General features: G+C 39.6%; 12 protein-coding genes, 11 long non-coding RNA genes and 4 other non-coding genes across 99 annotated transcripts in view; 12 read left to right on the forward strand and 15 right to left on the reverse strand.

Moving 5' to 3' along the window:
• Positions 1-261: 261 nt before the first annotated feature.
• AP3M1 (adaptor related protein complex 3 subunit mu 1) lies at positions 262-19100 on the reverse strand. 4 transcript variants are annotated; one of them, XM_072823683.1, is made up of 9 exons: positions 18405-19100; positions 11112-11387; positions 10303-10474; positions 7352-7489; positions 6128-6213; positions 4971-5104; positions 3919-4126; positions 2830-2974; positions 262-2360 (listed from the first exon to the last, which is right to left on the reverse strand). In XM_072823683.1, the coding sequence occupies exons 2-9, from the start codon at positions 11382-11384 to the stop codon at positions 2260-2262; spliced, it is 1257 nt and encodes a 418-aa protein (XP_072679784.1). In that variant the 5' UTR covers positions 11385-11387; positions 18405-19100; the 3' UTR covers positions 262-2259. The 4 variants fall into 4 exon arrangements, with proteins under 4 accessions (XP_072679784.1, XP_072679783.1, XP_072679786.1 ...); XM_072823682.1 differs by having other exon boundaries at positions 18798-19099; XM_072823685.1 differs by having other exon boundaries at positions 18521-18772.
• Positions 19101-19243: 143 nt separating this feature from the next.
• On the forward strand, positions 19244-525808 carry ADK (adenosine kinase). 20 transcript variants are annotated; one of them, XM_072823662.1, is made up of 13 exons: positions 19247-19364; positions 47105-47185; positions 58546-58620; positions 82115-82168; positions 90223-90324; positions 186080-186158; positions 264144-264316; positions 267166-267274; positions 364284-364454; positions 428598-428633; positions 438031-438145; positions 488596-488682; positions 524992-525808. In XM_072823662.1, exons 1-13 carry the CDS (start codon positions 19300-19302, stop codon positions 525114-525116), a joined length of 1272 nt encoding a protein of 423 aa, XP_072679763.1. In that variant the 5' UTR covers positions 19247-19299; the 3' UTR covers positions 525117-525808. The 20 variants fall into 20 exon arrangements, with proteins under 20 accessions (XP_072679770.1, XP_072679769.1, XP_072679779.1 ...); XM_072823663.1 differs by lacking the exons at positions 19247-19364; positions 90223-90324 and adding exons at positions 40167-40358; positions 305041-305109 and having other exon boundaries at positions 488569-488682; XM_072823664.1 differs by lacking the exon at positions 90223-90324 and having other exon boundaries at positions 488569-488682.
• On the reverse strand, positions 142772-142878 carry LOC140632840 (U6 spliceosomal RNA). Its single transcript, XR_012030508.1, has one exon. It is a non-coding gene; the product is annotated as a U6 spliceosomal RNA (small nuclear RNA).
• Positions 227788-227854, reverse strand: LOC140632814 (small nucleolar RNA SNORD2). Its single transcript, XR_012030498.1, has one exon. It is a non-coding gene; the product is annotated as a small nucleolar RNA SNORD2 (small nucleolar RNA).
• On the reverse strand, positions 445311-445379 carry LOC140632808 (small nucleolar RNA U2-30). Its single transcript, XR_012030494.1, has one exon. It is a non-coding gene; the product is annotated as a small nucleolar RNA U2-30 (small nucleolar RNA).
• LOC140632770 (U6 spliceosomal RNA) lies at positions 522159-522262 on the reverse strand. Its single transcript, XR_012030462.1, has one exon. It is a non-coding gene; the product is annotated as a U6 spliceosomal RNA (small nuclear RNA).
• A 69677-nt stretch (positions 525809-595485) lies between the features above and the next one.
• KAT6B (lysine acetyltransferase 6B) lies at positions 595486-782236 on the forward strand. Of its 6 annotated transcripts, none has more exons than XM_072823688.1 (18): positions 595486-595799; positions 607253-607322; positions 610416-611293; positions 713927-714035; positions 725742-725857; positions 726099-726180; positions 728627-728759; positions 731535-732466; positions 733489-733610; positions 735167-735282; positions 737349-737490; positions 740879-741040; positions 744387-744480; positions 770035-770266; positions 770586-770745; positions 771348-771704; positions 774014-774305; positions 778054-782236. In XM_072823688.1, the coding sequence occupies exons 3-18, from the start codon at positions 610673-610675 to the stop codon at positions 780612-780614; spliced, it is 6231 nt and encodes a 2076-aa protein (XP_072679789.1). In that variant the 5' UTR covers positions 595486-595799; positions 607253-607322; positions 610416-610672; the 3' UTR covers positions 780615-782236. The 6 variants fall into 6 exon arrangements, with proteins under 6 accessions (XP_072679789.1, XP_072679788.1, XP_072679792.1 ...); XM_072823687.1 differs by lacking the exon at positions 595486-595799 and adding an exon at positions 595943-596113; XM_072823691.1 differs by lacking the exon at positions 595486-595799 and adding an exon at positions 595973-596113 and having other exon boundaries at positions 731535-731590.
• Positions 643679-651119, reverse strand: LOC140632053 (uncharacterized). Its single transcript, XR_012029560.1, has 2 exons — positions 650791-651119; positions 643679-646438 (listed from the first exon to the last, which is right to left on the reverse strand). It is a non-coding gene; the product is annotated as an uncharacterized lncRNA (long non-coding RNA).
• On the reverse strand, positions 733515-737985 carry LOC140632052 (uncharacterized). Its single transcript, XR_012029559.1, has 3 exons — positions 737749-737985; positions 737039-737117; positions 733515-733916 (listed from the first exon to the last, which is right to left on the reverse strand). It is a non-coding gene; the product is annotated as an uncharacterized lncRNA (long non-coding RNA).
• Positions 782237-786543: 4307 nt separating the features above from the next.
• Positions 786544-819136, reverse strand: DUSP29 (dual specificity phosphatase 29). 4 transcript variants are annotated; one of them, XM_072823707.1, is made up of 4 exons: positions 818880-819129; positions 807906-808133; positions 795319-795539; positions 786544-787180 (listed from the first exon to the last, which is right to left on the reverse strand). In XM_072823707.1, the coding sequence occupies exons 1-4, from the start codon at positions 819041-819043 to the stop codon at positions 786939-786941; spliced, it is 855 nt and encodes a 284-aa protein (XP_072679808.1). In that variant the 5' UTR covers positions 819044-819129; the 3' UTR covers positions 786544-786938. The 4 variants fall into 4 exon arrangements, with proteins under 4 accessions (XP_072679808.1, XP_072679811.1, XP_072679810.1 ...); XM_072823710.1 differs by lacking the exon at positions 818880-819129 and adding an exon at positions 815201-815301; XM_072823709.1 differs by lacking the exon at positions 818880-819129 and adding an exon at positions 811541-811718.
• Positions 789400-793217, forward strand: LOC140631658 (uncharacterized). The gene is made up of 3 exons (XM_072822889.1): positions 789400-789561; positions 789593-789988; positions 790637-793217. Exons 1-3 carry the CDS (start codon positions 789400-789402, stop codon positions 790928-790930), a joined length of 852 nt encoding a protein of 283 aa, XP_072678990.1. The 3' UTR covers positions 790931-793217.
• LOC140632051 (uncharacterized) lies at positions 795274-804742 on the forward strand. Of its 2 annotated transcripts, XR_012029557.1 has the most exons (4): positions 795307-795386; positions 801591-801690; positions 803403-803510; positions 804195-804742. It is a non-coding gene; the product is annotated as an uncharacterized lncRNA (long non-coding RNA). The 2 variants fall into 2 exon arrangements; XR_012029558.1 differs by lacking the exon at positions 801591-801690 and having other exon boundaries at positions 795274-795386.
• Positions 810019-839517, forward strand: LOC140632048 (uncharacterized). Its single transcript, XR_012029552.1, has 2 exons — positions 810019-811921; positions 838943-839517. It is a non-coding gene; the product is annotated as an uncharacterized lncRNA (long non-coding RNA).
• Positions 839075-852090, reverse strand: DUSP13A (dual specificity phosphatase 13A). Of its 6 annotated transcripts, none has more exons than XM_072823697.1 (7): positions 851876-852066; positions 849332-849539; positions 846828-847007; positions 845717-845811; positions 842033-842206; positions 840337-840557; positions 839075-839533 (listed from the first exon to the last, which is right to left on the reverse strand). In XM_072823697.1, exons 1-7 carry the CDS (start codon positions 852022-852024, stop codon positions 839331-839333), a joined length of 1230 nt encoding a protein of 409 aa, XP_072679798.1. In that variant the 5' UTR covers positions 852025-852066; the 3' UTR covers positions 839075-839330. The 6 variants fall into 6 exon arrangements, 5 of the variants coding, with proteins under 5 accessions (XP_072679798.1, XP_072679799.1, XP_072679802.1 ...); XM_072823698.1 differs by having other exon boundaries at positions 846927-847007; positions 851876-852065; XM_072823701.1 differs by lacking the exon at positions 851876-852066 and adding an exon at positions 850907-851046.
• A 1870-nt stretch (positions 852091-853960) lies between these two features.
• SAMD8 (sterile alpha motif domain containing 8) lies at positions 853961-903685 on the forward strand. Of its 5 annotated transcripts, XM_072823695.1 has the most exons (7): positions 870917-871006; positions 872508-872560; positions 878122-878714; positions 890869-890964; positions 893175-893292; positions 898624-898774; positions 898941-903685. In XM_072823695.1, exons 3-7 carry the CDS (start codon positions 878137-878139, stop codon positions 899243-899245), a joined length of 1248 nt encoding a protein of 415 aa, XP_072679796.1. In that variant the 5' UTR covers positions 870917-871006; positions 872508-872560; positions 878122-878136; the 3' UTR covers positions 899246-903685. The 5 variants fall into 5 exon arrangements, with proteins under 5 accessions (XP_072679794.1, XP_072679793.1, XP_072679795.1 ...); XM_072823693.1 differs by lacking the exons at positions 870917-871006; positions 872508-872560 and adding an exon at positions 853961-854103; XM_072823692.1 differs by lacking the exons at positions 870917-871006; positions 872508-872560 and adding an exon at positions 853964-854136.
• Positions 903686-907448: 3763 nt separating this feature from the next.
• On the reverse strand, positions 907449-911338 carry LOC140632047 (uncharacterized). Its single transcript, XR_012029551.1, has 3 exons — positions 911155-911338; positions 909754-909816; positions 907449-907693 (listed from the first exon to the last, which is right to left on the reverse strand). It is a non-coding gene; the product is annotated as an uncharacterized lncRNA (long non-coding RNA).
• Positions 910404-927986, forward strand: LOC140632050 (uncharacterized). Of its 2 annotated transcripts, XR_012029555.1 has the most exons (6): positions 910404-912571; positions 913020-913177; positions 913312-913348; positions 916363-916420; positions 916725-923089; positions 924929-927297. It is a non-coding gene; the product is annotated as an uncharacterized lncRNA (long non-coding RNA). The 2 variants fall into 2 exon arrangements; XR_012029556.1 differs by lacking the exons at positions 916363-916420; positions 916725-923089; positions 924929-927297 and adding an exon at positions 927890-927986.
• On the reverse strand, positions 914114-929781 carry LOC140632049 (uncharacterized). Of its 2 annotated transcripts, none has more exons than XR_012029554.1 (5): positions 929432-929781; positions 924831-924968; positions 920779-921001; positions 918569-918795; positions 914114-915271 (listed from the first exon to the last, which is right to left on the reverse strand). It is a non-coding gene; the product is annotated as an uncharacterized lncRNA (long non-coding RNA). The 2 variants fall into 2 exon arrangements; XR_012029553.1 differs by lacking the exon at positions 914114-915271 and adding an exon at positions 917176-917624.
• On the forward strand, positions 928696-940995 carry VDAC2 (voltage dependent anion channel 2). Of its 3 annotated transcripts, XM_072823705.1 has the most exons (10): positions 928696-928926; positions 929124-929178; positions 930343-930411; positions 931851-931900; positions 935294-935446; positions 935535-935587; positions 936171-936398; positions 937242-937392; positions 939123-939180; positions 940599-940995. In XM_072823705.1, the coding sequence occupies exons 2-10, from the start codon at positions 929148-929150 to the stop codon at positions 940688-940690; spliced, it is 885 nt and encodes a 294-aa protein (XP_072679806.1). In that variant the 5' UTR covers positions 928696-928926; positions 929124-929147; the 3' UTR covers positions 940691-940995. The 3 variants fall into 3 exon arrangements, with proteins under 3 accessions (XP_072679806.1, XP_072679805.1, XP_072679807.1); XM_072823704.1 differs by lacking the exons at positions 928696-928926; positions 929124-929178 and adding an exon at positions 929959-930023; XM_072823706.1 differs by lacking the exons at positions 928696-928926; positions 929124-929178; positions 931851-931900 and having other exon boundaries at positions 930349-930411.
• A 2297-nt stretch (positions 940996-943292) lies between these two features.
• Positions 943293-945000, reverse strand: COMTD1 (catechol-O-methyltransferase domain containing 1). 2 transcript variants are annotated; one of them, XM_072823711.1, is made up of 7 exons: positions 944894-945000; positions 944618-944745; positions 944318-944423; positions 944114-944232; positions 943978-944032; positions 943712-943845; positions 943293-943527 (listed from the first exon to the last, which is right to left on the reverse strand). In XM_072823711.1, the coding sequence occupies exons 1-7, from the start codon at positions 944985-944987 to the stop codon at positions 943375-943377; spliced, it is 789 nt and encodes a 262-aa protein (XP_072679812.1). In that variant the 5' UTR covers positions 944988-945000; the 3' UTR covers positions 943293-943374. The 2 variants fall into 2 exon arrangements, with proteins under 2 accessions (XP_072679812.1, XP_072679813.1); XM_072823712.1 differs by lacking the exon at positions 944114-944232.
• Positions 944536-974728, forward strand: LOC140632046 (uncharacterized). Of its 12 annotated transcripts, none has more exons than XR_012029540.1 (8): positions 944536-944668; positions 946777-946857; positions 947805-949018; positions 949707-949840; positions 967315-967410; positions 971111-971223; positions 971829-973181; positions 973912-974728. It is a non-coding gene; the product is annotated as an uncharacterized lncRNA (long non-coding RNA). The 12 variants fall into 12 exon arrangements; XR_012029546.1 differs by having other exon boundaries at positions 973006-973181; XR_012029545.1 differs by having other exon boundaries at positions 973070-973181.
• An 18869-nt stretch (positions 974729-993597) lies between these two features.
• On the forward strand, positions 993598-994215 carry LOC140631522 (uncharacterized). The gene is made up of 2 exons (XR_012029063.1): positions 993598-993650; positions 993789-994215. It is a non-coding gene; the product is annotated as an uncharacterized lncRNA (long non-coding RNA).
• A 64430-nt stretch (positions 994216-1058645) lies between these two features.
• On the reverse strand, positions 1058646-1060850 carry LOC140632056 (uncharacterized). The gene is made up of 2 exons (XR_012029569.1): positions 1060613-1060850; positions 1058646-1059866 (listed from the first exon to the last, which is right to left on the reverse strand). It is a non-coding gene; the product is annotated as an uncharacterized lncRNA (long non-coding RNA).
• On the forward strand, positions 1059925-1074142 carry LOC140632055 (uncharacterized). Of its 9 annotated transcripts, none has more exons than XR_012029566.1 (3): positions 1059925-1060071; positions 1067074-1067236; positions 1072391-1074142. XR_012029566.1 is itself a non-coding variant. In XM_072823714.1 (2 exons), exons 1-2 carry the CDS (start codon positions 1069458-1069460, stop codon positions 1072925-1072927), a joined length of 1224 nt encoding a protein of 407 aa, XP_072679815.1. In that variant the 5' UTR covers positions 1067788-1069457; the 3' UTR covers positions 1072928-1074142. The 9 variants fall into 9 exon arrangements, 1 of the variants encoding a protein (XP_072679815.1); XR_012029563.1 differs by lacking the exon at positions 1059925-1060071 and adding an exon at positions 1071107-1071898 and having other exon boundaries at positions 1066625-1067236; XR_012029562.1 differs by lacking the exon at positions 1059925-1060071 and adding an exon at positions 1071110-1071898 and having other exon boundaries at positions 1066625-1067236.
• ZNF503 (zinc finger protein 503) lies at positions 1062630-1069596 on the reverse strand. Its single transcript, XM_072823713.1, has 3 exons — positions 1069271-1069596; positions 1066071-1069178; positions 1062630-1065250 (listed from the first exon to the last, which is right to left on the reverse strand). Exons 2-3 carry the CDS (start codon positions 1066392-1066394, stop codon positions 1063610-1063612), a joined length of 1965 nt encoding a protein of 654 aa, XP_072679814.1. The 5' UTR covers positions 1066395-1069178; positions 1069271-1069596; the 3' UTR covers positions 1062630-1063609.
• A 9955-nt stretch (positions 1074143-1084097) lies between the features above and the next one.
• LOC140632059 (uncharacterized) lies at positions 1084098-1089026 on the reverse strand. The gene is made up of 3 exons (XR_012029571.1): positions 1088871-1089026; positions 1086789-1086963; positions 1084098-1084622 (listed from the first exon to the last, which is right to left on the reverse strand). It is a non-coding gene; the product is annotated as an uncharacterized lncRNA (long non-coding RNA).
• Positions 1089027-1089127: 101 nt separating this feature from the next.
• LRMDA (leucine rich melanocyte differentiation associated) overlaps positions 1089128-1153433 on the forward strand; it is a 1020248-nt gene continuing 955942 nt past the window's right edge. For 2 of the 9 annotated variants that reach the window (XM_072823716.1, XM_072823723.1), the window contains exons 1-3: positions 1089235-1089268; positions 1089325-1089459; positions 1096145-1096245. In XM_072823716.1, coding sequence (XP_072679817.1) covers positions 1089430-1089459; positions 1096145-1096245 — 131 coding nt within the window. In that variant the 5' untranslated portion in view covers positions 1089235-1089268; positions 1089325-1089429. Of the gene's footprint in view, positions 1089269-1089324; positions 1089460-1096144; positions 1096246-1153433 lie in introns of all 9 variants that reach the window. The other 7 variants (XM_072823717.1, XM_072823724.1, XM_072823715.1 and 4 more) reach the window with 6 other exon arrangements.

The raw sequence follows: 1153433 nt of genomic DNA on the forward strand, positions 1-1153433 counted from the left end.
TAGGTGGTAGTGGTGGTGGTGATAGGGAGAGTACCTTTGATCACTTACTGCTCAGTCTCTGGCGAGACAGTGATGCTCAGAGAAATTATCCATGGCTGTTAACATATTGAGGTTAAGAGAGGAGCACTTCCAAGTGCTTTGCTGCAACCCTTACAGCTTATGTGATGATACAGAACAAAATCTGATCATGTTTAGGCTGCTCTGATGCTGAGGCGTACCCATCTGAGAATGCTCAATCAGCAGTCAAGCTAAAAAATCAACTTGTTGCTTTCATCTTTTTATTGACAGTATAGCCAGATTAGAGAAAGGATTTACTGGATTCAAATGAATAAATACAATAATTTAATTGTAAAAGGAAACAATCTACTTGAAAGTTTTAGCAGAAATTGCTAGAGACAAGGGACTCGGCATATAATCTGCTCACTTATATATAAGAGAAGACAGCACAAAGAAAATTGGACAGTCCAGTTATACATGGTTGAGATTCGGGATTCTGCAGAAAGAAAATGTACTGATTGTTCTTTTGAGATAGGACATTAAAAGACATTAAAAATAAAAGCAACTGGGCTGTGTAACCAACGTTAGGCAAAGACAATAAGTATTTGGCAACATCTTGATTTTAGCTGCCAAGCTAATATTGGTTACCCAAGAAATTTCAAATTTTGCAAAAAGTGCCATTTCCTAGTAGGTGAACGGCAGGCTGGGTACCCTATGGAGGCAGAGGTAAGAACGCTGCTGTCTGCTGGGCTCTCTCTGGTAGCCTCGACCACTAGCCCTTAACAGCAGAGTGGGATGAATTTAAGGGCCGTTCTTATGATATGGGAGGAGTTAGAAGCCGAGAAGAAGGAAAAGAAGGGAGTCACAAGAAAAAAACTAACAGCATAAGTAAGAACCAGTGGGAACCATGACAAACAAGCACTTGTATCTTCCAGCCTTCCTCTCTCCTTCAGGTCTAATGAGGCCAAGTGACTGGACAAGGACTTCAAAGCCAGTGAGGTTGAGTGAAATGATACAACTCTAGACTGACTTCTCAGCCAAGACGATCAATATGGTTTCATCAGTGTCACTGAGGATCTTGTTACTGCCTCAATATCATGTACTGTGTCAGTACAGCAGAGACGCTCAAGTGACAATTATGACAACAGTCTGAGGAAGGAACCTACTGACTACTGTAGCCTTGGGAAGCACACGGTATGAAACAGGAGCTCCCCTTAAAGGCAAGGGATACAGGTAAATTCAAGACCTTAAGAACAACAATAAAAAAGATAAAAGATTAAAAAAAAAGTGACCATAGTGAAGCAGGCACATTTTTTTTTTCTTTTGCTGAACTAGGGCTTGAGGCCTTTAGGCTAAGATGGTTTAAGTGGTGTTGATAAGCTTTCTAAAACATGAAGGTGGCAAAGTTCACTTAAGTTTCTCCTCTACCCTTTAATTTGCTTCAAATCTCAAATGCTTGTGCTTGCAATAACTTCCTAAAAGCAGAAGTAGTGTTCCCTTTTATTGCCTTAATAAAGCATTTGCCCCTTTGATACGATTTTTACTATGCTATCTAACAGCTGAACTAGTGGCACAAAACTGAGATGGGTACTTACTGCAGCAAGGTCCCTGTAAATCAAAATCTGAGCTTTACATAAAAATCTTATTTATAAAAAATACAATACCAAGTACAGTGAGAATGAAGCACGGAGCAGTGGTGCTCCCTGCCAGGGCCATGTGGAAGTGGCTTTTGCTACAGTGCTTGCTTAATGGCACAAGTGAAAAGCTGAATAAGGCAAACACTTGAAGAGGCAGTTTTTTGTAAACTTCTTGGGGTGGGGGGAACTTCCTCTGTGGGGATAGATGCTGATTTGGGATGGCTAAAATTAGGTGTGATGTTTGGCTGCACTTGATACATCACATTACAGATTAAGACTGCTCCTGCTGAGACCAGTTCACTTGTTTTCGGGGAGAGGTTATCACTGTAGCCTTTTGCCTTTATTGTCACTATGTGCAGCCTCCAGCTGATGCCCCCCTATGGAAGCAGTCACCTCCAGAATCTTTCTAACTGAAAAGATATAAAATAAGCTAAGTCATTCAAAGTTTCCTTAGCTGAAAGCTCCTTCAGAACCCTACATTGATTACTAAGCAACTTCATTAGCGGTGTGTAGCATGATAGGAATGCTTTGACTAATATGTATTCCCACCCACTTGGTACCTAACAGTAATAAACTATAATGACACTAGAAAAACAAACGGATCTTGAGGAATTTTGGCCTCTTCTCATGTTCTCACTTGGAACTTTCCAGCTTTCGTGACATATTTGACTCCTTTAAATGGCTTATATTTCTCCCCATACATGTCCAAGCGGTTTACTTTTAAGCCTGTGTCCAAAAAAAAAAAAAAAAAAAAAAAAAAAGGTAAGGAAAGGAACAAATTATTTTCCTGGCCATACCAACCAACAATTATTTGTCTAGCAATGAACACTACTGAGTAAATCTGACATTAACCAAGTGTCCCTTCTACTATTCACAAATTATAGCACTGTGGGGGGATGGTTTTAGTTCAGATTCCCAAGTGGGCAAAGAATGTCTTTTAAGGATAAATCTTTCTGTATGAATGACTCTTCCCTTTGTGCTTGGATGAAGAGGGTGCAGAGGAAGAAAGCTGTGTGAAATAAAGTGCTCTGCAAATCACTGTACCTCGGACTATGGCCCCACAGCACGGTGTGACAGGCAAACTGGAGCTATTGTTCTTTCTAGAGAGGAAATGCTTGTACCCTTCTAAGCTCCAAATAGTTGACCCCAGCAAAACTCAGTTAAACCGCAAACATAAGTCAAAACTTATCCTTACCAGAAATAGCAAGCTGCTGGATCTTGAACTGTATGTTGAGACTTGGATTCTCTTCTGGCTTGGGTGCTCCAGACTGTAAATTTACCAGTCCTTTAAGACTCGGGAGCTTTTGTGGAGTAATTTTTCCCACATCCCATGTTAGTACCTTAAAAAGGCATAAGAAATACAATCTGAACCATTTACTAAAGACAAATGTTCAAAGACACTATAAACTTCTGTACAGAATGACGCACAGTATCTTGGAAACAAGGGACCTGGGATCTTCACAGAGTCTTACCACTAATCAGGTCTGTGACTCTGAATGGTGAGGGCAGAGAACCAACGTTTGTAGAGCATCCACTTTTGGATACAGCACTGTGCTTAGCACTATTCATACATCTCAAAAAGGCCTATGATGTAGGTTTTGTCTTCTTTTTACAAAGAAACTAAGGCTCAGTGGTCAACCTCTGGGGAAGTTCTTCAAATTCTGAGGACTGGTTTTTACTTTAAAAAATGCCTTTTCACTTAGCAGGCAGCTCAATGACTCTGCTGCTGAAAAGAACCACACTTTTTACCCAAGCAGGAATCTGAGAGAAAACCATCTTTTTACAGTTTCTCTGCAAACCCTTTGCTAGAGGCACGTTTACGTATGGTTATGTATGGTGAGGAAGCAGCTATCCTAGCCAGCATTCCCTGTGGAAGAGTATGAATTGCTTGTAAATGAAAAAGAAAGGTCTTAATGATCAATTTCTACAGAAAATCGAACAATTAATAGACTACAATACTAACTTCTTATATCCAGATCATGCTTTTCTCTTTTTAAAAAAGCTTTCTACGTCTTCTTCCTTAGTGAGTATGTCTCTAGATTATCAGTGGATGAGGAAAGGCACACTCTGAAGGAGAACAGAATGAGTCTCACGTTTCTGTTCATCTCCTCAGCAGCAGATGCGGGATTCCCTCCATAGCCAGTGGCCGAGTACAGGTTGTTCTCAGGTTTTGTGAGGAACTTTAGTTTTAACCAAGACATTAACCCTTCCTTCTGCCCTCCCTGCCATCAGAAAATAAAGACTGCAGAAACATTTGCTCACGCTTGATTAGAGCTAGCTGTACCTTGGTAACTGGATCAAATGTATAGCTGCCTTGTGTTGGTGTCAGGTTCATATTCAGCACAACTTTGGGCATATGAACTGTTACTGTGATTCCTTCAATAGTTTTCCCCATATTCTGCTTTGGTCCAATTGTAATATCAAATCTACCGCAAGAACTGTTCTCCTTAAAGCTGATGCTATGTTTCACATACACCGGTATTGCCACTAGACTGAAAAGAAAAAGACAGATACAACCACAAACATAATTAATTGTGTGAGACAGCTCCTGAGGTAGCCTGAGAACCTCAGTCCAGAGTATTCCACTCCTTTGACTCTACCGAGGGCCATATATCCCCAGACCTGGAGGGTCAGCATTCACTAGTACTCACCAGAGAGTCTGAGCACCACCACACTAGGAATTACACAATTTCTGAGCAAGAAGTATCAAATCAAGACAGGATTCAAGATAGGATAAACAAGTGGCACAAATAGCCCTAGTTTGAAGAAATTAATTAAGGTCCCATAGAAAAGAGAATTTAAAATTAAACTAAATGAAATTGTCCCTATGTGGTAAGAGCCAAGAAATAACTCCTCTGCTTTTGAGTATTACTGATGCTACCCAAATGCCTTCTGATATTTTCAAGGGACAAACCATTTACAACCCACAATGCCAATTCATTCATTTAATCTTAGTACCCGAAAGAGTGACCGGAAGTCAGTTAATTGGGCGATTGCCTAGAGAATTAGAGATGTATCTGTCTCCCTCTGTCAGATATGAAGTCTACAGACCACAGTAAAATTATGGCATGGGTTCAAGGTTTTGTGTAGGTTGTGCACAGTCCAAAGTGTTTGTTCTCCGGTATATGTTTTACTAGTACTTTATATTCTCACATTCAAGGAACACTGATTATTTTAGATACATATTTCACCAGTTCTTCCTGAGTTTCCTAATGAGCCATGGCCAAAGAGAGCAGTGATGAATTCAAGTATCCACCTGTCAGAATGAAAAAGGTAAGGGGACTACCCATCACTCTGATACATGATAGCAGATTTCTAGTTGATGCATCAACGTACTTTTGTGAGCTGACACGATACGATATGAGTCGGAAATTTCCATCTGGAGGAATAAATGACAAAACTCTTTCAGATTCCCAGCGCTTGAACCGGATGCAGGGGTGGAAGCTGACATCGTCGAGAAGCCGTGGGTTCTGCCAGGAAAACAAGACGGCAGTATTCACAGAGTGTGCGGAATAGGGCAAGTCTGCTAGGATACTATGAGAAATTAATGTACTCCCTAAGGATAAAAGTTACATTACGAGTTTGTTACTATGACCACAATAACACACAGTTAACAGTTTCACAAGGCTTTGAGATTTCAAATATATTTTGTAAAGCAGGGGAGGGGGCAGAGGGAGAGGGAGAGACAATCTTCAAGCAGATTCTCCACTGAGTGTGGAGCCAGACACAGATCTCGAACCTCACAACCCTGAGCTGAAATCAAGAGCCGGCTACTTAACCATCTGAGCCACCCAGGTGGCCGCAAATATTTCATATGTTATTTTAGTTGAATTTCAATTACTATTAAGTAGAAAATGTGAGCCGTACTATCATTTCCATTTCACAGATGACAAAAATGAAGTTGGAAGAACTCAAGGTCAAAACGAGATAGCAACAGAACTTTGTTCTCTTTTCTTAGTAGTGTATCATGCCAAATCTAAAATGATGCAAAAGATCAATGCCCTTTCTTATCAGTAAAGCAAATAATAATTCAGTGAGACTACAGATTTGCAGAAGCCATCCAGCCATTTAAGCCACTTCTAACATAGCCAGGAGAAGACTTCTCCTCAGCCTTTCCATAAAGGCCATGCTCATTATGTAAGCCACTGTCTTGGGAAGCTGTGCTAAGAATATTTCTGAGATAGGGGTACCTGGGTGGTTTAGTTAAACAGCAGGCTCTTGATTTTGGCTTAAGTCATGATCTCAGGGTTGGGAGAACAAACCCCATGTCAGGCTCCCCGCTCAGCGTGGAGTCTGCTTAAGATTCTCTCTTTCTCTCTCTCTGCCCCTCCCCCTGCTCATGCTCTCTCTAAATAAGTAAATAAATCTTAGAATATTTCTGAGATAATACTTACAATCTAAGATACAAACATCTCTCAGTATTTATCATTTCTTTCAGTACTTCATATATATTAGGCATACAAAGATCTACAGGACAGGAGAACAAAACTTACCATGAAAGAAAGAGAAAGGTCAGGCATTCCAGATAGCTTAATGCAAGCATCAATGACCCCCTGAATTTCTGCAAACACTGTAGATCCTGAAGAAAGGAAGTGATAACATCACTGGAATTGGAGTCTAGTAAAGACTAGAGCGATCACTGTCTCTGAAATAATGGAGACATCACCTCGGTGTCAGACATAATGAAACTTGCACATCTACTAACAAGTTAGTGGGACAGAGGATCCATTGCACCAGTTATGACAGTTTCTTCACTAAACGCCCACACCTAACTGGTAGGACTGGGGTAATTCTACGGAATATCAAACCTGCCTCTGTCTTGACATAGTCAACCTTGTAAGACTGCTGGATATGAAATTAAAATGTTTTTGGGGTGCCTAGGTGGCTCGGTCTGTTAAGCAGCCAGCTCCTAATTTCTGCTCAGGTCATGATCTTAAAGTCCTGAGATGCAGCCCCACCTTGGGCTTCCTGTTGGGCATGGAGCCTGCTTAAGATTCTCTCTCCCCTTCCGCCTCTGTCCCTCCCCATCAACTCTTTCCCTTTTAGAAAAAAAAAGTGTTTGAAGTTAAAATATTTTTAATGGAATTTAAAAATGAGGCAAATTTCTCATTGAAATGGACTAAGCTGTTAACTTTGAATAGGAGCCATTATTCTGTAATAATATAGCTATTATTCTGTATGATAGAATTTTTATAATGAAAAGGGCACTGATTGAAGAAAAAATACTGGCTATAATTCACAATAACTCATTTTCACACAGCAACTAGCTGTGTGACCTTGAGCAGATTACTAAACCCTTTTGAGCCTCAGTTTCCTTATGTATAAAATGTGAAGGTTGGACTAGATGTTTTTAGTAAAATTTATGGTTCTAATAGAGTACAGCTGTTTTGTCTGGGGTCTTCAGAAGTACTGTATGTAAAGTGGTAGCAAAAGTATGGTGCATGGTAGATAATACAATAAATGTTGAATAAATGGCAAGAGGGAGAGGCAGACAGGGTAATAACTGGCTTAAAGTAAGGCAGCATGAGATCTGATTTACAAAGGTTTGGCAGATCTCAGCTAGTGGTTATGAAAATTATATGTAGCCTCTGGGCAAAATAAACAGATTTTAAGCTATCAGGAAGTGAATGCCTTTCTGCTGAAACCATACTACCAAGAGATTTCAATTTTGTCAGCTCAACTGTTTTTCCCAAATAAGATCACATGCACACAATTACCTGATTTATCTATAATTGCATCTATTTCTTCAACGACATCAAAATAGGCTTCATTATTTGTGTACTTTACCCCTGCCCGCCGCCATGGGATGTTGGACAGCTGCCCAGTGGGGAGTGTGTCCCCAACATTACTACTGCCTAGAAACCGGAAAAGGAGAAAGCAAAGGTAATGCATAAAATAGTCATCAGGAAAGCTATTAACAAGGGTGATAGGCTGGCTCAGTTGGTAGAATGTGCGACTCTTGACCTTGGGGTCATGAGTTCAAGCCCCACACTGGTGTATAGTTTATTTTAAAAACAAAAAAAGAAAGAAAAACTATTAACAGGAAAAAAAAAAAGAATGCTTTAGTTGCTTCTTTAATGTTTACGTTTTCTTCATCAAAGTTGTGGATGGTTTCCAGAATTGCTGGAATTGCTATACCGACATGATCAAATTTCTAGGGGACAGAAATAGGCCATGTGGTCCTCTATGTGCCAAACCAGGTTAAATTCATTTACCTATCTTTTGCTTCCTGTGTGTTAACAGTAACCTAACCTAATTCTAGTGGCTCAACAACAGAATCTCGTCCTGCTGCCAGTGATGAAGAAAAGAGGCTAGTTGTTGTAGAACCTTCTGCCGATAAAATGTTTCCACTGAGAATAAGTGATAAGTAGGCCCTTTGGTATTCAGCTTAAATTCTACATGAGATGCTGCCAAGCAGGCCTCAGCAGAGTAACAGGATGAAGAACACACTCTGGCCTTTTCCCATTTTAAGGTCAGCACAACCATATGGCTGTAATATGGCTAAGGTTTAATATAGGGCTAATTTACTGGTAAATTGACATATGTCTGAAAGTAAGTCTGATTGTCCAAAACACACCCTTGAGCTGTGACATATTTAACATTTTGGTTAATTTACATTTCCAATTCAAAAGTAGTATATGCTTAGTAACAACAACACATGGAAAGCTCAGAAAAGTGGCTAAAAAGGATCTATCTTTCTGTTACCAAAATACAACTACCATTAACAGTTTGGTATAATTCTTTAAACATTTCCCTCATAAATAGGCTGCATTTATTTTTTTCTATTTTGGTAAGTTTGTTATTTTTGACTGCACCTTAAAATATAGTTGCAATCATACTGTATATACAATATACTGTATATATATAATTAGATTTTACAGTCTAATTATGATTGGTGTTTGTGTCTCATTACTCAGTAAAAAAACAGCTCTGCTCCTGTTAAATAATTAATATAATTCTAGGTTTTTCATGTTGTGTGTTTTTTTTCTCATATAGTTCCATCTACAGAATGCTCTTATTCCTCCCTCTTTCCCTAAATTCTGCTGATTCTTTAGGGCCCTGCATTGGGGCCAAGCACCACAGTTCAGGAGGGATTATTTCATCTACTGAACCATTCTCTTGAATGCACTGCCTTAATAACCTATGTATTTTCATTCTCTATTTTAGTAACTATAAAATACATGTTTATTTTAGAAATTAGAAAGTATTAAGCAAAAATAAAGATAGTATGTTGTTCCTTAGTTGGAGACGGTCATTGAAAATATTTTAGAACTTTTTTGTCTGTAGGAATGTTTGTGTAATTAACAGAAACTTTTATAGTTTTATGTTGGTATTTTTTCCATTTAGTATTATATCATGTGTACTTTCCAATGTCACTGTATTGTTTATAAAGTATGGAGTTGCCTTTTACAATGTTATATTATTATTTACATACTTTAATTTTTTTCTAATCTCCCATCCAGAGTCTAAGTTTTAGGTGCATACATTCTATCTTATCTTTCCTTGAATTTCTCCTAATGCTCAGCTTTGTACAGAAGATGAATAAAGGCCTCTTATAGGCCTCTCTTGTCCCATTTTTTTAGGTCAGTACACTTAGAGCGGGGTTTACAATGGTAGACAGCAGAGCTGGTGTGTTATGTAACATTTCACAGAAATCTTTCTCTAGAAGACTTCAACACTCTCAAAAAATACTGTCATCTGGATGTACCTAATTTCTAGCTATATTCAAGAAATAAAAATTACAAACTTATAACATGGAGCACCTGGGTGGCTCAGTGGTTGAGCATCTGCCTTTGGTTCAGGTCATGATCCCAGGGTCCTGGGATGGAGCCCTGCATCAGGCTCCCTGCTTCTCCCTCTGCCTCTCTGTGTCATTCATGAGTAAATAAATAAACATCTTTAGAAAAAAAAAGAAGCTTAAAACAAAGTACAAGGTCACAATGCATGAGATCTCACTGACAGACTAATTTCCCATCTTTTTGTTTTAATAAATCTTCTGCATGTATAAAACAAAGACTTGGAGGAAATAATATGTACTCTGTGGTGGAGAGTCTTAAATTTTCTATATCCTAGTAATTTGGGGGTAACGACATAATGCTAGTTTTATAATGCTATTTATAATTTTAATTTTTCTCCCGGTTTTATTGAGATATAATTGACATTTAACATCGTGTTAAGTTTAAGCTATACAACATGATGATTTGATACACTTATATACTACAATTATAACCCACTATATTGTTAGTTAACATCTTCATCACATCATATACAATAATGCTAATTTAAATATTAAAATGCCAGTCTATAAATAGATTAAGTGTTCTAAGTAGCTTCACATATAGGCTTTCCTTTTATAGCCTCACTATATTGGCTTCTCTAGGATTAACTGGGAAAATTTAATCAGTCTTATTATTTAGTGTTAAGTAATAGTAACAATGTTATTGTGGTCTTATAGAAAAGCCTATAATAAAAGAGTAATTATCAAGTTTTCTTTATCATTTAAGACCTAGTCTCCTCATGAAAAGAAATACACATTCATTTCAACAATACTACTAACTTTAACTCTGGCCAAACTGAACTACCTTAATTATTTGCCAGATCAGGCAACAAGGAGTTGTTTATAAAGTGTTAATTGCTTAGTTCCTAAGGCAGCACATTTTCACCTTACCTGTAATAGAGTTGACGACAGAACGTAGAATTGTTGGTGGTTTAATCAGTTCTTTCAAAATATTAGATTCAGTAGCCAGTGGAAATCCATTGTCTAACATTTCTTCCAAGAGCTCATATACAATGACCACATTATCCTTAATTGCAGCTTCCGAACATTCACCAAAGTAGTCCTTAACAAAATGTACATAATATTGTACAATGGAAGGCATGGAGAAAGGCTTGCTAAACATTCTTTGTTTAGAAGGATAAACTTAGAGTAGCATAATTAATTGTTTAAGATGTTGAAATATGTAAATTAGAAAAAAAGCCTCTATAGTTCTATACGCTATTTCTCAATATCTTCAGATTGAATTGAATTTCCATTACATTGAAACATTAAACTAGGATGTGAACTATTAATTTACTCTGATTGGGTACCCCTAAAACATAGGTAAGTTTTCAATTATTTGGTACATTTAGCAAGATAATAAAATGTAAATATTAAGACGATTACATAACCAATAAAAATCTTGGGGCCATTCAGAGAACTGTATGTGGAGGGCATTACTGTTTCCTGATGACACAATTTGTAATACATATAAAAAATATGGCTTCCATGACCATGAGATTACGGTGTTCTACTGAAATAGTGAATGGAACAGCCATGTATACTGCTATACACCCTACAAAGAAAGGGTTTATGAATTTATTCTTAGTTGAAAAGAAGAAACAGGATACATCCAAAGCTGATTACTTAGAGAATATAATCATTTATCTCACCCCCAACTAACTTTAACTTAAATTCAAAAGATTTGATGAGTAACCAACCTGAAAAGTGTCAGCAACTCGATGTAGGAACTCAATTACAAAGAGAGGTGGCACTTCAGTCTGTATGACAGACACAAAGAAGAGCTTATCCCTGTAGATACTGATGAGGTAGTGATGAGGTGTTGAAATGACAGGTGGTACATTTTCAACATCAGCAGCTTTCTCTTGAGCTTCAAAGAAATAATCACAGACAGACTGGCTCACAACGCTCTTCCAGTGCTTCTCTAGAAATATGTCACCGGAACAGTTTATGAGAAATAGACTGTGGATCATTTTCTAGGGGGGGAAAAAGTTTAAATTTAGTGTACATCAAAAAGTATCCTTGTACTATTCTGATACCCAAACCAGACAAAGGCAATACAAGAAACTATAGACCAGCATCATGTAAGAATAGTTATAAAAATCCTTGACAAAATACCAACAAACTAAATCCAGCAACATATACAGATTACACACCTTGACAAATGGGATTTATTCCAAGAATGGAAGACTGGTTCAACATATGAAAATCAATCAACGTAACACACAGTATACATAAAAGACAAAACATATAATCATTTCAAAATGTGTAGGAAAATCATTTGATAAAGTCTAGCACTTGCTTATAATAAAATGACTTAAACTAGAAAAAGAAACACTTTAAAATGGTGGGTTTTATAATATGTGAATTATATTTCACTTACAAAATATTCTTACTATGACACACAAATCTACTTCCAGGTGGATTAAACATAAATGTGTAAAAATGTGCACCAAAAACACACATAAAAATGTAATGTTGTAGTGAAAACCTGGAACAACTCAAATATTTATTAATAGTACTATGGAAAAATAAACTATAGTATATTATTAAAATGAAACATTATATAGCAATGAAAACAAATAACCTATTGTTAAATTAAGCAAATACGGATGAATCTTACAAATACAATATTGAACAAACAAGCCAGATGCAAAAGGATACATAAGTATGATTCTATTTATATGTGGTGCTAGAACAGACAAAATTAATCTATGATTTAAGAAATCAAATGCCATCTTTTATGGAGGAGAGAGGGAGGCAGTGACTAAGAAGGGATGGGGGATATTTCCTAAGGTGCTTATAAAGTTTAATTTCTTGATCTAGATGATAGTTATAAGTTATATTCATTTTGATAATTCATTGGGTTTTATATTGTGACATACAATTTTCTGAGTATAACTTTATGTCAAATAAAAACTTTATTATCCTTGCAAATGGGGGATAGTAGAAAAATATCTAATAACCTTAATGTGTTCATTTCTTTTATGTAGATAACATCACTTATCAGGTGTTTAGTCCCGTGGTCCACTAATTCGAAATTATAGTATTGTATAAGTGTACTCCAACTGTAAAAAATTTAAAACGAATAGTTTCTCTGCATGAAGATAAATTACAAAGAGGAAAGGAAGACTTTCCAGAATGCATTCATTCAATTCCATTGTCACAGAAGACAATGACACCAACCTAATTCTTTTGAGAGCAAGTCATTTATTTTATGAATGCAGCTGACATTTAAGGACTACCTGGTGATTATTTCCCCTTCCCATTTGGCACAGTTTCAGAAATTTTTAAATAAATTACTAATTACTAAGATGTGTTTTAGTAGCTACTGTATTAATAAATATGAACATTAAGAGTTAGGGTTCCTGTCACTAGAAAAAAACAATGTTTCTTTGTTCAAAGCCATCTCTATTTAGTCAAGCAATCAACATGAGCTGGTAGCAATAACTCTGAAGCTTTTTACCTACTAAATTTTTCTAGATTAATACTGAAATCTATTAAATTTTTCTACTTTATCTAGTCGGATACTCTGTTTAATAGGTTTGCTTTGTGTCAGCTTTATAGTTCTATTCAGGTGTTAAATAGTGTCACTGGAATGTAGACTTACTATGTAGAACCTACTGACTTTAGCTATAACCTCCGCTGATACACTTTTTAAAAAAGTGAAACAGGAATATCCAAGGATAAGATTTGCAACTAAATTTGTATTATGATAGCTTTTCTTGGAATAAAATCTTCATCTGAAATACAAAGTATAACTGAAAGAAGGATATTGTAATCCACTCAATGAGATTTAGATTTGAGCACTTTGGGTTAGCCAGTTGTGGAATATGGTACTCTTTGAGAAACTAAATTTTCAGCTCTATTCAAAGTGTTTATTCATTAAGGATAAATAAATATCTAAAATGTCTTCTAGGCCAGGCACTATACTAGGCACTTACTTACCTACATTATCTCATTGAATCTTTACAACTCAATGTTACAGATATTGCACTTATCCCTGTTTTACAGATAAGATGATAAAGGTCTTAGAAATGTTAAATCAGATCATACAATAAGTATCAGAGCTAAGGTTCCAACCCAGGCCTGGATGAATCTTGGGCTCCTGTTCCTACCTGACTCCTGGAGACTAATTATTATGAACACACATAATGCAGAACTGTCCAGTAGGATTTCCTGCAATGATGACTGTCTTATATCCGTGCAGTCCAATATAACATCCACTGTGGCCACTGAACACTTGAAATGTGGCTAATGCAACTGATGTACTGACGTTTTAATGTTAACTAATTTAAATTTATATAACTACATGTAGCTAGTGGTTATCATACTGGACTAAGCAGCAAATGTGCAAGAAGAGCTGAAGGATATGTTTCCTATTTAGTTAAATGCCAAAATGTTTTCTAATGAATTATTTACAGCAGGAATTATATTTAAAACATCTGACATAAGTTATCTTATTAAACCATTTATTCTATAGAAAGTATAGTTCACATGGGTTGGTGGTACTTTGTGCCACAGTACACCCTAAAAGAGTTGTTTGTTCTTGAAGCAAGTGGCTTCATAGTTCCTTTATTTTAGAGGCCAGGTTCCTATTCATCCTGTTACTGGTGAAAAATTCTTTCCAGGGAGTTTGCACTCCTGGGAAGTTGTTTTCATTGGTAACAGTTCTAATCTCAGAAGAATACAGTAAGTTAAACCAGCCATCTGGATTTATTGCTATCCTTAGTACTGGGATGAAAGCATAACACTTATAGCTCTCAACATTGCTTGGCTTTAAAACCCAATTCACCTTTCTATCATAAGAAAAGAGAGCTTAGAGGTGCTTGGGTGTCTCAGTTGGTTAAACGTCTGCCTTCAAAAAACAAACAAACAAAAAAAACGTCTGCCTTCAGCTCAGGTCATGATCCTGGGGTCCTGAGATGGAGACCCATGTCAGGCTCCTTGCTCAGCAGGGAGCCACCTTCTTCCTCCGCCCCTCCTCTTGCTCATGTCTCTTTCTCTCTCTAATAAATAAAATCTTTTAAAAAAGAGAGAGATTATTTATTCTATTCCTTTATGACTAAAGGCTAATGCATATAACAATGAAATAAATGTCACATGTGACAATATAAATTAGCCTGTTTCTTTAGTTACTTATTCTTTTGGTAGCTATAATTACTTCTTTTCATCTTTTTTTTTTTTTTTCAAATTTATTTATTTATGATAGTCAGAGAGAGAGAGAGAGGCAGAGACACAGGCAGAGGGAGAAGCAGGCTCCATGTACCGGGAGCCCGATGTGGGATTCGATCCCAGGTCTCCAGGATCGTACCCTGGGCCAAAGGCAGGCGCCAAACCGCTGCGCCACCCAGGGATCCCCTCTTTTCATCTTTTTAATAAACTTTCTGGGAAAGCTACACACTGCAATCACAACCATTTTTTGGTTCTTAGTGACTTTTGAATCAGAAAACAGAATGCGACCAGCTTATTTTAAAGCCACTTGAGAAAGTTCCATCAGAGCTTTGACTGCAGCTTAAATATTTCATAAATCCTCTTTACCAAATGTTGGACACTCAACCTGATGATTCACAGCCAATGCAATTATAATACAGACGGTCCCTGACTTATGATGGTTTAAGATTTTTCTACTTTAAGTTTGTGCAAAAGTGATACGCATCCATTAGAATCCATAATTCGAATTTTGATCTTATTCCAGGAGAGCAATATAATACTCTCTTGGGATGCTGGGTAGAGGCAGCAGGCTGTAACTCCCAGTCAGCCACTTGATCACCAGGGTAAACGACAAATACACTTACAACCATCCTGTTCTTCACTTCAGTATTCAATAAATTACAAGAGACTCAACACTTACTCCAAAATACACTTGGTGTTAGATAGTTTTACCCAACTGTGGGCTAACAGTAAGTGTTCTGAGCACATTTAAGGCAGGCTAGGCTAAGCTATGATGCTCAGTAGGTTTAGGTATATTAAATGCATCTTTGACTTACAGTATTTTCAGGACATAACCTCATCATAAGTTGAGGAAGATACGTAGTCAAAATATCCTTCAAATAGTGTCTAAAAAAGAAAATGCATTCCTTCTACATATAACAGAATGGAGGCACAGAAGGGCCTATATGCAAGGTAAGAGAATGAGATTAAAGAATCTAGCACCTCTGATTCCCAGGCAATATTTTGACCATTTACTCATTCAACAAGTAGTTCTGAATATGTTTTATATATAGTAAGCAATGGTGATAAAAGAGTGAACAAAGTAAGAGTACCTGAACTGAGAGTGTTTAGAGTTCAGCAACGAAGGCAAACAATACAGTAAGATGCAATTTCTATGACAGGGGAAATACAGTGTCCTTCAGAATTCCACAAATCTTTGAGGTGACAGAACACAAGTAAAGAAATCCAGTACAAATTTAGCAACTTTAGGAGGTGAAGGTAGGTGGCAAGATGAGATTGGGAAGGAGATAAGCAAATACTGGTTCATTTAATTGTCAGACCAGTTTTTTATGGTAGTAAGCAGGGAATTCATGAAATCCAATTGACAGTTAAAAAAAAAATTGTACTGTAGAAATTTAATAGGGCACCAGTTCAGAGATGAATTATGGTGGTGGCCTAGACTACAGTGTTGACAGCAGTGATGAAGTAAAATGAAAAGATAAATATTCAGGCTTAAGCAAAGATTAGGTGGATTTGGACGCTGGAGAGGAGAGGGAAAATGAGACACTTAGCTCTCATCCTGTATATTGACCCAATTCTGGATATATTTGACCCAAATGGATATATTCGAAAAACTATCATAAATGTAGGTCTAGTGCTTCAGAGAGAAGCTGAGTTGGAGACATGCCTGTGAGTACACGTGACTTTTTGTTAATGGGAATTATAGCTACAAGAAGAAAAAAAAAACTATAAAGAGATTATATGTGCATAGTAAGAAGAGAGCCTATGGAAAGAATTCCAACATCTGAGTAGCAAGTGGGACAAGGAAGTGGGCCTAAAAAAAGGCTGAGAAGATGTGGCTAAAGAGCAGTAAAAAAGAGGGGGCTAACAGTTTTTAGTAACTAGAGGTGTTAGTCTTGTTTCCAGAGGAACAGAATACTACACATTTTAAAGGGCACAAAGAGGTCAAGCTATAAGAACTGAACATGTGGTGTTTTTTTTTTTTTTTAATTACCTGCTGAAGGGCTTTTTCAGACTCCCCTTCAATTCTGTAGAATTTTAATATTATATATTTATGTATCTAATATACTGTAAAAATACTATGTTTTATATATGCAATGATTTTTTATTTTTTGCCTCACAAAAAGCAATTTCTGTCCCTATTGAGAATTTATAAATTAACATATAGGGGACATTGGTGATCTTAGTAAAGGTAGTTTAGTGATAGTTCAGTGAAAGGCAGGAACAAGACAGGCTGAAATGGGCTGAGAAATAAATAGCAAGAAGTGGGGAAATCAGAGATAAGGAGAGAAGATGATACATTCAAGAACTCTAGCTGTCAAGAGGCTGAAAAGACATGAAAATAAATGGAAGTATTTCACAGTTAAGAAAGAATATTTCTAATTGCTGAAGGAAAGGTGTGAGTAGAAGGGGAAAGGTGGATGATGTAGGTGGAAAAAACTGAATAAAAGAGGCTCCTGATAGGGTAGGAGAGGATGGTATTGGGTAGATGAAAGGATCTACCTTCCCTCATAAGGGACACTTTTCCTCTTTAAACAAAAGGGAAGAAGTTTTGTACATTTGGTGGTAGGAAGATGATCGCCTCTATTCTCTCTGTGCAATAGGAGAGATCATTTGTAGAGGGAGAATTCCTCTTCTCTATAAAAGCCATCTGCTACTCATGCATTGAGGTATTATTGAGCTACTTAAAAATATCTAGCCTGGGGAACTCTGTGTATAATGGCGAATGTTTAGAAATATTCTAAAAATCCTAAGATTCAGTAAGAAAAAATCAGCCTTCCTGCAAAGAGAGTTTTCCTACCAAAGGTATGTAAATTTCGGGTACTTCCTCATTCATCTCTTTTCCCAGCTTTTCCTATAGTCTCAATTGAGAGTGTCCTCCTTCCTCCAAAACGAATTCTTCCATTTTTAATTTTGACCCCACTCTCTTCTCTCTCTTCTTGGATCTTATCTCCTCTTTCTTGAATCTTTAATCTTACAAACCTTGGTTATTGTTTTCTGCCCCCAAACATAATGTGCGTTGTATTCTTTAAAACAAACTCAGGGGACAGCCCGGGTGGCCCAGCCGCTTAGCCTTCAGCCCCAGGGTGTGATCCTGGAGACCCGGGATCGGGATCAAGTCCCACGTCGGGCTCCCTCATGGAGCCTGCTTCCCTCTCTCTGCCTGTGTCTCTGCGTCTGTGTCTCTCATGAATAAATAAATAAAATCTTAAAAAAAATAAAACAAACTCAGGACTTGACAGCCTCAATAATGACTTGCTTCCTGCTCCAAATGACGGATTAGTTTACACTCGCAGTTAGTATCTCCCACCAGTTACTCACTATGTTAAAGCAGTTCTCTCAAATAGCCTAAGGACTCCCTAATCATCGAATCTAGCTACCTAGCCTCAGACTTCAACTTCCTCCTTTGATCCTTGCAGCATTTCGTGTCATTGATAACTTTCCCCCAAACCCAAATAAATACTTCTTACCTTATTACAGGAAAACTTCACCTGGTTTAATTCTCACCTTGAAAGTTTCTTTTCGGCTTACTTCCCAGCCTTTTTTTTTAATTTCTTTTAATTTTTCTACCGTCCACACCTAAGACACTGTTTCAAACTCGATATATCCCAATCTCCACAAAATTCCTCCTCATGAGGGCTCCTAATTTTAGTGGCTCCACCTCCTTAATCATATAGGCTACATATGCTTCAACTTCGGGCACGATCCAAATCCAACAAATCCTACCAGCCACAGCGCTCATCACTTTAACACCATCAGTTTGGATTCCTGTCACCTCTCCTGAAGCCCTGGGACAACCTCCTCACGGTATTCCCTACCCCGAGCTCATCTGGGCGCCACCCTCTGACTGGACGTCTGTTCAGGTGTGTCAGGAGTTTGTCTTCCAACGCAGAAGCCTGGGGCTGAGGTCCAAGCTGTTGGTACTCCGGCTCACCGTGGATGGCAAGATCTTCTCCCTGAGCCGAAGCACGGCGAGGGACCCCAACGAGTCTGAACCTCTTGGGCCTGGGACCCGAGCAGGCCGGGCTGCAGGTGCACCTCTCCCTTCCGGCCCTGCAGGCGAGCAAGCCCGGAAGGCCGAGAGGAAGGCGCGGTCAGCATCAGAGCCTCTCCCGCAGCCCCGGCTGGAGTCCGGAGCCCCAGCTACTCAGACTGCTCCCCAGTTTTCGAGCTGTTCCCTGTCCGCAGACTCCCCGCCCCCCCACACTCACCCCGACACCTGGGCCAGCCAGTGATTCGGCGCCAGGTCCACTCCGGACCAAGGCTGAGGCAGCTGAAGAGGCCGCGAGGACCCCGAGCTGGGCTGCCCAGTAGATTGCCTGACTGACAGCTTCAAAGTAACCAACTGGGGCTACGGTATCGGAAAGATTACACGAGCAGAAAGACGTTGGATGAGAAGAAAGGTGTCTCCTGAGGTTTAGGATCTAAAATCTTCTCGATCACTCAGAACCCGGAAGAAAGGAGGGTTTCGCACCATGTGGACTCAGGCGCTCGGACGCAGCCTAACTCAGTCTGGGGTCCCCCCGACTAGTCGGGTGGGCGGGGCCAGAAAGAGGCTGGGCCAATGGCTGTGGGAGGGAGAGCCGCGGAGCGGAGCGAGTCGGGAGGGGCGGGGCTCGGAGAGAAGGAGGCGGTGATAAGGAGAGGGGGCGGGGCCAGAGAGCCGAGGGGCGGGGCGCACGCCGGGAGCCCGAGTGGGGTGGGCGCGCGAAGATGGCTGCGGCCGACGAGGAGCCGAAGCCCAAAAAGCTGAAGGTAGAGGCGCGCCGAGCGCTGAGGTGAGCGCTACTCGACGTCGGGTGGAGGGTGACGGCGCCTGCCGCTAACCAGGGCCCACGTGGGGTTGCGCGGCTCCGGCGGCGAATGGCGCTCCGGCTGCCGGCGTGGGGCCAACGCGCAGGACGGGCTGCTCGGCGAGCTGCCCGCGAGGCTGTGACCTTCTCGCCCGGCGCCGGCCCGCTTTGGCCGAGTAGCCGCCTGCTCCGGGAGGGCTTCGGCTGCCCTTGGCCAATCAGAGAGCCGGCCTGTGGGAGCCTCGCCGGCAGTGGGCAGGCTGAGGGCGCCACGTGGGAGCTGGTGCGACCCTGGCGGACCGGACCGGTCCGGAGCCGCGTCCGCCGCGGCCACCTCCTGTTCCCTGGGGGGTTACGACGAGGGGGCCCAGCCACTGCCCTCCCTTGGGCCAAAGACAGAATTCCCGGGGATTTTTCGTAAAGTGTCGCGGAAGGGCGCCTTGACCTTCCTTTTTTTGTACCTGCTCTGAAAGTGGACACCTTTGAAGACCACCTCTGCAGGGACCCAGATACCCCGCCTCCGAGGCTTTGCAGGGGTGGTATTTGGCTGAATACATAGGGAATGTTGACTTTTCTTGTTTTCTTTGCACTTTTTGGCAACAGTGCTGCTGCCCCCAACACCTGCCTCAGTGTGATTGATGTGGCAGTTTATTTGCAAAAGATAGTTTGCTAAAATGTTCCCTCCTAATAAGTACAAAGTGCAACATGCACAATCCTGGATGATTTTGAAATATTTGTTGGAAGGCATTGACTTTTCTATCTAGAAATAGACATAAATTGATTTAAAACTGTTGGGACCTTCCTTGATAGTACAAAATAAGTCTCATTGCCGCCCCCCCCCCCCCAACATCATCCACCTTCACCTCCTGAAATAATGAAGCATTGTGAAAAGAAAAGGTCAGTTAGGGACTTGGTAGTGTTTGCAAGCTATTTTGAATGGATGGTGATCAAATCCCTGGGAGTGCCTTTAATGTATTCCTACTATCCTCAAAGTGTTAGTGTGTGCCTACCTTATGAAAAGAAAATAAACTTGTTTTTCTTCTGACAACTCAGGATGTTATATTTTTAAGCTTTCAAACCATAGAATAAATAAAGCAGAGGCCTTTTGAATCAGACTTACCTGGGTTCAAGGCATGTACTTTCCCTACTTTGCCCATTATTGGGCTATTTCTTTAAAAGGTATGTCCTTCATACAATTTCCTCTACCAAATTGAGAGACAGATGCAACTTTTCCCTACTACGCACTAAACATAGGGCCCTTCGATTTTTCCTTATGCTAATTCATTTTCAGAGCACTTTCCTGTTTCACAGATGAGGAAATTGAGGTACAAATGAAACAGTTAAGGAAGTGAAATATCAACCCAGAGCATCTGGGTGCAAGTCCATTGGTTGAAGGTGGATACTATAATTATCTTCATTTTACCAAGGAGGAAACAGTCATAGAGACATTAAATTGATCAAGGTCACCTATCTAGTAAGTGAAGGGGTTGGGATTTAATCCAGGTAGTCTGATTCCAGGTCTGTGCTCTTAATTATCATGCTATACTTAACTAACCAATTATCCAAAAATCCTTGTGAACTGTTAAGTCAATTTTTGTTTCTCTACTTTTGCTTTTTTTTTTAGTGTACATAACTTTTTCTGTTATTGCAATATATAGGCATATCATACTTCTTAAATATATAGACTCTATTGTATATGTCTTTAGTGTTTATTTAAAACTTGTGAAAGTCCTGGGGTACCTGGCTGGTTCAGTCATTAAAGCATGTGACTTTTGATCTCATGGTCATGAGTTCAAACTCCATGTTGGGCAAGGAATTTACTTAACAAACAAAAACATGTTAAAATCTTTTTTTTTTTTAATTTTTTAAACTTTTTTTTTTTTTAAGATTTTATTTGTTTATTCATAGAAACACACACAGAGAGAGAGGCAGAGACACAGGCAGAGGGAGAAGCGGGCTCCATGCAGGGGCCCCGATGTGGGACTCCATCCTGGGACTCCAGGATCACACCTTGGGCTGCAGGCGGCGCTAAACTGCTGTGCCACCGGGGCTGCCCCAATTTTTTTTTTTTTAAGTCTTTAGGCTAAAACTCATTTTATATAATATCTACTTAGTACCACTTGTAGACATGAAGTTAAAATATTAGACACTTGAGTACTTGAATAAATCTCTTAATTTTGTGTGAAGACCTTTTGGGATTAGCTATTCCTACTTTTATTATATTTGGGTTTAAGGTTGCAGTGTGATAATGTACCAAGTGGTTGGATTGCATGCATTATCTGTGACTGGCTTGACAGTTAAGGGGCTAGCTACCAGTTTTGGTTGACTTTTTTTTTTTTTTTTAAAGATTTTATTTATTCATGAGAGACGCAGAGAGAGAGAGAGAGACAGACAGACAGAGACAGAAGCCATGCAGGGAACCCGACACGGGACTCTATCCCTGATCTCCAGGATCATACCCTAGGCTCGCTAAACTGCTGAGCCACTGGGGCTGCCCGTTTTGGTTGACTTTTAAGGGGAAGGGCTTATAAAGCCTAAGCAAAGTTTAATGTGTAGAATGAATCAGTGGGGAAAAACGTATGAGACATGTTTGTAGATGTCAGAGAAAGGACTTAGGACTTCGAGAATTTCAGTTAGCTCTAGGGTAGTAGTTCTCAACCAGGTGAAAATTTGCCTCCAGGGGACACTTTGCAATGTCTGGAGACATTTTTGGTAGGGGAGCACTACTGGCACCTAGTAAGTAGACTTCAAGGATGCTGCTTAACATCCTACAATGCACACGAAACTCCCTACAACAAAGAATTATCTAGCCAAAATTAACAGTAGTGTTGAGATAGAAAAAAACTGCTCTAAGGGAGAGCATCTGACAAGTCTAGCTTCCCTTTTTCAAATATCCATTATTTTTCTGTTGAATTGCTTTTCAGGTTGTAGCAGTTACTAAAGTTGTGAAGAAATAAGCAGGCTCTAACATATTTTCATGTTGGGTTGGGGAATAGAAGGGGTATTAATTGAATGCCAGACATTATTCTAGGTGCCTTATGTATATTAATCTCATTTAATCTTTCCAGCAACCCCATGAGGTAGATAACAATCCTCATGTTACAGATGAGGTATTGGAGCTGAAAGAAGTTGAGAAGCATTTTCAGGAACTGATCCCTAGATAGATATGTTCCATGATGAATACCTACATTTAGGACCGCTCATTTTCTTTTCTCTCTTGGAAATTTCATACCAGTTCATTTCTTTGGCAGTCTCCTTTAAGAGGATCTTGTTCCTTCGAAAGCTTATTGAACATATGCCAAGTCTGTTTTTTCCAGTCTTTAAATGGCTGCTATTTTAGGTAGGTATAATGCTAAAAATTAAGTGCTAATATGTTGAGAGGTAAGACGTAGGTACCTCCTTCTGGGAAATGAATAAGGTTTGGGAAAATGATACCTGAGCGTTCTAAAGATGACAAGGAGTTAACCAGGTATGAAGTAGGGTGTCTGGCTTTATAGGAAAGCTTGTTTGGAGGTAGATCAGAGAGAGCTGCCTCTGTCGGGGAATTACAGAAGTTTGGTCTGACTGAAGCAGAAAGTAGAGGGCATCCAGGCTTTGTACTGGACATTTATTTACAGGATCACGTGTGTGATTACTATGTCCTTAAGTTCTAAGAACCTCATTTTAACTATCTGCTGAATATCTCCTGAGTGTCTTGCTGATCCTTCAAAGTCATATATATCAAACTAAGTCCATCTGTTGTCCTGAATCTGCACCTTCTTCCATGGCTCCTGCGTCTGTTAATGGCACTACTAACTTCTCTTTCTCCAAAATTTGGAATCTAGGTATTTGCTTCATTTTCCATTCACATATAGTTATCAAAGTTGGTCTTTTCTTCTTCAGAAATGTCTCATAAATGCCTTTCCTTTTCCATTCTGGCAGCCACAATTCAGGCGTAGACTATATCTTGCTTAGGTTTTGTTGGCTTCCTAACTAGTCTCTCCACCTCCAATGTCAAGTTCTTCCTAATCTTCAAGCATAGCTCTACTTGTTCATCATAGCAAATATTTGTAAGCTCTGAAGTTGATGTTAAGAAGGGTTGAATCCTAAGGCCCACATTATAACTCTATATGACATTAGCAATTAAAGATTGTTTCACGTCACGACTTTTAGTAATGTTAAAAAGAAAAGAAACTGCAGTTTCCCAGTCAGCAAATACTAAGCTTTTCTCAAATTATTGCTTCCAAACCATTTCACTTTCCTGGATTCCTTTTCTTTCCCTGTGTCCTCCCTCACTAAGGACTCTATGTTTTAAAATTGTATAGGAAACAGGATAAAAAGTCTGTAAGTATCTGAGGTGACTGAGTAACAGTTTTAGTAACCACTTTTTCTAAAACACATTTTTTTTTTCTTTCAGAAAATTCTCTGGAAGATTATTTTTACAAACTGAGTACACTGTTCCAGGAGTGGTCTGTTGTAAGGATAAAATGAGGAAAATATATGCAGACTGGAAAGGTGCAAAGATGATCATGTGTCCTTAATGTGTTACACAGTGCCTGGTCCTTAGGACCTATTCAGTTAATGCTTGTTGACTGAATTAGTAGCCCAGCATAGAGTGGGAGTGATAACCTTCACTTTTCTAGACCTTTTATGTTTAATAATGCAGCCTAAAATTGAAGTTGGCAGATCTTTTTTGAATGATACCACATGCTGTTCACTTATATTCAGAAATGCAATCTTTTAAGCTTAAGGCTTTGGACTATCAAGGAAAATGGAAAACAAAAGTCTCCTGAGGGGAATTGTAATATCTGCACTATCATGTGTTATCTAAAAGAGCACCAAGCTTGGAGGTCATGTGATCTGGAAGTGGGGTGGCCTATCTCAAACCACCAGAAAAAAGGAAGGGAAAGTTTTGAGCCTGAAAGTAAGCATAACCATCAGGAGATAAATTCACTCAAAATCTAATGGAATTAGTCAGCAATTTAAAAATGACTTTAAGTATTTCAGAGACTCTTAAAAAGGTAAAGTAGTAGCCATTAAAAAACATGTTATGAATAAAAAATTAATAAATATGAAATAAATAGCTAGGTCAAAGAATAAATCGTTATTGAAATTAGGACAAAAAATAGGTTGATAAAACTTTATGCTAAACATATTTGAAGGGAAAATTAGTGAATTGGAAGATAGTACCAAATAATTCATCCAGATGTAGCACAGAGAAATAAATAGGAATTGAGAGATAGGAATATACCTTAACATCTGAGTGTTCCAAAGAGAGGAACTATTGTGAATGGTGGAGAGGATATATTAGAAGAGATGATGGCTGAGAATTTTTCCAGACTTTTAAGTTCACTGTTCTCAGGTTGAAAGGGCATTCCACTTTGAGGGGGGCACTTGATGGGATGAGCACTGGGTGATATCCTATATGTTGGCAAATTGAACTCCAAAAAAATAAATAAATAAATAAATAAATTAAAAAAAAGGGTATTCCAGGTACATAGTAACATAAAAGCAAAAATCCACACTAAAATTATAGAGATTTTGATCCTAATTAATATGTTTAGAAAGAATCTGAAAATTTAGTTACTTCTACATGGAAAGATTGTAGTTATTTTTGTTTTCTTTATTTTTCTTTTTTTGTATTTTCCAGCTTTTCTGCACTGCACATGTATATTAGGACTCTGGATTTTAAGCTGGAGAAACTTGATGTGCACTAATTATGTATCCTGGGCGAGTGCTGAGTGGCTAAATATCACCATTATGGAATGGAACTCTGGGATACTAAGTAGACCTGGAACTTTATAAAATAAGTAGTACTATGATTTTATTATAGGTTGTAATCTTTTCATCTATATTTCTGAAATTCCAAAAGCTCTGAAAACTGGAAGTTTTTTAAAAAGGTTGAGATGAGTTAATTTGACAAAATGTGATATGAGACTCTCTGTAGAGTTTATCTGCCTTACACAAATGTGTATGCTTTGTTGTAGAAATGTTAGTCTGTTTGTTAATGGCATTCTGCATGAAACTCTGGGTGGTTTACCAAACATATAGTACATACAGTGCATTGTCTTCCTGAAAGCTCTAATATTTGGAGTCTCATAAAATTCTGGCCCTAAAAATATATCTTGCCCACGGAAGTCAGCAAAAGGACGGTGGACTTCTATTAAAATTTTTAATTGCTTTTAGAAGTTTTTAGAAACATTCTTATCAGTCAGTTGCTGCATTTTCCCATTCTACACATCTATGATTTTAAATAGATGTTTTTATTTCAAAGATCTCTTTTGTCTAGCCCTACCATAAAACTGGTACTGGATATGTCATCAAGTTATTAGGCTTTTCTTCCTCTCTAATACTGACTGACTAAAGATTTTTCTTCAGCTTCTGGATCTCAAGATTTGAAAGGCTTATTTTACTGAAGTTTAATATACTACTTGGAGAAGATATTTTTGAATATTATTCAAAGGATATTTAAAGTTGTTGCCCTCACTTACATATTTTATTTTTGATGTTTTTGCTTGTACTTGTTTGTACTTGTGGCCTTGTATGATTTGTCTTCATCTAAAAAGCAGTGTAATTAGCTTTCAGCATAAGAACATCTGAACATGTGAGTTTCCATTTGCATTTCGGCTTTCATTGTACGCATGCTGATTTCAATATCTTTTCTCGAATAAGACAGTATGTACAGGAATTTTCCTTTAAGAAATTTTTACCTTCTCAAGTCCCATCAGTTTGGTTACTGTAACAACAGGATCTCACTATTTAGCCACATTTAGTTACTAGTAAATCCTGCAGTTATTTTGCTGTTACCTGTAATTGCAGGATATTTTGCTGTTACCTGTAATTGCAGGATTATAGATAGGAAGGTAACCTATGTGATCATTGATCACTGATCACTCACAAAATCAGGAATGATTAGAAATGATATTGAAGTGATTATTTGGCATTCTAGAGACTGAGGCTGGACTTTAGTGCATCCTTAGTAGAACCATTTCTAAGTCTCTAAGGGACTCAATTTAACTAACATAACTGGTAACCGCAGCCAGATAAGACTCATTCTAGGAGTGCATCCCCTGCCTCCATTGTTCTCGGGTATATTGGATTTATTTCTCATATAGGCCATCTTTTTTTTTTTTTTTTTAAAGACTTTATTTATTTATTCATGAGAGACACAGTGAGAGAGAGAGAGAGGCAGAGACACAGGCAGAGGGAGAAGCAGGCTCCCTGCGGGGAGCCCAATGCGAGACTCTATCCCAAAACCCTCTGGATCACAACCTGAGCCAAAGGCAGACGCTCAACCGCTGAGCCGCCCAGGCGCCCTAGGACATCTTAATATAACAAGAAAGATGGCATTTCTCTGCCCAAAGTCCAAATCTCCTGAGCCCAGTGGAAGAGATTTTCCATGTTCGTGTATCAGTTTTGAAAATACTGCCTGGGTTACATACCCACCATTGAGCCAGTTACTGTATCAGAGGTGGGGATTTTGGGCAGCCTGGGATATATTCTTACTCCTCCTCCTGTGTGTGTTGTGTGTGCCCATGTGGATGTGGGTGTGTGTGTGAGCATGGTGTTTGTATATATGGGGTAGTAGATAGAGTTCAGAGGGACACGCTTAATCAGTAACTCTACTAGGGCCTTGTAGAGTGAGAGAGGTGCTGTCATTCCTTAAGCATGAGAAAAATCCATAGCATAGAAAAATCCATTTCTATAGCATGTGTAGAAAATATCTGTGAAAACAAACAATCACCCTACTGATAATCTCATTCCTCAAGGTCCGGCCAAAAAAATTCTCCTGATCATCCACTTGGGAACACCTCCTCTGGCTGTTTATACTTTGCATTACTGCTTTGTATACTGTGCATGTTTTGCCTCATTTACTGCTGCTTGAAATCAGGAAGCTAGTTGAATAACTCTTAGTGCCTCATAATTAATTACTTCATTGCAGTATAATAGGCTCTAAACTTTTTTTGAATAAATGAATTCTTAAGTAACTCTTTAAAGATGTTTTATGATTATGTTTGTAGTACTCAGTGTTGCAAAATGGGTTCATGTTATTACCTGAGAACACTTCATGGACCTTTCATTTTTTTTGTGTACAAAATAAATCCAATGCCACAGGACAGTAGAGGGAAGAGATGTACTCCTACTTGCATTTCTGTTCTTTCTGGTGACTGTAGTGAATTTTGACTATAATAATTTCTTGCATTTGTCCATGGGGAAAATTCCTTCAGAAGTAAAAAGAATACTTCTACACAAACAGTAACACTTTATTAAGGCCCTAAGGTCACTGTTTTGTTTACTTTCTCTCTCTCTCTCTCTCTCTCTTTTTTTTTTTTTTTAAAGATTTTATTTGTTTATTCATGACAGAGAGAGACAGGGGCAGAGACAAGGGTAGAGGGAGAAGCAGATTCTCCACAAGAAGCCTGATGTGGGACTCCATCCAGGACCCTGAGATCACTCCCTGACCTGAAGGCAGACACTCAACCACTGAGCCATCCAGGCATCCCTTACTTTCTTTTTTAAATATAAAATTACTTATTTGGTGGAGGAATAAATTTTCTGAAAGAATTAACAAAGAAGATCTGAGTCACCTATCAGAATGATTAATGTTTTTCCTTTGGGTTAGCAAGTACCTTAATTAGTGAGACTATTTGCAATGTAATCAGAACTCTAAAAAACATAGAGGGTTAACAATACTATTCTTAGTTTTGTAGCATACTGTGTAAGCGAATGTACTCTGTAACCAATGGATAATACCACAAAATGGTCTTTTAAAGAAATTTGTCTCTGTTGACTCATCCAGGAGGGGTCACTTGAAAACAAAATATAGCAAAAGAATTAAATTCAGATGTCTTAGGTTTTCTCAAATTCCTTTGAGCTTAATAAAGCAAAATGTTTTACTCTGAGTTCTAGAGATGGTCTGAAAAACCATGTAAATTTTTGAGTAAACAAGTTGAAATACAAGAAAATTATTTCCTTTAAAAATAAACAGTTCAAATATGATGTCTTTGAAGTTAACCACATTAGAAATTTGAATGTTTTTTGTTTTATAGGCGTGACTAAGGGAAGTCTTAGATTCCTCCTAAAAATAGAATTTTTCAGAAATTGTTTCTCCTAAACAGACGAGACCTTAGTTATAATTTTTATTTTTTTTATTTTTTTTTTATTTATTTATTTATTTTTTTTGTCTTAGTTATAATTTTTAGTTCTTAGTTTTGTTGAAGATTAAAGCTGTTATGCTGTAGAAGTGATGCAGGCTTCTACCCTCAGTTATGTCTTTGTTCTCACACACTCAAAATTAATGACTATATTGCATTTTAGCATGGGATAGCACGTTGATTCACATGAAAGTATACTGACAAATTTCTACTTTGTCTTGTTAATTTTACTTAGCATTTTCTTACCCAAATGTATGCATCTGGGTAGTGTACATTTAAAATATTAAAACAAAACATAGTTACACTATTTAATTCAGTAAGTAGTACTCAATGTTTAGTATTAAAAATAGTATTTTAGTAAGAAAAAAGGAAAAGATTTGTCTTTCTAGGGTGTGGGTGGGGAATATAGGTTCTTCTCTACATGGTAGGTTTGACTTCATTGGGTCTTCCCTATGTTTGAACATTTAAGGATACTCTGTAGAGAAATATATAAACTTCAAGATTTATACTCACAGATCCTTAGAATTGGGAAAGATACTAAATTTTCGTGGCTCAGCCTACTACATTAAGCAGGAATCCCTTCTTTAGCACTCCTCTTCCCCTTGTTGTGTACCATTCCTCACCTAGATTCAGCACAAATAGGGGAAGAAGAGTACATTTTCCACTAATGGAAACACATACACACCTGACCTTTGACTTATATGAAACTTAAATAGACTATATTCCTGAGAAGACTTGCTAATATCCTGTATGTAGATATCAAGTCCAATTCAGAGCTCTTTAAATGATCTGTTAACCAAGATGTTGGATCTTTACACTCATAAAACAGGTCTGTACTTGTAAGCAGGCGCTTCTAGCTTTTCCCTTTGAGAAGCTATTCCCTTTGAGAAGTGTTTCCAAAGACCTCTGGTGGGAGTGAGGGTAGGAACAGGGGTGGGAGGTGATGACAGTGCAAATTCCTTGGTAGGGTGGGCCTTCCTAAAGCTGAGGTTTCCCGCAAATTATGGAGTTGGGGTGTGAAAAGAACAGGTCTCAGCCAAGATGTGCCACTGAAATACTAATATACAATTTCATGTGATTTTTAGGAACCCCCCTTTTTTTTTTTTTTTTAAAGATTTTATTTATTCATGAGAGACAGAGAGAGAGAGAGAGAGAGAGAGAGAGGCAGAGACACAGGCAGAGGGAGAAGCAGGCTCTATGCAGGGAGCTTGACGTGATACTTGATCTCGGATCTCCAGGATCAGGCTCTGGGCGGAAGGGGGGCTAAACCGCTGAGCCACTCCTGGGCTGCCCTTTAGGAACCCTTTGAACATGTTTTAGAATCTATATTAGTGCCTGATGAAGTATTTAAAATCAGCCTATTATGTTGTGCAGTTGAGAGAATTGAAGCCCAGAGAGGTTAACTGATATCTACTCAGGTAACACAGCTAGTTACTTAAAGCTATGAAGTATTTGAGTTGAGATTTGATCTCAAGTCATAAAACTTCCCATTGAATTTACCTTTTGGAACAAGAAATGAAGTATCTGTTTTCTTTCAAGTTTTTGGATTGTTTTGAGATAAGAATAACATGGTAAAAATTTTATCAGGTGCTTTCCTTAACATTTTCTTACCGATCCTTTAACCTTTAGCTGAGGAAATAGAGGAGACTCTAAGAAATGAGCTCTCAATTCACACTCAGGACCTAGGACTCATATTTCCTGCTGTTCACATTACACTTATAAAGCTGTAAATTGAGCACTTATCAAAGTGAATTCTGTGTGTGCTAGATAAGCACACTTTTTAAATAAATTCTGTGGCACTGTGTTTAGTAACTTTGTTTAGATTTTTGTCTTTCAAGTTCTCTCATTGACACATGTAGCCCTTCCCCCCTCCCCCCACTCCTCAACAATACTGTATTCCATTGTGGGATATACTTAATGGTATGCTTTGCAAATGGATTAACCCCTTGAACTTGAATTTGGGGCAGATTTCTAATTAAAAAACCTTGAGCAAACCAATTTTGCTTATGTTTAAGAGTTAAAATGTTCCAGTTAACAGAACAATTTCTAATATGTTTTAAATTACTTTGGAGATTTTGCACTTTCCTCTGATACTAATAATTTCAATCTTGTCTTTAGCATTATTAATTATAATACTGTGAAATAACTGTTATATTGAAAGTTTAATATGCCCAAGATTACACAGTGAGTGGCAGAGATAGGATTCAAACTTGAATCTTATTAAAGATTTTTCATAATTAGCTATAATATTCAGATATTATATAACCAACAGGAATCAATGGTGATTTGTATGATTAATATTTTTAATCATTAAGCACACCCTTTGCTTCAAAAAGTATTCCTATATTATACATGAAACAAGTACTAGTAATCCTCTAGAAAGCTATTAATGTTTTTAATACTATTAGTAATTTGAAATCCTATGAAAATGTTGTACCAGATCTGAGATGGCGCTGATGAGAAGGTCTCTGGTGTGTACGTGTTTCCATTAGTGGAACTCCTTTTCTTTTTTTTTTTTTTTTGGAACTCCTTTTCAATAAAAATGACCAGTCATGATTAGCCTTGGACCTCATACAAATAATAATAAAGGCTATTATTAAATAGCCTTAAAAAGGCTTTTAAAAGAAGTGAAACATTCAGTTAGTCTACTTTTAAGAATAGGACTACTACATTTCATTAAATTAAAATGTTATTTAAAAACTTCAGTTTCATAATGCTTCATTATCATAGGAAAAAGGAAATAGGGGAAGAGCAAGAGAGATGTGTGAACAGGAAGGGGGAGGTAAAGGGAAGTGATAAAAAAAGAAAAAGTCTCAATTCCATTTAGTTATTTTTGATTTCTGTGTAACCTCCAACCTCAGACACTTCATCTCTTTAGCTTTTCATTCAGTTCTGAGCTGTGAATGAGAATTCAGGAGAAGCTTCTTGTTATGAACTGGGTGCTGTTAAGGTTTTTGTCTAGCTTTGTGTATGCACCTGTGAAGTAATATAAACTGAAATGCTTTTCAAACTAAATCATGACTCAATTTGGTTGTAGCACAACTGGTATTTTATAAAAGGAAAATAGAATAGAAAATATCAGTGCATTGAATATGGTAAGCATTAGTATTGCTTTGTGAAACATTGTTCAATTAGCTGTAAGTATAGCATACTAGGTTGCAATAAAAAAAAAGTATTTTTCACAGCGAGTTTGGTTTTCTATCCCAAAATGTAGTGGCTTAAAATAACCACTGTATTAGAGTTCATTATTTTGTGGGTCAGGAATTCAGACATGGTTTGGCTGGTTGATTCTTCTCTGTGTGGTACTGACTAGGATCACTTGGAGGTATTTAGCTGACAATAGGTCTGGTCTGGAGTGTTCAGATTGCCCTTACTTGCCTGATGTTTTGTTGAGGATGGCTGGAAAGCGGGGCTCAACCCTGCTTCTCTTCCCCTCCATATAGTTTGTGAACCTCTCCATGTAGTTTCTTCAACCTCTTTGTTGGGCTTCTTACCTGGCAGTTCAGGTAACAAGACAGGAACTGGCAGTCCTTTTAAGGCTAGCCTGGAATCTGTTACAGCATCATTTCATGTACTGTACCCTGTTGGGTAAAGGAGTCCTAGGCTAGCCCAAATTCAGGGGGAGGGGACATAGATTCCTGTTTCCAAGAAATTGAGTCCATTTTTAATCTGCTACAGTTATGATAAAATAATTTTGAAGAACATGACTGAATTATATTTCCAAGCTTTTAATTCTGTTATTGCTTCTTAAAAGATGATTACTTTTGATAGTCTCCCCCTCCCCATTGGAAAGTATGTCTGTTTTTGGTTTTAAAGTTCAGAATTTAATGTGTATATTATTTTTCCATGAAATACTGAGTATTTTTGGTTTTTGAAGAAATGATTTAAGGTTCAAAAATATATATGAAGTCTGAAGTTTGCTGTCTCTACCTAAAAAGTCTATTTGACACGCAAAAGGAGCTGCCTTCTTACAATGCATGAAGATTACATTTGGATTTAATAGCTTCCTTCATATACAGGCCGTCTGAGGCTGTTATGTTTGTGTTGAAAACAGAAAGTGACATATCTCCTTCTGTTCCCCACCCCTATCTCACCATCCTTTAGTAAAGAAAACAAAAATGTTGAATAAAAGAAAATGTTAGAAAATCATTCCATTACTGTAAAACAACCAAATAGAAATGATTACTTTTTAGGACATTTTTCAGATAAAATGCATATTCAATTTGAGACCACATTTATTTTTACTCTTATAAAGAAAATGGTAGGGACTGGGAGTTAGAAAAAGGAGATACTTATGGCCTATATAAGTAAATTTGTTTTGGAACCTATTGTGAACATTTGTGATTTCAACTTCTGAGTCTTGAGAGGTCTTGATAAGGAAGGCCTCAGTAAGGCTTAAATTAGATTCACATAGCTGAATGGCTAGGATGGGGAATTTGCTTAGCTTGATAGTAAGCTTAGCCACTTGATACTCATTGTGTACCCCTAAATTCTTGCAGAGTGGTTAAAGAATGATTTTGTTAAAAATCACTCTTGTGATTTTGACAAATGAAATTGTGGTTGAAATTTTGAAAGATAAAAAGAGATCTAAGAAACAATTCATTTTTTTTTTTTTGGAGATTTTATTTTTTTATCCATGAGAAACACAGAGAGAGGCAGAGACATAGGCAGAGGGAGAAGCAGGGTTTCTGCGGGGAGCCCTATGCAGGGCTGGATCATAGGACCCTGGCATCACAACCTGAGCCAAAGGCAGACGCTTAACCACTGAGTCACCTAGGTGCCCTATTTTTCTTATTTTAAAGAGGAGGAATTAGTCCTAGCAATATTCTTCCTTGTAATTAGTTACCACAATATGCCCCCCACTGTTGACTCCAATATGGTTACTCTTTTGGGGTGTTGTTCAATAAAACTGCATATTCAAATCTGAACATTTATTTTTAGTCTACCAATAGGAAATAGTAGGCACCACAGAGTAAGAAAGACTAGAAGGAAAATCTGTTTTAGAAGTTTCTATCTCCAATTCTGACCTCTCCCAAAGCTCCAGTCTTCTGAGCTTCTCTTTTGCCTTCTCCATTTATCTCAGTAAACAGCACCATTTATCCAGTGTAGTCCACATTTACCCAATATATTCCAAAGTCTAGGAGTTCTTGATTCCTTCCTTTTCCTTAGTCTGTCATATTTAGTTCACCAGCAAGTTCTGTTATTCTGTCTCCAAAATGTCCTTCTTCTGTGTCTAGCAGTATTATTTGTCATCTCTATTACTGTAGTACACTTCTAATTTGGTCTTTCTCCTTTCATGCTCCTATAGTCCATTCTTTCCACAATAACCTAAAGTGATCTTTGAAAACAAAATTAGATCATGTTATTTGTCTGTTTAAAATGTTAAAACGGTGTTAAAATTAACAGTGGCTTCTTGTCATGCTTATTATAACAAAATCAAAACTTTGTAGGCTTATAAAAGGGAACATGATCTTCCTCGTTCTCTGACTACAAATATTTCTTCTCTCCCTTGCCTTTTTTTCACACTGGTCTTCTAGATCATTTTAATGCTATCAGTAATGGCTTTCCTCCACCTGGCTTTTCCTTGTCATTCAGTTCTCTCCTGCTGGAAGCTTTCCCTGACTATCTAAAGGAGCCTTTCTCTCCATTGATCTGCTGGTTTTAATTTTCTGCATAGCACATATGATCATTTGATGTTCTTACTGTTGGATTATTCATCCCTATCTCCTCACTAGAATGTAAAGGCATTTCATGTGCCTTTAGTTCAGCTTGATTGTAGCTGAATCTCTAGTGTCTGGAGCAGTTGAATAGCTGTTTAATAAATATTTGTTGAGTTAATGAGTGAATAATTGCTAAAAGCTTGTTTTTAAGTACTGTAGATCAGATCTGTAGTGAAATAAAAATAAGAAAGATCTATTCTGTAGAAACTATGTAAGATTTCAACAAGACTTTGGGAAGAGCTGTTCTTTATTTTGTGATGTCCATATATATATTTAAAGATTTTATTTATTTGAGAGAGAGAGACTGAGAGTGAGTGGGAAGAGGAACAGAGAGAAAGGGACAAACAGACTCCACGCTGTGTGGAGCCCGAATGAAGCTTGATCTCATGACTCTGAGATCATGACCTAAGCCAAAATCAAGAGTCAGACACTTAACTGACTGAGCCACCAGGTGTCCCTCCTTCATATATTTTTATGTTAAAATGCCCTTTCTTTAATGAAATGGTGGTGATACTCAATTGTATAATTTAAAACTGTGTTCTTGGCAGTATAAATAATTGGGTAGCACTGTTATCCAAAGCACTGGGAGTTTTCTTTGAGCTTCAGAGATTTGTAGTTCCCTGGAAATAAAGCAGCACTGTGTAGGTGTTCCTGGGAGGGAGTTTTGCTAAGAATTCTTACTAAATAAAATTCAGTCAATCAAACATTATTATATTCTTCAAATTTTCCTTGGAGGGGATCCCTGGGTGGCACAGCGGTTTGGCGCCTGCCTTTGGCCCAGGGCGCGATCCTGGAGACCTGGGATCGAATCCCACGTCCGGCTCCCAGAGCATGGGGCCTGCTTCTCCCTCTGCCTGTGTCTCTGTCTCTCTCTCTCTCTCTCTCTCTCTCTCTGTGTGACTATCATAAATAAATAAAAATTAAAAAAAAATTTTCCTTGGAAATAAATGATCAGATTCCATTTAAAGATTATATTGCTTGAATATGTAATGTTTAAGTAAAATGTGACACAAGAATCTACAGCTAATAATTAAAAGAAAATAAAAATAGCCGACCTTTTATATATAATGTCTTTGAGGAAAAGAGTTAATACACTTAGCAGTGTTTCTTGGAATAGTCTTGTCTGTAATGAAAGCTAACTAAAATTGCGTTAAAACTGATCAGCTCTTTAAAAAAACAACGCTAGTTGTATTGAGACACAAGTGAGCTTTTTTCTTTCCTTGGCCAATAAAAACGGAAATTTCAGGACTTGAGATGTCACCTATAACAAACTTCTTTGTGTTTCAGGTAAGAAAACTGATGGCCAAAGGTTATAATGTTCTTTATAAGGTCCAAGATTAAATAAAATTCCCATCTCTCTTTTCCTAGGCTTGAACCTTACACTGAGGCACACTACTTATTTTTAGGGAAACAAGTCTGAAGAAATTTTTTTTTTTTTGAAGTAGGATATAGATTGTTTTGGAAGTATTATTTTATTAGCATTTTAATTTATAGGAAACGGGGAGATGTATTTTTAACTAATATGCAGGGAAGGCATTCCACATTCAGTATTGTGACAGCTGCCCTCATAAGGGCTATGCAGAGCTCTAAAAGTGGTATTTATGCTTTTAATTTTTGTCAGTTAAGATTTAAAATTAACCAAGAAAATCATAAAGACATTTTTGTTGTTTCTGTTTAAGCAGTCTTTATACGTGAAAAGATGAGACATGTATAAAAGTAAGCCCAGTTTCTCTAAAAATAAGTATAGCTTTGATGGGTTGTGATTTAAAAAATACAGTTTTAAAAACAGAAGGAATAAGTTTTGTATTTTTAAACTATTTCAGAAAGATAATTAAAATTTAATAATTATGAAAATTTTACATTAATAAAACCACTTATAGTAGAAAGTTTATAAGCTGATGAAAAAAAGTAAAAATTATATACTTCCACTTTTCTGAGAAACCCATAATGCTTTATTGGTATATTTTTTTCCAATCTTTTTTCTTTGCATAATGGTATGAATTTTTTTTAACACGATCAAGATCATACTCTACATTCTTTTGTTTATTTTGTTTCATTTAACATGAGTATTTTCCTACATCCTTAAAAAGTCTATAAAAACATTTTGTAATAGCTCCATAACATTCTTCTGCAATTTATTTAACCATTACCCTATTTTTGGCTATTTAGAATATCAGATATTTTCTATTATTAATGCTAAAATGAATAACTGGGAGTACAAATCCTTGTTCGCATTGTTCTATTTTATTTATGATAGTTGCCTAAAAAAAGGAATTGGTGGCACTTACTGCCAAAAAGTTTTCTAGAAATGTATTAATTTATACTCTGCTAACTATGTATGAAAAAGCTGATTTTATAGCATCCTTTGAAGAGAACTGTGCTATCACTTTGGGCCTTGAAGCATTTGTTGAAAATATGTAGTAGGGTGGGTCTATGTATTTATTTATGCTATCTGGAGGCACTCAGCTGTTTGTGGTTAGTTATCTATTTGCTTTTAAAGTGGCTATTTACACTGTTAAATAAAATAGAATAGTATCTATCCAAGAGCAAGCTATTTGGACCCACTTATCTTGATGCAACTATTTATTTATTGGTGCAACTATTTAAGCTGTACGGAAGTTAATGAAGGATCCAAATTTTAGTTGGCTGATTTTTTTCCCTAAAGTGAAAAGAATACAGTTGAAAAAAGTTACTTGAAAAGTTGATCACAAAAGCTTTTAGGTAAGAGCACCTGGGTAGCTCAGAGGTTGAGAATCTGCCTTGGCTCAGGTCGTGATCCCGGAGTCCTGGGATCAAGTCCCTCATTGGGTTCCCTGGAGGGAGCTGGCTTCTCCCTCTGCCTATGTCTCTGCTTTTCTGTTTCTCTCATGAATAAGTAAATACAATCTTAAAAAAAAAAAAAAAGTAATAGTTACTCGGTAGCTATTTGTGTGTGTATTTGCATGTGTGTGAGAGAGAGAGAGAAAATGAGAGAAAAAGGGAGGGAGGGAGAGATGGGAAAGACTGGGTGGAAGAGAGGATAGGGAATGAGAAGAAAAAGAGTGAAAGGCCTGAGAGAGAAAGAATAAAGAGAATTTCTGTTTTTGCCTGGAAAACCATGTCTTTACTTTTGTCCCTACCTTTTTGACTCTGAAAGAACAATCATACATGAGCCCTGTTTGCTGAAATAACATTTTTATGTCTATACCTGCTGAAATGGGACTGGTACCTAAAATACATTTTAAAAGAATAAACTTTTTGAAAGTTGTGTTGACTGATTATAAGTAAAAAATATTTAACATTTTGATTGTTAGATGAAGAGGATGTGATATAGTTTTATTCTGATTAAAGATTTGAATATTGCAGTCTCTAATCTTTCCTTAATGAATTCAGTGTATTTGTTAAAAATAAAATTTCAAGTCTAGCTGTTTTGGCACCAAAATTAATTTAAAAATTAATTTAAAAAACTTTTATTGTTAAAAATCAAAAGTGGGAATCACTAAGTATTTTAGGCATGAGGAAGAGTGCATTTTATATTTCATAGAGCCAAGTTCATGTTAACTTTCATATCATGTTTCGCAGAGATGGAATTTTTACCAGTGTGATTATAACGAAGTAGTACTCACACCACGTGCCAAGGGCTCCAGTAGACACTTTACTAGAATTAAGTTTTAGTTTTCACAATGCCCTGAAAAGCATGTAATGGGTAAACTGAGGGACAGATAGGTTAAGAACCTGTAATATATAAGCCAAGGTCCTGCAGTTGGTAGGGAGGCAAGAGGGTTTCCAAACATTGTCTTGCTGCCTTTATAGCCTTTCTACTCTCCTTTACAACCTTGACACTTAACATGGTCCGTTGACGAAGCAATTGATGAGGTCTGGGTACATAAAGAACTGGCAAAATCTTGGCCACAGAGACTTAGTGAGTTTAAACCCTTATTTTAACGAGATCCCTCAAATCATATGTATGTATAATAAAGCAGCACCACAATACCTCCTATATTAAAAGTACATTGAGATTTTGAAATCCTTTCTAAGGATTATTCCTGATTTGATTTTAGTTCATGTGGACTACCAAAATTTTCCACAAGAGGAGGAGGGAAACTATTAAATTGTTAGTGTCTCCTCCACTTCAAGTTGGTCCTCTGCTGCTTTGATTCAGATCCTCTAATCCAGAGGAACAGCTGATTTGTTCTGCTTGTGGACATTTAGTCAAAGTCTCACTCAGCCAAGCATAGTTATGTTTTTAACAGTCTTTAGTCATGGACTAAACACACCAGATTTATAGTTCATGGGTTCATTCTAGATAGTCATTTACCGATTTGAAGAGAACAATGCTAAAGAAAAAAGTATTTTTGAATAAAACTGGAAGTCTTTAAATTTTGATGTTTAGATGGTTAGCAAGGAGCCCCAGATCTGTATAAACTGATCTCCCTAATCGCCTTTTGTGAATAGAATTATTCTGTCAGAAGGGCAATGATAGGCAAGAAAAGAAGGAAGTCTAACTTGGACAGTAGAACAGCAGTGTCTAGTAGAAACATAATGCAAGATGCATATGTTTTAAGTTTTCTAGTAGCCACTTTAAAGTAAAAAGAAACAGTTTAAATTTATCTTAATATATTTTATTTAACCCAGTGTAGTAAGATATTGTTACAACATGTAGTCAGTAATACATTTTTTTTGTACTAAGTCTTGAAAAACTTGGCATTTTATATTTAGTGTCTCACTTTGGGTGCTAAATTTTCACATAAATAGTGAGATACAGTCCAATGAAAAAAATTGTGTTTGATGGAAAATATTTTACGTTGTTTTGGTTTTAAAATTTAATTAAAATGAAATAAAATTTAAAAATCAGTTTTTCTGGTCACATTAGGCATATTTCAGTATCATATGCTGGATTATGTTTCTATATATAACTGATTTCAGACCTGTGTAATTGATCACACCACCCCATAGGGTCAGTTAGTGAACATCACTGGAGACTACAGTGTGTTAATATAAATATTACTTTACAGAGAATAAGGAGGGAATAAAGAAAGCTATTTAGGTCCTGAAGCCTACAGTGATTTTGCTCCCTCTGATCTTTACCGCAGTTGAAATTTACCTGTCTCCTTATTGGTTCAGAATCCGTTTCTTAACTCTTTGGACCCACTAAATTGTAAGGTTAGGGCCAGGAGTTAGGGTCCTTTCATTTCCGCCCCCCCCCCCCGCCCCGCCTCTGTGGCATTAGATGCTTGCTTCAGAGCTTTGCATACTTTTCAGAAAAGTGTGGTAATTTGACAATTAAGCGTGGCGAGCAGTATCATTTAAGTGGGCTAATTGGCTCAGAGGCTTTGAAACTTTGTGTACCTGCAGCACCTGGGCCTCACCTTTTCTAGATTCTGAGGCACAAAGCTTACAGTGGGCCCTGGACACTTCCGCGTTAAATAAGCCGTTCTGTTTCTGAAGTCCAAGAACGCTGGGGGACCACCGGACACAGCAACTGATTCTGAGAGGCTGCGAGTTCGAATTCAACACATGCTGCTGTTGCCACGCGTTCGGTTTCCGCCGGGCCGAGGTCCCCCCAGGAGGTGGCCGCTTTTCTTTTGCAGATGGGTTTTCCAGGCTGTTCAGTCCCATCCGCGAGGGCTGCCCGACAGCGTCCGCGCCCCAAGCCCGGTTCAAGCGACCTGAGCGCAGAGGTAGACCGTGGCCATGTGACTGACAAACCGGTTGCCAGTCGGGGCGGCCATTTTTGAGGCGGGCACCCAACCTCATGCCCCACCAGCCGGGGATGGGGGGAACCTTGTTACCAAGACCCAAGATGGCCACCGCGCCCGCTAGCCACCCGGCGAGCCGGCGAGCCAGGGAGCCGACCCGAGACACGCGGGCGGCTCGGCCCGGCGGGCGGCGCCCGGGGCTCCTCTCGGGCCGCCGGCCGTGGGCGGAGCGCCCGCCCCCTCGCGGCGCGGCCAATCAGCGCTTGGGGCCGGCTCGGCGGGGGCCGCGGGCGTGCGGGGTGTGTGAGGACGCGCTCCCGGTCGCCGAGCGCCCGAGCCGAGGAGCAGTTGCCGTGGTACCTGCTGCCGCCGCCGCCCGTGCGGACGCCGAGCCTGAGGCGAGCGCTGGAGCGAGGGGCAGGAAAGTGGAGCCATGACGTCCATCAGGTAACGAGAGGGCGGCAGCCTGCGGTGCTCGCCTGCTGGGCGGTAGCCTCCCGCCTGCTGAGAACTGCCGCCGCCTCCCTGGAGCGGTCTGCAGCCCCCGGTGGACGGGTCCCCTCACCTGGGAGGTTCTCGCTGCACTTTCCATTTGGTCATTTCTGCTCTCAGAAGTTTTTGGGTCTCGGGCACATGGCGGAGCCCTGTTAACTAGCCGCACCGCTGAGGTGACCCCCGCCCGGATTCCAGGATTTGAAGCTTGCTTGCGTGTGTAGTGGATTTCTCATGGGGAAAAAAACGCAGCACCTTTAACCCCTCAGGGGTGACCCAGCGCCTGAGGAAGTGTGACGTGGACCGTGTGTGGCCATGCTTGCATGTCATGCCCTCTGACAACTTCGTTGGTGGCCATGAGCAGACCAGCATATTTGGCCCTTCCCTGAAGCAGATTGATCGTCCCTAAGTTGCGAAATTGTGTGTCCCTCAAAGGTTAGCTTGTGGCTGGAATCCGTACTCTGGTTCCCCAAGGTGCCATCTGTCTACCTACTTTTATCTGAGAGTCACGAGTGGAATGACTTCGGTGAGGCGGTAGGTGTAGACTGAGAGCAGTGAACGGGGAGGAGACTTGCCCCCAGTAGCTCTTCCAAAGTTGTGAAGATTTTTTTTTTTTTTTTTTTTGTTAATGATGGCAGCTTAATGGGTCGCTCCACTTTCTCGGCAGGTAGCTAGACTGAATGTTTATGCTAATGCGACTATTTATAAAAAGAGATAAATTGCTTTATTTACCCAGAGTTCTGAGCCGCCTCTTTTAAAGTAGACCTTGGCATTCATTGTCCCAGAGAGGGGGAGGCTCCAGCACAAACTGTGAAGAGAATAAAATAATTTTTGGTCTGTGAGCTTCCAGCCGTCTTAGCCTTGGTGATTTAACGGTTTCTCATTGGTAATTTTGACTATATAATATTTAAGAGATGACTTGGGAACCTAATCCTCAGGTAAGACAAGATGCGACTGTGCTGATCTCAGATACACTTTCTTTCTTAAATTGTGTAATATCCGGACACAGACAACGAGTACTTACCTCATTATGCCGGAGGAGAAATCCAGGTACTAGAACTCGGAGACCCACCTGGAAAGGTTTCACAGTAAGTTATATTGGGACCTAAGAGTCTAGCTTTTATGCTAACAGTGTTTTAAGACGAATTAACATTATGCTGTCAAACCAAGTAAATCTCCCCTCACCCCACTCCCATTTCCATTCCCATCCTTGCAGCCTGCTGCTAATTAGGAGTGTGAGTCAAATACTTTCTGTGTTCAGAACCCGTTCTTATGTGGACTCATATAAGAACTAATTGACCATTGTCTTCCTGGTTGCTCTTCAGTGGAGAAACACAAATCTAAAGCTTCTACTCCTTGGCATGTGACAACAGGATGGGTGTTTTAATGTTGGGGGTCTAATGGCTGTTGTGTTCAAGACTGAATAAGGTTTCATATCAGCCTTATTTGACTTAATGGAAGGATCATAATTGCTAATAGTTAAATTTTATGGTTTCTTCAGATTTAGTTTGCAATTTACATAGTCTTGAACTATAGTGATGACCCCCACAATTAAAAAAAATTTTTTTTTTAAAGATTTTATTTATTCATGAGAGACACAGAGATAGAGAGGCAGAGACATAGGCAGAGGGAGAAGCAGGCTCCTTGCAGGGAGCCTGATGTGGGACTCCATCCCGGGACTCCAGGATCACACCCTGAGCAGAAGGCGGACACTCAACCGCTGAGCCGCCCAGGCGTCCCAAATATGTTTTTTTTTTTTTTTTTTTAAAGATTTTTTATTTATTCATTTGACAGAGAGGGAGAGTACAAGCAGGGGGAGAGGCAGGGGGAGAGGGAGACTCCCCATTCATCTGGGAGCCCAATTTGGGGCTCTGTCCCAGGACTTGGAGATCATGACCTGAGCCAAAGATATACGCTTAACCATCAGAGCCACACATGTGCCCCTTAAATATGTTATATAAACCAGATACCACATTTACACCTGAGGAAACAGACCAAGAGAAGTTGGGTGCCTGGTTTGAAATCATTTAGTAGCAGTTAGGAATTGAATCCAGACATCCATGATGTAGTACACTGCATGATACTTTTATAGGAACAATATGCTACTTAAATTTCCTGAAAAAGCTGTTTCTATGAACAAAATTTGTCAAGTGTTGTGAGAAACAATTATAGCAACTTTTTTGCTTTACTCTAGTCCTCTAAGGAGCTTGATAACTTAGAACTTAGGTTGATGAGTAGACAGGGAGACTACTGAAGTTGAGGCAGCTCTGCAAGAGTTGGTTGTCCTACAGATACCAGCCATTTTCCACTGAGGACTGCATTCAGTGCAATTGTGTCAACTTTAGTTTTCACCAACATGGTATTGTTAGGCTTGCTTCCATTTTGTGCCTAGTCTAATAGTGGCCCAAAAGATAGGTATTATTGATTGACTTTTTCTGGTGAGGAGAGTGATCAAGATAAAAAATTATCCAAATCTGACTTTATGGCCAATGGTGCTTTTTACACCACTTGAAATATTTGTTCCTGGGCAGCCCGGGTGGCTCAGCGGTTTAGCACCACCTTTAGGTCAGGGCCTGATCCTGGAGACGCGGGATCGAGTCCCACATTGGGCTCACTGCGTGGAGCCTGCTTCTCCCTCTGCCTGTGTCTCTGCCTCTCCCTCTCTGTGTGTGTCTCATAAATAAGACCTTTAAAAAAAACATTCATTCCTAAATATTGTAATATGTAACTCTTTGCAATGACAGAATGTAAGATTGGAAGCCAATGAGGACCATGGTCAGTATACCTGGGTTCTGAGAGTCTTTTTCTTTTTTTTTGAGTTAACCATTTTCCTTTTCTTCTCTGGATATTTGTTTAATGAAATACTCAGTGATGATGATACTAATATGTATCTTACAATGTTGTGAGGTAGGTATGAAAGTGCTTTTAAATTTTAGGGCATTTTATAAGTTTTATAAAAATTCTGTCATTAAAGCAATTTGAATCTCATAGAGAATAGTGTTACCTGAAAAAAATTAAATTTTTTTTATTTTTTAAAGATTTTATTTATTTATTCATAGAGAGAGAGAGAGAGAGGCAGAGACACAGGCAGAGGGAGAAGCAGGCATCATACAGAGAGCCTGACGTGGGACTCGATCCAGGGTCTCCAGGATCACGCGCTGGGCTGCAGGCGGCGCTAAACCCCTGCGCCACTGGGGCTGCCCAAGTTTAAATTTTAAAGTAGGAAGCAAACTCCCTTACGTTTCAAGAAACTGAGGCTAGGAGATACTGTTATTTGTTTAAGCTCAACCAAACAGTTGCAGATCTTGAACTAGAATCCCGATCTCTAGATACCTGGTTCAGTGCCCTTTACAGTGTAGCATTCATCTATTCGAAATTCATAAATAATGATTTAAATCAAAAGTATTTTTTTAAACTTAAGATCTTTGAATGAATTTGGCTGTAGATACTGTCTCTTCAACTTGCTGTTTATATTCTACTCTGCTGCATCATTACTGTTGAAGAGTCTGAATCACAGCCTCTAAAACCAATAATCCTTTTGAAGAATAACTTTTGTCTTTTCTTATATATCAGATTCCAGTTGACCTTAATTTGGGAAATGATAGAACATGTTTGATAAATTGATACTTTTGACATTTTTTAATTGACCAAATAGGAAAGTTGATGCTTGAGTTAAATTCAGGAGACATTGGGAAAATGTGCAGTGTCATGACTAGTTCAATGAGAATCTTAGAGGGCATTTTTCCCTTTTCCTGTCTCTATACTGGACCTTGAGGCTCAAAGTGAAGGGTATGTCCTAGTTAGGCAGTGGTAGAGCTTAAGATAGAACTTAGGTCTTTTGGCTCCTACTTTATGTGCTTTCATTGAGCAACACTGTTTCAAAATACTGCTATGAATATTGCCTTGTTTTCTTAACATCACCGTCTAGTCTGATTTTGAACACTGCTTTAGAGCTTGATTTTGTGCCAGAGAAGACTAGGAAAAAGATAGGGAGACAGGGAGAGTGTTTGCTATAGAGCTAAGGAACCCTATTCTTTAGCCTGCCTAGACAGGTCAGATTTGGTCTATTCTGGGACTTGACATGATTGTACCCTACATGATGATTCTGGAACTACTTTTGTGGGTTAGGCCTACATTGGAAAATTTATGTGGGCTGTGGGTTGGGTCTTAGGGTATTTTTCACCTAATACTCAAGACTTTTGAGATGTATCCAATAAGATCTGCCAAGCCACTCAGATGGCGAACATTCATACGGAGACTAAAATGTGGCTAAGATTGAAACTGCCTTGCTTTGTTGAGTTGGTTTCTTTGGAGCCTTTAAATAGAATTTTCAGACTCCTTGCAGGATCTGTGTCTTTTATAAGAATTGTAAATTTCAGATTACTATGCAAACTTTTTTATGCTATAGGACTTCTTAGGTAGATGAGCTTTTATTTATTTTTTTAAAGATTTTCTTTATTTATTTGAGAGAGAGGGAGACAAAGCCTGCTGTGAGAGAGCTCAAGCAGGGTGGAGGGGCAGAGGGAGAGGGAGAAGCAGGCTCCTCGTTGAGCATGGAGCCCAACGTGGGGCTCAGTCCCTGAGCCTGGCTCAATCCGAGAACCCCAGGATCATGACCTGAGTTGAAGTCAGATGCTTAATGGACCAAGCCACCCAGGCGCCCTGCAAATGAGCTTTTAAAATAAAATGAAATTGTTTCATTTATGAAATATTCTGAAGAACTAAAACAGAAATCTTTCTTTTCCAGAACTGTGCAATGTTGTCAGTTGTTAATGCTCATATTTGTAAATAGGTCATCTTTGTTTGAAAAGGCATACAAGGTTTTCTAACTACAAATCTTTCCAGCCACTGTATTGCTACATTAAGAACTGTTAAAGATAAAAGGGAACCAAAATGATTGCCTAGACTGTTTGAATTTTAACCCTTTCCTCCATCATGTTTCTTTTCTTTTTTTTTTTTTTATGATAGAGAGAGAGAGAGAGGCAGAGACACAGGCAGAGGGAGAAGCAGGCTCCATGCACCGGGAGCCTGACGTGGGATTCGATCCCGGGTCTCCAGGATCGTGCCCTGGGCCAAAGGCAGGCGCTAAACCGCTGCGCCACCCAGGGATCCCCATCATGTTTCTTTATCTCTTCATGCCTACTTGGTTTTATTTTTTTTTTATTTTTTATTTTTTTTTAAATTTTTTTTTAAAAATATTTTTTATTTATTTATGATAGTCACACAGAGAGAGAGAGAGAGAAGCAGAGACATAGGCAGAGGGAGAAGCAGGCTCCATGCACCGGGAGCCCGACGTGGGATTCGATCCCGGGTCTCCAGGATCACGCCCCGGGCCAAAGGCAGGCGCTAAACCGCTGCGCCACCCAGGGATCCCCCTACTTGGTTTTAAATTGTTATTTTAACAATACTACAATAAAACATAAGTATGAGTTTTTATTTTTTTTATTTTTTTTTTTTTTTATTTTTTTTTTAAATTTTTATTTATATATGATAGTCACACACAGAGAGAGAGAGAGAGAGAGAGAGGCAGAGACACAGGCAGAAGGAGAAGCAGGCTCCATGCACCGGGAGCCCGATGTGGGATTTGATCCCGGGTCTCCAGGATCGCGCCCTGGGCCAAAGACAGGCGCTAAACCGCTGCGCCACCCAGGGATCCCAGAGTTTTTATTTTTAAATAGCAAAGCTAGCTTATAAATAGGATGACCATATGTCTCAGTTTGCCCAGGACAGTCCTGCATCATGCTAGTTATCCTGGCAAAATTATTAATAGATCTTCCTTTATTCTCAAAAGTGTCCTGTTTGGGTAATAAATTATCTGGTCACCTACTTACACTCTGTAGTAGTTTTGTTGTAGTAGATTTTGTCATTGAAATGTTCTTTGAAATAGGACCATAAGATAGTGGAATATTAGCTTCTTTTTGGTTAGATATGGGTAGTTTTCATTAGTCAGACATTTTTATTGTACTAAGAGTTCTGGATGTCTAGATGTAGTATATTAAACATGGAAACACATAATTTGAGGTTGGGAATCATTTATTTGGCCTTTTGCAGATTATAAAATCCTTTGAACCTCTTGTTTTTGTTAAACAGAAATAATTGTAATGCCTATCCTATGGGGTTATTGTGAGGATTTAAAGACAATAACATAAAAAAAAAGTAACCTATAAAAATGCTTACGCTACACATTATATGTATTAGTCATGTTACATATGTGTTTCTGAAAATTGAATTTAAAATGAACAAATTTGGGGTGCCTGGCTGGCTCAGTTGGAAGAACATGCAACTCTTGATCTCAGGGTCATGAGTTCAAGCCCCATGTTGGTTATAGGGCTTACTAAAAAAAAATTAAATGAACAATTTTATCTGGTTTAGGGGCACTTACTATTTCACAGAGCATAGCCTTTTAGAAATGTTTTTGCTGTAACAAGCAGCAGGGACTACTACAACTACTATTAGTTGATATATGTGGATTTTTTTGGGGGGGAGGGCTGAAATTTGAACATCTACATTTATGTTGTAGAGAGTCATGTAGGATACTGCTGGACAGAGGGAAGAGATCTCTTTTTTTTCTGTCAAAAAGAGATTACATGTTAGTATCTCAGTAGAAGAGAGTATAAATTTTATTTTTGTTAAAAAAAAGCTATATTAAATGAGTTACTGTATCAGAGATCATTTTCTTTTTTTTTTTTTTTTTTTTTCAGAGATCATTTTCTTGAGCATGCAGGAAGGTATATTCAGAATACAAATGGAAGGATTGGCCTTACAGAACCTAAGGGACCCAGGTATTTCCCTGGTCTGTTCACTTGACTAGTGAAAAAAATGCCCGTGATATAATTTACATACAGTTAAAATCACAGTTCCTAAGTTCACTGAATTTTGAATATCAGTATATATATTTATTTATATAACTACAACTTAGGTCAATATATAAAACCTGTTCATCTACTCTGCTTCTTTTTAGTCAATCCTACTACCTGTCCCATCCAGGCAACATTTTTCTGACTTCTTTCGGTAATACTGGTTTGCTTCTTGTAGAACTTCGTATAAAGTTAATGGACTGAGCCACCCAGGTACCCCACATCCTACAAATTTTGATATGTGTGTTCAGTTCAAATTATTTTCTACTTTTAATTGTGATATCTCAGATCTATCGGTCATTTAGAGGTTAGTTTCATGGCATAGCTTATAGTCTGTTCTGCTGAATGTTTCCTGTGTCTTTACTCTTTAATTTCACTCAGCAATATTTTGAGGTTTTCAGTATAGACGTTGTGCACACCTTTAATTAAATAAATGAATATAGCAGTTACCGGGTGTAGTGTTCTATACCAGATAGGTCAAGTTTAGTAGTTTTGTTCACTTAACTGTTATTAACTGTTATTTAATTGAGATATAATTCACATACCCTAAAATCTACCATTTTAAACTCTATAGCTCAATGGTTTTTACTATATCACAAGGTTGTATAACCATTACCACGAATTCCAGAACATTTTCATCACCCCAAAACTAAACCTTGTATCTGTTACCAGTTAATCTCCAGTTCCTCTGCCCCTTCCCTTGCAAACCAGGGAAACTTTGTGAATTTGCCATATTTTGGACGTTTCATTAAGCAGAATCCTATTTGGCCTTTTGTGTCTGGCTTCTTTCATTGAGTATAATGTTCTCAAAGTTCATTTATGTTGTTGCATGTATCAGCATTTCATTCCTTCTTATGGCTGAATAATCTATAGTATGTATATAACACATTTTATTTTTTAAAATATTTTATTATTTGAGCAGGAAAGAGAGCATGTGTGTGAGCACAAAGTGGAGGAGGGGGAGAGGGAGAAGCAGATTCCCTGCTGAGGGGCTCCATTCTAGGACCCTGGGATCAAGACCTGAGCTGAAGTCAGACACTTAACTGATTGAGCCACCCAGGCGCCCCCATATATATACTACATTTTCTCTATCTCTTGATGGATATTTGTATTTCCACTTGTATATTATGAATAATGCTGCTATAAACATTTGTGTATATTTTGGTGCTGTCACATGTTTTCATTACTAGTACTTAGGAGTGGAGTTGCTGGGTCATATGGTAAATATATGTTTACTTTTTCAAGAAACTGCCCAACTTTTTTTCAAGCTAGCTGCACATTTTCAACAGCAATGCGTGAGGATTCCACTTTCTCCATATTCTTGCCAATACTTGTCTTCCAGTCTTCGCTGAGAGGCTCTGTGTGCTTGTTGAGGCATATGTTTAACACTCAGAGGGACTTAACCATTCTGCCATAACCTTTATTTCCTCCTGCTTGTGCAGAGACTTATGGCTCAGTGATGATTGTTTAGGATCTTTCAGGTCTTTCTTGAGCATGCCACAGCTCTGGGCACATGTACATGGCCTTCTAGATTCTCAGGAATATTCAGAACGTTTCAGAACCCTTTATGGACATCTCATGCCCCCACTTTTCCTTTGAAGTTTTTTGGTTAGCTTCTTGTTTGTGCCAACTGCTTCAGACAGCTAGGATGTTAAACAATTGCAGCTGATTGTTTTTGACAAATTCTCCTGGAGAAAAGGGTGTTAGAGCTGGGCAGGCTGAGTCAGGTCAAATAATGAGAAGCCTCCGGAGTAGGGTTTTTCAGAGAACTGCCTGTAAGCTCAAATAATAGCAGTTCTCTGAAAATAGGGCTTTGAAAGAGCTCCAATCCTGTTCTGACCCCTCCAGTAGCTGCTAGGCTTCCAGTTTTCACTGTGCTTGTGGGCTTTTTCTTTTTAAGGCTACCATGGAGCTAGGAAGAAGGGGATGGGAATAGGGCAAGTTAAAATGGCACAAAGCTTGCTGTTTTTAGTGAGATTTGGCTTTTTTCTTTTCTTTAATGCTTCCTAGATTGTTGTAAGTCTTTGGTTAATATTTAGAGTTCTGAAAAAGTTGATATTGATTTTTTTTTTTTGACAACTTGTTGCTTTAATGGAAGAGATAGTTTTTGGAGGCTCTTATTTCTCATAATGTCACCCTAATTGTGTTTTAAAACATTTTTAATATACTCTTTCTTTTGAAATACTTTAAGACTCACAAGAAGTTACAAAAATAGTACAGAGTTCCTGTGCACTCTTCACTCAACTTCTCCTAATGATACAGGACTATAAAGTTAACTACAAGTGTTATTTGAATGTTACCAGTTTTTGCACAAACAGCTTTTTATTGGTGGGGTGGTGGTGGTATATAATTCTGTGAAATTTTAACATGTCTAGATTAGTGAAACCATTAACACAGTTAGGATCCCAAACTGTTCAGTCACCACAAAGAAACTGCTTTGTGTTATCTATCCCTGTATGTTCACCCCTGCTCCTCAAGTCCTGGCAATTACTGATCTGTTCTTCAACAATATAGTTTTGTCACTTTAAGAGTGTTATATAAACGGAATCATAGAGTATGTAACACATAGTACAGATTATATTTTCACTCATGTATGTCTTTGAGACCTATCCAAGTTGTATTGTAGTTCATTACTTTTTATTATTCAGTGTTTGTCTATTGTATTGGTATACCACAGCTTACCCACTCACTTGTTGAAGGACATTTGATCATTTCCAGTTTTTTTTAACTATTACAGATAAAACTGTTGTGAACATTTGTGTAAAAAGTTTTTATGTGAACTTAAGTTTTCATTTTTATAGGATAAATGTCCAGTAGTGTGATTTCTTCCTTATTTTGTGTTTTACCAATTACTGAAAGAGGGATATTACGACTGTATTTGTCTCATTTGTTTCTCTCAAGTTTTTTCCCCCAAGTATTTTGAAGCCATTTATTTTCTTGATGAAATGACTTATTTATATGAAATCATTTTTATATGGTGCCACTCCATGTTTTGAAGTCTACCTTGTCTGTATAGCATAGGGATTACTGTTAATAGTATTGTAGTAGAATATGATAACAGATGGTAGCAACTCTTGTGGTGAGTATAACATGTATAGAATTGTTGAATCACTATGTTGTACACCTGAAACTAATGTAACATTGCATGTCAGCTATACTTTAATAAAGTCTACCTTGTATGATAATAATATAGCCACTGCAGTTTTCTTATAATTAGTGTTTGGATAGTATACCTTTTTATTCAGTCTTTTATTTTCAAACTTTCTATGCCTTTATATTTAAAGTGTATCTTTAGTAAATGATGTTTAATTTGTTTTTGTTTTGTTTTTTAAAATATTTTGACTATTTATTTGGAGACAGAACAGGCAAGCAGAGGCAGAGAGGGGCAGAGGAAAGAGAGAGAGAGAATCTCAAGCAGATCCTATGCTGAGCATGGAGCTTGACGCAGGGCTCAATCCAACTCTTGGATGCCCAACCAACTGAGTCACCCAGGCACCCCTGTTTAACTTGTTCAATCCATTTACATTTATTTATTTATTTATTTAAAATATTTTGTTTATTTATTCGTGAGAGACACAGAGAGAGAGAGAGGCAGAGACACAGGCAGAGGGAGAAGCAGGCTCCATGCAGGGAGCCTGACGTGGGACTCAATCCCGGGTCTCCAGGATCACACCCTGGGCTGAAGGCGGCACCAAACCGCTAAGCCACCAGGGCTGCCCAATCCATTTACATTTAATATAATTACTAATATGGGTGGGTTTTAGAATATCATCCTTTTGTTTTTCATATGTTCTTTATATTGTTTTGTCTTTCCTTCCTTCTTTTCTAAGTTGAGTATATTGTAGTTTTTCATTTATATTCTCTGTTGGATTTTATTGTATTATTGTATAGTGATTGCTTTAGGGAGCACAGCATTTCTTTTTAACTTATCACAACCTATCTTGAATTAATGTTCTGTCATTTAACCCTTAAAAAAATTTATCAAAGAACTTACAGAACCTGAGGGAATGAATGAATAAAACTTTGGAAGGAAGGGCAGCAATACTTAGAACTCCAGAAGCTATCATCCATACTGTGAACATCACCCTCTGGAGTTGTACAGGGGACAACTTGTGCACCTTTACGTGGGAACCTTTTGGTATGAATTGGGCAGAGAAGATTTTCTAAAAGAGGTGTCATATGTGAAATTTAAAAAAGATCAATGGGGCAGCCTTCCTGGCACAGCGGTTTAGCGCCACCTGCAGCCCGAGGTGTGATCCTGGAGATCCGGGATCGAGTCCCACATCGGGCTCCTTCCATGGAGCCTGCTTCTCCCTCTGCCTGTGTCTCTGCCTGTGTGTCTCTCTCTGTGTGTCTTTCATGAATAAATAAATAAAATCTTAAAAAAAAATTAAAAAGATCAATGGGAATTTGCCAGACAAAAGAATTAAGGGAAGGATTTTACAGTCAGCCTTTTTCAGGGAACAGTGAAATATTATGATTAGCAAATAGACTGTGTATGTATTAGAATGGTGAGAGATAAAGGTAGAGAGGCAATGTATTTCATTGATTTTAATATGCACATTTCTTTCCATTATAATATCTGTGATATTAGCATGAATATTATAACTGTATCTTGCCAATCACCATGAGAAATTGGAACATATATTACAGTTCATGGTATCTTAGGTTTGATGAAATTTGGTAGGTTCCAGCTAGATTCAATATCTTTTATGTTAGTTAGAATTTATGTTGTAGATTTTATCCTACATATAATTGGAAGCTAGGCTAAGAAAAAAAATACAATAGGTTTGTTTAAATAATACAATTCTGGTGATACTGTATAGGATTTATTGTGGCTAAAAAAATTAGTAATATAAGGATTTAGGCAAGATTTGTAGAGGGCCTAGTTAATAGTTAAAAGCAATGCTAGTGGGATGTTGTGGAGGTTCCTAGTTGATAAACTGGTTGAAGAACTGCTTGATAAAAGAGAAAATGCAGTTACTGGTAAGGTAGTACTTGTTAGTGGAGAGAGAATTCACATATAAAGCTTATTAGTATTTATTCTGGTACCATGGTGCAAGTAAACATTTTTGCTAGCTATAGGGCTGATCAACATTAATTTATCAATAGCCTAAACAAATTTATCTTAGGAACTTTTAGTCTGATATCTGTGTTAGTGCATAAAATTTGTTAGCTGTTGAACAAAATAATAATTATAGGACAGGTTTATGTTGGCTGGGAGCCAGAATTATTAGGAATTTAAAAATTACTGACCAAAAAAAGATGTTCAGTGTCTTTCATCTTAGCATCCATTCCTGGAAAAAGACGCTGATAACATTTGAAACCAAATAGTAATCATAGTGTGGGTCAGTCGTAGTTTTTGGCCACAGCAGACACCATCTTGTTTACATCTAGTAGAACAAGATCACAATAAATGATCTTATATAGATTATTTATATAGATTCTTTGTTATTGAAGAAGTGTAATGCGTGTCTTAGTATGTACTGGCCAGGACATTAGTTTGTGTTTGTATTTAAGAAACTGGCCATTTTGAAGAATTAGTGTTTTTTTATTAGAGTTTTGTCATATTAGAATGAAATCCTGTTAATAATATGAAGAGTAAAGTATTTGCTTCTGGAAATAATTGTGTAATTTTTTTTTAAAGTAATCTCTTCCCCCAATATGAGGCTCAAACTCAACAACCCCAAGATCAAGAGTCACATGTTCTACTGTCCGAGCCAGCCAAGTGCCCCAAGAAATAATTGTATAATTTTAGCTTACTGTATGAAGACACTTCTTATGTGCTATTTTACATTTACAGAGGTGTCCCCATCTCTTAGGCTAGCCATTGTTGCTGCAACAGGGTCCGCACAGGCTTTGGACAGTTCTAGCCTAATAGCATTTCTCATCAGGACCCATGCTACATACTTCTTGTAATGAGAGACAATAGTCACTGTATAAATTCTCTCTTTTGTCCTTTAGATAGGGGTCTCTGAATCACAGTTCAAAACTTTTCCAGAAAAGTTTGAGCTGTAGTCACCTGTGGTGATAAGATTGAATGTTATCATCTGTAATTGTGGCCAACTTGGTAACATCTTCATAGGCTTTTGCTTTTTCTTGTTTCACTCCCTCATCTCTCACCTCTGCTTTCTGGAATCACTTTTCAAATAATGGCCTTGTTTATAAGCCTTTGTCTCAGGCTCTGCTTTTGGGAGAACTTAGCCTAAGACACTTTTTTACTTATTTTTTAATGTTTACATATTTGTTATATTTTTAATGTTTACCTGTTTAATGTATACTTGTTTATTGTTACCTGTTTATAATAAAATATATAACCAGATGGAAGAGAAGCATAGGGCAAGTACCAATGTATAGGCTTTTCAACACCACCAAGCAATTAACTCAATTTGACACTATCTACATGGAAATAGTGTTAGATGCCACAAGTTAAGGGCTCAGTCCCACGAAACTGTCCCCTCCCACACTTCACATTCCAATCATAAGTCCAGGTTGTTATATGTACTACTACTTTTTTTTGTTGTTTTTAAAGATATTTTTATTTATGAGAGATACAGAGAGAGGCAGAGACACAGGCGGAGGGAGAAGCAGGCTCCATCCAGAGGGCCCGATGTGGGACTCGATCCCAGGACTCCAGGATCACACCCCGAGCTGAAGGCAGACGCTTAACCGCTGAGCCACCCAGGCGTCCCATACTTCTTTTTTTTTTTTTTTTTTTAAAGATTTATTTGTTTGTTTTAGAGAGTGAGCATGCATGCAAGTGGGTGGGAGAGGAGCAGAGGAAGAGGGAGGGAGAGGGGTCATAAATCTCAAGTAGACTGCAGTGTGCTGAGTGTGGAGCCTGATGCTGAGCTTGATCTCACAACCCTGAAATTATGACCTGAGCTGAAACCAAGAGTTGGGTGTTTAAACCGACTCAGCCATCTATTATCTATACTTCTGACCAACCAGTTATAGATCAGAGAGTCACACCACCCTCTTCTTGGGTTCAATAATTTGCTAGAGTGGCTTGCAGAATTCAGAGAAGCATTTTACTTATTAGATTACTGTTTATTATTGTCAGATGACAAAACTAAAACAGTTTGATGTCCTTTATTCAAGGGAAAACTGCATGGATTCAGGGAGTACAGTGCCTTATATTGCAGTGGAGTACTCCTTCCAAGGGATTTTGGGCAAGAGTATGTTTTATAGAGTGTTAAAAGGAGCAACAATGATGGTGTGATTGGCTAGGGTTGCACATCTGACCTTATTTAGAAAGATTAAGGAAAAAAAGAAATAAGTATAGAGTTGGCTGGTATTAGGAGAGAAGGTGACTGAATATACTACATTTCTGGTCAGTTGGACCATTTACAGAAACACGAAAGCTTAGTTTGCTCCTGAGGCACCCTGGGCAGGAAGGAGATAGCTCCATTTTAGGCCTAGAAATTATTTTAACATTATAAAAGGATATAACTGAGGAACACCCAGAAAGAAGAATTGCATAAGCCAAGCAAGGTATGTGGGAAAGGATGGGAACCTTCATGCTCTGTGGATGAGCCACTTTCCCCAAATCTCCACATATGTTTACAAGCCTGGAAGCTCTCTGAAACTCAAACTTTTGGATTTATATGGAGGCTTCATTACATAGGCCCAGTTGATTATATCTGTGGTGATTGAAGCAAGTCTCCAGCCCCTTTCCCCTCCCTGAAGGTGAGGGTGGGACTGAAAATTCTAATCCTCTAGTCACCTGAGGTTCCCTTTGCAACCAGGCCCCCACTCATCCTTAGGTTACCAAGTTTTCCAAAAGTAACCTCATTAACATAACAAGACACCTTTATCCCAATCCTCAGAAATTCCATTTTTAGGATCTCTTTTCCAGGGACCATGATGAAGGCCAAGTGTGCATTTCTTATTCTAAATCACAGTATCACACAATTTGGGAGTGGGGAAATGGAAGTTCCATGGGCAGTGTGACCTTCCCGATAGTTGTATTCACCAGTCTAGCAGCTTTTACATCATCTTAATTTATTATGTTTTTAAGATTTATGTTAAAATGTTGATTGGCATCTTCTAGTGTATTTATTGAATTACTCTTGGGGAAGTGGTTTAGGTGTACAGTTTAAGAATTAGAAATAATTTTATTAAGTTAAGACACAAAGCCTCTGTGAAATTTAAATAAGATTTATTTAAATATATAAAACTACTATTACCATTTGTTGGAGATATACAGAGAAAATGGTAAATACTCTTTGAACATATTTTTTCAAGTTCACTGTTTCAATAACAGTAAAAGTAAAATCCATATAACCCTTCCCACAGAGGGAAGGAAAAGAAATCCAAGAGATCTAGTATGCCTGGGTGGCTTAGTTGGTTAGGTGTCTGCCTTAGGCACAGGTCATCATCCCAGGATCCTGGGATCAAGCCCCTGCTCAGTGGGGAGCCTGCTTCTCCCACTCCTGATCTCCCTTCTCTTTGCTTGTGCTCTCTACCTCTCTCTGTCAAATAAATAAATAAATCTTAAAAAAACAAAAACAAAAACAAAAAGAAATCCAAGAGATCTAAGTTAAGACTTTATTTTAGCCTCAGAGGAACTTGTGTTCCTCAATGGAACACAGTTTGTAATGCAAATACTAACAATCTTGTGGCTTTATAATAAAAAATGCATTACAAAATAAAGCAGATTCACAAAATGAAATACAACAGTTTATATCTGTTAGTAATAGAAAACGAATCTGAAATTGGAATCAACAAAATAACCTACCTGTAATTGAAAAGTCCAGAGAAAGTATAGATTTCAGGTGAAGCTAAATTGGTCCCATAACTTCATGAATGACCCAGTTTCTTTATGTTTTTCCATTCTGCCCTCTGTAACGTTGGATTTATCCCAAGGCAGCCACCTGGAGACCTTGAGGTACTTAAAGAGGACAATACTGTTTGCATTTATATCTACTAGAAAGGAAGAGATTTTGTATGTGAGCACTCTTAGAAAAAAGTCTTGGGGTCCTTTTTGATTTGCCTGGCTTAGGTTACATGCCTATCTCAGACTGATCAGTAAGAGTAGAGAAATATACTGTGCTGTTTGGCTTAGGCTTTGCTGTGCTTCAAGGTTAAACCTATCACGCTGGTGTGGATCAGTTTCACCCAGATCTCTTGAATGAGGAAATTTGGGGTGAAAGTAGGAGGATGACAAGGAATAGATGACAAGCACACAATTCTAGTTTATTAGGAGAATGGCTTCCAATGACTTTAGGTGAATTGTAATATTTGGCAACAAGGCAAAGCCTGTTGTTTAGTTTATTAACAAATAATAAAAGAATAAATTACCAGTTAAATTTTTTCCCAATCATTACTCTTAATAATATATAAAAAATTACTTTCAGTCTTTTTTTTTTTTTTTAACTTTCAGTCTTAAATTTGAGCAATTCAGTCCCAGCATATTCTTGTGCTTTGTGTAAATATATTCTTGTCCATTTGCATTCAGGAAAAAAAAAAAACTTTTGCTAGACAAACAAGTTTAGGAATACAAGTTTAAACAGGATTCTGAGATTCAGTGTGCTCCTCTTTTCCATGAATTTGTAAATTTCCGTATGCATTCAACTATAGAAACCTTAGACCCACAGAGGGTGCATGGATTTATTAATATTTTACTAAATTTTCAAATGGAGTGCAATGGACTATTTTGGGAATGCAGGAGATATTCAAAGGATTGACTTCTGAAAAAGAAATGTCATTATACTCCTTAAAACCAAGCGAGGACATGTTGGGGTAGAGATTGACATGAGGGTAGCCAGATACTTTGTGATGTTAGAAATGTGCCATATTTTGATTCTGGGGGTGGTTTCATGACTATATACATTGACCCAAACACTAAAAAAGATGGAATAAAAAGAAACAGCCAAACATTCCAGTAACACCTTACACTTCTTTTTTAAAAGCAAGTTCTGGGGAAAAAAAAAAAAAAAACCAAGTTCTGGGAATTTTTTATCGTTCGAATAATAGTACACAAATCAGGCAGAGAAGTTTCTAATGGTCAAGTTTTACTGTATTTTTATATTAAATTTTTATTCTAATTACAAATAGGACTTAAGTCTGAATAGATCAATGTATTTTCTTTTAATTCTCCCCCATTTAGCTTTCTTTAAAAAGAAAAGGACAAATATCACTATTATATATTCAGCCATAGTTGTCTAATCTGTGGTTTTATTTTGTTATTTTTTAAAGTTTTTTAATTTATTTATGCGGGGGGGTGGGGAGCAGGGGGACAGGGAGAAGCAGACTCCCTGCTGAGCAGGGAGCCCAACCCAGGTGCCCAATCTCAGAACTATGGGATGATGACCTGAGCCAAAGGCAGATGCTTAACAGACTGAGCCACCCAGGTGCCTCCAATCTGTGGTTTTAATATGATACTGTAATTCAGTCTTCTAAATTGTTATAGACTGTAATCATAGGTTATATCCCATATTCTTAAACTCTGGGGTACCAGTTTTAACTAATATTACTGATGGTATCCAAATGGTAAGGATGGTAACTGGTTTGGAAGCCACTGGAAGAGCTCTTCAGCAAACTGGAGATCAATGGCAAATTAGAAGCAAATTTCATTGAAAAACCAGGAGAATTCCTTCCATCAAGGCTGACCCAACCATGGCCACCGGTTCATTTCTTGCTATCAGTTGCACTCCTGTTTAAGGCATCACTTGTAGTGGAGTTCTAGCTTTCCCTTGGTTTTGAGCCATACTGTGATCATTGTGGAAACAGACTACTTCAAAGTCTGTTAAATGTAATTACTTCATTTTTGGTACCCATCGTGCAAGTCTCCCCACAGTCATTCCCAGTTTGTCAATAGGGCCTTTGGCTGGACTCCTGTAGGAAATTCTGTAACCTCTCTAATAACTTTTGGTAATTGTATATCTAAAAAACTAAAAAGAGTTAATTATCTGTCATGTTTGTTGAGTACGGAACTTTGTTAATGCTAGACTTAAAAAAAAAGCATTGAAAGCGTTTTAGTCATTAGCTGTTGAATATTATGGAAAAAGATCACTTGATCTGATTTTCTCTTTTATTTCATCCAATTTAAAAGTCATCATTCTTTCTAAATGGCTTGTGCTACCTCTAAAATGTTATCTGAAACATAAAAGGCAAATCAAAGGTTTAAATAAGCTAGTATGTTAGGTTTATTTTTAAAGTAAAGTGAAGATCTTTATTTTTATATTTGTGTGCGTTTTATATATCAACTTATTTTCAGAAATATTTCTAACTTATGCTTACATTTGTGTGTGTGTGTATGTTTTTTTTTTTTTTTTTTTTAGTGAAAATATTCTCTTTGGAATGGGAAATCCTCTTCTTGACATCACTGCTGTAGTGGATAAGGATTTCCTTGATAAGTAAGTATTAAATTCTTCACATATACTGTGTGGAACTTTATCTGTAGGAAAACTGGTGAAAACTTTAGACTCTAGCACCTTCACTTGAAGGAAAACTCAAATTTAAACTCATTAATAAGAAATTTAAACTCCTTAATAGCAAGTTGCACTATCATTATTTGAGTAACTGACCACAGTTTTCTCTGGGAAAAACTTAGGTACATTTGTTCAATCATATTGCTGGTTTCACTTGAAATTTATTTCTTATTCTGTGCAAGGAAAAAGTATATGTGATTTACCTCATGATTTAATTCCCAAATTTTTAAATTACTGTCTATGTATTATGTCTGTCATATACTATAACATAAATGGGAGAAGAAATGGGATTAGAGAAGACAAGAAGAATAAGCAGGACATAATTCAGAGGTCATGAATCTATATTCTTTCTCCTTTAAGAGTAACTTTTGATATTTTTAACTTAGCTAAGAAATCAGTTTGTATTTATTTTTCTGGCTGGCTGACACCATTTGTTACAAGGAAAAAATTAAGTAGTAAAAAAAAGATTAATAATGAGAAAGCAAGTTCTGTACCCACAGGGCAACAATTTTAAAAAATGAGGTAAAGTTCACTTAAGATTTATAATTTCAACAATTTTAAAGTGTATAATTCAGTGACTACCATCACATTTCTGGTGTTGTGTAACCATTGCCTCTGTCTACCTCAAAACAAAATCTGTACAAAATAAGCAGTCATTTCTCTATCGCTGCGTGCCCTTCTCCCATCTCTGTCCTGTACCCTGGTCTTTTGGGAACTACCAATTTACTTTCTGTTTCTATGGATTTGCTTATTCTGGACATTTTACTTTATATAAATAGACACATACAGGATGTAATCTTTTGTATGTCTTAATTTCACTTAGCATGATGTTTCTCAAGGTTTCTCTAAGCTGTAGCATGTTATCAGTACTTTATTCCATTTATGGAGGAATAATATTCCATTGTATGAATATATACACACTCTATCCGTTCATCGATTCATGGACGTTTAGGTTGTTTCCTTTTTTGTCTATTGTAAATTAAGCTTCTATGGACGTTTGTGTTTGAGTTTTTGTGTGGACATATGTTTCATTTCTCTAAGATATATATATTGGAGTGGAATTGCTGAGTGATATGATAATTTTGTGTTTAACTTTTTGGGGAACTACTTTTTTTTTTAAAGCAAAGTTTATTGGGTGATAGTACAAAGCTGCTGAAAAGGGGAACCAAGGAGGTTTCCATTGGAGTTTCCAAGTCTAGGGATTTAAAAAAAATTTTTTTTTAAAGATTTTTATTTATTTATTTATTTATGAGAGACAGAGAGAGAGAGAGAGAGAGAGAGAGAGAGAGAGGGAGAGGCAGAGACATAGGCTGAAGGAGAAGTAGGCTCCCTGCAAGGAGCCTGATGTGGGACTCGATCCCAGATCCCGGGATCACTCCCTGAGCCAAAGGCAGACAGATGCTCAACCACTGAGCCACCCAGGCATCCCTGGGATTTTTTTTTTTTAAGATTTTATTTATTTATTCATGAGAGACACAGAGAGAGAGACAGAGACATGGGCTCCTTGTATGGAAGCCTGCTTCTCTCTCTGCCTGATGTGGGACTCAATCCTGGGACTTCAGGATCATGCCCTGAGCTGAAGGCAGGTGCTCAACCACTGAGCCACCCAGGCATCCCACTACTTAACTTTTCTACACTGATCACACCCTTTTACTTTTCTATCACTATTGTATGAGAATTCTGTTTTCTTGCCAAAACTTGTTCTTTTCTCTTATTTATGTATCCATTATTTTGAAAGATTTTATTTTTGGGGGCCACCCGGCTGCCTTGTTAGTGGAGCCTGCTACTCTTGATCTTAGGGTTGTGGGTTTGAGCCCACATTGGCTATAGAGATTACTTAAAAAATAAAATCTTTTTTGATAGTTTACTTTGATGCACAAGTTTTTAATTTTGATGAAGTTTACTTTTTCTGTTCTGTTCTTTTGTGGTTCTGGTTTTTCTGTCATCTGTGAGAATTCATTCTAAATCCAAGGTCACAAAGACACATGTGTATGTTTTCTTCTAAGAGTTTCATAGCTTTTAGCACTTAAATTTAGATGTTTGATTTGTGTTAATTTTTGTATAAGATGCTTATTACAAATTCAGTTGAGGGATGTCTGGGTGGCTCAGTGGTTGAATGTCTCTTTTGTCTCAGGCCATAATTCCGGGGTCCCGGGATCAAGTCCTGCATCTGGCTCCCTATGGGGAGCTTGCTTCTTCCTCTGCCTATGTCTTTGCCTCTCTCTGTGTCTCTCATGAATAAATAAATAAAATCTTTAAAAACAAACAAAAAAATTCAGTTGATTCTTTTGTATGTGGAAATCTAGTTGTTCCAGCACCCTTTCTTAAAGAGACCATTCTTTTCCCCATTGAATGCTCTTGGTACTCTTGATGAAAATCAATTACCCTAGACTTGTAGATTAAGCCTGGATTCTCAGTTCTATTCCATTGATCTATATGTCTGTCCTTTTGCCAATACTACACTATTTTGATTGTTGTAGCATTGCAGTAAGTTTTGAAGTAGTTAGGTTAGGGAAAAGCCTATTGATAAATAGTGTAACACTTACTGGTGAAAGGCTGAATGATTTTCCCTAAGATTAGAAACAATTTAAAGATGTTGACTCTTACTTCACAATGTATACAGTGGTCCTAAAGATTCTAGTTGGGGCAATCAGAGAAGAAAAAGTAAAAGACATGTAAAATATTTAATAAAATCTACAAAAGAGCTACTACTAGTTCAAGAACTATTATAAAGCTAGTAATATTCAGGAATCAATTTTACAATAAAGTTTTGCAATAAAATTTACAGTAATCAAAATAGTGATATTACCATAAAGATATTATTGGCATAGAATAGAAAATCTGGAAAAAGGTCCACACAAAAATGGACAACTGATTTTTTTACAAAGGTGCAAGGCAGTTTGGTAGAGAAAGGATTATCTCTTGAAGATATCTATCTGGTGCTAGAACAATTGAATATCCACATATAAAAATCCCAACTTGGGAATCCCTGGGTGGCTCAGCGGCTTAATGCCTGCCTTCAGCCCAGGGCGTGATCCTGGAGTCCTGAGATAGAGTCCCACATTGGGCTCCGTGCAGGGAGCCTGCTTCTTCCTCTGCCTGTGTCTCTGCCTCTTTCTCTCTCTCTGTGTCTTTCATGAATAAATTAATAAAATCTTAAAAAAAATAAAAATCCCAACTTGGACCCATGTTTTGCATCATATAATTAACGGATAAAACTAAATGTCAAATCTAAAACTATAAGATTTCTGGATGTTAACGTAGGAGAAAATCTTTCTGACTGTGGTCTAAATCAAGATTTCTTATATATAAAATGAGGAGCATGTTTTATAAAAGAAAAAAAATTGATGATTTGGACTTCATCCAAATGAAAAATTTCTGCTATTGGAAAGGTACTGTAATGGGAATGATAGGACAGACTACAGGCTGGGAGAAAATCTTTGCAAAGCATATGTCTCACAAAGGACCACTGATCAGACTATATGAAGAGCTCTCAAAACTCAATCAGAAAAGAAACAACGCAATTAAAAAATGGGCAAGAGATATAAACATTCACAAGGATATATGGATGGCAAGCACATGAAAAAATGCTCAACCACTTTTGTTATTAGGGAAATGCAAATTAAAGCCATGATGAAATACTACTACACATTTGTTAGAATGGCTAAAATTTTAAAATTGAGCATACTAAATATTGACCAGGTTGTAAAGGAATTGGAACTTTCTGCTCATGGCAAATGTAAAATGCTGCGCTGAGTTTTATAATCTTAATTAAAAAGTTAAACGTACATCAGCTGTTTGATCCAACCATCCCATTCTAAGGTCTTTATCCAACAGAAGTGACAGCAGATGTCCATACAAATACTCACCAATGTTCATGGTAACTTGGTTTTTAATAGCTGAAATCTGGACGTTACCTAAATATCAGCAGGTGAATCATTAAGCTGATTATTCACTCGTATGGTGGAATACTAGTCAGGAATAAAAAAGGGATGCATTGAATGTTGACTGGATGAAACTCCAAATAGTTGTGTTCATTGAAAGGTGCTAGATAAAAGAGAGAACATATTGTATGATTTCATTTATATGAGATTATGGAAAATGCAATTTAATCTGTAGTGGTAGAAAACAATATTTGTTTTATGTGCATGGGGCAAGGTGTGATAGAACATGGGAGGGAGAGATTATAAAGAGACAGGAGGGAGTTTCTAGGGATGTGTTCATTATTTTGATTATGTGATGATTTCATGAGTATAAATATCAAAATTTATCAAAATTTATACTTAAAATATATAGGGTGTAATATGTTAGTTATACCTCAAAGCTTTATAAACAACAACAAAAATCAATTGAACATCAACTCATGAATTTGAAGTTAGAGCTCCTTCATTTGCTTAGTGTGAGAGATTTTGTTCAGGAAATCAATTTATTAGTCCCTATTTAAATAAAATGATATATAAAAGTACAAAGAGAAAGTAAGAAATTTGCAATTTTATGATGTGTATAACCGGTGTTACTATTTTGATAAACATGCCTCCAGATATCTCTTAGGCATATACAACCTATAGGTACATGTTTGTGTTTATGGGATAATACTGTGTATAAGGTAATTTGCTTTTTTCTTACTCTACACTATATTTTGAATATTTGTTTTTATTTTTATTTATTTTAGATTAAATTTTTTTTTAGTAATCTCTACATCCAGTGTGTGGCTCGAACTCACAACCCCAAGATCAAGAATTGCATGCTCTACCAACTGAGCCAGCTAGGAGCCCCTGGATATTTGTTTTTAAAAGTTCATGCAAATGTGAGCAGAATGATTATGATCTGGCAGCTGTGTGCTGATACTACCCATAGCTCAAGTAGCTTCTTTGTTTCATTAGCAGCTGATCCTAAAAGGCCAGCTGAAGCTTAATATTTTTATTTTGGGAGGGTTTTTATTTTTAACCTTGATTTTTAAATTAGTACTTGGAGATAAAAAGCAAGTTTTGGACCCTAATCATAAATGTAAAGACTTTCATATTCTTAACCCTAATAGTTTTTTGTAGAATATACTTTGAAAGTATTGTTTATTATTTTAGTAGACTAGGTTTAGTTTACATTTCAGACTATGTTTAAGTATTTTTTACATTTGGGATGTGTAAAAGTCAGTTTTTCCAGGAATAATTTCTGGGAATAGGTACTAAGTAAATGAAATAAATTTGTATTTATTAGTATCTTACACTATGAAAATGAGTTAACCATCAAAGTTTTTTTGATAAAGTATGTGTTCTGTTTCTGATTTTTAGGAAAACTCTCTGGCTTTTTCAATAAAAAAATTCTTATCAATATACAACTAGTGCTAATTAAAAAATAAACTACTACTGAAGGTTTATAAGGAATAACGTTAGTTTTTTTGCTGTATCTTCTACCTTTCCCCTTGCTTTTATCTTATCCCTCCATAAATGCTATTTTTCCAAAAGCAGCCATTTTTAATTCTGTTAGCTGTTTTTTCCTTTTATCTGGTTGGTTCTAAACAGTACACTAATATTTGCTGTGTACGATTTTGATAAGGATGTTTGATTGGAGAGGTAAAGAATAAATGTTCCTTTAATATAGGGAAAGGTTACAAGATCATGATTTCATTAGGATGGTTTCCAGAACACAGCATTCTGCTAGAGTGGCACCCTTGATCTTCCATTCCCTGTGGGAAGAGATAACCTAATCATGTTCCTGATGACAGTGGAGAGGATTTGCTCTGTCCTTCTGAGAACTTTGCTTTTGCCATTCTTACCAGAATTTTTATAATCTCTTGATGTTTAATTTTTGAAGAGTCTGATTACTTACCTCCTTGCTGACCAGGTTTTAGTAATTACTAACAACTGCTATACATTCCTGAATGTTGACTGTGACACTAAGTGAACTGAAGGTTAATTTCTCGTGCAAACCATCTGTCTAGCAGTCCCAAGCTTAGGGACTGTTTGAGGTCTATCTTATTAGGTATTTCTTGGGTTTGGTGGTTTTTATTTATTTACAAATGTATTTTTAATTTTATTTTTTTAAAAACTCTACCCCCAAGGTGGAGCTCAAGCTCACGACCCCAAGATCAAGAGTAACATCTTCTACTTACCAACTGAGGAGCCAGCTAGAAGCCGCTTGATTGAGTTTGTCAGTTTTAGATATTGTATATTGACTCCTTATTGTGATAGCTTGTGAAAGCTTTAGCTTTCTTTCACCTACCATTTCATCTTCCTCATATTATTAAATTATGTCCAAACAAATCAATAATCATTGTGAACAAAATTGTGGACTGTGATTATGTATAAAACTTTTTGTTTTTCTTCCAGTTACTTAATTTTATCTTGTATTCATTTGCACCATTTTCTGTACAATTACTGAAATTTTCAAACCACTCTAATATTTGTCACATGCCTATTAACCTCTCGCCCTCTGAATCCTCATTCCTCAAAATCAGTAAGTCTCCAACCTCTTTTTCTCTGGTGACCTCCTGTTTAGAATTCTCTATCTTTGTGCTCCAAACTGGACTGGTTGTAGTATTAGACATTTCTTTTCCCCCTTTAAACAGCAGTTTTCCTTGAACTTACCTGTGACTTAACCATTTTGGATCTCTTGTTTCCTACACCTCATATCTTCGTAATTGGTTTTCTGTGTGTGTGTGGGGGTGGGGGGTGGGGGGCATAGCCTCAGTAGCTTCCTAAGAGAAAGAATATGTGTACATTTTTACATATAGTACATTTTTTAAATCCTTGCATATGTGTGATAATCTTTAAAAATTTTTTTCCTTCACATCTTATTGATTGGTTAGATAGAGTTTCCTTTGCGAATTTTGAATCTATGTACCATTGCCAGCACATCAAATGCATCTCCCTCCTTTATAGATCACAGTTTTTTCTCTGTGGAAGCTTTAGTAGTGTTGTTTTGTTTTGTTTTTGCTATTAGTTAAATTATTATTATGTAACATTCTTGTGTTATGGATATAATTTTTTTTCCTGTCCAAGCATATTAGAGATGGTTTTGTTTTTTGAAGGTTCCTCTTCTATTTCCTGCATTATTTCAGTTTTCTATGGATTGGTTCTTTTCTGATTATTTATCATAGTCTTTCTCCTTCACAATGGAGACTTTCCACTAGTATTAGGTGATTTTTGGCTATCAATTCATATTTAAGGATAAGATATTAAACAGTCATTCCATTTATAGGAATAAAAAAATATGAAAGGATATGTTCAAAACAGTAACAGTTGTGGAAGAGTAGATTGGCTAGGTAGATATTTTATTTCAACACTCTGTACAATTTAAAATTTTTATAACATTCTGAATTGTTTTTATAATTTTTTAAAAAAGCATTTGGGATGCCTGGGTGACTCAGTTGGTTGAGCATCTGACTGCAGATCAGGTAATGATCCCAGAGTCCTGGGATCCTGGCTTTCATGGTCAACGGGGAGTCTGCTTGTTCTTCTGCACCTCCCCCTGCTTGTAATCTGTTTCCCTCTCTCTCTCAATTAAATAGTCTTTTTTTAAAAAAATGCTTTAATAAAATTATCTATTGCTGTGTAACATGTTACCCCCAAACTTGACTGCTTAAAGTAACAAACATTTAGTATCTCTCAGATAGTTTCTGAGGATCAGGAATTTGAGAGTGTGGCATAGTTGGGTGGTTCTTCTTTAGGGTCTTCCATCAAGTTGCAGTCAGTCTCTTGGCCAGAGAGGCAGTCATTTCAGGCCTCAGCTGCGGCTGGTGGATTTGCTTCCCAGCTGACTCATTATTGACTGGCCTCCATTTATAAGAGCTTTTGAACTCAGGGACTCAGTTCCTTATCTCATGGACCAACATATGATTTGAGAGAGGAAGAATCATTCTAGATGGAAAACTAGTCTTTTTTTATAACCTAATCTTAGGAGTGACATGATATCACTTTTGCCAAATGTTATTGGTCATACAGACCAAATCTGGTATAATATGTGGGAGGGCACTACACATGAATATGAAAAATAAGAGGCAGAGAGGGGTTAACAGAAGAAATACTGTGATAGCCAGCCTCAAAGATGGCTCCCAGTGATCCCCTCTTGGTATTCCCTTGAGTAGTCTCCTCCCACACTGTGTCAGGGCTGAGCTATGTAAGGAATGACATACGGCAGAGGTGTGATGGTATGCTACTTGACAGATTAGGTTGTCAAAGACTGTGGTTTCCACCTTAGGTGTTCTCTGACTTGTTTGTATGCATACTTTTTCTTTTGGATTACTCAGTCTGGGGGAAGCTAGCTGCCATGTCTTCACATTCAGGCACCCTACCGAGAGACCCAGGTGACTGCAGATAAGGCCTCCCTGCTCTCACAGGGAGTGAGGAACAGAGACCTGCCAGCAACCATGTATGTGAGCTTATAAGTGGATTCTCCATCCTCTGTTGAGCCCTGAGATGACTGCAGCTCTGGCTCACAGCTTGATTGTATCCTCTTGAAAGACCTTGAGCCAGAATCCGTTAACTAAGGCACTCCCGGATTCCTGACCCTGAAAAACTGTGTGGGATGATAAGTATTGTTTTTATCTGCCAAGTTTTTTTTTTTTTTTTAATTTTTATTTATTCATGATAGGCACACAGTGAGAGAGAGAGGCAGAGACACAGGCAGAGGGAGAAGCAGGCTCCATGCACCGGGAGCCTGACGTGGGATTCGATCCCGGATCTCCAGGATCGTGCCCTGGGCCAAAGGCAGGCGCCAAACCGCTGCGCCACCCAGGGATCCCTTTTTTTTTTTTTTTTTTTTAAGCATTTTAAAAAACTTATTTATTTATTTGAGAGAGAGAGCACAAGCTGGGGCAACAGACAAAGGGAGAAACAGACTCCCCCGCTGAGCAGGGGGCCCAGCCCAACTCTGGGTTTGCTCTCAGGACCCCAAGATCATGACCTGAGTGGAAGGCAGATGCTTAACCTACTGAGCTACGCAGAAACCCTCTTTTATTTTTACCTTTTTTTTTTTTTTTAAGATTTTATTTTTCATTTATCAGAGAGAGAGAGAGCGAGCTTGAGTGGGGGGAGGCACCAAGGGAAAGAATCTCAAGCGGACTGCACCGAGCCCAAAATGGGTCTTGATCCCACCACCCTGAGCTCATGACCTGAATCAAAATCAAGAGTTGGATGCTGAACCGACTGAGCCACCCAGGTACCCTTAATCTTCCAGGTTTTGGGTGAATTTGGTACATAGCCAAAGGATACTACTAAATATAACAAAAAAAATGTTTTTTCTTTTTCTTTTTTAAAAAATATTTTATTTATTCATGAGAGATACAGAGAGAAAGAGAGAGGCAGAGACACAGGCAGAGAGAGGAGGAGGCTCCATGCAAGGAGCCTGATGTGGGACTCAGTCTCGGGACTCCAGGATCATGTCCTGAACTGAAGGAAGGCAGGTGCTCAACCACTGAGCCACCCAGGCATCTCCCCCCAATTTTTTTTCAAATACACAGCCCACACCCCACATTCAAAACCTCATTGAAAGGTTGGTATGCATAGGTTGAGTTTGTTGACTAATAGGACTTTATTGTGACTTGATTATACTAAAAGCCTATATTTAAGGGGTGACCCCTAATATTATTAGTATTTGGAAGTCTGTGCTCTGAGTCTCTTCAGTTTCTTTACAGAAAAGTCTTTCAAGCCTCATTACTTTATTCTTTGAGCTGGATAGGGTAAAAGAGCAAAGATAATATAATTAAGTAGGTGGTTTGATCTGACCCTCCTTATCTTTCCTGTTTTGCCTGTTGCCTCTCAGTTAAGAGATGTTTCTGTTTGGTTTCTAATTTATTTTAGGAATTATCAGTTGTTTTGGTGAGATGATAGTCTGTTTCTCTACTTTTAGCTCCATGCCTTACCCAGTTCCTATGAGACTTAGGGCTTCTGCAAGTAGCTAAAGCTTGCCTATCATATATAGCCTCTTTCAGTTGCAATTGAGATTTTAATTTTTTCAGTTAGCTAAATTCCTCATTCGCTTTCATTTTTCTTTTTTTTTTAAAGATTTTATTTTATTTTTTTAAGTAATCTCTATACGCAGTGTAGAGCTCGAACTCACAACCCTGAGATCAAGAGTCTCATGCTCTACTGACTGAGCCAGCCACGTGCTCCTTGCTCTCCTTTTTCTGAAGATTGAGCCTGTAGATTTTTACCTTTCTTTTTGTACCTTTATTATTATTTTAACAGAATCTTGGGAGAAAGAGTAGATAGTCTCTTTGCCATATTTAAGTGAATGTCCAAGGGGTGTATGTGTGTAATATTTCACAGTCATTATATGTGTGCTAGCATATATAACTACGGATTTGTAGAATTTTTGAGATGGATTGGAATCTGGAGATAACTCTTTACCCATTTTATAGCCAAGGAATAGACTCAGAGAAGTTCCATGTTTTGCCCATGATTATAGTTAGCAGTATAAACCTAAGATGGAATCTGTGTCTCTTGACCCTTATTCCTTTCCTGTTCCACCATGCCTTCTAACTACCTTTATTTCTTAACTAGATTATTTAATTATTGATAATTAAAGGATATTGTATGAGTTAATAATAACTACATGCCAGGTTTTGAGGATTTTAAATGAGTAGGCCTGGTTTCTGCTTCATAAATAAACACTGGATAAATAAATGATTATCTTCCTTTAGGTTCAAATCTCTTTGATTGCTGGCTTAATTCTCTAAGTATTTAATAATATGTTAATTTATGTGATCTTGTAATTTCTTCAACAAGTGATGTTTAGTATAAAAGAGGTTTTTTTTTTTTCTTTGTAGTTTCCTTTGACTTTCTTGGCTCTCATTCTTTTCTGCTTCCTAACTAATCTCTTATTGAAAGGGAGCTCAGTGGTTTTTTTGGTACTAGGTTTTTTTTTTTTTTTTTTAATTTATTTTAGAGAGAGAGAGGGAGAGAGTGTCAAGCAGACTGTGCTCTGCATGGAGCCCATCATGGAGCTCCATCTCCGGACCTGGAGATCTCTACCTGAGCTGAAAGAGTTGGCCGTCTAACAAGCTGTGTGGCTGCGGTGCCCTGTACTAGGTTTATGATTAAATATCCATAGTAGAAGCCTTGCATGCAGGGTTTATAAACACTGTTGAGGAGAGACACAATTAAGAAAAGTATCTTAGTAAATCTGTAAGATAAGTCTGTAAACTCTTGTATTTTAGGTACATGATAACATTGTTCTGGGTACATGTTAGGTACTTCGGAAGTAGCATCTCACTGAAAAAAAATTTTTATGAAAAGAGTGGGATTTTAGGGCTACTGGTTGGCTCAGTGGTTGAGCGTTTGCCTTTGGCTTGGGTTGTGGTTCCGGGATTCTGGGATTGAGTCCCATATTGGGCTACCCACAGGGAGCCTGCTTCTCCCTCTGCTTGTGTCTCCGCCTTTTTGTGCTTCTCATGGATAAATAAAATCTTTAAAAAAATAAATAAAGTGGCATTTTAGGGGTGCCTGAGTAGCTCAGTCGGTTAAGTGGCCGACTCTTGATTTCAGCTCAGGTCATGGATCTCAGGGTTATGAGATTGAACCTCCCCTCAGGCTCTGTGTTCAGCAGGGAGTCTGCTTGAGGTTCTCCCTCTCCTTTCTTCTGCCCCCTGACTCATACGTGCTCACCCACTCTCTCTTTCTCTCTCTCAAATAAATCTAAAAAAAATAAATAAAGTGGGATTTTAAGTGTTCAGTATTTAAAATTAATGAGGGAATTAAAACTTTCTTTTTTTGCCTTTAGATATATTTTTCATATAATGTGTTTGTCCAGCTTTCAGAGCAGTGTTTTAAAGAATCAGAACCATCATATGCTAATGATCTTTGCGTATTGGCCTGCGCACTGCAAAGAGCTGAATCTAAAGAATGGCCGATCCATCCAAAAAATATTCAAGAGTATAGAGAAAAATAAGAATATAATGAAATTTTAAGAATTAATTGTCTGACAAAAATAACATTTATTCAGCACGTATTAGGTGTATATGGTATCAGTTTAGTCGTCTTGACAACTTTATGAGGTAGATATCTCATATAAAGAATAATTTGGATTTTTTTTTTTAAAGATTTTATTTATTTATGAGAGAGAGAGAGAGAGAGAGAGGCAGAGACACAGGCAGAGGGAGAAGCAGGCTCCATGCAGGGAGCCTGCCATGAGACTTGATTCTGGGTCTCCAGGATCAGGCCTTGGATTGAAGGCGGCGCTAAATTCCTGAGCCACCCAGGCTGCCCTAATTTGGATCTCAAGAAATTTGTTCGTGTCCCAAAAAAAAACACCTAAGTCATTGTGCGGAGATTTGACATACAGGTTTGTTTTAATTGTAAAATCTCTATTTTTTATCTCTCTTAATTTTCTGCTACCTTACTATGGAAATGTTAATTTGACAGTGAAAAATTCAATTATATGTCCAGGTTTTTTCAGTGTAAGTTATGGTAGATATGTAAAGGTTTATAAACTTAGTGAAATTGTGTTTTCCTTCAGTAGTGTATAGTTGAGAAAAACATGTGTAATTCACTCTAAAAATTATTAATATTTAATTTTAATTAATTCATTAGAGTAGATTAATAAATCCTGAGTGAGACTTTGAAACATTCAACAATTCTCTCCTTGACTAAGATTTCAGAACAATGCACTTCTTGTATGAGTTGGTATGTTGCCTACAATTGACCTGTTTTCAGAATACAATAAGCATTGCCATCATTCTGAAATACCAATTAGATACTTATTTGTATTTAAAAAACTTCTCAAAAATATCCTATTGTTCATTTAAAGATTGTAAAGCCAGTTTTTTTCCCCCGGAATTAAAAAAAAAAGTAAGATCTTTATCTAATTAAAAGAAAAGCAGAATTAAGTTACTCAGTTTTGATGTGTCCAATTTGTCAAAATATTAAGACTGAAAATAAGTAGGAAAACTTAAGGCAGGAAGTAGGCTATTGAAAATAATCTTTTTAGCATACTGAAGAGACACATTGGGTGTAAGGGGAGGGTGAAATATGGTGTATATAAATACTTCCAGATGAGTGTTGACTAGTAATGGAGAGTAAAGGAAGAAGTATATAGATAAAGAAGCAAAGGAATGTATGACAGGTTTGTTTTGATTTTTCCTGACACTGATAAATATCACAGAAATAAGAGTATGAAGAGAATTAATGACAAGTTCATTGGGAAGTAGAAACCATCATTAGAAATGAAAATAGTTTTAAGAAAGGAAGTTAGAATGAGGAAATATATTTTTCCTACCAATCTAAATCTTTAATAATGTAATCTCTTAAACCTTGGGTAAGTCTTAATTAAGCATGAATGAAAGACATTACTTAATATTCATTCCAAAGCTACCCAAGGCAATAATAGTCAGTTGTAAATTTCTGGGCTGATTATTTAATACCAAAGATTACAACTGGATAATTTGTATAAATCAAGATGAATCATTTCTATAAATGAATATATGTTAGGTTTGAAGTAAAACAATATTTGGAGTGTCAAATGATACTCCATATATAAGATTAAAAGCAAGGAGGGGGCAAGATGGTGGAAGAGTAGGGTCCCCAAGTCACCTGTCCCCACCAAATTACCTAGATTAAAAGCTATAATTGTTTTGCTTTAAAACTAATTATGAAATGCTCTGACACTTTTGTAGTTAATTCTTTATAAAGCTATTTTGCATTATTTCTTCTACAAGTTTTAACATTATGATTTGTATATTTAGGTCTTTAATTGACTTGATTTTGTTAATGATGTGAAGTAGGGATCCAGTTACAATTTTTTTTTTCTTGAAGGAAATCAACTGTCATATCACTATATTGTTAATACTCCAGTCTTTACTCAGTGATCTACAGTGCCAATTTTTATTTATATATAGCTTGGTTTCTGGATTCCCAATTCATTTTTTTTCTAGTCTATTTGTTTGTGCTTGAACTAATGCAGCTCTATTTTTATTTTGCTACTGAAGCTTTATAATAAATCTTGATGTCTGATAGGGAAAGTCCCTATACTTTGTTCTTATTCAAGAATGTTTTTAGTTATTCTTGGCTCTTTTGTACATAAATTTTGGAATAAGATGTCAAGTTCTAAAGAAATTATTTTTGGAATTTTGTTTAGGATTGTGTTGCATTTTTAGATTAATTAGGAAAAATGAGATCTTTACTATATATAAGTTTCTATCTATGCAGATATACATCTCAATTTCTTTTAGGTATTCTTTTATATATTTTAATAACTCATAGGCTCTACATACATTAAATACAGGGTTACAAAATGGTTAGGTGGTTTTTTTTTTCAAATTTACACATCTTATGGTACTGATCATTGCTAAATTTGTTAGCTTCAAAAATTATAGGGACACCTGGGTGGCTCAGTGGTTGAGCATGTCCTCCTTTGGCTCCGGGTGTGATCCTGGGGTCCTGCATCTGGTTCCCTGCCTATGTCTCTGCCTCTCTGTGTCTCTCATGAATAAATAAATAAATCTTTAAAAAATTATAAAAATAATTGTGTTTTGGAAAAAATCCAAACCATGTAGAAGTGATTAAATTTAAAACAAAATGTAGTGTAAGTTATTATCTCTACAGCAGATTGGCCACTAGAATTTTCTGTGATGATGGGAATGTTGTGTATCTGTGCTGTCCAATATGATAACAGATAGTCACATTTAGCTTTGAACATTTGAGATATGGTTAGTGCAACTGATGAATTGGATTTTAGAATTTTATTTAATTTTAAATAATTACATTTATTTTTATTTTATTTTAAAAAGTTTATTATTATTATTATTATTTCTTTTTTTTTTTTTTTTTAGTAATCTCTACATCCAACATGGGGCTTGAACCCACAACCCCACAATCAAGTCATACCCTGTTCTGGCTGAGCTAGCCCCTAATTAATTAAATAGTCATATATGATTAGTTGTTACTAATATTAGTGCAGCTTAGGTTTTAGTACAAAATTGTATCATTTTCTTCACAGATACACATTTTTTTTTGTTAGATTTATTCTAGGTATTTTAAAAATAAAGTGCTATTGTGAGTGGAATATTTTTTCAATAACATTTTTTAGATTATTGCTGGTATTTGGAAACGTTACTGAATTTTTAATTTTTAATTTTTTTTTTTTAACTTGGTTACCTTGTTACCTTCATTAAAAGAAAGATGGTCTTTGGGCTATTCTGAATTCTAGGTTCTTAGATTTTGGGATGAACTGGCATTTGATTCTGAAATTTTAGATTATTTCACATACTAAGTGATTAGTCTTGAGTTGCTCTGAAGCTTCTCAAATAAGATCTAAACTATGGAAATTGAATGAACACAGACTCATTTATGAGGCCTTTATTTTGCTCCATAGATCATTAGAGGATACTCCTTGTGGATTCTCTGATGTTCAGACTCGACTTTGGATATTGAGAAAAAGGCATTTCTAAGGCTTACCTAAACACGAATACATTTTTAATAGTTCATTTCAACTAAATACAAATGTTCTGGAGCACGTGCTTTGTGGTTAGCACAGGCCAAGTATTGGGAGTACAGAGTTTCTTGCCTTTAAGCAGCTAGTAAGTCTGAAAAGACAATTGTAGAAAGAAATCACCTCATTAATGTGGCATTATAGGTAGAGATTTAAGAGTGTGCTTTGGAGCTACTTGCAGCTGTGTGACCTTGATTATGTTTCTTAATCTATGGAAGATCGCTTTTCTTGTAAAAAACAAGGAATATTAAAATAGGATGTTATAATGTGAGGATTGAATGAGATAGTTTATGTGTTTCCCAAATACAAGCTAATGTTATTGTTGGCTACTAAGGAGCTTGGAATGTCTCTCTTGTCTTTTTTATGGGCAGTGGAGAGCACTTAAGGAGTTTAAGCAGGGGAATGACTGGTCGGATTTACGTTTAAAATTATATAAAGCATGTGTCTACAGTAGATGGGTGGATTTGAGGAGATAAATTAGAGGAGGCTGTAGTGGTAGAGTTGTTGATGGATGGCAACCTGATCATTGTAGTTAGGAAATTATGGTTTGGAGAAAGTTCAATAATACTTTAGTGTTATAAAGGTAAATTTAAGGATCGATTAATGAAGAGAGCAAAGGAGACGAGGATGACATTCCAACTTTGGTTTTGGTGACTGAATAGATGATGGTATTTGCAATTGAGTTAGGGAGTATGAGAGGAAGACATGTTAGAGTGGAGAGATTGAGTTCAGTTTTGTTCATGCATACGATAAATATGTGATATCCAGGTAGACCCATTTGGGAGATAGTTTGATTTATGTTTCTGGTGGGTAGAGGATTCATGGCTGGGAGTTGTGTAATGAATAAGCATTATATTTAATTTTACTTTGATATGATGCCGTTCAATAAATGTTAGCTGTTATTACTATTACTGTCATTGTCATCATCATATCCTCATTAAAATAGATGGTATTTAGAGCAATCAGTAGGCACACCTGGCTGGCTCAGTCACAAGAGTGTACAGCCCTTAATCTCTTGGGGTTATGAGTTTGAACTCCATGTTGGATGTAACATACATAGATACATACACATACATATATACACACATGGCTCACTGATACACATCCAAAGGGTCTCCTGACTAAGGTTTTACTAGACAGTAGTAAATGGCTCCTCAGGGTCCTAGAAACCTTGCTCCCAAATTCCTTAGAGACTTGCACTATCTGTAACTCTCTCCCAACTTAAAAATATATAGTCAGTCACTCCTCCCAATCCCAGTGCAGCTTTTTCTGTCTACTGGTCCTAGACATCTCAAGAATTCGTTCTTGACTATGTGCTCCTGAGCCCCAACTTTTCACATCATGGCCCAGTAGCCAAGCAGGGACATGTTACAAGCCAAATTTTAAAATTTCCTTTAATGAAAATATGTAGCTAGTCATTTTGAATAATTATCAATGGTTTTTAAAAATAAAAACATAAAAATCTAATGATATAGAGTGTAGTTCTATTTAAGTGTAAATCTACTTTGTCTTTTCTTCAGCCTTCTGTAATTGAGTTATAATCCTTATTTAGTTTACTAATGAGAATTTAAAATATTAGTTTCATAAACCTTGTAACTTTTTGCTATTATTTTCATTTTAACCCTGTGGTTTACTCTTTAATCGGTTTCTTTGTAAGCTTCTTAAATTTCAGCCTTCGTCTGAAACATTGTTGTGGTGATTAGCATTTTTGGCCTCCCTTTTTTTCCTTTCTAATATGTTTTGATGAGTTTATTCTTTAATTGCTAGGGCTAATTTAACATGTTATTTAAAATTTTGCCACACCTACACTGTCTGTGCCAATTCTATAAAACTTTGCATGCTACCATTAGTATTCTTTGGAGCATGTGGTAATATTTATAGATTTCTTGGAATCTTGTTTAATTCTTAGAGGGCAATCTCAGTTGCAAGTATTTATGGAATATTTTATTGTTGTGGTATGTAGCTAGTGTTGTAGCTTGGCGTTAACTATTTGTGTGACACTGGGTTAGCCATTTAATTTATGACTGGACTGTTTTTGGATTTCACAGTATCTTCAAGGACCTTTCTAGGTTTGAAATTTTATGTTATGCTAATCTTCAGGGAAAGCCCATTTGAATAAATACTCTTTGTTTCAGTCTCAAGGCCCAACCTTTATTACTGGTAGTTGCATATTACTGCTATTCTAGCATAGCTTAATAGTTACATATCATGTATCGATACATTTTACTTATGTGTTCTGATATTTAATTATAAACCTAAATAACCATATCATTTTCCATTACCCTTGATGGAAATGCCATTATTGGATTTTATTCTTTTTTTGCTTCAAGTGTGTCTTCCTTTAACAGCTCAGACAGACAGGGATGAAAGAAATTATTCCTCCTTCCCCTCTCTTGCTTCTTCCCCTCGTCCCTTATTTCTCTCCTTTCCCTCTTCTTTTTTTCCTTCTTTCTCTCTTTGTATCCACTTGTCACCTGTTGCTGTCCATATTTATACAATAAAAGTACTTAAATTTATTTAAAAAATTCTCCACAAGAAAAGTTTTTTTTTTTTTTTTTAAAGATTTATTTATTTATTCATGAGAGACACAGACAGAGAGAGAGGCAGAGACACAGGCAGAGGGAGAAGCAGGCTCCTTGCAGGGAGCCCGACGTGAGACTTGAGCCCAGATCCTGGGATTACGATCTGAGCTGAAGGCAGGTGCCCAACCACTGAGCCACCCAGGCATCCCATACACAAGAAAAATTTTGAACTAATCTTTGGAGGCTTAAATGTTCATTGCTTGAAAAATTTAAGTGAAACCTCATCCAGATGAATATTAATGACCACATTCTAAAGTGGTATATATGTATTTGTTTTTAATACATTTTTTCTAATTTCAAAAGTAATTTGCTTATTATTTACATTTTGAAAAAGCATGAAGAAGAGAATAAGAATAATTTGTAATGCTGTATAATATTTTGAAGTTATGTTTCCAATTCTTTGGAGGAGTATATTGCCATTTTTCTTTTTTAAACTTAATCTTGAACCATTTCCCCATTGTGCTGTAATCTACTGATTATAAATGTGCTTTCTGTAGTATTTGCTTACAATTTTACTTTTCCATAAATAATGCTTGTACACAACACTGACATACTTGTACACAACACTGATGTTTTCTTAATGGAAATTTGTAGTTATGCATTTGTTTCACAATGTGAACACTTTAAACTTCCCTCCATATTTGAGCTAATTGAATCAGTCATTTTACGGAGGTGAAAGCATTTCAAGAAAAAGGGGAGAAGTATTTATTATATGTTCACTGCTGACACTTGAACACTTCATGTATTATCTTACTTGATACACATAGCAACCCGGTGACATAGGTAGTTTTATCCTTACAGAAATTAAGTGGCTTGCCTACTTCAAAAAACTAATTTCTAGCAGAATTAGGACAGTAACACAGGTCTCAGAGGTGTTCTGTGGGGGCTAGAGGCAAATAAAGAAGGTGCTTCCCTGTATTCTTTCCAGCTTCCTTATCTTCTGTTGATTGGAATGAGTGCTTGTCTTTATCCTCTGGTAAATTCAGGCAGAAGAAAGGTTGAGAACTGCCACTATACCATTTTGCAATGTCTGGCTTTTTAGAGGCCATGTTTATGTTTGAATTTAAGAAATAATAAAAAAGCAGAACATCTATCTCATGTTTAAGAAACAGAACCCAACTAAAAAATAGACTGTACCAATTTCCTAAAATGCAGTGTGCAAGAGTCAAGGGAGAGATAAGGAAGATAAAATTGATTTAAAAATATTCCCAGCAAAGTTGAAGGAAAGTTAAAGTTACAGAGATGTGATGAAAAGTTAACCTGGTGTGGAGCAGGGGGAAATCAGATGAGAGAAAGAAATGTTATGGGAAGAATGATCGCTTGAAGTTTGAGATTAGAGAACTAATTTGCTTGGAGAATGGTTCAAAGTGGGTCTTGCAAATTTATCCTTGAGGATCTGGAAACGTACTCTGTGAATTAGAAAAGTAAAACTTTCCTTTTAGTGTTTTGATCAAAATCAGGCTATATCCCTTCCTTGCCTGCTTCTTGCCTATGTGGACTCTTTTTTTTCCCTGACTTCCTTCATCATTCCCTTTAAAAGTCTCATCTTGAGACTTTTAGGATGTTTTAGGATATTTTGTTTTGATTTAATGGGAAAGGAACAGAGAAGAGAGGTGAAATGGGGAAGGAAGAGAAAGTTGGGGAACAGATAAAAGCTGTCTCTTTTTTGACTGTCTTAGGAGGTAAAGACATAGATAGGTAGAGGGAGAAGTAGGCTTCTTTCAGGGAGCCTGATATGGGACTCCGTCCCAGGATCCTGGGATCAGGACCTGAGCCAAAGGCAGATGCTCAACCACTGAGCTTCCTAGGTGCCCCTAAACTTCTTAACTTTCATAAAAATGTTTTAATAAACTTCCTCACTCATTAGGTTAATATTTATGATTTTTATTGTAATGTTAAATAAAACTGATAAACATTCTTTTAGTGAACTCTAAATACTATAGGTGTTTGATACCTACCATTGTCCGTTTATTAAAAAAAATTTTTTTTACCATTATCCATTTATAAAAATATACAAGCAGGCTCTTTTCTTAGCTTTTTTTTTTTTTAAGATTTTATTGATTTATTCATGAGAGACACACACACACACGCAGAGGCAGAGACACAGGCAGAGGGAGAAGCAGGCTCCATGCAGGGAGCCCCATGTGGGACTTGATCCCGGGACTCCAGGATCATGCCCTGGGCCGAAGGTGGCGCTAAACTGCAGAGCCACGGGGGCTGCCCAAATTTTTATTTCTATTACACTTTTTGCCGCCAGATTTTATCCTTGTGTAATGTATTTTTGTGCGTGAATTATCTTTTTATGTAATATATTATGCATATATTATGAAGGTAATATATTTTCATATATTAAAGCCTTTCATGCATATTAATCACTCTATCATAGATCTCCACAACAAATTATGCCTGTATATTGAATTAAAAATATCTCCTAGTCATTAAATTATATTTAACATATAGTTAGTAAAACAACATAAATGTAATAAAATTTTGTTAAATATTAAGCAAGGAAACATTTTATTGGAAATGCATCTTTTAATGAGGTGGATGAAACTAATTTATTTCATTTAGTTCAACCTTTCTTGGATAAATAATACTCATTGCTGCAATAAGATAATGTTTAGCATTAATTTTATTTCCCTTTTTTCTTTTAGAGATGTGTAGAGGTTCAGGATAGGCCCCCCTCAGAATGTGACACTTTGGTATGTGGATTATTTTGAGCTGAAGGTGCTTGAGAACCTGTGGGTGCATGAGAAACTGTTGCCCCTCCCTTAAATGGGCAGAAGAATCTAAATTGGGGATCTTTCCCAGAATAAAGATTAACAGAGATAAATTATATCTGAGTGACACATTTATATAATAGGACAAATATCTAATTAGACACATATCTCTCTCTCTTTTAATTGAGAGAAAGAGAGCAAGGAGGGGCAGAGGGAGAAGGAGAGAGAGAATCCTAAGCAGGCTTCATGCTCAGCAAGGAGCCTGACTTGGGCTCTATCTCATGACACTGAGATCTTGACCTGAACCAATCAAGAGTCAGACTCTTAACTGAGCCACCAGGTGCTCCCAAACATCCCTTCTAATTGCCCTGTACATTCCTTTCCTTGAAATCCCAGACCCCTACCCTCTTCTCCTTATTTCAGAATGATAGGTGTACCTCATTTTGTTTGACTGTCTTTGGGATTTCCAAAACTGTGGACTCCCCATACATACACCTATTAAATTTGATTTTCTTCTGTTAATCTGTCAATTTGGTTCTTAGACTAGCTAGAGGGACCTTGAGGGGGATAAGAGGTCTTGCTCCCTAAGAAGGGGATGAGGAATTCTTGCTCCTTATCAGGTGAAAATGCTGAAATATATGTTCACATAATTCATTGGATGGTAAATGAAGCAGAGTGTTGTTTCAGCGGCATCACTCAGTTGTTTGAGCTTCTCTATTATCAAATGATCTATCATCAAAAATTACTTTTATTTGTCTATCAGCTGATTATTTGATTAGGTCCTTCAGTTTTTTTGGAAGCAAAGAATTAGAAACCACCTGACTTTCCAGTCATTAGAGTCGTTAAAGACATGCAATTCTAGGAAATATACCAAAAAAGGCTTTGGTAAGACTTCCTAAATAGCTAGTAATTATATCTTTTAGTGCTTTACCTATTAGCATATGTTTACCTAAACATTTTAGGAGATGTTGGGGAAAGTTAAATATTGTTAATTTCAAAAGGATTTTTTTTTTTGATAAAATATTTTTATTGAATGCCTTAACCATGTTTTAGTCAAAACTATTCATCTAGTTAAAGGCTGTTATTTGCCTTGGAATCATTGGTAAAATTGTTCTTCATTGTCAAATCAGATTTACTTTCATGGTAGAAAAAAGTCTGGCTTCATTTTTCAGTTCAAATAAATGATTTGACTTGTTTTTCTGTAACATCCATGTTCTGATATTTAATCATTAATAGATAAACGGAAGATAAGGAAACTTGTTTTAAATTTGTTGCTTGGAGGAAATAGTTCACACTTTCTTATTTTTTTTAATTGGAAACTCTCTTAGCTTTGCTTCACAGGACTCTTCCTATGAAGAGTCTTCATTGGACTTCATAGGACTCTTCTTGACAAATAATGCATTCTTTGACAATGTACATGGGATGGAAAAGATAAACTTTTTAAAGAAAAGTGTAATCAGCTTGTGCCCCATTCCATGATATATCTGAAAATAGGACATCCTGTGACAGTTCTCCATTTATATATTGTAGCTTCATTCTTTACAGAAATAATGTATAAAACAGTAATCTCTGCAGTCAGTTTATGGTATTTTACTTAAAGAGGCTTTGCAGGCAAAAATATTATGAACTGTTTCTTGTTAAGGACTTCAGAGGTTTTTATACCTCAGCCACTGCAGTATGCTTCTTTTCAGGAGGGGTGAGAGATTTGCCATTCTTTTTATAGAGTAAAGGTACTTGTGAGGGGGAGGCAAGAAAGGGGAATCCACATGACGTTTCTGCTAGGGCCTCTGACCCATTGTCAGGCAGCTTAGTTTTTAGGAAAGGGTTGAATACAAGTGAAAATTGAAAACCTGGGAATTGCCACTCATTGTTTATTTTTGTCTGTGTACTCCTCAGAAAGCTGTTTACCTTTAGCACTACAAATATATGGTAACTTAGAAGATACTTGTTGTATCTAGAGCAATTTCTGTTTTATAGACAGGGAAAGTGAGACTTAAAGAAATGAAATAATGCCAGTGGTTATGAAGCTAATAAGTGGGTAAGTCAAGGAACTACCTTATTTTTCCTCCTATGTCACACCACCTAGGACATAATGTGGTACATAGATTTTTACTATGTATTTAATGAGTGAATAACTGCATATTGTTTTGTTAACACTTAAATACTTACTGTAATATTTTCTTGGAATTTTGAACTTCTGGATGAGTATAACATTACAGATTATTCGCCACAGAAGAATACTGAAGATACCTTGTGTTTTTGAACGTCAGACTGATCCTACTTCAGTTCTTGGGTGGTGTCTCTGATACTGACTAATAGAACAGCAAAGAACTTAGGCATTAGCGTTTAAGCAATTAAGACAGAGACCTGGGGCAGCCCAGGTGGCTCAGCGGTTTAGTGCCGCTTTCAGCCCAGGGCGTGATCCTGGAGACCTGGGATCGAGTCCCATGTTGGGCTCCTTGCATGGAGCCTGCTTCTCTCTCTGCCTGTGTCTTTGCCTCTCTCTCTGTGTCTCTCATGAATAAATAAATAAAATCTTAAAAAAAAAAAAAAAAGACAGAGACCTGTAACAGTGTGGTAGTGCTTGTTTACAGGGGTTAAGTAACTGTATGTTGATAGCCATAGGGAGATGTCCATGAGGCAAATGTACTTGTGTGTTTATATGACCAGTATTTTTTTGTTTCTGTGTTACAGGTATTCTCTTAAACCAAATGACCAAATCTTGGCTGAAGACAAACACAAGGAATTGTAAGTACATTAAACCCTAGGTGGTCTATAGTTCGCTCTTCTATCGAGATGTATAAACAATCTGATTTTTTTAATTATATAAAATAAAAAGATGTAATTAGCGCTATGACCTTACTTGTAGTAAGAGTAGGATAATTTACATTACATAAAGTTAACATGGGAAATAATTCTTCTTGTGTGCACGTTACAACATGTAGTATTGTAGTCCATCATCTAGACTAAGGGCATTTTGGGAAATATGTAATTTCATGATCTTTCCTCAGATAAAATATTAAGTTGTTAATTTTGGCTTTTACCCAATTGACTTCCCCACTCTCATGATTAAGATGGCAAAATATAATTTTATTCCTTTATGAAAAGTTAAGTGCCCAGTACTGATTGACATAAGGCAAAAACACTTTAAATATGAAGTTTGAAATATGAACAAAATTTTGTTCCTTTAAAAAATTTTAATGTTCTTAGGGTTCTTTCAGGTAAAAATAACTTGAACATAAGATTCTGGAATACCTCCATGGCTATTTTTCTACTCTGTTGTTGTATTTAAAAGATTATTATTTCATAGGAACTTTGAGGTTTTTTTAAAAAAATGACCGGTTTGGGGGCAGCCCAGGTGGCTCAGCGGTTTAGTGCCGCCTTCAGCCTAGGGCATGATCCTGGAGACCCAGGATCGAGTCCCACGTCGGGCTCCCTGTATGGAGCCTGCTTCTCCCTCGCCCTCTGTCTCTGCCTCTCTCTCTCTGTCGCTCATGAATAAATAAATAAAATATTTATTAAAAAATGACAGGTTTGGGAATTTTAAAAATTCATCTTAATCTTTTTAGTATCATGACATTGTCCGAAGAGGACAGCTAAAAAAGAATTTATATGCTTCTATTTTCTAGTTAGTCTTTTTTTTTTTTCCCATTTTGGAGTAAGAAAGTTCTGATGACTTTAATTATTATGCAAACACCTGATGTCAAATAATACTGTAGAATTAAGAATTTGAGGAATCTGTGGCTGGTTATACACCTTCAAGTTGGACCACAATACTTGATAATACTTAAGGTTCTGGGGCCTGTGGGTGGCTCAGTGGTTGAGTGTCTGCCTTTGGCTCAGGTGGTGATCCCAGGGTCCTGGGATCGAGTCCCGCATCAGGCACCCTGCCAGGGAGTCTGCTTCTCCCTCTCTCTATGTCTCTGCCTCTCCCTGTGTCTCTCATGAATAAATAAATAAATGAATCTTAAAAAAATTAAAAAAAATACTTGGGATTCTATCCAATTAATAAGTATATTGGTGAATTTTACGTGCTTCCTTGGGAATTTCCCTAATGTTTGACACTCCCTAATGTTTAAAGATATGTTAACTTTGAATACAGGTCCCTTATGGTTTAGTTTAATGCAATCTTTAATTTGTATACATCTATATGGAGAATAACTTTTTTTTGATAGAGTCCCTCAAGCGTATTATTTTTAGGCACAACATAGAGAATAATAGTCAATGATATTGTAATACCATTGTGTGGTGACAGAGTGTACCTACACTTGTGGTGAGCATACAGTAACCTAAAGGTGTTATATCACTATGTAGTATAGCTGAAACTAGTGTAACATTATATGTCAACTCTACTCAAATAAAAAAGTGCACACACAAAATATTTTGTTCTCAGGTTGTATAGTTTTGTTTTTTTTTTAAGATTTAATTTATTTTTTTTTTCATGAGAGACACAGAGAGAGGAAGAGACATAGGCAGAGGGAGAAGCAAGCTCCATGCAGGGCGCCCGATGGGGGACTCAATCCTGGACTCAAGATCACACCCTGAGCCAAAGGCAGATGCTTAACCACTGAGACTCCTAGGCATCCCTGTATAATGATTTTTTAAAGTACTTTTAAAACTGCTTTTAAAAATCTTTTCAGAATTATTTCATCCTTCATATTGAAGACATTGTAATAAGTGTTAATCTTAACATGATAGGACCAATGTGTAGGGAGATGATTTCTTCAAGAGTTCTTTTTTTTTTTAAATTTTTTATTTATTTATGATAGTCACACACAGAGAGAGAGAGAGAGAGAGAGAGAGAGAGAGAGAGAGAGAGGCAGAGACACAGGCAGAGGAAGAAGCAGGCTCCATGCACCGGGAGCCCGACGTGGGATTCGATCCCGGGTCTCCGGGTTCGGGCCCTGGGCCAAAGGCAGGCGCTAAACCGCTGCGCCACCCAGGGATCCCTCTTCAAGAGTTCTTACAGTCAATATATCCCATTATTATGCTAGCTTTTCAATATTTTCATATTTGTTCTATTCTCATTTGACTATAATCTCCCTTGATAGAGGGTTATCAAGTATACTGTCATTAAATTTTATTCAATTTCTTTCTTTACTGCCAAGTATAATCAATGAACGTTGGTGATTGTCACTGTACCATTGGTTGGTTACTTGTTATTTATAGGTCTGATAACAGAGCTCTTTTGGTTTGGGAATTGAGTAGTCAAGCTAGAGACTCCTTTGGCCTTTCTAGACTACGACAAATATTAGAAATTACAGAAAACTGCTTTTAAAGAATATATTCATATTATTTAGTATGTAACTTACATAGTGTGTTAATTCATTTAAAATTTCATTTACCGTCTATGATATAGTTCACCCCTAAGGTAGACTAAGGGTAGACTTTTTTTTTACTTAGATTTTATTATGAAAAAATTCAAATATGCAGTATAAATTCACCCATGTACTCAGCAGCTAGATTTTATCATTATCATCACCTGTCTATCAGTATATATTCACCCATGTACTCAGCAGCTAGATTTTATCATTATTATCACCTGTCTATCCATCTGTTTCTTTATCAGTTTTTCCATGGAACTACAGACATCAGAATGTTATCCTCTGTATATTTTAACATGCATCAACTATAAGTCAATACTTTGTAGAGCTTTTTTCTTTATGTGAAAATTTCATGCCATGAAATGCACACATCTTAAGCATACATTTGTTGAGTTTTGACAAATGCATAAATGTTTGCAACCTGGGACACCTGGCTGGCTGAGTTGGTGGAACATGGGACTCTTGATCTCAGGGTCTGAGTTCAAGCCCTACACTGGGTGTGGAGATTACTTAAAAATAATATCTTAAAAAAAATAAGTGTGTGTAACCCAAACCTCTAGATATAGAACATTATCACCACCCCAGAAGGTTTCTATATGCCTGTTTGTATTTAATCTCTGCTCTTATTCTCCCAGAGGTAAACTGTTATGATTTTTCTAGCACAGATTAAGTTTTCTCTATTCTAGAATTTCTTATAAATGGAATCATATATGTATATGTATATACACCCTGTTTTATATAACTTTTCACTCAGTATTAAATTTTTGACATTCATCCGTATATCAATTAACTTCTTTTCATTGCTTATTAATATAATCCATTTGTTTATCTGTTCTCTTATTGGTACATCTATACTGTTTCTTTTCCAGTTTTTGGCTACTGTGAATAAAGTTGCTTTTGACATTTTTGTTCAAGTTTTTTTGTGAGCATATTTTTATTTCTCCTGGATAATTAGGAGTAGATTTGCTGAGTCAATAGGATAGTAGTTTTTTTGGGGTCTATAAGAAACTACTAGATTTTCTTCCAAAGTATACATGCCATTTTGCATTCTCTTCAAGGTATGTAGTCTTATGGTAGATTAATAGCTCAATTTCTTTTTTCTTTCTTTCTTTCTTTCTTTCTTTCTTTCTTTCTTTCTTTCTTTCTTTTTAATAGCTCAATTTCTTAATCTAATGTGATTGGAAAAGAAATTGTATATAGTGACAAGAAAAATACATTAAAATTTTTTTTTAGAAAAATATGTTATTAATGATAGCAGATATTTAGATTATTAGACCTTTTTTGTTAGGATTCCTTAAAAAGCAATAGAAAATCACATTTTTTAGGTTACTCTTTGCTTTAGTTATTTTATTTCAATTAAAAAGGTGGTAGTGGGGATCCCTGGGTGGCTCAGCGGTTTAGTGCCTGCCTTCGGCCCAGGGCACGATCCTGGAGTCCCAGGATCGAGTCCCACGTCCGGCTCCCGGCATGGAGCCTGCTTCTCCCTCCTCCTGTGTCTCTGCCTCTCTCTCTCTCTCTCTCTCTATGATAAATAAATAAATAAATCTTTAAAAAAAAAGGTGGTAGAAAGGGGTCTAAAATCTTATCAGGGGCCGCATGACTTGTGTCTTAACACTTATATATTACACATTTTATAGAAAACACAAATTTTGTTGGCCATTGTAAAATGATATCTACTGTACAATTGGATTAGTCTTAAATGATGTTATTTTTCCTGGGCAGTTAATTTAACTCTGTGGAATATTACCCAGTTATTAAAATGTTTTTAGGAAAAGATTAATATCATAATGATTTTTTTTTTTTTGTCTCATAATGATTAATTAAATGAAAAATCTTGCTTGTGTATAGCCTAGAATAAAATTACAGAATAGTAGATTTTGAGGTGACTGGATTATGGATGAATTTTATTTTATTCTTTTGTACTTTCATGTGTATTTTGTTTTACTTATTTATTAAAATATTTTTTTTAAGTACGCCCTATGCCCAGTGTGGAGCCCAGTGTGGGGCTTAAACTTATAACACTGAGGTCGAGGTCTAATCTGAGATCAAGAGTCGGTTGCTTAACTGACGGGGCCACTTAGGTGCCCCTATGTGTATTTTAAATCTTATTTAATGGGTTGTGTTATTTATTTCTCTGGCCAGAAAAGAAAAAAAAAAAGAACTTAATGAAAGAGATGAAAATTTCCTAAGTTTACATTGTTAAATTAATATACTTACCTATTACGAGGTGCACTTTTTCAACTTTGTAATTGAACTACGTGAGAAAAGATAGTAAGGGTCTAAAGGGCTGAAAGGGTCTAAATTAAAAAAACAACAACAAATATTTGTATAAATATAACCCGAAGTTTTCCTTCTTCTTTCTTCTGAATAACTAGTGTATATGTAACTAAAGGTCTTATACTTGATAGTATTGTCACTTTATTGTTTTGGCATTAGTTGATCATCTTAATTCTTTGGATGTTGGCTCTCTGATATGTAGGTTTCAACGTATACACTATAGAAAACTCTGAGTTAAGTGTGCCGCTGTTAGAGCATACTGTTAATTTTTAAAAATTCAACACCAAAGCCCTTTATGAAGGCTTCTCTTAAGTAATTTTACTTTTATCTTTACAATTAAAATTAACCAAGATGTCTTTGTCCTCAAGACCAAACTTTTAAAAAATACCATGAAAAATATAGATCTAAAACAATTTAATTGTTCAGTTAATAGTTCCATGGTTTGTTCTTAAAACATTATTATTGCTTCTTAATTTTTCTGTTAAAGACAGTTTTGATTCATCACGATATTATAAAAATGCATTGGTAGCATCACATTAACCAGCTTTTTGAAAATGTACTTTAGTTTTGTGTATACCAATAGGTAAGTACAGTGATTAACACTGTGTTGGTATAAATTTATGTGGTAATATTAATTATATTTTCATTTAAACTATTCTTAGTTCCCCAAACGTGGTGATTCAGATTCTATATAAACTTAGTCACTTATGCTTCACAGTTACACCCTTTATTTTTCTGTCTGGGGAAATTGGACATATAACAAAACAGGGAAGATTGGTCAGCAATGTCTGTGACCCTTGTTTTTTTTTTAAGCAGAATGTTTTTTCTCCAATTCCTGTTTTTAAATGTTCTACATAGTAAAGATTCTGGAGGATGATTTTAAATAGGGAAAGCCAACTAATTTGGGATGTAATTAATCCAAAACTATGGAATTTATACTTTGTTCTATACATGGTCCAATAATGAAATGGTTTCATTAGTCTTCCATAGATTTTTCTTTTTCTTTTTTTTTCTTTCTTTTTTTAAAAAAAGATTTTATTTATTCATGAACGACACAGAGAGAGAGAGAGAGAGAGAGAGAGAGGCAGAGACACAGGCAGAGGGAGAAGCAGGCTCCATGCAGGGAGCCTGACGTGGGACTCGATCCCAGGACTCCAGGATCATGCCCTGGGCCAAGGGCAGGTGCTAAACTGCTGAGCCACCCACGGATACCCTTCCATAGATTTTTCTTAGAGTATTAGTTTTGTAAATGTAGTAATTTAAAATAGAAAATCATCACTATTTCATTTAGTAAATATTTTTTCACCTACTTACCTGTCACTCTGCTAGGTACTATTTACAGTAAAGATACTGACTTCATTTCTAAATGGAGATTTACTCTCCAATTTAATATTACCTTATATTGCAAAAACAGTTTCATAAATTGGAGATTTTGTAATACTGGATTTTCTTACTGCTGGATATACCTGCAGTTACAGAAGATAGGACTGTTTTGTTTCCATGAATATTTGTTCATTTTATGAATATCTAAATTTTATATTACCTTGACTAGAATACGGAGATAAGAACATACAGATTCAGATAAGTTAAAAATTGACTGGAGTTAGGGGCAAATTGTAAAGGCAAATAGACATAAATTCAGAAGTATCCATGCAACTTTAAATACAGACAGAAGTAATTTGATCTGAGGATTTTTTGTCAGTTTGCTGTACTGCATGAGACAGGGGGGAAAACTTCTTTAAAAGAGATTCACTTTATTTACTTGACTTTTCAAGATAGCTGCCAAGATAAAGATGTATCAAGACTCAAGATAATGCCTGTGAATTTTTACAGGCGTTGTATTCTGTTCTAGATGAAGGATATTTTCCCATCTCATAGTGAGTGAATTCTTTTTAATGATTATTTTTAATGTCAGAAATTATTTTGTCTCAATATCTCACTTAATTTTTTAAATTTTGTCCTATATGAATTATATTGTATTTAAGTTTTTCTCAATTCAGATTATGATGAAATGGGAGATAATAAATGAATATGTTCATTAAAATAAATGAATTTATTCACCCTTCAAGGGGTTTGAAGCACAAGTATTGCCAAGAACACTGGGAAACCTTGATCTTTGGTTCAGTGTAAAAATATAACGTCTTAGAGAATAGCTCCCAATTTCTAAATCAGCAGGAGAGATTTGTAAGTATTTAAGTCACATGTTTAAGAACATGTTTAAGGACACCTGGCTGGCTCACTTAGTAGAGGATATGACTCTTGATCTTGAAGTTTTGAGTTTGAACCCTGTGTTGGGTGTAGATTTTGCTTAAAACAAAAAACAATTCATGTTCAGAGCTCTTAGAATCATTAACATCTGATATGCTCTTAAATCCATTATTAATATTCTGACTTAGCAGTTCTTTGAAAACATCAAGATTGTTTTATAAGAATAACATCAGGATTGATGCCTGTAAAGAGGGACAAAACTAGCAGATGGAAGTTGAAATTGAAATAGAGAACATTTAGGGCACCTGGGTGGCTCAGTTGGCTAAGCATCAGTCTGCCTTCGGCTGAGATCATGATCCCAGGGTCCTGGGATGGAGTTCCGGGCTGGGCCCCCTGTTCCTCAGGAGACTGCTTCTCCCTTTGCCACTCTCTGTCACTCATGCTCTCCCTCTCTCTTAAATACATTAATAAGATATTTTAAAAACACAAATAGAGAACATCTAGTGTCAACCATACGTCCATTAAAAATTTTTAAATGTGGAAAAAAGCCACTTAGGAACAACAACAAGGTTAAATGTTTAATATTTTTTCAATATTCATAAAGAAGTTATAACATTTTAAATATCATAGATTTAAGGATTTATTTATTTATTTGAGAGAAAGAGAATGCATATGCAGGCACAGGCTTGCAGTGGGAGGAACAGAGGGAAAGGGAGAAAGACTCTCAAGCAGACTCCACCAGCTGAGCATCGAGCTCACACTGGGCTCAACCCCAGGACCCTGAGATCACCACCCCAGCTGAAACCAAGAGTGGGTAGCCCAACTGACTGCATCACCCTTGTTTCCCTATCATGTATATTTTTATGGCCCCTTTCTCAAGGGCCACTTTCTTTCATGTCTTTTAAATTCCAGAATTTTGAATCTAGAAATAAACCCCAGAACTAATACCCATTTTTTATAATGAGTTGGGTGGGATTTATATGACTTTTGCAGGTTACACTGCTGCTTACTGACTACTGGACCAGAACCCAAGTCTCCTGATTCCTATTTAAGTGCTTCATCTGTCATACCAAGCAGCTCCCTAAGTATACAGTGGTTGGTTTTTGTTTTTGTTTTGTTTTGTTTATGATGAAAAGAGTTGATATCCATTGCAAGACTCAGTAACTGGTTATAAAGGACTCAATAGCTTTATCAAGACTCAATGACTAATTTTATTTTATAGTAATGTGGTTTTAGAAATCAGCTTAGACGAATAGTTACTACTGAGTGAGCAGAAGAAACTCAAATATTTGTAAGCCTGACTTCCAGATGCAAGTCCCTTCTCATTCTTCCAAGGAAGTGGTATGCTACAAAGGTTTTTGGCCAACTTGATTCTAAAAGCTTTGAGAGATATTATGAAATAAGTCAATTTTATAGTTATAATTTAGTTTAACTGTTACACATTTACAACCACCTATAATGTGAAATAATTTTTTTTTCTTTTTTACTTTTCAATTCTTTGAACATTCACAATCTACATGGTATGTGAAATAATTTTAAAGTTATTTCTTTTTTTTTATTCTTACTCCTTTGAACATTCAGAATTTTATCATTGACGTCTTTGTCACCACTAGAACCTTTTTTCTCTAGGACACATTAGTCTTCTTTGATCTCATTTGATTCCATGTATGATACTTTCATTGGATGTTTCATCCTAAGCTGTAAATGCCTCTTACATGAGAAAAGTGTTTTTTTTTTTAAATTCATTTTGATATACAGTCATGATCTTTGTAAGGTAACTGTTTACTATATTGCTTTTTAAATTGATCTTTAAAAGGCTGTAACATTTACCATTTGTGCTTATGAAGCTATGCTTCCAGGAGTACATACTACTAAATGTGTGTTAGATTTTTTGCTCCTTTTTAAAAATAATACTATCAGGTATCTTCTGTGAGAATCCCAAACTCGCATTGATTGAATTTATTTCAGGCAACTATAAATGATTCTCAACTTATCTGTGGCCAGAGTTTATCCTTTCTGGTGAACTTTTGACTGTGCTCTCACTTTAAAATTCTAGGATTTCATAGTTTCTTCTTATCTGTTGTTATACCTGGATTATGAAATTTATGAAAAATTTGCTTATTTTATTGTTTGGAACAAAATTATTAACCCTGTCAGAAAGAAGTCATTACAGGAGGCAATTTTAGGATTTATATTCATGAATGTATGATAGATAAATGAAAAAATATAAGATATTATTGGTGAAATCTTAAAACCTTAATCCTAACTTGCTACCTTCTGCTTTTGAAGAAATGTGTGCTGCTTTGGACTTAGCATTGGAAGAAACTTATGTATGAGTTTTCCCATAGACTACAATCTTGGTGTATCAGTTCCACTATGAGTATTAAGAAATAAGGAATTTATTATAGGAATTAAACCTTATTCAGTTGTGGGGAAAACTAGGGAGGTAAAGGCCCACCAAGAATCAGAGAAAAGTCCAGTCCTGGTGTAGGTTCATGAATCCACCTGTGAGGAGCCTGGTAGGTTAGCTCTTTGCAGTTACCACCTCAGAATTTTCAGTGAAACATCTGGTAATAGGCTTGGGACTATTTAGGAAGGTGAGCTAGAAGTGGAGTGGAGAAAAATAAAAGCAAATTGGAATTCTCTGTCTTTCATACCTGTGATCAATACCTACCTTTAGAATGAAATGGCTGCTGCTTTATTTGTACCCCCCCCAAATTGTACACAGTTTTTTTTGTGTGGTTAATTCCTAATGTGAAACCATATAGGGAAGGAAATTCTAGGAAATACACTTCTGTTTGACACCTTGTAGAACTTGCTACACTTGGATAAATCATTAATTTTCTGAATTTAATGTCTTTATTTGTAAAATAGTAATAATTCCATGTTTGTCATATTAAGTTTAATGAGAGTTAAATGAAATTATATATGTGAAAAAGTTTTGAACTATGAAAAGGTTATATAAAAGTTACTTGTGTGATACAAGTTTTTGTGAGTGTGATGATGTTTATGAAAGCTCTTGAACTGGCTTTTGTTCTTGGAGTAGCTGCCTCTCAAATATCATTGTGGGATTAGATTAGTGCTTTGCCATTTTATTATTATCCATTAAGCAAATGATTTCTTTAATTACCTACTTTTCTTTTACTCTGTTCACTAATCCTATTGTTTAGTTTCTGAGTTTTTAGCCTGAAATTCATTAGGAAAAAATGCCAATGGACTTCTTTGTTGTTTTAAATTTATTATTATTATTATTATTATTATTATTATTATTTTTTCTATCTCTTTGATGTTTTGGGTGGAAGGTTGGGGTGTCTCCTGAAACTTTATCCAGAGCATTTTAGTCCAAGTGTAAGTTCATTGATCCTTTGTTACAAACAATTTACTTGACAGTATTTCAGGGTGTCATATCTATGGGGCGAATATTCATTATGGTCAATCTGGGATAGAGAGAGCAGAAACTGCTGATATGTTGAATTCTTCTTTACCTTGGTCTACACCAAACAGGAATATTTTGAGAATGAAGACAAATTTCTGCCTGAAAAATAATGTAAGGGTTATGTCAACACTATCTGTTTTCTCTTAAGGACTGAGTCAGACTTTTTTAGGAATAATACAGATTTGGAAGTTTTGGGGAACTTTTAGTGTTTACTGGCAGCTGATCTAATCCTTGAAAACATTTTCTTTTTACTAACTGTAAGTATTGATTTGTTTTTGGAAAGTATGAACAATTATATAACACGTATTAAAAAACAAGGAAAAGAGGGGCTTATTTTGGTTACTTTTGTGCTCTAATTTAATCCTCATAGCAGTCCTAGAATGTAACTATTATAATCATTCCCATTTTATGGGAAACGGGCTTGGAACAATTCCATAACTTCTCTTATAGTAGAAAAGGATAGACTGATTTGATTTCAGGTCTATTTTATTGCTTTGTGCTTTGCCCAATTAGGCAAAAATTAGGAGTAAATTAGGAGAAAGAGTATTTTTGACTTTTTTGGGAGGAGTAATAATATTTAAAATGAACACACCTGCCTCACAAAGCATTTGAAGGTACTTGTGATGGATATTACATTTCATAAGTTTTAATATGGTTTAGTAGAAATTTGCCTTAATTTGTAGGTAATACTGTATTTTGGGGGGTCATTAATGTCTAAGGTAAAATCTTAGAAGATAATCTGAGCTCAAGTTGATGAATGGAAATCCAATATTTCTGGGATCCCTGGGTGGCTCAGCGGTTTAGCCCCTGCCTTTGGCCCAGGGTGCAGTCCTTTAGTCCCGGGATCGAGTCCCATGTCGGGTTCCTGGCGTGGAACCTGCTTCTCCCTCCTCCTGTGTCTCTGCCTTTCTCTCTCTCTCTCTGTGTCTATCATAAAATAAATAAATAAATCTTAAAAAAAAAAGGAAATCTGATATTTCTAATAGACTAGGTCATTTCTTGAAGTTCAGTGTATATATAAATTTATTCTTTGTGATGCTAGCTCCCTCTGTGGAACTTCATTATGATTGCAACTTGACTTTTTCGATTATTTAGCAAAATGATTGAAACATTTAGAATAGATTTTAAATTTTTCTTGAAAAATTTTACTTTATATCCTAATAACTCCAAGTGTTTTTCTTGTAAGAATGGTACTTTTATAAAAATATCTCACCTCATACATAATGAATTTTAATAGCACATGCGAAGTGAAACCGCCTTGCTCAAACATTCCTGCAAGTTGTGTGCTTTTTTGTTTGGGAAAGCCAGAAATACTTGCAATTTCTAGGTCTGTAGCTCTGTGTCAGGTTAGACAGAAGGAGATAAAAAATGCCTAATAGGGACGCCTGGGTGGCTCAGTGGTTGAGTCTATCTGCCTTTGGCCCAGGGTGGGATCCTGGGATCCTGGGATCCTGGGATCCGGGATCGAATCCCACATCAGGCTTTTTTGCTTCTCCATTGGGCTGTGTCTCTGCCTCTCTCTCTGTGTCTCTCATGAATAAATAAATGAAATCTTAAAAAAAAAAAAAAAAAGAAAAAAATGCCTAATGGGAGATTTGGAAAAAAATATTTTGGAGTGTGGAGTTTGAATGTATGGGCTTTATTTGTATGTGTGTGGTTTGTTTTGTTTTGTTCTTTGAGTTTTTCAGTGTTGAATTGGGTGAGAAAGTATTCATTAAAGGATTTTTTTTTTTTTTTTTTTTTGTCTTGTTGAAGAGAGACAAAATTTCTGCCTTGTAGAAAGAGCAAAGAGGTATCTTAGCAGGATCCGAAAACTCAACAAAGAAATGTAGGAAATATCTTTCACATATTTCTGTAAATTTATGCTCTTGTAAAGAAAATTCTTGGGCAGCCCCGGTGGCCCGGCGGTTTAGCGCCGCCTGCAGCCCAGGGCATGATCCTGGAGACCCAGGATCGGGTCCCGCATCAGGCTTCCTGCATGGAGCCTGCTTCTTCCTCTACCTGTGTCTCTGCCTCTCTCTCTCTCTCTCTCTCTGCCTCTCATGAATAAATAAATAAGTAATCTTTAAAAAATTTTGTTATTAAATCCTACTACTGATTTCCTTCTGCAAGAGTGTGTATATTTCTTTTACCACCACTTTTTCTCATTTGTTTCCCAAACTATTTTATATTTAAATATTAAATTGTATAATTATTTTTTCAAAGATATTTTCCATTCTAGAATGAGGGCAGAGGGAATATGATTAGCTTCCAAGATGGAATTTAGAATAATGGACAACTGATATCAACCATAAAGCTGGGGACTAAGATGTAATGAAGATAGGAAAGCACTAAAGTGTATGTGCTCTTTGAATTTATAAAAGTTTGACTATACTCTTTTACTTACTAAGTAGGATTGAAGACGTTATTAGGATCATGCATGAATAGGCTTTTAAATAATTTTGTAGGATAATTATCTTTGAACCCTTCATTAGTACTAAACATATTTATTCTGTTAAAGTATAATGTAGTTTATACAAACACAGGCATGCAGCGTGGTGGTACAAAGAAATTCATTTTTATATTTGTTGACCTTAACTGATCTCAGATAATTATTTAAAAGAATAGAACTAGTTTTATTAATACAACAAATCCATCCTTTGTTATCCTTAAAGCATATGTTATGTCCTTGAAATAGTAATAATGTTTTCTTATGTCAGTAAAAACTTTGTATCAATATATATTTTGCTGGGAGTTATTAGATTTTCTTTGCCACCCACCCACCTGCCTGTCCTCCCTCCCTCCCTCCTTCCATCCTCCCCCACCCCCTTCCTTCCTTCCTTCCTTTCTTCCTTCCCTCTTGAGACAGAGCAAGGAGAGAGGAGGAGCATAGGGGAAGGGAATGGGAGGTGGAAAGAATTTCAAGCTGATTCCATACTAAGATTCAGTGCAGAGCCTGGGAGGGGTTCGATGCCACGACCCTGAGATCTTGACCCGAGCCAGAACCAAGAGTTAGATGGTCAACTGACTGAGCCACCCAGGCACCCCTTGTTTTTGTCTTTTAATCATTTACCTTCTCACAATTTTAAGGATAACTAACCCATCTCCCATGAGTCTTTGGAAGAAATATGGAGTGAACTTCTTTTATATTATTATTGGCTATGTAAGTCTGTGTTATTTTGAATTTGGTTTAACTTTATGTGTCACATGTATAGTAGTAGTGCTTTCCAATGTTAGTACTTCTGCATTATTTAAAGTATTCTTAATGTGAACTTTAAAAATTGGGCTCATTTTGTTTAATACTTGTGAAATTATGAGTTTTATACATTTATTTAAATATAGAACTATTAAAAGAAAAAATGTATGTGTGCCACTCAGTATTGTCTCAAGTAGTAGTTCACATGTGCTTCCTGATGTGATACACAGAGGACAGAATATCACATGTATAATGTTCCTACAAAAATGCATGACCTGATTATGAGAGAAACATCAGACAGACCCAAATTCAACAAAACAGCTGGCCTTTATTCTTTAGAAGAGTCACTGTGGTGAAAGATGAAGACTGAGAAACTTCTAGGTTGAGAGATGTCAAAGAAACCTAACTAGTAAATGTAGTACATGGTCCTGGATTGTATCCTGGGAGGAAAGGAAGGATATTATTATAAAGTATGTTGTTGGAACACTTGGCAAAATTGTATATGGACTGTAGATTATAGTATTATAGCAATATTAAATATCCTGAATTAATAAATGTGTTATGGTTATGAAAGACAGTGGTCTTATTTTTAGGAAATAACACACAGATATTTGAGGGTAAAGAGTGTTGGTGTCTGCAGTGTGCTCAGCTGGTTCAGCAATAACTGTGAGTAATAATAAATAGTAATATATATTACTATATATACAGAGAGAGGTAAGTCAAACCATGTTATAATGTTAAGTAAATTGAGGTGAAGAATATACAGGAGTTAGTACAATTTTTGCATTTTTTTGGCAAGTTAGAAATTATTTCAAAATAAATTAAAAAATGATATCTCAGCTATCACCAGGGGTACACATACTATATTCTTGGAATCACTTGGCCAAATGGATTAGTAGTGGCTGTAGTAAGTACATTTTTTTATACAAGTAAAGCATTTTTATTTTTTTTTAAAGTATATTTATTAGAGAGTGAGCATGACTGAGGGTAGGGGCAGAGGGAGAGAGAGAATCCACAAGCAGGACCCTGAGATCATGATTTTGACCAAGACTTGGTTGCTTAACCCAGGCATCCCACCCCTATTCATCTTTTAAGGCTTAACTCAGATATTAATTCTTTTGGTAGCTTTCTCTATTGTATAGTCTGCCTGTACTCTGGGTTAGTTTGGTGCAAACCATCAGATCAGAATTAAAATCCTGGTTTTGATAATTACCAGTTGTGAGACTTTGGGTTAGTTACTTATTTGTTTAAATATTTCTTCATCTAAATTGTGAGAATGATGACAACCTTATAGAATTATTGTGACGATTAAATAATATACACATAGAGAATTCCCTGATGCCTGGTGTGTGAATAACTACTTCTACTTTTATTTTTTGCTTACCTTCCCTGTAGACTCAGTGCTTTGAGCACAAGGTTCCTATTTTATTCATCTTTATATCCTTAGTGCCTGGCATGAAGAAGAAACTTAGTAAATATTTGAATACTTAGACTATTTTAGTCTGCAGAGTATCTGTGATGTTTTCCATTCATATATTTATTCATATTTTACCATTAAGTGGGTTTATTTACAGTAATTTTGGTTGTTCTGAGTTTTACTACAAGGTTGATGATTAATGAAACAATTTTGTTTTCCAAGTTTTGTCTTCATGAATGTAATCAAATTTAACAGCAGGCTCCTTATGAAAATCAGAATCCTGAGTTAAATTAAGTGCTTCTCTCATTATTCCTTAAATATTATCAACCTAAGTTTCGCTAGAGAGCAAACAAATTTTTTTTTTCCTAACATTTGGGTTGACTTTGTATATAAGTGCCTCTAATTCTAGAAGGCAGCTGGTGTTGGTGATTAAATTTGGAACAATTTTGTGACTGCTCCCTTAGGTCTGGATTCAGAGAGAACTTTTTTAATGTCAACTTTATTGTTTTTTTAATTAGATTTTGTTTCCTTTTTTAAAGTATGTACTAGATGAGAGGATAAACTTTTCCAGAACAACTTCTCTCCAAGATTGGGAGATACTTATACTATTTATGCCTTTGGATATGTAAGTAACAGATACCCAAAACAAAATAACTTAATCTGTAAATGGAAAATTTTATTATTTAACACAATAAATCAGAAGTAAATATTGGTTAATTCAGTGCTTAAGGAACATCATCAGGAAGCCTTTCTTTCTGAACATAATTGGACATAATTTTCAGCCTCTTCCTTAATTTCATCCTTAGTAACCCAACAGGACAACTTTAAAAAGAAACAAAAAATTATTTACTGTCTCTAAACCAGGGAAGGCATGTAAAATATACATGCAGAAGAACGGTGTACAGGCATAAAGTGTTGCCTTGGTTCATGCTTTGTATTTGAAAAAATATGCTGCATATTTTTAGGGAATCACAGTGGGGAAGTGATTACATTTCTACTGTTGTTTGAAAACATCATTATGGTATAGATTTTGGGAGTAGGAGTTTATTTATTTTTGGGAGGAGGAGTTTAAAGTCTTAGTACTTTGGGGGATTTTATTCTAGGCTCATTACTCAATAACTTGTTTAGAGTTATTTTACTCAGTCACATAACAAAGGTAGGATTAGATCTTCTCCATAAGAATATTAACACTGATGTAAAAAGGTATGGATTAGCTATTGATGAAAATAAAAAAAAAGCTTTTTTATTAATGTGAGACTTGGAAAATAACCGTAATAATGTTGCAATTCCTTAAAGATTATAGTAGTATCTAATTTTACAATATTCCTGAGACATGGGTAATTTTCAGCCTCTAAGACTTTCATATTATTTTTAATTATTATTATTGGCATGTTTCTTATTTCCCTTGTTGATTCTAATTATGCCCTCAGGAGTTAGCATAGAATGAATTTATTTATTTAATATTTTTTATTTGAGTTGACATACAATTTACATTAGTTTCAGCATAGGTGTACAGCATAGTGATTGAATAACCTATCCAATGTTATGTTTTTCTATACTCATTACAAGTATAGCTATTATCTGTCACCATATTACATTATTATAGTACCGTTGAGTAAATTTCCTGGGCTGTACGTTTTATTCTCATGACTTATTTATTCCATAACTGGAAGCCTGCAAGCATATTTTAAATTTATTATGTTTTCTATAAGACATCTCATCAAATACTTAAAGGTGATTAAACATTTTTTAGGTATTTCATTTGTGTGTCCAGGGCTCAGCAGGCCATTATATTCATGGACTTGATGGAGAACTTAATGTTTATGTATTATATTATATTATATAATATATATTATATATATTTTATGTTTATATGTTATATATATGAATTCCATTCCAATTAAAAATATATATTTCCATGATCATTTTACCTGGACTTGCATAAATCAAGTATTTATTTTAAAACTCTAGTAATTTAACCTTGTAAACCCATTGTTAGTGATTGGAAAAAAATATACTGTATGAGATGAAGTACTTTTTTAATTTAAAATTTTTTTTAAAGATTTTTTTTATTTATTCATGAGAGACAGAGAGAGAGAGAGAGGCAGAGACACAGGCAGAGGGAGAAGCAGACTCCATTCAGGGAGCCCGATGTGGGACTTGATTCCGGGTCTTCGGGATCATACCCCAGGCTGCAGGCGGTGCTAAACCACTGCGCCACCGGGGCTGCACTGAAGCACTTCTTTTTTATTGCTAATTTCGGGTTACACTGGGAAGCCCCTATGTGAAAATATAGGTCTACTAACTGTCTTTTTTGTTCAGTCTGGAATGATTTATTGATATTGTAAAAGAAAGTTTATCAGTAAGACTTAAAATTCTGTTGGATTCTGGGGATCATTTCATTGATTTTGATACCGGTATTGCTGGCAGTATAGTCATTATCTCCTGATGTCCACATCTGTGTAAAGCCATTATACAGTTTAATTTCAAGAATGACTTAGCATACATTTTACTATCAATCTGTAGGAATTTTATTTAGAAAATATTTTTTAAAAACTTATGGTGTTATGGTACTTAGTCCCTACCTTTGCTTATGGCCATTTTATGTATTTGGTAGTAAATTTTTTGGTGTTAAAATTGTGTTTTATCATGAATGATTGATTAAAGTGAGTGATTCTATTTTCCATCTACAAAGTTATTCATAAAGTATTAATGTTTTAGGTTATGCCATTCTTCTCTTACATCAGTAATGAAAATGTCCCTTAGGTTTTTGAATGTTTTCAGCTATACAAAACATTTAGTACCATTCCTTTAATTTTAGTAATGAATAAGCTGAGGCATAAAAATCATAATTGGCAAGGAAAAGACCATTACTGAGTCTTCCCTTTAGTCCATTGTTCTTTGTATTTTACCAAATTGTAGTCATTTTTGCAATATATACATTATAGAGACATTGGATTTTGAATTGATGCCCTTTCAGAAAAGCAGCAGATTTGTCCTTTATTTTCAGACTGGATTTTTAGTTTGAATACAGGTTACCTAGTTATCTAGTTATTAAATATTTTATTTGTTAACTTTCTTGACCTCTTTTGAAGTAATAGCAGTCTTTCCTCCTATGAAGAATAGGGGACTAGAAACTTAACATACTTGTTCAAGATCACAGTGTATGTGTTGAAATGAGAGTACTCAAATCAGCTGTAGCTCTTTCGTTCTTTTATCACCTTTACTTTTGTTAATGTAAGGTAATTCATGTGAATCATTTAACTAGTTCTCATGTATGGGGATAGTCAAATATGCACATTATTTATATTTGGCCTGTTATAATTTTTGTAAGTTGAAAATCTGATCTTTTTCTTTCTGGGATTAAAACCTTTTAATGACTTCGCTTTTCATGAGGAAACCTAAAGAACTTTCTTTGCTTTTTAACCCTTAGTTCTTGCATCTTCTTTGCAGTTCATTGAACATGTCCCTCTTGTCCATGTATTTGCACATACTGCTCCCTCTAAAAACCTCCTTTTTGTAGGTCTCTCTCCACTCCAGATTCTTTTTAAGATTCAGATCTTTATTTGGAAAACTTCGATCTCTGTTAAAAAACAAAATTTGAGTAAATTTAAAGCTCAGATTTGCCTTATTTGGTGATTTATTAATCTGGCACCATCCAATCTGATGAAGACTGACGGGGTCCAAGGACTCAGGGGTGATCCACAGGACCAGCCAAGAGGGTCCTTGGCTTCTATGAAGACATAGAGTGTAGATATTAACAGAGTATCGGAGACTCAGAAAGAAAGAAGAGTGAGTCCTTTACTTTGGATCTGCGGTTTTTGAGGGTGGATAGTCTGGTCCCCTTTGTCTTCTCAGTAATCTAGGAACAAAGAGAAGTATTTAGGTGTCCCCTTTAAGTCCCTTAGACCCTGGAGTCAGGGTCTTTATGAGTCAGTGGTCTTAGAAAGTTCATGATGACCCCACCTAGTCACTCCTTAGATGTTATGTATTGTGTTAGAATACTCCAAAGAAATTAAGTCCCTTACCTCTACAAGGAGGACATACATTTTCTGTTCTACAGGATGTGAGTAAGGCATGGGTGTAGGTTCTAGCAAAAATAGCAGGAAAAGGAGAGGGGGGTGGGAGGAAGCAGTTTTTTATGGGGGTCCCTTTAGTTTCCCTATCTAATATCCAGCAATAGAAAGGAGCCCCATTGAGCTGCAGGAAAGGAAAGGTTTTTATTTTTTTTATTTTTATTTTTTAAAGATTTTACTTATTCATGAGAAACAGTGGCAGAGACAGAGGCAGAGGGAGAAGCAGGCTCCATGCAGGGAGCCCAATATGGGACTCGATCCTGGGACTCTGGGATCATACCCTGAGCCAAAGGCAACCACTGAGCCACCCAGGAGTCCCAAAAGGAAAGGTTTTTAAAGGCAGACAGGGAATGGAAAGAAGGAAATTATTAGCAAAGAATCCTGATAAGCACTATAAGATACTCCATTGATAGACCCCTTTTGTTCCCCCTTAAAAGTGGTTGCTGGATTGTGGAGTGCAACAGCCAAGAAAGAAATCTTGAGTGGTATGGTGCAACTTTAGTAAGGTTTACTTATGTAGCAAAAGGACAGGACCCATGGGCTGCACTTTTGCTGTATAAAGCTGGTGATTATATGTGTAGTGCTCAAGGGGGAGGGGACATACAGAGAGTGTTAGATCATAAACTACTTTTGCAAGATTTCTATGGTGCTTATCATTCAGTTTGATACTAACTATTGATGAAATATACAGGCAGTCCTGAGGCCCTTTAAGAATGTAGCAGCCCTTTAAGAATGAGCGTCTACCTGGCCCAGTTGGTGGAGTGTGGGACCCTTGATCTCTGGGTTATGAGTTTAATCCCCACGTTGGGTTTAGAGATTACTTAAAAATAAAATCTTTTTTTTTTAAATTTTTTTAAATTTTTATTTATTTATGATAGTCACAGAGAGAGAGAGAGAGAGAGGCAGAGACACAGGCAGAGGGAGAAGCAGGCTCCATGCACCGGGAACCTGACGTGGGATTCGATCCCGGGTCTCTGGGATCGCGCCCTGGGCCAAAGGCAGGCGCCAAACCGCTGCGCCACCCAGGGATCCCGGACTTAGTCTTAAAAATAAAATCTTAAAAAAAAATGTAGCAACCAAGACATATTTGATCCTTAATGAAAGTATGCAGGTTTTATAGGTCAGCCTTCTGGCCTAACGGTGAACATTTTCCTGCTTTTGTCCTTCATTTTCCCCCTGACCAATTTTTGGTCCTTTAATCTTTAAGGTCGTGAAGGGCGAAAGAATCCCCTTCTGTAACTTCTTCAAGCTGACAGGGGTCATAGGAATGTTCCCACCTATGGACTGAATGAAATTGGTTACTGTATGTTCCTACAAGTAACCACTATGGAGACCATTGCTGTAGAGTCCAGAGTGGACATTGGGATCCAGAGTTTTGAGTGGTAAGGATCATCAGTTGGCTGAACGAAGGAGTCAGAAAATGCTTGCATGTTTCTCGATTAATAGGAGAGAACAAAGTGAAAGAGACAACATTTTAGGATTAATATAATAAAAGTAAGAAGTGTGCTAAGGGGGATCCCTGGGTGGAGCAGCGGTTTAGCGCCTGCCTTTGGCCCAGGGCATGATCCTGGAGACCCGGGATCGAATCCCACGTCGGGCTTCTGGTGCATGGAGCCTGCTTCTCCCTCTGCCTGTGTCTCTGCCTCCCTCTCTCTCTCTCTCTCTCTCTCTCTATCATAAATAAATTAAAAAAAAATTAAAAAAAAAAAAAAGAAGTGTGCTAAGAAGACTCTTAAAGGTTGACCATAGTCCATGTCCCAGCTAAGAACTAATCACTGAGAGAACTAGGAGTTATACATTGTCTTAATTTGGGTGTGTATTAGCTAAAATTTTGGATACATTAGCAGAGTCATCTGGGATACATATACAACATTTAGTCTCAATGTTGTCACAATAGTTTCCTTTTTGATTTGCAGTCAGGATATCAAGGGCTATTAGGTTTTGGAGTGCCACTTTTCAAATTTGTGAGTGACTTTGTGTTGGGTTTTGTTAAAGGTGGCTGCTGTATGCTTGACTAGTTTTTATGTAATTTTTATGTCAATAGAGTTGGCTCTCAGGACAGTATGGCTAAGGAAAAAAAAAACATTAAGAAGCTTTCTTTCTTCGCCTGATGTCTAATCTTAACACTCTCCTAATTATGAGAAATTGCTGGCAAGCAGAAGATGATTTGTCTTGGGGAGATAAGGGCATCCCCCACATGCATTCTTTAATCTAGTTAAAAGGAAAGTAGGGTACCACTAAACACCTGGGTGTCTTAGTCTGTTAAACATCAGGCTCTTGATTTTGGTTCAGGTCATGATCTCAGGGTCTTGAGATGGAGCTGTGTTGGGCTCTGCTCTCAGCAGGGAAGTCTGCTTGAAGATTCCCCTCCACCCCCTCCTTCTCTCTCCCTCTCTCACTCTGCCCCTCCTCCTGTTCTCACGTTCTCTCTCTTTTTCTCCCTCTCTCAAATAAATGCTTTAAAAAAAAAATAGGAAAGTGGGGGTGTCTGTTATCTGTACAAGTTGATAGCTAACCTCATAGAGTTAGGTATGCTTTGACTTTTAAGGAATTTTGTCATCTTAGCCACATAGAATCTATCAAGGTGATTATTGAGTTATGCAGTTGTTGGGGAGTCCAAGAAACACACAGGTTTCAGCAGTGGCTTGGGAATATTCCTTAAAGTCCCCATCCTGAGGCACACTAACCAGATATTTGGCTCCAATTATCATAGCCATTAACCCAGAAAACGAATGATGGTGAAAACCCTACATACAACAAGAGTCAGACAACATTCATCCAGTTCTCTCAAGATATATTTCAGATTTGACACACAAAAGAAGAAGCAAACAAAGAGGAGACAGATGACTCAGGAAAAACAAAGGGAGGCATGTACAGGATCTTGGCATCAACCTATTTACAAGAGAAACAAAGGGAGGGTGTACAAAGAGAACAGGAGAGAACATAGGTAAGGTTATAGATTAACAGTAGAAGGGTTTGAGACAGCTGAGCTGGTGGTGGGTTGAGGGGTAGAGGGTAAGGAGAGGAGTGTCTTTAGGCTAGAAGACTAAAGGGCAGATTAGCATTTTGGCACAGGGCCATAAAGGCATGACTGTATGAAATTTTGATTCATTTTCCTTGACACTTACAAAAAGTCTAATTGCTAAATAGTATTAAAGTTTAAGGGCCCATTAATGGATCCCCCTCCCCCTTTTTAATCATCCTCCAGAGAATATTGAGGCCAGGCATTATTATAGAAGAAGATGAAGCACTTCTTTAAATCCTGTTGTCCAAATTGACTTCAGTGTGTTATGAGACAGCCCAGAGGGAATCCTTTGAGATTGAGGGAGTTGATCTGGTAGTCAATTCCTACAAAACAAGGAGAGTACATTAACTACCTAAGAGTCCATTTACCAAAATCTCCCTTGACTTTGAATAGTATACTGTCAGGAATATTGCCAAAAGTTCCTGGTGTTCATAGTGGCTTGGGGCATTTCTCTTTCTTGATCACTTTGGCACCTTTGTACTACCTGAGAAGGGATGCTGACCTCCCTTTGCTTCCCCATTATGTTCTAGACTACAGCAGTTGCTGGTGAATGGACTGAATTGCTACAGAGATTGGGACTGCCTCTTTCCATTTTGGGGGAGCGAATATGTTTGGTGACCAGTAATAATACCCTCTGAAAGCCTCTGGATCTAGTATTAATTAATGATGTAGAGGTCTTGGCCTTTGTTAAGAGCAGCAGCTATTTTATTTTAAGCATTGTATAGTACTTTAATTCTGAGAGCAGGACCGAGAATGCCTAACAGCCCATGGATAAGGACAAATGAGATACATGAAAAAAATGAAAGTATGGAACTCCTATCTGATACAGGCAAGTGTCTCATGAGCTCTATCCATGATCCAGTCCCAAGGGAATGGTCCTCCATTGGGTGAGTGCCCCAACTGGTCTCTTTCAGGAAGCACATGGTCAGACATAACTTGGATTTTATGTTTATTGAGGGGTCACACAAGGTTATTTAAGAGGAAACCTTACATGGGAGTCTTGGGAATGGTGGTCATCCTAATGACAAATGTGGCTGTCCTCTGACTGACAAGAATATATGTGTTAAAAGCACAGGAAAAAGTAGGAGAGTCTGATTTCTGAGCCCAAAGCCATTATGGCCAAGGTAATAGTGCTAAGCTGGGTGACAGTATTCTATCTGCCCATAGTGTAGCCACAGGCAGGAGGCTCTCTCCTGAACACTTGGGTGAGATATATTCTAAAGATGTGTTCTGAAGGGTCATACTATTCAGGACACCTCTGAGAAAGGGAAAAGAACAGGTAAGAAACGAAGACTGGGGTAAAGATGACTTACCAAATTGCAATGAGGCTCTTGGATTTACTCTGTAATCCCCATACAGGGCCACCAAAAAATGTGGGATCTTTCAGCACAATAGCCAAGAAGGAATTCTTGAGACATTTTACTGTGCAGCTTAGCAAGTCTATTTAAGTAGCATGGGGCCAAGACCTGTGGGCAGAGAGAGAGGGCTGCACTTTTGCTGTATAAAGCTGGTAGTTATATGCGTAGTGCTCAAGGGGGAGGGGACATGCTCAAGGGGGAGGGGACATGCAAGGAATATTAGATCATAAATATCTTCGAGTTTTTACTTGTAAAACTACTTTTGCAAGGTTTCTATGGTGCTTATCATTCAATTTGATATTAACTATTGGCGAAATTCACAGGCAGTCATGAGACCCCTTAAGAATGTAGCAACCATGGGCAGCCCAGGTGGCTCAGCAGTTTAGCGCCGTCTTTAGCCCAGGGCCTGATCCTGGAGTCCCAGGATCAAGTTCCTTGTCGGGCTCCCTGAATGGAGCCTGCTTCTCCCTCTATGTCTCTGCCTCTCTCTCTCTCTCTCTCTCTCTCTCTCTCTGTCTCTCATGAATAAATAAATAAAATCTGAAAAAAACAAAATGTAGCAACCAGCACTTATTTGATCCTTATTGAAATTATGCAGGCTATAGGTCAGCCTTCTGGGTTAAAGGTGAACATTTTTCTGTTTGTATCTGTCATCAGGAGGACAACTTTGCTTAAAACAATGCAAACTACAGGTTAGCTGGTTAAAGGTTGCATTCTTGGTGGGGTGAATGGGACACAGAGGGGTATTGTTAAAACTTCAGTTAGTTTTGGCAGTAAGTCTTGGTTTGCTGATGTGATGGCTTAACAATAAGTGACTCCATTTTGCTCTTGTGATTTTTAACAATTCATTAATTCAGGAACAAGGCAGCACCCAATCTAGCAAAAAGAAAGGAGATCCAAGGAACTATACAAAATGAAAGACTTCTAGGCAGAAGGGAGTGAGAACAAGAAAATTTTACTAGACAAAAAGCAATTTGTTTTTTTCAGCTACCTTTCTTTAGGAGATGGGGAGGGTCTAATTAGGCAGATTACCTACATAGTACTGATCAGGCCATTCCTGATTGATTAAATATTTCATTTCTGGGAAAGCCGAATCTGTAATTAAATGTTGGTTTGGTGATGTAGGTCTTGGTATAAGTTACTCCAGTTTAGGCTTGTCATCTTTTTAACGCCTCCTAAATCTAGGTTATATGCAGATTTTATGTTAGTTTAATCATTTTGTAATTCCCTGTTTACTTTTCTTTTGTCTCCTCTAGATTATGAGCTACCCAAAAGCGAGAGTACTTTTACTTTCATATCATCAGAACCTGGTACTATAGCAGACATATTCTAGGAACTCAATACATTTTAATGACTATTTATCATAGTTGTATGTCTCCAACTCTGTTCTTTTTTTCATAGTTTTTGCCCTAAATGTTATGATAGTACCTCATATGATAACTTTGCCTCCAACCTCACCCTTTCTCCTGTCCTTATTTTACATTCTTCTTTTAATGTTTATTGTACTTTTGTTTCTGTCCCACTGCTTGTCCAACTTTCTAGGACACTAATTTGTCCCATCACTTGACCATATTATTAAAACACTTGAGTAGTTCTCCCATTGCCTACAGTTTGAATTGTAAGTTGCTAAGCATGATTTTGGAAACAGATTGAATCAGTCTTTTCTCTTTGGCACTATCCCGTGCCAACAGCCTTCTACCTTTAGCCCTAGTAAGAATTAATCACTTGTTATTGTATATGTGCCTTTATCTGTGCTCTTCTCCCCCCGCTGGAATCTTAGTTGCCTGATACTTCAAACCTTAGTTGCTTCTTCCAGAAAGCTCCCTCTTCATCTCTGATAAATTTGCTTCTAGGGGAGTCTGGGTAACTTAGTGGGTTAAGCTTCTGCCTTCAGCTCAGGTCATGATCCTGCGGTCCTGGGATCAAGCCTGACATCCAAGCTCCCTGCTCAGTGGGAAATCTGCTTCTCCATCTGCTCCTCCCTATCCCTTCTGCTCACTCTCTCTCTCAAATAAATAAATAAAATGTTTTTAAAAATTCACTTCTGGGAGCCCTGGGTGGCGCAGCGGTTTAGCGCCTGCCTTTGGCCCAGGGTGCGATCCTGGAGACCCGGGATCAAATCCCACGTCGGGCTTCCGGTGCATGCAGCCTGCTTCTCCCTCTGCCTATGTCTCTGCCTCTCTCTCTCTCTCTCTCTCTCTCTCTTTCTCTGTGACTATCATAAATAAATAAAAAAAATTAAAAAAATCACTTCTGTTGTACTATAATTTGTCTGTGTTATCTTTTCTGTTAGATTGGACTTCTTGAGGCCTATGACTGTTTCATATCCACTTCTGCTTTTTGAATGCTGTTGGAGTGAACTGAATGCCTGTAGTTATGGTATAAGTATTACTTGAAATGGAACTTAAATTTTAAGAAAAATGATGCTTTCAGGAATTTTAGGAAAATGATGTTAGTTTTTAAAATATAATCCAAAATGATGAGATTTTTATTTATAGAAGGACTGTTAGATAATTTAAAATGATTCTGATTTCTTTCTGTTGAATGTTCTGGGAAAATATGAAGAAGATTTTGATCCATAATGTAGTCCTTTTAAAAATAGAGTTAATTATTAGAACATTCTAGAGCATTACTATATTTCCATGTTCATGTCATCCTACCTCTTACTTGTTGTCAAGTAAGGGAGAGAAAGTGGTGAAGTAGGGAGGAGGAGAGGAAGAATTGGGAAAGGGAGAAGGAAGAGGGGTAGGTTGTGTGTATGTGTGTGTGAGTGAGAGAGAGAGAGAGAGGTTTATTCTTTAGTGTGCAGACTTTTAATCTCTCTGCTTTTTAATATGGATGCATAGCCCTTGTCTTCAGAAATTTCTGAATTCTTTGGCAATTCTGCAAATAAACTTATTTGCTTATTTCTTCCTTCTCCTACCTCCTTCTCTGGTGGTCTAGTTCAGCCATCAGTATTTCTGTTACTTTAAGGACTTTAATATATTATGGATATTTTTCACCAAAAATAGGGTTCTTGAGGGGCAGCCTGGGTTGCTTAGCGGTTTAGCGCCGCCTTCAGCCCAAGGCCTGATCCTGGAGACTGGGGATCGAGCCCCACGTCGGGCTCCCTGCATGGAGCCTGCTTCTCCCTCTGTGTCTCTGCCTCTCTCTCTCTCTCTCTCTCTCGGTCTCTCCATGAATAAATAAATAAAATCTTAAAAAAAAAAAAAAGATTCTTGTGAGTGTATTGTCATTTTACTGTAAAGAACAGAGATAAACTTTAAGTCTTTTGTATTGAAGCAGAAGTTAAAATGGTCAACATATTTTTAATGTAAAAGTTGTATAAATTAAGATGTTCAATTTTTTTTACATTAGGAAACAACAGTATAATTAAAATGGGAAAGAATTGGTACATCTGGAAGGTGCTTAGAGAATGAGGGAAAAAAAAGCAGCTACACTGTAAGCGCCAAAAGAGAATGGTTTGTATCTTTTGTATGTTTCTGTTTGCTTTGCATTGTATACACAGTGCCTAGCATAGTATAAGGTAGTGTGTGGTTAACCAGTAGTTACTGGAAAAATATAATAGGTAATTTTTATCATTGGAGATAAAAGTGCATCTAAGAAATATGCTGCCTTTTTGCTTGGCTTCAGTATTTTGATCCTGCTTTCCTTCTCCATTTCACCTTATAAAGCCTGATATGAAAATTACCAAAATAAAAGACAGCCTTCTGATTTTGTCTCCTGTTTGTTTATATTACTTCTGTAGTTGTTACATGTTTATTTGGCTCATTAAAATTGGGAGTTAATTTATGTTTTTGACCATTACCCAATACATTGTTAGTGCATGGAAAGCTTTTATTGTTAATAAACCTTGAGATCAGCCTTATTAATTTCAGCTGATAATTTCGACACGCCTATAAAAAAATTAACTCTAGAATAGTGTAAATAACAGACCATACTATCTTTTGTGAAGGTTATTATGTTCACATCTCATACTTTTCATTGAATAGTATGGATGTATTATATGAAAAATATGAATTGTTTTTGTATTGAATATGAACACTTCTTTTTTAAGCTAAGACTACAAGGTTAAGTTATGAGGAGATTTTATCCTTAATGGTATCACAGAAACATTTAACTTCTTAATAATTAAGAAACAATGCTGCAACCTTGATTCAGTTTTCAAATATATTTGTGGTTGCTAATTAACTTACTTTTCATCATTAATTCATAAGAATACTTAAATATTAAGTAATATTTATTTAATATTTAAGTAATGTCTACGCTCCATTTGGGGCTTGAACTGACATGCTCTATCAACTGAGCTAGCCAGGTGCCCCCAAAATTACTCCTTAGGTAACAAATAATTTAAATATTTAAAGTATTAAAATAATTCCCTATTAGGCAGTTTTTTCAAAGAAGTATTAGTAAGGTAAACGTAGACAATTATTTTAAAACTAAGGTGATACCCACCAGATGGTGCTATTTTGCCGGTTTTGTTTGTGCAATTACAGAGTATGAATGAATACAGAGCTAAAAAGTGTATGGAGGATCTTCTAATATTTTTAAGGCATACTTTGGGGATAGAAGAACTAACATAGTGGAAAGTATTCAAACACAAACTTATATATATGGGGACACCCGGGTGGCTCAGTGGTTGAGTGTCTGCCTTTGGGTCAGGGTATGATCCCGGACTTGCGGGATCAAGTCCCACATCAGGCTCCCTGCATGGAGCCTGCTTCTCCCTCTGCCTGTGTCTCTGCCTCTCTCACTCTGTCTCTCATGAATAAATAAATAAATCTTTAAAAAAAATTTATATTCAGTACCAAATTTTATCTTAAAGGTAAAAACTATTGGCTAGAGTTACATGCCAGAGAAACTTCTATTTAATCTAAAATTAAGTAGATATACTTAAGGTTGATATAATGTAAATCCTATTAACTATCATAATTCCATATGCATAAACATGTATTTCTAAAAGGGATTGTTTATTACCAAAATTTATGTTTTAGTTTTCCTTACATTTTCAAGTAAACAATATTATTATCTGTGTTATTTACAAATTAAGGGATTATATTGATTTTGATCAAAATTATTTTATGTCATCTTGAAATTTTCCAAATTTTCCAAATAAAGGAGAGAAAATTACACTTGAATTCATTATTTTTACAAAAGAAAAGGATGACTCTTCTAAATTAATTTGTATATTAGAAAGAAAATAATATGTTGTACACTGTTCAATTAGATGCTACAATTGAATGACTGTCCATTATAGGCTAGCAAATGAAATACACTTTTCAGTGAAGTACAAATGATTCAGCTAGTATTCCTAGGATTCTAGTCTACTTAATTTTTCTCATCTTATTATCTCTTCTGTTTTTATTTGTATCTGCCCATGAAATTGAAGTATGAAAGTATGTAGGTGCTGTTGTAACAATTTACAAAAGTCATTATTGATCAACAATGATTTTATTGGGGGATCCCTGGGTGGCGCAGCGGTTTGGTGCCTGCCTTTGGCCCAGGGCGCGATCCTGGAGACCCGGGATCGAATCCCACGTCGGGCTCCCGGTGCATGGAGCCTGCTTCTCCCTCTGCCTGTGTCTCTGCCTCTCTCTCTCTCTCTGTATGACTATCATAAATAAATAAAAAAATATATAAAAAATAAAACAACAACAAAAAAAACAAAACAATGATTTTATTGGAATGTGTGAAATTAGAGATTGAAGTTGCTTTTATTTCTTAAATTTGATTTTTTTCTTTGGTGAGATACACGTGTTACTTTGAATTCAGTGAATGAAACATCTCACTAAAGGCTAGTAAATATAGATAGATTTTCTTGTATTCCTAAACTTTGTGAATAGTTTAATCATAATTATGTTATCATCTTCATAATACTCTTAAGATTATGAACCATCATATTGCTTTATCTTATAACATTTGTCTTTTTTTCTTTTAGTTTTGGAATCCTTTAGATCTCACCTGTAAGAGTATAAAGTTCTTCCTGCTTTAGTTTCTCTCATTCCGCTTAGAACAGTGCTTTACATATAGTAGATGATCAGTATATATTTATTACATAAGGAGTAATTTTGGGGGCACCTGGCTGGCTCAGCTCAGTTGGTGGTGGAGCATGTGACTTGATCTTGGGATCATCAGTTCAAGCCCCACATTGGGTCTACGTAGAGATTACTTAAATAAATAAATAGGATAAAAGAGTAGTTTTGTTATGCTAAATATTATTAGAAGTATTATAATACAAAGGAAATCATTTTGATAGCTTTTCCTCTGTAGGAATTTCATAGTAACAAATAGTATTCTATATTCTGTTTTAATCTTCTTTTCTGAGATGGCTTTTTATAGTTAGCTTAAAAAGGGTCATCTCCCTGAAATATCTCAGAGTCATAATAGTGATGCATACTATCAAAGTGAAGTTAGGCGTATTGTCATTTAAAAAAAAATCAATATGGTGTCATGTGGATCTTGAGAATTACAGATGATCTAGTGTGGTACAGAGCTTCTTGGGAGGGTTCATAAGACCTTTTGGGGGTCCATGAAGGCAGAACTATTTTCAAAGTGTCCTTTCATTTGTCCTTTTCATTCTCATTTTCTCATGAATAAAGTTTTTTTCTAGAGGTTACATGATATGTGATATTGATTAAATGGGTAAGCGTAGGAGGGAGAAGCTAGCTGTCTTATATTAAGCCAGACATTAAAGAGATTTCTAGTAATTATAAAACAATGTTACTCTTCTCACTAAATTTTTTTAGTTTGGAAATACTTGTTTTTCATAAAATATTACTTTGTTGACATTTAATGTTTCTATTATTTAAAAAAATAATAAACATTTAAAAATTTTGTTTTAGTTTTAATGTGGTAACCAGGAGTAGGTCTAAAAGCTCTTTGAAGTACTGAATGCTTTTTGTATAGAGAGGTGTGAGATCAAAGCATATGAGAAATTCTCCTAATTCTTTATCTTCATTTCACCAGTGAGGGTATTCTGAGGCTCAGTGGGGTTAGTTTAGTCAAGTATACTCAGTTGTTTTTGGCGTAGCTGATACTTGCATCACTGACTCTTGACTCCTTTGATTTATTTTATTAACTGTTTCACTATTTAGATATTCACCAACCTCATACCAATTCTGATCTCCTTAAATTGTTTTTTAGTTAATATTTTACCTTTATTAAGTACATGAACAAATTGGGAACATTGATATGATTTTTCAGCTACAATAAAATTGTGTCTTTTTTTTTTAAACACATGAAATACCTAGTATAACCTTGCTATAAAGTTTGAACTTTGTAGTAGGAAAAAGGAATTGATACGTGAAATAGTGTAGCCTTAGTGTCAAAAAAATAAAGTTGAGGGCAAAGAGGTAACCTCTCGTATCTTAGAGACTCTTTTACTACCTTCTTTTTTTTTTTTTTTTTTTTCCCCCTTCATCAACAATATAACATTGGTTACAAGCTTCCCTGGACATTTATGGCAGTATACTCAGAGAAGAACAAAGTATCCTATCCTTTAGGTTTCAAAAATCAAGAGGATAATGATTGTATATTGCTCTTTTGTTAGCTGTGTATTATTTCTCATGTTGAAACTCATGATTGAGAGGATGGATTCTAAAACATTCTCTTTTTTTTCATGTTGAAGGAATTTAAAACCATGTCAGGAAGCTGAATTGAAAACCTGGATAGTTTTAACTTGGAAGAAAGTGAACCAGGACATATATGATAATCCTCCTTCTTCATTTGAAGAGCTTTCTTCATGTGGAAATGAGATTAGATCTATTGATTTATTTGTGAGACCTCAAGGATAGAAGAACCAATGAGAGGTGGTATAGACTGAATCATTTTAGCTCAATAAAGGAAAACTTTCTAGTAGTAAAGAAATACAAAAATAGGATAAGCTTGTTTTAGAGGTAATGAATTTCCTTTCTCAGGAGCTGTTTAAAATATGGACCAGGGGCAGTCCTGGTGGTGCAGCGGTTTAGCGCCCCCTGCAGCCCTGGGTTGTGATCCTGGAGACCAGGGATCGAGTCCCACATCAGGCTCCCTGCATGGAGCCTGCTTCTCTCTCTCTCTCTGAATAAATAAATAAATAATCTTTAAAAAAATAAAGTATGGACCAGATGGATTACCTGGTAGAAATTAACTGGGGTGGCACATGAATCAAGGAGACACAATTAATTCGGTTAAATGACTCTTTTTCTTCCTATTTTTATGTGCTTGCCTATAATTTTTGAAAATAACTTTTAATTTTAAGAGTTTTATTAATTTTTGAAATAAGAGTTAATTTTAAAAAGACGGTTTAGTAGATATATTCTACTCTTATATCAATGAGTCAATAAACCTGAAGACTGGGATGCCTGAGTGGCTCAGTGGTTGAATGTCTGTCTGCCTTTGGCTCAACTCATGATCCCAGGGTCCTGGGATCAAGTTCTGTATCAGGCTCCCCACAGGGAGCCTGCTTCTCCCTCTGCCTATGTCTCTGCCTCTCTCTCTGTGTCTCTCATGGATAACTAAGTAAAATCTTTTAAAAAAATTAATCTGAAGACTTTTACAGATCTGTGATTTTACCATGTGCAATTTAATTGATTTTCCTAAGAGTGTGTATGTATTTTATTTGTTCCTTTCGTTGCTGGCCATTTGAGGAAATGATTGATTGGTAGCAAAAATTTGGAAGAGAAAAGGATGATAAGCACCAGAAAGGAAGATAAAAGTCATTTTAGAAAAGATTTTCATTTTTAAGGAACTTTTTATTTTAAGTAGGCTTCACGACTAACATGGGGCTCAAACTCCCAACCCTGAGGTCTAGAGTCACATACTCGGGGTCCTGGAATTGAACCCTGTGGCAGGTTCGAGCTCAGTGGGAAGTCTGCTTGGGATTCTCTCTCTCTCTCTCTCTCTCCAGCCCCCTGTTCGCACTTTCTCTGTCTCTCTCTCAAATAAATCTTTAGAGAAAAAAGAAAAAAAGAAATCATAAGAATGATGTATGTTATAGACTGATAGTAGTTAAAATTTATTGAGTGCTTGCTATGAAGCTTAGCTAACATGCTAAGTATTTTGCATTTATTATCCTATTTAATTCTCATACCAGTGTATGTTAAATATTACTACTCTTTGGATTTTTAGGAGAGAAGGTATCTTGACCAAGATTTTATAATAAATAAGTGGCTGAATGGGTAGTGAAACAAATGTCAGTAATACTTTACAACCTAGGCTTTTAACCACTATGCTATTTGTCTGTCTTGTAGAACATGAGAGCTGAAATGGATCTGAAGACATCTAGCCCTGACCTATAATTAAATATATGTCATAGCTGAAATCTGTAATTTTTGTCACAATTAACTATCCAGTTTAGTTAATAAAAAGCTTACCCAGCACCATTCATTACTGCTGTTGTCCTTGCAGCAGATCTGGTGTGTGTGTGTGTGTGTGTGTGTGTGTGTGTGTGTGTGTGTATGTATGTAGCAGGCTGATCCCTCTACCATGTGAGTTGAGTAATTCCTTATCAGTCTAGTCTAATTATGGTTGTCCTTTTTTTTTTTTTTTTTTTTTTAAGATTTCACTTGTTTATTCATGAGAGAGAGACAGAGAGAGAGAGGCAGAGACATAAGCAGAGGGAGAAGCAGGCTCCATGCAGGGAGCCTGATGCGGGACTTGTTCCCGGGACTCCAGGATCACACTCCAGACTGATGGCGGCGCTAAATCGCTAAGCCACCGGGGCTGCCCTATGGTTGTCCTTTCTTTTTTGTTTAGTTTAGATATAGGCAGATGATTCATATCTGGCCAATGAGACGTGAGGGGAGGTTTAATGAAAAACTGCTGGGAAAGGTTCCACCCACCCCAACCCCCCATTTCTAGATGTTCTCCATCTAAGTGGGTGCTTGGAATTGTGAGAGCTACTTTGTAATCATATGAGGGCTAGTTGAGTATGAAATAAAAACTCTATATAGCAGAGTAAAAAGATGGAGAGAACCTTATCTTTAGTGTTCTTGTTGAGCTAAATTACCCAATCCTAAATCTACCTTGTTTCATGACTAAATCTTATGTGAAATGGGAGGAAATTTTTTAGGCCATTTTGAATTGGATAGATAAAAAATAAGTAAGTAAGTAAATAAATAAATATTTACAACTGAAAAAAACTGGGGTCTAAAGTATTTATCCTTGACCTGAGATATAATAAAAAAGGTATTGTAAGGCTTGCATTACTATTAAGGTGCACTTAAAATGGGAATAGTAGACAGTTTTAGTATCAATGTGCCTAAGTACATTGGGGTATAAGCTAGAAATGATCATGTTCTAGAAAATAGGTATTACATGTTAAAGTAGCAAAGTGTCATTGAGGAAATAAGTTTGATTATTTTGATAATAGCTGAATAGATAAAAGGAATAGGAGACTTTTTCAAATTAGGGTAGGAAATAGATATGGGTTTCATTTGTAGTCCGTTAATAAGTGTCAGGATTCCTCACATAGACCCTTCCAAAGCCCTGAGAGGATTCCAAGCTATGTGTTTACCTAGCTATATTTTTTGAGAGTGAGGTTTGCAAAAGTTAGATATTTTAACCAGTTAATTTTCCCTCTATCATACCGTCATGTTGGGTAGTGTTATAGTGGCCAGAGGCATTTTTGGGATCTGGTTAGGGGGAAGTTTAAAAGGGGATACATTTAAGTGGAATACATGGTTTGCAATTGCTTCTGTGTATTGTTAAGTTCTTACTGTTTCTGGCATAGTAGGACTTGTAGGAATATTTCTTTTTTTAAAAAAAAATTATTTGTGACTAACATGGGTGAGTGAGTCTGCAGGGGCAGGGATAGAAGGAGAATATATTTTTAAAAGAATTAATTAATTAATTAATTAATTATATTGAGTGAGCAGGTGCATGATGAGACGGGGGTAGGGAGTGGTGAACAGAGGGAAAGGGGCAAGCAGACTCCACTGTGTGTAGAGCCCAACTTGTGTCCTGATTCCACAATCCTGAGCTCACCACCTGAACTGAAATCAGTAGTTGGTCACCCAGCCAACTAAGGCACCCAGGTGCTCCGGGAGGGAGACTCTTCATCTGACTCTCAGACTCCATAGTGAGTGTAGAGCCTGATGTAGGGATCATGTGGCCTGAGTTGAAACCAAGACTCAAGTGACTGTACTGCCCAGGTACCCTTCAGGAATATTCTGTGCTGATGGCTTTGCAATATGTAGTTACAAGGCCATGGGTCTTAGACCAATCTAAATATGTTCTTTGGGTCTAGAACCAGAAATATTTAGGCAGAGGATGTGAAACATGGTTTAAATTTATGTGGAGTCAGAAGCTAGTTTGGAAAATTTTTCTAGCTCTTAGAATTCATAAATGAAAGAAAGAATTCCTATATAAAAGAAGCTTTATAGGAGTTTTCATAAATCTGACAGCATTCCTAAGAATGTATATGACTTTATCAGTAATAACTTTTAAAGCTGACAAAAACTTTTCTTAACTATCAATAATAAAAACTGACCAAACACAGTAGCAGAAAGACCAAATTCTTTTTATTTTCTTAATATTATAAAATTTTTATGTGAAAAGGCAATCAAAAGTATGCAGCCAGAAATGTAGGAAAATATGAGCATTATAGAAGTTGGTCAAGCAGTTTGTAAAAAAAAAATGCCAATCTTTTTGGAATTTATGGTGTTTGTGGTATTTGTCAGCTTTTAAAAATTTGTAATTTTTTGAGTTTTATTTTCATATTCTAAATAAGTGCTTACCTCACATCTAATTTTGTATCCTTTTCCTTAAAGAGAGTTCCCCAAGTTGTAAAAGATACTGGTCCACAAAACCTAGATCCATTCCTCAAAGGAAACAAAAGATTTGTTTTCTGTAAGTGTTGAAATAGTTAAGTGACAGGTAAGGGAGTCCCACGTTTTAGTATTGTGATAGAAGAAAAAATTTGAAAAGAACAGAGATTGGGGTGGGGAGAGGATAGAATAGAATGTAGCCATTTGAACATCTACAATGGACTAAAGTGATAATATCTTAATCCCTTAAAATTTTATCAGATTCCTTCTGGTACATGACTGTGGCAGCCTTGATGATATTTTCTTCATTAATGTTCTTCAGAAATTAGAATGGGAGAGATTTGATGAGGGGAAAGAAGGCCTCCACTGTTTGCCAGCTAATGAAGAACAGACTCACTCCCTATTGTATAATAAAGAATTTGGTTTTTGCCCTGGGTTCCTGGTACGAGCAACTAAAACCCTTGGAATTTCCCTAGTGACAGAGTGTCTTTGTTTTGTAGGAGCTACTTGGATAACTGTGCTATCACTGTCATTATGCTAATGAGGTGACTCATGGTGAGCCCTAGGTCACTTGAGGGCAAACTGGTCACCCAGGATGATCAAATCATGTGATTGTTTAGAGGGTTGGGACTTTGAGCCAGCCTAACTTTTGGGAAAGGGGTTTGGAGATTGTGTGGCCAGTGATTGAGTCAGTCATGGGAGTGAAATCCCAATAAAAACTCTGGACATTGAAGCTCAGTGAAACTTCCTTGTTAATGAACAGATTATTTACCAGTAATGTATTGTACTCTGATTCCACAGGTAGAAGGCTTGGAAGCTCTGTGTTTAGGACTTTTCTAGACCTCACCTTATTTGTCTCTTCATGTGGTTGTTCTTGAGTTGTATCATTTACAATAAAACTATAATTGTAAATACAATTGAACCCTGAACAATACAGGGTTTTAGGGATGCCGATTGCCCATACATTTGAAAATCCATATGTAACTTTGTATATGACTTAACTGCTAGTAGCCTACTATTGTCAATTAACACATATTTTGTATGCTATATGTATTATAGACTGTACTTACAATAAAGTAAGCTAGAGCAAAGAAAATGCTATTAAGAAAACTGTAAGGAGGAGAAAATACAGTACTGTTTTGTAAAAAACTCAGGTCTAAGTGTGACCTGCACAGTTCAAACCTTTGTTGTTCGAGGGTCAGCTGTATAGCACTTTTCTCAGTTAATGTGAATCAGTCTAGTAAATTATTGAACCTGTGAAAGGGCAATAGAAACCCCCAAATTTGTAGGCAGTCAGAAGTGGAGGTGGTCTCATGTGAAGGAGTCATGCTGTGAATTGTGTCTATTAACTTGTGCAGTTTGTGCTAACTCTGGGTAATCAGTACCAGAATTGAATTGCAGTATACTAGTTGAGGTTGGGAAGAAATACCTTTGAAAAGACAAATACTAAAATTAATTGCCAATATGCTGAACACAATTTAGGACTTGGTAGTTTGTATTACTAAACAAAATACATATACAAACACGTGAAGATATTCAACTTTATTCATAGGAGGCAGAACATTTTATTTTTTAGGCCTCTAACGTGTTCCAGTGTTTCATTGTCAGAAGATATTAATCTCCTAATTCCCATTGTTGTGTCACTTAGGATTGGATTTGCTTATACCAAAAAGTCCAGAATCAAGCAACAGAAACAAAGTAGAACTTTTTTTCTTTCATGTAATAGAAATCTGGAAGTTGGGAGCTCAGGTTGGTTTAACAGCTTTATAGTCATCAGGAACTGAAGCTCTGTCTCCTATGTGCTGGTTTCCATTTTTAGGGTCACTTTATGGTGACTGTTACTTCAAGACATGTTAGGTCTTATACTAGGTCTTATTTAGTCTATAACAAACAAACCTAGTCCCTGACCTCATGGAGTTTTTAATGTGTGAAGAAGCGTCTTGTAAAACAATGTGTAGTAAGCTTCAAATAGTGGTTTTTCTTGGGGAAGGATAGAGGTGATTTCTGATCAGGATAAATGAGTAGCAATGATGATATATCATCATCATTATATGATATAATCAGAAAACTGTGAATGAATTTTTTTAAAAGATTTTATTTATTTATTCATGAGAGACACACAGAGAGAGACAGAGACACAGGCAGAGGGAGAAGCAGGCTCCCTGCAAGGAGCCTAATATGGGACTCAATCCTGGCACTCCAGGATCACGCCCCAAGCCGAAGGCAGGCGCTCAACCGCTGAGCCGCCCGGGCGTCCCAACTGTGAATGAATTTATTTCAAATTGTTAACCTTAAAAATAAAACTGCCAGTTACTTTACCAGCAAAAATGGGTTTATTTGGGTATAATAGAGAATTGCAATTCAATTCAAGCAAGCTACAGCAAGACCATAGGTGAGTCCAGGGAACAAGGGAGAGTTATGCTCTTTTATAGGAGAAAGAAGGAAGTTGGGAAGATTTTATAACAAAAAATTCAATGGGGGTAAACTGGGAGTTCAAAGTATAGGGCCTTTCATTGGCTGAGTTGTGACAGTCTCTTGTTGACTTGGCTGTTGCCTAGGGAGGAGAAAAACCTTTCTTCAGCTGGATTAGTAAAGTAGTAGCTAAAGTAGTATGAGGGCTCCTGGGTGGCTTAGTCAGTTATATGTCTGTCTTTGGCTCAGGTCTTGATCCCAGAGTCCTGGGATAGAGCCCCGCATCCATCTGGCTCCCTTCTCCCTCTGCTCGTGCTCTCTCCCTCTCACTTTTACTCTCAAATAAATAAATAAAAAAAATCTTAATAAAGTAGTATGGATTCGCAAGGTATATCACTTCCTGTTGGGCTTGCAGTTGACCATGAGAGGTCCCCATCTGTCCTCCTGGCTTCATTTTAGTGAGGTTTCCCTTTATGACTTTTTACAAAATTGGTAGATAATCATATAGTATGCTAAAAGAAATAATAAAAGAATTTATGTAAGATACAGAGCTAGCTTAGGGGACGGAATGATTAATTTCCCATAACATCAGTATTGAAGATAACAAGATAGTCTTATGCATGACTTGAAATCCTCTATCTGGTTTCTTCCCAAACCTTCTTTTTATTCAGGCTTTATTTATTCAAGAGAGACAGAGAGAGAGACAGAGACACAGGCAGAAGGAGAAGCAAGCTCCCTTCAGGGAGCCCTATGTGGGACTGGATCCCAGAACTCCAGGATCACACCCTGAGCCAAAGGTAGATGCTCAACCGCTGAGCCACCCAGGAGTCCCTCTTATTCAGGCTTTAGTTTTCTGGTTAGGCCCAGGTGTTCTTTTTACAGTTTCTTGATTGTGCCCTGCCTTCAATGCTTACTTATTTTCTCATCTGGAAGTTTATGCTCTGGCCGGTATGCTAACTTCGGTTTGCCTTAAACTCAGCATTCCTTAAAAGGTTATTGAGAACCTTTGTGATCCTCCTTTCTCCCATCATGCTAATTAACCTCTCCTGAGCTCCCATGTTAGTATTTTTTGCATTGTATTGAAATTATTTTCAGTTTGCCGTTTCCTCTAAATTCTATATTATTTGAAGATAGAAACTGTGTTTTCTTTCATTGCTACTGAAAATAATAAAACATTTACACACAAAAAATTTTAATGTAGCGTGCTCACCTCCTGCACATGTGTTATGGGATTGTTAATGGCAACCGTCAAGAAAGAATTCTTGAGATATTTTACCTTGTGCAACTTACCGTGCACAAGGCCAGGACCTGTGGGCAGATGGGGCTGTGCTTATGCTGGGTGAAGTTGGTAGTTAAATGATTAGTGTTCAAGGGGGAAGGGATATGCAGAGAGTATTAGATTATAAATATCTTTTGTGAGTTTCTACTTGTAAAACTACTTTTGCAAGATTTCTCTGTTGTTTATCATTCATTAACTATTGGTGAGATATACAGGCAGTTAGGAGACCTTTAAGAATGCAGCAACCAGTACTTTTTGATCCTTATCAAAACTATGCAGGCTATAGGTCAGCCTCCTGAACTAAAAGTGAACATTTTTCTGCTTCTATCATTCATCACATGCTCTCTTGCTCTGTGTGCCTAAATATATAAAAAACTAATTTTTAAATATTTAAAAGTATGATTTTCCTTAAGAAATCTGGACTTTTGGATCACTTTGTTCCACTTAACTATGTTACATAAATTTATAAAATTTATTTTATGTTTTTGAAGATTTTAAAGTAATCTCTACACTCAACGTGGGGCTTGAACTCATGATACTGAGACCAAGACCCACATGCTCCTCTGACTGAGCCACCCAGGTGCCCCTAAAATTTATTTTAAATGCATTTGTACTGAACATGTACATGAAAGTTTTGCTATACATTTGAAAAATACTAATATAACTAATAAAATAAACTTTTAGCAGCTTTTTCTGGAGGCTGTAACTTCAGTAAGCTATTCTATTTCATATTTTTTAGTTATTATCAATTTTTAAAATTATAGAATTCATCCCTTTTGGTTCCATGTTCCTTTCTGGTTCATGTTCCTTTTAAAAGATCAAAATGATTCATAAGTATATAGAAAACAAATATTCCTCACAGTTCCATATTGAGATAACTAATACCAATAATTTGGTGTGTGTTTTTCCAACATTTTCCTTGAAGAGTATTTGATATAAGCAAAAGAATTTGTATCATGTGTGAAGCATACCAATGAAACTAACCCTCGTGAAGCCATCACCCAATTTAAGAAATTTAATGATATTAATAGCTTTGAGACTTCTTGTGTACTCTGCCTAGATCTCGTTCTTCCAAATCTGCCACAGACGTAACCATCCTCCTGAATATAGATTTGGTGTTTTTTTTAAAGTATATTTTCTTTATAGTTTTACCATAAATATGTATTCTCAAACAATGTTTTTCAGTTTAGTTTTTAAACTGTATAAAATTAATATATTTTTGTATATTTCTAGATTTTTCCTTGTTGATAACATATAGCTATAGTTCATTTTTATTGTTGAATACTAATATTCCACTGTATTAGCATACATCATTTTATTTTTCTGTTCATCTTTGGATGGACATTTATGTCATTTCCAGTTTTGTGATTATGAACATTCTTACATGTGCCTCTTATACATATGTAAGAATTTGCTTAAGGTAGTGGTTATCAAAATACTGTCAATTGTAACTTTTTTTTTTCTTTTACTATATGTGCTGCGGAAGCGAGCACTTGTCAATTGGAACTAATAGCAAGAAATATATTTTACATTGACGTACACATACAGACACATACACATACCCTCCTCTGATTGAAACTCACATTTCAGGGAATAGTTCTTTTAATACTAAACATAATAATGAAAATATGAGAAAGTTAATAACAAGTACAGTTTAACAATCTTTAAAATAGCAATACAAACATGAATATTTAGAAATACTTTGTTTTGGAAATATACAATTTTGGAAATTTTTGTGAAGTGTATTCTTGTCTGTTGATAAATTCATTTTAGTTCACTGCATGCACAATAATGCAGTGTGTTTATCTGGTATTCTGTTGAGCCTTTTGCTTTTCTGTGTTTTGCATTAAGTCATTAAATCACATTTGGAATTCTGTATGTACTAGTAGGCTGTTGTCTATGGTAATATATCTTTCTATTTGGCAATAGAGATTTCCTAATCCAGGGACGCCTGGTGGCTCAGTGTTTGAGCATCTGCCTTCAGTTCAGGGCATGATCCTGTGGTCCCAGGATCAAGCCTCGCATTGGGCTCCCTGTGTGGAGCTTGCTTCTCCTTCTGCCTCTGTCTCTGCCTCTCTCTCTCTCTATGTCTTTCATGGATAAATAAACAAAAATCTTAAAAAAGAAAAAAAGAAATTTCCTAATCTAAAGTATTTAGTTCTGTTTGATTGGGCATCAATTCTAATATAATTATTGATTCATGGTCTAAAAATTGGATTTTTAAATCTGAATGTTTTTCTTTAATGTTTCAAGTTTCTCTTTCAGAAATTAATCATGAAATGTTTTACACAGAGAAGTTAGAAGTTACAATATATTTTATTTTTTGCTTAGTTCAAACCTGTCTTTATTAGTAATATTCTCTTCATTAAGCTTGGGAACATACAGTGACTAGAGTTTTTAGTTTTAAGTTTATTTGCTATAACATTAAAGTCTTTTGGTATCCTTGAGTATGTCTGATGTATTAAAATATAACCTTATTACCTATAGTTTCACGTTTATTTCTTTTAGAGCATTAACATAATCACTTAAATATGCTTATTTTGTTCCCCAATTTTTCGACAGTATTTGCCAGTTGAGACTTTTATTCACCTGAATAAAAAACTGTCTTTTTCCTGCATTTCATACCATCTCCTCTGTTTAGCGTTCTTTTTTCTGAACAGCCAATAAATGCACTTCAATATTGTATTATAAGAATGATTAGTTCCAGTCTCTGAGCAAAATACATTAGAAAGTCAGCTATTCAGTGAGTTTCTTTTATTACATTAACAGCTTTTATTACATTATACCCATGAGGTCTGGTGGAATTTCTGTGCTAAAGCTTTATTATATAAAACAATGATCCTAACCAACTGTTTGTTTTAGTAGCCTCTTAATTTTTAAGAATGACTCTACCCTTTTCTAGTCATATTTGCTGTTATATCACTTAAAATTCTTGTAAATTTTTTAGTTGAATTTATATTGCTCAGCAGCATACTTCATAATTTTATAAATATATTTAAGCCAGTTATATGAGAGGTTAAAATTTCTACAATGTAGAAAATCTTATATGAAATAGTCTTCACACATGTATTTGACATAAATTGAAAAAAATCCCTATCAAATTAGGTTCTGAATTTTATATGATGAAAAATGAGAAATAAACATTGTTTCTTGTTATTTCTACAGTAGCACAGATATTATGTAATAGTATATCATCACCAAAAGATAAAGCTTTTAGTTCATCAGATCTTTTATTATTATTTTTTAAAGATTTTATATATTTATTTGACAGAGACTGAGAGAACACAAGCAGGGGGAGAGGTAGAATCAGACTCCCCTACTGAGAGTGTGGTTGATGCTCTATCCCAGGACCCTGGGAACATCCTGCACTGAAGGCAAATGCTTAACCCACTGAGCCACCCGGGTGCCCCAGCTCTTTTATTATTAAAACAAATATGCTCTTAAAAAATACATTCTCTGCACAGTGCTACGTAAAAAAATGTTCAATGGCTGTGTGAGTCACTTTCTTTTGCTATGTGTTAGGCAACTAAATGGTGATGACTAGAATGACTAAGTATTGGACTGATAACTTTGTCATTTTTCTTTCTCTGAAACTTTCAAGAATGTAGAGCATGGGGATCCCTGGGTGGCTCAGCGGTTTAGCACCGGCCTTTGGCCCGGGGCATGATCCTGGAGTCCCGGGATCGAGTCCTGCGTTGGGCTCCTGGCATGGAGCCTGCTTCTCCCTCTGCCTCTGTCGGTCTCTGCCTCTCTCTCTCTCTCTCTCTCTCTCTCTATCATGAATAGATAAATAAATCTTTTTTTTTAAAAAAAAAAGGAAAGCCTTAGAAGCACAATAAAACAAAATTTAAAAAAAAGAATGTAGAGCATGCTGTTTTTCCAAGTGTCTTGTTACTTGTGAAGATTTTAATCTTTCATTTGTAAGGTATTATTACAAGTAATACCTGGTTTATAATTTTTATTTTTTGCGTGTAGCATTTTCAATATTTATCCTTCCCAATCCAGCAACTAAATTTGAACATGCCTTCATAGTTTTTACTTCCTCATTTTTCTTCTTAAAATAAAGCCATCTATTTTAATGTAACAATTTGCTCTTGTTTAATTAAGGTGTTTAATTTTAAAATTGTGAACTTGAAGTATGTTCTTCTATAATATACCTCAAAAAATAGTTTTTTTCTAAAGATTTTATTTATTTGAGACAGAGACAGGATGAGCACAATTAGGGAGGAGGGTTAGAGTGAGAGGGAAAAGCAGACTCCCCACTGAGCAGGAGGCCCAATAACGGGGCTCTATCCAAGGACCCTGAGATCATGATAGCTTAACCAACTGAGCCACCCAGGCGTCCCTCAAAAAAAGATTTTTTTTAAAAAAGATTTTATTTATTTATTCATGAGAGATACACACAGAGACAGAGGCAGAGACACAGGCAGAGGGAGAAGCAGGCTCCGTGCAGGGAACCCGACGTGGGACTCGATCCCGGGTCTCCAGGATCATACTCCCGGCTGAAGGCGGTGCTAAACTGCTGGGCCACCAGGGCTGCCCCCCAAAAAGATTTTTAAGCTAAAGGTAGTTGACACTTTTATGGCCAACGGATAATATTTGTTCCAAAACTTTTGATAACTGCAGTGAATTAGGTTAATATAAATACACTATGCAATATTAGCCCTCCTGTTATGGTGATGGTAAAGTGGACTATGAAAAAATTAGATGAGACATCAGTGAGTGAAATATCAAATCAACCTATTTTGGTCTCATTGATAATAATAACTTCACTGACAGTTAATGCCATCTCTATAAACTCCACAGTTCTTAGCATTCAATAAATCTTAGTTGAATAAATTAAAGGCTAGGGAATGGATGAAGGAAAAATGAACTGAATGTCCTGTAACTTTAAGTTAATTTTATCAGAATTGCCACCAACAAACTGACTCTAGTATTTAGATACTAAAAGGATCTCAAATGAGCAAACTTATTTTTGCAATTATATCTTCATGAACTGACAGGACCCTTATTTGTCAAAACATGTTGCTTCCTTTCAGATCATTCATTTGAGACTGTTGGATGTTAGTTATTTTTCTAGACATTTATGTGTTGATTAGTCAGTATATTCACGTCAGGGGCTAGGGATTCAGAGGTAAATACGACAGTCTGCTTTCGGGGAGTTCATAATCTAGTGTGTAGCCGATGAAGAGTCATAGTGGAGACGTGGAATCACAAGGGAGTACAAACTGGGTGCTGGCATCAGACTCAACTGAACCTTCAGCTGTGGTGACGGGCTTAGGCTTAGTTGGAGAATGAGTAAGATTTCATCAAGTGGAGGTGGCAGAGAAAGACTTCTGACTTGGACAGCATGTAACAAGATGGAGAAGCCTGAGTATATCATATTCGTTAGTTTCTGTCTTTCTGGAGCATTCTGTACGTTGTATTGAGTGTTCTGAGATGACAGAAAAGCAGGCAGGGATCATTTCATGGAGAATGATTAGAGGATTTTAAGCAGGTGGTCTGTTCAAATTTGCAGTTTGAAAGAATGCTTGATAATTACCGTGGTTATACTTTTGTTGGCAGATTTGGCAAGAATAGATTGTTTTGATATGATAGTGAAGTAATGCAAAAAGGAATTTGGAGTGCTATTTGTATTCAGAGTTCTTTATGAACACTAACCTATCTTTGTAACTAATTTAGAGAAGTAGATATCTTTGGGAAATTTTTTCAAGTTTTTGTTTAAATCCCAGTTAACACACAGTGTAGTGTTAGTTTCAGGTATAGAATTTCGTGACCCAGTGCTCATCACAATAGAAATTAAAAAAAAAACAAAAACATGGGGGGGGGGCATCTGGCTGGCTCCATTGGTGGAGCCTTTGACTGTTGATCTTGGGGTTGTAAGTTGGAGTCCCACATTGGGCATCGAGAGTCCTTAAAAATTTAAATCTTTTTTTTTTTTTTTTTTTTTTTTTTAAGATTTAAACCTTTTCAAGGTTTTACTTTCTCAGATAATTGGACTAATGAATTAAGAGCAGAAGTGGAAAAAAAAAAAGTGAAATGTGTTTTTCTGGGTGGGAGCATTTAATGAGCAGTGCAAGACTGTCCAGAGCTCTCTTTCCATCTGCTGTGATGACTGGTGGAATTTTAGATGATGACTGCTCCATCATCTTGGCTACTGAAATAAGAAGACATAGAATAGAACCCTTAGATGGCCCATGGGCAATTGTATGAAAAGACCTTATTGTTTTAAGCCACTAAGATTTTTTACTTGTTACCTGATAAATTATTACCTGAACCTTACCTTACCTGTCTTCATTGATGCAACCTGCATTTTAAAACATTCTTGGGATGCCTGGGTAGCTCAGTGGTTGAGCATCTGCCTTTGGCTCAGGGCGTGATCCGGGAGTACCGGGATCGAGTCCCACATCAAGCTTCCTGCATGGAGACTGCCTCTCCCTCTGCCTGTGTCTCTGCCTCTCTTTGTGTGTCTCTCATGAATAAGTAAATAAAATCTTTAAAAAAACAATAAGTAAAATATTTTTTGCTTAAAAATAAAGTTAGTTTAGATGGAATAAAAGTTATAGAAGTATAAACTTATAGAAAATTTTTTACCTGATTTGATTTAGAGACATTGAAACCACAGTAGTTCATGTATATTGTAATGGAAAAATTTTCATAATATGTGGAGTTTGTGAGGTGAGTTATTGCAACTATCTATAAGAAAGTCATTTTGAAAGAGATCAAAATTACTTATAATTTGTTGATGTAAATACAGCAAGTGTGGTATGAATCCATTATAAAATTGGGTAAAAATTAGACTACTGTAATTGTATAGGTCACTGAATTTAACCTTACATTATATTTTGGCATATTATTTTACAGTGGGTGTTTAATGAAAACCCAAGTGGTTCATTTGTACTTTGATATTCACAGGTTCTAAAATAATCTATGTGTACATATTTGATAAGGAGTGTGGTGATATCACTATTTATTTGAAAATATGAGTTACTAAAGCAATTCAGAATTTATTGGCATCAGTTAATTATTTTGGGTAATCATCATTATCCAATATCATTAGAATAATCATCTATATAACTATAAGTACCTTAATCTTTCTATAAGATTCTCTTTTGGTGTTTTGATTATTATCATATCTAATTATGAATAATGAGTAAAAACCACACTACAAATATACAAACCAATATATGCTTAAGTTTGTTACCATTTGCTGATAGTAAATTAGATTTCCACACTAAATGATCCCTGTTTCTCTAGGCAATAAATTTAAACTATAGAAAAAAATGCAGTGTAACTTGTACTGTAAATAAACTATTAGCAATGAGCATCACAGTGAGAGCTGGTAGTATATGAATTATTCACTGCAAACTTATTATCTCTCTGTCATTAGCATGTAAGATAATGAACCTAATTACCATGGCTTTAAACTCGGGGGAGTTAGCAATTTATGTGTGGAACTTTCTGGGCTGTAGTTACCACCCACAAGGGGACTGATAGAACTGCAGACATTATTTTTGTGTTTTGTGGCTGAAATACTCTTTCTCCTTACTTCTTGTTGGTGAATTAGTTTGTATTTATTTTTAAGGTAAGACTTACGGGTTCTTTCTCTTGCTTGAATACCTTTTAAAGGAGTTAAGAGAAATATTTAAGTGTTTTAGTATGTGTTCTTTTTAGTCTAATTTAGTACTGTAGATAGACAAAAAATTATTGGTATGCTTTCATTTACTCACATAGTAGATTAACATAAATAATGTGATAACTTGAAAAATCTAGGCTAAAAAGGTTAATAATCAATTTTCTTCTGTTAAAGGATTTTGGACTAAAATGATTTACTTTGAAAGTACTTGGTATTAGCATATAGTCCTTTCTAATCTATAATATTGTATCTCTGATCTTAATTTAAGGTTTTGATGAACTTCTTGATTCTATTTTCTTAGAGTGTAAATTATCTGTAATAAGACATCCTAATTAAAGTTGGTAAATCTACAACTGCTTCAATTATACACTAATCAATTATACACTAATTTAATTCTACTTATCTGGGTACAGTGCATCATTAATTGGTTTCAGCCTTAACACAACAGATTTAGAAATGATCAAAATTTGAAGCATTTTATTTAGCTAGGAAACAGTAAAGGATCATAATGTCAAGTAATTCACATATGAACTCTGATAAGCTAAGAAATTAATCTTTTTAAAAATGAGGGTCTACATCTGCCATTTATATTCATTGTTGAGTGCCGTGGGATGAAATGGTGATTATATAATATCTTTAGATATTAATAGTATAGTTTTTATTCTATCTTTTAAATTTTTACCTTTTAAAATTTTTATTTATCTATTTTTAGTTAAAAAAAAAAAGTAGGGGATCCCTGGGTGGATCATCGGTTTGGCGCCTGCCTTTGGCCCAGGGCTCAGTCCTGGAGTCCCGGGATCGAGGCCTGTGTCGGGCTCCCCGCATGGAGCCTGCTTCTGCCCCTATCTCTATCTCTATCTCTATCTCTATCTCTATCTCTATCATGAATAAATAAATAAAATCTAAAAAAAAAAAAGTAGACTCTACACCCAGCACGGAGCCCAACACAGGGCTTGAATTGATCCAGAGAATAAAACCTGAGCTGAGGTCACGCGTCAGACACTTAACTGACTGAGCCTACCGGTTTTGTTTTCTATAGCACAGTTGTATATGTAATATCGTATGGATATATATACCTTCATTGCTTTTCAACTTTTTCCTTGTCATGACGTTCACACAGAATACTTAATAGTAGTTTGTTTTGAACATGTAAACATATGTTCAAGTATTTATTTTTTCAGAATTATAAGAAATAAGATGATTAGGTGTATAATTACCTTGAAAATCTTTAGCAAAGTGGTCTATTGTTAAGGTTTTATTTTTGTTGAGGTGGTGACTTAAGTGTGCCTTAGAATGCTTAGGAATGAGTTATGAACTCCATGTGATAATATTTCTCAAATAACTGCTCATTGAATTGATTCAGATTAAAATTCATTACTCATTCTTTCTCTACCTATATATATTACTAGGAATACTCCTTGGCCTACCCCACTTTCTTCTCAATAAAATAGTATCCTTTAGTGCACTTACCTTTATTTCTTTATAAGAACGTTCTAGGTGGAGTTTTTCTAGGTTGTGATGACTAAATGCATTTCACCCTTTTGAGGAAGTTATTCTTGGTAACAAATTTCAGGGAACACCATGGCCTTTGATTCATGGTATCTCAGGGCCACTTTTTAAAAATTCAAAGGTGATAGATGTGTACATGGTTAGAAATCAAATAGAATAGATGGTCTTATAATGAAAAGCAAGACAAATCCTACTCCATGTTTCCCCTCTGCCATTCCCCTAAAGGGAGCCACTTTTAACTAAGTCTGTTTTGAGTGCTTATTGTGGTTATCTCTACCTATAATAAGATTATATAATACTTCTTGATATATCTGCTTTGCTGTGGTCTTCTATGATTAGATGAATCTTCATCTCATACCATCTCAACCTTTTCTTCACCCTGTTTTGATCGCTTTCAGTTTCTAAACTGTTTATTTTACATCTTCAAATTATGTATTTCATGTTTTATTAACTGTTTCCTGTTTTCTGTCTCAGCTTCTTTTAATTTTAGCGTCATCAAAATTGGTTATACTAGGAACTTGGGGGATCCCTGGGTGGTGCAGCGGTTTGGCGCCTGCCTTTGGCCCAGGGTGCGATCCTGGAGACCCGGGATCGAATCCCACGTTGGCCTCCTGGTGCATGGAGCCTGCTTCTCCCTCTGCCTGTGTCTCTGCCTCTCTCTCTCTCTCTCTCTCTCTCTGTGACTATCATAAATAAAAAAAAAATTTTTTTTAGGAACTTGGTCATGTAGCCCCAAAGGGGCATCAGAATTTTTTAAATTAAAGTAATTGTTACATATGGGTAAAACAGATTGTCCTGCCCTTTTCTTGTTGGTAGTGAGCCCTCTTGCCCCAACAATAGACCCCATCAGCTAAAAACAGAAATAGAAAAGATTGCTTACTTAACTCATGCTCAAACTAAAATCCTTTGTTGGTTTATTTCTTATTGCATTCTTTTTTAGGCATTGATGGTGTTTGCAGTGACTGTAGTATTCCAGTCACCAGACCAGAAAAGCCCTGATAGCAATAGGATGCCTAGAAGACTACACCCTACATGTCCTATTCCCTGCCCCTGGTCATGGGCTGAACACATACCACCACCTCCCCCCATCATGACCTTTGCCTACTCTTTTGCATGTACCCCCTCGGCCTCGCCTCATAAAACTTTAGGTGTCCCTCTTGCCAGTGGAGAGGTCTCATGTTAAGGCTTGAGCCTGCCACTTCTCCTGGCTGCTGGTACCTGAAATAAATTTCTACCATTCTCTTTTCCAAACCCTTGTCTCTTGAGTTACTGACTTTTCTTGAAACAAGTTTATCCTTTGGCAAAAGTGTTGGCAAACCCAGCCAGGAGCTGTGCTTTGGATTTGACCAACCCTTTTAAGATTCCCAGGGATGGAGCAGTTAGCCATGGTGGCACTCTAGTACTAACCCATTCATTTCCTGAGTTAGTGGCTGTGGTAGATCATTCAGTAACACTCTCAGTTCTCTTAGAAACAGCCACTTTTAATATATTAGTTTAGTCCTTCTGATACTACTTCTGTCTAATATCGTTATTCAGCTTTCCTTGATGAGCCAATTTTAGATGTTCTCTGTTTACCTTTTTATGGCAATTTGGGATTCAGATCATATTACATACCTACTCTTGCTAAAGTTTGGGAAGTTATATAATAATTTTGGTTAAACCTATAAACAATCTTATTTATTATAATGACTATGTAGGTACTAAATAACATAAGGCATTATATTGCATTTATTTACTTAAATACATTTTTTTTTTTTTTGTCCTTTCTCCTATCCTGTATTATTTTGCCTTGCTTATTCGTTTGCTTACTTTTCTATGGGCTAAATTGCTAATTTCCCTCTCTGTTTCATCAGCTTTCTCAGGCACTGCTTATTAATTTTTTTGGAGTACTTAAATATAGGCCCCAAAAGCTTAATTAATATTTTTCTTTTGATTTCTTTCCCTCAATCCTCTGTTCTGTCAACTTCTTTCCCTCGATTCTGCTTCAGTCAGTTTTTGTTTTGTTTTTCACTCTCCACAGCTCTCTGATTACACTTTTCTTTTTGCTCTTTTGTTTGAAAAATTACTTTTTGTTTGTTTTTCCTCTTACTAGTTTATTACCTCATTTTGCTAAAGCATATCTTCCAGAGATTGCTTTAGGAAGAAAGAGTGGAAAATAAAACTTTTGAGTACTTGCAAGTGTATAAAATGTCTTTATTCTATCTCACATTAGATTGGTATTTCAACTAGGTATGGAATTGTAGATTGAAAATAATTTGTCCTTAAAAATTTGATGATGCTCCATTAGTAGCCAGTGATGTCCATGAGAAGACTGATGCACTAATTGCTGAGGTTTTATATGTGATTTTTTTTTCTCTTTGGAATTTCTTAGATAGGATTTTCTCTTTCCCTGGGTATTTTAAGAGATCTTTATGTAATATTTCTTAGAATAGCTCTTATTATTATTATTTTTTCACTCTGTTGAGCCTGTGATTGGCCCTTACAATCTGGAAACTTGAGTGTCCTTCCTGCCATTTTTGTTGTACATATTGGATAATTTCTACTTCACCATTTCTCTGTTCTTTTCTCCCTAGAACTGTGAATTCTTTTTATTCACCAGTTCCTACTTAATGAATACTTTGGGTTTTTCTAATTTTTCACTACCAAAGCTACTTAAACTTATAATCTTTTTGCATGGACTTTAAAAAATTGTGCCAGTGTATTTAAGTATTAAGTATATTTATTTACATGTGTTACAATGTAATAGGTGCAAATATGACATTTAATAGTTTTAAAAAGCTTTCTATTCTCTGAATATTGCCGAGATTGAAAGAATTTTTGTCTTACTGACCATTTGTAATATATTTTGCAAAGACTCCTTTTGTATTCATTCTGTAGACAAAGCTGTTTGGTCATTTTCTCCAGCATTCCTACCCTGATATTTGTCTTTCCAATTTTAGCATTCTAATGGGAGAGACATAGCATGAGAGAATCAATTCAAGGGTTAATGGGTCAAGAAAAAGATCTCTTTTCCTTTAGGCTAACAGTGATTGGCCTTAGTCATCTACTCCAAGCCTTTTTCCTGGTTTTGACATTTTTTAGACGGGCTTGTTCCCAGCCATATGGAGCATTGAGAGAAGACCTTGCTATAAGACACGAGATTTTAATCTTAAAATTGGAATTTGGCCTTCATCCTCTTTATCCTCTAAGACATGGAGAGAGTGGGTTCCCTTAAGGCAGAATAAAGAGGAGCTTTGAAGTTCTCCTACCTGAACTTCAAGTTCTGATACAAAGCTTCAAAGTTTAGAATTGCTTTTTCAAGCAAGTTTATTTCCAGTTTTTCATTTTACTTTGTCTTATTATTGGTTTGTTAGACTTCATGAAGTGAAGTTCATGTGGAACACATTAGACACTCATGATAAATGTAAATAGATAGTTTTATTCATTGAGTCTTCATTTACTCATCCATATTATTTTAATCTTTGGGGATATAGTGTGACACTATACTTGCTCTCATGGAACTTACAGTCCCAGGGATTGTTGTAGGAGTCTAATTGATAAAACATGTATTTTGTGCTTCTCAACAGTAGGATTGAATAATTCAAGAAAAATTTTGAATTCAGAGACAGGCTTTCTTTAAATGGAATGCTATGTTTGTTTCTGTTTTCATGAACACATTTATTAGCTTTTGATTTTTAAAACTAGAAGAGAGCAGAATGTTTTGGCAGAAAGACCTAATATGTGATCCTTACGAGTTCTTCAATTGTTGCAAAACATAAACATTCAATAAGGGGTTCAGCAAAGTAGATTAAATGTTATTTAAAACATATGTTTTAGTTGACCTCATGGCTGAATGGCCTGGTTCAGGAATCCATGAATTATCCCAAGGGTAATTCTTATATAGCAAAGTTTTTTGTTTTGTTTTTTGGTCTTTGTTTTTTCATGCTTAAATACTTGATTTCCACAAACACTGCATAGGGGAATTGAATAAGAAGTCAAAAAGTCATAAGAAAAAGAGAAACCTTGCAATTTTACTGCTTTTACGAGGAAGTAGAAAAATTTTTTTTTTTTATTTTATTTATTCATGATAGACACAGAGAGAGAGAGAGGCAGAGACACAGGCAGAGGGAGAAGCAGGCTCCATGCAGGGAGCCCGACGTGGGACTCCATCCCAGTTCTCCAGGATCAGGCCCTGGGCTGAAGGTGGCGCTAAACCACTGAGCCACCGGGCTGCCCAGAAAACATTTTTAATGATAGGCTATGCTTCATCATGAAAATACAGTTGGGTTTTTTTAGACCTTCACAAATTTGACTTCATTGTCTTTAGTAGTGGATGTTAGTAAACTGAATGACAGGGAGAGAAAGAGTAAACTGAATCTCTAAAACTTCAGGTGATTGCGTTGTACAGTTTGGAGCATGGATTTTGTTGTTTTTAGACTTTCCTTGTGACATTTTAAGTACATAGTAAAATTGGACAATACCAATACCCCTGTACCCAATATCTTAACACTGCTATATTTGTTGAGGGTTTGAGTGTGGTGGGGGTGGGGAATAAAACATTACAGTACAGTTGAGGGCCTTCTGTCCACTCTGCAATCCCATTCTCCTCCACATTCCAGAGGTGACTGGTAGTTTTAGCTGTTTTTGGTGTTTTTAACTGTAATACTTTTCTTAGTGCTTAAACTATATGAATACATTCATCAACAATATGAGGGATTGATTTGCAGGTTCTAAAACATTGTGTAAGTGCTTTTTACTGTGTCTATCCTTCACATTGCTTGCTTATTGATTTATTGATTGATTTTTATTTTTTTTAAAGATTTATTTATTTATTTATGATAGAGAGGCAGAGACACAGGAAGAGGGAGAAGCAGGCTGCATGCCAGGAGCCTGACACAGGACTCGATCCCGGGACTCCAGGACCGTGCCCTGGGCCAAACTACTGAGCCACCCAGGGATACCGATTTATTTATTCATTTTTAAAGATTTTATTTATTTATTCATGAGAGACACAGAGAGAGAGAGGCAGAGACACAAGCAGAGGGAGAAGCAGGCTCCATGCAGGGAGCCAGATGTGGGACCGGATTCCGGACTCCAGGATCACGTCCTGAGGCAAAGGCAGAAACTCAACCACTGAGCCACCCAGGCGTCCCTGTGTTGCCTTTTTAATTGCAGTATAATATTCTTGAGATTTATATATGGTAGCATATTTATTTTTAACATAACTATTAACATGACTTCTTTTTTCCCATATAGTACTATATGACAATGCCAATTTATTCTGTTGAAGACTTATAAATGTTTCAGTATTAGGAACACTACTGTAATTAAAATTCTTGTATTTATCTCTATGTGCATATGTGAGTGATTTTCTAGGTTGTATTGTTCAATACAGTAGCCACTAACCAGATGTGGGTTTATAAATTTAAGTTAATTAAAATGTAATACAATTAATTTTGTTCCTTAGTTACACTAGCCATATTTGAAGTGCTCGATGGCCACATGTAACTAATAGCTAATGTATTATATATTACAGATAAAGGACATTTCTCTTACTCCAGAAAGCTCTGTGGGACAGTGCTGCCTTGGATTTATATGGGCCTGTGGCATTGTTGGTCACATACCTCTTACATTTTACTAAATTGCAAAATTGTGCTTGCCAACAGTATCTGAGCATTCACTTTCTCAATTGTCTTGCTAAGAATTAGTATATGTAAAAATTTTACTTTATTTCAGTTTTAGTAGATGTAAAATGTATTTCATTGTGGTTTTAACTTTAATATGCTCAACTCACATTTTAGAAATGTGAGTTGAGCATATCTTCCTGTGTTTATTTGCCTAAAGATTCCTGTTTTGTGATTGCCACTTATTATCTTTGCTAAATCTTTTTTTTCTGTAGGAATATTTTAAAGTTACTATTTGTAGATGTTCTTTATTTTTTATGCATACTAATTCTTTGATATCTGTGTTCTCTGTGTGACTTGTCTTTAATTTTGTGGTGTCTTCTGTTTCATACAAGTTTTACAATTTGATGTAATCAATTTATCAGTCTTTTCTCTTATGCTTTTATGCCTTAAGAAATACCTTCCTATCCCAAGTCAAAGAGTTTCCTATGTGTGCTCTATAGAGTTTGATCTTTTCATCCAATTGAATACAATTTTTGCATAGAGGCAGAGTTTGAGACTGAAGTTCTTTGTGCATGGATAACCAATTATCCTGCCATTTTTTGATCAGTCCACTGTGATTTGTTGAGTTTTCTCTATGTGTGTAAGTTAGTTTCTGGGCTCTAATTCTGTTTCATTGGTCTCTTTATCACTATGCCATTATTTCATTTGAATTTTCTTAAGATAAAAAGAACAGTCATGGCTAGGCCTCTGGCTCCCCCCCCCCCCAAATGATTTAACTGATGATAAGCTGGAGGATTATAATTCATAATTCAAAATATTAGCAAATGATATTAGTACAACTAGCAGATGTGAACAAGAATATTTTTTTCTGTGATGGTAATTGAGGAAAGCTTGGCTTAACTTTGAAAGAATAAAAAAACCGTTACATATTTAATCCAGGGCTTTTTTTTTTTTTTTTTCTGTGTCTAAAGACAGAGGAATCTGTTCCTTTCCCTCAGTACCATCCTTCCCCGCTGCCAATTTACAGCATCCAATATGGACATCCTTGGAGACCATGTCTCCATCTCTCTTGCTGTTCTCTTTTGCCTTTCTCTCTGTCTTTGTTGTTTAGAAGCTGTTCAGTTGGCCCTCAGTTCTTCTTCAGGAGGAATCATTTTGTAAATAGGTATAATCTTGTGTGTTCCTTGAAGGAGATGAGTTCAGGGTGTTCCTATATCGCCTTCTTGGACTAGAACTGGATGATTACTTTTTGAAAAAAAAAAAAAAAAAGTGGTTTGGCCATAGTATGAAATGAAGAATTAAGGAAAAGCAGCATGAGCTTTATGAGTAGCAATTAGGAAAATGAGCTTTAAAGTCACACTGCCTGTCCAGTGATCTGTGAGCCTTGGTATGTGAATGGGATACTCATAGTAGTCACTTTAGAAAGTGCTTATGGAAAAAAAAAAAAGAAAGTGCTTATGATGACTGATGTTAAACACCAGTTACCTGGCAAAGACAACTGGACAGTTGTTGAAAGAGGCATGAGAGGAGAGTTAGGACAATGTATGTACAAGTGAATAAGAAAGAATTGGATTTGGAAAGATTTATCACTAGCAAAAGTGAAACAGTAAGTCTAATAGTGACCAGTACAGGACACTAGGTGGTGCCATTAGCCTAGACTGCTTATTTGATATGTCATGAGGCTGAATAGCCTCAGGGTAGAAAGACTGATAGGCATTCAGAAATTAAGATGTTAGTCTGGAATTGCTGATTTATTAAAGGTGTGAATTATATTATTAAATATATTTTGAAGTAATATAGTAATACAGTTTTTCATATTTTGTCCTTCAGTGATCATTTTGAAAAATTTCCTTTTTTAAAAGTTTGTCTTTCAGATAAACTGTATTTTAAAAGTACACATCAGGGCAGCCCCAGTGGCGCAGCGGTTTGGCACCGCCTGCAGCCTGGGGCCTGATCCTGGAGACCCAGGATTGAGTCCCACATCGGGCTCCCTGCATGGAGCCTGCTTCTCCCTCTGCCTGTGTCTCTGCCTCTCTCTCTGTGTCTCTCATGAATAAATTAATAAAATCTTTAAAAAAAAAAAAAAGAATCAAAGATGTCTTTAGAAACTGCCTGAGAATACTGCAAGGTTCCCATCAGGAATGTTGTACTTAGTGGAGAGACTGCTGAAATAAGACAGGCACTGAACTGACCATCTTTATTTAAAAAAAAAAAAAAAATAGAAGTACACATCAGGGCAGCCCTGATGGTGCAGTGGTTTGGCACCGCCTGCAGCCTGGGGTGTGATCCTGGAGACCTGGGATCGAGTCCCACATCGGGCTCCTTGTGTGGAGCCTGCCTCTCCCTCTGCCTGTGTCTCTGCCTTTCTCTGTGTGTCTATGAATAAATAAATAAAATCTTAAAGAAAAAAAAGTACACATCAATTTGTTTCCAATTTAAAAATAAAGATTATATATAAAAACCTATTTCTCTTTAGAACTCTTTTAAAACAAGATAACTGAAGTTTCCATATTGAAATGATGTGTAGTCAGAAAGAGCTTAGTCTTTTTTTTTTTTTTTTTTAAGATTTTATTTATTTATTCATGAGAGACAGAGAGAGAGGCAGAGACACACAGGCAGAGAGAGAAGCAGGCTCCATGCAGGGAGCCCGATGCGGGATTCAATCCTGGGACTCTAGGATTATGTCCTGGGCCGAAGGCAGGCGGCAAACCGCTGAGCCACCCAGGGATCCCCAGAACTTAGTGTTTTATTAAGCTGCATGCGCTTTATTTCAGGTCTGTGTGCAACTCCATTAAACTTTTTGAAATACTAAAAATAGTTCCTTGATTTCTGTTAATTTTTTTTAGGTTGCAGATTGAGAATAATTAAGTACATCATTTGATTTTTGCAGATGGTTTACACCGTTAAGTTTTTATTGATAGGTACATTGAACAAGTGACAGAAATCCTCCAATTCAGACTGGCTTAAGCAAATGGAAATTTATTGGGTTACATAATTTAAAAGATCGTGGTATGGCCAATTTCAGGTGAAGCTTGATCTAGTGGCTCAAATAATGTTTTTGGACCTTCTTCAACTGTTCCTCTGTTTATCTTGGTATTGGCTCCTTTTCCAAGTAGGCTCTCATCTCCTGGAGGTAGGGTAGCTGCCAGCAGCTATCAGTTTACATCCTTTTCACTTTTTTGCATCTGTTCTAGTGGCTCCAAGAAAAGTTATGGTATTAGATCATATTAGGTCTGTTTAGCTTGGCTTGAGGTACATACCTACTTCTGTAGTTGGAGATAGAATTAGCAATGCTGGAAATATATGGATTAAGCAAGTTGGAGAGAAAAAAATCTCTTAACACAAGAGGAAAAAAAAGAGTGTTGGAGAAATGGTTCCCCAAAAAGCAAATTTGGAGTCTTGTTTTGGGAATAAAGAATAGTTGTGAAATGACAGTCATTTATGTAAGAAAGTTATCTTAAAACTGTTTTCACTTTTTAAATTTCATTCTTTAAAATTTGTCTTTACTTTGGTCCCATTCCTGCTATTTATTAGTTATGTGACTTTTCAGGCTCCATTTCATTATTGGCAAATTGTGGTTATAGTTATTTTGGTGATGAGATAAGATAATGTATCTGAAATACCTTTCCTAGTGCCTGGCATATATTAGATATTATAGAAATGTTAATTTACCTCTGAGTATGACTATAAGCCAGATACTTGGGTTTTATCAACAGTGCTGTTTTATATTTGTCTATAATCTGTCAATATTTCAAATGTAGTAGCTATTATGATAATTTTTAAAAATTACTAATTTATTTTTTTTTAAGATTTATTTATTTACTTATGATATTGAGAGAGAGAGAGGGGGCAGAGACACAGGCAGAGGGAGAAGCAGACTCCATGCCAGGAACCCGACGTAGGACTCCGTCCCGGGACTCCAGGACTGTGCCCTGAGCCAAAGGCAGGCGCTAAACCGCTGAGCCACCCAGGGATCCCCCTTAAAAATTACTAATTTATAGATTACTATTATCACAGCTTAATATGACAGTTGAAAGATACTGTCCTATTCATGCCTTATTTAAATTTTTATACTTGTACTGAACGTGTAGATTTCATTCATACAGTATTTTGTAATTAATCTATTTTGGGAAATATAAATTTCTTTAACGACAGCAATAAATATCGTAAAATTATGATAAATGGTTTTATTGTTTAGACAAATAATATAAACGGCTTCGTGTGTTTGAGGAATAGAAGGAAGTTGGCAGTAAGAGAGAAAGATGAATGATTAAATATTGTTTGAACTTGTTTTTTAATTAAAGTGCTTAATTGCTGTGTATAATATTCAGAAGTGTGATTTTAAATGTAACATTAATTTTTCAATTATCATTTATCTTTATTAGAAAATATTACTTATATTTATCATAATTTTTTTCACCAACTATAAGGCTTTTATAATCCATTTATGTTAACTGGTGTGTACTCTCAAGAATAGAACCCTTATAATGGTTTTTAAACTATTTGAACATTAGATATTTGGTAACCCACATTTCCAATAACTAGCAATATACATGAAACTCTTGATAATGATGGAATAGAACTATTAATTTTCCTTATAAAATAACATAGTGATACATCATTATTTGACTTATTGCATATTTGAATGTGGTTAGCTACAAGTTATGTTACACTGGTATCTTTTATTCATAGTTGACAAATATAAACGTGGAATGTAAAAAAGTTTTTTTTTTTATCAGATTTCATCATATAAAATATTATACACAAAATAAAGCCATATCAGACCAAAGGATGTTGTAAACAGCTGTGGCCCTGTCATTTTATTATTGGTTATTGTGTTTCTTATTCTGTACTATGTTTGCTTGTGTTTTAATTGCAATTTATTTTTAAGAATATTGTATTTGTGTGAAAGCAGTAGGGATACACAGTGCTAATAAGGAGAAGAGGTATCAATCTGATGGTTATTAAAAGTAGAGAATTTTTAAAAAAAATCACAAATGATGAAAAATTGGTTTATGCAACAACAGGAATTATTTTGAAGACAAAGCCAATGTGTAAAGTAGTTGCCATTGCTGCAGAAGTATTGCTTAATGTTATATCTATTGGTATTTACCATATGAGAAATTAAAAAAGGGGCACCTGCCTGGATCTGTTGTAGTGACTCGTGATCTTAGAGTTGCACATTCCAAACCCATGTTGGGTATAGTTACAGAGTTTAGTTTAAAAAAATTATTTTAATTAAAAGTTTTATTTTTTTAATTAAAAGTTTTAATGGAGACATTTGAAAATATTAATACATTTAAAGGTAATTGTCATAAACCCATTATTAACATGAGTAGCATAAGTAAAATAGGTTTGTGAAAAATACCTGTATTTTCCAAAACCAAAAATATTGTAAAAAGACTGGTATTTTTTTACATTTTTCCAAATCTCTTTACTGTTAATGTAATAGAAGGCAGGTGGAGTCTCATCTGCTTCTGCATTCAATCTGTTGCAATATACTGATTGAAATATAGGATGTAGGGCAGCCCTGGTGGCACAGCAGTTTAGTGCCGCCTGCAGCCGGGGGTGTGATCCTGGAGACCCGGGATTGAGTCCTGCGTGGGGCTCCCTGCATGGAGCCTGCTTCTCCCTCTGCCTGTGTCTCTGCCTCTCTCTCTCTCTCTCTGTGTCTCTTTGAATAAATAAATAAAATCTTTGGAAAAAAAATATACGATGTAAATATGCATGTTGAAATATTGATATTGATTAAAATATATGAATGAAATATTACCTCACACAGATACTTAGAGTATAGCAGGTATAGCTAGTAAGAGGACAGTAGAAGTTTGGAGAACAAATTTAATCTCTGAAAACTCGCTTATTAATACTCTAGATATGTTACCTTAAATGTTTTTCAAAACAGAACAAGACAAAAATACACCAGCATCCATTCCATTAGGCACTAGAATGATGTTTTGTTATGTACCCTCTGGAAAACTTCACTGGACAGTTAGTTGTACAAAAATAACATTGAAAAAGGACAGAGTTTTAATCTGTGAATACCCTGTAAGAATTTTAGAGATCCATGTGATTCTTGGATCAGGCTTTGAGAACTGCTGGTCTATGCAATTGAAAGTAATCAGTAACAAATATTGATAGAAATTCTTTTGAATTTACAGCAGAGTCTGAGTATCATTGTGTGTCATGAATTATAATTATAGAGTCTGTTGACTCTATGTTAAAAATTCGAGTGTTTGAGAGTTCTAAAGTCTAAAGCAGCATATAGATGCTGATGATCAAATTTGCCACAGCCAGAGATAGTTCTTTGGGGTTAAGGTCCTTCAAATCCATGTGAGAACCAAGTAAGTGGCAGGGCAGCAATTTTGGATAGCATCACTGCTAAAATTTTCTTATGACACTTGTGCAGAGATCATCAAGAAGAGAGAAATTATCTCTCATAACCAATTTTTAGCCTAATCAAAGCTGTAATATTTTGGAGAAAGAAGCCTGGTAGAATGTGTGTGCCATCAAGTTAGGGGTAGAGGATAACTCTGTAATCTTCTGTCTAACAGAACTATATATAGGGACTGGTTATGTTAGATTAAGGAACTGATGTGACTTAGCCTACTTATAAATAGGGATTCTTTCTATATTTAGAAGTTTTCTTAGTATACCATATATTCACCCTGATATCAAGTTGTGGGCTTTTTGGATACTTCCACATGGACAATTGTTAATGTGAAGCATGGAGACAGTATCTTGTAGTAATTATCATTTCTTATGTTGGAAATTTTAGGTCTAATTCTACTGATCATGTACTTTAGCCATTTACATTTTCCTTTTCTTTTTTTTTTAAAAGATTTTATTTATTCATGAGAGACAACAAAAATATGGAATGCTTCACGAATTTGCATGTCATCCTTGTGCAGGGGCCATGCTTATCTTCTCTGTATCATTCCAGTTTTAGTATATGTGCTGCCAAAGTGAGCAGTAGCCATTTAAATTTTCCTGCTCAGAAACTAAAAGCATTTGTTTTACACCTTAATTCAGGTTTATTTTAAGGCAGTTTTGTTTTAAATATATCATTTGTTTATCTAATAATTGTGGTTATTTGATATGACAAAACCACTTGGTATTGTCATATTTAGCTTCATCTTCTCTTTGTTAAGTCCTGCAAACAAATACTTATTTCTTCTGAGTAGAAACCAACCAACACTGCAAATCCATTGATACTACATTATTTGGAGAGATTTAACATGTAGGGAAAGCTTAATTATTCATACTATACTCATGTTATGATGTGTAAATGATTTGTTTACTGTCTTTAATGTGACTCAGTCAAAATCTGTGTAGGTAATTTGCATAAAGGGGAAGTATTGCTAATATCTTTTGCATTACTGAATGTTACATATAAAATTAATTTTCCTTATAAGGGATGTGATCTATTTTTCATTCTTTATTTCTGTTTCTTCAGTTTCTATGAAAATATAGATTTATCTTTTTTTTTTTTTTTTAAAGATTTTATTTATTTATTCATGATAGACACAGAGAGAGAGAGAGGCAGAGACACAGGCAGAGGGAGAAGCAGGCTCCATGCACTGGGAGCCCGATGTGGGATTCGATCCCGGGTCTCCAGGATCGCGCCCTGGGCCAAAGGCAGGTGCCAAACCGCTGTGCCACCCAGGGATCCCAGATTTATCTTTTTAATATAAGAGGAGTAGAACAAATGATGGGAAACATTACTAATTACTGGCACGATCTGAAAGTGTTTGCTTATCAACTCTACATCTCAAGCATTTTCATAATTCTCTAATAGTAAACAACAATAAATAGATTAGGTAAGAGGAAAGGTGATGATCCTGACATTGAAATTTTGAGTATAACTCTTACCTCTTGGAAGAGTACTCTTATTCATGTTTCAATGACACTGGTCTTTATCTTGTTATTTCAATAGGTACTCATTCCTACCTTGAGACTTTTGCATATATTGTCTATTCTTTTTGGAATGCTTTTCCTTATTGGTTCTTTTGGACTTCTTTTAGTTAGTTCAAATGACACTTCTCATAGAATTTAAATATGAAATGACTTTGTTTTCTTGTTTATTATCCGACTCCTCTAAGTACAATGTAGAAGCTCCTTAATGGCAGGAGCTTTGTCCTATTGACTTCTATATCCAGCTCCTAAGAAGCAGTTGGCACACAGTAGGAACTTAAATGTTATCATATGAAGGAGGATTGTATTTAAATGCAATGTATCATGAAACCATTAAAAATATGCCTTATTTTCTAATTCTGATTATAATTTAAAAGGTAATATTATAAATGCTTAGTTTTATAACCCTCAAATAGTGATATCTTACTACTTATCGTGATGGATGAATTATAATACATTCTGTGTTTAATTCCAGTTTAGTTTGGTGGAAGTTTACTACTTGGTTTGCTGTTAGATCATTTTGGCAGTATTCCTATTTAATTATTTCATTTACAGTCTTAGCAATTGATAAATAAATTGAGGTCCTGTGCTTGGAGTGGGACTTCTACCTACATCCAGATTCAGTATGTCCGTGATTTATAGTAACACCTCTTGTGAGGTCTTTATAGTGCACATACTTGGCTACATATGTTTGGGCTTTTGCCTTAAGAAAGTTCAGTGGTATAATCAGAAGAAGTAGAAAAGAGTAGAAGTAGAAAGTACAAAAGAGGAGAGGATTTTTAGAATGGATAAAACATGTTCCTAAGTAGACATAGAGCATATGGACATAGAGTTGTGCAGCTCAGATCCTCCCTCAAGGAGGAATTGCAGCCTGGCTGTGGGGAGAAAAGAATTCAGAAAGGTTTCATCTGTCAGCTCCTTCATAGTTTGCCTCTCTTGCTGGAAGCCTCCCTTGCCTAAGTAAACCCCAGCCTTCCCAGGGCAGCTCCCATCCTGCAACTGATCAAAATGGAGGTATAAGGTCCCAGCTATTTTGTTCACACCTGAGATAACTAATACATTTCTAGAGATCCCTGCCAGGTTGCCTGAGGTTTTGTGAGGTTTGTACTGTAATCTGACTTCTGTTTTACAGTCCTGCTTCCCCCCCTTCTTTTTATAGGGGCTGATCCCTAATAAACATCTTGCACCCAAAACTACTGCAATGTCTGCTTTTAGAGAATCCAGATTGTAATAGGGAGGTTTTTATAAATCTTTTGTAAAATTTTATACAATTTTTTTCCCTTGTGAATGTGCATTATTCTGAAAAGGTCTGTAGCTTTCACAATAATTCTTAAGGATAGATTGAAAATGACAGGTCTTTCTCACCAAAGACTTAAGAAGGAAAGGCTTTTGATTTTTTTGGATTTAGGGTCAAACATTGTAAACCTTTGCTTTTGGTCAGCATTCAAGCCAAAGCTCTGTTGATATGGGAGCATTCTCCAATGACACAGCAATTAACTTCCTGGCAAAGGCCTCTGGCGCTGGTTATAATATGCTGCTGTGATGACTCTTGGAAGCTTGGAGAAGTGATGGCCTGTATGAAATGAAGTAAAGATGTCAGGGCTGTCTGGCAGATAGTAGAGCAAGGAATCAAAAGGCTCAGAGAAATGAGCATGCTAGAATGGATCTACTGTATTAAGACCAGAAAGACATTTTGTTTGTCAATAATGCAATAATGCAATAAGGAAATGTAGAGTGAAGGGAGCCACCAGCATCATAGAGAGAAGCCTCAAGAGTGGCGGTTTATTTTAGAGGGAAGCTGATAGTGGAAGATGCCTTTAGAAAACTGGAGTCTAATAGCAAAGGGGATGAATGGATCCTGGAGTAGTAAAGGCTAGGGAGCAGCTCTTAACTGTCAAGTGAGGATGATGCAGTAGTTATCTGTTCTTGCTGTACAGATTGCTATGAATTTAGCAGCTTAACAGCAATTATAATCTCAAGAGTTGTGTCAGAAGTTAGTACCATGTGCTTTAACTCTGCTGGTTCTCTGCTTGAGGTTTCATAGGCTGAAATCAAAATGTTGGCAGGATTACATTCCTCTCTGAGGGTTCTAAAGATGAATGCTTCCACACTCATTCAAATTGTTGGCCAAATTCAGTTATTTGGAATTGTAGGACTGAGGCCCCATTTGTTTGCTTGCTTGCAACTCATGGGTCTTTTATCTCTTTAATCTCTGCTGTATCTGTAGTTAACGTGTGTGTTTCTAAATTGATGTTTTACCTTTACTTCCTATTTGATTGATTTTTGTTCTTTCTTTCCTTTACAGTCTTTGAGTTAAATCTGTTGTTCTTCTAAAATCTTAATATGAACACTTAGCTTACACGTTTACAGCTTTAGGTTCTCTTTTCTGAGATTTGCAATGAAAGCTATACATTTTTCTCAAAACACCTGTTTTATATCATCCAGATTTTGCAAGAGTGTTTTATCATTCATTTCTAAGTATTTTAAATTTCTCTTAAGATTTCTTTTTGGCCTGTTGATTATTTGGGAATTGTTTGAAAATTTGAAGTAAGGACTTTTAAAAGGATGTCTTTTTAAAATTGCACATCATTGTAGTTAGAGAACAGGTTCCATGTGATAATCTGCTTTTAAAAATTCTGGAAATTTGTCTTATATCCCATTACATTGATTATTTTTGAAATGTTCTGTGTGTTCTTGATAAGAATAGGCACTCTCTAATTGTTAGATGAGGAATTCCATATATTTAATTAGGTCATTATATATGATCCTCTCATGATCTGGCTTTTTTTTTTTTTAATTTTTATTTATTTATGATAGTCACACACAGAGAGAGAGGCAGAGAGAGAAGCAGGCTCCATGCACTGGGAGCCCGACGTGGGATTCGATCCCGGGTCTCCAGGATTGCGCCCTGGGCCAAAGGCAGGCGCCAAACCGCTGCGCCACCCAGGGATCCCTGATCTGGCTTTTAAATTGTTATTTCTTGCATACAATTTTTGTTTATATCCTTGACTGGTCAATAATAAAAAGATGTGTGTAGAAACCTACTGGGATGCTAGATTTGTCAATTTCTTTTTAAGATTTTTAAATTTTTGCTTAATATATTTGAGACTTTTATTAAGTGCATATACTTTTAGAATTACTATGTCTCCCTAGTATACTGAACTTTTTTAAAAAAATCGTTATGTAATATTCCTTTCTTTTTTTTTTTTAAAGATTTTATTTATTTATTCATGACAGACACAGGGAGAGAGAGAGTGAGAGGCAGAGACACAGGCAGAGAGAGAAGCAGGCTCCATACAGTGAACCCGACATGGCACTTGATCCCAGGTCTCCAGGATCACGCCCTGGGCTCAAGGCGGCGCTAAACCACTGAGCCACCAGGGCTGCCCTATTCCTTTCTATTTTAATTGGTAGTAATTACAGTTCAACTTCTTTCTTTTCTTTAACATTCGACCAGTATGTCCTTTTATCTTCTTTCACTTTAGAACATTAGGTGTCGGGGATCCCTGGGTGGCCCAGTGGTTTAGTGCCTGCCTTCTGCCCAGGGCATGATCCTGGAGTCTCGGGATTGAGTCCCACATCAGGCTCCCTGCATGGAGCCTGCTTCTCCCTCTACCTATGTCTCTGTGCCCACCCCCCATGTCTCTCATGAATAAATAAACAAAATCTTAAAAAAAAAAAAAAAACTTTCTACAAGGTTATAATTTGGATTTTTCTCTGATAATTTTATTTTTGTTATATAATAGAATGTATTATTTATTTAAAGACTTCTTTTTTTTAATTATTTATTTATTTATGATAGTCACAGAGAGAGAGAGAGGCAGAGACACAGGCAGAGGGAGAAGCAGGCTCCATGCACTGGGAGCCCGACGCGGGATTCGATCCCAGGTCTCCAGGATCGCGCCCTGGGCCAAAGGCAGGCGCCAAACCGCTGCGCCACCCAGGGATCCCTATTTAAAGACTTCTGAATTTGGTTTTTACTCTTAATTATTTGATCCATCCTATAGTTTATTTTCATACACAGTATGGGGTATGGATCCTATTTTATTTTATTATAAAGATTTTATTTTTTATTTTTTTATTATTTTTTTTAAAGATTTTATTTATTTATTCATGAGAGAGAGAGAGAGAGAAAGAGAGAGGCAGAGACACAGGGAGAGGGAGAAGCAGGCTCCATGCAAGGAGCCCGATACGGGACTCGATCTGGCGTCTCCAGGATCAGGCCCTGGGCTGAAGGCAGCGCTAAACCACTGAGCCACTGGGGCTGCCCTTAAAGATTTTATTTTTAAGTAATTTCTACATCCAATGTGGGGCTTGAACTTCCACCTAGAGATGAAAAGTTGCATGTTCTACCAACTGAGGCAGCCAGAAGACCCCTGTTTTATTTTTTATAGTAGGTTATTTGGTTGTTCCAGACTGTTTATTGACTACTCCATCTCTTTCTCATTATTTTGAGATACCACTTTAATTATATGTTACTGTCATATCTCAATTTACATGTTTATTATTGCTTGTTTTGGATTTTTTCTCCTGTTCCATGGATATGGCTTATTATTGTGTGACAGTTTAATTATTGAAACATCATGAAAGTTTTGTTTTCAATTGGGCTATTGTCCCGTATTTCATTATTTTTTTTTAGAGCTTCCTAGTTTATTGTTACTTATTTTTCAGCATTTTATCATGTATACCACTCATCCCACAAAAACAAACAAAACCTATTTCTATTCTTCTTGATAGGATTATTATATTAAAATTAGAAATTAAGTGAAAGTAAATTGATGTATTAATACCGAGTCTTCCTAAAGAAGAGCATGATTTGTACTTTTATTACTTCAAATATTCTGTTAATGCCTTCAGGAGTGTTTTAAGTATATTTTCTTATAGGTATTATATATTTTTAAAGTTTTGTGAATCAAGATCTTTTAAAAGTGATTTTGGTTTATATAAATGCAATTTCCTGACTCTATGCATTATTTTTCTTACTCATGTACTTTACCACCTTTTACTGTTTGTAAAATTTCTGTTAAATTTTTCTGAAAAAATTTTAAGCTCTGCAATAATAACAGTTTTAAGTAGTAATAGATTTATTTCCTGATTCTTAATATTTATTCCTCTAGTTTCCTTCATTTTGTTTAATGGCATTGGCTGGTATTCTAGTGTGATGCTAAATGGTAGTGGTGATAATGGAGTTTCTTGTCTTAGTTCTCACTTGGCAAATCAGTAGTAGAATTGTGCCTTTCATAGTACTCCCCTCATCTTCAAAAAGTGTATCTTGTGGGCTCTTTTTAGTGAGTTTCTATCACTGGACTCTCACAGTGTACACTTATGGTTGTCCTATACCATCATTGATTATCCCATCTTTTCCTCATTAATTTGTAATACTTCCTGATATGTCCCAAATATTACTGAAAATAAAGTGCAATTTTCATTTTCCTTGATTTTTCATGATTTTCAGTAGGAAGAAAGTGTCCCATGAACATTAAATGTTCTTGTCAGAAATTTCAAACTGAAAATTGGAAGCATCCTGATTTGAACTACAACTCCTTTTTTTTTTTCCTTTGTGTAGAACTGAAATATTTTGAGTTGCTCAGATTTGAGTGATCTTACTATTATTGCTTAGGGTCTTGGCTATTGTAAAACCAACTTACCTAAAGCAGTTTTTTTTTGGGGGGGGGGTGCTAAGCTATTTTAAGTCTCAGTAGTTAATTTCATTTTTATTTTTTGTCAAAATTGTGTTTGTATTTTCAAGACAATGCTCTATTATTTTCTAGCTTTCAGTGTTGCTGTGGTGAGATCTGATGCCCTTCTGATTCTTTATCCTTTGTTTGAAACATTTGTTTTATTCTACAAAAGCCAAAGCCTTTTAGGCTCTTTGTCCTGATAATGTCTTTGTAGGGGTCTCTTTTCATCCATTTTGCTGGACACATTGGTGATGGATTCTTTTGACATGGATCATGTCCATTAGTTCTGAGAAATTTTCTTGAATCACTTGATTTCTTCCTATTTTCTTCTCTCTCTCACTCTTTGTTTTTTGAACTTCAGTTATTTGGTCATTGGACATCTTGGATTGGTCCTCTAAATTACTTTTCTAATTTTACTTTGGTTTTTGAGAAATACACTGTCATTTTTATTTCAATGGTTTAATAATGTTTTGTTTTGTTGTGCCTTTTAGTAGCATCTGTTCTTGTCTCATCTCATGGATGCAATATTTCTTGTCATTTCTCTGAGGGTATTAGTAATAAGATAAAATTTTTCTCAAGCTTCTTTCCCATTGTATATCTCTCTTTCCTCCATGTTGTCATTTTTAATTTTTGTTTATTTTGGCCTTCATCTTTCACAGTAGAGATTTTAAATATCTGGTGATATTTGTCTCTTTGCTTATTTTTAAGAGTGGCAAATTGAGGGCTGCCCAGGTGGCTCAGCGGTTCAGCGCTGCCTTCAGCCCAGGGTGTGATCCTGGAGCCCCGGGATTGAGTTCCACGTCGGGCTCCCTGCATGGAGCCTGTTTCTCCCTCTGCCTGTCTTTGCCTCTCTCTGTCTCTGTGTCTGTCACGAAAAAATAAATAAGTAAATAATAAAAAAAAAAAAAAGAGAGAGAGAGAAATTGAAAGACAGTAAATGTACTGTGGGTGTGTAGGAGTTGCAAACTCCTGGGCTTGAAATGATCTGACTGGGCTGTTTTGTAGCAGAATTCCATGTTGATACCAGTAGGTGGTTTCTTAAACTAGTTTGGTTATAGAAAGGTTCCTTTCATAACTGCCACTGGAATCAAAAAAGAAAAATATTAGAAGATTCCAAAGATTTGTGTGTCAGCTTTCAGTTTATTCTCATATTTTCAGTATATTTTTTGCCTTCTTTTTATCCTCTCCAGAAAATGGACCTCCAATCTTTTGCCTGGATATGAAAGAGGGTATTTGCTTTGATGTGCTGAGTAGAGAATGGATTCTGGAAGTCTATTTCCATCTTAGAGTGTTATGTCCTGCCTTCACTCCCATTCCCAGAGATTCTTAATGCCAATCAGTGCCTTTTTAGGGGTATGACAGCATAAATTTGATTGCTGCCCAATTTTCTTCTGCCTTTCTCCATTTCTGTTTATCATTCAGCTTTCTTGGGTGTGTTGAGTTAATCATTGTTCTTCACTCTGCTTTACAGTATCCAGATTTTTGTCACCATTGTTTCCATTTTGTCTTTGAGAATAGTTTTAGTGGGGTTCAGGAAGAATCAGAAGTTTGTGTATGTATTTAATATCTTGGTTTTTACTTAAAGTGTGACATATTTTAAATTATTGCTTTTATCTTATTTTGTCTTTCTTAATTTAGATAGAAAATTATTGCATTACATAATAGTTTTCTAGTAAGTTATTCAGTTGATCAAAATTGAAATATTAATGGTTACAAACAGAGTTGGCCACATTGGCATATGTAATATTCATTCAAAACATGTAAAGGAAATAATGACTCTTGTGTATTACTATATGCAATGTATGAAAATGACATTGATTTGATTCTTCATTTTTGATACAGTTAATTTGATACTTTAGCTTTTATCACTTACCATATATACCAATGTGCTTTTTTCTTTTTTCTTTTTAACCAATGTGCTTTAATGGAAGCTGGGTTCTTCTTTACCTTCAGGGGCTGAATTTGAATTAATCTAAACCAATCATGGTAATTTAATTCCCTTTGTTAGTGATTGATTTAGTAAAAAGTGGCCAGCAACACTTTAAGTTTAATGAAAAAGTTTTCCTTACTATTTTTTTTTTTTTGTTCTTAGATACAAAGAAGGGGCAGTCTTTCTTAACTTTGGATATTAGATAAAGTGATACTTGCAACAATTATAGCTAGTTTTGAACCATTAGGGGACAAAGGTCATCACATTAAGGGTGGCACAGGGAAAACATGGATAAAACCTACGCCTCTACTGATGTGTTGTAAATTAATCCCAGAACTATTGTAGCCCTGGATGTTTTGTTATATGCGGTAATAATTCTTCTGATTGTCTTTAAAAAAAAAAAAACAAAACATCAAAGTAAAATGTTACTTGTATCTAGCTAAAAAAATTCCTAACTAAATAAATGTTTTCAAGTTCAAATTACATAAATATTAGCTCAAAACTGCAGTTTTCTGAAAAGTTAGTAATTATTGTTTTTTATTAAAATGAGCCGAATTAGATATTTATATCATGTTCTTTGATTACTGTTGTCTTTGTCCATAACTTTTGTGGATCTGACATCTTAGCTGTTTGGTAAAACTTGTAATTTTAATCTTTTGTTTTGGTATGATTCAGGTTGACCTGACATTTTAATAAGTCTGGCTCTTAGGACTGATTAAAGAAACATCGTATTTGTTAAAATATGTACATTTTCTTCATGAAATTGGTTTTTCTTTTTATCTGTGATGCGTCTTGTCAAAACTTTGAAGCATATGTTTTTGATACTGGCATTACATTTTTTAATTAATATTTTAGATGCAAAAGGTGACAGTTTAAAAGATTGTTTTGTTAGTGGCTTATCCTTAAAAGCAAGTGGCATTTGGTTTTATTTTACAATAGAATTTAATCTTATATGTTTTTTGTTAAAGTAATGTTAACCAAAAAATCTCTTATTGAACTATTTGTGGTGAGCTTTTTAAGGATGTTTAAGATTTCACATGGAGTTTAACTGATCACAGATGAAGTTGTAAATTAATACCTCATGAGTGTATTTGACTTCAGGGCATTGTTTGTGAATCAAAACTGCTTTGTTCCTGTAAACTGTGAAAGAGGTTTAAGCATATGGATTAAAATTGCATGGTGATTCCAATGTACTTATGAAAAGACACTCTAGTTGGATCATTTAAAATGTACTAAAATATTATCAGTGGCTATAAATTGCAATAATTCCCTTAAGCTTTTAAGGATTGCAAGATTTAGTTTTATTCCTTTATTGGATTTAACCACGTTAATAAGAAATTGTTTTGTTGCTTTTAAACTGTACATAGCAATAAGAGTAATCATTGATGTATGATGATAATAAACTAAAGTTTCCCAGATAACATATATTTTTATGTGTTCACGACTATCAAATATATACATGATATTTTTTTCTTGTTTTCACTTAAGTCATTCTCTTAACAGACCCTATAGAGTGACTGATTGTTCATTGATATCTTCTATATGTTTATTAAATAAGTGTTTAGTGTCAAGTCAGATTTTTGTTGTTGTTATTTTTATTTTACAATGTATGAAAGTCACCTCATGTAGAATGTACTCTCTGGCCATGACAAACTGAGGTTTCTATTGACAAAATACCAGAAAAATAGAGAAATCTCGTTCCAGAAGACAGTGGTAAACTAGAGAAAGCAGAAGCAAACTTTAATTAATTTCTTAAGTCAGTGAGACAGGTGCTAGTTAGTGTTAGGTCATGCTTAAAGAAAGGTTTTTGGGAAGCATTTTGAGTGTCATCGTTTTAGACCCCTTCACATTCTTTGAAAACTTTGGTAACTGTTTTCTTCTATCTTCTTAGTTCTCATGTGGATGGTATTTCCAGCACCAGTTATCACACTTCCTTAAATTCCTCTATTATAACTGCCTTTATCTCCATTCCACTTGAGCAACCCACTTTCCACATTCTGAACGTAGTCCATGCCCTGACTGTTTAAAAAAAATTTTTTGTACCAGCTTTCTGTTTAGCTCCTTTGTGTTTTTCCTTTGTATTCTCTTTATTTAGCCTGAATGGCATGGTTGGTTGTTTCAACTACATTTTGTCATTGCCTTCAGTTCTCTCTCCCTTTTGACCTTGCCAGTTTCTAAACGTGGGTCAGTTTAATTGCATACCTTGCTTCTTGTCTTTTTATCACAATTAAGGATTTTTTCAGTCATACTAGACGTTTCAGTCATCTTTGGTTCTTCTCCTTAAACCTTCACAAGCAGATTGTTTGCCAGGTATTATTTATCATCTGAATGTCTCTCAGATCTCACCCTTCTTTGCTACTCATGTTTATTGCTCCTATCATGATCTCTTGCATTGAGTCCTATAGCCCGTTCTCTGGCCGCATTTTTCCAGTGCCTTTCCTATCCCATCAACACATGAGGGATTGGGTTCCCATCCAGCCACCTCTACCCCTTCTTAATTAAGAGAAGCTCCTTTCAATAGTAATTCCCAATTGAGGCACCAAATACTGAGTCTCTGTGTAGTACATATTTAGTTTTGAAAGCACCCTAAATGATTCTCTTCCTTTTTTCTTGAGGTTTTGCAGGACTTCCTCATTTGTACCTTCTCTAGTGCTACAGGAGTCTTTCTTCTGAAACATAGATTTACTCACTTGACAAATGTATAGCAGCTTTTTGCTAAGTACTGGATTAGTTGCTAGAGTAAATGAGATGAATGCTAAGGTGTTTGTCTTTAAGAAAAACATGAATATCAAAGTACATCTGTCGTTTACTAGAACTTCTGTTAAGTGTTAGGCACTTCCTGGATTCATTCTTCTAAAAGTCCTCCAGCGTAGATATTATTAGTCATTGTACAGATGAGTGAACTGTATCACAGAGAATTCTGAGCAATCACACAGCTAGTGATTCTATAAACAAGTGGTAAGTGTTATGATAATTACTTGAAAAGGGACCTCTGAGAGCATAAAGGAGAGATATCTAGTTTAGGATTGGAAGATGAACAATTAAAGTAGGCTTCATTGAGACGATGATGCCTTAAGTGGTGTCTTTAAGACAAGTGTGATGCTAGTTAGAAAAAATGATACACAGAGAAGTGCCTGGGTGGCTCAGTTGGTTCAGTGGCTGACTCTTGATTTTAGCTCAGGTCATGATCTCTGGGTAATGGGATGGAGCCCTGCATCAGGCTCTGAACTCAGTAGGAAGTCTGCTTGAGGATTCTCTCTCTTTCCCCATCTATTCCTCCCCCAACTCATGTGTGCACTCAATCTCTGTCTCTCTCACCCTCTCTCAAATAAATACATAAATAAATAATAAATAAGTACAATTTTAAAAAATGATACACAGGAAAGTAAGTGTGTAGCATGGTTGTACTTATGAACAGTCTCTGCAAAAGATATGCAGAGACACAAGAAAGCATTTTATGGGAACACCTCATAGTGCTTGAGTTGAGGTTCAGCAGAGATAAAGTCATTAAATCAGGTTTATTATATATATAATATATATATAATATATATATATATATAATATATATATATATACACACACACACTAAGTTTAGATTTGTTTTTAGTAGAGTTGACTTTAGGGGAGTTAGTTGATTAAACATTATGAAGAATGGATTAGAGCAAGGCTTTTCTGAAATCATAAAGGCCTATTAGTTTGTTGGAATGGCCTAAAAATAAATAAGGAGATCCTAAAATGTGCCAGTGATATTGAAGGAAGAAAAGGGTGGAACTCGAAGGCTCTTTGGGAGGTGGAATCAACCGACTTAATGGTCTAAAAAAGTGAGTGAGAGGAATAATGACTTTTCAAGTTATACTCAGCCCAGAAGAGTAGTTGTGCCAATCCAAGAGATAGATAGATGTAAATTTATCTTATTTTGAAGTGTGTTTTTTAAACATCTTGGCCAACTTCTAGCTTTGAGACCTTTTCGTTTATCAAGCCTTACCTGAATACCTAACAGGTCAAGTTACATTTTGGGAGGGAGCATAGTGGAAGTACTAGAACTTGCCCATTTAGTAAAATCTCTTGAGTTTAAATACCTTCTGAACCTTCAGTTTTCACATTCTCCAGCACTGAAGATAAACTTTGTCTAGAGGTCATGTAAATCAGTATTGTGGTTTATAAAACAAGTGGCCATAGTAAATAGAAGTAAACTTTAAAAACTTGATTATGGAATTCTTCACCTTAGTCTGTGTTTTGCCTGTTTATTGACTATTAAAATATTTTTGTGAGGTTAAGCTATACTAGAGGTATCTCTTTATATACCTGTGGAGTAGAATCTTGATAACTGTTTAATACAGTAGAAAATGGGAAGTAAATTGGGTAACATTGTCATTTCACCTTCCTTTCTTAATATCCACGGAAGTTATTTTGCCTTAAATTCTGTAAAAGATTATTTATATGAAAAGTTTTCTAAGCCTGTATTGCAACTGAATGGGGGAGGATGGGTACTTTGAAAATTAATGTCAGTAGCTAGGAAATGAAAATATCAGAATGAAAAAGCTCATACTTTGTTGTTGAGTTAAACCATGAAGTTGTGACATAGAGCCTGGATTAAACTTTATTTCAATTCAGCTATCACACACACACAAATACAACAAATGTCTATACTACCTAAACTATACATTCCCTGAAGTCTTTTTCATGGCTTCTTTCATGAACCATGTATGATTTTTGTTATGACACTTTGCTTTACACATAGTAGATATTTGATATATATGTGTTGAATTGAACTGAATAAATATTTTACCTCTCAAAACTGTGTGAAGATGAGACCTCAAACAGATATATCCTTTAAACTGAGATGAAGGTTAAAATTACTTAAAATTTATCATTATTTAAAAATAATATGTTTCTTTCTGATTGGTAAGAATTTGGAAAATATATAAAAATAAAATAAAAAATATAAAGATCAGTAATTCCACTGAGAATAAAATGTAATTGTCATTGTGTATTTCCTTTTAACTAATTTGTTAAAAACAGTACTGTATTTTTTGAAGAAGTGAGTACTTCAGGAAAGTTTGCTATCAGTTTACTTTCTTAAATTGGTGCTTTTCAAAAACTTTGTCTCTGAAGTGATCTCCTGTAATGGATCTGCCTTTTTTTTTCTTTTTTAAGATTTTATTTATTCATGAAAGAGAGAGAGAGAAAGAGGCAGAGACTCAGGCAGTGAGAGAAGCAAGCTCCTTGCAGAAAGCCCAATGTGAGACTTGATCCCGGGGCTCCAGGATCATGCCCTGGGCCGAAGGCAGGTGCTCAACCGCTGAGCCACCCAGGTACCCAATGGATCTGCTTTTGATGATTTTTTAAAAGACCTCCACCCCCTAAAAAAATAGGGAAGACAATTCTCCTTTATTGAAAAAGAAGACAAAATGTATGATGTCATAGTATACCTGAAAATTGATGTATTTCTATAGATACATGGACAATTAGTAGTTTAATCATCCTTAAGATAATATTTCTAAACTCTTTTAGAATTCTTGGCTACATGTGACAAGAAAACTAACTAGCACTAGCCTAGGCTATAAAAGGAATTTAGTAACTCAGATCACTGAAATGCGCACAGAAAAGTACCAGTAAAGTTGGTAACTAAATCTAAGGACTCAAAAGCTGTCAGATTTTTTTTTCTTCAATTTTTCTCTTTGTCTCTGAAAAGTTATCTTTAATTTGTTGAACTACCTTTTCTTTTTTGAAAAATTATTAGTACTGAACTACCTTTGCTTTTTTGAAAAATTATTAGTACTGTTGATTAGTAATTTTGTATGTTTTTACATTTTTATTTATATGCAAGATAAATATCCAACAAAAAGTGGTTTGGTTTAATATTTTTATAAGATTCACAAGGTATTTCTCTATTTTTCCTCAAAAGAGTAATCTCAAATGAAACATCTGTGATAGGATTGTCATTTAATGGCTAAAAAAGCCTTTCAATTTATACTAGGGACCAGTAGATGAATTTTAATATTTGTGACCAGTATTCATATTCTAAGGCTTTATATGCTTTTATGAAAGAGGTATTTTACCTACAGGAGAAAAATTAATTTCATTTTTTTTGTGACTTACAAAATTTCCACCATTTTTGCTCAATGCTTTCTTTTGAAAGAACTATGTATTGATTTAGGCTTTTCTTGTTGATCACCTAATGTGCTAAATGTGTTTTGTTAAGGTGACCCTTTAAGATTGCTCTTATAGACTAAAGAGAGGCACTGCATTTTCTAATGTTGTGGAAGAGGTTATATTTAGCTGTTGGTATTTCAAGTTGGAACACTTCATTCTACTGTGACTTTTGTTAATGAGTCATCTGGAGAAAATGGGCTGCCTCTTGCTTTTAGGAAGAGTCTGTAGCAAATAATAATAATAAGTTAAACACTGTAGGAGATTTTCTGCCAAATAGCAAACTTAAAATGGAAACTGTTTCATAATACGTTTTATTGCCCATATGTAAAATATATGTTAAAGGATGCAAAAGCATTTTGTGATTATTATCTTCAGCTGATAAAAACAAGATAATAATCATGATGTCACATATAACAAAAAGTAACCATTTTCTACCAAAGCATTGTATAGATTGTTACAACTTCTAGGTAGGTGGGAAGCTAGCATAAACTCCATGAAATTCTCTTATATACAGGACATATAGCAGCAGTCAAATCTTTTTTAAAAAATTTAATTTACTTAATGTATTTATTTAAAAATTTTAATTCCAGTATAGTTAACATACGTGCTTTTATTAGTTTCAGGTAACAATTTGGTGGTTCAGCAATTCCATATGTTACTTGGTCCTCATCAGGTTGATACCTGTACTCTTAATCCCCTTCATCTATTTCACTCATCTGTCCACTCATTTGCTATCTGGAAACCATCAATTTGTTCTCTATATTTAAGAGTCTGGTGTTTGGGTTTGTCTCTTTTTTGTTGTTGTTTATTTCTTAAATTCCACATGTAAGTGAAATCACATGGTATTTCTGTGACTTATTTCATTTTGCATTATATCTTCTAGATCCTTCCATGTTGTTGCCAATGTCAAGATTTCTTTCTTTTTGTGGCTAAGTAATACTCCATTATAATATATATATATCATATCTTATCTATCAGTGGACACTTGGGTAACTTCCATAATTTGGCTGTTGTAGATAATGCTGCACAGGGATCCATATATCTTTCCAAATTGGTGTTTTCATATTCTTTGGATAAATGCCCAGTAGTGGAATACTGGATTATATGGTAATTCTGTTTTTAATTTTTTGAGGATCCTAGCAGTGGTCAAATCTTAATGATAATTTTTAGTAACTGAGGAAAGTTTTATGATTATTAAAGTAGTAACTTTTTAAGGTATTTTTATTTTACATTTACTTAGCTTTTTCCCATTTTTAAATTTTGGTAAGATACATATAACATAAAATTTACCTACTTAACCATTTTTAAGTGCAGATTTAGTGGTATTCAGTGTGTTCATACTGTTGTGCAGCCATTACCATCATCCATTTTGTAGTTCTTTCTTTAATAAAGCTGAATGTCTATACCCATTAAACAGTCACTCCTCTTTCCCTCTTTCCTCTAGCTCCGGGCAACTACTATTCTACTTGCTGTTTCTTTAATTCTGACTACTCTAAGTACCTCATATAAATGGAATTATGTAGTATTTGTCTTTTTCTGTGCTTGGCTGATTTTACTTAGCATAATATTCTCTGGGTTCATCTATATTGTAGCCTGTGTCAGCATTCCATTCCTTTTTAAGGCTGAATAATATTGCCTTGTACATATATGCCATATTTTGCTTATCTGTTCATCAATAAACAGACACTTGAGTGGCTTTTTGAATGATGCTGCCTTGAAGATGGATGTACAAATATCTCTTTGAGACCCTGCTTTCAGTTTTTTTGTGTATATACCCAGAAATGAAATTGTTGAATCATATGATAATTCTACTTTTAATTTTTGAGGGAACTGATATACTATTTTTCACATTGGCTATGCCATTTCACATTCCTACCAACTGTGCACAAGGGTTCTAACTTCTTCATATCCTCGCCAACACTATTTGTTTTCCGATTTTTTGATAGTAGGGTTTCTAATGGGTGTGAGGTAGTATCTTGTAATTTCGATTTGCATGTTCCTAATGATTAGTGATGTTGAGGTTTTTTGTTTTGTGCTTATTGGCCATTTGTGTATGTTCTTTGGAGAAATGTTTATTCAAGTCTTTTACCCATTTTGGATCAGGTTGTTTGTTTTGTTGTTGAGTTTTAAGGGTTCCTTCTATATTCTGGATGTTATTTTCTTTTTCAGATATATGACTTATAAATATTTTTTCCCATTCTGTGGGTTGTCTTCTTACTCTGTTTATACTATCTTTGATGCACAAAAGTTTTAAATTTCCTGAAGTCCAATTTGTATATATTTGGTTTTGCTTGTGCTTTTGGTGTCATATCCAAAGAATCATTGCCAATTCCAGTGTCTTAAAGCTTTTCCCTTATGTTTTTTCCTTTTTTTTTTTTTTAAAGATCTTATTTATTTTGAGAGAGATAGACAGTGCAGATGGGAAGGGGCGAAGGGAGAGGGAGAGAGAGAATCACAAGCAGACTCCTCACTGAGTGGAGAGCCTTAAACGGGGTTTAGTCTCAGAACCCTGAGATCATGACCTGAGCCCAAACCAAGAATCAGATGCTTAACTGACTGAGCCAGCCAGGTGCCCCATTTTTTAAAAAGATTTATTTATTTATTTTAGAGAGAGAGATAGAGAGAAGAGCACAAGTGGGAACGGGAGAGGCAGAGAGAATCTAAAGCAGACTCCATGCTAGTAAGCGCAGAACCTGATGCAGGACTTTATCTCAGGAGCCCAAGATCAGAACCTGAGCTGAAACCAATAATTAGTGGCTTAACTGACTCCATCACCCAGGCGCCCTGCCCTATGTTTTTTTCCTAAGAGTTTCATAGTTGTAGCTCTTAAAATTTATACCTTTAGTCTATTTTGGGTTAATTTTTTCTATTTGTTGTTAGGTAAGGGTCCTATCTCATTTTTTGCATGTAAATATCCAGTTTACCCTGCACCATTTGTTGAACAGACTATTGTTTTCCCATTGAATAGTCTTTGCAACCTTGTCAAAAATCATTTAACCATATATGTGAAGGTTTATTCCTGGATTCTCTATACTATTCCATTGGGCTGTATGTCTCTCTTTTTGCCATTACACATTGTTTTGATTATGCTATGGCATAGTCCTTTGTATCCTTAATTTTAACAATTTTGTAGTATTGGAGAACCAGTTGTATTTGAGAGATTGATTGGCTGATTTGTTCTTTCAGCATTTATGTAATGAGTGTGCCTGTATTTGTTATATTCTAAACTCAATAAATTCAAGCTGAACTCCCTACTTTTTCCTCACTCCCTATCCCCAAACCTTTTCCACTTGCAGCCTTGTGTTTCACTTGATGGCAACTTTATCCTGGGTGTTTTGGCTAAAAACCTTAAAGGTAATGTCAATTCTTCTCTTTCTCTTATAGCACATATCCAGCCCTTCACACATTATCCTGGATTACCTTTGAAATATATCCTGAATTTAATCACTCTGTTCCATGCTTTGTGCCACTGTCATCCTTTGCCTGAATTATTACAATGGCCTCTTACCTAGTCTCTCTCCATCCACCCATGCTGCTTTCCTTATATTCTCAGCCCAGCAGGCAGGTTGACTTTTTAAAAACATAAGTCAGATCATGATACTCTGATAAAAATAGGCATAGAAGTGGCAGAGAATGAAATATTATTTGCAGATGAAATTATTGTATTTTTTGAAAAACAAAAAATAGAAAGTGAAAAATAATTAGAATCCAACATTGGCGTGGTGAGTTATTATAGAATCAACATACAAAAATATATTTTAATACTTTTCTAAATACAGAGAGTCACAAATGATAAATTAAGAGCAATATAAAAATATAGTCAGATATCAAGAGACTAGTACAAGTCGGGTTTATTCCAAAATGAAAGGATAGTTCAGAATTAGGGAATCTATTAATATGATTTACCATGTTTCTCCAAATGCTTCTCAGGGGGGTTCTGTTGTTTGCTTAGCAACTCCAGACCAGCTAAACCAATGAACTCTGCTATCTGGTGGCTGAGTCATACTTTCTCTAATGAGGTCTGATCCTTTATAAATTTTTTCTTCCTTGGGTACTCTTTAGTCAGCCCTGGAGTACCAAATGGAGCTTTCTTTTTTTATCATAGTTAATAATTCTTTATGTTAAAATTTCTCTGTTTAACTTATTGTGTGGTTTTAATCTTGCTGGGCCCAGACCAGTGTACCATTTGATTTTTGGAGAAATTTTATATGATTATTTTCATAGATGCTAAAAATGCGTTTGCAAAATTCAACATTCATTCTTCTTTTATTAACTTTTTATGAATTGAAGTATAACACACATAGAAAAGTATACAAATCATAAGTGTACAGCTGAAAGAATTACCTCAAAGTAAACATACTTGTTTAACCACCAACCAGTTCTAGAAATAGAACTTGGCCAGCAGCCCAGAAGCACCCTTGGCCCCCCTTCTTTTTTCCCCAAAGGTATCTACTATCCTGACTTACAACACCAGAGATTAGCTTTGCTGTTTTGAACTTTAAATAAATGGAATCATATAGTGTGTATTTTTTGTCTCTGGCTTCTCTGGCTCATCTCTCTTTATGTGATTTATCCACATCATTGCATGTAGTAGTACTTTTGTTCATTTTCTTTTCTCTATCCAATTCCACTCTACAAATCTGTCTGAATTTAATTTTATATTCTACTGTTGATGTGTATTTGAGTTGTTTCAGGTTTGACTTTTTACAAATAATACTAGTAATGAACCTTCTTGTATGTGTCTTTTTGTGTTCATGTGCACACAATTTCTGTTGGAATTATAGGTAGCAATGGAAATACTGGGTCACTAGGTATGCTTGTCTTAAACTTTACTAGGTACTACCAAAAGATATTTCCAAAGCTTTATATTCCTATCAGCAGGACTGAGGGTTCCAGTTGTTCTGCTGGTATTTTCAGTCTTTAAAATTTTTGTTTTAGCCATATTGGTGAGTGGGTGACTAGTGGTATTTTAATTATACTTCCTTGACCGTGACCTCTAATAAAATTAAGCATATTCTTATTTGTATAGTCACCATTTGGATATACTTTCTTTGTGAATTGCAAGTTTAAGTTTTTTTTTCCAGTTGTCTATCAATAATCTTTGATCAGTTCATAGGAATTCCCTATATATTCAGATTATGACAAAATGCCTTCTCTAACTTGGTTCTTTCACTCTCATCATGTTATCATTTCATGAATAGACGTCTTCATTTTAATGTGAATACTCTTTATGGTGTTCCTGTCCTTTTTTACTCTCTGGACTACCGTGCCTATGTTTTGTGTATTCCTTAAATATTTGGTAGAATTCAATGATAATGCTATCTAAACCTGGAGTTTTCTTTCTTAGGAATATTCCATTTAAAAAACTAAGCACTTTTTAAAACTTTCCAGTTATTCTTGTGTCAGCTTTGGTAAGATTTGTATTTATAAGTATTTGTACATTTTGTCTAAATTTTAAAATGCATTGACATACTCCTGTTCATAATATCTTTCTGTGATCTTTTAGCATTTAAATGGTGAATGGAGAAAAGTACCATTTTACATTTCTACTAATGTTTATTTGTTTCTTCTTTGTAAGGAGGTTCTTATCAATTTTATTAGATTTTTCAAAGAACCGGCTTTGGCATTGTTGTTTCCTTATAGAGCAGGCTTGCTTGTTTTCTGTTTCTACACATTCTGCTTCTTGTTAATTTCTTCTTTCTACAATCTTTGGGTTTATTTTGCAGTTCCTTTTGTTTTTACATTCTTGCAGATGATTGCCCATATTAAAAGTATTTTTTATACATGGCAAAAAAGTGCATAAAGTCAGAAGACATTTTATCAGCTGATAAAAATAATTGTCAAGTACATCAGAGTCCAAGATCTTTATATGTAAAGAACTTCTAGAAATCAATAAGAAAAACAATTACATATTAATGAACAAAGTCTGTGAAGTGATGATGGATAGAAAAGTTAATATTAATGGTATGTAAACATAATGAAAGAATGTTCATCCTTGTTCATAGGAGGATTGAAAATAAACCTCTTATGATAATTCTTATATTGGCAAGGAGTATAGGGAATAGGCAGTTTCATAATGTGGTGGGAGCATAAATTACCACAGCCTTTTTGAAGGAATAGTTTATATTACTTATCAAACTCATAAGTCTTATATGCCCTTTGATCTATAAACTGTATATATGTGTAAGGATGTTTGTTTTTATATTACTAAAGACAAACAAAATTAGACAAAACCTAAATGTTTATTCTACAGATTAAGTTGTAGCTATGCAATGGAAAACTATGAAGCCATTAAAAAGAGGTAGACTCTAGGTGCTGGTTGTATGGAACAAGCTCCAGTAAAGACTGGTTGCTAACATAAAAAATTATCAAGAGGAGTTTGTAGGTAAGTGTTTGTGTTTTGTGTGTACGTAGTGTATTTCTGAAGTGCCTGTATATTTTACAGGTAAATGCTTAGAGTTTATTTTGTTATCTTTATGGAATTGAATTGACTGCATAGTGCCTTGAATGTTGTATAATAAACATTTTGTAAATGTAAAATAGAATTATTTTTTTTATGATTCAGAACCTGTTCACATATTATGTTTGATGATCCTTTTCATTTCCCTTTATGGTAAATAGGTTTAAAACGATCATTTTATTTACCTATTACAGAAGAGTGAACTGAGCCCAAGAGAATACATGACTTCTTTAAAGCAGGGGTTGGCAAACCACAGCCTGTGAGCCAAATCTGCCCCACCACTTGTTTTTATATGGTCTGTAAGCTAAGAATGGTTTTAATATATATATTTTTAAAGATTTGCTTATTTATTTTAGAGAGAGAGAGAGTGCTTTCACACATGAGTTGGGTGAGGGGCAGAGGAAGAGAGAGAGAGAATCCTCAAGCAGACTCCCTGCTGAATGTGGAGCCTCACGTGAGACTTAGTCCCAGGACCTTGAGATCAGCCAACTGAGCCACCCAACTGTGCCCTGTTTTCTTATATTTTTAAATGATTGTAAAAAGAAGAATATTTTATGATGTGAAAGTTATTTGGAATTCAAATTTCACTGTCCATAATTGAAGTTTATTAGAAGATACTCATGTTCATTTATTTATGTATTGTCTATGGCTGCTTTCCCACCACTATGGCAGAGTTGAATAGTTAAAACAAAGATTTGATGTGACATTCTCATTGCTTCACACTGCTACTTGGCATACTACACATTCCAGTGAAACAGTTACAATTCAACAGTGTTTTAAGTGTCACATGTGTTACTGTGCTGTAACACTTTTTTATTTCTAGTGCATACCCATTGTGTCAAAACAAGAAAGGGAAAGACAAAGAGATTTTGAATCTCATGGTTTTTAAGGGGTGGTGGCCTATGGGTTATTTTATTAAATTAGTTGGTAAAACATTGGGCTTATTAAACTCTATTAAAAAACCACAGTATGCGTTGCTATTACCAGGCTAAGTAAGCACTTACAGTATTCCAAACTCACAGGAAAGCAATTTTTACAAAAATTAGAAAATGTAAAGTATAATACCTTATCACAACAGAATTTTTTCACACATATAAACAAAAAAATCAAAATGAGACTACACCCAAAGTAAGGTTTAGGAATGTCTCATTTCTCAGCCAAGAAATGAGAGCCATTTACCAATGGTGACTTATAAACTGTGTTTTATTGTAGTAGAAATATGTTTAGAGAAAATAGATTTAAGACTGTCAGTTTTTTGGTGGCAATAGTTGCTTTAACAATTGAGGGCATTGGTAGCAACATCAGTAGTCAATTAAAGAAGAAGATTATGATTTTGAATGGTTTTCTTTAGCTTTTGGTGAGTCAGTAGGTGTTTACTGACATTGTTCACTAGTTTTTTATTCACAGAGGTGATACTAAGTTTCAAGTGATTTGAGAATTAATTAGCCTCTATGAAAAGTCTCTATCAAACAACTGCAGGGAAGACTGTTTTCAAAGAAGTTAAGAAAATGCGATTTCAGTATAGAGTAAAGTATAATCTATTAAACTGTTCTAGGGGATGATGTGTAAAGATACATGTGGAACAGAAAAAGAGAGTTAATTAGACCCATTTACAAGGTTTATGAAAATGTAAGGCTTTAAAGCCTATGACTATTCATTGTATTATTATAATTACAAAACTGTAGAAAATATTTGGATCTGTCATTTATTATTGAACTATTAATGTAAACCGTGAGCTTCAGGGATGCCTGGGTGGCTCAGTGGTTGAGCATCTGCCTTTGGCTTAGGGCGTGATCCTGGAGTCCCAGGATCGAGTCCCATGTCCGGCTCCCTGCGAGGAGCCTGCTTCTCCCTCTACTTCTCCCTCTGCCTGTGTCTCTGCCTCTCTGTCTCTCTCTGTGTCTCTCATGAATAAATAAATAAAATATTTTAAAAAAATTGTCTTAAACCGTGAGCTTCATTTGACCTATGAAGAGATAGTTCCATAGGTTTTTGTCAGAAATTTGAAATGTTTTACTTACCCTACCATTTGATTGCTGCTGTTATTTTGAGTTCAGAGTCAAGAATCAAAGTTTTCAAGATAAGCCCTGTTAAGTGATTTTGTAGAACATGAAATGGTTTTGAAAATTACCTGTTGTTTCAGTCTTTTATTGTTTCTAAATGATACTGATAGTGTTTCTTAATTGTGAGGTCTATAGCACTTATACATTTGAAACTTACACCATGGTGGTGGTCATTTGACAGCAACTATTGTAGCTTGAATCATGAATAATGTCAAACTACTTTATATTTGTCTCATTTTATCAGAAGTTAAAACAAGAAGTAATATCTCCATTCTCACACTATTTATAGCAGATATATTTTTCAGGCTGAAACAATATTTCCAAGAGTATTTTTCAGATCTTGATGGTCTAAAAGTACAAAGGATGCTTCCTTATTTTAAATCTTCTAACAATGCAGTTGGGGAGCCTCTATCTCATTTTGAGTTGGAAGTGATTAATCTACAAGGTAGTGACATGCTAAAAGGCAAATATCAAGAGATTCCTGTAATAGAATTTTATAAATGCCTTCTATGTGATGAATATACTCAATTAAAATCATATGCTTGTGGATTGATATCAGTATTTGGCAGTATCTATTTGTGTGAAAAGACATTTTCAAAGTTGAAATATGTAAAATCTCGTAATAGATCAATGTTAACAGATGAACATTTGCAGTCATTTTTACTCATAGGGAACAGTAACTTTGAACACCAATTAAAAGAAATGTTATTCTCCCTCAAAGAATTAATTTTTTCTTCCTAGTAGGCCTAAATTACAAAACAGACTAGCAAGCAAAATACAAAACCCTATTCAATTATATTTGAAATTTTATCAGCAAAAATATTTTTGGAAATTTGTTTTCTCCCTTGTTTTCCAACCACCTAAAAGGTATCCTTGAGTTCCCTCTTTACTGACAAAAGCCTAAATTATTTACTAGCTGGCCTTTTATAGAGAATGCTTTCTAACCTCCCCTCCTCTCCAGAAAGAATAACTGTATGTCTAATTAAAAATCAGTTATGCATTGGATTAATTGTCCTTTATTCTCATTTTAGAGTTACTGCATTTAGAAAGTACTAAAAATGTTCGAAAATAGTAAAGTTTATTATCACATAATGTAATTTAAATCTTTGAAATATAGGAAACAGATTTATCTATAAATTATGTATCAGTATATCCTGTAGGGTATACTGTAACACTCTTCTGTAATAGCTAAATAACTTTGAAATTCAGGGCTTTGCCTATTGTATGTTGCTTTTTGCTTTTGCTTTCAAATTGGTTGAGGACAGTTTGTTCAGTTTTTACTTTTGAAATTCAGTATGTACTGAAAAGCATATATTTCACGTTGTATTGAGTCAAGTGTTAGTGGTTGTTTTAAAAATAGTATGAATATGTTTTTCAAATTAATAAGCGTTATTGGTAGTTTTATTGTAAATTCTGTAAAAAAAGATATGAGTTTTTGGGGCGCTTGGCTGGCTCAGTTAGTAGAGCATACTGACTCTTGATTTCGGGGTCATGAGTTCAAGCCCCATGTTGGGCGTAGAGCTTACTTTAAAAAAAATACATGTGAGTTTTAGGATCTCATGTATCGTGCCTTGATATAGTCTATATTGTTTATGTTGGCAAATAGTTTTTTAATGAAACAAACTTTTGCATTAATATTATCTTAATGTAAAAGAAAGCTACCTCTTCAGTTTTTTAAAAATATAAATTACCCCATTTCTTTCTTACAATAGCTGTCTGAGAGTTTATTATTGTCACATAAGAATTTACAGCTGGGGAAACATCTTTTACAAAAGAATATTTGTAATCTGAACCCATCACCCAATACTCTACAATAGCAATTACAAAGGATTATTGACCGTTGCTTTCTGGTTGCTAATAACTTAAAATCATTATATTCTCATGATTTTTTAATAATTAAGCTCTTTTTATTTTATAATTGAGCCCTAGTGTTTATTTTGAAAGTTTCCTTTTATGGAGCATTTTTGTCTCTTGGCACTTTGCTTTCGAATTATAGTTCCTTTTTTCTTTTTTTTTAAAAAGGTCTGTTTATATTCAAAGGGATTAAAAACACACTTCCACTTTTAGAGCAGATTTATCATCTACCCTTCAGGCTGTTCTTTAACAGCCTTAAGAATGAATATCTTAAGATATTCCCCAGATGTTTTAAACTTCAGCAAACTTGTGGTTTTCTTTATTGGAATCTCTGTTTGTAGTATTCAGAAGATGAAAGAAAACATCTCTTTAGTATCTAAACACTTTTCATATTGGTTTTAATATCTTTTGCTGCAAAGGCATGCATAAGATAAAACTTTTATACCGATAATTTTTCAAAATCCTTGTTCTTAAAAAATATCCAAACGAGCATTCCATTAACAGTAACGTAAAAAACAGTATTGTATGGCTCTATGTGCATTTGAATCAACACTGTTACGTGGTTAGTATTGGTTTTGTATGACTTTAACATTCGGTTATGCAATAGATTTTATTTATCATTATTTAAAAAGGTAGAGATTGAGAATATTTTGCATCAGATGTTTTCCAGGATTTGGGGAAGTTTGAATTTAAAATTGTAAAGATGTCATTTAGTTTTTTTAGATGATAGCCAAATTGAACATTTTCTGCAAAATCAGCAAGTTTTCCTTCACAATTAATTGGTAACATTTATTAAATGTTTACTGTGTTCAAGGCACTGATAGTCCTCACAATCGAGTGGTAATGCTTTGGATTAATTGAAAGAGAAGTTTTAAATGGAAGAGTGAAATAGTACACTGCGTGTGCACACACACACTTTTCTCATCTTGATCCTGTTGTAGAAGCAACTTAGAGCACCTTAATCTAATCTCAGTTGTTCAGAAATAATTTGATTTTGTTTTTTCTCTCTAGACGCCATAATGTCTAATTATTAACCTAAAATCTATGCCTTAATAAAGTTTTCATTAATAACAATGTTCTACATTCTTGTCTTTTTAAAAGTTCTTTTGCATTAATTTTTTTAATCTAGTGTCCTGTAGGTAGACAGAGGCAAAATTCAAATCAATGTCAAATTCTTTTTTAAATTATTTAAGAAAAACCTAATTTTGTTAAAATGTGTAGAGATTGGTAGTCTCCAGTTTCTTAAAAATCCAATAGCAGCAACCAGCAGCAAGAAGACTGTCACTTAATCCTTCCATAAGTCTTCTATCCATTCAATTATTTATTTATCAAGTTAAAAATTTTTTTTTATCAAGTTTTTCAGCATGTATGTATCCATTATCTGTTAGGCACTGTACTTAAATATCATAGAATGCAAAAACAGATATGGTCTTTAATACCATGTTTTACAAATGATGAAACCTAATCTCAGGGGGATTTAAGTTACTTGTGCTATGTCAGATAATTGGATGAACATGAAATTAAAGCCAGTTCTGTCTGACACCAGAGCTTTTGCTTTAAACCATTAAGGAATGCTGCCTACCCTAATGACTTGCAATATGAAATCCTACTTTGATCCTATTGATAACAAATTTGCCTTTAATGTCCTTTAGTAAGGAATTTAGCTATGCTAGATATTCCTTCCTTCTAGATATCTCACTCTCTCGAGGCTCTTTTTTTTTTTTTGCGAGGGGGGCAAGGGGTAGGTGGTGTTTCTCTTCCTCTCTGTTGGTCCTTTTCCTTATATATAGTGATATTCCATCCAGTTTCACCCTCTGGGTTCTTCTTATATGTCTGGGCATAGATTTCTGTGAGTTTATACTACTTGGGCCTTCTGAACTTCTTGAGCCTGTAGGAGTGTGTGTCTTTAATCAAAATTACTAAAATTTTTCTGTGGTTTTCTTTATATCTTCTATTTCTTTGTTTCATCTTTTGATTTTTGCAGATGTGTCAAGAGCCCTACGACTCTGGAGTTCTCTTCTTGGCTCCTCTAGCCAGAGAACTGGGGCTTTATTTTCCCAGTTGTGCCACATCCTTCCATGACTGATACCATGTCTGGGGCTAAGTAATAGGAAGATTCAGAGAGAATAGTTTAAATTTAAACTTATTCATGAATTCTTTTTTAAAAAAGTTTTTAATTCCAGTTAGTTAACATACAGTGTTGTATTAGTTTTAGGTGTGCAGTATAGTGATTCACCAATTCCATGATCTGGTGCTCATCAGAGGTACACTCCTTAATCCCTGTCACCTGTTTAGCCCATCCCCCCTTCCCTCTCTTCTCTATAATTAAGAGTCTATTCCTTGATTTGTCTTTCTTTTTTCCCCTTTGCTTATTTGTTTTGTTTCTTAAGTTTCACATATGAGTGAAGGTGTAAGGTATTTGTCTTTCTCTGACTTATTTCACTTAACATATTCTCTAGCTCTGTCCATGTCATTGCAAAGGCAAGATTTCATTCTTTTTCATGACTATTATACATACACACATATTCCACATCTTCTTTATCCATTCATCAGTCTGTGGACACTTAGGCTTCTTTCCATGATTTGGATATTATGGATAATGCTGCTGTAAATATAGAGGTGCATGTATCACTTTGAATTAATGTTTTTGTGTACTTTGGGTAAATATCCAGTAGTGCAATTACTGGTTCATTTTCTAGTTCTATTTTTAACTTTCTTGAGGAGCCTCCATACTGTTTTCCATGGTGCCTGCACCAGTTTGCATTTCCATCAACAGTGCAAGAAGGTTCCTTTTTCTCCACATCCTCGCCAACACCTGTTGTTTCTTGTGTTTTTTATTTTAGCCATTCTGACAAGTGTGAGGTGATAGCTCATTGTAGGTTTGCTTTGCATTTCCTGGCTGGTAAGTGATGATGAGCATATTTTCAGTTGCCTGTTGACCATTTGTATGTCTTCTTTGGAGAAATGTCTCTTCATATCTTGTGCCCATTTTTTAATTGGATTGTAAGCTCTTTATGTATTTTGGATACTAACCCTTTATCGCATATGCCATTTGCAAACATCTCCCATACTGTAGGTTGCCTTTTAGTTTTGTTGGTTATTTCCTTTGCTGTGCAGAAGCTTTTTATTTTGATGAAGTACCAATAGTTTATTTTGCTTTTATTTCCTTTGCCTCAGGAGACATACCTAGAAAGAAGTTGCTACAACCAATGTCAAATAGACTCTGTTCTCTTCTAGGATTTTTATGGTTTCAGGTCTTTAATCCATTTTGAATTTATTTTTATGTTTGGTGTAAGAAAGTGGTCCAGCTTCATTCTTTTGAATATTGCTGTCCAGTTTTCTCAACACCATTCGTTGAAGAGACTGTATTTTTCCCATTGGATATTCTTGCTTCCTTTGTAAAAGATCAATTGACTATATAGTTGTGTGTTCATTTTGTGTTTTCTCTTTTGTTTCATTGATTTGTGTGTCTATTTTTTAAAAGATGTTTATTTATTTATTTATTCATGAGAGGCATAGAGAAAGAGAGGTAGAGACATAGGCAGAGGGAGAAGCAGGCTCCATGCAGGGAGCCTGACTTGGGGCTCGATCCCGGGACTCCAGGATCATGCCCTGAGCTGAAGGCAAGCACTTAACCACTGACCCACCCAGGCATCCTGATGTATGTCTATTTTTGTGCCAATACCATACTATCTTGATGACTACAGCTTTGTAATATAGCTTGATGTCCAGAATTGTTATGCCTCCAGCTTTGCTTTTCTTTTTCAAGATTGCTTGGCTATTCAAGATCTTTTGTGGTTCCATACAAATTTTAGAATTATTTGTTCTAGTTCTGGGAGAAATGCTGTTGGTATTTTGGTAGGTGTTGCATTAAATATTAAACTTATTCAATGAATTATTATTATTATTTTTTATTTATGATAGTCACAGAGAGAGAAGGGGGGGGAGCAGAGACACAGGCAGAGGGAGAAGCAGGCTCCATGCACCGGGAGCCTGACGTGGGATTCATTCCCGGGTCTCCAGGATCGCGCCCTGGGCCAAAGGCAGGCGCCAAACCACTGCGCCACCCAGGGATCCCTCAATGAATTATTAAACTGAAATATCAAGTTAAGTTTTAGATGTGTACTTTGTTTTCTTTATATAATTTTATTTATTTTTTAAAAGATTTATTTATTTATTCATGAGACACAGAGAGAGAGAGATAGAGAAAGAGAGAGAGAGAGGCAGAGACACAGGCAGAGGGAGAAGCAGGCTCCATGCTGAGAGCCCTACATGGGACTGGATCCCGGGTCTCCAGGATCACACCTTCGGGTGAAGGTGGCGCTAAACTGCTGAGCCACCGGGGTTGCCCTTTCTTTATATAATTTTAGTTTTCTGTTGCAATTCTCCATTCTTTTATCTAGTTATGTATTCTTTCCTTGTTTCCTTGAAAATATTAATCATAGTTATTTTGAAGTTCCTTTCTTTATTTCCAGTGTCTATATTATTTCTGAAACTTTTTCTCTGTTTCCTTTTTGTTTGTAGTCAAATTATTTTGCCTCTTTGCATAACCATCAGCTATCTATAATTATTCTAAGAGCTGTAAATCCTTTAAATTGTATGATCTACCAGAGTGTTTATTTACCCTTTTCTCTATGAGTGTGATATGGAGTGATGAGAAGGCTGATTGCCTTAATAAAATCAAGGATTATGCTAGGTCAAAGTTTGATTTTCAGTTTTGGTAGATTCAGTCAATCCTGTTTGCCTCTGTTTCAAGAACTTGACCCTCTTGGACTTTTATTAATTTTTTAATTTATTTTTTAATATTTTTAAATTCATTTATTCATGAGAGAGAGAAGCAGAAACATAGGCAGAGCAAGAAGCAGCCTCCCTATAGAGAGCTGATGTGGAACTTGATTCCAGGATCCCAGGATCACGGCCTGAGCCAAAGGCAGATGCTTAACCACTGGCCATGCAGGTGCCCTCCCCATCCTCCCACCCCCCACCCCTGCTTGGACTTTTAATTGAGGATATTAGGTCTTTGTCTTGTCAGCTCTGAAACATGGCCCCAGAAGTGCTCTTGGAGATTTCCAACTTAATTCTTTATCCTTCAGCCTAATCCACTTGAAAATTCGGCAAATATCTCAAGTGGGAAACTGACCTTTCATTTTAGACCCTCAGTTTCCAATTTATCACTTTAGTACTAATTAAGTGGCTGAAATCCCTATCTTTTTTTTTTTTTTTTACCTCCTTGCCCTCCAGCCCCATCTCAGTGTTCTGTTAAACCCAAGGTCTGAATTTTCAGCTTCTAGATGTAAGCAATATAGATGTGTCCTCTCCCATTCCCCAGGGTAAAAGTATCTGTGTTATCCTTAGATTTTATTCTCCATTCCTCCTAGGGATTTCATTTTTTGCCTCTATGTTTTTGATCTTTCTCTGTTCCTGTCTTTGTTTTTTAAGCCCTGCCAGACTTGGAGAACCTTCTGCTTTTCAGGTGATTTTGGTTAACCTTCTTAGCTTACCATTCAATTTCAGAATTCAGCAAATGTGTTATGGGACAAACCAACTGTGTGTTTGAGGTCCTTGAAATGTCAGATTTTGTCTCTCTAACCCCATGCTATTGACTATAAATTCAGGCAGGTTGGACGGACAATCATCTGCCAGTTCTAGGCTGCCCTCTGAACAGTTCTCACCTCCTTGGAAATGTATTTATTCGATCCTGTTCCCTCTGTAGCTTTCTGATACCTTTAATGATTTAAGATTTATATTTTATAATTTATATGATTTTTCTAGTTGTTGTCAGTAGGAATGCTGGCTGTGACCTGCTATATGCTATTCAGAATCAGAAGTTCCATATGTTATGTTTTGATAAGAGATTTAAGTGTGTGTTTCTGCTGAGTGATATATTTTAAAATTTGATAGAGAAAAATGATTAATTATTGTATGAATACTTTCTCATTGTATCTGTTACACATGTTTCTAGAATTTTTCTATGATCAGAGAAACTAAGGCCCCCTTTTAAACCATGGATTCTGTGATAGAAATAACAGCTGAACCAAACCAATAAAGGAGGGAAAAAATATAATTTGTGTTTTGGAACTGCTTGTGGACATATGGATGGCACTCTAGGTTTACCAGGAAGCTACATGTTTCATTTTGAGAACCGCTGTCCTGCACTATTTCTCTTTTTCTCATATGGCTTTTTCTGGTATGGTTTAAAACTGTCAAGCGGTTTTACTATTTAATGAAAATTGTAAATTGGTTTAGTGAAATTTTGTTGTGTTTTTATAATGAGTAGAAAATGAATATACATATGCATCTGAGTTTAGGAATAATTCATTTTATTGTAATTATCTATACTTAAATACAAAGTGCTTTTCAACAGTATATTTGATTATCTTACATGCAAAAAATCTTCAGTTATAAATGAAAAGAATTAAACCTTTAAACATTTTAGAATGGAATAAATATCTAAGCAACACATGCTTAAAAGTGCATTCTTATCAAAGAAAATAAAATTAGAGGTTGGAGAAATACCTTTAAATTATAATTCATATGAACTAATAGCTTAACCTTAGTTTTGAATGACTGTTACTTTTCCATCTTTTAAAAATATGGTTAAATATAAACACATGTGGGAAATGTTCTTTTGGCTTTTATCAAACTGACATTTAAGCAAATTTTTTTCAACCTTACTAAACATTTGTGGTAAAAGATTTCAAAGCTTTGACTCTTACAATTTGCCTATGGATTTGCCCCCTCCCCTGCATTATTCTATTAACATTTGGTCTTAATAAGTATAATCTGTTTAGAATTACTGATTTTTTTCATTTTATTATTTGTTTAGATGAGAAGTTTGGGAAAGAACTTCATCAAAATCCTACTTGGCAGTTACGAATGCTTTCTTAAGGAAATTAAATTTTTTGAGTTTTTCTATAAAGGTTTTATTTGTCTTATTTTACTTTCTCTGTGAACTATTCAAAATTGTTGATGTTTGTTTCTGTGCTATGATGATGTTAATAAAATGTGAGATCTTTTTTATCTCCTGGTATATGCTGACTTCTTTTTTTCCCCCAAGAGTAGGGGAAAAAGAGGCTTTAGTTACTGTGGAAGTGGGAAGCAGTTACACTAGGTTAGAATTAAAGGTTGTAATGGGTGCTTTTGTGGACATTTTCCTGTTCATAATCTTACCACATCTTTTTTATAAGTTTTTTTCCGTATAAGAATGACGGGTGCTCAGTTATAGGGTCTAGTTGTGTTATCTTTCTCATTTTAAATAGTACTTGCTTTGTATCAGCTAGAAAAAAATTGCCCATTAAAACTTAAAGAGCTATTTCTTTTTAATTTCTCCTCTCCCTTTTTCCTTTGTCATCATTCTCATTTTCTTTAATTTTTCTGGCTTCATAGACTGCATCTTCTGAATGTATCTTGACAATAATTAAGCTACAACAACTTTGAATTAAAAAGAAATTCATTCAGTTTTGTGCCATGAGATGTTTTATTCTAAATATTCTTATTTTTATCATATATGATTGTAATGTTTTCTTAATTATTGGCTGGGGCTCCTAGTCCTTAGTGTGCTGCTTAACAGTTGTGAGAAATCCATCAAATGTCAGTTAAGCTAGGCTTGGAGGGTAATGAATCTGAACTTCCTCATCCTTAACACAAAAGATAACAGGGGCGCCTGGGTGGCTCAGTTGGTTGAGCATCTGACTCTTGGTTTAGGCTCAGTTCATGATCTCAGGGTCTTGGGATCAACCCCTGTGTCAGGCTCTGACCTGAGCTTGGAGTCTACTTCAGATTTTCTCTTCCTCTCTTTTGGCACCTCTTACTCATGCTCATTCTCTCTCTCTTAAATAAATATATAGATCTTTATTTTAAAATAAAGAGAAAAGGAAAAAAACAAGGGATACAAATAGAATCACACATAACCTGCACCTTTAGAATTGCTAGAAGATAGAATATACTAGAAATCAAATTTCATATAAGTAGAGGAAGAAACATCACATTCCGGTAGAGCTCTTCTGTACCTTTGGAGAGCAGGGCGTTGGTGGGCGTGCTTAAAAGCCTGTGAAAAAGAAGAGAAAGATGTGGAGAATGTAGTTCCAAAACAGACACAGTCACTCCTGAAAAAACAATGCCTAGCACAGATTCCAGACAGTCTCTCTTCCTATTGCACCATTCCCAATCTGTTCCAGTTAGTTTTCTCTTTTTTTGCATTGTAAGGGTCTTGTCCCATATAGGACTGAACCATGTGCTGGACGTCAGAGCAAAGGATCTCAGTGTAGAAGAAGGGAGAGATGTGTAAAGGAAAAAGGATAAGGAGAGGGATCCCTGGGTGGCGCAGCGGTTTGGCGCCTGCCTTTGGCCCAGGGCGCGGTCCTGGATATCCGGGATCGAATCCCACGTCAGGCTCCTGGTGCATGGAGCCTGCTTCTCCCTCTGCCTGTGTCTCTGCCTCTCTCTCTCTCTCTCTCTCACTGTGTGCCTATCATAAATAAATAAAAAGTTAAAAAAAAAAAAAAGAAAAAGGATAAGGAGAGAAGACAATAGCTTTGAATTGAGTTGGATTAGAATTGAAGATAGCCATATAAACCCATAAAATTGCTTTCACAGATACAAGCTTCATCTTCTTAGGAAATTTTCACTGAGATGTTATAAATAATAAAAGTTCATTATATACAACCTATTCCAAAACAATTTGTAAAGACTATAGAACAATAGAGAAAAAGAGACAAATGTTCAAAATGTTAAAAAATTGATGAATCTTTATAAAAGGTGTACAGGTGTTCTCTGTGTTATTCTTGTAGTCCTTCCATGGTTTGAAATTATTCCTAAATCAAAAATTTAAAAAGCATGGGCACCTGGGTGGCTCAGCGGTTGAGTGTCTGCCTTTGGCTAAGGTCATGATCCCAGGGTCCTGGGATCAAGTTCCGCATCAGGCTACCTGCAGGGAGCCTGCTTCTCCCTCTGCCTATGTCTCTGCTTCTCTCTCTCTTTGTCTCTCATGAATATATAAAAAAAAATTAAAAAGCAATTTACTAAAACTCTAAATTTGTATCTTAGAAAATTGGGGTGTTTCCATGAATCTTACTTGTCTCATAGTCTTGTTTTGAGTTTCAAGTGTGTTTCATGTGTATCTCTGTATATCTTTTGTAAGTAGGTAGGCAGACAGATATGCACATACATGCAGAGAGTCTTTTGGAATTGCCTTGTTTCTCTAGGGATTATATTCTTTTTTAAAAATTCCCTATAGATATACCATATCCAGAATATCAAATAAATGGAATCATATTATAGATAGCCCTTTTATGTCTGGCTTCTTTCACATAGCATAATACTTTGGAGATTTATTCATGTTCTTGAATGTATTGTTTGCTTTTATTGTTTAACTTTGCATGGATGTACCATAATTTGTTTATCCATTCACTACTAGATGGACATTTAAGTTGTTTCAAGTGTTTGGTGGTTATAAATAAGGCTGTTCCAAACAGTCATGTGGCTGAGTTGGATGGTAAGTGTATGTTTAATTTTCTAAGAAATTGCCAAATTGTTTTCTAAAGAGGCTGTATCATTTTTACTTCTATCAGCAATTTATGATAGTTTCAATTGCTCCACATCCTCATCAGCACTTAGTACTGCCAGTATTTTTTAAGCCATTCTAATAGATATATTTCCCTGTGCTTTTCAGCTGGACTTTCCCTAATGACTGATATTAAAATCTATGCTTACTTGCCATCTGTATCTTTTCTTTGGAAATGTTTCTGTTCATCATCTATTAATCTTTTGCCCAATTTTTACTGGATTTTTTTTCTTTTGAGTTTTGAGAGTTTTCTTTTTATTTTTGGGATAGTATCTCTTTCTCTAAGTTAATATTTCATAGTAAATATTAAAATTCTATATAATAATCATACTTTTGAAATATTAGGTCAATCATATTTAGGTCAGAATTTATGGACAGTAATGGTACCCTTTTTTGCTAGATTCACTATGACCTGTTTAGAATGAATATAGGTTGTCAGACTTGTCAGGAATTAATGTTATGTAACATAAAAAAAAATCATAGCTTGGTAATAAGTCACTGTTTTCAGGAATGTCAGAAAATAAAAAGTTTATACTTCTAAAATTTCCTATTAAATTTCCCACATTTATGTAAGTTTGCCATTTGTCTTGCCAGTTTACTATATTACCGGGTAATTTATTTAGGCTTAAAAAAAGAGGTTATTTGAAAGAAATTTCTTAACCTTTTAAAAACTGAATGAAGGTAAATTTTGAAACTTTCTTTGAATGTTTCAAATTGAACTGGAGTAATTTTATCCTTTGATTACATAAGTAGGGCTTTACTTTTTCATTTAGATTGTGTTTGGATCATAGTCTTTGGAGTCCTGGGATTGTTTTTCTTTGGTATAGTGAATATACATTGTTTCATTATTATCTTCCAACAAAGGTTATCCTCCTTACCCTTCATACCCCTGGTTTTCTTTACTCTTGTGTACTGTGTATTCTTTATTCGTGAATGCTAGATTTTCTAACAGAGTGGGTTTATCACATTATATATATTGTGTTAGACATTGTTTTTGTGCTGTTACTAATCTACCTCTTAAAACTCATTGAAACATCAATTACTGTCTGTTCCTCATTCTGAAGTTGAAACTGTTTGGAAACTTAGCAAACAATCAGTACACTTTAATGACAAGCAGCAAAGTCTAGCTGCTTTCTTTTCAGGATAGCATTAATTAATTCTGTTCCACTAAAATTTTCAGTTACTGACCTTCCCATAACTTATTCTCACATTGCACTTAGTACCATTACTGTTTTTGTAAAGGTGAATCTCTGTATTATACCATCGTGCATTTATTTCTTTTAAAAGTTGTACCTTGATTTTAGTGCTTAAAGGGTCTTTTGGTCTAATGGACAGATTATGTTACTTTGCTTATGTTTAAGTTACTCATTTAGTTGCTGCCCACCTTCCCACAATTGGAAGCTGTGTGCTGCTGCTAGCAGCATGATTATGGTCATCAATATTATTTTCATTTTTACCAGAAGGCAGTGTTATCTTTTAGTAGACTTTAAATTTCCGTATTTGATCATTTCATTTGATACCTTTTCTTGTGTATAGTACCAGGCTGAGGTGATACTGTATCTCAAAAGATTTAATATTAAACCTAGCATCAGACGACTAGTGGTGGGATGCCTGGGTGGCTCAGTGGTTGAGCATCTGCTTTGGCTCAGGGCGTGATCCTGGGGTCCTGGGATCGAGTCCCACATCAGGCTCCCTGCATGAAGCCTGCTTCTCCCTCTGCCTCTGCCTCTGCCTCTGTGTGTGTGTGTGTGTGTGTTTCTCATGAATAAATAAATAAAATCTTAAAAAAAAAAAAAAAGGTGACGAGTAGTGGTTAGTCATAGCTTTGCCTGCCAGATGTTAGTGTTTGAAAGCTTCTCCTCTTCCTTGCATTTTAGTTTTTTCTCAAAGAGCAAAACAGATACATAGATAGCTATCATATATTAATTGTCAGAAATTATCAATTGTTTATAAAGTATTTAATAACGTGATGTGAGAGTGAAAAGCATTGCTTAGAATTTAAATTCTCCTATTCATTATCAGAACAAGTATTAAAACTTCTTTAGGGGTATGTGCGTATTGCTTTTTGCTTTTTTTCCGTAAGGTTAGTTCACAAGAAATTCTGAATTACATTCCAGTGACATTAATTTATATTTAAATTTTTCTTTAATAAAAACACTGTCATTATAAAATGAATATAAGCACATGATTAAATTGTAGGAAATATAAAAAAGGAAAAAGGTTTATATAAAAAATACCATTGGCATGTTAATATATTTTCTTCTGGCCATTCTGTTAATAATTTCTAAAGAAAAATAATGAATGTGTTAAATACATCTCTGTTTTGATCATCTATCATTTTTCTTTTGATTTTTTCGTTCGTTTATAGATATCTGAGCCTTAACCTTTCTTATGAGAATATTAAAATAACATTTCAAAATTGAATTAAATTATTAATACTAAAATATGTAAAATATCTTAAAATATTTTTAAAAATATATAAGTAAATATGACCATTTCTCATATTGCTTAACATCTTTATATTTAAAATTTTTTAGTTGTTCAGTTTTGCTTTTATATATTAAAGTTTTAAATACTTCTATATTCTATATATCAAATTTGTTTTTATTCTTTTTTGTTTCCATTATCTGGAAACTGTTGTCTAGAAGTTTGATAAGTACTGAATCCAGTTTTTCCTCTGGCATTTTATTTAAGTAACATTTCCTCGAAGTTTTTAAACATTATGAAAACTATATATTTTATTAATTTGGGTTTTGCAAATAGACTACTAGTAGGAAATGGATCAGCTACTGTTCTTTCACTGTCAGTTGTTTGACTGACATGTTTGATATGCCCATTCCATTCAAACAAAGAGATTTAACCAAAAGGAGAAAGTAGGAATGAATTGATCAAGTACTAATGTTGCCAGATTTTATTCCCTATAGAAAAAATCACATAATGGAGGGGCACCTGGGTCCCTCAGTTAATTAAGAATCTGACTCTTGGGGGCACCTGGGTGGCTCAGTCATTGGGCATCTTCCTTCTGCTTGGTTGAGGACCCTGTAGTCCCAGGATTGAGTCTTGTGTTGGGCTCCCTGCTCAGTGGGGAGTCTGCTTCTCCCTCTCCCTCTGCACACTTCACCCCAGCTCATGTTCTGTCTTTTAAATCAATTAAAAAAAGAAAAAGAAAAGAATCTGATTCTTGATTTCGGCTCAGATCATGATTTCAGGGTTGAGTTTAAGTCCCCATCAGGCTCTGCATTGGGTGTGAAGCCTTCTTAAGATTCTCTCTCCCTCTCTCTCTCTGCCCCTCTCTTCCTCCTTCTCGTAAAAAAGATATATCACATAATGGAAATATGTTAAAGTTTCTCATAACATGTAAAGCTATTAAATAGTTTTTCATCCCTAAGCAACTTAGGAAGTACTTAATTTTTCACACAGTTGCTTAGATTATTTACTTATCAAATTATACTCCTAGTGTCAAAGCTCACTGGTATTTTAGCCTGAATTTTTGGTTTCATTCATTAAAGATACTCAGACCTTCTTTCCTCAGCATTTTCCATTGGCTACATTGATAGTTTTGACCCAGACAAGGTAGACCATTCACAGTCAAACAAAATTTTGTATCAGCTAGAAAATTGTACAGAGAAAATCAGGATGTAACTTATGTGCCCATTGCCTGCAAGAGATAAACAAAACAAAATAAAACAACAAATTTTGCCTCATTAAAATCATTTCCCTAAATAGAAATGTTTCTTGGTTTGTCAATATGTAGAAATTCCCTTTGCTCAGTACAGTTTTTCTTCTTTCTTGTATTTCCATTCTCAACACCATCCACCTGCTCATCCAAACTGGAAATCTCAGAATTGTCATCTCTCTACCACATCTTCCACTTCCAGCTATTTATCACATGTTATGTCTTCAACCTCAGAATTGCTTCCTCACTTCAATAATTTCTCTCTAGTGCCTTAGCTCAACATCTGATCTTTGGTATGAACTATTTGAAAGGTGGCAATCTGCCTCCTTTTATTCTATATTGTCCTCCAAACAGTGCTGTCATCATTTTTAAAAACAAGTCTGCCTTTTACATTATTAGCAGGTTTTAGTAATTCCTGCCTGCCTACTGAATAATGTCTAAATTTATTAGCCTGGCAGAGAGAGTTACCTTTCTGTTGTCAGTTTTTACTACTTTGATTTTGGCCTATATTTTAGTCTGTGTTTAAATTGTTTCTCCGAATATGTCATGTTTTTGTTTTACCCTCAGTCTTGAATATTTTTTCTTCCTTATCTGTCAAACTCGGTTCAAATGTTAAATTTTCCCTGCCTTTTTCATTCAGGATCACTCACTTCTCTCTAAAAATCTCTATGCTTTTTATTCAGCTTTGTTCTATATGTATTTCTTTTTAGATAATTATGGAAAATTTTATGTTCTTCCATTATAAAATGGAAAAATGGAAAAATTTTATGTTCTTCCATTATAAAATGTAGATTAAAAAATGTGTTTGTTGCAAAGCAGTTTATATGCTTATTGCAAGGTCAAAATAAATGTGTACAAGATCCATAATTGCTCCAAATTTGGAAATAACCACTGTTAACACCTTGGTTGTACTTTTCCAGAACCTTTTTAATATATATATAAACAATATATTAATTAATATTATTAAGTATGTATTAGATAATTAGATAATTGTAATATACACATGTATATTGTAATTTTATTGGATTATATTGTGTGTTTTGGTAACAATTTAAAAAATTTAACTGTTTAGTAGAAATGCATATACACAGTAAAAATAAGGTGAAAAATTAAACACTTCTGAGACTTGTAGCTTTGGGAAATAGACCTACCCTGCCTTTCACCAGTCTTGGTTAGAATTTATTAGGTCAGGGGTGCCGGGTGGCTCAATGGTTGAGCACCTGCCTTTGGCCTTGGGCATGATCCTGGAGTTCCGGGATTGAGTCCTGCATCGGGCTCCCTGCATGGAGCCTGCTTCTTCCTCTGCTGTGTCTCTGCCAAACCTCCCCTGTCTTTCTCTCTCTCTTTCTCTCATGAATAAATAAAATCTTAAAAAAAATTTATTAGGTCACAATTTGGAATAAGACTGCCCACTTACACTATTACTACCCACTATGATCTGTGCATGTTATGGTGGTCCTCAGTTTCTGCACTAAGGCAAGAAAAAGAAAAAGAATTGTCATTGTTCACAAATGATGATTATGTGTGTATGGCAAAACAGGTCAATTATTGGAATTAATTAGAGATGTTAGCAACTTGGGTAGATAAAAATTGTTATATAAAGAATTATATTTCTGGGGCGGCTGTGTGGCACAGTTGGTTAAGCATCCACTCTTGGTTTCGGCTCAGGTCTGATCTCACGGTGGTGAGATTGAGCCCTTTGTTGGGCTCTGTGCTCACTGTGGAGTCGGCTTGGGTTTCTCTGTCCCTCTGCCCCACCACCTTGTGCACATATACTTGCTGGCTCTTTCTCAAATAAATAAATATATAAATCTTAAAGAATTCTATTTCTAAATATCATCAACAAATACAAATTAGGCTTAAACAATATCACAGTTGTACTAAAACGTAGAAAATATGAAATAGTGACTAAGAAAAGATGTGCAAAATTTATGGCAAAAATTGTGAAACTGAGAAATATTAATGAACTAAATAAATATATTGTGATGTACACTATGATCAAGGATTAGATAGTTTACTCTTGGAAAGATTATTGCTTTCTCATATATATGAAAAAAAATTTTTAAGCAATCTTAGTCAAAATTTCTACAAATTGTGTTTGGAAATTGACGTCTTAGTTGTATTGCCTTCTTTATGCTTTTTATATATTTTAATTTTTCTACTGATTGATTTTATGACTTTAAATAATGTACTTAAAATCTCTTTTGAAAAGTTGATTATTAACATTTGAGATACTTATGGATTCTAACTGAAGGCCAGAAAGTTAGTAAACATTTTCTTTCATCTCTCCCTTCTTCCATCTTCAGAATGTCAATGTTATATATAATGGTTTTACATTTTGTAAATGTCATTAAATGTTACATGCTTTATCTCAGCATAGATTCTAAAATTGAAAACCAAACAAAACCTTATTGCCAAATATTTTCTGTATAGTAGCATGATTGGAAGAATTCATAGAATAGAAACTACATTCCTTTATTAAAGTTTTTGCTACTGAAAGGAGAATTTTGCATGTAATAAGATACAACGGGCCCTCTTTAAATTTCTTTTTGGATTCTTTTATTTACTTCCAAAGTCATACACAGTTCTCACCCTTCCTTTCTTCCTTCTTTCCTCCTTCCTTCCCTCCCCTTTTTTTTATTTTTTAACAACCCATGCTATCTTCTTTCTTATGTTTCTTTTTGGTTGTTACAACTCCAGCTTAGTAATTTTTCTCTTATAAATGCTAGGCAAAACAACACCTACATGTGAAGCTTATATTTTCCCATACGAGTTAGTAATCTGAGTGGATATTGAATTCTATTTGGAGAATCTTTTTTTTTCTTCTAGCATAGAATATAATGTTTTTTGTTTTTTTTTTTTAAGTATCCTATATTCTTTAAGAAGTCTCGTGTATTCTGATGCTTACTCTTTTTCAGGTAATCTTTTATTTTTCATTCTAGAAGGTCTTAAAGTTTTCTCTTAATATGGAGAGTTCTGGAATTGAACAAGGTATTGTTCAAGTATAGATCTTAGTCCCCTCCCTAAAAGAATTGCTTCATATTTGGACAAATCTGACAATTATATTTTTTTATCTCTTTTGAAAACTTTTTCTAGTATTTCCTTCTTACTCTTCATTATCTCTAGTCTCCCCCTCATTCTTCTTGAATGGATCTTGGGCCACCTAATCTATTCTCTGTGCCTCTTAATTTTTCTTCCATATTTTTCATCTCATTTCCTACTGATTTTGGGGTATTTTCCTGGGTGTTTTCAGCTTTCTTACCTTCATCTTATTTTTTTATCCATGTCCATTTTTATTGCTCATATCATTGATTCATCTATTGATATTTATAAAAATATTTAAGTTTTGTTTTTCCAAATAAGGTTACATTCACTGATTCTAGGAGGACATATCTTTTTGGGGGTCACGACCTATTTGTAATTCAACCCATTATAAATATGATCCAAAATCTTTGGAAGAATTGGTTTTTGAAAGTGGTGGTACTTCTAACGAACCTTGTATTTGATCACTGTATGTTTACTTTACCCATTTACTCTCCTCCTCTAATCTCTAACATCACTCTTAACTGATATCTAGTTTAGAAAGTAAGTAGAAGAGAACTTCCCTTGAAGTGCTGCAACTAACCACCTCTGCACCTGTGGCTATATACTTTGTCTTCTTTACTGGTATTACATTAGTATTATTAGTGGTATACAAATACTGCTGTCAAAGTTCTGGGAGGTTTGCTAATTATGTTTCTTGGCATCTTAAGAGTTTTATAGATAGAATCACAAGGTGTTTGGAGGTATGGGAGTGGGTATAACTCCATGTTTCCTATCTCTAATGTAACCATATCTGTATTTGTCTTTTTTTTTTTTTTTTTTGAGGTTCTGTGAAATGTTTCATTTTAGTGAAAGGATCTACTTCTACACTTACAGTTTTTAAAGGTTTAAAAATACTTTTCAAGACTCAAACATTCCTTTAATATTATACTCCTATCCCAATCTCTTTCTTTTTTGACTGACCTGTATCACTTGCCGTCTACATCGCATATATTTTGTTATTTAATAATTTGATGTTTTCTCATTTTCTCTATTTTCTCATGTGTATTCGTCCTTTTGTCCCTCCAAGGCTCCTTAGTCCTTTGAAATTAAAATTATATACTTATGCCCCTTGGATTTCTCCCACAGACTCTAACATGCTAGAGACATGATATGAGTATTGACTTGATATCCAGGTTAATAAATGCCATCTATTTTGAGATTTATTCAGTGTCTATAGCCCTTTGGCTGGGTATGTGTATTAGCAGGGGTGTTCATGGATCATCTATGAAAAGCTTCATGTGTAGTGAATGCATGTATTTTCCTGGAGAGAAGTTCTATGGGTTTTATCACATGTCAGAGTAGCAAAGCTTTAAATCACTTCTCTTTATTTTTATTTGGCAGATACAGAAATTATGTCGGCAAGCAGTTTGCCTAGAATTATACAACCCAGTGTAGTTTCCCAGTTTTTTAAACTATAAACTAATTGTCTTTATGATATCTAAAACTTTAAACTTATTAGAATATACACTTTTAAGAGTTCTAGAGATCAGCACTTAAAATGGGAAAATATGCATTGCTTATAATTTATAAATTTTTATTTTTACCTTTTTTAGTTTAATGGTTAATTATGGACAGTTTATATATTTTAAATTTTTATAATTGTACATTTGTGGAAAAAATTTCATAAGTATGGAAATTCAGCAAAGTTGTTTTTCATACATATTTCAATTCATTCAACATAATCATGTAACTCAAAATATTTTACTAATTGCGATTTAATTTACTTCTAATCAGAAAAATTAGATTGTGACAACTGAGAGATGCTAACTTTTTTCTACTGTGATTTCCTTGTAGGTTTGATGAACTTGTAAAAAAATTCAAAGTCGAATATCATGCTGGTGGCTCTACCCAGAATTCAATTAAAGTGGCACAGGTTGGTTAATTATTTTAAAAGTTATAAACAAATGGATTCAAAATGATTCTAGACTATATTTTATTGTTATAGAATGGTTTTTTTGGTTTTGAATAAGATTTTAGCAATCATTGCCCATCTAATTAACAAAATTATTTAAATTGTTCATTTGATTATTGGTGAGCTTGAACATCGTTTAATGTGTTTAATTATCAAATCTATTGTGTTTATTTTATAATTTTTCAGGTGTTAATGACTTATAGGAATTCTTTATATTTTATGGATATTATTCCCTTTATCTGTTGAAAGTATTTCTTATTTGTTTTTTGTACTTTAACTCTGATTAGTTAAATTTTAACTTTAACAAACTTTAACCCAGATTACTGTGCTGGAGTTCTTAGTTTTTATTTTTTTTAATTTTTATTTATTTAAAGGACATTCCTATAACAAGATACCACAGATTTTCTTGTGTCATATGCAGATATATAAGCATATCTTTTCTATACATATATACATACATAAACATGTTTTATGTATGTGTAAATTCATATCTCTGTATATATACCCATATCTTTATTTTCCAGGGGATAATTGGATAAATTTATTTTGATATATATTCTTCAAGTCAACAGCCTAAACTAATCTTGAATGAGACTGTGTACTTTTAATCACAAAGGACGTAAAAAGCTTTATCTACCTACCTCTGGTTCTTACCTCTGCGATTTGAAAACTAGCTCAAAATCCTACTCACTGTAGTTGTAGGTCATCTCTGATGGTCTTAGGTCATTTTGAATTTTCATTGATTAATGTTTTCCTTTTGAAATTTAAGTAATTTTAAAGACTAGACAAGTGGAAAATTGACAAAAGTTGAACAATTTCTGATTTTTTTGAACTAAATCTTTGTTGATTTAGACATACAGTGTAATTATCCCACATACTTTTTTTTTTAAGATTTTATTTATTTAGTTCACGAGAGAGACAGAGATGCAGAGACATAGGCAGAGGGAGATTTAGGCTCCCTGTGGGGAGCTGGAATGCAGGACTTGATTGCAGGATCCCAGCATCACGACCTGAGCCAAAGGCACCCACTCAACCATTGAGCCACCCAGGCACCCTTCCCACATACTTCTAAAGCTCAGATTTCAGCATACTATTAAAATATTTTCAATTGTAAAAATTCATCTCCAAAGTAGTCTGGTCATTTGTGTGGAGTGGCCTGAGGAGAAGGTCTTTGTGTTTGGCAGTTGATTTGTATTGTTTTTGTAAAACCTCTTCCTGCTAGTCCTTTGTGAGCTCAGGTTAACAGAAAGAGGATAATTTATTTTTTTGTCCTTAGGTTATGTATTAATTGCTTGAGCTGCCATAACAAAATACCATAGGCTGTGTGGATTAAACAATAGAAATTTATTTCTCACAGTTTGGAGGCTAGAAGTCCAAGATCAGGGTGCCTGAATCAGGATTGATTTCTGGTAAGGACTTCTTCCTGTCTTAAAGATGGCTACTTTCTCACTTTGTCCTCACATAGCCTTTCTTCTGTGTCCACTCAGAAACAGATCTCTTGTATTTGTTTAACTTCTGGTAAGGACACCACTCCTATTGGATGAGGGCCCCACACCATGGGACCTTATTTAACTTTAATTAAAGGTTCTGTCCAAAAACAGTTACATTGTGGTTTAGAGCTTCAATATATGCATTTTTGGGGAGAGGAGCAGTTCTGTCCCTAACAAATAATTCTTTTAAAGCTGCAATCTATCAAAGCACAACTTTCATAATATTTTATGTGCCCTGTAATAATGTATCCTCGTAATACTTTATTTGTTCCTAGGTTTAAAAAAGGAAATAAGTGGAATTTAAAATTTGAGGCAATTCATCCAATATTTTTATTTTGTTACTAGTGGTAAATCTGAGGTTAAATCCAATCCTGATTGCCAGACTATTCATTTTCTTTTTCACCATATGCAAAGCAATTCACCTGACATATATTGCTATGTATAAAGCTCTGTGCTACATGATAGACACATCAATAAACAAGAAATATTCCTTGTTTACAAAATTTTGGGTTAGATTGGGAAACTTACCATTTCTTTTTTTCTTTAACCACTGTCCTAAATTTTCCTCTTCTGTTCTTCCTCTTTTTCTTTATTACTTATTAAATTCTTACTAAATGTCAGGTAGTGAGATGTTAGTTAGAAGTTATTAACACACTCAGTCCATACTTTTGAAGCTTTCATTATAATGAAAATATATATGGGGACACAGTGGTGATGTGCAGAGAGGGAATGGTAAACTATTAAGTACAATATAATTTTATAGGAAAAATCCTCTCTATCCCTAAAAGACAGATAAACCCATTTACAAGAACCAAAGTAAAAAGACATCGGTACTCACATATGAGATTTTTCCAGTTTCTAGAAACCTAAAGGTAAAACTGTCTTTCCAAGTATACCTCCAGTATAATATTCAGTTGATAGTTGAATCACAACAATTCCCATTTCTCAGTAGGACTTTTATCTCAAGTTCTAGATTTTAGGGAGGTTTTTTTTTTTTTAAGATTTTATTTATGTATTTGATAGAGGGCACAAGTAGGAGGAACGGGAGCAGGAGAAGCAGACTCCCCACTGAGCTGGGAGCCTGATGTAGAACTCAATCCCAGAACCCTGGGACCATGACCTGGGCTGAAGGCAGACCCTTAACTAACAGCCAGCCAGGTGCCCTAGATTTTAGGAAGTTTTAAATTTGAACTAGGAAAACTAAAAGAGATACCCATGGATAGCAGTTTTTCTCTATGTAACTTGAACCCTTCCTCCCCTGGCATGAGATTGACTATTATCAGTCTATTTTGTGAGATTTTTTTCAAATTGTTGGTGGAACATCTCAGAGGCTGCCACAAGGAGGCAAGGGTGATGCTTGATTTGTTCTAGATTTGTTGCTTTAAAAGTAGAGCTGTTCTGCTTTTTATTTTGTACATTAGCTTTAATAAAAGGTTTAATTCTTTTAAAAGTTATACTGCCCACTTGTACCCATCAGGATGGCTACTGTCACATCAACATTTTTTTATGTTTATGTTGGCAAGAATATAGAGAACTTGAAACTCCATATACTGTTGGTGAGCATGTAAAATTATGTATACACTATGGAAATTGTATGCTTCCTCAGAAAAATTACAAGGAGAATTGTCATTTCATCTAACAGTTCCACTTCTGAGTATCCTATGGACTGAATGTTTGTGTCCCCTTCCAAATTTATATGTTGAAGCCCCAACTCCCAGTGTGATGGTGTTTGGAGATGGAGCCTTTGAGAGGTTATTAGGGACTTAAATGAGGACATGAGTTATTTAATCATGAAGAAATAGTTCCTTTATAAGAAGATACACCAGAGAATTTGCACTGCCCCTCCCTTCCACCACCACATGAGTATACAGTGGGATGGTGGCCATCTACATGCCAGGAAGAAAATCATCTCCAGGAACCAAATTGACTACTCCTGGGATTTTGGATTTCCTATCCTCCAAAACTGTGAGAAATAAATTTCTGTTGTTTACACCATCTAGTGTATAGTATTTCATTATGGCAGCCAGAGCAGACTAAGATTATGTACCCAAAAGAATTGAAAGAAAGGTCTTGAAGAGATGGTTGTATGCCTGTATTCATAGCAGCATTATTCACTGTAGCTAAAAGGAAAATATTAAGCTATTAGAAGGAAGGAAATTCTAACACATACTATAACGTGAATGAATCTTGGCATTATGCTTAGTGAAATAATCTAGTCACAAAAGGCTGACTACTGATGATTCTCCTTATATAAGATACCTTGGGTTGTCAGATTCATAGAGATGGAAAGTAGATTGCCAAGGGTGGTGTGTGAAGGAGGGATTATTGCTTAATGGTTATAGAGTTTCAGTTTTACAAGAAGAAAAGCTTCTAGAAATGGATAGTGGTAATGGTTCTTGAACAATGTGAATGCCACTGCACTGTGCACTTAACTGATTAAAGTTTGCATATGTCTATTTTACCTGAATTTAAAAAAAAAAGAAAAAAAATTTTTTTTAATTTTTATTTATTTATGATAGTCACACAGAGAGAGAGAGAGAGAGAGGCAGAGACACAGGCAGAGGGAGAAGCAGGCTCCATGCGCCGGGAGCCCGACGTGGGATTCGATCCTGGGTCTCCAGGATCGTGCCCTGGGCCAAAGGCAGGCGCTAAACTGCTTCGCCACCCAGGGATCCCAAGAAAATTTAAAAATAGATTCTAAGGGGGCCTGGGTGGCTTAGTCGTCTAGTCCTGGGGGGCCTATGGCTCAGGTCATAATCCTGGAGTCCTGGGATTGAGCTCTGCATTGGGCTCCCTGCTTAGCAGGGAGTCTACTTCTCCCTGTTCTCTGCCCCTCACTCTGCTCATGCTCTCTCTCTCTCTCAAATAAATAAATAAGTAAAAATCTTTTTTAAAAGTAGATTCTAGAAATGCTTCTGTAGACAATGATATCTGTGTGATTCAAGTGATAGATTTCATTTGCTTATTCAGCAATCAATGAGGCAACATAACAATTTAAGAGCATGGGCTTAAAAAAAAAAAGAGCATGGGCTTATTCTTGGGACCATGGGAGTACATAAGAATTGAGTTTGAAAAAAAAAAAAAGAACTGAGTTTGAGTTCAAGCATTGTCATTATAATGGCCTTGAAGCCACGAGAATTTATTCAGCTTTTCTGGGTCTTTCATCTGTGGGTTAAAGCTTATCTTGGATGTTGTAAGGATTAATGTGGTAGTATTTATAAAAATTATACTATTTTTTTAAAGGAAAGTTTGGAAACCACTGAAGTTGAAGGCCTTTTGTTTTTGTTTTTTTGCAATTTTTAAATGTTCTTTATCTTAACTTAAATTTACCCAGTTATGAAAAAAAATTTTACCCAGTTATGGATAGGACAACCAGAATTGTGGTTCTCATCTACTTAAAAATAGTAATTTCAGTCTAGCCCTTGACTGAACATCTTGTTTTGCTTTTCATTTCCCCTAATATTTTGAGACTACTTTTCCTTTCCATCTGACTGATGATCCAACTACATAATTGCCAAATTATAATTTATGTCTAGGATAACCACACAGTTTTAAAAAATAGTACATTAGAAGTACTTCCCTTCAGAAGGTCAATTTCTCAGACTTTCCTTGGTAGTCAGTAATAGGAAGAACTGATTCATTTGTACACAAAGCACATATTTAGTGAGCTTCTGCTATGTGCTAGTCATTGTGCCAGGTAGTAGTTGGTAACTTAAGCTCTCTTGTCTAAATTTTAAGAAAACTATGAAAAAATAGTTAGAACTTTAGAGTGAACAATCCCAATATAGTCTTAATTGTATCTAATTTTTTTTTAAAGATTTTATTTGTTTATTCATGAGAGACACACGGGGGCAGGGGAGGGACACAGGCAGAAGGAGAAGCAGGCTCCATGCAGGGAGCCTGATGCGGGACTTGATCCCAGGTCTCCAGGATCAGGCCCTGGGCTGAAGGCAGTGCTAAACCACTAGGACATCGGGGCTGCTCAGTTGTATCTAATTCTGATACAGTTTTGTTCAGTGAGGACATTGAGGTTGAGCTTATAGCTGTCTAAAAAGTCTAGGGAAATACAATAGGAAGGGGTTGAAAGGGATAGCCCACCATGGAAAGTACTGAGTTTTGTTTTGTGTTTAGTGTGTTTGATTGTTTGGTCCAGGGCTTTTCTTATCCATTTGAGTTCTCCTTCACTCCATACAGGTTTGCATTTTTCTATCACTCTATATTATTAAAGAAGCAAGTATTGGACAGCAACTAACAACACAATAGAGCTATACTAACTAAATGTCTGCCAGATGCTATGAACTGGAGATCTGAAATAGGATGAGATCTAGTCTAAGGGATAAAAATTCAATGATCATCTAAGTTTTCATAGACTGCTTAATTCTGCATGATTCTTGATGGTATATACCATGTGAAATATGTATTTTCTGTATCTCTGTGTGTTTTATGTAATATACATTTTGAAAATACTCAGTTTTTCTGTATACACAAGAAAAAACCAGGGGATGAAATTCATAAATAGTAAACTGGTACCATAAAAGATTGAGCCAGAAGTCATCAACATTTTTAAAAGCATAGATAGTAAATAATCCAGGAAATAGGCAAATCTGATGTGCTATATATAAGCAACAAATGAGCTTATAACCTGTAAGACTGCTAAGGATAGACTAAAGAAAAACTGTTGTAACAAATAAGAGTATTACTTATAGAAAGGGATAGAAAAACCATTTCATGATCATATACCAATGGGCTAATACTTGTATCATCCCAAATTGTCCACTCATCAGTGACAGTATGTTCTCATTCTGGCCTCCCACACACTACCCAGGAAAGGCAAATAAAACCTTAACTATTTAGCAGGTCATTTTTCAAGCGTTATCATCTTTGCTCTTGAGTTTCTCTCAGGGAACATATGCAGTGTGTATGTGTGATACTAAGCCCTACTGTCTGTGGCACCCTTGCTTAAACTGTGACCCTCTTAAATATACGTACACCATCATCATCAGGGAAGGATGCTGAGGTGAATGGACAGGTTATTTGAACATTCAGCTGGTGAGGTCCTTAACTTGTTTGCACCCTAATGTGTTACACTGTGATTGTTAGTTTCTCCCACTGCTTCTTGCTGTTTGTTTATTTAAATGGATAAATGTGTACTATCAACATCTTAATTTGGTTGATAGGCCCTTTTTGTTCTCTGCCTTCTGGGATAGCTGGTGTGTTTATGTATTTGGAGACTACTAGTACTTCGAGGTAATTTCCCCACCCAATTGTAGGTTTAAGTGGATTTCTCCTTGTTCCATGGTTTAATAATACCTTACATGGTAGCTATGGAAAAATATGCAGAAATAGTGAAAGAGAGGATTACTTGCAAACATCCTCACTTCTATGAAAGAAGAACTAAAAGTCATACAGAAAGTAAAAGTTAACTTTCTAAAGTTCATTTTGTCAGATCTGACCAACAATCATACTTTGATACATAAAATAATGTGGAAATCGTGTCAACAAGAAAATGTTCCCATTACTTTTGTGATACTTTGATTTGTTAAATTATGTTCTTGAAGATTTTAACGTAACCACAGGCAACATAAAACAATGTTGTTAAGATGTCCATATACAATTCTAGACTTCTCTCATCTGCATGTTTGACAGTGCAAATTTAAATTTTGGAAAATTTTATTCGGTGTAAACTTCTTTTTAATGAAAATTTTAAAATCTTCTCTGAAAAGAATTCTGAACCTCTTATATAGAACACTGCTAAAAGGTGGTATAATTTGCTTACCTGTGAAATTGATGCTTTCATAGTGAGCATTTTGGGACATTCTATTCTCAATATGTACAGATGCATTTAATGTGATTTTTGACCATAAAGGAATAGAAGGAGGTAGCCTCCTTGGACATGTGCCTTAAAAATGGCTATAATTGTTGTTGGACTTAGAAAAGATATCCTGCAATAAAATATTTTTAAAGTGTGAGACAAGAATGTCCTGTCTAACCTAATTTGGCAATACATTTAGGATGAGAATAGAGAAAAAGATTATACTAAAACAAATTTATATGCCATTTCTTCAAAAGTGTTCAGTGGTATTTGAAGAAGCTATAAGGAGACTAGAAAAAATTTACACAACAAACAAATGTCTCATTTTTGTATAATATGATTACTTTGTAACTCAAGGTGGAGGAAAAAAAAATCACCTCACCACAAAAGGGCAGCCAAGTTAAATAAGACCTTCTCTATTTCTTTCTAAAACCGTAACTCATTTGGAATGCAACTTTGACAGCATAAATTGAAATTACTAGTGTCCTTCTGAAATCATGCTCATTTTACACATGGAAAGCATATATAAGTAATCTGTCAATACAAAACATGATTGATAAACAGTTGGAATACTAAAACAAGCATTTAGATTCAAAGGAGATGGATATCTTGTAGCATTTAGATTCAAAGGAGATGGATATCTTGTGCAGTTTGAAACTAATTCTTACGTATCTAAATACCTGTCATTGCTATTAAGTACAGTCCTAAGCATTCTGTGCTCAGATGCTTTTATTGAGAGATATGTAGTTTGGTATCATCACAGGACTGACACCAAGAATTTGGACTTGATACAAGCAGAGTGGTCAAAATGAAATTTAAATTTAACCATATTCAGTTTTACCACACTAAAAAGAAGGCTGTCCTAATGGTTCTACCCAGTTCAGAAAAGTATTTTGGAAAGGAGATACAAAGAGTAAAACTATTCCATTTTCTGGAACAAAAAGAAACATGTTTTTTTCTAAATACTGGTAATATCTGTTTAATCCAACTGTCCTTACTCTTCTTTTTAAAAATTTTATGTTTATATATATTAAGAATATACAATATGGCCTATAAAATTTAAATTCCGACAAAGAGTTAAAAAAAGGTAAAATAAGTTGCTGTATTTATTTTAACAGAAGAAACTAATTAGTATCATATTTTCTTCATGCATATTATTTAATTAGTTCTACTTTTGATTACTAATTAGCACTATTAATTGTTCCTATTGATTTGTTTAAATAGTAGCACTTTTATAACAGAATAATACATACTTTCAAATAGGTATTTTATTGGTTTACTCAGGCCGCCATAACAATACCACAGACTGAGTGATTATCCAAAAGAAATTTATTTTCTCAGAGTTCTGGAACCTAGAAGTCCAAGATCAAGGTGTCAACAGCTTTGATTTCTTCTTTTTAAAGATTTTATTTATTTGAAGAAGAGAGAGAGAGAGAGAACGCATGCTAGTGTGCCCTCCCACATACACACAGGAGCATGGGGAGGGGGAGAGGAGGAGGGAGGGGGAGAGAAAAATCCCAAACAGTCTCCACGCTGAACATGGAGGCCCAGCCCCACGTGCAGGGCCCATCCCACAACCCCAAGATGATGACCTGGGCAGAAACCAGGAGTCCATCACTCAACTGACTGAACCACCCAGCTGTCCCAGTTTTGATTTCTTCTGAATCCTCTCTCCTGTTGCTATCTCTTTGCATAATTATCACTCTGCACACCTCTGGGTCTCTCTATGTGTTTGTGTTTGTGTTTATTTTTATAAGGATAGTGGTCAAATTGGCTTAGGATCCACCATAAGGGCCTCATTTTAATTTACCACTATAAAGGCCCTATCTCTAAATAATGGTAGCATTCTTAAATTCCAATACTTAAGGCTTCAACATATGAATTTGGGTAGGACACAATTCAGAGCATGTCAAGTACTCATTTGTATGTTTTTTTTTATTTTTGGTAGTGTACTATTTTGATTTTCTTATTTACTTTTGTGTATGTATTTTAGTTATTTTCTTAGTAGTTACTTTGGAGATTGCAATTAACATACTAAACTTTTAACAGCCTAGTTTAAATAGTACCAACTTGGTGTCAATGCCATATAAACCTTCCTTTCCTCTGGCTTTCCATACTCCACCTTTATATTGTTATTATCAGTAATTACCTCTTTATATATTGTGTGCCCATTAATTGGATTTATGATTATAGTTTTATTCATTTGCCTTTTAATTCCTACAGGAATAAAAAAGAAGTTGCAAACCAAAAGTGTGGTAATGCTGGCTTTTATATTTATATGTGCAGTTACCTTTGCCAGTGTTCTTTCTTTTTTGTTATGTCTTCAGGTTACCATCTAGTGTCCTTTCATTTCAGTCTCAAGGACTAAAAGATCATTTTTGTAGGACAAGTCTTAGGGGATATCTTAATTTCTCCTTTATTCATAAAGGATAGTTTTGCTGGATATAGAATTGTTGGTTGACATTTCTTTAAGCAATTTTTATATCATCTCACTACTTTCTGGCCCCCATGGTTACTGATGAAAAGTCAGCTTTTAATCTTATTGAAGACCCTTTATTTATGAAAATTCATTTCTCTTTTTCTGGTTTTAAGATTCTTTGTCTTTAATAATTTGGTTGAGGTGTGGTATGAATCTCTTTGATTTTATCTTCCTTGGAGTTCTTTGGGCTTCTCGACATGTAAATTTATGTATTTCATCAAATTTGGAAAGTTTTAGGTCATCTTATTTTCAGGTATTTTTTTCTATGCCTCTCTCTCTTTGGATTTCCATTATACATGTTTGTCTGCTTGATAATTGTTTTTTTGATGTTTCTATTGAATGAGTTTGGAACTGTCTACCAGTTTGTTCCATAATTATTTATTATATCATTATCTATATATTTTGTCTGGTATGTCCATTCTTGAGTTAGCATTCTAAAAGTTTGGTTACTCTACATGAAGGCCAGTGGCCTGTTGTATTTTTATTCCCACACTAGAGCTTTTGATTTTCTTAAACTTGGCCTACTTAACTTACCTATTTTACCTTTTTGCAATCCTTATTTATGCTACTGTTGTGTACTCTCAAACGTTGGATTCTCACAGCAGCTTATGAGATAGACAAGACAGTGTGGTCTCCATTTTAATAGGGAAATATTCTGATTAAATTAGACAAAAATGCCATGATGAGTAAGCAAAGCAGAATTAGATCAGGTGTTTTAACTGAAACTTCTGATTGCTCTCCTTAGTGAGGATTTTTCTCTCTTCCTTAGAAAACTTCAGTTCTGACTTGTGTATATGTTTGAAGTTTTAGTGTTTTCACATACCCTCTCCACTTCTGACAGCTTCAGTTTAGGAAGAATTGGAGGTTGTCAGGGAAAATCAAGTGTCCATCATTTTAAATATAGTTCTGAAGAAACCAACTCTTTCTTTCATGCTTCTTAGGGACATCAGTTTTCCTTGATGTTTAGATACCTTTTTGATCTTTGAACATTTATGCCTTTTTCTGAATTATTGAATTTTTCAGAAGTCTGATGACCATCTACATGTGGTATTCTTATGTTGTTTCAAGTTATATAATTTCACTTGTTTTTATGTTTCCTGCAGATTGATTTACTGATTTTTCTAATGTTCTGTAGTTGTTAAAAGCTTGTCATTGTTTGTTCAGGGCATCTAATCAAATGTATTTGATGTTTTATCCTTTGTTAACTATAAGTAGATCATCATTAGCATTGTTAAACAACAAAACTGAAATTGAGGTCTAATTGACTTTATTAAATGATTTGTGAATCAGGCAGCATCCCATCTCACAAGTAGAAGAAAGCTCTGTTGAGTTGCCAGAAAGGAACAGTTTTTAAAGGCTGAAAGGGAATGGAGAAAAGGAAATTATCAGGAAAGAATGTTGCCCTCCGAATGAAAGGGATCTATCAGTACGTTTCCTAGTGCTCATCAGGAAGTTCCATGTTGATCGGTTAAAAGGTTACATTTTGGGGGGTATTGAAATTGCAGTTAGGTTAGATATAAAGTCTTGGTTTGCTGATGTGGGGCTCTTGACATAAGTGACTTCATTTTGGGCCTGTGCTTTTCTTTTTAGTAGAATAAATTATTACTTCTCCTTGTCATCCCCCAAAATGTTGGGGTTATGTGGATTTTATGACTCTCTATTAAATAATAAAGAATAACCTTTTTCTATTATTTTAGTAACTACCATCTTTGTAAATAAAATATTTTTTCCTGTCATTTAAAGCAGAGATCTTTGAAATAAAGTAATGCTTCTTTCTTTGCTGTACTCTAGATCATTTTATAGAAGCTACTATAAATATATATGTATATATTCCTTACCCCATCTCCATTTGTCTTTAAGTAGTAGAGATGACACTATGCCTCTAATTACAGGTTTTCCTGTAATCATGTATATAAAACCATCAGCAGTGGATCTGAATTTTTTTCTTCAGATAACATTAAACATTTAGCTTGGATTCTTCTTGAATTCTTAGATCCTTAGTCTTTTTTGAAGTCCTAACCTGGTTCTCTGATCATCAGCTTCCTGGTTTTCCAATTTCTCAGGTCTTTCGTAGGTAGATAAGTCTCCATATTTATATTTAGTTACTATTGAAATTTTAACCACATTTTTAATTAAGTTTTGAGAGAACCAAATACCTGTATGTTTATATTTTTATACGAGATTTCACCTGGAGGATAGGGGAAGTGCTTTGTTTTTTTTCTTTGATGCAAACATCATGTAATGAACCAGTTTTCAGAATTGTTTTTTAAAGCTTTCCCAAACTATGTACATTGAGTTCCTAAAAACTTTTTTAAAAAAAGTTTCAAGAATTGTGTTTGAATGAGTAGAAACATGTTGAACCAAAAATTATAAAGCTGGTATTTCAAGAACCATGTAGCATTTCCAATGAGTCATAGTATTTAGAAATTAAAATTGATGAAAATCAAGGGCTTCATATTTGTTTTCTTTTAAAAAAAAGTTAATTTGTGTGGCTTTTCTGTATTAACATATATTTCCAATTATCTCTTTTTTTTGTGACCTATTTTACCTGAAAAAAGAGATTAAAAGGATTTTTATTAGATATACTTCTGGGAATCTGAGAGCAGTCCAGACTGCTTACATTTAAAAAGAAGAAATGATATTGGAGTGATCAAAGAGAATTCTCCATTCTAATGTCTTACACCTGGAACAGTTATAGAAACGTCATTAGCACAACTGTATTTATAAATATCAGAGCAGGATGTAGCAGATGGTGATGCAACACAGAGGCTTGTCAAACCTTATGTCATTAAAAAGGAGGATCTTCTTGGTGCCAATTTTAAGATTAATGAATAATTTTAAGTAAATTTGGGTCTTACAAAATAAAGTTGACTATTTGAAGTGATTTCTTTTTGCAGTTGAAAAAAATTTAAATATGAATCAATACTTCCTTTCTTTGGTAATCTTTTCTCTTTGTTGGATTAGTTTGTGAGAGACTTCAGTAGCTAAAATAAGGTGAAAACAGTGTTTTGTTTTCCTAAGTGATATTTTGATGGATTTATGACATTTTGAAATTTACGTCAGATTTTTAGTTTTTTTTAATTTATTTTTAATTTTAATTATTAATTTTTTATTTATCCAAATCTATTTATTGAGAGTTTCCCACTCATCTCGATTTGGGTACTTTTAGTGTTGCTTCCATCAGAGGAGCATCCTTTTGTAAGCCTTGCTTTTCCTCCTGTAGGCTGATGACAGTGGAATAGCCAACACACAAAACTACCATTTGTGCATGGCTATAGACGGTAGGGATTTTGTATACTTGGGTACTTCATGTCCATGAAGTAGGAGTTGGGGGCTCAATCCACACTTATTCTTGTGCTTCCTCTTCTCCTTTTTCCAGGGAAGGGTGGAGAAGGTCCTTTGTGAAGGGCATGTTCTTGTGGGGAGATCATCACCATAAGAGAGGCTGTCAGGTTTCTTTATGTAAAGCAAAATTCATATATCTTCTTCCTTCTCTTTCTTCCTTACGTCCTCAATCCTTCCCTTTCCTCTTTATTCTTCCTTCTTTTTTTTCCTTTATTTTTTTTGTTCCTTAAACTATTTTATACCTTATATTAAGATTACAACTATAAACCTTATAAATTTCATTCAGTGTGGTGCATTATTCTTTTGTATGACATTAAACTTGGGTACAATTTGAGATTTTGTTTTTCCTGCCTAAGAGGAAAACAAAAAGACTTCTGTAAGAAATAATACAAGTGATAGTTTCTAATTTCATATAAAACTCTTGCCTTGGTTCCATTCCTTTTCATTCAGTTTTGGAATTAGAATTCAGAAACTTTAAATATCTTATGTATAATGTGTGAGCTGAAAAATAAAGCTAGTCCTCTTTGGGAAGAGAAAAGTCTCATTTATTTAGTTGGTTGGACAATGAGGATGGTCTTTGCCAATTAAATTACATAGTTGTACTGTCAAGCCACCCGTTTTTTAAAGAAAAGCTTTTCTAGAGTATTTCTGTGTTCTTTGGTACTTTTGTGTTTTTTTGTTTGTTGTTTTTTAAAGATTTTATTTATTTATTCATAGACACAGAGAGAAAGAGGCAGAGACACAGGCAGAGGGAGAAGCAGGCTCCATGCAGGGAGCCTGATGTGGGACTCGATCCTGGGACCCCAGGATCACACCCCAGGCTGCAGGCGGCGCCAAACCATTGTGCCACCGGGGCTGCCCTTGGTTGTTTTTTTTTTTTTTTTTTTTTTTTTTAATTTTTATTCAGGAGAGAGAGAGGCAGAGGCACAGGCAGAGGCAGAGGCAGAGGGAGAAGCAGGCTCTATGCAGGTGCCCGATGTGGGACTCAATCCCAAACCCTGGGATCAAGCCCTGAGTCAAAGGCAGATGCTCAACCGCTGAGCCACCCAGGCGTCCCTCTTTGGTACTTTTGATGTTGAAATACTTGAGAAAACAAAGTAAAACACCACATAGTCTAAATTTTAGCAAGGCATAGTGATTAGGGGTGTAGAGGATGTGCTGTGGAATTAAGCAAAGCTGGGCAAGCAAAAACTTGAGCAAGTCAGCTAACTTCTTAAGTTTCAGTTTCGTTTTTTGAAAAATAGGGATAATCACAGTGATTTTATAGCCTAATATTTTTAAAAGCATAAAGTCGTAGGATGCCTGGGTGGCTCAGCACTTGAGCGTCTGGCTCAGGGCGTGATCCCAGAGTCCCAGGATCGAGTCCCACATTGGGCTCCCTGCATGTAGCCTACTTTTCTCTCTGCCTGTGTCTCTGCCTCTCTCTTTATGTGTCTCTCATGAATAAATAAATAAAATCTTAAAAAAAAAGAGTAAAGTCATAACTCTTACAGAAAATAGACACATCAACAATTTACTTAGTTCATAATTAGTGAACAGATAAGATATTGCAATTGATTTAAAAGAAAATTTAAAGTTCAGAGACATGTGTGGTTGATGAAATAAATCTAGAAGTATTACAAAACTGACTTTTTGATGGGGTGGCAGGTTTTAATTCTCTTTATAGTGTCAGATTTTATTTACTGATTTATAGATGACAATTATTGCTGTAAGTAAGTATAGACTTATAAAACAGCTTAAAGATGATAAAGGGTATAAATCCCATATAATCAGAAATCTAGAAAGCTGTGCTCTAAAAATAAATGCATAGGATTCTGCAAATATCTACAATCATTTTGTCCATTTAAAAATCTTTCAAAGTTTTTTTCTTTGATGGTACTTAACTCCATGTGGTGTGATGTTAGAATTAGATGATATAAACAACATACCTAGTTTGGTACTTACACATAATGAGAGCTTAATAAATTGTCGCTGTTTGTATGCGATAGACATTCCATTAATTGAATTAAACTTAATTTTCATTCCAGCAATTTGATGAGAATGTATTTAAAGCAATAAAATATAAAATGAAAGGCACCCTACTGAATGGGAAGAATCATTTGCAAATCTGATAAGGGGTTATATGCAGAATACATAAAGAACTCATAAAACTCAATAGTAAAAATAAAAACAAAACAACAAATTTGATTTAAAAATGAGCAGAAGAGAGGGGTGCCTGGGTGACTCATTTTGTTTGTTTAGTGTCCGGCTCTTGATTTTGGCTCAGATCATGATCTTGGAGTTGTAAGATCAAGTCTTGAGTCGGGCTCCATGCTGGGCAGGGAGCCTGCTTGCAAGTCTCTCTGACTCCCTGTACTTCTCTCCCCCCACACCTCAAATTGCTCTGCTCGCTCTCTCTAGAAAAATAAAAATGAGCAGATCACAGGAGAAATTTTTGCAAAGAAGACATAAAAATGGTCAGTAAATATATGAAAAGAGGCTCAACACCACAGATCATCAAGGAAATGCAATCAAAACCACACATCACATGTCACCTCCCACCTCTTGAGTTGCTATTATTAAAAAGACTAGAAATAACAAGGGTTGGCAAGGATGTAGAAAAAAGGGAACTCTTGTGCACTGTTGGTGGGAATGTAAAACAGTGCCACCTCTATGAAAAACAGTATGGAGTTTCTTCAAAAAAACAAAACAAAACAAAAAACTAGAATTACTATATGATCCAGCAATTCCACTTCTGGGTATTTATCCAAAGAAAATGAAAACACCAATTGAAAAAGTTATATATATCCTTCATGTTCATTGCAGCATTATTTATAATAGCCAAGATATGGAAACAACCTAAATGTCCACTGGGGGATGAATGGATAAAAAAGGTGTGATGTATATGCATGTGCACACACATATTGAACAAAATGTTATTCAGCCATAAAACAAATGAAATGTTGCCATTTGTGACAATATGGATGGACCTTGAGGGCATTATGTAAAGTGAAGTAAGTCAGAGAAAGACAAATAGCATATGATCTTGCATGTGGAGTCTAAAACACACACATACACAAAACCAAGCTCATAAATACAGAGAACAGACTATTGGTTGCCATAGACTAGGTTGGGGGAGTGGGTTAAGGGTATCAAAGGTACAAACTTCCAGTTAAAAAAAGTCATGGGGGTATAATGTATAATGTGGTAACTATAGTCAACACTGTATTACATATTTGAAATCACCAAGAGAGTAGACTTTAAAAGTTCTCATCATCAGAAAAAATTTTTGTTAACTATATATTCCATCTAGATGTCAACTAGACTTACTGTGATGATTATTTCCTAGTGTATACACATTTAGAATCACTATGTTGTTCACCTGAAATAATAATGTCATGTCAATTATACTTCAGTAGAAAAGAAATTCTACCTCTTGCAATTTGCAGTTTACATTTAATTAATTAATTAATTAATTAATTTATTTATTTATTTATCTATTTTTAATTTTTATTTATTTATGATAGTCACAGAGAGAGAGAGAGAGAGAGAGGCAGAGAATCAGGCAGAGGGAGAAGCAGGCTCCATGCACCGGGAGCCCGATGTAGGATTTGATCCCGGGTCTCCAGGATCGCGCCCTGGGCCAAAGGCAGGCGCCAAACCGCTGCGCCACCCAGGGATCCCTGCAGTTTACATTTTAAACATAAAGACTCCAAACGGTCACAAAATTAAAAACAAAAGATATTTTTTACACTCTTTTGAATACATGCATTCATAAGATAGTCACCATGCCTAAGAAAATAATGTCCTGACTCATTTTGTTACTTAGAACCCAGTTGACAAATTAGTTGATTTCTGAGGGTTAAACCAAAGATTTGAATTTTACTTACCACATTCTGTGTTACATAAAGCAGAAGTTTAAAAATATTTCTAGGATATACTCATTTAAAGTCATCCTTAAGCCATAGAATTCTATTGATAGTATCCAGGACAAAATATATAGGAAAATAGTGTTTTTCTAATTTAAGTTAAATATTTTAACAAAATTTTCTTGGGATTCCACTGGGGAAGAATTTCTAAGTATATCAAAAAGAAAATCCTTACAGCAGAGTTTTTTTTTTTTTTTAAATAACAGTACTTTATGGTTAGTCTTTTGACTGTAATAGCTTATTGATAAAAATCTTGAATAGTAAATGAACTATGCCTCTGTTAAAATATTTAGAGTTTACCTTAAATCTTAGGAAATTGCTCTTCATTTTTCATAATATTGTCTGGCTATTGAGTAATATCAAATTTTGTAATCTGTAATAATGAATTGTCTAACTCAGGATCTGTGATATTACTTTCTAAATTCCTTTATTTGCCTCATACTCCTTTTTAACTGTGAGAATGTGAGCCAAAATATTGGCATCTTACACACTATCCTATGCATTGCTGTGTAGAGGTAACCAGATACTTAGAACTCCCATCTCTCTTCTTGTCTCTCCTTTTCCCCCTCAGAGGCATTGTTACCTCCCATTCAGAGTCCTGAATGGACTGAAGTTCAGACTTCCATTTTCCAGTTTTACTCCTTTAGAAGTCAAGAATCTCATTCCATCATTGGCATTTTCAAGAGAATATATTCAAATTGATTTTTAAACTTACTTAAATATGTACCTGTTTAACATTTATATTATGAAATATAAAAGGCCTGATCTTCTGTTAATGGAATTTGAAGTAATTGCAAAGGTGTGAAGTAGGCCGAGGTACTTCTTCTCTGGTTTTGAAATTAAACTCTGGATATGTTTGGACCTAAAGACGGATATGTGTGTGTGTATATACAGGACATTGTGAAGTAGAGTGAAGAATTGGTCCAAGGAACCCTATCACTTTCTACTCTTCTTTTTGAATCCCTCCCATGTAAAACATTTACAATTCAGTATATAGTGATACAATCCTTGGCCTCATTTTCATAGATTTTACCTGGTAGTAATTGCTGTTCATTCCATCATGGACTGGAATTTTCTTCTTTCTCAGAAGTCTCTGTGAGAAAATTAGCTATATAGCAGGCTTGAAATAAGGGAAAAGATTGGTTCGTTGGGTAGGTATTATCTGACCACTGAGAAACTCTGTTCTTAATAAATAGAGGTGGGTTGTAGATGGTGTAGATAGTTAAAAAAACTTTGCCATTCAAAAAACAGAACTTTGGGGACGTCTTGGTGGCTCAGCAGTTGAGTGTCTGCTTTTGGCTCATCCCAGGATTGAGTTCCACATCGGGCTCTTTGCGTGGAGCCTGCTTCTCCCTCTGCCTGTGTCTCTGCCTCTCTCTCTCTCTGTCATAAATAAATAAATTATATCTTTAAAATAAAGTAATTATAGTATTTAGAAATGATTTAACAAGATGTAATAGAAAACTGAAAATATTGAGAATTTGGAAATTAAAGATTTGGTAGAATAAACTTAGATTTAGTTTTATAAAAGCAATGTAGTTCATTTCTTTGTGAAGATGAGATACCACTTACACAAATAAGAATTACACTTGTATGTTTTATTAAAAAGATCAGATTACTTTTCATTTACATTAAAAATAGTAATTATTAATATTTATTGGCCACTAGGGTTTTGTGCTTTATGTAATAGTTCGCACCTATTCTGTATTAAAAATCAAAGGAAATGTTCTTAAGGTAGATAACGTAACTAACATAGGAAAATAATATTTGAAATTAGAGTTATTTAAAAGTACTGGGGAACTTAAAAGTAGCATCTCCATGAAGCATTTTATGTAAATGTGTCATGTTGACTTAAATTATGAAAAATTTTAAAACTTTAAATATGTAGAGCACTTCTTTAAATTATTTAATGGGTCATTTTCCGTTCCCAAAACTTACAGATTTAATCCTACCTTGAGGAAAATTTTACTAAACGTGACAGATCATAGTCACTGATAGTGTAGTTAGTGTTGCAGTTTTTTTAAAGCAAGAACTGACCATTCTTAACCATCTCCTTTATGTACCTCAGAGATGAATCTTAATTTTGTAGCCATATTGGCTAAAAGTTATGTACAGAACTTGGGACATGTACAAAGTTTCTAACTTGATAGGGCTTATATTTTTGGAGAGACTATGTGGTAGGTAGGGAAGCAGGTTCTGCTGTTGGGCACCTTTACAGGTAATTAAACCTGGCATCTTAGAAGTTGTGGCAGATTTACACTTTAACGTTACACACCCGCAGATATGTAGGATTCCTTAAATTTTTTAAATTGGTTTTAAATGTTAAACTTATGCTAGAAAATTGAAAAGTAAAGAAAGGAAAAAATGACCAGTAACCTCTTCTTTTGTTTTCTTCCAGTTGTATGTAAGTCAGTGTATGTGTTTATTAATAGTTCTACAATTTTATATTTGTTTGGGGGAGAAAACATTTTGCTTTGTTTTTTGAGGTAAATTTAGTTTGTACATGTAGTTTTACAGAGCCACCAAAACACAGTCTCAGGGAAAATAATGTAAAAATAGTATTCCAACTAAAAGAAAATAGACTAAGAACAATATATTTCTTGACTTACGTGCTTAGTTCTGGGAGACTTATAATTAAAATATATGACAGACTTCTTAACTGTGTGTGATCTTGGGCATTATATAGCCTTCCTATGCTTTACTTTGCTCATTTGTACACTGTAAAATGTACATTATACATTTGGGGATGTGTGAGTAAAGTATAAAATAAAGGAATGAATAGTAGGTAATGTGCTTGCACAAAAAACTTTGTTATGATAGGTGTTATTAGGTTTCAGTGTCAACCACATTATCAAAGATTATGTGACCTAATTCCTCAATATTTTCACAAAATATTTCTATGAAGTAGGTGGTGCACATTGATAAATTGTATGGACAAAGTCAGTTTCGAAAGAGTCCTGTATTCATATTTCAGACACTCCTATTTTTAGTTATATATTTATTAAATTACTGATCTGCCTACTGTAACTTTTAAAAAAAATTTTTTTATTGGAGTTCAATTTGCCAACATTTAGCCCTACTGTAACTTCTTAGAAGCACATATTATGGGTTGAATTTTAGATATCAACATATGTTCATCCTGGATTGAAATGTATGTTACCATTTCATAAAAGTTAAATGTACCAGTCCTCTCCATCATTCTTTTAATTGATGATGAAAGCTTGTCTTTAACAAAATTAAGTGAATCTTTTGCTTCAATTTCATAAAATTATTCTATTTGTATTTTCCAAAATGTGATATATACATTTTGGATATTTAAAAGTATGTTCACAAATTCTTTGACATTCCTTCATTTAGAAGGTAGAACCTAATTTCTCTGCTCTTGATTATGGGCCTGATTTAGTGACTTGCTTCTAAAGAAAAGTGTGGCAATGACGGTGTGCCATTTCTGAGGTTAGATCATGAAACACATTGTTACTTCCACACGATTTTCTTTTGAAATGCCTATCAGGTCAACTACCATGTCATAAGGACATTCAATCAGTGTATGGGAAGTCCCACATAGGGAGGAACTAAAGCTTTCTCACTACCAACCAGCACCAAATGCTAGCCATATGAAAGAGCCAGCCCTAATCAAATCTTCATGATGATTGGAACTCTGGCCAACTTATTCACTACAGCCTAATGAGATATACTCAGCCAGAACTGCTCTGCTAATAAGCTACTTTCAAAATCCTGAGCCATAAAAACTATGTAAGATTATATTTCCACTATGTTTGGCTGCAGCAGATAACTGATGTGTACAAAATCCAAAATTTTAAATGTACAAGGGGGTGTATCCTGAAAAGTAGAGGGATTCCCCCCCCCCTTTTGGCCATATTCGGCTTGCCCAGTTGATTTCATAATATGGAATTCCTATAACAAGTTTTTTATACATGCTTCCAAAAATACTCTGTTCCTTTAAATCTATGTGTATATATCTGTTGATGTGTATTTTCTGCATGTATTATACTATATACATAGTTTTGTATCTTGGGTTTTTTTCTTACCATGTATTGGAAATCATTCCACATCAGCACAAAATAGATCTGGCTAATTCTTTTTAATGGCTGTAATGGACTATTCTATGACAGCATTATCATTTATTCAACCGTCCTCTATGTTTGGACATTTAAGTGGCTTACCAAAGGCATTTCAGAGAGTACCTTAATATATATATCATTTTCCTTTTGTGTAAGTATATCTATATTGTTTATTCTTAGGAATAGAATTGCTGACTCAAAGAGCATAGGTCTAGTACTTTTTTAGAAGTTGCCAGCTTTTTCCATGTTAAAATTTTACCAATTTTTTAAAAAGATTGATTGATTGATTGATTGATTTGAGAGAGTGAGACAGCACAAGTGGGATGAGGGGCAGAAGGAGAGAATCTTCAAGCAGACTTCCTACTGAGCATGGAGTCCCACATGGGACTCAGTCCCAGGATCCTGAGATCATGACCTGAGGTGAAATCAAGAGTCAGATGCTTAATCAACTGAGCCACCCAGGTGCCCTAAACATGTTTGTTTTAATACATCCTTACTAATTCAGAATGTTATTCAGAATATTCTTTATCAATGTGGTATGTGGAAAATATCCCATTGAAGGTTTACATTTTTATGGATGGAGTGAACTACTTTCCAAGAGAAATAAATTGCCAAAATTCGCTCTAAAAAGAGATGAAAAATCTAAATGGAATAATGCCCATACAAGAAATAGAACAGATTATCAAAGAACTTTTTCTCCACAAGAGTAATAGCCCTAGTTGCGTCATTGGGAAAATATACCAAACCTATGTGTGACAGATAAAATTTAAAAATTTTTTAAATAACTTGGGAGCATAGGAGAAAAAAAGTTTTTAGATTTTTTTTAAACTAGTCTCACATTGATTCTATAACCCCACGTGGATAGCAGAAAGAAAAATAAGTGAGCATAAAACTAAGAGGAAAAATATAGATTCTCTTTGTGACTATTACGAAGATCCCCAAATATTTGAAAATAGAAACTAGTACCACATTAGTAATAATGACCAAGTTGGGAAGTAGGGCTAATTCTGGGAATGCAAGGATGGTTCAGTAATACAAAATTTATTATTTTGGTCATATATCAATAAACGAGCAATAGAATCTTTTCTGAAGATTCTAAAGCAGCACCTGTTGATGATGATAGATATGATTCTTTAACATGATAGATTTATCTCTCTCAATTTCAATGCCAGCATCATGTTTTATAGATAAAATGGGGGAAATAGCACTATCTTTAGTGATTCTATAGTGGAAAACCCCAGTAGAATACAATCAAGAGTTAAAAACAGAGAATCAATAAATTAGCTGGATTTAAAATAATTGAGGCACTGAAATTAATAGACTGTATACACAAACTACAAACCTCATTTATAATAGCAAACAAAAGATAAAGTACTTTTGGACAGATTATTATTATCATTATCATTATCATTTCTTTATTTAAGTAATCTCTATACCCATTGTGGGGTTCGAACTCATGACCACTGACTCTGCCAGCCAGGTGCCCCTGGATATTATTATATTTATCCCTGTTTGCCAATCATGTCTCTCTTCCCCAAACATTTATATTTCCTGTTGAAACGTTATTATTCTTGCCTCTTGTTTTATTTCTATTTTCTCTCTGTAATTTTATATCTTTATTGTTTTGAGCTATAAGAATAATTTAATAGCAGGAACATTACAGATTATATATTTCAATGTATACAGAAATAGTATACATTAATATTGTAGCTTAAATCAAAAAGTACAAAATAACTAATTTTTGGCTCTTGGCTAACTTATAGTTTTTAAACAGATGCAGGCCAGTGCCTAAAATTTAAATGTATAAACCATCGTGTGTTTTAAAATTTTTGAATCATGCTTCTGCTTTGCAAACCACTGTTGATTTTTATTTCTCACAAATGTTGTACTCTTAAATTATTGGAGTGATAAGTGATTATACAAGATATTTTACTTAAATTGAAAGCATGGCCAGAATAATTTGATCATGTTTCCCAGAAGAAAAACAAAATAACAATCAATGGCAATTCTATATTAACTTTAGCTTATATGTGTGTTTCTATTTCTTTAACTTCAAATCTTTTGTTGCTGTTAACTGGATCATATATCTTGTGTTTTAGCTTAATAGTAATTTTGCTAATGTAAATATCATTATAATGTGTTTAGTAATGTCATAACTCTATGAAGCTGATGCTCTCTTAAAAATTGTTGATGATAACAATATAAGATGAGGGGTGTATAGTTATGAAAGACCCTAACATGATTGTGTATCTTTTTATTTAAGTACAAAGCATACTCATATTGTTTCTATCACCAGTATTTTTTTTAATGGCATAGCACAAAGAACGGTATTATGGTGGGAGACTATGAAAAGGTAAATTTATGGTTAGCTTCCAGATCTGCTCTAGAGTTTATTACCATCTGGTCTCTTTGGAGACTATTATAATTATTCATGGGAATGTTTTCAACACACAAAAAAAAGCATGATTTGTGTATTGGCAGAAAGTAAAAAATACCAGTGGTTTAAACCATATGTAGTTTTCTTAGAGTTAGGCAGGGGAAATGAACTGAAGAACTAATTGAGAATCATCAGTAGTGATGTGGTTTGTCTCAATTTTGTCAGAATTTATTCATAATGAACAAAATATTGCAAAACACGAAAAACTAATGGTAATATAAATACAATAATAACTCCATTTGTCCTATTATTTTACCTTCGTTTTAATCCATGAAATGTAAGATTGTCTGAGATAAATCTTGGTGTGAATCTCAGAAACAAAATGAGGAAAATACCAAATTTTGAGAGCTTTTAAAAATGAAAACAAAAACATTCATGTTAAAATGATTTTGGAGCTGAGCACTGGAACAATGCCTCTCTGAAAGGTATTTGTTATGAATTTAATGCAAACATTATTTTAAATAATTTTACATGTCTTGGACTAGTGTAAAATTTTTCTGAAGCTTGAGTTGATATATTTTTTTTCTTGAGTTGATTTAATAGTAAAAGCATAAAAACAAATATCTTTTCACTTTTCCATTCTAAAAGTTGGAAAGCGGTCTATAAAAAATGAGATGACAAATCAAAAAATAGAGATCATCTATTTTTATTCAGCTGTTTTAAAACAAAAATGCCTGGTGGGCTGGGAATATACAGGAAATTTAAATTTGTGATTGAGAATAAGAAACGCATTTGTGGTTTAAAAAAGAAATACCAGTATGTCACATTAAAGTTATGATATCCACGGTATTGTGCAGTTAGCAGGAAAATGTATTACATCAGGGGGTATGTTGCACTTTTGAGAGCTAGTGTGGGGCTGCTGAATGAAGAGAATAACTCCATAGAAGGCATGAACATTAATAATCCAGTCAGAGAGGAAGAATTTTGCTGTCTCTCATGTAACATAAAACAGATGTTACATTCTATTAAAAACCTTCTTAACTAAAATGAATGTTTAGATCACTGGTCAATAGGAGAAACATGAACAATGGCAATTTAATGATTTTAAAATTTATTGTTTGTCAGTTAATACTGGTGGTAGGGAGGGTGAGGGGAAGCTTGCCAAATGTTAATATATTTTGGATATCTTAATTTAGAAAGTTGAAAGGCAACAGTAAACTGTATTAGTATTTATGTGGTTTTGCAAGTTTAAACTGTTTCCTTCTCAAGAATTGTAAAAACAAGAGATTTAGAAACACAGTCCAGAGTCAGTAAGTTTGAATAGGTTGTTTAAGTATATCTAAAAGTATAATCAATTAACTGTAAATGAGTATTGCAAACATTAAGTGGTTGGAAATTGAAAGTAGACATACACAAAGGGCTACGTGGGGATGTTAATACAAAGTCCCTAAGTATTCTTCTTTTTTCTTATTCATTCATTCATTCATTCATTCATTTATTCATTTATTCATTCGAGACAGAAAAGCAGAGACATAGGCAGAGGGAGAAGCAGGCTCCATGCAGGAAGCCCGATGTGGGACTTGATCCTGGGACTCCAGGATCAACCTTGGGTGGAAGGCAGACGCTTAACCTCTGAGCCACCCAGGCATCCCCCCTCCCCCTTTGTCTTTTAGATTTACTTTTTTTTTTTCCAGTATTTTTTTGTTTAAAAAAATTAGGTGTAATTTACATACAGTTAAACTGACCTTTTTAATGCACCGTTCCATAACATTATGACACATGCCATGTAACCACTACCAGAAATAAGCTATAGAATAGTTCATCACCGTAGAATTTTCCCGTGCCCCTTTGGAATCACCCCCCCCTCCCCCCACCTCAGCTCTTAGCAATCGCTATTCTGTTTTTGTTGGTAGAGATAGTAGTGCTTCTTGGTTGGTGCGCCAAGAATAAGGCTCTACCTGCTTCTTTTCCTGGGAGATTTCTGAGCATTGTTTATACAGCTGATGGACTTAAGATATGAGGTAACAGACTTCATTACTGTTTGCTGTAAAATTGGTGGATTCCCCAGGCTTGATGTTCCTCACCTGCCCGTGCAAACCCACTGCATATACATAGCCATCTATCTGAACCATATCATCTTCCCCCTGTAGGACATGGTGGAGGGGTAATTGGTGCAGATATGTTTATATTCTTATACTTTACCATGAGTAATAAAGTCTTTTGTGTTTGACTCAGTTGTCTCATGTCTTCTGCCTTCATCTGTGAATTTAGTAACAGACTTTTTTGTTAGCCTTTTTAAAAAGTGTAAAATCAAATCCCATATCATATTTTTCTGTCCCTCTGGTTCTGCCTTTTTCAGTGTTTCATATTGAGGAATCCAGCTCCTGGCTAAAAACTTCTATGTGATTTTTCAGGCCCAATCAGAGGCATTTATAAAGGTTTTATGTACCTGGTTTTAGTGGGAAAGCCTGGTACAAACCCAGTACATTGCAGCTTCTGAAGGCAGTTTCTTTTCTTTTTTTTTTTTTTTTTTTTTTTTTTGAAGGCAGTTTCAGTCAAGGACTCATCCCTCACTGACCAGCTATGTTCTTACCTATATCTGCATTCGTAACCCCTGCATCTTCATTTGAGGACCTCTTTATTTGGGCCTTCCGGAGAGGTCTGCCTCTGTCTGCACCTTCTTACTGGGGAAGTGAGTGAGACTGTAAAGACCCCTTTCTCTGCTGTAACGTAGTACTCGGGATTTTTCCACTGCTAGCCCGATCTTCCCTGGGTCATAAAGCTGCAAGAGCCTTTTATTGGGATCTCCCCACATCTGTGCTGATACACTTGATCCTTGACTAGTGTGCGGGTCCTTGAGGGAAAATGGAAGTGGAGAGCTGGTACTTCCTCTGATTTAGCCTATAATTGTAACATAGTAAAGTGATACATTTTGTCTTGTCTAAATGGACTACTGTAGGATCTGGCAACTTAGCTCTCTCCAACTCATTGGGAGTTCTTGACACAAATGAGTGGAATCATATAGTGTATAGCTTTTGAATCTGGCTTCCTTCACTTGGCATAAGTGCATCTGAGATTCATCCATTTTGTTGTGTATCAGTAGTTTATTTCTTTTACTGCTGACTAGTATTCCATCATATAGATGTGCTGCAGCTTCTATATTCATCCCCAGTAGAGGAATATTTAGAATGTTTTCATTTCGGCCATTTTGAATAAAGCTGCTATAAACATTTGTAAGTTTTTGTGTTTACATTGTGTTGTTTATTTTCATTATTACTGAGTTTTGAGAGTTCTTTATATATTCTGAATCCAAATCTTTCATCAGATAAGTGATTTGCAAATACTTTCTCCCATCTGTTCTTATCTTTTCATTTTCTGAACAGTATCTTTCAATGAGCCAAAGTTCTTACCAATTTATCAGTTTGATTTTTATTGATTATGCTTTTATGTATTATTAAGAACTCTTGGCCTAACTCAGGGTCAGAAGGATTTTCTCTGATATTTTCTAATAAAAGCTTTATTGTTTTAAAACGCTTTTATGTTTACATCTCTGATCCATTTTGAGTTAATTTTTGTGTGTAGAAGATGAGATGTGAATAAGGTTCCTCTTTTTCTCCCACTTTGGCTTATGGATATCTAATTGTTCTAGTCCATACCCTTTCCTGAGTTTTTTAAAAATTGTTTTAATTGCCTTTATGGTTTTCTTGGAAATCAATTATATGGTTGTATTTCTGTACTCTCTATTCTGTTCCATTGATCTGTATGTTTATGCTTTCTCCAATATTATGCTGTACTGATAACTACATCTTCATAGTAACCCTTGATGTGTTTGGGATTTTTTGTTTTTGGTCTCTATAATCATGTTAAAATGAGTCTAAAAGTTGAAATTATTACATTTTACAGGCTGAGAATGTCGTATAGTTACATATAAATTTTCACTGTTGTTGGATTTTGATATAATGTATATGTTAGAAAATGTGTTTTCAGTATGCATAGAAGAAGTGCTATTAAATTAGTTGAAGGGGGGGGCAGCCCCGGTGGCTCAGTGGTTTGGCACTGCCTGCTGCCCAGGGCGTGATCCTGGAGACCCTGGATTGAGTCCCACGTCGGGCTCTCTGCATGGAGCCTGCTTCTCCCTCTGCCTGTGTCTCTGCCTTTCTCTCTCTCTCTGCATCTCTTTGAATAAATAAATAAAATCTTTAAAAAAATAGTTGAAGGGGATTTTGAAATAAGACTAATAAGAAAGAGTAAATAGTAAATGGAAAGCTTATACATCTTATTGTCCCTACCTTTTTGTTTTAAATATTTATTTTTAAAGGAGACTTATTTTGTTCTGGTGACTGGTTTGATTTTTATAGATTTTTTCAGCAATGTAACCTTGGACATAGATTTTAGAACAAATGGTCTATATGATAGATGTAGGTAATGCTGGCAGGGGTGGCATGGAGGTGATTCAGGGAAGACAGTGCAACTAATAAAAAGTAATTAAGCCAGATACCCTGCTAGGTTGTTGTTTTATCCTGTGGGGAAATTTTGAGAAAAATCAGTGTCAAAATTGCTTTCAGAATGAACTGACAGGAAGTGTGAGTGTATTTCCTGTTAATGGTTGTGGAGTGGAACCCAGAGAATTATTCACCTGCCTCGTGCTCAGGTGGGCATAGCAGCTTTCACCAGTTCAGGAGGAAAGATCTTAGGCATAGACAGGCATAGCTGTTCAAAGTAACCTGGAACAAGGGCAAATGGTTAGGTCCAAAGGATATAAGAGGGGCACTGACAGCATTTGATGCATACCCTTATTACTTTTAAGTTCCTTTCCTGGATTATTATAATAAACAACTTTAGTCAAATCATCCCTTTAATGATATTTTCTAGATAAATTAGATTATAGTTTCTATACTTACGCTTGTCTCTACTTTTTATTCATACAGCTTCATTAATTTCTATATATTTATGCCTGTTGTCATACTATTTAATTACCTAGAAGAGCTTCCTAACTGCACATTTAGAGTTGTTATTGTATATTCCCTCTTCAGATCATGTATTTTAAAATGTTAAATGATAAGAGAGTATATAAGATGACAGAAAAACATATAAAATGTTTTCAATATCTTTAGCCATCAGAAAAAGTATGAATTAAAACTACATGTGAAATCCCTGCATATATATTTGAATAACTAAAAATTAAAATTGCTGACAATAACATGTGCTAGTGGGAATGTAAAATGACATAGCCACTCTGGGAAACAGTTTGGCATTTCTTATAAAATTAAACATACATTCCATATGACTCCAAATTCTTGAGTATTTATCATAGAGAAATGAAAACTTATGTTCACACAAAAAACTTGCTACACAAATATTTACAGCAGCTTTATATGTAATTGCTCCAAATTAGAAACAATCCAAATAACCTTCAACAGGTGAATGGATAGATGGACTGATACATCTATAAGATAGAATATGACTCAGCTTTATTTTTATTTTTTTTGAAGATTTTATTTATTTTTTTTTTGAAGATTTTATTTATTTATTTATTCACGAGAGACACAGAGAGAGAGAGGGGGGGGCAGAGACACAAGGCAGAGAGGGAAGTAGGCTCCATGCAGGGAGCCCAACATGGGACTCCATCCCGGGTCTCCAGGATTACACCCTGGGCCGAAGGCAGATGCTAAACCGCTGAGCCACCTGGGCTGCCCTATGACTCAATTTAAAAAGGAAAAAAGTATTCAGACGGACAGCAATATGCATGGATACCAAGGGCATCACACTGAGTTAAAAGAGCCAATCTGAAAAGTTGATGTTCTGTATGATTTCAATAATATAATGTTCTTGAAATTTAAAATATACGTATAGTTTTGGAAGACAGAATAGTGGTTGCTAGAGGCTAGGGATGAAGGGGAAAGGAGAGGATAGATAGTGTGAGTATAAAGTTGTCATACAAGGAGTCTTCTTGGTGGGGATGGAACAGTTCTATATATTGAATGCGGTGGTGGTCTCATAGATCTATATGGCTGATAACATTGCATAGACTATAAATACACTCAAGCAAGAATGTCGATAAAATCTAGTGAAACCGGAATGGATTCAGTAATTTACTATTATACCAATGTCAGGTTCCTGAACTTGAAAATGGACTGTGATCATATAATATGTTATCATTAAAGCAAGCTGAGAGAGGGTAACATGGGAGCCCTCTGTATTATTTTTGCAACTTAACTGTGAATCTAAAATTAGTATGTGGTCATTGCATAAGTCCTCTTTATTCACATACTTTGCATCTTATATCTAAACTAATTCTCTTTCCATGACAGAATAATCCCATGGTGTGCAGTTTTTTTTTATACAAAGCAAAGGCTTAAAAGACTACAGAACTAATTGCATGAAAATAAATGTTGTTAACTATTTTGCGTTGGTCTATTTATTACCTTCTTCACAAAATTCCAGGGATCCAAATGTAAGTAAAAGTTTTATTTTCAAAATGATCTGCTTTATAAACAAAACTAGAGGGCCTTCCTGATTTCTTCAGAATTCTGTGCTATAAATTGAAACTTTTGGTGGTCACCTATCTCATAGACATAAACATAGTATCTTCTCTGTCTGTAAAATTATTTTTCTTCATTTGACCAATTTGTACCCATTTAATGTGTCTCAAGCTTAAACCTTGTGGAGGTCTTACCTTTGATACTCCTCTTCAAATCTATGTTTAGTGCCACTCATATGCTCTTATATCAGGCTGGATTCATTTTACAAATGTACAAAATGACCAAATAATAGGCAAGTTAATCACCCAATTGAAACAGTGGCATTTGGTGTAAAACCTCAGAATACATCCTAAATCTTAAATGTACAAATAAATTATTCAAAACATGAGACCACCCAACCCATTCTAGTGATATTTAACAGAGATATATTTGTAACTGGTAGAAGAAGAATCACTCCCTGGGTACAAGATCAATTGCTGTTCATTTTATTCACCTGAAGATAAATCACTTTCACAGATTTTGCAGACTTCTCTTTTTCCTGAAAAAATGATTTATTAAAGTGGAGGTTTCTTTATTATATCAATGCTGGCTTACTCTCCCCTTTATAATACTTCTATATTGAAGGAAGCCAGAGGCCAATCATAGTCTTGTCTGTTCTGCTCTTTATTTCATTGTTATTTTAAAACCCGTTGATGAATTTTTCTCCATTTTGAAGGCCCATTTTTCTCCTACATATGAGAGAATTTTAAATATTTGAGATGATGTTAATGTATTTTATTACTTTAAATTGTCTTTAGTTTGATTTTTTAAAAAAAACTTACTAATTTATATTCATTTAGCATAATTTTAGGATTCAGCCATATTGACCAGAAAAATAGTATTTTTGGGGTGAGTGGGAGAGAAGGAAAAAGGTGTAAATAACTGGTTAAAAATCTAAGGAAATGTTTTCAGTGTTTCATCATGTATATACATTTGCATTGTTTATATTATTATATGAGAAGAACTCACTTGTTTCCCTATATTCCCACATACTGTTTGACAGTTTGAGTAATGTGACAGTATTCATTTCTGCACCTCGTGACTTTTCATTCTTAAAATATTTTCTAAACCAGATTCCAAAACATATATTCTGATTTCTAGTTTGGAACTCTTAATGTTACTATTCAAAACAGTAAGCAAATGAGGGGGTAGTACTCTTCTGCTTCGAAAAAGTAAATAGAAGTTTGGACTCATTTGGAAAATTTAGGATATGTAGCTTTAATGTATATATATAAAATGTATGTGTGTGTGTGTGTGTGTGTGTGTGTATATATCATCTGGGTATATAGGTTGACAGATTAGGGGATCAGAATAGAGTGAAGAAATAAACCTGAATAGAAATGGAAATTCAGAAGAGTATGTAAAAACTGGCAACCAGTGTAGGAAAACTGAGGAATTGTTATTTCAGGAGAATTACTTTCCACTCACTGTGCTTTCTTACTGTGTTAATAATTTTTATAATGTGCTGTGTATTATCAATTTAAATACATAATTTTGAGAAATTAAAATGGCTGGCATATTTATACAGTAGCAGTTTGTTTGCTCAATATTTAATTATTGCCAGTTTGCAGAATATAATGGTACTGGTAATAGTACAATATATAGAACATTGGACTGTGCCTTTCAAATACTTTTTTTTTTCATAAAGATTTTATTCATTCATTCATGAGAGGCACAGAGAGAGAGGCAGAGACACAGGCAGAGGGAGAAGCAGGCTCCATGCAGGGAGCCCAATGTGGGACTCGATCCTGGGACTCCAGGATCACGCCCTGGGCTGAAGGCAGACGCTCAACCGCTGAGCCACCCAGGGATCCCCTCCTTTCAAATACTTTTAAAGAAAACACAAACTTCTTCCCTAACAAATATTTCTTAGTGATTTTTAATATTAACTCTTGGTCTTTCAGTTAGCCCTGTTTATCACATCCTTTGCATCTTTTATCTAAGCTAATTCAGACATATGCCCTCCTCCTTTATATCAAAAATTTAGAGAGACACAATTTATGCCTGCCCCTATTCATGAATACTTGTCCTCATTTTCTTGTGCTGTATATAAAACCCTGTCAGATCAAACTTTAGTTTCCTCTTGTATTTCCTTCTCCTTGATAGAATACCAAGTATATTCAGTGATGTCCTGGATTTGTTTCTTTCACACTTAAATTAATTTTTACTCTGATTTCACCAAAATTTCATATACTTGCCATAGTCTACATTCAGTGGATTTTTATAATCATTACCCTTGTTTCTTGCTGTTTCTGTTTTTGTTGGTGTTTTCTTTTGCTTTCTGCTTATGGCTTCTTCAAAGTTTTTTATGTTTGGATGTCCTCAATCCAAAATCCACCATGTGTTGGCTCTTATGTAGTTGCTTACATAATACAAATAACTATTCTTGGAGTTTTGTGTATTTATTTGGCTGTCATTGTATTGAAAATTGTTTTGACAATTCATTTATGAACTTTCCTAGTGCAGAAATGTGCATTGCAAGATCAGCATGCCCAGGCTTGTGGTGTTATGGATATATGTGTATTTTCAAACGTTTAAAGATTTTTAAAATGTGTAAAGCATATAGTTAACACAAATGTCACCATTCCTTGGTTCTGTCTATAAACTCTCCTCCCCTAAAGGAAATTAAACTGCTATTTCGGGACACCTAGGTGGCTCAGTGGTTGAGTGTCTGCCTTCAGCTCAGGGCGTGATCCTGGGATCTGGGATCGAGTCCCACATCGGGTTCCTAACAGGAAGCTTGCTTCTCCCTCTGCCCCTCTCTCTCTCTCCCTCTCTCTCTCTTCTCTCATGAATAAATAAATAAAATCTTTAAAAAAAAAGACCCTACTGTTCCAATTAGCAAAAACAGTTTCTAACATAGGTCTTTCATAAAAGTGAAGTGGTATAACACAAACTTTCATGAAGTGAGGAATACTTCTTGCTTCATGCTATTTTGACTTTTGTAAGGTTTCATAGGAACACTCCACCTTCAGATCCTGGGAGAAACTTGTATTTTTTTTCTATCTTTTTACTTTTAATCTATTTGTAACTTTTCATCTAAAGTATGTCTTCTATAGACATACACACATGTCTTCATTTTTAAGATTTATTTATTTATTTGAGAGAGGGAGAGAGTGTGCACACAGCGGGGGTGAGGGGCCGAGAGGGAAAGAGAATCTCAGGCAGACTCCCTGCTAAGCACAGAGCCCGAACAAGGGCCTGCTCCCTCGACTCCAGGACGACCACTCAAGCTGAAACCAAGAGTCAGACACTCAATCATCTGAGTCGCCCAGGCACCCCCGTAAATGTCTTTTAGATATAATTATCATAACTATTGCTATGACACTGTAAAATTTGTCCCTTTATATTACTTACATGAAGTCAGTTTGCTCTTCCATAAAACATCTTCTACTCTGTATATAAAGCACAGCTTGTTTTTTTACTAAGGCCTTTGAGAAAAACATTTGAGTAAGCTTAAGTTTCATTGCATTTGGGATGCTTGGGTGACTCAGTGGTTGAGCGTCTACCTTTGGCTCAGGCGTGACCCCGGTGTCCTGGGATCGAGTCCCACATTGGGCTCCCTGCATGGAGCCTGCTTCTCCCTCTGCCTATCTCTCTGTCTGTGTCTTTCATTAATAAATAAATAAAATCTTTTTTAAAAAATGTTTCATTGCATTTAAAAATTCCCGTTATCTAATATGTCAAAAGTTCATGTTTATTTCCCTTATTTTCATGACATGGGTCATATCATAAGAACAAATAAAAATAGTTATTTGTAGTTTGATGAATACTAGATTTTAATCTTATTATATAGTAGATATATTCTGTAATGGAGATATAAATATTAAATATAACATTTTAGTTAAATTTATGTACCATTAGATTTTTCTCTGAATATTAAATTTTTGTATTGGTAGTTTATTGCCATTTACAATTGTATGCTACTAATGATGTTGGTAAGTGCTTCACAGTTACAATAAAATGTAATTATAAAACATGGGTGGGCATACGATGTCCTTCGACAGATGAATGGATAAAGAAGATGTGGTGTATATACAATAGAATATTACTCAGCCATCAGAAAGGACAAATACCCACCATTTGCTTCGACCTGGATAGAACTGAAGAGTATTATGCTGGGTGAAATAAGTCAGTCGGATGAGGGCAATCATCATATGGTTTCACACATACGTAGAATTTAAGAAATAGTGAAAGATTATAAAGGAAAGGATGGAAACCGAATGGGGAAAATTAGAGAGGAAGACAAACCATGAGAGACTCTTTTAACTCTGGGAAACAAACAAAGGGTTACGGAAGGGGAGATGGGGGTGGGGATTGGGTAACTGGGTGACAAATACTAAGGACACTTGATGGAATAAGCACTGAGTGTTATACTATATGTTGGCAAATTGAATTTAAATTCAAATTTTAAAAATTAAAAATAAAAGGTTCCATTAAACTTTAAAAAAAATATGGGTGGGCATCATCTATAATTGATTAATTAGCTTATAAATAATGCAAACTAATATAAACTTCTGTTGATTTCCAGTTTCTAATCAATCTGACTTGAAGTATTATTTTTATGTATTTTTGCCTTAAAAATATCTTAAATGTGGAAAGAAAACACTAATATTTTATTTTTTTAAAGATTTGCTTATTTATTTATTTATTTATTTATTTATTTATTTATTTATTTATTTATTTATTTATTTATGATAGAGAGAGAGAGAGAGATAGAGATAGAGGCAGAGACACAGGCAGAGGGAGAAGCAGGCTCCATGCAGGGAGCCTGATGCAGGATTCGATCCAGAGACACAGGCAGAGGGAGAAGCAGGCTCCATGAAGGGATCCAGGATTGTGCCCTGGGCCAAAGGCAGGCGCCAAACCACTGAGCCACCCAGGGATCCCCAGAAAACACTAATATTTAAATGCAAAGTTAAAAGTATTCTATAATGTAAAAAAAAAAAAAAAAAGCAATCTTGTTTTTGAAATGTTCAGTTTATTTGATTTTGTGTGTATAAAAGTTCTTTAGGGATTTAAAAATGCTTTTCTAAATTTAAAAAAAGGCATAGAACAGAAATAAAGCTTTAAAAATGCTCTAAATCCTTATGCATTAAAACGTTTTCATTTTTTTTAAAGAAGCATCACTTTAACACTGCGTAAACTATGTATTCAACAAATTGGTATATGGATTATAATACAGGCACCTAAATCTCAGGCTTTACTTAGTCTCTCTACTGATTACTACTGTTGAGTATAAGTTTCATATGAGAATAGGAAAAAGGGAGCTCATCATTCCCCTGAGCATCTGGAATAAGTTCCTGCCAGAGGCAAGATAGTAATTTTTGTCTTTTTGTCCGTATAGCAAACCTAGTATTGGCTGAAATGAATCACATGCAGAAACTCAAATACTCTCACAGAAAGATTCCAGTGTTTGTGTGATTTCTTTTGCTGGAAAAATTGCATGTTTTTGACTCCTACATAATTCCTTTATCAATAGTAAAAATTTCCTCATGACATAGATCCTTCAATCTTTTTTTTTTAAGATTTTATTTATTTATTCATGAGAGACACAGAGAGAGAGGCAGAGACACAGGCAGAGGGAGAAGCAGGCTCCATGAAGGGAGCCCGACGTGGTACTCAATCCTGGGTTTCCAGGATCACGCCCTGGACTGAAGGTGGCGCTAAACCGCTGAGCCATCAGGGTTGCCCCAGATTCTTCAATCTTAACATTTTTGATAATTAACCATTAAGTCCCTGAATATTATATTATTATTATCATTATTATTAAAACACTTATTGTTTTGAATGAATATTAGCTCTGAATACTGGTAACCTAAAAACATGAAGTTTACTTCAACTCTTTTGTGGTTCTTTGGAGGAAGACATCTTTTTGTATAGTCTTAAGAAAATCTTTGCAAATCTCTTGGATGATAGAAGCACTCATAACAAGTGACAGTTACGGTGGGAGCTCACAAGATAGATCTTCTCTGTGCTCTACCATCAAGTAGATAAGTGATCTTGGGGAAGTGCTTCAACTTCTTAATCTATTCACTGATTATTTTAATCTTGATTACTTAGGCTCATTATGGTTCCAAAATTTCATGGCATCTTTCTATTTTTAATTATAGTTTTTAAAATCTAAGTAAAAAACCCATATTGGATTCAAAGGGAAAGTTCTATTAGCACTTAAATTAAATTTGAGTTGTTAGATATCTTACTGCTTCTCACTTTTCACTCACGGCTTCCACTGTGTGTGATTATGATTATTTAAGCCATATGCACTTAATGCATTAAGTCCAAGCAGAGGACTGTGATAAATCAGTAAAACTTCATTCTGAGTATTTATTCATTCTGTGGATTTGGTTGTATTGTGGTCAAATTTTTTCTAATTTTATATGCATATCTTGGGAGTTTGTTATTTGGCCACGCTCACATGGCTTGATACACTGATAAGTAATGCTAAGTGTTCAAGCACAGCTTTCCAGACTAAGTTTATTTCTACAGGTTAAACCACCTAGTTGCTTTTTTATCATTTCACTTTTTAAGATTATTAACAAAGTATGTATAAGTCAGCTTTTTAAAAACCTCTGCCACTTGAAGGATAATAAAATGACCCAAGGAAAGGAAGAAAAACATATTAGATGATATATAAAGTTTATACTTAATCCTATGCAATCAACAGTTAATGATACAATGTTTGTAGGCTAGGCTTACTTTTATTTTATTATAAGCCCTTTTGGTGTAGTGGTGTGGCTAGAAATGTAGAGTGTGGATCCAGATGAGTTGGGGAAAATTTACAGATAGAATTTTCAGAAGCTGAAGAGAAAAGCATATTGTCCTTAGAAGGTTTTAAAAAATTATTCAGATTTTCCATTAAGCTTTTTAGATCTCTCAACCATCTATTTTTTTTTCTATTACAATTTTAGCCCGTTCCTTTTATATTGTCTTCAGTTCAAGTTGGACAGTTGATCCATATTCTTTCTAATTTTCATTATATTTAAAACTGAAGTTTTCTCAATTTTATTTTCTTAAGCAATTATTTGTTAGTGGACATTAGGTACTATTTATAAATTCCCAATTCTTGGTTATAGTGCTACTTATTTATCTTATCATATAACTAAATACATATGTTTGTCAATCCACAGTAAGAAATGCAGTTTACATCACTTCTAAAGATGCCTCTGTTTGTGTGTGTGTGTGTATATATATAACTAAAATTATTCATTAAATAATTTCTACCCTTAGTACCTTGCAGGGCACTTTGGTTTTTTTATTCTGTTAGATATAAAAGTGATGGCTGTGACCCATTATGATTATCATCATCCATTAGTGCATCACAGACTACTACTTGAAAATCACTGAAAGATGTTGATTAGTATAAATGGGGAATCTTCTCCATCTTGCCCACATAGTAGATATATTACTGGGTTATTTTATATAATACTCATTTCATAGGATAGTTTGCATCTTGTTATATAAAGTTTTTTCCATTTTTAAATTTTGTATCAACTGAATCAAGAACTCTAATGTTCAGTACATCTTTAGCAAGCCTATTTCAAGTCTTTCTGTCTCAAGTAATTACTCTATATGTTGGTCACTTCATTGGACACCTTACCTCTAAACCTTAAAATACTTCAGTATAGCTTCATTTCATCTGTTATTACCCCCATTTCAAGATGGAAAACTGAGTGTTGGGAGATAGTTCATGCATTTTTCACGTGCCTGCACAGTATAAGTCTTCTAAGCAAAGGCATTTACATTGCGGGTGTTTTGTATAAGGAGAAATTCCTGGGTAGTGAAACTAGTAATGTGTCCATCCTTGGAGACATCCCAAAATTAAAATTAAAAGACCTCACCTTCCTCTTCCTGTAAGAGAGCTGCCTTTATACTAGAGTAATGCACTATCTTTCTTTTCTGGAGCAGAGCAGAAACCTTTAGAAGATCAGAGTTTCTTAGTTTTAGGATTACTCTCTGTGCTGCTCTCTGCTGCATGTGCCCGTAATATCCAGCCTTCACTGCATTGCCCCATGAGGATTGGAACTCAGGGAAATAGCACTAAGTTATTGCTCTGGCTGCTGTTTTTGCCATGAGCAATAAATTTTCTTTGTCTCTGATCCAGAGGTCTCATGTCCTCATGTCACTCTGTGTGTGTGTGTGTGTGTGTGTGTGTGTGTGTGTGTGTGTGTGTAGAGAAAAAAGGAGAAAAGAGATAGGCAGACACTAATTTGTTAATGTATGTAGGACTATCAAATCCTTGATGGTTTCTGAATTAATACTTGTTTATAGGAAGTGCAGGGCTGTGCTTTTAGTAAATTCAAAACTGCAATTTGGCCTTAAGCCTTACATAGGTGGCTAACAAAACTAGACAATACAGTGCCAATGACTAGGATTTAGCATAAGCAGATAATATAAATATTTTCTGTCACATTTGTGTGTTTATGGTCTATGACTCTGAATATTTTTCTCCCCACCCTTTTATGTTAAACTAAAAAAAGTGGTAGGCTGGGATTGGAGTATCTAGGATGAAATTCTATTTATATGGATAAAATTTTGTAGCCATATGTATATATTTCATAATACATTGAAAAATAAAGTATAATCACCTTTAATAATAAAATAAATTACTTATTAAAAAATCTACTTAATGCACAGAATAAAAATAATTCTAGAATTTTTGAAGTTAACGTATTTCTCAGTAACTAGAATTATAATGTAAACTATAAAACTGGACTTAATTTGCCATTTATTTATAATAGTTTAAAAACGGAATCTATCTCATAATTGTGACAGATGCAAACTTGGAGTATACATCTATATTACCTGTTATGGAATTGACTCATATCCATAAATGCTGATTTCAAATGACAGGGTTTATGTAATACTTTGGGTATTATTAATCCTATGTTTTAAGGCATAACTCATAATGCAAGTTGACCTTATGGAACATTTAAGGGAAATTCCTTCATTTAGCATTATATAGGTTTCTATGTGATATATAGGACACTTGATTTAATATTAACATCTGTGTAGACACAAGCCTATTGTCCACTTCAAATTTTTATATATATAGAATATAAAATAGTTTGCGCAAACGCATATGGATTAGTTTATTAATATAATTTTATATTAAAACCCTTTATACCCACTTAAATGTATATATAATTTGCATTACATGTATTTCATAGTAGGAGATAAGAAATAGACTAAACCTTCCATTCTTGGAGGTAAAAATTCTTTATCCTGTGTTTGGCTACATGAGAAAGATGAAGGTATTTTTGTTTTCCATAAGTTATCAACAAACACTTATTATAGATACATCAGCAGATGCTTACTACATCTCTACAGATCCATTCATAAATATAACCACATTTCCTGAAGTATAGTTAGAACTGTCTGACATGGATAATTATGAGAAAATAATTAGCAACATACATAATTTGTAAATATTAACTAGTTACTTAGGATATTCTGAATCGTAGTTATTCCAAATTGCATATCATGCCAGAAGAAATCAAGATGATAACAGAATAAGCGATGGGTAGAAACTTGCATAAAATCAAATTGTTTGTACAGAGGCAGAATGACCCAGTTTGTTTCCTTTATTCACTTTTCTTATTTTCTTCAGAATTTACTTAAATAATTTATTCCGATCTTCAAATTCCTGCCCAGTCTCCTGTCCCTTTTATCAGAAGACAGTTTCTCAACTTTTCCTACTAAGCAATCATTTTAGCCATTAAGAAGTATTCTCAATGTCTGAACTCTCTGTATTTAAATGTAATAAGTTATTTTTAGTCTTCATGCTAAATATCCAGTACCTTTTGAAATTTTTAATATAGAACATTTCCACTTAGCAATTCTTCATATGATAATATATAATTATAGAAAGTATAATTTCCTTTGTTGATTAACTGTTACTGGTTAATGCTGAAGTAATTGCTGATATTTATTTTCTCTGTTCTCTTTTTTAAAAAAATACCACTTGCTTTCTTGTTAGTACTTTACAAACATTTACCAAGTTAATGTGTAAGTTGTAAAACAGATATAAAATTGTTTTTGGAAAAAAAATTTTAAATGGAAGTGTTTTTGGCAGTAAAACTTTTTCTTTGAGAGTGAAGGGATACTGGATTACAATCAACATTTTTAGATATTTCATATGTAGAGAACCAAATAAAATTATAAAGTTGATATAAATATCAATGTGCTATGCAACTTCACACTTTATATGTTCATGTCCCCAAATTGGAGTGTTTTAAGAAGCATGAAGAGTTCTCCAAATTAGTTTATGTATTGCTTGTCTGGTTATGTTCTGTAGATTTTTTAAAATAGTAATTCTGCAAGAAAGGCAAGGAAAATTTGCTTTGGAAAGAGTGAAAACTGCAAATGCATTTTATGTTCTATGACACTGTATATTGTATCTAGCTGGTAAACTATAATTGTTGTACTACGGATTCAGAAAATATAAGCTGATAGGCATAATGATAGCTATTTTGTAAATATGAATATTTAAGCATTAGTTGAAATCTAAAATAGTTACCAATGGATGTTTTAAAAATTTGCCTATAATCTTTAAAACTGGCATTTTTAAACTGTGGTTCATGAATTATCAGTTGGAATGGAAGTCTGTTTATGGACCTATAGGAGGCCCATAAATCCATTAAAGGTTTACATTTAAACATGTGGGGTTTTTTGGAGAATACTTAACTTTTATCATAGTCTAAAAAACAAAAACAAACAAAAAAAAACAACCAAGACCCACTGATTTAAAATCACCGATGAAGGCCATAGGGGATCCCACTATATATACAGTTGATCCTCATTATTTGTAGATACTATGTTTGCAAGTTTACCTACTCAGTAAAAATTTACTTGCAAATACCAAATCCGTACTCAGGGCACCTTTGCAGTCATTCACAGTTATAAACAGAACAGGAAAAGAAAAAAAAAAAAAGATGATGTGCACATTATCATCTGAAGTAACACTTTACCTTCTTGTTTCATGATACTCATAAACAAGTATCCTTTGCATGGTATATTTAGTGCCATTTTCCCATTTTTGTGCTTTGTGATTTTGTTGTTTAAAAAGGCCATCAAGCATAGTACTAAAACGAAGTCTAGTGTTCCTAGGTGCCAGAAGGCTGTAATGTGCTCTAGAGAAAATTTTGTTAGATGTGCTTTGTTCTGGCATGAGTTATAGTGCTTTTGATTGTGAATTCAGTGTTAACAAATCAAATATTATGATGTGTGTATATATGTATGTATGCTTATATATAGCTATATATACAGCTTTTTATATCTGTATATATAAATAAAATAATGTCTCTCTAAACAAAACACAAAAAACAAAATTATGTAGTGATATTAATTGGTTGAAAAATAATGTAACCAAGGCATTGCAGGAACCTAACCCTGTAGTTCCCATAGGTACAATGTTTCCGTATTCATAAATTAGAGCTAAGGAAGCTAATCTCATTGATCTTTTGAAGTCTTTTTCTCGCCCCCCCCCCCCCAAGTTTCGCCAATCCCACATCAAACCACAATTTCTTGTTCACACCATGTATTCCATTTGGAACATTAATTATGTCTAAATAATTAAGTGTTCAGCAATGAATATTCTCTTCATCAGGTCATTTCTGAAAGATGACTGCTATCATTTCACTTGAAGTGTTTCTTTTTAAACTTAATATTTCATAATGTACTTTTTTATGAACATTTACTGATGTTAGACCAGGCTATGTATGCATCATTCATCTCTTAATATCTTACATCACACGCTTTTAACATAACCATGATAACTGCTGTTGATTTAAGTGGACTTCATGTTTATACTTTGTAGCTCTGCTAGAATTCATTGATCTGCTTCAGATTTCTGCCTGAAATGTTTTTACTGCTCATTATACCATATATTGTAATATAATACCATATATTGCTCTAGGATATTTGTAACCATTTACACTGAGTTTAGTCATTTTATCTGAGGGCTTGCTAATTTGTTAATAGATGAAGAGTTAGAAACATCCTTATCTAACAGTTATGAGCTATATATTTACATACTTGACCATATTCAGTGAATCAAAGTGTATTTTTCATTTTTCAAAACTAAAGGAATTTGAGGCTCCCTCTTTCTGACAAATGGAGTAACAAATAGTAGATTAATTGTCTCACCTGAAATAATAAGACAAGTTCTATGGTCATGTCTATAGATGCAGAAAAAGCATTTCAAAATCTAACGTTGATTCCTTATAAAATCACTTTACAGACTGGGAATATTGGGGAGACCTCAGCCTGGCAGATAGCATTATTAAGAACCAATGGTAACATTGTATTTGTTGCTGAAAGGCTAAATGCTTTCCCACTAAGATTAGGAACAAGACCAGAATGTCTGCTTTCACCACTATTTAACATTGTAGTGGAGGCTCTAGCCAGAGTCCTTAGACAATAAAAAGGAAAACATCTAGATTAGAAAAGCAGAAGTAAATCTGTCATTATTCACCAGTGATATGATCTTCTATGTATATTATCCTATGGAATCTACAAAAAAAAACCTAGAGCTAATAATTGAGTTTCGCACATTAACAGGATTCAAGATCAGTATTTTCAATCGAATGTATTTTTCTTTAGCAATAAAAAATTTGAAATTTAACAAAAAGCAGTGTTTACCATAACATCAATAATATAGGGGACAAATCTGACAAAAATATGAAACTTGTTTACTTAAAACTATAAAACGTCACTGAAGAAAATTAAGTGGACAGATTGCTGAGATAAGTCACCAGTAGTTTGATCCATAAAAGAAAAAAAATTAATTGTATTTTGGGTATATACGTAGGTCAAAACTTACATAATTTTATATCTTAAATTTGTGTAAATAATTTGGCATTATTTAAACCTCTATAAAGCTATTAAAACATATCAACAAACAGAAAAACTAAGGAAATTTGTGACCACGTAACACAAAATGATTTGTCTAAAGTCAACTCAATTTTTAATCACAAGATAACCTCTAAAAATGACAACATCACTGAACAAAAGTTAATGAGTGTGGTATATAGATTGTTAGATGCCAGTTAGCATTATTTCTTTGAAAACCAGATCTAGCTTAAGGATTCATAAGCTTGACCAACTTTTTTACTTGTTAAAATACATTTGCCTACAATGTCTGGAATAGCATTCAAAAATCTGGGCAACATCTTTTGAACCTTTTTTCTACAATTGCTCCAATAGATTATGATTAGAAATGAGTTTCCGTGTTTAGGGTAGAAAATATTTAAGAATTATTTATTATTAAGAATTTTTTATTAATATTTTTAAAGATCATATGGAGTAATGTTAACATATTTTAAAATATTCTTGAAATTTTTATTGTGGAGATATGGTAAACTATTAGTTTCAGGGTAGCTTTTTAGTCATGTTTCCTTTTTAAGTACATTATTGTTTTTTTCAAACAATACATTATAATGAAAAATTCGCAATGAAATGTGTGTAGAAGTTGCAAATTTGGGGTTTGGTAAAAATGTAAAATCAATCACGTTTATATATTAGAAAAATCTTAAACTTTGCTGCCCCACGCATGCCAAAAGATAAAGTCCATTCCCCTCAACTTTCTGAAATGGTTTAGATTTCTAACATATGTAGTTTGAAAAGATATGTATTTGTTTTTACTTATATTCTGGAAAAACTGGGAGGTTTAGCCATAATGCTGACACATCAATGTATGAAAAAATTGATAATCAATGTATGAAAGAGATTGTTTTTTGCAAGAGAGAATTCATACATTAAATTAATTACATTCTTTAATTGTGTACATGTCTTGGCTATCAAGGAATTTCCATTGTGTACCTATTATTTCTTAGAAATGAGTTATGAATTATCCTGTAATTGAAATATTCTATTTTTTGTGGACCTTACAAAATAATAGTTTCTATGAATAATGAACTTTTTTGTGTGTCTCTTAATAACTTGTAATTTTTAATACCAGTTGACTCTTTGGGGGCGAGGTACACATAGTGTTACTGCTGTTAAAAGTGAACTAAATGAAGACTTACAGTTCTTAAAGTAATAGTTGCATGTCTTTTTTACTATATATTTTGTTACTTAGTGCCTGTATGATCATTTTGTTATTGTTATTTAAATCCCAACTCTGTCTAATAAATGGGGCATTTATGATAATCAGTACTTTTTATTTTAATAAAAATTCCATTCATATTTTCACATCAGTTATAGTCTCAGTTATTGTTTCTACTTGCTCTCCTCAGAACAATGACTTTAAATTAAATCTCAGCATGATTTTTACATGTACTTCAGATCCTTCCATGCTGAGTTAGTAGGCATTTATTGAATGCTTAATATTTCTTTATAGCATTGATTTGGAATATGTTTCTTGAATTTTAAAATATTTCGAGTCACTCATCTTACTCTTTGAAAGCATAAAACTTTTATGAGTAACTCATTTACATTACTTCCATTTCAAGTTAATAATACTAGGCGTTATTTGGAAAACTAGGAAAAAATTATTGTGAAATGACAATTCTGCTCCAATATTCTCAGGATAATTTAACATTTCTTCTTTAACACTCTTTTTTTGTATGTGTTATTTATTTGGGTCCAACAGAAGTTGGATAAAATGCCCTTTTTAATAACTTTTATATCTTAATAGTCTAAAGATGTTTAAGTGAATTGAATTGTGGCTTGTATGGGTATCTATTAAGGATTCCCAAATTGGAAGGTAAGGAATAATCTAACAGGTGGTGGCCTGACTTCATTGTTGTAACTTAGTAATCATCCTAATTTCAGAGTTTGTTGAATGTGATTCTTTTTTAGCCCCATGCTCTCATGTCTACATGCTCTACATTATCATCCCTTATGGCTTTGTGTATGAAATATAAAGTTCTAGCATTCTGCCGACTAAAGCTTCTCATTCTTTGTAATCTTTCCCTGACTTTTCTCGTATTATTTCAGTTCTTTGATTATATAGAATTCTCCTACCCCTTGTACCTCTTAAGTTTCAGCGCCTTCTAATCTGCCTTTCTACTGCACTTATTAGATAATGCATCTGGCCTCACTTAAATTTTTCCTCTCAATTTTTGTGTCCTATAATTTCACAATGGCTGTCCACCAATTCTAATTCAGTCTAACTTTCTATCTACCACTTTTTTATACCTTAGGATATTAAGACTATTAGGTGAAAATCATAATAACATTATACAGGTGAGTCCTTTTACAAATTCTTGGTTTTCAGACCCTCACTTTGCTCATCCTAAGTAACATTTTTGAAAATTGTAGATTTTCTCTAGAAATTCTTTTGAAAATTAATGTCTTATATAATTTTAAATAAATACGTTATTATTCATCCACTTGAAGGAGACTCATTTCCAAAATAGGAATGCATTCTAGAAAGTTGAGGAATATAATTGATAGGTGAAAACACTACTGTATGTTCTACTCTGCTTGCAAATAGAAGTGTGGTTCTTTTATTTATGACCTGAAATAAGTAGAACAAATCTTGTCAAATTTTGCATTAAAAACACTGCTTTATAATTAAGATTTTTACAGTGATATACAGGATAAGCACTTCAAAATATAAAAGCAGTTCCATGATTTTGATAATTATCATTGTATAACATGCTAATATTAGGGTAAACTGTATAAAGGGTATGTGGAAATTCTCTTATTATTTCTGCAACTTTTCTCTAAGTATAAATATCACATCACAGTGTAGATATATTAGCATACTGGTTACATAAAATTTATGTATTAAAAACTGATATAAAAACTAAATTTCCGGGGCTAGGAATTTGGGTGGCTAGGTGGTTGAGTGTCTGCCTTTGGCTCAGATCATGATCCTGGGGTCCTGGGATCAAGTCCACATCCTGCAAGGAGCCTGCTTTTCCCTCTGCCTATGTCTCTGCCTCTCTCTGTGTCTCTCATGAATAAATAAATAAAATCTTAAAAAAAAAAAAACCTAAATTTCCTAAAGCATATATGTTTTTTAATTATCCAAAATTAAATTATAAACCTATTCAATGAGTCCATCTATATGCAAGACATTTTCTAGGCATTGTAAAGGAATGACACATGTCTGCATCTACAGTGCTTTCTGTTTCTTACCCAATTGTCATTTTTCTTTGTATTTATTCAAATTTTTATTTCCTGCATTATCTTCCCCTACCCTCACCAAGCAACTTCATATCCTACTCTGTAAATATAATAGAAATCACCAGGTTTCCACTTCATCTTCTCTTCAAATTTGTTTATATAATTTTATCTTTTTAACTCCATTATGACGTCTTTTTCATTCTCTAGAACCTCAAACTGTTATCCTTTTCCCCCTTTCCCTTCTCTATGAGATGTATAGAAAGAGTATTATAAAAAAAATTTTCAAGATTTATTTATTTATTTTAGAAAGGATGGATGAGGCAGAAGGATAGTGAGAGAATCCTAAGAAAACTCCCTGCTTAATAGAGAGCAGACCCTGGGCTCTATCTCGGGACCCTGAGATCATGACCTGAACTGAAATCAAGATTTGAACCCTTAACTGGCTACCCAGGCACCTCTGTACTTTAAATTTAGTACGAGGTTACCACTCATTGTTTATTCAATACCTGCAGTCTAGGATCTCAATTTTACCTCCCTTTGAAACATGGTATTTTTTTTTTTACAAAGGTCACGAAAAATATAGTTGTCAAATCCAATTACTGTTGAAAATCTGGATCGTAATTGACCCACTTGTTTAATTTGTTGATTACTCTCTCAATTTTGAAACTTATTTTTCTTTCTTCCATTATCTTTCAGGAAAAATGATACTCTTTGTTCTTTGCTTATTAACTCCTTGATGTCCTTTCTCTGTACCCTTTACTGACTTAACTTTTTCTGTCAATTTTTATTGTTTCTAATTTCATAAATTATAAAGATATAAAATAGATTAAAAGGCCAAAAAGATTGTAGGTGAAGGAAAATAAAATGAAAACAAGAAAAATATTTGCAAGATGTATCAGAAAAAGAGGTAGTATGTCCCTTATATGAAAACAGATTCTAGGATTCTTTGCATTGGTTAAGAAGAAAAGAAAAACCCAACTGAAAAGTAAATAAAAAATATAATGAGTAATTCAGTTTACCTAAGAAATGAATTGTTTATAAGTAAATGAAAAGCTCCTCACTTTAATTAACAATAAAAAATACAAGTTAAAATAAAAGTTACATTTGTTGTCACATTGTATTAAAAAAACTGATTGGGGGGGAGGAGCAAGATGGCGGAAGAGTAGGGTCTCCAAATCACCTGTCTCCACCAAATTACCTAGAAAACCTTCAAATTATCCTGAAAATCTATCAATTCGGCCTGAGATTTAAAGAGAGACCAGCTGGAATGCTACAGTGAGAAGAGTTCGCGCTTCTATCAAGGTAGGAAGACGGGGAAAAAGAAATAAAGAAACAAAGGCCTCCAAGGGGGAGGGGCCCCGCGAGGAGCCGGGCTGAGGCCGGGGCGAGTGTCCCCAGGACAGGAGAGCCCCGTCCCGGAGAAGCAGGAGCTGCACCGACCTTCCCGGGGGAAAGGGGCTCGCGGGGAGTTGGAGCAGGACCCAGGAGGGCGGGGATGCCCTCGGGCTCCCCGGGACAGTAACAGCAACTGCGCGTCCAGGAGAGTGCGCCGAGCTCCCTAAGGGCTGCAGCGCGCACGGCGGGACCCGGAGCAGCTCCAAGGGGCTCGGGCAGAGGAAGAGGCTCTGTGCGGAGGGGGCTGCGCGGTTCCAGGAGCAGCTCGGAGGGGCTCGGGCGGCTGTTCCGCGGAGGGGGTTGCGCGGCCCGGGAGCGCGAATCCAACGGCGCAGACTCCGGAGCACAGGGCGCCGGGACACAGCCCAGGATCCGGCCTCCCCCCGGGACAGGCAGAGGCCGGGAGGGCCCAGGACAGCAAGGAAGCTCCTGCCCCGAGCTGAGCAGATCAGCGGCCCCGCCCCAGAGCCTCCAGGCCCTGCAGACCGAGTTCCTGCCGGAGCTGAATCCAGGTTTCCAGAGCTGGCCCCGCCACTGGGGCTGTTCCTCCTGTGGCCTCACGGGGTAAACAACCCCCACTGAGCCCTGCACCAGGCAGGGGCACAGCAGCTCCCCCAACTGCTAACACCTGAAAATCAGCACAACAGGCCCCTCCCCCAGAACACCAGCTAGACTGACAGCTTCCAGGAGAAGCCAAGGGACTTAAAGTACACAGAATCAGAAGATACACCCCGTGATTCTTTTTTTTTGTTGTTGTTTTGTTTTGTTTTGTTTTGCTTTTTGATTTGTTTCCTTCCCCCACCCCCTTTTTTTCTCCTTTCTTTTTCTTTCTCTTTTTCTTCTTCTTTTTTTTTTTCGTTTTTTTTTCTTCCCTTTTTTTTCTCTTTCTCTTTTCTTTCCTTCTTTTTCTCCTCTCTTTTTCTCTTTTTCCCAATACAACTTGCTTTTGGCCACTCTGCACTGAGCAAAATGACTAGAAGGAAAACCTCACCTCAAAAGAAAGAATCAGAAACAGTCCTCTCTCCCACAGAGTTACAAAATCTGGATTACAATTCAATGTCAGAAAGCCAATTCAGAAGCACTATTATACAGCTACTGGTGGCTCTAGAAAAAAGTATAAAGGACTCAAGAGACTTCATGACTGCAGAATTTAGAGCTAATCAGGCAGAAATTAAAAATCAATTGAATGAGATGCAATCCAAACTAGAAGTCCTAACGACAAGGGTTAACGAGGTGGAAGAACGAGTGAGTGACATAGAAGACAAGTTGATAGCAAAGAGGGAAACTGAGGAAAAAAGAGACAAACAAAAGACCATGAAGATAGATTAAGGGAAATAAACGACAGCCTGAGAAAGAAAAACCTACGTTTAATTGGGGTTCCCGAGGGCGCCGAAAGGGCCAGAGGGCCAGAATATGTATTTGAACAAATTCTAGCTGAAAACTTTCCTAATCTGGGAAGGGAAACAGGCATTCAGATCGAGGAAATAGATCCCCCCCTAAAATCAATAAAAACCGTTCAACACCTCGACATCTAATAGTGAAGCTTGCAAATTCCAAAGATAAAGAGAAGATCCTTAAAGCAGCAAGAGACAAGAAATCCCTGACTTTTATGGGGAGGAGTATTAGGGTAACAGCAGACCTCTCCACAGAGACCTGGCAGGCCAGAAAGGGCTGGCAGGATATATTCAGGGTCCTAAATGAGAAGAACATGCAACCAAGAATACTTTATCCAGCAAGGCTCTCATTCAAAATGGAAGGAGAGATAAAGAGCTTCCAAGACAGGCAGCAACTAAAAGAATATGTGACCTCCAAACCAGCTCTGCAAGAAATTTTAAGGGGGACTCTTAAAATTCCCCTTTAAGAAGAAGTTCAGTGGAACAGTCCACAAAAACAAGGACTGAATAGATATCATGATGACACTAAACTCATATCTCTCAATAGTAACTCTGAATGTGAACGGGCTTAATGACCCCATCAAAAGGTGCAGGGTTTCAGACTGGATAAAAAAGCAGGACCCATCTATTTGCTGTCTACAAGAGACTCATTTTAGACAGAAGGACACCTACAGCCTGAAAATAAAAGGTTGGAGAACCATTTACCATTCGAATGGTCCTCAAAAGAAAGCAGGGGTAGCCATCCTTATATCAGATAAACTAAAATTTACCCCAAAGACTGTAGTGAGAGATGAAGAGGGACACTATATCATACTTAAAGGATCTATTCAACAAGAGGACTTAACAATCCTCAATATATATGCCCCGAATGTGGGAGCTGCCAAATATATAAATCAATTATTAACCAAAGTGAAGAAATACTTAGATAATAATACACTTATACTTGGTGACTTCAATCTAGCTCTTTCTATACTCGATAGGTCTTCTAAGCACAACATCTCCAAAGAAACGAGAGCTTTAAATGATACACTGGACCAGATGGATTTCACAGATATCTACAGAACTTTACATCCAAACTCAACTGAATACACATTCTTCTCAAGCGCACATGGAACTTTCTCCAGAATAGACCACATATTGGGTCACAAATCGGGTCTGAACCGATACCAAAAGATTGGGATCGTCCCCTGCATATTCTCAGACCATAATGCCTTGAAATTAGAACTAAATCATAACAAGAAGTCTGGAAGGACCTCAAACACGTGGAGGTTAAGGACCATCCTGCTAAAAGATAAAAGGGTCAACCAGGAAATTAAGGAAGAATTAAAAAGATTCATGGAAACTAATGAGAATGAAGATACAACCGTTCAAAATCTTTGGGATGCAGCAAAAGCAGTCCTAAGGGGGAAATACATCGCAATACAAGCATCCATTCAAAAACTGGAAAGAACTCAAATACAAAAGCTAACCTTACACATAAAGGAGCTAGAGAAAAAACAGCAAATAGATCCTACACCCAAGAGAAGAAGGGAGTTATTAAAGATTCGAGCAGAACTCAACGAAATCGAGACCAGAAGAACTGTGGAACAGATCCACAGAACCAGGAGTTGGTTCTTGGAAAGAATTAATAAGATAGATAAACCATTAGCCAGCCTTATTAAAAAGAAGAGAGAGAAGACTCAAATTAATAAAATCATGAAGGGATCCCTGGGTGGCGCAGCGGTTTGGCGCCTGCCTTTGGCCCAGGGCGCGATCCTGGAGACCCGGGATCGAATCCCACATCGGGCTCCCGGTGCATGGAGCCTGCTTCTCCCTCTGCCTGAGTCTCTGCCTCTCTCTCTCTCTCTGTGACTATCATAAATAAATAAAAATTTAAAAAATAAAATAAAATAAAATAAAATAAAATCATGAATGAGAAAGGAGAGATCACTACCAACACCAAGGAAATACAAACGATTTTAAAAACATATTATGAACAGCTATACGCCAATAAATTAGGCAATCTAGAAGAAATGGACGCATTCTTGGAAAGCCACAAACTACCAAAACTGGAACAGGAAGAAATAGAAAACCTGAACAGGCCAATAACCAGGGAGGAAATTGAAGCAGTCATCAAAAACCTCCCAAGACACAAGAGTCCAGGGCCAGATGGCTTCCCAGAGGAATTTTATCAAACGTTTAAAGAAGAAACCATACCTATTCTCCTAAAGCTGTTTGGAAAGATAGAAAGAGATGGAGTACTTCCAAATTCGTTCTATGAGGCCAGCATCACCTTAATTCCAAAACCAGACAAAGACCCCACCAAAAAGGAGAATTACAGACCAATATCCCTGATGAACATGGATGCAAAAATTCTCAACAAGATACTGGCCAATAGGATCCAACAGTACATTAAGAAAATTATTCACCATGACCAAGTAGGATTTATCCCTGGGACACAAGGCTGGTTCAACACCCGTAAAACAATCAATGTGATTGATCATATCAGCAAGAGAAAAACCAAGAACCATATGATCCTCTCATTGGATGCAGAGAAAGCATTTGACAAAATACAGCATCCATTCCTGATCAAAACTCTTCAGAGTGTAGGGATAGAGGGAACATTCCTCGACATCTTAAAAGCCATCTATGAAAAGCCCACAGCAAATATCATTCTCAATGGGGAAGCACTGGGAGCCTTTCCCCTAAGATCAGGAACAAGACAGAATGTCCACTCTCACCACTGCTATTCAACATAGTACTGGAAGTCCTAGCCTCAGCAATCAGACAACAAAAAGACATTAAAGGCATTCAAATTGGCAAAGAAGAAGTCAGACTCTCCCTCTTCGCCGATGACATGATACTCTACATAGAAAACCCAAAAGTCTCCACCCCAAGATTGCTAGAACTCATACAGCAATTCGGTAGCGTGGCAGGATACAAAATCAATGCCCAGAAGTCAGTGGCATTTCTATACACTAACAATGAGACTGAAGAAAGAGAAATTAAGGAGTCAATCCCATTTACAATTGCACCCAAAAGCATAAGATACCTAGGGATAAACCTAACCAAAGATGTAAAGGATCTATACCCTCAAAACTATAGAACACTTCTGAAAGAAATTGAGGAAGACACAAAGAGATGGAAAAATATTCCATGCTCATGGATTGGCAGATTTAATATTGTGAAAATGTCAATGTTACCCAGGGCAATATACACGTTTAATGCAATCCCTATCAAAATACCATGGACTTTCTTCAGAGAGTTAGAACAAATTATTTTAAGATTTGTGTGGAATCAGAAAAGACCCCAAATAGCCAGGGGAATTTTAAAAAAGAAAACCATATCTGGGGGCATCACAATGCCAGATTTCAGGTTGTACTACAAAGCTGTGGTCATCAAGACAGTGTGGTACTGGCACAAAAACAGACACATAGATCAGTGGAACAGAATAGAGAATCCAGAAGTGGACCCTGAACTTTATGGGCAACTAATATTTGATAAAGGAGGAAAGACTATCCATTGGAAGAAAGACAGTCTCTTCAATAAATGGTGCTGGGAAAATTGGACATCCACATGCAGAAGAATGAAACTAGACCACTCTCTTTCACCATACACAAAGATAAACTCAAAATGGATGAAAGATCTAAATGTGAGACAAGATTCCATCAAAATCCTAGAGAAGAACACAGGCAACACCCTTTTTGAACTCGGCCACAGTAACTTCTTGCAAGATACATCCACGAAGGCAAAAGAAACAAAAGCAAAAATGAACTATTGGGACTTCATCAAGATAAGAAGCTTTTGCACAGCAAAGGATACAGTCAACAAAACTCAAAGACAACCTACAGAATGGGAGAAGATATTTGCAAATGACATATCAGATAAAGGGCTAGTTTCCAAGATCTATAAAGAACTTATTAAACTCAACACCAAAGAAACAAACAATCCAATCATGAAATGGGCAAAAGACATGAACAGAAATCTCACAGAGGAAGACATAGACATGGCCAACATGCATATGAGAAAATGCTCTGCATCACTTGCCATCAGGGAAATACAAATCAAAACCACAATGAGATACCACCTCACACCAGTGAGAATGGGGAAAATTAACAAGGCAGGAAACAAATGTTGGAGAGGATGCGGAGAAAAGGGAACCCTCTTACACTGTTGGTGGGAATGTGAACTGGTGCAGCCACTCTGGAAAACTGTGTGGAGGTTCCTCAAACAGTTAAAAATATACCTGCCCTACGACCCAGCAATTGCACTGTTGGGGATTTACCCCAAAGATACAAATGCAATGAAACGCCAGGACACCTGCACCCCGATGTTTATAGCAGCAATGGCCACAATAGCCAAACTGTGGAAGGAGCCTCGGTGTCCAACGAAAGATGAATGGATAAAGAAGATGTGGTTTATGTATACAATGGAATATTACTCAGCTATTAGAAATGACAAATACCCACCATTTGCTTCAACGTGGATGGAACTGGAGGGTATTATGCTGAGTGAAGTAAGTCAGTCGGAGAAGGACAAACATTATATGTTCTCATTCATTTGGGGAATATAAATAGTAGTGAAAGGGAATATAAGGGAAGGGAGAAGAAATGTGTGGGAAATATCAGAAAGGGAGACAGAACGTAAAGACTGCTAACTCTGGGAAACGAACTAGGGGTGGTAGAAGGGGAGGAGGACGGGGGGTGGGAGTGAATGGGTGACGGGCACTGGGGGTTATTCTGTATGTTAGTAAATTGAACACCAATAAAAAATAAATTAAAAAAAAACTGATTAGAATTCAGTGTTAGGAAAGATAGAAAGCAAAGAACTCTTTTATACCCTTCTATACTATTTTGTATGGCTATGAAAACATACCATGATCTCATGGGTGATGGGATGAGCCCCACTTCAAGCTCTGCACTCAGTGGAGAGTCTGCTTGAAGAGTTTCTCTTTACCCTGCTCTCCACTTGTGCACGCCCTTTCTCTTTCTCTAAAATAAATAAATAAATCTTTAAAAAACAAAACAAGATAGTGCAGCTGCTTTGGGATATAGTCTGACAGGTCTTCAAAAGGGTAAAGATACAGTTACTATATGATCCAGCAAATCTGGTATATACCCAAGAGAAATGAAAACATGTATTCATAAAATCTTGTATACTAATGTTCATATGTTTGTCATAATAGCAAAAACATGTAAACAACCCATGCCCATCAACTGATTGAATGGAGAAGTAGATGTAGAGTATCCATCTGATAGAATATTGGCTGTAAAAAGAAATGAAGCACTGATTCATACCCCAATGTGGAAGAACCCTGAAAACATTATGTTAAATGGAAGAAGCTATATACAAAAGCCCATATATTTTATGAATCCATCTTTGAGAAATGTCCTGAATATGCATATTTCTACTGTCAGAAATATATTAGTGGTTGCCCAAGGCTTCTGGGTATGAGGTGTGAGTGTGATGACTGTGTTAAGAGGTTCTTTGGTGGGGGGTTGAAAATATTCTAAAATCAATGTAGTGATGCTTGAACAACTCTGAATATACTAAAAGCCATTGAAGTGTGCACTTAATTTTTTAAAAAGATTTTATTTATTCATGAGAGACACAGAATGAGAGGCAGAGACATAGGCAGAGGGAGAGGCAGGCTCCCCACAGAGAGCCCCAGTGTGGGACTCGATCCCACGACCCCTGCTGAAGGCAGATGCTCAACCACTGAGCCACCCAGGCGTCACTGAATTGTATACTTTAAATATTAATTGTACATGGACTATATCTCAATTAAGCTGTATGTTAAAAAAAATCTTTTGATCTGTTTAACTCTTCCATCCATACATGACTTTTACTGTGATGCATTGGTCATTTGCAGAGTTTTTGTTTATTACGCAGATCTTGCAAATGTTTGTAAAAAGTCTCATTTTTCAATATCACTATGAATTGTAAGAAAATGGTCTTTTATGTATTGAGAATCTCCCTGTGGTGTATACAAGTTTTACACAATTATAATTTTCAGTTTAAAAGCTCAAATTTAAAAAAAAAAATTTTAAAAAAATAAAATAAAATAAAATAAAAGCTCAAATTTTATTATTAGCAGTATTCTTGACAGTTATTTTTTTAAGTGACAGTCTTACTTTTTTTTTCAGTTTCAAGAAAATGTCTGCCAAATACCCAAGTCTGAATAACTATCATTTGTCTGTCAATCAGTTTTTTCAAATAAAAATTTTTTTTTTTTAATAAAAAGAGCAGTTCATATAGAAACTCAACTGCACAAGTGCTTTTTCTCAGGAAACCATTGTTATCTATTCATACACAGAATTAAAAAGATGTATATTTAAGGGTCATTGTTTAATAAAAACCAATGATTTTTGCTACTTCCTTAAAAAATTCTTAAATTTATTTGGTATCTTTTTAATGTGAGCACAGGGTTGTGATAAATCCAGTACAACTTGATTACATTGCCCTTTTTTGTTCTTAGGTAAGAGCAGTCTCATAATGAATTTGCAGTATGAAAGCAAATGTCAACATAGTAAAAATGCAGATAACAAACATCTCAATATTGTGAAAATTAAAAATTAAAAAAGTTGACTTTGTGGATACCCTGACAAGTTCTCAGGGTCTTCCAGCAGTCTTCTGATCTTTTTTCAGTAGCTGATTCTCAGTAATTTTTCTTTAATCCTGACTTCTTTATGGAACTACAAACCTAATTTGCAATAATCCAGTAGGTATCCCTACATTAATATCTTTTTAATTCTATATGTTCAAACTCTATTCACAACTCTCTGGCCTGTTACATTGCACTTGCTCCTTTTGTTCTTATCTTTTCCTGTTAACGACATAACTGTCCATTATTCATCCAATGAGAGACATTATAGTCATACTCAACCTACATTTTCTCACCTCTGACATTTAATCAGTTCCAAATCTTGTCCTTTTTGCCTCTAAAAAATGTTTCTTACATCTGTTTCCTTTCCTGATAATACTTAATATTGAGATCTTTGTTTCTTAATACCGCATGGCTTAGTAATTGGTCTTCCTGTGACCTGCTCTGGTCTCCTCTTGTTTTTGTCAAAAACAGTGAAATGTCTTGGATTTTACCCTACTTGCAAGCTAACAAGTTAGTCTTCCACAGTTTCATACATGTTGACAGAAGACAAGAGCCTACTGTGTCAGAGACAAATGAATTTTTCTCAAGGCACAGCAAGCAGCATGAGTTTCATATTCCCATTGGTTCTGCTTGTCCCCCCAGTGACCGAGGGGGGCAACTTGGAGATTGACCCAGGTGGAAGCTGTTTTCATGGTTTATATCACAATTGAGTAATCTTGAACTTGAGAAACCCTTACCTTTAAAGGTGCTTCTTGGAAATCTGCCCAACCTTTACCCTAAGATAAAGTCACTATCTTTATCTTTTAAGACTGTTCGCTATTTAAAAAATAAAAACTAAACTAAATTTGTTAAGACTTATAGAGACAGGATAGACCCATAGAGAATTTTCTCCCAGCATTTTTTGGTTAGTTTTCTGAACATCGTTGCCAAAATTATCTGCCTAAAATACATTTTTATCATGTAACTCTCATCCCAGCTTGCTTTTCAGTATTATGGATGATTAGTCTATCATAAAATATGCTGATATGGACTCTCTGCCTTAACTAATTCCAAGTAAGTTCTCAACATAGTATCCCTCTGTGTTTTTATACATATTTTTCCCTGTGTGTAATTTACTTTTCTTTTACTTGTTCTCAGCCTGATCAAATCTTCAACCTTCAGCAACCAGCTTGTCATTTTCTCTTTGACATTTTCATTACCCTCAAACTTCTTGGTGCTCTCAGAATATTTGCATGTCCCTCTTATAATGCTCATTGTATTTTAGTAGTTTCCATGCTGTCTCTTCCAGTAGACTGTGAACTCTTTAAGGTCCTATTTGAGCTTGTATTCCCTCATAGAGTACCTTAGATATAATAAGAGCTTAGGGATCCCTGGGTGGCGCAGCAGTTTAGCGCCTGCCTTTGGCCCAGGGCGTGATCCTGGAGACCCGGGATCGAATCCCACGTCAGGCTCCCGGTGCATGGAGCCTGCTTCTCCCTCTGCCTGTGTCTCTGGCTCTCTCTCTCTCTGTCTATCATAAATAAATTAATTAATTAAAAAAAATAAGAGCTTAATAGAAGTTTATTGGATTAACAGGTATATAATTACATGGTGTGTGCCCAGTAACATTTTTATTCTGATGATGTTATAATTGAGCTACTGATAAGATCCTCCTTGAATTCTTTGCATGTAAATCATTTTCCTGAAAGAACTGTATACATTTTAATTGTCAGATGTTACTATGTAATTATCTGATATTACTTTGCAAAAAAATATACATGATTATTTTCCATTGCTGTTTATATTGTTGTAAGAATAGATTCAGACAGGCTAAAGTGTGGGCCCACCAGAGATACAGATATGCCTGGGAAATTGTCCTGTGATTCACCTGGTCACAAATTAACACTCGGTACTATGATCAAGTTATTACCACTTCTTTACACTTGGTAGATTCGCAGGCTCAAAGCTAATGTCTTTTAGATTCAATCAGGAAAGACCAGAATAGCATAAGCACCTCAACAGTATGATGAGAATGGCAAAGGGAGCTTCTTGAAAGACATATGGCATCCTCACTCTGAATAGGAAATAGCATCAACACATCCTTAATACAGATATGAAAGCCAATGAAGATTGTTTCTGTATTTGCAAAGTGCTGTAGTTTTTCTATGTATAGCTCTCTTGATATTTTAAAAGCTTATATTCTCTATCTAAATTAAAGGAGTATGTGTATTATTGCCTATATCTATGGTCATTATTCTCTCAAGCACTGCCATCCTTTTGACAAACTTTCAGATCTTTTTCTTACTGATTTTTGAGAGTGCTTCATACATTAAGGATAATTCTTGTGCACCCTCTACTCTCTGCCACAAACACATACTTTTTCCTGGGTTGGTGATCTTAGGTTTATATCTGGTCACAGCTAACAATATTTTCCTTTACACTATTTGGCATTCATTTAGGAAATATGTCCATGTTTTAAGGTTTTAAAATAAGTTGCTGAATTTTATACATTGCTGGTTTTTTACATTTTTAGTTAAAGGGTGACGGGGAAGAGTTTCCCCCCCCCCCCAAAATGACTTATGTACTTATCCTAACTCAATGTATTGAATAATTTGCTCTTTTACCATCTCTACGAAATGTCATCTTTATCCTTTACTGTACTGCTATTGGTAATTACCACTGGATCTATGTTTGAATTCTGTCTTTTCTCATTGATTTCTTTCTGTGTCAGTACTAAATTGTTTTAATTGTGGTTGTCAAATAATACATTTTAACACCTGGTAGTAAATCCTTCCCTCCAGCCCTCCCCACAGTCGTTTTGTTAAGTAAACTCTATACCCAATGTGGGACTTGAACTCAGAACCCCAAGAACAAGAGTCCACTATCATTACTCACTTTTCAGAATGTACATTCATATTATCCCTTCAGGTGAATTTAAGGATCATACTGAGTTTTCAAACTATCACATGGGAATTTATAGGTTCACTGGAGAGAAAATAACATTTTTATAATAAACTTTTTAGAATAAATGTTTGTCTTCTTTTTTTCCTACATCAAGATTTCATATTAATTTCCCACTTTATATGTGTGTGTGTATTACTTTTTATTCTAGAAAATTTCATTCTTACACAGTAGAATGGTATAGGGGCATCTAGGTGGCTCAGTCTGTTAAGTGTCCGATTCTTGATTTCAGCTCAAGTCATCTTCTCAGGATCCTGAGATTGAGGCCCACATGGGGCTCTGCACTTAGCAGGGAGTCTGCTATAGATTCTCTCTCCCTTTGCCCCACCCCCTAAGTAAATAAATAAATCTTAAAGAAAATAGTAGAATAATGTAATGAACCCCATGAACCCATTATCTAGCTTCAATAAGAATCAACATTTGGCCCAACTATTTTTCTTTTTCTCATATGAGGCAAATCCCAGTTCTCTTGTCATTTTATCTTTAAATCCTCAGATTGCCTTTCCAAGAATGACACTTAAAAAGAAAACCATCCTGGGCAGCCTGGGTGCTCAGTGGTTTAGCACCACCTTCAGCCCAGGGCCTGATCCTGGAGACCTGGGATCAAGTTCCATGTTGGGCTCCCTGCGTGGAGCCTGCTTCTCCCTCTACCTGTGTCTCTGTCTCTCTCTCTCTCTGTGTCTCTCATGAATAAATAAATAAATAAAATCTTTTAAAAAACTGTCCTATTACCTTAAAATATTAATTTCTTAATGCTATTTAATATCCAGTTCTGATTTAGATTTTCATAATTGTTTCAAAAATACACATTTGTGATAGGTTTATTTGAATTAGGACCTAAATAAGAATCAAACATTGCATTTATTCTTTGTATCAGTAATCTTTTATCCCCCCCTTTTAAGGTTTTTTTTTTTTTTAAGAGAAATGGGGTTATTTGTAAAATATCTCACTCTGTATCTCATTAGTTGCTTCATATTTAGTATTTGCTTATAGTTAGAGCTAGATGTTTGTGGGTTGTTGTTTTTTGGTTTTTGTTTTTTTTAAGATTTTGTTTATTCATGAGAGAGAGAAAGGCAGAGACCCAGGCAGAGGAGAAGCAGGCTCCATGCAGGGAGCCCGACGTGGGACTCAATCCCGGGTCTCCCGGATCATGCCCTGGGCTGAAGGCGGCACTAAACCGCTGAGCCACACAGGCTGCCCGAGAATGTTTTTAAATACATTTTTCAGTAACTTAACATCTTACCAAACTCTCTTTACTATTTCTAACAATTTTTTAATGGATCTTCTTCAGGGATCATTATAGAATAATGCTTTGAACTTGGGCTTTCTTTGTAAAATGTTTAGATTCAAGTCCTGGGTTATTTACACTTTCTGTGCCTCAGTTTTTTCATCTGTAAAAGGGAGATTATAAGTGTACTACCTCATATGGTTTATAATGAATTATTTTCCATAATATGCAGAAATTAAGTATGTAAATTTTCCTTTTCTCCTGCAGATTGTGACATTATGCTTTTACCTTTTCAGTGTTTTTAGTGCTTTATTTAATTTTAGGATGTAATTATAGTGGTATAACACTTTAAATAATGGCAGTGGTAACATGCATCTTTCAATAATATTAATAAGTAATTTTGGAGGAAGCATTATTTTATTCTTGTTTTAAAATAAATAATTGATAGCATAAAAATAAATGTTTGATATCTATTGATCTCTCTTTTGCTATCTCTTGATTTCTTATTAAGATAAAACTCATCAAATACTTATTGAGTATCTACTTATTTTGCAAGTGCTGGCATTGGTGAGCAAAACATAAAAATTCTTGCCTTTATGGAGTTCATACTTTAATAGAAACAAGAAATATAATGAATGTAATATATGAGGAAATTAGAAGGTGATAATGAATTGGAATAAAAAGTAGAATGTGGTATTGGGAATGATGGAACAAAAGAAGCGTTTTACAGTATTAAATGGGGTGTGTGGGAACAGTTTCCTTGAAAAGATGAGATTTGAATACAGACTTTCTAGATGAGGGAAGAGCCATCTGGCTAGCTGGGGAAATCCAGTCTGGTAGAGATGTCAGCAGTTGCTAAGGGAGAGCATGTTTGGCATGTTTCAGAATCCTACAAGGAGTTGAGTTTGGTTGGAGCAGAATACGACAAGTGCAGGAGATGAGGTTAAAGAGACAGCAGGGGGTAAAGGAGATTGACTTGATCCTGCAGGGCCTTATAGACTAATGTAAGGATTTTTGCTTCTTAATCAGTGATATGGAGAGCATTATAGGATTTCAGCATGGCATTCACTGACAACATTTTAAAAGGAAAATGTCAAGGATGGAAGCAAGGAGATTAGGAAACCATTACAACAATCCAGGCAACAATAGAGGCTGTCATAGTTCATCGTAACTTAGATGGTTGGTAGCAGTGGAATTAATGAAAAGTGGTTGAAGAAAAAGGGGTTAAAATCTGGAAATAATTTAAGAGTAGAACCAATAAGCTTTATCAAAGGACTGGGTAGGGATGTGAATAATGTCTAATTGATTTACTTCCTCTACTTTTATATACAGTAGCAAAAATGATCCTTATTTAAATTTGATAATTTTGCTTTTTTTGTTAAAGGTCCTTCAGTAACATCCTGTTGTACCCTGAATAAGATTTATTCTCCTTCCCATCACCAACAAGGTGTGCATGATCTGAAACTTGAATATTTTTCCTAATTTATATTAGCTACTCTCCATCCCTCAGAGTTTTAGCCACACTGCTTTTCAGTTGTTTGAATATGCCAATCTCTTTCTTGTCTCAGAAGATTTCCTTATTGATATTCCTTTGGTTATTGTCTATACAAATTCTTATATTTCAGAAAACTGTAGTTTTGCTATTTGTCAGGGATATGGGTCAAAGGAAATCTGAAAAAGTAGCTTCAAAGACATCCTCTACCCCTACCCTGTTTTTCCTTTATCCTAAAGTAAGAAAGGGTAAAAGAAATCTATGGTGTGAGTTCAGGTTTACTACCGTAAGTGTTTAAGAAAGGTCCCTGTTACCATGACAACAAATGCATGAATTTCAAGATGAAAATTTTCAGCATATGGTAGTGATAAAATTGTAGCATTCCTATTCTCTTAGTATAGAATTGCTCTTTGTCAAGTTAAAAAATATACTATGAAAATCCCTATTAAAATTAATTTTAAAATGCTTCTTTATTTTCCAATCATTTATTGTAATTTGAAATTATACCTAAAGAATATACTTTCATAATTCTGTCATGCAGAAAATTAAGCATTTGGTTTGACATTAAAATTCTTTTTCAGTCTATATTAGATCTTTGCTTAAAAATTTTTTTAAAAATCTTTGCTTAAATGGTAAATAAAGTGGTAAACAGTTTAATGTATTGGGAGTTTTTGACAATGGAAAACGACTTGCCACTTTATAGATTCCTTTGCCTTAAATGCTTTCTAACTCCAGTGGAGGAAAGCTGTTAAGCTTTAAGTGCTCTGTCATATTTGCAGGCTTTTATAGTAGAAGAGAACAGCAGTGAGCAATGATGATGGAAAACGATGGCAGGTAGACTTAAAACACCATAAAGCACAGACGATTGTGTGTAATGCCTTGAATTGAATCCTTTTTGAATGAAATGATCAGCCATATGTGCCACCCTTATGGACCCTGTAAGAAGAGGAGAAGAAATGTGCCCTAATGCTAACTGTGCATGAAATTGCAGTGTTAGGAGATATTGACCAGATGTTTCAATCTCAACAAATAGCTTGTTATGTGACTGAGTGAAAATATCTTTGCTGCTTTGATCACATACACCTTGAAGGAAGGGGTAATTTAATAGAGGCTGTCATAGTTCATCATTGTCAATAAACTTTGACTTGACCTTTGCCTTATGTTTTTGATGTTGCTGCTGATAGGTGTTGATGGGCAGATGTTTACTGCCTTGAGGGATTTTGCTTTTTACAACATGTATGTTAGAAATAGTAAAAGAGAAGGATTTTTCTCAATTCTTTTCTTGTTCTTTGGTTGTTAGTTGGCATGTTTCTCTGTGGATTTTGTAAAATTTCTGGGCAAATGCACCTGAGTAACATTCTTACCTCTAAAAACCACTGTGTTTTCTATATAAAGGTTTCTTACCCTCCTTACCTCTTTGTCCCAGTTTTAATTTGCCATGATAAAATTCTATTTAGATTTTTTTCCTTGATGTATATACCATATATTCTTCAGTTCTTTTCATAGCTTGAAGTGATGGGTCTTTCAGAAAATCACTATAACTTTCTAACTTTTACAGTGAAGGACAGTGATAACCAGAGAAATTAAGTACTTCCACAAGGTTACACAGTTATTCTTTTTCAAGCCAGTTAGTTCTGACTGAGGTCTGATGATACCCATTCCATGATTTTCTTCACTTCCCTTTCTTTCCTCATATCCAGAGTAATGACTGAGTATAGCTTCTGAAATTATACAGACTGGTGTTCTGCCACTGACTCACTTTCTCTGGCTTCCTCATTTGTGAATTGGAATAATATTTACCTTGTGCATGGTGGTTAAGATTGAGAGATAACTTAGTAGGTAAAGAACTGGCATAATGGTGGGCATATAGTAGGTACTTACTAATTTAGCTCTTAACTCTTTGTTCTTTCTAATTCACCTTTGGCTAACTATAGTATCTTTTTCGCTAACCTTTAGGTTAATTTTTTTTTGTAAGATTTTATTTATTTATTCATGAAAGAGAGGCAGATACATAGGCAGAGAGAGAAGTAGGCTCTCTTCAGGGAGCCCGATGCAGGACTCGATCGTAGGACCCTGGGATCACACCCTGAGCCAAAGGCACATGCTCAACTGCTGAGCCAGCCAGGCATCCATAATTTGGTTTTAGTGCATTTTTGTTAAGTTTCTCCGGGAAGATGTTTGGAATATATGCCCAAAAATCATATTATTTTAGTAATTAATTTTAAATTATAATAAATATATGGATGAATAAAAATGTCCTTTAAGAAGTTGCTTAGGGGCTCGGGGAGGAAAAAGTATTTTGTAGCCCTCTCAGGGTCCCTAGCTGGGTCTGAAAATTAAATGGATAAAATATACAGACTTATTTAATATAAGTTTCTTGTGACAGAGCCTTCATTAGGATGTGAAGACCGGACGAAACAGTTTCACCCAAGTGTTTTTATGCTAGATCTGATGAATAGTGGGATACTTAGTAGAAATATGATAGGTCAGAGAGTATGAGGCAAGTGTAGTAAAACCGAGGGAAATTTAGCAAGGCCTTTTTGTTAAGATTCTTTTGGTCCCTTTGTCTTCGGAGATGTGGGTGATCTTTTCCTCCAAGTATAGGGAGAACACCTCTCATGTGTTCCAGGGAAGAAGGAGAAGAAGGTCAGAGTGACTGTCCTGCTTCTGCTATTTTCTCAAATTCCTCCAGCCAGTGTGCCATAATTTGGAGTATGTCCTGAACCCCCATCAGTGTATTGCCACATATGTACAACATCATTTCATTGCCAAAGGGGATTTAGTAATTTTGCTTAATATTATGGAAGTGCTGTATTGAATTCTGAAATGTCTGAAGATATTTTCTAAGACTTTTCCTAAAGATCAGATTTTTCCTTAAGAGATCTTCTTCTAACATAAAAGATGTCATTGCATATAAGCAAGAGATTAAAGGAAAATATATGAGATTTTTAAAACCTTGGGAGAATATGGAAATAGAATGTATACTATCATTTGTTAGAAATCTTGTTGCATAAAGGCTTCTGGTGAAAGGCATATTGAATAAAAACCAGAGGCCTTTTATAATACCATATTTAGTCACTGTGTTCTTTTTTGTCATCTGGTTTTAGAGACCTTTGAAAATAAATCTAGGCTACTTATTTTTTTTTAAGATTTTTATTTATTTGAGAGAGAGAAAGCGAGCATGCAAGAGAGAACAGGAGCTGCGGGGAGGGGCAGAAGAAGAGGAAGAGGTAGACTCCCCAGGCAACAGGGAGCCCAATGTGGGGCTCAATCCTAGGACTCCAGGATCATGACCTGAGCCAAAATCAAGAGCTGGTCACTTAACTGACTGTACCACCCAGGTACCCCTTTCCTACTCTTTTTGATGTGACCTTCTCTCTAAGATCCTTAGGATCCTCCTATTCCATCATCTTCCCCAAAACTCCTTAATAGTAATGTACCTTTTTAGGTAATTTTTATATAACCCTAAACTGTAAGCTTAGAAGAAGAGAGGATTATACCTTTTCTGTTCATTCATTCATTTGACAGATACATAGGTATATGGAATATGGAGACACCCTTCTAGATGTAGAAATGTACCCAATAGGTTTCAGAGAAGTCAGGAAAACAAGTGTGTTGAACAGAAAATTATAATTAAGTGGAATTGATATACTTTCCTGTGACAAAATAAAACATGGCATTTAGTCTAGTGTTCAAGAATAACTCACCCAAGAAAGTGAGGCCTATAACCTAAGTCAGAAAGAACAAGAGATAAAATATGAATGGAATATGAATGAATGGAATGATATTGGCACATTGCATTCCAGAGAGTGAATACCATTAGATGAACTTGGAGAGACAGTTGATGGTTCAGTCATAAAATTGTTTATGTTTGAACTCTGTTTAATAGAAATGGGTAACTATTGAAGGACATTTTTGAAAGAAACTCAAAGTATAGTGAATTGGAAGGAAGCAGAGATGAAGGCAGGGAGTTGAATCACTATATATTGTACACCTGAAACTAATATAACACTATTAACTGGAATTACAATAAAAACTTTAAAAAATAATGAATATAAACACAAAAGAACTAAAGGCAGGGAACCTTTTGCAGATTGTCATGTGGTTAGATTGGGGAGAAGAATGGGGCATGATTGCTAATGGACACAGGTTTCTTTTTGGAGAGATGAAATATCTTGGGAGTGAGTTAGTGGTGATGGCTATACAACTCTGAATATATAGGAAACAACTTAATTATACTCTTTAAAGTGGTAACTTTTGTGCTATGTGAATATATTTCAACAAAACACATTTTTAAAGCTTTCACAGTGAGAGAAGATGGTGGCTTGCACTTGGGTGGTAATAATGGAGATAGAAGTAGAAATGTGTAGGGGCAACCTGGGTGGCTCAGTGGTTGAGCCTCTGCCTTTGGCTCAGGTCATAATTCCAAGGTCCTGGGATCGAGTCCCGCATCGGGCTCCCCATAGGGAGCCTCCTTCTCCCTCTGCCTGTGTCTCTTCCCCTCTCTTTGTGTCTCTCATGAATAAATAAATAAAATCTTGAGAAAAAAAAAGTAGGAATGTGTAGATTTAGGGTCATAGGCATTTGGATATTCAGGTCAGTAATCTGAAGGCCCATCTAAATTAAAAATAGAAGTGGGGAGTCTCAGCATATAGATAGAATTTAAAACGTAGGGATAGATTAGATAATATCCAGAAAAAGTATATAGTGTGAAAGGACAGATAATCTTTGGATCCAGACCTGCAGAACCTCAAGGATAGGGAAAAGAAAGGAGGCCTACGAAAGAGAGAGAAATGCTGCTTTATCCATTATTTACTATAATAATGCCCAACACCTGGTATATGATCACAAATATTTATGGAATGAATTGAGTGACATCAGGCTAAAATGTTTTAAATCATATCTCAGTGTCCTGTTACCATCATCATCATCATCAGTACTGTTTAACAGGCACTAGTATAGGCACTTTGCTTACATTATCTTAATTAATAATTTACTGCCATACAACTGGATGAATTTATATTTACCTGAGTCTGAAGTTTATGCTTTTTCTTACTAGGCTGAAGTTTCCTAAAATTTCTTCTGAGAAATAGATGTTAACAGGTATTTAACAAGAAAAATAACTAAAGATTGTTAGGAATAATAGTAGGACTCTCATGAATCAATTTTTATTAATAGGACACCTGTCAACAAGGGAAACCGCAGTTTTGTCGGAAAAGAAATATAACATACTAGTTACTGAGAAAGCATAGTTTCTTTAATAATATTTATGAAAATTTTGTGTTTCACTATGTCACTTTGTAGCATACCAGTCATCTGAGACAATCAGCCCTTTAAGCCATGTGATATATGCTGTTTTCCTAACCAACTACTTCAATTTTGATTTCCTCATAGACCTTTGCATTCTGCTTGTTGTTATTTCCCAGTTGACATTTAATTTCTTTTCATTGTGGTTTACAGTTCTCCTGAAGTTCCTTATTGGGTTTTCTGATCTAAAATTGCTTATCTTTGGTTTATCCTACAACTATTTTAGTATCATTATTTTAGTGTCATTCTTCATTATTCTATTATGAATTAAAGTATATAGCATTATGTTAGAAGTGACTGGCTCTTAAGCATCATTGTCAGTTATATTGTCCTAAAATACTGCATTAGGTGGCAAAGAGGAAATTCATCTGGAAGGTAAAGTTAATATTGATAGAAATCTTCCTTTTTTTTCCCCTTTTTATTAAAAAGATTTATTTATTTAATTCAGAGACAGATAGAAAGCATATGTAAGTTGGGGGGAGGGGGCATAGAGAGGAGGAGAGAAATCTTCAAGCAGACGTTATTGAGTGTGGAACCAGACCCAGGGCTCAATCCTGGACCTTGAGATCGTGACCTGAACCAAAACCAAGAGTCAGATACCACCTGACTGAACCACCCAGGCACCCCATAGAAGTCTTTCTGTATGTTGTTAAAGACTCTTAATATGAAACTTAATATGTCATTTATTAAGCACCTATTTAAATTCAGTTGCAAATTTTCTCCTCCTGCTTCCTTACCTTAATAAGGCATCATCTCTTATCTCATTGCTTTGTTCAAAAATCCTCACATGCACCCTTCTACAAAATGCTGCCTCAGCTTCTTTTTTTAAAGGTTTTATTAATTTTTTAAAAAATAATGGTTCATCATTTCTCCTTTCATTGTTTTTGTTAACACTTTGCTCTTTTATTTTCTAATCTGTGTGCTAAGGCCTCTTGTGTTCTATAACAAACTCACATCGGGTCCACAGGGTATTTTATATTTTCTAGCAAAACAGTGACATCTATCAGAAAGATCATGAACCACTAGCTCCAGATATTTCTGTTTTAACATTAGATTGAGAGCACCTGCGTGGTTCAGTGATTGAGTGTCTGCCTTCGACTCAGGTCATAATCCCAGGGTCCTGAGATCAAGTCCCACATCAAGTTCCTGTGCGGAGCCTGCTTCTCCCCCTGCCTTTGTCTCTACCTTTCTCTGTTTCTCATGAAAAAATAAATAAAATCTTATATATTAAAAAAAAACACATTAAATTGCTACATTCCTTTGGTGGTATCATATACTCTACAAAAATGGGTTTTAGGTGGTAAAAAAGAATCTAAGATTCTTTACTTAAAGATTACTTAAAGTACTGCACAAGAATCAGTGTGAAACAGGAAATGGGGCTGGTGGCACTTGATCTGATACCAAGGTTTGAGAATTTTACAGTGCGTGACATGTGCTAAATTGTTAGGAAATAAATAACTTATTAAGTTGTTTGGAACTAACTACTTAATACATAGAATTTCTTTTGCCTTAGGGACACCATGATAAAATTCCTAAGATAGGAACAGAGGCATGTGCTCTATGCCTCTACTTTCTTTCCAGGTTATAGTCATTTTTTAATATTTTACCCGTTCATCATTGATGAACTGATCATGTCACCTGTCTCTGGAAGACTTTACTGATCCCCTCAGCTGCAACTAATCTCCCTCCTGGGTCTTTTCTGTTGACATTCTGCCCTTATCATTGGTTTTTAAATTGAGCTCAACTAATTCACATATTTATAAAAGGTTACCAATTATGGCCATGGCTTTCTTGATCTCCATTTAAGTGTACTTCTAGCAAAGTGTGAGCCCTTTCATTCTCTGTATAAAAGAGATCCAACTATAATAAGTGTCATTTACTGAACTAAATTGCATGGCTTGTTACTCTAATTCTTGAAACATCCTTCTAAGATCAGAGATTATATTATCCACATTTTATATTTGAAGAAATTGGAGTTAAGCAATGTTGGGTTACTTCACCCTGACATATCTCCCAACCTTTGACTCTTCTAATTCCCTTTCCTTTACTGTTGATTTGTAGAATCAGCTTTTTGATATCTTCAGAAATCCTGTTGAGGTACCAGTTGGGTTGCAACAAATCTATGAATCAGTTTGGGGAGAATTACTATCTTAAGAATATAGAGTTTTCTAATCCATGCATATAACATAGCTTTCCATTTATAATGGTGTTTTTTCCCATTCAGCAAACTTTGTAATGTTTTATGTATAGGTCTTATACACATTTTCTTAAATTTTGTCCCAATATGTTTTGTTTTTTAATGTGATTATAGATGACAATGTTTTCTTGATTTTAATTTTCAACTCTTCCTTCATAGTATGTAGAATTACGTTAGATTTTTGTATATTGATACAGAATCCTGAAGCATTTATGTAGATTCCCTATGATCTCATCTATTCCTTAAATATGCAAAGATTGGAGTTTAGCCAGAGCCTCAGGAGTTTATAACACACTACTCGCTGAAACTTTTTTTCACAATTTCTAGTCTCTTGACTCTCCTTGAACACTTACCTCTGTCTCCTCATTTCACTAGAATGCCTGGCTTTGTTTGGCTTCTTTCTCCTGGCACCACAGTCTGGAAATTGCCTACTGGCAGAGAGCCTACATGATGTAAGAGCCTACCTCGTTTCTTTTCTATCAGAGATCACAGTCCTGCTATACTTGTGGTCCAGTATCTGAAAATTCTGTGCTTGTTTTCTTCTAGTCTTGTTTTCTAGTTACAACATACATGTAATTCTGGACTCTTTTAGGAAAGTTAAAGATAGGTGTTTAAGGATTACTATACATATATTAACAAAGACAAGCTGAGCAATTTGTTTTAGCTAAAATGAGAAACATAATGAGAGGTTATGAGAAGAGTTGAATCTCTTCTGGAGAATCTGAAAATATAGTGATGTGACTGTATTAGGGACACTGTCACTTTCATCTTCTTATCCTCTACTAAACATGCATGAAATACTTATTGACTGGATGTCAGAATGGTAGGAAATTGATTGGTTAGGTATTGGTAATATATTGTGTGAGATAAAGAAGTACTAAAATTTTAATAAAACTCATCAAATTTATTTATAAACTTTTTTAAAAATTATTTTTAATTTATTTTAGCTCTCTCATTATAGCATCTTTAATTACTCAGCTAGGTTATTGAGTGCTTTGAAGCAGTGAACCTGGCTTCTGTTAGTTCTGTGTGTCTACTTTAGCCTAGTAAACTCTCACAGTGGATTGACAAACTTAAATGGAAATCACTGATCAGTAGTAAAGTCCTCATATTTTGTCAGTTTCCCAATACACTAATATCAGAAATAGGATGTTAACCAGTTTCCTGTGATAAAATATTCCATAATAGAATTATTATAAAACCTGCTGAATATTTGTATTGTTTTTCATTTTTTTGTCTTGCAGGTTTTAGTAATATTGATTGGTAATGGAAGTGTTGTAAGTCAGATTTAAGCCTGATAGTGAGTTGGTATCCTCCCTTTTTCATACCATACTTTGAACATGTAAACTTTGATTTAATTAGGCTTAATTACAATATAATGGCTTCTCTTTCACTGAAGTTTCCTATTTTTTGATGGCATATTAAGTTAAATAATCATACTAAAATTTGTTATTGATTTTGTTTTTGTATTTTACCACATAAAACAGACATGGTTGATCATTTGGCATGCTTTCTACATGAATAAAAATATATGTGTTCATTTATCCATTGACAGACACTTAAGTTGCTTCCATATCTTGGCTATTATAAATAATGCTGTTAGGAACATGATGTATATAAAAATATCTTTTTGAATTATTGTTTTTTTGGAGAATAGTCTCAGGATAGAACTGCTGGGTCATAAGTTAGTTCTATTTTTTTTTTTTTTTTTTTTACTTTCCTTTTTTTTTTTTTTTTTAAGTAATCTCTACACCCAACATGGGACTTGAACTCATGACCCCAAGAGGTCAAAATTCGCATGCTCTACCAACTGAGCCAGCTAGGCACCCCCTGTTTTTAATTTTTTGAGGTACTCCAAACTGTTTTCCACAGTAACTGTACCAACTTAATTTCTACCACTAGTGCATAAGAGTTCTCTACATCCATACTATTATTCTATTATTATTATCTCCTGTCTTTTTGATGATGACCTTTTGTTTTGTTTTTGTTTTTTTTTTGTTTTGTTTTTTTAAGGCAGGGGAAGGGAGAGGGAGAGAGAAAATCCTAATCATTTTAGGGCATGGAGCCCAGTGTTGGGCTTGAGATAATGACCTGAGCTGAAATCAAGAGTTGGGTGCTTAACCGAGTCACCCAGGTGCCCCAATAATAACCATTCTAACAGGCATGAGGTGATATCTCAACGTGGTTTTAATTTGCGTGTCTCTAATAATTAGAAGCATTGAGCATCATTTCATATACCTGTTGGCCAGTCATATATTTTCTTGGAAAAATGTCTATTTGGGTGCTTTGCCCATTTTAAATTTGATTATTTGTTTTTCTGCTATTGAGTTTTATGGGTTCTTTATATATTTTGGACATTAATCCTTATCAAATACATGGTTTACAAATATTTTTCCCCATTCCATACGTTGTTTTTTTCTCTTTGTTGATGGTTTCTTTTGCAATGAAGATTTTTAGTTTAATGTAGTCTCATTTGTTTATTTTTGATGTTGCTTGTGCTTTAATTGTGATTTCTGAAAAAACATTTCTAAGACCCATGTCAAGGACGTTTTCTTTCCCTAGGTTTTCTTCAGAGTTTCATGACTACTGGTCATGCATTTAAGTCTTTGATCCGTTTCAAGTTAATTTTTTGAGTCGTGTAAAATAGGGGTCAAATTTCATTCTCTTATGTGTGGACAGCAGATTTTCTCAGTACCATTTATTGAAGAGACTGTCTTTTCTCCCTAGAGTATTCTTTTTTTTTTTTTTTTTTAAGGATTTTATTTATTCATGAGGGACACACACAGAGGCAAAGACATAGGCAGAAGGAGAAGCAGGCTCCCTGTGGGGGAGCCTCATGTGAGACTTGTTCCAGGACTCTGGGATTATGACCTGAGCCAAAGGCCAAATGCTTCCCCAGTGCCCTCTTGACTTCTTTACCAAATATTAGTTGCCCATATATGTTTGGGTTTATTTCTGGGCTCTTGAATCTGTTACATTGATTTGTCCTTTTATGCCAATACCATGCTGTTTTAATTATTATAAACTTATAGCATAGCCTGAAATCAGAAAATATGACATCTCCTGCTCAGACCTTTCTTCTCAGGTTATTTTTGGATATTTGGGGTCTTTTCTTCTTCCATCTAAATTTTAGGATTGTTTATTTATGTAAGAAATAAAAGGCCTTTGGAATCCTAATAGGGATTGCATTGAATCTATAGATGGCTTTTGGCAATATTGACATTTTAACAATATTAATTCTCCCAACCCATGAACATAGGATGCCTTTCCATTTATTTGTGTCTTGTTGATTTCTTCATCAGTATCTTATAGTTTTAAGAGTAGAGATCTTTAACTTCCTTGATTAATTTTATTCCTAAGTATTTTATTGTTTATTTGATACTATTGTAAATGGAATTGATTTTTGAATTCTCTTTCAGAGAATTTGTCTTTAGTGTATAGAAATACCACTGATTTTTATGCTAATTTTGTCTTACAACTTTACTGAATTGATTGATTAGTTCTAGCTTTTTTTTGTTATGATTTTCTGTATATAAAATCACACCATCTGCAAATAGAGATGATTTTAACTTCTTCCCTTCCAATAATGATGCCTTTTCTTTCTCTTGCCTGATTGCTCTAGGTAGGATTTTCAGTACTGTGTTAAATAGTGGTGAGAGTGGGCATTCTTGTCTTGTTCCTGATCGTAGAGAAAAAGCTTTTAACCTTTCAGCATTGAGTATGTTGTTAGCTTTGGCCTTATGATATATGACCTTTATATTGTTGAGATACATATATATTTTTTACTCTCCGTTTGTTAAGTGCTTTTATCATGAACAGATACTGAGTTTTGTCAAATGCTTTTTCTGTGTCTGTTAAGACGGTTCTATGATTTTTTTCTTTCATTCTATCATTTGTATATGTTGGACCATCCTTGTATCCTTAGGATATATCCCACTTGATCATGGTGAGTGATTCTTTCAATGTGGTGCTGAATTCAGTTAGTATTTAGTTGAGAATTTTTCATTTATATTCATCAGGGATATTGTCCTCCAATAGTGTCCTTATTTGGCTTTTGTATCAGCATAATGCTTGCCTTATAAAACAAATTTGGATGTGTTCCCTCCTCTTCTATTTTTTAGGAGAGTTTGAGAGAGGGATTGATGTTAATTCTCATTTAAATCTTTGGCAAAATTCACCATTGAAGTCCTCTGGCCCTAGGCTTTTCTTCATTTAGAGAGTTTTTGTTACTGATTCAATCTTCTTACTAGTAATTGGTTTATTCAGATTTTGTATTTTATCCTTATTCAGTCTTGGTAGAGTGTATGTTTCTAAGAATATTTTCATTCCTTTTAGGTTGTCCAATTGGCTGGCATATAGTTGTTCCTAGTAGCCTCTTGTGATCCTTTTCTATTTCTGTGGTATCAGTTATAATGTGTCCTATTTTGTTTATAATTTTGATGATTTCTGTTCTCTTTTTTTTTCTCCCCTTTTGGTTAGACTAGCTAAGGATTGCAAATTATGCTTATCTTTTCAAAAAATCAGACTTTAGTTTGGTTGTCTTTTTTATTGTTTTCTGTTCTCTATTTCTTTTATATTCTGCTCTAATCTGTATTATTTCTTGCTTCATCTACCTTTGGGCTGTTTGTTCTTCTTTTTCTAGTTTCATAATGCATAATGTTTGATTCTTAATTTAGGATCTTGCTTGTTAATGTAAGCAGTAATTAGTATAAACTTAACCTAAGTTCTGGTATGTTGTTTTTCCATTTTTATTTGTATCAGAAAAACTTTCTTGTTTCTCTTTAATTTCTTCGTTGAGCCATTGGATTTTCAGGAGAGTGCTGGTTAGTTTTCCAAGTATTTGTGAATTTTCCAGATTCCTATTGTTACTGATTTCTGGTTTCATGCCATTGTGGTCAAAAAAGATACTTGGTATGATTTCAGTCTTATTGAACTTGTGAAGACTTCTTTTGTGGTCTAACATATGAACTATTATAGAAAATACTGTATATACACTTGAGAAGATATGTATTCTGCTCTTGAATAGAATGTTCTATATGTATCTTTAGGTATATGTATCTTTAGGTCCATTTGATCTATAGTTTTGTTGAAATACGCTGTTACCTTATTCTCATTCTCCCATTCTCTCATTCTCTAGCTGGATGATTCATTGTTGAGAGTGGGGTATTAAAATTCCTAACTATTATTGTATTGCTTTCATTACTCCTTTTAGCTATGTTTCTTTCTTAAATATTTAGGTGCTCTAGTTTTAGGTGCATAAATATTTATAATTTTTAAAGTTTATAGATAGATTGGCCCCTTTATCATTATGTAATGACTTTCTTTGTCTCTTTGTACTGTTATTAGTCTAAAGCCTATTTTGTCTGATATCAGCATAGCTACTCCTGCTTTGTTTTGGTTACCATTTCTGTGAAATGTCTTTTTCCATCCCTTCACTCCCAGTCTATATATGTCTTTAAGGCTGAAGTGAGTCTTTTATAGGCAATCTTGTTGGATTTTTATTTTGTTTTATTTTTTATTTCAGACATTCTGTGTCTTTGGATTAGAGAATTTAACCTGTTTATGTTTAAAGTACAGTATTACTGCAGCACCTCCCCCCCACTCCCAGTCTGTAGTTTCAGTTACCTATTATAATCTGGGTGCAGATGATCCTTGTCCTGTCATATCATTAGAACATCAGTAGTACTATAATGCTATGTGTCGTAGTGCCTATGTTATTCACCTTACTTAATCTCATCATCTAGGCATTTTATCATCACTTATCATCCCAAGAAGGATGAGTAAAGTGCAATAAGATATTTTGAGAGACCAAAACCATATTCACATAAATATTGTTACAGTATATTGTTACAACTTTTCTATTTTATTATTAGATATTCTTAATATCTTACTGTGCCTAACTTATAAATTAAACTTTATAATGAATATATATATATATATATATATATATAGAAAAATTGTATATGGGGATCAGTACTATCTGCAGTTTTAGGCATCCACTGGGGATCTGAGAACATACCTTCTGCAGATAAGGGAAGGCTACCTTAATAGGTAATGACTTACTGTTGCCATTTTGTTAATTGTTTGATTGTTTTGTAGATGTGTTGTTCCTTATTTCTTATCCTATAGTCTTTGTTCATGTTTTGATGTCCTTCAGTAACAGTATGCTTTGACTTTTTTGTCATGTTATTTTGTGTAATTGCTGCAAGTTTTCACCTTGTGGTTACCATGAGACTTACATAAAGTATGTTAAAATTATAATACCCTATTTTAAGCTGATAACAACTTAACTTGATTAGAATTCCTAACTTTTACACTTTTACTTCTCTTCCCCCTCACACTTTAGGTTATTGCTATTAAAATTTGCATATTTTTATATTGTGTAACTAATTACAGATTATGGTGTTTATGGTTATTTTTACTACTTTTATGTTTTTAAACATAAACTGAAGATCTAAGTGGATTGATTATACATTCATAATTACCATATTACAGAATCAAACTTTGACGGCATATTTATCATTACCAGTTTTATGCTACCTTCTTATATTATTATGATACTAATTAGCATCATGTCTACTCAAAGAATACCATTTAGCATTTCTTATAAGCTAGGTATAGTGATAATGAACTCCCTCTGCTTTTGTTTGTTTGCGAAAGTCTTTATCCCTCCTTCATTTCTGAAGGACAGCTTGCTGGATGTAGAATTCTTGATTAACAGGTGTTTTTTTCTTTTAATAATTAACTTTGAATGTTTCATCTCATTTTCTCTTAGCCTGTAAACTTTCTGTTGAGAAATCCACACATAATCATATGGGAGTTTTCTTGTGTATAGCTTCTCTCTCTCCTTTTCTACTTTTAAAATTCTTTTCTTTGTCTTTAAACTTTGACAATTTAATTATAATGTGCCTTGGTGTAGCCCTGTTCATATTCAACCTGTTTGGATTTTCTTGGGCCTCATAGAACTGGATGTCCATTTCTGTTTCTATGTTCAGGAAGTTTTCTGCCATTATCCTTTAAATATACTTTCTGTCCTTTTTCTTTTCTCCTTCTGGAATTCCTATAATGCACATATTACTTCTTTTCAGTGTATCTCCTAAATTCTGTAAGCTTTCTTTTTTCTTTTTATTTTATAGAGGGAGGGGAAGGGGAAAGGGAGAGAAAGAGAATCTTAAGCAGGCTCCATGCCAAGTACAGAGCCAGACTCAGGGCTTGATCTCACAACCCTAGGATCATGACCTGAGAGACGAAATCAAGAGTTGGACACTTAACTGACTGGGCCACTGACATACCCAGTTCTGTAAGTTTTCTTCACTCTTTTTCATTCTTTTCTTTCTTTTTGCTCTTCTGAGTGAATGATTTCAAATGTTCTACCCACCCATATTTTTTGGGTTTGTTCATTAAATGAGTATATTGAAAAGTAATAGTATATTGAAAGTTACTTGTATATTTTTCTATGGGGTTATGTTAAAATTTTATATTTTCTTTGATTTATTGATTTCTATTGTACTCAACTTTATCATTTTTTCCCAAATAAATTTAAAATTCAAGTTGAATTACACTTCCAAAAATTTATAATTTTAGCATTTCAAAAGGACACTTTATGTATAGTGGCACATTCAGAGGAATTGTTCTTATTTCTATTTCTTTATTCCATTCCCACCCACCCTGATAGAAAACCATTTTTCTTCAATTCATGGTTTATGTTTCTGTTTCTTTTTACAAAATAAGCAAACTTAAAATTAAATATAAATTCTGAAAGAGTATGAGTATGTACTATAAAGATATCTATGATTTTAATTTCCAGTCTCCTAAAACACATACACACATGAAGACACACACTTTTGAACTCTGCTCTTTAAAAAAAAAAAAAAAAAAGAATTTATTTAATCATGCAACACACACAGAGGCAGAGACACACAGGCAGAGGGAGAAGCAGGCTCCTGCTGGGAGCCCGATGCAGGACTCAATCCCAGGACCCTGGGACCACAACCTAAGCCCAAGGCAGATGCTCAACTACTGAGCCACCCAGGTGCCCTGCTCTTTTTTTTTTTTTTTTTTTTTAATCTTCATAAAAGATCCTGGCAATTACTCTATATAAATGGATTACTCTGTATAGTCTGTCTTTGATTGTTTTTTAAGTTGCTGTGTGATGTTCCATTGAGGAGATTAATCAGTTTATTCAACCAGTCTTCTATATATTGGTGTTTAGGTTGTTTCTAACATTTTGGCATTACAAATAATGTCTCAAAGAGTACTTATGCATATGTTGCATCATATTTGTGGACATGTATCTTCAGAACAAATCCCTAGGCAGTTATTGTATATTTATCTTACAGTTTTCTTTGTTATTTTTTTGTCCCTTCATCACTTTAACTCTCAAATATACATGCATTTCTTTTATATTTTAAGTATTTGAGAATGTGGTAAGATTTTTATGTCTTTTGACTTAGTATGTGGGGTGTTTTGCTCATATAGGTTTTAGGAACAAACAAATCGATGGCAGTTTTATTATAGCTAATATAAGTATTACAAATCTTAAGAATTTGAGCTAATTATGAAAAATAATAGTTCATAGTATTTTTAAAATATGCATTTTAAAAGCAATCTACTGTTTATAACAGAGATACTAAAGCTTGAGACTACTGAAAGACTGAGATACTAGAATTAGAATTAACACTACTTTTGAATTTTTAGAACAATTTAGTAGACTTAATCATAGTTTAGCTTAATTTACTTATGAATTACAAGTGTAAAAATAATAGTGACCACCACAGCTAGCATACATTGTTTACTGTGTGCATACTATGCTCAACACTGCATATACATGAATTTAAGTTATTTAGTTTAATTCTCAACAACCTCATAAGGTGTACTTCTATATTTTTCCATATTTAAGTGAGGAAAATGAGGTATAGAAATGTTAAGTGACAGGCTCTTACTCATATAGGTAATAAGTAGCAGAGGCAAGATTTGAACCCAGATGGTCTTTAGTATAGATTCTGGGCTTTTAAATGACAATGCTACTCTACTCATTTTGGGACTCACTATTATTTTTCTGTATCAAGTTAGCATTGACCTAAAGTCTATGTGACTGAATTTTGAATTCTTAACCACTACACCCTATTTCTGTCCCTGAATGTAGTGTAAGATTTTATGTGGTTGTTATATCAAATTTGTTGTCATAAGCATTAGTACAGGATTGGAATTCCATTTGTAACAGTCACAGCATCTAACAAAGCATCCCTTTTATTCCACCATTCTATGTGTACTGTATTTCTGAGCCATTAAAATTATTTATGTTCCTGTTTTTCAGTGGATGATTCAGCAGCCATACAAAGCAGCAACATTTTTTGGATGCATTGGGACAGATACATTTGGAGAGATCTTGAAGAAAAAAGCTGCTGAAGCCCACGTGGATGCTCATTACTATGAGCAAAACGAGCAAACAACGGGAACTTGTGCTGTGTGCATCACTGGTAGCAACAGGTCAGTTTAATTCCAGGGGAAGGTTTTTTACTAACTGGATATTTTCACAGCCGTAGACTCTGAATTCCAATCTGAATTTGGAATTTAGATCTCACGTTTTAAATTGCTTTTAGTGTTTTAATAACTCTTCTTTCTGATTTCATTTTCCTTTAAAAAAAAAAAAAAAACCTTGTACCTGTTTTTGTATTCATGAGGCATGTGAAATGAAAATTTTGAGATTATCTATTCCAGTCTAATTTTTGTAATTAGATCAGAAAAGGAAAATAAGGAAAATGTTTTATTCAGTGTCTTGTGATTTCTTGCTGAAACTGGGATGAAAAGAATGCTCTTTTTACCATATCCTGAGATTGGAATATTCAGATATAAGGACAGATACACACATGTATTTTACAACATATATAAAATACTACGTTCTATTTAGTGTCATATGAATTAGGTCATCTAAAGCATTTCTGACAAATAGTCCTCTCTCCATATCAGACAACCTCAGTTATGGGTAATACACCAGTCAAAAAACAATTCACTACATTTCTATATAATTTTACTTTTTAGAAAATTCTTCTTTATATAAACTTGAAATCTCTGTCTCAGGACTTTCCATATATTAGTTGTATTTATGCCTTTTGCAGCCACATGGAGGTTTTTCTTTAGTATATCCTTGCATTGTTACCACAGTGTTCATCAAACAGCCTTTTTTATCCTTTGCAAGAGAAAAACAAAATAACTTTTCTAGCTATTATATTATTAAAATTGGCAATGATGATCTCTTTCTAAATAGTGATTCACTAGAAATTTCACTTTCCTGATACATAGAAATATTTAGTGTGTCCTCCTCCATTCCTTGCCCTTCTTTCTCTCCTTTCTTATTTGCCTCTTGTCTTCCTTTATTTCCTCCCTACTGTCTCTTCCCCTTATTCCCTTCGTCTTTCTTTGCTCACTCCTTGACCTTTAGTAGATGTATGCTAAGCACCTGACACTCTCCTGGCCAGTAGTCATTAAATAACCAAAATATAGCTTTTTAAAATAATTAGGGTGCCAAAGTCATTTTTAAATCTTTCCTGTGATTTTATTTTTTTGTGTGTATAGGGAACTTTATCATTTAAGGTTTTAATAAATAAAACCACTTATTGTTCAAACATTGAAATATACTTATTTAGACCTTTTCCCTTTTCAGTTTTCCTAAAACCAACTTTAATATGCAGATACACTTTTCTGATTAGTGAGAAATAGGTCAAGTTTTGCCTGTTACCTCTCAGGCTAGTGTAAAATGGCTAAATTGTTTTTGTGTGCTAAATTGCTCTTTTAGAGAGAAGTTATGATGATATTAGGTTTCCCAGATGTCAAAAGCTTAACTAATATACTAATATTATGGTTACGGTGATTAGTAATGTTCAGGTGGTGTTGAAAGTCAAAAACTGGGGGGGAAACTCCCACTATCAAATTCATCATCAATCAAATTATAGAACCTCATAGATACGGATAAATTGTTTTGGATAGGGCTGATAACTCTTACTATTGCTATCCAAAACCTAGGAATCAAAGAATTGGGATAATGCAGTATCTTTTCAATTGAGGTTCTTGCTCTCCAGACTCTGAATCACATTCATTTCGATAGTGAGAATACTTATATGTTGGAGAAACTATCAAAGGATACTTTTATTATCAAAATAGAATTTCATAACTGGTACCAGAAGTGTTTGCCTTTTATTTTCATATATACCCATTTCTATCAAAATTTTGCTAACATCATGATTACTGAAATGCTTTTTATAAATTAGGATTATTATTCTTAACTTTGTAATATGCTAATACTTGCATATAAATATACTGATTCCTATTGTTCTTATTTTTAATAATCTAATGAGCATAAATTGAATTGATATCTTTCAGTAGTCATTTGGCATGTGGTTGAGTAGAAATATGTTTTGGAAGAGTATCAGTTGTTTTTCTTAACAGAGAAACCATATTATAAAAATCTCAAGGGATAAAATGATGTATCTATTTTTGACCATGATTGTTCCCTTTTGATTAGAAAGAATGAAAAAATGGCAAGTTATTTTCTAATTTCTGGATCAAAATGAGAAAGAAAATATTTTTATTAATTTGTACTTAGCATAAATAATTACTTTATTAACTTTAATTTTTGAACAATAACAAAAATTCCAATCTGGCACTTGTAGCAAGATTTTAAATCCAGTATCCTGCTTAGATTTTTCAGCTGCAAAACTGGACCAATATTGGGAGTTTTCAACTATAGAAAACTAATTTTAATGTATTCTAGTCTTTAAAATGTTTTGGTTTGCAAATTAATACCTCATAGTAAATAGGGCCTACATTTCTTAGGTGTGTTTTGTGAAATTAATCCTATACTTAGCTTTTCAAGCATTAGTTTAAATAATCAATGTATATAGTATGTTGATACTTAAAAACTGAAGTGTTCAATTGTATATATGTATGTATATATCTTTTTTGCATAATTTTTTGGCATAGCAACATAATAGTTTAATTTCCCAACTGCATTTTGAACTACTAAAACGTAGAAAATAGATAATCTCATCATTTTAGTACCAAAGGAAACATAAATTCCAGTTTCTCAAAATACCAGATGGTATTTAGAGCAAGGATTGATATCTCTGTTTATCTCAAAGGCAACATAGAAGTCTCAAAAAGTGCTCAAAACAAATTTAATCTTATTTAATTTATTAATATCAGTGTATAGCAGTTTTGAAAAAATAAGAATTAAAATGTAAAACATAATTTGCAAAAAGTATTGCTAATTAATTGTAACAAAGTACATGACAATTTTAGCTACAGTATGAAAGCCTACTTGCTTTTTGTTCTTGTTTTAGGTCACTTGTAGCCAATCTCGCTGCTGCCAATTGTTATAAAAAGGAAAAACATCTTGATATGGATAAAAACTGGACACTGGTAGAAAAAGCAAGAGTTTATTATATAGCAGTAAGTATTTACCTGTTTCATATTTCTGGTACATAATTTATACTGTTAATTATAGTTTGTAATTGGATATACATTTTTAAATAGTTGTCTTTTACTTACCCTGCAAATGATTTACAGCATATGGTAGCTTCTCTATTACAAATACAGAACAGAAACATGATCATTCTATGGTAACATTATTTGTATTACTTAACATTCAAATCTACCTCCTTTTGGATACATTATACATAGATATTTCTTAACTAATTATCAGATTCCATATTAAATCCAAAGATCTTAAGGTCTTTTGAAATAATTCTACAGATTTACATTCTGTATTTTTAGGCTGCTTGTTGTGAATGGTGCATGCATTGTGTGGGAAAATATTAGTAGTATAAATATGCACTGCAAACAATTTGAGCTTATTTGCCTAAAAAATCTTAATTGCTGTTTATTCCATAGTAATTACCATGACACGTTTTAATTTAATATTTCAGAAACATTGATCGTGACAAATCTCTAAAATCTGGGACTAAGGGCAGCATGTAATTTGAATTATTAAATATTCTGACATAAAAATAATTGGTTTAAGAATTCTCTTCTAAAATAAGATGGTACTAAAAATCCCCCTCAATTTATCATCCCATGAATACTTTGTTTTTATTTAATATGAGTTAAATGTGCCTAATCACAAATAAGTAGATACCTATGAAAAATTAAAAATACCTCATATGCATATAATATATGCTTTTGATATAACAGCTGCTGCCATTCACTACCTGAGCTGTGAAACAGCTGCAAAGACGTGTAAAAAATTGATTATCCAGTAGGAGCATGTTTATTGAAAGTATAATTATTTCTTTCAGTCTAATGTTAATGTCTCCTACAGCATGTTTATGTTCACTGCTTTAGGCTTTACAAGGTTGTTATTGATTCTTCTGTATAGAAAATCCTACCCCTTTATAATGTCAAGTAAATACATTGAGGGGATTTTATAGAGGAAAGTCATATTAGCTCTTTAGACAGCATGTGAGAAAACATTTCAGATAATTAAAAAAAAATTCCCTCTTGATTATTTTCTATTTTATTTCTCTAAATGGTCTAATTTTTTTGTTGTTTTCTTGGGAGTGTGTTTTTGTAGTGTGTTTCTTTCGGGGGAATTTCTGTGCTATTTCAAACGATTATACATTTGAAAGTCTGATTTTCATAGAACACATGGTCTAAAATTTGATATTATTTATATTGGCTATGAAGTATGACAATAATTATGGTAGAAAACTATATTTACCAGGCAATTATATTTCTATTTAGATATATGGCAGTTGGACTCCAAATTATGAGTGGAAACACTCAGTTTTAACAGTTATATATATCTACCATTAGCCAAGCCTGGATGAATAGGATGAATAGAATTTTTATAGGAGTATAGACCTATCTTGCAAACAATTTAGAGTTTCAAGAATTATGTACCATAGTGCATCGAGCCAACTTCAGGTAAAGTAGAATTCTTACAATAGTAATAACTACTTATATAAGTCCAGTTTTATATAAAATGTAGTGATTAATTTTGGGTCAAATTAATAAAGGAAATTGAATTATTTTTGAAACTTGTCAAAAAACAGCCAGAAACAAATATCAAAATGGATTCCAGCTGATATCTTTGTTAGTGCTTAGTTTCTATTTCAGCAATTTTATAAAAAGAATGGTGTTTCACATTGCCAAGTAAATAGTTTGTGGAGAGTTTGACTATTAAAATAGTTCATATAGGATACCTTGGATGCGGGATCCCTGGGTGGCTCAGCGGTTTAGCGCCTGCCTTCGGCCCAGGGCGTGATCCTAGAGTCCTGGGATCGAGTCCCACGTCGGGCTCCCTGCATGGAGCCTGCTTCTCCCTCTGCCTGTGTCCCTACCTCTCTCTCTCACTGTGTCTCTCATGAATAAATAAGTAAAATCTTTACAAAAAAATAAAAAAGGATACCTTGGATGCTGTATATTCTATAACTATCTTGCTATTTACTAAGAGCGTAATTCTTATTAAAATCTGTGTACTCTCTTCTGAAGTGTAATGATATTTGTATAAAGATGTTCTGCCATTCTTTTATTATTTCTTAATTTAATTTTTTAATGTTTTAATTTTTTATTTAAATTCTAGTTAGTTTAAAAAATAAATAAATTCTAGTTAGTTAACATACAGTATAATATTAGTTAGTTTCAGGAGCAGGATTTAGTGGTTCATCATTTACGTATAATACCTTTGCAGTTCTTTTAAACCTTTAATTTCCTTTGAGGCCAGAATATCCAGTGTAGCCTTTTCTTTAGTAGATGCTTAAACCACAAGTTTTGATTGAGTAGATATATCTGTACTCATTTCAACAAATTAGTTGGGTTCCTCCATATTGGTTCTATAGAGTCAGCAATCTTCTCACAGTATCATTATAAACTACTGAGGTTTAACAAGTTAAAATTCTAGGAACGCTTTAATTTCAGAATTTCTTGGTCCAAGGAAGCATCTCAGTATATCTATTCAACAAATTTCCATAATTAAGACATCTGTCTGCATTATGTAAACCAGTTTTACATACTCCGCTCTTCTTTCCATGATTTCATAAATTAATAATGGTCATGAGCATTGAGAAAATCCAAAACCTTGATCACTTTCTCTGTCATGTAATTCAGTCAATCTACAATGCAGAGTTCACATCAAAAATTTTGCTGACAGGGGATCCCTTGGTGGCTCAGCAGTTTAGCGCCTGCCTTTGGCCCAGGGCGCAATCCTTGAGAGTCCTGGGATCTAGTCCCACGTCGGGCTCCCGGCATGGAGCCTGCTTCTCCTCTGCCTGTGTCTCTGCCTCTCTCTCTCTCTTTCTATCATGAATAAATAAATAAAATCTTTAAAATAAAAAAAAAAATTTGCTGACAAAAAGCTGAAATGAAATATGGATATATCAACATTTTCTTTTGGTTTATGTAAATATTTACGTCTTCTTTTATCTTCATAGGAGGTGTTCCATTTATAGCATGTAATCTCAGTTTACCCTGTTTAGACCAAATTCCCAAATTCCTTGCTAATATGTGATTAAGAGTTATTGGTTATAGTGATAGCTAATTGCATTTTTGAAAAAATAAATTTCAGGTGTTCTTCATCTTAGCATTAGGATTTAAATATTTGCACTCTATCCTATAACTATAATCCTCACAGTCTTGTTTCTCTATTTAAATGAGTTAAATGCTTCACCACCACCAATTATTTACCCAGTCTTCCCATTCCTTTATTGTTTAACTTTGAATGTCCCTCATTTGGCTGCATTTTGTTCTCACTTTCCCCCCAGAGCTTCTCCATTCTTGAGATCTTACTGACTTCTTGTTGCTTTGTACAAAAACAACTTGTTTGGTGTAGTATTTCGTGAAACAAAGTACTACTATGTAGATAATGCTTCATTTTCCAGCACTTTTTGTGGGACCTGAGCCCAGGTTGATTTTTATTTCTGTTCTTTATTATTTCCTTATTCTGTTTACTTTAGATTTAATTTGCTCTTCTACTCCTCCTCTTCTGTCAACCCACCCCCCATTCTTGCTCTACCTGTTCTTTGTTTCTTAAGGTGGAAGAATAATTCATTGATTTGAGACTTTTCTACTGTAGACATTTAGTGCTATAAATTTCCTGTAAGAACCGGTTTGGCTACATCCCCCAAATTTTAATGTCATGTTTTCATTTTCATTCAGCTTATAAAATTTTCTACTTTCTCTTTTACTTTCTTCTTTGACTCCTGAGTTATTTAGAAACCTGTTGTTTATTTTCTAAATATGGAGATTTCCCAGAGATCTTCCTTTTGCTCCTGTTATGGATTTGTATATTCCTCTTTACAGTTCTATCAGATTTTTCTTCAGTGTGTTTAAACTCTGTTATTAGGTGCCTAAAGGTATAGAATTGATTATCTGACCCACTTGCCATTTTGAAATATTTATTCCTGGTATTGTTCCCATAACTATTTTGTCTGATACTCTCATATTAATAAAGCCAATCCAACTTTTTTTTTACTATTGATATCTTCTCCCACCCTTTTAGTAATCATTTGTGTTTTTATTTACAGTGCATCTCTTGTAGACAACATATTGTTAAGTCTTAATTTTTGTCCAGCCTGACAATGTCTACCTTTTAACTGGAATGTTTTTACCATTACCATTAATGTGATTATTGATATGGTTAGATTTTAGTTCATCATCTTTGTATTTGTTTTCTGTTTGTCCTGTTTGTCCTTCATTCTGTTTTTTCTCCTGCCTTCTTTTAGGTTAATCCAGTACTTCTGTTTCTTTCATTGCCTTAATATCTCTGTTTTTCTTTCTTTTAGTGACTGCATTAGGGTTGAGTATATATATATACCTAGATATATATTCAATAGATATATAGAGAGAGATATATACTCAACCCTATCTCTATCTATCTATCTATTTATCTATCTATCTATCTATCTATAGGGCATATATATATATATATATATATATATATATATATATATATAGTATATGTCTTTAACTCATCACTGCCTTCATTTTTTTTTTTTTGTATTAAGTAAGCTTTCTGTCCAGTGTGGGTCTCGAACTCATAACCCTGAGATCAAGAGATGCATCCTAAAAAAAAAAAAAAAAAAGAGATGCATCCTAAAAAAGAGAGAGAGAGAGAGATGCATCCTCTACCAATGGAGCCTTCACATAATGCTATAAACTTTCACATACAGTAGAAGAACCTTACAATAGCATAATTCAGTTTCACCTCTCCAAGCCTTTATGCTATCATTGTCACATTTTCCTTTTTTTTAATTTTGATTTTTTTAAAATATTTTTTATTTATTCATGAGAGGCACAGAGAGAGAGGCAGAGACATAGGCAGAGGGCAAAGCAGGCTCCCTGAGGGAACTCGATCCCTGAACTTAGGGATCATGCCCTGAGCCAAAAGCAGAGCTTAACCACTGAGCCATCCAGGCACCCCAAATTTTAATTGTTTTTGAACAGCTTTATTAATATATAATTAACATACCATACAACAGACAAATTTTACTTTTACTTGTGTTATAAACACTATAACACATAATTTTTGTTTAAATTGTCAAATATCTTTTAAAGATATTTCAACAATTAAAAAACATATTTACTCATTTAATTACCACTTCCAGTTCTCTTCATTCCTTTGCTTAGAATTAGATTTCCATCTGGTATAATTTTCCTTCTGCCTAACGAACATTTTTAGCATTTCATATATTTGGGTCTGTTGGTGATGAATGCTTTCAGCTTTTGTATGTTTGAAAACATCTTTATTTCACCTTTATTTTTAAAAGAGATTTTTGCCAGTTCTAGGTTGACAGTTTTTTGTCTTTCAGTACTTGAAAAATGTTGCTTTACTGTCTTCTCATTTGAGTTGTTTTTGATGAGAAATCTGACATCCATACCTTTATTCCTTTGCATGTAACAATTCACACACCCCTAACCCTGGCTGCTGTTAAAATTTTTTATTTATTACTGGTTTTGATCAATTTGGTGATATTGTACTGTAGTGTATTCTTTTTCATGTTTCTTATACTTGGGGTTTAACTTCTTACAGCTGTGGATTTATAATTTTTATTATGTTTGGAATCTTTTCAGCCATTATTTTAAATATATTTTCTGCCCAGCTGCCCCCCACCTTTGGGTTTCAAGTTACCCATGAAGTTGTCTCATAGCTCAGTGATACCACCCTTTTCCTTTTTTTGGATTCTTTTTTTTTTTTCCTCTGTGTTTTACTTTGGATAGTTTCTTTTGCTATGCCTGCTAGTTCACTAATATTTTCCCGTATAGTATGAACTATCATTAATCCCATCCAGAGTATTCTTCATCTCATTTGTTATTTTCATATCTATAAGATTGATTTGGGTCTTTTATTTCTTCTTTGTCTCTACTTTGGACACATAAAATACAGTTAAAAGAACTATTTTGATGTCTTTCTCTGTTACTTCTTTACATCTGTGTTGATTCTGGAGTAGTTGTAAGGATTGATTATCCTCCTTATTGAGGATTGTGTTTTCCTTTCTCTTTGTAGGTGCAGTGATCATTAGCTATCATTGATAAATCTTCTTGAGGTTTTTTTCTGGGATGCAGTTATGTTACTTGGAGCAAGCCTGATGCATTTTGATCTTGCTTTTATGACTCATGAGGTGAATCCAGAGTAGAATTCATTTAATGGCAGTCGTTTCTTAATCAGGAACAATTCCCCCCGCTTAGGGACATTTGGCAAAATCTGGAGATATTTATTATAGTGATGAGCGAGTGTTGCTACTAGTAAATATAGGACAGGAATATTGCTAAGTATCCTACAGTGTATGAGACAGCACTCCACAATAAAGGATTATCCAGTTCTAAGTATCAGTAGAGCCAAGGTTAAGAAACTCTGGTCTAAAGCTACATGTTCCCTGCTACTGAGGCAAGACTTTGCTGTGCTCTATGCAATGCCCCGTTATTAATGATATTTCCTGCTCTAGATGGTGGAAACAGGCACTGTTCCCAGAATTGCATATGCTCAGGCACTGTTTCCTCTAATTCTTTTCCCTCTCATTCTTTTGGATGGCTCATTCCTAGGTTCTGATCTGATGAATGTTGGAGAGGAATCTGCAGATTTCCAGTTTTCTCTACTGTCCTAACCTCTGCACTCTAACTTCTCTATTCTTCCCATCATTAGCTCCATCTCCCTAACTCCCTGGGCTCTGCCCTTCCCAGTGCTGGGTCTGGTGCTTTTAGCCTGGGAACTCTCACAAAACAATACTTATCCAGTGTTAGGGCTCACCTAGATGGTTTCCCATCTCTCAGAGATCACTATTTTTCCTCCTTGATGTCCATGGTTTTAAAAACCATTGTTGCATGCATCATGTTTGTGTTTGTTTTTGTTTCATGCTGGAGGATATATATATACACACACACAATCCCTGTTTTTCCACTGTCTTCTGCTTTGCATTGTTTTTAGAAAGGAAGTCATTCCTATTGTTTTTCCATATCTATCCCTATCTATCTAACTGCTTTTAAGATTTTTTGTCATTGGTTTTAAGCAATTTTATTATGATGTTACCTTGGTATTGTTTTCTTTCTATTTCTTGTGAATGTGGTTTATTCAGTTTAGAAATTTTTCTGTAAATATTTTCTCTCTCCAACACTATCTCTTCTTGGAAAGTCCAAGTAATATTAAGCCACTTGAAATGTTCCTTACCTTAGTATACTCTTTTAATTTTTTTCTTTGTCTTCTTCATTTTGTATAATTATCATTACTGTGTCTTAAACTTATAATTTCTGTTACAATGTCTAATCTGCCATGAATCCCATCCAGTGTATATTTTATCTTAGACATGATAATTTTCGTACCTGGATATTTGATTTGGGCCTTGTTCATTCCTGCCATGACTACTTTACATACTCATGTTGCCATCTCTCTCTCTCTCTCTCTCTCTCTCTCTCTTTTAAAGATTTTATTTATTTGACAGCGAGAACACAAGCAGGGGGAGCAGCAGAGAAAGAAGGAGAAGTAGATTTCCCACTAAGCAGGGAGCCTGATACAGGGTTCAATCCCAGGACCCTGCGATCATGACTTGGGCTGAAGGCAGGTGCTTAACCGACTGAGTCACCCAGGCACCCTGCCATCTCTCAGTTTTAACTTAGGTAGTATAGTCATAACAACTGTTTTTAATGTCCTTGTCTACTAATTTTTTTTTTTTCTGCTTCTTACTTTGACATTGGGTTTTTTCGTTATGCCAATATACTGAAGACTCAGTTGGAAACCCCTGCAGATCTCAAGTTCTGATTTCACATCTCTTCCTTTTATCACCTCTGTCCTGTCCCTATCTGGACTAGCATGTGCTGACCTCCGTAGCCTCTCCAAGTGGAGACAAATGACTCTACTTAAAGCTCTCTCCTTCTGAACTACAGGTTAGAAGTTGTCTTTAGGGAGTTTGAGCAATTGTAAGAGTCACCTTATTTCATTCCGTGTTTGATTATTATTCAGTGTCTAAAGATTGTTTCAAATGGGTCCCCCCCCCCAATTTTTATAATTGTTTAAGTTTAAATTGTTTAAGTGTAAATCCATTCCCTGTTACTCTATCTTGATTGGAAACTGAAATCCCCACGTTGATTTTTCTTTTACCTTTCTTAGATGACTCTCTTTTTCTGCAAGATTGCCTTTCTTTCACTTTGAATTTGAATATGTTAATAACATGACCATGATTTATCTCCCTCTCTATTGTTCTATACCAACTTTCATGGAACATTATATTTATTTCAAACTGCAGATTTAGTTCTCAGTTAACCTCTTTAGTTTTTTTCTTTCCCTGTACCCAAATTTTATTTTTCCTTCCTTGAACTATTTGAAAGCTAGATTGACAAAAACTATCACTCATAAATGTGTTACAGGGAATAATCAAGTAACAGCAAAACTTTCAAGTTTTGGTGAGATGAGTTTTACAATTTTTTTTAGGGAGTGGGGAGCAGAGGGAAAGAGAGAGAGTCTGAAGCAGGCTCCATGCCCAGCACAGAGCCCCACATGACCTGAGATCATTACCTGAGCCAGAATCAAGAATTACAGTTAACGACTAAGCTACCCAGACACTCTGAGAAATGAGTTTTAAATTGGTCTTGAGGTTGATTCAACTTCATAAGTTCCCCCAAACTATTATTCTAGATTCTTTAAAATTCTTCCGTTACCATTTTATCAATTAAAAATAATTTTTAAAATTCTCATCTAATAAATATATGGTAGTTTATGTATAATTACTAATGTTAGTAATTTTTTCTAATCTTTTCAGTCAGCCCTTTATAGTGTTTTAGACTACATTGTGAATACAATGAGATTTTACATAGAAATCTATGCATTATTTCTAATAACATTCCAACTTTCAAATACCAGTCAGCTTGCAAGTTTAGGGAGAGTTTTAAACTTCAGAGTTTGGAACACCTGGGTGGCTCAGCGTTGGAGCATCTGCCTTTGGCTAAAGGCTTGGTCCTGGAGTCCCAGGATTGAGTCTCACATCGAGCTTCCTGCATGGAGCCTGCTTCTCCCTCTGCCTATGTCTCCGCCTCTCTCTCTCTCTCTCTGTCTCTCATGAATAAATAAATAAAATCTAAAAGAAAATAAACTTCAGAGATTAACATATTTAAGAAATATGTTTATCAAAAATTTTCAGTACCTTGTGACTTATCTGACATAAATTTAACTAGATGTGTGCCCTTTTTTACTGATTAAAAATTAAGCACTTTAAATGAAAGAATAGAGAATCATAGTTCGTCGATCATTGTCTGAGAATATGGAATTTGTAGTTTGAATTTTCTTTCGGCAATGATGTTTATTTTCTTCTTCCTGTGATTGTTCCAGTCCCATGGCTGATTACAGATCTCCTTTTCCTTCTCTCTATTTATTTTATAACTCTGTCTTGACTACTTAGCTCTTTACAGCCTAGAATCCTACCATTTTGAGGAATATGGTTTTGTGAGAGTAGGGTGTTCAAGAAAGTGCTACTAATGTTTGCCTCTGGAATAAAAGAAGGTATGATTATAAATGAGTGGAAGACACATGTTGGAGAAGTTTACAGCCTTGGAAAAATGGAATAGAGTTCATAGTTTGAAAGAAATAGGAGTATTTGTATATAAAGGACAAGTAATAATCACTATTTGAGTTTTACATCTCTTATTTTGTTTGGCCTCGTTGGGTTTTCTACTAAAATTTTTAATGTTGGGCAGCGCGGGTGGTTCAGCAGTTTAGCGCTGCCTTCAGCCCAGGGCATGATCCTGGAGACCCGGGATCAAGTCCCACGTCGGGCTTCCTGCATGGAGCCTGCTTCTCCCTCTGCCTATATCTCTGCTTCTCTCCTCTCTCTCTCTCTCTCATGAATAAATAAATAAAATCTTAAAAAAAAATTTAATGTTGCCATGAGTAATAATTTATCTTAGCAGAACTGTTGTTTAGACTCAGTTACAGTTAAATATCTTTGTCAGTTATCTGAAAGCAATGACCAACATCCTTAAAATGAGGTATTATTTGATAAATTGTAAGAATTATAGTCTAAGAGATCATATATTTGAAAATTTTCTTTTAGAAATGTTTTCTATGAATGTTTGTTGACAAATTAGAACAAATGTATAATAAAATATGTAATTACTATTTTTTAGGTTTTTCTTATCTTTTGATAATATTTACCAAAAGATGTTTACAAGTAAACCTTTGTTAAGAATTCTAAAATTTATTTTGATTATGCTCAAAATTTAGTATGATATTCCTAGCTCTGTTGTGAAAAGATTTGAAAAAGGTTCTAGGGAAAGTGAGTGGATTTGTCTTATAATGATAACCTAATAGATACTTGAAGTAATATAAAGAGAAATGAAAGATAACTATTACTTTAATATGTATGTTTGAGATTTTTAGTCCCCCCCACAAAATTAAAAAACATCTGGACAGTTGAAGATACAAAAGTTTTACTGACTTGTGGACAGTTACTTAAACTCATTGTCTTAAATATTTAATAGTCCCTGGCAAAAGGCTTTATAATATTATCTTTTGAAGCTGTACTTTTATAATGAATATACTTTGGCAGAGTAAGTAAACTAATGGAATTTAAAAAAAAATAAAGCTGTTTAGTAAATGACAACTGATTTAATGATATCACAATTCTTTATGAAACATTTAGTTAGAATTCAAAACACTTCTTGGAATTTATTAATTAATCTTTATAACATTCTTCTGAGATTATTGCTTAAGGAGATAGGGCTGAACTACCCACTGACTTTTCATTTTTTCTGTGTTCTAAATGTAGTTTTCAACCTTATATATTGGAACTCTCATGATATTAGTCAAATCAGTGATCATCATTTGGATTTGATCTTGTATTTTTTTTTTAAGATTTTATTCATTTATTCATGAGATACACAGAGAGGAGAGAGAGAGAGAGGCAGAGACACAGGCAGAGGGCGAAGCAGACTCCATGCAGGGAGCCTGACGTGGGACGTGGGACTCTATCCCAGGTGTCCAGGAACAGGCCCTGGGCTGAAGGCGGCACTAAACTGCTGAGCCCCCCCAATCTTGTAGTTTTTGCTCAAGTTTTTGACCATCCTATTCTGCACTGCTTCATTAATTTCATTAGGGGTTACTTTGAATTGTTAAGTCTTTATTTGGAAACACCCTTGCAGATGCCCTTAAATAATATAAACTCAAAAAAAGAAAAAAAGAGAGAGAGAGAGAAGAAATATGTAAAGGGTTTCTTTTCCCCCTCTGTTGAGCATTTTGTGTTTCGTATAATTCCTGACACTTGGAATACCCAAATCTTTGTCATACAGTGGTTTAAAACTTTATGTGCCAACTATGTGGTAAAGACATTTTTCTTTGCCTCAGATATAATATAGAGAATACAAGAGAAAGATTGTTAATTATGTTTCTTCTTAAAAATTAGCATTAAAGTTCAATTTTTAACTATAAAGAATTTTCCATGTGTGTATTGATGTTCAGGGAACTGCACAAATGATTAATGTTTTTACTTCTTCCTATAGGGACAGTCTTTGATTCTTGCTAGAAAATTTTTCAAATGAGAGTGTGATTATAGAAATCCTATTTGTATTCATTTTTAATTTCTCTTTCTCTAGATTTGGGGGGCATGTTAAATGCTTATAATATTATCACTTTTTTAGACTAATATTTTGTGATTTTTATAGATTAATATTTTCTCCAAGTAGTGTAATTTACTCCTATATTCCTGTAATTTTTGTTAAGTCTTATTTTGGCAAGTTATCAAATGCAAAACTCTAATAAGGGGAAACAATCTATGGAATATTACAGTAAGATTATTGTTAGATAAATAGAATAATCTTTTCACTCTGTAGAAGTAAGATAGTATTGGTTAAAGAAGTTAAAGATAAAGATCGGACATTTTTGTGTTTTGGACTTGTGGCATTATAATGAGGCCCTGGAATTTTATGTGAGGTTAGAAACCACACTATGTGCTAATTGCCGTAGAATGGCAAGAAAATAAACATGTGTATAGCACTTAGTTGTTAAGACAGTAGGCCCTTATACAGAGCCCCAAATGAATTAACAAACCATCTACTGAAATGTTTCCACTTCCATGTACTTTATTTATATATTTCAGACCAGTCAGCAATTGACTGAGAAGATGAAATGTTTACTAAATCTCTTTAATAAACATGATTAAGAGAGGAAAACTTATAAACATGATGGCAGTATACATTTTTATGTGTTGTCATATCTTTGAAATTTTATGTAAGTTGGACATAAATAGTCTAGTATCTGTATGTATAAGTCTGTTTTTCAACATATTTTTCTCTGCACGTTATAGAGCCTTTATAGCTTATATAACTTAACTCATGTGTTCTGTTGTCTCTATTCTAGATGAATAAAATTGGCTTTAATCTTTTTATAAAAGCTTTACCGAGATATTTATATACTGTAAGTTCACCTGTTTAAAGTGTACAATTCAGTGATTGTTAGAATATATACAGAGTTCTGCAATCATTACCATAATCTAATTTTAGAACATTCACATTACCATAGAAAGAAACTTTGTACCCATTAGCAGTTATTCCCCATGGCCCCTGGATTCAGTCTTATATCTACATCTCTCATAATAATTTCAATGATATTCAGGTATTACGGCTACAGATGATATAATTGTTCTTAAATAAATAATCTATGTCTTTGTTCTCTGACATATGTAATGGAAGTCATAATAAGTCTATTTTGATTTCTTACTGCTATGTATTTCTCTTTTGCAGGCACTGTAAAAAGGGTCTTTCAAGCTTTTGTTATTTATTTGTTCTAGATATAACTGTTTTGGGGTCAGTTCTTTAAAATGTCAATTTTTTTATTTGGATGGATGACATACAGTAGATGAAGTTTTTAAAATATATATATTTGGTAAAGTGGGATGAAAAAATAAAAAGCATTTCCCTTCCAGTACTTAGGAAGGCAAGTTTATATATAAATTCATATTTGCTGTTACCCAATTTGAGACCAATACAGGTTTCTCAGCTGTTAAGTATAGCACATTTGTCTTTAACCTCTTGTATCCATCATGTGTTTTCTCTTTACCCCTTAGAACTAGCTCCTGGAAGCAGGAAGGGACTTCCCCTCTAGACTTCTAGGACATATTAATACTATCTTTTTCTCTGACATTGTCCTGATATTAGCAAATCCTAGATAGTTATAAGATGTTATAAAAGACAGATTGCTGCTTTTCCAAATTGTGTTCCTCTTGTCCTCCATACAGATTTCTGGCGCCAGTTTTTCTAGTCATTTTGATATTCTTTTTTCAAAGTCTTTCTTCATTCTATAAAGAATTTAAGATGATATTATATCATTATAGTATTGTTAAGTTTAAAGGAATGTCAAAAACAATCAAATAGAACATAAAATGTACAATAACCCACCAAAAATTTCCTAGTTCAACTATTGTAGAAAGATACGCATGTAATAAAGTAAAAGAGCATCATCTATTTCATTATTCATTCCTCAAAAATATTTTTACACTTACATAGCTTCTTATAAGGTTAACATTTATTTATTTAATTTGACATCTGTAATAAACTAAATTGAATCTTTAGAATATTATTTTACTTGTGAATATAGCTAGCATTTCTCAGGTAGATTGATATTCTTAGAGTGGTAGTTTTTAATCTTGTCTTAGTTTTGAACCCTCCCAGAAAAATTTATTTACTCATAAATTGTTCATTTAATTTTTGGAAGTTTATAGATTTGAAAAGACTTTTTGCTAATTCTTGGAGACCAGGTCAAGAACCTCTGTCATAGTAAATAGTGAATTAAATTGATACATAGTCTAGTTACAGTTCCATATTAAAAATTGTCTTTTCTGAATTTCCAAAACTTTTCCGATTGTGAATATATATTTACTTTCTTCAATTAAGAATTGATTTTTGTAAAAATATATTAGAGTGGGGAGTCAGATTCAGTAGTGAGATAATGTGGTTTCAGGCCAATGATAAACAGAATTCTGTAACATTCAAATATCTTCATTTGCTTTCTCCTAAGAATATGTGTATATTTCGACTACCTTAATTAACCAACAGCCTTTAAATACTGTTGCTCTTTTATAAATATTCCGTTATGTCTGTCATGGTGGTCGTTGTGATATTTTTAGGTAGACTTGTAGCATTTTCTCTTTCTCAAATGAGCTGAATTGGGACTATACTTTGTGGGAAGTTTTTTATAAAGTATGTAGACATTGCTAAGAATTGGAATGTCCACTGACTTATTAGTTTCACAGATGCTTCCATAATACTTAGTGTACTCTTGGGTATATTAAATTATCATATCCTGACAGGAATCCTGAAACATGCCATTCTTATATAGCCATATTTCTGAGAACTAATGCAGGGTATCAGCGAACCATATCTGACATGCCATGTTAATTTCCATAACTATTATTACTGGAGTTGGTAGTATTTCTAAGGCATAAAAAATCTTAATAAACCTACCAAGTAAAAAGGTAAAATATCTGCCTTATCATTAGGTTTCCAATTATGACTTCCTTCAAGCTCAGTTAACTCATTTCAAAAATAATCAGAAACATCTTTTTTCTGCTGTCATGGATTATAAAATAGTTATTTAAGTATCCAGTATATCAAAACACAATATTTTGATTTATTCTATTTTCATTGTGTCTAGTGTTCATATTGTGAATGAGAACCTCATTCTGCCATCTCATAACATATTTACGTATACATATGATTTCTGCCATAAGTAGAAAAGAAGCAGCTGACAGATACATAGGTTAATTTGCTTTTTAAAATTGCAGCAAGTTGTTCTGTGATTCTTTTGTGTGTTTGGGGCTATTTCGTAGAGAAAGAATTTGTCAAGCAACATTTAAGGAACATTGGCCTTTTGTACCCTTTTCTAAATAAACTTAAACAGAAACCTGTCAACTCAATAATAAAATATTTCTTTGTAAATTCTCACCTGTAAATTATTGATAATGGAAGGAGCACCTTTTTCATCCTCACATCCCCTTCCCCTCTACACAGCTTTTAGATTGTAGATAAACTTCCCAGCTCAGTAATTAACTGAGCTCAGTCATTGCACCCCATATCATGTGATTTTTTTTTTCCAGTGGAATACATTATTAGAGCACTTACCCAGCCAGTCTAGCTGCAGCAGCCCAGGCGGCAACAGCAGTGCCATTTTTCACAAAGAAAATGTTGAACAGGAGCCAAATGTTTGGTGGCAGTCTGTTGCTAGGAAATCAAGGTCCTGAGGCGATTAATGACAAAGCAAGCAATAACAAGAAGGCAGAATTACAGATTTAAAAGAGAAAAAAGTGGTTGGTGTTATAATTACCCAAAGAAATCCGCACTCATTAAATTGGCTGTTTTTATGATTGACTTTAATTGGAGGTTAGCTCAGATATTTAGCTCCTTTCCCACCCCTTTAAACACACACAGGCACATAATCTGTAGAACTGCAGACTTGTTTTTCTAAGCATTGAGAGGAGCTTGCCCTGTAATTTGATCCCCACTGACAGATGCATTTTCTATGCTGCCATTTTGAATTAACCTATTGTAGAACAATTTTCTTCAGCCCTGTTGAATAAAACATCCAGTCTGATTACCTCCGATGGATTTGATAGAGTAAAAGAATGTACTTCTCATTGAAGTAGATTGTTTGCATGGACTCTACTGATTTTGAACTTTGCCAATAAGCACAATCATTTGTAATAAATTTTCAAAGAAATTTGTGGGGAAAGGTAATGAGAGTCACCGTTTCATAGTTTAATGTTTGGGCACCTGCATCAAAACAGTACTAGTCTTACAAGATTGTTATTTTTCCAATAAGATGTTCATAGACATTTAAAAATTTTTTTCTGAATCTCCATTTAGACTGTTGATATTTTTAGGAATAGAATCTTCTATTTATGTGCTCTAAAACGATCATTTCCTCCCCACCAACAGTGTTTTAATTACAGGACTCAATGTGACTCAAAGCACTCAATTATAAAAAAATATTTTATAATTTTTTTAATTATAAAAAATATTTTAATATATAAAATATTTAAAATGATGTTAAGATCTGCTCATTTCAGTCTGTGACGTGTTTAAAAAATAATTTTTTTATTTGAATTTTCTGGGATTTGATAAAGCATATTACCAAAAAAGCATTGATTAGTTTTCCTGTACAATACCAGAGGAAGCATCACAGTTTATTTACCTTTCAGAAGCCTTAAGAATAAAGTTACATGATGCCACTGTGCTCCAGATTTCTAATCAAACCCTGGAACAAAAGAGCCAAGCACATTCTATCTGACAATACACACACTGCTAATCAGATGCCAATGCCAAGCTGTCTGCTTTGTTAAATACTTAGCTTCCTAGAGGCAAGAAGACAGCTGCTATAAGTATGATGAAATTTGGTAGTTCAATCTATTTTTACTACCCTTGGGCTACTAAGATAGTGTTAATTTAGACCACCCCAATTTGTACACTTTAGGGAGTTTTTTAAAGAGTTTGTAATTAAAATGATAAAACATCATTATTACATTGAAGACCTTCTATAAGTTTTACATTTGGCAGTTACCTACTGAGATAACCCCAGCATGTAATTTACAATGATGTAATGGTTGTAATTGCATTTTGGAAAAAAAGAGGAGCTATAAGAGACAAGTGCTTCCTTCAGAAGTGTTTTGATATCTGCTTCGATATCATTTAAGTCTACTTCTATCCCAAAATTGCCTACCTATAATTGACTGTAGCAGCCATAAACATTTAGATATTATACAAATATTTTTAATGTTATCAACACAGATACTACCACCAGGGGGAGAAAGCTAAACTTAAAAGTCTTTAACTGATGTTACTGCCAGCAAGTAGATTGTACTGCTTAGACCGATATAGTTAACCACCTTACCAGATGACACTGCCTTTGGGGACATGATTCTAAAATTGTACATGAAATCTGTACAGACTTTTAACACACTATTTAAGTGTAAGTAAAAAGGAAACTTTCCTACCTCATGTTTTGTTGTGTTTTGTTTTTTGTTTTTTGTTTTTTTATTAGAGTACAAATTAGCAGTCTGAAGATTTTTATTGTTCTTGTATTATCTGTTGTTCTGTTTGAGGAACTATCCTTCTGAAATTGAATCTGTGATACTGGGCAGCTATCCTATAAGATATTTTTTTAGTTTATTGTCATTGCAATATAGTTTTGTTTTAATATCTCTCTAATAAACCATTAACAATTCAATCCTAAACATAATCTGTGAGCAAAGATTGTGGATTCTTCCCTTGGAGAACATTTTATAAATGTAGAAAACAGGTGCTTGGGATGAGAACCCAACTCTAAACCATGAACAATGTCAAGATTAATCTCATAGTCTCACATGTTTTATAGTAATGCCATAAAAGCTAATTAAAGAACATAGGTGACTTTCTCCAGTCTAGAACTTTTAAGTGATAGATTATAAGCTCTCAATGCTAATAACTTTTAAGCTGTGACTCTCCTTACAGTGTTAGGCTTTATTCTGTGAAGAATCATGATATTTACATTTTTAATCATTTTTAATGAGTTTCAGTCATTTCAGATATTAAAATTACAAAAGATGGGTAGGGTAAGGAAAATAGTTGACTACAAAGAGGACACACAGATTAATTTTTAGGGTTATAGAACTATTCTGCATACTACTACTATAGGGTAGATACTTGATACTGTGCATTTTTAAAGTCAGAACTGTACATCAAAGGAGTTAACTGTAATATATGCAAAATTTTTTAAGTGTTGTGAATCCTAGGATGTAGTACAGTCTGTGACAAATGACTCTACCTCTATTACAAATATGTAACATTACCTCACTTGAAGGGGTGGGTGAGAAAAAGGAGCCATCCTAAGTAAGTTTGGAAAATGGTGTCTTGACTGGAAAATGTGAAGCTGAAGACAAAAGAACATTACAGAAGCACTGTATTTTAGTTGGTAAATTTGTTTCTTTCAAGGGCATGGGTTAATAATTCTGAACCTGCTTTGCATATATACTGAGGTTGAACTAGTATCTAAATAAATGATGATGTTGGGATTCACATTTCACACGTGAGAGTGGGAAATTACAGATAAACAAGAGAAGCAAGGGGGAGAGTTGGAGTAAAACCCTGTGTTATTGGATTAGAGTTGGCGATAATCTTACAAATTTATGTTTAGGGCAGCTGTGGTGGCCCAACGGTTTAGCGCCGCCTTCAGCCTCGGGTGTGATCCTGGAGACCTGGGATCGAGTCCCATGTCAGGCTCCCTGAATATTTTTTTTTTTAATTTATTTACGATAGTCACACACACAGAGAGAGAGAGGCAGAGACATAGGCAGAGGGAGAAGCAGGCTCCATGCACCGGGAGCCCAACATGGGATTCGATCCCGGGTCTCCAGGATCGGGCCCTGAGCCAAAGGCAGGCGCTAAACCACTGCGCCATCCAGGGATCCCAGGCTCCCTGAATAGAGCCTGCTTCCCCCTCTGCCTGTGTCTCTGCCTCTCTCTCTCTTTCTCTGTGTCTGTCACAAATAAATAAGTAAAAATCTTTTTTAAAAAATTTATGTTTAGCTTAATGTATATAAATGGATAAATGCAAATATAATTATAGATACATATTTATACATGGATTAGATACAGACATATATTTCCTAGTTTTGTTCACTGAGAAGGCTTAGAAGCAGTTATATGCCAATAGTGACAAACATACCTCACACCTTCATCTGGGTTTGTAAATACCATTCTCCAATAAAAGGATCTAGGGTTCTTTGGAGAAGAGGCTGATTCTAGGGCTAGGACAGGGGAAAATGCAACATGAACACAGAGTGTCTTATATTCTTCCCCCAAACACATAGCCCTAATCTAATCATGAGAAAAACATCAGACAAATCCAAACAGATGGACATTCTACAAAATACCTAAAGAATATTCCTCAAAATTGTCAAGGTCACAAAAACAAGGAAAGACTGAGAACTAGTCACTGACAAGAGGAGGCTAAGGAGACGTGACAGCTAAATACAAAGTGGTTTCTTGGATTGGATCCAGAACAACAACAAAAAAGGGGTATTAGTGTGAAAACTGGTGAAATCTAAATTGAGTCTGGACTTTAGTTAATAGTAATGCAACGAAGTTGTTTTCGTAGTTTTGACAAATGTACAGTGGTAATATGTTAACATAGGGCAAACTGGTATATGGGAACTCTATTTATTATGTTTGGAGTTTTTCTATAAATCTAAAATTTCTTCCAAATAAAACTTTAAAATAAAAAATATGTGTACCTCACCTAACTTAAGAAACAGAACTTTATTAGTACCTTTGAATCTCTATGTGCTCCTCGTGATCCCATGTCTTTTTCCACATCAAAGGTAACCATGGCATCTTGAATTTTGTGGTTATTATTACCATACTTTATAGCTTAACCACATATGTATTCCTGATCATTCTATTATATCTCTTCAGCTCTTGTATAGTTACCATATCTTTATCTTCTTCACTATATTCTTGATACTTTCTCCAGATCTCCTTTATCATGTTTATCTTTGTGGTGGTGTCTAATATTCTGTTTTATCTGTCCACTGAGTTTTAATATACATTTCTTTTTTTTAATTCTCAGTTCTTTCTCTCCTATCTGCTTCTTTCATCATTTTGATAAACTCTTCACTGCTTTCTATATTTATAATAATTTTATTTTTTAAATACATTAAACTTACTATTTTCTATTTTGTGCCTAGCCTAATATTTAAACTTTTGCTGTTCTGATTTTGTTGTCTGTTGTTTTTCTAGCTCGTACTTCAGGCTGCCTCACTTTTTGTATGTGAGCTCATGTTCATTATTTGTGGTACTTTTCAAGGCTGACATGAAGATATGTTTCCAAAAAGGATCTGCATTTGAATCTGCCAAGAGCCTGGGGATACTGTCAACCTGGGAACACACTGAAATAAATTTTAGGCTTGAGTTTTGTAGGCTGCATAGGTATCATGAGTTCCAGATCCATAAACTTTCATGAGGGTGGGCTTCTGCTTAAACTTTCGGGGAAGATATTTTTACTTCTACCCAGCATCAAGTTTGAAACAGGCAAATTACCTTGCTGATTCTTCTGTGGGATAGGTGTAGTTCTAAGTTCTACTAAACATGCAACTTTATATAGAGATCTCCAATTAGACTCCCTGTGTTCAGTATACCTAGGATTTCTCTCCTCGATCTTGGGCTCAGTAGTATGCTGGTAAATATTTTAAAACTGGTTCTCCAAAGGGCAAAAAAAAGTCCTGGTTTGTACTATTTTTGAATTTTACATTATGGTTGATTTCAAGCTACCAATGTGAAGTCACTGAACATGAATTTGGGTAAAGATATGTATAGGTAGTTTTCACAAGCTGGCTCCAGCATACCACTGCCAGCTCTCTGTACATGGCTGTGAAAACTGTGCTCAGTTCATGGGTTTGCCATATCCCCTGAATGAAAGACATCTGAGTGTTTGCTTACCTCCCTGGATTTCCATTTTACTTCATTTTAGTTTTCTAAGTATTCTGTGTCAACCAAGTAATATAATTAAAACAAAAAAGATTCTTACCATTTATTGATGTTTTTAGCAGAGGTCTGTGTTATAGTACTTAAGTCAGCTTTACTGTCAGAAATGAAATTCCTTCCTCTTGTTTGTGAGTGTAATTTATTGTTTTTTAATTGTAAACATACATGATGATTACATTATACTTGAGAAATATTTTTTAAAAAGTATATTAAATTCCCCCACAGTTCCATCATACATGTTTATATTTTGTGCACACTTGTCTTTTTGAGTTTTTATACAATTTGCATTGTACTTTATCTACTATTTCATATGACTTTCATTTCATAATTTTAAAGGATGTTTAAATATGTCGCTAAATATTCCTCCACAATATCCCACACAAATTATACATGAGAATAAAAATAAAGGTCTATACAGATGAGAATTAATTTAATCCAGGAATCCAATCTTTTCATCATATAAAAATAATTTTCTTAGATTATTCATTGCAGCATATTAATGATTGCAAAATACTAGAAACTATATAAATGGCCAACCATAGGAGATTGGTTGAATAAGCCTATGGTACTACATACAATAGTCTAGTATGGCATGATCTCCTGGAAATGTTACATGAAAAGAAAAGCACAAAAGAGCATATATAGTGTTACCTTTTATGTAAGAAAAAGGAAAATTAAAACATGCGTATATGCAGAAAGGATAAAGCAGAAAACAAAATCAGTAACCTCAAGTGGTAGACTAGAAAGTGCAGTGGAAAAGATAATGAGGGGGCATGACACTTCTTGGAGTATTTTTTTGTGTGTGTAATTATGGTAGCACATTAATATCACCTATTCAAAAGGTTGAATAAAAATATTATCAGTAGGGTATGGGACCTAAAACTGTAAGCAGACTTAAACAAATGAACTTAATTGGCAAAAGTGAAATGAATACTATAATCACAGTGAAGATAAGAAAGAAAAGAAGGAAGAAGGGAGGACTAATCCAAGTAATTTATGTGCACAAAGTTGGACTATATAGATCTTCAATTTGGGGCAGAGTAGCAGAGGAAGAAATTATTAGAAAAACAAATACTAAATCCTTTTTAGTAGATTTGTTTAACGGGCAAACTAATTCTAAAACTTTTTTGAGCACAGGAGTAAATGAGTTGATATCCATTAGGGACCTGTGTTCTTACTATGGAAAAAGACATGCAATGTGGAGTGGGAGACCCTGGGGGATGGATTATATTAGAGGTGTCTGTAAAGATATAATGAATTCCTCTTTTGGATAGTTTGTTATGGTATAGAAATGAATCAGATTGTTGTATATTGATATTGTATCCTCCATCTTTATGGATTTTTTTAAGAGTTTTTGGTGGAATCTTTAGAGTTTCTGTATAAAATAATTGTGTTACCTGTAAATAGTAATAGTTTTACCTCTTCCTTTGGATTTGGATGCCTTTATTTCATTTTCTTGCCTAATAGCTCTGGCTAGGATTTTCAAACTATTGAATAAAAGTAGTGAGAGTGGATGTCTTTGTCTTATTTCTGATCCTATTAGAGGAAAAGTTTTCAGCATTTCATCATTGAGTATGATGTTAGCTGTTGACCTGTCATATATGGCCTTTATTATGTAGATATGCATTCCATCTATACCCAGTTTTAGTTTTTATCATAAATGGTGTTGAATAATGTCACATGCTTTTTCTGCTATGAAATGATTGTATGATAGTTTGCCTTCATTTTCCTAATGTGTGTAACGTTTAATGATTGGTAGGTGTTGAACCATATTTCCATCCCCAGAATAAAACCCACTTAATCACCATGGATGATCCTTTCAATGCCATATTGAATTTCATTTGCTAATATTTCACTGAGGATATTTGCATCTATTTTCATCAAGAATATTGGCCTATAATTCTTTTCTTGTGGTGCTGTTGTCTGATTTTGGTGTCAGGGTAATACTGGCCCCATAAAATGAATTTTGAAGTATTTCCTTCCTTTTTTTTTTTTTTTTTTTTTTTTTTTTGAGAAGGACAGGTATTAAATCTTCTTTAAGTGTTTTGTAAAAGTCACCAGTGAAGCCATCTGGCTTTAGACTTTTGTTTGATGGCAGGTTTTAAACTACTGATTCCGTCTCCTTGCTAGTAATGGTCTATTCAGATGTTCCATTTCTTCATGATTTAGTCTTGGAAAATTGAATGTTCCTAAGAATTTATCCATTTTTTTCTAGGTCCAATTTGTTAGCTATACTTGTTCATAGTAGTTTCTTCTAATCCTTTCAATTTCTGTGGTTTCAGTTGTAATCTCTTCTTTACTTTCTCCTTTTATTTATTTGAATTCTCTAGCTCAAGGTTAGTCAATCTTGTTTATCTTTTCAAAGAACTAGCACTTAGTGTCACTGATATTTTCTATTATCTTTTTCATCTGTTTCATTTTTTTTTTAAGTTCTCTTTATGCCTAACATTTGGCTTGAGCTTACAACCAGAAGAGAGTTGCATGCCCCACCAACTGATCCAGCCAGGCACCCTTCTCCTGTTTCATTTATTTTCACTTGGATCTTTGTTATTTCATTTCTTCTATGAACTTCAAGCTAATATTTTTTTCTATTTCAGGTGTAAAGTTAGATTATTTGATATTTTTGTTAATTTGAGAGGTAGGTAATGAACTTCCCTCTAAGAACTGCTTTTCTTTCATCCCACAGATTTTGGAAGCTGTTATTTCCATTTTCATTTCTCTGCAGGTATCTTTGATTTCTCCTTTGATTTCTTTGTTGACCCATTGGTTATTCAGTAGTTTAATCTGCACATACTTGTGACTTTTCTAGTTTTCTTCCTGTAACTGATTTCTAGTCTCACACCATTGTGGTCAGAAAAGAGGCATGACATGATTTCAGTGCTCATAAATTTGTTGAGACTTGTATTGTGACCTAATATATGATCTATACTGAAGAATGTTTTCTATGTGCACTTGAGAACAATTTAGATGAAATGTTCTGTGTATATCTATTATGTCCATCTGGCCTAATGTGTCATTTAAGGTTGATGTTTCTTTATTGCTTTTCTGTCTGAAAGATCTATCCATTGATTGAAGTGAGGTATTAAGGTTCCCCATTATTGTATTGCTGCCAGTTTCTCTCTATAGGTCTATTAATATTTGCTTTTTGTATTCAGGTGCTCTTAGGTTGCATGCATAAATATTTACAAATGCTGCATCCTTTTGTTGGAGTGACCTCTTTATAATCATGTAATGCTATTCTTTGTCTTTTATTATATTCTTTGTTTTAAGACCTATTTTGTTTGATATAAGTATAACTACCCTAGTTGTCTTTTGATTTCCATTAATGTGGAACACCTTTTTCCATCACTTTACTTTCAGTTTATGTATGTCCTTACATCTTAGGTAAGTGTATTATAAGCAGTATATAGCTAGGTCTTTTTCCTTTTTTTTTTTTTTTTTTTTTTTTTAAAGAAGATTTTATTTATTCATGAGAGACACAGAGAGAGGCAGAGACACACTCTGAAAGAAAAGCAGACTCCCTGTAGGGAGCCTGATGCAGGACTAAATCCTGGGTTTCAGGATCAGCCCTGAGCCAAAGGCAGATGCTCAACCACTGAGCCACCCAGGTGCCCCAGGTCCTTTTGTTTTGTTTTGTTTTGTTTTAATTCATTCAGCCCTTGTCTTTTGGTTGGTGAATTTAGTCCATTTATATTTAAAGATATGTTCTTACTGCCATTTTCTTCATTGTTTTCTGGCTGTTTTGTACTTCCTCTGTGTTCCTTTCTTGTGCTGTCTTCCCTTCTGGTGATGACTTTCTTTAGTGTTATGCTTAGATTCCTTTATATTATATTTTATGTATCCACTACAGGTTTTGCTTTGTGGTTACCATGAAGCTGATATATAACAGCCCAGATATATATAGCAGTTTTTAAAAAATGTGATAGCAAGTTAAGTTGAATGCATTCTAAAACTCTATATTTTTATCTGGCCCCCCAAATTTAATGATTCTGATGTCACATTTTACATCTCTTTATTTTGTGTATCTTAACTGATTATTGTAGTTATGGTTATTTTTACTACTTTTGTATTTTAACTATTATAATAGTTTTGTAAATGATTAATCCCCTATCTTACTTACACTTACCAGTTAGATTTCTACTGTTATATGTTTTCTTATTACTAATTAATGCTTTCCATTAAGCTTAAAGAAGTACCTTTAACATTTCTTATAATATCAGTTTAGTGGTAGTGAGCATCTTTAACTTTTGCTTGTTTGGAAAACTCTATCTTACCGTCAATTCTGAACAATAATCTTGCAGAGTAAAGTATTCTAGGTTGGAAGTTTTTCCCCTTCAGTACTATGAATATATTTTGCCACTGCCTCTGGTCTACAAAATTTCTGTTGAAAAATCTGCATAAAGTGTTATGGGGGTTTCATTGTGCATAACAACTTGTTTTTCTCTTGTAGTTTTTAAGATTATCTCTTTAATCTGTAACTTTTGACATTTTAATTATAATGTGTCTTGGTGTGGATCTCTTTGCATTCTTATCTGGACCTCTGTGGGCTTCTAGATCTGGGCATCTGTTTCATGCCCCAGGTTAGGGACATTTTCAGTCATATTTTTTCAATAAGTTTTCTGCCCCTTTTTCTCTCTTCTCCTTTTGGGACCTCTATAATGCAAATGATATTCCACTCAATATTTCCCTTAAGCTAGCCTCACTTTTTAAAAATTCTTTTTTCTTTTTGATACTCTGGGTCAGTTCTACTCTCCTGTCTTCTAAATCTTTGATCTTTTCTTTTGCTTCTTCTAGTTTATTTTTCAGCTCAATTATTATATTCCTCAGCTCTGTGAATTCTGTTTGGTACTTTCTTATACTTTCTGTCTCTATGGAAGTTCTCACTGTGTTCATTTACCCTTTCTCAAGTTCAATGAGCATCTTATGACCATTACTTTGAATTTTTTATTGAATAAATTACTTCTCTCCCTATCATTTTTTTTCCCCTCAGATTTTATCTAGTTCTATTGTATGGAACTTAGTGCTCTCTTTCCTCATTTACATGACTTTCTGTTAGTTTTTATGTGTTAGCTGAAATAGCTACCTCTCCCAGTCTTGAAGGAGTGACTTCCTGTAGGAGATGAAACTTACCTTTGAACCTAGCTTGTGGTTATCTCTCAAACCTTTGTGATTGTGTAAGCAACCTGATTTATTCTTGATAAGTCCCAGTTATTGAGGGTGTGCCAAGATCTGTCAGTGTTCAGAAGAAAGGATCTCAAAACTGTGGCTTTAGATGAGTGTATAAGCTCCTTTTGGAGAGGTACCAACAAGCCAAGGGAGAGTGTGAAGATGGGGACCCCTGACCTATTTTCCCTGAGACTACCACTATAATATCTAGATGTGTGGCAAGCCTGAAGCCTGTTGCTCAGGCTGAAACTCAAGGACAAGTAAATAAGCCTTTTCAGAGAAAGATTGGGAATGTGTTTCAGTCTGTTGTCTGTGTGCCTTGATGTGGTAGCCTGCCAAAAACTCTCTCTGATTATTAAAGTCCCATGGAACTAGAAATGCAGGCCTTTTTGGCCACCAGAGAGTGTTCAGGGAGTGTCCCCTGTGTAGTCTGCTCATGCCTGCTAATCTCAGTGAGGCAGCAGTAAAGTGCAGGGCTAGTGCTTACCTGCTGGCTTTCTCAGTCAAGAGGTATGTGCTGACACTGTCATTGCAGAAGAGAACAAAAATGGCACCTATCAGAGTTCCCATCCTAAAGAGAGTCCCAACAGGCCCCTACCCCTCCAGCAGGCACTCTGAGATTAGCAAATGAATTTCCTTTACATACAGACTGTATTTTTAAACTACTGCTTTGCAGTGGTCATAGGGGCAGGTCAGTTTGCTGAAGAGCCTTTTAAGAAAAATATCTAAGTTCCTTTATTGTCCTTTGAGCTTCCTGGACATGAACCCCAGTAGTTTTCAAAGCCAGATGTTTTGGGGACTCATCTCTCCTCTGCAGGTCAGGCACTGGGGTACCTGCTATGTGGTACAAACCCATCAGTCCTCACAGAAAAATCTGTTTTTCAGATCTTCTTGATCTGAAACCCAGGGATGGGTTTTTGGTGAGACTACATCTCTGCCTCTACTACCTGTCTCAGTGTGTCCCTTTACCATTTGTTGCAAAAAAGTTGTACAGCTAGTTTTCAGGCCTTTTTCAGATGGGATTTTTCTATATGTAGCTCCACATGTATATTCCATATGTAGTTCCATGTGTAGATTCAATGTGTCCATGGGGAAAAAGTGAATTCAGAATTTTCCTATGCCACCATCTTGGTCCACCCTTCTTCCAGCCACTTTTCTAAGAGAATATTTTTGAAACCATTTAGGAAACTGATTTTGTGTTGTGTAATGTCTTATTACGTTGACTATATGCCTCTTATAGTACTAAATTATGTTACCTAAAATCACCTTCAGATTTAACACATGATAGTAGTTTAATATATAGTTATATATATAGCTCATATGCATATTAGTTAATGTATACATACACATGTGGTTTATACATAGTTTTGTTATAATTGCATCTCCCTTTAAATCTCTATGTTCTTTCCATTAATTATGAACTATTTTTATATGCATGCAAAATATGGTTAGAATTATTTGAAAATATCTGCAAATTCTTCAGACAAGTGTCTTTATTACCATAATTCATATCTGTTGTAGAAGTAGAGAAGGAAGAGATTAAAAATACATCTATCAAAAAATATCTATCAGCTCTTTCAGTCACAGTGAGTGTAATATTAATGTATTTTAAAGCAAGAAAATTTTCATGAGAAGGGAGGAAAGAGAACAGAAGGAGGAACTCTTTAGTACAGAGAGAAATGTTTTGTTGTCAACCATAATTAATTTTACAAATAGAAAAAGAAAGCAAGTTTGACTAGTGGTATTCTGAATCTCCAAGTTTGAGATTGAGATTTGAGGGGCAGACTCCTCACTGAGCAGGGAGCCCAACATGGGGCTCGATCCAGGACCCTGTGATCATGACCTGAGCTGAAGGCAGATGCTTAACCAACTGAATCACCCAGGCATCCCAGGTCTTTTTTTCTTTTTTAACTAAATTTTTATTTTGAGATAATTAAAGATTCACATGCAATTGTAACAAATAATACAGAAAAATATCACATAGCCTTTACATAAGTTTTCCCAAGTTAACGTGTATAATATTATATAGTAGAATATTACAGCTATTATATTGACATTGATATAATCCAGAATACCAAACATATCCCTCACAAGGGTCCCTGATTGTCTTAATTCAGGCTACTGTGACAAAATACTGTAAACTGTAACTTAAACCCTATAACTTTGTTTCTCACAGTACTCAAGGTTGGGAATCATGCACTATGTCACCTTTTGATTGGGTTTTTTTTTACTCAGCATAGTCCTGGAGATTCCTCCAGATTGTTCCATATATCAGTGGTCCATTCTTTTTTATTGATAAATAGTATTCCATGGTATGGAAGTGCTACAATTTAAGTATTCCTTCCTTAAAGGACATCTAGGTTGCTTCTTGTTTGTGACTATTACAAATTAGCTACTATAAATATTTGTTTATATTTGTTTTCATATTTCTGATCTTCTAAGCTTCACCCATCACATTCTGCCCATCACTCAATAAATAAAGAATGACTTGCTGGTAAGGTGACATTGAGAAGAGATCTAAAGATCTAAAGTAAGTGAGGGAAAAAAATCATTATTTACAGTATGTTAGTTATTGGGCTTTTATGTGGGTCTATTCTATGGTACCTTTAGTTCCTTTTATTTTAGTTGGCTCCAAAATACTATATCTTTTGAATACATATAGATATTTTGTAATCATTTTATGACTTCTAGAGCTGGTATATATCATCACTAACAACCTTCTAATTTTTTTATTTCTAATTTTTTAGCATGTAAAAAATTTTATTAAGTATGTATCAGTTTTAGAAAAGAGTGTATAGGAGCACATGGGTGACTCAGTGGGTTAAGTATCCAACTCTTGATTTCAACTCCAGTCATAAGCTTGAGCTCTCTTTGGGGTTCGGAGCTCAGCATGGAGTCTGCCTGAGTTTATTTCTCCCTCTGACCCTCACCCTGCTCAAGCTCTCTATAAATCAATCAACCAATCTTTAAAAAAAAAAGAAGAAGAAGAAGAAGAAAAGAGTAAATAAGCCAAGTACTAAATATTTTGGTGCTTGACTACTCTGGGACCTTTTCTGCTTCCTAATTTTCATTTGTACTCTGCATTCCTGAGGTTTCCTTTCATTAACTGTATGGCTTTATTCAACAAGGTGACTCATCAATACCATGTATTTTCTAGTTGGAATTCCTTTGGTTCAATGCAAGCAAACACTGCCCATTAATTAGCAATCCAACATAGAATTATTCTGTTGATGAGAGAATTAGCAAAATGGATCATCCATAAGTGTTTATACTGCAAACAGTGAATCAGAAATGTCATAATCTCATTTCATTAAGAAATTTACATACACATCAGATTTTAGAGTGCTCATTCATGATGAAATTCTACTTCCACACTGTTTGTGTTTGGAAACATTCAATAGCCAGTCTTGAATTTAAAAATTTAATTGAATGCTTAAAGAATTACAAGTGTTCGTTTCCTTAGCTCTAATGCTAACCAGAGTGCTTTTCTAAACTGCTGAGAATGGACTGAAGATTCTGCTGAGGGCTGTAGATACTTATCTGCCTAATTGAGCCATCATTTGTTGACATGAGGAAAACCACGTGACCTGCTTTAATGCATTTCTCAGTAACAGCAGGAGGCAACAATGTAGTTCATCCAAAAGTAAAACCAGCAGCAATATTATTAGACATGTGAAAATAGCATTGGCTATAGATGGTTTTAGTAAAAGAATAGTAATAAAAAAGCATATAATCATATAAACAGTATAGAGTGATTTTTATTCTCAATTATCTTGAATCTAAATGTTTTCATCATTTAAGTTAGTCATTCAATAAATATTTACTGATGTTTATAATTGCTTGGATTGTTAAGGAAATTGTTGGCTTGTCAAACTTAATTCACATAAGTTAATGGTAAAATGTGAAATTAGTGCTATATCATGGAGTGCTAAAGCAATGCAGTATTTTTGAAAGTTTTTGAATAGGTAGAGTAGTAAGATCAAAACTGTGCTGGCTATATTAACCTGACCCAGGTTGAGAGAGATTACTTAGAGGAACGCTAATTAGAAAAGTGTTATGTTAGTGTAGGTCAAGGCAAGAGAGATAAGGACCTTAACTAAGATACCAGTAAGAAAGAAGAGAACTCAAGAGCTTTTGGAAAGGAATGTGTTTGGCAGACTAAAATAAGTTAGAGGTTATGGTCTTGGATGAATTGAGAGAATATGGCTCTATTAATAAATCCAGAGGAAGAAATGACTGTCTAGTAATGAGTTTGTTTTAGGACATATTGAAATAGAAATGCCAAGTTACCCATAGGTTATCTAAAATGTAACTCTGGCTCTTTAGAACTGAGAGCTAAAGGCACAGATTTAGGAGTCTGCTATAATGATGGATTTGATAAAGTTTTTAGAGTATTGAGATTATCAAGAGGAAGAATATAGGAAGAAGACTATCAAAAGCAATACTTTGAAGCATGTTACCTAAAAGGAGAAGAAAAATTAAAACCAACAGAGGAGATAGAGAAGGATGGCTGTGAAAGATAAGAGTTCATCACTGAGTGAACTGAGTAGTAGACCTTGATTATAACATTGGCGACAGTTAAAAAACAAAACAAAACAAAACACTAGACCAAAGTGTGGTCTGGGAAAAATTTGATCCCAGCCTGCAGTGAGTTAAACACGGAAACTGAGAGTACATATTTAGAAACGTTTTAGCAAGTGGACATTGCCCCCAGCATCCAGGTGCATGATCACTGGATTCCTCATTAAACAGGGAATGGACAACTTCAAATGGTGGGAAACCCCTGTAATGAGCTTCTTGTGGTATAATCTGCACATGAGTCATGCACAAAAGTACCATATTATTAGTCCAGGTTTGAATAGCTTAAAATAACCAATTTGTCCTTTACCACAGAGAGTTTGAGGAGGACTACATCAAAGAGATGATGATAGTAGCAAATTACATAAAGTTAATGAGTGCTAGTGAGAGGGAAGTTTCACTTAAAGACATAAGAGATTGGCATTCGTATATTGGCTGAAAAAGATATGATAGAACAGAGGAGTATTATGATACAGTATGGAAAAATGATAACTAATGGATAAAATTAGGTCAAAGGCATATAGATAAAGGCCTTATCCTTTTTTAAAAAAAAGATTTTATTTATTTATTCGTGAGAGACAGAGAAAGAGAGAGGCAGAGGGAGAATCAAGCTCCCCAAGAAGCAGGGAGCCCAGTGTGTGGGACTTGATCTCAGAATCCTGGAATCATGACCTGAGCTAAAGACATCCACTTAGGGCAGCCCGGGTGGCTCAGCCGTTTAGCGCCACCTTCAGTCCAGGGCGTGATCCTGGAGACCTGGGATCAACTCCCACATCAGGCTCCCTGCATGGAGCCTGCTTCTCCCTCTGCCTCTCTCTCTCTCTCTCTCTCTCTGTCTCTGTGAATAAATAAATAAAATATTTTTTTTAAAAAATGAAGACATCCACTTAACAAACTGAGCCACCCAGGCACCCCAAGGCTTTATCCTTGAGAAAATATATGTACACTTATTCAATATTTTATGTGTTCTAGATACTATTTAATTTGATCTCACAGGAATCCAGTGAGTTACATGGAATATTATTGGTATAATTTATCCCACTCTACATGTAAAGAAATTTGAGACAACAAATTTTAAGTGTCTTATCCCTGATCACATGGTGAGAGGATGGAAATATTTTCATGCCTAGTTCTATACTGCATCTACTATGATGTCTGGAAATAAAGACAGGAAAATATTTGAGGAAATAATGACTGAAGACTTCCCAAACTTATTGAAAAACATTAATCTACACATCTCAGAAGCTCAATGAATGCCAAGTAGGATAAGTGCAAAGACACATAATAGTCAAATTTTTGAAAGACAACAGAGGGAATCGTGAAAGCAGCAAGGAAAAAAAGTCATCACATAAAAGGGAACACCAGTAAGATTTTAAGCTGACATCTCATCAGAATCAGTGAAAACTAGAAGGCAGTGAGATCACGTATTTAAAGTGCAGAAAGAAAAAAAAATATTCACAAATAACCTTTTGTCCAGCAGAAAGATCTAAAAAATGAAGGCAAAATACTTTCCCTGATAAGCAAATCAAAGAATTTGTTGCTAGCAGATCTGCCTTATAAGAAATGCTAGTGAGTTTTTCAAGCTAAAAGTGACAACAGACAGTAATTCACATTTATACACAATAAAACAAAGAGTACCAATAAAGGTAATTATGTAAGTAATTATGGAAGACAGCATCATTGCATATTTCTTTTTCTCAACTCATTTAAAAGCAAATGTATGCAAATATATAAATTAAAATATATAAACATTTTATATATACATTTATATGTATTATAAACTATATATTGTATATAAAATTGTATTCTTTATAACTTATCAGAATGTAATATATATAACAATAACAGCACAAAGGAGGTGGGGTCGCAACAAACCTGTATTAAAGTAAGAAAACGACATTAAATGGTGACTAAGTCCACAGGAAGAAATTAAGAGAACCAGAATGATAAATAAAAAAGTCGGTGTAACAAACTCTATAAATACATATTTCCCTCCTTTCTTCTCTACAAGGCATAAAATTTTTTTTTTATTTTTATTTATTTATGATATTCACAGAGAGAGAGAGAGAGAGATAGAGACATAGGCAGAGGGAGAAGCAGGCTCCATGCACCGGGAGCCTGACGTGGGATTCGATCCCGGGTCTCCAGGATCGCGCCCTGGGCCAAAGGCAGGCGCTAAACCGCTGCGCCACCCAGGGATCCCAGGCATAATATTATATAAAATAATATATGATAGCAATTCATGTAGACTTAAATGATGTATGTTGTAATATATAGACTTAATATGTGTAATAATAGCATGAGAGAGGAGGAGATAGTGTTATATAGGAATTGAGTTTCTATATCTTACTGGAATTAAGTTATATAGATCTTAAATAGATTATGATAAGATGTATATTGTAAGCCTTAGGACACCCCGTGAGAAAATAACAAAAAATAAGAATTAAAAATTACTAAAGAACTCATACAAATATGCTCAGCTGATTTTTTGACAAAGATAGAAAACCAATTCAATGTAGGAACAATGTCTTTTCCAAAATGTTGCTTCCAGAATTGAACATCCATAGGCAAAAAAAATGAACCTTGACCCAAACCTCACACAATACAAAATCAAATCAAAATACATTGCAGGCTTAATAAATGTAAAATGAAAACTATAAAACTTGTAGAAAAAGACATGGGAGAAAACCTGGATCTAGAGCTAAGCAAATTTCTATTCTCCGTTGTACTAGGGTTCTAGCCAAAGCAATTAAGCAAGAAAAATATATCTAGATTAGAAAGGAAGAAGTAAAATAGTCTGCTATAAATTGTGTCCCTCCAAAATTCATATGTTGAAATCTAATCCCCATTGTTATAGTATTTGGAGTTAAGGTCTTTGAGAAGTAATTAGGTCTTGAAGGCAGAGCCCACATGACTAGGATTATTGCTCTTATCATATTATTGCTCTACGATTTTGCATACAAACTTATGATTTTGCATACAGAAATAGAAAATGAGACCAGGCGACTTATATCTAAAACCTAACTTTTTAAGACAAGGGAAACAAAAGCAAAAATGAACTATTGGTATTTCATCAAGATAAAAAGCTTTTGCATAGCAAAAGCAACAGTCAGCAAAACTAAAGGGCAACCTGTAGAATGGGAGAGTATTTTTGCAAGTGACATATCAGATAAAGGGCAAGTATCCAAGATCTATAAGGAGCCTATCAAACTCAACCCCCAAAAGCCTAATAATCAGGTCAAGAAATGGGTCGAAGACATGAACAGACATTTCAAAGAAATACCAATGGCCAACAGACCCATGAAAAAATGCTCAACATTACTCAGTATCAGGAAATATAAATCAGAAACTTTAATTTTAATTCCAGTGTAGTTCACATCCGGTGTTATATTACACTAGAGTGATTGAACAATTCTATATATTACTCAGTGCTCATCAAGATAAGCATACTCTTTAAATCCATCACCTATTTTACCCATTCCCTTACCCACTTTCCCTCTGGTTAACATCAGTTTGTTTTCTATAGTTAAGAGTCTGTTTCTTAGTATGCCTCTCTTTTTTTTCCTTTGCTTGTTTTGTTTCTTAAATTCCACATGTGTGTGAAATCATATGGTATTTGTCTTTCTTTGACTGATGTATTTCATTTGGCATTATACTCCATAGATCCATTCGTGTCATTGCAAATGGCAAGATTTTATTATTTTTTATGGCTGAATAACATTCCATTTTATATACATGCCACATTTTTTTATCCATTCATCTAATGATGGACACTTGGACACCTTCCATAATTTAACTATTATAAACAATACTCTAGTAAACACAGGGATGCATGTTTCTCTTTGAATTAGAGTTCTTGTATTTTTGGGAGTAAATAGCCAGTAGTGCAATGATTGGATCATATGGTAGTTCTTTTTTTATTTTTATTTTTTTTAAGATTTCTGAGAGAGAGAGACAAGATAGTGCAAGAGAGCACAAGTGGGGAAGAGAGAGAGAAGCTCAGCAGGGAGCCCAGTGTGGAGCTAAATCCCAGGACACTGGGATCATGATTTGAGCAGGAGGCAGACTCTTAACCAGCTGAGGCAACCAGGTGCCCCTGGTAATTCTAGTTTTAATGTTTTTGAGAAACCTCCATACAGTTTTCCACGGTGGCTCACCAGTTTGCATTCCTACCAACAGTGCAAGATGGTTCCTTTGTCTCCGCATCCTCATTAACACTTGCGTTTCTTGTGGTTTTGATTTTAGCCTTTCTGACAGGTATGAAATGATATCTCATTGTAGCTTTGAGTTGCAGTTCCCTGATGATGAGTGATATTTTTTTTTGTTTTTGTTTTTTGTTTTTTGTTTTTTTTTGATGAGTGATATTGAACGTCTTTTCATGTGTCTGTTGGCCAACTGGATATCTTCTTTAGAAAAATGTTTCTTTATGTCTTCTGCCTATTTTTAAATTGGATTGTTTGGGTCCTTTTGGTGTTGAGTTGTATCAGTTCTTTATATATTTTAGATACTAACCTCTTATCAGATATGTAATTGGCAGTATCTTTTCCCATTTCATAGGTTGCCTTTCAGTTTTGTTGATTGTTTCCTCTGCTGTGCAGAAGGTTATTATTTTGATGTAATAGTAATAGTTTATTTTTGTTTTTGTTTCCCTTGCCTCAGGAGACATAACTAGAAAAATGTTGCTGTGGCCAGTGTCAGAAATTACAACCTGTGCTCTCTTCTGAGATTTTTATGATTTCAGGTCTGACATTTAGGTCTTCATTCCATTTTGAGTTTATTTTTGTGTCTGGTGTAAGAAGTGATCCACTTTCATTCTTCTGCATGTGTCTGTTTGGTTTTCCCAACACCTTTTGTTGAAGAGACTTTCTTTTTCCCATTGGATATTCTTGTTTCCTTTGTCAAAGATTAATTGACAGTGTTATTGTGGGTTTATTTCTGGCTTTTGTATCCTATTCTATTAATCTGTATGTCTGTTTTTGTGCCAGTACCATACTGTTTTGGTCAATACAGCTTTGTAATATAACTTGAAGTTTGGGATTTGATACCTCTAGGTTTATTTTTCTTTTTCATGATTGCTTTGGCTGTTTGGAGTCCTTTGTGGTTCTATACAAATTTTAGAATTGTTTGTTCTAGTTCTGTGAAAAATGCTGTTGGTGTTTTGATAGGGATTACATTAAATCAATAGATTGCCTTCAGTAGTGTAGACATTTTAATAATATTCTTCCAATCCATGAGCATGGAATGTCTTTAATTTCTTTATGTCATTTTCAATTTATTTCATCAGTTTCTGTGGTTTGCAGAGTACAGATCTTTCACCTCTTTGTTTATTTCTAGGTATTTTATTATTTTTGGTACAATTGTAAATGAGGTTGTTTCTTAATTACTCCTGCTGTTTCATTACTAGTGTACAGAAATGCAACAGATTTCTATACATTGATTTTGTATCCTGCAACTTTACTGAATTCATTTATTCCAGTAGTTTTTTGATGGAGTCTTGGGTTTTCTATATATGGTATCATGCCATCTGTAAATAGTCAAAGTTTTACTTTTTCTTTACTAATTTGGATACCTTTTATTTCTTTTTGTTGTCTGATTGCTATGGCTAGGACCTGCAGTACTATGTTGAATAAAATGGTGAGAGTGGACATCATTGTCTTCTTCCTGACATTAGAGGAAAAGCTCTCAGTTTTCATCATTGAGTGTGTTGTTCACTGTGGGTTTTCTGAACCTGCTTTTTGAGGGTTTTTAATCATGTAATATATCAAACGCTTTTTCTTCATCTATTGAAATTATTGATTTCTATCCTTTCTCTTATTGATATGATGTATAATGTTGATTGATTTCCGAATATTTAATTACACTTGCATCCTGGGAATAAATCCCATATGATCATGGCAAATGATTTTTTTTTTAATGTACTTATGGTCTCAGTTTCTTAGTATTATTGAGGACTTGGGCATCTAAGTTCATCAGGGATATCAGGCTGTCATTCTATTTTAGTGCAATCTTTATCTGGAGTCAGGATAATGCTGACCTCATAGAATGAATTTGGAAGTTTTCTTCCTCATCTGTTTTTTGTTTTGTTTTGTTTTGTTTTTTTTTGAATAGTTTGATGCTGATAGATATTAAGTCTCCTCTAAGTGTTTGGTAGCAATCACCCATGAAACCATCTTGTCCTGGACTTTGTTGGGAGTTTTTTGATTACTGATTCAGTTTCATTGCTGGTATGTTCAAATTTGTTCTTTCTTCCTGCTCCAGGTTTGGTAAGTTATATATGTTTCTGAGAATTTATCCAGTTCTCCTAGGTTTTCCAATTTGTTGGCATAAAATTTTTCATAATATCTTCTTGCAATTATTTGTATTTTTCTGGGATGCCTGGGTGGCTCAGTGGTTGAGCGTCTGCCTTCAGCTCAGGGCATGATCCTGGCGTCCTGGGATCAAGTTCCTCATTGGGCTCCCGGCAGGGAATCTGCTTCTCCCTCTGCCTGCGTCTCTGCCTCTCTCTCTGTGTCTCTCATGAATAAATAAAATCTTTTTAAGAAAGTAACAACAATTATTTGTATTTCTCTGATGTTGATTGTTATTTCTCCTCTTTCATTTTTCATTTTGTTTGGGTCTTTTTTGCTTGTCTTTAATGAGTCTGGCTATATAGGTTTATCACTTTTGTTGATCTTTTCAAAGTAGCCAGCTCCTGGCTTCATTGATCTGTTCTGTTGTTTTTTTAGTTTCTATATCATTTATTTCTGCTCTAATCTTATTTCCTTCCTTTGATGGTTTGGGGTTTTGTTTGTTTGTTTGTTTGTTTGTTTTTTTAAGTTGCTTTAGGTGTAAGGTTAGATTGTTTATTTGTGGTTTTTCTTGGTTCTTGAGGTAGGCTTATATTACTATAAACCTACCTCTTAGAATTACTTTTGTTGCGTCTCAAATATTTTGGACTATTGTATTTTCATTTGTTTCCACGTAATTTTTTATTTCCTCTTGGATTTCTTGGTTGACCCATTCATTGTTTAGTATCATATTATTTTGATGTTTGCTCTTGATCAACCATCTGTTGCATGGTATCATTGTAAGGCTCAGGATTATCCTTTTTCAGGAAGTCTCAATCTTTAAAGTATATCTGGAATTTATTTATTCTTCTTTTATCAGTAATTATTACTCTGTTATCAGATATTATTATTTTATTCCTGGCCTACTGCATTAACTAGTCTCCTCAATTTTACTTTCTAACTCTTCTAAGCTATTCTCCACAGAAGAATAGGAGTGATCTTTTAAAAATGCACATTGGCATAAGACACTTTGGTGTTAAAATCCCTTGCATAGCTGCTAGTTGCTCACAGAACAAAGTCTACACTTCATGCAATCATATATAAGACCCTAAATATCTTGTCTTTTTTTTTTTTTTTTGTCTTTTTTCTTATAAGTCATATCATCTTATTCTACTCCTTCCCTCATTGACAGTTCCTTAAACATCAGTATCTTTTCCTTCTCAGGTTCTTCAGTCTTATCACCCAAGTGTTCTAAGGGCTGACTTGTTGAAACCCTTCAGCTTTTTAACTCAGGTATCATCCTCTCAGCAAGACTTTTTCCGGTCAGCTATCTAAAATTGCTTATCCTGCTTTCTATGAACTGTTGCCATTGTTCACTTTCAACCCACCCACTGCCTATCATATAACCATGCTAGTTGCCTTTATTGAGTTATCTCATTTGGCATTATTTTTTATCTAGTCCTTCCTTGAATGCTAGCTAGATGAGAAGGTGTAAAGTAAGTCCTTGCCTGTGTTAATAACCGCATAACCTGTAGCACCAAGTATATAGTGTTCAGTATTTAATATACATTCAGCGTGCATTTGTACATGCTTTTTTTTTTTAAGATTTTATTTATTGAGAGAAAGCATGAGCTGGTAGGGGAGGGGGGTTGGGCAGAGGGAGAGGGAGATGCAGGCTCTCTACTGAGCAGGAAGCCTGATGTGGGGCTCCATCCCAGGACTCTGGGATCATGACCTGAACCAAAGTTCCTTGACTGACTGAGCCACCCATGCTCCACAATGCTGAGCACATTGTAAGTAGCCATTTATCTGTGTGTGTGTGTGTGTGTGTGTGTGTGTGTATAAATACATAGTTGTTGTATTTATGTTTTTCTTTGTTTTCATTGTGTTCCAATTACCTACTTTCTCCCTTCTGTTTTAGATCATATAATTATATTTTTCTTAACTTTCATGTGGGCATATTCAAGTACATACATATAGCCAGTATTATTTTCTCCCTAAGTATATGTCTTCTGTATAAAATTTTCTTCTTCATACCATGATCACTATTTTAAAAACTATTTGATATGTTCCACATAATGCTTCCTTTTTTTTTTTTTTTTTTTTTTAATGTTAGGTTAGACTGCCAATAAATGTTAACTGGATTTGCTACCTTTGGTACATGTTCTGAACCAAAATTTAATTCTAGAGCTTGGGGTCAGCAGTTTTCCAAATGTGTTAAACTATAATCCTTTGTAAAATGTTATATGTAAAATAGTGAGCAATTTTGTATGTGCTAAAAGCTGAGAAAGTTATTACTTCAGCTTTCACCACGATGACTTGAAGAAAGTTTATCAAAAAGGATTATAGAAAGAGCAGATTTATAACAACTGTCTGATATATAACCAGAATCCCCATGTTCAACTAAAACAGACTTGCCCTAGGCTTTCTAGAGCATAATGCCCTTAGCAAGTAGCTTTCAACAGCTTTTTCAGGAAGCAATATTTTCCTTCAGTAAAAGGGTCACTGTACTGTTTTTCTTTTTCCCTCTCCTGTCTTATCTTTTGAATTCAGGAAGTACTTTAAATTTACAGGCAGCTTTGAAGGCATGAAGCAAGTTCAGCCCCAGAAGTATTTCCTGTTATGGCATTAATCTAATTCCATGAAAGTAGAGCTGATTTTTCATCTGTAAAGTAGATAAAGTGCCTAGAGCAGCCGACCATTATTCTGGGTTATCATGATAAAGAGGCTTAGTTTTGACATGAAAGAGTTTATCAGCCTAACCAGTGGAAGATTTCATCCTTTTTGTTGAAAGATATATTAATGGATTATAATCTGTCTTAGCTTCCAAAAGAAAGTTTGCCTTTATATTAAAAGTGTTTACTTAAATCAGTAAATATGGTTTTCATGTTTATAAAGTATATAATATACAATAAATCAAACAAACATACTAAGGGCATCACAAAAATTAAATCTCTAGTGTTAAACCATTTTATGTTCATTTAATGTTCAAATTAATGTCCCAATTTTAAATAATCACATATTTGCTTTACATACCAATATGGCTGAATTTCAGTATATCTAAATGTGTAATTTCTAGGGCACCTGGATAGCTCAGTCAGTTAAGTGTCTGTCTTTGGCTCAGGTCATGATCCCAGAGTCCTGGGATGGAGCCCGGCATTGAGGGACTCTGCCTCTCCCTGTCCATCTGCCTCTCTGTCTCTCAAATAAATAAATAAAATCTTAAAAAAAAAAAAAAAAAAAAAATATGTAATTTCCTATAAGAATATGTGTTTGGTATTAGTGATTCATGTTATTAGGTCATATAATATAGAAATAGCTTTTCATAACATTTCTTTTAATAATTAAATAATTAAAGCTTTTTGGTTGTTTTGTTGACTAACTTAAATACATAATATATGGAAATAATATGTAATTCAAATGGTACAGGTTCATCTCTTGCCCATCTCTCACCTAGTTCCCCACCAACCTAAGATATTTAGATGAATCTTAGTGACTTGTTATAGGTTAAGGAATTCTTTTATTTGGAAATGGATTCCACTTTGGATATATATGCAGTGTTTCTTGAATAATAAGTATTTCAATACATGCTTGTTATATGTCAGTACATTACTTATTTAGTCCCTTCAGTAACTGAGTTAAATTCTGTTTTCCACTTGAAAAAGAAACCAAAGCTCAGAGAGGTTAAATAATTTGGTCAAGATTATCCAATTTATAGGTTGTATATTTGGAACTGAAATTCAAGCCCTCATTATAAGTTCATCAAAGTAAACCAAGATTCCCCAATTTTGCCTCTTATACTTGTGAGGAACAAAAGACCCATTGTTCACTCATTTCACAATAAGAAAATTAAGTTTTATTATTATTTTCTTAAAGATTTTATTTATTCATTCATGAGAATACACAGAGAGAGAGAAAGAGAGAGGCAGAGACACAGGCAGAGGGAGAAGCAGGCTCCATGCAGGGAGCCCGACATGGGACCTGATCCCAGGTCTCCAGGATCATGCCCTGGGCTGTAGGCAGTGCTAAACCGCTGAGCCACCAGGGCTGCCCAAGTTTTATTATATTTTAATGAGGTGGTATTTTTTATTTTGTTTAATATATGCGAACTACTTATCTTGTTCTTAAACCAAAATAAGGACATTACTTTAGGGGTGCCTGGGTGGCTCATTCAGTTAAGTATCTGACTCTTGGTCTCAACTCAGGTCTTCATCTCAGGTCATGAGTTCAAGCCCCACATTGAGCTCTATGCTGGGTGTGGAACCTGCTTTAAAAAAAAAAAAGAGACTGCTTTACTGTAGATATTAATACTTTAAAACTTAGATTATCTAAACGTGAAGAGTCTTGCCTAATCAAAGGCATACTGAGTTCTAAACTTGGGATTAGGAAATTTGGAGTTTTGTAATAGTCTCACTGATTGAGAGCATAATTATTTATGATCATTATTTTTCTTTTTTTTTTTAATTTTTTTAAAATTTTTATTTATTTATGATAGTCACAGAGAGAGAGAGAGGCAGAGACACAGGCAGAGGGAGAAGCAGGCTCCATGCACCGGGAGCCCGACGCGGGACTCAATCCCGGGTCTCCAGGATTGCACCCTGGGCCAAAGGCAGGCGCCAAACCGCTGCGCCACCCAGGGATCCCTGATCATTATTTTTCTAAAGGGTATTGAATGGGGCACCTGGGTGGCTCAGTTGGTTAAGCATCTGCCTTCAGCTTGGTTTGTGATCCTGGGACGAGTCCCATATTGGGCTCCCTGCTCAGCAAGGAGCCTGCTTCTCCTTCTCCTGCACCCCTCCCCAGTTGTGCTCTCTCTCTTTCTTTCTCTCTCTCATTCTGTCAAACAAATGAATGAATGAATGAATGAATGAATGAATGAATGAATAAATAAATAAATAAATAAATAAATAAATAAATAAATAAAATATTTTAAAAATAAATAAATAAAGGGGATTTTGAATACTGCCAGTCCATTCTGTCTTAGGGATTTGTTAAAGTAATGAGATCAGGCATTAAAGGTACCAGTTTAAACATCATCGAGACTGCCTACTCTGTGTATCCTATTAAGTAATGTAGCAGATACAAACATGAAGAAAACATGGGTTCTGTTTTTATTGAACTACCAATTTCTTTTGGAAGGTTAAGATCTATTACAATATAAATTAGAGTTACTCAGTATATGTGAGAGTTTCCTCAGCTAAGTTGTCAAAGCGGACAACTGTAAATTCATAACTTTGTACTAATTCTGTAGCCTTACAAACTCAAGTCCTTAAATCTGCTTTCTGAAATACATACAAAACAGACTTGTCAATAAACACATGAAAAGATGCACATATCTTTAGCCGTCAGAGAAAAGGAAATCAAAACTGGAATGTAATTCAACATCACACTCACAGATGGCTATAAACAAAAGACAGATAATAACAAATGCTGACAAGGATGTAGAGAAAGTAGAACCCTCATGTACTGCTGGTGGGAATATTTGCAGTTCCCCAAAAGGCTGAAAAGAGTTACCACGTGACCCAGCAATTTCACTTTTAGGTGTATACCCAAGAGTAATAAAAGCCTGTATCTATACAAAATGTGTACATGAATGTTCATAACAGCATTATTCATAATATCCAAAAAGTAGAACTGTGATATGATTATTGCATATCTCTCTGAATAGTCTAAAAACCACTGAATTGTGCACTTAAAATTCATGCATTGTGTGATATGTGAATTAGACCTCAATAAAGTTGTTTAAGAAAAAGATGGTGGGCAGCCCCAGTGGCCCAGCGGTTTGGCGCCGCCTTCAGCCTGGGTTGTGATCCTGGAGACCCAGGATCAAGTCCCACATCGGGCTCCCTGCATGGAGCCTGCTTCTCCCTCTGCCTGTGTCTCTCCCTCCCTCTCTCTCTCTCTCTCTCTCTGTGTCTGTCATGAGTAAATAAATAAAATCTTAAAAAAAAAAAGATGGTGCTAGAGAACTTTTAGACTACTTAGACTTTTTGGTATACTAAGAACAAAGCATCCAAGAAATTAATATTTAGAAGTATATTTATTTGTAGTATTACAGGCATAAATTTAGAGAGCGACACCCTGAAGAAATTTATAAGGTAAAAGTATTACTGCTGTTCTGTTATTATTTGTATCAAACATCACTGATATTGTTAATTATTTCACTGAAAGTCCTTATTGGTTAAATATATTACAGTATTTAGAATGAAACTCAAATGTTGGTAATCCAATGAGGAAGAATTGATATCAGAAGTCCATACATCACCTATTTCTTGCCTCTCCATTTCAGGTATATACAACTGACCTACCAATTAACATCATTATCTCTTGGGCACTTCATAGACCATCCAGTGTGAATAAATGAGCAACATGCCCAAAGTTTATTGTAATTTAGTTATTTGAGCTCAAAATTCATTTCCCCACAGAAATTGACCCCATGTACAAATGTGGGTTAATTTCCCACAATTCTCTGTAAACGCTTAACACTTAAATGTAGCTAAATTGAAGCATTAATTAGTTAGGAAGCAGAGGACCTGTAGTGAAAGCAGAGGAAGAGAAGTCTCTTGATGGTAAATCCTGTCTTGAGGTTTTGTACTGTTGATGAGGCATGTTTGTCCGTTTTGTGATGAACACATATTTGGGAGTTAGTAGTAGACTCACTTATCTTCTCTTTAATCATGATCATATAATAGATAGGAACCTTTAAAGAGTAAACATCTTTCAGTTGCTTTCTAGTCTTCCCTGTTAAAAATAAAGAGGTTGTTACTGACCTAAGTAACTAGATGTGGAAAGCAATGAGAGATGTAGTAGCTTCTCCTCTGGCAACATCTACAACTGCAGTATAAACATATAACTTATAATGTGGAATAAAGAAGATTTTGTTTTTTAAAGAACCATGCCTTCTTAATTCAGCCTGAACGAGTTTAGCATCCAGTAATGATTTTAGGAGTGTTGGTCATTAATATCTTGATCCAATATTTTTCATAAAAAAATAACAATTTTTTTTCTCTAATGCTTTATTTGTCTGATTGCTTTATTTCTTGCCAGGAATCACAAAATCCATTTACTGTGACATTATAATAATTTTCACAACAGCTGATTATAGTGCACATACACTCAGAAGCTTAAAGATATAGTTTAGAAAAGAAAAAGACATTGAGAATAAACACTCTGGTAGGATTTATATTTTAGTGTCATAATCGCTAATTTAGAAAAATAAATGTAAATAATGGGTTGTAAATAGGTTGTTTAATATTTTCATAAAGAATTAATTCATTACATACACAATTAGTTTTTATACACTTTCACAGTAGTTTTTTCAAAAAATTTTTTTCTTTCCCTAGTCCAACATGAAATTTACAGATGGTTATACACATCCTCTGCTGAAAGATCTGTTAAAATCCGCTGTCCCTGGCTTGACAGCTCTTGAGTACTTAGTGATTAACATGTTAATAACAAGTGTGAATGTCATTAATGTAAATATAATTTCATTACTAACACCTTATGTTTCTTATTATTTATTCTTTAAATGAAGAATTTTTCTCTTAACTAAGCAATTATTATGTAATTTTTATTTAATAAAGAATAAAGCCCTGATGATCATAATAATAAAACCTATATTTGTTTATAGCTTGCTTTCATATTTGTTCTTTTATATATTTTTCTATTATTACACAATATTTTTTAAGTGCCTTTGAGTGAAAGAAAGTGGTTGTAATGTAAAAGAAGCTTCTTGGAATGTCAGTAATATCACATGTCTTAGTATGTTTACACCTGCTTGAAGGAAAGAGTAAATTATTTCCTGAGAACCCCACAGTTATATAGCTAGTTCCACCTCTGATCTGCTCTGAGGCATTTAACCTCTCTTAACCTTGGTTTCCTTATTTAGAGGAAGTGGCTGTTGAGCCTTACCTAAATCATAAAGTGAGTGCAAGTAATTGTTTACTGAGAATTCTAAGAAAGGGTAATGGAAAATGTCAAGTATAAGTGAAAGAGTTATAACTGCTCTCATCTCTCAAAGGGATTGCAATTCACTCAATGAACTTCTATTATTTTTTAAACGTCTACCTTTTTAAAAAGCTGTTTAAGTATGAATACATAAATGAACATATATAGTATTTTGATATGTTACCTTCATAGTGATTTTGAATCAATCGAAGTATGCAGCTTAAACGTATTTTTTATTACACTTAAATAGTAGGTTAGCCAAAACCCAGTAAGTAATTTGGGAATAGATTCTGCAAGGGGAGAGCTAAAGTGGGTGGTTTAAAAGGCTTTAACTTTTTCTTTTGTGCTGATTTAAAACTGATATTTATCTCCTTATTCTAATTACTTGAACTTTGTTGGGGAGGGGGAGGGAGTGGTCTGCCACTAACTGTATAACCCAGGTGTAATTTACTTATTTTCTCAGAAATCCTTCCAACCTGCCCCCTCCCCTTAATAGGCTGATGTTCATTTTTAATTTCCCAGAGAGAGATATGATATGCAGCTTTTAAAAATCTATTTGCCACTCAAGCTATTTTCAAAGAGAACTTATTAACAGATTGTGAAATACTAAGGCTAGGCTGCATGTGGAAGAATGGTACTAGATGATGGTAGAAAAGTTGAAAAGTCAGAAGGACCATGCTTAGAAGTATAAACTCTATACTGTAAGCAGTTGGGAACCATAAAATCCTTTTAAGAAAGAGTATGATATAAAACTATAATTTAGAAGAATAGTCATGAGAGGATGGATAATATACATTTGCATTTAGCCCTTTATGCTAGTAGTTTCCAGGTGCATAAAGTGAATGAAATAAGAAAAACAACAATCTTCAAATAGTCTTCAGTTTCTTGTTACTTTTGGAGCTTTGAAATATGCTGAGACAATTGTAAATTTATTTCATCAACTATATTTGCTAGTCTAGTTTATGTATTATGAAGATTTTAAGCAAACTTCTACATTGATTTTGTAAGTATATGTGATTAGTCTTAAAGCAACCCATGTTCCTCACTTAGTTTATCTATCTATCTATCTATCTATCTATCTATCTATCTATCTATCTATGAGGGTCTCATTGAAGGGAGAAGGAAACCATCTCAAGCAGAGTCCCTGCTGAGCCCAGAGCAGTTGCAGGGCTCGATCCCATGACCCTGAGATCACAACCTGAACTGAAATCAAGTCAGTCGCTTAGCCTACAGAGCCACCCAGGTGCCCCCTCAGTCACTGATTTTTATTAAGGAAGCTTTGGGTTTAGGTTTTTATTTTTGTAATGCTTTACTGAAAGCATTTCAAATCTTCTACCTTTCCAGCAATAATTTCTTTTTTTTTTATTTAAATTCAATTTGCCTACAGTACTAATTTCTGTCAAACATATTTTATTATGTTCACACTGATTGTTAAATTAGCAGCTATAATATTTGTTGTATTTACTTAAATATCCCTCCATTCTCCTATTCCCCCAGAAGAATGTAAATTGGCTATGGACTATTCCAAGGTCACTGAATTGAGATGATTCCTAAGTTTTGATTAATATCCTACTACTCTGTTAATTTCCCACCTTAGCTCCCTCATCTGTTAAATGGAGGTTATGACGGTACTTACCACAAAAGGCTCTAAAAAATCCAGAGGTGCCTGGGTGGCTTAGTCGATTGAGTATCTGACTTGGTTTCAGCTTAGGCCATGATCTAAAGTCATGAGATCAAGCTTCTTATGGGACTCTGCACTCAGCAGGGAGTCAGCTTGAGATTCTTCCTCTGCCCCTCCAAAAGTCATTTAAAAATACATTTAAATACTTAATAAAATGGTCTAACATTATAAGTCATTATAAGTGCTCAAGGAATGATTCATTATATTGTTAGGGAACCATTACTTTCTAAGAATCTATGATGCAGATGAAAAATTAGAGCTTTAAAAATAGGCTTCAAATGCTGATTCTGCTACCTATTAGCTGTGTGACCTTGGACAACTCCAAGCCTCAGCTTTTCCATCTGGAAATGGGAATAATAATGTTTACTTTATTTAATTATGAGGATTAAATGAGACACACACACGCGTGCGCGCACACACACACACACACACAGTTTCTGGCATATGATAAATATTCCTTTTATGTCCACTCCTCCTCCCTATGGACTTGCTTGACCTCTTGTCTTGCCCCAGGAACTTCCTACATAAAACCATGTCCTCTTTCATTGTGATATCAGTACAAAGATCTTTTTGGAAATCACCAGCAGGCTCTTAACTCCATAGGTAGAAGCCAAAATGATCTTATATAGGTAGAATCTATTCTCTCAGGGAAACTTGGACTATGATTTTAAGGCCTTCCAGCTGATTCAGTCTGCCTTTCCAGATTATCAAGGATACTCCTTTACTAGATGTCAACTGATTAGGGCTTTTTAACTACATTTGAAAAATACCTTCAGAGTAACACCTAAATTAGTATTTGATTGAATAACTGGAGTTTGTAGCCTAGCCAAGTTGTTACATCAAAAACATCACAGAGGATAAATTTCTGTGAAAGAAATAGCAGGGCCAGTGTATTTGGTCTTTGTTTTTATGTATTATGCATGTTGCAACATGTTGGGGTTTATTTAACTCTTAATTTTTTAAGAATCCATTATATACCTAGTATTTTGCTAAGATTTTAAAAGGAAACAGGGTATCTTAAGTTTTTTTTCCAAATCTTAAATCTTAGTTCATTCAAACACTGCCTTAAATCATTTTAAGGATTGATAGAAGAGGTAAAACTTGAATGCTAAATATTGTTGCATTGACAGAAAAGGATGATCTGTTCCAGTGTGTGATTAAGCATAGATTGAGGCAGGAACATGTTTGGTGACTAAAAGGATAAAGAGATAATAATATCAAGAATATACTAGGCTGTGAGCTTTCTAAAAGCTAGTATTGTATGTTATTTATCCTTGTATCACCCTGACCTGACACAATACCTAGAGAAAAAAAAAAAGGTGTTCAAAGATTGTTATTTAAGTGGATTAAATAATGAATGAAAGGATAACTTCAAACCTGTCTGTGTTAATAGTGTGATTCATCTCTATGCATTCAGTGGTGATTGTACTTGGAATCAAAGCACCATTTTTAACTTAGTTAAAAATCCATACAGTCCAGGGGTAACTGGGTGGCTCAGTGGTTGAACATCTGCCTTTGGCTCAGGTCATGATCCCAGGGTCCTGGGATTGAGTCCCACATCAGGCTCCCTCCCCGCAGGGAGCCTGCTTCTCCCTCTGTATGACTCTGCCTCTCTCTGTGTGTCTCTCATGAATAAATAGATATAATCTTAAAAAAAAAAAAAAAAAAGAACCCTCTTAGTCCAACACCTAAATTAGAGAAAGCCATTTTCTAACACATCTCACAAGAATTGGAACCTTCTGAGGGCAAGAATTATTATGCAATTTTGGATTTTTTCTTAGTGCTTTATTGCTTTGCATTTTAAAGATATTTAATAAATATTCTTTGTTGAGTTCACTGAAAATGGGATACAGAAGAAATCCAAACTAGTTTTACAATACATCTCCTTTGAGACTAAAAAAAAACAAAAATATTTTAAATATATTATGTAATTGATCAGTAAGCTGATTTTTTTCAGTGTTCTTTTCTGTATTTAAAGTTTATGTTCACTTATTTTGTCTTAAAGCATAAAATTTCTCTGGTTTGGTAACTTTCAGTGAATAAGACATCTTTATAGCTTTTCTGTGGAACAAGGCAAAGCGATTGGATATAAAGGAAAGCTGCTATAGTTTTATCCTACTGAGTACAAATATTTGTTTGGGGATTAAAGGTTTATGAGATAAATGGTTTAAAGATTAATTAACTGTGCTATCTTTTTTACCTTCCTATCTCATTTGTAGGTCAGTGGTCTGTTAATACACAGAAATTGCTTTATTTCCCACTGTGTTTCTACTTCCAACTATGTATTAGAAAAATGTCAAAGGAACAACTGGACATCCTTTCTCTTTTTTTTGCTTTAAAATCTGTAAGAATTATGGCTCTACTGCTTTTTTTTTCTTTCATAGTTAATTTTTTTTTCCTGGGATTTTATGTAAAAGATAAAATAATAGTTCTACTTATTTTATGATTTTTTTTTCAATCGATCCTAATTTTATAATTCCAACCAATAAGATGCAGACATTTCCTTGTAGGAAATGGGAGGGAGCAAAGGATATCTTACTCTGATGGCTTATTAGTGATTTTATTACTAGAAAGATAAACACTGCTTTATTGTTTATTTTTGCCAGTAAAGTTATCTACAAACTAGGTAGCAAAATGCAGAGCAGTGTATTTACTTTTTCACCTTTTCCCAAAGAGATGATAGAGTTGGGGAGTACTGGTAGCTTTTATCATATGATTATAGATATGGTGAAAAATGCTAATGATGAAAGATGAGTATACCCATTTCTTGAAATGTGATGAAAAATTTAGAAATGAAACCTATTTTTCTGAGATGACATCTAGATTAGCAGTTCATTTTCATTACATATCCTGATCCACTTTTTCCAGTATTTCAGAATAAAAGATGGAAGTAGAAGGGCTAATATATAGCAAAGCTACTAGAGTGACTATTTGAGTATTTTATTCCATCTGTGAAAGCTTCACTGGCATGAAGAATTTGGCACAAATGGACATAATTCATGGGCTTTTATAAAGAAGTAAATGACAGAACAAAACTATCCTAAAATGAAAGAATAAAGTGCTAGGAAGTGTGAAAGGGAGAAAAAGAATACACAATTCTTTGAAAAAATATTCACATAACTCTTAATATAAAATAATAACTATATTAATACTTTTTATAGTAATACTTTTTAAGAATTTATTTATTCATGAGAGGCATGGAGAGAGAGAGAGAGAGAGGCAGAGACACAGGTAGAGGGAGAAGCAGGCTCCATGCAGGGAGCCAGATGTGGGACTTGATCCCGGAATTCTGGGATCACACCCTGAGCCAAAGTCAGACGCTCAACCCCTGAGCCACCCAGGCTTCCCTGATTGTATCAATACTTATTTATTTTTTCCTGTATCTTGGGAAAAGAAGCATGAAAGAACTTAATCAGAACCAGTATATTGATTAAATATTTCAGTTGCCTGTTTGCTTACTCATGATGGGCCAGCTATAATTAATTGTCAATAGTGTAGACATAATGTGTTACAGAAAAATTAAGTTACATATAGTCATGCATGATTAAAAGAACAGTATACCTTATTTTGAACAAATTGTATTTTAGTGACTTTGCAACTAAGAAAATAGACTTGGTTGACAAGAAAATATGAAAGACATTTTAGATGAATGAATTTTAAATTTTCAGATTCACCTATAATTTTATCTGTATTTGGATTATATGTCATTAGCTAGAATGTGGAAATAGGCATTCATTCTATTTATTGACTTCTCCTGAAGTACTGAATTTATGGTTTAAAAAAAAAAAAAAGCTTTGTGGTACTGCCTTCTTTAGAACTGTTAATGATTTGCTGTTACAGAATTTTTAAAATTAGTCTCTAATTGATCACACATGAAAGTGGTAGGAAGAAATAAGGTTAGATTTTAAGTTTTCTGTTTATTTTAACATTATATTATCCATGAATTTATAAATAGATACAGAAACACAATCCTTTTGAGATATATCAGGAAATTTACAAATGAGAGCTTCATATTACTTCAGAACAGTAATAAGACTTTTATTCTGTCTTGTATTTTTGAGAACAGTCTTTCATGGTAAGTTGATTCTGGTTGAACATTTTCATCCTAGTTTATGTCGTAACCACAAATTTTTTTTTAAAGATTTTATTTATTTTTAGGGAGAGAGATAGCACGAGTGAGCTTGAGCCAGGGGAGGGGCAGAGGGAGAGGGAGAGACAGTCTGAAACAACTCCATGCTTAAAGCAGAGCCCAGTAGGGGGCTTGATCTCATGACTCTGAAATCATGAGCCAAAATCAAAAGTCAGTTTGAGCCACCCAGGCATCTCTCCACTAATTTTTAATATAGATATTTTATTTTGACTGCCTTATGCACTTAGCAGTTATAATTAGAATAGCTCTTAAATAAAAAAATTCATTTGGAACAAGTAATAGACAAATTTCTGTTTCTCTTTTTGCCATAGACTATTAAGAATTTTTCCCATTTTTTTTTAGGTTATGATAATCACTGAAGTTTTCAACAATGATAGTGGTAATATCCCCATAGAAAAAGAAATGCCTAGGTTTTACTATAATGAAATTAGAAAAACTTATGTAAGCGTCATACTTTATAGATGTTTATACACAGATATTTAATCAGATGTAATTCTAAATTCTTTATTTTGCAGTTATTTAACTTTATACTTATTTGACAAACTATGGTTTAACATATGGGCAAGAGAGTAGTCGTCTTATGAGTAGTCTTATGGTAATAGAGATAAAATTCAAGCAAAACTTATATATCTTCCTGAAAATCATACAAATTAGATGATTTCTTAAAGGGTCAAGAAGTTATTAAATTTTAAAAGTATGAACAGCTGGTACCATGCAGATGTTTATTTTATTTATTTTATTTTATTTATTTTATTTTATTTATTTTATTTTATTTTATTTTATTTTATTTTATTTTATTTTATTTTTTATTTTTTTAAAGAAAAGTCCAACCAGTGAACAGCTAATTTGTTCAACATTTAGGATGCAGTTCTTAGGACTAAGAACATTCATCCCATCTCCTTGACTATGGCTCTAATTACCTCAGCTTGGACTGATCAATATTTGATCTTTTTCCCACCGTGCAAACATGTTACTCTGACTGTCTCTTTCTCTTCCTTTTGGATAATTTGCAGCCATGTGAGAATGGTTTGTTTTGTTTGTTCTCTCTGGCTAGAGGCCAGGGGTCTCTTATTAGTATAATGCAGTTCATTGATGTGAATTTGTTGATCTCCTGGGTAGTTTTTCACAAATTTAAGGCAATTAAAAGCTTTTATATGGCATTTCACTTGAAGTTATTAGTGGTCTTTCAGTGATTTTGCTTTTAAAAATTACTTCATCATTTTATGATTATTTCCTTTTCTTCTCATTTCTCTCCTCTCCCAACCTATAAAATTCTAGAAAAAAAGGATTGAAACAACCATTTCATTGATTGATTTCATGAAAAGTAGCAAATCATAAACTTGTAATTTAATAACTTAATAATATTTTAATTAACACAATTTTTAAAGGACTAATGAAATTTTTGGCTTTGTTTATAAGACCTGTTTTAAACTTATGGATATTCATGATAGAAGCCATAATGAAATTGGAAAACAATGACAAGAATTGAATCTAAAAATTATTTAGTAATTGCCAAAAAAACTTTAAAAGTGTACATATATATATATAACTTTATATATATAATTTTATATATATATAATTTTTCTTTTAGCGAGGCAAAACACTTTGTAAATTGGAGTTTTATTAATGCTTAAAATTTTCTCATAAGTAGCAGATACCTATATGTTTGGTTTCTTAACTTTTGCAGTGAATGAACCTTTCTTTAGCACATCAGAAGTAAGTAAAAGTGTTAAATGAAGACCACCAAAGTCTTTTGGACTGTTATAGCTTTGATAAAAGATAAAAATTGTTTGGCTTACTTAATACATACTGGAAATCATTGGTGCCATTTCTTTATTCTTTCCTCATTTAAAAGAATTGTTTATTAGAATTGTTTTCCTGTTGTTTGCTAATGGTATAGTTTCATTTACAGTACTTGATTCAATTTGTTTCATTAGTGTACTTGATTATTTTGGAGAAACCATCAGTAGAGTACATTTGAGGTAAGGATTTAAAGTTACTGCAATGAAAAAAAAACTTAAAAAAATAAAGTTACTGCAGTGAGTGTATGAAATGTAAATAATTTATAGAAATATTCTTGATATTTTATATTTTTTCCTTTAAAATATGTGTAAACCATTTGCTTCGACGTGGATGGAACTGGAGGGTATTATGCTGAGTGAAATAAGTCAATCGGAGAAGGACAAACATTATATGGTCTCATTCATTTGGGGAATATAAAAAATAGTGAAAGGAAATAAAGGGGAAAGGAGAAAAAATGAGTGGGAAATATCAGAAAGGGAGACAGAACATGAGAGACTCCTAACTCTGGGAAATGAACTAGGGGTGGTAGAAAGGGAGGTTGCCAGGGGGTGGGGGTGACTGGGTGACGGGCACTGAGGGAGGCACTTGATGGGATGAGCACTGGGTGTTATTCTATATGTTGGCAAATTGAACACCAATAAAAAATAATTTTATAAAAAATTTAAAAATATGTGTAAAAATAATGAATATTTATGAGGAACTTAACTTTCTGCTGTTTTAAGATAAGAATATTGTATTGGTTAAGAGAGGATACCTTGGAGTTAAACTATTAGGACTTAGAATCAAATTTTAGTATTTACTAGTTGTGTGATTGGGAAGTTAACTTTGAATGTCACTTTTTTCATCTGCAGTAACGGGACGATGATAATACCTACTTCATAATGATAAAATGAGGAAACATGTTTAAGTTTTCAGAACAGTGCCTAGCCCACAAGAATGTTCATCAGCTATTTGTTATGAAGGTATTTTGTTATTTGCCAGACTCAATGTTAAGTTTTATATATTACATATTTATTCCAAAGTTAAGTCAAAGGAATTCCAGCGAGAGAAATTGGATCCCAATGAAAAGACAATCTATATATAAGAGAAATAACATTTGACTCGTGCTTACTTGGTATAATAAAGACAGTTATTTATAGCTCTCTGGAACAGAACTATGTATAAAGCAACCTCACAGTTCAGAAAAGGTGGTTAACGTTCGCATTTATGGTTGAGTTATACTGAGTAAATAGCATCAGCCTATTCCTTGGCTGTTCAGGAACATCTTAGCTAAAGTTTTCATTTATATAAAAAGAAAAGTGATTTGTTAATTCAAGTGATACAATAAGTGACTGTCACTTGTGTAACTTAGGAAATGTTTAACTTTCTTTTTGAAAATTCTGCTTCACCTGAATTACATGAATATTTCTGAGATGATTTTTTTTTTATTGTCGTACATTGCAATGACCTGGCTTTGTTGCACACAAAACTATTCTCTGCCTCTTCCTCTAAGTAAATCTTTAAGGGAGAATTTAATTATCTTTTTGACTACAAAATGGCCTTCCTTTGTCTGATTTTTGCCCTGCCTATCTTGCCTGTCTTCATGCAGTGTTCTCCTAGCTACAGCCACTCTGGACTTCTAGATTTCATTCTTCTTTGCTAGAACAACTCTCATATTCCCACCTTCCGTTACCTAATTAACTCTACAGTTCCATCAGATTTTGTCTCAGTCATCACTCCCTGATGGTGTCACTTCCATTTAATACACTCTCTCTCCTAAATCCATTCGGCATTCACAGATTCAACAGCAAATACTAAGTGAGTCCATACTCTATGCAGGATACCAGCTATACTGCAGAAATAAAAATCTTTGCTTCATTCCAGAGAAGCAAAGGAAAGGAGTAGGGTATAACAATTATGTAGTATATATTCAGGTGGTGGTAAGTACTTTATGGCATTCCAGTGGCAGTAAGTACTTTATAGAAGAATAACCAAGAAAATCAGGTAGAACTTAACTGTCAGGGAACAGGAGTAGTCTCTTCTAAACACTGTTCTGGGAAGATCCCTTTAAATTCTAACAAAGACAGAAATTGGGGACAAGTCATGTATATATCTGAAATACCAGTGTTCAAGACAGATGGAATAGAGAGTAAAGAATGCTTGATATTCTAGAGAACCAAGAACCATTTGTGAACAGAAAGAATATTTGTGGCCCTAAAAACACTGGTTAGCACATAACGTGATCAGTAAATTTTTATTGAATTACAGACTGATGCTTGAAATATTGACCCAGATCATTGTGTTATTCTCTTGGCAAAACAAGCAAACTGTTTATTTATTAGCTGTTTTCTTAATTGACCTAAGTCCTTGCCTTTCAAACTGGCTTGAGAAATATCATGGGGATGCCACATCTTCTTGAATGTAAAATTGGGAGTAATTTTTTTTAATTTTGCATGAAAACATTTTAATGTAGTATTTCCGTGATTTTTTTAAATGGATGATTAAGAAATGCTCACTTCAGATTTATTCCTCAGATCTCTCATGTTCCCACCCACATCCTGTTTGAAGTTACTGCTCTTTTCTATCATTCAGCTGTGGATACTTTGAGACCTATTCCAAAGAAAAGTTGTGTATTCTCATTTGTTTGGCTTTGGGGAAAAAAAATTTTTTAAGATTTTATTTATATATTTATGAGAGACACAGAGAGAGAGGCAGAGTCACAGGCAGAGGTAGAAGCAGGCTCCATGCAAGGAGCCCGATGTGGGCTCAGGATCATGACCTGAGCCGAAAGCAGGTGCTAAACCACTGAGCCACCCAGGCTGCCCTCGCTTTGAAAATCTTATTATTGCTCCATACTTCTAGTAAGGTGATGCAGATGCAATTTGGTATAGACATTCTACATCTTACACCTGTACTACAAGCTCCCATTTGTCTCAGTCCCCAAAATAAACAATAATAAATAATCTTTCTTTGTCATACTGCTTTTGGAATTACTCATGGACCTGAACTTTAGGACCAGACCACAGACCATCTAGTTTTTTTCCGTAATCATAGAGTTCTTTTGATTAGTTATGTTTAATATGGGAAAAAATATGAATCCTTAGGGCACCTGGGTGGCTCAGTGGTTAAGCATCAGCCTTTGGCTTAGGGCATGATCCTCAGGTCACGGGATCGAGTCCCACATCAGGTTCCCCACAGGGAGCCTGCTTCTCCTGCTGCCTATGTCTCTGCCTCTCTCTCAGTGTGTCTCTCATGAATAAATAAAATCTTAAAAAATAAAAAAAAATGAAATACTTAAACAAATCTTGATTAAAATATTTTTTCTTTAAATATGCACACGTATACTCTACCTTAACATATGGTGAAAAGTAATTTTTTCCCAAATTATATTTCATAAGAAAAGAGTTTCATTTCCAAAATAGCTGGCAAATGTAAGGATAGGCAAAAATTTCTTTACAGATTTCTTTTTTGTGGGACAAAACCCTTTTTTCATAAAATATCTTTTTACATCTCAGAGGACACTAGAGTTTAGCAAAACATAGTTTGGAAAATACTCATACAAAAAGTCAGCTTTCTGTATTCAGGAGTCATACATTTTCACTGCTAAAATAAGGCAGTTATTTTTTCCCCTCCTTGCTTAATTGCCATGCCAACCTTTATTGGTTCTTTCTTGTCTCCCAATGATTTAAAAAGAAAAAAATATCTAAATATGTTCCTACCCACACCTCCACCCCCATGAGCACTTCTTGCTTTTAGCGTCCTTCTAAGAGTATTTCTCCCCGTAATTACACTTTAAGAAATACAAGACAGTCTGTTTTGTTTTCAAATTTCAAATTAGTAAGAGATTTGGGTTTGGGAGCTTGTTTCTCTCTATGGCTACCTAACTGTTCCTTTACCCCAAGGGGAAAATACTGTGAAAGAACACCTGCTATTGAGCACTCTTTGAACATTATTCTCTCAGGCTTACCCCAGATAAAGTAGTTTTTGATGGAAAAACAAAAAAGTCCTTGTGATACCTCTGTATACCAAAAGGTCCTTTTGACATAAGCTGTGTGATACTAACACACACACACACACACACACACACACACACACTTGCTTGCGAAGTCATTTTGGTTGCTGGGGGTAGTAGTAGGGAGGGTGGAGGTTATTTCATTTGTTGTGTTTGTGCTTCTGCTGCTTTGCAGTTGTGAAATTTCAGACATTAATATATCCAATTTGTGGGTTGTATTTTTATTTATTTCACATGTATATTATTGTTGCTAAAAAAAGATGTTAAAAAGATTGTAGTTTTTTCAGATGCTCATTAATTCCATTTGATTTTTTTATAATACAAGTAATGGAGAGATTCCCATTCAAAGATGCTGAGTTTTTCCTAAAATTTCAGTTAGGATTTTATATTCAATGTAACTTTTTCCATCTCACTCAGAGTGCCAGATTATCCTGTTTGTCTTATCCCTACTATGTACAATTTACAAACTCTGCTGCAAACAGTGTAGGATAAGCACAGTTGTCCCTAAAAAAGATGATATCTGCACGATTTTTGTGTGTTTATGCCTTTTGCTCTGTGAGGTTACTCCTTCAGGGTGACATGATGTGCTGTGTATATTCTAATGAAGTGTTCCTTTTATTCCATTAATTACAAACAGCTTAAGAAAATATTTAAAGTAAAACTATAATTATTTGTCCTGGTAGTCTCCATTTTACTGAGAATGCCTTTGTCAGAAATTATGTCATCACAATGGACTGTTAGCCAGGAAGTTCTGTCTAGCAGATGAATGAATTAGGAGTACTCAGTTTCTAATAAAAGACACTATTGTAATATTGAAATACTGCTGATGAGGCTTGCCAGTTTTCTGTCTTTAAATTTACAGAACATCTTCTGTGATTAAACTGAGGAATACTTAGAGTAAGTCCTTGGAGTAAACCAACTATAAACTTGAGAAGCCAGAAATAGAAAATGATATTTCCTTTTAACAATGTCGTTTAAGTTCCCAACTTTTCTTGGTTCAGCTGCCAGACACTTGTTCCTTTGTCTCAAAAACTGTTAGCAAAAAACAGTAAATATACTTCTTCCTTTACTCGGCTAACATCTGATTTTATCTGTACATTGGTTACATTTTAAAACTTTTCTCACCATCCTAGTCTGAAGGGCTTATGTAACCCTCCGTTATGATTGTCAAGACAAAGACTTTAATTATATATGTTGGAAAAGAGTAAAGTCTTGGCAATTCTATTTGCACTTCATTTAATTGTTTCCTTCCAGTTTAAAATGTGGAATATTTTAGGTATATCACTGACCCTTCTGGATCTCAGTGCTATGTTTTTTGCGAATTACCCCTACAGTGGTAGAAAGTCTTATAAACATGTATTCTTTTTATGCCTGACATACAACTCTACTAATAGTAGGTGTTCAATATAATGAATGATGATTTGGAACACATACATTTTCAAAGCAAATATAACTCTCCTGCTGTTTCATCAGCTTTCTTAGCTAGATTTAACAGTTCCTAGACTTTGTGACTTTTTACAATTAATGGTAAATTCAATATGCATTATCTGTAGTAACCACAGAAAAATGTTTCAAAAATATTGCTCCCCAAGACTTAGCTTCCTTACCAGTAATAAAATATCTTATCTGTACTAGAGTTTTATTGTACAGTAATTACAGCATTTTCATATGCTGTATCATAGCCTGTTAACTAAAAATAAATGGGTACTTAAAATGGAAAATGAAATTATCCTGTTGCTTGAAATATCTTAACTCAGGTTTTATTGCAGGTTGCATATGGTATCTGTTAGAACTTTGAACCTATCTTGGTTGTTGAATTATTATGTGGATTAACTGTTGCATTTGAAAGTTCTTGACTTTAAAAGCATGTCTGTTTTAAATCTTATACAAATGTCTTACAGGTTTTAAAAACAGTCTAATCTCTTTGTTGTGTCTTTTTTGTTTATTTGTTGTGTTTTTATACTAGAACTCCAAGTGCTAAGCCCCAGCCAATTTGCATTCAACATTGCTTTGGATAGTTTTATGTTATCATTAATATATTTTTAAAATCATTGAACTATATTATAGGGAACATGAAAATGTTTTTAACCATTGGGAAATATAAGAAGTCATGCAACATATTAAGACACTCATTTATCATGGTACTCCCACAAAAATACGTTTTTTTAAGAGTATGTTTGAAGAGCTTTTCTAAAATTCTGATCAACCTGTAGAGGGAAAAACGTATAGGAAGCAAAGTTTTCAAAAATATAGAGACCACATTTTCTCCTAAAACCAACTATTGAAGTTTTGGAAAATAATTCAATAACTAATATATATTTTGTATCTAATGTCAAAAATCCACATAATTTTTATGTTTTTGCCCTCAGGTAGAGTCTTAGTTTAGTCATACCTGAGCCATCCACTTCAAAATGAAGAACAAAGTAGTTCATTGCCATTCACAAATTTAGTTTTCATAGCTTGACTTGCATTTGCCATGATCTTAGGTAATGAATGAATCAAGTTAATGTTTTAGCATCCATTGTGACATATTTTTTTGTTCTCTACAGCATATCAAATAACAGTTGCCCTTCTGAAATGATAAGAACTTGGATTCTTTCTGAATATTTACATTTAAATAAGAAGAACAAGCCTTTGTGGGAATAAAAAACTGATTAGCTTTAGGTTTAGATATAGGCAAGAAGGAAAGATGACTCTCACATAGGATAAAAACAGAAGTTTAAATTAGCATATCCATAATTTATGGATATAGGGATTTGTGGTATTTCTCAAAGCTGTCTTCTCAAATTCCAAGATGGTGATGACTCAGATATTATCAATAAACATGGGGGGAGAAAACCTAGACAACTAAACTATAAAGTTCTTGAGAAATTTCTACCTAATGTGATTATTTTATCTTTGTACATTTTTTAAGCAGAGAACCTCCATATACTCTTTAGCCAGATACCAATCTTTTGTGCATTATCAGTTGAATCTCTATACTTTTCCTTATTCCCATGGTTATTAGGCTAAAAGCAAATATTTTTGTGTAGCTCATGGCATGCATGTAAGGTTTATTCTGTTTCCCTCTGTTTAGTCATGGCCTTCCTTTTCACATCCTTCTAAATCACCTTAATCTTTAAGGAATTAGGCAAACTATAAATAAAATACTAATAAAATTCAAGGAAATGATCCTAGCTTATTATTTGAGAACATATAGATCCTAAATGTGTTATAAGAGAAAAATCAAGCAAAACCTCCTAAAGTGACGTTTACTAAATTAGAAAGGATTACTCCTTTTATGATTAATCTGAATTGGTGTTTTCTTTGGACATCCAAAGATTCATGTACACATGTGTTACTTGTATGCTTCGAAAATTATACACATGAAGCATTTGTGCTAATGAGTAATGACTACCAAGAAAAACTTCAGGAATATGACACTCAACTTTTTCTGTATGCTTTGTGTTCTGATTTCTGGAAATTTTCATCTTTGTGAAAACAAGGTCAGACTGTGCTCTTTCTGTCAATTGAAATAAGAATTTATAAATTCATGGAATGATACTGTTTTAGAGTTTTACTGTATATTTGTTTCCATCATACCTTGAAAGAATATTTCATGAACTTCTAATCATTTTTATTCAAGAGGTAATAGAAGCAGAAGTTAAAAGATAACTTATCTTTAGAAATATGCTCTTTAGGGGCACCTGGGTGGCTCAGTTCAGTAAGTGTCTGACTCTTGGTTTCAGCTCAGGTCATGATCTTGGGGTCATGAGATCTATTCGTTGTATCAGGCATAACGCCTGTTTAGGATTCTCTCTCTACCTCTCCCTTCCCTCTGCCCCTTCTCCCACATGCACACTTGTGCTCTCAAATAAATAAATAAATAAATAATCATCTATCTTTTAAAAAAAGAAATATACTTAAATTTAAATGTTGTATGCCTAATTGATTTCTATTAAAGGCTTACTTTGTGCCTGGTACTCTCCTATGTGCTGAAAATATAGGAGTGACCAAAATCATTAAAAATTGCTACCCCCCAGAAATTAACATTTAATGGGTAAAGACTTTAAACAAAACAGATAGCATATTATATGATAATAAGAACTATGGAGAAAAATAAAACAGAAAAGCAGGCTTAAGAGTGCTGGTGTTTGGAGAGAGGAGTTACAGTTTCAAATAGGACTATGAGGAGAATGTCTTACCCAAAAAGGTAACATTTAAGTAAAAATTTGAAGACGTTAAAGGAGCCAGTCATGCACATGTTAGAAAAAAAAAAATCGAGTCCCAGGGAATAAATAGCAAGTATAAAGGCATTATGCCAGGAGCATAACATATTTAAAAAAGCAGGGAGGCTTCCTGAAACCAATATTACACTATGTGTTAACTAACTAGAATTTAGATAACAATTTGTGGGGCACCTAACAGTTCCATTAAGCCTCTGCCTTTGGCTGGGGTCACGATCCCAGAGTCCTGGGATCATGCTCCTTGCTCAGTGTGGAGTCTGCCTCTCCCTCTCTCTTTGCCTGTCCCCCTGCTCTCTCTACCAAATAAATAAAATACTAAGAAAAAAAAACTTTGAAACAAAAAACAAAAAAAAAAAACAACCAAACAAAAAGGAAACAAGGAATCTAATACAGCTTGTGAGCGGTGGGAAAAGTAGTAGAAGATGTAGTTACAGAGGGAAAAGAGTTTAGGGGCATACTGATAAAGACTTTAGAGGGCTTCATGTAGAGGAGAAAAATAACCTGACTTGTATTTATTTAGTAGGGTTATTCTTGCTGCTCTATGGACAAGGAACTGATGGGGCAAAATATAAAAGTTTGGAAATCAATTTAGAAGCCATTGCAATAATCCAAGTGAGAGAGATGGTGGATTGGATTAGGCCACTAGCAGTGGTGAGAATGATTAGATTCTGAATATGGTTTGCAGCTAAGTATGAAAGAATTTTCTGTTGGACTAGAAGTAAGGTATGTGAGGAAGAAATAAGTAAAAATGAAACTTCTGTTAACTGAGGTGAGGGAAATAGGGAGAATTTGTTCTAGTTTTATATAAATTATGGGAATTATGGGAAGGTCAGTGAGTGATAGCATTGACTAATTTAAAATTTCTCTTTGTCTCAGACTCCATTTGGACATAGAATTTGATACACTTCTATATTTATAATGAATGAATTGACTTATTTTTAAATTCATTGATTTCATTTATATTATAATGAATTATGAAGAACATTAATGGAAATACAATTTGAAGTTCTTTTCTTTCCTTACTAACATTTTTTAAAAGCATATATAATGTTTTTTGTCTCACTAACATATTTGTACACCCTCCCCCTTCTTGGCAAACTTGTTTGAAAGTATAGTGTTACATGTTATGTCATGGTTATACTGGAGCACATGTGTTCAGTGCAGTTCATAAATGGAAGCAGCTGGTTTCCTGTGTAGTTAAGAGAAGGCATGCACACAGCTGAGATCTTCAAACTTCAGGATTCATTGGATTCGGTTTCTGTCCTATATAATCATGCTGTGATTTCAATTAGTACAAATGTGTAACAAGCTACCTTAATGGCTTGAAAAAATTATTTTGTTTCAATAGTTTAACTGCTAAACCTGGTTAATGTTCTTTCCCTCTGCCTTGTCTGAACTCACCCATCCTACTCCTAAAAAAGAACATTACACCTATAGTCTTAGTTTTATACTCAATTCTGAAAAGACCTTGGCAAGGGAAAAAAAAGTTATCATCTCAAAGGGAAAAGCTGAATTCATACACAGGAACTGCAGGATTACTTTGGCGTTTTACTAGTCCCTTGTAACACTAGCAAGTCCCATAAATACCTAATGGAAAAACAGCAGAAAATGAGATCTGCAGCAGCCTTTTGAGATCGAATTTATGTTGCTGAACATTTTTTTGAGGTTGAGTGTAAAGGTCAAAAGAAAGTGGATAGATTAAAGTTGCTGATTTTTGCAAACTTAAGGCCACGTTTAAAGGTTTCTCTTTCCACAGCAAGAAAATTTCAAGATAAATGGCTTTGCTTCATTAGCTGAAATGTCATATCTTCATTTAATATGTTACATCAGACATCTAGTGATTTAGTAGTATTTACATGAAATAAATAAAATCCTCAATCCAATTTAACAAATCTTGATAAAAAAATTAATTTATGAAATTGCAGATCTTCCCAAGAGTAAGATGATAAATGAATATATATGGCTGTATTACTCTGTATGTATACATATTTTTTAGATGATTAACTTTAGGTACTTTGGGAAAATATAGAAGGAAAATATATACATCAAAATTGTATCTTTTGTAAGTATAGATTATTGATTGATCCAGCAGTGTAATTACCCATCTCTCTCTCTCTCTTTTTTTTTTCATTTATTTTATCTAGCATAGTATTTCAGGGAAAGTAATGACCTCAGAGGAAGAACAGTGGCTATCTTTTAGCATTAAAATAAAATTCATGGCTAATTTTACTGGTCCCTTTACCTTCTGAATAACCCAACACTATATCACTGTTGTAAGTCTGTATCAAAGAAACTGTGAATTACTATGATACTTGAGACTTGGTGGAGTGAAAAACAATGAACTGCCATTTCTGGACACCTCATCTTGAGTTGATAGGACATAAAGTCACAGCAAGTGTTAACCTGAAGTTAGGGATTATTTATATCTCGAGGGGTTTCCTTGTGTCTTTGATTTCACAGTCCAGATTGCCAGTCATTAATACTTACAATCCAAAAGAATGAAGCAAAATTTTTTACTTACTACGTTCAGTGATGCACTACAGTAAATGGAAATTATCCAGATAATTTCAAAGTAGAATAAATTAAATCTTTCCTTTTTATGGTAGTTAAAAAATAGTAAAACCATTTTTATCTCTAGGAATTAGGCTTATAGATAACTCTTCACTTTGTTTTCCTCTATTTGAATTTTTCATAACAAATATTTCATAAGGACAATATTCTCATTCATTTTCATTTACAACTATATGTTAAAGTTTATCTCTTAGTGCCTCAGAATCACAATTTATATAAAAATTTATTTCTGCAGGATAGTTGAGCTTGCAATCTCAGTTTATTTCAGTTGAATAAGGTAACTGTCATCTTTATGGAACTAGATAGAGGTCACATACCTCATTAGTCTCTGACAGCCAGTTTCAAGTTCAGGTACTACCCCATCTTTTTTCCCTTATACCACATTTCCTCATTAGTTCTCACTACACTGTATAGGCAATTTCCTCCTCTTAACTTTTTGTATTTTATTACACTGTTAAAGTACAACTATACTTCTCTTCTCAAGTGCCCTTTTCCATTCAGTACTGTTTCTATTCAAGGGTCCCAGGTGGTCAATGATTCTGACTGGGGAGAGGGAGATGGTGGTATTATAGCTAGTGGTATTAAAAGGCCCTTTGGAAAGTAGATAGATGTACAGTTATGACCCTTAAAGAGAGTCTCCCTTCACCCTCTCAGACAAAGGCTGTGCCTTAACTGACTTATTGCCATTCTTATTTTTGAGGCCACTCAATAGGGATGTCTTTGGAGTATTTTTGATGTTTTTAAGGTGAAAAACTCAAATAAAAATGACCAAAGGTCCTTTACCTTCATTTAGTTAAGGCCTTTATTTTTATTTTTATTTTTTTAGTTTTTATTTAAATTCCACTTAGTTAACGTAACAGTTGTAATACTAGTTTCAGGTGTATAATATAGTAAATCAACACAATTTTAATAAACTTATGTTCTCTAAGCCTTCATAAGTACTGTCTAGTGATCCTTTCAAATATGACATTGCTGTCATGTTGATTTTTAATGATAATTGTTAATGGAATGGTTTTTAATATTTTAGCTAGCTATAGCAGCAACAGTAAAATTTATGATATATATTCTGTGTTCATTGATGGAGCATTCATGAGGGAGTCTGTATTGTGTATTTTAGTAGAGCACTAGATGGCAAATCAGGTCTCAAATGTTAATCATATTTTTTCTGCTAATGTTCAAGTTAATAAATTTTCTGGGCATACACTTCTCCTAAAATGGAAGATTATTTTTAAAGTCTCTTCTAGCTTTAAAAATCTATAGTTTTTTAGGGCAGCCCGGGTGGCTCAGCAATTTAGCACCACCTTCAGCCCACGGCGTTATCCTGGAGACCCAGGATCGAGTCCCATGTCAGGCTTCCTGCATGGAGTCTGCTTCTCCCTCTGCCTGTGTCTTTGCTTCTCTCTCTGTGTCTCTCATGAATAAATAAATAAAGTCTTTAAAAAAAAACTATAGTTTTTTGAACAATTTTATTATGGAAAATATGAAACCCTAAAAAATACATGGAGTAGCTAGCATATTGAACTCCTATGTACCCATTACCCACCTTTTTATGTTTTTATCACATTAAAAAAAGATAACCAAGGTGATACTTGTATTAACTAACCTTATTTATAGTAATCATTTCATAATATATATGTCAAATCATGTCATGAAACAATCTTACACAATGTTACATGTTAATTATATCTCAATAAAGCTGGAAAAATATATCAATATGGATAATGGATGTTTATTTAGTTTTGGGGTATAATCCAATACTCCATTAATTTTATTGCCCAAATATTGGCTTTGACTATTAGGAGCTCTTTCAGGCTGGCTTCTGTATCCTTGTGACAGACCTCCTACTCTTTTTAGCACTTCTTTACCTTCTGGTACTTGCCATACCTCAGCCTATTTATTTTTCCAAGAAACCCTGTTTCCATTTATTGAAGAATGGTATTTTAAAACTGACATCTGGACATTAGGTTTGCTACTAGTTGTCATTGCTTCTGGGTTCCCTCAGCAAATAGAGCTAGGAAATGTATTTATGTGTATTTGCTCATGTATTACATACACAGTATATTTATTTCCTGTATGTATGTGTGTGTGTGGCATTTCTTTTTCCTTATTTGTAACGTTTTTCTCTGAGAGTGAGAAAGCTGGTACTCATTGACATATATTTACATTACTTGCTCAACCCTGGTATACCTGCAATGTAGTTTCAAATTGCTACTTTCATACTCCTCTGATAAATTTACAAATTAAAGTACAGTGTTTATATACAGTGCTTTTTTGTTTTTGTTTTAGCTTTATAGTATCTAAACAAAGTACATTTTGTTCAGTTAATTCCTTTCTTCCCTACCACCTTCAATAAGATTACATCATACATATATAATATAGTTAGACTAATTTGTCACAGTTGGCATTCCATCCTAGGTTTTCCCAGAATTCTAATTGATATTTTAACATCTGCATTCCCTAAAAGGAACTTATTTAGACATGCAATTCTCTAGGTTTTAACAAATAGTCATGGATACACCAGTGCAGAGCCATACTGAATAATTTTTCTCTTACCCTAACACTTCATGAGTGTGGCTCCTTTATAGGTAGCCTCTACCCCATCCACAATCCCTGGAAAAGCAATCAGTTTTTCATCTCTAGTTTTGTATTTTCTACAATGTCACTTAAATGGAATCATCATATAATATGTAGCCTATCGGAAGTGTCTTCTTTCACATAGCTAAAAGGATTTCCTATTCATGCATGCTGTGTGAATCAAGAGTTCATGTTTATTACGTAAAATATATTTTGAGGGGCTGAATTATGTCATTTTTTATTATGCTTTCTGTTTTATAAGGGGTTTTTATTTGTATCCTTAACAATGGCTTCCCCTCCCCTTGGCTCATGTTTGCATTTCTTCCAATAATTTATAAGGCTTGTGTTTTTATTCTAAGATTACCTTTAGATTTATAACTTTATATAAAATAAAGCTTTTTAAGATATTAACTATTAATCTTATGAAGAATTCTTCATTTTTTTTTAAGATTTTATTTATTTATCCATGAGAGAGACAGAGAGGCAGAGACATAGGCAGAGGGAGAAGCAGGCTCCACGCAGAGAACCTGATGTAGGACTCCATCCCAGGACTTCAGGATCATGCCCTGAGCTGAAGGAAGGTGCTACACCACTGAGCCACCCAGGTGTCCCCGTTCCTTTTTTTTTTTTTTTTTTAATTTTATTTAAATTCAATTTGCCAGCATATAACACCCAGTGCTCATCTCATTATGTGCTCTCCTTACTGCCTGTCATTCATTCCTTTTTCCTACAAAATGTTACGTTCCTTTTGTACTTTTAAGTATACTTAGAACTGCAATTACATGATTTATCAATTTTTCAGACTCTCTTTGACCTTAGGCTTTAAAAGATAAGGAAATCTCATACTCTTACCTTTCTCTCCCAACTACTGTATTTTATATATATCTTTATTACCCAGGTTTATAACATTTACATTCTGTTCTATAACCATAACTACTCTGGTCCACTCATATTTTTTGGTCTTATTCTTAACAGTTAAAAACATTCATTGCCAAGTATTTTATAATAGTTAAGTCACTTTATCTCTGTTTTGCTGAAGTTTATTCTCCGTTATTTTCCTCTGAGTGCCACATAGAAACTATATACCCCAAGGTCTTTTATGTTCAAAACTTTTATTATTCATTTATACTTAAATGACACTTTAGTCAGATATAAAATTCTTAGCTAGGTTTTCCTTGAGATGATCAGAATTGCTTCATTGTCTTGTGGCTTTATGTGATGATTTGAATAGTCTGAGCACTCATATATATTTATTTCCTCTTCATTGATAACTCTGTTCTCTTATCTAGCTACACTTTTCTACCACCTGATAGATATATTCCTTGTTTATTTCTTTGTTGTCTCTCTCTATCCAACCAAATGCTAAATCAGTAATAAAGGGATTTGGTCACTATCCTCAAGCACGTTATATCACGTTTCCTTTTCATTAAACTTTGTTGACATCTAGGGGGGGAAATTTGCCATACTTTCTAGTGACATTCAGCTATTGAGGTAATACTCTTATTTTTGGTTACTAAATTTTAAGTCTAATATCAAAAATATTCCTAAATACATTCATAAGGTGAAAATTTTAATGTCATTAAAATGTCCATTCTCCCTGCACTTAACTGTAAAGCCAATGTTGTTCCATTGAACATGCAAATGAGATTCTTGGAAACTTTACTGTAAGTTTCCGTGGAATGGCAAAAAGCCAAAAAAATTTAGATACTCCTGAAGAAGCACAGTAAGAAAAGATGGGACATATCTACACTATGTGCAAATATTTTACAGCTGTATTATTTAGACAATGTGCTATTGGCGGTGGTAGACAGATCCCTCATACATAGTAACTTGATTAATGAAAGAGCTAGCATTGCAATTGAAAAAACAGTTCAGCAACTAGTGATGCTGAGTAATTATTTTTTATAAAGAAAAAAACAAAACTGAATTCCTGTTGTATACCATTCACAAAAACCAATTTCAAGTGCCCTATAGATCTAAATAAGTTGAAGTGTTTCTTGAAGGTAACATGGAGGAATATCTGTGTATGACTTTCGTGGTAAGGAATGATTTCTTGAGCAGGACACCCAAAGCATGAAGGAAAAGACTTTTAAAGTTTAATGCTTTTGAGACACCTGTGTGGCTTAGTGGTTGAGCGTCTGCTTTTGGCTCAGGGCATGATCCTGGGGACCTGGGATGGAGTCCCACATCCAGCTTCTTGCAAGGAGCCTGCTTCTCCCTCTGCCTGTCTCTGCCTCTCTTTCTGTGTCTCTCATGAATGAACAAATAAAATCTTTAATTAAAAAAAAACATAAAATAAAGTTTAACACTTCGAAATGCTGCACAGCACTAAGTTTAGTAACTCTTATTTTGGAAAATAATATTTCATTATTTGTTATGGTTGAAGATATGAATTCCCTACAGCCCAGTAAATTTTATTACTTTTGGACACTAATTATATTATATATCTGCAACTTTATCTCGTGAGCTATGTACAAGAGCTCTGTACAAAAATTATAAGCATAATGAAAAATTAAACAGAACTTAAAACTGAAACATACATTTTAAAGATGTTCATGAGTTAGAAGACTCAATATATATATTTTTTAATTGAAGTTCGATTTGCCAACATAGAGTATAATACCCAGTGCTCATCTCAAGTGCCCTCCTCATAGAAGACTCAATCTTGTAAAGATCCAATATCAGTTCTCAAACTGATCTATAGATTCAATGGAATTCTAGTAAAAATCTTAACAAGTAGCATTGTGTATATGTGTAGTTTGACAAATGGATTCTTAAATGTTTTGGAAATTCAGAGGATCAGTACTATCCAAGACCCACTTAAAGACAAACATGATGAGAGCCCCCTGGTGGCTCAGTTGGTTAAGCGTCTGAATCTTGATTTCAGCGCAGCCGTGATCTCATGGGTGGTGAGATCAAGCCCCATGTCCAGCTCTGCACTCAGCTTGAGATTCTCTCTCCTCCCCTCCACTCATTCACTCTCTCTCAAATAAATAAATAAATAAATCTTTAAAAAAAATGAGAGAAGCTAATTTCCTATGTATAAAGAGCAAAAATATAATAATAACAAAAGTAATGAAGATACTCTGATAGTGATGCTTCAATAGTGGAAGGGAGTAGAGAATCAGAAACACACCCACAGATATCAGGCTTTCATTTTGAGTAGTGTGTTGAAGCTAATGATACATGTTTTAAACGAAAGTCCTTTCAATAAATTGTTAAAACTTTATCATAAATATGTATATATTCTTTTAATCAAAATCTATTGCCTTGAGAGACAAGAGTGTTGTAGATTATGGCCTTTGAGGTTAAACCAGAGTTTAGATCCCAGTTCAATCATTCACTTACTATCTACTTGTTAGAAGGCAGTTATTTAACCATTGTGGTTCTTAGTTTCTTTATCTATAACCTGAAATAATAAATTTTCTCTCTCAGGATTTGGATGACAATTAGAAATAACAAATGTAACCCTGTCAGCACAGGCTATGCCCTTGATAATGTATGCTTGTTATTATGTTTCTCAGGAACAATAAGCACTCTTTATTTTTTATAAGAATTCACATTTTGCAAATCTGTGACGCACTATTATATTTAAGCTTATCAAATTGTGCCTTATGTCATCGTTGCCATTGGATCTTTTTTTTATTATGTGGAACTCCTTATTCAGAATGCTTCCTAATCAGGATTAGTTTTGCAGTTTGAGAAGAACCCTATTGTTGCCTTGTATTTTTTTTCTATTTTTTAAATTAATTTTTTGAGTGTAGACACACAATGTTATATTAATTTCAGGTGTACAACATAGTAATATGACAACTTTATACTGTGTCTTGCTCACAGGTGTAGCTATCATCTTTCGCCATGCAACACCATTACATTATCCTTAACTGTATTCCTTGTGCTGTGCCTTTTATTCCTGTGACTTCGTCAGTCCATAATTGGAAGCCTGTATCTCCAATTCCCCTTAACCCATTTAGCTCATCAACCTAGACCCCTACCCTCTGGCAACCATTAGTTCACTATATTTACAGGTCTGATTCTATTTGCTTCTTTACTCATTTGTTTTTTATAGTTTCCACATATGAGTGAAGTCATATGGTACTTGCCTTTCTCAGTCTAATTTATTTCATTTAGCATAATACTCCAGGTCCATCCATGTGTCTCAAATTGTTGCTTTCTATTCTTGAAGTGGTTTTGTAAACATTGATTATCATAGCTTGATGAAAGATTGAAAGCTCTCAAAATTAATATTCTTGAAAAAAATGCAGTTTGGTTTAGAAAAGGGTTAGGTATAAATATTTTATAGTAAGCCTTTTTTAGTAATTCTTGTACATGCTAAATGTATTATTTGCTATAAAGAATATTTTCTTGTGTGAATATATGTTTCAGTTTAGGAATGAATAGTTGCTAAACACACACACACACACACACACACACACACACACAAGATAACTAATCTTAGGCCAAGATTGTCCAGATTTATAGCCTGATTTCACCACTAGCAAATGTGTGGTCTTAGATCAGTCATTTGACATATCTAGGCCTCACTCCTCAAATATCAAATGGGGTATTCTTCTACTTTTATGGTTCTAGGTCTCACATTTAGGTCTTTCATTTATTTGGAGTTTATTGTTATGTATGGTATAAGAAAATGGTCCAGTTTCATCCTTTTGCATGTAGCTGTCCAGTTTTCTGAATACCATTTGTAAATTATCTTTTCCCATTGTACATTCTTGCCTCCTTTGTTATTCATTAATTGACCATATAAGCATGAATTTATTTCTGAGCTCTCTGTTTTATTCTACAGATCTGTGTGTCATTTTTGTGCAGGTACCATATTGTTTTGATTACTCAAGCTTTATATCTTGGAGTCTGGGATTATGCTATCTTTAGCTTTGTTCTTCTTTCTCAAGATTGCTTTCGCTATTCAGGGTCTTTGTGATTCCATACAAATTTTCATATTATTTTGATAGGGATTGCATTAAGTCTATAGATTGCATTGGATATTGTGGTCATTTTAACAATATTGGTTCTTCCAATTCATCAACATGGAATGTCTTTCCATTTGTTTGTGTCATCTTCAGTTTCTTTCATCAGTTTTTTAGTTTTTGGAATATATGTCTTTACCACCTTGGTTAAGTTTATTACTAGATATTTTATTGTTTTGGGGATAATTTTAAATGAGATTATTTTTTAAATTTCTTTCTAGTGCTTCACTAATGGGGTATAGAAATGCAATACATTGGGCATCTAAGTGGCTTAGTTGGTTAAGCGTTTACCTTTGGCTCCCAGAGTCCGAATCAAGCACCACACCAGGCTCCCTGCTAGCAGAGCCTGCTTCTCCTTCTTCCTCTGCCTGCTACTCACCGTGTGTTTCTCTCTCTCTCACTCTCTTCTCTCTCTCTCTTTTTCAAATAAATAAAATCTTTGTTTAAAAGAAAAGAAGTGTAACACATTTCTGCATATTAATTTTCTATCCTATGACTTTACTAAATTTATCTATCAACCCTAGTAGTTTTCTTGGTGTGGAGTCTTTTGGCTTTTTGTATATACAGTATCATGTCATCTGCAAATAGTGAGTTTTACTTCTTCCTTACCAGTTGGATGCCTGTTGTTTCTTTTTCTTGTCTGATTGCTGTGGCTAGGACTTATGGTACTGTGTTGAATAAAAATAGAGTAGACATCCTTGTCATGTTCCTAATCTTACAGGAAAATCTCTCTGTTTTTCACCATTGAGTATGATTTTAGTTTTGTTTCTCTCATATGGCCTTTATTATGTTGAAGTATGTTCCCTCTAAACCTGCTTCGTTAGAGTTTTTATCATGAATGGGTGTTGTATGCTGTCAAATGCTTTTAATGCATCTACTGAAATGATATATGGTTTTTATCCTTTTCTTGTAAATGGGATGTATCACATTGATAGAATTGCAAATATTGAGCCATGCTTGCATTCTTGAAATAAATCCCACTTGATATTGGGGAATGATTTTTCTTTTTTCTTTTTTTTAAGATTTTATCTATTTATTCATGAGAGACAGAGATTGAGAGAGAGAGAGAGAGAGAGAGAGAGAGGCAGAGACACAGGCAGAGGGAGAAGCAGGCTCTATGCTTGGAGCCCGACATGGGACTCAATCCCGGGTCTCCAGGATCACTCCCTGGGCATGAAGGCAGGCGCTAAACCACTGAGCCACCCAGGCTGCCCAGGAATGATTTTTCTTAAGGGTACTTTTGGATTCAGCTTGCTAATACTTTGTTGAGGATTTTTGCATCTGTGTTCATCAGAGATACTGGCCGGTAGTTTTCTTTTTTTGTAGTGTCTTTATCTGGTTTGGGTATTAGGGTAAGGCTGGCATTGGAGAATGAATCTGGAGTTTCCCTTCCTCTTCTATTTTTTGGAATAGTTTGACATGAATAGGTATTAACTCTTCTTTAAATGTTCTGTATAATTCACCTGTGAAGCCGTCTGTTCCTGGACTTTTGTTTGTTGGAAGTTTTTTGATTACTAATTCAATATCATTGCTAGTAATTGGTCTGTTCAATTTTCTATTTCTTCCTGATTCAGCTTTGGGACATTACATGTTTCTAGAAATTTACCCATTTCTTCTAGGTTGTCCAATTAGCATATAATTTTTCATAATATTTTCTTATAATCCTTTGTATTTCTGTGATGTTGGTAGTCATTTGTCCTTCACATTTGATTTTATTTAAGTTCTCTGTCTCTCTCTTTTTTAATGAGTCTGGCTAAAAGTTTATCAATTTTGTTGGTCTTTTCAAAGAACCACCTCCTGGTTTCATTGATCTGTTCTATTGTGTTTTTAGTCTCTATTTCATTTATTTCCACTCTAATCTTTATGATTTTCTTCCTTCTGTTGGCTTTGAACTTTATTTGTCTTTTTCTATCCTTTAGGTGTAAGGTTAGGTTGCTTGAAATTTTTCTTGTTTGTTGAGGTAGGTGTGTATTGCTATAAACTTCCCTCTTTGAACAGCTTTTGCTGCATCCCAAAGATTTTGAACCATTGTGTTTTCATTTTCATTTCTCTATGTATTGTTTATTTCCTCTTTAATTTCTTGGTTTACTCATTTGTTGTTTAGTAGCATATTATTTAACCTCCACATATTTATGTTTCAGATATTTTCTTGTGATTGATTTCTAGTTTTATACCATTGTTGTCAGAAAATATGTATGATATGATTTCAGTATTTTTTAATTTCTTGAGACTTGTTCTTTGGCCTAACACTTGATCTGTTCTTGAGAAGGTTCCATGTGCACTTGAAAAGAATGTGTATTCTACTGTTTTTGAATGAAAATTTCTGAAAATATCTATTAGGTGAGAAAATAGGCAGTGATTTCTTTGACACCATCTGTAAACATATTTTTCTAGATATGTCTCCTCAAGCAAAGGAAACAAAAGCAAAATTAAACTATTGGGACTTACCAAAAGAAAAAGGTTTTGCACAGCAAAGGAACCATCAACACAACATAAAGACAACCTACTGAATAGAAGATATTTGTAAATTATAAGAGGTTATTATCCAAAATATATAAAGACTTACACAACTGAATACCAAAATGGGCACAGTACCTAAATAGGCATTTTTTGGAAAGAAGATATATGGGTGGACAACAGACATGTGAAAAGATGCTCAACTCATCATCAGAGAAATGAAAATGAGAACTACAATGAGATGTCACTTTACACTTGTTACATGGCTAAAATCGAAAACAAGAAACAAGTGTTGACAATGATGTGGAGAAAAGGGAACCCTCATGCACTGTTGGGAATGCAAACTGGTGTAGCCACTGTTCAAAACAGTATAGAGGGATCCCTGGGTGGCGCAGTGGTTTGGCGCCTGCCTTTGGCCCAGGGCGCGATCCTGGAGACCCGGGATCGAATCCCACATTGGGCTCCCTGCATGGAGCCTGCTTCTCCCTCTGCCTGTGTCTCTGTCCCTCTCTCTCTCTCTCTCTCTCTCTCTCTCATGAATAAATAAATAAAATCTTTAAAAAAAAAAAAACAGTATAGAGTTTCCTCAAGAACTTAAAAGTAGAAGCAGCATATGATCCAGTAATACACTATTGGGTATTTGCTCACAGAATACAAAAAGACTAATTCAAAACAATATATACATCCCTAAGTATATTGTAGCATTATTTAAAATAGCCAAGATAAGAAAACAACCGAAGTATCCATCCATAAATGAATGGATAACAAAGGTGTGGTGTGTATATATACAATGGAATATTACTTAGCTGTAAAAAAAAAAAATGAGATATTGCCATTTGCAACAACATGAATGGACCTAGAGGTATAATGCTTAGTGAAATATGTCCATGAAAGATATATCCTTTATGATTTTATTCATGTGTAAAATTTAAGAAGAAAAAGAATCAAGAAAAATACTCTTAAATACCAAAAACAAATTGATGGTTGCCATTTATATATTTATTATAAATATATATAAGAAATATATATTTTTATATATATTTACTTTAATAGGCACCTCATAATATATAGAATTGGTGAATCGTTATATTCACCTGAAACTAATACAGTACTGTATGTTAATTATGCTTTAATTTTAAAATATATCAAATAGTGTAATAATAGTACCTATCTCATAGAGTTTTGGTTATGATTAAATGAATTAATATATTTGAAGCACTTAGGAAGGAGCCTGTACCATATAATACCTTAAAAAGTATAGCTGCTGCTGTAGTTGCAGTTCTTGTTCTTGTTATGTGGATCTTTGCTAAGTGACTAATAGTGTAAGGCTGAGCTGCCACTGAGTTCACAGTGTAATAGTTTGGATCACAGAGAAGATAATTACACATTTTATAGTAAGAAAGTTCATATAGAACACTTTGCTTGTATGTGGGGCACCTGGTGGTTCAGTTGGTTGAGCATCTGACTCTTGATTTCAGCCTTGGTTGTGGTCTCAGGGTTGTGAGATTGAACCCTGCATCCATCTTGTGTTGGGCGTGGAGCCTGCTTTGGATTCTCTCTCTCCCTGTTCTCCTCCTCCCTTCCTCTCTCTCTCTCTAAAAATATAAAAATAAAAATAGAAAAAAACACTTAGCTTATATGCCTAGTCATCTTTTCTATCATATTGAGTTCTATAATATAAGAGGTAGATTTCAAAAACACATTAGAGGGGCACTTCGGTGGCTTAGTCAGTTGAGCATCTGCCTTCTGCTCAGGATGTGATCCCAGGGTCCTGGGATTGAGTCCTGTATCAGGCTCCCATGAGGGAGCCTACTTCTACTTCTCCCTCTGCCTCTGTCTCTGTGTCCCTCATGGATAAATAAATACTTTTTTTTTTTTTTTTTTTTTAGAAAAAAGACACATTAGAATATACTTAGGAGAAAGCTTATATGATGAGCATCCAAAAAAATACTACTCAGATAAATTCAGCAAATTTGTATCAGTAAAGGAAGGTCATCAGTTTTGGGTAGAGATTAGAAAAGTGAGGAAAGGAGACTTATTCCTAGCTGAGATAATTACTTGAGGAAGGGTTACAGGTACCCTTAGTATGTATATAGTATATTCAGTGGACTAGACTGTATATGTATGTGTGTGTGTGTATATACATAAATTTTTAAAAACCTTTGGAATGTTTAAATTTGAATTAAATTCTGATGTTATGAAATCATTTCCCTCTGCACCCTGTCTTTGATAGCACTTTTTGAAATAGGGATATATCTAGTTCTAAAAATGCTGCTGTTAACTGTGCCAGACTCAGAGCAGGATGGGATAATTTTCTGATTTCTGTGATCCAGTTGGATCACAATGTCATGGCTCACCCTAAGTTCTGTGTAGAACTACTAAATGCTAACTCACAGAATTAAACCAATTTCCATTTTATCCGGTTAAAATGGAATGCACAGAATTTTTTTAGGCCTAAGATACAATATTATATCTAATTTACTGAAACCACTAAATGTCAGGTAGAGAAAAGTCTTGTGTAAGTAGGAATAATATAGTGGGGTTTGAAATGCTTTTTAAAGAAATTCTATAAAATCATGTAAAATGATTTGCGTTTTATAAGTTTGTTAAATCACAAAAGGCCAACATCATTTTTAACATAATATAATATTTGAGCCCATATTTTTGAAAGCATTAGAGCATTTAACCAGTAGTTCTGAAAATGAATCATTTTGCCAGTCATAATCTATATACTTAAAATTCTTTCCCTTTATCTTTCTTTTCAAATTTTTTCTTTTCTTTATTCTGAATTTGGAAAATATTTCAATAAGTAAAAATAAATAAACATGTTTTAAATGTTTTAGAAAAGATTTTCCAAATTAGATAAAAATGTTTGAGGAAATAAAAGCTTCTTTATGCATTCATTGCAATATTGATTTTATCAGTGTGTTTCTGTAAAGATTCTTAAATACTAACTCTAAATAGGTTCAACACATGGTATATATTATGTAATTAATGATAACGTAGAACTATGTTAACCCACAAAATATTGCCAGGGATTTACCAACAGCCACAAATTTAATTATACAGAAGAAAATTGCAGTTGAAAATGTAGTCTTTTGTCTTTCTTTCTTTATATCTAGATGGTACCGTATTATATCCCAATGCAGCATATGATCTCCAGAATACATTGCCACAATTAGAAACAAAGCTTCAGAGCCTGACTTAAGCTTTAATGGTTACAGTTATTTCCATAATGCTAGGAAAAAATAAATCTTTGATCCAGTATCCCAGCTTCAATCCCCTATTCAAAATAATCCAAAAGGCCAAAGATTTCAATACCTTTCATCTCTGCCTAATAACAAAAGTTCTTTGTTTTTGTTTTGTTTTTGATCCTTGGGCAAGTCAGTTGGTTGATGTTTGTCTTCATTTTCTCCTGGTAGGTTCAAGAAGATGATCCCAAAAGCTTCTTTTAGTTTGAAACTTCCATAGATTTTTCTCTTGGTAACTCACAGATTGCAACTCAGTGTATCCATACATCTGTGATTATTTTAATTTTTATCTTTTATTTATAAGAAGAATTATGTATTCTCAATGGAATGGAATGTTATCTTTTTATTTTAAAAATGTGATAAATTGGTCACTCAAAATAATGACTTTGAAATTCTAATAGTAAGAGTTTGATAATATACAAGCATTTATCAATTAAATATTAAATACTATAGCAGCTTAAAATGGACACAAGAAAAATCTGTTATTACTACTTGAGCTATTTACAAAAGTCTTGATGGTTCTAATGAGATAAAGATCCTAGTGTTTTTTCACTTTTATCCTGAAATTCCCTTTATTTCTGATTTGTGTTGAATACTTGATTTTTAGAATACCATGGATTTTTCCTTTTTTTTTTAAGATTTTATTTATTTATTCATAAATAATAATGCAGAGAGAGAGAGAGAGAGAGAGGCAGAGACACAGGCAGAGGGAGAAGCAGGCTCCATGCAGGGAGCCCAATGTGGGACTCGATTCAGGGTCTCCAGGATCACGCCCTGGGCTGCAGGCGGAGCTAAACCGCTGCGCCACCGGGGCTGCCCCCCATGGATTCTTCCTTAGTTAAATTCTTGTTTTGAAGTTAACATCCTCTATTAACTTTCTGAGAAAGAATACCAGAGAGATAAATATTTAGAAACCTAAATATTTCAAAATATCACTATCAATTATTCTCACTCAAGATTAATAGTTCGGCTGCATATGGAATTCTAGGGAAAAAATCTATTTAGAATTGTGAAAAATTGGTATATTATATTCTAACCTCAAGCGTTGCTTTTGAGAGGCATCTAAGTGGCTCAGTCAATTAAGCATCTGCCTTCAGCTCAGGTCATAATCCTGGAGTTCTGGGATCGAGCCCCACGTCAAGCTCCCTGGTCACCAGAGAGCCTGCTTCTTCTCCCTCTCCTCTGCTGTCACTGCGTGCCCCTCTCTTTCACTCTGTCTCTCTCAAATAAATAAAATCTTTAAAGAAAAAAACTGTTGCTTTTAAGAAGTCTTTTTTTCCTAACCTTTGTATGTGATCTGATTTTATTTTTTCTAAAAGCATTTATAATCTTCGTCTCTGGTTTTCTAAATTTTCCTGACCAATAAAATGATATTTTCATTCCATATACTTTGTGCCTTCAGATATTATAATCCATGATGTCATTATCTTCTAGTTATATTTATAAAGGAATTTTGTTTTACTTTCTCATTCTCTGTATTGTTTTCAGGTGATTTTTGAGAAGAGAATGGAAATGTCTCGCATTAGAAATGCTATCTGAAAACCAACTCTACATATTTTAATTATTTCTCATTAAAATCTATCAGTAGCTAGTAATAGTTATAATAAATGAAATTGTCTTTAATCTCTGACTTTTAAATAATCTAATCCATTTAAATAAGTATTTAAGAATCAATAATATTTTAAGGTCTGAGATAGATTGATTACATTCTATTTGATTAGAGGAAAAGTGTGACTTTTTTTTTTTTCACAACTTTCTAAATAAAAATAGCAATACTGCCAACATTTGGCCAAAAATGAAGATTCATCTCATTTCATGTACATTTATTAATCACCTACTATTTGCCAGAAACAGTGGTATTTGTTCTCATTGAGCAAATATAGTCCTTCTTAAAGACAAATGACTTCAAATTTTCTCAGTTCACCAAAGTTTGCCTGTGAAAAACACATTTTGTTTTTAAATTTTAAAAAAGTGGTCTGTGTCTTTTGAAGAAGATCTATGTTTTTATTGTAGCGGTTACCCTCATACTTACACTTTCACCCTTCTTTTTTTATTTTTATTTTTTTTGAGTTTTATTTATTTATTTGAGAGAGAAAGAGAACAGGAGCACAAGCAGGAAGGAGAGAGAAAGAGAGAGGGAGAAGCCGGCTTCCCGCGGAGCAGGGAGCTTGAGCAGGGAAGCCTGACACTAGGCTCAATTCAAGTTTCTGGGATCATGACCTGAGCTGAGGGCAGACACTTAAAGGACTGAGCCACCCAGATGCATGCCCCTACTTATTTATACCTTTTTAAGTTATCTTTTCTAAGTCCCTGTTACTTTGCTTAACCTTTTACTGTCTGGTTTGCCTGTTTGGGTTGGTATGCTTTAACTCTCATTTATTGTGTATGTAACAGCCCTTGATTTTATTCTGTTTCTTCCTCTATCATTTTTAGTAACATTCACTTGCATTATTTTTACTTTTCCTAACATAAAATTTGTACCTTACTTTTTTACCCTATTTTTATTCTAATCATAGATGTGCATAGTTTTAAATGTTTTACATCATTTCAAAACTCCCCCTCTAATAGACTCCTCAAAACAACTCAAGGGCACAGAATTATATAAACTCTATATAGTAAAATCTTGTCTTGATTTTTTTTTAATATTTTTTTAAAGATTTTATTTATTGATTCATAGACACAGAGAGAAAGAGGCAGAGACACAGGCAGAGGGAAAAGCAGGCTCCATGCAGGGAGCCCAATGTGGGACTCGATCCCGGGTCCCCAGGATCACACCCTAGGCTGCAGGCGGCAGCAAACCGCTGCATCACTGGGGCTGCGCTTGTCTGGATATAAAAATCTTTGGTATATTCTTTGTTTCATTGAATTTTTTAAAATTTGCTGTTCATTTGTTGCCTTGTTTCATATGTTGGTTATGAAAAGTCTGATATCAGTCAAATTATTTTACCTTTATAAATTATTTGATTGTTGTACCTGGAAATCTGGGTTTTGTTCTTGGCATGTAATTGTTTCACTCTGATATATCTACAGCTTGCTCATTATAGATTCATTTTCCAAGGTATCCAGTGGACCCTTTCAGTGTCTAGATTCAGGTCTTTCTTATTTTTTAAAAGTTTTCTGGGCTATTAATTTTAATTATTAACTTTGTTCTCTTGTACTTTGGCAGAAGGTGGTTATTCCTCCTTCCACTGTCTTATATTTCCATTATTCTTCTCTCTTTTTACCACCTTATCTCATTTTCATTTTCTTTTAGCTTCCTGCCTTTCTTCAGTGTCCCTTATTAAATTTTCATCTGAGTTTTTTCATCCTTGAGCACCCTGTAATTTATTCTTCACTTCTGAATTGATTTTATCTTGGTCTTCCTTTCTCTTTGCTGAGTTCAGTCAACTCTCTTTTTGTTGTTTTGTTTATTTCTGTTCCTAGTTTTGGAATTTCAGATTCATGATGGGTTTTCATATTTTCAAATGCTTGTTTGACTATATTTCATTCCATTTGTGGTATTGCCTTGTTATTTCCTTCTGCATCAGATTGATTTTTCCCTGATGGAGTTCTCCTCAGTTGATATGTATTGATTTTCATTTCTGATGTTTGGTAGCTAACTGTTACCCTTTCTCTTGATCAATGTGAGTGTATGTATGTGGTGGGGGGCAGGAGGTGCTTATTATGGTGCTTTAAGTGATTCCTAGTAAAAAACGGTACCCTCTTCCATCAGTGTATCAAAGTGCAGATTCTTTGGTAGATTTGCTTTGTGGAATGGGGATAGGAGTTGTTTTCAGTATATTTTTCTTCTGGGATAGGTTAGGGATTGTGAGTTCTCCAACTTTGTACTCTCTTTCAAAACCCTAAAGTTTCCCCTTTCCTTCTTTTCATCTTCATTGCTCAGTTGCTAGAGAGGCTTCTTTATTACCTTCTTTCTGTCAGGAAATGTGCATTTTAAAGAACACTCTTTTAAAGTAGTGTACTTTGAATTTCTTACTCTGATCTACATGGATGGATACCTGTTGAATATTTTCATATTTAGGATGGTTATCATCATTCTGGCAGTAGTTTTAGTTTGACATTAGGCCCAGTTACCAAATTCTCTTTACCCAAATGTTTTTCTCAAACTACCTTTCCTCTCCTAATGCCTAATGGTAGAGTAGGGATCTTTCATGAATGTGAAAGATCTTTATATGGAACATGGTAATTTTTCTCTTTTTAATTGTAGTTATTTTGATGTTTGGGCATTCTTTGTAGCTTCACATTATGCTGAGGGCATGTTTTTTGTATATTTATTTTTCTGTATTTCCTTTTCTGTTTTGTCTTGGAGAGAGATAAGACTTAGATGGCAACCATTGCTTCAACTACCTGGTATTCTCAAATTAATATGTTTTAACTTTATACCATGTTTTTTCCCAGCCCTCTCTCCAGTCTAAGTAAACTTATTCGTTCAAAAAATATTTAAGACATTTTTCTAACTACATGCCACACATTGCTCTAGAGATACAATAATGTATAAAACAGATGTTCTTGACCTGCTAGATACTATATTCCAATAGTAGAGAGTACAAATAAAATAAATAAATGAATGTATAAGATAATGTTAGGTAGTGATGAATGCTGTGTTTAAAAATAAATAAAGCCATATAAAAGTGACAAGTTTGGGTAAATTGTAGTACTACCTAGAATAGTTGGGAAGATCTCTTTGAGCAAATTATGTTATAGAACAGTAATGTATATCTTCTTATATTATCATTTACCTTATATAAATCACAAAGATTTTACCACTGAGCAGATTTCCATGACAAATAGAATGGGTGGTGTGGTATTATGGAACATATACCAAATGAGAAAACTCTAAGAGAGTACAACCTCAGATCGTCTGCTCTTCAATTGTTTTCTCACCCTGCTTTAGAGAATTGATAGAGGATTATTTAAGGACCATAGAGTTGATAGAGGATTATTTAAGGACCATAGAGTCTATCCTTTCTTCCCCAAAACTCCCAAGTTTTAAGCTCAGACCTCAGGGAATGATTTACTTGGTCTTTTTTCCCATCTGCATTGCTTTCACTGACTTGCTTTGATATCAAGGCTATAGTCTTTCACTGAAAAATGGTACAGTGAATAGACTGATCCTGCTATGAAGGAGTTGTAGACTGCTTAGTCTTCTGTGTTAGTCAGTGTTCTATGTGTTATGCACCATATAAGAAGTATATTTAATAACCAAATATTTCTCATACAAAAATGTATTTTTCATCTCTTCAAGAATGGAAGCTAGGTAACTAAGCAGTCTTACATTTTGCTTTGGCTCTCAAGAAACTTAACAGCAGATTCCGAGTTAATTCAAGACTCCTGTACTGTGTACTTCATTTTACAGCCAAATTTAACCTAATCTGAGTTATATTCTCCCTGAGAATTCTTCCTAAGTTGTCTCATTGTTTATAGAACATGGCAGGGGTGTCTATATAAACAAGTAAACAGGTATATAAGGCAGTAAACTGGAATTCTAGTGCTTCCTCAAATCTTTAGTTGTATGACTTTGGACAAGTAGAGCAACCTCTCAAGAAGTTTAATTTTAAATATTTTAGCTGCAGAACACTGTTTTCATCAGGAAACTTGAAAGCTTAATAAATGGACCAAATAGTAGCAGAATCACTGTGTTCAGGCCAATGTCATAGTTACAGGCAAACTAATCCTAATTTAGGAAAAAAATAATTTATTTTAATTCCATTATAGTTAACATAGAGTGTAATATTAGTTTCAAGTGAACCCTATAATGATTCAACAATTCTGTATATTACTCAGTGCTCATCAAGATAAATGTACTCTTCATCCCCTTCATCTATTTTACCCATCCACTCACCCAGCTCCCCTCTGGTAACCATTTGATTGTTCTAATTAAGTGTCTATTTTTTGGTTTGTCTCTTTTTTCCCCCTTTGTTTTGTTTCTTAAATTCCACATATGAATGAAATCGTATATTTCTCTTTCTCAGACTGACTTATTTTGCATAACATTATATTCTAGATCCATCCATGTTGTGGCAAATGACAAGGTTTATTCTTTTTTATGGTAAATGATATTCCATTGTGTATATATATATGTATATTGTGTATATATATATATATTTATGTGTGTGCATCCATATCTTTGTCCATTTATGTCAGTGGACACTTGGGCTGCTTCCATAATTTGGCTATTAAAAATAATGCAGCTATAAACATAGGCATTCATATATCATTTTTTTTTGCATATATCATTTTGAATTAGTTTTTTCATACTGGGTAAATACCCAGTAGTATGATTAGTAGATCATACATACAGTAGTTCTGTTTTTAATTTTTTGAGGAACCTCCTTACTGTTTTCTATGATAGCTGCACCACTTTGCGTTCCCATCAACAGTACACAAGGTTCCTTTTTCTCTACATCCTCACCAATACTTGTTTCTTGTGTTTTTAATTTTAGCCATCCTGATGGGTGTGAGGTGCTACCTCATTGTGGTTTTGATTTGCAGTTTCTTAATGATGAGTAATGTTGAGCATCTTTCCATGTGTCTGTTGGCCAACTGGACTTTGGAGAAATGTCTGTTCATGTCTTCGGCCTGTTTTTTAATTGTGTTATTTTAGGAGGGTATTGAGCTGTATCAATTCTTTATATATTTTAGATACTAACCCCTCCCTTATCAGATATGTCATTTCCAAATATCTTCTCCCATTCAGAAGATTATCTTTTAGTTTTGTTGAATTTTTCCTTTTGCTATGCAGAAACTTTTTATTTTGTGGTAATCCCCAAAAGTTTATTTTTGCTTTTGTTCCTCTGGCCTAAGGAAACATATCTAGAATTAATCCTAATTTTTGTCTAGATAGAATTAGAGCTACTTCTTGGAACAAAAAGATACAACCTGTTTTTCCTCCACTACAGACAGGTTTTATTTTATTTTTTTAAGATTTTATTTATTCATGACAGAGAGAGAGAGAGGTAGAGACACAGGCAGAGAGAGAAGCAGGTTCCATGCAAGGAGCCTGACGTGGGACTAGATCCCAGGTCTCCAGGATCACACCCCCGGCGGAGGACTGCGCTAAACCGCTGGGCCACCGGGGCTGCACGAGGTTTTATATTTTTAATGGGTCCCCTGTTTGCAGTCTTCATAAAGATTTTTAGTTTCTCTATGTTGAATAAGAGTCTTAAGGATAATGAATGGATCTTTTATTATACTAGATCAGTGGCTTTCATACTTTTAACATACATGAAAATCACCTGAAGGACTTGTGAAAACAGGTTGTTAGGCCCACCCACAGTTTCTGATTGCATAGGTCTGGGGTAGGACCTAAATTTTTAATTTTTACCGACTTCCTAATGATACTATAGCTGCTGATTCAGCAATTATACTTTGAAAACTACTGCCTTAAATCAGTATTTAAAATGCATTTTAGCTACTTTTCTTATCTTAAAAATTATATCAAATCATATAACCTGGGCAGCCCAGGTGTCTCAGCGGTTTAGTTCCGACTTCAGTCCGGGGTGTGGTCCTGGAGACCCGGGATCAAGTCCCACATTGGGCTCCCTTCATGGAGCCTGCTTCTCTCTCTGCCTGTGTCTCTGCCTCTCTCTCTCCCTCTCTGTGTGTCTGTCATGAATAAATAAATAAAATCTTTTAAAAAAATCATATAACCTAATAATAGCTGGAACACAATGTTTAAGTAATATATGATCTGAAAAATATTTCATTAACATACAAACTTTAATGTCATAAAGTTTTCATAGCTAATATCAAGACTTATCTGTACCTTTTTGACTTCTTGTGCTACCGTTGTAAGTAACTGGATACTAAGCCATTAGCAATCAGGGTTGGCTTCAGCAATAAAGAAATTATTCAAATCTAAAAGCAATCCTTTGCTTTTGACATCCTGGCAGCACCTAAGGAGAAAATATCAGAGTCAATATAAGTGCATTTATTGACTATTTAGCTCTTTTTTATGTTTAAGGTGCACTTTTGATATATACATGTACATTATTAATTGCTTCTAAAAATATTATGGAAAAAAATGTGTTAGGAATTAAGTCAAATGTCCCAAACTGGATAGATGGACAAACACATTGTGAGATATCTTTGCAATGAAATATTATTAGGCCATAAAAAGTAGTAAATATATAACATACTACAATATGAATAAACATTAGAAATGTTATGCCTAGTAAAAGAAGCCAGACATAAAAGATCATCATATAATGTGTGACTCAATTTATATAAAAATTCAGAATACATAAATCCATAGAAACAAAAAACAAATTAGTGGTTGCCAGTGGCTAGGAGTAACTTTTTAATGAGAGAGAGTTTCTTTTTTGGGGTGATGAAAATGTCTTGAAATTAAATAGAGATGATAGATGGTACAATATTGTTAATGTACTAAATGACATTGAATTGTTCACTTTAAAATGGTTAATTTTGGGGTTCCTTGGTGGCTCAGTTGGTTAAGTATCAACTCTTGATTTTTGCTCATGGTCGGGTGATTGAGCTCTGAGTTGGGCTCTATGCTCAGCAGAGAGTCTACTTGAGATTCTCTCTCCCTCTTCCTCTACCTCTCCACAATGCACATGTACTCTCTCTTGCTCTTTCTCTCTCTCAAATAATAAATATTTTTAAAAATAAATAAAAATGGGTAATTTTATGATATGAATTTCTTTTTTCTTTTTTTTTTTAAGATTGTATTTATTTATTAATGAGAGACACAGTGAGAGAGGCAGAGACATAGGCAGAGGGATTAGCAGGCTCCATGCAGGGAGCTGATGTGGGACTCAATCCTGGGACTCCAGGATCATGCCCTGAGCCAAAGGCAGACACTCGGCTGCTGAGCCACCCAGGCGTCCCTATGATACGAATTTCACCTCAAGTAACAGTTGTTCATTTTAAATCTGAGTTCTATTTTTTTAATACCCCTTTTATTTATTTAAGTAAACTCTGTACCCACTGTATGGCTTGAGCTATACCCCATGCTCTACTGGCTGAGCCAGCCAGGCACTCCAATTATTATTTGTTTTAAAAAATTCAAAAATTGTCTTCAAAAACATTGGTTAGCTTTATTAACACATTCCACCACTTCCTCTACTTCTAGGGAGAAGCTTTGAGTGAGATTGAGGGGAGGAGATAGGGAGCAACAACAACTAAAGCTAGATACCAGTAGCCTATGGAAATTGGATGTAATACTCAAATGTAAGCAACTTGTGTTGTCTTAGTGCTAACCTCAGAAAATAGTCAGATGTTCTCAATTCAAGATAGGACATTAGGAAATGTAATTATAGTTTCATTCTCTCTCTAAATCCACTTTAAACTTCAATTTCTTCATGTTCTTTATTAAGAGGAAGCTAACTCCCATTACTGTTCTACATTGGATTTCCTGCTAATATCTCTCCAACTTTCTTTTTATCTTAGTGGTTGTTTTCATTTTCACTTACTGTGTATTTCTTTCTTTTCCTTTAGTTCAAGAGTCAACAACGTATGACCCTTGGGCCTGATTTCACCCACCGCCTATTACTGTGAACAAAGTTTTATTCAAACACAGCCATGCTCAATCTTTTGTGTATGATATATAACTGCTTTAGTACTATAACAGTGGAGTTGAGTATTGCAGTAGAAATCATCTGCACCACAAACCTAAAGTATTTTCTATTACACCTTTAATAGAAAACATTTGCCAATCTTTGCTTTTATTGACTAAGTGGAAGGTAAAGAACAGATTCTAAAAAGTGAATAAATATCACCACAAATGAAAGTATATAGAAAAGTATAGGATTTCTACTTAGGTTAGCTAGAAGACCCATGTGGTCAGGGTAAGAGTTTCATGAAGGTGAATCGTCAGAGGTAATATAGGAAAGATAGATTACTCTAGAGTATTTTTAATGCCATGTCAGGAATTTAAATGTATTATTAAAAACTGAGCCATTTAAGGTCTTTGAGCAAAAGAATTTTGCCAAAACAGGAAACTGTTGCAGTAGTGTTTACAAAGTAATGAGAGTATATTAATGAGAAGTTAATACTAATGTATTAATGAGAAAGATCACATTAAAGAGTTACTACAGGCTTAAGAATTGATTGGAAATGGGTGCCTGGGTGGCTCAGTCGGTTAAGCATCTGCCTTCAGCTCAGATCATGATCCCAGGGTGCTGGGATTGAGCCGGAGTCAAGCTCTCTGCTTAGGTGAACCTGCTGCTCCCTCTCCCTCTGCCTCACCCCCACCTGTTCATGAGTCCTCACTCTCTCACGCTCGCTCTCTCTCTAATAAATAAATAAAATCTTTAAAAAGTGATTGGACATTAAACATTGGGTTTTGGGAACAAAGAATAATAATTCTTAAATTCAGACTTACTGAGCATAAAATAAAAAATTGTTTACACATATTTGGATGGTGAAGAGCTAATTTTTATGGAAGGTTTAATTAAGTTAGCAGAGAGAGACTATAACACTACGTAGGTTAGAAAACAAATGCAAATTGATTACTAGGTATCATTATTACTAAAGTTGTTAGGGCACAATAGCCACAGGCAAGTTTTCATTGGTTGTATTTTATTTCAGGATACCCCACTGCCATCAACTAGTCAGGGTCCATCTCTATAAAATCCTTTTACCTCTGCTCCCCAGAATGTCATGCTTATACCCAGATTTACTTACGTTATTTCATGCAGAGTAAATTATTTCCATTTTCTAAATACTCTGAATCATACCCAAGAAGGATTCTAGCTCTTTCAAATAAAAATGCTCATCAAGATATTTTCTTCAACTAGATCCATAGTTCCCAAACTGTGCAATGAGACCCCTCAGAGTACTGGGGCAAATTCACAAGAGTGCTATAGAATATTTTATCTCAGAGTAATACACAAATTCAACATTATTAGTGATACATTCCTTTCAGATAATAATCTTGGAATTGGTTGCCATAATTTAAAAAAGCAAGTACCTCCTGAAAATCAGTGCAGAACAGGAAATAAGGGTTACACTATTCAATTAGAATCTGAGGCTTAAGGAGTTGTGTGATGCCCAAAGCACATATCCCATTAATAAGTATTGTGGTTATTTTTGAAGTAAAAAATATTTTGTAAAATTTATATGTATTATTTTCTCAAACCAGCTATTAAGTTGTTAGGCTTATCAGTACTTACTAGGTTATTTGAACCTGTTAAAAATGAAAAAATTAAAAAAACCTAGAACTGTTAGGAGTCTTAGAGTACCATGAAAAAAAGTTGCTATACCCTAGGGTCTTGAGAACTGAGAAAGTTTCAAATTCTCTAAACTGAAGAGTTGTCCAACTCTAAAATGAATACATTCTTCTCTTAGCCTGTGAAAATGCAACAGTCCTTTTTTCTTTTCTTTTTTCAAAATAGCATTTCAGTTACAGGGGATCTAGGTGGAGTCTCAGTAAAAAGCTAACCAGATATTTTTAAATTATTTGTACAACATATACGGTGCTTTGTACTGGAGCAAACATTTAAAAAGTACACTTAAGGTTGCATACAGTCAGGTAAGGGAGATAAGGCAAATGCAAGTTGTTTAAAAATAAAATAGGGTGCCTGGGTGGCTTAGTCAGTTAAGCATCTGCCTTCAGCTCAGTTCATGATCCCAGGATGCTGGGATCGAGCCCCATATTAGACTCCCTGCTCACTGGGGAGCCTGCTTCTCCCTCTCCCTCTCCTGCTCCCTCTGATTATGCTTGCTTTCTCTGTCTCTCTCTATATATATACACACACACACACACACACACAATTTATATGATATTAAATATTTTTTAAAAGTAAAAATAAAATTCTTTTAGTTATTTCATAATATTACATATTAAAGAGGTTCAAAGAGGAATGAGTGCATCTTGGTGCAAACGTAGTAAGTCTTTGTAGGCTAAAATTTAGATTTCAGGGGGCCTTGATGGAGGGTCAAAATTCCAACAGGTAGAACCAGTGGCTATTTCAGATAGAAAGAACAACATAAAGACCCAGAAGACTTATTTTGGGAGAAGCAAATCATTCTGTATGATTGAAGCAAGGACATATGTTGTGGAGTAATAGAGGTTACAGCTGGTTTACTGTGGAAGTTGGGAGTATTTTGTGGAGAGTTTTGAATGCTGGGGTGTGAGGCATTTGGATTTAATTTTCTAGGAAAAGAAGAGTGATTAGGGTGATTAATCTGTCAGCAGGATATAGGATGATTAAATCAAGGAAAGAACGGAGGCAGAGCTTTTGGAAAGGGAATGATGGATTTTGTTTTATGTATTTATATTTCGAAGGAAATACCAAACTGTATATCAACGTTAAAGAACGTACTTTGTTCAGCATTGCAACTAAGAGTTATAACTTAAACTCACCATTCATACAAAAACAAAACTTTTTAATGTTCTTCATATTACTACAGAAATAATAAAATGGAAATATTTGTGAAGTGCATATAACACGACAAATATTGTATTAAGCACTCATTTAGTTCTTATGATGACTTTGATAGTATCTACTATTCCCATTTTTCAAATGAGAACAGTGAGGCCTAGGGAAGTTACATAACCCAAAAATCACAGTTAAAGAGTAGTCAGATTGGCAAAACTGTTAAAAATAAGTGTACTGTTGGGGTGTCTGGCTGGCTCAGTCAGTAGAACATGAGACTCCAGGTCTCAGGGTTGTGAGTTCAAGCCTGACATTGGGTATAGAGTTTGCTTAAAAATTAATAAGTGAGTAAGTATACTGGTTTGTTTAAACTCTCTGGTACTGAAAATCCTATCAGATTATTTTCATTGGCTTGGACGTGGCTCCTCTCTTATTATTTTATTTTTCATATCATTCTTGATCCCTAATGCCATTCCTCTTCTCACCATGGGAACTCTAATGTGTTTGATATTAGTTTTATATCCTTGAAAAATGTATCATTTTTAGATGTGTGTTTACATTATACACAATATATAAAAGTATGAACTATATAACTTGTCCAATCTGATGTATATATTTCTAGTTTATTGCTTTTAATCTTTATATAATAGTGTGCATTTACCACATTTTCCTTATCTTTTCCCCTAGAGATGGACTTGCAGGATGCCTAACACTGCCTTTCACTTCCAGCAAAGCTATGATTAACATCCTATGTATGTCCCCCTAAAACCTATCTTCTTTCCACTATGTCTTGCTGCCTCCTATTACATGCTTTTTCAGGGGATTATTTCAGATGGAAGAAAGGCTAACTTCTATGTTCATGGAATAGTTAAGATTGCAGGTATTTTAATCCCTAAAAAGATTAAAATATAGTGGAATGAGCAATTTCATTGGCGCTTCAAAAGGAACCATCTAGGCAGGAAGACCTAGGTAAATTATTTGGTTCCATTGATGCATTAGGTTTAGTCAGCGGTAACAAGCATTTGCTAGTGCATTTGTTCTGGCTTTTTTCTTTTAGTGATTCTATTGCTGTCATTGGCATGAAGTAGTGCATATCATAACATTGTAATTGTAAACGATTTATACATTATCTTAATGGTTGTCAAAGTCAGTATTTTTCTTGACAAGCACATAGGAACTATACTTTGTCATAATTCATATTTGATCCTCCCTCTCCTATAAGGAAATACATTTTACGCTCTCTGGGAGATTTACGAAACATGTAGATCCTATTAAGAAGGAAACATATTATTTGGTTGTTGTATTTGTTTTTTGGCTTCTCAATTATTCATTCTTTCATCCTCATTTTCTGACACGTATTACTATGGCATCTTCATCAAGCTATGGAAAACAGACTAAACATGTTCTTTAGAATAGACAACAGTGGTGTGCCTTGAAACACAGCATCTGGTACTCTCAGCCCTCTCATCATTGGTTGTCTAGGTTTGGGGGCACTCTTTGGTTGTCTAAATATTTTTCTGTTACCATACTCCCTATTTAATTTTCTTCTTTGCTGTTATGAATAGTGATTTATATTTACCAAAGTCACCAATCTCCTATTTAGTTTTTTCCTTTTTTCAGCCATGTACTTGAAGAAGTAAAATAGACTTACTCCTGGCTGTTGATCTGCTTTTGCTCTTACTCTTGTTTATTGAATCAAGCTAATCACCATTTATAAACATCTCTTGTTTGTATAAAGATTTACTTCAAGTAATAAAATATTTTGTCTTTTAAATAATTTTGATCAGAAGAGAATTGAATATCACCAAAATTTGAAAAATAAAAAATATATAATTACCCACAATTTTTCTACTCACATTTAACCATTTTTACTCTGTGTATATTCTCTTCCACTTTTTTCCTTTTGATTTAGTGTAGTTTGTAACCATACTTTGTACACACCATTTGTATGCCTTATGTATCATTTAACATTTATGTGGTGTAAACATTTTCCATTTTTCCACTTAGTTTTCATAATTATAATTTTTTCCATAATCATAATTTTAAAAATTTTCAAAATATTCTCTAGAGTAGCAATGTCCAATGGAAATATAAGTCACAGATAGTTGAAAATTTTCTAGTAACCACATTGAAAAAATAAAAAGAAACAGGTAAAATTAATGATGTAGTCTATTTAATCTGTGTAAAATATTTTTCATTTTAACATGTAATTATATAAAATTATTAATTATATTTTTGACATTCTTTTATTCATACTAAGCCTTTAAAATTGATGTTTATCTTAAATTTATAACAGTCGTTTCAGTCACTAAATTGTCAGTGATCAAAATGAAATGTAGCTGTACCAAAACAATAAAATGATGTTTAGCAGAAAAATATTTTCCACTGTTTCTATTTCTAAATGATTAAAGAAATTAAATTAAAATCAAGCCCCACAGTCACATTAGTCCATTGCATGTGCCCATTAGCTACATGTGTCTTCTTACATTTAAATTAAAATTAAATAAAATTTGAAATTCAGATCTTCAGTTGAAGTTGCCACATTGTTCTTAACTAGCCACATTTTAAATGATCAACAGCCAGGTTTAAAGTAGGTGTATATGCCAATTCTTTCTTGACTGTTGTTCCTCAGTCATTAAGTACATTGTTTCCAGGTTTTCCGCAAAATAAATAGTATACCAATATGTTCATGAATGAATATTTTCCCATATTTTAGATTATTTCCTTTAAAGTAGACTCTCAGAAAGAGAATTATTGGGTCAAAGAGTGTGAATTTGTTTATGGTTCCTCATGTGTATTTTCAAATTATTTTCTGAAAAAATGTCAATTGCGCTCCCATTAGCAGTATTAATATATTAATTTTACCAGCCTTTCTTCATCACTAAAGAATCTTTCTTCCTCATGTTGTTTCTTTGTTAGAAAGAAATACTTGTCTATAAATTTGTTAGTATATTACTTGTTCACTTTTAATGGAATGCTTTTTCATGTTCTTGGCTCATTTATTTATTGATGTCCTCATATTTAATTTTTAATCTATTTTTAAAGTTCTTTATAGACTACAGATATTAACCCTTTGTCATATTTACTGTCGACATTTTTTCCTGATCTTTTGTTTGCTTTTATATACCCCTCCTAGTATTGGAAGAGAATCAACTGAAGGCTTTGAGTTTTCTAAGTCTATCTTTAGATAATTTTCTCTCTTTAGGCTCAGAAGTCATTCCCACTCCAGAAGTTTGATATTTACTTGTTTTATTATAGATTGTCTATGTTTTTTTAAAAAAGAAAAAGAAAACTCGTTAAACTGGAATTTATATAGTTCTGTATTTGCAAGAAAGAACTTTAAATTGTAAGTTCTTAACCTTTAGTCAAAATCCAGTGCTTACTCACTACTTATAGTAGATACTTATAGTATAAGTATAGTATAAGATATAAGTATAAGATATAAGATATAAGTATATAAGTATAAGATATAAGATAAGATATAAATATAAGATATAGTAGATACTTATAGATAAAACTCAAAGGGTTACTGACCCTATGTCTACTGCTACAACTGTGTATGAAATTTTACCCAAATAAATTCAAGTAGACTGGTTTGAATGCTTGAAAATAATATCTATGTCTACCCTGTTATATTCTAATTACTTTTTTAAATAAAAGGTCCTTTTCCCCCCAATAACTGTGTGCTTACATTTGATAATTATAAGGCATGATACTCTATGTAGCTTTAGTCCCTTTTTTATTTATTTATTTATTTATCTATCTATCTATCTATTTATTTATTTATTTATTTAAATATTTATTTATTTATTCATTCAGAGAGAGCCAGAGAGAGGCAAAGACACAGGCAGAGGGAGAAGCAGGCTCCATGCAGGAAGCCTGATATGGGACTCGATCCCCGGTCCCCAGGATCACACCCCAGGCTGCAGGCGGCGCTAAACCACTGCGCCACCAGGACTGCCCTTTAGTTCCTTTTTAATCAATATTTTTATATTTCGAAGAGTACAAATCCCTAAAATTTACAATCACATGAACACGTGCGCCCACACACATAAACACACACACCTCTATTCTTCAGATAATTGTTAAGGAAATAATAAAAAGAATTTGTGCTCTTAGGTAAGGACAATTAAAAAGCCCAAATGAGTGCAGCAGTTTAGCGCCGCCTGCAGCCTAGGATGTGATCCTGGAGACCCTGGATTGAGTCCCACGTCAGGCTCTCTGCATGGAGCCTGCTTCTCCCTCTGCCTCTCTCTCTCTCTGTGTCTCTATGAGTAAATAAATAAATAATCTTAAAAAAAAAAAAAGCCCAAATGATTTTCCTCAATTAAGATACACACTGGTAAAGAGCAAGAAGAACAATTCCTTTCCTTATCTTTTTTTTTTACTTTTATTTTTTTTATTATTTATTTATTTTTAAGATTTTATTTATTTATTCATGAAAGACACAGAGAGAGAGGCAGAGACACAGGCAGAGGGAGAAGCAGGCTCCATGCAGGGAGCCGGATGTGGGACTTGAACCTGAGTCTCCCAGATCACACCTCCCAGATCACACCCTCACAAGCGCTAAACTGCTGTGCCACCCAGGGATCCCTCCTTTCCTTATCTTTTAGTATATTAAGGAATTTAATTATTTTACATCCTCCTATGTAGCATCTAAACTACACCAAGAAATCCTCAGAGTAATTGGATGACAAATTTATTTACAGTTGATTCTTGAAGAACGCAGGGGTTAGGGGTACCAGCACCTCGCACAGTCAAAAATGTGCATATAACTTTTGACTCATCCAGAACTTAACTACTTAGTAGTAAACTATCATTGACCAGAAGCCTTACCCGTAACATAAACAGTCTATTAAATACATAATTACAATAAATAAAGTAAGCTAGAGAAAAGAAAATGTTACTTAAAAACTTATAAGGAAGAGAAAATACATTTATAGGACTGTATTGATTGTATTTATCAAAAAAAAAAAATCTGTGCATAAGTGGACCTGCACAGTTCAATCTCAAACACACAGGTTTCTAAGCATCAAGTGTGGCTATGCTAAAATGGTTCTTTGGCTCTGCCTTAGTCTTTCCCCATCCCTCCTACTCCTTTTTGTTCTGTTTTGTTTACCTTTTTTTTTTAAGATTGTATTTATTTTTTCATGAGAGACAAGAGAGAGGAGGCAGAGACACAGGCAGAGAGAGAAGCAGGCTCCATGCAGGAAGCCCGATGTGGGACTCGATCCCGGGTCCCCAGGATCACACTCTGGGCCGAAAGCAGGTGCTAAACCTCTGAGCCACCCGGGGATCCCTTGTTTACCATTTTAATGAATAAAATCATCTTGCCTCACATTCAGTACTGATTAATATTATCAGATCTTTTAAGTGTTAGAATATGCTTTGCTTTCAGTTGCTCATAGGGACAAAGAGTAATAGGATTAACTGTTGTATAGATTGAAATCCCAAATTAGAAATTACAAAATTTCTTGATTATATACTTTTGTAAACTAGAGCCATATAAACGATTGGCCTGTTTTTATTGTAAACCTGACACTTGAAAAAAAATTTTCTAATGGCACTGTTTTCATTTTTAGTGATAATACAGTCTAGAATGTGTGGCCTAGCAAAGGATATAAATCTAGGAAGAAAAATTATGGTTGGCATCAATTTTAAGTCTTTGTACTAGAACAGAACACAAATCCTAAATTGTTTAAATACTAAAATATTTACTTTAAGTAAAACAAGAGACTATTCAAAAATGGGATTAGTTTAAATTGTGAATTTTCCTCGTTTAAAAGCTGATAGTTTTTTGTATATTCTTTATAAAATTAACAAAACAAAATGGAAGTTATATTGTCCACGTCACAATACTCTTGTGTTGCATTTTAAAGTAAAACACACATACACACATTTGGAATGAGGCCAGATTTAGACTCCAGGGGCATACTGTTCAGTACCTTAAATTACAATCAGATGTATTTTAGCACAGATCAAATTTTCAGTCCGAAGTTGGTGAGAAGCCTAATTATTTGACCAGGTTACTATTTGTGTAGGCCATTCTATGGCTGTCTGTGGTTAATCCACAGCTGGCAGAAGGCTAGCTCTGGGAGGTTTTTATTTCATGCTGGAGCAGTCTGGGGAGAAATGGGGGGGTGAGGGGTTTAAACACTCCTCATTAAATGAAAGACTAAAAAGCAAGTACATACTTATTACTATGGAGACAAGATGCTATATAAACTGTTCATTTTAATTCCCCAAGTGACAAAAATAGCAAAGGAAACAGCTTGGATGTTCATAGTTTGCAAGTGACATGGTAGTCGATTAAAAAAGAAAGGTGAAAACATTTAAAAAATAATGTTACCTACAACTAAGACTTGTTACCTTTTAGAACGGTTGAATATTGCTAAAGAATAAATGGATTGGGATTTTTAAATAATGAGAAAATATTATGTTATTATAATAAGGAAACATTCTTATTAGGATTTCATTAACAATCCTTTAAAGTAATAAGAAACAATTATACTATAAAATTCTTTCTTAATATCTCAGAGCTTATAAGGGCAATAAACCCCTTCATATCCAAGTGTACATGACTCCTGCCTCAAAATTAAATTTTTAGTATCCTCTTAATATTCAATTTGAAAGTAATAGAAAAAATACTTTTTTCTTTTTAAACTTTTTAGAGTTTACATGATGGATGTGGTTAGTCCCTCAGTTATGGTTGAACATTCCAATAGCCTTTTTGTAATTTTAAAAGAAATTTAATCCTATTAGATTAAATCTGTATGCCATAAGTACTTCCCCTTAATCATCCAATCCGGTGGCTTTCGCTCATCTTTTCTTTCCTACCCATTGATAGTATTGGGTACCTTTAAGTATATTCTTAAAATTTCCCTTTTGGATTTCTCTGTCATCATTTCTGCTGTCCTCAGTTCCCTTCCTCTGATTCTTTATGTTTTTCTTTTCTGCTTTTGACTGTTATGAATTGTTGCTGTCCAGATTAACATTCTTTCAATTTTCACACAAGCTTATTAGTCCTTTCTTTCAAGGAAATCTTCATTACCCTTCATCTATCCTCACCCTGCCTGAGAGACTCCTAATGTGCCACTCAAGGCCTTTTGTGTTGTTGTTGTTGTTTCTTCAAGTTTTTATTTATTTATTCATGAGAGACAGAGAGAGCGAGAGGCAAAGGGAGAAGCAGGCTCCCTGCAAGGAGCCTGATGTGGGACTTGATCTCGGATCCTGGGTCTTACCCTGAGCTGAAGGCAGACTCAACTGCTGAGTCACCCAGGCATCCCTGCCTTTTGTGTTCTTAACTGGCCTTTTTTACTTTATCCTCTGTTGCCCTTTGTGTAGTCAGTCTTTACTCATGCACCATTCAAATCAATTTCCAATATAAGCATCCATGTCTTTGCTTACACTTTTTTTTTTAAGATTTTATTTATGCACTCATGAGAGACACAGAGAGAGAAAGAAGCAGGAACATAGGCAGAGGGAGAAGCAGGCTCCCTGTGAGGACCCCAGCATTACAACCTTAGCCAAAGGCAGATGCTCAACCACTGAGCCACCCAGGTGTCTCACTTACACTGTTTTTTATCTAGGAAGTACAAATCTTTTTTTTTTTTTAAGATTTTATTTGTTTATTTAAGAGAGAGAGCACAAGCAGGGGGAATAGCAGAGGGACAGGGAGATGCAGACTCTCCACTGAGCAAGAAGCCCTGCTCGATACTCGATAAGTTATAATTAAAGTATTTTTCTATTATTTTTTCATTATTTGAAATTTTCAAATCAGAATCTTCCCTATTTTTTTTTAAAGATTGTATTTATTTATTCATGAGAGACACAAAGAGAGAGACAGACAGAGACACAGACAGAGGGAGAAGCAGGCTCCATGCAGGGAGCCTGACGTGGGACCTGATCCCGGGACTCCAGGAGCATGCCCTGAGCCGAAGGCAGGCGCTAAATCGCTGAGCCACCCAGGGATTCCCTCAAGTCAGAATCTTCCTAAAAACTTCACCTTAGATGTTTCATAAGCTAACAGACTAATGATCTTAGTAAACTAACTTCATTTCTAAACTAATTTCAGTTTTTAATAAGTAGTATATTACTTACAAGAATCCAAACTATTTATAAGAAGCTAAAAGGATCCAATCTGCCTTTACGGTTTCTCTAATTTAAATGTAATCATTGTCTCAAATGAGACCTTTGAAATATTTTTTATTCTGTGGATTCCCAGAATTCTTTCAGTATTGATAATAGAAATCTAATATAAAATAAGTAATGGATTATACTCTGACATAATGGCACATATTAAGCATATTGTACTCAAATGATAGATTTTTCTTCTAATCAAATGCTGCTGTTTTCTGCCTTGCATTTTATACCTGTATTTTAAAGTTCATAATACATAGACTTTTGCATTTTTTATAGGTGCCTTTTATTCTGACCAAGAATGACTCTGTGGAGATGGCATTTTTAATTTCCCCTCCTCTTTTCTTTATCCAGGGCTTTTTTCTTACAGTTTCCCCAGAATCGGTATTAAAAGTGGCTAACCATGCTTCTGAAAACAACAGAATTTTCACTTTGAATTTGTCTGCACCATTTATTAGTCAGTTCTACAAGGAATCATTGATGAAAGTTATGCCTTATATTGACATACTTTTTGGAAATGAGACGGTGAGTTGCTTTTTAAAAAAATAAGTGCCTGATGTTTTTCTGGGCTTTTTTGGGTTGGGGGAGGTATTTTTTTGGTTTGTGTGTAAGTTTAGAAATAAAAACAGAAATACTTGAAAAAATATAATTGAAAATTACACAACAAAACTGCCTCAGTTTAAACCCCTCTAATTTAATATTTGTAATATTTTATTCACTATACACTAGTTTTCTTTCATAGTAAGAAATTGGTCTTTTAAAGGATTATTGAGGTTTATAATTTACATACAGTAAAATTAACTTTTTGCTGTACATTTCTGTGAGCTTTTGCAAACACATACATGACATGTAGCCATGACCACAATCAAATCACTTCTGTCAACCCTTTCAGTCAACCTTTCCCCTTATCCTGATCCCTTCACATCAACTGATTTGTTTTCTGACCAGTTAAATAATATTATCCTCTGCAATTCTCATGGATTCAGGTAAGGGACATTTGGTCTAAAATGAATGTTTATAAATTTAAATATTTATTAAAAGTATGAGTCCATTTAATAAATTGTGAGTAAATGTTGATATATTATCATTTGTATTGAATTTTGTTATTAATATCATTTTTGCTTATATTTGTATGTTGTATTTGAAAGTGATAAAATAGTTTTTTTTTAACTTTCATCGTTTTTTCTTTTTACCAAGATTATACTTTCTTTTATTCAAAATTAGTGGAAAGTAATTTTTTTTGCTCATATAGTATTTATAGCCTCTGTTTAACCTATAGACTTTAAACATCCATGGAATAGAAAAAAAAAAAAAAATAGAGACCTTCAGTATATCTTCTTGTGACCTGGGCAGTATCACTTACCTTTCATGAATCTCAGGGTCTTATGTGTAAAGTGAACATATTGTACTGGCTATCCCAGAAGTCCATTTTGACTCAAAGTCTATAACTATAACATAGTTTGATTATATTCACTAATCTTGTATCCAAATAAGATAACTGTGTTGTCTGTATAGAATAACATAAATTTGACCTGGACATAATTTATGAGATTACCTTGGTGATTTGTAGAAATAATATGGTCTGAATATCTTCAAAGACACTTTGAAGGATTTAAATGCTACATTTTTGATGATTCACAAACTGACATAATGGCAAGAAATAGTGGTAATGGCCTAAGTATCTGCTAGAAGTCTCATTTGATTAAAATCTACAATTCACATTTTCTTTATCTCTAGTTTTATTTTCTGAAGGAAAAAGGAAATAACTAGGAAAAGTGCTAATCTGGCCTTTTAAAATAACATGAAAGAATTGGTCATCAGTATGGTGGTGTGAGAATCCTTGGGAGAAATTGCTATTTGAACTCAGTTCTTTGTTGTCAGGAAAGATCAAATGGCAATAGTTAAATGTATGTTCTGTACTTTAGAAGACAAATTCATAAACTTTTTAAAAGATAACTATCATTCCAAAGAATGAGCCTTTAGAATTAAACTTGAGGGAATTAAATACCATCAAAAGTTGAATACTGACTTTATAATATCAAATGACCACAATTAAGAAAGCAATGGGGAGGAGCCTTAAAAACAAAACATTGGAGCATGCAGAAAATTGTTTAATAAGAGCTCACATTTGGGGCATGTGCGTGGCTCAGTTGGTTAAGCATCCAACTCTTGGTTTCAGCTCAGGTCATGATGTCAGGGTTATAAAATAGAGTCCCATGTCGGACTCCTTGCTCAGTGCAAAGTCTGCTGGAGATTCTCTCTCTCCCTCTCCCTCTACCCCTCCCCTGACTTCTGTGTGTATGCTGTATCTGTCTCAGAATTAAAAAAAAAAAAAAAACATTTGTTAAACACATGTAAAAAAGATAGCATTTACAGAACCAGAGAATAACACTAAAAGTTTGGCATAGATTTGGAAGAATAGAAAAGAATAAATGCCCAGGATTATTAGGTTTGCAGAAAATGCTGATATCAAAATGGTCCTCACTTTAAAAATAAATAAATAAATAAATAAAAACTTCCAAATGCACAGCAAGAACAAGAAAAAAATATTTGGACTTCATCAAAATTAACAACTTTTGTGCATCAAAGGACACTATCAAGAAACTAAAACCTAAAGCCAGCAGAAGGAAGGAAATAATAAAAATTAGAGCAGAAATAAATTATATAGAAACTAAAAAAAAAAAAATAGAACAGATCAGGAGCTGGTTCTTTGAAAAAATTAATAATATTGATAAACCTTTAGCCAAACTTATCAAAGGAGAAAAGAGAAAGGACACAAAAAATAAAATCACAAATGATAGAGGAAAAATAATAGCCAACACCACAGAAATACAAACAATTAGAATATGATAAAAACTATAAGCCAACAAATTGAACAACCTGAAAGAAATGGATAAATTCATAGAAACATATAAACTACCAAAACTGAAACAGGGAGAAATAGAAAACTTGAACAGACCCATAACCAGCAAAGAAATTAAATCAAGGGACACCTCGGTGGCTCAGCGGTTGAGTGTCTGCCTTCAGCTTAGAGCATGATCTCGGGTCCTGGGATCAAGTTCCATATCAGGCTCCCTGCATGGAGCCTGCTCCTCCCTCTGCCTGTGTCTCTGCCTCTCTCTCTCTCTCTCTGTCTCTCATGAATAAATAAATAAAATCTTAAAAAAAAAATTGAATCAATAATCAAGAAACCCACAACAAACAAAAGTCCAGGGCCAAATAGTTTCACAAGTGTATTTTACTAAATATTTTTTAAAAAGTTAATACCTATTCTTCTCAAACTATTTCAAAAAATAGAAAAGGAAAGAAGGCTTCCAAATCCATTGTTTGAGGTCACTATGAGTGTTGAATGTTTATAATGTACACCTGAAACTAATATACTGTATGTTAACTAACTGGAATTTAAATAAAACTCAAAAAAATAATTAAATGAAAGCCTGGAATAAGAAGAAATATTTACAAATGAAATGTCTGGTGAGGGATTAACATCCAGAATATATATCTCAACAAGAAAACAACCCAATTCATAAATTGTCAGAGGACTTTAAATAAACATTTTTCCAAAGAAGATATACAAATGGATAATAAGCACATGAAAAGATGTTCACCATCACTAACCATTAGCGAAATGCATTTAAAAACCAAAATGAGATACCACTTGATACACATTAGGATGGTTATTTTCAAAAATATGGAGAGGAGAAACATTTGCCAAGGAGGTGGAGCAATCAGAACACTTTTGCATTGCTGATTGGAATGTAAAATGGTACTGCTGCGGAAAACAATTTGGTGGTTCCTCAAAATGTTAAATGTAGAATTATTACCATAGGATCCAGCAGTTCTCCTAATAGGCATATACCCAAAAGTCCTGAAAGCAGAAATTCTAATATTCGTACACCACTATTTATGGCAGCATTATTTCCAGTCGCCAAATGAATAGATAAAATTTGGTATATACATAAAATGAAATATTATTCAGCCTTAAAAAGAAATGAAACTCTGGTGAATAATACAACATGAATGAATTTTGCAAACATTATGTTAAGTGAAACAAGCCATACACAACTACTGGATTTTCCTTTAAGGACTCCACTTAATATGAGGTGCCTAGCATAGTCAAATTCATAGAGACAAGACAGTAGAATAGTGGTTGCCCAGGCATTATGGGAAAGGGGGAATTGAGTTATGTTTCGTGGGTACAAAGCTTCTATTTGGGATAACGAAAAGGTCTGGAAATGGATAATGGTGATGATTGTACAGCATTATGAATGTATTTAAGGTAACTCCATTTGAACACTTAACATGGCTAAAATGGTAAAATTTTATCTTATGTGTTGATATGATTGATTCTACAAACCAGTAAAGTTAGACTAGCACTTAGAGAATAGGAGAGTGATTATGCTATTGTAACCTATATATAGTATGGATTTTTTTAAATATTTTATTTATTTATTCATGAGAGACACAGAGAGAGAGAGAGAGAGCAGAGACACAGGCAGAGGGAGAAGCAGGCTTCGTGCAGGGAGCCCGACATGGGACTTGATCCTGGTTCTCCAGGATCACACCCTGGGCTGAAGGCGGCACTAAACCGCTGAGCCACCAGAACTGCCCTATAGTATAGATTATTGAGGGAATCGTTTTTCCCTACTTAGAAGAGGAAGTTGTAAAATTACAAGCTATAAGTCATGTCAGGATAGCTTTTTACTTTGTTGGTGTAATTACTATTCATTAAAATTCATTTCAGTAGATATGTAGTATCTATTATGGCAGACCAATAAACAATAGATGTATAGTATATTTGAGACCATGTCATAATATGGATTATAGGATAATAAATATTGAATACAGGGCAATTAGATATATTTGGTATTTTATTGAACCAATCTCAAAATAAATAGATTTCTAGTGGTATGCCTCAGTATTTACTCTAAGCTTTGCTCAGCTATCCATGATTCAGATAAAGCTGTATTTGCAGATAATGCAAATGCAGAGAATGCAAATAATGCAATACTTTAACAAATATCAAGTAAGTTGAATGTCAAAATGAGACTTTGGAAAACTTTAATAGACTGGAAATATCAGTTGAGTGATAAAATTTAATAAGGATAAATGGAAATGATTCCATATTTGATTATAAAAAGCAGTTGTGGCATTGTTTTATTTCTTTAATCTCATCTTTCATTGTTCTCCTTGAATACTTTAGTAATAATAAACTATCTTTAGCTCTCCAGGAAAAAAAGGGATATTTTATTTCTAAAATGCAATGAAATATAAAATATTTTCCTCGGGGAATACATAAAGGATTGTTTTATCTTTCTCCCCCTCACCCCCAAAACAACAATCAAATTTGTGTTTATTGGGTCACCTGGATGGTTCAGTTGACTAAGCATCTGCCTTTGGCTCAGGTCATGATCCCAGGGTCCACACACACACTCTCTCTCTCTCAAATAAATAAATAAAAATAATAAATAAATAAGGTCTTTTAAAAAATCTGTCCTTACTATAAATTTTCAAAATATCAACAGTTAGCAGAAACAAACTTGGCTCTTATTTTCTACCTGATACCACCTTCCGTTTTACAGAAGTTGTACACTACTAATGATACTTTAAAACTTTCCTGATAGCCTTAATACTAAAAATTTGAAAACACCTTGTCCACCAAGGTTCTCTCTTCACATTGATCCTTGTGAGACAAGAAATGAATGAGGTGATCCCTATGGTTACCTCAGCTTAGTGCTTGGAGAGAATTTCCAGGCTAAAGCACAAAGTGGGGAACCCTCTGGGCAGTCTCTTTTGAATTGAGGAAATGGAACTAAAAATTTGGGAAATCTAACAGCTGGACAGCTAGAGTTTGCAAGTCAGAGTATCAGGGAGAAAAGAGCTACATAGAGAACACAGATTTGCAGAGTCCCACCCAAGTCTTCAGCCGAGAACTAATCGGTACATATTTGTCAGGAAACTGGTGAAGTTGGGAACCTCCTGAAAAGATTAGAGAGAATAATCCTCAGAGTGCATGTAGAACCTGTAATCATTCTTGTTCTGTGAGCCAGAGTAAATAACCCCATAATTCATGGGGCTCCAGATAGAGTACTCAGAACACTAATGCAGCAAATTAGACTAGAGTAGAAGATATTGCGGTTCCTCTCCTAACAGTATTATTCCAATATAATTTAACCACCTGTATGTAATGGACAAATTCCTTGAAAAGCATACGGTAACCAAAGCACACTCAAGAAAAACTAGAAATGGGGCTATTCAGGTTATCTATTAAAGAAATTGAATTTTTAGTTAAAAACCTTTCCCACAAAGAAAATCCTAGTGCCAAATTGCTGCAAACACAAATTTAAGGAAGAAATAATAACAGTGCTATACAAACTATCTCAAACTGTTGAAGAAGAAATCGTACCAAATCAAAGAATTAAAAGCTACAGACCAATATCCCTCATAAAAATAGATGCAAAAATTATTAAGATAATTTCAGCAAATCAAACCCAACAATATATAGAAAGGATAATCATGACCAGAAATACAGAAATCAATTAATATGATCCACCTTCGTAAAACTGAGAAGAAAACATGATCATCTGAATAGAGACAGAAAACAATTGATGAAATCCAACATCCATTCCTGATAAAAAGCCCTCAGAATATTAATAGAAGAAAACTTCTTCAGTCCAACAAAGGACATCCACAAATAATGTACAACTAACATCAGACTTGGTGATGAAAGACTGAATATATTCCTTATAAGATCAGGAACAAAACTCTAAACTTCTATCCAACATTGTACCATGCTAATAAGGCATAAAAAACATACAGATTAGAAAGGAAAAAGTAAAATGATCTCTATTATCAAACACTGTAATTGTTTTTTTTTTTTAATTCTATAAAATCTGCAAAAAGCTACTTACAACTAAAAGAGTTTAGCAAGGTTGTGGGGTACAAGATAAACATACAAAAACAAATTGTATTTCTATATGTTAACAGCAAATACTCAGAAATTGGTATTAAAAATACTATTTCTGGGGCTTCTGGGTGGATCAGTCAGTTAAGTATCCAACTCTTGATTTCAGCTCAGATCATGATCTCAGGGTTACAGTGGGGCCCCACATAGGGCTCCATGCTCAGCAGAAGTCTACTTGGAATTTTCTCTTCTGAGAAGAGAAATAAATAAATAGAAATTCATTAATTAAAACATACTTTTCTGAAACCAGGGCGCCTGGCTGGCTCTGTTGGAGGAGCATGCTACTCCTGATCTCAGGGTTGGGCAGTTCGAACCTGCGTGTAGTGTAGAGATACTTAAATAAAACTTTAAAAAATAAATGAAAAATAAAAATGTTGTTTCTGATATCATAAAAATGTATGACATATTTGGGATAAATCCAAGAAAAGATCTGCAAAGTTTGTATATACTAAACACTACAAAACATTGTTGAAAAAACTTAAAGAGAATTAAATGAAGATCAATAGCACGTTTGTAGATTTTAAGACTATTGTTAAGTATCAGTTCTCAAATTGGTGTAAAAACTCAACATAATTTAATCAAAATCACAGGAGGTTTTTTTGGTGGGAGTCAACAAACTTATTCTAAAATTCATATGGAAAAGCCCTGGACTAGAATAGCCAGGCCAACTTTAAAAAAAAACAAAATCAGAGGACCTATATTACATGGTTTCAAGACTTACTATAAAGCTATAGCAATCAATACATTGTGGCATTGGCCTGAAGATAGACAAATGGATCATGAAACAGAGGGATAGTACATAAATAGACCCATAATTGATTTTTCAACAAAGTTTCAGAGGTCATTCCACAGAGAATAGTCTTTTTAACAAATCATGCTGTAGCAGTTGAATATCCATATCCAAAAAAGCATACTTAGGTCCTTGCAATTCGAGTGTCCAAAATTAAAAAGTGGGACCATACCAAATATTGGCAAAATATAGAGCTAGAATTGTCATATACAGCTGGCAAGAATGTAAATACTACAACTGCTTTGAAAAAGTTTACCAGTTTCTTAGAAACTTAAATATCCACCTGCCATAGTCCACCTTTGGGTATTTTACCCAAGAGAAATGAAATCATATGTTCCTATAGAAACATAAACAAATGCTCATAGCAATTTTTTTTAATTTTATTTATTTATTTACGATAGTCACAGAGAGAGAGAGAGAGAGAGAGAGAGGCAGAGACACAGGCAGAGAGAGAAGCAGGCTCCATGCACCAGGAGCCCGACGTGGGATTCGATCCCGGGTTTCCAGGATCGCGCCCTGAGCCAAAGGCAGGCGCCAAACCGCTGCGCCACCCAGGGATCCCCTCATAGCAATTTTATTTGGGGTTTTTTGTTTTGTTTTGTTTTGTTTTTTAGCAATTTTATTTGTAATACCCAATGTCAGGAAGGAACCAAAATGTCAATCAACTGGTGACTGGATGAACAAATTATTACATATCCATACAGTAGAATACTACTCAACTATGAAAGAAGTGAATTATTTTACATGCACCTTACATGGTTGAATCTTAGAATATATATGCTGAGTGAAAGAAGAGATGCCAGACAGAGGTATACTGTATGATTCTATTTAAATTAAATTCTCGAAAATTGAAACTAATCCATAGTGACAGTAGATCCATGGTTGCCTAGAGATAGAGATGTACTGTGAGGCAATGATCACAAACAGATGTTAGGAAAATATTGAAAATAATGGATGTGTTCCTTATCTTGATGTTAATAATGGTTTTAGGACTTGATTCATGTGTCAACACTTACCTACCTACTTTTAATTTGTGCAGGTTAGTATATGACAATTATATCTCATAAAGCAATTTTTAAAAATATATACTGTGATTCCATTGATAATAGTTTAAAAATAGGAAAAATTATGTAGAGTCAGATAAAAAGTTCCAAAGAACCAATGTTAAAATGAATAAGTACCAGTTTATTTTTTGTTAACCATGTATCAAATTTCTGTTATTTCCATGATAGATTTCCTTATATTTCGGTGGTGTTATCAAGCCAAAGGAGGAGTTCTTTGATAGTCCTGGGTTTTAATCTTAACAGACTATTAAAGATTATCATACCCCACCATTGAGTAATGCTTTAAAGTTACATATGTTTTCCACAAAAACCATCAGTTAGGGCCACCTGGGTGGCTCAGTCAGTTAAGTGTCTGCCTTTGGCTCAGGTCACAATCCAAGGACCTGGATTGAGCCCTGCTCAGTGAGGAGTTTGCTTCTCCCTCTTCCTCTGCCTCTCTCCCCTCCCCATTTGTGTTCTCACAGGTGAACTCACACTCTCTCTCTCCCAAATAAATAAATCTTTAAAAAAAAAAAAAAAAAGCTGTCATTTAATCTACACAATCTGTAGCTGGTTTTTAATGCATAGAAAGTACTCCTTTTTTCTAGGTGGTATTGGAAGTGTTATTACAAATGTTGATCTTGTTCCTCTTTTTTTTTTTTTTTAATTTTTATTTATTTATGATAGTCACAGAGAGAGAGAGAGAGAGAGAGGCAGAGACGCAGGCAGAGGGAGAAGCAGGCTCCACGCACCGGGAGTCCAACGTGGAATTCGATCCCGGGTCTCCAGGATCGCGCCCTGGGCCAAAGGCAGGCGTTAAACCGCTGCGCCACCCAGGGTTCCCCTGTTCCTCTCTTAATTAAGTTTTACTTAACTAGCTTGCTTTGATAATACGCACTTCTCGTTCCCTTGATTAAACATAACAAGAAGTTCTAAGTAAATGAGGTAGAACTCGTGGATATTAGGCTCTTCTCTAGTATACCACCTTACTTCTCCTCCCACAATGTTCTTTATTTACAAAGAGTCTATTTATTTGTTTCTAAACCTTTTTAATGCAGTTTGTCTTCATTAATTATTCAGTTATATAATCTGATAAAATGTGAATACAAATAGAATGAGGATTTGTTTAATGAATGAAATTGGGGTACAAAATTCAATAAAGATAAATTTTTTTTTTTAGATTTTATTTATTTATTCATGAGAGAGAAAGGGAGAGAGAGAGAGGGAGAGAGACACAGGCAGAGGGAGAAGCAGGCCCCATGCAGGCACTTGATCCCGAGTCTCCAGGATCAGGCCCTGGGCTGAAGGCGGCACTAAACTGCTGAGCCACCCAGGCTGCCCCAAGAGAAGTTACTTTAAAAAAACTGCTCTTGAATTAGATATGGGTATGAAAATTATAAAATATTAAAAGAAGCAAAAATTTATAAATATCTACACCCAGAAGTAGCTTTATAAGTGTCTACAAGTTTTCACTCTGCTTAAAAAAACTGAAACTGGAAATTATAAACTATGAATCATGAATCTGGTTCTATAAGAAAGATTCTAGAATATCAGCAGACACTCAAAAATTTTGACCCTCCTTTAAATATTAGCAAATGATATATATTTATATATTAATAAAATGCATAACTTTAATCAACTTGTTGATTTATTAGTCAATTACTATTCGTTTAAATCTTCATGTGTAAAGTGAGGGATTTGTACAGAAATACTACAGGATTCTTTAAATTTCCTCTTAACAGCTTAAAATGTTTTTTAAAACCTAAGGATTCATTTTCTCACACATACTAATATTTAGTAACACTGACTGGTTTTATTCTAAGTCAGCAAAGTTCTTGTTCTGAAATCTAAAATAAAATGCCTATCATATTTAATTTTAGATATTCTTTTTTCATGGTTAGTATTTACAGGCTAACCTGTAGTTAAATGCTGTAGTACCTTTTGAGTTAGATTTTTCCCATTTCTTTTTTTTTTTTATTTTTTTATTTATTTATGATAGGCACACAGAGAGAGAGAGAGGCAGAGACACAGGCAGAGGGAGAGGCAGGCTCCATGCAGCGGGAGCCCGACGTGGGATTCGATCCCGGATCTCCAGGATCGCGCCCTGGGCCAAAGGCAGGCCCTAAACCACAGCGCCACCCAGGGATCCCCCATTTCTTAATCCTATTTCTTTAATCTGATTTGCCCAGAGAAAAGGATATTCTTCTCCAGGGAATATCTGAAAATATTTGGTTAGGCAAATCCGGGTGCAATGTAGAAGTGTCCACAGGAATACCTTGCTGCATTAATGTGATAAAAACAAAGGATAATTATTAAGTAATATAATTTACTTTTTTCCTTTCTTTTCTTTCATTGTAGTAAAAAACACACAACAGAAAATTTACCATTTTTAAGCGTACAATTCAGTAGCATTAAATATACCCAAAGTGTTGTTCAACCAACAGCACTATCCATTTCCAGAACCTTTTATCATCCCAAGCAGAAACTCTGCATATTTAACAATAACTCCCCACATCCCTGATAACCACGATTCTATTGTCTGTCTCTATGAATTTGCCTCCTCTAGGTTTAAGTAGGATCACACACAATAGTTGTCTGTTTGTATATGGTTTATTTCACTTAACTTAATGTTTTCAATGTTTATCCACGTAACATGTCTTTATCCATGAATTTTGTCTTTATTAAGTTATCCGTTAATAGACATTCATTTATTTTTGCCTTTCGGTTTTTGTGAATAATGCTGCTATAAATAGTGCTGTACAAGTATCTGTTTGAGTACCTGCTTTCAGGATTTTTAGGTATTTACCTAGAAGTGGAACTACCAGATTGTATGATAATAATTCTGTGTTTAACTTTTTGAGGAACCACCAAATTGTTTTTCACAGCAGCTGCACCATTTCTATTCCCACTGGCAAAGCACAGTATTCAATTTCTCTATATCCTTACTAACATTTATAACTTTCCCCTTTTTTTGACAGTAGCCATCCTAATGGATGTAACATCTCTTTGTGATTTTGATTAGCATGGTTTACTTTTGACTGAGATTCAGAAATGCATGGAAACAAATTTCTCAAAAATTTTTAGTGACCTGTTGACATTGCATCTTATACTCTTAAACTGCACACTTGAATTTAACAATTTAAGGTAGTTTTGAAACTAGTATATAACTTCTTTAAATGTCATATTTTTAATTTGTTTCTGACATTGTCAAAGTTTAAAATATTTCCCTTCAACAACAAACATTTGTTAGTAGAATCACATGTAATCAGCTTAATAAAGAACTTTCCATACGCAGATAATTGTATCTATTGATGCTTGCTAGTGCAAGCTGCTTTGTAGTCATTATCTAGCAATACATGACTAAGAACTTGATTATTTTTCTTGTTTTTCATTTTTATTAAATTAAGAAGTTTTTTTTTTTTTAATAGTGTCATTTTGCAAATGGTTCTTCAGAGTAATACCTTTCAAGGCTCCATAATCACTAGATAATTAACCTGCCAGGATTAAGTACACTCAACTTTGCCTCAGGATGCTTAACTCTCAAATAAGGTCAATTATCTCATGATAATAACTGCTTTGTCAAGAATTACCACTTAATTCCATGGTGAAACGTCACATCACCCATACAATGCACTTCAAGATTTTTTAAATAGTAAAATACCGCTTGAAAATTGGGCAGAAGAATCAGCTTAATTATTTCAGACAGATTAAGAATGATAACATTCTAGATAAAACTCCCTCTCCTATACCTAGTATTTTGAATCTCACAGATGATTTCTGTTTATAAAGATTATATGTTACTCTGTTTCATCAGTCCTTTTGCTGGCAATATTCCTATATCGTACATTATCTTGCAGGGAAATCCATTTTAAACCTCTTGACCCTACAGAGGATTCACTATATTAAAAATCTCTCGTATAGGCCGGGAAACTAAAATTACTCTTTCCTGAATGATGATTTAACCTTTTTTTAAAAAAATCTGTTTTATCAATGAATGAGTCACAAAACAGTGAACATAATTCTACAGTTTGTTGATGTGATTGTGTTGTTGTTGAATAGCTCTTCGATCTCATTAGGACAGTGAAATGCAGCCAAAAACAGGAATGCTACTGGCAAGAACGCATCAGGACATTTTGAAAGAAATGTAAAATTGGCTTTAGGTATTCGAACCCATGTTTTCTAAACCTGACTAATGGCTGTCTCCTTATTAGTAAACCCTTATAATCTTTTTACCAAACCAGATGGTTATAGGTTAGGCTTTTTTTCTCTGTTTATCTTTCGGGTGGGGGCGGATTTCATTGGTATATCTTGTTTACACTGTTAAGTCCATTTTAATCTAATATCTATTCTTTTTAAATGATGAAAGTTAATAATTTAAAAAATAATAGTGCTTTTAATTGTCATTAACCTTTGATAAGCTCTGTCTTATCTAAATTTTTTGTCAGTTTTTGTACATCTGTAACATGGAAGATATTTGCGATTTCAATATGAAATTTGTGTAAATCTATAAATTATGTGTGAAAATATACAAAATATGATAAGTGCTATACATGAATACATCTTCACTCAGATAATTTCTTTGGTTAGAAAACTTTCTGTTCTTTGTGAAGTTATTATTTTTAATTTTTGGAAGTTCTTTGTCTTTCAAATCTATGCATTTTTTTTTAAGATTTTATTTATTTATTCATGAGAGGCACAGAGAGGCAGAGACATAGGCAGAGAGAGAGGAAGGCTCCCTTTGGGGAGCCTGATGTGGGACTCTATCCCAGAACCCCAGGATCATAACCTGAGCAAAAGGCAGATGCACAAACACTGAGCCACCCAGGCACCTGTGCATATTTTATTATAAGGGAATTCTTTTTTTTTTTTAATTTCTACTTCTTTCTGTCAAATCTAAGTCCTTAATTAAATGATTTTCAAACATTTTCAGAGCCAGCCTGTCACCAGATCCATATTCTGACACTAGAAGAGATGGCCTTTTTTTTATATATATATAACTTGTATCAAGGTATTCCCATCATTAATGTGCATAATAGGACTGTATCTAAAATGGTAATGCTACCCTTTTACATATACAGAAGTGCCTTGTTTCTTCCAAGGAAAAGTAGAAGTCACCTTCCTTAGACTGTTCATACAGATCTTTCCATTCCTCTTTCTTTGCTACAAGCAGCAAGAGGAGCCTTTGACACAGACAAAAATCTAAGGTTGTTACAAGATCAGTCAAGGAAGGTGGCAAGAGTTGTTTTTGGAGAAGATACATAACCCCTTCAAAAAATAAATAAAAACTTATGGTGCTCTTATAAAATTCTCATATATTTATATTTTCTGCTGGGGATAATGAAATTTCAATTAAGACAGTACTATGGCATTATAAGATTGCTATTTAGTTCCTAGATTTAACTTTCTCCTTAGGGTCTTTCTGATATATTTTACTGGTCTGGGGGAAAAAATGAGATTCAGAGTAACACAGGGGAGGCTCCTAATGTCAATAGCATGTTGTAAAGATGTGCTATAGGAAGGATTCAGAAAGAGCCAAAGGCTATGTAACTGTGTGATTTACATCTCCCTTCCTTTCTACTTAACTCCTTTTCTCTTCTGATTCCCACCTATATACTCTTCCTTTCTTGCTCCTTTTCACTCCATCCCTTTACCAACTATATTGCCTCTCTATAGAGGAAGGTTTTTAAGTCATTCCCAGACCACCATCCATTATTGGTAAAAAGCCCAGTAATTTTAAATAGCTTGAATTGTTTTAGAGATAATCATATTTTATCTAATGCCATAAATACCACGTTACTCAGTATTTCAATTAATCTTTTTATTTGTTCCAGTTACTATACTACAAATTTGTGACTGTTGTACTAATAACTATCTAGTATGCCATGATGTAAAATTAATGTGTAAATATTTAAAGTTCTTATTTAATTCATTTTTAAGTGAAATTGACTTATCCTTGTATATTAAAATTTTAAATTTGTATGACAGTGGAAGGAGCATTGGACTTTATTCAGAAAATCTGGTGTTTTTGACTCAGCTTGAATTTTTTCTGTGCCACCTTTGACATTAAGAGGATAATTAGCAAAATTTAAATAGGTTCTGAAATTAGTAATAGTATATTATCAACAATCACTTCTGAACTTTGATGATTCTGCAGTGGTTGTATAAAATGTTCACATTTGCAAAATTCCTAATGTCCTTATTCTGATTCAGACCTATCCTGGGATCCTATATTGCATTTAGTTTTCATATTTTCTTCATCTCTTTAATCTGGAACAATTCCTTGGTTTTCCTTTGTCTTTTATGACCTTGACACTTTTGAAGAGTACTGGCCAGTTATTTTATAGAATGTCCTTCAATGTAGGATTGACTAATATTTCCTCTAATTAAGACATTTTGGCAAGAATATCTCAGAAATGCTGTTGTAATGTTTTTTCATACTGTATATTAAGATTTCAACACTTTTCATTATTGGTCATATTTTGATTACTTAGTTAAAGAGATATTGACCCAGTTTATATACTTTAAAAGTATTATTTTTCCTTTTGTATTTTTTTTTTAAGATTTTATTTATTCATGAGAGACACTTGGAGGCAGAGACATAGGCAGAGGGAGAAGCAGGCTTCCTGTGGGAAGCCCAATTTGGGACTCAATCTCAGGTCCCCAGGATTACACCCTGAGCCAAAGGCAGATGCTCAACCGCTGAGCCACCCAGGTGCCCCTCCTTTGGTAATTTAATTATATAAATATCCTGTGGGAAAATAAAGGGGATTACATAAATATTTTGTTCTTTTGTCATATTTTACCCACGACTTTTAACATCTATTTGATGATTCTTGCCTCCAATAAATTTTGTGGTCTTTGCCAAATGATTATTTTTTTTTATGTAAGGTGATTTTTCTGTGCTGCACCTTCTCCCCCAGTTATTAATTTCTTAACTTATTTTTTTTACTTCAGTATAATTTATGGATGTTTATTTTATTCTATGGGTTATGAACCATTGCAGTCATTGTGTTGTTTCTCCAAATATCCTGATTTTGGCCATTGGGTGCTTCTTCGTGTTGGCTCATCTGTTCTTTTGATGTTCCCTCATTAACTTTTGAGCACTATACTTTCTGGTACCATGAGTCATTCCCCATTCATCTTATCTTTTCTTTGTCTCAGCCCTGGAATCATCCATTTCTCTATAGAGTCCTGGAGACTGATTTATTAGAAACTAACATTTAGACACCAAGAGCTGGGAACTAGATGTGCTCAGTGCTGCTGGTTGGTTGTCTTACTTCTGGGTCCTCTCAGCAAACAGAACTAAGAAATGTTTATTTATGAATATACACATCTATATCTGCCTATCTGTATCTCTATTTATATTAAAAAACATGACACCATAATGATTCTTCCGATTGCAGTCCAACACTACGGGGTTAAAGGTAACTTTCCTTCCTTCCTTATTCCTATTTCTTTTCTTCAGCAGTAAGAAACCTGGCTTTCATCATCTACAGTTTAATGACTTATTTGCTCACATCTAAAGTATATATAAGGTAGTTTCAGAATTGCAAAAGCACCCTCGGGAGAAAGTGAGCATATTTTGTATATAGGAGGGGCATGAATTGTGGACTAGAAAACAGACTGTGATAAGCAACCTATAAAATGTCCCCCATTGCTCCCTTCCTCCTAGTATTCATGATCTTATGTAGTCTCCTCTCTGTGCCTGTGGGGCTAGATAGAGTGACTTCTAACAAATAGACTGTGGCAAAAGTGATAATAGATCATTTCCAAAATTACATTACAAAAGTACTGTGACTTCTGTCTCATTTTCACTCTTTCTCACTTTCAGAGGCCTTACTCTTGAGAAAGCAAGCCTCCATGTTTTGGGTAACCCTAAAGTCTCATGTAGCAAGAAAGAGTCCCCAGTCAGTAGCCAGGGAGGACTTGAGGGCTACCAACAGCCATCTGAATGAGCTTTGAAGCACATGTTCCCTTAAACATGAGATGACTGCAGCCCTGGCTACGCTGTGGTTGTTAGAACGACCTTGATTAAGAGGTGCCTAGCTAAGCCAACCCTGGTTTTCTTATCCATAGAATCTATGAGATAAGTGTTTCTTGTTTAAACCACTAAAGTTTGGAGCAATTTCTCATGCAATAATAGATAATTAATACTTGCTGTGAAAAAGAGACTTATGAACTAGACTTTACTATTTGTGTATAGCTCTTTTTGTCTTTAGCTTTAGACTATATTCTCAAAACACTTTTTTTAGGTTACTTAGGTTAGTTCTTTTTTTCCCCTAATCCCTCAGGATGATTATGATACTTAATTACAATAAAGTTCATTTGTTACTATTTGCATTCTATTAGGATTCCCCAACATTCTGAATTATTTTAATTTTTTTCAAGTGTGTGAAACATTTACATGGTTTTAAACACCAGAACTGTGCAAATAGCTTACTTAAAAGTGTCACTCCCCAGGACCTCATTTTCATCTACTTCTTTCTTCCTTCTCTCATTCTTCCTACTTTGTCTTCCCACTTACTCTCTGCCCTGTAGATAATCTCATTAGTTTCTGGCTCACATTCTTGTATTTCTTTTAGCATAACATTGGAGAAACATGTATATTTTCTTATATCCCTTCTTTGTTACATGAAATGCAGTACATTGTAGGTTCTCTTTGCATTTAGCTTTTATTTGTTGTTGTGAATTTTATCTTGGAAATCATTCCATAAAAGCTCAGAGAGATTTTCCTCACTTTTTTTTTTAAGTTTTTATTTATTTATTCATGAGAGACAGACAGAGAGAGAGAGAGAGAGAGAGAGAGGCAGAGACACAGGCAGAGGGAGAAGCAGGCTCCATGCAGGGAGCCCGACGTGGGACTCCATCCTAAGTCTCCAGGATCATGCCCTAGGCCAAAGGCGGCACTAAACTGCTCAGCCACCCGGGCTGCCCTCTCACTTTTTTTTAATAGCTGCATTGTGCCTCATTTTCTGAATATACCAGAGTGTATTCAGTCAGTCTCTTGTCTATGGGCATTTGGGTTGTTTCCAGTATTTTACAGTTAAAAGCAATCTAATTGAATAACTTTATGCACTCATATTTTCATGATCTTAGAGGGGTTTTTTTTTCAGGGTAAATTCCTACAAATGGGACTATTGGGTCAAAGGTACATGCATATGTGATTTTGTTAGATGTTGCCAAATTGCTCTCCAAAAGAATTATAACTGTTTTCATTCTCAACAACAATGCGTGTGAATGCCTGTTTCTAATGGAGTTATTTTAATGTTTGGTTATCGAATGTTTGTAAGACATTCACTAACAGGGTTAAATACTGGCCTTATTTAAAAGGGGCACCTGGCTGGCTCAGTCAGTAGAGCATGTTATCCTTGATCTTAGTCATGAGTTCAGGTCCCCTGTTGGGCAGAGACCTTCCTTAAAAAAAAAATTTTTTTATGTGCTGTAAGAATTAAACTGAATTAAGACTAACATGATTTAACTCTACCATCCAATTCATTTTAGCACAATAAAAATAATTTAAGAAATAAAAAGTGATCTTTCTTTAAAGTATAGACTTTAAAGACTCATTTCATTTTTGCTAATGTTTAAAAACATTAGATGAATATGAATGAATCCCCATTATATACTCTTTAGTTTCATTTTATAGCCCTTTATTTTTATCTTTATGTCTTAACTTGTATCCCACAAGCTCCTCTTTTTCCTGTACTACATTAACTATTTTCCAGAAGGCACTGTAGTCACTTTTGGCTTTGTGTCCTTTCATAACCCACTCTCTCAGTCTTTATCCTCACTCCTCTCCAATTCTATCTGGTAAACTTGTACTTATCCATTAAAATTCAGTTCATATATTGGAGTGCCTGGCTGGCTAAATCAGTAGAACATGGGACTCTTGATCTTAGGATTGCGAGTTCAAGCCCCGCTCTGTGTATAGAGATTACTTCAAAGTAAAATCTTTAAAAAAATAACCTCAGTTCATATATTACCTCCTTCACATCTTCTCCCCCACCTTCTCCTACCCCCTCCACCATTACTCATCTAGTTTCTTTTTTAAAATGTGATTCTGTAATATTTTGTGTCGTTATAATAATGAGTTTGTTTAGTAATGACATCTTCTTTTTTAAGATTTTATTTATTTATTCATGAGAGACACACAGAGAGAGAGAGGCAGAGACACAGGCAGAGGGAGAAGCAGGCTCCATGCAGGAAGCCCGATGTGGGACTCAATCCCAGAACTCTGGGATTACGCCCTGAGCCAAAGGCAGGCACTCAATCCCTGAGCCACCCAGCCATCCCAGTAATGACATCTTAATGGGTTTTCTTTTATACTAGGATGTGTTCCTTCAGCACACTTTCATTCTTCATTAGTCCCACTCCCTAATATATATATATTTATTAAATATTAGATAAGTGAGTGTATAAATTTTTTCCTTTGTATGGAGAATTTGAATCTTTGCAAATTATCGAAAATAATTATCTTTACAAATATTTATGCTCATATTTAATCACTACTTTTGATCTTAGAAAGATCTAAGATTTAAGATTCCATCTTAAATCTGAATCTACCAAACTAAATTTTATAACTACTTTATATTTGACAACATTTAAAATATTTTTTAGAAAAAAATATTGACCCTTGCTTTGACAATTTTATATATTCTATGTAACATAGTAATGCAAAATTAAAATTAACCTGTAATGAATTAACTTTGAATTTCCTCTTCACTACTAACTTATACTTTTCTTTTCCCTTCATAAAATAGAACATTGGGGCAGCCTGGGTGGCTCAGTGGTTTAGTGCTGCCTTCAGCCCAGGGTGTAATCCTGGAGACCCAGGATCGAGTCCCACACGGCTCCCTGCATGGAGCCTACTCCTCCCTCTTCCTGTTTCTCTGCCTCTGTCTCTCTCTGTGTCTCTCATGAATAAATAAATAAAATCTTTATAAAAAAAATAAATAAAATAGAGCATTGTACATTACATGAGCTATTAAGTTGGCTCTTGAATTTGAATGACAACTCTAAAATTCATTACTCTTGGAACCGTGTTAAGAAATGTTTTATAGATATGTAGAAAGTAAAACTGAAAAGTACTGAGCCCTATCAATTTTTTGTTTAAAAACGCATATATCTTTCTTGCTCTCTGGGCACTAGTACTGGGTAACAACATGGACAACGTATGCTTGCTTGTGTACTTTGCTTTTACTTGATCATTACTTTTTACCTTAGTTTTGTTTCCACCGCAACAGGGTAGGCTGCAATTCAATTCTGATAGTAACTACCCAAGTTTAGTCAGATTATATAGGTTTAAGAGCTTAATTCTCCATAAGTCTGACCCTACTTAAGATTCCAGCTGAAGTTGAGCCACCTACACTTCTGACCAACTAGGCTACAAGTTCAGGGATTCCCACAACCTTCTCAGGTTTAATAATTCATCTAGACTCACAGAACCCAAGAAGGCACTATACTTACAATCACAGCTTTAATATAAAGATACAATTCAGAAACAGCCAAGAGCAGACATGCATAGGGAGGGGTCTGGAAGGATGTTAGAATGCAGAGTTTCTGTGACCTCTCCTCTTATACTCAAGGCATATCACCTTCCTACCACATCAGTGTATTTGCCCACCAGACAGCTTCACTAAGCCTGTGTCCAGAATTTTTATTGCAGTTTTATTACATAGGTATGACTGATTATATCATTGGCCAGGTGATTAAACTCAATCTCTATTCCTCCATCTTGGGGGAATAGGTAGACCCAAAGTTCCAACCCAATCTTGAGGCTATCTAAGGACCCACAATGAGTCACCACATAAGAAAGACAATCGTATCAGTCAGAAAGTTTTAGGACAAGGACTAGATACATTCTTTATTATAATATATTAAGGGTATAATACTGAATAGATTATTACTTGCACTAGCTTTGTAATTAGGATAAGAGAGTATAGAATCTTATAGTCTAATCCATAAAAAATGAGATAAAGTACAAATACACGGAATTTGAAATGACAGGTGGAAATAATGAAAACTGAGAAACTTGTTTATTTCAAGACCACAGCCTGGGTGGTAGAGACACTCACTACTACAAGATTGTTTCTTTATTGAATTAAGAAAACAATCTCTTTTACAGTTGCATCAAAAATAATAAAATACTGAGGAATAAACCAAAAAAGTGAAAGACCTGTACTTAAAAATGATAAAACATTGATGAAAGCAATTGAAAATGACACAAAGGGGATCCCTGGGTGGCGCAGCGGTTTGGCGCCTGCCTTTGGCCCAGGGCGCGATCCTGGAGACCCGGGATCGAATCCCACATCGGGCATCCCGGTGCATGGAGCCTGCTTATCCCTCTGCCTGTGTCTCTGCCTCTCTCTCTCTCTCTCTATCATAAATAAGTGAAAATTGAAAAAAAAAGACTAAAAAAAAAAAAAAAAAGAAAATGACACAAAGAAATGGAAAGATATTCTATACTCAAGGACTGGAAGAACAAGTATGGTTAAGATATTCATACTAAAAAAAAAAAAAAGATATTCATACTATCCCAAACAATCTACCGATTTAATGCAATCCCTATGAGATTACCAACAGCATTTTTCACAGGACTAGAACAAATAATCCTAAAATTCATATGGAACCGCAAAAGACCCCAAATAGCCAAAGCAATCTTGAAAAAGAACAAAACTAGAGGTATGACAATCCCAGATCTCAAGATATACTACAAAGCTGTAATCAAAACATTATGGTACTGGCATAAAAATAGACACATAGATATATGCAACAAAATAGAAATCTCAACATACCAGAATAGCTAAAATTAACAAGTTCCGAAACAACAAATGTTGGGAAGGATGTGTAGAAAGGGGATCCCTCTTACACTCTTGGTGGGAATGCAAGGTGGTACAGCTACTCTGGAAAACCATGTAGAAGTTCCTCAAAAAGTTAAAAAGAGATCTACCCTTCAACCCAGCAATTGCACTATTAAGTATTACCCAAAGGATACAAACATAATGATCTTAAAGGGCAGATGCACCCCAATATTTATAGGAGCAATGTCCACAATAGCCAAATTATGGAAAGAGCCAAGATGTCCATCAACAGATGAATGGATAAAGAAGATGTGGTATTTTATATATGTATATATACAATGTAATATTACTCAGCCATCCAAAATGAAATCTTACCATTTGCAATGATGTGAATGAAACTAGAGGTTATTATGCTAAGCGAAATAAGTCAATCAGAAAGATAATTATATGATTTTACTCATGTGGAACTTACAAAACAAAACAGAGGATCGTAGGAAAAGGGAAGGAAAAATAAAATAAGTTGAAATCAAAGGGGGAGACAAACCATAAGAGATTCTTAACTGTAGGAAACAAACTGACAGTTGTTGGATGGAGGGATGAGTAACTGGGTAATGGGCATTAAGGAGGGCATGTGATGTAATGAGCACTGGGTGTTAAATGCAAAAGATGAATAAGTGAACTCTACTTCTGAAACTGATACACTATGTGTTAATTAGTTAAATTTAAATGAAATAAAAATTTAAAAAACAATAGAAAGCCCGGAAATAAACCCACAGATATATGGTCAATCTAAAACAGAGGATACAAGAATATGCAACGGGAAAAATTCTCTTCAACAAATGCTGTTAGGAAAACAGAACAGCTACATGCAAAAGACTGAAATTGACCACTTTTCTTATTCTATACACAAAAATGAACCCAAAATGGATTAAAGACCTAAAGTTGAGACCTAAAATTGTAAAAATCCCAGAAAAGAGCAGAGGCAGTAATTTCTTTGACATTGGCTATGGCAACATTGTTCTAGATATGTCTCCTGAGGCAAGGGAAACAAAAGCAAAAATAAACCATTGAGACTACATCAAAATAAAAAGCTTTTGCACAGTGAGGGAAACAGTCAACAAAACTAAAAGGCTACCTACTGAATAAGAGAAGACATTTGCAAATGACATATCTGATAAGGGGTTAGTATCCAAAATATATAAAGAACTGATACGGGCAGCCGGGGTGGCTCAGTGGTTTAGTGCCGCTTCAGTCCAGGGTGTGATACAGGAGACCTGGGATCGAGTCCCATGTTGGGCTCCATGATGGAGCCTGCTTCTCCCTCTGCCTGTGTCTCTGCCTCTCTCTCTCTGTGTCTCTCATGAGTAAATAAATAAAACCTTTAAGAAAAAAAAAAAAAACTGTTACAACTCAACACCAAAAGAATAAACAATGCAATTAAAAATGCATAGAAGACATAAACAGGCATTATCCAAAGAAGACATACAGATGACCAATAGACACATGAAAAGATGCTCATCATCATTCATCATTAGGGAAATGGAAATCAAAAAGACAATGAGATATCAACTCACACCTGTCAGAATGACTAAAATCAAAAATACAAGAAACAGCATGTGTTGGCAAGGATGTGGAGAAAAAGGAACCCTTGTGCACTGTTGGTAGGAATGCAAACTGGTTCAGCCACTATAGAAAACATTATGGAGGTTCCTCAAAAAATTGAATATAGAACTGTATTATTGGGTATTTGCCCAAAGAATATAAAAACACTAATTCAAAGCAATATGTGCACCCCTTTTTTATTGTACCGTTGCTTACAGTAGGCAAAATGGAAGCAACCCAAGATGAATGGATGAAGATATGATGTGTATACATACACACAATGGAATATTTAGCCATAGGAAAGAGTGAAATCTTGCTATTTGCAACAAGATGGATGGATCTAGAGGTGTAGTGCTAAGTGAAATAAGAGAAAGACAAACACCATATTATTTCATTCATGTGGAATTTAAGAAAGAAAACAAATGAACAAAGAAGACCAAAAAGAAAACAAAAAACAGACTTTTAAGTATAGAGAGCAAACTTGCAGTTACCAGAAAGAAGGTGGCTAGAAGGATGGCTGAAATAGGTGAAAGAGATTAAGAGTATACTTAGTGTACTGAGCACTGAGTAATGTGTAGAATTGTTGAATCACTTTGTATCCTCACCTGAAACTAATATAACACTATGTTAATTATGCTGGAATATAAAAAATAATTTTTAAAAATGTTTAAAGATTGTTTCTTTATTGTCATAGGCCTCTTCAGTGGATAGTGTTAGGAAATATGGTTGTTGGGATTCCTGGGTGGCTCAACAGTTTAGCGCCTGTGTTCGGCCCAGAACGTGATCCTGGAGTCCCAAGATCGAATCCCACACCTGCATGGGGCCTGCTTCTCCCTCTGCCTGTGTCTCTACATCTCTCTGTGTGTGTCTCTCATGAATAAATAAATAAAGTCTTTTATTAAAAGAAAAAAAGGAAATATGGTTGTTATATATGCACATGCGCACACACATACTTATAAATGTATATACACATATCTGTATGTGTATTTAATATTTTAAGCTAACCCATGAATTTGTGCTGTTACTTCCAGTTCAACTTTCAGGCTGTAGGGTTTTACCTCACATCTCCTATAGTATATGTTATATTCCCCTTCTTTCACACTAAGAATGCCGATTCTTTAGAACATAGGACATGAGGGCAGCCCGGGTGGCTTAGCGGTTTAGTGCCGCCTTCAGCCCAGGGTGTGATCCTAGAGACCCAAGATCGAGTCCCACGTCAGGCTCCCTGCATGGAGCCTGATTCTCCCTCTGCCTGTGTCTGCCTCTCTCTGTCTCTGTGTCTCTCATTAATAAATAAATAAAATCTTGGGGGGGAAAAAAAAACTGTTCTCTCAAAAAAAACAACAACATAGGACATGAGAGATTTAGAAATTCACATACTTGCTAATTTGCTTTATGCTATTGAACTTACACAACAGTCTCATAATACTATTCTTTTTTTATTTTTTAGATTTTATTTATTTATTAATGAGAGACACACACGGAGAGGGGGAGAGAGAGAAAAAGAGAAGGAGAGAGACAGAGACACAGGCAGAGGGAGAAGCAGGCTCCATGCAGGGAGCCTGATGTGGGACTCGATCCCGGGTCTCCAGGACCACACCAGCTGCAGGGGGCACTAAACCGCTGTGCCACCGGGGCTGCCCCTCATAGTACTATTCTTAATGCTACCACTACCAATGTGATTACTGAAAATATTTTTAATTTTTTTTACTTACGATCTCTATATTTTCTCCCATTTTTACAAGTTGTATTACATTTTTAGAGTATATAGTCATTATGTTATTCTCTCACTGTTAAATTCCCATTTATTCTTAGTTCTATAAGTAACTATATATTTAATTACTGCCCTTTATGCTGTGTTGATGTTTCTTTAGTAGTTTTGATCTGAAGCTTATTGTATAGTGGCTTCCTTTTTTTAATATTTTATTTATTTATTCATGAGAGACAGAGAGAGAGAGGCAGAGACACAGGCAGAGGGAGAAGCAGGCTCCACCTGAGCCACCTGGGCTGCCCTGTATAGTGGCTTCCTCAGGAAAACCTCATGGGAGGGAACAATATTCCTTGTGTTATCTCATGTTGCTAGCAGTTTGTAGGCTTTATACATGAAACTTAGTCTTACTGGATATAAAATTCTTGCCTCCTTTTTTCCTTCTGTGTTTTAAGCATATTGCTTCCATTTCTTTCCTCTCACAGTCTGATAATAAAATAATTTTCCCCTTCTAAGTTACTTGCTCTTTGTGCCTTTTTGTACAGATTTTTTTTCCTTAAAGTGATTAAGTAGAGCATGTCTTGGTGTGTTGTTCATTCTGGGTCTAAACGCTCAGAACATAATCTGCATGCCTTTTCAATACATAGTTTTAAATTTGGGGGTTTGTTTTTTTCCAGGAAAGTTTTCTTAAAATACAGCTTTTAGTATTTGTTGTATTTTCTTGCTTTGGTTTTCTTTTTTCAGGCACTCTTTATCCACATGCTCCTTCTTTGCCTGGCTTCCATAATCGTTTCTTTTAAAAAATGTTTATGTCTTCTATAGTTCCATTTTTAAATTTTATCTTTTTGTCTTCCTTTTCTCTTAAAAAATGTTACTTAATTCTGACCATTCTAGTTTTCTCTTCATTTTTGAAATTCTTTTTTTGTTGTAATTCTTTCCTAAATTCTGTTACTTTATTTCTTCATTTTTCTCATTCTAACATGTTTTTTTCATGGTGTGTATAAGTTTCTTAATCTCTTTTAGATTGTCTTGAAATAGTAAATTATAATTTTAGTATATTTTATGAACTATTTCTGGCATGCTTTCGTTATACGTAGAAATTCTATTCAGTCATTATGCACCATCTCTTGAAACTATACAATATCCTCTATGTAAGTCTTGGGAAAAACAAAAATGAACTTGAACCTTAATATAAACTCTGCAAATCTTACTACCATAGTAAATATAAGAGGCAGAGAAAGATACTAAATAACATCACTTGAGATGTATTCAACACTGAGACATTCTACAGGCAGATAACTCAGTTCTAAGAGAGGAAGAGAGAAAATGTAGAGGTTATAAGAAACATAACAGATATGTCAACCCATGACAAAGCATAGACTTTGTGTCCCAATCCCAGTTGAACAAATTGGGAAAAAAAAAAAAAAAAGAAAGAAAAGAAAAACATACAAGGCAATGGGGGAAGTATGAACAGTGATTGGATTATTTGTCACTACTAAGGAAATACTGTTAATTTTTTTAACAGATAGCTGTTGGGGATCCCTGGGTGACTCAGTGGTTTGGTGCCACCTTCAGCCCAGGGCATGATCCTGGAGTCCCGGGATGGAGTTCCACATCAGGCTCCCTACGTGGAGCCTGCTTCTCCCTCTGCCTGTGTCTCTGCCTCTGTCTCTCTGTGTGTGTGTCTCTCATGAATAAATAAACAAAATATTAAAAATAAAAAAATAAAGGATGGTTAGTGGTTTGTACTTATGTTTTTAAAAATAATAATCTTTATTTTAGCCCCCCCCTAAAATGTATCTAAAACATACTTATATCTGTAGGGTGATTAGAGTATATCTCACTGAAAAAGTAGTGTTTGAGCAGAGATCTGGAGGACATATATCTGAGGGAAGAGCTTTCCAGGCAGATGGACAGTAAATGGACTTCAGTGAGACTAGTGTGGCTATAAAGGGAAAATAGGAAGAGATGAGATCAGACTGTATGGCATGCTAGATTCTTCAGGGTCTTGGAGGCCAATTAAAGGACTTTAACTTTAAAAAAAAAAAAGGACTTTTACTTTTGTTTAGATAGGAGGGAAGTGGTAAGACTTGCCTCTTAAAGTGATTATTCTGACTGCTATGTTTATTAGTTAAATAAGTACTTTTTCAGTGACTCTTATGTGCTAAATTCTGAGAATCAAAATCCAAAAATACCTACCTTCCTTAGTAAGAAAGACTACACTAGAAAGGGGGCAAAGGCAAAAGCAAAGAGACTCATTGTTAGGTTATACCAATAGTCTAAGCAAAAGATGATAGAGGTTTATATCAAGGTTTACATCAAGGTGGCAGTAGCAGCAGTAAGGAGAATTGTTTAAGTCTGGATATATTTTGAAGATGGAACCAACAGGATTTACTAATAGATTGAAAGTGAGATGGAAAGAAAAAGTTAAAGGGGTGCCTAGGTGGCCCAGTTGGTTAAGTGTCTGACTTCAACTCAGGTCATGATCTCAGGGTCCTGGGATTGAGCCCCGCATTGGGATTCCCGCTCCTGCTCACTCAGGCACACTCTCTCTCTTTCCCTTTCTCAAATATAAATAAAATCTGTAAAAAAAAAAAAAAAAAGTCAAGAATGGCTACATTTTCTTGTTAAAATGGCACATAGATCACACCTAAGCCAAAAGCAGCCACTCAATCACTGAGCCACCCAGGTGTTCTTAGATGTACATATTAATACCATATCTCTTTGCTACATGTACTCTCCAGTTTAATATGGTTATTAGAGTGCTAGCCTATGATCAGTGGAACCTCTAATCTGTTAGCAGATTAAGCTGTGTGGCAATGACAAGTCCATTTACTTCTCTAGCCCTTAATTTTCTCATCTGGAAAATGGTAATAAGCATACTCTTGTTTTGTCAGGATTAAGTAAAATATGTTAATGTGATTTCAGAAATACAAAATGTTATATAAAAACAAGTTAGTGACACTCTATTTTACTTCTCTCTGTTAATGCAGAATACCATGGAAGTAAAGTAGAATCTATATGATCCTAAGCACAAGCATAAGTCTAAAAGAATATCTTTCACAATTTTGATAATAACCAAATTGTGTGCTTTGGTAAAGGGATCAGTATTAAAACAGAATTTTGGGGTGGTAGATTTTGAAAGGAATAGAATTGAAAGTTTGCTTTCTTCCTTTTAGTTTAAGGTACTCTCTTAGAGATTTCATGTCCTTCAATTTGAACAGTTTATTGAGAGCATATGCTGTGTCAGGCATGGTATTCTGTACTAGGTATTCTAAAATCTCTTAAGAATGTTAACACCGGGTCACCTGGATGGATCAGTAGTTGACCTTCTGCCTTTGGCTCAAGTCATCGTCCCAGTGTCCTAGGTTTGAGTCCCGCATCAAGCTCCCTGCAGGGAGCCAGCCTGCTCCTTCCTCTGCCTATGTCTCTGCCTCTCTCTCTCTGTGTCTTTTATGAATAAATAAATAAAATCTTAAAAAGAGCGGGGGGGGGGGGGGGGCGGGCGACACCTGGGTAGCTCAGTGGCTGAATGTCTCTCTTTGGCTCAGGGTGTGATCTTGATGTCCAGGATCGAGTCCCACGTCGGGCTCCCTGAGAGGAGCCTGCTTCTCCCTCCGCCTTTGTCTCTGCCTCCCTCTCTCTGTGTCTCTTGTGAATAAATAAATAAAATCTTAAAAAAAAAAAAAAAAAGAATGTTAACACTGCTATTATATACAGTTACCACAGTCTCTCTCTTTTCAGAATAGGAATCTACAATATGTTTTCACGTATTAAGTTCAGTTTCAACTTAAAGGTCCCAGCTAATGTAAATAGTTTAAAAAGCCTAAGTTTTGGGCAGCCCTGGTGGCACAGCTGTTTAGCGCCGCCTGCAGCCCGGGGTGTGATCCTAGAGACCCAGGATCGAGTCCTATGTCGGGCTTCCTGTATGGAGCCTGTTTCTTCCTCTGCCTGTGTCTCTGGCCCTCTCTCCCTCTGTCTCTATGAATGAATAAAATCTTAAAAAAAAAAAAGCCTAAGTTTTGTGGTAACCCTGTATACTAATTTAACAAGCCCAGGGACTCTGGTTTCCACCAAAAGCATTTGGTCAGCTTTTTTCCTCTCTGATTTTAATCCATAGTGTAGAGAAGGCTAGGGGACTAGGACTTTAGCTCCCAGTTGTCAAATTTTCTACCTAAATAACAGAAGACTTTTTTTTTTAAGATTTTATTTATTTATTTATTCATGAAAGACACCGAGAGAGGGGCAGAAACACAGGCAGAGGGAGAAGCAAGCTCCCTGCAGGGAGCCCGATGTGGGATTCGATCCTGGATCCCAAGGTCATGCCCTGAGCCAAAGGCAGACACAGCCACTGAGCCATCCAGGTGCCCCCAGAAGACTTAAATCTATCATCATTTCCTATATGCAAGAGCTGATTAACTCCTCCTATTTTTTTAATTCCTTTTCTTTGGAAAAATGTTCTAATGTTCATTCAAAAATACGACTGCTCATAGGATTTGTGTTAGGTATTTTCAAGCCCAACAGATATGCTGTTTTCATTACTGTTGTTTTATTATCAAACTACTATTCCTTTTGAACTATATGAACTATTTTTAAATAATAATAAATGATTCGTTTTGAGAGGCAGTATATTTTTTCAGTAATTGATCTGGATAAAACTAATCTTAAACAAAAACATTAGTTAATAGAGATACTAGCAATCATTTATTCAAATTAAGGCAGAATTCTTAATTTGATAAATAGAATTCTTTTATTTATAGCATCAAGCCAACTTGGGTTGATAGTAATAGGAAATTAATTTCTTACCATATGAGGAAATACATATTATCTTTCTCTCGGCATGGTATTAATACAAAAATGACCTCTTCTGTTCCTACCTCTTCCAGGGAGAACATTGTTTACCCTTTCATAATCAAACTTTATCTTTGTTTTGCTCAAGTCAGAGTTTATATGTCTTATTATGTGGATTAGAAATGCACCACAAAGAATACTACAAAATAAATTAGAATTTTTGCTTATTGTTGAGGACATTTTGACAGGTACAAAATGGGTGAAAAAGATATGAATTTACCAGAAACATTATCACAACTGAATGGTGCTTAGTATTATTTTTCAAATAGCAAATGGAAGAAGTGGAAGATCTATGAGGCAGGGTTGCCTTTGAAACTGTGATTTAAAAAAAAAAAAAAAAGGGATCCCTGGGTGGCACAGCGGTTTGGCGCCTGCCTTTGGCCCAGGGTGCGATCCTGGAGACCCGGGATCGAGTCCCACGTTGGGCTCCCGGTGTATGGAGCCTGCTTCTCCCTCTGCCTGTGTCTATGCCTCTCTCTCTCTCTCTCTCTCTCTGTGTGACTATCATAAAAAAAATAAAAAATAAATAAATAAAAAATAAATAAAAAATAAAAAATAAAAGAAAGAAACTGTGATTTAATGGATTAATTATTGTATGGCAAGCATATAGGAAGAGTTAGGCCTTTTCTATAAATATTCTCATCTCTATTTCTTTAGATACTCTCAGATTTATGTTAACTGATCTCAGGATTTTTATTTATTTATTTTCTAAGCAATAGAAAAATAGTCCCAAGACATTGCTGATTTTAGTTATCAGATTGCCTTTGTCTATGTAAGATAAGTAACATGAATATTTCTGGAAAGGTTACTTATGCCTATATCAAATTCAAGTTAGAGCCTTTAAAAATTCCCTGTATTATAAGATAATAGAATGTTCTGGATAGTAGGATTAAAGAGTAAACTTGTATTAGTACATGGACAAACTTTTCACACTCACTTTTTGGTATTTCTAATTCTTAGGAAAGTAATTGAGAATATATTCAATCTTCTAATTTATTTTATAATAATTTAATAAAATGTTTAAAATGTTTCTTATCTTGGAAGATTATAAAACATCAACATGGGACATCAAGATAGATAAACTTGACAAATTAATGAATTGTGTATTATATATATATTTCATCAAAGTACCTTTAAGTGACTCTTTTTTTTTTAAGATTTTATTTATTTATTCATGAGATGCAGAGAGAGAGAGAGAGAGAGAGAGAGAGAGGCAGAGACACAGGCAGAGGGAGAAACAGGCTCCATGCAGGGAGCCTGATGTGGGATTTGATCCCGGGTCTCCAGGATCATGCCCTGGGCCGAAGGCAGGCACTAAACCACTGAGCCACCCAGGGATCCCAACTGAGCCACCCAGGGATCCCCTTTTTTTTTTTTTTTAAAGAATTTATTTATTCATGAGACACACAGAGAGAGAGAGAGAGGCAGAGACGCAGGCAGAGGAAGAAGCAGGCTCCATGCAGGGAGCCCGATGCAGGACTTGATCCTGGGACTCCAGGATCATGCCCTAAGCCAAAGACAGACGCTCAACTGCTGAGCCACCCAGGCGCGTCCCTAAGTGACTCTTTTAAATTTCCAGCTTTAATAATAATAATGTGTGACATTGTAGAGAATGAAAAATATAGAAACATGCAAAGAAAAATTCAAATTAACTTTCATCATATCATGCAGCATTATCAACTCTATATTTTTCATGTGTTTTCTTAGTGTTTTTTTCATACATATTTCTAAACTGTTTAGTTGAAATGATTCACGTCTTAGAGAAAAGTTGTAAGAAGAGGACAATTACATTTCTCCCCTATACTTTGAGCATTCCCTTTCTCTGCATATGCATCTAACCACAGTACATATTCAAATGTTTTTAGTTCTCCCCAGAATACCTTTTGTAGCAATTTTGTTTTCCTACTCCAAAATCCAATCCAGGAGCATTCATTGCCTTTATATACCATAGCTCTTGATTTCCTTTAATCTGGAACAGTTCCTTGGTCATTCTCTCTCTTTCATGACCTTGGCATTTTAAAGAGTAGAACCAACTGTTCTATATAGGCAATGTTTCTGGAAATTGAAGTTATTTCTATTATTATAATTTTATATCCTTTTTCTCATTTAGTATTACATTTTTAGCATTTTCCAGTTTTATTAATTGCTTTCAATTATCATTTTGTGTAGCTATATATATATATATTGCTATATATTTTTTATTTTCATTAGTCTTGTATTGGACATTTTTACATTTTCTCATTTTTTAGTATTACCAGTACAGTTGGGAGGAACATCTTATAAATAAATCTTCATTGTAATTTAAATTTCTGAATACATCTATGAAGTGTTTAAGTGCTTACAATATAGAGCAATAAAACAAAAATCCTACAGAAGACAATAATTAAATGTTAATCTCTATGATTCTGAATATAATTAGAATGGAAATTTGGAAACGGGAGAAATTACCAGGTAATGAGGCTGCCCAATTTAGTGAAAAGAAATATGAGATATCCATTTAATTTTGAATTTCAGGTACGACACACAATATTTGGGACATCCACTAAAGAATTATTCATTGCATATCTCAAATTCAAATTTAGCTAAGTACTTTGTATTTTATCAGTTGACCATACCGAAGGACTAAGTGTTCAGAAAAACTTCATGATAGTGATGAAGAGGAGTGAAGACAATGTTTCATAGAATGAATGGCTTGAGAATGCCATTGAAGCAAAAGTGAGTATAATATGTATGAGCTTAGTCCATAAGGATAAGGACTTTGTGTCTCATTTGCTACTGCATCCTCAACCCTTTAAACAGTGCCTTCACACTCGGTAAATATTTTCTGAACGAAATAATGAATTTACACTATGAATAAAATCAGGCCTTTTGGAACAAAGGTTACCTGTTGTATCGAAGTTAATAAGAATCAAATTTCCATGAGTTTGGAATACCTGGCAGATGAATATGGGCTTCTTGGCTTTCTTTACTTACCTGAAATAGAAATGTGAAATAAAGATTTTTTTAAAAAGAAATGTAATGATTTATTAAGTTTCTCAGTGAACGAGAATAGACATGATTTCTACCCTCATGGATTTTACAGTCTGGTGGAAGTGACAAACATTATTTAATTAAACCATTCATTAATTTATAATTACAGACACAAGTTATGAGAGGGAAGTACTTTGTTTTGAAATCACACAAAATGACGGTATATTCTTAAAAACCTGACTTGAGGATGGGTTATGTTGTGTCATGAGGGATAGATCCAGTTTCTTCTGGCAGCCTGGGTGGCTCAGCAGTTGAGCACCGCCTTCGGCCCAAGTTGTGATCCTGGAGACCCGGGATCACGTCCCGCGTCGGGCTCCCTGCATGGAGCCTGCTTCTCCCTCTGCCTGTGTCTCTGCCTCTCTCTGTCTCCTTCTGTGTCTCTCATGAATGATCTTTTTTTAAAAAATCCACTTTCTTCCATGAACACTTTATTCGTTCACTAATTTTCCCCTCGTTTATAGAATATTCTTTAGACTATCACACTTGGTTCTTGCACAGCTTTGGTTTTTTATCTTAATATATGGGTCATTTAATAGATTACAAATTCTTTGAGAAAGAAGAGATAAGAGTAAACAAAAAGGTGTTTAGATTTTTATCACCAATGTTTCATGTATGTAGTAGGTGTAAATTATTTACATGTTGACACTGAAATTATGGAGTTTTTGATAGTAGTAGATATGCCATATACATCTAAGAGATTATTTCTTGATTTTTTTGAGCATCTTGAAGAAGTTTATGATGTCATTCTTAGTTTATAGACCTTGAGTGACAATTTTAGGTTGGAGATAGATGTCCAGTGATTTGTAGTCAGGGAGCTTCAGTAACCATTGTCACATACTAACTTTAATCAAAGCAGTTGCTTTTGAATATGCCTACAACATATATTGAAAATCTGACTGCTTCTTAACCACCTCTGTTGTCTTCTTTCTGGTTCCTAATGTTATCACTTCCTTGAATTACTATGGTAGCCTCATAATTGCTCTCCCCCAGTCTTGTCCTGCTTGCAACAACAAAAGGAAAATACCGAAAGTTTTTAAGCAGTGGTTGTAGCATTACAAGTTCTGTGCTTTGACATGGCGTCATTGTGTTTAATAGATTGGAATAGAGGCATAGTAAATGTGTATGGACTTGACATAAGAGGGAATCCTGATGCTTTTTTTTTTTAAGATTTTATTTATTTATGCATGAGAGACACACAGAAAGAGAGAGAGGCAATGAAAGAAGCAGGCTCCATGCAGGGAGCCTGATGCAGAACTTGGTCCCAGGAATCCTGATTCTTAGCACAATCAATTCTTAAAGACTTTATGTTCTTGGTAGTTAAATAATATCTGTTTGCCATTATTAATACAATTGACCCTTGAACAACATGGGTCTCTAACCTCCCTCATACTGTACTTTTGTAGAGAATAAATTAATAACTTAATAAAGCTACTTTTTTTCAAGGACACTATTAAGATAACAAATAGGCCAACCATTGATTAAGAGAAAACACTAAAAAAAAAAAAAAAGAGAGAGAGAAAACACTTACAATTCATATGTCTGACAAAGGATTATATACAGAATGTATAAAGAACTCCTACTGGGGATCCCTGGGTGGCTCAGCAGTTTGGCGCCTGCCTTCAGCCCAGGGCGTGATCCTGGAGTCCTGGGATTGAGTCCCACATCGGGCTGTCTGAACGGAGCCTGCTTTTCCCTCTGCCTATGTCTCTGCCTCTTTGTCTTTCATGAATAAATAAATAAAATCTTTAAAAAAAAAAAAAACTCCTACAAACCAGTAAGACGACAAACAGAACAATAAAAAAAATTGGGCAAAATATGTGGACACTTCACAAAGAGAATATAATGGCCAATGAGCACATGAAAAGGGGCTCAACATCACTAGTCATGAGTGAAATACAAATTAACACCACAGTGAAGATACCATTGCCTACCCACTTAGTGGTTTAAGTTAATAGGACTACCAAGTGTTAACGGGGATTATGCAAAAGAATATTTGCATTCTATATTCCATTTAAACAATCTGTGATGGAAGTCAGTAGTTTCTTCTTTATTAAGGAGGCATAAGGATTGACTAGTGAGAGACTGTAAAGAACTCCCTGGAGTGATGGAAGTGTTCTGTATCTTGTTTGGGGCGAATATTTAAGATCTGTGCATCATATTGTGCATTTATTATATATACCTCGATAACAAGAAAACAAAATGCTATAAAAGCCAGTTGCGAGCCAACCAAGTGATTGTATTAATGTCTCACTGTTTTTTTACAAGAAAAATAAATTTTGCTTCTCTGTTTCCAGAGAAAGAAAAGTTTTATTTAATTCTTTTATATATTTATGTATGGCATACAAATTATGAAAAGATTATCTAAACAAATTGACTAAAGGTTACTTGTGGGAAAGGGTGAATATTTTCCCTTATTGCATATGCATTTTATTGAGGGAAAAAGGTGATTTTCCATGGTAGGCTCTTCTACTCTGTTCTCTCACCGTTTCTTGTGGTAAAATGTGAACTATGATGTTTTAACAACATAGAGAAGTAATTATACATTGATGAGCTCTTTTTCTCTTCTCGTATTTTTTCTTCATAATGAAATATTTAATATGTATCAAAGAATATATGTAACACGTTACAAAACAGATGCCTCTGCCTCCCTCTTCATTTGAAGTATTTAAGGCTTTTAGCAATCCCTTGCAGAGATAATGTCTATTCTAACTTTTGTATTTTCATTTCCTGTGTGTGTATGTATATATTCCCTTTCATATGTACATATATATGTGTAGGCATACATATATATGTGTATATATACATATATATTTTTATACAATATATTATGGGCTTTTTTAGCTATATAGAAATGTATTATGGTATTGCTCTTTTCATTCAATAATAGATTTCTGTGGTTCATCCATGTTGCTGTATGTAGCTAAAGTTTATTAGTTTACATTGTTATATAATTTTCTATTGTTGAAATATCTTTTTGGTCTCATTTCCTTTCTCATCCTTTGACCCTACCTGTTAAGTCAGCAATATCATCAGTGACTTCCCATGTATGGAATGCTTCTAACAAAGAGTTGTAATTATGACTTGGAAATATAGATGCCATTAGAAATTCTTTCTCTTCCTATAAGCATAGTAAGTTATGTGATTTGCATTTTTATAGTAGGGTATGAATTATATAGTTATAATGACAGCTGCAGGGTAGAAAGTTTTAACACACTAGAATGAAATGTATCTTGGAGACATTTTTGGTATCTGAAGATCCACATGCCCCATATGGTGCCACTGAACCAATGAGTTTGAAGAAAATATTCTTACTGCTGAAACAGCACAAAGTACAAATTACTCTTTTTTATACAAACTTATTATCTTTTCAGCTAAATTTCTATATGAATAATTATATGTATAAATATATTGATTATAAATATAATGTGCTTTATTTAACATGAGATTTTCCTCCACATTCCAATAAAATGGTACTGTATTTTCAAAATTCAAAAGTTGTAACAAAAAGAAGTTGTAGGTCAAAGTTAATAGCAAGTTATAAGATACAAAGCTTAGAACATTGTCATACACTATAAAGAATAACCATAATTCTGATAGGTTTTTTTAGTAGTCCATTTTGATATTAACATTTGTTGTAGTGAAGAGTGTTTAATTTCTCACAGAATATGGTCCTTATAAAAGAACCCCAAAGTACTTACCTAAAAACATAATTTTATATATATTTAAATAGAGCTTATTTTATTAATAACCATAGTGTTATAGTCATTGTAATAAGCTATTTTATTAACTTAAGATAGGCTTAAGATAGTATGATATTTTATATAAATTTAACTTTTTAATATAATTTGTATTAGAGGCTGACTTTTTTCTTTTTTTTTTTTCTTTTTTTTTTTTTTTGAGAGAGAGAATGTGTGTATGAGCAAGGGGCTGGGGGCAGAAAGAAAGAATTCCAAGCAGTATCCCCTGCTTAGGGCTCCATCTCATGACCCTGAGATCCTAATCTGAGCCAAAACCAACAGTCTGACACTCAACAGACCTGAGCCACCCAGGCGCCCCTTATTACATTTTTAACTCATTCAACTAATTAACTTTTTTTAAGTCGTTGATGTGATATCCCTTTAGCTGTTCCACAAATCAGAATCATGGATAAAAAGAGGAAGAGAGGGAGGGATTGGAGGACAAAGTAGATTATTAGAGAAACTTGTTATGACTTCTGTTCCTAAGTGGCATCATACAGAAAGCTTAAATATGCAGTATTATAAGTATCTCATTAAAATGCGGGACAATCAGAGACTGATCTAAAGGAAATCAAAGATAATCAGGTGTTAGGAAGGTCTTTTTAGGTTGCTCTGGTGAGAAAGGACATGGAAGTGAAATAACTCTGATGTCAAGTCAGAGATTTTTTCTCCCTAAACCAGCCTAAAAACTTGACTGAGTTGGTCCTAACAGTAGACTCAAGCTCCTAGAGAAAATAGGCAAACCACTGTTTTTCTGTTGACCAGACTGAGACTCCATTCATCTCTGTATCAAATGGTACGTTGCACATACTTTTTTAGAAGGCTAGATCTCTAATAACAATAACAGTAGTTCTCTGTGAAGCAAATGAAACCCTGGATGAAAGACATTATGCATTTGTTTTCTTGAATGGGAAAGGCATTATGGGGAGTGAAGGCTTATTAACCTCATTTAAAAAAATGGGAGAGGTGGAATTTTATTTTAATAAGTCATGCAGCAAGGAAATTTAAGTTATTGCAGCTCTAGGACAGCAATTACTTAAATATTGACAACTTATACATGTTTTACATGCCCGTTTGCTCTCCTGTTCACTACTGAAATGTAGTTACCATAGCAATGAACACATCACATGGTTCCTGTGCTAGTTCTAAAATAGAGAACAGCAATATGCCATATGAGCCATGCTTATTTTCTACATAAGGACTGCATATACAACTTGAGGCTATTCCATACCCTTCTCAGTGCAGTTAGCTAGCTTGTCATTGATTTAGAAAGCTTTTAAAGTAAAAAGCAATTGGCAAGAGTACATAGCAAGTCTCCAACCTTTCTTGTACTATATGGTATATATTCTTTGCCACTGAGCTAAAAGAACAGCTTTACTAGCTTTGACCAGCAGGGACTCTGCTATTGTATATTTATCCAAATATCTTCTACTGGAATATCACTACCACTCAGAAGATTAGACAGGAGGGGCATATATACTATTCGTGGAAACATTTTCTTAGTCTTATTGACCAATCCTTAACCAATCTGAGCTTTTCTCCTACTGTTTCCTTTTATGTATCAAGATTTAAAGAAAATAGGATTCTTTTGAGAATTTGAGGAAAGGAGGATGCCAGGCACAGTTGGAGATATGCTATTAGTTCCCTTTTAGGACCATTATTGCTCTATAAGATTTTAAGTATAGGTTACACAGCAGTGTATCTATAGAAAAAGACTTGAGATTTCTGTGATTGGTGCTGTCAGGTCCCCACTTCAGCATTACTCTTGCATTCTTTTAGAGTATGTATAGACTGTCAGACCTCAAGAAATAAAACAGGAGCATACCCCTATTACTGTGGATCTTACATATTTATGTGAAATAGTCCCAAGTGCTATGACATGTTAGTGAATGATGCTACTCTGTAACTATTTCTAACATGTATAAAATAAGGAAAATAAATTTCAGTTGAGCTGCCAGTTATACTACACCTATTGTCACTAAAACTACAAACTAAAATTTTTAAATATTGTGTATGGAAACTACTAGAAACAGCAGCACTATAGATAGTGGATGACTCCAGTGCTTTGTTCCCTCATTACCTTATACTCTTGACTGAATTTTGTAAGAGGTAAGTCACAGGTCTTCACACACAAATTAGTAAATTTAAGCTAAATAGGGATATATATTGGGCTGCCTCCTGCTATGTTGTTTGCTTCATATTTGTGTTTGCTTTTTCATCCCCTTTACAATTTAAAAAACATGTAATTTAGTATTACGTAAACTATGTTAGGGGCACCTGGGTGACTCGGATGGTTAAGTGTCAGACTCTTAATTTCAGTTCAGGTCATGATCTCAGGGTCCTGGTATTGAGTCTTGCATTAGGCTCCACGTTCAGCAGAGAGTCTGCTTGAGGATTCTCTCTCTCTCCTTGCTCCTCTCCCTGCTCGCTCTCACTCACCCTCTCTCTCAAATAAATAAATAAATAAATAAATCTTCTAAAAAAAAAAAAAAACTATGTAATATGGGTACTTTTATATCCAGATAATTTACAACAAAGTAGAACAAATGACCAGAGATGTCATTAAAATCTTGTACTTGAACCTTATTTTTTTTTCTTGGTCATTATTTAAAAATTATAAACTACACTGATGAACATAGGGGAAGGGAAAATAAGATAAGATAAAAACAGAGAAGAAGGCAAACCACAAGAGACTCTTAACTATAGGGAATAAACAGGGTTGCTGGAGAAGTAGTTGAGTGTAATTGCTAATTGGGTGATGGGCATTAAGGAGGGCACTTGATGTAATGAGCACTGATGAATCACTAAATTCTACCCCTGAAACTAATAATAACTCTATATGTTAACTAGAATTTAAATAAAATCTAAAAATCTTTTTTTATTTAATTAAAAAGAAATAGATAAAAGACTTTCTAAAAAGAAAGATTGTACATTGCAGAAAGGAAACTCATTTGTAATCCCACCACATCTCATAGTGAGACAATCTCTTAGTTTTCGCTATGCTCTTCCAGATTATTTTTTATTATAAAAAGTATTTAAAACATTTCTTTTGAGAGCATACTATACTTCTGCGTTGCATTTTTTTCTAACAAAAAACCTAGTCACTTTTCTTGTTAATAAAGACTATATTTTCCTTATTTTTATAATAGTATTATTATATGCCTGTACCATAGTTTGTTCTCATATAGGCTATTGGGATGTTTTCTATTTTTTGTTATTGTAAATAATTTAGTGCTATGTTAATATATGTCTGTGTACCCTTATGTAAATTTTTCTGTAGGCTCAATTTTTAGAACTGTAATTTCTGATTCTTATGAAATGAATATTTTAAATTTTAATAAATTTGTCTAATTCCCGAGAGTTTCTACCAAATCATATCCCTAATTTAAATGTGTGTTGTTAAGCTTTGCTGAAGTGATCAATTTTAAATGACATCTCATTGTTTTAATTTGCATTTCTAGAGTTATTGTTGAAGTTTCACATATTTTCATGTTTCCAAGCCATTTGTCTTTTCATCTTCTGTTTGCTCCTTTTGTCCATCTTTCTTTTGGATGGTTCAATTTTTTCCTAACTTTTTTGTGTGTTTCCTTTTTTTGTTCACTAGAAAAAAATTCCTACCTAACTTGTAAATATTTCTTCCAGCTTGTATTTTGTCCTTGTTTTTGGTGCTTTCTGGTATATAGAGGTTTTTAATCTGTATATAGTTAGATTTGTTAGTCTTGTTTTATAGCTTCTAACCTTTATTAATTTTGAACTGTACATTTCATATGGGTCTCATGTACATATTTGTTCACTTGTTTACAGAATCTAACCACATCTGAGTCCTATAGTATATCAGGTGCCTGCTAGATGATGAGTCAATACTCTATGTACAGTCTAAGGACATAATCATATTTGCAACAATGTTGTAGTGTAGCAACAGATCAAATTATCTAGAATGGTTAGCAGGCACTTCTGAATGTTGCTGTAAGGTAAATTAACATAACATGACCAAATCCTCTAGAATTATCAGCAACTACTTTTAAATATTGCTATAAAGTGAAAGTAATGTGTAACATGTAAAGCAAAAGTAAAAAGCTACATATAACAAACAAGTAGTCTGTCCTTTTTTGAAATTCAGTTAGTCTTTTATGTGTCTTAATATTTACTTAATTTTGTGGCTTATATATCTACACCTTTCCTTATTATATTATGAAAGACATGGCTACTGGCATTTCACACAGAGCAGAAAAAAAATCCTTTATATAAAAGCCAAACTACAATTATCCTCATTCTATATACTGTTCTAGAAATTATTCAATCAACAAATATTTATTGAGTACCTGTTTTATTGCTAAACTCTTGCAAGGAAAAGAAGTGGTGGAATTTTTTTAAAATTATGGGGCTCGAACTCATGACCCCGAGATCAGGAGTCCCATGCTCCACTGACTGAGTCAGCAGGTGCCCTGTAATTTTTTTTTTCTTAATGTGTGAGTTATGAGCCTATCTTCAAAGAGTTCATGATGATCTAGTTTAGAATACGTAACATAAGTACTTTAAAAGTTAAATGATGGGGCGCCTGGGTGGCTCAGTCAGTTAAGTATCTGACTCTTGATTTTGGCTCCGGTCACAATCTCAGGGTTGTGAGATTGAGCCCCGTGTTGGACTTCATGCTGGGCATAGAGGCTGTTTAAGATTCTTTCTCTCCTCTCTCTCCTCTCTCTCTCTCTCTCTCTGCACTCCCCCATCCCTAAAAAAAAAAAAAGTTAAATCATAAAATAAATTATAATTACCCAATGACATATAAAGGCCCCTTCCCCAAACCAAAATAAGACAATAGAAAAAAACCTGTCTTGTCTCTTCTGGAGCAGTAGTCAATGATATTGTGATAGCATCGTGTGGTGACAGATGGTAGGTACGCTTGTGGCGAGCACAGCATCAAGTATAGACTTGCTGAATCACTGTGTTGTAACATTGCATGTCAATCAAACTTTAATTTTAATAAAATGATATTTTTTAAAAAAGAAATCATCAAGAAACCTGAATATGGCCAGTTTACAAGTACACAGAATGCACAGTCATCTGAGAGTTTATGAATTTAAATCTGCTTTTTCCACCACTTGCCAGTTACTCCTTTGTGTTAAACCTTTCACTCTTATTAAAGTTGAAGTACCTTCTGGAAATTTTAGCATTCTAAATGTTGGCAAGTATTACCACAGTGTGAATAAGTTTAAGATTCTTTCCTCATCTCAATTTTGGACAGAAGGTAACAGACAATGAGAAGACTATTAGTTTGAGGTAAAGGAAGAAGATGAACAGTGCAAATCTGGGGATAGGGCATCAAAGATAACCTTTGAACACCTCAAAGTTTCCTCTGAATATAGACTTCATCTGCCCAATATACATGTGTCTACTTTTCAGCTCCACTCATCTTTTTTTAAGATTTTATTTATTTATTCATGAGAGACACAGGCAGAGGGAGAAGCAGGCTCCATGCAGGTTGCCCACTGTCGGACTTGATCCTGGGTCTCCAGGATCACACCCTGGGCCGAAGGCAGAGGCTAAACTGCTGAGCCACCCAGGCGTCCCTCAGCTTCACTCATTTTATTGAAATTGATGGGAATTGTTAAAATATTTAAAAGCATTTCCTGTTTATATAGCATCATTATATGAGTCAGAGTTAGAGAAGCAGAACCAGTAGATATAGACATAGGAATTTGTTACAAGGAATTGGCTTATACAGTTCTGGAGGCTAACAAAGCAAACCCAAAATCTTGTCAAGAAAGGAAGATCATAAATAGGTTGAAACCCTGTGGACATAAGCTGGTTAGTCTCTCAGCTCAGGGAAAGCCTAAGCTCTTTTATAGGGTTCACCAAGCCCATGTGGGATAATCTCCATTTGATTAACTTAAAGTCAACTGATTAGGGTATATAATTACATTTGCAAAATTCCATCACAACAGCAGCTAGATTAGTGCTTAATTGAGTAGCTGGGGAAGATAGTTCAGCCTAACCAAGTGGACACATTTGGGGGGAAAAAAAGCCATCATCATCCTTTAGGCATCATTTAAACAATAATTCTTTCCTTGATCATAATTCACAAAAAAATACCTCTGCTGCAAATGGTAATTCCACAAATATTTTCATTTAATGTAATCATACTACAGTAACCCCAGGTCACACTCAGAAAATAAGCTTTGTCCGTGGTCATAAAACAAGACTTAGAACTAGAAGGGTCAGGGATGCCTGGATGGCTCAGCAGTTGAGCCTTTGCCTTCGGCTCAGGGCGTGATCCCGGGATCCTGGGATTCCAGGATCAAGTCCCACATCAGGCTTCCCACAAGGAGCCTGTTTCTCCCTCTGCCTGTGTCTCTGCTTCTCTCTGTGTGTCTCTCGTGAATAAATAAATAAAATCTTTAAAAAAAAAAAAAAACTAGAAGGGTCCTAACTTTAAGAGACCATCTGAATCTATCCCTTCATTTAACAGTTATAAAATCTGAAGTCCATTAAAAACCGTCAACTTAATTTTTGTTTTTTAATACCACAAAAGGAAATACCTCACTTAGGAATATATTTTAGTTGACTTAGGCTTTCACCTGAGGCCCTATAAGAATCATCTAAGAAAAAAAAAAAAAAAAAAAAAGAATCATCTAAGAAAGTGGGTGGAATACTGAAAGTACTCCATTTTCAGTTATATTAAACTAGTTGCCACTTTAGATTCCTATTCTATATGAGAGATCTTGACATATAGAAATATGTTTCTTAGGGTACAAAACTGAAAATCTAGATATATAATGAGTTTTGTATACATTATCAGAATGAATTTTGTACTCTTTGAAGGGTTCAAAACATGTTCTAAGAGGTCTTGTATTTGTGACAGTTTTACCCTTTCTCCATTGCCTTGCCTCCCAACTTTACCTAATAATTCTTTATAATGGATCCCTAAAGTTTGCCCTCTGATATTATGGTCTACAGTTAGGTTCAAGTGACATTTAGCTATGAGGGGGTTTTTTTTTTTGTGATTAGTCATTTGTATCTGATGTTCTTGAGCACTTGCACAAATTTCTTACCATTAAAGGTCCCTAAAAAAAACATTTATTAATACAGAAAATATTTAAATGCCTGCTATGTGCCAAGCACTTACTTCTCCTGATAAAACAGTGAACAAAATAGATAGTCTAGGAGGAAAGTAAGATAGTGAAACACCAGCATTAATTGTGGAGAATATCATCACAGGAGAAGTATAAAGATACAATTCATGTCTTCTTTATGGCCCATTGCCTGACACATAGTACATACCTAATAAATGCTTTTTGAATAAATAAGGGCTATATGGCATTTTAAAGGAGTCTAGGCTTCTTAAAAATATGTCTATCAGGTACTTTGTACACAACTAGGGTAAGTACAACAGGTAGAAAAGCAATAAAAAAAAGTTCTGATTTGGGAATGGATCCAAGGACTAGAGTATATTGGAATAGGTGCAAATCCATTTCCACTGATTAACAATTTGTCTCATTTTCTTTAGAGATGGTCTTATTCTCCTTGTCAGTGACCTTTAACCTTTGTTTAAAATTAGTGCATCAGTTTGTGCTAATTGGAATTGCCAGTGACCAAGTGAATATGACATATCTATAAAAGAACAGAGAAAATTAGGTCTTTATTATGTTACTGCATCACTAATCCAGGCTTCCAGCTAAATGCCAGAATATAAATTAGATCCCTTATCAAATGTGGCACATAAAATTTTAGGATCCTTTTTAGTGTAGTACATGTGCTTTCAATAAATGCCTGCTTTGGCAAGAAATTAAATCAGTGTTCTTTGTGTCAAGTACACTTGCATTATATTTTATACTCTATAACTTTAAAACTGTCCTTGCAAACCAGGTCAAGGGCAAAATTAAATTTCGTTTCTGGATTTAGTTTTACATTCAACAAATACCATTTTTTCTTTGGTTATATTGTGTTATGGGTATTTGCTTTATTTTGTTTTTTCACTTAGAACAAAGTTCAGAATCCATAACACTGTCTCTCTACTATTCTCCTGCCACATTGGCCTATTTTCAGTTTTTAAAACCATTGAACTCTTTCACCTGTCCTCTAAAGCTCTTTGCAAATGCTCTTCCCTCTGCCTTGACCTATTTTTTCCCCGCTATTCAGTATTATTCACCCAGTTAACTCTTAATCATTCTTTAAGCCTCAACTATCATTCTCTTTGAGATTCCCTCTTCATCCACACCACCAACCAACTTTAAAATACAGTTTTAAACATCTCCCTTAATATTACTATATTACTAATTCTTAGCAATCCCTGGCATATAGTGGGTGCTTATTAAGTGAAAGGATAGCTTAATATATTGAGTACTTACTGTGTTCTAGTCACTATAAAATCCCCTCAAGGGGCAGCCCGGTGGCTCAGCGGTTTAGCACCGCCTTCAGCCCAGGGTGTGATCCCAGAGACTCAGGATCAAGTCTGGCTTTGGGCTCCCTGCATGAAGCCTGCTTCTCCCTCTGCCTGTGTCTCTGCCTCTCTTTCTCTCTCTCTGTGTGTGTGTGTGTGTCTCTCATGAATAAATAAATAAATAATCTTTAAAAAAATCCCCTCAAGGAACTTTCTCAAGTCTGAGTTTCAAAGGCCCATGTTACTTTGTAAATGACATACTTGCTTTCACTTTAGGAGACAAAATTAACAGTTCTGAGTGAAATAAGTATAAAAGATAAAAGGATATACATTTATATAAATGCATGTATACAAATGTTTGTGTATGGCAAGTTGCAAAGTAAAGTGAATATTTTACTGTGGTTACTGTCAAGAAATCTTGTAAAGCTACTATTTTAGTTAATACTGTTGTACAGTAATTTCCTAACAAGTATGTCTAGAAAAACAACCTGTTTCACATATCAACTTCCCCATGCATTTCTCTGCTGTCTGTATCTTTGCCTTCTAATAGTTCTTTGCTTAGAATCAAAAGTTAGAATCTCTGAAATCTCCCAGAAAAGACTGTTTAAATTAAATGAGTCCATCAAGATTTGGAGGAAAGCGATTTGAAAAAAAGAAAATATATTACATTCTACCTTTAATTTTCAAAACCTGAAAACGAATGGTATCTCATCTATTCTTTTTGATGTGCATGTGCCCCAGTCCTGTGATTTCCTTAGCATCCTATAATAGTTTTTGCTTTTATGCTTTTGGTGTTTTTCTTCCCAAGATGCTCTTTCAAGGTCCAACACAGAAATCCTGTTTCTTTAACAAACTTTTCCTGACTAATCCTATTCTATTTTTTTTTTACTCTGAATTTTTTCACCATGTTAGTATATATTTCTCAACTTTTGTACACTATCCTATCATATATTTAGTCAAATGTACATTTTTTTCTTGCAAATAGCCTTTTTGTATGTGTGTCTTTGCTGTGTTCTTGCTCCTTAATCTCACATGACCCACACACAGCTCACGTCACTTTAATCTTATTTTCCTTGAATTAAACGAAATACAAATTTAAATCCCTCTCCTGGGGAATTAAATATGTCATTACTGGGGTACTTTCCTTCACCTCCTTGGGGTTCTGACAAAGTAAAACATTTGCGTACATACACACACATACACACACACACACACACACACACATGCTGAATCTTCTGTCCCCATTAGCTCTACAGAGAGACCAGTGTTATCCCTTAAAGATCATCAGCTGTGCTGTGTCTTGGAATGTGAGAATCTTGGCCAAAGCTGGTAGCTATAATAGCTTAGATATGACTTCCTCTATTCAATATTTTCTGTTGGTCCTTCAAGATTGACATTTTATGGGGCACCTAGATGACTCCATCAGTTAAGTGACCAACTCTTGGTTTCGGCTCAGGTCATGATCCTGGGGTCATGGGATAGAGCCCTGTTTTGGGCTCCACACTCAGCACAGAGTCTGCTTGAGATTCTCTCTTGCCCTCTCCTCTGCCCTTCCTCTCATGCACTCTCATGCACTCGTGCTCTCTCTCTCATTCTCTCAAATAAACAAAATCTTTTTTAAAAAGAGAGAGATTGACTCTTTTCCTTCCCTATTTTGTCCTCAAAGACCCTAAGAAAATTGCTTAGTAGCATGAGCAAAAAAGGTATATAGACCTTGTAGCGCCCTAAATTATTTAAAATATGGTTTAAAGGCCTGGGAGTCTGGGACACCTGGGTGGCTCAGTGTCTGCCTTTGGCTCAGGTCATGATCCTGAAGTCTGGGGATCAAGTCCCCCATTGGGCTCCCTGCGGGAAGCCTGCTTCTCTCTCTGCCTATGTCTCTGCCTTTCTCTCTGTGTTTCCCATAAATACATACATACACATACATACATACATACATTTATATACCTTTAAGAAAAAAAAAGGCCTGAAAATCTGAAGGTCAGGTGAAAATAAAAGGATTGAAAAGAGAAAAGTTAGAGCCTGGAAAGTCAAATTTTAGGTCTTAGGATTCAGCCTGGCTCCAGTAGTGCTCCAGGAACATTACTGTATCTTTAACATGTGCTTGTTGAGTTGATGAAACAGTATTTGCATAACTATTCCCTACAACTGAATTATGAGAGTTAAAGATTTTAACAATTCAAGATTACTGCCTATGATACTGGTGATCTTTTATACAAGTGGTCATGTCAAAAACAAAACATAAACCTTGTTTTAGGAAGAGGAGCAATGTTACAAGACTCCACTTGCAATTCTAGTTTTCAGATTAATGAATATGATAAAATTAAGATGGAATAAAAATTTTAGGAGACAGTTAAATAAAATCCAAATTGGATGTGGAATAAAGGCCAAATTGTTATTTTCAGTCATGTGGTGCATATTTCCATATGTTCTGAAAATCCTCAAGAACTTGGCACAAAGTTCTGCTGAAATAATTTCTTCTTCTTAAATGACAGGTGCCTCATCTTTTATTGTACTATTAATTCAGAATCCCATCAAGTAAGAAAATGCAGAACATAAAGGATAAATTTATAAGCATTTCCCTAACTTTAGCCATAGAATCATTACTTTCTATTTCCTTCCTCTCCTTCACCTTCTGGCCTCCTTATGTCTTTATTTTCTCCTTCTTTTCGTTTTAACCACAATCACTTCTCTATCAGATGGTTCTTGTTTCTACTTCTGAATACATTTAAATGCCATTTATAAAATCATAAATTATTATTGAATTTATGTTTAAAAATCTAATGGGATTCAGCAGTAGTTTGAAACTGCAATATAATTATTAAATGTGGGTTTTAATACCAGTGATGATTCACATTTTCCAACCTCCATATTTTACAATTTGTTTTTCTTGGCAAGGGTATAAGTATCCATGAATAAGGCGAAAGGTTTCTTGAATTTTGGCTTTTAAAGAAGGAATGAATCTTTTACTGTCTTCTAAAAAGTTACTTTACCATTTACAAAAAGATACAAGCAGTAGAAAATGACAGATACTTAAATCTATTCACTGATTTATGCCAGTTAGAGTCGCTGGACTTTTTGCTTCTGAAACCCTCCCTGATAGGAGGCTGTCTGTGGTTGTTAGGGACCTTCCAAAAAGTCATTTTTATGGTCATTGAATTTTAGAATTAGAAGAACTTCAGGAATTATTAGAGGCTTCTCATTCTCGAGATGTGGAATCTGAGAAAGACAGTTTGTGTCTTGCCCAAAGTCACATGAGAGGTAAAGTAAGAGACAAAGCAAGAATTGGAAATCAAGTTTCTTGATTCCAGCTCTAGGACTGTTTTTATACTATTATTTTATGAACATGGAAAGCAAGCTGATTGTTTACCTAAAATTCATTATATTTTGTGTATCTTAGAACTTGTCATTTCTTTTTAAAAGATTTTTAAAGATTTTTTTTATTTATTTTAAAGAGAGAGATTGTGAACAGGGGGATGAGCCAAGGGGTATGGAAAAAGAATCTCAAGCCTACTGTCCACTGAGCGTGGATCCCAATGTGGGACTTCATGTCACAACCCTGAGATCATGACCTGAGTCGAAACTAAGAGTCAGATGCTTAACCAACTGAGTCACCCAGGAGCCCCAGAACTTTTCATTTCTATGCTTTATTCTTTGAGTTAAAATATTTTGTATTAGTCATCTGTTTTCTGATTTGCCATCTAAGAATCATTTGTCTTCCCTTTTCTATCCAGTCCACATAATACTGCTATGTAAGCTAATCTTTCTAAAATGTGGTCCTAACTATGCCACTTACCTGCTCAAAAACCTTAATTATCTCTCACCTCTTCAATCTGCCTACCACATAATTAAATGAATTAATAAATCCATTGTCCTAACTTATTAAAGACTAACACTGCCTTTCAAATCTTAGTGCTTTCTGCTCTTCTACTCATCCCTTATGATCCAGCCAAATTGGACCACTTGCTATTCTCAGAATACATCTTTCATTTTCTATACCTTTGTGTCCTTCTTTATTATGTCTTCACCTAGATTTTTACCTATCTTTCTAGGTTTATATCAAATTCTGGAGCACTTGACTGGCTCAGTCAGTAGAGCATACAACTCTTGATCTTGGGGCTGTGAGTTCAAGCCCCATGGTGGGGCAGGGTTTACTTAAAAAAAAAAAAAAAATTCCCTTCCACTATAAAGCCTTCTTTTGTTCTCTTTCCTTTTAATTTCAATTGTAGCCTGCTACACTCGGACTTTAGTTTTTGCTTTCATCTTAATTATTCTTATTTTTGGTTAATCAGATGAGTTTAGCAGGGTGCCATATAACCGTGGAAATAAGTGATATCTAATATGTTCATTGGTTGCTAAAGTTCTTGAAACAGATGGAAGATAGTTATTACCACCCTTTTTTATTCCTACAACAGATAATCAAAAATCTGCCCAGATCATCACAACCAAGAGAAGTCCTACAAGTATATATTAGGATTTATTTACTGGAGAAAATAGAAAGGCTTCATTTTAAATTTGTGAAGTGTACCATAGTAACTTATTGCTGGTTATAAGCTCATTTAGAAATGTAAACTTACATTTACAGAAGTCTAAATGTAAATCTAAATTTACATACTGTAAATTTTCTAATTATCTTGCATGTCAGCAAAGTAAAATAGTAGCTTGTCATAAAAGTGCTTAGTTGGTAACTTACCAAGTCCTCAGACTGAATCATGTTTACTATTTACCCCGTTACTTAATCTGTATGTAGGGTGTTTTATGCTTTTTGTTTAGTTAACTTGTTCGTTTGTTTTTTTGCTGTTCTTGCCCACTTCTATCATAAATCTTTTGACACTTATCTTTATATTGTACTCTGATACCCAGTATCGTCCAGTGATGTCTGGGCTCTATATATCTTTGAAATATAATTATAGTTTTAAAATTCAGAATAAGGGGCACGTGGGTAGCTCAGTAGTTGAGCATCTGCCTTTGGCTCAGGTCGTGATCCCAGGGTTCTGGGATCAAGTGCCACATCAGCTCCCTGTGGCAAACCTCTGCTTATGTCTCTGCCTCTCTGTCTCTGTGTCTCTCATGAATAAATAAATAAAATATTTTTAAGTAAAATAAAATTCAGAATAGGATATTCTTTTAGGAAAACTATCACCCTGATTATTTGTGTATTACTTGGAAGTGAGGCAAATGCCAACATCCTTTATGGTAACTTTCCAGAGCAGGACAACTGCAGATATGGCCAAGATATGAATTGTATAAATACTCTCACAGAACAGAGCAGACCAGCAGTTTATGAAATATTTAGCCAAATTTTAGATTTCATTCTTGAAAATCTCAATACTCATACATACAAAGATCTTTTCCCTTTTTAAATAACATTCTTTTGATCAGTTTAACTGATTCCAGTGCACATTTATTAATCATACTACATGCAAGGCAGGGTCCTAGGATAAGATATAAAACCCGGTTCTCAAGAAGCTCATAAACTAGGAAAGAAAATAGACCATGTAAATAAATTATAACGTGATGCAAGAAATAGCATAATAGAGGCATATACAAAGCACTAAGTCAATGAACTCTGATCCCCAAAACAAAGTATGAACACAAGAAATCAAGTCAACATAAATCTACTGCAGAGGTATTTCTTCTTTGCTTAATGTAGGCAAGTGCTTTGTCTTTATCATTTGATAAATCAACAAGGATTTATTATCCTGTGCAGAGCAATATGTTAGATGCTTTGAGGATACAAAGTGAGAAAGAATTTTTGCACTAAGAATTTATAATCTAGTAGGAGAGATAAACTGTCTATACAAATAACGGTGTTTCCAGTATGCACATAATTGCCATAAGAAAAATCTTTACAAATTGCACAAAACTCTTCTGCAATGCAGAAAGCCACTTCTGGAGATAGGGAAAGGAGAGACCATGAACAATTCAAGAAGGCTTCCATTAAGCAGAAGATGGCTGAACTAACCCTGGAGGGATTGGTAGGATTTTGACAAGGGTGGTTGAAGGATATTCTAATTCATTTAGTGCCTACATGTGCAAGGTAGCATGAAGGCAAAAAAGCCTGGGGCATGTTCAGAGAATAGCAAGTATTCTAGTTTGAGTGGCATCTGGTACATGTATAAGGGAGTAGTAAAGGATCAGGCTAGACAGGAAAAGTAGGGACACTTTATGGAGGACCTTTGAAAGTTAGGCTATGGAACTAGGACTTTTATCAGGAAGCAGTAGTAGATAGCTTTTTGGGCAAAGGCTAATTGAAGTTGATATTTAGGAATCTAATGCTGGAATCTAATGGTCATGTGCAAGGATACATTCAAGCTGAGAGTCACTGGTACTAAAGACTGGTTAAGTGACTATATAATCTAGGCAAGAGGTAGTACAGGACTGACCTAGGGTTGTGTTGGTAGGAATGGAAACAGAGTTCCAGATATTATAGGCCTTATAGTTGGTAGAATTTGAAACCATCAGAGGCAAAGAGAAAGTGTCAAAGGAACTCTGAAAGTGAGACAGAATATATGATGATGATAGTAAATCAAAGTAGTAAAGGAAACTACCCTCCCAAAAATGTAAAGAGAGAACAGATCAGAAAATCAGTAACTGAATTCTAGAGAAAAATTGTCTTTAGGGAATTTAACCAATGAGAAAGACGATAAGCAACATTAAAATAAGAGAAGAAAGGGAAAGAAGTGATTGGGTGGCTCAGTTAAGCCCCTGATCTTGACTTCAGTTCAGGTCATGATCTCAAGGTCATGAGATTGAGCTCTGCATAGGTTCCGGCTCAGCCTGGAGTCTGCTGGAGATGCTCTTTCCCTCTCCTCCTGCCCCTCCCCCCACTATCTCTCTGTCTCTAAAATAAATTAAATCTTTTTTTAAAAAAGGAAGGGAAAGAGGATAGGTGACCAAAAAGTTGGGAGGAGAATTTCTAGGAGAGTGTAGAAAATTCAAACTCTGAAATATCAGTTAAGTCTCATTTCTCATCTATTAAATTATGCATTGAAATTGGGAAATCCAAACAAAAAGAATTTGAATGTACAGGAGTAAGTTGGGGGAAATTGTCCAAAGACCCAAAGGAGGTGAAATATTTACTCAAGAAATGAAGAAATTGGCAATGCAAAGATATTTGGAGAGATTGAAACTAACCCTCCGAAAGACTAGAAGGAAATGAGTACTCATTTTATTTTTTAAAATAATTATTACTAAACTTTACACTATGCAGAAATCCTTCTTTCCTCAAGAAAAGCAATTAAGTCCTATTCAAAAAAGTCAAGAGGAAAGGCTAAGATTAGTGAGAACACAGTCTCTGAAATGGATGTATATAGAAGCCAACTTGTAATACAATGTACAATAAGTCAAAATTGCTGTTAACAAAATCCCATGTTAGCCCAATCACTTTATAACATTCAGTGTAATAAAAATGCCAGTATTTTGTTACTAGCTCTGTGCTGTATTACCTTCAATTACCAATGTGTTGTTGATACCCAATGAAAACTCATCCTTTGTCATGGAGACTCCTAAACTCCACAGGCAAGCACTAAGATTGGATAATGTGTTCTTCCAGATTCTGACGAGAGGTAAAAAGATAGACATTTCTTGAATTCTAGTTTTTAGACTAAAATAATTGTCTCCCATTTCATTATCAGATGCAATATGAGCTTTTCAGAAATATTAATCTTTTTAAACCTATTTCTTTTTCATATAGCAAGGGTAGGTGAAATCACACTTTCCATCTAACATTTATTGAGTACCCTGCTACATTCTCTGTTGAGTGTTTTCTACCATTTTTCTGTGATTTTTTTTTTAATAGCCTGACTTGTGCACTTGGCTAATTTCTTTTTCATGCATATTGGATTTTTTTCTTTGACTTCTTTGTAGTTTTTGTTTTTTTCCTGAAGAGACCTTTGTTGATCATTACTTCCATGTTATCCTAGCTACTTCCCAATGGCCATTGTGAAATTTTAAGTTTGTTTATATGTTGGACTTCTTTCTAAAGCACACATAATTATTATCTGTCAGCTAGCAAGAAGGAAGGAAATGATACTGGTTATTGGTAATAATATTGCTTATTGGATATTTGAATGTGATGTTTTATATACATATCCATAGGTTAAAATTCAGACCTGAGGAGAAATTATGTTTTTCTTGTTTGGTTGGTTTTTTTCTACTAGAGAGAGGAGACTAGATGCTTTTTTGTTTTTACTATATTTTGTTATTAAATCACAATGTAGTCCTATAAATTCCTTTTTTTACTTAGTCTAGTAACATTTTGGACTATGAATATTAATATTCTGTCGTCTTCCTCAGCAGACAGGAGATCCAAGGAGTAGGGAAGTTTTTGTGATAGGTCCAAACCTAAGATCAAAACAACTAGAAACTGATGATCTCTGTATTCTTCTGACATATCTCACACCTTACCCTCACCACTTTGCTCACAGTAAGGTTCATAAAAACAACTCTGCCTGTCCAGTTGTCCAAATCTGTGTTTTATGTATTGTTTGCATTTTATTTTTACCTACTTTCTAAAAATTATTTTTTTACAACTTCCAAACTAGAATAAGTTGAGCCATTAGCATGATCCCAGGGAATGGGCTTTATAAGCAGTGGTATCACAACTTGACAGTTTGGGATTGGGAAGGATCATGCATGGAATATGGAAAATATAAAGGATATTGGTACACCTTTGAACTGAGAGAATCCTTAGGCAGTTAACAAGAATGCTAATCTCTCCCCACTGGAGATCTTCCTTTTGTCTAATGCTTAGCATGGGGTCCATAATGCCTTTCTTGTTGACCTGCATGTATATTTATCTAAGTTCTTAAGAATTGGTTATTTAGCTGACTTTTATTGTCCTTTTTTTTTTTAACATAGGTGCTTTGAGTTTTAGGTTGTTGGTTTTTTTTTCCCAGTGATTGAAAGAAATAAGACCTGTCAAAAGATGCACATTTTACTTATCTTAAGGCTAATAAGCTAGAGCCTACTCTCCATAGGGCCTTCAATTCTTCATTGGTAACTTAAGAAAAAAATACATAAATATCCTAATAGCATAACTCAGGGGTCAGCAAACTTTTTCTGTAGAAGTCCAGTTAGTATGGTCTCTGTTGAGCTAGTTAACTCCGCTGTGGTAATAAGCAGAGACAATCCTAGACAACATGTAAATGAATGAGCATTGCTGTGTTCCAGTAAAACTTTATTTATAAAAACAGGCAATGGGCTGAATTTGTCTTACAGGCTGTGGAACTTGGGCACAAAGTATTGATCATACATTATAATAGATCCCTCTATTGGGTGAAAGAGAGGATCAGGGAAAACATTTTTTAAAAAAAGGAAAGATGGGGATGCTCAGCAGTTGAGCACCTGCCTTCGTCCCAGGGCATGATCCTGGAGTCCTGGGATCGAGTCCCACATTGGGCTCCCTGCATGGAGCCTGCTTCTCCCTCTGCCTGTCTCTGCCTCTCTCTCTGTGTGTCTCTCATGAATAAATAAAATCTTTGAAAATTAAAAATAAAATCAATAAAAATAAAAATTAAAAAAGAAAGATGTTAATTACCTACCTGGAGCTTTCTAGTTGGTAATCTAAAAAAAGCAAGAGGGGTAGCCCCGGTGGCAGCGGTTTGGCGCCACCTGCAGCCCAGGGTGTGATCCTGGAGACCCTGGATCGAGTCCCACATCAGGCTCTCTGCATGGAGCCTGCTTCTCCCTCTGCCTGTGTCTCTGCCTCTCTCTCTCTGTGTCTCTATGAGTAAATAAATAAAATCTTTAAATATATATGTGTATATATTTATATATATATATATATATATATATATATATATATATAGCAAGAAAATGACAATTATATAGGATATGTAAAGTAAAAATGGGTTTAGAACTAGAGTTATTCTTCAGAGGGCTTCAATTATAGATTACTGATAGAGTGTTTATGATTTAATGCAGCAGCTCCAAGTATAGGAACCATATCCTTTGTACAATAATATGCAAAAAGCAATGTATGAGATGCTTAGGATAAGTGATCAATCTGATTTGTCTTTGGCTTGGTCATAAACTGTTTTAACCAATAAATGGAGAACTGCAGATTTGTTAACGTGCCAGGATATTTTAAGATATGTACTTTAAGACGGATCCACATTGAACCTCTGCTGGACTAATGGAGTAAGCGAGACCAGATTTATCTTCTTCCTTAAATAACCAGACAAAATATATAAAACAACAGTCTCCAGACATTAGACAACAGGCAGCACAAGACAGTGATCCCTCAGAGAAGGTCAACAAATGAGAAAATCCTACAATTGCCATAGCATTCCATTTAGACAGAGTTTCTAGTCTACAATGTGAGAAGGGGCTCCCAAACCTAGAGGTCCAACTGAACTGAAAGAGTTAAGCACTGAAGGATGCCAAGATGGCTAGAATTTATAGCAAACAGAGACGCCTGGGTGGCTCAGGAGTTGAGCCCCTGCCTTTGGCCCAGGGCGTGATCCTGGAGTCCTGGGATCGAGTCCCACATTGGGCTTTTTGTGGGGAGCCTGCTGCTTCTCTGCTTCTCTCTCTCTTTCTCACTGTCTATCCGAATAAATAAGTAAATAAAATCTTTTTAAAAAATTTACAGGAAAGAATTCCAGAAAAAAGTACAGAGATAAGGCACACACACTAAATATCTGCAGAGAGTTCCCTAGAGTCTTCAGCTGAATACTGATCAGGATATGTGTATGAGGAAAGTATACAAAGTGAAGGATGAAACATTGGAAAGAAGCAGAGAGATTATTCTCCCAAGTTCACACGGGCTGATAGCAGTTTCTGTCCCCACTAGCCAGAGTGGAGAAACTGCTAATGAATGGGTTATTTTATTGAGTAGTCAAAAAGATTATATCAATAGGGTACCAGGTTTGCTCTAGATTAAAGGCTGCTCTCATTTAACCTACCAAAGCTTAAAACTAAGCCTAGAAAGGATCAAACTATTTCCAAGTAACCTGAATTTCAGAATAAACCTCAAAAATGTGTAAAGTAGTAGAAAATATCCAGCACCCCAAAACGTAAAATTCATAATGTCTGGCATCCAGTCAAAATTATTGAGAGGCAAAGATGCTGGAAAATGCAACCCAAAATGAGGAAGAACATCAATCAATAGAAACAGGTTTAGAAATGGCACAGATGTTGGAATTATTTGACAAAGATTAACATTTTTAAATATATTCTGTATTTCAAGAAGATAAAGCATAAGCCTTAAGAAGAGACTATATACATATATACATATATATGTATGTATTTGTATGTATGTATAAAGATTGAACTTCCAGAGAGGAAGAATGCACTGGATGAAATAGACATTGCAGAAGAAAAAAATAGTAACTAGTGATCTATAGGACAGCATCAGAAGCTATTCAAAATTAAACACTGACAGAAAATAATAGTCTTTGAAAAAACAAACCATGCATGAATGAGCTGTGGGACAATATCAGGTGATCTGATATACATATTTGGAGTCTTGGGAAAGAGGAGAATGAATGAAAAAGTATTTGAAGTCATAAAGGTTGTAAATGTTCCAAATGTGATGAAAACTATAAACTCACAAATCCAAGAAACGCAACAAATTACAAGCAGAAAAAACATGGAGAAAACCATACCAAGAAACATCATAATGAAATTGCATGAAGTCAGTGATAAAATCTTAAAAGCAGCCAGGTTGATTTTTTTTAAGACACATTATATACAGAGAAACAAAGATTAGAATGACAGCAGTCTTAGCATCTGAAACAGTGCAAGCTAGACAGACCTTAGAGCACTGAAAGAAAAAAAAATTGACAACCCAGAGTTATATACCTAGCAAAAATATCTTAAAAAAAAAAAAAAGAAAAGAAAAGAAAGAAAACAAAGACTTTTGTTTTAGACATATAAAAGCTGAAATAGTTAATCAGTAGAAAACCAGCACAAACCATTTAGGAAGGCTCAGATCTAAGTGCTACCTATAACAATTACTGCTATATAGTCTTGGACATACATTAATTTCTCTGAACCTTCAGATATTTATCTGTGATATGAGAAACCTATTTTGAGGATTTTTATGAGGATCAAATGAGGTAAGGAAAATAATTTACATTTGTTGAGTGTTTCCTTTGCGCCAAGCATGTCTTGTCTCATTAAAAATGGAAATACAGTATCCAATAAGAGGCTCACTGGTCTGAGATTTTTCTTATGCTATCATCTCTCCTCTTCAGTAACTGAAAAACATGGGTTATTCTAGAATTTACCCAAATAGCTAGTCAATCAAATTTTGTTGAAGTACTTTTCCTAACTTTGTTTTCCTTTAGTTACCACCATTAAATATGCTTTAAGGTGGGAATGAACAACTTTCTTTGCTATAATAGACTCATCAGCTAATAAATCACTTTGTGAAAGGGTTAGGTATGTCCTAAGCTAAACCTAATTTTTTTCGCTTGTGTTTTGACTGCTAATGTTTTTTTTTTTCAGTCATGTTTATTGAGGTATAATTTATATACTGTCTATGTAACTTTTATTATAAACCTATTGGATAGGGGCCATGAATGTCTTTATAGCTTATACTTTGCCCCACTGAGTTTTTGGCACTCCATAAATGTTAAATAATATTTCTATTCAGCATTCTGCAGACAGGAAGCATATGGTAATAAATGTCAGAGCACAGGTTGAAAATCCCCCCAAAGTTGTGTTATATTTCTTGGAAAAGCCAGTACAGAAATTTTTGTGAATAAAACTTATTTTAAAAAGCAGTTCCCAAGCACATATTTTACTTAATGATTTTTCTCTACCCTTCTTTTACTTTATTTTCAAATTACTTTTCCTCTTCAAAACTAGTATATTAAAAATAGTATAATTTTAATGGAGTGCTGTAAATATATATAAATGATTTTTTAGATAACATAAAGAAAAGGTAATTCTTAGTCTGAAGGACAGCATGAGGAAATATTTAAAAGCTTAAGCAACATAAGTCTTTATGATATATTGTATGAAAAGAAATAAACAGCAGGTAGTTTTTTATTAAATATCAGCATGACTTATAAGTGTATCACTGCTACAGTTGTTGCAGACCTTATAATAGTATTAGACTTTGACTCAAAAATATTTTTCTCACCTGAGGATCTGGCACTACTTAAATATCATACTCTATTCTCAGTAAGGTAATCATTGCTTCAGAATAATGAAAGACAGGGATGCCTGGGTGACTCAGCAATTGGGCATCTGCCTTCGGCTTGAGGTGTGATCCTGGAGACCCAGGATTAAGTCCCACATCGGGCTTCTTGCATGGAGCTTGCTTCTCCCTCTGCCTATGTCTCTGCCTCTCTCTTTCTGTCCTCATGAATAAATAAATAAATAAAACCCTTTAAAAAAAAAAGGATAATAAAAGACATTGTAAATTGAAACTAAACCTGATGCCAAAAAACAAATCTTATGTGAAAAATAGTATATCCCAGTTATCTGTGTAGAAGAAATGGTTAACCATAATCAGTTATGCAAAACCATTTTGAAAGTATGTATCTTTGCTCACCCTAAGATTGATGTGTTGACCACACTTTGATTTGATTTCTGTAAGGATTTTTGTTTTTATTTTTTGTTTTTAAGATTTATTTATTCATGAGAGACACACAGAGAGAGAGGCAGAGACATAGCGGTTAAGCCTACTTCTCCCTCTGCCTATGTCTCTGCCTTTCTCTTTCTGTGTCTCTCATGAATAAATAATTAAAATCTTAAAAAAGAAAAAAAAAGAACACTGCACCCTTAGTGTAGGTCTTCTGAGTCTAAACACTGTACTCTTTTTATTTTTTTTAAGATTTCCTTTTTTTTTTAAGTAATATCTACACCCAATGTGGGGCTCAAACTCACACCCCAAGATCAAGAACCACAGGTTCCACTGACTAAGCCAGCCAGGTGCCCCCACCCCTGTACTCTTTCCATTTGGCCCACTGACCAGTACTATCTTAAGGCCATTCGAAGAGAGCATTATGCATCTAAATATGTATACAAATATGTGAATTTTATTTATAGAAAGACAGATAACATTCTTAGGCTCTCACCTACACCATACCATTTAGGATTTACAGCATTGTTTCAAATATTATGGAATCAAAGTCTAATACCATTGTGAAGTCTGCAATATCTATCATAGTGACACACATCTAGGTTGATAGTATCTGTTAGCCTAAACTATACGTAGGAGAATGCAGAGATAACATGTTGAATGGAGAGATAACAAAGTAAAAACATAACTGGTTTGGTGGCTCCATTTACCCTTGGCTTTTCCCAAATCTCTGAACTCCTGTGACTTGAGTAAGAACCATCAGCATCCCCCTCCTCTCCTCTTGGAATTTTCTTCTTCTCCCGTGCTTTGGAGCAACCAAGTAGTTTATTTGGGATGAATGGTAGACATCTGTAGACAGTCAGAAGTTACCTTTCTTTGGTCCTGAGTTGGATTTTCTCCTTTTTTGTTTCATTCCATGAAGTTTCAACCTATACCAGGACCCCTCATATCTGAGATCAAAAATAGTGGTAACATTAGCAAGCAGGTAATGGTTCTAGCTGGGTTCAGTGACTTCAGGTACAGAGCAGGAAGTGCAAGGGCAAGGGCAAAAGAGAGGTAAATTTTGTTTTTAAAGCCATTTGCTAACTTCTCAAAATAACTTCATGATATGTTTAATAGGACCATAGAAAACTATCTTTCTTAACAGAAGCTAAATAATAGTTCCTACAACTAAAAAGTAAATTTCACAAAGTCAGAGGGTACAAGGTCAATATACAGAAATCATCTGTATTTCCATATAACTAGTAAAAAACAATTGGAATTAAAATAAGAATATGGACAACTTATGATTTTAGTTTAATATTGTTTATAGATCATTCTACTTTATAAATTAAAACTGCAGTATTATCAGACAAACTGCAAAAACAAAACCCAGCTTTCTCTTCAATTGAATATAAAGGAAATAGCTCTTTGATAAACACAAACATGCACCCAAGTTTCTCCTTCCTTTCTGTATAGTCTGAGGATTGTGCTTTCTAATAGTGGCTTGCTAATCCCTTTAAATAGCTCGTAATCTAAGTATTCCATAGTTTTCATTAACCATGAATTTCAGCTTCTTTTTTTTTTTAAACCTTAAAACCCATATTTGGTGGTTGTTTCACTAGCACTCTTTTAGCCTGGCCGATGAAGCAGCAAGCCTACTGCAAATCCTAAATAGATGAGAGTCTGAGACTTTAATTATATGTCATTTTATTCACAACACTCGATTCCAGGAAGGAAAAAATGACTTTGCTGTTGTAAAAGACATATTATGTGAGTATCATTCATTGTAAACCAAAAATGATACTGTATTAGAGCACAGCCAACAATGGGAACTAATTCTGAAAATGTGACCTGTCTAGGAAACTGAATAATAGTGAAAGTTATCAAAATGGAAAGAAGTGTTAATGTGAAATCCAGCCTTCTCAGAAATACTCTTTCCTGGCCTGTTTGGTTTTGCTTTTGTTGCTTGTCATGCATGAATGAAAGTGCTACACTCTCAGGGGAGCAGGAAAGCCTCTGTCGGTTGTTTATTTCCTTAATCCCTCCTCCTTTGTGATTTTTGATGTCAGATCTAAAATGGAAAGCCTGTAAATATAATGATTATCACATGGATAATCACCTGCATTAGGAACCGCCCTGCTTCTCTATTCTAACCCTAGCTGTTCTCCACACGTCACATCCACTCTGCGGTTGGATTTTAACCTGACTGCTTCATTAGATTTGTGAACTCAGTACGTGGCGCCCTGGGGCAGCACAGATGGGGACGTGCTTGTTTTCTTTTCTCACTTTTACTGCAAAGACACACTAAAAAGTCCTTTTCAATTTAGTATTATCAGTTCACTTGGAATTAACCCTGATATTTGGAACCTGCCTTACTCTTCTGCCAGCCGTCTATACCCCTTTTTGCTTCCCTACTTTCAGACCTAATGCCTTTTCTTTCTGTCCCTCCATGCAGTGAATCTGAGGACTAAAATTCTGATTAAAATTCTTACTAGGTCAAACTGTCCCCCTATGTTGTTGTGTTATTTGTTTTGCTGGGAGGGAAAAATAAATGTTGTTTCATCATTGTATCTACAAACACCTTCAGATCAGAGGTTAGCTGTGGGAAAGTCTACAGTGATGTGAGCCAGCTGCCTTCTCTAATGGAGTGACTGGGGGCACCAGCTCAAGATCAAAAGAAGGTGAGAGGAAGTCAGGAGATAAGATCTTAGCTTTTCAATGATAGGGCACAGCTCTGCAAACCTGTATGAGGGGGGGCGCTAAGATAAAAAATTGAGTTGACTTTTCTTCAGCATGTCCTTCCTCAATCAGAAATATATTGGTGCTTCAAATAGTTTACAGATGTGCAAGTGTCCTAGGGCCTGGTTTCCTTAAAGAATAATGATCTGACATTTATATATGTGTCTTCTTGCAATTAGTCCGTTCCACTGTACCATAACACATCAAAGTTAATTGCTTCTTATATCTGTGTGAGCATAACTGGAACTTAAAAAAGCATTTTAACTACTGTATGTTGAATTTTGAGTTTTTATGTCTTATTGTGAGTTTTCATCATACAGATTCTTCATATTAATTTTGTCTTATAGTTCTCTGGGCTTCTTTCTTGCCTCTGATGAAGCTCTATATAAATAAGCTAGCAGAGCTTTTCAGTTATCTTTTTTTAAAGGATTTTATTTATTTATTTATGTATTTATTTATGTATTTATTTATTTATTTATTTGAGAGAGAGAGAGAGAGCGTGCATGAGCATGGGGGATGGGAGCAAAGAGAAGCAGACTCTCCACCAAGCAGGAAGCCCGACATGGGGCTGGATCCCAGGACTCTGACATCATGACCCGAGCCAAAGGCAGACACTCAACCGACTGAGCCTTCTAGGCACCCCATCAGTTTTCTTTCTGATATAAGAATTAGCTTGATCAATTCTTGGGTTGGACAGCTTGGGAAAATATTACATTGATACCTTTTGAGACTTACCCTTTTCCTTAAAATCCAGGCCAGCAAGTATTATTGATTATATGGTGTACGAAGTTCTATTATAAGTAAATTGTCAAAGAGGCCAAAGTTGGGCAGCCCGGGTGGCTCAGCAGTTTAGCGCCACCTTCAGCCCAAGGTGTGATCCTGGAGACCCAGGATGGAGTCCCATGTCAGGCTCCCTGCATGGAGCCTGCTTCTCCCTCTGCCAGTGTCTCTGCCTCTCTCTGTGTGTCTCTCATGAATAAATAAAATCTTAAAAAAAAAAAAAAAGCCAACCTTGCATACACCAATTGTTAAGATCATAACTCCGTTTTTCATTAATCTATATCACCAAGGCTAACTCTGTCAACGTTTGCTAGTGAACAGCCTAAGGAATTGTACTTTCAACTTATCTCTTTCTGTTAACTTCAGGGTTTAGCTGTAATCATCCATTTTGACTTTTTCAAGCCCTCTTACAAGGGGTCTTTAAATCTATATGTCATTAATATATCGGACCATAAGCACATACATACTTCTTTCCCCAGTGTTTTCCTTAACACGTAGATAGTACCCAAATTTGTGCTGGAGACACTGACTTACTTTCTGCCTTACATGGTTTGGTGCAGCAGTCGTTTCAGTTGAGTTGGATCTGCTCACTACTCAGGCTCAAATCCCATCCTTCTATTAATATCTCTTGGCAAAGATAATTTTGGAGGAATGTAAGTTAAGATGTAGAGGCTCTTGACAGTTGTCTGCAGTATTTTTTTTTTTTCATTTTCGAGAGGGAAGTTTAGTTGAAAAGTATTATTGCTTCTATTTTCTGTATCAGTCCTAAAATTAAAATATATGCAGAAAGTACAAAAAGGGAAAGGATCTGGTTACACAGATGTGTTTTTTATCATTTGATAGTCTGTTTTAAGAGCATTAGTAGATATGGTAATGTTCATCAGATTGTGCCCTTAAGATATTTAGGAACCTAGGAAAACATTGTGAATTTAAAGTTTTTAACTAGGAGTGCCTGTTTAAGAGTCTGACTCTTAATTTCAAGTCAGGTCATGATCTCAGGGTCATGAGATCCAGCCCCATGTCAGGTTCCACACGGTGGGGTCTGCTTGAGATTCTCTCTCCCTCTGCCCTTCCCTGCTCTCACACACACACACACTCTCTATCTCTAAAATAAATAGATAAAATCTTTTAAAAACAAAATAAAAATTAAAATGTTAACTATTCTTTAATGTTCATCTTCTGTTACCCTGTCATCTGTATAAAAGAGAAATTGGGGAGGAGGAAGATCATGTGCTATAAAAGTTTTCAAACAAAAAATTAAAAATAAAAGTTTTCACACAGAGAAAATACTAAATGCATCTAGATTTTTTTTTTTTTTTTAGGAAAACATCCCCCAAATCTGACTATGTAATTCTGAACAACCTCAGTGAGAAAGAAAAAAATGGGAGAATAGCAAATATCCCAAAAAGTGGCACAATTTTTAGCTCCATGAAACACTTAGGTTGGAAAAAAAAGCAACAAAATACAAATTTAAAATGTGCATCAAATAATAAAGACAATGCTAACAGGCAAATGATATGACAATATCTTGAAAATTTCAGTGATAAAATACATCTAGATTTAATAGTTGGTAACATTTTGCTATTTTTACTTCACTTTAATTTTTTAAGTATTCTAAAGTAAATTACATTATCATGCCATTTTATCCCTAAATACTTCAGAAGAAGCTTCTAAAATTAAGAACATTTACCTTATCAAATTACTAATTCCTAATGTTATCTCAATCCTGTTTCTTAATCAAATTTATCTGATTGTCCCAAAATGATATCTTTCTTAGATGGTTTGTTAAAAACAGGATTCAGTTAAGGTCTGTACATTGCTCTTCGTCATTTTTCCCTTCCTCAAGTTATCATGACATTGATTTATTGAAGAGACCAAGCTGTTTGTCCTGTAGAATGTCCTACTTTATGGATTTGTCCATTTATTTTCTCATTGTACCTTTTAACTTGTTCTCCTATCCTCTATATTTTCTGTAGACTGCCAGCTATTGAATTAAAGTTTTGATTAATTAATGTTAAAAATGTGGTCAGAAAACTTTATAGATGGTGTGTGTCCTTTATATTGTATCATAATGGAAGGCACAGAATATTTGGTGATTCCAGTATTAATGATGAAAACTGATAGATCGATCACTGGGTTATAGGTGATGACAGCTTGATCCTTCCATTATAAAGTTATACTTTGCTCCTCGTGACCGGCATATAATCTCTGATATTTTGATTCCATGAAATACCCAGCTTCCCATCATCCTTTCACCTAATAAATTTAGCATCCATTGATGATCCTTGCCTGAATAAATTTCATTAGGGATTGCAAAATGGTGATTTTCTGACTCTGTACATTTATTAGCAGACATTCTTCTCTGCAGAAGAGCTTTCTGAAAGGTATTGTTTCAATTAAAAACACAACCACCAGTATGTTCCTTAGGTTTCAAATGATTGTCTTTCTTTGCTGAGGTCAAAACACCTGAACTCACTGTGACAGCTACAGTAAAAACATGCACTACATCTTCTTTATTCCAACTTGTGAAGTGTGTTGACATTATGCTGCCTTTTTTTTCATGCCAAGGGAAAAAAATCTTTTTTAGTGTAAGAATAAAAATTGAACTATGTGGGTATATTGAGATAATTGTGTAAAAAGAAGACTGTTTGAATGAGTTTCAAAATGGATTATTTCTTCATTACCTAGCACTTTATAATTAACTGTTCTTTTTTTTTTATTTCAGGAAGCTGCCACTTTTGCTAGAGAGCAAGGCTTTGAGGTGAGTTAACCCACAATTGCACACTAAACAGATCCTAAAGGTTTTTTCTAGCTGATAATGAAGTTCTTTTGGACAGTGATTGATGTGCTATTATACTCTCAGAGCCTCGCAGCAGTTGCCATGGAAACTTGGCAGTCGTCATGGTTTCTTTGTTCTGCCAGCACAGTGTTATGACGCACTCTGCTAGGTCTGCACCCAACATCGCCTACAGATGTTATTTATTGAATTTTGAAAAGCCTCTTGGGAAGCCAAGAGGTTGGGCACGGTTTCAAGCTGCCTCTGCAGATATGGGGCCTGTCAGTTTGTTCAGTTAAAAAGCTACCTCATTAGCTGTATTACATTTCATAAGGATTCACTGCTAAAGCAGTGGTGGAGCAAAACTAAATAGTGAAATATAATGTCATTTAAATAATTTCACCCCTACCACATGTAGATTATCATTATGCAAATTAATTTCCAAAAGGTTGTACTTAACAGTTGTTATGAACTGATTAATCTAAATCCTGCTCATATAAACTTCCTATTTTAATCTTTTTTTTTCATCTCCATCTCTCTCCTTTTTTTTTTTTTTGGATAGCATGAAACATATATAAACCTTCTGAAACCAAATATCAATAATTGGCTTTAGTTTCCAAGACCTAATTCTGTTTTCCTAGTGGAAGTATTAGTTGTCAAGATTCAAAACTCCATGTGGTTGTTGTTGGCAAAATTAGGACAACAGACAAGACCATGATTTTATCTACGTAGTATCCATCTTCTAGTTGATTGTTAGAAAACACTGACTCTAATCTGAGCCCAGGTAACTGACACAGAATTCACAAACTGAGTTTATAAGTTTTATAAGCATCATATTTATTGAGGCAGAACTATGGAGAATGCTGTGTTCTGTACAGCAACTTGCAATGTTGCATGGTAGTAATTTTTAAAAATTAAACTGAGTAGAGCTGGAATATAGAAATTCTTTCTTTATTTACATGCTCAGTATTGTCTACCATCTAGAGAATCTGTGAGCATTGATTAGATATATCAGTAAGCTAACTTTGAACTCTTTAGAGAAAAGTGTTGTATGAATTTGTGATGGAACTATTATTTAAATGTACTAAAGACAGATTCATTATCGAGCAACAAAGTAATACATGTGCATGTTACCCATGTCATAGGACTTGACAACCAGATATAAAGCTTCCTCTTCTTGGAGGAAGACAATAGCTTGTGTTATAAGTATTCTATGAAAAAAGCTAGATCCTATGAAAAAACCATATCAGGCAGGAAAGCTTGCCTCAAAATACTTGATTATTAGAACTATGATAGCTTCTTGGGAGTTTTCTTTTTGGTTTTAATATATTCTTATAAATACAGGGTTGAGTCACATGTAGAAAGAATAAAGATTTCCAAGTATTTTTTTTATCTAATTTAAGTTTCACTTTGTAATTTCCCAAACTGGCAATTGGTATTCACAAGTAGATATACTCAGGGTAATATTCAATTTAAACATTAAATGTTTGATCATGAAAATATAAGTAAATGTTTTCAGTCATGTCTTAAAATTTCACTAATGTTAAGTTTTAATATTAACAATTGATATTCTCTTTTGTTAAATCAATATTTTCCATAGATAAAAGCTAGTAAAATGTAAATTTATAGCTTGTTTTCAGTGTTACCATTAAAAAAACGTATTTTAGTTCTAGAAAATAACTGGTTTTGTATATGCTTAGAAATATAACATGTTGGGATCCCTGGGTGGCGCAGCGGTTTGGTGCCTGCCTTTGGCCCAGGGCGTGATCCTGGAGACCCAGGATCGAATCCCACGTCGGGCTCCTGGTGCATGGAGCCTGCTTCTCCCTCTGCCTAGGTCTCTGCCTTTCTCTCTCTCTCTCTCTGTGACTATCATAAATAAAATAAAATAAAATAATTTAAAAAAAAAAAAAAAAAAAAGAAATATAACATGTTGCATAACAAATGATCATGATTCTGTAGTACCTGCAGATAATAATTTTTAAATAGTTTATTAAACCTAGTTCTAACTTTTATTGCCCACTTGAGCTACATGCTTTGAATATGCTTGGTTTAAATTCAGTCTTAGCAACAAACTACTTTTTCTATTTTCTACTAAGTGGCACCATATTAACCTATCCATTAGTTCTTATTTACTGATTCTAGATTTTTTTTAACCATAAATCTGCCATAATTGATTACAGCATATAAACAAAGTGATGATATTTATAATAGTATGTCTTATTACATTCTAACATAGCAAAACTACTCTTGGTGATGCTGACAGTGATATGTTAGATTAGGTAAAGCATACCATGTCTTGATGTGTCCCTTCGTGAATTCCCTAAAATACTACAAGCATTGAAGTATATATAAGAGCCGTGAGTAGAATATTTTTATTAATCCATATATGGAATGTTATCTAGAGGAATTCAATTATTTTAAAAGGTCATTAACGTTTCCTTAGCCCATTAGACAGTAATAGGAAAGCCTAAGTTTAAATTTGGTGTTTTTAAATAATCAAACAAGAATAAATCACTTTATCTTGATGGTTTAATACCTATAGAAATGTGTTAATGCTCTCAGATCTGTGACAAACTAGACAAAATCTGCATTTTATCCCTCTCAACCTTAATTTTGCCTCTAAATTGGGGCATGAATGAGGAAAGAAATGAGAAGATTAAAAAGAAAGGTGAGCATTTTTTTTCTTTCCACCAGCTCTGCTGTCCTACCCTCATTTTCTATTATAAATCCCAATCAGTTCCCAAAGCCACTGAGTATTGCCACTAGTGATATGTCTGTTAACAGACCAGTCCAAATGCCTCTAAAAATACCAGTGTTTATTCATCAGGAAATATCTTCAGTGGCATTGTTTATGATATTCTGGTTAGCTTCTCTGCAAATTTTAGATAATCTTTCTTTTAAAAAAATCTTTAATCTTTAAAATGAATTGGGCAATTTTCAGTAAGAAGAGGCAGCTTAGGAGGGCACTGGAGAATGAGATAAAAACTGGAGCTAGGCAGAGCACAAAGCAGGAGAGGATATATATATATATATATATATATATATATATATATATTAGGAAATTGCATAGTGCCTGATTTAAATGACAGACCTGCTAAGAATTTAAAATGACAATTCTTGAGGTAAAAAGTTTCATGAGGCCTTTTATTATTCTGTAAAATCAGTTCAGACTGCAGTGTGTTTTTAAATCAACTTTATCTTGAACTGAACCGATTAAAGGTTTGTATTTTTAGAACCTAAATAAAAATAAGGTTACTTAAAAATGTTTCATTATGAAACCTTTTAAAAAGCTGTATTGAAAATTGATTTATTAAATAAAGAAAATATCTCCGTAAACCTAAATATAATATACTTTGTATATTCTTTGTGCAATGGACTCTGCCAAATGATGAAGATAATTCAAACCTTCTCTACTGGGTCATTTATTCAGTTTTACTCCAAGCAACGAATTTTAATTTTATTTTAGATCTCTAAGATATATTACTTCTGACCATCGAGGAAACAAAGCAGTCCTTTTCCCAACTTTCCCCCACAGCCCCTGACTCTAACCAGAGGATCCTGGACTTGAAATCTTTCTCTGACCATTGATGACTCTTATCATCTCATACCACTGAGACAGGAAAGTATTGAATTGTGCTATCCAGTATGGCATCCATTAGCCACATACGACTATTTAAATTCAAATTAATTAAAATTAAATAAAATTTAAAACTCAGTTCCTAAATCTCAGTGGGCACATTTCAAGTGTACTTTGTAGTCTATGTAGCTAGGGACTACCATATTGGACTATGCATATATAGAACATATCCATCATCACAAAAATTCCATTGATCAACACTGGATAGAAAGTCCACAGAGTATTCAGGAGATATTGATTCCCAAAGTAGTCTCTGAGATTTTTCTAAGGTTCTTGTGTTCCTCACAAATACAAAGAATACAATGAATGATCACACAGAGTTTCTGGAAATAAGACACTATGTTAGGTCCTGCTGGCTAAGAGAATACAATGCTGCTTTTCTAGGTGACCGAGTCCCAAAAGAAGACCGTTTTTTTTAAAAGAGTAGGTTAACAGAAAGAGAAAGGTCATCTTTTAGCTCTCTTCATTTAATCATTTATTCATTCAGTAAATATTTACTAAGCACTAACTCTGTACCTGACACTTTGATAGACCCTGAAACAAGACAGAAATGACCAGAAAATATACTGTGAAAGAGAATGTGGGAGAGGTTTCTATGTTTTAAATACAATAGTCATGGAATGACTCTCTGAGGAAAGTAAAACTTGAAAAATATGGATATCTAGCATTGACAGAAAAAAGCAAAACAAACAACAGGGAAACAAATTTCAAACAGAGAAAACAAGAGTACACAGGCCCCCAAAGGAGAAAGAGCGTAATGTACTGTGAACTCCAAGAACTGACAAAAGGCCAATGTGACTGGAATGAAGTAAGTGAGGAGGAGGTGGTAGGAGATAAGACTGGGGACTGACACGTCATGTGAACACCATAATTATTACAGGAGTTTCTATTTGGAAAACAAAAGAATGTGATATGGTTAAGTGAGGCAATGTGTGGGAACACCACAATTGGTATTCCATAGGAATAGGTAGATTATTAACATTTGTATCATCAGCTTGTTAAAAATGGAATGAAGAGAGTGTATTCTTTAATTTGAAAGACAATGCTAAATTTAAGGTGTGTGATCACCAGTGACAATAAAAGCATAATTTAACATTTATAAAATGCTTCACAGTTGATAAAACCTTTCCAACATATCATTAATGCATTTAATACTCACACAAACCTTTTGGGAGTTAGCATGTTATGCCTTATCAGTTCAACAGATAAAAAATAGGCTCCATGACTTGTTCAAGGTCACACATAGCTAATACATCTGGAGCCAGAACCAGAGCCAGCTCTTTAAGTCTCGTACTCTTTATAAACTACACTTATTTCTTTCTCACATCCTAACATATTGGAGGAGGAGATTTGATTTCCAAATGACCTTGGAAATGAGAAATATCTTGGAAGTCAAAAATTGAGAATCACTAGGGTAATATGCAAGCCAGAATAATTAAGGGGGGCGGGGAGCAAACCTAAATACAAGATCAGCAATGATTTGTGCATGTGGCAGAAAAATTATTTCAGTTCAACATGCTATAGTTTTGTGATAACAGAAAGCACACTGCCGGAATTCAAAAAAGCAGTACAATCTGCAGATAGCATGGAATATCCGTTAAGAGTGTAATTTCTGGAGTCAGACTCTGTGGGTGCTAGCCCTGCCTGGCACTAGCACTTAGTATCTTTATGATGTTAGGAAGCTTCTTAACCTCTCTGTGACTCAGTTTATTCACCTACAGAATAAGGATATGGTATCCACCTATAGAAATTAAGTTTAGTGAGTACTTTAGAGTTACATACATGGCTCATAGCTAAATTGTATGAGCTTTCTTCTACTCCTCCCCCCTTTTCCTTTCTCTCCTCCCTTATTAGATATCATAATTGAATTCCCAATACACAAAACTCTTGAGGCCCTTTTTAGAGATTTGGGGGCAACCTCAGGATATAACAGTTTTGGAGAGTATTAAAATGATGGTCATTAGAGGAAAGAAATTAATATTTATTAACTATTTAGCATGTGCTAAATATTGCATTAAGCTCTTTCACTTACCTTCTCTTCTTTCTTCACAACAATTATGTTCAACTTTTTATTTTGAAATAATTTTACACTAAGAAAATTAGCAAAAATAGTACACTCAGCCTTCCCTAATGTAACATTTTACACAAATAAAGGTATAATTATCCAAACAAAGAAGTAAGCATTAGTATGATACCAGTAACTAAACTACAGTTTTTATTCTGATTTCACCAATTTCTCCTTAATTTCCTTTTTCTGATCCAGAATCTAATCCAGGAAAACAAATTGCATTTATCTGTTATGTCTCCTTAGTTTCTTCCTATCTGTGACAGTTTCTCATTCTTTCCTTGTTCATGATCTTGATCCAGTACTTGTCAGGGCATCTGGGTGGTTTAGTCAGTTATGCATCTGCCTTCGACTAGTGTTGTGAGTCAAGCCCTGCATTGGACTCCCTGCTCTGCAGGGAGCCTGCTTCTCCCTCTCCAGCTCCCTCTGTTTGAAATAAATAAATAAATATTTTAAAAAAAAAAGAATATTTGTCAATCATTTTATAGGATGCCCCTCAATTTGACTTTTTCAGATATTATCTGTTATTTAAGTTGAGGTTATGCATTTTTGCCAGAAATACCACATAAGTGATTTGCTCTTCTAGTGTATCGTATCAGGGACATAGATGACATCCCATGCCTTAATGTTGATGATGTTAACTTTCATCACTGGGTTAAGATGGTGTATGCCAGCTTATTTTTTGTAATATTATTGCTTTCTTATTGTATTTAATAAATATCTTGGGGGCGATATTTGAGGACTATGCAAATATCTCATTTCACCTACTAATCTGTAATGAGAAGTATCTTAGAGGAGATACTTTGAGACTATGCAAATATCCGGATTCTCTTCCAACTTTTGCCCACTAATTTTGGCATATTTCTTTCCCAATGTCATTTTTTCAAAATATTTATTTGAGAGAGAGAGCGCGCACGGAAGGGAGAGAGTCTTTAAAGCAGACTCCGCTCAGAGCATGGAGCCTGAGGCAGGGCTCAATCCCATGACCCTGAGATCACAACCTGAGCTGAAACTAAGAAAAAAAAAAAAAAGAAACTAAGAGTTAGACACTCAAATGACTGTGCCCCCAGGCATCCCCAAATGTCTTTCAACATAATTATTTTCTTAGTTTTGTAGATAAGGAAATGGACCCTCACAGAGGTTTATTTACCTCCTCAAATAGCAGAAATCCAGGTGTGTCACACTCTCAAGTCTCCTGTAATTTCATAATTCTGTTAAGTGTTAGCCCAAGTATAAGGAAGAAGAGTCTACAGAGAGATGGAGGTAGCAGCAGAACTAGAAATATGTAACTTTGAGAAGACAATGTGGAGGTTTTAAGATTCCATACTAGATGGGGATCAACTATTGAGGCCAAAGCAATGGCTTCTCAAAGACATAGTAAGAAATTTAAATTTGGTGTTCACTGACAGTGATCCCCGAGTGACAAAGGAGTTTTGTATGAACGTGGATATGGATACAACTAGAATAAAGCTTAACCATTCTGAAAAGATTTGTGTTTTATATTTGGGAAGTTTATTTCAATCTTGAATTGCCATTTTTGTAAGATTTCATTTGAGAGATAAGATAGGTTTCTTTGAGGGATGCCTCAGGGGCTCAGCAGTTTAGCACCTGCCTTCAGTCTAGGGCATAATCCTGGAGTCTTGGGATTGAGTCCTGCATCGGGCTCCCTGCGTGGAGCCTGCTTCTCCAGGCTGTGTCTCTGCCCCTCTCTCTCTCTCTCTCTCTCTCTCTCTGTGTGTCTCAGGAATAAATAAATGATCTTTAAAAAAAAAAAAAGAAGAAGAAGAAAGTTTTCTTTGATTAGATTACCAAAGCTCCCATTAAAAAATATATCTTTCCACTGGCTTGGTAAAAGACAACCATGAATTTTCATTCTTAAATAATTCCTTATAACACATTGAAGAAAGATCTCTATTTTAAAAATATCCACTACATGCAATGGTATTCTGTTCCCAAGTTGATAAAATGAAACTATGTGTTTCTGGGCTTTACCCCTTTATCTTTATTAAATAGGAACTGTACTCAATCATAAGCAAAATGCTGACAGATGTGAAACTTAAGTGTGGTAAGGAAATTGGGAAAATATATGTCAGTCATTTTAATTTAATATATATGTTTATTTGAGAGAATGAAAATATCATCATTATGTGACTTCTTTTAATTTTAATTTTCTTTTTTTTGGGGTGGGGGGGTCCTTTCAGCTGTTACTAGTCATTTCTAATAGTTTTTCCCTAAAGAATTTCTTTTCTCATATTATCAGGCTTAGTTTTGTTCTAAAATGAACAACACAAAGTGAAATACTCAGCATGTTTGAAAGGTCAGCAGCATTGTCTTACCACACATGGCTATTCTTTTCAGAAACTACGGTTGTCTAGAATCATCATGTTAGGTATAGTAGAAGCTTAGCTTCATTTATCATCTGGAATTTCTTAAGTATGTAGTGAACAAACAGCATACAAATATTTCACTAAAGATTTTCATACCTTTAAAAATATCATAGTTTCTGATGTTCTTTGTAACCATTATGATTTGTCTACCTCTGTTCTAATTAAACATCTTGATACCACTCAGATATATTTCTCCTCTGGTATGTGTTACTCTCTCCATAACTCTTTAAAACTACACAGTGATAGACTACCAGTAAAGCCCAAACTATGGATGGATTAGAGGCCCACTGAATTCAGACTTGGATTTTTAAATTATCTAAAATAGTTGAAAAGATGATTCTAAAAACCCTACTGATAATAGCTCAAGAATTAGTTTTCAAGTCGGAACATTTATGATGTAAACTTCATGTTCTATATGATCTGACAAGTAGTATCAAGTTCCTAGAATTAGTTTGGATTTTTTTTTACCTTTAATCTTTTTTTTTTTAAGATTTTATTTACTTATTCATGAGAGACACAGAGAAAGAGGCAGAGGGAGACACAGGCAGAGGGAGACACAGGCAGAGGGAGAAGCAGGCTCCCCACAGGGAGCCCAATGTGGGACTCAATCCCAGGACTCCAGGATCACGCCCTGAACCAAAGGCAGATGCTCAATCACTGAGCTACCCAGGCGTCCCTACCTTTATCTTTTTTATTTTTTTTCCTTTATCTTTTTTAAATAAAATAAAGTCTGTAGGAAACAGCATCTCTTTCTCTCATTTTAGAACTTGGAAAAATTTGGCAGTTTAGTAACATTATTTCCATTGTCAGCATAATTCTCTAAACCTCTAAAATAATTAAGTATTCCTTTTTTTTTTTTATAAATCTCTCTTTAATTAGAAATTGAAAGTTGGCTATTTGCTGATAATAAGAAATTATTGTTAATTTTTTTTTAAATACAGTAGTTATGCGGTTATGTGTAAGTCATTACCTTTCAGGGGTACATAATAAAACATTCACAAATAATATTATATTGTATCTGGGATTTGTTTCAAAATAATATGAAAGGCAAGTGGGTGAGACCGTAGATGAAATAAAATTTATCATAAATTTAAAATTGTTGCAACTTGATGGTGGTCTCTTGGAGGCTATTGCACTATTTATTTTTACATATGGTTAAAATTTTTAAATAATAACTTATAATAGGGGGTGCATATTTCTCATATTTTGAACATGACAAGCTAAATCCTTAATCTAAGTTTTGCTTTTTTGTACTAGTTATGAAAACTTTTCCCTCCTCTCTATTAATAGACTGAAGACATTAAAGAGATAGCCAGAAAGACACAAGCTCTGCCAAAGGTGAACCAGAAGAGGCAACGAATCGTGATTTTCACCCAAGGGAGAGAAGATACTATAATGGCTACAGGTACATGTGGAAATTGTATGCAAGCACAGTATAATGAAGATTAGTCATTTATAACAGAATTCTATACTCTCTTATAATTTATTTGAAAATAACACACCTTTCTTTTTTTTAACCACCTCCATGCATTTTGCTTACCCCATTACCACCCCTGTGTCTGGCAACCACCAATCTATTCTCTGTATTTATGAGTTCAGTTTTGTTTTGTTTGTTTTAGATTCCACATACAAGTAAGATCGTACAATATTTGTCTTTCTCTCTCTGAATGATTTAACTTGGCATAATGCCCTCGGGGTTCATCCATATTGTTTAAATGGCAGGATTGTCTTCTCTTTTTATGTCTGAATAGTGTGTGTGTGTGTGTGTGTGTGTGTGTGTGTGTGTGTGTGTTTCACATTTTCTTCATTCATCCGTCAGTGGACTATTGTCTTAGCTATTATAAATAATGCTGCAATGAGCATGGGGGTATAGATATATTTTTGAGTTAGCATATTTGTTCCTTTCAGATAAACACCCAGAAATCATATGGTAGTTCTAAAATGAATATGAAGGAAAGTTTTCTTAAATATATAAGCCTGAGGGGTGCCTGAGTGGCCCAGTCAAACATCTACCTTCAGCTCAAGTCGTGATCCCTGGGTCCTGGGATCAAACCGTGCATCAGGCTCCCTGCTTCTCCCTTTCTCCCTGCCTGTACGCGCTCGCTCTCTCTCTCTCTCTCTCTCTCTCTCTCCCTCTTTCAGTCTTTCTCTCAAGTAAATAAAATCTTTAAAATGTATGTGTGTACACACACACACACACACACACACACATACATATATTCCTGGAAAGGGTCAAAGAAAAGATTATTGTCAAATTTTGGAGAGAAGAAACCCTAGAATTCATTTATTCCAACTTTCTTACTTTAGAATTGTCAAAAGCAACATTCACAGACTTACTTAAGAAAATATCTATTTAATATTAATTCCCTGAGTGACAAATAGTGGAGTTATAGATGAAATGAGATTCATCATGAGTTAATAATTGTAGAAGCTGGTGATGGGTATATGAGGAGTGGTCATTATGTTATTACCTCCACTTGTATATATGTTTAAAATTTTCTATGATCAAAATTATAAAAAAAAAAAAACAAATAAAAGTAAAAAATAATTTCCAATCAAGAATCAGATATAGGGATGACTGAGTGGCTTAGTCAGTTGAGTGTCCACCTCTTCGTTTCAGCTTAGGTCATGATCATGGGATCCAGCCCCACATTGGGCTCCATGTTCAGCGGGGAGTCTGCTTAAGATTCTCTACCTCTACCTCTGCCCCTCTTCCCACCCATGCTTGCTCACTCTTTCTCTCTCTCTAAAATAAATAAATCTTTTTTTTTAAAAGAAATAAAAGAATCAAGAGATACTAAGTGATTTTCCCAAGATATATTGATATGTTTGCTCAGCCTTGAATTCTAGGAGGGAATTAAAGAAAGGAGGGCAATCCAATTGTATTAGCAAAGAGGATCATATAAGCAAAGGCATCAAGTACCATGTAATCTTTTATTACTGTGACAGAAAAAGCCACGCTGTTAATTTGTGCAAGAGAGAAAAGAAATGTCATGAAAAGACATCCCTGCATTGATAATAACTATCTGGATTGCTGTCTTCATATAGGATGTGGCCTGTTCCTGTCTTAGCAATGAATACTGTTTAGAAAAGTGAAAAACATGCAGACTTCTTATCTTACAGGAACTGTAGTACTGCCTTCAGATTCATAAAATGCTCTTTGGTTGCTCTTTATAGAGACATTTATTTTAAGGCTTTACATATTCCAGATATACATATTGTACAAGTGTCTTCTTCATCGTGAATTTGCACAATTTCCCCAAAGTTGAAATCTTTAAAATTAGCCCCCCGCCTCCTGTGATTCAATTTCTTTGTCAACTCATTTTGTTCTTTATTAAATCTATTAAACCATTCTTAGGAATACTTACTAGCAGGAATTTATTTGAGGAGAGACATTGGCTAATCTTTTCTCTTCCTACTATATGAAAATGAACTTAAATTAGAGGATGCACTATATCTGCAATGCATGATAAATACAAGATGGATAGAGAATCTGTTCAGTGGTGTCAGCTACAAAAGCAAACATGATAAATGTTAATGCAGTTTTGAGCCCTGGGATAAGCTATTCAGTGCACAAGCATAGCTGAATCTCTTTGCTGTGTTGTTATTCATGGCAGCCAAATAAATGTCAATAATAAAAGAGAATTAAAGATTTTCATTTCCCAGAGGCAATCCTCTAATACGGCTTGATCTTTCATTTCATTTGTAATTCGTTCTCATGTCAGGATGCAATCATTCGCCAGGCTCTGGGTGTCATGTTAAGTCATTTAATAATGATTAAGAACATAAAAATGCTTGGCCTGTGGGGCAATTCACAGAAGAGATGCCAATTTGTTATTGTTTTTCCTCCTTTGCTCTTGAATATGGATCAGCTTTTTCCCACCTCCTAGCATTAAAATACTAATGGAAGATGGGGAGGGAAAGTGTCCCTTAATTTACCATAAGTGACATTCCAGAATGGCACAAGGCAGTGCTAACACACTTTTTAAAACACTAATTAGGAATCGTTGTTCCTTAAACCTCACACTGTAGAGTATTTTTAAATGATCATTGCTAAGTTTGTGGCATTTAGCAATAATGTAACAAAATCAGTTTTCTTGGTATTTAATGCTAGAGACCTTTCTCCTTTTGAGATTTTGCGTCTATAAACCACTTTCTGTTATTTTATACATGTAGTTCTTTGAATCCCTCTTTACTAAACTGTGGATCTGAAGTCTTTAACACTTATTTTTTTGGTTGGCTCTATTTCAGTTGTGTATCCACTTTGTATATCCATCTAGCCCAGAGGTTTTGTCACATATCAACCATTGTCTCATTGCTTGCAAGCTAATTGAGTTCCAAGCTTTTTTGGGGGTGGGGGTGGAAGGTGGCAAGGAGTGCTGGAAAGTAGTAAGAGTAAGAAGCCAGAAATGACAGGCACGAAAAAAAAATATGATTTTGTATATTTTGATCCTTTTTAATAAATGTTGAATGAACCTATTAGGTAGCATGGGAGTCAGGTCAAGGAAATCATTCTTGTGTCTATAAATATAGAAAAACTTAGACTAAAGATTTGTATTACCTACTGGACAGCAACTACTAATGAGGTCTTCATGTATTAACACCTTATTATATTAACAATTACAAAAATAAATATTTTATATACATGCATATGTACATACATCCACATAATATAGATATATGTCTTTACAGAAAGTTTACATTTCTCCAACTTTCTGTACAAAACATGTCCCTAAAAATTGGAAAAAGCAATAAGATTTTTATTCTAAGTTGAAAATAATGCATTTCACACTTTGGCTCTTATGTGACACAATGAAATAGGTCCATTGAAGAATAAATTGTAGACTTTTCTGAATACTTTGAGAATTCTTTCTGGGCTGTTTGAATTGTAATTTTGCCCAAAAGGAGAAAATAGACTAGGTCAGAGGTTTTCAACTGGAAGATAGGGGCTGCCATGTCAGACAGAATCACCTAGTAGACTTTTGATAAATATAGCCCTGCCTTCATAGAAGTATGTTTACTTCAACCTGATACATCCCTGTGAAGAGGACTAGAGTATACATCCTCGAAAAGATAGATGAGAAATATGGGATGTAGAATCTGGGGGAAGGGCAGTGTAGGGTTGTGTATTTGTTGAAAAGGTAAAATAGCAATGCTGTCTATCTGCCATCTCACTTTGAGAACCACTGGATTAGGTGATTTGATGTTGCCTCAAGTTTATGCTTTTGTGGGATGATAGAAACAAAACTTTTTAGCAACTAAGTGTCTAGTACTTCAATAAGTCAAGTCTTGGTGAGTGCTTCTCTCTTTTGATAAATTACAAAGTATCATGTACTCATCTAGTATTACCAGCAATCTATGTTTATCATTTTAAATAATCATTGCATTTGATTGCTTATAATTTAAGATAGTCACATCATAGTGCCCTTGTCATTTCCTTATAAGTAAATGGGGTTATTGAAGTTACTTGTCTTCATGTTCCTGAGACCTAAAAGAAACTTGTCACTCCATTTGCTAGTTAAGTTTTCATGTTCTTTAATAATACTCAGTGCTGCACATTACTCTATAAGAAAAGGTCAATGTGCTTTGCAATCTAGTAGACATAAAGTACAGAAAATTTGGAATAGGAAATGCAACTCTAAAGGAAAACAACTTCAGCAGCTGGAAGAATAATGTCAGCACATCATCACAACTCCTACTCCTGCAATATATTGTTATAAGTCATTTTGAAAATGTTATTATACTATAGCCAAAGTAATTTTAAATGATGATCTTGTTGGCATAGTTTGGTGATGGTGTGGATAGAACAAATTAAGTAGCATTCTTTCAAAATGTCTGTGTATGACATTCATAGAAAAAAGTTCTTTGGATTTTTGAAGTATTTATTTCTTAACCAGGAATATAAGCAACTAAGTTATTAACTCATGTTCTGTTTTAGTTTTTTGTAACCACAAAAGACAAAGTCCTTTAATTAGGCAAGGAGGTAAAAAAATTTAGAATAACATATATGGAACTGTTAAATTTCTGATGAAGGAATGTCTTTGGGGAATGGTTTCTGTAGTTTAGTGATCTCAGCCCTAGCCCTGGGAGATTAGCCTAGGCAAATGTTAACTATTATAGCATTATTTTGGAAGGACCTTTAGTCACATTTATTGAGGTATAGATTACATAGAGTGAAATACACGTATGTTTTACTAAATAATCACCATAATCAAAATATAGAACATCTCGTACGGTTTGTTTTTAAGTTTTATGCATCTGAAGTTGGTATTACTAGTTATTAAGTGAACACACCTGTGTCACTACTACCAGATCAAGATAGAACACTTGTAGCACTTTAGAAGCAACTGTTATTTTGGCTTCTACTACTGACACTTAGTTCTGTCTCTTTTTGAAATAGAATCACCCAATATATAGACTTTTTCATCTTGCTCTGTCTCCATACTTTTTTGAGCGTTATCTTACTTTTGACAACCTATGATGCTTTAGGTGCTTGTCTTTTTCCTTTTCATTCCTGGAATCAACCACTTCTTCAAGTAATCCTGGTTCCTTTAATTAGCAAACGATATTTAGAAACCCAGATCTGGGTGCTAGACATGCTCATTGCTAATTGAGGATCATTGCTTTGGGACCTTCTTAGCAAATAGATTGGCAATATATGTACGTATGATAACTCATGCATACATATCCATCTGTATTTATTTCCATATCTATCTATCTATTTATATATTTGAATTCCATGAGTTGAAACTGCTGATACCTTTGATTCTGGTCCAACAACAGAGTTCATTCTCGCCTACACCCTTTCCTTCCTTTTAACTTCTTCCTCTGTCATTGAAAGTTTTGGCTCTCATTATCTAAAATATATTTACTTATTTGTTCCATCCTAAAGTAGTTTTGAATTACTTACCCACACTCTTGTGCGCAATATATTTACTTTCTAGAGTTCACTATTTGTTTATAAAGTTCTTTTCATCTTTAGCCCTCTGATGTCCAGTCAAAATACTGTTCCAGAGTCACTTCAGATTAGTGCTTTTATTCCATCCACTTCAGTGTGTTTACGTTATTCATTTGTAATAAAGTTTGGTTTGTTTCTAAGAGTTTGTATTCCATTTTGGTTTCCTTTCATATCTAGGTTGGTTTTGTTAGTAAGTACAGTTCACCCCTCATGGTCAAGGTTCTGTGTGCTTTAACAAATGCGTAAGATCATGAAACTACCACCACATAACCACAGTTATGCTACAGAAGAGTTCCATTTTTTTACTTCTAGTTTTCTGAAGTGGTGGTACCAATTGATATGCCCACCATCAGTATATAGAATGGCTTTTATTTTTCCACATTTTCATCAGCATTTTCTACTGTCCATGTTTTTTATTTTAACCATTCTGGTGAGTATGCTCTGGTTTCTCATTGTGTCTTTCATTAGATTTTCCCTAAGTTAGTGAGGTAGAGCCCCTTTTCATTTGCTTATTAGAATTTAGATATCTTCTTTTGTAGAGTTCCTGTTGAAGTCTTTTGCCTATATTAGATTGTCTTCTTGATATATAATTCTATTAGCAGTCTGCATACAAGTCTTTTGTTAGATAAATGTATTGCAACTATATTCTCCCACCTTGTGGCTTTCCTTTTCATGCCCTTCATGGTATCTTTTGAGAAATAAAGCTCTTAATTTTAATATAGACCAGTTAATAATGTTTTTCCTTTATGGGTAATACTTTTCATATTCTTATAAAGAAAATCTTTGCATATCCCTAGCTCATTAAAAGGTTTTCCTATTGTTTTTTTTTTTCCCCTTAAAATTTATGTTACTCTTTTCATCTGCATTCACAGTCCTGGAATTAGAATTAATTTTTATATATGGTATGAGGTAGAGGGACAATTCATTTCTTTTGCCCATATGAATAACCAGTTGACCGACCATCATTTATTAAAAGGAACAACCCTTACTGCAGTAAATTGATACCTTTGTCACATTTCACATTACCTTATATCTGACAGTCTTTTTCTAGACTATTCTATTCCGTTGTTTTCTTTATCTTTATAACCAGTTTAGACTCTTATTTACTTAACTTATAATTAGTCTTTTTATTTGGTAATGCCAGACTTCCAACTTTGTTCTTCAAGCTTATCCTGGCTTTTCTTGGCCCTTTGCATTTCCGCATAAATTTTAGAATCATATTATTGTTTTCCCCCTGAAATTTCTTAATTCCTACTAAAATTTTATTGAATTGAATTATATATCGAATATCTTAGCCCATTTGGAAAGAATTGACATCTTTACAATATTGTGTCTTCCAATCCATAGAGTATTTTACTCTATTAATTTAGGTGGTCTTTAATTTTTCTCAAAATGTTATTTTTTTTTCAGTATAATGGTCTTACATATATAACTTTTATGAGATTCCCTCCCCCCCCTTTTTTTTTTTGTATTTTCTTTATGTGAGCTCTATGCCCAACATGGGGCTTGAACTCACGACCCTAAAATCATGTGTCACATGCTCTACCAACTGAACCAGCCGGGCATCCCCATTTATTATTTATTTTTTGGTACTACCCTTTTTTTTTAATTCTGAGCTCAGATCAAGTATAGAAACATTCATAGTTATAAAGATCAGTAGAAAACCTTTCCATCATTACTAATTAGTCAGAAAAACTGATTAGTCTTTTATATACACACAAATTCACCCTCCAGTCTTTTATCTATCAACAAGTCCTCAGTTATCCACTCTCACCTTTATACATACAGGTACATCATTTTTAAATGACATACTTTAAGTTTCCAATTGTGTTTTACTGGAATATGAATTTTTATACTTGCTTTGTTTCTACTTATTAATTATAATAATATGTCTGTTGATTCTTTTGGATTTTCTGTGTATATAGTGGTATCATCTATGAATAATAACAGTTTAATTTCTTCTTTCCCAATCTTTGAATTTATTTTTTATTTTTCTTACTACACTATTAGCACAGTGAAGCACAGTGACTATGAGTATAACTGAAATGGTTATAGTGAGTATCTTTGTCTCATTCCCAATCTCCCATGGAAAATCTTCAGTATTTCATCAAAAAGGATAAAGTTTACTGTAATCTCTTTATTGGTTATAGTGAGTATCTTTGTCTCATTCCCAATCTCCCGTGGAAAATCTTCAGTATTTCATCAAAAAGGATAAAGTTTGCTATAATCTCTTTATAGATACTCTTTAACAGATTAAGAAAGTTTCCTTTCATTAATAGTTTACAAAGAGTTTGGTTGTTGATGATGTTGAGGTGTTTTTAGTCATAAAGGGAGTTGAATTTTATCAAATAACTTTTCTGTACCTATTAGAGATTGCTATATGATTTTTCACCCTCCCCCTTTTTTAATGTGTGAATTACTGCTTGATTTTGGAATGGTAAACATTCCATTTTCCATACATTATCGGGATAGTCCCAGTAGAGTCATGATATTCTTTTAATATATCACTGGATTTTATCTGATTATATTTATCTCAGATTTTTGCAGTGTTATGAAAGAGTTTGTTTCTTAATTTTTCTCTCTTGTAACTTCCTTGTTAGTTTGTGCAGGAACATTCTAATAACCTTATGAAGTGAATTAGGAAGTGCCCTTTTTCTGTTTTGGGAGAGTTTTATAAGCTTGAGGTAATTTTTATGTAAATATTTGAAAGAGTTCACCCATCAAAATATCTGGGCCTAGAGAATACTTTATTGGATAGTTTTTCATTACAGATTCTTCTTTAATTGAATAGGAGTGCCCGATTTTCTATTTCTTTCTATGTCAGTTCTGATAAATTGTATTTCTCTCAGGGTTTGTATATTTCACCTAAGTACTCAAATTTAATAGCATAAAATTATTTCTAGTATTCTTCCATCTTCTTAATTACTGTAGGATCTATAGTGATGTTCCTTTTTAGATTCCTAATCTTGGAATTAAATGTGTGCTCTTACGTCAGGCTCCCTGCATGGAGCCTGCTTCTTACTCTGCCTGTGTTTCTGCCTCTCTCTCTCTCCTCTCTGTGTATTCTAATGAATAAATAAATAAAATCTTTAAAAAAAAAAAAAAAGGGATCCCTGGGTGGCACAGCGGTTTGGCGTCTGCCTTTGGCCCAGGGCGCGATCCTGGAGACCCGGGATCGAGTCCCACATCGGGCTTCTGGTGCATGGAGCCTGCTTCTCCCTCTGCCTGTGTCTCTGCCTCTCTCTCACTGTGTGCCTATCATAAATTTAAAAAAATAATAAAAAAATATTAAAAAAAAATAAATGTGTGCTCTTTCTCTTTTCCTTGATCACTCTTCCTTTAAGTTTATGCTAATTTGGATTTTCAAAAGAAGTAGATGCCAAGATGAGGCTTGACACTCAAGAGATTAATGGAAGGAAACACCTATAACAGAAGATAAATTAGAAGCCTGAGGAAACAGGGAAACCTATCAAATTGTTGTACAAGTCTGACCCTTGTGTTAGCAGGACCAAAGGAAGGTTGGGCAGGAAGACACATAGATTGCAATGCAGTTAGGTTTTGACAAAGCCAGAGAGGAATCCACAAGCCAAAGTTGCCCAACAAGCAAAGTTGCCCAAAAGAATCCCATGTATCTCAAGAACAGGTCTCTATGCTACTCTGTTGTGCTCAAGGGAAACGTGGCCTCAGTATGAATGCAGTGGTGAATTTCAGACCATAGTTCCACTTGGAATATCTGAGAGGCACATTTTCATGGCCATGACAAGATTTATCAATTTTATTAGTCTTGTAAAGAACGAGGGCACCTGGGTGGCTCAGTCTGCAGTAAGCCAAGGTCATAATACCAGGGTTCTGGGACTAAGCCCCATTACCAGTTCCCTGCTTACCATGGAGTCTGCTTCTCTTGTGGAGTCGTGCTCTCTTGCTCTCCTTCTGAAATAAATAAAATCTTTTTATGAAAAGAAAAATAGCCAACCCTGTCTTTGTTGATTTTCTCCATTGAATGTTTTATTTTTTAAATTTTGCATACTTTTTCTTTATTCTATTTTCTACTTACAAAATTTCTAAATTTTGATATGTCTATTTTATTATTTTTAGTTCAAAACATTTTCTAGTTACTATTGTGATATATTCTTTAGAAGTTATTTAGGAAGTTCTGCTTAATTTATAAATATCTGGAATATATTTAGATATTTTCTAATTATCTTTTTCTGATTTTTGGTTTAACTTTATCATGGTCAGACAGAATGATTTTATTTAGTTCTTCAAAATTTGTTGAAACTTTGTCTTATTGAACATCATGTGATCAGTATTATACACATTTTTTGTGCATTTGAAAACAATATATATGTTGCCATCCCTTTTTTTTAATATACCAACATTCTTAAATATAGTCTTACTATATACAGAAAGGTCAGTTTTGTTGAGTTTGTTGTCCAGATCATTTATACTCTTGTTTAGTTTTTATCTGCTTGTTTTATCAGTTATTGAGAAATGTTTATTAAAGTGTCCTCCTATGGGGAGCCAGTTTGGCTCAGTGGTTGGGCATCTGTCTTTGGCTCAGATCATGATCCTGGGTCTTGGGATCAAGTTCTGCATCGGACTACCCACAGGGAGCTTGCTTCTCCCTCTGCCTATGTCTCTGCCTCTCTCTCTGTGTCTCTCATGAATAAATAAATAACATCTTTAAAACACAAAATAAAATAAAAATAAAGTGTCCTCTTATGATTGGGATTTTTATATATCTCGTTTTGGTTCCATCTAGTTCTGCTTTATATATTTTGAAGCTTTCATTCATGTGTAAGCTATATATATATGTATGTAAATGACGTGTATAAGTTTAGAATTTTTCTATCTTCTTGATGGATTGAACCTTTTATCATTTGGAAATATCCTCCATTACCTCTAATGATGAATATCTTTTGCATCTATTATTAGTTTAACTGCCAGTTTTATGTTGTTTTAGTGTTTGCATGGCTTTCCAATCCCTTTACTTTCAAACTTTCTGTTCTTAAATACAAGATTTTTTTTGGTAATTAGAATGCATTTTATTGTATTTTTTAAATTCATTCTATCTTTTAATTGGAGTCTATTTATATTTAATATACATTACTCATATAATTGGATTCCTATCTCACATCTTACTCTTTGTTTTCCTGTTTGTCTCACATGTTTATCTTCTTTTTTTCTTCTTTCCTGCTTCTTTTGGAATTGAACAAGGTTTTTTTTATTCATTTCCTTTTCTATTTGCTTGGCAGTTGTATATCCTTTTGATGTTTGCCCTAAAGATTACAAAAATGTATCCTTGACATATTGAAGTCAAACATAAACTATAAGGTTTGCCACTTCTCGTACAATGGAAGATCTTAGAAGATTTTAATTCCATTTAAGACCTCCAACCTTCTGTATTATTGTTGTCAGTCACCTTAATTCTACATTTTAATGCCTTGTAGTGACAAAATACTGTTATCATTTTGTGCAGTTGAATTTTACTCTTTACATTGTTGTTCTTCTCCTCCTGCATTTCCATGTTTTCATCTGAATAATTAAGAATTATTTTATCATTTTTCTTCTGCCTCCCCTTGCTTCTTTTATTATTCCACCGAGAATGTGGATTCTCTTAATTTTTGTTTGCAGATTTTTTTTTCTTTTTTTGAGAAAAGGGAAGGGAGCAAGCATGGGGGCTGCTGCAAAGTGAGAGCGGGGAGAGGGAATCCCAAGCACTCTCCATGTTCAGCACAGAGCCCAACGTAGGGCTTGATCTTAAAACCCTGAGATCATGACCTGAACTGAAAACAAAAGTGGGATGCTTAACCAATTGAGCTACCCAGGCGCTCCTGCAGTTATCTTTTATTTTGCCTTTCAATAAGTATAGAACTCTGTATTAGACGGTATATTCTTTGACTCTTTACAGTGACTTCCATAATCTTTGGATTCTTTTATTTTTGTCAAGAAGTCAGTTGTTAGGGGATCCCTGGGTGGCTCAGTGGTTTAGCGCCTGCCTTTGGCCCAGGGCGCGATCCTGGACTCCCGGGATCAAGTCCCACGTTGGGCTCCCTGTAATGGAGCCTGCTTCTCCCTCTGCCTGTGTCTCTGCCTCTCTCTGTCTTTCTATATATATCTATCGTGAATAAATAAATAAAATCTTTAAAAAAAAAAAAAGAAGTCAGTTGTTAGTCTTATTCTTGCTTCTTTAGATATATTTCCACTTTCTCTGTCTGGTTTTTAGAATTTTTCTTTGACTTTAACTTTGGACTTGGTTCTGGTTTTCTTGTATTTATCCTGCAGAGTTTTTAGTACTTGGATCTGTGGTTGATGACTCTTACCAGTTTTGGAGATTTTCCAACCTTTATCTCTTTGGATACTACATTCCTCTCTTTCTAATTGGAACACCAGTTACACATATCTTAGTGACCTGGCATTTAGTTCACTATCCTCCCTTCTACTTTGTCCAATCTGCATTTCAACACCTCATTGAGTTCTTTATTTCATTAGTCACATTTTTTACTTTCTATATTATTAGATCCCTTTTTTTATTATCATCAGTTCTATACTATAATCATCTATCTTGTCATTTATTTTTTGAACATGTTATTGACAGTAATAATTTGCATATTCAAAAATTATATCTTAGTCATCTATGAGTCTTTTTTTGTCTTCTTTTGGGAAGGCCTCATGTCTTGGTTTGCCTGATATATTTTCATTAAATGCTATATATTGTCCATAATAAACTATAGCATTTCTGTTGGTGGTATTATTTTCCTATAAAAAAACAGCTAGAGGGATCCCTGGGTGGCGCAGCGGTTTGGCGCCTGCCTTTGGCCCAGGGCGCGATCCTGGAGACCCGGGATCGAATCCCACGTCAGGCTCCCGGTGCATGGAGCCTGCTTCTCCCTCTGCCTGTGTCTCTGCCTCTCTTTCTCTCTGTGACTATCATAAATTAAAAAAAAAAAAAAAACAGCTAGAGCAGATAGTTTGAGGACTGAACCAACTCCAGGTTGAGTTACAGCTTTTCTAAGGCTTTTAATTTGCCTCCACTCCTATGCTATAACTCTCCTGAAATCTCAACTGAAATTCTACAGTATTTACTAGGGCCCATACTTGATAGGTTGTTGTTGGCACCATATGAGTGCTAAAAATGCTACTCTGCCTTTTAGAGGCCTTCTGCTTAGTGTCTTGCCTTCTTGTCCTGTAACATTACAAATTTGGCAAATACCTTTCCTTCTCCTAAAGAACATGATACCTCAATTCTGACTGCCTTGGCAGCCCCAAACTCCAGTTTTTGTTTCAGCATCCTGGAGATTGTCAAAAGCTCTGTTGACTTTTCTGTCTCTTATTAAGAGCCCTTTTCCTAGATTCTCAACCTCTAACCCAGTGCCAAAAATTTACAAGTGCCCTGAGGGGGAAATCAACTTTTTAAATGTCACCCTAGCTTCTTAAGGTTTTCTACTCCCAGCAACGTTATCTTACCAAGTCTTGGCTACCTTGACAGTGCTCTCATACCTGCATTTATTTTTTTTTATTTTTATTGTATAGCTTCTCTATCTGCTTATCGTATAGGAAGTGATTTATCACAAGCTATGGCATTAGAGCCTAAATTAAAGTTCCTAGTCAATATTTTTAATTGTAAAATAGAAAAATATATGGCTCAAGAAAATTAAGTGTATTCATCTGTTATATAAGGTTCTTAGCTGATTTAGCAATACTACCATCCATAACCTACTTTGAGAATGGGTGGATGCAATAATTTACACAAGAACCCAAAGTTAGAGCCAAAAAAACTGGATCAGACCAAAAAACTCGGGCCCAAAAAAAAAGTCAAGGAGCCCAGGTGGCTCAGAGGTTTAGTGCTGCCTTCAGCCCAGAGTGTGATCTTGGAGACCTGGGATCAAGTCCTGCATTGGAGCCTGCTTCTCCCTCTGCCTGTGTCTCTGCCTTTCTCTCTCTCTCTCTCTCTCTCTTTCTCTCTCTTTCTCTCTCATAAATAAATAAATAGAATCTTAAAAAAAAAAAAATCCCAGCATCTTGAATCCCAATCCAGTCTAATCTATTCTATACTACATTGCCTCATTTATTTACAGCAGTGGTTCTCAACCAGGAGCAGTTTTTCCCTTCACTTTTGGTTGTTACAGTTGGGTGGGCAGTAGGAAATGGACAAAAGCCAAAGATGCCACTTATATATCCTGTAATATACAGGACAGCCATCAACAACAGAGATTTATCTGGCCCAAAATAACAGGAATGCCAAGATTGGGAAAACCCTGGTTTATAGCTTTTAGTGTATCTGAGAATGTATATTTAAAGGATCACTTTCTGCCTCTTCATTACACTTAACCATTAGAGCAATACCAATAGATTTTTGTATTCTAAATCTTCCTGTAGGAATACATCCAGAGACCTTTTGACTCAAGAAAATGTACGTATATGATCTAGTATATATTTGCTTAACTCTGTTTCTCAGAGCTTCAGCCATATAATCTCTAATTTTAAGACTTCTCTTCAGTTAGAATTTTTTAGAACTGGTTAAAACAGTCCCACATGGAGGTGTGTATACATATCTTATAAATGCATTATGTGTATGTGAAGGATATCTAATGATAGCTACATTTACCTACATGTTTATAGATATATATGTACACATTAAATTAAATAGTTCTTAGATAATGTATCCATCTTCTTTTAAAACTCCAAAGTCAATTTCTATAATTGAAAACTCTTGAAAATATATTATAAATGGATATTTATCTGAGAAGTATATTACCAAATGTTTTTCAGAATAATTACTGTTTTTGCCCAGTGAGTGATTTTTCTAAAATTCAGTTAGACTCCAAAATTTATTTTTCAGAACATTACAGCTTGGCGGCAGAATTTTATTTTGGCTGAAACATGGCGTGTATGTCTTTGGCTCAGATAAAAGTCTTCGGAGGTGTAGCAGAAAAATCTGATTCAGATCATTGAACAGTTAAAATTTTCTTAGGTTAAAAGAAAAAAGTGGTTGCTCATTGGACATTAAAAACTGCTTAAATGAAGACTTATCTATTGCTTTATTCCTTTAAGCCTTAGCCAAGACAGTTTATCCTAATTAAATTTCTTTAGAAGTGTACATCATTTTTTATATTCATTGACCTTTGAAGTAGCCAAAATAGAAGCCACTATTCCTAAGGATTTTCCCCTGTTGTTTAATCTTGGCCCATGAAGTTTATTTAGCTTTTTTCTGCTTCTGTTAAACTATTTTAAGTTCTTATATTCAGTGCCTTTCTGGTTTAATAAGCAATCTAAAGCCCTAAGAAAATGTCCTAATTTGTTGTCAAATTAATCATTTAGCACTTAGCCCAATATTCAATTTATTTATCTTTTTTTTTTTTTTTTTTTTTTGAGAGAGAGAGAGAGAGAGAATGCATGTGCAAGCAAATGGGAGAAGGAGAGAGGTGAGGAGAATCTTAAGCAGGCTCCACACCAGCATGGAGCCCAATACAGGGCTTAGTCTCACAACCCTGAGATCAGGACCTGAGCCAAAATCAATTCAGACACTTAACTAACTGAGCCACCCAGGTGCCCCTGATTTACTTATCATATTAAATTTTGCCTGTATTTTTATTTCATTTAGTTCTAGAAAACTCTACCCTTACCTACCTTATAACAAAGGGGAAATTTTTTTTAACTGTTCTCTGAATAGGCAATACATCCATATGGTTCAGAATTCAAAAGATACAATAATTAGGACTGTTCAACTGTCCAGTACTTATGAGGAAGTAAACAGTTTTTCATTATTAAGATGACCATAAAACTTAACAAAACTCAGATATATTTGAGAGTGAAAGAGAGTACCATTAATTATACTAGGGCTATCCTGAGCAAACCAGTCCATATTGTCATGCTCCTTATTATAGATAGTAAAACAAAGATATTTAGTGAAATGAATTCTTGTATTGCTTAAGTTTTTGTGCTGTGCTATTTCTAACATTTCTTCCAATTCAAAGATCTTTGATTATGTGCTAAGAATATGCCAGGTAATATAGAACTTAAAGAAATCTGAGACTCTCTAACAGGACAAGTGGGAATGGTAAAATACCAATAGATAAAACAGTAAAGTAGCAGTACAGATGAATTCAGATCACTGTGGTTTTACTGAGCACCTACTGTGTGTCAAGAATTATGGTTATAAAAATAAATGAGACAAAAATTCTATTTCTTGAAATCTAGGAGAGGCATAACCCACTAACACAGTAAGAGAAGTAGTATATGACTTTAATGAACTACCCTTTATAGGACAGAAGACACAAGGAATTGGAGAAAGTTTCACAAAGAAGTGGTGTTTTAATGAGGCTTTGAAGAGTACAGTTCATTTTTGGCAAGTTGAGATTCCAAAGGAATATAAATTGATGGAATAACAAGATAAAAATGCAAAGAGGCCTTAAAAGGTATAATGTATCACAGAGAATGTCAAATATTGGGGAGAGATTTGTGGGTAAACATGAATGATAAGTTGTGATAGGTTTTTTAATGCTTTGCTGGGCAGTACATGATTAAGTGCTTAAAGTACATACAGAAGGAGCGATGCCTGAGTGGCTCAGTGGGTTAAGCATCTAATTCTTGATTTCAGCTCAGGCCATGATCTCAAGGTCATGAAACTGAGCTCCGCATCAGGCTCTGCACTCGGTATGGAGTCTACTTGAGATTCTCTCCCTCTGCCCACCCTCCCTGCTTGCTCTTGTTGTTCTCCCCCTCCCCATTAATTAATTAATTAATTAATTAATTATCTTGAAGTGCATACAAAGGAAGAAGAGATCATTTGGGCTGAGAAACATCTTGTGGTCAGTTTATCATAATGCACTTTTATTTGTTTATAAAGCCCTGTTTCAGAGGGATCAGTGAATACTAAACGTGAAGATATTTTTATTTTCTAATTAAATGCCAAAGAATAAAAACTGCAATAATCCCTCTAAAAGGTATTAGTAATGAATAAACCTGTGGGGTTAGAGTGAGACAAATTTGATAGGGTTAGGAAAATTGTAGAGAAAAAGCTATATATAAACCATGGTAAGAGCACTAGGGAAAATGCCTTAGAAAATTAATAAAGATTGGTTTGGTTTAAAGATGATAAACAAAGACTAATGTGAAAGGGTAATGAATTCAGCCATGGAGACAGTTCATACTAAAGTGCCTTCTAAAAGAAGTGCTACTGAACTAGCTTTATTAAATATTTTCTTTCCTTAAATTAAGGAAAAAGAGTCAGTAACCCATTAATAAAATTTGTAGTTGAGACTAAACTAGGAGATAATATATCTATTAATAAAATTATAGAAATTCTGATACTAGAAACCAGAAATAGAAGTTCAAAGTAACATTTAAAATTAAATAAATATATTCATCCCATTTTAAATCTACATAGAAGCAGCAGGTAACACTAGAGAAATGTCTTCATTTTCAGGAGATATTCATGGTTTAGTGTTTAATAAGTGAATGATAGACTCCCCTAAAATTGAAAGCAGTAGAAATATGTCTTCACTAAAGAGTCTACATTTACAAGCTGTATAATGTGATTATAGTCTACGATTCAAGGTGTTTTTTTGTGAAATTTTTCATATAAATCTTTGTCATTGAACTTTCTAGAGAACACTGTTCCTTCTGTGACTCACATTTTAATGAAGAAACTGTTCTGTTTTAAAATGGTCTTATTCCTTCTAGATGTTGCTTAAATATGTGGAGTATAGCTAGGTCTTAAGGAAGATTGGATGAGGAACAATGAATGGAGGCCTAGACAAAAAGTCTAGTTCCCTGAAACAGTTACATGGACCCCTAGCAAGGTTCATGTCGAAACTCCTGGTTAATATGAATATGCCCCTGAGTCCTAGAAAGTAAACCATGGCCTTGACCATCTGTGACTTACAGTACTAGGATTAACCATTATATTTCCACCATAAATTACAAGTCATAGCATGATTATTGTGAAAGATCAACAGTGCTCTTTGTTATGATCGAATAGTATTGCAGTCAGCTATTCTGGAATCTGTTAAGCCATTATAACAAATCCATATAGGCTTAAGATTTTTAGAGCCTTGGCTATAGCTACTTTGAGAATTTGACACAAAGGCTAATCAAAAAGCTTTATTTTGAAATAACCTTCAATTTATCCATTCCTATCTTCACATTCCTCTATAAAGAATATCTACATTTAGATTTTTTTAAAGATTTATTTATTTATTTATAAGAGAGAGAGAGAGAGAGAGAGAGAGGCAGAGACATAGGCAGAGGGAGAAGCAGGCTCCATGCCGGAAGCCCGACATAGGACTCAATGCCAGGACTCCAGGATCACGCCCTCGGCCAAAGGCAGGCGCTAAACTGCTGAGCCACCCAGGGATCCCCTCATTTAGATTTTTTTAATTGGATGTTTTATAAGTACAAAGAACTATTTAGAGGGAAAAAGATAAAATGTTTATTTATATAATATATATTAATGAAATATATTACTATATTTTATATTATATATTATATAGATATATTAATATATGTTTAATATATATATTAAACTTTAACTGAACATTCAGCTGCAATAAACTTTTAGAAACCTACTCATTGGTATGTCAGCATAAGAAGTGGATCATAATAGGGTCATTAGGTTTCTTTGACACGTGATAGCAACAACCCAACCCAGCATACACTTGTAAGCTTATCTATTAAGCATAAAGGCATTTGTCACCATTGACAGTACTGACATTTAATCTGGGATCTGTTCACAGCTCAGTTTTCCATGTGTTACTATATGTTATTTGGTGGTTTCAATTCAGAATCAAAGCATAGCTAGCTTTTCTCTTCAAGTTACGCTAAATTTTACCTAAACAGGGGAAAATGGAAATATTATATAGATCTTGTTGGGGTGATAATTTTCCTCCAGATGAATCATGCCAATCAAGGTTTCGAGAATTGACCTTTTGTGCTGTTTCTATAGTTTACAAGCCAAAGCTGTGATAAAGTAGATTATAGTAAGTTAGATTAATGGGCTAGGAAGGAAGCATAGCGGATCGGTAAGCATAGTGGATCGGTTAAATAGGAAAGTCAGGAAAGCAGAGTGGTGGGGACTGGGAAAAAACTTAATTCAGGTGAGGCAGATGTTGAGATAAAGTAGATCCAGGAGTTGGTAGCAAGTCATTTTAAGTACAGTTTCCAAGGGTACAGCAGCCTCAGCAGTTCTGGTATGAACACACCAAGTTATTATGTGAGGTAGGAGTGGTTGTGGAAAAAGGAAAAAAGCTCTTTCTCAGGAGGCTATCGGTATCATTCAGAGAAGTCTATTCTTATATAAAAGGAGCTGTATTGGTCTTCTAAGAGGAAAGGTTGCCAGAAACTGGCAAACACTAAAATGCTTAACAAATACATTGGAGTTAGAGCAGTTTAGTTTTTAGAAAGTGGAGCCTAGAATGCTAGGAAGGATAATCACTCAGGGCTAAGACAATCTAGATTGAAGCCCAGGCCAGTCCTAAGAATTGATTAGTACAGAAGACAATTTGTTAAAACAAAAGCTCTGCAGTTCCAGTTGGGCTGGAACTTACATCTTAACGTCTAAAGTAATTCTATGCTCTACTCTTGATACATATCCTGTCCTTGTTAGAACTATCTTAAAGTTGGGGTACCCAGCTCTGCAATTACAGCCTGAACTGTAAAGACCCAGGAAAGTATAAGGAAGGCAAAATGAGGAAGGACTTCATGCAAAAATGATACAGGACTTGAAATATCAGGTATCTGAACATGTCTATGACAAGAACCAAGTTGCAACTTAACTGAAATGCTATATTGAACCACTGCTGTTTCTAACATATACTGTGCTGGAGTTTTATTGGAAACAAAGGCATATGGCCCTTTAGAGAGCTTATACATAAATAAAGCAGGTAGGATACACACTAGAAAACTATACATAGAAAACATTATTTGAATTTTACCAAGAAATGGGCTGTAGAAATAAAATAATGCAAGCATGAGTTCACTTTACATAGTGATCATAGTGATTTGCACAGTGATTTGTGCAATATAAGTGAGGTTTTGGTGCAGACAAGAACTAGAAATGACCTTAGAGATCATCTGGTACATCTTGAAGTTTGAAAAATAATTGAGACCCACTGCTGGTGGGAGAAATTTTGTACAGCTTTCCTGGGTGACAGCTTGAGAATACATATCAAAAGCCTTTAAAATATGCATATCCTTTGACTCAGTAATTTTAGTTACAGGAATTAATCCTATGGAATAATTTAGCATATGCACAAAGATTTACATACAAGGATATTCATAACAACATTGATCTTAAATTTTTAATGTTTTTAACTTTTCATTTTGCAGCAAAGAGATTGCAAAAATACAGATCTTCCATATATCCTTCACTCAGCTTTCCTAAACACTAACATTTTATATAACTGTAGTACAATTATCAAAACCAGGAAATTAATATTGAAAGAATATTATTTAAAAAGCTACACACCTTCTTCAGATGTTACTAGTTATTTCACTAATGTTCTTTTTCTGGTCTACAGTATACAATCCAGGACCCCACATAATGCATTAGTAGTTAGTCAATTTCTCTTGTTTTTTCTTCTAAGTTTCTCTGTGAATGGAATTTAAAAATACATGAATATATGCATACATCTATACCTATTTCTGTATCTATTTGTCTATATCTGTGTGTGCATGTATATATGTGTGTGTGTGTATATATATATTTTTAATATGAGTTCATACTGATCTTGCCTACTCCAGTATAACACAACAGCATTTCCCCCCACAGTTAATTTTAACTTTCTAAATGGTGTGTATAAGGTTATCATGGCTCTGTAGATACTGTGGTGTCTCTTTACAAAGATATATTTAATGAATTGTCTCTCTCCCCACATCTCTTCTCCATTCCCATTTTCCCATTATTCCATCCTTTTTCCACCTACCACTTTTTTTTATCTTTACTTTTTATTTTTATTTTTATTTTTATTTTTATTATTTATTCATGAGAGACACAGAGAGAGGCAGAGACATAGGCAGAGGGAGAACCAGACTCCATGCAGGGAGCCCATTGTGGGACTCCAGGATCACACCCTGAGCCGAAGGCAGACGTTTAACTGCTGAGCCACCCAGGTGTCCCTTCACCTACCTTTTGAAGGCAACTGAATTCATTAGTTTCTGATTTATTCTTCCTGTATTTCATCTTATTTTTCCCCAAACAGCTTTATTGAGATATAATTCATATACCGTATAATTTACGCATTTAAAATGTATAATTCAGTTTTTTTGTATATTCACAGTTTTACAACCGTCACCACCGTCAATTTTAGAACATTTTTGTCACCCTAAAAGAAACTCCTCAAAAAAAAAAAAAAAAAAGAAAAAGAAACTCCTCAGTTTCTCTAACTTTTGCCAGCCCTTTGCAACCAACATAAATTTATTGTCTTTCAGTTCTAAAGGCTGAAAGTCTCTAATATCATCATGTAGAGTGATAAAGATATCATAGGGCCATGTTTCCTCTCAAGTCTATAGAGAAAAATTCTTCCTTGTATCTTCCTAGCTTCTTGTGGCTCTTGACAATCAATCCTTGGCATTTCTTGATAAAGTCCTTGGCTTATAGCTCTATCTCTGTATGTCCTCACTTCTTATTTAAGGACATTCTTAACTCATTACATATGCAATTGCATCTGTCTTATTTTTTTTTTTAAGATTTTATTTATTTATTCATGAGAGACATACAGAGAGAGACAGAGGGAGAAGCAGGCTCCCTCTGGGGAGTCCGATATGGGACTTGATTCCAGAACACCGAGATCACAACCTGAGCCCAAGGCAGACACTCAACCACTGAGCCACCCAGGTGCCCCTCAACCAGGGCTTCTATTGGAAAACAATTATACACTTGACGGGATGAGCACTGGGTGTTATGCTATATGTTGGCAAATGGAACTCCAATAAAAAAATATACAAAAAAAAAAAAGAAAAGAAAGAAAAAAAAGGAAAACAATTATACATATTTTTCCACACCTTGCTTTTTCAGTTAATACATCTTGGAGATCGTTCCATGTGTTTAGGACTGTGTAATATTCCATTTCATTAATGCACCATCCTTTAATTTAACTAATCTTCCTGTGTACATCTTGGTTATTTCTAGTCTTTTGTTGTGACAAATAGACTAGTGCTATGTGTAATGACCAAAATAATTGGAAACAATACAACTGTCTATAAACAGTAAAATAAATAAATGATACACTAATACAGTGGGATATGTAATGAAAAGAGAATTAATGAATAATATTACACTTAACAATATGAATGAATATAGCAAATACAATGTTGAGCCAAGTCAGGCCTGAAAAAGTGAATCCTGACTTCGAACTTAGATAGTAAAAATAGCTCCTATTAGACCATTCTTTCTTCAGGTAGCAATTATAATGCTGAACAAAATATAAAAGCCACAACCTGGGAACACTAGAAAACAAGGAAAATTAGGCAGAAACTGAAGCAAAGGTGTAGTCTTAAGTTTTCTCTTTTTGTGGCTTTTATCTGTAGTGCAAGCCCAAGTTGGCATTAAGTGGCATGCCTAAAACTTGATAGAAAACATGCAGTCTGACTGACAGGTTAGAATTTGAGTCTAACAAAAGATTAACTGCTTATTTTATGGGGAAAAAATCAACTCTCTTCATGGAAACACAGTTGTCTGGTCTCTACAACAGGGGTCAGCAAACTTTCTTAAAGGGTTTAATATTAAATATTTTAGATTTATAGGCCAAGTGGTCTCTGTTGCAACTACTCAACTATGCCATTTTAATGCAAAAGCATCTATAGACAATACATGCACAAATAGGCATAGCTGTGCTCCTCTAAAACTTTTTTCACAAATCAGGTGACCTGCCCACTGGCTATAGTTGGCCAACTCCTACTCCACAATGTCTCATTTACAATATTCATGGTACAATACAAATTATAAGACATACAAAGAAACGTGTACAATGAAGAACAAAAGAAATCAGTGGAACTGGGTATCTAGCCAAAGGAAACAAAAACACGAATCCAAAAAGATATATGCAGCTCTATGTTCATTGCAGCCTTGGCATTATTTACAATAGCCAAGGTGTGGAGGCAGGCAGCCCAAGTGTCCGTTGATAGACAAGTGCATAAGTAAGATGTAGTGTGTATGCACACACACACTGGAATATTACACAGCCATAAAAAAGGATAGCGTTGTGTCATTTGTGACAACATGGATGGACCTGGCAGATACGATTCTGTGTGAAATAAGTCAGACTGAGAAAGACAAATACTATATGATTTTACTCATATGTAGAATCTAAAAAACAAAACGAATGAACAACAAAAAAGCAGAATCAGAAAACAAAAAGTTAATGGAAAAGAAGAATTTATTTAACCCAATATAGGTAATGAGGTAACATCCTACTGTGTTCCAGGCACTAGTAACATACTCTATATGTGGCAGTGTCTATCTCCAGGGAACTCACAATATATGAAATAGAGATATGTAAAGAAATAATCACAATTTGTGGTAATAAGAACAGTAGTAGATGAATACTTAAGGTGTTAAAGACCTAAGAAGAAGCAACAATTGCATGGAGAAGTCTAAGAAGTGCTTTCTAGAGATTTAACATTAGGGGTATTTGAGGCTTGATAAGCAAAGAAGGAAAAAAAATTCTACGCAGAAGAAACAATGTATACCAAGGCATAGGCAAAGAAGAATAAAGCATCATGCATTGGGGAACAGATTTTATATGCCTACAGTGCAAGCTAAACATAGGTACAAGAAGCTAGAGAGATAAAGAAGGACTGCATTACTAAAGGCAAAAAGACACCAGGAAAGAAGGTTTAATAGAACTTAGCAATTATGTAACAAGACAAAAGTGATCGAAAGATGATAATACAAAAAGATAAGAACTCAGTATTAAGAATTACACAGTGAATAGGTAGTTTTCATCTGAGTGATGCATATATCTAGAAGGTCTTTTTTAAGTATGTATGATGAAAAACAGTAAATCAATGAAAGTCTGAATATAAAATACTCACATAGATTCTTAAAGTCAACCAACAACATAGAATTGATTATTATGCCAGTTGACCATTGGAATAATTACAAACTGTAAAAGAAAAGAAAAATTACCTGAATGAATATTTTTCTCAGGAGAAAGAAGAAATTTTTAGATACATATGGAATAACTGAAGAAGAAACAGAATTGCTATCAATGTTCCAAAGGTTTGGTTTTAAATAATCAAATTAATTCCTCTTTCATTTGTTTTAAAATACTGTTGTTTCAAGAACCACCAATTATCAGCTAATGCTGGAAGTCTGTAATTATGTGTTAATATATGACAAGACTGGCAATCTCCACAGAAGACTGGCACTTAGCAGAATGCTTAAATCTGCTAGTGGTCCAATGAATCGGTAGCTCAGAAATTTTCCTAGAAAGTAACCTCTGTTGTTCAAATTATATATCCATTTGTAGAGGAAAAAAACCTACAGAGTACAGGCAGTGTTACCTGAATTATTATAGAGTAATTGATTAGAAATCCAAATCAAAATTCAATACTCTGGATTCAGATGCATGGCTGCTTGAAGCCTGGAGGGCAGGAAGAGGTAGGGGCTTATAAAAAAACACAAAGAAGGGATGGATATGTTCATTATCTCGGTTGTGGTGATGGCTTCATGGATGTATACCTATTCAAATTTGTTAAATTATACATTTTAAATATGTATAGCGTATTGTATGTCAGTCTTACCTCAATAAAGCTGTTAATAAAAGAAACTAATTTAATTTTAGATTAGTCAGATATATTTTTTAGTCCTGCACCATTATCCATATTAAAAAGTTAGCCGTTATTAAATACATATACACCACTTGAAATCTAGGCTGAGTTATGATGAATTGAGTGTAGTGATTTTTAACTAGAGTCCTAAAGTAATATATTTTATTAAGCTGTACATTTGCACGTATGTTTTTGAACCTATGTTGATTCTGGTGATTATTTTTCTTGAGAGTTGGTATCTATAGAATGGATGTTAAACTGGCTTTTTTTTTTTTTTTTAAGATTTTTATCTATCGGGCAGGCCCGGTGGCACAGTGGTTTAGCACCGCCTGCAGCCTAGGGCGTGATCCTGGAGACCCTGGATCGAGTCCCACGTCAGGCTCTCTGCATTGTGCCTGCTTCTCCCTCTGCCTGTGTCTCTGCTTCTCTCTCTCTGTGCCTCTCTCTGTGTGTGTGTCTCTATGAATAAATAAATAAAAAATCTTTAAAAAAACTTTTTTAAAGATTTTTATCTATTAGACAGAGCATGCACATGAACAAAGGGAGCAGGAGAAGCAGGCTCCCCACTGAGCAGAGAGGCTCATGTAGGACTCAATCCCACAACCCCCAGATCATGACCCAAGCCAAAGGCAGACGCTTAACCCACTGAGCCACCCAAGCACCCCGTTAAACTTAAGATGTTTAAGCAGCTTTTAGAATATATCAATATCACATTAGTTTGAATATTTTTTCCTTGTGAGAAATGCAGAATGATCAGTGTTTCAGGTGCCCCAATCCTAATAAACACTTTTATTTTTTTTTCTAATAAACACTTTTAATAAAACTTTCTTCTAACCTTTATATACTGTTGCTTTATTAATGTGCTTTTAGAATCAGACTATTAAATAGCTTTCTGACAATGTCATCCTGACTGTGGTTCAGACCAATATGAACTCTAGTTATTAAAGATTAATTTTGTAGGTAGAACCTAGATATGTTAGAAAATATAGGACTTTAGGGGATCCCTGGGTGGCGCAGCGGTTTGGCGCCTGCCTTTGGCCCAGGGTGCGATCCTGGAGACCCGGGATCGAATCCCACGTCGGGCTCCCGGTGCATGGAGCCTGCTTCTCCCTCTGCCTGTGTCTCTGCCTCTCTCTCTCTCTCTCTCTCTCTCTCTCTGTGACTATCATAAAAAAAAAGAAAGAAAGAAAAAAAAAGAAAATATAGGACTTTAATAAAGAAGTTCAAATTGGGCTATGAAATGTAAGAGAAACTTTCAAAAGAATTTGCTATTTGGTGCTTGGAGTATAGTCAGTCAGATGCCCTTAAAATATTGCTAGAGTATAAATAATGAAAGTATTTATACCCTTTTATACAGTAACTTCAGTTCATGGAATTTAATCTAAATAAAAATACAGGAGCCACTACATGTGAAGATATATTTGTTTCATTTTTATATATCATAGTAAAAATTAAATAATGGATGAATTTAAAATAATGGATAAACTATGTCATTTATCGATACTACCATTAGAAATAGTGCAACAATTTGAGACTATATGTATGTTAGATGAAAAATAAACCAAAACAATGGGTTCATTTATTTTGTGAAGCTTTGCTACTAAAAATTTGAGGACTTTTCTTTAAGTGTAAAAGAATCAGAAGATAAAATTTCCATTACCATCAAAATAACAAGCATGGTTATGGTAGGGGGTAAGATAATAAATACTATGTGTTTCCCATATCTTACTTTTATTTTTTTAATTATTAGTCATTTTTAAAAGAACATGCTCCTTTTAATTAACAAATTTAGCTACCCTAAAGTAACATAGACAACTAGTGGCTGAAGCTCTGGGGTTTCATTAGTGCAGTGATGACTTAATTAACAAATCCTCTATGAACAAAACCTCTTTCCCAGGACTGGCCTTGGTGCAGCAGGCATGAGGGAAGGATCAATTTTCTCTGAGCTAGATTGGTGGCAGCAGGGACTAATGAGGCAGGGCCTTGAAAGTGGCTCTCTCTCAGATCTAACTCCTCAGGGGTTGGCTAGAACTGATGCTGAGGGCACTGCTGCACTCCTGGGACCTACACAGCCTGGTTACCCAGGTGTTGAAAAAACGATTTCTGTGCCAAGACCATATGTGGCTTTTAAGAGACTCCACAGGATTCTTGCTTTAGGCAGAGCATTCCTAGTGTGGAATGAGTAGGCTAGAAAATAGCAAAGAAGGAATCCCATGTGCTAGGGCGCTTCCAGTTGTCTTCCGTGTGCTCACTGTACTGCTTTTTCAATTTTCTAGGCTTCATTTTATTCAACTGTAAAATGAAAGGACTGACTAGAAAATCTCTAATATATCTGGCAGTTCTATCTAGATCACGAGTCAGTGAACTTTCTGTAAAGGGCCAAATAGTAAATATTCTCAGCTTTGCGGTACAGGCAGCCTCAGTCACAACTACTCAACTCTGCTTCTGTAGCATGAAAGCAGCCATATATAACAATACATAGAAGCAAATGGATGTAGCTGTGTTCCAATAAAACTTTATTTATGGAAATAGGCACTAGCCAGATTTGACACACACCACAGTCGGATACCCCTGGTCTAGATATTAATATAATGGAAATGTAATTAAAAGAATTCTTTAGTGGATAGGATATAAACCTTATTTCTGTGGCACCATTCTTTCCTTCATTTTTCTTTTAAAGATTAGTCGAATATAAAATGGTATTTCACTATCAGGGTTTCACACCATGAGAAAAGGATAAAAATATCCTGTCACCAAACTGTTGTATTAAATTGTCTGCAATAGAGAAACCCTGAGGTTTCTCAACTAAGGAAGAAAATGGTATCCACAACACTTAGGATTCATTTCAGTCTTCAGAATTCTTTGGGTCTAGTAGGACAGTTCAGTGTTTGCTCATTTTGTTTCTGATAAAAACGGCTAAATCATGCCTTTCATTAAAATGTAAGCTGCACGGTTTAGCACCTGCCTTTGGCCCAGGGTGCAATCCTAGAGACCAGGGATCAAGTCCCACGTCAGGCTCCCTACATGGAGCCTGCTTCTCCCTCTGCCTGTGTCTCTGCCTCTCTCTCTCTCTCTCTGTCTATCATGAATAAATAAATAAAATCTTTAAAAAAAAAATGTAAGCTGCAGACCCTGTGGGGGGTGTGTGTGTGTGTTTCAGAAAGGAGCCACTGCCTTGCTAGGCCAACTTCAGTTCTCCATCTGTCTTAGATTGGGCTTATATCTTGGTCTTAAGTTACCAGGATTCTAATGTGGAAATCAGCCTGTCTTCACTTTGGAGACCTTTGTTAGTTCTCCTACATCAGGCTTCAGCTATTTTGTCTAGTATATTTATATCAAACTTTACTTCTGTTTGCTGTAACAACAAAGCAACCATGGTTAAGATAATTAATTCAGGCCTATTATTACATGAAGAGATCAGCACAGCGACACTTTATCTGCCCAGAGAAGTCTAAAATATTCTTGTTTGCCAGCTTGCTTTCATCTCAGCACTGTTTGGACTCTGTACTTTTTAAGCTGCAGTGCATTAATTCCTTAATGGCCTATCCCACTAAACAGAGCTATAAGCCCAGCAGAACTGACATATTTGTGTACTTACAACTTATCCAGAGTAAGCAGGTCCACCATCTCAGCATGGTGACAACTATAACCCTTACTTTAATGCAGCAGTTTTCAAAGTATGGACCTATTAGAGGTCTCTGAGACTCCTTCAAGTTGTCTCTTCCATGAAGTCAAAGCTATTTCACAATAATATTACAGTATTATTTGCTTTTTTAACCCTCAATTTCAGTAGAGTTTTCCAGAGACTACATAATGTGTGATATAGCAACAAATTGAATGCTAAAACAGATATGAAAACCCAGCTGTCTTTTATTAAATCAAACATTAAAGAGATCAGAAAAAATATAAATGGTACTCTTTTCACATTTTTGTTTAGAATATATTATTACTTTTCATAGAAATATGTTGAAGTGTAACTGGTTTCCTAATATGTCCTTTTTAATTTCTAATACAGTAAATATTTATAAATAAAACTCACATAAACAAAAGCTATTTGAGGTTCTCAATTTTTAGGAGTAGAACAGGAGTCCTAGAATTAAAAAATTTGATAATACCTACTCTAATATAATACTCTCAGTTGCAATGCTCTGATTTCATGGCTACCAATGCCATCCTCAACATAAGACCACAAATAAATATCCACTGAAATTCCCCCAGTCAGAGATTACGGATGTTAACAATTTAGTTATTATCCTTCCAGACCTCTTTCTACTGAGGACTTCCATGCACACATTACATAATTTTACATATATAGGATTATACTATACTTTTCCAAACTTCATCTCATGAGACACTTCCATTTAATTAGTAAGTCAAAAACCTAAGGTCTTGAAAAGGGAATAGATATCATCTTATCATATTCCCAAATCAATGCAAGAATCTTCTTTAAAATACTCACTACCTAGCAGATCTATCTATTCATTTCAGTTTTATAAACTCCAAATTGTTAGAAAGTTTTTCCTTGTTGAACAGAATTTTGTTTTATCATTTCTGTCCATTGGTCCTAATTCCACTTTCAGGACTGTGTAGAATATATCATAGCCATCTTGGCTGTGCTGCATTCTGGATATTTTCTTATTTTATTTTATTTTATTTTATTTTATTTTATTTTATTTTATTTTATTTATTTTATTTATTTTTTTTTATATTTTCTTCTGATCTATCTTCCAGTCACTGATTCTTTTCTAAGCTGTGTCTAAGTTTCTGTTGAATATTTATCCACTGAATTATTTTCAATTTCCATTTAAATCTATTGATGCTTAATTTCAATTTTTATACTTTATACTCCCCTGCTGAAGTTCTCAATTTTATTTTTAACACTTGATCAGTAAGCATAGTTATTTTAAAGTCTCTCTTTGATAAATTTACTATCTGGAACTATTTGAGACTACTTTCTATTATACAATTTCTGCTGGTTTTAATTTCTTTCCTTGCCTCCTTATATTACTATTTATTTACAATTTATTTTTTATAGTGAGCAAGACGGTGTATTTGGAAAATGCTTTGCAGAAATAATTTAAGCCATAGGGTGATTCATGTTTGTTTTGGCAGTTACAGAAACACTGGCAAACTAGAGTCATCTTAATCTAAGTTTAGGAATTCAGAATTGCAAACTAAGCTATAGTCCATTGCGTAGTCCTGTCTACTTCCTGTTCACCCTTAATCATAGATGCAGCCATTTGGGTTTCCTTGCATAAGGAGGTTTTACCAAGGCCGTTTGTCTTGACAGCCTCTAGATTCCAACTTTTGTCTCCTACTAGTATAAAACACCAGATTCCTTTCTGGGCTCTATCATCCTTGATATCCCATTCTGATAATTCTTCGCTCTTTTATTAGACCCTCAATGCCTTCAAGTACATTTTTAAAAACATTTTACCCAGATGTTCTAATTGTTCTTCTTGAAATAGTTGGCCTAAATTATGTAATCTGCCATTATCAAAAGCCCCTAGAACCTTCTTAAATTAATATTAATACTTCTCTGGCCTTCTGTGATACTTAGGAAACAGGGTCAGGATGTCTTACCAGGACATCCTTGTATGCACATCTTATCTGTATCACATTCATCCAGGTACTCTTAAGGGTACTTCTTGAATGTTTAGTCTGGTATTATACTTGGTTCAGACAAAGAGAAGGCATTATTCAAATAAGCAGTTACTCTGTAACCTTCATCTCATAATTTTAAATTGTTTGGATTAAAAGTGCTGCCTTTATTATATTTATTAAGTAGCCTAACAAATAACCCTCAAAATCTTAATGACTTTGATTAACAGATACTTATTTTTATGTTACATTCTTGTTCTATACTGGGTTAGCTGAGTCACCATTCCATGTTGTTTATTCTAGGACCAAAACTGAGACAGCCCAATCCAGAACATGCTAATTATATTAGAGGTGAAAGGATAAGAAAACTACATAGTAGTTCTTATAGCTCTTGCATCACTTCCCCTCATATTTCATTAGCTGAAGCAAGTCACGTGGCCAAGCCTGATATTGATCAGAAAGGAAGTATAATTTTTAACAGATTACAGTTCTGCCACAGGGATAAGCCCAGTAAAGGGGAAACAGTGAATGCAATATACATTGGCTCCATTTTCCTTCACGGGTTTATATGTATTCTGGTCTTCTTGTTTTAAAACTAATGCTTGAAATAAAAGGTCTTGTTGTAATTTAGAATTTCAACCAACTGAAAACAAAACATCAAAACAAACTATTGTTTAAACCTTGAATTAAGCTAAAGAATTGGGTTTGTTTTAAAAACCACTCTAGGCTCTTTTTTAAAATATTAATTCTGTGTGTGCCCAGTTTCTTTCATCTGGTATTTCTCTAAATTCCTTTATCTCGTCTCTTATCCAAGCAGTCGTATGGGAATTAGCTCTTTGGGTAGTTAAATCTTCAGTATTGACCTCTAGAGTGGCCCAGTTTTGTTTTCCATTTTGTTCTTCTACTTTCATGAGCACTAAATTTTCCATATTAGCTTTTCTAGGATATTTATTTAAACAATTTTGTTTGTTCGAACTTTAAATTACATTATTCCCATTTATTTGCAATTCTTCTGTCTTCTAGTTGTTTTAATTGCCCACCCACCAAAGGTACATTTATTGTCTCCTACCCTGTCATTCATTATATATGCCCACAATCTAAACTCAGAGTTGTCCCTTATAATTGTGACACTTTTCTAGCTGTTCTCCTGTTACTTGTTCAAAACATTTTTGGATTTTTGGAATGTATGGAGATTTTCTTCAGTGTTTGAAGTTTTCTAGTATTGTCATTTCATGGATCAGAGCAATTCCTAATATTCTTGTATGGGGCGTCTTGTATAATTTTTTTTCATGACTAAAGAACAATATTAAGCAACATTGGAAATTTTATTATTTCTTAACCTAAAATATAATCGTTATTTAATGATGGGATGCGAATATATGTTCTGTGAAAGGGAGAGAGAGATACTCCAAATAGAATTCCAGTGTCAAAAAGCAGCAAGTGCTACCACTGTTTTGTGACCCCTGAATGTTGTCTGCTCTCTTTGTACTAAATCTAATAGTAATTGATCCCAAAGAAGATCACAAAATTCCCCATTGTTGGCTTTAGGAATGCATTGATGAGTACCTTGTTTGATGGGATAAAAGCTTCAATAAGTGATGCCCCCACCTGAGTGGTTAATTTCAAAATATTGTTTGTCTAACATATTGTTGTCAGTGACAACTGAACAAGAACTTTTAGGAGCAGTTGGCTGTGCAATAATAGCAAATTTCAAGGCTATGCAAATTGTGCCAGTTCAGCCCCGCTCTTTTCTCTATTATCATATCAATTGAGTCAGTTCATAGTAGACAAAGCAAGGTTATGGGAACCACCTAGAGCATCATGCACCATTTAACATCAATGCAGCATACATGAACATCTGCAACTTCAGTCTTATTAACAGAGGATAGAATAGAAGGCAATAAACAGCTTTCTTCATCATTTAATTGCAAAATAGTATTTCCTAATGTTTGCATTGTTTATCAACAGGAACTTCATCAATAATTGTATAATTATGGCTGCCTAGATTACAGTGGTCTCATACATCTTGTCATTTTTTACAGAAGTCTAAATTTGAACACATGATTCAAGACTAATTTCAAGTCCCTTGAAATGTGAATTGCATAATACAGATATTTTGTGTAGCAGAAGAATGGCAGTTTATGATTCCTCAGTCACTTAGGGGATTAAGTTAACACAGAGAAGAGGAAGAAAGGCAGCAAAAAACATGAGGAAGCCACTAGTTAGATTCAAACACAGACCCACTGAACATGAGAGTAGATTATCTTCTTTAGAATTAATCACAAGTAATTAGATGTTTGCTTTAGGCCAAAATTGGGCCAAATTAAAACACGATTATTATGCCGAGGTCTTCCCCTCAGCCTCTATGTTTAAAGGAAGAAAATGGCAGAAAAATCACAAGAATAGTGAGAAAAAAAGCAATGGTGGCCAAAGCTAGAAATTCCAAATAGCAGAGGAAAGGCTTGACACACCTGTTCAGCCTCTACCTCTGTTGCTTTTTTAAAGCCTGATAATGCCACTACTCCTAACTAGAAAAACGTGAGCATTTACCATAAGCAGCCAAGTGTGTTCTTTAGGTTCTGTGGCAGCAGAATTCCTTTTTTTGCACACAATGGGATATATCCATGAAAAAAATGAAGGGAAATAATATAAGTAGAGTAAGTTACTGATGTAATCAGTGGGAGTTTTCTCACAATTGAGCAGAAAGAGAAAAATACGAAAAACAATGGCTACATTGAAAGCAAATAAAGCAAGAGGCTATTCTGAAAGCTTGTCTCATTTAAACAAGAAAATCTCATATTTTTATTTAAATTAATTTTATCTTTAGGGAAAATCTGAGGCCTATTCTAGAAATTGCCTTTGAAATTCTTCAATTGGTGATTAAGATTCCTCTCCCTCACAAGAAAATTAAAAATCTTAAATTGAGTGAGCCCCATTTGAACTGTTTCTTCCCAAATGATCAACGTAGTTATTTCCTTTAGGAAAAAAAAAAAAAAAGAAAACTCTAGAGTTAGACTATTTCCTCCACCTGATTAGTCTGTACTTTATGCCTTTAATAATTCTTCATTCGTTTTCTAGCAGGAAATCTTTCTTCCCTTCTCAGATTTTTTTAAAGATCATAAAAGGAAGGGGGGAAAGCACTTATCTAGTAAAGTATCCAAAGAGTAAAGGAAGATAGAGTTTTCACCCCCTTTTTTGTGGTTCTTGAGTATAATGAACATAGCAGAAGCTTTTGAATATGATAAGTAACCTATCGTTTCCTCTCTCTGAGGGATGCTAAGAACTGGTTTGTTAGAGGTAGTAGTTTGACTTGTAATTATTTAACACTGCAGAAGATTCCTAAAATAATTGCAGCCTTTACTATAAACCTGAAAAAGTTCTAGCTCTGTGCAGAATGAGGGTGGAGATTTTATATACATATATACATATTTATGCCTCTCACCTGAATACTTCAGAGAGCACATTTTTCTAGGCTGAGGCTTTACAATAAATGTGCAGTACCAATTCTGACACATGTATACCTTTCCTTTGAAGAATTTATATGCAGACATTTTTCAGAAACCCTTTCTAGAAGCTATTTATCAAAACTGCTAAGATAATAACTTTGTCCTAATGAGTCCCAGTCTCTGTTTAGGGAATAATCGATAAACTACAAATTAATGTTCCATAATTCACATTACAATGCACATGTAATTATTTTGAGATGAGGCAAACTCTATGCATTTAATTTACAGCTGTAATTAAGTAAACTCATTTGATACTAATTAGGTGAGCCTAAAAGGATCATAGGTTCATATATTTAATTATCAAAATATAATCAGCAACCAGTTTTTGAAAAGCTTTTCTATCTTGAGCTCAACACTGAGCTTTGGCCACACTACAATTTTATCTTCTTGGAACTTCAACATATTAAAATGCATTGTGAATAAGAGGTCTACTTAGTGAATTTGCTTTTTTGACAATTATATTTATATTTAACATCTGAAAAAAATGGGCTTCAGAATACAGAAGTTCTATATCTGACAAAACTGTCCATCAGAAGTAAAGGAAAATTAAGACATTTCCAGTTAAACAAAAGCTAAAGAAGTTCAGTAGTAGGAGTTCAGGCCCTATGAGAAATACTGAAGGGAATCCTTCAGCTGAAATGAATGGATGCTAGAGTCACTCATAGCCATATGAAGAAATAAAGAACTCAAGCAAAGGTAACTACATTGGTAAATATAATAGCCAGTAGTAATGTATTTTTGGTATGTAGCTCTTCTTATTCACACATGATTTAAAAGACAAATACATTGAATAGTAATTATAAATATATGTTAATTGGCACATATGTATAAAGATGTAATTTATAACAATAGAAGCAGGGAAGAAGCTGTATAGGAAGAAAGGTTTTATACCCTTTCTTGAAGATTGAAGCTAAGTTGGTATCAATTCAAACTAGATTGCTGTATATTTAGGATGTTAGTTATAATCCCCATAGTATCCACTAAGAAAATATCTAATGAATACAGAAGTTTTCTCTCTTTTGTTAAAATAATATATAAAATTTGGGGGCAAATTTTACAGGCAAACTCTATAGCTCAGTTGGCTGAGCGTCCAACTCTTGATTTTGGCTCAAGTCATATCTCAGGGTGGTGGGATGGAGCCCTGCATCAGGCTCTACACTGAGTGTGGAATGTACTTAAGATTCTCTCTCCTTCTCCCTCTGGTTCTGTGCTCTCTCTCTCTCTCACTCTCTCTATAAAAAAGAAAAAAATAGTATATAAAAATCAACTTATTATAAAATGTACTTGATTTCTAGAAGTCTTATAAATTCTACTGGCAGTCAATCATCAAGTATTTATTGAATACCTAAAATAAGGGGCTTTCTTCTAGCTTTAAATAGTGTCCCTGTTTCTTCCCACTAAATTCATAAACATATAATCAGGGAAGAGTTATCTGATATCTAGAGTGACTTCCTAATGTTAGAATATGCTAGATAAAATGTTCACATTCTCATATTCTCCAGCCACATCTGTGCTTTAAGGAACATGAAAGCTTGTGCTCATGATTCCCTAAAGGGATAAAAGTTATGTCTGTCTCCATGTGTTTAAAACCAAGACACCTGGCTGTGGTGAGTAGAAGCAACCTATGTGGTCAAGTGTATGTTCCCTTCATTCTCAAAGTATTTAGGGTATTGTCATCACTATCAGAAATGTGGAACTTTCCTCAGACACTCAAATTTAGACTTTTGGAATGAGCTAACCAGAACATGGGGTCTTTTCCCTTTCCTTAGCAGCAGCCACTATAGTAAAATAAAAAATAATTGCCAATACTTTCATTATATATTATAGCTGACATAGAACATTTACCTAAATATTATTTAAAATGAGGTATTATCTTTGATGAACAAATGGTGCACCTAAGTGGCTTAGTCGGTGAAGCATCTAACTCTCAGGTCATGATCTCAGGGTCGTGAGATCGAGCCAAGCCCCACATGAGGCTCCACACTGGGTATGGAGCCTGCTTGAGATTCTCTCTCTCCTCTCTCTCTGCCCCTCCATCCCTGTTCATGCTTGCATGCTCTTTCTCTCTTTGCCTCTGTCTCTACCTCCCTCCTTTCCTCCCTACCACCCTCAAAGAAAAAGAAAAAAAAGATGAACAAATGAGAATCTGACCTGTAAGGCTGTTGTTGCTTCCTTTACTTCTTTGGGAGTACAGGACTTTGTCTTTTCAAAGAATTAACTAATACAGCACAAATTTCTTCTGTCCAGATATAACCAACATTAAAGCTTCACATACTACACAGTTAAGACACCAGCCTTGCTACACTGACTTCTGTAGCCTGAACAATTTGTATATTGTTTCTGGGTCAACTAAGGAAGTATAAATAGTATTGTCATCTATGAATAGGCCAAATCTAGCAGATGCCATTTACATAGACTAGAGTATAAATAGCTATGTGATATAATAGCTATATGATGTGGTGTTACTAAATTGAATTGTCTACCATCTTCCAGTCTGAGAAACAACGATACTGATTCTTAATATTGTTTGATGGAAAAACTGTGAGTAGTTCAAAATAACTAGCAAGTCTTTATACTTGACACCTAATGGCTTCTCTTCTCTCTGAGGGTGAGAATTATTTGGTGACTTGAGTAGACATTTAAAATGATACCTTGGAGAGGGAAACGGGAGCACCAGCTAAGGATCATTAGTAGGACCAATTCTAAGAGGAATTGCAGTAATTGGCACAGTATTTGGATGACAAACACCAGCCTTCTTTGACATGGGGTCTTTATCATTTTTGTTTGTTTGTTTTTTCTTTATCATTTTTTTAAATAATGTTATGCCATTCTTCTTAATCTCCAAAGAGACATGAGTATGATCCTTAGACTATTCCTGCAACTTTTTAAAAATCTGATGCTGCAACTTCCATTCATAAGGAATGATGAGAAGTACAACCAACTTTTAAAAGCATTGTAAAATATGGTACTTGAGAGGGTTTTTTAAACAGGTAATTAACCATACATTTAAACATTTTAATCTACTTTTAAGTGCAAGAGAAATTGGAAAATGACTCAATAAAGAAAAGTATTCTGTTTAAATTGGGTAAAATGGTTGTTTACTGGTATTTATCGCTATACTGCAGGTAGTCAAGTTATCTGCAATTCCAATTTAGTTTATTGGACAAAAGATAGTACTCATAACTTTTATCCATGTTTGTCAGAGCACCCACTGAAAATGACCCCATACTTTAGGGAACTTTTAACTTTATTGTAAAGTATAGAATATTCTAAAAATATTTTTCTTTCAGCATAAATCTGTGACATTCCCTTGAAACATTACCATGCCTACAAACCAGATTGCACTAAAACATCAGTGATATTTCAGCATTGCTTTCTTGCTCTAAGATTTCTTCTAATCCATAAAAAAGAGAGAAACACTGGTTCCCTCATACTTGATGCAGTTTTTACTTTGTAAACTTCATAAACATTTGTGATTGCCACCGCCAACAATTCAAACAGAAATCTTACTGATGGGAAGTCCATCAGTAGCTTTTCCTTTAATAACAGAGCACAACTTTGCATGTGCATATCATTTTGAAAATCTTTACTATTGTACTCAGAAGGAAATATATGACATTAAGAAGGGGTACATTTAGAATATCAATAATGTCTTAAATCTTCCTACTGCAGTGATTAGGACTAAACCATACACAAAAAATTTAAGAAAGCTGTTGCTGTTTGGTCACTCAGTGTTTTTCATAACCATGACGCCTTGGTTCAAATTATGTAACAAATGCCTATTCCTGTTCTAGTTTTAACAGCCTACAATTTCTGTATAAGGAAGAATCACATACATATAGATGTTGGTTGGACTTATATGGTATCTTTATGAGGTGAATCCCACTCTTGTCATTGTGATCATTTGATTAACCTCATTTGATCCTTAACCTAAGTGTTAACTCCAAGTCCCTATTATTAGAACCTTCTATCCTTAAACAAGATCTGAACCTAGGTTTATTGAATCATAAAAGTGTCTTCAGGGGCAGCCCGGATGGATCGGCAGTTTAGCGCCGCCTTTGGCCCAGAGCGTGATCCTGGAGACCTGAGATCTAGTCCCATGTCAGGCTCCCTGCATGGAGCCTGCTTCTCTCTCTGCCTGTGTCTCTGCCTCTGCGCGCGTGTGCGCGCGCGTGTGTGTGTGTGTGTGTCATGAATAAATAAATACAATCTTTAAAAAATAAAAGTGTCTTCATTTGTGAATGATGGAAAACAACTTGCTTGAATGTACCATTCATATATTTTTATGGTTTCTCCAGGATGTCTTCAGCACAGTTAGATCTGGAAAGGTTTTTAGAACAAATTAGGCAACATTGAATTTATTCACTATTGAAATAGCATATTACCCTCTGATTTTCAAGTATTCATATGATTTCCTTTCATACAAGCATTTAGAATACATGATTAAATCCTAATAACTCTAAAAAAGACAGGATCATGGACAACTAGAACCTTTAGTTTACTTGGTTTACTTATCTAACCTAGAGAAGCATGTTATAATTAGGTATCACTTATTCAGAATCATTAAGAAAATATATATTGAGCTCATACTCTACTACATGAGAAAGAAACTAGTCTTAAGGAAGTTAAAATCTTGCAGAAATAATCATTCAGTAAAAAGTTTTTATTGAGCACCTACTGTGTACTGGGACTTGGTTAAGTTATGATTCCTACCTATAAGGAGTTTGTAGTTTAGTAGAAAAAATTCATATGAATAAGTAAAACTATAAATATGATAAATCCATTCTTAGAGATATGTAAAAGTTATAAATGATGGCATAAAAAAGGAAGCAGTCATCTCTGCTTCTAAGCAAGACCCTGAGAAGTCAGGGACTGCATCCAAGAAGACAACCTTATCTGGGATTTGGAACTAATAGGGAAGGATGATTTGTGCAGTAAAGCTGGTATGATATAGGTATAAAAAAAAAGAAAACATGACATGTTTGAAAAATTATGAGTGTGAGAGAGACAAAATCACAGCTCGGGAAATGGCAAGAGATAAGGTTAAGATAAGATAAGAGATAAGACTTCAATAGAGAACCATCAAAGGGCTTTTAACAGGAGAATAACATGATGAGATTTGTATTCATGAAAAACTAGTCTGTTCATTCAACAAATGTTTCCTGAGCACCTATCATGTGCAAAGCATAGCTTTGGGTGCTAGAGATCATCAGACAAATTGCCTTTCCTGTAGCCCTTCTTACCTAAGTAGCCAAGGTTTGTGCCATGAACCCTAGTTGCTTCCTTGGGCATAGCTGAATGAATCAGGGTTAAGAACCTCAACAAGGTTAGGCAATCTATAGATGGCCAGTGACCTATGAGCTAAGCCACAGAGGAAGCCAGTTTTTATAAACCTGAGAATGGAGCAAGTGCATAGAAAAAAGCAAAGAGAGAACAGGTTGAAATGAACTGCTTTAAGGTTAAAAAGATAGACTTCATATAGTGAACCTATTAAAGGTATCAGAAATCTTGGAAGGAAGGAAGGAAGGAAGGAAGGAAGGAAGGAAGGAAGGAAGGAAGGAAGACACCAAAAAAGGGGGAAATAAGGTTTTAAGGCAGTAATTCCATTTATCATTATTTTCTTGGTCACCTTTCTTACGATTTTTTTAAAGATTTATTTATTTATTGAGAGTGTGTGTGCACACACATGAGTGGGGAGAGGAGCAGAGAGAGAGAATCTTCAAGCAGAATCCCTGCTGAGTGCAGGAGCCCAATGCAGGGTTTGATCTCACGACCCATGAGATCATGACCTGGGCTGAAACCAAGAGTTGGATGCTTAACCAACTAAGCCACCCAGTCACCCCTTCAGTCACTTTTCTATGGAAAACTATTTTCATATTCAAAGCAAACACTCTTCTACTCGTTACCTGTCCATATTCAGCACTGAAGATTTTAACTGACGTTTACTTGAAACATTTGTAGAAAATTCAAAGAAAACATGAACAAACTGAGAGGCTTTACTGCAAACAATGATCATAGTGCTCCATATCAAAACCATGCCTTCAGTAGCAGCAATTTCAAGTGTGATCTCAATCTCCCATACCCAAAAGTCTTATTTTAAGATTAATAATTCTTGTTCATTTATTCATTAAATGATTACTTTGTGCCAACTTTTGCTCTAAATGCCTTATATGTGTTAAGTGATTTAGCCTCACAGAAATGCTATGAGATAATTAGTGTTAATGTCCCTGTTTTGTACATGAGAAAATTGAGGCATAGAGAGTTTGGCTTGGTTATGAGCTAGTATATGGGAATTTACTAGTAATTGGGAATATGAACCCGAGCAGTCAGATTTATATTTTTAATACAGTATTATACTGCCTCTATTCTCTGTGGAGTATTTATCTACTTAATTTGGTCAAATTTAGTTATCAGTACCCAACTTAGAAAGGGAATTTAAGGGATGCCTGGGTGGCTCGGCAGTCAAGCATCTGCTTTGGCTCGGGGCATGATCCGAGTGTTCCAGGATTGAGTCCCTCATCAGGCTCCCTGCATGGAGCTGACTTCTCCCTCTGCCTGTGTCTCTGCCTGTCTCTCTGTGTCTCTCATGAATAAATAAATAAAATCTTTTAAGGAGGGGGAGAGGATTTAAATGTCAGTTAAATGCTATATACTGCTTAATCAAAATCTTGCTTTTTTCCCATGCTCACCTTTTTTTCAGAAAAAATGATAGCAACATTGCTCAAATGGTCACTTTGGAATCCCATTTTATTTTCTCTCTCTGTCTCTGTCTTTGTCTCTGTCTCTCTCTCTCTCTCTCTTTGATCCCAAAGTACTTTGCTCCAAGACCCTGAGCAGTTGACAACCTCTATGAGCCTCAGTGTCTTCACTTATAAAGTCAGGTCAATTTGTGGGATTGCCGTGGGAAATACATGATATGAAGTATATAAAGCACTTGCTGTAGTAGTTAGTGCACAGTAAGCACTTGAATGTCACTTTGCTAGCTCACAAACTGCAATTGTATCCCATTGTTTGATGTATTAAATCCAAAGATTTGTCTTCCTAGAGATGGCTGGACCCTACCCATCTTGCATTATTTCTTTCCTTACCTAAGCTTGTTTCTTTCTCTGTGCCTCCTGGAATATATATATATTTTATTTCCTCTCCTCTTCACTATCCATATCTTCCTAGCTTAAGTTCAGTCTTCTCCATGAAACCATCTCCAGTTAATTAAATTCACATTGTTTCTTTCCTTTGAAATCCTGTTGCAGTTATAATAAATATTACATTGTATGATACTTCACAAATTCTTTCACATGTGCTAGATTTCTTTCAGTATAGGTTATAAGTTATTTCAGAAGATAAATCATGTCTTAATATTTCCCCTATATCTCCCCCAAAGGATCTAGAAGGATCTAGAAGGAGCTCATGGCAAGTGTTCAACAAATACTTGTTACCTGATTGAAGAAAATAAGCTCCTAAAAACACCTTATAAAATTGTTTATCAGTATATACCAATATGTATTACATTTAAACATACAAACACATAAGAGGAGGTGAAAACCATAGCCTTTGCATTCTCTATAATCCCTATAGAGAGATCCATCAGAAATGGAGAAAAGTAATAAACCATATTTAAGAATTTTTAAAAATTGTATAGGGCTTTATATTTGAAAGGGTACTTTCATAACATTAATACTTAATCCATATAAGAATCACAGAAAATAGCTAGAACAAGTATTATGCTCATTTTTCTTTTTTTTTTTTTTTTCTTTATTTTAGGAGAGAGAGCACATGCACAATGAGGGGGGGAGACAGAGGTAGAAAGAGACTCTTAGGCAGACTCCCTGCTGAGCACAAAGCCCAACATGGGGCTAAATCCCATGACCCTTAAATCATGACCTGAGCCGAAATCAAGAGTTGAACACTTACCTGACTGAGCCACCCAGGCACTCTTCTCCATCTTCTAAGTATAATAAAATTGTGGTTATTTGTGCAAGGTCTTGAAAAGTAGCATCATTGACTCTACTCCCAACCCCCACCATTCTGTCCATTCTATATAAGGCTGCCGTTTTTAAATCAAAGATGGGACTATGTCACTCCCCTGCTTAAAATCTTACAGTGGGGACACCTGGGTGGTATAGTCAGGTAAGCCTCGACTCTTGGTTTTGGTTCAGATGGTGATCTCAGGGTCCTGATATCAAGCCCCACATCAGACTCCATACTCAGCACTGAGTCTGCTTAAGACTTTCTTACTCTCAAAAAAAAAAAAAAAAAAAACTTTCTTACTCTCTCCCTCAGCCCCTGCTCACCCCTACCCCCACCCCAGCCTCGCTCCCACATGCATGCTCCTTTCTCTAAAATAAATTTTTAGGGCAGCCCGGGTGGCTCAGCGGTTTGGCGCCTGCCTTTGGCCCAGGGCATGATCCTGGAGACCGGGGATCAAGTCCCACGTCGGGCTCCCTGCATGGAGCCTGCTTCTCCCTCTGCCTGTGTCTCTGCCTCTCTCTGTCTCTCATGAATAAATAAATAAAATCTTTTAAATAAATAAAATGTTTAAATCTTAAAAAAATTTAAAAACCTTCCAATGGTTTCCCATTCTATATAGGATGAAATTCTACCAACAGCCACACACTCTTGATCTCTCCACACTCACTACACTCTAGTGACAGTAGCCTTCCTAAACTTAAAAAGGGTTAGTTCACATAGCTTGTTGCTAGCCCAGAGCCTCTGCTCTTGAATATTCTGCACCTGGATCTTCACAAGGCTAGCTCTTTCTTGCTATTGAAGTCTCAATTCAAACATCACCTCCTCAGTAAAGAAGTAGCAACCATCTAAATTAATTTACCTCCCCAGTCATATTTTATCATATCATCCTGTTTTATTTTATTTGTGGCATTTATTATCTCAAATTATCTTTCTCATTGTTTCTTGTATACTGTCTGTCCTCACTAAAATGTAGGTCCCATGAGAGCAGGGGTTTTGTGTGTCCTATTCACATCTGTATTCCCAGTCTGGGGGCCTGACATATGATAAGCTCTTAATAAGCATTTATTGAATAAAGTAGCTGAACCAAAACCAGACTAAAACCATGGGTCTTTTGAGTCCTAATCCAGTGTTCCTCCAACCATTCCATTTATCCTACCTTTCATGAAAGCACTTACACCTTTGGAGCTACAATAAGAATTGATGTTCAGAATAATGACATTAACATGTGCTCTAGGATTCTCTATTATCAAAGAAAATTTTCATTCAGTTTAATAAACTAAACTAATTAAAGCAGGGATGTCATGGTATATTATTATATTAATACATTTAGAAAGATTTCTAACTAAAAAGACTTTCTGCTTTTTCTTTAGTTAACCAGAAAATTAAATTAACCCAGAGCTCTTCATTCCCCAAAAGTCCTTGTTAATTAGGATTGTTCTATAAATCTCTATTATTAGTAGAATTTGTCATCTGTTTCATTACCCTGTTTATTAGGGCAGGCTGAGCAGGGTGTCTTTGCTCATATCCTGGTATGTATATCCTAATGAAAAGAAAAGCATTTCCTGGATTCTCACTTTTTTCTTATTCTTTGACACAGGCATATTTCATGCTCTTGGTATAACAATTTAGTTTTCGTATGTCAGTTCCCTATAAAAAGTAGGAATGAAATTATTGACTTTGGCTTTTAAATAAAGCCAAATAATTAAATTTAGGGTCTACTTAAAATAAAAGCATTAGTGCTTTGCAACATTGTGTATAATAGCAGAAGACTGAAAACAACCTAAAAGTCCATCAATAAAAGACTGCTTTAATTTATTTAAGTATATCCATACAGTGGACTATTATGCAGCAATAAAAATGCAGACATTCTCTGCTTACCAACAAAGAACGATTTCCAAGTGAAAAAAACATGGTCCAGAGCCACCCACAAAGATGGGTACTTTTTTGTTTAAGAATAAGAAGGGAGGGCAGCCCGGGTGGCTCAGCGGTTTGATGCCACCTTCAGCCCAGGGTGTGATCCTGGAGACCCGGGATCAGGTTCTGCATCAGGCTTCCTGCATGGAGCCTGTTTCTCCCTCTGCCTGTGTCTCTGCCTCTCTCTCTCTCTCTCTCTCTCTCTCTCTCTGTCTCTCATGAGTAAATAAATAAAATCTTAAAAAAAAAAAAAAGAGAGGAGGGGTGGGCACCTAGGTGGCTCAGTGGTTGAGCATCTGCCTTTGGCTCAGGTTGTGATCCCAGGGTCCTGGGATTGAGTCCCACATCAGGCTCCCTTTGGGGAACTTCTTCGTCTGCCTGTCTCGGCCTCTCTCTGTGTCTCTCATGAATAAATAAATAAAATCTTTTAAAAAGAATAAGAAAGAAGAGGTGCGTGGGTGGCTCATTAAGCCTCCAACTCTTGGTTTCAGCTCAGGTCATGATCTTGCAGTTGTGGAATTGAGCCCCGCATCCAGGTCTGCTCTCAGCATGGAGCCTGCTTCAGATTCTCTCTCCTTCCCCTTCTCTCTCTTTCTCTCTGTCTCTCTAATCAATAAAATCTTTTATAAAAACGAAAAAAATAAGAATGTGTTTGCTTGAATGTGCATAGAGAAATTCTGGAAGGATTTACAGAAAAACAATAGCAGTGATAACCACATTGGAAAGCAGTAGGATTAGAAACTGGATGAATAGGAGATAAGAGGTGAGAAAGTTTTTTTTATAGGATATCTTTTAATAAATTTGTATTTTTTAACTCTGTGTATGCACTACCTATTTAAAAGGTTAAATTAAAAACAAACATAATGGGCAGCCCGAGTGGCTCAGCAGTTTAGCGCCGCCTTTAGCCCAGGGCCTGATCCTGGAGACCTGGGATCTAGTACCACTTTGGGCTCCCTGCATGGAGCCTGCTTCTCCCTCCACCTGTGTCTCTGCCTCTCTCTCTCTGTATCTCTCATGAATAAATTTTAAAAATCTTAAAAAAAAAAAAAGTAACTAAAAAGCACTGTGTAATTCTGGACTGAATCTTGTAGTGGATGGGAAAAAAACTGTAAAATACAGGACAATTAACAAATTGAAATATGGAATATAGATTATATAAAATAACAATATTAAGCTTTTAAATTTATCAACTGTATTGTGGTTACTTAAAAGAATATCCTTATTCTTGGAGATTCACACTGAATTATTAAGAAGTAAAGGCATGATATAAGCAATTCATGCTCAAAAGCTTAAAACAATAAATAATAATATGTACATATATATGAAAAGATTAAGTAAACATTGTGGCAAAATATTAAAAACTGGTAAATCTGGGCAGCCCGGGTGGCTCAGCGGTTTAAGTAACACCTTCAGCCCAGGGCCTGATACTGGAGACCCAGGATCAAGTCCCACATCGGGCTCCCTGCATGGAGCCTGCTTCTCCCTCTGCCTGTGTCTCTGCCTCTCTCTCTCTCTCTCTCTCTCTAATAAATAAATAAATAAAAATCTTTTTTAAAAACCTGGTAAATCTGGATAAACATTTTATGGGAGTTCTCTGTATTTTTCATCAAATTTTCCTATTAGTTTAAAATTATGTTCAAATAAAAGGTTAATAAAAAAAAAACAAGCAAACAGGGCAGCCCCCATGGTGCACGCAGTGGCTTGGCGCCGCCTGCAGCCTGGGGTGTGACCCTGGAGACCCGGGATTGAGTCCCTCGTCAGGCTCCCTGCATGGAGCCTGCTTCTCCCTCTGTGTGTCTGCCTCTCTCTCTCTCTGTGTGTGTCTATGAATAAATAAATAAAATCTTTTTTAAAAAAAGCAAACAAAAACATTAATACTGTGGATATTACATCATTATAAAGAATGGCCATGGTAGAGGAGCCACTTTTAAGAATTTCAAGAGTTCTGATTTTTACCTAGTCATATTTTTCACTTTGTGGTGAAGATTTTGCCATCACTTTTCAATCTTTCCCATGCCTGGTGATGTTCATTCAGAGGCAGTGGCAGAGGTTGAAACAGCTGCTTGCAATTGAAAACACCTGTCTACCTTGAGATTGTAAACACCTCATCCTGCTATCTTCCAACAGTTATATCTTTCCTACAATTTAAAGGTGACATAAAAAAGTGACCAAAAGAAGGGACAAAACATGGCATTTTAAAATATCTTGAACAAAATTTTCTAAGGATGTTAATTATCATGAGGTTATATATATACAATGCTAAAATACATAGTTAATTTAGTAGCAGTAGGGCTACAGAAGCATTTGATCTAGTAGTTTGGCATTGAGCGACTGAATTTTATCATTTTTTCAGGTAAATATTGCATGAACTTACTATTTCTACTAATTGACTTAGCATTATATACATGTGAGGATGTTTTGATTCTAGACAGATAGCTAATAAATGATACCAAAGAAATCTGTTATCAACTGAATATCCTTTTTTGTTTCCTGTCTGCTTAAGGAAGTTCATGATCCTGTAGTTTTATAGAAATCTGGAAAATAGGAATAATAATTATTACCAGTCCTTTTCCTTCTCACTTTACAAAATGTTTGGAAAGTTTTGAGAAACAGTGGCTCTGACTTACCTTGTTTTTTTTTTAAGATACAAAAAATCATTTCAGGTTCTTGGCTGGCTTAGTATAGCATGCAGCTCTTGATCTTGGGGTTGTGAGTTCAGGCCCCACGCTGGGTATAGAGATTACTTAATAATAAAATATTTTGACAACAAAAAAGATCATAAGCTATTTTAAAAGTCACTAATTCTTTTTATTAGTAATTCCATGTATAATTAGCAATATTCTTCCACATATCATACATTTACTACTTTTTATGTTTATTTTTTTTAAGATTTTATTTATTTATTCATGAGAGACACAGAGAGAGAGAGGCAGAGACACAGGCAGAGGGAGAAGCAGGCTCCATGCAGGGAGCCTGATATGGGACTCGATCCCAGGTCTCCAGGATCATGCCCTGGGCCGAAGGCGGCGCTAAACCGCTGAGCCACCCGGGCTACCCACACTTACTACTTTTTAAAAGCTTTTTTTTTTTTTTAATTTATGATAGTCACACACAGAGAGAGAGGGGCAGAGACATAGGCAGAGGGAGAAGCAGGCTTCATGCACCAGGAGCCCGACGTGGGGTTCGATCCTGGGTCTCCAGGATCGCGCCCTGGGCCAAAGGCAGGCACTAAACCGCTGCGCCACCCAGGGATCCCCTAAAAGCTTTTTATCTGACTATAGTTGACACTCAATGTTACATCGGTTTCAAGTTTACAACAGAGTAATTCCATAGCCCTATACATTATGCTATGCTTGCCACAAATGTAGCTACAATCTGTCATCATAAACACTATTCCAGTACCATGGACTATATTTACAGTAGCCAAGATGTGAAAACAACCCAAGTGTCCATGGATAGATGAATGGATACAGAAGATGTGGGATATATATATATATTTTTTTTATTCATGAGAGACACAGAGAGAGGGGGGAATACTATGAAGCCATAAAAAGAATGAGGTCTTGTCATCTGCAACAACATAGGTAGATCTAGAAGGTTTTGTGCTATGTGAAATAAGTCCTACCAAGAAAGAGAAATATCATATGGTTTCACTTATATGTCGAATCTAAAAAATGAAACAAATGTATCAAAAAGCAGAATCAGACTTAAAAATATAGAGAACAAACTGATGGTTGCCAGAGGAGAGGGAGATAGAGGGATGAACAAAATGGGTGAAACAGAGTGGGACATACAGGCTTCCACTTATGGAGTGAATAAGTCATGGGAATAAAAGGCTCTAATGTATCTTACGCTCTTATTTAGAAGCACTTGATCAGAGCTAACAGTGTCATTTTTCTAGAACTAAGACAAAGCTATTATTGCTACTTCAGGCCCATTTTACACCTAAGTGAGTCATGAAAGTGTCCTGGCCTCATTGGCTGAATAATGTTCATGCCTATAAGTGTATCTTAAGATTTAGTGAGGTATTTCATATGTTCATACAACAGATGGTCTAGAAGGCTATGGAAAAGGTCATGCTGGTAAATGCTGTCTAGTTAGTTGTGTGAGGTTTTTTTTTTTTTTTTTTGATGTATTTATTTGTTTATTTGAGAGAGAGAGAGTGCGTGGGGAGAGAGGCAGAGGGAAAGAATCTCAAGCAGATTCTATGCTGAGTGCAGAGCTCGAGGATGTGGGGCTGGATCTCACAACCATGAGATCATGACCTGAGCCAAAATCAAGAGTGAGACACTTAACCAACTGAGCCACATAGGTGCTTGATGTGTTGGGGATTTTTATTTATTTATTTTTAAAGTATTTTTATTTATTTATTCATAAGAGACAGAGAGAGAGAGAGAGGCAGAGACATAGGCAGAGGGAGAAGCAGGCTCCACGCAGGGAGTATGTGGGACTCGATCCCGGGACTCCAGGATCACACCCTGGGCCGAAGGCAGGCGCTAAACCACTAAGCCACCAGGTGTCCCGTGTTGGGTTTGTGTGTGTGTGTGTGTGTGTGTGTGTGTGTGTGTGTGTGTTGGGGGTTTTTTAATAGCTCTGTAAACTAACAGATCATTTCATTTCAAAAAAATATCAGAATGTCTCAACAATATAATTGAACCTAAATATTATTGAATGTTGTTAAATCCTTCTTCAGTAATTCAGAACACATTTCAGGATCTTGCAAATTTTCAGGGTATTTTGAAAGGAGCTTTCATAGCATAAGAGCTAGATACAGAAGGTAATAGAGACTAGACTATATCCATTCCAATTCATGACAGCTCTTTTACAGTCTTAGTATTCTTATATATTTATTTGCATCAATAAGCAGAAAAGGTGAAAAATAATTCTTTATGTTACAAGAAATTGAACTTCTATGTCATCTAAGGATAAAACATATCAAAGATATACACATATATCCAGAAAACCATTCATTTAGAATTTTTAGTAGTTAAAAAAAAAATTTTTTTTTAGTAGTTTAGACCAAGAAGTCCTGATTCTTAAGAGCAAAGTTCCAGGTAATCTCATCCATTTTGAATTAGGTTCTATTCATAAATAAAGATTTATCCAACCAAAAATCCATGACTTTTTCAAAGAATTCAAGGAATTATATCTAATTATGGCTTACTTATCATTTATATGTAATTATTTTTCAAATCTACAATCCAATAATTAATTCTTCTATTAACACATTACCTGAAGTGTTTTGTAGACCTCTTTTATTATTACATAATGTAACCCTATTATAAATGGTAATGGCATCATTAATTTAGCTCATTTTACTAATTTAGTGGCTGTTTGGTCCTACTTTATATTATGACTTATACTTGGAAGTAATAAAATCAGATTTCTTTATAAATATTTATGGTATAGTCCTTTTTCCTAAATCAGATGGTAGCCCTTTCCGAATTATTTCTTTTTTTTTATATATAAATAGAGAGAGAGAGAGGCAGAGACACAGGCAGAGGGAGAAGCAGGCTCCATGCAGGGAGCCCGACGTGGGACTCGATCCCGGGTCTCCAGGATCACACCCTGGGCTGAAGGCAGGCGCTAAACCACTGCGCCACCCAGGGATCCCCCCGAATTATTTCTAGTAAAGTCTGTGTAGCAGTATATACTGCATACTCCTTAGAAAATTTAATCCTAGATATTTATGCCTTAACTTTCAATTAATCAGAATCTTGCTAACTACCATATAGGTCCTGGTGTTACAAAATGTGGAAAGCTAGTTACTTAAAGGGTTTTAATAGATGCTTCTCAGCATCTGCAGTCATATGGTCAAAAGGGATCACTAAATGAAGAATCCTCTTCTTGAATATCAATCTTTCCAGTAGGATTTTATTTTCATTATCATATCTGTATTTATCTCTTCTTGAAAGTATCCATTAGGGATGCTGGGTACCTCAGCAGTTGAGCATCTGCCTTCGGCCCAGGGCGTGATCCTGGAGTCCCAGGATCGAGTCCCACATTGGGCTCCCTGCATGGAGCCTGCTTCTCCCTCTGCCTATGTCTCTGCCTCTCTCTCTCTCTCTCTGTGCCTCTCATGAATAAATAAATAAAATATTTTTTTAAAAAAGAAAGTATCCATTAGTACCAGGTAACAGACCGCAGACAGAAATGCTTTTTGAGATTCTTATATTCTTTATTGAGACCCTGAGGTGCTCAATATCTCCTTTTCCCTCTCTCTTGATCTTAGAGGAGATTGAAGTTCACAAGTCTTTGGCCACATCTCTCCCCATAAGTGATGCAAATTTGTGATTTCAGAAATTCTGGCCACCAATAAAAACTACTGTCCAATCTTTTCAGATGTCCTCTGGGCCAAATTTCATCACAAATAACTCCATTCCACTGTCATGTGCCAAGTTTAAAGTTCTGTATTAGGTTACTTTATAGTCAAAACAATCAAGCCCTAGTCCAGACTACTATAAGACAAGAACCCATTGCACTGTCCCTTTTGTTCTACCTAGCTTTTCCTTTTGCTAGTTGACAGTTTAAAGGAAATAGCGACTCCTTGTAAAAAGTAACCAGATTCAGTTATTTGTATAAGCCAACTAAAATCAGCAATTCTTAACATTGGCATGAAGAATTATAACAGAATAGTAGTTATATTTTTATTATGCCATTGTGATTTTCTGTAGAGAAACACCCAAGACTCGTTATTTATATATTTTAAATTTACAGCTCTTTAACTCTATCCAAGATTTCACTGCCAAGAATGCAGTCAAGTTTGAAGCTTTATTAGAGATCCAGGATCCAGTCCTTACAAATATTTTCTTTCATCGTAGTTTCTGTTCAAGTATTTGTACTGTCCAAAAAGGTACTGCTGTGCTTTATAGTCATTCCCAAAATATGTGATCGACGTAGGTATAACTCTAACAAAACACATACAGTATGTGTATGCTGAAAATTACCCATAAAAAGCGTTGTTTACAGATGAATTTGTACCTTGGTTCCCAAGTACTCGTGTACAGAATATAGAACTCATGTTGCCTCTCTCTCTGAATGATGAATGATGAAAGAGTTTCAAACTTTACTAGGTGAGTTTGTGTATTGGGTGTTACAAAGAAAAGTCAGTCTGCCTTTCTTTGGCTCTACTTGCAGAAAGTGAAGTCACCGCTTTTGCTGTCTTGGATCAAGACCAGAAAGAAATTGTTGATACCAACGGAGCAGGAGATGCATTTGTTGGAGGTACAGATTCATTTATTTCATACTTATAAGTTAAACATTTCCTTTAACCCTTGCCTTTACCACATAGCCAAGGTTTATGAATTTAATAGTTTCTTCTTTTAAATAATTAACTCCTAATGTTCTTTCCATATGCTACTGTCGCTTTGAGTATTATGAGGGTATTTTACTATAGGAAGAATACTTATTTTTGACTTAAATATAATTTGCTGTTGTGCTGTACCCCAGTCATCTTCACAAGATTGTGTCTGTGAGAATATTACATAAACAAACTGTATCAAGTACAATATGTAGTATATTCTTAGCCTTTCGGGCTTAAATGTTAACACATTGCTTTTCTTTAAAACAAATTTTGGTAAATATTAACTAAGAATGATGTCTTTGGATTATATCATTTGGTTAAAACATCTAACGCAATAGTTAAATGTTTATAAATATACTAGGAAGAGTTAAATTTTTGTCTCATCAAGGCTTAGTAAGAACTGGCGCAATTTATAAGGACTGTCATTTTTGGAATGAGTACTCAAAAATAAGATGAAGACAATAGGAGATTCTTAGCTTGATGAATTGGATTGATCTAAAATCTGGTTCAAAGGTTTTTGTTTTTTTTTCCAAAGGTTCTTTTGATGTCTAAACCCCTTCTAGTTAAGTGTAGGTAAGCTAGACTCTCTAGAAAGCTTTAGATTCCTGAGTGGTAATCCAGAAGAGTCCCTCTCAATCTCTCTTTATTTCTTATAACATCAAGCTGAACAAGGAAAAAAGGCAAATAGAGTTGATCATTGTCCTCCTTTCCTTAAAAGATAATTTGAATCATGGGAAACTTTTTTTTTTTTCAAAAAAAATTTTTTAAAGAATTTATTTATTTATTCATGAGAAACACAGAGAGAGAGAGAGGCAGAGACACAGGCAGAGGGAGAAGCAGCCTCCATGCAGGGAGCCCGAAGTGGGACTCAATCCTGGGACTCCAGGATCAGGCCTTGGGCTGAAGGCAATGCTAAACCGCTGAGCCACCCAGACTGCCCTCAAATTTTTTTCTTAAGATTTTATTTCTTTATTCATGAGAGACACACAGAGAGAGGCAGAGACATAGGCAGAAGGAGAAGCAGGCTTCATGCAGGAAGACCCATGTGGGACGCAATCCCAGGACTCCGGGATCACGCCCTGAGCCAAAGGCAGATGCTTAACCGCTAAGCCACCCAGGCGTCCCATGGGAAACTTATATTATGTGATGGTCTTAACATTGTATTGTTTCAAATATAGATGTTCTTTTGTTTTAATGATCTTTTTCACCAACATGCCAACTCTTCAATGAGCTGTTAACCAGTATACTTATAGCATGCCCCATGCCCTATTCTTTAGAAAGAGTACATACTGCAGATAACATTCTACTTTACTGTCATGTTTGTATCTTTTGTCTTTGCTTAGGGGCTTCATCATTGATTAGAGTGTTTTCTAGCTATTTTTTCCTATGCCATATTTCTTCAGAGTTATAAATCCACGTAGGCTAAAAATATCTTATCCAGAATCAGGCTAAATTCTGTAATACATTAAAGAAACACTATGGATTTCTTGCGTAAAATTAGTTAAACCAGGGACACCTGGGTGGCTCAGTGGTTTAGCACCTGCCTTTGGCCCAAGGCATGATCCTGGGGTCCTGGGGTCAAGTCCCACCCACATCGGGCTCCCTGCATGGAGCCTGCTTCTCTCTCTGTCTGTGTCTCTGCCTCTCTCTCTGTGTCTCTCATGAATAAATAAAATCTTTTTTTAAAAAAATTAGTTAAACCAGAAATCTTAGTACATAGCTTTTAAACCTACGCCTTGTGTGTGCATTATTTAAGTACTTTAAATATTTAAAATAGTAAGTATTCTTTTTTTTTTTTTTTTTTTAGTATTTCGTAGGGCATATCATGAGGCCATCATAAATAAGATGGTGACCTAATTAGTCAGTACCTTGGGTCCTGGGCCACCTAGCCCTGCAAAAACAGGCTCCTTTATGAATGCCTAACTACCTATAATGTTCCCAGACTAGGTAAGAATATATGGACTTTCTGAGGGAGAGAGAAGTCATTCCTAGGGTACTAAAGTAGGAACAGCTAGCTACCCATTTGTACTATGGTAAGAATAATAAATGAACTACCTCATGAAAACACTTGGGCTGTCTGTTAGAGAATTTTCAGTCTCTTTTTTTTTTTTTATGATAGTCACACAGAGAGAGAGAGAGAGAGGCAGAGAGAGAAGCAGGCTCCATGCACCGGGAGCCCGACGTGGGATTCGATCCCGGGTCTCCAGGATCGCGCCCTGGGCCAAAGGCAGGCGCCAAACCGCTGCGCCACCCAGGGATCCCTCAGCCTCTTTTTTATCTCACTCTACCTACCTACATATTTACTGTTAGGGTACAGTGAAGTAAGTAGTAAGGGAAGAGTGTGGAACAGGGATCCACAACATTTTTTTTGTAAAGGGCCAGATAGTGAATATTTTAGGTTTGCGAGTCATATACAAGCTGTATTGCATATTATTCTTGTTTTGTTTGTTTGTATGCTTGCTTGTTTGCTTTTGGTTTTGGTTTTTTATAACACTCTAAAAATGTAAAAACCTTTTGTAGCTCTCAGTTATACAAAAACAGGCCACAGGATGGATTTGGCCCTCAGGCTCTAATTTGTCAACCCCTGTGTAATATGTTGGCAGCTTCCTCACTTTATTCACTTTCATCATACCCTGGATCCAAATACTGGGTTTCACTACGTACTGTTGAAATCACTATAAAGTGGAAGGCAGGCTGACAGTAGGCAGGACTTTACTGGTAGCCATTTTTCTCACTTTAACCCTACTCTGATCAGTTTCCAGGATAATTAGATCCTGAAAGACTGAGTCATGTAATGACATGAACACTCTAATGTCATTTTAGCACTGAAATACTTATTTTGGCATGTTTAGCACATTCATGTAAGTCATGCTCTACAGTATAGTAATAGATAACATTTATAAAGTACTTACTGGCTAGTAAGCATCTTAAGCATTTCACATATGTTAACTTATTTAATGCTCATAAACACTCACTGAAGTAGGGGTGTTTTGTTTTGTTTTTAAGGTTTATTTATTTATTTGAGAGAGACAGCAAGCACGTGTGTGCGAGCAGGGGGAGGGGCAAAAGGAGAGGGAGAGAAGCAGACTCTCCTGAGCCCAAGCCCCATGTAGGACTTAATCTCACAACTCTGATATCACAATCTCAGCCAAAATTGAGAGTTGGACTCTTAACCACCTGAGCCACTTGGGCTTATTTATAACCCCATTTTACTGATGAGAAAACTGAGACAAAGGAGTTGGATAACAGTCTCATAGCTAGAGAGTAGCAGAGCCAAGATTTGATCCAGGAAGTCTGGTTCCAGAGTCAGGGCTCTTACTCACTGCACTATATTGCTTCTCTAAACTTTTAGGGAAATCTCATCATTGAGACTGAGAGCGACAGACCAGCCTTACTAACAAAAGCTGGGTTTTGCCAAAGAGAATCTTTCTGTTATCTGAATAGATGATTTCATGTATTGAACAGGAGCTTTTGTTATCTGATAGGATTCTGAGGACTCTAGGGTAAGATTGCTGCAGAAAAGAAAGAAAATGAAAGGGGAAATAATCGAAGGACTATAGTCCCCGGTGAGTTTGAACCAGGAGCTTTTTGCTAAGCAGTAGAATTGATTGCACTACAGAGATACAGAAAGACAGATCATAAACTTGCTGGGTCAGCATGGAATCTAAATACAAGGAGCTATATGAATCAACCATTTAATAGCACCAGGCTAATGCATTCCTCTTACAATAGAGATGGTCTTTTCCGTTGGAAATACTAAAAAATCCATTGGTTAAAAACCCCTACTTCCATCTCTGCACTAGGGAAAGCCTTTCTAGTAGGATTGGAAATACTCCAGCTGTGGAAACATACTTCTCTACCTTGAACATGAATGGAGAGGTGATGGCAACTTTTACATTTACTATGTAGTTTCTTTGTCTTCACTATTTTATTACCTGATTAACATATCTCCTCTCTGATTGACACATTCTATCTTTAGATAGATAATATATTCCTCCTATTACTTTTAAGTTTTGCTGGCTTTAAGAGTATTTCTGTCTTTTGTGACTTTGCATAACTGTATTCCAGTCCCAATTTCAAGTTCTTGGATAAAGCCTCACTTCATCTACCCTGTGCTAATCACATATCTCAGTACCAGAGTGTCATGTGTTCTTATTAGCCACATAAGAGATATATAACTACAGTACATCATAGATTTTCATGTATAATGTTAAAATGAATACCCCAAATGTACATAAATTAAATTCATAGTTCCATCTCAGGGGTTCAGTAACAGTGACAATTCCCTCTAGCCTCTACAAGCATGCCTCCTTGTTCTATTTGGAGATCTTAAGCACTCTGTAACATTTGCCCTTTATTTGTCCGTAGCCAGGCCTGATGGAACTACCCTTTTCACATTTTCCCTCAAAAGCCCAAGTGCTACGATTGTACCCTTGGAAATGGAGACAATTCTATAATCTCTAAGTGTGATTTCCTAATTTCCCAGGTCAGGAGAAAATTTCTTCTTGTTGTCCTGCTGTGCTTTGTCACAGCAGGTCTGCCTTTTCATTTGGAACCCTCTTTGTCACTGCCATAGTAACAAATGGAAACATTGAGAACATTTTGTGACAGGCACTGTCATTGTTCCTGGTGAAATCTCTTCCCCTGTGTCTTCCCAGTAAATGAAACTGAGAAGAAAAATCATAACAAATAACATGAAAGGGACCTAATCAATATGTTCCCAGTGGGCTGTCAATACCAGCCTGTGTTAATCTAATATGATTTAGTTGTATGTTTTATGGCAGCTGTAGGAATATGGACTAGATCTACAAATCATCTTTAGACTAAAAGTAAGTACACCTTTGACAGATTATACCCAAGCACATATATATAGCTCTCAGATAAAAGACTGAAGACTTCACCCAAGGACCAACATTCTTAGGATTAAAAAAGCTTCGTTAAATGTGGTTAAGAGCCATATATAGCTTAGAACAGTTTCTTTTGAATGACAGTAAAGTAACTCTGCTACCTGTAATACTTTTTAAGTTTTTCATGGCAGGTTTAGCAGGGAATATGTATTACCCTAAAAGATAATATCTACAGCATATACATGAACTATTAAAGCCACTTAGCAATCACAACATAATTATCCTATTTCCCCATCTAATAAAAAGAAACATTAATTATACTTTCTAATTCATGTTCAGAAAAGAATTTGGGGGGCACCTGGGTGACTCAGTTAAGCATCTGCCTTCAGCTCAAGTCATGATCTCAGGGTCCTGGGATTGAACCCCCCCCTCCCCACATTGGGCTTCCTGCTCAGCAGGGAATCTTTCTCCCTCTCCCTCTGACCTTCCTCCCCACTTGTACTCTCTGCCTCAAATAAATAGATAAAATCTTTAAAAGAAAAAAAAGAAATTTGGTCAAGGAAAAAAGATTTAAGTTTCTAAAACAAGGATGCTACTTCCTTCTCTTGTACCATATGTCTATACTTATGAGAGTCATGGAGATTGTCTAAATTATCTTTGTATTTTCTGGTCTCACCTTTTTTTTCCCAAACATGTGTGGCTTACTCCCCCATTCTTCTTAATTGCTGCTAAACTGTGCTCTGCAAAGAAGTGGTACAGAATTCTTGTGGGATTTTTTTTTCCTCCACCACCTCTTTTCTTAGCTTCCAACTCAGAAAACTAGAAAATAACTTAAATGTTATTTCTAACACTAATTCACTCAAAAATCAAAACTTTCATAAGACCATTGTATGCAGAGGATTAATTTGATGGTGACCAAAATGAGAGCTGCATACTGCTACTCACCCCACCCCCACCACACCCCTACCCCCAAGGAAACAATAATACCTTTCCCTATCTCTTAACTGTAGTAGGACATCTTTGGTATTTTATTTCTTAAGTAGCAATTTTCCTTAAAATCATCAAATGAGATATGAAATTGACTTCATCATTAGGAATATGAATTCACCACAGCAGCTCAAGTTCATGGGGGTGGAAGGGAGATTCACACCATACACACTCAGAGAATACTTCATACATGCTATTCTACTGTTAACATCCAGACATTTAGAAAAGCTGTTGGGGACCAGGAACAAATTTCAAGAACATTGGCTAAGATTATTTAAGCTTTTGTTGGTTAAAAGAGGTAAATACGCTTCTCAAGTCATGACCAAAAAAAGAGAAATAACTTTAGTTCCCATGGAATACTGGATGATTTTTAAGTTATGAAGTCTGGAACTTCTCACAAACATGAATGTTTCCTCAAAGATCTAATATACTGGATGGCCTCCACTTAGAAACAATTATAAATAGATAAGAGAATTCAAAAGGCTTTGTCTTCAGGAGATTTGGGTAAGACAGAGATTGTCTGAGCCATATAGACTCTCAGACCCTGAAGTTCAAATATGAACCTAAGTTTCCTATATTTGAAGATTACTAAAAAATGTTTATTCCAAGAAAACAATGTTGATATTTATAAGACTGCATTTCGTGGCAGAGGACCAGAGGAAATGTCATAAATAAAGTTAATTTTTTTAGGGGATCCCTGGGTGGCGCCTGCCTTTGGCCCAGGGTGCGATCCTGGAGACCCGGGATCAAATCCCACGTCGGGCTTCCGGTGCATGGAGCCTGCTCCTCCCTCTGCCTGTGTCTCTGCCTCTCTCTCTCTCTCTGTGTGACTATCATAAATAAAAATTTTAAAAAAAAAAGTTAATTTTTTTATACAGAATTGTGACATGGCAAAATACATGTGTATCAGTTTCCTGGGCTAGAATATTTGGGAAATCAAATGGAACTAACTTGAATTAATTAGTGGCCCCAGCTGCTATTACATGGATTTGGTCAATTTTACCTATGCTACATGTCTAATTAATATACCATGTATTAAAAAAAAAATATATATATATACCATGTATTAGTTGTATACATAATCAACTACCCTCAAAACTTAGTGACCTACAACAACAACCATTTACTTAGCTCCACAAATCTGTTGATTGGCAACTGGGTCTAGGTTCAGCTGGACAGTTCTCTAGTCTCAGAGGTACAAGAGACTAAATATGCTCCATATCATAGTGAAAACCTGAATTAAAACTCAAAGTTTGACCCCAGAGTTCTTACCCCTAAAATTATTTTGTTATACTCTGGTCTATTAATATATCATCTTCCTCTCTGGGGAGGAGAAATAATAAAAATGGTTTTCTAAACACTAGTCTATAGACTGATACCTATCTATGACCCAACATTTTATCAGTCAGTACCAAAATGAAAAAAAAAAGATAGGAGCAATATAGTAAGTTTTCATGAAGCTAAAGTATTCAGCTTTAAATCTTGTCTCAATTATGTTTGAATTTGGTACAATATACCTTTTATTGGCTTTGTAATTAATAAAATCAAAATAAAATCAGATTAGTAGTACTGGCTAATCCAGGGACCCAGCAGAAGTCTTAGTCATGGTAAATAAGTCATTAGAAACAATTTGCCAGACTCTTTATATGGAAATTTGTAGGGGTGCCTGGATGGCTCAGTCTGTTAATCATCTGCCTCAGTCAGGTCCCAGGGTCCTGGGATCAAGTCCCATGTCGGGATCCCTGCTCAGCAGGGAATCTGCTTCTCCTTCTCCCTCCTGCTCCTGCTCACTCGTGCTCTCTTTCTCTCTCAAATAAATAAATAAATAAATAAATCTTTTTTAAAAAAGAAAATTTGTGTGAAACATAACCTCTGATGTTATAAAGCTGTTTACAATCAGTAGGTCTGAATAAACAAAAATTAGCTACACTGTTACTAAATTCACAACTCTACTTACTTCAGAATATGAATTCCCAAATCTGTGGTATGAGTACAAGCTCTTTATTTTTCTTTTAATTATCCAGTTAACATTGACATTTTATAGAGATGAGACATGTTTGTTTTATTTCTAGTCCATGAAATAGATGGCAAATTAAAAACCAGTTTCTTTCATCAAATGCTCTTAAAATTTTAGAACCACCCTGCTGTGAGGAATTGTCAGTTGATCAAATAACAGTTTTTACGTTGAGTTAAATAATAACAATATGAGTTATCTTGCTTAATGAATTAGAGCGTAAATAAGCTCACATAAATAAGCTTGCTATCATCTCCTTATTTGAGGAGCTATGACCTTGTCCTGATGAGTCTTTTTGTTTTTAACTATATCGTTTAATATGTTAGTGCTGAAAGGGAATATTTTTAAAATCACATATTTTGGTTTTCAGGTTTTTAAACTGTTTTCAGTCACTAGACTATGTTCAAAGGAGGTCTTATCTGAATCAGAATGAAATGAGATTAAACAAACCCTTATGTGGCCTTATCTACATTTTATTTGGTGGCTCATAAAGTAATTCCCTGGAATAACTCAATGTTGGGTATGAAAACCATTTTCTGTTCAGAAGTCCCCATTTGATGGATGAGGAAAGTGAATCCCAAAAAAAGGGATGCAATACTGGGAGCCAGATCTCCTGACTCATTAATTCATGGTCCAGTAATTACACTTGTTAATAACCCAAATGAAACTGTCCATCGAGCAGTCTGTTATATAGGTCGCTTGGAAATATATAGGTCAAGAGTCAAAATCCCAAGTGGATAGAAGCCTTTGATGTACTTTCTCTTGGCATGTGGGTATCCAAGATGTTTAACTTCAACTTAAAAACAGAAGCAAATCCTAAACTTTTATTTTGAGAACCACATGAAGAGATCACACATTAGGTTGAAAATTCAGATTCTAACCTGATCTTGAACATTGCTGTTTCATGATTTTTAAAGCATTATTTTGAAAGGGGTTGGGGCAGATGGACAACTTATCTATAGGAGTAAAACGCACTTGTTTAGTGGTCCTCTTCAGGGTCTTTCCTGAATTGGGAGCATTTAAAAGTGTTTGGGTTTCTGTGTTTTGTTTTGTTTTGTTTTTAATTCAAATGCAGTATCGCGTGCCATGTTAATAGAATTTGACAGATTTCCATAAAGAGGAAATAAGTTATCCTTATAGTTTAGCACCGGCCACTTTCTTATATATTATACTATGCTGCTCAATTGCTCACTTTCTGTGGGAGGATGTGTGGTGCTGAGCTATTGCAAAGGAGCCTTTGCTCTGAATTGACTTCCTGTCCATGTCAGTCACTGCACCATCTGACACCACTTAGGCTTTGGTTTTCATTATGCAGATATCTACTAAGTCAGACCTTACCCTGGCAGGCGAAGTAACTTTTTAAGTTATTTCAAAATTTAATGTTTGTTGACTTTCTTTTTCCAGAAAATCTGTGTTTTCTAGTGTATGGGTCATAACTTGTTACTTGAGTTCATGACTGGTTGGTAATCAACATGAAGTCAAAGCATAACAAAACAAAATTTTACTAAGTAGACTACATAGAAAATGAAAGAAAAAGAGTTTACATGTAGAGCACTTTTCTGCTGGGGGAAACCATTACTTTGTCACATCTGGGTAGTCTAAGCTAGCCAAATTGAAGTGGGAATTTCCTGCCAGATGTTAGTCCTTTGAGCAACCTGTGAACATCTAAAAGAGGGTATAAGAGTTCTTGTTTGGTAGGACTACAGCCACTGTGGAATCTCTCTCCTAATAGGTAGCAGACATTTTTATGTACTATCACTAGTCAGGAGGTTGTGTGGCCTGTCTAAAGCTAACACTGTTTGGTCTTGCTAAATACATAAATATGGAAGGCCTAATTTGGAAAGTACAACATCAGGTCTCACAGATATCATAGCAAGAGGGAATACTGCATTGCAATGACCTCCCAAATGTAGATGATAAAACTTTTGTTTAATTAATAAAAAGAAGGTAAGACTGAGCCACCCAGGTACTCCAGATAACTTGAATAAGGTCATTTTACAAAGTCACTGAGGACCAAAATAAGCCTCTAAATATGAAGGAAAATAAAGAATCTGAAACAGCAAGGAGAATACCAAATATTTACATCAGCTTCCTGTTCCAGATGCATATGGGAATTAGGAAGCAAAAATTTCATTCAGAAGAGTTGTGCACAAAAAAGTAGAAATGCTTTTATCCAATTGAAACAAGAAACATTTTTAAGGGGTTGGGAGACTTTCCACATGATCTCACTGTTTTTGTCATCCTCTGTAAAGGAAAATATTGACATTTACCAGACTGTTTGCTCCAGCTTTCTGATCTCCTGCAGTTTATTTTTATAACAACCTTATCGATGGGCCTCTTACCCAGCTCTCTAGGTTTAACTGAGTTGAGTCGATTTGTTACCACAGCTTCAAGTAGCTGTTACAGAACAAGCAAGACATCCTAATAAAGCTGTAAATGTGTTTACTCAAACAGAGTATTGATTTAACTTGGAGAGGGAGAAACCGGTGCTTAGCACAGTGTCAGGGTGGATGAATTTCACTGCAGCTTTTCATTGTCATCTGTCATGGTTGTGAAACACTAAGTAAAGCCATCAGAGGATAATTAGAAGTACCAGAAATTTAGCCCCTAAAATCAGTTAACCGCTTGGGAGTTTTGTGGCTTAATTAGCTTTTATTAAAAATTTCCTCTAGTAATAATAGTCAAGCACTTTTAATGGTGCTTTCAGGTAGAGCAAGATTTCAAAGTTGTGACTTGTTAAATATGTGAATTTAATGGGTAAAGGTTTTCCAGACTTTTTCTCACTCTAGTAATTAGGCTAACAGCAGAACACAATGTAAAGGGACGTGATCTATACTCATACCAGCAGGAGAAATAGATGATTTTTCTGAAAAATCAACTTTAAAGAAGTAGTAAAATATTTAAAACACTTGTTGTTGTAGAAAAAATATCCTGTTAACATCTTTATTAAACTTAAATGTTTCTGTAGCACAACATGACCTAGACACATAAAACTGTCAATGCCACCCTTGTTTCTAAATACCGTTCTTCATTAAAGAAGAATCTAAAATATTCTAGCTTGCTATGAATTAGTCATCATCTTAAAGATAAAAGTTGATGCACATCTGTGTAAAGGGAAAGGTCAGACTGAGGGGTTGCTTACCTTCTATAGAAACCGAATTAGCTATTGAATATGATGAACGGTATTCATATAAACACTCTGCCAACCCTCTTGCAAATGGCTAGAAAAATGTCATGGTTGAAAAAAATCACTCAGCTAGGATGATGAACACAAAACTGAAAACTTATTTAAAATAAGTTTGGCCATTAGATTTAAAATTAGTCTTCCTCTCATATCTGTAATCCTTTATTCATTGCAGTGTAGTAAACTTCTCATGCCTTTTGGTACTACTGCCCCAGCCTGCCTAAATGACTAATAAAATGATGATAATCTGAAGGATGACCTCTTCTAAAGCCTAGAAGCAACAGACTGTCAAAAAGGACAGTGAAAGATGTTGGGGGGGTGCAATTCTTTGCCTCTGAAATGCTATGTAGTTATAAGCCAGATTCTACCCTGAGTTAATTAAGTCTTTAAGCCACAAAACAGTAGATTATAAAGTTTTTGTTGTTGTTGTTGTTACATAAGAGAGTACCATAAGAGCTCTTTCAGAAGACAGAGGAGGAAATTGGATTTTCACAGTTGTATTTATGTGTTTATAATTTAAGTAAGCCCAACATGAAGCTTGAACTCAAGAGTTGCATGCTCTACCAACTGAGCCAGCCAGGCGCTCCTTCACAGTTGTATTTAGATCTTTATTCTATATTAAAGTATTCAAAAGCAGAGGAAAAAGAAAGGATATAGACTTATGATTGTAACATATCATCCTATTTTTTACATGTACACTTCAAAATCCCCACAATACAGCCATATATTTTGTTCTATTCAATCTTCTTTAAGAATGACAAGTATGTGAGGGAGCTTGTTTGGCATGGAAGGGAGGGCAAGAGATAGTTAGGCAGCCATACTTTGGAATTAAGGCACTGTTTCATCTAACTCCTTTGAACAAAAAGATCAGAAACCCATTTCATTTAGCTCAGGATAAGGATTTTTTTTTTTTTTTTTTTTTAAGGAAGACTGTATAAAATAATGATTAAGACAGTGTTTCACAAGATACAGATTTGAGTCCTGGTACTGCTATTAACTAGTTGTAGGCTATGGACAAGTTACTTAACATTTCCTAAGCCTTAGTTTTCTCATCTATAAAAATGAGAATAATGAGTACCTGGCCTCATTTAGGGTATCATGAAAGTTAAATAGTGCTTGTAAAGAACAGTGCTTGACACATCATAAGGCCTCATTAAGTGTTATCTGTTATAAAAGGAATTTCAAACAAGAGCCAGAACTGGACAGGTTTTCACTGAGAGTGGAGCTAGATGGTAATTCTAGATTCAAATCAATTCTAGAGACCTGAACAGCAGATATTCGTGGATCTTCACTCCACTGCTTACACAGTAATGTTACTCAGCTGCCGTTGCATTTGTGCTTCCTCCTACCTCACAATCAGCTTTCTGGTCTTTCTTTGCTTTCTGTTCTGACTCCTGAAAGAAAACACTAGGTTAGCTCAATTTTTGTGCCATTCATAAGTAGGACACTGGCAGAATCAAGAGTTGTTTGCTCTTGGGTCAGATGCCCTCCACTTGGTTCAATTAGTAGTAGGGGTTGATTTACATGCACAAAATACATCAACTGCCCTCCTCAGCAATGCTAGAGGGGAGGTGATTTTTTTTTCTCAAAAGGGTAATGGATGGATGGGCTTTATAAACATATATGTTTGTATGCCAATCTATACCCTTTTTCTCATATTTATGGTCCTGAAACTCTGTCTACAGTAGAATCTACCTATCACACAATACATGAGACATCAAATACCCCGAATCTCAAGCTAGAAACCTAGGATTCAATTTTTTTAAGTTTTTATTTTGATTCCAGTATAGTTAACACACAATTTTATATTAGTTTCATGTGCACAATGTAGTAATTCAACAATTCCATACACCACCCAATTCCATACATCACCCATCACAAATGCACTCCTTAATCCCCATCACCTATTTCACCCATCCCCCCACCAATCTCCCCTCTAGTAACCATCAGTTTGTTCTCTGTAAATATGAGTCTGTTTCTTGGTTTGTCTTCCCCCTTGGCTCATTTGTTTTGTTTCTTAAATTCCACATGCAAGTGAAATCATATGGTATTTGTCTTTCTCTGACTGACTTACTTCACTTAGCATTATACTCTGTAGTTCTATCCACATTTTTGCAAATGGCAATATTCCATTCTCTTTTATGGCTGAGTAATATATATACACAATGAAATATATATATGCACATCATATTTTCTTCATTCATCTATCAGTGGACACTTGGGCTGCTTCCATATTTGGCTATTGTAATTAATGCTGCTATAAACATAGGAGGACATGTATCCATTTGAATTTGTGTTTTTGTATCTTTGGGGTAAATACCCAATAGTATTAGGGGTAGTTTTCTTTGTAACATTTTGTAGTTTTCTTTGTAACATTTTGTAACATACTGTTTTCCAGAGTGGCCACACTAGTTTGCATTCCCACCAACAGTGCATTGGTGACCCATTCCTTTCCATTTGTCCATTCCTTCAGTGAGTTCTTTGGTGTCAATTTTTAGAATATATCTCAAATCATCTTACCCCAAATCCATCCACTTTTCTCCTATCACCTGAGATCAGGCCTGTTTTCTACTTACTATAATGGCTCCTAACTGATCTTCATACTTTCACTCTTTCTTGCTCTCCATTGCATTTTCTACACAGTAGCCAAAAACTCTTTTAGGAAGAAACTGAATTACTTCACTTCCTTGCTTCAGTGGCTTCTAGTTGCACTTAGACTAGAAATCTAAACTCCTGTAGTGGCCTGAAAGGGTCTATATGATCTGCTATCTGTATTTCATGCTGCTCTCAGCTTTGCATATGTGCTCTCGTGGTACTGATCTTTCTCTTTTAGGTCTTGCACACTTTGCGTGTAGAGGTCCTTTAGCCTAGAATTGTCTATCCCTACTCTTTACATGGCTATCTCTTTCTCATCCTCAGTTTCAACTTAGAAGTCACCTCTTCTCTAATTATCCTGTCTAATGAGGGTCCCTTTACTATTCTCTACTGCTACACACAGTTATTTTCCTTATTAGCACTTTACACTCTCTGGAATTATCTTATTTACCTATTTATTATCTTAGTTATCTTAATTACTAACTTATTACTTGAGTTTTTTTTTAATCTCCCTCATTAAAATATAAGCTTCAAGAGAACAGGGACTCCATGTGTCTTATTCACCAGTGTATCCCCAGGACCCAACAGAGTGCCTGGCACAGAGTAAATACTCAGTAAATATTAGTTGTATAAATGAATCAGCCACATGGCCACCTGCAAGCAAACTTGCACTGTACCATTAAATAAAAACCATTCTATGGGATCCCTGGGTGGCGCAGAGGTTTGGTGCCTGCCTTTGGCCCAGGGCGTGATCCTGGAGACCCGGGATCGAGTCCCACATCAGGCTCCTGGTGGGTGCATGGAGCCTGCTTCTCCCTCTGCCTGTGTCTCTGCCTCTCTCTCTCTCTCTCTCTCTGTGACTATCATAATTAATAAATAAATAAATAAAAAATTTTAAAAAAACCATTCTAGTCAATATAGCTAAGAAACTGATTTAAAAAGATTTTGTCAGAAGGTGTGGAATGGGAAATAGCAGAGTAGGCCATACTTTATTTTTTTTTTTTTAAAGATTTTACTTATTTATTCATGAGAGACACGCAGAGAGAGAGAGAGAGAGAGAGAGAGAGAGAGAGGCAGAGGGAGAAGCAGGCTCCATGCAGGGAGCCTGATGTGGGACTCGATGCTGGATCTCCAGGATCACACCCTGGGCTGAAGGGGGCACTAAACCGCTGAGCCACCTGGGCTTAGGCCATACTTTAGTATCAAGTTGCCTTGATTTAAGATTAACCCATGCTAAAAAAAAATTTTTTTTTTTTAATTTAAAAAAAGATTAAGGGCAGCCTGGGTGGTTTAGCGGTTTAGCGCCGCCTTTGGCCCAGCGCAGGATCCTGGAGACCGGGGATCGAGTCCCACATCAGGCTCCCTTCATGGAGCCTGCTTCTCCCTCTGCCTGTGTCTCTGCCTCATTCTCTGTGTCTCTCATGAATAAATAAATAAAATCTTTTAAAAAATAAAAAAGATTAACCCATGCTAACATCTGTATGTAACTAATCCAGTAACAGAGAGGCTGATCACAGCTACCTATTTCTTACTGCTAGTTAAAATAGAGATAAATATGGAGGGGCTCAGTATGTAGAGCATGTGGCTCTTAATCTCAGGGTCATGAGTTCTAGCCCCATGTTACATATAGAGATTAAGAAAAATAATAGAGGTAAGTATGGAGAGTAAACAAACATATGTTAGGAAAGAAGGCAACATTTAATATCAATTGTCCTAAGGATTTATAATACAAATAAGAAAATTCATTCTCAGGGTCATAAATCTATATACCAGTTCCTGCTATAATAGGCAGTGGCATACAAGTCAGAGGACCCACTCAAGATTTCACAGAATATAGTGAAATTATTCTGTAGATCTTTAAATTTAGTTTGCCAAAATGCCCAGTGAATATCCAGTACATCAAATAATAGCGCCTCTGTCCTATTCTACCTGGGATCTTTGCTGGCATTCCTCCACTGACAGGTTATAGGAGTGGAGTTAAAAGTAACTCCTCCCCAGAGAAAGCAATAAGAATCTCTAGTGAAGAGCACTTGACATGAACTGAGCCTGAGAAATACCCCATGTTTCCTTATCCACACAGTTTCCTCAGCTTCAAGCCACAAAATTGTCCTTAACTGCTTAACTTTTCATCAGTACCCACATCAGATCACTAAACCTGTTTTTTTCTCCTTCTTGTCCTTATTATCTATCACCTAGAATAGTAGTTCCCAAACTTGAACATGCATCAAGATTACCTGGAACATTTGTTAAAAGACAATTGCTAGTTCCTATGCAATTTCTAATTCAGTAGGTCTAGGGTGGGACTTAGGTGATCCAGAGACCACACTTGAGAACCACTTCTAAAATACTGCACTAGATTCCAATTTGATCTCTCTGCCAACAGTCTCTTTCCTAGTTCGTTCCTACTTCACACTTTTGCTAGGATTATTTTTAATGTATCTACGTAGCTTTCTCTCCGAAAACTATAAAATTCTCAAAGACAAAGACTGTGTTTTATCCATCTTTGAATCATGATGTCTAGTAAGCATTCAATAGCTGTTGACTGAATAAATCAAAGGGTTTTTTTGTTTGTTTGTTTTTGTTTTTGTTTTTTTTTTATCTATCTATGATAGTCACACAGAGAGAGAGAGAGAGAGAGGCAGAGACGCAGGCAGAGGGAGAAGCAGGCTCCATGCACCGGAAGCCCGACGTGGGATTTGATCCCGGGTCTCCAGGATCGCGCCCTGGGCCAAAGGCAGGCGCCAAACCGCTGCGCCACCCAGGGATCCCAAATCAAAGTATTTTTGATAGCATTCTAGATTTTTATTTCCTTTTCACTTCTTATAATAAAAAATCAAGTGTAAGAGTGGTAGTAGCATGAGTCTAATAAATTCAGGATTAAACTAGTCAAAGTTTTAAGTATGTATCTTATTTTCTAAAGCAACTATATGTAATAAAAATACAGTCTTTAAGTTGACTTTCTCATGTGCTGTGTGGCAGCATGTATCTGGTAACTATTGATCTAAAAGGTATAGCAGGCCAGTTTAAGAAAGCACATAAATCATCACTAAAGTATAGATATCTAAGAAAGATGGAAAACAAAGAATTAAAAAATCAAATTGACCCAGAAATGACTGAGAGCAAATATTTTACAGGGAGCAGGATAGAGGGAATATAGAATTCAGCACGGTTAGTTGCTGTAAAATATTATATCAGGTTTGCTTTAATTACATGGTAATGTCTCAAAGAACAAAGGTAAATTACATGATAACTTATGTTACTACTCCCACATTATCTCTTAATAACTATGTAATTAACTTGTCACTACTATACACTGTGTAGTTTGATATTACTCATGTATAAAGAACATTGATAACTTAAATGAATGAGCTGAGGTTGGGCAAGGGATGGAGACAGTAGGGAAATCATAGTATTGTAACAGACAAGAATTCAAATGACTCATTAGATCATTGACCCAGTCCTCAAGGATCTAAGCCAAAGCCCTCAAAAGTACCCACAGAATCTGAGGTGAACCATGTAGCTTTCTGAAGACAAAAAACATACAATAAAGTAAATAAATTTACCAAACAGTGGAATAGATAAGTGAGTTTGGTATAATGCATTTACTTTTAAACAGTCCATTTTGTTTGAGGAGGTTTTCTTTTTAAGTAAGTCTTAAGAATTGTTTTTAATGGAAAAAGCACTCTTTCAGCCATATCATTTTACCAACTTACTGGGTTTATAGGTATGACCCATGAAGTGAGGATGTGCAGCACCAGGAACTCTCATTCATTGCTAATGGGAATGCAAATAGTACACCCAGTTTGGAAAACAGTTTGGTAATTTCTTTTTTTTTTTTTTTTTAAGATTTTATGTATTTATTCATGAGAGACACAGAGAGAGAGAGGGAGAGAGGGAGACAGAGACACAGGCAGAGGGAGAAGCAGGCTCCATGCAGGGAGCCTGACATGGGACTTGATCCCAGGTCTCCAGGATCAGGCCCTGGGCTGAAGGCAGCGCTAAACCGCTGAGCCACCTGGGCTGCCCCAATTTGGCAATTTCTTACAAAACATCCCCTTACTGGGACGCCTGGGTGGCTCAGCAGTTTAGTGTCTGCCTTCGGCTTAGGGTGCGATCCCGGGGTCCTGGGATCAAGTCCCGCATTGGGCTCCCTGCAATGGGAGGGCTTTTATTTTATTTAAGAATAAATAAAATCTAAAAAAAAAAAAAAGATTTAAAAACACCCTCTTAGGGCAGCCCCAGTGACGCAGCGGTTTGGCGCCGCCTGCAGCCCAGGATATGATCCTGGAGACCCGGGATCGAGTCCCACATCGGGCTCCTTGCGTGGAGCCTGCTACTCCCTCTGCCTGTGTGTGTCTCTGCCTCTGTGTGTGTGTGTGTCTCTCATGAATAAATAAATAAAATCTTTTTAAAAAAAAAAAAAAAACACCCTCTTACCATACAACCCAGCAATCATACTCCTTGGTATTTACCCAAATAAACTGAATGTTTATGTCCATGTTAAAATGAACACACATGGATGTTGATGCAGCCTTAATCTTAACTGACAAAACTTGGAAGCAACCAAAATGTCCTTCAATAGGTGACTGCAAAACAAACTAGCACACCCATACAGTGGAATACTGTTCAACCACAAAAAGAAGTGAGCTATCAAGCCATGAAAAGACAGAGGAAACTTAAACACATAGTACTAAATTAAAGTCAATTTGAAAAGTCTGTATGTTGTGTGATTCCAACTATATGACGTTCTGGGAAAGGCAAAACTATGGACACAGCAAAAATATCAGTGTATGTCAAGGACTTGGAGTCGGAGTAGGGAGGGAGAAATAGGTAGGGCATAGGGTTGTTTTGTTTTGTTTTAAAGATTTTTATCTATTTATCTGAGAGAGAGAGAGCATGAGTGAGAGAGAACACGAGCATGAGCAGAAGCAGACTCCCCATTAAGCAGGGATCCCAACATGGGACTCAATCCCAGGCCTCCAAGATCATGACCCGAGCCAAAGGCAGACTCATAACTGACTGAGCCACCCAGGTGCCCTGGCACAGGAGTTTTTTAAGGCAGCAAAACTATTCTGTATGATACTATTACGTGGAAAATAGATCATTATACATTTTCCAAATCTTAGAGAATGAACAACACAAAAAGTGAGCCCTAATGTAAACCATGGACTTTAGTTGTTAATAAAGAACCAATATTGGGCCACCTGGATGGCTCAGTCAATTAAGCATCTGACTCTTGATCGTGGCTCACATCACAGGGTCATGAGATGGAGCCTCGAGTGGGACTCAATGCAGATTAAAGAGTTTGCTTAAGATTCTCTCTCCCTCTTCCTCTGCCCCTCCTCATCAGCTTGTGAGCACTCGTTCTATTTAAAAAAAAAAAAAAAGAAAGAAAAAACAATGAATCAATATTGGCTCATTAGTTGTAACAAATATACCACACTAATGCAAGATGTCAACGATGGGGGAAACTGAGAGATGAGGAGTAAGAGGGTATAAGGGAACTCTGTAAACTTAAAAATGCTCCAAAAAAATAGTTTGTTTGTTTTTTTTTAAGTACCAAAGTGGAAAAGCTTTTTTCCCACCTATCTCATTTTATCAGTATCTTCGGAAGATGTGTGTGCCCAGTGTTTCTCAGCTTCATCAGCTATGGTGTGCTATGGTGCTGAGTGTCCTATGGCCAGTGACCTCACAGTTTTTACCAAAAAGCTTGTTTTCATTGATATCACATAATAGCCACTCTATCCAAGTACAGTGATCCTTTCTGCTTAATTCTGTAAGGAATTTTCCCAGCAACCCCTGCTAGGGAAGCATTGGTCCTTGAATTTCCATTTCAAAAGATGCAGACTGATTTACTTGGCATATAGTTTCTATAGATGAAGACTTCATTTGGGGAAGAAAGACTCCGCTAAAGTCTCCTCAGAAACTTTCTAAGATGTGCCCCCTAACACAGCCTGTGTTTCCCTAAGTGTAAGAATACAGAAAGTAGTTAAGATCTTTATGTCCTTGAGGAATCTTCTGAGAAGAGTGACCAATTTCATTGTACTTACACTGATACTTACACTGATTTACTTTGCGGAAAGCTCTATTCCCAAGTGGCTGTAATTATTAATGAACTCTAAAGGCATAAGTGGAAAACTGTTAGAACAGTATCACTTAGCTGAAATTCTTGAGTGTTATTCTTAACTCATCTGAATAGTCAAATATCCCCATGTTATTGTTTAAAATAATATTGTTGGCTTTTTTGAATTATAAAAGTAATATTGCTTATTATAGAATAGGAGATAAGAAAAGCAGATAACAAAAAAAAAAATCAGGGATCCCTGGGTGGCGCAGCGGTTTGGCGCCTGCCTTTGGCCCAGGGCGCGATCCTGGAGACCCGGGATCGAATCCCACGTCAGGCTCCCGGTGCATGGAGCCTGCTTCTCCCTCTGCCTGTGTCTCTGCCTCTCTCTCTCTATCTGTGTGTGACTATCATAAATAATAAATAAATAAATAAAATCATCCTTTAAATCTGAAAATGATAATTGTCTTTTTAGATGCACATAAAATTTTTGCCTTTTTTTATTTTGAATAAAAATGTTTCTAAAGTGGGGGCACCTGGGTGGCTCAATCCATTAAGCATCTGACTCTTGATTTCAGCTCAGGTCATGATCTCAAGGTCATGAGATTGAGCCCCTCTAGCTCATTAGGCTCCACACTGAACATGGAGCCTGCTTAAGATTCTCTCTCTCTAAAAAAAAAAAGTTTCTAAAGTGTATTGCATGGATCTGACCAAAGATGAAAAATGGAAAGAAAAACATAGTATAATTGCACTCTGTAAAATCTTTGCAATTCTTCTATAAATAAAATAAAATCCAATTGTTTAAAAACAAATAAAATCCAATTGTTTAAAAACAACTGGAACAGGATGGATTACTTAAGACATGGTAGTGGAAGGGATCAGCAGTTTCGCACCTGCCTTTGGCCCAGGGCATAATCTTGGAGTCCCAGGATCGAGTCCCACATCGGTCTCTCTCTCTCTCTCTCTCTCTCTCTCTCTCTCTCTCTCTGTCATTAATAAGTAAATAAAATCTTCAAAAAAAAAAAAAAAGACATGGTAGTGGAACAAAAATACAACTTTTTGGAAAAAACAAAGATTGGTCTCTACCAATCATCCTACTCAAAAAATTTCCAGATGGAATAAAGAGTTAAATGACCACAAATGAACTAAAAGAAAAGGTAGTCTAATATTTATCTGATATCATGGTGTGGAAGACCTTTCTCAGCCTAAATTTAGTGGGAAATTTACTAAAGAAAAGATTAATATATCTGTATCACAGTAAAAATAAAAGGCAAGTGACAGAGTAAGGAAAAGTATTTGCAACATATATAGACAAACTGGGAATGTCTCCTAAAAATCAATAAAAGAAGAGAAGTATTCCAATAGAAAAAGAGGTAAAAGTTATTCTCAGTTGTATTTCTATAAAAAAGAAATACAAATGGCTAGTAGACATATGAACAAAAAAAATTTCAGCCTCCCTTATAAATAACTGTAAATTAAAACAAGATTCTGCCTTTAACTTTTCAAATTATCAGAGTTTTTTTTAAGATTTTTATTTATTTTATTTGAGAGAGAAAGAGCACAAGCAGCAGGGAGAAGCAGAGGGAGAGGGAGAAGAAGGCTCCCCACTGAGAAGGGAGTCCCATGTGGGGCTTAATCCCAAAATGCTGAGAGCATGACTTGAGCCAAAGGCAGACGCTTAACCGGCTGAGCCCCCCAGACTCCCCCAAACAGATTTTTTTAATAGCAAGGATGCTATTGGGAGTGTACATTAATAAGATCTTTTTGAAAAGATATTTGGCAATATGTATGTAAAGCCTGAAAAATTATTAATTACCCTTAAAGAAATTTATCCTAAGGAAATTTAAAATGTGCACAACGATTAATGCCATAAGAATGTTATAAAAATATTCATCACAGTATTATTTATAATTTTAAAAATAGAAACAACAGGGACGCCTGGATGGCTCAACAGTTGAGCATCTGCGTTTGACTCAGCGCATTATCCTGGAGTCCCAGGATCGAGTCCCACATCGGGCTCCCTGCATGGAGCCTGCTCCTCCCTGTGTCTGTGCCTCTCTCTCTTTCTCTCTCTCTCTCTCTCTCTCTCTCTGTCTCTGTCTCTGTCTCTCTCTCTGTCTCTCATGAATAAATAAATAAAATCTTTAAAAAAATAGAAACAACCTAAATATCCAATAATAGGATTAAGTGAATTATGCCGTATCCACATTTAAAATGCATGGTCTCTAGGAATATTTAAAGATATGGGGAAATGTTCCTAATATACTTTTTATTGCAGAAATAATAAAATAAGTAGAAAATACAACAGTACAAAAAGATAGATACATTACAGAAAAGTAATAGATACAATTAAAAGTAAACATTGCTCCTACTCAAATCGTCTAATTCTCCTCCTTGAGGCAGCTTTCTGCTAGTTTCTGTCAAATCCATCCAGAAATATCCTGCATATATATAAGTTTGTGTATGTGTAAGTATCCCAGTTTTTATCAAATGAGAATACTATATACTGTGCTTAGTGTTCTATACCCTTGATCTTTCATTTACTTATATCTTGAAGATTATTTCATAGCAACACATAAAGATCTACCTCATCCTGGCTAACTGCTTTATATTATTCCATTCCATGGATTTAACCACTCCCCTCTTCAAATTGATGGACTTTTTAAAAAAAAAGATTTCACTTATTTATTTGACAGAGAGGGAGAAAGCAGGTAGAATCAAGAGACTAATTGAGAAGTGGAAGCCCAAGGTGACAGCCGTCACTGACGTGAGCCACAGTGGCTGTCAGAGCTCTTCACTAAAATGAAGAAGTAGGGAGAACTCAGCCGGTGCAGCGGGACTGATGAAAAGTGCAGCTGAGTTGGAAATTCAAGTGCAAGAGTCAGATAGAGATGGGCAGTGGGATTACAAAGGGTCAAAGCTCAGGGGAGGGAACTGGCCGCCGCGGGGTTCTAGGAGTCATCAGCCCGGAGATGTGAACTGAGGCTCCGGGGGCAAGGGGACCACCCCCCTCCCCGCCCAGCAGGGTGGGGACTCTGCGGGGGAGAAGAGGCAGTGGTCAGAACCCTGAGAAATGTTGAGGTGTAAGGGGCTGGAAGAGGTAAGCACTACATAGGAGCAGCTGAGAAGCCGAAGGAAGGCCAGCCCGTTTCTGTATGTATGTATATATGTGGGGTTTTTTTTTAAAGATTTTATCTGTCCATTTGACACAGAGAGAGAGAGCAAGCACAGTCGGGGTGGGGGGGGGGACAGAGGGAAAGGAAGAAGCAGACTCCCCACTGAGCAGGGAGCCCAATGCAGGGCTCCATCCCAGGACCCTGGGATCATTACCCAAGGCCAAGACAGACCCTTAACCTACTCAGCCCCTTGATGGATTCTTTTTAACATAAATCATAAAACCTTTGTAAGAAGAAAGAGGGTAGATATTACCCTTGCCAAGTAATCAAACTTAACATTACCAAGGATGGAACAAATCAACATCAGGTACCCCCAATGGAATACCCTAAGAAGGACACAGTATCATTTTTGTAACACTCCTACCAAACTTGTTAAACCCGAATCTAATTATGAGGAAATATTAGACAAACCCAAATTGAGGGGTATTATGCAAAATAACTTAGCCAGACTCTTCAAAAATGCCAGTTTTGAAATGCTGAATAGGAGGGAGTACTTTTCTAGATTAATATAAACTAAAGGAACACAGCAATTAAATGGAACTATGGATCTTGGATTAGATTCCAAAACAGGAAAAAAATCTATAAAGGATATTACTGCAACAAGCAAGGATATTTTAATATGTTCTATATATTAGATATAGTATAGTATTAATATTAAATTGGTCTTATTTATTACAACAATGCTGCAATGAATGCATTATACATATGCCTTTGTACACATATATGCATATATGTAGCTTAGAGGCCATTTCCAATTCTTAGAAGAATTGCTGAGCTTGAAGGCTTTGTACACTTAGGTGTTTTTTTTTTGTTTTAAGTTTATTTATTTAAGTAACCTCTACACCAATGTGGAGCTCGCACTCACTACCCCAAGATCTAAAGTCACATGTTCTTCTAACTAAGCCAGCCAGGCACCTGTACACTTACAGTTTTGATAGATATTACCAAGGTGCCCTTCAAAAAAAGTGCTAATTTACACTCCAGTATATAATTATGTTTGCTCTCTTTGATAATACAGTATATAAACTAATTTTATCTTTACTAATCTCTTAGGTGAAAAATAGTATCACATTGTTTAGATCATATCTTAAGTGGAAAAAGGCTACATGACAATATCTATACTAAGATATTAAGATATGATATGCGTGATTAGTACTAACTAGATATTAGTATCCAGAAAACAAAATTGATTTGTTTTTTCCCTTTTCTTTGAGGTATCTTTGGAGAAACAAATGTTTTTATTTCAGCATAGTTGAATTTTTTAGTCTTTTACTTTATAAAGTATACTTTATATACTTTAGTCTTTTACTTTATAAAGTATACTTTATATACTTTGTGCTTTTTGTGTCTTATTTAAGAAATCCTTCTTACCCCTACAACATTAGTATATTCGTTGTTTTTTTCTAAATGTCTTACAGTTTTGCCGTTCACATTTAATTCCTTGATACATCTGGATTTTTTAAAATATGGAATAAGATAATTTTATTTTTCCAAATCAAAAACTAGCTGCCTAAACACTATTTTCTAATAAACATCCTTTCACCATGGATTCACAATGCTAATTCTATTGAAGCTTAAGATTTCCCATTTGCATAGGCCCATTTCAGAAGTATCTTTTCTGGGACACCTGGGTGGCTCAGTGGTTGAGTGTCTGCCTTCAGCTCAGGGGGTGATCCCAGGGTCTGGGGATCGAGTCCCACATCAAGCTTCCTGTGAGGAGCTTGCTTCTCCCTCTGCCTGTGTCTGTGCTTCTCTCTGTGTCTCTCATGAATGAATAAATAAAATCTTTTTTAAAAAATATATTTTCTTTTCCTTTGCACTATTTATCTATACCTATGCCAATACCACACCATATTTATTATTAAAGTTTTATAATAAATTAGACCTGGGGAGCACCTGGGGTCTGAGTGGTTAAGAGTCTGCCTTTGGCTCAGGTCATGATCCCAGGGTCCTGGGATCAAGTCCCATATCAGGCTCCTCTAGGGGAACCTGTTTCTCCTTCTGCCTATGTCTCTGCCTCTCTCTGTGTGTCTCTCATGGAAAAATAAATAAAATCTTTAAAAAAATAAGTAAATAAGTGTTGGATCTGGTGAAGCAAGTCTTTATTTTTCTTCAGTAGAAATGTTTGGCTATTGTTGCTTCTTTGTTTTTCTTACAGATTTTAGGATCAACCTTTGCTGACATTTTGTTTTGTGATATATATATATATGGGATCCCTGGGTGGCTCAGCAGTTTGGTGCCTGCCTTCGGCCCAGGGCGTGATCCTGGAGTCCTGGGATCGAGTCCCACGTCAGGCTCCCTGCATGGAGCCTGCTTCTCCCTCTGCCTGTGTCTCTACCTCTCTCTCTCTCTCTCTCTCATGAATAAATAAATAAAATCTTTAAAAATAATAATTATATATATATATATAGACTTTTGTATATTTCTCTTATATCCAGTAATTTTTCTAGAGTAGAGTCTCCTAAGTCCAACAATTTATAGATTATTTGGAGTTTTCTATATACAGTTCTCTTAACTAAAATTAGCAAATTTATTTCATTTTTTATACTATTTTTTTTTCTTAGTCTTATTGCTCTTAAGATCTCCATGGTGTATTAAATAGAACTGATTATTGAATGCCTAGGTGGCTCGGTTGGTTAAATAGACTGATTACTCTCTATAATGGGACTATGTGTGTTTTATGTACTTCTTAATTCTACTGTTTTGTCCTATATTTATTGGTTATTATTTTTACAATCAGGAAAAAAATTTCCCTTGCTTTCTTGAATTAGACAGGCTCTAAGTAAAGTCCTAAGGAGTGGTCATTGAAAGTGTAATATCCATGACCATGGCAACTGCTATTGCTTCAAGTCTTGTACCTGAGATATTACTCTATTTCACATTGTTAGTTTTCTCTGATGTTTAAATTATATGGCTTAGAAAAATTATATGACTGAAAAACTACTTCAAACACATATGCATTTGTTTATATTATCAGGTAAACGAAGTACTATCCTTTCTAAATGTATAAGAATTTAAATTTAGCCTAAAATGTGATTTTTAAAGAAAATTATATATACTCTGTAACTTCTTTCAAATGTTTTACTCTCCATATACATAATGTAGTCTACCATATATAAAAGAGTTTCGGGACTATGTAAGAAATAAAGAGATAATCAATGATATGTACTTATGCAGGATCATTAGAGAAACAATTTGAGAATAATACAAGATGCTAACACTTGTAAAAGGTGAATTATTAAATTTCATTCTTCCATTGTGTTCATAAAAGATGTATGATATGATTTTGATCCTTTTATATTTATTGAGACTTGTTTTGTGGCCTAAAGTGTGATCTATTCTGGAGAATGTTCCATGTGCTCTTGAAAAGCATGTGTATTCTATTGTTTTTGAATGGAATGTTCTGTATATATGTTACATCCATCTGGTCTAATGTGTCATTCAAAACCACTATTTCCTTGTTGATTTTTCGTCTCAATCTATCCATTGATGTAAGTAGGATGTTAAAGTCCCCTACTGTTACTATATTATTGTCAGTTTCTTCCTTTGTAGTTGCTTTATGTATTTAGGTATAAATAGCAAGGATAAACTCCTGTTTGGGGTGCATAGATATTTACTATTGTTCTTCTTGCCAAATTGTTTCCTTTATTATTGTGTATTGTCCTTCTCTGTCTCTTGCTTTTACAGTCTTTGTTTTAAAGTCAGTTTTGTCCAGGGAGACCTGGGTGACTCGGTCAGTTGAGTGACTCTTTATCTCAGCTCAGGTCTTGATCTCAGCCCCACATCAGGCTCCATGTTGAGTATGGAACCTACTTAAAAGATAGATGGATGATAGATAGATAGATAGATAGATAGATAGATAGATAGATAGATAATAGATAGATGATAGATAGATAGATAGATAGATAGATAGATAGATAGATAGATAGAGTCTATTTTGACCAATGTAAGTATTGCTACTGCAGCTTTCTTTTTGCTTCCATTTGCATGGTGTTTTTCCATCCTTTCAGTTCCAATCTGCATGTGTTTTTATGTCTAAAGTGAGTCTCTTGTTGGCAGCATATAGTTAGGTCTGATTTATTTCATCCATTCAGTCACCCTGTATTTTGATCAGAGCATTTAGTCCATTTTCATTTACAGTAATTATTGATAGATATGTACTTATTGCCACTTTGTTACTTATTTTCTGGTTGTTTTTGTAGTTCCTCTCTGTTCCTTTCTTCTTTTCTTGCTCTCTTCCCTTGTAGTTTGATGGCTTTTTTTTTTTTTTTTTTTTTTTTTTAGTGTTATGCTCAGATTCCTTTCTACTTATTTACCTTTTCTTTATTAAACACAAGAAAAATCTGGAAAGAAAACAAATACATGAAGTAAATAACATGCTACTAAACAATGAATGGGTCAACCAAGAAATCAAAGAGGAAATTAAAAAAATACATGGTGAAAAATGAAAACACGATGGTCTAAAATTTTGGGGATACAGCAAAAGCTGTTCTAAGAGAGAAGATTATAGCAATACAGGCCTACCTCAAGAACCAAGAAAAATCTCAAATAAACAACCTAACCTTATACCTAAAGAAACTAGAAAAGAAAGAAACAAAGCCCAAAGCCAGTAGAAAAAAGGACATAATAAAGATTACAGCAGAAATAAATGAAATAGAGACTTAAAAAACAATTGAACAGATAATGAAATTAGAAGCTTGTTCCTTGAAAAAATCAACAAAGTTGATAAACTAACTCTTAGCTAGACTCATCAAGGAAAAAAGAAAGAGGACGCAAAAATCGAAATGAAACAACAACTAACACCACAGAAATACAAAGGATTATAAGAGAATATTATGAAATTTTATATGCCATTTTTTATAACCTAGAGCAAATGGATGAATTCCTGGAAACATATAACCTTCCAAAACTAAATCAGGAATAAATCAAAAATTTGAACAGACCGATTACTAGCAATGAAACTGAATCAGTAATCAAAACAACAATGACAAAACACCTTAATTCTTTCAAGCTCATAAAGTCTGTGTGGCACAGCTTTCTTGATGACAACCAGAAAAGCTTAGTCATTCTTTTTGTTGTGAATTTGAATGAACAATAATGGAGCCTACTGGACTTTTAGTTCTGCCCACCATGAAAACTATTGGAGAAGGAACTATATATGGAAAAGAAAAATTGACTTACAGACTTTGTTCATTTCCTTCTAAAATATCCCTAGCTCTTAAGTGCATTGATTAAGGCTTTCATACCTACTGACAATATTTCTTACTTTTCTGTAAATGACACTGAGAAAATTCTAAGTAGTATATCACTTATACAGTAACTACATAAAATGGACAAATTAAGTCAGGAAATTATATTGCCATTTGCCCACACCAGCCATTCCACCTCTCTGTGCTTTGAGGAAACTAGCCTAGCTCCTCCTCTCTGCACAGTTTTAAACATGTTTCAGGTCTCATCACAGATACTACATTCAGTTATCCTAAAATTGATCACTCTCCTTAACATCAGTAAAAGAAAAACCCAAATGAAAGTAACCAGAAGGTAGGGTGCCTGAGTGGCTCAGCCACTTAAGTGTCTGCCTTTAGCTCAAGTCATGACCCCAGAGTCCTGGGATCAAGTTCCGCATAAGGCTTCCTGCTCAGTGGGAAGCCTGCTTCTCCCTCTTCCTCTTCCTGCTGCTCCCACAGCTTGTGCGCTCATGCTCTTTCTCTCTCTTTCTTTCTCTCTCTCTCTCTCTCTCTCTGTCAGATAAGTAAATAAAGTCTTTAAAAAAAAGAAACCAGAAGGTAATAAGCTATACTAATCGCTAAGGGACAGAGGTTCATTCTGATAGTTCTGGATCTGTGATTGTTTCAAGATTCAGAGCTAGCCAGTACTAGCCCTAGGAACCAAATTCATTGTCAGTGAGAAGCCTTAACCCACCATCTGCCTCAACAGCTTGAGACCTAAGGTCCATGACATGACCTAAATTTCAGAAAAGTCAGAGGAGCTGTGGGATAAGCCTATCAGCAGTAGGATTAGAAAGGAGTTACACAGATCCCACAGAAAAGGAACCAAAGTAGAAAGGCAACAACTGGCTCAGCATATGAGTTCCTGACTGGAAACCTATGTTGATGTTTCTTGTTCTCCAGTGTTATACCTTCTGTTTCTGTTCTCTTGACTATGTTGAAAGGCATATATGCAGACCGTTACCCTTCGATTTCAACATAATGTATTGATGAGGACCATAAGAACAGGAAAAGAACCATCAAGAAAAGAGGGTTCCTAGGGAACTTTTTCATGTAGAACACATATGCCAAGTCAGTCATTTAAGATTTTTCTTGTTGAACTCCTGATAGACCTAAAATCTTTACTAAAAGAAAGCAAACTTCTTTTTTGATATGTATCTGTAAGCCATACTTATCTGCTATAGTGTGTGCTAACCACACTCTTTAAAATTCACCACATTCATTGACTAAGCTGTGAATAATCACTTTGTTTCCATGCTGTCATAGCATTTGTATATATTAAATACATACCTAAAAAATACTTTATTAGAATAATATCCCCAAAATGCAAATACCTTTTAAAAATAGAGGAAGATCAGGACACCTGGGTGGCTCAGTGGTTGGGCATCTGCCTTCAGCTCAGGTCATGATCCCGGGATCCTGAGATCGAGTCCCACATCAGGCTTCCCGTGTGGAGCCTGCTTTCCCCTCTGCCTTTGTGTCTGCCTCTCTCTGTGTCTCTCATGAATAAAATAAATAAATAAACTGTATTTTTTTTAAAATCACAAGGAAATAGACAAACCCAAAATGAGAATCACTCTGTTAAATAGGAAGTAGGGAAAGACTATATGCTTCAAAAATGTCCCTGTCACAAAAGTCAAAGAAAGTCCGAGGAAATGCTCAATATTAATAAAAGACCAAAAACATAACAAATCCTACATTACATTCTATCCTAGAAGGAGAAAAAGTGCTATAACGAACATTGATAAAACTGGGATATGGAGAGTAAGATTAGACAACAGTATTCTAACAGTGTTACTAAAGTTAATAACTGATTATGTAAGAGAATAGCCTTATTCTCAGGAAAGAAACATTGTATTTAGAAGTAAAGAGGAATGATACATGCAACTTGATCTCAAATAGTTCAGGACAAAACCTGTATAAAAGAGAGAGTATATGTGCACAAAAGGAGCAAAATGTTAACAGTAAGTGCATCTGGGTAAAGGATATGTGGGTATTTTTCACATTATTTTAATTCTTGCGACTTTTCTATAAATTTGAAATTATTTCCAAATAAAGGGTTTTATTTAAAATACACTTTAGGTCAGCTAATAATTAAAAATTCTAACTTAAAAAAATTGTTTTGGGAAACATTTCTAGTAAGTCAAATAAGCCAGACACAAAAGGACAAATATTGTGTGATCCTCCTTACATGAGGTACCTAGAACAGGCAAATTCATAGAGACAGGAAATAGAGTAGCAGTTGCCAGGGGCCAGAAGTGTAGAGGAATAGAAAGGTATTGTTTAAAGAATATAGAGTTTCTGTTGAAGTGATGAAAAAGTTCTGGAAATCGATAGAAGCGGTAATTACACAACTTTGTAAAATGATCTTAATGCTATAAATTGTTCACTTAAAAATGGTTAAAATGGTAAATTAGGTTATATATTTTTTACACAATAAAGAATTAACCTTAGAATGTTTATTCATGTTATCATGGGATTCTTTATGATTCTTAAAATATAACCTCCCTTTGTTTAAACCACTTTTACAAAACTTTTAAGATAGATTATTAAAAATTGTTATTCACCTGGGGCAAAGGTCTTAGCTTTTTTCTGCATTCAGGCTTGCCACTTGTCAAAGCAAATGTCTCTTCAGAGTACTTCACTTCAGTCATCAGCTAGCTCTTCTCTTAGAAAAAGGATGCTGGTACTTATGCTTCACAAAAATATTTCATAAACATAAGCTTTTCTTTTTCTCACAAAGATCATACCAGAAGGAATGAGGAAAACAGATGTTGCTTATAAGGCTTCTCATAGATGTGTTTCCATTGTAAGCTGATCTGAGTCTGAATTTGGCGTCTGCTCCATTCACTGTGTGGGCTGAGCATTTTTAGTCTCACAGTTTGGCTGAAAGTTAATATTGACCTTTGACTGTTACCTGAAAACTCAATGATAAAATACTCTTACTAAACCTCTTGAGGGAGTGATTTCACATTCTAAGCAAATGTCTTCAAAATATATCACTCCATTAACCAAATTAATTTTATTCTTTGGTTGGGAATACTTATTTTACTAGATACAGAGCATTCCCCAAATCTGACAGGGAAAAAGCTTGTGTGGTCAGAATGGTAGAGAAGAGAAGATGTAAATCTCTTATAATGTTCTCTGCAGGTCATTATACCACAGCTTCTCAATTAATCTTCACCCCCATCAGGCTGCCAGGGCCAGGGAAGTCTGGCTACAGAACAGTTTCTCATTATTTGTTCTTCTGAGTATGTGCGTACTGCTAAGCAGTTCACGTTTCCCTTCGAGGGAAAGTAGCCCCAGATTCTTCTGTCCTTGAACTGTCTTATTTGTAACTACAACACTTTTTCCCCTTTTACAGTTTTATTGTACTATAACTGATATACAATGAACTGCACATATTTAAAGTGTACAATTTTACCATTTAAAGTGTACAGTTTTACCATTGTATAGTCATACATCCATGAAACCAGCACGGTAGACATATCCACTACTCCTATGCACTTTTGCAATCCTGCCTTCCTGCCTCTTTTCCACATTTGGGTCATTTCTGGTTTGGGGCTATTACAAATAAAGCTGCTGTGAACATTCACTACAAATCTTTGGGGTGAATGTATGCTTTCATTTACTTTGAGTTAAATGCCTAGAACTAGAATAACTGAATTATATGGTAAATGTATGTTTTTAAGACACTGACATACAGTTTTCAAAGTGGTATTATCATTTTATGTTCCCACTATCAGATGAGAGTTCCAAATGACCCACACCCTTGTCAACACTTGTATTGGTTAGTCTTCTTAATTTTAGCCATTCTAATGGGTTGACAGTAGTATCTGATTGTGATTTAAATTTACATTTCCTAATGACTAATGGTGTTGAACATCTTTTCATGAGTTTATTTGGCATTTGTTTACCTTTTCTGCTAAAATATTAGTTTCAGCACTTTTGAACCCATTTTTAAATGGGTTGTTTCTTGTTATTGAAGTGTAGATGTATTTAATTTGGCAGAGTCCAGTTATTTTTTTCCTTTAGAAAAGCTTGTACTTTTTAAGTCTTACTTAAAAGATTTTTGGCAAATTCAAAATCATTAAGATTTTCTGTTTTCTTCTCAGAATTTTATAGTTTTAGCTCTTACATTTAAGTCTAGATCCATTTCAAGTACATTTTTGTAGGTGATATGAGGTAAGGGTTGAAGTCTGTTCTATTAACTTTCAGCCAAACTGTGTTTGCTTTTTCAAATATGCCATCCAGCTGTTCTAATACCATTTGTTTGAAAGATTATCTTTTCTCCACTGGATTACTTTGATACTTTTGTCAAAAATTAATTGACAATAGGTTTATTTCTGGGCTCTCTTTATGCCATAGCATAGTGTCTTGATTATTTTAGTTCTTCAGTAGGTTTTTTTTTTAAGATTTATTTATCATGAGAGATGGGGGGGTGGAGCAGAGACACGGGCAGAGGGAGAAGCAGGCTCCATGCAGGGAGCCTGACGTGGGACTCGATCCTGTGTCTCCAGGATCACTCCCTGGGCTGAAGGTGGTGCTAAACCACTGAGCCACCCCAGCTGCCCTACAATAAGTTTTAACTCAGGTAGTCTTGTTTTTCAAAGGTGTATTTGGCTAATCTTAGTCTTTTGCATTTACACATAAATATTAGAATCAGCTTGTCAGTTTCTATAAGAAAAGCCTGCTGGGACTTGATTGGTATTACATTAAATCCATTGAAAATTTTCTTAGAGCTATTAACAATATTGAATCTTCTGATCTGTGAACACTTGATATCTCTCCATTTTTGTAGGTTTCTTTTACTTTTTTCAGCATTGTTTTGTCATCTTCAGTGTGCAGGTCTAATACTTTTATCAAGTATTACACATATTTGACAGTGTGGTAAAAGATATTTTTAATATCAATTTCTAACTGTTGCTAGTATATACAGTTACTATATATACACACAGCATGATGTATATATAGTATGGAAATTCAGTTGATTTTTGTATCCTGCAACTTCACCAAAATCACTTCCTTGTTCTAGTAACTTTTTTCTAGAATCTGTAGGATATTCTCTAAAGACCAGTAATTTCTCAATCTCAGATCATAGACATTGTAAGATATTTAGCAGCATCCATCACTCTACTCATTAGATGCCAGTAGCACCCTCTGCCCCAGTTGTGAACACCAAAAATTACCAGACATTGCCAGATGTCTTGGGGTGGTGGGGGAGCTATTGAAAACTATAGACAATCATGCCATCTGCAAATAAAGACAGCTTTACCTCTTTCTCCATCTTGATGCCCTTTTTTTAAATATGAGGCACTTCACAAATTTGTCATCCTTGTGCAAGGGCCATGCTAATCTTCTCTATATTATTCCAATTTTTAGTATATGTGCTACCAAAGTGAGCAATTGATACTTTTTATTTATTTATTTTGTTTGCCTTATTGCACTGGCTAAAGTGTCCAGTACAATTTTAAGAACAAACATTTTTTCTCTTGTTCTTGATCTTAAGGGGAATACATTACATCATCCACCATTTTTTAAAAGTTTATTTATTCATGAGAGACACAGCGAGAGAGAGGGAGAGATATAGGCAGAGAGAGAAGCAGGCTCCATTCAGGAAGACCAATGTGGGACTCAATCCCAGGACCCCAGGATCACGCCTGAGCCAAAGGCAGGCACTCAACCACTGAGCCACCCAGGCATCCCACATTATACACCGTTTTAACTGTCAAGTTTTTTCCCTTAGTGCCCTTTTTTTTTTTTAAACATTTTTACTTATTCATTCATGAAAGACACAGAGAGAGAGAGGCAGAGACACAGGCAGAGGGAGAAGCAGGCTCCACGCAGGGAGCCTGATGTAAGACTCGATCCAGAGATTCCAGGATCACACCCTGAGCCAAAGGCAGAAGCTCAATCACTGAGCCACCCAGGTGTCCCTCCCTTAATGCCCTTTATCAGGTTGAAGAAGTTCCTTTCTATTCTAGGTTGCTGAAAATTGTCATTAGAAATGTATGTTGAGGGCAGCCCGGGTGGCTCAGTGGTTTAGCGCCGCCTTCAGGCCCAGAGCGAGATCCTGGAGACCTGGGATCAAGTCCCACATCGGGCTCCCTGCATGGAGTCTGCCTCTCTCTGCCTGTGTCTCTGCCTCTCTCTCTCTCTCTCTATCTCTCTGTCTGTCTCTCATGAATAAATAAATACAGTCTTTAAAAAAAAAAAAAGAAAGAAATGTATGTTGAATTTTGCCAAATGCATTTTCTTTATATTAAGTGATCTTATGGTTTTGTTATTTATAGTAAATTACACTGATTAATTTTCAGATGTTAAGCCAACCTTGCATTCCTAGAATAAACCCCACTTGATAATAATTTATTATCTCTCTTTTTTTATCTTTTTTAATATACTATTGGATTTGATTTGCTAAAATTTTCTTTAAAATATTTGCATTTTTTTGTATCAGAGTAATACTGGCCTCAAGGAATAATTTGGGAAGTATTTTCAGTTTTCAATTTTCTGAAGAGGTTACTGTATAGCATTGATATTATTTTTTTTTAATTTTTTTTTAATTTATTTATGATAGTCACAGAGAGAGAGAGAGAGAGGCAGAGACTCAGGCAAAGGGAGAAGCAGGCTCCATGCACCGGGAGCCCGACGTGGGATTCGATCCCGGGTCTCCAGGATCGCGCCCTGGGCCAAAGGCAGGCGCCAAACCGCTGTGCCACCCAGGGATCCCGCATTGATATTATTTTTACTCCATAAATAGTTGGTAGAATTCACCAGTGACACCATCTGGACCTGGAATTGTCTTTATGGGAAGCTTTTTAAGTATAGAATAAATATATTTAATAGATACCAGGCTAATCAGGCTATCTGTTTCTTTCTGAGCTTTAGCTTTGATAGTTTGTGTCTTTCCAGGAATTTGTCCAATTCATCTAACTTGACAAATCTATTGGCATAAAGTTGTTAGTGTTTCTTTATTATTCTTTTAGTGTATATAGATTCTATAGTGACATCACCTCTCTTACTCCTAATACTGGTAATTTATGTCTTGTCTCTTTTTTTACTGATCATTCTGCCTACATGTTTAATTTTGTTCTACTTAGACTCCTAAATCTACCTTTTCAACTCAGTGAGACTGTCGAGCTCTGCCTAGGATGTTGCTCCTTGTGTTGTAGCCTGGTAACTCTCTAAGGGGAAAAGTACATCAGTTTTACAGTTTATCCCGTTTATTTCCCTTCTTTCATGGATCTTTTACAGTATTTGAAAATCTTTGTTTCATATATTTTGTCCTTATTTTAGTTGTTTCTGGAGAAAGGGTAAATGTGGCTCTTTTTATTTCCTCTTGGTCAAAAATAGAAATCCTCAACACTATTTTCTGCTTTATCACACTTATTTTAATGTCAAGTTGGTCCATGGTGTTTGACTATAGAAATCATTTCACTGTTGCTTCTGGGAGTAAAAGGGAGATATAAGATCCTTTGTAACTCTTCAGTTCTTAAATCTGTACTTGGAGAGACATCCAGATGATAGAATTTTGTCCAAAAGCAATATGCTAGGAATAACAGCACATAAGGAATCCAGAGAGATGGAGAGAGGGATAAATAATACTGTCTCAACTGTAAAAACCCAAGGTAATATTATTTGGCCAGTACTTCCTACTCAGAACCTCTTTATCTCAAAACTGAAGGAAAGTGTGGTGATGTTTTAGGTGTACAAAGATTAAAATGACTGATGGTGAGTGGTCCTGTCCCAACTTGAGCTCTTAAAAGAAATATTGAGGGAATGGGATGCCTGGGTGGCTCAGTGGTTGAGTGTCTCCCTTTGGCTCAGGTTGTGATCCCGGGGTCCTAGGATCAAGTCCTGCATGAGGCTTACCGTGGGTAGCCTGCTTCTCCCTCTGCCTATGTCTCTGCCTCTCTCTGTGTGTGTCTCTCATAAATAAACGAATAAAATCTTTAAAAATATATATTGGGGAAGCTCATGATGTTTGGAGGAAGAACTTTCTAACACTTGAGGTTTAACATTTAATATCAACACTGAAGAAAGGGATAGGTACATAGACCTTTTTTTGGCCTCAGTATGATATTTCTGATGCCGTTACACAATATTCATGTTCTTCCCTTTTGTCTGTGTTTCAGGTTTTCTGTCTCAACTGGTCTCTGACAAGCCCCTGACTGAATGCATCCGTGCTGGTCACTATGCAGCAAGCGTCATAATTAGGCGGACTGGCTGTACTTTTCCTGAGAAGCCAGACTTCCACTGACAGAAAAGCAGGAAACCCAAGCCCAGGAGTACAGATAGTGCTCTGATTGCTTCCTGAGAATTCCCATATTAATAAAGAAGAAAATTATCTGCCATCTTTTCCTACTATAATAATATTCATTCTTAATTTAGGGAGTATAGTAATGCTCAGTAGAATCTTTATTCTCTCAACAACCTAAAAAAATAATGTCTATTTCCGTAGTTTGATAGTGCTACTTAAATGTTGATTAAACAGGAATACAGCATTTCAATGGAAATTTTTATTTCATTTTCAATTACTTTGTAAATTCATGTGTATTTAGCAAATTGATCAGTTTTTTTACATTTCTGCTTTGAATGCAGATGCAATTTAATATAATAGATTTTTAAACAGGAATTAATGCTAACACATCAATCTTTAGCTTTTTATACAAGTATATTTAATTTAGAATTGTGTGTATGTATATATGTATGTGTGTATATGTATACATACATATATGTATACCACATATATAAATAATAAATGGTCAAATAAGGTACGGAAATATATATCTTGCCAAGTTATGCCAAATAATCTCTTTAGCACATACTCAAACATGTAATAAACTTTGGATAATTAAATAGTTTGCCAAATTATGATATTCAAATTATAATCTTATATTTACCTATGATACTCTGTGATTTGATACAAATAAAAAACTTGTCATATGGGAATTTTTTTCTGTCTTTGCCCTGTGCTCAATAAACTAAAGAAATAAGATCATTATTTAATATTGGGCCCTGAAATGATATCTAATTCATTGATGGTGATAGAACAACATAATACATTGAAAAATAACTTAGTATTTGAGGCAATGAGTCACTGTTTTAGGGAGACAGAATTGCATAATAGAACCTCTGGAGTCTGATTTAATTATCTTTATATACCCTGGGGCAAATTACTCAACCTCTTTTATCTTCCCTTCTATAAAATGGGATAATACAAGATCGTTGAGATGACTTAAGAGAGAATACCAAGTATATAATGCTAGCTACATGCCTAGTAAGTGCTTAATAAGTACCTGCTATTTTTATCATTATAAATATTATTCTTGAGTAAGAAAAAGATGAGGTGCCTCGATGGCTCAGTTGGTTAAGTGTGAGACTCTTGGTTTCGGTTTGGGTCGTGATCTCAGGGTTGTGAGATCAAGCCCAGCATTGAGCCCCACATCAAGCTCCATGCAGAGTCTGCTCGAGATTCTTTCCTCTTCTCTCTCCCTCCTCTTCTCCTCCCCTGACTTACACATGTTCTCTCTCTCTCTCTCTCTCAAATAAATAAATAAATAAATAAATAAATAAATAAATAAATAAAATCTTTTTTTAGAAAAAGAAAAAGGTGGGATGCCTGGGTGGCTCAGTGGTTGAGCATCTGCCTTCAGTCCAGGACGTGATCCTGGAATCCCTGGATCGAGTCCCACATCAGGCTCCCTACATGGAGCCTGCTTCTCTCTCTGCTTGTGTTTCTGCCTCTCTCTCTGTGTGTCTTTCATGAATGAATAAATAAAAATGTTTAAAAAAAAAAAAAAACGAAGACAAGCTGGGTGCTTGAGTATATTACAAAGTAGAAGAGAAATTTTAAAAAGCAAGAGTAGCTATTGTGTTTTCTTATTTTTCCGTCTATCTTTTTTTAAGATTTTATTTATTTACTCAGAGAGAAAAAAGAAGGCAGAGGGAGAGGGAGAGGTAGGCTCCCTGCAGAGCAGAGAGGCCCAGTGTGAGACTCAGTCCCAGGAGCCTGAGATCACAAACTGAGCCAAAGGCAGACGCTTAACTGACTGAGCCACACAGGCGACCTGATGTACCTTTAAATACTGCTTTATTTCTCTGAAAAAATCAGAGTTAAGACTTTTTTTTAGATCAGGGTAAGGATAATACATTTTTTATCTTAACTAAAGTCAAAGCAACTTTACCTAAAAGCTATTATTCTTACCAAGTTTTGCAAAGCAAGTATTGTAATTTTTTACCCTTCTGAAACAAACATGCATAATGGAAAGATTGTTTTAGACACAAGCTACAAAGGAAGCATGTGTTTGGCTGGCGGTCTGAAACTACCACCAGTGTTGAAATATAAAAATAGGCACTTATGGGGATCTCTGGGTGGCTCACCAGTTGAGTCCCTGCCTTTGGCCCAGGGTGTGATCCTGGAGTCCCAGAATCGAGTCCCACATCAGGCTCCCTACATGGAGCCTACTTCTCCCTCTGCCTGTGTCTCTGCCTCTCTGTGTGTCTCTCATGAGTAAATAAATAAAACCTTTAAAAAAAGATAGGCACTTATTCATTTATGTTACTATATCACCTTCAGAAAAGTGTCCATTTAGTAATAATTCCATTAGATAAAGTAGGTTTAAAATGTAAACTTCTTTTAATGATTCAGTAGTAGTTCTATGTTCTAGTCCTCAGCTTTGTATCTCCTTAGACAAGTTCTTGAACTCCTCTGAGCCTTGGTTTTCTCAACTGTAAAATGAGGAAAACCTATCCACCCCTAGTGAGAGGATGTTAAGAGAATGCATATGTAAAAACATTTTATAAATGGCTAAATAAATTTAAATATGAAAAGCAGTTTGACATCTTTCAAAGGTACCAAAGCAATCTAGTGGGGAAGGGAAAGTCTTTTCAATAGACAACACTGTAACAATTAAATATCTATATGAGAAAAAAAAATGAACCTTACCTCACACTATACATAAAAGAGATGGATCATGGCCATAACATAAAAGCCAAAGTATTCTGCTATTAGAAGAAGATACATGAGAATATTTTCACAACTTGAGTATAGGCAAAAGTTTCTTGGAGAGGGCTTTGAAAGCACTTACCACAAAAGAAAAAAATACTGATAAAATGAACTCGAAAAAATTTTTTTTGTTCATCAGGACATCATTAAGAATATGAATAAACAAGCCACAGGCCAGGATAAAGTATTCACAGCACATACATTTCGACAAAGAACTTCTATTTTAGACTATATTAAAAACTTTTACAACAATGAAAAGACAGATGACCTTACAAAACAAAATATGTGAATGGCCAATAAGCTCATGATGAAGTATGTAGCATCATTAGTCATAGAGAAATGAACATTAAAATTTCAATGAGTTAGTTCTGTACTAGAATGACTAAAATTTAAATGACAACACCAAATGTTAGAGAGGATGTGAAGCAACATTGCTAGTGGAAGTGTAAAATGTAACAACCATTTTGGAAAAAGGCCTGGAAGTTTCTAATAAAATTAAACACACCTATTCTTTGAGCCAGCCATTCCACTCTGGTATTTACCCAAGAGAAATGAAAGCATATGTCCACAAAAAGACTTGTATTAGACTATTTATAGCAGTTTTATTCATTGTTGCCAAAAACTGGAAACAGGGTAGTTGTCCAACAGCAGGAGAATAGATAAAAACTGTGGTATATTCAAACAATGGAATAATACTCAGCAAAAGAAAGAAATTACTGACAAAACAACATGAATCAATCTCAAAAACATTTTATTGAGTGAAAGAAGCCAGACATGAAAGAGCACAAACTGTAAGATTCCATATAAAGTTCTAGAACAGGCAAAACAAACCTATAGTGAAAAAATCAGACCAAAGATTGGCTTTGTGGGAGAGAGAAGTGGAAACTGGGAAGGGAGATGAAGGGCATTTTAGCTGACAGTGAAGTTCCATGTCATAATAGGGGATACACAGGTGTATGCATTTGTCAAAACTTGGAGAATGTCCTACTTAAGTTCCATGATTGTTTAATCACACATACAAAAAACTCAAATAATGAACTCTAGTTTATCATTAATGATATACATAAAAAATAGAGATGAAGTGCCTTGATGTCTTCAACTTACAGTGGAGTGCAGCAAAAAATGAGATGAATGGAAAGAGGGATGAAGAGATATATAGCAAGTACACCAAAATGTTAAATTTTGTAGAATGTAGGTTGTAAATACATGTTTGCTTTTCAACATTTCTGTGTGGTTGGAATTTTTCCTAATTGGAAAAAATATAAAGTATTTAGGAAAACCTATGAAACTTGATCAATAGCAGCATCTCAGGAAGAAGATAAAACAGAACATAATACAAAATCTTCCTCAAGTTATGATGGGATCACATCCTGATAAACCCATCAAAAGTTGGAAATATTTTACTTACAACTTAAAATGCATTTTAAGTTGAAAATGCATGTAATACACCTAACCTATTGAACATCATAGCTTAACCTCACCTACCTTCAATGTACTCAGAATTAGCTAGAGTTGGGCAAAATCATCTAACACAAAGCATATTTTATAATAAAGTTGAATAGGTCATGTAATGTTTGAATACTGTACTGAAAGTGAAACACAGAATGATTGTTTGCATCCAGAATGGTTGTAAATGTTTTGGTTGTTTGCCTCATCTGTTTAAAACCCTCTGCCCCCTTCAGTGTCAAGAAGCCTCCACCCTCTTTGACTATCCACCACTTAACCACTTTAACAGCCTTCCTACTGCTATCCCTCCTTGTAACCCTTCACTCCAGCCCAAACATAGAACTATGCTCATGCCTCTGTCTGGATTACTGTTTTTCTTCTACAAGATCTCAGTTGTAGATCCAATCCAAAAGTCAGGTCCTCTAAAAAGTTTTCTCCAGGGACGCCTGGGTGGCTCAGCGGTTTGGCGCCTGTCTTCGGCCCAGGGCTGATCCTGGAGACCCAGGATCAAGTCCCACCCACATCAGGCTCCCTGGATGGAACCTGCTTCTCTCTCCCTGCCTCTTTCTCTGTATTTCTCATGAATAAATAAATAAAATATTTTTTTAAATAAAAAATAAAAAGTTTTCTCGAAACCTCCAGGTTAGGACAGCCCAGGTGGCTCAGAGGTTTAGCCCCACCTTCGGTCCAGGGCGTGATCCTGGAGACCCAGGATCGAGTCCCACGTCGGGCTCCCTGCATGGAGCCTGCTTCTCCCTCTGCCTGTGTCTCTGTCTCTGTCTCTGTGTCTCTCATGAATAAATAAAATCTCAAAAAAATAAAAAATAAACCCCCAGGTTAGTTGCTAGTATATGCCTTCTTCTAAGGTAGGACTATCCACTGCCACATAGTAGATGCTGAATAAATGTTTGCTCATTGAAGGCCTCTCTCATTTCTCCAGATCCCTGTGGTGAGTTAGAGATTTGGGGATGGCAAAGTCACCAAACATTTTAGCTGCCAGGACAGCTATAATTGTTTATATTATCTGCCTATATTTCGGATCACATTCTCTATGATAGAACCCTCTTTTCTTTCCTATTTATCTTCATTCTTAAAAGTCTGTTCCCTAAGTTGGCAAGAGAAAAGGGTACCCAGGGTACGACAGCTGGACCACCTTCTCTTCCCATCCAAACTACATAATCTGGGATCCCTGGGTGGCGCAGCGGTTTGGCGCCTGCCTTTGGCCCAGGGCGTGATCCTGGAGACCCGGGATCGAATCCCACGTCGGGCTCCCGGTGCATGGAACCTGCTTCTCGCTCTGCCTCTCTCTCTCTCTCTCTCTCTCTCTGTGACTATCATGAATAAATAAATAAAATCTTTAAAAAAAAAAAAACTACATAATCTATATGCATATAAATGAAGCATGATTGTGTGATACGCTGCAATCTTTTATCCTTTGTGACTTCTTGATCTTTTCCTATGTCAGGAAAATCTGGGATCCCTGGGTGGTGCAGCGGTTTAGCACCTGCCTTTGGCCCAGGGCGCGATCCTGGAGACCCAGGATCGAATCCCACGTCGGGCTCCCGGTGCATGGAGCCTTTTCTCCCTCAGCCTGTCTCTGCCTCTCTTTCTCTCTCTGTGTGACTATCATAAATAAATAAAAATTAAAAAAAAAAAAGAAAATCTATAATGTGGCTAGAATTTGAGAACCAGGCTCTAATTTAATCCCTGCACTAATTAGCAACTAAGGGGGAAAATTATTACACCTTGCTGAGCTTCAGTTTCCGCTCTTTAAAATGACTTTGCATGAGACATTTTGGAAGACCCAGTACAATGTATAAATATGCAGGAGTCATTCATTCATTTAGCAAACATTCACCACTTAAATGTCAAGTAATGTGCTAGATGTAAGTATATAGAGCACAATAAAAATGCAAGGTTTTTTCTTGCAAGTGTGTTTTGGACTGTATTATGTTTTTAATATTCTATATAGTGGTGTTTCTTCCCCACTCCGCCCTCATTTGGTCAAAATAATTTTCTCTGATTTCCTTCTTTAAGGTCTGCTAAGTAGCATAGAGTGGTGGTTAACAGCATGGGCTTAAACCAGACATTCAAGGTTTGAATCCTGACGCTGCCACTTTTTAGCTGTGAGACATTGGATAAGTCGCTTAACTTATTGGTGCTTTGCTTTCTGAATCTTTAAAGTGCAATAATACCTACCGCATTAGGTTTCATAAAGAATAAAAGCTTTAATATGTATAAGTCTTCAAATGTTATTGAGCTTTAAGAAATGTACTTAGCTGAGTGACGTAAGTCAATCAGAGAAAGACAAACGTTATATGTTCTCATTCATTTGGGGAATATAAATAATAGTGAAAGGGAATATAAGGGAAGGGAGAAGAAATGTGTGGGAAATATCAGAAAGGGAGACAGAACGTAAAGACTGCTAACTCTGGGAAATGAACTAGGGGTGGTAGAAGGGGAGGAGGGCGGGGGGTGGGAGTGAATGGGTGACGGGCACTGGGGGTTATTCTGTATGTTGGTAAATTGAACACCAATAAAAAATAAATTAAAAAAAAAAGAAATGTGCTTAATAAGAAGTGGTGGTTATTATTATTTGCTACCTATGGTTCATAGAGTACCTACTTACCTTGCCATTAAATCAATCCTGTCCCAGGTACAAGAAAGCAACTAGATTAGAGACCTTGTTTCTCATCTATATTTTTAAAATAAGTATGTGATTATATTCTTATAGGCCTGCTCTACCCAGTATGGTAGCTACTAGCCTCATGTGGCTATTGAGCACCTGAAATGTGGCAAATGGGAAGAGTAGTGCTGCAAGTATAAAGTAAGCTAAATTTTAAAGATTTAGAAGAGAGGCATCAGGGAAAATAACTGAGAAAGGAATGCCATAAGTCTACCTCTCTATAAGATCAACTAAAAACTAGCAAAAACTATGAGAATCAACTTTTTCAGAATTCTGAACAGTAATAAAAAAAAACTTGAAGCAACTTGCGAGCACAAGACAAATGGCTGCATACATCAACTATACTCAAATTTTTTTTAAAAAAATTTAAATGGCTACATCTTGATAATGGTGAGCTACATGGCATTTTACCTTGCCCTACTCCCATCTTCCACACTCAAAGGAATGCAAGAAAGAAGAAGAAAGTATTGGCCTATACATAGAAAAAAAGCAACCAATATAAAACTGTCTCTGAGGAAGCCCAAACATAAGACTTACTGGACAAAGACTTTAAATCACCAGTTTAACCATGTTCAAACAGCTAAAAGAAAACATGTCTAAAGGAAAGCATAATGTCTTGCCAAATAGAGAATATCAATAGGGAGATAGAAAATATAAAAAGGAATCAAATATGGGATCCCTGGGTGGCGCAGCGGTTTGGCGCCTGCCTTTGACCCAGGGCGCGATCCTGGAGACCTGGGATCGAATCCCACGTCGGGCTCCCGGTGCATGGAGCCTGCTTCTCCCTCTGCCTGTGTCTCTGCCTCTCTCTCTCTCTGTGACTATCATAAAATAAATAAATTAAAAAAAAAAAAAAGGAATCAAATAGGGGCACCTGGTTGGCTCAAGTCTATAAAGCATGTGACTCTTGATATTGAGGTTGTGAGTTAAAACACCACATTGGGTGTAGAGATAACTTAAACATAAAATCTTAAAAAAATAAGGCAGCCCAGGTGGCTCAGTGGTTTAGCACCACCTTTGGCCCAGGGCGTGATCCCGGAGACCTGGGATCGAGTCCCACATTGGGCTCCCTGCGTGGAGCCTGCTTCTCCCTCTGCCCATGTCTCTCTCTCTCTCTCTCTGTGTGTGTGTGTGTGTGTGTGTGTCTCTCATGAATAAATAAATAAAATCTTTTTTTTTAAAGATTTTATTTATTCATGAGAGACACACACAGAGAGAGAAACAGACACAGGCAGAGGGAGAAGCAGGCTCCACGCGGGTAGCCCGATGTGGGACTCGATCCCCAGGACTCCAGCATCACACCCTGAGCCGGAAGGGAGACGTTCAACCGCTGAGCCACCCAGGCGTCCCAAATAAAATCTTTAAAAAAAAAACTTTAAAAAAATATAGATACTCTGAAATTAAAAATTACAACGACTGAAATGAAATCACTAGAGGGGTTCAGCAGTGCATTTGACAAGGCAGAAAAAAAATCAGAGACTTGAAGGTAGCCCAATTGAGATTATCTGAGGAGCCTAAAGAGTAAGAAGACAAATGAAGCCCCATGGTACACCATCAAACATATCACTATACTCATAATAGGAATCCCAAAAGAGGAGAAGAGAGAAAGAATATGTGAAGAAGTAATGGCTGAAATATTCCCAAATTTGACAACAAACATAAATCTACCTGTCCAGTAAGATCCACAAACTCTAAGTAGGATAAATTCAAAGAGATTTGCAATCAAACATATTAAATCAAACTGCCAAAGGACAAAGACAAAGAATCTTGAAAGCAGCAAAAAAAAGAAGAGACTCTCACATACCAGGAATCCTCAGTAAGGTTAACAACGGATTTCTCATCAGAAATCAGGAAAGCTCTCCCTCTGCCTGTGTCTCTGCCTTTCTCTTTCTCTGTGTCTCTCATGAATAAATAAATAAAAATCTTAATTAAAAAAAAAAAAAAGAAGAAGAAGAAATCAGGAAAGCTAGGGTGCCTGGGTGGCTCAGTCAGTTGAGAGTCTCCCTTCGGCTTGGGTCATGGTCCTGGGGTCCTGGGATTGAGCCCTGAGTTGGGCTCCCTGTTGGGCAGGGAGTCTGCTTCTCCCTCTGCCTCCTCCTGCTCATGCTGGCTCTCTCTCTCTCAAATAAGTAAGTAAATAAATAAATAATTTTTTTTTAAAAAAGGATTCAGGAAAGCCGAAAGATAATGGGTCAAGAAAATGAAAATATAAGCCACGGGGGGGGGGGGGGGGGGATTCCTGGGTGGCTCAGCAGTTTAGCGCCTGCCTTTGGCTCAGGGTGTGAGCCAGGAGACCCGGGGTCAAGTCCTGCGTTGGGCTCCCTGCATGGAGCCTGCTTCTCCCTCTGCCTGTGTCTCTGCCTCTCTCTCTCTCTCTCTCTCTCTGTGTCTCTCATGAATAAATAAATAAAATCTTAAAAAAAAAAAAAAGAAAAAATATAAGCCACAGACTGGGAGAAAATATTTGCAAGAAACATATCTGATAAAGGACTGTTATTCAAAAATATACTAAAAACTCTTAAAACTCAACAATAAGTGCAGCCCGGGTGGCTCAGCGGTTTAGCACCGCCTTCAACCCGGGGCATGTGATCCTGGAGACCCCGGATCTAGTCCCATGTCGGGCTTCCTGCATGGAGCCTGCTTCTCCCTCTGCCTGTGTCTCTGCCTCTGTGTCTGTGTGTCTCTCATGAATAAATAAATAAAATCTTAAAAAAAAAAAACTCAACAATAAGAAAACAAACAGCTTGGTTAAGAGTAGGCCCAAGACCTGAACAGACATCCTACCAAAGAAGTCATACAAAGGAAAATTAATTATATGAAAAGATGGTCAACATCACAGGTCATCAGGTGATTGCAAATTAAAACATCTTCACACCTATTATAAAGGCCAAAACCCAGAATACGGAAAACACAAAATGCTTCTGAGGACGTTGAGCAACAGGAACTCTCATTCATTGCTGGTGGGAATACAAAATAGCGCAGCTACTTTTGAAGATTGTTTGGCTATTTCTTACAAAACTAAACATACTCTTATCATACTGACCCAGCAATCACAGTCTTTGGTATTCCACCCAAGAGCTGAAAACTTACATCCATCCTAAAATCTACATACAGATGTTTATAGCAGCTTTATTCATAATTGCCAAAAGTCGGAAGCAACCAAGATGTCCTTCAATAGGTGAATGAATAAACTTGTACATCCAGGCAGTGGAATAATATTTGGTGCTAAAAAGAAAGAAACTATCAAGCCATGAAAAGATATGCAAGAAGCTTAAATGCATATTACTAAGGGAGAGAAGCTAATCTGAAAAGGCTACAAACTATATGATTCCAATTATATAACATATTGGAAAAGGCAAAACTATGGCAACAATAAAAAGATCAGTGGTTGACGGGGCACCTGGCTGACTCAGTCAGAAGAGCATGTGACTCTTGATCTCAGGGTCATGAGTTCAAGACCCATGTTGGGTGTAAGCTTACTTAAATAAAAAAGAAACTTTAAAAAAACTAAAGATTATTGGTTACCAGAGGTTGAAGGGCGATGGGATGAATAAGCAGAGCACAGAGGATATTTAGGATAGTGAAACTGTTTCTGTATGATATTGTAATAATGAATACATGTCATTATACACTTATTCAAATCCACAGAATGTAAAACACCAAGAGTGAGCCCTAATGTAATATATAGAGTTGGGTGATAATGATGTGTCAATGTAGGTTCGTCATTTGCAAAAATGTACCACTCCTGTGTGGAATATTCATCGTAGGGGAGACGGTGCATGGAGGGGAGGCAGGGAGTATATGGTAATTCCCTGTACTTTCTATTCAATTTTGCTGTGAACCTAAAGCTGACCTGAAAAAAAATATATTAAAAATAAAAAAGCAGTGGGCTGACATATTCGAACTGCTGACAGAAAAAAAACAAAAACAAAAAACTATTAGCCAAGAATCCAGCAAAAATACCCTTCAGAACTGGAGGTGAAATTGAGATTCCCAGAAAAACAAGTTTGGGGTGTTCATTGCTGGCCAAACTGCCCTAAAAGATACCCTTTGTCCTTCCAGCCGAAATGAAAGGACACTAGCCAGTAGCTTGAATCCACACAAAGAAATAAAGAACACTGGTCAGGGTATACATGGGTAAATATTTTTTAGATAATGTATTTTTATTGTAACTCTTAACCTATTTGATTTAAAAGATAACTAAGGGAGATCCCTGGGTGGCTCAGCGGTTCGGTGCCTGCCTTTGGCCCAGGGCACGATCCTGGAGACCCTGGATCGAGTCCCACGTCAGGCTCTCTGTATGATGCCTGCTTCTCCCTCTGCCTTTGTCTCTGCCTCTCTCTCTGTGTATGTCTGTCATAAATAAATAAATCTTTAAAAAAATAATAAATAATAAAATAAAAGATAACTACATAGGGGCTTTCAAGTCTATGTGGATTCTTTGTAGGTATGCCTATTAAATTTTATTTTCTCCTGTTAATCTGTCTCATATCAATTTGATTCTAAATCTAGCTAGAAAAGGGCACCTGGGTGGCTCAGCGGTTGAGCATCTGCCTTTGGCTCAGGTCGTGATCCTGGGGTCCTGGGATTGAGTTCCGCATCAGACTCCTCACTGGGAGCCTGCTTCTCCCTCTGCTTATGTCTCTGCCTCTCCCTCTGTGTCTCTCATGAATAAATAAATAAAATCTTAAAAAAAAAAAAAAAACAGAGTAAAATGGTGGTTAACAGCATATGGGTGGGAGGAGAAAAGAGTGATGATGTTTAAGGGTGCAAACTTGTAATGAGTAGTAAATAAGCCATAGAGAGCTAATAATACACAGTATAATGAATATAGACAATAAATTTGCACTATAATTATGTAATATGAATATCACGACATTGGCAGTCATATATAATGTATGAAAGTAACGTGTTGTACACCTTAAACTCAGACAATGTAACCTGTCAGATTTATTCAGTTAATAAAGTGCAAATTAAAACAAGAAGTATCTCTTCACACTGATTGGAATCAATAGAATTAAGTTAAATTAAATCAAATCAAACTAAAACTGACCATAACATATATGTATTGGTGAGGGTGTGGTGGAACTAGACGTCTCATATACTCCTAGCAGGATATAAAATGGTAACACCACTTTAGAAAGAATTTTGGAAGTTTCTTAAAATATTAAATGTATACCTACCACATAATCCAAACATTGCATTCAGGTATTTACCCGAGAAAAATGAAAGCACACATTCATACAAAGATTTATGCATGAATGTTCATAGCAGCTTTGTTTATAATAGCCCTAAACTGGAAACAATCCAAATGTCCATCAGTAGGTGAATGGATAAACAAATTGAAGTATATACATACAAGAGAATACTACTCATCCATATATATGAATGAATTATTGTATATTCAAATAACATGGATGAATCTTAAAATAATTATGCTCAATGAAAAAAGCCAGACACAAATCAGTACATATTGTGTGATTTCATTTATGTAAGATTCCAAAAAATGCAAACTAAACCATCATGACAGAAATCAGTTTAGCGGTTGCGTGGGAATAATGGGGTGATAGGAAGGGGGAAGTGGGAAGAACGGGTTTCAAAGAGGCATAAGGGAAATTTCGGAGTGATGGATATGCTCGTTATCTTGATTATGAGATGGCTTCACAGCTATATACATATGCCGAAACTTACCAAATCATATACTTTATGTACATTTCATTGTATGTCACTTACACCTCAATAAAGCTATTTTTAAAATTACATGTGTTAATAATATAAAATGCTATAGCTGTTATAACAAAAGTGGAGCAGTTCCTCAAAAAGCTAAACATGGAGTAATCATTAGACCTGAGCAATTCCACTTCTACATATCCACCCAATAGAAATGAAAACACATGTCCACACAAAGAAACTTGTGCATGAATCTCCATAGTAGCATTAATCATAATAACCAAAACTCAGCAGCAGCTCAAATGTCCATCAACTGATGAATGGTAAATAAATGCTACATCCACCTAATGGAATATTATATTCAGACATAAAAAAAATCAAATACTAATACATGGTACAATAGGAATGAATGTCAAAAGTGTTATGATGAGTGAAAAAGCCATCACAGAACACCATATGCTGCATGATCCCATTTATATGAAAAGTCCGAAAGAGCAAAATCTGTAGAATCAGAAAATGAATTAGTAGTTGCCTAAGCCTAAGGGTGGGAGAGACGGGGAAGTGACTACTGATGGATACAAACTTTCTTTTGGAGATGATGAAAAAGTTCTAAAATTAAAATATGGTAATGGTTGCACAATTCTATAAATATACTAAAAACCATTGAATCATATGCCTTAAACACGTAAAACTAATGGCATATAAATTATATTTCAACCAAAAGCTGTGAAAAATTGCATATATGGCTGGAATTATATTTTTGTTGTATACTACCATTTCAGAGAAACACAGCGTGGTGCAAAATATGGGCCAGAGTAAGTAGGACATTGTAGTGCTCATGATATGCCTCCTCTGCATATAATAAGCACTCCATGGAAATTTGCTCATTATTAGCATAAGACAAATGTTGCAGCCAATAAAAATTATTAGAGGTAATTTTTTGACCCCAGGATTTTTAAAAATCATCATGTGTAAAAAGATTTTAAATAGCCTGTTTACATTTTCTAAGTAATAATTAAACTCTCTAAAGTTAGCTTGAATGTACAAATTACTTTCAAGTCTAGAATAGTTTTTGTCTTTAATGATTTTCATGTAATGACTGAGGATGCCATCCCCCACTCTCCTCCATTTACATCAGAGTTTTCTTTCCATCTTGTCAGATTGCTGCCTTGGGAAAGTTCAGACAGAAGCAAGCTTTCTAATCAAGTGCCACCTAATGGTGCGTCAATATTTGGCTGTCTCAGATCTTTAAGTCCACCAAATGAATTTTACTGAGTTTGATGCCAGAATCAAATAACTTTATGGTCCTAAACTGAAAGCATGATGTCTGTGTGTGTTTGGGGCATGAAGATGACTGGCAGTTTATTTTTTCCAAAAGGATGGAACTGTCTTCCTTTCCAAGGGAAAAGATGATCCTAAAATATCCTGTATGAAAAATAAAGAAATGAAAGCTTTGATAAGCATAGCAATCCCACAGATGTCCATGTCCTAATCCCTGAAAACTGTGAGCATATTATGTAACGTGGCAAAAGGGACTTTGCAAATGTAATTAAGGTTACAGACTTTAAAATAAGGAGATTATTCTGGATGATCTGGGTGAGCCCAGGCTGATCTGGGTGAGCCTTTAAAAGCAGAGAACTTTCTCTAACAGGAAGTAGGAGAAATGAGGCAGAAGGAGAAGTCAGGCAGATTTGAAGCATGAGATGGACGCAATGCACCATTGCTGGCTTGGAAGTCATAGGAGCAATGTGACAAGGAATACAGGAAAGCTAAGAAGCTGAGAGGGGCCCCAGGGCTCCAGGCTGATGGCCAGAAAGGAAACAGGACCTACAACCCTCAGCCCTACAACCATAAGGAACTGAATTTGACCAACCACCAGAGTGAACTTGTTAGAGGATTCTTCTACAGAGCCTCCAGTAAGGAAAAAAGCCTTGCAGATATCTCAATTTGGGCATTTTGGAATCTGAAGGAATTTACCACCAGACTTGTGACTACAGAACTGTAAGATAACAAACGAGTATTGTTTTAAGCTTCTAAATTGTGCCAATTTGTTACATGGCGGTAGAAAACCAATACAAGAGTTACTGAAGGGCAGCCCGGATGGCTCAGTGGTTTAGCGCCGCCTGCAGCCCAGGGCGTGACCCCGGGGTCCTGGGATCGAGTCCCGCATCGGGCTCCCTGCATGGAGCCTGCTGCTCCCTCTGCCTGTGTCTCTGCCTCTCTTTCTCTCTCTGTGTCTCTCATGAATAAATAAATCTTTAAAAAAAAAAAAAGTTAAAAAAAAAGAGTTATTGGAAAAAAATTTAGGAACCCTGTGTGCGGGATCCCTGGGTGGCGCAGCGGTTTGGCGCCTGCCTTTGGCCCGGGGCACGATCCTGGAGACCCGGGATCGAATCCCACGTCGGGCTCCCAGTGCATGGAGCCTGCTTCTCCCTCTGCCTGTGTCTCTGCCTCTCTCTCTCTCTCTGTGACTATCATAAATAAATAAAAAAGTTAAAAAAAAAAAAAAAAAAAAAAAAAAAAGGAACCCTGTGTGCTTAAAAATTCTTTGCCAGGGAAGATAAGGGGAGTGGTGCTTAAATTTTAAAATTGGAAGACACATTCAGGGATATAAATAAAAATATTATGGGAGGAATCATATCACAGAACCAAGGCTTTGGGCTCGCAAACTGGCTCTGACATTGGGCTCTGCAGCAGGCATGGAACTGGTCTGATAGATTTAGCTACGGTTGTGCAAATTCAGAAAGATGCAGAGGATAAAGAAAAGAAGTGGGCAACATTGGACTTTTATTCGTGTCTGATGTCTGCAATTCCTATGGGGAGGTTCTATGAGAAAGGAATAGCCTTGATGCTGCTTTTTGCCCCCTGCTTGCCATCACTGGAGTTTTCTACTCCATACAAAGCCAATTGGTCACCCCTGCCTCCAGTCATCAGCCCAGCCTGGCACCAACCAAGAGTATTGGAAAGCTCTAGAATGGGGTCATACTTGGTGGTCCTCCCTGGAAAAAGAAAGCCAGTCCTTCCAAGAAATGCACATACAAGGCCACAGTTCCCCAGAGAAAAGGCAGGACCAAAGCATGAAATACATCTCTTGCCATTTGGCTTGTTGCTGTATAAATCTTTATTCTGTCTTGCTTCCATAAATTCTTCAAAGGTCTGAGACTCAGGAAACCTGGGGCATTTGCCCAATTTTAGTCTTCCAGCTTGAACATGATGATTGTTCAAGTCATTGCCAAGGAATAAGAAACAATTAATTCCAAAGCTATATATGCTATAGAAATAATGGTGAGGTTTCCAATTTATTTTACAAAGCTAACATACACACATACCCTCCACAGGCTAGACCAGACTAGTCTCACTTATTTATATGGAATTAATACACTTACAGCCTAAGTGGACTACTACTAAATCTAACCCATCAGTACAATATGTTAAATAATATTCCATTACCAAGCAGAACTTGGCCCAGAAATGGAAATATAATCAATATTTTAAAATTTATTAATACTATATACAGTGTTTGGTACATAGCATAGTCTTGGTATCTAACAAAATGACTGGCATGCAGTAGACAGTAAGTATTTGCTGAATGAATATTCACTATCAATAATCCATTTGAAAGTAAAATGAGAAGAAAAAGTACCAATTATAGCAATTCTATATAAGTATATAAAAATGTATATATACACATGTGTGTGTACATGTATATGTTTCACCCAAGAATAAACTTAACAATATGTATTCAATATTTACTTGACAAAAAAATTAAAGAGCAAAATTTTACCAAGGTACATAAAAGGAGATAAATGAATGTGCAACAATGTGACTACACTTAAAAAATACTGTATTGTATACTTAAAATTTGCTGAGAGTAAACCCTAAATGTTCTCATCACAAAGAGAAAAGAAAAAACAGAAAAAACAGAAAGGAAAAGAAAAGAAAAAAGAAAATGTCAACTATGTGAAGTGATGTGTATGTTCATTACCTTCATTGTGATGATCATTTCACAATGGATATGTGTATCAAATCATCAAGTCATACACCTTAAATATATACAATTTTAAATTGTCAATTCTCCCTCAATAAAGATGGAAAAAGGAAAGAAATATTTCTGAAATAATCCTGAAAACAAAAAAATAAAACATGTTGTATTAAAAAAGATAAAGATAGGGATCCCTGGGTGGCGCAGCAGTTTAGCGCCTGCCTTTGGCCCAGGGCGCGATCCTGGAGACCCGGGATCGAATCCCACATCGGGCTCCCGGTGCATGGAGCCTGCTTCTCCCTCTGCCTGTGTCTCTGCCTCTCTCTCTCTCTCTGTGACTATCATGAATAAATAAATAAAATCTTTAAAAAAAAAAAAAAAAGATAAAGATAAATACACAAGAGACATGCCACATCTGTGGATAAGAAAATGCAATTATTATAAAGATGTCACTTCTTCTCAAATTAATTTATAAATGTAACGCAGGTCCCATTAAAATCCAAAAGAGATTTTTGGAAGAGGTGAGTCAATGAATTTCGGGAGGAAAAAAGAAATATGAGGGGATATCTTAAGTACTAAAACCTATTATAAAGCCAGAGTAATTAAACATCGAGATTTGGCATATATCAGTAAAATAAAACTTAAAACCTTCCAACAGACCCAAATATAAATAACTATTTAGTATATGATAAAAGTAGCATTTAAAATCAGAGGGTGAAATAGGTGAAGGGGGTCAAGGGGTACAAACTTCCAGTTATAAAATAAATATCATGGGGATATAATATACAGCATGGTGACTATAGTTGATAATACTGTATTACATATTTGAAAGTTGCTAAGGGAGTAGATCTTAAAAGTTCTCATCACAAGAAAAATAATTTATAACTATGGTGACATATTAACTAGACAATGTGGTGATCATTTCACAATATATACAAATATCAAATCATTATGCTGTATGTTTGAAATTAATATGATATTATATGTCAATTATATCTCAATAAAAAAATCAAAGGGGGAAATATGCTAGCAAATAGTGCTAGGATACTTGGCTTCTGTTTGGAAAAATTAAGTTTGAGTTCCTACTGTATGCCAATCATCAAAGTAAAGTTCCAAATACATGAGTTATTTTAAAGATTAATTGGTTGATTGATCGATTTTAGCGGGGCAAGGGACAGAGGGAGAGGGAGAGAAAATCTTAAGCAGACTCTGCACTGAGCACAGAGCCTGGCACAAGTCTTGAACCCATGACCCTGAAATCACAACATGAGCTGAAACCAAAAGTTGGAAGCTTAACTGACTTTGCCACCCAGACACCTCTATGAGTTAATTTTTTAAAAAGATTTTATTATTCATGAGATAGAGAGTGGGGGAGTGGGAGAGAGAGAGAGAGAGAGGCAGAGACACAGGCAGAGAGAGAAGCAGGCTCCATGCAGGGAACCTGATGTGGGACTTGATACCAGGATTCCAGGATCACTCCCTAGGCCGAAGGCAGATGCTAAGCAACTAAGCCACCCAGGGACCCCTTAAAATATTTTAAAAATCAGGGACACCTAGGTGGCTCAGTGGTTGAGCATCTGCCTTTTTGGCTCAGTTCGTGTTCCCAGGTCCTGGAATCGAGTCCCACATCTGGCTCCCTGCATGGAGCCTGCTTCTCCCTCTGCCTGTGTCTCTGCCTCTGCCTCTCTCTGTGTCTTTCATGAATAAATAAATAAAATCTTAATAAAATGAAATAAAATCTTTTTAAAAATCATAAAAGATGCATAGTTTTGCCTATATAAAATTTTAAAACTTATATTTGATTTTTTAGATGAAAAAACAAACCACAAACAAGGGTAAGATATTGGCAATATGATAGACAAAGGCTTATTATCTTTAATTTGAAAAACAGTCTTGCAAAGCAGAAGGAAAAATACATACAACCTTTTAAATAAAATGAACAAAAGACAATTCACAAAAGAATAATACAAATGAAAAAAGTGTTTATACTCACTAATAAACATGAAAATACAAATCAAAATAAGTTATCTTTTTATACTTCAGACTGGCAATGATTTAAATAATGATAATATAAATACTGGGAAGCAAGGACTTCAGATGCTGTAGAAAGTGGTTAAAAGCTTTTAAAACATGACCTAAAAAAATAAAATAAAATAAAATAAAATAAAATAAATAAAATAAATAAATAAATAAATAAATAAATAAATAAAACATGATCTAGAAATGCTGTATCTAGAATTTTTTTCTGAAGGAAAGATCAAGCAATGTATGTAATGATTTTTGTTCAAAGATATCATCATGGAATTCCTTAAAATATTTTTAATGGAAATAATTAAAATGTTCTGCAATAGAAAACTGCTCTGGTAACTTATGGTCAAGTATATGATGGAATACCACAGAGCCCTTAAAAATCATGTTCAAGAGGGGCACCTGGCTGACTGAGTCAGTAGAGTATCCTGCTCTTAATCTTGGGGCTGTGAGTTCAAGCCCCACATTGGGCCTAGAGCTTACTTTAAAAAAAAAAAAAAAAAAAAAAAGTCCCGCTGAAGAGTGTGTTCTCCTTGGTAAATATCAGAATGTTCAAGCCATTGGGCTCTGGAGTCAGACCTATATTCAAAACCTGTCTCTTCCCAGATTTGTGTCCCCAGGCAACTGTGTAACCTCTCTCAACTTCAATGTCCATACCTACCGTTTAAAGTCGTTGTGGGGAGGGGTGCCTGGGTGGCTCAGTCAGTTAAGTGTCTGACTCTTGATTTCGGCCCAGGTCATGGCCTCAGGGTTGTGAAATCCAGCCCAGTGCTGGGCTCTGTGCTCCACAGGGAGTCTATTTTATCTTCTTTCCCTCTCCCTGTTCCTCCTCCCCTCCCCCCACTGTGCTCATGCTAGAGGGCACGCAGGGTCTGTCTCCCCTGCTCAAGTAAATAAATCTTTAAAAATTAAATAAAATTGTTGTGAGGATAAAATAAATCATTTTCTATGAAGTGCTTATAAACACAGTGACTGGCATTCAATGAGTATTCACTGCTCTTATATATGGTGTGACTGGATTCTAAATCTTGAAGGCAATAATGCTAGCATACAAAAGACTTTTTTTTTTAAGATTTATTTATTCATGAGAGACATAGAGAGACAGGCAGAGGGAGAAACAGGCTCCATGCAGGGAGCCCGATGTGGGACTTGATCCCGGGTCTCCAGGATCACACACTGAGCTGAAGGCAGTGCTAAATTGTTGAGCCACCCAGGCTGCCCACAAAAGACTTTTAATAACCATCCTTTTAAAAGTAAAATATGATAAATATGATGGGGAGGGTTGACTGGGAAAGTTATACTTAGGTCAAAAAAGAAGATGTGACTGTAAAACAATGACATTGGTTTTATTTTATCCTATTTTCTTTAAAAATGTTAAGTAATCTTCACATCCAACATGGGGCTCAAACTCACAGCCCTGAGACCAAGAGTCACATGCTGTATAGACTGAGCCAGCCAGGTGTTCCCCCCCACACACACTTTTTTTTTTCTTTTTGACATTGGTTTTGTATGACTTAATTCAAACACTCAGGAGAAAATGCCAAAAAGAGAGCTTTCAAAAGTTTTAAACAGTAGCAGCATATTGAAATAAATGTAGATAGTCTCAGGAGGTGAATTCTTGGAAAGACAAGATTCATTTAGATATAAATGTTCTGTTCAAGGGTATGGGTCTCTTTATTTTCATGCTGTAACCCTACAGCCTTTTCTACATGGTCCACCTCAAAATACCTTTAGTAGTTGATTCACTCAACAAATACTTTCTGAGTACCTAGTGTGTACTAAGGACTGCCACAGGTTTAAGGTCTTTGCCATTGGGGAGTGATTTATTGTGGTTGGATGACATGGTCTCACCTCCCCAAGGTTCACAGTGCCCTGGAGATCCTGGTGCTGGGTCACCCAGGAAAACCCCAGGCTTACCTCCTTGGGAATAAGGAGGCCCTGGCTCTGTCTGCCGCATGCCCAACTGTGTGATCCCAAACTGGCTTGTGAATCTGTATCACAACCTCCTCATCTATAAATGAAAGTGTTAGGAGGATGACATTTGATTTTGTTCTTTATGCTACAAGCACAAAGAAACTAGTGACCCAGGACACACACACACACACACACACACACACACACACCTGAAAGATGTTTCACAAATGCCAAGGCCATGCCTAGCTCTGTTTTTCAAAAAAGGTCTGGCAGAGAAATAAAGGCTCAGGTCGTTAGTGGCTGCCAGCCTTTGGGTTCTTAGGCAAATTGTCTTACCTCCCCTATGAAATCAGGTTCTTGCTGTAGATGATCTCTGAAGTCCTTCCATTTTTGAAATTCCGTTTTGGGATCATTCGATTCTATTCAACAATCATTATTGAGCACTCTGTGCCAGGCACTTTCTAGGCCCAGAGGAATGACTCATAGACTCCATCATGTAATGACTCACCACCTTATTGAATCAGACAAGGGGATGTAGCACAGAGATGGAAATAGGTATGTGTATGCTTGTTCCAGGGTAGGCTTATAACATGCCGGGAGGTCCTTAATAAAAGGCCATGATCTTTGCCTATCTTCTATATGGGCCTTGGCCATTTTTTTATGGGCATTGAATATCCTAGAAGTCATCAAACACATACTCTCACCACATTTCTGTCCCCTGTTTTGAAGGAGAGGTGGGAAGCCTCTGTCCATTCTCTGTGGCCAGAACCAGCTTACAGCAAGCTCTGGTGTCAAGGACAAATGCTGCCTATGCTGAATGTGATGAGGGACAAGTACAGAATACAAAATACAGCTAACGGCTGAATTGATTATCTTTCTAAAATCTAAATGTTGTTTTTTAGCCCTCACCCCCCCCCCACTTTGGGAGGGCTTTACTTTTATCAGTTAGGTCTTTCAAATCAATATCATGCAAAACAAAATTACAGTCATCGAAATCCAAAAATGTTTCCTCATTTAAGATCCACAGCTGAACCCATTCGACCACTTCCTATCAGAAGATACTCCCTGAACTGTCAGCCCTAAAGTTCCCACTGCCCAACAAGGCCAAATGCTACACACACACACACACACACAAAACAAACCCTCCAAGCCAATTGACTTTATTTCCAATGCCAAACACAGCTTTGAAATACAGGTTTAGACAGCACGCGGACTGCTGGGGAATAATTGCTTCAACAGGATCAGCCCTTTAAGGGCCAAAGGAGTAAACATGATCTTCCACGTGAGTAAAGTGCAGTAGCTGTACACAGATGAGACACATTAAAGGTCTACCTCCAGCTGCACAATCAGAAGTAGACTCTTTCCTTGCTCAAGTGTGAAAGCCCATCTATAAACAGCCTTCACAGCTCTGTGGTGCCAGACAATTGGACCATTGAAAGACAGGACCGGTAAGTGTTCCCCATTTCCAGGGATTATTCTTCGTGGCCCCGTAGAAATAGGGCGCTTTGTCCTGCTTCCCCTTTATGTGAATAAGTGTCTCATTCTTCCAGAAGCCACTGCTCCTGCTCCGTCTCTTGCTGTTACTGTTTACCTTTAGCAGCAGCAGGGAAGCCAATGTAAGGGAGCCAATCACAAAACAGTAACATTCCGGTGCTAGGGGCCTAGCATTCTCTCCCTAGGCATTGCTATTTGGCTCATAGACCCATTACTCAGAGTGGACTCAGGATGGTTTGGGGTAGAGGTTTTCTGGGAAGCAATAAAGCCACCCAGAAAGCCATAGTAAAGTACCCAACCCGAAAACATCCATTGAGACCTAACATACACCAGCAGTTTCCAGGCCCTGGGGCAAGAGCTCTGTTTGTGACCAAGTCCCTGCTCTCATGGAACACCCATTTAGTGAGGCCACAGAGATAAGAACTAATTACATCATATGTCAGGTGGTGTTCAGGGCAAGAGAGAGAAATCGGGACAAGGGGAGAGATGCTATTCTAGATAGCTGCTCAGGGGCGGTTCCTCCAACAAGGCAATATTTGAATGAAGAAACAGATTGAGTCATGCGCATTTCTGAGGCAAGAGAGTTGCAGCCAGAAGAACCAGTAAGGAAAAAGGCCCCAGTCAGGGTGTGCTTGGCATTTTGAGGACCTGCAGGTGGCACTTTGAGGAGCTGGTGACAGAAATTCCTCCCACAGAGCCTCTTATAGAAGATACTGAGGTAGATGACGAGTAAGGAGCTTCCTTTTATTTTTTTAATTTTTGAAGTTTTTATCTTGAAAGATTTTTTTAAGTAAGCCCTATCCCCCAACGTGGGGCTTGAACTCATGATCCTGAGATCAAGAGTCGCAAACTCTACAGATGAACCTGCCAGGCACCCCGGGAGCTCCCTTTTAAAATTGCTGGTGACGATCTCTGTGTGAACAGCGGGTTGATCCTGCCCATAACTGGAGCTCATGTCTTCTAATCCCTCCATCCAGTCTCCTCAACACATGTTTTCTCTAGAGGGCCCCAGCTGCTGAAATCCAAGCAGCCTCACAGACCAACCACAGCAGGATGAAAATGAGAAAAACAGACCAATCTTAAAAATATTCATAAAGAAAAACAAGTCTTTGGCTAATTTCTGTTGATCGTTTACTAAGTTAAAAACACTTTATATAATATCTTGTATGTAGATGTGATTATCTGCCTTATACACATGAGTTACCTGAAGCAGGATTTGAACCCAGGCTGTCTGACTCCAGAGCCCATGTTCTTTTCCGCAGCATAGCATCTTCTCCTGTGCGCTGCAGTCATGTGTTAGATACAACAGACCCATTGCTAACCCACTGGTTACAAAGTGTTGCCAGGGAGCAAACCTCCGGATTTGGTTTGAGATTGCACAGGGACCCCTGATAACTAGCAAGTTGTTTGTATACAGCGGCTGTCACTTACTTCCTCACCGCCTACGTGTCTCCTAAATGTGTGCCATGTCTCCATTGCAAGTTTGGCCATTCCACAAACCTACGAGGTAGCAAAATGCCATCTTCAGACCAACTCACATCTGAAGCACCACGGTGGGCCCTCCAGTGATGAGCCTAAGTGCTTTCTGCCAAACTGGTGCCATATGTGTAGCTGGCACACATGATATGGCCCAAAGAGGTTAATATTCATTTCCCTTTCTCCAAAAGACTTTTAGTACATGGAATCAGGGCAGCCCAGGTGGCTCAACGGTGTAGCACCTGCCTTCGACCCAGAGCATGATCTGGAGTCCCGGGATCGAGTCCCACATCAGGCTCCCTGCATGGAGCCTGCTTCTCCCTCTGCCTATGTCTCTGCCTCTCTCTCTCTCTCTCTCTCTCTGTCTCATGAATAAATGACTTTAAAAAAAAAAATAGTACATGGAATCATGGAATGTCAGGGTCAAAATGGACCTGAAGTTCTCTGACACCAATCTTCCTCTGATCATTCCCGTCTACTACTCCATATTTTTGCCAAGTAGTCATCCTGCTCATGCTAGAACACTTTAGTTTCCAGGGAACATACCACCTCCTGCGCAGCTCTTCAGTCTCTGGGCAGCTCTGGGCAGCTTCCTTACACTGTGTCAATATCTGGCCTCCCTCAGTCTCCACCCTGTGAAATTAATTTGTACTCTTCCCGGGAGGCTATGCAGTATACCTCTAATCCCTGTTATGAGGAAGCCAAACATTTGCTATATACTTCTGTTAATATAGCCTAAAGTCACAGCTTTTTTGACACTTACATCATACTGTTGACTCACATTGAGGTTTTCTTCAACTAAAACTTGTGGGGTTTTTTTTAGTTTATTACTGTTAAGCCATATCCTTGTGTCCCCACTAGCACGCTTGATTTAATGGGTTATAAGACCTTATATTTATCTTTATGAAACTTCCACTAGATGGGCATTTATTGATTAAGTCTTTCTGGATCACAATGTTATGCATTTTCTTGCTATTCCTCCCACTTTCACTTCACCTATGATTATTTAGGGAAGCATCTGTCAACAGGGTTTCAAAATCAAATACCTATGGAGACCAAGGAGGTGACATAAGTGGATCAATGAGACTGGAGAAGTACACACTCTGTTTGAGTGCTATGGGCTCCATGAACAGGGGAGCAAAGCCCCTTGGCCTGGGCGGGGATGGGGGGACAGCTGCTGCTTACTCCAGCTGACTCCAGCTCTGCAGAAATGCAAATGTACTCTTGCCAGATTTCCAAATTGCATAACAGAATTTAGAATTCTGAATTTTTAAAAATTACTTGATTTTAAAACATTGACTCTATGTTTTTTTTTTAACAGCATGTGAGACAAAAATATCCTTAGAACAGATACCCTGTGGGCCACCAGTTAGCAACCAATTCATTCATTTGTTCACTCATTCATTCATCGTGAAGCTAGTTGAACTATAATGATGGTGGTTAAACCTGTAACATGCACTAGCAACCACCTTCCAAGGCGATCTGAATTCACTCTCTTTCAGCCTCTGGATGTGGTCCTTCCACCACCTGCAAAACCACCTGCTTGGGTTGAAATCCAGCCTTCTTTTCACAATCTTGCCCAGCTATCCTGGGGACTCCTCCACAGAGAAAGTGACTCATCTCAGAAGAGAATATATACAGTGTAGGAGGGCAGAGCTCAAGCCCTGGAGTCAGACAGTGCTGTGTTCTCATCTTCCCACTGTCACTTCTGTCTGTGTGGCCTTCGGCAAATCCCCTCACTTCTCTCTGCTTTAGTTTTCTCATCTGTAAAATGGAGATAAGAATAGTATCTACTTCATACAATTGATATAAGTACTTTACAAAATCAGAGTAGAGTGCTTAGCTCAGGATCCAGTGCAGAGAAAGTAATCAGTAAATTTTACCTATTCTTGTTTGTGGTTATCATTATTATTATGGATCACCTTATTATCTCTGATATCTACTGCAGATGGTGATCAGACGAGAAGAGCCTAGTGAGCAGAGAAGAGACGTCCTTAGGAACCCATCTTTATTCCATCACTCATGACCTCCTCAGCCCAGCAACCTCAGAACATCACTAAAGCTCCTCTTAGAGAAAATACCTCCAATGGTGAGAACAGAAATTTTAACTTTGTTTGACACAAACCAGATCATGCCACTCCTCTCCTTAAAAACTTTTGGTGAGGGGCGCCCAGGTGGCTCAGTTAAGCGTCTGCCTTCAGCTCAGGTCATGATCTCGGGGTCTTGGGATCGAGCCCCATGTTGGGCTCCCTGCTCTCAGCAGGGAACCTGCGTCTCCCTCTGCCCCTCCCCCTGCTTGTGCTCTCTCTTTCTCAAATAGATAAAATCTTTAAAACAAAAACTTTCGGTAAGGGTTTGTTTCCTACCAAATGGAGTTTAAATTCCTTTGCCCATCATTTGCAGTCCCCTCCCATGTGGCCTCTGCCCACATCTCCAGCTCTTCTCTCAGGAGACCTTCCCCAGGAGCAGCCTCAGGAGTTGCGTGCCTACCAGCCACCTGGCCTTCCAGACCCATCCCATAAGCTCTTCTTCCAGGTGAAGTGCCTTCACCTTGTTCTTCACTGACTAAATCCTATCCATCCTTCAGACCAACCCTGTGAAGGATTTTCTTCAGAGTGATGAAAAATGTTTCCTTTGAAAATCTTTAGTGTTTTCTGTTTCTACTACTTATTTGGCATTTAGCATACTCCTATTTAAAAAAAAAAAAAACTTCATTTTATTAATTTATTTTTAAAGATTTTATTTTTCATAATCCTTACATCTAGTATGGGGCTCGAACTTACAACTCTGAGGTCAAGAGTCACACACTCCACCAACTGAACCAGTCAGATGCCACTACGCTTAGCATATCCTGCTTTCTATTGTTGCTCAACCGATAAATCACAGAAGAATGACTAGGGCTTGGTCTTTTTTGTGATTCTTCTCTCAACACACACCCACACACACGCTCGCGCACACTCCACATAGCACAAGGCTGAGAACACTGAGAATGCTCAATAAAGAAACATTTTTGGCCTCAATGAATGGCCTGAAGGACTATTCCTTTCAACAATTATGGCCCAATAAATTATCCTGGCATTGCCTCCTGGAGGGAAAGGCCACACCAAGGCTCCCGCAGATGGAGAAACTGCTCTGTCTGCCAAAACCCAGATGCAGGGCAGCCGTGGCTCTGTTTGGCTGTCTACCTGAATCCGAGTTTAACAACTTGGCCTGCAATTTTACAGCCTGAGTCACCAGGATCAGCACAACAGCATGACTTCTTTGTCCACATGCTGGTGCCAGGTGTTGAAGGAGGACATGGTGGCTCCTCCAGCTCAAGGAGACCTGTAGGGGAGGGGGTAACTGCCCCGCCAAGCTCGGAGGCCAGGGCACTTATCTGCAAAAGGACCCTAACTGGGAAAAAAGAAATGGGGAGAGTTTATAGCATGAGGATTCTGGGCTGGATACTGCAGGAGGAAGTGTACCAAGCTGGAGGTTGAGATGGTGGGACGGGGAGGGGGATATAGAATCACCTTTAAAGTCATGACTGAACTGGACAAAGCTAAGAAAGAGGGCCTAGACTCAGTCAGATTTTATGTCCATACTGTAAGAGTTATGTTCCTAAGAAGGTAAAAGAATTCAAGAGCCCATTAGATTTATCCAGATTTTTTTTAAGTTTATTTATTTAGTTTAGTCATCTCTGCACCAAACATGGGACTCAAACTTATGACCCCAACATCAAGAGTCTCATGCTCTACCCACTGATCCAGCCAGGCACCCCAGGAATCCACCAGACTTAAATCTTTAGAATTGAGGTTACCTATCTTAAGAGCCAAAGAAATGCAGTATCCAAATAAGCACTATAAGGGTTGAAGACTTCTGCAAGTAGAGGTTAGAAGGTCTCTGGCTTTGTCAGTTGTCAGCATTCCCTTTTTTGGGTTATAGAGTCAATGGCACAGCAACTATAAATAGGGTTCATGGGTTCATGGCAGTGCTATGCTGGTTAAGATTTAACAACCGGTTCTCTAAAAAAGCCCTGACTTGTAGCATTTGCAGATTTCCATGGTGCAAATACACCCAACATAGCCAATTTCAAATTACTAACACAAGGCTCAGAACATGGAGCTGGGAAGAGACAGCACAGCTGGCTCTTGTGATCCTACACGAGTGGCTCCAGCACTAGCACACGGATTCCCTGAATCCCGTCAAGGTCACCAACAAGAATCTCATCAGCCGCCCACTTCTCTGGTGCTTTTGCAATCTTAAGCAAGTCAATGCAGCAACCTTAAAAAAAATACACGCGAAGATAACTCCAGAAATTGTGTGAGATACTAGAATCCCCTTAATGGATAATTATCTTAGAATTAAGTATGGGAATGTTGAAAAGAAGAATACTCATGGTATTAATATGTTCAAGTTGAGATGTTTGTGCTTATTCGGTTTTTTATGTACTTACCATGCTGAAAGGAATTTGGCCTATTCATGTAACAGCTCAGCCTTGTGACTGTAATTTCAAGTATGCAGTCAATCTTTCTCTTCCTTCCCTTCCCCGACTGTCCGAAAGCCATTAGGTGAGGCAGAGCAAAGTAGATTCATAGTCAGTCCTCATTATTTGTGGATCTCATATTTGCAAATTCACCTACTGACTAAAATGCATTTGTAACCTCAAAATCAATACTGATGGTGCTTTTGCAGTCATTCACAGACATGCACAGCACGGCAAAATATTTGAAACACCGCGGGAACACCTTCCCAGCCAAGGCCAAACAAGGCGACACTCTGCCTTGTTTCAACTCTCGTACTGTCAATATTACTGTCCTTTTCTTGTCTACTTAGTGCCACATGTTTCACATTTTTGTTATTTATTGCTGATTTCACTATTTAAGATGACCACCAAGCGTAGTCCTGAAGTGCTGCCCACTTTTCCCAAATGTAAGAAGGCCGTGATGTTACAGAGAACATGTGTGTTAGATAAGCTTTGTTCAGGCATGGGTTATATATACCGCTGTTGGCTGTGAGTTGAACGTTAATGAATCAACAGTATCTATTAAGTAAGATGCCTTAAACAGAAATGCACATAAAACAAGGTAGTTTTGATTGGTTAACAAGAATGTGGCCGGAGGCCCTCAGGAACCTAACTCTGTATTTCTCTTAGGAGCAAAGATTGGGCACTCACTAATTCAGTGTTTGCAACAACTTTATAGAACAGAACTACCTCAAATGAGAATCTACTGTATCTTCAGAATGAGTGAGGAGCCACAGCCGACCAGGGCAGGATGAGGAAGGGATCCATGCAGGGGGAGGGGAGAGAGTCCAAGCAGGGAAAAGAGGGTGGCAGCCCCGGTGAGAGACTGATTGACTAATAAATACATAGCTATTGACCAAATAAGTAAACATATGAAGGGTAATGGAAGCCAATTTCCTCTTTGTTTTCTGTGCCATGGAAAGACCAGGAGCAGCATTACCCCAATGGCAATGGGCATACCCTAAGGGTAGGTCCTGGCTTCTACATACTCTCTTTCATGGCTCCTTGGAGAAATGGATGATTCCAGGGCTAGGGTAGGGAAGGTGCAATATAAACCCGAAACATCTAATTGTGTCATGTAGCAAAGGAATGCTCAAAAAATTACAGCAACATGTCAAAAGAAACAAGCCAGCTTGATTAGAGATACTACAGGAATCAAAACAAAAAATGGAGGTAATGGATTATAACCCATTGAACAAAATAAGAAACATGGAGGCATAAATAAACAAACAAACAAGAAGTTTTATAAAACTTTAACAAAATCGGGATATTTGTATAGCTTCAAAATATTAAGCTACAAAGGGACGAAAAATTAAGTCTACAGTGAACACACCACCGTACTCAAGTAATCAAAGTGAACATGATGGGGATCCCTGGGTGGCTCAGCGGTTTGGCGCCTGCCTTTGGCCCAGGGCGTGATCCTGGAGTCCCGGGATCGAGTCCCGCATCGGGCTCCCGGCATGGAGCCTGCTTCTGCCTCCTCCTGTGTCTCTGCCTCTCTCTCTCTCTCTCTGAGTCTATCATGAATAAATAAATATATCTTAAAAAAAAAAAAGTGAACATGATAAAACAATGCGAAAAACTGAAATCACACACCAATTGATAGAATGCAGTAGGAAGAACACAACATTGCTTCTGTAATATTCCTGCCCAAGACACATAGCCTGAACCTACATGAGGATCAGATATACCACACCAGGGAGTATTCTGCAAAATAATTGGCCTACAAGCTTCAAAAATATCAAGGACATGGAAGTCAAAGACAGGCTAAGGAACTGTTCCAGATTGAAGGAGAACAAAGACACATGACAACCACATGAACACATGATGCTGAACAGGATGCCTTTGCTCTAAAGGACATCGTTGGGACTAGAGACAAAACTTGAATGGGGTCTGAGGGTTAATAATAGTGATGTGTCAGTGTTAATTTCCTGATTTGAATGGCTGTGTTGTGGTTATATAGGAGAATGTCCTTGTCTGTAGGAAAGCACACACTAAAAGATTCAGGGGTGATGGGGCATCAGATTGGCAACTACTCTCAAATGGTTTAGAAAAAGGTGTCTGTACTTTCAACTTTTGTACAAATTTGTATTTGTTTCAGAAAAATGTAATCAAATCATTGATTTACATTTATGATTTTTAAGTAGAAAACTTACCAAGTTTATATATGGTAGTAAAACATTTCAGAGAAATTAGGTTCACCATATCTGTATGTTTAATTTATTAGATTTATAAAAATTACTTAAGTCCTTAGGGAGGGTTTGTCAGTTAGACAATTGAAGTACTTTTTAAAAGGAAATAGAATATATTACATTTATAAATGCAGTTTTAAATGGCTGAAAGTATTTAACTGAATTTGTAAATGGGACCAAATTATTATTTAAAAGTTCCTTAAAAGAAATTGCTAAAGTATTCCAGACTTATAAATAGAACAGCATCCTCAACTCAACTTAAAAGTCTAATGAAGAATGACTTGTGAAATCCACAATAAATACAAATAGTTTTTTTCTGGTTATTATAGATTTAACAATTAACAAGCATTGCTTCCACACTAATTTTGTGCCTAGAGCTGCTAGGATGAAGAAGAAATATGAAACATAATCTCTGACCTGCTAAGAAGATCATAACTATTCTGTGCCGTGAGATCAGCACATGGGAGACAAACACAAATAAAATGATATAGCAAGTGTCAGAAACTGATATTATGTGGCATGTCCTTGCCTAGAAGGCAGAACTGCAATCAAAAGGAAAATAAATGGAGGCAATTATAATATGCAGCTCTAATACTCAGGATGGGAGAGTCTACATTACAAGAACAAACAAACCTTAAATTCTCAGAGGCTTAACACCTAGAGTTTGTATCTTGCTCATGCAAATTAAATGCAGGCCAGTAGGGATCCAGGCACCTTTCATGTCAGAGCTCCACAATCTCATGGCTCCCAGAGTTACTGCAACAAGGAAAAGAGAAAGAGAACTTACACCTGTTCTTAGATGCCTCAGCCTAAAAGCTCCAGACTAGAAATAATACTACAGTCCCACCTAATCAAAAAAGCTCTGGGAAATGTAGCCCTTCTGCGTGCCCAGAGAGGGGAAGAGAACCTCAAATCTGTTTTCTACCACAGCCACATATTTGGAAAAGGAATGGTACTTAGCAACACAGGTTTTGTAGTCAGATGGACCTAGTTTGAACCTAGATCTGCATCATTAAAATAATAGTTTGACTTTGAGCAAATAAGTTCTCTGTGCTTCCCTGTAAAATAGACTAATAACAACTACCTCAGATGGTAGTTGCAGGAATTAAAAGAAAATAATATATCTGATCTTGAGGTAAAGGCCCCAAAAATAGTGGCTGTTGCTGTTACCATTATGACCAAGTCAACCATTAACTGAACTTACTACTTAAAAAGCAATGATGGAGAGCCCCGGTGGCTCAGCAGTTTAGCGCCGCCTTCAGCCCAGGGCTGATCCTGGAGACCTTGGATCAAGTCCCACGTCGGGCTCCCTGCATGGAGCCTGCTTCTCCCTCTGCCTGTGTCTTTGCCCCTCTCTCTCTCTCTCTCTCTCTCTCTCTCTGTGTCTCTCATGAATAAATAAATAAAATCTTTAAAAAAAAAAAAGAAAAAAGCAATGACTTTCCTTTTACCTTGGATGTATCCAAAGAGAGACAGGCCCGCAATTTATTCAGATCTGTCCTGTGGGACAGATTCAAGCTTCAGAGAGGGGGTCAGCCTATACTTAGAAGGATCTTGTATGGAGATTCAGTTACATTCTAAATGCTCTAGAAAATATATATTTCCAAATTATATATCTGATAAGGGTCTAGTATCCAGAATATATAAAGAACGCTTATAACTAAGTAACAAAAAGAAAAACAACTCCATTTAAAAATGGACAAAGAATCAGAATAGGCATTTCTCCAAAGAAGACCTACAAATGGTGAATAGGTACATAAAAAGACGCTCAACATCGTTAGTCAACAGGAAAATGGAAACCATGGGGCGTCTGGGTGACTCAGTCAGTTAAATATCTGCCTTAGGCTGAGGTCATGATCTCAGGGTCCTGGGATGGAGCCCTGAATCAGGTTCCTTACTCAGCAGGGAGCCTGCTTCTCCCTCTCCCTCTGCAGCTCGCCCTGCTTGTGCTTGCTCTCTCTGTCATGTAAATAAATAAAATATTTTTTTAAAAAAGGAAAAAGGCAAACCAAAACCACAATGAGATGTCACTTCACACCACTAAGATGACCATATTCTAAAAGATGGACAATAACAAGTGTTGATGAGAATGTGGAAAACTTGGAAGCCTCCCACACTTCAGCTGGCTATGTAAAATTGTGTAGCCATTTTGGAAAACAGTTTGGCAGTTCCTCAAAAAGATAAACAGGGGGATCCCTAGGTGGCTCAGCGGTTTAGTACCTGCCTTTGGCCCAGGGCCTAATCCTGGAGACCAGGGATCCAGTCCTACATCAGGCTCCCTGCATGGAGCCTGCCTCTCCCTCTGCCTGTGTCTCTGCCTCTCTCTCTCTCTGTGTGTCTCTCATGAATAAATAAATAAAATCTTAAAAAATAAAATAAAATAAACCATTAATAAAAGCCACAGCATGGATGAACCTCAAAAAATTATGCTAAATGAAAGAAGTCAATTTCAAATGATCATATATTATGCAATCTTATTTATCTGCAAATGTCCAGAATAGGCAAATGTATGGAAATAGAAGGTAAATTAGTGATTGTCTAGGGCTAGAGGTGTTGGGGGAGCATGAGAGTGTAACTACTAATAGGCATGGGTATCTTTTTTTTTAAGTTTATTTGTATTTTTTAGTAATCTGTATATCCTACCTGGGTCTCAAACTCATGACCCCAAGATCAAGAGTTATACGCTTCCCTTACGGAGCTAGCCAGGCACCCCAGCCATGTTTGTTTGTTTGTTTGTTTGTTTTTTGGCAATGAAATGTTCTAAAATTGATTGTGGTTATGTTTGCACAACTCTAGATATACTGAACATTATTGAAATTTTACTTTAAAGGGTGAATTGTATGATTTGTGAATTATATCTCCATAAAGCTGTTATATTAAAAAATACTGGGTAGGGATCCCTGGGTGGCGCAGCGGTTTAGCGCCTGCCTTTGGCCCAGGGCACGATCCTGGAGACCCGGAATCGAATCCCACGTCGGGCTCCCAGTGCATGGAGCCTGCTTCTCCCTCTGCCTATGTCTCTGCCTCTCTCTCTCCTCTGTGTGTGACTATCATAAATAAATAAAAATTAAAAAAAAAATACTGGGTATTTACTCCAAAAATACAAAAACACTAATTCAAAGGGATACATGTACCCCTATGTTTATTGCAGCATTATATATAATAGCCAAATTGTAGAAGCAGCCCAAATATCCATCAAGAGTTGAATGGATAAAGAAGTTGTGGTATATATATACAATGGAATGTTCTTCAGCCATAAAAAGTAATGAAATTGTGGGACACCTGGCAGGCTTAGTCTGTAGAGCATGCAACTCTTGCTCTTGGCATTGTGAGCTCAAGCCCCACATTGGGTGGAGAGATTACTTAAAAATAAAATCTTAAAAAAAAAAGAGTGAACGAAATCTTGCCATTTGCAACAACATGGGTGGAGCTAGAGAATATAATGCTATGCAAAATAAGTCAAAGAAAGACAAATACCATATGATTTCACTCATATGTGGAATTTAAGAAACAAAACAAATGAGCAAAGGAAAAAAGAGTGAGAGACAAGCCAAGAAATAGACTCTTAACTATAGATAACAAACTGATGGTGGCCAGAGGGGAAATGGGTGGGGTTATTTGTAATAGGTGATGGGGATTAAGGAGAGCACTTGTGATGAACACCAGGTGAAATATAGACCTGTTGAAACACTATATTGTAACACCTGAAACTATGTTAACAGTAGTGGAATTAATATAAAAACGTTTTAAAGATTGCAAAGCACATGGGGGATCCCTGAGTGGCTCAGCGGTTTAGCGCCTGCCTTTGGCCCAGTCCCGAAATCGAGTCCCACATCAGGCTCCCGGCATGGAGCCTGCTTCTCCCTCCTCCTGTGTCTCTGCCTCTCTCTCTCTCTCTCTCTCTACGTCTATCATAAATAAATAAATAAATAAATAAATAAATAAATAAATAAATCTTTTTTAAAAATTGCAAAACACATATCTGATAAAAGATTTGTATCCAAAATATACAAAGAGCTCTTAAACTTGATACAAAACAAACAACTCAGTTAAAAAATGGGCAAATTAAAAAAAAAAAAAAAGGGCAAATTACCTGAATAGACTCTCACCAAAGAAGTTATGCGGATGGAAAATAAGCATATGAAAAGATGCTCAACATCACGTCATTAGGGAGTTACACATTAAACAACTACATGCCTCTTAGAATGACCCAAATCCAAAGAAAAGACAATACCAAATGCTAGCAAGGATATAGAGCATCGGGAACTTGGATTCATTGCTGGTGGGAATGCAAAAGGTACAGCCACCTCAAAACACAATTTGGCAGTTTCTTACAAAATTAAACATAGTCCTTTCATACAATCCAGCATTGCACCTCAAAGTATTACCCAAGGTATTTATGTCCACACAAAACCTACACATGAATGTTTATAACAGCTTTATTCATAGTTGTTGAAGACTGGAAGCAACCAAAATATATTTCAGAAGATAAAGAGGTAATAAACAATTTGTAGTAACCCACAATAGAATAATATTCCTTGATAAAAAGAAATGATCTATCAAGCCATGAAAAGACCTAAAGGAACCAGGATTTGGCAGGGCTACATCCCAAACAGCCCTATATTGCCCATTTGTACACAGGTGCTGTTTTTGCAAGTGTCAAAGCAGCAGAGTGGTTGCACAGATGACTTTGGAGCCCCTTTGCGGGTAATAGGGCAGCTTTCTAGAAAAGTCACCCCTTATGTATGGAATGCACTTTGGAGACCAGGGCCTCTTGGGAGCCTCTGGGGTGGAAACCCTGAGCACGGATGCTTCTGCTGGTGGTGTGCCTGTGTCCCATTGACACCTGCATTTGGGGACCCTCCATAAGGTCTCTGCTGAGAACAGAGCCTGAAATGCACGTAGACACCCAAGAATTAGTTGCAGCTCTGTCTCCAGCCTGCAGAGAGCTGTCACCATGTTCACCTTCTATGGGGTGCGGCTTCACCGGGGAGGTATGCAGACTTTGTCTCCCTCTATGTGGCTGGCCCTTGTTGGGTGAACTGTGCTGAGCCCTCATGCGGGGGAGGGGGGGTAAGGGACCCCAGGGAAGGGGGCAGCTTTGTGGTGCCTTCATGTAGAGACCAACATGAGATATCCCATGAAATGTGTTTTCCTGACGAATTTCTCCCTGACTGGCCTTTAAAAAAAAAAAATTAAAAAATCCCTATTGCTCTAAAAAAAAAAAAAAGTAAGTGCTTAGTAAGAGAAGCCAGTTGGAGAAGTCTATGTACTATATGATTCCAACTATATGACATTCTGGAAAAGACAAAACTATAGAGGCAGTAAAAAAATCAGTGGTTGCCAGGAGTTCAGTGAAGAGAGGGAGAGATTAGTAGGTGGAACGCAAAGGATTTTTAAGGCAGTGAGAAGCTACTCTGTATGATATTGTCATGGCAGATACTTGGGATCATGCATTTGTCAAAACTCATACACAATATGCAACATAAAGAGTGAACCCTAATATAAACTATAGACTTTAGTTAATAATAAGGTATCAGTATTGGCTTATCAATTTTAATGAATATGCCACATTAATGGAAGATGTTAAAATAGGGGAAACTGTGTTAGGTGGGCATATATGGGAACTCTCCCTACTATCTACTCAATTTGGTGTAAACCTAAAACTGCTCTAAAAGATAGTCTATTGATTGAAAAAAAAAAATCCTAAGGAAAAGAATGTGGCAAACAGAAGACAGAGAAAAATACACAAGAGCATAATACAACTCAGACAAAAAAATAAAGAACAAATGGTACTCTTTAAGTTAAAAATTTTTTTAAAATTTTGAGTCCATGTGCTTGCCAACTATGATGTTTCCTCTCTTGCAGAGGCCAATGTCATGGTACGATGTCTCCCTGGTGGTACTCTAACATTCAGAACAAGACTGATGCCACCATAGACATCAGATGCTCTCCTGACAGCCACAGGGAGCCGGGGAGACCTCTCCTCTGAACATTTAATTCAGGAGGAAAAAAAACATGTCCTCCACTTCCATCCCAAATTTAATAGTCACTAAAAATTATTCTGTATCCCCATGATTTATATTCTTTTTTGGTATGTGCCCATTTAGAATAATGAGCACTGAGAGAAGCAGCCACCATGGGCTCACACAGAAGCCACCCCATTTCCTTTCCCTGCCACAGCTGTGGGCAGGATGCTGTCCCTGACAGGCAGGAATAAACCAGAACTTGCTTGACCATTTAGGTCTCAATCGAGAAAAGAGCAATAGCTGCACGCACTGTCAATGAACTAGGGGCTATGGGGCAGCAGTTCCTCATCTTGCTCCGCAGCCTGGCTCACCTGGGCTGTCTCTCAAAGTCACAGATGCCTGGCCCCACCCTGTTCATTCATTCAGCAGATACGTATTAAACATCTTTTTTGTGCCTCGCACTGTTCTGTTTACTTGGGATACAAGACTGACAAAAAAAAAAAAAAGACAAAATTTCCTGCTTATGTGGAGCTCACGTTCTACTGGAGAAAGAAAGAAACAACATACACACGAACTTAGATGATGTGGAAGTTACGTGGAGTTAAGGGCTGTGGATGAAAGACAAAGGCCAGGCAGGGACAGGAATAGTGTTAAGGAAGGTGAGAGGAACTGGTTGCAATTTTAAATCCAGGTCTCAGGGTTGACCTCATGGCAAGGATTACATTTGAGCAGAGACGGGAGGGGTGAGGAGGAGGGAGTTCACCACCAGCTTCCGGCAGAGGGAGGAGCATTTGAAGGGGAAGCGATGAGGTCTATTGTAGGATCTGCAAGGACTGGTCTTGGCTAGACCCCAGGGGCGTCCATCCTCTGCCACTTGGAGGTGGTACTACCTGGTTTCCCTTTCTCTGTGCTGGGATTTGAGGATTGGGTGTGTGATTACGAGGGGCGCTTCTGACTTGAAACTCTGGGTGGCAGGTTAGAACAGGGTGAGAAAGAATGGAAGCGTTGACACCAGTGGAAACCCCTCTTCTGACTTGTCAAAGGGAGTGACAGTGGAAACGAAGGACCTGAGGCAGCCACCAGACTCCCAAGCAGAGCGAGCTTGTGGTTAGGGCAAGTTGGGCAGTCCGTGTAGGCCTGCCAACTTGACTCATTAAGTGCATTACACAGTCTGATTTTACACAGGCTCGGTTTGGGTAAAATATGTGCTATTTATTAATATGTACATATTTTCAACCATTGTTTGGAGAGAGAGGAAAACCTATTGCTTTGGGGAATTGTATCTACAAAGTTCATGGAAATTGATATGTCAACTCTTTACTTATAAAAATTGGAGGATGCATGCTTGAAATATAAAAGGTGCTGAATATGACTTCATTTCACACTAGTAGAATGCTAGTCAAGATAAGATACATTGCAAGCAACCCAAACCTCTGTGATTCATAACAACAAAGGTTTATTTCTCACTTGAGCTACGTGTCTATCATGAGCCGGCTGGAGCCTCTGTTCACATCTCCTCATTGAAGGGCCCAGGCTGGGGAAGCAGCTGTCCTTGCAAATATTTCCAGTCACCATGCTAAAGGACGGATCTCAGAAGGGTCTTGCACTCACAATTAAATGCCCCAGCCGGGGCACAGCACTTTCCCCGCAGGACTCTTGAGCTTTGAGTCGCACACATGGCCCCACCCAACCACCAGGGGGCTGAGAAATGCAATTCTCTAGCAGAGCTGGAAGCATTTGGTGAATATTGGAAATGACCCCCCCTAAACTAGCAGTACTGACTGGTATTCAGACAACTGGCCACCCAGTTGGCAAACCCAACCAATGGGGAGCTCAGCCCACACCAGCCACATCTGAGAAGGAAGCTATTGGCTGGGGATTCTTAACCCAGCACATTAGAAACACTTACCAGGGATCCCTGGGTGGCGCAGCGGTTTAGCGCCTGCCTTTGACCCAGGGCGCGATCCTGGAGACCCGGGATCGAATCCCACGTCAGGCTCCCGGTGCATGGAGCCTGCTTCTCTCTCTGCCTGTGTCTCTGCCTCTCTCTCTCTGTGTCTATCATGAATAAATAAATAAAATCTTTAAAAAAAAAAAAAAAAAAAAGAAACACTTACCAATGACTAGAGACAAAAAATAAAATGGTATGGTTGTATTTGTCACAAAAGAATTCGTCTAATTGGGAGAGAACATGACAAGAGTAGACTTTGTATCAATTATCAAAAAAGATAAAAGCAGGTGGCACCCTACCTGGTTCCAGCCTAAAACCTTCAGAGAATAACCACTACCACCTGCCTGTCTCAGGAGCAGTTACTCCAAAGAAAAATGCCGTTCTGTTCTGTGCAGAGTTTGAGGATGTAGCAGGGTATCTGTAGCAGGCTGGATCCAGCTGGCAGGTAGCAACGTATTTCAGGCGAGAAGACAGGGCTTAGAGACACACCTTGAGAAGTCATCTGCATCCAGGTGAGGGCCCAACCGGGAAGAAGGGGAAGAACAAAATCTTGCCAATGTCATCAGACCCTGAGAAAGAAAGAGCAGGATGTCAGAGGACCAAGTGGGCAACCATCTGGAAAACTGAGGGAGGAACCACCTCCAGGAGGAGGGTTTGGAGGGGAGAGAAATGTATGGATTTGCTTTAAGGGGTTGAAGAGACTACTTCCAAGCCGAGGGGATGCACAAGCAAATGCCAGGGGTCTCAGCTTAGACACTGCAGCCCTGGAAGGCCTCCCCAACTTCCCTAAACTGTATCAGTGACCTCTAGAAGTGTGCCCTTCTCTCTTCCCTGTCCCTTGCTTTAGACTGGGGCTTCTTGGCCCCCGGGACAGTATTTTGCTTGCTGTGACCTCCCCAGGGCCTACTCCAGTGCCTGATACTTGGAAGGCACACAAAGATGTTCTATGAATGGAGAGTGGATGAACAGAAAGAAAGTACATCCAAGAAACTAGTGAAGACTAAAGCCAAGGGTTCAAAGGGGGCGGGAGGGGATAGAAAATAAAGAAGCAAAGAGAGATGCCATTTGATTTCATTCAATAAATATGTAGTCAGCCCCTCCAGGTGGTCGGAGTGGGTACAGGATGTGAGGTGACACAGGTGCTGTTTTCACGGGGCACACAGTCCAGTGGGTGGGGGGGGTGAGGGAAGCCCAAGGAGAAATGCACCGAGCCCTGTGGATATCTCAAGCGGGGAGAGATGGAAAAGCAACCTGGATGACTTGGCATTTGAGATGGTCAGTTAAAAATGCAGGTGGCTTTCCAGGGAGGGGAAACGGAAGGATGAAAGGCTCCAGGCAGGTCAACTGCAGCCTCCCAGACATACAGGATGTTAACATCTAGTGCGAGAAGCAGGAATCACTGGTATGTTAATGGTGGAGAATGAATTCTTCTTCATAGGAATTATTCTGTGTGAACCTGAAAATGTGAACACAAGGGAATGACTCAGACCAAAGGCAGAGCCTCTGCTCTTCTCTGTGTGGTCACTGAGCTGCTGTCACCAAGAAACAAAAATGCTCAAAAGAACAAATGCAAACAGAAGGTGTCAAAAGACACCTTCCTTCCCCTTCACACCCACTTAAGAAGACCGACACAAGGGAAGCCAAAAACCACTTTATCATTGACTTCGCTGGAGCCCTACAAGAAAAACTTGTAGCTAATATTCTTTCAGAGAATCTGGATGGGATTTTTAGACTTTATATTTGGAAATTAGTGACTGTGATTTATTTGCTACAGTCACTTATCAGCTTGGGATCCTGGGGAACTAAACAGTCACTTGGATTGGCCAGAGGACCAGTCCCTCTCACGAGAGCCCCTAAAATTCTTCCTTTTCTTTTTCTTTTTCTTTTTCTTTTTTTTTTATGATTTATTTATTTGAGAGAGAGAGAGAGCGTGCATGTGAGATTGAGTGGGGAGGGGCAGAGGGAGAGGAAGAGAGAGACTCTCAACAGACTCCCCTCTGAGGCGGAGCCCGATGCTCCCAGGACCCTGAGATCATGACCTGAGCCCGAATCAAAAGTTGTTCACTTAACCGACTAAGCCACCCGGGCGCCCCCCCTAAAATTCTTCTAATCAAATTCTGCAGGAGGCTGGGACCAAAGATTGGGAACCTAGAGGCCTTCCCAGGCCTGATGACACTTGGGGCCAGTTCAGTCAGCACTGAACTGTGGTGACCACAGCCAGGCAAGAGGGGCACAGCTGGGGGTGGGACATTAGTGGAAGACACAGCTGCAGGCAGGCTTGGGCTGTCCCCTAGCAGAGCACAGGGGAACTGGGTTCTAGCTCCCTGTCGCCTGCGGTTCCACCCCTCAGCATCCAAGAAGGCAAAGGGCCTTCCAGTTTTCGGTAGTACTTAAATGTGAACCTAGGCAACCTTCCCCAGCTTCTCCTTGTAAAACAGCCTCCTATAGCTGTGGGAAGTGGCAGGATCAAAAAGTATTTGTACCCTCTCCAAAAATAAATCAAAATCCCTCCTTGATCTAAATAAAGTGACTTAACAAGTTTTCACTTAATTTAGAGAGAAGATTTGCATCCAATTTAACAATCTACCTGCCAAAAAGACGCTTTATGGAAACCAACGCAGAGTTATGAACCTCTCAGCAAACTTGTTTATAATGGAAATCACAAATCAGTAGCAATGATATAATTATGTAGGATATTTTACAAAAAAATAAATTATCAGAAAAATAAAATAATTTCTCCTAGCGTGTTTAGAGATACTTTATGTTCCACAGCCTCAAAACCAATCCTGGACTATTGGGAGACCATGACATGGTGTGTAATAATGACATATTTCTTTTTCCTGGTGGGTCTAAGTATTCACATAGGCCCTTATCTTCATTTTTGGGGGGAAATCAGATTTACAGGTCATTAAAGTCTAATGCCTTGTACGTAGGGGCAGGTCATGGCAGCTTCCCCTTGGAGTGGGCATCACGGGCATGCAGTGAAGAGGAGCGATGGACAGCAGACTGCAGACTGGAGCACCAAGGCCTGATGGGCTCTGCTGGACCATCCTGAGATGACCCCAGATACATTCAAAGCCAAATACATTTAAGCCAAATACATACATTTAAGCCAAATAAATGTTTGTTTTCTATAGGACACAGCATTTCAGTCCCTGGGAAGGCAAAAGACAGGAAGAAATCAGAAATTCCCACATGCCAAGTAAATGGACAGTGCAGAGGATAGGAAGAGTGCTGAATGAGAAGTGGTGTTTCCCAAAGTATGGTACCTAAGACCACTTTACAGGACACACAAAATAGTCTTTGTAAAATTAATATACACACAGGGATGCCTGGGGAGCTCAGTTGTTAAGCATCTGCCTTTGGCTCAGGTCATGATCTTGGGGTCCTAGGATCAAGTCCCGCATTGGGCCTCCCAAGAGGAGCCTGCTTCTCCCTCTGCTTGTGTCTCTGCCTCTCTCTCTCTGTATCTCATGAATAAATAAAATAAAATAAAATAAAATAAAATAAAATAACACACACATATATACAATAAATATATATAAATATGTATTTATATATGTATATTTTTAAATGAAGGCAAGTGAGACAGGATTTTCGACTTATGATATTGGTATAAAACTTCTGTTTGGGGGTGCCAGGGTGGCACAATCAGTTAAGCATCTGACTCTTGGTTTGGGCTCAGGTCATGATCTCAGGGTTTTGAGATCAAGCCTCCAGTCTGGCTCTGTGCTCAAGCCTCTGCTTAAGACACTCTCTCCCAAAAAAAAAAAAAAAAAAAAAAGACACTCTCTCCCTTTCCCTCTGCTCCTCCCCCACACATGCATGTGCTCGCTCTCTCTCTCAAATAAATAAAATCTTAAAAAACTACTTCTGTTTTGAGGACATTTAAGTAAAAGAGCAGTTCATTTATGTTATTTTAGATTTTATTTATTTATTTAAGAGAGAGAACGAGTGAGAGAGAGAGAGAGAGCACAAGTGGGGAGAGGAGCAGAAGGAAAGGGAGAAGCAGACTCTGTGCTGAGCAAGGAGTCCGATGTGGGGCTCCATCCTGGGACTCCAGGATCATGATCTGAGCCAAAGGCAGACACTTTACCCACTGACCAGGCGTCCCAAGAGTAGTTCATTTTTTTTTTTTAAAGATTTTATTATTTATTCATGAGACACAGAGAGAGAGAGAGAGAGAGAGAGGCAGAGACACAGGCAGAGGGAGAAGCAGGCTCCATGCAGGGAGCCTGATGTGGGACTCAATCCCAGGTCTCCAGGATCAGGCCCTGGGCTGAAGGCGGTGCTAAACCGCTAAGCCACCCGGGCTGCCCTGAGTAGTTCATTTAAATAAAGCTTTTCACAAATAAAAGTACAGCTCAGCTAGTGATAAGACAGTAATACAGATACCCCATTGTAAAGTCTGGAAAACACTGAGCAGAGAGATAGGTGTCCTGGGTCAGCTGGGCACTTTTTCTGTCCCAGAGTGAGAAGAGTCATTCATTTAAAATGTGAAATGCGGGATCCCTGGATGGCTCAGTGGTTTGGTGCCTGCCTTTTGCCCAGGGCATGATCCTGGAGACCCGGGATCGAGTCCCACGTCGGGCTCCCTGCATGGAGCCTGCTTCTCTCTCTGCCTGTGTCTCTGCCTCTCTCTCTCTCTCTCTCTCTGTCTCTCATGAATGAATAAATAAAATCTTAAAAAAAAAAAAAAAGTGAATTGCAAGGGTGCCTGGGTGGCTTGGTTGAAGAGCAACCAATTCTTGATTTCTACTCAGGTCATGATCTTAGGGTCCTGGGATCAAATCCCACATCAGGCTCTGTGCTCAGTGGGGAGTCTGCTTGGGGATTCTCTCTCTGCACCCTCTCCCCGCCCCCTTGTGTGTTCTCTCTCTGTCTCAAATAAATAAATAAATCTTTAAGATGTGAACTGCCATCCCCCAGGGAACCAAAATGACCCAAAACACCATGACTCAAAAAATATAGTGAAAGAAATGACAATGAAATTAGAATGCCACACTAGAAAATATCTACTTAACAGAAAAGAAGGCAGGAATGGAGGAATAAGGAATAAAAATGACTTAAGACATGTAGCAAACAAATAGCAAAATGACAAATGTAAATCCTATATTATTAGTAATTAAATTAAATGTAAATGGGTTGAACACTCCAATCAATAGGTAAAGATTTTAGAAAAGATAAAAAGGAATCCAACTATATTTTGTCTACATCACATTTTGTTTTTTAACTTCTTTTTAAAAGATTTATTTATTCATGAGAGACAGAGAGAGAGAGGCAGAGACACAGGCAGAGGGTGACAGGCTCCCCGTCGGGAGCCCGATGTGGGACTCGATCCATGATCCCAGGATCATGCCCTGAACCAAAGGCAGATGCTCAACCGCTCCGTTACCCAGACACCCCATTTTTTTAACTTTTTTAAAAAAAGATTTTATTTATTTATTCATGAGAGACACAGAGAGAGAGGCAGAGACACAGGCAGAGGGAGAAGCAGGCTTCATGCAGGGAGCTGGATGTGGGACTCAATCCCAGGACTCCAGGATCACGCCCTGAGCTGGAGGCAGGCGCCAAACCACTGAGCCACCTAGGGATCCCCTTTTTTAAACTTTTTAAAAAAGACTGTATTTACTTATATGAGAGAGAGAAAGAGACCACAAGCAGGGGGAGGGGCAGAGGGAGAGAAAGAAGCAGACTCCCTGCTTAGCACAGAGCCTGACAGGGAGCTCAGTCCCAGGACCCTGACATCATGACCTGAGCCAAAGTTAGACATTTAACCAACTGAACCACCCAGGTGCCCCTATTGTTTTTAATTAAAAAAAAATATTTAAGAAATCTCTACACTAAATATGGGACTAGAACTCGACCCTGAGATCAAGAGTTACATGCTCTTCCAACTGACATAGCCAGTTGCCCCTACAAGAGACACGTTTTAGGGACGCCTGGGTGGCTCAGTAGTTGAGGATCTGCCTTTGGTTCAGGGCAGGATCCCAGGTCTGGGGATGGAGTCCCACATTGGGCTCCCTTTGAGAAGTCTATTTCTCCCTCTGCCTTTGTCTCTGCCTCTCTCTCTGTGTCTCTCATGAACAAATAAATAAAATCTTTAAAAAAGAGAGCGAGAGACACATTTTAGATTCAAAGACACAAATTGGTTAAATGCAGAAAGATGGAAAAATATATGTCACGCAAACAGTAACTGAAAGAGCTGGGATGTCTACAGAGGTATCAGATAAAATGTACTTTATAATAAAAATAGTTACTACTGACAAAGAAGGTGATATAATTATAAAATGGCCAATATATTAAGAAGACAAAACAATTAAAATAAGCATATATCTATGGACATATGTGTGTGTGTGTGTGTATAAAACAAAGCCCCAAAATATATGAAGGAAAAACAGAACTGAAGCAAGAAATAGACAATTCACTAAAATAGTTGAAGACTTAATATCCTATTTTCAATAATGGGTGGAATAACTAGATAGAAGATTAACTAGGAAATAGAAAAATTGAAAAACACTATAAACCAACTAACAGACATCTATAGAATACACTAACAATAGCAGAATATACTTTCTTCTCAAGTGCACATGGAATATTTCCCAGATTAGACCATATGTTAGGCCATGCAATTTTTTCAATAAATTTAAAAGGATTGAAATCATACAAATATGCCTCTGATCACAACGAAATGAAAATACAAATCTATAACAGAAGGCAATTTGGGAAATTCACAAATATTTTGAAATTATACAATACACTCTTAAACAACCAGTGGGTCAAAGAAGTCACAGGGGAAATTACAAAATACTTTGAGATGAATGAAAATGAAAGGCCAACATACCAAAACTTATGGAATGCAATGAAAACAATGCTTAGGAGGAAATGTATGGCTTTAAGCACCTATATTAAAAAGAAGAAAGATCTCAACTTAATAACTTAAACTTTCACCTTAAGAAATGAGAAAAAGAAGAGCAAACTAAACTCTACACAAACAGAAGAAAAGAAAAAAGTTCAGAGCAGAAATAAGTGAAATAGAGAATAGAAAAACAGAGAATATTAACAACCCAAAGTTAGTTTTTTGAAAAGATCAATGAAATTGACATTTAGCTAGACTGATAGAGACAGAGAAGACACAATATCCAAGTTATTAAAATCAAGAATGAATTGCTACTTGTACCCAAAAAAATGTTCTATGAATAATTGTATGCTAATAAATCGGCAAACTAGATGAAATCAACAAATTCCTAGAAAGAATCAACTACTGAAACTATTCAAGAAAAAATAGAGAATCTGAATAGAACTATAATAAGTAAAAAGACCAAATCAGTCATCAAAAACTTTCCAGGGATCTCTGGGTGGCGCAGCGGTTTGGCGCCTGCCTTTGGCCCAGGGCGCGATCCTGGAGACCTGGGATCGAATCCCACGTCGGGCTCCCGGTGCATGGAGCCTGCTTCTCCCTCTGCCTGTGTCTCTGCCTCTCTCTCTCTCTGTGTGTGACTATCATAAATAAATCAAAATTAAAAAATTTTTTAAAAACTTTCTAACAATATAAAGTCCAGGACCAGATAGATGGCTTCACTGGTAAATTCTATCATCTGTTTAAAGAAGTAAAACCAATCCTTCACAAAGACTTCCAAGAAATAGAAGAGGAAGGATTACTTCCAGACTCATCCTAAGAGACCAATGTTACCCTCATTCCAAAACCAACATAAAGAAAACTACAGACCAAAATCCCCTAAGAATATAGATGCAAAATCCTCAACAACACACCAGCAAACCAAATCTAGTGACATATCAAAAGGATTATATTCCACAACTATGTAGGATTTATCCCAGGAATCCAAGGTCGGGTTAACATACAAAAATCAACATAACTCACTTACTTATAGAACAAAAGACCAAAAACAAATGATCTCAATAGATGCAGAGAAAGTATTGACAACATTCACCATTCTTTCATGATCCAAACACTCATCAAACTAAGAACTTCCTCACTCTGATAAAGGGCACCTATGAGAAACTCTCAGCTAACATCATACTTAATAATGAAAGATTGAAAGCTTTCCCTCTTACATTAGGAACAGATAAAGATGTCCATTCTTGCCACTCGAATTCAACAGTGTAATGGAGGTTGAAACCAAGGCAATTAGGCAAGGAAGGAAATAAAGGCATTCAGATTTGAAAAGAAAGAAAGAAAACTATCTCTTTCACAAGTGATAAGATCTTGTATATAGAAAATCTTATGGAGTCCAGAAAAAAACTATTTTTACTAATAAATAAGTTCAGAAAGGTTGCAGGATACAAGCTCAATATACCAAAATCAATTGTATTTATATACATTGGCATTGACCGATCCAAACTTGAGGAAACAATTAAATTTACAACTTAATATTTTACTCAAAAAGAACAAAATAATTTAGAAATAAGAGTAACAAGGGTGCTCGGGTGGCTCAGTCAGTTAAGCAGCCAACTCTTGATTTTAGCTCAGGTCATGATCTCAGGGTTGTGAGATGGAGCCCTGCGTCAGGCTCCCAGCTCAGCTGAGTCTGCTTGTCCCTCTCCTTCTGCTCTTTCCTCTGCTCTCTCTTTCTTTCTTTCTCTCATAGATAAAAATAAAATCTTTAAAAAGAAATAAAGTTCACAAAGAAGTATGGCACATTGAAAACCACAAAGTATTGACTTAATAATAAAAGGACACCTAGGGACACCTGGGTGGCTCAGCGGTTGAGCGTCTGCCTTTAGCTCAGGGCGTGATCCCAGAATCTGGGATTGAGTCCCACATCGGGCTCCCTGAGAGGAGCCTGCTTCTCTCTCTGCCTCTCTCTCTCTCTGTCTCTCATGAACAAATAAATAAAATATTTAAAATATAAAATAAAAAATAAAAATAAAAATAATAAATAAAAAATAAAAGGATACCTAATTAAAAACAAGCAAAGGATCTGACTAGGTATTTCTCCAAGAAAAGATATACAAGTGGCCAATTAAGCACATGTTAAGATGCTTAACATCATTAGCCATCATGGAAATGTGAATCAAAACCACAATGAGATACCATGTTGCACCCACTCTGATGGCTATAATAATGATAATAATATTAATAAAACATAACAAATGTCAAGAATCTGGAGAAGTTAAAACTCTTGTACGTTGGGAATGCAAATGAGGCAGCGTCTTTACAAAACAGTCTGGCATATCCTCAAAGGTCCATCAAAGAGTACCATATGACATAGCCATTCCTAGGAAGAAAGCAAGACAAATGAGAATGTATGTTCACACAAAAAACTTGCCCACTAACTCTATAAAACATTCTCCATCACAGCCAAAAGCCAGTGTATGTATTTAACATAAAAAAAAAAAAAAGTGCTCTTTATGGGAGTGTTTCATTAGCACTGCCTGTAGCATGAGTCTGTAGGTCCCACAAATGTCTGATTTTGTTCATCACTGTATATCCTCATGTAGCAGAGGGCGCAACACAGGGGAGGTATTTTTTTTTAATATTTTATTTATTTATTCATGAGAGACAGAGAGAGACACACACACACAGAGGCAGAGACACGGGCAGAGGGAGAAGCAGGCTCCATGCAGGGAGCCCCATGTGGGACTCCATCCCGGGACTCCAGGATCACACCCTGGGCTGAAGGCCGCGCTAAACCGCTGAGCCACCCGGGCTGCCCCGGGGAGGTAGTTTATAAATAGTTGTTGAGTTAATGAATGGATACTTTGCAAAGAGGGGTGCCTGGCTGGCTCATGTAAAAGCATGTAAAGGATGTTGCTCTTGATCTCAGGGTCATGAGTTCAAGCCCCTTGTTGGATGTGGAGCCTACTCATAAACAAACAGACTACTCAAAAAAAAAGAGGAATAACTGCAAAGAATGGGAAAGCCAAATAATGTGGCTTGCTCTTTCTCTCCCTTTATTTATTTAAAGATTTTATTTATTCATGAGACAGAGAGGCAGAGACACAGGCAGAGAGAGAAGCAGGCTCCACGCAGGGAGCCCGAGGTAGGACTCCAGCCCGGGACTCTGGGATCATGCCCTGGGCAGAAGCCAGGGGCTCAATCACTGAGCCACCCAGGCATCCCTTTCTCTCCCTTTAGAACTAAACCATATTCATGGGGCACCTGAAAGGAGAGAAAGGAAAAGTAGAACAGGGCAGGTGGACTTGAGCATCCAGGGGAGAAGCATATTTAACTATAATTTATAATTGTAATTATAAATTGTAAATTGAGTGGTTGGGGTGTGCCTCGCATTAAAGGTGACATCTGAGCCAAGGCTTGACGGAAGTGAACGAGGGAGCCATGGAGCACATTGCAGGTAATGTCAGAAAAATAATAGTTGGGATGGAGGATACCAATCATGGAGAAGCTTCCACCATTATAAGGGTGTTTCTTTCCTCGTGAAATGGAGAGCCACTGGAGTGTTTGCAGCAGAGGAGGGGTGCAATGATCTGACTTACATTTTAAAATGTTGAATCAGGGATCCCTGGGTGGCGCAGCGGTTTGGCGCCTGCCTTTGGCCCAGGGCGCGATCCTGGAGACCTGGGATCGAATCCCACATCGGGCTCCCGGTGCATGGGGCCTGCTTCTCCCTCTGCCTGTATCTCTGCCTCTCTCTCTCTCTCTCTCTCTCTCTCTCTGACTATCATAAATTAAAAAAATAATAATAATAATTTAAAAAAATAAAAAATAAAATGTTGAGTCAGGGTGCCTGGTGGCTCATTTGGTTAAGTGGTTTGCTTTAGGCTTGGGTCATGATCCCAGGGTCCTGGGAAGGAGGCCCAAGTCAGGGTCCCTGCTCAGTGGGGAGTCTGCTTCTCCCTCTCCCTCTGCCCCTCCTCCTGCTCAAGCTCTCTCTCTCAGATAAATAAATAAAATCTTAAAAAAAAAAAGTTGATTCATGTATTTGATATTTATTGTTACATCTGGTTCATTCATTTTAACTTCTGCATGGTGTTCTACTGTAGGATATACATTTATTTATTCACTCTATTAGTTTAAAATGTCTCCATTTTTATCATACACCATGATACAGTGGACATTTTTTTATTTGTCCCTTGAGCCCATGTGGGAGAATTTTTCTAGAAGAATTACCAGATCGTGGGGTATTTGCCTCTTTAATGTTATTAGTTCTCGCCAAATTTCTCTGCAAAGAGCATGTCCCACTTTACATGGGTATGGGTGTGTGTGAAGTTTCATTCACCGCCTAGCCTCCTCGGCCCTTAAAATATCTCTCTGTGGTTTCAGTTTGCATTTCTCTATCCCTGGTAAAGTTGAGCACCTTTCCACACATTTATTTGTGGTTTGGGCTTTTCTTCTAATCACCTGATCATGTCCTTTGGTCAATATTTTAAGATTCTCCTCCCCTTTTTAAATTTTATTTTTAATTTTTATTTTTTAAAAGATTTTATTTATTTACTCATGAGAGACACAGAGAGAGAGAGGCAGAGACACAGGCTGAGGGAGAAGCAGGCCCCATGCAGGGAGTCCGATGTGGGACCCGATCCTGGGTCTCCAGGATCAGGCCCTGGGCTAAAGGCGGCGCTAAACCGCTGAGCCACCCCGGCTGCCCTCCTCCCCTTTTTTTAAATTGATTTTTTAAAGTTCTTTATATATCCTAGATATTGAGCTTTTGTCAATTGTACACAATCTGTTGTTGATTATGTGTAATGTAAATATCTTCTCCCCTCTCTGGCTTGTCGTCACTTTTTTTTTTAAAGACATCTTTTGTTGTACAGAAGTTTCTAATTTTTATGCAGTTGAATATTTGAATCCTTTTAAGGTTTGTACTTTTTTGGGCCTCATCTATGCCAGGGTCATAACATTTTCTCCTATGCATTCATCCCCTATTTTGCTAGTACAATCAATCTGGTTAGTGTTAGGAAGGAAGAGGAAGACTGATCTGTCCCTTTAGAGGTGACTGCATATCTTGCTTGGATTCTTTAATGCTGATTTCATGGTTTAACTCTTGGTGGGCCATTCCCCTTACTTCCAGGCTCCAGGGAAAGCTTTCCTGAAATATCCAAAGCCTAGGCGGATTTTTATTTAGTGGGTCCAAGGTGGGGGTCCTGGGGTCTGCATTCTGATACCCACCCCAGGCGATGTTGATGCAAGAGGTCTCCTTTTAAGCTGTTAGGCAGTGCTTAAACACCATTCCAGGTGTCTGGCAACTGGAGGGTGATCCCACTTTTCCCTAGCTTATGATTTAGCTTCACTCTGCCTCCTGTTCCTCTTTGGTGAAAGTCCCTCCCTGAAGAGTTCTTCCACTAATGATGAGCCTCATGATGGGTCCCATGTGTAAAGGCTTAGCCTGGGCCTGGCTTGTGGCAAGACTCAGGAAAAGGCAGATGTTCATTAACCCGCAGGTCTGGCAAGCTGGCACTGTTTCCCTCCTAGACCTATCTCCTACCTTGCCCCCATCTTGGACAAGTCACTTAACCCCCACAGAGTCTAGATTTCATCATCTGTACACTGGGATTAATCTCTACTTTAGAAGGTTATGGTAAGGATTACAAATGGCAGATAAAATGCCCGGGCCTGTGCCCGGCATGTGGTACTGTTACGGAGTCCAAGCAAGCTGAGCACTCATGTTTTTAATTCAGGGTGAGCTGAAACTTGACATTCAGAAGCTGTTCTTACTGGTGTGCCACAGCCCCTGGGCTGTGCTGGGCCATCTTCTCTGTCCGCTTCCAGTTTCTCAAACAATCCTGGACATACAGGCTTTCAGGAAAGGTTTGCTGAACTACTGTTTCTTTCCAGTGTTATATACAATTCTTACATTCCATCAGTAGCTCCAAAGAAGCCACAAAACTGGAAAAACATTCTTATTATTTTATTAACGGGTTCTTACACAGAGTTTATGATATGCCAGGCCCTGTTTTAAGTGCTTCATATGAATTAACTCATGTAAAAAACTGATCTAAAGAGCAACTCTAGGGCAGGCTGGGTGGCTCAGTGGTTTGGTGCTGCCTTCGGCCTAGGGCATGATCCTGGGGACCTGGGATTGAGTCCCATGTCGGGCTCCCTGCTTGGGGCCTGCTTCTCCCTCTGCCTGTGTCTCTGCCTCTCTCTCTGTGTATGTTTGTCTCATGAATAAATAAATAAAATCTTAAAAAATAAATAAATAAAGAGCAACTCTATATGGAGTAAACTGAACCGGCCAGTGTGCTGTATTCAGGATGGTAGGGTTAGGCACCTGGCAAGAAGGTGACTCACTGCTGGTCCTTCCCAAAGCTTTCGGCCTCTGATTGTGGCGGTTTAATACAGTGGGAAGGACACTTTTGAATCGAAAATCATATATCCTGGAGCAATATTAGTTGTAAATCAGTTTTATATTTTAAAATGTATCCTGCTACTTCATACCTATTAGGATGGCTAATAGGGGATCCCTGGGTGGCTTAGCGGTTTGGTGCCTGCCTTTGGCCCAGGGTGCGATCCTGGAGTCCCGGGATCAAGTCCCATGTCGGGCTCCTGCGTGGAGCCTGCTTTTCCCCCTGCCTGTGTCTCTGTCTCTCTCTCTCTCTCTCTCTCTCTCTCTATCTGTCATAAATAAATAACATCTTTTTTTTAAAAAAAGGATAGCTGCTGTAAAAACAAACAAGCAAACAACATAAGAAGTGTGTGAGGATTTGGAGAAATTGGAACCTTTGTGGTTCACTGTTGGTGAGAATGTAAAATAGTGCAGTTGCTATAGAAAACAGTACGGCAGTTCCTCAAAAAATTAAAAATAGAATTACCATATGATCCATCAATTCCACTTCTGGGTATATACCTGAAGACCTGAAAGCAGAGATGAGAAGAAATATTTGTACACCCATGTTCACAGCAGCATGATCACAATAGGCAAAAAGTGGAAGCAACTCAAGACAATATGGTATATACATACAATGGAATGTTAATTCAGCCTTAAAAAGGGAAAGAATTCTGACACATGCTACAACATGGATGAACCCAAAGGACCATATGCTAAATAAAATAAGCTAGACACAAAAAGACAAATACTGTATAATTCCACTTATCTGAGGTACGGATCTAATCAGAGACAGAAATAGAATAGAGACAGAAAGTGGAATGTGGTTGCTAGGGGCAGGGAGGAGGACTGGAAGAGGAAGCTATTATTTAATAGGTACAGAGTTTCAGTCATGCAAGAATGAATGTAATTAATGCCTAAATGTATATTTAAAAATGGTTTGGAAAAAAAAAATAAAAATAAAAATGGTTTGGATGGTAAATTTTATGTTATATGTATTCTATCTCAAGGATAATAATAATTTTTTAAAGGAGAAAAACAAACAAAACTACTTCTGTGATGGGGGAAAATGGGTGGGAAGTTCCAGAGGACCAGTGACTTGTCTATCCTATTCAGCATGGTGTGTACTCGAACACTGTCTGGGCTTGTAGGTACATAAAGACACCACATGAATAAATGAACAATATAACACACACACGCACACATGCACGCATGCACCCACAAAACCTGGCTAACGCCTATAGCCAAATAGAGAATCCTAAAAGAAATGGAAAATGGTGTTGGGAGGAACAGAGAGGGAAAAGGTGGAATAAAGGTAAAGGCCAGTTGTTCAAACTCTGCTTAATCTAGGCAAGAGCCAGAGCTGAAAGGCAGCTGGAGAGGCTGGGATGCTTTCCTGGGTGGGCAGCACGGGCAAAGCGTCTGGAGGGTGGTCCTCAAAAGACAGATGGGTCCCTAAGGCTGTGGATGGCCCCACCAGCCTCCCAGGTCCTGTGAAGTAGGACTGAGATGTTAGCTGGGACTCCTCTCACACCTCCCCAACAGTCACCATGACTTTTTTTTTAAGTTTTTTTTTTTTTTTTTTTGTCATCTCTGCACCCAACACAGGGCTCAAACCCACAACCCCAAGACCAAGAGCCACAAGTTCTTCCGACTGAGCCAGCCAGGCACCTTAGCTTTTCATTTATTTATTTATTTATTTATTTATTTAATTTATTTATGATAGGCACACAGTGAGAGAGAGAGGCAGAGACACAGGCAGAGGGAGAAGCAGGTTCCATGCACCGGGAGCCTGACGTGGGATTCGATCCCGGGTCTCCAGGATCACGCCCTGGGCCAAAGGCAGGCGCTAAACCGCTGCGCCACCCAGGGATCCCTAGCTTTTCTGTGTGACTTCCATCCTACCTCTTAACTGATCCTTCCTTTCTGCCTTTTTGCCACCGGCCTGTGGCAAATTGATTTCTAGTCAGTCTCCTCATCCCTAATCCTTCTCTTCAGCTCGATTTACACAAAGTAATCTTTCTGAAAGTCAGTTTTCATACTTTTAAAAAGTCAGTAATGCACCTCCTTCTCTATCTACTAAGATCTAAACTTAGATGTTTATTATTTTTTTAATAAAGATCTTGGAAATTGATTTGTTTTCTTTATTTATGATAGTCACACACACACAGAGAGAGAGAGGCAGAGACACAGGCAGAGGGAGAAGCAGGCTCCATGCACCGGGAGCCCGACGTGGGATTCGATCCCAGGTCTCCAGATCCCGGGTCTCCAGGATCGCACCCTGGGCCAAAGGCAGGCACTAAACCGCTGCGCCACCCAGGGATCCCTAAACTTAGATGTTTAAAGACCTCTGTAGAACTCTGCCCTTATGCAGCTGACATACAGCCTGTGCTTGCTCTTCCCCAACCTATCAGGGCTTTTTCGTGGGTTGTTTTGTTGTTGTTTTAGTTTTTATTATGAAATATTCTAACATATAGGAATTTAGAGAATAGAAGGAATCTCTACGTAGCCCTCTTGTAGCTTCAGTTCATGGTCAACACGTGGTCAGTCTTGCTGCATCGGGACCTCCTGCCAATTTCCTGGTCCCACACACTACCTTTTTTTTTTTTTTTTTTTTGACTGATGGGCTTTTTCAAAATCTTTGTGGGTTCTTTGTCTGATTTTCAAATAATATTCCTTTTTTTTTTTTAAGTAATCTTTCCCCATCGTGGGGCTCCAACTCCTCACCCCAAGATCAAGAGTTGCATGCCCCACGCACTGAGTCAAATCTCTTCAAATAATATTTCTTATAAAACTTTTTGTATCACAAACGTACTGAACAGAGAACGTGAAAGCCTCCCATATCGCACATTCCTGAGCTAATCATTGCTCGTAGTTTAGGTTTTCCAGATTTTTAGCCATGCATATATTAAGATATAAACTAATTTTTTCACAATATTAATAACCATATTTAAGCTGCTTCACAAATTGCTTTTCCCATTTGACAATACATCTTGGGCATGTTTCCTAGTAGATCACACAGATCTACCTTGTTCTTTTTAAGCTGATTGACAGCCAATTGTACCATCCCATCAGCCCCTTTTGGAGGACAGTTGAGTGAGCAGTTTCCATGTTTTCCTTATTACAAAAAAAGGTACAGCAAACATGCTTTGACATATTTCTTTTTGCACTTCTGCGAGTGTTTCTACAGGAGAGTCCCAAGGTGGACTTGTTTGATCTGCAGGTAAAGACACCTTAAATTCAAACAGATGTCATAAAATATATGAAAGTGTATAAAAGTATTTTGGGCCACATTCCTGGGTATAATGAATCTCTCTGATCTTTGCCAGTCTGATCAATTTAAACGGATATTTCATTCTAGTTTAACTCTGTATAATTCTCTGTGAGTTTGAGCCTCTTCTCATCCATGAAGCAAACACCAAGAGGGATGAGAGGAGAAGAGAAACATGGTGTGGGAGAGGCTGAGCCCGGAGAGGTGGGCAGATGCCAGCCCGCCCAGTGCCCAGAGCTTCTGGCGGACGTGACTGTGAACCATACTTTGAGTTAGAAGGTTCAGACTAAGGAGTGATTGAGGTCACATTCTCTGCATTCAGGCTTGGTGTCCTTCAGTAGAGGCTGAAAGCCTCTGGCCTGTCTCTACCTGCATTTCTGGGAGGAGTCTTTCCTCTGAGAAACCAGGCTCCTGACCAGCCAGCTCCCCACCCCCAGTCACACTGGGCCTTTCCTTTTCAAATGCACCAGTGCTCAAGTAGGGTTTCCATTAAAGATGGTGGACTTTGGGCTCCTTGGATGATGGAGATACTTAAGTCATCAACAGAAGAAATTTTTGTAAAATTGGAATACCCGAAGTTCCCTATTTCTCAATGTGTACAGTAATTGATAACAACCAGCACCACTTGCTGCAGAGGACCTGAATTCAGAAAATCCAGTCCACAGCCACAAAATCAACTCCCTGAGTCAACCAGCATTTCCCAAAGGCTTCCTGACTGTTGTCAGGTAGTATTGTTGCTAGACACAGGGATGCAAAGGATGAAAGACACTTGGTCTGGGGGGAGGGATGACTTTTTAATTTTAAAATAAACTGTCAATATCCAAATAGTCTAAACAGATGCAAAACACAACTGACAAAAAGAGAGTGAGCCAAGCAAGAGAGACACCCTGATCGGTGTTCAAAAGAATAAACACTAGGGGCATCTGGCTGAGTTAGTGAGGCATGCGACTCTTGAGTGTGTGGTGGTGAGTTCAAGCCCCATGTTGGGCCAAAGGATTATGAAAACAAACAAATAAAACCCTCCCACCGAATCCAAGACAGAAACAAAAAAGGATAAACACTATATGCAAAAAAATTCGTTTTACGTGTTGGAAAGTTTCCAAGATAGTAAAAAAAAAATGTAGAAAACAGTGCATTAGAAAGTAAGCTGCAAATGAATATGAACTATAATGCAAAAACTTGTTTCAAAAGGTGACTCACTTGATAATTTGGTTACACTATACAAAGAAGCATGAGCAATTAAATGTATTTTTATAAAAATGCATAATCTGAATCCAATCAGGAGAAAACATCAGAAAGCCCAAACTAAAGGAAATTCTACAGAACTGGCCTGTAATCTTTAAAAATATCAAGGTCATAAAGACCAGTTTGAAGGAATTCTTCTAGATTAAAGGAAATTAAGAAGACAAAACAAACTCAATGGAGCCAGGATTGGATCCTGGTCTGGGAACAAAAAAGCTATTAAGGGCTTTATTGCGACAATTAGTGAAATTTGAATATGAACTGCAGATTAGATAACAGTAATTTAACAATGTTAAATTTTCTGAATTTGATAATTGTACTGTAATTATTTAAAAGGCTGTCCTTAATGTTAGCAGCAAAGATAGAAATATTTAGGGGTAAAAGTCTAAATTCACTCTCATGGTTCATTAGAAAGATACCAACAGTATATATCATATACAGAGAGAGAAAGCAAATGTAGCAAAAATAATTGGCGAATGTAGGTGAGGAGTGTACGGGAGTTCATTGTTTTTGCAACTTTTCTGTAAATTTGACATATCTTTTCAAATAAAAAATCTGAAATAAAAAAAACCTTGACGATATGCAAAAATATGAAATTATCTCCGCTGTCTCTGGTCTGGTTGGAGTCGTAGTGCAGACTGGCTCCCTTGTGCTTTCTGGGAAGAGGGGGCGAAACCATGAGAGTAGAGTATCAGACGCCTGAACACATCCCTTCTCGTGTCACAACGAAGTCCCTCGCTTGTGAAATATGACTCTTAGAAAACCCATACTGATGGCTAAACTCCAGAATGCAGTCAGTCCAAGGACAAGGTTTAATTTCGTACCTCTGCTCAATTTTGCCCCTGATCAGCCAGGAATATCTGGGACCCAGGCAGCATAGCCTAGCATGGCCCACCTTGGCTAAAGGCTATAAATAGTTCTGTACTCTCTTCCTCTTCCATTTTTTTTTAATTTGAATTTTCTTGGTTCTTCCTGGTGAGGCCAGGAATGCTCCAAAATCTCCATAGATTAGAAATAAACATTTGCATGACACAATCTGGGCCACCTTGTTCTCTGCTGTTGGAAAGGGACTTTCCTTTTCCTCCAAGGCCCCTGAGACCAGTTGAGGGTCTTCCAAAGCTGATCCAGGCCCCTTGGATGGGGTCTTGCCTGTCAGCCCGCTCAGTGGGGACCCAGAGCATGGTGAGTCTGCCAGGGGCTGGGCTGGGGCTGAGCTGGGTGGGAGGCCGGGGGTGGATGTCTCAACTCATGTGCTCTTGGATGTTGAGGCTGTTGAACTCTGAGGCTGAGATAATACTATGAAAATTCACTATGTTTTTGTCAGAATTTGAATGTGACTGTCTTGTGGCAGGGGCAGATGTTGGTAGAAATTGAGAATGTTTCTTCCTTGTGTATACGTAAATTTACCTACAAGGGCACAGGTTCTTGGCACTCATTCTCAAGGTGGGACTACAGTCACTGGTGGGTGGCCACTGGAGCTTCACAGGGTGAACTAGATGAGAATCATGGTTCCTTGCCCTGTAGGAGCCCAGAGAGAGCGAGAAGTCAGCGGGTACAGGCAATAGAGTGTGTTACAGCACAGGAAAAGCAATTGTTTACAACCTAGACAATTTATTTTTTTTAAGGTGAATGGCAAAACGACCAAAAGAAAGCTTAAAAATAAGTGATAACTGGAGGAAAAATACATTTGCATTTGTGTCAGAGGGCTAAAACAATGCAAAAATAAATAAATAAATAAGACCCACTACTCAATAGAAACTGAGGCCAAAGGTACTTGAGCCGACAATTCAGTGAAAAGGAAATACGAATGGCTCTTAAACATATGAAAAGGTGCTCAACATCACTCATTATAAGAGAAATGCAAATTGAAATTTCAATGGGATACCACTTTCACCTTGGCCAAGAATAAAAGGTTGATAATTTTATTGTGGAGAGCTGGGGAAACAGGCTCTCCAGTATTTGTTGGGAGTGTGCATTGGAACAACCTCCCTGTGGGGCACGTTGGCCATAGCTTTCGAAATGTAAAATGCACATCCTTTGACCCGACAATTCCAATGCTAGGCACTTATCCTGCAGGCACACTTAAAACTTGCAAAATGTCATACTACTCAGTGAAAAAAGCAAGGTGCAGAACAGTGGATATCGTGTGCTATCACAGAGTTTATATATGAAAAACTATGTGGCTGTAGGAGAATTTTCTTAACTTTTCCCCTAATGCCGGGTACATGACTGGTTTCCATGTTTTTATAAGTAATGTTAGATAGACTTCTTTTGTATATGAATCTCTTCCAACATCTCAGATTATTTTCTTGGGACAGTCCAGATTGCTGGCCCGAGAGAATTTTTTTTTTTTAAGATTTTATTCATTTATGAGAGACACAGAGAGAGCGGCAGAGACACAGGCAAGGGAGAAGCAGGCTCCCTGGAGGGAACCCAATGTGGAACTCAATTCAGGGACTCTAGGATCACGCCCTGGGCGAAAGGCAGGTGCTCAACCTCTGAGCCACCCGGGTGTCTCCTACCCCAAGGGAATTTGTAACAACCATTGCAGCAAGCATTACTGTCAAGCGACCTATATGTTTTTCTCTTACCTACAACAGCCCTGTGAAGTAGGGAGGAGCAGCCCCATTTTTCTCCTATTTGACGAAATTGATTCAAAAGAGGCTAAGTCGAGCCTGGGTGGCTCAGTGGGTTAAGCATCCACCTTTGGCTCAGGTCGGGATCCCAGCATCCCAGCCCCTGGCATTGGGGCTCCCTGCTCAGCGGGAAGCCTGCTTCTCCCTCTCCCTCTCCCACTTCCCCCATTCGTGCTTTCTCACTCTCTCATTCTTTCTTTCTCAAATAAATAGATAACATCTTTTTAAAAATTTTTAAGAAAGAGGGAAAGTCACTCATCCTGGGGCACACAACTGGAATGATGGGTGGTCAGGACTCCTATCTGCTTGTCTCCCAAGCCCCTGACTTAGAGCTCCACTTATCTGAGTGGATCATTTTTACGGCTCTAGATAAACTTTGTCAAATTACTTTCCGGAAGTCTCCTACCAGGTTACACTTTCAACTGAGGGCTACATTTGTCACACTCAGGCCAGTGTTGGGGATTCCATATTTTCATCTTGCTATTTTGGAATGGGGAAAAAGAATAGCATCTCACAGGTCTTCAATAACTAGTGAATCTGAGCATTTTCATACATTTATTAGACGTTCGTATTTTCCCCTCTTCTGTTAAGTGTTTGTGGTCGACTATGTATTTTTTGAAATCTGTAAAACTTTCTTGGGACGCCTGGGTGGCTCAGCCGTTGAGCGCCTGCCTTGGGCCCAGAGTGTGATCCTGGAGTCCGGGGATCCAGGCCCGTGTCGGGCTCCCTGCATGGAGCCTGCTTCTCCCTCTGCCTGTGTCTCTGCCTCTTTCTCTCTGTGTCTCTCATGAACAAATAAATAAAATGTTAAAAAAAAAAACTTTCTTAAAAATGTAACCTGTCAATTCTTATCTAATCTCAGTTGAGACGCTGGCTGCTGTGGGCAAAAGCAGCAGGGGAGGCAAGCAGGTGGGGCGTTCTGGTTCCGTGTCCTTGCCTTTGAGCTGCAGACCCAAGACGAGGAGACCTGGGACAAACCCCCCTGGGAGAATTGGGGCACACTGGGCCAGGTGCCAGCAAGGACTTGGGTGTGGTGCTTAAATAATACCAACACTAACTAGGCTGTCGCATCTATGTATCGCTTTCTGCTAGTGCAAGGAATTGTGGTGATGGTCTGGGGCCACCATCCCGGAACGTCCCTTTCCTTCCGTTTGGTGAGGTCAGGCTGCTGATGGCCTTAGGACTCGCGCGCTGCAGGGCCCGGAGGCAGGCTCACATTTTCAGCGCAGAGTAGAGCTCCTCCAGGAGCAGGCCTGTCACTTCCAGAACCTTCTGCACGGCCACCGGGCTGGGCGAGGGCTCCCGGACTGCGAGGGGGTGCAGAGGCCACGCCGGGCCTGGCTCACTCTTCCCGGCTGCAAGGGCGCAGGCCCGCGGCCTGGGGAGGCAGAGGAGCCGGTGGCCCCCCGGGGGGGGCGCGGGGTTGGGGGGGAGCAGGCCGCGGGGAAGGGAGGCCAGGGCACCAGCCGCGGGAGGGCGGGCGCAGGCTTCGCACTGGGGATCTGGGCGCCCGACAGCGGCCCTTCAGCAAGGTGAATTCTCTCGGAAAGGGTCTCATTCACGCGCTGCCAAGACATCCGCGACCTATTCTTGAATTCGCACAAAAATTAAAAGCAAAACAACAGCCCGGCTAATTTAGCAACTTGCGGGCTGCAGCTGGTGCTCCTTTGCTCGCCGCAGCGCCCGGCCCCCGCCCCCGCCCCCGCCCCCGCCCCAGGGAGGTCTCGCCGGAGTTATTTTGTATCCCGCAGCTCCAGGCCGGATTGTGACAGCTGAGTGACTTAGCTGGCACCGTGGGATGCGGAATGACAAAGGCGCGCGGAGCATCGCCCGGCGCGGGGGCGGTGGGGGCGGCGGGGGCGGCCACGGCGGGCGCTGGGGGGCGCTGGGGGGCCTGGGGGGCCTGGGGGCCTGGGCCCTCGCTCGATCCCTGTGAAAGGATTCTGGGAGGAGTGGAGAGGCCTCTGCGCGCCCCAAAGCTCTGAGGGCAGAGCCCCTGCAGCCTGGGAGGGGACGCGCCCCGGGCTCCGCCGCCCCCGCCGGCCTGTCCCTCTCCTGCTTCTGCCCCACACCGCGCTGCCCTCGCTGGCCTCCCTCCTAAGGTGGCGCCAAGGGCCTGGGGCCTGTGTGCCCCGGGGAGGCCGGGGGTCTCGGGGTTGCGCCTGGCCCGCGGGCCCCCGGGGCATAGGACGGGCTCGTTACTCCCATGGGCGCCCACACCCGCGGCGGCCTCCGGGCGCAGCAGTTCTGACCTCCGGCCGCTCAGCACCTCCAGGCCACGGTTTCCCGGTCTGTACAATGGGCGATAAGAGCAGTTTTTAAGAAGAAATATTGCGATGATCAAATGAGCCAGTTCAGGGAAATCACTTAGCACTCTAAGTACTGCCTAACTGCTAGCTATTATTAACAATATAGTTACACCGAGCTCTCGGAAGCCGTGCTCAGCAAACATGCTCCCTCAGGACACTGTGACACGCCGTTTCCACACTGTTTATCCTTAGGGGTGTTGCGTGGAGCCACAGAATCCTACAACCCAAGGACCAGAACAGTCCCCCTACTCCTTTAATTGGCAGGGAGAGAATGTGCTTCTCCTAGCCACGTTGCCAATCAGCTCCCAGGTCATTTGTCGTTCCTGGGAGCTCCAAGACTAGGCTGAGGAGATGCAAAGGCGCTACTGCATGGGCTGGGACAGAATTTCCCTCTCTGAAGAAGCAGCTGTCTTCCCAAGGAATGTCCGTATTTCAAAAAAGCTCAGCTCAGGTGCAGCCAGGGTGGCTCAGTGGTTTGGCGCCTCCTTTCCCCCCAGGGCCTGATCCTGGAGACCTGGGATCAAGTCCCATGTCAGGCTCCCTGGATGGAGCCTGCTTCTCCCTCTGCCTGTGTCTCTCCCTCTGTATGTGTGTGTGTGTGTGTGTGTGTGTGTGTGTGTGTGTGTCTCATGAATAAATAAAATCTTAAAAACAAAAAAAAAGCTCAACTCATACGGCGTTGAGAAAGTTAACTATCTGGAAGCCAACCAACATGGTCACGCTGAAGAGCTAAGGTTATTCTGACTTGCTTTTCTCTCAGGTCAGGGCAAAGCAGTAGATTCTAGCCTGAGAATGACACTACTGCTTCTGGCTTTCACAGCTTTTTTTTTTTTTTTTAAAGACTATTTATCAGAGACATAGAGAGGCAGAGGCAGAAGCAGGCTCCATGCAGGGAGCCCGACTTGGGACTCGATCTGGATCTCCAGGATCAGGCCCTGGGCTGAAGGCAGCGCAAAACCACTGAGCCACCCGGGCTGCCCACTTTCACAGGTTTTATTCACATGGAGAAACAAATCCGCTTTTCAGTTCTTTCCATCTCATCAATAGTTTTGCTAAAGTACTATGGGGAAGTTCCAACGCAACTTGGTAGAGTTGATGTATCCATCACAACCATGGCCAGTGGGCAGTCAAGTGGGGCCCTTGAAGGATAATTAGTGGGGAGGGAAGTGCTTTTATCTCAACGACATAGTCATTGAGATTCAAGAAAGGTATTTGTAAAGTATTGTATTTTTGGGACTATATTAATTTAGATTTTGGGACAGTACTGTTTACTGTAGTAGACAAACTTCAACATCACTTTGGCTTCACATAATGCTTATTTCTCCTATTACATGTCAAACCAAGTGGTGGGGAGTGTGTAGAAGGCTGGGGAGAATCTGCTCCATTCAGTCACTTAAGGATCCAGGCTAAAGGTGCCTCTGCCAACTTGTAGCTCCTCATCTGGGACCCATGGCTTCTGAGATGCTTCTGAAGGGAAAGAGGAATGGAGAGTGACTACCCTGGTTCCTTAACTGCCTTGGCCCAGAAGTAACGCATGCCACTCCTGCTCATCATCCACTGGCCAAAACTAGCCACACCGTTCTAACCTAATTGAAAGAAGGGCTGTGAACTGGAAGGGAGGGATCCCTGGGTGGCGCAGCGGTTTGGCGCCTGCCTTTGGCCCAGGGCGCGATCCTGGAGACCTGGGATCGAATCCCACATCGGGCTCCCGGTGCATGGAGCCTGCTTCTCCCTCTGCCTGTGTCTCTGCCTCTCTCTCTCTGTGACTGTCATGAATAAATAAATAAAATCTTTAAAAAAAAAAAAAAAAAAAAAGAACTGGAAGGGAGCACAGGGAATATTTGGTGAACATGATCTCTCTGCCAGAGATTGAGATACTACAAACTACAAATAGAGACTGAACTTGGAATTGATATTTCGGGTAATCTGTTATGATTCAGGAAACAAAATCAGGAGCCCATTTAGACTGTTTTAAATGTTATCACTCACTGTGTGGCGTTACAATGGAAAGGAAACAAAAGATCTCAGTCTCAGCTAATAGATATATGTCAAGTCACATCAGCCACTGAAGAGCTACATGGAGCAGATTAATAGGTCACAAACTCTAGAGGAGGGGGGCAGTTAGAGCTTTTGTGGGAATAGAGAGGAGCTCCTTAAAGCATGGAACTCTTGGTCTTAGGTGGGACTGGTTCCAGTCTAAGTATATATGTATATACATAGTAGCAAAAAACAAAAACAAAAACCCAAATAGCAAATGTAGTATATGATAAATAAAACACACTCATTGCTCAAATGCTAAAATGTTAAATGTTTAAAGATACTCTTCAACAAACATACTAGGTTTAGAAAAAGTGGTTTTAGATTTGGTAACAGGAAGTTCTGTTTTACAGTGGTTAGGAAATGTACCTATCCAAATGTCATGTACCTAATGAATGCCCATGATGTGTAAAACACTGCCTAAGAAATCTTTAAGCTTATGAGGTTTACAGTCTAACTTATGAATTTTAGAACATAGGCTTTATTTAGATAGGAAGATAACAGATTTCTTTTTTTTTTTTTAAGATTTTCTTTATTTATTCATCACACACACACACACACAGAGAGAGAGAGAGAGAGAGAGAGAGAGAGAGGCAGAGACAGGCAGAGGGAGAATCAGGCTCCCTGCAGGGAGCCCGACGTGGGACTCGATCCTGGGTCTCCAGGATCATGCCCTGGGCTGAAGGCGGAGCTAAACCGCTGAGCCACCCGGGCTGCCCAGATAACAGATTTCTAACCTCTATTTTATTCAATGTCATTTATTATTACCATGTGCAAGGCAAATTGGAGAATATAAACCAAACCCAATCGCAACACTGAAGGAATTTCTGGCCAAGGCTGTTATGATCAAGCTCAACCATGTTTTCCCACAAGCAGTTTGTTACTAATACCAGGAAAGGGGAAAAAAAAAAAAAAAAAAAAAAAAAGGAAAGGCATCAAGCTGGTAAAATGGTTGACCAGGCTGATCCCTTTGGCCTTCTTTGGGATGTTTTAGGTTTGCTAAGTTGAATGATGGGAGGTTGACTGCATTGAGCTCCCAATGGCTGGAAAGACTGTATCAGGCTCTGTAATTCCATTTAAAAATTGGATTTTTCCAGACATGGAATAATAATAAAAACCTTCTCATATAGGCTCGACATTCTTTTTCTTTTTTTCCTTTTTTTTTTTTTAAGATTTTATTTATTGTGTGAGAGAGAGGGAGAGAGCACAAGCAGGGAGGAGGAGCAGAGGTAGAGGGAGAAGCGGACTCCTTCTCCCTCTCCTTCTGAGGGAGCAGTGAGCCTGAGCAGTGAGTCTGCCACTGGGCTCCATCCCAGAACCCTGGGACCATGACCTGAACTGAAGGCAGATCTTAACCCACTGAGCCACCCAGGTGCCCCAGGCTCCACATTCTAGTAAGTTCTTGTAAGTTACTTTTTACTACCTAATTTCCTTAGCTGAAAATTTTATCTCAACCTCCACTAAAAATACAAATATTGACTTCTAAAAAGTTAGAAGAAAATGTCCCAAAATATTGTCTTTCAGTGTAAGGACCTACAACTAATGTTTCTCCTTATTTTCTTTTTTTCTTTTTTTTAAAAATTATCCATACTTTGTATAACAAATATGTATGACACTCTTACAATAAAAATGCAGTAAGAAAAAAAGTTATTCAGAAGTTTCCTTCTTGGGCACCCCCGGTGGCACAGCGGTTTAGCGCCGACTGCAGCCCGGGGTCTGATCCTGGAGACCCAGGATCAAGTCCCGCGTCGGGCTCCCTGCATGGAGCCTGCTTCTCTCTCTGCCTGTGTCTCTGCCTCTCAGTCTCTCTCTCTCTCTGAATTAAAAAAAAAAAAAAAAAAAAAAAAAAAAAAGTTTCCTTCTTTCATCAATCCTTCAGGTACTTTAGGGATCCCTGGGTGGCACAGCGGTTTAGCGCCTGCCTTTGTCCCAGGGCGCGATCCTGGAGACCCGGGATCGAATCCCACATCGGGCTCCCGGTGCATGGAGCCTGCTTCTCCCTCTGCCTGTGTCTCTGCCTCTCTCTCTCTCTCTCTCTCTCTCTGTGTGACTATCATAAATAAAGAAAAAATTTAAAAAAAGTCCTTCAGGTACTTTACATACGAGAATAATGACCTTTTAGGAATCACAGGGTAAGTTAGTAATACATTAATAAAGGTAGAGACTTGTACTTTACTTTGTTTTTACTTTACTATTTTTTTTTTAAATTTATGATAGGCACACAGTGAGAGAGAGAGAGAGAGAGAGAGGCAGAGACACAGGCAGAGGGAGAAGCAGGCTCCATGCACTGGGAGCCTGACGTGGGATTCGATCCCGGGTCTCCAGGATCGCGCCCTGGGCCAAAGGCAGGCGCTAAACCGCTGCGCCACCCAGGGATCCCTACTTTACTATTTATTTTTATTTTTTTATTTTTTTTTAATTTTTTTATTTATTTATGATAGTCACAGAGAGAGAGAGAGAGGCAGAGACACAGGCAGAGGGAGAAGCAGGCTCCATGTACCAGGGAGCCCGACGTGGGATTCGATCCCGGGTCCCCAGGATCGCGCCCTGGGCCAAAGGCAGGCGCCAAACCGCTGCGCCACCCAGGGATCCCACTACTTTACTATTTAAATAAGTTGTAGAATTTGGGGCCTTAGCTAAGACCATTTTATATATATGATGTAAAATAACCTCCATTTAATCTCTTCATAATGTCTCAAATACTTATTAAGCATCTACTATGAATCAGGCACTGTGCTGAGCTCTGAGGATACATATCCCATGCAGAGCAGACTGTCCCAGAAAACTCAAGTTTTAAGGCAATGCTACTTCATGATTTGCCCAAGAACACACAGTAGTTGGTGGCAGAAACGGGTAAAAATCTGGTGTCCTACTTTTAACTTGGTGCCCTCTTCCATATTCCCTTGCCCCTGGCCCTCTGAGATGTATTTTCTTTCTGTATTGAAGATAGGATAAGGGAAAACCACCTTTGATCAGTTGAGTATATTGTGTAGGGTCTATTGGGGAAAATTGTTAGTGGTTAGACTCAACATGATCTATAGTTTCTTAACCCCTGGAAAAGTGTAGCTTAGTGATTCCTAAATGTACTCAGGTCAGCAAGTCAGACTCAGACTCACTGTCTGCATTGAGATGGGCGGGGCGGGGGGGGGGAGTAGAAAGAAATTGTACTTGTTCATGTAAAGCTGCCCACTTTCATTTCATGGGGGGTGGGGGAAGCTACCTTTATTCAGAGAGTATGTTTTTCTTATTATTTTGGGGGCTAAAGTGCCTTTTTTTCTATGTGATGATGCAGATAGTGGATGGCAGTCAGTTCTTTAAAAAAAAAAAAAGCCTTTATTACCAAAATGAAAAGTTGGCAACTCTGTCAGTTTCCTCCAAATTTCAAGGTCCAAATAATTGGGAATAATTAAATTAATTATTGGAGTAGTTGAAATTTTCTCAGGTATAGCCTGGTGCTAGAAACTGAATCTTTATTAAGACTCTTATGATTAGTTAGAGGCCACCACTTCTTTGAGTCTCAACAAAAATGAAAAGATCCCCGAGAACTCTGCCCTCTCTAAAATTAGCAACATTTAGCGAATTTTGAGATCTTTTATAACCCTCCTCTCTTCTTCAGTTTCGCACTTAATGTTCAGGTATCCTGTTGGTTTATATAAATCAATGGTTTTTTACCCTGCCAGCACAGGGTGCTTTAAAAAAAAAAACAAAAACAAAACAAAACATGACGACTGAGGAGCATCAGGCTCGGCTTAGTCAGTAGAGCATGTGACTCTTGATCTCCCAGGCAGGAGTTCAAGCCTCATGTTGGGCGTGGAGTCTACGTAAACAAAACAAAACAAACAACAACAAAACCCCCCTGATGAATGGGCCACACCCTCGGGTATTTTTATTTAAGTAGCCTCAGGTGGGACTTTGGCGCTAGGCTGTTTGAAAAATTCTTCAGGTGATTCTAATGTGCAGCCAGGCCTGGGAACCACAGGTATGTATGCATCCTGTTTCTTTATTAAGTAGCTTCTGTGTGTCAGGTACTAGGGCAGTTACACAGATGATTCAGCTGATTTGTGCAGTAGAAAAGCTAGTGAGGAAAACAGAAGGGCAACATGTGACAAGACAGTGTGGAAAGCACTTTCATTTATTCCATAATTCAACAAATAATAACAGCGCACTTAACAAGTGCCAGGGCTGCAGTTAAAGTATGCTCAAAGTCCTACCAGCTACCTGAAAAGAGCAGGAAAACTTCATAGAAAGGCAGCAGCCAAGCAGGGATTTGGAGGACTCCTTCAAGGTCTTCATCAGATAAGGTAGGGAGGGCAGGCATGGATGCATGAGGGAACAGCGTGTGCCGTGTGTAGAGGAGTGTGCTGGGGTGGGAGAAGCTAGAGATGAATAACTGGTTGTGTACAGATGTACACAGCCTTAGAGGTAAATTAACAAAGGAGTGTAGACTCCATCCAGAATGCATTTGAGAGACATTAAGGGTTTTTAAGCAGGAACGCACAAATGGGAGGTATGTACAGACACCGGTATTTGGGATAATATAGGCCGTTCATTACATAAAGCTAGAGATTAAATTTGCCACCTGATTTAAAACTGATGATTTGACCAATCGTCCCCCAAACCCCTCTGCCCTTGACTGACATAACTAGCCACTGTGATCCTAAGGGGACACAGTTTCTGGTCAATGAAGAGAGGGGATTCCATGTGGCACTGGAAGTGGGGTGCAGACCAGCGCTTTTTAAGTGACCAACTGAAATAGGTTCATCATGCACTGAGGTCTGGACAAATCAGTTGGGGTTCCCTACTCCTGCCTCCCTACCTAATTTCCTTCAGAAAGACCTGTTAGTGTCTGTAGAAGTGATACTCTTATCACGCTGTTTGTCTGACTTGCCTCAGAGCAAGTAAACAAACCCAACAGATCAAAACCCTCCAGGTTCCCTTCAGCTCCTGAAGCATCTCTGCATTCTTATCCTTTCTGAGGACTCAAGGACAAACAGATCTGACCATGGAATCATCCCAGTACTAGGGATGTACTTAACCTAGTTAGGACATTCACAGAATAAACATTCCTTTCCAGCTGGGGAAGAAGAGGATTCAGTTTAGCAGTGGTTCTCAAACTCTGTGAGCACAAGCTTTAGTCGAGTCATAGGCTAAAAATGTAGAGTTGGGCGCCCCACTTGACACCTACTGGATCAGAATCTCTCGGGTAGGTCAAGGAAACTGTGTTTTAAGCACTCATTCCCAGATCATTCTGATACCCACGATCTATGGACTTCACCAAGCAGTATGAATGCAGTTGTTGGTAATTCTGGCCTGTAATTTGGCCAGGTGGCCCCTGGCAGCTGTTTTGGGGGAGGGAGGACGGGTTAAGCGAGCCCCTGGATTCATAATCCTCAGCACAGTTAGCTTGCAAATTCTGCAGGATGTTGGTTTTCAGTTCAAGTTATTTCTAGGTTAACTTCTTAATTGAGCTGTTTAGCTCAGCAGAGGACTTGAGATACCACAGATAAGACAGAGGTTTAGGAGTAAGCATTAAGTATCTCTGGCTGTGTCTCTGTTATCCTTTCCAGTTCCACTTATCTGAAGAGCCAGGATTTCTCAAAAGACAAGTAACCTTAGAGGGAAGTCTCAAGGGGAAAGCAACACATTCCCTTTCCTTGCCATGCCCATTAGAAAACTATGTTAAGAAAAGAATCTCCAAAAACACATCAAGATGTTGAATAAAGATATGTCTTTCTTCCGTGGTTGCCAGCCTCTGGGGTTAGTGGAGCACAAGCTTAGAGAAATAAGGCCCATTTCTCTCTAAAGGTGTCTTTTCTTGAGGTGTCTCCCTGGAAATTCATGTGGCTAACTCATTAGTGATAGCGGGTGTTAGATGCTCATAAATCTCCCAGAATTCATTGGCTGAAGACATCTTAAATGTGGACTTTTCGGCTTTTAATGTCTTTGGTTGCTTCTTTACCATACTTCAGTTTGAGTGCTCAGATTTGAGGTTTTGAAACTTGTTTTTAATTAAGACATGGTTTATTTTTATTGCTTGAGATAAAATGCCGTCTGGGGGACTCAAATCTAAGTTACAAAATAAAGTGCATCTGGGCAGACCATAGGGGTAAAAAAAAGAGCATAAAGGCTAACGTGTCTGCCAGGATTCTTAAGTTTACTTAGTAACTTCTTGGAGAATAAAAACCCCAGCACCTGCATTATAAAAAGAGTATGCCTTATAAATGTCCTACTCTTTGAAATACCTAAATGAATTAGGCTGAATTATGAACTAATGGCTTGTAAAAATTCACCTTGAGCCAGCTACCGAAGATACTAAGTAAGAGATAGAGACGGAGGAAACCCAACCCGCTGTTTGTTTGTTTTATCAGTAATGTAGCTCAAAAGTAGCCAAGCCAGTGGTGGATGGGGGAACTTTCCCTGTGTTTTGTATCCCTGAGCTGAGCCTGTGAATGCCAAGATTTAATCTAAAGAGGTTTGTGTTTTAAAAACTAACAACCAAGTAATAAAACACCTATAAAAGGGGTTTATAATGGAACCGGTGACAGTTTTGAGTGTAGTATTACAACTCTTCTGCTCCCCTCTCCCTTTTTCTATCCTTTCATCCAACTCTGTGCCCTTTGTCTTCGCTCCTTTCTCACCTTGTTGCCAAGAGGCATGTAAGTAGGGGCAGCTCACACCCCAAAGGAGCAGACATCTTTAAAAAGTGAAGTGTGTATTGTGCTCTGCATTTGTTGACACGGTGGTGCCGCTTGTTTTGTTTGAGATAAGTTGCTCTAACAAAGTACCTCCCCAGTTTGCACAGTGGTTTTGAATGGGGAGTTGAAGATGCTGCTGCAGTGTCAGTGGCGTGAGGATGGAGGATGTTGGAGTCAAAGAGGGCAGGAAGCTGGGGGGCCTCTCCCTGGCACCCTGCCTCACCCTGCCAGGGCCCAAGATCTGCCTGACTCCAGGGGACAGACTTCAGTCAACAGGTGGTTTTCCAGCCAGGCCACCAAGCCTGGAACTTGGTTCTTTTACAAAGCCATAGCCCCCCCCCGCCCCCCCCCCCCCCAAGAAATGGCGCCTCGGAAGGGAAACTTCGTACTCCAACTCTGTAGGAGCCATTTCTCGAGCCCACTTTTGCCTATTTTCTGGAGTCTCCCCTGCCAGCATCCCATCCATCCTCGGGAAGAGCGAGGGACGCTCGCTGCAGAGTCTGGAGGGCGCTGGGAGGCATGTGGGCAGCGTCAGAGTGGCCTCGCCTGGGCGGCCAGAGGAGCCCCAGCCTCCCTCATGTGGGCCTCAGGAACTCGGGGGGCCCAGGGGAAGCCTGGAAAACCGAACTTCGCCATCAGCCTTCCTTCGAGCGCTGGCTAGAGGAGAGGGGGGAAGGGCCCCCCAGCGGTCTTCCCCCCACTCCCCCCGCCCCCAGCACCTCTGCCATCCGGCTGCACCGCCCAAGAAAGCACTCAGAACGCAGCTCTGAGCTCTCCAGCTCCTCGCAGGCCGGGAGAGGGTATCTGGAGCGGGCAGTTTCCCCCTCCTGCCCGCGTCTGACATCCCCACTCCCACCCAAGGATGCTGCCGCCGTGCCCTGTCCGCGGTCGCTGAATGTCACTGCTCCCTCTTCCTCCTGATCAGGGTAGACACAGCTTCCGAGGCATCTCCTACCCCCAAACTGCCGCGATCACCCGAGGGTGCAAGGCCCGGGTGGAGGACGAAGTTTGGGGCCCGGAGCGGCGGGAGGGGGGGGCGCTTTGGCGAGGACCGCACCTCTCAGTCCCAGCCCTGGCGGGCACACTCCCCGCCCCAAACGGCCCAGGCTTCCCCACCCTCCCGCGGACACCGGCATCCCCGCCCTCCCCCGAGGGCGGCGAGCGGAGCCCCCCAGGGCGGAGGCAGGTACCCCCGGGGCGGGGACTGGGGCGGGCGGGGTCCAGGCTGCGCCCCCGGCCGGGCCGGGCGGGCTAGCTGGCGGCGCGGGGGGAGCGGGGCTGGGCGGCGCTGCCTCGGGCTCTGTGCGCTGCAGCCCGGAGCCGAGGAGGAGGAGGCGGAGGAGGAGAAGGAGGCGGCGGCGGTGGGTCCCGGGCGGGGGGAGCGCGGCGCTGCGGACCCGGGCGGCTGGCAAAGGACGAGGCGGAGGCTGAGGAAGGCAGCGGGGAGACCCGGGCTGCAGCAACAAAGGGCAGCAAGCGATTGGCCGGGCTGCAGGCGAGGTTAGCCGGGGACCGGGGTGGCTGGAGGCAGCGGCGAACGGTGCACGTGCTTGCAGACACGGGCGAGTGTGGAGCCGGGGGGTGCACGCCCGGCGGGTAGGGGCTTGCTCCCCTTCGGCACGGGATGGCGAGGAAGGCTGCAGCGACATCGTTCTGCCTGCACCCGGCCTGGGGCTTGCAGGGTAGGGGCGTGTGGGGGGTAAGGATGCGAGCCAGGGGGCGGGCGAGTAGTCGCCCGGGACGGGACGGGAGAGGGTGGAGGAGGGGGCGGGATGGAACGCTCCGGGCGGCGCGCCCGTCCGCGCGCTCCGCCGCGGGAGCTGGCGACTGAGAACCTCGAATTTTAACTTCGCGTGCCCGCCCGCGCGCGCCCGCCCGCGCCCACCCCTAAATCCTGCGGCCGCCGCCAGCGATCAGCTCTCACACAAACTTTAGCTGCGGGCTAGGGGATTTGGGGTTGAGTGGGGGAGGGGAGAGGGAAAGGGCCCCCTGATTGGCGTCGTCCGCAGCCTGTGAGGCCGAGCGCCTCTCCTGCGAGGAGACCCAATCCATGGCCAGAGGTAGAAGGGGCGGGCAGGGGGAAGTAGAGGTGGCGCGGTGTCTGGGAGAGAGAAAAAGGGCTGGACCAATAGGTGCCCCGGAGAGGCGGGCCCCGCGGGCTGTTGATTGGCTCTGGCAGTGGACCCGCCCCCGGGGTGGTTCCGGAGGGGGGGATGATGGGTCGAGGGGTGTGTCTATGCGGAGGCGAGATGACCGGCAGGAACCTGCCCCAATGGGCTGCAGAGTGGCTAGTGTGTGCGTGACGGACAGGCCCGCAGGCCAACGGGTGGCCCTAAGTGTCTGCGGTCTCGTCCAATGGAGCAGCGCTGGGGCGGGGCCGCGGCTCGGGTTTAATGAGACTCCATTGGGCTGTAATCAGTGTCATGTCGGATTCATGTCAACGACAACAACAGGGGGACACAAAATGGCGGCGGCTTAGCTCCTACCCCTGGCGGCGGCGGCAGCGGTGGCGGAGGCGACGGCACCTCCTCCAGGCGGCAGCCGCGGCTTCTTTCTCAGGCAGCGGCAGCGCCCCCGGCAGGCGCGGTGGCGGTGGCGCGCGGCCAGGTCTGTCACCCACCCCGCGCATTCCCAGGGGGAGGAGACTGGGCGGGAGGGGGGCGGAAGGTGGGGGGGGGGGGCCGGGGGCTTGTGACGCCCCTCCCACAGGCCTCTGCGCGAGGGTCACCGCGGGGCCGCTCGGGGTCAGGCTGCCCCTGAGCGTGACGGTAGGGGGCGGGGGAAAAGGGAGGAGGGACAGGCCCCGCCCCTCAGCAGGGCCTCCAGGGCAAGGGGCGGGGCCCTATGGTGGAGGGGGCGGGGCGATGTCGGGGGGGCGGGGCTCGAGTGGTTGGAAGGCGGGGGTTCGGAGGGGTTTTCTGAGTGGGAGTGACCGGGTAGGAGCTGTGGGGGGCCAGTGAGCGTCTGGGCTGTGAGAGACTGGTGAGGGGGTGGGTGAGGGAGAACTGGAGGTGTGCAAGCAGGTGCAGAGTGAGGGGAGGGAGAGGTGCAACACTGGACACGGGGAGGGGGATCTGAGGGGTGTGTGAGGGCAGGTGGGAGGCTGCGGAAGGGGGATTGCAGTTAGGTGGGGGCAGTAAGAATGGGTTTGGGTGTGGTGGGTGTGGAGAGGAGTGGAACGCAGTGCGGAGTAGATCCCTGGATGGGGGGGAAGTATTGGAGGACTGTGAGGAGCAAGTACAGGTGCTGGGGTGGGAAGCAGGTATCTGGGTACCTCGGCATTGGAATTATAAAGGAGATCTGGGGTCTATGCAGCATTAAAAAAAAAAAAAACATGGAAGAATGACATGGCTATGCTTGGAGTCTTGAAGGATAATAAGATAGCAGAACAGAACTTGAGCATATCTGTAGCCGAAGATCTTATGGGGATGGGGGATACAGGGGACTGAGAAAAGGAGGCGGGTGTGACCAAAAAAAAAAAAAAAAAAAAAAAAAAAAAAAAAAAAAAAGGGTGGGGCTGGGCAGTGGTTCTGGGTGAATGTGATTTGGTGAACTGCTCCAGGAGTGGGGGCCCGGGCAAAGAAAGGTGTTCGTTTGGGAGACCAGGTTGTTGACTGGCTGGATTTCTTGGGTGAAGCTTGAGCTGGAGTCTTGAAGGTGGGGCAGGATGTCTGTGTCAGGGGGAGGCCCTGAGTACTTACTACCTTGGGAAAGGACACTGTGTCTTTTTGAATTTGTGAGTACTTTGGTACGGGTAGGCTGCAGGAAGTTGTGGGAGAGGAGGCGCTAGAGTACAGATGGTTTCCTGTGCCCCAGGAAGGAGTTTAAGCCCTGCATTTGGGAGAAGGCATTGGGATATGATAAACACAGTATTGGGCAGAGGTTGTGAGAGAATAGTGATAACGAATTACAGATGTGGAAAATAAGAAAAAAGAACCAATGAGCCAAGTATCAAGTGTGTTGAGGGAGGTACCAAGAAATTCAAGGTAAAGAGTATATAAAGACTCTCCTGTATATGGACAGGAGGCGAAAGTAGTAAATGGGAATTAATTATATTGGGATAGTGTAAATTCTGTGGTGCTGCAAAAAAGTTACTGTTATTACTGTAAATGAAGTACATTCTTCTTTACTTGTGTAACCCAGAGTTTTCTGGGATAGCCCCGAAATAAAATACTTCGATCCATTCCATTCTTACCCATTAATTCTTCACATATGTATCAAAATGGATTGGGGCAACCTTTCTATGTTTTTAAGAATAGGAAAATATTGCATGTTTCAGTAAAGGATAAGATTTTTACCTGAGAACCTCGACTTGGTTGAAGGTTGGGGAGGTGAAATGATGACTTAAAAGAGAGAGAGAGAGAGAGAGAGAAGCTAGAGGAAGGTGGTAACATTAAAGCAAGAATTTAGGAGAATGACTTGGTGGTGATGACATGGTCAGTAGTAAGTTTTGCCTACCAGCCATACCCAGGCCTCTGAGTAGAGTGGAAGTTCTGTTGTTGCCGTTATACCAAATGCTTATCTCATGCACATCTTGTGAAGATAAGATTGAAACTGTCAGACATAAGGCATAATGTGAATGAAAGGTAAAATAGGGTAGTATGGGAAGGTAGCCGAGGAATTTTAGTAAGTAATTTTAATGTACTTCAGAAATCTTAATGGATTTTTACATACCAGTTAACCAACTGGTCTGGCTTTATTAAATGCCAGGATTCCTAACAGGTGACTTTTCAGTCTCTCAGATCGTTTTCTACAAAATACCTTCAGTTTTCCACATGCATATACTTGCTGGTATTTGTATAAAGTAAGCAGAAAGGAAATTGTTTTATGGAAGTTGGGGATGTGTGAGCTATAGTGATCAGTATGCTTGAAGAATGGTAATATTACATGGATGGGAGAAGTGGGATGAAGGGATATTTTTCTTCCCTTCAAATGCTTTAATTTGCATTTCCAAAGCACCTTTTTTGTAAGACTCACAATCTTGCACAATTCTTTCTTCTTCCTCCTCCTCCTCCTCCTCCTCCTCCTCCTCTTCTTCTTATTCTTCTTCTTCTTATTCTTCTTCTTCGTTTTTAATCATCTGTTCTACTGTTGCTGGATATTTGAGTTGTTTCAGTTTGGGGAAATTGTGAATAAAGCTGGTATGAGTGTTCCTGTCGCCGTCAACTGGTAACACACGTGCATATATTTCTCTAAGGCCTACACCTATGAATGGAATTGCTATTTCATAGGCGGGGTGACCATTTATAACCATTTATCCTAGCTTATGCCTGTTGTCACAGTGTAACCACTAATATAACATCTTTAATTCTCAAAAGTGTCTGGATGATGAGTTGTGTGTCACTCTAGTCATGAGGTATGCGTATCTTCAACTTGACTAGATACCAGTCAAACTGTTTTCCAAAGTGTTGTACCAGACCACACTCCCTTCTGTGATCTGTGAGAATTTCCATTGCTTCTTGTCCTCTTCAAATCTCAGATGTGCTAGCTTTTCAAATGAGCCAATCTGGCAAACTTTGCATTTAACTGGTTAGTAACCAGGTTGAATAGCTTTTCATATATTTATTGGCTGTTTGGATTTCCTCATTTGTAAAATTTCTGTCCACGTCTGTCCTTTTTATTTATTTTAAAACTTGGGCCTTGTGTCTTTTATTGGTATTTCGAAGTTCTTTATTTACTCTAGATACAGATCCTTCGTCATGTGTGTATGTTGCAAACACCTACTTCTATTCTGTGGCTTGCTGTTTCACTCACTTTATGGTGTCTTTTAATGAACAGAAGTTCTTAATTTTAATGGAGTCAAATTTATTGGTCTTTTCTTTATGGTTAGTGCTTTTTGTGTCTTGTTTTAAGACTCTTTCCTACCCTCAGGTCAAGAAGATATTCTCCTATGTAGTATTCTCTTCTAAAAGCTTTATTGACCTTAAAAAAAATGTTTGAGTAAAATACATCGTTCTTGACCTCATCCTTGCCATTACAAATCTATTTTTGCTTTTGTTCACTTTATTCTGAACTCTGTCTTGAATTTTTACTTGTCTGCAACTATAACTAAGGACCAGGTGCTGACTTCCCCTGTCTCTTAGGAGAAAATGGTCAGATAGACAGAAGTTCAGCCAGATTAGATTTTACAGGTCTCCAGCTGACTGTATTGCCCTTTTTCTTTTTATGAGCTAGCATTTTATTGTGTTCCTGCTATGTGTCTGCCACCATTTTTGGTTCTTTCATATTTGTTATTTCAATTATTTCTCTTAACAGTTCTGCCAAACAGGGGTGTATAATCTTTTCCACAGAGGACAAAACTGAGACTTAGATTAGATTGATTAACATGTCCAGTATTCCACAGCTTAGTTAGCTGGCAAAGTGGGGACTTGATCCCTGAACTTTCTAGATATGTCCCACCACAGCATACCTCCTTATTGAATGAAGATTTCAGAAGCCGATTTGATGAGTATCCAAAACCAATGAGGGTACCTTTCTTACTTGTAATATAACATGTCCTCATTAAAGCATACTGAGGGGCTCACGGGTGGCTCAGTGGATTAAGCATTTGCCTTCTGCTCAGGTCTCATGATCTCAGGGTCCAGGGTTCTAGCTCCAGCTTAGGGCTCCATGCTCAGTGAGGGGTCTGCTTCTCCTTTTCCCTCTAACTTCCTACCCCCACCCCGTGGTGCTCTCTTTTGTTGTCAAATAGAATCTTTCTTAAGAAAATAAAGCACACATAGTTTCTTTGAAACTCCATAAAATTATTGACTTCTCCATCTATATTAAAGTAAGTAAAGTTAGAGTAGTTAGTGGACCTTAAGGAGTCTTGGGATAGGTGATAGAGGTCCTGTAAATCCTTGAAATTGTATGCATATGTCTGTATGTACATGTGTTCATTTTTAAAAATAGATCTATAATTTTCTTGGGGTTCTCGTTCTCAAAGGGGAACCCTAATTGGTTTACAGGCTATATAGTATATTCTGTTTGAAGACGTTTGTAATAAAGGTGATGCAGAATTCTCATATGATCTGTATTTTCAAAATAATCTTGTAAAAATTCAGAGGTCAGATTCTTTTTTCTCAATATGTTGTTCTCAGTCTTTGTCATTAAAGCCTGGTTAAAGCTAATTTATAATTAGGAAGAAATCTAGGGTTGAATAGGAATTTTTAAATGCCAAAAAAAGACATTCTAAATTTAGTTGATTATTTCTTAAGTGAGAGTGCTTAGTTATAATATCATCATTACTAATCAGTGTACCCTGGCTCCAAAGGCCTGATGACTTCAAGTGACTTTTCATCTTGTCTCTAAAATCCTCTGTTTTACAAGGGATCAAATTTCCTGTGAGGCTCCTAACAGTGTGATTAAAGTTTAGAGACTGAAACTATTGAGCACTTAAATGTAGGGACGACTATACAAACCTAATTCTTGGGCTTCACCAGGAGATTTGGGGCATGTCTCAACTAATTTGTGATGATGATGTTGAAACTAATCTTTGTTAGGGATTATGGAAGCCATAATAGTTTATTGATGGTTCAGTTATTGTTTGTTGAAGCAGATTTACACAATTATAGTTTAATGACATAACAAGGATATTGTCAACTAGGAGAGCATGACATGAAAAATTAAACTTCCAATTAATATAATATGTATTAGTTGAAATGATAATTTTCATGGTGATTTAGCTTCTTAGAAATCCTCGGAAAACATTATTAGCTTGTGAATTGGAAACTCTATGTTAATGAGTAGTGAGAAAGAATTTAGTATTATTCCAAAAAAATGGTGAATTAAATATTCAATTCAATTAACATTTATTGAGTGCCTACTCTGGGCTTGCTGATGAGTTAGACTCATAAATATACGTTGAACAAGATTGATGTTGGGAGAGATGACGTACTGGTTGCTTTAGTTTGTTCAGTCATCCTACCTTCCAGCTTATCCTGGACGGATGCTAGTGCCAGAGTGAGTCAAACATTTCAGCAAATTTGTGCATGTGTGTGGGTGCACTTGACTATGCCGTATTGTGTCACTCCTCTGCACGGGCTTCCTGTTACTTCATCTGTCATGTTCACACGGCTCAGCCTGGTTTTTGTTAATCCAACTTTATTTCTTCTCTTCAACACGTACTGGCTCTAGGCATGCATGTGGACTTGGTGTCTCTTTTGTTAGGCTCGTTCATGCTTAGCTCCTGTACTTTCTGCTGGTTTCCCTTCATTCATTCACTGATGCATTGACTTAGCAAAAAGGCACAGCTCCCCTCTTACTTTCAAGCGGTGGTCCTGGGAAATCTAGGGACATGCAAAGGTGAAACCAAACATGAATCCTGTTTTTAAGAATTTTCACAGTTCTAGTAAGGGAGATGAAGTCAGTACACGAACGAGCATAATACAAAGTGGAAAATGAATGCTAAAATATTAAGATCATAAAAAGCGACCTGATAGACAAAAGGGACGTAGAGCTTCTGAGAAGGTGTCAGTTCTTACTGGACCTGAAGGATTTGAATTTTCATTTAGGTAAAGAACCCCAGGCGGTTATCCAACTTCTGCCTTGTCTTTCAAGGTCCAGTTTGTGTCCCATCCATCCAAGGGGTGTTGTACCCACTCAGATAAAGTCACGGTGGTTTCCAGACTTTTTTCCTTCTGTAGCCAGGATCCCTTTCTGTGAAGTGAATCTTAAGGAGAAACCCATTATGAATGGGATAGTTAAAATGGAGCTCCTTTGTTGGGTGCAAGGAGTTGTGTGGCCCTAGTGTTAACCCCCAGGGGCATCTGTGGGTGATACCCCAGGCACTTTCTCTTAAGAGATTCAAGGAGGCTAATTTAAAAGCCAGTGGAGACACAGGAAAGAGTTTAGGTTTTAGCATCTCAAGTAAAATCCATTATGATTTGGTGGTCTGAAGCCTTGACCAAGTCATGTTTCAGTTTTCCTTTTGCAAAACAGGGCAACAGTGCTACTTCGCAGAGTTGTTTTATGGTTTACTGATAATCTGTGTATAGGTACTGATAATCTGTGTAAAGTGCCTGGTCTATAGTAGGTGTCAGAAAATGGTTGGTACCAGGTTAGTGCTTTTTATTTTTTAATGACCTTTTTTTTTTTTTTAAAGATTTATTTATTTATTCATGTGAGACAGAGAGAGAGGCAGAGACATCAGCAGAGGGAGAAGCAGGCTCTATGCAGGGAGCCCAATGTGGGACTTGGTCCCAGGACCCCAGAATCACGCCCTGAGCCAAAGGCAGAGCCTTAAGCCAAAGGCAGACTCAACCGCTGAGCCAACCAGGAGTCCCTTTTTATTACTTATTGAGGTGAAATTTACATAACGTAAATTTAACCATTTATAGTTAACAACTCAGTGACAGTACATTGCCAATGTCGTGTCACTACCACCTCTATCTAGTTCCAAAACATTTTCATCAATCTAAAATAAAATCCCTTACCCATTAAACAGTTTCTCTTCATCCCTCCACTCCCCAGACACCACCAATCTATGTTCTACATATGGATTTGTCTATTCTGGAGGTTTCACATAAATGGAATTATACCATATGACTTTGTTTCTGGCTTCCTTTGCAGCATGTTTTTACAGTTCATCCACACTGTACTATGTATCAGTATTTCATTTCTTTTTATGACTGGATAATATTCCACTGCATGGATATACCACCTTTTCTTAATCCATTCAACTTTTTAATTTTTTTTACTTTTTACTTATTTTTTTAAAGAATTATTTAAATTCAATTAATTAACATATAGTATATTATTAGTTTCAGAGATAGAGTTCAGGGATTCATCAGTTGCAGGTAACACCCAGTGCTGATTCCATCATGTGCCCTCTTTAATGCCATCACCCAGTTTCCATTCAACTGTTGATGGACATTTGGTCTAGGTCCATTTTCTGGCTATTGTGAATAGCGTTGTTACAAACAGGTGTGTATGTGTACTTATTTGAGTACCTGTTTTCAGTTCATAAGAGTATATGCCTAGATGTTGAAGTGTGAGGTCTTATGGGAATTTCCTATTTAGCTTTTTGAAGAACTACCAGTGCTTTGTTTCTGAATTGCTTCTTATGCCTCTAGCACCTATCATAGGGCTGCATAGAGTGAATATCTTGGTAAATTTTGTTGCTTGTTCTTTGATTAGTATTTGTAACCTCTCCTTCCAGTTCATATAGTTGAGGCCTCAGGCATCAATTTTCAGGGAAATAGATGTATCTAGGACTTGGAAGTTAACAAATACCATCGTATGGATTGATGTTTGATGTCGTCAGACAGCAGATACTTGTTAACTGAGGACACCGTTTTGAGTGAGTGTGCCAGTAGTCTGTGCTGGGTGGTTATACAAGGAAAAAAGTTAAGGTCTCTTCCCTTCAGCAGTGTATGTTCTGTTTCAGAAGATTTGTGGTTCCTCACTCAGTTACATAAAAGGCTGTGAAAAAATCCAGGAACATATAAAAGTGAGAGAGCTAAAAATAACTTAGCAAGTAAAACCCAGAATGACAAAAGAGTAAACTCTATTGTTAATCTCTATTTATTTTTTTTTTAGCCACTGTTTTTGGCTCATCTATAACATGACTCGAGTGTTATGACATTGATTTTGAAACGACACACAGCGTTAGTGAGAGCATTGAGGAGGTTTCACATAATATTTATGATCCAGGGTATTTTGACTCCTCTTATGCTGACATGAATATTTCTGAATAGTGTTGATATTTATATAATACTAATGAAGCCAAAAGCTCGTTTTGGACTAAGCATTTCTCTAGATCTGTTTAGAATAGTTTGTAATGAATGATGTAAATACATCCATACAACCGTATAATTTACTGATATTATTTTGTAGTTAAAAATAAAGTGATTCAAAACCTTAGAAAATAGAATAATTTAATTTGATGTAACATGAGTCCCCAGAATTAATTTGGAATGGTTCACTCTCTTTTTGATAGTCTTTTAGTCCAACTTTAATTTTATAGAAAAAAAATGAAAAGAGAATAATGATTTTTAGGGTTGTACTTCTGATACAATGTCCTATCTACATGTGAAACAAATCCTAGTGCTCTAAAAAAGAGAAGTGGTGTGGATAATTCCAAATCGGGAAAAAAAAGCATTTCTATTTGGCTTTTGAATGAATTACGCATTTTTTTCTTTTAGATTTGTCTTTATAGTTAGATACTGCTTAGACTAAAATTAAATTGGTTTTCAAGCTATTCTCTTAGAGTATACCAATTTATAGTGGGGCCAGTGGGATGTCAGTAACAAACTCTCCTAAGATTAAAAAATTTGCAGTGGATAATATACAAAGTAGGTAATATACATGTGTTTAGTTGAGAATTGGCTACAGATAAAAGACTACGGATTTTGTTCCTCTCCTGGCTCTGTGTGTGTGTGTGTGTGCGCGTGCATGTGCGCACGCGCTTTAACACTGATTCTGGTTGTAGCATGGAGATGCTGAGTTACATCTGCTTCTGCCTAATTAACTCTGTTGGTTGGTGTCAGATGAGAGCTAATTTTGAGATTAAATTGAGGAGTGGGGTGTGTGTGGCTGGGGGCGGGGAGAAGAAGGATCTAAGGTTGCTTGATTATTTTGTATAAGATCAAAATGCAATTATTCACAATGTTGTTTTAAATTTATTTTTTTGACTTTGAAGTGAAAATGATCAATATTGTCCTAAAATGTGACCTGTGTCAGTACATACTCTTGTGGAAACTGGTACATCCTTCTCTTAGGTGCAGTTATTGGCCATATCTTGATTATCCAGTCAGTATGTAGATGCCAGGTGACCTTTGGGACAAATAGTGAATGTTTCCTGGAAAGTTAATAACTGAGCCTCAAACATCACTTGACTTTTTTTTTGTTTTCAGACAAGATGTTACACCTGCCTGGCTATTTGAGTAATTCCAATATTTTTTTTTCCCTCATGATGTGATTATTTCTTAGACTCTATCTCAGTACTGGTGTTTTTTGTTGTTGTTGTTGGTGGTGGTGGTTTTTTTGTTTTTGTTTTTGTTTTTTTAAAGTAGGCTCTATGCCCAACGGGGGGCTTGGTCTCACAACCCTGAGATCAAGACCTGAGCTGAGATCAAGAGTCGGTTGCTTAAAAAAAAAAAAAAAAAAAAAAAAAAGAGTCGGTTGCTTAACTGATGGAGCCACCTAGGCACCCCTGTCACAACCTGATTTATTTATTTATTTATTTATTTATTTATTTATTTATTTATTTATTAAATTTTTTAATTTATTGATGATAGTCAAACACACACACACACAGAGAGAGAGAGAGAGAGGCAGAGACACAGGCAGAGGGAGAAGCAGGCCCCATGCACTGGGAGCCCGACGTGGGATTCGATCCCGGGTCTCCAGGATCGCGCCCTGGGCCAAAGGCAGGCGCCAAACTGCTGCGCCACCCAGGGATCCCCGCTGCGCCACCCAGGGATCCCTTTAAAATTTGGAAAACACGTCTGTTCTGAAAAGAAGAACAAAATTTAAGTACTGCTTTGGGGCTTCATTTCTCGTCCTGATTTCTATGTTCTTAAATACCCTTTAGTGAAAAGTGCTAATAAGTTCATTGCAGTTATTTGTATTAGATAGTTGTGAAGATCCATAAACTGTCCCTGAATTTGAGGGATGTCTTTATGCCCAACTTAACATTTACTCTTTTTCCTTTGGCAGATTTGCGTGAAGATCTGGACAATCCTCTTTTTTGTCATGGACTGTTAATACATTTGGAGTTCCAATTCTGGTATTTTCCCTTATCTTATTATATTTTTAAGATATTGAAATATGTTGGTAAGGGATACAAACGATTCTGTTGATTGTGTGTAAAGATTGTGGTAATAGCTTGCCATGAAGGTATATTTTAAGTATTTATTGGTTTTTATTTTAAGGTATGTTCATTTACTTGTGTAACCCAGATGCCTGAGAGCACCTTTGCAATATTGGATACTTTTCTGTGACCTTTTCTCCTGCTTCCTACAGTTGTGTTTTGTACAATCAAATTAAATTGGTTGATTCATCCTAAGTAAATGATGAAAGATGAAATAATTATTTGGACATAGTGAAATGTCCTCTAATGAAATTTTGCCCTAAACCATTTTACTTTGGAAAGATGTGTCCTATTCTAAACTTACTAACACACAATGATTCCCATGTTCTATCTTGAAAGTAGTTGCACTATGAAAGCCAGTAATTTCATTCCTAAACACACACCATATTCCAAGTCCAACATTTTTTCAATGATTTATATAATGACACAAAAGGGAGCACTTCTTGGGTTTGCAGATGACATAGATGACAGAATTAAGATTCAGAAGGATCTAATATGTTGGAAGAGTGACTCAAACCAACAAAATGAACTTGAACTGTAATAAATTTTAAATCCCAGCATTTATATTTGCACAAGGAAGGAAATGGAAAGACTCAGCTTGACAACATTTTTGAAAGAAGGTCTGGGATTTTTAGTTGGACTGTGTGCTTAGCATGAGTCAATTGTGTGGCAACACTGTTAAGAAAGTTCATGTAACATTGGATTACATTTATGCTTGAATAATGCCTGGACTGCCAGATTTTAAGATGGGCATTAGCCCAAACTAGTAAGCAACCAGAAGAAGGAAGTACTTGAAAACCATGTGATGTGGAGGTGTTGAGGCATTGGAATATGAGTGGTCTAAAGAAGGGCTGGAGGTAGAATAGAGTTCAATTTTGGTTTGGTTCAATAATGGTTTTCCAAAGATTCTCATTTTCAAATATTTGAAGGCCTGTCATCTTAAATAACTAATATGAGTTTCTCGAGATTGTTCTAGGGAAATCAAGACTAGAGGGTAGAAGTTCTGGGAAGACAGTCTTTGGCTCTTGTGAGTAAGAAATATATTACAGTTAGAGCTGTCCAACAGTGGAGCGAACTGCCTCAAAAAGTGACAAGTTCTCCATCCCTGGAAGTATTTTAAGACTTGATGGCCCATCTGTTGAGGTTATTGAACAAGGGATCTTTTACTGGATAGCTAGAGATTAGATAGGATGACCTCTACAGTCCTGTTAGCCCCAAGTTTCTGAATCCGAGGGGGAAAAAATGGAGTGAATCTACAGTTTCCTGATGGCAAAGAGGACAGTCCTTTTTAAACTGATTCTTTCAAGCTGACTGAGCAAGTATAGTTCAGTGGCCCAGTTTTTCAGCAACAGAGCAAATGTTATGTTTTTCATTATATCTGGCTAACATTTTGAGGAAAGATGTTATTTCTCCCTTTTAGATACATTAAATAAATAACCAGAGATAAATTTAAATTTTTTTTTATGAGACATTTTTCAAAGTGTACAGACCTTGCATGAGTGGAAGTGATGATAGCTATGGTATGTTGAATATTAGATATATTCACTTAATTCTCTTAACAATCCTCTGTGAGGGATATACTATTATTGTCCTACAGGTAAGGTAACTGAAACTTCACTTACCCAGGGTTTCTCTGCTAGTGGTTGGTAGAGTTGGTATTCATGCCATTAGTCTGATTGCAGAGGCAGTTGTGGCTCCTGTGGTGAAGACAGCACAGGACTTGGATTTTAGGTAATGGCATTTAGCTTTAAGTTTACTATAGACTGTTACCTTGAGTGAACTCCATCTTCCCCTGGACCTCAGTTTACACATAGAATTGTCTTGGCAGATTAGATGACAAATTCCATGTGAAGAGAGTCTGTCAACTTGAAACTATAAAAAGAGTTCAGATGTGGATATTATCAGTGGAAGGTGAGATTGGAGCCCAGATCTGACCGAACTCCCCAGCCAGGGCACTTTCTTCTGGTGTTCTTTGCAGGAGTACTAAATATAGATTGGAGATATAGGGTGGTTTTGGTGTTCACCAGGAGGCTTTCAGAGAGCCATACCACTGTTTACCTGGAATCAGATTTGTATGAACCTTCCTTTAAAAGGTGAAGGGTTAAGTTACCATATTAGTTTCAGTTTTCCAACCTGTGGGTTAGAGAGTGTCACAGACCCTTTGGCGGATACGATTCCATGGAAGTGGCGAGATGGGAAATTTTCTTACATGTGAGACTTGGGAAATATAATATCTAACTGAAATAGAAGAATCAGGATTACTGCCTTTTTTTTTTTTCAAGTTTAATATTTCTTGAAGTAAGGTTAATATACAGTTGACCCTTGAACAGCATGGGTTTGAACTGTGTGGGTGCTCTTATACGTGGAATTTTTTTGATAAATATAGTACTGTAAATGTATTTTCTCATCCTTAAGATATTCTTAACAATATTTTCTTTTCTCAAGCTTACTTTATTGTAAAAATACAGTATATAATATAACATAGAAAACATGTGCTAATCAGCTGTTAATGTTGTTGGTAAGGCTTCTAGCTAACAGAAAGCTAGTAGTTAAGTTTTTGGGGAGTCAGAAGTTATACTTAGATTTTTGACTCTGTGCCCAAAATTGTTGCGTTGTTCAAGGGTCAATTGTACTTTCACAAGATTTTTTTTGTTTCATAGACTTGTTCTTTGAGGTTGGTTTTATGTTTATGATAGACATTTATCTTGAACCACTCATGTAAACTTACTCATTTCAATAAGAGTTAATCCATTAAGTAACTTAGGTGTGATCTTTTAAATGCCCCATAAGTGACTTCATATAAATAACTAGTGAAAATCCTAAAAAAATTTCCTTCTCAGACTGTGACCCAATTTCTGGTTAGAAAATTTAGTCACTGTGGCTTTGTTACATAATACCTGCCTGTCATTACTTCTGTGGTCCTTTTGCATCTGGAAAGTAATACTGAAGAGTCTTTTATTTTTAGCAGTTCCATTATTAAGAACATTTTCCCCCTTTTTATCCTTTAAGGTCTTGATTTCCTTGTGAAAGATGTTCTTCGCCCGAATGCAGTCTTTCCCGTTGGTCAAATAGACATCTATCAACATTGCCCGTGTGTCCTGTTTTTAATCTCTTAAGGATGGATGTTTGTGAGGTTTTGCTTAATAAGATCTGGAATATTCTGCCCATTTGTTGAGTTGTAAATGACTTTTAAATGTTCAAGTTCTGTTAAATACAAGGAGAACCTCTATGGGTAATTTTGGTATTGAAGAAGTCATTTGTCAACCATGGTAAAACTTGCAAACCCACTTTATACAGAGTGGATTCTTGAAGCTATACAGAAGATAAAAAAGCAAAAGCAAAGACCCTCTGAAGAGAGAATTTGCCATGCAGTCAGCACTTCCCACGGGTTGGATAAGAAGACAGTCTCTGAGCAGCTGGAACTCAGTGTTCAGGATGGCTCAGTTCTCAAAGTCACCAACAAAGGCCTTGCCTCCTATAAGGACCCAGACAACCCTGGGCGTTTTTCATCAGTTAAACCAGGCACTTTTCCTAAGTCAACCAAGGGATCTAGGGGATCATGCAATGATCTCCGGAATGTGGATTGGAATAAACTTTTAAGGAGAGCAATTGAAGGACTTGAGGAGCCAAATGGCTCCTCCCTGAAGAACATCGAGAAGTATCTCAGAAGTCAAAGTGATCTCACAAGCACCACCAACAACCCAGCCTTTCAGCAGCGGCTGCGACTAGGAGCCAAACGTGCAGTGAACAACGGGAGGTTACTGAAAGATGGACCGCAGTACAGGGTCAATTATGGGAGCTTAGATGGCAAAGGGGCTCCCAAATATCCCAGTGCTTTCCCATCCTCGCTACCACCTGTCAGCCTTCTACCCCATGAGAAAGACCAGGTAAGTGAAGAGAAGGTCGTTAATGCCCATCTGACTTGTACAGTTTCAGTTAAATTTTATATGGACAGAAGTTCCGAGTGAAGTTGAATGAAATCAACTGTTTTGCCTTACAGGAGGCTTTTTTATATTTTAAAATGTATATGTTGTTGATAATATAAATTGTTCTGTATTGTTTTACCGTGTATGGAGGGCTTCCTCCCTGGGCAGTTAAGAATTGAATATGATGATTATGTCATTTGTTTTTTAAGCTTTAATTGGTGAGTGCTTAAAGGGACCTGGATAGATAATTTTACTCCTCCTTCATCAAGGCAGGACCATATATATTTTAAAAATCTCAGAAAGGCCATTGTACATTTTTCTTTTTTAAAATTTTATTTTATTTTATTTTTTTTTAAGATTTTATTTATTTATCAGAGAGAGAAAGTATGCACAAGCAGAGGGAGCGGGAGAAGAAGAAGCAGGCTTCCAGCCAAGCAGGGAGTCTGACACAGGGCTCCATCCCAGGACCCTGGGATCATGACCTGAGCCAAAGGCAGATGATGCTTAACTCACTGAGCCACCCAGACAGACACCCCCTCTTTTAAAATCTTAAAATTATTTATAATTTATTTTTTTCTGCTTTATTGAGGTATAGTTGGTAAATTTTTCTCTTTATTATTACTTCTAGAGAAGAAGACTATAGACTAGTTAGGTTAATACTGATAACCTGTGCATTTCTGGAATTGGTTTAATGTGTGACCCAAATCCTGCCTTTGTAAAGTCATTTATTATTGTCCACTTCTCAGTGGGCGAAAGTGAATATTTATTTTGTCTCATCCTGTATCTTTTCTTATACTCTTTGGTTTCTTTGGGTCTTATGTTATTTCTGTAGTATTTATACACCCATGGGAGATTTCTCCTTAAGTGACAGCTCCAATTTTAGGTATTGGAGTAGGGTTTTTGTTTCGTTTCAAAGCTATTGAAGTTACTTCCCAAACTAAAACCAAAGTAGAGCTGCAGCAAATTGTTTGTAATAATTCAGGCCTTTCATTGTGGTTAGAAGAGGGTGGTTGTATGTATTGACTATATTTCTAGAAGTGATGGAAACACAAGTGTTAAGAAGAAAGTTGTGCGGCTGATGGCTTGCTTTTCCTTTTTGGATACTGCTAGCTCTTGAGATGAATTCTGCTTCCCTCCATGCTTTGAGCTGATAGAGGCCCAGCTCCAGAAACTGGGTAGAATCAGGTGATTTGCTTTCTACAGACTAATCTAAATCTTAGCATTTGTTTCTTAATCATGTTTTTATTTTATTAGTTTTTGTCAAATTTATTTTATCTTTTGGTGGTATTTGTGTTTGTGTAACCAGCCCTCAATTCTTTGTAAGAAAATGTGGCATACAGAAAGAAGTAAGTAAACCTGCAAAAAGAAAAAATTATTTTAATAACATTTGTTTCAAAAAAATATATTGAGTGACTCAAATCCTAATTCCTGTGTCTGACACAGCCATGTTAAGCACCTCTGTTTCTCATTAAATATTTTTATAAAAGCTTATACGCCATGGGGAAATTCCTTAAGGGAATGCAGAGCCATTTCTTGATAGATTTGGATATCTTTATTTTTAAAACCTGTATATTACCCTGCGGTATATTAAGGTTTTATAATTAAATTACCAGGTACATGGACTAATTCAGGTAGCTTTAGGCAACTTCATAGTTTGTTTCAGTAAATTTGTGATCCAGGGGATATCTTTAACTTGAGATAGGAGTCACTACAAATTTTCCACAGCCCCTTTCCTATCCTTCTCTTTAACCTTGCCCATCATTTCTTGCTAACCTTATCAGTTTTTTCATGCAGCATCTGTATGGAAGTATTTTTAGTCTAAAGGAAAATTCATGTCTGAAAGTATCTAGGATTGAGAACAGAGTGATTTATTGCTTAGCATGCAGTTGTTACTGTTCTTTCTATGATGCTGATCTTTTTATATTGTCCAGTTAGCATCATCATAGGACAAAGAAAACAGAGAAAATGTATCCTAAAATTTTTTTCTTAATGGAATTTGGAGATGAGCTGCAGGATTAATTTAATCATCTAATTCTTAAAAAAGAAGAAATAAATATCATTTCAAGTCCATTTGACCAAAAGCTGTTAAATTGTTTGTATTATATATTGCAATGTCATTTTTCCTTGAAAATGTAATATTGCAGGACACCTGGGTGGCTCACGGTGGCTCAGTGGTTGAGCGTCTGCCTTCGGCTCAGGGCGTAATCCTGGGATCTGGGATCGAGTCCCACATCGGGCTCCCTGCAGGGAGCCTGCTTATCCCTCTGCCTGTGTCTGCCTCTATGTCTCTCATGAATAAATAAATAAAACCTTAAAAAAATGGAATATTGCCCTTTGAGATTATAAATGATAGTTTACAACCATGTGGATTTGCTAAGTAAATGTAATAGAAATTCTTAACCTGGGCCCATGAATGAGCTTGGGATGGAGAGACCACAGATCCCCAGAAATTCCATATAAAGCCGTCTGTAGTCACATGTTTTTCTAGGGTTAGGGTCTGTTCTGGTTTTTTGTTTGTTTTGTTTTTATCTTGTCAGATTCTCAAATGGACCCAAAATGTCAAATAGCCAATGTGAGTATTTTAGTACTGTAGAAAATATTTGTTGTTTCTTTTTTGTTGTTGTTGTTTCTTATACTAAAACCATGCTAATTGTTGACTTTAATGATTATTCCTTTATAGCTGCTGAACTTAGGTCTGAATGTAGACTGGTTGTACTATGGTTTTGTGCATATGGGACTTTCTCTAATATATTCAAAGGGCAGATTATCATCGTTCTTGATGTGTTAGAAATCTGTAGAGTTTGCATTGTTGGAGGACATTTATGATATAAATGACAACTGTTGGTACAGAGATGGAGTAATCTCACAATTTAGCCAACTGATGTCTCTCAGAGAAGCTGTTACTCTAGTTACTTTTGCTGAGTAGTTTCATTTAATTGTGAAAATGAAACCAAAAATAGTACAAATAATAACTAGCATTTCTTAAGTGTTAAATGCTGGCAGTATTCCAAGTGCTTTACATTTATTATCTCCTTGACTTACACAATAACTGTGAGGGCCATTGCATTATTATCCTTATTTTGCACATGAAAAACTGAGGCTCAAAGCCTAAGTAATTTGCTCAAGATCACTCATAGAGCTGGTAAGTGGTGAAGCCAAGATTCTAAGGAGACAGTGTGACTCCAGAAGTCTTTACTGCTGGGCTGTGTACTGGTCAACAGTGTTGGCTTTTTATTAACAATAAAAATATCGGGATCCCTGGGTGGCACAGCGGTTTAGCGCCTGCCTTTGGCCCAGGGCGCGATCCTGGAGACCCAGGATCGAATCCCATATCGGGCTCCCGGTGCATGGAGCCTGCTTCTCCCTCTGCCTGTGTCTCTGCCTCTCTCTCTCTCTCTCTCTCTCTGTCTCTCTCTGTGACTATCATAAATAAATAAAAATTAAAAAAAAAACAATAAAAATATCTCTTCCATTTCCTCAAATGCTTAGAAGCAGTTTTTCCTCAACAAGTAGATTTCTGGGATTTTAAATTTGGTAGTTGCAGTGAGCTTATTACAGTTTTTAAAGCAGGTACTATTTTATAATATTAGCAATACGGGAAAGCAGTAAGGAAAGTAGTAAATCTGTGTCTAATTAGATTTAACATCATCATCATTCCTATGCATGGCTGCTAGGAGGAATACAATGCAAGTTAAAATAGAAGGGCTCCTTCCTTTCTGAAATGTAATTGCACATCTTCTGATAGTCTAGAATTCAAATTGGATATTACCACACTGGCTCCTTAGCATAACTTCTTTGTATTTATTTAAGAAAGCTCTCTTTGGTGAGGTGATATGGAAATGAATTAAACCACTGAAGATAAAACTTTATCTTTGACTTGGTGAGGGAACTCCTAAAGGATAGTATTAGTGTTTCTCATTAAAAGTGGTAAAGCTCAATTAGGTCAGATTATGAGGACTTTGGAAAGTCAAATAATCTAAGAGAGACTTCACTTATCACCACACACTGTAGCATTAAGATTCCATTTGAATATTTGGGCGTTAGCATTTTTATGAAATCAGTTTAGTTCTATTTTAAACAGATTCCATGGTATTTCACTTTATTGGGGATATTTTGCTATAATTTATTAAATATCAAATATTGTTTCCAGTATATCCATACTACAGGCACTCTGATTTTAGGCTGCTATAGCTGGAAAGGGAGATGCTTCTCAGGTAGGGCTTTTGATGGTTTATTTCCTTGAAGAAATGAAATAACTCTATCAGAATCTTGCAGAAGCCTTCAAACAGGATTAAAAAACAATGATACTGTCCATAAGAAAAAAGAAGATGAGTTTAAAAAGGAACACAGATGACCCAAAATGGGGCTGAGAGACAATACTGTTAAAAATCACTTGTGGTCCTGGCTTGTTCAGTTGTTTATTCTGCTTGTCCCCCACTCCCTTTTAGGGAGATGTTTTATTAGGGCTTTTGGCAATGTTATTGGTATGAAATATTTCCGTAAATATAAGATTAGTGTTATATGTTACTTTCTTGTGTTGTGTAAATGCCATAAATAAGAGGACATTATTTTTAGATCCCTTACTTTGGTGTTCTATACTTTTTTTTTTTTAACATGAAATTTATTTATTTATTTATTTATTTATTTATTTATTTATTTATTTATTATTTATTTATTTATGATAGTCATACAGAGAGAGAGAGAGAGGCAGAGACACAGGCAGAGGGAGAAGCAGGCTCCATGCACCGAGAGCCCGACGTGGGATTCGATCCCGGGTCTCCAGGATCGCGCCCTGGGCCAAAGGCAGGCGCCAAACCACTGCGCCACCCAGGGATCCCTGGTGTTCTATACTTTATCCTCGCCTCTCCAGTCCCATTATCCCTGCCCCAGAGAGAGACCCTCCTTGTCTTTCTCTGGGACTTTTCCAATCGCTTGTACTTTGTGAAGGACCATTCACTAGTCCATATTGTTCTTTGATGTGGCAGGCTTCCAGAAGTCTCTTGGCCCTAGGGGAATTGTTCATAGTCTCAGACTCTGGATCTTTTTTGGCAGAAATGTGTGTATTTTTTATCTGCTAATTATAGAGAATCCAAGTGTCCTCCTCTCTGTTGACCTTCTTAGTTTTCCTTTGAATTGGTGCCCTTTGTATTGCAGATGTCACATTTCTCAAAAGAGTGCTTAGCTATGTGTATTCAGCTGAAAGTTGGATAAGGCCCTAAACATCGCCAAATATACTCTTCCGTATAACCTGAATTTTGGAACTGGAATGGATGAAAGTCAGTTATTTTAGAATGACTGAAGTCAGACAGACACCTATTACGGTGTAGAAGAGTAGATGGACCAAATACCTGCTTGTTTCAGGGTCAGGGAAGGAAAAATATTGGAAGTTTATGTTGTTTCTGCAATTAAGCCTCAGTAGTTCTTCCAAATAGCAGACTATCCGAGGACTACTTTTGTGTGCAGATAATACCAGTTGTTGAGGCATTATTGAAAGAGCACTTGGATTGTCTCAAACTAGTTAGTCGGGTCAAGGGAAAGATAAAATGAACAGTGAATGAGTCTTTCTGTTGTACTCTGAGGCATGACAGCTTGTTCTACTTTGGAGCTTTTATCAAGATGGGACTTGTCTAGACTTCTAATGAAACAGGCTTCAGGTGAGGTAGCAACATTATGTCAGAGGATTTTTGACTGTGAAAATGAGTCTTAAACATTCTTTTTAACTCTTTGGATCTTAGACATATTTGATACTGGAGCTGCCCTTTTGACAACACATGATCCTGTCTGGAATGATACGTATATGTACATCTGTCTGCTTTCCTCTGATTTCCTAATGTCATTTTCTTCCAAACATCAGGGATGCTATGGGTGTGAGTTTTTGACTAATTCTGGAAATTTTCAGGAATTTACTGTTCTATTCCATGTACCTGTTTGGCTTATAACAGCCACATTTGTTATATTGGCGGTGCCAACAAAATCTAGGTTTATAGCTTTGAAGTTATTTAGCAGTTAAGTGCTGTTTGCTGATTCATTCTGACAGGATCTGGAATGGCAAAGGTTTAGATTCATTCTTTCTCTTCAAACTTTATTTTAATAACTAGTACATTTTAAGGTTTCTCTATTTTTTTTTTTTTTTTAGGTATTTTCTTTGTGCATTAATCACGTACAAAGGGTACATGAGAATGCCATTGTTGTATCATTGTGCTGGCAAATTTTGATGGTCAAACCCATGACTTTTTGTTTTGTTTACAAACTGTTTTCTTGGCTGATACGTAAACTACAGTAGATTTGATGAAACTCCTCACCTCTAGTTACACCAGCATTTCAAATGTGAGTCGGCCTCTTCAGGTACCTTGATCTCTCTGATCTATTAATGTTTCTGAGTACATAAACATCAATTAGCTTACTAAATCAAAGTTAGCAAATGAGTCAGCCATGTAATTTGTTTGTGACATTGTGAGTTAGCAGGGCCATGAAGAAAACATGTTTTTATTTGTGTGTAGGTACCCTTATCTCACAGACCTCAGGTGGCGATGGGGAGTTTATACATGTAAGAAGAAGAGGTATGACAGTGCATGTTGTGAAGTGCTAATCTGTTATTAGGCTTCTGCTTGGGGCTGGACTGCTTTCCCAGAGTTGTCTCCAGGAGTTGCAAACTGTATACTATTGTTTTTCCTTTTATATGTGAGCCTTTTAAGTCACAGATTATTAATGTAGAGTGTAACTTTTTGCTTTCTGAAAGGTAGTACTTCGAAAAATCTGTAAGACAAAAGCTCTAGAGTGAATGTTATTAGATTTAAACTGTTAGTCTGGTCTTTACAAAGCTACAAAATAAATACTAATCAGTGGTCTAAGTAAAATCCAGGAAGGATTTGTGTTAATTTGACAAGTAGGTTTAGAATTCTTTAGCCATTATTTTTTAGAAACCAGCTTTGTTCAGACATCCTTTCTCTAATTTGCTTCACTTTTGATCTTTGATAAAACCAGCTGCAATTTTGTTTCATTAACAAACTTAACTGTTTAACAGATGTTTGTTTTGGCTTGATTGTGTCCTTTCTATTAGAAACAGCATAACATACATAGAAACCATGCTGGGCCTTTTCCTGTCTGTAGCTAGACAGGCGTTTCAGAAGAACAACTTAATTTTATTTACAAGTTCAATTTTTGTTCCTCTGTACTATTATGGTAGGTATACAAACATTTTAGCTCTTGTTCCCCCTGTCAGGGAGGTCTTTTGTTCTTAATCCTCCATCTGTTAGTCCAGTACCCTCCCTCCCCCCCTTTTTTTTAGCATTGCAAAATCTTACCATGCAGGGGAAAAAAGGTATTGCAGAAGAGGTAATTGAGATATCAGTGACTCTTCTACAGTTCAAGGGAGGGAATGGGACTAGCCTGGTGAATTTAGATAATTTCTTCCATCTTCTTTGATGTCAGTAAGCTGCCATATGGACAGCAATGAGGCCTACAGGAAGGAGGTGAGCTCTGGTCTGGGCTGCCTGGGATACTCAGAGTGATGTGGGCTGGGAGCCAGAGGCAGGCAGCACTTGAATGTTTCTGTAGTAGTTTCTGATGCAGCCAGTCCTGATTTTTGCCCATGGTGTACTACCATGCTTGTGACTCTCTCAGATCATAAGTGGGAATGATGAAATTCAAGAAATAGGATATGAGGTAAGAGAAACAATCGTAAGCAGAGAATGCTCAGACTCAAAGCCAGTGCTAAGGACATCGAATGATGATTCCTGTTTGATACTTGATCACCTTGTTTCCAAAACTGTTTTTTTCTTTTTTTTAAATATCATATAGAAACTTCTATCTGATATCAAAACTCAACCCTACCTATTGAGCCCTGAGATGTGAGTAACTGCAGAAAACAGTCTGCTCATGGAAGAGTGTGGACTGTTTGAAGAACATAAGCTATTCCAGTTAGGCTGTAAGCAGCTTGCTAGGAGACTGGGAAAGGTAGGTAGTGAAGGGAACCAGGAAGGTATTTCCCCCTTAAGTTTGTAACTTGTGAAATTGCAATATTTCAAAAAGTTGAAAGAGTAATACAGTAAGCACTGTATATCTTTCACTTAGATTCACCAGTTGTTAACATTTGTTCTTTCTCTCGCTCTTAAGTTGTGTGTATACAAATATGTACATAGTCATAATTTCTGGCTGAACTATTTGAAAATAAATGACAGACATCATAACATCTTAATACCATAACGTCTGCCATTATAACATCTTGATATCATAATATTGTCATAATAATTTTATGGAACGTTTTCCTATACAACCACAATACTATTATTTCATGTAAGAAATTCAGCAGTGAAACAAGAGTGTTATCCAGTACACCATATTTTCCCAAGTGGTCCCAAAGTTTCATTAATAACTTTTGTTTCTGATCTGGGATCCAGTTAAGGATTTGCATTACAGGATGCTTGGATGGCTCAGCGGTTGAGCATCTGGCTTTGGCTCAGAGCATGATCCCAGAGTTCCGGGATCGAGTCCTGCATCAGGCTTCCTACATGGAGCCTGCTTCTCTCTCTCCCTATGTCTCTGCCTCTTTCTCTCTGTGTCTCTCATGAATAAATAAATAAAACCTTAAAAAAAAAAAGGATTGTGCATTGCATTTGATTGTTATATCTTTAATAGAGAACAGTTTTCCCTCTTTATTTTGCTTTTTACATCAGTGGCTTTTTTGGTATTTTTAAATTTTCTTACAGTTTTAAAAAATTTATTTTTATTTTTTATTTATTATTATTATTTTTTTTAATTTTTATTTATTTATGATAGGCACACAGTGAGTGAGAGAGAGGCAGAGACACAGGCAGAGGGAGAAACAGGCTCCATGCACCGGGAGCCCGAGGTGGGATTCGATCCCAGGTCTCCAGGATCACGCCCTGGGCCAAAGGCAGGCGCTAAACCGCTGCACCACCCAGAGATCCCCTGAAAAATTTATTATTATTTGAGTATAAGTGTCACATAATATATCAGCGACATTTCTTTTTTAAAATCTATCTATCTATCTATCTATCTATCTATCTATCTATCTATCTATCTGTTTATTTATTTATGAGAGAGCAGGAGCAGGGGGTGGGGGAGAGAGAGAAGCAGGCTCCTCGCTAAGCAGGGAGCCTGATGTGGGGCGTGATCCCAGGACCCTGAAATCATGACCTGAGCTGAAGGCAGACGCTCAACCAACTGAGCCACCCAGGCACCCCCGGTCGGTGACATTTTTGATAATTCCAGGCCAATTGTCTTATGGGATGTCTTACAATTAGTGTTTATCTGATTGTGTCCTCACGATCAGATTCAAGGTTAATAATTTTGGCAAGAATACTATTTGGGGGATCCCTGGGTGGTGCAGCGGTTTAGCGCCTGCCTTTGGCCCAGGGCGCGATCCTGGAGACCCGGGATCGAATCCCACATCGGGCTCCCGGTGCATGGAGCCTGCTTCTCCCTCTGCCTGTGTCTCTGCCTCTCTCTCTCTCTCTCTCTCTCTGTGACTATCATAAATAAAAAAAAATTAAAAAAAAAAAAAGAATACTATTTGGGTGGTGTCATGTCAGGAGATACATCCTTTTAAATTGTCTCATTACTGGTGGTTATTTTTTATTTTATTTTATTTTTTTTTACTGGTGGTGTTTATTTGATCAGTTGGCTAAGGTACTGGTAGATCTATTAGTTTTGTATTTTTGCTGTAATGAATTACCACAAACTTAGTGGCTTAAAACAATGCAAATTTATTGTCTTAACAATTCTGTAGGTCAAAAGTCCAGAGTGGGTCTCACTGAGTTAAAAAAAAGTGTGGGCAGGGGAATCTGTAGAGGAGAATGTGTTTCCTCCCTCACCTTTTCCAGCTTTCGTGTGCTGCCTGCATTCCTTGGCTCTGGCCATCCCCTTCATCTTCAGAACCTGCAGCATGGCATCTCTCAGACCATTTCTCCATAGTTAGATCTCTCTCTGACCACAGCCTGAACAGCTTTTAAAGGATTCATGTGATTAGATTAGGGCCATTTAGATAATCCAGGATAATCTCCCCATCTCAAAGTCCTTAACTTAATCCTGCCTGTTAGGGTCATTTTGCCATATAAGGTGACAGATTCACAGGTTCTTGGTATTAGGAAGTGGACACCGGTTGGGGGGTGGGTGATGCTGGTGCATTAATCTGCCCACCAGACAGTGATTTCAGTATTCTCACCTAAATTAGTTTTTACATTGGAGGTTGTGAATTTTGAAAGGTGTGGTGGCAATGATGTAACATGGTCTATAAGTCTGTTTAGAAAAGAATGAATCACAGTTTATGGGGTTAATGCTAGCTGTAGGCTGGGAGTGAAGAGGCTTGAGCTCTAGGTCTGATAGTACCTCCTGAATCATTTCCATAAGAACAGGAACAGGGGCTGCCTCCTGCTTCCACTTAGTGTTTCTTGACTCAAAAGTCAAACTGAAGGATGAATTTGGCAGTAATAGCTCGAGAGTTTTTAACAATAGGAGTTTGGACATCCAAAATGTTCCCTGAGAAGTGCATTTAAAGTTGTAGAGAAGGGTCTTTCTTTAACTGCCCACAGAGTGCATGAAAAAAATATATGAGACACTTAATAAGATAGGCTTTTGGTGACATTTTAAATACTGTCATCAGAAGAACTTTATGTCTGTAAATTTTAATCCTTAATTAGAAAACTCTAAATAGGCTGAAAAAGAAACTGACTTACTTGGATAAGACCAGCATCATGCTTATAATGTTATATCAATTGTATCTCAATTTTCCCAATAAAGTTGGGAAAAAAATACACAGGTGGATATATATTATATTCTTTGAGTTCTTAGTAAAAACTCAGAAAAGATAAATATCAAGATTCACAAAGGCAGTTAACCTCAAGGATTCTTTTCTTTCATTTCACAGTGTTTTAATAGAATCTTCCATAGTAGCTGCACTTAGTTGGAATGTTTTGGAAATACTGACTGTTCCAATTTTTAAAGAATAACTGTTTAGTTATCAGCCTGTAAATGTGCTTTCTAGAGCTGATAAAAAAAGATGATCCTCTCATCTGATGAGCTCTGACCCTCTGTAAACCTTCCAACTTATCTCATTTTCCACCAGCTATTGAAATATAACGAGATGCCAACAATTACATCCTCACAAAGCATTTATACCAAGTTATAAAATTACTTCTTTATTGGAAAATTGTGTAATATCTTGATTTCAATTTAGCATGGCATGTTGGTTAGCAATAAATCTTACTGGTGTATGAACACAATCCTGCAGGCAGTTTGCAAAACATTGATCAGGTGCAAATTGTATATATTTTTCTAGCTTCTGAAAATTTCAGAGCAAAATGAAATAAATAGATATCACCAAGACCACACTTTTTAGGTCGTTTTTAATCTGACATAGTAGAACCTTACCATGTATCTTGCAGGAAGTGCCGTGACTCTCCTAAAATTCATTATTTGTGTTTTTGACTATTTTTAAGTTCCCCATTTTGTCTGTGATGTCAACAGAAGCAAAAGAACGTGGCTAAAACATGTACCTTGTAAAGTGTACATAATAAACAGTTCATATTAGATTTGAAGGCTCTATAGAAAACATGCAGAAGATATTAATATTAAACAGTGCTTACTGTGTACCAGATAAAGTATTTATTATATACAAAATAATATTATATGAACTCTGAGAAATAAGTACTGTTATTGATGGAATTTTGCAGATGAAGGAACAGGCTAGAGAAGGTACCTTTCCTAAGAGTACAAAGGAAGTGTTGGAGCTGATGTTTTAATCCTGGCACACAGGTTTGAGTATAGCCACATCATCACTTTCTAGGTATCTCATTTATTTGGATGAAATCAACGTATCTATAGAATTTTAAAATATAAAGCACTGTACCAGGCACTATAGGAGTTATAAAATATAAACGATATTCAAATGGTAATCATGATTATCAGTTAAACCTGCCAGGACATGCAGCTATATGATTCCTTCGCAAATGACCAGTGGGTAGTGTTCATTTTCAGAGTGATTGAGTTCTTTTTTTTATAGGAATGTATAATAACCACCAACGTTTCTGTATTGTTTACTGTGAGGCAGGTACTACGTAAAGTGCTTTAAATACAGTTAAGTTACCTATGAGGTGGTACTTCTTTTCATTCTTAGTTTACGAAGGGAGGAATTGAGGCATGTGGGGTTAAAGACTTGCCCAAGGTCACAGAGCTGTTATGTAGTAGAGCTAGGATTCAAACTCAAGTGTCTTGGCTCTATAGTCTGTATACTTAACCACTATGCAATACTGCCTCTTATTTACCTCATGAAGAAAAACTTATTTTAAAGATATTGAATGGATTCTTATAAACTTGGACTTCTAAGTTCCTTTTAGTGTTTATAATAGTCATTGAGAAAACTTAATTTTTTTAAAAATTTTTATTTATTTATTCATGAAAGACAGAGAGAGAGAGGCAGATACACAGGCAGAGGGGGAAGCAGGCTCCATGCAGGGAGCCCTATGTGGGACTCATCCCAGGTCTCCAGGATCACACACTGAGCCAAAGGCGGCGCTAAAACACTGAGCCACCCAGGCTGCCCTTAAAATTTATAGTATAGCATCACATACTACATTTGGCTTTCCCCAAATGATGTTCTGAGGTAGAATGAAGTACTCTTTTTTAAGATGTTCATGATGCTAATAATGTTCTGAGTTTTTTTTTTTATTGGAGTTCAATTTGCCAACATATAGCATAACACCCAGTGCTCATCCTGTCAACTGCCCACCTGAGTGCCCATCACTGTCATCCCACCCCACGTCCCCTAATGTTCTGAGATTTATTTATTTATTTTTCCTTTTAAAGATTTTATTTATTCATTTGAGAGAGAGAGAGCACAAGCATGGGGAGAGGCGGAGGGAGAGGGAGAAGCAGACAGATTCTCTGCTGAGCAGGGAGCCAGGCATGGGGCTCAATCCCAGGACCCCGGGATCATGAGCTGAACCAAAGGCAGATGCTCAACCAACTGAGCCCCTCTTCTGAGATTTAAACTCCTGAGAAGTTCTGAAATTTAATTTGCTTGACCCTCAAGTTTCCCAAGATGATTTGATACGCACCAACCCCTTCTCTTCACAATAGCCGTTCACTTATCTAGACATCTTTGCATTTGGTTAAACTAGAATTTGGATTGTGCCAAACAAAGTAAAGGTTATATGACTAATCTCTTTTCCTTATTTTTTTCCCAAATACACATCCCAAAGGAAATAATTGATTAATTAAAGCTGTAGTTTATGGCTCAGAGTAGAAAACCAAAAAGCATCACATTCATTTCTTGTCTACCATAAATTAATTCAGTAAAACTATTGTATGATAATTTAACTGAGGAATAAGGTTTTAGAATTGCAGGTGAACTTTAAGATCACCAACTTCATGTATTGTTTTTGAAGATTTATTTATCCATTTTAGAGAGCATCTAGGGGGTAAGGGCAGAAGGAGAGGGAGAGAGTCCCAAGCAGATTCTGTGCTGAGTGCAGAGCCCAATCTGGGGCTTGATCCCCTGACCTCAAGATCACAACCTGAAGCTAAACCAAGAGATGGATGCTCAACCAACTGCACCAGCCAGGTGACCCCAAGTTTATGTGTTTTAAGGTAAGGTCCAAGGTCTATTTTCAGGGGGTTGTGAACCTCTGAAATTTTATGCAAATTGTTGGGCTTTTATGCTTATGAGTATTTTTCTGGAATTTCTCCCTCTCCCCTCTTTCAACAAATCATTTGACATAGGCCAGTGGTTCTCAGACTTTGCTGTACATTTGAATCATCTTTGGAACATTTAAAAATTCTGAAGCTCAGAGCATACCCCACACCTGCTGAATCAATGTTGAACATGGGAGCCAGGCATTAGAACTTCTTAAAGTTCCAGATGAGGGAGCCTGGTGGTTAAACATCTGCCTTTGGCTCAGGTCATGATTCCAGAGTCTAGCATCAGACTTCCTACTCATTGGGGAGCCTGCTCCTCTCCTGCTTGTGCTCTTACCCGCATGTGCGCGCTCTCTCTCTCTCTCTCTCTCTCTCTCTCTCTCTCTCGCAGAAAAAAAAAAAAAAAGCTTCAGGTAATGTCAACGTGCAGCAGAAGTTTGGGAATTTCTGCCTGAGGCTAACTTTCTTTTATAGATGTGCTAGAGTCAGGTGATTGAGGAAACAGCCTCCACGTGTTAATTGGGTGAGGCCCTGGTTTCTGCTGAAAGGGATCTTTTTTTTTTTTTTTTTTTAAGATTTTATTTATTTATTCATGAGAGACACAGAATGAGACAGAAACACCGAGGGAGAAGCAGGCTCCCTGCCGGGAGCCCGATGCGGAATTTGATCCCAGGGCCAGGATCATGCCCTGAGCCAAAGGCAGACGCCCAATGGCTAAGCCACCCAGGAGTCCCTGAAAGGGATCTTAAAGATCATTCTAAAAAAAGAGGCTCTGGAAGTTCAGATCCTGACTGTTCTGCTGGCCAAGTCTAGTCTATGTCTCAGTTTCCTCAGCTGACAAATTGAGATAAAACAGATGAATGGGGGTGGCTTGCTCCAACTGCATGGCCCTCAGATGGCAAGGTAGTGAGCTTTTCCTAGGCCATGATAGGTTGTGGAGGGGCCAGCAGCAGGGCTTCTGCTTTGGGGGCCGGGTGGGGGGAGTGTGAATAGATGTCTGTATCACCTTCTAATAAAGACCTTCTTTCCTTTTGGACACTTGCTCTAGTTACAGAGGCTAGGGGTGGCTAAAATCTACATTTCTGTAGATCTTCCCCACTTCTTGTTATTTAAATAGTCTGAAAAGTGTATTTTTGTAACATGTGTTCACTGTTCAGACTTTTGAAAAATACAGAAAGGTTCGGGGGTGATACACCATGACTGTAGATTTTACCCTATAGATAACTACTGTTAAAAACTTTTTATGTTCTTCCAGTCTTTTTTTTTCCTATGTGTATATATTTGTTATATTTAAATAAAAAGAGGAATACATTAGCTATATAATTTTATATGTTGCTTTCGACATTTAAAATCTATTGTGAGGCTTTTTCTGTATTGTTGATTATCCTTTGCAGTGTGACTTTAAATGGCTGGAAGTATCTCCTGTGACTTTGTTTTTCAACATACAGGATGTTCCTATTTTGCCCTCACAGATAATATTGCTACTAAAAAATTGTGTATACGGAGGTAATTCTTTCCCGTAGGAGAGATTATTGGAGGAGCTATACTGGGGCGTAAACATGAATTCATTTTCTAAGACCTTTGGAACATATTGTCACAATGGAGGTAGAGTGAGCATCCACTTAGCTTCCTAGTAGAGGAAGAGTGAACCCCTGTTATTTTCCTTTGCGTTTCTTTGATTATGAATAACTCGAACATGTTTAATGTTTAATGGTCATTGTTCAATAACTGTAGTGTGATTATCTCCTCATCCTTCTTCATGTACCCTGGAGGCAATCATCTTCAACTCTTTGAACCATATTTACTAATTTTCTTCTGGAAGGTAGAGTTCTGTATTAAACAGCATTCTTACATCCTGTTTCTTAAATTTCAACTTTAGACATTTTCTATTGACTTCTTGCCAAGCAAAAATAAGAATAAAGGTCTCTTACATGCATATTCCCTTCCCTTTCCCATTGCATCTGTGTTAAACCTTTATTTTTGCTTACATCAGTATTTGTATATAGTGTTTATATTTTTATAAGTATGCAAATATTATTCTGGCAGAGCTATGAAGTGTACTGTATGCTATTCTCAATTTTTGTGATTTTTCTTGGTTATTTTTAGAATGTTATTCTCTGTCCTGGGTTCAGAGAAGGCATTTACTAATATGTCCTTTTGTTTTTTTTGGATTGTGGTTAGTAGTGTTATACTTAAGTTATTAAAATAGCCTGTAATTTTTCTTTTGGTAAAATGGTGTAAGGATCTGTTTTTTGTGTGTTTGCTTTAATAGCAAACGGATTGTTTCAATATCATATATTGTAATTCTTACTTTTCCCACTAATTTATGGTGCCTTTAGAAAATCATATAGTAGAGTGAGAAATCCAGAAATCTCTTACTACAGTTTTGCTTTTGCCCTTGAAATTTTAATTAAAGTAACTTTCCAACTTTTATTTCTTTTTTTTTTTCTTCCAACTTTTATTTCACTTAACCTTATTTAACCTGTGGAGCTCTCTGTCTCTGCTTTTACTTTGGAATGTAGGAGAAGAGGGAAGATGCAAGTGGCCTCCATGATACAGTATTCCCATTTCCAAAGATTTATGGAACATATTTATTGAAATCATTTTTTAAAAAGATTTTATTTATTTATTCATGATAGACACAGAGAGAGAGGCAGAGGGAGAAGCAGGCCATATGCAGGGAGCCTGACGTGGGACTCGATCCCTGGTCTCCAGGATCAGGCCCTGGGCTGAAGGCGGCGCTAAACTGCTGAGCCACCTGGGCTGCCCCCCTTGAAATCATTTGCCCCTAAAAGGAGTACTAGAGGGTCTTTAGCTAGCTCTGTATGTCAGCCAGCCTGTTTCACTAACTTCTTATGATCATTTTGTGAACCTGAGGGTTCTGAAAAGGGTTTATTTTAGCTGATTAGCTCTTGGGTTTAGTGATGTAAAAGTGCATTTGTCAGAGATCCTTGCTGTATTAAATCTGACACAGTTGGTAGGGAATGGGTTTCTTTTTGGGCATGCCTTGAGCTGTTGCCTGTCAGACTCTGGCCCCTACCCTGCCACCTGACCTTACCAGTTACCTTCCTCTCATTCAGCGTTGCTCAAAGCTTTACACTGGACTGTACATTTTCTAAATTGACTTTTTTTTTTTTTGGCTGGGTACAGTATACTTTATTGATGGTACATGACAAGGTAGGGCTCCCCAATCCCCTCTCCTTCCTCAGGGTCTAGGATGTAAATTGGAGGTCAGGAGATTCTCAGTGTGTTGGGGGATTAAGTTGGGGCATGACTCCCCAGCAGCTGAGGGCCTCTCTCTTCCTCTTGTTCTTGCTGGGGACTTTTTTTTTTTATACTGGTTTCTAATTTCATTCCAGTGTGGTCAGAGAGCATAGTTTGTATGATTTCAGTCCTTTTTCATTGATTGAGGTTTGCTTTATGGCTTAACCTGTGTTCTATCCTGAAAAATGTTCCAAGTGCACGTGAAAAGGTGTATTCTCCTGTTGTTGACTGTTAGATGTCTGTTAGATCTAGTTGGTTTGTAGTGCTATTCAAGACTTATGTTTGTTGGGATCCCTGGGTGGCGCAGCGGTTTGGTGCCTGCCTTTGGCCCAGGGTGCGATCCTGGAACCCGGGATTGAATCCCACATCGGGCTCCCGGTGCATGGAGTCTGCTTCTCCCTCTGCCTATGTCTCTGCCCCTCTGTCTCTCTCTCTCTCTCTCTCTCTCTCTCTCTGTGACTATCATAAATTATTATTTTTTTTAAAGATTTTATTTATTTATTCATGATAGTCACACAGAGAGAGAGAGAGGCAGAGACACAGGCAGAGGGAGAAGCAGGCTCCATGCACCGGGAGCCCGATGTGGGATTCGATCCCGGGTCTCCAGGATCGCGCCCTGGGCCAAAGGCAGGCGCCAAACCGCTGTGCCACCCAGGGATCCCCATAAATTAAAAAAAAAAAAAAAAAAAAAGACTTATGTTTGTTGATCTTCTGCTTGATTATTATTGAAAGTATAATATTGAATTGTCTGTTCTTTCAATATTGTCATTTTTTCTTAACCTATTTTGAGACCTTGTTGTGCCTATTTTATAATTGCTATGTTTTTTTTCATTTATTGACCCTTTCATAATTATATAATGTCCTTTTTCTTCTAGTAACAACTTTTTTTAAAAAAAAGATTTATTTGAGAGAGAGAGAGAGAGAGCTGGGAGGGGCAGAGGAAGAGGGAAAGAGACTCTCAAACAAGACTCTACACTGAGTGTAGAACCTGACGCGGAACTCAGTCTCATGATCCTGAGATGATGGCCTGAGCCAAAACCAACAGTCAGATTAGACTTAACTGACTGCACCACCCACGCACCCATCTAGTAACAACTTGTATGTTGAAGTCCATTTTCTGATATTAACGTAGCCGTTACTGTTTGCATGATATATTGTTTTCCATGATGTTAATGAATACTAGTGATAGTGAATATGCTTTGGGGGAATACTTCAGTATCTCTCTATTAAACATGATGCTGGCTTATGTATTTGCTATGTTAATGAAGTTTTACCAGGTGTGGATTTTTAATTTTATCAAATATCTTTCACGTTTTATGGAGATATGATTTTTCTCCTTTAATCTTTAATGTGACTAATCATAATAACCAGTTTCCAAATATTTAACTATCCTTGCTTTCTGAGTATGAATCCCACATGTTCATGGTGTATTATTAGCTTAATAAGTAACAGTCCTTTGGTAAATTTTCCTGGCATATTCTAAAATTTCAGTCTTAATAAATATACCCCCAACATTTTATAAACGTATGTCTAATGAATAAAGAAGTGTTCTTATTAGTAAGCTTGTTCCCTGTTGCCAATCCTTTTGTTAGCTTATATTAGAGGACCAGATTGTGTGTGTGCATGTGTATGTGCATGGGCACTTTTGTGTGTGTGTGTGTGTGTGTGTGTGTGTGTGAGAGAGAGAGAGAGGCAGGAGGAGGAGAAAGGGAGAAGGGAAGGAGAAAAGAATACAACATTATACAAGAGAGATAAAACACTATACTGGGTTTTAGAAGCTGTGATGTAATGCATGATATATCCAAATCTGTGCTGGAATTTATTAAATAATTACATAGTTTCTTATTAAATAATTTAAACTAAATATTTTTTACCATTAAATTAAAACCAAATATATTTAATGGGTGATAATACTGGAGATATATATGTGGCAGCATAGTATGATTGAAAGTATGTGCATATTTTAATTTAAAATTTGCATTTTTTGACTTAGGAAGTTATATAAGTAATACTTAATGTCAAATTTTACCATCTAAAGTAAAAAGTTGTTCTTCATTGGCCCTGCATGTTCTTCCCCTAAAACAGCCTTCCAGAGATAGCCACAGTTAATGATTTGTATTTTTTAAGCACTTATAAAGCAGTTGTAAATAAATATGATACATAGATTTATATATGTATTTTAACAAAAAATAGGTTCATAATTTTGATGGTTCTTTTGTTTTTTTGAAATTTATTTTTTTAGGTATATAAGAAATGTAAGAGTATATTCTTCTTGGGAAAGTTCTAGTGATAGAAAGAAAACAGTGGCCTATACAAACTCCCTGAGTTTCAGTCATCTCATCTGTAAACTAGGAATAAAAAAATATTCTTCATGGAGCTGTCAATTAGGATTTAATGAGATAATGAATTTAAGCCCCTAACACAATGTCTGTTTAATAAAAGAGATGAACTAGTTATTTTGAACATGTATCATATTTTACAGGGCCTTCAATGAAGACAGTGTATGATCTGACAATGATCTTTTGACTTACTTTTGTCTTCTTTGAAGGCCCTCTAAAAAAGAGATCTTACATATTTTCCTTCATAACTTTGTGTACTATCAGCATGAGTTTAGTTTAATAGCAGAGGTCTTTTTTTCTTGTTAATTATTTACATTATTCCTTCCCTCATTCCTCTGAAGCCATTAATCAGTTCATTGTTTTCAAACCAAAATGTGCTTCCTTCACAGTTTTTGCTAGTTTCATGCACTATCTGTATTAATTATATTTTAAATATATATATTTTAAGATTTTATTTATTTATTCATGAAAGAGAGAGAGGCAGAGACATAGGCAGAAGGAGAAGCAGGCTCCCTGCAGTGAGCCTGATGTAGGACTCGATCCCAGGACCCCCTGGATCATAACCTAAGCCAAAGACAGATACTCAACCACTGAGCCACCCAGGCGGCCCATATTCTTAATATTTTCTTTCAGATTGCCCCACTAAACAGGTATAACAAATGAAATGCCATGCATGAACCTTGGTTTCCGTATCAGGTATTGGGAGATAATTAGGGAATTTAAATTTGGGCCAGGTATTAGGGGAAATTAAGGCATTAATGTTCTTTGTATGATAATGGCATTTTGGTTATCTGAGATCATGTCCTTACAAGTTAGGATATGCCTTCTGAAATACCTAATGGTGGAGTGTCATGCTGATGTAACTAACTTTTAAATGGTTCAACAACCATAACAGCGGTGTGTGTCTGCAAATACATATGTATGAGTGTAGATACAGATCTGAATAAAGATATGAGGCAAAAATGTTAATTGGTGAATCTAGATGAAGTGTATACAAGCATTGATTGTATTACTTCAACTTTTCTGTAGGCTTGAAATATTTTCAAAATGTAAATTTGGAAAAATAAATGTAATGAGAATACTTATTAAAATTAAATTCCCTCACTTTCTTTAATAGATCTACTGAAAAAGAAACTTTGTTATTACCATAAGTAGAAAACAAGCATTCCTTGTCATAAATAGAAGGTAACTGTAAAAGTCACTTTCAAAAGTTTTATTAAAATGTGGCTGGATACTTTTATCTGCCAAGGCTCTGAGCCTGGGGCTTGCTCTCTCAAAGGAACATTAGCAAACATTATAGAGGTGTTAAAGACATATTAGCACCAAACTGAGACTTTCTCCATAACTTAATGAGAGAGTATGAAAGAAAATTGAAAAGGGAACAGCTTTTATCACTCTGTGTGATTCAGGTCACCTCAAAGCATCACCATACTTGGGAAATACTGCCTCCATTGATATAAGTGTAGTGTGTTAGGAAGAAAATAAACTTCTATATTGAATTCTGTTTATAATGCTCTTCTTGTGTTGGATCATCATCATTATTATTTGGTAGTTCTGATCACTACAGATGCATGTTTAGCTGAATGGTATCCTGGCTGAAGGCAGATGTCAGGTTTTTCAGTCTAAATTGTCACTGTTTTTTGCTCTGAAGTTGCTCTTGTGGTTGGGGTTTTGCTGTTTTTTTTTCTTTTTCTTTCTTTTCTTTCCTGCTATATTGTTCCTGCTGTTATTGGAAGCCACTAGGTTGCTCTGCCTCTTGAACAATGAAAGGATCCAGATCGAGTCTGCCTCACATTTTGTTATCCTAGTATAAGACTCAATTGAATAAAACATATTACCCATCTGGCCTGGAAATCTCAGTGGCACTCAAAATAACTTACTAACAAGTTGTTGGATCATGATATCTTGATTTTCTGAAAGTTCAGCTTCTTTTTAGCTGTTGCTAAGAGAGAAATTTCATTGACATGAGGGACACGAGGACATGTCTGCACGCTGCCAGTTGTTTTATAGGCATTTGGCTCTGCCGCCTTGCAGATGGTTAGACTCTGGGTGGTGGGTAAATGTGTGCTGATTATCTTATTGAATTAAGGTAACCTTTTGTCGTTCATTGAATTCTGCAGACCAGTTGGTCAGTGAGCAGCTGCTCTGTGTGGCTTGGTTTGAGTTTTGAAGTACACAAAGACCATCTTAAAGGGTGGTCAGTCTAATCCAGGTATTCAACAAAGCAATAGTGAAAGCCTTCTTCTCTTTTGACACTGTTTTCTGTTCTGATGGAAGCGAATGAACAAAAACATTTTTACTTTTTGCTCAATTAACTACATGATTAAAGCAATGGTTTTTTGAGTATTTGGCTGAATGCTTCAGAATTTTTTTTACCTAATGTTTTAAGTTGAAGAAAATGTCCTAATTGATGTTAGAAGCATTCTAATTTAATGGCAGAGTCTATGTTTGCAGATGCATGATAGACTGATTGGAATTGTTGTTTTTTAAGTTTATTTTCACAAATAGTCCGGAAACTAAAGCATGCCTCAGTGATATCATTTCTTGGCAAATTCCAGCTTTGTAAATCTGCCATTTTTTATATGGATTCCATCTCAATTTCTGGAAACTGTTTCAAGAGGCTTCTTCTATTTTCTTTCTTTTTTTCCCCCCAACTCTACCCCCAGTGTGGGGCTCGAACTCATGACCCCAAGATCAAGAGTTGCATGTTCTACTGACTCGGCTGCCCCAGGAGGCTTCATTTTTAATAAGGATGTTCTTAATTGTTTTTAGTAAATGGCTGAAATGTTGTGGCTCATTTCTTTAGGAAGATTTTTTTCTTGGAGACTGATCTTTTTGGTTTTATTCTGGGTACAGTGTAGGTGTCCTCAGAAAAAAATGAATGTAGTTACTCATTGATGTACTTATTGTCAGAGAGAAATCATTTAATATGATTAGTGAGAAGCCATCTGATTTCTCTTGTTTGCTCATCTGTTGGGCCTGGGAGATTTTTGATTCAGAGCCCACTTTTTTATTTGGATTGATATGCTAGTAATGGTCATAATGCCTACCAACATTTGTAAGCACATATTCTGTGCTAGGCACTGGACTAAGCCCCTTACATAAGTTCTTTCTTCTATACTCACAACAACTTTATGGGGCAGGTTTTATTAGCTCCATCTTAGAGATGACAAAACAGTCTCCCAGGAAGGGTAAGTAACTTGTCCAGTATCACACAGCTAATTAGAGCCGGGGCCATATTGGAGTCCAAGGCTTTTAGCTTTCAAGGCTCATATTCTGTTCTGCCCTGATGTTGTTGTTTTACATGATTGATTTATTGATTTGAGAGAGAGAGAGAGGGAGAGAGCACAAAGGGAGTGGGCAGAAGGAGAGAGAGAATCTTGAGCAACTTCCCACTGAGCAAGGACCCTGACTGACACAGGGCTTGATCTCAGGACCCTGAAGTCATGACCTGAGCCGAAAATAAGAGTTGGACACTCAACTGACTGAGCAACCTAGGCACCCCTACCAGTCTTATTACTGAGCCAGTTTTTTGGTCAAGCTTAAAGGCAAACTAAAAATTCTCTTATAGGGTTTCAGGTTCTTATGTCAATGCTTTTCATAATTATGGTAAAAATAATGGAACAACATTAAAAACTTTTTTGGAGTATGAACACTGTCCATAATCTTAGCACTCCAATACAACTATTTTGTTTTGGTTTTCTTTTCTGCATTTGTCTATGTGCATGTCCTTTTCCATAATTATAATCAAGGCATATCTGCAATTGCCTTTTTTGCTTTTGAAAAAAACTATAATTTCATAAATATTTTCCATTTTAATTTATTTCTAAAGTTTATTTAAGTAATCTACACCCCACATGGGGCTCAAACTCACAACCCTGAGATCAGGAGTCACATGCTCTTCCAACTAAGCCACCCAGGCACACCAATATTTTCCTTAAACGTCATCTTTTAAAAAGGCTTTTAAACCTCCCATCTAAATGAGGTCTCTTTAGTAATTCCAAGAAAGTGCTCTATACTTCTTACTAGCCTTTTTACTATTTATAATTATGTATTTGTCTAGTTACATTTTAACTTCAGTTGTCCTTTCTAGATGAAAAAGATCCACAAACACAGGGAACTTATCTCTTTGCTTACCTCTGTTGAATGAGTGCAAGTAGTTCTATTATTTATTAGCTAAAATTAGGTTTTCATTTGTCTCTTAACTGCAGCACAGAAATACACAATCTGTCTAGAAACTATTGGACAGATTTTCACTAAACTTGGAGGGCTTTTGGAGAGGGTGTTTAGGATGATCAGGAGACATGTGTCATATGTTTTCTGATCCTGTGTTAGAGGTAACAGAGACATTTTAATGTGAGACCTTAATTGAAAGTCCTAAGGGCAGGTTATTGGAATGGCAGACCTTGGTTTGCATTTACAGTTGAAAGCTTCTCACTTGGGCTACTCTGTATCTTGATCTAGGATGAGCAGCGGCAAGAATCTATTTAATGATGACCAGTGGGTCTCCCTATCAGATAACAGCTGATTTGAAATAGATACATTTGATCTCTGCATTTTCATTTTGCTTGTTAGAACTTAAATTGTCTACTGAAAGAGCTTACTTTAATTGCTGTTTCCTGCGAAACACTTTTATGAGCTAATGAAACAAATTAAACAATTGCAAGTGTTTGTACTACAAAAGACATTAGGATTTGTCATTATTTGAGACTAGAATTTGGTTGAAAGAAGAGACGGTGTTACATGTAACCCTGTGGGGTATGTAGTGGTTATTAGGAAGGTCTAAAATCAGATGTTTGAGGTGTGTGAGAAAGCCAACTGCCTGATATTACAAAAATCTTACTAGAATAATGTGTACCTATCTGCAGATGGAAAAAAAAAGGAATCAAATTAAAACAAAAGTCACATTTAATATCTGACATTTTAAAACATAGTTTTGAATCGAGGGGGTGGAAGATCAGCCTTTGAGCTGTTGGAGAGCAAATGGTAACAGGAGTCAATTTCAGTCACTTAATTTCATTTCAATTCTGCAAGCTTTGTTCCTCTGTACCCTCTGCCGCCAGGGCCTGCTTGTTTCTTCTGGAAGCTTACCCTTCTCCTGCCCCCTTGGATTCTTCTACAGACCTTCCTGTCTCCTTCTTACTGTTCCATGTCATGATCTGCGTAGCAGATGTCTGTGCGTGGCTGTGTGTGTCAGGCCGAGGCCAGAACCAGCGGCTTGAGAAGAATAGTACCACTAATGTTAATTAGCACAGTACAGAGCATAATATCCTAGCAGCCTTTTTGCCTCTTCTTCTGCTGCTGCTTTTTCTCTTTTAATTGAAGTATAATTGGCATACAACATTATATTAGTTTCGGGTGTTCAACGTAATGTTGGGATATTTGTATATATTGTGAAATGGTCACCACAGTAATCTGGTTAGCCTCTGTCCCTATGTGTAGTTTTAAAGAATATCCTTTTCTTGTGGTGAGCACTTTTTCACCTCTTCTTGGACAGTCTCCCTGCCATTAGGAATTTCTCCTCCTCTGAACCCTTGTAGCATTGTGATCTCTATTGTCTGTCTTCCTCATTGGTACTATCTGTAACTCCTCAGTTCTGCGGGCCTTGACGTTCTAGACTAGTTGTAAGCTCCCTGGAGATGGGGATTATGTCTTTTTAAATTTTTATTTTTTAAGTTTTCAGAAGTTTTAATTTTAATCATTGATGCTTATCATAACAAGTGCACTCCTTAATCCCTATCACCTTTTCACCCATCTCTCCCACCCACCTCCTCTCTGGTAACTGTCAGTTTTGTACAGTAGAGTCTGTTTCTTGGTTTGTCTGTCTGCCTCTCTCTTTTTTCCCTTTCACTCATTTGTTTCTTAAATTCCACATGAGTGAAATCATATGGTATTTATCTTTCTCTGACTTACTTCACTTAGTAAAATATTCTCTAGCTCCATCCATGTTGTTGCAAATGGCAAGGTTTCATTCTTTCTTACGGCTAAATAATATTCACAATATCACTTCTTTATCCATTCACCAATTGATGGACACTTAAGCCGCTTCCATATCTTGGCTGTTGTAAATAATGCTGCTATAAGCATAGGAGTCCTTATATCTCTTTGAATTGGTGTTTTTGTATTATCAGTGTTTTTGTGTAGGATGATTGCTCAGTAATAGGGTAGTTCTATTTTTAATTTTCTGAGGAACTTCCATGCTGTTTTCTAGAGTGGCTGCACCAATTTGTGCATTCCTACCATCGGTACAAGAAGGTTCCTTTTTCTCCACATTCTTGCCAACACCTGTTGCTTCTTGTCTTTGATTTTAGCCATTCTGACAGGAGTGAGGTGGTATCTCATAGTTTTGATTTGCATTCTCTGATGGTAAGTGATGCTGAGTATCTTTCCATGTGTCTGTGGGCCATCTTCCTTGGAGAAATGTCTGTTCATGTGTTCTACCCAATTTTTAATTGGATCATTTTGAGGGTGTGTGTATTGAATTCCACCAGTTCTTTATATATTTTGGATAGTAATGCTTTATCTGATGTGTCATTTGCAAATATCTTCTCCCATTCGGTAGCCTGTCTTTTAGTTCTGTTGATCGTTTCCTTCTCTGTGCAGAAGCTTTTTATTTTGATGAAGTGCCGATTTTTGTTTTTGTTTTTGCTTCCTTTGCCTCAGAAAACATATCTAGAAAAAAGCTGCTACAGCTGATGTCAGAGATGGTACTACCTTACTACAACGGAGTAAGAAAGTGGTCCAGTTTCATTCTTTTGCCTGTAGTCTTCCAGTTTTTTTCCCAACACTTTGTGTTAAAGAGACTTTTTGCCATTGGATATTCTTTCCTGCTTTGTTGAAGATTAATTGACCATATAATTGTGAGTTTATTTCTGGGTTTTCTCTAGTGTTCCATTGGTTTATGTGTCTGTTTTTGTGCCAGTACCATACTATTTTGATTACTACACCTTTGTAATGTAATTTGAAGTCCAGAATTGAGATGCCTCCGGCTTTTCTTTTTCAAGATTGCTCTGGGTGTCTAGGGTCTTTTGTGGTTCCATGAAAATTTTAGGATTGTTTGTTCTAGTTCTGTGAAAAATGCCATGGTATTTTTGATAGGTATCACATTAAATCTATAAATTGGTAGTATGGACATATTTATGGACATATGGACATATGGAAATATGGACATATGGTAGTATGGACATATTTAACAATATTTGTTCTTTCAGTTAATGGGATTTCTTTGTGTCATCAATTTCTTTCATCAGTGTTTTATAGTTTTCAGAGTAGAGGTCTTTTACTTCTTTGGTTAGGTCTGTTCCTAGGTATCGTTATTTTTGGTGCAGTTGTAAATGGGTTTGTTTTCTTTCTTTTTTTTAAAGATTTTATTTACTTATTCATAAGAGACAGAGAGAGAGAGAGAGAGGCAGAGACACAGGCAGAGGGAGAAGCAGGCTCCATGCAGGGAGCCCAACTCAGGACTCGATTCTGGGTTCCTGGGATCATGCCTTGGATCGAAGGCAGATGCTCAACTGCTGAGCCACCCAGGGGTCCCCCGGATTTGTTTTCTTAATTTCTCTTTGTGCTGCTTCATTATTGGTATATAGAAATGCAACAGATTTCTATAGATTGCTTTTGTATCCTGTGATTTGACTGAATTTATTAGCTCTAGCAGTGTTTTGGTGGAGTCTTTCAGATTTTCTGTATCATGTCATCTGCAAATAGTGAAAGCTTTACTTCTTTACCAATTTGAATGCCTTTTATTTCTTTTTTTTTTGTCTGATTGCTGAGGCTAGGACTTCTAGTATGCTGTTGAATAAATGTGTTGATAGGGGACATCCTTGTCTTATTCCTGACCTTAGAGGTAAAGTTCTTAGTTTTTCCCCATTAAGGATGATGTTAGCTGTGGGTTTTTCATATATGGCTTTTATTATGTTGAGGTATGTTCTGTTTAAACCTACTTTGTTGAGGATTTTTTATCATGAGTGGATGTTGTACTTTGTCAAATGCTTTTTCTGCAGATAGAGACTATGTCTTAAACTTAATTTTTATCATCCATGCTGCCTATCACAGGGGCATACTTGATTCAATTTAAAAAAAAATTATAGAATATCAGAGTTGAAAGAGACTTTACAAGCCGTGTAGCTGAACCCATGCTTGAATCCCTTCTGCACAATCCTCACAAATGATCATGTTGCTTCTGCTGAAATGTTGCAAGGTTGGGAGCCCATGTGCCCAGAAGCAGCTTTTGTCTTTAGGGTGTATTATTGTCTACTTGTATATTTGGAGCTGCTCTCTGCCCTGGGTCCAAATAGAGCTAAATAGGAGGGAGAAGGGAAGTACTGAGTATCTAGACTGCCAGACACAATCCTGGACTTTTTGTTGTTGTTGTTGATTGGTTGCTTGTTTGTGTTTTTGTTTTTTGTTTTAGTTTTTTATTATAATTCCAGATAGTTAATATACAGTATTGTATCAGTTTCAGATGTGCAGTATAGTGATTCCAGCAATTCTATACATTACCCAGTGCTCATTATGAGAGGTGTTTAGGTGGTTCTTTTTTTTTTTCTTTTTGAGAGCGAGGGAGAGAGAAATCACACGTGCACACTCAGGGGCCAGGGGGAGGGCGGAGGGAGAGAGAATTTTTTTTTTAAAGATTTTATGTATGTATTTATTTATCTATATCTATCTATCTATCTATCTATCTATCTATCTATCTAATCTATCTATAAGAGAGAGAAAGAGAGAGAGGCAGAGACATAGGCAGAGGGAGGAGAAGCAGGCTCCATGCAGGGAGCCCGATGTGGGGCTTAATCCCAGGATTCTGGGATCATGCCTGGAGCTGGAGTCAGATGCTCAACCATTGAGCTACCCAGGCATCCCAGGGAGAGAGAATCTTTAGCAGCCTCCACCTTAGCGTGGAGCTGGACTCACAGCCCCGAGGTCATGAGCTGAAATGCAGAATCAGATGCATAACCGATTGAGCCACCCAAGCGCTCCAGTAATAAAGGATTATTTACTGCTGCCTGGTTATATGCCATAATTTACTTCCTCCTCACTTCTGTTCAGAAGCCTATTTTCCTTTTAGGTTTAAAGGGCCTGCCACTCAATGTCTTGTAGCACCTTCTCCTCTCAAATGGGCTGAGGAATGGACATTATCCTCACTGAACATCTGAGGAGATTGAGGTCCAGAGAGTTAGGGTCAGACATTGAGCGGTCCCACCTCATCTTCTGACTGCAGAGCCAGACCTTTCTTTATACCACTGTGGGCTTTCCTTTCAAGTTGAGGATGTGTATCTTTCCAGCACTGTACAACTCCTTGTTCTGGTCTGCTAAACCATTAGGGTGAGAGTTAATGGTGAATGCTTCCCAGGTGTGACTGCATACTGTACTGTCCTTGTGGGAGAGAAGGGGTTTTACTGACTTGCACCTATCAGCATGCAGCCTTACCCAGTGATGTCATTTACATGGCCACTTCTTTTTTTTTTTTTTTTTTTTTAGCAGTTTATTTATTCTTTCCTCTATTCATTCAAAAATATTTATTGAATGCATACTCTGAGCCAAGCACTGTTCTCAGAGACACCCCTCCTCTCATAGAATTTTTATTCTACTGGGACAGGTGACGATAAGCAAATAAACCAAGAAGGTAATCACAGACTGTGTTAAGTGACATGAAGGAAATCACGAGCCAGCTGGAAGAGAAAAACCAAGAAGTGAGGCTGTACACATCATGCTCTGGAAAGTTCCCGAGGAGAGATGAAAGGATGAGAAGGGGTCGGCTGTGGGAAGAGCTGACGAGCTCAGGGAGGGAAGGCTTCAGTACTTGTGTTTGAGGAAGAAAAAAGCATCTCATGTAGCTGAAGCAGAGAGACCCATGGCAGGGCAGCAGAGAGTTTAAAGCTGGCGAACAATACAATCTGGTTTGTGTTTTTAACATCACTGAGAGATGTGACAATTAAGTGAAACGTGTGTTTCTGGAGTGTGTGTGTGAGGGGAAAGTTGCTTTAAAAGACAGAATTAGAATAAATGGCAGAATTTGACTATGCACCATAATAGCATCATATCAACGTTACATTTTCTGAATTTGATAGTCCATTGTGGTTATGAAGAGAATGTCCTTATTCTTAAGAGGGGTGAAGGTTCATGATCTTTGCAGCTTATCTCAAATGGTTCAGAATAAAAAGGAAGAATCAAAGGTGGCAAATTGTTAAGGGCATATGTGTATTTATTGTAATCTTCTTGCAACTTTTCTGTAGGGTTGAAAGTTTTTCAGAATAAAACTTTAAAGGTCACTGAGGCTGCTGTGTGTGGGAGAAGTTATGGGGGCAGGAGAGGCAGTCCTGCCGGCAGGAGGACACTAGGAGGATGGCCATGCACTGGTGTTGCAGTAGAGAGGGAGAGGGGAGGACAGATCGGAAATGTGTTGTGGAGGTGGAACCGTCGGAGCTTGCTAATGGATTGGATGTGGTGGCCAGCGGGAAGAGGGGGACGTAGAAGTTGCCCTTTGGGGCTCCCTGATGGTTATGGACTGAATTCCAACAGCTTTCCCCCCAATCCGTTTAGTCCAGTCAGCTCCTCTATGGGTGGTTACCAGAGGGATTTGTCTCACAGGTGAGGGAAGGCTTGGGGAGAAGCAATTCATTTGAAGGTAGCAAATACAGGCAGAAAATGTACTATATAAAAAAAAAAAATTTTTTTTAAATTTACTTACTTTACCCAGAAAAACCAAAATACAAGCGTGAGATCAGGGCTCTTCACACTGAATTCTTTCCCATTAGGTGGTTGTGAAATCAATGTAGCGAATAGCTACTTTATCTTTAAAGAAACAAACACACTGAATAAACAGCTTGTCCTGTGTAGAAAGGGTAAGTAAGGTCTCATGCAACTTGTTTTAGTTCAATATGTATCTATGTATATACTAGATCACTATGTAAAATGCAGTTTTTACTTTGAGTTACAGTCAAAAGTTGGAAAGCCATGCAGAGGATTATTGTAAACAGAGGTTTTGCAGTTCCCATGGGAATAAGAAAGCAAAAGACAAACTCACATGGGTGGCTACTGTTGGCTGTCTTGTGTTGTTTATTTCTGTAATGATTGATGGGCTATAAGTCAGTGTTTTCTTAGTTGACCTCATAGTCATCCTTTCAGTCTTAAAGTCAACATGTGTTGAGTGCTTGCTGTGTGCCAGGCATTGTTCTCGGTAGAGGAATGAGCAGGACAGATGTGACCCTCAAGAAGCTTACATTTAAGCACATTACTGAGTAAAACCATAATATTCCCTCAGTTGTATTAAGTGATAGGTGCTCTAAAGATTTAGTAGGACTGGTCTGGGAAGGTGGCATTGGAGTTCAGACCCGAGTGAAAACTGAAGATACTGCTTTGCCTCAGGGAAGAGAGTCTCAAGCAGAAGCAACAGCCTAGGTGAAAATCGTGAGCTGAAAACAAGCCACAGGTATTGGGACCTCAGAAAAATGGCCCTTGAAACTGTAGTGTGTGAATCCGAGGAGAATGAAGGGAGAAGAAGTCAGATCTAAGATATCTTCTTTGGAGATAAAGCCAACAGGACTTAGTAATGGATTGAATGTAGAATATAGAAAGAAGGACTTAAGGATGAATCTGGGTAGATAATGATGCTGTTTACTGGTAGGGAGGGCTGGAGGCTGATGCATAAATGTGATTTGAGAGAAAAAGAAATCTGTAGTTCTTTATCTGGTCATGAAGTTGAGAGGCCTCTTGGACATCCATATAGAGACTCCGTGTGTTCAGTTTGGTAGTCGGGATCTTGGGTAAGAGGTGTGAGCATAGAAATACAAATCTGATACTCCTGAGTGTATAGCTGGAATGGGGCTGATGAGCCTACCTAACTAAGCTTAGCTGGGGAAAAGTGCAGATCAGAAGAGCAGAGGCCCGAGGCCAGATTCCCAGGATGGGTAAGAGAAAGGAAGACAGTGACAAAGGATTTTTGAGCTAAGCCATGGAAAGCCATGTGGAAGCCTAGAGAAGGTGCTTGTGGAGGGGAGAAAGGAGGGCTTAATATCAATTTATGTAGAATTGACTCCCCACTTTTGAGCTCTGCACCTACTAGCAGTAAGGGAAGTTACTTATCTTGAGAGCTTACTCCTCTGTGTAAGATATATGTGTTTTTAATTTTAAAATGTTGTATTTAATAAATTGGTGATAATAGTACTCATTTCACAGAGCTGTTTGGTAAATTAAATTAGTTAATACACAGAGTGCTTCAAACAGTCCCTGGCACATAGTAAAAACTCAATAACTGTGACTTGTTTGTGGCAGTGGTGCTTATTATAAGAAATCAATTTGGGCCTAAGGTCTAGATTCCAGATTAGTAGAGAAGAAAGATAGTGGCAGTGCTGGCTATTCATCTGAATGTGTTATGTGATAATCAATGTTGTTTAGCTGGTTCCCTGAGTAGCATATTAAAGCGATATTGAACAATTGAGGGGACCTTGTTACTAGATTGCCATTAAATGGTGATAGTAAGTGAGCCTAAAAATCAAAATAATGGAAAATGGTCTCCTTTTTAAAAAACATTTAATTTGCTATTTCTTGATCACACATCATCCTTCTTTACTTTCAAGGTCAGGGAGAGACAGTCATTTTTACTAAACTGCCACATCTTCACACAAATTATCATCTGAAGGAGCTTCTTAGAATTGACAAATGAACTCTCTTTTCCTTCCCAAGAGGAACTTGTTAAACCAATAAAGTTCAAAATTCTAATTCCCATTTCTTACTAGTGTGCACCATTTTATTCATCTTGAATAAACATACAACCTCAAGCATCCTACTAGGCAAATAGATTCTTTTTTAATTAGTGGCTCTATACACAGAATTTTATCATCGTGAAATCTATAAACCAAAAGGGAACAAATATTTACACTTGGAACTTCATGTCAACAGTACTCCGAAAATGTAAATGTATCTCCCATGTTTCTGCTATGGCAGTAGAAAAATAAGCTCAACTTCTTAGGAGCGTGTCTCCTCTGTTACTTAGGGAATGTGGAAGATCTATATAAGTGTTCTTTCTTTGTGACTGGTGTTACTTTTTTTCACACAAAGTCTTGTTTTATTAAAAGCTGATCTTCACTTTCTGTTTTTTTTTTTTTTTTTTTTCTGTAGTATATTTCATAGGCATCTGTAAGTATCAAGACAGAATTTTATTTTCAGGAGTTACTGCTTTTGTAGTTCTCACACAGAATTATTTCTCACTTTAAGTAGACCTTTTATTCCAAAGCAAAATTAAGCTGACCACAAGGGTTTCTGGGAAAAGAATAATGTAGAGCTAAGGTTTTGTGTGTCAATATGGGTAGTCTACTGCTTTCCACAGGAAGATTTTAAATGATGTCTAAATATGTAATGGTTTAAAGATCCCAATTAATATGAGAAAGCTAGTTAAAATTCATTGAAATAATTTAAAAAAGGGGGGATGATTTTGCCAAGATTTCAGAGATAATTTTTTTTTTCAAGGCTTTACTGTAGTTTTGATCAAGCTGCATTAAGTGTCTGCCTAATTTCAGCTATTACATGGCGGTTATACTATGCCTGCATCCCAAAATGATTTTAGGTCACTTAGGTTATTAAAATATATTTAATATACTAATCTGTTTTTCAAAGCATCAAAAATAATTAAGATGAAGGAACAGATAAGCCCTGTGTCTGGAATGAATAATTTGGTTCTAAATATCCTAGAAGCTAAGGAGAAGAGAGAATGATGTGGTTTAAAACTTTAATTCTCAGACGGGGAGACAGAGATTTGAGAAGATAATTTTTTTCCCTGCTTTTTCTGAATTTAAAGGCAATTTATTTTGAATTTTAATCCTATATAGTCAACAGTGAGTAACACAATTGACAATCTTTCTTCCCTCTTCTCTCCTCTTCCCTAAAAGGGAAATACCTGATTGTTCAAAAAAAAAATTAAAAAAAGCATGCTTTTATATAAAAAGAAAAATTTCAGACAACTCAGAAATACATGTATTGAAGTTTCCTTCAATGATGTTATTTCTCAGTTCACAGAAAATGGTGACATTAAATCATAACTCAATGGAGATGTGTTGTTTTATTTACTTATTTATTTATTCATTCATTTATTTATTTTTAAGTAGCTCCATGCCCAACAGAGATCAAGAGTTGCATACTGTACTGACTGAGCTAGCCAGGTGCCCCAATGGAGACTTTTTTTTTTAAATGGAGACGTTTTTGCAAGGGGCTTTTATTATAATAAGTTTAGCAAACATTTATTGGGCATCTCAGATTTGTTCATGTTAGGAATATAGAAATGAGTAAGAGAACTCTTTCCTTTAAGCTTAGGATTCATGGGGTTCACTTACAGTTAGTAATTCATCAGATATTCCATATTTATTCACTGAGGACCTAATATGGGTATAGTAGAGTGGTCAGCTGGGGTCTAGTAGGGTGGATGCATCAGTAAATGAACCATACAGCTAATGGTAATGTTGTATGCTGAGTGCCTGGGCTTGTGAACGAATCACCTTGAGAGCACAAAAGAGAATTTTGTATTGAGGGGGGAGGCTTTGCAGAGGGAGGAACTTTTATGTTGAAGTTAGTATCAGAGTGCACCAGATAGCCCAAAAGTGGGGAGGACGTTCTAGGCAGAGGGAACAGCAAGCTCAGAGTTTTGGAGATGTGACCCAGATTGCATGTAAGAGCAATGGTAAGTAGTGGATGGCCGAATAGAGTGTATGGCTCTGGGAAGTTGTGTGGGAGATGAAGCTGTGAAGACAGTAGAGTTGTGTCCAGGAAAAAAAAAATTGGACCTTATTCTGTAAGTAGGCTTTAAAGCACAGGAGGAAGGGTTTATGTTTTAGGTACAGAACAGGTGGAAGCATGAAACATCAATTGTGGGTTGGAGAGATTGGTGACAGGGATTGTGATGCTAAGTGAGGTAAGGGAGAACCGGTGTAGAGCAGCATCTGTGTGGGTTGAGAGGATGGATCAAAATGCAGAGACATTTCTAATCTAAATTGTGTGGGATGAGAGCCAGGAGTCTGTGAGGGATGACAGTTGCAGAGGAGAGAACTGGTCTCTGGGAATACCGACGTCAAGGAGTAGCCTAGGAAGTGGGCCTGTTCGTTGTTACTGTGTATTCGAAGCAGTTTTACTTCTCAATTTGTTCCCTTTAAGTAATAATTGTATTAGTAAATAGTTTTTTTTAAATAAATTTTTATTAAATATGGAAATTGTTACCCTCTTGGCCTATTCCAGGGATCAAACCCGTGATTTAGCTGAGCAAACCAGCCACCAGCTAGCCCCCTGTATTAGTAAATATCTTAATAGAAATGTTACTTTTGGGATCCCTGGGTGGCGCAGCGGTTTGGCGCCTGCCTTTGGCCCAGGGCGCGATCCTGGAGACCCAGGATCGAATCCCACGTCAGGCTCCCGGTGCATGGAGCCTGCTTCTCCCTCTGCCTGTGTCTCTGCCTCTCTCTCTCTGTGTGACTATCATAAATAAATAAAAATTAAAAAAAAAAAAAGAAATGTTACTTTTATTCACAATACATCTCATTATCTTATACATATAAATCTTTAAGTCTTTAAGAGTAAAAAGCCTCTTTACAATGCAATCAAACTTGTTTAAAAACACTTTTTTTTTTTTAAAGAAATCATGATGAAATTATATCTGCCACTGTGTAGTCTCCACTTACCCTCTCCTCAGTCAGGCAGAGTGGTGCACCTTTCAGGGTGTCCTAGTCCATGTTCCACATGCCCCTGCCAGAGGCAGGGGGAGGGGGAGTCTTTGGGCTCATGCTAGACTGGATGCTGGCTTTTCCACCTTTGAACTATGTGATTCTGGCCCTTTTACTTTATCTTGGAGTCACAGTCTTCTCATCTGCAAAGTGGAAAGATTAGTATCTATTGTAGCTTCAAAAGAAAAAGCATTTGTTGACTCAAACAGGAACATTTCAGGAAAGTTCCTTGGCATTTTGAAGAGGCCATTTTGCGGTTTGTAGCATTGACATTCACACCTGGTTTGGGGCCGTGGAAAACAAAATATTCCCTTACAGCTTTTAAAAAATTACCCAGCTGTTATACCCAGCAAACACCCCTATCCCATGTCTGACCCAAGCCTTATTCATCCCTGATCGCCTCCCCCCCCTTTATTATTGGTAAAATATACATACCTGCTGGAAAAAAAAAAACAATTTACTCTTTTACGTTGTTTCCTATGAGTACCTTTTAAGCCTGGAGTGGCCTGCTGACTCTTAAGAAGTCTCACAGGTGATATAAACTAGGGATATGTTCACTTCAAATAATGGAGAACTTCAGGGGAGATAGAATGTGCAGGAGTTCTTTGTCCTCTTGGCAGCAGTCGTGGGGAGGAACCCTGGGGCACACAGCCAGCTGCCTGTGCTGCCACAGTGCCATCCAGACACAGGGCCTTTGCATAAAGGCTTTCTGCTCATCTCCTGCTCTGTCTCCTTCACACAAAGTAACTGCTTTGTGTTTAGGCATCACTTCTTCATGGGAACAGAGGGAATGGGCCAAGGGTAACAGCAAAAGCCTTCTCTTGGTGAGGCTTTTCCTTCTTATTCAGGAAATGAGGCAACCCCCTTCCCACCAGGGGCTTCTGCTTTTATTTCATTATCCTGAGCTGAGTCACATGGCCATCCCCTAGCTGCAGGTAGTCTGGGAAGTCACGAATTTAGCTTTCCAGTTTTTGTTGTTGTTGTTGTTAGAATGCAAAGAAGAAGGCGGTGGAAATGGGTCTCTATTGGTATTACATTGTATGTACTCTTCTTAGGGCAATATTATCTTGGTAGTTACCAACTTCTGGATCTTATCTAGGGTGGCCAGTGTCCTGGTTTGCCTGGGACTGAGATTTCCTGGGATGCAGGACTTCCAGTGCTATCACCTGCACAGTCAATAGGAAAACCAGGATGATTGCCACCTTAGCCTTGTCATATTCTCTTTGGTAAGTGTTTCATCTCTTGAGGATGGAACCACCTTGACTAGGCTGACAAAGACTGAAAAGCAGTTTAATAATTGAATTTGAATAATAGCTTAATATAGGATAATAACTTAATTATAAATTATACAAAATATTGAGTAAACTATTAAATAATAATTTAATAATTTACAATGAGAAATAAGTGATATTGAATCCATGGAGCATATTGGAAGCAGAACTCCATGGAGCTGCTTAGCGCATGTGAGATTTTGACCAGGTGTCTTAGGGCTGCAATGTTACTCAACTCTAGGGGGCTCTGTTCACAGCAGCCTGGGATTGATTCCGTAGTACTTGTGATTAATTGACTGATAATGATACTGAAAAGAATTGTATGTTATCTCTGGCAGGGTATGCATGTTAAACCCTGTGCTGCAGACATGCACTAGCTAGCACACATGTGGGGGTAGAGTATTAGAATCAGAGGCCCTCCTGATGCCAGGCTGCCTGCTGAGTTGACCTTGAAAGCAGTCTTTTTTTTTTTTTTTTTTAAAATAAAGATTTTATTGGGAGATCCCTGGGTGGCTCAGCGGTTTGGCACCTGCCTTTGGTCCAGGGTGTGATCCTGGAGTCCCGGGATCAAGTCCCACATCAGGCTCCATGCATGGAGCCTGCTTCTCCCTCTGCCTATGTCTCTGCCTCTCCCTGTCTCAGTCTGTGTCTCTCGTGAATAAATAAATAAAATATTTTTTAAAAAAATAAAGATTTTATTTATTTGAGAGAGAAAGCAGAGAGAGAAGGAGCTTGAACAAGGGGAGGAGCAGGGGGAGAGGGAGAAGCAGACTCCCTGCTCAGCAGGGAGCCTGACACAGGGCTCTATCCCCTTAACCTGACATCACAACCTGAGCCAAAGGCAGATGTTTAACCGACTGAGCCACGCAGGTGGCCTGAAAGAAGTCTTAATGTAGACCCTTCGTGGATGACATGGTTGAGAGAATGGATCAGAAAGAACCTTTTTCCCTTCTCTCCCCCTTCTACCTGAAGCTGAGACCTGGGCTGGATGTGTCTGCTGGGACTCCCCGAGTCTAAAGGATCCTTCACTTCACTTAGAGCCTAGAGCTCTGACCCTTCTTCAAGATTTTCCTCTGCCGTCCTCCCCTGTTTGAACAGAGATTAGTCTTTTTTTTTTTTTTTAAGATTTTATTTATTTATTAATGAGAGTCACAGAGAGAGAGAGAGAGACAGAGACAGAGGCACAGGCAGAGACACAGGCAGAGGGAGAAGCAGGCTCCATGCAGGGAGCCTGATGCAGGACTCGATCCCAGGACTCCAGGATCAGGCCCGGGGCCGAAGGCAGGTGCCAAACCGCTGAGCCACCCAGGGATCCCAAACAGAGATTCATCTTATTGTTAATAGGAACCTGGCTGCGTGCCTCTTTTCCTTCACCTCATCCTAAAACTGTGATGCACAGTATATGTTTTCTTGCGTGTGTGACTTTTAGTTAATATTTAACGATAATTTCATTCTGTATCCATCCTCTTATATCTTGGAACTAGTCCATATGCCTCTCAATTCTAACCTCTATTGATTAAGTTTTTTAGGGAAAGAAAAAAAGAAGTGTACTGTTCAGACATATTCTCTTATTAGTAAGGGCATTACTTAGTATGTGACTAATGCTGTGCATCTATAACCAGTTGTTCTACCTTGTGAGTACCGACGTAATTTAGAAAGAATTCTTTCTTTGTTAAAGACCTTTTCTACGTGGGCCACATGTTTCCAGACCTATTTCATAGTAATTTGTGGTTTTTTAGGTATGTCAATAGAGATGCTGTAGCCAGTATGCCTGGATTCTGTTAGATAAACATTTTGTAAGATTGCTTACTTTAAAAAATTGTCTTTGTTTAAAAATTTAATTTCTTCTCTAATGTCTCAGTGAATAAATTTTTAGAAAGTCTGATAAATTCCAGTTAAAATATTTTGTTTTTAATATTTTAAGCATTTTAACATTTTGTTTTAAATATTTTAAACCTTCTAGGGGTGCCTGGGTGGCTCAGTTGGTTAAGCCTCTGCCTTTGGCTCAGGTCATGCTCAGTAGGGAGTGTGTTCCCATCATCCCCTTGCCCCCTTGTCCCCTACCCCTCATGCTGTCTTTCACTCTCTCCCAAATAAATAAATAAATGTTTTAAAAAATATTTATTTATTTATGTATTCATGAGAGACAGAGAGAGAGAGAGTGAGAGGGAGAGGCAGAGACACAGGCAGAGGGAGAAGCAGGCTCCATGCAGGGAACCCGACGTGGGACTCGATCCTAGGTCTTCAGGATCATGCTCTGGGCTGAAGGCAGCACTAAACTGCTGAGCCACTGGGACTCTCCTTTTTTTTAAAAAAAAAAAAAAAGAAAAGAAAAAAACCTTTTAACTCTTTCTGAAGGCTGATACAGTAATTTTTTTTTTTTTTGGTCCACATACTTTCTTCTGAATTTTAAGAGATCTACTAGAATTTGTAACATGCCTAAAATATAGATGATCATAGGGGTTTTTATTAAAAACAGCTAAATAAAAATTTCAATGAATGATAGTGTGCATATGATAATATATATTTTTTGATAATATATTTTTCATCATTTATATGCTGTTGGGAGAATGACTCATGGGCTGTTTTCTCTTGAGTTCCTGAGAGTGTATAAAAAGATTACAAACAGTTGGCAACAGAATTGAAATAATGAATGTGTAGAGTAGAGGGAAAAATGTTTCTCATTTATTCCACTCTTACCTTGATGAAACTTTTACCACTTAAAATTTTCCAGTAAAAAGTCAAGGTCAATAGGTGAGTCTAATATGGTTCTACCCATCGTGGTCTAAGGATTTCTTGACTTGTCATACAACATGTATGTACAAAGGAGAAAATACAGTTTGATTTCATGAGAATAAGGAGTCGGGTATGAAAGGACAACCACTGTTTAAGGAGCAGGAGATATTGTGGAGGAGACTGGGTAAGATAAAAGTTGACATCACTAAAGCTCCCAATTGTTGATCGATCGCCCATTGTATCTCTAGCTGCCCTCCTGGCAATATTTTAGGGATGTTTTTCCTTTGATCTTTATGTTAGTAGGATGTCCTAGGCCTTAGGATCCAGCATTAAACTGAGCTGAAAACAAAGTGGAGTTGTGATCCTTGGGAGTAGTCCTTAAGGTAGAGCATATCTCAGGAGAGAACTGGTGAATGACCTTGGGCAATTAAAGCCTAATTTATTGGACAGTATCATGGACAACCCAATGAAAACACACAAATACTTACAAAAACGTGTAAAATTCAAACTCCAGTGCATTGGTTTATACCTTGACACTCTTGGATAAGTTATCTTGTTTTTCTACCCCTGGGCTTCCCCTTCTGTATATTGTTATCCATCTGGGTTTTGATTTATTTTTCATTGCACACTTGTTATCCTTCTCATTGCTTCACTGTGGGAGAAGATCTTTTTTATTCCAGAGCTGTAACTTTGCTGCCTGGGACTTTTACCTGGGAGTCTCAATGTCCTCAAACTCTATAAAAGAAATAGAAGATCCCTTTTCTTTAACTCCCTATATGTGTGTTTAGTCTGTTAAGGAATGTTGGCAGTTAGTGGGAGGGGGAGGGAGGATGCTCACCTAGAGGCTTCCTTTGTTCTAATTTACATAGTTTCTTAACATATTCATGGCTCCCTTCTCCTAGCTTAAAATTTTGAGCTCTTAGAAGACTTAGATGTTTTGGTTTTATATGCATGCATTTTGATTGAAATCCCTGGGTTGAAAATTTCCTAGATGTTTGCATACTCTACTCAGCCTAGGACATTAAGGGTTATGTAAAAAATTAGCTCCCTAAATGACCATTAACCAGAAATGTTATCTGTCCAAAGAGAGGATTCATATGACTCCAAGTATGCATTGCCCTCTGCATAGCATATTAATTTTGGCAACCAGAGATAGATGAGAATTTTGCTGCATTTAAATTTTTCATTGTGATGAGACAAATCTATTATTATAAAAGCTCTCTCTACTCATCAGTGAGAGTGTTTCCTTCTGTTGTTTTAATTAAAGGAGCAGTGTATTTTTAAATTTAATTATGGCACTCTGATGATCCGATACTGGCTGCAAGCTAAGAATTCTTTGGATTTTCAAGATTTATAATGCATTGGGAGCAGTGCTGACCAAAAGAATGATGGAAATGTTCAATACCTACATTGTTCAGTAAGATAGGCACATACGGCTGTTAGGCACTTAGAATGTGGCTAGTGAGAGTGAGGAATTAAATTTTAAATTTCTTTAATTAAAATTTAAATAGTCGCAAGTGGTTAGTGGTTACCATATTGGATAGGAGAAATCTAGAGCATGTAGAAAATTTCCATTTAGTTGGAATAATGTCCTGGGATTTCAGATTTCTTTGTTTTTGGTTTGGAAGTTGAGGCTGGTTAAATTTGAAATTAATAATGGATAGTATTGCTCTTAGCCATAGGGAGAGACTTTAACAAAGATGTGAGTTTATCAGACTTAAATATATTAGAAGTGAACTTCTTTGAGAAGGCAAGTATTCATTCCAAAAATAATTCCAATATAATTAATTGAATAAATATTTGGAAAATATTCCCTGTGTATAAAGAAGTATACTAAATGGGAAGGCTAGAGGTGAGTGGAACTTAGGTGGTCCCCTCAAGGAGCTTTCCATTTTTTTTTCCTCCAGAGGCCATGAGAGGCCAACTTTTGTCCTAAAACAGAGAATGCCAAGTGGAGCATTATCATCAGGATTGGCTTCACTGCTTTCAGGAGTGCTGGGGCTTAACAACAGCTCAAGGAGGAACTGTTTATATCCCAGAACATAGAGTTGCGTATCAACTCTAACACACAAGATTAATTTTGGTTGAGAGAGGGTTGAAGTGGGTTTGGAATTTCTTCAGGTGTGCGCTGCAAGAAGCTCTGCTGCTGAGTTCCAGATGTGTTTGAGCAGGCCCCTTGGGTGCACCCCACTTCTGGGAGATGGACTTTCCCCCAGACTCTGGAATGCTGGAGGTAGAGACATTGAACATAGCTGCTTCCCCATCCACACTCCCCCTCACCAGGACGAGGAGAAATTATTGATAATGCTGAGTTTTGCTCAACAACCAGGAGTGTCTGATGGAGACAAATGTTCTCTTAAACAGAAGTATAGGGACTGTTAGGCAAGCCAGCTTTTTTAAAGTCACAGTAAGAATTCAGCTTTATTTTTTCCCCTCCAAACTAGTAAGACCCCACCAAAGTTCACTTGGCTGTGCTCTTAGTTGGAAACCCAGGGGCCAAATAAAAGCCACAGAAAAACAGGCTACATCTGCTCCCACTTGTACTACTTTACTTGCTCACTGAGTTCGATGTTTTTAGCTAAATAAATCATAAACTTATATCAGAGGGGTGTGTGTTTCCCCCAGTCTGTTACCCATCCACACCCCCATGTCTTCCCACTGTGCCACTAACCAGAGCTCACTTAATACTGCTTAGAATCAGGGAACTCGGAACCTAACTGTCCTGGGCCCTCTTTCTGGCAGTTGGGTGAGTCATGAGGGCCTGAAGGGTGAAGCTCAGACAGGCTGGAGCAGTAGGTTATGGAATAAGAAAGGGAGACCGTGTAAACAGTGGTGAGCTGGGCATAGCAATTACTGATCTGATCTCATGGTACAGATGTGGAAGGAGGAGATCCTCAGCTCCCTGGGATAGGGGACTTGTGTCACGTGGACTGTGTCTTGGCAGCTGGGCCTGTGAGGATCAAATCAGCAGAGTTACCCACTGCTCTGTGGTTTGTTTTTGCCAGGTCAGGGATACAGTTCTTCAGGCAGCCTGTCACATCTGAGACCGAGGGAGAACGGGGAGATGGGTTGACAGTCTTCACAAGAGGTGTCCAGACACTCCTGGCTCAGAACTCAGCCATGGATAGTGGGATGCTTGCCTGTCTGTGTGCTTGGGTCCTTGGTCTCTGGCCTTGGGCCATGATGTCAGCCTGACTAGGTTGGCACATGTAGCCTGGAATGGTTTGGCACACAGAGCCTGGAATGGGTTAGGCTTCTGCTTCAGACATTAAGGAAGGGAACTGGCTAGTCCTTCCTGAAATAGTGCCTACAGGCTGGCACAGCACTGACTGGCACCTGCCCCTTTCAGAGGTGGGCTCAGGATAACTGTGTGGAAATTTTCCAGTGTGTGGGTTGTGGGAGTATATCCCATCTCCCTCCGAGCCCTTCCAGGCCAGAACATCAGTGGAGTTTGCAAAGAATGGGTTAACTATTAGAGGAAAATACTTCCAAAAGTAAGTAGTCTGGGTACAGATGGGAAAAGATGGGTAAATTTGACTTTCTGAAGATTTGAAATGTCTGCATCACTAACAGCAAAACTGCAAATATAATTAAAGGACAAATGGGAGACTGGGAGAAAATAGGCCACATGTAATAGACAAAGGATAAATACATAAAATATAAGGAACCTTCTGCAAAATAATAGGTATGATTTTCTCCCATTTGGCAGAAATTAAAAAGATTAACAATCTGACAACAGTGAGGAAAAGTAAGTACATTTACATATGTAAATGTTCAGACCTTTTTGGGAGGGTAATTTGGCAATATCTATGAAAATAAGGTCAGATATCTTTGATTCAGTAAATTTTGTGTCAAGATACACATGGGTATACTCTTATTCCATCATTGTTAAATAATGATAAAGTACAGAATAACTAACTGCACGGTGATACATCTAGCATATGGAGTAGTATGCAGCACCCAAAAATGTGGCAGATCTGTATGCAACTGATGTGGGAAACTCTTCCTGATAAATTTTTCTTGAGAAAAATTATGAAATTATCACATTTATGTAAAAAAATTCCTCATAACTAGACACTTCTATATGTATTACATTTTATAGATTCTGTATGTGTTGTACATATGAAATCTATATATAAAATCATTGAATTCCAAGTGTTTTTTGTGGATTCTGTTTTTTTTTTTTTTTTTTAAGATTTTATTTATTGGGCAGCCCCAGTGGCTCAGTGGTTTAGTGCTGCCTTCAGCCAAGGGCGTGATCCTGGAGACCTGGAATCGAATCCCACGTCGGGCTCCCTGCATGGAGCTTGCATCCCTCTCTGCCTGTATCTCTGCTTCTCTCTCTCTCTGTGTGTTCTAATGAATAAATAAATAAGATCTTAAAAAAATATTTTATTTATTTATTCATGAGAAACACACACACACACAGACACACACAGAGTGAGAGAGAGAGAGGCAGAGACACAAGCAGAGGGAGAAGCAGGCTCCCTCTGGGGAGCCAGGAGCAGGGAGCCCGATGTGGGACTTGATCCCGGGTCTCCAGCATCATGCCCTGGGCCAAAGGGAGGCGCTCAACTGCTGAGCTACACAGGCGTCCCTTCATGGATTCTAAAACATGTTTTTCACATGTTAACATTTCTAAAATCAGTGTATCTATCAATTGGTGGCATAGTTTAATAGTTAGACTTTTTCTTTCTTGGTGAAATATAATGTATATTATAAATGATAAGATTAGATTTAATGACAAATGTTACATAAATGCATTACTAAAGGACTCTAAGGAAGAACTGGGATGGGATTGAGGAGATGTCAGTAGAGACATGAGTTCATCTGTATCATCTGTATTATTTGAAAAAAATTTTTAAAATGTATTTATTTGAGAGAGAGAAAAAGAGCATATGCATAGTGGGGGAGGGCAGAGAGAGAGCATCTCAGGCAGATTTCCTATTGAGCATAGAGCAGATTTGGGGTTCACTGTCTATGACCTTAAGATCATGATCTGAGCCAAAACCAAGAGTTGGATGCCCAACTGACTGAGCCACCCAGGCACCCCTGAAATTTTTTTTATCTGTGAAAATGAATTCATTCCTGAGCCATTTCCGTCTACGTTTGCCATTAGGTACTCTGCTTCATCTGAGAACTGTAAGTAAGGCCCAGGTGACTGAGGGATTGTTCAGCTCACTAAGAAGTTAAATAGCTGTAAAGAGTCAATGGGAGAGAATTGTGTGCTGAGGTCTAAGGGGACTAGTACTCTTGCGCCCAGGGCTGGTTACTCTATCTTTATCTTTCCTGCCTATGTGAAGAGATTGAAGGCCTCAATCTATAAGGTGGAGCCTGGTTAGCCAGGGGTAATTACTGCAGAGTTACTCATCCACCTGCTTGGGGGTTCCCTAAGGCACACCCAGTCCGTGGTATCCCATCTACTGTTTGGATGAAGGAATTCTAAGGTGAGGCAGAAACTAGGTCAAACCAAGGAACATTACCTAACGACATTGAAAGGAGAATGTCTGGGTGAAGAACTAAGCGTTAGTGGGGAAGAGCGAAAGGAGTAAATGGGCTTTAATGTCTGAAGGGTATAACGAGGCAGGTAGGAGATGACCTGCCATAGGTGGGAGGTTGGGTTTGTTCTGCTCTGGAGGCTGGACCCTGGGATCCTTGTATGTAAACAGGGCATAGTGTGAGTGTCTTGTCATAAATGAGAGCTGCATTGTGTAGATACACACTGAGAGTGTACTAATGAGACTTTAACCAATGATGACTATTAAAAAGCTACAGAGTGGGGGCACCTGGGTGGCTCAGTGGTTGAGCCATCTGCCTTTAGCTCAGGTCGTGATCCCAGGGTGCTTCTCCCTCTGCCTGTCTCTCTGCCTCTCTCTGTGTCTCTCATGAATAAATAAATAAAATATTTTTAAAAAGAAAAGTACAGAGTGTAGTTTATTGTAAGATGACAGGCAGAGCTGTGGGAGCCAGAGGAAAGAGAGAGCAGTCCCTGGAGACTTCTTGGCCAAGATGTCATTTGTGGTTGTAGAATTTGGACCTGTGATTTTGAAGGAGGGATGCAAAGGAAAGAAAGGAGGGCTCGCCACTGAACAAAGGCACACAAAGAATATGAGGAACTGTGAGCAGTAGCTTCCTTGGTACAGGCATACAAACAGGTATATAGAACAGGTGTATAAAAGGGAAGCAGTAGGAAGTAAGATTTAAAAAGGTAGCTTATGGCCAGACCACAGAGTGCTGAGAATGTCAGGTTTAGGAGTTTGACCTTGACTCAGTAGGTTCATGTTTTCTGTTTAATCTCCTGGTTACCAGGTATTTTTGTAACATCATTGGTTTGACTTTTATTTAATTCACTCACTTCAAGTTTATTTCCTAAGGGTTCGTGATAGAGGCTTGAATCTTGTGTTAAAAGTTTGTGAGAACATAGGAGTTTTTTGCACATAAATGGCTGAATTTCAGAATTACATTTGTGTTAAACGCTTTGGTTTTTCTCTCTGCCTGCCAGCATTTGCAAAGAACCAATTCACTTTCAGAGGAGGTGCTATTATTTACCCCTATCCAGTGAAAGTGTAGAGCTGAGTCCTGCATGAAGAGGTAAAATTGAACAGGACAGATTGATGGATTAAAGTTAGTGAGAGATGAAAATGAGTGAACATTGTTTTGGGCAAAGCTGTGATTCTTGCTCTCTTTCCTCTAGCATGATTTGGGAAATATTTTGTCCTGGTGGTTCCTTACAGCCTTTCTTTTAAACCTGGCCACCTTTCCATTGCCAGGTCAGCTTCCATGTTAGCTGATGCTGCTACTGCTTCAAGTACTGCCTTTGGTAGGAAGCTTCCAGTTAGCTTTCTGGATTCTGGCTTTGGCTCCTCCAGGAGTCTTGCTGAGCTGACCTTAGGAATCTGAAATGTGGAGGGTCAGTTTGCAGTAGGGAAATGCTGTAGCAGCTCTTGCTTTTTCTGCCGTGATGTAACTTAATCAGATCCTCTTGTTTTTCCCTGAATGGTATAAGCAATTGCACTGAAATGGTTGGTTATTCATCTGTGCCTGTGATGCTTTAAAAAATAATAATTTCACTAATATGTCACAACATGCATTATTTATTATTTTAGTAAATGGATTTTTAAACAAGCAACAATTTACAAATTTAAACATGACAATTAACATGATATGACATAAAAAATTAAATAATCTCCTGGTGTCTTTGTTATCAGCGTTGCATTAATGATCTTAGCCCTTCTGGGAGCTTTCATTTTTTTTGTTGACTCTGACGGATGATGGCAGATTGTGGTGGTGATATGCTTTTATAAATTAGTTTTTAGACGAAATGATACTGGCATGTAATGTGGACTGCCAGAAATAAAATTGTTTCTCATTGCTAGTATCATTTTGACTCACATTCTGAGTTCTTTAAGGAAGATGTCCACTATAGGTTACGCATTGGTGGGCCGTGGTAGGGTTTACCTTCTGCTGAAGCCGGTGTAAGTCTAATGAGTGTTTCCTGTTCTTTCCTCCTGGGAGTTATGGGGTGGGCTCACTATTTAGGCTCAGCCTGCCGACTGCTCTTACCCTGGAGTTTGAGCCTGGACAGAATGTTCTAAGATGCAGGGACAGTTAGGAGTGGCAGAGTTGCTAAAATTACCAAGATTTCCTTCCTGGATAGTCTTAGTTGCACACATTGGTGTTAATACAGTGTTTACTTTTGTACATTTTGCACTGGTACCTCTAACCACCTTTGTGCAGAGAATCAGAACGTTCAGCATTGGGTGACAGACAGTCCAAGATTTTGCATGGTGACACTGTCTGCCAACCAACAGCTTGCATTCAGTAGTGTGGATATCTTCTGTGCTTAATTGTGGTGTTCTTTGAATATTTAATAGAGCTGAATTTCAGACTGTCCTCTGAGGAATTTTAGGCCTTGCAAAAGTACCTTGGGCACCGGATAACTGAGTACCTCAGTAGGATGGAATCTTCATGGTTTTTCTTTCTGATTACCATGCAAATATATTACAGTAGGTTACATGGAAGTTTTCCTGTTGTTTAAGATTTTGATGCAGGCCCCAAAACTGTTGCCAGTAGGTGGTAAATACATTGTTTGAAAAGAGACTCTAGAATCTCTTTTGCAAGATTTGTCAAGAGGTGGCCAAATGGGTCTACTAACTATTATATCCCCCACCCTATAATCCAGGCTGTGCCAGGAAGACTAGAAAGGATTCTATGCAAGGAACTCCTGGGAGTAGTAGAGTGTGCTCTTCCTGGAGGAAGTGAGAATTCTCTCTATCCTCCCTCCAGTCTATTTGAGATGCCCAAACTGGTATGAGATTAGAATGAAATCCTAAGGAAGAGTTCTTGAGATTGTGGTGCATGTCTCCTGGAGTTTGGGGATGTCTGTGAGCACAGAGATGGAAAACAACCACGTGACTAGAACTACCCTGGTGTGGGGTGGGGGATGTGTGGAGAGGGGCTGGCAAATGCTTGACCTTAACTACTAACCATGAGGTCAGCCTGAAGGGGAACTGTGAGTCATCTTGAAAGACCTTCCCCGGTACCAGGACTGCCTAGCAGGCCAGCTGTTGGACCCCAGCAGAAAGCAGGTATAGGTGAACTACAGGGGCAGGAGCTCAGAGAAGGAGGTGAGAGATGGGCCAAGGACAATGAGCAATTGTACCATTCCCTGCATCAGGCCAAATAGAGGTCCTAGTGAAGGAGTCACATGCATTTGAGCTCCTTCAACTGGCAGCTCTTTTACAGGCCAGAAGATCTTAGACAAGTGAGTGGATAGGCTTCTCCATTTTCTTTTCCTCACACTTGCCTCTTTTCATCTCTGACCCCTGCCCTCACCTCACTGCTTGTCTGAGGAGGGGAAAAGCTTCACGTTGGATGAAATCAGTTTTGATTTAGACTAGACTGGACTTTTTAATACCTGGAAATTTGGTTATATTCATTTGAGATCATGATTTCTTTTTTAACTTCTAGCTACCAGTCAGTAGTTTTAGGTTACAGAACCCTGAAAAATCCTTCCATGATGGCATAGTCAACAGTCTCCGTGCCAGTTGACTAGAGCTGAGTTTTATAATTACGTGCAGTTTCGTTTATTTTGTACGCTGCAGATTTTAGGCATCGAGTTTTGCCAGCAATTACTGTGTCATCTGAGAAAGTTGAAATTTCCCTATAAATGAAACACTGTAAATTTGGTAACTCACTATACAGCTAATACAGGTCATGTCTGCATATTGGCATTAGGGACTCCTTATGGATTAGGCTGGAACTTTGCAACCTTGAATTGTAAATTTTTTTTGTTTTTGTTATTCGTTTGTTTTATAGTGGTGAAAAACAGGACATAAAATTTACCATCTCAACCATTTTAAAATTAAAGTATATGATAGTACAGTACATTTAAAAAAACTTTTCTTAAAATAGATTTTTTCTTTCTTTTTTTTAGAGAGAGAGTTTATCCAGGGGGGCAGGGAGAGGGAGAGAGAATTTCAGGCAGACTCCCCACTGAGCTTGGAGCCCAACAAGGGGCACCATTTCATGATGCCAAGATCATGACCTGAGCCAAAATCAAGAGTTGAAGCTTAACCAGCTGAGCCATCCAAACATCCCATTAATATTTTTATTTTTTTAAAGTAATCTCTGTGCTGAACGTGGGGCTTGAACTCACGATCCCAAGACTGAATGAGTGAGCCAGGAGCCCCTTATCATTCTACTTTCTAAGAGTTTGATTACCATAGATATTTTATGTAAATGGAATCATATAAGATTTGTCTTTTGTGACTAGCTTATTTCACTTATAATATTCCCAAGCTTTATCCATATTGTAGCATAAGGCCGAGTAATATTCTAATATAAGTATGTACCACAGTATCTTTATTCATTCATCTGTTGATGGACATTTGAGTTGCTTCCACCTCTTAGCTATTATGAATAACACTGCAGTGAATGTGTTGCAAATCACCTCATTAGGATCCTGTTTTCATTTCTTTTGGGTACATTCCCAGAAATGGGCTTGTTGGATCCTATGGTAATTCTATTTTTAATTTTTTGAGAAATCTCTGTATTGTTTTCCGTAATGGCTACAGGAAATTACCTTCCCACCAACAATGCACAAGGGTTCTGATTTCTCCACATCTTCGCCAACACTTGTTCTTTTCTGTTCTTTTGATAGAGACCATTCTGATGGGTGTGGGGATGTTTCCCATTGTGGTTTTGGTTTGTATTTCTCTTAAGGTTAGTGGTGTTGACTTTCTGTTCACGTGTGTGCTAGCCATTTTTCAAGTCCTTTGCCCATTTGAAAAATCATATTGTTGTTTGGTTGTTGGAGTTGTAACAGTTCTTTATATTTTCTGGATATTAGTTAACCTCCTATCAGATATATAGTTTGAAAATACTTTCTTCTGTTTCATAGATTGTCTTTTCATTTTGTCCTTTAATTATATACATATATACATACACATATATTTTTTGTTTGCAGTTAAAATAGTATAATTATTAAATGCTTTGGAAGACTGAAAAGCTTAGTAGATAATATGACAGATTTTGATCAGGTCTTCAGTATCTTCCCAGCAAGCCCTATTGAGTAAGGCATAAACCTTGAATTAATTCCATAGTTTGACTGAAACACTCTTCTTCCATAATCGTGTTGCCATGAATCTTTGCAACTTTGTGCACCCCATCATCATGCCTTCTTATTGTCTCCCACTCCTTCCTCATCTGTCCAAAGGTTCCCATTTCATCCTTGGTATCCTTTCCCACACTGTTGTTTCTTTTGCATGGGATATGGAATGACTTACCTGCCCTCCGGTTTTACCTTGTTGTTCAGGTTCATTCTCCTCCTGGAAGGCACTGCTTAAATGTGGAGATTCTTCACTCAACTAGCTTCCTTTTCCCAAAGCTTCTTACATGGCAGCTCATGTTAGAACACTTGTCTGGAGATAGTGTGTGGATTTTTTTTAACCCTCCTCCCTCTACCCCAGAACTGTGAGCTGCTGGAGCATCCAACTTGGTCTTCTCCTTTTCTCCCCCTTCATTCCTGAGGACCTGCCACAATATCTGGCCCATGATATTTCTCTCCTTTAAATGATTATGAGTGGAAAGAAAGAGCAAATGCCTTTTTTAAAGGAACAGCAGAACTTTTTACCAATTGTGCTTCTAAATATCCTTTCTCTTCTAATTTTATCCGGTAAGATTTTGGCAGCTAATTGTGGATTTTATGAACTTACATTGGGTTGCTTTTGTCTTCTGTTATAAAAGCAATAATTAGAGGAAATGATCCTTTTGAGAGGTTGCTTAATGAATTCTGCTTCATTTAAATATGCTGCTTTAAATCTTATTTCAAGTAAACTGTACTAATGCTCAAATTATTTCACTGTAGCTGAGTATTGAACCAAAGTATTATAATGATTAATTTCCTTCTGTTAAATTCCTCATAGTCTTCTGGTGGTGGAGGTGGGGCTGAACAATCAAAAAAGAATTTATTGACTTTACATTTAGTATGGTTTACTCTGCTTGATTATATCGTTCAAGTATGAATTTGTGTGTGGTATAAGATTGTGCTGTATTGGAGTTCTGTTAAACAAATTACTTTGTATTTCATTAACTATTGGTGTTTAAAGTTAATGGTTTAAGAATTCAAAAAGCCTTTTTTCCCCCTAAGTATTTGAATGCTTTTATTATAATTCCGTAACCTTCTGGTTTCACTGCATCTTTCTCCACCCTTGAAACAAGCCCAGACATACTCTGGCATACACATCAGGGAACCTCCCCTCTGCCTCTCCTCCTCACCCCAACATGACATGAAGTATCTGTCCCAGAAATCATCAGATTGTATACCCAGAGTGTTGGCCCAGCCTAGTAGCCCTTGGGCTACAGCCCTCTGCCCACTGTGGCAGCCCCACGGGCATCCATAACTCTTACCCTTGGCCCAGTAGGTTGATTACTTCCTTCAACTTCCATCAGGCCTTGTGGGCAGAGAGCACCCAGTGAGTCATGACTACCTGGAGACTCTCTTTTTTTCTGTAACCTCCTAACAAGGTGTGTTGCTCACATCCTACAGAGGATAAAAGATGTGGTGAGCATCTCTTTTGCATCTTAGCAATGAGCTTCATCCAAGATGCACTTGATTTTTAAATGATTTCTACTTGCGTCATGATATAAGTCACTAGTCAGGAAATTTCAGCTTTTCTATAAAAGATACATCTTATTAAAAATGTAAATATATTCATCACAGTTTACATTCAGTAAATGAACACTATGAACCTATAAGTAGGGATCTATCTATGTTGCTTTTTTGGCACCCAAGGTTGAAAATTTGGGAACTATTTTATTTCTTAGAACTTGAAAATTCCATAGGAAGTTAACTAGAATTCAGTTGCAGATATTTTTGCCATGTTAAATTAGCTTCATAACCATACCAAGCCTAGCATAGATACTGTAAAAGTTTTTTTTGTTCAACAAAACACAATAGGGCCTTATGTATATTTGCTGGACCTTTTCTTTGTTGATAATAAACTGTGTATTTAATAAAAATGGACAAATAAAGTGCCTATTATGGAACTTTTATCTTCTCAGCACATGTGAAATGCAATTGTAAATCAGGCAAAGAGATCTAGAACTAACTTGGATCCTCATGAGTCGGGGTGTGTAGCTTCCTTGTTTTGTAGTTATTGAAGGCAAGGCTTTGATGGGGAGCAGTATACTCCATGGACAGACCTGTCTTTTGTACCAGTTCTATGGCTTTGTACAAGTTAGGATTAACCTCTTTGAGCTTTGTTTTCTCGTTTATAAAATTGGGAGAGGATTAGGATCATAACACATGATATTAACTAATTTATTTTTTCTAGACAGCGACTTCTATTTGGATATTACTCTTCAGATGTTGAAATGTCAGTGGGTCTATTGCCTACTTATATCATGGGTAAGGTGGGCATTACTCTTGTTGTACAGCTAAGACAACGCAGGTTCAAGAGAAGTTTTGTCTATTTTGTCTTCACATGGTCAGCTTGTGGCAGAGCAAGAACTAACTCCTGCTTGGGTCTCCTAGCTCCACATTCCATGGTCTTTCCACTGAAAATGCGATTTACCATGGCAGAAAAAAGAAGCATAAGACAATTCTCTACATTTAGTCACCTTCATTTTCCAATGTCATTATACCTTTGGGGGGAAAAATGAACCTTTGAATTTTCACTTCCCAAATTATTCTTTAAATTAGATAATATATCACCATTTTAAGTGGGTTCTAAAAATTCCATAATCCAACAACTGGTTCTTGAATAATTTTCCTTTAGCCTCAAATTGGATTGTGAAGTTTTTTTTTTGTGAGGGATCTATGCACTATAACCTCTCTTTTTTTGTGTGTGAAGTTGATCTCTTTTCTTGAAAAGAAACTTGAATGTCCAAGATATGGCAATTTGGAGTGACAGAGACTCCACACATAACATTAATACCAGCATCTTGGGATCCCTGGGTGGCGCAGCGGTTTGGCGCCTGCCTTTGGGCCAGGGCGCGATCCTGGAGACCCGGGATCGAATTCCACATCAGGCTCCCGGTGCATGGAGCCTGCTTCTCCCTCTGCCTATGTCTCTGCCTCTCTCTCTCTCTCTCTCTCTCTCTCTGTGTGACTATCATAAATCAATTAAAAAAAAAATACCAGCATCTTCATTTTTGGTCAAATACTACAGAACTAGAATTTATCATCCTTATCCTAGCTTATCTTGAACTAACAACATAATTTAAAATATCTTAGATTTAAGCTGTCTTTATATTCTTTTTTAATAAACAGCAACAAGAAATTTAAAACTTTAAATCATTTATACATATGAAACCATAAGAAGGCAGTGCAAGTTAAAATCTGCAGGTAATGTAGAAGCTGAAGTTCTGTGGAACCTAAGGAAAGAGAGATCAGTAGAATTTTCTAGAGCAAGCATGTGTTCAGCTGTACCTTAGGTCAGAGTAGCAATGTTAATATTATCTAGACACATCTAATATTCAAAACGGAAAGTGGAGGTGGACTAAGCTCAGTTGGCTCCTGTTGCTCAGAGAATGTGGTCAGGGCTGTTTCTCTGCATCTTAAGCTCTGCTCCCTCTGTATACGTAATTTTCATATCTGCTCTCTTCTTGGGGATGGGGACTTGTGTGTCTATACATCCTGCCAGGTGAACAATTCCAGCCTCCAAAGACTTTTGTCTCTCAACACGCATATAGAAACATAGAGAAACAAAAAAAAAAAAAAAAAAAGAAACATAGAGAAACAGCCTGCCCGACTCATGTGCCCAACCCTTAGACCAGCTACTGTCACCAGAGGCCTGGGGACTGTGGTTTAGGGGTGTGTCTATCTGTGTGAATAGGGGGCGAGGGCATTGTGAGTGACCGCTCTCCAGGACCAGGAATGGAAGTAGCATTCCCCAGAAGAAAGGGAATGGTGTACCAATGGAAGGGGAAAAGGTAGGAAATGTGCATAGCAGCCGCAAAGTATACCTGTTACAATCTATGGCATAGATAGTACTGCGGTTTTTAAATTGTTCACTGGGTTCAGTTATAGGGGATGCATACCCATCCCCCAAACACATACCTATCACCCATGACACATACCTCTCAACTGTGGGGGACACAGAAATACTTGAAGTAATTCTAGACTGTCCAGGTATCATTCCCTGTTATATAGTAGTTTTTAAAGTAGCAAATCTTCAACTACTCTTTTACCTAATATACCAGGGAAGTTATACTCTGAGTGTCCCAAATATTTGTGCTTTAAAGTGTTCTTGTGAGCCTTTATATGTGTGCTTTTGTAAGTTAAAAAATGTGGTCACCGTGGCCATCTATTTGGATGTGACAGCCCTCCATTTTATAAAATAATTACTGTTGAATCAAAATTTTTGCTCAACATGTGCTATCAAGTTACCTATCAAAGCCAACTGAATGGATGATTAAAAAGTTCAGATCAAAAGCAACTGGCTTAACTTCATGGAGGTTTTCATCCTTTAATTTAAAATGTGTCTATGTCTAACTGATTATCTCTCACATTTTGTAAAGAAGTATTGACGTCCTGTAAAGTATGCAGTGACCTCACTTCTGGCTGTGTGAGCAGGCTTCACTGCAGGCCTCGGAAGCATTGATATTCCTGTAACCTTTGAGGCAAGATGTGTGTATAGTGTATTAATGAGCTGGTTGAAGTGATGTACAGTAATTTCATCCTTGGGTAAAAACAGATGTGAAAGATTCTGTTTTAATATTTAATCAGGCTCCAAGCCTCTGTTGGCTTGTTTAAGTTGACCTGACAGCATTATACCTGGAAACACTTTGAATTAAACTCTGAGTGCTTGACCTTGTTCAAACAGTTGTAATTTAATAAGGCTGCTGTCTTGGTGGAGATAGCGTGGCTAATAGGCAAATCCTTTTCTAGCTGGGATTGCTCTGTTTGTGAATACTGGGGGTGGGGAGATTCAGAGATTCCCAGATTCCCACCAGCTTTCGGGAGGAACTAGATTTGAAGAAGCAGGGGAAAAAAAAAAAAGAAAGAAAAAGAAAAGAAAGAGAACCCCAATCTAAATAAAGAAATATCTTTTAGAAGACGTTTAAAAACTCACCTTTCATTTTAGTTTTTAGGCTTTACAAGTAATATATTACAAGTAATATATTTTTAAAAGATTTTATTTATTTATTCATGAGAGACACACAAAGAGAGAGAGGCAGAGACACGGTCAAAGGGAGAAGCTGGCTCCCTGCAGGGAGCCGGATTTGGGACTCCATCCTGGGACCCTGGGATCACACCGTGAGCCAAAGGCAGACACTCAACCGCTGAGCCACCCAGGCATCCCTAGAAGTAATATATTTTTTTTATTTTTAATTTTTTAACTTTTTAAATTTATTTATTTATGATAGTCACAGAGAGAGAGAGAGAGAGAGAGGCAGAGACATAAGGCAGAGGGAGAAGCAGGCTCCATGCACCAGGAGCCCGACATGGGATTCGATCCCGGGTCTCCAGGATCGTGCCCTGGGCCAAAGGCAGGCGCTAAACCGCTGCGCCACCCAGGGATCCCTAGAAGTAATATTTTTAATGTCATCTTAATGCTGTTCATTTTGGTCGAAAGGAATGAAAAATCATTTTTGAAAAAGGGAGGGCTGGAAAATTCTGAGTGATCAAAAGCGCCTTAGAAGAACTGGACTCTAGCTAGCTCTGGCTTTCTGTCCATTTGTCTGTCCATCTCTCTCTGCTGGTCTGTCTGCCATCCGCCCATCTGGTTTGTCTCTATCTTTGCCTTCCTCTGCATCTGCTTTCCTCTCTGTTCCTTCTTCCCTCTCCCACCCATAGCGTCTATTTATTCATCATTTCTGTTCTGTGTTGTTAATTTGTTGTGGCCCTTCCTAGTTTCAGCTCTCTTGTATCCTTTCAGCTCTTGTTTCTGCTGTTGACAAGTTTGATTTTCTTGTTCAGGTTTCAGATAGTGGTGGGGCCTCTACTTACTCATCTTTTTTGTGCTATGTGAAAACTGCCTGTTTTCTCTATCAAAGGCCTATGTGCAGGACAGGTTTTGGCTGGAAGGAAATGTTGGTTGGACCAAATGCCATGACTTGCTCGATACAAATATTAATATATTTCCCCCGGTTATAAAAGTGCTACATACTTATTGAAAAAAAAAATGAGACCATTAAAAAATTAATAAAAATATAGTTAATCTCCTGTAATCCCACCATTCAAATAGCTAACAGCTTTTGCATATTTCATTTTGTATTTTTTTCTCATTTACACATAAAAATTGTATACACATTAAACACTCCTCAAAGTTTAGAATCCTATTGGCAATTTTTCCTTCATATTGGTAATATTTTAAGGGTCTTCATATCTACTAGTTACCAGTGATGTTTGTAGGAATACTTCTGGCTATATGCATTGTTTTAAAAGCTCTGCAGTTTGATATGAATATTTTATTAATTCTTGGACTTCTGACTAATATTAAGTGTGACATCATTAGTCATTTCATATTATCTTCTCTTTGACTTGCATTACTTATCAATTCCTCTGAGGGGTGTTATGTATATTTCCTTTTTTAAAAAGATTTTATTTATTTGAGAGAGCGAGAGCATCAGTGGGGTGAGGGGCAGAGGGAGAAAGAGACTTCCTGTTGAGTGGGGAGTGGAGCATAGGGCTCAATCCTGGGACTCTGGGATCATAACCTGAGCCGAAGGCAGGCACTTAACCGACTGAACCATGCAGGTGTCCCATATACATTTTCTTATTCTTATTCTTATTCTTATTCTTATTCTTATTCTTATTCTTATTCTTTTCTTATTCTCAAAGGTTTTGTTTATTTATTCATGAGAGACAGAGAGAGAGAGGCAGAGACACAGGCAGAGGGAGAAGCAGGCTCCATGCAGGGAGCCTGATGTGGGACTCAATCCTAGGACTCCAGGATCATACCCCGGGGCTGAAGGCAGCACTAAACCCCTGAGCCACCTGGGCTGCCCTCATTTTCATATTATATATATTTTCATGCTTAACATAGTGCCTCATAGTAAGTGGTTGTCCAGTGTTTGGTCTGTGTTATTTGTTTAATTTTTATTAAATATAATTTCTGTGTGTACCCAAAATATATCAATGGAGGAAATATCCTATTTGCTTTGAGATGAATGTGAATTTTGACAGCCATGAGATACCTTCTTTAGGAAGCTGGCTTCTTCTTTCAGGCACCCTCCCAGGGTAGCCTTTATTATCTTGTTAGATTTGCCATGGTGTAGTGTGCTGAGCAGAATTCTAAGAATGAGCCCCCAAATGACCCCTGTACTTGGTGCAACCCTTTGAATTTTGGGTGGAACCTGTGACTATGTTGAGATGGCACTCCAGTGATTGCATTTCCTTGAATGGCAAAGGGAAAGTATCCAGGTAGGCTATTAAAAACGGAGTTTGTTATGGTTACTGGAAAGAAAGAGATTTGAAGCATGAGTAGGATTCGATTCATTGTGTTGCTGGCTTTTTTTTTTTTTTTAAGATTTTATTTATTTATTCATGAGAGACACAGAGAAAAAGAGAGGCAGAGACACAGGCAGAGGGAGAAGCAGGCTTCATGCAGGGAGCCCGATGTGGGACTTGATCCTGGGTCTCCAGGATCACTCCCAAGGGCGAAGGCAGGCACTAAACTGCTGAACCACCCAGGGATCCCTGTTGCTGGCTTTGAACATGGAGAGGTCATGTACCAAGGAATGTAGGTAGCTTCTGGAAGCTGAGTGTGATATATTTGCTTTCCTGAGAAGTAATTGTCCCAAGGTCCAAGATTCTCAGTTTGAATGGTCAATATGTTATTTCTGTGAAGGGAGACCGGAGTATGAAAGCCAAACTCGTGTTAGTGAACATGGGATGCCTTCCTTCCCTTATGTCCTGGACAGTGTTTAGATGGGCACTTCCAACTTATCTGAAGATTTGCTGTATTTCTTTTCAATTACTGTATTAGCAAGTCACCACAATTTGACATCTAAAACCAACACATTAATATCTCTTTCCTTATAGGTAGGAGTGCTGGCATAGTTTAGTTAGGTCGTCTGCTCAGGGCTTCACCAAGCTGAAATCAAGATGTCTGCTCAGGCTGTGATCTTGTCTGAGGGTTGGGGTCCTCTTTGAAGCTCACTGCACTCACTTTGCCAGTCCAAAGTAGGCAGAGTTCAGTTCCTTGTGGTTGTAGGACTGAGGCCCTGTACTCCTAGAGGCTGTCCTGCCACATGACCCTCTCCACAACATAGGTTTTTGATTTTTGAAGGTTAGTTTGAAGATTTCTTATACACTTCCAATCTTTCAAATCTCTGATCCTTTAAAAAACCCCAGTCTGATTAAATTAGGCCAACCCTGCTTGGTCTCCCTCCTGATGGACTCAAAATTAATGGATTGGGAGGGTTAATTACATTAGCAAATTCCCCTCACCTTGATCCTATAACATGACCTAATCATGGGAGTGAAATCATTTTCATGGTCCTCATGTCACACTCAAGGGGAGGGAATTCTAAAGGATGTATATACTAGAAGGCCATCTTAGAATCCTTCCTACCACTACCTTAGTCTCTGCATCCATCACTGACTGACCACCTTGCTGTCTGACACTTTGTTTTTATAACCAGGTTAATATACCCAGCACTTAGAAGTCCAGGCTTGCAAGCTATTTTGCATCTCTGAAGTTACTACATAGTTCTACACATATGTAGAATGTGTTGATCTTAAGGTTTAAATTTGTCAAGGCAATTTTATTTCTCTTTCTCCCTTTAGTAGTTGGGTGATGTGATGATGCACAGTGTCCTCACTGTAATTTCCAAGGTTCTGATAGCAGTGGCCTATGTTTGTAGTTTTATGGTCTAAAGATTTTAGATTATTAGACAAATTCTACCCTCACTGAACTTTTGAACATTGTAACTTAACATTCTACTTAGTAGATAGAGAAATTGACAAGAAATGAGTTGCGTGCACAGTTAAATTTTTAACCATTGAAGAAATGCAAATACATTGTTTTTTACTTATTTATTTCCTGCATTTCCTCAGTGTGGTGACTTCCATTAAAAGGCATGGTCTAAAATTGAAGCAATTAAGAAAAAGTTTTTCTATTATGGGGATTCTGACAGTACACAAACATAGATGTCTTTGCCCATTAAAATGAATGCTAAGGAGTCTAGAATGTTTTCATGAGGTAGATTTTTACTGTTGCCATCTGTTGTGAGAGATCATTGCCTCAGGCCACAGTGGCCAAGAATGTTGCAGAGTTAACTGCCTCATTCTCTAGGGAAACTGTCAAGAAATGGGCAACGAATTAATAAGTAAAAAAGTGTTCTGTGAGCTATAGGCAGTCAGTTGTTGATTGAATGATGGAAAAGTAGGAGGTAGGCTAATGGAAGGTGACATTCAAACTTGGCTGTTGACTCTCAAGGTGAGCTGAACTTGGGATATCTGCTGTCTTTTTTGCTTATTTTCCTGGAGTGGTAGTAGCTTATACGTTAAACATGCAGACCTAGGAATCAGACTGCTTGGAAAAAATCCTCATTCTCCCAATTGCCCCAGTTTCCCTGAGCCTTTCATCTCATGTCTGTGAAATGAGGGTTAAAAGAGACATGCTATAAAACCCTTTACACCGAGCCAAGGAGAGGTGACTGTATGGGAGCCATCCTGCTCCAGCAGGGAGAAGTTAGATAGAATTGTTTAGAATTGCCAGTGCAAAGTGATAATAAAAAAGCAGACTGAGGGATCCCTGGGTGGCGCAGCGGTTTAGGGCCTGCCTTTGGCCCAGGGCGCGATCCTGGAGACCCGGGATTGAATCCCACGTCGGGCTCCTGGTGCATGGAGCCTGCTTCTCTCTCTGCCTATGTCTCTGCCTCTCTCTCTCTCTCTCTCTCTGTGTGACTATCATTTAAAAAAAAAAAAAAAAAAAAAGGCAGACTGACTTTGAGTCAGTTTATTACTGTTTTTAAATTCTCTACAGACAAGGTACCCCTCATTGCCTGTACCATGGGTGGACCACCGCTTCCGCCTACCCATTGAAATGCCACTGCCTTGCATGCAAGTTCAGAATATATGCTGTTATTGCCCTTCTTATATTTGAGCTCAGCTCAAATGTTTTCATTAATAACTTTTATTGTATTTTCATTAGAGAGGAAATGCTGGATGGACATGGTCTAATAACATGTGTGATAGAAATGTGTACAAAAATTTGTGTCATAAAAATGAGACATTTTTAATATGGATTGTAAATCTTAAGAGTGAAACTCCGCAAAATCTGACTTGAAAAATAGAAAAAAATCAAACAACTGATAAAACATATTTTTGCTTTTCTTTGTCAGATTCTAAACATTGTGAGACTTATGTTTCAGACATGTACATGAATACATGAAATATATCCTTTAGCCTTCCATTTTGTCTATAAACTATGCTTAAAAGTCTCTAGTGAACAAACTTTAAGTGTAAGCCTGAGCTTGGCAATCAAGATGATTTCCAGTCTTGGCCTCAGCCCGCTTTCCCTGACTCACCGTCCCAGCCTCTCTGTCCAGTGAAGTTTCTTGTCTGTCTTCTTCACTGCTGCTTGAGCTTTAGCCCCTGGAGTGTTCTCCACTGTGCCTGTCCCATACTACCCATCCCTACCCAACTACTCAAACCCGCCCACTCACAGTTCTACAATTTAAAGTCCCTTTAACTCATTGAAGCCTTCCATTCCAGACCCCTTAACTGCATTTCAGTGGTGCTAAATCCTGACTGTACTAACAGGCTTCATTCTTTCTGCCTGCAGATGTTGGTGAAGATTTCACACCATTCAGGGTGAGATGATGTACAGGTTCTGTAGAGGGTGGCACCTGAAACTGGCGGAAATGGTCATTTGCTTGCCTTCCTGAATTTCTCTTGTCCTTCTCTTTTCAGGACACTCTTTTCACATTTGCCTGTCTTCTCCACTCCCAGCCATAGACAGAGCCAAAGCTACCAGAATTTGATTAGACTCAGTGGACAGGCACCTTTAGAGTAATTCAGAAGGGATCTTAAGGATCACTCACTACAGAAGTCTCTTGAGAGAGGGTACCTTGTTGTTTGCACACCTCCAGTTTCCAGTTTGGCTGCCCCATTTGTCTGGTGCAACCTTCATATTGAGGCTAAAGCTTCTCTTCCCTCTGGTGCTCTCAGGGCAGTTATACCGAATAAGTCAGTCTTACCCAATGCGAAGTGCGTTATAGCATATATTCATTTGAATCTTGTGAAGTTGCTGAAATCTGACTATTTTTGACCTATAAAAATGGCAATTTTATATGGGTCAATCAAATGTATTTCTCCTGATGATCTGGTTTATATATTCTTCTAATTAAATAATATCCTGTCATTTAAGTCCTTAATGTAAATTCTTAGTTCCTTCTTTCTTTTTATATGTCTTTATTTTTTTATGTTTATCCCTACTCTGATAGGCCCTAGGGATTTGGCTCACTGCAGCTCAAATTCTCCGTTGGCTCCTCTTCTCCAGATGACCTATGAATTCTTCCCCCAGTTCTTGAGTTTATGGACTCTGAACCAAGATTTCTTTATTATGTCTGCAAGTATATATATATGATGATGTCAGGGATGGTGCAAAGTAAGTGATGGGCACATGCTTGATTATATCGTCCTTACTTAAAGTAATAAGGTTGGTTATATCACAGAAGAATTGGTTATATTGGCCTTACTAAAGTGTAAGTGAAGCCAGGCCTGTTCCCTAAAATCAGTAATAGAATTTATCCTCTTGATTGTGCAGAATATTGGTTCCTTGTCCAGTTCTTTATTGACCGGATACCAGCTCTTTCCCTTTCTCTGTTTCAAATGAAATATTGTGGAGTAGTTGTAGTATTCATACAATGAGCAGAGTGCCCAGCTTCCAATCCTCACCCTGAAAAACTTAGATCCCAAACCACTTAAAGGGAGGAGGGTCATCTACTTTCATATGTTGCTGTCAGTTTCCCCTCATGTTCTCACTGTTGTATGCTCCTGCTGTCCTCCTGAGGTCCTGTACATATTGAGTAGGATGAGACAAAGGAAAGACCTCCAATTGTTGTGCCTCTGTTCAACAGTCTACTTTGGTTATACTGCAGTTTCTCAGTCAATTAGTGAGGTCACCGGTCTTTAGGCTGATTTTTCTCATTTCTCCATAATTCTAGCATGAAAAGGATGTACTAACTGCCTTTTTGGGGTGGCGTTTTCTGTGAGTAAGTCCCAACAACCTCATCAAATGGGGGAGGGAGCTTAGTTTTTGAGGTGTAGTGCTTAGTTGATTCCATGTTAGCTCCTAAAGATAAGAGTACTCAGAATTAATGTGTTTAACTTTTCTCTAGTTTTTGCAGAGTAAATGCAGTATTTTCTTGTCTGTTATTGTCTAAGTTTTTGTTCTTCATGTGTATGTGTGCATGCATACATACACAAACCATCTGCTCCCGTTCAGACTTCTGGCACCTTGACCACTCCCCTTGACTTTTCAGACTTAATGGGCTACAGATCTGCAACCTCCTTGGTAAGTCTTCTTGGATTTAAGAGGAAGTTTGTCTAGGCCTGAAACTTGAACTTCCATAAAGCAGGTAGTACTATCATCGTTTATGGACAAAAAGGCAGAGAGTATAAATATATATGTATATAGACACTATGTCCTCTCTTAACCATTTCTTCTCCCATCTTGGGCTTGAGTTGTTTATCTTCTCTAGCCTACTCAGTGCCATTTTTAAGACACTTTTCTTTGATTCTTAGAGAGGATTTTGTGTATTTTTGTCATTCTTAAAAGAACACATATTTTTTTTTAAATGTACTTCATTTATAAAACATCTTTCTACTAAATCTTCAAAGTAATATTTTTCTTTGATTTCCACAAGTAGCCTAGCAGTACGAGATGTGTGAGAATATTCAATAAACACTATTTGGATTCCTCTGGGATTCATGCTCTTAAGTGGCCACATATATGTGTATATGACTGTGTGAATGTGGGAACATTTTTTTAAGTTGATTGAACATAATTTGTAACTGTTTTCATGCACTTTAGGTCTTAGTCTACCTGGTGGTTTATGCCATGTTTATAGGACCATGTCACTGGTTTCTCTTGATGCTTTCTCTTCTCATTATAAATTATTATTTTATAATATTTGATTCTTGCCTCTATTTCAAATTATATTTCCTTTAAGATTTTTTTATACATTTTCTAGATTATGCCCATAATCTGGGGTGGAACATACTCTTTGATTACCTGTGATTACCTGTTTTTTTTTTAAGGATGTATTTATTTATTAGAGGGAGAGAGAGAGAGAGAGAGAGAGAGACTGTACATGTGTGCGAATGCAAGCATGCATGAGCTGGGGGAGGGGGCGGGGGAGAGAGAGAGAATCTCAAGCAGACTCCCCATGGAATGTGGAGCCTGATGTTAGGCTGTATTTCACAATCCTGAGATCATGACCTAAGCTGAAATCAAGAGTCAGATGCTTAACCAACTGAGCCAGCCACATACCCCACTTATTTTTTTAAGATTTTATTTTTAAGGAATCTCTACATTCAATGTGGGGCTGGAACTCAACCTCAAGATCAAGAGTTGGCATGCTTCACCAACTGAGCCAGCCAGCACCCCTGTGATTACTTTTTAAAAAGCAGATTGTTTTCCAGAATTGTATTTCCTTTTATATTAAAAAGGATTTCTAGTCTTGTTTCCTTTTCAGTATATCCTTAGTAGCTATTGAGTTCACCCTACACATATCCTAATTTCTAGGCTGCTTGAGCATGTTACTCAAATGTCTTGCATATATATTTATGATAGTTACTAAAAGTTGAAGTAGGGGAAAAGGTTGGAGGAGGAATTTATCTGTTTTATATTCAATCTATGTTTTAATATATTTTCTATTAAATAGTCAATCAGATATATAACTTCCTGTATTGTGAATCTGTTTACACAGAAGTTCAGCCATATGTCTTCTATTTAGGTCTCTGCTTGTATTGTAGAAAGGTTATTTATTCCGTAGGCAGTTTGCTTTCTCCTATTTCTCTCTCTTTAACATCAGTTATATTACCTGTGAATGCAGTTTATAATATGGGCAGCCACATCCAAGTTTTTGGCTTTCAAAATTGCAAGTACAAAGGAAGCTGTGATGTATTGTCTTGTATTTGTACATATCATTGGGACACTTTCCTTCATTTCTTATTCTGTGGCATTGCCTAGTTCTGGCCAAGTTCATTAATGACCCATGCAATTTGGTGCTCTACCTGATGTCTAATGTCTCATGTTGTGATGGAACTAGCAGAGTGATCATGTTGTATTGTGCTGGCCTGGCAGGAGCTCTTTAACGTGGCTCCCCAACATCGACCCTGGGGGAGCCAGCAGCTGGAGCAGCTGTCAGCTTTTGACAGCAAAGTGTCCTTGTTGCTATTGATTGGGGAGTTCGGTCAAGTGCAAAAAAGGGATCTAGCCATAAATGGTAGTTATATGATAATCCTGGTGATAAATAAGTGTCTTGTGAAGTATTACTTGAATTTGTGGTCTAAGGAGAGGGAAAAGAAGGCAGAGTAGTTAGAGAAGGTTGGCATAACAAGCTATTCAGTGCAGTTATTTTGTAATGTTAGGGAAGTCTGCAGATAATCTTTTATTAGGGGAATCTGTAGTTAAGCATCCTCCTGGTAAACTTTCAAATAGATTCTTAAATACTCTCATAATGGTAATTGCTTCTAGAATTTACAAGGATTGAATTAGACTTTGATCATGCTAAAGCAGCACATTCCCTGACATTAGTCAAGCAAAAATTTGCTTTTTTAAAACAGAGTATACAAGGTGAAAGAAAACTTGTATGCCCAGGGCTTGCTTATATATCTGCTTCTGGAGACATGAGGCAACCTGACCTTTGGGGATCACCTGGGCTTCCCCAGCAGAGAGCTGTGCCCAAACACCTGTGTCTCTTGCTTCTCCAGTTCTCTCAGGCCAGTACCATAGACCTCTCCTCAAGCCTAGCATGAGCTTTAAGTGTTACTTATTTAGCAAGACTGTAGCATTTTCTTTTTACAGTGTATCACTGTGCTTTCTCAAAGTACAATTAGTTAATCCAGAAATGAAAAGTCCAAGGACAGAAAACAGATGCTGTTCTCACACACAAAAAATGAGAAATAAAATTCAATCAGATTTATTATTTAAATGAATTCTTTCTAAATTGAAGAGTTGTTATGTGGGTAGCTTTCGACGTAGTTTTCCTGATATTAGATGCTTAGAACTAACTTGGATTTAGTTAATTCAGTATTTATCATGTTTAATTTTTATTTACTCAAAGATTAAAGCAGTTTATTTCTTCTGGAAAATTTTAGGATCTTATGAGTAAGGGACTTCAGCCAAAATTGGTAACTTTTCCAAGCAGCTGGTTCAAGAAATTAGGAATTTCTTTAATAATGAGCCATCCATTTCTGTATTCAACAATTTAAAAGGCCTGCATAGCTAGGTTATGATTCCAGTGTATACTCAGTACAAATTGATTAGTTTTTCTGTTGACAGATTCTGCTTTGTATTCAAAGCCTAGTTTGTGCAGATTCCTTAAAAGCAAGGCAAACATATTTGAAAATACAGCTTTTCATTAAAACGTATTCTTACTTTGGCAAAAGTAGTGGTAGTCATAATGATAAATTATTACTATGTGTCGCTGAAGAGAACCAGTTGTATAAAGCATCCGTATAAGTCTGTATGTATTTTTGAGAATCATGCTGCAGGCTGATCAATTCATATTCTATTCCATCCCACTGTACATGGCTGATTTTCCTTACTTCCTCGAAGAGGCCATGCTCCATGTACTTTGAAATCTTCAACATAAGATACCTCATCTGCAAGAACCCTACCTCACACCTCCACTCCTTTTGTCTATCTAACTCTTAAGATCTAAAGACTCTTAACTCAGGCTTTAGATCCTGATGTAGATGTGACTGGCTTCTGTTTTACACTAACATAACACGGTCACATTTACTGGTCTCATTGTAAACCCGGTAAAGCGAGGGCTTTATCTTTCTGCATACCCAACTCTCCCACAGTGCCTGACACGTAAGGCAGTTCAGGGAATATTTGTAGAACGAAAGAGTGTTTCCTTTCTTCATCATAGGTCTTTCAGATAAAGAATTATTTAGTTACCTTTGTCTGAAATGGAAACAGTTTCAGAAGATTACACTTGCGGGTGGATCTGTCCAAATCCACCAATCCAGTATTGCTGCCCATTGACGCTGTTATCAATGTTTCAAAGAGGATTGAAAATTAACTTACATTGCTTGTGATTGTAGTATTTTTTTAAAAAAGATGTATTTATTAAAAAAAAAAGAGATGTATTTATTTATTCAAGAGAGAGAGAGAACACGGGGGAGGGGTATGCAGAGGGAGAGGGAAAGAGTGTCCTAACATGGGGCTGGATCTCTGACCCTGAGTTCACAACCTGAGCTGAAAACAAGAGTCCAACACTTAACCAGCTGTGCCACCCAGGCGCCCTGTGATTGTAGTATTTAAAATCTCTAATTTTTTATATTGGTGTTGCCATTGTAGTGACCCTGTGAGACATCATAATGCCTTAATGGTAACTTGTCTTGTACATCACTTTTGCACTTTCACTTCTGTCTGTAGTTCCAAATGTTTTTCTGAATTGGTGCTTTCCCTGATAATTCATATTTTTCCCTAAGTTAAACTGACCCTTCACATTTGTATTTTTACAATCTCAGCAATTTTATCAGTGGCATAGTTTTCTTTCTTTTTTAATTTTTTTTTTAAAGATTTTATTGGGATCCCTGGGTGGCTCAGCAGTTTAGTGCCTGCCTTCGGCCCAGGGCATGGTCCTGGAGTCCCAGGATCGAGTCCCATATCGGGCTCTCTGTGTGGAGCCTGCTTTTCCTCCTGCTTGTGTCTCTACCTCTCTCTCTTGGGTCTCTCATGAATAAATAAATAAAATCTTTATTTTTTTTAGAGTATCTTTATTGACTGCATTGGCCATAGGCATATTTGTAGCTATGTTAAATTTGCTTTGTACTTCTCACATAATTTATTTGCTTGACTTGGTCTTTTAATTATACGCAGTGTATGTGTACATGAATTTATTCTTGGTAAAAAGTCAGATTGTATAGATTTGGCAGTGATTCCTTTGACCTGTCCCATTATTTATTTACATTGCACACCTGAGCCCTTTGTATAAAACTGAACATCTCCTTGAGACATCTATAATTTCATAATTCTTCACCTTTAAAAAATAATTTTGAAAAAAATCATTTTGAAAATAATACAGAAAAACTACAAAAGTAGTAGATTTTACCCTTTACCCAGCTTACCCCAACATTAACCACTTATATAACCATAATATAGTTATCAACCAGAAATTCACTGGTGTAATGCCATTAAATAAACCACAGTCCTTACTTCAACCTCACCGGTTTTTCTCCTGCTATTTTTCTGTCCCAGGATCCATTTCAGGATCTCACATTGCCTTTAGTTGTTGTTTCTTCCTTAATCTCCTCCAATCTGCTGTGTATTTCCTTGTTCTTTTCTTTTTCTTTCATCACCTTAGCCAACAGTTCACAATGCTTGCTATGGTCTACTCACTGAGATTGGTGCTTAGAGGTAGGGAGATAAAAGAATAGAAGAGACATGACCCTTATCCTGTAGCTCTAATGAGGTAGACGACATATATACAAGTAATAGCAACACAATTCCTTAAACTGCCTGCTGGAGAAGGCTCTTATACTCTCTGAATAGAGAGAAGAGAGTTACTACCTCACTGGGCATCAGTGTGAAGGCAGCTTTTGCAGAAGAAATGACCTTTGATGTAGGTCTTACAGAACGAGAGAACTTTTATTTTCAGAGAACTGGCGTGGAGGAGGAGGACATTGTGGACCAAGGGAGCAGTATTTGGCATGAATACATGAAATGCTGTGGTAACTTTGTAGACAGGCAAACCACTGAAGAGAAATGGAGGCGAGCATAGTGAGGGATGAAACTAGAAATGTAGTCAGGAATCACCCTTTTCATTGTTTATTTATGTATTTAAAATCAATGAATTATCTTAAAGTGTGTTATTAGTTTCAGAGATAGTTTACTGATTCATCAGTTGCACCTAATACCCAGTGCTCATTCTATCAAGTGCCCTCCTTAATACCAATCACCCAGTTATCCTATCCCCCACCCTGCCCTCCAGCAACCCTCAGTTTGTTTCTTATAGTTAAGAGTCTCTCATGGTTTGTCTCCCTCGCTGATTTCATCTTATATTTTTCCTTCCCTCCCCCTGTGTTCATCTGGTCTGTTTCTTAAATTCTACATATGAATGAAATCATATATTTGTCTTTTTCTGACTATTTCACTTATTTGTATAGTTTAGTTACATAAATTTGTTACATTTTATGGTTGACAGTTGCCAAATTTTTAAGCTTGGTTTTTAGCTCTTTGAATATAGTAAAGGTAATTGTATTTTAATCTTGGCCTGTGTTTTCAATATTTGATATTTCTGTGGGTCTGGTTGTGTTGTTTATTTAGTTTCTGCTAATTCTGACTCATGGTGCCTTGTCACTTCATTAATTGATTATATGTTAGATTATATGCCTTATTTTATGTTAGATTTTTTTTTTTTTTGGAAAAATATTCATAGAAATGGTTTGAAGCCCAGCATTTTCATGTGCTTCTACTTTATGCTTGTGTTGAACAGGAGCAGTTCAAGACCTTCTCAGTCCAGGTTCACAATCCAGGTGCTATGATTTGAGCTGCTAATCCATGTATAGGCTGGTTACTTAGAGTTCATCCCCCCACTTAGGAGTAGCCCAGCTCATAGTAGGGGTTAGCCTAGTAGAGACCTCCAGCATTTTAGGCCTTTAAGGCCACTACAGTTTCATCTCAGCTTTTCTTCCTGGGTTGGTAAATAACCTCAGGACAAAAATGGCTCTGACTATTGGATTTATTGCTCCAGCCTCCTTTCCTCACCAGTCTGGACAGAGAGTTAAGCCCCATCTCAGCTCTTTGGTGCTTATGTGAAGATACATTTACTTTGTTCAGCTTGTTACATTGTCTTTAGCAGGAGGGTTGGCATGAATTGCCTATTTGGTCATCACCAGGAGAATGCCTCCAGCATTTACTGCCTATACTAGATCTGTATTTTAGTTGAATTATTTTTTTGACATTTGTTAATCTTAGGGTTTCAACCAGATGGTAAACTTTGTGGGTATGGGCTCTGTCTTGATACTTCTTATCCATGTTGCATAGCATTTATTACAATGGTAACTGGATAATTGGTTCTTTATATCTATCTCTTGGTTGATTGACTGATTAAATCAGATTAAAGCAGCAATTTTCCAACCTCTGGTGTTGTCTCCTCATTGTTCATAAGGCTGCTTTTGTTCTTCAGAAAGAGATTTGTTGCAATTTGAAAATAGCCATGTCTACTTTTCTCTTTGCCTTTACTGTCCCACCCCAAGGTGTGATAACCCCTATTAAAGTAACCACTAAAAACCTTGCATAAAGTGGTACACAGGAAACCTTTCTTAATATTAATTTGTGTGTGTCCTAAAAGGAAAGATTATTGGGATGTTTTAGAAATCAAAACATTTCATTTTGCTAATGAAATATTTGTATAAATTTCTTTTGAGCTTGATTTGCTGTTGATTTATTTTTGTTCCATTTTGCTTTATATCAAATGGTTTCCTCATGTAAATGGGTTACAGTAATCTCAGTATTTTTAGACCAGAGCATCTACCCAAGTATGTCCTAATTGCTGAGTAAGAAGGGTATTATCTATGAAGCTGTAGCTGTGCTCCTCTTACGATCTTCCATTAGCATGCGCTGAATACTTGATATATTCAGAACGGACTTGCCTATTATATTCTTGCTCCTCTTCCAAATTCATCATTGCTTTGGTAAGGGGCTCCCCAGACCAGGACTGTAAAACCCATGTAATTCTTCCTCACTAGTGGTTCTTCTGTACTTTTGGCAATTCTCTAATGGCTGTTTGAACTATTGGTTGTCAGACTAACCTGATTTGTTTCACTTGTAGACAAAATGGCTTAAGCCACTGTTGATTTTTGTGGCAGCTCAGTTGCTTGGAGCAAGGTGCTAATGAGACACGGGTCATAGGTCCAGGCTCAGAGTGGGTTGGTAAGCTTTGCTCTGGCCCATGGCCACAGACCCTGACTCCCCCTTGCCAGCTGTCTTGCACATGTATGCCATGGCTCATTATGGGGACAGAGCAGGGGGTGTAGATAAGACAAGGCAAATCTATCATCTCTGCCAGAAAAGACAACTCCTACTGATAGGTCAGTAACCTTTTCGTTGGAAGAACAGCACATTAGTATTAGCTTCCGTAGACATGTCCATCTGAAGCTTTTTCTTAAAATAACTCTTGTTATTGTATGGGGTGTCTGAATCAAGTCTGGAATACTGCTCAACATTTTAAAACATTTGAGAATAAGGATGCTATTTTAGTTTGTAAAAGATCTTTGTTCTCAAATCAGATATTTAAGTCATTTGATAAGGCACTAGAAATAAACTACAAAATTGGTATTATGAAAAAATCCAACAAGTTTAGGAACTGTCTTCCAGGCATTTTTACTCCCACTCTTAAAAGGGGGGGCCCTTTGCCCCTTCTAAAAGAAAGGAAGGAAGGCAGCAACTATGGAGGAAGGAAAGAATATGGATACATATATAGGTGAATGGAATGGTGCTCAAATAAAGAACTTTTCTAGGAAAATGTGCAAGTTTGGTCTTTACTGGAGCATTTTATTTTTTATTTTTTATTATAAAATATTTATTTGTGTGAGAGAGCACGAGTAAACATGAACAGGGGAGAGGGGCTAGGGGAGAGGGAGAAGCAGATTCCTCACCGTGCAGGAAGCTCAACATGGGGTTTGATCCCATGACCCCAGGACCATGACCGAAGTCAAAGGCATTAGCTCAACTGACTGAGCCACCCAGGTACCCATAACAGAATATTTTAGCAGATAATATCTTGCAAAAGGACTCAATAGGTAATTGAACAGATTTTCCCTTTAGGTGCTTAGCTTTGGTGTCCTAAATTAATTTGGCTAGGAAACTAGACATTTCCTCATGATATGTTTAACTCCATAGAGGATCTGATTCTATTGTGATTTGAATTCTTGCATCGTGTAAAGCAAAGGCAGGTAGTGGGTGGGGAGTGTGCACGTGTGTGTGTGTGTGTGTGTGTGTGTGTGTGTGAGAGAGAGAGAGAGAGAGAGAGAAAGAGAGAGACTTACGAGACTTACTAAAGGTACTTCAGGCTCCATGGTAAACTTTTTGGTTTACATCAGTGAATCCAAGGTATGGTTTTGTACCACTGGTGGTAGGCTATGAACAAACACTGCATTTCTATGTCAGTACTTTTATATTAATAGTATCGGGGTTGGGTGGAGAAAGCCTGCTTCAAACCTGTCATTTGAAGGATATTACTACTTAAGATGAGTTTCTTTTTATATGCACTTTTAAAAAGAACAGAAGTGAGTCAAGTTAAAAAGACAATAATAACACAGATGATGTGTGGATGAAGCAAAATCACTGAGGGGGTCTGGGAATGACTGAGAATTGGGAAACACTTAATTTTACCTTGTAACAGAAGAAAGTTCAGGCCCTCAGAAGCAGGCAGGGGTTATTGGAAAGAATCAGGTCCCTAAGATTAACTAGAAAGTGACTAAGTTGGTTTCTCAAGTTCCTGTTTATTGCATGCAGGGTCAGGATAATAAGAGTTAAATTTAAAACAGATCTTTGAGATATAAACTCAAGACAATTTTATTGAGGAATTATGGGCTAACAATTCCATTGTTAGAAGTAAGAAGTGGGAGAAGGCTAGCATTCATTCATTCAACCAATATTTCCTGAGTACTTGCTGTATGTCAGGCATTGGTGTAGGTACGGAGGATCCAGTAAGGAACAGAGCAGGCCTGTGCGCTCCTCGAAATTCATTTACATTCTAACATTCTAACAGATAATAAGTAAATGTATAGCATGTCACTTGGTGATAATTACTATGGAGATGAATAAAGATGGATTAATGAGTGACAGGGTTGGGGAGGGAAGATTGATATTTTAATTAGTTTGATTAGAAAGGCCACTCTGAGAAAGTGACATTTGATTCTGAAAGAAGAGAGGGAGCACTCTGACATGTTTGAGAAACAGAAATGGAAAGGAGGCTGGTGTGGCTGGAGTGGTTGTGAGAAGGAAGAGTAGAAAGGGATGAGGTAGAGACAGGAAGGAAGGGCTCTGGCTTAGCTTGGGAGTGAGATTGGAAGCCTTTGCAAGGTTTTGAGCAGATGAGAGACATGATCTGACTGATTTGTCTTAACAAGGCTGCTGTATTGAGAATAAACTGTAGGGTAGCACCAAAGAGGCCAGCTGAGAAGGGTATTTCAAGCAAGAGATATGAGGGTTAAGACTAGTATTGATGGTGGAGAGGGTGGCCAGATTCTATATATATTTTGAAGTAGAGCCAACAGAATTTGTAGGTAGACTTCAGTGTACAGTACTATAAAAAGAGAAGACTGGGGCTTGGGTGGCTCAGTCAGTTGGGTATCTGAGTCTTGCTTTCTGCTGGGGTCATGATCTCGAGGTTGTGAGATCAAGCATTGGCTCCATGCTTGACGGGGAATCTGTTTGAGATGCTCTCTCTCCCTCTTCCCCCTCCCCCACTCATGGTTTTTTTTTTTTCTCTCTCTCTCTCTAAAATGAATAAATCTTTTAAAAGAAAAGAGTGAGGGTAGCCCCGGTGGCCCAGTGGTTTAGCGCCACCTTCGGCCTAGGGCGTGATCCTGGAGACCCGATATCGAGTCCCGTGTTGGGCTCCCTGCATGGAGCCTGCTTCTCCCTCTGCTTGTGTCTCTGCCTCTCTCTCTGCCTCTCTCTCTCTCTCTCTCTCTCTCTCTCTGTCTGTGTCTGTCATAAATAAATAAATAAAATATTTTTTAAAAAAGTGAGAAGATTTCAAGATTATTGGCCGGAGTAGTTGGAAGGATAAAGTTATCATTTACTGAGATGAACAGAGGTAGTAGTGAGAGTAAAGGGGAAAGCCTGCATGTGGTAGAAGGTGGGCGGTACCTTTAAATTTTTTAAAACTTATTTTTATTTAAAATGGTCTTACTCCTTGTGGCAGTACAAACAAGGGACCTGTACTTTCTTTTCTTCTGAATTTGTAACTGTAGTTCTCCTGGAATATCTTTAAAAACTATAAATAAAGTCATAATATAGCTCATTTTGCTCAGATTTTTTTTTAAAACTTCCTTCATAAGCTCTTGGCTTCCAAATAGCAATGTTTTCTGCCAATTTGGTGACTAATTGGGTTAGAGGTTAATAGCAAGACATTCTTATAAACATCAATGGGAGTGGTGTATCCAAATGAAAGCTTGTGTTAGGCAAAGATTCAAAGAATGGGAATGACTAAAAAACATGTTCTAAGCCAAGTGGATATTAAGAGTTTTAACTTTGAAAGAAAGGGACATTACCTTCGGAAATATCTATCTTAGTTGGATGTTGCTGATTTAATTCTATGGTCAGGTTTAAAAATGAAAAGGTATTCATTACCATTGAACACCACATTTAAGCCATGAAATTGACTTTTTAAAATTAGAAATTCTACAACTTGCTCCTCACTGTGCTGATTGGACATTCTGATCCTTTTGCCAAAAAAACAGAATGTTGGATTGTGTGCCTTCCAGCCAAGAGAACCACTCTTCTATCTCTCCATAGGCCAGTTAAATGTTTCCTACTGCTCTGTGATGAAATCAGATGATGGAATCTGTCAGTTTGCTCTATTGAATTATTTTTTTCAACTTTGTTTTAATTGAGCCTTTGGGACATAAACTATTTCTTAACATCTGAAAGCTGAAGGTCTACTATTGGAATTTATGGGATGCTAAAGGAGATCTTTTAGCCTCTGTATCCAAACCAAAATATAAAATCTCTTTTTTTGTGTGTGTGATAATCATTCTATACTTACCCCTCTTCCTAGGCTTCACCCCTCTTCCCCCCCCAACCCACAAAATTTTCAATGAAGAGTATTTCCTAAGTAGGTCTAGGTTTAGTCTGTTCTTTATAATAACATTTCTTTTTGATAATCCTTACAAAGGCGCTGGTAATCACAGTGGTTGGCAGAGAATAAAGCATTTTGTGAAACCTATACCTGGAAATTGAGTCACTTTTATTGCTTAAATTTCCTTCACAGAATAATATAGGTTCTGTTGGATGAGTATTTGTTATAAAAGCAAATTATTAAGGGGCAGAAACTGTCTATATAGGGTGATGTGTAGGGGGATATCTGAACTGGATTATTTGTTCCTTTATCTGTGTTTTCAAAGCTCCTGAACAATAACTCTTACAGCACTCATTACATAGTGTTATCATTAGTTTTTGGATGTTGTTCTGTCTTCTAGAGTAGAACTTCTTTTATAATACAGTGCCCGATAGACATTTATTCATTCACTGAAAGAATGCATTGAGTGCTCGTTATGTGCCAGATGTGGCTATGGCATGTGTGTAGGCATAGAGCAGTAAGCAGAACAGATGCAGTTTGTACCACATGGAGCTTATATAGCTCATGGCAGGGTGGAGGGCAGGGCAGCCAGTGCAGAAAACAACACACAAATAACCATAATAACCATGCAGTTATGGTGGCAATAGGTGCAGGGCACAGGGAGTATGTGACTGGGTGCCTAATACTACTAGGTATATTGTGAACACAGTGAATAATTGATTCTGCGATTAGATGCGCACTTGAAGATTTAGACTAGTCAAAAAAGTTACGTGTGATAAAAAAACAAAAACACCATTGTATGTCTATTGCTTAGAAGAGAAAATACAAACTACTTATTTTTATGTAGTTGAAGTAAAACCTGACCCAGATCCTTTCTTGGGTTCATGCCTCTGAACAAGTGTTCTAGTCTTCTTCACCTACCAATGCCTGCATGCCACCTCATTCCTTCCATGTCGTCTCAAATCTCCTTTAGGTCAAGGTCCATGTTATATCTTTGAAATTCTAGAGTTTTGTCCTTTATTTCCCATGGAGGCGTCAGACAGAAGTTTCATGAAGGAATGTATCTGTTTCTATAGCTTCCTCAGGATACATCGGAGACCTCTGCTTGGCTCTCCCAGGAAGGAGTGACTTCTAGTCAAGTCAGCTCTGTGTCTCGTTCCTTCATTTTGGGATCTCTGTCCTTCCTCTTCTTAGGCAGGGTTGTAATGTAGTGAGAGTTAAGCATATTCAATAGATGAAAGGCAGTGGAATCTTCATAATCAACAGTAAGTATTACTACCATACTGTTGTTCCCTTAGAATGCACATTGCAGGAATATAAATTCCGAATCTTAGTAAGGACACCAGTGTTCTAGATTTGACCTAGATGTTGATGTAATAAACAGTTCCTACCAATTCGTGTGTTGGCCCAGCATAGGTGCTTGACAAGGCCCCTTTCAGTCTTGTGTACATCCCTCCAACCCCCACCCCAGTAGTACAGACTGCTAATGAATTAGGAGTCATATCTGTCAACTGGCAAGGGACTGCCTAGAGCAGATCCCTGTGGAGTGAGACCTCACTGTTTCTGTGAATATAAAGAAACCTCTCAGGAAAGCCTGAGTGATTCAGGAAATCTGAACTGGGGAGCCAGCGGCTCAGCAGGAGGCACCTCTCCTTGGCTGACTAGAGGCTGCTGTAAGAAATGTTTTTTTGGCTGTCATAGACTTGTTGAGGAAATTGAAAATCTCCTTTTTAAAAAACAGATCATTTAAAATCCTTTCTGATGCAGAATATCAGGAAGTAATGATGGGCTAGATTATTCACTGCGGGGTGGAGGGGGGATGAGGAAGCCTCCGGGAGCTCTGGGTTCTCTCAGTGGCTCATCTCCACAGCCCCTCACCTCTCACCCTTCCTCAGGTATCTTTTCTCTTCCGGGCTTGGAGCGGATGCTGTGTTATTTCTTAACCCACTTGCCTTTGTTGATGTCCTTGGCTGTTTGCAGGCATCCAGTACCACTGAAGTTTGTCTGAAGACTGTTTGGCAGCTTTCATATTGATCTTTGCCCCTGGACCCTGTGCTCTCCATCCTAGGAAGCATGCAGATCAAGTGGTCACATGCTGCTTTGCAATGCAGGTAGAAGAGACCCTCTGAGCTTAAGCACTAGAGGACTCTCAGGCTTATGCCAGCCAACCCAGATCATGAGTCAGACATCTGAACTCATCCCCAAAGAGTACTCCAGGAAAAAGAAATGGTCTACCTGGCATTTGATTATTTGGAAATTTCTTTTAACTGGCAGCCCTCTATTTCATCAAGGGTATTAATGCAAGAGTGTACATTGCAGAAGTCGAGGAAAGTAAGTTGTGTTTTGAATAGCTGTAATATTGTATTCTTTGCTCAAAATGTGTGAAATTGTTAATCCTACTCTGTGAACTAGGATATTTGAATCAAGCAAGTATCCCCTGCTTGTGCCAGATGCAAGAGTTTACTTTCTCTTTGCCTGGTTAAATTATCACTTGCCTGATAAGTAATGTTTTGGAAGTCTGTTATATCCTGATGATGCATTAAGCCCTGAAGAGGATGTAAAAAGTGGAAGACCCTCTTTCAAGAAAGTAGCGCTGTGATTGAGTGGATAAGACTCATGCATGTGAAACAGAGAATGCTAGATAGTTTGAGTGGGAATCAAGTGTAATAGTGCATGATTTCAGTTCTAAGTACTATGTGTGCAAGAAGGAAAAAAGATGAAAAGTAAATATTATTTAGTAAAATCCAACAGGAGAAATAAATATTTGTAATATTTTCTATTCTTCTCTCTGTAAGAAAAACTTGAATTACCTCTTTAATCACTGTGGAGAGCCTGGATTTTATTCTGTACCTTAAAATTCTTAGCTCATTTATGTCACTTGACATATGAACTTAACCTTTTTGGAGAAAGACATCTTTAGTTTTCATACATAGTTGTTAAAACTTCAAAAGATTTCATAGCCCCTTTCTTGAAAAATTAAGACATCAAGTCAGCAAGTACTTACTGAGCACTGACCTTGGGCCAATGAATGTACATTTTTTAGATTTTAGACAACATTAGAGTAACCCTAGAATAATGACTCTTAAGATGACTTTGATAAGTACAAGATGGTGAGTTGAGCATTAAGCCAAGAACCTTGGTTTTCCCTTGCTGACTGTTTTTCTCTTTCATTGTGTGATAGTACTTAGAAATGTTCAGACTGTTTTTGTCCAAGGTGTGTCCTCACCCTTGTCAGGATATGCTCAGTGATTTATAATCAGATAATTTGCGAAGCTTTGGGGGCTCTCTGATGGCAAATGCTACATAATACGAGGTAGTAGTGATTTGGGTCTCGTCACATATCTGATATATGTCTTTCACTATTTTATGCGTATTTCTACCAGAGATTCTTTCCTCTTAATGGACTTTGAAAGTAATCATTTATCTTGAATGAAATTGGTTTCTTCTACCTATTGCTGGGGAATTTAGTTTTCTAACTGGAATGTCTGATCTATTTTATGTGCCTGCCAAAAAAATCCCCAAATACTGGCCGCCTGAGTTCTGGCTAATGTTTCCAGGCTCTGTTTTGAAAACATTCCGTTTCTACCCTGTGTTACAGATGCTCTTGCATACAGTGAAATCCTGTGATAAATATTTTTCAGTGAACATAAAGTATTTGAAAAATAAACGAATGGCAGTGTTATCATTAGTCATACATTGACTGAGCGCCACCAGTGTATTCATCATCATGTATAGGACATAGTCCAAGACACAGTCCCTATTTGGTGGTTTTATAGTCTAATTATCTGTGAAATGGTCATGTCAAAAAAACCAAGGAGCTATCAGTTGGACAATTTGTTTGCAGTTATGATTAATAACCTGCTCTGGGTAATTAATAGGAAAATATATGTGGCTTTTACTGGGCTGCTAGTTTCAGATACATAATCAGTAAGTGTGTACTCAAAATAATTAATTGTAAATAAAATAATTCTTATGAATATATCCTAGGTGTCATTCTTACCTATGTTTTAACCCACTCAAGGAAAAAAGGTGAGGACAAGTAGGTAGTTTTGGCATTCTTTATGGTAATGTTATATAGGTCTTAAATATCTGTCAATAACAGGGCAGCCCGGGTAGCTCAGCAGTTTAGCGCCGCCTTCGGCCCAGGTTGTGGTCCTGGAGACCCAGGATCGAGTCCCACATCAGGCACCCTGCATGGAGCCTACTTCTCCTTCTGCCTGTGTCTCTACTTCTCTCTCCTTCTCTGTGTCTCTCATGAATAAATAAATGAAATTTAAAAAAATGCTTTTTTAAAAAAAAGTCTGTCAATAACATTATTTGAAAATTGTTTTTCACAGAGTGATTATTCTTGTAGTATTTATCCTTTCTTGATTATTTTACGATACTGCGAAAATACTTAATATCTATTTAGACTTATTTGTCCTACACATAAAGTATTTATTTTGCATTAGATAAAATGAAAACATAATAAGGTGAGTCTTGACAATACAAATATCTGTTTAATTTCAGTTTTAGGAGTTTTATGGGCAAGACATTTAACTTTTTATGTAAGTTTACCTGTTATTTTGGCTCATGTAGACTTAGCTGAAATGAGAAGATTGACAATGAGTATAGTTATAAAAATTTATGCATTTGTTTAGATTTTTCCCCTACTTGTATTTAGATGAAGTTTTTGGTATTTTTTTTCCAAGAATGATTGTATGGTCCACTTGATTTCATTATAGGAGCTTTTTAAATTTAATGTGATAAGAATTGGTAGGTTAATAAAAATGTATGTTAAAAGGAATTGAAAGTTATATATATAGACATTTATTTATTAAAAATGATATATTTATGTATGTATGTATGTAGGTTCCATGCTGGGCAGTGTGGGTGGGGCTTGAACTCATGAAACAGTTGATAGATCAAGAGTTGAACGCTTAACAAACTGAGCCACCCATGCGTCCCTGTGAAACATTTAATTAATATTTTAACTTATATATACTGTCTTCGCCAGTTATATAATGGAGGCTCCAGGTCCTTTCTTTGAGCATGAGTTGGAGTTTCTTTTTTCTCAAGAATTTTCAATCTGAGTTTCCTTAGAGGCACCTGTGAAGCAGTCTGAATGCAGAATTCTTCTATATTGTAATTTTCTCCAAATCTTGTAATAATTTTTTTCACTGTTAGTCAAACTGATCTGAAAACATCCGACTACGTGTCCGTAGAGATTACAACTGTTGTTGTACACATAGGTTATTAGATGTTGGAGAACAATGTTTGCTTAAGGTATTTAATTATAGTAACAAGCATAACTGACATAAATAGATTTGAAAACAAACACGATTAAGCACAGAACTCAACAGGTGGAAGCAGAAGTGCACAGGTGTCCTAGACAATAGCTTATTAGCCACTAGTGTTGAGCATTTTGTGGAGAAATAAAGAGCTCTCTACTGCTGAGGCTGTCACATAGTGGTCATTTAGAGAGCATAGGCTTTTTATTCGTTTGTTTTTTAATTTGAGGCTCTTGCCAAATTGGCTCTTTATCTGAAGGACCTCCCTTTTTCCCCAGTCCCTGCCTGAATCCTTGCTCAAGTACATATATTTTAATCACAGTAGCCACCACCTCTCCCTTTTCCATCCATGTCCTTAACCTGTGCAGTTTATTTCTAACTAAAATCTCTCCCACTGTCCATTTAAAAATTTGCATCAAAATTCACCTCTTTATAAAAGCCCTATGGATTGACTTAACTCAACTTTTATACTTCTATTGATAATTAATGTTCTTTTATACAACTTTAATGAAATAAAACTTTAAGAACCTGAATTTTAGCATCAGGTCTGATGTCATGTATATAGTAAATGTGCACGTATCTCTTTAGCCTTATGGACTTATTAAAGAAAACAGGACAACTTTCCCCCCTAGTTTTATTCAGATACAATTTCATATAACAATTCTTGTGATGTTTAATTGTCAAATTGTTCACCATACCTTTCTTTTTTTTTTTTTTTTTTCCATACCTTTCTTTTAAAAGAGGTGGTGTGGGGGGGAAATGTGGTCAAGGAACTGGCCTTTTATTTATTTATTTATTTTTTATTTTTTTTGGAACTGGCCTTTTAGAATGTGACTTTCTTGCTTGTGCTCTCTCTCTCTCTGATAAGTAAATAAAATCTTAAAAGAAAAAAATTATAAATGTGACTTTCGAACATTCCATAGGATATACTCTTAAAGAAAGCAAGAAACGTGTTTGTGAGATTTTGTTGTCTGAAAGCATGTTCTGGAATTATGTATTTATGATTTTTCACCAAGTAATGTGTAAATCCTTCAAGGCATTGGTCATATGTTCTTATTCTTTGAATTATGTATGGCATAATGGATAGACAGTCTGTGCTCTTGTTCCATTGAAGTAGTAGGTATTAGAAAAAAAAATTGGCCAAAAAGTTACCACATGCTCTATACTGTCTTAAGCACTTTGTATATGTGATCTCATATAATGCGCACAACTGTTGTTATTCCCATTTTACAGATATAGAAACTAAAGGAAGAGTCACATACTTGGCTGAGGTCATACTAGAAAATGGTAAAGCTGGGAATCAAACCCAGTGAGTCTGATTTCAGATTCTGTGCCCTTAATTCCTTTACTACAATGTAGGTCAACAATCTTTCAGAAACTTGCTGTAATAAGTTCTAAAAACTTAGGTAATATATAAATTTTCTTTTAATCAAACTTAAGGAAAAGCATCAAAATAATCCTTAGTGGAAGTAGATTTATTCCAAATAGGAAGCCTTGGAAACACCTCTTGTTAAAAAATGAGAGAGACTAGGGATACCAAGCATGGTATTGTCTGCTACCCAATGAGAAAAATATCTACTTATACTGTGAACCCTTTCATGTATACATATAACACCTGAATGAGGCTGGTATATTTATCAAGCTCTCACATCTCATTGCTGGGCAACATCAGGGAGCTCTTTTTTTTAGGATAGCTGTCCATCTGTTCTCCTCTAGGAACTCCTGGATTTCTGCCACTGCCACTTGGCTGCCGGCTTTAAGAGAGCCTAAATCAGTGAGTTGCTCACACCAGGGAGAACAAACAGGCTCTTCTCCTTAAAGTGTCTGTAATTATATGACCATAATTAGAAATAAAACCTTCTTTATATAATTTGCAGCTCATGAGGAAAGACTTTCTGCTTACACACCATTTTCTCCTCCATTGTCTCACTGGCTGGCCAGGAAATAGGTTACTTGGCCTAACAATAGACCATTGAATCAAGTGGAGAGATCCAGATTCCCCACACCCCGTTATTTTGCCACGTGGCCTTGGGGTTATCCCTGGCCTTTTCTCAGCTTTTGGTTTGTAGCGTTACATGATGTGCCTAATACAGCAATGTAAGAGTGTTGCATGTGGCAACACTTAATTTCTGGTCTTCGTCCTTGGAAAAAAAGAGGTAACCTGAAAATAAATAACTCATGAACAGAGGTACTCGATTTGTTGCCTGTGGTTGGGATTTGAGTTTGTTGTCATTATTGTAACCAGTAACATCCGTTTGGGTGATTCTACAGTGTTCATAGAGATTTAGGTCACTGTTGATTTTTGCCTGATGCTTTGGGTTTGAGTAGATGCTGATTAATTCATGAGCCCCAACTGCAAGGTAGATGTTCAGTATTGATTAGATATGCCCCTGGTTTTATGCTGTTAAAAAGGACTCAGTTGTGAAATACTCTTAAAGCTAAATCAATAGCCAGTAAAATGCCCCACCCCCCAAATGTTTGTATTTTATCCCTTTCATGAAATGAGAAGGACTGGTAGGAATTCTGTGATCTGGACTGTTAAGAAAACTGGCTGTATCTTTGGAACAGTATGCACATATGTTAACCATTCCAGGTGAGTATAAATTATTCATATGTACATCTTAGCTGAGGATAACTGACTTAATGGAGGAGACAACATAACAGTTTTCTTTGGAAAATGATCATCTTTTTTCTGGTGACATGGGTAAAGAACTTTGCTCAGAGCACGTCCAAATACCCCTAAAAATTTCAAGGGCTTTGAGACATCGTTCCTCATGGTGTAAGACTTTTAAACTGTCTACAATTTCTGTAATGATCATGGCCAGTAACTGCTAAGCAATTAGCTGTACTGGCAAAGGCATTAGGAAGTTTTCTGCCTTGGCAATATTTTCTGAAGATTTATTGAATTTTGAGCAATTTCTGGCTGACTTTTTCCCCTCAACATACAGACGTGTCCAGAATAACAGCAGTCTTTATGAAATCATCATGGAATCCACTAAATTCAGTAGCTTCTAGACGAGTCCATCTCCTCTCCTTGCCTTCTCTTCCAAGTTCCTAGAATGGGCGGTTACTCCTGCTGTGAGGACTTCCTGACCATGCCTACCCAGTCCTTAAATCTTTACAGTGGTTTCTCATTTCCTTTTGCATCTACTCTAGCTGTTCGCCCCATGCATCAAAGCCAGTCACCAGCAGGCTCTGGATTATCTCATTACTCTCATCTGCTACTTAGGTCCCCAGCTTTTTTATTCTCTCTCTCACCTTGCTTGTGAACTCATTACATTAGTCTTTTGAGCCATCTCCCAAGCACTGTCATTTTCTTAGACTCTCTTGTTCTTTTTTCTTCTGTTCTAAATAACTCCTGAAATCCCATCTTCTGTAAAAGTCGGTTTGAATTAAGCGGAGAATTGCTGATGGTCTCCTCTTCATCTTCTCTCACAATAATAGACCTCCCATAGCTTCTTCCTCTAATATCCACCCCCATTATAAACTCACCTCTGCTTCCCACTTCCAAAATGACCCTTGCCCTTGACTTATGTGTAATAACAGTATATCCCATCCCTGTTCTGGTTACTGTTCCTAATTTAGAGACTCATACGGGGGTGAACAAAGCAGGTTCTAAGGTCAACTGCCTGACTTGGAATCTGAGCTCTGCCACTTGCAGCTGTGCTCCTTTGGGCCCATTATTGGAGCTTTCTGTGCCACAGTTTCCTCCTTAATAAGATTGGGAAAATAATAACACCTACCTGAAGTTGTTGAAATAATTTAAGCACTTCCCACAGTACTGGTGCAAAGAAGTAGGCAATAAATATTAGCTGTTATTATTATTACTTATTAACTGGGGGGAGAGAGTGAAGGGCATAATGTCATATTTTATACACACACATTTATACACATGTGTGCATACACATCTACACAATCATAGTCACATAGTTTGGGAAAACTTTCAGAGTGATATAACTTTTTTTAAGAAATGAAAAAATACATTGTAAACTCAAAACACAAAATAGTTAACAAAATCCTAGCTGAGGCAAGGGTTTAGGAAGCACTGTCCCAGTTCTTTGTGCACATCTACTAAATATCTGGCATTGGTAGGCTGGCCTTTGCTTTTAGCACCAGAGTCCCATATATATGTATGGGCACGTGTATGCTTTGGAGTGATCATGATTAGGTGACAGATTTTTCTTGGGAAAGTTTCAAAAGCAGCCAGTAGTCCCCAAATTTAAGTAAATGATAGAGAAATTACTTAAAAAAAAAAAGATAGTGTGAAGGACAACACCTTTTTTAAAAATGACTTGTCAGGACTGTTCAGATAAATGTGCATCTTTTTATGCGTCCCTTTAGAGCCAGATATATCTTCAGTACAGCTTGTATTTGGCGTGGGGATAATTAATTGCTTTTGTTTTCCCAGTTTTGTTGCCTGTAAATATTCTGTTAAGGAATTTTATGAACATGCTGAAGGCAATCCTGGGCTGATAGCTATGTCTATCTTTCTTTATTTCCTTCTAAATTTTTATTATTTTTATTTTTTTTAGAGTGAGAGAGCACATGCACGTGGGTGGGGGGAGGGGCAGAGGCAGAGGGAGAGGGACAGAGACTCTTAAGCAGCTCTAAGACCTGATCCGAAATCAAGAGTTGGAAGCTTTACTAACAGAGCCACCCTGATGGGTATATTTTCTAAGTAGAATACTTACCAGCTTATATTGATTCTTTATATTTTAAAATATTGGCTGTAGATGTTGGTGGATTGCTTTTAAATTAATCTCTTATTCCTGATTTACCATGGAATGTATCAGTGAAACACTTATTTAGAAAACAGAGATAATTTTAGGTGGGAAAATGGAATCTTCTAAAAATAACAATAAATGATTTAATATACCAGTGTTGTCTGGGTAATACTGAAGGACCAAGAAGTATGAAGTGTGCATATGACTAATAAAGTCATAATAAAAAAAGTGTGCATATATATATATGTGTGTGTGTGTGTGTGTGTGTGTGTGTGTATTTTAGTGAGATTACCCATACCTGAGAGGTTGCTACTCTTGTTGGTATAAAAATTACTTGGATCTCCTTATTTTACTTTATTTATGTGATTTCACAGCTTATATCATTTTACATTTTATTATTGCGTGTTTTATAAAATAAAAGTATTAGAGAAATTATGAAGGAGCATGGCATGAAAGAGGTGACCAGAGCTATTTCATGTTTGTAACTTTTATTTCTTTTCAAATGTAGATTTATTCCTAGTGATACAAATTGCTGTTTTCTTTGGCAGGCACTAGAAGCAAGTCTATGTGAAATTATGTAATGTCTGAAAAGTTATATTCATGATTAATTGGCCTATCCGAGAATGGTATTTGTGTGGAATAAGGCGATCATGCTTTTTATTTGGCATTGAGTTAATGCGCCCCCGTTCAGATCAGGTTACACTACAGGGCTTTTTGACTGAGAACTGTATGTTTAGCTTGATCTCTGAAAAGCGTAAAATGTAGATTCGAAGCCAAATATGCTGGAATTCATATTGTAGCCAAAGTTAGTCTTCAGATAACTTCAAAAGCAAGCTCTTTCCCTCTGTCACACTATAGTTAACCAATAGATCCGAGAGATTAAAAAACAACAACATGATCATCTCTGTGACCTCTGAACACACAGCCAGTCTTGATTATCCAGGGGTATATTATCTGTAGTGTCAAATAATAGTTTAAAATTCTTCCCGACCTTAACCCAGAGTGATCAGTTACAATGATCTATTTATTTATCTAAGCCAGACTTTACAGGAACTAGAAAACAAGGCATTTAAACAATTGTCCCCTCCCTTGTGTCAAGTTGAGAAATGATGACATTCATTACTACACAGTGATGGCAGACTTGATAATCAGAGACGAGGGTTCTGCAGTGGTCTTGGAGCATAATTGTCTTGGGAAAATTAACTTCTTCGTCTTCCTCATCTGTAATGTGGAAACAATAGTACTTACCTTCTGACATTTAAATGATTAAGTGCTTACCCGAGTATCTGTTCATGGTGAGTACTCTTCACTGCTGCCAATGACTGTTGCTACTACTGCTACTATTATTAACTACAACTTACCAGCTACTACTGTCACTATGATAATAGCTTCTCCTTCAGGGCATTAATACCAGGGGTTTGCTCCTTGGTGAATCCTCATATTGAAATGGAAAATCCTATCCCAAAGTGGTATATAAGTAATTTGGGGGTTACTGTTTAAAGGTATCTATTCTTATTACTTGAAGGTGTGGACCACAGATCGGTGGTATCAGTATCACCAGAGAGCTTGTTAGAAATGTGGAATCATTGGCCCTCCCCAGAACTGCTGAATCAGAATCTGCATTTTCACAGGCTCTCTAGGTGTTTTGTTTGCATATTAAGGTTTGAGAAGCACTAATCTACATATTTTCCTGTCACCCTTGCCTCCCCCCCACCCCCAAACTATCCTCAAAACCATTTGAATAATTTAGATATCACTACCAACAGTGGACTACCAGCAGTATCACGTGGCCTGTGCCTTCCAACAGACATGTGGCAGGTAATTGGAAAGAGGGAGAAAGGAGGGAGAGAAGAACCATGCTTGACAATACTAATATAATTCCCTAGATGGGTCTGTGCTCACTGATTTCAGATTGTTCTTTGTCATGATACTGAATATGAAAAAGAACACTGAAATTTTACGGGCTGGTATCTATCAAACTTGCTTTGGAGAGTTTCCTTTTTACTTGCAGTATCAACAATTGTTATATACACCTTATTTTCTTACATACACACACAGGACAGTACTCTTAAATCATACTTTAATTGATTATTTGGTATTAAGATGATGTCTTTTACATACTGATCCTACAAAATCATTGGATGGGAGAGTAGCATTTCATTTACTGTTCTGTTGTTTGGCCGGTGCCTCTTTGTTTCTTCCAAAATAAAAGTTCTGAGGATATCCAAGAACGCTGATTATGAATCACAAATTATGCATGATTGTGAAGGCACAGCTTTGTATTATCATATACTAGGTGGTAAGGATAATACTCTTTTTACTCAAAGTATGACCTTTGAATCTACTTTTTTCTAAAATGATTTGAAAAACAAATTTAAGCTAAACTTGACAAGGAAAAAAAAAGATTAAATGTTAGCACTATGTAGTGGTACAACCTCATGCAGTTAAAAGTACCCATGTTCTGTGACTCCGCAATCTCATGTCTAGGAATTTATCCTACCGGGTTTTTTGCACATGCAAATCCTCATATGTACGTTCTGGTAGAAGCAAAAGGGTGGCAATAACCTCTATCTGGTAGAATGAAAATAGTGTAACCCTTTTTTTAAAGATGTTATATAAAAAAAATAAAATAAAATAAATTAAAAAAAATAAAGATGTTATATATTTGTATGTGTCAAGCCTATCAAAGGAAGTTTAGAAAGGGGATTTGGATGTCCAAGGGTTAGACATAGCTGGGAGACTACTTTCCCATTCTGTGTATCTTTGTACTTTATTTTTAATAAATTTATAATTATATTATATATTATATATACACAATTTTTAAAGTTTATTTTTAAGATTTTACTTATTTGAGATAGAGAGCAAGTGAGTGATCCCAAGTCAAGGGAGAGGCAGAAGGTGAGGGAAAGGCAGAGAATCTCTCAAGCAGACTCCATGCTGAGTGTGGAGCCCAATGTGAGCCTTGATCCCATAACCCCAAAATCATGACCAGAGCCAAAAACCAAGAGTCGGATACTCAAATCAGCTGAGCCACTCAGATGCTCCATATGTAATTTTAAAACCAACAAAATAACCTTGCATTGAAGAGATTTAAAACATTTTTTTAAAGTAAGCCCCACCCCTCATATGTTTCTCAATCTCACAACCCCAAGATTTAGAGTTGTACGCTCCACCTCCTGAGCCAGCCAGGTGCCCCTTAAGCCCAGCTTATGTCTTTTAACATTTAAGTATTTTTTCTCTTACCTTTAAAAGCTTGTTCAAGAACTCTCTTATGTCTTTGGGGCCCTTAGACCTACATTTGTTAAGAGTAGGCAGTGAATATCAGTGGCTGCATTGCTCTGTACTTTCCCACACCTTAGACTCTCCTGAGCATGCACTCCTAGATGCCCTAATCACTCAGCTCTGATTCTTTTTTTTTTTTTTTAAAGATTTTATTTATTTATTCATGAGAGAGAGAGAGAGAGAAGCAGAGACACAACACAGGCTGAGGGAGAAGCAGATTCCATGCAAGGAGCCCGATGTGGGACTCGATCCCGGGACTCCAGGATCATGCCCAGAGCCAAAGGGAGGTGCCAAACCACTGAGCCACCCAGGGATCCCCAGTTCTGATTCTTAAGTTGGATACCACTGGAATCTTCTTGAAGTTTTTAAAAAAATTAAAATGCCAATGTCAACCCCAGACCTGTTGAATCAAAATCTGGGAGTATGACTTGTGTGTGTGTGTGTGTGTGTGTGTGTGTATTTCAAAAGCTACATAGGTGATTCTGATGTTTCCTCCTGATTAAGAACCACTATCTAGAGATGAGTTCTTAGTAGGATTCCTCTTATATTAAAACACTAAGTGTTACCCTCTCCCCTCCCAAAGCCTCCTAGGAGTGATGTAGAATTGGCACCAGAGTAGGATGAATGACTACTCTATATCCAAGGCAAAGAAAATGTCATTCTGAATAGCCATATGGCTCTCTCTGTTGTATTAGGATAATGATGAAAGTGACAGTGATGATAACAAATAAGGTTTTTGCATTGGAATCAACATTTTCTGCAAATAAAGAACATTGAAAGTAGGGAAGATTAAAAGCTGGTTCTTTTTAAAATCTCTAGCTTGATTGATCCAAAAAAGGGGGAAAGCGCAAATTAACAATACCAGAATGGGACAGGGGACATCACTGACGATGTAAAAAGAATAATGCAATATTATGAGCAATTTTATGCCAATAAATTCGGCAACTTAGATGAAACAGGGAAATTCCTTGAATGCTCAGATCACCACAGTGTGCACGCATGCACGCGCGCGCACACACACACACACAGAAAAATCTGAATAGCTCTATATTTATTAAAAGAAATTGAGTTCATAACTTAAAACTTGGCTACAAAGAATCTTCCAGGCTCAGACAACAAATGTAAATGGTGAAGTATGTCAATCATTTACCAATGCAGGTGTTAGATAAATTCCTTCAGAAGGTAGGAGGAAACACATCTCAATTCCTTTTATGAGACCAGGATTACTTTGATACCAAAACTAACCAAAGACTGCACAAAAGGGAAACTATGAAACAATATTATTCATGACATAAACACCAAAATCTTTCAGGAAGTATTGGCAAATCAACCAGAAAGATATAAAAAGCATAATATACTATGAAGTTTATCCAGAATGGGATTTATCCAGACAGGCAAGGTTGGCTTAATACTCTAAAATGAAGACATTTGATCATCTCAATAGATTTAGGAAAAGTAATCAACAAAACTTAAAATCCATTCATGGTAAAAAAAAATCATAGTAAAAAATCAAAAAACAACCTCTCAGCAAACTAGGACTAGAAGGAATTTCATCAGTCTGATACAAAGCATCTTTTAAAATAAAAACAACATAGGTAACACCATTAGAAATGGTAAAAGACCAACCAGTTCCTTCCTAAAGTCAGGAGTAAGACAAATATGCCCCCTTTTATCTTTCTATTCAGCATTGTACTGAGTTCCTAGCCAATGCAATATGGTAGGATAAAGAAATGAAAAGCATACAGATTGGGAGAAAGAGCTAAACCTGACTCTATTTACAGATTATGATTACTTATACTTTAGAAGATATTAAGGAATCTTTAAGAAAGCTACTAAAAGTAGAGTGGACCAAAGCAATTCTATAAGGTTAATATACAAAAGCCCGTCGTATTTCTGTATAGTAGCAACAAACATTCAGAAATGTGAATTATCATTTACAGTAGCATCGAACAGTATGAACATAGGGATAAATTTAGCAAATTATGAACAAAAGGTGTACCTATAAACAGTAAAGCATTGTTGAAAGAAATTAAAGAAGACCTAAACCAATGGAGAAATGTCAATGTTCATGGATTGGAAGACTCAATAATGTCACAAAGATTAGAATTGATAAATAGAACCTCACCAAAATTAAAAACTGATGTTTTTCAAAAGAATTTGTTAGGAAAATGAAGAGACAAGCCACAGCATGAGAGAAGATATTCTTAGCATGCTTAGTTATTATATATACACATACAGACATAGGACTTGTATTCAGTATACATATTTAAAGAACTCATACAACTCTGTAAGACAACCCAATTTAAAATATAGGTGTTACAGGTTGCGTTCCTCAGCAAGCAGGTTCTGAGATAAAAGTTTTGTATGTAGAATATTTATTAAGGGATGCCCTTAGTATTATCACTGTAGTGGGAGGATGGGCAACGAAGCTGCATCCTATAGAGGGAGGAGCAGAGCAGTGATGCAGCTCAGTATCTGCTTTGGCTGACTTCATATGTAGCTCTGCAGCTAGATTGATTCTTCAGGGTTGGACAGAATTGGGATAAGAATTGGGTCAAGGGATCCCTGGGTGGCGCAGCGGTTTGGCGCCTGCCTTTGGCCCAGAGCGCGATCCTGGAGACCCGGGATCGAATCCCACGTTGGGCTCCCGGTGCATGGAGCCTGCTTCTCCCTCTGCCTGTGTCTCTGCCTCTCTCTCTCTCTGTGACTATCATGAATAAATAAATAAAATCTTTAAAAAAAAAAAAAAGATTTGGGTCAAGTTAAGCTTCCCTTTATATATTTCTTTATCAGTCAGTGATGAGGACTTGTACCACTTGGACATGGGCCACTTCAGGAAGGGGCATGTCTCATGTCCTTGGATGACATAACTCTCTGTACCTGAAGAGAGTGGCAAGTGAAAACATCCTGTAGCATTCTCACTAGCTGGGACAACACGTTTTTCACTGTAGAGGGTCTGGCAATATATTGCAGTAGACCGTTGTGATGGGCAGAAGAGTTAACAGAAATTGCACAAAAGAAGATATTTGAATGTCCATTCAGTACATGAAAATATATCTAACATCATTAGCAATCAAAGATATGCACATTAAAAGCAACAACAAGACATGCCCATGCACTGCTCAGAATGGTTAAATTTAAAAGACTGGCAATATCAAAGGCAAATCCTGGGCGTGTAAAATGGTACAATCACTATGGAAGAACTGACACTTTTTATAAAGTTAAGCATGCACTTAACATTATGACCGAGCAATTCCACTTGTAAGTATTTACCAAAGAGAAACGAAAACATACATACGAAGAGACTTTTACACGAATGTTCATATTAGCTTTATTCATAAAGCTCAAAACTGTAGATTGCAAATGTACATCAACGGGTGAGTGGATAAACTAAGATATATTTATTCAGTGAGATACTATGCAACATTTAAAGGAATAAACTACTCACATGCAACAACATGGATGAATATAAAAAACATGCTGAGTATAAAGAAGTCACAAAAGAGTATATATAGTATGATTTCATACATGAAATTCTAAAAACAGCCAAAATAATGTATGTCAGAAAGCAGATCAGTAGTTGCCTGGGTCTGCAGAGGGAATGAACTGCAGAAATGTTTGAGGGAACTTGTCTTTTGATTTTCGTTTCATTTTGTATTGTTTTCAATTCCAGTATAGTTAATATACAGTATTCTATTCATTTTAGGTATAAAATATAGTGATTCAACAATTTTATACATTGCTCAGTGCTCAGTAAAGTGTATTCTTAATCCCCTTCAAATAATCACTCTTAAAGGAAATTTTGAGGTGATAAAAAGATTCTGTTTCTCTATTGTGACAATTCTATAAATATATGTATTTAACTTTAAAAGAGTACATTTTATTATATATCAATTATACCTTAGTAAAGTTGAGATTTTTTTTTAAGTAAAATTTAAGAAGAAAACAAATAGGAGCTTATGTTAATGAGGGATACTGGTTGTTCTTTTAATTTTCTTTTATTGTATTGTTTTCATATATGATTTTGGTATCAGACTTATGCTGGCCTAATAAAATTAGTTGAGAAATATTTCCTCTTTCTTTGTTTTTTTTTTGAAATAGATCATGCAAGATTGGTATTCTTAAATCTTTGAAAGATTTCACCAGCAAAGCTGTCTGGGCCTAGAGAAAATGACTCATTTTCTCTAATGGATTTAGAGTTATTCAGATGTTCTGACATCCTCTTGTGTTGTTAATTCGATCAATGAAGTTGCCTATTTATCTGAGTTGTCTCATTTATTGGCAGAAAGCTGTTGTCACCTCCCATCATTTTAATGACTTCAAGATTTGTAGTGATACCCCTTCTTACCTTTTATTTTGGTAATTTTCTCCTTTTCTTGATTAATCTAGTTATAGGTTTTTAGTAAAGTTAAGCATCTTCCTACCTTATGACCCAGCAGTTCTACCCCAAGATATTTACTCAAGAGATGAAAACATATGTCCACAAAGGTACTTCTATAAGAATGTTCTTAACAGTTTTATTCAAGAACTGAATGAAATGAATTACTGATATATGCGGCAATATGATGAATATGACAATAAAGTTAGTTGAAAGAAGCCCCACTAAAAGAATTCAGTGTTTGGTTCCACTTACATGAAGTTCCAGACCAAATCAAACTATGGTGGTAGAAATCAGAGTAGTAGCTGCTTGGGAAGGACTTAACTGGGAGGGGGCAGGAGAGAACTTCTGCAGTTATGGGAGTGTCCTAAATCTTGAGAGAGAGGTGTGTTTACATGAGTGTATGCATTTTTTTCTAAACTTTGAGCTGTCCATTTCATTATATGTAAAATACACATTAACTTAGTTGTACAACAATGTGAATGTACTTAGTGCCACTGAACTTTACAGTTAAAAATGGTTAAAGTGGTACATATTATGTATATTTTACAATTTAAAAAATATAAGGGTGGATGTGAAGGTTCTAAATGGGCAAACATTCAAAAAGTATTTATTGCCGCCCATAACCATATGCTGTTCTATTATTTCTTCATTTACCATTATATACTAAAGTAAAAGTGTAATTTATGAAATGATGAGAAAGTACCAGGTATGAGAAATAATGTTAAATTTATATATTCAACAAATATTTATCAAACATCTACAGTGTATAGTTCTTCATTATGTATGGTGATTTAGGTAAACAACAAGGATCTCCTTCAAAGAGCTCACAGTGTACTAAGCTTTAACTTAAAATATACAAAAAAGAAAAAAGATTTCACAAAGACAAAGAGCTTTCCTTTACCTCTTGCATATCCTTTAGTAGGCTTCTGTAAGACTTAAAGTTCTAGGAAATTGAGCTTAAAAATCTTTGCCCCTGGAGGGAAAGCCTGTGACATCTGGTGTTTCTTCCTGGCCTTGCTGTAGCTTGCATTGTTAGGGGGAGAGGCTTATGTTTTGTGCAATTCCCACACAGCCTGCAGGGATGCTGGAGCACCAAAGAGCACAGAGTCACCAGTAACGTTCATCTAAATGCTCGTGTGGTGCTTGGCCTAAGACATTAGATCTAGACCCTCTATCACAAAGAGGTTAGGGAAGAGTCCAAAAAAAAAAACAAGATCAGAGCTCTTGACGTTCAGATAGTAATTATCCAAACAATTCTCTTTTCCTACCGCTTATGACTACTACAGTTGAAAGGGTCAGAGGTAGTCTGAAAGTGAGGAAAACAAAAGCAGAAAAGTCAAGGGCGTGGAAATTCTGTACACCAGATGGTTTATGTGCCCACAGGGCAATTGAGAATTAAGTGTGGTAATGGAATTACACTACTTCTGTTGGTTCTGTGATAACAAGCACTTGGAGTACCAATTATAGTCTCCTTGGCATAGTTGGGTGCTGAGTAAACATTAGTAACTTATTGAACAGTACATACCATCTTAACTGGCATAAGTCTCTGAATGCAGAACATTGTCAGGGGTGGTGCTGATGGTGATGATAACATTGAGAAACTAACATGTGACTTTTCTAGTTTGTTAATATCTATCTACCTGTGTCTCTTCTTGTCATTTTGCTTCCCTGTTTGAATCTAATTACAACAAATCCAAAGCCTGTGTCTCTGAGCAGTTAACACAGGTTTCTCTTGGTGGAATTGGTAATGAGAATGGCTGCGATTCACATTGTGCCTATGTGGGGTAGTTGGCACCACATCTAGATTAAAATGGATGCCTTAGGGCAACTGAGAAAGCCAGTTTTATTATTCCAGCTATATAACATTCTGGAAAAGGTAAAACTATGGATATAGTAGAAAAGATCGGTGATTGCCAGGAATTAGAGGGCAGGGAGAGGCCAAATAGGCGGATATTTTAGGGCAGTGAAAATACTCTGTATGATACCATGTTGGTAGATACATGTCATCATAAATTTTTCCAAACCCACAGAATGTATAATGCCAAGAGAGAACCCTGATATAGTCTATGGGCGTGGGTGATTTGATGTGTCATTATAGGTTCTTCACTTATAACAAAGGTACCTCTCTGGTGGGGGTATGTTGATAAATGGGGGAGACTATGCCTGTGAGGGCAGGGAGATAGGGGAAATTTTTGTACCTTCCCCTCAATTTTCCTGTAAATCTAAAACTGCTTTTAAAAAATAATAAAGTTTAAAAAAAGAAACATTAAAGATTTGTGACACTTGAATGTGAATTGATTTTAAAATTCCATTTTTCAAAACCTAGAGTAGAGTTTATATTATATTGCTAATATTGTGACATGCTTGCCAAAGAGAATAGTTTGTAAATCCTAAGCAGACTTCCTGTAACCATGTGTTGAATTTCCAGCTGTGTTGAATCAGACTTTGATCCCTCTTAAGAAGATAAATGCAGTATCTGCAGTTTCTAATGGTAGGGGTGGAGGAGAGACGTTCAGATGAAATCTTAAAAGCCAAGTCCCTGTCCAGATAAGAAATTAAAGATGCTGGGGAAGGCAATTGTTCCATTGGCTTCCCCACCCTCTGCAAATTTGTAGGTTTTATCTCCAAAAACCAAAACAAATAAATAACACCCCCCAAAAATGAGATGCTATTGTTAAATGCAGTATGCCAGATTAGATTTCTTTCCTTCCAATAGAATCCCTTTCCTTAATCAGCACTCTTATAAATGGCCCACCTGCCTAATTAGAACAAGTTCTAGAGTACAGATACAGTGTAAGCATTTCAATTAGCTCCACACAATTGATAACTGTTGGGGCTGATGTTCTTAGAAAGTCTTCCCTTTTCTCCCTTTCTTATTTCGTTGAGGCCAAGGTTTTACTATTTTTCCACTTCTAAATCAATCTCCGACTGCAGGCATTTCCCAGTATTGCTCATTGATATTGTTTTTGTTTCGAAGTGATTCTTTAAATGAAAAAAGCAGTGACATATTTATAAATATGTATAGGGATGCTTTTAAATATTTTTATTTTATTAGATTTAATTTACTTGCCACTCTTAAAATACAGAGAACCCTCTTCACTGTGACAAGGAGGTAAAATATAGCAGTCACATTTAAGATCTCCATACATTAGCAATAATAAATCCTTTTGCCCAGAGTAATGCAGAAACTCAATCCAAAGCCAGTGGGGATAATGTGGTGCTCCCTCACAGAACCAATTACCCACAGAGAAGTATAATGAGCAGGGGAGGTGATATAACAAAAATCTATGTGGCGAGTGTAAAATTATGGTCAAATTGTTGCCTGTGAGAAGTCTTATAATAAGTGTATCTCCAATTATCTTCTGGAAGAAATTATTTAGGCATCTGTTCAGGTCAAAATTCATAATAGAGTTGCACGAATAAATAGCCTTATAATAAAACAAAAGGATCTGTGAGTGCAGAGAAAATGGCAACAGACATGTCACAAACAAGGTTCTCCTGTGCCCCTGAAGGATTTGAAGTGGCCCCACTACAGCTACGAGGTGAGCCAGTCACCAAACCTTCCTGCAGAGACATAGCTATACTGAGCACAGTTACAGCACATGCCGACAGGAACAAGATAATGCTCCTCAAAGCCAGGACAATTTAGATCATCACGAGAGTTTCTACTTTTAGAGTTAGTGTATTTTCAAAGACTACATCTTACAGCAGATTGCCGTAAAGGGAAATGCTGAGTGTGTGTGATCTATATCCTAATTAGGAGTGGGCTTGATCAGTGAATAAGTGGGTTAAGTGGTAAGAAACAAAATCTAGTTCTTTATTAGAGAAGTGTCAAAAAGTTACCCTAAAAACAAAACATTTTTTAACCTCCCTTGTACCTGTGTAATCAGTAGTGAAGTTTGTGGGAAATAATTCACTAGTGATAATAAACCACCAAAATTTGTAAACTATTTTTAATAGATTGATTGTCTTCTTATTATAATTTTGTTATTCTCCCTCAGTGGTATTCATCTTCCTTGACTATCACTACTTTTTTTTTTTTTTAAACGTGAATTTTTTCTTGAGAGAGAATAAAGAGGTAAATTGGCTGACAGGTTACTAGCAACTGGGCACATCCCCAGATCTATTTTACATACAACTTATAGTGACTATCACGTGAGATGATTTCCTCCCAGCTGATATTTAAATGTTGGTTTTATCTTGTCGGGTTATACTTAGAAAAGTACAATTATACCCAAATGGTCATTCATTATAAGTGGTCAGAGTAAGAAAAAAGCCTTTAGATTGGACAGCCATGGAAGTCACCTTGGCATTGATGGTTGCTTTCCACGTCATATTATGGTTATTAGGATATGTGTTAAAGAACAGTCGTCTCTGGGACCTGTTGAACCAGAGGAACCACTTCCTCACCTCAAAGCAGTTTGTTCATTTATTCAACATATGCGCTTTGAAGCTAGAGCTGCAGCAGTGAACAAAGTCTCTGCCCTCAGAATGGAGCTTTGATAGTTGAGTAACTGAAACAAAATAGACAAACGATACAGAATATGTCAGGCAGTGATGAATGCGACGCAGAAAAATAAAGCAAGGCCTGGGGGATCCAGAGTGGTGCTAGTGGAATGCAATTTCAGAGAGAATGGTCGGGGATAAGCCTCTCTGATAAGGTGATATCTGAATCAAGCTCCAAAGGAAATGAGGGACCAGCCATGGAAAAGCGCAAGAGCAAAGGGCTTGCAGTCAGCAGACTGGGTCCCTCTGTTCTTGATAGCTGTGTGACCTTAGGGAGGCACTTAACTTACCCTGTAAAACGGAGACAGAAAAAGCCACAATCCTGTCTCACAGGCTTTGTGTTTGTCACTTGTAAGACACTTGACAAAAGCATTCTGGTAAACAGCAAAGCATTACTTAAACTTCAGATTGCGGTACAAGATGATAAAAGGGTGCAATTTAAAGAGATGCATTCGGACGAGCCTTAAAACCCTTTTATACAACTCACTTTGGAGTTACCAAATTAAGTTGTCTGAGCTAAAGTGTAGAAAACGCTCTCTGAAGATCAACTGTTTGATACTTGGGTATAAAGGATTTATATTCATCTTTGTTTATTTTTGTGGTATTATTCATTTACAATTTTATATTTGTTTGTGCTTTTCCTCCTTTGGTATCCTTTTCTTTGACCTTTCCTTTTATTAAATCAAGCCTCTTGGCTCTCAATCAAGACATTTAGACATTTTCTATCCTGTTCTTTTATTCCGTGATTAATTCATTAAACAAAAAACCCTCTAAGATTAATATTTATCATGGGGACTCAGAGTCAGAGTCTATTATAGAATAATTCTAAACTCCACAACAATTCATTTGTGCCGATGTTTGTTAAGGAGTTGGAGTTGTTTGTTCTTTTTATTTTTATAGCCAAAGTGCATTTTGCAATAATCATAATATTTGATTAGAGTTTTATAGTGTACAAAGTACTTTCACACACTCACATGTATTTGAGCCTTAGGAACCCCTGAGTAGACAACATGGACACTATTGTGCCCTTTTATGGTTGAGGAAACCTGTGGCTTAGAGATCAATATTGAAATCCAGGTCATACAATGATATAGGTATGAATATATGAATGAAAAATGCTGAGTTTCTTTTAACACTAGGAACTACTCACATGGTATGTCTTTTAAGTAGATTCAGGAAAGTTCTAGATGACTCAAGGAGATGAATCCATAGGGGATGATGGGACGAGAGGGCTATGTTGTATCCCTGATTATGCTGAGTAGAGATCATGGAGACAAAACCTCTTTTTGTGATCGTCAAAGAGGATGTGCAGCTGGCTCCAATCTAGCAAGAACTTTCTTTTTCTCCATTTACTTAGACTGACAAGTTAACAAACATGTTTCCTTCTCGGCAGAAACAAAAGTAACCATGAACAAATATAAACCTTCTGAAAGTGAATTGTCTTGGAATTAAAGGATGTTTTCTCAGAAAAGGTTATTTAATTTTGAGGTTGAGAGTCCTGCGGACTTTTAAAATGTCTTAAGTTTAATAGAATTCAATAAAAAAAATAAAGCAGAGTTGGGAAGAGCCTCAGAGACTATCCAGCCATGGAATCATTAAAATATGTGACCTGGAAAGGACTGTTGAAGGGTCCCTGATCCCCAGTTTGTGTGAGGTTGCTTTGTCTTCTGTGGCATCCTCACAATCCTGATCTAGCCTCTCCATGATCTATTCCATGAAGACTGTATGATTCCACTTATATGAGGTACCTAGAATAAATAGTCTAATTCATGGATGCAGAAAGTAGAAGGGGGACAGAGTTTTAGTTTGGGAAGATGAAATAATTCTGGAGATGGATGGTGATATTGGTTGTACAACAAATACATAATGCCACTTAACTGTATGTTTCAAGATAGTTAAGATGGTAAAGTTTGCATTATGTATATTTTACCACAGTTTTAAAAAGAAAATAAAGGAAGCAGGGAAAAACAATCCATTCAATTTCTGGACCTTTCTGTTGGAAAGTTTAATTCCTCTAGAGTAAGCCCTGTTCAAGTTTTGTTTTTTGTTTTTAATTTTTAATTATTTATTTATTCATGAGAGACACAGAGAGAGAGAGACAGAGACAGGCAGAAGGAGAAGCAGGCTCCATGCAGGGAGCCCGAAGTGGGACTCGATCCCGGGTCTCCAGGATCATACCCTGGGCTGCAGGCGGTGCTAAACCTCTGCGCCACCGAGGCTGCCCCCTGTTCAAGTTTTGTACCCTGGAGCCATGAAGAACAAATCTAACCCTTTCCCTTGGATGAAGACATCCAGCTTGTTCCTTTCCAATAGTCTTTTTAAGGCTGACTAGCCCCAGTTCCTTTAGTGGGTATTCTATTTTGTTTTATTTTATACTTTATTTGAATCCTTATCAGGATAAGGACCATACACTGTGATCAGCATATTAGCCTTTTAAATCTCTCTTAATCTATTGGCTCTTATCCTGTATCTGTTGTTCTCTCTTCCTTGCTTGCTCACTCTGTCTCCCTTTTAATTTATTTGTTGAAGAAAACTGGGTCATTTGTCCTCGAGAGTGTTGGTATCCTACAGTATGGATTGACACATCCTCTGTCCTCTGTATTGCCCATGAATCACTAATTGGATTGAGATACTTTATTTTATAAATGCTTGTAATCCAATTATATAGTAATACAATCCTTTGTAGATCTTTTTTTAAGAGTGGAGAGGGGTACTATTCTATTTCCTTTCCCCATCCCCAGTGTTTTGCTTGGAAAATTGTATATACACTTAAGTTATAGACATCATGACACTTTACTCCAAAATATTTCAGCACATAATTGCCAAGAATGAGGACAATCTCACATAAATACAACTTCAGTGTTGACCGAAGAAATTTGTTCTATCCAGTTTATTATATATTGTCTACTATTTAGTATTTCCCTAATTATCCAAATAATGTCCTTAATAGCTGTGGGTAAATATTTTTAAAGATGTTTTGATTTATTCTAGAGGGAGAGAGTGCAAGAGAGTGTGGGGAGAAGGGCAGACTCTGCACTGAGAGCCAAGCCGGGTACAGGGCTTGATCTCAGGACCCTGAGACCCAAAGTTTGATGCTTAACCAACTGCACCAACCAGGTGCCCCAGAGTAATTTTTAAATAATCCAGAATCCATATTTGTATTTAGTTTTCAGGGCACTTTAGTTGCCTAAATTGGTTCTGCCCTTTATTGAGTCTTAGGTGACATTGACATTTTTCGAAGAGTCCAGACCAGTTGTTTTTCAGAATGTCCCTAAATTTGGATTTGCCTGATTTGTTCCTTATGGTTAGATTTGAGGTAAATAATTCCAGCAAGAATACTGCATAAGCTGTGCTGAGTCCTTTAATGCCACACTTGGGAGACACATAGTGTCAGTTTGTCATGTACTAGTGATAGGTTTGATCATTTCGTTAAGGAGGTGTCTCCATTGTTAAGGTACCTTTTTTTGCTGTTGTAATTAATAAATAATCTATAGGATATTAGTGTTTGCTTTTTAAATAGTTTTAGAAAGATGCCATTGGTCTTGGGAGAAATTTTTTATTTTTTATTTTTTTATTTATGATAGGCACACAGTGAGAGAGAGAGAGGCAGAGACATAGGCAGAGGGAGAAGCAGGCTCCATGCACCTGGAGCCCGACGTGGGATTCGATCCCAGGTCTCCAGGATCGCGCTCTGGGCCAAAGGCAGGCGCCAAACCACTGCGCCACCCAGGGATCCCCGTCTTGGGAGAAATTGAATGGAGAAGATTATGAGCACATTAATAAAGCATTATTCCCACTGATGGAAAGATAATTTTAAATGTTTGTTTTTCTGAGAGGAGAGAAGTAGGGGGCAGGATAGTAAGTACTGAAGGTGAGAAATGGGCTTTAGTGAAGACAGCTGTGTTTGAATCACAGTTCCACAGTTGAACTTTTAGAAAATGGACATAATAATAAACATTCCTGGCAGGATTGTTAGGATGATTAAATGAGATAGTGTAATGTGGCCTCTAACCTAGCAGCTACACTGGGACCATCGCTTGGGAGATGAAGAGGAGTTGCTTCCTGAGCAGGTTGCAGAGTTTAAACCTATCCATCATAGGTGTTAATTCTTGAGATTAGTTTGAAATATTTAATCATGTTGATAAGAAAATGTGATCAACAGGTTAGGTGCCTTTGTGAAATTTCAAAGAAAGTGATTTAAGAATTAGGACATGTTTTGTTTCATTTTCAGCCCTCTTAAATATGATTTGTCTGTGGTGGACTTGTGTAGAATCGAATTGCCATTCATTTGGACCTCTTTTTTTTTAATTTTTTTTTTTATTTGGACCTCTTTCTGACTACAATCCATTTTAATCTATTACCAGGGATTATTTTTTGAAACAGTTTATATGAAGTCTGATTGAGAGTAGTGAATCATAATAATTTTGTGACCCATTTACATGCATTACTGTAAAAGTTCCATTTCTTACAAGTGACAATTTTTTAAAGTTAATTAGACTCGGCTATACTGAGGTTAGCAAAAAGTGCTTTGAATTATCAATAATTCAGCAGGGTAGACATTTCTGTATAATGCAGTGGTTTTATAGAGTATTGTGAGATAGTTATCCTTAAAATAAATGGTTGTGAGCATACATCAGCGTGGTGGTGGGGTTCACTTGAATGTAGCGTGAAGTGATAGCATCTATGCTTTCTATTATTGGGCAGAGTGCGGGACATCAGTCTTTCTGGCCATGAACTACTAGCAACCTTTGTCCTTTGTGTTACCTTTAGTTAAAAACGAAAAATGAGCACGAGTGCTGGCTGATGGCCATGTCTTTCTTACAGCTAAAAATTCATTGGGGAAAGAAAAATGGGATTGCGGATTTGGATTTGTTTCATTGCATGAATGATATGTGACATTTTGTAAATTATTTATCACCACAAGGATGGCAGCAATGGCTTGAGCATTGTTATATCAAATGAAAGCAGGAATCCCATTAGTACAAAGACTGGGTTTTAGCTAGAATCTATCAGGGGAATGTTGTCACTTTAAAACCAGATTGTTCTTTTAATTGCTATTTAAAGGAACAAAAGTGTTCCCAAGGTACTACAGTTGAGCAGTTGCAAGTAATAACTATGGATCCATAATTATGCAGTGCTGATTATCTGGCATTTAAAAAATTGTGGCTAGAGTCAGTGACCAATTTGTTGTAGCTTGTCTTTTTGGGTTTTTCTAGTACAAAGTGTTTTATACTCTGCTTTTTAAGTGGGGCTACAAAAACACATTTGCATAGCTACTTCAGAAAGTAAAGCCTGTGCATATTAAAAGAACAAATTAAACTGAAAATAAGGGCAAGATAATGAACACTCATATTGTAAGATGAAATTAACAATCATATTGAACAATTTTGCAAATCCTCAGTCATAAGATGAATTCTGGTTTCTGATGACATGTTTTCACAGTGAACCAAGACATTTGTTGGAATCATTATAACCATTTGAAATACTATCTTAGAGATGAGGGTTTCTTCTTTCAACTAGCATATGTTTCTTCCATTTATTCAGTTAACATATATTTTGAGTGCCTACTGTGTATCAGGCGATGTATTAATTAGGCATTTGGGATAAAGTAGCTGAACAAATGAGAGGTTTATTCTATGCTGATGTGTATTTTAAAAGTTAGACCTTGCAAAGTCTTGTTTTTAATTTACATTAAAAAACATGTATGATTATGCTAACTTTTCTTGCCTTGAATTTTTGATTCATGAGATTCAAATATAAATACGTTCTAGTTACATTCAGATGGCTAGAGACAACATGTGTGAAGGCTTAGAATATGCAATAAAATTTTAATTTTCATACAGTTTTGGCTGTTCAGAATAAATGTGACCAGATCTGTAGGCACAACTATTCATATGAATGGAATATTAGCATCGCTGGTAGCCATAAATACCAATGGAGACACTGAGATGTATGCAGACATAATACATTGTTAAAAGCAACTTCCTCAGTGAGAGCTAGAGTACTGGGGGTTAGACAAATGTTTTGTTGTTTTTTTTATTAAAGTTGGAATTTCAGAGATTGAGAGTTTATCTCCTTTGTGTGGCATGATGTGGTTTACTTTTAAAGACCTTGGTGCCAGAAAGTCCTTGTTAATGATCTTTTGAGCCTCCTAGGTGACCCTACAGAATTTTAAAGTTCTTATTCAGTTCCAGCTCTGTTATTATATCACCTGAAAACTTACCGATATTTTACGTCAAAAATTTAATAGATGAAAAATAGTAACCTGCACTAAAACATTTGATGAAGTTTTGTTTTTTAAAAATATTTATTTATTTGAGAGAAAGAGAGAGAGAGAGTGCATGAGCAGGGGGAGGGGCAGAGGGAGAAGCCCACTCCTGGCTGAACAGGGAGCCCAACACAGAGCTCCATCCCAGTAGCCCAGGATTAAAACCTGAGCAGAAGGCAGATGCTTAACTGACTGAGCCACCCAGGTGCCCCAATTTGATAAAGTTTACTTGAACAATCTGAAATGACAACTAGGTGATATTCATAAACTATAATGCTGAATAGATGAATCAATGTATTATAGGCCTATAAATTATGGGAATGATTGCGATTTCCCATAATTTCATTTCCCTTTTTTATGTTTTTTTAAAGTAATCTCTATGCCCAACACGAGGCTCGAACTCATGACCCTGAGATCAAGTAGCATGCTCTACTGACTGAGCCAGCTAAGTTAGGCACCCCCAAAGAATCTTTAATAATAATGTTCATTTTAGCAAGGTTATATAATATATAAAGGCCTTAGATTTCATTAGTTTAATAAAAATTACTTCTGTATCTTACATATTACCCTTAAATGCATTATTTAGGTAATAGTTTAGCATCAAATAATTAAGGAGACTTTTTTTATTAGAAAATGTTGATTGGAATACCTTATTCAGCAGTGTTTTTGCCTTTGACTGTAATGTTTTTTAATTTTGAAATGGAAAACTGACAGTATTTTTCCATTTTAATTTTATCATAGCCCCGTGCTGATCCCATTCCGATATGTAGCTTCTGTTTGGGGACTAAGGAATCAAATCGTGAAAAGAAACCAGAAGAACTCCTCTCTTGTGCAGATTGTGGCAGTAGCGGTAAGTTGGTATTGTTTTGTATGTCTGTACAGTGCCTCTTCTATAGCTATGTTATTTATATCTCTATCACACTTGCATTTGTTTTTTAAAGCAATTATTTGGTTATAGCATAGGTTGTAAATTTTAAAAGTAAGTGCAGGTAGAGGGAAGAAAGGTAAGTATATTAGCAGTGACAAAGATATTATATATGTTTGTATAACACTATATATTAATATTTATAATTAAGCTTTGATTTCATACCAGCATTAGTAATTCACTAGGGAGTGTTTTATATTGCAGGTAAATTCAGTATAATGAATTCTAAGTTTTTAAGCTGAATACAACTAGAACACTTGTTTTCTATAACCCTCAGTCTCAGTTTATGAGACACTGGAGTTGGAAGATGTAGTGTTTCAGGTCATGACGCCTACTGGTGAAATCTAGTATTACAACCCAGCTCTGTGTGAGTAAATGAAAGGGGCAGTATCCTGGAGAACTGCAATGACAGAATCAAGAAATCATCAGGCATGAAAAAAACTCAAACCTCCTATAGTAAGATAGCAAAAGAGTGGTCAAATAGAAAGTGACGTTGAAATCAAGGAATGGGTAGGTGGGGACACGGGACTGACCGTTGGCAAATTGCAATATTATTCAAAATACTGTCAAGGTACTGATACCCCTGCCTTTTTCTCAATCTAAGATTTTAAGACCAGCCTTTAAAATGGAAAATAAAAATAAAATAAAATAAAATGGAAAATAAAAGTCAAATTGTGCTTACATGGAAAGACTTTGTCTTACCAAGCCAGTCTTCCTTTTAGCTGATCGTGTGCTATAGTTAGTTGCCTAGGTTATGTATATGTATGTTATACTTATATAAAATTTTTTTCTTTATTTAAGGGAGAGATAGAGAACGTGAGCAGGGGGAAGGGCAGAGGGAGAGGTAGATGAGCAAAGTGTATATATACACACACACATACACACACACACACATATACACCCTCAACAGATTGAATAGTAGTTAATTGGACTTTTAAAATATAATCTCTTTGTGTTAATCTTTACATTTTCTTCTCTCAGCCTACTGAAACTTTTCCCCAGTGTTATTTTAACATTCACAACCAAGTATTTCTTTAATTATGGGTATCTTTAAAAACAAAAACAAACCTGCAAAATACCATATAGCATACTATCGTTCAGGAAGTCAGTATAGTGTAGTGGTTAAGAAAAACTCAAGAGCCAGCCATAGCCCAGTTCCTTTGCCTGGAGTTAATTACTTAACTATTTTGTGCCTTGATTTCCTCACTAGAAAATTAGATGCTGGTAGCACCTACCTCTTGGATTTTGTGGGCGTAATAGCCTAGGACAGGGTCTACAACACTATGGCAAGTGTGCTATAAACGTCAGCCATTGTCATTATTTGGCGTGTTGGATATTGTCCTTGATTGCCGCAGGTAATTCCAAAGCTTATCATCATTTTTGACAGCCACTTAATGGTTGGCTAGAGGAAATGTTTCATACTGAGGAATGCCAGTGTTATGTAATGATTCTTCCTCCTCTTAAAAAGATTTAACTGGATGAGCTCTGTGTGGTTCTGCAGCTTTCAGGACCCGGCTAGGAGAGGAGAGCCTTGGAAATAAGACATTTCAAACTCTGCCTGAGAAATGGATTCTGACACTCTTTTTGATGGGCTTTACAGATTCATTAAAATTCTTTACCTGCCCATGGTATCATGGATAGTGACAAAAGGGCATGGAAACATTATCTGTATGTTCAGTTTAATAAATTTCAACCCTACAATCTCTCTGTTTCATCCTGGTGAGGTAGCCTCTCACTCATCAGTTCTGACTCTGGAGTTATCTTTTGGGTTTTCTCACGAGGCTCACTCTGAATGAATTATTCTTTTGTTTAACTGCCTGATCAGTTTAGCTGTGTTCACTTGTCTAGGGTTTACCCTTTGTGATTTTTAAGGTAATACTTTAGAAACTACCTTCACTGCCTTATTTATTTATTTATTTATTTATTTATTTATTTATTTATTTATTTATTTATTTTTGAGTATCTATGTGTCTGGGCTCCCAGACAGATTAACAATGCTCTTAAATGTGGGAAGAAAAGTTCCCTTCATATATTTCCTTACCTCTGCTGATACACTTACTTGAGTTGATAAGGAATTTGAGATCATTATCTACTAGATCATAACTCCAAGGCCTCCTTCACAAGATATAAAGGTGTAATTCTAAACAGGTAGATCTTAGATTTTCTGATGTAATCAATCTCCCTTCGTCTTTCCCAAATTGAAAACCTGCCAAAGGAGAGGTTTGATCTCCTTTATACTTTGAGGTCACCGAAATTTTTTTTCCCTCAAGTTTCTTACTTTACCAGGGTATGTAGGTATAATGTTATGTTTTCTCTTTTAACAAATGGAGAAGAATGCACTAAGGATACTGTGTTGGAAGGCTTATATAGCTAGAGTCATTTTGTGAGCCAGTCCCCCCTCTCCTCCCTCCTTTCAGGTTGAAAAACGCTGAGGCTTTGGAGTCAAGGTATGGGTCATGACAGAAATTCAATCCCTGAGGGCATCATGTCCCTTTGTTTAGGGTAGAGGATGGCTAAGAGAACTTCTCTGGACTCCACCTTGGGATCTGGCTCAGTGTCGAGGTTCATTTAATACTCTCTTGAATATACAGTGCCAATCTGGATTTAGCTACTTTAGTCAAGAAAAAAAACATTGTTCCTGTCTCAGGAAGATGCATTGTAGACATTCAGTTCATCTGGTAGATCAGAGGAGCAGACCCCGCTTTGTACTACTCTTTAAATAGAAGAATGAAAGTAAAATATAGTTGTTCTTTGGAGAGCTTGGGAGGGAATTCTTGTAGTTATGATGTTCCATTGTGACACTTGATGATTATTGAGCAAAGGTAATAAAATAGGGTGGCATGGCTCAATAGTACCTTCTGATAATGGTGGAAGCCCCATTGGCATGGTCCAGTCCAGTTTCTATAGTGAGAATTACAGAATGGGTCGTACCCCTAGTTGCCCTATGGAAATGGCCACTATCTCACACTCAGAAGAGTCCATTGGTTCTAAGATTGAATTGAAACGGTTTGTAATGATCAAAGGACTCCCTAATGTAAAATGTTTATGTGAAAAAAATACCCGTAGCCGTATAAAACCAGAAAAAGGAAATATAGATGGCAACCCATAAGGAGGATCATTCTTAAATGTGTTTCCCATATGTGCCTGTTGATTTCTAGTCGCCTGTGTCTGAAGTACCATTTGTATGATGTCACACTTAGACTCTGCTTAGATTTCATAGATGTGAGTAATAAATGTTTCCTTCTCCTTACATCATAAAGTAAGCCAATTAGAAATGTCTCTATTTTTAAGGTGGCTCAGTGCTACAAATGGGCAGTATTTTCTTTTAACTATGTTTTTCCTGCTGAAAGTTCCTTTGAAAAAATAATTCAAGTTTGCAGGTAGTAAAAATATGAGGTGAGGTGCAGAGTGCACAGCCTCAAATACAGTTTTCCAGGCTTCTGCTTACTGGCTGTGTAACTGCAGTTTTCATATCTATAAAATGTGAATGCAGATGCTATATCCACATCCCTGCATCCGTAGGGTAGTCATGAGCATCCAGTGATATGAAGATCATCAGGAACTATAAAACAGATGTGAAGGATTATTCATTCTAACCACTAATAACGACTGTGGGAATCATCAGATAGTCATATTTAGGTCTTTGGGAATGTTGGGCCTAGGAAGTGATTTTACTTGACTTTCATGGATCAGCCTACTTTGAAATTAACACTGTTATATTCTCTTTGCCTCATTAAGACCAAATTATCTTTAATTAGCTTCACATAAGTATTAGATATTATACCAAATGAAATTTTGTGTCTGCTGCTCAGATTGCTGGGTGGTTAAATCTTACTTACAGATGAGTTGTGTGCATGTGTGTTTTCAAATTAGCAAATCTAAGATAAGTGTACAGTTCAAAATTACAGCATCATTCTAAGTGGAAGCTCATTGAAACCGGGAGCAAGAGAGAGGCTGCTGTGATGCAGCTGGGAAGGTAAGAAAAAAACACCTTGTGTACAGCAAAGGGCACAGGATCTGTGGCGCCAAATCTCCGTCTGCCCTCAAGACACCTGAAGTCTCTTCTGGGTTTGTCTTTATGTGTGTAGTCAGCCTTGGACAAAACTCTGCTCTCCGATCAGCTGTGAGGTGCGGTATGCTGATGAATAAACCTAGTTAAGACATCACCTAGTGGGTTAAGGTCACTGGACAAAAGTCCTCAGAGATTTGTTGGCTGGATATCCAGGATCACATTGAGTAGACACAGATTGAATGGTTAGGTTGGGAAGGAGACCCATGACCAGAGAGAAACGTAAGGATGGAACCCAGAGAGGAGTACAGAGGTGGGAGAGGGCAGGATCGGTGAGCCCCAGCTTCCTCGAGCCCACAAGCGGAGAAGCAGGAAGCAGAAACCTGGTACCTGCCCTTTTGTTGCACTGACATCATGCAGGGCGGCAGCAAAATCCAGAGGTCAGTTTTCCGTCTGTATTAGACTCTAGTGTACATCTTTCAGGTCACACCAACCAGTCCTCAGCTCTGTTTGGTCTGTTGGAAATCTTCTGCCTTAAATGTTCATTTCCTTTGGCTTTTCTGATACTGTGTTGTCTTCTGTCACCACTTCCTTTCACACGTCTCTTGTTAGCTCCTTTGTCTCTATCCATCCCCGAACGTTTCTTCAGGCTTCTGTCCTTCGCACCCTCTAGGTATCTCAGAATTAAGTATCCTTGCAGGATCCCTGCCACCCCAAAGCAACAAACATGACAGCAACAACAGAAATCTGAGCAAACTAACCTCGTACTTCTTAGGGATCTCCTGTTGCAGCCAACAGCACATGACTGGCCACTCACGATGGCCACAAGCCATCCTCTGTCCTCTTCTCTCACACCAAGGAATCACCAAAAGTATCTTGATTGTATGTTCTCATGTATATCCCACATTCTCTATATCCACACACTCCCACCAGACCCCCTCAGGTCTCCTATTGTAATAACCTAAATCTAATCCCCTACCCCCCACCCCTCATCCATTTTTCCATGCTGCAGGCTAAGTGAAATCTATTCACAGATTTAGTTGAGTGGCTACCAATTGCCCTTAGGAAAAATTCAAATTCTTTACTATAGCCTCCAGACCCTCTCTTGGTTAGCCCTCTTCTGCATCACTTCCCCCTCATATTGTGCATAGTAGTTCTACTGAACCCTTCCTCTGTGAGTGTGCCATGTTCCCCTTTTCCCCAGCACTTGCTACCTCTTCCATCTTGCACCTCCACTGGCCCCATCTAATCCCACTCATCCTATGGGTTTCTTCTTGAGGGAGCACTTCCTCTAACCTCCTGCTAGATTTGCCCATATCTCTGAGCCATCTATTATCACACGTTAGTTCTAATTCTGATTTAATGTGTCTCTTTCCTGCTAGAGACTATGTGATCTAAAATGTCTGTCCTTTTTCCTTATTGTATCTCAGATGGATAGATGGTTGGTCAGATAGCCAGTCCAAGGGACCCAGTGTTAGAGTGTTCATTAGTTTTCCCTTGCTGCTGTAAATGACCACAAAGTTGTTGACAGAACTCACTTCCTCTGTTTGTAGGACCAAGCCCTCCATTATCTATCTTTTTCTTTCTTTCTTTTTTTCTTTTCTTTTCTCTTTCTTTCTTTCTTTCTTTCTTTCTTTCTTTCTTTCTTTCTTTCTTTCCTTTCTTTCTTTCTTTTTCTTTTTCTTTCTTTCTTCTTTTTTTCTTTTCTTTCTTTCTTTCTTTCTTTCTTTTTTCTTTCTTTCTTCTTTTTCTTCTTTCTTTCTTCCTTTCTTTTCTTTTCTTTTCTTTTCTTTTTTCTTTTTCTTCCTTTCTTTCTCTTTCTTTTTCTTTCTTCCTCCTTCCCTCACTCCCTCCTACCCTCCCCTTCCTTCCCCTTCCTTCTTCTTTTCTTTAAACAAATACTTGTATATATTTCAGAAGTCATCTTATAAAGATGGCAAAGGGGGCAGCCCAGGTGGCTCAGTGGTTTAGCGCTGCCTTCAGCCCAGGGTGTGATCCTGGAGACCTGGGATCAAGTCCCACATCGGGCTCTCTGCATGGGGCCGACTTCTCCCTCTGCCTGCGCCTCTGTCTCTGTCTCTCATGAATAAAATCTTAAAAAAAAAAAGATGGCAAAGTTATTTTCCAAGATAATATTTCCTGATATTTGAAAAAATATCACACAAGATAGAGAAAATAGAATCTAATCTAGTAGAAATAAATTTAAAAATGTCCAAAGAATTTGCCTCTCTTGCTCTTCAGGGATCCAGTCTGGATTTCTTCTCTGATTCTACTATGAATGTGCTTTCTCAACTCAGGATCAGTAACCGGAAGCTTTCTGTATTATCTCTTCACCCCCTATACATTTGGGAATCTCTTTTACCATGAAGCTAATGTGAATATTATTTATATTATGTATTTTTATATATTATATATATATTTAATTCCATATGGTTAATGTATGGTGTTATATTAGTTTCAGGTATATGATATAGTGATTCAACAACTCTAAATATTACTCAGTGCTCTATCAAGAGAAATGTACTCTTAATCCCCTTCACCTATTTCACCCATCCCCTACTCCCCTCCCCTCTGGTGACATATGTTTGTTCTCTATATAGTAAAGTCTGTTTTTTGGTTTGACTGTCTTTTTTTTCTTTGTTTATTTTGTTTCCTAAATTCCACGTATGAATGAAATCATATGGTATTTATTTGTCTTCCTCTGATAGACTTATTTTGCTTAGCATTATACTCTTAGATCCATCCATGTTGTTGCAAATGGCAAGATTTCATTCTTTTTTATTGATGAATAATACTCTGCTATACACACACACATACACCACATCTTTATCTATTCATCTATCAATGGGCACTTGGGCTGCTTCCATGATTTGGCTGTTATAAATAATACTCCTATAAACATCAGGATGCATATATCCTTTTGAATTAGTGATTTTGATTCTTTGGGTTGATACCCAGTAGTGCAGTTACTGCATTATATGGTAATTCTATTTTTAATTTTTTGAGGAACCTCCATACTGTTTTCCACCAGTTTGCATTCCTGCCAACAGTATACGAGGGCTCCTTTTTCTCCACATCTTCACTAACACTTGTTGTTTCTTATTTTAGCCATTCTGACAGGTATGAGGTGATATTGTATTGTATTTTAATCTGTATTTCCCTGATAAGTGATGATGAGCATCTTTTCATGTATCTCCTAGCCATCTGTATGTCTTCTTTGGAGAAATGTCTGTTCATACCTTCTGCCCATTTTGTAATTGGATAATTTGGTTTTTCAGTGTTGAGTTTTATAAGTTCTTTATATATCTTGGATACTAATGCTTTATCTGATACGTCATTTGCAAATATCTTCTCCCATTCAGTAGCCTGTTTTTAGTTCTGTGTATTGTTTCCTTTGCTATGCAGAAGCTTTTTAATTTTCATGTAGTCCCAATGGTTTAATTTTGCTTTCATTTCCCTTGCCTCAGGAGACATATCCGGAAAAAAAGTTGCTACAGCCATTGAAGAGAAGTTACTTCCTGTGCTTTCTTATAGGATTTTTATGGTTGCAGGCCTCATATTTAGGTCCTTAATCCATTTTGAGTTTGTTTTGTCAGTGGTATAAGAAAGTGGACCAGCTTCAGTCTTTTGCGGGGAGCCGTCCAATTTTCCCACCACCATTTGTTGAAGAGACTAGACTGTCTTTTTCCCATTGCATATTCTTGCCTTGTTTGTCAGTGGTTAATTGGCCATATAATTGTGTGTTTGTTTCTGGGCTTCTTATTCTGTTCCATTGATCTATGTGTCTATTTTTGTGCCAGTTCCATAATGTTTTGATTACTGCAGCTTTGTATATAACTTGAAATCTGAATGTGATACCTCCAGGTTTGTTTTTCTTCTTCAAGATCGCTTTGGTCTTTCAGGATCTTTAGTGGTTCTATACAAAGTTTAGGATTGTTTGGTCTAGTTCTAGGAAAAATGCTACTGGTATTTTGATAGGAATTGCATTAAATTTGTAGATGGCTTTGGGTTGTATAGACATTTTGACAATATATATTCTTCCAATCCACGAATCCACGAACATTGAATGTCTTCCTGTTTCTTTGCATCATCTTGAATTTCTCTCAATGTTTTATACTTTTCAGAATGTGGGTCTTTCACTTCTTTGGTTAAGTTTATTCCTAAGTATTTTTTATTAATTTTGGTGCAATTGTAAATGGGATTTTCTTAATTTCTCTTTCTGCTGCTTCATTATTGGCCTATAGAAATGCAACAGAGTTCTGTAGATTGATTTTTATATATATTGACTTTACTGAATTCATTTGTTAGTGCTAGTAGTTTATGGTGGTGGTGTCTTTGGGTGTTCGATGCAGTCTATCATGTCTTCTGCAAGTAGTGAAAGTTTTAGTTTTTCCTTACCAGTGTAGCTGCCTTTTATTATTTTCTTGTCTGATTGCCATGGCTAGGATTTCCAGTATTCTTTGGAATAAAAATGGTAAGAGCAGACATTCATGTCTTATTCCTGATTTTAGGGATAAAGCTCTCAGCTTTTGTTTTTGTTTAAGATTTTACTTATTTATTTTTTAAGCAAAATCTCTACCCAACATGGGGCTCATGACCCTGTGACCAAGAGTCATCAGTTGAGCCACCCAGGCATCCTGAAAGCTCTCAGTTTTTCACCATTGAGTATGATGTTGGCTGTGCCATGATCCCCATTTTCTTGCTGGATGTTAGGTGAATGGCATTCCTAGCTTCCAAAGGCCACCCATATTTTTTGGCTGCTTGTCTCCCCATTCTTCTGTCTTCAAAGCTATCAAAGCTGGGTGGAATCTTTCATGTCCTTCCTTTTTCATCTCATTTTACTAACCCATCTGGAAAAGATTGTCTGCTTTTAAGTACTCATGATTAGATTGGGCCTACCCAGATAACCGAGGATAATTTCGTCCTCTTAAGCCCTGTGCTCTTAGACATACCTGCCAAGTCCCCTTTACCATGTCAGGTAATATAGGTACAGGATACAAAGGATTGTGGCATAGACATTGTTCTATCTACTACAGAACCCATGTTTTTTTTTTCTCCCACAGTACTTCCTCCAAAAATTATTTCTACTGGTTTGTGGTTTCATTGGTACTTGTTAAATTTTAAACAATATTCCTTTGGTTTTGCTGGATAAAACTACTTAAAGTGACTAGTGCTTCATATGTGTTTGTAATAAGAATGAATGAGTGAATAAATACATATTATGCTCTCACATCTGATAAACTACACATCACAAAAGTAAAACAAACTCTAAAAAGACAAACCATTATGAATTGTGTCAGCAGAGAGATCCTACATTTTAGAGGGAATTGTTGAGTTTATGGAATGGTTAAATGAGAGATAAGGAATTTTATTAGTAGTACCATTTTTATCCTTTATCTAATTAGTAAAATTGTGTAGTGGTATATCAAGACTCAGTCTTTTGTGTTATTTAAAGTGGTCATAAGAAAATAAAATGGAAATGGTTCTTCATCCCTCAGCTTCCTTTACAGAATTATAGAAATTTAGAGCTGGAAGGGATCTATGGCCAATTCTCTTGAGTTAAATAAAGGTAAGATTGCTGCTTAACGGAAAGATAGGCTGAAGATTTTAGAATTTGATAGGGTAGCTTAAATGGTTGTTTTGAGATATAATACTGCTTAAAGTGAGAAAAAGCAATAAGAGGAAGACTATTCCTTGCTCTTGATTGACAGTGGCTGAAATCCATTAATTTTCAAAATGTGTTATTATTAAAAAGTATTTTCATAGGATCTCTGTGAGAATAAATAGTAAACTATATAATAAGATGTGAATTACCCTAGTTACTAAATATTAAGCTACAAAGTACAAAAGCAGATTTAAACGTAGAGAAAAATGTAGTGCATGAAATTGAGGTCATATGTGCCAGTGATGTATGACTTACAGGAAGTAATAAAAAGGGGGAAAAAGAGAAGTAAATGGTATACTTTTAAGCTGATGGGACCTATTTTAAGGGTGGAATTTAAATTGCTGTTCTTTAAAATTTGAGTTCTTACCCCCATAACTATATAAAGGGGGGGGGGTGGAAATCCGTGATCAAAGTAGATCTCTCTGCTCCCCCTTCAGAGTATACTTTTTAAAGTAGACAAGCAAGCTGTCTTTGTTTGCTATTCCTAAGCAGAAAGAGGTGATTGATACCATTTTTATATATTTCAACTTCCTCCCTCTGTACTTCTCATTTGAATGAGAGGAGCCCTTATAAAAGAATGGTGTCATAGGTTAAATGGATCTGCCTGGGTGTCTCTACAGCCCGAGGTTGTAATCCTATGACAACATTTTATTTGCTCAACATCTTAAATACAGATGTTTGGATCTTTTTTTTTAACTCAGGAATAGTATGCTTTATTAACGGTATTGATGATTGATTTTGAATGTTTTTACTTCAAAAAGCCAAATCTCCTAGTGGGTGGAATTTTATGAAGCACCTGTTAAGCTTTAGGGAGGAGGACCTTTTTGGCAGCAATCCAAAATACATATTTAAACAATGAGCCTGCCAAAGTCAGGAAATTATAAAACAGTTTTGAAATTGCAGAATCTGCTTTTTTTATTACCCTCAGGTTTCTTTTGCAGCTTGGTTATAAGTTCTTTCACATGGGATTTACTAATGTTCTTACTATTTTAAGGCCAGATTTAGAAAAATAAAATGAAGTTTAGAAACCTCAGGTTTGTGTGATAAAAGACCATCCCATTTTAAACTGAACTGTCTTCCAAAGAGTCTAGGCTCACAGTCTCTAAACCTTTAGGAGGAATCTCTGACTCAGTATGGCCCAGGTAGTTTTGTTGAATGGTGTTGTTCCCCCCGCCCCCCCTCCCCCCGGTTCCCAGTTTTCTTCCTTGATGTGAGTGAAGCTAGATGAAAAAATGTGCTCAAAACAGTGTGAAAAAAGTTGAATACTCAGAAAAATGGGGGAAACCTGCCAAGGGTATGCTTCTTGGATCATTATGGCAACTTCTTAACTCCCAAATCCAAATTTCTGCTCCTACTTTTAGAATTTAAATTCAGGGACCCAGGGGCAAAATGGCAATGGTATCTTCTCTGTATATCTCAGCAATGGCATATTCTCTGTGTAATAATGGGTTTTTTTTTTTTGCATTTGTAATTGTATCGTTAAGCAGCCCTTTTTTTTTTTTTTTTTGTTAGCTGTCGTTTTAAGTTTTATGATTTCATTACATAGAGCAGGATTTATTTGGACTTTAATACTCTTCTCACAGTCCAGTAAACCAGCAAATTTTGGGTAAATGGTGGTTGATGAGGAGGCCAGGCCAGCAGCTGAACCGAAGGCACAGGGATGAGAACATGCTTGGAACATACGTTATCTTCAAGTTCTCCAAGCCTTGTGGTGGGAACTGGTATAAATTTCCCAAATTTCTCTTAGGGAAACATCTGTATAGTCACTCAGTTACATGTGGGGGTGGGGTGGGGGAGGTAGAAAGGGAAGTATAATTTGAATTTTTTTATCTTTTTGCATTTTCAAGTTCTTGAGGTCTTTAATGGACATTGTTGCTATCTATCAAACATGAGGGAATGAGAGTTTCAAAACCCTAAACACCATTCCCATAAAGCAATTTGCTTTTTATTCTTATAGGACACCCATCCTGTCTGAAATTTTGTCCTGAATTAACAACAAATGTAAAGGCCTTAAGGTGGCAGTGCATCGAATGCAAGACCTGCAGTGCATGTAGAATCCAAGGCAAAAATGCAGTAAGTATGGCTCTCCATAATCCATCAGGTAAATTGCTGGTTTTCAGTGTTAAGGTTTTTCATTTTTGTAGACTGGTGCTCTTTTCCTTTTAAAGATTTAAATACATCTGATGTCAAATTTCAACACAGATCGTTCTGCCCCTTCATTATATTTTATTATTATTAATCAGATAATAGAAGAATTTGTGGCCTTTTACAGCTGGTTTCAGGTTCAGTTACTCTCTAATATGTTATCTTACAGGATAATATGCTTTTTTGTGACTCCTGTGACAGAGGATTCCATATGGAGTGCTGTGACCCCCCACTTTCCAGAATGCCAAAAGGTGAACTTTTAAACCATAGTAAAAATCTGTTTTATTACATACTCATTAGCCTTGTCCTGCTCAGAGGTATACAGGTTCCGTAAGCATTTATTCATCCCTCCCACCTTCCTTATACTTGTGGGTTTGGCATAGGTTGTAAACAGAGGAGTGTAAAAGCATTTAGTTTGCGGGTAGTGTATATAATAAAGACTCAGATAATTCCGGCACGGGGGGGTGGGGAGGGTGGGGAGAAGAGTGTTCCTGTCCCAAAACCATTTCCTTATTGGAATAAGTTTAGATTAGGTAGGTCTGAAGTTTAGAACATTCTCCATATTATTCAGTACCGTGTTCAGAAGTGAGAACTTACCTAGTTTTGTATGATAGTTGTAATGATGTCTCCAAAGTCCTACTACAGGAGCCATCTAACTTTTCTTAGCCATTAGTTGATAATTTGAACTTGAGCATCTGAAGTATTTTACATGAATATATTCATATGGCATATGGATTTTTGTCTCTATTGTGTAAGTAAGGCTAGCTTGGCCTCTTTTTCTTCACTTTATAATCCATTCAACATTAAAAATAACTGCCTCTCTATAAAATTTATTTATTTTTTATTGTGAAAGTTTTAGTAAATATAGATTGACAAAAAGGAATAAGAATGATCAGTTAGAAATTCCTTCCCAGCTCTCTATACACCTTTTTTAAAAAAGGACTTGGAACATTCTATACATGTTTTTGTAATCTTATGTTTTTTCCATCTTTATGAGATTCTAACAACCCCACATCATTAAATCTTCTCCTGAACACAGTTTTTAACGAGTGCAAAGAACTCCAGAGTATAGAGCAGGGGTTACAAACCTGATGACTATGTACCTCAGTTAGGCATTGTTGGTACTACATATATTTTTAAGACTTCTAAATGTATGACAGGCGAGCTGGTACAACATTTTTATAATTTTTAATTTGCATCCTTTAGGTGGAAGATCCATGTTCAAACTTGTCCCAATTATCACTCCTCCCTCTTGTCTTGAATTCCAGCTTGCTTCAGTCATATGTATTATTGCTGGGTGGCTTCTGAATATATTTGATTTTGCAACCCCATGTATAAACAAACCCTAACTTACCTAACCAAGTCCCTATGGTGGACATTACAAATGTTTTCAATTTTTTCCATCCACAATTATTTCCTTAAGATAAATGCCTAGGGGAGGAATTGCTGGATCAAAGGCTATGTACATGAAAGGTTGTATCAGTTTTCAGACCGACCACCAGTGTGTGAGAATACCTGTTTCCCTGTATTATGACCAACACTCACCATTACTATATTTCATTGAGTCTAAGACACATTAAAAAAAAATCAGATACTGTTTATAATCAATAGTGTCAGAATCGATGAAATACAGTGCTCTTATTTAAATGTGTACCAATTTGATAATAGAGAAAAAAGATGTCTGATCATTTTTTTCTTTAAGCGGTGAGATTGTGAACGTATTTTGTGTTTGATTATTGGCTGTTCGTATATCATCTTTGTAAAATGCTTGGTTTTACCCATTAATCATTTTTCTCTTGATGTTTTCACCTTTTTCTTACTGATTTGTAGAAGCTTTTTATATTTTTATGTAGTCCAATCCATGAATCTTTGTCTTTATGGCTTCAGTCTTAAATGTCAGTCATGCTAAAATTAAATAAATATCCACATATTTTTCCTGGTACTTTTAACATTTAATTTTGTCATAATATTCATCTGCCCAGAATTTATTTTTATAAAGGATAGGAAGTAATTCTTTTCCTTCCATATAGATGGCTGTTTGTTCTATCACCACTTCACTGAGTCATTTCATCCTTTCCCCACTGACTTGAAATACGACCTTTTGATATGCTAAACTTTTCTATAGGCTTCAGTTTTTTGATCTAAAAATTCTTGTCCAGTGACTTATTTCCCTATGCCAGATGTATAGTTTTAATTATTGCAGCTCCAGAGTACTTAAAAATTCTGTTTTAAATCATAAATTATATTTTATACTGATTTTTTTGTTGTTGTTTTTTGTTTTTTAGTGTGGAAGATTTCCAGAAAGAAATAAAACAAAAAAAATTTTTACCAGAAATTCCAAAAACTATTGGCTTGAATATGTCTCCCTCTAATCGAAAGATATATAATATCTGACAGGATTGGGTTTTCCTGTGTGTTTATGTGGTGGAGGGAGGTTTGGTGACATGTTGGGAAAAGCTTCTAGGAAGGGTTCGGGATAGGGGCACCCTCTGCTCTCACCACTGTGACCCTGGAGGGGAAACTGATCTTTAATGAGGGCTTCCTGAGGAGGATGACACAAGGGAATGACCTACCTTCTGGAATGAAAGTTCTACATACAGGCATCCTTGGGCAGCTTGTTTCAGCTGCAGTTTATATATAATATCTTCTCCTAAAATGAAACATTAAAATATTTTTCTCATATATATATTAATTCAGGGATGTGGATTTGCCAAGTCTGCAGACCAAAGAAAAAGGGAAGAAAACTACTTCATGAGAAAGCTGCACAAATAAAACGACGATATGCAAAACCCATTGGACGACCGAAAAATAAATTAAAGCAACGATTGTTGTAGGTTGAGATCTTATCAAAAGAAATCTTTTATGTTCTGCTTTAAAATATAGGCGATTGTAACCCCCTTAGATTCCATTAACTTTTTAGCATCATTCTACAAACTCGGGATGAGGAATAGTTTTCCTTTTATATAAGCTGTGGAAATTTTTTGAAAATAACATTTTTAATTACAATTGGCATTTGGGGATCTTCTGTTGGCAGTATCTGTGATGCTAAGTGACATTTTTCAAGCAGCAGGATGGAAGCAGAATGTAAGAATTGGAAACAATCATTCTGCTTACTTTATTACTGGCTGAGCATTAGAAGAGCTTAATTATATAAATATTTTTATGGAGATTTTAAAACAAGAGAGGGATTTGTTCACATCTATAAGTGAATCTCCTGTCACTCCGGATAGCATTTTAGAAAAAAATACTTCTCTTTTCTGGTGCTAATTTAGTGTTACAGCATCTAAGATCCCTTTTATGAAATAGGAGCTTCTGAGAAACATGTAAATGACTGTCCCATGTTTGCACACAAAGAGTTAGAACCATTCGGTATATGCACATGTGTGCAGACATACATATGAAATGATATATTCGCAGTTGCCTGCACATCTGCTGTGATAACCTTATTTCTACCAACCTGTTGCCATTAAAGCCCAGTAGAACATTTAGCAAGAATTAGAAGTAGAGAATGGATAAGGGGAGAAATGGATGTGTAGGGTTGATGATCTACATGAAATAAGGAGTTGAATACCTAAAGTAGTTCTATCAGTAAGACCATCTTAGTTCTATCAATAAAAGCATCATCTGTTTCTTGAAGCTTAGGGTCATTGTGCTGTAGAAATGAATAGATGCTCTGCACACACTATGAACAAACACCAGGTCTTCCTTACTTTGCTACACTTATCCCTAATTTTATCTGAAGCAATTCACTACCTTACCTGCTCTCAGAAAAACCATCTTCTCCTGCACCTTTGTCTTCCAAAGTAGAAATAGAAAATGCATGTTCCTTCATAGTGGTTTTTTTTTTTTTTTTTATGAAAGCCCTTTAACTGGTGGACATTTTTAAATGGAATCTTTGTTAATTTCTCGAGGCAAACATGAAACATTTATGAATAAAATCTTTCATATTAGCATCATTTGAAGTAGAAATTATATGTTTTTGCATTCATCCTGTGTAAGCATTGTTCTCAAAATGGGACTGTATCCTCGGGGCCCAATTAAAAAAACCAAATTAGGATATAAACTTTCTAAACAAAGGACACAGCTGAAAATTGCATCTGGCACCAGTCCTAACTTTTTGTTTGTCCAAAATTGTCCTTTGAGCTTAGGAATTTTTAAGACAGTCTAGGGAGCTTTCCTTTTTACATGCTTTATAAGCATCTTATCCTTTCTGGGCAATCGATTCCAGATACAGTCCAAATGCAGCATTCTAATGTGAAACATTTTAGCTCGGATGATTGTTTATTGGTAACCCTCACTGTGACACCAGAAATCTCCAGTGTTCACCTGATTTGGCTGTATCCGTGGTGTCAGCCAAGGCTCCTGGCAGCAGAGCTGCCTCACATGAGCCCAGTAGCTCACCCAGCTGATCCACACCAGAATCCACTGCAGTTGACTACTGATGCTGTTTGTTAATGTACACGATGACCACTAAAATGCGCTCTTCTATTTGTAATTAAGATATTTTGATAATAAATCTCATATCATTTTCAGGCTTCCATTTCTTCATTACGAGCCTTCAGCTAAATTGATAATTTTTAAAGTGAATTCTTGGGCCCCAGCACTGCCATAATTCACATGCAAATGTTTCTATTGAATAAAATTCTGCTGCAAGATGGGTAGCTTTCCAAGCCCTAGCCTGAGGTGAAGGCAGGCAGCTGCTGTTCCTCTAAGCAGCTGTGGTAGCGGAGGCCTCTGGTCTCTATTGACCACACAGCTGGATGGGTAGAACCAGCCTCCAATGAGCTGAAATAGTTTATAAAGATTCTGATGCCAAGTATCTGATAATGACCATGGTAAATGTGCTGCTTCTTCACCAGACTTTCCATGTCATGTCTGACCTGCTGTAGCTTTTCTTTAATCATTTCTTCAGTTTTTGCTATTGTTGTCCTTTTTTCAGCAATATTTTATGCTGTAATTAATTGTCTCCTCTACTTAGAGAGTATTATTGGCTATCTTATCATCCTAAGCATTAAACTGCTGAGAGGAAGAGGATATCTTTAATGTTTTCTTTAAAAAAAAGTATTAATTTATAGACCTACCCAAATTCTATTTATATAAATTTTCTAGTTGAGTTAAAATTGCTTCACACCAGAGATTAGATAAGCTTATTCTTTCACTTCTAGGTAATGCTTATGACTTATGTCCTTTAATACTTTTTAAAAGACCTAAGAAATCATAATTACTTGTGACCACACAGGGAGTAACATTTTTATTTAAGTATAATGAAAGCATTGCGTTGTTCTTTTAGTCTCTTCAAGAATTTCTTCCTTCTCTTGCCCTTGGGTCCACGTGGCTTCTTCTAGGCCCTCTTGGATGGGCACTGGGAGAACCATGACATGCACATGTAGTGGCTGCTACCTGTTTCAGCAGAGAAACACGTAGACAGAGGCGGGGACACACACATACACACACACACACACACACGCACGCACACTTCTTAGGGTTGCAGTTCAGCTTCTTAAGTTTAAGCACATTGAATGCATCTAGTTGCTATAAATTTGTTTTAGCTACCTTTATAATTCTATTATTAAATGCTGATACTATTCTCTAAATTTTTGCCTAGGTCTGTAACCAGTGATGAAGGATCCATGAATGCATTCACAGGAAGGGGGTCACCTGGTAGGGGTCAAAAGACTAAAGTCTGTACCACACCTTCATCTGGTCATGCTGCATCTGGGAAGGACTCAAGCAGCAGATTGGCTGTTACAGACCCCACTCGGCCTGGTGCCACCACCAAAATCACCACCACCTCCACCTACATTTCTGCCTCTACACTTAAAGTTAACAAGAAAACCAAAGGGCTCATTGATGGCCTTACTAAGTTTTTTACACCATCACCTGATGGTCGCAGATCACGAGGTGAAATAATAGACTTTTCAAAGCACTATCGTCCAAGGAAAAAGGTCTCTCAGAAACAGTCATGCACTTCTCATGTGTTGGCTACAGGTACCACACAAAAGCTAAAACCTCCACCTTCTTCACTTCCACCCCCAACCCCCATCTCTGGTCAGAGCCCCAGTTCACAAAAGTCCAGCACTTCCACTTCTTCTACCTCTCCCCAGAGTTCTTCTAGCCAGTCCAGTGTGCCCTCTTTTAGCAGTCTTACTAAGAACAGCCAGCTGAAGGCACTCTTTGATGGACTTTCTCATATCTATACCACTCAGGGACAGTCTCGGAAAAAGGGACACCCAAGTTATGCACCACCCAAACGTATGCGTCGTAAAACTGAATTATCTTCCACGGCAAAATCTAGAGCCCATTTCTTTGGAAAAAGAGATATTAGGAGTAGGTTTATTGCTCACTCCTCCTCCTCTAGCTGGGGGATGGCTAGAGGACGTATTTTTAAAGCAATTGCTCACTTCAAGCGAACAACTTTCCTTAAAAAGCACAGGATGCTAGGCAGATTAAAATATAAAGTGACCCCTCAGATGGGGACCCCCTCACCAGGGAAGGGGAGCTTGACAGACGGAAGGATTAAACCTGATCAGGATGATGGTAAGCAAAAGGTCAAAGCTCCAACCAAACCTGCGTCCCGTCCCTTTCTCCCCAACCCCGAAAAAAATCAATCAGTCAATTCCTATTTGTCACATAGGTCTTAGCTATTTCTCTTGTTCTCACTTCACTTTCATACAGAAGCAGTGAAACTTTGACCTTTTCCTGATGCTGACTAAACCTCCAAAATGTTTTTTCCAACTAATACTCTCCCCCCTTTTATTATTTATTTCCATCCGTAGTGACACTAGGACCCCCCCAGATGCCTTCATAGTGTCGCTGATGGCTTTGTGGTCCCGCATGAGTAGCCACTGTCACGCTTCTGCCATGTACTTTGCCATGCCGCCTCTTCAGCCACAGCGCTGCTTGCTTGTGTGCTGTCAGTGATTCCAACAGGGGGGATCCAGCTCCTCATCTCAGCCCTCTCTGCTCCATCGCTTTCTCATGACCAAGTTCATTCTGCTTCCTTCTCAACAGAGCGCGATCTGTGATTCTGTGAAGTGTGCTTTTGGGTGTGAGTGTGTCTGTGTGTGTATTCACTGTAGGGAGAAAACTGATTTCATGATTTCATTGAACAAATTGGCCCGTTACATTTGCTACCCTTTATAAAACAAAAAAATAAAATAAAATAAAATAAAAAAAAAAACAAAAAAAATATGTCATTTTGACAAAGTGGTAGATTTTTTTTTAATCTCGAAAGGGATAATGGGAATTCTATAGCTAGACATTGATATAACTTCTAATATCGGTTGAAAAATATTATTTTGCTTTGTATGGCTCTTACTTTCCCTCATTTATTTATTGAAACTATAAAAAGATGACAGTGGTAACTCAAATAAAAATTTGGGTGCAGCAGGGAAAGGGTACTGCTGGATCTTTGAGCAGTGCTTAGACATAAAAGCTTATAAAGCTTAAAAAAAATCCCTATTTGCCCACTATGCTAATTTGGTACCATTTTGGTAATATATGGTGGTTACTCAAGATTCAAGTCAGTGAATGCACTTTCTGCTGGTTTTAAATGACAGATACTGAAATCAAAATAAGCATCAAACAAGAAAGTACAGATATAAATGTGATTGGAAACAAGGATACCGTTACAGAAGAGGATTTGGATGTTTTTAAGCAGGCCCAGGAACTTTCTTGGGAGGTAAGGCCAGGATACCACATATTATAGTAATAAGGATAATATGTCATTTTTATATATGTGACTATTGATGAATTTACTGCTTTGATTTTATAAGAACCCCTCCTCAAAATCCTTTGCAGTCCTTTAACTATTATCATGATTGTTTTTGTTGACTGCAGATTCAAAAACAGTGACTTTATAGAGTTGTCTCCATGCTCAGAAGTTGGTCAGGGCTCAGCTGGTCTCACAAAATACAACTAGCAGTAGTTGAGGCAGCTTTGGAAAAATCCTTCTCCGTGTGAAGAAACAGATTTCTGATGACTTATGCTGAAATTTAGAAAATAGCAGTTTTAAATGGTTAAAAAGAACATCGCTTTTAAATTTACCAATGGTTCTTCCAACACAGATGGCCAGCCATATGAAAAATGTCTCGTAATTTTAACACTTTGGCATTGATTAAGACAATATTGTGTTGGATGATCAGTTATAATCACTTTTATTTTCATTGTCCAGTAATTTGTTTAAATGCTTCCACTTAAAATAGTAACTCTAGTTAGTTTATTGTCACCAAAACAGGGAACAGGTAAGGCTTTTGGACTTTCTGAGGACAGATTTATTATGGAGCGTGGATTTGCTATGTCAGTAGACCACATTCTGTTTCTATGGCAAACTATTCACAGATAGTCCTCTCTACTCAACGTCACTTTCTTTTTAGTGCGAGGAGGGGCTATCTGTAGGCTCTAAGGCTTTATTTTTAGTAGCAGCCACTTGGGCTAAATATTTGTGACAGTTTCTAATTTAAGGGGCTATTGGATATTTCCATTCCTCATTCTGTCCCATCAGTATACTTTGTAGTGTTTTCATTTGGCAAAAATAAATGTCAAAAATTCCCCTAGTTTTTAAAATTGGAAGTCCTTAAATATTTTCAAATTTTTAGCCTACCTCTGGCATTCATAGGTAGACTTTGATGAACAACATGCCATTATCTGAAAGGCACTGTTAAATGTGAAGCCCCTTCTTTCCAGTGCAGTAACACTGGCATTTCACTCAAGAACATTTCTTGCCTGTAGCAGTCACTCTGCTACACGCGGGCAATAACACAGTGAATCAGGCAGGCAACATTCTTAACCTCATGGAGCTTACTGCTTGGGAGACAAGATGGATAGTAAACTGCAGACTTCCGCAGTTGATGATACAAGAACAGTTGGGATCACTATTACTTCACAAGAGTGTCTAACAGCCGGGTCATCTTCTAATTTACTCAGTGTTACTGCATTGCACCAGGCCATTAAATTCAGGTCAATGGACATTTGCATGTATTTACCTTGTACTCATTTCCTGTCTTGGTAATACTGTTTCATAGGGTATTTGTTTATATATGAATCTTCTGCAAAGTTGATTGTTATTTTACAAGGCCCTCTAATGTGTTTTCAACAACATGAAAATTCCCTCATGAAGATGAATGTTCTGTCCTTGATAGGTTTTCATGTCCACTGGTGAAAGAACCAAAATATAAGTGAAGAAATCTTCTTCTAATACATATATTTTATTTCCTTCCTTTTCTTTTTCTCTGACAGAAAATAGAGTGTGAAAGTGGAGTGGAAGACTGTGGCCGGTACCCTTCTGTAATAGAATTCGGGAAATACGAAATCCAAACCTGGTATTCCTCGCCTTACCCACAGGAATATGCAAGGTAATGGAACAGCCCAGAAGGTATATAACTTGAATGTCATATATGTGAGGAAGGGGAATTCTCAGTTCTGAAGCAGGAATTAGATGGTTTTCAGGACATAAATTTTGATAGTCAAGTATAAGCGCTTCCAAAACTCTTACTTTTGCCAGCATCTTTTTATAGTAGTGTTCACTAGTCTATGTAAACTCCTTCCACTCCTTGTTGCACAGGCGTTGTAAATTTTGTCTTTGAGCTTCTAAGTCCATGCTTTCTCTCTGGTTAATTGGACAAATATTGTTTGTGTATGAAACCAAATAAGGAGAAAAAACACTGGCCATTGTAAAATATTTGGTGGTTTCTTCTCATTTCCCTGTTTATTTTCCTAATTAGGCCTGTTCGTTTTATCTCTGATTTCTGACATTTTGTTTTCAAGTTTTTTATAGAAATGTAGCAGAAGATAGAAAAATGAAAGGAAGTAGGTGGGAGTGGGTAGCCTTAAGAGACCCTTCCCCAAATCTTTACTTTTAGAGCCATTTGTGATACCTTGTTAAAAATGAAGAGAAAATAATGATCCTGGAGTTTTCTTTTGTCTTGAACTAAGATTAGCTGTGAAATTGTCTTGAACTAATATATCTAAAAATGGGTAACTTGTGAGTAGATTTCTTCCTTCAGATACATCAAGATACACTTTATTAGTATTTTCTCAAATGTTTTAGGCTACAAAGTTTTGGCCATCACAAACTTGCTTTTCTTCTGGAATAGATCATTGTCCTTTCCTCCACCATGAAGGTGTCTGGCCCATCATCTCCTGGAGGAAACAGGGAGAGTGTTTTAGAAGTTAAGTGGCAGAGTAAGATTAGTCAGGAGCCTTGGTTTCTCTTTCTAGCTTGTATCACTTGTCTGTGTCTTCTTCTTTTTTTTTTCTTTAAGATTTTATTTATTTATTAATGAGAGACACAGAGAGAGAGAGAGAGAGGCAGAGACACAGGTACAGGGAGGAACAGGCTCCATGCAGTGAGCCCAATGTAGAACTCGATCCTGGATCCCAGGATCATGCCCTGGGCGGAAGGGAGGTGCCAAACCGCTGAGCCACCCAGGGATCTCCTTGGCTGTGTGTTCTTGAACAATTTTTTGAAAACACTTCTGAGCTTCAGTTGGTTTAGGTAATCATAAGTCAGGTGTTCTGAGAGCTTTGAGTAAAATTTGTATATAACTCCAAGGTTCGAAATTACAATTATCTGAGTCTGTAGCTAACTCTCCCCAAAACCATCCTACCAATTTACATACCCCAAAGACTTCAAAAAGTGCTTCTAAACATTTTCTTATAATTCTAGCAATGTGTTAAAGTGTGATAGGGCACACATTAAAAATGTTATAATTTTAAAGGTTCTCAGAAAAAGTCATCACGGGGGAGAAATCTGTTTGTATAATGTTATTCAGAGTCAGTAGAATTGGTAGAAACAAGATCTTTTGATTTTTCTACATTTATTGCTTCAGATGATAGATCAGAGATAAATAAATGATAGATAGATAGATAGATAGATAGATAGATAGATAGATAGATAGAATTATGATAAAACTTTAAAGTTACCTCATCCATCAATAGATGTGTTAACTAACTTCTAGGACTTCTCTGCCTTATATGTACACAGATCACTTTTGAAAATAATGAACTCACTTCCATCTGAGTAAAAGATGATTACAGTTACATCATTGACCATATATACTACTGACACTATGACATTAAATTTGAAATTTGAAAAATATTCCTGTTTACCTGACAGCAGGCCATCCTTATTGTTGATTTTTCAAGTAATGGTTCCAGGTCTGAAAATCTTTTTGTCTGTACAACATTTCTGAGGAAACAAATGATTTGTTAACCAAAAAACGGCAGCAAATATTATTATATTGAAAAATAACATAAGGTTTGTATGTTCTCTTTACTGCTGACTTTCTGTTTTTCTTTTTTTGAAAATACTATTATACAGGCTTATTATGCCTTGGAGAGAATTGAACAATATTTAATAATTTTTTCCTTGAACACTATAACCAATCTGATAAATTCTTTGATTTTAAAATTTTAACAGATTACCAAAGCTTTACCTGTGTGAATTCTGTCTTAAATATATGAAAAGTAAAAATATTTTATTAAGACACTCAAAGAAATGTGGATGGTTTCATCCTCCAGCAAATGAAATTTACCGAAGGAGAGACCTTTCAGTATTTGAGGTAAGCATGTGTAAATTAAAAGACTCTGCTTTTGAGACCTAGTACTTCCAATTGTTGATCATGTACTAATTTGTTTCTAGAAGGTGCACAGTATATTTGATTTTGGCATTCAAATTTAGACTGCTCTTTAAACTATCTCCATGTTTTGGAATGTTTAACCATACTGAGCAACCATTTAGATTGATGATGAATTCCTACTTCATCACATTAACTTTTTTTGTCTTTCCCCAAATCCCTGTCTGCACCAGATATATTCACCAGTGAATTTATGATCTTCTCAGCTCTTTGTAAATTCTACTTTCTTTGGCAGGAGAAATTAGCTTTGTTCAACAGCTCCAGCCAATGTCTGGCAGGTGCTCACTCTTCCAGGGAATTGAGCAGCTGTACATATCTTCTCAATACACAGCCACCTGTGTTTCCATCCATTTCTTGGCAGGGTGGATAATCCTTTTGGTGAGACCCCAGCAGATGTTGGGACTGCCCCCCTCATCTGGGTACATGGCCACCCCTGGAGAACTCTGCTATTCACAGGAACCCCTTTTGGCCACGTGTTTGTCATTGTGATGTCTTAAAGACAGTTTGTGTGTTCAGAACTGATTTAGTAGCAAAAGGTCTTTGCCTGGGTATAATTTCATTGTTTAATCATGTTCTATTGTCAGTTTCAAGGGTCCAGTTTAGTTGTGTCACTTGTACCTTGAGGGGGCTGTTCCTTTTGTGTTATTGCCTCTTCTCAGGGATTCTTAATTCTCACCTTTATTCTTGTTACTCCATTTGAGCACTTCTGTTAACCCTGCCTAGTTCCCTTCTCCTTACCCATTGTGGCGCATTGTTTTCATGCACGGGTGCTCAGAACAAGCCTTTCTTGCACAGCAGACATGATGTCTTTGTTTCTCTGCGATACAGTTTTACATTCAGTGTCTCTATTTTTGAGTTGTTCGGACTGAAATGTAGTGTTCTGCCCCACATCTTACTTTAGTTCTGGTGTGTAATGTCTTGCATTATATTTGATAGAGGGGAGGGTCATACATAGGTACCTCTCACAGAGAAGCCAGGGCCCGCTACTTTTTCTTTTTTTTTTTTTTTTTTTTAATTTTTATTTATTTATGTTAGTCACAGAGAGAGAAAGAGAGAGAGGCAGAGACATAGGCAGAGGGAGAAGCAGGCTCCATGCACCGGGAGCCTGATGTGGGATTCGATCCCAGGTCTCCAGGATCGCGCCCTGGGCCAAAGGCAGGCGCCAAACCGCTGCGCCACCCAGGGATCCCCCCGCTACTTTTTCCAAAGGCCAATTAGAAAACCTAGTCATTCCAGCTGCATCTTAGGATTTTTTTTTTTTTTAAAGACCCTCTTCCTGGTTTTATTAGGATCTTTTGATAAGCTTGAAGGAAGAAGGGTATTGTTGCTGGGAAGATTTAATGATATATTAGTTGTTTCTAAAGGATAGGCAAAGAGTTTCTCAACCTGGACACTATTCACTTCTCACACTAGAAAATTCTTTGTAGTAGGGGCATCCTGTGCATTGGAGAGTGTTCAGTAGCATTCCTGGCCCCTACCCTTTAAATGCTCGGAGTATCACATTTCTTCCAGTTGTAACAAGCAAGATTTTCTCCAGACATAGTCAGTGTTGCTTAGGAGGCACAGTTGACTCCCACTAAAGATCCCTGGGCTAGAAGGAAAGCTGAATGCAGGTTGTTTAGCTAGTCCTGGGATGCTACTCACTCAGCCCCAACTAGGTGAGACAGCAGAGCTATTCTCATTCGAAGTTTAACTAATATCACAAGTTCAACTTTCTTATTGGCTCCTTCCTTCACACCTTGGATCCTTTCTTATAACCAAAATGAAATGAAAATCACTGTTTCGTTGTTTCCTGAAGGACAAAACATATTGCTGCCTTTAAGTAACAGTTATGTAAATCAGCATGAATCTACTTGTGGGGTTTAAGGTCTCAAAAATCCTGGGAGAGACTTAAGAGTCAGTTTTGGTAGTCTGATAGCAGTGGTCCACTATTTCAGGGCAGGTGCTTTTGAAGCATAACGGAGATCAGGGCAGGAAAAATGAAAAAAAAAATTAATAGAGTCTGTACATAAAAATATTTGAAGGAACTGGATTATCTGTGCCCAGGTCCCTATTCTAGAATCTGAGTTAATATTTAGAGAACAGCATATAGGAAACTTTTTTCTTAGCAGTTTCTTGGATAACCTCTACAATTAATGAAGAGTAATCATAAATTAATACTTTCCTGTCTTTATCTCTGTTGAAAGCATGCGTTTTAGACCTTACACAGCTATTAAGAATTTGCTTCAGCATTGTCCTCTCTCTGTTTTTCTGGCTCATGGACACATACCTCTCTGTCTTTCCCTTTTTTGTAATGTACTGCCATTTCCGAAAGGACCATACTCTCAAATACATAAAAACTTCCTTTAATTAAAGTGAGAATTGTATCCTCTGTGTCTGTTGCCCATATTTGATTATGTTGCTATGTGTGGGACCTAGGTTTCATCCAAGGGAAATAGTTATATGAAGTCTAAAAATAATTTGTGCAATATGAGAACCTGTATGGTCCACATGAGACTGGTGAACGGTCAAGTTCATTGTTACAGAGTTCTGGTTAGCAAATATCCATTTCCCCTAAGAATAGTGCTAGGGAAATTCTTGAATCTGCTGTGCTTTTGGTTTTCAACAAGTAACTACATTTGATCAAAGAAATTGGCATCTGTGCCTAGCCTCCTGTCTATAACCATCAGTATCACAGCTTGATTCTTTTATTTTAAAGAGAAGTAGACTGTAATCATGGTACTTACTGTAGGTTGAAATTCATCTCACTTTCTCTGTAAGTATTCCCAACATAGAAATTTTATCTCTTCCAATTATATTTAAAATGATGCTTGGTATAAAACCAAAATGGAATCCTCTTTTTGCTAATCTACACTTCTGAGGAATCAGAATAATACTGTTCACCTACTTTTACGTGAAGTCCTTTTGAAGACAACATAAAGTTTAACTTACTTGAGTGGTATTTTGATGTGTTTACATTTCTTTAATTCAGATTTACTTTGTTCAAACAGAGAGGACATGTCTGATTGTTTTTTACTTCTGGTAAATTGCAAATAAGAATGACTCTTTTGTTAGTGGTTTCAGCTTTCTTCAGGTAACTTAAAGTGATTTAATCTAACTTAAATTTACCCTAATTTAAGAGAAAAAGTGGAATTCTTATTTGCCAACTGACAGCTGTTTTCTGATTGACTTTATACTTGTTGAATGGAATATTTTAATCTCTCAGTTTGGGATTTGGAAATAAAATTATATACTTTCCAAAATACCGTTTAAAATAATTTTATATTGAGCAGTATTTTTATGTTAAATAATGTTGTCTGTTTCTCTTTGCTAGGTTGATGGGAATATGAGCAAAATTTATTGCCAAAACCTTTGCTTGTTAGCCAAGCTCTTCCTGGACCACAAAACGTTGTATTATGATGTCGAGCCATTCCTTTTTTATGTCCTTACAAAAAATGATGAAAAGGGCTGTCATCTGGTTGGATACTTCTCTAAGGTAAAACAAGAGCCAGTATGACCTTCATTTTCTTATTCAAAATGTTTTTGGTAGAGACCAATTCTTCGAACAGGGATTTTTTTTTTTATGACTATAATTTGAATGACTGTTACATGTTTCTGAAAAGCTCAGATTCTTGTTCAGAGCTTATTTTAAAAAACAAAACAAAAATAGTAAACATCGTGCCTAGAAAGTGTGTAAAGGACCTCAGCAGTATTTGCTGTCTTGACTGTCAGCAACCATGTAACATTATAATTGCTGTCTTACCACCTAGCATCTTTGATTTTTTAAATGTTAAGCTTATCCCCCCAACCCCCCAGTGGTGTCAACATGAAGGTTTTCAGTGTAGCATAGCATTTAAGAGATGGTTCTCATTTCTCCTCACTGTATTCCCTCTGTGATCATTAGTATTTCAGTGAGTTGGAACGTTGGCATTTGGACAGTCAAGGTGATACAATGTCTGTGTTTACTCTTTTGTCTTTTACTCTTTATGCCATTGTTTTAAGATCTAAAGCAGCCTCACCTTTTAGAAAGCCTAAGTATCTCCAACGGTTGGCATAGGGAAGCCCTTGACATACTGAGTGGATAGAATTTCTTTTTTACTCAGAGGCTTCTGATAATAACTCGTGTAATAAGGAAAAACTGAGTTTGGAGATATTTACCGGGTAATAAGCTTAATTTTTCATAGTCACCTGGGAGATAGTTTGATGTGCAAGGATGGTAACTGTAAGACTTCCATGCACACGGTTAAATGGTCTCAATCCTATATTTTATTTATTTTATGATATATTTTTGCATATGAATTTTAATGAATCTACTCTTGCATAAGGTGAATGAAATGCCTTATGGAAGTGTTATTTTCATGGAATATCAAAAGATAAGAGTATACAAGAAGGTTCTTTGCAGTTTTACTAAATTTTAGAATCCCCAGAGGTCATAAACAAAAATAGGAATAAATGACAGCATTCATGAGAAATAGCCTCAAAATTTTAATCCACAGATTTGGTAACAAAACAAAAGTTAATTTGCACATAACAGATTAAATGTTAGAGAATTCGCATTTCATGATAGATGATAGAGATGATAGAGAATTAACACAAAACAAAACAGTAAATAAGAAATCTATTTATATAATGTATAAAATTTCTTACCTTTTGTATTGGTTTATAAAGTTGTTTTTTTTTTTTTCCAATGAGTTAAAAATGAATAGTAGTCATGAGGCATCTGGCTGGCTCATTTGGTAGAACATGCAACTCTTGGTGTCAGGGTTGTAAGTTTGAGCCCCATGTTGGGTATAGAGATTTAAAAAAAAAGAATGGTGTTCACGATTGGTCCTTCTTGTTAGAAAATGATGTTTCTTGGTTGGTTCAGTTGGTTTAAGCATTTGAGTCTTAATCCCAGGGTCATGAGTTCAAACCCCACATTTGGCTCCATGCTAGGTGTGGAGGATACTTTAAAAAAAAAAAAAGAAGAAAGAAAATGGTGTTTCTTTAAATGTGTCTGTGTTTAAATGTAGATGCTTAATGGTGCCTGCTGTCCTTATCTCAAATTGGCCTCTGGGTCTCCAGTTGATGGTGACTTAATGGTTTCAGTTTCTGCCTCTCTTCTCTTAGGGGACCCAGCATTTTACTTGGTACAAGCAAAACTTTTCTCACGTTGCCACAGTTTCTTTTACAGCAGGGCAGTAACTACCGTCATTTCTTACTGTGCATGGGAAATTCATTCTTTGGCAGTGTGGTAAAACAAAAATTCATCTTTAAAAAAAAAAACAATTTTAAAGTCTATCTAGACTAGATAGATGCAAATTAAACCATATTGTAATGTGTCAATTGGAGTGTGAAGGACTATGGCCCTTTGGGGCCATACTTAAACCAAATTCTAGAGATTATAGCTAGAGAATGGCCAAGATGACCTAGAAAAATTCAGCGTAAGTCATTACATACATATGACTTTCCAAGCAGAAAGTAGAGGACTCTAAAAAGGAGGGAAAGAAGAGTTATTTTATCCATAGATTAGAATTTAGCTGTGGTAACACGTGTTAGAGGATAGGAGTAGGGTGGACCGAAGGGTTGGGTTGGCTTACAAACTCTAAAGATAGGAGGAGTTTGGGACAAAGAAAAGAGTAGCAGAACGCATGAATCCTTTCAACCCAGAGTACATCTCTTTTTAGGTAGAGTGACTTATTTGTCTAATGTTGCAAAGAAGACTAATTATTTGAACACTTGCCTCTGATGTCCACATCCAGTGGACAATCCAGTTTCTTAGGGAAACTAACACACATTATTTCTTCCTTCTCATTTCTTAGAGGCTCCAAGGACAGCTACAAATGTGCAAATGTTGGGAGCACATCTTTTTCACAAAGAACTGTCTAATTCTGCCCTGTAGGGTTTTTTCCACAACAATTTCCTGTGATCTTTCAAATAGGTTCATTAAAGATCTGGGTGTTCTGAAGTAATTCTTTCATGTGGTTAGTACCATTTGTGGTCAGTCTTATTTGTGGTTTATATTTGGCCAGAGCATTCACAACCTCAGAAGCCTTTTCCAGATCGTCTCTGTGGAGGCTTTGGCTGCTTCTGTGTACTCTGAATAAAATATTGCTGCTCTGATGCCACATCCCATGAAAATTGCAAATTTTTCCTTAACTATAAGAACTGTTTCCCACCATACTCTTCCCAGTCTTCCTCCTGGTTTCATACTGTTGGTAATATTTTGGCCTCACATTTGTGCAGAGGCTTTGGGCTTTCCTGTTGCCCGTGTCTTTTTTTGTTGTGATTTGTTTTCCTGTTTGAGATGCCAATAATTTCTCTAGCTTTTTCTACTTTGACTTTTTATCCATAAGAGAAATGTATCTGTGCAGATCTACCTACACATATACAATTTTGGGTTCACTGGGGCATTTAGTCAAAGGCGGAAGACAGATTGCTGTTGAAGACTTGAAAGTTCTTTAGCAGGGGACCAAGCTAAGTCTTACCCTACCCTGCTGGTGACTCTGCGGATGGTTTTTTTCTCCCCCATATCCCAAGGTGTTTGAGCAAGGAGATCATTTCTTGCATACTGTCTGCATTCTGTTTCATTTGGCTCAGATTTACTTGGATTCTTTATTCATGTTTTCTGCGACCAACTTCCAAGTGTAAAGATATAATTGAGAGGTATGCCTGGAGTGGATGGTTGGTTCTTAGCTGATAGTTTGATTGATCATGATCAACACAGTAGGATTATTCTGCTTGATTCTGACCTAACTCATTGGCTCATCTTTGTGGACTCGTGTACAAGCACGGGCAGGTGTGGGGGAATTGCCCACTTCAGCAGAGCTCTGACATACTTGATCTGTTTCTCCTTCCCTCAGGAAAAGCTTTGCCAGCAGAAGTATAATGTCTCCTGCATAATGATCATGCCCCAGCACCAAAGGCAAGGATTTGGACGGTTTCTCATTGATTTCAGTAAGTGAAGTGCTTTACTTACTTTCATGATCCAGAGAGCTGATGGCTGTTAAAGGAAAAAGAGTTAACACATAAAACTTTATTTAACACACTTTGTTGTTTTTATCAGTAGATAAGAGGTTTTCTCGTCATATTTACATAGGTTAGAAAATCTTCCTCAAGTGAAAAATTTATTGCTGCTCATTTATTGTGCTCTAGGAAATTGAGACTAGATTTCTCGGCAGTGTCACTAGCTCACAAAGCCATTACCCTGAATGAACCTGCAGAATTACATTCCATTCCATGGTGCTCATGCTCATTAGCACCAGAAGAGGCAATTATTTGTGATTAAAGCTAACGGAAGTATTATTTAAAAGGATTTTCAGCTTTCTAAAATTTTACTGTAATCTTATCAGTACAGAGCAAGAAAGGAATATTTCTACATAGGAAAACAATCCTTTAGGTGGCTTATCCTTTGAGTCTTTCTAGTAGAAATAACTATCTCATTTTGTTAATTTCCCTTTTTCTATTATGGAAATTATTACAATGTTTTACCTAGAGGTTGCCCAGGAAACATTTTTTATACACATTTGCATCTTCAGAATCTCTTCAATTAAAATTAGAATGGTATTTAAAAGTATGCACCTTATAGGATAATGTAAAAAATATTGGTAGTTTTTTTCCCCCTTGTTTATATTATGTTTATATTATATGGGGTCTGTAAACGGAGCACTAAGGTTACATTGAAGGAATTCATTTCAAAATACCCAGATAACATGAAGGCCAAGCATCCATGATAATAGTAATTTCTGACCATATAAAAGTCTGTCACCAAGAACTGTGTGCTTCTTCATTACCAGACTGTAGTTTGTCTGACTTTAAACTGAAAGAAGGAAAATCTAGGAAATTACATAATCTTTGTAAGTTACATCAAATGCAAAAACCACAATGTAAAACGTGCTCTAGGAAAATCATGAAGACATGTGTTGAGTCCAAATCTATATTTCTAGATATTGACATATTATGGTTGGGGTATAAAATGACTGTATAGCAGTTTTAGATGGATTTGCACAATCTATTGACATAGAGGAGGTTGTTCTTTTTTTTTTTTTGAAGTATTTTTAGTGACTTTTTTATATTCAATTAATATTTCTAGTTATTAATTCATTATCTTAGTCTTATTTTTCATTTTCTAATCCAGTTCTCCCATGGAGGGCCATCTTACCAGGAAGTCACTGTTTTTATTTTACAGAGTTCTAAATGTAATCGGTTCTATGGGCAAATCCCTTTTTTTGTGTGTGGCCACCATTTATAAGTTGTGCATAAACATTATGGTTTCTGATGTGCATAGCAACCATCCAAGCCCTAAACTTTTGATACTTTTAGCATTTGCATACCTACAGAATAAGTCAAACTCCTGAGCTCAGTATACAAGGTCTTCTCATACCTACTTCAGCTGAGTTTTTAAGGCTTTTTCATCTGCCCATCTTTTTTTCCTCAGACATTCTAAGCATGTTTCCATAATTCCCCTCTTTGTTTATGCAGTCCCTTTCCTGAAGTGATCACTTCCTCCTTCCCCAGCCTCAGTCTGTTCAGAATCCTACCCGGTGTTCAGAGCCGGCTCAGGAACCTCTCCTGTTTGTTTGATCCCGCCTCCTGGAGATCCATCTCATTCCCTTCTTAGCTCCATTAGTCTGTAACATAGCACTCAGACGCAACTCCTGTTTTTGTGGTGATAACTGATGTTTCCTACTTCCAACTGTCTATAAACCCCTTGGATACCTTCTTTGTTTTCAGTAGAACAGTATAATCAATAATCTGCATTCGATGTACTTTTCTTGATTTGAATGGAATCTCCAAGGTGATACACGGTACTGCCCATAATAATTTTCTACCTAAGGTTAAAAATAAAAACGGACAAGTACTAGCAGATAAAAACACAAGTCTCTAAATACAGTAGCATGTTGTTTGTACAGCATGATCTGGTACCAAGGCCTTTTCCTTAAGTAAACAACCCATGAACAAAGACGTTCCCTTTCAACCTTAATCTTTATGTTAAACATTTTAGTGAAAACTGTATTTGAGTCTGCTGTGTATCTTTAAAGAGGAACTGTGGAGCCCATTGAAACCTTTTTGGATGGCCCCAAGCCATCCAGACTAATGGATGATCATCCATTAGGGTATGTCTGGCAAGTACAGTGCTGAGGGTGTAACTTTTAGATTTCCTCTTTCCTATACCCTTGACATTGCCCCTACATTGGGTGGGTGAAGGAGTGGGGTGAATGATTTGAATAAAGTTGAAAGGGGCTTGATATTATTTCTTCAAAGAGAAGAAAACTGGGGAAAGAATTTTACAATACTCCATGAAAATGGACACTGGTGTAAACCCAATAGAAATTCCATTTAAAACCAAAAATAAATAAATAAAAAATTCCTTAGCCACAAAGGTTTTAAAGAAGATAGAGTAGGCTGCTGAAAAAATTGATAGCATCTCCTTCTTTGGAGTTACTTAAAATAATAGTAGATAAATATCTTTCTAGAATGATTTAGATCCAATCTTGCAGAGTAAGGAGATAAATCCCATGACCTCTCATAATCCTTGTCAACCTCATAATTCAGAACTCAGGGCAAAACAGATAACCAAGGTTACTGGATTTCTAAAATGTGCTGTTTTTTTTAAGGGACCTTTTAATGGTTAGGTTTATTTTATTTCTATTTTGTACATGAGCCTGGGGGTCTTTTGGTCTGTGGATGCATTTTCAGCAATTCAAATAAAGTTGTAAGGCAGGAAAATAATCTTGTCTATAGTAACTGCCAGTTTAGGAAACTGAGACAATAGAGCAGTAGGAGGAAAGCTGTAGCTGCCCAGCTGCCCACTTGTACACTAGAGTAGAGACATGGGTGCAGTATAAGTGTGTATATAAAGAATCACAAATCCCAAAGTTTGAACACTGTTCTCCAGGACAGTGCAGAGGGGGAATGGTCATCCATGGGACCAAATTCTGCCCTTGGGAGTTAGTTGTTGTCTCACACTTCCTGGAACAGCCTGTCTGGGGTTTGCCCAAGCTCGAGCTCCCCAGGAAGTCATTTGCAGAGCTTGGCCAAAGTGACAAACGGGTACTAACTCCTAGCCCACTCATAAACCACCTCTTGGGGTTTGTGACTCTTTGCTTAGAACTCAGGTGGGTGGTAGAGCTGTCAAGGTAGAAGTTGATAAGCATATCTGTTTTCTTCTGGAACCAGAGACTCCCTCTCTTCTTTAGTCAGGAAATTTTTTCAAGTCCTCCCCATCTCTGTCTTGTCCGTGTGTTGCATGCACACGGGCAACATGCACACCCCAAACCCCACACCCCAGTCATGAGTTCATACTGCAGCCTGGCATTCCAGGTCAGTACCACCACAAGATTTCATCCTGTCTTTCCACATTTCCATATTTGTAACTCTTTTCTCTGACAGTGAGAAATTTGACTTCCGTTATCCCAATCTGTTTCCTTATGAACTCATCCCTAGACTACAGAGTAAGTAGTTTCATAATGGCTCACTCATACCACCTAGATATCCAAACCTCCAATCCAAACTAGAGGTCAGTATTTGTATTTTTTTTTTTTAAGATTTTATTTATTTATTCGTGAGAGACAGAGAGAGAGAGAGGCAGAGACATAAGAGGGAGAAGTAGGCTCCTTATAGGGAGCCTGATGTCAGACTGGATCCCCCGGCCAGGATCACACCCTGAGCCGAAGCATCTGATCAACCACTGAGCCACCCAGGTGTCCCTATATATGTTTGTTTTTAACTATCCAGAGTGTCTTTAGTCAAGATACTGTGTTCGATTGTTACTTGGCTTATTAGTTCTTTTCATTTCTCCCCCTTCAGTGTGGTTATATCATTCATTTAAAATACAGTTAGGATTGTTTGTTTCTGTTTGTTAACCACTTTAGTTTTCCTATATCCTTGTTGCCTTTCGTTTTTGAAACATAAAACATGATTCGCAAAGTTGAAACTACATTAAAGGGTGCACTCTGAGAAGGGTCATCCCCCTCCCCCAGTCCATCCCTGCAGGTCGCTGACCTCACTGGTTTTTCACGGATCCTTCCCGTGGTTTTTTCGTACAAATGAGAAGATGTGTATTTTCTAATTCCTCTTCTTTTCTTACATGAAAGGGAGCATACTATAGATAGTCTTTTACATTTTGCTTTTTTCCACTGAACAGTATATCCTGGAAATCACTCCATATTACTTCTTACAGATCTTATTGTTGTCTGTGATGGCATTGTACTCCACTGTGTAGTACAGTTTCTGTGTCCACTATCCTAGGTGTGGGCGTACAGGATGTTTCCAATATTTCATAGTTTTAAAAGTGCTGTAGTGAGTAGCCTTGGACATATTTTGACTGATACATTCTTATGTAGCAAGTTTGGTTTATTATATATGCTTTTAGTTCAGGACTCTTCTTGGCTGGGCAGTAGATAAGCTTGTAATGAATTGTCTTTTACTGAAGCCTCCAGAACCAGAACCCTGCCTAGGGAAGCAGGATGCAAAACCTATCCTCAGCTGACCCAAGGAAAGCAAACTGATTCAGCAGTAGGTTGCAGAACATTGTGCCAGGTAGTGGTGAAAGAAGTTGGCTTCAATAACTCACTGGTGTGTTTATTGTAAATGCATTTATCTGATTCTAAAGTGGATAATGGAGGAGGATAGCAAAGAATGACTTCATTCATTTCTTTACCTCTTCATACAACCTTTGTTGACAAGAGTAGAAGAAAGGATATACAATCATCTGGTCTTTGGATGGTCAAGGACATCTTAACCCTAAACCTTAAGGAAATGGAAGAAATTGCAAAAGAATACACAGATGGCTTAACAAGATTAAAAAAAATGTCTGTATGCTGAAAAGGATTAATATTTCAAAGCAAACATAATGGGAAAGATGTTTGCAACAAACATGCCAGGCAAAGCTTTGACAGCTCTAGTATTTAAACAAATATTTAAAAGGAAAGATTTGATAGTGTTAAAGCATAAACCTTAATAGAAAAATGAACAGAAGACATGAATGCAGAATGCTCAGAAAAGGGAGCTCCTTGTGGCAGCACCATTGCTGACATTGACTGAGGGCCTACTATGTCCCAGCTACTTTCCCAAGAGTCCAGACTCATTCAGCTCATTCAGTCCTTACAGCACGGATTGAGACCTTTTAATCTTGCTTTACAGGTAAGGAAACAAGGCACAATTACACGAACAACAAATGACGTAGCTGTAGTTTGAGGCCGAGCATTTGAACTCTTAGCCACTATGCTCCAAAGCCTGTCAAGTACAAAAGGCTAATTAGAATGCGAGAAAAGGGATGCCTGGGTGGCTCAGTGGTTGAGCGCCTGCCTTTGGCCCAGGGCATAATCCTGGAGACCGGGGATCGAGTCCACATCGGGCTCCCTGCATGGAGCCTGCTTCTCTCTCTGCCTATGTCTGTCTCTCTGTGTCTTTCATGAAAGGATGAATAAAATCTTTAAAAAAAAAAAAAAAAGAATGAGAAAAAAATTGTTGGTGATTTAAAAATGAAAAAATGAAAATTCAAATAACTGTAAGATTTTAATTTTTTTGGGCTACCAAATTAGCAAAGACTTTTAAATATAGCCAAATCTAAGTTGACAGAGGTAGACTGTTATATTTACACTGGAAAAAGTATAAATTGGTAGACATTTTCTAGAACTTTGACAGACTATATCAAAACATTGGAAAGGAATTTATTCTAAGGAAATCCGTATACTTTAATCAGTATGCGTTAATTTCATATTTAATGTTATAACGTGTTTTGTGTTAGTGTTTTAAATAGTGGACTTTCCTTTTCCTTTCACCCCCACCCCAAATATAGCAGTATAAACTCATAGTAGAAAGTTAGAAAAACATAGATCAAATACCAAAAGAAATTTAAGTCCCTCACACTTCTTTTACTCAAAGAGTTGATGTTTTGGTACATTTGTCTATCAGTGTCCTTTTTTATAGTAGAAACAAAAATCTCAATATTCAAAAGTAAGACAAAACCATTCCCCTGACAAAATTATGGTACATCCATATAACAAATATTATTAGCTATTAAGAATTATGTTCTAAAGAATTTTTAATCAAATAAGATGCTTATGATAAATACATGGCTTTCAAAATTATACATATATATGTTCTCAGTTACATAAAAAGTATATGCAAAGAAGGGGAAGAAACAGACTTCTGGAATTAGAATTAAAGGCAATTTTTATTTTCTTATTCATACTTCCTGCCGTAAATAGAAAAAAAACTAATTTAAGAAGAATCCGCAAAGGCCTGACCTGGGGAGAAGCAGTGAGGATACGCAGAAACAAGGCAGGTATTTCCTGTTCTGCAGCAGCCTGACATGTGGGGCTGCTCAGTAAATGCTAGATGAATGGATGGATGAACTGAGGCTGGAAAGGTAGTGAGTGCAGCTTTGGCCATGTTGCCTCCACTGTGATTTTGAACATCCCTATGTAGCTTTCTTTCTTTTCTTTCTTTTTTTTTTTTCCTTCCTATGTAGCTTTCCTTGGAGTTTGGAGCTCAGTAGGGGAATTCATTAAAAAGAGCTCCTGGGAGTGGTGGGCGTAATGTGGCAGCGGAAACCTTAGGTATGGGTGAGGATAACCGGGGAGAATGTAGGGAGACAAGACTGAGGATGGAGTGCTTGAAGTTCCAACATGTTAGCAGCTAATAGAGGATAAAGGACTTATCAAGGAAACCAAAAAGGGTCCAGAAGGAGGAAGAAGATCAGGGGAGAAAGGTGTCAGGGAAGCCAAAAGAGGTCAGCATTGCAACAACAATAATCGTAATCCCAACTGACCTTTCTAGGGCACTCACTGTGTGTCAGGCACTGTCCCCTGCATCACACAGGTTAATTTGCTTCATCTTTGCAAAGACCTTAGGAGGTTGGTTACTCTTGTCACTAAACTTGTCCAAAAACCAGTCCCCAGCCAGTGTTTGGTGCCCACAGAAGAAGATTAAGATAAGGTTTAAGAAGTATACTTTGAAGGACTGTGGTGTATGTGGTTTTTTAAAAAGTGAATTCAGAAAGCTCAACCATCAAGGGCTGGGGGCACAGGAGCCTAGTTTTTGTCTTTTTAAACTACAGAGGCTGGAGCCCTGGTGGAAAGAAGACCAGGGAGCAGTGATGGGAAAATCAAAAAGTGATAATCCAGATAGGCTGTTTCATACAAATTCAGAAGAGGCATTTGATGAAATTCAACATTCTTTCCTAATTTAAAATAATCAAACATACTAACTAGAATTATAGGAATTCTAAATCTTCTCTTAACTTTTTTTCTTGTTTGTTTCAGCCTTTGCATAATCTTGGGGAAGCTTTTGTTAAGGGTAGATGACAGTGGATCCAAAAGTCTACAAACTTATATGTTTGGTTTTCTGAGACTCCCATATAGGCAAGAAGTTGATGAGTTATATAAATGATCCATTAACTGTACATTTAGGCCTTTTTTAAAAAACTAGCATCTGAAAAAAAAAAACTAGCATCTGTTTATTTGTAGATTAATCATGAAAGTTTGTAAGCATATTTAATTCTTGGCTTCCTTTATTCATTATTAAAATATATACAGTGTCTCAGGATTGTCCTTCATGGACTAGAACTCGAGAGGAAGAAGGCATGATTGAATGAATTAGGCACTCATTTCAGGAAGTATCCTTTGCTGACCTTTTCAGAGATTTCTGTTGAAATCTGGCTTTCAGGAGGCATGGATACTATTTAATAACTTGAGTCTGTGTTTGGTGAGTGCTGCTAGAAGATAAGACCCGCTTTGTGCCTACAAGTTATGACTTTGGTCATGCTGTAAGTGTGGCCAGTAATGTCCTTTGACTTCTTTCTTCTTTAAAATGGCACACATACACACATACCTGGATTTAAGAAAAATAGGAAATAGAGGAAACTTTTGAGGAAGGATGCCTCCGGATATCTAGTTTCTTTCTCCCTGAGAATTAGTGGGTTAATCTTCCACACCTTCATTCTTTTCCCCTTCTAGTTCTAATGACAGGGATCTCTCAGGTACCTAGAGAGGCCCAGGCTTGTCTTTTCTTGTAATTCTTGGCTGGTTTCCTGAGGAAGCGCTCCTTAGAACAAGAAAGTGTCTTCTGTCTGGTTTCCCGCTTCTAGCTCTCACAGCCCTTCTAAGTTCATCAAGCAGAATTAGAAAGAAAACCATGTACCTCATCTCTACCTAGAAGGGAGTGATGTTCAGAGGGTAAACCCATATCCACTCTCACAAAGAGAATACTTCTTCCCTGCGTCTTAGATGCTAGCTGCTGGCTTAAATGTTGTAATATATGGTACCTGGATTCAGGAATACATGTCATAGTAGTTGAGATTGTCAGCTAGCAACTTCCAGTTTTAATAGTCTGCCTTGAACAGACTACTTTAAAGGGCTGCCACTTACAAAGTTTTCAAAACATAAAACTAAAGCCTACCTTTAAGGAAAGATTTAGAGTTATTTCATCCTACCTGAAAATTGCTTGTTTGGAGCAAATTTTTGATATTGGCAGGCCTATCTGCAACGAAGTAGGCATTTTAATTTACGAATCCACTTGTCTGTGTACAATATAGCCATGTTTCCCCTGACTGTTGGTGAGCTCGAAGATGCTGAAATTGTATATGGGTCACTGACTTCTCTCTGAAAGCAAGTTGAGTCTAATTTCATGGGAAAGCAGATTCTTTCCAGGAGCTGGGTCCTGGCCTGACAGGCCCCAGTGACACATCCCACTTCTCTAACAAGGGAATGTCTGGATATCGCTGCACTTCCCAATGGGCAACCCAGGAATGGTTCTAGGTAGGCACAATAATACTGCCTTCAGCCTCCTGATGGCCAGCCCACCTCCTACTCTGAGCAGCCTCGTCCTTTAACCCCAGCGAAACATGTGAACTCTGTCTTCTCCATGATGGGGTGGAGGCCATGAAGCATGCACTTGGCATCAGTTCCCTCATAGGTAGGTCGCACTGTGAATATTTCACTTTCCCCTATTTCTGAGCCCTACAAGCCAAGAAGCAAAGGTGTGTCTTGAGGGACTGTGACATTGTCTCTTGGGGACATATTAAATGGTTGAAACCCTCTGGTTCCCTGTAAGCAAATTGAATGAAGGGGCTATAAATTTGACATGTGGTATTTATTTACTTATGCAACTTTTATTTAATGGTTTCTCTTTTGTCAGTGGCACTGACCATAAAAAAAAAAATTGCTAAAGGCCAAACACATGTAAAGCCATTTAGAAAGTTTCATGTGTCCTTTATGTATGTATTGGTTATTGCCGATTTCCTTCACCAGAAGTAAGAATCCTGGGGGATAGAGACTTTGTTCTCTGGGGCAATGTCACCTCCTGGAAGAGTCTGGCACTTAGTAGGTCCTTATTATTTGTTGACCAAATGTTGAATGATTACCGTGCGAAAAGCTTTCTCTCTTCACACGTGATTCTTACGAAGAAGAATTGTATTTTATTAGAAGATAATCAGTCAGCTGTGGTTTACTTACTTCCATATGATGTCGGGTGTGCCCTGCTTCCTTTTGAGGGCCCGTGATTTTGTTCAGGCACAGCTTCTATCTAAGGATCGTTTAAGCTGCATCCGAAAGAAGATTGCCATTATCTACTATAACCCTTGGGCGGAGAGATGAGAGCTGTGACCAAATTCACATTTACACACAGTTGATTGAAGAGAAACTTATCTTTTTCTGACTTTTATCAGATAATTCATTTCTTCATGCGTTTATTTTAGAAGGAAAAGTCCAACTTTAGCGTTAAGGAACTGTCAAGAAAGCTTTTTTCTTTGCATAGCTTTCCTGGCAGCTCTCCTCCGTGGGTGAGCACAGTCCAGGCAATCATTAAAGAATAATAAGTTATGCTTTTGAAATGGGGCTCCAGTCCTTTATAGCCTTTTCTAAGATAGGAACCCTTCCCACACCTCTGCCCTGACACTTGTGGAAAGATAGGACCAGCAGCTGTGTCCTCAGACTTCTGCTGGATTTTGGAAGACATGTTCTGACTTACAGAAGAATAAGTATAATGGTGACATATATTTTAATAGGATTCCAGTTTATAATATAATAAGGAAAATGGCTACTTTTCCTTACTTTCTCATTATAATATGTTGTGCTAAAAGCCTTTGTCATGACTGTTTTATGACATTGGGCTGAAGTGCAATATATTTTAATACGTTAAAGATAACATCAAGGTTGAAAATTGAGCTCTCGGTGATTTATTCAGAGGTTGACTGTTACTGAATGCATAGAAATGAGTTGCATGAGGCAGTGCAGCTAACGATTTATTTATGTATCTTTTTTTTTAACAAAGCTTGTCATAAATAAGAGCAAATAAATAGCTCTTATAGAATAGTTTGTATTCATTGCTTCAATGAAAACGTTGTAAATAAGAAACATACGGTCTACAGCTACTGTTTCGGCTTACATAGCTCAGAATATTTTCAAGATTTGGCATGCAGGTGGATTGTTTTTACAAATCTTTTGTCTGTTTGGATTTCGAATGCTGACCAGCATTTGTAGTGAGTCATTTTGAAACCCTACTACTGGGCAAATTCTATTCACATAATTAGTACGGGAAAACCTACCTTCAGCAGCAAATGGAAGCTTGACGGCACTATCATGAGGGCCAGGTGGTTCACTGCAGAACTCCAAGCCGTGAGCACCGTGGGATGCACGTAGTAGGCAAGCCAAAAAACTTTATGTTGTGGGAGTAAGTGAATAAAGGAATGCCTAGATCTCCTCAGTGCTTTTCTCTGTGTCCCTGACAGCGCCTCCCACAGTCACTTGGCTGGCTTGACCTGAAATCTCTTCTCAGTCTCTTTTTTCCACTTCTTTATTCTACTTCATCACTTCCTACAGTAAACATGCTTTACACAGACTGTGCCAGAGTTGGCCTAGGTGAGGAGAGCATGAGGATATAGAGTCCCAGCCATGCACACAGATCAGCGGGTAGTCAGACACACGAAGGATTCATCCCAGGCATGTGATGCTGTATGTTTGGGCGGCACACGTGGCTGTGCCAGTACAGAAGAGGATATGCCGGGGTGCCTGGGTGGCTCAGTCAGTTAAGTGTCTGCCTTTGGCTCAGGTCATGATCCTGGGGTCCTGGGATCGAGCCCCGCATCAGGCTTTCTGCTCAGTGTGGGGAGTCTGCTGCTGCTTCTCACTCTTTCTCTCAAGTAAATCAATAAAATCTTTAGAAAAAGAGAGAGAAAGAAATGACTCCAACTCTCTTCGTTTTCCCAGTTAAGGTACCTGCAAGGGGCACATTTGTACATTTTCAACAAACAAGGTCAAGAGAGATTCTGTTCTGATGGGTTGAGATTAGTACAATACCTAATTTTGATTTCAAGGGAGCCATTCTCTTTAAATATATTTTCCAGCTTGTATTATGTTTGTAGCACAGTATTCGAAGATAATAGTTGGATAATGTCCTCTCGTGATGGTATTTCTAACCAGCACATTTATAATTTCAGCTCGTCCATAAGGCAGTATTTTTTTTCCACATCAATTTGTTTTGGGTAAAGCAGAAGATTTTCTCTCATTTGTTTAGAATTCTGGTAGGAAAATACTAGTTGGGAATCTGATTTCTTTTTTTCTACCCCATCAATTTGTGGTTAGCTTGTTCTTACTCAAGTATTAGTGGTACATGTTCATGTTTACTAATATAAAAACCTCTGTTTTGTAATTTTTATTGAGTTCTGCTTGGGGTGAACATCATAGAGGAGCTCCTTTTTTTTTTTCAACAATGTTGTTTTAAATTAAAGTTTATAAAGTGCTTTAAAAGAGTTGAGTGGATTAAAAGCGATTCGGTTACGCATGTAACTATTTGTCCACGTTGAAAAAAATGAAAATGTGTTGGTGAAATCTTGAGGAAATGTGCTATCAGTAGACCTCACTGTATGCAATATATGTCGCATATGCAACAACAACGTGTATGTTGTTTGGCGTGGGGGTGGGGCGCAGATCGAACGAATCATTTAAAAGGAAGTAGAGAATTCTTTCTGTAAAAAGGAGTGTTTTTAGTGTTTCTTCTTTTATACTAGATAGCAAGGAGGCAAAAATTATTAGGGTCTTATCAAAAGGACTCAGGATTTACCTGAAGAGGCTCCCACGGGACAATAAATATGGAGACAATTGCAATTGATTGAAACTCATCAAATGTTTAAACTCACACATTCATAAAGACATTTAAAAACAAGTTTAGAGGATGATAGGAACCGGTTCATTATCTTAAAAATGGATAAATAGAACATTTAGCTTGCCTATGCTATATGAATTCTACCACTAGATAACCAAATAGTAAATGAGGGAAAACAGCTTTCGTAAACATATTCCAGCTAACGAATGAAATGATAGAATTGAAACATGGCCACTTTGCGCGTCTGCCAGTGGATTAACTGACCTAGACCCTGATCTTCAACAGCAGCAGAAGTTACGCGCCTCCTGAACAAGGGGCCTATAGTTTTGCCACAGGATTCAACCCGGAGTCTGACCAAGCCTCTGGATACAGCTGCCATTTTGCAGGAACACAGAGGAAAGAGGGATTAAACTGCATCATGTGTATGAAATCAGCAAAATCCAGATTGTGGAAACTCTATAGGTCCGATGGCTCCAGTTCATCAATAGAGAAATTATAAGGAAAAGAAAGCGGGTGGACAGAGGAACCCATAGACTACAGGAGCCTTAAGAGATATACTTTTTAAATGGACAAGACTATATGGTAGTCCCTGGGGACACCTTGGTGATAAAAGTATAAAGACAACGGATTGCTTTGAAAGTTGGGTTAGTAGTTACCTGTGAGGAAAAAAGGAAGGGTGACTGGGATGGGATGAATGGAAGATTTTTCAGGGTGGCTGGAAAACTTCTGTTTCTTGATCCTGGATGATGATTACAGGGGCAGGTGCCTTGTAATCATTCTTTAAGCTATATATTTGTTTAATATCATTTTCTAGATCTGTGTTTTGTTTTTGCCTTTTTTTATTGTTTTTTAAGAAAGTGATGGTCTTAAAATATGTGTCTTGGAGCTTAGATCTTTTTAACTCCTAAAATGGAAACTTTTTTGATTTATTGGTGGCATGAATGTTAATGATGTTTTTTAAAAGAGAAACTTTTTCAGGCGCCTGGGTAGCTGACTGACTTTTGGGTTCAGCTTGGGTCATGAACTTTGGGGTCCTGGGATTGAGCCCTGCATCAGGCTCTACACTGAGCATGGAGCCTGCTTAGGATTCTCTCTCTTCCTCTCCCTCTGCTCCTCCTCCCCCCACCTCTCCATGCCCCCCCCCCAAGCGACGCTCCCTCTCTCTCCCTAAAAAATAAAAAATAAACAAAATAAATAAAAAGTAAAATAAAAGAGATACAGTTTTTCACTTCTGCTGCTCTAAAATCAAAATGCAGTACATGGGTATTTGGTGTATTGGGAGCTGCATCAGACTTTGCAGAACTAGTTTTATGTGAAGGAAATGTACTGAAATGTACCAGAATCCTATCCTCTTGAGTGTTACGTCTAGTCCATTAGAGAACTGCATTCCTGTAAATCGTGTTTCCACTCTTAAACCTGGAGAAACATAATTGAAGGGTTGTATGTTAACAGAGTGGTGATAAAATAGTGCAATCAGACAAAGGATGGCAATGCAGGATAGGTGTGGGTGGGAGAGAAGATAACGATACAGAGAGGCCACAGCAGCATTGGAACTTCTCATGTTCCTTGTCTATCTGTCTCTCCCATCTTGCCCTCTCCTCTCCCTCCCTTTCTTTCTCTTTTTCTTTTTTGATTTAAAATTAGGAAAAGCACCACTGTAGCTTGCTTCCTCTAGAACGCTGGATGTTCAAAGTTCTGTCTGATATTTGGGGCAATTTTTGAGGCACCAGAAGCAGTGCTTACAGAAGAGAAACGAGGTTAAAAGTTAGGCTTTAAGAAAGGGAAAGAAAACTGCTAAAATGTCTTAAAATGCTGAAATGAAGTTTTTGCTTATTATTTATTGCAAAAAAAAAAAAAACCACAGGCTTCTTTCTTCTTAAGAAGATGATGGTCCTCTGTTCATAGATTAGAAGTCCTGCCCTGTGGTTTGCCCAGTGTTGGAACTTTTCTCCATGAATTTAAGGAAATTAATGAGATTTTTTTTCCCTACCAAGGCAGAAGATCTTTCTGAGGACTCTGACAGCCTTCTACTCCTGCAGCTTTTCAAGTTGGCATCTAGTTAAAAACGTGGAGACCATAACGAATGTTGTTAGAGAGAAAATAAAATGAATGACGTCTGTGAATTTGTTTTAAATGTTGTTTATTTTACCCAATAATTTAGATAAATCTTTCCTGAAGAGGAAGAGAAATCATCAGTTTTCGTTAATAATCTGGAGCTTTTCAGAGGATTACTTTGAAATACCCCCCCTGCCAACTTTTCATAAATTAAGCATAAACTTTCTTTGACCTTATCACACATAATTAAATAGCTGTTGAAGGGTTAAAACCAACTAAAAAGCAATTCCGTATCTTGATCCCCATTCTCCTGCAAAATTATACAGGAAGTTTCTTTTGGTTCTCAAGCAGGGTAATTACAAGAGACAGTTACATAATTTACAGTTTCAATCTGCTCGTCCATAATCACACACTTCCACCTAGTTCTATGTACCCCCATGAGTATCTGCCTTGTACTTTGATTTGTAAATGATGATTGCAGTGTGATTGATTGCTTGCATGTAGCATATTGAATTGATTCTTAAAAATGAACTTTAGCTGTTAACATGTCTATTTGAGTTCCTGTTATTTATGTAGTTTGTGGTTCTTGCGTTCAGAGTTGCATAGTAGTTAAGAAATTAAACTCCCAGAGCTTTTTTCCTTATTAAATTTAGAAAATGGAGTGTCTGTGCACACCCCTAACTAGAAAAGTGCCTGGAACACAGGACACACTCAGCTGTTGAACACACGACTAAGCCGTTCCTGTCCCTGGAAAGATGAACGGAGATTCTTTGATTAACAGTGACCCCACAGTAAAAGGCTCACAGGGATAATATTGTGGCCCAAGCTGTGCTGATATTAATATATTATTACTGACGTCTCAACTCTAAGTGCTGCTGGTATTAGGGAGGCAGTGTAAACAGTGGACTCTGAGGAAGCTATCACCTACTAACTGGCATCTTTTAATAAATACTGCCAGCAATGATACTGCTTACTTTTTTTATTTTTCCAACAGCTAACATCTAACTCTAGCCACTTTGGACTTTAAGATTCCTATAGGATTAAAGGCTAGATACCTACCTGACACCAAATCTACCAACAAACCAGACAGCCACTTAATGGAACACTTCATCCCGCCCCAGCATCCACCCCAGCCTGCATGTGTGCTGCGTATCTGTCAAAATGGGCTCATCAGTAACCCAGTGGGAACACCACTATTTATTGCCAGAGGCTTTTTACCTCAAATCCTGTTGGAAAGCATATGGAAGATAAAAAATAAGTGAAAAGAGAAGTTTTCGATTTCTATAGGCCAGTGGGATAGAAATGTTTGCCTCAGTAACCAGAGATCGTTTCTCTACCTTGCATTCTCGACATTAATTGATCAATCAGATTGGGTGATGGTCTGTGCTTTGATTGTTCAACATCTCAAAAACTAACAAATTCCTTTTGAAATGTAATTTGAAAACAAAGAAAACTTTTATTTTTTTTAAAGGATTTTATTTACTTATTTGAGAAAAAGAGAAAGTATGAGCAGGGGTGGGGCAAAGGGAGAAGCAGACTCCCCGCTGAGCCAGGACTCTGATACTGGGCTCAATCCCAGAACCCTGGGATCATGACCTGAGTCGAAGGCAGATGCTTAACTGACTGAGCCACCCAGGCGCCCCCAAAGAAAACTTTTAGACAGATTTATATTCCCCACTTTTTTCTTTTCTTCAGTCTTGCTATAGATTTGTATTTGCTGTGTGAAAGCTTATCACTCAGAATTAGGATTACAACATTTTTTTGTTCTGTTTTTAGAAAATTATAGATGATACATACACATACACAATTTTGGGTGGGTTGTGGGAAAGCAAATAGAAAGGAGAGTTATTCTTCTAACCATTCCGTCTCCCAGAGCTTGGTTCTGAAATCAGGGGCAGTGTCCATGCTGATAGAAGCACTTCCCTTTAGTCTGCAGGTAGGATTAGACCAGACAACTAGATGTGAACATAGCTCAGCTGCCCCCACAGAACCTCAGACCTAGAATAGTGGCCAAAAGAAATTCCAGTTTTTGCTTTTATTAGTTTATATAAGGAAAAGTTGAGTTGTAATATTTTAGCAACAGAAGAATAGTCTTACAAGTGAGGCATTAAAAGTATATGCAGTTCTTTGCTTGGAGCAGATGCTTTATTTGAAGTGTGTATGTGTTTAATGCAATGTTTAAAATCTCACAACTTCTCAGTGGTAAATTCTTGTTACCAGGATTTTGTTACTTAGATGTGAAAATTTTATCCAAGTTTTAACTTGGAAGAATTGAATTTGTTTCTGAAATAGTTTTTCAGATTAAATCTCTAACAGTAAACTTTTTCCTACTTAGAGGAAATAATTTTAAAATGCCAAATTACTTCATCTTAAAAATGTTTTGTATTTGTAAATTTGTTTTTCCCAGAATTGCCAGAATTTAAAACTGATGGGAACTGTGGAAAATCAAAAAAGATCAAAGCAGACAGCATTATTCTGACATGTCTTTCTAATTTCTGGCACTTCAGAGGCCGTAGTACTAGTGCTTTATCATAACCTAACTGGACTCTGGGTGATAGATCAGAGCTTTAGTTAGATTTGTCATAAACAATGGGCTTTCTGAAGGATGTAGTTACTTCCCAGTTATATTTAAGGAAAAGATATTTTTTAAAACTTCTTCCCCAAATGATTGAGTTTGGTAGGAAGTGATATTAACACATCTCTTGTTCCTCGATCATTTTAACCTTTGTCAGAAGTGGCTCATTTTCATTCATAACTAAGAAGTTGAGAGGCTGAATTTATTTCATATATGATCATCTTCTTAGAAAAATTTTCTTCTTCTAATACACCGACCAGAACCATTCTGGTGTGGTGACATGACAATACAGAAGCAAATATTCCTCAGTTGAACATCTAAAGAAATAAAACTCCTGTGAGTTCTTGTTACTGAGTGACCATCTCCTGCCTTAAGCATCAACTCTTAGATCCCTCCATTTTCCCCAAGATTCACCTTCCACTTTGGATTTCTCATTAGGCACCACTGCTACCACCACCGCCCTTTGGGGTGGCCATAATGAAGAAGTAGGATTGATGTTGCACCCCTATTTAACATTCTGGCCATCGTATAGTACTCAGGACTCTTTGCTTAATATAACCTGTGATACATCTATGACCAGGTTGGCCTGTGATAAGCATGAGTTGAAATTGGGTAGGGTACAGACATCTGTAGTTTTTAAAAGCCCCTAAGTGATTCTAATGTATAGCCAGGGTTGAGAACCACTGGGATAGAAGAGAGGTTAAAAAAGGGAGAAAGACATTCTCAGTGAAATAGATGATCAGTTATAAAAATACCATTGACTCACTTTTGGCCTATGACTATCTCACCGAGGTCTGTCTCTTGCCCTGGTCATCCCCAACTCAGAAGCTTGTTCACAGGTGTTCACCCTCCTCAACACAAAGGCACCACAGAGGGAGGAGCGTCTCCTTGCCTGCTGCCTGATGCCCAATTTGTGAGTTCTCATATAATAGGTGAGTTCATATATTCTCCGGGTGACTGACACACAGAATGACCACCCCCTTCACCCCCAGTCACAGAATCATGGAACTCATCTGGTAAGTTCCAGCGTGGTCTGTAGGTTTTTACATGAACGTACAACAGCAGGGGAGTCATGCCCTTACCATACCCCTTCCCCTGGGGGAAAAGTTGAAGGAGCATCGTTCCTCTCCCGAGTAGACTTGGCCAAGAAGTAAAGAAGTAGAGAGGGTGCCGGGTTCAGTAAGAAACACCAGTATTACCTCCGCGTAATTGAGCCAGAGCTCAACATCCTGAGCTGTATGCTGAGACGCTTGTGAGAAGGGAGATCTTAGAAGGGGACTTAGATAGAGACAGTATATGACTCAGAGCAGCCAGCCTTCCTTCCCCGCAAAGAGCCGCTGTCTCCTGTCTCTGGGTTTCACTGGCTCAGACCATTTTCCCAGGGACAAACGGGTCTTCTAGAACATGTGGGTCTTTGTTTCATCTATCCTGGGACTGTCTCTGGGTTCTTCTGACGCCCTCAAGCAGTCATTGTTATTGTGGTTTGAAGGCCTTGCTGTTTTCTGAGGATAGTCCTTGAAGTTAAGGACTTAAGGGCCAAAGGGAATTTGGGGAGCACAGAACTGTGCTCATTGTGAACTGCAGTCACCAGTTTCTTAAGACCATTCCTGAGGCAGATTATGGTGTGTATGTGTGTGTGTGTGTGTGTGTGTGTGTGTGTGTGTTTCATGGCTTCTTTCTTTAATTAAATTTATATTTGAGTGGCTAGCTGGGGGGCAGGGGTAGGAGAACTTTTGTGTGAGGCACTGGAATACATGGAATGATTTTTAGGTGCCTAAGTAGGAAAAGAAAGGTAGCTCTTCTCGATCTGATCCCATAGAGCAGTTCGTCATCTTCTTTCTGTCCACATTTTCTTCCATGTTTTCTTTCTTGCCCCTATATTAAGTGTATCTAGTCACCCAAACAATCTTGAGATTTCATTCATTCAGTAGGTTGAGTAATGATAATAACTAACATGTTACATTTCAGCACCATTCCTCATGCTTTGTATTTATTCATTTAATTCTCACGACATCCCTAAGAGATAGGTGTAATTCTACTCCAAATTTTATGGATGAGGGACCTGAAGTGCAGAGGGGTTAAATAACTTGCCCAGACAGGGTCACGTTGTTGGTACTTAGTGGGCCCTGGATTCCATTCCAGGCAGTCTGGCTCTAGCACTTTTGCTTGTAAGCTACCTGTAGTGCTTCTTAACGACCTGTCTGCTGTATTTAATAAGTGCCATATTGTTTTAAAATACCTATGGCCTTGTTGCCCAACTTTTAAAAATTCTTGTCATTTTTTAATTTAATGCAGATGGTCTCAAAGTATGATCCAGGGGACCCCAGGGGATCCATAAGGCCCTTTTCAAGGAGTCCACAAGGTCATAACTATTTTTAAAGTAATACTGAGATGCTGGATTATCCTTTTCACTCTCACGAGTGTACATTGGAGTTTTCAAGTAGTTTCATGACCTGTGGTTATCACAACAGATTGAATACCAAAGCATATAGGAGAACCTAGCTTTTTCTCTCAAACCAACCATTGAAGAGATTTGCAAAAATGCAAAAACAGTGCCACTTCCCTCACTATTTTCTTTTGTATTTTGGGAAATATAAATTTTTTTCAAAAAAAAATATGGTAACACATAATGAGTTTATCGGTTAATGAATTAATAAATATTTGTCAAATTTCTCTATAAAATTAATAGATATAGCTCTTATAAAGAAACTCTTAAATAATGTTTTTTAGATGTAAAAAGATCTTGAGACCAAAAAGCTGGAGAACCACTGATTTAATATAAACCCTCGCAAGGCAAGTGTGGCCTATAGCATAGGAACTTGTTACAGATGCAGAATCTCAGGTCCCATGCCTAATCTAACAGTTCAGAATCTAGTTGTAACGAGAGGTAGTTGTACAATGAAGGTTGAGAAGACAGACCTAGAATTTATGGACAACACCACTTAGCAAATCAATGACCTCTTGTTAAATTTCAGTCTGAATTTCAGGTGGGACTTTGGAGATTCCTATCCCCAGTTCTCTATCATCAAGTTGCTGGGTGCGGTCTCCTTGCCCATCTGAGATTCTTTAGTCCCACTGTCTATCCAGTGGCTCTCCTACTGGAAAAGGTGGTTTTCACATCCTCATCAAAACCAGCAGCTCCATAGCAGAGTTTTTATAGCAGTGGTCTTCAAATTTGTGTGCATCAGAATCACCTGGAGGGCTTGGTAAAGCAGAAGTGCTAGGTCCTGCCCCAGGTGTTTCTGCTTCATAGGTCTAAGAATTTGCAGTTCTAACAAGTTACCGGGTGATGCTGATACTGCCAGTCTTTCAAAGACTGGTCTCCCAGTCCAGTCTCCCAGTCCTGGTCTCCCAGTCTTTGAAAACCACTGGTCTACAGGAAGACATAGAAGTCTGTAGAAAGGTCAGGCAATATTTATTCGAAATCGGGCAGCCTGGGTGGCTCAGCGGTTTAGTGCCTGTCTTTGGCCCGGGGCATGATCCTGGAGACCCCGGATCGAGTCCCACATCAGGCTCCCTGCATGGAGCCTGTTTCTCCCTCTGCCTGTGTTTCTGCCTCTTTGTGTCTGTGTGCGTCTTTCATGAATGGATGAATAAAATCTTTAAAAAACATATTTATTCGAATTGTTTTATAAGGATTTCAAGCCCATAGAATAATGGGAGGAAAAAAAAGAATTATGGGAAAGATGCCACATTCACATTTTCAAGACCAATCTCTTAAAAGCATAAAATAATCCAAAAATTCAAAATCTCCATCTTTGCTAGGGATGCATCTATGTCTTTTAATAAATAGAGAGTAGTAAGAAATCTGGCAGGTCACGGGTCATTTGGAATGCTCAGATTCTCTGAAAACAGTAGGAAGACTCAGGTTCAGCTTCCTTCCTTACTAATTGCAAAATCACCACAAGATTTCAGCAAGGAGACATAAATAGCCTGTCAGGTTCATTTATCACTATTTCAACTGATAACACACCATTCATCCACTTGGTCACAGGGCTGCTTAACCCCAAAAACTAGTAACAGATGAGCACAGACCAGTGAATTTCGGTCCCTAGCCATGAGATACACGGTTAGAGCCATCGGATTTCCTCTGCTCAAGAGCTGCCATAAATCCCTGGCCTGGTGTCAGTTCCCAGGCTTGCAAACCCAGTGCTGCCTACTGATATGAACCTTTCAGCAAAGTTTGCTGAGCTAAACAGGTGTCTGATGAAAGGTGTGTAATCCTTGAAGATTATCTTCCCCTAAAAGCAGCTAGTAACCCCAGACTCACATAATCCAGACAGATGGGAATTGGGAGTAGCTTGCCAGAGTTCACACTTTGTATTTGAGGAAGTTTGTATGGTTTGGTTCCAGATGGTAGAGATGAAGGTTGCAAGGGTGAGGGGTGGCTGCCTTTGTGGGGAGGAAATCCTTACCCATGAACATTATTATTCCACTTCTGGTCCAGTCTACAATTTTGAAATATTACTAGGTTAAAAGGAAGGCATGTTTTGTATTAAACAAGTTAACCTTGTAGTTAATATGCTGGGAGCTCAATTAATTTGGGAATTTAGGTCTGTAAAAACAAATCTTGACCTTGTCTAGATAGTTCCCTCCTTATCCTAATAGATCTGTCCACACAGAGGCAACTTTCTACCAGTTTGTTGTTGTTTTTTTCCCTCTCCCTAGAATGGAGTTAACCTTTTCAAACACATGGGATCGGGGCTAGTTAACATGAGAATTGACTCCCTTACTACAAGTAGGTCAGCCTTAACAGCAGTGAGGTAAATTTGGGTCCTATGCAGTCAGCACAGCTTAGAAATGCTACTTTTTGCAGACATCACATTGCTCTTTACTTTCCTTTTTTTTTTTTTAAGATTTTATTTATTTATTTATTCATGAGAGATGCAGAGAGAGAAGCCGAGACACAGGCAGAGGGAGAAGCAGGCTCCATGCAGGGAGTCCGATGTGGGACTCGATCCCGTCTCCAGGATCACGCCCTGGGCCAAAGGCAGGCACTCAACCGCTGAGCTACCCAGGGATCCCCGTGCTCTTTACTTTCCCTTTAAGCAAGCACCTTGATACTCTTATGAATTAAGAGTGTGGTCCATACACTGAAGCTCAGAACCTCGTCTTCCTTTGGATAAGTAGTTCTAGTGAAGCAGAAGAGAAATCCAGCTTTCAATAGTATCAAGATAGTTAGTTGATGCGGCTGAGGGGCTTGTGGGCCAATTTCCAATTACAAGTCTCCTGATCACAGAGTAAGTGCTGTTCACCAGCACCTCTGCCTCAAAGACAATTTAAAGGGAATAATTTCATCAGCAATTAATTATACTGCAGCTACCAGAATTTGCCCTCCAAACACCACTTTGTTTTTAGTCTGAACAGCCAGGTTTCCCCAGGGATGGTTCAGGTTTTCTGATTGAAAGTATCCTCAGTTAAGAAAAGGTGTTCGAGCACCATGGGAATCTATTCACCAGGGGTGTATTGTACTTGTTTCAGATCTTTCAGGATCATTCACCGGCTTCCAAGATAAGTGCTTTTTATTTCCCTGCATCTTAGATCAATTATTTGGAATCTTTTTGGTAAGTTAAAAGTTTAAGAGCTGTAACATCAAACCACCGCATCTCTCAAATTACTCAATAACCTAGATGTTCTCACCAAATATTATTCTCTCAATTGGCTTTACAGTGATTAGGATCTGGAGGAGCCTAAAAAAGGGAGAGAAGGAAACAAAAGATAGCAAGACATTCATTATATAAATCATTCCATGTCAGGAAGGTCAGCGTAGAGGGCACCTGAGTGGCTCAGTCAAGCATCTGACTCTTGGTTTCAGGTCTCGAGGTTGTGGGATGGAGCCTCATGTCAGGCTCTGTGCTCAGTGCAGAGTCTGCTTTGGATTCTCTCTCTCCCTGTCCTCATTCACTATCTCTCTCAAATAAATAAAATCTTTAAAAAAAGAAAAGAAAAGAAAGGTCAGAGTACAGAAGTGCTACCAGCTACAGTTTTTTTGAGGGAAAGTGCCTGCTGCAGGTGAAGCTTAAATTCTTTATTCTTTATCCACGTAGTGCACCCATGGAGTAAACATGACAACTTTTTCTTCTAAGCCATACATTTTAACATATTACAAGTGATTTCACTTAGGTACTAAGGATTCAGAAATTTACCTTTGGTCCTTTTAATTGTGGAAATGGGATCTGTTTAATTTAAAAATTTCTCCTTCAGGAAGAGACCATGGACTTACAAATGCCTTTCAGCTTACGTGCAGATTCCTTCCATTGGTATAAGCTCCCTGAGGGTCTCAGGAGTCAGAGCAAGAAGACCTAACTTCAGGCAATGCAGGGACAGCTTTGGACAGTGGCACTGTGTGGTCTGAAATGTTGGCACACAAGAGCCCTGAACACCAGCCTTGCTGTTTTCTGGTTGGAGTTTGGGTTTGCAGTTTTTTCTCCCCAGCACCTGGGAGAGTTTCACTTCCTGGCAGTTGTTGGTAGCCTTCCTGCCCTGTAGCCTTCACTGGTGCAGGGTGGAGGGCTTGCTGCAAAAATCCAGTGGACCCAGTGGGCTCAGTGAGTGCATGCTTGTTGCCCTGCTGCTGCCTCCCAGCCTGCCCTGGGCCTCAGGACTCTCCTGTGGCAGTGGCAGTCACAGGGTGTGTCCCAGGAGATTGCCACTTACCCTGGTGGGAATCCCAGGCACTGAAACATTAATGCCTAAATGCTCTCCCCAGACCCCAGGTTGCCTGAGAGTTCCAATGGCCTGACCAGTTTAGGTGGAGGCCCTGATAAGGTGTGCATGTGCTGCCTTAGAGTGTGAAAACATGAACAGCTGTGGAAAATATGTTTTGGGGGGATTCTGACTGGGTCCAGGGTGGGAATTGAAGGAAGAGAAGACAGAACAAAGAAATCTGTGCTTTCTGGGTAAGGTTGCTCGTAGTAGCGGAGAACAGAAGGTAGGAAGGGCACTTACCACCTTCTGACTCCTTGGGTCTTACAGAAGTCCTCCTCCTACTGAGCTGTGGGAGTGGGGCTTTCTGTCCCTAACTGTGGGGTTCAGATGAGAACCGGTGAGGGACTAGGGAATTGCACAGTTGCACAGTCATTGCAGGGGACTTGTAGTTGGGGGATCTCATGGTCACAAGGGTGTTGTTCCCCCCACCGCCCCCCCGAGGTACAGAACTCGGTCCCCCAGCCAACTGAGTAAATTTCTCAGCATGTGCCAAGCACTTAGGAGGCAGGGGACAGATGTGCCAATTATCTGTGTTGTGAGGTCTGGGCACCCTTTGTACTTGAGCGACAGAGAGCTCTTCTCCAAACTGACAGGGCACACTCTGGGCTGGCTTGAACACCGTGGTCATCACTGTTAGCATTCCTGACACACTGCTCTTGAAAGCCTCTGTATGCAGCTGAATGACGCGTCGACGGTGGTTTGACTGTAATATTTTGTGGTGCTTGTTGCATTCAATCAAATACGTTACACTTACACATGAGTTAAAGACCCAAATAAGTCAAAAGACTTCAGGAAAGCCTAAAGTTAAATATATGCTCATTCTTTACAATGGCATTCGGATTAAAACCGTCAAAATGCAAAATGCTGTGGTTATACCCCTCTAGGGCCAGGTTGGATTTCTTGTTCTATATTTCTGCATTATTTACAGTGATTTTTGAAAGGCAGGAAAATGCATCAGAGGCATGATTTCTCCTTCTAAGAAAAAAATCCAAAATTGAGAAAATCCTTGAGTGCAGCCATTTTGGAAATGTAGATAAAGAAGAAAAATGCTGAAGATTTGGGTGGTTTGCAGAGCAGCATGATTTTGTAATTGCTGCCACCTACTGTATGTGGTTGATGTTTGTTTAAATTTGGTAAGTTTGGGAAGGTGAGGCTATTGAAATTGATAATTAGAGCAAGGTAGACATCATTAGTTTATAGCATTTCTTCTCTGCTCCATAAGTGGCTCTTAATTACCAACACAGCCACAGTTTTCATTCATTACCTTCAAGTGGATTTAAAGTTTTAAATCATTTTAAAGTCCCTTTGCCAAGGAACCTTCACCGTAATGCTGTAGAATGCACATTCAAAAGCTTACCATGCTCAGGGATTTTTCTGAATATACATGAAACAGTTTGTTTTAAGGAGATTGTTTTGTTTTAATTTGTAGAAGCAACGTTCTGGGGTGGGATTATAAATTAATTTACATGAAAGAGGTGAAAATAGAGCTAGCGGAGCTGTTGTGAGTTGCAGCAGTCGACTTAAAAGACATTCTTTTATGAGTCCTAAAACAAAGCTTCAGATCAGCCGACTAGTTAAATGTAACAAGCAATATAGAATCTGAGTCAACAGAGACCCTTCTCTTTTATTAAGACCCAGCTGTCAAAGGGTCATTAGGTCCTTCCTGTGGAAAACAACTTGCCCATTAATGTTTGGGGTGGTCCCTCGACAGGATTTCTGAGTAAGTGCCTGACATTTCGTTTTTTGAAAGAATCTAAAGTTGGTGGGAAACTTGGATGTTGAAATTTATCAGAAGTAACGTCCTCAACCTTAGCTTTGTTTAATATGCCATGACGTATATTTGGAATGCTGCCGCTAGCTATATGAGTTGACTTACAGTGCTACTATAAAAGGTTCAAAAGCATAAACTTCATGGAGATCAAATCCCTACAACTGGGAAGAGACTGCATACGTAAAGTCTGGTGTGCCATTTTTACCTCCTTGCTACTTCCGTTCTTTCCAAGTGGCCCCTGTTCCAATGTCTGAAAACACCACAATGAGGTCGACTTTGGCTTTTTCTGCCCTAGGCTATTTGCTTTCTAGAAGAGAAGGCCAGGCAGGGTCTCCTGAAAAGCCACTCTCTGATCTGGGCCGCCTCTCCTACCTGGCCTACTGGAAGAGCGTCATCTTAGAATATCTCTACCACCACCAGGAGAGGCACATCAGCATCAAAGCCATCAGCAGAGCTACGGGCATGTGCCCACATGACATTGCCACTACTCTGCAGCACCTCCATATGATTGACAAAAGGGATGGCAGGTGAGTACCAAGGCCTGGGCGTCGCTGGCTGCCTTGCAAGCATCTTACACCAGAAAGGGTCCCTGACGTGGGGGGGCAGGGGATACATTCTAGTTTAACATAAGAGGTTGATAAAAGACAGTATCAAAAGCTTTCTCCTAAATAGGAAACAGGAAATGATACTTTTTTGCTGGTCAGATTTCAATTTGCTATACCTTTTCATTGATGAGCTTTCTCATCAATTGTACCCTGGGTAATAGTGCTAGCATTTGTCAACGTATGAAGGTGAAATGAAATTTCAGCTTTTGATTGCACTTTGTTCTGCTTCGTCACATTACAGATTTGTCATCATTAGAAGGGAAAAGTTGATATTGGGCCACATGGAAAAGCTGAAAACCTGTTCCCGGACCAATGAACTTGATCCAGAAAGCCTAAGGTGGACCCCAATTTTAATTTCTAATGCTGCAGTTTCTGAAGAAGAGCGAGAAGCTGAGAAAGAGGTAATGATTGGCTTCATCTGCCTAAGTTGTGTGACTTCAATCTTGCAGCATTCTTAAGCTAAGCTAAGAAAGTCATTACCGTCGTTGTCAAAGGCTTGGTTATGTAGAGGGAGCTTGTGAAATGATATGGCACTAATTTATCCTAACTGAGGTTGCATGGTAAGACATGATAATTTTATTGAATTGAGTATGAAAAATGAAACATTTATCATTGATCACAAAGCAGCATTTTTCACTACTGACAGCATGTAATCAGATCACATTTGGTGCTGAGCTCCAAGGCTGCAATGTCAATCGATTCTTTGTGTTTATGAACTTGCTTAAAGTGCTCCATGCCAGTGAGCATGTAATGTAGTGATAAAGGACTCAAATCAATTCGCTGCATCATTAATACTGCTAAATATCCCATGAAACCCAATCTTCTTTGATTTGTTATCCTAACTGATGCAAAAGAGTCCTAAGATGATGCAGCTGGAATGTTGCTTGGCTGGCTGACTGTCCTGATCAGAAACGACTTAAGAGATCCTTTGCCTTTGATCCTTAGAGGCTCTGGCTTAACTGCCCTTTCACTGGCCCACCATTTTTACCCTCCCCCGCCTTAGGCTGAGCGCTTAATGGAACAAGCTAGCTGCTGGGAAAAGGAGGAGCAAGAAATCCTGTCCTCTAGAGCGAACAGTAGGCAATCACCTGCAAAAGTACAATCGAAAAATAAATATTTGCATTCCCCGGAGAGCCGGCCAGTGGCAGGGGAGCGAGGGCAGCTGATGGAGCTGTCTAAGGAGAGCAGTGAAGAAGAGGAGGAAGAGGAGGAGGAAGAGGAAGAAGAAGAGGAGGAGGAAGAGGAAGAAGAGGAAGAAGAAGAAGAAGAAGAAGAAGAAGAAGAAGAAGAAGAAGAAGAAAATATTCAGAGTTCTCCTCCGAGATTGACTAAACCACAATCAGTTGCCATAAAGAGAAAGGTATGTGTCTGTTTAGAGTTTCAGTCTGAGTCCATTTCAATCAAATTTTGTCATTGCGAACTATTAGTATTTGTTTCACTCTCTATTCTTTAGATGTAGTTTATTTGTATTCAGTCCTCCCGATCATATATCATCATCGTTTATCTTACAGTCATGATTGTGTTTACTTTTTGAGGTTTGTTAGTGGCCCTGACAGGAAAACAGGGACAGGCAGGCTTCCTAGTCTAGTAGTTACTGCCACCTGCTGGTTTGTGGGACTAGAGTAAGTCAGGGTGTAGAAGCAGAAAGGGGCCTTGGAGAGCACTTAAAACCACCTTCAGTGCATTTTGATGAAAACACCAAGGCCTAGGGGAGGCTAAGAGACTTGTCCAAGGTCTTACAACTCCTTAGATATGGAGCCAGAACCAGATGACTGCCCTGAGTCCAAGCCCAGTGCTCCTATTTTTCTTGTTCTTGCATAGAATTGTTAGAAGGTATTTCAGACTCTCTGTGTTGATGCTGATATTTTTAAATTTGTGGCCAAGTCACATTGCTGAAATTTCTTATAGCCTGGTGGTCTCTCTAGATATACCTTGTGCAGAAAGTTTAAAAAACTGATTTTGTCTTTAGGTAATTGTTTAACCCGGATCTGATATCTTTGTCTTCACTATCTGTGACTTAGTGAGGGACCAGATACTGTTAGTATACCCAAGACTTAAAGAAATAGCACCAGTTGAGGCTTTGCCCCAAGGTCATCCCGTGTACTGCCTGTCAAAGAACTTGCTGTTCTAACTCCCAATTTGGTAGCCTTTTAGTGGAAATGCAGCTGTGGCAAGGAGTAGAAAAGAGCATCCCATAAAGTGAACTTCAAGCTTCTGAGTAATCTTTTGATTTCTTACGAGGAAAATGTATTCAGGTATTATGTATATATTACAAAGAAATTTGTCTTAAAAATATCAAAAACCAGGATTATCCAAGGCATGCTACGGACTCCCATCATATAAGTGGATTCAATCTGAAGAAAACCAGTTCTTTTTTTTTTTTTTTTTAAGATTTTATTTATTTATTCATGAGAGGCACAGAGAGAGAGAGAGGCAGAGACACAGGCAGAGGGAGAAGTAGGCTCCATGCAGGGAGCCCGACGTGGGACTTGATCCTGGGTCTCCAGGATCACACCCTGGGCTGAAGGCAGCGCTAAACCGCTGGGCCATCCGGGCTGCCCGAAAACCAGTTCTTTATATTGGCTGTACTCATGTTTGGGAAAATTATAGTCGGTTAGGGAGGGCAGGCCAACCGGCGGTGTTGATAATCATAATTGTTAAGTTACAGAATGTGATTATCAGGTTTATATGTGAACATTCAGAGAGTTAATGTGAGTCAACAGTAATTCTTGGATACAGTTTATTTACAGTTTTAACCCAACGTATTGAACCTTCTTGCAGTGTATTTTAAATAATTTTTCAGGCCCATTATTGACAGATTACATTTTAGCAGCAATTCTGTTATTCCTGTATTTTAATTTTGTTTCATTAAATACTTTTTTGCTTGGGCAGAAGTATTTTATAATTGCTATTATGGAGAGTCATCTGTGCCAGCCTGTGGTGCAATTAGAAAAAAAAAAAAATCCTATCTTATATAAATAAGACAGAATTGACATGTCTTTTAATTTTTTAAGATGCCTTCTATAATAAAAGATTTTGTAAAATTATCAGTTGCTGACATCCCTGCAGTCATCAATACATGATTCTCTTAACCTTTTAAACAGAATAATCCTTTCTTCTCCTACCCTGTCCTCTTCCCTTTTCACCGTTCTAAAGCCCTATGAAATGGGGAGCAAATAGGTTAGCCTTGTACACCATCAGATCTCCTCTGGTGCTTTGATGATAGCAGGTGCTCCTTGAACAATTATCAAGTATTAAATGAGTGACCCAGTGGCTAGTCGATTATTGCAACACTTATGGAAACATCTGTGTCTGTGATGATTGAATAGCTATGATATACAGGATATTGGAGTCTGCAAGTACCAATGTACTTGGAAAATGTATGCTAGAAAAGCAAACCTTAGCTTTTAAAATCTACAGTTAAGCTGAGGCGATGTTCCCTCTCAAAGCATCTTCTTGAGTAAACAACTGTTTTATTTGGAAAACACTTGCCTGTGTAGTTTGAGCCCGAGAGGGATGTTAAACATCAAATGGAAGGTTAAGTACAAAGGCATCACAGAAGTCTTTACGTGTAAGATTCTCAGGCCTTCCGTACATGTTTGCTGCATATCGACTCAACCATTTAATTTCTCATGAGCTCTTATGTATTATGTTTGGAATTAATTTCAGAGGCCTTTTGTGCTAAAGAAGAAAAGGGGCCGTAAACGCAGGAGGATCAACAGCAGTGTAACAACTGAGACCATTTCTGAGACGACAGAAGTACTGAATGAGCCCTTTGACAACTCAGATGAAGAGAGGCCAATGCCACACCTGGAGCCTACCTGTGAGATTGAAGTGGAGGAAGATGGCGGGAAGCCAGTCCTGAGAAAAACATTCCAACATCAGCCTGGGAAGAAAAAACAAACAGAGGAAGAGGAAGAAAAAGACAATCATTGTTTTAAGAATGCTGACCCTTGTAGAAGTAAGTGGAGGAATTATAAAAATCTTATCCTTGTGCATATCTCGTATATTAACCGCCAAAAGGCAAGTACCTGGAGTTATACCCAAAGGCAACTCTGAGGTTGTGTCGACTCATTCATAAAAGGATCTCTCCTTTCTTCCTGGAATTGGATTTTATTTTAAACAACCTCTAAGGCCAGAACATTCCTCCGGGTGGGTTCATCTTTCTTTCCAGAAATTGGCTTATCCTCAGAAACTCTGAAGTCTCTCAATAAGAAACACACAGCATCTCCTTGATTCTAATAGGTACTTTTTTCCCCCACATTTAATATTTCCAGAATCAGGGTTACTGTCTGCGTAAGCATTGAATGCAGTAGTTTCTTTCTTCCTGAAAAATAAATTTAGTAAATCAATCATGCAGCTTATAATTACTGGTGTCTTAGGATACATTATTATCAAGGATCATTTAAACTCACCCACACTATCAGTATTTAGCTTTGATAATATAGGATAGTGTGGAAATCAGGAAATTGTCCTTCCTTTTAAATTACTATTTTATAATTTGCCGTTGGCAGGGACATCCCACCCCATCCTCTACCAAAAAAAAAATACTAACACCAATGAGTAGTCTTTGATGCTCTGTTTAAAAGCAACCATTCCTTGCCTTTTGGCTTGGATACTTAAGTTTCTGGCTGAATCATAAGGATCTATGGACAGTCTCTGCTCTGTGGCTGAAATCACTCTACTTAAAAATTTATTCTAATATCTTTTCTAATCTAAAAACAGGCCATCTCATTTCCTTGAGAACTGCGGTGTCTCTCTTGCTTTTAAGAAGCCACAATTTGGGGTGCCTGGCTCAGTGGGTGGAGCATGCGACTCTTGATCTCGGGGTTGTAAGTTCAGGTCTCATGGTTGGTATAGAGATTACTTTAAAAAATCTTTTTTTTTTTTCTTTTTACAAAGTGGGGGCCCTTGGATGTCTCAGTCAGTTAAGTGTCTGACTCTTGGTTTCAGCGCAAGTCATGATCTCAGGGTCCTGGGATTGAGCCCTGCATCAGGCTCCCTACTCAGTGAGGAGCCTGCTTCTCCTTCTCCCTCTCCCTCTGCCCGCTCATGCTTGCTCTCTCTCTATCAAATAAGAAAAAAGGAAGAAAAAAAGAAAAGCCATAATTTTAAGGGCACGAGCAAGCATCTTCTGACTTTCATAGTTAACAGGAATACTGTTGCTATATACAATAGTTTGCTGAGAGAATGACATCTTACCCTGGTGTAGAGTCCAAACCTTGTTCTTTAGTTTCTTTTTTCTTTCTTTCCTTTTTTTTTTTTTTTTTTTTAAGTTTATTTATTTATTTGAGGGGCAGGGAGAGGTAGCGGGAAAGAATCTTTCAAGCTGGGCAGCCCTGGTGGCTCAGTGGGTTTAGCGCCACCTTCAGCCCAGGGTGTGATCCCGGCGACTGGGATCAGGCTCCATGCGTGGAGCCTGTTTCTCCCTCTGCCTGTGTCTCTGCATCTCTCTCCCTCTGTGTCTCTATGAATAAATAAATAAAATGTTTAAAAAAAAAAAAAAAAGAATCTTTCAAGCTGATATCCCGCTGAATGCAGAGCCTGATTCGGAGCTCGATCTCATGACCCATGAGATCATGGCCTGAACCAGAACCAAGAGTCTGACACCCAACTGACTGAGCCACCCAGGCACCCCAGTTCTTTAGTTTCTTTAAACAAACAGCAAACTGCAGCAAGATACCATTTTTTTGTGTGGACATTGAGCCTTATTTCCACTTCTTAACTTTCTTCTCAGGACTGTGTAAACGAATCATCATTACCTTTATTGTCCACTCTGGGCCATTTGCCTTTAAAATTTTTAGTGGCCATATTCTACCTGATTCCTTTCAGGATCTTCTTAATTACCAGAAAACCCATCTTATTTAGAGAAGTGTTCCTATAAAAGCTGGTAGGTCCAGCAGCATGTGGAATCCAGAGGCACTGGCATGGCTATTTCCTGCCCATGTGAATAGCAATAAAACCATTTGAGTACCTCGAAGTGACTGTTAAGTGGGTATTGTACTTTGTACTTCTGAAGGAATCAGTGTACATCACTTATGTGTTCTTCTCAGCTAGCCAGTTTGAATGTAATCCTTGCAGGTAAGTTTATGTGTAATCCTTTTACTATGTAAATGAACTAGGAGCTTACCCTGCTCTGCACTGATTGGATTAGAAATCATTTCATTCTGGCAAAGAAGGATCTCTGTTCCACATTGAATGTGAAATCTTATGTTTGTTCTCCAAAGTAATGTTTGTAATAGAGGCTGTTTTTCTTTGTAAAGCTTTTCCTTTACATTGACCCCTTCAGGAGATCAGTGTGACCTTTAACTTTCTAAAGATCTCATGAAGGGCAGCCCCGGTGGCACAGTGGTTTAGCGCCACCTGTAGCCCGGGGTGTGATCCTGGAGACCTGAAATCGAGTCCCACATCGGGTTCCCTGCATGGAGCCTGCTTCTCCCTCCACCTGTGTCTCTGCCTCTCTCTCTCTCTCTGTGTCTCTATGAATAAATAAATAAAAATCTTTAAAAAAAAATAGAATAAAGATCTCATGAAGACTTAGGTGTTTTCTATTTGTATTTATTCATATGTTTGTTTGCTTGCTCATATTTAGATAAATATATTTAAAAATTTGTTTATAAAAAAAAAATAAATAAAAATTTGTTTATATTCACATGTGCATAAAGGTACAGTAAAAATAAGATTAGCCAAGTTAAAATAAACATGACAATTATGGTTTGTTTCTTATTTACTTTAAAATGTTCAAACCTTACATTTGAGCAGCAAATTGATCCTAAATACTATGTGGACAGAATTGGTGATAAAAAAGAATACCTATCATTTAAGTATTCAATCATTTCATGGCAAAGACATTACAGTTTGTGTCATGCCAAAATGATGGTCTCTAGTAGATTACAGATGCATTTGTATCGGGGGTATCTAGGTATCTTTTCATTTGTTTCAGAGGTACCCGGTTTATTTTTATGCCAGAGAGAACATTCAAATCAAAGTAAATAATGTCATCTGAGATCATATAAATCCAGTAAATGTCTACAAACAGAAATTTGTATTCTCAGGATAGATATGAGAGTTAGGCTTTTATTCATTTCACCGGGACAGTGGTGCTTTGGATAAATGAGCTAGCAGGAGCCCCTTTCCCCTGTAGTTTCTAATGTGTACATGTTCAAATTGATTGATTATTTATTAACATTGTGGAATTCTGGACTTTTACACCAGAGAATGTCTTATTTGTTAAATTCAAAGCAGTTTATTATAATTGTCAGCATCCAAGTGCCTTTTTTTTTTTTTTTTTTATTCATGAGAGACACAGAGAAAGAGAGAGAGGCAGGCAGAGACACAGGCAGAGGGAGAAGCAGGCTCCATGCAGGGACCCTGACATGGGACTCGATCCCGGGACTCCAGGATCACGCCCTGGACGGAAGGTGGCGCTAAACCGCTGAGCCACCCAGGCTGCCTTCCATGTGCTTTCTATAAAAAGCACAGCTTTCTTTTGGGGGGAGAATAAGTGAGACATGTATTCTTTTCCCCGACCTAGGTGATTCACTAGGTTTATAGCACAATATGAATCTCTGTTAGTTTTGATGGTGTCTTTATCATCAACTCTTGACCTTGAAATCAGTGTATACTAGCTAATTTAGAAAAATGAATTCAGGTGTTCAAAGAGATGCTAAGACTTTGTTTTTCTTCCTCCCGTTTGTCTCCTCGCTAAGACAATATGGATGATGATACAGATACCTTGAAAGAAGGCAGCAGAGACAATCCTGAACCTCTAAAGTGCAAACAAGTATGGCCAAAAGGAACAAAACGTGGTCTATCTAAGTGGAGGCCGAACAAAGAAAGGAAGACCGGATTTAAACTGAACCTGTACACCCCGCCAGAAACACCCATGGAACCTGATGACCAGATAACAGTAGAAGAACAGAAGGAGACTCCAGAAGACAAAAGCAGCCCCACTCCCACCAGGATTGAGGAGGAGGTCAAGGAAGCTATGGAACCCCTGCTGCCTCGGGATGAAAACAGAAGGGACGAAACGTGTGCACCTATAAGTCCGAATAAATCGCCAGGTGAAAAAACAGAAGATGATGCAATCAAGCCTGAGGAGGAAGAAGAAGAGGAGGAGGAAGAAGATGACGAAGAGGAAGAGGAAGAAGAGGAAGAAGAAGAAGAAGAAGAAGAAGAAAATGTCGCAAAGGACCCAGGTGGTGCTAAAAGTCAAGAAAAAGAAGAACCAGAAGTCTGCCTGGGCAAAGAAGACTCTGTTGCCCTGGACGATCATGAAGAGGAGGAGGAAGAGGATGAAGAGCCGTCTCACAATGAGGGTCATGATGCAGATGATGAAGATGATAGTCACATGGAGGGTGCGCAAGCAGAGAAGGAAGACCGGCCAAGAGAAGCCTTCAAAGAAGTACTGGAGAACCAGGAGGCTTTTTTAGACCTTAGTGTCCAGCCTAGCCATTCGAACTCAGAGGTCTTAATGGACTGTGGCGTTGACCTTGCAGCTGCTTGTAACGGTGAGCCCAAGGAGCTTGCTGGAGGCACTGACGCTGCGCCTGAATCGGACGAGGAATCACCGGAAGAACAGGCACCGAAGCAGGACCAAAAGAGCAGCGAAGGCGTGGATTCCGAGTTCAAAGAGAGAAATACCACAACCGTGGAAATAGACTCTGAGACCGTTCAGGCGGTTCAGTCTTTGACCCAGGAGAACAGTGAGCAGGACGACACGTTTCAGGATTGCACCGAGACCCAAGAGGCCTGTAGGAGCCTCCAGAACTACACCCATGCAGACCAAAGTCCACAGATCGCCACCACTCTGGACGACTGCCAGCAGTCAGACCACAGTAGCCCAGTTTCGTCCGTCCACTCCCATCCCAGCCAGTCAGTACGTTCTGTCAACAGCCCCAGCGTCCCTGCCCTGGAAAACAGCTATGCCCAAATCAGCCCAGATCAAAGTGCCATCTCCGTGCCATCTCTGCAGAACATGGAAACCAGTCCCATGATGGACGTCCCGTCGGTGTCCGATCATTCACAGCAAGTTGTGGACAGCGGATTCAGTGACCTGGGCAGCATCGAGAGCACAACTGAAAACTATGAAAACCCGAGTAGCTATGACTCTACCATGGGCGGCAGCATTTGTGGAAACGGTTCCTCCCAGAACAGCTGCTCCTATAGCAACCTCACCTCGAGCAATCTGACACAGAGCAGCTGTGCTGTCACCCAGCAGATGTCCAACATCAGTGGGAGCTGCAGCATGCTGCAGCAGACCAGCATCAGCTCTCCCCCGACCTGCAGCGTCAAGTCTCCCCAAGGCTGTGTGGTGGAGAGGCCTCCCAGCAGCAGCCAGCAGCTGGCCCAGTGCAGCATGGCTGCTAATTTCACCCCGCCCATGCAGCTGCCTGAGATCCCCGAGACTGGCAACGCCAACATCGGCCTGTATGAACGGATGGGCCAGAGTGATTTTGGGGCTGGGCACTACCCGCAGCCATCAGCCACCTTCAGCCTTGCCAAACTACAGCAGTTAACTAATACACTGATTGATCATTCATTGCCTTACAGCCATTCCGCTGCTGTAACTTCCTATGCAAACAGTGCCTCTTTGTCCACACCACTAAGTAACACAGGGCTTGTTCAGCTTTCCCAGTCTCCGCACTCCGTCCCTGGGGGACCCCAAGCACAAGCTACGATGACCCCGCCCCCCAACCTGACTCCTCCTCCGATGAATCTGCCACCGCCTCTTCTGCAACGGAACATGGCTGCGTCAAATATTGGCATCTCCCACAGCCAAAGACTGCAAACCCAGATTGCCAGCAAGGGCCACGTCTCCATGAGAACCAAATCGGCATCTCTGTCACCAGCCGCCGCCACCCATCAGTCGCAAATCTATGGGCGCTCCCAGACTGTAGCCATGCAGGGTCCTGCACGGACTTTAACGATGCAGAGAGGCATGAACATGAGTGTGAACCTGATGCCAGCCCCAGCCTACAACGTCAACTCTGTGAACATGAACATGAATACTCTCAATGCCATGAATGGGTACAGCATGTCCCAGCCGATGATGAACAGTGGCTACCACAGCAATCATGGCTACATGAATCAAACACCCCAATACCCTATGCAGATGCAGATGGGCATGATGGGAACCCAGCCATATGCCCAGCAGCCAATGCAGACCCCACCCCACGGTAACATGATGTACACGGCCCCTGGACATCACGGCTACATGAACACGGGCATGTCCAAACAGTCTCTCAATGGGTCCTACATGAGAAGGTAGGCAACAGGGGCAGTCACGAGATCCCCTGGGCATCACCATTGGATCGAATCTGCACAAATACCTTCGAAGAGTACGATTTCAAAACCAGCAATTGGTGTGAATGCAAAAACATTTGTTGGCACCATTTATTTAAAAAAAAAAAAAAAAAAAAAGCTGTATGCAGCAGAAAGCCTTATACAAGTTGTTTTTTCTTTTTTTTTTTTTTTTCCTTTTTCTTTTTTGGTATCTTTGTTTCTGTTACTTTTATATGAAATTCTCTGCAAAGGAAGGCCTCTCTGGACTACAATTTGAAGGCAGCCACTTGTTGTGCCTGCTTCCATTAAATGATGTGGATATCAAGCCCCACCCCACCAAATTATCTGTTTTAATACTGAACCTGGAACTTTTTTTTTCCCCCTTCCCTGTCCACTCCATGTAAATGCCTTTAGCATTTCAGTTCTTGTATATTTTGGTTAAGGTGACACTTGAGCATGCCGCTAATGTCTTTGTTAGTGACAGTGCATTTTGTAGTACTGTACAAGTGTTGTGCTAACAGTAAGCCATTTCTTAAGTTTTTTGCCTTGAGTAGGGTGCCCTAATTTGAGGGTTTAAAAAAAAAACTATATTTTTGTTAATTATAAAACTGTAAAGAGCTATAAAAGCTATTCCCATTTGGTTAGTCAAAAGGGTTTTATTGCTCAATGTTTGGTGTAAAGTTGAGACCCTTTTCCATTTTGGTGACAGATTTCTTTGGGGAAAAAAGGCAGCTTTCTGTTTTATAAATGCAGACTTCTGTTTATTGAATGAAGCATATCTCAGTGTTTATCTGTCAGGTTTTGAAACATTTCATATATGTCCAAATACTTGGCAGGATTTAAAAAAAAATAGTGAATTTGGTGTAAAGTTGCTATTTTATGGAAATGCCTCTAACTTTACATTTTCATTCCATCTGTAGATTTTTCTATCTTTATAAAATATTGGAGTTATTTTTTAAGGAAAAATAGAGAAGTAGCTTGTGAATAGCTCAAACTAAGCTTACAGAACCGCATGTAAAAAAGCAAAAAAAAGTTATTTGTGTCTGTTTATATTGCTTCCTTTTTTGTAGCCTTTGTACCTGTACAGGGTGACTGTAAGGGCCAAGCAGGAGAGGCGTAATCCTTGTATAAAATAGGAGCCAGCGACACTCTTGTATTTATCTGTTCTCTTTTTAGTCAGTCACTTCAAAAAAAAAAAGAAAAAAAAGAAAAAAAAACAAACAAAAAAAAGCTGTACATTTTAACATAAAATAAATTATGATGAGCCATTTTTAGCCTCTTGTGTCCTGTCATATTATGATTGATAGAGAATGACCAATGGAACTGTATCATGTGTCACATCTCAGAACACATACACATTTTGGGAAAATAAATTATTTAGTGTAAATTGGAGTTATGAGATTTTTCTGATTTGTTTTGACTTTGGGGGAGGGGGTTGGCAATAAATAAGAGTAATATCTAATAAAAACCATCACATATACCAAATACCTATTTAATAAATTAATTTATAATGGATTTTAATGCTTTTCATGAAAGTTTATTTTATGCTGGTGCATACCTTCTGTATGCCAATCATTGTCTTTAAAATAAAGTGAATTTGTTTTTTTCTTTTTGACTTGGATCTTCATTTGCAAAGGGATCCTGCACAAATGTCCATTTGCCTCATTTGTACAGTCTGTTATAAACACCCCTCAGCGCCTTAGCACAGTGATAGCCAACTTCATTTTTATAAAAGTTCATACCCAAAAAAGCACCCAATCGGGATTGTGTATTTGAGAAATCATTTTCTCAAAAAAAGGTGTGAAAGTTTTGCTCTGTTGTGAATGAGTTGATTGGATGTTTTCTTTAGAGTCTAAAGTTAATACCACCCCCCCCGGAAAAAAAATGTTTACAAACATTATTTTATGGCATTCGGGGAAGGTTCTGTCTGTTAAAACATTTTATTACTCAAACTCCAAGCCTAGAAATAAATGCTTGACTTGGTACCCATGTGAAACTGGCCCACTAAGCTCTCAGTGTGTCTAAATGTGGGTGCTTACAACTCTCCTGTCATTTCTTTCATACGTCTTGGAGGGAAAGCATTGCCTTTCCATAAGTGGTTTAACACAAGCAAAGCAAGTGTAGAGACTTCGGACACAAACTTTAAGGAGACTCAGAATAAAACTGAAAAGGCAGGCCAGGTGCACACACCCCGGGATCACAGGCTCCTGCAGACGGGGGATGCCCGCTGGTGTTTGGCCTGGTGCTCTCACCCTTCCTCCGGTTCTTTCGCGCTTACAGAGCATCCTGGCTGAGTGGCAAGACCATGGATAATAACAAAAGACCAAGTCTTTTGGTTCTTTCCTTCTACAAATGCAGCCAGTGGATGAACATCTGTAGTGGCTGAGGGAGAGCTTACAGGAAGAGCCTTCTGCAAGGGCTGTCGTCACGAAGGGAAGAAGAGAAACTTGGAGGCGCTGTGCTGGTTGCCAAGGGAATAGAATGACCACCTCCAGAGCCGGAGGTGACGGTGTGCCGCCTGTTTGAAACCACAGCTGCCTCAGTGCGGCAGCGTCTAGGGTCTTAGCAGCCCAGTGGGTGCGCCTGTCAGGCAAGAGGCTGCCCGAGCCGGAGGGCTGGGGCGGGGGCCTGCTAATCAGCTGATCTGGAAGCTTCCACAGGCTCCATCTTGAAACCTTCCCAGAGGTAGTCTCTTCCCTCCTCTGTTGAGGTTCTTTGGGAACGGAGATGTCCCTGTTTTCCCTTTCACAACGGCTTGTTAATCACACCCTATGGTCTGTGTGACACTGGGGTTCCGGCCCCTTGGTCCTCTGGGGAGCTCATGGGCAAGTTCTAGTCACTGCCCCAGACCTGCCAGACCAGCATCTCAATACAGTCCTGGGGACTTCCTGTGTCACAGGCTTCCAAATGACAGCAGGGGAGCCAGGGACAGGACCTCCTCTGCCAGCCCCCATCTCAGGCATTCATGGGTAGAACAGAAAGGCTCTGGGGAGAGAAACTGCTGATCTGAGGTGGCCTCAGAACACCCCGCACATTCTTTACTTACCCATCCTCACTAGAGAAAGCAATTCCAACCTAAACGTGATGCCAAGGATCCTGGAAAACAGGAACTTGGATTTGTTAGGACTGAAATGGGGTCATTGTTAGGTTGAGATTCATTAACAAGCCATGTTTTTTAAGCCCAGTAATGTGTTCTTCCCTTTACCTTCTAAGAGTCTCAAGTGGTCATCAGCTGTCGATCATAACTTTTGAATAGTTCGAGTGGTGCCTCCCCAGGTGTGAAGGCATTGGCCTTCCTTGCCGACATTCTATTTTAGAAATAATAATATTGTTACCAGGCTCTCATAAACAGCCCTTTCTCGGGATCCACACGCCCACCCTGTGCAGGAGATGGAGCAGTTGTCTCCAGCGTACAGAGGAGATTGGGCTCAAAGAAGCTAACTTGATTGCTCAAACTCGCTCGGCTAAAATTTGTGAGCTGGAACAAACTCTGTTCTCCAAATGGCAGCTCTTCCTACAACACTTGACTCTGAGAAGGCCCTAAGTTGTCATCGCTCTGATTCAAAGGCTTAGCTAGCAAATCCATGATGCTCTAGGAACTGGTAAGTACTATACGAGTACAGTTTACTTGGTTGGGGCAAGCCAGCATTGTCTCCAACGGTCTACAGTCAAAACTCAAGAGTACCAGTACTGTTAGGTGGGGAAGCAGTACCTTCAACCTCTCTGCGTCCAGGTGCCCATAGTTCCACACTCCTGGCTTTCCTTCTGCCTGTCTCTGCTCCTGGATTTCCCCCTGCCACCCAGGCCCAGCTCTAAACATTGATGTTGAAGTGCTCAGGCCTGGTGCTCCTTCTCCTCATCTCACCCAGTACTATGGGGAGCCAAACATCACTAATGTACACATAACACCTAGAATTATGTCTGCAGTTGTGAACACTCCTCTAAGCTCCCTCTAGATTCAAGGTCAAGTGACATGGGACACCTTTTGTATGTCTTACAGACCTGATAAAATGTCATCTCCAGCCCTCTCCCACATTTCTACCCTAGTCAACCCGGTCTCCATATCCAAGCAAGAAACTGAATCATCTAGATCAAACGAGAATGCTCCCTCCCCTTTGGAAAGTGTGATCCGTCAAGTTTCAGCTCACCCCATCTCCTCAGAGAGGTCTTGACGGCCCAGTCCGCAACTGTTGTCCACCTCAGTACCTGTTTCCCTCATTGCACTTGATTACAACCTGCCGTTTTGTTTTTGCTTTTTGGCATGTGGTAGGTTCTTGGTGAATACTTGACCAAACAATTTACCTCTGAAGACTTGAAATGTTTTTGCAAAAATTTCTGTTCCTACTTTCTTCTCCCTCTGGCTCCCAGGAGCCATCTTGAAGAGATCAGTACTCTGCTTCTGCCATCCTCAGTAGGACTCACAGCCGCACAAAGGGGTGGGAGCATATAGAAGGGCATAGAGAAGCTCAAGAGATTACCAGCATTACATCCTTCCTACATAATGGACTCATCTAAATGTAAGTATTTATTATTATGTAGTAAATATAATATTATGTGTAAAATATATTTCATTAACGTGGAAATATTAATTTCTCTCTGGATGTGGGAGATAAATGAGTTTTGAGTGGGTTATTGGGATCCTGTAAGCACCTCTGTGATCTTAGAGCCCCTTTTGGTCTGTATCTCTTTCCCAGGAGCCTGAGAATAGCTCTCCTCACACTCCAATCTGAGTCGTCACGAGGACCTGACTTCTCTTGGGCTAAGATGACTCAGAGCAGTCCCAGGAAGCCCGGTGCAGCCACAGGGGCCCAGGCCACAAGTCCTCCCCGCCCCCGGTACGAAATCAGGGCAGCCCACCTAAAGTCACAGAGTAGCTTTACAAAGCTGCTGAGCCCCTGGACACTATCTTCCCTCCATGAAGAACTTCATGTGGTTTCCTGCTGCAAACGACAACCAAATTGGACATTGGGCCCCTTTTCATATTTTTCCCACAGGCCTTTGCTTTCTCCAGGCAGTTTTGGTTCCTGGTCCTTAATCCCGGGCATCTCCATCAGCACCTCTCTTTGGGTCCTGTCTAGTTTAGGGCTCCTGGTTCCAGAAGCCATCTACCTGCTTGTTGCCACCTGCTTTTATCTTCTCCAGACTGAAAGTCACACAGGGGCGCCTGGGCGACTCAGTAGGTTCAGCGTCTGCCTTCAGATCCGGCCATGATCTCAGCAGTCTGGGATCGAGCTCCGCATTGGGCTCCCTGCTACTCCCTCCGCCCTCTGCCCCTCGCCCTGTTTGTACTATCTCCCTCTCTCTCTCTCTCTCTCTCAAATAAGTAAATAAAATCTTTTTTTTTAATAGCTTAAAAAAAAAAAGAATGAAAAATCACACCAAGCCTGGCTTAGCTCTCAGGGGCGGGGAGAGTCCACACCCCAGCTCACCTGCCCTGCTCTCCCATTAAACAGCAAACACTTTCCGGTGTGACTGAAAACAAGCCTGTGCTGCTTTGACTAGAATCCAAAGGAAAGGAGCTTCTTCAAGTAGTAGCCTCCTCCTTTTTTCCAAAATTCTAAAGTCAAGCACGCTTGTCTGCAATTCCCTGAACTTCTCCGGGTCGAGGCAACTCTGGAGAAGATCCTGAAGAGGCCTGGCTCCTGAGGAGGGTGGAAGCACACACGGCAGGGGCCTCTGCACAGGGACTCAGGACCCCCACCCCCAGCCCTAATAAAGGGCCTCGCAGGGAGCAGCGTCTGTGGCTGGTGACCCGTGCCTGGCGATTCCGTGGAAAGGAGGATGCGGGAGCTGCTAAGGAAGTACGGATGCTCCCGAGAGGGGACCCACTAATAAGCTGTGCAAACTCTCCTCTAAAACAGCTCCCCAGGGTGCTATTCTGCGAGGCTAGAAAAAAAAAAAAAAAAAAAAAAAACTTGTATTTTAAAATTATTTTTTAAGAATATAACTTTCAGACAAAGCCAGCACATTTAATCACAGCACAATGCCTACACATTTTCCAATCCTTTTCTGCTTCCATCTTACCAGATTTAAAAAAAAAAAAAAAAAAAGATAAAAAAATACAGGCGCCTTTGTGCAGAACTGTGTGCTCATCTGTAACCAATTCTGCTGAGTGACTGCTCCATTCTGCTGTGAAGCCAAGTGCTCATCCGGAAGGCAGCCTTGAATCCTCCCTGTTCATCAGCACACACCTGGAGGTTTAAGATGGGAGGAAGTCAAGCTTTGGTTTCACCCTCCCAAGCCACAGGGCAGGGCTCTTTGGGACTTCTTTCTCCGTTCCCGAGTGTCTCTGCGTGCCCTGCAAGAGGCCCTACGGCTCCTCATCAGCCTTCTCACTGTTGTCACTGTGCTCGGCCTGTCGCCTCTGTTGCACCAGCTGCTTGTCCAGTTCCCGGAGCTGCTTCAGAAAGCCCCGGTTGGGTAGGACACAGCGGTTCTTGGCCACTTGTTGAATGGCATCCACCAGGGTCATGTTCTTGTGAATCATCAGGTAGGCCAGGACCAAGGTCGCTGACCGGCTGCGGCCCATGACACAGTGAACCAGGATCTTACCTGAAATGCAGTAGGGAGAAGAGGCACCAAGCTATACTAGTCATCATTGCATTCTTCACCACCATGCACTCTTGGGGGTGGAGACGAATGGCAATTTCCCTTAAGATTATCCTTGATGAAGCAGTAAACATCATTTTTATCAAATTTCAGCCTTTGGTTGCACATCTACTTAATACTCTGTGTGTTGAAATAGTACATACATACATACAAAGCACTTTGGCCAACTACCAACGTAAGATGGTTATCTCAAGAAAAAAACACATGGGAGATTGAGTTGCAAGCTGAATTAGCCACTGTTTCATGGAAACACTGTTTTTAGCTAAAAGAACAAATGACAGAAAAACCATAATAATTCACACGTGGATACTTGACAGACTTTGTCTCAAAAATGAACAAAGTAAGCCTCTCATTTCAAAGAAAACAACCAATGGCATTCATTGCCAGTAATAAAATGCAAGCTTTTGAGCAAAAATTAGAATTTTTGAAAACTCATATCTATTACTTTGAGGTGGACAGTTTCCCCATACTTCTAGATTTTTTTTTCATACTTCTAGATTTTTAAGATTGGTGGTGATATTAACAAATGTGTCCTTTTGATAATGTACAGTGAAAAGTGTCAACATTTGGAAGATCTACATAACTTAGGAACAAATATTTTCCAAATGACCAATGTGGGATATTACAAAATCATGCATGGATTAAAAAAATCATTCAGGGATCCCTGGGTGGCGCAGCGGTTTGGCGCCTGCCTTTGGCCCAGGGCGCGATCCTGGAGACCCGGGATCGAATCCCACGTCGGGCTCCCGGTGCATGGAGTCTGCTTCTCCCTCTGCCTGTGTCTCTGCCTCTATCTCTCTCTCTGTGACTATCATGAATAAATAAATAAAATCTTTAAAAAAAAAAATCATTCAAAGTGCCAGGCACCCCAACAGAGTATGTCTGAAGTTTATTGATATGGTTTTAGATTCCAGATCGCAGCTCGCCTTTAAAAAACTATTACTTGTAAAGTTTTGGTGTAGTATTAAAGAAGAATATTCACAATTATCTGAAATGGCTGTTAAAATATCCCTCCCTAAAAAACAAAAATAAAAATATCCCTCCCTTCTCCAACTATATACCTGAATGAGGCTGGATTTTCTTCATATACGTCAACCAAAACAACATATCGCAACAGATCAAATGCAGAAGCTGATATGAGAATCCAGCTGAATTCTAATAAGCCTCACATTGAAGAGATTTGAGACAAAGAAAAAAAAAAAAGCAAAATAATGCCCCTCTTCTCCCTAGCTTTATTTTATAAAATAGAATTTTTCATCAAAGCATGCTATTATTTTAACATGTGATGGGTTTTTAAGTTTTAAATATCCTTAAGTTTTTCAGCTTTTATTTCTTGTAGGGTAAATATGGATAGATATAACCTACACAAACCAAAGCTCTTTGAAGACTTCAATACTTTTTAAGAGTGTCAAAGGGTTCTGAGACTAACAAATTTGAGAACCAGAGATCTTGAAAAATCTCTACAAACAAAAAACTCCCTTTGGACTCTACCATAGGTAGCGTCACCTGGGCCCAGCTGAGAAGCACGATGCGAAGCAGCTTGTGCATCCTTCATGTCTGCATTTGGTGACGCCCTGGAGCCCCACAGTACACCAATGTGCTTTATCTCATTTTATCCTTAACAGAACCTTCAAGCTTCATTATCATCATCCCTCCTTTATGGATGGGAAACGGGCTCCAAGTGGTGAAATGTCATACCAGAGGTCGTCCATAAAGCAAGTGCCATCAACAGAAATACTTTATTTAATTTTTTTTTTTTAAGATTTTATTTATTCATAGAGGCGCAGAGAGAGAGAGGCAGAGACAGAAGTAGGCACCATGCAGAGAGCCTGACGTGGGACTCGATCCCGGGTCTCCAGGATCACGCCCTGGGCTGCAGGCGGCGCTAAACCGCTGTGCCACCGGGGCTGCCCCAGAAATACTTTAAAGCAACTTGTTGAGGCCCTCTGTGTACTGGCCACTGGCCTCTGTGCTCTGCAGACAGAGAAAGTGGTAAGATTAAGCTCTCGGCGTGTCCCCACCACTGCCATCCCAGTGGTTGTCCTCTCCTGTCGTCGTGGGATGGCTCAGCTGGGGACGAGATGGCTGGGGCCGCTTGCGCTGTGTGACTCGTGACCCCAGGGACGCCTCTATTCCTGCGTCTCGGGCCTGAGGCTGGAAGGATGACCACAAGGACTCACGGACATCAGAGGGCTCGGGGAACACCGGCAGGGTACCAGAACAGCTTGCTAAAGAACGTTTCTGAGTGGATATGGCTCCCCCGTGTCCCTCCACCTCCAGCCCCTGCCCTGGGCCCGGGGATGGCGCCCCGGGCGGTGGTGACGGTCAGCAGCCCAGGCAGCGAGAGAAACCCAGGAGGCCCGAGCTCCGGGCACAGGGATCCCCTCTTGCCTGCCCCTGCCCCGGAGGCCTGCGCCCCTCGCGCAGCAGCAAGGATCCACTCCGGCCTCCCCACACGCACGGCTGGCTCAGAGCGGCGCTTCCCAAGGAGCTCTTCACCTTACCCCCATTGGGTTCCCGGAGCCTGACAGCGGACCGGGCTGCCCCCGGCCACCCGCCCCTGGCTGGGCCGCCTTCTCGGCGCGCCTCGGCCTCAAGGGAGGCGAGAAGCGGCCGCGGCCTGGGGGGGACGCGCTCTGGCCCCGAACGTGCCTCCGGCCTTCCCATCCCCGCAGACTGTTCCGGAGGCCGCCGGGCCCCTCGCCAGCTCTGCTGATAACTAAAGCGTTTCTTCCTCTCCTGGCCAAAAGGGTAATTCTTTCTGTCATGACTAAACGCTCGAAACAGACGAAAGCTGTAGTTCATTAAGTCTTCGGGGAGCCTGAAGTCTGTTAAGCGGGAGGAGGGGAGATGAAGGCCAGAGGGAGCCGGAGGGGCTCGGCCGCCAGCCCTTGAGCGTGGTGGGTGCCCCCGGACGGGCCCTGGCTCGGCCCACCCCAGGGACTCGGGGAGGCTCCCTGTGTGACCCCAGCCGGGCCGGGGCCTGAGCGCTGGCAGCCGCGTCCCCCTGCGTTGGCCCTTCTAGGCCGATGCCTTGGGCCCAAGCCAGACGCCCAACCGCTGAGCCACCCGGGGGCCCCTCAGTTCTTTCCTAATCTGTTCATTTTCTTAAAAGGAATGCTGTTTGCAGCCACTCAATTGACTTGATGGCACACTGAGAAGTCTCAGTCTATGTTTCAAAAATGGTGATTTCAGTGAGACCGTTGCCCTTAGCCTTTACCAAAAGGCGAACTCCCACAATCTCATAAAGAAGACCCGTATCCAGAATCTCTGCTGCTCCCCAGTTGCATATTGGGCTGCGTGCCCCCAGCAAGCACAACGTGCAGTTCGCAGCTGACGCGTCCAGAGCCTCACCTCACCCCCATAGCTTCCACGCGCATTTTCCATATTTCACCGCAGGCCGATCGGCACGTCGCGCTGATGAGGTCGATGGAATCATCATCCTTGCGGAGGGGAGGTGTGAAGAGGTGGGCTGTCCAAGTTGCCCAGCTGGCAAGTGACCGAGCCGTGACGCCAGCCCGGGCCACCCGATGCCAGACTCAGAGCTCGGACATGCCGCGTGGCTCCCAGGTGTGTGGACAGCAGACAGAAGTTCCACCAGGTAACACGAACTTCTACTACATGCAGCACATGCTGATATTTTCAAGTCTTCTCTGTTTTCCTTTTTCTACGGTTTTATTTATTTCTTCATGAGACCCAGAGAGGGAGAGGCAGAGACACAGGCAGGGGAGCCCGATGAGGGACTCGATCCTGGGACCCAGGGTCACGACCTGAGCCGAAGCCAGACACCCAACTGCCGAGCCACCCAGGTGCCCCTCAATTCTTTTCTAATCTGTTCATTTTCTTAAAAGGAATGCTGTTTGCAGCCACTCAATTGATTTGATGGCACACTGATAAGTCTCAGTCTATGTTTCAAAAATGGTGATTTCAGTGAAACAGTTCCCCTTAGCCTTTACCAGAAGGTGAACTCCCACAATCTTATAAAGAAGACCCGTATCCAGAAGCTCTGCTGCTCCCCAATTGCATATTATCGCTGGTGACCAAAAGATAGGCCCCTGTCACTCAAATCAGATATACAGGCCAAGCCTGTTAACCCATCAACCCTACCACCACCCACCCTCAACTCAACCCCGCCCCTGCCAGGTGCATACTCTCACAAGCGACCTCCTTCCTTGGTTTTGGGGGTCACTCTTTGCCTGTCTCTCCCTCACCTAACCTTCATCAGCAGCGTGCAAAGGCAGAGTTCCTACTTCTCCCAAAACAGCTCTGGGTATGTTGGAAGTGGTGAGAAAAAGGGGTGCATGTTGTATTTTGAACTGCTAGGGGCAGGACTGTGTGTGCTGCAGTGAGGTGGGGGACCCCTTAAAATACCCTGAGAATCTGGTCTGGTGAAAGCTTAGAAGTACCAGAGAACCAAGCTCCTGCTCAAAAGCAGACTTCATTTATTTATTCATACCTGCTTTATCCATAATAGATTTTAAGGTGGCTTCAAAAGCAGGCTATGGACCGTTTAAGAAAAAGAAAGAAAGAACAAAAGGAGAGCGGTGATACTAAAAATCTGATCTTTAGAGCCTCACAGTATCTGCCCTGGGATTTCTTAAATTAAAACCACACTGCTTTCACCTCTGAGGATGCCATGCCAGGAGCACTTAAGGCCATCCAAATGGGGTTTCCGTGGCAGTATTTTGTCAGTACTTCTTTCTCTGCTGAAGAATGACACGTTCAGTTGCTTCAGATCTTATAACCAGCTGGAGTGCCTGACCTTTCCTGATTTTTGGTGACCTCTTATACAGTAAAGTCACCGGATGCTCAAAAAAAAGGGCAAAGGACTCTTCTGGGAGGCCTGAGTGACAGAAGGAATTCCTGCTGGCCTCTGATTAGCTCTGTGACCTGGGCACATCACTTGCCTTCTCTGGGCCTCTGTTTCCCCAGCTCTCAGGCTGGGACACTGGACTAGATTATTTCTGAGACTTTTCAAGAGTGACTAGAGTTGCCTGGGGAGTCCTTTCGGAAGAGATGGGTCAGGGTAGGATAGGGGTAGGAGTGGGTCCCTCGGGGCTCACTACAGGCCACAGGAACAGCTCTAACAGCACCACAAGGAAGGCTTTCCAGCAAGAGTAAACAAGACTGGATGTGAGGGGCAGCAGTGGGAAAGAGCGTACACTTGGCTGGAACTAGCCAAGGAAAGAACAGGAAAGACGAGAGGGGAGAGAGATGCCTTGCCTTAGGGCCAGACTGTCCATCAACACCTCTTACATCAAGAGTATAATAAGAAACATATGAGGGAGCCTGGCTCTAATATGCTGTAGTAGCGTCCCCTGGATTTCCAGTGAGTGACTAGACATCATGTGTCCACTGCGTGTGTGCATGTGGCATGAAGGCTGAGCACATGCCAACCCCACTGGATGGAGTCTGTGGCCATGCCATCGCTGGACCAATGAGTATTTTATTTTGTTACTCTGACTACTCAGCATAGGTGACAAACTGACAGCCATTGGGCTTCTTCTGTTTGGCCTTTGCAGCATTTTAAGACATGTTCAGTGTGTTGCCAGCACTTAAAAATTAGGCAATTTCACATTAAAATCCAGGATTGAAGACTTTTCCTGAAAAATCAGCTCTACATCTGCACTGATTCTCACAAGACACATGTTGGCTGAGACTGAGTAGCAGCTGCCCCCTTGGAGAGTATAGGGGGCTCTTGACTTGGCTATAGGCACTCCCCACCCACACCCCATGCCTTCCCCACAGCCCACTTCATTTGTTTACATTCCCCGCCAGGTTCTGCAGGGTTTGCATTTGATTTGAGCCCCAGACTTGTGGATATTCAAGTGCAAAGGGCATTGAGAAGGGACCCCAGCCTCCTCCCTGGCAATGGGGTCCTATCCTGCTCCCCTTCCCCCAGCCAACTGTCTGGTCCCACACCCCTGCCCACCGATTCTATCCCCTGCACGTTCTCTGGCCTGGGCATATACTTTTCTCCCTTCACCCTTTCTTCTTTTCTAGGTGCTTTTGAACACATGGTCTAATAGTCAGGACATCTCCATATCGCTGTTCTGTGATCTGGCCAGTCCTAAACATGACTGGAGAGCCCCCATTCTTTCCCATTTCAGCAGAGAGGGGAAAGACGCTAAAATGGTGTGCCAGGAACTGGAAACAAGCTGTCATGGGAGTCTATTGTGCGAGTTCAAAGTTGGAATGTCTTTTTTCCTTTTTTTTTTTTCCTCTTTTCGGATTGGAAACTTTATTATGATGATGCACACATGCTAGTGTGGTTATGTGTTTCATGGTGCATGACCTCTCTTTATCAAACACATCTGAGAACCCGCTGTGCACCAGGTTCTGTGCTAAGTGCTCCATGTGGGTTGCCGCTGATCCTCATTATAACCTTTCAAGGTAAATATTTTCATCACTAGATGGAGAAGGCAAGGCTTAGAGAAATCACATTGTTAGTAAGTTATATGGCGTGAATTTGAACCCCGCCCTGTCTTCTCCAAAGCCTGCCAGACCCCTTCCATTAAGAGAAAGTTTGAAGATACAGTAATGGCGAAAGAGTACATTAAACAGAAACTGAAGGACTGGGTTGTTGCAGCTTTGTGTTTTTTTCTTGTCAAATACGTTTTCAGTTAACTTCAAATAATCTGAGGAGAATTTTTCCTCATGTTGATGAGTCTGAGTCCCATTGCTTTTTGATACTGCTAAGAAACCCATAATGTGCATAAATGCAAGAGATGGTCCATAAATAACCTCATAAAAGCATGACTTTGAAATGAGGCATCCCCTAATATAAGCACTTTGGTTCTGTGAGGTTTTTTTTTTTTTTTTCTTTTCATTGTGACATTGCTTTCTGAACCAAAATAATGACAAATTGTTGGTGCCTAGCTGTGGGGCCAGCTAGCTCAGGGACTCAGGCCATGGAGGGATGGCCATCAAGGTCTGGGACTCGACTTATGCCCAGCTACAGCCCGCAAGTTCCTGAGGCAGGTGGGTCAGCCAATCACTGAGCCTCCTAATCCCAGCCTCTTGTGGCAAGAAAGGCTTTCAGTAACTGGACACACTGAATTGTGCAATGACCCCAGAAAGGGGTATGACACATGGGCCTAAAGTCAGAGCACAGATTAGGGAGTTGAAGTTCCTCTGGAAGTTTCCTCTATGAAATGCCCCTGAAACACCCCCTTGCAGCAATAACTGCACACTGTTTTACGCCAATGCAGACCTAAGCCATGCCCTTCTCTCCAAAAGAGCCTTGTAGCCTTTACCCAGATTAGACCAGCTAACACTGCATTTTGAGTGCAAGGACTAGCCCTGTGACTTTAAAAATGGATAATTAGCCTTGGGAAATTTGGACATCACAGATGCAAAACTCAGATTCTCAAATACAGTTCGCCGTTCAGAAGGCTAGGTTGTCAGCTTTCTCTAGGAGGCCTCACTAGACTGTGTGTATCTGGGGGCAGGGGTGGGTGCAGAGGCAGGGTTCGGGGAGGCCGCGGGCTCGGTTGGCTGGCGGGAGATTCCGAAGTCTCTCCATGGATTCCCAGTCAAGTCAGCTCCCTGAAGGTTTTCTGGCACTGAAGCCCCTAGCGGTTAGTCAGGTCTGGGCCCAGGCACAATTAGCGTCTGGGCTGCAGTCCCAGCTTTGAGGCCATCCAGACGGTCCTGCTGTTCGAGGATCGCTGATGAGCCTTAAGGAATTGGGATTCAGGCCAAAGGCCTTTCCCCTGAACCCTCCCGATCCCCACTCCCCACAGCGGCAGCCGGGGGCCCGGACCCCAGCAGCAGCGCGCTCTGTGTGGCTCCCAGCCTCCTGGGGCTCACGGTCCCAGCTCAGTCACACACACACCCAGCAGAACCAGCGGTGACGGTGCCCAGGTCCCGGCTCGCGCCAAGGTGAGGGGCGGGGCCAAGACGAGGGGCGGGGCCTCGCGGGGGCGGGGGCGGGGCCAGGGCGAGGGCTGGGCCAGGGCGAGGGGCGGGGCCTCGCGGGGCGGGGCGGGGCCAGGGCGAGGGGCGGGGCCTCGCGGGGCGGGGGCGGGGCCTCAGGCGGCTGCTTGGGGCTGAACTCCCAGGGGTGGCGGGTCTCTTACTGTGGTCGCGGCTGAGCGCGGCGTCGATGAAGGCGGCCGCCGGGTAGAAGAAGACGCTGAGGTCGAAGGTGGGCACGTCGTCGGCCTCCACGCCGTGGTATTCGATGGCCATGTCCCGGTAGTAGTCGGGCCCAGTGTCCACGTTCCAGCGGCCGTGGGCGGCGTTGAGCACGTGCGTGAAGCCCGCCTTCTGCAGCCCGTAGCGGTCCAGTGCGGTCGCCCTGGGCGGGGGAGGAGGTGGGGGGGGCGCTGGTTGGCCGGGCGCTGCCTTGGCCTGGATCTGGGGGGGACGCGGCGGCTGCCCTGCCCCGGGTTTCTTTCTTTCTTTCTTTCTTTCTTTTAAAGATTTTATTTATTTATTCATGAGAGACAGAAACACAGGACAGAGGGAGAAGACACAGGCAGAGGGAGGAGCAGGCTCCGTGCAGGGAGCCGGATGTGGGACTCGATCTTAGGTCTCCAGGATCACGCCCTGGGCTGCAGGCGGCCCTAAACCGCTGAGCCACCCGGGCTGACCTCATCTCAGCTTTAAAGTAGGCCTCTCCTCTGAACTTTCCAGATATTTATAGGGGTTGGGGGGTTGGGGCTCAAATGAATGCTTTAAGATGCCATTTCAGGGATCCCCAGGTGGCTCAGTGGTTTAGCACCTGCCTTTGGCCCAGAGCGGGATCCTGGAGTCCCGGGATCAAGTCCCGTGTCGGGCTCCCTGCATGGAGCCTGCTTCTCCCTCTGCCTGTGTCTCTGCCTCTCTCTCTCTCTCTCTCTCTCTCTCTGTCTATCATAAATGAATAAATAAATAAATAAATAAATAAATAAATAAATAAATAAATAAATAAGTAATCTTTAAGATGCCGTTTCAGTGCAAGGATTTGATGGAGATGGGCAAAATTCTTGACGTCGATGTTCACAGGGGTGGTGAACACCATGTAGAACCCCTTGCTTTGATGAGTGAATCCTTGCCTAGTTGGGCAAAGCATTTTTCTGAGGAGAGGTATTTGAGCTGTCTATTGTTTGAGTTGATGTCAGCAAGTGCCTGGAGCCAACAGTGAAGTTATTTTCCGATTTATAGCCTTATCTATCTAGGCAAGAATTTACAGGAACAAAGAATAAAGTCATGTTGAAGAAGGTGGCCTTGGAATATAGGGCAGAGGTAGGTTGTCAGAGGAAGCAGGAGTTATTTCTGTCCAGAGGGGCCAGGGGAGACTGGGGGAGGGCCCTTTGAGTTTGCCTTACTACAAATGTCAGCTCTTGGTGATGGAGGAGAAGAGGAAGGCAAGGGCAAGGAAATAGCACAACTCAAAGGGTGGAGGCTGGAGATAATGAGGGCCTTTCAGGAAACGTTTATTTCTTCCCATAATCAATCATTTATCACAAATAATGACTTAGAATCTAGTGTGTGCCAGGCACTGTCCTGGGTGCTGATGATGCCACAGTGAACAGGTCAGTCAAGGTCCCTTGGGAAGCATGGATTCTCACGGGGAGAGCAAATAAACACCAAACAAATAAACAAGATAATTTCAGATGGCAGTAAGAGCTGTGCTGAACAACTGTGGCCCTGCTTTAGGTAAGGTGGTCAGGGAAGGCCTTGCTGGGCGGTAGTATTTATGCTAAGACTGAGGGATGAGGAGCTAGCCAGAGGAAGAGTTGAAAGAAAAATGTTTCATCCAGGTCGAGGATACAGCAAGTGCTGAGAATGCAAACAAGTGTGGCTGTAGTGGCAAGGGGGGTAGTGGTACAAGGGCACATTGGAAAGGTAGGCAGGGGCCGGGTCATGGGAGGCCCTCTGGGCCCACAGGGGAGAGCTTGCATCTTACTGTAAGTGTGGTAGAAAGCCCAATGCTACAGAGGATTTTAAGGAAGGGATGAGCATTGTTTATTTTGTAAAATATCAGTCTGTAGATGTGTGGAGAGGGAGTGGAGCAGGGAAAAAATAGAAGCAGGGAGCTCTGTTGGAGGCTGTTGCAGTTGTACAGCCAAGAGAGGAAGCTGCTTGGAGCAGGTGGGGTCACAGCAGGGCTTGCTGATGGATTGCTCAGGGGGCAGGGAGGAGGAAGCTGGTTTGGGCCAGAGCATAGGGTGTGAGAGGAGAGGAAAGATCTGGAGAGGAAGTGTGGGGTTGGATCAGGAAAGTGCTTGGATCTGTATTTGGAGGGCTCAAGGACAGTTGTTTTGTTTTGTTTTTAAGATTTTATTTATTTATTCATGAGAGACACAGAGAGAGAGGCAGAGACACAGACAGAGGGAGAAGCAGGCTCCGTGCAGGGAGCCCGACGTGGGACTCGATCCCGGGTCTTCAGGATCATGCCCTGAGCCAAAGGCAGACGCTCAACCACTGAGCCACCCAGGCGTCCCTCAAGAACAGTTTTTGATAGTGTTTGAGGAGGGGTGATCCTAACTAGGTTTTAGGACACCATCACCCCTCAACAGCACAAAGACCAGTTCTACAGCTCAGGACAAAGATGACAAGGGTTCTGGAACCAGAATGATAAGAGGCCAGAAGTGGCATTGTGCTCCAGCTAAGGGCTCATCTCAAGGTCACTGGTAAAAGGATGTAGACAGAGGGACCATACTGAATGCCAACATTGATCAGTATCTTGGGCCAAAAGGAGCCTTGCAGTAGGAAACATATGCATGGCCCCTTGGCCAAGGGCCACATATCTGTCGCTGGTTTCCTGGTCATGAGAGGAGCCACGATGGAGTCCAGTGTTTGGGAAAGAGAGACCCAAACACAGGCATTGAGCTTTTAGAAACATTTGCAAACAGCGCATTGGAACTGAGCCATAGGATGGTGGAGAGTTCCACCAAGCCCCCCAGCTGGTCTTTGGTGCTGCCATCCTGACCATGGACTACATTCTGCTTTCAATATTTCTTCAGAAAGACCTGTTTTTCATTTCTCTTCTTGTCCCAAAGTATGTATACAACATTTTGCTTTTGGGACATAGATCTGCGCTCAATTAAAACCTCTGCTAATGCAGTCCATCTTGCTGAGTAGCAACCAACCTCACTTTGAGGTTGAGCTCAGTGGAAAAATTAAAATTAACTGCCCTTGACAGGAAGTTCTTACCCACCATAAAGACTGTTCTCTCTGAGTTCGGCCACTGGGTTTCAACATAATCAAATAGCAGTTTGAATACATAGCAATTTGCACTTTGCTGCTTTGGAGGTCACCAAGGATCAGGGATCTATGTGACAAGACTTGTTGCATGACACCTCCACATTCAGGCCACAGAGCTGGTTTTAACTATGTCTGAAGTAGAGAAAAGGGCTTCTGGAGAGGATCAGACCTGGTGGGTGTCTGAGGCCCATTGCAGGTTTTCGGGGTCTCTGTGGCTGCGTGAGCCAGGAAGGGGACGTGGTGTCCTTACACACCACTCTGGGGATTCCCCTAGCTTGATACTCAGACTCCAGCTGAGAGCTCAGAAGAGTGTCCATGGCAGCATGGGAATCTGCAAATAGAGCAAACTCTTCAAACTCTTGGTATACGGCTGCTGTGATGGAGGCAGTTCCCGACTGGCCCAAATGCCTGACTTAGCAGGTACTGGGAGTAGGGTAGGTTAGAGGGTGCTCCCTGACACTATATGGTTGTTCTCTTAAATGTCAGGGCCACCTGCTTAGGTGACGTGGGAAAGAGACTAAGAAATGTGCTTCTGCTGAGGAAAAAAGCTCAGGAGAAAAACAGACTTAGGAATTTACCCTCCAGAACCTAGATGATGCAGGAGCTTTAGTTTCTGGTTATTTAATTTAAAAAAAAATCCTGATGTAAACAAGTTGTTTATTTAAAAAATAATATGTCATCAAAATATGTCAACTAATTATAAAAATAACACATGCTCAGTGCAGAATGTGAAAAACATATTCCCTCACGCACACGCACAAATCACCTGCATTTCTACCCCCTAGAGATAAAGTCTTTTTGCTTTTGGATATGAGATTCTCCAGTTGCTTTTCTATGCGTTGATTTATATATCTTATAGAGAGATTTGTTTTTGAGTACAATAGATGTTTGGGGCATGTGAGGGTTTTGAAGGCTTTGACATGGTGATATATTGTAAACACCTTCTTCTGTCAACCTACAGCCTTCAGCAGTGGTGTGCCTTTCCATTCTGTAGGGAAATCCTAATTTCATCTCGCCAAGCTTCTATTTTTGGACATTTGTCTTCTCTCTCCCCCTCTCGCTTTAACTCTAGCTCTATCTTTATCTCTCTCCAAAAGGGGGAGTGGTGGGTATTATAAGAAACACTATAAATGAACAACTTTGGGCAGCCCGGGTGGCTCAGCAGTTTACCGCCGCCTTTGGCCCAGGGCCTGATCCTGGAGACCCGGGATCAAGTCCCACGTCGTGCTCCTTGCATGGAGCCTGCTTCTCCCTCTGCCTGTGTCTCTGCCTCTCTCTGTGTGTCTCTCATGAATAAATAAAATCTTTAAAAAAAGAGAGAGAAAGATGTACAACGAAATGTTATCAGTGGCTATCCGTGGGTAAGGGGATTCTAGAGAAGTTTTCATTTGTAAATTTTGGTAACGAGCATGTCATATATTCATTTCATAAGCCAGTGAATGCCACGATTCTTACGGATGTTTCCTTAGTCCTCGGGAGACGCTGGCTACTCAAAGATGCAAGGTGGCCCCAGCATCTTTAACTCTTTAGAAACCTCTTTATCATCTGCCCCAGGGATGGAGGCTAAGAGGAGAAAGAGAGAACACCTGGAAGCCTGGAGCCCAGAAGTGATGTTGTGTTAATAACTAGACTAGGCCTTTTGTTCCCTGTGAAAGGAAGTGGTTGATGTTGCTGAAGCACCCCCCCCCCCCCTTGAGAAGCTGCTGGAAGGGCCCAGCCTGGTCTCCCCGTGGACTCTGCCCACCACCAGGGCTCAGCTGTATCTAAGTCACCTCTGGTGCCTGGAGGTTCAGAATCCAGGTTTTCTAGTTTTTTCCATAAACATTCAGCATGTTAAACGGTGAACCGTGGCTGTGTTTTCACTGACTCCTGAAGCAGCCGTGGCCCACCCTGGAGAAGTGGGTCAAAGTGTTCACTCCGCTCGGTGCCTTAGGGCTGAATTAGTTCCTTCCTTTTGGAGGCGGGCAGAGGGGCAGCTGTCCAGGTGACAGGCCCTCCCACGGGCTGAGGGCCATCGCGGCTGGCTGATTTGCTTTCCCCTCACCTTCCAGCCTCCTTGACTACAGGCCAGCGTGGAGATGCCTCTGTTTTTGAGGCTGTTGGCCCAGTTGGGAAGAAAAAAGCAGAAAGGGCAAGAGAGCAAGACCCCTTGAAAGCGAGCTCAGGCGAGCAGGGCTGGCCACAGGGAGGAGTCAGGCTTCATGGGGAAGGGCAACTGGCTGTTGCTGGCCCCAAAAGCCAGATGGAGGTAACTGGAATCTTAAAAATGGAGAGCTGCTTAGTGGCCCTGCCACTCACGGGCCGAGCAGCCCAGCACCATGGGGTTGACTCACAGGGATGCTCCCCCTGGGAGGGAGAAGAGGGATTTCCCCATTTTCCTGCTTCAGCCAAGCCTACAGAAGGCCGTCCTGCCTGGGAATTTGCAATCACTTTGACAGTAGCCAGGATGTTTCCCCTCCTGCTGACTACAGGGGAAAAAAAAAAAAAGAAAAAAGAAAAAAAAAAAAAGATTTTGCTAAGCAAATGAAAGATGTGAATAAGATTAAAGGGAGAATATTTAAATTACAGAAACTTAGTGCTTTCAAGCATACTCGAGCACTTTTGAAGCACCCATTTAGGGGCTGCTGATTGATAAGAGGCGATGAATTATTCTTATCTCATCATTGACGCCAGCCCCTGGCTCTCTGGAGGGCAACACTTGGTTAACCTAATTTGAATCTAATTTGAATGACTTAAAAGTAATAAAACAAGTATGTGCTTGAACCTAATAAAGCCTAATTTATTTAATAGCACATTTCTTGAAGGATTTTATGTTAGAGCTGGAAGGGACCTTTGAAATCATCCCTTTGTTTTACAAATAAAGAAACTGAGTCCCAGAACAGTAAAATGTTTTGCCAAAGGCCACACATAATGCCCACTCAGCCCTGGGAGCTTGGACTCTGCCCTGAATCCCGTCTGAGGCCTTCTGTCTGCCCTGTGCTGACCCTGCAGTTCATGCTTGTGGGGATTGAGACCCCCTACCGAGCTATGGGAAGTGGCTGAGGGGAGGGTGGCTGTGCCTTGAGCCAGAATGATTTCCGGGTGAGAATGTCTGATACATGGCTGGTGGGCCTGGCCCAGGCCCTGCCAGTGACCCATCACACTCCATACCAACCAGATCTCCCTCCTGTCTGTGGCTTCTTCTCACCGGTGCCATCAACTCTGCCCTCCCCAGGCTGTAAGCAATGAGGACTTAGAGGCAGCTGGCACTACACCTGGTGAGTCCCCTTGGGATAAGCTGAGCTTGAGAAGATGCTTTAGCCGTTCTGAAATGCCCAGGCCCATAGGGTTTTGGTGTGGCACTGCCTCCCTAGGCTGTAGGCTGCCTGGGTTCTGGAAGGCCAGGACGGTATCTGTGGAAGCAATGGGTGTGTGAGCCCGAGAAAGCCCATGAGGAGGGACCTTCCTTCCCACCTGACCTTGGGTTCATGATAGAGTCTCATGGGAGAAATTCGACCAAGGGTGGATTCCGTCTCAAGGCTGCCCTTACTTTGGCACAGAAGGACCCTTAACGGCAAAGCACAATGACTGTTCCTTACTTATGGAGTAAGTAACTCTCACCCTGGGAGTTGAGTTTCGAGAACCTGTTTGATCCGTAGTAGTTCACACTTACCGGACGTGCCATGCACTGTGCTAAGTGGCATATGTATTAACTCACTGGGTCCACCTCTTGTAGGTAAAGCAATAGCATGAGTGACTTGCCCAAGGCCACATGGGGAGCAGTATTTGACGGGCACTGTGGCTTCGGAGCAGATGCTCAGCCTCTGCCTCTCTCCACAAAGAAGCCCTTGAGGGGAGAGGAGGGAGGAAAAGTGAGCTGCTTCTTTGGGCTACGTCTAGTCTCCAGGCTTCACCAGTCTAGGCCAGGGGTTCCCCAAGACATCCATCCTCACTCTTGGATCCCGACCACCCTAACTTCCAGAGCCTTGATACTTGCCTTTCGAAAATCCTAGGTGCTTTTAAGGAAAGGAAAAATTCAACCGAAATGCAACCATCAAATTAAAACTGAGGCTTTGTGCACGAGGAGCCAGCTGTGAGCTTTTTGCTGCTGCTTTGGGCAACACCTACAAAGAGACCAAGAAGCACAGACAGCCTCGCCTGCTCTCAGCAGGGTTATAACCTCCGTGTGGTTGCATTGGCAGTGGAATTAATTTCCCTTTCAATAAGCATTTGGGAATCTCATTACCCTTGTAAGTGGGTGTCTAGAAGGGACCCTGAGCAGAGATGAAGACAAGCACCATGCCAGGCCGGCTTTAGCCCCCTGTCCCTGCTGAGCACACAGGTCATACACTGACTGTGGAGCTTGCCTAGACTGTGCATGTGTGTGTTTGTTTTGGGGCTTGACCAGGGAGAGCTGGAATGAATTGAAAGGGCAGGGACATTTTCTTGATTGAAGGAAGCAAGATTGTGGTCGGATGTCAAGGAGGCAAGCGTACCTTACTGCATCACACCCTGTGGTCTGGCACTCTATTAACTAGGATTTGTCTGTCCTGTTCAGACACTTGGTGGCCTCCTGAAGAGAGTCCCTTGGCTAGCATTCGGTCTTCCACAAGCTGGCCCTGACCTACCTCCTCACGCTTCTTTCTAAGTAACAATAATGATAATATTTGTATTTGTCTATACGAAATGTTCTTACATTCCATATTTCTTTGAATCGTCTTAGGAGTCGTTTTTAGGAATGAGGACACAGGCCCAAGAAGTAAAAGGGCCTGCCCAGAGCCACTACACCTGGAGTAGACTGTGGCTGTGGTAGATTGTATGTTACCATTTGGAATAGTTGGTGCCCCTCCCCAGGGACAGGTTACACTTTCCTGCCCTAATAACATGAAGGTTTGGCTTGGACTTGCAATGTCCATTGAAATGTGGGCATAAGTGGCATGTGTCACTTCTGAGTCCGCTTGTGATTCTCCATGTCCCTTCTCTCTGCCAGGAGACTAACAGAGTCCCAGATGGGGGCTGCTCTGTCAGCCTGGATCCTGAGTCCGAGAGGGACATTGATGTGGAGCAGAGATAGAACTGGCCCGCTACGGATGTTCACGTGAGTAAGAATAAGAACTAACGCACTGCTGTGGTAGGCCACTGAGGTGCTAGGGCCACCTGTGACTACAGCACAGCTAAATCCGAGCTGACCGTGTGGTGGTCAAACGTGGATTAGTTCTAGATCCCCTGAGAGTGGACCTCAACCATATTTATCCCTTGCATTCCAAACAGACCATCCTGCTTATTCTCACCTCCATTCATGTCTTCATCCTGCTACCTCTGGCCAGAACTTTGTTCAAGTCCTACCCATCTTCCAGAGTCATGCTCAGAATTCACCTCTTCTGTGACACTTTCTCAGAATCATCACAGTACCAAATACTCAGTAGCATCGCACTCTCTTTGTTTTAATCCATCTCATCTTCACCCCATGAAATAAGCCCTATCTTTGTTGCCGAATAAGGTGAAGAAAGGTAAAATAAATTGTCTAAGATCATACAACTGGTGATTGGTAGAGCCAAGACTCAAACCCCACACTCCTTCCACTCTATTCCCCATTCTCCTTCCATTCCCTGTTACATTTCTACACATCTCTTCTCCTGAGCTGTAAAGGGCTTCTTTATCTGATTGATCACATTTTCTTGATCTGAGTTTAGGTATAAATTCTGCCTCTTACTGGTGGTATGACTTTTAGCTGGTCACTTAATTTCTCTGAGCTTCAATTTCCTCTTTGTATCCCCCACAGCACCTAGAAAGGTATCCAGTAAATACTGACTGACTGAGCAGTTGGATGAACTCTTGGAGCCCTCATTTGCCCATTTGTAAAATGAGAGTAATAATGGAACCTCCTTCATAGGGTTGCCTAGCACAGGGCATGGCACTGGGTAAGATGTATGCAATACAATGTAGTTGTTGTCATTATTATTATTATTATTATTATTATTATTATTATTATTTATTAGCTATAAGGAATGTAAACACAATATATACAGAGAAAGAAACCTTACTTCTCGCTATGGGGATTAAGGAAAGCTAGCTTCACGACAGAAGTGATTTGAGTGGTCTTTGTAGCACACATAGCCTCTGGACACAGAGCTGACTGAAGGGCAGGGCATTTTAGGCAAAGGGGACAGCATAGATAAAGACACAGAGACAGGGGATCCCTGGGTGGCTCAGCAGTTTGGCACCTGCCTTCAGCCCAGGGCATGATCCTGGAAACCCAGGATCGAGTCCCACCAGGCTCCCTGCATGCTCCCTGCATGCTCCTTCCCTCCCTCCCTCCCTCCTTCCCTCCCTCCCTGCTTCTCCCTCTGCCCCTGTCTCTGCCTCTCTCTCTCTCTGTCTCTCATGAATAAATAAATAAAATCTTTAAAAAATACAAGGCACAGAGACAGTGTAAGTCTTAAAATCTTAATTCCTCTTCCTCCAGTTTTACCATTGTTAGGGTCATATCTAAGGAAATAATCCTACATATGAAAAGATATGCATAAATATGTCCACTGCAGTATTTATAAAAGCTAGAACAGGGCAGGCCCGGTGGCTCAGCGGTTTAGTGCCGCCTTCAGCCTAGGGCATGATCCTGGAGACCTGGGATAAGAGTCCCGTGTCGGGCTCCTTGCATGGAGACTGTTTCTCCCTCTGCCTGTGTCTCTGCCTCTCTCTGTGTGTGTCTCTCATGAATAAATAAATAAATTTTAAAAAGCGAGAACATAGAAATAACTGATTAAGTCTAACAATAGGGGAGTGGTTAAATAAATGACCTTATATCCACTTGGTATATTATTATCTGATAGGTAGTATTATAATTAAATGGATGAAAAGTAATAAGGGAAAAGTTTATGAACGATGCTATGTGGGAAATGATAAAATGAATAATCAATGTGGTTACAACTATATAAAAGCAAATCATAAACCAAAATATTATAAATAAATAAATACCGCAGAAAGTCTAGGAGGATATATTAGTAGAAGTGGCTTCAGAGTAATGGGGTTTGGTGATTGCTCTCAGAGATTTAACTTTTCTTCCTTTTATTGATCTTATTACTAGAGCTAACCTTTATTGAGCACTCACCATATACTAGGCACTGCACTAATATATTACATACAGTATCTCACTTAATCCATATAACCCAATGAGTTAAAATTCTCTACTTGTAGAGAACCTAAGACTTCTATATTTATACAATAAGCATGTATTACTTGTATAATAGGAAAATCATATATTTACTGTATTTATGTAATATTTTATAATTATAAGAGATTCAGATTCCCCCCTTCCTTTTTTTTTTTTTTTTTTTTTTGCTACTTCAGGGATAAAATACACATTGTTCTGTGTATTTCTCTATGTACCTCTTTATGTACTGATATTTTAATAAATTACATTTCTTAAAATGATAGTAGGGTCAAAGTATATGTGTACCTTTTTTAAATTTTGAACTCATTTTAGAATTACAGAAAAGTCACAAAAATAACATAGAGATTATTTGGCAATAAAAAAGAATAAAATACTAGTACATGGTACAACTTGGATGAACCTTGAAAACATTAGGATAAGTGAAAGAAGCCAGACACAAAAATCATATATTATGATTCCATTTATATGAAATGCCCAGAATAAGTAAATCTATATAAACAGAAAGCAGATGGGTGGTTGCATGGATACAAAGATGAGGACTGGAGAATTTTGAGGTGGTTTCCTTTTGAGGTGATACAAATCCTTTCAAATGAGTGGCGCTGGGGCGCTGGTTGCACAACTTTGTAAATGTAAGATGGCCACTGAATTGTGCACTTTAGAAAGGTGAATTTTATGGAATGTGAGCTATAGCTCAATAAAGCTTTTATTTTTAAAAAAGAAAACAGTACAGAGAGTCCCAGATACCCCTCACTGAGGTCCTCCTAGTGTTCACACTGGGAAATGATTGGATAAATTGCAGGACGGCACTACTGCGGAATAGTAAAAGTATAGAATAATATGATTTCTTCTCCCCCCTAAAATTGTTTAAAAGAAATGAAGACCTTTTATATGTGTGGATATGCTACATTTGCAATAACATACAAGTAATGCAAGTATGCAAGTGAGCATAATACTGGCTATTCGGTGACAGAATTAAGAGAGGACTGAGGGAGATTATGCAGTTTGCTTTTACAACTCTCTCTTTAGTTTACTTTAGTATATAAGGGCATGTAATTTTCAATTTAAAAGTATTAAGGAAAAAAACAAAAGGACAAGAGATGCTGTCCTTGGATTTCCCATGACTAGACAGTTATCTCTAGGTTTCTTAAAGTTTTTTTTTTTAAGATTCTATTTATTTATTCATGAGAAACACAGGAGAGAGAGAGAGGCAGAGACACAGGCAGAGGGAGAAGCAGGCTCCATGCAGGGAGCCCGACATGGGACTCGATCCCGGGTCTCCAGGATCACGCCCTGGGCTGAAGGCAGCGCTAAAGCGCTGAGCCACCCAGGCTGCCCTATCTCTAGGTTTTAAGCAGCAAAATGTTTATTAATGTTACACATGCAGGGGTCCTGCACCACCATCAGCTCCAGGGAGAGATGGAACCTGAGTCGGAATCCTGGGGAATGGAAGGAGGAGTAGGAGTGCTGGTTAAGGTGAAAGCTTCTGGGTTAGACAGAACTGCGTTTGAATCCCAGCTCTCTGCCACCTACCACACTGTGGACCTTGGGCCAGTTGCTTAACTGCCCTGGGCCTTGTGGGAGTAATTAGATGCCCTCTTTCCCAGGGCTATGGTGAAAATAAAATGAGATAATTCGAGCAAGACACTTAGCATGGTGCCTGGAACACAGTATTCAATAATGATAGGCATTATTATTTTCAATATTATTTACAGATGTTTCCCAGTTGTTTAAGGAGTGAGAAGTGGTAGCTCTAAAAATCTAGAGGAGGGGAAAATGACCTCAACTTTGCTGGGCCTACCATGCTTCCTGTGCCACTAATCTTGAGAACTGACTTTGTTCTTGCTGGTATTATACCCAGCTAAACTAAAAGGCTCTGTTTCCCAGCTTCCTTTGCAGTGAGGCCCTCTGGAAAGATGCCCTTTTGCTCTTTCTTTATGTTTCTCTGGCCTGGATGCCATAGATGGTAGTTGGAGCCCCATCAGCACTCTTGGACCAGGCCACAACTTCCAGGAAGGAAGCCACACTCTCAGGATGGTGGGGCAGGAGCACAGGAGCCTGAGACCCTGATGACCCTGAAGTTGCCATGCCAGCCCCAGCTTACCTTCCTCTGGAATTCTTTTATATGGAAGAGAAATAGACCCTTAATGTTGCATTAGCCCCATCTCTGGGTCTTCTGTAATATGAAGATAAACCCAGCCCTGAGTTCTCACAATATAGCTAACCTAAAAAGCAACGACTCATGGCTAGGAGAGGGTGGAGGGTGTGAGGGCTGCTGCCTTCCTCCGGGTGAGGCCAGAGGTGGGGCTTGGCCTGGACACTTACTCATCACCGATGTAGAGCTGGGGCCACACCTCATTGACGTGGGTATACTGAGGACTGCCCTTCCAGAAGAGACGCTCCAGCTCAAAGGCTCCGGGGGTACAGTAGTCATCTGCTTCTACCTCCTCCTCCCCCCTTGGCAACAGCCTCTTGGCAGGTGGGTAGGCATTTGGGAGGCTTGTCTTCGGTTCTCTGGATGTCATTTTGGAGCCGAGGGGTTTTCTTTCCTTTCTGCAATTGGTCATGAGAGAGGGTCAGGATTTGGGTTAGTACAGGACAGAGGTAGGGAATGGTCTTTACAAAAAGAAATGGGAATAAGCTGATCTTAAGATTCTGCAGGCATTTCTCCTGCCTTCTGTGCTCCCCTTTCCTCTTCCTGGGCCACAGAGGTAACCAAGAAGGGCCATCATGGCAGTTAAACAACCTTCACCAACATTCCAGTCTCCTTTGGGGCAAGAGGGCTGGCAGCCCTTTGACTTGGGTCAAGGAGGGTTTGCAGCAGACCTACAACAGGCTTCAAGCCTCAAAAATCTCTGTTGGCTGCCAGGCCTTTGCCTCCTTCCTTTTAGCTTTTACCCCTCCTTTGGTGCCTAGTTTTTCCTTTTTCTGATTGGAATCTGCTGGCTCTGGCCATTGGTTCCTGCCATTCGAGGCCTGTGATACTCCACACCTGCAGGGAGCTGTGGAAAGGACACACCTGTAAATCCAGAGCCTGTTTGATCAGAGCAGCCATGCATATTCTGGGAGCTTCAAGAACCCTGGGGTGGAAGGAGGCTTGGCTCCCTGAGGGTTCCTCAACGTGTTAGAACAGTTGAAGGCAATGTTGGCCGCACGCTAGGGGGTTGGCAGTTGTGCTAACGTACCAGGGGTCAGAAGAGATGTTCTAAGCTGGAAAGCTGTGTTTGCAGATTGAAATGCATATTTGGAGAGCTTGTCAGGCTCTGCAAATGGAATGCGGGAGAAGAGTTTCCATTGTCCCCAAGGAAAGGAATTTGCTGTGGAATTGAGCAGTGTTTGTTCCCCCAGCTGAGTGACTAGGGCGTCTACACTCAGGCAGCCTGAGGGGAAGAAGAGACTGAGAAACATGGAGGTAAGTGATGAGGAGGGAGTGGTCTTTATTTAACGAATACTTATCTGGCACTTTGTGCTAGGCACTGTTCCAAGTGCTTGACAATTATTAACTCATTTAATCTTCTTAACCCTATGAGGTAGGCATTATTATTATTATTATTATTATTATTATTATTATTATCTCTATTTTACAGACAAGGAGAATTGTAAATTGAAGATGTCTGTAACACATGGTCTTAGTCTTCTGAGAAAGAAATAGCTGCTGGGAGGTGGGGACAGAGTGCAGTGTGATGGGGACAGGCCAGGAATTTGAAGAATATTAAAAAAATGTTTGCTAGCATGAGGTGCCTGGGTGGTTCAGTCGGTTAAGCCTTCAACTCTTGGTTTCTGCTCAGGTCAGAGATCTCAGGGTTGTATGATCAGGCCCTGGGTTGGGCTCCACATTTAGTGCAATAGTCTGCTTGGGACTCTCCCCCTTTCCTCTCTCTCTGCCCCCACTCTCATGCTCTCTTTCTCTTAAAAAAAAAAAAAAAGTTTGCTAGCTTCAAAGACCACTGGGATCATGTCAAAGGACTTAGAACACAACTCAGAGAGGCTTCCACTTGTCAAAAGGGGACAAGTTGAACATGAATAGTAAAAATAACTGCAGTGGATTGAAACACATCAAACATTTAAATCGTAATGATGCTTAAAACAATTACTCATGGTTGGAAGATGTAGGGGACCTGCTCATTATTTTGAAAATAGATAAGTAAAGGGAAAGAATGTAGCATTTATGGTTCCTCTCTGATACAAACTGTACTACTGGGTAGATGAGGGAATTTGCTCTTTTAGAGAAATATTCCAGGTAATAAAGAGGGAAGAAAGCATCATTTTGTGATACTTGATGGACTAATGGATATAGGCATTCCCCTCTGACTGTTCGCAACAGAAGAAGAGAGGATCAGACCTTATGGGCCTTCTGTGGGGAGAATTCACCATCGCCGTGAGAGTCTTGCCAGAGGAAAACCTGAGTCTTTTTTTTTTTTTTTTTTTTTTTGAAAACCTGAGTCTTAAGAGAGTCCTCAGAGTCTAGATCTAACAACCAATTTGCAGGAGATTCCAAGGACAGCTAAATTCTAGCCTAGGTCCTTACCTTTTAGAAATACATATCAAAATATTCACAGATGAAATGATATAATCCCTGGGATTTGCTTCAAACATAATATACTTGGAAAAAAATGTGACAATATTTGATGTATGGGATGGGGAGTGGAGGTGGAGGTATGTAAGGGGTAGGATTGGCCATGGTTGTTGGTGGTTGGGGTTGGATGATGATTGCAAGATAGTTATTGTTTCTCTTTGCATATCTTTGATATTTTTCATTTAAAAATGTTAAGAAGAGGGGCGGCAGAGTGGCTCAGTCGTTTAAGCATCTGCTTTCAGCCCAGGTCATGATCCTCGGGTCCTGGGATGGAGCCCAGCTGGGTTTTGGGGGATCATGGGAAGCCAGAATTTATGACTTTCCCCCTGCAGTTAAGGTGAGTTAAGGGTGGTGGCAATGGAGACAACCCCTTTTTTTTTTTAATTGTCTTTGGATCTGGACTACTTCTCTCTGAATCATCTGGCTGTTGCAAGACATACAGATTCCCGAGTTACATCCGGACTGGGGCTGTGGGCCTAGGAATCTGTACTTTAACAAGCTCACACGTGCCTCTGGTGCTCACTGAAGGTTGATGATAATGACAGCCCAAGAGTGTGGCTAAGAGTCAAGGAGCTAGTGAGTCAAGGATAGAAAAGGGTGGAAGGCCTTCAGCATACTTCCTTCTCTTCTCTTTGAAGTAGAGGCCATATCTCTAGCTCAGAATAAGGTGCAGGCCTGGTGGTAGACAAGAGCTGGACGACCTTCGCCGGGGACTCTGTGACAATGGCTCCCTGGTGTTTAATTCTCGAGCCCCAGTGGCGGTCATGTAGTGAATGCGGGGGTCGGGGGGTGAATGGCTGAAGTGGGCGGTGAAGAAGACCTGTGCTGGGGCCTCAGCCAGAGCTGATGAGGCAGGACTCCCCTTTGGCTCCTGGAGGAGGGGCGGAGGTGAGTCCCAAGGCAGGAGGCAGGGTCTCCCGTGGCTGCCCAGGCCTGAAGCCTGCTGTGGCGCCTGCCTGCTGGTGTTTTCAGTCACAAGCGGGAAGAGGATGGCCAGGGATGGGCAGAAACTTCCACTGTGGGAACCAGCCCAAACAACACTGTCTGCCACCAAAGGAGGCTTCGGAAGAGGTGATTTTAGCGAGGCCTGGAGTAAACTGCATCCTGAACCCCCTGCCGGCCTCCTTTGATCACTGAAGCTGACCTCACCCTTGCGGGGCTGTTCCTCCTTCATTATAGTGGGGAAGGAGCGCCCCCCCCCCCCAGCCCCATCTCCGTGCTGAAAGCCTCGGCTGGATTTCCAGACAGAAGAGGAAGTGGTGCGGTCTACCCAGAGCGGCTTGGCACGCAGAGGGAGCTCTGGGATCTATTATCCTCCAGTGTGCAGATTTGATGGGGGGGGGGGGGGGAGAACAAAGCACAGAACAGTCCAGAAACCACAGACCTGTAATCTTTCCAAATCCTGAAGGCGGCTTGTGTGCATCCCTCTCTGCACGGCTCCCAAATTTCTGAATCTCAGAGAGGCTGAAAGCGTCTGCTTCCCAGACCACAGCCAAAATGGAAGGGGAAGACAAATCTGTTCTGTTTGGTTTCCATAGATCCGACCCAGAGATTAACTGCCAAGGTCTTGATGACACACACAATATCAATCACGGGCTAAATGTCATAATGAGAGCTGGGCAGGTTGTCAAGAGAGGCCTCCAGGTTTCTGTTACAGCTTCATATTTAAAGGTTTGGTCCCAGGAAACTAAATGCCATCCTGAAGGCTACTTGGCCTGTCTCTGCCCCAAAGGAGAGCAGGCTCCTTCCTGGAGGAGCCAGGCAGGTAAGATAGAGGAGGGAAGTGGGTTGGGTGTTAGAGAATAAAACCAACCAACCAACCAACCCTCACTGTTGGCCTCCGGCAGGAGACAACAGGGAGTGGTGGGGACTGTGGCAGGGAAGAGAGCCGATGCTCCCCGGAAGACCACAGCAGCTTGCCCTTCCCTGTGGGAACTCGAGCCCAGATTCTCTGATATTTTTATGAGAGGCCAGAAAGCCAGGGTTTTGTGAGAAATCTGCTGCTGTTTACATGTAGGCCGCCGAAGGAGATGCTAGCCATACCTTGTTCCGTTCCTCAGCTCAGATGGCTGCCATGTAAGCGGGCTCCCCTTACCCACAGAAGGCCTCCTCCCTAAGCCCCTGGTTCTCCCCTCGGGATATTTTCTGGTCTCTGGGCTGGTCAGGCCTACAGTATGAGGAGTTCCCCTCGAACGTCGTTGCTAATGAAGGGGGCCGTTGGAGAGGTACCCTGGCTCCCTCCGCCCTCTGTGGGACCTCCGTGGGGAGTCTGTTCTACGCGGGGTAACCTGACGTGTCCTGTGGGGGCTCTCTTCCCTCCCAGACCCCCCTCCCTGCACCCTGGTCTCAGGGTGAGCTCTGGAGGGAACCTAATACTGCTAATCTTAAGACATTTAAAGACACTGTGGTAACAGAACGTGCAGAGGCCAAGTGCTACTTGACGGCTAAAGCCTAGAGCAGCCTTTCCCTCTGTGAAACAGTGGCCTTGACTTCGAGATGCTCTTTCCAGGCGGAATGAACACAGGGGCCCGTTGTTAATTCTGACTCCATTTCAGAATTTTCCATGGTACAGCTCACGTTTGGTCAAAGGTTTCCCCTTCCCAATGAGGGAAGGCTTTGGATGAATTCAAAACTGTAATTTCGGCACCATAGTTTGACTTCATGTAAAAACAAAACAAAACACCTTACACAGTTTTGTTTTGTTTGTTAGTTTTTAACTAGAAGAAAAATATGAAAATGTCAATGCTGTGAGCAAGTGGCAGAACTCCAGGAGATTTTTTTTTTTTCTGTTTTCTATTTTGGGATTCTTTGAATAAATAATCATATTTTATAGTAAATCACCATGTCTATATTTTTAAACTGTGCTGACCAAGCAGAACAGCTGGGCAGGAAGCTGCCTGTGACTTGTAATTCGTGATTCCTATTCTATCTTCCTTGCTCCTGGACCTGGCACTTTCCTGGGGGCCCCTCTGCCACCCTGTCCCTCTCTCCCTGCATTCGCTGGCTCCAGGCCCTGCCCTGATCTGCTCTCACAGCCCCAACAATCACTGAAGACTCTTGGATACATCGCATCCTCCCTGAGTGTCACTTTCTTCTTGATAAAATGGAGCTATAACAAGAAGGGTAAAGATGGTTTTGAAAATAAACAAAAAACCTCACCTGAGCTCTTTCTAAAGTGGCCAATGGGAGAAGCCAGGTAGCGAGATACATTATTTATTTCACTGGGAACATTAAATTGCTAAGTAGGCCATTGAGTCTGCAAAGACTGGCCAGGTAACCGTGGACTGAGAGCCACAGAACAGGCCTCGACAAAAGATACCATTTGAGGACCCCTTGGATGAGAAGAAACTAAGTCCTGAAGTATGAGTGAGAAGGTGGTGGTGCAAGGCAACAAGAGCTAAATTATTCTGTACGAGGAAGCAAGGGGAGTTCTGAGGCTCTTCGAACATCCCCCGAAGGGGGGATAGAGAGGGAGGGGGGACGTGGGCCGCAGATAGTCAGGTGTGGAATGTCCAGGGCACAGCATTCTGCGGAGAACAGGATTCCCAGTGCCCACCAGCGAGGGCAGCCCTCTCTTCTCAGCCTTGAAACCATTAGATGCGGGCAGCCCTGGTGGCTCAGCGGTTTAGTGCTGCCTGCAGCCCCAGGCATGATCTGGAGACCCTGGATCGAGTCCCACGTCAGGCTCTCTGCATGGAGCCTGCTTCTCCCTCTGCCTGTGTCTCTGCCTCTCTCTCTCTCTCTGCATCTCTATGAATAAATAAATAAAATCTTTAAAAAAAAAAAAACCATTAGATGCAACAGGCAGCCACATCGGCGGTGGTTTTGAGAAATCAAAGTGAAAGAGACTTGAGCAGGTGGAGAGAAGAGACCACAGGTTTATGAAGCAGAACGTACAGTATCCACTGACCTAATCAACGCTGGCTATCTGCGTATTTTAGGATGGTGGAATTATTTGCGATTCTTCTTTTTGAGGAACAATCTATTCTGAACTTTCCATTTTGAACATATATATGAAGTATATGAATAGGGTGGGGGAAGCCTGTGAAAGTTCTATTTTAGAATTGTTCTGGACAGGGGCGCCTGGGTGGCTCAGTTGGTTAAGCGTCTGCCTTCAGGTCAGGTCACTCCCAGGGTCCTGAGATCCAGCCCAGTGTCGGGCTCCCTGCTCAGCGGGGAGCCCGCTTCTCCCTCTCCCTCTGCCCACCCATGCTTTCTCTCTATCTCTCTCTCTCACTCTCTGTCTCAAATGATAAAATCTTGGAAAAAAAAAAAAAAAAGAATTGTTCTGGACAAAGTAGATGCCCACCCTAAACCTTTGGGCTAAGGCACAGGGGGGTGACCGTCAGGACCAGGCCTGGCTAGGTGTTCCTTATATCTCACGAGGCACCGCGTGCCCTCCCCATAAGTGTGAGTTCCCCGAAGGGAGCCATGCCCTCCTTGAGGCCTCTGGGAGCAGAGTCAGGCTTAGGTCATGTTAGAAGGTCACTCTAATCCCTCAGTGCTTCGAGAAACCAGAGGAGAATCAAGTTTTGTGTGTCCTGAAGCTTATACAATTTCTTTAAGGAAAGGAAAACCAAACAGGTACAGGGCCTTGGAAGAGACCCATGTAAGTGTGCGGGTCTTGAAGCTTTGGGGGCAAATCTACCTCTGAGGGAAGCCTCCTTCCCCTCTGACTGGAGACAGACCTTGGGTGAAGAGGGCAGCATCGTTCCCCTGCCCCATGGTGCCAGAGCCAGCATCCTTGATTCCCCTTCCCCGGTCTCGGTTTAGTCTCAATCAGCCAACATCAGAGGTGCTCCAGGAGGTTACGAATGAGTGTGACCCATTTTACCTTCTAAGTCAGGCCTGGCCCAGCCCTCCACACCCAGGCTTTCCTCACCCATTCCTCCATTAAGTACCAGATATGGGCTGGGCCAGAGAAGTCTCTGCCTTCTAGAAGTTTTTGGTCTAGTAGAGCAGTTTCTACAGTAGTCTTAAAACAGTCCCCTCTCCCTTCTGAAGTCCTTCTGTATCTGGGCGTATGTATACGTTGCGTATTTACCTTCCTACTGCATCAGGATCTTGGGGGAAAGTTAGTCTGTGTTGAAATGCATGCACACCACATTTCTTCCATGACACCACCCAAGTCGGGCTTGGAATGCGCCTTGAAAGAAGAGGGAAGGTAAAAATGTTACTGTGGTTGGATAAATTACTCTATTAGGAGAGTAATACCTTCTGCTCGGGTATGCAAAGGGGTGGAATTTGGCAGCAGTGTACATATATAAATAAACATATTTTTAATTTACTGCAAGTCAGTGCTTGTCTTTACGCATCTTAAGCCTATAAAAATGATCCCAACTAGGAAATAAAAGTAGTGGATTAAAAAAAAAAATTAAAACCTGGATGTGAAAACCCGGGAATTTTTGTTGTTGCCCTATAATTTAATTCCTAACGTATCTGACACAATCCAAGTTTCACAGATTTTTTTTTTCCCCTTTTCGATTCTGGCAAGCATGTTAACAGGAGGCAATTATGCGAATTAATATAAAATCCTTTTATTAAAAAAAAACAGAAAAGCCTTCATTTCAAGGGGTAATTTAATATTCCTTCTGTGATGGTGTTGATGTCATAACTTGTTTGATTAACTCTTCAAATGGTTTCAAAGCGCTTCAGGGTGGTAATTTATGAACTCCTAATTGATCTCCCCCCATCTTGGTTTGGCAGAGTGGGGCCTCCCGGAAACCGTGAGGAGGCTGGAGGCCCGAACCCGGCTTCCCTCTCAGACAGGGGAGCGGGCTGGGATGGACTTTGCCTCCGCGCCTGGGCCCCGTGGGGAAGGAGAGGCTCTGGCGCAGGGCACCGGGGACCATGACGTGTGACCAGGCCAGCTGTGGCTCCTGACTCCTGAGCAGCCGGGCTTTGGCCTCCTCCGAAGATGTGTGGAAATACTACAGGCAATTTTACAGCTCATGAATTCAGGAATAGAGGGCCTCGGGCCCACAACTTTCAGGAGCTGCTTCCCACTGTGCGTCACCTCAGAACACGAGGCCTCGGTGCGTGGGGCAAACGGGAGGTGGGGTAGACTGAGGGGCGCAGCCCTCACGGTGGGCCTGCCACCTCCCCTTCCCCACCCGGCCTCCTGTCTCGGGACTGTGCAGGGGTAGCTCTGGGCCTTGGGAAGGCGTTGAGCCAAACACTCGCTTCTTAAGCTGCCATGAAAGCTCACTTGAGTGGCCAAGGCCGGGCAGGACCCAGGGCAACGGTCATACAGTCGCTACCTCTGCTGTGCGCCCAGTGACCATCTACTCAAGCCTCCAAGACACGAAAGAGCTGCCCCTGCTTCACAGATGAGCAAAATGAGAGTCAGGGGTTAGTAACACAACACCAGGTGATGTGACTGGGCGTCACCCAGGCAGCCAGGCATGCCACCCAAGTCATGAGAGGGTCACTGTATTCTTGGTCACAAGGTTTACGCTCCCTAGGGCAGGCCTGGGCCCTTCGTTTTTGTGTCTCATTCCTAATGTGCATCCCAGCGCGGTGTGCAGTCGGGGAAAGAGCTCTCACTGGCCTTGGAGTCTAACAAACCTACCTGGGCTTCGGCTTCCTCATCTGTAGACTAGGGATCATATCCACCTCATGGGTTGTAGGATCAAATGAGAGGATACAAGTCCTCGGCACATCGACAGGGGCTCAGAAAATGTTTTATGAAAGAGGACAAGCAAGGAAGCAGTGAGGAGGCTGGATGGAGAGCTCCCAGTTGTGTTGGGAGCTAAATTCTGAGCGCGGGGCCGAGGGTCTCTGTAGAGTAATTGTGGCAGATGGGATGGGGCGTGAGTAAGCCTGAGCATTCTCCTATGGGTGTTAGGGCTCATTTGCTCATGTGCAAAGTATCTGCGAGGCTTTGGGGAGGAGGAGAAAGGACTCTCTCCAGCTTGTTTGACATCTGGTGCCCATGCCAGGCTGGGTAGGCCCAGACCATCAAGAGTCCCTGGAGGCCAAAATTCACACACTATCTGCTCTGGAGTCAGGCTGCAGAGGACAAAACGGAGCTGTGACCCCTGGCACCAGTACCTGGAGTGGCTGTTCCTGGGGCCTGGTCCAGGTTGAAGTCCAGGCATCAAGAGAAGCAGAGGAGTGAGATGTCAGCCCTGCCCCTGCCCCCACCCCCACGGAGGGGCACCAGGGCACATGCCATCAGACTCTAAGGTACACCTTCCTACTGTCTGGGCTTTGTGACATGGACAAACCACTCCACTACTCTGTGTCTCAGCTTCCTCATCTGAAAATGAAGGTGATGAGGTACCTCCTTCATAGGGCTGTTGCAGTGCTGAGGAGTAAATGAGTTCATACTTATAAGAAAAGCTTTTGGAACCACACCTGACACATCGTCAGCACCAGGAAACATACAGAGTCACAAGGGTTGTGCAAAGCCCAACCTCGTTGGGCCTCATTCCAGGACATGCTAACGGCCAAGCCTCCAGCCTCGCTGCTCCTGCTCTGCTCCTCATTGCTTGTGGGGCAGACAATAGCCACAGGGACCCCACCCTGAGACAGGACTCAGCGTCCCCTCCAACCCAGTGCCACCCCGGGACCGAAACGTTCCCAGTGAGGGCTTCCAGCTAATCAGATGGTGGAGAACCACGGCCTCCCTTGTCATCCTTAGCACAGATGTGCTTTTGCCCCCGAAGAGCCCCTAACTCCTCAGACTCTTTCCCACATCTGACCCCCTAAACCCAGGCCCAAGGTTCTTTCCTGGTACAGGTCTCAGCTCAGAGGCCCTGCAAGTGTCGTTTACAAATGCTATTTGGTGGAACCAAAGAAATTTTCTCGTGAATAGAACAAGCAGGGGCCACACATGAAAGGGCAGGCAACTGGACAAACACCAAGGACACTCGGGGGCTGGGGCTTAAGTGAGGAGGCCTCTCCGCACACGCACCTCACGTCCCCTCCCTTCTCACTTGGGAGCCTTTCCCTTTAGAATGTTTTCAACTTTCCTGAACAGTCAGAGTTCCCAGTCCCCATCGCTCTCAGGTTCCAGGCTCATGAGGAGCGACTGGGCCACAGGACAAGAGCACCAGGAGAGCCCCAGGCTGAGACGCAGGATGGCTTCCCACCTTCTTATCTACACACGCTGCTGTCTTGGCCAAGTGGCCCTGTCCCTTGGTGACCCAGTCTGCCCATCTCTACCAGGGCAGTCATCCCCACCCTTATCCTCCCACCAGGCCTGGGAAAAGCTTTAAAAATGATTGCTCTTTCCAAATGATGCTTCGCATTATCCAGGACACCGAAAGAGTTCTCCTTCCTGGGCTTTTGAGTGCTACACTTGTCATTTGTGCTGCCCTACACATGATGGGAATCACTATGGTGTTTCTCTCTCCCCTCCTGCTGAGATATTTTTCCCCTCTGCTGGCTAAATGGACCAATGAAGAACCTAGCTGGAAAATGATATGTAATACGGTGCATCCAATGCCTCAGGAGGGCCTGATGGGCTTTGACCCATCCTATTATCCTTTAGAAATGGTCACTGAACTGGAAGCTCAGATTTGGAGGGAGGGAAGTTGAGAAAACTCTGTGGAGCCTCTCGAGAAAGATGGGGCAGGCCTGTCATACTAAGAGGATGTCAGCTGTTCTCTGCCACGCTAGAAACAGAGTGGAAAGGAGCCTTCTCACCCCCACACCCAGGCCCTCAAAGAACTTGACTGGACCCAAGAGGCGTCGGCCTCCCCACCAAAGGGCCTTACCTGTGTGTGCTGGGGCCTGGCCGGGGCAGGAGGTGCTGGTCTGTGGGGCGTGTGGCAGCCACACACCCGGCCACCTCCACTGGCATCCAAGAGCCTATTTTTAGGGTCAGATCTGCTGACGCTGACCTTGTGGGCTGCCCAGTCTGGGAAGAGACCCGTGGCATCTGCTTGCAAAATGATGTGCCAGTGTGACCTGAAAGCCTTGACTTTGGGAGCCCTGCACCTGGAGCCCACACGCCCGTCTGGGGCCCGGCGTCGGAGGCAGGACACGTGGCCGCCCAGGGCGGGGACAGGCAGGGGGGTTTGCCAGCTTTGTTTTCTGGGGATTGACAAGGCCAGGTGTCTGTGGGGCCCTGCCCTGGGCTTTGTTCCAGAACAGCTGGAACAGGGCAGGTTTGCCAGCTGATGCAGAGCCTGTGTGAAGCCTGGGAGCACCCAGACTGCAGAAGGACTCTCCACTCCAGTCTTTTCCAGGAGTTTGGGCAGCCACCCCTGAGGGCGTGGGTGGAATGGGGGTGCAGCACGGCAAGGGGGCGGCGATCCGTGAAACAGCCGACAGAGACTCTGTAAGCTTGGGTTCATTTGCGTTGTGTCATCTCACGTGAGACCTCCAGCAAGCGTCCAGTGGGGAAAAGAATCATAATGCTGTCCTCTTGTGATTATGAGAGTTAAATGAGATGAAGTGTGGAAAAACACTTGGCAAACATTTAAAAAATGCCAGATGATACTAGGATGCCCCAAAATATTTCCAATTCAACAGTCACTTCCAGGTCTTTCTTCTTGGTGGGGCCTTCTCTCAACCTGCTGCCTCTTTAGCTCTAGGCTTCTTTGCTCCAGGAGCGCCCCCACCATGCCCCCTACTATGATCCTTCTTTTTAGTGCTGAGAGCCATAGTCCTGTCAAGTCTCCTCTAACATTCTACTAAAATCTTTCCAGGGCTTCCCACAGTTCCTTATAATTGAGTGAGGTGTTTTTCCACCCTTCCCCACCCTTATCACTCTCTTGGGGGCCTACTTTAATGTGTGAAGGATCAGGGGGAGGGACAGGGGTTACCAGTCTCCTCATCTGCTTCACTTAACAAAGTCTTCTTGTGGTGGGCTCATCACACTGTCTCCTGCAACCTTGTATTCAGCAAACCAAAGATCCGCCTCCCCATTTGCGTGTTTAGCTATGGCCAGTTTTATCAAGGGTGATTGTTTCTACCAGAATTTTTCATTGTGGAACTGCTGAAAGACTCAACTTTCATTGATTTCTTGGTGCAAAGAATATTCACAAGGCAGAGACTAAGGACCTGAGTGTATAATAAGGGTCCATCAGGGTCCAGATGTCCTCACTGTCAAGTGCTGGAGTCAGAGTAGCAGAGTCAAAGGCCCTTCTACAATTACCCCAAGAACTAAAGGAGTCAGAGATGCTGAAACCGACAAAGGTTGGAGGATGATTTCTGTCTGGCGAGGAGCCTTGAAGGGCCGGTCCCAGCCCATACCCGAACCCCAGCCAAGTCCAAGGTTAAGGAAGCAAAAGGGGCCTCTGAAGATGTAGGTTCACCAGGGGACAAAAATCAAATATCTAAAGACATCTGGGATAGATGATTGATAAGAATGGGAGGTAATATTTCACACTGTCTAGGAAGGATATTCAACTAAATAAAGCCAAGAAAAGAATTAGGTGGGGGCAGCCCGGGTGGTTCAGCGGTTGAGCGTCTGCCTTCGACCCTGGGCATGATCCCAGAGTCCCGGGATGGAGTCCCACATCGGGCTCCCTGCATGGAGCCTGCTTCTCCCTCTGCCTGTGTCTCTGCCTCTCTCTCTCTCTCTCTCTCTCTCTCTCTCTCTGTGTCTCTCATGAATAAATAAATAAAATATTAAAAAAAAAAAGAATTAGGTGGGTTGCTGGAGTATCACCTGCATAGGGTAGACCCCACATGTAGTTAATCGAAGACTACTCCACACTGAACGGGGAGCCTGATGCAGAGCTAGATCCCAGGACACTGAGATCATGACCTGAGCTGAAATCAAGAGTCATTTAATTGACTGAGCCACCCAGTTTCCCCCCCTTTTTAAGATTTTCTTATTTATCTTATTTGAGAGAGAGAGAGATGAGGGAATGGGAGTGGGAGTAGGGGGAGGAGCAGAAGGGAAGGAAGGAGACAGAAAGAGAAGCATGGAGCCCGACTCAGGGTTTGATCTCACAACCCTGAGATCACAACTCTGAGATTACGACCTGAGCCAAAATCAAGAGTCAGAGGCTTAACCGACTGAGCCACCCAGGTGCCCCGACAGTAGCACTTCCTGCAAAACTCTAAGGGCAGAACTCAGGCAATGGGTTCTCCCCCAGGTCGTCTTCTGTGGACTCAACAAACATCCATTCCGCCGGATTGGGAGTGGGCCAGGAACCATCGGCTGGACTTGGGGGTGTCTCCACCTGTTCCAAACTCCGGGGCTAGTCCGTCAGGGCTCTGTGCAATGGCAGGCCGCACTTGTGCAGGTGAAGTACGATCTGTAGAAACAGTTGTCATATTCCTTGTAGCTTCTTGGGAATTTCCACGTCAGCCTTTGACATGGGTTTCCCCCCACCACCACCACCACCACTTCTCTGACCCGTGTTACTTTCATTAGCACACTTCTTTTCCCCAGAATCTCCCAGACTTTCTCCACTTTCAGATGCAGGTAGGCACTGCTCTTGTCCCAGCTCCTCTGGATCGGAATCCCGCTTAGGGCCAGCGGCAAGGTGCGGTCGGCCCAATGCCATCCCCAGCCAAAGATGTCCATGCCCGAATCCCTGGGACCTGTGAATGTATCTTGTTACAAGGCAAAGGGGAATTAAAGTTGCAGATGAAATCAAGGCTGCTAATCACCTGACTTTAAAATAGGGAGAGTGCCCTGGACCATTCAGGTGGGTCCAGTGTAATCCCCAAAGTTCTTAAAAGTGGAAGAGAGAGGCAGCAGGGGAGGCTCATGTGATGCGGTATGGGAAGAATTCAAATCCCGGTTGCTGGTTTTGAAGATGGAAGGAGGGGCCACAGCCAAGTTGGAAAAGGCAAGGAATTGGATTCTCCCCTAGAACCTGCAGAAGGAAGGCTGTTCTGCTAACACCTTGATTTTAGCCCCGTGAGACCCATGTCGCCCTTCTGACCTACAGACTGTAAGATAATAAATGTGATGTTGTAAGCCACTGAGTTTGAGGGAATTTGTTACACCAGCAACAGGAAACCAGTACATGAGATTTGATTCATACATGACTTTCCTTTTTTTTTTTTTTTTTTCATACATGACTTTCCTGAGTCCAGAAGATCCAGAGGCTCCTAGTGCTCTTTGGACACCTGAGTTTACATGGACACTGAATCCAGCTAGGGTCCGGGAAGAGGGCTCCCACCCAGAGAAGGTGGAGGGCGCACCTTCGTAACAGATGTGTGTAGTCTGATAACCACAATAAGTCCTGTGCCCTCCCAGAAGTCTCTCTCTTCTTTCCTGTTAAACAAAGCAAAACAGGGCGCCTGGGTGGCTTAGTCGGTTAAACTTTTGCCTTTGGCTCAGATCACGATCCCAGGGTCCTGGGATCCCAGGGTCCTGGGATCGAGTCCTACATCAGGGCCCCTGCTCTGCTGCTTCCCCTGCTTGTGCTCATTCTCTCTCTCTCTCTCTTTCTCTCTCTCTCAATAAATATAAAAATAAAATCTTAAAAAAAAAAAAAAAAGCAAAGCAAATAACCTGCCCAATGCCATTGTGTGCAGCAGAAGAGACTGTGGCACAATGCAGGAGACAGCTCCAAATTCAGTATCCAGCCTTCTGCTCTTAGAAGGTGGTTGGCTGGACCCCTTCCCCAGGGAATTTCTCCCTCCACAGACTTCTGTCCCTGTCCCTGCCCTGTCCACAAGGCTCCTCCCTGTAGGTGTGACCCCAGATTTCCTTCTTTTCCATCCCTGGTCTCTCACCTTCCTCTCTCGAGCTAAGTCTTTCAAGGGGCTCCAGATTCCTCTTCCCTTCTGATTACGCAGAGCAGGTGCTCCCTCTCAGTCTCAACCTCCCAAGCTAAACCTGGGACCTCTGCAAGGCGTTCTCCTGGATACGTCATCAATCAAAAGGGGAATTTTTTGACTCCCCCAAATAATAGTGTCCATTTGACCCTGAAAACAGGAGGCCCTGCCCTGAGCTTGGTTTTTAGAGGTCCCTGCATATCACAAGCGTGTAATTGTTGACACACTACTACATACCTATTGGAAGGGCTGAGAACAAACAAAGGCCCAACAATACCAAACTTTGGTAAGATGCATTTGTCTGTAAAACCAAGAGGAGTGAGTTCTGTTATATGTAACTTTAGGAATAAAAAGGATACATGGGTGGGGCACCTGGGTGACTCTGTTGGGTGTCTGCCTTTGGCTCAGATCACGACCCCAAGGTCCTGCGATGGAACCCGGTGTCAGTTTCCCTGCTCAGTGGGGAGTCTGCTCCCTCTCCCTCTGACCCTCCCCACCCCCAGTTGTGTATGCTCTCTCTCTCTCAAATAAATAAATAAAATCTTAAATAAAAAAAAAAGGATATGTGGGCACCTCTTTCACTTGGCTTTGGCACTGGTCAAGTATATGACATGAAGCTCTAGCCGCTTTTGTGATTGACACCATTCTTGCTCTATGTTCTCAAAACAAAAGGTAACTGAGTCTGAATTCCATGCAGGTTAGTGGATTGTGTTGCTGCTAACCTTGGGGTATGGGGAGGATCTGAGCTGTGGAAGTGCTTAGGTGAGAGAAAAGATGGCTTATTTGGCTTACCGAGTCGTCCACCCAATACAAAAATCTAGTAGTGGTGAGTGCCTATGTTATCTCTATGCTCTGCTTCGGGGTTTTTGAAGGGATCCAGAATCAGTGTGATAGTCACAACTGTTACACAATAACTGAATAATATGTTGGTATCTTAAACAATTCATAGTATTCTTTTAGGTATAGGTAGGTACATCCAGATGTAATAAGTGTGAAGCATAATGTCGATTCTTTACATTGGCTACTAGAATTCTCAATGATTTTATTTTATTTTTTAAATAATTTTATTTTTATAACAATAGTTTAGGAGAACTTTCGAAGAAATCAGCTAAGGCTTTCAGGTACATTTAGATAATTTTTATTTAAAACTTTTGAGATTCGGGATCCCTGGGTGGCGCAGTGGTTTGGCGCCTGCCTTTGGCCCAGGGCGCGATCTTGGAGACCCGGGATCGAATCCCATGTCGGTCTCCTGGTGCATGGAGCCTGCTTCTCCCTCTGCCTGTGTCTCTGCCTCTCTCTCTCTCTCTCTGTGTGACTATCATAAATAAAATAAAATAAAATAAAATAAAATAAAATAAAATAAAATAAAACTTTGAGATTCAATAATTATGTATTCATCCTTTTATTTTTAATAGCAACTTTGGATGTTTTAGAAAAAGAACTATCTTAAAAAAAAAAAAAAAAAAAGAACTATCTTGAAAATATACATGGAAGTAATTTTGTTTTTCTATTGTTTTCATTTAATTTGCATTTTGATAAAAATATTTACATTTGTTCGCTTTGAGTTCGATTGCATTTCATTTTTGGTCCTCCAGAGCAGCACTGTCCAACAGAAATATAATGCAAGCCATGTATACAATTGAAAATTTTCTGGTAGCCACATTAGAGAGTAAAAGTAAACAGGTGAAATTAATTTCAATAAAATATTTTATTTAACCTACTATACCCCAAATATTATCATCTCACCATGTAATCAATATGAAAACTCAATGAGATATTTGACATTCTTTCTTCCGTACAAAGTTTTTGAAATCTGTGTTTTACACACAGATTTTAAAACACTTGCAGCACACCTCAACTTGGACTGGCTATATTTCAAGTGCTCAATAGCCCCAGGGGGCTGATGGGTTGCATGCCAGACAGCCCAGGTCTAGATCTCTGAGGATGAGACGAGGTGGTGTGGGGATGGGAATATGGGATGGAACTTCCATTGCCCTTCTTCCCAGGCCTGACCTGCCTCCTTCCCATTGGATGATCACAGACCTCCCCTCCTCCCAGCATGACTTGTCCCCATTTCCTGAAGCCTATTGTACAGAGGCCTTAGAGGTTTCTGCGGCTCGCCCAGAGTTTGCAGGCAGCTGGCCGTCCATATCAGTTGTGAAGCTGTCACTCTTGACTCTGATAGCCAAGCAATGTGAGGACATTGTGTTTGGAGAGAAGGTCTAAGCACCAGGGATGTTTAACTGAAACCGATACCTCTGTTTATCTCCATGGCTGTCAAAACACAGAGCATGCCTGCTGCCCGCCTCCTGCTGGGGGGCTCTGGAGCCCTTAGGACCCAGGGCCTGGGCAGTGGGCAGGGGTCCCCCAAACTCCTCCCTTTCCCAGGAGGCTGAATGCCATTTGAGCCCCGTGCAAGTCTGTCAGTGACCTCGGCAAACGGGGAACTTGTGTCTCTATTAGCACCTCTGTCTTCATGCCAGGACTTGTTGATTTTACAGAGAGATGGCACTTCCCTCTTCACGGCCCGTTAGTAGATCAAAGTGACATTGATGAGGCTTGACAGTGTGATTACTCGTGTGTGGGAAGCAGGAAAGCAAAAGAGGGAAGAGCATGTGCTTTCAAAGCATAAAGACTTAGGTTCAAATCCTACCCCTGCCACTGAGCCCTGAGCTGGTGCAAGTCCCTTAACTTCGCTGAGCCTGTACATTGGAAATAATAACAGGACCTTACCTATAGGTTATTGTCCAGGTTATAGAGGATAATGCATACAAAGCTCTTGGCTTAGAAGAAGCAACGAAAAAAAAAAAAAAGAAGAAGCAACGAATACATTCTAGTCATTGCTGTTCTTGTTCTCATTCTCTAACTGGTTAATTTTATGTTAATGCTCACCGGATGGATTAAAAAGTCCTTAAAAAGGATTAAATTAACAAAATGTTGGGAGCCAACATTTACTGAGGTGACACCCTACTCTGTGTCCAGACTGTTCTAGAAGCAGGTGGCAGAACAGGGAGGCTGGGAATCAGGACCTTCCTTGGGTGAATTCACTGTTCAGTAAGAAAGCAGAGATCCCAGTGAACACTGACAACTCAGTGAGTAAGGACTGTGATGGGGTGCACAAGGGCCAAGGGTTGCCCAGAAGAGCCAAGGAGCTGTAAAAATGCTCTGAGAAGACCCACTTTGGCACTGGGGGGAGAAGGCTGGATGGGAGCATCTCATGATAATATGCTTGTCAGTTATGGACCCAGTAGGCACTCAATAAATACTTGTTGCCTGAGAGTAATGTAACCTCATACCGTTATGAAGTTTTGTTCAGTGACAGGCATTAGCCAACCCACAACAGTTTAGTCAAGACAAGTCCCTTGAGCTAATCCTATCAGCTGGAGTGAGCTCAATTTTAGGAAGGGATTGACTTTGACACATTGTGTACCCTGATCAGTCAGGGTCCAACAAAGGGCAGAGTTCATCAGGGATGGTTTACATGAAACAATCCGGGGGGGAGGGGGGTTGTGTGTGTGTGTTTAAGATTTTATTTATTTATTTATTTATTTATTTATTTATTCATGGGAGACACAGAGAGAGGCAGAGTCATAGGCAGAGGGAGAAACAGGCTCACTACGGGAGCCCGATGTGAGACTTGATCCCAGGACCCCAGGATCATGACCTGAGCCAAAGGCAGATGCTCAACCACTAAGCCACCCAGGTGCCCTACATGAAAAGATGCTAAGGAAGGGATTACATACAGAGTGTGAGCAGGATTAAGGGAACATATAAATAATGCTGAAGTACCTAGGAAGTAGCAACAGTGGAAAAACATAGAACATAGAGGTGTTCCACCCAGCAGACGAGAATAAGACTCTCAAGGATGGCAGAGCAATGAGGTGGAAGGAACCTGGGTCCCTATGTGACCTCTTGAAACCAAGTCCCCTTGCCAATCTGGACTGCCCACCGACCTCTGTACAATGATGTGAGAGAGAAAGAAACAGCCGTTCACTTAAGCCATCGTATTTGTGGGGGGGAGGGTGTTACAGCAACCTACCCTAATGCATTCAAAAGCCAGAGTGCTTGCATTACGGAGAGTGAGGGAGAGAGCGTTAGCAGATGAGAGAGCCTATAACCACAAGGCCTTGCAGCCAGGGTGAAAGAGTTTGGAATTTATTCTAGGGAGGGTGCTTACATGATCTATTTTTAAAGAACATTTTGACTGGTATATGGGGAATGGAATGTGGTAAAGAAAAGGTGAACCAGTGAGGGGGCTATTCTGGTTGTTCAGGCAAGAGGTGCTTGTGGCTTGGTCAAGGATGGTTGTGGCCATGTGTGAGAAGTGAGAGAGACTCTAGATTTGTTTTGTTTAAAGATTTTATTTATTTATTTGAGAGAGAGTGAGAGAAGACGAGCAGAGGGAGAGACAGAGGGAGAAGGAGAAGCAGACTCCCCACTGAGCAAGGGCTCGATCGCGGGATCCTGACCTGAACTGAAGGCAGACGCTTAACCAACTGAGCCACCCAGGCACCCCTCTAAGGACATTTTGATGGTGAATTATAAAGGATCACCTGAAAGCTTTGACTTTGAGGGGTTAGTGTGTTCAGGAATAAATGAATGATATAAAGTGTTTAACACAGACGCTAGCATAGGATGAGTATTGTTTCAACAACGGCTTTCTGACCCTGGTGATGTAACTTATCCTAGCATAAGGCGCTAATAGATTGAGTTAGGAAAGAAGTTCATGTTTTATTAAGCAACTTACTCCTTCGGTGCCTGTGTACATGGTCTCACACTGGGGACTCATCTTGGGGACAGAGTACAGCCCAGACCCAGGGAGACCCTCATCACTGTAGGGGCAGAGGGGGTTTGAGTTACAGTGGGTTGAAAATTCACTCACTCTGCCCATCCCCATATAGCACCTGCTATGTGCTAGATGGTGTTCTAGAAAGTGAAGGAAAAGTTACAACAAGATATGCTATGTCACTGCCCTCAGATTGCTGTCCTTCTTTTCACTGGGATGTACAAGGAAAGTGAGGGACCTTTATTGTCCATTCTCTTATCTAATCTCCCCCACAAGGCACACCCACCCTGCTGGGAATTCAGGACTCTTCATTTTGCTAAATAATAATATCTCAGTCTCTTCCCAGTTAAAAGCTCAAGCTCTCAGAATTCTCTCTTCCCCAACATGGATAATGGATGTACCTCAGGGCTTACTGCAAGAGGCAAGGTGGGGTGGGGGTCTTCATGCTGTGGGACCCCTTGAGCCTGGCTGCTCCTGATGTTGGATGAAATGATTTCCTTCTAGATGCCCAAGTGGGTAAAAGAGTTAAGTGCCCCCCTTTTCACTTTGTCCCTGGGACACTGTCTTACCCAGTGGAGGTCCCCATCTGTAGGCCTCACTGCCAGCTCCCCTTCCTCAGTCTTCTTCAACCATCCACTTGCTTTGCTTTTCTTACCAGAATATCTTCTGAGCCTCCTCCTAGAGGATTTGGCCTGCCTTTCCCATTTCCCTGGGGCCATACTGACAAAATGACTTCCAGGTAGGGTTTTTGGCATAAGTACGTTCTTTTCAATATTTAGGACATATATATATATATACTAAAAAATTATTTGTTGCTTATCTGAAATTCAAATCTAACCGGTGTCCTATATTTCTCTGCTACTTCTACTTCTAGGGAACTTGGCAATGGCAGAGAGCAACGAAAAACACAGCTGTATAGTATTTTCAAAATATTAGGCCCCAAATAATATGCCCCTGCTGGCCTCTCGGCTGGACAGACTTAAAGAGGCTTCAGAAAGAAAGCTTCCAGGACGCCTGGGTGGCTCAGTGGTTGAGTATCTGCCTTTGGCTCAGGTCATGATCCTGGGGTCCTGGAATCAAGTCCTGCATCGGGCTCCCCACAGGGAATCTGCTTCTCCCTCTGCCCATGTCTCTGCCTCTTTCTTTGTGTCTCTCATGAATAAATAAATAAAATCTTAAAAGAGAAAAGAAAGGAAGCTTCCCTCTACCTCCTCCCTAGCATAGGCTGTTCCCCGTTCCTTAGAGGAATTCGTTGTGTGTATGGTACGTGTGTATGAGGATGAGGGGGTGGAGGGATGGTGAAGGAACCACCTTTGGCTCCCTGCCCTTCACCCCCAGTCTCACCAGGCAGGCCTCTCTGGGATGTGGGTAGCCCCATCCTGCTGGCAAAGCGACTGCTTACCTAGAATTTTTATGAGGACATTTTTATTGAGCTATAATTGAAAAGAAGCAAAATTCCAAGACATACCAGATTTTTCTCATAAGCCTCCTTCAGAAATGTGTGTGCACACACATGTGCATGTGTGTGTGTATGTGTGTGCATGAATACTCATAGCCTTTGGCCAGACCACATCAGAGTTTTTGTTGAAAAAATGAGGAAGTGAGTGCATGCATGTGTGTGTGTGTGTGTGTGAGAGAGAGAGAGAGAGAGAGAGAGATTTTTCTCTCTTCTTCTCTAAACTAAGGACCAGAATAAAGATGAGCTGGGAGTCTGGAGAGCCTGTAAAACTCTTTTCATTAAGCAAATATTCTACTGTTTGGAGAATTGGGGTTTTATGTAAGAGGGCTGCATTTGTCATTACAGCCTAATATCCTAATGTAAGTTTACAACCATACTTAAGAAACCTGTAATAGAATGCAGAGCCTGTTATGTATGTAAAACTGCTTGGCAAAAGTTTATAAATCATACACATTTATTTTAAAGAATGTGAAAGTAAATCCAGATGATGGCCTTTTAGAAACGGGCTGGCTGTGGCCGCCTCATTGTGCCCCACTGCTGTTCTAGAAGCTGCAGGAAAAGACTCCGTGTCTCCTGGGGTCTGTGCGACCAGCCCTCTCACCCTTCCCGTTCAGGAAGGATGAGGATCCAGATCTTCTTTCCCAACCCCCTGGAAGGAAAGACACGTAAGCTTTGGTGAAGCACCTCCATGTACTAGGCGCTAGGCTGCTTCCCTGTCCTCATCCTTGCGCGGATCTGTGCGACACTGTGTCCTCCTCAGGTTTACCCTTGAGACATGTGAGGTCCCGAGGCTCAGGCAGGTGGTGAGAGGGTGGCGTCCGAGTGAAAACCCAAGGCCACGTGTGTCCAAGGCTCCTTCCTGTTCGCCCGTCACTCCATTCCCACCCCAGGCAGCTCGGCTTGGTGGCACTAGTGGGATGTGTCATAGTCTCGCCATGGGTGGCTAGGTGCCCTGCTACTTCTCAGGAGGGACAAAGCTAGATTGAGAGTCAGGTCAGCCGGGCACCTCTGTGTGGTGGTCATTTCTGGACCTGTCCTGAACCCACTGACCCATTGTCCTGCCAAAAGGGCTCATTCTTGTCTGGCCATGGCTGTGGTCTGATTAACGTGCATGAGATAAATAGATGAGATTCCTTCAGGCCAAAAGGTAGACTGAGACTCAAGTGACCTCAGAGACTCATTGAAAGAACATACTTGAAAACTAGGATCTCTAGGAGAATGGGAATGATGCCCAAGATATACCATGACTTTGGTGACCAGGTTAACCTGGGGTCTCCTCAAGTGCCGGCTGCTCCTCATCCTGTGGCTCTGGTTTTCTGCAGATTTGGCTTTTCCCTGCTTGGCTTCTGATACTCTTTTTTTTTTTTTTTTTAAGATTTTATTTATTTATTCATGAGAGACAGAGTGAGAGAGAGAGAGAGAGAGAGAGAAAGAGGCAGAGACACAGGCAGAGGGAGAAGCAGGCCCCATGCAGGAAGTCCGATGTAGGACTTGATCCCGGGACCCCAGGATCATGCTCTGGGCCCAAGGCAGGCACTAAACCGCTGAGCCACCCCTAAACTGCTGAGCCACCCAGCTTCTGATATTCTTGTAACTACCAGCTGACTCCCTCTGCTCCTCTCCTTTGAGATTCTGCTGCCTTATGGCTCCTGTTTCCCGACTTCTCTCACACTACCTCCCCACTGATCCTGCTCCTGTCTCCCACTCAGCCCCTCCAAGAGAGGACCTCACTAGGTCAGCAGTCTTGTCTGGGATAGAGCACCCATCACTGGCGGCCTCTCACATTAGACCACCCCACAGGACTCTAGCTCGCTCTGAGTTAGGAGATTTAACACTTAAGACCACGTTAGGCTGCAAGGAACAAAGACTTAAAAAACAGGATAAGCATTTCTGGTTTTGGTAAAGGAAGTGTGGAGGCAGAGGCAGTCCAGGATGAGCCCATCCTCTTCACACTTCAAGCAGCACTGTGAAGAGGACAAATCAAAGGGCACTCCCCCTTTCCCCTGTAAAGATACTTATCAGAAGTTCCACACATGAATTCCACTTACATCTCATTGGCCAAAATGTAGTCACTTGGCCACGCTTACCAGCAAGGGAGGTTGGGAGATGTTCTATGTTAACTGGGTTCATTGCCAGCCAGCTAATAACTGAGGTTCTTTAACAAAAGGGGAGGATATTGGAATCAAGTAGAAGTCTGTGCCCAGGTGCCCATCCTGGTGCAACCAACTATGGCTAGGACAGCAGAGCCATATAGTAGAGAGCGTGTGACACCAGGAATACCTGAGAAAGGAAACCATGCCAATACCGGCATGATGGGGGCCTTGCGTGGATGGTACAGAGCGCGTATTTTTATCTGTGTTGTGTGGTCTAAAAGGAACTAGAAGCATCCCTTCATCCCTCCCCCTAAGCTTTCCCTTAGTAGTCCTGTCTGCTAGTTTGTCATTCCAGGAAAACCAGTGCCTTCCCCAGCACCCCCTTTTAAAGCATCCACATGATCCTGGGGAAATCAACCTGTACTCAATTACTTCTCAATTTTTCTCAAGTTGGCCTAAGTAGCAACCCCCATCCCCAGTCACTACCAAAGTCAGGATGGCCCTAGCGGTCAGCAGCACTGAGCCAGAGGCTTCCAAAGCTTGATAGCTAGTCTTTTGGGTCCCAGTTGTGGGTCCCAGGAGTCCCATTTTTAGGCCTAGAGGGTATAGAATGCAAAGCCTGAATATCTGTGAAAAGGGGAGGGCTTTGAGGGAGGGAGGGCACACAGATGGGCTGATGGAAGGCTCTGAAGGAGCAGCTGAGGTGTAGGAAATCACAGAGGAGGGGAAATTCTAACAGCTCCCCAGGACAGAGGACCAGGCTGACCAGACCTCAAATGGCTCAGGAAGCATGGATAAGGAAGCTAGTGCAGAAGTCTGGGGGAATAAACTGGGAAGAGCAGAGTGAGCTGAGGAAAATGAGAATACTGAGAACTGGTTTCTCCTACCTGCCAGGGGGGGCACTACCTGGCTAGGGACCGGGTGGGTATTTCCCTTTGAAATTTCCTCGAACCAGGTTTTCCCAAGGCCCCAGTGGCTGCAGAGTCCATACTGTGGCTGCCCTCCCACCTCACCCCCACCCTCCCATGGGAGAGGAAATGGAGGAGGCAGCTGTCAAGACCAGACTGGAAGCTAGAGGCCAGCAGACCCACAGGGGTCCCTCGGTAGCCAGGGAGTCTTGGGGCTTCTCAGTAGACATCTGTTGGCCTGGATATTAGGCTAGTTGGAGCTTAGAACAGAGAGAGGTGAGGAGGGGGTGTTCCCTTTCTGGCAGCCTCTCCACCCTGCCCACCTTAAGGCCTTTGCCACCAGTATCCTCCTAGAGCCCCTAACTATCTTCCAATCTTGAGTGGGGGCTCTGAGCAGAGAGAAGCCAGGGCCCTGTTGCCCTCCGTATTCCTCTGAAATGTGGGAGCCCATCTTCTTGCGCTCTGTCAGCAGTGGAGTGGATGGATGTGGCTGCTCTGTCCTTCCCTCATTCCTCCATTCCTCCAGAGGCGAATCGGGTATTGAAAAGCCAGGGCTTTTGGTCAGAGCTGAACCTGCTGCTGTGCTGGGTGTGTATTCATACATAATGGACTACCCCAAAATGCAGTGACTTAAAACAAGAGACATTTTCTTCTAGCACAGGATTTTAGGATCCTTAATTCAGGCAGGCTCAGATGGACTATTCTTCTGTTCCATGTGGTATTGATGGAGGTCACTCCATGGTAGGGGTATTAGCTACCAGACATGTTGGTCTGGAGAGTCCAACATGGATTCATTTAAGTAGCACCTTGGAAAGAAGCTGGAAGGCTCAATTCAGCTGAGACTGAATTGATCAGTTTGTCTACACACAGCCTCTCTAGCATGGTGGTCTTAGAGCTGTGTGGCTTCTTGTATGGGGGCTCAGGGCTCCCAGAGTGTTCCCAGAGACCCAGGGAGAAGTTATAAGGCATCTTCAGACCCAGCTTCAGAAGTCACAGAATACCATGTCTGCTCCAAATTCTATTGCCAAGCAAGTCACCAAGGCCAACCCAGAATGAAGAAGGTTCAGGAAGTGTATTATGATTCTACCACTGCTGGCTAAGCCACCTTGAGAAAGCTTACTTAAACCCTTTCAGCCTCATTTTTCACAACTGTAAGATGAGAATAATGCAATAGCATCGACCTCTTATGGGCTATGAGACTTAAACGATGACATATGTCTCACCAATAACTGCTGTATTCGTGATCACCAGGATCTGCAGTATCCTCGGTTTCTTGGGCACTCTGGTGGACTACATTTCCCAGCCTCCCTCGTAGTTGCGTGTGGCCATGTGACTGAGTTCTGCCCATGTAACCAGAGGGGACATAATACTTCTGACCTCTCCATCCTCCATGCTTGCTCCTTCTACCCTCCATGCCCCCACCAACCTAGGGTTGCTTGTCAGAGCCATTAGCCTACCTTGACTAGTTCACTGGTACATAATAAGCTCTCAGTTAGGGTTTAGGGACTCTTTGGCCTAACCTCTCTACAGCTGTGTTCTCATCTCTAAAGTCGGGGTGATGTTAGGAACCTATCCCATAGGGTTGTGAGGATGGGATAAAATAATCTATAGTTTGACTTAATAGTGGCTTAGGGCCTCTTTGATCACAGTTATTTCATCTAAACACTATACACTATAAACTGGGTCATCATTACCTTTTTCTTTTCTTAAAACAAAATTATCCATAATAAAGCCTCTAGAAATTTTTAAAAGGATAATGTGTGAATTTGCTGTGTTTTAGGCCTGAAGCCAATAAAAATGGTATGATTTACATTCAGAATACTTCCTTAAATCCATTTGATACAGGTTTCAAAACCTAAATATATAGAATAGGACATTTCTAATTTTAAATGGTAATCAAATTAGTTTTGATTTTCAATTTATTTTTTTAAAGATTTTATTTTTTTATTTACTTACTTTTTTTAATTTTTATGTATTTATTTATGATAGTCACACACACAGAGAGAGAGGCAGAGACACAGGCAGAGGGAGAAGCAGGCACGATGCAGAGAGCCTGACGTGGGACTCGATCCAGGGTCTCCAGGATCGCGCCCCGGGCCAAAGGCAGGCGCCAAACCGCTGTGCCACCCAGGGATCCCACTTACTTACTTACTTGAGAGAGAGACAGAGAGCAAGAGCACAAGCAGTGGGAGGTAGAAGCGCAGAGGGAGAGGGAGAAGCAGACACCCCACCAAGCAGGGAGCCCAACATGTGGCTTTATCCCAGGCCCCTGAGATCAGGACCTGAGCCAAAGGCAGATGCTTAACTGGCTGAGTCAACCAGGTGCCCCTATTTTCGATTTTTTTAATTAGGAAATATGTTAGGAGCACCTTGGTGACTCAGTCGGTTGACTGTCTGCCTTTGGCTCAGGTCCCGATCCCAGGATCCTGGGATCAACCCCTGCATCAGGCTCCCTGCTCAGCGGGGAGTCTGCTTCTCCCTCTGCCCCTCCTAACCCTGCACACCCCTCCTAACCCTGCAAGACAGCTTGTGCTGTCTGTCTCAAATAAATAAATATACATTTTTTAAAAATTAGGAAACATTTTAAGAAGGGGCACCTGGGAGGCTCAGGCATTTGAGTGTCCAACTCTTGGTTTCTGCTCAGGTCATGATCTCAGAGTCGAAAGATAGAGTCCTGTGTCAGGCTTTTGCTCAGCAGGGAGTCTACTTGAAATTCTTTCTCTCCCTCTCTCTCTACCCCTCTGCCCTGTTCTCATGCACACTCTCTCTAAAAGAAATAAATACATCTTTTTTAAGAAAAAGAATATAAAAGAAAATATAGGCATAATAAGCACCTATATTCCCACAACTCATAACATTTTGCTATGTTTAATTTGTGTTTTTTTCTAAAGAAATAAAACTGGGGGGGAAATGGTGTGTCTAAAGCACTTAACATAGCCCTTGGCATATACAAAGCAGCCCTTAATTGTCAGCAAGTTTTTTTAACCCTTTATTTTGAAATAATTTTACATTTACAGAGTTATAAAGATAATAGAGACATTTCTTGTATACCCACCACCCTGCTTCCTCTAACATCAGTCTCTTACATAACCATGGTTTATTTATCAAAGAAATTAAAATTAGTGTCACATTATTGACTAACCCACAAACTTTTTTCAGATTGCGCCAGTTTTTCTACTTAACATCCTTCTTCTGTTGCAGAATCTAATCCAAAATGCTATGTTGCATTTAGGTCAGATAATTTTTAATCATTTGTTCAACACTCAGAGCACAGCCACCTTTTAGTCCAAGATGGGGCTCTGTGCGGCAGACGATGTCAGGGGCCCACGTACTATGTCCTGTGATAATAATCACAGTCCTCATTTTGGGGAGCATTCCACATGTTGCACAAAGCCCCTCTTCTATTGCCCATGTAATTATTACATCAATCCTCTATGTTGAAAAAAAAATCCTCTATGTTGGGCTACCATTACTCTCATGTTACAGATGAGGAAACTGAGTTACAGGGAAATTAACTGAGGTCACACACCTCAGGTAAAGGGCAGAGGTAAGATTTGAATCCAGGTAGTCTGGCTCCAAAGTCGTGCTCTTAACACCATCCCCACTTCTTTCGTGAGACCACTCTAGAGAAGAAGGGGAGCAGACACATCATCACAGACTTCCCAGGGCAAGCATGGCAGGCAGGAAGTCTTCCTGATGGGGATGCCAGTCTCAAGCTCAACCTCGGTTTCCTCAGATGCTCTGGGGGACCTTTGGCCAAAGCCTTCCTACCCTGTGCCTTCTCAGGGCTTCCCTCTCTCTTCTCCCTACAGCCCCAGATTCTGAGCCCGAACCTCAGAGCTCCGAGAAGGTGACCTACTGAAACTCAAGCCCCAGGGTGTGGCTCTGTCCTAGATTCTGGGCACTGTAGCCCAGCTAGTGGAGACAGGCTGCTCACACACATAGGCCTGGATGTTGATTTAGAGATTGACTTCTGGAACCACTATTTTGGGTCCTGCTGACGATGCATAAGCAAGAAATAGCAACAAGGGCTGAGTTGTCAGGCAGAGGGGGTATCCATAGGAATTGGGGTTGGGCAGGCTGGTCTGCTTAGCAGGGACTAGCTTTGTCTACACTGGGAAAAGGTGCCACTAACCTGAGGATGAATTGAGAACAGTTTTCCATCCCCAGATGAGAGAGGGGCCCTGCCTGGTTAGGTACCACAGCAGGAGCCCTTCTGCAATCCTCCAGCTAGGACATATGCTTACCCTTTGGAAGAGGCACAGAGAACACTGTAGGTAGCCAGCAACCAGCTGGGATTAGGACCAAGTGCTGGAGGGAGGAGACCAGGGAGCTGGCTAGGAAGCACCTGCCTTTTGAGGCCAGAGTCCAGAGATCCTACATCCCTGAGGTGACATTCCAGCCTCATTTTATCTTCTCTGAACCTTGAGTTGTTCAATTATAAAACAGGGATGTTAATCCCGACATATTAGACAAGAAGGCATATGTTTGTGTAGTTTATGAATTCCAGGAGGAAGAATGAGGCTAAAACACAGCCTGGGCTCAGCTCACTCAGATGGGCACCCCAATTGGAGCTACATCTGCTTGTGAGGAAGAGACATCTTTTCCTCAACCAAGCCCAGGAGTGATTAAGCCTGAAAGGCTGATTTGCTCCAATGGGGGTTCCTTTTTTTGATTCATGCAAAGGAAAAGCACTTGCCCTCTGAAAATAGACCAGATGGCAGAGAAGGGCAAGGACCCCTCTGCCCAGAAGGCAGAGCCGGCCCCAGAGAGCGTTGGTGGGGATTGAGGAGGAAGCATCAAAGGTGGCCAAAGAAGAACGAGATGTGCTGGGAAGAGGGTGTCAGGGTGCCCACATGGTGAGCATGCAGGTGGAGCTAGGGAAAGAGGAAGCACCCTCCAGAGGCAGCCCACTCTCAGGGCCAGCTGGGATCCACTCCCCCAGAGTCCTCTGTAGAGAAGGCCTAGTGGCAGTGGTGCCAACCTGTAGTTGTGGTCCGTACAACCACAGAGCTCCACCTGAGGGCACGATCATAGCTAGAGTGTGGGAGCCATGGGGACCTTGAAACCATGGGAGGCCTGATCAGAGACAGCCAGTTGAAAGAGAATGATGAGGCACCAGCAAATTATGATTCAGAGTGATAGGTGACATCACAAAAGGTGGATGGACATTTTGGTAGCCTGAGGAGGAACACCTCTCTCAGGTTTGGAGGGTCCAGGAGGGCTTCCCAGAAGTAACAGCTAAACTGAGATTTCAGAGACACAGAGACAGAGACAGAGAGAGACTCTGGTAAAAATGAGTGAGGGCAGCGCATTCAGTTGGTACAATCAGAAGCATGTGCAAAGTACCAGAGGTAAGAGAATGTGGTGCATTCTGGAAACTGCAAGAGCATTTAGCATTTCTTAATTACACAGCGTGTGTGGGAACAGAATTACAAGAGATAAGGCTAGAGATACAAGCAGATTTTCAGATAATGAAGCATCTTTATACTTTCTCAAGGTGTTTGTCCTTAGGGGGTTGTAAGCAGAGAGTGACATGATCGGATTTCCATTTTAGTAAGATGTGCGTGTGGAGACTGGATGGGCAAGGCTGGGAGCCCAGAGACCAACAGTGGGCTGCTCTTGATGATCCAGGATCCAGGGGAGAAGTGAGGGTGCCTTGAAGTTGGGTACTCACAACAAAGATGAAGCTAAGTGAGCAAATCAAGGGACTAATTGAGAAGTGGAAGCCCAAGGTGACAGCCGTCACTGACGTGAGCCACAGTGGCTGTCAGAGCTCTTCACTAAAATGAAGAAGTAGGGAGAACTCAGCCGGTGGGGCAGGGCTGATGAAAAGTGCAGCTGAGTTGGAAATTCAAGTGCAAGAGTCAGATAGAGATGGGCAGTGGGATTACAGAGGGTCGAAAGCACAGGGGAGGGAACTGGCCGCCATGGGGTTCTAGGAGTCATCAGCCCGGAGATGTGAACTGAGGCTCCGGGGGCAAGGGGACCCCCCCCCGCAGGGTGGGGACTCTGCAGGGGAGAAGAGGCAGTGGCCAGAACCCCGAGAAACGTTGAGGTGTAAGGGGCTGGAAGAGGTAAGCACTACATAGGAGCAGCTGAGAAGCCGAAGGAAGGCCAGCCCGTTTCTGTATGTATGTATATATGTGGGTTTTTTTTTTAAAGATTTTATCTGTCCATTTGACACAGAGAGAGAGAGAGAGAGCAAGCACAGTCAGCGGGGGGGACAGAGGGAAAGGAAGAAGCAGACTCCCCACTGAGCAGGGAGCCCAATGCAGGGCTCCATCCCAGGACCCTGGGATCATGACCTGAGCCGAAGGCAGACGCTCAGCACCCAGGTGCCCCACGGGCAGCCCATTTAGTTCTCATAATACTTTGTTCCAGGTGAGGGATCTAGGGGGCTTTTTGCAATTGCTTTCTTCGGGCACATATACGAAGAAATTCAGAACGAAATGTTTCATTCCATCATATAACCATCCTTTGCCTGGGATTTCTGGGCTGTCTCCTCCCCAGATCCCTATCCTCTTGGTTAATGCTTGTGTTTTCCAGCCGCCTCTCGTTTTAGTCAGTCCTTCTGGAAGAACAGCATAAATGAAAAGATTCAAGAGATGCTACTTGCACAGCAAGTTTTGACGATCGCTTTTTGCTAGGGTGGGCATGGAGAGGATGCTGATGCATTGAACATCGGTCTTGATTCAGATGACCTAGCTCTTGGGTGATGGTATGAGGGAGGACAAGGCGAGGAGAAGGCCAGCTGATTCTCAGCACTTGTCCCCTCTCTCCTCCCTTTTGTACCAGAGACCGATACCGCTAATTGATCCTCACTTGCCCTGTGTCTTCACAGAGACTTGACATGGACTCGGACTCTTTCTGCAGGCTGCTGTCATGCTGACTCAGAGCTGGCAAGCCTTCTGGCCCCTCACGACTATCATGGGAGTAAGACACCACTCCACAAACCACCAGAAGATCTCCTGTCTTCATCATGATGAACCTTTTATTATAGAGACAGACTGAACTCTCTTTTATATAAAGAATCTCTGGATTGGGTCAGGGAAATCCACCTGCTAAAGGTCACCACTCAGTTCTCCCTGCTTCTGCCTCAGCTAAGCCCCCACCTGCTATTTATACCTCAAGGTCACTGGAAACAGCAGAGGCTGCTGTCCCCAGGGCCGGGCTGGTTGGGTTGGGCCATGCGGGCCAGAGGGGGTCAGGGCTCCCGGCTGCTCACCAAGTCAGAGCCGCCCCGTCTCCCGCCCCAGTCGGTTGTCCAGAACCTGGAGCTGCCGGAGGAAGCCCGAGTTGGGGCAGATATCACGGTGGGCCTGCACTGTCTGGATGGCCTCCACCAGTGTCATGTTCTCGCAGATCATGAGGAAAGCCAGGACAACTGTAGCGGAGCGGCTCACCCCCATAGCACAGTGTACCAGCACACGGCCTGTGGGAAGACCCAGTCTAGTGTCAGCTACCTGCCCTCGCCCTGACCACCCCACAGGGAATTGGGGCTCCTCCTGGCCATCCTTCAGCCCACCTATCACAGGCAAAACTTGATGCCCAGAGCCCATCTCAGGAATGAGGGGGCCCGGAACCATGAAATGGCATTTGTTAGCATCTCCATATGATTCCATTCATGTAACCCTGGAGTAACCCATATCATCTCCATATGATTCCATTCATGTAACCCTGGAGTACTGACACTGTTCTCATGGTCAGATGGGGCAGCTGAGACCCAGAGAGGCAAAGGGACTGGCTCAAGGCCACCCAGCAAATTAGTGGCCCAGCTAAGGTTAACAATTGGGATTCCTTTCTCTGGGTCCAAGATGCTTCCTCTGGCATCCTCTGCGACTCTGCCAGGGTGGGAGGGGTACAGTATTTCTGGAGTCCCCTGGGCTTGTGGCACAGTATAGGGGGCGTTCACCTGCCTCCTTTCCCCCCAGTCCTGCACCTTCCCCTGTCCCTGCAGCCCTCTGCCAAGGCCTCATCTTAGAAGGTCCTTACCTTCTGCCCCACACCACTTACTGAGGGATATGGTTACACAGACCACCACACCAGACCTTAGCTACGTCTGTGATTGCTGGTCCTTTGAAGGGGACGCTCACTAAATGGTAGTCGCTATTTGCTCTATGGGGTGGGAAGGTTGTTGAAGAGGATCGTAGCTCTGGACACCCGACCCACCAGTGCTACTGGAAAAAGTGTCCCAGATCCCACGTCCCCGCCCCAGTGCCTTCCCCAGCAGCTCACCTTGGGGAACACTGAGGGCAGTTCGGATGTATCGAGCAATGGGTAGAAAGTAGACACTGAGGTCAAAGAAGGGGTTGTCATCAGCCTCAATGCCATAGTACTCCAAGGGCATTCCACGGTAAAACTTGGCACCTGTGTCCACTTGAAACTTGCCTGCAGCCACATTCACAACATGGGTGATGCCCAGCTGGGTCAGCTTGCTCTTGTCCCGGGCTGTGTACCTGGAGGAAAGGCACGGGGAGCTGAGAGGTGGGGCAGGTCTCATGGGGTCACCTCTGGCTGGCCTGGAACTTATGGCTTTCCCTCCTTTGCCACTCCCCTCCAAGTGTGAGACTGTCAAGAATGAATAGGCCTCAGAGAAGAGGCTCCTCTAGTTGGAGTTCAAGACTCCTTTTCACTCAGACCACATGCATCAAAAGTCTTAAAAATATGCAAAACACATACATACTTTGCCTCAGCAAGTCTCCTTCTAGGAACTTAAAAAAAAATTCAAATGTGCCCACAGACATTTATAAACCGGATCTAATGATATTCAAGATAGAATTGAAGGAAATTGGGAAGAAATTGGGAAAAAAAATCACTAAATATCTTATAATAGGAGACTGAGTATGGTATAGCTAAATGAAATACTATGCAACCCCTAAAACGTTTGCAGTTGCAGGTAAACAAGGAAAGGTGTCTGTGCTGTATTGAGAACCTATGAAAAATGTAGGATACAATACCGAACACGGTTTACAAATTTTTTCAAAAGATGTTATGCTTCCATTTTAAAAACTTAAAAAAAAAAGCTTTCTACATAAAGTAGATTATGAAATGAGACTAGAAGATACTGTTTTTGTTTAAAAAAATGTGAAAAGACATTTATGTTTGTATGCAGTTTTTAAAAATCAACAAGGATTTTATTACTGGTTTTCTGATGGGGGATAGCAAATTTGCCATACTGTTAACAAGATATTGGACCCTATTTTCTAAATATTATATTAAGGAAAATTTCTAAAATTCACATAAAATTGATCCATATGTTTCAAATTTGAGGAAAACTTTTGGAAAAATGACTCACAATTCTACTTTTTTAATAATTGCACACCCTAGAGAAACTTGTGTGGCTGTTCCATAGACTAATTCCTAGGATCACTGTTCATCATAGCCAAAAAGTGAAAACAACTCAGATGTCCATAATCAATGGAATGGATAAACTATAGTATATTTATACAAATGAATAGTATACAGCAGTGAAAAATGAGTGAGCTGCAGCTGCATAGAACATGGATGAATCTGAGCAAATTATTGAGCACAATATTGACTAAATGATCTAGACACAAAATGCACACAATATGATTCCATTCGTGTAACTTCAAAAGACAGGCAAAACTAACAACATTGTTAGGTACGCAGATGTTAAAACTATAAAGAAAAGCAAGGAGATGATTATTTCAACATTTAGTAGTTCTCTACAGGGAAAGGGGTTATGTTGAGAAGGATCCAGTTACTTCTGGGGCATAAGTAATGTCCTGTCTCTTGACCTGGATGGTGAAACTGCTCATATGTGCTGTGTCTGCTTGTCTCATGTGTGTTCTCTTTCCACAGTTAAAACTAATCATAATATACAAGGATAGGAATGTTTGGAAAGAGATGGAGGACTCCGGGAGAAGCTCCCCTTCTGTTCCCTCCACCTCTCAATGTCGGTGGTACTTACGCATCTCCTAGGAAGAGGTTGGGCCAGACTTCATTGACGTGGCTCAGCATGGGAGCCCGACGGACCCACAGCAAGCGCTGGAGGTAGGCCAGTGTGGGCGGCTGGTACTGGGGTACCCGGGCTGCCCCGTGGATCTTGGGCCTCCGGAGGTCCTGCTTCTGCAGCGAGTCCATCCTGAAACAGAGTGGACACTGTGGTGGTTGGGGGCAGGATCCCCGCGGGTGGGTCCAGCTGCTGGGGAGGCCCAGGCATGGTGCAGCGCCCAGGTGCCAGTGGGATGCTACAGGAAAGGCCGCAGCTATTTTGGATGAGGTTATTAACCAGCTCAGCTGGGGCTGAGGCCTAGATCCTTTTCCCGGGGGAACAAGGGAATCAATCCCTTGTCACTGCTGTGGAGCTGGGAAGTTCTCCCCTGCCCTTTCCAAGGGCCCCGATGTTGGGAGCTTTGGCCAAGGGGCCCTTGGAGTACTCTGTCTGTAGCAACTAGTCAGCACAGAGCCCCCCTCTTGTCACTGGGCTTGAGACTTTGTAGGGATGGGGACCTCAGATGGCTGTGGCCCTCAGAGTGCACTTAGGAAGGCCCCCACGACCTGGCAGTTCATCTCAAGCTCCCTCCCCTGCTACTTCCAGGGCTGGTCCCCAGGTCCCTGTGCCCTCCCAGTTTCAGATGCTTGATGCCCAGAGCCCATCTCAGGAATGAGGGGGCCCGGAACCATGAAATGGCATTTGTTAGCATCTCCATATGAAGTAAGCTGATGCCTCTTAAGGGCCTGAGGCCTCCCTCGGGGCAGGTCCCTATTTCAGAAAGGAAGAAGCTAAAGGTCAAGACAGATGTTTTAAGTGATGCCCAAAGCTGAATGGCTCATAGGGAGCAAGGCTGGGCTTTCAATCCAGCTGTGCTCCTTCGGTTCTCCCTCTAAGCCTTCCAGTTACCACCTCTGGGGACTCCAGAGAGTGGTCACTGGTCCATCTTGTCTCTACAGGGGAGCCTGGGATTGCTGACACACATCTACCTCTAGGCCCTGGGATTTGTCTCCTTACCCCCATGATTCAGGCCAGTGCTGCAGGTCAGACCTCACCCAGGTGGGGTGGGTTGTGTCAGGAGACAGCTGTCTGAGGGTATCCGGGACCCTGCAGAGCTGGGATGTCAGTGGCACCAGAATCTGCATCTGGTGCTGGGCTGGGAAGGAGTTCCTCTCTTGGCTCATTGTCCCTGGCCCCCTCAACCAGTAACTAGGGAAGGTACAAACTGGAAAGAACATCTTTTCTCTTTGGTAGGCAGCGGCAGGACCAGGAAGAGAAATGGGCACCCAGGAGGCCACCGGCTTGGCCAAGCTCACCCAGTGGGCAGCCGGCGGGCAGGGTGGAAGTGAAGACCCGGCTTTCCCCTTCATCCCCCACTGTGACCTGTCAAGGCAGGCTGAGTGGCCTGCCACCTACCTAGGGCATGACCTGAGGCTGGGAATGGGGGAGTGGGTACTGGGACAGGACTCAGCACATGAGCGGAACCTGCCCTGGCCAGGTTCCGCCCAGAACACAAATGCTGTGAAGTGGCTAGAATTCCAGGTCTTCTCCTTGGAGCTGGTGGGGGTGGGGTGTGAGAGCCACCCAGGCCGCTGTGGACTCAAGGGCAGTCCTTCCAAACCCCCAGGCCATCTTGGCTTGGCATCTCTTTGGGATGAAAGACTCTTGGCCCTGGAACTCCCCGTGGACACGGGAGGCTACTTGAAGTGGTGGAAAGAGAACTTCAGAGGGAGGGAGGGAGGGCAGACAGCGTGGCCCTAACTCATTCTGTGGCTTCCAGCAAGTCTTTGCTCCTGGTGGGGGGGGGGGGGGGGGGGCTGGGGGGGTCCGACCTGAGAATGAGAGCAGTGGCTGGATTTGTGGTAACTACAGGGTAGGGAGCAGCGTAGTGTGTCGGGGTGAGGAAAGCCCCAGGCTTGTCCAACAGCCACGCTGGTCTGGAGCCAAAAGCTGGAGCTGAGTTAATGCAGGTGGTGGAAATGGAGCCCCGGGAAGCCAGGCGGGCCCACCGGCCTCTGAGCTTGGCGTGGGGTACGGCCGCCACCCTGTGGCCCGTGGGCACATTGCAGCCAGCCGTGCGGGGCTGGGGAGCCAGGGTCTGGCTGGGACAGAGCTGGTCCCAGCCAGCTCCTGGGAAGAGGAGGAAACCGCCTGGGGGGCAGGGGGCAGGGGGCAGGGCTGCTAGGCCACAGTTTCAACCTCGGAGGGGCCTCAGGTCCACGTCTGGAGAACAGGGCGTTTTCCTTGGACTTAGGGGCACTGCTTGTCTGGTCCCACCTAGAGCCTCACACCTGATGCTCGCGGAGGTACCCCCACACCTGTCTGCTCTAGCCCATGCGGGGGAGCAGCCCCCTGCCCAAGGCCTCCTCCTTCAAGCTCCGGATGCACCCTGGTTTCTGCGGCCTGACTCCCCCCCCCCCCCCCCAATCTCCTGGGCCACCGGAGTGAAGCGTGGGCCTGACATTTGTTGGGCCGGGCCTGGCTCCTCCTCAGTCGCTCTGGCCCTCATGCTGCTGCCTTCCTGTGTCTCCCGAAGCCCAACAGCTGCTTCCGTAGGACGCAGCGCTCCGCTGTCGCGCTACCGCTGTTTACAAGTTTGGGCACTTGTTCTGCGTCCCTCATCCTCTCCACGTGGCTCTCCGCAGCCTCTCCCAGGAGCTCAGGCTCCTCCGCGACCCTCCAACACCGCCCGCCCGCAGGCCTGCGGCCTCAGGCCAGGGCCCGGGCTCCTCCGGGCAGGGGGGCAGCTGCTGTCCTCTCCTGCGCTGAAGCTCCAGAGGTTCCCCCCTGGCCTTCCCTCCTACCCAGTCTCTCTGCTTCCCCCTCCTCCTCCCCGAGCAGCCCTGAAGGGACAGTGGCCACAGGACCTTTGAGGCCAGAGACCTCGGGACAGGACGAGTGAGGGGCCTGGGGGACTCGGGGCGGGGGCAGGTGGGCAGCCCGACGAGCAGCCGGTGGGGCTCCGCTGCCCTCAGCATGTGGGCCTTGGAGGAGGACGGGCATGGGCAGAGTTCTCGGGGCTGGTATTTGTGTGGACTCCTCTGAGCCACTTTCTTCATGGCGCTGCTGTGAGAATTTCACAAGAAACTAAACATAAGGCCGTTCCACAGGGTCTGTCTTAGGGTAGATGCCCCCAAAATGGCACATCTTACTATTATTACCATTACTATTACTGTTACTCATATCCTTCCAAGCCTCAGCCATATCCTGTGGAGGGGAACCGCCCCACAGGACAGTGACGCTTAGTCGCTATCTCTCTTGTTTCTTGAGGGTTCTTTCTCTGTCCAGCAATAGTAATTATATTCTCCACTTACTAAGGACGTACTATGTACCAGACAGAGCCAAATGCCTACATTTTCTCCCTGGATCCTCACAGTACCCTTAATGAAGCAGATAATATATTATCATCCCCATTTCACAGATGAGGAAACTGAGGCCCAGAGGGATTAAACAATATGTTCAGGGTCACACAGCCAATAAGCCTGGGATCCAGGATTCAAGACCACATCTTTCTGACTCGACTGTCTCTAACCCAGTCTGTCGTCCAATCTAACCCAATCCCTCCACACCACACAGAGGCCCAGACGCCCTGGCCCTCATGACCCAGCATGCTCTGTGGCCACCAACCCCCCCCCCCCCGAAACAGGGGCATGCACCCACCTGTGGGGGTATATGGCCCAGGCTGTGGTCTTCTCTGACAGGCACTTTGTACTGCCGGCTTCCAGCTCCCGGTCTCTGCACACTTGATGCTGTTTCTATTTTTTGATTTGAGTTTAATTATAAAACATGATGTGCTGCTCCCCTCTTCTGGCCTCCCCCTGACACTCCCAACTCACCCACTGGTCCCTGGCATGGTCAGTGCCAAGCCCAGCCAGGCACCTGGCCTTGCTGGGAGGGGAGGCAGCCCGCAGGGGTCTGCTTGTGGTCTGTGCGGATGCATATGTTGATTGTGGGGCAGGGAGGAGGAGGAGGATCCCATAAGCCATTTTAAAAGCTCCCTTGGCCTTCAAGAGTGGTGCAAAGCATGGGCCGGAGGCTAGAGCTGGAAGGATCATCCATGGAGGAGGACAGAGAAGAGACTAGCCAAAGCCACACACAAACTGGCAGCAATGCCAACATTGGCGCCCAGGTCCAGGGGAGCTTAGTTGAGAGCTGAGAATTATAGGACTAGGATTCAGATCTAGAAGACTCGGGCTGAGGACAGTGTGGGTACGCTGACAAAGGTATAGGTAAGGTTCAGAGCAGGCCTTTAGACCTGCCCTGGCTCCAGTCAGAGCTGCGTGTCCAGAAGCTCTGGACAGGTGCCAGGCTCCTCCCTCCCCCAGAAGGCATTCCTAGCCCAGACATCCCTGTCCCTTGAGGCCAGCAAGACCGTCTTTTAGGCACCTCCCAAGGCCGCTGTGGTCAGTTAGGGACCTTGGACTTGGGGCTGTTAAGAACCCCTCTTGCTCTCCAGAGACCCTCCTCATGCACTCATGTACTTTGGTGCTCTTCCCCACTCACACTCCCAGAGGACTGACACACACAGGCGTATGCACACCTGCAGCCATACCTACACGGGGTCTGAAGACTGAGCTCCTGGGAGCCAAGGCTCAGCCCCTGTTGGGGCTCCCTGAGCCCTGGGGAGAGTGGGTGGAGGCAGCTGTGGCCAAGGTCTATCATGGACACTTAGAATCCCCTCCTGTGCTCCTCCCATCCTCACACCTCGGGGTCCTCGGAGTCCCTGGCTGAGGGGCTTTAGGGACTGGCCGAGAAGGCAGCCCGTTCCCACCTGTGGGAACCGAAGACAGTAGCCGGCAGGGAGTGCAGGCAGCAGGAGGAAGCAGACGGAGTAGCAGGCTCTAGGGCGAACCACACGCTGGGTTCTTACCATCATCTTGGTGTCCACCGGGGCCAGAGCTTCCAGCAGCACCAGCAGGGCCAGTGCCGTGGCGGGGAGGAAGGACCAGCTCTGGGGGAGAGATGAGCTCCCTGTTATGGGCTGGCAAACCGAGGCCCAGGTCAGCTGGGACTTGTCAGGGCAGGGGCAAGAACTGCCACCTGAACCTGCCTCTGCCTTGAACCCTCTGGGGAAGGTCAATTGGGTATTGGTGCTGAGAGGTAAGGCAGGTTTGGGGCCCAGGGCTTATGGAAAGAATTGGCCTCTGCCCACGGCCCCCTCATCCTTCAGAGTCCCCAGGGCTGCTGTGTATGGCCACATGGGCGGCACACTGCATAACTCCTGGGGGCTCCGGTCGCATAGGCTGCTTGGTGGATGGCACCTCCAGGAATTGTGCAATGCTGTAAGCCCGACCGATTTCTCCCAAGCCAGTTGCCTGATGGGAAAGATGCTGAGGCCGGAGGTCAGGGTATTTAAGCGCTCCAGGCCAAGGAAGTGGGGCAACTGGGCATCATCAGAGATCTGCTGTTCTACTTGGTTCCTAAAACCTGTTTAGAGGACAGAGCAGGACGGGACCATGCCACTCCTGTCTCCCTCTCGGCTCCCCATACCCGCAGAGCTCCCCACAAGTTTTCCACCCAGCCCAGCCCTCGGCCTAATCCCCAACCCAGCTATAACCGTGATTTTCTTCCAGTGCACTCACCCCTGAACTCTAAACCCAGCTCTACTTCTTGCCCTAATCCCCATCCCCAAGGCGCTCACCCTCCAGAGAGCATCAAGAAGGGGTCTGAGTTACTAAAGTGCTCCCCCTTGGTGGCCTGGCTGTGGGGGGTGGCCAGCCCCCACCAAAACCAGCTTTTGGTGGGGGCTGGGCAGGGGGGAATTCAATCCACACCCTGGGAGGCTCCTGGCGGGAGACAGCTGCCACTTTCCCAACTCTCCAGTGAGCCTAGGCCAGTCACCCACCCCTGGCTTTCAGACCCTGGGAGCCGGTGGGTGGTGGGCACACCCCCTAGACTCTGAGGATAGGTGAGGGAAGGAGGAGCATGGGTGGGAGCCGGAGGTGGGCTAGGGGCCGTGGAAAGCAGCTCTGGGCTTACCCCCACACACCCCCACATCCCACATCCCCGAGCTAATGGTCCTCAAGGGGGAGGTGAATGTGAGGAAGGCAGGCTGGTGGAGACAGGCAGGAAGAGACCCAGCCTGGGCGCGGTAGGAGAAGAGCAGTGGACACTGCAGCTCCCTCACGATGCTGGTACCTGCACAGCCACTTGACCACAGGAAGCAACACCCTGTCTCCTCCCAGCTGAGCTGGAGGAAAACACAGGGCTGTTGCCAAAGAAACTGAAGCAGCACTTGGTGGCCATTTGTGGTCTGGAAGCCCGAGAAGCAGGGTTTTTGCTGGGGGAGCCCAACTCCTCCTAGTAGGCAGCTGGGGACACTGGGGCCTCCAGCAGGAATGGGGAGGCCTCGGGGGAGGTATTAAGGATTTGTTCCTTAAGGGACAAATGCACACAGAGCAGCAGGGCAGGGGTACATGGGAGCAGAAAGGAGCTGGATTGACTTCAGGAAGACCTCTATGTCCTCCAGGGATCTCTAGACCTGGGGCGGGGGGCGGGGGGGGGGCAGGTTAGGGTGGTGCACCTTCTGCGCATCTCTGAGATGGGACCACTGACCCGAGGGAGGGGGCCGAGGAGGGGGAGGTAGGGAGTGGGGGGCAGGGTCCAAGGCAGAGAATGGAATGGCGTGATGACAGGAGAACCATGCATCGGGCTGAGCTCCTGTGAGGAGGCTGTGGCTGGTAGCAGGAGCCCCCCCAATCTCCTTCCACATCATGAGAAGGGTGAGGCAGGGCTGACCTGAAAACAACCTAGCCGAGAGTGACAGCTCAAGCCACACTTTCCCTGCAGAGCTGCAGTTGGGGGTCTGGACCTGAGGGGAGGGTGTGCAGAGGCCTGGGAAGGTCAGACAGCCCGCAGGTGTCAGGACTGGCTGTGCTACTGCTTGGCAGGGTTCGGGTGAGCCCGCACAGGTTTCTGGCCAAGGAAGCAGGGCAGGGCCGTGTCACGACCAGGTAAGAAGGTCTCACCTCTTCCATTTTCTGCTTTCTACCCTTTAACTCCCTGGCCTTTCCATCCTTTGGGGGGGGGGGGGGCTGAAGAATACGGATGGGCCAGGGAGAGGGGGTCCTTCTGGAAGGTTGCCTCAACCAGGCCCTGATGAGGCCTTGAGTTGGCAAGTGAGCCCAGCAGCTTGAGGAGGGAGCCAGGCCCCCTTTTCAATCCTCACTCCTGGCCACACAAAACCCTGACAACCCACCTCCAGACTAGTCCCGTTCCACATCCCCTGCCAGCCCTCACTGGCCTTCCCCTCCCCATGCCCTGCCCAGCCCTCACCTGGCCCCTCAGCTCCGGCCTGCACCCCGCAGCTGCTGGTCCAGCTGGCAGAGCTGGTGGAGGAAGCCTCGGTTGGGGAAGACCCATCGGTGTTGCCTCACGGTGATCACTGCCTGGCGCAGGGACAGCTGCTGGTGCAGCATGAGATAGGCCAAGACCAGTGTGGCAGAGCGGCTCACCCCTACCACACAGTGCACCAGGACCTTGGCTGAGGAAGACATCCCGGTGAAAGACCCTTTCCCACCTGTTGGTACCCAGGGGTGGAGGTAGGGACCCAAGTGCCTTTCCCTATTCTGCCTTGGGTAGAACTCTGAATCCTGGGCAAGCTGTTCAGCCTTTACCGGTCTCAGTTTCCTGATCTGTCAAATGGGTATACCAACACCTCTTTAACCTACTCTTAAGGTAGGGTGCAAATTCCTCAATGTGGCTTACAAGACCCTCAATGGGCTGGCCCCTGCTGACCCTACAGCTTCATCTCAGGCTGCCTCACCCTGACCTTTAGCCCGAGGAACCCTGGGTCACTTTCAGTTCCTTAAAGCTTTCCTGGTCTCTGGCCTCCAGCCTTAGCACATGCTATTGCAACCACCTATAAAAAGTCTCCTGCTCTTGGTCTGACTAATGTCTATTACTCATCTGTCAGGTTTCAGCTAAGACATGGTTTCCTTGTACAGTCTTTCCTGACCATTCATGGTATCACTTGAATCACAGAGCAGCTAATCTTTTTTGCATATGGCCTAGTGAATACTGTTGTTAGAGGGTAGGCCCCTCATTTGCCAGGTCCTCTGGATTGAGCACCCTTGTCCTGCTCCCGTTCTCCTCTATCTTTTGAAATTTACCCATTCATATGAAGAGTACTCATAATTTTGACTGTCTTTCCACAAAACATATAGTGGCAAGCTCCATGAAAGCAGGGACCCTGCCTTGTCTGAGTGTGGATTCAGTATCTAGCCCAGTGCCTAGCACCGAAAAGGTAATAAACAGCTGGTAAATGAATGGATGATGAACAAATGAATGTCAAAGCACTCTGAATGTTAAAAAGTGCTGGGACCCATAGTCTTGTCTTTCCTGTCACATAGGTGAGAAACTAAAGTCCAGAGAGGGACACTGGCTAACCCAGGGTCAGGACACAAGGGGCACGGCTCTCACCCATGATGAACGCAAAGCAGGGACTCTAGCTCTGCCAGGCTGCTTCGTTATACCCTTAGTAGTAGAAGTTTTTTGGTTTTGTTTTCCATTTGAAAATGCTTTGTGGGAAACCAGACATCTAGTTACTAAATGGTAATTTCTCAAGGCTGAATGATGGAGAGAAAGAACTGTTTTTGCTGTTTGGGAGGCTTGGCTTCTTCCAGTCCCAGGACTGCTCCTAACTCATGACACGACCTTGTAGTCTAGGCCTCCACTTTCCTGTCTGTGAAGCAACAAGGTTGGATAAATCGCTGCTGAAGCACTGAATTTTTTAAAACCGGAAGGCTTTTTAAAAACTAGAGATGGGAGGGCACTGGTATTTGAGGGGAAACTGGGCATTGCCCCCCATGAGTGAGAAGGAGGGGATATGGGTTCAGACCCAAGTCCTACCCCCAGGTGTGCTGAGGGCACGGTGGATGAAGTCGGCTGCTGAGGAGAAGTAGGCACTGATGTCGAAATTGGGGAGGTCGTGGGCTGGTACCCCCAGGTAGCTCACGCTGCTGCCGTAGAAGTCAGGGCCGCCCTGACAGTAGAGTCCCCCATGGGCTGCGTTCAGCACGTGGGTAATGCCCAGCTTCCATAGCTCAAAGCGGTTATTTGCCGTGGCCCTAGGAAGGGGAGGAATAGGGCTGGGTGCTGGCTGAGCCGTGGGGTCCAGGAAGGAGGTTTTTGTCTCGTCCTCTGCTTCAGAGGGACAGAGCCATAAAGGTCCACAGGGAGCCACAGGAACCCAGTAGGCCCCACCCTCAGAGCTTTCCTGTAGAAGAGTTGGTGGTAAAGGGAGTTATCTTTAGACCCTCTTCGCTTCCTGAGGCTATCTGCTCCTGCCTTGGCCAAGACAGGAAGGAAAGAATTGCTTCAGCCCTGGAATCCAGCTGCCCCTCCTTTCCTGCCTCATGCCTTCCCACCCACATCTGGCCTCTACTGGCCATGACCACATACCTGCTTCTAGTTTGCGAATGTTTAATGGTGACACCTTCCCTGATTCACCTTTCTCACCCACTCTGTGCCCAGAGGAGGGAGGCTGGGACCAGGGAGGGGAGCTCCCTGTCCATCCCATGTCATACCTGAGAGTACCATATCCCAGACTCGCCCTTTGTCCTGGATAAAGCCCAAGACGCCACGATCCTCTGGGTGCACCACCCATCCAGGCTGGCAAAAGCCCTGCCTCCTGGTGATCACACCTGATCACTGCACTGTCCCCAGCACACCAGAGATCCTGCAGGAAGTCCCTGGCCCTGGGATGTGCAGAGCACAACTATTTCTCCCAGTCCCACCCTGTTCCCATCTCTGGAAAGAACCCAAGAACTGTCTCTCCTTGTCCCCTTCCCCACACCGCTTTGACCAGCTACCACTCACGCATCTCCTATGTAAAGGTTGGGCCAAACTTCGTCCACGTGGCTGCAAGAAACCTTCCCTGCCCTCAGGAGCTCCTCCAGTTCCAGAACGCTGGGGCAAGGTGTGGCTTTGGCATCTCCCCTCAGCTCTGGGACTGAGGCTTCAGCCATGGGCCAGCCCACCCACTCCTCTGATTCTGCGGGTCACTCCTTTCTGCGTCTCCAGTGTCATTTCTCCTTCCCAGAGATTGGCAGGGACAGGTGGGGTAGGAGCAAGTGACTCAGCAGGTCACAGAGGCCTCCAGAAAGAATAGGACATTTCTCTCCCCAAGTCACCCCCCAACCCCAAACTCCGTGACGACACAGAATTGGTCATATCTCTGCAAGTTACTTTACCTTTCTACCTCAGTTTCTTCATTTGTAAAGTAAGGATAATTACACTGACCTCAAAGAATTATGAGGATTAAGTGAAACAAAGGATGTTCTGGGTCTAACATGATGGATGCCTAAGAAACGTTTGTTCAACTAATAGGCTTAGGGCCCTGAGTTAGGCTATCTAGTTCTTTTTTTTTTTTTTAATATGTTATTTATTTATTCATGAGAGACAGAGAGAAAGAGGGAAAGAGACAGGCAGAGACAGAAGTAGAGGGAGAAGCAGGCTCCATGCAGGGAGCCCGACATGGGACTCAATCCCAGGTCTCCAGGATCACACCCTGAGGCAAAGGGAGATGTTCAACCATTGAGCCATTCAGACGTCCCTAGGCTATTGAGTTGTTAGGACTGAGCTACAATGGAGATCCAGGGTGGAGAGGGGGTGGATGATTCCAACAATGAATGATAAAAAGCTCTGCAGCTCTGGATGAGCCACAAACTGGGTGGGAGCCGTGCCTCTGGATTATGTGGCTGGGACGGAGGAGTTTCCTGCATTGTAGCGTCAGAGAAATGTAGAGAGGAGGCAAGGAAGACCTCATCTCAAGGGTGCCCACGGAGTTTGTGGGGGAAGGCTTGAATAGTGGTTCAATAATGAAAACAGCTGATTTCTCAAAAGAGAAGGCTGAAATGGGCCATTGTCTATCGAAGTGGGGAGAAGGGAAGTGAATGTTGCCCTACTTTCTGAAAAGCCAGAAAACTGTCGAGAGAAACATTTTTGGGGTGGGGAGGGAGATTGCTCTGCTTCTAAGGCCTTTTGTCCCCACAACAGACACCGAGAAAGGTCTTTATCTGACCTGTCAGAGCCAGTTACCGGCACAGGAGGGAAGATGACTTGCCTGCTCTCTGGTACTTTGCAAAGGCCCTGATGGGATGCAAGGTGTACGAGCTGCAGAGGGAAGGCTCCCAGCTGCTCCTGGTCCGGAGTCCAGCTTGAGGGTAAAGGATACACCAGGGGATCCCGTGGGGGAATGTATGGCCTCCTGTCTATCCTGGGACCCGTCTCCACCCCCATCAGAGCCAATGAAGCCTGCTCTGCACTTGATGGGGAAGCAGGTCAAGGAGGGCTTGGAGCCCAGGTCGCAGGTGGTTTTGGATTTGGTTTATGCCAATCCTAGGGCTGGTTGGGGACTTTCCAATAGTGGGAGTGAGAAAAGAGCACAGGTTCCGAAGTACGAATACGGACTCTGGGACGTGTTAACTGCGGTACGTCCGGCAGGTGTCTCGGCCCTCCTGTGTTAGAATACCCTGCAGATGTGGCACAAGGATTAAGTGAGAGAGATGTTCATACAGGATTTGAAGGAAGCACCGTCGGACAGTGGAGGAACAAGGAACGTAACAATGATCGTTGGATGCTGGCTCTTGCAGAGAGGCTGGCTCCCTCCAAAGGAACCGGGCACCGCCTCCCGCCCGCGAGCCTCCCTACCCAGTCCTACGCGCCGCCTCCGCCTGCACCCGCCCCTGTGCGCTCGCTCCCGGGCGGTGGGCCCGGCGCATGCGCTCTCGCGCCGCCTCGCTGCGGCTTTCCTCCGCTCGCGGGTCTCGAATGCGGCGACCCTTCCGGTTTGGGCCCCGCCCCGCCCCGTAGGGCTCCGCCCCTCGGCCGCGCGGCCCCGCCTCCCGAAGCAGTTCCGGTTCGGCTTCGGGCGGCCGCGGGCGCGGCGGAGACCGGCCGAGGCGATGCCCGCGCGCAGCCGCCACCGCCCCCGCCTGCACCCCGGCTCGCCTCCCCGGGCTCCGCCTCCGCCGCTCGAGGCGCTGCACTCCGGCGAGGCCCGGAGGGCCCGGGACTCCGACGGCGGCTCGGACGCCGACTCGGAGGTGGGTCGGGGGAGCCCGGCTGGGACCGCGGAGGTGAGCGGAAGCCGCGCCCGAGGCGAGGGGGAGTTGGGGAGGCGCCCGCCGCCGGGGACGTGTCGGGAGGCAGCGGCGGAGCCGGGCTGCGGAGGGCGGGGACGGCTGAGGCCGCCTGGAGGGTCGGCCCCAGAACGGAGCCTGCGGGAAGCGGGGGCTGTGGGGCCGAGGGCCCGAGGGGGGCGAGCGCGGAGGGACAGGTGGCTCCGAAGGGGCGAGGGCTCGGAGGGTCGGGGGAGCCGGGGAGGGGGCGAGGCCGACCCCGGGGTGCCGCGGGACTGCGGGGCGGGAGGAAGGGATGCTCGGGGATTTGGGGGGGAGGGGGCGGAGCAGCCGGGACCGCGGCCGGCTCGCGCGGTGGCTAGCCGACCGGGGGGGGGGGGCACGCCGGAGGAGGACTTAGGTGTGATTGGGGGTCGTCCGGCCTACAAAAGAGGGCCAGAAAAAGAGAAATCGGGTCAGAAAAAAGAAAAAGGAGCCCTTGGGGAATCTAACGTCGGGCTTTGGCGTTTTCACAGGTGTCTGCGAAACCACCAGCAGAGATCACGAGGGTAATAGGCTCGGAGTATGGGGTCCTCTCGTTTGTGGACGGTGGGTCCTTTTAAGAACCTGGGGTTGGTGTCGAGCACTGATTTGCTGAAACGCCTGGCGGGGCGTGGGGGGGGGGCGGGGGGGGAGTAGTAAAAAGGAAGGGATGTTCGGGAAAGAGTGAAAGGACTGATTCTGACCATCAAGACGTGGTTTAGTTTTCTCACAGCCACAGAGCGTGGGTTTTTCTCTTTGTGTTTTTTCCACCACCACCTCCCTCCCCAGGTTTCCTGGAAATCCCAGGCAAATTTAGATCTTTAACAAAAGATGAACACGCTATCTTTAAATATGAAACCTTAAAACAAGACCTCGGGCTCTTAGGTTTTACAGGTACTGGGGTATGGACTGGTGCCGCCGCTTTGACAGCTTGACACATATATATTTACTGCAGGTTAAAAACGTGGTTCAGGGCAGGTGTCTGGGTTAAAAGGATTCATACAACTACGGTTGACCCTTGAGCAACGGGGTTGGAAGCGTGCAGTCCTAATGCCCTATAACTGTTGACTCTCCAGAAACTTAGCTATCAGCCTGTTGACCAAGAGCCTTACCGATAACATAAACCGTTGATTAACGCATTTTTGTGTGTTAACAGTGTATCATATGTTGCATTCTCATAATAAAGTAAGCGAAAGCAAATAAAATGTCAAGGAAGTCATATGGAAGAGAAAATAAATTGACAGGACGGCACTGTAAATACAGTAAGGACTGAAAAAAATCTGCATATAAGTGGACCTGTTCCATTCAAACCCCGTTGCTCAAGGGTCTGCTGTATATGTGAAATCGCCACAGGCTAGGTGTACCACCTCTTTTTCTCACCCATAACTCCAGGACTGAAGCCTCTTGTGAATTGGGGGCGCTTTGGACGAGTTTGCAGGACCAATATGAATGCAATTTTGCATATATTGTGTGAATAATATTTTTAGTAGAGTGATGTAGAAAAATAAGAATAGGGAATGCTTATAGTTGGCAGTAAACAGACCTGGGATAGATGGGTACACAGATGCTTTTTATAGAAGACATAGTGCCGGAACAATAATTGTGCCAGAAAAATGATGACTGGAATACTTAAGTTCACTTTAGTAAAAATAAGTTAATTTCCTTTTGTATTATTGTTAAATAATAACGTGACTTCACGCAGTCTTTAGCTATGTTTGTTAAGATTACTTTTACAATTTTTTGTTTGTATGTTTTGCAAATTTGTTGGCTATTTCAAAACAAACTTTTACTTTTTAAAATATTTATTTATTCATGAGAGACACACAGAGAGAGGCAGAGACACAGGCAGAAGGAGAAGCAGGCTCCCTGCAGGGAGCCTGATGTGGGACTGGATCCCAGGATCCTGGGATCATGCCCTGAGCCAAAGGCAGACCCTCAACCACTGAGCCACCCAGGTGCCCCCAAAACAAACTTTTAATCGAGTGTTTCTTCTCTAAACAGATACCTACTGTTTAATCTTTATGCAGTGAAAATGTACTGACTGCAAAATTGTGTAAATTAGTTTATGTGTATAGACTCTCATATCTTCAGATGCTCGGTGGACTAGTAATTATTTCTTCAAAAGAGAGATGAGTTCTCTTTGCTTTAACTGTTGTCAGAAGATTAACTCTGCTTTCTTTAACTTAATACAAATGATCTTTAGTTGGAAGTTACATAGTATTACTATTGTTTCTGTTTCTGTTTACCCGCACCAGATTGAGATTCTCTAAAGACCTTGTCTTCATACTTAGCTCTGAATAGAAGTCTCAGCCTTTAAAAATTTATGGAATTGAACTGAAATAGAACTCGCTGTTCAGGTTACATCATAATATTACTATGAAATTAAATAAACCATTAAAAGGAGTTGTACGGTTAATGTATTAGCATGCCTAATAGTTAGTTTTGTTTCCCTTTGACAGTTCTCACAGTCACTTAGTTGTAAAGAAAATCAGTTTTATGGTAGAGCAGTTTCCCTGAGAAGAAATGCCAGCATGACCACAATGGCAGCACATGTAGATATACTTAGATAAATCAGTTTTGATTTCAGTAGTACTCTCTCCATTCTCTAAATACTCTAATTCACATTGCACAACTACTTGTAAACATTCTTATTTTGTTAAGCACTGAATCCTCACTGCTTTTTCAAAACTTTGCCATAACTGATTTAGAGACATTTTCATGGCTTTTCTGAGAATTGAAATTTTAACATTGTTTCTGAGAAATTGTATCACAGATGTTCTAATGAATAATATTGTTATTTTATCTTAATAAGAATGGCCATATTGGGCACCTGGGTGGTTCAGTCCGTTAAACATCTGCCTTCGGCTGAGGTCATGATCCCAGGTCCCAGGATTGAATCCCACCTCAGGCTCCCTGCTAAGCAAGGAATTGGCTTCTCCCTCTCCTTCTGCCCCTTCCCCCTGCTTGTTTTTTCTCTCTCTCACTCTATCAAATAAAATCTTTATTATTTTTTTAAGATTTTATTTATTTATTCATGAGAAACAGAGAGCGAGAGAGAGAGGCAGAGACACAGGCAGAGAGAGAAGCAGGCTCTGTGCATGGAGCCTGATTTGGGACTCAATCCTGGGTCTCCAGGATCACACCCTGGGCTGAAGGTGGTGCTAAACTGCTGAGCCACCCAGGCTTCCCTCAAATAAAATCTTAAAAAAAAAAAAAAAATTACCATCTTAATTAGATATTCATTGAAAATTCATACATTCAGGCCTAATGTAATATATGGTGTTAATAGTGTGAATCTAACATGGCCATTAGTCATGACAGTGATTCTTTTTAGATCTTACTGTCTTCTTAGCTTTGAGAAATCATCAAAGCTTTGAGAAGTTATAAAAAAATTGGAGAGCACTGACCAGGCACGTTTGGAGAACAATTCGGTGTTTTTGTGCTGCCTCTTGTCACTGGTTGGTAATTTGTCATATGAGTATGGGATATGGATTTGTGACAGACTTGTGGTGTGAATATTCCTCCCCCATAGGCACAACACCATCGTCACTGGATCTTAAGCCTGACCTTCTAGCTAACTCTAGATTTCATGCCTTCATATTGAAATGTTTTTTATATCACTACACACTGGGTCCTCCCATTATTAGTAAAATCACTTCAATACAGAGTATAACATGAATCTATTTTGGCTCTTGCTTAGGATAGTAGAAAGTAGGAAAACTTGGTTGCAATAGTTTCATCACAGTGTTTCACCACAGAATAGTTTTTTGACATATGTACCTCAAAAGAGTGTTGTGAAGTCAGTGACCTATATTTATATTTGTCTGAAATTTTTATTGTGGGTATAGTGTTTTTTTTTTTTTTTTAAGACTTTATTTATTCATGAGAGAGAGAGAGAGGCAGAAGGAGAAGCAGGCTCCATGCAGGGAGCCCCATATGGGACTCGATCCTCAAGAGAGGCAGTAATGTATTAACTTGACCCTTTGTTCTCCTGACAGGTAAGAGATTCTAGGAGAAGATGAGAACCATGAATTCTAGTTTTGGGTCTTCTTGTAAATTAAACTGTATCACTGAGTTATTGAAAATGCTTTCAAATTGGTTTTAGTTTGGAACTTTGAGACTAAATTAAATCAATGTCAGTTTCATAAATATTGTCATGAAAGTCAAAAATTGCCAAAATCATAGATTAAATTTCGGGTCCAAGTCCAGCATATTTTTACAGTAATGTGATGTATTTTGAAATCTTGAGCCAGTTTCTCATTTTCCATTATGTTGATTTGATTTGGAGGTGTAGCATATTTAAAAATAAAAAGATTTTACTAATAAGTATGTCAAATCACTAACCTTTCTCAATATCATTTTAGTGGTTAGAATAAGAATTAATTTTATATGCTTTATTAATTTTATATGCTTCTTTGCTGGTGCCCTATTTTTTTTATTATTATTATTGGCATGGAGCCAGAACAAGAATCCTTCATTAAACTTAACTGCTAAATTTTCATCATTTCACCATTTTCATCAAAAGGAAAAGCTTTTACTGTAACTGAGTTTTAAGTGGACAGTGTTATCTATTAGATGCTTACTCATTGAGCTCAGATGGTTCTTTTTTTTTTAATTTTTTTTAAATTTATTTATGATAGTCACAGAGAGAGAGAGAGAGGCAGAGACACAGGCAGAGGGAGAAGCAGGCTCCATGCACCGGGAGCCCGACGTGGGATTCGATCCCGGGTCTCCAGGATCGCGCCCTGGGCCAAAGGCAGGCGCCAAACCACTGTGCCACCCAGGGATCCCAGCTCAGATGGTTCTGAATGTGGTATAGAATTAGGTGCAACCTGCTAGTGGAAGTCTTAAAGGCAAATTTGGAGCAGCAAAAAATATCTAAGAACTGAAGTACAGCCTTTCTTCAAATGTGCTGCCCCAAACTCTTACTGTTTAGAAGTAGAACATAACTAAACAGTGGAGAATCACTATTGGAGTTTCAAAAATAGATGGTAGAAATTGGTTCAGGGTCTTTGTAACTGTAATTATAGATTTCATAGATTCTACAGAAGATTTCATTGTTTCTTGGAAACAATGCTCTAATTATTAAGAAAAGTAAAATAGTTTTTGATAAACATAAAGAGAAAATAATAGTGTAGTTTTGTGTTTGCTCCTTGGAAAGATTTTAATTTAGGATTAAAAAAAATAAAGGGCAGCCCCGGTGGCACAGCGGTTTAGCGCCACCTGCAGCCCAGGGCGTGATCCTGGAGACCCCGGATCGAGTCTCATGTCAGGCTCTCTGCATGGAGCCTGCTTCTCCCTCTGCCTGTGACTCTGCTTCTTTCTCTCTCTCTCTCTGCATCTCTATGAATAAGTAAATAAAATCTTTTAAAAATATATAAATAAATAAAAAAAATAAAAATGAGGGCAGCCTTGGTGGCACAGCGGTTTAGCGCCACCTGCAGCCCGGGGTTTGATCCTGGGGACCCTGGATCAAGTACCATGTCAGGATCCCTGCATGGAGCCTACTTCTCCCTGTGCCTCTGCCTCTCTCTCTCTTTCTCTCTCTGTGTCTCTATGAATAAATAAATAAAATCTTTTTAAAAATTAAAAAAAAAATGAGATTAGGAAAAACAGCTGCGTAGTCTTGAATACTACAGACTACAGAGCTAAAAGCCCAAAGTAAACTTTGTCCTCTGCATTATAGTTTAGGCTTTTTACTTTGATGAAAATTAAATTTTATGCCCTGGTTTATGGATCTACAAACGGGTATAATTTGTCTCTATTGTGTGCATGATAAGTAAGCTTTATTGGTGAAATTAGACTTAAGCTTATTTTAGTGTGAGCTCAACTATAATGTATGATTGCCTTAAGGGGAATTTATTAACATTAACTTTATATAATAATAAAAAATCTATTCCCTCTTTTTTTCCTCTTGGGATATGCATATTATATTTTAGGGGTTTTTTTTTCTTCTTTTTCTTCTTTTTAAAGATTTATTTAGGGGCAGCCTGGGTGGCTCAGCAGTTTAGCGCCGCCTTCACCACACGGTGTGGCCCTGGAGACCCAGGATCAAGTCCCATGTCAGTCTCCCTGTATGGAGCCTGCTTCTCCCTCTGCCTGTGTCTCTGCCTCTCTCTCTGTCTCTCATGAATAAATATATAAATCTTTTTTTAAAAACGATCAGAGGGAGAATCTATGCAGGGAGCCTGATGTGGGACTCGAATCCCAGACTGTGGGATCACACCCTGAGCCTAAGGCAGATGCTCAATTGCTGAGCCACCCAGGTGTCCCATATTTTAAATTTTATACATCACTTGGAAATTATAATTTTTAAAAATTTTACTGTAGGGGTGCCTGGGTCGCTCAGTCGGTTGGGCTACTGACTTTAGCTTAGGTCATGATTTCAGGGTCCTGGAATAGGGCTCTGCATTGGGCTGCATGCTCACAGTGAGGAGTCTGCTTGTCCCTCTGCCCCTTTTCCTACTTGTGCTCTTTTCCCTCCCCCCCTCTCTCTCTCTCTCAAATAAATAAATAAAAATCTTTAATAAATAAATAAAAATTTTAACAGCATACCAAATCAGTAATAACTTTCAAAAATAGCACAAATGAATCAAGTTTCATCACTTGTTCTAAATTCCTTAAGAGACATTTTATTTTATTTTATTTTATTTTATTTTTTATTTTTTATTTTTTATTTTTTTATTTATTCATGGTAGTCACACAGAGAGAGAAAGAGAGGCAGAGACAGGCAGAGGGAGAAGCAGGCTCCATGCACCGGGAGCCCGACGTGGGATTCGATCCCGGGTCTCCAGGATCGCGCCCTGGGCCAAAGGCAGGCGCCAAACCACTGCGCCACCCAGGGATCCCAAGAGACATTTTAATGTATAGTTTTTAAAGAAGACAATTACTTCCGGCTATACTTGTATTTTAGAGTATACACAATCAAGTGAAACTGCCAGAAAAATCCAGCATATTTAAATCACTGTCACTATATGAACCTAGAACTGGTTCTATGAAATGTATGAAAGTAAAATTTTCATTTTAGTGATATATCTTTTGTGAGTTTTTTAGGTTTTTTTTTTTTAAGACTTTTTTGTTTATTTTAGAGAAAGCAGGTGCACATGCACACGGGGAGAGGGGCAAAAAGAGAGGGAGAGTATCTCAAGCTGACTCCCTACTGAGCACTGAGCCTGTGAGGGGCTTGATCCCACAACCCTGAGGTCACAATAGCAGCCAAAACCCAAGAGTTGGATGCTTGACTGACTGAGCCACCCAGGTGCCCCTGTTGATATATCTTTTGTATTCTAAAGATTGCATAAAGATAAATTAGAAACCATTTTGGTCTCTTATGTGTTTGCATAATTAAAACCAGCAAGATAGGGATCCCTGGGTGGCGCAGCGGTTTAGCGCCTGCCTTTGGCCCAGGGCGCGATCCTGGAGACCCGGGATCGAATCCCACATCGGGCTCCCGGTGCATGGAGCCTGCTTCTCCCTCTGCCTTTGTCTCTGGCGCTCTCTCTCTCTCTGTCTCTCAGTCTTTCATGAATAAATAAATAAATAAAATCTTAAAAAAAAAAAAAAAAAACCAGCAAGATAATTTGTTACTAGTACCTGTCACTTTAGAATCCTGATTTCCCCAATTTCTTCCCAAATTGTTAGAGTCCATTTTTTTTTTTTAAGATTTTATTTTTAAGTAATCTCTACACCCAACATGGGGCTCAAGCCTCCAACCCTAAGATTAAGAGTCACATGCTCCACTGACCGAACCAGCCAGGCACCCCTAGAACTACTTGTAGAATCAACAATCATCAATTGTATCAACCTGTAATGTATTTTTTTTAATGTTGGTATGTTCCTTTTGAAGTATTTTTATTTAGTTAAGCTTGATATTAAATGAGTCTTTTTATGAGGAACTCCTTTTGACTTGAATTCTACTCTGATTTGGAATCACTTGTTATTTTGTTTTCTGGTTTATGTTATTTGATTACATTGTTGCTTTCCTGAAAGGTAATTCCACTTGAGCAAAACCTTTATAAGATTTTACAGTTGTTTTCAAATACTCATAATTCATATTAACAAAGATTTCAAGAGTTAAGAGTGGGTTTAACTATTAATTGATAGATGACTATCCTAATGATTTAATTTCAGGCCTAGGGCAACACTAGCAGAAAGAGGAGTTGATGATGATAGCAATAGTAGCTTACATTTACTGAGCAGTTTGTAATTGCCAAGCATTATTACAAATGCATTACATGTATTATTCCACGTAATCTCCATAGACAATAAGCCTGTGGAGTAAGAACTAGTGTTCTCTTCATTTTGCAGATAAAAATAATGAGGCCCAGGAAGGTTAAGTAACTAATGCAAGGTCACATAGCTGTGAGTGCTAAGTCCACAATTTGAATCTAGGCAGTTTGATTCCAGAGCCAGCATTCTTAACTGCTATGCTTTCTGGGTTTATTTTTATTTTTATTATATATTTTTTTTAATTTTTATTTATTTATGATAGAGAGAGAGAGAGAGGCAGAGACACAGGCAGAGGGAGAAGCAGGCTCCAAGCACCGGGAGCCTGACGTGGGATTCTATCCCGGGTCACCAGGATCGCGCCCTGGGCCAAAGACAGGCGCCAAACCGCTGCGCCACCCAGGGATCCCGCTTTATGGGTTTAATATCAAATTCTGTTGCAGAATAACTGTCTGAAATTTATTTCTCTCTCAAGCCTTTGTTTCTTTAGCTGTCAGTTGAGGAATTCTGCTACAGCTTTCAGGTCACTCCCAATCCTACCATTTTAAGAATTCTGTCATCCTGATTTACAAAACATTATGTATTTAATATTTCTGATTAGTTTCTGTTTGTAATCTTTTGGTCTCTTACAGTATAAAGGTTAGGTCACACTGTTAATGGATGATAGGGCTGGATCTATAATCAGATGTTCTTTTGGACTTCTCGGTCTTGTTAGTTGCCTCACTATTATCTTTTATTTAGTGTGTATATGCATACAGGGTTAATAGTTGAATTTAGTTGATTTTCTTAATCTTCTATTCACATTTGTGTGATGTGCTTTAAGTAGTAAGAAATATTGTTTTCAGGGGGATCCCTGGGTGGCTCAGCGGTTGGGCGCCTGCCTTTGGCCCAGGGCGCGATCCTGGAGTCCTGGGATCAAGTCCCGCATCGGGCTCTCACTGTGGAGCCTGCTTCTCCCTCTGCCTGTGTGTCTCTGCCTGTGTCTCTGTCTCTCTCTGTGTCTATCATGAATAAATAAGTAAATCTTAAAAAAAGAGAAAAAAGAAAGAAAGAAATATTGAAGAAGTATTGTTTTCATTTTCTTAAAAGAATCTTTTCCCTTTGAATATCAAGTATTTCATACTTATTGTATAAAATTTAGAAATTTTAGAAATATTTAAGGTAGAGAGTGAAAGAGTTCACTGGAGTAGTAGCTATTAATAGTTTGATGTTTTACTTAAAGATGTATACATGGGCTACATATACTATTTTTTAGGACATTTTGCTCCTTTAAAGATTTTTTTAAACTTTAATTTTGAAATAATTAGATTCACAAGAAGTTGTATAGATTGTACAGAGAGATCCCATTTACCTTTCACTCAGGTTGCCTCACTAGTTATATTTTACATAGTTACAGTACAGTATCGAGACCAGGAATTGGTTCAAAACTGCATATATAGTTGTGTATCATTTTATTATGAGTAGGTTTATTTAAACATTGCACCAATCCAAATACAGAGGGGCACCTGGCTAGCTCAGTTGGAAGAGCATGTGACTCTTGATTTCAGGGCTGTGAGTTCAAGCCCCACATTGGATTTAGAGATTTTTTTTTGCCTAAAAACATGTTTAAAACACATAGAATTATTCCATCACAATAAAGATCTCCCTTGGGGTAACCTCCACACCCCTGACACACTCTTTCTAACTTCTGGCAACCTCTAATCTGTTTTCTACCTGCATAATTTTATTATTTTGAGGATATTATAAAGGGGGTCATATTGTATGTGACCATTTGAAATGGACTTTTTTCACTTAGCACAATGCCCTTGAGACCCGTTGACTGTGTGTATATCCATAGTTTATTAATTTTTATTGCTGAGTAGTATTCCATGGTATGGATGTACCACAGTTTAACTGTTCACATGTTTTGAGATATTTTATTTTTATGCACGTTTTGGCTATGACAAGTAATGAAGCTAAGGGGAGGCCTGGGTGGCTCAGTTGGTTAAGCATCTGCCTTTGGCTCAGGTCATGACCTCTGGGTCCTGGGATCGAGACCCACATTAGGCTCCCTGCTCAGCGGAGAGTCTGCTTCTCCCTCTGCCCCTCCTGCTGCTCATCTCTCTCTTTCTCCTCTCTCTCAAATAAATAAATAGAATCTTTTTTTTTTTTTTTAAAGGTAATGAAAAGTAAAAAGTAATGAAGCTAGGGACATTTATATACAGGTTTTTGTGTGAACCTTAGCTTTCATTTCTTTGGGATAAATGCCCAGGAGTACAGTTGCTAAGTTGTATGATAAATGTATGCTCTGTCTTTAAAGAAATTGCCAAACTATCATCCAGCATGGCTGTACAACTTTACTTTTCCCGAGCAGTATGGGAGAGGTCTAGTTTCTCTGCATCCTTGACAACATTCCATATTGGCACAATTTATTTTAGCTGTTCAACAGGTGTTTATCAGTACTTCACCGTGGTCTTAATTTGCATTTCCCTAGCAGCTAGTGATGGTGAACATCTTTTCATGTGCTTCTCTGCCATTCATCTATCCTCTTTTTTTTTTTTTTTTTAAGATTTTATTTATTTATTCATGAGAGACACAGGCAGAGAGAGAAGCAGCTCCACACAGAGGGCCCAATGTGGGAATAGATCCCGGGACTCCAGGACCACTTCCTGGGCCGAAGGCAGGCACCAAACCACTGAACCATCCAGGGATCCCCATCTATACTCTTTGATGACAAACCATTCATGTCTTTTGCCCATTTTTTCACTGGATTTTTTTTTTTTAACTGTTGAATTTTGGCAATTTTTTATATGTTCTAGATATGAGGCCTTTCTCAGGTATGTGGTTCATCCAGGGAGTAATAGGAAAAAGTATTTCTACTCCATCTTTCCACAAACAGAAGTCCACATATACTGTTTTTAAAAATGTATTTGTCAGAAAGAGTGCAATCACTGCCATTTTTTCATCTGCTGTGGTATTTCCTTCATCTCTTATCTGTTTTTTAGAAGCCGTTTCCTTCCTTCATTCTGTTAAATAGTTTTATGCTAGCTTCAATCTTCACAGTGTGTTTTACATTTTTCTGACAGTTACTCTCTTTAAAGCACACTCATGATGTCATCTTGTTCAAAAATCTCTAGTGGCTCCCCATTGTAGAATGTCCTGAACTTGACAATTAAAGATTTTCATGATCTAGCCCCAATTTATATTTTCAGCTTAATATCTCAATACTCCCTTATGCCCTATTGACACTAATGGTTCTCCATTGTTTTCTGTCTTTGTACCTTCACTCATGCAGTTTTCCTCTACTAGTGTACTTTTATTTCTCCATCTCTATCCACAGTTTCAGCTCTCCTTAAAGGCTCAGCTCAGATGTCACTTCCAAGAACTCTTCTGAGCTCACTAAATGGAAATAACTTCTCTTTTCCAACTCCTTTAACTTTTCTAATTTTTAAAACATGTTTCATAAGTAAACTATTTTGTTTGTATTGTTTTATGAATTAAATGAGCTAGTGTTTATAAAGAACTACAGCTGTAATTCATTTCACCTTTTGAAAAAAAATGACTTTCTTTAATATCCCTTTTAGATTAAAATCAGCGAGGGCAGGATCTGTTTCAGATTCATCTAGGTAAGTGCCACTTGCCTAGTGCAATACCCTGCACATGGTATGTGCACAATAAATATTTAATAGGTGAACAAACACAACATGAGGGCATTTTAATACTGTCTGTATCCCCAGTGCCTTATTACCTGACATCTGTATATAGCAGACAGTAAATGTTTGAGACTGAACAGTAGTGTAAAATTTGTGATGCAAAAGCTTTCATCATTAGGCAGTCTCATTTATGTAATCTTTATGTAACTGAAGACCTTTGATAAATTCCTCTGCTGAAAACTAGAAAATGTTTAGTATTTATGAGATTCAATCCCTATAGAATTACAAGAGCCTTCAGCTTACATGAGATGGTTTGGTGTAGTAAGAACATGGACTTTGAAATGAGATTGCCTGGGTTGAAAACTTGTCTGTACTAATTACTGGTACACATTTATCTTGGTAAGTTATTTAATCCATCTGTCTCAGTTATCTCATCTGTAAAATGAGGAAGATACTAATTCCTACTTTATATGGTTGTGAGAATTTGAGCATACAAGTAAAACACTTAGAACACTTCCTGGCACTGCTTAAATGTCTTAAGATGTTAGCTAATCTAGCTATTGCCTCTTGTTACTTCCTGAAAATGCACTGAACACAGTTCAGAATTTAGAGTGTGTGAGTTGGGATATAAAGATTACTTAAAAATAAAATCTTAATAAAAGATGAAACAGGTTCAGCCAGGCAGAGTCCCTAAAGCAACTAGGCAAAGATCAAGCAGGAATTATTATTGCTATTATTATTAATGTTATTATTATTAAGTGAAATCACCCTGGATGGTGTCTGACATATAATAGATGTTCATAAATGTTAGTTTCCTTCTATTAGCTCACTCTTTCCTACCTCATTTTACAGATAAGGTATCTAGATGCAAAAAAGTTTAGACTGTTTTAAGTCATCTACGGAGTTAATATTATTGAAACTAAGCTCCAAGAATTTTGACAACCAATTCACTGCTCTTCACCATATCATACTGTTTTTCCTTAAAGTTAAAGGATGGGTTAAAAATAAAGCTCTTAAATCCTGCCAGGGTTTAAATTTAAAAATGTTTATTATAGATTTTTTTTTTTTACCATTCTTAATATATTTTGAAGACTTATTTCCTTATTCTAGTTATCAGAAACATAAATTGTGGATAAATTTGATCGGTTATTTAAAATAATAAAAATTCTCAGGGTGTCTGGGTGGTTCAGTGGTTAAGCATCTGATTCTTAATTTCCATTCAGGTCATGATCTAATGGGCTCTCTGCTCAGCTGGGAGTTTGCTTAAAGATTCTCTCCCTCTGCCCCTCTTCCACTTGTTCTTTTTCTCTCTTTCTCTCTCTCAAATAAATAAGTCTTTTAAAAAATAAAAATTCTCTGTTTTCTGGGTATTAGTTTTCAGTATTATAAACAGACTCTAAAGAAATATTTTTAATGTGAAATAACTGCAATTTTTCTTAATATTGTGAGCAGTCATCCCTAGAATGTGATACTTTACTGTTTTATGTATATGTTTCACTGTTTCATTCAGGTGTATCATGTAGATTATAAGAGAGACAGCTACTCAACACAAAATCAACACATAATGGATGAAATAAGATGTCTATGAAAGGACTTGAAAGATTAAATGTAAAAAAAAAAAAAGAAAAGAAAAGAAAGAAAATAGATTAAATGTTAGCCAAACCAGAAATAGAAGAACAAGCAGAATTAGACTGGATGGTCTAACACCATGCTTCAGAATCAGTTGAGAGGCTTTTTAAAAATGCAGATGTCAAACTTCTATCCAGGCAGGGATTGTGATCCAGTTGTCTTGGAGTGGGCATGGGCAGTGAAACAGGCATGTTTTTAAACTTCATGTTATTCTAATATGTAGCCAAGTTGAAAAGCATTGTATATATAAATTCCTTGGAGCATAGGCAAAGGAGAAGTCAAAGGCTTTTTTTATATCCCTCTTTGTGCAGGAGATAGAGAAACTGGGAGATAGGAACAACTTTTTCTAGACAGATACTCTTTGAGGCACAGACATTTTACATTAAGTCTCAAAAGAATCTGGATTAAATTTTGCTTAAAATCATCTGCTTTTCTTTGCTTGATTGCTTATTCTATAAGTAACATTCTGATTATTAAATTAGCTTAATTAAATTAGCTCTCTCTCTCTCTCTCTCTGTGTGTGTCTCTCATGAATAAAAATAAATATCAGTCAATCAATCAGCTTCCTAAGACTTCAAAGTTTTGAAAGAGTCTGCCTGGAACAAGATTCTTGAGTATTCCTTCTAGACACTGAAGTAGCATTCTAGTTTATCTATCAGTACCTTCTAGATTGCTGTTAGTCTCCCTTGGTTTGATCAACTCTGGGGTAATGACAAGATCAAGTTTTGAATCTTTGAGGCTGGTTACCAGATCCTGATTCCTTATGAATTTATCAAATTAGTAACCAGGGGTTATCTCTTGGCATTTAGACATTCTGAATTTGTTGATGTAAAACTGTCTGAAGGCCTGAAGAATTAAGATCTTATTTTTAAGCAACCTCTACACCAAACATGGGGCTCAAATTCACAACTCCAAGATCAAGAGTCACATCCTCCACTGACTGAGCCAGCCAGGCACCCCAAGAGTATACTCTTAATGAAATAACTAGTGTAAAGGGAGAGGTTTTTGTTTTGTTTCTAATAATCCTGTTTAAAGGGCATTGGGGCATTAGGTTATTATTTTGATTGCTACTTCATTTTTTGCACATTTATTTATTAAAAATTTTATTTATTAAAGAGAGAGAAAGTATGAGCAGGGGGAGGGGTAAAGGGAGAGAGAGAGAGAGAGAAGCAGGCTCCCTGCTAGTGACAGAGAGCATGAGCTGTATCTCCCCTTTCTTTAATTTGTAGTGTGCCATTTGTCTACTTTATTCCACGCTCCCACCCCACCATGGGTAGTCTGGTGCAACTGGGCCCACACCCCCTTCATTTTCCCCATGCTCCTGGGAGACCTGAGGCTGGCCGGAAGCCATAGGACACTTGTCTACTTTCTTATTCTTTTTTTTTTTTTTAATTTTTTTTATTTTTATTTATTTATGATAGTCACAGAGAGAGAGAGAGAGAGAGAGAGAGAGAGAGGCAGAGACATGGGCAGATGGAGAAGCAGGCTCCATGCACCGGGAGCCCGACGTGGGATTCGATCCCGGGTCTCCAGGATCGTGCCCTGGGCCAAAGGCAGGCGCTAAACCGCTGCGCCACCCAGGGATCCTACTTTCTTATTCTTGATAGAGTTGAACCTACTTAATAGATGAAATGGCCAGATGAGAGCCTTTGTTGTGTTTATATTATTAACAGGACATTTTATTGTTTAGTCTTTTTCCACTGGCACAATGTGCTTGATTGAGAGATAAATCATACAGCTTACTGAAATAAAACGTGTCATTCATTCCAAAGATAATGCAAGATTATATGCATATAATGAAAAGAGCAGATGAAACCATATCCTGCTTAATTAGTTTCCCAGGACATTGAAGGAAATAGCATAAATTTACTTGCCTTACCTAGAATTGAACTAAAATGTGGAACTTATGAGAGAGGTTGAAACCTTGGGTACTTCACTTGCTTTGAAGGATGATAACTTGGAAGACTGAAGGGCCCATACTGGTATATTCAGTTAGGGTTCAGTTGCAAGAGATAGAAACTCCTAGGCTCTGGGCTGGGTTGCTAGGAATGACTTCTATAATAAGATTTGAAATGGTGTGCCAAAAGTGCTACCTTTGCCATAATCAGCAAAGGTTTAGAATTAGGAGGCCAGCTTGGAACTGTTAGTTTTAAGAACATACCACTTCACCAACAACAAAAACAGACAACTCAATTCAAAAATGGGCAAAGGACTTGGATAGACATTTCTCTAAAGAAGATTACAGATGTTTAGTAAGCACATAAAAAGATGCTCAACATCACTAATCATTATGGAAATCAAATAAAAACCGTAATGAGATATCCCTTTATATCCATTAGGATGACTGTTGTTAGAAAAGAAACAAAATAGCAAGTGTTGGTGAGAATATAGAAAATTGGAATACTTGTACATTGCTGGTAGAAATGTAAAATGATACAGATTCTTTGAAAAATGGTATGGTGATTTCTGAAAAAAGTAAGCAGAATTACCAAATGACCCGGCAGTTCTACTTCTGGGTATATACCTAAAAGAAGCAAAACAGGACTTGAGCAGGTATTTGTACTCTCATGTTTATAGAACCATTATTTGCAGTAGCCAAAAGTTGAAAGCAACCCATGTCTATTGAAGAATGCATGGATAAAGAACATGTGATCTATGCATACAATGAAATACTATTCAACCTCAAAAAGGAAGGAAATTCTGTCACATGCTACAACATGGGAATCTTGAAGACATTATGCTAAGGAAAAAAAGCAGACAAAAAGACAAATATGTATGATTCCACTTATATGAGGTACCTAGTATAATCAGATTTATAGAGACAGAAAGTAGGCTTGTGGTTGTTGCAGGGTGAGGAAAGAGGAGATAATGGGTTATTTAATGGATACAAAATTTTCATTTAGGATGATGAAAAAGTTCTGGAAGTGGATGGTGGTGATGGTTGTGCATCCATGTGAATGTACGTAGCAAACACAAAACAAAGAACATAGCATCATATCTGATGCAGGTGTTGGAAAGCCAGTATTGCTGCTCCACAACTAAAGCTGCTTCCTTACACCCAATAGTTAATGAAAACTGGAGAATTATGTGCACACACACACAAAACCAATATTTACACGGTCTGTCTTGTAAATAGCCAAAACTTTAAGGAAAATGACTCCTACTTTCTGCCTTCTGTATCTAATGTCAGAGCTTCTACTCACGTTTAGAACACTAGTTGCAAGGGATTCTGGGGAATAATTTTTAGCTTTTCAACCTCTGTAGTAGCAGAAAACAACGAGAAGGAAATTGGAAAAGATACTGAGCGGCAAATTCATCATATTTGTCACGGATATTGAGTCACTGGTGATTCACAGAAGGTAATGTTCCTTTTAGTTAAATTGTTCTCAGTGGTGGCCAGATTGTCCTGCAGCTGGTGATACAGAGGTAGGGTGGAGCACAACAGATAGCTTCAACAAGGAGGAGTCGGGGAAGAAGTTTATTGATATTCATTATCTCCTTTTGCTATTTTGGACTGGTTGTACTCAGTTTGTCAGAACTAACATACGTATTTTAATTTTAATATAGTAGAACATACCTGGTTTATTTATATTTTTGCGAAGAGACTTGGGTCACTCTAATGGAATGCATTAAAGGCATATTAATAAAAGAATAGCTACACTACTGTTAAGAAAAATACCAGATTTAAAGTTCTTATGATGAGCTTTTTTCATTTTTTTTAAAGATTTATTTATTCATTCATGAGAGACACAGAGAGAGAGGCAGAGACACAGACAGAGAGTGGAGCAGGCTCCATGCCGGGAGCCCGATACGAGACTCAATCCTGGATCCCAGGATCACAACCTAAGCCAAAGGCAAGCGCCCAACCACTGAGCTATCCAGGCGTCCCTCATTTTATTAAGTATGGCGATAAGGTCATTATAGAAAATGCACTAAGCCCTTTTGCTCTCAGGCTGGTGAAATTTCTAATTAGTACAAACTAAATTCAGAGAGAAAAGAAATAAACATGCTAATAAATAAAAGAGTTGGGCTGAAAATTACTTTTTTTTAATAGGTTTCAAAAATTTCTAACCAGAGCCACCCGTAAGATAGCTTTTGTTCCACTCTGTACAGAACAGTCAGCTCCTTTTGTTTATCTGTCATCTAGGACTTGGAACTGTTTGACTAATGCTTATTGATAGTGAGATTCTGCAGGAGTGGACTATTTATTCTCTCCGTGCCTTGATGATAAAGCACTTTGATAATTAATTTCTTAATAGCTCATGATTTCAGAATAAACTTTAAAGTTTTATCTCAAATTGAAATGTTTCCTTTATACATACTAATTACATTTTAGATAAGTACAAGCTTTGCACGCAGTGCTTTTTAATGTGAATCAAGCTTTAATGACATTAGTATGTGAACGCTTAGATTTTTTTTTAACACTTCAGATTTTTTTTTTTTTTTAATTTAAAATAGTCACAGAGAGAGAGAGAGAGAGAGGCAGAGACATAGGCAGAGGGAGAAGCAGGCTCCATGCACCGGGAGCCCGATGTGGGATTTGATCCCAGGTCTCCAGAATCGCACCCTGGGCCAAAGGCAGGCGCCAAACCGCTGCGCCACCCAGGGATCCCAACACTTCAGATTTTTTGATAACAGTTATTCCACTCCTAGAAATTTAATGTAAGACTCAGCAGTCCTGTTTGTAATAGTAATAAAATTGTGAACAATTGCCAACAATGGAGAGATGGACAAACTATTGTATAGCCATAGAATGAAATGTCCTTTTCAAAAGATAATTTAATAACATTAGATAGAATTTTTATAATAATGCTAAGTAAAATGAAGCAGAATTATTTGTGGTATGATTTCTCTTTATAGGAAATTCTGTGTGAAAGAGATCTATAACAAATCATAAATAATACTTCTCAAAGGTAATTTTAAAGTTTTATTTATTTATTTATTTATTTATTTATTTATTTATTTATTTATTTATTTGAGACGGAGAGAGAGAGAAATAGGCAGAGGAAGAAGCAGGCTCCATGCAGGGAGCCTGACGTGGGACTCGATCTGGCGTCTCCAGGATCATGCCCTGGGCTGAAGGCGGCGCTAAACCACTAAGCCACTGGGGCTGCCCTAAAGTTACATTTTATTTTTTATTTTTATTTTTTTTTTTTTTTAAAGTTACATTTTAAATGTTCTTTAATGGGGATGCCTGGGTGGCTCAGCGGTTGAGTGTCTGCCTTTAGCTCAGAGCGTGATCCCAGTTCGGGGATCGAGTCCCACATTGGGCTCCCTGTGGGGAGCCTGGTTCTCCCTCTGCCTATGTCATTGCCTCTCTTTGTGTCTCTCATGAAAAAATAAATAAAATCTTAAAAGAAATAAAAAAAAAAGTTTTTCAATGAATATATATTGCTTTTATGTATTTTCTTTTTGTATTATAGAACTACATTGCTATAAAAGATTCAAACAGTGCAGAAATTTGCAGACTAAAAACCATAAAAGGCCTTCAGTCTCCTGCCTAGACAAATGAAGTACAGTTTATCAACTTATTCTTTTATAGTATCATAGCTAAGAAATCTTGACCTAACCTAAGATCAGAAAGATTTTCTCTTATGTTTTCTTCTAGATGTTTTCTAATGTTGGATTTTTAGATTTGGTTTATAGATCCATTTAGGGTTACTTTTTATATGTGGTGAGAGATATGGATTGATTTTTCTTGCATATGGATATCCATTTTTTCCAATACTATTTGATGAAGACTACCCTTCATTGTCTTTGTACATTTGTAGGAAATTAGTTATCTTTTTATGTAAGTCTGTTTCCAAATTCCCCATTCTTTTCCATTTGTTTATCTTTTTGCCACTACCACTTTGTCTTGATTTAGGGTAGTATGATAGACAAAATTTTAAAATGACCTCCAATGACTGTTGTATAATAATGAACGGGACCTGTAAACTGATGGGCTATCAGTGCTGTAATTAGATTATGTTATATAACACAGTTGACTAAGAAACAGAGATTATTCTTGGTGGACCTGACTTCATCAGGCCAGCCCTTAAGAAGGAATATGTTTTTCCTGGAGAGATTCCAGGCACAAGGGGAATTCAACATAGGAGAAGCTACTGGTTATCAGAATAAGAAGAGGCCATGTACAAGAAATGTGGATGGCCACTAAGTTTAAGGTAATTTACTACATAGCAGTAGAAAATAATGTATGGTAATTCCTATTTACAGGTCCCTTATTTATTGTATGGTAATTCCTATTTACAGGTCCCTTCCCTTAGCAAATTACCCCAAGTTGAATGACTGCTGCTTTAGGATTAATTTTGCCCCACTACTGTAGCAAGATTTTCCTGTGCACTTTACGCCAATGCCCCATGAATTGTGAGATTTTTTTTTTTTTTTTCAGTCTTTGGGGTAGAAACTTTTATTGGTCTTGTATATATACTGGGTGGTTCTTTTTTTCTGTCCTGTTTTGTTTCCTCATGTATATGTGATCAGTATTCAGCTGCATATTCAAGGGAGAGTCTCTGCAGATCTCTCGGGTTTTGTCTTAGTCCTTTTGGCTTATTATAACAAAAATACTGTAGACTGAGTGGCTTAAACAAAATACGCTTATTTCTCACAGTTCTGGAGGCTGTAGTGTCCAAGATCAAAGCCCAGTAGATTTGGTGTCTGGTGAGGACCTGCCTCCTTCTTCGTAGTCATATTCTAGCTATGTCTTTAGATGGTGGAAGGGTGATAAAACTCCCTAGGATATCTCTCATAAGGGAACTAAACCCCCATTTATGGGAGTTCTGCCCTCATGACTTGATCACCTCCTACTTGTAGCCTAGGATTTCAACATTTGAATTTTAAGGAGACACAAACATTCAGTCCATAACTAGTTCTGTGCATCTTTCTCCTCTCCAGTATTCTATTTCATGAACACTAGCCACCTGGATCTCCCCAGACTCTCAGCTCCATCTTCTCAACTCAGCACGTCTGCCAGGCCTCACCCATTTTGTGTCTTGTGCCACGCATGACTTGGAAACTCTCAAGGCAGTAAGCTGGGGCAATAGAGTTCACTTTGTTTCCCGTCTCTTAGCAATCTTTTTTGTCCAGTGCCCAATGTCTTTTTTTTTTTTTTTTTTAAGATTTATTTATGATAAAGAGAGAGGCAGAGACACAGGAGGAGGGAGAAGCAGGCTCCATGCCAGGAGCCTGACGTGGGACTTGATCCCAGGACTCCAGGATCGCGCCCTGGGCCAAAGGCAGGTGCTAAACCGCTGAGCCACCCAGGGATCCCCCCAGTGCCGAATGTCTTGAAGCTGGTGTTTCTCCCACCATATATTTTGTTTATTATTTAGTTATTTGAGGCTGAAGGGTAATTTTGTCCCTCTTATATCTTGAACAGAAAGAGTCCCTTTAACTGATAATTGATTCATAATAATTATTGATTAAAGCTGAAAATGTTCTGGGGCACCTGGGTGGCTCAGTCCATTAAGCTCTGGCTCTTCATTTTTGGCTTGGGTCATGAGATAGGGTCCTTCATTGGGCTCTACACAGGATGTGGAGCTAGCTTGAAATTCTCTTTGCTCTCCTTCTGCCCGTCCCCTCCTCAAAAAACAATAACAAAAAACCTGAAAGCTGAAAGTATTCTTAAAAATTTAACTACTAACCTATTTCTTCATTTTTTGGATTTGTGTGAAACTTAAGCTGTCATAGGTTTGTTCAAAGTCTCCTGTTTCATGTAGTTTCTATGGCACAACATAAATATTAAATTGACGCTAAAGCCTTTTATCATCTTTTTAATATACCTCTTTAGTGCAGGTTTTCACAGGGTTAGCTAAATATAGTCTCTAACTATATGCAGTAGCATACAATTAAAGGACATGTCCTGACCTGATGAAGCACATCAGTTGAGTGTGTCATGTTCTTAGGGCATTACCACAGCAGCCTCAAAGACTTCCAGAAGGCTTCCTTGTGTAACTCATATTTTCTAGCAGCTAAAACACCAGCTTCAAAGCCTATTTGTTAGCCTGATTGAGGATATAGAGAACTGGTGATATAAGACAGCAGTGGCAGCGAGGCATGAAAGAGAAGATCATTTTCAGCAGTGTATGAGACATACTGGAGGATAATGCTACAAGGATGGGAGTGACTTGGAATCCTTTGGTGGTAAGCTATTTGAGAACAGAGAAAGGCAGCAGAAGAAATCTGGCCTTTTTGTGTGAGATGAGCTTCCCAAATTTACATATTGTAACTGCTGCAGAGTTTGTAGCATGTGCTTATTGGATATTCAAAGATAAAGTAATGTATTCAGAGCATATCTTGGGGAAAACACATGTATGTAGTGAGTGGGATGAAACATCTGAGTATATATGTATGAAATAAAACATAGCAAAATCATATTTTAATGGAATTTAGTATATATGTAAAATGATACGCATTAGTGTGTATAAAATTCAATGTTAAACTGCATAAAATGTGTAATTCCATGGCCTTGGGGATGGCAATGTAGCTAAAAAGAGCTGAATAAAAGCTTTTTGTAGTTCTATAGCATATAAGAATTAGCCTTTTAAAACATACAGATCCTTATAGTTGGATGTGTTACTAATTTCCTAAGACTGAAAAGCTGTTGTGGATTGATAATATGAAAACTCTGTTTGGAAACAAAATATGATTTAAGGCTTCCAAGAACTAGGATTGCTCTTTAGTAATTAAGAAATATTTAGTCAGTGTTTCTTGCTGGCTGAATATTTCTGATGGTGTAAGTGGTACTCATGTAGTTAAGTATCTGCGTTTTTCAAGTGATTATGAATCTTCATGGAAAGAGTTTGTGTGGATATGGGAAGAATGTAGAAGAGTAGCTGTTTTTTTGTTTTGTTTTGTTTTTTTACTTTTCTCAGCATAAGTAAGCATAGATTTTTCATAGCCAAATATGCATGTTAAAGGAAATGATAAACACTAAAAATCAAGAATTATTTCATCTGGGAAGAGGAGGTGGGGACGATATCAGAGAGTGGTATTCACTTGTATTGATGTTTTGTTTTTGGCTTTTTAAAGCAAACTTTTAAAATATAGTTTAACTTATTTAGAGAAAAGTGTAGATTGTAAGTATATAGTTTCTTTAATTTTTACAAAGTGAACATACCTGTATGACTAATAACCAGATTAGGAAATAGTACATCTGTATTGGAATTATTTTATATTTTTTCAAGCTGGGTAGTGAGCACATGGGTATTTCTTGTATCATTCTTTATTGTTGTTTTTATGCTTTAAAGTTTGCTTACTGTGTATTTAAAAAATCATCTCAGAAGGAAATATGATGTTTAGAAATCTGGAAAATGTCAGAAAACCCACATGCTTTAGTAATTGAGAAAAGTACTTTAGGGAAATAGGTTTTTTTGTTGTTGTTGTTTTTGTTTTTTTTTAATGTAGGCCTTTGTCTCCTGTGTATCTCATAAACTTGATAGAGGCCCAAGTTGCTAAAACTTTTAAAATGGAAAAAGAAACATAAACAGAACTATGTGGATCAAAGTAGTAAAAATTATTAGTACTTTTTTGAAACAGTACATTATTGGCCTTTTATAATCACAATACAAAGTTTGGGTCCTCAAATATATGAGTATGTCGAAATGACAGTTTTCTTTTGAAAATTTTACCACTGAATTCTCAGTGGTAGTTTAAGAAGAAATTGATTATTCAGTTCTATAATGGTATATTCAAAGTATAGAAAGAACTGAGCTATTAAGATATTTATAGATATGTATATCTAGTTTACAGGCTTTGTGTTGTAGAAATCATTTGTTTAGTGGATAGAAATATATTTAAGGGGTTTCCTAAAACTAGTTATCTATCTGCTTTTGTGACATTTTTTGTTTTTGTTTTTGTTTTCTCATTTTGGAGGAGTGGGAGATAATTTTTCCATCAAACATGAAGATTTCTGAAATTTGTATCGCATATCTGTAATATCTCATTTTATGAAAACATTAAAATGGGATTTTTCTCAATTCTCAACACTAGGCTTTTTCTTTTTTTTAAGATTTTATTTATTTATTCATGAGAGAGAGAGAGAGGCAGAGACACAGGCACAGGGAGAAGCAGGCTCCATACAGGGAGCCTGACGGACTCGATCCTGAGACTCCAGGATCACGCCTTGGGCTGAAGGCAGGCGCTAAACCACTGAGCCACCCAGGGATCCCCTCAACACTAGGCTTTTTCTAATTTGTGGTTGCTATGGTATGGAAAAGCCGTTTACAGAGTAATTTTTTATAAAAATGTTTAGTCATTAGCCTTCCTTCCGCTGTTGGGGTTATATGCTTACAATTATTAGAATATTAATTACTGAAAACCAATCATCATTGAGTAATTTTTGTTCTTTTTACTTTCTTCTAGAAGCCAATAGATCAATGTAGATAAATTATTTTTTCTGATATGTTTACATATATTTGTTCTTAAAGGAGTTCTTAGGACACACTGAAGTTTTTGTTTTGTTTTCCCTGGACAGGCAGTGGAGGAAGAAATGGCTGTTCCTAATCACCTCTGCATTCGTCGCTGGACTACCAAGCATGTAGCTGTTTGGCTGAAGGATGAAGGCTTTTTTGAATATGTGGACGTTTTATGTAATAAGCACCGACTTGATGGAATCACATTACTAACTTTGACTGAATATGATCTCCGGTCTCCTCCTCTGGAAATCAAAATCTTAGGGGACATTAAAAGGTTAATGCTCTCAGTCCGAAAATTGCAGAAAATACATATTGATGTTTTAGAAGAGATGGGATACAACAGTGACAGTCCCATGGGTTCCATGGCACCTTTCATCAGTGCTCTTCAGAGCACAGAGTGGCTCTGTAATGGGGAGCCTTCACATGACTGTGATGGACCCATCACTGATTTGAATTCTGATCAATACCAGTACATGAATGGTAAAAACAAACATTCTATTCGAAGATTGGACCCAGAGTACTGGAAGACCATATTGAGTTGTATATATGTTTTTATAGTATTTGGGTTTACATCTTTCATTATGGTAATAGTCCATGAGAGAGTGCCTGATATGCAGACCTACCCACCACTCCCAGATATCTTCTTAGACAGGTAAGTTTTGTTTCTAGTTGCCTGCCAAGTTTGTAGAAACTTGCTATAACAGCAACAATGATAATGTATTTATGACAATTATATTGTTTATTATTTTGGTTTACACATACTTTCCGTTTACTTTATCTGGTAATATATGAAGGAATGCTTTGAAGTTGCCTTTTTGTAATTTAACAAATTTAAAATTTGTAATTTAAACCTTAAGCCTAGATGAGTGGGAAAGGCTACTGCTTAGTTTATTTTTTTATAGCTGTATTATAGCTCCTTGAGCATTTCAGGTTATAAAAGGTTTTCCTGGAATGTTGTCTATAATAAACGGAATTTGGTTACCTTTTTTAATGAGGAACGGGGTTCAGCTTTTCCAAAAATGTGGGGAGGGCTCCTATATCACCAAATCAATTGGAATTATCAAAAATAGTACACACTGAATTATTGATTGTATCTTCTTGTTGTTATGAAATGCAGAATACATTAAAAAGAATATAGTATATGCATATGAAAAATAGGAATAGAATGAAATTCAAAACTCTTAGTTTTTATTTTGGTAATTTTTAAGCTTTTAAAGTTTGTAGAGATTTGTTTTTATAAAATATTTTACGCTTCTGAAAGTGTCCTATTGTATATGTTTTTTATTTTATTTTATTTTATTTTATTTTATTTTATTTTATTTGTATATGTTTTTTAAAATGAAATGGATTAAAGTATGTGTGTTAAGATGGCAGAATGACATATATATATAACATTTTGTTCCTCAAACCCTGACAAAAAGTATGGTAAAGAGATTTCTGTTTGTTTAAGTTGTAAGCCTATCCTCCAGGATGGAGCAGATCAGAGAGGAGAAAGCAGCCATACATTTCTGGAAGTTTAAAAGTAGATGAATGAGTGACAACTAACAGACCTAAAATAACTTAATTATAAAACAGCAGTTAGGGAAACTGAGCCCAGTCTATGTTGCAGATTTCTCAAAGCTCTGGATACTGCAGGTGAAAGGATGGTGCTAAAATAAGAAGAATCAAGTGAAAACTAATGTTTAAGAAACTATTAGATCCCTTTATCTCCTCCCCAACAGAAGAACTTAAGGAAGTAAGGAAGAAAGCATGTGGATATCTGAGGAAAAAATATTCTAGGCAGAGGAAACAGTAAGGTGGAAAAAATCCTGAATTGGTAGTATACTTACCATGTTCAAGAAACAGCAAGTGAGAGATGGGGAGACCAGTTGGAGATGAAGTCTGAGAGGAGACAGGAATTCAGATAGTATAGTGACTTGTAGACCATTCTATGGACTTTAGCTTTCATTCTGAACGAAAAGGGAAGCCTTTGCAAAGTATTTAGGAGAAGGGTAAAGTAATCTAACTTCATTTTAAAAGGTAACTCTAGTTGTGTTGAGAATAGCCTGGGTGTGGATGTGGTGTGGGGAAAGAAGGGATTGAATTATTGAAGTCATCTAGACAGAAATAAGGTGAATTATATGAAGAGTAGTGGGAGAGATGATGTGAAAGAGTCAAGTCCTTTTTTTTTTTTTTTTTTTTTTTAATGATAGTCACACAGAGAGAGAGAGAGGCAGAGACACAGGCAGAGGGAGAAGCAGGCTCCATGCACCGGGAGCCCGACGTGGGATTCGATCCCGGGTCTCCAGGATCGGGCCCTGGGCCAAAGGCAGGCGCTAAACCGCTGCGCCACCCAGGGATCCCAAGAGTCAAGTTCTATGCATATATTCAGAAAGCACAGACAACAAGACTTGCTGATAGATTTGCATATAAGGTGTAAGAAAAAGAAAAGTCAAGTATTAGTCTAAGGTTTTTAACCTGAGCACCTGGAAAGATGGAGTTGCCCTTTATAGAGATGGGAAGACTGTGGAAGGAGCTGACTTGGAGAGGAAAATAAGGGTTTGGTTTTGGACATGTCAAATTTGAGATACCTTTTAACTAAATCAAATGTCACAAAAGAAATTGAAAGATAAGTTGGAGTTCAGAAAGATGTAAGCTGAAATTTGGAAGTTGCCAGAATAGGTAAAGCCACGATGTGAAATAAGGTCTTCTAGAGAATGAGTTTTGAAAGGGAAAAAGATTGAAGGTGGAGCCCAAGAACATGATCGTGTAAGTCCAGAAGTAAGGAGAAAGAAAGTAGTATCCTGCAAGCAAAAAAAAAAAAAAAAAAGTATTATAAGAGGGTAGAAATAATTAATAATTAGCTGTGTCAAGTGCTGCTGAGGGATCAAGTAAAATGCGAATAATTGACCACTGGATTTAGCAACATGTGACCTTCACAAGAGTTAATAAGAGAAAAGCTAATTGTAATATGTTCAAAAGAGAATATGAGACTTAGTGGAATTTACCTAGATATATATCCACAAATATGAAATAACATGTATAAAATTATTCATTGTGACATTATTTGTAGTAACTATAAATATTGGAAATAATCTAAATGCTTATTCATGGAAAACTGGTTGAATATAGTACATCTATATAGCTGAGTACTATTTAATCATAAAGAAGAGTAAGCAAGATTTCTCAGGACTGATATGAACTGGTTTTAAGTGTGGGGCAAGGAAAGTATAAAATGAGTGAAACAACTCTTATTTCATAAAGCAGGGGAGTGCACAAAACCAATGAAAGCATGTCAAAAGAGCATATGAGTTGGTTTGAAGGGGCCTGCACTGGTCAAACTGGGACAATTAGAACATAAAAAGCATAATGATGGTAATGGATTATAATATATTGAATAAGAATCTGTGAATCCATAGTGATAAAAAATGGCGGGGTAAGAGGGGAAATTCCTCAATAATAATACGAATAAACATAGCTGGCCTAATTTGGAACATTCAACATAGTAATTGATTCAGGCAAGTTATCAGTGGGTGCTAAAAGCATTAGGTAGAAGGTCAAGGATATTCACATATTCTGAAAATATCCCACATATTAATTAATTACAGGGAGAATAATTAAGTATTCTTAATTGATGATCTGACATGCATCATTTTAGCCAAATGATCAAATGTTAGCATTACAGTGTGACAAACTGACATGTGCATTGGATGTGATGTTCACATTACCTAATAATCTTGCTCCCCAAAAATATAACCTAAATCTAATCATGAGGAAATTATCCGACAAATCTTTGGACTTTCCAAAAATGTCGATGTAATAGCAAACAAAAGCCAGACAGAGGGATATTGAAGAACTGTAACCAAGAGCATTGGATTCTATATCAAGAAAAAATGAAAGCCATTTTGGGGATAGTTAGGAAAATTTGAATATGGACTGCGTCTTAAATGATGTGTAACACTTAATCAGTGTTATAGTATCCTAGGTGTAATAGTGTATTGGGTTATGAAGAGGATATCCTTGTTCTTTTTTTTATTATTCAAGTTTGTTTGTTTATTTATTTATGAGAGAGACAGAGACATAGGCAGAGGGAGAAGCAGGCTCCCTGCAGGGACCCTGATGCAGGACTTGACCCCAGTACCCTGGGATCATGACCTGAGGCAAAGGCGGGCACCCAACCACTGAGCCACCTAGGTGCCTCAGGATATCCTTGTTCTTAGGAGATACACGTTGGAGTATTTAGGAGAGAAGTGTCATAATTTCTCTACCTTTTTTGCAGGGGGTGGGGCCTGTCTCTTCTAAAATTGTGTGTGTAAGTATGTATATAAGGAGTGAAATAAACAAATATGGAAAGGTACCTGGGTGGCTGAGTTGGTTAAGCATCTGCCTTCAGCTCAAGTTATGGCCTCAGGATCCTGGGATAAAGCCCCGCATCAGGCTCTCTACTCAGTGGGGGAGTCTACTTCTCCTTCTCTCTCCCCCTGTTCATGCTCACTTTCTTTCTCTCTCTCAAATAAATAAATTTTAATCTTAAAAAATTAACGTAGGGGCGCCTGGGTGGCTCAATTGGTTGAGTGTTGGCCTTCAGCTCAGGTCATGATCTTGAGGTCCTGGGATCAAGCCCCATGTCGGACTCCCTGCTTGCTGAGGAGTCTAAATAGTTGATGCATTTAGATGAAGGGCATAAAGTATTCTTTCATCTTTTCATACCCCCAGAAAAGTTTTAAAAAGTGGGCAAAGAACTGATGAGAGAGAACAAGAGTGGGAAAAGAGAAGTTGGAAATAATCAAGTCTTACAAGTTTTTCTGTAAAGGTAGCAGAGAAATGGAGCTGTAGCTTGGGAAGAGGAGGAAAGGATGTAGAGTCACCAGGGTTTTAGTTTTGGATGGGCTATGTTATATAGTATGTTTGTTCTATTGATGATAAGAATGAACCCAATTTGAGGGGGAGGGAAATAGTACTAGAGGAAAGAGAGGATATGGTTTTCATGTCCTTGAATAAGTGAGAAGAGATGGGATCTAGTGGGTGGGAGAGGCTGATTTTAGGCAATGGGCTGTTCATGACTGTTTATCCATGGCAAGGAGAAATATAGAAAATATAGAAGCAGAAGTAGAAGTTTGCTAGATGGTGGTGGTAGAGCATAAGGAAATGCTCTCCTGATTGTTTTTATATTCTCTGTGAACAGAGTTAGAAAATGGAGAGAAGGATGATGATTTGAGGAATAAGAATGAGGTATAAAATAGTCCTCTATAAGAGTGAATAGACTTGTATGATATAGTAGCAGCACTGACAGCCTCCTTGAAGTTAGTAATCATATTGGCATTGTGGGTTTTTCCTTCCTCACTCAACTGCACACATACAAGTATGGAGTAGGTAGATGATTGAATTTAAGCAAGACTGAAGTTTTGCTAGGCAGTATAATGAAGGAAAACCAGGCAAGGGAGTGATTATAATGACTGACCATGGACTCAGGTGGCTAAGAAGGAACGTGAGGTTATGAGATAGGTGAAGGACAGTGAAAATGTTATAAGATCAGTGGGTTTTAGGGCTCAAAATTATCAGTGTTGGAGTACTAGAAGACTTAAACTGAAAAGAGAAAAGGCATTGGTTAGTATAGGATTCGTTGAGATATAATTGAGATTATGAAAGACTATCTTCGGATAAGATCCCCGTTATAATCTTGGGCATGGGTCATTGAAGTAGAATAAAAGACAAAGTCACAGGAGGGGAAGGAAAAAGAAGTGAGTGAGAAGAATTCAAGTTAAAATAGAAGTTTTGGAGAGAGTGCTAGTGAACCAGAAGCTGAAATCTTGAAGAAATGAGAAAATAGATGCTCAGGTTCTATAGATGACTATAACTGTGGCGTAGTGGGAGAAAGGAGGAAAACTGGCCTGGAAGAGAAATGAGGATCTTATTTGTAAAGTGTCCAATTCAGTAGTTTTTAGTGTATTTACAGAGTTGTGCAGCCATCACCACTAATTCCAGAACCATTTCATCACCCCAAAAAGAAATTCCTATCCATTATCAGTCCCATTCCATTCCCTCCTCCCTCCGTTCCCTGGCAACCACTAATCTATATTCTGTCTCTGAATTTGTCTATTCTAGACATTTTGGAATCGTACAATATGTGGCCTTTTTTTGTGATTGACTTCTTTCATTTAGCATGTTTTCAAGATTCATCCATATAGTAGTATGTATCAGTAGTTCATTCATCCTTATTACAGAACAATATTCCATTGTATGATAATACTATACTTTGTTTATCTCTTCATGAGTTGATGAATGGTTAGTTGTATCCACTTTTTTTTTTTAAGATTTTATTTATTTATTCATGAGAGACACAGAGAGAGAGAGAGAGAGGCAGAGACACAGGCAGAGGGAGAAGCAGGCTCCATGCAGGGAGCCTGATGTGGGACTTGATCCCGGGACTCCAGGATCAGGCCCTGGGCTGAAGCCAGGCACTAAACCGCTGAGCCACCCAGGGACCCCCTGTATCCACTTTTTGGCTACTACAAATAATGCTGCTTATGAACATTTGTGTACAAAGTTTTATATAGACCTATATGTGATTTTCAGCTTGCGATGAGGATTTGAAGCCAAATTTTGCATCTCTACAATGCTGCCCACTACAAATCTTCATGCTCTTAAGCATTTAAGCTTTATTCATAGGAGGATAGTAGCAGGTACTGTCAGTGTTCTCTCTATACACTCCCAGATCTCTTTTTCATTATCTTGCACACGGATACCCCCAAAATCCAGCAGATGTGTCTGTTGGAGAGCTGCATCCGGGCTGTTGAACACATTTTGCCTGCTTGCAGATAGAGGCAAACATGCTTAGGAGTTTACATCCCTCCAGCAACAGCCCTTAACCATTGACTGATGAGTTGAGACAAAGATTTTATTTCTCTTCACACTAATTGGGACAACTTTTAGGTCAGACCTACACTGTCTCCCAAATTCCACACAGGATTGAGCCGTAGTTAACCTTTAACATAGCTTCTCCACTAGACTTTAATATCTCACCCTTGCCTTGCTTCCTTTGCCTTCCTGATCTCATTTCCTCAGTATACTAAGGTTTTCTCTTGGGAGCATTCCTACTCCCTTTCACACTGATCTTTGTTTCAGAGTCTGCTTCTGAAGCTATTGTCACACACTTCCAAGACCTTTAGCACATCATGATTAGAAAATTAGAAGGAGATAGGGATGTGTCTGTAGGCAGGCCCACTTAAAACAGCGACAAGAGAAGAACCAGAAGCACTTCAAAAAGCAAACATAAATAACGGAAAAACTAGTCTGGAGCTTAACCTTCATTTCTCAGTAGTCCCTGAAGTCATTACCATGTTCAGTGTAATAATCAGTGTTCACAATCATGATTGAATTACCAAAGAAAATTAAATTTTTATCCAGAAAAAAGAGGCATGTACATGTATAATGCATTTTAGAAAACTTTGCATCAAAATAAATCAGATCTTGAATAAAAATTTCCTCACAACACTTCACTGAAACAACAGTAAAAGGAGATGAAGGGGAACCCTATAATCCCATTAATTAAGAACAGTGATAATGAAAATTTGGAAAGTAGAGAGCTGTAAGTGCCTATTGTAAGATTAGGGATGGTGACCAGCAATGTCCAAGAGGTGAGTTTATTTATATTGCAGAGTTCTAGAAAAACTCCCAAAACAGGTGGCACCAAGCATTTTTCATGACCAGGTACAGATAAATATGGGAGAATTGATTGAAAAGCAATTTAAGAAACTTAGACCTTCTCTATTTTTTTTTTTTTAAGATTTTATTTATTTGAGAGAGGAGTAAAAGAGCACGAGATGAGTGAGGAGCAGAGGGAGAAGTAGGCTGATCCCAGGACTCCAGGATCATGAACTGAGTTGAAGGCAGGCGCTTAACTGACTGAGCCACCCAGGCACTCCAGCCCTTCTTTATTCCAACAGAAGATAGGTGGTAGATTCTTAAGACTAGTTAAATGTGAGGGACTCTGGACTCTGGGACACCATGCCCAGATGAGAAAAAAGATGCCTGTTTTCAGTATATTTTCAATGTAAACTTACATACTGATCACTGAGATTTCTAGCTCCCTTAAGTAGCCAGACTTCCTATATGCACTCTCACCCAGTGCCAGTTCTCTAAGCAGGGTAAGAGTCCTCTCCTTGGAAAACCTGCACAAGTGAAAGGACTAGAGATACCATGATAGGGGAGATATTCCTATCTCATCAATCAGACTTCTGCTCTATTCTGCTCTATCATTCTACAGTGAAACCCACAATGTGACAAGCTCAGTCTATGCACACAGAACATCAAATTATTATTCTTTAGTACTTGACTGCCAAATATGAATGGTCAGTCAAGAATGACCAGACATTTAAGGAAAACAAACCAATGCAAACAGAAAAAAAGCAAAGCAGGAAACACAAAATAGAAAGCAGAAGAACACTTCAAAAAAAAAAAAAAACCATATTCTGACAGTTAAGAGATGTTGCATTTTATAAGACAGGAACAGTAGGCTTTAAAAAAAGGAAAATTCAGAGAAAGAAATTTGGAAAATAAAAAATGAAAGTAGAAATTTAAAATCCAACAGAATAATTAGAACATAGATTTGACAAAATTGCCCAGTATATAGAACAGATGAAAAAGTAGAGGAGAGGGGCTCCTGGCTGTATTCAGTGGAACATGCAACTCTTGATCTCAGGGGTTGTGGGTTCAAGCCCCACACTTGGTATAGAGATTACTTTAAAAAAAAAAAAATCTTTAAAAAAAAAAAGAGAAAAAGTAAAATCAGTCCAGTTGGCCCAACAGTGAACAAATATGGGTTCTAGAAAGAATATGTAGAGAAAAAAGGAAGATAATATTTAGGATATAATACAAAGAAATTTCCCAAATTCAAAGGATATGACTTTCCAGATTGAAAGGGCCCACTAAGCACCCAGTACAAGAAATGGAGAATTTCAGAACACTGATTTAGAGTGAAGATCCTAAAAGCTTCTTAAGTGACAGAACAAGTAACATTCAAAGATTAGAAATCCAAATAGCATCAAACTTCTTCTTTACAACAGTGGAAACTAGAAGACAAGAGCAATACCTTTAACTTTCCGAGAGAAAGCAAGGTCTAACCTAGAATTCTCTGTCCAGGCAAGCTACCAATTAGTTATAAGGCTCCACTTACCAAGGAAATGTTTTAAGTTTGCAAGTCTCAAAATATTTACTTCCCGACTCCACAGCCACTAGAATTGCTAAAATGAAAAAAACTGATAACACCTGACAAGGATCCAGAGCACCTGATACTCTCATACATTGCTGGTAGAGATACAAAATGATAGAACTGCTTTGAAAACAGTTTAACAGTTTCTTAAAAAGTTAAACATATTCTTAACATAGGGCACAATAGTTTAATTCCTAAGTGTTTACCTAAGAGGAATAAAAATATAATCCATGCAAAGACTTATAATGGTCTTTATTCAAAACCACCCAAAACTGGATATATCCAGATATCCATCAAATATCCAAAAATCTACCAACCAGTGAACGGATTAAGAATTATACATGGATTGGGGATCCCTGGGTGGCTCAGCGGGTTTAGCGCCTGCCTTCGTCCCAGGGCGTGATCCTGGAGTCCTGGGATCGAGTCCAGCATCGGGCTCCTTGCATGGAGCTCTGCCTGTGTCTCTGCCTCTGCCTCTGCCTCTGCCTCTCTCTCTCTCTCTCTGTGTCTCTCATGAATAAATAAATAAAATCTTTAATAAATTATAAAAATTATACATGGAATAACATGGCTGAATCTGAAATATATTATGTCAAGTGAAAATAGCCAGATACAAAAGGTACGTAGATTCCATTTGTATGCCATTCTGGGAAAGGCAAACCAATATACGACAGAAATCAGTTGAGTGGTTGCCCTTAGACTAGAAATGAAAGGGGATTGACTATAGAAGGGCACAGGGGAACTTCTTTGGAGTCATGAAAATATTCTGTATCTTTATTGTGGTAGTTGTTCCATGACTGAATGTTTGTCAAAACTCATTGAACTGTATAGTTAATGGGTGAATTTTTCTGGTTGTTAATTAAATCTCAATAAAACTAACATTATTTATTTATTTTGAGAGAGAGAGCATTAGCATGGAGAGAGGCAGAGGGAGGAGGAGAAGCAGACTCCCCGCTGAGCAGCGAGCCCGATGCAGGGCTCCATCCCAGGACCCTGGGATCATGACTTGAGCCAAAGGCAAACACTTAACTGACTGAGCCACCCAGGTGCCCCTTAAAACTAACATTAAAAACAAGTTTAAGGGTGCCTGGGTGGCTCAGTCAGTTGAGCATCCCAACTTTTAGTTTTTGCTTGGTCATGATCTCAGAGTTGTGAGATGGAGCACAGTGTGGGTCTTGGAGCTGGGTGTGGAGCCTGCTTAAGGTTCTCTCTCTGCCCTTCCCCTTGACTTAAAAAACAAACAAAACAACCAAGTTTATTCTTCATCCTGTCTTTCTCAGAAAATGGAGGATACACATCATCAAAACTAATGAGTAGGGGTGCCTAGGTGGCCTTCAGCTCAGGTTATGATCTCAGGGTCCAGGGATCAAGCCCAGCATTGGGCTCCCTGATCAGTGAGGAGTCTGCTTCCCCCTCTTCCTCTGCCCCTCCCCCTACCTGTGTGTGCTCCCCCCACCCCAGGTAAATAAAAAAAAAAATCTTAAAAAAACAAAACTTAAGGGGTAAACAGAAAAAGAGAACATGGGTTCAAGAAACAAAGAATCTAATACAGAAAGGAATTTCCAAGACGAAGGTCAAGTTTTATTTCAAAAAGCCATACAGGAAAACTAGAAAATGCAGCTATACAAAATTGGAAAAAAAAAGAACTCTAGGAGAAATTTATCTTAAAAGGAAAAATTGAAATTGGTAGACTAGTTTGAAGATGAATGGTGATAGGCACACACAAGAAACAACGAACTTAAAAAAATATATATTTTTTAGCTGTAGAGAATATAAGAATTTCTACTACAAGAAAGAGATTTGATCATTGTTCTCTCCTGACTCAGCTACAAATGATATATACAAACTTATGTTAAGTGAAAGCCAAAATTATTATTTTTTAATGGTGAAACAATATTGAGAATAGGGGAGAAAAAATGAAGTGGGGGGTAGGCAGCTGCCCAAATAAAACACATGAGTGAAAGTGATTGCCTCTGGGGAGCAATAATTAGGTAAGGAGTGGGTCAGAAAACTTATTTCCATACTAAACGTTGGGAAAATGTTTTGCATACATTTATATATATACACACATACACACATATATGAACATACATATATATATTCATATACATCTATTTTAATGTTCATTTTTTTATTTATTTAATAGTTTGTTTATTTATTCATGAGAGACACAGAGAGAGGCAGAGGGAGAAGCAGGTTCCTCACAAGGGAGCCTGATGCGGGACTCGATCCCCAGACCGGGATCACGCCGTGAGCCAAAGGCAGATGCTCAAGCTACCCACGTGTCCCTTAATGTTAATTTTTAAAGTTTATATGGCTAAAAGTCATTTAAAGGAATCTTTCTTTTAAAGATGTATTTATATGGGAACATGCAAAGGATGAATCTCAAGGAGGCTCCACCCTTAGCATAGAGCCTAACTTGAGACCCAATCTCAAGACCCCAAGACCTTAACCTGAGCTGAAACGAAGAGTCAGATGCTCAGCCGACTGAGCCACCCAGGTGCTTCAGGAATCTCTTTTATCTGAAAATTTCTGACATGTGAAATAACCCTTCCCCCAGTTATACCAGATATAAAAGGCAACAGTAGATTAAAAATACAGAAGAGGTGTCTTTTTTCCTGAGGTGTAATAGGTAAAAGAGAAGTCCCTGACTAAAAATGATTAGCTCTCTTCACTTACTCTGAGTAAGGTTTGGAGTAGACTGTTAATATCTTTCTTTCAGGTTTTATGTTTTCTTTTTAATAAATAACTTTCCTTAGTTATAAAATTACACATCGTATAAGAATTTTAAGTGGAAATGTACAAAGAATAAAAATAAGACAATAATCCTACCACCTGAAGATGACCTGTTTGTACTCCTTGCCACCTTTACCCTGTTCCATCCTCTGTCTTCTTTTTCTCCTTCTCCTTCTCTTTCTATGTATGTATTTAGTTTTTAAGATTTTATTTTTAAGTAATCTCTACATGCAACGTGGGGCTCAAACTTACAACCCTGAGATTAAGAGTCACATGCTCAACCAACTAAGCCTGCCAGATGCCCCCCCTCTTTTTTTTTTTTTTAATTAAGAAATGTGACATGTATTTTACTAGTGAATAACCACAGGAGCTGTGAAGAAAGATTTGGTGAAGAAAGAGGAATCAATGGAAAAAGAGAGAAGAAAATGGATATAAAACAAAGGAGGGCAGAAAGTAATGAAGGAATAAATCAAAACAAAAACTCTTATTTACTACCTCTAAAACAAAACCAAATTTATTATAAGAAAAAAAGAAAAGAGGAGTCAAGTTCAAGCCCTGATTCTTCAATTAGCAAGAGTGAAACTTTTCCCATCGATGTTGATGTTTGTGGGCAGTTCTGTATCCAGGGATACCATACTACAGGGAGGAAGAAAAGGGTTGTTAACTTCTTCACAGAGAATCATTATTTGGGAATCACAGCAAAGAGGTTTTGGTAAATGGAATACTTTATGAAACAATCTTTCCCCCCAGTTTCTTTAAATATCATCTCCTAAAAGAGATAAAAGTTATAGAAGGCAATTTAGAAGAGTATCTTACTGCAGAGTATCGTTTACGTAATACGCTTCTTGTCAGTCCAAAATGTAATTTTTTTCTGTTCCAGTGTTCCTAGAATTCCATGGGCCTTTGCCATGACAGAAGTATGTGGCATGATTTTGTGCTATATTTGGCTCCTGGTTCTTCTTCTTCACAAACACAGGTACCTCAGTTACGCCATTAAAAGACAAAATATTTTGACTGTCTTGGATAAAGTTCATCACACCTTGTTTCCCCCTTTTGTAGTTTCCTTGTTAATTTCCTTCTTTCTTCATTGTGAAAAATGTTTTGGGTTTGATCAACAAGAAAGTCCCTGTGAAGTAATACCTGCGAATTTAGCAGTATTCTGCAGGCAAAGATCAGAGATGGTGATGTTCAGCCGTGAGCCAACAGCTGACAGTCTAGCCATAACTTTCTTTGGAAACAAATCGGAAATGTCACTTTCTGTTGAAGGATAGAAACTCCTCCAAGGACAGTCTTTGGTCAAGAACAGTATTTGGGTGGAAGAAATTCTCTGCTTGGAGGAGGTCCAGTAGAAAAGGGATTATTTGCACACCATGTACATCTAGTCAGTGTGGTTTAAGATGATACAGGAAATTGTTGTGTGGAGAAAGTGCTTCTTTGGCACTTTCATTAAGAAATATAAAGGAAAGAGTTTTTTTTTTTTATCATTAATAAGTAGTAAGGGGAGGCTTCTTTCCTGTGCTAATGAGGGGAAATTATTTAAGTAAAAAGACATAATGAAAAAATTTCAAGAACTATAAAGTTTGTGGATCTGCTATCTATTGTCTATGGACACTGATGAGGAATAGGTACACTTTCTTGAATTTTTTATCCTTTCTCCTCAACAGGGAATGCTTTCAAGTAAACCAATGAGGGGTTTTAGGTCCTAAGTAGCAGGTATTCCATTGCTTTGAAGGTGAAAAGAAAGGTTGATGATTGCTATTGTTTTGTCAAACTTTTAGGCTGTATAATGCTTCATTCTTTCCCATTTTCCAGAAATATTTTAAACTCTGGATTACTTAAAACTAGAGATGGTTTAAAAACGTATAATATCACTGTTGCTTCCTGGTTTAACTTTGGCTCACAAGAGGCCATGAATTTGAATTTATCTACTCTTCAAGAATGAATTTACCATAGAGGAAACTTTGGTAGATTTAGCAAAGCATAGCAGTGGCCAGTTAAATGCGAGTTTTGGCATTTGATTAGTCAAAGAAAGGCTTCTTTAGGTGTGGCCTTTATACTGCTTTCATTAGAATCACCTGGTTTCTTGTTAAAATGTAGATTCCTAGGCTCCATTCCAGATGTACACACTAAAATTTAAGATCTTTTAACCTGTGTTTTAATACTTTTTTGAGGGATAGAAGAGGATTTTGAAAATGGGTAAAGCATAGTCCCGGTGTTTAAGAATATTATAGTCTGTTTTGGTTTGGAAGTTTTAAAAAATAGTATGACAGTACAAGTGATATCACAATGCAGTTCAAAATTTTTGCTAAAAAAATTTTGCTAGGTATACTTAATATAAAACTTGTATCTAAAAAAACTTAGTATTTTTATAGTTTAAGAGAGATTGGAGAATGTTTAAGATAGCTATTATCAGTAACCAATTTACAAAATTATTAATGAGCAAAAAATTCCCTAGAATCATGTTTAGTTTTACCTCTCATAAAGTAAATAATTTATGAGCAATATATAAATAATAGCACTAATATTAAGCTGAGAGGCAGACTAGGTACTAGTCTTACTTCTTTCTTGCATAATTCCTTTACTTTCTCTTAGCTGTGTTTTCTTTTTTTTTTTTTTTTTTTTAATTTTTATTTATTTATGATAGTCACAGAGAGAGAGAGAGAGGCAGAGACACAGGCAGAGGGAGAAGCAGGCTCCATGCACCGGGAGCCCGACGTGGGATTCGATCCCGGGTCTTCAGGATCGCGCCCTGGGCCAAAGGCAGGCGCCAAACCGCTGTGCCACCCAGGGATCCCTTAGCTGTGTTTTCTTATCAATGAAATGATGCCCTTAAGTCAGTAGTGTTTAACATGGCAGATCCTAACCACATATGTCTATTTAAATTAATGAAAATGAAATAAGTTAAAATTCAGTTCCTTGGATGTATCAGTCACATTTCAAGTGCTCAAGAGCCACATGTGGATACCTTATTGGACAGTGCAGTTACAAGATATTTCCAGCATTGCAAAGTTCTGTTGGACAGGGATGCTTCAGATCTAAGATTTCTCTAAGATTTGTGTCTTCTTCAAAGAGCCTAGTTCTAGTGGTTTTCCTACCTGCTCTCCTTTTAAGTAAACACTTGATGCTTGGAGTTTTGGGGTTTGCTTTCTTCTGATCTTTCTTTCTTTTTGGTCGCTCTGTTCACAGGTCAATACTTCTTCGAAGGCTCTGTAGTCTGATGGGCACTGTATTCTTGCTTCGCTGCTTTACCATGTTTGTGACCTCCCTCTCCGTGCCAGGACAGCACCTGCAGTGTACTGGAAAGGTAGCCTGCTACCTTCTTTATCATTCATTCTTATTCTTGGGGGGTTGATGGCACCATATATATATAGTAGGGCTAAGACTCTACTTTTAATGGTAAAATGTCTTTCAGGGGTGCCTAGGTGGTTCAGTTGGTTAAGTGTCCGACTCTTGATTTCAGCTCAAATCATGATCTCAGGGCTGTGAGACTGAAGCCCCTGCATCAGCCTCATGCGCTGAGCATGGAGCCTGCTTAAGGTTGTCTCTCTCCCTGTCCCTCTCCCTCTGCCTCTCTTTCTAAAGGATGGATGGATGGATGGATGGATGAATAGATAAATAAATAAAATGTTTAAAATGTGCTTTTCAGTATTTTTCATTATCTGTAATAACCTCTAGAAATAATTTGGTAGAAATCTTAAGCCAGAATCTACCTTCCTATTAACATCTGTCCACTGATACTGGTTCTGTGCTGTGGAGCTGTAGAAAACAAGTTTCTTTGAATTACCATTTTTCCCTTTCTCACCATCCTGAGCATCTTTAGTTCCTCATATTGATGTGGAAATGTTGGAATTTGGAGCAAGCAGTCATGAAAGAATTCTTGAGACATCTTCAGTGCAAAAAGATGGTTTTATTAAAGCATAGGGACAAGTCTCATGGGCAGAAAGTGCTATACTGGAGTTGTCACGGGTGACTGATTGATTATATATCTTCAAGTTGAGAGGGGGTTAGGGACTAGTATAATTCTTTAGAGAATTTTGGAAGCAAGGTTTCCAGGACCTTGAGCAGGCTAGCTATTGTCAGGAAAAGGTCATTTATTACTGTCTTGTTAAACCTTAGTCATGAGACCCTTTGGATATATATCAGGGGGCCATTATCTTGGAAGATAACTGCTAACATGTATCTTGGGGAATAGAGATAAAGTTTCCAAAGGAATTTGTATATGTTAAAGGAGAGTTACAGGATCTTGGAGATTAGGATAATGTTAAGCTAAAATTGCCATTGGCCCTTAGCAAAGTATTAATGTTGAGGCAGCTGAGTTCCTAGAGGAAGGTCACTCTGCCTGTCTCAGGGACTTGTCAATGGGCTGTAAGTTGTAAAAAAATTTAATTTTTTTCTTTTGCCATTGTTCTCCACATCAGTATAATATGACTGTGGTCCCTTCAATATCCTTACCGCTCCTTTTTAAAAAGTTTTCCGTTTGACCATATTCCATTTAAAATAAAGTACCCACTATTCTAAACTTGCTGTTTTCTAGGATATACTAAATAATGGCTAATTTATTGTTTTTGTTTTAAACTTTGTAGCTTATTTTGCTATGTTATAGACAATATCTTCTCTTCTGATTATATTGAGAGGGGAGAAGTTATGCAGATGGGAACAAAAAAACAAACACTTTTAGAAACTTGAAAATCACCTGTACTTTATATACAGAATTGGCCTTTAACTCATTAAATTTGGACAAAAGAATTTTATTATTTTACTTTTCTAAGCCTCTGTGCTTTAGTTATGTGTTGCCAAATATTCAAATATATAGCACCTTTGTCGTTATTTTAATATTGTTTGTATAAGTGTTAAACAAAATTGTCAGTTCTATTGTAATAGAAATAGTTGAAATGCCAACAAGGGAAAATTAAGCAGCCAAGGGATCAAGAACTAAAATACAGCCCTGAGCTAAAGGGTGACAAAACTTTCTCCAGGTATTAGGAAACTAACCAGTAAGCAAGAGAGAAGGCTTAATATAACGCTTAGGATTATTTATTGTAAAGACAGTATTTTATATTTCTAAAAATATATAAATTGAAAAGTAAAAGCTCACATAATCCCCTCTTCTTTCGACCATCTCATAAATAATCCTGTTAATAGTTGAGTATATAGCCACATAGACTATTTTTAAGCATGCTTACACATTCACATAAATTTATATAGTACTTTCTTTTTAAAGACTTTATTTATTTATTTATTTATTTATTTATTTATTTATTTATTTATTTATTTATTAATGAGAGACACAGAGACAGAGACACACACACAGGCAGAGGGAGAAGCAGGCTCCATGCAGGGAGCCCGACGTGGGACTGGAACCTGATGTGGGACTCGATCTCGGCTCTCCAGGATCAGGCCCTGGGCTGAAGGCGGCGCTAAACCACTGAGCCACCCGGGCCGCCCTAGTAGATACTTTTAAAATAAAAGATAAGATTACATTGTAGACATTGTTTTTTAGTTTATATTTTATTTAATAGTATGTTGTTTACTTAATTCTGAAGAAATACATATGGCTGTACCTCATCTTTTTAATAGCTGCAGTGTTCCATTGTATGATTTACCAGTTTCCAAATGATGTACATTTATGTTCTTTCCAAATCTTACTATTTATAAAACGTACCGACATGAATGTTCTTGTGTGTTTATGCATTTTCATTTATTTAATCGTCTACTTAACATAAATTCCTGGAAGTAGGATTATGAAATCAAAGAATATACACATTAAATACATTTTGTACAAACATCCAGTAGAAAAAAAACAAATTTTTCACTATGACCAACACTGTATGTGTGTCAGTTTCCCCAACCCCTTGCCAGCACTCCTTATCAATTTCTGGAGTCATTGCCATTCTGATTAATGAAAGATGATGAGAGACTTTTACACTGTTATGTTTTAAAGATTTAAAAAAAATAAATAAATAAATAAAATAAAGATTTTTATTTATTTATTTGCATGAGCAGGGAGAGAGAGTAAAGGAGAAAGAGACCCCCGCTGGGCAGGAAGCCCAGTATGGGGCTCAATCCTAGAACCCTGAGATCATGACCGGAGCCAAAGGCAGATGCTTAACTGACTGAGCCACCCAGGTGCCCCTACCAGTCTTACGTTATATATTTAAATCTTTACTCTTTTGAATTTATTTCTGTATGTACTATGAAATAGGGGTAGAATAATTCCCCCAAAATTATGGTAATTGATTAGAAGAGATTTTTTTAAAGAAGAAAAATAGAAGCTTACTCCACTGAAAAGAGAATTTCGCGTAGCTGAGGGATTTAATTGTGGGTCAGCCACTAAGAGAATGATATATGTACATAGGGCTGTAATGTGTGCTACAAAAATAAATTAGATACCATTCCTCTACAGTATGGATAGCTCCTTTTCTGTCTCTAAGGACTGTTTTTCATTATCAGTTAGTTATATATGGACATTTCTATTCAAATCTGCCCTGAATACTGTTAATTGCTTTACATTATAATATAACCTACTTATTGACCTGTATTATTTGTAGCAGTTAAAAATAGAAAGTTAAGGTGATAGTAACTAGCGATCACATCCCTTATAGTAAACTCCATAGGGCATTTTCATTGAAATAAAATAATTGCTTGAAATGTCATTCTCAGAAAAAAAAAAAAAAAGAAAGAAATGTCATTTTCAGAAGTAGGAGTTTTAGGGACAGAACCAAGAACCTACCTGTTTTTAAAATGTAGAATGCCCACCTTAAGTAAAGAAGATACAGAATATTTGGGACATTTAAAATTGGAAGGGATAGAAAGACTTGAGTAACTCAACGATGATTGCTTTCTTTTGACTGGCATCACTGCCCTTGGCTGAGAATATTTTCCTAGCAGTCTCTGTTCTTCACTGCCTGATTTTTTACTTTCACAAGAGTTACCATCTCCATCCCTATTCTCATTAGAGGTCTTAGAAGAACAAACTATGTGTATTTTAGTAACTTATCTTTCCTTTTCTCCAATAATAAATTCATCTTCCTGTCCTGCCCTTCACTGAGGCAGAAAGGGAAAGCTCGGTGTATATAAGTAGCAGGTGAGATTTCTAATGAAATCATGATACCTAATAAGGTATGTCTGTTGTTAATTAGCCATAGTAGAATCTTTAAAACATAGGACTTTGTTTTTTTTTCTTTGTGAGTTTTTTTTTTTTTGAAGATCTAATTGACATTATTAAATTACTTTATGAATTGGGCAGTACCCCATCTAGCAAGTAGAAAGGCCCCGTAAGACAGAACTTTGGGGGATGCCTGGGTGGGTGGCTCAGCGGTTGGGCATCTGCCTTCGGCTCAGGGTGTATTCCTGGAGTTCTAGGATCGAGTCCCACATCGGGCTTCCTGCGTGGAGCCTGCTTCTCCCTCTGCCTGTGTCTTTCTGCCTCTCTCTTTCAGTGTCTCTCATGAATGGATAAATTAAAAAAAAAAAAAAAAAAAGACACAGGACTTTGGAATTGGATTTCCTGGATTTGCATCCTGGTTAAGTTACTTATTAGCTGTTTGACCACTCTAAGCCAGTTTTCTCAGCTGCATAATTAAATCACTTCATAGGATTGTTTTAGAAATTAAATAGAGTAACACACAAGCACTTAGCAGCATGTCCTACACATAGTAAATGCACATAACATGTTAGGATTTTTTGTACTGTTATTGTATGTTAAATGCCATTTAAAAATTAAATGCCCCATGCTTTTTAAAAGAGTGACTGTTACTCAAATTCTTGAACTCTTCCTCAAAATAGATTACTTTCTTACACTTATGTACAGGAGTGGGGATTAGGTCTGACTGGTAATAATAGGAAATTCAAGATGGCATGGTTTTAATAAACAATGGTTCTGTCTCATAAGAGAAATCTGAAACTAGGTCATGTGTAACTATATGTACTTATCAAAAACCCGTGGTGCTTCTCTCTTTCTCCTCTCCTGTCCTAACACTTGTCTTGCATCCTCAAGGCCACTTAGTGGTCCAGGATGGCTACTGGAGCTTCAACTATCATGTCTGAGTTGTAGGCTTTCAGAAGGAAAGGCAAAAGAGACTTCATCTGGTTGTTGTCCCTTTGCTTTATAAGTCACCTTCCCAGAAATCTTTTACACTTACACTTATGTTTTATTATATAGAACTTAGTCACAAAACCATTCCAAGCTGCAATTAGGCTAGGGAGGCAGTGTTTTGGTTGAGTTCGTTATTTCAAATAAATCTGACATTCTGTTACCAGTGAAGAAGGGAAGAATAGAGATTGAATGGTAGCCATTGTCTCTGTTATAGCTTATTTCTTATTGGCAAGAACTGCCAGCAAATACTCCTGTATTATTGGATTAAAAACTTGAAAATATTTTGTGTAATAGTGACTTTTTTCACTGTAAACGAATCCTTAGTAGAGAAATTTGTATTCTACTGATTACATTTAATTACCAGAATATATCTGACCATCCTTTATTTAATATCTGGAATTAATTAAACTGGGAGTCTGGTTGCTTTTGTTTAGATCTTATTTCTAAGTCATTCAGTGTTGGAATTTCAATGTGAGTGGATGTTTGGAAGCCCCTACCTCTCCAAGCACTTGAAACACTAATTTGTAGCTTTCTTTATAGATATATGGCAGTGTATGGGAGAAACTGCACCGGGCCTTTGCCATTTGGAGTGGCTTTGGGATGACCCTAACTGGTGTTCACACTTGTGGAGATTACATGTTCAGTGGCCACACAGTCGTCCTAACTATGCTGAATTTCTTTGTCACTGAATGTAAGTATTTCTTTAGTGCTTCCATACATATTAGATGACTGGCTGCAGAGGAGGCTGTTGGAAGGGTGTCAAGTTCTGTGAAGAGTGACAGACTGACCTAAGAAACATGTGACTTAGAAGCATTGGAAAGAATGTGGTTTTAAAACGATCTTTGTCCTTTTCCCAGATACGCCAAGAAGCTGGAATTTCTTGCATACTTTGTCCTGGGTTCTCAACCTCTTTGGAATCTTCTTCATTTTGGCTGCCCACGAACATTATTCCATTGATGTGTTTATTGCCTTTTATATCACGACAAGACTCTTTTTGTACTACCATACTCTAGCCAATACTAGAGCATATCAGCAGAGTAGGAGAGCAAGAATTTGGTTTCCCATGTTTTCTTTTTTTGAATGCAATGTTAATGGTACAGTACCTAATGAATATTGTTGGCCATTTTCAAAACCAGCAATAATGAAAAGATTAATTGGATAAAGTCAATCTTTGTAATGGGTTCATGATTAAATATACAGTAGTTGAAAGTGAATAACTTTGCTTTCTCCTCCTAAGCTGTTCCTGGATGCCTTGCTTTTTGGCTTATATGTTGACAAAGTGAAGTTTCATGTTTTGAGCAAGGCTGTGATTATAGAAATCAAGAAAGAGCAGTCAAGAGTCCTTACATATTCGTTTGAATAGGAAGCTTAAGTAGATGTTTCTGACTCTTCTCTTTTGGCAAATTTAATGTTGTGATTGAAGTCAGGCTGTTACCCTCGCCTGTTGAGTACTTGTATTGAACTTAAGCAATTTGCTGGTTGAAAGTGTTTTTGTTTTGTTTTGCTTAACTTCATTAGGACTCTAGTCAAGAAATAATTTTTTTAAGCTCCTCATTATCTTCAAAGAAAAACCTCCATCAAATGAGCAGTACTTGTTCTTTGAACTAATCTTTTTAAAAATGCAACTGTAGAAAGTGATCTGTATTACTAACAAATAATTTTTGCCTTCTGAACCATCTTTAAGAAAAGTATACTGAACATACCAGGATGCCTGAAAGAAGAAGAGAATGGAAGAGGCCGTACATGAGGTGACAAAGTACAAATATAGTACTGGCATTTTTCTCCAAAGGTGCAACAGAAGATGCAGTTCTTATTTTGTTCTGAGGGTTTAGTGTGACCATCAGTAAGTGTTTATGAGGGAGAAATGGCTGCATCCATAATAATAAAATTGGCTTAATTTTAGTCAGGTAGGTACCTGGAACAACTTTGTGCTATAGTTGTTAGCTAGACATATGACAGCCCAATTTTATGCCTTTAAGTGATGTTATTTAATGAGCAAAATAGTGGAGTGTTTTACTAAATGTTAGATAAAGTTCTAATGTCCGTGAATAGGGAGGTATGCATGCAAAGAATATTTTTTCTGTGATCGAAAAGAACTTTATAACAGGTTGCAGGCATAATACAACTTTTTGGTTTTTGAAATTTGTCATTCTTGGCCATCAGAAGTGAACAGTGTCAGACATATTTGGATATGAAAAGGTTTTGTTATTTTTCATTTTTAAATACAATTGTGTACATACATTCTTTCTGTTTGGTCTTAATTTGGCAGTCAGAAAGTGATACAACATAGTTGCTGTTTACAACACTAGAAATTTAGTACCTTAAGTAATTTGACCATTGTGAAAACATTTGTCACTTTACTTTTTAATGATTTTGGTTAATAGTTATGACAGTAGAACGGTTATGGAATTGGATTTTGAGCCCCAACTGGTTGAGCTTAGCTACTTGGCATATTAATTGTATAGTTTTTACATTCCATTTTAAAACAAGGAGTTAGAAAAAGTGCTGGCATATGAGGTCTAAAATTAGGCCGCTTAGAAGCCCACTCTAATGTGGGTGAAATATTTTATTTTTGCACTTTGAGTCATATTCCCACCCCTGTATAAGTTACAGAGGATCCTGAATGGATTGGACAGGAAAAGAATATTATGCAAACAAGTTTCAACCAGTGCTGAATGACCCCAATTTGAGTCTACTCTTTTTTTTTGTTTTTGAGTCTACTCTTAACATTATTTTTTATTTCTCACTTGAGAAATGGTACAAGGCAATTCTAGTTTTATTATGCCTTTAAATCTAATACTTTAGAATCTTATAATATCTTAAATTGTTGATTCTAATATATGCAAGGGACAAAAATGTCAACGTTTCATCTAAGGAAACTGCATAAACATGAGGGATGTTTCCTGTGCTACCCTAGAGCACTTTGACCCTTGAGATAAAAAAAATGTGTAACTGCCATTCTTTCTAAGGGACAAGTAAGACTGTATTTAGCTAGGGAGGGACGAGTGTTGGCTTTTGGAAAAATGTTTGAAAAAAATCTGTGGCAACATTAATTCAAGAATGTCAGATAGTAACTTAATGGTAAATTTCCTAACATCAGTGTTCTTTCCTTCATATGGATTCTATTCTAGAACAAAATAGAAAAAAAAAATTGCAACTAACTTTGCAGAGCTAATGACATTGAGAGTGCCTAACAGTAGACTGCAATGAAGATTATAAAATAAGTTTTCAGCTTTGCATTTATCATATTTGATTTGAGGTAAAGTTAAGGTAAATTTACATTTTATTGTTATAACTAATACAAGGCAGTGTTTACATAAATTAATCATCTCCAAGTCTCTTTCTTGGAAAACTTTGACACAAAATTATTTTCCATTTCTTTTAATGTGAAACCTATATTTTAGTTGTTTTTTGTTTTGTCCACAAATTTCCAGATTTTGTCTTTGTATTTTTTTTTTCTTGTCAAAGTGTAAACCATTGGAAGAGTGGTATTTTTTTTTTTTTTTTTTTTTTGGAAGAGTGGTATTTATATTCACATTTTGGTGTGAATGTGGCCAGGTAGAAAAGCTCCATGCCTTAGATCTATGTATTTTTTGACCCTCTCTACAGCTGCAGGCTTATGAGAGGCTTATATCCTTAAATACTGAGACCTCAGTATAGAAGGAACCAAGAAGACTTTTGGTTTGGGGATACAAACTGGAGGTTATATTGGAAGTCCTTGATTCATTTCTCTATACTCCTGGGGGCAATATAGTCTTTTTATTCTTTTCTTTTCTTTTTTCTTTTCTTTTCTTTTCTTTTCTTTCTTTTGTCTATGCAGGACATTGTTACTGAAGGGTAATTGAAGTTCACAAGGAGTAGGAGGTTTTGAAGAAGGCAAGTGTGCTGTTATCACTGAATAATTTGGGAGAAATTATTTGGCTGTGCTGGAGAATTCTCAAATGGCTATCCTCTCCATAGTTCTCTATGGCCAGAATTGCTAGGGTAAAAATACAACTTCCATATGCTGGGTCTATTTAGTAGTTTGTTGTTTGTTGTTGTTTGTTTGTTTTTAATCAGAGAGCAATGAGAATACACTTAGAACCAATCAGCTAAAGAAATGTGGATTGTTCATGAGAAAAAAATCTGTTGACTGAGAGACCTTCTGGTTGTGTAAGTGGTATGTTTTCTTACTCTGTACCTGCGTAAGTGTTGTTACTTAGAATTCCAAAAATCTTATAATTTGTAAACAGAACAGTGAAGCCAAGTCCTCTTATAGCCAAAATGAAACAGTCTGTTGGAAAAGTGTTATTTATATATTCAAAGTCACATTCATAACAGTAACCTGCTTTGAGTGTATTCAGCAAAAGGCAATGCATTATGAGTTTTTTAGTAAACATTTTTTAAAGATTCTTATTCCAAAATGCTTGAGAACGTTAACCATATTCTTGTTTTAAGTTCTGTGATCTAATAAACTTAATTTTTTGGTAGTCTTTTTGTAGACTTAAGTTATCCCTTACTAAGATCTAATAAATTTAATTTTTTGGTAGTCTTTTTGTAGACTTAAGTTATCCCTTACTAATAGTAATTACTATTACTGTAATTACAGTAATAGTCCTGTGTCAGTTCTTTCAGGTATTCAGGCATTTGAGACAAGAATATTCTTTTATAATAGTCCAATAGCTTTCTTAAACAGTATTGGTTTCTTTTAGATAGTTTCAAAGCCAACAAAGCATGTCAGTTTTAATGCCATCTTCATTTGGCAGTTAAAGATGGTTTGCATTTGTAAAAAGTGTAGCCTGAATTATCCCCATACCTCTCTAGAGACTTGTTAGTAACATCAAGTCAGACTGCTTCAGGTGACCAGTGAGAAAAGAGAGAGGTTGAGGGTTTTTCCCTCTTTGTGTTTGAGTGGTTCTGAATGACTGAAATTACTGTGAAAGTAGGTTTTGGTCTTCCCTCTCACCTCTCACATCCAGTAAATGCTACCAATTTCAAGTAAAACGTGGCTTATTACTTTACATCAAGTTCAGTAAAAATACCTATGAAACCTATAAACCATAATTCAGCTACCAGTAAAGGTGTTTTTAGAATGTGTTCTACCCTAAATTAGCCAAAGACTTTTTATTCAGTATTCCATGTTAAGCATAAGGAAGGGGAGAGAGATGGAATACTATGATCATTTTATTATTTCAAATGTTTCAGTATGAATTACTGGGTTGTCTGAATGGCAGCCGAGCCATGTTAATAATGTCATCTTAAAAATGCTTAATTTTAATAATTTTTTATCTGGAGAATCTATGGATTGTTAGGACAATTGAAGTATTTCTGATATGGAACAAAAGAAGAACTGGTACTTAGTGGGGGAGGCAAAATTAGCTTGGACTAAAGTGGGCATGTTTTGTTTTAAGAACTCTACCTAAATGTAACTCTGTCCACAGAGAAACTAGTATTACTTGAAGATGTGAATGTTCCTGTGGTAGCCATGTCTTGAAGCACAGTGTTGTATATAAGTAAATATATTGATTCTAAATTAAATCCAGATTTAACTAATATATTATTTTATATCTTTGTTGTATTAAAATGTTTAAAAACACTAAAAATAAAACATTTGAAAGTTGAATTGCAGTCTCTTATTTGAAAGTCTTTGCATTACTAATGTAGCTCGTCTATTTTTTATACGGTAAATTTTTGTTTTTAAAGATTTTATTTATTCATGAGAGACACAGAGGGAGAAAGAGGCAGAGACACAGGCAGAGGAAGAAGCAGGCTCCATGCAGGGAGCCCGATGTGGGACTCCAGGATCACGCCCTGGGCTGAAGGCAGATGCAAAACTGCTGAGCCACCCAGGGATCCCCTACGGTAAATTTTTATTTTTGCCAATGATTGGGCCCAGCAACTTTAAATCTTAATATAGTATCTAGTTCCTGGCATTTACAAGTTCTTAGTTGTCTATTAGATAAGCCATTCGCCCTTTCTCCTTTCTATTGTGTACATTAGAAAAGAAAAGTAATCTTCGTGAGACCACTAGAAGAATAGTGGATTAAGTTGAGGGGGAGGGAAAAGAAGCAAAAAGCTAATTATTCCTGGACACATTAAAGTTTTTGTTTGTTTGGTTTTGATTTAATTGTAGATTATATAGGAAGATGCCACTATCCTGGCAGGTCAGCTTTGGAAATAATGATGAACGGGGAAAGAAGGGAAAATAGCTCTTAAGAGTAGGGTAGCTCCATAGACCAGAACCATGGAGTAATTGAAACACTAAGCATTGTCATGGGACCTTATGAACTTAATCGTGACTGAACTTATTTTCATGACCATTAGTAATTGTAGCCTCTCTGGTGGTGGCCCCAGCTAGTTTCTCTTGGGAACTCTGGGAAAGAATAATCCAGGATAGACCTAGAGGCTACTTGGTGGAATAGAAAATACACTAGATTTAGACTGGGAGGGCCTGGGTATGGGTTGCATCTCTGCCGTTGATTAAATTAGGCCTTTACTTCCAGCATCACTTAAATTTATGTGTAAAAAGGGGAGAAAAAAATGCCTATCACATAGGTTGTATTAAAGACCAGATATGAAATACTATACCCTTGCTGGCTACTATTAGTAGCAGTTATATAATGCTGAACTATTAGTTGAATTGAGGTCAATAAAACAGGGCCTATGCCTCCAGGAAATTAGTAATCTACCTGGGAATTTGACATGAAAAGGTAGCCAACATTCATTGGTAGAATAAACTCATAGTTTTAAAGCTGCCTGGTTGAACATCTTCAGGGATAGAGGAAAGGGAGTTGAGAAGTTTGTACCATTTTCACACAGAGCTGGTGCTGTACATACTTAGTTTTCCTTGTAGGTTTTCCCTTTGAAAAAAGAGCTGAGGATAGGGGAAGGAAATGTTTGGAAACAGCTGAGTCAATAGATAATTTTCTGTCTTCATTTAATGGTAGCTTGGGAGAGGAAGACTCAGTGGGGACTGAGGGTCCAAGCAGAATTTAGTGTGTAAAACTTGAACTGAGCCCTCTCTGAAGGAAGAATTCTTAAGGACATGATGAAAGGTTTAGAAGACTCCGATTGTCATGCAAAAAATTGGATTTGTGTATGTATTAGGGAACTGTTGACAGGGTATGTGTTTAAAAAAATAGTTTTAAAGATTTGTTATTGGGATCCCTGGGTGGCTCAGCGGTTTGGCACCTGCCTTTGGCCCAGGGCATGATCCTGGAGTCCCGGGATCGAGTCCCGCGTTGGGCTCCCGGCATGGAGCCTGCTTCTCCCTCTGCCTGTGTCTCTGCCTCTCTCTCTCTGTGTGACTATCATAAATAAATAAAAAAATTAAAAAAAATAAATAAATAAAGATTTGTTATTTTAGAGAGCATGAGGGTAGGGGGAGGAGCAGAGGGAGAGAGAATCTCAAGCAGATTTCCCCACTCAATGTGGAGCCCAACACAGGCTTGATTCACAAACCCTGAGATCATGACCTGAGCTGAAATCAAGAGTCAGACGCTTAGCTGATTGAACCACCAGGCGCCCCAACAGGGTATGTGTTTTTTTTTTTTTTTTTAAAGATTTTATTTATTTATTCATGATGTATTTTATTATTTATTATTATTTATTTATTATTATTTATTTATTATTTTTATTATTATTTATTTATTATTATTTATTATTATAAAGATTTTATTTATTTATTCATGATTTATTTATTTATTTATTCATGTCTTTTTTATGGTCAAGTAGCTCACCCACCCATCCAAGTGCTGGGCAGCCAGGCATAATGTGGAGTGGGAGCCAGCTCTGGTGGAGACTTGAGGAGTGCTGGGGCAAGAGAATGCCTCAGAAAAGCTCAGTTACCACCATCAGCTGTAACTTTGAAGAAGACTACTTGATAGCGGTAAGGCCTCTGCTAGAAGCAGTGTGATATTTAAATCCTGTATGTTCTCAGCATACTTCCTATGAGAGCCAGAAGTATAAAACCACCATGAACTGTTCATATTCCAGACTTAAGAGTCTTGGATCCCACTCTAAAGAAGACACGTGTACCGAATGGTTTTTTAATACAGACAAATCAGCAACCTTCATCAATAAGATGTAAAAGTACCTGAAATTTGATCCTGTTTTTCCGCAGAGACTGATTTGGGAGGTCTAGCTGGAGAGCAGTTAGCAGTAGTGATGTGATTTGAGGAACTACAACATGGTGGAAATCACTCCCTCTAGAAAATTGATAAGCCTAACTGTCCAGACAGGATTCTAATTTTTCTTCACTATGGATCACAGGGGTGATCCCTGTGATCTCATTATCTTGCTTTTTTTTTTTTCTTTTTTTAAGATTTATTTATTTTGAAGAGAGTGTGTGCAAGTGAGGGGGCGGGGTAGGGGGAGAGGGACCAAGGGAGAGAAGCAGACTCCCTGCTGAGCCCAGAGCCCAATATGGGCCCATGACCCTGAGCCCATGACCTGAGCCAAAACCAAGAGTCGATGCTCAACCATCTGAGCCACCCAGACACCCATGATTCTTAATATCTTTTTAAAAAGTCATTAATTGTGAGTAATTAATGAACATGGCAACAAACTATATATACTGAAAACTTTTCTTCCCACTCTGTGCCTCAGCCTTTACTTCTTCCAAGAGGCAATTATTTTTAACTAGTATGTTTTCCCAGAGACGTTCCATGCATATTCAAATATATTTTTTCTATTTATTTTTATATAAAATTATAGCATATACACATATATGCACATATATACATGATTTTGCACCCTATTTATTTCACTTAACATATGCCAATGCCTTCTCCAAGGACACACCTTGGTTGAATAAGTTAGGTTTATTACTCATTACAATGAGGGAGAATGCACACCATGGTGAATTACAGGGCATCTCAGCTGGAGGGTGTTGGGAAAGGATTTCTAGGATTTGGATTTGGATTAGATGGTTTGGGAAAAAAGTTTTAAGGAAGTGTGGATTTGCTCTGAATTGGATGCTTTTAGGATGCTGGGGCCATTCTGTGATTGGGTATCTTAATCTTAAGGCAGGAGGATAAATCAAGGCTAATGTCATAATTGGCAAAAAAAAAAAATTTACTCATATTAGGATAGAGGGATATTTGGTCATTTTTATAGTTCCAGTAATGTTCATGTTTTTATCTATGTTCATACATGATTATTGATAGCCTTGTTTTTACCTTAACATTATCATTGTCACAGGTCTCATCATATGAAATTTTTTATGTTCAAAAGGAAAATAATAAGGACTAACTGGGTGCCAGGCCAGCTTTTGGCAACATCCAAGTTCTAACTGATGTCAAGAGCTTCTTTTCTCTTTCCCACATGACATATTAGTATTCTTTCCATATAAGTTCATAAAGAATGCAATTTGCTTCATTCTTAGTTTTTTGGTTTTTTTTAAGATTTTATTTATTTATTCATGAGAGACAGAGAGAGAGGGGCATAGACACAGGCAGAGGGAGAAGCAGGCTCCATGCAGGGAGCCTGACATGGGACTCGATCCCGGGTCTCCAGGGTCACGCCGTGGGCCGCAGGCAGGCGCTAAACCGCTGAGCATCCCCCTGCTTCATTCTTGTTAATGGCAACATGATACTCCATTGTATAGATGTCATAATTTATTACTCATTCCCTGAAAGAGAGACATTTAGGTTGTTTACTATTCAAACAATGCTACAATAAATATTACTTGCATGTGTGCAAGTTCATCGGTAGAATAAATTGCTAAAAGTGAAGTTGTTGGGTCCAAGCATTTGTGCATTTTAATTTTTGTTAGATATTGTCAGATTGACCTTAATAGAAGTTTTACCAATTTATTCTTCCACTAGCAATTTATGAGTTTGCCAGTTAATCCACACCATTGCCAAAATAATCTACTACTGAACTTTATCATTTTTTCCAATGTGATAGGTTCAAAAATGATATCTTAATTCCCTTTCTACATAAGTAAGCTGCAGAAGTATTTTTAAATAGTAATATAGTAAGGGAAGGTGACAGCTTTATTGGGATGTGCATCTTTCAGGAGGACTAATTGCATTGCAGACTGTGTCATATATTTTGTTAAAAGCCCATATGACTATAAAATATTGAATGGGAAAAGGAAGATGATTTAACAGATTGAGAAGTCTTTCTCCCATTTTATTTATAGCATAGTCTTTACCCTGTCCATCTCTTGCCATTGCAGAGTAGTGGGGGTTTTTTGGTAGTTGTCTTCCTAAGCACCCAAAGGGAAGCTAAGTCCTGTCTAGTCTAAGGGAGAGTCTGGAGGACTTAGCTGCTTTCCATTTTTAAAGTTGTATAAAGGAGGGTGCACCTGGGAGGCTCAGTGGCTGAACGTCTGCCTTTGGCTCAGATCCTGATGATAGGGTCCTCACAAGGAAACCTGCTTCTCCCTCTGCCTATGTCTCTGTCTCTCTCTCTCTCTCTCTTTCTCTGTCTTTCATGAATAAATAAAATCTTAAAAAAAAATAAAGTTCTGTAAAGGGTAAATGTTAATACCTGCCTGCCCACCAGCAGCTATCATTTGCTCTGCCATGACCTATGAGACACACCAAGGATCTGAATTTACCCTGTCCCAGATATAGGGCTCCACTGTAGATATGTAGGACCTGAAGTGTGGAAGATGTTTTGAATGAATATTTCCCAAGCATTTATTGAGCATCTACTGTATGCCAGGTACTGTTTAAGCCCTGATATGTCAGTGGTAAATGAAACAAAGTCCTTGCCCTCAGGAAGCCTACTTTCTGGACAATAAACTAATATGAGAAAGAAAGAAGCATCCCTGACAGTTGTCACCTAGTAACTGGCAGTGGTGTTCCCTTATTGAAGATAAACAATGTTATAGAATATCACATCAGATGAGGGTTCTGCATGACTGTACTGTGATGAACCATCTTCACTCAAACAGGCCTGGACAGACATGCAACACAAAAATAACCAGATACCCACCCCCTATTAATATGAGTAAGATATTGAATTGCCCCAACTTTCTAAAAACACTAAATCAGGAATAGCACCCCACCTCCTTGTTTCCTTGAAGGCTTTACATCTCTTAACTCAAGCCAAAATCCTATACAAGCCCCTCCCAATACTCTCTTATTGAGTTTTCCTGTTCTTTTCAATAGTGTTTAGTCTTAATTGTTACATGAAGTTTAAAACACTTTGACTAATGTGTGCCCCCCACAGCCCCCCTGTGATCTTTGCTCAGTGGGAATTGACTCTTGGGAGCCAAAAATGGATACACACACATCTCCAGTAGAAAACAGATAAAAGGATAGAGTGATAGAGAGCACTTGCTATCTCATAGCACTGAGAGACCTTCTGCAGAGGTGACATTTGAGCAGAGGCCTGAATGAAATGGAGGAGGAACCATGTGGATATTTAGAGGTTGAGGAAAAAGGAAGTGCACTGACCTCTAAAATAGACTTGGCATGTTCTCCAAACAAGAGGCCAATTTAGCTTAAGAGTGAGCAAGGGAAGGAATGATTAGAAGTAAACTTAGAAGTAGCCAGAGCTCCAACCATGCAAGCCTCAAAGGTCCTGGTGAAGACTAGATAGATTTTGCTTCAAGTTACAGGAAGCCATTGAAAGATTCTGGGTTTGTTAGGAGAGTGACTCATCTCCATTGTGGCCAGAGTGACACTGCCCTTAGGCTAAGGCAGAGAAGGCCTGATCCACCCACCTCCTACTTGCCTGGCCTGGAGACCGTTGTCTCTGAAAATTTCGTCAAACTCTTCTGGGTCCTTTATTAGAAATCTGGAAGAAGGAAGGATAAAAGCCATAAGCAGAACCAAAGGAAAATGCACCAGGATCTCAGAAATTCTGTGGTAGAATGAGACATCAGTGGATATAATAGGAAACAGGATTTTTTTTAAAGATTTATTTATTTATTTTTATAAATTAATTTTTTATTGGTGTTCAAAATACCAACATACAGAATAACACTCAGTGCTCATCCCGTCAAGTGCCCCCCTCAGTGCCCATCACCCATTCATCCCCACCCCCCGCCCTGCTCCCCTTCCACCACCCCTAGTTCGTTTCCCAGAGTTAGGAGTCTTTATGTTCTGTCTCCCTTTCTGATATTTCCCACACATTTAAGATTTATTTATTTATTCAGAGAGAGCGAGAGAGAGGCAGAGACACAGGCAGAGGGAGAAGCAGGCTCCATGCAGGAAGCCTGATGTGGGACTTGATCCCGGGTCTCCAGGATCACACCCCAGGCTGCAGGCGGCGCTAAACCGCTGCGCCACCAGGGCTACCCCAAAACAGGATTTTTCTTAACATTTCTTCATTTGAATAAAAAACTCAGGCTGGCAAATTAGTTGTTATGTGAGCCTGTTTTTGGTTCAGAGATCGGCCTTTGCTGATGGGCACCAGCAGAGGGTGCTATAAACCTCAGCAGCCTGGATGCCTTTGGTCTCAGGCACAGAATGAAGTAGGGACGTTTCTGTTTTGAACATAGTGTGTGCATCAGAATCACCTGCTTTCCCTCCCACCTTCCCCCATTTCTAGCAGGTTCCCAGGTTAGATGCAGATGCAGATGCAGATGTTCGATGCTGATGCTTCCAGGCAGATTGTTTCTCTTTCTGGAGGTGATAAGAATTCCCTGAAGAGCCTCTCAGCAGTCTGAGGCACCCTCCCCTAAGGGCATTTCAGAATGGGGTGGAGCGAGAATGCAGGTGTTCCTACATTCTTCCTCCCTCCTCTTGAGCAGTTGTAAAAGTATTGTGTCCACTGAAGCTCTACAAATAGCTACCATAAGCATCACACTTAGCTTTTTTATTCCCTCATTCCATCTTTTAATTTTGGCTTCCAGTCGTACATTACAAGTGTACAGAAATACAATTGACTGGGACACCTGGGTGGCTCAGTGGTTGAGCGTCTCCCTTAGGCTCGGGGCATGATCCCAGGTCCAGGGATCGGGCTCCCTGCAGGGAGCCAGCTTCTCTCTCTGCCTACGTCTCTCCCTCTCTCTCTCTGTGTCTCTCATGAATAAATAAATAAAATCTTTTTAAAAATTATTAAAAAAAAAAGAAATACAATTGACTGTTGGACATTGGCCTTTTATCCTGTGACACTGCCAAACTCAGGTACCGTATTAGTTCTAGAAGTTCTTTTGTAGGCTTCTTAGGGTTTTGCACATAGTCATAAACAATCTTGTCCATCAATGAATAGCGACTGTTTTATCCTTCCCCCACTCCGTCTTGAATTCTTGTTTCTCTGGTGGCCAGAACCAGTTTCTCTGCTGACCCCATTCCGTCATATTCAGGAGCAGTTAACACACTAAGTCACAAAGCAATTGACAGTATTCTGAATTCTAAGTGACCACTGAGGACACTTAGGGAAAAGACGTCTGAAATGATGACAAACAAGGGCCCTGAGATGAGAGAGACCTAGCCTTGAAATAGTTCTCGTAGGCCAGAGCTAGAGAGTAGAACCCCACCTTCCTAAGGTGGGGAGGTTAGGCTCCAGCTCCGAGTGGGAAGAGTCTAGCCTTTGGCACCCAGGAATTCCTGTGTGGGTCAGGTACCTGAATTGTAGCACCCAAGGGGACTCTTGGATTAAGCCTTAGGGTGGACCAAGGTTTGGCAGAGGTAAAGGGAGACCTCAGCCCATTTGATAGGTCATGAGAATTGGTAATGGAATTCTCATGGAGGGCTCCAAAAGGAAAGCAACAGATCGGGCTTCTAATCTAGGCAGCAGGCTAGAGGAAGTTTGCCCTTTCTTGGTTACTAGTTGAGTGGGGATAAATGGCATTTGGGAGCAACGTAATTCATTTGTGTTCTCTCTCCCTGCACACTGCCTGGTACCTTCATACATTGGCACTAGGGTCCTTTTACTAAGCAGCTCCCCTTCATAGCTTCATCTTCCCTTTGCTTCAAAACTTAAAGGTAGCCATTATTTTCTCAAGGAAAATGGCATGTCTAAAATGCATTGTGTTTTCATTTCCCTAGCTGTAGGTTAGCATGTGTTTGGACAGACTCAGAGTTGGTACTGCCTTTGGCTTCACACTCTTGGCTCCACCTCTCCATATAATCCCGCCTGTTAGGAAAACCATTTAAAATAGAAATAGTTGATAACTTCAGCTGTCACACTGTAATAGGGCTTGGCTTACAGGGGGAAAGCCTGGCCTCTGCCTCCTACACGTGATGTAGTGGTACTGTGCCTGAGCTTAGGCAAGTCACCAAATTGCTGCCTCAGTTTCCCTATTTGATGTGATGGGATGGTAATAGCTGGAAAGAGATATAGTATAATGGTTTAAGGGCATGGACTCTGAAGCCAGGTGCCTAGACTTAAATCCTGACTCCTCTCCTTACTAGCTCCATAACCTTGGCAAGTTATATATCCTCTTTGTCTCTCAGTTTTGAGTTGCTAATAGTACTTAAATGTATAGAGTTATTATGAGGATTAATGAGTTAGTTCCTGCAAAGGATATAAAATATTACCTGGAACATCATAAGTAGAAGATAGCATCATCTTCATCACATTATAAGGATCTGTTGAGTTCATGGTATGAAAGTATTTTGAAACTGAAAAGTGATATCCACCTTCTGACTATTACCTTACCAAAGCTATTTAATAGTGGAACTCATTGTGCTGAGCCTGCAGATTGAGGACGGCTGTTATTTTGGGAGGGGGGTGTTGTTTGTTTTGTTGAAGTAGAGTTGACACAAATTTCATAATATTACATAATTTTCAGGTGTACAACGTAGTGATTCCACAACTCTCCGTGTTATGCTGTACTCACCACACATCTCTATTACAATGTCACGGACTATATTCCCTACTCTGAAAGATGCCTTTCATCTCTGTGACTTACTCATTTCGAAACTGGAAGCCTCTACCTCCCACTCCCCTCACCCATTTCTCCCATCCCTCCACCCATTCCCCTCTGGTAACCAGCCATTAGTTTATTTTCTTTTTTGTTGGTTTGTTTGAAAACGTTATTTATTTCACAGAGAGAGCATGAGCAGGGGAAGGGACAGAGGGACAGAACGAGAAGCAGGGGAGAAGCAGGCCCCCTGCTGAGCAGGGAGCCCAACGTGGGGCTCAATCCCAGGACCCGGAGATCACGACCTGAGCTGAAGGCAGACGCTTAACTGGCTGAGCCACTCAGGTGCTCCCCTCACTTTGTTTTTTGTATTTATGGGTCTGTTTCTGGGGTTTTTTTTTGTTCATTTGGTTTTTTTTTTTTTTTTTAGATTTCACACATAACTGAAATCATATTTGTTTTTCTTTGTCTTCACTTAGATAATACTCTGTAGGATCAGCTATGTTGTCACAAATGGTAAGACTGCATCCTTTTTTATGGCTGATTGATATTCCATTACATACACACACCACATCTTTGTTCCTCTATTGATGGACATTTGAATTGCTTCTATAGCTTGGCTATTGTAAATAATGCTGCAGTAAACATAAAAGTGTATATGTCTTTTTGAATTAGTATTTTTGTTTTCTTTGCGTAAATACCCAGTAGTGGAGAAGAGGGCTGATTTTGTTTTTTGTTTTTCGTTGTTTTTTTTTAAGATTTTATTTATTTATTCATGAGACACACACACACACAGAGAGAGAGAGAGAGAGGCAGAGAGAGAAGTGGTCTCCTCACAGGGACTCGATCCCAGATTCTGGGATCACGCCCTGAGCTGAAGGCAGACGCTCAACCGCTGAACCATCCAGGCGTCCCAAGGGCTGATTTTGAATGTCACCTTCCCAAAGCCCCATTACACTGTCCTTATCTGGGCAATTCCTCTGCCCACAAACTGGCATACAGGACGTAGGTCCTCTTTATATAGAGCCTCCGATGCTGGTGAATTAAGAACTGAGGCTATCACACCCCCAGGGAATGACTTAACCACCCACACAGGAGGGACCTGGGGAGGGAGTTCTCAGTGGGCATCAGGGACAAGGACAGAAACTGAGAGGGAATTATGAGAAGCCTGACCCTTGTGCCCACCTTCTAGAAGACTGGAGAGACTTCCAGTCTTATCTCTAAAAGAAGAGTTCTGTTCTTTTTTTTAAAAAAAAGATTTATTTATTTATGTATTTATGATAGAGAGAGAGAGAGAGAGAGGCAGAGACACAGGAGGAGGGAGAAGCAGGCTGCATGCCGGGAGCCCAACGTGGGACTGGATCCCGGGACTCCAGGATCATGCCCCAGGCCAAAGGCAGGCGCTAAACCACTGAGCCACCCAGGGATCCCCAAGAGTTCTGTTCTCACTTCACAAGGTGCTTGAAGAAGACAGTGAGGTAATAGTCCCAGATAAATAAAAAAGATATTATTGGAGTATAATAGGTGAATTACCGTATCTGAACCAAACCTCCCTAAAAGTCCTGTCAGACGGTCAGTGTGTGAGGATGAGCAGTATACCCTCTTTTGATATAGGACTCTCTTGCTAGCCTTCATGTTTGCCCTGATAAGCCTTTTCTGCTAGGTGGCCCTCTAAATTGTACTCATTGAGGGCTTTGGTTGAATTTTGGCCACTCAGCTTCCTAGTCTCTATGCTTTTCCGCACTTTGGGACTCCCCCTCCACACACATAATACAGGTGTTTTTGCAATAGGGATCGAGCCTTCTGTGGTAGACTCACACTCTGTAGTATGACTTTACCGCTCCCTGTCTCAAGAGACAAAGTCTATTTCCCCACTCCTTTACAGTAACTGTCTTTGTGACTAATAAAATGTGGTGGACATGCTGATATGTGACTCATGAGGCTACCACTTTCACCCTCTTGGGATGCTGGCCTGAAATGGCTGTGCCATAAAGGAACCTAAAATGAAAGATCATGTAAGATAGAGAGAGGCCCAGCTTACCAAACGATCCCGGGTGAGCCCAGCCTCTAGCTGACCTACCAGCTGAGACAGCTGCATGAGTAAGCCCAATAGAGATCAGGAGAACTGTCCAATCAATGTGCAGATTCATAGACATAATTTATCTTAAAGCACTAAGCTTTAGTGCATTTGTTAGGTTGCATTAGATAACTGATATGCCGTGCATTTTATTTCTAACACCCCTTCCCACTGGTCTTCTATAGTTTGAAAGGCCTGGCTTTATTTAGGAGGTCAGAGGTGGTTTTCCAGCCTTCTTGGCCAATATCCAGTTCCATATTGTCCTGAAGTCTGTTTTCACAAGGCTGGTCTTGGCTCTGAGGCTATATATCTTAAATGCAATCTCATTGGTGACTCACCGATGCATTCTCATTTGGCTTTGCCTGGAATTAGATGGACCAACACATATGCTTTCAAAATTTTTCTGTTAAGAAATCACAAATTTAGACTTTTACCTGTGCGTAGCCAAGATGGAGTATAGGGACCAGATTTGCCCTCTCGCTTCATTGTTGCATCCTAGTTTGTCGCCATCATCCTAAATATACTCCTGATGTGATGTGGGCCCAGCATGGAGAACAGCCAGCCCTTGCTCCCCTTGATCTGGCCTCCACTGACCTCTCCAGCCTGCCCTTGTTAATTAAGTAACCCCTCTTCTGACTATTTCCTCCCCTGACATCCCATCTGTTGTACCATTCCTGCCATATTATTTGCAGTTTGTTGAACACACCATGCTCTATCATGCCTAGGCATCTTTCCTTATGTGCTGCCCATTCCCTCCTAGCTGGCCACATAAACATGTCCTCCATTTTTAAGAATCTGTTTAACTCTGGGGCCTTCCTGATGCTCTCAGGGTGAACTGACTCCTTCATAATCCATGGTTCTCTGTTCATATAGCGATCCTTGTGCCTACAGCACGTTACAGTCCTTGTTCATGGTTGTCTCCCTTTCTAGTTCATTGTTAATGAGTCAGAGACTCATCATTAAAAACGAGTCTCTGACTCATTAAAACTTTCATTTTAATGCAGTGTCTGACACACACTAATTGCTTAGTAAACATTTATAGAAGGAAGTGTGAGGGGGTGCCTGGGTGGCTCAGCAGTTGAGCCTCTGCCTTCTGCTCAGGGCGTGATCTTGGGGTCCTGGGACTGAGTCCCATATCAGGATCCCTGCGGGGAGCCTGCTTCTCCCTCTGCCTATGTCTCTGTCTCTCTCTCTCTCTCTCATGAATAAATAAATAAAATCTTAAAAAAAAAAAAAGTGTGAGAGGAAGGAACATGTGTGACAAAAATCTAAAAAGATAGGGATGTCCCCAGGGCTAGAAGAATAGCCCATGCAAAAGCAGAGTGTTCCTTCTGAGTGATGAATCCAGTAGCTTGATTTCATGCTAACAGAGCCATTGTGACATTAATTAGGACTTTGTTAATTTTGAAGGAATAACAAACTGGATCCTTTATGTTACACCATTTATCAACAGATTTGTTCAACTTAAATACTGGGACATAAACAAGAGCTAACAAGAGCAAACGTTTCAGGTAACCATCAAACACTTGACAAGTAGCCCTTTCCACATAAACAATTGATGGACTGAATTAGAAAATATTCTCATCTGTTCATTAAAACAGATTGCCCTTAAGATCCTTACTGAGGAGCAATTTATTAGCATAGTTCCACTAGATTCCTGAAGGCAATACAACTGAATTCCTTTTAATATGCTTTATGATTCAGTCAAGCCAACTCTTGTCAGAGGGACCTAGTTAATCTGAATTAACTATATTTGAAGTCTTGGCATTACAGACTGAGAGCAGAATGATTCATTCAAATGGTGTGTCTTTGTAGCTTGTCCCAGAAGATTGCTGGAAACACAGAAAATTGATGGTGTTTTGGAGAAGATGAAGATGTCCCTGGGTACACCTTGGCCCCTAGATGTAAACCTTGTGAGCTTGGTGACTTTCTACTTGTAGGGGAGCTATAGCAGAAGCCTTGACTTTTAACAGGCAACCCCTCCCAATTTCCCCCTCCTCCTCCTCAAAAAAACAAAACAAAACAAAACAAAAAACCCAAAAAACAAAAAAAACAAAAACAAAAACAAACCCAACAGGGTACCTGGGTGGCTCAAGTGGTTGAGCTTCTGCCTTTGGCTCAGGTCATGATCCCGGGTCTGGGGATCAAGTCCCACATATGGCTTCCTGCAAGGAGCCTGCTTCTCCCTCTGTCTATGTCTCTGCCTCTCTCTCTCTCTGTCTCTCATGAATAAATACTTTAAAACAAACAAACAAACAAACAAGCAAAAAAAAAAAAAACCCAACTTCTATACACATATATTCATAGAGCTTTCCTGTGGCATAAAGGATTTTAAATGAAGAAAATATAGGCCAGTCATGGAACGTCATCCTGTTAGAATAGAAGGGTATGTTACCTGGGGAGGGAATCTACACATGAACACACATCTATTGGGAAAGGAAAGAGGCCATCAATGCTAGGCTGTGCTTTACTAACAGGGCCTTAGGCATTTTTTTTTCAGCTATGATTTTTGTACTTTACTAAAAATTTCCTGGAGTTGGGGTTTCAAGGAATTAATAAGCTTTGGGAAAAGCTGAGATGAGTATGAAGGCCTTCCGTCCCATCAGAGAGCAATGTTGGACTCCTGAGACAGGTGATGTCTTTTCCTGAGCTCCCAGGAATGGAGCCATAGTTGGGCAGATAGACATGCACTCTAGAAAATCCAGTAGCTTCCTCCTGCAAAGACCCAGAGTAGATTATTCTGGGCGCCACCACTGCTGTGGTTTCCCCTTCCATGCTAGGCTAAAATCAAGGTGGCTTGATATCCTGAACTAAACAAGAAGACAGTACTCCAAACTTGGACGGAAACCTCTGGTTCTGTATATTCTGTGTCTCTTCATTGACATGTTGTTTCTCATCCATCTTTGCAATTTCCTTCCTTTGCAATTGCTGCCATTTTTTCCTAGTTGCACTGAGTTTAGGTATGAGGATTGTACTGCTGAAATTGCCCTTCCAGGTTGTGTTTACAGGGCTTAGAATGCAACCTTTGCAAAGGAGCACATCTTTAGTCTTCCTGGCCCTCTTCTAAGCAGTTATTTCTGAAATCATGGTTCTTATATATTTATATTATACTTATATATTTAAATATAAATACATATTAGAACATATATATAAAACATACATAACTTATAGATGTATATATATGCATATATAAACATAACGTATAAGCATATGTATAAACATTTTCTATTTTATACATGTATTATATATTTTGGGTATTTACATTCCTATACTATTAACTGACTCTCCTGATTGGCCCTTCTACCCCTCTTCTCTGAGATACTCCTCTCCTTCCGCATTTTTTTCCACTTCATTTAATAGCAATTTGTTGATCCACTATGAATAACACCTATATCTCAGGCCCTTCAGAGGAGTTAAAGATGAAAATCACACTGTCCACCCTCAGGTCCTTATAATCTGATAAAGGAAAGTAGAAAAAACACAATTGAGTGTGAATGGTCATTGTTCTATTTTTGAGCACCTGTTATATGTTTAGTGCTTTAAATATAATGTTTCACTTAATCAGACCTTGTAAAATAGTGGTATCACCCCCCATATGCAGCTTTTGAAGCATTTCCTCAAGGTTATACTGCTAGTAAGTGCAGAGTTGGGATTCAAACCTGGGTTGGTCTCCAAGAGTGTCTTCCAGGAGCTGCCCTACTGTATTAGGAGGCCTCAGTGCAGACCATAAAGGCAGGCGCCATAAAAGTGATATGAGGTTCCAAGGAGGAGCTGAATCTGGGAAGGCTTTGGAAATACACTTGAGATAGGTATGCTTGTTTACATCTTCTGAGCAGCAGATGCTGAGGTAGAATTAAATGTGCAAGAGATTTACTGAGGGATGTGCCTGTGACAGACAAAGGAGGAGAAGCTTCAGATTTCTACATAGGAAAGAAGATTGGGTAAGATAGCAACACAGTTCTAAGAACATTTCAGTCAGGCCAAAAAAAATCATCCTTAAGCCAAAGTCACCTATTAGAGGAGACTCAATGTTGGACAGGGATGGACGTGCATGAGGATCCCTGTTCATCATTATGCTCGGTTACAAGCTAGGAATAAGGGCAGCCCGGGTGGCTCAGCGGTTTAGCGCCACCTTCAGCCCAGCCCAGGGCCTGATCCTGGAGACCCGGAATCGAGTCCCACATCGGGCTCCCTGCATGGAGCCTGCATCTCCTTCTGCCTGTGTCTCTGCCTCTCTCTCTGTGTGTGTCTCATGAATAAATAAATAAAATCTTAAAAAAAAAAAAAAAACAAGCTAGGAATAACCTCCTGGGTTTCACTGGATCCAGAAAGGCAGCAGCTGGAGCTGTGGTCTGCTGTGCTCTGCACGCAGCTGATCTGAACAGTGCATTTTCATGGCTGCCATGAGAAGCTTAGAAGAATTGGTTAAATTTGGGGATAGCTCTGTTGAGAGTGACATTTGAGACAGCACATTTTCTATGAAACACCAGGCTCTTGAGATCCTTCTTGAAAAAACTTAACTGGGAACATATTGCATTCTCCTTTCAGAGACTCATCATGCATATTAACTCAAGGCTCTGAGAAGTTCCACTTTAAAAATGGGTTAACTCATCCAACAGTTCCCAAATCTGCTTGATCACAGAGCTTTTTATACATGTGTAAATTCTATTAATACACTGTGTAAATAGTGGCTAAAAAAAACTCTAAAGACTGTGCTTGCTTAGAAAGTTAGGTTAGGCCATATTGTGGAGGGCTTTAGACTATTTAACCTGGTGGCATTGATAGCTTTATGGAAGGGTTCAGAAGAGGGGAGTCATGCACTTGGTTGTGTTACCTGGCAGTGGGTGTGTAGTGGGGATTGGAGCAAGAGTGTGGTCCTTAAAATTAAGCCCTGGTTACTTACAGCCATAATGAGCCTCGGGATTTCCCCCAGTCTCTAGACATAGCCCATGAATCACTTGAAATATAATTGCTTTATTTCCAACCAAAGGTCTAGGAGAACTCAAACTGGTGGGAGGGGTGGTGGGGTCACCCAGTAGCAAACTGACCAACCTCCTACAGCCAGAGATAATGGCCTATTGTGGCCCTGGCTTCCTCATCAGCTTCCCTCTGTACTGAGGGTCCAGGCGGCTGGCAGCCAAGCTGTCCTTGTGACTTTCCTCAGAACTCTCCCTCACCCTCCTTCCACTGCCTCCCACACCAGGCCAAGAGATACAGGGCAGCCACACAGTAGATGCAGGCAGCCGTGGAATCTGAGTCATGAAACATTCTCAGCAGTGACCCAGTGACCGGTCTATGGAGAAGCTAGCTTTCCTCTCCCTTCATTGGGGAGGTTCATGCCTCTACTATAAATTTACCAGGGGAAATTTTTATTTTTATTTTTATTTTTATTTTTTTTCAGGGGAAATTTTTAAAGCCAACTATCTCTGTTAATGCACCATGACAAGGGTGGTCCAAAGCAGTGGAGCCTTTGAATGTTTCATAAATATAATTAATCTCCCCCAATGGGGAAGGCTTTGACAGTGAGGAGGCAATGTGAATTGTGGTTAAGAATGTATGTCCTGGGCTCAGACAGAGCTGGCTTTAAATTTTGTCTCTACCCACCAAAAGAACTAGCTTTACATCCTGGGCCAGTTACCTAACCTCTATAGGTTCATGTTTCTTATCTATGGCAGATCTCATACTATGTGTTTTGTGGAGTTGTTATAAGAATTTTAAAAAGCCTATGAAGTGTTTAGAACAGTGCCTGGCACAAAGAAAGTGACTGATACGTGTTAGCCATGATTATTTTGATTGTGTTTATCATTATTAGTGTCATTCTTAGATATTGGGTGGGTACGGATAGAGTTGAGTCAGAAATGGTTCTCACCATTAAAGAGGTTCACAGAGAAGGCAGAAGGCAGAGTATTAAAAAAGAAAACAAAAACATGAGATGCAGGGCCGGCCCCTGGGTGGCTCAGTCAGCTCAGCACCTGCCTTCGGCTCAGGTCATGATCTCAGCGTCCTGGGATTGGGCCCAACACTGGGCTCCTTGCTTCTCCCTCTTCCTCTGCCTGCCACTCTTCCTGCTTGTGCTCTTGTGCTCTCTGTCTCTGTCAAATAAACAGATAAAATCTTTAAAAAAAAATACCACCCATGATATATAAGTAAATTTTACTTAAAAAGACCCCCATAGATAGGGGTACCTGGGTGGCTTCATTGGTTAAGCATCTGACTCTTGGCTTTAGCTCAGGTCATGATCTCAGGATCATGAGACTGAGCCCTGAGTCGGGCTCCACACTCAGTAGGGATTCCACTTGAAATTTTCTCTTTCCCTCTCCGTCTGCCACTCCTCCACTCATTCTCTCTCTCTCTCAAATAAATAAATCTTAAAAAAAAAACACATAAATATTGGGATGCCTGGGTAGCTCAGTGATTGAGCGGCTGCCTTCTGCTCAAGGTGTGATCCTGGAGTCCCGGGATCAAGTCCCACATCAGGCTTCCTGCATGGAGCCTGCTTCTCCCTCTGCCTGTGTCTCTGCCTCTCTCTGTCTCCTTCTGTGTCTCTCATGAATAAATAAATAAAATCTTTTTTTAAAAACATAAATATTAAACTCTAGTTAATGATATGCATACTGAAGTATTTATAGGTAAAGTGTACTGATGTCTGCATCTAACTTTGAAATGCATCAAAATGGTAAGATGGATTGATGAATGGAATGATGGATAGATATGAGAGGAGAACAAACATAACAAAATGTAAACTGTAGAGTCTAAATAGTAGATGTATGGCATCCATTATGCAATTCTTTCAACTTTTCTGTATGTTTGGAAATTTTCATAATAAAATATTGGGAAACCATGTAATAAATGCCATAAGGCAATAAGTGCCATAGAAGTTCAGAGAAAGTAAAAGCTGATAAATCAGAAAAACACTGTGGTGGGAGTACATTGGAGTTGGGCTTTAAAAGGAATCAGAGGGTTTAACTCAAAACGGTGGGGCTGGAGAAGCATTCTAGGTAGGATGAGCAGCATAGGCAAGGGAAGTGAGGCTGAAAACACTGATTTGGGGATCACCTGTGACCTGAGTTAGCACAGGTGGCAGGTAAGAAACATGACTGTGATGGAAGGCAGAGTAGAACTGTCATCCCTATTCCTTATGCCAGGGACCTTATGCTATGGGGAAAGGGGGGAGGCACTGAAATTTCTCTGTCTTCATTTCCCCTGTCACTTTGGGCTAAGCTTGTCCATAAGGCAGGTGTGAGTTTTTCCAAGGAACCAAAACATGTTTCGCCAGTGTTCTAATTGGAGCTCTGAGCAAGAGCGCAGGTTGCTGACTGCATGATAAATAGCAAAGTCCTTTTATGTCAGTCTCTGCATCAACCCAGAATCATTCCACCAGAATAGCAACTGGGAGGAACTGCATGAAACTTGCACTTACTCTGTATTCTATTAAGCTGTAATCCCACCATCTTCTTTTAATCATCACATTTTATATTAAATACTAAATCAAAATAGAGTCCACGCTGCATGAGCTCTGGAGAGCTGTCAAATGCTTCTCCTTCCCCCTTAGGAGTCACTGCTGGGCTTTGATAGGCAGCCTAGATCAGTGGTTTTCATGCTTCGGTGTACCTGAGAATGATAGCCCAAAGTCGTGTGCACAAAACCAGGCACACTGTCCTTTATGGACAATTTCAGGCATTTTTCACATACCGGCTTGACTTTTGAGCCCAGTTAATCCTAGGATGGCCCTCACCTCCAGCCATGGGTCTTAATTCCCCCAAATATTTTAAGTCTCTCTATTCACTTTCACCCTCCTTAGTTTTCACCCCAGTCCTACCTGTGCTTCCTTCTATCTGTATTGTCCTCTCACTGCTGCTCTCCTTGCCACCTTCTCCCTTGATGCCCTCTGGAACCTTGTTCTTCCTGTAAATAAACTACCCTAAGTCTTCAACTTCATGGCTGAATGCTCTTTCACACTTCTCACCTTAGCAAAAAAGGACCTTTACCCATAGGTGTTCCCTCTTCCCAGAGGGAGGCCTGCTCATTCTGCCCATGCCTTCATTTTTTTTTTTAAAGATTTATTTATTCATGAGAGACACAGAGAGGCAGAGACACAGGCAGAGGGAGAAGCAGGCTCCTCATGGGGAGCCCGATGTGGAACTCGATCCCAGATTCTGGGATCACGACCTGAGCCAAAGGTAGGCAGGCACCCAACTGCTGAGCCACAGCAGGGATGTGTCGTGTCGTGTCCCCCGTCCCCCCCCCCACCCCACCTTCTTGCACTCAAGGGCTGGACCTGGGGGTGGGAAGCGTGGCTACTTTTTTTAACTACTCCACCCTCCTATAAAATCACCCTCCTATGAAATCACTTCCGTCATCAGTTCTATCATCCTTTACTTGTTATCCTTTATGACCAGCTTCCTGGTTACTCCCTTGTGTTCCCTGAGGACTTTAGCCCTGACTCCCAGTTTTCCTTTCCACCTCTTATCCGAACAACATCCTGGTGACTTCAGTATCCCTGCCAGCAGCTTGTGCCTATCCCACCATTGAGTATTGAATGTGTGCGTGCAGGACAGTTAGCTCCAACCACCTAGTCTCACCTATCATCTTTGACCTTCTCAACTCCAATGAACTTGACTTCCTCTCCACCCTTCCATGGCTGGTCACCACCCAGAATGCTCAACTGCTAAACCTTACATCTCAGTGTCCCACATACTAACCATAACCACAGCTTATAGTTTAATCTCTCTCTCATCTCTATATGTGTTTGTTTGAATCACATGAAGACTCCCAGTTCTTAGCCTCAGAACTCTCCTTAGACCTGGGCAAGAGGGTCCTCCCACCCTGGGCCTCATACCTTAGAGGGCCCTACTCAAACCCTTCTCAAAATGTGCCTATTCCTATCGGGTGAGGAGTTTGCAAGGACAAAAACAAAAAACAAAACAAAACAAAAAAACAAGTCCACATGCTCACCCTCTCCATAACTGAACCAAACTCTGGATACAGAAGATCTGTCTTCCCCACTGAAACACTTCAGAACTTGCTTCTGGGGCCTGCATGGATTTCTTTCCCAGAGTCCGTCCTTTTAAGCATGGATTGAACTGCCAGTGACATACCCCTAAGCCCATGGAGTGGTCAAGGAGTGTGTGTCTATGTGAAGGGGGATGGAGTGGACACATGGATGGGTGTGTATCCCTCACATTGTGGGACAAAGCCTGAGGCAGGAAAAGAAGGAATGTGAATCTCGGGTCGTCTCTCCCTATGTTGACCTCATGTGGCACTAGGTCTGCGCAATAGGACTGAATCCTAACAAGGAAACCTTCAAAATTTGCCTGGCTGGATTTCAAAAGTGCATGGACTCCTGTGTATGTCCTATTTCCCCCTTTTTTGACCAGGCAGTTATCCTGTGCCTGTCCTACCCCATGTGTGTTGGATTGTATGTACGTGTTGGGGGGCAGACAGCTTGTCTCTTTAGTTCATAGGTCTTCAGATCAAGAGGACCTGTACTGGAGTTGCTGTACTTAAGGAAATATACCTGAGAAGCCTCTTGCTGATGCTATAAAAGCTGGAGGTTTAGGGGAGGGCGTGGGGAGAAGTTAATATATTTTCCATGTAAGAGAAATGTAAATAATATGACCAGATTGTGGTAATTTAAGTTATATCCACAAATTCTTTGACACTCCTTTCAAAACACGGAACTTAATTTCTTTCCCCTTGAGCACGGACTGGTCTTAATAACTTACTTCTGGGACGCCTGGGTGGCTCAGAGGTTGAGTGCCTGCCTTTGGCTCAGGATGTGATCCTGGATTCCTGGGATCGAGTCCCACATCGGGCTCCTTGCATGGAGCCTGCTTCTCCTCCCTCTGCCTGTGTCTCTGCCTCTCTTCCTGTGTCTCTCATGAATAAATACATAAAATCTTTAAAAAATATATAACTTACTTCTAACAGAATAAAGCAGAAATGACAGTGTGACTTCCAAGGCTGGATCATATAAGAAATCGTGGCTTTGTGTCTCTCTCTTGGATCACCTGCTCTAGGGGAAGCCAGCTGCCATGTCATGAGGACCCTCAAGCAACCCTATGGAGAGATGACATAGTGACAAACTGAGTCCTCTTGCCAAGAGCCAAAGGGGAAGCAATTTTGGAAGGAGATTCTACAGCACAGTCAACCTTTCAGATGACTGTAGCCCCAGCTACTACATTGAGCAATCTCAGTGGGAGGCCCTGAGCTAGAATCACCCAGCTAAGCCAATTTTTAACTCACAGAAACTTTCAGATAATAAAATGTTGTTCTAAGATATTAAAACATTCCACTCACTGCTCTCCCCTTTTCACTTCCAGGAAAATACTCTCTCCTGAATGTTCTTTTTAGGCTTCTGGCCAGTCTGCTTGACCCTGGAATGCCAATAACTCCTAAGGTTTCTACTGTCTCTATTCCTAGCCCATCTCTTACTGACTTTAATCACACCCATGGATAGTCAATAATTAAAACTAAAATTTTCATGCCAGTGTCTCCTTTCTCCTAGGCTTCATAATTGTCAATTGGACAACTCCATTTAGATGTGGCCCCTGGGAGATCCCTGGGTGGCACAGCGGTTTAGCGCCTGCCTTTGGCCCAGGGCGTGATCCTGGAGACCCGGGATCGAGTCCCACGTTGGGCTTCTGGTGCATGGAGCCTGCTTCTCCCTCTGCCTGTGTCTCTGCCTCTCTCTCTCTCACTGTGTGCCTATCATAAATAAAATAAAAAATAAAAAAAAAATAGATGTGGCCCCTGGCTCATTCTTATCTGAAATGGAATCATCCTCTTTCCTCTGACTTTTTCATCCTCCATCCTCACACCCGTCCCTCTTCCTGTAGCCCTTGCAACACTGAGTGGAACCTTTGTCCTCCCAGTTGTTCAGGTCAGAAGTGTTGCTCCCAGCCATCCTAGATTCCTCTTCACTTGCTGCTTTGAGGACCTTCAGAATTTGACTCCACCCAACATCTTTAGACTAATCTCTCAACTTTTCCTACAGGTTTTCCCAGCTTTAACTACCTGTGGTTTCCAAATGATTCTTGTCACTTGAAGCATGTATGGCTGTGCACATGCCTCTTTCTAGAATTTTGCTTTTCCAATCCTTGACCTATTCATAAATTCTCCTTTCAGACTTTAGGGCAAGTGTCTTCTCAGTCTGATGGTGCCCACAAACCTCTCTGCTGACATTTAGCACTGTATTTGCAATTCCTGCATTCCCCAGCCTTTGTTGTGGGACAGTTTTCCATGGAGTTTCTACGAGTCTTGCAACTGCTTTTATCCCAAACTATTTTTTCAAGATGTCTGCATAGCAAACAATCTTGAAAGATAGAGGTAGTGTCTCTCTCTAAGGTAGAGGGCAGATTTTATTTCCTGAGACGTATGTCTCATACACATAAACATAGAGTGCACAGCTTCTACATAGGATATTCTGTATCACCCCTGGGGACAGAGAGGGCAAGGGGATCTAATTTAAACAGAACCTTATGTTGCCTGCCATGCCACAAATAATGGTCCTTAGTCTCTGACCTCCAAGTCTCATGTCTTCTGTTAGCATTTATGAACCTATGAAACTATGGCAGACTAACTTGTTAGACTAACTTGAAAGAAAGGTAAAATCTTGGACCCTTCATAGTTCTTGACACCTCTACACACACTGGACCATAAGTGCCTTGAGAGCAGGAAGTGCAGCTAAGTGTAGTTTGCTTCCCCTGTGGGTGATACAAGGTAGTCGTTCTATAAGGGGTGGCTGCTGCTAATGAATGCTGCTTTGGCCTTGGAGGGCTTTGATTTATTTTTTATTTTTTTATTTTTTTGGTGTTGTTGTTTTAGAGAGGGAGAGCTTGTGCACTCCAGCAGGGCAGGCGCAGACAGAAAGAGAGAGGGAGGGGGAGAGAGTATGAGGATGAGCCTGAGCAGGCTCCATGCCCAGCTTGGAATCCAAAGTCCGAAGCAGGGCTCAATCTTAGGACCCTGAGATCATGACTTTAACCGAAATCAACAGTCCCACGCTTGACTGAGTGACGACACCAGGTGCCCCAAAAGGGCTTTGAATGAAAGTACTGAAATATATTTACTGAATGCAACTTTGAAATAAATTACTATCATCCTTCTCCTGGTTATTAGGTATTGTGTACGTTCTTTGTGTTCCTAGAGGCTGTGTTCTGTGGCAAAGCAAAATTCTCTGGGGGGTTAAAAATGCTACAGAGAGGGGACGCCTGAGTGGCTCAGCAGTTTAGCGCCGCCTTCAGCCCAGGGCGTGATCCTGGAGACCCGGATCGAGTCCCGAATCAGGCTTCCTGCATGGAGCCTGCTTCTCCCTCTGTGTCTCTCCTAAATAAATAAAATCTTAAAAAAAAAAAAAAATGCTACCGAGAGCTCACAGTGTGAATAAGCCCTACTGCAGGTTAATGGAGGTGACCAGGTTTTTCAGGAAGGTGGTGTGTTCTGCTCCATTTGGGACAAGACCTCATCAGTCTCTGCCATTAGCTTCACAAAAGCACCAAAAAGGTCAGAGCAAACAGGTTGCAGTGCAGCCGGGCTGATTTCAGCTCAACCTGCCTGAGTTTGAATGAAGTTTTGATCAGGGTTTTCTGGTGCCTGAGCAACGACTTCCTTTGCTGATCCCTTACAGTAGTTCCAACCAAGACCCGGCAAGGTTGCTGGCTGGGCTTGCACCAGGATGCACCTTTACTCCGGGTCTGCCTTGTGGAAGTCTATACCGTCGGGTTTGGGAGGAAGGTGGAAGCTGGGCAGCATTTGAGCAGAGGTGGCTTCCCCTAGGGGCCGGGGGAAGCTTTGCTCATTGCGTGTGTCTGAAAGGCCACGAAAGACCCCTTGGTCTCATTTAAACTTGTCATTTTATCGAGGAGGAAACTGCGATACAGTAAGGATAAAATGCTCAGATTAGTGACTGATTCCAGAGCTTCCATTGACCCTATTTCTCTCATTAGCTCGTTTTTTTTTTTTTTTTCTTATTCCCTTAGCGTCCTCACTCTTCGTGTAGTCAGGGAGCTCGAGTGCACCGTTCTAAGGCCAGCTCAGCAAGATTCGTAAATTTTTCTAGCAGCCTTACTCCTCAAGACAGCTCCGGTCGGGCGAGGGTGCAAAGCAGTCGGATCCCCTAAACCGGGAGGCGGCTGCAGAAGAGGAACCCTAAGGCGTGAAGCAGGGGAAGGGGGCGGGGCACCCCAGGGCAGCCTCAAGTTTGCAGGGAGGCGGGGCAGCTCCGGAGAGCCTCTCCCGCGGAGCCCGGCGCGGCCGGTCAGTTACACCGCGCGGGGAGGTGGACGCGGGGGGCGAGCGAGCGTGGGGCGGGAGGTGGCGCCTTTGTGCCCCGTTTGCCCTCGGGGGCTTGGAGAGAGTCCTGCAGAAGCGCACGCTGCACCTGCCCAGGGCAGACCCAGCTAACGCCCAGCGGACTCCTTCCAGATGCCGCGCGCGGGCAGCGTCTCCGCAGAGCCCGGACTCGCGGCGGGCGGGGGGCCCTCCCCGGAGAGTCGTACGTGACCCCCGTGCTGCGCAGCCGCGCCCAGCGGCGCCGGGGCCCGCGCGCGCACGCGCCTGACGCCCCACCCCGCCCGCGAGGAGCGCGCGGGGCCTCCGCCCCACCCCCCGCACGCGCAGTCCCTCCCGCGCCGCCGCCGCCGTTCCCCGCCCCCTCGCCCCTGGGGCTGCCCTCGTCGCTGCCTGACCCGAAGTCGGGAAGTTTCTGCCTTTCCGGCCCCCGCCGACGGCGACCAGCAGCCCACCCCGGGGGCAGACGGCGGCCTCCGGTCCTCGCGGGCATCCTGGAGCAGGTCGGGGTGGGCGGCGGGAGGCGTTGCGGGGGCCGGCGCGGCGGACAGCCGCGGGGGCCTCGGCGGGGTCCTGGCGGGGGGGGGGGACAGGGTTGCGGCGGGCGGAACGGTGTCTCCTTCACTTCGCCCTCCAGCCGGGGTAGCTGCAGCCCGACCCTGAGCGAGCCCCGCAGCCCGAGCTGCGAGCGGAGCGGCGGTAGCGGCCCCTCTCCGGAGACCACCAGGTACGCCGCGCCCGCGTCCCTGGGGCCCCTCGGCCCCGGCGGCCCACAGGACGCCTGAGCCCGACTCGGGGTCGGCCCTGGCTCCCCAAGATGGCCGCGCTGCCCGGCGGCTGCTCGCCTCTGTGTCGGGGACCCCCCCGCCCCCCGCCTTCTGGCCCCTTGACCCGCGCTGACCGCACTTCTTGTCCCTCCCGTAGATCACCCCTTCCTGTGGCCTCGCCATGGCGACCTACGGGCAGAGCTGCGCGCGGCGTGAGTAGAGCCGAGGTCGCTACGGGATGGGGCGGGGTTGGCTGGGGGCGTCGAAGCCGGTCGACCGGAAAACCGCGACTCCTTTCCCCGAATCTCTCCCAAGGACGGGAACGTTCGCCCCTTGCAGTAGCTGCTCTACTCTGTGACCCCCTCCCACCCCACCCCTCGCAACTGGCCCTGCGGCGGAGGGGCTGCGCGGCGGGATTCCGGATGGAGGGCCGAGGCCGGGGGACTTGGTCTCGGGCGCGTTCACCTTTAGTGTCTCGGACGTGCCTTTGAGAACCCAGAAGCAGACAGTTCTTCAGTGTGGGAGTCGGCTTTTGGGAGGATTGGGTCGCTTTTCTAGAGGAAGTAGTAACCCCCTTGTGAGAGCGCAAGGTCATTCCATGTGCTCCCGTGGGCGTGGACGTGCGCTGTAGAATGAATGGGCCGGCGTGACCCGGCCAGGCTGCTTGCCCTGAGGCCGCGCAGCATTGGCGGAGGTCTTGAGAGTCCTATTAATATGCCTCAAGTGCCACCTGATATTGAGTTGATGTAGACGCTTGAGCGAAACCTACATGATCGTGTCCCGCCCCCCCCCCCCCCCCCCCCGGGAGTCCCAACATTGTAAATCACCAACGCGTTCTATAGCTTTCTCTTCCCGCCCCAGAATGTTGGCTTAAGAAGAACTCCTTGAGGATACCAAGAGATTCTTTTAGGGGGGAGAAGGCTTTGTCTTAGGTTTCGGGTTTTATGTCGTCTGGTTACATCAGACCATTCCAGTGAATTCTGCAGATCTGTCCGTGTGTGTAGATGTACTTACGTGCATATGTGTCTGATCCTTTGTACTGGTTGGGTCCTAAGAGGTGAGGCTGCCGGTACTGTTTAAACCTAGGAATAGGAAGTCTGCTGCTTGGGCTTTGGAAGGAATCTCCGGGATTTGTATAGCCACTGGGGGGGGGTGGTGGTGGGGGGGGGGGTTGACCATTTTGGCAGTGTGTCTTTATTGGTGATAATCTCACAGATCATTAAAGTATAGTTTTTCTGGAGCTCCTGGTAGTATCAAAAACGCCTCCCACAAGTTGGACTGCCTGAATTTAAAGGTGGTAGTGGGTCATAATCTAGTTCCTGGACTAGAAAGTGGGAGAACAGGAACGTTAACCCTGGAATGTTTCTTCCCACCAGCAATGTGTGTTCCTCCATCCTATGCTGACCTTGGCAAAGCTGCCAGAGATATTTTCAACAAAGGATTTGGTAAGAACTTTTTTTTTTTTTTCCAGATCAGAAGTGAAAGTGTGTTTGGACTGCTTAGGGAAATTAATAGTTTTTTTCACGTTGTAAATATATATATATATATATTTAAAGATTTTATTTATTTATTCATGAGAGACACAGAGACAGAGACAGAGACACACACAGAGGGAGAAGCAGGCTCCACACAGGGAGCCCCATGTGGGACTCGATCCCAGGACCATGCCCTGGGCAGAAGGCAGGCGCTAAACCTCTGAGCCACCCAGGATCCCCACATTGTAAATATCGTGCTGTATTAGTTTACATTTATGAGATAACATTTTATTTTATTTATTTTCATGAGATAACATTTTAGATGAGGTTTTTGTTAAGACAGTACAGGAATAATCCACATCTCCCTCTACTCCAGTTTCCTCTCCAGGTTTTTCAAACTGTACCTTAAGGATTTTACCTGTAAGAAAAAAACTGTGCTTTTATTTCCTTCAGATATAATTGGTTGACTGCAATTATATTACTGTTTTGCTTTTGTGGTGATTCCCAGTGGGTTATGAGTTTTTCCAAATGAATTTGGGTTTTCTTCTTAAAGATTTTATTCCACATACCACCCCTTCTACTTTAGATTATTTTTCTTGTTATTTAGACTATTAATCCCAAAGGAAGATAACCTTTTTGGGATAATTATTTTAAAAGCCTTTATTAAAGGGACACCTGGGTGGCTCAGTCAGTTAAGTGTCTGCACTGGGCTTAGGTCATGATCCCAGGTTCCTGGAATCAAACCCCACAACGGGCTCCCTGCTTGGGGAGGAGCCTGCTTCTCCCTCTCTGCCATCCCCCTCCTGCCTGTGCTCTCTTGCTGTTGCTTTTAAATATAAGGGAAGGGAGAAGAAATGTGTGGGAAATATCAGAAAGGGAGACAGAACATAAAGACTCCTAACTCTGGGAAACGAACTAGGGGTGGTGGAAGGGGAGGAGGGCGGGTGGGTGGGGGTGAATGGGTGATGGGCACTGAGGGGGGCACTTGATGGGATGAACACTGGGTGTTATTCTGTATGTTGGTAAATTGAACACCAATAAAAAAATTTATTATAAAAATTTTTTAAAGCTGCAAAAAATACATAAAATCTTAAAAAAAATTAAATGTCTGTGATAAAATAAACTATTGAATATTCTGAGATTTAAGGTGAGTTGATTTTCTGATCTGGCAAATTTTTTGTGCCACATACTCCAAAATAGGCAGAGCTGTGTAGAGTTGTTCGGTGCTGTGTATGTTAGTTTACATAGAATAATTAAAATTTTTTTGTATTTAAATATGTTGTATCAACCCACATTTTTATGCCCCTCTGAATATATGAAGTCTGTTTTTTTTTAATGTGTAGTCAGCTATTGGTATGCATCTTTTATACGAAAGAATAATTTTGTTACCTTTTGCTCTCTACTTGAAGGTTTTGGGCTGGTGAAACTGGATGTGAAAACAAAGTCATGCAGTGGTGTGGTGAGTGTTAGCTATCTAATAAATCCTGATGAGTCTTTATATAATTTTTAACCCATAAAATAGTCACCACTGAAAGATGTCTGCCCATTTTACCTTGAAGAAGAGGCAGAAGTTAATTTTGTCTTAAGAGATTTGCATGAAATTTGATTTACTAGGACTTTTCATTATGATTTTGATTTTTAGGTGTTTTTTTTTTTTTTTTTTTTGCCATATTACCGTAAATGAAGAAGAAGAAGAGGCAGAAGTTAATTTTGTCTTAAGAGATTTGCATGAAATTTGATTTACTAGGACTTTTCATTATGATTTTGATTTTTAGGTGTTTTTTTTTTTTTTTTTTTCTCCATATTCCCGTAAATGCGCAAGGAACAAGACTGGTTATTTGGGACTGTTTACTTAGTAAGATTACAGGCTTGGAGTCCGGGATCCTGTTATATTTTTTTGTAATCCTTTTTTGTTTTGTTTTGTTTTTTTTAGTGAATCCTTACTTTTTATGCCTGTTAAAAGCATAATGAATCTGGGCATAAAAATAACTCTTTAATTTGAGTGTACTAATTATCATAAAGGGCATAATCTAGCAGCCTTCTCTGAAAGTTCTGTGTGAATTTTGTGAATTTAAGAGTCCTGATTTGAATATTTTTAAAGATGTTAATATTTTAGTTTTTGAATGTCTTGATTCTGCCTTAACTCTCGAAGAAGGTAAGATAAATTTAATTTTGTGGCATTTTTTTTTCCTTCCTCAAAAATTTTTTGTATTGATTCTGTTTTGGGTATGAGAATAGTGTGTGAATATTGAATATTGCAGGTTATTTTGATTAATTCATGCTGTAATTGTTAGCTCCCTCAATGCATGTAACTGATATTTATTAAAATTATTAATGTTTCTTAATACCCGAAGTTGGATTTCTGGGGTTTTATATTGATCGTATCTGTCATTTGGCTTCTTTGGTCTGGAAGGAAGCCTGTATTCACCGTGGTTGAGTGACTTAATTGCTCAAGGTACAGAGCAATGACTTTGTTTTTTGTGTTACCACTCTTAACCTCTTGAGGTCTCTTATAAACACTTGGTGTGCACTAGTTGAGACACAAAGGCCTTCCCAAAAAAAGGGAACACTCAGGCCTTAAGTTTAGAAAGCTTATTACTTGCTGGTTGGGGAGACAAAATTTTAAACTAGGGAACACAGAAAAGTATATCTGGTATGAAATTGGTTAATCAAAATCTTTGTTGGAGAGAAAAGGCTTTTTGTGGACAGGGTTAAGAAGGGTTTATGGAATTAAGTTTGAGATCATGGGGCACCTGGGTGGCTCCGTGGTTGAACATCTGCCTTTGGCTCAGGTCATGATCCCAGGGACCCTGAGATGAAGTCCCGCGCTAGACTCCCCACAGGGAGCCTGCTTCCCTCTCTGCCTCTCTCTCTGTCTCTCATGAATAAATAAATAAAAATCTTTAAAAAGTAAGAAGATTAAAAAAAAAAAGTTTGAGATCATGGAGGATATATATGAGCTGGATTCCATATGTTTCTATTTAATGTATATCAACATGGTACAGATCTTGTAGGATGTATCTGGCCCACAGTCCCATTAAGAGCCAGTTCTGTTTTCTCACCTAAACTGCAAAGATGTCCAGTTCATTCCAGAATGTAGAAGCCTAAGTATTTGGTGATGGAGTGAAGGATGTGATATTGGCCAGTGGTGTCATTGGCCCAAGTCTGGTCCCACTGTGTGATCTTGATTTTGTGTCTTGAGGATTCCTTGGGTGTATATAGACTGGCTCATAATCTATACGCTGACGGATGGCAGGGAGTGATGTTTCAAGAGTCATTAATCATTGTCAGGATTAAAAGGAGCTACTTCTATACAGTCCCCATTCCACATATCTGTTAGAAGAACATGCTCCATATATATATTAATAATGCTTTTCTTTTGTATAGAGCACAGGAAAACGTACAAAGTTTTTACAGTGCCAGACCAGTTTAATCTTCCAGGGGTAGATTTTGTTATTACAATTGAGGAAACAGACCCAGAAAAGTTAAGCATCTTTCCTCAGTGTTATTCATTTAGTAAATGGCTGCCAGAACTGGATGCCAGGACTCCTCTAATTTTATATCTAGCGGTTTTTTTTCTAACATAATCCAGTGTTTTTTAATATGGGCATTGAATGCCAAGCTTTGACTTGAAATTCCTATCAAAGTGTTTTATTTCAGGAGATTGAATCTGTCTCACTGCAGAGCCATAGTTATACGAATGTTCTGTTTTCTTTTTTTTTTTTTTTTTTTTTCGAATGTTCTGTTTTCTAAGTGAAGGATTATTGGCCTTTTCTCATATTGATGTGGTTTTTGATATTCTCTCCCTGTTGGCAGGCATCACAATTTCAGGTTGAGTTCTCTTCTTCTTTAGTTTGGATCACCTGTCTTTAGATTTGGCTTTTCATAGGCCAAAGTATGTAAGACAAACTGTGAATCAGAATGCTCAGAGGGTATTTTATTATTTTATCTTGGAAGTTTGCCTGTCTACTGAGCTCTGAAAGATTATTAGATTTCTGGGTGTCTGTAGCAGATTTTAAATTTCAATAAGCCCTCCATAGTGTGCCTTCCTTTTCACATGGTGTGCAATTAGGGATTTGCAAGTTACTTGTATTTGCTACAAACATAAGATTATATAATGCACTTCAAATTGATATCTGTGTTAGATTTTTTCTACTGATGTTATCTGTTGTACTTAATATAGTTTATATTTTATGCATAATAAAAACCAGTTGTAGATTAAATCTCCTATTATTCCCTTTCCCTCCTTTCTTTTTAAATAAAATCTGGTGAGGACTCTTTAAGAAAAACAGAATATTGGGGTTACCGAAGATTTTAAATATTATGGCATAAATTCCAATGGTGGGGTGCTTTCCCTTTTAAGAAATTTCAGGAAACATTTCCTAATAGTGTTGTCAGTTATTATGAATGCTTATTTTGGTATGGGGTCTGTGATTAACCATACTGATGACCTTTATAGTGTTTCATTTACTATTAGGCAGATTGGATACAGTGCCCAAACATTCATCCTTCCCACCTTCCACCTCCCACCACCAATTTTTGAATTCCAAATAAAATTACCTTAGCAGAAGTTTCCTTAAAAGCTGTAAGGTTTTTTCACCTGAGAATTAGATACAGTTTAACTTGTCATTCATTGGTTGGAAATGTAAGTAAGTGTACAGTAAGGCAGCAGTTAGTAACTGACAGGTTAATTTGTTGTTCTTGTATATACAGTAGCAGAGTTAGAGGTATTTGGGAAACTAGAAAAAAGGATTAGTGAAATTACTGTGAATCAGTGTTTTTTTTGTTTAAGTTGGCAGTGATTCTTCTCGGCTTACAAGAAAGTTCATGAAATCATTTATTGTCTTATTAGGAATTCTCAACGTCTGGTTCATCTAATACAGACACTGGTAAAGTTACTGGAACCTTGGAGACCAAATATAAATGGTGTGAGTATGGTCTGACTTTCACAGAAAAGTGGAACACCGATAACACTCTGGGAACAGAAATCGCAATTGAAGACCAGGTAACGTTTTGAACATGGGTTTTGTATTATTTTATTTTTTATTTCAAAAAGGAGATATAGCTGAAAGATTATTTTTCTTTCAAAATAGATCTGTCAAGGTTTGAAACTGACATTTGATACCACCTTTTCACCAAACACGGGGTAAGCATGGACAGATGTTTTTATTTGCTTTAAATTTCATTTTTAAGTAATCTCTACACCCAATATGGGGCTCAAACTCCCGTCCCTGATATCAAGAGTCGCATGCTCTACCAACTGAGCCAGCCACGTGCTCCTTTATCTGCTTTAAATTTAAAAGCATTTCTCTCCTCTTTCTTTAGGGAAAAGATGCATGCACATTTAATGTTTGATAGGTTTCTTAACTGTCCTGTGTGGTGGTGAATTTCTGTTTCTGCCTTTGGAGTATGATGACTACTATGATTGCTATTGTTGGCTTCCCTTCAAATATTTGCCTCTTTTCATTGTCTCACTAATTTGGATAATTAACATGTTTCTAATAGTCTTACAGAAGCAATCTTTTCATGGTGATAGAAGCCCAGTAACTCCAAGTGCCCTTGTTTTTCAGCTCATTGAGCTATATTTCCTTTACCTCTTACTATTATCCTGCTACTACTTTTATTCCCCAGTTAACACTGCAGTTCATAAATGTGCCCTTTGTGCAGAAGTTATGTATGTAAGTCTTTCTCACCGGCATCAATTTTAAGTTAGTTTGTTCTTTTTCCAGAAAGAAAAGTGGTAAAATCAAGTCTTCTTACAAGAGGGAGTGTATAAACCTTGGTTGTGATGTTGACTTTGATTTTGCTGGACCTGCAATCCATGGTTCAGCCGTCTTTGGTTATGAGGGCTGGCTTGCTGGCTACCAGATGACTTTTGATAGTGCCAAATCAAAGCTGACAAGAAATAACTTTGCAGTGGGCTACAGGACTGGGGACTTCCAACTACACACTAATGTGTGAGTATTTCTTCTGTGGGATATTGTGATGCAGCACTTGGGGATGTTTCTGATATCACCTGTTATCTCTTACGAATCTAGGTACAATCTAAAGGATTTCTCTTAACACAAAACATCACCATCCTTGGGCATTTCTGGGCACACCTAAAAGTGTACAGTAAAAAATGTTAGTCTGACTTTTGGTGCTGAGAGAGTAAATGTTTATTTTATATGAGGCTTGATGTGCTCCGGATTTTTAGAAAACATTATGATGTTGCCGAATTACCAGTGTGTTCATTTTACTTAATTGTGATATGTAAAGTGCCGAGTTGGTGGAATTGCCTAAAATGTATGGTGTTTTTACCTAACCCAGATTAAATGTATATATGAAAAGGACTTAAGAATTTTTTTCCTTTGTAAAATAAAGGATTGGTAAATAACAGTATAAAGAAGAAAACCAAAATTTCTCATAATCCCACCACCTAGATATATATATAATCTTTTGTTGTTAATGTTTGGGAGTTTCATCTTTGTATATGTATGTATGTGTAAATACATATCAGAAAGACTGGTTTACAATCTTTTCCTTCCTATCTTAATACATTTTAATAATTTTACTACAGTATTATGTATTCTGCAACATGAATGTAGTGGCTATGTGGTAATTCTGCTGGATGGATCACGATTTACGTGACCTCTTGTTTTTGGGCATAGGTTGGGGATTAAGACTTTCTGGTTTTCAGTGGAGTCCTACAGACCGGTGTGAGCAGTGCCTTTTATTTAACTATAATGTTATTATATCAATCTAGTGCCATAGATGTTACCTTGTCTATTCTAGATTCACTAATTTAAAGTATCTTACAGCAATGACGGGACAGAATTTGGAGGATCAATTTATCAGAAAGTATGTGAAGATCTTGACACTTCAGTAAACCTTGCTTGGACATCAGGTACCAACTGCACTCGCTTTGGCATTGCAGCCAAATATCAGTTGGATCCCACTGCTTCCATTTCTGTGAGTACTACTGTGGGCTTAGATTGGGGTCTTTGGTTGTGGGAATTCATCTTTGGGTATATTGAATTGTGTTGAAAATTTGAATTGTGGTTCATACGACCTCTAGTTTACTCATAGACTGGGATTAGAATTTGTAATGATGCATGCATTTTATGTAGAAGTTTGATACCAGGTCGTAGGAGCTTGCTTAACCTCAGAAACTGCTCAATTAGTGTACATAATAACCCTGAGCTCCAAGCCTATCTAAGCCCAGGGAAGCCACTGTTTTGGGCCCCAGGTCAGGAGTAATAGTATTTTAGTTGTTACTTTGTCTTTCTACATGGAATAATAGTACATTGTTACTTTGACTTTGCCTTTAGGGTTTACAAAATATCTTTTAGATTTGGTCTTCGCAGTCCATGGTACAAATGTCATTTTGCAGGTAGAGATACCGAAGCTTGGAAGAAAAAGGACTTATTTAGATCATTGCTAGGGAAAGAGAGTGGAAAGAAGGGGTAGAGCCAGGATTGGACTTGTTGCATGTCTTTTTGATTTCCCTCCTGTCTAGGGTGACCAGCTAGCGCATCCTGCTTTGCCTGGGACTATTCCAGCCTTAGCATTAAAAGTCCTGCACCTAAAGGACCACCTCCTGCCTATCTTGGGTTCATTGGGGTGGATGGCCACCCAAGTCCTGTATTTAGGCTTTTTGCTATTTCTTTCTTTAGTCATAGTGAGTTTGGGGCGGGGGTAGGAGGGAGTGCAGTGTACTGAGAGTATAGAGGTGCTGGCTCTAGTTTCAGGCAGGTCAGCAGCTGTTCCTCTGTGTCAGTTGCTTACAGGTCAAGCACTGCCTGTACTGTATGTACTGGGAATGAAAGAAAGCTAAACCTTCCTTGAGTTATTTATGTTACATAAAGTGATCTTCACTCCTGAGAATCATGTTTTGATAATTTGGGCGGTGAAGCTTTAGCTCCATTTTTATTTTATGTTAGCAGTTGTAATCAGAGCATGAGAAACACCCAGAATGCTTTTCCCATTGGCAAGGCAATGATTCATTTATTTTTCCCTTCTCTTAATTGCACTGTAACAGTGAAAGCCTTAGGATTCATACAGTATACCGTTCTCTGCTAGCTACATTGCCTTTCTCTTCAAATATATGTCTAAGGCAGCATTGCACATTTAATGCCAGGCAATGTAGTATTCTCATGGTCTAAAAAGGGAAGGCAACTTTGGATCTGTGTGTCATTGAGTGACTTCTGGGGATTAGTTTGGAAAAAACATACCTAGCATTTCCCACCTAAGTGGTGCTGCTGTGCCCCAATCAAGCATCAATACTTGGTGAAGTATTTCTTAGTGTCCCACCACAATTTCATGGTTTACTTCTGTTCTAAAATGGGAGAAACTTGTATCCAATTGTCCGAGGCTCTTAATTTGTTGGGCACAAAGTGGTCACTAGTGAGTGAAGACATCAAATAATTTCCAAATTGTGTTTCCATCCCAGAGGCTGTTTGTCACCTTTTTACTTCTATACTACTGTATTGTGTTCTGCTGACAGTTTGACTTGGAGAAGTTTAATGGATAGGAATTAAGTGGCACCTGGCTTTTGTTTAGCTTAATGGTAGTGTTAAATTTTATTTCACATGAATAAAAACGGAACACTGCATAATTCCATGATGATAGGGAAACCTGCAGGAGCTTTCTCTCTCCAGTCAAAAGATTTTTTTTACAGCTAATTTTGCATTTTATTTTAGGCAAAAGTCAACAACTCTAGTTTAATTGGAGTGGGCTACACTCAGACTCTGAGGCCTGGTAAGTATTCTTGATAAATGGGATTGGGGTTTTAAAAAATATTTTTCACTTCTCAGCTTCTTACTTTGTAAACTCGTCAAAGAACACGCTTACCTTTTGCCACAATTTTTTTTTTAATTCCTTTTTTTCTTTTCTTTTACTGGGCTGTTTGAAAGGTGTGGCTATCCTGATACTTCCCTAAATGCTTCAGCATGCGTCTACTCAATTAAAAATGTTCTGATCTCCTGCATATCCATAATACCTAAGTTAATAGTGACTCCATATTATTTACTATTCATTCTGTAGTCTCTTTCCTCACTTGTACCTGAAATTCCTTGTAGTAATCTTTATTTCTGTAATCAAGGTTCACACATTGCTTTCATTGTTTGGTTTCTATAGTCTTATTTACTTTAAAGTAGTGTTTTGAACCTAGCTGTATTTTTTAGAGTAGTACTTATCAGACTTCAGCATGCATGAATTACCTGGGGACTCTTGATAAAATGCACATTGATCCCATAGATCTGGGTGAAGAGTTCTAACAAGCTCTTAGGTGATGCCAACATCATAGGTTCTTGTTTTTTTTTTTAAGATTTTATTTATTCATTCATGAGAGTCACAGAGAGAAGAGGCAGAGAGAGGGAGAAGCAGCAGGCTCCATTGCAGGGAGCCTGATGTGTGGGACTCCATCCCCAGTCTCCAGGATCACACCTTGGGCTGAAGGCGGTGTTAAACTGCTAAGCCACCCGGGCTGCCCCTAAATAGGAAGTTCTAAAGCCCTTGCAACTTTTCTCCTCTTCAAATAGGGATTTTCCCCCAGACTTATATTTTGACCTTTTGAAACTTAAACAAAAGATTGGTATGAACATTCGCTAATTAACATCTACCACATTTGTTTTCCCTCTTCGTTTCTGCGTATATAATCCCTTTTTTCTGCATTCCTTTAATTATTTAAATACATGTTTCTGCAGACATACAGACACCTTAGCCCTAACATGCATATCCTGAGAGGAAGACATTTTTTTAGTGGTATTGGAAGACAGTACCACTGTTGCAAGTTAAGGAGATTACCATTAGTTGAGCAATACATTATATGCAATCTATATCCTACTTGTCTCTTTATTGTAGATCCTGGTCCAATTATGATCATCCATTAGGGTCTGATAGTCTGGATAGTGTATTGAATGTTACTGTATTTTCTAGAGTACTTTGAGCTTTATTAATAACATTTTTAATGCTCTGTTACTTGATCCCTTAACCTAGGATGAGGCCACCTGAATTCTCTCTGGTATCTCTGGTACTCCCAAGTGCCCTCTGGTGGCTGGCACTAGTAGGTCATCTAATGGGTTGAGAAGGGACAGGCAGGCTCTGAGGTGATTATTGAAGACCACAGACTCTTGAAGTGTTTCAAGCAAATCATGGTTGCCTGCTTTTGTTTACAGGTGTCAAGCTTACACTGTCTGCCCTGGTAGATGGGAAGAGCATTAATGCTGGAGGCCACAAACTTGGGCTTGCCCTGGAGTTGGAGGCTTAATCCAGCTGAAAGAAACCTCTGGGAATGGTTATCAGAAGATTTGGCCTTAATATATTTCCAGTGTGACCAGCAGGCTTCCCCTCCTCCCTCCCCCAAGAAGGTGATCAAAACAAAGGATGATCTGAACAAGAGCTGTATTTTAAATATTTAGACAGTTACTTGTTAGCTGGTTTCTAGTTAAATTGGTTATCTATCTAGTTACCAATACTGCAGTCGTGCAGTCACCTATACATTATTTAAATGTATTTAACTGTTAAATGCGCTACCCACCAATAATGAAATAGACCTTTATGAAAACTGTGCAATTGTGTGCATGTTTGTTTTTATGTTCCTATTAACATTGAAGATTGCCATTGAACCAGAAGGATCAGTGGAAGTTTTAAGATGAGGTTAAAAAATTTCTGTTAAATTCGGCCATCACTAGAATTACTTTTGGTATCCCCAGACATTACAGATTATGAATAAAAACAAGTATACATAATTAATGACTCCAAGTATTTGCAGAGTTTAAACATTTGCCAGGGTCAAATCTCCCTTGTATCTAGCTAATACATTATTTTTCTGGTGAGCATTTTGCTTTTTACCTAAATCTGTGCCATAAAGACCTCTGTCCCTAAAGTAACTCCATGAGCTTTTTGGACTACAGTAAAAATAAGAGGATATATGCCTTTATATCTTCAGTTTGTAAGTTTGTCCAGAATTTCCATTGGACCATTGTTGACCCCCCCAGGAGGGGTTGGAGAGGAAGTGATGAAGAAAGGAATATGAAGGGATGGTGCTGAAGGATGTATACACACACCATATCCCTGTGAGCTATTGCTGAAGGAAGCGAACTAGGCCATAGGTGGGATGGGACCAGGTGTAGGCAAGTGGAGTGAGGTGTCAGTGAGAGATCATTAGGCAGACACTGAAAGGGTTGGGTCTAAGTGTGTGACCAGAAGCAGTGCCTTCAGGCTTTGTGGCGACTGGCCTTCATCCGCACTTGGGCTGAATGATAGATGATTCTAGTTTGAAAAGTAGGAGAGCAAATGTTTTTGATGGGAGAAGATAGTTTGAAAAACATGATCAGAGGTTAGGAAAGGGAGAGATTTTGTTCAACACATTTATACTCTTAGGCCTGAGGTATCATTCGAAGCCTGAGAGAAACAGGAAAGTGTAGTACTTTGATACTTTGAGACTCACTACCCCCCAAAAATGATACATACTGAAAATTTCCAGGTCAGAAAGAATCTGATGAGAGGTTAGAAACCCAAGCAAGCTTTCCACACTGGAGATCTATTGCTAGGTCAAACAGGTGTGAAAGCATATCTGCTTCTGGCATACACGAGAGGTGTGAAATAGACTTGGTGGACAACTCTGAAACTGCTTGGTGGGGAGGAACTGGTCAGAGGCCTGGTGACTCCTGAAGCCCACTGGATGACCTGCTGCCCCAGAGCCAACAGGTGGCCTTCCCTCAACTGTGGCTGGAGTTTCCCTGGTCCAGTACTCGGGACTGGGATGGGACATGAGTTACCAGTTTGTCAAAGGCATATTTACAGTAAACTGGACGGATTTACCCAGGTGCATCCTAATCTGTTTGAATGTGCAGGAGAGAGGGTTGGTTCACACACCAGGTCCCCGAGGGTTGCATGAAATGCAAGGTACCTCCCAGGAGGTGTAGGACCATGGAAGTTGCCAACTGTGGGCCCCCGTGGCTCCTGTTTCCTTGTTTCTAATAGTCTCCTATAGAACCAAACCTGTCCTATTGTATTCTGGGCTGATGCCGTTTCTGCCTGAGGCAGTTAGCGGAAAGAACACGGAATATTTGCATTTGGTCTTTAGATCTTCCTGTGGGATTGGGATTAGGGAGGTCTAAGAGATGTGAAGCACCTGGCTCCTCCTCCTCTGCTCCTATGTGTTGGTGTGGGAGAGCCTACCTTTATATTCACCTTTCTCTGGGGGAACTTCTTAAGAACTACATACTGATGGCCTCCTTCCCAAAGGGCTGTCTGCTTCACACTTTTCTGGCCAGTGATCCCTCCCAGTCCCTCACCTTCCTCCAGGACTTCAGGGGGAGGATGGAATAATAGGCTCCAACCTTGAGCTCCTCAGGTCTAAGTCAAGTGGCCTGGTTCTCAGAGGTGATGTGTACTGAGCAGAGAGCGCCTCCAGTGCAGAGGTGAGGTCGAGCTGACAGTTCTGTGAAACACGGGCAAACAGAACTGGCATGACCTGTGCCTACGCTGTGGCAAGCCTGGTTTGCCGCAAGGCCTGTTTCCTGTTTTCAGACCTCAGATACGGTCCCCCAGCCAGTCCCAGCTGTACCAAACAGGAGCTTCCTTGCCCCTCCTGGGAAGCAAAGCAGGAAGGAGACCAAGGGGGGTGGCGGGCTCCACCCAGCTCCCACCGAGTGGAGGCCAACCTGAGGAGCTGGGGCCCTGTATGTGGCCGCTCTGCTGGAGGCTCCTACTCAGGCCATAGACCTGGTGCCAGGTGGCCCTCAGGACTGTGCCAGGGAGGGGATGACGTCTGTGACTTCAGGCCCCCTTCTGCTGGAGAGGCTGTCAGTGCTGGGCCTTCCCTCCCTACCGCACTCTAGCGCCACATAAGGAGGCTCAGAAGCTCGTGTCCCAGGCCCCCACTTTATTGTCAAATTTAAAACTCAGTTGAGGTCTGGGGTTCCCGGGTCCCCTTGAGGCCACTCTCTAGATCTTGAAGGCTAAGGTGAGGCCGTCGCCCAGAGGCAGGAGGCTGATGTGAACCCTGGCGTCCCGCAGGATGCGCTCGTTCAGGTTTTGCACACACCGGGCTTGGACGTCCCGCGGTTGAGGCTGTAACACCTCCCCGCGCCACAGGACCTGCGGAGGGGCGGGGGCGTCAAGGCCGAGGGAGCAGGTGGCTAAGCGAGAGGCGGGGCTAGAGCTGAGACCGCGGGCCCCCGCGGGGAAGCCGGGGGGGGGGGGTGCGGGGGAGCGGCCTCGGCGCGTGCCCTGGGCGGGGCTCCGCAGCCGGGGGCGGGGGCGGGGGCGGGGCCGCCCTTACGCTGAGCACGGCCAGGACGCCTCCGGAGCGCAGCAGCTGCAGGCAGCGCTCGTAGTAGGCGGCGCAGTTCTCCTTGTCGGCGTCCACCACGGCCACGTCGAAGGTGCCGGCCTCGCCCGCGGCCAGGAGCTCGTCTGGCGGGGGGCGGGGCGCAGGTGCGGCTGAGTCCGCCGCCCGGGCCCGCAGGCAGGCCCGCCGCTGCCCCACGCCCGCCCGGCGGCCCCACGGAGCAGAGGTGCCCAGGCCCCGGGCGCCGCGATGCTCACCCAGGGTCTCCAGGGCAGGCTTCAGCCGCAGCTCGATCTTGTGCTCCTCCTCGGCCTGCGGAAGGGGCGGGGTCAGCCCGGCGGCCCTTCCCCGGGGGCGGGAGTGGCCGGGCGCCGCGGGCCGAGGGCGCCTCACCTGCCTCCACAGCGGCCGCCCCAGCTCCGGGGGCCCCGGGTTCACCTCGCAGGTCACCACGCGCCCGGCCGGGGGCAGCGCCAAGGCCAGCGCAAGGGCGGAGTAGCCTGTGAACGTGCCTGGCGGGGCCGCGGAGGGCTCAGGCCCGGGGCGGGGACCCCCCGGCCACCTGCCCCCGCCCGGGTGTCCGGCCGTGCGCCCTACCCAGGTCCAGCGCCTTCTTGGCCTTGATGAGCCGCGCCAGGTTGGCCAGCAGCTGCGCCTGCTCACAGGTCATCATGGAGTCTCCCTGCGGCTGCTCCAGGGTCAGCTGTGTCGCGGTGGTCGGGGACAGGGTCGCGCCGGCGCCGCCCGCCACCCGGCTCCTCCCCGGGCTCGCCACCCCTCCAGGTGCGCGCCGGGGGCGGGGCCTCGGGGCGGGACCTCGGGGACGCCCAGCCCGCCCGGCCCCGCGGCCCCGCCAAGGTCACCCGACCGCGTGCGACCCGCCCCAGCCCCGCTGACCAGCCGCAGGCTCCGCAGCGCCGGGTGCTCCCGCATGGAGCGGCTCAGCAGGTACCGCCACAGGGGGCTGTCTTCGGGGGGCAGCAGGCGCCGCTCCCGCCGGGATCGCCAGGGCGGGCCCCGCCTCCCTGCCGCGGGGGGGGGCTGGGTCAGCGCCTGGGTCCCGAGCTCCGGCCTGGAGCCGCGGGGGGGGGGGGGGGCTCGGCTCCCGCACCTGCCCGGCCTGGGGGGGTCCTGCGGGGGCCCCGCGGGGGGCACGGGCCCCGCCCTACTCACCCAGGAGGAGGCCGGCGGCGAAGGCGGCGCCCAGCGCGGCCGAGCCCAGGGCCAGCGCGGCCGGCACGGAGAGCCGGGGCGCGGGCGGGCTCATGGTGCGGCCGCGAGGCAGCGACGCGCGGGCCACCGGGCGGGGGCTCCCGGGCGCGCTCCGGGACCCGCCTGCCCTCCAGGCCCCGCCCCGTCCGGGCGCTGCCGCCGAGCTGCGGTCTCGGGCGCCCCCTGGCGACCGCACAGCCTCCCCGCAGGCCGCGCTCGCGCAGCCCGGGCGCCATCCGGTGGCCGCGCTCGGGACCCGCCGGGGAGCGGCGCCAGCCCGGGCCTGGTGTCGGGCCTTGCCCCGCCCGGCCCGCGGTCGGCCTTCCCGGGCCAGCCCGTGATGGAGGTGACGGGGGCTCGGAGAAGTAGGGGAGGCTTCTTGGGGGACGGGAGCAAAGGCCGTCCGGTTGAAGGAGTGAAGGACCCGGTTTGGGGACAAAACCCGAGGTGGGGCTTGGGAGGTCTTGGGGGTGGGGCTCGGGACGAGGGCCCTAGAACCCTGCCCTGGGAGCTGCTGGGGCCATCATTCTCAGCCTCAGTTTCCTTTGTGTAAAGTGGGAACCGCAGTCTCACCGTAAGTGGCGCCAGACCCCACCGCTGGGCACACAGTAGGTGCTCAGTAAATGGCAGCTGTTGGAGTAGAGACATTTGGGGGAGGAAAGTGGTGGAAGGGGAGGTGAGGTCCGCTGGCGGGGCTGTTGTGCGGGGGAGCGCGGACGGAGCGCCCTCTGTACCGGCCTGGGGTCCCGGGGTCCCCGGGAAGCTGCATCCGGAGGCCACGGCCCAGGCCGGTTGGTGGAGGTTCGGGGAGGCGGAGGCTGAGCCGCGGCGCGGAGCGGAGGAGCCCTGCGGGAGCGGAGGCTGCCGGGAGGAGGCCCGGGCCGGTGGGGTCCCTGGGAGCCCGGGGGGGGGGTGTTCTGAGTCAGACCCACGGAGCCCCGGTGGCCTCCCTCTCACCTGGTGGCCCAGTCTGCGTTTCTCTGACCTCTGAGTCTCATTCCCCAGGGTAAGGGCTGAGGCCGCGAGCCTCTCCCAGCGCCGAGCATACAGCAGGTGCTAAATAATTGCTCGCAATAGCGTGTTGGAGCCGCTGAGCCGCCCTCGCAGCAGCCGCAGGTGCCTTCTGGGCAGCGCCCGCTGCATGCAGCGCACCTGCGAGGCTGGGAGAGCATTCCCATCGCCCAGAGGAGGCCACCCGAGCCCAGGGGCGCCCCCTCTCCTGCTGACTCCAGGCTCCAGGGCCCAGCAGGGACCAGATTCCAAGCAGTGCTCTCCTGGCCGCTCGGGGGGCTCCCTCCACTAGCCCCCCCACCCTCAGCTTGGGCTGCAGACCAGCACTTTCTCCCCCAGTGTGGGGGTCTGGATTTGGGCAGGCCCCCAGGTCACACCCGGGCCTCCCTCCCCCAGCCTGGCTTCAGGCGCTGAGCCCTGGAGTGGGGGGGGGGGGCAGGGAGGGGAAGCATGTCACCATATATCCTCGTCAGATTAAAAAACTAATTTGAAAAGATTAATGTATTCCATTCTTGTTACGCTGGCTCTGATACCTCTGGGCCCGCGGCCGCTCAGCCTCCTGATTATTGAATTTTTATGGCCTGGTAATTAATTGCAGATTCCCTGTTTTGTTCTATTTCTTTTTCTCTGACATTTTAATTTCAACAAAAAGCAGTGGTCTCCATGCAGGTTCTCTCTGGAGATCCTAATGGTCTATAAAACAGAATGACTTATAGACGTGGCACCCACTTCAGTTGGCGAGCGATTGTTTGAAACCTTGCTGATCACGCAAAATTTAATTTTTCCACCTCCCTCCCCCGGTTGCTACTCATTTCTTGTCTCTCGCACTGCAGCTCGGCGGTCTCAGCCCACGAGAAGGGAGAAAGCATCGCCTCGGAGCCCTGCAGCGCCTTTTCCAGGGGCCTGAAACCACAGTGGGTTTGGCTTTTCTTCCGAGGGGCCCCTGTGGTGGTGGCCGGGGGGCAGCTGGACCTCCGCTCAGGGTCGCGTGGACGTGGGCAGCTGCCCCCAGGGGCACGAGGGGCTGGGGGGGGAACGTCTCTACCTCGGGCTCTCAGTTGACCTTTTGGTCACGTGTAGGTCAAATGCCCCACTAGGCACCGAGGAACCCTCAGGCTCAGGACCAGAGTGGGTGCCCCTTGGAGCCTCTAGGTCCACACCTGGGAGGGGGAGTGTGTGACCCCTGACCACTAAGTCGCCGAACCAGGCCGCTGGAAACAGCCACCCAGGAAAAACAGGTCTAGAAGAGGCCCCTGAATTTCTTTTCTCTTTTTATTTTTTGAAGTTTTTATTTATTTATTCATGAGACAGAGAGAGAGAGAGAGAGAGAGAGAGAGAGGCAGAGACAGGCAGAGGGAGAAGCAGGCTCCATGCAGGGAGCCTGACGTGGGACTCGATCCCAGGACCCCAGGATCACGCCCTGGGCTGAAGGCAGACGCTCAACCGCTGAGCCCCCTAGGCCCCTGAATTTCTATCCCGGGACCCCAACTTCTGCTTCTCCCTCCCGCTAACACCATGCAGGCTGGGCTTCCCCCCCAGCGGCCCCCAGGACTGTGCGGGGTGGGGGCAGAGGAGAAGGGTCACGCAGTCAGGTCAGGCCTAGGGGATTAGAGCCTGGAAGTGGTGACAGTCAGCCCGGGTAGCTGACGGGAGGCGGGAGGAGGCAGTGGGGACTGTGGCCCCCCAAAGCTCACGGCCCTGCGGAAGGCACGGCAGCCGCTGGGCTGTACCTGTGCTGCCAGATGGGAAGATGGGTGCGGTGTGGCCAGAGCCTCTGATGGTTCAAGAAAGGTTGAAATCTGGCCCGTAATGTGAAACCTCACGATTTTAAACATTTGGGTTAGACTTTTTTCTCTCTCAGGACCGCGTCAGCCAGACTGAGTACGTCTTGGATCTCTGTGCGATCTGGCCCCAGGGACAGCTGTTTCCTCTGACTGGGAGCCTGGAGCAGGGAGGTTAAGGCACAGAAGTGGCGTCGGTTGGGGCCCGCTGACGTGTCGCCCTGCCCCCCTAGGGATCCTCTTCCTGCCTTTGGGCCCTCCGTCCCCTCCCTCCCACGGTGGGCCCGGCCCCCCAGATGCCGCTGCCTGAGGCACCTTTGACCCCAAATCCAGGTCCTGCCTTCTGTAGGCCTCTCCGTGCGGAAACTCGCGGCCTGCAGTCGGGCACATCTGGGGGAGGTTCGCCAAGCCCCCCGGAGGGAGGATGGCACCTGCTGACCTACGCCTTCGGGGTGGGGGGCACTGGCCTTGCTCCTCAGGCTCTGGGGGGTGTTTCAGGCCGCCCGATGGACACAGTAGACTGTGAGTTCGGGGCTCCGGGCTCCTCGGATGAGCCGGGGAGGCCGGAGAGCCGCCGCCTGCCTCCTCTGTGCTGAGAGGCTACAGAGCTGCCATTGCCCTGATGACCCAGGTGTGGCTCTCATGGGGTCACCTGTTTCTGACTGGGGGTGGCGGGCAGCCGCTGTCATGGTGACCCCTGGGCGCCGTGGCTTCTGTGGGACACCTGGGCTGATCCTCAGGAGCCTTCGAATGGTGAGGCCTGCACGCGGCCTTCTGTGAAGCCCCTGGGCGCTCTTACCTCTCCGCAGCGGGACGCTGGCCTTCACAGGGGGATCTTCCCTGAAAGAGGACAAACGCGCACACCTCCCAGATGCCCTTGCAAGCAGGGGACCTCACTTCCCACTCGGCCGTGCTGCATGGGGGCGGGGGCAGGGCGAGCAGGCTGCGGGAAGGAGACTGGTGGCCTGGCCAGCAGGTGCTCCCTGGGCGGCTGGGGGGAGGCCCTGCCCAGAGATGGGCCAAGGTGGTGGCTGTGGTTTCACGACCGCAGCCCCACCCGGTTCTCTGGCCCTGGGGGTGTGTGGCTGGCAAGGGCCCACAACTGGGCATCTGCAACAAAGTGGATTCTGTTGTTTGCAACAAAGTGAAACCCGCTGGCGTCACAGAGCAGCTTAGCAGGTCGCGGTGGAGAGTCCTGGTGATGGTCCGCCCGAGCGTGTCTGCCTCCCTCAGCCTTGCCACCGGGAGCCCGACGTTGCTCAGGCGATGTGCCCAACTTTCGAGATGAGCTGTGGTTAGTCTCAGACTGTCAAGACCAGCACAGTCCTTTTTTGAAGACACCCACTTTCTCACCATGGCCTGCGGCGCATTTCTGGCCCAGATGAAGGGATGCCCCTCAGGACTTTTCCCTCCCTTTTCTTGTTTAGCTGCTTCTTACTTTGAACAACAGGGTTGTGTAAAGATGAAATGCTTGGAACCACCGCAGCCCTTTTGTGGTCATGAGGCAAAAATGTTAAGGATTAGAAAACAAAGAGTAAAGAGGGCAAGGGGAAAGATGGGATGTTGGCCCTTGAAGACGTTATCTGGCTGCTGTTTCCTTCGAGACTCCTTGTTACAAGAGAAAATGGAACCCTTTGTATTTAAGCCATGATCAGTTGTATCTTCTTTTATTTAAAACTCAAAAGCAGGGGATCCCCAGGTGGCTCAGCAGTTCAGCGCCTGCCCTTGGCCCAGGGCATCATCCTAGAGTCCCGGGATCAAGTCCCACGTTGGGCTTCTGGCATGGAGCCTACTTCTCCCTCTGCCTGTGTCTCTGCCTCTCTCTCTATGTCTATCATGAATAAATAAATAACATCTTTTTTAAAAAAATAATAAAGTTCAAAAGCATTCCTGACACAGGTGTCCAAATAGCATGGGCTGTACTCCCAGGAGGGCTTTAGAGTTGGTACTGAGATGACCCTGTTGGCTTTTTTATTTTTCAGCCTGGAGCATCTGACTCCCTGCTGTACTCAAAATTACGCCCTCCAAAAGTGAGGCCTGATTTTCCTCAGGGGTGAGCTTTCTTGCAGGAGGTGCCCCGTCCCATGTGGCAGGCCCAGCCCCTCCCCTCCCAATGGTGAGTACAAATACCAGCCTTGCCCCCTCCAAGCCCCCCCCAGACCTGTGGCATCTCCTCGAGACCTCCCAGTCCCTGGTGAAGTGGGCACGATCACCCACACCCCACAGGTGACTCTTAGGGGAAGTGACTCATCCAAGGTCTCACTGCCTACAACCTGGGGGGCTGCCCACTTCAGGGGGAGTCTCTATGTTGGCCTCAGGGGCAGGGGCACAGTAGCCTCTGGGACAGTGGATGATGATCAGACAGGCTGGGGGGGTTTGTGCAATGACCTGGGGCTGGGGTTGGGGCTGGGGAGGCCCGTGTCTTCCGGGCATAATAGGTTTCTGCCGCGGGAGTGCTGTGTAACCGTCCCAAGTGTCAGCGGCTTCCAAGAAAACCATCCGCTTTTCTCTCCTGGGTCAGCAGGTCGGCTGCCGTGCTTCTGCTTCAGGTTGTGGGTTGCGAGGCCATCGGCTGCCTGGGGGTGCTGTCGTCAGGTGGACGGCACAGGTGCAAGAGGCCGACCCCACAGGCAGTTTTAGAGCCTCCGGCTGGGTCAGGTCTGCCGATGTCCTAGTGTCCACAGCAAAGCGCTCGGCCAGGCCAGAGCCCGGGGCAGGTGCGGGCCATCTACACCTGTGTGGAGCGGCTCGGTGAGCTCACATGGCCAAGGGCATGGGCAGACCCAAGATCAGGATCAGCAGTCCCGGCTGCACACAGGCCCCAAGGGCCCCAGGGTGTCCCCAGGGTCTGTGGGCCAAGGTCGCTGCCTCAGGCCGAGGCTGGATCCCCCACTCTGTTTCTTTGAGGAAGAACATGAGGCTCTGGGGGGGGTGGTCAGAGTGTTTCTTGAGGCAGTAGGCCACCCTCTGCCTCTGCCCACCCTCACTGCTGCTCTGAACCCGGGAAGGACAGACTCCCAGGCCCCGCCTCTCCGTGCTGCCCTGTGCTCGGCAGAAGCCCGTCCTCCGACCCCGGGAAATGCCGCCTGGGGCCCGAGGGTACCTCTCCGTGCTCCTTCACCTCTGGCCCCTGTAGGGGCCCCGGCACATAGTTTGTCCGCCTTTATCAGTGTTTCATTTGTTTGGATGGAGCCAACACTAACCAGTCAGGAAACTTAACAAAGAATTCAGATCTGATTTCTATTTCTTTCGAAGAGGAGGAGGATGTGACAACAGCAGGTGCATTTTGGGGTTGCGGCGGGCTCCTGCGCTCCTGCCCCCGAGGGTTGCGTGCCCTGGCCCTGGTCCCCACCGCTCCCTGCTGCCTCAGACCCAACGCATTTCGCTCGCATTTCGTGCTGGGTCCCGTCCTGCTGGCCCGGGAGCAGGGACCCCTGATTGAATGCCCTCCCCAGAGGCCCAGCGAGAAGGCCCATCTGCGCAGGCTGCGGAGCCAGTAAGCGTGGCTTTAGTTCTCTGTCTCTCTTCCTACGGACTTCATCTGCATCCTGGCCAGCAGTCCCTCTTCCGAGGGCCACACCAGGGCCCAGTCTCTGCCACCCGCTTCTGTTGGCTCAGATGGGGATCCTCTCCCTTGAGGCAAAGCTTTCCCCGTCATGGCTGATGCTCAGAACACTGTTAGCTTTGCTGCCCTGAGAGCACAGTCACCTTGGGGGGGAAAAATCAAACGGAGATGAAGTTTTGGGAGATGTTTAGGGAGCCCAGGTCCCTGAGCTACTTAGGGAATCCCCCTAGATGTGTAAAAGGAATACTGACTGCTGATTCTTACACAGCACTTAACTGCGTGCCAGCTACTTCTCACAACTTCATGTTTGCTTAGTTCGCAGATGAACCCTGTGGGGGGTGAGGTATAATTTTTATCTCCATCTTACAGATGAGAAAACTGAAGCACAGAGATGTTGGGCAAGTAACGTGTGTGTGTGTGTGTGTGTGTGTGTGTGTGTGTGTGTCAGGGGCCACCCGACGCTGCAAGGGGGGGCTAACTGATGCGGTTCAGGGCCAGGCTGCAGCTGGACTTTGGCCCTTCCCAGGGGTCCCCCCACCCCCCTTCTCAGAGCCTCTCCCAGGAAACCGGGATCCCTGATTCTGGCTCAGCTTCTGGGGAGCCAACCTAAGACACCCTGCATTTCCTGGTCCAAGCCCTCCCTGCTGAGGACCCCTCCCCCCCCAGTGCTGAGAGGGGCTCAGAGCCAGGAATTCTGGGTGCTGACCCTGGCTCTGCTGTGCCACGATGACGAGGAAATCACTCCTCCAGCCCGAGCCTCAGTTTCCTCATCTGTATGTTTGTTCTCTCTGGTCCCTTCCAGCCTGAGGTCTGCGATATAAGCCAAGATGCCGAGAAGCCATCCCCTGCCCCTACCTCTCCCCACATGTGCATGGAGCCCTACCATTGGGGCATCGCCTTTTCTCTGGATTTTAAAAAATATTTTATTTAAATTCCATTTGCCAACATAGAGTATAACATCCAGTGATCATCCCATCAAGTGCCCCCAGCAGTGCCCGTCACCCAGTCACCCCAACCCCCCACCCTCCTCCTCTTCCGCAACCCTTTGTTTCCCAGAGTTAGGAGTCTCTCATGGTTTGTCTTCTTATCTAATTTTTCTCCACTCAGTTTCCCTTGTTTCCCTTATTCTCTGAACTTTTAAGATGCAAAAGCATCTTGAGATGAGCAGGAGTTTCACATTAGGAGATCATGCTGCAGGTCAGAGGTTCTCAAGGTGGGCTCCTTAGGTCATCTGCAATAGAGTCCAGTGCCTGAAGGGGTGTTTGTTATTCGTAGCCTCTCCTCCCCCCCCACCCTGCCTTTTATTTTATTTTATATATATATTTTTTTTCAGCCCTGCCTTTTAAATGTGGTACATGATGTCTGGAGCTGCAGCAGCTGTCTTTGAACCATGGGGAAACAGTATGAGATGTAAACAGCAAGGTAGTAGGGATGGGGAACAGAAATATAGAAACTCCTTTTCAATGGCATTCTGAATTATTGCACAAATCCTGAAAACACCTACCTCTAGAATCTCAGTGTGTGAAAGAATTAAGTATCTTTATTGCTCAAGGAAATCTTGGTTGACTTTTGTGTTATTTGCAGCCCAAAGCATTCCAAGCAAATCAACCGTAAATCATAACAATCTTTTAAATTAGGGATTGTTATTAGCTCAGCGAGGTCAAGGGACATAATGAAGGTCACATGGCTGGCAAGTGGCAGCATTCTTTTGGGCTGGAACTTTCAGGTTTGGAGGAATTTTGACTATTGATAAGGGTTTAGTTCCTGTCTCCTCTGCCATATGTGTCCTATCCTAGTGTGATTGCTGGGAATAATCCCCCTCCCTTGTCATTCCAGTTTTTGGCCATTCCCTCCCCCATCCATCCCACCCTGGGTCTAGCTTAGAGACCTGGGAAAGGTCCCTTGTGGGGTGGAGAGAAGGAGGCAGCAGGTAGCCGCTGGTCATTCCTTCGTGGAGTTTCCCTAATGACCGTGGCCAGATTCTGGTACCAACTAAAGAGAAGGTCGAACCCATTTTGGAGATAATCTGGCTTCTAAATAGTCCTAGACCCTTGTGGGGGGTTACAGCAACAGAGAGAAGGAGCCTAGAGACACAAAGATAGGTGGAGAGGGCGAGGGAGAGTAGGGGGAGGGTAGGAGGAAGGGAGAAGACAAGGATCTAGGTTTTAGAGACAAAGGTTCAGACAAACATGACAGCGAATCTCAGCCCAGGCACAGACTTGTGTGTTCCTTGCTCCTCCAGCGTTTTCTTCACCCTAGGACAGAGTAGACCAGAACACCTCCCCTGTAAGGAGGCTGGCAGGGACAGAGGGTGCAGTACCGAACTGCAGCAGAGGCTTAGCAAATGGGTATGCCGGTCTGATGGTCTTGGTTGCTGCTCTGAAGGTGGAGGCAGGACTGGAGAGGAGGGTGACAGGAGCTTGGACAGACCTTTGGTCAGCCTCTGCTGGAGATCAGAGGCCTGGTGGAGAAAAGGGAGTGCACTGTGCTTGGACCCATCTGCCCCAAGGCTGCCAGGGGAGAGAAGTGCCCGAGGGGGCTCAACACGTCCAGCGCCAGCTGTTTGAGACTTCCCAGCCCAGATGCCAGACATGTGGGTAAGAAGCCTTTGAGATGACCACAACCCTGGCCACCAACACATGACAGACCCACAGTGGGAACTGCCGGGAGTCCAGGCAACCTCCAGATTCATAAGCAGAAAAAATGATCACGTATGAGTTTCCTAGGGCTACCTAGATGACAAATGACCACAAGCTAGGTAACAAACCAGAAACGTATTCATATTTGATTAGGGGCCCACCTGCCCTCAGCACAACCTCACCCTAACTAATTGCATGAGCAGTGATTCTCTTTTTCAAGTAAGAGAAAGTACTTTGCGTTTTAAAGTACTGAGGGTTAGGACTTCAACATATCTTTGTTGGGGACATAATTCAACACACAACACATGGCTGTTTTAAGCTACTGTTTGGAGTGCCGTAATACAGCTGTAGTTACTCCACACACCAGAACTAAGGGATGGCTGGGGAAGCAACAGACACATCAGTAGAAATGTAAGGAGAGGGGCACCTGGGTGGCTCAGTTGGTCAAACGTCTGCCTTCAGCTCAGGTCATGATTCCGGGGTCCTTGGATGGAGCCCCACATTGGGGTTCAGCAGGGAGTCTGCTTCTCCCTCTGCCTCTGTCCCTACTCGTGCTCTCTCTGTCAAATAAATTAGAAAAAAAAAAAAAAAAGAAATGGAAGGAAATGGAAGAATTTACCAGACCGTCCTTCCAAGATGTATGTGGTTGGAGTAATTGATTTTCTAAGTAGGTTGGAGTTGGGGTAGAGCTAGATCCTCTCCCCAAAAAATGCATGTTCCCATAACGTGTGTCTGTAATAATAGGCAGCTTGCCTAGTGCCTTCTAATGGAGGAAAAGAGCTTGAGTTTTGCTTTGTAAGGTATTACTAGTCCCTTAAATAAATGTTGAGTATTTACCTAAAAAGAATCAACTTGATTATTAGAGTATTTCTGGCTCCTGTGTATCTCAGCATGGTCCTCTTGCCTAATGCCTCCCCCATCAGAGCATGTTGATTAACAGTGGGTGCAGATGTCTGATTAGGTGTTTGGCTTCTCTATAGACCATAAGCAACTCTGAGGGCCGGGACAGTCTCTGTCTTGTTCTGCCCTGAATCCCCAGCACAGTTCTTGGCACACAGTAGGTGCTTATTTTCTGAAAACATGGTGTTGGAAAAGGAACGAAAGGATTTAAAATCTATACGAGGATTAAAGGCTTTTGCAAATATGTCAGCTATGAAACATCTAATGATGCTGGGAAATATGTTTTTGAAATTCTCTTCAGTTAATAAAAGAGCCTATAAGGAAATAAAGGAGTTTTGAGAGGCCAGGAACAAATTGGAAATGTGAGACCAGGGGAAAAAGTGGTTGCTGTGGCTGCTGTGCCCCCTATGACCTACCTCACTGGCCAGCTCACAGCTTCCACACTCTGGGCTTCTGTGGCATAAGAAAGAAGCAAGGGATTCTAAAAACAACCAGATAGGTTTGAAAAGCAGAGGTTCTAGAAGTTCACGTGTATCACATTTGAAATGAAAAACTCAATGGATCAGTTAAAGAGAATAGACACAGCTGGAGAGGGAATTAGCACACTGGAGGACAGATCTGAAAACACTATGCATCATCATTCAGCACAGAAAGAAAAATGGAAAATATGGAAAAGAGGTTAAGAGATATGGAAGACAGAATGAAAAGCTCTAAGATATGTCTGGTCAGCTTTTTTGGAAAGCAATTCTAGAAATCATGGAGTGAAGCAATGTTCAAAGAGGTAGTAGCTGAGAATTTTCCATGATAATTAAAAAACCATGAGGGATCCCTGGGTGGCGCAGCAGTTTGGCGCCTGCCTTTGGCCCAGGGCGCGATCCTGGAGACCTGGGATCGAATCCCACTTCGGGCTCCCGGTGCATGGAGCCTGCTTCTCCCTCTGCCTGTGTCTCTGCCTCTCTCTCCCTCTCTCTCTGTGACTATCATAAAAAAAAAAAAAACAAAAAAAAAAACCATGAATCCTTGGGAAGTGAGGCGGCATGAAAATCCCTTGAGCCACGTGGTGCACTGCGGGGAGGAGAGGCATCTATAAACCACCGACGAAGATTCTGCCGACCTGAGCCTGCTGCCATGTGGAGACCCTGCGTGAAGCCACTGTCACCTTGTCTGACCAGGAGGCAAAACCTTCCACAGAGGACCTGCGGGACAAGAACTCAAAGTCATTGGACAGGATAGCAGTGAGATTTACTTCCAGGTGAAATGACAACACAACCCCAGAAACTTGAAGAATTGTACTGTCAAAGACAGGGAGTTCTAGAGAATTCATGCAGGTTTCTCTTTGAAGGTCAGAGAATTGCTGACAATCATGCTGTCAAAGAACTGGGAATGGAGAGAAAATATGATTGAAGCTTATCAGGAACAAATGGGATCTTTCAACGATTTAGATATTCCTTTTCCTACCCTTTACTCTCAATTCTTTTTTATTTCTAAAAACAGTTCTTTTGTAATGTGGTATTCAATATGGAATTGAAAACTGGTGCCCCATGTCTTTAAACATCTGGTGATTTGAATTCCTGTGCCCATTATTCATTATCATTTGTTTTCAGTTTGCTGATTTTTGGTGATCAAACCTCAGCCCCCTTCATATTGCCCTCTCCTTTTTATTTTTATTTTATTTTATTTCAAAATGTTTTATTTATTTATTCATGAGAGACACAGAGAAAAAGGCAGAGATATAGGCAGAGGGAGAAGCAGTTTCCCTGTGGGGAGCCCGATGTGGGACTCGATCCCGGGACCCTGGGATCATGACCTGAACCAAAGGCAGATGCTCAGACACTGAGCCACCCAGATGCCCCTCCCTCTCCTTTTAAAAAATTACATGTGTGCACAGAGAGGCCACCTTTTTCAGGATTGCATTTTCAGGCTTGTGATAAATAAGATTGACAATGCGAGTGTTCATAATGAGTCTCCCATCGGCCTTGAAGTTCTGGCACATGGTTGCTTCATTCCTGGACTATGACTTTCAGTGGGAGATGGAAGTTTTTCAGAGAACTGAATTGTGGAAAAATGACTTTTCCTTAATTTGAAGCTACTTTTTTTTTTTAATTTATTCATGAAAGACACAGAGAGAGAGAGAGGCAGAGACACAGGCAGAGGGAGAAGCAGACTCCATGCAGGGAGCCTGATGTGGGACTTGATCCCGGGATTCCAGGATCACGCCCTGGGCCAAAGGCAGGCGCTAAACCGCTGAGCCACCCAGGGATTCTCTGAAGCTACTTTTAAAATTTGAGGATCTGGACCAAAAGAAGAAAAATATCAGGCTGGAGTCAAAATGACACAGATGGTGAGAATAATGACTAACTCCAAAGATGGTTTCACTGAAGAGAAAGCATTTTAAGGTAAAAGAAAAGTCTTGTCAGAAGATCCAGAAAAGTTCTAATTTTCATTAGCATTTAATGAAGTTATTAGCATTTAATGAAGTTATTCATGTAGAAGTGTATTCAACAGAACACTGCTCTCTTATTTGTACTTTTGGGGATATGGGTTTTTAAATGGTCATGTCTGTACCAGCTTCATTGAAATAAGAAAATATTTGTAAAAACATTAAAAAAAAAACAAACAAACATGAGTCCTCAAATACAAGAATTCTGATAAATCCCAAATAGGATAAATAAAAATAAATCCATACACAGATACATCATAGTTGAATTGAGGAATGCCAAAGACAAGGGGAAGATCTTTAAAGTACCATCAAGAAAAATTTTTGTTGTTCATAACTTCCATGATTAGAAGAAATTAAACTAATGGCTAATTAGTCACAATAGTATCAATAGTAACAATGAAAGACAGAAGAGGAGTGGATTTTTTTTAATTTTTATTTTTTTTAAGAGGAGTGGATTTAAAGGGCTTTAAAAAAATCATACCAAGCAAAGATGATATACCTCAATTCCTGATAAGACTGAAATAATTTCTCTCTCTTTTTTAAAAAAGATTTTATTTATTTGACCAAGAGGGAGCGAGAGACGACAAGCAGGGGGAGCGGCAGAAGGAGAGGAAGAAGCAGGCTTCCCACTGAGCAGGGAGCCTGATATGGGGCTCAATCCCAGGACCTCAGGATCATGACCTGAACTGAAGGCAGATTTTTATCCAACTGAGCCACCCAGGCGGGTAACCAGCCAAATTTCTTTTAAGAAATTAAGGGTGCCTGGGTGACTCAGTTAAGCATCTGACTCTTGATTTTGGCTCAGGTCATGAGATTGAGCCCCAAGTCAGGCTCCACACTGGACATGGAGCCTGCTTAAGTTTCTACCTCTCCTGCCCCTCCCCCTGCCTGCATACTCTCCCTCTCAAAAAAAAAAAAAAAAAAAAAGGGAAAAAATAAGTATAGATCTTGGGTATATACTCCAGAGAATTGAAAATATATGTCCACACTAAAGCTTATACATGAATTTTTGTAGCAGTATTATTCATAATCGTGGAAAAGTGGAAATAATCCAAATGTCCACCGGCTTAGAAATGGATAAACAAATTTAGTATATCCATATAGTAAGAGTGTCATAAAAAGGAATGAAGTTCTGATGCAGGTGACAAGCAGGATGAACCGTGGAGACACTGGGCTAAGCAAAAGAAGCCAGCCACAAAGGGCCACAAATTCTATGATTTCACTGATATGAAACATGCAGAATAAGCAAATCCATAGAACAAGACAGATACGTGGCTGCCAGACATTGGGGTGAAGGAGGGGAAGGTGGTGACAGCTAATGGGTATGGGGTTTCTGTTTTGGGTGATGAAATGTTCTGGAATTAGATCACGGGTTATTCATAAAACTAAGTATACTAAAACCACTGAATTGTACCCTTTCAAAGGGCAAGTGTTATGGTACATGAATCATCTCAGTAAAAATACGAAACACAGGAATAAGGGCAGAAATAAAGACGTTTCATCCATACTAAAACGGAGAGAATTTATAAACCACAGACCCCCCCCCCCCCATCAAAGGACAAACTTGAGAAGAAAAATGGTCTCAGGAAGTAGGTCTGATATACAAGAAGAGATTTGAATTGAGAAAATAATAAAAATGTGGGTAAATCTAAACAAACACACCGATTGTCCAAAAAACAATGTCTATTCTGTGGGGTTAAACAGGAGATGGAACTAAAAGCCTGGACCTTAAGTAAATGGGATTAAAGCTTTTAAGGTACTTTGCATTGTTCAGGAGAAGGGTAAGATACTGATTCACTTTAGACTATATTAAGTTAGGTAATCATTTCAAAATGCCAAGTCACCAATAAAGAAATAAGTAGTGGGGCAGTTGGCTGGCTCAGTTGGTGGAGAATAGCGACTCTTGATCTCTGGGTTGTAAGTTCAAGTCCCACACTAGGAGGAGAGATTACTTAAAAAAAAATCTTGAAAGTAGAATGCCTCTCTTCCACACTAGTAGCTAGGGGGAAAAAATGGAGTAAAAAACTTTAATTCAAAACAATGCAACAAAGAGGATGAAAAGAAGCCCTTAGGAAGCAGGACAAATCATAAAAACCCCAACAACCCAAGGTCGCCTGGGTGGCTCAAGTTGGTTAAGTGTCTGCCTTTGGCTCAGGTCGAGATCCTGGGGGTCCTGGGATTGAGCCCCACCATCAGGTTTCTCTGCTGCTCTCCCTGCTTGTGCTCTCTCGTTCTCTGTCAAATAAATAAATAAAATCTTAAAAAAAAAACAAAAACACAAACCCACAACCACAAGCACCAAATAAGATCATGGAAATAAAGCCAAATATACTTGTAATCTTCATAAATATAAATAGACTGAACTCTTCAGTTAAAATGCATGGACTGTGAGATTGGATTTTTTAAAAAATCTATTTATTTTAATCTACAATAGTCACACAGAGAGAGAGAGAGGCAGAGACACAGGCAGAGGGAGAAGCAGGCTCCATGCACCAGGAGCCCGACGTGGGATATGATCCCGGGTCTCCAGGATCGCGCCCTGGGCCAAAGGCAGGCGCCAAACCGCTGCGCCACCCAGGGATCCCGAGATTGGATTTTAAAAAGAATAGCCAAATGCTGCTTACATGAGATACATTTAAAACACGAGGACAGATTTTTAAAAAATTATAAGTAGAATGGTGAAAGAAGATGAGAAAAATACTAACCAGAAGAAAATTGGTATAGTTATATTACTATCAGACAAAATAGATTTAAGGCAAAAAGGCTATAGAAGGTATGGTGATAATAAAAGGTCAGTATGGGGGTGCATGGGTAGTTCAGTCAGTGAGGTGTCCGACTCTTGGTTTTGGCTCAGCTTGTGATCTCAGGTCATGATCTGGGGGTGTGGGATGGAGCCCCACCCCAAGCTCTGAGCTCAGCATGGAGTCGGCTTGGGTTTCTCTCTCCCTCTCCTTCTGCCCTTCCCCCTCAACTCTCTCTCTCTCTCAAATAATAAATAAATAAAATCTTTCGAGAAAAATAATATGTAAGATTAAAATTCACCAGGAGAAAATAGTAGTTCTAAATTCATAGATAACCTGATAATACAAATTCCTTGTCAGATACATGGTTTGCAAATATTTTCTCCTACTCCTACTCCCTCGGTTGTCTTTTCACTTTATTGATGGTGTCCTTAGAAGCACAAATATTTCAATTTTGATGAAGTCCAGTTTAACTATTGTTTCTTTTATTATTCAAACTTTTGGGGTCATATCTAAAAATACTTTCCCAAATGCAAGATCATGGAGATTTACTCCTATGTTTTCTCCTAAGAGTTTTATAGTTTTAGCCCTTACATTTAAGTCTTTGATCCATCTTTTATTTTTTTAAAGATTTTATTTATTTATTCATGAGAAACACACAGAAAGAGAGAGAGAGAAAGGCAGAGACACAGGCAGAGGGAGAAGCAGGCTCCATGCAGGGAGCCCGACGTGGGACTCGATCCTGGGTCTCCAGGATCACGCCCTGGGCTGAAGCCGGCGCTAAACTGGTGGACCACCCAGGCTGCCTTGATCCATCTTTTAAAAATACAGGTTATTTAAATTCAATTTGCCTGGGACACCTGGGTGGTTCAGCAGTTGAGCATCTGCCTTTGGTTCAGGGCATGATGCCGGGATCCTGAGATCAAGTCCCACATCAAGCTCCTCTGCCTATGTCTCTGCCTCTCTCTGTGTATGTCTCTCATGAATAAATAAATAAAATCTTTTAAAAATTCAATTTGCCAACATATAACACCCAGTGCTCATCCCATCATGTGCCCTCCTTAATGCCTGTCACCGAGTTACCCCATCCTCCCAGCTGCCTCCCCTTCTGCAACCCTTTGTTTATCTCCCCGAGTCAGGAGTCTCTCATGGTTTGTCTCCCTCTCTAATTTTTCCCTACTCACTTTCCCTCCTTTTCCTTATAGTCAATTTCACTATTTCTTATCTTCCACATATGAGTGAAACCATAAGATGATTGTCTTTCTCCGATTGACTTATTTCACTCAGCATAACACCCTCCAGTTCCATCCATGTTGAAGTAAATGGTAGGTATTCATCCTTTCTGATGGCTGAAGGTCTTTGATCCATCTTGAGTTAATATTTGTATATGCCATGAGGTAAGGAGTCAACTTCATTCTTTTGCAAGTGGATATCCAGCCGTCCTGTTGAAGACTCTCCATTGAATGGTCTTGACACCCTTATTGACAGTCAGTGGAGGGGTGCTTGGGTGGCTCAGTCAGTTAAATGTCCAACTCTTGATCTCACTCAGGTCTTGAACTCAAAGTTGTGAGTTCAAGCCCTGCATTGGACTCCACACAGGGCATACAGGCTACATTAAGAATAAAAAGTTAGTTGACCACAGTATATGGGTGTTTATATGCTCTCAATCCTACTTTATCCATCTGTGTATCTATCTTTGCATCAATACTCTACCATCTTGATTACTGTTGCTTTGTGGCAAGTTTTGAAATCAGGAAGTATGAATCTTTCTACTCTTTCCTTTTTCAATATTGTTTTGGCTAGTTCTGGTCACTTGTAATTCCATATGAATTTTAGAATCAGTTCATCCACTTTTTAAAAAAAAAATATTTATTTAAGCTGGGGAGGGATCCCTGGGTGGCGCAGCAGTTTGGCGCCTGCCTTTGGCCCAGGGCACAGTCCTGGAGACCCGGGATCGAATCCCACGTCGGGCTCCCGGTGCATGGAGCCTGCTTCTCCCTCAGCCTATGTCTCTGCCTCTCTCTCTCTCTCTCTGTGTGACTATCATAAAAAAAAAAAAAAAAAAAAAAAGCTGGGGAGGGGAAAAGGGAGAGGGAGAGAGAGAAAATCTGAAGCAGACTCCCCACTGAGTGCAGACCTGAGCTGAAATCAAGAGTCTGGCGCCTAACCAAGTGAGCCACCCAGATGCCCCTCATCCATTTCTATAAAAAAGTCAGCTGAGATTCTGGTAGGTGATTATATTGAATTGGTACTCAAGTCTAATGTCACTTTTCGGGGTTAACACAGCTCCAATCAGCTGGTCCACTGGAATAGGACCAAAAGGCCTCCTGGCCAGGATGATCTGGTGTGCCCTCATACGTGTATCCTTAGGTGACCACATCAGTGTGTCACTGGAACTGAATATATATGGTAAGAGTATAGATGGCTGAAATGGAACCCAGATCTTTGAGAATCTTCCAAGGTTGTTGCTATGACTGGATAATCTTAGGTTGGGTCCCCAAGAAGCAGACCTTGAGATGAAGATTTGAGTGAAAGTGGTTATGTGAGAGGTGGTTCTGGGAAGTGCTGATAGGACAGCGGGGGAAGTGGGCCAAGGAGGAGAAAGAAGCCGGGAGAATGGGCCTAAGTGAGCAGGTTATTGATGTGAGCATCTGAGGCTTAGTTCCATTGGGAACCTCTGGGAGAGGATATAGACTAGGGTTTCTCAACCTCCACACTACCGATATTTTGGGCTGGATAATTATTGGTTGGAGGTTGGGGGGGGTGGCGCTGTCCCATGCATTGTAGGATGTTTAGCAGCCTCCTGGCCTCTACCAACTAGACGCAGGTAGCAACCATTCAACAAGATATCTCCAGACATTGCCAGTGTCCCCCAGGGGCAAGATCATACCTGGTTGAGAACCACAGGTATAGAACACATCTCAGAATTGTCACCTTCAAGAGGGGACGGAACTGGGATACTTGCACACCAACTCCCATTCATCATCACTTTAGGGATATTCTTGGGGGTGTCTGGTTCCTGGCACCTGTGGGCTGTCTTGAGAGTCTACTGAACATGATTCCAGGCCAGAGCAAGCTCTCAGGCAGTGTTGCCCATACCCATAGTAGGCAGTCACAAACACGCATGGATTGAATGTGGGGTGATGGGGTGTGGGCACCCACAGTGCAGCTACATAGATCCTCCAATGTGCATCTTTGGAGACACCGATTCCTCGCCAGATCTGCAGCTTGGCCTGGAAATCCATGTTCCTGGGCTCTGCAGTTCCCATGTGCACACAGGGTTGAGACCAACCCATCCAAGGCCAAAGCCTTGCTCTTGGCCCCTCACCCCACTTCCTGCAGGCCTGGCCCAACTCCTGCAGGATGAGGAAAGATGGAATAGAAAAGTTTTAGACTGAAAAGGCCCACAGTGATCTTGTTTTCCTGGGTGGAAGGCCCAGGGTGGGAGGGTGTAGGTGTGCTCCCAGAATCCTCCTCCCGTCGGTATCTCAGCTCCACGAAATGAGTCTCAGCTCACTTGCAGGGTCTGCGGAATATTAGGGTCAGCCTAAAAGGATGTTGTCCTTTTTCAGGATTCTGTGTGGTTTGGTGCCTCTCTTCTCTGGACCTCAGTGTCCCTTATGTAAAAAACAGGAGGGCGGGGGGAGCGAGCCAGCTGACCTTGAAATGTCCTATCTTGAGTGGCTGCTGAGGGCCCGGGGAGGCCACGAGGAGTGGCTGGAGGGCCAGAGCCCACGGGCAGCCAGGAAAGGTGACTCTGTGACAGCTCGGGCCCCCAGTGACGTTTCTGGCCTCTGATCTCGGAGCATTTCCACTGTGTGCCCGACACTCGGGGCCTGGTCACAGCCCAGCGCGGCCCCTCGCTCACTCAGGAACATCTGCTACAGCATTTACCACGTTAATAGATTAGCTTTGAGAATCGGGCAGGTGTTTTCCACCCAAGCCAAAAAACATCAAAATCAGATTGCTCTCCAAACCTTTCCACACAGGCAATCGAGTTAGAATGACTCATACGGTCTAACAGATAATAAAACACACATAACATTTGCTTTAAGGTACAGGCGGGGGTATTTTGTCCCGCGCTTAGGAGAAACAAAAACTCACTCTATTTGGGAATAGGGTAATTGAATACAGATGGGAGGAGGTAAATGAAAGAATTTAGCAAATATCTCAGTGGAATAGCTAATGGGAATGAGACAGAATAGGAAATTAAAAATTATTCGAAGCAGATGGACCATTCTTTGAGTTTTTAAAAATTTATTAGGGCCGCGAAAAAATGTGTCTGTTTATTTTCTACGGCCATGAAATTAATGACTTGGTGAGTTTTGCTTGTGCAATTTTATGACTGCCATGTCATCTGTCATAATTTGGGGACTGTTTGATATGGATTTATGAATGTCCCCACCCCCCTCCCCCTCCCTGATTTATTGGTGTGGGTCACACGTGAATTAGGTTGTCCCCTATAGAAGGCGCGAGACCAATGGCAGCATAAGCCCGCAGGCCCTGGGCGGGGGACCTTGGGAGATTCTCAGCCCCGAGGTGAGGGGCAAAGCTGAGGAGGGTCATTTCGGGGCTGTGGGAAAGGGGCAGGCCTGACCTAGCTGAACTTCCTCTGTGCGGGGGTGGGGTGGGGGTGGGGTGGGGGGGGGGTGAGCCCAGCCTGATTCCTGGGGAGACGAGGTGTTGGGGAAGGAGCTCCTTGCAACCTGCTGGAAGCTCAAAGCCAGCCCAGGCTGCTAGTGCTTGGCGGGACCAGGGTGGGGGCTGTTGCTGCAGCCTCAACCTGGCCAGGTAAGGGCCATCTGGCTCCCTTTCCCTTCAGCCCCTGTAGTGGGGCTCATCTGCCCCCAGACCTGAAGCTCAAGGAAGCAGAAAGTTCACCTTGACTGGGAATTTGTTTGTGCCTGGCCAGGTGCTCAAGTGCCTTCTGTGGGTGGTGGTGAACGCAGGGCTTTACAACCAGCACACTTGAACCAGCTCTGCCCTGATTCATCCTAGCTGTGTGGTTTGGGGCTGGCCAGTACCCTCTCTGAACCTCAGTTTCTTCCTCTGTAAAGTAGGAATACAGATGTCTAACATTAGGGACGTTTTGAGGATCAAAGGAGATAATGTGACACCGCTGGCACAGAGCAAAGTAAGTGTTAGCTAATATTATTCTTAACAATCCTTCTATCAGCATCTTAAGATGGATATTATTATTTCTACCTGACAGATGGGGGAGACTGAGGCTCAGAGAGGTTAAGTGATTTGCCTGAAGTCACACAGTTAAAGTGATGGACCTGGGCCTTCTGCACAGATTTGTTCTTTCCTCTAGAACTCTGAGCCCATCCTCCGATCTCAGGGTGATAGATTCATGACCATGTTCTCTGGTTCCTCTAACTGGGCCTGGCCTGATTCCCTACCTGGCCAGTGGTGGTGGTGGTGAGGGGTCAATCACAAATGCGGTCCTGGTGACCAGTCCCTTCTGATGCTTGGGTTCCCTGTGGGGACGAAGAGCCTCTTATTGACCCCATTGCTGGGCACCCATCCAGGTGTGGGTGACAGGTGTCCTGCCTCAGGACATTCCAAATCCCCTACCTGCCCGGGACCAAGCGCCTGAGGACACTGGGGAAAGGGCTGGCTGTGGGTGGAGCCCAAGGTCCTCCTCAGGCCAGGGAGTTCTCTGGGTTCTTCTCTGTAGCCCCACCCATTCTGAGAAATCCAGCCCCTGTGGGCCACTCTCAGTGCCTCCAAATTAGTAACAATAACTCCTATTTACTGAGTCCCTATGGTGGTCCCACTCCTGTGCAATGTGTTCATGCAACCCACCATTTATCCTTCCATTGGTTAAGTTTTGTTGAGGGAACAGACATACATGGTCTTTGTCTTCACTGAACTTATATTCTCGTGAGGAGGACAGGTAGTCAATAAACACTTTACTAAAAAAAAAATAAATAAATAAATAAAATAAACACTTTACTCTTTAAAGCCTTAATTAGTGGGGGAAGGGGTCTTTAACTGGGCGATGGGCATTAAGGAGGCCACGTGATGTGATAAGCACTGGGTTTTATACTATATGTTGGGAAATTGAATTTAAATTAAAAAAATAAACACTTCACTCTCTAATGCCTTAAGTAGTATTATGGGCTTTGAAGAAAATTAAAGCAGGATAAAGGATAGAGAGGGAGGGAGGTGTTGGGTGGGAGGACTGTCCCTTTTAGATAGTCTGGTCAAGGAAGTCCTCTCTGGCAAGGCAACATTGCGAGCTGAGACCTATAGGCAGTGGGCCACGCATATGGCTCTCTGGAGAAAGAGCTTTCAAATATAGGGAACAACAAGTGCAAAGGCCGTGGGGTGGGAGGATGGTTGGCAAATCCAAGGAATAGCAAGCAGGCTCAAGCAGAATTAATGAGGAGGAGAATAAATTTAAAGGACATTATCTGACTTGATTTTTACCATTACTGGTGAGGACACTGAGGCTTGGAGAGGTCAGGTCGCTTTGCCAAGGTCATGCAGCAGAGAAAGCTTACAGCCCTGGGTCCATTTGGATTTTTCCCACTCTACCACACTCCTTCTCTGAATATTATAATTGGGAGACATAGAGTGAGACCAAGGGTCTAGCAGTAGGGCAAGGGCTGGAGAAGACTCCAAGGCTCCCCCAGTGCAGGAGGCCCAGGGTGGCCCCAGCTGTAGGGATTCTTTAAGGCCAGGATGCTGGGCTCTGACAGGGCAAGATGGATGAGAGCTCTAGGCTTAGTACCCAGCCGAGTTTCCTGAATGGTTTCATCCAGATGGTCTCTGGGAGGATAAAGTTTAAGAAGATTGATTCCTTGGGAAGGAAGGACAGGAAGGAGAAAGGGCTCCTGGCTGGCCTGCCCACAGTGGAAACGTCTCTTGCCCTCAAATAAAGGAAACGACTGCTTTGAAAGGTGTGACTGCCCAGGCTTAGTGCCCTGCGTGATTTGCAGGCCTCAGGAGTGAGATGGGAGGACAGGAAAGGGGTGCTGAGGGCGCAGGACATTCCCGCCTGGGAGGAAGGTAGAGGGGAGCAGCCTCCAGCCCCGTGGGCAGGGGCACCTGCAGCCCCTCCTGGCGAGGAGCCCACTCTCGTCTCCTCCGCCCAGCCAGGATTTCTCCATCTCCTGCTTCTTCATCTCTGGATGACCTACTGGTTCCTGTCGAGCCCTCTGCTCATACTGAGTGGTTCCTCGATGGGTGGAGGACCATCGTTCTGTGGTGGGGTGGCCAGCGAGGCGGCACTCTGTGTGCGTGTGTGTCTGTGCGTGTGTGTAATGTAAATGATACGTGGGACTTGTATCATTGCAGGAAAACTGGCAGAAAGGCAGATGCCTCCTGGGAGAGAAAGGACAAGACTCCACTTCTTCCTGTGTAGGATTTGAAGGTATTAAGAACTTTTGGAAGGTGAGCATGATAAGGACCCAGTGGCAATGTGCTGACATTGACTGTGGTGATGGTCGCACAGTTCTGTGACTACACCAAAACCCACCGAGCTGTACATTTTAAATGGGTGAATTGTATGATGTGTGAACTGTATTTCGATGAAGCAGTTCCTTACACTACAACAAAGGGACCCAGTGGCAGGGAAGGTTATTGGGGTCCCTGAGATAAAATTGCTTGGGATTGTGGGCTTGGGACCAGTGGGTGGGCTGGTGGAAAGGGAGGTGGCTGTGGGTGGGGTGGAGAAGGCAGCCAAAACCAAATTCTTCCTTAGGCCCATCATCTTAGTTTGTGCCTTGGGATTGTATGTGTGGTGAATTATTGAAGAATATTTCTATTTTTAGAAAATCTCAAACAGATAAAGATACCAAAGGGGTCTTTATGAAGATGTCAAACAGGAATTTTCATATCCAACAGAAAGAGAAGAGTACAAGGAACCCCAACAATTATCAGTGCATGGCCATTTCCTTCCATCCACCTTCCCGCATACTTCTGTCCTTTGCAGATTATATTGAAGGAAATCCCGCACATCACATCATTCCTCTGATAATACCATTATTACACCTAGAAGAATAGTAACTCCTTAAGATCATCAAATATCTGGTCATTATCTGAATTTCCAAATATCTCATTAATGTCATACTTAAAAAAAAAAAATCTAGGTTGTCAGAGTCAGGATCTAAATAAGGTCTGCACAATTGTGGTTAGTTGATTAAGTCTTTTTCAATCCAAAAGGGCCTTGTCTGTTTTTAAATTTTTTCCCTGAAGTTGATTTGTTGAGGAAACTAGAATGTTGTTCAGAAGAGTTTCTCATACTCTGAATTTTCTTTTTTTTTTTTCTTTTGTTTTTTTTTTTTGTTTTTTTTTTGTTTTTTTTTTACTCTGAATTTTCTAAGTGTGTATTGCAAACCTCCTCTGGACTCTAAATGTCCTATAAATTGGAAGTTGGATCTAGAGGTTTGATCAGATTTAGGGGTTTTGTTTGTTTTGTTTTAGTTTTTTTTTTTTTTCTTCTGTTTTTGGCAAGGCTACTCTGTGGTGGCATATTCGTCCAACAGGAGACACATAATGTCTGGTCGTCTCTTTATGATACTCAATACCTAGATCCATAAATTCACAAGGGGCTGCAAAAACTATCATTCCTTCTTCCTTTGCTAGCAAAGAGAAAGTTCTCTTCACCTACCATTTGGTTACTGAGTATAGTTGATAGAAGAAAAAGAGCATAAAGTCTGGGTTTGTCCTTTTATTTATGAGTCTTCAAAAGAACAAGTTAGTTTCCTATTATCTTCCTGGGTTTGTTTGCTTTTAGTATCATTATGAACTTATAGATGTAAACATATTGATGCATTTCAAGCCCATTGCAGTTAGGTTTATTATTAATGCCTTACTTGTCCCATCTTTGTTCAAGGGGGGCACTTCAGGTGGCTCCGGAGTCCTTTTGACACTACCCTTGTGGTCTTTGGAGTGTCCTTGCTAACGGGTATAACATGGCTCATCTTACACATTTTCTGCCTCAGAACTGGGATCTGCCATTTTCTGTGGCTGAATAAATCTAGGTCCATCTGGGGGGAGGGCCATTCTCTCTCACACTTTGGCCTGGGCACTGTATGACCCAAAAAGCTAGACCCAGTTTCATTGCTGTGGACAGAGCAAGTAGCAGTGGACTTGGCATAAATAGCATTTCCCCTGAGAAAGCCCTCCCTGCTCCCCCAGACCACAACAGCAACTCCCCTTTCTTCCTTTCTTGTTTTACTTGTTTTTCTAACAGTCAACATTATTAGTTGCAAACAATAAAAGCTGTCTCTGGTAACTTAAATGATTAAAAAAAAAGATTTATTTAGGGGTGCCTGGGTGGCTCAGTCGTTTGAGTGTCTGCCTTTAGCTGGGGTCAGGATCCCACAGACCTGGGATCCGCCCGAAGTCAGACTCCCTGCTCAGTGGGGAATCTGCTTCTCCCTCTGCCCCTCCTCCTCGCTTGTGCTCTCTCTCCATTTCTCTCCCACTCTCTCAAATAAATACATTTAAAAAAACAGATTTATTTATTTACTTGTCTGAGAGAGAAAGGGAGAGCACAAGTGGTGGGGTGGGGGTGGGGATGGGAGAGAGAATCTCAGGCAGACTCTCAACTGAGCATGGAACCCAACTCAGGACTTAATGCCACAAGCCTGAGATCATGACCTGAGCCGAAATCAAGAGTTGGAGGCTTAGCCCACTGAGCCACCCAAGTGCCCCTAAATGATTTTTTTAAAAAAGTATTTATTAGGATATTTGTTTGGCCACATTGGCAAACAAAGATGGTTTATTTCTTGTAAAAATACAAGGTGATGGGCAGTTGGGGAAGGGAGGCTGCAGGGTGGCTCTGCTCCTCAAAGTGGTCCAAGGACCCGGGTTCCTTCTGTCTTGTGGCTCCGCATCCTCCAGGGCAGTGCTGCCCAGCGGAGCTTCTGGTGATGACGAGAGCTTGCTCAGTGTAGCCCCCGGCCACGTGTGTCGGCTGAGCACGTGAAGGTGGCCAGAGTGAGTGAGGAACCCAGTTTTTAATCTTATTTGATTTTAGTTAACGTAAATAGGCCCACGTGGCTAAAGGCTCCAGCGTCCAACAGCGCACCCCCAGGCTGCTGTCCTCACCCGCCCGGCGGAAGGAGACTCCGGGTCCTCCTGGGAGATTCCCGGAAGGGGCGGGGAAACGGGAGGGCGAGCCGCTCCCTTCTCAGGACACACATCACTTCCTCTCACATCCCATTGGTTGGGGCTTAGAGGACCACGCCCAGCTGCAAGGGAGTCTGGGAAATGAAGTCTCTAGTTGGAGAGCCGCATCTTCAGCTGATGCTCGGTAGTGGCTGCTACTAAAAGGAAGAAGGGAGAGACTAGATATTGGGGGACATTGAGAGATATGGAAACTGGGTAGCTCTAGACTATTGCTCGGAGTCAGGAGGTGAGGAAGGCAGAGGACCAGGCTTTGGGGCCTCCAAAGCAGACAAGAAACAAAATTCGGGCAGCCCCGGTAGCACAGCGGTTTAGCGCCGCCTGCAGCCTGGGGTGTGATACTGGAGACCCAGGATGGAGTCCCACGTCGGGCTTCCTGCATGGAGCCTGCTTCTCCCTCTGCCTGTGTCTCTGCCCCTCTCTCTCTCTGTCTCTCTCATGAATAAATAAATAAAATCTTTAAGAAAAGAAAGAAACTCAAAATTCTCCCTACAACACTGATCCCGAGTCTTACTCACCATGCGTCCCTGGCAATGAGTGTTTGGGACACAACTGTTCATGTTGTCAGCCAAATATTTTTTTTTTTAAGATTTTAAAATTTTATTTATGATAGGTAGAGAGTGAGAAGCAGAGACACAGGCAGAGGGACAAGCAGGCTCCAGGCCAGGAGCCCAACGCGGGACTCAATCCCAGGACTCCAGGATCACGCCCTGGGCCAAAGGCAGGCGCTAAACGGCAGAGCCATCCAGGGATCCCCTGTCAGCCCAAATCTTAAAGCAGGATCCTGAGTTCTACAACTAACTGCATGCTCTTTTCATTACTTAATCCTCAAAAAAGTCTAGGAGGAAAAAAAAAAAAAAAAGTCTAGGAGGAAGGAACTCTTACTGTTCTCCTGACAATCTTGGTCTTCGTCTTTGCCTCATGGCTGTGTCCGTGTCTTCTCTCTTGTCTCTCTCAGATCTCCCTCTGCCTCTCTGAGGACACTTGTCATCGAATTTAGGATCCACCTAGATAATACAGGACAAGCTCCTCCGGAGATCCTCTGCTTACTCACACCTTTTGCCATAGAAGGTAACTTACTTGCAGGTCGGGATAGGACATAGGCATATCCTTTTGAGGGTGACCCTATATCCCACTACAGCCCAATTCCCATAGCTGGAAAGTGAGTCCCTGGATTGTACAATTCCAGGGACACAATGTTTAACATAGTGGACCCTGCTGGTAACAGGCCAGGCTGATTCCAAAGCCCCCTATTGGGGTTTAGCCTCTGAAGGGTTGAGAGTTCTAGCAGTTCAGGAACAGAGGGCAGTGGTTAGCCAGCATGAACACAGGAGGCTGGACTTGAGAGGTTCACATTCTGGGTGAACTGCTCAGCTCCAAACCATAGGTTTCTTTTTGGTCTTTCTCTTCCCCCTTCCTAGGCCCTCCCCTGCCTAGGGGGTGTGCTGTGCCTCTCAGAAGACTTCCTCACATCTGTAAAGTGCTTTATCCTTTATAAAGCAATTTCACATAGTATGAAATTGAGGACTTTTTTTTTTTTTTCTAGAATTGGCGCCACTTACTGTTCTTGATTTAAAAAGCAGAGGGGTTGAGTTCCTTTGTCTTCAAGGAAAAACAGTTCCCAGATTAAGTTGATTTTTTTATATGACCCTTGCTTGATTTCTTTTTGGGGTCAGTGGCCTTTGATAGAAGAAAGTACCCGTGATCCTCCAGCCTGAGGAAATGGCAAGAGAAGAGGAGGCTTGAGCAGCCCAAGGCAGGAAGCGGCCGCCTTGAGTAAGGCCTCTCGGCAAAGCCAGGGCTGCGGAGAAGGAAGCTGCCCGAAGGCCTTGCTTGCCGCGCCCCCCCCCCTCCCCCCCCCCCGCGGAGGCTGGGCCCAGGTTCCTAGGGGCTGGGTGCCAGGCTGGGGAAGCGCCGGGGGCGGGCACCTGGCTGCTCATGGCTGCTCTTCCCCCCTTGAGTGCATTGATGCTCATCGACTGCAAAGCTGCTCACCTTTCCACCCTCGGAACCCACGCAGACACACACTTGTGCGCACACACACACACACACACACACAGGTGCCCTTATGAATAATCACTGCTAGCACTTGTCAGGCGCTTACTCTGTACCAGCACCATTTCATCAAGTGCTTTCTGTCCACCAGTTCATCTGAGTCCTTCCACAACCTATGGGATGGGTAATGTTATTTTTCCATTTAACTGGTATAAAAACCGAGGCTTGGAGAAGCTAAGTAACTTGCCTGAGTTTGGATTTGAACCCAGTCCCTCTGGGGCTGGGTCTGTACTGCCTCATCCAGGCCCCCACTGCTCACCTACACACATGCATGTGAGCACACACACACACATACACACACTGACATGTATCAGCCTTCACATGTACACACAGATCCACTCATGCACATGCGTGCAAACACACGCGCACACACATCTTTTGCTATTCACAATGCTTCCAGACCCGCTTGTGTGCAAATAGACTCTGACACGCACACTTACCCGCCAACCCCGTGTGTGCCGCCCCTCTGGCCTGCCTGCCTTCCCCTCCCGGGGGCCAGTTATCTTCTGAAGCCAATGACTGAGGCCAGGCCGGGCCAGGTGTCAGGGTCAGGATTGGGGCAGGGTGGCTGCTGACAGGGTGATGGAAAGCAGGAAAGTCACAAATAAGCAAACAGCCCCGCCTGGACACAGCCTTGCCGAGCGTTTCCTGAATGTCCAGGGACATGTTTATTTTTCCACGACTGTCCAGAGCCGATCCCAAGTCTTTCCCTTCCCGAATGGCTGTCTTGATGGAGCCATGGCACCGTGGGTCTGGCTCCCTCACGGCTGATGTTTATAAATGTCTCTTCTCTGACAGAGGCCCAGAGGCCCCTGTGGGGTGGGTGCAGTCTACTTTTCAGCCTCGTCTCCCCCCACCCCAGCTCCAGATGCCCTGCTGCCGCCTCTCTGACCCCACACCCTGCAGCCCGTCCTGGCCTCCCTGCTTTTGCTCAAGCTGTCCCCTGCCTGGGATGCCCAAGTCCTGTTCTCCAGGTAAATCCTACTCTCCTTCTTGGATCACACTCAAATGACACCTCCTCCAGGAAGCTGTCTAGGATACTTTCAAGGAATCTTTCTTTCCCTGGCATTAAAAAAAAAAAAAAAGTTTAAACATTTTAAATTGTGATTAGATACACATAACATAAAATTGACCATCTTAGCCATTTTTTAAGTGTACACAGTTCAATGGTGTGAAGTACATTCACATCATTGAGTGGCTGTCACCACCGCCCATCCACAGAAGTCTTGGCATCTTGCAAAGTAAAATTTTGTACCCATTAAACAATAACCCCTTATGCCCTCTGCCCCTACTCCTGACAGCCACCCTTCTACCATCTGTCTCTATGAATTTGATCACAATAAGAGGAATTGTGCAATATTTGTCTTTTTTATGTCTGGCTTATTTCACTGTCGTCAGTGTTCATCCTTGTGGTAGCAAATGTCAGAATTTCCTTTCTTTTAAAGACTGAATAATATTCCATTGCACGTTTAGACCACATTTTGTTTATCCATTCATCCATTCATCCATTGGTGGAGGCTTGGACTGCTTCCACCTTTTGGCTATTGTGCATAATGCTGCTGTGGATATGGGGGTACACGTATCTCCTTAGCATTTTGTTCTTTTAACACAGCACTTGTTTGTCTATTCATCTGTGGATGGATATTTGGGTTGTTTCCAGTTTGGGGCTTTTACAAATAAAGCTGCTAAAACATTTTTCTACAGGTCTTCACACGGATCTATGCTTTCATTTCTTCTGGGCACATATCTGGCAACAAGGTGGATGATAAGCCAGGGGTATGTTAACTTTCTGAAGAGGCTGTCAAACTGTTTCCCAAAGTGATCGAACCCTGTTACACTCCTAGCAGCCGTGCATGAAATTTCCAGTTCTCCCCCATCCTTACCAACACTTGGTATGGTCAGTCTTTTAGATTTCAACGGTTTATTCTAGTAGGTGTGCAGCAGTATCCTAATGTGGCTCTAATTTGCATTTCCCTATTGACTATTGTTTGCCATATATATTCTTTGGGAAAGTGGCTGCTCAAATATTGTGCTCAATATTGTGCTCAAATATTTTTATATTGAGTTGTTTGTTTTCTCATTTTTGAATTTTGAGAGTTCTTCATGTTTTCGAGACGTAAGTCCTCTCCCAGTTGTGTGATTTGTACAAATTCCTCCGAATGTATGACTTGTCTTTTCATTCTTTTAGCATTGTCTTTTGAAGCATAGAAAACTTTAATTTTGATCAAGTCCAATTTACTATTTTTTCCCTGTATGTATCCTGTGTTTGATGTCATACCTAAGAAATTTTTGCTTGACTCAAGGTACAAAGATTTCTAGAAATTTCCAGTTTTAGGTTTTACATGATAAGTCTATGATCCATTTTGATCTAACACTTTGTATATAGTATGAGGTATAGCTTGAATTACTTTTTCTGTTTTTACATGCACATGTCCAATTGTTTCAGCACCATTTGTTGAAAAGACTAGCTTTCTTCACTGAATTGGCTTTGCATCTTTGTTGAAAATTTATTGTCCACATATGTGTGGGTCTCTTTCTGTTCCATTATCTGTTTGTCTGTCTTGATGCCAGTTCCATACTATCTTGCTAACTGCAGTTTTCTAACAGGTCCTGAGATCAAGTAGTGCTAGACTTCTTCCTTTGTTCCTTTTCAAAGTTGTTTTGGCTATTATACATTTTTTTTGTATTTCCATATGAATTTTAGAATCAGCTTAAAATTTGTCAGTTTCTGCCAAGAGCTCGCTGAGATTTTGATTAGGATTGCTTTGATACTGTACATGAATTTGGGGAGAAGTGACCTCCTGTCTCCTGACCTCTGAACCTGGTATATCTCTCCACTTATTTAGGTCTTCTTTATTTTCTTTCAGTAACAGTTTGTAGTTTTCAGTACATAAGTCTTACACATCTTTTGTCAGATTTATCCCTAAAAAGTTCATAGTTTTGATGGTATTATATGATTTTTAGAAACATTTAAGGCTTTATTGAGGTATAATTTTTTTTTTAATTCTTCCTTCCAGGGATCCTGCCACTTTTTCAGTCAGTGAATTTTTCTTTTTCTTTTTTTTTTAATTTTTTATTTATTTATTTATGATAGTCACACAGAGAGAGAGAGAGAGGCAGAGACATAGGCAGAGGGAGAAGCAGGCTCCATGCACCGGGAGCCCGACGTGGGATTCGATCCCGGGTTTCCAGGACTGCGCCCTGGGCCAAAGGCAGGCGCTAAACCGCTGCGCCACCCAGGGATCCCCTTTATTGAGGTATAATTGACAAAATTGTAAGATATTGATTTATTTATTTAAAAGATTATTTATTTATTTATTTATTTATTTATTTATTTATTTATTTATTTTAGAGAGTGTGTGTATATGTGAGAGAGGAGGAGAGAGAGAGAGAGAGTGTGTTTGTGTGTGTGTGTGTGTGTGTGTGTGTGTGTGTGTATGAAAGAGAGTGTGAGCTTGGGGGTGGGGAGCAGAGGGAGAGAGATAAGCAGACTCCGCACTGAGCAAGGAGCCCTATGCAGGCTCAATCCCACAACCTGGAAATCATAACAAGAGCTGAAACCAAGAGTCTGATGCTTTAACCAACTGAGCCACCCAGGTGCCCCCCAAATTGTAAAATATTTAAAGTGGACATCACAGCAATCTGATACACATATACACTGTGGAAGGAGTACCCACCCCTCCATGTAGTTAATTGACATCCATCACTTCATGCATTCTTTTTTTTTTTTTTTTTTTTTTGGGTAAGGGTTCAATCTCTAAGCTGTTAGCAAATGTCAGTTATGCAATACAGTGTTATCAACCATAGTCACCATGTTTTACATTAGATCCTCAGACATTGTTCATCTTATAACTTTCTGTAGTGCCCTTTATCAGGTCAAGGATATTTCCTTCTATTTCTAGTTTCTGAGAATTTCCATCATGCATGGGTGCTGGATTTTGTCAAGTTCCTGTTCTTGTATTGAGTGAGATAATCAATTGGCTTTTATCACCTTCATTCTATTAATATGGTATATCATATTTTTAAAAAAATTTTATTTATTTATGATAGTCACATACACAGAGAGAGAGAGAGGCAGAGACACAGGCAGAGGGAGAAACAGGCTCCATGCACCGGGAGCCCGACTTGGGATTAGATCCCGGGTCTCCAGGATCGCGCCCTGGGCCAAAGGCAGGCGCCAAACCGCTGCGCCACCCAGGGATCCCTGGTATATCGGATTAATGGAGTTTTGGATATTATTATTATTATTTTAAAGATTTTATTTACTTACTCATGAGAGATGGAGAGAGAGAGAGAGAGAAAGAGAGAGAGAGAGAGGAGAGAGGCAGAGACACAGGCAGAGGGAGGAGCAGGCTCCATGCAGGGAGCCCGACGTGGGACTCGATCCCGGGTCTCCAGGATGACGCCCTGGGCGGAAGGCGGCGCGAAACCACTGAGCCACCCGGGCTGCCTGAGTTTTGGATATTAAATCCATCTTGGATCCCTGGGATAAACTCACCTGGTCAAAATGTATTTTTTTACATATTGTTAGGGTCAATTTACTAAAATGTTCAGAATTTTTTTTTTCAGAATTTTTATATCAAAGGATATGGGTTAACAGTTTTTTAGTAGCATGTCTAGTTTTGGTAAAGTAATGTGAGCCTCATAGAATGAGTTCAGGAGTATTCTATCCTCTTCAACTTTCTGGAAGAGTGTGTAGCGTTGATGTTATTTCTAACTTAAATGTTTGACAGAATTTACCAGTAAAATCATCTGAGACGAGGAAGGTTTATGACTGTCAATTTGATTTCTATAAGAGATATAGGAATTTTCAGGATATCTATTTCTTCTTGAGTGAGCTTTAGTAGTAGTTTGCTAAAAAATTGTGGCCATTATTTCCTCTTTGTTTCTCTTTTCCTTTGGGGATTCACACTGTGCATGTGTGTGTGCTAATATAATATAATATAATATAATATAATACAATATAATACAATATAATACAATATAATTGTATAATTATATATGAGGTTGCTTGAGGTATCCTACAGTTATCTGATGAGGTGGTGAATTTTACTTTTCTAGAAGTTGATATGGGTCTTTTTTGTATCTTCCATTTCTCTACTTAACATGTTTGCTGTCTCCTCCAGCTTTTGGAAATATGGATACGGTTACAATGACTGCTTTAATGTTCTTGTCCACTAATTGTAATGTCTGTGTCAGTTCTGGGTTTTTATTGATTGATTTTTCTCCCCTTTATGAGTTGCATTTTCTTACTTCTTTACATGGGTGGTAATTTTTGATGAATGCCAGACATTTCGGATTTTACTTTGTCGAGTACTTTATATTTTTATAAATCTTTCTGAGCTTTGTTCTGGTTGCCATTAAGTTACTTGAAACAGTTTGATACTTTTGGGTTTTGCCTTTAAAATGTGTTAGTGGAACCAGAGTAGTGTTTTCCTAGGGCTAATTTTGCAAGACCTTTCTAAAGTACTCTACCCAATGCCCAGTGAAAAATGAGGGTTTCCAGTTTGGCTGGAAACAGGAAATATTCTTGGCCCTCTAATCTTTCCTGACCATTCTTCCAGTGGGCTTGGGTAGCATCCTCATACACTGTGTCCTGGCCAGTACTTTGCTGAGTATTTAAGGGAGAACTGCACATCTCTGAGGTTGTCTGTGCAGCTCTTTCCTCTCCAGGAATCTATCCTGCAAATGCCAGATAACCTTGGTTTCCTCAGAGATCATCTTAGCTCCATCTCCTTAATTCATCTCCTTGACTAAGCTCTGCCTGGGATTCTTCTTCCCTTTGCTGCATCCTAGAAACATTCAAAGCAATACGTTGGGAGAAGTCTATGACTTTTGGTTTCCCATCTTTTTTGCTTCATTTTCAGTGTCTCAAAGGTGGTCTCATATATTTTGTACCATGTTTTAGTTATTTCAGGTGGGAGAATAAATCCCATCCCTGTTACTCCATCTTGGCTGGAAGTGAAAAGTGCTCAGTGCTCTTTTGCTTTCAGAATAGTGCCATTAAACTGGGAGACTATTCTGGAAGACACTGAGGTGGGTTATGGGATTGGCTGGAAGAGAAGTGAGTTTATATGACAGGATATGTATCTCTGCACCCATAGCTGTATATCTATCATCCCTGATTACACATTTGTCTATATGTCTGTCCACAAGGCTGAATTCATTCTACTGGAGTTGGGAAGCTGTCTGTGGCTGCCCCCCAGGACAGGGTTCTTCCTTCTGCTGCTCAGGTGAAATTCCAGGCTGCTCATTTCATCATTCTGCCAAATTTCTGGATGTCTCATGCCAGAGTTCATTGGGTCTGGGCTGGCCTGTGTACAGGCTGCAGATGAGCCAAGCAGGCATTTGCCTTATGTAGTTCTGATTGGGAGGAGAGGGTGGGAGCAGAATGGCTTTTCTGTTTTGAGTTGGCAGGGGCTGATCTGAGGGCCCTCCCTCTCCTTTCCCTTCCCACAGGCCCCAGGCTGACCATTCTGTGATTCCTAGCTTGCATGCTCATCTCTCCGGGCCTAGCAGGGCTCTGGTTGTTGCCATCAGCCCAACCTAGGTCTCAGAGAAAAACACCTAGTGTTCTGTACAATGGACTTTTCCATTGGTTTCCAGGAGAATGAATGACATCATACTTTCAGGAGGGCCAGCCTTTATCAGAGCTTTTTCTTTTTTGCTCTTGCTCCCCACCTATCCCAGGAGCTGGGCAAAGGTTCACATTGCCCAGGCCACCTCCTTAGCATCTAGCTCATTCTGATGCCTTTTGCCCAAGGGTGGACAATAGCACACAAAGCTATATCTAGAAGAGATAGCAAACTTTCCATGATACTCAGAAGAATGGTGTGTATTTTTTATCAAATTAAATTTGTTTCAAGGCCCCAGTTGTCAAGATAGATAATCAGCCCAAGAATTCTAGAACTTATGAAGACCAAAAAAAGGGAGGTTAAACCAATTAAGTATATTAAGTATGTATATCTCTGGTAATCTATTGATTGAGCTACCTGGGAAATCTAGATTCCGGGTAAATGTTCTCACAGGTCCATAAAGGGATGTGTATATGTTCACTATGACATTGTATATGGTGATGTGGTTTTGGAGGCAAATTGGCTGATGTCCTTCCTGGAGTAAGATGAGAACCAGGTGCAGGGAAGGCCTTACGGGGCAGTGTCTCTCATTCTATAACAGCCTTTGTTTGACCTACTGTGATGGGCTGCTCAGAAAGATGTGATATGTTGCTGGGAAGCTCAAATTGTGCTAGAATCACATCTCCTTGCAGATGACTATAGTGACTTTGTTATCTTGGGAGTGTATATATGCATTTGGGAGAAACATCATGTATTCATCATTCACTCATTCGACTGTTATGGGGCAACAGCCTCTGCTAGGTTTTGGAGCTACAGGGGTGACTGCTTATGATACAATGGAGGAAACGTATTAAATGAATTGATGATTTATTTAATCATCAAATTGATGATTCTGGCGATAAAGGAGAATAACACCATTTGTATGATAGAACTAAGGTTCATAGGGAATAGATAAAGGAAACCTCTTTGAAAAAGAAACATTGAAATGAGACTTGAGAGCTGAGGTGGGGTAATGAGGGTACAAGGGTCCTGAGGCAGCCAAGAGCTAGGTCCCTTCAAAGAATGGTTTTGTCTGGGGCACCTAGGTGGCTCAGCTGGTTAAGTGTCCTACTCTTGATCTCAGCTCAGATCTTGATCTCAGGGTCTTGAGTTCAAGCCCCAAACTGAGGTCCATGCTGGGCATGGAGCCTACTTAAAAAAAAAAAAAAAAGAAAAGAAAAGAAAAGAAGAAAAAGAATGGCTCTGCCTGGCTAGAGTGAGGCATGTGAGCTGGAGCGAGCAGAGAAGAGGAGCCTGGGGGCAGAGGCAGGGCTGGGAACATGCAGAGCCTACTGCTTGATAAGGTGGCCACATAATTCATCATCCAGACTAGTACACATTTGGGACTGAAAAGGGTGCTACTAATAATAATGTCGGGGATAATAGGTCACCCTACTTGTGGGTCAAGGTAAAGAGTTTGAGTTTCATTCTCAAGGATATGAGAAGCCATTGGGATCTTGAGGAAAGAGAGATGTGACCTCGTTTGCACCTGGAGCCTGAAATGGGGCCATAGCACTCAGAAACCTCCCCTCATCCTTCCTATCTGCACGGAGGAGCCTCTTGAGAAAGTTTTGGGCCATATAAGAAATATGGGAGTGAGAGAGGCAGACTGGAGCCCAGAAAAGGCCTGTGGAGTCCTGTAGGCTGGGCAGTGAGCTGGTTAACTGTTGCTGTGTAGCCCCACCCGATCCCCCAGCCCAACGGCTCCTTTCAAGTGTGCCACCTGTCTCCACTCTGCTTCTGGACGGATGCCTCCCCAACAAGTGAATCTGCCCCCAGGTGGAGACAGTGATGAGAACTTTCCCATGGGTGCTATAGACTTGGTGGGGAGGGAATGCTCAGTCCTTACCCCAGCTCCAGGTGGAGGGGGGACAAGAACACTCCTTTCATAATAGCTTGACTATTTCAAAATCAACTTGACTGTCAATGATTTTACAAAGCAGGAGTGTTAACTTCATCAGTAAGACGACAGGGTCTCCGGCATGCGGATCTTAACCTTCCTGGGGGAGCAACCCCTCACTTGACTCAGTCATTAAAGTGTCTGCCCTAAGCCGACTCCGCAGCTGGCTCTGGGGCTCATGCACAGGAAAGTGGCCATGGTGTCACCCCTCCCCATGCACACATATAGATCACAGACCTAGGTCCAAAGGCCAAAACACAAACTCTTACCACTAGGGAGCTTGGGTGGACAAAACCGAGGGGAAGATGGTAGGGAATCAAATTTCCAAAACTCCCCAAAGCTGTCTGTGCACATTTCCAGAAAATCAGTCTTTCTCTAGCTGGGCCCTAGGTTTCTTCCATGAGAACAAGAGGTGGCCAAGGGTAAGGACTAGGTGTGACATGCTGTCCATTGGATACTCAACAGCCATCCCCCTCCTTCCCTGTTAACAGTGGGATTTTTGTAACTAGCAGCTGGATGGTCTTGATCTTTGGACAGCTGGGACCCTGGGACCTCACCAGCCCCAGGAGATGAATCATGATTGGTTTAAATGAACGATGGCAACTCATTCCCCTGGCTTATGATTTTTTTTTAATTTTTATTTATTTATGATAGTCACACACAGAGAGAGAGAGAGAGGCAGAGACACAGGCAGAGGGAGAAGCAGGCTCCATGCACCGGGAGCCCGACGTGGGATTCGATCCCGGGTCTCCAGGATCGCGCCCTGGGCCAAAGGCAGGCGCCAAACCGCTGCACCACCCAGGGATCCCCCCTGGCTTATGATTGGTCTAGATGGGGGAACTGGTATGGGATCCAGTTCCAGTAAATGAGAGGCAAAGGGAGGTCTGCTGGGGAAGGCTCCTCTTCCCAAATAACAAGACAAAGGCTTGGCTGGAGAATTCCTTCTCACCCTTCTCCCTGACCTCTTTTCCCTCCCTGGACTGAGATATGATGCTTGGTAGGACAGCAGCCACTTGGTCACCAGAATGCAAGAAGCTAGAAGGCAAGGATGATGGAGTAGACCAAAGACCAAAGACCGGGTTTGGATTCTCGAAGTCATTGTTGGCCGCACCAGTCCTGGGTGACCTGACTCTGGCCTTCTGTTATGTGAGACAAATAACCTCTACTGGTTTAAGCTGCCGTAGCCAGGCATTCTGCAATCCGCAGCTGAAGTGCGGCCCTTACTCTCACCCTCCTCGTAAAGCAGGCAGGGCTTCTAGTTTGGGGAACCCCTGCCTCCATCCTTAAAGGAGGAACTGAACAACACAAAGAAGCAGGAGGCTCCTAAGATCGTGAACACCAGCTTGGTTTCTTCCCTAACAGTATGACCTTGGGTGAATTAACCTCACTGGGTCTCCATCTCCTCATCTGCACAAAGGAGGCAAGAGCTAGCACTTGCCTCATGGGCTTGTTGGGAAGGAAGTGAGAAAATAACGGGATAATGAGCAAGAAAGCAAGAAATCCAGGAAATCCGTGGATGTAAAGTAGCTGTTCAATAAAAGTCAGCTCCTTCCCTCTTTGGGAGTTATGGACCGCCCCTCCAACCCTGGCTGTCACGTCACACACACACTCATTGTGCATGTCACCCTTATTACCAGGAGACGACTTTGCATTATGGAACCTTGAGTTTTAAATTAAGTGTCAAATATAATTTGGCCACACTAAGAATTAATTATTATGACTGCCCTTAGAAAAGCCAGGAAGCTCAGCTCTGAGGGTGAGATTGGTGTCTGCCCACGAGGGAGGGAACTTTGCTCCCAGCCGGGAAGAGTGAGCGGAAGGGGACAGGGATGGGGCTCTGGCTCTGCGTGGTCAGGGCATTTCCCACCTGGGACCCTCAGAAAGCTGGGCTCCTTGAGGAGTGGCCGGGGGGAGGGCTGAGGGGCAGGGCTGAAAATGTTCTTAGGAGGTGTCCCCCCTCTCCCCCCGCTGTCACAGCCCGTCCATCACAGTGAGCCCCGCCCTCCATGGCTTGTGCACATCTGTCAGCTGCAGACACACATGTGGCTGGTGTCAGTCCTTCCCCTTTAAGGGAAGGGGAACGTTTCCTGAAAGGGTGGTGAGGGGAGAAGGAGACATGTGGCCAGAAGAGAGGCCACATTTGTCTGGATGACAAACCAAGGACAAAAGCTGAGTCTGGAGCATTCCAGGAGGGGCCTGCCTCCCCCTGAGGATGGAGAGAGCCCTCCTCCCCCAGCCTGGAGGTGGGGTGGGGGCCCAGGGCGTGTTTGGAGGAGGGAGAGGCAGTGTGCAGGGCGTGAGCAGCTGGGCATGGGCATCCAGAACCCAACCGAGTCAACAGCTGCCACCCCTACGCGGCCTCCCCTCTCTGAGGAGTCTGGGTTTAATTTTCTGGTCAGTGCCAAAAGGAGGAGGAAGAGGACGAGGAGGAGGAGAAGAAAGGAGCGAGCTGCAGCTCTCATGCAGTCGGCTGGGACCTGTCACTCAGCACACAGCCCACTGACGACTCAGGGCAGCCCCAGCTGTAAGCAGCCCATGATTTATGAACACCGAGTGAACTCCTGCGGCAGAAACCAGCCTTGAGATCAGAGCGGCAATAGGGCCCTTTTTTTGGCAGGAGACAGGGCCTGCATTTTTCTCATTCATGCCAAACTGCTTTGCACGGCAATTAGCTCTGTCCTCATTTAGTCTCCAGTCCCAGAGGGTAATGAAAGTCATATATCATCTTCAGGACTGCTAATTATTGAGCTCGCTTACAGGTAGGCTTTGTAACTGTGAGAAGGGCCTGTCGGCCCAATATTTATTACTCCTCCAATAAGTAAGCAGAGTGGGGTGGGGGCGCTGGAGGGAGAGGGGGAAGAAGGGCTGGGTGAGGATGGCCCGCTGGGGTGGTGGTGGGGGGACAACTTTCTCGAGAGACCGCCCAACCCCAGCCCAGGGAATCTCGGACACACCTTCTGCAAATGTGCTCATCTGAGGGGAAACATCTTCATTTTCAGGCCCTAACAAACCAGTCTGGGAGTGCGGAGTGGTGGGGAGAGGCCTGAGGACAGACAGACGGACAGCTAGATGGGCCGGGATCTGCTCCGGAGAGAGGGTGGGGAAGGGGACAGAGGGGATCAGGGAGGAGAGCACAGAAGGGACACAGAATCCCCCAGCGCCCCACTCCGGCCTCAGGTTCGGAGCATTCCCCGGCCCTTTGCAGGCTGGATGGGACGCTCCTGAGTCAGGACCCAGGGCTAGGATTAGCGTCCCGTCCAGGCACGGGGCGCGTAAGGCTAATGCCCCAAAGATTGTCCTGCCACCAAGCTCTCCGGCTTCTGACTTACACCAGCACATTTCCATGGGTGTGGTTAACTAAGGGGAAGGTAGCCTCTTGTTTCCATGTAAACGGACTTAAAAAAAAATATAATGACTTTTTAGAAAACCTGGGCATAAATATTAGCCGGGATTACCGATTTTTAAACAGAGGACGCAATTAAAGCAAGAGCTAAAGAAATGTGACTAAGTACCGTGAGATGCCACACTCAACAGGCCACCAATACTTCTTGAGGGTTTTTTATTTTATTTTATTTTATTTTATTTTATTTTATTTTATTTTATTTTATTTTATTTTATTCTTGAGGGTTTAGTATGTGCCAGGCACTGCGTGGAGAGCTTTGGGGTCACATTTCTCACCGGAGTCCTCGTACTCCGCATAACTCCCTTGGCCCTGGTGACATCCCCATTTTACACATAGGTTATGTGACAAGGTCACATAGGACGGGACTCAATACCATCTGGCTTCAGAGTCCGATCTCTAAACCATGACACCAAATTTTCCATAATTCATTCTGAACCATTTAAACTTCTAGTTAAGGACACTGGTGGATCCTGGTCTCTTGGCATCAAGAGCATCACGGACAGACTCTTCTGCTGGCGGCAGTCCTCCCACTCGGAGCCTCTTGGAGTCCCTGATAAACTGCTGGAGGGCTGTTAGCTGATTTGCAAGTCCTTGCACTTAGCACCAACTTAGCTCTGGAATCTTCCCTTGTCTGGGGGGCGGGGCCAGTGGTAGGCTGGGACCCTCCCCCCAGTTCCATTCAAGGACAGCATGTTGGCAGCTTGGAATTGAATTGGTAGGAGTAGCGGCAAATGCTACAGGCTAGGCCTTGTGCTGGTTGGTTGGTTGGTTGGTTGGTTTCCCGAAGAGCTGGTTATGACACTTTGACCTGCACTCCCCTGGGAGGACCCGAGGGCAAAGGGAAAACATCACACTCGTTCAGGGCAGCCTCTCTCCATCAGAGGGAAATGCAGAGCGCACCGGAGAGGCGGCCTAGAGAACGGACGCTGGGCCAGGAAGGGATCCCCACGCGAGCTCTTTGTCCTCATTTGCATCGGCTGTTCTTTTAGGTGCCACCAGAGCCACAGGATTAGGAATAAAACTATTTTCAAAAAGAGCCTGGAGCCACAAAATAAGCTTAAATTTCCGGTTTTTTGGAGCCAGAGAGACTAGGGTAGAAAGCCACCTCTTCCCACCTCTGTGACCTGAGACGGGTTGCTTAGCTTCTCTGTTTCCATTTTCTTTACTGGGAAGCGAGCATGATCAATAGTGTCCATCGGCAGGGAGCTGTGAGGACTGGGAGACAGTGAGGACGGGAGACCATGAGGACGGGAGACCGTGAGGACGGAGAGACAGTGAGGACGGAGAGACAGTGAGGACGGGAGACAGTGAGGACGGAGAGACAGTGAGGACGGGAGACAGTGAGGACGGAGAGACAGTGAGGACGGGAGACAGTGCACGCCCAATGGGGGGACTAAAGCGCGCCCTCTGCCCGAGTGGCTCAGAAATGCCCTTCTGCGGGGGGCTTCTGGTCCTTGCAGGAGGGGGCCTGGTCCTCTCCTCGCACAGCTGGGGGTGAGCCCGGTGGGGCGGCCTCTGGCCTTGGCTCTGGGAGGCCGGGGTGCTCTGCCCTGGTGCCGCTGCCCGCTCCGGGTGACCCGGCCATAGTGTCTGAACCCCGGCACCTGGTGATCTCTTTTTCCATCTCTCAGCGGTCCCAGTCCCCTGAGCTGGGGGACAGATGGATCTCCCCACTTGGTGTATGCCGCACCCCCCCCCCGACCCCCCGGCTCCAGCACCTTGCAATCCACCTTTCGGTCCCCCCATCCTGGGCTTGTCTCTGTTCACTTTACTGGCCTCCCGTCCCCTTACCTACCGTCCTGTCCCCCGCGCCAGGGTCCGGCCTGCCCGCAACCCAGGGTTTCCTGAGGGGAGGCTGGACGCATGAGGCTTGAGCAGGGCGGTGACGAGTGGACCCAGGGCCCGCAACCAAGTCAGGACCCAAGGCGCCCTCCCTAGGTCCTGCTGCTCTCTGGTCCCATCCTTCTCTCCCCAGCTGCTCTTTACCGTGGGGTCACATCAGTGCCCACAGAGGACGAGATATCTATCCCTGGTCTAGTTTAAAAGCCCTGGAAGGGCAGCCTGGGTGGCCCAGCGGTTGAGCGCCTGCCTTCAGCCCAGGGCCTGATCCTGGAGTCCTGGGATCGAGTCCCACATCGGGCTCCCTGCATGGAGCCTGCTTCTCCCTCTGCCTGTGTCTCTGCCTCTTTCTCTCTCTGTGTCTTTCATGAATAAATAAATAAAATCTTAAAAAAAAATAAATAAAAGCCCCGGGAAGAACCCGACTGTCCAAGCTCGGGACATGTGCTCCACTCTGTGCTGACCAGAGGGGGTGAGAGGATGGGTGGGGCGTGGGCCACCCGCCCGCTCATGTGCGCGGTCAGATGAAGTGTTGGCCAGAAGGAGGCCGACGCCCTGCTGAGCGAGGAGGCATGACATCTCCACAGCAGGTGACGGCAGCCTGGCCCCACACTGCGATGCTAGCAGCAGCACCCGCAAGCAAGGTTGTGTGGGGGCACTGGGTTCAGACGCACATGATGCTGCCCCGTGAAGGACTTGTCTCAGGAGAGCCACAGTCATGTTTGGACAATCTTTTCTATTTATTTATTTATTTATTTATTTATTTATTTATTTTTAAGAACCAGAAGTGGTTATTGCAGAAATTTGGCCATGATTCTAGTTGGGTGGCTCCGGCTGTGGTTGGGCCAGGGCTCAGGGCTCCCTGGCAGTGCTGGGCAGGTGGGGCACAAAGACAGCAGAGGGAGCGTGTCTGGGTCTGGAGCCTCGGGGCTGCAGGCTGATGCTCGGCGCTGCGATGCGACACAGGCCTGTGCCACTGGGCTCCACGCTTGGGGCCTTACCCGCTATCCTCCAGCACCAGCAAGAGCCTGTTGAATCATTAATTTCCAAGCAGAGATGCCAGCGAATCATCTATGAACAGTCTGTCTTCTTCCCAAGGAGCTGAACCTTGCCTTCCGAGTGGGCTCTCCCTGCCTCACCAGTCACAGCCGGCACCACGGACACTCGGACATGCTGCCACCAGTGCCCCAGCCTGCTTCCTGCACCCTGGCAGGGGGGCCCTGGGACAGCCCAGGGTATGGGAGGGATTCGAGGCCTGTGATAATGTAGAGTGCCTGCCCGGAAGAAACGGGGGTCCGGATAGGGAGGGGATAGTCACTCGAATTTTGAATTCATGGGTGGAATTCTAAGTGGGAGTCACAGAACAGAAAGCACTTTCTCCTAAACTTTGCTGTCCCAGGGCTATGACAAGAGGGCACGGGGAGGGGGCCTGGTGGAGGTGGTCACGACTCCTGTACCCCTAACACTTCTTGCTGCCCGGTGGGCCTGCGCGGATGTCTGAGGCTGGGAGGGGTGGAGACAAGGCCTGTTTGTGTGAGGGACAAGGCCTAGCTTTTGAATTGGGAAAAAACCTGGCTGGAGAGAGGGCCAGTTTGGGGAGAGGGCTGAGGCACAATAGAGGGTAAGAACCGAGCCACCAGTGGGTCCCAGCCCTAGGCGTGCCTCATGCCCACAGGCCCCTGAGAGCCTCCCTCCCGTTTGGGTACAATTGCTACATAACAAACCACCCCAAATCCGTTTTATAGTGTCACAGTTTCTGTGGGCCAGGAACGTGGATAGGGCACAGTGAGAATGGTTTGTCTCCAGGGGCCTCAGCTGAGTGGACTCAAAGGCTGGGGGAATCATCTGGAAAAGCCTTCATTCACATGTTTGGTGGTTGAGGCTTGCTGTGAGCTGGAATGTGGCTTGGCCATGGCTCTGAAGCTCCACAAGCCTCTCCATACGAACTCTCTGCAGGGCTACTTTGGGCTTCCTCACAGCATGGCGGCTGGATTCCAGGACAAGTGCCTCAGAGAGCCACCAGAAGCTGCATGGCCTTTTCTAGTCTAGTGCAGAAGTCATGCAGTGTCGCTTCTGCTACATTCTATTCATGGAATCAGTCACAAGCCAGCACAGTGAATGGGAAAGAAATTAGCTTCTTCACGGGGAGAGGCAAGGTGATACTGCAAAAGGAGTTTATGGGATAGGAGATGTTGTTGAGGCCATTGCTGAAAGTATAACCAGCCACATTTTTGGAAAATCCAACTGTCCCACCCATACATTTAGGAAGATGAGGAGGTCCCATGGCAAACAGAGCCTCATGCCCACTTGGCAGAGGGAACAAATGAGGTACAGAAGTCATTGAATTGAAAAAAAGGCCTAAAAGCCCAGCTTACACTCCATTTAGAGATTCTTTTTACGGCATCCCATGGAATGATCTAGTCTCTTCTTGCATCCCTGTAATAATGTGGAGATCATCACCTTACAACAGGGGCCCCTTCCAATTGCTGCACAGTTTGAATTGTCAGAAAATTCTTAGATGGTGATCAAAGCTGCTTCCTTGCAAAGCTCATTGGCACTGGTCCTTCCCCTGGGGAATGAGGACCAGACAAGAAAGAAGGAAACCCATACTTTTTTTTTTTGAAGGATTTTATTTAGTAATTCATGAAAGACACAGAGGGAGAGAGAGAGAGGCAGACACAGGCAGAGGGAGAAGCAGGCTCCATGCAGGAAACCCGATGTGGGACTCGATCCTGGGACTCCGGGATCATGTCCTGACTCCTGAGCCACTAGGCATCCCAAGGAAACTTATACTCTTGAGTCCTAACTGCATCCGGCCCGTGCCTGCCTGGGGCCTTCACAGCCATTTCCTGGAGAACAAGCATGTGCCAACCCACTCACTGTTGATGGAGTTGTCACGTTTCCATCCTGAGGACTTTTCCCTGTTCCTCAATGACCAGGTCCCCTGACTGCTCATCACCTTCACTTATGTCAGTTTTTCCTGGCTCAATTTTTTTAAGTGGCCGCAGCACACAAGATTGGCTTCCCTTAAGCTTGCTATCAACTGAACAGCTCTAATCACTTTTCACTTCAAATCAAAGTGAAAACTCTCCCATGCTACCTCTCGTCCAGGAGTCTTCTCCTCAGAGCAGGATTAGAATGACGATGAATATCCAGGGGCCCATGGTTGGTCCCAAAGCACTACTGAGGGCAAAGTGTGTCTGAAGCGTGAGCCCTGTGACCTGTCTCAGGTGGACCAGGGTTCAGCCCAAGCTCTGGCTTCTTGTGAGTCTGGCAGGGAGGACAGCCAAACAAGTTTAGGCCCGTTTGGGTGGAAGGCCCACCACTCCACTGATTGCTCACCATGCCTGTCCTCTTCTTGCTTGGGGGTGGGGACAAACCACAGGGCCAGAGAATTACCATTCCTGATAGGCTTAGAAGTACATCACTTGGGCCTGTCTTGGCAGGATGGGTGAGATCACGGGGAAGACTTGGAGAGGAAGAGAGGAGGAGAAAAGGCTCACTGCAGCCTTCATATGGGCCTCAGCAGAGTATTAGTCGTGTGTGTGTGTGTGTGTGTGTGTGTGTGTGTATATGAAGAAGAAGGAAGAAAAAAAGAAAAAGAAAAAGAGTAAAAGGATTTATTGATTTTAGGTGAATCCTCCTAAATTGACATGTCCCCTGAATGCCAGTATGAGGACTCTCTGGATTGCAAGTGGCAAAAACAAAACTAAAATTAGTTTAAGCAAGAAAGGGAATGATTGGCTCACTTGCTGTGAAGGCCCAGGGTAGAGTGGGCTTCAGGCTTGACTGGATCCAGGGGCCTGAAGAAGTCATCAGACTCGTCCTTAGTAGACTCCACTGCTCTGGTTGGCATAATTTGCTTCTAGGGTAAGTTGTTTCTTCAGATCGCAGTAGCCAAAGCAGTACGAGCTCCGGGGTCCTAGCCTTAGAAGTCTCAATCTAAAAGGAATGGGTAGGGGTGCCTGGGTGGCTCAGATGGTTAAGCATCTGGCTTCTGCTCAGGTCATGATCCTGGGGTCCTGGGATAGAGTCCCTGCATCGGGCTCCCTGCTCAGCGGGGAGTCTGCTTCTCCCTCTCCCTTTGCCCCTGCCCCTCCCCTCACATGTTCTCTCTCTCTCTCTCTCAGATAAATAAAATCTTCAGAAAAATAAATAAAAGGAACAGACACTATCTCTCTTTCAGAATCAGTATATAAAATCCCAAGGAAGGACTCTGACTGGCCTGGCATAGGTCACATGCCTATCCTGGGCCAATCTTCGCAGGCAGAAAGATAGAAGGATTGGCCAGGTCCGGGTCATAGAGCTTTTCTAGTGGTCAGCCGCCTGGCGGGCATCCCAGGGCAGGAAGCAGTAGAATAAGGCCTTAGAGGACAGGAATGAGCAAGTCAGGAATTGAAGTCCTGCTGTCTTCTGGATTTATCTGGTATTTCATATCTTTTCTGCCCACTTCCTCATTCTCTGTTTTCCTTTGAAGATTGGCTTTTCTTTCTTTTTCTTTTTTTTTCTTTTCCTTTCTCCTCAGCATCTACCACGGCTCAAAATGACTGCCTCCACCCCAAACGCTAGTGACTTTTAGGAGCCTAACACCACCTGTGCTTGAGTTCAAATTTTCAAGGAAGAGAGAATCTGCTTGGTTGCAGGGACAGGTGTTCTTTACTGGGCCATCCAGCTGTGGTAAACATGCAGTAGGAACATGGCCTCTGAGGTCTTTCCCTTGAGCGGGTCTGATAGGAGCAGTTCCTTAGAGAAGGGGGCTGTAGGTAGCAGCCAATTTATTTTTATTTATTTATTTATTTATTTATTTGTTTTTTTTAACTAATAAATTTATTTTTTATTGGTGTTCAATTTGCCAACATACAGAATAACACCCAGTGCTCATCCTGTCAAATGCCCCCCTCAGTGCAGTGGCCAATTTAGAACAAGATGCTGTGCCAGTCCCAGGTAACCCAGCGAAGGGCAGAGCATGGCACCATCCCTGTCCCAAGCAGCTTTGAGTACAGCTGGGCAGGCCAGATGCTCATTTGGGCCAGGGTCACAGGACCTCAGAGAAGGGCAAGGTCATTGCGGGCCAGGACAAGCAGAACAAACTTGTCCTAGAGGTGGTGACAACAGGGCTGGGCTTTCCAGGTGGGCGAAAGGAAAGGACAAGATAGTCTAGAGCCTGGAGCAGATGTCTCTTCCTCACAGCTGAGCTGGCTCCCGTAAACCAGCACGCAGACACACCTGAGGTGTCCCCATCCAGCCTCTTCTCAAAGCCTGGGCTCTCCAGGGTAGGTTTCCACTTGCCTCTCCATCTCCTCCCCCAGGTTCCCGCCAGATTCCTTCTAACACCCTTGGTCCCTGGGTGCCCAGGGGCACGGCGCACCCCGTCTGCCACTCACCATCTCTGGACACATTTGTGGAGGCTGCGGCGCATTTTTCATGACTTTCTGAAAAGTCAGGGAATGTCTTTCCCCCAAAGCCAGGGAAGGATGGAAGGAAGGAAGAAAGGAAGGAGGGAGGGAGGGAGGGAGGGAAGGAAGGAAGAAAGGAAGAAAGGAAGCTCCAAGAACAAAAGGAGTAAAATAACCGTTTGCATCTGGAGAGACCTGGGCCCTGAGGTTGGGGCTTCCACTCTCCTGTGGATGAAGAAATAGAGGTACAGGGAAACTCTGGCGTGCTCAAGTTCCCGTGGTAGGACTAGAACCCTGGCTTCTCACTGCCCCTGGCCCAGGGCTCTGCCCTGAGCTCTTGGCTCGTGCGTGGGCTGTGGGCCTGGCAGGGATAATCCGGGGCGTGGGGCTGGGCGTCGGGAGAAATGCCTCGCCTCGTCCTGGAGGTGGGAGTAGAGGCCGGGCCGGGAAAATGTGGCTAAAACCCAGTTCTCCTGGGAGCCCTGCGGGGGGGCGGGGGGGGGGGGCGTCCAGAAAGGGGCTGAGAGGTCAGCAGCGGCTCCTGCCCAACAGGGCCAAGGTCCCTCCAAAGGCTTTATCTGGGCAGATTCCATTTCCTGCTGCAGGAAAAGGAAGAGACCTTTGTGTGTCTCCGCTGTTTGCCCCTTTAGGCCGCTCCGAAGCCAGATCGCGTCGGATCAACCCACTTGGGGAGGCCGGTCCCCGCGGGGGCGGGCCGTGGGGGCTCCCGCCGGGGTCCCTTGGGGCCGCCCGCCTTCCTTCCAGGAGGGTTCTCCGAGCCTCCGTCGTCATTTGCCTCCGGTTAAGGGCGACAGAGCGTCAGCGCGGACACCAAGGCTTCGCACTCGGGCCCTGCTTCGGCGGCGGCGGCCAGCCCAGGGCCAGGGGCCTCGGCCTCCGCCGACCTCCGCGGGCGAGGCTCCTCCGAGGCAGCCCGGGCGGCCGGGACGGGCCGGAGGAGGCGGCGGGGAGGAGCAGCGGGGAGGAGCGGGGAGGGCTGCGGGGAGGAGCACTGGGGAGGAGCGGCGGGGAGGAGCGGGAGGGCTGCGGGGAGGAGCACTGGGGAGGAGCGGCGGGGAGGAGCGGGAGGGCTGCGGGGAGGAGCACTGGGGAGGAGCGGCGGCGAGGAGCGGGAGGGCTGCGGGGAGGAGCACTGGGGAGGAGCGGGAAGGAATGGCGGGAAGCAGCGGGAGGGCGGCGGGGAGGGCTGTGGGGAGGAGTGGGGAGGAGTACTGGAGAGGAGCGGCGGGGAGGAGCGGCAGGAGCAGGGAAGAGTGGGGAGGAGTGGCGGGAGAGGGGAGGAGCGGGGAGGAGCGGGGAGGAATGGCGGGAAGCAGCGGGAGGGCTGCGGGGTGGAGCGGCGGGGAGGGGTGGCGGGGAGGAGTGGGGAGGAGCGGGGAGGAGCACTGGAGAGGAGCGGCAGGAGCAGGGAAGAGTGGGGAGGAGCGGCGGGAGCAGGGAGGAGCGGGGAGGAGCACTGCGGAGGAGCGGCGGGGGTAGGGCGGCGAGGAGGAGCGGGGAGGAGCGGCGGGAGCAGGGCAGAGTGGGGAGGAGTGGCGGGAGAGAGGAGGAGCGGGGAGGAGGAGCGGGGAGCAGTGGGGAGGGCTGCGGGGAGGAGCGGCGGGGAGGATGGGGGCGGCGCGGGGAGTGGCGGGGAGGGGGGCGGCGCGGGGGCGCGCCTTGGAGCGGGCGGGCGCGCGCGGGGCGGGGGCGGGGGCGGGGGCGGGGGCGAGGGCAAGGTGACCGCGGGCGCGCGGGGGGCGGGTGTCAGGGCTCTATCTGCGCGGTGATTGATGGGAGCCGGGTTTGCTGTCAGCCTGTCAGGGCGCAGGAATGTTTAATGTTCTCATTATTGGTTACGCTGTTGTGTATATTTCTCTGTCAGCGCCGCGGACCCAGCTGAACTGGCGGAGCACTTCAAAGGCCTGCGGGTCATTCATCATCCCCCTGACGCTCCGGCAAATGCTCAGCTTCAGCTCCGCGCCAGGGATTTGTTATGACTTGCGCGCCGGCTGACAGACAGGACGGTGGCGGCCGCGGGCGGGGGGCGCGGGCGGGAGGCTCGCGGCCCTTCCGTCTCCCGGGGGCGAGCGGCCGCGCCCCCACCGCGCACCCCACTGCGGGTGCGGCGCGGCCCGGGCGGTGACCCGGGGCGCGGGGTCCCGGCCCCCCCCTGCCCCGCACCCGCTGCCCCGCAGGCCCGGCCGGCGCCCTCCCCCCCTCCCGCTCCTCCCCCTCCTCCTCCTCTCGGCTGGCGGTGGCGTCTCGAAAGTTGTGCTGAAAACCCAGAGGTTGGGGAAAAAAGCAAAACTTGCAACCGTCCGGGGCCGGGGAGGGGCGGGCCGCGGGGGGCGGCGGGGGGGGGGGAGAGGGAGGGGGAGGGAGGGGGGGAGAGCTGCAGAATATCGGAGCTTTGTTTCCTTTCCCAGGCCGTGACATGATTAATCGTTTTCTTCTGATCTAATTTTGGAACATGAAAAACAGCACATTTGTCTTGAAGAAAAATGATGTGCCGAACTGCGCAGATGGAAATTTCGAGCAATGAGAAAGATTAAAGTGAAACCCCACTCCTTAGACCTAATCATGAGTTGTAGATTATTCTGTCGGCCCAGCCAGATGGTAGCTCTGATTCCACAGCCCCTTCTTATATTAATGAATACTAGACTGTTATATTTGACTTAGGTAAGTGAAATGTCTATCAGAGCTAATGGACTGCCAGCCAGCATAACACATGTTGTACCGCTAAGGGTCCTTGCTGCATTTTTCATGTTTTATACTAATGTAGAACATTTTGTTTCCTACTGTTTTTCATCATTGTCACTGTTTGCTAAATATTTTCACATGGAAGGGGGGGGAGGGAGACAAAGTCATGAGGAAAAAGAACCGCCCCCCCCTCCAAACTTGTGTCCAAAGCTAATTTCCTCCCGTTGGGCTTGGCTATAACTCTACAAGTAAAACAGTCACCCCAAGCAACGCGTACAGGAACTCAATAGTAACGTGATTAAGTTCCTAGTCAACAAGACTACACTGGACTGTATGTTAACAAACCTAATTATAGCCCCGTGGTGATAAATTGGGCCAGGGCCCTTGCTGCACATCTCTGAGGTCATGTCTAGAAGAGCAGCTTGACCTTCTTGTCCCAGGGGAGAGAACGGTCCTGGAGAGGAGTCGCAGGATGGGCTTGGAGGAGGTGCTATACTGGTCCAGTGGTCCTGTGCCTGGGGAGGGTGGGCACAAGCCAGGAGTCACTGCAGAGCCGAAGGTGGGAGGTGATGAGAGCAAGCAGGCCGTAGGCTCTCCTGGATGAGGCTGGAAGGCCGGAGGCTTCAGAGCTGTTGGCACCAACTATGTTGTGAGCAGCATCAGGCTGCTGGAGAGGACAGTGTGCTGTCCCCCAGTTCACTGGTTCCATGTAGGCCTCAGGACCTGGTGGCTCACTTTCTCTGGGCCCAGTAGAGGGTGGCTCCTTCTTCCAGATGTCTTGTCTGTGCGCTGGAGAGGCCCCAAAGATCTTGTTGTTCAAGAGGAAATCCTGAGCTACTTGTTTGTGAAGGACCCAACCAAGCCCGGGTAGGACTAGGGTCCTGGCGAAAATGAGTCCTGGAGATGGAATCGGAAAGTTGTTTGGGACAGATGAGATGGAGACGGTGGAGGGATGTCTTCAAAGGATAGTGTCTTGAGGAAAAAATGGGAAGAAGCACATACAGAGGAGAGACCTGTACAAGAAAACACATGAGAGAGAGACAGAGAGAGAGGGAGGGAGGAAGGCAGAGAGAGAGAGAGAGAGAGAAGGAAGAGAATGCTGAGAAGGAGAGACAGACACAGAGGCAAGGAAGTATAAATACCAACAGGGTGGATGGTCCATAAATTCAAACTCCTCTTGCTCCGGCCAAAATGAGCTCCCTAAAAAGTGAATCTCACCTTTCTTGGCTGTGATTCCTGCAGGAATAAGTTTAAGTGTCCTGCCTGGGAATAGATGGCCCTTCCCACGTACTCCTGGCTCACTCCGCCTCATCTCTCACCTTTCCTTCTCACCCTGCATTTCTGCCCCGTGACCCTTCTCAGGGTTCCGAAGACCACTAGGCTCCGTTGCAACAACGTACTTCTGTCTGTCTGTCCTACTCCCTTCCCTTCATTCCCTGGCAGATGCCTACCCATCCTTCCAGACCCAGCTCTCACGTGCCCTCGCCTGCCCCACGCTCTTCACATTCCCAGGGCATTATTTCATACTCTGGGCCCCCATCATTTCTGTCCCCATCCCTGTGGAAATGTGGGCTGGGCTGCAGGGAGCAATGTATGAGTTTTTGAAGATCTGTCCTTCTACACTTTCCTTTCCAACTGTTCCTCTGTTCATCCATCTGTTTGCTTGTTCACGTGGCCCTACTGTATTGCCAGGGCTTGTTCTGGGCGGTAGAGGTCCAGCTTTGTACCCTCTTAGAGCTGCCATTTTTGGTACTCTCGGCGTGGGTCTCTTAGTGGGGCTTTTTCATAGTAAGAAATTCGTGTCGGCCACCTCTAATAGTGGGGGTTATTGTAAAATAGTGGCAATAGAGAGGCAAAAATCTCATGGGGACCCAAGAACAGCTGTATAGCTTCTGAATAACCTTTCAGCTTCTGTAGCTGATCATTGGGTCACTCCTGGCCCCTCCCAGGCCCTTAATGCCATTTTTAAGACTTTGTATTGTGGCATAATATACGTGTAGAAAACTGCACCCAAGAACACAGCTCAATGAATTTTCACAAACTGTAACCCACAGTGAGATCAAGAAACAACATTCAGCGCTCCGGTGTCCCCTCTTGTCTTTGTTTCATTTTTAAGTTAAATTCCCACCCCAACTTCCTTCCATCATTTACTGTGACATTTTGATTTCTGTTTTCAGTGGGTTTGTTTTTCTGAACAGCTTTATTGAGGTAAAATTTACATTCCATAAAATCACCCAATGTATAGAATATTACTCAGCCATAAAAAAGAATGAAATCTTGCCGTTTGCAACAACATGGGTGGACCTAGAGGGTATTATGCTAAGCGAAGTAAGTCAGACAGAGGAAGACAAATACCATATAATTTCACTTATATGTGGAATCTAAAAGACAAAATAAACAAGCAGACAGACTCATAAATACAGAAAACGAACTGGTGGTTGCCAAAGGGGAAGGGGTGGGGGGAGGTGAAATAGGTGAAGGGGATTAAGAAGTACAAACTTCCAGTTATAAAATAAGTCATGGAGAGAAAAGTGCAGCATAGGGAATAGAGTCAATAATATTATAATAACATTGATGGTGACTGATAGTGATTACACTTACTGTGGTGAGTACTGAGTAATGTCTAGAATTGTCAAATCAATATGCAGTACACTTGAAACTAATATAACATTGTATATCAATTATATATATAAAAATAATATTTTATTTCTTTATTCATGAAAGACACACACAGAGAGGCAGAGACATAGGCAGAGAGAGAAGCAGCCTCCTTGTGAGGAGCCTGACATGGGACTTGATCCCAGGACCCTGGGATCATGACTTGAGCCAAAGGCAGACACTCAACCACTGAGCCACCCATGCGTCCTATATCGATTATATTTTAATAAAACATCACCATTGTAAGTGAACAATCCAATGATTTTTAGTAAACTTACAGAGTTGTGCAATCATGACTATAATCTGGTTTTAGAACACTGCCAGCTTCCCCCCAATCCTATGGGCCTATTTTCAGTCAATACTGAGTTCCAGCCCCAGCCCTAGGTAAACAGCTTTTACATTTAGGTCTGTGATCTATTTGAAAAAAATACAACTTTTTTGAGATATAATTCACATGCTATAAATTCCATCCTTTAAAAAGGTAAAATTTAGTGGCTTTGATATATTACAATACATTGTGTAAATATCACCGCTATCTAATTCCGGAATATTTCATCACCCAAAAAGGAAACCCCACACCCATGAGCAGTCACTGCCTATTCCTCACTCCCCCAATCCCTAGCAATCATGAATCTACTTTCTCTCTCTGTCGATTTGCCTATGCTAAACATTCCATACAAATGGGATCATACAATACGAGGCCTTTTGTGTCTGGCATGTTTCACTCAGCATAATGTTTTCAAGATTAATCCATGTTGTAGCATCTATGAGAAACCCATTTCTTTTTTATGGCCAAATAATATTCCTATATTACTGCATGGATTTACAACATTTTGTTCCTATTGATGGAGATTTGGGTTGTTTCTACTTTTTGACAATTATGGATAATGCTGTTGTAAACATTTGTATACACATTTTTCTGTGCACACATGTTTTCAATTCTCTTGGATATATATCTAGGAGTAAATAGGATTGCTAGGTCATATGCTAACTCTATGTTTAACTTTTTGACTGTGATCCATTTGAAGTTAATTTTTGTATATGGTGTGAGTTAAGTGTCTAAGTTCATTTTTGTTTTCATATGGGTATCCGGTTTGTCCCAGCATAACTTTTTAAAATCATGAATTAGCACTGGATGTGTCAAAAGCTTTTTCTGCAACTACTGAGTGAGGTATTAAAATCTCTAGTTACTATTGTTTGTTTATTTCTGTTTGAAATTATGTGAATTTTGTCTTTTATTCTTTTAATATGGTAGACTATATTAATTTATCATCAAATATTAAGCCAACCCTACATTCTTGGTATAAACACACTTAGTCACAGTGTGTGTGACCTTTTTTTTATGTTGCTGACTTTAGTTTGCTACTATTTTGTTAAGGATTCTTGCATCTATTTTCATGAGGAATATTGGTTTTCTTTTTTTGTGGCATCTTTGTTTGGCTTTGATTTCTGGCTAAATCTAGCATCATAGAATAATTTGTAATTATTCCTTCCTTCCACTATTTCTTGAGTTTGTGAAGGATTGAAGGATTGGTTTGTAAAGGATATTTGTTTTTCTTAAAATATTTAGTATTTGATTCACTAGTAAATCCATCTGGGCTTAGTCTTTTCTTTGTGGGAAGATTTTTAAATACTCATTTAGTTTCATCTTTCATCATAAGTTTATTAAGATTTTCAATTCTTTTTGAGTAAATTTTTGTAATTTGTGTACTTCTAGGAATTTTTCCATTAATCTTAGTTGTCTAATTTGATGGCAAAGTTATTCATGCATTCTCTTATAATCCTCTTACTTTCTGTAGTGTTGGTAATGATGTATCTTCTTTATTCTTGATTTTGGAAATTTCTATTTTCTCTTTCACTTTCTAGATAGTTTGGCTAAGAATTTTCTGATTTAGGGATCCCTGGGTGGCGCAGGGGTTTGGCGCCTGCCTTTGGCCCAGGGCGCGATCCTGGAGACCCAGGATCGAATCCCACATCGGGCTCCCGGTGCATGGAGCCTGCTTCTCCCTCTGCCTGTGTCTCTGCCTCTATCTCTCTCTCTCTCTCTCTCTGTGTGACTATCATAAATAAATAAAAATTAAAAAAAAAAAAAAAGAATTTTCTGATTTAGTTGACTTTTTCAAATAACCAACTTTTGGCCTTATTGATTCTCTCTACTTTCTATTTCATTGATTTATGTTGTAAGAATGTTATTTAATTTACACATTTTTGGCAATTTTCCTTAGTTATAGATCTCTAATTTAGCCTTGTTGTGGTCAGGGAACATACTTTGTGTGATTTCAATTTTTTCAAAGTTATACAGACATGCTTTGATTTATCCTGGAGAATGTTCCATGTGCTCTTGAAAAGAATGTTATTCTGCAGTCTTGGGTAGAGTATTGTGTATACATGTCAATTAGGTCAAGTTGGTTGATGGTGTTATTCACATCTTATATGTCTTTTCTGACTTTCTAACTGGTTGTTTGATTAATTATTGAAAGTAAGATGTTGAAATCTCCAAATATTATTGTTGGATTGTCTATTTCTCCTTTCAGTTCCATCAGTTTTTGCTTGATGCATTTTGAGGCTTAACAAGAGGTTAAGTGCACACTTGTTACTTCCTAATATATTAATATATTATATTCCTGATATATAATAATCCCTTTATTATTATAAAAATTTCCCTCTTTATCTCTACTAATATTTGTCTTAAAGTCTATTTTGTCTGCTATTAATGTAGATTCCTACTTAGTAAATTTGATTATTAGTGAAAATTATCATGATCTCCAAATACATAGAAGCTCTGCTAATTGACATCCATTTAAAAATATTTCTCTATTATCTCTATAAAACATATGAACTGATGCTCTCAGTACAATAAATACTTGTAACTGGTGTGCTACTCTCCAACACCAATTGATTGTTTGCTTACTAAAAATCAGTTGTGTATGTTCCTAAGCCTGTTTAAGTCAGTTTTACTTGTAATTTTAATTACCTACTTGATTTTTTTTATTATTTTTTTACCTGCTTGATTTAAATATAATACAAATATACAAATTATAAAATCTGGGTATAACAAGAAATAGATTTGTTTTTATATATTAACTAAATTGAATGTTTAGAAAGATTCAATAAAAACAAGTAGCAAAAAATCTGAATTGAGTGTGTACACGACAGCCTAAAATATTAAAGAAAAACATCACAAATATTCGGGAAGAATTTCTATATGTGAGGAATTCTTAAATTCTCACTGCATTCACAATGTAGAAGAGGCAGAGATGCTAATGTTATCTGACAAATTTTAAAGTAATCATGATAAAAATGCTTCAACACGCCATTACAAATATGTTTGAAACAAAAAAATAACAAATTGTAGCAGGGAATAGGAGAAATGAAGAGGAATCAAATGGAAATATCAGAAGTAAAGAATACAATAACCAAAATATAAAGCTCAGAGAGTGGGATCATCAGTGGAATGGAGACAGAGCAAGGAATCAGTGAACCAGAAGCCAAAACTATGGAAATTATCCATTCTGAAAGAGAAGATGGTGGAAGAGAGACACACTGAGAAAAGAGCTTTAGATATCTTCAGTTTTGTAGAACTATAACAAAAGATCTAACATTTGGGACATCAGAGTCCAGAAAGGAGAAAAGAAAGAGGGTATGACTGAAAAAGTATGAGAAGTAAAGGTGGAAACTTTTCCAATTTTTTCAAAAACCATAAACCTATAGTTCAAGAAGCTGGATGATTCCCAAATAAGATAAACTCAAAGATAACTATACTAAGATGCATCATAACTAAACTACTGAAAACTAAAGGTAAAGAAAATTCTTGAAAGCAGGCAGATAAAAATGACACCTTACCTGGAGGGAAAAACAATTTGAATTGTGGTATATTTCTCATCAGAAAATATAAAGGCCAATAAGTGGCACAATATTTTCAAGTGCTGGAATTAAATAGCTGTCAATTCAGAGTCCTATCATGAGCAGAACTATCTTTCAGAAATAAAGAAAAAATGAAGACATTCTTGAAGGGAAAGTATGAGTATTTGTCACCAGCAGAACTATCCTGAAAGAATGACAAAAGTAAATTCTCTAAACAAAAAGAAAGCCATAAAATGAGGAACATTAGAGCAGCAGGAAGAAATGATATAGTAAAGAAAAATATGGGTAAATATAATAAGCTTTCTCTTCTTAATTTTTCTAAAATAATGTGTAGTGATTCAAGCAATATTATAATACTATCTTAGTTGTTCTAAATGAATATAGGGGAAATATTTAAAACAATTATAAATGGGGCAGCCCTGGTGGCGCAGCGGTTTAGCGCCGCCTGCAGCCTGGGGTGTGATCCTGGAGACCTAGGATCGAGTCCCACGCTGGGCTTCCTGCATGGAGCCTGCTTCTCCCTCTGCCTGTGTCTCTGCCTCTCTCTCGCTCTCTCTGAATGAATAAATAAATAAATCTTAAAAAAAAAACAATTATAAATGGGAGAGAATAAAGGAACATAAAAGGAGATAAAGTCTCTATTCTTCACTTGAGCTGGTAAAATGACATGGATTGTGATGATTTATGTATATATATTATAATACCTAGAGCAACCATAGAAAAAGCTCTGCAAAGAGATACATTGGAAAACACTATAGGTAAATTAAAATGGAATTTTTAAAAGGGTAAGTAATTCACAGGAAGGTATAAGAGAGGAAGAGAAATGAAAAATAGGATGAGAAAACAGAAAACAAAAAATAAAATGGTAGATTTAAACCCTAATGGATCAATAATTACATTAAATATAAATGATTTAAATACAATAATTAAAAGACAGAGATTGGCAGCATGGATTTAAAAACATAACCAGGGCAGCCCGGGTGGCTCAGCGGTTTAGCGCCGCCTTCAGCCCAGGGCCTGATCCTGGAGACCTGGGATCGAGTCCCACATCGGGCTCCCTGCATGGAGCCTGCTTCTCCCTCTGCCTGTCTCTCTCTCTCTCTCTGTCTGTCTATGAATAAATAAATAAAATCTTTAAAAAAGAAAAACATAACCAAAGTATATGGAGCCTACACCCACACCCACACCCACACACACACACACACACAATTCCACTGAACTGTAGTGATAAAGCCAGATTGAAAATAATAGGCTGGAAAATGTTGCATTATGTAAATATGATCAAGCGAAAGCAAGAATAACTTACATGAAACAGACCAACACCCATTACAGCACCAATTACCACAATTTACTCAATATGAAACAGATATTTTTAATAGTCCTATAATTATTAAGGATATTGAATTTGTAATTTAAAAATTCTCAAATAAGAAATCTCCAGGCCCAGTTGGTTTTACTGGAGAATTCTATAAAATGTTCAAGGACGAATTAACACTACTTTTATATACTCATTTCTAGAAAATAGATGAGAAGGGCACACTACACAATTCATTTCATGGAGCTAATATTACCCTATCTCTCAAACTCAATTGACTCCATACAAAAAAAGAACACTACAGATCAGCATCCCTTATAAATATAGATTTAAAAACAATCCTTGAAAGGGATCCCTGGGTGGTGCAGCGGTTTAGCGCCTGCCTTTGGCCCAGGGCGCGATCCTGGAGACCAGGGATCGAATCCCACATCGGGCTCCTGGTACATGGAGCCTGCTTCTCCCTTTGCCTATGTCTCTGCCTCTCTCTCTCTGTGTGACTATCATAAATAAATAAAAATTTAAAAAAAATCCTTGAAAAAATTAGCATATAGAATCCAGCAATAAAAAAAAAAAGAATCCAGCAATATATTAAATATTAAATATATTAAAAGAATTATGCACCATAACTAAGTGGGGTTAATTGCAGAATAAGTTGATTCAATATTCAAAAATCTATCAATGTAATCTACCATATTAACAGACTAAGGAAAAAAACTCCATGATCATATCAATTGATGCAGCAAAAGCACTGACAAAATTCAACACCCATTCATGACTTTAAAAAAACAGGAATAGCAGGAATAGAGGACTTCCTTAACTTGATAAAGAACAGCTACAAAAAAATATCTACAACTAACCTTATAGTTAAGACTTAATCCTTTCCCATTTAAATTAACAGGGCAAAGATGTTTGCTTTATTTATTCAACATAGTCCTGGAAGTTCTAGCCAGTGCAAGAAGGCAAGAAAAGGAAACAAAAGGCTTGCAGATAGGAAAATAGTTTGGTACTACTGAGAAATGAAAACTATATTCATGCAAAAACCTTAATGTGAATGTTTTAGCACTTTATTCATAATAACCAAACAAGGGGAAACAACTCAGAGGTACTCGAGTGAGTGAATAGTTAAACAAACTGATCCATCCATACCCTGGGATACTACTTGTTGATAAAAAGGAATAAGCTAGGGGCCCCTGGGTGGCTCAGTTAAGTGTCCAATTCTTGATTTCAGCTCAGGTCATGATCTCAGAATCATGAGATGGAGCCCTGTGTGGGACTCCGTGCACAGTGGGGAGTATGCTGGAGATTCTCTTTCCCTCTCCCTTTGCCTCTCCTCCTACTTCTGCATGCTTGTGCTCTCTCTCTAAAATAAATAAATAAATCAAATAAAAAAAATAAAAAAGAACGGCCTATTGATATATACAACAAACAATCTAGATGAATCTCTAGAGAATTCTGCTAAGTGAAAAAATCCATCTCCTAAAGGTTATATACTGTATGAATCCATATTCATAGTATTCTTGAAATAGGAAAATTACAGAGATGGAGAACATATTAGTAGTTACCACGGACTAAGTAGTTACCAGGGACTAATGAAGAAAGTTGGTGTGGCTATAAAAGGATAACATAGGGGATAGAAATGCTCTGTATCTTGACTGTATCAATGCTGATATCCTGGTTATGGTACTGTGGTATAGTTTTGCAACCTGTTACTATTCAGAAAACCTAACTAGAGTTTGCAGGATCATGCCATATTATCTAAAGTAGAGTTTAATCTTAAAAACTGGATTCTCTTGATCATCTCTATGTGTATTAACTGTGATACATTAAGGGAATTTTTAAAAAAATATTTTATTTATTTACTCATGAAAGACACAGAGAGGCAGAGACATAGGCAGAGGGAGAAGCAGGCTCCCCGCCGGGAGCCCAATGCAGGACTCAATCCCAGGACCCTGGGATCACGCCCTGAGCCAAAAGCAGATGCTCAACCACTGAGCCACCCAGGCGTCCTCTTAAAGGAATTAACAAAACATTTATTCTCTACTTAAAAATTTTTATCATTAAAGACATTTGGGGTGCTTCCAGTTTAGGATGATTATGACTAGAGCACCTATAAATTAAATTATTAATTCTATGGGAGATGTGTTAAAAATAATTCATTACAATTGAGAAACATGTGTGTTTCCCTTTGGTCTTTCTTTGGCTCAGGTCATGATCCTAGGGTCCTGGATCAAGCCCCACATGGGGCTCCTTGCTCAGCTGGAAGCCTGCTCCTCCCTCTCCCTCTGCCCCTTCCCCCTACTCATGCTCTCTCTTTCTCTCAAATAAATGGATAAAATATTTTTAAAAAACCAATGTCTTTTGCAAAGCAAGAGTTTTAAATTTTAATAAAGTTCACATTAACGTTATCTTCTTCATGGATCATGCTTTTGTGTATTGTGCTTTTAGTGTCTAGAACTTCTCTGCATGTAGGGTCATGCAGATTTTCTTCTGTATTTCTACTGAAGTTTGGTAGTTTCACATTCTACATTTAGGTTTATTGTCTATTTTGAGTTAATTTTGAAAAAATTTTGTTTTGAGATATCACTCACATACCATAAAATTAACTTTTTGAAAGTGTACAACTAGGGGTGCCTCGGTGGCTCAGTTGGTTAAGTGTCTGCCTTTGGCTTGGGTCATGATCCCAGGGTCCTGGGATTGAGCCCTACATTTGGCTCCCTGCTCAGCTGGGAGCCTGCTTCTCTTTCTCCTTGCTTGTGCATGCTCGCTCTCTCTGTCAAATAAATGAATGAATAAATAAATAAATAAATAAATAAATAAATAAATAAATCTTAAAAAAATTAAAAGAAAGTGTACAATTAAATAGTTTTTAGGATATTCACAAGATTATGCAGCCATCTCACTAATTCCACTATCTAATTCCACAGCATTTCACCATTTGAAAAGGAAACCCTGGGGCCCATTAGCAGTCACTGCCCATTGCCCCTCCTCCAGCTGTAGGCAACTACTACTCTACTTTTGTCTCTACTGATTCTTTGACTTAGTGTACTGTTTTCAAGTTTTACCCATTTTGTAGCAGGTATTAGTACTTCATTCCTTTTTATGGCTGAAGAATGTTTTATTGTATGGATCTATGCATTTTATTTATCCTTTCATCATTCTTTGGACATTTGGGGTTTTTCTCATTTTTTGGCTACTATGAGTAAGGCTACTATGAACATTCATGTATGAGTGTAAATATATACTTTCAGTTATCTTGGGTATATACCTAGGAGTAGTTAATTTTTATATAAGGGGGCAGACGTGGGTTGAGGGTTTTTTGTTTTGTTTTATTTGTTGTTGTTTTACATTTGGACATCTAATGAATCTAGCACCATTTATTGAAATAACTATCCTTTCTCCTTGGAATTATCTTTGACCTTTATCAAAAATATGTTGAATTTATTTTAGATTCTGTTTTGTTCCATTCATCTCTGTGCCTTTTTGTTACTACCACATTGTCTTTTTTACCATAGTAAGTCTTGAAGTCAGGTAGGTCACGTCTTCCAACATTGTTTTTTCCAAAATTGTTTTTGCTGTTCTAGATCTTTTGCCTTTCTCATATACATTTAATTTACTTATTTATTTTAGAGGATTTTATTTTTATTTATTTATTTGAGAGAGAGAGAGAGAGAGAGTACAAGGAGGGAGAGCTGCAGAGGGAGAGGGAGAGGGAGAAGCAAGTTCCCTGAGCAGGGAGCCTGGGATGGGGTTTGATCCCAGGACTTTGGGATCATGATCTGAGCTGAAGGCAGACACTTAACTGACTGAGCCACCCAGGTGCCCTCTCATATACATTTTAGAATCAGCTTGTTGGTACTGATTTTTTAAAAGTATACAGACATTTTGATTGGGGTTGCATCAGATCTATAGATCATCTGGGGGGAAAGGTAGAACTGCATTTTATCAATTTTTCCATTTCATAAGCATGGAATAGCTCCCCATTTATTTAGATCTTCTCTAATTTCTTTCACCAATATTTTGTAGTTTTCAACTCACAGATCCTGCCTGTATTTGTTAGATTTATAACTAAGTCTTTCATTTTTTGGGTGCTATTGTAAATGGCTTTGCTTTTAAAATTTTGGATTCATCATTTACTGCTGGTACTTAAAAATACAATAAATTTTTATTTATTGACCTTATATTCTCTGACCTTGCTAAGCTCATTTATTAATTCTAGGAGGTTTTTTTTTGCTAGATTCTTTGGAGTTTTCTCTCAAGATAGTATATTCACTTTAGTTTTACACACATTTTGAGTCTTCCTATTATTATTCATTCATTCATATCTTTGATTTAATCTGAGATCACCTTCCTTCTGCCTTGTGGCACCTTTGTTAGGTCTTTTTTTTTTTTAATGTGGGTCTGTTGATTAAATATTTTAATTTTCATCTTTCTGAAAATATTATTTCCATTTATTTTGAAAACAAATATTTTTACAAGATATCTCATTCTAAGTTGGCAATTGTTTTCTTTTAGGACTTGAATGATATCCTTCCTTGTTCTGGCCTCCATTGTGTCTAGAGAGAACTCAGTTATTGTTATTACTACTTTGAGGGTAACATTTCTTTTTGTCTCTATTTTTAAGGTTTTGCTTTGCCTTTGTCTTTCAGCAGTTTTGTTCTGACATGCCAAAGGTGTGGATGTGGTTTTCTTTGTATTTATCCTGCCTGGGTTTCTTAGCATTTCTTGGATGCATAGCATGGTGTTTTTAATTTTTTTAAAAAAATTCTTAAGAGGTGCCTGGGTGGCCCAGTCAATTAAGTGTTGGAATCTTGGTTTCGGCTCAGGTCATGATCTCAGGGTGGTGAGATTGACTCTCACATTGGGCTTTGTGCTCAGCAGGGAGTCTGCTTCTGATTCTTTCTCTCCCTCTCCCTCTGACCACACTCCCCCCACAAAAACAAACAAATAAATAAATACATCTTTAAAAAAAATTCTTAGTCAACAATCTTCAAGTATTATTTTTATTTTCTCTCTCTTCCTTCCCCTCTAGTTATATATATTTTATGCTTTTAGATTTTTTTTTAAGATTTCATTTATTTATTCATGAGAGAGAGAGAGAGAGAGAGAGAGGCAGAGACACGGGCAGAGGGAGCAGCAGGCTCCATGCAGGAAGCCAGATGTGGGACTTGATCCTGGGACTCCAGGATCACGCCCTAAGCCAAAGGCAGATGCTCAACTACTGAGCCACCCAGGTATCTCTATGTTATGCTTTTTAAATTGTGTTCCATATCTTTAACTTCCTTTCTGTATTTTGCACTTTTTTCCTCCCTTTGTTCCAGTCTGTATGAGTTTACTGACCTATCAGTAGAGAGGTTTCTAGTCCTCTCTTCAGTTGTGTCTACTTTGCTTTTAAACTCATCTATCCAGTTCTTAATTTCAGTTATTGCATTTTTCAGTTTTAAAATTTCTATTTGATTTTTTTCTACTTGATTTTTTGGATAGTTTTCCACTGAAATTTTCTACTTGTTATTTTTTTCTGAAATGTAGTGATGACAGTTATTTTTATTTTTTAGATTTTAAAAAAGATTCTATTTAAATTCATTAAATTAACATATAGTATATTATTAGTTTCAGAGATAGAGTTCAGTGATTCATCATCTTATATAACACCCAGAGTTCATTACATCACATGATCTCCTTAATGTCCATCACCCAGTTACCCCATCCCTCTCCTCCCTTCCAGCAACCCTCAGCTTATTTCCTATGATTAAGGGTCTCTCATGGTTTGTCTCCTTCTCTGATTTCTTACAGTTTTGTTTTTTTCCTCTCTTCCTCTATGATCCTCTGTTTTGTTTCTTAAATTCCACATCTGAGTGAAATCATATAATTGTCTTTCTTTTGATTGACTTATTTTGCTTAGTATAATACCCTTTAGTTCCATCCATGTTATTGCATGGTAAGATTCCAATTTTTTTTATGGCTGAGTAGTATCACATTTTATATATATATATATACAATATATATGTATATATCTCATATCTTCCTTATCCATTCATCTGATGACAGTTATTTTATTTTATTATTTTAATTTTTTAAAAGCATCATGGGTTTTCTTTTTTTTTTTTAAGATTTTATTTATTTGTTAGAGAGAGAGAAGAAAAGCATGAGTAGGGGGAGCGGCAGAGGGAGAAGCAGGGTCCCTGCTGAGCAGGAAGCCCGATGTGGGGCTCAATCTCATGACCTTGGGATCATGACCTGAGCTAACAGCAGACTTTTAACCAACTGAGCCACCTGGGTGCCCATCTGATGACAGTTATTTTAAAATTGTATATGAAAATTCCCATGAGTCACCTGTAAATCATTTTTATTATCTGGTCTTTTTCTGGTTTTCGTTCACTTGAGCTTGTCTTCTAGTAAGTCTGGTAGCATTTGATTGAATGATTAACACTGCAGATAAAAAATTACAGTGGGAGTTTGATCTTGAATGTTATCTTCCTCCAAAGAAGGTTTCCTTTTTCTTAGGTCAGGGTCAGACCATCTTAATCTGATTTTAGATTGAACTAGTTTGAATCTGGGTTTCAGCTCTAGTGATGGTTCTATTTACATATCCTAGAAGTACAGTTAGTCCTTACCTTTAGGCTCTAATTTGCCAGGTGTTGTGGCTGAAAGCTGGGGGTTTGCTAAGGTTCCTGGACTTATGCCAGCCCAATATTCTTTTTTTTTTTTTAAAAAAAAAACAAAAACCTCCTCAGTCCCAGGAGACTCTTGAATGTCTATTCAGCTTCTGGGCCCCTCAGATGTTTGCTTACAAATGCCAACTGCAAAAGAAAAATGTGGCCAGCTGTCACGTTCACATGAATGTACTTTTTTTTGTCTTGATATTCTTGGCCTCTCAAGTCTTCATTGTCCTGGTAACTTTTCTTTTGCTTTTCTAGTTGTTTTTGGCAAAGAGGTTGGTATGATACAGTATGACACCATATCCAGAAGCAAATTGGGGAGCATGGACCTGGAGCCAAACCTGGAGTAGTCAAATCTCAACTCCATCCTTTACATGCCCTGTGATCATGAACAAATATTAACTCCTTTGAGCCTCATTTTTCTTTAAAACATATATATATATATATATATATATATAGAGAGAGAGAGAGAGAGAGAGAGAGAGAGAGAGGGGGAGAGGGGGAGTGAGAGAGAGAGAGAGCCTAAGCAGAGTGGGGAGGGACAAAGGGAGAGAGATAATCTTAAGCAGGCTCTATGCTCAGCACGGAGCCTGACACCAGGGCTGGATCCCATGACCCTGAAATCATACCCTGAACCTAAACCAAGAGTCTGGACACTTAATCGACTGAGCCACAAGTGCCCCAAATCTCACTTTTCTTATCTTTAACAGTGATGATAACAGTAGCTATCTTATAGGAGTATTGTGATGATTAACAAGTACATATAATATACTTTTAAAATAAATAATGCAATATAATGTATATCTTAGAAAAGTGTTTGGAATCCAAAAAATGCTGCATTGTTGTTTTTACTTGGTCTTCTTTCCAACTAGTATTGTTTTCCACCACATTATGTTATTCACACATCCTTCATAGGCTGGCTAGTAGCTGAAGTCCAAACTCTAGATCTGTGGTTCTCAGCTTTGGTGGAATATTAGAATAATCTGTGATACTTTTTAAACTCTTAAGCCTTGAGTTGAACCAGGATGATTACATTGAAATTTTTGAGGTATCAATCAGTAGTTTTAAAAGAGCCCCAGGTTATTCTAAAGTTTAGTCAAGATTGAAAACCTGTTTTACTTCCTAGCTTTCAAGGTTCCTTATAGTCCAGCCTCCACCCATTTTTCTAATGACCCTTTCCATGCTTCCCAACTTGGGCAATCCCCGGTAGCAAGCCAACTTACTCAAAGTCCAGGCTTCTACCTGTGTAATTTCCTATATAAGGCACAAGGCTCAAAGGCTGATGGTTTAGCTCTTCCCTTCCCTCTCACAGTAGAGGAGGTGGAGACTCAAGCATGTGCTTTTGTCCTTCTGTCCTCCCTCTTGGCCTCTATCTCTTTACCATAACTTGAATCTGTTTCATGGCAAGTTTTGATCTTTTTTTGTGTGTATGGGGTGTCTACTTCTCCTTCCCAGACTTTCCTTTCAACTTTTTTTTTTTTTTAAGATTTTATTTATTTATTCATGAGAGACACAGGGAGAGAGGCAGAGACTTAGGCAAAGGGAGAATCAGGCTCCCTGGGGGGAGCCTGATGCTGGACTTGATCCCAGGATCCCGGGATCATTCCCTGGGCTGAAGGCAGATGCTCAACCACTGAGCCACCCAGGCGTTCCTCAGACTTTCCTTTCACCTTTCTTTTTCCAAGACTAATCCAGTCTCCACTCCTGCCTGGAAACACACTGTTTGTTTACCTGGCCTTGTTAACTGATAACCTGGCACTGTAGCTAATTTCCAGTAGTAGGGCTTGAGAAACCTGCCCTGCCCTCAGGAACCAACATGGAACAACATCGACATTATGCTCCTTCTTACCTCCACTCCTTTGCTTGTGCTTTGCCCTCTACCCAGAATATCTCTACCCCTCCCCCTCTCTGCCAATTTTAAATCTATCCAGTATTCATGTTTTAGTTATTCCATGAAGCCTACTCAACATCTCCCGTACACACCATTTGGCCACCTCTGTCACACTCCTGCTCACCGTGTGTATTCCACACAATCTTACCCCAAAATTACATACTGGCCTCTAAGAGAGGACCCCGGAGACAAAGCAGGAATTCAATATTTAATATTTGCTTGTTAGACTCACATGAAATTGACAGAAACCTTAGCTCAAAATCCCCCAAATTGATTTCTCCCTTCCCCAAAATAATAACACCACCAGCACCACCACCACCAACAGCATGGGTTGGTAGGAACAAGGTAGGAAATTGCATTTTCTGTTGCTGCATAACAAATCACCACAGTTGCGGCAGCTTAAAACAACACTGATTTATTATCTCACAGTTCCAGAGGTCATTAAGTCCAGGTGGCTTGGCTAGGCTCTCTGCTGCAGGATCTCACAAGGTCAAAATCAAGATATTGGCCAGGTTGAGATCTTATTGGAGGCTCTGGGGAAGAATCCACTTCCAAGCTCATTCAGATTGTTGGTTATTTCAGGTCCTGGTAGCTGTGGGACCAAGGTCCCCTTCCTGTTGCTGGCTGTTGGTGGGGGCTAGGTGGAATGGGGTGTCACTCTCAGGTCCTTCCGTGTGGCCCCTTCCATCTCCGCAGCTGAAACCTCCTCTAGACTGACTTCCTCTCACACTTTGAATCTCTGACTTCTTGCTCTGTTACTGGTGGGAGAAAACTCATTGCTTTTAAAAGACTTACCTTATTGGGTTAAGCCTACAAGATTACCTCTATATCTTAAGGTCAACTGATTTGGTCTTTAACTACATTTGCAAAAGCCCTTCACAGCAGTACATGGATTGATGTTTGAATAACCAAGGGATGGAAATCTTAGCTATCTTTAGAGTTCTGCTTGGGGGGTGATAGAGAGCCAGACCAGTAAGAAAGCAACCAGTGAGATCCAAAGGGTCAATGCCTTGCGGAGTGAAAAGCACCTTAAGTATCAGCTAGTCCAGCCCTCTTTTTTGCTTGACGGGGACACTAAGACCCAGAAAGGGGAAGGGAATTCATAATTCATCTTCCACAAATCCACCCTTGGCCAGACACTGTATTAAATGTTTATGGAGAAGATGGAGATAAATAAGACCCAGCATCTGCTTTCAGGATTTTATTACCCACATGCCCAAGGCCCATGGAATCTAGTTTTCCTTTAGAAAATAGCCTATTTAACCCTTCAAGACTCTAGAATTGTGTGCTAGAAAGAGAGAAAATATTCCAATGTTTCTCAAAAGTAGAACGGATGACTTTGGTGACATGTGGACCAACATTTTAATTGTGTTTAACATTACCTTCTACGTCTTGCTCAAATGAGACTATTTCCCCTGCATTACAGTGATGCAAAGTTTCCTTCCTTCCTCCTTCTCTCCCTTTCTTTTTCACATCTTCATCTTGCCCTTGTGGATTACCTACCGTTTGGAGACAATAGAATATGATACTTAAGAATACGTTGGTCTCTGGAAATTAGAGAAAGCTGGATTCTGAGCCTGGCTTCTCCCACTTAGCAGCTCTTCACTTAAACTCTGAGTCTCACTTTCTCATTAGTTAAGTAAAAAGAAATATATCGTTGAAGTGATATAATGTGTATAAAGTGCTTAACAAAAGGCCTGTCACATTGTAAGGATTCAATAGATGTTAGCTCCTCTTAAAATGAGCTCTATTCTAGTTTATGGGGAAGAGGGGGTTTCTGCTCAGGGCGGCCAGGCCTGGTTTTCCTTGGCCTGTCTGGGGAGTAGGGAGCAATGCTGGGGGTTCTTTGCACCTTTTCCTCTCCTCTTTTGAGGGCATAGAGAGGTGCCTGAGATGTGATACTTTTTAGAGGAGACAGGAAATGGATACAGAGAATAAAGGAAAATAATGCAGGGCGCCTGGAGGGAATTATCCATTCTTTTGAGAAACGACTAGCGACTAGACTAGCGGATGCATCCCCAGCCCTGCTTTGTGGCTTCTCTCTGGGAGGGCACAGCTTTAGTTCACCCTCCATTGTGTCTCCCCACCAAACCTCTCAAGTCACTCTTTCTCTTCCATGAATTTGCCTCCCTCTCTTTAGTCAGAGACTTGTTGAAATATCTCCTCTAGGTAGTCTTTTTGGTTTGTTTGTAGGAGGATGCTTCTCACATGTGCTAAAAAAATTATTCAAGGTAGCTCTGTGGAGGAAGGGGGGCTAAGGATGGGCACCATGGATGGCCAAAGGCACCAGGTGACTTGGCAGTGGGCGAGGGTGGAGCGTAGGAGAGGGGATGGGAGAGACTCAGACCCAGGCCAAACTGTGAACGTGTCGTTAACTGCTTAGTGTTTGCCACTAGTGGAAGAAGTTTGAGGCACTGCAATGCGGGTGGGGGAGACAAAGAGCTAAAGAGAGAGCTCACAGATAGGTGCCTATTCTGCTAGTACATGGGGTGGGCGTCTGCCAGCAGTGAGCCCAGCTCCCTTCAGGGACACAGAGTTCCTAGCTGGAAAGAAGGAGCGGGGGTGGGAGGGTGGGGAAGGGGATGGTGGTGGTAGGGAATGGTTTTGAACATTTGGGTGCTACTTAAGTTATGAAGACTTAGCATGTAAGTCTTTAGGAGCCCATCAACTGTGTTTCTCTGGAGCCAGTGTGGAGGTGGTTTGTGAGGCTCTGTGATTCAGAATGCCTCCTGGGCCACTTCCCCACTTAGGGAGCAAGAACAAATAACATGAGATTTAAAATAATAATACTTGCATGGAGTGCAGGCGAACAGGTCTTTCGTCTCTGCTGGTGGGAGTACAAATTTGTCCAGTCTTTTTGGAGGCATTTGGGCAGTATGAATCAAAAGTCTTAAAATTGTTCATACACTTTGACCCAGAAATTCTACTTCTAGGAATATATTCTTTTTTGTTTTTTAAAGATTCTGTTTATTTATTCATGAGAGACACACAGAGAGAGGCAGAGACACAGGCAGAGGAAGAAGCATGGGGAGCCCAATGCAGGACTCAATCCCAGGACCCCAAGATCATGACCTGAGCCGAAGGTCAGGCTCAACCACTGAGCCACCCACGTGCCCCTAGGAATATATTCTAAGGAAAAGTTGGTTAAGTGTACAAAGCTCTATGTATAATGACATTCATTATGCTTTTGTTCATAATAGTGGACAGCCAAAATAACCCAAATGTTCAGCAATCGTGGATTAGATATTAAATGAAGATATCTTTGTGGAATACTATGCAGCTATGAAAAGAAACACTTGCTCCACCACATTTATTGATATGGGAAGATGTTTATAATATTTCAAGTGAGAAAAGCAGGTCCCAGAACAACATTCACTATGATCCTGTTTAAAAAAAAATTTTTTTTAATGATTTTATTTATTCATTCATGAGAGACAGAGAGAGAGAGGCAGAGACACAGGCAGAGGGAGAAGCAGGCTCCATGCAGGGAGCCTGACGTGGGACTCGAACCTGGGACCCCAGATCATGCCCTGAGCCAAAGACAGACGCTCCACCGCTGAGCCATGCTGGCGTCCCTATGACCCTGTTTTTATAGATAAAAGTAGATACGATCATTTATTTCCGTAATTTTTTTTTCTCTCAGACCATTATTTTATTGAGGATGACTTTATGCTGAGACTACACCATAAGGAGACCCAGTTTTATGCAACACCACTGCCACACAGTAGTTTATTACTATGGTGTTGAAACAGAGGCAGAGTACAAAAATTACTTTGCATAGTAGGTGCAGAAAGGTAGAAAGTCTCTTAAACAGTTCAAGAAAATATCCCTCTAGGATTGTTTGACATTTTTTAATAAAGACCTTATTTATTTATTTGAGAGAGAGAGAGAGAGGGCACGAGGAATGGGGAGATTTGGGGCTTGATCCTAGGACCCTGAGATCATGACTTGAGCCGAAGACAGACATTTACTGACTTAACCACCAAGCTGCTTCTGGTTTGACATTTTAATAGAATAAAAAGTATGATATAAAAATTGGCAAAGTTCTGTGGCCAGAAAGCATATGGTTATGATCTCAATTTTGAAAAAGAAATGGTACATGCACCCATACAAAAAATCTGTTAAGATATAAACAAAAATGGTAAGAGAGTTTGATACTGTTGGATTAAGGGGGTCATGTTTATGTCTCTGTTTTTGCTTTAATATACCCAACCCTATGAGATAGAACAGACTGTCTTTATTACTGTCTTTCTCTTCACTCAAAGTTTAAAAAAAAAAAAGACTTTAATTACTGATATAAAGTAAAACAATTACTTGTTGGTTGGCTGAGAATTGCTAGAAATTAATAAATAGTTTGGAAATTATTTAGTAAATTCTAATTACTTAGCAAAAGTAATTAAAATATTTATAAGTGAACACCCATAAAACACCACCAAGCAAATACATTACTCAATAAATGGTTTAATTAGTATTTCATTACTAGAAATTAATCTCGGTAACCAAATATTACTACAAATTACATGTAGGATGGACAACTTATTTTACTGCTATTAATGATTTCAATTACGAAGTTTGTGCTAGTCTAATTTCCCCCTGCTTCTCCCACCCTCCTCCTGCACCCACCCAGGCGAGTTTTCACTTCCCACACACTGGGCCTGGGTTAGGATGTTCAGGGCTGGAGTGACACCCTCCACATTGTTGGGATTGCCTAGATTAACAATTTCCCTCCATTTATTTCCTGGTTGTCTTGCTGAAATACTGGCCCTGGGTACTTCTTAATCAGCTTGAATCAGACTCCAGGGGCTGGTGGGCTTCCTCCCACAGACACACTCTCTTCTAGAGTTTTCTAAATCAGCCATGCTGCAAGGCTGGATTCTTTCCCCATGACCACGCCAAGGCCCCCCTGGCACTGGCTCGCAATCAGGCTGGTCGGTGGGAGTTGGGTCAGGCTACTGCTAAGTCATAAAAGGACAGCTTCATGCAGCTTAGGAAAAGGAGTCCTTTCTTCCAGACAGTTGTAGTCACACACCGGGGTGGGTTTCAGCCCCATGTGCTCCTTGCTTAGGTTCCCAAGAACCAAACTCTGAGACTTGAGATTTGTGTGCAGTAGTCTTACTGGGGAGTGCTCTCAGGAACAGCCCCTCGAGGGAGTCAGGGAAGTTGGACTGGGCGGAGAGAGAAGTTGAATCACAGCCCCATGGGAAGCTCTGAAGCTGGGGTGATTCTTCAAAGATGTCCTGCATTGAGGCAAGGAGTGGGGGAAGGCCTTTGTCATTTCAAATGACTAGACATCAGGTCAGATGCCACTCTGGGGAATGACATGCTTCTCTTTGGCTGAGGTCAAGTCCTGGCAAGGGACTCAGTGGCCAGCTCTTACTAGCCAACACTCCCAGCCACTGGAAGGAGGAGTAGGGGCAGCCTGTGTCCCCTACAACCACCCCTGGAGACCCTTCTGGAAGTGACCTGAGGCCAGGAGTTGAATGGGCCTGCATTGTCCCATTGTCCTCCTCCGGCTGGGAGGGGTCTGACCTCTGGAGTTAGGGTGGACCTCTGCTCAGCTACCAGCCGATACCTATGCCTTTAAGAGAAGCTTCATGAGGGCAAGTTCCTGTCTCATGATATTCTCTGAGTTTAACACAGTCTGGGGCTCAATTACTATTTGCTGATTGAATCTGTGGTAGTAAAGACAACCTGCCACTCAAATGCATTAATAGAAACTGTGATACACTTGACCAAGGGAAATAGAATCTGATCTAGGAGGGGTCGCGGAAGCTTCCCCAAAGAAGTCACACTCGAGCTGAGACCCAAGAAATGGGTAAGAGTGAGCCAGGCGACGTGGGACGGGGTGAGGGGCTTCCCAAGCCCTCCCGTGGACAGGCATCCCCTCCCGCCTGTTACCTGTGGCCGAGATAGATCCTTTGTCCTTCTCACAGCCTTATCCTGTGGAAGATTCTTGTGTCAGAGATTTTTCACCAGACCCCAGCCCAACCGCAGAGGGAGGAGTTTGCCCCTACCCGGCAGGTGCTCCCTGGGGTGCGAGACGCAGGCGGGGGGCCACAGCTGGGGGCGGCCGTCACCCCGGCTGGCCCACAGGGTGTCACGGCGGGGAACCAAGACTGGTAGCAACCGGCCATACCACCTCTAGGCCGCTGTGGCCTACCTGTCCCTCCCCCTGTGCCTGGGGGCTGACCTCCACGGGCCTCCCTGTCCCACCGGGCTCCCCGGGGTGCATTTCCGCAGTCCTCAGCTGCAGGTTCTTCGGGGGGACTGGCGGGCACCGGGCCCGGTAGCAGGCCTGCCCCCCCGGCAGCGAGGAGGTTGCCAAGAGGCTGGAGGAGACGTCAGGCCCTGCTCAGGTCGGTGGGCCGCAGACCCCCGCCGGGCAGGTGCGCTGGGGGTGCCCGGGCCTGCTTCTGCCGGCGGGCGGAGCGCTCAGGCAGGGTGGGAGGAGAGGGAAGGGTCATGTCTATCGGGCCTGGAGCTTTGCCTGCCTTGTCCCTAATCAGGCCACAGCTAACAGCCCCCCACCTCCACCCCCAGCTCGGGGTACACCGTTAAACACGGCGGGAGGGAGCCCAGTGAGCTCGGCCTGCTGCTCAGGGGACTCCCGGGGCCTTGGGGGGCCCTCCTTGCCTGGGGGAACTAAGGGGCTGCACGGCTGCAGGGGCTCCTCTGGAGGCTTCCTGGCGTTAGAGGGCAGGGACCCGGGGCCCTGGGTGCCGCCTGGGAAGACTGCAGGAGGAAGGGGGCCCGGCTGCCTCCTCCTCTTGGCTTCCTTATTCCAATTTTGTTCGAGAGACGGTGCTTTAGCTCCAGGCCAGGGCCTCACTTCCCTAGACCCCCTTGCGGGGAGGGAAGGCACACGACCCAGTTCAGACCCACAGGGCCCGAGCTGAGGTCAGAGATGCCCAGTACCCAGCGTGATGCAGGCGTTCCGGCCTCACCGGCCGGGGGACCTGGGGGGTCACAGGGCCCGATGCCCCTAGCCCCGCCCCTCCTCTGGTCCTTCGCCCTTTATTTTTATTTTTTTATTTATTTTTAAAAAAGATTTTATTTATTTATTCATGAGCGACACACACACAGAGAGAGAGAGGCAGAGACACAGGCAGTGGGAGAAGCAGGCTCCATGTAGGGAGCCCGATGTGGGACTCGATCCCAGGACTCCAGGATCACGCCCTGGGCCAAAGGTGGTGCTAAACTGCTGAGCCACCCAGGATCCCCTCCTTCGCCCTTAAAGCCTCATTCTCTAGCCCCTTTAGCCACCTGCGTTAAGAAAGTCTCTGGGTGTGACATGATGTATCAGTCATGTTAACTCTGTGTAATGGAGTCCCCAGTAAGACAAAATTAGATTTTTCTGGCAAATAAGTAATTTGCCTCTTTTCTTAGTTATGAAACTCCGGAGGCAAATAGGTAAACACATTGCTTTGGGGGGGCTCCTGGCTGGCTTAGTCATAAGACCTCCTGGCTCTTAATCTCAGGGAGGTGAGTTCGAGCCCAGGTTGGGTGCAGACATTACTTAAACAAGTGAGCTTTAAAAACTCGCCATGGAAAAAGGGTGCACCAAGGAATTCTGTGATTCTAGGAAGGGTTTGGTGTGCAAAGGTGGGGTATTTTTATATGGGTCAGATAGCCTCCTGAGAGGACTAGGGTAAAGAATCTGGCCCTTCCCATTTTGGGGTTTCAGATTATAAGACCAGTTTCTGATAACCTGAGGTAGGTCCCTCTGAGGTCCTTTGGCAAGAAAAGATAGATAGGACCCCAGAGGCAACTCACCATCATCCCAGAGGAAATGGGGTGTGTGAAGAGGTGAACCAAGCTAGTATCAGACATTAGACATTTGTTGGGGTGGGGGCTGGTGTTCACCCAATAGGTCCAGTCTCACAGGAGCCTGCCTTAGACTAGTCTCACATGTGACTTCATGCTTGGTGTCTTGAAAGTCTTAATGATTTTGAGTAAACCCCCACCCCTCACCCCCAGCATACCATTTTCACTTTGCACTGGGTCCTGCAAATATGTAGCCAGACCTGCCTGAGCAAATTATTTTACTTCCCTATGCCTCAGTTCCCTCATCTGTAAAATGGATAAAAAAATAATATGCCTCAGAGAGCTGTTGCGAGCCTTAAGTGAGTTAGGTACCTAAAGTACTTAGAACAGAATCTGGCTTTGCAGTAAGCTCTGTGTGTTAGCCATTGCTTTTATTCCCATTAATTTAGGCAGATGCAGACTCTAGCAATTAATCTGCAAAATGCAGGGATGTGAACACACTTGTGTGTCCAGCTAGTGAAGCATGCCAGAGTGAGCACACGGGGAAAAGATGCAGGGAGAGAAAATGTGACCTCTGGATTTACTTCTCACTTGAGATGAGATGCCTCAAGAAGCATCTCCATCTGGGAGATGCCACATCCATCTGGGTCCTTGGGGCTAACAGGAGAGGAGGAGGCTGAGGCCTGAGAAGTATGGAGTCAAGGCCAAGCTCCTACTGCCGGGGCCGGCAGCAGAGGTTGGGCACGGCTCGGAGGGGCAGGCTGGGGCACCTTCTGGGAGGAGCCTGCCCTCGCCCCACGGGGTCAGGCTGCAGGGCAGGCTGTCATCAGCTCAGGCCCCATTTCCCATCTTCTCAGATGTGACACACTGTCAGTGGAGGGTGGCCTGGCTCCAGCCTTCCCTCCAGCCCGGGCCCATCCTTGCATTTACAGGACCAGTTGAGTGGATACGAGGTTGTGGGGGGGTGCTTTATTAGGATGGTCATTCTATATATGGGTATCTACTGGTATGTAACATATACACGAAAAGAAGAGAAATCCTAAGTGCCCAGCTCAGTGCATCCTCTCAAAGTGAACATACCCAGTTCAAGAAACGGGAGATCCCTGGAAATCGAGAAACCCCTTCCTAGTCACTCCCTCCTTCCCTAGTCAACTAGGCAGCTACTGTGTAGGTAGCTAAAACCATTACGTTTCACTTTTTGAAAATATTTTTGTTATTTTGAGAAATTCCCAATCTACGAAATAAATTGGAAAAATAGAACAAGAACACACATATGCTCACCTAGATACACCAACTGTTAACATTTTTGCTTCATCTGTCTTTTTTGTCTCTCCTCTTTTCTGTCTTTTGTCTCCAAAGTTTACACATGCAATTTTCAGAAACATTTGAGAGTTATTTGCAGACATCTTGACACTTTATCCCTAAATATTTCAGCACCTATCTCTTAAGAACTAGGACATTTCTACTGTGTAATTATCACACTGAAGAAATTTAAATTGCTATGCTATTGTATAATATATAGTTGATGTCCATATCTCCCCAATTATCCTAATAACATTCTTTATAGACATATATTTTTAAATCTGTAATCTTAACCTGGGACACATTTTGCATTTAGCCATAGTTCTCTTTAGTCTTCTTTATTTATTTTTAAAGACTTTATTTATTTATTCATGACAGACACACAGAGAGAAAGGGAGAGAGAGAGGCAGAGACACAGGCAGAGGGAAAAGCAGGCTCCATGCAGGGAGCCCAACGCGGGACTCGATACTGGGTCTCCAGGATCACATCCCGGGTTGAAGGCAGCGCTAAACCACTGAGCCGGCCAAGCTGCCCAATCTTTAGTCTTCTTTAATCTAGAACAGTTTCTTATTTATTTATTTATTTATTTATTTATTTATTTATTTATTTATTTATCTTCATCATTCATTCATCCGTTCTTTTGGTTTTTCATGACATTGACATTTTTGAAGAGTACAGGCAGGTTTCCTGAATTTAGATTTGTCTGATGGTTTCCTCATGACTGAATGTAGTTTAAACATTCTTGGCAAGAATGCCACATGAGTTTTATTATTAATTACGTATTTATTTTTTATAATTAATTTATTAATCATAGTGGCTGCAATTTACTGAGTGCCCATCATGTAATGTGGGAATTACTGTGTCCATCTTACAGATCAGGTAACTGAGGCACAGAGTGACCAAGTACTTTTCTGAAGGTCACATAGTCAGAGGAAGTGCCGGGACGTGATCTGTCTCCGGTGCCCATGCTCAGAGTCAGTTCTTTTTTGTGTGTTTGTTTAACAACTGATAATCAATTTATTCAAAAGATTGATTCAAGCATCAGCCCTGGTGACTCCAACCTCGACTCTTGGCTCAATACTGTTGCAAGTAATCTGCTTACCAATCTCAGAAGGGCTGTGTAAATCAATGACTTACTTGTGGAGCCTCATCTGAAAACGATCTCAAGTCTTAGAACCTGTACCACGAGGAGTTTTTCCTGTAGTGATTCTCAGAGTCTCCGTGGGCATCAGAGCTGGTCCTCTCACTTTGAGATTCTTTTCCTTAGCGCCTCTGATCAAGTCAGCACGTAGCACCTCCAAAGATTTTACATTGTGCTGGTTGGAATAATTCTAATTCGGTGACTTGCCACCCCTGATTCCGTGGGTGTCTTTAAAAGCCATGCTGCAGTGTGGCCCCCTCACAGACTTGTTCCTTTGTGAGGGCAAACAATGAAGAGTCAGGAGCAGGGGCAGGAGCAGGGGCAGGAGCAGGGTGCCCAGAGCTCTGCTGCCACTGCAACCACCTGTCCCTCAAGGGTGCTCAGAATCAATTCTACCCACTTTCAGTAATGACTGGTCGCCTTAGAAGGAGACCTGAAGCTGTTCCCTGGAGGGCAGGGGCTGTGTTGTGTTCTCTGCTGAATTCCAAGCATAGTCAGGGCCAAACCCAGGGCAAGAGGCCATCATTGTTTACTAAATAAATGAATGACGTTTGCTCTACTGACATAAGTTAGCATGTGGTCCGTGGGCCAGTGGCATTAGAATCACCCAGAAAGCTCATCAGAAATATACATCTGTGCACCCCAGTGCCAACTCACAGAAGCTGCATCTCTGTTGGTGGGACCTGAGGTTGTATGCGTTAGTTTTTCCTGATGATACCGATATAGATAAAATTAAGTAAAAAAAGCAATTTTCAGAACAGTGTGTGCTGCACAATTCCATACGTCTCTTTCTCCATGTTTTTGAGGTTATGCAGTTATACGTGGATTTAGAGTTTCAGGGAGGATGCTGGAACTGTTGGCCATAGTTGCCCCTGAGGAGTGCGGCTGGGGGCCTGGAGGAGGGGAGGAGGACTTTACCTTAAACCTAATGCACTTTTATTTATGTAAAAAGATTTTATTTATTCATGAGAGACACAGAGAAAGAGTCAGTGACACAGGCAGAGGGAGAAGCAGGCTGCCTGTGGGGAGCCCAATGTGGGACTTGATCCCAGGACGCTGGGATCACGACCTGAGCCAAAGGCAGACGCTCAACCGCTGAGCCACCCAGGTGTCCCCTAATGCACTTTTAGAGGAGATGACACAAATGATCAATTAATACATTCTGTAAAAAGATAAATACTGCAGATAAGTAAGGTAATTACAGACTTTATCACCCAAACTGAACACTTTTGAGAGTGAAAGTCAATGCTGTTAATAGTCACACTAGCAACAGAGAGAACTGGTGGTCACCCTGTCAAGGCCGAAGTCCCCTTTGATCATTTCCCATCCTGGGTACGGCCACCCCGAGTCGACGGTATAACCACTGTTATCAGTTTCATGGGTGTTTTACAGATTCTACGAGGACAGTATGTAGCTATTGAAAGCACTTTGCTTGGGAGCTTCTCTTTTTACACGACTGATATCACACTAAATGTAACAACATACCAGCTGCGCTTTTTTTTCACTCGACGCTATATGTATTGGAGGTTTAGCTACATCAGGCCCACCTGGGTCTGCTTTATTCCTTTTAACTGTCATAGAACATTCCACAAATGACCATATCTTATTTTTCCATTTTCTTGTAAGTGGATATCTGGGTTGTTTCCAGTTCTTTGAAATTACTAGTAAAGCTAATGATCGTGGTGATGGTGGTAATGTCTTAACGATGAAACAAGTGTTCATCAGAAGTCAGTAAAAAGTTAAAATATTTTCAGGAGATGGCATTTTTTAAAGTTTTTAAAAAATTTTTATTTATTTATGATAGTCACACAGAGAGAGAGAGGCAGAGACATAGGCAGAGGGAGAAGCAGGCTCCATGTACCGGGACCCCGACGTGGGATTTGATCCCAGGTCTCCAGGATCACGCCCTGGGCCAAAGGCAGGCGCTAAACCGCTGTGCCACCCAGGGATCCCGATGGCATTTTTTAAAAAAGATTTCATTTATTTGAAAGAGAGTGAGCCAGAGAGAGAGAGAGAGAGAGAGAGAGAGAGAGAGAACACAAGCCAGGAGGGGGAGAGGGAGAGGGAGAGGAGAAACAGACTCCCCACTGAGCAGGGAGCCTGATATGGGGCTCGATCCTGGGACTCCAGGACCATGACCCAAGCTAAAGGCAGACTCTTAACTGACTGAGCCACCCAGGTGCCCCAGGAGATGGCATTTAAAAATATATATTGTATTTATTTATTCATAAGAGACAGAGAGGCAGAGGCATAGGCAGAGGGAGAAGCAGGCTCCCTGTGGGGAGCCCGATGCAGGACTCCATCTGGGACTCCAGGATCACGCCCTGAGCCAAAGGCAGATGCTCAACCACTGAGCCACCCAGGTGCCCTTAGGAGATAGCATTTTTGATGAATAACTGAATTTACAAGCACATTCCCTCCCAGGCCTGAGGATTCCCCACTTTCCTTAACTGGGGGAGGTACAGTAAGGTCCACAAAAGGGGCTTCCCCAGTCTCACCATCAGGGGACTCCAATGCCCTTGGCCTTCCTAGATCTTTCTAACAAAAGCTCCTCTCCCCAGGTCTGACTCCTCAAGCTTTGCTATTTTCTCTTCCTTTCACTGTTCAAGAGGCTCTTTCACTCACCTGAGGATCCCCTGAAGTGCTTAGCCCGATGAGGGAGATGACAGCTGGATGCCAGGGAAACAGCCTGTTCTCTACAGCTGGACAGACTGCGCTCAGTTCCCGGTTCCACCACGGACTGACTGTGTGATCTTGAGCGAATTGCTCTACTTCTCTGGGTCTCCAGCTTTTTGTTGGTAGAATGGGAAAATATTATCTACTTCCTGGGATTGTGGGCCTCAGTGGGAAAATAGAACAGGTAAGTGCATACCCTTTGTTGCCACAAAGCGGGTGCTCAGGAAGTGTTTGCTTCAATGCCCTTTCCCCCGTCTCCCGTTGCTGTGTATGGATTAGTGCCACAGCAATGTCGAAAAGCCTGTGGGTGCTCCCAAGGACTGGGATCATGTTGCCTCCTCTCTTGGTAAAATCCCTGCCCCTCTCAAGTTCAGCACAGGTTTGGGGCACACGTAGAGTCCCAGGAGGGAGGTAGGAAGGAATGTAAGGAGGCTGAGAGAGGGTCGTGGGAGACTACCTGGAGAAAGACCCGGAGACAAGGCCCCGCCCTGGGACGGGTACCTCACTCATGGGGATTTTTCAATGATAAAAGCAATAGTTTCTAATTCTGGAGGTGTCTAGTCTGACAGAAAAGCCTTGGTCTTTGCCTCCAAAGGAGCTCCCAGTCTTATGGGAGGGGCATGGAGAGGATCCCCTGAAGTACTTAGCCCAATGAGGGAGACATGATACCATTCCCGGGGAATGTTCTAGACTGATGGAGGAGACATACTCTCTGAAAGCCTTGCTAACTTCCATGGAAGACTTCCATTTGGCATGAACCTCTTAGAGCTTCTCTTCCTTCCATATGTATACGTACTGCTCTCGCTCCTGGACTGTGAGTTTCCTGAGGGCAGAATTGATATGTCCCCTTTGGGATCTCTAGGCTCAGCTTGTTTCTCAGAGACTGGCAGACTGGCCACGTTTTCAGGGGCTCCCAGCAGTCAGGCTCCTGAAACCACTCAAGGGCGCAGGCAAAGCAGTTTGGGGACTGGGCGTGGGTCATCCGAGACCGTTGAGGGGATGGTGAGAGGTGGCCTGGGCCTGGGGCCTGCCCCCTCCCTCCCTTGGCTCCCTTTTGGAAGCCACCACCGCCCTGTCCTGGCATCTCAGAGGAGCTCCGCGTGGCCTGTCCCCCCAGGGGGGCTGCGGGCTGCGGTGGGCACCTCTGTCTGTGCCAGAGAGGAGAAAACATGTCAGACCCAGAGCTGACGGGCCAGTCAAAACTGCTGGTTAAATGGCTTTAAAGTAGTGGCCATTTATAAGTTAATGAAAGAGAAAATAGGCGCATTATACATACAGATTTGTCCTTAATGAGGGGAAAAGGCATTGTTTACTGATGTTCGGTTCTAATTAGCCATGCACAAGGCTAGCTTTTCTCCCACAGTTCTCCTGTCTTCCACCATGTTCCTTTAACCCCTTGGGTGCCTAGCTCAGCCCTGCCTTCTCCCTCAGGGCGCCAGGCCCCAGTGCTGGCTGAGTGGCCCACTTCCCAAGGAGGCTGCAGGGACCTTTGACCCGGAGACAGGCCCGGCAGCTGCTTCTGTCCCTTTGGAGGGAGGCAGAGCTCAGGGATGGCTGCCTTCCTGGGGAGGAGGCCGCAGGGGAGCAGGGAGGGGCCAACTGAGGAGGCAGGCGGAGGGAGGGTGGGGGCTGTAAGCAGGGGACTCCCCGGAAGGCAAAGGCTTAGGAGCATCACCCACCAATACCGTCCTTTACAGTTCCTCTGGAAGTGTCAAGAAGGAAGAGGATCCCTTGGGAAGGTGGACGGTGGGGTCCATCCTGGACACATGCCTCACTGAAGCCCTTGCTGAGGTCTTACCTGTCCATTGCTCACTTAGCATAAGCTCACTGGAGGTCAGGTGAATAAACAGATAACTCTCCCAGAGACAGCTGGTCAACCCCAATCACAGCCCTCCAGCGGAGCACTTGCGCTGTCTTTAGGAGCCTAGGCCGGGAAGGACTTTGGTTTTCTCTTGAACTTTCTGGGTGAGTTATACGCAGCAGGTGTAGCTTGCTAATGCTCCAAGTGCCTTCCCCACTCTGCACTGGGAGGCCCAGGAAAATGTGCCTGAGGGCTCCCCACAGGTTGTTGCGTGGGGTGGTGGCAGAAAAGTTACCTCCGTGCCCACCAGACAAGTGTACGTGGAATGACCCCATAGCAGCATTTTGAGGGATTGGTGGTGGTGGGGGGGGACTTCATGATTCCTTAAGAAGTCGGTTGAACTTCATACCGACAAATGTGAAAGTTTAGCTAAAATGGACAAAGTCCTAGAAAAACACAAAAGATCAAAACTGAGAAAAGAATATAGAAAGCCTAAATAATCTTAAAACTATTAAAAAAAATCTGGCTGCTTCATTAAAGATCTCCCCACAGAGAAAACACCAGGCTCCAGCTGCAGTTCTTCCTTTGGCAGTTATTGGGCATTTGCTGGTATTACAGCCAAAAATTTGATCTATATTCACTTTCTTAGGCCTGTGTCCCACACACTCCTGAGATAAGGAGAGCTATGTTGGAATCCTCTTTCCCACCCTTACCCCAGAAGGGAGGTCACGCAGCATCCTTTTCATAAATCCCTCCTATTTCTTCAATGGTTTGAGTGGGTAACCCAAAGAAGTTTTATGAGAATATTAAGAGTCTATGTGTTCAGCAAGTCACCTATATTGATTTTATTCAATGTACACAAGCGTGCAAGACACACATTATTATTCCCGTCTGAGGTTCAGAGGAGTGGACTAATTTGTCCACATCACAGAGTTAGTGAGAAGGGATAAGGGAAAGATGGAACCCAGGAGCATCTGCCTCCAAAGCCTGTTCCTTTCCTGCTGTACCCCACTGCTGTCCACAACAAGCCTGTTTCTTCCTCGAGGAAAGAACATCATGATGGAATCCTCTCCTCCCCCAGCCCCTCTTTCCAGGTTGCAGCATCTAGGTCAGAATTCCATGTCCCTCCCACCCTGGTTACAACGCTCAGGGATTTCTTCAGTTGGTCAATGACCCTCTTTGCATAGCAGCCCCCAGAACTGAGGCTGGCATTCAAGGCATGGTTGGCTATTGTGTTTACCTATTGCTGGGTTAAAAATGACCCAAACTTAGTGGCAAACCATATATTATACCCACTTGACTGTGGGTCAGCAATTGGAGTAGGGTACAGCAGCAATGCCTTGTTTCTGCTCCATGGTTTCATCTGGAAGACCTGAAGGCTGAAGGTGACTCAGTTGCTGGAGGCTCCTTGGCTCAGGTATGTGATCGCTGGTGCTGGCTGTTGGCTGTGACCTTAGCTGGGACCGTTGGCCAGAATATCTCTGTGCAGCCTTTCCATATGGCTTTGGCTTCCTCCCAGTTTCGTGGCTAGACTCCTGCGTGGGAGAGCCGGGAGAAAGCTGTGTTGCCTCTTCTGACTTAGGTGTACACTATCACATGGGTGACATACGGTTCGCTGAGGCAGCCACAAAGTCCTACCCAATTTCAAAAGAGGAGAGATAGACTCTACTTCTGGATGGGCAAGTGTCAAGGTTCTAAAAGAGCAGGTGGGACTGGAAATAACTGCTGTGGCCATTTCTGGAAAATACAGCGTGCCTCATGGGGCCTCGCTCAGAGGAAGCTTTCCATACAAGAGGACTTGAGAGTATCACAATGTCATTCATTCAGTCAACACACAGCGATCGAAGTGTCTTCCACGTGCCGGGTCCTCAGTGTACTCCCCCCCACCCCTCCCAACCACTCCCCAAGAGGCCCTGAGAGATTTGATCAAGATGAGGGAACTTTGGGCTTAATTCTCTCCAACCTTCTGGGAAACATTGCTCTGGGTCGCTGTGGCTACAGTTCAGAGAATAATTTCTCTCTCTGGGGGCTGCTGTTAAATTGAAGTTTTATACTCCTATTCCTGAGAAAGCAGGTATATTGAACAACTAAACAGTTTCTGCTTTTTGAAGAAAAAAATTTTTGTTTTTTACTTCTATACAGCTCTTATTTTTGTTGGCCCACAAAAGTCTTGGGTCCCTCAACAGGAGGGAGATTCCTGCCCTTTTGATGAGACTCAGAAGCACGGTAATCCATTTGTGAATTAGCTCTCTGCAGCGTCGAGGGGGAAGCTGGGAGAGCTCCTCTACCCCCTTTTCTTTAGCGCATGAGCTAAACGGGTTCACTTGCTAGCACCCTGAAAAATGTGATGATCTGGTCACGACAAGCTGAGGTGTAGTGAGCATAATAATCACAATACTAACCAGGACGTATCATACTCCAGGCTCCGGCCTGAGCATTTTACGCACTGTCCCATTTAAACCTCCTAACGGTGCTATGAGGAAGGTACTAAAATTGTTTTTACGGATGAGGACACTACCTACTAAGGTTCAGAGAAGCTAGACAATTTACCCAGGGGTACACAGCTAGGAATTGGTGGAATTGGGACTTGAATCCAGAGATTCAAATGGACTCCAGAGACTGTTCTCTTAACATCTATCTGGCTATGCTGTACAGAAACAGGCTGGTCAGCTTAAAGGGAGGGGTAAGAATCAGAGTACAACAGGCTCTGGGTTTTGGGTCTCTCTTGGTTGGGTGACTCATTCTGCTGCCTCAGTCTTCTCATTCATAAATGGGGATGATACTTACCTGAGCGAGTTGTGTAAAACACCAGTATAGTCCTCCAGACCCAGTGGATGCCCAGTGGATGCTCAGGGGACTAGGGGAGTCCCCTTCCCTTTCTCCTTCCTTCGTAATGTGCCTTGGTCTCCCTTCCCAGAAGTAGGGGGATGGACAGGAGTATTTTCTTACCCATAGCTGCTCTAAAATCCCTGGTTCCCTAAGCTCCTGCTGGATTTCAGGACTCCAATCCCTCTCCATCGTGCTTTTCATTGGGAGAACTTTAAATGATTTTATAAAAACTGCAAATGTACAAGGTAATTGAGTCTTCTGTTTTATTACCCTGAGCTGCCTGGACCTTGCCTGGCCTCCTCCTCACTCACCGAGCTGCCGGAATAAAGTTGGAAGTGTTTGTGCTGGTAATATATAGGACTTAATTAACCTGGCCTTTTATAGCATTTCCAATGGAGGGTTGGAATGAACTTCGAGGCAGCTTGAGAAAAGGGAAGGGGGGGCACCTGGGGTGGGAGTGTATATGTATGTACAACATTCGATGTTGGGTTTTTTTTGCTCCTGTTCTTTTCTCTAGTACTTTAATCAGCATTTAATGACCCAGCCGAACATCCATCATTCAGAGCCAGGCACTGGTGGGAAGGGCTAGAGGGGAAGCCTGCCTTCTTTCATTGTCTACGGCAGGCCATGGAGTGGTCAGCGAGTCCAGCCACACCAACTTCATTCCCAGAGACTTCAGCAGAGGCTAATCCTGCTCATCTCAGGTGGGAGACAGTGAATGGACATTAAAGATAGAGTCTCTGTGTTGGCTAATCCCATTCCCTACTCAAATGGAGCCTAAGAAGGCTCCAGTGGGGTCATGTCCCCATTCCTGGAAGCCAAGCTGGGTTAATCTATTCCATCTATCCCTTTCTCCCTCTCCTCCTGAACATTCCTACTCCTTTCCCCTCCCAGCATGAAACCTTGCCTGAACTGGACACCCTTCTAAACCAGCCCAGGAAAAAGTGACTCAACTCAGATTCACCCTGGTTACAGGGGGAGGGGTTTATAACTGCCAAAGTACCTTCATGTCTTGCAACCATTATTTTAGGGAGACTTCCAAGAGAGGGCAGTCGGGGTAAATGCCTCTCACCAGCTGCCTGTTCAAACCATTGCTCCACATACCATGGCTCATAAATCCTACCCCGACACTGCCGAGTGGTTACATCATCTCCAAACCTCATGCAACAATTCGATTTGGAAATAAAAAAGCAGGTGTTAATTGACTCACTCCCTCTGCCCCTTTGTGGTGCCCCTGACCCTCGATAGCTTTTAACCTCACAGTTAATAAAAGTTTGGGGCCCAGTCCCAGAACAGTTCCTCATTCATTCTTCATAACGTCAGCAAATTCTTACTGAGAAACTATAATGTAAGTCATTGGCCAGTCCCTTAGGGGAGAGTGTTAGGTGGCCAAAGATGAGCAAGAAGCATTTCATGCCTGAGCAAAGCTTCCAGAGGATGATCACAAATCATGCAGATTTGGGCAGCAGGTGCTATGTGTCCCCACAGAAGACCTGGGTGCAGCCAGTTATAGAAGAGTCTCTAGCTCTTGAATTGAGTTCTTCTGAATTTGCTTGCCCAGGATCCATCCCTCCTCCCAGAGCACCCAGATTCTTCTTGGGGGAATTTGTATCACCCTAAGCTGACATAGTCACAAATGGGGTTGAATGTCTGGGGCTCCTAGGGATCAGCCCATGACCAGAGCTAGCCAGTCAGAGCAGGTCAGCCCCCTGGCCACAATGGTTAGTTCAGTGATGGGCATGTAACTGAAGCTAGGCTAATAAACACGACTGCGTCAACTACTGGGGAGGAAGAGCTCTTTTTCCAATTGGGGTTGGCCGGAAGTAAGTCTGGGGCTGTTCACAGTCTCTTGCCCTCACTCTGGAGATGCTTCCTGAGCCCTGGAGTGAAGCCATCACTTCACTCCCTCCTTGGTCTCTTGTACCACTGTGAACAGCTCTTGTGTGTGTATTATCCCGGGTCCAAGGGAGCCTCCATCTACCTTCAATTAGTCTGCATCTAGGAAGAATTTTGAGGAAAGCAGAGCTGAGAGACCGAAAGAAAAAGATTGTTGAGTTGGGACGCGTGGGTGGCTCAGCGGTTGAGTGTCTGCCTCCGGCTCAGGTCTTGATCCTGGAGTCCTGGGATCGAGTCCCACATCAGGCTCCCCGCAGGGAGCCTGCTTCTTCCTCTGCCTGTGTCTCTGCCTCTCTCTCTCTCTGTGTCTCTCATGAATAAGTAATAAATAAATAATCCTTAAAAAAAAGAAAAGAAAAATATTGTTGAGGATGTTGGGTAACTGGATCCAGCCCTGCCCAAGTCTTGAGCTCCTGAATTTTCACTTAAGTGGACTAATGAACAGCTTGAGTTTTCCCTGTTTCCATTTACAAAAGTCAGTTTCCTTAGAATTTCTGTTGCTGATCTAGTCCCTGAGTCCCAACTTTCTAGTTACAGGGACCAATTGGAAATCACCCTTTCCCTCCCCATCTCAACAGTAAGCCAAGGAGACAGGGGCTCATTCTACTTGTTCATTTATGATAGGGTCAGGGCAGTTCAGCGTCAGGCCCCAGCAAGAGAGTGCCTAGAGCACATAATTTCAGGGGTACTCGTTTTTAAGGTCTGCACTAGTGTGATTCTGAGACTGAGTGCCTTCTTGGTGTGTTCTTTAGGCTCCTCTTGTCTCACCCTGGTCCTGGCCCTATTCAGGTTGCTGGACATCCATGCCTATCTCCAGACCCAGCCTGAAGAATTCATAGTAGATTGCTACTGCTTCCCGCACCCCCCCTCCAAACGGGCTTGGCCGGGCCTTGGAGGATAATGGTCTCTAAAGGCCTGTTATGGGGTTTTAGCAGGTCAAACCAGAGCAGAACCAAATGCAACTCATTCTAGTCCAAGTATCCTTCAAAAGGGCAATCACCCTACAGCCTCTGTGTTTGGCACGGATAATTCGATGGAGAATCTTCAAATCAGGGTGAGTTCAGGATTATCAGGGACACCAGATTTACTTTTATCTTTATTTTATTTGTGTTCATCCATGATTTGACTTATCTTAGGATGAGACAATATTCTTTCTTGGCACAGACTAGTTGAATATAGACGGAAGGTCAGCCACTTGGACCTGGGGAGTCTTGCCTGAGATAATATACACATGTGCAAACCGAGAGCTGCTCACTGCGGTGTAGGAGTTAGCATGGTTTGCAGCCGGAGGCCCTCCCTTGATCCCTTGATCACACCAGCTGGCTGTGGGTCCTTCAACGCAGCTCTTTATTCCTCTGACCTCTGTTACCTCAATTTGGAGGGGCAGACCATAGAGGATGAGCTCTGGAGGCAGAGAGATCTGCTACAGTCCTGGCTCTCCCTCACTTGGGCATGTCCAACTCTGAGACTTGTTTCCTCATTATTATTCCTCAGTGGGAATCATAAAGGTACTTCCCTCTTAGGGTCGTTTTAAGATTCAATGAGATAATGAAGTGCTGAGCATAGCACCTGATATAATTTCTCAATTAATTATTATTGGTGTTAATATTATTCTATAAAACAAGAAGGCATTTTAGAAGGTCAAAAGGCCTGCCAAGCATCGAAGTGCTCACACTAGACATGGTCCTAGCCCTCTGAGAAGCATCATTGTTTTCAAGGCATTCCAAAGCCAGCGTGACCTGAGCACCTACTATGAGCTCTCTGGGGAAAGAGCCAAGTCTTGCCTTTTCAATCTTAAGAGGCTTCACCACCTCCAACCACAACGATATCACCATCAGGATTCCTCTCGGACAGAGGTATTCACTCCCCTTCTCTTTTTCTCAATGGATGCCTTTTCTTTTTTCTTAGAAGTCTTGTAAGGAAACCCGCACTCCTCAGACATGCCGCTGAGGCAACCCTTAAACCTTATACCTTCTGACTGGTGATTTCTTTTCAGATGTGTGTCCTTTTCCCTAGTTAGATCATCAGTACTTTAAAGGCAGGAACAGTTCCTGAATTTCTTGGTGCCCCTAAAAATCTAGGTCCAGAGTAGGTCCTGAGACGTCGGTATTAGGCTCATGAGGCCTTGTCCAGCTGAGTACCGTACGCCTAAGTCTGGGCTGGATGAGAGAGGACACTATGGAAGTTCTTGGGAATGAAGAGGGCCTCTGACTGCAGAAGGCATCTCATACTCTTTTGGGGACCACTGGAATAATCAGAGAGTTCTTTCTGGAGCAGCAGCAATCAGCAAGACCTGGGGGACCCGGTTACCAGAAGCCCTTCCCAAGGCCGCAGCCACCCAGGGTAGCCTGCCTGGTTTCCCCACCAGCCCCAGGGCTGTGACTGAACAGTGTTGGCCTCTTAATAAAAACAGCACCAACGCCAAGTCCTAACTCCACGGGAGAAATAGCCCTGTGCCCCTCGATCCCATTAACATTTCACACCTTAATGTGGCCATATTTTTGGAAAGCCAATATGAGCTGAATAGCTTATTGGTATGCAGCTCCAGGTGGGGGTGGTGGCTCCAGGGAGGGGGGGGCACTCTGCAAAGGGGATGTAATTAAGCCTCAGAATGTTCGATATATGCCCCAAAAGGAGGGCATTTGGGGGTACGAGAGCAAGAGCGATGGGCTTGTTCAGGTTTGTGTGTACGAAAGCTTGACTGTTGCTGGGAAGTCCCAACGCGTCTCCCACCCTCACTCACCCCAAGCCCCCACCCTAGCAGGGCCACCCACTCACCCTTTGGGTCCCTAACTTTGCATTTCCCAAGCAGACCCTATCGGCAGCTCTTCTCAGATAAAATACATCATCATTTGCTCCATTAGAAAATAAATGTATGGCTATATTATGGGATTTGCATTCCATTACCTTGGTTTGCATGCCATAAAACATTTATTACACCCTTGGGCTAAAGTCTTAATAATGACTGGGTGCGAGGCACTAATGTGGCGCTGGTCTTGCTCGGGAACCAGAGATTAATGCCTTTTGATGTCACCCAGCTAATAGTCGTGCTCACCAATTTGTCCCATCAGAAGACATTAGAGTCAGGCCCTGTGTGGGGGTGGGGGACCACGGCTCAGCTTCAGCGGGGAGACGGGGCTCCCACTCCCTGCCCCCTACCCGGTCTTGTTCAAAATGCCCAGAATGAAATCTCCAAGTCCTCCCTCTTCTATCCCCCATTCCACTTCCATCCCTACCCCTACTCCCACCCCTCAACCTTGGGCAAGTCCCCACCCCTGTGTGTGATGGAGCTACAACAGGGGGTTAGCTGGCTGCCTTCCTCCCAGACCAGCAGCGATAGGCAGTAGGGGCAGCAAGGTGCATGGGAACGGGCAGGCGCGCACACGCACACACTCTTCCCTTCTCTGTCAAGGAATTGGCCAGGCCTGCCCCACTCAGCCTCTCACGGCAGCCCACAGGAGGCCCAGGTCCACCTTCTCTCCCCAGTGAGGCCCAATCACAGCCCCTGGCAGGCCGACAGGCCCAGTGTGGGAGACGAACAGGCCCTTTGGAGATGGTATTGTGGGTCCTTGGCCTCCTCTGCTGGCTCATTTGGAGCAGGGTGAGGGCCAGGCCTTGGTGATGTGCTGGTTTGTGGGTTTCGTGATTCTCTGTGGGGTATCCCTCTCAAGAGACCAAGCCAGAAGGCCAGAGATGCCCCTCCCCTCTCTTGCTCACAGCTTTGCCCAAGAGGTGACAGTCTTGTCTGCTCAGTAGCCAAGGCTTTCTCTGGATTCTGTGTAGAGTCACCTAAGAGATGGAAAAAGAAACAAGGAAAGGTCCAAGCTCCAGCCATGTTTGCCAGATCAGATTCTCCAGATGGGGGCTGGGCGTCTGTATTTTAAAAATCTGATTCCTAGGTGATGCTGCTATGTATCGGTTGGACCTTGGTCGGGGCACCAGAGAAAGTATGCCTTGCGATCTACACAGTGGCGGCTTCTGTATCACAGGGAGGGCCAGACAAGGGTCAGAGACCACTGGCTACAGAGCTTCTCAGGCAGTGAGGAAGCTGCTAGAAAGCCCAGGATTCGGAGGCTGAATCCTCCTGGGCAGCCCACTCCTCGCTGCCTCCCTCAGGGGTCCCGGACTACGAGAGCCATCAGGACAAACTCCAAAGGGGAGCTGCCGTTTCTCTTTCAGGTCACCAGTGCACCTGCTCACTCTTCTCTGGGTCAAGCTGCTCTAGAAGCAGCCTTGCTCGTGGCCACATCCTTGGCACAGCTGGAAACTCGGAGGGCCTAGGAGGTGTGGGGGCCCCTGGAATGAACAGGGACCTGAGCACCCAGTGCAGGATGAAGAGAGAGGCACCTTCTCTACCCTGTAATAAGGTACCTTACTCCAGTATCAAGATGCAGGGTGAGCTGTATTGCTAAGCCGTATCTAGGTTAGGAGGGAGCACAGGAGATGTTTAATGAGATGAATGACTTAAATATGAGACCAAATGGTGATCATGTGGATTTAATTTTTCAAGATTATATTAACATTTTTATTTGACCCCCAGTGTGAGTGCTCTATTAGTTTCAGGTACACAACACAGTGACTCAACACAGTGACTCAACAATTCTATGCATTACTCAGTGCTCATCGTGATGAGTGTCCTCTTAATCCCCTTCACCTATTTGCCCCATCCCCCACCCACCGCCCCTCTGGTCACCATCAATTTGTTCTCTATATTTAAGAGCCTGTTTCTTGGTTTGTCTCTCTCTCTCTTTTTCTCCTTTTATTCATTTGCTTTGTTTTTTAAATTCCACGTATCAGTGAAATCATATGGTATTTGTCTTTCTCTGATGGACTTATTTTGCCTAGATTTATACTCTCTAGCTCCATCCATGTTGTTGCAAATGGGAAGATTTCATTCTTTATAGCTGAATAACATTCCGTTGTGTGCATATATATCTATACCCCCCACATCTTCTTTATCCATTCATCCATCAATGGGCAGTTGGGCTGCTTCCATAATTTGGCTATTGTAAACAACACTTCAGTAAACATGGATTTTGTTTAAGCAAGGACAGGTTAGTGAGATTCCTTCTCACTGGCATCTCCTGGCCCCCTGGGCACCATGTTACTCTAAGTGGGGTAGCAAGGCTAGCTGACTCAAACCCAGGCCTATAGACCCCTAGGTCAGTGCTCTCTGCACAACTTGTCACCACTCTCTTTCTTCACCCTAGACAGAGTGGATTCAGGACTTCTTCTGATTTCTTCTTTCACCTGAGAGACCAAGCTGTAGGATGGCAGCAGCCTTCACCCTTTGCCCCAACACTCTGTGCCCCACCTCACTAGAGCAATCTACCAAAGTTACCACTTTAAGTTGGTTCCTACTCAGGAAGCCACATGGCTCCCAGCAGCTCACTGATTAAATCCATGCTCCTTCTAGGCTGGCCCTACTTTATACCCAATCTCATGTGCTGGGCCAACGTTGGGGATCTCCAGTGCTGGGGCCCTGAGACCAAAAAGTCCTGGTCCTTGCTCTGGAGGAGATTTGAATTTATACAGAAGGGAAGAGCACTCTACAAAGGTGTTACAAGAGGCACAGATGAAACACTGGGAGCACACTGCTTCCATACATCCGGGAAGGCGGGTGGCTGAGGGGGCACCTAAGGGCAGAGATGGGGGGCTGTGGGGTGGGGGATAGAGTTGGCCTAGAAGGCAAATGGTGGGAGCAAATGTATGGAGGTGGGAAGGCTTCGAGAATGGGAGGGAGTGGGAGGAAAGGAAAGTGGGAGGAAAGGAAAGGAAAAGATGGCTCTGTCATCCTGGGACTGGATTCTGGGGAGAGAAAGGTCTTTGTACAACAGTGCTGGGCAGGTTCTCTGGCTGAGCCTGAGGCCAGAAGCAGAGAGCCCAGGTGGACTCTCTACTGGCCCAGGAATGAGCCCATCAGGGCTGGACTGAGGCAGGAGTGGGAAGGAAAAGATGAAGGAGGCAATAGAGAGGAGTCGAGTAGAAGCTGAGGACCGCCTGCAGTGGGGGAGGCTGGGGCCACACAAGGGCTCCGAGAGAGCCACTCTCTCCATGGAGCAGTGCTGCCCAGGGGCAGATGTGGACGTTGGTGGGGGTATTTTGTTGCGACCAGGCTGGCGTTTGGTGTGTGTGTTGGGGGTGGGGACCAGGAGTGCTCTCTGCGTACTGCAGTGTGCGGGACAGTCCCGTGCAATGATGAGCTCTCTCATGTCCCATGCAAGCAAGTTGGTGTGTGCTCTACAACCCAAGGGGGCACCATTCACTTAGGTGATAAAGTAAATGGCTGCGCAGTGCATGTTCTGCACAACCCGGGAGAGGCCCTAGGCTTGCCCGCGATCCTGGTGCAAAAAGCTCTTTACAATGACCTGCGTCTAAACCCAGTTCAGTTTTACATAGAAGCACAGAGTACTTTTGCGTGGATTTAGTATATACTAAATTAGTATATAATTTTAGTATATACTGAATTTTCTAGGAGTCAGCTCCTGTGATGTTGAGGGAAAAGTCATCCTCTGTTTTGTACAGAACTTTACCAAGAGTTGTTCACCATTTGGGAAACCACCCTCCATGTGGGCACATCAGTCAGCCCCCCACCCCCCTCACCTGCAGCAGGAGGCACTGCTGCTGTCCCATCATGTGGTTTTATGTTAGCGACTATTTGACTTCTTCATTGTCGCTGACCATTTACATATTGAAATACATATTATTTCATTATGACTTACTTTCCTTTGATTTCTCCTCTATGTAACAGTTGGGTCAATCTATTGATTTTTTTTTTTAATTATGTGGATAGGTTGGTTATATTATTATCTTTGCTTTCCATCCTAGGATAGTCAATGAGGCATGACAAACCTGGTAATAAAAGGCAGCTCTGTGTCTTATGGGCCAAGAACTATGGTTTTGAGAACCCCAGGCTCAACAGCTTCTCCTGGAAACCTCATCTAGCCACATTAACCCCATAGCCTCACCCAAAGACTTCTTTTCTTCCTCCCTAAATGAAGCCCTTTGTCATAACTCTTTTCCACTTTTTTTCATGATAATCTCACAGATGGTTTTTTGTCAATTGTGTCCCAGTAAACACATAAGTTCCCAAAGACAGCCGTGAAATGATGGTCTTATATGGCCCTGAGCAGGCCCAGGAGAAAAGGGCATGAACTTGGCTCATGGACCTACAATGCACAAGTCAGGTGGTGAGGAGGCTCCTGTGGGTAAACACCAGAGATGGGCGTCCATGGCAAAGTCATACAAGGTCTAGAAAATCCCATCCCTCAGCCTGACAGAGCTGGGGCAAAATGGAGAGATTCTAGACTCTAGAACTGAAATTTCATAATAAGTTCCATCGAAGTAAAGACTAATTCAGGGGGGAAAAAAACCAGTGGGAAATTGCTGAAAAATCAAATCAGCCACACAAATCTTGGACCATTGAAAAACAACTTATTGCAAGTCCAAACATGTTGAGGGCTGAATAAAAGTTTCAAAGTGACTTCTGTGAAAATAAAACAAGACGAAATCAGAGATGGAGACAAACCATAGGAGACTCGTAATCATAGGAAACAAACTGAGGAGCGCTGGAGGGGAGGAGGGTGGGGGTAACAACTGGGTGATGGGCATTAAGGAGAGCATGTGATGGAATGAGCACTGGGTGTTTTATGGAACTGACGAATCACTGAACTCTGCCTCTGAAACCAATAATACAGGATATATTAATTAATTAAATTTAAATAAAATAAAATAAAATAAAATAAAATAAAATAAAATAAAATAAAAATAAACCAAAGCGACTTCTGTGGGCAGAGAGGCATCCTTTGTAAATAGGAAGCTTGGCCGAGCTGGAGGCAGGGTTTCAAGAGGTTAACGGATGATAGTGCCATCAAGGGTGATTCAGGGGAACTTAGGTCCTCTGGAGGTAAGTGCCATACTAGCCATATCTGGAGGACAACCACACATGCCTGCTGTGGGTCCTTGTGTCCTTACCCACAGCAGATTGTGGGCTTGGGCACAGAAGGAAGGAGGCAATCCTGGGGTCTCCAGTTATTTCTTAGAGGCCCCCCACATGGATGCAATAGCCCACTTCTTTAAAAAAAAATTAAAAAGAGCCAAAAAGAGAAGTGGTTAGGTCAGATATACTTAGTGTTTTTGGAAAGAAGGCTTTGTAGTATTGTGTGTATTTCAGTCCAGGGGAAGCATGAAACAAAACTCGATGGGTGTATAGTAGGTGTCACAGTTTCTCAGGTGGTGGACATCATCACTGGGGTTCCAGGTGTCAGATGCCTGAGTTCACATCCTAGCTCCATCACTGAGTAGCTGGGTGACCCTGGGCAAGTTACTTAGACTCTCTGTTCTTCAGTTTTCTCCCCTCTAAAATGGGCACGTTGATATTACTTCACTGGATTGTGAAAATCAGAGTAGTTATATGGCATTAGGAGGTTCTTAGAACAATGTGTGGCATAGGTAAGTGCCCCATATATGTGTGTAATAGTTGTTATTCTTACTCTTGAGAAAAGGGCCAAGTGTAATATTAGCTCCCATCCCCTCCCTACTGATGAACCAATGAAGCAAGGCTCTGGGAACATAAAGGAGGAAGGGTGTATATGTGCCCACCCCCCACCTTTCCAGAGAAGCCAGGGGATGGAGGCCAAATGCCATGGACCTGGATCTAAATCCACTGCTCAGAGGAGTAAGTGCATTAGAAGTGTAGAGTAGTGCCTTGGTCCCAGCTGGGTCGGGGACAAGGAGTGACTGTGTCACTGTGAGATCAGTGCCCCCCAAAACCTTTTGATTGGAGAGCATGGTGCTTGGGAGGGATACTTTATCTAGTTTTCTAGGGTTGCTCAGTAGCAGTCCTACCGAGAAGGACTCTGACCCTGGGGGTGGGGTAAGGGCGCCAGAGGGCCGCAGGAAATGAAACCCTGTCAGTTCACAAAAGCCTGGCCTGAGAGAGCCTGGGTTCCCCAGGAGTGTCACCCTGCTTGCCCTCTCTGTCTGTTTCTCCCCATGTAAATGCCTTAGAGGGATATCCGAGGGGTACAGGTTGTAGGGCGGGAGGAGGGTGGTTGGAGGACTTTAGAACTGCCAGGGATCCTGGAGGTTATGGCAGATGCTGTCGGTGTCACCTGTCCCCTTGCCCTTGCCACGCCAGTGCTCCCAGCCTGACTGCCAGCGCCTGGCCCGAGAGCTTTCTCTAGTCACTCGTGTGTGTTTTACACAACTGGGGAGCAGTCCCCCACTAATGACCAGTGGGACATGGTATAAATAGCCTAGGTCCTTGGTCCGATGACTGGGATAGCTCTGAGATAGTGTCCTGGGTCCTTCAGGGCTCCCCGGGGGGAGTGAGCTCCAGGCGCACCGCTTGCTTGCTCCACTTCCCCACTCCTGGGGTCACTTCTCAGATAAACCACCTGCCCATAGTCTCATCTCGGGGACTGCATCAGCCACACCAGCGAGGGGGTTATCGGGCCCACCACGTGGTGTCACCGAGGCAAGAAAACTGTCAGAACACACTCGGCCACATGTCCAGGCTGTAATAAGTGCCCTTCTTGCAGACCCCCCGCCCGCCCCACACGCCCCAGAAAGAATCAGAACATTTGCATCATTAGGAAGAAGCTCCTGCACCAGCTCAGGGGAAATGGGAAATGATGGTCTCTCCATCCCCCACCCCGGGGGATCCTGTCGGAGGTAAAAGCCCTGTGATGAGACCCCCCTCTGGCTTCTCTCTCACCAGCCGGCTGTTCCTAATAACCCCACCCACGCACCCGGGCCTCTCTGACTTGATAGTGCAGGACGCTGTCACTTGAAATTAATTGCAACTAATTAAAAATGATCCGGTTAGGACAATTGCACAATGGCGCTCCGGAGACCGCTTCATTCCCAAAGGTTTGGTGGCGTTTGTGGCTGCTGCGGCCCCCGTCGGCCGGACAGGGCCATACATCATCATGTCATTTTACATTGTTATTTCTCTGAAAGCAGCAATTTAAAAGAGTCTCAGATGAACCTTGAGCAACTTTGCGCTAAAAAGAAAAATGTTACTGTCCAAGATCTGTAAAATATAACATATAGGCTCAAAGAAGCCACTTGACATGAAAAGCAGCCTTAAGTTTGCGCTGTGATTTGCATATAATATATAATGTTGTAGTAGAAGGACCTGCAAAGCAGGCCATGGCTGTGGAGCATCGATCCTCAGCTTCTTTGTTCAAACTGGGTCACCTACTGTTGCCGGTTATTATTTTATCACAGTCATTCCTCATGTAAGGTGACAGGACAGCATCTAACCCCCTGGGTTCTAGGGACTGCCACCCCCACCCTTCCGCCCCTCCTCGTTTAAGTGGAAGATCTAGGGTCCTTCCCGACTCTGGCTCTGGAGGCACTGCAAATCCCAAGTCGGCCCTGCCGGTTTCTAAGTGGCTCCCAGGAGTGGCAGTCCTCCTAGGACGAGAGGCACTTCTCAGGCTTGGGAAAGGCCTGATAAACAGGGAGTTGAGGTCACAAGCCTTGCAAAGCAGCCTAGCAGCCCCCATATATCTCATGTCAAGGGTGCCCAGGCAGCCGACTGAATTTGGGCCCTGTGTCCTGAAGCTACAAGTCTCTCTTGTCAGGCCACCTGCTGCCCAGCTCACTTCTGTGGGCTCCATGTCACCCTTGAAATCTCTCCGCATCAACAAGGCAGGGGAGAAGCAAGCATTTGAGCAGAAAGGGGTGTGTCAGAAAAGCATCTTCCTTTATTTTTCTAATGCTCTGGCTTATTTCTGCAAATAGAACCAAGAGGCGACTTGAAAGGGTCCCAACAAAAATAAAATACCTCCGCCAAACAGAAAAGGGAGAAGTTCAAAATTTAGAAATCAAGGTCTTCAAAGGTCCAGGAGAAATATAAAAGACTACACAGAGAAGATGAAAGGGGAAGAGCTAGTAAGCAGGTATGCACAAAAATTGCACGTGATTACTAAAATTTGGTTCTGGGCTTCCTGGAGGCCAAAGCAAGAAAGGAAGATAAGAAAAGTGATTAATGACAAATATCACAAAGTTCTTAAAGAAAAAGCAGACCAGCTCCTTAGAAAAAATAATACTTGTTTTTGCTTGGACCTCATGTGGGTCATGCAGTGGTCAACATCCCCCATAGCATCCTCACTGTGAAGGCAGGGGCAAGCCTTGTGAAGACCCCTGCATTGGAAATTGGGGCCTTGACCTGATGAAAGCACCTCTATGGGAGATCCAGAAGGTGCGGATGAAATGTGCAATTCATCAACGAATGGCTTCGTTCAGGAATGACACCCAGATCCTGGAAGAGGATCTTCCAGGAACCTCGTCTCCAGATTTTCCTTCACGCAGAGCGTGAGGCTCTGGTTTCCAGCAAAGACTCCAAATATGCAGTTTTGTCTGTGCCTGAGAAGTAGATCTAGATACATGAATCACAGCACATCTGTATAGTGGAACACTGTGCTGTCATCAACAGGACCAGGACATGACACATGCTGTTGGGAAACGTTGTGGAAGATATGTGATTAGGTGAAAAAAAAAAGCAGGCTGCACAACAGAAGGTATTGCGGTATTATGTGATGCTGCTCGTATTAAAAGTTAAATAATAAAACAACATATGGGCATGGAAAATTTCTGGAAGGATGCATAAGAAATTGGTGACAGTCGGTAACCTTAGGGGAGAGGGAATTTTATATGTTAGCTAAACCCTCCTTACTATAATTACGTATTCTTATTGGCTTTCAAAAGTAATTTTGAAAAGGTGAATCAAGAAAACAGGGCAGTTTAGTTTAAGAAGAGTGATGCAGATCAGTTTTACTGGAAAAATAAGATGGGAAGGGAAAGTCTGGATAAATATAGATCAAATGTCCAAAAGGGGCTGCCTTGGGAAGGGAAGATTACACAGACTTTCATTTTCAAGGTAATCATTCTTGCAACATTTTTTTTTCTGCAGCATTTTTATCATATGCAGCTATTTCTTTTAGAATAATAATTTAAAAAAACAAACAACATTTTAAGTCAATCTAGGGGACCGTCAGGTCGACCGCCTTTTATGAAAATTAAGAGGCCTAATCAAGACTTATCCAAATGAATGGCCACCCTACCTCTGTCGGGCAGTGGGCCAGAAAAGAATCTGCAAGCAAGACAAGCATTTTTCTTAAGGAAGCAGTTGGCTGTCTATTTCGGCGCACAAATGAATGAATGATCTTGACATTAACATTCCGGCCTCACGGAGCACTGATGCCTGCCTGGGAAGGTGCTCGTAGCACAATCCAGAGGCTGCTGTGCTTTTGGAAAAAAAGCGCATTTAAAAATTGCTGTTGTTTCGTGGTAGGATAAGATGTTTGAGCCATTAATTTTTAACAATTCTGGCTGTTTCCTTCCCTTTGTCTCTCCCCATCCCCCCCTGCCCTTGGAGCCAGCCTGGTCTATGCTGGGTGCCTCAGGGAAGAGCTGGGACAGCAGAAAGAAACAAAGGCTCATCTTGGGCTTTTGACTTTGAAAAGCTTAGGAAAAAGGACCCAGGGTAAGAAAAAAAATAACGATCTCACTCCCCAAGATTAGAAAATGGGCAGGCAGGGGATCCGAGCTGGGTCTGGTGTGAGGTGGGGGGCAGCCTTGGAGGAGCAGAGGCAGCATCCGGAGAACTCTGAGCTTCCACTTGGAGAAGCTGAGTCAGCAGCCCTGGTCCACAGTGTCCACCTACAAGGGCTGGGATGCGGATCAAGAAAGGCCTGGAACTCTGTAGGGCTTCAGGTGGGGGCCACCGCCCTCTACTTTCTCTCTCTGCACCTGCTTCGATCTTTTACCCTGTCGCCAGACATTTTTTCCAGCTCCTGTCTGGATGGCTGAACACGACTGCTTCTGGATTAATTGTCCTTGATTCGACACCCAGGGCCAGACTGAACTTCTTTCTCAGGTCTCTCTACCCCTTGTTTCTGTGATTGGCCCAGCTTGGCTCATGTGTCCATCTGGTACCCCCCCATCCCACCCCCCAACATCTCTGCATCAATCTGCTGTTCTTGGGGGGGGCTGATGTCTCCTTTGCAACCACATTTGGGGCCGGTTTTCCCCTCCTCTCACTCCTGTTTTCCTAGTCTCCTTACAGGTGTATATCCCGAGAGTGCTCCCCAGTGAACCTTCCGCACGTAGCTTTTCCATGACTTCAGTGTCTATTTCCAATCTGACACACTCACCTTGCACACTCTGGGCACCTACAGAAAATCTGGAGTCAGCGCTAAGGGCCGTGGTCGCTCACCTGTCTGGAAAGTGCAGCCCTGGAGACCAGTGGAGCTCCAGACACCATTTCCAACTCGAGCCAGTGTGAGGCTGAGGCTTTCCTGGAAAGAAACTTGGCGCCGGAACTTAGCACTGGAAAGGAACTTGGGAAGCCCTGTTCTGCCACTGGTGAGCTGTGTGACTTGGCACGCCTCTTAACTGCTCTGACTCATGAGGATCTCAAAGGAGGATCAAGGAATTTCCCACCCCACAGGGTTAATTCAAAGTTGTGCAAAAAGGATCTGAGTAAATGGGCCTCAGACAGTGCTTGGCACAGAGTAAAAATATTGTGCACATGTGAAACAGGTTGGCTTTCAGAGCTTCCTGCCCCTGGTCATCCACCTGCCTCCCTCTATCCTCACACCCTTTCTATCCTTTCATGCCAGGCTGGGTGAGGCCATGAGCCGAAGGGCCGCCCAACCTCCCACCAGGAAACCAGCTGCATGAGCTGATATTACCTCCACAGGGATTTTGTATATGCTGAAATGTATGTCACGTAAAGTTCTATTAAATGATAAGTCATGTTATATTTTGTTTTCTGCTCAAAAGGTTTCCCATCCCATCCGGTGTCTAACACTATGGCCACTATTAACTTTCTGGACCTTTCCTGCTGCTCCTCGTCTCTCGTTTGCTTCAGCCATGTTGGTCTTCTAGCTGTGTGTCAGACACACTAGGCATACTCTTACCCCAGGGCCTTTGCACTTGCCACTCCCTCTTCCTAGACATTCTTCCACCTGACTCACTCTCTCATGTCTTGAGGTTCCTACACGAAGGTCAATGAGACATCCCCAACCCCATTTAAAATAGCAAAACTTCTCGACACTGCCTATCCCCTCTCCACTGTAGCACTTGTTACTGACATGTCATGTATTTCATTAATTCACTGCTTACCTTACTCTATTGAAATATAGACTCCACAAGGATAGGGATTTTTGCCTGTTCTCAAATATATCCCACAACAGTATCCAGCATGAAACATATGCTTGATATATTTTTGTTAAATGAAGAGTTTAAAAAAAAACAACAACAACAAAAAAAAAAATGAAGAGTTTACAGGCAAGTGAGACCAGTGACAAATTGATGCCAGCCATAGAAAAGGAGGGACCAAAGGTCCCATGGCTGGAATCTCTGATGTTCCTTGTCAGGCCAAAGAAATGCCTAGGCTCGTCCGGGCCTCCCCAGCCAGGCAGCTCCTTGAGGACAGGAGCTATTAGCCAAGTGTCCAGCTCAGTCCCTGGCATGTGTCAATGTTTCCTGAAGGTACCAAGGTGCTGGGAGCCAGGGGGAAGTGGCCTGCACCTTCGGGCACCTAGAGGGAAAAGGCATCCCAGATGCTGACATATTCATTTGCCTTTTACTTCAGACTTGGGCATTGGCCAATGTTCCCCAAATTGGGTTCTCTAGAACGTCGGTGCTAATAGGTGTTAAGGATGCTAGTAGGTGTTCGATGGAAGAGGGAATCTGTTGTCAAATATGTTTGGGAAATCCTGGATTAAATAAAGTTAAACAGGTTTCCTGACTTCCTGAAAAGCCTTTAAAATCCAAATATAAATTATAAATCCCAGAGGGGGCTTATTCTTTTTAAAGATTTTATTTATTTATTTATTCACGAGAAACGCAGAAGGAGGGAGCCTGATTTGGGACTCGATCTCGGGATCCCAAGATCACGCCCTGCAGACACTCAGCTGCTGAGCCACCCGGGTGCCCCAGGGGGCTTCTGTCTTGAAAGCTTTTCCGAACTTATCTGATCATGGAATTCATTTTTTCTTTTTTTAAAAGATTTTATTTATTTATTCATGAGACACAGAGAGAGAGAAGCAGAGAGAGAAGCAGGCTCCATGCAGGGAGCCCGATGTGGGACTCGATCCTGAGTCTCCAGGATCACACCCTGGGCTGAAGGAGGCGCTAAACCGTTGAGCCACCCGGGCTGCCTTGTTATTTATTTGACACAGAGAGAGCACAAGCAGGGGGAGTGACAGGAAGAGGGAGAGGGGCAAGCAGACTCCCTGCTGAGCAGAGAGCCGGACGTGGGGCTCGATCCCAGGACCCTGAGATCATGACCCGAGACAAAGGCAGACACCCAACTGACCAAGCCACCCAGGTGCCCCAAGAACAAGGATTTAACAGACTAACACTGTTGAGGAAACACTGGCATAACCTCACACCTACCAGAAACTGAAAAGCTTTGGGAGGAAATCCAGGGGAACATTTTCTCTTCACAAGAGAGGCAAGAGAGGGGAAGAACAGAGGGGAAGGGGTTGACTGTGGGAAACACAGTCAGAGTTGGGGCTTGGGCCAGAATCCAGTCATCTCTGGCCTCTGCGACACTTGCTGCTTTCAGTTTTGACCTCTGGGGTTCTGAACTCTTACCTGCCTGGCCCGCTTCGCTCACTTGTATTTTCAGAAACACAGAAACTTAGAACAGGAAAGCCCTCAGAGATGTGGAAGTTCCGCTCCTGACCTCGCCTCTTGTTGCTGGGCCCCGCTGCCTGCCGTGACCCAACTCTGGGGTTTTAACCTGCACCTGGGAGCCCGATCCTCCCCACCTACCCCTCCCCGTCTCCCACCTTTACCCCTGCCCCGCCTGCCCCTCCCGAGCATAGTATACCTCCCCCCTCCCCAAGCTCTAGGTTTCAAAATGTGGCCCCAGGACCAGCAACATCAGTACTACTGAGAAATGGCTAGAAATGCAAATTCTCTGGCTCTACCTCAGGCCAACTGAGTAAGAAACACTCGGGGGCGGGGGCTGATCTGTGTGAACAAGCCCTCAGGTGCTTCTGACTCATGCTAAAGTCTACGAGCCACTGCCCTAACCATGCTAACTCAGACCAGGCTGCTGGAGGGAAAGGCCTCTCCTGGGCCTCCCCGACCCCCAGAGAGCAGAGCCCAACCTCCAGGGACCTCAGTAAGGATCCTGGAAAACTCCAGATCCAGAATCTTTAGAGATCCTTAGAGCCCAGCAGGTTCCAATCACTTGAACTTGGTGCCACCTAAACCCTGAAGTTAATTTACACTGTATCATTTCATTAGTTGACCTAATCCATAGGCACAATTTTATAAAACAGACTTGGGCTAGGCAATTTTTCAGGCTCCTGTTATATCTATCAAATACCCCCTCCTCCAAAATAAACCCCAGCAGGACTAGGTCTATACAGTACATGCTTTGAGGGAATCTGGAAACATCTGGGTCTTACCTAGGTCCACTAACGTTGAGGTGGGATCTTTGCAGAGCATCAAAAGAAATGCTTTAGTTGAGTTTAGTAGCTTGATTCTAGTACATTTTCTTCCAAAAAAAATTTTTTTTTTAATTTCTTACCGAGGGTAATGTGGGCATGACTCAATGGTGGCCTCATAGCTGCTGCTCTGAATAATGCCCAGGAATGCCCTTGAGCAATGCAAGGTCTCCAAGACCAAAGCGGTGGTCCTAGGAGCTCCCTACCCTGGTCACCCCCTCTCCTGCCTGTCCCTCCCTGCTATCCCTACAGGTGGACAGGAAGCTCCTCAAATATGCCCCTAGGAGGGCTGGCTGGGCTGCTCTCTGCCTGTCCCTGAGAAGTGGAACCCAACACGTCTCCACGTTGCACCCCCTGTCACAGTCCTGGCTCCCAATGCTTCTGTGCTCCTCAGTGAGGGTGTAGATGATTTGGGCATTCACTCACTCACTCACTCACTCACTCACCCACTCACCCACTCAGCCCGGGCGGCGGTGTCAGCTCCTGTGGCAGCCCTCCATCCATCCTCATCATTCAGAGGCCTCTGAAAGTATGCCTGTCAATATAATGCACGGCCTGTTGAGGGGAAGTGACATTTTGAATAGTGGACACTTTTCCAGGAGCATTCATCCTAGGTCAGCCTCATGATAAATAAATACATTTGGCGTCTGAAGTCAGCAGGCAGGATACAATGACCGAAACGCCAGGCACAGATGCACATACCATAAGGCTGGGTTGACGGGGTGGAGGTAGGATGTGAGGGAAAGCAGGAGAGGGAAGGCTCTGGGAGCAGATTTGGGGGAGAATTTATGCCCCCTCTTCCTGGCACCTCTAGGGAGAACAGGAAGCAAATGATGCTGCAATTTCCATTTGTCCCTGAACCACAAGAGGGTCCTTTCTTTCTATCACCCCTTCTGCTCACCTGTCCCTCCTCCCTGCAAAAAAAAAAAAAAAAAAAAGGCAAAACAACAACAAAAAACCCCACACAAAACCCAGTCCCCATCTTAATTACCCCTAACAGTGCCCTAAACAAAGTATTTATAAGGCTTACTGCGTTTGTCTTCCCGTTCCTATTAATAAAGTCTGGGAATGTAGGGAAGAAATATGGGTGGGTGACAGGGTTTTTAATGGTGCCTCACCTTAAATGCATTTTAAAATATGTAAATCAATAAAAAAATTATTTGTAATAGCAGCCTAAGAGTGCTGGTTAGCCTGGCACGGAGTGAAATGCACGCTACAAGCCCTATTACCATACATCCTGGGAGCTGTAGTTAGGATTAATCTGTCAAAGGGGATGGTTTAGTGTTGATGAATATGACATGTGACCATTAACGATGTTGATTTTATCTCCCGAGATTAGCATGATTTACTTCGGATGGATAATAATGTCATTTGCTTGATGCAGTAGATCTGTTTACGAGCTGATTAAATTGTAAGGCCTTGCCTCATTTCATGCTATTTGGTTTACAGCTTCATTACCACAATCACAAAAGCTGGGGAAATGTCCCACATTCCATGTCACAATAAATCACTGCTTCACGTTGCTGGGATGGATTTTAGCAAGCAGTTCTGCCCAGCAAGGACCGTTCTTGGCTCCCCACTAATCTGTGATCCAGAATACATTAGGGGGATCTTCAGGAACACTGGGATGAGAGGGGCAGGAATCCTCTCGGATCTTTTAATTGAGATTAAGGAAGTCCTTGAGTAATTAGCTGTAACAAATTGCCTTATTATTTAGACAGTGAAGTCACTGTTTTTGTTGCAAGGATGATTACCATAAATATGCAGAAAAGTGACACTCAAGGAACCAGAGGGATGCTTGGAAGCAATTTTCATTTTCAGCCCCTTATCCTTTGCTCTGGGAGAGGGGTGATCTGAATGCAAGGTGTGAGGGTGGCCTGTGGTAGGTCCTTCTTCAAAGTGAAGAGGGAGGAGGTGTGTACCACACGACCACAGCATAGCACAGGCCACCTCAGCACCTCTGGGTGGGATGTGGCTGCAGAGGAGGGAAGAGAGGAGAACGTCTGGCACCTGGTCAGAGGAGAAGAGTGTAAACCACAGACCTGTTCACACCATGCCAACTCCATGTTGGACTGAGCTGGCGGTAGGATTCTCTACTCTGTGCCTGGAGGGGAGAGAGAAGAGGCACATAAGATAGAAAAGACTGGGCTGTTTACCCCTCAAAAAGCTGGGGAGGCAGAAAACACGGGCCTGAAAGGATTGTCTACATTCTAATAACACCTAAGAGATTTTGAAGTCTTAACTCCTGCTGGATCCCATTCTCACCACTGAAACAATTCCCAGGGTTGTCCCTGGGAGATTGGCAGTATTCTTCTCATCCCATGTTACAGATGAGGAAACCAAGGCTTGGGTGGGGGTGGGGGTGGGGTGGGGTTAGCAATGTGCCCAAGGTCACAGAGCCAGCCAGTGACAGAGCTAGAATTTGAACCCGGGCAACAGGGCCTGGAATTTGGCACAGTACCTACGCATTGACTTTGCCATTTGGCTCAGGGTGAGACCATTTCCGCAAAGAGTCAAGGAGGGAGAATTTTCAGGCTGTGACTGTGAATAGGTGCTTCCTGCAAAGAACTTAGGATGAATGGTAACCAGGAGCACTGGGGCCAGGTCTCAGATGAGAAATTTAGTAAGATTTTGTGATGAGCACAATCAAATAAGATATGACTACATATACTTCAAGGGCAGGCCTTTGGAAGTAGAAAGCAATAATTTCAAAGGGCAAAGGTAGCCTCTCTCTGCTTCCCAGCTCAGCATCTCCCTAGGCCACCAAAGAATAAAGGGGAGGAACTATGGCCTTCTAAAAGCTCTGCGGAAGAGGTGACTCCAGAATTCAAAAACTCCATGCATGGCAGCCTGGGTGGCTCAGTGGTTTAGTGCTGCTTTCAGCCCAGGGTCTGATCCTGGAGACCCAGTTTTGAGTCCCACATCGGGTTTCCTGCATGGAGCCTGCTTCTCCCTCTGCCTGTGTCTCTGCCTCTCTCTCTGTGTGTCTCTCATGAATAAATAAATAAAATCTTAAACCCAAAAACTCCATGCAGTTTCACTTCTGTACTGGAAATGTGTCCCTAAAGTGTCTGCAGCCCTTAACCAGACTCATTCTTGTGACTTTATAGCAGAGATCACTAGTGGCCCTCCAATCTCCATTCCTCTGTTTTTCCTGTATTAGAATCCTGATTTAGAATTGATTCTAATAAAATAAGACTACATTTCCCAGCATCACTTGATGCTAGGTGAACCATATGACTAATAGGGCAGCCATTTATTGAGCTTCAGGCCCTGGGTTAAGTGTCATTTGGGATAAAGATATATTAGATGCAAACTCTGTCCTTAGCCAGCCAAGCTGCTGTTTTGTCCTTCAATCACCGATCTGGCCATCTGTCAGGTGTTAATTGATCTATCAGTCAATCAGCACACTGGCTGGCTATTTGATCAATGGCCAGACATCTGCCCTGTAGGCATTGGTCCTAGTACAGAAGTCTCAGGATACAGAGATGGGGGTACTTTGGCCACAGTCCCAAGCAGGTAGAATTTGATGCCAGGCATAGGGGTAACCTCCCAAGAAAGGTACATACCCTTACCCTGCACTGGACACAAAAATTAACTAAAGACTTAAACATAAGGCCTGACACCATAAAACTCCTAGAAGAAAACATAAGGGAAAAATCTTGACATTGGTATTGGCAATGATTTTTTGGGATATGACACCAAAAGCAACAAAAGAGAAGAAATGCAAAACATAGACAAGTGGGATTACATCAAACAAGAAAGCTTCTGTACATCAAAGGAAACAATCAGCAAATGAAAAGGCCACTTATAGAATGAGAGAAAATATTTGCACACCATGTGTCTGATAAGAGGTTGATATGCAAAATATATAAGGAACTCATACAACTAAATAGCAAAAAAAAAAAAAAAAAAAAAAAAACAACAAATAACCTATTTAAAAATGGGCAAAGGACCTGAACAGACATTTTTCCAAAGAAGATATACGAATGACCAATGGGTACATGAAAAGTGCTCAACATTACTAATCATCAGGGAAATGCAAATCAAAACCACCATGAGATATCACCTCCCATCTGTTAGAATGGCTATCATCAAAAAGATGAGATAACAAGTGTTGATGAGGCTGTGGGGACAGGAGAACCCTTGTGTACTCTAGCTGGGAATGTAAATTGGTGCTGTCACTAGGGAGAACAGTGTGGAGGTTTCTCAAAAAATTAAAAATAGAACCACCATATGATCCAGCAATCTTACTTCTGGCTTGAAGAAAATGAAATCAATATCTCTAAAGGATCTCTATACTCTCACGTTCATTACAGCATTATTCACAATAGCCAAGGTATGGAAACAGTCCACATGGATCCATGTGTCCATGGATGGATGAAGGGCTAAATACACACACACACACACACACACACATACACACACACAGAGGAATATCATTCAGCCATAAAGAAGGAAATCCTGCCATCTTGCCATTTGCAACGATATGGATGAGCCTGGAGAACATTATGCTAAGTGAAGTAAGTCAGACACAGAAAAACAAATACTGTGCTATACGACATATATAATGAATTTAAAATAGTCAAACTTGGGATCCCTGGGTGGCGCAGCGGTTTAGCGCCTGCCTTTGGCCCAGGGCGCGATCCTGAAGACCCGGGATCGAATCCCACATCGGGCTCCCGGTGCATGGAGCCTGCTTTTCCCTCTGCCTGTGTCTCTGCCTCTCTTTCTCTCTGTGTGACTATCATAAATAAATAAAAATTAAAAAATAAAATAAAATAGTCAAACTCATAGAAGTGAAGAATAGAATGGTGGTTATGCAGTTGCCTGGGGCAGGGGGAGTAGGGCAAATGGGGGAGATGTTGGTGGCAAAGGGTATAAGGCTATAGGATGAGTAAGTTCTGGGGTTCTAATGTACAGCATAATGATTCCGGTTAATAATACTGCACTGTATACCTGAAATGTGCCATAAGGATAGAGCTTCTATGTTTCCCCCCCACACACATACAGGGTGTGTGATGAAGGATGCATTAATTAACTTGATTATAGTGAGCATTTCACATCATATCCCAATAATGCTCTGGGTGTGGAGCCATGCCCATCCCCTACCAAAGACCATCCTCTGCTGCCTTCTGGGGGGCTCCTGGCACTGGAACCATGTCCCCTCTGAAGTCTCTTGTCCACCCAAGATGTGGTGTCTCTGACCACCTCCCCATCCTTCATCTCTTATGTCTACCTCTTGGTCATAGAGGCTTCCTCTGTGACCATCATCTCTTTGTTTTTCCAGGTTTGGCATTTATTCCGTGTGCAGATATAATTAGGGGGAAATAAATATTTGTGGGTTTTTTAAAAAGATTTTATTTATTATTCATGAGAGACACAGAGAAAGAGGCAGAGACACAGGCAGAAGGAGAAGCAGGCTCCTTGAGGGGAGCCCAATGAGGAACTCGATCCCGGGACTCCGGGATAACACCCTGAGCTGAAGGCAGGTGCTCAACTGCTGAGCCACGCAGGCGTCGCGGAAATGAATATTTGAAAGGGAACGCAGACTTTTCTATCCCTTATGTTTGGAGACTCCTTCCTTTCCTCTGCTTCTCTGGCACCACACTGCCCTCTTGGCCCTTTGGGGACAGAGACAGAGAAGGTATGCAGCCTGGGAATGTCCTTTGTGGGGTGGACTATGAGGCCAAGCCAAGGGCCTCCCTAAGGGGGTCAGAGAGGTGACCATCCTGGGGTGTCCAAAGCCTGGTCACAGCTGTGAGCAAGGAACACAGATAAAGGATCATGTTCTGGAGGGTTTGGGCCATTTTCCTGACATGGTGAAAGGGACTCTGGCCTGTATTAGTCACCTATTGTTATGAAGAAAAGGACTCTAAAATTTAGTGGCTTGAAAAAAAAAAATAAAATTTAGTGACTTAAAACAATAATGACATTTATTTTGTTCAAGTATCAGCAATTTGGGCGGGGCTTTGTGAGAAGGGCTTGTCTCTGTCCCACTCACGGAGGGGACAGTCCAAGGCAGTCCGAAGGCTGGAGGCTGAGCTCCTCTCAGTCTTGTCACTCCATGCTTCAGGCGGCCACTCTTCGCTCAGACTTCAGCTGCGGCTGTTGCTGGAACACCTACACGTGGCCTGTCCATGTGACCACTTGGCTTCCTCAGAGCATGGAGTTTCAAGGGTGAGCATTCCTGGGGGGCCAGTATTGCTCATCCTGACAGTCTTGGAAGTCACATGGCATCACTTCTGCTCTGATCACAGGCCTGGCCAGATTCAAGGGGTGGGAGTGTGGACTCTACCTGCTGAGGAACAGTGTCAACTTCATACTATAAGAGGAGTACATGGGATGGGATATATTGATGCCACCATCTTTAGGAAGTACCATCGGCGCAATGACTCTTCCTCCTAAGCCTTCCTCAAGAGTTTCAGGCTCCACACTAATCCAGTTTTGTTCTTTGGTTTTCTCTCCCTAGGTACATATCTCTCCTACCCCAAGTTTTGAGTCTCTTTTCTGTGCTTACAACTCAGAAATTCATATCCCCAGCCCTGATCTGTTGCAGGCATTGGAAACTCAACCCATACAAAACCCACACCCTGTATTCTTCTGCCAAAGCCTGCTGTCCCTCAGAATTCCTCCCAGGTACCCAAATATGGCAGACTCCTCCTTAGCCTTCCATCCCCAAATCTCTTCTCCCTCCTTCCTCGCACATGGCCACTCGGGCAGAAACGTCATGCCATTGCTGAGTGTGGTTAGGTGACTGTGAGTGATTTCTTCTTTACTTGTTTAGAAGGACATCACTCGTCCTGGACATTGTCCTTTTCCCCAAATATGGGAATAGTGCCATATCTGATCATACTGTTGGTTACAATATCCTAGAGGATGAAGGAGCACCAAGAGGGAAGGAACTTGGGGCCCTGAATGCCATCACATAGCAAAGCAGCCCCACCAGCATTGACAACAGAAACCTGAGAGAAACTTCTGTTTGATTAAAGTCACTGTATTTGAGGGTCTCTGCTCCAGCAGTGTAGCTCAATAACATAGGCTAAAGACCTCAGGACTATACTTGCCTTCCTTCTCTCCTTTCTAGTCCTTGCCCATCGCTGAATCCAGGCCGTTATACCTTCTCACTGTCCTTGGAATCATCCTCGCTTTGCCTGTCCTGCAGCCTCTCCTCTGCTTCCAGCTCTCACCTTCTCCTGTCTGAACTATCCGACCTCTGACCAGTCCTTTCCCCAGTCCCTCATTATTCCACCCCGTAATGGTTTTCTATTGCTCTAAGACCTCTGATGGTTCCCCACTGCTTATCAAAGAACAAGACACCATCTATTCCCACCATATTCCCACCCACTCCCTCTGCTACAGCCAGGTCCCTACCAAGCACCCTCATGGGCTGTCCCTGATCCCTGCTTTAGATCCTGCTGGTCCCTCCTCCTAATTTCCAAGTTGTCGTCGATGTTTCATCCACCAAATGCCTATTCGTTGCCACGCCCAGATCAAGCGCTCCCCCCTCCTCAGTGATCTCCACGTCCTCCTATGGGAATTAATCCTGTGCCTCCACTGGGATAGCACATATCACAACCACCTTAAAGCAACAGTTGTTTCTCGGACCCACTAGACTGGACAGCAAGTGGTTTGAAGGCAGACACCATTTCCTGGTCATCTATTTACTGCCTTCATGCTGCGTGTGCAGCAAGAGCTCATATGCTTGCCAGTGAAAACACTCACTTTCCCTGTCCGGAGGGTCACAACTTTGACTAGGCAGTGAGGACCAAGGTTGTCTTCATTCTTGCCTGGGGCCCCCCTCAGGGAACACTAAGAGAGGCAAGGGGGCCTGTCTTTCTCACACTTCCCTGGGGACTGGGAAAGGAGCAGCTCTGAGGGTAGTACCTTGAATTGAAGTACATAGGTTTTGTAGGCATGGGCTCTGGAGTGAAACAGCTCTGGCCTTGCATTTCAGCCCACCGCTTACTAGCTGTGTGACTTCACATATGATATTAACGTGTCTGAATCTCAGTTTTTCTTTTATTAACACTAGATTAACATAGTACTCATGTCCTAGAGACCTTACAAGGATGAAGAAAGATAATATAAAGCAAGAGAAAGTTCTTTGGCATAAGGAAAATGCTCACAAAATGGTAATCATCATCATAATCTCCATCATCCGATTTCTTTCCTATGGCCTGAGACTCTGGCTGGTGAGAGAGCACCAGGGTAGCCTCCACTCTAGGCCTGGCCCACTGGAATCCTTGCTGTCAGATAGGGTTTCCCCATGAGCAGAAGTTAGAGAATGTGCATCGTCATAACTGGCTTGGCCCCAGCTGGGCAGTTTGCTGGGTACTTGTAGGAGGTGGTGTCTGGTGGGGTTGGGGGGGGGGAAGGGGCCAGCTGCCTGTGGCTAACCTCAAAGGGGCAGGGTTAAATGAGATTTGGCTGGCCAGCATCAATAGCCGAAGATCCAGAGTCAGGAGTATAGAACTGAGCAGGCTGTAGAAGCTGCTAGGCAGCCAAGGCTCCCCACATCAGGTGGGCTGCCAACATCATTCCATAGTTGTGGATCAGCTTTGGTGTGAAGGATATGGACCTGCCCAGCAGAAGGGATCCAACCCCCCAGATGACTGGGCTTTGGTTCTAGCAGATGGAAGGTACTGAGGGCAGTTGAAAGATGGCTTGCATATAGTGGTATCAGAGAGGGGGCTATCCTCTCCTTAAATACCCCACACACTTAAGTTTGGGGGCAGCAGACCCTATCCACATCCTCCTTTCTGGTGCTATCAGGGAGGAGGCTCCCCGCTTCCCACTGATTCAGAGCCTGAGCTGCTGGATCTGAGGATTGAGCCATCTAAGTGGGATGAGATTAGGTGGGTCCAGTGGTTTGCTGGTGAACAGTTAGCAAACAGCTCTCTGGGGGGAGGAAGCCTTCATTTGTAGTGTTTGCCGATTGCTTTTGTGTAAATGCTGCCAACCATGGCTGATGTCAAGCCATCACCAGAATGCCATAGAATGAGAAACTGGGAAGAGGTGTGGCCAATTTTGTGAGCCAACATGAACTGATTCCAGCACACCACTGGGTGGGCTCTGACACCTTTGTTAGGGGAGGAAGGCAGATGTGTGTGTCTTCAGTGTACAGAGAGGCTGAGGTCACTATGCAGTGGTGAAAAGCACAAAAATTATGGCTCTGGAGTCGAAGGGCCTATACCAGAATCCCAGCTCTGCCACTTGCTGGCCGTGTGACCTTGGGCAAGTCACTTTACCTCTCTGTGCCTCAGTTTCCTCATCTATAAAGTGGGGTTCATCATAGTGCCCACTTCACAGGGTTCTGCTGCACGCTGCATGCTGGCTTGTGGTAGGTTGACATAAATGTTATTTATTACAGTTAATCACACAGAGTCGTTGGAATGTTGCCTTGGTCAGAATAGTTTAGAGCTGAAAACCCAGAATCCCCCATGGCATTTCCCAGAGGCATAGTCTTTTTATATTTAATCTTGGATTTCCTTCAAGACTGAGGATTTTAAATCCACAGGTCCATGAACTACCTGAAATTACGTTTCCAGTGTTGAGTATGTGCGCTTATTTCTATTAAGAGGGGCTGTGGCTTTCATCTGCTTCTCAAAAAAAAAAAAAGGCCTGTGGTTTCTGCATCCTTCCCTCAACCCACAAAAGGCTTAAGAACTGGTGATGTGGACGGTGTAGAATTCCCACAGCACAGGAACTGCCCCCGGAGGATGTGGGGGAGAGGAGATGCTCGTGGAGTGTGTGGAAGGAAGACTGCAGAGTGGCAGAGACACCCGCAGAGGTTGGTGAGACCTCTGAAACGTCTCTCCTCCGTGGAGACCTAAGGCTGAGGAAGCTTCCAGCAACACAGCACTGAAAAAGCTCACACTAGTGCATCTGTTCCTGATTTCTCCTACCCCTCCAGTTCCCAGAGCGTCCTCGGGCCTTCTGCTGCCCCGGCCCTCCTGGATCCACCAGGAGGGGCCTGCCCTGGCAGGGGGGAGGCTGCTTTGCGGGAGGCATGATTCAAATTCTGATTCACTGGTGCTGTTTGTGTTCTTTCAGGTTTCTGGAGTTACACCAGAATTATTTAAGGTAAGGTCAGCACAAAGTGGATTTAGCATCGGCCTGCCTCTGTTTTGAGTTGGAGACTGTATTCGGTTTTTTCTTAGTAACATGGAAAGGGGTGGCGGGTAAGGTTACAGTGCTTCTCCCTTTCCACCCACTTGTTTTGTGTTTTTGTTTTAAATTTAAAAGACCACCTCTTCCTCTTGCTGGCTTCTTGTTGTGTGTGGCATTCGGGGCCAAAATGAAGAGGTCTCTAAGCAAAGGGGGAAAAATGTACTCTTGACAAATTTCACCCTAAATCATTGCAGCATGCAACTCCAGGCACCTGAAAGGAAGAAAACCCCCCAACCTTGGACTATAACTTCTGGGGGCTTATGAAGTACCACCCGTGCCCACTCTAACAATAAGAATCTGTGGTTTAGAGGTAGAAGTCACTATCCAGGGACCCCCTGAAAGGCCACCCACCAAAAAGCTCTATTAGGACCCTGGTTCTGGTTGACCCCATCCGTGGATTGCAGGGGAGTCTGCTAATGTCGTGTCCCCGCTCCCGCCCCTCCAGCTCCCCTTGGTAACAGAACCCTGAATTTATCTGAGGCAGCAGTGTGCCCAGCTAAACATTGCAGTTCCCAGCCTCCCTTGCAGCTAAGCATGCCATGAGACTAAGTTCTACTCAATGAGGTATAAGCTGAAGTATTGCCTGTGGATTCCAGAGAGACTCATTAAAAAGGAGGAGGCCCTTTTACCTTCCTTGTTTCACTCTTCCTTCCTGCTCCTTGGGATGAGGGAATGGGAGCTGAGCCCCAGCAGCCATCTTGGACTTAGAGATGCTGTGAGGATAGAAGCTTCCAGGTTGGGGTGGCCCAACAGCCCAAGACAGAATGCTCTGGGTCCCTGATGACTGAGGGCCATTCTTCGCCTGGACTGCCCACCTCCAGACTGCGAGAACATTTTTCTTCTTCAAGCACTATTTAAGGATCTAACTGATGCACAGAAGCTTACTCAGGCCTGAGTTTTGCTGCCTCGGACAAAGACATTCTGGGGTCCTCTAAGGTCACTGTGACTTTTCCTCCTACTCTTTTTGAAAGAATCACCTCACTCAAGATGGCCCAGTACTGTGGCATCTTCCCCCTTCCATCTTTTGTGTTTGTTTTCCTCTGTCTTTCCCTCTCTCCCTCCTCTTCTGTCCTTCCCTCTACCACTTATTGAACATCTACTATGTTCTAGGTACCATGCTAGCTGCCAGGACGAGAAATAGGTATAGAAGACAGTCTTCTGCCCCAGTGCCTCAGAGTCCAGGCTGTCAGGAAAATGTAAGGAGATATGATGGTAGGATGGACAGGAGCTACAGGAGCAAAGAGAAGGACAGAGATTCCAATGGGAAGGATCTATGGGCTTCCAGGAGGACATGACACAGGCCTGAGATTTAAAGCAGGAGTTTTGAGTTGCTGGAAATTAGGGGGAAAAATACAGAGGACAATGATTCCAGGCACAGGGACTAGCAGAGTAAAGTGCTGTCATTAAGGATTTGAGCTCTGGAGCACAGAGGGACTTCTCAGCTCTCTCTCACTTGTAAAACGAGACTAGTAATGTAACTAGGACTGGACGAGTTCCTGGAAGGTAAGTGTGCCATATATGTTCCTTGTTAACATTATTGTTGGTAAGTGTGGGGCTCACCCAAGGTGTGCACCGTCCAATATTGGTTTTGGAGACAAGTGTCACAGAGGCCAGAAGAGACTTGTCCATGGTCATGCAGCTCTGAAGAGGCACCATTCAAACCCAAGTGTCCTCAACCCTAGTCCAGTGGCCTTCATGCTTCTACCTTCTGCCTTTGCAGTAAGTGTGCAGGGAATGCGACCAAGGAAAGATCAATGAGTGGTGGTGGTGGGGGAGGAAACCTGGAGGGCTTCCTGGAAGAGATGAGTCTTGAGGGAAGGGGAGTTTGGAAGGCATTTCAGGGAAGGAGTGTATGATGAGCACAACAGACCAAGGTGTTGGGGACTAGCTGGCTGGCAGAGGGTCTGGATTGTGAGGACCGGTAAGACACAAATTGAGACAGGCAAAGAGGGGCCAGATTAGAAGATGACCCACCTCCTGATGGCACTCTGATGGCCAGGTGGTGGAGTGAGCGTTTGAGCTGGTGGGCCACAGGGAGCCCCAGTTATGCTTGAGCAAGAGACCTGGTCAGAGTAAAACAAAACTTTGAGAAGAGAAGAAAGCTGTCTTTACTAAGAATCAGTGTGGGCCAGAAAGTAGGTTAGGCATTTTCACATCATTTTATTTGAGCCTCACAACAACTCCACCGGGGGTTAGTATGAATGCCCCTACTTTACAGATGAGGAAACCGAGGCCCAGAGAAACTGAGCCATCGACTTGAGCCAAGGGTGGAGCTCCAAGTTCGATTTAGATCAGCCTGACCCCAAATCTGTGCTCTTTCCACTGCACCATGTGGTTTTCCGTTGTCTTTACTCAGAACGTCCCGTGTGCTGTGGGTTTCCCCGTGAGGTGTGGCTGCCTTGCCAGAGGCTCGAGAGTCTTTTTTGCAAAACCCCAGGGGTCACACACAGGGCAGAAAGGGCTCAGTATCCCTGGGACTTTGGGGAACCCCCAGCACAGGGTAGGGTGAAGTACTCGGGTTCTGGCCTTCGTAGAAATGGGTTCAGATCCTAGCTTTGCCTGAACTTGAGCAACGTCCTTCAATCTCACTGAGCCTCAGCTGAGGCAGGGCAGCAGGATGAGCCCTGGATTCGGAGCCAGCCTTGGCATAGCTTCGAACCCCAGCTGGAAGTGACAAATACCTGAGGGGGTGAAATGATAAGATACCCGTGTTCACCTCAGAATAACGGGTTGGGGGGTGGGGATGGGGGAGGGAAACAAGATTGGCCACGAGTTCCTAACTGAGGCTGGGTGATGGGTTTCCGGGGTCTTTCATACCATTCTTTCTACCTCTGTATATGTTTGCAAATCCATAATAAAAAGTAAAATAATAATAACCATAGTAAAAACACTGAGAACTTAAAAAAAAAACAAAAAACCCCCCAGACAACAACTATGTCCACCACACTGTTCTCCTGTCTCAGAATTTCTGGTTCCCAGCAACGGTCATGCTTTAACACCCCTAATGAGAGCAGGTCAGCCCCAGCTCTGTAGTCTCTCTGAGCAGGGCCGGGCCTCGAGCCTTGGTGGGGGAGGAACCCTAAGCCAGTATGTGCAGAAGGGGCCCTCGGATGGTCCCCCAGGGACAAGTCTCCCCTTCTGGGCAACTTTTACATGTTTTCCAAAGCACAGGGAGTTCATCAACCAGAGGGGCTTTCTCATCCGCCTTTCGGGACTGCTTACAGACCACCGGGCACAAAGACCCCAGGGTCACCGTGTCACCCCCCAAGGCATAGACGGGGTCAGGAGTTGAATGGAGGGAGTCTGGCGCTGTCTCTGCAGGTCTTGCCACAGTCTTCCGGGACTCAGTTTCCCCATCTGTCAGGGCGGAGAAAGGGATGGACAGCCCATGGCAAGGGCTAGGCCCTAGGGGACCCCTTCCGCTCGACAGACAGGTGCCCCGTCAGAGCCTCGAGGGTGGCGGTGGGAGCCTGTGGTTGGGGAGCAGCCCCTGACATCTGGGCCAACCCCTGCGGGAGAGAGCGCCGGAGCGAGAGGAGCCCAGCGGCAGCCGCCAGAGCAGGTGGGGAGGCGCAGGGGACACGGTTCCCAGCCGGAGGGGGGCGAGGAGCGGCAGAGACGCGACCCCAGACGCCGCCCCGCCTGCGATCGCCGGGGCGCGGGGCGGCGGGATGGGCCCCCAGGCGGCGGCCGGCGCCGGGCCCGGTTCGCGTTCTCCTCCGCGGCCTGCTGGGCTCCGCAGCGCCGCCTGGCGGACACGCCGCTCTTAGCTGCGGCCTGCGCGGCGGCCGGCGGGGCTCGGGGACCCCGCGGCGGACCCGGAGAGCGCGGGAGGGAGCCGCGAGCGCCCCGCGGGCCTGGGCGTGCGTTCCCCGGGGCGCACTCGCACCCGGGCCGGCGTGCGCAGCTCAGGCGGGCACCCCCTGCGCCGGCCCGGCGCCCGCGCGCCTCAGGTCCCTCCGCCACGTCGGGGGGCGCTCCTCCCTGCGGCCCCGCGCGCCCCAGCCCCGGCGTTGCGCTGCCTCTGCGCAGCTTCTCCGGGACCGAGGTCCCGTTAAAATCGCTGGGAGTTTTGGGTTGGATTTTTTTTGTTAATAACATACCCAGGGTGGGCGTGAAGGCACGACCTTGTCCAGTTGCTCTCCCTGCGGGTCTCAGACCTGAAATCCCAGGGCGGGGTAACTTCTCGGTCCTTCTCCGCCCATGCGGGTCCCGGCGGGCGAGGCGTGGTGGCGCAAGGACCCCTGTCCCGAGGCGCGAGGCTCACGGGGAGCAGCGTGTGGCCCCGAGGGGCCAGGGGCGCGCGGCTAGCGCTGGGGAGAGGAGCAGGGGCCTGGCTCTCACGTCCGCGCCGCGGGCCCCGCAGCAGCGGGGACTGGGGGCGCACCCCCTCCTGGCACGCGCGCCCCTCCCGCTCGCCGGGGTGCCCGGGGCCGGGGGTCTGTCCCGGAGCCCCGGGATGACTTGGGCTCCCCCCCCCCGACACCCCCTCCCCCCGCCATCGGCCCGGGTTTTCGAGGCGCCAGGCCCAGCCCAGCCCCGCTTCCCTGGGCCGCAGCGGAGGGACACGGCCCGCGGGTCCCCCTCCGGCGCCAGCTCGGGTCCCCGCAGTCGGGGCGCGCGGGCGGGCGCGTGGGGGGCGACGGGGCCGGGGTCTCCACCAAGTTGTCTCCCGGGGGTGGGGGCCGGAGAGCGCCCGCGGCGTCCCGTGGGTCACCGGGGTGGCTGTGCGTGCCACCCGGGAAGAGGCCCGCGGCCGTGAGGCTGACGCAGGGAGGAGAGCGGGAAAGTCTCCGGGTCGCCAGCCCCCGAGCCCCGGGCGGCGGGAACGGCGCGGTGGGCCGACCGAGGCCCGGGGCTGGGGGCGGCCTGTGCGCGGCGGAGAGCCTCCCGAGGCGGCAGGGGGAGCCTGGCGCCGAGGGAACCCAGAGCGGCCTGACCCCAGGGAGAGGGGATCCGGGTGCGCGCACCCGCCGCGCCTCCGGGGTCCCGGGGTCCCAGCAAAGGGGCGCACCGGGCCCAGAGCTCCCGCGGCCCGGGAGGGCGAGCGCCCCAACAGCCGGGAGACCCGAGCTCGCGCGCAGGGCTGAGCAGCAGCGTCTGCGGGGCGGGGGGCGGGGAGCCGGGGGCGGGTGCACCGGGCCTCGGCCCCTTCCTACACCCTCAAAAAAATATAGATTAGGGCTCTTCTCTGCGCGGTTGCCTCGGAGCTACGTGCAGCTCGGTCCCGCCGCTCCAGCTGGGGAGGAGGGTCCCGCCGCGCCTTCTCCGGTCCCAGCCGGCAGCCCCGGGACAGGCCCTCGGCGCCCCCCTGGATGCCCCGGCGAGACCGAGGATGGGCTCGGGGCCCCTCGGGGCCGAGTGTGAAGGGGCTTCCAGGTCTCAGGCCCGGCGCGCTCTGCTGCGGCGCACCCTGGGGTGCAGCCGGGGCTGCAGGGCCATCTGGACGCGGAAAAGCAGCCCCGGCGCCGGCGGGCGCGGGGTGTCGAGGGGTGGGCCCCGGCGGCCAGAGGGAGAAAACGAGAGCGAACTCCCTCTCCCCACCCCGGGGGGCTAGAAGGTTCCGGCGACTCTTCCCAGGCCTGGGAAACAGGCTCCCGAGGGCTCACGGTGCCCCGACCTCTCCCGGCTGCGCGCCTGGGACGGGGGCTGTTCGGAAAGACGCGGCCCAGGGGCAGTGGCACCTCCGGGGGGCTGAGGCCTCGGGGACAGTCTGGGACTGCGCCGCTCTGTACAAAGCAAAAGCCAAATTCTCAAAAATCTCAAGAGGGAAAGAATGATTTTTTAAGAATCATTTTTTTTCCTTTCACTTTTAACAAACCGTGTGCCGGGAGAAAAATTAAAGACTAAATGAGTGATGGCTCAGGACACTATCCACAAATCTGTGAAATCCCCTGTTTAAAAATATTTTCCCCAAGGCCAGCCCCACGACTGGCCAGTCCTTTGCCTCCTCCCGAAAATCACAACAAAAACAATAGGAAATGCAGCCACGGTCCTGGGAAGTAGGAGTAGCCGTGAGGCCCAGGGAACCCACTGCGGCCGAAACTGCCACGCTCTTCCTTTCTCTTTAACCAAAAAAAAAAAAATAAAATAAATAAATAAAAATAAAAAAGATAATAATAAGAAGTAAAACCTTTTAATACATCAAATATACGGAATTTTAATCTTTAAAGCGATACATTGTCTATTATTTTAGTACATGACGTAAACCTTACTTGTCCCCTTCTCAGCGGGTGGACTTAAAAATTAAAAATAGTTGTGTTCCTTTTAAAGAACAAAATAAGGCAAATGAGGTTTTGGAATAGAATTGTTTTTCCTTTTTTTTTTTTTGTTTTCTTCCAGAATACATACAAAAAAATACCCATTCTCTTTCGATGGTATACACCTTAAAAATAATTGCAATTTGAAATCAGAGCTGACAAATTGTGACTTGTTTTGTTTTGTTTTTTCTTTTTTTGTAACAAACATGCATGTAAATTTGTGTTTCAATCAGACATTAAATAAGAACGTACAATACAATAATAGCAATTTTAAAGTAACATTAAAGAGAAGACCTCTAGTTCTGTGGCGGTTTTGTATTTATTTATAATCTACAAGGGACGGGAGGGTTTGTTTTCCACACTTTTACCCTCGAGATTTAAATTTTTTTTTTTTACCCCTCCTCCTTTTTTTTTTTTTCTTTTTTCTTTTTTTTTTAACCTACGGAGCTCAACCTAAATAATGCACTTTTGAACCACGGGTCCGCTTGGAGCTAACATAAATAAATACCAGTGTCCACCGATGCAGTCCTCAGATGAACACTTTCTCAATTAATTTTTTCCTTCTTTTTCTATAAAAAGTCAAATGATATTTTTTTTCCAACTTTTATAAAGTTTGGGTGGGTGGGGAGGTGAGAGGGTGGGGGTGGAAAGAGGAGTTTCCCACCGGGTCTCGGTCGCTGTTTCGGGTAGATAGATACGGCATATATATATTTTTTCCCCTCTCCTGGCCCGGGGCATCCCCACGCGCGGGTGACAGTAGCCTCTGCCCTGTTCCCACCCCCCTCGGCTCCTCCCTCCCCCCTGCCCCTTCCTCTCCCTCGCTGACCCTCCCCACCGCCCTCACTGATACCCCAGTGCCGAGGCCGTGGTCAGTCTCTGTCCGTAGAGGGCGTAGGGGGAGTAGTAGGGTCCGGTGGCGGCGGGCACGGGCACGGGCGCGCCGGGCGTGGGGAGCGGGCTCTTGGAGTAGGGGTGGTAGCGGCTGCTGAGTCCCAGCGCGTGGTGGGGGCTGCGCAGCGCCAGCGTCCCGGGGCTGCCCGGAGCGCCCGACGTGGGGATGTGCATGTGGCACGCCATGGCAGCCGCGGCGGCGCTGGCCAGGGACGAAGAGCTGGGGTAGCCCGACAGCAGTTTGTCTGTCCCGGGGAAGGCCGTATGGGTCCGCAAGTGGCTCAGCAGCTCTTCGGACGTGGCGAAGCGCTTGTCGCAGGGCCCGTTGGCCGACACCCAGTTGCAGATGTGCGGGAGCGGGTCGTTCGGGAGCATGAAGCCGTAGGGGTAGAGGGGGTGGCCGGCCAGGGAGGGCGGCGTGGCGCCGGCGGCGGCGGCGGCCGTCAGCGACGAGTGCACGCCGTGCAGCGGGTGCGTGGGGTACACCAGCGGGTATCCGGACTTGAGCGCCGCGGCCGCCGCGGCCGGATCGTGAGCGCACGACGCGCTGGCCGCCGCCGCCCCGGCCAGGTGGCTGGCGCAGTGGTAGCTGAGGCAGTACGGGTCCCGGCACAAACTAGCTGTCATCACGGAGGGCGGCGACGCCCCGGCCAGGGGGCTGGAGCCGGCCGGCTTGCTGCAGCCCAGGGAGCCCGCCGCGGCCGCCGCCAGCTGCGCCCCCACCAGGCTGCCGGGCTTGGTGGGGTCGAGAGCCACGCCGTGCGGCAGGAACTGCGGCGGGTAGCCCGCGTAGGCCCCGGCCAGGCTGCCCGGGTAGGTCATGCCCGCGGGGGGCAGAGGGAACACTGTCTGGCCCGGCTTGTAGGGCGACACGGGGGCCACCAGCCCGGAGCCCAGCACCGAGGAGGAGGCGGGCGCGCTGGGGCCGGAGCCGGAGCTGGAGCCCGAGGAGCCGCCGCAGTCCGAGCCTAGGGCCTTGCCCCCGGGCCCCCCATCTGGGTGCTGGTTCACGTCCACATTAATCCCTCCGCCGCAGCTGATCCGGCCGTGCGCCAGCCCCGCGGGTCCCCCTTCGGCCGAGGCGCCCCCGGAGCCCTTGCTGGCGCCGCCGCCGCCGCCCACGTCGGGGTCCTTCTTGTCGTCCTTGCCCTCCGGGCCGCCCCCGGCCGAAGGCAGCATGCCTCCTGGCGAGCAGGCCGACGCGCTGGAGCTGGGGCTGCCTGTCCTGGGCGTGAATGGCTGGCAGGTGGCGCTCGGTACCCGGAATCCGGACTTCTCGGCCGAAACCCCCCCGCCGCCGCCCCCGCCGCCGCCGCCGCCGCCGCCGCCGCCGCCGCCTCCCGGCTCCTTCTTATCCGAGCCGGGCTTGGAGTACGGCTTGAAACTCGACTTGTCCTCCACGCCGATGTCGCTCAGCTTGAGGGGGCCCGACTTTGCGTCCTTGTCGCCCCCGGTGCCGCTGCCCGCACCGCCCGCGCCGCCCCCGTTGGAGGCGACAGAGGAGAGTTTGGAAGAGGGCGAGGGGTCGGGCTTCCCGATCTGTGAGCATGTTTGCGCCAACAGCGCCAGCGGGCTCTTCTTGGCATCAAGCTGCGGGTCAGACGTGGGGTTGGGGGGGTGGCACAAAGAGAAAGAAGGGGAAACCCTTTAGAATCCTGGCTTCTGGGGTTCAAACGCCCTTCCGCAACCGCCAGTGTGGATCCTCCCAGCTCTCGGCGCAATCCTAGGCAGCACCACTTCACCCTCCTCGCCAAACGGACAGACAGACCGACACGGACAGACATTCGCCCTTGAGAAAGGCGGCAGTCCGCCCCACCCCCCCTTGCCCCGCGCCCCGGCCAAATCAGGATCTTTCCTGACCTTTCTAAGAGCTAACCGTATTTTTTTTTTTTAAATACTCAGTAAATGTTTTGGTTTCCGACTCCTAGACCCAGGACTATACCTTTGCGCCCCCCCGCCCCCCCACATACACACACGCACATCCCCAATTATCCAGAGTAAGGGCTTGGGCAGTTGGCGCCTTAGAGGCTGTGTGCAAATACCAGCTTCTGGGGAACCTTAAGATTGCGACTTTGGAACCGCATTTCGACTTCCGCCCGTCTTCCGGGGCCCAAAGTGAGGGGGCCTGGTTCCGGGTTGGGGCTTTAATACCAGAGAGAGAAATAAGTTTTGGCCGCTTTGTCCCCTAGCAATCACACCCCATCTACCTCCTCCCCCTCTTTCCGCCCTAGTTTTACGGGTTCGGGAGCACTGTGCTCTCCCCCCATCCCAGAGCTGAATCACTCTGACCTCCCGCCCCCCCAGCCCCCATCCCCCACACACACTCCCACCCCCAGATCCCGAGAGCAAGAAATCCCACGGAGCGGCAGCCGGGGGGGGGGTCCCCGCGCGAGCCGGGGACAGTCCTTACCTCGATGGGGCTGACGGGAGTGGAAGGCAGGGGCTGCAGGTACTCGGGGTGCAGAATGTGGCCAGTCCGTGCCGTCAGCATCTTCAGCACCTTGATGGGCAGGCGGTTAGCCTGGCGGAGAGGGTCAGAGGGGGGCACAGCGTGCACAAAAGGCTTGGTGCTGCCGGCCGGGGACGAGCCTTGGCCGGGGCCGGAGCTATTTCCAGAGAGCGCGCTGGTCCAGGCAGGGTCCGCGCCGCCGCCGCCGCCGCCGCCGCCGCCGCCGCCGCCGCCGCCGCTGTGCTTACTGCTTCTTAGGGCAGAAAGCGAGGGCGCTGTGCTCATGACCCACCCGCACGCATGGGAGCAGCGGGGGGAGGGCTCCGGGAGGCGCGGGGCGGGCTCCGGGCTGCGCGCTCGCCCGGGGAGCAGAAGCAGGAGGAGGAGGAGCTGGTGCGGCGGCCACGGGCACCCGGCGCGCCCTCTCGGCGCCTGGAGCCAGAAGCGGATAATCCTGGGTGGCCCGCGGCGGGGCCGTGGCCGCGCGGGAGGAGCCGGCCGGGCTGTGCGCGCGCCGCGGGGCTCGCCGTGTCCGCCTCGGGCTGCGCCCCTGCGCTGCGCGCTGGCGACCCGGCGCTGGCGCTGCGCTGGGCGATGTGAGCCGCTGCCTGTCCAGCCGGGGCTCTGGCGAGGAAACTCACTTCAAAAGCAGCTGCACCGAGGGGGAGATTAAAGCCTTTGCCGCCTTCCAATCAAATGGGAGCCCGAGGTGATTGGAGGGTCAAGGGGATGTGACGCGTCCCGCGCCGCCGCCGCCGCCGCCGCCAGGACTCTCAGCGCTGGTTTTAATGGGCAGCTCCTTCTTCACCGCCCCCCTCCCGCGTGTCCCCTCCCTCGATTTCGCTCCGAGGACGAGCTGGACATTTATTCTGCGTTTGCTCTCGGCCGCCTCCCTCTTTTTTTCTTCTGCGTCGTCCGGCCTTTCCCGGGCTCGAAAATAAACCGAAACCTATTTTTTTTGCAGGAGGGTGCGTATGAGGAACAGGATTGAGGGAGTGACTAGAAGGCGCAGCGGCGGGAGTCCGGACAACGGCCCGACTTTCGGCTCCAGGGGTGCACAGGGGACCCACACACCAAATACTCTGTCTCGCTCAGTAATTGAAATCTCTCGCGGCGCGGCCGCCTGGGTAAGGAAAGGTGCGGAGCGGGTGACGGAGGAAGTCCGCCCGCCCGCTTTGATTTCCCGAGGTTCGGCAGCGGAGAAACCAGAAGCTAGGTGGGCAGTGGAGGCGGCGGCGGCGGCGGCGGCGGCGGCGGCGGCGGCTCCTCTCCGGGCTGCGCGCGGGGCTCCCAGCCCTTCCCAGCCACGTGACGCCCGGGGACGCGCAGATTGGGGCTGGAGCGGGGGTCACATGTTTCCTCTGTTTCACACTCAGTCCCCCCCCCCCCCGTTCTTACTCTCCCCTGCTACCCTCTCTTCTCCTCTCTCCCCCTCTCTCCCCAGTTCTTTGGGCATCTCCACCCCTCCATCAATTGTCAATGTTCCTCGACCGCAATCAATCAGTTATTTGTCAGCTCTTGTCAATCCGCCCGTGATTTATGTCAGCTTTTGTTGCTGATTACAAGGCGGGTGCGACTTGAAGGGAAAAAGAGAGAGGGAGAGAGAAAGAGAGAGATGGAGAGTAAGGAAGAGACCAAGGGGGAACCAGCAGAGGGGGGGGGAGGAGCAGCCTCCCGGGATGGGGTGGGGGCGGCTCTAAGGGAAAGAATGGAAGAGGGGGAAAGAGGCTGTGTGTGTCAGGAAAATGAATAGTGAGAGTAAAGTGCGCAGGTGTGCCCAGGGCGCCGGGAGGGTGGCACAGGCCCGAGGTGCGCGCCTCGCCCCTCTCGGGGTGGAAGGACAGACCCCTTCCTACCTCTGGGACTTGGGTCTCTTGGGGCCGCGGAGGGAGAAGCTGCCCCGGGTACTCGAGGCGGGCGGCGGCGACGTCTAAGATGGGAGAGCTTTCTGTCCCCCGGAGAGTCAGTCCCTCGGGAGCGTGAGGAGGTCGGGCTGCTAGCCTGCGGCGGACCCCATCCTTCGTCCTGCCCCGACCCCAAACTCAGGCTTCCAAGAGCCCCGCACCACAACGTAGTGTCGAGTCCCGGTGGTCCGTGGTGGGGTCGCTCCCCCCCCCCCCCCGCCTTGATTCTCGAGCCCTGGCAAGGGCTGAGAGGCCGCGAGGAGGCCCGGCCTCGGGCGCACGGTGGAGAGGCGACTCGGGCGGACCCCGGCCCCCTCCCCAACCCGCTCCCACCCTGCGGTGTCCCCGCGGGCTGGGTGGCCGGGCTTACTCTGGGCTGCTCGCTCGAATTCCTAGGAACGCCGAGCGGGGACTGAGCTGCGGAGGGGAAGCCGAGGGAAAGGGCGAGAGCGGGAGGGGGCGGCTGCCTGTAGGAACTTGGGTCTTCCAGGGAAGCGGAGCGGGACTGCCGTGTTCCCCTCGATTTGCACCGTCACTCGGGCGGTTTGGAAGGAAGAGGGGAGGCGCTGTGCGTGCCTCCGTGTACCTGGAGCTGGGTGCACAAGTGTGTGTGTGTGTGTACCTCCGTGCCGCTGTGTGCGTTCTCAGGGCTTTCTTGGGGAGCGTCCGGAGCGAGTTCGGAGGTCGCCTCCAGAAACTCGCAGAAACTGGAAAAGGGGGCAGGAGGAGGACACTACCCCTTCCTCGGAAGGACTTGGACGACTTTGAATCTCCCCTCCCCCACTTTTCCGCCCCGGCTCTTCTTTTGTTGTCAAGTCCTTTGATAAATGGTAGGGCAGGGAGCGCGGGGAGCCAGGAGCCGGTCTGTACCCGCGCGGGGGGCAGGGGCCGGGGCTGGCCACCCGGTTTCCTTCGGCGCTGCGCCCCGGACGGCGGGGGTCGGGGCTAGGACCTGCCCTCCGCAGGCTCGCCCTCTCCTCTCTCACCACTCCATCCACCACCACCCCCGCCTTTTTGTCTCTCTCCCACTCCACGCAGGTACCGAGAACTTTCTGGGGTGAGTTTTAGAATTTTCTCGTAGGCATTCTCTTCCTGCGTTTTCGTCTTATCCCTTGATCCTTTGGGTTGGTAAACTTGATGAGACCGTAACTTGACTACAGATGATCTGGATGGAGAAGAGGAAAGTGAGGCGGTGTGTGTTTGGGGCTGCTGTTGGTCGGGGTGTGTGCGTGCGTGTGTGTAGGTGTAAGCACACACCTGCGTTCAAGGGGATTTGAACGGTGCGGCACCCGAGGAAGGTGAGTCCGTGAGACGGCGGTGAGGCCACACGCGAGGTTGTGAAGGTGGTCTGAATAATCTTTGGGGAGTTTCGGAGGGCAGGACAGTCCTCAGCTGTCTCTGCGGGGCAGCGGGTGCGGGAGGCCGCCGGCGTCCTGCGGGCGTGATGGTGTCTGCGTCGCGGAGCGCGCGGCTGTCGAGGTGTCGGCCGGCATCCCCCGTAGAGCTCCCAGCTCCGCGAGCCCGGCCGTGGGCCGCGCGTCGCCGCAGCCTCCTCGACACGCCGCCGCCGGGACCCCGAAGGCTGGGGGCGGTGGCCAGAGCTGGCGGTGACAGCGGGCGTCTCCTCCCGCCCCGTCCCCGCCTCCCCCCGAGATCCCCCCCCCCCCCCCGCCTCGCCCCAGACTCAGTTCTTTGCCTCTCCTGGAATCCCAGCAGCTTTCTCTTTACATCGGGCGGTTCTCGGGCATCAACCCCGGCACCGAAAGCCTTGCGGGCACCAGAGAGTGGGCCCCGCGTGCCCCAGGAGGGGCGTGCCTCGGTGCGGCCGCACACGCTCGCAGGCCTGCGCCCGGCGGCGCGCGCGGGGGGACCGTGGTCCGCGTGCATCCGCTCTTCGCAAACCCCGACTCGGAAGGTCCGAGCGCACGGGGGCGCCTGGGGGCCTGCGCGCCCCGGGCTTTCGGGAGGCGCCGGCATCGGAGCCTGCGCACCTCGCCGGGGAGGCCAAATCCCTGAAGGCCTTGGAGGCCTTGGGGGTGGGGGAGTTATTAATTACTCCGCACTAGGCCTAAAGCCTGCAGCCCCAGCGGCGGTTGGCGTGGATGTCCTGCGGATTTTATTTGCACACAGTGTAAATGATTTGTTTTCTCTAAAAAAGGAGTGGGCATGGCAGATATTTGAGGAGGGGGTGGGAGGAGAAGGAAGGCGAGAGAGCTGAGGAAAAAAGTTTGAAAATGCCTTGAACTATTCACTGTCGAGATGGCTAATCAGTATTGAGGCCGGAGGGCAGGCGGGCCGCCTTTCACCGCCGCTTCCCTTTCATCTCGGGCTCGGCGGAGGCGCTCAATTAAAAGCCTATCAGTTTGTAAGTAAATCAACGCCTATCAGAGTTGTCACATCAAACAAAACGATTATTATTGCAGCCCGCCTCCCCTATTAATCTCCCTCGAAGATAATCCGCCTGACAGGTCAGGCCCGGCGAGCTGGAAAGCCTGGCCCAGAGCGCCCCAACAGTCCGGGACTGGCGCGCGCCCCTGGGGGCCTCCCCACCACGGTCCCGCCCCGCCTTGTGGTCCCCCGGGAGGGGGGAGAGCAGGAGCAGGCGGCGGCCGCTGGACCCGGGCCCGCCCCTCCGGACTGGGAGCAGGGCCCAGATTCGCAGGGCTAGTGGGGGACCGGCTCGGGCGGCCCTCACCTCTTCTCCGGCCTGCGGTGCCACCGGGCCTGCCGGAGCCACGGTCTGGTCCCAGGGCCTCGCCATCGCCTGTACACTTTTCAGATCGCCTCTCTTGACTTTTTCCTCTTTCCTCTCTTCTCTTTTTTTTTGTTTCCCACCCACTTCTTTCTAGATTCCCTAACCATTTTATTATTTTTTTTTCTCCTCTTCCTTTCCCCCCTTTCCTACTTGACAGGGAATATTTCCTATTCTCTCTCCCTCCTCTCGGTACACAGTATAGACCACTTTGGCACAGTCACACTTTCTGAAGCAGGGCATTCTTAGGGTCCGGGTTATTTCTCTGCGGCAGGGCTGCCTCGGGAGTGTGTGCAATTCCCAGGAACTCCTGACAAAGTCCTGCCTAATTTCTCCCCAAGCAGGGGCTCTCAGAAGCTCTGCGCCTGTGCCAGGGTTGGGTGCGCTTGGAGGGATGAGAAAAAAGGACCAGGGCAGTGTGATGGTTGGACTGTTGCAAGAGCCCTATTCTGGAATAAGTATCTGGCCTTGGAGTTTCACAGCTACAACGTCGCGGACCTCGCTCTTGGTGTTGCTTGAGCTTTGCAAGTGTGTGGAGGACACCCTCCGGGCATCTGGGCTTCAGCACTGAGTCTGTGAGGGGGTGCCTAACACGTAATAAGTAAATGCAGTCAGATAATCACTTCTATGGCTTCAAACCGGAGCTCCCCGGCTGGGTGGGGCCCAGACTCCGCATGGAAGCGAAATCCTGGCCTTCTCCGGTGTCCTCCAGCTTTGCGCTTTGAGACACCTCGGGATCAAGCACGACCTGTCTTTTTTCTGAGCTCTTGCTCCAAATCCATAGGCCCAAATGGCCACTGCCTAGCCCGCTGGAGCCAGGATTGTGGGGTCACTGAAGTGGCTAAGGGGGAAAGGTCCGCCGGCATGACCCCAGGTCCTATGACCCCAAATGCCAGGTTCAGCGCCTGTTGAAGTCTCCCTCCCGGAGCATGAATCGTGGAGAACCCCGGAGGCAAGGCAGTGTTGGCTGTCCCGGCAGTGCCTCGCCCAGCAGTCACCGCGTTGTCCGAGGTCGAGGATATGGAATAGAGCCCACCTCAGCGTGCTCGGTGTCCAGAGCTGCAGCACCCGTGGCTCCCACCCCGGGTTCCCGAAAGCCCCCCTATTTGTGCACACCTTCCGCAGGCCACCTGGTAGTAATATTTATTTCCATGCCCAGAAATATTGTAGCGATGCAGTTCAATTATCTGTGTGCTTGCTCTCCTTAAATGTATTTATTTCACCTCTGCTCCTCCGCAGATATTTAAAGAGGCACACATAATGCATGCACCCTTCAACCTAGCAGAACTCACTCTGGTTATAGGAAATATTCGCTGGGTGGTTATTGGGACATGAAGGCTATCATCTCGAGCGGGAATTGCATTCAAGCAGGAACTGTTTTAAAAAAAACAACAACAAACTTGCTCTAGAATTTTTCTAACTAAACTGTATGTGTACACATCCAAGAATTTAATAATATTTTATATCCCTCTATAGATCTAAACATTCAAATGGTTATATTACATGCCCTTGAAACCGGAAGCGATCTTCCGTTCACACTAGACGTGGAGCTGTTTGTATAATGTTCATCTCCCTGCACTTACACATAAATCTTGCTCTAATAAATTCAACCTTGTCGTTTTTAGAATCGACGGGATTTCTCTGCGGTTTGCGCCTCCAGGATCCGAATAAATGCAGCTCGCAGGCATCCGGCAGGAAACGGCTCCCGGTTCGAGTGTATGCAGACGCATCGGCCCAGCGCGGGACGCGAGGTGGCTCCTGGTGATCTTGCGGCTGCAGGTCCGGCCTCCAAAGGAGACTGGGCTGTGAGCGCCCTCAGGCCGGGGGCGGCCCCTTGCTGCCCCGCAGTGCCCGGCAGCCCCCATCCCTGGGGGGGGGGGGTGTGCTTCGGGAACCCGCCGGGCGGAGTCCGCCCTCGGCAAAAACTGAAAGCAAATGCCGAGGCAAAAGAAGCCCGAACTTTCTTCGACGCAACTTTGCCACAACGATCCGGTGGCGACTTAGGCAGGACCGCGCGCTGGTGCGTGCGCGCGCGCAAGGTGGGGGCGCCGGCTGAAGGAGGCTTGGGGCGGCCGAGCCTGGCCCGAGGCGAAACCCTAGGGAAGGCGCCTCCCCTTCCTTATTTCTCGCCAACCCCTCGGCCTCCGTCGGTAAAAAAATAGTTTCCAGTGGGCAGCGGACGCCCAGTATGTGTTGGTGGGGATCGCACCAGGGAGAAGGAAGCTTTGTAAAAGTTGCAGAAAGAGCTCTGCCCAGAAGCGTCCGTCCAGCAGGGCTCGCAGGGAAGGTCGGGGGACCAGCTCGCCTTCCCCGGGGCGGGATGCCTAGCAATCGGCTTGGGGAACCCCTGGCCCAGTCCTCTCCGCTCACCTCGAACCCCCGCGTAAATAACCCCCGGCGGGCTGCGCTGGAAACTTAGAGGCGCGGCGCCGCGGTTGGCGGGCGAGGCCCGGACGTTGAGCCGGCCCGCAAGGCCGCTTCTGGGCGCGCTCGGGCCCGGCCCTAAGACAGGCTTGCACGGGGGTGAGAGGACGAAGGTGGTTTCAGCTCCCGCCCGGCTGCCTAGACCGTCACCGCCGACCTCCCAGCTCCCTGGAGCGGGCGCTTCCCCCCTGGGAGCCGCGGCCTTGGGGGGGCCGGCGAGGGCGCAAAGTGCGCGCGCGGGCCGGCGCGGGGGTGGGGGGCGGCTGCCGGTCTCTCCGCGGGGCCTGTCGCCGGGCTGGCCGCGGCGGGTGAGTGATGAGGGCAGAGAAGGGCGCCCATAAATCGCGGGTGTCAGGGCGAAAAACTCTCTTTATTGTCTGCGTGATGGATGGGCCCGGGGACGAGACACCAAATACTTCGTATCGCCTTTAAATGGGAACACATTTTCCGCGGCCATAATTCATGTTTTTTAAATAGAAAGTTTGAAATGTTGCCTATATTTCACCGGCCCTGACATATTTATGAATCGCTCCCTGCATGCAAATATCATTATTTAAAGCGCCGGGGAGAGCTGGGGGGGGGGGGGGGGTGGAGGGGAGGAGGCACGGCCCCCGTGGCGTGGAGGTGGTGAACCGGGGAAATGCGAGTGGAGAGGGGGGTGCATCTCCTTAAAGTGCGGACAATGAGGCGCAGGGGAAAGCCTTATCCGGAAGCCGAGCGCACCGGGGGCTCCCCTCCCGCGGCTGGATCCAGCGGGGCGGCTCCGGGAAGTTTGAGCGGCTCGGGACCGAGGACCCGCCCCTGCCCCCTGCGGGAAGACCCCGGGGGGGGGGGGGGCTTTTGCGTCCCTCTCCGAGGCCCTGATCCGAGCCAAAGCCACCTTTTCCAAGGAGAAAATGTTTTTTGTTTTTTTTTTAATAAAAGAATTTAACAAACGCAAATAATAACAACAATCCAACACGTTTCGTGTTCTTTGCATTTGCATTGATTTTATTGATTTTCATTCTGCAAACCTCGGATTGCGCGCGCCCGGGAGGAGCGACCGTCAGACCCCAGGCGTCGCGGGGAGCGGGTGGGGGGGATGACCCGCCCGAGCTGCGGCCCCGGCCCCGGCCCAACCAGCTCACAACCTCGCAGGCACCACGGAGCCTGCGCAAGACGCGGGGACACCAATGATCCGGCTCCCAGGCTCTGGGGGTTCAGTCCCGCCCCCTCGACCTCCCCAGCGCTCCCGGGGGCCGCGTCCCGCCCACCCCCAGCCCCACCGTCCACAGTCGCTTTAGAAAAAAGCTGGGCACGTGCCGTCAGCCTCCCCCTTGCCCGTCCAGCCGGGGAGGCGCCCACACCTGCGTCCTCAGGAGCAGAGTCTTTACCTGTGCGGTTCCCCGCGGCGCCCGCGGCCGCGCCCGTAACAGAGGAATGGAAAGGAGGACGGGGGAGTGGGAGGGACAGGGCGCCGCCCGAGACGGCCGCGCACGCCGACCCAGGTCCTCCTCTTCGGACCAGGCGCTGGGGCCCCGACCGAACTCCCTCTAATAGCCGAATCGCGTGGGGCAGAGCCGACCCGGGGACCGGCCCGGGGACCCCGCACCGCGAGGGAGGGGCGGGCCCGGCGGCACTTCCGCTGGGGGCGGGGCCTCAGGCTGCGGCGCGAGCCCCGCCCCCCGCGGCACAAGCCCCGCCCCCCACGGCGCCGGCCCCGCCCCGGCCTCTTAGGCCCCGCCTCCGCTGGCTGGGCTGCAGCATCTCCGGGACGCGGGGGTGGGTGGGGGGCCCTCCCCCCGGCGCTCCTCTCCCCCACCTGGGCGTGCTGTCCTAGGGTTCTTAAATCTCAGGACCACATGCGCATGCACACTAACAACCTGGGCCCAAACTCGCATGTAAGACTTTGTCTAAGTTTGGTCTCTTGGTAGCCCCGAGACCAGCCTGGCCCAGGGGCTCTCGAACATCTCCTGAAATCAGGCCAGTCGTCCCCCTCCCCCTCGGATAGTAGGGAATACATATCAGTGATCATGGGGTCCCACCTGTCTTTCAGGAAGATCAAAAGTTAACACTTTTTGACTGTTCACTTTATGCCAGATACTAAGAACTGTGTGTGAATTATGTCCTCACAGCATAAGGTAAGTCCCATGAAGGTCCTGTTTTACATATAATGAGATTGAGGTACTGAATGTGCTGAATGGGTGAATAATGACTTTTGAGGTTCATTTTGCACTTTGGGGGGCCACCAGTAAGTATTCTTTAGGGTCTTCTATCCTGAGATGTTTTCAATTTAATAAGGGGGATAAAAAAAAAACTCACGAAAATATTATTGTGAACCTATATGTTGTAAATATCAAATAAGGGAATCCTCAAGGAGGTTGGAGAAGAGAAGTATCTATGGTTTTCCAGACATTTATTCAGATTTTCAAAGTGTAAGATTTGTTAGTTGACACAGGTGATGGACCCCCCCATGACCACCCCTCCCACCATTCTGCCTTGTATGTCTCAAGCCTGTAGCTTTTATCTTTCTCACTTCATATATTAGTGCTATCATAGTTGAGTACCTTATTAGCTCTTGACTGAGATGCTGCCATAAGAACCTTCTAACTGTTCGTTTTCTAGCCTCTCTTGCCTCTAATGCATTAGGCATACTCATGCGAATTTTCTTGATCACATCATTCCCTTGTCCCCAAATCTTCAGTGGCTCCCCCTCGTCCACATGAAACATTCAACTCTTCCTAATCTAGCTCTAAACTACTTCTAAAAAGTTTTAAGTTGCATTTCAAAATTATGAAATACACATGTTGACTTCAACCAGCAAAGCCCTCAAACATACAAAAAGACAAACTTTATGATCTCACCCATCTCCTCCTTATTTCCCACTCAGTCTTCTGAGATATCCAGTGTTAACAGCTGGGATGTAACTTCTGTCCCTTTCTCCACACTCACCTGGCTCATATGAACTGTGCTCACATATATGGGACTATTATGTTATTGCTTGTGTATACAATGAAAATATTAGAGCTATCTGTTCCTCATTCTTTCTTGAAAACAAATGGGTTTATAGATATAGAGGTAATTTATTTATTTTTAGTCACATAGTATTCCTTAGAATGAAGATACCCCATATTCAACCATCCCCCATTGATAGTCATAATGGTTGCTATCAGGGTTTTTTTCTCACTAACAAAATTTCCTGAGTCTATATCCTTGCAGTCAGTGATTTTATTTCCATGGGGTAGATTACAAAAGTGCAGCTGCCTATACCCCAGCCAAATCTAATTTCTTTGTTCTTACCACATGCCCTGTGTTTTCCCATTTTGTGTCAGTTCTTCCTAGAAGTTCCTTGTCCTCCATGCTCTTGTATCCAATTTCTAATCCTGCAATGCCCAAGTCTGATACCTGAATTTAGATATATGGTTCAATATCCACCTTCCTCCTTTTTCCTAAGCTTACCATTGTAGCAAAGTGCCAGGCCCAGTGTCTACACCAATCACGACAATCCTATTTTTGTCTTTCCCAATCCTTACAGCTAGGGATGGTCAAGTGACCCAGTTTTGCATTTGAGACACAAATACAAGTATGGAGGTGGCAAAGCTAGAGGGGAAACTTTGGGAAACACTCTTGTTTTCCTGATCAAAGGAGATGATGCAGATGTTTTGACACTTCCCCTTCCTCTCTATCTCTTTTATTCCTTCTATGATCTTGGATATAATATCTACAGCTGTAGCAGCGAAAAGTCCAGGTGAATGGCAGAGAGACACTTAATTCTGGCATCACTGGGACACTGGGCCATCTCCAGTAATCACCCACCCCCAGAATTTTTGTGGTAGTAGAAATAGCAAATTCCTCTTTGTTCAAGTCAGTGACATTGGGGATTTCTATATTTGCAGTCAAGCATATCCTTTACCTGTCCCCTTTGGCAAATCTTATTTCTACTGGCGTTATCATCACTGGGATACTAACACAGGAGTCCAAAAAAAATATAGAACCCTATCACAGACTCGCCTTCAAACATCCTTTTTTTTTTTTTAAGATTTTATTTATTTATTAATGAGAGACACACAGAGAGAGGCAGAGACATAGGCAGAGGGAGAAGCAGGCTCCGCATGGGGAGCCTGATGTAGGACTCAATCCCGGTGCTCCGGGATCACACCCTGAGCTTGAAGGCAGATGCTCAATCACTGAACCACCCAGGCATCTCTTGCCTTCAAACATTCTTGAAGGATAGTATTTTAGAATAGCCAAGTAGCCAAGAGTCTCTTGGAGTAAATAAAGTCTGGTCATTCCCTTAACCCTCAGTATCACCATAAGCTATTGTCTAGACGGCATGTGGTGCTTTTGTTTGTTTGTTTTGCTTTGTTTTGACCTTTTTTGCCTGCTTATCATCTGAAGCTCCTTCCTGTTTGTTGTAATGCGGGGCCTGCTTCCAACCACAAAAGTTGAAGGGGACACATCCTCCCTCTTCTACCATCTAGCTCAGGGCTCAGCTTCCCCTCCCTTACCTCCATTTGAGTAGATCATAGTGCTTCAGCACGTGGTGGGCTCTGGGGTCCAGCTGCTTGGTTCCAAAGAACAGTACTGCCACAATTCCTAGATGTGTGACTTGGGGGCAAGGTTCTTAGTCCCTCTGAAGTCTCAGTTTCCTCTTGTGCAAAATTAATGTAATAATGGTACCTACCTCTCAGGCCAATGGGTATATTAAATGAGGCAATGCATGTGCCCAGCACATAGAAAGTGCTCAAAGTGATGATGATGATGATGATGATGATGATGATGATGATGATCCCCCTGCGTTCTTTCTTACTGCTGACCCCCTGGGGTGCAGTCAGTACCACTCATCTGACACTTAGCTATCTACTAATTGATGATATCTTTTATTAGCTATTTAAATTCATATTGTTTACTTTGTGTGTGTGTGTGTGTGTGTGTGTGTGCGTGTTCCAGTTCCCAGTTAGATTTTAAGATCCTCCAGGCCCAACCAGATGCCTTCTTTGTATTCCTAACTCACACTAGCAGAGGGCTAAGTTAAATTAGGCATAAATGAACCCTTATTAAAATGAATAATAAAACATCCAATGACTGTGTAGTCCTTTCCATGGTTTCTTTTAATCCTCACAACAGTCCTAGAAGACATGTACTGTTATTCCCATTTTACAGATGAGGAAACTGAGGTTCGTAGAGAGGAAGTCATTTGCCCCCATTCCAAAGTCACTGCTCTTTCCTGCCTCACAGTGGCCTCCTTCAGCTTAAGAAGTTCTGGAAATGCCTCCCTCTCAAGCTCTAAGGTCCAAACTCACCTTCTCTGGAAGCTCAGTTCAGCATCCCTGTGAGCTCTACCATCCTTTCCATGTATCCAAGGGCAGAGATGTTAGAGATCTATCGTTAAATGAATAAAGCTGGTTATGAAAGAATAGGGACGTGCACACACACCCACAGTTAATGCGTGTCACCTAGAGTGCAGGCTGCCAGGGTGTCTATGTAACCAACCACTGGTCACTTAGGGAATGGGCTCGTGGGTGATTTTAACTTTCTTCTTGCTCACCTGTAGTTTCTACTGCAAACATTTGTTGCCTTTATAAATAGGGAAAAGACAATACTTCTGTTTGTTTGCTTGTTGAATGGAGACAATGATGCAGTGCCTTCAGAAGTTTCCTTGCTTCCATGCTCTTCCCAGTTTCCTTTTACTGAAAAATGCTCCCAATCAAAGCAACTTCTTTTTTTCTCCTTCCTCCTCTGAGTCAGGTGGGCAGAGGCCCATCCCTGGCACTTATTAGTCACAGGTTTGAAATGCAGGGGAGGGTATGGGAGGGAGAAATGATTGGTGTGGGGTGGGAATTTGGGGATTCTTTTATCCCCTGCATCTCAAAGGCTGACAGGCTCTTGAGGGGTGGAAATGACTGGTAATTAGTGAACCTTCTCTGCTGCACACACTAAAGACACACTTCACAGTCTCTGTGACCTCTGCAGCCCGGTGAGGCTTTGTTATGTAGATGCTCTTAATTGGGTGAGTCACTTACTGCAAACAGCTTCAGGAGAGAGCACTGTAGGCTGTTTCAGGGAGGCTTCTTACCAGAGGTTCTAACTCGGGAATTGGGGGGCTTGAAAGCAATGGCCTCCGAGTAACTCCACTCCAACCTATAGAAGTGAAAAGTGTGATCCCAGGGCTTGGGGTCAGCATGGTGAGCTTTTAGGGGAAGTGTTAGGCTATGGCCTTCATTTTCTCCCTCCCTCTCTCCCTGTCTTCTTCAGTTTATAGATCACCTATTCTGGGCAAAGTTGAGAATACCTTGCCATATAAACTGGGTTCTCTATACTCAAGGAGTTGTCCACCTAGTTAGGACAGATACGAATGTATATAACAACACCAGATAGCAGGAGTCAATGCCAGGCACGTGTAAGAGTCTTTACAATGATGTTTCAGACCCTGGAGCAGTCACTGAGGGCTGGATCATTGGAGAAAGCTTGTCAACAAGGGTGAGCAAGACATAGAAGGGATTATGGGGAGAGGGATTCCCAGGGTGAGACTTCATGAACAAAGACATCACCAGGTCACTGTCACACCCAACACACTGAACTTGGCTCACACTGTCAGATACACTGAGCGCAGTGAGAGAATGATTCAGCAGGTCCTCAAGTTCGCTGCATTTACATTGTCACATGTGGCTGTTGGTTCTAGAGTGTCCTATCTGCTGCTTCCTCTCTGTAGGATGGTATAGCACATATGGCTTTTTAATTGCATGGAGTCCCCCACCCCCCAATGTGTACATTGCTAAATGGTACCATCTTGGCTCCTCCATCCTTGCCTGGCAAATAGACATCAAGTCCTGGCAATTGGGCTGCAGTCTCTCCCTTCAGGCCCTCTCTACCCTTCATGGGGGTCAGGTGTACTTTCAGAGCCTGTGAGGACAGGTTCCTGACCCTGTTCTCCTCTTCCAGTCAGCTTTCCTACTATTGTCAGGCCTGTTGCCCTAGAAAACAAATGTATCCACTTTACTCCCATTGTGCTCAAAGTGAGGCTTATGTAGGTCTTTCTGGTCTGGCCCCTGCCTGCCTCTTTTGCTCCCTTCCTGTCTTCAAGTTGCTGATGACGTCCCTGCTGTTAAATTCAATGGTTAATTACTTGTCCTCAACTTACTTGACCTTGAGTAGCACTCTATTTTCCCTCTTATTCCTTAATATTTTATTTATAAAATTTTTCAAACTTATAAAAAAAATGTAAAGAACTGGATAATGAATGCCCATTTCCCTTCACCTAGACTGATCAGCTGCTCACATGTTACCATGTTCTCTCTCTTAGAAACGCACACACACACACATTCTTTTTTCTTTTTTTTTAGCATTATTTTTTTCTGAACCATTTGGAAGCTGTAGGCAACTTGATTTCTTCAGCTTGCATCTCCTAAGAAAAAAAACATTCTCTTATGAAATCGCAATACAATTAGTGCACCTAAGAAAAGCTATATTAATTTAATATCACCAGTAACATCATGAAATGGCTCAAAGGTAAACGTTCATGATTGTCACTAAAAGGTCTTTTTAGTGGTTTTTCTTTCCCCTAGTTTCAGTATCCAAGAAAAGATCACGCATTGCTCTTGGTTGTCATGTTTTAGTCCATTTTTATCTAAAACATTCTTCCCTGCGCCCCCTCCCCCCCATGGTATTGACATTTTGGACAGTGTAGCTCAGTTATCTTGAAGAATGTTTCACTTCTAGATTTGTCTCTTTCCTCATGAGTAGATTCTGGGTAGACATTTTGGCAAGAATAGCATGTGAGTAGTGTGTACTTCCCATTGCATCACACTAGAGGCCCATATTATCAGGCTTCACCCTGGGAGATGTGAAGTTTGGGTTCTTGGGTAGGGTTGTGACCACCAGATCCCTCCACTGTAAAGGTACATTTCCCGTTTGTAATTTATAGGTACTCTGTGAATTTCCTGTTCACCCAGTGCTTTCAGCATTCCCTGGTGGGCCTTGGCTGAATTTGTCCTTATGTTAGAACCTCATCTTTTTTTTTTTCTAATCATTTTTTTCTTGGCTTCTAGAGTCTGACTTGTTTTGGTTCTTCCTTACCTCTGTAGCTGCTCATTCTCAGTTTCTGTGGTTTCTCTCCTTCTCCTTGACCTCTCACTGTCAATGCTCTAGGACCTAATCTCCAGATCATTTTCATCCTGTCTCGTGGCGTTAGATGCCATCTAGAAGCTGAGGACTCTAGTTCATATCTGCTTCCTTAAGTCTACATTTGTGTACGGACTGGCTCTTTGGCCTTTCTGCTTGTATGTCTCAGAAGCATCCCAAACTTCTTCTTCATCTTTTTTTTTTTTTATATTTTACTTATTTATTCATGAGAGATAGAGAGGCAGAGACACAGGCCGAGGGAGAAGCAGGCTCCATGCAGGGAGCCCGATGCGGGACTCAGTCCTGGGACTCCAGGATCATGCCCTGGGCCAAAGGCAGACACTCAACCACTGAGCCACCCAGGCATCCCACATCTCAAACTTCTTAGGTCCAAAAGTGATCCCCTGGTTCTTCCATCTGCTAACTTGCTCATCCATTTCAGTATGACAACTTCATCTTTCCAGTTGCTCAGGTCAAACCTTGGAGTTACTCTTGTCTCCTGTGTTTCTCATGCTCTCCATGTCCAATTCATCAGAAAATTCTGTTGATGTCGTCTTGAAAATATATGTAGGCACTCTTCACTGTCTTCAGGAATCCTACCATACATAGTCTGCTCTCTCTGTTTCTAATCTTCATTCTCCATGGTCTATTCTCAATACAACAGCCAGAGCAGTTTTTACAAAATATGGGTCCTTTATTCAAGGCTCCCCATCTTACTTGGAGAACAAGCCCCAAATCCTAGTCTTAGTCTATCAGGCCCTAGATGATCTGCTTCCCCTCCTCACACCATACCCTGCCTTCTGATTTCACTTGCATTATTCTTCCTCTTGTTTGTTCCACTCTAGCCACCCTGACATCCTTGCTGTTTCCAAACCTGCCAGGCACTCTTTTGCCTCCGGGCCTTTGCACTTGCTGTTCTAGCTGCCTGGAACATTTTCCTCCTAGATGTGCACCTGGTTCTCCCTCGTTTCCTACAGGTCTTGGCTTAAATATCACTTTCTTAACCGGGCCTTCCCCGATCACCCCATCTACTCCCTGGGACTTCTTATCCACTTTCTGTGCTCTATTGTTCACCACAGACTTTATCATCACCTGACATATTTGGTATTTACTTGCTTATTATCTCTCCTTACACTGGAATTAAGAGCCACAAGGATAGAAACGTTCTCTACTGCTCTGTCCCCAGAATTTAGATTAGTGTCAAGCACAGAGCAGGCACTTAGTAAATATTTTTTGAATGAATGAATCGAATGAATGAATTTCTAGTACCTCAGCATAAGCTATAAACACTCCAGGTTCTAATCTAAGTACTGATTATTTAAAATTTCTGTATTCTCTACTGGCCACTGGTAGCTACTGCAGTAGATGGGAGACCAGAGTGTCCCAGATTGGGGTTCAGAGTTCAGACTGTAGTGATGAGATGGAACCCATGAATCCAACATTGGCCTGTGTGCCTATCCACTTACTCATAGGTTTATGTGCTTTTGTGTGTCTGTGAGAGTCTGTGCCAGTGAGGTCATGTATAAAAGTCAGTGATCCTTCCATGTTTTCTTCTCCAAGAAAACCATACTTATTAGGACTGTAGAGCCTCTGTGAATGCCCCATGAGTGCCTCTGCTTGCAGCTGCAGCATCTTGAGGCTTCCGCCCACCTGTGCTTTGGAGCTGAGCAGCAATCCAAAGGCTGGTGTGGCTACACCTGGGATATTCCTCTTTCTGGCTGGAGTGACACTGTGCCCTGGGAAGCACCTGAGCTCAAGTTCACTACTCAGGCATAAGCAAAATGGCAACACAATAACATGAGACTAGGAGAACACTAATAACTTTTGCATTTGCTGTTCTATCTGCTTGGAGGATCTTTCTCCCGAGTCTTCTTGTGGTTGGCTCCATGTTATTACTCAGATTTCCTCCCAAATGTTGCTCCTCTTAGAGAAGCCTTCCCAGAACACTCCCTTACCCATCTGAGGCTATGCAGTTTGTGCATCAGAAAGCTTTGTGAGAGGGGCTAAAGTCTGGCTCATGTGGTAAAATCTGGCTCATGTGGGTAAAGTCTGCCCATCAAGGATTTCACAGGTGAAATGCTCTGAACAGCTATCAGAGACCTTGGACATTGTATCCAAATCAGCCCCCCTGCCCTCCATCACTACTTCACATTATCTGCTTTTATCTTCATGGCATATCACAGTGCTACCTGAAATTATGCATTTCACAGACTTGAAATTATATTATTTATTTACTTGTTACCTGTGTCCTCCTGCCAGAATATAAGCCTTAGGGGAATAAATTTGTATCTGTCTTGTTCCTTATTGTCTGTACCTGACACCTAGTAGGTATCAAGAAATATTTATCAATGAGCACATTCCCTCTCCTTATTTTGGGGAGATGCACATACTTACTTGTGTTTTTATTTTAGTAGCAAATTGCTCCTTAGGTCAGTTAGTTTACATTTAAGAAAACTGAGGACCTCAGAAATGGAAGGATTCAGCAAAGGGCACCCAGTTAATAATAGCAAAACTAGGTCTCAAACCCAGGACTTGTAGGCCAGGCTACTGGCCACTACAAGACTTGCCCAGCACTTCATCTGACCCTCAGCTTTCCGATACTGGTGATACAAGTCCAACTGAGACTTGCTTTGCCCCTGGCTTAGAGCTATGGAGAGAGAGCTGGGGGTCCTTTCGGAGAAGTGGGAAGAGACTCTGAATTAATATTGGTAAATCATGGCAAAACCCTCTTGTGTGCATTATTATTATTGCCCCCCATATATTCTAAAATAATCCCTGTAAATAATTATAAAAATAAATCTCAGTGACAAATTTTGTATTTTACTTTATTTCCAGGAACACATTTATTCATCATAATCTCTTCAGGGGTAGGACAAATTGGAGCACTGGGTAGTGAATACAATTTGCAAATAGGCAATATAAGTAGAGAGAAAATTAATATGTATTCCTCAGTGCTCTAAAAGGAGAAGAAGAACATTAATAGCCATTTCCTTGAAGATATAACTTTGAAAATGTTATTTCTGATCTATCAGTATGGGGCTTGGTATGAGGAAGATGGTTACGACGTGACAAGAAGTGATTAGATGTGAAATGGCACCTTTCTGGTGCTCTTCCCCAGTCTCTTCACCCTCTTCTTACTGGGATGTAGTAGAAGTCCCATTTTATTTCCTTCAGAAGATGAGAATTCTGGCCCAGGGTCAGCTGCTCCTGTGCTGGGCAACCTGAGACAAGCCCCTTCCGTGCCTTTGGCCTCAGTTTCCTCAATCAGTAGTTGCAGTAAATGATTTCTAAAGCAGCGAGTCTGGTGGCCACAGTCCAAATTACCTGGGGGTACTTGAGAAAATATACATGTGAGGGCTGCATCTGTGGAATCAGAATCTCATCTGCTGAGTCCTACACATTTTTTCAATTTTTAATTTTTAAAAAAAGATTTTATTTTCTTATTCATGAGAGACAGAGAGAGAAAGAGGCAGAGACACAGGCAGAGAGGGAGAAGCAGGCTCCCTGCGGGAAGCCCGATGCGGGACTTGATCCTAGGACCCCGGGATCATGCCCTGAGCTGAAGGCAGCCGCTCAACTGCTGAGCCACCCAGGTGCCCCAGTCCTGTACATTTTAATTGGGGGGTGGGGAGGCTTATCAACCTCTAAATGATAGAACCTCTCCAAGCCAAGTTGGGAATCTGGCACTTGGACATGCTTCTCTCTCCCCCACAGGACAGTATGAAGTTGAACAGGTTCTTCTGGTCCATGTTCTTTTTCCTTCTCGAAAGTCCACTATGAGCCTCTGTCCTCAAACCAGAGATAACCTCCCTTCTGCCCCCCCCCCCCCCCAAGGACTGGGAGCATCCAGCAAGTTCCTGGCAAATTGCTGTTTTCAGGATTTGTGAAAATAATGCTAAGAGATTACCAGGTAGCAGTTCCAACTATGACTTCTCTTTTCCTGACCCTTCCATCCAATCTCCTCCATTATTTTTTAATTACAAAGGCAGGGTAATGCATGTTGCAAAAATCACAGAACATATGCAGTGAAAAGCAGAAACCCCTCTCCCACCCACCTTTCTCAAACCTACTCCCTTCCCCACTCCCTGCTAATGTTTGCATTTTAATAGAAACAATAGTCACAGTATCTTTTAAGATCCAAAGAGCAGGGAACTCAGGCACTGAGAATTAATGGCAATGATAATTATAATAGTATACAGTAATAATAAACTAACATTTATGCCATGAATAATCATGCCAAACATTATGATTGCATTTAATGTATATATTTTAAAATGTAATTTGTTCTGGTTGGGAGATCAGGGAGGTGTTTTGGAATCTAGATCATCCTTAATCTCTCACAAACATGCAAATATTGCAGCAAGGGCCCTGGAAACCTCTCCTCTTTCCTAAACTCCCTCTTTTAGACTGAAAGGAGGCTGCTTCAGCAACAAAGACCATTTTGTATGCAGACCTCCAGATTTTTTTTTTTTTTTAATTGAAATCTGAATGTGGTGAGTCTGAACTAGGGGCTGGGGCATGATTAATTACAGCAATCATCTTAACCTGCCCAGGGGTTGGGCCTGAAAGAAATGAGGCCAGGCTGAATAGAAATTCGACTAAGGATAGGTAGGAATGCTAATAAAACTTTGTTAACTGGCCCTGTCCTCTCCACTGGTGATGCACAGAGTTGGAGATTTTAAGAAATCAGTTCCTGTTTCACTGGTTCTGGACGACCCCAGAATCAACTCCCTTGATTGCAAATAAACAGGATTTTCCTTTTTGTCCGCAGGAATGCGATGGAGGAAGAACTCTAGGGGGAAGGGCCTTTTCTGCCAAAGGATAATAATAACAAAGATGACAGTAGGAATAAAATATTGCCCTCTTCATCAAGGGTGATAAAGAAATGTCTAGTGGTGTCGAACCTTCTCACTCTCCATTTGCAAGTGTTAGAGCTCCAGAATTCATAGGCTCAGGATTAGTTGCCCAGATCTGATTTGAACTTTCTGTTCTGTAGTCCCCATGAATATACTATACACGTTGGGGTACCTGTCTCAATTTTGGGTACAGGAAATAGGATCACAATTACAGGGCTTCTTGTTGACATAGTACTGCAGATGTCTGAGCACACATCTTTCCTGAAGTGTATGTCTTCATTATGTACACCCTGAGTGCCCAGTCTTTGGAAGCTGGGGCAGAAGAGCTGTGGGAGAAAATGGGTTGAGGCAGGGGTCTACTGCAGCTCACTCTCAGTTGCCCACTGGAATGGCAGGAGGGAACTGAAAAAGAACCTGGATGACCTCTTGAGCCGTCTCTTCCCCTCCATGCTTCTGGGGCCAAAGTGGAAAGAGATGTGTTCAAGATGAAGCCCCAAGCAAGATGTGTCTCCGCTGTTCACTTTTGTAAACTTCCTGTGTTGGGAAGGAATCATTTATTCACCTCCTGGGCCAACCTTATCTCAGCATTCCTTTGCTCTCTCCCCCTTCCAAAGGGAGGGCCATATTACCTGAAGAACTTTACCTTTGTTATTTAATTGTCCTTTTTGCTCAAGAAAATGATGAGGAAGTAGCAGGATGTCCTCAACCCGCCTCTTCCGATTTTCTTTGACCCAGAGATACAGATCCTTCTTCTTCTCCCTCCTTTCCTGTTCTTCTCCCTCCTACTTGTTCTTCTCTTCTGAAGATAACTTCCTAAGCTGAAGGCAGTAAGGGGAGGTGAATCCAGTCTGGTTTTAGAGGAGCCCTTCCCCGCCAAATTCAACAAATTTCTCCTCTGCTCAAGAGCTTTCAGTAGTTCTATGTTACCAGCTTACATTTCAAAGCCCACGTCAATCTGAGCTAGCCTCATTTTTTTGTGATTTCCCCAATTGTCTGTCCCTTACCTAGTCACCTGGCCCCCTCGGTGTGATCACCTATCGGAGACAAGAGGGGTGGGGGCGCAAAACAGCTAAAAGCCAGGCAGAGGATGGGAGAAGTGGGAGGGGTAGGGGATGAAAGGATTCTAAAAGACCTTGAGTGACATTGGAAATTTTGGGCTGTGTTATTAGCTGATTGGGAGCATTGAAAGATTTCAGGTGGGTGGGTCCAATCAGGCTTTTAGGATGATCACTCCAGCACTGTGCAGAGGAAGGAAAAAATAGTGAGGAAGGCCTGGAAAGGTAGAAAAGATCCCTGCCTACTTTGGCGTCATTGGCAGAGTGTCCACAAAACAGTCTGTGCTCAGAAGACACAGCTGTGTATGGATGCGGGGGCACGGATGAGATGACCTCAAGCACCCTCCTGCTGGGGTGAGAGTGTGTATGTTCCCATTTCATCTGTGAGTAGGTTTAAGCCTGTTTCCACATGCCCTCTCCTGCCAGTCCTCTCCCCTTCCTTCTAGGAAGGCCAAGGTGGAAGGTGGAGAGGGCAGTGTATCAGGACTGTCAGGGCCTGGGTCCACTTCCTCCTTTTGGGCAGGAAAGGCAGACAAAAGTGGACAATGGACCAGAGAGGCTGCATCCAGCAGAGGAGAGAGGAGCATGAGGAGCTGGTCTGTGGGGCAGAAGGCCTTGGAAGATTCCCTTTGATCCCCCTTATCTCTGGAGGGCAAGCCGCCTTTTTTGGCCTGTAGGACCTTTTGTTGCAGCATTTCCTGAATCCCCTCAAAGTAAACACAGCCAAGTCTCTGTTCTTAGAGTTCCCTTCTGCTATGTCTGCTCCTCCCAGCAGAGAGAGGGGCAGGCAGGTCAGCCCTCAGAGGTCAACACTGCTCATCAGGATGCTGACAAGAAGGGCCCACATTACAATGTGTTGGCACCAGGCCCGAGAGACAATGATGATAGCCACAATATGCTTAACCACGATCGTAATTATCATCAGCTGCACAAACAGGGGTTTCTAAGTGCTGTTTAGACACACGGAGCAATGAAAACAAAAGCCCTGGGAACACCCTCCTCAACAGCAGTGGGAGCTACAATCATCAGTGGGGTCTACTGAATTGAGGTAACTGCAATGCAGGGCGTCAGACCTGGAGCCTGGCACTCAGGACTTAGTTTCCCCTTCTGTTTGGATGGGGCCGGTACTCACAGGTGGGAGGGAAGGAGGGAGCGGGGGAGCGGCCAGTCAAGGCCAGGCCGCTCTGGTGATAATGTGACAATGAAGTGGTATGTGGTAATAGCTTCCTGCATCCTGGGGATGGAGGCACGAAGGCAAAAATTCACAGGGAGAAAATGTGGTTCCTTTCAGTTGAGGACAGACAGGAGCTGCCCACCCAACCTGGTGCAGGAGGCAGTAAAGGCCACCTTTCGCTTGCAGCCGAGTGGGTGTGCGTGGGGGCGGGGGTGTGGATGCGGAATCTGACCGCATGGGTGACTTGGAGCTTCACAAATAAGAGGGAGAGAATCCGAGAAACCTGAAATTTTGGGGACACCACTGACTCCCCTTCTCGAGGGCTTATCCCTGTCAGCTGGGGGGCTGTTAGCTATTCGTAGGGAAATCCGATCGCCCCTTCCTCCCGCCCCCCCACCAGGTGTCCTTTCCACCTCCCCGTGTGCCGCTGCCCCTCCAAGGCGGGGAGGGGACTTGGGTCCACGCCCCCGCCCCGCGGTCGCGGCAGTTATGTAACCTGGATTGCGAAACAGAGGAGCGGCCGCGCCCCGGGCTAGCTAACGGCTCGACCCGGCGCCCCTGGCGCGGAGCCCCCTCCCCGGGCCGCCCCCACTAACGAGTGGGGCTGCGCGCGTGGAGCTTGGGGTGGGGGGTGCTCCTGTTCCCCTGGCCCCGCCCGCGGCGACGGGGTCCGGGGCGCCCGGGGGCGGTCGGGGGTCCAGGGCGATCGCGTCGGGGCGCGGGGCGCCGGGGGCCACCTGGGGGCGAGCCTCGGTTCACCTGCGCGGGGGCCGCGGCGCAGGGCGCGCAGCTGACCCGGGTCCCAGCACCCGGCCGGCGCCTCGGGCTTCCGCCGGGTCAGCTGACTGCTTAGTGCGGAACTGCGCGCCCCGCCGGGCCGCCCGCCGCCGCCGCGCTGGGTGCTCCGCGCTCCGTGCTGGGTGCTCCGCGCTCGGTGCTCCGCGCTCCGTGCTGGGTGCTCCGCGCTCGGTGCTCCGCGCTCCGTGCTGGGTGCTCCGCGCTCGGTGCTCCGCGCCCCCACTCGGTGCTCCGCGCCGCGCGTCCGTCCGGTCGTCATGGCCGGGCTCGTGGTCAGTGGAACTCAAGTAAGTCCGCCAGGACGAGCCCCGCCCCCGCTGGGGGCAGTTGGTTTGGGGAGAGGGAGTGCTGGGGGCAAGGGGCCGCCCCGAGGTTAGGAAGGGCTCCTCGCCCAGGCTCAGGGGGCTGCTGTGTCCGGTGCTGGCGACTCTTTCAGGTGCCCAGGCCCGCCCCCTCAGCCCCCCTTCGGGCCGGCACACCCCCTGGGCGTGGGGGAAGAGGGGAAGGCCCCCTAGGTCGACCAGGCCCCCTACGCCTCCTCTGTCCCTAGCGCTCAACGCTTAGGCCAGCAGGGCCAGTCCTCCCTCAGGTAGAGTCATCCATGCCCACAGCTAATGGTAGTTTTGGGGGCGCATTAAAAGTGTGTAACCTCATAGGAGAAAGTAACTTTGGTCAAAGAAAACCTCTTAATATATTCCCCTTTACATGAATGAAGTTGAAACATTTATTTATTTTTAAAGATTTATTTATTTATTTATGATAGAGAGAGAGAGAGAGAGAGAGAGAGAGAGAGAGAGAGAGAGGCAGAGACACAGGAGGAGGGAGAAGCAGGCTCCATGCTGGGAGCCCGACTCAGGACTCGATCCCAGGACTGCAAGATCACGCCCTGGGCCAAAGGCAGGCACTAAACCGCTGAGCCACCCAGGGATCCCCCAAAGTTGAAAAATTTAAAGTTTAGGGGCCTGTGTGTGGTTTATTTTTTTTAAGGAGTCCAGGATGGCAGAAATACCTAGGTCCAAAGACTGCATTCCTGGGAGGCTCTAAGTTTGGGGGCCACACTGCAGACTGCCTCTGGATCCTAAGCAGAGGGCCCTTATTCAAGGCAGGTAGAAGGCTAAAGTCCTCTGGTTTTATTTCAGCACCTGATTTCTTTTTTTTTTAGTGTATTATATGATTGATAGACAATGTTTTATTAGTTTCAGGTGTACAACAGTGCTTCGACAATCCCGTACATTATACTTTGCTCACCACAAGTGTAGTTACCAGCTGTTACCATACAACGTTATTACAATATTATTGACTATATTCCCTAAGCTGTACTTTCTCATCCTCATGACTTATTTTATAACTGGCACTTTGTACCCCTTAACCCCCTTCACCTATTTTGCCTATCCTCCTCTCCTCGTCCCCTCTGGCAAGCACCAATTTGTTCTCTTGTATTTGAGTCCATTTTTGTTTTTTGTTCATTTTTTAGATTCCACATGCAAGTGAAATCCTATGGTGTTTCTTTCTGTGACTTATGTCACCTAGCATAATATCCTCTAGGTCCATCCATGTTGTCACAAATGGCAAGAGCTCATTCGGCACCTGACTTTTTGAACAGGTGTCTGTGAGGAATGGCAACATTCCAGTTTCAACTCTGGGTGACAGACACCTAGCCTCACTTGCTTTCAGCCCTGTAGTGAAGCCTCAGGTGTTCTTAGTCATTGCTGGAGGGATGCTGGGCCCAGGTGGCTTTTACCTTCTGGAAAAGCCAGGTTTCTCTTTCTAACCTCTGATTAAGCCAACCCTCTTCTCACCTTTCCTTGCATGCTCTAGAGAAATAGCTCTGAGGTTTTGAAGCTCTCCCCTTGGATTGCCTAAGGGAGGTAGCGTCAGGCACGGTTAGATTTTTGAGGTTACTTTGGGCAAATGTTTCCACTTTCTCAGAGTTCAGAAGTGAGCAGGCCAGGGACAGACCAGCCTGTGGGAAAGGTTAAAAATGATGGGTACAGGGGATCCCTGGGTGGCTCGGGGGTTTGGCGCCTGCCTTCGGCCCAGGGCATGATCCTGGGGTCCTGGGATCAAGTCCCACATCAGGCTCCCTGCATGGAGCCTGCTTCTCCCTCTGTCTGTGTCTCTGCCTCCCCCCCTCGAATAAATAAATAAAATCTTAAAAAAAAAATGATGGGTTCATTTCGATGGCAGGGAAAAGGATTTTGGGGATTTAACCTGCCTGCCTTCAGAGGGAGGAGCTGGAGGAGGGGACCTCTGCCCAAGAATGGCCCCTTCCCCGCACCAGTCCCTAGGTCTCTGCATTTCAGACCCAGCATTCTTTGGGTGTAGCTTCTTCCAACTTCATGAAGCACTCCACAGTAGGGCTAAGAACTTTCTTGTGCCGCCTCTCTTCCCCCATGTCCCTAACTTAGTTTTCCTGTACCTCTTGCTTTTAGCCCACTCCAAATGGCTCAAAGGCAATCCCTAATGAGAGGACAGACTACGAAAGTACTCCTGGGGTGTTCATCCCCCATGTCCTAAACCTCCTAGGCCAGGAGCTCTGTGTGGCAACCCTGGAGTTTAGGGCCTTTGTAGCATCCTGCCCCTCTTCAGTTTCTAAAGACAGCCGTAACAAGAAGTAGTTCCCGGAATGTGAGTCACATGGTACTTCTCTAACTTTGGTGAAGCCTACTTTAAAAAAAAAAAAAACTTCCCATGAGCCCATAATGTTGATCCTGTTTTTACTGCAATGCTGCTTATATATACAAACACATAACCAGATAGAATTTTTCCTAAGTTCAGAGAGACCTATCTCCCAAATAAAGAGATGGTTTAAGTGCATAGAAGAAAAAACCCCCACCCTGACACCACTGAAACAATTGAATGAGATGGATGATGTTTTGTTGAAATTAGGTCACTGCTTTCAACACCATGGTGGGCTGACTGCTGTTGCCTTGGGTTTTAGGAGTTCACGGGCCTACATCAGCCCTCTTTCCACTCTTCTCTGTAAAAATCTTTTTATTTAACATGAATCTGACTTCATTTGGCCTTCTCTTGGCTTGAAGGCGTCATTTATATCACCAGTAAGTCCCCAGTCATCTTTTTCCACTAGTTTTTGACAAAGTAGCAACATTGATCTAATTGTAGATACAAATGCAAACTTGGAATTCAGGCACTGAAATTTTGTGCCCAAGAGACATGGGACTAACAAATCCCTTTTTTAGGGATATTAGTCTCATTCAACTGTTTACTGAGTGGCCACTAGGTGCCATGGACAGTGCTGTGTACTCTTCTCCTTGCTATAGGTAAGTTAAGGATCTAGGACTCACTGGGCTATTTCGCCAGGATTGACTAGGTAACAGCCAGGTGCTAGGCATTTAGAAATGTTAGTTCCCTTATTCTTTACGTCTTTTGGATGCAGTTTGTGTTAGACTAGTTTACAAAAGAGGAAACAAACTCTCTGAGACTGTGACCCAGCCAGGATATCAGCTAGTAAATAGTAGCATAGGGATGGTTTCTACTCTGACAGAACTTACAGTGCTGCAGATTTAAAATCGAGGAGCTTCTACCCCTGGCTGGGGTGAGGCCTCAGAAAATAACCGTCATCTCTATAAACAGTCACTAACCTATCATCCTCCGAAATGCCTAGGGGGCCAGACTGTTCCAACTGTAAAGAGAAATCTGTAGTCTTCCTCAGTTTGGTAATTCCCTGTGGCTTCTGCTCAGAGGGGCTGGGGATGTGTGTATGTGGCAATTTTGCACAGACATTCCTGACTTACTATCCAGTTTCCCTATGTAGGGATCTTCCTATGTTTTCATTTCCCTGATAATGGTGTCCCTTTCTGTTACTATTCCAACAGGGTAGAAGTCTTGGGATACTGGTGATAAAGGGTAGGCAAATGAAAAGTCAAAGTTTGGGTTTTTCATTCTAAAAGTGATTGACTAAATGCAGTGATTCTTGTTCTGGATGTGCGCTTGCTTCTGTGGCATTTAGGGTTTTTAAAAATTTTATTTACTTATTCATGAGAGACACACAGAGGCAAAGACCTAGCCAGAGGAAGAAGCAGGCTCCTTGTGGGGACCCTGTTGCAGCACTCAATCCCAGGACCCCAGGATCACGACCTGAGCCAAAGGCAGACACTCAACCACTGAGCCACCCAGGGTTCCTACATTTAGGGTCTATTAATTTCAATTTCCCTTCTCTTATTTGCTCAAGAAGCAAACTCTTTTTGGCCTGGCTCTTCTGCCCTTGTTACATTAGGTAATCCTCTGCTCCTAGAAGCTTCCTGACATCCTGAGAGGTAATGCCTTCCACTCAGGAGCACGTCCTAAACATGACTTTCTTCTCATCTTGAGCGTTGATTGCAGCACCTGGCACTGGCCGCTTGCTGCTCTTAAGCCTTGTCACACTGACTTGGACCCTTAAATGTGGTTGGCTTAACTCCTATCTCTGAATGCTCCCAGTTTACCATGAAGACTGGCAGGGGTCTGGTGTCCAAGCATACAGATGGCTTATCAAGTTGGTTTTCATACTAAATTTTAGAGACTTGTTCTTCACCATGCAACAAGTAGTGCTTTATTTAGTTTTCCTGGGATCTTGTGTTAAGCTATTGCAAGAAAACAAGCTGATGAAAGTCTTGTTAGGCATGTAAATAAATGAGCTGCAGCTGCATGGTGATAGCTGTCCTTGGTGCTCCTTTTGCCTCTGAAAGGGGATCCTACAGAAGAAAAAGGGGAGCAAATATCCCTCTCTTTCCCTAGGTTCTGACGTTCTTCTGGGGCTTTCAACATCCTATCATGAGGTAGTTCACGACCATTCAACTAGGAAGACACATTTTTGAGGCCAAAACACGATGATAGGTGCATCACTGGTGTTTATTGATCAAGAAAATCCACATCCACATGTGGATTTGTAAGAACTCTTTGTAGACCAAGTTGGAAGTTCCTATGCCTGGTGCAGGACTTTGGGCTTTATCAGACAAAGCTGTCTTACACTGGGCATGCTGCCAAAGTCCTAGTTACTTTGTAAGAACATGGGGGGATTTTGAGAAATTGGATCCCTATAATATTTTAAAATTTTATTTATGAGAGACAGAGATCTAGGAAGAGGGAGAAGTAGGCTCCCTGCAGGGAGCCTGATATGACTTGATCCCAGAACCCCAGGATCACAACCTGAGCCAAAGGCAGATGCTCAACCACTGAGCCACCCAGGCGCCCCCTATAAGGTTTAGTCTTTGGTGAGTCTATAAGGACAGAGCTCAGCTTCTACATCTAAACCTCAGCCTCTATGTTGTATATACCCTAGAGATCGTGAATAATGGTGCATATAAGGTGGGGGTGCATGCTGGGGTGAAAGGGATGGGTTTTCTGGTGATTTCCATGGGCCTGCAGATATTATAATCCAGAAACTGCTGCTGATCAAATGGGTATCCTGAGGGAAACTGAAGTCCCTTATATCCCCAGTGTCTTCTTGCTGTAGGATTTCCATCTCTACTTGGAAGCAGAACTTTATTATACAAGGAGTTCTGAGGAAAGACAGGTCCCATGTAGAAAAGGGAGGTTGCTAGATTGTTAGAGACCTTTATTTTTTAGCTTGTGTCTTCTGGAGTCCAAATCATTATGTTGGCCTCAGCCTGTTTTGTTTTGTTCCTTCTCGTCTACTCCTACTCTCTCTCCTCCAAAAGTGAAGTTATTGAGGGAGTGAATGCAAGATACCTACTGTCAGCAGTCTGTTCCCATTGGCTAGGACAGGGTTGGGAACAGACTGGGAACAGCATATTAGGGTACAGTGTGATTTTTTTTTTTTAAATTAGAGTCCTGTGAAAGTGCTGTTTCTGTAGTTCTAAGATTGAATATTAGTAAGTCATAATGTTCAGCCTAATATCTGGTGTTCTCTATGGCCACCATATTCTTGTTCTCCATTAGGAAGCATAACCCCCAGGGGAATCTCTTTTTTTATTCTCATACCTGAGAAAGGGTCAGGACTATAGCCATATGATAGGCCTGAGTTTTTACCTGGTGGTGGTGGGGTGGTTAGGGAGTCATTTAGGGAAGTATCATATATTTTGATCCACTGGCCAACTCTCACCCATGGGTTTGTTTTATGGATTTTGGAGTTAGTGGTCGAATTGGCAACTATCTGTAAAAGATGTATTTCAAAGATTGAACAGTTGGAGCCTTGAGAAAGCCCTCTGACCTTCCCACTGTCAGAAATTCTGCATCAAATTTCAGTTCAGCTCTTAATATTTGGACACACACTAGGTTGTTAATAGTGATGATAAAATAAGTAAAAGAAGACCTAAGGGAACAACCTGCAACACAAGTGGGATAGGTTGCAAAAGGCTCCCTGGAGAAAAGAGACTTGGAAGCTGTGGCCACCCTTCATTTCCCCGTCGCCTTCAAATCTGCTTTGTCTAGAGTGTGGGGGACATTTTATACACAGTGGTAATAGGATGCGATTGGCGGTCTGGGAAGGTTTTCTTGTCCAACCCTATTTGTTCCAGCACCCTGCAGGTTGAATGCTGGTAAGTGCATCTGCTGTATCTTTTATGAGGTAATGTGCATAACAGGGTATTTGGGGGAGGGGGGAAGAGAGGAGGAGAGGGAGGAGGAGAGCCAGAGGGGCAGCTGTTGGAAAGGCCCCTGAGCGAGAGGCTGATTGCTGTGATTATATCAGTGTGCTCTGACATGGGGGCTTTTTTGGACACCTGAATCTGGCCAATTTTAGTCCAATTTCCATTGTGCTAGGATTAGTCTCCATCATGCTAAATGTACCGGGAAAGGGGAACTGTTGGCAGAGTCCTTGAAGCCCCCAAAGCTGATTTGATCAGGAAAACAGTCACAATTGTGGCCTTTCTGTGTGTGTGTGGGGTGGGGTGGGGGGGGGGGAGCGTGCGTTGCAAGTTGCGGAAGCAATCTTCGGATCAATGACTCAGGGTTGGGAGCAGCTGGGCGATTTCCGTTTGCCACATTGTTTCTGTTCCATTTAATTTCCAGGTGTCCTACATAGGCCAGGACTGCAGAGAAATTCCAGAGCACCTTGGCAGGGACTGTGGACATTTCGCAAAGAGGCTTGATCTGAGCTTTAACCTTCTGAGGTATGTACCGTTCACAAGATGCAGACCAGGCCAGGCAGGCCCAGTCCCCATGGTAACGGCCTGTAGGTGAAAGTCACCATCCAGTTCTGCAGGGGGTGTGGGGTCTGAGACGTGCAATCACACCCCTAAAGTGGGACTTTGCTTCCGATGAGTCTTCGGCTAGCCTCTCTGTGCCACTGAAAAGGCTGTGAGCGTGGATACCTCCATCTCCCCTGAGGTCCTACAAGAGGACCATTGTGGCGGTACTTTGTTCTTTTCCTTTCTCACTGATACCCATGCAGACAAGTGATACTCTTGGGGAAGGAATAAGCTGGAAAATGGTCTTGCATTTTGGGATATTTAGGAATGCTTTTCTGGATAACCCCGTCTCCCAAAGATTTGCCAAATCACAGGTAGGGTGTGTGTGTTTGTGTGTGTGTGTGTGTGTGTGTGTGTGTGTGTATATGTATATATATATTATCATTCTTTGTTTTTTCCTTTTTAAATGAGTTGAAACCTTAAATATTTGCTATGATTTCTCCCAGATGGTATTTCAGAGTAATTCAGACACTGTTGGCATGGGGCAGGTGGGAGGGGAACTCTAACAACTGTTCTAATCTTGGCAAAAGTTAACTGTGATCTTCTATATTATTCCATTGGAGATTACAGACAGTTACATCATTTCTTCATAAGAGGTTACCATTTGTGACTGGTTTGGGGGCTTGGAAGAGGAAGTAGAAGGTACTTGGAAAGCCGATATTGGGGGATAAATGAGCGGGGGTCAGGGTGGTGGCTTTTCCTAATAATCTGGTTCCATGTGGAGCTTTTCTCCTAAATGCTCCCTTGAGCTGTGCTGTCCTCCCAATGGAACAGACTCTTGGGATGGAAGGAGAGATGAAGAGCTCAAATGCCACCCCAGGACTCACACACTTTCGTATTTCCACGCCTTGGAGTCTTTTCTCTCCCAGCCTATGAGTCAGGACACTTGGGAATTAAGCATTTGAGAGAAGATGGACAAAACTCAGGGTATTAAGGCACCAGCAGGCAGAGGGAGTAACTTTAAGCCAAGAGAGCCTTTTGGGCTGGTACTTACTGAGATGCATGGTCTTCAGGGAAGGACTGTCCAGAAGAGTATGTAGAAGAGAGTTGACACTGAGGGCATTTTCTCCCTGACTCCCAAAGGAGTCCCCGCTGCTTCTGGGGAGATACGGGAACTGAAAAGTCACAAAATAGTGAGTAGTGATGAGCGGATGCCAAAAAAAGAAATGCTGACTCTAAGGATGATTTTTGGTCCCGATACCCAAGAGCAGGACAAAAGTACACAGCCTGACCTGGACGGTGCCTGAGACATGTGTGCCCCTTAAAAAAAGCTCCCCAGTGCAGACTCAGGGGAAGGTTTCTTTGCTTGAGCATTGGAAGAAGTTCTTTCTGTGTGACTGGCTTCCAGAAGCTTGGGGCATTGTGGCTCAGGCTGTGGCTGCCTTGCTGGTGGGAGCCCGGATGTGGGTTGGGGGGAGGCTGGGCCCCATGAGGGAGTGTGTCAGTGGGGACAGGTCATGGGACTGAGCTGTCAGGTCTGAGGAAACAGAGCTGTCTTTGTCAAACTCAGAGGCCCTGCCTCCCTTTGGCAGAGAAGGGGCTGGACCCTGGGAGACGTACGTGTGTGTGTGTGTGTGTGTGTGTGTGTGTGTGTGTGTGTGAGAGAGAGCGAGAGAGAGAGCGAGAGAGAGAGCGAGAGAGAGAGAGAGAGAGAGAGAGAGAGAGATCTGGGGCAGTGGTGGGAAGGGGCTGTGGTCTCTGAGGGGCTGGATGTATAAGGATTTATCATAGGAAATGACAGGTTCTAGAGGCAGGGCAATCCAGTGAGAGGAAGGTCAGTAAAACAAATTTGGAGGAAGGGGGGTTGTGAATCTGATTCTCCTTTGTTGAGAGGAGAGCATTTCTGTAGTGTTGAGTTTGAGATGCTATCCCCTCTTTTGGTGCGTGATCACCATGCTCGGTTACATAGCTGGATTGGGGCGGGGATGGGTGCTAGAGGGGTGAGGTCTAAGGTTCAGGAAGAGTTTACATGAGGACTTGGTTAAGCTGGAGGGACTTACAGATCAGAATGGAGAAAAGCAGCCCTGATTTAACGTGGGTGTATTGGGGCTGGATCCTCTTTTGACTGTCTTATAGTCCTAACTGGGGGGATGAGGGGAGGTGATGCTTTCTCTTGGGAGTCAGGGGGAGATGTGAGCTTATTTAGGCACTGGTCTCTATCTCTGCCTTCAGCTGGATCAAAATCCAAGCTGTTTTAGCTAATTCTAAAAAAAAAAAAAAAAAAAAAAAAAAAAAAAAAAAGTGGCTGAAAGGAGAGAATAAATGAAATAATGTGAATCCCCAGCCCACATTCTGTAGAAAGTTTCTCCCTGGCTCTGTCTCACTGTTTCCATGGGGTTGGGAGAGCATATCACCTGGTCCTTTTGCCCTGCCCCTGGAGTCCCTGCAGTTCCTCCCTCTAACATCTCTCTGCTCTGTTTGCTGTGTTACCTCTTGGCAGCCTGTCTGGCCCCAGTCAACATAGTCCTTTCCTTTCTCCAAAGCCCAACACAGTATTACTGTGTACTCTAAAACTTCTGACAATTTGAGGTACACTGGGGGGTGGTGGGTAGTATTGTAGTGCAGAGTAGGAGACCAGTTGGAATGACAGTTGGAATAACATTGTTCCTGGAAATCTTTTGGGCGCTCCCTTGTAATAGAGAATTTCTCCCTGGCCGTGGTTCTCATTAGGGTTCGCCTTCCTGCATATGATGGGGCGCCTGTCTCTCCCAGCCCGTTTCTCACCTTTCCATCTCACTTGCCCTCTTCCCAGGCAGCCCTCAGAAACACACAATTCGGATCCCTGGGTGGCGCAGCGGTTTGGCGCCTGCCCTTGGCCCAGGGCGCGATCCTGGAGACCCGGGATCGAATCCCACGTCGGGCTCCTGGTGCATGGAGCCTGCTTCTCCCTCTGCCTGTGTCTCTGCCTCTCTCTCTCTCTCTCTCTCTCTCTCACTGTGTGCCTATCATAAATAAATAAAAAACTTAAAAAAATTAAAATTAAAAAAAAAAAAAGAAACACACAATTCAGGACGCCTGAGTGGCTCAGCAGTTGAGTGTCTCTGCCTTTGGCTCAGGGCGTGATCCTGGGATCTGGGTTTGAGTCCCACATTGGGCTCCTTGCAGGAAGTCTGCTTCTCCCTCTGCCTGTGTCTCTGCCTCTCTCTCATTTTCTCTCATAAACAAACAAATAAATAAATAAATAAAATCTTTAAAAAAAACACACACACAATTCTTCTTACTTTGTCATATGTAGAAAAATTATTCCCCTCCTTTTTTTTTTTGTTTTTTTAAAAGAACATCTCTGTGGGCCTCCCCGACTCCCCCTATCCAGAGAGTCCTATTAGGGTATTGACTTAAACAGAGCAATAACCCCTAATACAAATTTTGCTACACCCCTAGGTCACAATATCAGCTGAAGTCCATTTGTATTTTAGGCTACAGTTTGTTTTTAGGCAAGGAGTTCTATTCATTTTTTTGAATAGTTAATACATGCATCGGGCATAGGTTTTAGGAGGAACAAACATGCAAAAAGTAGGAGAAAAATTCTTCTCATGTAGATCCCTTAGCCTCCCAGTTCTCCTCTGCCCTGCTGTTACTCCTCTTTTTGTAGTCCTCCAGAGCTATTTTGTGCATATCCTAAACTGTGAATTTCTTTTTGGCCATATTGTATTTCTTCTTGCCAAGATGTTAGTTAAAAGGGAGGCACCAGGCTTCAGTTAACCACTCACATTAAGAACATCCTTTTCTATTGTCTTACCGCTAATTCATAACCGTACACCATCAATTTTGTTAATCTCATTCATAGAAGTGATAGTTCTGCTGATTCTTCCTATGGCCTCTTCTTATTCATTCTAGAGGGAAGGATAGTTATGGATTTAGAAGTTCAGAACCTTTTTTTTAAGTCACAATATATATTGACTATATGTATGAACTTTTATCCTATTACACTTCTTTCTTCTCTCTTGCATTGATTATTGTGAATCCTCTGCTGCTTTTGTATCTTCGAATAGTAAACTAGTTACCTGTCCATGCAGAAGGTTGTGGAAATTCAGGCTGTACTGTATCTATGACTCTGTCCTGGGGGAATGAAAGTTGCTGGAGTTAGTGTGTGCCCTGTCAGGTTGGAAGTTGGGAAGCAAAACACTACAAAAGGTCCAAATGAAATTTCTGGCTGCTTTAAAAGGCTCAAACATTGTCTCCCCTGCCCTTTCAGCCTAGATCTCTTTCTTCCTGGACATGATTCCCAGGGACAGGATCTTGTCATCCACCCTGGAATGGGGGTAGAGGTTTAGGGAGCTTATCCAGGAATGCCTGAGGGGAGGAGTGTTGTTCCTTGAATTTGAATGTATTAATGATCATGAGTCCAATGGGTGCATCTGCATAAAATCATACTTTAGGTCTTATTTTTTGAAGACAGTTTTTTAAAAAATGAAAACATGATCAATATAGAAATGTTAAACTCAAAGGTATAAGGAAACCCTCTTTCTTTCAAATCACTGATAATCTTACCACCGGAAATCACCACTGCTGACATTTTATTGTCTTCCAATATTTTATAATGCCAAATATTTAAAAATGATGCTGTTGCTCACATTGTGTTGGAAGCGTTTTCTTATCAATAAATACTGCATTACAGTGTTTAATGGTTTCTTATTTCTTAGTGTTGGACATTTAGTTTGTTTCCAGATTTTTACTGTTAAAAATATTTCTATTATAAATATTCTTGTAATACTCACAAATAGGTCTCTGATTAGTTTCCTGGGACAAATTCCCAGAGACAGAATTGTCAGAGGGCTCTGATAAAGATGTCAGCTTGCCCTCAAGAGAAATTATACCGATCTCTGCTACTAAGAATATTTGAATACCCGTCATCCCAAACTCTTCCTTGAACTTGTTTTTGAGGTTTTCATATTTTATTTTTACTTTGATCAATAAAAAGATCCAATTCTTTAGCCAGTGCTCGTTCCTTAATCTGCTCAAGGCTAAGAGAGCTTGTTAATGAGCTACCCCAGCTTCAGTTTTCCTTTTTCCCTGATTGGGAAAGGAGAGCGTTCTCTGTGGTGCCCATCCCATGCCCCCGAGGGCCCTTAGTCCTGAGTGGTTTGAGTGGGTTGCTTGCTGAGCTTGTTGAGCACAGCAGGCAGAGCAGGGCTCCCATGGCAAACAGTGATAAATATGCCTGTGTCAATCTGGCACTAACACCGAGAGGGTTTAATTGATCTATGGCAACAGGAAGCTTATGTTTTAAAAATTAAATTATTTGCACTCGCATCTTATTTAGCATCACTCTGATAAATGCACTCGATGGGGGAATTGCCTAGGAGAAAATTTCTTAGATGGGAACTTGCTTGTTGCTTCCTTGGCTTTGGCCAGGATGAAAGTGAAAGACTGGAGAGGCTCGGAAGCTCCAGCAAAGAAATAAATGGTGGCTCTGTGCCTACCACCCCCATGAAGGCAAGGAGGTGGACACTTGATGGTGCATGGTAAGGGCTTTGAGGACGGGCACACCACCATACTTGGTCTGTTATGAGCTGCTAGATGGAATTGGGCCTGGTAACTTGCTTCTAAATTGGGAAAATGGGCAGTGGAATTAAAAGGAACCAAGGCTTTGTGGTTAGACCACCCTGGCTTGAAATCCTTCTGTCACTCACCAGTTGTTTAACTGGCCTTAGGCTATTGCAGAAATTCTGAGCGTGTGACTATGTCAAGTGCCTAACAAATTATCTGGCATGTAATAGGCTTTCAATGAGCATAGCTCTAGTTAGAGCTAGAACATGTTGTGGGGGAGGCTGAAAGCTCAGACTTAACCCTCCACAGTGGCCATTTTATAATTATTGGGGTTCCTTATGGACATTGAGGATTTCTTCTCCTTCAGCACGTGGTATATTTGCACATCTCTTTCCTTGGGTGAAACCACTCTGCAGAAACTTGAAAGGCCAGTGCACAGTTTGATTATAGCAGGTAGAGGAGTAATTGGCAGTCTGGGGTTCTGACTGTAAATAAGCAAAACCCTTTGCTGATCCAGGTTGGGCATGAATTTTAAATGAGAATTAAATCCGCGAGAGTTTAGGGTATCTGTTAATGCAGCATAACCTACCCTATGCTCACCAGTATACTTCAGTTCTCCAACTGTCTTTGACGTTCCATAGGCTCAACCCAGTCATCTCCTGCATATTTTTCATCTTTGTCAGTTAGGAGTGTACTTTCGTTCATAGTACAGTGGGAATGGGTGAGAGAGAATTCCCACCCAGACTTGCAGGAGAACAGCTCAAAGGGCATGTTCTGTTCTGAAGACATGGATCTTCATCAAACACCATTTCTTTGCAGTCAGGGGCCTTGTTCATACTCGTTTCGAAAAACCCAAATAAATGTAGTTGTCTTGCTTGGAGGCCATGTTGAGAGTGGAGTGGGGGAAGAGGTGATGGTAGGAAAGACAGACTTTAGAAAGATAAACTGTTAGTGAATTTGCAAAAATAGTTTTAGGACACTGATAAATTTGAAGGAGGCAAGGTTCTTCGTGTGTTGGAACGAATGTTCTCTGGAAGCTGGGCAATGTTGTGAAAAGCAACCTTTTTTTTGTACCAAGAATATCACTGGCCATGTCTCCAGCTACCAACAGAACTTACCACTGAAAGGTTAAGTGGAAAACGACTTAGCAGATAATATCTAATGTCTCCGTAGCAAGGCTGTGATTTCCCATACTTACACTTTCTCAGGTAACCTCCGTGACTGTAGCACCACCAAACACCGCTTGAACAGGAACAGCAGGGATGGAGGGAAGATCATTGAGGGAGCAGGTTATCAGGCCATTGTGCGTGAGGTTCCAATGGCACCACCCTCTTCCTCCTCCAAGTGTCCTGACTTCCTGGATTTTTAACCCTCTGGCAAGGGGAAGTGGGTATTGAGACACTAGGGGTAAGACTGGGGCTGGGGAAGTGGTGGGAGACTGGAGAGAGTTGTCCAAGGGGCCATAATGAAGTTCAGCTTTCTCATTGACCATGATGAGCGCTGTAACCTGCAGTGTGATTTAGGAAATTTTGTCATTTAGAAATCTCCAGATTTCCTACCATGCTTGTCTCTAGGGTAAGTAATTCCTAGACTTTCTAGTAATGCCTCTTATTTCCCTTCTCATCCATTTTACTCATAATCTTGGGTTTAATTTCCCTTTCTTTATAAAGTTTATCTCTGAGTTTTTTGAACTTGGGCTTCACTGCTCTGTCTTCTCCCTCTGTCCTGCTCTCTGTCCTGAGGACCTCACTGAGCAGGTGGACGAAGCTGGTCTCCATGTTGTCAGTAGTCGGAAACAGTGGTGATTTGGGGACAAGGGGGTAGAGATTTGGCAAGAGTAACCCTTTCAGACTCTGTACTCACTGGCCCTTGAAGTTCTCATCCACAAAGTTCTGTCACAATGATGCAGGTGGGCTTCTACTAGCATTTGGCAGGTGAGGCCAGAGATGCTTTGCAGGGCATGGGACAGCTATGGACAAAAAGAAATCTTCCTCACGTGAACTGTGCTTTGTTGAGGAAGACCTCTGAATCCCGTCCCAGATAGATTGCAGAATGGCTCTCTTGAGCTTCACAATAAAGCAGCCTCGTGAATAAGCACTGAAAGGTGACTGGCTTCACTCTCCAACGGAGTCTAGGGACAAGGTATCAAACAAGTGACACCAGCCATGTTTATGGTCCTAATAACCAATGTTCTGGAGCTCTTTTGCGTGCCAGAGTTGAGCAGAACACTTCAAGTGCTATTCAGTCTTCCCAATAGCATTTTACAGTGTGATTATTAATTATCCACATTTTATAGAGGAAGCAACTGAGACCCCGATGGGGGAAGGAGTCTGCCCCAGACTACCCCAGTAGTTAAATGGGAGAGCGGGGATTAAATGACCCCTGAGGGTTTGACTCCAGCCTACTTCTTAAGATATAACTTGTTGCTTTTTGGTGTGTGAGAGGATGGGTAGCCATTTCCAAGCTTGTATTTCCTTGTGCAGGGAAAAGGTGTTTTTGCTTTGTTTTTAAATTCTGAGCAGCCTGTGGAAGCCACCGTTGTGGGGTCACAGTGGATTCTGCAGCTTCAAGTTAGAGACCCTGTTGGCTTCAGAGGTCTATCTGTTGCATTTTCTCTTCTGTTTCTCCAAAACCCTGATTGAGAAACTTTGGGTTCATAGGACTTCTACTGAGACCACGGTCTGGGGGTTGGAGGTGGGCTGTTCCCAGGGAACTCACTCTCTTCTTTTATTGCCTCCTGGGCTGTGAGGTATGGCTCAGATGAAGGCCACTGTCATGGGAAGAAGAGGCTTAGCAATTGCTGTGGCTCAGACTGTTCTCTGTCCCAGCCTTGGGTTGGGGACCTCGAGACCCATTACTGCATGGATGAGTTTTGAGTCTAGAGAGAAAAGAAGAGGGATGTGTATGTGTGTGTGTTAGTCTGTCTATACTTGCACATGTATTCACTTGCATGCACACACCCACCATCTGAGAAACCTCTTTCCTCTTGTCTCCTCAGGGACTGCAGTGTTGGTGATTTCATCTGTTCCCTACTCCTTTATGATGAAAGGGAAACGATTATGCTTTTTGCTGGGTGTCTGTGTTTAATTGCAGGGATATAATAACTACAAATTCTCCCCGGCCAAGACTTTTCTAATAAAAGGTCTCTTCTCTCCCAGCTGCTTTCCTTTTTCCCTTCACCCCCCACCCCCATCACTGCTACAGCACAAGGTCACTTAGGGTTTTAAATGAGGGAGAGAGACCCATATGTTCAGGTTTCTAGAGTCTCTCTCTATAGCTATATATCCCTCTGTCTATATAAAGACCCCTCCTCCTCCAGACCCATCATTACAGAGATCAGCTATGTGGCCCCCCCCACCTTTGCACCACCTCCCCTCAGCTCCTCTCTGAGTTTATACAGAACTCGATTTTCAGTCTCCTGGGTGTCTGTTTTTTCTCTGGTTCTGAAGAAATAAGAGACGGGTAGCGCAGGGAAGACCAACAAAAGAGTTTTTTTTTTTTTTTTTTTTTTTTAAAACCCAAACCATTCTTGAGATAAAGCAAGACTTATTAAAAACAATTGGAGGGGAAAGCCAGAGAGGGGGTGTTAACCCCCCACATGCCCCGTTTTCTGCAGCTGGAGACGTGTTTTAAGAAAATGCACCATTGTTGAAACTTTTTTTTTTTCCTTGATGGATTTATTTATAAGGTAGAGAAATATTTTCCCCATAATTGGGTAACTCTTAATAGTAGCAATTGCATATTTATCAGTGTGAGGGGCTGTTATTAATGTAACTGTCAGGCCCAAACACATTTCTGCATTAAATCCATTTAGTATGTGCATTATTCGGGCTCGAATGTCACCAGGACATCAAAGCCCCGTAGGCATGGAGAGCTCAGTGCCCTGCTGTGGCTGCCGAACAGGCCCTTGATCAATAAATGTAACATGTTAATGCAGAGCAAATAGAATAAAAGATTTCTTTGACAAGACATGAAAAATCACCTTGTGGCAGCTGGCATGTGATGCCGTTTCTGGGGAGACACTAGCAAAGTTGATCTGACAAGTAAAGAGGAGAGATGATGGTTGTAAGGTGCTTTTGTTTCAAACTTCTTTCTTGACCTGTCAGGTTTTGAAGGCGCCTCAATGGCTCTTTTTTGTCATGTGAAAATTGTAGTCTTAGGTAGTTATGAAGCAGTTATCTCTTCTCAAATTGTGAATGCTGCTGTTTAATTGATTCACTTAGCATTTGAAACTGTCACGCATTAATAATTGCGAAATCCTGTAGATACTGCTCTAGTGTGTCATGCTTAAATGTGTAGTTATCAGAAAATTAATATCCTTAATGAACCGGTGCTTTCAAACTAACATTGCATGAAATCTCTTTTGCCCTTTGATTTGCTGAAGCCACATCCGCCAGTTTGCAGAGAATCACCTCTCGACAGTTTGCTTTCTTGATGCCCGACAAATGCCAGCTTTGCTGTGGGTACATCGCATGCTCAATGACAATAAATATAGTAATTATACTGGAGTTAGTAATTAACATAATTGTAGTCAATTACGACAAATACAGTGCAGAGCTAAATAAATGAGAGGGGAGAAATTAGCAAGCTAATTGATTTATCTTTACTTGGCTTTCTATTACAACTGGCAGGGCTCTTTTTCTTGGGGTGTGTGTGTGTGTAGGGGGGGGAGCAGGGGAAAAAGTCCCCACAAGGATTGTTTACAAGTAACTGATTTTGTTTTGAAGTTGCTTTGTCTTTTGACTTGTTATGCGTCACCCCCCACTCTGCTTACAAGGAGGAAAAAGGAAAGAAAAAGAGAACTTAAATGCCAAGGGAACATTTTTGTTAATTTAGCTACATCAAACCAAATGCAGCAGCTAAAGGGAGACAGGATTTCGCTTTCACTAAGGCTTGAGGAGTTAGAATTTTTTTTCTACCCAGCCATTGCTCTGGTAAATGAAAGTTTCATTGTGTGTGTGTTCTGAGTCTCCATCAATGAGGTGGTGCTTCGCTGAATAGTACATTGGGGGGTTATATATGCATGTTAATTTGCTCAATTTTGTGCTGCTGGCTTGGCACAAGAATTGGGCTATTTTACTTGTTTCAGCCCTCACTTGGTCTTGTTACACCTCCTCCCCTTGGTGTGGATGGAAAAGATGGGAAGGAGTAGACCGTGTTGGAGAGGGCAGGGGAGGGGCTCCAGTGAGGACCCCCCCCCCTTGCTCACTTTTCTTTCTTAGCCACCCCACCAGCATTCTCTAGGGTCCTAGGTTATCCCACTCCGGCGGCTGCCTGGAAAGTTGTTGTTGGGGCCTCGGTGCCCATTTGCTTTGAGTTGGTTTATTCTGTGCGGCCTGGAGCCCTGGTTAATGGTGTTAATGGTGCTTCGCTCTTCTTTGTTCACCTCTTTCAATATGACTGCTGTTCACTCAGGGAGAGCATGTGCATGTTTGGCGGCTTGTGGTTGTAGCACAGTCTGTTTTTTCTCACAACTTTCAGAAATGAGACTTTTTTTTTTTTTTTCCTTTGCCTCTTGTCACAGGAGGGGCCAAGTGACCTGAACTTTTTTAGGGTTGGAGTGCTTAAAATCTCACTCTGGTTACTACCTGATGTTTAAAAGTCAGTGCTTTCAGGACATGGCAGTTCAAGTATCTGGCATCATTTCTCAAACTTTTCAATCCTCCCAGGTTATTCTGAAGATGAAGCAGTTGAGTGAACAAAAAATTCAAACTCTTATTCAGCTCTTCCTCATGAAAACTCCACTGGCTCTGTTTTTAGTGTGATGTGAAGGGAGTTAGGGGCGGCAGTTTTACCTCTACATGGGTGGTGCAGAGAACCCTGCAGGACCTCATGTGGAATTCAGTTTTTCCAAGGCCTGAAAACGCTGTCCATATTTTGGAACAACAGGATGTACTTGGACACGGCTTCATGTGGTCATTCTTCATGTGTACTTCATTTGGAAATCAATTTCTGATATGAAATATTTATATACAAGGAATCACTTAAATTATTTAAAGTTTGCAGGCATAATGGCCTTTCTGGTGAAGTCTCAAATTATTGTCGTGAAAATGTATGGATCTGAGGAGAAGAGACTTTCATCATTGGGGGGAGGGAAGGTGAGATCTGGAACTCTAGCCTGAGTTTGATCTGGGTCAGAGAACAATTGGAGGATTCATAGGTATAGATTTGTTTACCAAAGAAAAGATGCATTCTCTGTGTTGTATACCTTCAGTGAGGGCAGTCTGCTGTGAGCTCCCCGGGAGGCAGCCAGGGCGAGACAACGTGTGAAGAAAAGCACTTCTGCTGTTGACCACTGCCAGCCAGAAGGTGACATCTGTAGTAGTTTCGTCACTGTAGACTCCACTCAGCTGCTGGTTTTTATGCTGTTTATTCTTCTCAATGGCGCTCAGATGTGGAGCAGATGTGAGTGCGGAAGAACTAGGATGATGGCAAAGGAAGCCTCTTTTCATTTTTAATATTGTAAAATTAAAGTTGCTCTAATCAGGGCTAGTTTTATTTTGTTTCCATACTGCTAAAGAACTAACAGGACGTGGGATAATTTAGGGGTGTTCTTTGTAAACAAAATGCTGTTGGCAAAGGCACCATTTCCCCAAGACTCTTCCCTGTTTCACTGAGGCCTACACCTGTTTAGATGTTTCAATAGGTACGTGTTGAAGTGCTTTATTTCTTAGAAATTCTAGTGATTTTTCTTAAATTTGGCAGCAGCTCTGTTGATTGAACCTATGAAATGCACTGTGGGCTTGGTAGAACAGGGAGCAAGAGGGGATGGAGTGTTAAGAGCTTGTGCTGTCTGTTGAGTGGGCATTCATTCACTTGCATGTCAGTCTTGGAGGGGGGTATTGGAATTGCCTGGTGGGGTGTTCATCTCAGGGACTCATTTTTCAGGGTGTATTCCCCGTCCCCCTGAGTGTATCAGTGTGTTAGCCTGATTCCTCAGGGTTTACACCTCCTCAGAACAGTGAGAGACTAGGACCCTGAGGATGAACCTAAGAGGGTAGGATGTCTTCATCTGTGCTGACAGTTGAATTGTGGGGCCGCCTTGGTTGGCTCTTGTGAATTCTTCCCAGATGCCTGAGCCAGACTAACATCACAGAAAGTTAATTATCCTTCCAGTTCTAATTAGATAGAACAAACCAGTATCTTGAATTCTGGTCTTGGAGGCTGGGCTCTGGTAAGAAAACAGCCTGACCTGTGGTACGAGAAATGGAGCCTGGCAATGACTCCCGAAGGTCATTTTGTCAAGTGCTCTGACTCTGGGGAGTACTGCATTTGTTCCAGACCATGACATGAAGCCATGGAAGAATGACTGCAGGGATAAATTTAACCATATAGTTGAAGGGATTTCTTTCCCCCTCTTCCATTTTAGCTGGTGAGTAGAAGTCAGGTCTGGGATACCCTAAGTCTTGGAGGATGCCAGCGCAGGGTTACAGTGGTCTTTCTGGTTGCCGTGTATAATGGGTCCCTCTAGGGATGCACCTCTTATTCAAGTGGTCTTCATGGTCTTTCAATGACCCATATAGACATGACCATAGATTGCCATTCAGCTAAGTGGAGGTGGGGAGTGTTCAGAATAGCATGATTCCCCCAAGGTTGTCTAGAGTTGTCCTTAAGGGCTAGAGAGCTTGGATCATTGTTCTTTGTAGGTCTCTTCTGTTTGTTATAGTTACTGTTGTTATAGTTACTGATAGGTAACTATTCAGTGCATGCTGAGTTGCCTAATCTCATGGAGTTTTTAGATGCGATGTGTCCCCTTAAAAGCTCACATGCTCAATGTGGAGATAAAGTGAATTCAGGTTAAATGATTAGAACTATATAGGGTGACTGTCCAATCTAACCTGAAGATTTTGAGAACGTACTAGTTCTCTATTGGGGGGTATAGTCACTGTGTTTACTGTCTGGGAAGCTTGTTCTCTTTGAGTTAGCAGCTATGGGGAGCCACACAGAGGGAGGAAGGGTCAAACAGTGACTTGACCCACGTGAGCCCTAGGGTGGCTCCCAGAAGGGTCATCTAAATAGCCACAGGACAATGCATTTCAATTTAATGCCAGGGGTATATTGATTCTCATGCTCAAGTAGGTTTCAGGAGGGAGGACTTTGTCAGAGGAAATTTGAAGAAGAGATTGGGACTTGGGCCACACCTTGAAGAGAGAGCAGAGTTTGCCATGCTGGGTCGATTTCTGGGTAGGGTAAATAGCTTGCAAGATGTCAGCCCTTTGGAACCAGGCTTGTCCTGAGTGGAGACTGTGAGACCCTGGTCTCTGTGCCCTCAGGAGTTTGTGGGAGTCCAGGAGGAGAGAAATCGAAGAAGATAGCAAGCTCCCTCCCATACACACAGACACGAATCCCTTATTCTGTGCAGAATGGGGGTGGTTCTGAGACATGGAAGTTCAATGGGGAGGGAAACTGGTCAGGCCAGAGGCTTTGGTGGAGGCCAATCAAGCATGGACTTGTTGGGGGGAGCAGGGAGGTATGGGTTCATCTCCCTCAAACCTTCACCCTGGAGTGACAGGCATGTAGCGAAGATAAGCCAGCTCCAGCTGGTGGAGGGCAGCCTGTTCCCAGGCTAGGCAGGGCCTGAGTGTCGGCCCTGACACACATACGTGGCAATTATGCTGTTTGAAGGGTCACAGTTAATGCAGTTCTTCCATGACTCCTGCTATAAGCATGCTGTGCCACTTAGCACCCAGCTAGGCCCTGTAGGCTGGCCTTGGGCTCATTCAGAAGGGGAGGAACCAAAACTTGAAATCTCATCTTTGAGAAATGACACTTTTTATCGTTGTTCTATGCCATGGTGTTTCTGCAAGGCTGGCACCTAGAGATGGATCCCCTCCCCAACTTGCACATTATTGGTTCTGTGAATGCCTTGGGGCCTTTGCAGTAGCTTTGCCTCCCACTGGAATGTCAGCTTTTCCAGTTTGGGATAACAGCTGCTTTCAGGAGTGCCCAGGGCAGACTTACGCATGTGGTAGGTGCCCCTCTATTGGAAGATGCTATCTAATTTGGGGGCTTCTCACTTGCCAAAGTGGATGTTTAAAAACATGCTAACGTTACTTTAAAGGAGGTTGCAGTAATGCTAACTACAGTTCATCTGTTCACTTTCCCTGGTTATCTTCTTAAGCTAGGTGTTCTTTTTTTATGAGAGAGCGAGAATGCATAAGCAAGGAGGACAGAAAGAAGGAGAGGAGAAGTAGGCTCAGGATATGGGGCTCCATCCCAGGACCCTGGGATCAAGACCTGAATGGTAGGCAGATGCTTAAGTGACTTGAGCCACCCGGACACCCTATAAGCTGGGTGTTCTTCACAGTTTGAAGATAGGCATGAAAGTGTGAGGGAAGGGAACTCTCCCAAGGGCACACAGCTAGCTGGTCAGTGAGGAGCCAAGACCCCAACCTCAAAACCTACACTTAGCTCTTACATCTTTATTGAATTCTGTTGCGTTTCCCCCAATCCTAATTCACTGTTGTCCTCTTTATCTGGTAAACTACTGTAGGTTGATAACTAAATAGAGAAGAAGACATTGTCTTTTCAGGCCCATGGAAAGGGAATACTCACTGCCCTCCCACCCCTATAAGGCTGGGGCTATTTTGCTTTCTTCCCAAACTTACATTTGCCCTCATCATTTTTCAGGGGAGATAAAAACCGTAGCCAGTGAGTCCTTATACCAAGTATTAGTGTTCTGGAAGTTTGTAGAAAATTAGGTTGCATTAACTTTTATTTTCCTGTTCCTTTAGGAAGATGAACAACAAAAACACAAGAAACCCCCTCACATCCAAATAAGAGGCCTCTTGGGCGGGGTGGGGTCTCCACTACAGTTTTTGGATCCACCTGAGGTGTGGGTGAGTCCCATTGCTGCTGTTCTCTGGACAACCCTTTAAGAGGCACAAGTCTGTTTTCCCATCAGTTACAGGCAAAGAGTATTGTCCACTTTTGAGGATGTCTCTGGGTTGCACAGGAGGTAGGTTATCTGAACACAAATGCTTTGTCCATTGCTAGGCACCATATAACTCTAATTTATTAATTTTTTCATTTGTATTGAGATGTAATTGACAGAACACTAGTCCAAGGTGTACAACATAACTTGATATATACAAAATGATTACCCCAATAGGTGTTTAGTTAGCGTCACGTTATGCTTTATTATCATTATATATATATTGTCTTGTAAATGAGTAACCGAACTTGCGTTATTTTGAAGCTCAGTCATTGTTGAAGACCAAAACGTCAGAGGGGTTCTGGCTGAGGTCTGGTCTAGTTGGAAAAGCAATGAGCTCATGAGACAGGATACCTGATGGTTAGTCTTCAGTCCATCACAAATTATTTCTGAGATAGTGACAAGTCACTTAATCTGTGTTATTAATTTCCAAATGGGGATAGTGGACTCATCTATTAGGATTATGCAGCTTAAATGAAATACTACATGTAAAAGAGTTTTGTTCCTGTAGGTGATGTACCAAAAGAGCAGCTATTCCAGAAAATATTTACTTCATTTTTGATTCTTTTGTTTTTGAGCAGAATTAGCTTCAGGATTATTTAGCTTGGGGTCATGTGGCATTCGTTGCCTGTGACTTGTGTCCAAATCAAAAGGGAGATCATGGTCCTACAGAGTGTGTTTCCTTGCAAGGAGCATGTGATGTTTTTCTACAACTGTAAGTTTCTTCCCTTCACATCAAGTTGCCTTTTATGTAATTTCCGATCTACATTGAATTAAATGGTTCTATTATAACTCACAGGGTCTGTGTTAGCTTTTTTAGAAAAAGGGCTTGTTAGAGCCTCTTCCCAGAAGATAATTATAAAAATCACATTTAAGCAGTGTACGGAGAGGTAGAATGTGGAGATTTGCAATCGATTTACTACTAAAGGAAAAATGTACTTGTGGAGTATACACTGGTCAGATGATCGAGAAGGTGAGTAAATAAACATGGGCTAGGTAATCTAGAGCAAGACTGACTGCTCTAGATCTTGTTAGTGAAGAAATTTCTACTATGGACTGTCTGAAAGCACTTTCATCTGCTGCTTCTGCAGTTACCCTGCTATCCCCCAAAATCTTCCAATTCTGAGATTTTATACCCTTCTTATAGATGAGAAAGCTGAGGCTTAGATTGAGACATACCATGCTCAGTGCCACATGGTATGTGTGAAAGCCGGGACTCACTCAGACCCCACTTATCATGTAACGCCTCTCCTCCCACAATACCCCACACTGTGCTCCATAGAACCACACTCGATCACAAGGGAAGGTGGAAGCAGGGTGGTTTAGTCGAGTGGTTTTCAAAGTTATTTTTCTAGTGTCAGAATCCTCCTCAAACAATTTTATATAGAAAAACCATTGTGAGGTAAGTGTGTTAATACTTTCTGAAGTGAGTCAGCAAGAACATTGAAGCTCTTGAGATGATCATGGGGTTTGCTAGTGAGGTTAGAGATGAATGCAGTTTTCTACTGGTCCCAGTGTTGAGATTATTCTGGTATTTGGCTTTGTGCAACACCTAAACCCTACCTCAAATAGTGGCAAATGGTAATGCCCCTCACCCCCCCACTCCACAAAGTTCATCTTATAAATATCAAGATGTTCTTTAGACAATTTTAAGAAGAAATGTCAAGATCTGCACAAAAGGGGGTTAATTTGGCAGCACAAGATAATAGGCCATTGCCCTCTGGTGTGTTGGAATTTAGTAACATGTTTGAGAGTGCATACTGTGCTTAAATTAGTTTTTAAAAATGGCTAAAGTAAAAAAAATAATAAATAAAAATGGCTAAAGTAATTGTTAAATTCAAATTTAGTCACTTGAAGAATCTCAGAAGCCTCGGGTTCTGTGGAATAGTTTGAAAAACACTGGTTTAATACTTTAACAAAGGAAATTGAGACCTAGACAGTACAAATGTACAGTGGTGCCAGGGAACGGGAAATTGGACCAAAGAAATGTTTACTTTTTAAAATTAGTTTTTCAAGTGTTGCTTCTTTTTTCTGGTTATAATGTAATACATTCTGGTTTTATACAAATTTCTAAAAACATGAATAATACACAGAAAGAAAAAAAAACCCCATGATCTTATTGCTGAACAGTAAACCACTATTCTACTTCTAACATTAGACTGTAACTTGTTACAAATTGAGTTCAGGCTGTATTCACTTTTTTTCCTCTTAATGTTATATCATGTGATTCAATTTTCTTGGGTAATATGGTCTTTCAGTTACATAATATTTGTTCCACGGATGCACCATAATTGAGTCCTTCTCTTATTGACATATTGACATATTTAAATACTGGTTTCCACTTTTAGGTGTTAATAAGAAATGCTGTCATGAACATCTTTTGCCTATAAATTGTGGCTTCACTGTTCTCACTGTTTCCTTAAGATAATTTCCCAAAGAGTGACATTTACTGAATTGAAAGTCACCGAAACAGTGTCTTACCCTGAGGTCCCCATCTGACCCTTCTTCCATCTCCCACAGGAGGTCTAGGGTGTGCAGCTTTCTCCTTCCCTGTAGGCCGTCAGATGGGGTTTTGGATTGGGTCTCAAAGGGGGAAGACTCTTGACCTAAACCTGACTCTGCTGCTGCTTCTCCGGAGGCTGAATGCTGGTTCTAATACTGATACATTTAAAATCCTCTCCACATCTTTGGGGAGGGGAAAGGTGCACTTCACTCAGGCCTGGCTACCCTGAGTTGGCACATTGTCCCTGGTCACTGCTGACCCACCCAACTCCAGAGGCTCCTTTGCTGCAGGTCAGGCCTTTGCTCTAGGGGGTGTCGGGTGGGGCCCCAGAGGTTGCCCTGCTTGTGAAAGAGGTAAGGAGAGGAACCCAAACCATTTTCAGCTTTTCCTTTGCAGATCCAACCTTTTAAGCATACCTACATTTACCTGCAACGGCAGTCGTTTTGCATTTTAATGACAAATCAAGTACGCTAACTTGCATTTGAAACGAAAGTGCCTTAAATGTCTCTGGCTGTCAGAATGAGATGTTAGGAGCTTGATGAAAAGCGAACAAAGAAGACAAAGTATGAAGCCTGGATACAGTGCAAAATGAAATAAAACCTTGTATGGCCTGTCAGGGGTGTCAGTTGATATTCATATCTAAAGCACATTATAGCATTACTTTGCAGCTCATAGCTTACTCATCTGTCTTTTTTAATTCATCACATTCGAGCCCACATCTTTTAAGTCTCGTGTGTCAACAATGGAAGAAATCTGTTAATTGACAAATGAGTGTCACAAATGTGAATTGGTGCCTTTACATCAGCGGCAGGTGTAGTCTCTTTTGTTTTTTGCTGGATCTATTATTGGCATAAGCCAGTGTAAGACATCTGTCTTTGTCGGAATGAGAAATGACAGGCCTTCTTGGCTGTCATTGTCTTAGTGCGTGCTCATTCTGTGAGATACTGTATAAAGATAAAATGTCAGTTAAAGGAATATGAAAAACTATCTGGAGGAAGTCCTTAAATTACTCAGAGAGGGGATCCGGGAATTGGGGCTGGAATTGAAATCCGAGTGTTTCAGTTTGTATCTATCACACCTATTTAAAAATAATATTTCCTGAGTAACAGGATGAGGTTACCAGGCATTTAGGAAAATGTTATGTTGCGCTGGTATAATTAGCTTTATAAGGTGGGGAGAGAAATCTACCTTTGCAAGATATGAATTTATTTATTATAAGGTCATCTCTCAGACAAGCACAGAATTGTCTCAATAAAAACACTCCAGGTAGGATTCTGGGTGTTGATTTGCATGTGTTTTGAAATATTGAAATTGTCCCCCTCCAATTTCTTTTTCGGTTATATTCCTGTCTGAGACTGATGAGGAGCATAATGAAATAAAAAGCAGCAGTTGTGGAGTGATGAGACAATTAGTGGGGAGGAAACTGTTAGTATCACTGAGCTCCTGGTGGGTTTAGAGATGCAGGCGTGTCTGGACACCTGAGGCTGTGCTGTTAACTCCAGTTCCCGCTGGTAAGAGAGAAGGGGAGTCTAGGGTGAGGAGGAAGAGGGTCTGATGGTGGAGGAATGCCCCTGCTCTCCTGTTTTTGCTTCGGCATGAGCTGGAGAGCCTGGACATTGAGGGCCCATATGGACTGGGTGATCTCAGCAGGGAATGTCCTGGGTATGGGAGGAAGGACTCTTAAAGCATGCTCCCAAAACCCGAGTGTCTCCACAGATCCTCTGGGGGTCTTGTTTGAAATTCAGTGTCTGTTTTAGTAGGTCTGGGTTTGGCCCTGAGCCCTCTACATTTCTCACAAATTCCCAGGTAATGCTGACTTGCTGCTGTGCAGGCCCAGCTTGGGTATCAGGGGATGCAAGTCCTCTTCCCACAGACCCTCTGATGGGCTCCTGTAAGACAGTGTGAGGTTATGAGAAGAGGGAAGTCTTTGGGGATGCTGGGGTAGATGGATTTCAACATCAAAATTATTTTTTTTCCTGTACAAATGTTTCTAGCCCCTTCAGAGGAGACTAGGGCTCATTGATTCCCCCCCCGCCCCAGCTAGGCTGTGAGACTTGTCTCCTAGTCCAAGGTACCCTGTCTCCCTTGAAGGAGTTGGCATTGGGTGATGTATATGCATGAATATGCATATGTGCTCATAGTGTAGTTGAGGAAGGGCATGTAGTGAATCTTAGATGTGTGTTGGCAGAAATTGTGTTTTTGTGTAACTAAGGTGTATTTGGGGATAGGCACATAGCAAGCCCAGTGTACGCTATTTGTGTGATATGTAAACACTCATTAGCTGTATGTTTAGGGATAGGCATGTACCAAACTCTGGGAGAAGGTGTGTGTGTGTGTGTGTGTGTGTGTGAGAGAGAGAGAGAGAGAGAGAGAGAGAGAGAGAGAGGAGTGTCTGGGGAGGGGAAGAGAGTGCTAAGTGCAGTACTAGGGCCTCTTAGCTGATACTTGAATAATCAGATCAATAGCATATATGTGGGGTTGGGGGTAACTGCATGAGGATCTACTGCTAAGCCAAAACCTAGTCCTTTGGTGTCATTAGTCTTTGGTAAACATATTTGCCTCCAAGGTTCCTCCTGGCTCACTGCTGTGGAAGCTGACCGTAGTCTTTATTTTCCGTTGGAATAGACCTCCGGCAAAGTTATAATACAACTGGGATCTGGGGAAGTCCTGAAATTATCATCGGAGGATCAAGGGAGGACAAAATAGTGTGGAGCCTCCAGGCCAGACACTCACCTTTCTCTTTCTTATCTCAGCTAGAATCATGACTCAGAACACAAAGCCACCTCTTCTCTTTTCACTTAAGCTAATAATGAACTAATGAGTGATTATGATGATGAAAGTGGCATTTTTCTGAGGGAACTCCAGGAAGCTGATGGTTCTCCTTCCAGACTTTTCTCTCCTTCCCCTAGGCCCCTTCCTCCTTCCTTTCAGATTCTACATATTGCAGACCTTTTCCTGGCTGACCCTTAGATGCTCTGTTCTGGAGGAAATTTTAATTTTGTTTTTTAAATTGAAACAAGGCTTACCTGAAGGGAGTGAGGCAAGCCAGAGAGAAAAGAAGGGAAACAGCCCATCTGAAAGAGGCACATAAGTTGCACCATAAACCCCTTTCACTATAAACCAGAATGTTTTTGTCACATCGAGAGAGGCCCGTTTTTGCTTTCTATTGGAGGTGCGTTGGTAAAAAGGGAGCTGCCAGATATGAAGAGGATATGCGTGTGTCCTTGCACATGTCTTCCTTGTTTGCCTTCTAAAAATGGGCAAGGCATGCACGTCTATCTTGTGTTTATCCATACACATGTCTGTGTGTGCAGACATAGGCCAGATCCACACACAGACATCCTTTTGTGCACATACTAGGGCACTACATATATAAGAAGACCATTTTACGTGTCTGCTCATGAGTTTTCACTGCCGGCTGTCAGAGAGAATCTGAAACAGACAAAAATTTACTGGGTAGTATTTAGAAACATGTCGGTGGTAACGACCGTAGCTCTGATTCCAATTAACACCCACTAAATTTAGGCTAATGCGGTGCATTTGTAGACCTGTTGAATGTGCTCGGCATCACGTTGCAAAAATCTAAAGTGGCCGTGGTTTAAAAAAAAAAAAAAAAAAAAAAGAAGGGCGTTTTATGCTGACCACTGCTTTTGTGTCTCCTCCCTTCCCCTGTCAATCTGGCACATGGTGGTGAGCTCCCCTGTGAACCGTAGAGAGTCTTCACAAGTCTCTAAGTTTTGAATTTTTTTTTTTTAAATAAAATGACCTTTCAATTGCAGAGAGCACAGTTAAAGTTTTAGCGTCCAATCTTGCTTAATGAAATACTACTTTGGAGTTCATAATTCATTTTTCACACCCTGCTCAGCCCCTTTTCTGGCTATTTGGGTGAAAACAGCTGGGGAAGTGCTGTATTTTATGATTAAGGCACTAAAAGATTAGCCGTAGGCACTGCCCATCTATGGGGCTACAGAATTCAGGCTGCTGACAGCAGATCTGTTTTGAATCGGAGTCAGATTAAAGTGAGTGAAAATCATTTGGGGGCTGAGGGCTCGAAAGGTCACACGTGTAATGAATTGTGGGTGCTTGCCTGGCTTCCCAGGCGAGAACCGTAAGCAATTATTAAATGCCATTGTGCATTGGAAAGGGTTGGTTGGTGGTGACTTTGAAACTTTCCAGAAGCAAGGCTGCAAGATTGCAAAAGGTAGTAATAAGGCATTCGACAGGAGAGGATTTGGAGGCTGTTGCCTTGTATATTTGGCTTTATATGGGGAGAGATTTTTAATCCCCTCCCACCTCCAGTTTGCTCTGAGTCTGGGGTGAAGGCACCAGCAGTTCCAGGGCGGTGGGTTGGTTTGGGTCTGTGGGTGAAGCCTCCATGGGACCTTTCTCTTTGAGTGGTAAGATCAATTGCTCTCTGCAATTGAAGGGTCATAGTATAAAGATCAAAACTTAGAAAAATTTAAAGACTGCAGTTCACAAGGGAGCACACCACCATGTGCCAGATGGACAGTGGAGGGAGGGGAGGAGACACAGAATCTCCCTGCTTTTTCATGGTGCTGTGGGAGCCGGTGGTTTTGCTTCAACCCTCAGCTGTTCTGTAGCTGTTAATATGTCTTTATGGACAATATCCTTTTCATCCATTGAAGCTACCCCAGACTACTCTGGCTAGCTGTGTAGGCGTCAGGGACTGATAGAAGTTCCTTCTCTCCTGAAGATGAGGAGGCTTGGACTGCCTTGGCTAACTGATGCACTGCCCTACCCCCTTTTCAGTATTTTCCATCTCAGATGGTGTGGCCTAGCCTTGTAGACAGATTCCAGAAAGTTCCCTTATCACAGAATCCCCCTGAATTAATAAACCTCATTTTTTTTTTTTAACCTTCTCATTTTTGACATAGATCTCTCCATTTTAAACCATCCCCTCTCCCTGGGTTCCTTTTTTTTTTTTTTTTTTAAGCATTTGGGAAACCTAGCATAGATCTCTCTGGAATAACCTGTTCTGAAATGGAAAGCAAACAAACAAAAAAGCAAAATTAAACCCCACAACCAAAAGTTAAACAATGAGGTTTAGTTGGTGGTTGTCTTTTCTTTCAGTAGCTCAGTTTATTCAACAGTTACTGAATGCCTGCTGTGCGTGGGTAAATACCAAGAGGACTAACCTCCCCATAGAGACGACCAACATAGAGACTAGTGACTACAACCCAATGAAGTGCTGAAATCCTGAGAAAGGCACAGGGTGCTGATGATGGGGAGGAGTGGCAGCTGACTCATCTAGGGATGGTGAGGAAGGTTTCCCCGAATGGTAGCAGGTCTGAGCTGAATCTGAAAAAGGGAGCAGGATGAGCCATTTGGGAGGATGAGGAGAGACCCTCTTGATCTTTAGGACAGCGTGAGCCATGGCAGTGAAGGGCAAAACAGTTGGAGACTTGGCTCTACTCACCTGGTGGGTGACTTCCCCACTTGCCATTTCTTTCTCTCTTTCTTTTTTTTTAAGATTATATTTATTCATGAGAGAGACACAGAGGCAGAGACCTAGGAGAGAGGGAGGAGTAGGCTCCCTGTGGGGAGCCTCATGTGGGACTGGATACCAGGATCACGCCCTGAGCCAGAGGCAGATGCTCAACCACTGAGCCACCCAAGTGCCCCTCACTTGCCATTTCTTGACCAGGACAGCATTTGGCATCCTGGTAGTTTCTGACTTACTCAGCAAACCTATTGAGTGTTCATGTTCAGACCTCTCTTAGTGCTTGAGCTACACCAGGGAAAGAGGTAAAGACCTCAGCCCTTGTGCATCTTGTTTTTCTTTCCCCTTCCCTCCTAAATTCCCCCTGCCTTTTGCCTTATTCATGATAAGGACTGGTATCAAAGAGAAGAGAGGGAAATGAAGGGTGTGGCCAACCTATCACATGTATAATGTGATGGGTTCCTAGAAGACCTTACACTTGTATACGGATAAGTTGTGGGGACCAGTGGCCCTATGCCACCTATCAAGGTAGCAAGCTCTTTACCTGCTATGATGCCTCACTGCTGTATGGTACTTTTTACTAAGGCATGGACAGTGACTCTTACTTAAGTACAAATAGCTGAGCAGTAAGGATCCCCAGTGAGTTATCTGGATGTTTCCAGTGATTAATTCTAACTAAACAAGCACTAATGGTGGAATATCAGGCATTTTAGACCAGGCATGAGGATTTGCCTTTAGGGAGGGGTAGAAGGGTGCTTTAGGGACATTCATAACCGCTCCAAAGGACTTCACATAGATGTTTGTCCCTTTCCTGCTCCATGAGTTTCATTGCTCTGGTTGCCTGCAGTTGTTTGTATTCTTATGTGGGCAGGGGAGTAAGACGGACCCTTGGTTATGGCCCAAAGCTGTAAAAGAAGGACCTTTAGGAATCCAGCACCATCTTCATTACCGTATGACCATTGCATGTAGGTGACAGGGCAGCCATAGTCTATCTACAGAGCTCTTTCTGGAGGAAGTCTTCCAGAAGGTAGATATGCTCAAGAGACACCCAGTGTGATGGCACATACAACTCAGACAGTAATAGACTCCCCTCTACCATGGCCCTGGAAGTTCTGTGGCTCAGAGTTGGTTTGGATGTTCTTTTTGCTTTTGAGGTTCTGCAGTTAAAGTGATGATGATTATTTCTCTTTGGTCCAATGAACTTGGAACGAAAGGAAACTTTTTCTCCCATGGAAGGTTTTTGCAGAAGGTCGTTGGGGGACTGTTGGGCATGAGGTTTGGGAGGGGGTAGGGTAAGGAAGGATGAATGCCAAGCCCCAACACAGGGTGGGGTGGGTAGGTAGGGGCCTGTCTCCATTATTGGTCCATGGCGCCCATCCAGCCCGTGGCCTCTCTCACACAAAGCCTTCGTTCTGATTAATGGCATCCGTGTCTGGGAGGCATGGATTGTATTAGACCTTGTTTAAAAGTGCTCGCTATACATTCACTTCCTCTGGAAGTGCACCAAAATAGGACGAGAGGAAAAAGGGAACGAGAGAAAGAGCCTGCATCTGGAAAGGGTAGAAAGGAAGGCTTTTTTCATAAATGATTTCTGTGACTTTCTGTACTCTGCAAGGCTTTATCTCTGCAGGGCTCCTATGGGAGAGCAAGGGGAAAAAGTGAAGACAGACGTCTTGGGAAAGAAAATGGGTTTCTCTGCCAAAACTGGGAGATGGTGCTGGCTCTCTTGGCTTTTTAGAAACTCCAAGAAATCTGCTGACATTTTAAAGGAAAAAAAAAAAGATGATTTATGATGACATCACATGTTGCCCAAGCAGATCCTGTGAGAGGAAAACTGCTTTTATAGAGAGCATGTTGCAATAAAGAAACAGCAAGTCACTGGGGGAGCACCATCAATTGAAATGCCTTCAGTTATTTGCCTTAACTGCTCCCCACCCCCAACCCAACCACAGGCCTTGGCAGCTTCTAGGGCCACGCTGTAAAGGGGCACAGAGGGCCCGGGCCCAGAGCATGCTGTTTTCCCTGTCTCCCTCCCCTTCAGCCTCTTTCTGATGGCTGATTGCATCTGGCCTTGCTTTTAGGTTCCTGTTGGTTAAGGGTGTGTGTGCTGCTTGTGTGTGTGTACTGGGGTTGTGCCCCTCCTGTGTGTTCAAGTGGTAGGTGGTGGAGGAAATGGTGGGATGAGGGGAGGCAGTGAGTTTTTTGCTTTTCTTGAGTGGCAGAGCAATGCTGCACTGTTGTGGAGGGGTGTGGGTTGTTACCAGCCTGTTCAGAGGAAGCGCCCAGAGGTAGGTGTTGGGGTTTACCTTTTCATGAGGCACGTTGGGCCTCAAAGAAGGTCCAGAGCCTGGTGTTGGTCTCCAGGGAGGTCTCTCATCTTGGTTGCATGTTGGGTGCTGTGGCTCATCACCTAGATCTCAGGCTACCAACCCTGGATCTCAGCAGCATGATGGAGTCCAAAAGCTTATCTTCACTGGCCCCATACTTCTGGTTCTTTTCCCCTTTAATGACATGTTCTCTGTTTTTTTCCCCCTCAAGACCCCCATACCTTCCTGCTTCCTCTCTGCCACCATCAAGAACAGTCTATCAGATCAGGGACCCTTTCATATCCCGTTGACTTGACAGTATGGCTTCTATCTGTGTATTTGCATTTCAGGGAAGATCAAAACCTGAAGCAGGGCAGAAATGCTTTTGAAGGAGTTTCAGGCACTAGAAAGTGAGATTTCAGGGTGTTTGCAGATGTCAGTGCAGTGTGTGTGTGTGTAGCAGGCAGTTGGTTAGGCCAGCTGTAGTGTGGATGGTGCTCTTCCTTCCCTGTGCTGGAATGGCTTTTGTGGCTCAGAGGTAGCCTTTCGTGGGGTGGGTCTTTCTTTGCAGGGCCCTCAGTCTGAGCAGCCCTACTGATTATCCATTTGAACAGTCATGTGCTCAGAGTGCATGATGTCGGGAACTCTTTCCCCAGAGGAAGGGCTAGGCACTGCCTGGTGATGGTTAGGAGGGCTCAGGCCTTACTGCTGGCCTTGTAGGACCAGGCCCTGCCTTGATTTTCCATACTCAGAAGGGTTCAGTCTAGTCCTGGGAAATCTTTAAAGCTGTGAGCCTTCTCTCTTCAATCACCAGCCCTGACCCAACACATGTCCATGGTGCAAAGATGCTGTTGATCTCTGACATAGGCGGGTTGGTTTGTGAGCCAGCAGGTGCGTGCTTCTGGGCTTTTTGCCTTGAGCAGTAAAGTTCACTTCATAGAGAAGAAATGGCCTGAATCATGGTCAAGTTCTTGGTATTTGCTAGAGATAGGCGTTTCCTAACTGCTTTGTTAACTTCTGTATATGGTGGTAGTAATAAACCACCCATCATCCTATCACCTTCATCCTGCCTTGCTTTTATTAAGGTCTGGGAACACAGCAATGAGTAAGACCTAGCCTCTGCCTTCAAGAAGCTCACCATTTTTTTTTTTTCTATTGAGAAACCTAATTTCAAAGAGCTGTAGCTCACTTTGTATCTACTGTGGGACCAAGGGAGTTGGGCTTTGCACTGTGCCAGGCATTTGGAAACCCTTAGCAACCCCGTAGGGTCCTTATCTTTAAGGCAATGGAGATAAAACCTGCCTATGGCCTCATAGCACCTAAGTTGCAGTCAGCACTAGAACTTGGTTCTTTCTGTGCTGTGCTCCCTCTATGGCACCGCGCTCTTGGCAATGGTGCACATAATGTTTTGGATTCTGCTGTTTTCCACTTAACATGTCAGAAGCATTTTTCTGTGTTTCTATAGTATTCATGATAATCTTTTTAAATGACTACATGATTTTTCTCCCCATGCTGATTTAACTCTAATGTAAACCAGTCGCTGAAATATTGAATGTTTATTTCTAATTTCTTTGATGTTGGAAATTGAGTGGAGAGTACTGAGACTGCCTCCCTCCCCTCACTGTTCCCCAAAAGGAGCCATTGGGCCAGCACAGATGGAACCTTGTGGGGGTCTCCACGTCGTTTGGGGAGCCTGTCGCTCTCTGTCAGTGAAGATTCATGGAAGCAGAGTTTGTCTTGTCCTTGACCCTTTGGCTTCTGAGTGAAGCCAGATTTCCTTGCTGGGCCTTTATGGAGATCCATGACCTCCCCCCTCTTTCTCAGCGGGGAGCCAAAACCGTCTTGTCAGGCTGGTCGCTTCTCTCCCATCATCTTGGCCGCCTTATTTCCTAATCCAGGATCCATTCTCTTTACCAAGAATGCTCTTGGCCTCATCCTCCCTCGAATCTTCTGTACACAGCTCTGGCCAGCCTTGAGACCTCAGCTTGACAATATAGAGCCTCCAGGCAGTCCCTCTACCAAAGTTGATTTCTCCTTGCCCCAGACCCCCCTGAAACCCTACCCTTTTCAACTTGACCCTAAATTATATGCCATCACATGAACTCCTCTGTTCTTCAAAACTGGGTGAGAGGCAAGGGGGTCTCGTGCTCCTATTCCCAGCACTCTTTTACTCTTGTCCTATTTAATCTTCATAACGACTGTTTGAGGTGGGATTTATTATCCCCACTTCACAGTGAGGAGGGGTTAAAGTTATCCCTGGCAGGGCAAGAGAAAATGAGTACCATGTAAGTGGCTAAACTCTCAAATGGCAGGGACCATTTAACTTCCCCTTAGCGATCAGTGTGCAGTGCACGACACATGGTAGGTGCTCACTAAATGCTTGTTGAGTTGAATTGTTGGACAGTTTCCTTTGTGGGGGTGAAAATTCCTCCTGTGCACTGCTGAATCAGGAGGGAAAAATTTAGTCAGCTGTGCATGTGGCGTGCGCTTCTAATTTCAAACAGTGATCTCTGCAGTTTGGCAAGGGTTGGAAATTGACAAGAGGTGGAGAGGAGGGAAAAACATCTTGAAGCTGCTTTCTGCCCTGAGCAAGAGCAAAGCCCCACATCTGTTCCTTGTCTCTGTCCCAGTTCCCCCTCTCTTGCTGAGATCCTAACAGCGGCGGCGGCGGCGGGTGGGAGCATGGGTGTGGCCAGATCTGAGAGCTGCGGGGTCTGAGCTTGGGAGTTCAGGGCTCAGGGGGCATGTTGGTCCCCCTTAGCTTTGTGTGTCAGGTCAGGGTTACCCAGCATGGGGGTTGGTCTATGCAGCAGTTCTAGGGTTTGTACCCTGTCTTCCCTCAGTGATGGACCCAAGAGAGAGATTTGATCATTCCCAACAGACTGTGAGAAGCTTAGGAAGCTATGGAGGTCTTTGTTCTTGTTGCTGCTTCGTTCTTGGCTAGAGATAGGAGACTGGATGTAAGCCAAAGTAGGGGCCCAATGAGAGATGTATACTCACAAGGCCCAATGAGAGGTGTATACCACAATATTGGCTTAACTATGGGTGACCATTGAAGTGGGAGTGAGCCCAGGGATGGAGAGCAAGGTGGCGGAAACCAGGGAGTGTGCCTCAAAGGGAGGTGCAACCTGGAGCTTTTCTGCTGGGGCCAGCATAGCAATCTGTGATAGGGAGTCAGGCTGCAGGGGCTGCGTGATGGGAGGAGGAAGTGCAGGAGAGCTGAAGGAATCCTAGAGATGGGCTTTCTACAAGAGATGATCCTAAGTGTTCCTCAAACTGTTCGGTAATGCTGGGTTTCAAAGGTAAATGCTTTCCTGGTGTCAGGCTCTCTCAGAGCCCTTCATGCCAGTCGCGTGGTGGAGCCCCCAGGCAGCAGTTCAGGCTGCATTGGGAGGTAAACTTGTTAGGCTCCTGCAGAGAGGTTGGGTTCAAATCTCAGCCTTACTGTTTAACGTTTTGTGGCTCAGATTCCTCATCTGTGGAATGCTGGTTGGGAGGATTAAATGAGATGCTTCTAAGTTGTTGGGTACAGTTTCTGGCTTCTGGTAAGTTCTTGGTCAGGGTTAGCAGATGCTGTTGTGATCATGTCATTATGATCCGCCCCCCTCCCCCAAGTGACCAAGGACAATTTCCCTTGGAACAGTTGTTCTCAACTTGTGCTCCAAGACCATCAGCATCATTTTGGAGTTTGTTAGAAATGCAAATTATTGGACTCTACCCTCACTGAGTTTCAGATTCAGTAGATTGGGGCACCATGTTGGAGGATGTCTCTTTGCACTTGGGTTCCACGTAACAGAATTTAGAATTTGCCATTGCGTATGCTGTACTCCCACTGTCCTGCCATTCCTTCTGGATGATTAGAAGATTCATTCATTAGCTGAGGATTCCCATGGTCAAAGCAGGAAAACCTGGGGGCAGGAGGAGGCCTCATAAAGAGGCACAGAGTGCTTTTGCTGTTTAAGCCAGCTTTGCTTGGGTAGGGACAGACTTGGTATTCCGGCCCCTCTAGTAAGTGACTGAGGCGCAAGGGCAGTTTGTCTTAGAACTTTCTGGAGGGTACTCAGGGTAGGACATTACCCAAACCCCCTCATGGTGATACTCCTTCATTTTGTGTGGTGTCCCATTTCTTGAGAGGTAGTCCAATCAATTGGATTGTATGACTTTTGTATGTGTATATGGGTGTGTGTGACGCAGTACTCGGTTCATTGGACAGACTTGTCTTGAGGCACAACCCTTAGGATCTGGAGCAGCGTCACCTCCTATGGGAAATTGTTCCTGGTCATCTGTCCTGCCTTAACACCTGGTGGTGTGTATGACATTGCAGGGCAAATATTCCGTCATGGAACTATCTGCCCACCAGACTTGTGCTCATTCAGGTTGGAAATTAGTTCTTTTGTCTCTAGCACAGCACCTGGCATGTAGTCCTAGTAAAAAATGTCTTTTGAGGGACTATAAATATTGTTTAGGGACATCAGGAGGGGTCCCATATTGTCAGTGGAGTCCTTAGACCGGGACCTCGTGGGAAGGTAATGTGGGCAGCTCTTGGTTGGATATATGAGAATGTCCAACCATCTAGGAGATTGTAGCTCTTGGATTTTCTCCCTCTGGTCCTAATTGCTTCCTTCCTGTGTTTCCTGGGGAGATTATCATCCTGTGAACCTCAAGACCTCTTGGGGATCTCGCTTTAGAAATTAACAAGGGTGTTGGGTAATCAGTTTGGCCAAGGCCTTGGGGGAAGGGGGAGGACCCTGGAGCCTGGGTGAGGATGTTATGATGAAGGAATTAGGGGCCATGAGAGGTAAGCTAGGTCCCTGCCCTTCTCTGGTGTTCCTAACCAATGTTAATTTTGAGAGCCTGGGACTGTTTCTGAGAGATAATTGGATCACTGAGTCCTGGTCTTCAGGCAAGTAGTCTTTTTCCTAAAGAAAGGGGGACGAGCTGATCATTGAAGCCCATTGTTTCAGGTAATTCATGGTTTGGTATCTGGGCTCCTTTGAAGGAAAAAGACTCCAAAATATAAACCTTTCTTCTCATAATAGAATCCGCTTGTGTTATTTAAATCCCAGGGTTTTACATTACAATAGTCGCCCATCAGGCTTGGAGAGAAATGGAACTTTCTCTGACAATAGGGTATGTGGTGTGCTTGCTGGCTTAAAATTAAACCTAATCAGGAGGTGTCACTGAAGCCTGTGCTGAGTAAATGATGGAGCACGAAATAAAATGATTTATACAACCTTCTTTTCCAATAGGCAGTGCTTTTTAATGTTTTTGTCCTTCTGAAAGAAGGCGTGGGTGTTGAAAGTGATTTTTGATTATGTTTTTCTTAAGTGGTCCTAGATCACAACATTCTAAGAGCTGCCCTCAGTACCCAATCCCTTCTGCCCCTCCTTTCCACATGGTTGACTCTAGCTTGAACTTTCACAATTTGCAAACATTAGAATGTTCTGACAGCTTCACTGGAGAGTCTTGAATCTGGCCCATCAGAACTGAAGTGGGATGCTGAGCCTTTTCGGAGTAACCAGGAATCTGAATGTAAAGTGGAGTCATTCAAGTCTTGTTCCTACCTATTGGGCTTCTGTTTCAAGACCGTGGCATTAAGGTTAAGTTGGTTGGTTCTGGTGCGTCAAGTGATAGGATAATTTAAAAAGAAATCCCTGCTTGTGAACATGAGGCCCCAAATGGGACTAGATGTGTTTGCACATGTGTGGCCCCAGGCTCAGCTAGGGGCGTGGCATCATCTGCTCCTGCATGGTAAGGGGGGAGGGGGTTGGATTCTGCTCTGCTTTCCTATCCTAAATATGTGCAAACTCAGCCCATCCAAAGCGGATTTCATCGCTTCCCACATTTGTTCTCATCTCCTTTATCTCAGTTACTGGTATTGCCATCCTCCTGATAACCCAGGTTCAAGTGTAAGTTCATGTTCTCATACCCTTAAGAATTGCTGAAGTATCTTAGCTGCTTTGCCTGCCCACATCTCTTCTCTTTTCCAAATCCTTCTAATAGAGCAGGAATTGTCGGATCCAAGTTGCTCCCCTGCTTGAAATCCAGGCCATGCTCCTAGCCTACAGGAGGCTTTTCTGGTTTAATATCTCTTTTCCTAAGCTCCGGCCAAAAGACCTGACTCAGTGTGTCTTGTGTTTTTCTGTCTCTTGGTCTTTATTTTTGTTGTCCCCTTGTATTAGTTTGCTAGGACTACTATAACAAAACACCATAGACTGAGTAGCTTAACAGAAATCGTCCCACAGTTCTAAAGGCTGGAGGTCCAAGATCAGGGTGTCAGCAGGGTTGGTTTCTCCTGAGGCTTCTCTCTGGCTTGTAGAAGACCTCCATCTCTTTGGGTCTTCACATGGTCTTCCTTCTGTGCATGTCTGTATCCCAGTCTCTTTTTTCTAGGGGTACCAATCATGGAAGGTCAGGACCTCTGCTAGTGACTTCATTTTAACTTAATTATCTCCTGGAAGACCCTGTCTCCAAATACTGTCCATTCTGAGGTATTGGTGATTAAGGTTTCAACATATGTTTTTGAAGGATGCAGTTTAGACCCTAATACTCCTCCCCTAGGAGAGTGCTTACTCCTGTCAAGCATTTACATGTTCCAGGCTCATAATCTAAGTGTCCTGTTCCCACAAAGGTTCTCCCTAACTCTGTATGGTTGCCCAGTTGTCTTGTGTTCCTGGGGACCTCGTACCTCAACCAGGTCCCCACATGTAGTTGGTGGCATGCAGGCTGGGTTTCTGCTTCTACTTCTTAGGGACACAAGGCCTATAAGACTCCTGGGGACTTGCTATCCTCCCTATGAGTGGTCTCTTCTGATTAAGCAGCGCCCACATGTACTATGCATGGCCACCTGTATAATTCATGAGGGAGTACTCGTGTCATCCAGGGTCTGCTGCTCATTTGCAAGAATTATGGGCTTTGACAGGATTCCCTGTCGTGCAGGCCTCTTTGTCATATCTGTGGTAATTACTATTCCTTTTCTAATTGCTTATCCACGATGGCCCTTTCAGCTGCTGCAGAGGAGACACCCCTATCCTCTTATGCAGAGACAAGCTGGACTGGTGCCACTACTATGGTGTCCTTTGAGGAATGGCCTAACCTAGGTCTTCCTTTCCCCTTTCTCTGTGTATCCCCCTTCCCCCCCATTCTCTGGTTTTTGAGCCATGCTCCATTTAAGAAATGGATTGATTGGATGGTCACCCTTTTGATTTTTAGACCATTGCTCTGAAGAACTGAAGGCCAGGAGAGTAGATCTTTAAGCCTCCATGCAGCCTGTCACCCCTTCAGTGCCGCCTGCCTTCACCCTGGGAGAGGCAGCTCCTTCCCAAGATGACAACCTGCTGTGAGTCAGGTGGAGAAAAATAGCCAAGGAAACATCATATTTAAGAATCTGAATGTGCTGAGTGGATGCTTTAGAAACCTAACCTCAGGCAAAAGGTCCTTGGTTCAGGCTTGGTGACTGATGTGGCATTGTCTGCTGTTAATAACCAAGAGATTGAAGATCCAGTGAAGCCGTATTTTTGCCTGTCAACAGAGAATCTCTAATCCTTTAACTTCTTCAGTTTTAATATTTGAATTTGCTTGGGTTTGCCTCTAGAGCTGATTTCCTCTGTCCCCTTAGCACCTTACTGTATTTAATTGACTGAATTAAGGAGGGTTTCTGTTTTAACTGAAGTACTTAGCATTTTGCATTTAAAAGGCTGTTCTTTAATAACTTTGGAAGGAGTTGACTGATTTTGATGAAATCCTATCCATTATGAAAGGCATTAACATACCCCTTAGGTTTTATTTAAATGTAGTCTGGCCCCTTAAAGCAAAGTGGCAAGGAGGAAAAATGTCCAGAAGACTATTTCTTCATTAATGTAGAAGGGATTTCAGTAGGAATTGGTGTATTTTTACAAGATATGGAGATACTGTCTCACCTGTGCGAATTGCTGCATGAAAGGTGGGTATCTCTGCATAAGCAGGCATGGGTGAGTTAGACATGGGGCTGTCTGGCCTCAGTGACTGACTTAAGTCTCATTCACGTGTTTTCATCCCCCCTTCACTGACCTCACTACCCCACCTCCCTCCCCCCCATACGTCCTCTGCGTACCCCTGAAACTCATACATGGTTTACTTTATTTGGACATTCGCCCTCAACTTCTTTCCTGGCTTCATTTGCCTTTAGGGATCTCCTTCAGGGCAGTGCTTTTTCTGGTTTACTGTAGCTCTCGAGGCTTCTTCCTGTAACAGAGAGTTCTTCATGGAGCTTACATTTTAACTGGGGCAAGAGATAGAGGGTATGGCCGGATGAGCAGTGATGTGTTGCCACCGTGGGGAAAGCTTAGGCTGCTCTGAAGGTACACCCAATCTGAGGAGGATGGAAAGTTTCCAGGAAAGGCAGCTTGGAGAAGGGGTTATCTAGATGATCCTGAAGGATCCACTCATTCACTTTCCAGAACCGTTCTGTGTTCAGGGAGTAGTCCCTGTGCTGGTTGCTGGCAGTTAGCAGTAAACAAAAGGTGGGGGCTTTGCCCTCATGAAATTTATATTTTAGTTTAGAAAAGTAGTCAGGTAAGGTGCTGTTTGGGGGTGAAGAGTATTTCAGGAAGAGGGAATGGAAGAGACAATGTCCGGATACCAGAGAGCATGAGTATATTCAAGGCACATAAGGAAGGTAGGGGCTGGATGACCAAGGGGTCTGTAAGCCCTATTGAGCTTTATTCCGAGGGTAAGGGGTCACCACTGAATGATTTTAGGCAGGGGAGCAGCAAGGTCATAATTGCATTTAGATCCCTTCTCTTGTCATACTGTCTTCTACAGTAGGCTGGGTGTGCTGTTTAGGGAATTAGTTATGAGGCTGTGGAGTTCTCCAGATCAGGCATGGGGGCTCGCATTGGAGCAGTGGGAACATAAAAGGTAGTAGATGAATCTGAGCAATATTTCGGGAGGCAGTTGTGCCAGTGTTTGTGTTGAGTGGATGCGGAATGGTGAGGTATGGGAGGAATTGTAACTGGCTCTGGGACTTAATATTGGAATAACTGGATGGATGGTGGTGGCTTTCCATGAGATGGGGAAGCTGAGGTGGAAGAGATGAGGGGGGGAATGAATTGAGGACATACTGGGTATGAGATGCCTTTGGGAACATCCAAGTGGAAATGTCCAGGAGGCAGCTGGATACACGGGTCTCAGGTTGAGAATGAAGTCTGCACTGGAGGCCCACAGTGGGAAGCATCAACATAATGAGGTATTTAGGACATGGGAGTGAATGAATTTGCTTGGAGTTGGGGGAGGGAAGTTTTGGGTAATGAAAGATTGTAGGACAGATTTCAGGACTTACGGAATGATCTAAGGGTGAGCAAAGACAGTGGAGGAAATTGAGGAGGTAGGTAGTTTGTCAGAAACTAAAGAGGGAGGGGGAGTGTCAGTGGGATAAACTACAGGGAGGAAAAATAGGATGAAGTCTTAGAATAGCCATCAGGTTTTGCATAGAGAGGTAGTGACTTTGAGAGGAATGATTTGATAGAATGGTGGGCTTTTCTGTCCACATGATGTCTCTTGAATACTTTCCACTCTCTCCATCAAAAACTGTTCAGTTCAGAGCATGATCATCTCTCACTTGGACTTTTGCTGTAGCCTCCTGAGTGGTCCACCAACATATTCTCTCTTCCGCAGAGAGTGATCTTGCAAAGAGGCAAATCTAATTACTCTATTTTACTTACCATCATTCAGTGGCTTTCTGCTGCTGTGATAAAGACCCATTCCTTGACATGGAGCATGAGTCTCCTGACATCCTCTCTGTCCTTATCATGTGCCATGTTCTCTCTCTGCCTAGCCATAGGTCTTCCTTAAATGTTCTTAGCTGGTTGTGTGTCTCCTTTGGCCATCTGGACTTTGTACATGCTGTTCTATTTGCTTGGAAGTCATTTACTTCTCCTTTCACTGACTTGATTTCCCTTTGTCTTTTAGATTTTCGTTTGAGCTTCACTCTTTGGGAAGTCTTGCCAGAACTCCCTCACATGATCAGCTCGGTCTGTTTGGGTGTTCTCACAGCATCACTCACCTTTCTCTCATGGCTGTTGCAGATTGCATTATGTTCCCATTTGTTCCCTTCCCTATATCCACCACCTTTGTCGTATGGTTTTGCAATTCCTCCCCCAGAGTGTATTCCCCTGACCTATTGATGTTGAGTCTGGCCACACAACTTGCTCAGGCCAGAAACACAGGTGGAAATGAGAGTGAGCCAGTTCTGTGCCTATACTTTAGGAGGCATTACACATTCTGTGTGCTCCTCTAGAGCTCCTGCTGTCGTCCATTCTGAGACTGGCCTCAAAATGAACTCGAGTGGACCTGAGGCCTCTCTGCAGTCTGGAGTCCAGCCCAGGCAAGTTGCAGCTGATTTGCAGATGTGTGAGAATAAATAAGTTTTAGTTTGTTGGATAGAATTATCTTGGTGATTGATGGCTGATAAAATGGCATTCACAGCTGTGATTGTGTGTGTGTGTGTGTGTGTGTGTGTGTATATGTGTATGTGTGTGTTGCTGTTTCTGTCTGTCTTCTAACTAAATACTAAGTTCCGTGAGGGCAAGTTTCAGACCTGTTACTGTGCACAGATTTCCCTGCACAGTGTCTGACACATGGTGGGTGTGCAACACATTTGTTAAGTGATTCAATAAAGTATGTGTTTCATAATTTAACTCAATTAGATGGTGTGTCTTTATCTTCCATGATAACTTTAGGAGCTTACTGCTTCTGGCCAAATTGGCGTGGTGCCAAAGGTATCAGGATACATTTTGCATTTAATTATAATACTTTGCCAACTTGAAACAAAATGACAGCTTTTAGAAATGTGTTTCCTGTAATTTAAAAAGAAATTTTGATAAAACATTGGTTTGTGTTAAGAGGTTAAAGTGTGAATTGTGGGGGGAAATGCTCCATTGGCAGTCTTAAAGCGAAAATGAGCATGTTGATTATCTATTTCACCTAGTTAAAAATTATTTATCTAGATTGCTATGTGTAACATTAATCACTCTATCTCAGTAACAAATAGGTTCATTTTCATTGATAATTTCTACTTCAGAAACAGATCTAGGCTTTTAAGATCTGTTGACTTAAGAGTTAATTTTGGTGGAGTTGAGAAAAACACCTACAGAATTTAATATCTCTGTCTTATGGGTGGCGGTTGCGGGGATGGGGGGGAGCATCTTATTATGGGGAATGAATGCAGGGCTTGGAGTCAGAGGACAGATACTGCTGTTTACCAGCTCTGTGACCATGAAAAGTGATTTAACCTTCCTGAGCTTTATTTTCTGCACCTGTAAAACAGGGTTGATTAATATCTACTTCATAGGCTTGTGAGAAATGCTTTGCAAAAGTAAAAGGGCTTGTAAGTTGTAGTTAATTGAATGAAATGGAATGAAAAATGAAATAGCAAAGAGTAAAACTATTGGTTTTTAAATGTTAATTTCATAATAAGCCACCTTATTAATATCTCTTTTCTAAAAGTTATTCAGTTAATTCTGTTGGGTTTTGGCATACAACTGTATCATATGGGAAAAAAAATTTTGCTGCTTTCTTATTAATGCTGTGTTTCCTCCCCTAATTGCATTGGCTAGAGAGGGTTTTTTAGAAGAATATATTTTTTAAGCAGTGTAATTTTAGAGCTTTTTAAACTATTGAAGTATGAATGGACCTGCAAAAACCTGTACATATTTAATGCAATACGATGAGTTTGGAGGTAAGTGTACACCATGAAACGATCACCACAATCTATGCCATAAACATAGCACTTTGAAAAGTTTCCTCCTACACTTTTTTTTTTATCATTGGTATATGTGTGGTTGTGTGATAAGAACACTTAACAATACTGTACCATATACTTAAGATTTACCCTCTTAGCAAAATCTTGTGTTAACTATAAGCACTTCGCTGTACCTCAGACATTGTTAAAATAGCTATTATCAATAAAAGAAGATAACAAGTGTTGGCCTGGATGTGGAGAAGAAACAATCCTTGTGCACTGTTGGTGGGAACGTAAATTGGTGCAACTACTGTGGAAAACAGCATGGAGGTTCCTCAAAAGATTAAAAATAGAGCTATCATATGATCCAATAATTACAGATGGCCAGAGGAATTGAAATCAGCATCTTGGAGGGCTCTTGGTACTTTATTGCCTTTTAATTTTATTTTGTATTATTTTTAAAAGATTTTATTTATTTACTTGAGAGGGAGAGAGAGTGACTACAAGCAGGGGAGCAGGAGCGGCAGAGGGAGAAGCAGACAATGAGGGCTCGATCCCCAGACCAGAGCTGAAGGCAGATGTTTGAGCCACCCAGGCACCCTTCCTTATTGCTTTTGTTTTTGTTTTTAAGATTTTATTTATTTATTCATGAGAGACAGAGAGAGGCCGAGGCAGAGGGAGAAGCAGGCTCCATGCAGGGAGCCTGACATGGGACTCGATCCTGGGACTCCAGGATCGCCCTGGGCTGAAGGCAGGGGCTAAACCTCTGAGCCACCCAGACATCCTTCTTTATTGCTTCTCTTCAACATGAGTAACTGATGCTGGATTTTAGGATCTGTGGAGATGAGCATGTTGTTCCCTCCTCCCTTTTTATTGGCTAACAGGACAGACTATTCTAGATTTCTTAGAAATCCTGAGGCACCTACTAATCCCATTAGTTATAGGCTTAATTGTGTACCTCAGATTTGCGTATTGAAGCCCTGAACTGTGGTGTAGCCATATTTCGCATAAGGTCTTTAGAGAGTTAATAAAAGTTAAATGAGGTCTTAAGGGTGGGGCCCCAATCCAAAACCACTAGTGTCCTTAAGAGAAAGAAACACCAGGGAGAGGTTTGCACCCCTGCATGAGGACATAGCAAAAAGGCAGCTGTCTACAAGCCGGGAAGAGTGCTGTCATCAGAAATGAACCTTGATGGTACTTTGATCACAGACTTCCAGCCTCCAGAGCTGTGAGAAAGTAAATTTGTTTTATAAGACACCCAGTCTATGGTATCTTGTTATGGTAGTCTGAGCAGACTAATACAGTGTTACATTTATTTATAAAAATAGTTTAGGACATTTTTCTATGTTCTGCAGCAAATAGTTTGAATAGTATTATAGTTATCTGTTTCTTAAAGGAATAGAGGAATTTTATCTGTAAAACATTTGGGGACTCATAGTTCTCTCTGATAACTTTATCCATATCTTTTATAGTACTCGGTCTATCTAGATTTTCAGTATTTTCTGGATTTAGTTTCGATGACTTATTTTTAAAAGATGTTCACTTATTTTTTAGAGAAAGAGAATGCTGGAGCGCATGTGGGGAGAGGGGCAGAGGGAGAGAGAGATAATCCTAAACTGACTCTGCGTTAAGCTCAGAGCCTAATGAAGGCCTCAGTCCTACAACCCTAAGATCATGACCTGTGCTGAAATCAAGAGTCAGCCGCTTAACCCACTGAGCGATCTGGATGCCCCAATTTTGATGATTTATATTATTCTAGAGAATACCCCATTTATCCATGATTTCAAATGTATTAAAGTTGAGCAAAATTATTGCTTCTGTCTTATTTAGTATCTGGTTATACATATGTTTATGTTCTTTTTTGGTATTTTTTTTTCCTCAGGTATGTCACATTATTAGTTTCTGGAGTACAATATAAAGATTTGATATTTGTATACCCTGTAAGGGGATCCCTGGGTGGCACAGCGGTTTAGCGCCTGCCTTTGGCCCAGGGCGCGATCCTGGAGACCTGGGATCGAGTCCCACATCGGGCTCCCGGTGCATGGAGCCTGCTCCTCCCTCTGCCTGTGTCTCTGCCCCTCTCTCTCTCTCTGTGTGACTATCATAAATAAATAAAAAATTAAAAAAAAAGTATGTATACACTGTAAAATGATCACCCCAATTAGTCTGGTTTCCCCTTGTCACCATATAAACTTACAAAATATGCAATAAAATATTATTGACTGTAGTCACCATGTTGTACATTACATTTCCATGGCTTATCTTAGGATTAGAAGTTTTTTTTTATCTCTTGACTCCTTACTCCCATTTTGCCCACTTCCTAACTCCCTTCTCCTGTGGCAACCGCAACTTGTCCCCAGCATCTGAGTTTTGTTTTAGTTTGCTTTTAGGATTCCATATATTAATGAAAAGTAGTATTTGCTGTTTTCTGTTTGATTTATTTAATTTAGCAAAATATCCTTAGGGTTCACCTATGTTGCAATGATAAGATTTCATTCTTTTTTATGTCTGAGTAGTAGTCCATTGTATAGAAGTACCATGTCTTTATTCATTCATCCACTGACTAATACTATGGTTGTTTCCATATCTTGGCTATTGTAAATAATGCTGCAATGAACGGAGAGGTGCATGTATCTTTTTGATTTACTGTATTTGTTTTCTTTGGATAAATACCCACAAGTGGAATTGTTGGATTGTACAGTAGTTGTATCTTTGGGTTTTTGAGGAATCTCCATACTGTTTTCCATAGTGGCTGTTCCAGTTTACATTTCCACCAACAGTGCATGAAGGTTTTTTTTTTTTTTTCTTCTTTTTTTACATCCTTGCCAACACTTGTGATTTCTTGTCTTTTTGGTAATACCCATCCTGACAGGTATGAAGTGATATCTCATTGTGCTCATTGTGGTTTTGGTTTGCATTTACCTGATAATTAGTGATGTTGAGCACTATTTATGTCTCTGGTGGCCATCTGTTTGACTTTGGAAAGACTGTATTCAGATATCATGCTCATTTTTTTAATTGGATTTTTTTGGTTTTGTGCGTTTTTTTTGTTTTTTGGTCAATGAGTTGTATGAGTTCTTTATATAGTTTAGATATTAGTATCGTATTGAATATCTCATTTGCAAATGTCTTCTCCCATTTAGTAGGTTGCCTTCTTATTTTGTGGATAGTTTTATTAGCTTTGCAGAAGCTTTTGAGGTCACTGTAGTCCCATTTGTTTCATTTTGCTTTTGTTGCCATTCCCATTGGCGTTACAGCCAAAATAAAAAAATTGGCAAGGGCAATATCAGGGAGCTTACCACCTATGTTTTCCTCAAGGAGTTTTATGGTTTCTGGTCTTAACATTAGAGGATTTAATCAATTTTGAGTTAATTTTTGTGTATGGTATAAAGTAGTGATTGAGGGTTTTTGTTTGTTTTTTGTTTTTTTTGTACGTGGGTACCCAGTTTCCTAGCACCACTTATTGAAGAGACTGTCCTTTTCTCATTGAATATTCTTGGCTCCTTTGTTATAAATTTATTGACAATTATGTGCATGGGTTTTTTTCTAGCCTCTCTATTCTGTTCCATTGATCAACATGTCTGTATTTATGCCATTGCCATATTGTTGTGATAATCATAGCTTCATAGTATAGTTAGAAACTGTAGGGTGTGATGCCTCTGGCTTTCTTTCTTGATTGTTTTTGTTATTTGGGGTCTTTGTGGTTCCATATAATTTTTAGAATTATTTGTTGCATTTGGGTGAAAAGTGCCACTGACATTTTGGTAGGGATTGCTTTGATTTTATGATTTTTCTGGATAGTATGGATAATTCAACATTAACCTAATCTATGAATGTGGAATATCATTCCATTTATTGTGTTCTTTAGTTAATTCATCCATGCCATGTGGTGTATAGTCTTCCACATTCTTGGTTTAATATATTCCTAGGATATTTTTTGTTTTGTTTTGTATGCAATTTTAAATGGGAATGTTAATTTCTGATAGTTTGTTAGTGTATAAAACAAAAATTTTTGCATGCCAATTTTACATCCAACTTTAGGAGACTGGCTTATTCTAACATTTTTGTGGACTTTTTAAGAGTTTTCTGTAAATATATAAAATATCCAAAAATACTGACTTTTTAAATAAACATTATAATTGGGATGCCTTTTATTTCTTACTTGATTTCTCTGGCTAGGACAGTGGGAGTGAGCCTTCTTGTCGGATTCCTCATCTTAGAGGAAAAGCTTTCATCCTTTTACCGCTGAGTGTGATGTTAACTGTGGACTTCTCATATATGGTCTTAACTATGTTGAGGTATATTCCTCTTGTACCTGCCTTGTTGAGTTTTTAATCATGAATAGATGTTGAATTTTGTCAAATGCTTTACTGCATCTATTGGGGTACTTATGATTTTTTTCCTTTCGCTAATGTGGTATATATATCACATTAGCAAATCAACAATTTGCAAATCAACAATCTTTGCATACCTGGAATAAATCCCACTTGATCATGGTGTATGATCTTGTCAATGTATTATTGAATTCAGTTTGCTAATATTTTGTTGATGATTTTTCAATCTATGTTCATTCATCAGGGATATTGGCCTGTAATTTTCTTTTCTGTGGTATCCTTTTCTGGTTTTGGTATGAGGCTAATGCTGGCCTCATAAAATGAATTTGGAAGCATTCCATCCTCCTCATTTTATTTTTATTTTTTGGAAGAGTTTGAGAAGGGTAAGTATTAATCTCCTTGGAATGTTTGGTAGCATTCACCTGAGAAGCTTTATGGTCCTGGACTTTGTTTCTTTAGGAGGGTTTGGATTACTGATTCAGTCTCCTTGCTAATAATCAGTTTATTGATTTTCTGTTTCTTCTTGATTCGGTCTTGGAACAACCTGTGTTTCTAGGAATTTATCCATTTCTTCTAGGCTGTCCAATTTCTTGGTATATTATTCATAGTAGTTGCTTATGATTCTTTGGTAACAGCTGTAACATTTCCTCTTTCATTCTGATTTCTGAACCTTCTCTTTTTCTTAGTCTAGGCAAAGGTCTGTCAATTTTGTTTCTTTTCAAAGAACCAGCTCTTAGTTCGTTGATTTAATTTGTTTTCTATTTTTAGTGTTTCATTTTTGCTCTGTATTATTTCCTTCCTTCTACTAATTTTGGGCTTACTTCATTCCTCTTTTTCTAGTTCCTTTAGATATAAAGTAGATGTTTGAGATTTTGCTTGTTTATTGAGATAGTTATGTATCGTGAACTTCCCTCTGAGAACTGTTTTTGCGGCATCCCATAGATTTTGGTATGCGATATTTTCTTTTGTCTCAGGGTTTTTTCATTGCTCCTTTGATTTCTTCGACTCATTGGTTATTGAGTAATAGTTTGTTTACTCTCCACATATTTGTGATTTTTTTTTTCATTTTTTGGTATGTGATTTCTAGTGTCATACTATTGTGTGAAAAGCTGCTTGATGTGATTTCAATCTTCAATTTATTGAGATTTATTTTGCTGTTTAACATAGGTTCTGTTCTATGTGCACTTGAAAAGAATGTGTATTCTTTTGAATGGAACGTTATGTATATGTATCTATTAAATCCATCTGATCTAATGTGTTTAAAGTTGATGTTTCCTTGTTGATTGTATGATTTATCTTTTATGTAAGTGGGATATTATCTCCTATTGCTGTTGATTTCATCCCATAGATCTGTTAATATTTATTTTATATATTTAGGTGCTCCTATGTTGGGTGCATAAATGTTTACAAATGCTATGTGTCCTTGCTGGATTGACCCCTTTATCATTATGTAATGCCTGTCTTTGTGTATTATTAGTTGTTTTAAATTCCATTTTGTCTAATATAAGTACTCCAGCTTTCTTTTAGTTTCCATTTGCAATAAGCGTCTTTTCCATCCTTTTACTTTCATTCTGTGTGTGTCTTTATATCTGAGGTGAGTCTCTTGTAGGCAGCATATAGATAGGTCTTATTATTTTTTAATCCATTCAACTATTCTGTATCTTTTGATTGGAGAATTTAGTCCATTTACATTTAAAGTAATTAATAGGTATGTGTTCATTGCCCTTTTGTAAATTATTGTCTGGCTGTTAATGTCATTCTTCTCTGTTCCTTTCTTTTTTCTTTTTTTTTAAGATTTTATTTATTCATGAGAGAGAGAGAGAGAGAGAGAGAGAGAGAGTGGCAGATACACAGACAGAGGGAAGCAGGCCCCATGCAGGGAGCCCAACGTGGGACTCAATCCCAGGTCTCCAGGATCACACCCTGGGCTGAAGGTGGTGCTAAACCGTTGAGCCACGCAGGCTGCCCATCTTCTCTGTTCCTTTCTTTTCCTGTTTTCTTCCCCTTTGGTTTGGTGCTTTTTTTGTAATGTCATGTTTAAGATCCATTCTCATCCTTTGTATATCTACTGTAGGTTTTTGCCTGTGAGGCTTATATATAGAGGCCTCTGTCTATTTATCTATGTCCATTTTAAGTCAAGAGCAAATTAAAATGGAATGTATTCTAAAACTACATTTTTATTCTTCCTCCCCCCCCCCATGTTTGTTTTGATGCCACATTTTACATCTTTTTATTTTCTGTATCCTTTGTTAGTCTTTTAATCTAACTGAAGGTTTTTTTTTTCTTTTTTCTTTTTTTTTATGATAGTCACAGAGAGAGAGAGAGGCAGAGACACAGGCAGAGGGAGAAGCAGACTCCATGCACTGGGAGCCCGATATGGGATTCGATCCCAGGTCTCCAGGATCGCGCCCTGGGCCAAAGGCAGGCGCCAAACTGCTGCGCCACCCAGGGATCCCTGAAGTTTTTCTTTTAATCTTCCTGCTAGCTTTTTTGGTCTACTACTTTTATTATATATTTGCCTTTCACAGTGAAATTTTTACTTTTATATGTTTTATTAGTAACTACCACCCTTGCATTTCAGCTTAGAGAAGTGTCTTTAACATTTCTTGTTTGAGGCCAGTTTAGTGTGGTGAATTTCTTGGAAAACTCTTTATCTCTCTAATTCTGAATGATAACCTTGCTAGGTAGAGTATTCTTGGTTGGAAGTTTTTCCTTTCAGCCACTTTCTTCTGGCCTGCAAAGTTTCTTCTGAAAAATCTGATGGTTTATAGGGGTTCCCTTGTACAGAACAAGTTGGTTTTATTTTGCTGCTTTTAAGATTTTCTTTAACTTTTGACGTTTTAATATAATATGTCTTGGTGTGGATCTCTTGGGATTCTTCTTACTTGTAACTTTATGGGCTTCCTGGATCTGAATGTCTATTTTTTTTCCCTCAGGTTATAGAAAGTTTTGTCCTTCTATTTCTTGTAATTAGTTTTCTACCTCTTTCTCTGTTCATCCTCCTTCCCTATTATGCAAATATTGTTCCTCTTGATGTTATCTCATAGGTCTTTTAAGCTATTTTCACTATTTATTGATGTATTTATTTATATTTATATATTTTTATTTTTATTAGTTTCAGGGGTAGAATTTAGTGATTCATTAGTTGCATATAACACCCAGTACTCATTATATCAAGTGCCCTCCTTAATGACCATCACCCAATTACTCCAACCCTCCATCCACCTCCCTTCCAGCCACTCTTTATTTCCTATAGTTAAGAGTGTCTTATGGTTTGCCTCCCTCTCTGTTGTCATTTTATTTCTCTTTCCCTTTTTAAAATTCTTTTTTCCTTTTGGTCTGTTTAGGTGAGTTCTACTGCCCTTTCTTCCAGGTCACTGATTCTTTCTTCTGATTCACCGAGTCTGATGTTGAACCCCTCTAGTGAATTTTTCAGTTCAGTTGTTATATTATTAAGCATTATGACTTCTGTTTGATACTTAGAGTTTCTCTTCATTGATGTCTCTCTGTGTTCATGCTTCTTCTGAGATTGGTGAGCATCTTCATGACCATTATTTTGAATCCTTTATCAGGTGAATTACCTTTGGTTAATTACCTCCACCCCCAACCTAGGTTCTGTCTTGTTCTTTTGTTTTGAACATTCTCCTTTGTTTGCTCATTGAGCTTGACGCTCTGTGTTTGTGTCTGTGTATTAGGTGAAACAGCTACCTCTCCTAGTCTTGAAAGACTGGTCATAGTTAGGGATGGGGATATATATCTGTCTCATGTCTGTGCAGTGCTTTGAGGGAGGTAACCTGCCAAGAACTGTTTGATAGTTTTGCCCTGTGGGGCACAGAATCTTAAGTCCCCCTGGCTTCCAGAGCCAGGCCTTCAAGGAGTGTACTCAGTGTGGACCACGTGTGCCCCCTGGGCTTACAGGAGTGGTAATGGGGGTACACTGGGCCAAGGAACATCTACCTGCCATCATATTCGTATCTTGACTATATGCTTCTTCTTTTCTTCCTCTTAATTATTGATTTGGTAGCTTATTATTAATTTAATAGTCTTGTACTTATTGATTAGTGCCACTGTTTTTCTCTTATTACTGTTTATATACCTACCAATATTTCTACTTTTCTTTTTTTAATTTTTTATTTATTTATGATAGTCACACACACAGAGAGAGAGAGAGGCAGAGACACAGGCAGAGGGAGGAGCAGGCTCCACGCACTGGGAGCCCGACGTGGGATTCGATCCGGGGTCTCCAGGATCGCGCCCTGGACCAAAGGCAGGCGCCAAACCGCTGCGCCACCCAGGGATCCCTATTTCTACTTTTCTAACTTTTTTTTTATTCTTTGTATTTGGGCTGTACACATAAACACTTTATCTTCTTTAGAACTGCACTGCTTAAAGCTAGGATTTTTTTCCCTGAGCACTTTTTAAGTTATGTCCTGCAGATTCTAATACATAATGTTTTATATTTTTATTTTCTAGATATTTTGGAATCTTGATTTTTGTCTTTTTTTTTCTTGATTTTGTCTTGTCCTAAAAGTTAAAGGTTTAAAAATTCTTGTGGTGATCAGAGAATGGTCATGTGATCTGTACTGTTTGTTTCTTGGAATTGGAGACCCTTTTTATGACCTAGCATATGATCAAGTTTTGTAAATAGGCACTTCAAAAAGTTGTATCTCTGTTTTCAAGTTACAGAATTAGAAATCTATTGGTTGGATTTCTTTATGCATTGATATTAGGCTTCTTGTATTCCTTATATTTGACCCATGTGACTTGTCATGGCCTGAAACTCAGAGTTTGTTCTTATTTATTAGTATGCTAAGAACTCCAGAGAATATTGAGAAGCTATAGATTCTACGTTGAATTTATTAAGAAGACAATTTGACTTCAAAAAACACTTAATAGTAGGATTTTGAAAGACTGGAGAGAGCATTTTGAGCTTGGATAAAGAAGAAAGATTTAAGCAGGAGATGGATCTTGTAGAGCAAGTAGGAGGTGGGGTGTCTATAATGATACATTTCAGGCTTGGCACAACATGAGCAGAGCTGGGCTCTGGATGGAGCCTAGCATGTGGGGCAGAAGGCACACACCCTCCTCCCAAGGTCTTGGTCTCTGTGACTTGCTATAGCAGTTGAATCAGGCAGTGGGTCACATGGGACTAGCCATCTCTGTTCAACTGACTTCTGGATAAGCATCTTTGTTGGGGCCATCCCAGCTATGTTATCAGTCTATCTTGCAACCACGGTGGACAACACATGATAATATGCTCTTCAGGCTACCCTACTGGCATGCTCTCAGCTTTGCATCCTCACTGGAGAGCTGAAATTGGCACACACTTCAGTCTGATAGCATTAGCTTAGTATTTGAACGTTAATCAGGGATACATGGACATTTCAACTGAAGAATTACAGTGTCTGATATGTACTTGCTATATGGAGTTGTTTTGTCAGATGACCCCAGTAAATTACCAAATATTGAACATTGATGATAAATCAAATGATGTATGGTCTGTAGGAAGTGAAAGTATTTAAATAATTAAGCAGTTCTTTCTAGAGCCTCTTTATATGATGATTTTCTAGACTCCAAATCAGTTTTCTTCATCCAGCCTCAATATAATATATAGTTATTTCAAATCAGCTTTACTTACTGAGCTTTTTCTAGTAATGGAGCTTTGTCAGCAAAAACTGTGCATACCAGCAAATGGTGAATGATGGGCTTGTGTCAGAAAGGAGCTTGAGAGGTGCTTTCTGTTGTTAGATGGATGGGTCTGGAGCAGGAGCTTGAAACTCTCCAAGTGTAATAGTTTAAGAGAAAAGGTATGTCTGAGGTAGGGGTTAGTGCTCCATCACTCAAAAGCTGGTATTTCACACACCCAAGCCAAATACTGCATGTGCTATTGAAATCATGCTTTCATGTTGGGATGCGTGGGAGATGTGTGAACCTATTTAATATAATCTTGGTTGTGGTTTCTTCCCAATCCTCACTCTCTGTTTACTTGCAGCTGGTCAGGGCAGAATGGCAGGAAGTTCACTGGCTACTGAAATTATAACAGGTAGGTTTATGTAGCTCTGCCCACAACTCTGAAAGCTAGTGCTATTCCATGCGAGTGCTCTGAATGCCCAAGTGCTAAGTGTCTGTGAGTAGTCTGAACTCTGCTGACTGGGGCAAGATCTTGGAAAAGCAGACTTGGTTAGCTTGGCAGTCATCACTCAATGCAGAAACTGAGGACAGAGCATCATGAGTGGACAGATAGACTTGGGAAATGGGGGTACTCCTCATGAGAGTTTAAGGCACTTCTGCTATTTTTGAAGTTCTGGTTTTAACTGCAGGTTTGTGCTGAGTGTGGTACAAACTAATTTCTCTGTTGGCAGAAAATGATGTATCAGTTGTTTGGACTCCTGTGTCTCTTTGATGCCACACCTTGAGTGGTCCAAAGGCCTGTTGGGGTGGAAATCTGACTTCTGCTGTAAAATGGGCTATCTGAATTTGGGAGGCTGAGGATGCTAAACTGTGGATGCTCTGCCTCTATTTTATCGCTGTATTGTGTCTTTCAGTGGAGGTTCTTAGAGGCTATTCAACAAAGCCTATGCTGTCAGCTAAAAGGCTTTTAGGACTTCATAATCATGGCATGATATCTTTTCCTTTTTCTTTCTTGGTTTTTTTTTTTTTTTTTTTTTTTTTAAGAACTCTTTCCTTTCCCTACCTTTTTGAAATCGTTAGCCTTCATGTGAACTGAAAGGGACTTCAAAACATTGGAAGAAAATAGTCTGAAATCTCAGAGTGTACTTGGCTCCTGGTAGGTATGAAAACTTGATAAAGAGGCATCTTTTGCACTGACAGGTGTTTGTGTGCCAGTGTAGAGAAGGCTTTTGATGACAAAGCCACTTCATTTTCTATAACTTACCCTTCCCTTTGTGCAGAAGAGTTAGGAAAACTCTAATAAAGTAACTAAATAATGGGGATAAAAAGTTAGCATCGGTGTCATCTTCATTTCTTCTCTCTTGCCCATTGATTTTTTTTTTTTTTTGAGACTCAACTTGCCAGACATTGAATAAGAAAGTGGCAGGTGTGAGATGGCCAGTATCTTGCTGTTGTCCCCATGGTTCTAGAATATGCTTCTATTTAAAGGTCCAGAGTCAGCAGCAATGCTCTTCTTGAGGCAACAGAACTGTGGGCTGCAGTGTCTACAGAAAGGAGGGGTGCCCACTGGAGATGCTGAATTGCTATCTGCCTTGTTTCCTAGAGGCACGGTAATTTATTCCATTCAAAAGGCCTGGAGCCCCCTTAACCCTTAACATACGCTTTTCTTTCCCCTCCTAAAAACCAGCAGAAATTAGCAGACTGTGACTGTGGTCATGGATTGTCTCAGTTCTCACATGAATTCTTACATGACTCCCTCTGAGGCCTTGTGCACCTTTCCCAGAAAGATAAATTACACAAGTTACAGCCAAAGAAACGAGTCATGCTTACTTGTTATTTAATGTGGCTCATAAAGAGCAGAGAAGAACCTGTTTATTGAACTGCTTCAATCATGGGGTAAACGGTTAGGACATCTTAATTTGCAGCAGTCACCCCATTGTGGGCAGAACTTTCTATGCCAATCCCTTTGAACTTTTAGGAAAAACAAACAAGGAATTTCACTAGTAGAGGACTGAAATCAAATAACTGTTGCTGAATATTGTTCTAAGTGGAAACTAAAGACGTGGTGAGAGAAACTCTTACATCTGTGAACCAATGCCCAGAAACATCTACCCATTGTTTAATATGAACAAAATTAGACCAAGCCCAGAAAATGGATTCAACCTCGGTTTTTGGTAATAATCTCCCACAAATTCTTACAGTTGTATGTGGAAGCTTTCCTTTTGGATTTCTGGTTGGTTATCTGAGGTCATCACTCATTCAGACTCGCAGGAGAGATGTGGGCCGTGCGTGCTACTCACAGTTTTGAATGGTTGACAGCGAGTAAGTAGGGTTGTGCAAAGCCAGAGTTGGGCAGGTATCTGAGCTCATTGGTTGTAGCCTTCTCACTTTTTAGAGGAGGAACATAAGTCAGTCTGTACTCCTTAACTCCTTTTACCAAGCTTTGTTGTCACCAAGAAGGTTAGTTTGATGGATGGGGGTTTGTGTTTTGTGTCTGGGAGGGGGTGCTGAGGGCTAGAGCTATTCCATTGAAAATTGCCTTTGTGGGGGAAAAACAAAGAGTATTGGACTAAAGAGAAATGCTATAAGCTTATCTGATAACATAATAATACTATGTAGATAGTGTAATAGATATGAGTACCTGCAATCTTTATTAGATTTCACTGTGTGCCTGGTACTGGTGCTAAGTACTTAATATATGTTCTTATTAAGTTCTTATAGCAACCTAATGGGGGTATTAATAGAAGTAGTCGTGGTAAATAATAGTGATTATAGCAATTACTGTGTCTGCTTTATGTGGATTGTCTTATTTGAGTCTCACAATAATTCCATGAACGAGGTATTCTTTCCCATTTTCTAGATGAGGAAACAGGCTCAGCGAGGTTATATCTTCCCAAAGAGGCAGAATAAAATTAGTTGTCTGATGCTGAAGATGGTGCATGTACCAACCATGCTCTTATCACTCTTTCTGATCACATATAGTTAGCTAAACAGAAGCATTCTCTAATGGGCACTTAATAAATATTAACAAATATGTAAAGATTAAGGGAGAAGTATTTTGGCCAAAAAGATGCATGCTTGTGTATGTGTATGTATGATACACACATATAGTCAACCTCCGATTTTCTGCTTTGGGGATGACCCTCTGTGAATTCCAGAATGTTCTCCTTTTTATTCCACACGTTTTCACTCCTGCCTAGCTGTTGGGGGTCAAGGAACAGAAACTCATTTAAATGTAATTCTAAGCAGAATTTCTTTAGAAAGAGGAAAATAATCCCATAGTTGTAGAATATTACAATTGAAAGAGCATATGGAAGCATGCAAATAAACCATTTTGTTTCAGAGAGAAGGAGCCTCAGGGCCTCCAGAGAGGTGTTAATTGGCCCAGGGCCTCTGATCGTTTAGTGCCAGACTTGGTACCAGGTATTGGGATATACCTGCCTCTTGATTCAGTGTTCTCCTTTCTGTATAACTCTATCATTCAGTGGAGTAAACTTCCAAAGTAAACAAAACTCTGAAGCCGAAAAGAAACTATGTTGTGATTGTTTTTGAAGTATGGGTGTCGCTAAGTCTTCTCTGATGGTGTGTAATTTGTAGTTGACTGCGATGGTATTTTTAGATTCTTGTGGGTTTAGGTCACATTGGCTATGGAAGCAACCTCTCCCATCTGATTCCTTGCATCAGGAGCACAATAATACATTTCCCTCTAACACAGAGAATATTTTTGTTGGCCTAATGAGCCAAGATAGTTAAGGAATTAAATTGACCTCCACTCCTCCCCTACTCCCTATCACCAGGAGGGAAGGAGAGTCAACATTATTAATGGAAATGCATGTTCTTTGAAGTTTGAATTTATTCTTTTAAAAGAATATTCTTTCCTGACTTGGAAGAATTATTATTTGGTCACATGCATTTTATTGTGTAGCTTTGCACATTATTGCATTGAATGTGTTGCTATTGCTCCCACCAACTGTTTTAAGATGTTTTGAGACTGTGCTTCATATTGTAAGGAAAGTATTTGTCACTTGGACTCACAGAATTGAATTTGCCTGAATTAATTATGATTTCTACTCCATCCCCTTGGGCAGTATTGTGGGGGAGAGGTAATCCTTTCTGATGTCGTATAGAAAATCAATTCTGGCCCACGGCATTGGAGAGTTGCTTGAGTGGGGGAACTTGTCACCCACTGTATGGTCTTTATTTTCCATTTTTCTTGGCCCTTTGTTATGAGTTCCTTTCTCTGGGCTGGTTTAAGAAGCTGCCAGGGCTAGGGAGCAGTGCTTGAAGTGATGGACAAGGATACTCTCCCCATAAAGAAAATCACAAGGGCCTCAAGTTGGGTAATAAAGGGCCTTGTCTGTAGCTTTTCTTGTGGAGTCTGCATTGTTTATAGAGTGTTTTCCACTGAGAAACACGCTCTTGCTTCAGCCTAGGGGGTAAGACAAGTTGAAAGGTACGGGGTCATATGTAGGGATTTGGTCTTAGCTGATTTGAGAGTTTGTTTTCTTTTTCCTGGCAGAGTCCCTCTCCAACTCCCCCAGCCCCCATGTCCTGCCGCCGGGTCCTCAGAATACTTTTCTCCTTAATTCTAAGATGTTAGAATCCTTCACCTTATTTTAAAAACACCCCACCCCATAAACAAACTTAGGAGGCAGAAAGACCTTCTGGTAAATAATTGAACAAAATACGATAAGCATAGGATAGATAACCTTCCTACATAAGTAGCTACTACCAAAAATAAGCACCCAACACCATACAGTACATCCATTAGAAAGGATATATCAAGTTTTAAATGGCTTGGGAACATGCCCTCAAGATAAAGCTGAGCAAAATAACAGGACACAGGACTGAACACACAGATGTCAATGTTACGTCTGAATGCACTCAAAGGGTTGAAACGTTCCTTTTTTCTTACTTTCATGTGTCAGGAGAGCCTACAAGTCGTTCCTACTTTGGCATGTGACCATGGTGCCTTGGCTTTGCTATTCCAGCCAACTGACCCTTTTGCTGAAAGTTTAATAGGGGATAAATTCACATGTGAATTCATAATCCCCTTATCTGTGCTAAGAGCATTCTGTAATGAGTCTGCAACAAAGAGAAACTTAACATCTTGCCGTTTTGTTCTGAACCCACCTCTTGGCCTTCTTCCTACCCTTTCCATGCCTCCTGGTGGGACGCATTAGGCACCTGCCCCTTGCAGAGTCCTCACCTGTTTGGTGTATGTTAGGTGACATTGTGAATGGATTCACATTTCCTGCCAGTCACATAGAGGCATTTAGGGAAGTATGGCATGTGTGAGTGGGGAATTTGTTTGGGTTCACTAGAAAAGCAAACAAGGACTTGTTCCTCTCTAGTATTTATTAATTTTGAGACTTACTCTTTTTTTATGTACTGTGACTTCCACTGTAAATCCAAAAGCCAAGTCATAGTCAAGCTACAGTTTAAGTTTTGAAGATTTATTGTTAAAATTTGCTCTCTTCCTAATGCTTTTATTATTTACCCTTTTCTTTCCTGCCCATGGTGTGGGTTACAGTTAATGTTATCTACATATGTCTATAAATACTGAAAATATTTTTGATACAATGTGCATTTAATCAACTTTTTGTTACTGTTACACCGTTTGTGTGGAAGAAAATTGTTTCTGTCTTAATGTTCTATTGAAGTGCCTTTGGAGTGATGATATCATAATCACTTTAATACATTTAAAAGCTTCAAGGCTTAGCATTTATTGAACAAAGCTCATTGAAGGAATATAACGGATGTCTTGAGGCTTTCCGCTGCTGTAAAAAGGACAGTATTGTTCATGGCCTCGGTAAAAGAAAATCTGAATTTTTATTTTACTTTGCACCGCATTGCAATTATATTTCAAAAGCTCTTCAAGTGCAACTAACAAAGGGGCTGTTTTTATGAATTGTTATAATTGCAGATCTCAGGGCTGACTGCTGTGAGTTTAACATTAATAATGGACAGCAATTTAAAACTTTATCACCAAAACCCAACCTCTGAGATCCTAAAAGATGGATTTCCCTTTTCATTTGGATGTTCTTGGAGAATGAGTCCTCCAGAGTTCGGAAGTTCATGGAAAACTTTACTATTAGTAAGAATCTCAGAAATCTTGGCCCTTAGGGATCTCTGGGAAGAGGCCTGGGGAGTAAAACGAGGATTGTGGAGTCCCAAGATTGGGGTGTGGGTATGTATATTTAGGTCAACAAATCAGAATGGGTAGGTGGGAAGTGGGAAGCCCAGAGAGCACCTGAGAATCCTTGTGTGTTGGAGGGGTGTCCTCTCAGGACCCTAGACTTGACAATGCAGCTGAGGTAGGCATTCTCTGAAGCTCACTCCTCTGAAGAGGCCACCGAAGAAACTGCCACTGCTGGAGATGTAATAGAAAAATAGAAAATAGTTGTAATAGAAAATGTCCATTCTCTTGGTGGAGATGGTTACGTCATGTCCTTGAAATTTGGTGCCTCCTAGACCTGTAGCCTCCTCTTCCCTGCTGTTGGGTAACTTCCTGCTCGCCTTGGAATTATATGTGTGATAAAACATCTTCATGGGTGCATGGTGCAGGTCTCAACTCAGAAATTTTAGTGTCACTCAGTCAAAACTGAGTGGGGAAGAGCACCTGGAAAGATCAGTCACCATTTCCTATGTCTTATTCCCTATTGTCTCATTATGTAGCTTCTAGTCTTGAGACTCTGGCAGGCTAGTTTGAAATTCACATGTTTAAAGCTTCATCTTTCTCTTTAAATTTTTCTTAAAATCGTTTTTTAAGAAAATGCTTCTTATTTATTAATGAGAGGTACACAGAGGCAGAGACACAGAGAGAGAGAGCGAGAGAAGCAGGCTCCATGCAGGGAGCCCGACGTGGGACTCAGTTCTGGGTCTCCAGGATCATGCCCTGGTCCGAAGGCAGGTGCCAAACCGCTGAGCCACCCAGGCGTCCCTAGAAGCAAGCATTTTTAGAGTTCACTTGCTGTGGGGTGGGGTTTCTGTGTCCTAATTAATTATGAACTTACGTGTGCCTCACCTCTCCTGTACGGTATCAATGCCCTGAATTGGTGGCTTTGATTGAAATGATGGATTTGATTTAGTAGCTCGAAAAGGGTGGTCTTTTACTTATGGGCTTTCCCACAAGAGCTGTGATTAGGGTGTGGTACTTTTGCTACCAGTTGTTGAAAACAACTTCTTAAAGAGATTTATTGAGCCACCTATATCAGTTAGGATTAGGTTCAGTTGCATAGCATAGATAATCCCAATTACCAGCATGTTATATAAGGTTCACATTTATTTCTCTCTCTTACTGTACAGGGCTGACAACCTAGGGCTGATATAGTGGCTTTGTAGAATTAACAGGGATTCAGGCTCCTTCCATCTTTCTACTCTGCTATCTCAAGGGATTGGTTTCTTGGACTAAACCTCATGGTTTAAGATGGACATAGTCCAGACATCGGATCCACATACCAGCCTGACAACCAGAAGAAAGGCAAAGGAGGACATTCCCTCCTTCTTAGGAATTTATTTTACAAGTTCCATGCAGCAATCTAGATGTAAGGCCACACTTAGCTGCAAAGGAGGCAGAGAATTAGTCTTTGACTTCATGGCAATATGTCCTTCTAAAATTTGAGGTGCTGTTCCTGAGGGAGAAGGGAGAATGGATATTGGGATAGGTTACCTGTAAACTCTGCCATGGGGCATATTAATTCATTCATCTGTCTCCACCTGTACCCCATTCCCCAAGTGCACTGGAGCTGGAGTTGGAATGCCCCTCCCCGATTCCATACATACCCCAGATTGACCTTCTAGCACTTCTTTTCCCTTTCATTGTATCTTTTGATTGTTTTACCCTGCTATCAATATTAGGAGGAAGCCTTTTCTTGAATGCCGAGTCTTTATGCCTTGTAACATTTTTATTCAGTTGAAACATCAAGAAGGAAAGGTGGCCAGAGAGTTTTCAGAGTGGTTCTTGGAAGCCTCTGAGCTGTCTTTTTACCCTTCCTGGGATCACAACTGTCATTGTTCTCTAGACCTGCAGGCATCTGGGCCAGAGGGCAACCCCCTTGAGGTCCAGAGCCCTGTGGCTTGTGGAATGGAGTGCTCTCTACCCCAGAGAAATCCCCAGAATATGGAAGTCAAGGCCAGTGTCATACATTCTCCTTCCCATAAATAGACTGCATGAAAGAATTTCCAGATAAAAGATGAAGGTGAGGCCTCAGGGTAAGTTGGCTCTTTTAGTCTCAGTTGTTGCAAACCGAGACAGTGATGTTTGTTGTGGTCCCCAAGCCCCTGAAATGTAGCCCCTCTTCATTGAGCACAAAGGTGCTTTGAGGTGGGGTGATGATGCTGGTGACATTGCTGTGTCCCTTCTTATACCCCAGCCCATCAGCAATGGAGTCTTCCAAACCAGGTCCTGGGACATGTAATATGAGGAAAGAGTTATGCCACCTCTGAAGACAAACGGTGGTCTGGGTGATAGGTTTTGCATTCTGGAATGCTTTCATTTCTGGATAATTTTTGGAGAGCTTTTAAAGTCTGTGGGGGCAGAGTACTTGAAATATAGAAGAGTACGCCAAATTCTAGGAGCTATGAGTATAATAGCTGAAGTTCTTGCTTGGAAAGCCTTTGAAGGACTGGACTTTGGAGCCCTGGAGATCTGGGTTCAAATTCTCTTCCTGTGTGACTTTTAGGGGATAATTTTAGGCCCGGTTCTCCTTTTTGTTCTTTTTAAAATATGAAACAGGGCTATTGAGAGACAACTCAATGGAGAAAAGAATTTAAAGAGAACATATGTAACGTACTAGGCACATAGTAGGTCCTCAGTAAAAGGTACATTCCTTTTTATGCAATTCACTCTGCCAAGTGCTTAATAAATATTTGTTTTATGATCAAAAGCTTTAAAAAAATTGAACAGTGTATGTAACAATTGAATATGTTGCATTGAATAACCCTAATTTTGCTGTATGTACCTAGAAATGTTCAGGGGCATAGCCTCTCACATGACTACTTTCAAGCAGTCTCTTTTTCTCTTTACATGAGAGGAGTACACAATGAAAAGGCACTTTGATAATGAAAAACACAGGTGTTCCAAAATGCAGATGGTTTCTAAATTGGAAGCATTACCTGCCCTAAACACGCTTTTGAAAGTGCCATTGAAGAGGTCTTCCAGTTTTGTTTTGAGTCTTCCTGGGCCCCAGACTTCTACAAGAATCTAATGAGAGCTATGGATCCTCTTTTCAAAGAAATGCACATATGCATGTGTATAGAATTTTTCACAAAATTGCGAGTGATCTGTGGACTTCATTTTTCCTGACCTGCTCCTTACCCCTCAGGAATCCTGTAATAGGAATCCCTGGATGAACTATTAATATGTTGATTTTTAAAAAATGAATGTAGATACTAAAATGATGGGAGGACAGATGTATGGGTGGGGAATGGTGAGGAGACCACACCTAAAATGAGAAACAAGAGGTTGAGATAGTGCCTGAAATATAAAAATCCTGTTGCACATCAGTGTGGCTTTCATGGCTCCAAGGTCTACAAGAAGTCATGAATGGAAAGAGTCAGTTTTTTTTTTCCCCTCCCTCCAACTTTTTATTAAGAAAAATTTCAACTGTATGGAGAAGTTGAAAGAATTGTATAGTGAACATGCATATACCTGACATCAAAGTGGTATTCAGGTTCTGCTGTTACCATTTTACTCTGCTGGCTTTATTCGACTTCTATCCATTCATCAAT

The sequence above is a fragment of the Canis lupus genome, chromosome 4, assembly GCF_048164855.1.
Source record: "Canis lupus baileyi chromosome 4, mCanLup2.hap1, whole genome shotgun sequence".
NCBI lineage: Eukaryota > Metazoa > Chordata > Mammalia > Carnivora > Canidae > Canis > Canis lupus.

Coding starts and splice junctions, on each gene's coding strand:
- COMTD1 (XM_072823711.1), bottom strand. CDS start 944,987: ATGAGCCCGCCCGCGCCCCGGCTCTCCGTGCCGGCCGCGCTGGCCCTG. Junction 944,233..944,317: donor CAAGAAGGCGCTGGACCTGG/GTAGGGCGCACG, acceptor CGGCCCCGCCAG/GCACGTTCACAGGCTACTCC. Junction 944,033..944,113: donor GGCGGCCGCTGTGGAGGCAG/GTGAGGCGCCCT, acceptor CCCCTTCCGCAG/GCCGAGGAGGAGCACAAGAT.
- LOC140632055 (XM_072823714.1), top strand. CDS start 1,069,458: ATGGTGTCTGCGTCGCGGAGCGCGCGGCTGTCGAGGTGTCGGCCGGCA. Junction 1,070,145..1,072,390: donor GGATTTTATTTGCACACAGT/GTAAATGATTTG, acceptor TGTCGTTTTTAG/AATCGACGGGATTTCTCTGC.
- ADK (XM_072823662.1), top strand. CDS start 19,300: ATGGCTGCGGCCGACGAGGAGCCGAAGCCCAAAAAGCTGAAGGTAGAG. Junction 58,621..82,114: donor GATAAGGATTTCCTTGATAA/GTAAGTATTAAA, acceptor TCTGTGTTACAG/GTATTCTCTTAAACCAAATG. Junction 488,683..524,991: donor AGGAGATGCATTTGTTGGAG/GTACAGATTCAT, acceptor TCTGTGTTTCAG/GTTTTCTGTCTCAACTGGTC.
- KAT6B (XM_072823688.1), top strand. CDS start 610,673: ATGGTAAAACTTGCAAACCCACTTTATACAGAGTGGATTCTTGAAGCT. Junction 728,760..731,534: donor AAATTAAAGCAACGATTGTT/GTAGGTTGAGAT, acceptor ATTTTTGCCTAG/GTCTGTAACCAGTGATGAAG. Junction 770,267..770,585: donor ATTGACAAAAGGGATGGCAG/GTGAGTACCAAG, acceptor GTCACATTACAG/ATTTGTCATCATTAGAAGGG.
- LOC140631658 (XM_072822889.1), top strand. CDS start 789,400: ATGACCACAAGGACTCACGGACATCAGAGGGCTCGGGGAACACCGGCA. Junction 789,562..789,592: donor CGCCCCGGGCGGTGGTGACG/GTCAGCAGCCCA, acceptor AGAGAAACCCAG/GAGGCCCGAGCTCCGGGCAC. Junction 789,989..790,636: donor TTCCTCTCCTGGCCAAAAGG/GTAATTCTTTCT, acceptor ATTTCACCGCAG/GCCGATCGGCACGTCGCGCT.
- VDAC2 (XM_072823704.1), top strand. CDS start 929,987: ATGTGTCTGATCCTTTGTACTGGTTGGGTCCTAAGAG. Junction 935,588..936,170: donor ACCTTTTCACCAAACACGGG/GTAAGCATGGAC, acceptor TTCTTTTTCCAG/AAAGAAAAGTGGTAAAATCA. Junction 936,399..937,241: donor TTCCAACTACACACTAATGT/GTGAGTATTTCT, acceptor AGTATCTTACAG/CAATGACGGGACAGAATTTG.
- AP3M1 (XM_072823683.1), bottom strand. CDS start 11,384: ATGATCCACAGTCTATTTCTCATAAACTGTTCCGGTGACATATTTCTA. Junction 10,475..11,111: donor GAGTTGCTGACACTTTTCAG/GTTGGTTACTCA, acceptor CATTTTGTTAAG/GACTACTTTGGTGAATGTTC. Junction 6,214..7,351: donor TGCAATTATAGATAAATCAG/GTAATTGTGTGC, acceptor TCCTTTCTTCAG/GATCTACAGTGTTTGCAGAA.
- DUSP29 (XM_072823707.1), bottom strand. CDS start 819,043: ATGCCACGGGTCTCTTCCCAGACTGGGCAGCCCACAAGGTCAGCGTCA. Junction 808,134..818,879: donor CCAGGCCCCAGCACACACAG/GTAAGGCCCTTT, acceptor GACCAATTGCAG/AAAGGAAAGAAAACCCCTCG. Junction 787,181..795,318: donor CGCGCTCAGCCGCGACCACA/GTAAGAGACCCG, acceptor ACTGCATTTCAG/GTAAGATCCTGGTTCACTGT.
- DUSP13A (XM_072823697.1), bottom strand. CDS start 852,024: ATGGCTGAAGCCTCAGTCCCAGAGCTGAGGGGAGATGCCAAAGCCACA. Junction 849,540..851,875: donor AACCTTTACATAGGAGATGC/GTGAGTGGTAGC, acceptor TGTCTTCCTCAG/CCAAGGTCCTGGTGCACTGT. Junction 847,008..849,331: donor GGCCGGAGCTGAGGGGCCAG/GTGAGGGCTGGG, acceptor TCTCTCCCCCAG/AGCTGGTCCTTCCTCCCCGC.
- ZNF503 (XM_072823713.1), bottom strand. CDS start 1,066,394: ATGAGCACAGCGCCCTCGCTTTCTGCCCTAAGAAGCAGTAAGCACAGC. Junction 1,065,251..1,066,070: donor CTCCCGTCAGCCCCATCGAG/GTAAGGACTGTC, acceptor TCTGACCCGCAG/CTTGATGCCAAGAAGAGCCC.
- SAMD8 (XM_072823693.1), top strand. CDS start 853,963: ATGCCCGCGCGCAGCCGCCACCGCCCCCGCCTGCACCCCGGCTCGCCT. Junction 854,104..878,121: donor GCTCGGACGCCGACTCGGAG/GTGGGTCGGGGG, acceptor TTCCCTGGACAG/GCAGTGGAGGAAGAAATGGC. Junction 890,965..893,174: donor CTTCTTCTTCACAAACACAG/GTACCTCAGTTA, acceptor CTCTGTTCACAG/GTCAATACTTCTTCGAAGGC.